General features: G+C 42.9%; 115 protein-coding genes, 4 long non-coding RNA genes and 2 other non-coding genes across 254 annotated transcripts; 60 read left to right on the top strand and 61 right to left on the bottom strand.

Annotated features, from left to right (window-relative positions):
- Positions 1 to 2,184: 2,184 nt before the first annotated feature.
- Positions 2,185 to 4,480, bottom strand: Ms (neuropeptide receptor myosuppressin). The gene is made up of 3 exons (XM_017084682.4): positions 4,345 to 4,480; positions 2,911 to 3,122; positions 2,185 to 2,803 (listed from the first exon to the last, which is right to left on the bottom strand). The coding sequence occupies exons 2-3, from the start codon at positions 3,119 to 3,121 to the stop codon at positions 2,712 to 2,714; spliced, it is 303 nt and encodes a 100-aa protein (XP_016940171.1). The 5' UTR covers position 3,122; positions 4,345 to 4,480; the 3' UTR covers positions 2,185 to 2,711.
- Positions 4,481 to 5,895: 1,415 nt separating this feature from the next.
- Positions 5,896 to 9,234, bottom strand: LOC108017597 (acyl-CoA synthetase short-chain family member 3, mitochondrial). The gene is made up of 5 exons (XM_017084687.4): positions 9,062 to 9,234; positions 7,389 to 8,406; positions 7,018 to 7,328; positions 6,808 to 6,953; positions 5,896 to 6,492 (listed from the first exon to the last, which is right to left on the bottom strand). Exons 1-5 carry the CDS (start codon positions 9,096 to 9,098, stop codon positions 5,980 to 5,982), a joined length of 2,025 nt encoding a protein of 674 aa, XP_016940176.4. The 5' UTR covers positions 9,099 to 9,234; the 3' UTR covers positions 5,896 to 5,979.
- A 129-nt stretch (positions 9,235 to 9,363) lies between these two features.
- On the bottom strand, positions 9,364 to 12,700 carry Dis3 (exosome complex exonuclease RRP44-like protein Dis3). The gene is made up of 5 exons (XM_017084686.4): positions 12,260 to 12,700; positions 11,757 to 12,201; positions 10,618 to 11,696; positions 9,890 to 10,558; positions 9,364 to 9,832 (listed from the first exon to the last, which is right to left on the bottom strand). The coding sequence occupies exons 1-5, from the start codon at positions 12,637 to 12,639 to the stop codon at positions 9,457 to 9,459; spliced, it is 2,949 nt and encodes a 982-aa protein (XP_016940175.4). The 5' UTR covers positions 12,640 to 12,700; the 3' UTR covers positions 9,364 to 9,456.
- Positions 12,701 to 13,067: 367 nt separating this feature from the next.
- Positions 13,068 to 17,931, top strand: Rrp5 (Ribosomal RNA Processing 5). The gene is made up of 5 exons (XM_036817532.3): positions 13,068 to 13,234; positions 13,291 to 15,575; positions 15,636 to 17,215; positions 17,278 to 17,443; positions 17,510 to 17,931. Exons 1-5 carry the CDS (start codon positions 13,154 to 13,156, stop codon positions 17,676 to 17,678), a joined length of 4,281 nt encoding a protein of 1,426 aa, XP_036673427.3. The 5' UTR covers positions 13,068 to 13,153; the 3' UTR covers positions 17,679 to 17,931.
- BRWD3 (bromodomain and WD repeat-containing protein) lies at positions 17,736 to 27,478 on the bottom strand. Its single transcript, XM_036817531.3, has 15 exons — positions 27,322 to 27,478; positions 27,009 to 27,067; positions 26,838 to 26,867; positions 26,401 to 26,460; positions 25,552 to 25,798; positions 24,682 to 25,489; positions 24,447 to 24,543; positions 24,072 to 24,386; positions 21,985 to 24,012; positions 21,660 to 21,919; positions 21,426 to 21,596; positions 21,092 to 21,365; positions 19,474 to 20,622; positions 19,228 to 19,405; positions 17,736 to 19,170 (listed from the first exon to the last, which is right to left on the bottom strand). The coding sequence occupies exons 1-15, from the start codon at positions 27,362 to 27,364 to the stop codon at positions 18,161 to 18,163; spliced, it is 6,729 nt and encodes a 2,242-aa protein (XP_036673426.3). The 5' UTR covers positions 27,365 to 27,478; the 3' UTR covers positions 17,736 to 18,160.
- A 616-nt stretch (positions 27,479 to 28,094) lies between these two features.
- Nab2 (Nuclear polyadenosine RNA-binding 2) lies at positions 28,095 to 31,924 on the top strand. Its single transcript, XM_036817534.3, has 5 exons — positions 28,095 to 28,282; positions 28,369 to 28,594; positions 28,649 to 30,937; positions 31,001 to 31,270; positions 31,337 to 31,924. The coding sequence occupies exons 1-5, from the start codon at positions 28,241 to 28,243 to the stop codon at positions 31,561 to 31,563; spliced, it is 3,054 nt and encodes a 1,017-aa protein (XP_036673429.3). The 5' UTR covers positions 28,095 to 28,240; the 3' UTR covers positions 31,564 to 31,924.
- An 82-nt stretch (positions 31,925 to 32,006) lies between these two features.
- On the bottom strand, positions 32,007 to 52,873 carry crb (cell polarity complex component crumbs). Of its 2 annotated transcripts, XM_065865357.2 has the most exons (14): positions 52,028 to 52,873; positions 41,758 to 42,102; positions 40,053 to 41,045; positions 39,262 to 39,603; positions 37,975 to 38,507; positions 37,031 to 37,575; positions 36,866 to 36,971; positions 36,606 to 36,800; positions 35,773 to 36,544; positions 35,521 to 35,703; positions 33,698 to 35,461; positions 33,507 to 33,631; positions 33,027 to 33,440; positions 32,007 to 32,968 (listed from the first exon to the last, which is right to left on the bottom strand). In XM_065865357.2, the coding sequence occupies exons 1-14, from the start codon at positions 52,290 to 52,292 to the stop codon at positions 32,738 to 32,740; spliced, it is 6,813 nt and encodes a 2,270-aa protein (XP_065721429.2). In that variant the 5' UTR covers positions 52,293 to 52,873; the 3' UTR covers positions 32,007 to 32,737. The 2 variants fall into 2 exon arrangements, with proteins under 2 accessions (XP_065721429.2, XP_065721431.2); XM_065865359.2 differs by lacking the exon at positions 39,262 to 39,603.
- An 846-nt stretch (positions 52,874 to 53,719) lies between these two features.
- On the top strand, positions 53,720 to 54,974 carry LOC108020647 (hatching enzyme 1.2). The gene is made up of 2 exons (XM_017089004.4): positions 53,720 to 54,144; positions 54,225 to 54,974. The coding sequence occupies exons 1-2, from the start codon at positions 53,752 to 53,754 to the stop codon at positions 54,717 to 54,719; spliced, it is 888 nt and encodes a 295-aa protein (XP_016944493.4). The 5' UTR covers positions 53,720 to 53,751; the 3' UTR covers positions 54,720 to 54,974.
- A 263-nt stretch (positions 54,975 to 55,237) lies between these two features.
- On the top strand, positions 55,238 to 56,418 carry LOC108020611 (zinc metalloproteinase nas-4-like). Its single transcript, XM_017088960.4, has 2 exons — positions 55,238 to 55,566; positions 55,837 to 56,418. Exons 1-2 carry the CDS (start codon positions 55,273 to 55,275, stop codon positions 56,323 to 56,325), a joined length of 783 nt encoding a protein of 260 aa, XP_016944449.4. The 5' UTR covers positions 55,238 to 55,272; the 3' UTR covers positions 56,326 to 56,418.
- Positions 56,419 to 56,816: 398 nt separating this feature from the next.
- LOC108020610 (hatching enzyme 1.2) lies at positions 56,817 to 57,879 on the top strand. The gene is made up of 2 exons (XM_036817394.3): positions 56,817 to 57,231; positions 57,278 to 57,879. The coding sequence occupies exons 1-2, from the start codon at positions 56,863 to 56,865 to the stop codon at positions 57,770 to 57,772; spliced, it is 864 nt and encodes a 287-aa protein (XP_036673289.3). The 5' UTR covers positions 56,817 to 56,862; the 3' UTR covers positions 57,773 to 57,879.
- Positions 57,880 to 58,029: 150 nt separating this feature from the next.
- Positions 58,030 to 59,169, top strand: LOC108020662 (hatching enzyme 1.2). The gene is made up of 2 exons (XM_036817527.3): positions 58,030 to 58,413; positions 58,562 to 59,169. Exons 1-2 carry the CDS (start codon positions 58,120 to 58,122, stop codon positions 59,081 to 59,083), a joined length of 816 nt encoding a protein of 271 aa, XP_036673422.3. The 5' UTR covers positions 58,030 to 58,119; the 3' UTR covers positions 59,084 to 59,169.
- On the bottom strand, positions 59,088 to 62,678 carry Uck (Uridine-cytidine kinase). 2 transcript variants are annotated; one of them, XR_010654237.2, is made up of 6 exons: positions 62,227 to 62,677; positions 61,777 to 61,922; positions 61,624 to 61,721; positions 61,514 to 61,562; positions 59,740 to 61,163; positions 59,088 to 59,630 (listed from the first exon to the last, which is right to left on the bottom strand). XR_010654237.2 is itself a non-coding variant. In XM_036817393.3 (6 exons), exons 1-6 carry the CDS (start codon positions 62,601 to 62,603, stop codon positions 59,221 to 59,223), a joined length of 924 nt encoding a protein of 307 aa, XP_036673288.3. In that variant the 5' UTR covers positions 62,604 to 62,678; the 3' UTR covers positions 59,088 to 59,220. The 2 variants fall into 2 exon arrangements, 1 of the variants encoding a protein (XP_036673288.3); XM_036817393.3 differs by lacking the exon at positions 59,740 to 61,163 and having other exon boundaries at positions 59,088 to 59,342; positions 59,499 to 59,630; positions 62,227 to 62,678.
- Positions 62,679 to 63,059: 381 nt separating this feature from the next.
- On the top strand, positions 63,060 to 64,457 carry LOC108020668 (elastase-1). Of its 3 annotated transcripts, none has more exons than XM_036817453.3 (6): positions 63,060 to 63,216; positions 63,281 to 63,428; positions 63,484 to 63,588; positions 63,789 to 63,907; positions 63,963 to 64,158; positions 64,219 to 64,457. In XM_036817453.3, the coding sequence occupies exons 1-6, from the start codon at positions 63,060 to 63,062 to the stop codon at positions 64,364 to 64,366; spliced, it is 873 nt and encodes a 290-aa protein (XP_036673348.3). In that variant the 3' UTR covers positions 64,367 to 64,457. The 3 variants fall into 3 exon arrangements, with proteins under 3 accessions (XP_036673348.3, XP_065721968.2, XP_065721969.2); XM_065865896.2 differs by having other exon boundaries at positions 63,068 to 63,219; XM_065865897.2 differs by having other exon boundaries at positions 63,072 to 63,212.
- On the bottom strand, positions 64,378 to 69,140 carry LOC108020667 (organic cation transporter protein). The gene is made up of 7 exons (XM_036817452.3): positions 68,329 to 69,140; positions 66,452 to 66,898; positions 66,238 to 66,392; positions 65,896 to 66,064; positions 65,697 to 65,838; positions 65,461 to 65,614; positions 64,378 to 65,387 (listed from the first exon to the last, which is right to left on the bottom strand). The coding sequence occupies exons 1-7, from the start codon at positions 68,442 to 68,444 to the stop codon at positions 64,858 to 64,860; spliced, it is 1,713 nt and encodes a 570-aa protein (XP_036673347.3). The 5' UTR covers positions 68,445 to 69,140; the 3' UTR covers positions 64,378 to 64,857.
- Positions 69,141 to 71,728: 2,588 nt separating this feature from the next.
- shps (putative monoamine oxidase sheepish) lies at positions 71,729 to 74,075 on the bottom strand. Of its 2 annotated transcripts, none has more exons than XM_017088999.4 (3): positions 73,607 to 74,075; positions 73,367 to 73,549; positions 71,729 to 72,665 (listed from the first exon to the last, which is right to left on the bottom strand). In XM_017088999.4, the coding sequence occupies exons 1-3, from the start codon at positions 73,984 to 73,986 to the stop codon at positions 71,786 to 71,788; spliced, it is 1,443 nt and encodes a 480-aa protein (XP_016944488.4). In that variant the 5' UTR covers positions 73,987 to 74,075; the 3' UTR covers positions 71,729 to 71,785. The 2 variants fall into 2 exon arrangements, with proteins under 2 accessions (XP_016944488.4, XP_016944489.4); XM_017089000.4 differs by having other exon boundaries at positions 73,597 to 73,738.
- Positions 74,076 to 75,004: 929 nt separating this feature from the next.
- Positions 75,005 to 77,176, bottom strand: Orct (Organic cation transporter). The gene has a single exon (XM_017088981.4). The coding sequence runs from the start codon at positions 76,847 to 76,849 to the stop codon at positions 75,215 to 75,217; it is 1,635 nt and encodes a 544-aa protein (XP_016944470.4). The 5' UTR covers positions 76,850 to 77,176; the 3' UTR covers positions 75,005 to 75,214.
- A 1,220-nt stretch (positions 77,177 to 78,396) lies between these two features.
- Orct2 (Organic cation transporter 2) lies at positions 78,397 to 80,937 on the bottom strand. Its single transcript, XM_017088985.4, has one exon. It carries the CDS (start codon positions 80,443 to 80,445, stop codon positions 78,739 to 78,741), a length of 1,707 nt encoding a protein of 568 aa, XP_016944474.3. The 5' UTR covers positions 80,446 to 80,937; the 3' UTR covers positions 78,397 to 78,738.
- Positions 80,938 to 81,515: 578 nt separating this feature from the next.
- LOC108020608 (prolyl 4-hydroxylase subunit alpha-2-like) lies at positions 81,516 to 83,007 on the bottom strand. The gene is made up of 5 exons (XM_070995543.1): positions 83,004 to 83,007; positions 82,343 to 82,929; positions 82,215 to 82,265; positions 81,979 to 82,147; positions 81,516 to 81,919 (listed from the first exon to the last, which is right to left on the bottom strand). Exons 1-5 carry the CDS (start codon positions 83,005 to 83,007, stop codon positions 81,816 to 81,818), a joined length of 915 nt encoding a protein of 304 aa, XP_070851644.1. The 3' UTR covers positions 81,516 to 81,815.
- A 7,872-nt stretch (positions 83,008 to 90,879) lies between these two features.
- TRNAL-UAA (transfer RNA leucine (anticodon UAA)) lies at positions 90,880 to 90,963 on the bottom strand. The gene has a single exon. It is a non-coding gene; the product is annotated as a tRNA-Leu (tRNA).
- A 1,735-nt stretch (positions 90,964 to 92,698) lies between these two features.
- jar (Myosin heavy chain 95F jaguar) lies at positions 92,699 to 167,396 on the top strand. 10 transcript variants are annotated; one of them, XM_070996765.1, is made up of 24 exons: positions 92,699 to 93,400; positions 97,713 to 97,907; positions 98,586 to 98,659; positions 98,721 to 98,850; positions 98,916 to 99,077; positions 99,142 to 99,404; positions 99,464 to 99,870; positions 99,941 to 100,685; positions 100,749 to 101,181; positions 101,248 to 101,489; positions 101,552 to 101,772; positions 101,831 to 102,061; positions 102,429 to 102,473; positions 102,646 to 102,690; positions 102,965 to 103,085; positions 103,153 to 103,270; positions 103,335 to 103,436; positions 164,665 to 164,994; positions 165,048 to 165,447; positions 165,505 to 165,967; positions 166,030 to 166,641; positions 166,706 to 166,924; positions 166,991 to 167,121; positions 167,181 to 167,396. In XM_070996765.1, the coding sequence occupies exons 1-24, from the start codon at positions 93,355 to 93,357 to the stop codon at positions 167,200 to 167,202; spliced, it is 5,757 nt and encodes a 1,918-aa protein (XP_070852866.1). In that variant the 5' UTR covers positions 92,699 to 93,354; the 3' UTR covers positions 167,203 to 167,396. The 10 variants fall into 10 exon arrangements, with proteins under 10 accessions (XP_070852866.1, XP_070852868.1, XP_070852869.1 ...); XM_070996767.1 differs by lacking the exon at positions 92,699 to 93,400 and adding an exon at positions 97,432 to 97,573; XM_070996768.1 differs by lacking the exon at positions 92,699 to 93,400 and adding an exon at positions 97,610 to 97,634.
- beta-PheRS (phenylalanine--tRNA ligase beta subunit) lies at positions 104,517 to 106,744 on the top strand. The gene is made up of 5 exons (XM_036817502.3): positions 104,517 to 104,694; positions 104,769 to 104,824; positions 104,888 to 105,045; positions 105,105 to 106,450; positions 106,512 to 106,744. Exons 1-5 carry the CDS (start codon positions 104,637 to 104,639, stop codon positions 106,661 to 106,663), a joined length of 1,770 nt encoding a protein of 589 aa, XP_036673397.3. The 5' UTR covers positions 104,517 to 104,636; the 3' UTR covers positions 106,664 to 106,744.
- mask (multiple ankyrin repeats single KH domain) lies at positions 108,367 to 128,928 on the bottom strand. 7 transcript variants are annotated; one of them, XM_036817497.3, is made up of 18 exons: positions 128,783 to 128,928; positions 126,432 to 127,761; positions 124,043 to 124,081; positions 123,455 to 123,590; positions 123,148 to 123,391; positions 122,907 to 123,078; positions 120,430 to 120,729; positions 118,221 to 120,156; positions 118,081 to 118,145; positions 117,795 to 118,022; positions 116,460 to 117,699; positions 116,305 to 116,390; positions 115,920 to 116,195; positions 115,237 to 115,857; positions 114,902 to 115,169; positions 109,673 to 114,774; positions 109,433 to 109,609; positions 108,367 to 109,272 (listed from the first exon to the last, which is right to left on the bottom strand). In XM_036817497.3, the coding sequence occupies exons 2-18, from the start codon at positions 127,692 to 127,694 to the stop codon at positions 109,234 to 109,236; spliced, it is 12,192 nt and encodes a 4,063-aa protein (XP_036673392.3). In that variant the 5' UTR covers positions 127,695 to 127,761; positions 128,783 to 128,928; the 3' UTR covers positions 108,367 to 109,233. The 7 variants fall into 7 exon arrangements, with proteins under 7 accessions (XP_036673392.3, XP_036673394.3, XP_036673393.3 ...); XM_036817499.3 differs by having other exon boundaries at positions 116,305 to 116,387; XM_036817498.3 differs by having other exon boundaries at positions 122,907 to 123,075.
- On the bottom strand, positions 129,390 to 131,784 carry LOC136117025 (uncharacterized). The gene is made up of 2 exons (XM_065865519.2): positions 130,591 to 131,784; positions 129,390 to 130,524 (listed from the first exon to the last, which is right to left on the bottom strand). Exons 1-2 carry the CDS (start codon positions 130,606 to 130,608, stop codon positions 130,309 to 130,311), a joined length of 234 nt encoding a protein of 77 aa, XP_065721591.2. The 5' UTR covers positions 130,609 to 131,784; the 3' UTR covers positions 129,390 to 130,308.
- On the top strand, positions 129,434 to 130,052 carry Spase22-23 (Signal peptidase complex subunit Spase22-23). The gene has a single exon (XM_017088977.4). It carries the CDS (start codon positions 129,434 to 129,436, stop codon positions 129,971 to 129,973), a length of 540 nt encoding a protein of 179 aa, XP_016944466.3. The 3' UTR covers positions 129,974 to 130,052.
- Positions 132,098 to 135,639, top strand: Spps (Sp1-like factor for pairing sensitive-silencing). Its single transcript, XM_017088974.4, has one exon. The coding sequence runs from the start codon at positions 132,373 to 132,375 to the stop codon at positions 135,283 to 135,285; it is 2,913 nt and encodes a 970-aa protein (XP_016944463.4). The 5' UTR covers positions 132,098 to 132,372; the 3' UTR covers positions 135,286 to 135,639.
- cav (caravaggio) lies at positions 135,504 to 136,789 on the bottom strand. Its single transcript, XM_017088952.4, has 2 exons — positions 136,514 to 136,789; positions 135,504 to 136,458 (listed from the first exon to the last, which is right to left on the bottom strand). Exons 1-2 carry the CDS (start codon positions 136,637 to 136,639, stop codon positions 135,655 to 135,657), a joined length of 930 nt encoding a protein of 309 aa, XP_016944441.4. The 5' UTR covers positions 136,640 to 136,789; the 3' UTR covers positions 135,504 to 135,654.
- twin (CCR4-NOT transcription complex subunit 6-like twin) lies at positions 136,999 to 159,305 on the top strand. Of its 4 annotated transcripts, XM_017088972.4 has the most exons (8): positions 137,000 to 137,175; positions 138,468 to 138,499; positions 138,690 to 138,818; positions 138,881 to 139,067; positions 139,583 to 139,758; positions 155,805 to 155,873; positions 156,513 to 156,825; positions 156,888 to 159,305. In XM_017088972.4, the coding sequence occupies exons 2-8, from the start codon at positions 138,493 to 138,495 to the stop codon at positions 157,663 to 157,665; spliced, it is 1,659 nt and encodes a 552-aa protein (XP_016944461.1). In that variant the 5' UTR covers positions 137,000 to 137,175; positions 138,468 to 138,492; the 3' UTR covers positions 157,666 to 159,305. The 4 variants fall into 4 exon arrangements, with proteins under 4 accessions (XP_065721589.1, XP_016944461.1, XP_065721590.1 ...); XM_065865517.2 differs by lacking the exon at positions 138,468 to 138,499 and having other exon boundaries at positions 136,999 to 137,175; XM_065865518.2 differs by lacking the exons at positions 137,000 to 137,175; positions 138,468 to 138,499 and adding an exon at positions 137,510 to 137,857.
- On the top strand, positions 140,203 to 145,829 carry LOC108020263 (homeotic protein female sterile). Its single transcript, XM_017088386.4, has one exon. It carries the CDS (start codon positions 141,017 to 141,019, stop codon positions 142,820 to 142,822), a length of 1,806 nt encoding a protein of 601 aa, XP_016943875.4. The 5' UTR covers positions 140,203 to 141,016; the 3' UTR covers positions 142,823 to 145,829.
- Positions 159,297 to 162,406, bottom strand: LOC108004858 (NFX1-type zinc finger-containing protein 1). Its single transcript, XM_065865516.2, has 5 exons — positions 162,150 to 162,406; positions 161,129 to 162,087; positions 160,900 to 161,067; positions 159,679 to 160,842; positions 159,297 to 159,624 (listed from the first exon to the last, which is right to left on the bottom strand). The coding sequence occupies exons 1-5, from the start codon at positions 162,271 to 162,273 to the stop codon at positions 159,340 to 159,342; spliced, it is 2,700 nt and encodes an 899-aa protein (XP_065721588.2). The 5' UTR covers positions 162,274 to 162,406; the 3' UTR covers positions 159,297 to 159,339.
- Positions 167,397 to 167,682: 286 nt separating the features above from the next.
- LOC108004861 (RWD domain-containing protein 1) lies at positions 167,683 to 168,636 on the top strand. The gene is made up of 2 exons (XM_017067944.4): positions 167,683 to 167,847; positions 167,907 to 168,636. Exons 1-2 carry the CDS (start codon positions 167,772 to 167,774, stop codon positions 168,563 to 168,565), a joined length of 735 nt encoding a protein of 244 aa, XP_016923433.4. The 5' UTR covers positions 167,683 to 167,771; the 3' UTR covers positions 168,566 to 168,636.
- mora (CHORD-like protein) lies at positions 168,575 to 169,965 on the bottom strand. The gene is made up of 4 exons (XM_017067942.4): positions 169,808 to 169,965; positions 169,190 to 169,740; positions 168,937 to 169,131; positions 168,575 to 168,885 (listed from the first exon to the last, which is right to left on the bottom strand). Exons 1-4 carry the CDS (start codon positions 169,866 to 169,868, stop codon positions 168,628 to 168,630), a joined length of 1,065 nt encoding a protein of 354 aa, XP_016923431.4. The 5' UTR covers positions 169,869 to 169,965; the 3' UTR covers positions 168,575 to 168,627.
- Positions 169,966 to 172,478: 2,513 nt separating this feature from the next.
- Positions 172,479 to 186,948, bottom strand: LOC108020640 (uncharacterized). 5 transcript variants are annotated; one of them, XM_070996051.1, is made up of 5 exons: positions 186,822 to 186,948; positions 186,443 to 186,501; positions 177,541 to 177,700; positions 176,762 to 176,860; positions 172,479 to 172,780 (listed from the first exon to the last, which is right to left on the bottom strand). In XM_070996051.1, the coding sequence occupies exons 2-5, from the start codon at positions 186,449 to 186,451 to the stop codon at positions 172,644 to 172,646; spliced, it is 405 nt and encodes a 134-aa protein (XP_070852152.1). In that variant the 5' UTR covers positions 186,452 to 186,501; positions 186,822 to 186,948; the 3' UTR covers positions 172,479 to 172,643. The 5 variants fall into 5 exon arrangements, with proteins under 5 accessions (XP_070852152.1, XP_070852150.1, XP_070852149.1 ...); XM_070996049.1 differs by having other exon boundaries at positions 172,479 to 172,777; positions 186,791 to 186,897; XM_070996048.1 differs by having other exon boundaries at positions 186,791 to 186,894.
- A 3,989-nt stretch (positions 186,949 to 190,937) lies between these two features.
- LOC108020639 (vesicular integral-membrane protein VIP36) lies at positions 190,938 to 192,978 on the top strand. The gene is made up of 5 exons (XM_036817376.3): positions 190,938 to 191,292; positions 191,364 to 191,479; positions 191,550 to 191,747; positions 191,800 to 192,129; positions 192,502 to 192,978. The coding sequence occupies exons 1-5, from the start codon at positions 191,154 to 191,156 to the stop codon at positions 192,706 to 192,708; spliced, it is 990 nt and encodes a 329-aa protein (XP_036673271.2). The 5' UTR covers positions 190,938 to 191,153; the 3' UTR covers positions 192,709 to 192,978.
- On the bottom strand, positions 192,882 to 196,665 carry Apc2 (Adenomatous polyposis coli 2). The gene is made up of 3 exons (XM_017088939.4): positions 195,827 to 196,665; positions 193,548 to 195,764; positions 192,882 to 193,363 (listed from the first exon to the last, which is right to left on the bottom strand). The coding sequence occupies exons 1-3, from the start codon at positions 196,460 to 196,462 to the stop codon at positions 193,013 to 193,015; spliced, it is 3,204 nt and encodes a 1,067-aa protein (XP_016944428.4). The 5' UTR covers positions 196,463 to 196,665; the 3' UTR covers positions 192,882 to 193,012.
- A 688-nt stretch (positions 196,666 to 197,353) lies between these two features.
- On the top strand, positions 197,354 to 197,959 carry mRpS24 (mitochondrial ribosomal protein S24). Its single transcript, XM_070995958.1, has 2 exons — positions 197,354 to 197,567; positions 197,624 to 197,959. The coding sequence occupies exons 1-2, from the start codon at positions 197,510 to 197,512 to the stop codon at positions 197,911 to 197,913; spliced, it is 348 nt and encodes a 115-aa protein (XP_070852059.1). The 5' UTR covers positions 197,354 to 197,509; the 3' UTR covers positions 197,914 to 197,959.
- On the bottom strand, positions 197,569 to 198,991 carry TBC1d7 (TBC1 domain family member 7). Its single transcript, XM_017088986.4, has 4 exons — positions 198,390 to 198,991; positions 198,101 to 198,332; positions 197,961 to 198,044; positions 197,569 to 197,897 (listed from the first exon to the last, which is right to left on the bottom strand). Exons 1-3 carry the CDS (start codon positions 198,950 to 198,952, stop codon positions 197,961 to 197,963), a joined length of 879 nt encoding a protein of 292 aa, XP_016944475.3. The 5' UTR covers positions 198,953 to 198,991; the 3' UTR covers positions 197,569 to 197,897.
- Positions 198,992 to 199,260: 269 nt separating this feature from the next.
- Positions 199,261 to 205,906, top strand: Myo95E (Myosin 95E). 5 transcript variants are annotated; one of them, XM_070996431.1, is made up of 17 exons: positions 199,265 to 199,839; positions 199,899 to 200,014; positions 200,079 to 201,111; positions 201,212 to 201,275; positions 201,347 to 201,360; positions 201,424 to 201,508; positions 201,570 to 201,664; positions 201,725 to 201,872; positions 201,927 to 202,249; positions 202,312 to 202,559; positions 202,612 to 203,308; positions 203,382 to 203,441; positions 203,520 to 203,851; positions 203,906 to 204,041; positions 204,102 to 204,254; positions 204,314 to 204,441; positions 204,553 to 205,906. In XM_070996431.1, the coding sequence occupies exons 1-17, from the start codon at positions 199,735 to 199,737 to the stop codon at positions 204,674 to 204,676; spliced, it is 3,861 nt and encodes a 1,286-aa protein (XP_070852532.1). In that variant the 5' UTR covers positions 199,265 to 199,734; the 3' UTR covers positions 204,677 to 205,906. The 5 variants fall into 5 exon arrangements, 3 of the variants coding, with proteins under 3 accessions (XP_070852532.1, XP_070852533.1, XP_070852531.1); XM_070996432.1 differs by lacking the exons at positions 201,347 to 201,360; positions 203,382 to 203,441 and having other exon boundaries at positions 201,212 to 201,259; XM_070996430.1 differs by lacking the exons at positions 199,265 to 199,839; positions 199,899 to 200,014; positions 200,079 to 201,111; ... (1 more) ...; positions 201,347 to 201,360; positions 203,382 to 203,441 and having other exon boundaries at positions 201,430 to 201,508.
- LOC108020622 (luciferin 4-monooxygenase) lies at positions 205,832 to 208,372 on the bottom strand. The gene is made up of 3 exons (XM_017088971.4): positions 208,160 to 208,372; positions 206,964 to 207,641; positions 205,832 to 206,908 (listed from the first exon to the last, which is right to left on the bottom strand). The coding sequence occupies exons 2-3, from the start codon at positions 207,632 to 207,634 to the stop codon at positions 205,945 to 205,947; spliced, it is 1,635 nt and encodes a 544-aa protein (XP_016944460.3). The 5' UTR covers positions 207,635 to 207,641; positions 208,160 to 208,372; the 3' UTR covers positions 205,832 to 205,944.
- Positions 208,373 to 208,759: 387 nt separating this feature from the next.
- p38a (p38a MAP kinase) lies at positions 208,760 to 210,353 on the top strand. The gene is made up of 2 exons (XM_017088991.4): positions 208,760 to 208,916; positions 208,974 to 210,353. Exon 2 carries the CDS (start codon positions 209,018 to 209,020, stop codon positions 210,116 to 210,118), a length of 1,101 nt encoding a protein of 366 aa, XP_016944480.3. The 5' UTR covers positions 208,760 to 208,916; positions 208,974 to 209,017; the 3' UTR covers positions 210,119 to 210,353.
- A 159-nt stretch (positions 210,354 to 210,512) lies between these two features.
- p38c (p38c MAP kinase) lies at positions 210,513 to 211,726 on the top strand. Its single transcript, XM_036817474.3, has one exon. It carries the CDS (start codon positions 210,573 to 210,575, stop codon positions 211,668 to 211,670), a length of 1,098 nt encoding a protein of 365 aa, XP_036673369.3. The 5' UTR covers positions 210,513 to 210,572; the 3' UTR covers positions 211,671 to 211,726.
- A 325-nt stretch (positions 211,727 to 212,051) lies between these two features.
- Positions 212,052 to 213,555, top strand: Slimp (Seryl-tRNA synthetase-like insect mitochondrial protein). Its single transcript, XM_036817450.3, has one exon. The coding sequence runs from the start codon at positions 212,083 to 212,085 to the stop codon at positions 213,475 to 213,477; it is 1,395 nt and encodes a 464-aa protein (XP_036673345.3). The 5' UTR covers positions 212,052 to 212,082; the 3' UTR covers positions 213,478 to 213,555.
- Kal1 (Kallmann syndrome 1) lies at positions 213,485 to 220,217 on the bottom strand. Of its 2 annotated transcripts, none has more exons than XM_065866871.2 (7): positions 220,175 to 220,217; positions 215,114 to 215,779; positions 214,927 to 215,045; positions 214,673 to 214,866; positions 214,232 to 214,611; positions 214,104 to 214,170; positions 213,485 to 213,789 (listed from the first exon to the last, which is right to left on the bottom strand). In XM_065866871.2, exons 2-7 carry the CDS (start codon positions 215,746 to 215,748, stop codon positions 213,613 to 213,615), a joined length of 1,572 nt encoding a protein of 523 aa, XP_065722943.2. In that variant the 5' UTR covers positions 215,749 to 215,779; positions 220,175 to 220,217; the 3' UTR covers positions 213,485 to 213,612. The 2 variants fall into 2 exon arrangements, with proteins under 2 accessions (XP_065722943.2, XP_065722944.2); XM_065866872.2 differs by having other exon boundaries at positions 214,930 to 215,045.
- LOC139353208 (uncharacterized) lies at positions 216,439 to 217,643 on the top strand. The gene is made up of 2 exons (XR_011604384.1): positions 216,439 to 216,997; positions 217,052 to 217,643. It is a non-coding gene; the product is annotated as an uncharacterized lncRNA (long non-coding RNA).
- A 745-nt stretch (positions 220,218 to 220,962) lies between the features above and the next one.
- Npc2f (Niemann-Pick type C-2f) lies at positions 220,963 to 224,085 on the bottom strand. 2 transcript variants are annotated; one of them, XM_065866781.2, is made up of 5 exons: positions 223,744 to 224,085; positions 223,669 to 223,680; positions 222,202 to 222,309; positions 221,349 to 221,518; positions 220,963 to 221,092 (listed from the first exon to the last, which is right to left on the bottom strand). In XM_065866781.2, exons 1-5 carry the CDS (start codon positions 223,889 to 223,891, stop codon positions 221,006 to 221,008), a joined length of 525 nt encoding a protein of 174 aa, XP_065722853.2. In that variant the 5' UTR covers positions 223,892 to 224,085; the 3' UTR covers positions 220,963 to 221,005. The 2 variants fall into 2 exon arrangements, with proteins under 2 accessions (XP_065722853.2, XP_065722854.2); XM_065866782.2 differs by lacking the exon at positions 223,669 to 223,680 and having other exon boundaries at positions 223,744 to 224,082.
- Positions 224,086 to 224,415: 330 nt separating this feature from the next.
- Sec10 (Exocyst complex component Sec10) lies at positions 224,416 to 227,188 on the bottom strand. Its single transcript, XM_065866780.2, has 6 exons — positions 227,041 to 227,188; positions 226,075 to 226,979; positions 225,406 to 225,993; positions 225,154 to 225,343; positions 224,769 to 225,086; positions 224,416 to 224,699 (listed from the first exon to the last, which is right to left on the bottom strand). The coding sequence occupies exons 1-6, from the start codon at positions 227,071 to 227,073 to the stop codon at positions 224,601 to 224,603; spliced, it is 2,133 nt and encodes a 710-aa protein (XP_065722852.2). The 5' UTR covers positions 227,074 to 227,188; the 3' UTR covers positions 224,416 to 224,600.
- A 136-nt stretch (positions 227,189 to 227,324) lies between these two features.
- On the bottom strand, positions 227,325 to 231,670 carry Tsc1 (tuberous sclerosis 1 protein hamartin). Its single transcript, XM_036817514.3, has 7 exons — positions 231,534 to 231,670; positions 231,166 to 231,442; positions 230,838 to 231,094; positions 228,480 to 230,772; positions 228,261 to 228,418; positions 228,059 to 228,188; positions 227,325 to 227,998 (listed from the first exon to the last, which is right to left on the bottom strand). Exons 2-7 carry the CDS (start codon positions 231,263 to 231,265, stop codon positions 227,616 to 227,618), a joined length of 3,321 nt encoding a protein of 1,106 aa, XP_036673409.3. The 5' UTR covers positions 231,266 to 231,442; positions 231,534 to 231,670; the 3' UTR covers positions 227,325 to 227,615.
- GatB (glutamyl-tRNA(Gln) amidotransferase subunit B, mitochondrial) lies at positions 231,671 to 233,858 on the top strand. The gene is made up of 8 exons (XM_017082342.4): positions 231,671 to 231,824; positions 231,879 to 232,023; positions 232,081 to 232,194; positions 232,250 to 232,565; positions 232,621 to 233,045; positions 233,105 to 233,241; positions 233,304 to 233,427; positions 233,491 to 233,858. Exons 1-8 carry the CDS (start codon positions 231,763 to 231,765, stop codon positions 233,716 to 233,718), a joined length of 1,551 nt encoding a protein of 516 aa, XP_016937831.4. The 5' UTR covers positions 231,671 to 231,762; the 3' UTR covers positions 233,719 to 233,858.
- Root (ciliary rootlet coiled-coil, rootletin) lies at positions 233,735 to 242,206 on the bottom strand. Its single transcript, XM_036817513.3, has 9 exons — positions 241,718 to 242,206; positions 239,901 to 241,190; positions 239,027 to 239,178; positions 237,591 to 238,967; positions 237,274 to 237,449; positions 235,230 to 237,217; positions 234,593 to 235,030; positions 234,359 to 234,534; positions 233,735 to 234,302 (listed from the first exon to the last, which is right to left on the bottom strand). The coding sequence occupies exons 1-9, from the start codon at positions 242,204 to 242,206 to the stop codon at positions 234,239 to 234,241; spliced, it is 6,150 nt and encodes a 2,049-aa protein (XP_036673408.3). The 3' UTR covers positions 233,735 to 234,238.
- A 4,809-nt stretch (positions 242,207 to 247,015) lies between these two features.
- LOC108015768 (uncharacterized) lies at positions 247,016 to 249,181 on the top strand. Its single transcript, XM_017082308.4, has one exon. The coding sequence runs from the start codon at positions 247,213 to 247,215 to the stop codon at positions 248,854 to 248,856; it is 1,644 nt and encodes a 547-aa protein (XP_016937797.4). The 5' UTR covers positions 247,016 to 247,212; the 3' UTR covers positions 248,857 to 249,181.
- A 1,232-nt stretch (positions 249,182 to 250,413) lies between these two features.
- On the bottom strand, positions 250,414 to 250,497 carry TRNAL-UAA (transfer RNA leucine (anticodon UAA)). Its single transcript has one exon. It is a non-coding gene; the product is annotated as a tRNA-Leu (tRNA).
- Positions 250,498 to 251,172: 675 nt separating this feature from the next.
- LOC108015757 (E3 ubiquitin-protein ligase RNFT1) lies at positions 251,173 to 253,888 on the top strand. The gene is made up of 3 exons (XM_017082294.4): positions 251,173 to 252,827; positions 253,272 to 253,487; positions 253,547 to 253,888. Exons 1-3 carry the CDS (start codon positions 251,217 to 251,219, stop codon positions 253,778 to 253,780), a joined length of 2,061 nt encoding a protein of 686 aa, XP_016937783.4. The 5' UTR covers positions 251,173 to 251,216; the 3' UTR covers positions 253,781 to 253,888.
- LOC108015765 (ADP-ribosylation factor-like protein 6-interacting protein 4) lies at positions 253,808 to 254,512 on the bottom strand. Its single transcript, XM_036817515.3, has 2 exons — positions 254,252 to 254,512; positions 253,808 to 254,162 (listed from the first exon to the last, which is right to left on the bottom strand). Exons 1-2 carry the CDS (start codon positions 254,451 to 254,453, stop codon positions 253,921 to 253,923), a joined length of 444 nt encoding a protein of 147 aa, XP_036673410.2. The 5' UTR covers positions 254,454 to 254,512; the 3' UTR covers positions 253,808 to 253,920.
- A 422-nt stretch (positions 254,513 to 254,934) lies between these two features.
- eIF4EHP (eukaryotic translation initiation factor 4E homologous protein) lies at positions 254,935 to 306,170 on the top strand. 2 transcript variants are annotated; one of them, XM_036817435.3, is made up of 4 exons: positions 254,935 to 255,443; positions 256,680 to 257,139; positions 304,713 to 304,861; positions 305,105 to 305,277. In XM_036817435.3, exons 1-4 carry the CDS (start codon positions 255,406 to 255,408, stop codon positions 305,184 to 305,186), a joined length of 729 nt encoding a protein of 242 aa, XP_036673330.1. In that variant the 5' UTR covers positions 254,935 to 255,405; the 3' UTR covers positions 305,187 to 305,277. The 2 variants fall into 2 exon arrangements, with proteins under 2 accessions (XP_036673330.1, XP_036673329.1); XM_036817434.3 differs by lacking the exon at positions 305,105 to 305,277 and adding an exon at positions 305,327 to 306,170 and having other exon boundaries at positions 254,938 to 255,443.
- LOC108015762 (UV excision repair protein RAD23 homolog A) lies at positions 255,587 to 256,630 on the bottom strand. The gene has a single exon (XM_017082301.4). It carries the CDS (start codon positions 256,508 to 256,510, stop codon positions 255,623 to 255,625), a length of 888 nt encoding a protein of 295 aa, XP_016937790.3. The 5' UTR covers positions 256,511 to 256,630; the 3' UTR covers positions 255,587 to 255,622.
- Syx1A (Syntaxin 1A) lies at positions 258,646 to 262,531 on the top strand. Its single transcript, XM_017082300.4, has 2 exons — positions 258,646 to 260,919; positions 262,442 to 262,531. The coding sequence occupies exons 1-2, from the start codon at positions 260,048 to 260,050 to the stop codon at positions 262,458 to 262,460; spliced, it is 891 nt and encodes a 296-aa protein (XP_016937789.1). The 5' UTR covers positions 258,646 to 260,047; the 3' UTR covers positions 262,461 to 262,531.
- Positions 306,171 to 306,410: 240 nt separating the features above from the next.
- On the bottom strand, positions 306,411 to 310,911 carry SMC1 (structural maintenance of chromosomes 1). Its single transcript, XM_065866459.2, has 11 exons — positions 310,415 to 310,911; positions 310,206 to 310,354; positions 309,975 to 310,143; positions 308,894 to 309,916; positions 308,265 to 308,834; positions 307,953 to 308,208; positions 307,597 to 307,901; positions 307,430 to 307,536; positions 306,867 to 307,370; positions 306,626 to 306,803; positions 306,411 to 306,563 (listed from the first exon to the last, which is right to left on the bottom strand). The coding sequence occupies exons 1-11, from the start codon at positions 310,811 to 310,813 to the stop codon at positions 306,501 to 306,503; spliced, it is 3,723 nt and encodes a 1,240-aa protein (XP_065722531.1). The 5' UTR covers positions 310,814 to 310,911; the 3' UTR covers positions 306,411 to 306,500.
- Positions 310,912 to 311,912: 1,001 nt separating this feature from the next.
- Positions 311,913 to 314,166, top strand: Hsp68 (Heat shock protein 68). Its single transcript, XM_036817388.3, has one exon. The coding sequence runs from the start codon at positions 312,119 to 312,121 to the stop codon at positions 314,030 to 314,032; it is 1,914 nt and encodes a 637-aa protein (XP_036673283.3). The 5' UTR covers positions 311,913 to 312,118; the 3' UTR covers positions 314,033 to 314,166.
- Positions 314,104 to 314,893, bottom strand: LOC108015763 (rhodanese domain-containing protein CG4456). Its single transcript, XM_017082302.4, has 2 exons — positions 314,338 to 314,893; positions 314,104 to 314,271 (listed from the first exon to the last, which is right to left on the bottom strand). The coding sequence occupies exons 1-2, from the start codon at positions 314,796 to 314,798 to the stop codon at positions 314,268 to 314,270; spliced, it is 465 nt and encodes a 154-aa protein (XP_016937791.2). The 5' UTR covers positions 314,799 to 314,893; the 3' UTR covers positions 314,104 to 314,267.
- A 922-nt stretch (positions 314,894 to 315,815) lies between these two features.
- Pisd (phosphatidylserine decarboxylase) lies at positions 315,816 to 318,778 on the bottom strand. The gene is made up of 2 exons (XM_017082296.4): positions 318,627 to 318,778; positions 315,816 to 317,776 (listed from the first exon to the last, which is right to left on the bottom strand). The coding sequence occupies exon 2, from the start codon at positions 317,373 to 317,375 to the stop codon at positions 316,026 to 316,028; it is 1,350 nt and encodes a 449-aa protein (XP_016937785.4). The 5' UTR covers positions 317,376 to 317,776; positions 318,627 to 318,778; the 3' UTR covers positions 315,816 to 316,025.
- On the top strand, positions 318,605 to 320,443 carry Atg6 (Beclin-1-like Atg6). Of its 2 annotated transcripts, XM_036817389.3 has the most exons (4): positions 318,605 to 318,741; positions 318,859 to 319,088; positions 319,143 to 320,190; positions 320,247 to 320,443. In XM_036817389.3, the coding sequence occupies exons 2-4, from the start codon at positions 318,974 to 318,976 to the stop codon at positions 320,350 to 320,352; spliced, it is 1,269 nt and encodes a 422-aa protein (XP_036673284.2). In that variant the 5' UTR covers positions 318,605 to 318,741; positions 318,859 to 318,973; the 3' UTR covers positions 320,353 to 320,443. The 2 variants fall into 2 exon arrangements, with proteins under 2 accessions (XP_036673284.2, XP_065722548.2); XM_065866476.2 differs by having other exon boundaries at positions 318,859 to 320,190.
- Positions 320,444 to 320,449: 6 nt separating this feature from the next.
- Positions 320,450 to 321,438, bottom strand: LOC108015772 (splicing regulator SDE2). Its single transcript, XM_017082315.4, has 2 exons — positions 321,235 to 321,438; positions 320,450 to 321,171 (listed from the first exon to the last, which is right to left on the bottom strand). The coding sequence occupies exons 1-2, from the start codon at positions 321,325 to 321,327 to the stop codon at positions 320,557 to 320,559; spliced, it is 708 nt and encodes a 235-aa protein (XP_016937804.4). The 5' UTR covers positions 321,328 to 321,438; the 3' UTR covers positions 320,450 to 320,556.
- A 141-nt stretch (positions 321,439 to 321,579) lies between these two features.
- On the top strand, positions 321,580 to 326,843 carry Rox8 (TIA1 cytotoxic granule associated RNA binding protein Rox8). Of its 4 annotated transcripts, none has more exons than XM_070996323.1 (6): positions 321,580 to 321,701; positions 323,153 to 323,277; positions 323,352 to 324,220; positions 324,526 to 325,446; positions 325,590 to 325,683; positions 325,734 to 326,843. In XM_070996323.1, exons 3-6 carry the CDS (start codon positions 323,993 to 323,995, stop codon positions 325,913 to 325,915), a joined length of 1,425 nt encoding a protein of 474 aa, XP_070852424.1. In that variant the 5' UTR covers positions 321,580 to 321,701; positions 323,153 to 323,277; positions 323,352 to 323,992; the 3' UTR covers positions 325,916 to 326,843. The 4 variants fall into 4 exon arrangements, with proteins under 4 accessions (XP_070852424.1, XP_070852423.1, XP_016937815.3 ...); XM_070996322.1 differs by having other exon boundaries at positions 321,683 to 321,843; XM_017082326.4 differs by having other exon boundaries at positions 321,684 to 321,843; positions 323,153 to 324,220; positions 325,752 to 326,843.
- An 848-nt stretch (positions 326,844 to 327,691) lies between these two features.
- On the bottom strand, positions 327,692 to 332,129 carry spas (spastin). 3 transcript variants are annotated; one of them, XR_010654424.2, is made up of 7 exons: positions 331,075 to 332,128; positions 330,437 to 330,607; positions 330,100 to 330,288; positions 329,719 to 329,885; positions 329,274 to 329,526; positions 328,407 to 329,210; positions 327,692 to 328,339 (listed from the first exon to the last, which is right to left on the bottom strand). XR_010654424.2 is itself a non-coding variant. In XM_036817387.3 (6 exons), the coding sequence occupies exons 1-6, from the start codon at positions 331,823 to 331,825 to the stop codon at positions 328,465 to 328,467; spliced, it is 2,277 nt and encodes a 758-aa protein (XP_036673282.3). In that variant the 5' UTR covers positions 331,826 to 332,128; the 3' UTR covers positions 327,692 to 328,464. The 3 variants fall into 3 exon arrangements, 2 of the variants coding, with proteins under 2 accessions (XP_036673282.3, XP_065722538.2); XM_036817387.3 differs by having other exon boundaries at positions 327,692 to 329,210; XM_065866466.2 differs by lacking the exon at positions 330,100 to 330,288 and having other exon boundaries at positions 327,692 to 329,210; positions 331,075 to 332,129.
- A 450-nt stretch (positions 332,130 to 332,579) lies between these two features.
- Positions 332,580 to 336,033, top strand: Miro (mitochondrial Rho GTPase). Of its 3 annotated transcripts, none has more exons than XM_017082318.4 (4): positions 332,580 to 333,412; positions 333,551 to 334,755; positions 335,022 to 335,084; positions 335,324 to 336,033. In XM_017082318.4, the coding sequence occupies exons 1-4, from the start codon at positions 332,795 to 332,797 to the stop codon at positions 335,457 to 335,459; spliced, it is 2,022 nt and encodes a 673-aa protein (XP_016937807.4). In that variant the 5' UTR covers positions 332,580 to 332,794; the 3' UTR covers positions 335,460 to 336,033. The 3 variants fall into 3 exon arrangements, with proteins under 3 accessions (XP_016937807.4, XP_065722539.2, XP_065722540.2); XM_065866467.2 differs by having other exon boundaries at positions 332,581 to 333,412; positions 335,022 to 335,060; XM_065866468.2 differs by lacking the exon at positions 335,022 to 335,084 and having other exon boundaries at positions 332,583 to 333,412.
- Positions 336,034 to 336,086: 53 nt separating this feature from the next.
- On the bottom strand, positions 336,087 to 338,192 carry Mettl3 (methyltransferase like 3). The gene is made up of 3 exons (XM_065866469.2): positions 337,990 to 338,192; positions 337,632 to 337,925; positions 336,087 to 337,565 (listed from the first exon to the last, which is right to left on the bottom strand). The coding sequence occupies exons 1-3, from the start codon at positions 338,126 to 338,128 to the stop codon at positions 336,172 to 336,174; spliced, it is 1,827 nt and encodes a 608-aa protein (XP_065722541.2). The 5' UTR covers positions 338,129 to 338,192; the 3' UTR covers positions 336,087 to 336,171.
- Positions 338,193 to 338,437: 245 nt separating this feature from the next.
- Positions 338,438 to 375,128, top strand: KrT95D (phosphofurin acidic cluster sorting protein KrT95D). Of its 6 annotated transcripts, none has more exons than XM_036817538.3 (12): positions 338,438 to 338,567; positions 339,201 to 339,757; positions 358,573 to 358,914; positions 358,980 to 359,227; positions 367,242 to 367,549; positions 369,492 to 369,840; positions 370,827 to 370,952; positions 372,775 to 373,375; positions 373,437 to 373,920; positions 373,982 to 374,537; positions 374,601 to 374,717; positions 374,779 to 375,128. In XM_036817538.3, exons 2-12 carry the CDS (start codon positions 339,504 to 339,506, stop codon positions 374,907 to 374,909), a joined length of 3,516 nt encoding a protein of 1,171 aa, XP_036673433.3. In that variant the 5' UTR covers positions 338,438 to 338,567; positions 339,201 to 339,503; the 3' UTR covers positions 374,910 to 375,128. The 6 variants fall into 6 exon arrangements, with proteins under 6 accessions (XP_036673433.3, XP_036673436.3, XP_036673434.3 ...); XM_036817539.3 differs by lacking the exon at positions 338,438 to 338,567 and adding an exon at positions 338,914 to 339,061; XM_036817541.3 differs by lacking the exon at positions 370,827 to 370,952.
- Positions 375,129 to 376,001: 873 nt separating this feature from the next.
- LOC108015777 (actin maturation protease) lies at positions 376,002 to 377,924 on the bottom strand. The gene is made up of 4 exons (XM_017082330.4): positions 377,628 to 377,924; positions 377,329 to 377,576; positions 376,341 to 376,437; positions 376,002 to 376,281 (listed from the first exon to the last, which is right to left on the bottom strand). The coding sequence occupies exons 1-4, from the start codon at positions 377,856 to 377,858 to the stop codon at positions 376,054 to 376,056; spliced, it is 804 nt and encodes a 267-aa protein (XP_016937819.3). The 5' UTR covers positions 377,859 to 377,924; the 3' UTR covers positions 376,002 to 376,053.
- On the bottom strand, positions 376,568 to 377,217 carry LSm3 (U6 snRNA-associated Sm-like protein LSm3). Its single transcript, XM_017082331.4, has 3 exons — positions 377,057 to 377,217; positions 376,890 to 377,003; positions 376,568 to 376,829 (listed from the first exon to the last, which is right to left on the bottom strand). Exons 1-3 carry the CDS (start codon positions 377,075 to 377,077, stop codon positions 376,653 to 376,655), a joined length of 312 nt encoding a protein of 103 aa, XP_016937820.1. The 5' UTR covers positions 377,078 to 377,217; the 3' UTR covers positions 376,568 to 376,652.
- A 243-nt stretch (positions 377,925 to 378,167) lies between the features above and the next one.
- Rab7 (RAS oncogene family member Rab7) lies at positions 378,168 to 380,961 on the bottom strand. The gene is made up of 4 exons (XM_036817550.3): positions 380,812 to 380,961; positions 379,440 to 379,679; positions 379,019 to 379,375; positions 378,168 to 378,962 (listed from the first exon to the last, which is right to left on the bottom strand). Exons 2-4 carry the CDS (start codon positions 379,617 to 379,619, stop codon positions 378,876 to 378,878), a joined length of 624 nt encoding a protein of 207 aa, XP_036673445.1. The 5' UTR covers positions 379,620 to 379,679; positions 380,812 to 380,961; the 3' UTR covers positions 378,168 to 378,875.
- A 58-nt stretch (positions 380,962 to 381,019) lies between these two features.
- Positions 381,020 to 385,632, top strand: Epp (Ecdysteroid phosphate phosphatase). 3 transcript variants are annotated; one of them, XM_036817544.3, is made up of 8 exons: positions 381,020 to 381,279; positions 381,433 to 381,673; positions 381,731 to 381,926; positions 382,114 to 382,215; positions 382,761 to 382,930; positions 382,991 to 383,303; positions 383,525 to 384,406; positions 384,467 to 385,632. In XM_036817544.3, the coding sequence occupies exons 1-8, from the start codon at positions 381,167 to 381,169 to the stop codon at positions 384,703 to 384,705; spliced, it is 2,256 nt and encodes a 751-aa protein (XP_036673439.1). In that variant the 5' UTR covers positions 381,020 to 381,166; the 3' UTR covers positions 384,706 to 385,632. The 3 variants fall into 3 exon arrangements, with proteins under 3 accessions (XP_036673439.1, XP_036673440.1, XP_036673442.1); XM_036817545.3 differs by lacking the exon at positions 382,114 to 382,215; XM_036817547.3 differs by lacking the exons at positions 381,020 to 381,279; positions 381,433 to 381,673; positions 382,761 to 382,930 and having other exon boundaries at positions 381,803 to 381,926.
- LOC108007461 (uncharacterized protein CG5902) lies at positions 385,445 to 387,662 on the bottom strand. Of its 2 annotated transcripts, none has more exons than XM_017071128.4 (3): positions 387,509 to 387,662; positions 387,004 to 387,181; positions 385,445 to 386,931 (listed from the first exon to the last, which is right to left on the bottom strand). In XM_017071128.4, the coding sequence occupies exon 3, from the start codon at positions 386,763 to 386,765 to the stop codon at positions 386,034 to 386,036; it is 732 nt and encodes a 243-aa protein (XP_016926617.1). In that variant the 5' UTR covers positions 386,766 to 386,931; positions 387,004 to 387,181; positions 387,509 to 387,662; the 3' UTR covers positions 385,445 to 386,033. The 2 variants fall into 2 exon arrangements, with proteins under 2 accessions (XP_016926617.1, XP_016926618.1); XM_017071129.4 differs by having other exon boundaries at positions 387,000 to 387,181; positions 387,509 to 387,661.
- A 12-nt stretch (positions 387,663 to 387,674) lies between these two features.
- On the top strand, positions 387,675 to 389,092 carry LOC108007462 (transmembrane protein 179). The gene is made up of 4 exons (XM_017071134.4): positions 387,675 to 387,845; positions 387,918 to 388,061; positions 388,125 to 388,368; positions 388,617 to 389,092. Exons 1-4 carry the CDS (start codon positions 387,736 to 387,738, stop codon positions 388,818 to 388,820), a joined length of 702 nt encoding a protein of 233 aa, XP_016926623.1. The 5' UTR covers positions 387,675 to 387,735; the 3' UTR covers positions 388,821 to 389,092.
- A 123-nt stretch (positions 389,093 to 389,215) lies between these two features.
- LOC108015754 (diacylglycerol kinase theta) lies at positions 389,216 to 413,241 on the bottom strand. Of its 6 annotated transcripts, none has more exons than XM_065866462.2 (18): positions 413,122 to 413,241; positions 409,583 to 410,447; positions 402,461 to 402,540; positions 402,295 to 402,397; positions 401,724 to 401,830; positions 401,573 to 401,657; positions 401,308 to 401,508; positions 399,027 to 400,559; positions 398,169 to 398,453; positions 397,683 to 398,112; positions 397,297 to 397,618; positions 396,999 to 397,228; positions 396,791 to 396,939; positions 396,371 to 396,646; positions 395,255 to 395,540; positions 394,955 to 395,111; positions 394,776 to 394,883; positions 389,216 to 393,778 (listed from the first exon to the last, which is right to left on the bottom strand). In XM_065866462.2, exons 2-18 carry the CDS (start codon positions 409,692 to 409,694, stop codon positions 393,533 to 393,535), a joined length of 4,710 nt encoding a protein of 1,569 aa, XP_065722534.2. In that variant the 5' UTR covers positions 409,695 to 410,447; positions 413,122 to 413,241; the 3' UTR covers positions 389,216 to 393,532. The 6 variants fall into 6 exon arrangements, with proteins under 6 accessions (XP_065722534.2, XP_070852419.1, XP_070852418.1 ...); XM_070996318.1 differs by having other exon boundaries at positions 389,216 to 392,542; XM_070996317.1 differs by having other exon boundaries at positions 399,027 to 400,361.
- A 773-nt stretch (positions 413,242 to 414,014) lies between these two features.
- On the bottom strand, positions 414,015 to 418,353 carry AP-1sigma (AP-1 complex subunit sigma-2). 3 transcript variants are annotated; one of them, XM_036817424.3, is made up of 5 exons: positions 418,195 to 418,353; positions 417,779 to 417,957; positions 417,268 to 417,376; positions 417,063 to 417,200; positions 414,015 to 414,526 (listed from the first exon to the last, which is right to left on the bottom strand). In XM_036817424.3, exons 1-5 carry the CDS (start codon positions 418,195 to 418,197, stop codon positions 414,482 to 414,484), a joined length of 474 nt encoding a protein of 157 aa, XP_036673319.1. In that variant the 5' UTR covers positions 418,198 to 418,353; the 3' UTR covers positions 414,015 to 414,481. The 3 variants fall into 3 exon arrangements, with proteins under 3 accessions (XP_036673319.1, XP_036673320.1, XP_016937835.1); XM_036817425.3 differs by lacking the exon at positions 414,015 to 414,526 and adding an exon at positions 414,929 to 415,722; XM_017082346.4 differs by lacking the exon at positions 414,015 to 414,526 and adding an exon at positions 415,765 to 416,152.
- A 311-nt stretch (positions 418,354 to 418,664) lies between these two features.
- GluProRS (Glutamyl-prolyl-tRNA synthetase) lies at positions 418,665 to 425,007 on the top strand. Its single transcript, XM_036817344.3, has 6 exons — positions 418,665 to 418,823; positions 419,020 to 419,937; positions 420,046 to 420,217; positions 420,272 to 421,334; positions 421,812 to 423,680; positions 423,752 to 425,007. The coding sequence occupies exons 1-6, from the start codon at positions 418,781 to 418,783 to the stop codon at positions 424,838 to 424,840; spliced, it is 5,154 nt and encodes a 1,717-aa protein (XP_036673239.3). The 5' UTR covers positions 418,665 to 418,780; the 3' UTR covers positions 424,841 to 425,007.
- Positions 425,008 to 428,992: 3,985 nt separating this feature from the next.
- Positions 428,993 to 434,452, top strand: LOC108012016 (putative fatty acyl-CoA reductase CG5065). The gene is made up of 6 exons (XM_017077293.4): positions 428,993 to 429,144; positions 430,963 to 431,198; positions 432,314 to 432,708; positions 433,249 to 433,358; positions 433,425 to 433,881; positions 433,967 to 434,452. Exons 2-6 carry the CDS (start codon positions 430,977 to 430,979, stop codon positions 434,382 to 434,384), a joined length of 1,602 nt encoding a protein of 533 aa, XP_016932782.4. The 5' UTR covers positions 428,993 to 429,144; positions 430,963 to 430,976; the 3' UTR covers positions 434,385 to 434,452.
- Positions 434,453 to 435,612: 1,160 nt separating this feature from the next.
- Positions 435,613 to 443,058, top strand: Gdh (glutamate dehydrogenase, mitochondrial). Of its 2 annotated transcripts, XM_036817322.3 has the most exons (6): positions 435,613 to 436,140; positions 440,229 to 440,663; positions 440,731 to 441,050; positions 441,363 to 441,567; positions 441,969 to 442,007; positions 442,369 to 443,058. In XM_036817322.3, exons 1-6 carry the CDS (start codon positions 435,723 to 435,725, stop codon positions 442,638 to 442,640), a joined length of 1,689 nt encoding a protein of 562 aa, XP_036673217.1. In that variant the 5' UTR covers positions 435,613 to 435,722; the 3' UTR covers positions 442,641 to 443,058. The 2 variants fall into 2 exon arrangements, with proteins under 2 accessions (XP_036673217.1, XP_036673219.1); XM_036817324.3 differs by lacking the exon at positions 441,969 to 442,007 and having other exon boundaries at positions 435,614 to 436,140.
- Positions 443,048 to 445,416, bottom strand: LOC108012017 (uncharacterized). Its single transcript, XM_036817325.3, has 5 exons — positions 445,241 to 445,416; positions 444,973 to 445,146; positions 444,198 to 444,566; positions 443,842 to 444,110; positions 443,048 to 443,673 (listed from the first exon to the last, which is right to left on the bottom strand). Exons 1-5 carry the CDS (start codon positions 445,272 to 445,274, stop codon positions 443,404 to 443,406), a joined length of 1,116 nt encoding a protein of 371 aa, XP_036673220.2. The 5' UTR covers positions 445,275 to 445,416; the 3' UTR covers positions 443,048 to 443,403.
- A 463-nt stretch (positions 445,417 to 445,879) lies between these two features.
- LOC108012021 (uncharacterized) lies at positions 445,880 to 449,052 on the top strand. The gene is made up of 5 exons (XM_017077299.4): positions 445,880 to 446,251; positions 446,624 to 446,897; positions 446,953 to 447,075; positions 447,133 to 447,294; positions 447,346 to 449,052. Exons 1-5 carry the CDS (start codon positions 445,965 to 445,967, stop codon positions 448,744 to 448,746), a joined length of 2,247 nt encoding a protein of 748 aa, XP_016932788.4. The 5' UTR covers positions 445,880 to 445,964; the 3' UTR covers positions 448,747 to 449,052.
- Positions 449,015 to 450,641, bottom strand: mil (milkah). Its single transcript, XM_017077300.4, has 6 exons — positions 450,457 to 450,641; positions 450,238 to 450,404; positions 450,059 to 450,182; positions 449,587 to 449,815; positions 449,434 to 449,525; positions 449,015 to 449,380 (listed from the first exon to the last, which is right to left on the bottom strand). The coding sequence occupies exons 1-6, from the start codon at positions 450,520 to 450,522 to the stop codon at positions 449,195 to 449,197; spliced, it is 864 nt and encodes a 287-aa protein (XP_016932789.1). The 5' UTR covers positions 450,523 to 450,641; the 3' UTR covers positions 449,015 to 449,194.
- Positions 450,642 to 461,204: 10,563 nt separating this feature from the next.
- Positions 461,205 to 592,400, top strand: LOC108014433 (limbic system-associated membrane protein). Of its 2 annotated transcripts, XM_036817419.3 has the most exons (13): positions 461,205 to 462,137; positions 484,356 to 484,432; positions 525,079 to 525,622; positions 558,637 to 558,750; positions 566,423 to 566,623; positions 572,221 to 572,361; positions 572,933 to 573,064; positions 574,213 to 574,310; positions 580,265 to 580,494; positions 582,623 to 583,024; positions 583,716 to 583,774; positions 591,512 to 591,556; positions 592,274 to 592,400. In XM_036817419.3, the coding sequence occupies exons 3-13, from the start codon at positions 525,388 to 525,390 to the stop codon at positions 592,390 to 592,392; spliced, it is 1,776 nt and encodes a 591-aa protein (XP_036673314.3). In that variant the 5' UTR covers positions 461,205 to 462,137; positions 484,356 to 484,432; positions 525,079 to 525,387; the 3' UTR covers positions 592,393 to 592,400. The 2 variants fall into 2 exon arrangements, with proteins under 2 accessions (XP_036673314.3, XP_036673315.3); XM_036817420.3 differs by lacking the exon at positions 591,512 to 591,556 and having other exon boundaries at positions 592,274 to 592,394.
- Positions 491,152 to 492,096, top strand: LOC108015774 (uncharacterized). Of its 2 annotated transcripts, none has more exons than XM_017082316.4 (4): positions 491,152 to 491,294; positions 491,364 to 491,543; positions 491,630 to 491,823; positions 491,888 to 492,091. In XM_017082316.4, the coding sequence occupies exons 1-4, from the start codon at positions 491,244 to 491,246 to the stop codon at positions 491,958 to 491,960; spliced, it is 498 nt and encodes a 165-aa protein (XP_016937805.1). In that variant the 5' UTR covers positions 491,152 to 491,243; the 3' UTR covers positions 491,961 to 492,091. The 2 variants fall into 2 exon arrangements, with proteins under 2 accessions (XP_016937805.1, XP_016937806.1); XM_017082317.4 differs by having other exon boundaries at positions 491,185 to 491,294; positions 491,339 to 491,543; positions 491,888 to 492,096.
- On the bottom strand, positions 511,551 to 513,032 carry Or98a (Odorant receptor 98a). Its single transcript, XM_017082336.4, has 3 exons — positions 512,253 to 513,032; positions 511,839 to 512,196; positions 511,551 to 511,779 (listed from the first exon to the last, which is right to left on the bottom strand). Exons 1-3 carry the CDS (start codon positions 513,011 to 513,013, stop codon positions 511,705 to 511,707), a joined length of 1,194 nt encoding a protein of 397 aa, XP_016937825.4. The 5' UTR covers positions 513,014 to 513,032; the 3' UTR covers positions 511,551 to 511,704.
- Positions 592,401 to 623,266: 30,866 nt separating the features above from the next.
- Positions 623,267 to 635,704, bottom strand: Ets98B (DNA-binding protein Ets98B). 4 transcript variants are annotated; one of them, XM_070996825.1, is made up of 6 exons: positions 635,090 to 635,704; positions 627,897 to 628,088; positions 627,263 to 627,866; positions 627,035 to 627,195; positions 624,987 to 625,146; positions 623,267 to 624,490 (listed from the first exon to the last, which is right to left on the bottom strand). In XM_070996825.1, the coding sequence occupies exons 1-6, from the start codon at positions 635,126 to 635,128 to the stop codon at positions 624,078 to 624,080; spliced, it is 1,569 nt and encodes a 522-aa protein (XP_070852926.1). In that variant the 5' UTR covers positions 635,129 to 635,704; the 3' UTR covers positions 623,267 to 624,077. The 4 variants fall into 4 exon arrangements, with proteins under 4 accessions (XP_070852926.1, XP_036673322.3, XP_065721346.2 ...); XM_036817427.3 differs by having other exon boundaries at positions 627,263 to 628,088; XM_065865274.2 differs by lacking the exon at positions 635,090 to 635,704 and adding an exon at positions 628,770 to 628,957 and having other exon boundaries at positions 627,263 to 628,088.
- Positions 635,705 to 660,836: 25,132 nt separating this feature from the next.
- LOC108013870 (RNA exonuclease 1 homolog) lies at positions 660,837 to 664,772 on the bottom strand. The gene is made up of 6 exons (XM_036817308.3): positions 664,566 to 664,772; positions 663,112 to 664,512; positions 662,309 to 662,828; positions 661,493 to 662,086; positions 661,175 to 661,434; positions 660,837 to 661,084 (listed from the first exon to the last, which is right to left on the bottom strand). The coding sequence occupies exons 1-6, from the start codon at positions 664,672 to 664,674 to the stop codon at positions 661,005 to 661,007; spliced, it is 2,964 nt and encodes a 987-aa protein (XP_036673203.3). The 5' UTR covers positions 664,675 to 664,772; the 3' UTR covers positions 660,837 to 661,004.
- Positions 664,773 to 665,089: 317 nt separating this feature from the next.
- Positions 665,090 to 668,531, top strand: CROT (Carnitine O-octanoyltransferase). 2 transcript variants are annotated; one of them, XM_065865271.2, is made up of 6 exons: positions 665,090 to 665,230; positions 665,937 to 666,324; positions 666,517 to 667,314; positions 667,372 to 667,502; positions 667,559 to 667,975; positions 668,033 to 668,531. In XM_065865271.2, exons 2-6 carry the CDS (start codon positions 665,947 to 665,949, stop codon positions 668,163 to 668,165), a joined length of 1,857 nt encoding a protein of 618 aa, XP_065721343.2. In that variant the 5' UTR covers positions 665,090 to 665,230; positions 665,937 to 665,946; the 3' UTR covers positions 668,166 to 668,531. The 2 variants fall into 2 exon arrangements, with proteins under 2 accessions (XP_065721343.2, XP_036673205.3); XM_036817310.3 differs by lacking the exon at positions 665,090 to 665,230 and adding an exon at positions 665,391 to 665,547.
- Positions 668,466 to 671,586, bottom strand: btz (CASC3 exon junction complex subunit). The gene is made up of 2 exons (XM_065865270.2): positions 671,432 to 671,586; positions 668,466 to 671,350 (listed from the first exon to the last, which is right to left on the bottom strand). Exon 2 carries the CDS (start codon positions 671,296 to 671,298, stop codon positions 669,013 to 669,015), a length of 2,286 nt encoding a protein of 761 aa, XP_065721342.2. The 5' UTR covers positions 671,299 to 671,350; positions 671,432 to 671,586; the 3' UTR covers positions 668,466 to 669,012.
- On the top strand, positions 669,153 to 720,508 carry Mlc1 (Myosin light chain alkali). Of its 5 annotated transcripts, none has more exons than XM_065865280.2 (7): positions 669,153 to 669,162; positions 718,142 to 718,170; positions 718,311 to 718,338; positions 719,350 to 719,655; positions 719,722 to 719,808; positions 720,142 to 720,188; positions 720,308 to 720,508. In XM_065865280.2, the coding sequence occupies exons 2-6, from the start codon at positions 718,168 to 718,170 to the stop codon at positions 720,183 to 720,185; spliced, it is 468 nt and encodes a 155-aa protein (XP_065721352.1). In that variant the 5' UTR covers positions 669,153 to 669,162; positions 718,142 to 718,167; the 3' UTR covers positions 720,186 to 720,188; positions 720,308 to 720,508. The 5 variants fall into 5 exon arrangements, with proteins under 5 accessions (XP_065721352.1, XP_065721351.1, XP_065721353.1 ...); XM_065865279.2 differs by lacking the exon at positions 669,153 to 669,162 and adding an exon at positions 693,266 to 693,275; XM_065865281.2 differs by lacking the exon at positions 669,153 to 669,162 and adding an exon at positions 714,621 to 714,630.
- Positions 671,800 to 675,532, top strand: ALiX (programmed cell death 6-interacting protein-like protein AliX). Its single transcript, XM_065865269.2, has 6 exons — positions 671,800 to 672,133; positions 672,348 to 672,466; positions 672,532 to 672,813; positions 673,272 to 674,867; positions 674,926 to 675,111; positions 675,170 to 675,532. The coding sequence occupies exons 1-6, from the start codon at positions 671,922 to 671,924 to the stop codon at positions 675,283 to 675,285; spliced, it is 2,511 nt and encodes an 836-aa protein (XP_065721341.1). The 5' UTR covers positions 671,800 to 671,921; the 3' UTR covers positions 675,286 to 675,532.
- HSPBAP1 (HSPB1 associated protein 1) lies at positions 675,395 to 676,787 on the bottom strand. Its single transcript, XM_017079872.4, has one exon. The coding sequence runs from the start codon at positions 676,743 to 676,745 to the stop codon at positions 675,552 to 675,554; it is 1,194 nt and encodes a 397-aa protein (XP_016935361.4). The 5' UTR covers positions 676,746 to 676,787; the 3' UTR covers positions 675,395 to 675,551.
- Positions 679,641 to 686,718, bottom strand: LOC108006660 (uncharacterized). The gene is made up of 4 exons (XM_036817508.3): positions 686,429 to 686,718; positions 682,332 to 682,556; positions 681,108 to 681,465; positions 679,641 to 680,345 (listed from the first exon to the last, which is right to left on the bottom strand). The coding sequence occupies exons 1-4, from the start codon at positions 686,506 to 686,508 to the stop codon at positions 679,959 to 679,961; spliced, it is 1,050 nt and encodes a 349-aa protein (XP_036673403.3). The 5' UTR covers positions 686,509 to 686,718; the 3' UTR covers positions 679,641 to 679,958.
- On the top strand, positions 684,091 to 686,548 carry LOC108015919 (uncharacterized). Its single transcript, XM_036817507.3, has 4 exons — positions 684,091 to 684,311; positions 684,373 to 685,365; positions 686,106 to 686,219; positions 686,287 to 686,548. The coding sequence occupies exons 1-4, from the start codon at positions 684,214 to 684,216 to the stop codon at positions 686,396 to 686,398; spliced, it is 1,317 nt and encodes a 438-aa protein (XP_036673402.3). The 5' UTR covers positions 684,091 to 684,213; the 3' UTR covers positions 686,399 to 686,548.
- Positions 691,168 to 692,784, top strand: Sce (E3 ubiquitin-protein ligase Sce). The gene is made up of 2 exons (XM_036817459.3): positions 691,168 to 692,539; positions 692,597 to 692,784. Exons 1-2 carry the CDS (start codon positions 691,274 to 691,276, stop codon positions 692,639 to 692,641), a joined length of 1,311 nt encoding a protein of 436 aa, XP_036673354.3. The 5' UTR covers positions 691,168 to 691,273; the 3' UTR covers positions 692,642 to 692,784.
- LOC108013871 (uncharacterized) lies at positions 693,057 to 694,158 on the bottom strand. Its single transcript, XM_017079877.4, has 2 exons — positions 693,980 to 694,158; positions 693,057 to 693,910 (listed from the first exon to the last, which is right to left on the bottom strand). Exons 1-2 carry the CDS (start codon positions 693,998 to 694,000, stop codon positions 693,458 to 693,460), a joined length of 474 nt encoding a protein of 157 aa, XP_016935366.4. The 5' UTR covers positions 694,001 to 694,158; the 3' UTR covers positions 693,057 to 693,457.
- Hsdl2 (Hydroxysteroid dehydrogenase like 2) lies at positions 696,857 to 698,332 on the bottom strand. Its single transcript, XM_036817506.3, has one exon. The coding sequence runs from the start codon at positions 698,191 to 698,193 to the stop codon at positions 696,952 to 696,954; it is 1,242 nt and encodes a 413-aa protein (XP_036673401.3). The 5' UTR covers positions 698,194 to 698,332; the 3' UTR covers positions 696,857 to 696,951.
- Positions 700,520 to 715,824, bottom strand: unc80 (unc80, NALCN channel complex subunit). 16 transcript variants are annotated; one of them, XM_070996818.1, is made up of 31 exons: positions 715,668 to 715,824; positions 714,697 to 715,001; positions 714,012 to 714,038; positions 713,720 to 713,740; positions 713,331 to 713,663; positions 712,974 to 713,273; positions 712,778 to 712,915; positions 712,402 to 712,715; positions 712,144 to 712,343; positions 711,894 to 712,075; positions 711,598 to 711,710; positions 711,386 to 711,403; positions 710,969 to 711,113; positions 710,342 to 710,777; positions 710,053 to 710,250; positions 709,360 to 709,702; positions 708,979 to 709,081; positions 708,302 to 708,919; positions 707,479 to 708,211; positions 707,274 to 707,411; positions 706,918 to 707,216; positions 706,667 to 706,845; positions 706,041 to 706,614; positions 705,387 to 705,944; positions 705,026 to 705,329; positions 704,014 to 704,963; positions 702,444 to 703,907; positions 701,730 to 701,898; positions 701,613 to 701,669; positions 701,002 to 701,555; positions 700,520 to 700,942 (listed from the first exon to the last, which is right to left on the bottom strand). In XM_070996818.1, the coding sequence occupies exons 2-31, from the start codon at positions 714,943 to 714,945 to the stop codon at positions 700,709 to 700,711; spliced, it is 9,951 nt and encodes a 3,316-aa protein (XP_070852919.1). In that variant the 5' UTR covers positions 714,946 to 715,001; positions 715,668 to 715,824; the 3' UTR covers positions 700,520 to 700,708. The 16 variants fall into 16 exon arrangements, with proteins under 16 accessions (XP_070852919.1, XP_070852921.1, XP_065721327.2 ...); XM_070996820.1 differs by having other exon boundaries at positions 701,613 to 701,660; XM_065865255.2 differs by having other exon boundaries at positions 701,002 to 701,669.
- Positions 720,509 to 721,385: 877 nt separating the features above from the next.
- On the top strand, positions 721,386 to 740,086 carry tau (microtubule-associated protein tau). Of its 24 annotated transcripts, none has more exons than XM_070996840.1 (11): positions 728,899 to 729,034; positions 729,818 to 729,908; positions 731,214 to 731,922; positions 732,405 to 732,448; positions 733,506 to 733,695; positions 733,973 to 734,175; positions 734,751 to 734,936; positions 735,726 to 735,743; positions 736,136 to 736,294; positions 737,163 to 737,228; positions 739,652 to 740,086. In XM_070996840.1, the coding sequence occupies exons 2-11, from the start codon at positions 729,891 to 729,893 to the stop codon at positions 739,835 to 739,837; spliced, it is 1,779 nt and encodes a 592-aa protein (XP_070852941.1). In that variant the 5' UTR covers positions 728,899 to 729,034; positions 729,818 to 729,890; the 3' UTR covers positions 739,838 to 740,086. The 24 variants fall into 24 exon arrangements, 22 of the variants coding, with proteins under 22 accessions (XP_070852950.1, XP_070852949.1, XP_070852953.1 ...); XM_070996842.1 differs by lacking the exon at positions 739,652 to 740,086 and adding an exon at positions 738,522 to 739,349 and having other exon boundaries at positions 728,902 to 729,034; XR_011604418.1 differs by lacking the exons at positions 737,163 to 737,228; positions 739,652 to 740,086 and adding exons at positions 737,959 to 738,175; positions 738,522 to 739,349 and having other exon boundaries at positions 728,903 to 729,034.
- RpS10a (Ribosomal protein S10a) lies at positions 726,061 to 726,719 on the bottom strand. Its single transcript, XM_036817304.3, has one exon. It carries the CDS (start codon positions 726,612 to 726,614, stop codon positions 726,117 to 726,119), a length of 498 nt encoding a protein of 165 aa, XP_036673199.3. The 5' UTR covers positions 726,615 to 726,719; the 3' UTR covers positions 726,061 to 726,116.
- A 717-nt stretch (positions 740,087 to 740,803) lies between the features above and the next one.
- Mtl (Rac family small GTPase Mtl) lies at positions 740,804 to 743,692 on the bottom strand. Its single transcript, XM_036817302.3, has 5 exons — positions 743,441 to 743,692; positions 741,983 to 742,145; positions 741,676 to 741,908; positions 741,440 to 741,600; positions 740,804 to 741,364 (listed from the first exon to the last, which is right to left on the bottom strand). Exons 2-5 carry the CDS (start codon positions 742,096 to 742,098, stop codon positions 741,287 to 741,289), a joined length of 588 nt encoding a protein of 195 aa, XP_036673197.1. The 5' UTR covers positions 742,099 to 742,145; positions 743,441 to 743,692; the 3' UTR covers positions 740,804 to 741,286.
- Positions 743,693 to 744,349: 657 nt separating this feature from the next.
- LOC108019530 (probable enoyl-CoA hydratase) lies at positions 744,350 to 745,534 on the top strand. The gene is made up of 2 exons (XM_017087369.4): positions 744,350 to 745,254; positions 745,312 to 745,534. The coding sequence occupies exons 1-2, from the start codon at positions 744,381 to 744,383 to the stop codon at positions 745,410 to 745,412; spliced, it is 975 nt and encodes a 324-aa protein (XP_016942858.4). The 5' UTR covers positions 744,350 to 744,380; the 3' UTR covers positions 745,413 to 745,534.
- Positions 745,496 to 776,724, bottom strand: Tusp (WD40 superfamily protein Tusp). 4 transcript variants are annotated; one of them, XM_065865404.2, is made up of 11 exons: positions 776,159 to 776,724; positions 767,316 to 767,531; positions 751,099 to 751,263; positions 750,576 to 751,035; positions 749,993 to 750,510; positions 749,597 to 749,825; positions 749,269 to 749,540; positions 747,286 to 749,205; positions 746,880 to 747,215; positions 746,558 to 746,743; positions 745,496 to 746,492 (listed from the first exon to the last, which is right to left on the bottom strand). In XM_065865404.2, the coding sequence occupies exons 2-11, from the start codon at positions 767,409 to 767,411 to the stop codon at positions 746,376 to 746,378; spliced, it is 4,299 nt and encodes a 1,432-aa protein (XP_065721476.2). In that variant the 5' UTR covers positions 767,412 to 767,531; positions 776,159 to 776,724; the 3' UTR covers positions 745,496 to 746,375. The 4 variants fall into 4 exon arrangements, with proteins under 4 accessions (XP_065721476.2, XP_065721477.2, XP_065721474.2 ...); XM_065865405.2 differs by having other exon boundaries at positions 747,286 to 749,202; positions 776,159 to 776,721; XM_065865402.2 differs by having other exon boundaries at positions 746,558 to 746,749; positions 776,159 to 776,720.
- LOC108019529 (uncharacterized) lies at positions 754,872 to 757,722 on the top strand. Its single transcript, XM_017087367.4, has 4 exons — positions 754,872 to 755,243; positions 756,414 to 756,831; positions 756,887 to 757,014; positions 757,097 to 757,722. The coding sequence occupies exons 1-4, from the start codon at positions 755,007 to 755,009 to the stop codon at positions 757,598 to 757,600; spliced, it is 1,287 nt and encodes a 428-aa protein (XP_016942856.4). The 5' UTR covers positions 754,872 to 755,006; the 3' UTR covers positions 757,601 to 757,722.
- Positions 776,725 to 777,400: 676 nt separating the features above from the next.
- On the top strand, positions 777,401 to 788,101 carry dsd (attractin-like protein dsd). Its single transcript, XM_036817363.3, has 8 exons — positions 777,401 to 778,050; positions 782,182 to 782,418; positions 782,486 to 782,643; positions 782,706 to 782,853; positions 783,303 to 786,132; positions 786,191 to 786,277; positions 786,543 to 786,624; positions 786,688 to 788,101. Exons 1-8 carry the CDS (start codon positions 777,782 to 777,784, stop codon positions 786,843 to 786,845), a joined length of 3,969 nt encoding a protein of 1,322 aa, XP_036673258.3. The 5' UTR covers positions 777,401 to 777,781; the 3' UTR covers positions 786,846 to 788,101.
- Positions 788,102 to 790,172: 2,071 nt separating this feature from the next.
- On the top strand, positions 790,173 to 802,339 carry LOC108019517 (uncharacterized). Its single transcript, XM_036817458.3, has 6 exons — positions 790,173 to 790,539; positions 793,034 to 793,181; positions 795,775 to 796,850; positions 797,043 to 797,475; positions 797,539 to 799,185; positions 800,828 to 802,339. The coding sequence occupies exons 2-6, from the start codon at positions 793,085 to 793,087 to the stop codon at positions 802,123 to 802,125; spliced, it is 4,551 nt and encodes a 1,516-aa protein (XP_036673353.3). The 5' UTR covers positions 790,173 to 790,539; positions 793,034 to 793,084; the 3' UTR covers positions 802,126 to 802,339.
- A 144-nt stretch (positions 802,340 to 802,483) lies between these two features.
- On the bottom strand, positions 802,484 to 806,018 carry pins (G-protein-signaling modulator pins). Its single transcript, XM_017087371.4, has 2 exons — positions 804,466 to 806,018; positions 802,484 to 804,173 (listed from the first exon to the last, which is right to left on the bottom strand). The coding sequence occupies exons 1-2, from the start codon at positions 805,750 to 805,752 to the stop codon at positions 803,484 to 803,486; spliced, it is 1,977 nt and encodes a 658-aa protein (XP_016942860.3). The 5' UTR covers positions 805,753 to 806,018; the 3' UTR covers positions 802,484 to 803,483.
- Positions 806,019 to 806,557: 539 nt separating this feature from the next.
- Positions 806,558 to 823,087, top strand: LOC136117088 (uncharacterized). Of its 20 annotated transcripts, none has more exons than XR_010654342.2 (5): positions 806,558 to 806,750; positions 807,963 to 808,054; positions 808,505 to 808,671; positions 822,617 to 822,910; positions 822,988 to 823,087. It is a non-coding gene; the product is annotated as an uncharacterized lncRNA (long non-coding RNA). The 20 variants fall into 20 exon arrangements; XR_011604326.1 differs by lacking the exon at positions 807,963 to 808,054 and adding an exon at positions 807,198 to 807,293 and having other exon boundaries at positions 806,558 to 807,142; XR_010654337.2 differs by lacking the exons at positions 806,558 to 806,750; positions 807,963 to 808,054 and adding exons at positions 807,829 to 807,843; positions 808,070 to 808,178.
- A 331-nt stretch (positions 823,088 to 823,418) lies between these two features.
- wdb (serine/threonine-protein phosphatase regulatory subunit widerborst) lies at positions 823,419 to 829,234 on the top strand. The gene is made up of 7 exons (XM_065866288.2): positions 823,419 to 823,802; positions 823,873 to 824,072; positions 824,197 to 824,391; positions 824,455 to 824,645; positions 824,718 to 825,051; positions 825,149 to 825,378; positions 825,438 to 829,234. Exons 1-7 carry the CDS (start codon positions 823,664 to 823,666, stop codon positions 825,721 to 825,723), a joined length of 1,575 nt encoding a protein of 524 aa, XP_065722360.1. The 5' UTR covers positions 823,419 to 823,663; the 3' UTR covers positions 825,724 to 829,234.
- Positions 829,235 to 829,854: 620 nt separating this feature from the next.
- Positions 829,855 to 832,623, top strand: LOC108019523 (solute carrier family 25 member 45). 2 transcript variants are annotated; one of them, XM_036817517.3, is made up of 5 exons: positions 829,855 to 830,007; positions 830,264 to 830,376; positions 831,036 to 831,276; positions 831,336 to 831,450; positions 832,139 to 832,623. In XM_036817517.3, exons 1-5 carry the CDS (start codon positions 829,962 to 829,964, stop codon positions 832,533 to 832,535), a joined length of 912 nt encoding a protein of 303 aa, XP_036673412.1. In that variant the 5' UTR covers positions 829,855 to 829,961; the 3' UTR covers positions 832,536 to 832,623. The 2 variants fall into 2 exon arrangements, with proteins under 2 accessions (XP_036673412.1, XP_036673414.1); XM_036817519.3 differs by lacking the exon at positions 829,855 to 830,007 and having other exon boundaries at positions 831,053 to 831,276.
- Positions 832,624 to 833,940: 1,317 nt separating this feature from the next.
- On the top strand, positions 833,941 to 836,174 carry LOC108019514 (spaetzle-processing enzyme). 2 transcript variants are annotated; one of them, XM_065866827.2, is made up of 4 exons: positions 833,941 to 834,289; positions 834,740 to 834,830; positions 835,073 to 835,622; positions 835,685 to 836,172. In XM_065866827.2, exons 2-4 carry the CDS (start codon positions 834,758 to 834,760, stop codon positions 836,082 to 836,084), a joined length of 1,023 nt encoding a protein of 340 aa, XP_065722899.2. In that variant the 5' UTR covers positions 833,941 to 834,289; positions 834,740 to 834,757; the 3' UTR covers positions 836,085 to 836,172. The 2 variants fall into 2 exon arrangements, with proteins under 2 accessions (XP_065722899.2, XP_070852482.1); XM_070996381.1 differs by lacking the exon at positions 833,941 to 834,289 and having other exon boundaries at positions 834,722 to 834,830; positions 835,685 to 836,174.
- Positions 836,175 to 837,032: 858 nt separating this feature from the next.
- On the top strand, positions 837,033 to 837,317 carry LOC139353305 (mitochondrial substrate carrier family protein ucpA-like). The gene is made up of 2 exons (XM_070997104.1): positions 837,033 to 837,123; positions 837,183 to 837,317. The coding sequence occupies exons 1-2, from the start codon at positions 837,033 to 837,035 to the stop codon at positions 837,299 to 837,301; spliced, it is 210 nt and encodes a 69-aa protein (XP_070853205.1). The 3' UTR covers positions 837,302 to 837,317.
- A 2,926-nt stretch (positions 837,318 to 840,243) lies between these two features.
- Positions 840,244 to 844,023, top strand: LOC139352946 (spaetzle-processing enzyme-like). Of its 2 annotated transcripts, none has more exons than XM_070995813.1 (4): positions 840,244 to 840,352; positions 842,071 to 842,161; positions 842,880 to 843,429; positions 843,493 to 844,023. In XM_070995813.1, the coding sequence occupies exons 2-4, from the start codon at positions 842,089 to 842,091 to the stop codon at positions 843,884 to 843,886; spliced, it is 1,017 nt and encodes a 338-aa protein (XP_070851914.1). In that variant the 5' UTR covers positions 840,244 to 840,352; positions 842,071 to 842,088; the 3' UTR covers positions 843,887 to 844,023. The 2 variants fall into 2 exon arrangements, with proteins under 2 accessions (XP_070851914.1, XP_070851915.1); XM_070995814.1 differs by having other exon boundaries at positions 840,296 to 840,565.
- Positions 844,024 to 845,414: 1,391 nt separating this feature from the next.
- Positions 845,415 to 857,754, top strand: Klp98A (kinesin-like protein 98A). 2 transcript variants are annotated; one of them, XM_036817332.3, is made up of 12 exons: positions 845,416 to 846,212; positions 849,458 to 849,681; positions 852,402 to 852,715; positions 852,778 to 852,947; positions 853,117 to 853,552; positions 853,621 to 854,352; positions 854,417 to 854,590; positions 854,752 to 854,874; positions 854,978 to 855,091; positions 855,153 to 856,197; positions 856,293 to 856,468; positions 856,528 to 857,754. In XM_036817332.3, exons 1-12 carry the CDS (start codon positions 846,166 to 846,168, stop codon positions 856,768 to 856,770), a joined length of 3,798 nt encoding a protein of 1,265 aa, XP_036673227.1. In that variant the 5' UTR covers positions 845,416 to 846,165; the 3' UTR covers positions 856,771 to 857,754. The 2 variants fall into 2 exon arrangements, with proteins under 2 accessions (XP_036673228.1, XP_036673227.1); XM_036817333.3 differs by lacking the exon at positions 854,752 to 854,874 and having other exon boundaries at positions 845,415 to 846,212.
- A 388-nt stretch (positions 857,755 to 858,142) lies between these two features.
- On the bottom strand, positions 858,143 to 859,612 carry LOC108019512 (Gustatory receptor 98d). Its single transcript, XM_065866828.2, has 4 exons — positions 858,686 to 859,612; positions 858,551 to 858,627; positions 858,321 to 858,488; positions 858,143 to 858,262 (listed from the first exon to the last, which is right to left on the bottom strand). Exons 1-4 carry the CDS (start codon positions 859,557 to 859,559, stop codon positions 858,143 to 858,145), a joined length of 1,239 nt encoding a protein of 412 aa, XP_065722900.2. The 5' UTR covers positions 859,560 to 859,612.
- Positions 859,613 to 860,193: 581 nt separating this feature from the next.
- LOC108019510 (putative gustatory receptor 98d) lies at positions 860,194 to 861,736 on the bottom strand. The gene is made up of 3 exons (XM_070996448.1): positions 860,718 to 861,736; positions 860,587 to 860,663; positions 860,194 to 860,521 (listed from the first exon to the last, which is right to left on the bottom strand). Exons 1-3 carry the CDS (start codon positions 861,589 to 861,591, stop codon positions 860,300 to 860,302), a joined length of 1,173 nt encoding a protein of 390 aa, XP_070852549.1. The 5' UTR covers positions 861,592 to 861,736; the 3' UTR covers positions 860,194 to 860,299.
- Positions 861,737 to 861,913: 177 nt separating this feature from the next.
- Gr98b (Gustatory receptor 98b) lies at positions 861,914 to 863,542 on the bottom strand. Its single transcript, XM_017087338.4, has 4 exons — positions 862,489 to 863,542; positions 862,356 to 862,432; positions 862,121 to 862,288; positions 861,914 to 862,063 (listed from the first exon to the last, which is right to left on the bottom strand). The coding sequence occupies exons 1-4, from the start codon at positions 863,360 to 863,362 to the stop codon at positions 861,959 to 861,961; spliced, it is 1,224 nt and encodes a 407-aa protein (XP_016942827.3). The 5' UTR covers positions 863,363 to 863,542; the 3' UTR covers positions 861,914 to 861,958.
- A 2,616-nt stretch (positions 863,543 to 866,158) lies between these two features.
- On the top strand, positions 866,159 to 867,628 carry LOC118878842 (uncharacterized). The gene is made up of 3 exons (XR_011604379.1): positions 866,159 to 866,931; positions 867,033 to 867,235; positions 867,319 to 867,628. It is a non-coding gene; the product is annotated as an uncharacterized lncRNA (long non-coding RNA).
- A 632-nt stretch (positions 867,629 to 868,260) lies between these two features.
- LOC139353197 (uncharacterized) lies at positions 868,261 to 871,208 on the bottom strand. 2 transcript variants are annotated; one of them, XR_011604371.1, is made up of 2 exons: positions 870,950 to 871,208; positions 868,261 to 868,644 (listed from the first exon to the last, which is right to left on the bottom strand). It is a non-coding gene; the product is annotated as an uncharacterized lncRNA (long non-coding RNA). The 2 variants fall into 2 exon arrangements; XR_011604370.1 differs by lacking the exon at positions 870,950 to 871,208 and adding an exon at positions 869,768 to 870,941.
- A 4,047-nt stretch (positions 871,209 to 875,255) lies between these two features.
- LOC108020328 (methylcytosine dioxygenase TET) lies at positions 875,256 to 879,523 on the bottom strand. The gene is made up of 4 exons (XM_036817460.3): positions 879,359 to 879,523; positions 878,494 to 878,556; positions 878,262 to 878,424; positions 875,256 to 877,879 (listed from the first exon to the last, which is right to left on the bottom strand). The coding sequence occupies exons 1-4, from the start codon at positions 879,427 to 879,429 to the stop codon at positions 875,591 to 875,593; spliced, it is 2,586 nt and encodes an 861-aa protein (XP_036673355.3). The 5' UTR covers positions 879,430 to 879,523; the 3' UTR covers positions 875,256 to 875,590.
- Positions 879,524 to 884,205: 4,682 nt separating this feature from the next.
- On the top strand, positions 884,206 to 886,475 carry LOC108014336 (dynein regulatory complex protein 9). Its single transcript, XM_036817461.3, has one exon. It carries the CDS (start codon positions 884,981 to 884,983, stop codon positions 886,340 to 886,342), a length of 1,362 nt encoding a protein of 453 aa, XP_036673356.3. The 5' UTR covers positions 884,206 to 884,980; the 3' UTR covers positions 886,343 to 886,475.
- A 14,556-nt stretch (positions 886,476 to 901,031) lies between these two features.
- LOC108017388 (uncharacterized) lies at positions 901,032 to 902,121 on the top strand. The gene is made up of 2 exons (XM_017084409.4): positions 901,032 to 901,288; positions 901,799 to 902,121. Exons 1-2 carry the CDS (start codon positions 901,103 to 901,105, stop codon positions 901,985 to 901,987), a joined length of 375 nt encoding a protein of 124 aa, XP_016939898.3. The 5' UTR covers positions 901,032 to 901,102; the 3' UTR covers positions 901,988 to 902,121.
- Positions 902,122 to 902,164: 43 nt separating this feature from the next.
- LOC136116445 (uncharacterized) lies at positions 902,165 to 902,709 on the top strand. The gene is made up of 2 exons (XM_065865995.2): positions 902,165 to 902,424; positions 902,498 to 902,709. Exons 1-2 carry the CDS (start codon positions 902,220 to 902,222, stop codon positions 902,629 to 902,631), a joined length of 339 nt encoding a protein of 112 aa, XP_065722067.2. The 5' UTR covers positions 902,165 to 902,219; the 3' UTR covers positions 902,632 to 902,709.
- Positions 902,710 to 904,154: the final 1,445 nt, after the last annotated feature.

Genomic DNA, 904,154 nt, shown 5'->3' with positions numbered 1-904,154 from the left:
CAATTAAACGCCAAGCAATTATACAAGTGCCATTATACCTGAGCTACCACACTCAGGATAAATCTCTAAAAAAGAAGAATTACAAAAAATAATATGACGAAACACGTTTCGAAATTTCAAGGACATCAGTCAATCGAATTTTTAAGATAGTGTCGCGAAATTATTATCGAGAATGTTTACAATGATTGACAATTAGATAATTATCTAAAATTGCAAAATGAAAGCACTGAAAGTACAAACAAAACCATATACAATTTTTAAACATATTTTGGTAAGTTAAGGTCAAAGCCAAAAAATATACATATATAACAAATTTTAGCATATGTTGAACTCAGCACGACAAATGTTGGAATTAATAACAATAATTATAATTGTCCGATAAAAATTATACAGTCGAATATTTGTAGTTTTAATGAGATTACAAAATAATATTATAATATTAAATAGCTGCTGAGTTCTTCATATAAACAAGTTCGGCTCTTTTGCCGCATTTTCCATATAAATAGTAGCATTTAGATTTTTTTTACAGGAATGAAAAATCAAAGTTAAACAAAATGATAGCGTTACAACGCTTATCAAATCTGAAGGAAACGAACTAAAAAGGATATGTCAATGGTGGTAATCTCAAAACAAACAACACAAAATACCAAGTAAAAATACAATGAAACCAAAGAGATTATGAATCTATGAAATATTTTGTTTTAAATGTTGCACTTTTATGTTAATTATATATTTTCGTTTATGTACAAAATGATTTTATTTGTTATAGTTAAGACGAATCAAATACCTTAATTGCAGTCTTATAAAGACAAAGCTATGATAATATAAAAATGAATATTTATTAAAAAGACTGAATGACATTTCAACGAGATTAAATCTCTATAGATCCAAGAAAGAACTGAAAACAAAATCAATAAATTATTACATAAAATTAATATGGACCCCGATCCAAATGATATAATGCCTTAAGAAACTTTAGTTTTGAATTTCCTAATTATTTGTTTATTCAACAGTTAACTAATATTTTCGAAAAAGCTAATACAAATTTTGCCACAGAAAAAATGTGTTTACAAGAAACACCCATTTTCCAATAAAAATGGAAAACAGACCGATTCAAATTAATGAAATCAGAAAATCTAGGTACAAGCATAAAACAATATGTAAAAAGATCAGACAAAAAAAATCATTTGTAAATGGCATATATTTTTTAATTTACAAGCTTTGGCATTTTAAGAATATGCATAGAAATCAGATAACTGCATTATTTCACGTTTTTGTGTCAATTTGATTTACAATATTCTATTATTTGTTTAGTTTTTTATTGATTTAATAAAAACGTTAAAAATGGCAAACCTCATTTAATCCAAACATGCAATTAAATGGTAACTTTTAACTTTTTCAGCCAAAGCAAATTTTTGAAAATCAAAATATATCCCAATGGAACGAAAGAATCTGCGCACTGTGGAGCCCATTGACCAAATATGCTTTCACAAAATATATTTCTTCTGGTTATCAGGAGCATACAGTGGGAAAATCGTTTGATGAAGTTTACAAAAACTTCCAGAAAAAACAAGAGATAAAGAAAAAGACAAAGAAATATTTCAAATATATAATAAGATGCATATTTATTTTACGAATCGAATGTAAGATTTTAGATTAATGGAATTTTTTTACATAACTCCCGACTAAAATTTTCAATTTTCGACGTTTATCAGTTAAAAAGAAGAAATAAATAATCAGTAATTGAAATTTTTTGTTTTAAAAGTTTAAAAAATCCAATAATAGATTTGCAGACAACAAATCAGAGGTTAATATGAAAATACAGATCGTATTTGTTTAAGTGATATCTTCATCAATTACAAAAAGATAAGGAAACAATTTGAATTTTTTTATAGTGTTCAGTAGAAGATAGACCAAGTCGAACCAAGTAATTTTTCAAGAGTATTTTGTTAGAAAGTTTTTAAATACAAGGAACCCTGAAAACCCTAATAAACTGAAATGTAAAAAATATATTTAACGTTTTTTATTCTTTTTATGCGAAATTTAAGGTCAAGGTAAGTGTTTTTAAATGTTCCTATAAATAACTTGTAAAATGTCAATTAATAAATAAAACAAAACCCTTGTAAGATTAATCTTAACTCTTTGGTATCCCAATAAACCCTACTAAAAATAAACCAATTTCAATTGCATTTTGTCATGCATTCACATATTGAGAGGAAAAGTTTGTCTTTATTAACATAAATATCAGAAATTATAGGTCGAATTCAAAAACATTTGTTGGTTATTTAATAATAGTGCTTCATGCTAGGGAAATATGTGTGAGATATTTTAACTGTAGCAAATACGTATTATAAGTTTTAATAACATTAATAAAATCCTCAATGGGAAAAGAAAAACCTAAAATTGAATTAAAACCAAGGGAACAACTTTCAGAACGTTTCGGGGGTCTTTGAGTATGTACAAATATGTATTCGATTTTTTTTATAGAAACATTGGACACATCGATTTGCTATTTAATGAACTAGAGAGCTTCCAATTGAGTAAAGTTCTGAGTTTCCATTGATTACGTTTACATAATTATGCTGAAAACGTCAAAATAGTGCTGTGCTTTGTGCTAATAGAAACGATTCCGCCGCTTGTGGTCAAGGTCCAGTGTCGTGGTCTCAAGTCGGGATCAAATGGGGTTGGTGGTGTCCTCTAAGCTGGAGTCCTTAACGACGCTTGCCGAACCGCAGGAAAACGTGATCAACATCCGTACGTTTGTTGTAGTTCTTCAAAAGGTCATCGGAGTTGGCCACCAAAGCTGGAATTAAAGATATTTATAATGTGAGATTGCAAAGTATGAGGATATTACTGGCATTTTAATTCTAATAGTGGGTATATAATTTAGAAAATTCAATTCCAACTTACCAGATGCCTCATTGTTGATGTAAGACTTGAGGGCCGACGACAGTTGATCAGAGTTCTCCAGGGCCTGGCACACCTTTCGGATGTGCGGAGGCATCTCCTCGACGATGCCGGTCTGGCACAGAGGAGGTCCCTGGACGGCGGCCCCGGTACTGGACACGGCCAAGAGGACGAGGGCCAGGCAGCAGGCGACAAGGAACTGAGCGAAGGACATGCTACAAGTGGGTTTGCAAAGAACAAGATTGACATCGTTAGCTGGTGTCGCTCTTATTAGATTATCGCCAGCAAAGGTTGTTCTGCAAGGACATCCTGGCTGCAGGGCGACTTAGCCTTATCCCTACACCCCCACACACCCATCCAACCCCACTGATTTTGATTAAGTGTAACGATCTTAATGCTACGTGCCTGATTGCCACTCGCTGATGATGATGTCGTCGCCATGGCAAAGTATTATGCATAAATGGAGTTGTACTTGGTATCAGGCTCGCGGCGGAGCTTTCATTTTGCATCGCAGCCAAGCAGGCGTCTTAATGCTACCCTAATATATTTACGCGAAAGACAATTTGTTTCTATTAGCTGAGATGGGCTGAGCAACAAAGGCAATCTGTTCTGCGTCACCGCCCCTCGATGGTGATTACGATGATGGAAGTGGAGGCAGCACTCATACGCCCCGTGTTGCAGTTGGCATGCAAACACCTGTGCGAACGTGTTGCTCCCGCATCTATTTAGCTAAGGAAACGAACCCCAGAAATCGGGAGGCAGGCGGTGCCAAATGGGGGATGTCCATAGCGCACGTTCCAAGGATCCAAACTGCTGTTGCTTGTTTAGGGCTCAACTGAGCTGCACGCATGCAAATCAATTGCATGTGTTTGCTTTCTAAACGGACACTTATTATTGCGCAACAATTGGAGGCCTTAACTATTTAATTGAATAGAAATCAAAAATTCCTATATTTTTAGTTCTAAAAATTAAAAAACCAAATCGATTTATAATTTGGTCCTCAACAATATATTCTAGAAAGTACTGCCTGTACTCTGTACTCTGTTTTTTTAAGTTTTAAGTTTTTCCAAATGAGGAAACTTAGGAAAATGAAATTATCTTTCATCTACAGTCTTAAAAAATCTAAAATTTATATATATTTTTTAAAGATATACACTGCTACAAATATCAAAAATAATTTTTTTTTCACGTTTTTATCTATAATATGAGTCTTAAAGTAAAAAAATACACTTGTTGGTTGAACTGATATATTTTTCTCTATTTTACCCCTAAAACTTTTGTTAAACTTTAAAATTTCTAAGAGTTTTTCAGTGTCTTAAGGATCTAAACATAACTTTCACATTTTTCATTCAAAGAATATCAAAAGATTCACTTTAATCAGTTAACCTTCTCCAAAACTATCCAAAGCATTGAATATCATAAGACACAAGTACCCACCTGATGAGGGCTTTAAGATTTTGGGTTTTTCCACAAAAAGATAACTTGAATTATGAACTTGATAGTTTTGTCACTGGGGCTCAGTTGCTGCTCCGTTTGCTGGACTTGTTGAACGCAAGCACTCGAATGATGTCCTGTCCAGCCAGGACATCCGCTTTTATTTACTTCCGCCGAGGACGAGCGCAGATGGCGCCGTGGCCTGTGATTGGCTGACGGGAAGTACACAGGCACACAGGAGCTGGCAATACAGGGGACGGGGGACCACATGTTGCGCTCCTTGCAGGATACTTGGTGGGCGTGCACAAACATCACTCATACGCCACCGACACCGACCAGAGCACGATGTGTGCACTTGGCAAACTTTCAACGAGCAGGGGAATGAAGCGAAACCCCCTCGAGTTGCCCAATATGTTTATCTATTATATAAGTTTATCAGCTCTTAATTATGTTGTAAAAGTGGTCGCCTTTATGATCAGTGGCCGGCAAACCATCACCTATTTATGGGTAGTTATAATCATTTATGGCCATCATCGAACGTTTACTCTCCAAGCAACGGCTCCACTTTAAGCCCTAACTTTAAAGCCGAAGTCCTGGTTACTGCATTCTGGTCCATTCGAATGCGTAAGCAGAGTAATCTTCGGTTTATGAGACTGGGATTTGCAGGCGAAGCGTTGCAATTAATTTGAATTTGTGCGTGTTTCGCATGCAAAATTCCTCTATAAGAATTTCGACTGTGACGTCAGACCCTCATCCTTTAGAGGGCCAAGCCAGGATGCAGATAAAAACATGGCTAAGTCTGTGAAAATTCGAATTAACCCAGAAGAAAATCTAATTCGTTCGCCTTTTATGACGTTAGCGTAACTAATGAAGCCAGAGAGAAGAAATAAAAGAAAAGCATTTCTTTTGCTGTGATAAACCCCGACATCTACGAGTATCTTTAAAATAATATAAAAAACTAAAGATATGAAAGAGATATTGATTTAAAAATTCTAAAAAATTAAAAATCATTGTTCACCACTATAGGAAAATATTGGAAGGAACCTTTAATACTTAAGTTTTCCTTTATCTAAGTGCCCCTTAAATTTTCCTTCCTAAAAGTAATGTTTTTGTCCCTAATTGAATAAGATAGCATAAGATGTAGAGCTAATAAGTTTCATAACACCATATGCAGCACTTTTGACCAACCATCCCATTTAAGCCCGTGTCAAAGAACCCACCCACTAATTGGGTTACGGTTAGCTGCCATTTGCTGTCATTCTTGATGTGCAAAAATCAGGCCAAATAATGCAATGCCAGTTCCATATGTGAGCAAAAAAATAGAGGGGGTTGGTTATACAGAAACCTACACTTGTTTTGCCCAACAATGTCTCGCGAAATTTGCACAAAATTTGAATAAACTGATTGAGTTTCAGTTGAACATACAGTACACACGTGAATAGTGCGCCAGTGAGGCAGAATTGTATAGGCGAATAGGTCACTTCGATTAATATTTAAATTATGTTCGCCATTTTGCGGACTACGCAAATAAACGGAGGAAAAACCCCAGCCAAACTTGCTTTAATTTTATTTTCATATTTTTGATAGTCGTACAAGCTAAGGAGAAAGTTGAGGATAGTTGAGGGTTGCTAGAACCCCTCAGTCGAGTAACTTGGCCACAATCGGTTCCGGAGCGGACATGGCATAGCCCAGTTGATTTAGGGCCCTTCGGATCTCCACAAAAACGCTGGCATCATCGATGGTCGCTGGGAGGACAACGCGCTCATTCCGGGCAAAATCCGCCATGGCCTTTCGCATCGTCTTTCCGGATCGAGTACGTGGCAGGTTATTCACGGACGTGATCAGCCGGAAGGCGGCAATGGGCCCAACCACATCCCTGATCAACTTGATGATCTCCGTGGACAGCTTGGCATCCGTCTTCTTGCAGTTCTCCACTGGAATGTACAGGCACAGCGGCACCTGGCCTTTTGTGGCCTCTGGAACCCCAAAAACAGCCACATCCACCACGTCCGGATGACGAAGCACAGCGTCTTCTAGACTAGAGGTGGACAACCGATGGCCAGCTACATTTATCACATCATCGTCGCGGGCCGTCACAAAGATATACCCACGCTCGTCCTTGTAACCGGCATCCATGGTATCGTAATAGCCCTAAGTTTACGGAATTTAGTTAATAGTATTCACTTGAAAAGGAGCTTGAATGTACTTGTATTATTTAATAAGACTTTCAGGAATTTCAAAAATATGAAGTTGAAAGGAATTGAGTCTAATTTTAGAACTCATTTTAGAAATATTTTCTCAAGAAAGAAGTAAAAAAGTGCTTAGAGCTTAAAATAACTTAATCGTCTGCTTTTCATATTAATTAAGGATTTGCTTCTTTAATATGAATCTTAGGTACTTAGTTTTGATATTAAAGATGTTTTAGATTTATATATATTTTTTTAAAGAATTAACAACACGACTCACGGGAAACTTTTGAAAGTACAGCTTGCGGAAGAGGTCTTCGTTTTTATAGAGGGTGGCCATATTTCCGGGTGGTAGGGGTAGCTTCAGGGCAATCCTGCCCAGTTCCGAGGTCTGCGCCTCGGTGCCGTCCGCCTTTAGGATTTTGACTGCAAGAGAGATGTCCCAGGACTTAAATCCTCACTTTTCCCAGCCATCTGGAGCATCACTCACCTTCGTAACCCATGAGGGGCAGTCCTGTGGTGTAGGCGGGTGGACTAAGGTTCTGGTGGAAGCCCAGGCAGGTGGCGGTCACCGCGGAGCCCGTCTCTGTCTGCCACCAGTGGTTAAGCACCGGCACCTTGAAGGTCTTCTCGATCCAGGACTTGGTCTCGTAGTCGCAATGCTCGCCGGCAATGAAGATGGCGCGCAGGGACTTCATGGAGTACTGACGTCCATAGCTTATGTCCGGATCAGCACGACGGATTACCCGGAAAGAGGTGGGCACTGAAAAGATTGAGCGCACCTGGTACTGGTCGATAATCCTGTGAGGTTAGTAGATAAATCAGTAGAGGTAAAATATATCATATGAGGTTCACACTCACCTGAAGTACTGACCCGGATCCGGGGTGCGATCAGGTTTGCCCTCGTACATGACACTGGTGGCTCCCAAGCAGAGTGGACCGTAGCAAATGTACGAGTGACCCACCACCCAGCCCATATCCGAGGCCGCCCACCAGGTGTCGCCGGGGCCAATCCCATAGAGAGTTCGCAGCGTGTACATCAGTGCCACCAGATGACCACCGATGGTGCGGAGTACTCCTTTGGGCTTATCCGTCGTTCCGGAGGTGTACAGGATATACAGCGGATCGTTGGCTTCGATGGGAACGCAGGCTATGGGCTGCTCACCCTCCGACATCTTCAGGACATCCGACCAGAGGACATCGGTCTGCGGATCCAGTTTGGTGGTGTCCGGCGTGACATTGTCACGATGGAAAATGATATTCCGTTGCGGTGGCCGCCAACGCGACATGTTGATGGCCGAGTGCAGGATGTCCAGGTAGGGCACCACCTTGCCCGGCTCCACGCCCACATTGGAGGCGATCACTAGCTTTGGCTCCACGTGCTCAATCCGCGAGCAGAGTTCCCGGGCGGCGAAGCCACCGAAGACCACCGAGTGAATGGCTCCAAGGCGAACAATCGCCAACATGGCAATGATGGTCTCTGGGATTAGGGGCATGTAGATCACCACGCGATCGCCCTTGACCACCCCCATTTTGGCAAGACCGCCGGCCAGCAGGATGATCTGATCGTACAGCTCCTGATAGGTCACCCGGCGCACCGTTCCCGTCAGCGGACTGTCGTGGATTAGGGCCACCTTGGCACCGCGCCCCGCCAGAATGTGCCGATCGATGGAGTTGTAGCAGGCATTCAGATAGCCCCCCACATACCACTTGGTGAAGGGCGGATTGCTGTTGTCCAGCACCTTCTGCCACGGTCGATCCCAGTCGAGCAGGTGGGCCTGCTTCTCCCAAAAGGACACCGGATCCTGGACGCTCTGGCGATAGGCCTCTAAGTACAGAGGATCGTGAGCCTCTACGGGCATGCCGTAAACGGATTCACCTAGGAGAACAAGGTGTTTGGAGCATCAGGTGACCATTCGTCTATGAGTTGATCGCTGCTTTAAACTAGGCTAGCAAACTAAATTACAACACTACCACGCAATATTACCTTACACCAAGACCAAACACCACTCAGTCGCATTGAATTTTAAATTTTCTAAATTTCGCGGTCACTCAACTGATTTCTATATACCCTGTACTACATATATGCACTCCTTATATACGGCCAAGCCAGACGCCGAGCATAATCTACACGTCATTGTCGCTGGCCGTTGGACCCTAAAGCCTCCGTCTTGCATAGGCTAATCGAAATCATTAATATTTAGTGGTAACAGTTTCGGCACAAAACTAAACTCTAATTGATCACAACAAAGTCGCATCGAAAGTTCATTATTCAAATGGATAATCTACACAATGCCCTTTACAGAACTAAAAAGTTCCATAGAATCTATTATATCCTATACCATAATATAGGATTGTTAATTAACATATCTGTTAAAAACACATTATTTTAATATTCTCAGTTTTCGAATCCTATGTATTCTGAACTTCATTTTCCTGATGTAGATATATGTCGTATTCCGATCATGCGATTACTCATTTAAAAGTGGCATTGCCTTCTACTTTTCTATATACCGTCACCATTCTTCACTTACAACCTTCGTAATTCACTGCACTGGGACCGGGCTCCATTTTAATTCCTTATAGTTTTAGTTTATATATATTTAGTCCTAGTCTATAATATAGACTCTATATAAATATTTCTTGCGAGTCCCCTATAAGTTTTTGGATCAAGCACAACCGTCGCACTGTAGTCGAAACTTTGCAATGGGACTGGAGAATGTAGAACGCGAGTTGAAAACCAAAACCTTTAAGAAACACCCGATCAAAGGTTTGCTTTCGAAATTCTCCGAGATTAAGAGAGCCGGAACAGTGGAAAGTGGTTTACAGAAGAGAGTGGAATTATAAAAAATATTTCATTTGTACAAATGATTGTAGTTACATATTTTCTCAGCTTAGTCTAGTTAAACTTAGTTATAAATCCAAAGGATTACTTCTTTTTCTTGTCCTTCTTCGTCTTCTTCGAGGGAGGGGGCGTGGCTACCGCCTGGCCATCAGTTTCATTGGTAGTCGTTTCCACACTGAAGCCCTTGATGTACGGCTTAACTAGCCGGAAGATCAGCTTTTCGTGCTGCACGTTGGTGGAATCCAGGCTAAGTCGAACGGTAACTGGGTCAAAGGAGTGGAACACTACGTTGCCGCAGCGCTGTGTATAATCCTCCTCGTTAAAGGTGAAGACGATCTCGCTCTTGGTGCGCTCCACACCGTCCTTGCCATCCTTGTCGGACTTCAAATACAGGGTGCCTTCCAGACCGTATTTGGGGATCAGCACTTGCAGAGCGTTCTTGCGCACAAAAAGCACATATCTGGGAATGGACCATTTTTAATAAGAAAGTGAGCCATTAAAGGTTTCGTGGACTTACCCTTCCTCGTCCTCCTCCTTGCCTCGGAAGAAGAGATGAGTGTTGAGGGCCACCGATGCGCGACCCGCGTACTGAGCCATCTTGTGGCGGTAGTTCAGGTTGTGGCAGATCTCCTCGTTTGCTTTCCGCTCCAACAGCTGGGCATAGGTGCTATCCGCGCCAATCGAGGCGGCCAACAGGCGATGGACCATGATGTCGGAGTAACGACGGATGGGCGAGGTGAAGTGCGTGTAGATGGGAGCGGCCAGGCCGTAGTGGAAGAACTCCTCCTTCTGCAGACTGCCGCTGATAAAGTACACCGCCTGCATCATGCAGCGTGTGGTGAGGATGCGGATCATAGTGTTAAAGTAGGGATTATCCGCCTTAACGCACTTGTCCAGCGAGTGAGCCAACTCCAGCCCAGATTCGGTGTCCACCTGGAAACCCTGGTAACGGGCGGCCTTGACCAGCGGATCGAAGTTGCTGGGTGGTGGTCGGGGATGCCGACGCAAAACTGCACACTCGGAGAATTCATTCGCTATGTGCTGGGCCACTGTGATGTTGGCCAACAACATGAACTCCTCCACCATGGAGTTGGTCTCACGCATCTGCTTGACCTCAACCTCAAGCGGTTCGTGTGTCTCGCTGTCCACCTGGAAGCGAATCTCCGGCGAAGCCAGGACCAGGGCACTGCAAGATTGGGATTGAGTGAAATTCGTGCACTAGAAGACTGGAGTAGATAAACTTACCCACTATCCATGCGTCGCTTTTTCAGTATCTTGGCCAGCTTGTTAAGATTTCTCAAGGACTTCGCTAGTTCATTCTGCTGCGTGGAGTCGTCGATTATAACCTGTGCCTCCTCGTAAGTCATGGCTCGTTTGGACTTAATGACGCTCTTGTGGAAGCGTTTGTCCAGCACATTCGCCTCCTTGTCCAACTCCCACACGCATGAGAAGGCGAAGCGCTCGACGCCGCCTACCAGCGAACACAGGTTCGAGCTGAGCAACTCTGGCACCATGTCGATACGTTTGCCTACCAGGTAAACAGTGGTACCCCTGGCGCCTGCCTCTTTGTCAAGAGCGTTTCCTGGCCGGATGAAGTGACTTACATCGGCGATGTGAACACCCACTTCCAGGTTGCCATTGGGAAGCTCCCTGCAGTGCAGAGCATCATCGATATCCGTGCAGCCAGGCGGATCTACGGAACAGATGTAAAGGTCCCTAAGATCCACACGCTTGGCGTAGTCCTCCTCGGTGATTGTCCAAGGCATTTTCGGCAAGAAGCTGAGAACCTCGTCCGAGAACTTGCAGTGCGGCACATCGTGCTCCAGCAGAATCACCTCGTTCTCGGTGGCCATGTCCCCAAGCGGTCCCAAGGAGCGCACAAAGTGTCCGTGTGGATAACGCGAGTTCCGCGGCCAAGTGTCGATGGTCACAATGATGCGCTGGTTCTGCAGTTTGGCGGCCTGTCTTGTTTCGATGCGAATGCGCGGGATCTTCCGGTCGGCGGGCACAAAGATGTGCCGATTAGTGTCCTCTATTAAACTGGGCTGCAGGATGCCGCAGTACTGCCGCCACTTGCGACGCACAATGCCAACAATTCGTCCCGTGGGCGTGCGTTCAGCTGATGAGGCTGCGGCCCGAACCTGCTTCAACATGTCCTTTTCATCCTCCGCCCTTTCCTCACTGGGCACTTCGTCTGCGTAGACGTTCTTCTCTTCCAGCACAATTTCACTTGGCGCAGACCACTCCTCCTCGGGCAGCAGCTCCACGGCCACCAAGTCGCCATCTACAGCTCGGTTGAGGGATTCACGGCCTTGGATTAGGATCTATCAATCAGGGAGGTAATTGGTTAGAGGATGTACTCTAGAAATATATCTTTAACTTACGCCCTTTTCGAACTGCTCTACATTGACGCTGCCCTCTAAGTAATTTTCCCTGGAGGCCTGGAAGGCGCCCTGCAGCAGCTTCTTTTGGCGCAGTCCCTCGAGCAGCTCCTTCATGCTGAGATGCGCCGGATACTGGGGCAGACCCTTCTTCTCGTTCTCGAACGTTTTGTGCGACAGTTTGTCCAACAGAAGAGGGAAATCGTCGAGGGATTTCACATAATCCGCTGCAGAGGCCACCAGAATGCCCTCGGCCTCGGCCTTGGCGCGATTCCCAGCATCATCGGTAAGCAGGACAACCCGGGTGACAGCTCTTCCATTGCGCTCGAACTCTTTGGAAGATTGAGAGGCTTGGAGATGATTGTCATACCATTTGGTGGCCAGACGGATGGCCCGATCATTGCGATCGTTAGCTGTCTCATCCGGTTCGCGATCTGCATAGGTGTCCCTGGGAAAGAAAGGAATACATATTATAGGGCTATCCGCTTCCAACTCCATAAACCTACTTGTGGTGCTCGTTGACGAACACATAGAAGTTCCTGGTGCGATCGTGAACGATTTCATTGAACCGCTTGTAGATGGAGGAGCTCTTGTGCTTGACCTCGTTCAGCACGGTGGTCAGGACGACCACGTTGCGCAGCACATCCTCCTCCAGCACGTCGATCTGGTCCAGGACCACATTGGTGTCCAAAACGAGGTAGTGCGGAAACTTAAAGAGACTGCTCTGGATCTCGTGCCGCGAGTCGAGATGGTAGACCTCGTTCTGGAAGCACTGTCGGCACAGGTCGGAGCCACAGGCGATGTCGTCGCGCAGATAGTGCTCCCGCACGATCTTCAGGATGTTGCCGCGCTTAGTTTTACGCGTAAATTCACGTAAAGTTTGCATTTTGAAGAGAGTTGCTTTCGAATCGAATGCAGCTCCACATGTGTGCCGGAATAGGAATTGGGGGGCCTGTGCACGTTTAAAATACCCTAGGACTGTTCACACTGTGACCGCAATAGCCACAGTCGCTATAGAAAGAAAAAAATTGTTTAATGTTTTCTTAACTTGTAGTTTAGCTTGCCTTCGTTTATATTAACCGTACAAATATTAAATTGCTATACTTCTTAAACAATACAATTAAAAAGCTGAGTGACTTGGTAATATTTTGACATCACAGAGTAGTTCCAGCATATGCATTTCAGTGTGAACGCTACGAAACAATACTCTCCCTGCTTTCAAACCCGTGTGTAAACAAGTGCTTAATGGTTTGAAACTTTGGTGTTAGTAAATTTGACCATTTGTTCAGTGCTTTATTAGTACATTTTCACAACTGATTTTCTATATCGGCGCTTAGCACGTGTAGTACACACGTTGCTGGAATTTTGTTATTTAAACCGCTAAATCACACAGCTCCCCGATGGTGCCGAATGAAAAAAGCTTCCCCCGAGGCGGGACAATCCACGTCGAGGCCAAAACCACCGACATCAGCTCAAATATCGTGAGTTTGGCCAGTGAAATTTCCCAAAACTGTGTACATACTTCTCTGCCCCACAGGTTTTTGGAGCCTCACAGAAGAAGGTGAAAAAGGCCCCAAAAGTGAAAGACAACCTTTTGAGCGATCCAAGCGAGGAGCAAAATGACCAACTGGAGGCGTTCTCCGCGGAAACCCTTAACATGGACACGCTGCAGGAGGACATGCTGGTCATGGGAGTGGTCAAGGAGGCGAGCGCCACCGCGCTACAGATCGCCCTACCAGGCAGGATGTTCGCCCGAACCCTGGTGGCGGACATCTCAGAGGCCTACACCCGCGTGGCCAAGGCGGCCATGTCGGGGGACACCAGCGAATACCACGATCTCGCCGAGCTCTTCCAGGTGGGCCGCATAGTCTACGGCAAGGCCATCAAAACAGAGAAGCTGGGAAGCGGCCGAATCAGCCTGTTGCTCTCCCTGAAGCCCGCCGATGTCCATGGCAGTCTGCATCACAAAAGCATCAAGAAGGGATTCATATTCTCTGGCGCCGTGGCGGAAATCCAGGAGCACGGCTATGTCATCGAGTCCGGAGTGCAGGGACTACAGGCCTTTGTGCCTTGCGAGGAGCCGGCACAAACGCTTCACGTCGGCCAACTGGCCTTCCTGAAGGTCAAAAAGATCCAGCATGACACCCACCAGAGCACCTGCACCTGTGTCCAGGTGGAGCAGGACCAGCTGCGCATCAAAAGCCAGAACGAGACGAATCTCGACTACATCCTGCCGGGCAGCATTGTCAGGTTTAAGGTGGCCAAGCACCTAAAGGATGGCCTAAAGGGGAGCATCATGAACGAATCCTTCAGCGCCTACATCAACGAGCACCACCTGGCCAACCCTTTGGACACCCTGGATGCCTACGAACTGAATGAGGACTACAACGCCAGGGTGCTGTACGTGATGCCCCTCACCAAACTGGTGTACTTAACCCTCAATCTGGATATTAAAGCAGGAGATGAAGTGGACAAGGATCAGGATGAGGAGGGGCAGGAGGAAGAGTCCCTCAAGGTGGGCTCCGTGGTGGAAAAGGCCAAGGTCCTGCGCCTGGGCAGCGGAGGAGTGGTGCTGTTGCTCAACAAAAAGCTCAAGGGCCTCATCTCGTACGGATCCATCAGGTCCAACTTTAAGGGCAACTATGACAAGGACGAAGTGCTGTCCAAATATGGACGGAAAACCAAGCACAAAGTGCGCATCCTGGGCTACGATGTCATCGAGTCCTTGTACTACTGCTCAGACGATCCCAACGTGGTCAACGAGAAGCTCTACTGCCTGGAGGACATTAAAGCCGGAGACGTGGTCACAGCGAAGATTTTCAAGAAGGACGACAAGATTAAGGGCTGGTCGGTGAAGATCGGCAAGGTCAACGGAATACTGGAGCAGCTTTACCTGGCACCCAATGTCCGCTACGATGTGGGTCTGTCGGTGAGGTGCCGCGTCCTGGAGGTCAATGAGGAGCGCAAGGTCTGCTACCTTAGCAACCGCAGCGAGTACTTGGGCAAGGGAATTAAGCTGCTCATCGATTATTCAGCCGCCCATGCTGGAAACGTATATACTGGCACTGTGGTACGCTGTGAGGACAACTACGTACTCGTCAAGTTCGGCAATGGCATCAAGGGAGTTCTGCACAGACAGAATCTGAAGGAGCAGAGCTCCTTCTTCGAGGGACAGACCACAAAGTTCCGCATTCTGAGCCGCACCAAGGATCAAATCACTTTAACCCTGCCGGAGGACAAGTTCCAGCTGGGCGAGATCTGTCCGGTTGAGATAACCAATGCCTTGGACGCTGGACTGGAAATAAAAATCAGCTTGGCTGCCGATGATGATGAAGAGGACGAAGATGGCAATACCAAGGTGGAGGAGTTCGTTGGTTTAATACCACTGCGCTTGCTTTCGGATCATCTGGAGTTGCTGCACGCTCACATGCGGATCCACCCCGCGGGTTCCCACACCGAGGCAGCCTGCATTATGCAGAACATTTTCAGCTTGCGCGATGTGGCCTACTTTAGTGGCCAGCTCACCAAGGACTGGCAATCGGTTCAAGTGGGAGACATAATCCGTTCCTATGTGAAGCATGCCACCGAGCAGGTGGTGGACCTAATGGTGTCCGTTCGCAACTACAACAAGCCGGTGAAGGTTCATGTTAAGATGCTGCGTCTGAATGCCGTTAAAAATGCGCCCGTGGAGTTGGTTCCAGAGCAGCTGCTGCTGGTGAAAGTTCTCAGCAAGGAGGTGGAAACCAAAACGCTGACAGTGTCTGCCAAGCTGACGGATGTTTGGAGCGGGGATCTTGTTGATACTGCCAAACTGGTCGAGAGGTAGGATCACAATTCCTTTTGTCAGCCTTAAAAATTTAAAATATCGAAATATTATTACAGTTATCTAGATGAAGTGGCTCAGATTAAGTCAGCGCTGGAGGAAACCTCTGCTCCCATTGCCAAATACTCTGTTGGTGACAAAATCGACGTGGTTTTCAAAGGCATCGATCCGACATCCCATGACTGGGTATACACAGTGGATGGCAATGCCAAAATGTCCGCCCTGCTGCTCTCTAGTCTGGCAGGAACTGCAACAGCTCCCGAGGCGGGCAGTAAGCACCAGGTTGTAATTTTGTGGATCGACTATTCCAGCGATGTGCTGCTCATCAGCAACAAGAAGCACGACATTGCTCATATTTCGCCAAGCGGAGATCTACCCACGAATCTGGTCGGCAAGGCCGGCATGAAGGCCAAAGTTCTGTTGAAACTGGAGACCGTGGTAGTGTGCTCACTGAAGAAGGGCACAAATCCGTTGGTCATCTGTCCAGTTCGCTTGCACCCCAACGATGTGGAGAACTCTGGAAGTGCGGGCCTGCGTCAGGGCGATTTCTGCAACATAGCATTTATTCACGACAAACTGCCCATCGCAGTGCCAGAGACTGTTTGGCGTATCTGGAGGGGAGTAAAAAGAACAGCGGAGTTTGATGATACTCCTGTAAAAGCCAAGAAGTTAAAAACTGAAGAGTCGCCCAAACAGAAGAAGGTAACATTTAAGGAACCATTGGAACAAAAGGAGACTCCGACGAAAAAGAAAGCCAAGGCGGAGGCCACACCCACCAAAAGAAAGGCTGAAGAGGCAGAAATTCTCACCAATGGCAAAAAGAAGACTCAGCCCTTGACCAATGGCATTTTAAAGAAGTCACCCAAGCAGAATGGCAAGCTATTCTTCGAGGATAAAACTCCAGCCAAGGATGCCAAGTCAGAAACACCAAAAACCAATGGAACTGAAACCAAGACGCGATTGCCCGGTGTGTCCAGTTTCTGGGAGAGCGATCTGAACCAATCAAAGGAAGCTTCCAGCGACGAAGATGAGGAGGAGGATACAGCGGAAACCCAACAAAACGCAGCCAAGAAGAAACGTCTCAGCGCCAAGGAGAAAGCCAAGGCGGAGGTCAAGGAGGAGCAGCGACTGCGGGAGATCGAGGAGCGCAATGCTGATCCCAACGCACGTCTGGAGTCAATCGATCAATACGAGCGTCTAGTGATTGCCCATCCAAACAACAGCATATCCTGGCTGAAGTACATCGCCTTCCTGCTGTCCAACACGGAGATTGAAAAGGCTCGCGATTTGGCGCGAAGAGCCATTTCAACGATTTCCTTCCGGGAAACCCAGGAGCTGAGGAACATTTGGAGCGCCTTGCTCAACATGGAGCTCGTCTACAGCGACAATTTCGATGAAGTGCTCAAGGAAGCTCTGAATTGCAACGATCCTTTGGAAATCTACATAAATGTTGTAGAAATCCTTAAGAAAAACAAGAAAAAGGAGCGTCTCTCATCCGTGCTGACTACCATCCTTAACAAGTTTAAGGCGGAGCTAAGGGTATGGCCCTTGGCTGCCGAGGCCTACTTCTGGCTGGGAAAGTCTGACCAAGTCCACAATCTGCTCCAGCGCGCTCTGCGAGGGCTGCCAAATCAAGAGCGTAAGTTTGTTGATTCGTAATTGAATCTTGGATTGTATTTAAACTGGGAATTTCCATTTCAGACATCCCCTGCATTGTGTCATTTGCCAAGCTTTTTGCGAAACACGATAATAATGACATGGCCCAGACATTGCTCGACGGTGTGGTCACTTCCTATCCCAAGAGAATCGACATTTGGTCCGTGTATGTGGACATGCTGATCAAGGCGGGACAAATCGATACAGCGAGGTTAGTCTGGTACCCCTGCGTATTCAATACTTCGTACTAAGGATTTTGTCCTAACCGATTTTTCAGAAATGTTTTGGAGCGTGCCGTGCTGCAAAAACTGAAGCCAACCAAAATGCAAGTAATCTATAAGAAGTATCTGCAGTTGGAGGAGAACCACGGCACGGAGGCCACGGCTGCCAAAGTCAAGCACCAGGCCGAGCAGTGGGTAAAGAACTACGAAAAGTCCATCAAGTAGTTCTGTGCCAGCCCCCCATTATAGATCGTAATTTAGAATTAACTTCAGAACGTTACATTCAGTGTTTTTTTCATGATACTTTATTCTAAAACTATTTTAAATGAAGTGTGATTCCGAGTGCTACCTTTTAAATATATATGTATGATAGTACCTATATATTATAGAAATACATATGAAACGTTGCTTTGGCCTTGCCCCCTACACATAGGATGTAGGGCTGATGCCATAAAACAACTTAAGACTTGAACACTAATCGAACATATTCTGCCACTGTGTATGATGGATGTGGGATGTGAACACTAGGGATTGGGGTGGGTTGGTTTTGGGACAATGGTTTTCGGTGACAAAGACGGTTACAATGACAAGTGTGACGTGTGTACTCTTACATATTAATCAATAATAAGAAATAAGACGCTAGCAAATGTTACAATGGTTTCTTGATTTAGCAATTAGATTTAATTTATACATAAAACAGTCTGCGGTCACTCCTTAAAGATGCCGCGCACCTTGGCAGAAGGCTTGCGCACCCTGCCCCGGCTGCTCACGTTCACCAGCTGTTCATCCGAGTCCACCGAACTGTTCTCCTCATCTTCCGCCTGATCCCGCTCGGTGGAGCCCTGCGATCGATCCTGTGAGCTGGCATGGGCATCGCCGTTGCGGATTCGTTTACTCCGGTGGGAATAGCCGGCCGCAGCCTCTTCCTCCTCGGACTGTTCATTGTAGCGCGGCCTCTTCTGATTCCTACCGGCACGCTGGTTCCCACTCCGGTTGCTCCGACGACTGCGCGGTTCCACATAGTCATCATCATCGTCGTTGTCGTTCACGAAGGAGTTATTGGATGGCGGGCGACGGGTGCGCCGCAGCGGACGCTCCTGCGTTGCCGCCGAGGAGGAGGAGGTTTTCGCCTTGCGCCTCGTGCGTCCATTGCTGGGTGAGACGTAGCTGGTCAGTGGCTGGTTGTCCTCCGAATCGGAGTCCTCTTCATCCTCATCGGCATAACTCTGAGAGCTGGAGCCGCCGTCGGTGCCCTCGTCCGAGGCGGCCGCCTCTTCATCATGATCCTCGTCGTGAGAGTTCGCCTGGCTGGCTCGTCCACGCAGGCGTCTTGTTACAACGTTGCTAGTACTGTTGCTGGTGCTATTCGTGGTGGAGGTGGGTCGCCGGTGATTGGCTATGGCAGAGAGCAGACGTGAGTTTTCCAGCACATCCAGACTGGTGTCCAACTCATCGGCGTTTCGTTGATGGCGAGACAGAATGCGTCGGGGAGCCCTCGATGAATTGACATTGCCCAGGTAGTTGTGGTCATGGGTGGACACCGCCGGCTGCTGTTCTGCCCGGGAGCCTGCGGCCGAGGACGTCGTGGAGGTGGCATGCGAACGGGTCATGTGGGTATTCCGTTCCGGCGGCGAAGCCAAACGACGCCGCAGGCTGAGCGGATGAGGTGCTGCTGTTGTTGCCGTTGAGCTTGCTTTTGCAGGTGATTGGTAATTTTCTGTGGGGAAGAAGAGTTAGCCACAATTCTTATTTTCGATAAAGCATTCAAACTTACTTTGCTGATTGTTGGCCAGCGGCTCGTTGTCACTGTCGTCGTCATCGTCGTCACTCTGGGCTGGACGGACGACGGTGTTGCGGTTCGTACGCAATTGACGGGCAGGACCAGCAGCGGCCTGAGCCAAAGCGGCTCGACTGGTAGAGGGCACATCGTCCTTTGTGGGTGTGGGCAGGATCTAAGGTTTGATAGTGATATTAACATTATTTTTACTTCATTACCAACTAAAAGTGGCCGACAACTAACCTCTTCGGCTTCTTCGCTTTCTTCCTCCTCCTCCTCCTCCTCTTCGATGTCGCTGCCACGACCCCAATCCATCAGAGCCCGCTTGGCGCTCTGGCGCGTTGGCCTCGTAACAGGAGAGTCCGTGTCGGATTCGATGATGCGTCCGTTGCGCACTGGCAGGTGGTAGCTGTGATCATTCTCGGTGGCAATATGGGATGAGGTTCTGCTCCCATTTGCTCGAGTGTTTCGCGAAGGACTCTCCAAGCTGGAGTTGGCAGCTGCAGCGGCACTGGTGCTCGGTCCATTGCCAATGGGATGGGATCTGCTGCTCGCCGAGCGGCCCTTTCGCCGACCCACCTGGCTATCCTGAGTGCTCTCGTCGTGCTGCGAATGAGAGGCCGCCTCCTCAGCGGAACTGCCTGCCATGCGTCGCGTTCGGCGGGGTGAACCAGCGGCAGCAACAGCCGCTGTCGGTGGACTCTTGTTCAACCGCCGCCGCTTGCTGGAGTGCCCGTTTTTCTGTCGGTTGCTGGATGGTCGCTTAGCTCCCGATCGTCGGCGACTGCTGCGTCCCTCATTGGGATTGTAGCTATCCTCGGAATCGTTGACATTGGAGTCATCGCTGAGCCGTTGCCTCTGCCTGGCCCTGCGCGTGCGTGTCTGCTGAGGCGAACTATCGTTGGACTGGGCTCTTTCCTCCTCATCGCTGCTGGCATCCGAAGTGGCCTGCGCACTGGTTTCCTCCTCCTCTTCCTCCTCGCTACTGCTCTCCTTGATTCGGCGCTGCTGGGCTGCGGATGAGGAAGTCACTCGGTTTGAGCCAGACGAACTAGCACTCACGGCCACGCCGTTTCGTCGACGCGAGCGCCCTCTTGTGGTTTCCGCCTCCTCGTCATCATCATCGTCGTCGTCATCATCCTCGTCCTCATCCTCACTAGAGGCGGGCAGTGGCAATCGTCTGGCAGCCGCCGTCGGTTTTGGATTTCGACGCGTGGAGCGCTCCTTGTTGGCCCGCTTGTTTGGACTACTGCTGGAACCACCGCGTCCTCCTCCGCCACTGCTGCCCGACTTATTTTTATTAGCACGCCTGCAAGCCGCCTTCCAGCTGGTGATCACTGTTTTGATATGCGACTCAAAGAGCGCACTGAGTCGCAAGGTCATGGAATAAATCTGAAACACAAACGAATGAATAAATACAAAAATGCATTGTTTGTTGAAAGGATAATTCTTTCTTGGTGAAATATGTTAGTACCCCGGGCTGGGAGATGAAAAACCTTACCGCTAGATTATCCTACATTAGATGATAGTCACGTAGATCGTCATTCATTTGGTTAGACATTGTATCAAAATGTTTTTATGGGTTATTTTTCATAAGATTTTTTTTTTGTTTTTACATTTTTGATGGTCATGAGTTGGGGTGGTTAATTTGAAGATCGAGATTGAAGGCATGTTCACGGAAGGCAAAAGAAACGTAAAGAATAGATGGATGAGCTTGCATATGTGTCTACGTGAGTGAGTGAGGGATGGGGATCGCAACTTAAACGAAAAGGCAACAGCTGAGAAGGAGGATGGAGATCTCAGTCTTGAAGTGCAATAAATGACGATCTGCAACCGATCTTCAAATCTGCGTTCCACTCACCCGCGAGCGTTTGTTGGTGTTGTAGTTCTTCGAGTTCTGAAAGATTAATCGCACATCCTTGGCAAAGTCCAATGGGTCATCGTAGTTGCCTCCCAGCAGATCCTCCTTCACGGTGCGCAGATCCATAGGCGTGGCTATGATTTCCAAGTAGTCAGGGAAGTCGATGGTGTCCACGGGCTCACGGAACGGTTCTGAATCCGTTCGTGCCCACATCAGATCGAGCAGTTGGCGACAGTCGGCGCGCCAATCGCCTTCCGAGTGAATTCGAGTGGAGCTACAAAATGCAATGCAATTAGTTAGTAATTGTATTATATTTAATTATAATTATTCTCACCGTCGGGCAGAGGATACTCTTTGCCTTGCCGCTGCTGCGGCTGCCGAAGTGGTTGGCCCTGTGCTGGTCGATGGCACCACATCCGAATCTGCCTCGTTCTCCGACTCGGACGAGTGGTACACATCTGCCAGCTGATGATAAACAGCAGCCACATCTATCTCATCCGGTTCCCTAAAATATATAAAATCTATTTTAGAAAGAAGCCCTCATGTACCGGTCGAATTCCTCTACTACCTAATGATCCTCAGACAGAGATCTGTTACAATCCGTGAATGCTTGACAATGATTGCGTGCCGGCGGTTGTACTGCTCCGCATTGGTGGCCAGGTAGCGCACATCGAACTGGGCTGAGGTGATGCGGCGGTAGAAGTGGTTCTCAAAGCGAGACTTTACCGTGGTCAGATCGATGGGGTACTCGATCAAATAAGCGTAGTCCGGATAAATGTTCAGGTCGACGGGGGCCAGAAAATGTTCCGCTATGGAGAGGCGCATTACCTACAGAACAAAAAAAGTAATAATGGTTACAAACTAAATTATAAATAAAGAAGTTCAATCCTCACCTGCTCCAATCCATTGATTATACGCCTGCAGGTACCATCGCGATCCCCGCGATGCCATTCCTCCGACTTGGGCTGATACAGGGTGGCGCGTATCTCCTCCGGCAGAACCTCAACAGCGCCTCCTACTTCCGCCGGCACCCTGGCCTGGTCTATCGGCTCCATGTCCCAAGGACTCATGAACTCGTATTCGCCGTTGTCCCAGCGCACTCGGAAACACATAAAGGAGGAATCAGGGAAGTCGGCGGAGAGGGCGTGACGCGATTCAATCTGGCCCATCCACCAGCCGTCGACAATCATGCAGCGGAACCGATCACCAATGCTCCAGTTGCGTTGCACAGCAAGATCGAAGGTCTGGCGCAGCACTAGGAAGTCCAGGACGTCTGGCATGTCGTGGTACTTGATCTTAAACGTCGTTCCCGTCATGTTTCCCTCCTCATCGATGATGGCCAGTTTCAGGCAACAAAGTCGTGGTGGGCGGATTTCGTACTTGATTCCAATCACTCGGACCAGCTCGTGGTCGCGCAGTGTGTGAAAGTTCCACGGCTCCGAACTGTGCGTCAGCTTATAGACCTTCTTCAGGCGCACTGCATCCAAGTACTTGGCGTGTCCCTGCCGGAAGTAGACCACTTCATCGCCCATCTGGGGGTAGTAGGGCGCCTTGCGAGGGATCACCTCCGAAAGCCATTCAGCCGGACGATATAGCTCCGGAATCTCTCCATTAGCATCTGTGGGCGGAAACAAAACGGTCTTGCGTCCCACCTTCCGGGCCGTGACCTGTCCACCTCTGGCTCTGCCCGCCCGCTCATCATCGCTGCTGTCATCGCTACTGCGAGGTCGCCGTGATAGCGGCTTGCGCTTGGAGCGCTTTGGTGGCTCCAGATTCGGGCCGGGAGTATCCGCCACCCAATCGGAGTAGTCCGAACTGTCGGTGTCCGACTCGTCGCTGCTGTCCTCTAGGTTTTCCTCTACATTCGAGTAGCTGGTGTCTCCGGACGAGTTGCTGGACACATCTTCCTCCTCTTCCTCGGGCGGCGGCGCCACCTCATCAAAGCGCTCCGGCTCCTGATCTCGCACAGCGCGCGTGCGATACGCAGGTTGTTGCTGTCCGGCTACAGCCTGGGCACCACGCCTTCTTCCAGCTCTTGGGCCGCCGCCGCCATTGGCTCGAGTGTTCCTTGGCCTTCCCACACTGCCCGCCTGCTGCGAAGATGCTGCACTGGCTGTGTTTATCATGATCGGTCGGCGACGCATCTCGCGTTTGTACTCCTGCTTCTCAAACTGGCCGGCAGCGTAGATGGTCTGCTTGAGGTTTTGCAACTGGGGGTACTTCATGGGACGCACATAGGTGCGGCGGATGAACTTAACAGGAAGTGCCTGCTGCGGTGGTGCCTGCCCAGGTTCAGCTGCCTGCTCTGGTCCTGCTGCCGCCTCTGCGGATGGTTGAGACGGTCCCGCTTGGTCTTCAGCTGGCGCAGCACCTGCCGCACCCCATCCTTGGCGAGGTGTGCTTAGTCGACTGCCCAGGACGTTGCCACGAGAGGATTGCCTGCCATTGGAGTCGGGCAGTTGACGATTGGTCAAGCGCTCAAAAGATGGGTTGCCATTGCTCGGATTGGCATCGTTAGCATTGACACTGACCGACTGCCGATTGGCCAGGGCTGCAATCATGCGGTCTATGTGGGAGTAGTTAGCTCCAGCTGCCCCTCCAGCAGCAGCTGGGATCACTGCTACGGGTGGGGCTTCAGCGGGAGCAGCGACCACGGGAATATCCCCTCCTGCGCCTCTATCGTCGATCACTACGCCATCCACGCCAACCGTAAGATTTGGTATCAACTGATCTAAGCTGCAGCTCTCACGGCCAGGCACAAAGCGTTGAAACCTTGACGGATGCGGGTTGCCATCTGCATCGACCAGGAAAGGCGGTGGCATCAGATGCGGCATTATCTGCGTTTGCTCGTCCACAACATGGTGCTGGGCGTCTCGCAGCAAAGGCCGGAAATCCGTGTGAAAGAACAGCTCCGTGGGCAGCTAAAATGAATTCATATTATTGATATCTTAAACATCACGTTCTTTTTAGATCAACATACCATTTTGTACTTTTCAATGCACACGCCTAAACCAAAGATCAGGATGTGTCCATGCGAATCGGTGGCAGCTATCATCGTGCCATCCGGTGACCATTTGGCATCGAAAACACTGCCATGACCCTGGCCATCGATGTCGTTCAGAAAGTTGGCCACACAAACGCCCTGTTCAATGTCCCATAGGAACACTTGGCCATCGTGGCCGGCGGACAGCAGGACATGCTCATCTCTTGGGTTCGACTCAAGCACATACAGCTCATCCTTGTGACCACGTAGGACACGATGCAGCTTGGCCGACTTCGAGTCCCAGATTTTTATCTGTTTGAGAAGATAACCAGTTGTTAGTGGAGTGTTGAGATTGGGATGCAGCATACTCACAGTAAAATCGTTTACAGCTGTGATGACATAGCGATCCGAGGCATCCCAGGCCACCATGGTTACCTTTAGCCTCTTTCCCTCCTCCGGTTCCGGACAGCTGAAATGTATAATTCGATTTTGTAAATGATTTAAATCCTTCCGTAACTATTATAATATACTTATAATTATAAGTCAAAACTTTTTGTATTTTCAAAGATATTCTATAAGTTACCAAATGCATACTATCGTATCTCACCTGGCCAGACGCTCCGTCATGCACAGCTTGGCGCTCTTCCACTGCTGTGACTCAAACGTCCAGATGTGTGCGGTGCCATCTTTGCTGCCAGAGATGAATCTCAGGCCACGGTGCGACCACTGCACAGAATCTACGGCATCCGTGTAGGCCTCTGTCTCCAGTATCCGCTTCGGACCGTCCTCGCCCATCATGTAGACGCGCACATGGTGATCCGCGGAGCCAGCGGCCAGAAATATGCCACCCGGTGAGAAGGTGGTGCACATCATCTGGGCCTGCCCTGGCCGCAGTTTCTCGTGGTACTGCGTTGGTTTCGGGGCAAAGGTGATCTTTTGTCCGCGCGGCGTTGAGTACTGCCAAAAGGCGATGGATCCGTCCGTGCTGGTGGTCACCAAATACTTCAGATCGCTGCACGGCGATGGGCAAAAGTTCACAGACGTTATCATGCCCGTGTGGGCGGAGAGGACGGCGATGGGCGAGGTGGTTTGCATGTCCCACACCCTCAGAATGTGATCCAACGAGCCGGCAGCCAGCATTGTATTGTCCAAGTTTATGGCTATGTCCGTAATCTCGGAGGATGCGCCTCGCAGAGTGGCCAGCAGACGGCCGTCTGCCGCGGACCAGATCTTGATAAGCAGATCATCGGCTCCAGTGATGATGTAGCGGCCGGTGCGATCGAAGAGCACGCAGTACACCGAGGACAGGTGGCCCACGGTGCGACGGAGCAGCTTAGTCCGGCGGTACAGATCCGTGGGCACCAGCAGCTTGCGACGCACATCTCCGCCATGCTCTCTTCCAATGAGAACTCGGTCTAGGGAAAAAAATATATGAGATATAGAAAACCATAACGATGTGTAATCCATCAACACTCACCCAAGTTGTGTGTGGGCTTCGTCAGGCGCGAATCCGGCAGCGAGACTCCATGGAGGCGGGTGCAGTAGTCCTTCAGGGAGCGGTGGCAGTAGACGGTGTCCTTGGTGCGCAGGAGGTTCTGACGCCCGGTTCCCAGTAGTGAGTTAATGCCCGGCACACTGGGGGGCAGATCGCGATCCACCAGCGGACCCAAACGGCCGCATATTTCGAGCAGATGGTTGGCGCCAATGTGCTTGTACTTTCGTTCCTGCGGATTCAAATTTAAAAGTTAACGTCTTTCTTTCGATAATCGATAAACGGGGCGATAGTCGTAGCGATAACCGCAGTGCATACAGTTGTCTCGCTCTCTCGCGACCAGCCAAGGCAAAGTGGTGGTTGCTCGCCCATGTGTGTGCGCATGGGCATGTGCATGTGTGCGAAAGCAAAATGTCGGCTGGCTGCAACTAATTGTTATAACAAAAATTACAACGCATTTGTTTAAAAATTCTAGTTTTTCAAAATTGTTAATTTTCGCGGGGGTTTGGGAATTTTTGCTTTGGTTTTACAGGTTTTTAAAAATTTTAATTTTTTTTTGCCTTAAATAATTTAATAAATGTTTAGTAATATGTTAATATAACAGTTAGAATGATTAATGTCTTTAGTTTTAATGTTTTTCATTTTTAAGCAAGAACTAATTTTTTATGGGCAACTTTTTTCTCTATCCCCTCGATGACGTCACAAAGGCGCATGCAGAAAAGAGAGGGGAAAAAGCGAGAGGCAGACACACACTTACGCAACACTTATTCGCCGATCAAAAGGCATCAAGCGATAACTTTAAAAGCCTAATTGATTAATTATGAAAACACTCACCAATTCCTCAAAGGTCTGTTCATGCTCATTTCCCAGCCAATCGAGACGACGCGGCAAAACCTGGGAATCGAAACGAAAGGTGTATTATATATAGACGGGTGTACATATGTATGTATGTGGCGGGCTCTTATCACTAGTGCACTCCGTGACGTCGACGATGACGTCGCGGGGGCATCCCTATGATTTCTGCTTTTTTTTTGTCTCTTTTTGGACGGACTATGACTATATCCCGTGGCCCCAACAAGCCCACAATTCAGTCTGATTTCCAACTCTGAGACAAGCGGACGTCGTCGTTCGCTGCCGGCAGCAGAAACAACAAAAACAACCAAAACAAAGCGTATAAACAAACGCGGTTTTCTTTCTTTTTTACCCCCACCCACCCGTCGACCCGGAACTATATAAAACATCTACAAAAAAAAATAAGAACCAAAACTTACCTTCTTTTCCTCGAGTTCCCGGATCAAGACCTACAAAAAGCATTGGAATAGAAGACATGGAATTGGATCGAAAAATTAGTAAAAATGTTTGTAAACAAAGCGCGTCGCGAAATTGCGCTCTTTTTTGGATTCCGATTCCATTGCGATCTCGAGAGCGTTGCTTTAACCCACCTTCGCCGTCTCCTCCAGCGGCCCCTCAGCCAGGAACTTGGAGATGAGGAAGTACAGCTCTGCAAGATAGGGAATTTCACGGGTTTTAGTGCAACAAGTTGTTGGAAACGCACTCGCCAGGAGTCGCCAAAATGGCATAAATATCTTGTAAAAGGGGCCCGTGCAATTCGCTTGGCCAAACGCAGGCGAAAAAACGCAGCCATTCGTATTCGAAGGGCGAGAGAGGCACAGACACACATTTCACAAAGTCAGGGGGGCTGCCTTTCGGGGGCCCCGTTTGGGCATGCCCGCGGCTCCCTCGGGCGGTACGCACCTGGCCTTATCGCATCACCGGAACTGGGCTGTCTAGTTTCCATTATTCATTGCGAATTGAGGCTCCGATTATGACAAAATTGCAGTTGCTTTCTTCTAAAATTCTTTTCGCAGCTTCTTCTTCCCTTGTGACACTCGATTGCCATTCGCAGCGAACGGCTCGCGCAGGCGTATCGATAGTTTGGGACTGGGAGCTCACGAGCTGACTATCGATTCTCGTTTGATTTTTGGATTTGAATTTCTGGATGAAAAGCATTTCATAAGGTTCTTTTCTGGTCTTCTGGAATATAATTTGTTATTCTTAACTAAACGAATAGCTAGACTTTTAAATGTAATAGGGGTTTATTTAATAAACGAAATTATGTAAGGAAGCACATGTTTTTTTATTCAATATTTAACTAAGGGAATAAATAAACAAAAACTCCTTGTTGGCCTTTAATTTAGGTCCCCGATTTTCTTAAGAAATAGCTTATTACATACAAGTTTCATGATGTAACAATTAAATGAATAGATATAAATTATTTTTATTCAATTTTTAAATTTGCCCCAATGGTATATCGATTATTTTTGACAACATAGTTATCCATTCGGGGCGAATGGCAAGGACTAGTTTCCAAAAATTTGTACTAAAATCTGCTTGCAGTTTAAAAAAAAACAATTCAATGAAATTGATAAATTTTAAACTATTCAAACGGGCTGCTAGAAAAGTACTAATAAACAATATGAACTCTAACTAGAATACCCCATATGTGGACGGCCCACCACTAGTTTTGGATATCGGAGCAGCTGCGATAATTATTTTTTGGGAGATTTTGCCATTTTCGCATGTAACAAAAAAGTAGATTTAGCCAACAAATAGACGTCAATAGATAAATGCCCCGAAACACCGACTGCTACAACGGATAGAGAATCAAGCGAACATGGAGTGCAATCTGGGGAGCGAGATTGGCCAGAAGATGCGCGTAAGTTGACTGGGGAAAATCAATGAACTCGTAATGCCCATTGAAGGATTACCCCCAAAATGAATGTTTTTATATCCCTTTAATAGAGTGCCGTCAAGGCGAAACTGCTGGAACTGGGAACAGGAGGATCATCTGGTTTCATAGACGACGAACTGCCGGACTACGTGATGGTCATGGTGGCCAACAAACGTACGAAACAACAGATGAACGCGGAGCTCAATCTCTTTCTGGGCGATCAGACCGATCTCTTCGTCACATGGCTGCACGAGGTACTGCAGAAGCTCCAGGAGGTCACACTTCCCACATCCAGTGGTAAAGGAATAGCCCCTTCTTCGTAATTCATCCATTAACTCCCATTTATTTCAGCTTCCAGCAAGAAGCGAAAATCTCGTGGTCAAGGAGAGCCTACCAAAACCAAGGAGAAAGAAAAGGAAAAGGACAAAAAGGGTTCCAGAAAGGATAAGAGGGCAAGAGGAGAGCTGTCGGAGCCACAGCCAAGTTCCACGGATGCGATGCCCGTCATCACCTCCATCACAGATGTCTTTGCCGAAGAGCTACTGGAAAAGGCCAAGAAAACCATGGACATCGATCTTAGTGCCAAAGACGAGATACTGCACAAAAAGAATAAGCGCACATCGATCGAAAGTGTAGAGACATCAGCTAACAAAGAGCAGGACTTGCCCGCCGTCTCCGAGATTAGCTCCACAACCAGCGGTGTCAATCGGCAGAAGGATCTCGCCGAGCTGGCCGAAATCCAAAAGAAGATTCATGCCGCCAAGAAGCATTTACGTCAGATTGGCGAAATCGGGGACGAGAGCGACGAAGACGATGAGGATCTTTTGAACCTGACTGCCCAGGACGAGTCGGTGGACCAGGAGCCCGAGGATGAGCCGCCGCAGATAGAGGCGCCACCAAGAAAAGCCAAGAGTCCCATTGTTTTTAACAGACGCGAGAAGACACCCGAAAGGCGTCCAGAGGCTGAGCCAGAGATTGACTCCCGTCAGGAAGCGGCCTCGGAGGAGACAAGTTCCAAAAGGGATATGGCGACTGAGAAATCCAAGGAAGACCGCTCTGAGCGGAGATCCGTGCACGATCGTCTGGGCTCCAAGTCCCAGCAGCCGGCAGAGCGCCCGCAGCGCAGCCAAAAGGAGCTCTATGTACCGGCCCATCGGCGACGCAGTGAGCCCGAGGCTAGCAAGGAGCGGAGTCAGCGAGAGCGCTCCCGGGAACGACGTTCTAGCCGTGATACGTCGAGGGACACCAACCGGAATCACCGCCAGCGTCGTTCGCCCAGTCCAGAGGCTCCCAGTACCAAGCAACGCATTGGTTCCCGGGTAATTGTGGCCGTGAACAAGCCGCCAGAGCCGTCGGACGATGAGGATATGGCCGATAAGCCAGTGAACTCCGTGATCAAGATCAAGCCCAGGCCACAAGTTTCTCCCAGACGGCAGGCCTGTAAGAACCTCTTGCTGCGAGCTGTGGCCGATGCCCAGCGCTCCACAATCCTGGCTAAGACTTCATCGAAAAAGGAGACTGAAGAAGTGGGCAAGATAAGCAGCTCTCTTGGCAAGCGCAAGTCAATGGATAAGAATGATAGGGTCCCGGAGCGCGATCGCGAAAGGGAACGAGGCAAGCGGAGTGCACCCGGCAACGAACTCTTTCGGCGCACCACTCGGGAGTTGGTGGTCAATGTGACGCAGAGGGATGGCAAGCGTACACGGAGATCCAACGAGAGTCGCGCCGAGATCAAGGTGGTGGAGGAAGAATATACGCCTACTTTGCTGACTGAGCCAATCGAATCGTATGTGCCGCAGCTGCTGACCAATGTGGATGAATTGGATTTGCACATCAGCTCCCATGACGAGCCAAGTCCCAGTTCCGGAGCCCTCAAGACCCAGTTTGTGGTCACGTTAAACGGCGACAAAGCACTCGGAGGAAACAACGGCAAGGGAGGCGCCTATCGCAATAGGCCGAGCAACTCACGAAGGCGATCCTCCTCGCCAGTGTCCACGCCACAAGTGTCCTCCTCCAGCGCTGAGCCGACGTCCACGACGGCGGACAAGCGACGCCGATCGAATCGGGACAGGAGCTTCTCGCGATCGCCAACACAGAGTAGTGGCTCTCCCTCCCTGCAAACGACACGGAGTCTTAATCGCAGCGAGGTGCTCCGGCAGCCACAGGAGATCAAAAAGATCATCATTAAGAATGACACCGATGAGGATGATGAAATGCACGGTTCACCGAAAAAACGATCGCCCAATAAACGGCAACAAGCAGCGTCAGCTACCACCTCGGCCAATGGCCACAAGGACAATAAGGATAAAGCTCCTATTGAGGATGGCTCCACTACACCCCCACTGCCGGCCAAACCAAAGCAGCGGGCGGAGAAGAGACCTTCCAGCAAGGAGAAACATATAAGATCTAGTTCAGTGGAGGCGCCAGCGGGAGCCACGTCCGCCGGCGCCTCAATTAGCACTTCCACAGCTACCAAAGCCAAGCACACGCCCATACGCTTCACACTAAAGAACGAGGACGAGCCGAGTGCAAATAAAAAGCGTCGGTCCGGCAGCCGAGAACGCGATGCAGTGGGTCCGGAGAAACGCAGAGTTCCCATACGCAATGCGGAGGACAGGAAGTATGACAACCTGCCGGCATGTAAGTATATAATTCATATTAAACTTAAACTCTTACTGAAGTCAATATTTTTATCCTACTTAGTAAGCGCGGTTAGCGTGGATTCCACCGTGCTGAAGGTGAACAAACCCAAGGAGCGCTGCAAGTACCATCCTAACTGCACGAAGCAGTTCTGCGAATTCTACCATCCGACGGCGCCCTGCAAGTCCTTCCCCAACTGCAAGTTCGCGGACAAGTGTATGTACTCGCATCCCAAGTGCAAGTTCGATTTGGCCTGCATGAGCATCGACTGCAACTACGCCCACAGCGGTCAAAGGGATCTTAGTCATGTTCAGCTGGCGGCTCCTCCTCTATGTAAGTTATAACTATTATATTTCTTGTGCCCATTTATTAACTACTCCCTCTACTTCCACTCGACAGCCTCTCACGTCATACCCGTGCAGAACTACAAGTCGATATCGGCTCCTGTGACCTCTACGACGGCGACTACGATGTGCAAGTACTACCCCAACTGTTCCAAGTTGGGCTGCACCTTTTATCACCCAAAACCCTGCCGGTTTGGCAAGAACTGCGTGAACAAGCTGGAGTGCATCTTCTACCATCCGGAGATGCAGAGCAAATTCAAGTGGGTGGCATCTTTGGGCTGAACTATCCAATATACTATGCGTTGAAACGATATTTAGCAAATGTACTCGTGACTCCCGGAAATCGGCCACTATTCGATACCAATGTCTTTCAATTGTATGATTAGGCAAGCATGGAGTTTTTTTCTTCTTTTTTTATACACTGAGTTGTATACCTATTTAATCTGGATTTTTATTTGCATTCATCCTATTGCTTATAATTATTAACTTTTATATTAGTCATTAGCAGCTCTCTCACTGAAATGATAAACCAAACTAAAGTTTGTTGTTCATGCGGATTTGTTTGCATTCAAACCATAAAGTACACGTCATGCTAAAGTTGACGAATAAATTTAGCAATAGTTGCTACGAATTGGAAAAAGGATGGATTAGTTTTTATTGCTATCTACGGGGTGGCTTTAACTGGGTAAGCCTGATATTCAAATGCCAAATAACTGGACAATCAATTGGAAAAAAGTCGAAATATTTAATATTTATTATATAGTACAGTCTCTTAAGTTTACGCTTAGAAATTCTAGAGCAAAATATGTCTTTTATTTGATTTACTTAATCAATAGTTTCTCAAGTTCTTTCTGGTTGTCATTGCTTTTCGTTACTATGCATTTTTTTGTTATAAGGCCACATTTACTGATATATATACTCGCGTATATATAGGCATATAGGATTTTCGGTTTTTTGATATCGTATATAGCTCAGCTAATTTAGTTTAAGAGTCGGCAAACAATCCTATTTACAAAAATACTCGTACAATACATATTTGAAGGGCTTCCCTGCGGAATGTGGAGGGGGTGAATCGGTGTCGGAGCTCAACTTTGTTCGCAGCTTTAGGATTACATATACGAGAAATCGAATACTGGATCTAAACTATCGGAACGTAACTACATAACGACTATAGGGCGGTACGTCTGTCATCTAAACTACTAGAATAAATAGACAACGGCATTATTAACTAACTAAAGCGTAGGCAGGGATTCGGGGGCGAGTCGAGGTGGAAGCCTGGCTGCTGCTGCTACTGCTGCTGTTGCTTTGAGCACCTTAAGATTTAAACCGTAACTAGGGGCGAACTTAGTACAAAACATTGCGTTACTCCTACAGCTAGGTGTATATGGGCGGATTTAAAAATATCTTTTGTTTGCTTTGCTAATCGTCGCTCTTGCTCAAAACTCAAAACTGAAAACTAAATAAGTCGCTCTTCCGGCGGTGGTTTCAGCACGTTGTCCATTTCCAGCCTCGGGTTGCAGTACTCCTGGGCGCTGGGGCTGTAGGTGCCCCTGGTGGCCCGCTTGTTTCTGGCCATTACCAGGAAGGTGCCCAGCAGGGCTCCCGCGATGAGCAGCAGCACCACCACGACGGGAATAACAATGATGGCGATGTCTGTCGTCGAGGGTCCATCCTCCTTGGCCGTGATCTGAAATGGACATATGCTATTATCTGCTGTTTACAATTCTATTTGATCTCTAACTCACCGGTGCCGTGCAGTTCTTGCCCGCGAATCCTTCCGTGCACTCGCAGTAGTAGTCTGGCTTGGCGCCACAGGACTCCACGCAGCGACCGCCGTTGGAACAGAGATCCGTGGCGTTGCAGGGATCCGTGAAGTTGCAATAGGCGCCGCAATAGGGCTTCTGGCAGATGCACTGGAAGGAACCGGGCTTGTTGAAGCACCGACCCAATCCGCCGCAATAATCGCCGTCCAAGCTGCACTCGTCGATGTCGTTTTCGCAGCGAACGCCCTCGAATCCGGTGCCTTGGCATTCGCACTCGTACCTGCCCACGAGATCCTTGCACTGGCCTCCATTCTGGCAGGGATTCGATTCGCATTCGTTGATGTCCTGCTCGCACAGACGACCTGTGTAACCAAGGCTGCACTTGCACATGGGAGCCTGAGAAGGGGAATGTGTTTGGTTAAGTAAATACTCCACAAGGGTTTCCAATTCTAGGGTACTTACCACTCCTGTGGTCAGACAGAGGCCACCATTATCGCAGGGCGTCAGTTCACAGAAGGGAATATCGCAAAGTGGGCCCTCGAAACCGGGAACGCAGGTGCAGGTGAAGTTGTTGCCAGTCGAAGCATCTGTACGAAGATAAAATACAAGGATTAGTAATCTTTAATCATGACAACATAGTAACTTAAACTTACTAAATCCATTCTGGCAGGTGGATCCGTTCCTGCACGGCTCGTTCTCGCAAGTCATCTGCTTGAGCACATCGCACTGGGGACCAGTGTAATCCTCCGGGCAGTCGCACAAGTACGCGGCGATCAGATCCGTGCAGTTGCCACCATTGTGGCAGGGCTGATCCGCACACTCGTCAATGTTTTGCTCGCAGTGCTGACCCTCGAATCCTGGCTGGCACTCGCAATAGAAGGCCGCCACCTGGTTGATGCAGGTTCCATTGTTCATGCACTCCGTGTTCAGGCATTCGTCGATGTCCGTGCCGCAATCATCGCCCTCAAATCCAGCCTGACAGGTGCAGGCGTACTCATCAGACGGTGCCTGGCAGAAGCCGGCGTTCTTGCAGTCCGACTGGAAGCACAGGATGCAGCCCTCCTCCGGACGCGTTGTGTTCAGTCGGAATTGGGCCTTTAGCTGCACTGAAACATTTTCGGTGCGCGGATATAGCTCGACATTGGAGAAGTAGGGCAGCAGGAGATCACCCACCCTCGCCTCGCCCACACAACCCTTGAACTGGGAGCCCTGCTGGGCGGACAGAGTGGATCCTCGAGCTTGCCGGGATTCCGGCATGCCACCCAGATAAACCTGAGTGCTGGAGGCGATCAGCGACTGGAAGGCCGCTTGGTCAATGTCCGTGGAGAAGGCTGGTGCCGGATCCACCATCGATTCCCAGCCCTTCCAGCCGCCCTCTAGTTTGCCATTGTGTGCCCTCAGGTAAATGCGGCTCCACTCTCCATCCGTGTTCTCCTTTTCGAAGCGAGCGGACTCGCCGAAATGTAAGGCGCTGAGCTTCCAGGTGATGGTCACTCGACCTCCGTTCACACCAATCTCAAAGAATCCGTCGACATTGTCGATGTACAGCAAAGTTCCGCCAGCACGTGTGCGGAAGGCTATATCGATGACCGGCTTAAGGGTCTGCTTAGGAGCCGCTTCACCCACGATCTCCTCTGGCGGTGGCTCTTGGAAGTAGAAGAAAGCCAGCGGGGAGCGTTCCTGACCCGTAAACGTGATGTTGGTCAGACACTCGTAGCCATCGTCCAGATTTTGGCACACGCTCTGGCCCGGACAGGTGACCAGTTGGCAGAACTCGATTTCCTGGCAATCCTTGCCCTTGTAGCCATTGGGGCACTTGCAGCTGTAGTCGTTCCATGTGTTCCTGCACTCGGCGTTGTGGCGGCAGGGATTCTTTCGGCACAGGTCATCTGACACCTCGCCGGGCAACACTGAGGCGCGATCAATGGTCACGGCTCCCAGTGGCTTCGCATTCACTTGGACGTCCGTGACGTTCAGCGAATACATCTCCACAATCAAGTTGAGCGAGCCATTGCTAACCTTCACGTCCTGAATAATGCCCTTAAAGTAGTCCCTGCTGTCGTCCGCCTCCTTGGGTACCGTGGTGTCCTCGATGGGTACTCCTGCTCCCGGTACTGCCGCCAAACCCGGCTCCGTGGTCGCTCCCAGAAGAGACTCGCGTGTGGGTGCAGGTCCGCCCAAGTAGAGCACCTGTGCGTCCAGCAGACCCGTCGTCGACAGCGTCTTGCGGAAGTACTCGGTGCCATTGAGCTTGACCTGCACGAGCGTCTGGTTGCGCACCACCTCGATCAGGTGGTTGTAACCGTTGTCCAGCTTCTGGCCACCGACGGTGTAGGCCTCCGGAGTACCACTAAATTGCATCTTCACCAGTAACTCGCCACCATGCAGTTTGGCCGCCACATACGAGTCGCCAATATCTGTGGAAGTACAATAAGCGGTTTTAGTATGATCCTAATTATGATTACATTTTACTAACTTTTAGTGGGTGCCTTTCGCGGGTCGGTTCCCAAGTAGAAGACTTGACCAGTGGGCTCGCGGGTTCGGATGAACATGGAAATGTCCAGGATAGAACGAATGGCCCGCCTGGCCACATCCGTTGTCTCCACAATCACAGCCGAGTGCGTGGTGTTCTCGTGGCCAAAGGTGGCTGCAGTCATGTCTGAAATAAAAGAAAATTTAAATGTTTTAGGATCAGGATAACCATTTAACTCCATTCAAGACTGCTTACTATGCTGACAGGTGTGCCCGAAGAAGGGTCTGGGACAGTGGCAGGCGAATGTGTGCCACAGATCCGTGCACTCCCCATTCGAATGGCAGGGATTTGGTTTGCATTGCTCCGTGCGTGGACATCCGCTCTGAACATTCTCCAGTTTTGTATAGCTTACATTAGCACTCTGTTCATCGGGAAAGATCCATTTTCCATTGACCATGATGTCCTGCATGCAGCCCACGAAGGCTGATGGCTGGTGAGTGAGGTGGCGCAGATAGGACTTCAGATTGGGAATGGTGCCGCCCAGATAGGTCCGTGGGAACGAGGGCTGACTGTTGTTGGCCGTCTCATAAGAGCCCACCGGAAAGATGGCCTGTTCATCGTTAGCCGAAAGCACTAAATGCGAAGTGTTGATGGCCACAAACACCTTGTGCCAGTTGCTATCGTTCAGCTTCGATCCAATGAAGACACCCTCCCACTTGTTCAGTAGCGAAGAATGGAGATTCAGTCGTCCATTGATCAGCTCCAGAATATAACTAACTGGCTCATTCTTTTCGCCCGTGGTTCCAAAGGCCAGGACACCATTTGGCAGAGTGGTCCTAAATTGCAGATTAATGTCGTAGCCCTCCTCCCGTTCCGTGGTCACCGAAATCAAACTGGTGGCCACCATAGAAAGGGTAGTGGTCTTCTCGCATTTATCACCCTGGAAACCGTTCTCACAGGTGCAGTTATACAGGTGGGTTACCTCGTTGACCAGGTACGGCAGGCAGGCACCGCCATTTAAACAAGGCTGCAAAGAAAAATTTGAATAGGACCTATCTATAAAGATAAAACAAGCCTAAGTTACATACATTTTCTTCACATCCCTTAAGAAGAACAGAACAATTCTTTCCTCCATAGTTCGCATCACAGTCGCAGTCGTAATCATCTATCTGGTCATAACAAGTTCCTCTCTGGCAAGGATTATACCGATCGCACTCATCTATGTTGATCTCGCAGTGGGTGCCCTCGAAACCAGGTTCACACTCGCAGGTATAGGTGCCAATCTGTAGAGAAAAACAAGGTGAAGATTATATCTGAAGGTTCATGTTAGATCTACCCCATCACTTACCCCGTCATTGCAGCTTCCATGTTTGCTACAAGGATTGCTATCGCATTCGTTTATGTTGATCTCACAGTTTTTGCCAATAATACCTGGCACACAGACGCACTCATATCTAGGGATTAAATGAGATTAGTCTATGAATCGGGTTGGATTAAACTCTATATAACTCACCCGCTGGCATTCTCAAAGGTGAAGGGCTGACTAAACACCTTAGGCAGATCCGTGATCCGGCTCATCTGGTAGAGCGTCATGTTGGAACGCTCCAGACAGTTTCCATTGTACTGGCAGGGATTACTCTCGCACTCGTTAATGTCCTCCTCGCAATTCTTGCCCTTGTAGCCCCTGTGGCAATCGCAGAAGTAGTCCTTCACCTTATCCAGACACTTGGCTCCATTCGTACAGGGATTCGAGAGGCATTCGTCGATGTTCAGCTCACAATTCTCTCCCTCGTAACCTGTGCCACTGCAATCACACCGGAAACCACCCAATTGATCGATGCACTGGCCTCCATTCAGACAGGGATCTCCCACACAGTCGTCTATGTCGATGTCACAGATGCGACCCGTCATCCCCGGGATGCAGTTGCAGGTGAAGTTGTTGATCTTGTCGATGCAGGTGGAGCCGTTCGAGCAGGGATTACTGCCGCACTCATCGATGTCCACTTCGCAGTTCTCGCCCTCGTATCCTGGCTGGCAAACGCATTCGTAGGCATTGATCTGCGTAAAAATAATTATGTAGGCGCTTTTAAAATGAGGTTTTCAATACTATAATAAAATTTATCATATATTAATTATTTAAAGCTAAAGGGTTTTTTACATAAGACAAAGAAATCATTGGCGTTTTATAAGGACGTTAGTTCTTTTAATTAAAATGTATATACCAGGATCTTGCTAATTAATTTTTTCAACGAGCAATCTACATATTATTTGGGATCATGGTGTCTAGAATAAAGAAGGATCTGGATATCCTAGCCAACTGACAACCATCACTCACTTGTCTCAATATCCGATGCTTTCCAAATTTAAAGAAAAACAACTAATTACACTTTAGTAACAGACAAACGTTCATTTACCAAAAGGCAGATTCGGATCCGAATCCGACTGCCCTCTACCTACCTTGTTGTGGCACGTGGCGCCGTTGAGGCAGGGAAAGCTGAGACACTCGTCCACATCCGAATCGCAGTGGACACCGGTGAATCCGGGTGTGCAATAGCACTTGTACGATCCCTTCTCGTTCTTGCAGATGCCATTGCCGCAGATCTTTGGATGCAGGGTGCATTCGTCCACGTCGTTGCCACAAGTTCGACCAGTCCATCCTCGCGTGCACTTGCACTCGTAATCTCCATTTGGTAGATCCACACATTCACCTCCATTCTGGCAGGGTTGAGTGGCGCACTGGTTGCACACCTTGTTCTCCGGGCAGAGGCACTGGTTCTGGACACATACCATCGGTTCCTGGCAGTTAAGTGGGGAGCAGCTCTCGGCCTTCTCGCAACGATCTCCAGAGTAGCCCACGGCACAGTAACAGTGGGTTCCGTTCATGGAGCAAGTGCCTCCATTCAGGCACTTGCCATTGGTGGCATTACAGTTAATGGGGGTCAGGGCCAAAGCAGACGCTCCATCGCCCGTGCTCGTTTGACAGTTGTAACCTGGGAATATTTAAAAAGATTAGTATATATTGTACATTAAATAAGTTAAATTTTAAAATACTTTACTTTAAAAAATATATATTTGATTATTGTAGAGATATATTCAAGTGTTTACCAATTATCAATTGTTTTCCTAGATCTACTTTTCTACATATTTACAGTTAGTCTATCAGGGGTTGCACTAAAAGTTTCTACAATACATTAGATTTAAACTAGAGTCTTGGGTGAATCCGTAGTATACATAAAAAATAACTATTTAAACAGAGCCAAATAAAATATGTCAAGTACTCGTAAGAGATTATAAATATTATTTCAGATTAGATTAAAATTATATCAATTTTAAAAAGTTATGAAGGCTTTATGGCTGTTTATATTTATCAAATATTATCATATCTTAAATATATATCTTTGTATGTATTAAAGCTAAGAATCTGCGCACAAAAATAAAGATAAGTGGAGAATAAATGAATTTATCTAGATTTGTTAACTCCAACGCTTTTGTTAACTGTTCCATGCTTAAATTTTGCCTAATCATTTGACCTATTTTATTTAACTACATAACAAAAAGTCATATCTATATCTCTACTTATAAAGTGGATTCAGGCAGGACTCTAGTCTCAATCAATATCAATTTAAGCCGAACAACTTCAAGGGCCATTAACCGCATGCAAATAAAACTCATTTAAGTGGATCTCCTCGTAATCGGCATGCACTCTTTTAGGACAACCCCGGACCACGGATATGTATGCCAAACCTGTGTATCCACTAGCACAAGTACAGGTATAATTGCCACTATAGCCCAGGCAGGTGCCACCGTTCAAGCAGTTTTCTTGGGGACATGCATTCAGGGAGGCCGAGCGTTGGGTGTTCGGATTGGATTGCAGTTGATGTTGATGTTGTTGTTGTGGTCTTTTGCTAGCCGTGGTTGTTGCCACCGTTGCTCGAACTGTTGTTATTGGTGGTATCTTGGTGGTGGTTGTTGTTGTTAGGGTGTTTGGACTAGCTGGGATAGGGTTTGCTGTGATTCTTGTCGTTGTTGTTGGCTCTTGTTCTGGTGTCGGTGTGGTTGTTGTTGGCAGGCAGTGACCAATGGGTCCTACGTTTAACACCCATTGTACAATATAAGATTGAGGCATTAGGTTATAGCGATTAAATAGGGTACTATATATACAGTTAGTGTGGATAATGACGGTGTATTATCAAATAAGCAGATGATAATGATCTTAAAACCCTTTTTTTTAGCTAGGTACTCCTCAATTCCGACGACCTACTTAGTTTTAGCTCACAACGCTTGCGTTTGAGCCACTCGGGCGATATGTAGCGCTTCTTCTTTTCGCTGGGGCACAGCGTGGAGTCGAGTAGGTCCAGCTCCAGAGGAGTCAGCGGCTCCAAATCGGAAGCTTATGTTTCCCAATTAGTTTAAAATTAAATATAAAGGAAACCAAGGCCATTAAACCCAAAGTAAGCGTATCAAAAATAATGTGTAAATGTCATGCAATGTCCATGCTATCCCCTAAACCATAAAAGATTGGAACTGCAACTCACCCGATGAGCCTGGCTTACACACGCACTTGCCGCCGACGCACTCCGAGTCGATGGGACACTGCTGGGCGCAACTGGGTGCAATTTGGCACAGTTCCCCGGTGTACTCCGGCGGACAGAGGCACTGGAAGCCGATGGCCTTGTCCAGGCAGGTTCCTCCATTCAGACACTGCTGCGTCTGACAGGTCATGGGTCGATCGCAAATCTCACCTCCCCAGCCATCCAGACACTGGCAGGTGTACCATCCATAGGTATCAAAGCATCTGCCGCCATTCAGGCACGGGTTCTTGTCGCACTCATCCACATTCGTTTGGCAGAAGGCACCCGAGTAGCCGGTGCCGCTGCAGTCGCAGCTAAATCCATTAATCCTATCAATGCAGCTCCCATTATTCTGGCACGGCTGTGACGCACACTCATCCGTGTCCACCTCACACCTCGCACCCGCATATCCCTTGGGACACTCGCAGGCCAGGGCTCCACTTCCTCCAAGGACCACGCAGGCTCCATTGTTCAGGCAGGGATTTGTCTGGCAGAGTGGGTGAATATTCACCTCCGTCTCGCAGTGCTGACCACTGTGGTTGGGATCGCAGAAGCACTGGTAATCTCCGCGAGAGTTCTCCAAGCAGGAGCCACCGTTCTCACACGGATTCTTGGCACACGGTGATCCATTGTCCTTCTGGCAATTCTTTCCCGAATAACGGGCCGTGCACCGACATTCGTAGCCCTCGGGACTGGACGAGCAGGTTCCATGGCCCATGCAGGGATCATTCAGGCAATAGTTGTCCGGCAGTCGGGTGAACAGGTCGTGATCGCTGCAGGGACCCGGAGTCAGTGGGCAGACGCCGAAGACCACATTCTGTACCGTGGAGTTGTTCACGAACTGCAGACCTGGTCCGTCCAGAAGACAGCCGGAGAAGGAGTTGCCCAGTATCAAGATAGCATCCTTGTAGCCGATGTCCTGGTTCGTCAGGAACTGACTGTTGTACGTGGAGTTGGCTGGGGAGGAAATTCAGAAAAAATATTTATTAGTTTTAAAATCATATAAAAAGGTGTGTTAATTTAAATAGAAGAAGTACATACTTTGGGTTCCAACTTTTAAAAACAAAGTATTATTTTTTTTGTAAAATTCACGTTTTCTTTCCTAATAATGACTTTTTTCATTGTTAGTTATTTTTTGTAAAAATTTATCTTAAGAAGCTTTTGGCTCTTAATTCATTTTTAATGTATTCTTTTGGAACTAGCTTCTTTTGTTTCCGTTATCTAAATTACTGATGATACTAATCCCATTGTTATGCCTTCCGCGTTGAGTCCACTTTAAATATATATTAAGCTTTTAAATCGAGTAAGCCATTTTCTAATTCAACGCTTACTGAACTTATTGCATTCGAGTAAACACTTAATTCTATTAAATTACTTTATTTGTTTATCTATTCAGAACCTATTTCCTCTAATTATAAGCTCTCCGCACGTATTCTTCACTATTGTTTAATTGATTTTCCGAATGAGTTCATCATTACCCGTTCCCCTTTCCTTTTAGCCGACACAATTGCATTGCTTAACCCTCGTGATGTGATTCACTCCTATGTGCTCTGCCTCATTTCACGATTGTCCACGGTTGACCCGATTGGGTGGGTTCTAGAGGGGTTCTCATTCCGCTAGGAATCCAATTGGGGACATACTGGGTTAGGGAACTGGGATGGTTACTCACCAAATATGCTTGCCGCACGATCCACATGCAGGTAGAGATTTCCGTACTCGTACTTGAACTGCAGCGTGTGCCAGCGGTTGTCCAGCAGTTGGTAGGGCAACTTGACATCCAGTCGGTTGTTGGGCCCATGGACCGCCGGTCCCGCCAGGGAAATTTGCAGAAAGTCATTGAGCACTGAGATTACGATGGAGTTCTTGTTGTACTGCTGGGCGAGGATCTCCCCTCCGCGGCACGAGCGGAAACTAATCGCCGAGTGGTCCCAAATGGGCATCGGCGTGGTCAGGCGGAGGTAAGTGGAGCCATTAAAGTACGCCTCCTTCGTCGGCACCGCCACTGAGGCGACATCTGCAGGAGAAGATCAAGATTGCCAGGGTTAGTGGGATTAAGACTTGCACTTGAAGAAAAATCTTTGGAAATACCAAAAGGTTTATAAAATCCAAGAATTAATAGTAATAAATTGTTACTAAAATGTAATGTATTTAAGAATGGATTCCAAAAATTGATATAAATAAAGCTACCCATCTAAAACTAAGAATCAATGCTTAGCGAAATTCATATATAACAAGTGTATGAATCTTTAAAAAATATTTTTCAACCATCCTAAGAAAAATTATCACTCTTAACTTATAAACATTTTTTATTTTCTAAAACCTAAAATGAAAGTTTATTAAAACCGGAAAGTTGAAGTAATCCAGTGTAATTTTTCGCTGAATGCAACAGACTGATGGGTGAAATGAATGAAATAAAAGCATGACAAGGCCAGGTCGGTTCGGGCCAAGTCGGGCTCTCATTTAACTAATCGCATTTCATTCGCATTTGGCCAACGCATTTGTAACCGTAGTAGACTTCCTCATTTCGCGTATTTGGCACACGGCAAATGGCCAATTGGTTTACTTTGGCTTACATTTTCCCAGTGCTGTTTATTTCAGCATTTTCATTTTCGCCGCCTCTTTTTTTCCATTGCTCTCCAGCTAAGAAAGTGTTTTGTCTTTCGAGTAGCATTGACCAAATTAGACGAGTTGCCGTGGCACATGCCACTTAAATGGTAATCAGTTAAAAGGCCCCCATCTCTTCAACTTTCATTTGCGCTGATCACCAAAGCGCAGAATCAATTCCCGAAGCAAAAGTAGAAAAAACAGCAGCCGCAGACCAAAAGACTCCATAACTCCATGACTTCAAGTGGTTTTCTTCAACGTTTTCAACAAACAAAAACGAAAAGATAGCAAAGCGAAATTAACTAGCTTTCTTGGACTGATTGGAGTGCACAAGGCGTTAAGATTTGCAAAAACCCAACTATGAATGTACCATATGTACATAAAAAATAAACAGGCTTGCATGTTCATAAGTTGGTTTCCTTCAATAGTCTACAGATCAAACGAAAAAACCCTACAAAAATCTAAAAACGGAAAGAAAGTGGCACAGGAAAAAGTTATTAGCGAAAGGAAATGGGAATAAAAAAAAGGGAAACTTGGGTTTTTGCACATTAATCCAATTTATGGGCAATATTCATGTAAATTAGATATTTGATGGATGTAAAATAAGGAAGGTGTTTACAGGAAATGGAATATCCTATTTTTATGACCATCGCTTTTCTTATAACAATCTTATTACTTCTTAATTTATAAGATATTTTTTCAGCATTTAAAAGTCCATTAGGGTTAATAATATTATTGCACATGTCATTTGTATTATTGGTTATTCCGATTTAACAAGTGGGTGTCTTTCAAAAACATAGAAAGACCATTGTCATTTCAATGGCACTGTCCAACTTAAGGTTTATTACCAAAAACAAAATGTACGTACATATCTGTTTTCTTGTCAATAAAGTTGGCACATGTGTACTTTTTTTTGCACTTCCCCACACAGAGAAGCAATCGTTTTAGCACCTCCTAACTCCGGTGAACCCGTCTGTGGTCCGCTGTGCCCTTTGGGCTGCCCTGACCCATGGCTGCCACGAGCTTAGAAAGCGCTTGGGGGACCTCGACGGAACCCGAACGATGTTAAAACAACGGACAGCAAAATACAATACTTTATGAGGCCATCGATTTTGCCGCCTCTGTTTTTAAGCGGTCTTCTCAAACATTTTATTTCGTATTTAAAGGCGATTTGCTATTTGCATTGACAGTACGGTTGGGCTGTCATTTCTGTGATTATGTGTGCCAGGTGAGAAAGGGGAGTGGCAGGGGGCAGCCAAGGTGTAGTCAGTGAGCAAGTAAATAAGTCGCCAGCCAAGTAGCTCATAATTATATTATACTCACGTACGAAACTATGCAGAAAAGTATTCAAAAGTTAAACGGCAGAAATGCTATTAAAAACAACACACACGTACACCGAGAAAAACTAACATTTTCAAGATTAAAAGGAATCAAGCGTCTTTTGTATACTAATATGTGATATCTTTCAAAAAAGAAAATAATATGATATTAAAAATTGGAATGCATGCATACTTTATATTTAAAACTAAAGAATACTAAGTAGATTTTGTAGATTTCCCTTATTAAAGTTGATTTTTTATTCTGTACCACCATATAAATACCTATATAACCTGATTTATTGGCTTGCCATGCGCTTTTATATAATCTTAGCATGGACTTCTGAGATTGGCCGTAAGCAAATGGAACGGAAATTTCATAATCATAAGCACCGACAAGAATTCTATTTCTCTCTTTTATGTATTTTTGCCGTTTGTTCGGTTTTCTGTTTATTATTTTTATTTCAGTCAAGAATGACTCGACTTTGGCTTCGAACTGGAACTGCAAAACTCTGTTTTAATTCTGCTCCAGAGAGCTGGAGAATTCTTTTTAGCGGTGCCATAAACAGTTTAATAGTTTCTTTCGTCTTTTGTCAAAAGTGAGCGTTCTGCTGGAAATGCTTTTTAAGCTTTTAATGATGTCGCGCTTGGAGTTTTTCGGGGACAAAGATTGTTTTGTGCCGGTTCTTAGGCAGGGGCGTGGCCAATGGCCAAGACCTAAGATGATCTTTAAAGTATTATTGTGACTGCTTTGAGATCCTAAACTATTTTTGGAAATTTAAGTATTATGGAAATTTCTGACTTAATCTATGTAAATGAAGGGTATACTGTAAGAGTTTTAAATTTTACATAATAATAATGGGTTTGTACCTTAACAGTTCCGTGATTACGAAATATTCAACTAAATAATAACAGCAGTTTGAAAAAGGGACATTATTTAAATTATTTATTTACTTAGTAAAGTCAAACGAAAAATATTTGCTTTTTTGCTAATTAAATAGTGTCAGCACCTCACTAAGTTTTTTGTAAAAATTTCACTATTTCCGTTATACCTACTAAATGTGAAGTTAATTATCTTTTTTAAAGGAGTTTCCTCAAAAACTGTTAGGCCCCTATACTTTGTTATATCTATTGTACCAATTTAAAAGAGAAAACGCTCTGGATCTTCAATCCTCTTCCAAGATAATCACTCATTTTAAGTTCCCCCATTTCACATTTCCCATGATATTTACCAGAGGTAAGAAAAAAGTGATTTATGCAAAAAGCAGTGCGCGAAATACACGTAAAGTTTTGCGGAAACGGGTAAGAAAGTACAACCCCAATGCGAATTCCTGTCCCGCCCACATTCACACGTCAAGTTGGCCAAAACGAGAGGCTCTCACTCGTAGACCCAGTTAGCAAAAACATTCAACCCATTGCAACACTTGCCTGCAGTGTAAAACACAACATAAGTAGATGTATGCAAATTGGCTCAGCTCGCTTTGCATCGGTTTTACCTCTGGCTTTGCCCGTGCATTTTGCATTTCGAATTTTGCACTGCATTCTGTTGGTATGACTAATCAGCGTCAGCATATGCAAAAAACGCAACACCAAGTGCAATACCAACGTGGAGTGTCTACGCACAGCAGAGGTCAGAATGGTAGCAGCGATTATAAAGTCCCATAGGTAAAAAAAAAACATTTAGGAATACAAAAATATAACAATATATCATTTGGTCATTATAGATAATAGCATATTAACATTGAATAATTCATATGATTCAACTTTACATAGTCTTAATTAAACATTTGGTTGTCAATACAAAAATCTTGTACATTATTTGTCCATAATTTTTAACATTCTTTAGCAACTTGTATTATTATTTCCATGCCAGCTGTGTACACTATTCATATTTACATCGTTAACCAATGTCACCATTTATAAAATTGTATCTCATGTGAAAGAAGCTCGATTTTTTCGAATCTTTTTTAATCTTTCCCCATATGGTTTTGCTGGTATAGCTTTTGTTACTTGGTGCGGAATACCTCCCCCTTTATGCTGAGGTCCAACCCTTATCCCAAGTTGCAGTTCCAATGTTTGGCCACAACAAAACAGGTTGCACGTTGCCAACTGGTCTAACTTGAGCGGTTGCCGGAGATTGTTTTTTGCTTTTTTTTTGGCTTTCCTCAACCACACAGAACAAAAATTTAATAATATTTTTAAGATTTAATAATCATACCAATAAGAAAACAAAGAGAAATTAAGTTTAAAAGACACTAGCAAACAATGATTTCAATTTGTTTTTTAATAATATAGAATAACTAAATTTTTCCCTGTGCAACTATTCTGTTTTTTCGTTGATGCGGGCAACTCTCTGCTTTTGGTCATACTTCAATTGTTTTAAGTCAGTTAAAAGTGTATATGTGTCCATGTTGCCTCACTTGCAACCCACACGAAAACACGTTAGTATTGTTGAATTAAATTTTTGCTCTAAATACTTTTTACTTTTTTCATTGCTTTTGTGTAACAAAACGCCCACGAAAAATTTCATTTTGCACTCGATTGTTTATTGTTGTTTTCTTTTTGCTTATCGGATGTTCAGAAGTTGCATAAATTACTTTTGACCGATTTTACTTTTTTCCGTTACTGTATTTATTTTGTTGGCTGCAACAACAATATTTATTTTGTCTAATTAAATTCGAAATTTTTTAATTGCACTTTAGTTGTTGCGTTTTCGTTTTCAGTTTTCGGTGGCTGTTGGTTTTTCTCTATTAATGGAAAAGTGAAAACGTGTCGCGATTAAAATTTAATTATAGCTTGTTGATAATGCGATTATCGGAAGGGCTTAATTGCCCTTGATGTTCAATGAACATGAGAACTGGTGATGTATGATATATGGGTAAATGATCTTGAAGATGAAACCGGGTTTAACAAGGTTTTTAATATTATTGTTTTTTTTTTAAATTAACTAAACAAAATTTTAGGAAATTAAAAAAGTAAAACTAATTTATGGCGGGAAACTAAATTTAATTACTGAACACCAAATATGGATATTAATTACTGGGTTCCGCTATTAATATTTATATTTTGGAAGAATTCTACGTGGGTTTTTGACATTCCATTATTAAAACTTTTGTTTGTCCTTGATATACATATGTGTATATCCATTCATTATAGCAAATAACAATATATTTGTCTAAGAAATATCTCCAATGTATAACAAAGATAGGGATTCCCTTTGGTATAATACTAGTTTTCCTATAGGCTATACCAACACTTCTCAGGTGGTTAAACCCCTGTTGAAAATGATTCTTTGTTGCGCTTTCTGAATGCGTTTCTTCACAAGATTAGTTAGTTCCCATGTCCATCGCTCTATTCTATAACTAACACGTTTTCAGCTCTTTCATGTCTGACTGCACTTTAGACCCGAAGAATATTTAGCCCTGAGCGATCATTTGTTCCAACACCTTGTTGGCGGGAAGAAAGAATCAAACGAAACTGAGATACAAATGCGTTCCCACACTAATTTCCGCTTTGGCTTCCAGGAATTGTGGTGAGGAAATATTTTTAAATATTTAAATAAAACCTCATCTATTATACAATATGGTAACAATACATGCGGTCAGAAGCTAATTAGTTTTCATAAATAAACGTTTCCCATGAAAGCTGCAGATTAACGGGCACAAAAAAAACCCGCACCCACTAAAAAATTCGAGTGCGTCAACATCCAACGGTTCAGGTTGCTCTCATGAAATTGGCACGAAAAGAAAAAAGAAGCTAATGAAATTAAATTGGCACGAACTCCATATAAATAATGATAATGATATCTAAGCATATATCAAGGTTTGATATCAGTGTGAAAATGAATGGGAAAAGTTAGAAGACAAAGATATAAAAGTAACAATGAGAAGAGCTTGAAATCAGTTCATGATCTAATTGAACTTCTCTTAAATAACTAGTTTAAATGTTTTAAAAAACCTAAAGATATTTAGAAATTTGTATTACAAATTTTAGACTTTCTGTAAAAACCTCAGACTTGTAATATCTTTACTTTTTTCACCGTGTGAATATGCCTTCACGTACAAACAGTTAACGTTTATTCATTAAAATCTTGGTTCTGGGAACAGCAAAATGGCTCTAAAGTGAGAAGACTCCCAAAAATAAATGCCTAGAATGGAGCACACTCAAAAAATTAGAGTCGCTTTTTCTCTCCCCCGCCTGGCGCCGTTGTTTTTCATTTTTTTTAAGCCGCTTCTGCGCAGGCGCGCCTGGGAACCAGTTTTGTGGCAGTCAGTGTGTTGTTGTTCCGCCGCTTTCTGTGTGTTGCCAACAAGGCGGCCCTTGTACAAATTCTGTGGGCCTGGAAAAAGGGGCGGCCCAGACCAGTTCACAAACTGGCACAAAGCAATGAACTGTTGAATAAAACAAAACCGAAAACACGCCTGAGAATCTTTTCCGGTGCGTCCCGTCCCCAAAGAGCAGCACCACCATCAGAACGAACCTCCAGAACCCAAAGAACCAACAGAACCCACAGCCTGAGCAAACACAGACTTTGGGAGAATAAACGCAGTATGTGGGCGTTGCACTATGGTAAGGTTTTTAAAGCAAATTAAGGGCTATGAGTAATTATGAAAATATTTACGGAATCATATAAGGAAGTGACTATGCACTTTAAGAAGGTGCAGTAGAATGCAAATGAAGAATTAACCCTAAAAGGTACAAGAACCTGAAACTTCCTAATACAAAATCTGAACTCATAACATTTAATTTTTTATTTACTTCATATATGAATTGTATACAATTAGTTCAGAGCCTTTTTTATTTGTTTGGGCCACAACACCATGCTAATAATATTGTCACAAACAAATATTAAAACCACGCATTCTGAGCCCATTAATTGCCTTCAGAACCCATCCGTTCCGTAACTTCCCACCTCAATTACCAAACAATTTGTGTCCGATTTCAGTGCGTTAAAGCCCATGGTATCGTTGTTGGTGTGACTCAATGTTAACAATGGATTTTGTTGTTGCTGGCAGTACGCTGCGTATGCAAATAGCTATAGATAAAACGGCACTACGTGATCACCGCGATAAAGACAATCCAACAGACAGCATTGAACAACGCCCACAAATTTTAAACATTTGTTTGCATCGTAATTTTTTGGAAAACCATATCAAGTAAAAGCGAAAGCTGCAATGTCTCTTGAGTTTGGTATTTTTTCTCCCTCATTTTCTCATATATGTGATTTCTTTTTGTACTTTGGTAAATTCCCAAGGTGTCTGGCTAATCGATGCAGTCGTTGAAAACAGGCAACGTTGCAACGTAAAAGTTTCAAGAACCATACAAAAGACTCGACTTAAATTAACCCTTTCATTTCAGATTTTCTTGATGTATAAAGGCTTAGCCTGAAAATTTAAAAGCCCTTGACTAAGCCGACAATTAGAAAAGTCTTCATACCAAATGTTCTGACTTTATCTGTAATAGGTCCTGAGATCCAGGGTCTTAAATCATCCTGTCATTTATTACCACTTCTCTCACTGCTCCTCTTCCCATTAAGTACTGAGTATTAAAGACCCCCTAACCTTTAGGGACTGGGGCAAATCAGTTCTTGTTTAGTTATACTGTGGCTATTTTTATAGGGCTGGCTAACGACTTGCACTAATGGACAACGTCAGGCAATGGTCGCGGCCGGTTGCGTAGGCCCTCGGAACATGGCCCACGGCCCATGTCACGGACGATTGCACTTTAACACTTGCCCAGGGCAAAGCACCGGACACCGGAGAACGCGGGTGTGTCCCGCACACAATTTACATTCTCGATTTCCATCTATGTACTGGTATATTTCCATAAACTCGCGGGGTCACGTGTTGTTATCGTTAACGCAATGCAGGTAGTTTTGGTTCATTTGTGTTTTCCCTCCACTTTTCCTGCGTGCAGAGTACCTGCGCCGCGATTTTTCCCCCGAAAATGATGGATTATATCTGTTTAGGGCGGAAATTCAAAGGAAAGCCAGACAGAAACCACTCTCGAGGTGAAGATGACGCTGATGATCGTCTTGGTCGGTGTCTGGATTTTATGATGGAAGCTGTTATAAACCAGTTGCTGTGTTGCATTTTAGGGATTTCCCGAAGATGGAGATGGAAAACTTCATTGTCTCTTTTTTTCTTTTGTGGGTTTTCCCTGTCAATCATAAAGCAAAGTCAATTCATACAACGATAAAGACGGCACCCATTTATTAATTCCCCTTAAAAACTAATATTCCATCAATAAATGAATTTTCATTATAATACAATCCCTTTCCAAGCCCCATGATCTTAACTCTGGTTATTACAGTAATTCAAAGAAAACGTTCTATCTTTGTATAAGGTAATCCCCAAAAACTTTGAAAGTGTATAAGAATACTGAATTTCATGATGGAAGCTGCTGTGAAACCAGTTTCTTAGATGCATATCAGGGTTTTTCCTCACTAAGATGAAAAACCTTTCTCTTTACCTGCATTTTATGGGTTCCCCACATCTTTCATGGGAATACAATTTTAGACTAATCTTAAAATAGAATGTAAAGTTAATTATTAACTAGAGCAATTTACAACTTTTATTTAAAGATAGAAATTCTTTACTTTTACCTGGAAGCTGTTTAAAAACTGGTTTCCGAAGTGCATTGCAGGGCTTTCTTTACTATGGGTGCTGGAAAAGTCTTTCCCTATCTCTGGCCCCTTTTTTGTGTGTTTCTTTATCAACCTATCAACGGAATTGCGGTATTGCTGACGTTGAGTTGGCCGCGCTTTTGCAACTGTTGTACCTCACTTTCCGGCCAAAAGATAAGATTGCGAGCAACAACAGGCGGATGGTTGGCCGGTTGTAGGGTTGGAACTCGGATTGTAAATAAATAAACCAAATTTTTGAGGTCGTTTTTGCACAATCCGATGAAAAAAGGGGGCAGACCATGCTAAGCCCCGGACAATATGTAACAGATAATTACACATAATGAGTCAGCAACAGTTGTGAATCAATTATTATGATCACTATGCGATAAGTCTCACAGATTGAAAAGTTGTGTTTTGAAAATGCAAACAATTAAGATGTTATTACCGAAAAATCATACCTCAATCATAAAATGCATACTTGGAAATTGGTTGTTTCCGGCTTCATTTATTTTAGAAATTTTATTTTAGTGCCTAAGTTAAAAATGGGATATAATACTGGTCACGTTGTTAAAAAATCGCTAAACAGTCATCTTTTATTAAATTCTTCATAAATAAAGTGGTTAAGTAACTTTAACTTGATTAACTACCAGCGACTACAAAGTATGCATAGGTACCATATTACTAAATATAAATTTATACGTAATCGGTGCTAATACATTTCTAAGCATTCCTTTTGTTAGCAAGATAAGACCGAACACACATCATCAAAAGTGAGAAATGAGTGGATAATTAACACAATCCAACTTCAGGTATGCCAGCTTCATGAGTCACTTCTTGAAGGAAAACCCGTTGAACAAGTTTTTCGGATGCCCAAAATCAATGGAAATGTAAGTTCCTTTTACCCAATATGATTTCTCCTTTGGAAGTATCCCCAAAAACACCAACATGCCCCCACTCACACACATGTGACCTGTTGCTCTTGTTTTTCACTATAAGCTTTTGAAACATCAGCAAATGTTTAATGTTCAAACTGAAGAATGCATGTGGCTCAGCAAATAACTAAATTACAGTCAAACTTATTTAATGCAAACTTTTCTAATAAGTTTGTTTCGTTTATCTCAGATGGAAATAATAAAAATAATTTTTAAAAAGTTTAACAAGTTATTCAGTTCTACATTTTATGGTTAAAACGAATTCCAAAATTGAAAGTTTGGATACTGTAGATTATACTTTTTTTCGAATTAAAGTTCAATGCGTGGGAGTTCCACTGTAATTTTAGAGTCATGTAAACATGATATTGCTCCCGTGTCCCCGACTATTGTTCTCTCCCTGCGGAGAGCAGAATGTCCTCGGTTCTGTATCGCATCTCTCTCGCTCTCTCTGGGTTCTCTCACCTGTTGCTAAGTAAATAAGTATGAAGAGCGGTATCCATTGAGGCGACGAATAAACTGAAATGGCGCGCTTGAGCAAATGCGACGTAATTTGAGCTGCGCTTTTCGTGCGGTCTCGACTTCTAGCTGTTGTTGTTGTTTCTGCTGACGCCGCTGTTGTTGTGGCTGCTGCTGCCTTTGTTGTTGTTGTTGTTGTTAGCCGCTGTTTTTGTTGCTGCCTTGGCTGTTGTTGCTGTTGTGGCGGTGACGCATTCGCGATTATAGCCATGATCGCTGATTTGTTGGCTCAAATCGTGGCTTCGTATTGGAAAGGGCTTCGTTTGGCTTTTTCAACTATACTTTTCTATTCAAATAATACTCATTGAGCTTGTTGTTGTTAATTGCATTCTCCCTTTTCTCTCTCCTTTTTTCTTCTCTGCTCCACACAAACATCCACACACACACTCGCGCGTGCAATCGGCACTTGGCTTAGAACAGGTTTTTTTTTAAAGTTTTATCTCTCTTTTCGCTAGTTGTATTATTTGCACACTTTCGCACGCGACACTTTCTAGCCTGAATTTGAATATTGAGCACAGAGATTCCGCTTTGAGCCAACTAATTTGCCATTTCTTCCCAGGCCACGATTCTAAATCACGCTCACAAACACACACACACTCTCGAGCGCTCAGAAGACCTGGCTTAAAAGAGAGGTGTGCTGTTGTTGTTGCTGCCCTTTTGAACTGCAAGCAGCACACACACGCGCGCGCGCTCACACATTGGCCAAAACGGGGGAAAAAAACGTTACGAGCGGGAGCGACCAACAAAAAACACGTCCGACCGGCAAGATAAATTTTCGACCGTTTGAATCGCCGATTTCCGTTTCGCCCGCTTATATATAGTCTAGTGTGACCAGTTCTTACGACGCCAATTTGCCATGTTGTTTTGGGACGATAGTGCGGTCACATTGCTCGCCGAACGCAAGTTTACAGTGGGACGAATTGGTTGATTTTATCCATACAAATTATAATGAATAAAAACATTAAATACCCGACATGTACCATTTAATATAAATAATAAACCTTGTACCTTAGAAATGTGCTCAAACATTTCAAATATTTTTGTTATATATTTGTGTAACATCATTTTGAACATGTTTTTCTACGAAATTAATAGCAATTCATTTTATTTTTTGTCATGAATATATTAAGTTTTTCTTATTTTATTTTGTCAAAACTATTTGAAGTACCTTTTTTAAAAATATGTTTTCATAGCGCGGACACAAGCCATAAATGCTTATCTCACTTAAGTGGTGACAAGAACCGAGGAGAAATTCAAAGTTTGAAAGCGTGGTGAATGTCTGACTATGAACAATGCCGACAGTAAGTTGTAATTGTAAATTTTTATATGCACTGACCTAATTTTATTTTTGTTTAAATTAATTTTTTAGATTAGAAACAAAAAGCATGTAAGAAAACCGCAACTTTTAGCTTGCAAAAATCCGCATTCCATTTACAAAGTCGAGTGCATAAATGAGTCCATAAATCAAGAAGCACGCGGATAACAAGTGCGTGCTTAATGTAAATGTAAACGCCTACAAAGCGCCGACTTATCGTTTCAAAAAGAACCCTGCATAAACAGAAACACATAAGTTAAACAAAATCGACGACAACGTGTTTGGAGGTCTAGGTGGGACTATATAATGTCAGTAAGCCTGGTTAGTAATCACAGCAGTAGGAGAATTGGCCGAAATGGAGAACTCGCAAAGTAAATCCACATTGTTCTGGTTTTTAGTCATTCTAGGCGTTTCTTTGGGAGATTTCATACCCCTGGAGGATATGGACTCTCAGGAAATGATTGACCTGACGGATCTGGGCGATACTGTCTTCGGAAATCCTGATGTGGAAACCACTGGCGCTTTGGTCGAGGCTCACAATGAGGAGTCGTCGCAGAACCCCGAGGAATTAGGCACATACCACGAAGGTGACATATTGATCCCATTGAGCTACAGGAATGCCAGATCCAATGGTACCCGTAATGGCATTTTGGCGCTGAGTTCCCGCTGGCCGGGCGGCGTTGTGCCTTACGAGATCAAAGGTCCCTTTACAAGCCAGGAATTGGGAAATATCAATCATGCTTTTAATGTAAGGTTTAAAAACAAGACATGTTATGACGTAGTTATTTAATAATAGTGAAAAATATATAATTTGTTTATCTTTTCCAGGAATACCACACCAGAACCTGTGTGCGTTTTAAGCCCAGGACCACCGAAAAGGACTACATATCGATTGGAAGTGGAAAGACCGGATGTTGGAGCAGCATCGGACGCTTGGGTGGTCGCCAGGAGGTGAACCTGCAGTCGCCCAGCTGCCTGCGAACCTACGGCACTCCGATCCACGAGCTGATGCACGCCCTGGGCTTTTTCCACGAGCAGAATCGCCACGAGCGCGATTCCTATGTCCAGGTGATGAGTGCCAACATTAAGCCTGCGATGATGGCCAACTTTGAGAAGTCCAGCTCCAAAACACAGTCCGGATTCGGCGTGGAGTACGACTATGGCAGTGTGATGCACTACTCGGCCACCAGCTTCACCCGGAATGGCCAGCCCACACTGAGGGCGCTGCGCTCCTCCTCCGATGCCAGCCAGATGGGTCAACGACGAGGATTCTCCGCCGGAGATGTGCTCAAGATCAACGCCATGTACAAGTGCAAGGTTTAGATAAAAAGAAACATTCTCCCGATTTGCTTCACAAACATCGAGGATTCATAGACCATCAGAATTTGGAATATCAGAACAAGTATTCGAGTTTGAAAGAAAATACATCCTATATCAGGCAGAACCATATCAAGATCATTAAATATTCAATTATAAATTACTGAAAGTTATCATATTTTGTATTTATTTATATAAAGCTAACTAAAAGTTTAAAACTATGAGCTTACTTATGACTAGAGCGCTAGCAACTAAGGCTTTCGACTCGTCTAAGCTCGAAAGATATTTGTTATTACTTAAAGACCAGTTTCTAAATATATTGTTGTATTATTAATTATAGTGTTTTTTATCTTCGAGCGGCAAAAATATGTAGTTTTCTTAATAACGTGGCTAAATTTAAAAAACCAATTACAAAACACAAATCTTAACTGAAGAAATTCCTACTTGCAAAACGGATTGCAAAAGTGCTTCTATTAATAAAGTAGAACGCTAGATGGGACTGCCTATATAATGCCAGCGAGCCCGGTTAGAAGTCACAGTAGTAAAAGAACTTGACAAAATGGAAAAGTCGCAAAGTAAACCAAGTTTGTTCTTGCTCCTAGTTATTTTGGGCATTACTCTTGGACATTTTAAGCCCATGGACTTAAATAAGAAATCCCATAACCCCGAGGAACGGGGAAATTACTTTGAAGGTGACATAGTGCTCCCAGACTGGAATCCCCGATCCAACGGTATCAATATGCGTAATGGCGTGTTGGACCTGAATCGTCGATGGCCAGGAGGCGTTGTCCCCTACGAAATCAATGGCATATTTTTACCCAACCATATGAAAATAATCGAAGATGCTTTTAAGGTAAGGACTTAAAAAAAATTCATATTAAGGGGTTGCATTGGATTTTTGTCCCAAAAACAAACACTTGTTTATGATTTTTTTTTTAATATTTCAAATGAGACAGACAAATTTAAAAAAAAGCCTAGCCAACTATTACCAAAAAAAAATTTTTTTATATCGACTTTTTATAATCCTTGTTAACTAGATCTATATATTTATCATGCAATTTTTAAAATAATAACATTATTAAAATAACTTATTGATTATTTAAAATTGTACAACCTCTTTAAGGAGTTCCATACCAGGACCTGCGTGCGTTTTAAGCCTAGGACCACCGAAAAGGACTACATTTCGATTGAAAGTGAAAATAGTGGATGTTGGAGCAAAATCGGACGGGTGGGTGGTCGCCAGGAGGTGAACCTGCAGGTGAACCTGGAGGTGAACCTGGAGAAACCCGACTGTCTGTACAAAGTCGGTGTTCCGATTCACGAGCTGATGCACGCATTGGGCTTCTGCCATGAACATTCTCGCCCCGATCGTGATTTATATGTCATAGTGAAAAACAAAACCCAAATTAATACTCCTGATTACGTTAAGCTCGGTCCCGGCGTTTCGACCGATTTCGGCGAGAAGTACGACTACACCAGTGTGATGCACTACACGGGCGACTTTTTGATCGCATTGATAGACACTCCCGATGTCAAGAATATGGGACAAGTGGATGGTTTCTCCGCAGCAGATGTGCGCAAGATCAACGCTATGTACAACTGCAATGCTTGAAGAAATGAGAACAATTTGTAACACAATATCGGTGATTAATGAATTTCTTTATAGACCGACATCATCAGAATAAATATTAATACAGTAAAAATATTATTATTTTCACAATTTATTCCCATTCACTGAAGTAAATTAATTCGGTGGTGCCCCACAAAATCACTAGGGATTTGAAATCACTTTAATGTATAATTTTTAGGTGTCTAAAAGTATGCAGTGAATAAATGACATTGGTTTTCTGAATGAATTAATTGTACTTTTGAGCTTAAACTATATAGTTGCATACTTTTAGACAGCTAAAATGAAATTTCAAAGTGCTTTCAAAACCTGAGTGTTCTTGTGTGCCAAAAAATCGACGTTTTGCCTCACAACCCGGCTATAATTAAAAACTAATTACGAAAATCCAAATCTTATCTGTAAAAATTCCAACTTACAAAGCGGAATGCTTAAGTGTTTCTATAAATAAAGAACGCGGCTTGCTGAATGTATCGGTGAGACTATGTAATACCTGTAGACCAGCTAGTAGAACAATTTGCTAGCATGGAAAAGTTAAAAAGAAAACTCAGTTTGCTCTTTTTCCTAGTTTTACTTATTATTTCTCGGGGAGATTCCATGCCCCGGGGGGCTATAGACTCTTTGCAAATTATTGACTTGTCTGATCTAGGAGACAACATATTTGGTAACCCGGATGTGAAAACCCCAGAAGCATTGGTCGAGACTTACAATAAGGAATTCCAGCAAAACCCCGAGGAATTGGGTGCCTACTTTGAAGGTGATATATTGATTCCATTGAGATACAGGAATGGAATTTTAGAGCTGAGCTACCGCTGGCCGGGAGGCGTTGTGCCATACGAGATCCAAGGTTCCTTCACAGACCAGGAGCTAAGACAAATAAATCATGCGATTCAGGTAAGGATTCAGAAAAGTCCTTAGTGTGCCTACAACTCTCTTTCAGGAATTCCACACAAGGACCTGTATACGTTTTAAGCTCAGGACCACCGAGGAGGACTACATCGTGATTGGAAGTGAAAACTCTGGTTGTTGGAGCTTCCTCGGTCGTTTGGGCGGCCGTCAGAAGTTGAATCTGCAGTCGCCTAACTGCCTGCAACAAATCGGTATCTCCATCCACGAGCTGATGCACGCCCTGGGATTTTTACATGAGCAAAATCGCCACGAGCGCGATTCCTATGTCCGGGTGATAAGTGACAACGTAAAGCCTGGGAAGATGAAGAACTTCAGGAAGTACAGTTCCAGTCAGGAGTCAGGTTTCGGCGTGGAGTACGACTACGGCAGTGTGATGCACTACTCGACCACCAGCTTCACCAGGAATGGCCAGCCCACAATGGAGGCTTTACTCGACACATCCGAATCCAGGAAGATGGGTCAACGAAGGGGTTTCTCTGCCGGAGATGTGCGCAAGATCAACGCCATGTACAAGTGCCAGGTTTAGATGAGAATTTTTTATGCTTTCGATTTGTTACACAAAAATCGTAAGTTCATGCATATCAATATTGGCAATTTAAAGCTCTTAAAATAAATATCAGAACAGAAAAAGCACATTCAATTTAAAGTTACTAAAAGTAGAATACCTTATAAGTAGCTATAGCTGTGCGCCCAAATATTATGTTTCGTAACATTACCCCGATAAACTAAAAATCCTTAAGGGTTTACTGGAAAGCAAAACAAAACTGAGTTTATTAGTAGCCAATATAAGGCAGATCTATATAATAACACTAAGTTCGGCGAGTAGAAGACTTTGACAACACGGAAAAGTCGCAATATACGCCCAGGTTGCTCATGTTCGTAGTTCTGTTGTGCATTTCTTTAGGTCATGCCCTGCCTTCGAGGGATATGGAAAAATTTCGTAATCCGGATGTGGAAACCGCTGGAGCTTACAGGGAGAAATCCCAGCAGAACCCCGAGGAACTGGGTAACTACTTCGAAGGTGATATATTGCTCCCAATGGGCTTCAAGAATGCCCGCAATGGCATAATTGCACTGACTTCCCGCTGGCCAGGTGGCGTTGTGCCCTACGATATTGATGGTGACTTTACAACCCACGACTTGGACAAATTAAATAGTGCAATAAAGGTAAGTCATTACAATATACATACAACTTTTCAAAATATCTTTTGGAAATATAATAAGATAACTATCATAACATATGGTTTTGCCTACGCCTGAATAAGACTATAAAGTCAAAATGAACTATTAGTTTACATTATCATCTCGCTTCCAGGCATACCACAAATATACCTGCGTGCGATTTAGGCCTAGGATCGCTGAAGAGGATTACATCGCGTTTACATCGAAAACGTTGGGATGTTATAGCTATGTCGGACGTTTGGGTGGTCGCCAGGAATTGAATCTGCAGTCACCCGACTGCCTGAAAAAAGTCGGTGTTCCGCTCCACGAGATGATGCACGTTCTGGGCTTTTTTCACGAACAGAACCGTCCCGAGCGCAATTCCTATGTCCAGGTGATAAGTGACAACATTAAACCAGGGAATATGCAAAACTTCGCGTTATACAAACCCGGCATACTGACCGGATTCGGCGTGAAGTACGACTACAGCAGCGTGATGCACTACTCTGCCACAAGCTTCACCAAGAATGGCGAGCCCACAATTGTGGCATTGCACGACACTCCCGAGTCCAAGCTGATGGGTCAACGAGAAGGTTTCGCTGCCGGAGATATGCGTAAGATCAACGCTATGTACAAATGCAAGGTTCGAGCTACGTCGAAGATTCGAAGACCATGAGATGTTCACTCAAAATTCAATTCTCGTTTACTGAAAAAATATGTCTATGGGTAACAATAATTGATAACAAAATTAACATTCGCTTATGTGCGCCGTGTCTTGTACTGCTTCGGAAACTGTTAAGCCATCCCCATCATCTAGTGGTGCGGAAGGTTCTTGTTCGTCTCGAAGAAGAAGTTGCCCTGCATGTTGAGCTCCTTGCAGAGCGTGGAGAACCTTCGGATGGCGTTGTAGGTGCCCAGGTGACTCTCGCTTCCATCTTACACAGAGAAACACAAAGCATTACAGAAGATACTATATATACACAGCAGAGCAAGAGGCCGATCGCATGCAGGGGGGTTGATTAGTAATCCGAATGATCCGCTCCAGTCAGCGGATAGTTAGTGGGGACGCGCCTTTTGGATGGTGGCCTTACCTGGGCCCGCGAAACCGGCACCCGTTGCATTCAAATCCAGGTTCATGTAGAGTGCCATATTCCCGGTGGATCCGTGGCGAGATCGATTGTTCAGAAAATCCCGTATGTGCTGGACAATCAAATCGATGGCCACTGAAAGGAAGAGAGAGTGCCATTAGTGGGGACAGCCAATTTAATAGTATCAAATCGTAATGCTGCACCTTCGTAAGCATTGCAACTCAACGTGGAACAATCCACTTACCTCGCTGCTCCTCTGGAGCTCCCCCGATCCAAGCGGTCTAGTCTAAGCCAAGGACTTACTCTAGCTCTAGTTAGTAGGGTCTATTACCTAATCGCATCTAAGCTGGGCGGCATTTTCTGTTAATTGTTTCTCTATTGTGTCTTGTGACTCGAGTAATTGTGTGCTTTACAATCTGCTGGTCGTGTACTTACAAAATGAAACACCGATTTATCATCACGTCTTGTTACGCAATTATCTGTCTTGCATTTGTATATTTGAGACTTCATTAAAGTGTTTATAGGAGACACTATTTGATAACACTAAAGTCGAAAGTTCCGACTTTTTAGATGCCCGGTACTCACAAGAAATTTAGAAAATTAAATCAAAATAAGATGGTAACAGTTCTATTGACTATTTTTTTATGGAAATCTATATTGCTTATGAATCGATTGCTTATTCGGATATATTGTAGTGATAAGTTTAAGTTCTAAAAGTTAATCGAAACTGCAAGCTCTAAATTATATGATGTTTTTCTTTGTAACATAGACAGATATTATATAGAATGTTTCTAGGACATCTACAAACAAATAAATAATAATTATTGAATAGTCGAGATTAAGGAATGAGTTATTTATAGTCCGTTTATAAGATAATCAATATGTAATTGAACAACTACGCAGAAAAAAGTAATACAATATTAGTTAAAAGTTAAAATTATTTACAAAATATTTTTAAATACAAAAATAGTTCGGCTTATAAAAGTTTATAATGGAGCCCCTTGTTATATTAGCATCCACAGAACAGAATTTTATAAGAGTGGTTAACAAAGTATCGGGCATTGGAACATAGATACAATAGTTAGATGTGTATAACATGTGTGGTTTGGTGAGTAGAGTGCTTAAAACCTCGAAAGGATGTCAAATCGGGGTTGGGCACCAGGTTAGACCAAGGGATATCTTTAAACTGTAACATTTTGCTATAGGTAACTTATGTCCAGAGTTAGACTGGGATCGCAATCGCAGGTTGGGTTATCTTGATGAACAGAAACGAGCTTACATACACACTACCATGTATTGTTGAACATATGCAAGAGTAGATACTAAAGATACTTTTTAATCTTAGGACTACGTTAATCGGTTACGATGAGGAGACCAAATGAGAAGCGATGCCGGCGCTCATTAATGGACATTTGTCTTAGTGTGCTGCGCCGCCTCGGTTTTCTTTATCTTTCTTTTCAAGTTTTGGACTCTAGTTTTTGGCAATTAGTACAAGCTCAAGACGCGGCGTTAGGACGAGGAAGTGGCCGCCCCAGAAGCGAGTTTACATTGGCGTTTAGTGATCTCGCTTCATGCTAGACGCCGCCACCCTGACTGTGTTGCTGTGCTGTGCGCTGTTGGTGGTGGCGAGAATCTCCCCGATATGGTGTACAATAAGATCAATGGCAACTGCAAGAAATACAATAAAACAACAGGAACAAAACGAAAACAACCGAAAATCATAACGCAAAAGATACAATTAACAGAGATGAAGGAGAAACAAAGAGAGGGTAGAAATGTTGATAGTAGGCATATAGTACTCATATGTATGTAAACATCAAGCAGTCTATGTGATAGGGATTTCTTGTCATCAGAGGGGTTAATAGAACCAGAAACAAAAGAACCATTGCTATAACTATGGTTATTGGGGGGCAACCAACTCAACGAAACACTACAAACGCTTAGAGTGTAAGAGTGTGTTTTGTGTGGGCATAGAAAGTAAACTGAAATGGGCAGGTGTCTGGGTGCTGCTGCCTCACCTGTGTTGTCGGCGCCTCGTGGTATGATAACGTCAGCAAACTTTTTCGTCTGAAAAAGGTAGGGTTTGTAAATTACTGTTAATGGAAAATTCAATAATGGCGAAACTTACAGGCGAGCAGAATTCCTCGAAAGCGGGCTTTACGAAGGTCATGTACTGGGTGAGAACGGCGTCCAAGTCCCGACCACGTTCGTTGATATCGCGTGGCACTAATATGATTTTTATTATATTGCTTACTTGGAATCATGAGAATTCACCACTCACCTCTCCTGGCCAATCTGGTATCGGAGTCTGTGTCCACGAATAGCTTCATGTGGAAAAGGTCGCGTATCTTGGGAAAGTAAAAGACCAGAATGCCTTCGAATAAGACCACATCAGCTGGGTAGATAACCAGCACGTTTTCAAAGTCCCTAGGGGGTTAGTTATAGTAAGAAAGTGAGAATATATTAATAACGTAATGAAATAAAAGAGTCTATGACTAATTTGGTTTCACTTATTACTCTTAATGGACCCAATTAACTGATTACCGTAGCAGTTTTAATGGAGGTGACAGGGAACGAGTACTAGGGAATTTTTAAAGGTGTATTTAAAGGTGTATTTTTGGATCTACATCTAGAAACTAAGCTTTACCCATAATACAATGGATCTTATAAGCTGTTAAGCTGCGATAAAATAGACTCTCTACAGTTGGATTCGATGTCTAATGGGACTTACAGCGAATTGGTGCGGTAGTCGTAGCTGGGGATCTCAACCTTGTGGCCCTTCAGGATGTTCTGCAGCGTGCTGAACATGAGTTCCTCGTTGAAGGCATCCGGATGGTCAAAGTTGAAGAGACCCTTCTGGGCCTTGGCCTTCTCGGCGGGGGTGAGTTCACGGTAGAAGCTGTCCTGGCTGATGGAGACCACCTGGCGCTGCGTGTGATCCATTTCCGCCTGGCCCAGCTGCTCCATAATCTTCTTGCAGACCGTAGACTTGCCGCTGGCCGTTCCGCCGGCCACGCCGATCAGGAACGGGGACTTGACCTCATCGTTGCCAGCGGCTCCGTCGCCATTCGGCAGTCGCAGCGAGTCGACTCTCCGTAAGTCCTGCATTTTCCCGTGACAAATTGTAAAATAAAAGATATTTTCACACAACAAAACAGCTGATTAGGTTAGAGATGGGCTGACCACGATGGTATCGGTATGTTGAGCATCATATCGCAACTCTTGTTATCGGTATTCCGGAAGTGCAGTGTTGCCACTTGGGACAAAAAGAGACAAATAGCCGTTATTTCAAATTAAACCGTGATATTTTGAAAGGAAGTCAGAAATATGAATCATTATAAAACTATTAGCATAATTACATACATATATAGAAGACCACGCTAAACCATCATGTACCTTACTCTTGCTGACGCCGGCGCGTAGAGATTTGAAAACAATTTACCAACGCATTGGAATTGGAAATATTTGCACAGCTTGGCTTTTTGTTTCGATGAATGAGAATGCTTTTTTGTACTTTTATTTGCATAGTAACTGTTTCTCTATTAGCAACCTGCTGACGGTCATATGTCAGTGTCTTTTCAAAGCCCAACCATGAAGGCTGCTTTAGATCTCAGCCCCTGGAAAAGGTTTTACTGGCTGCTCCTCAGTGTCTTGCTAAATTCTGGACCTAAATCCTGTCGGGCTGTTCCCATTGTTGGAGGTCGGATCGTGTCAACCGTGGGCAGTACATCATAAAATTTCCAAACTTGGACTACTAACTGAATGCTCTTTAATTCCATTTAAAGGCAGCACAAGTAAATATCCCTTCATGGTATCATTGCAAGATGTTATCAAGGGAAATACCACGAATGGAGTTTCCTATCAACACTTTTGCGGTGGCAGCCTGATAAGCGATCGTTGGATTCTGTCCGCAGCTCACTGCGTTTGGAGGAAGTTGGTATTGAGCCTCTAAGAAATATCTCATTTTGAGGTTCTGTCTATTTTTTAGGAACATTCACAATATTGCTGCCTTCATTGGCTATGAGAATATTGAAAACATTGAGCAGCTGGAACCATATGGTCTGCAAAGCGCCGAGTATATTTACTTCCAACCGTGAGTAATCAGTTGAGTCAAGTTTAATACTCCCCTCCTAAAGAGATTTGGAGATTACTATAAAGGGAAATTGACTCAGCAAGTTATTTGCTCTGTATTAAAAAGAGAAAAAACTTCTTGAAGATTTGTTTAAGAAGTTTAAGTGCTTCCTGAATAATTATTTAATGTTTTTCTAAATCGAATGATATTTTTTACTGCAGATCAAACTTTCGGAATGATATAGCTTTACTTTACATGAGACGTCGCTACTGGAGTCTTTCGAGCAATGGCCTACAATTCGCCCAACTGCCTCCCCAAGGAATGAAACCAGACCAAAATGGTATAATTCAAACGCATACAAATTTATCATAATATCTAATTCTATAACCTCCAAGAATCCTGTCGCATTATTGGGTATGGAGCCACAAAGCATGCGGGACCATGCCAAAAGAAACTTTTCGAGGCTGAAGTTCAGGTGATTGATAATCAAAAGTGTCGGGATATCATAGGACATATCTGGGCGCCACAGAATGGAGCGAATACGGTGTGTGCCCTGGGCAACAATCAGGACTCGTGTCAGGGAGATTCGGGGTAAAAACGAGTACAGACGTTCTACATCATGATTGCTAATTAAATATTTCGAACTGCTAGTGGTCCCCTGATCTGTCCTTATGGAGGTAAGGACTATATCTATGGCCTGGTGTCCCACGGACTCACCTGCGGCATCCCGGGAATGCCCAGCATCTACACAGTGACCAGACCCTATTACGATTGGGTCCAACTGCTGATGCAGTCCTAGATCTCTGCTGATCACGTATAAATAGTATATTTATTATGCGATATCAAACAGAAAAACAGTTATGAATATACATACTTAAATAATGCAGGAATAGCACGGACTATCAACGAACTTAGGCTAAAGTACTGTAGGTATATATAATATTACATAAGACTAACTAAAAAAATAACCGTTTTCACGATGCGATTTATCAGTCTGTCTTTTGTTTTTGTTTTTTATAAGTAGTCATAAAAAACTGAGCTTAACTGTAGAGAAAAATTTCATTTTCATTTTAAATTGCTTGGGCTATAATCAGATACTACAAATTTGTTATAAGGTAGTTTCATAAATAGGAATTTGAAATAGCAACAAACAGCCTGAGATGTATATGATTTTTAAAACCCATTTTTAGTATTAGTTTAACAATTAAAAATAGTTTTATCTGAATTCTGAACTGATAAATCAAGTCGTGAAAATGGGACTTAACCTAGATGCGAGGCCGTCTCCTTCAATCACTGTTTCTCGGGCTGCTCTGCCGGAGCGGAGACCTGGGTGTTATCCACCTTGTCGGAGAGCTTCCCCGTTCCCGTTTCCGGAAGTGTGAGGGTTAGGAGGCCAGCTACTAGAACGCAGCAGCCGCAGATCGTTGTTGGAATGTACCAGCCGAGGGCTCCCAGGCAATCGACCACATAGGGGGCCGAAATGGAGCCCACATGGGCGAAGGTCGAGCAGGTTCCCAGAGCAGAGTTGCGAATCTCGGTGGGATACAGCTCGGCTGTGTATAGAGTAACCACGGAGTAGGTGGCGCTAATGCCAAAACGACCCAGCATGGCAAAGGCCACGATCCAGGTGGTGCTTCCTGCGGGTACGGAGAGGACGAGCAGCAGGGATACACCTGTCCAGATGAACAGGAGCATGGTGGTGAGCCGACGACCGGCGAAACGAAGCATTACAACCGGCACCAGATAGGAGGGTATATCCACCAGCCCAGTGCCTATGATGTACAGATACCTCGACACCGACATATTGGCGGCATTGAGAGCTGAAGGGATTGGATATATATTATATGTATAAGTATTTTATATATTAGTTAGCCTTCCTTATAGACAACTCACCCGTCACATAGTAACTCAGCGAACAAACGCAGAACATGAAGTACGACGCAAATATCATCTTGCGCACACTGGGATTGCCATACAGCTCAATGATGGACTTCAGAGGACCGTTCTTAAGTTTATCCCCCCAGGAGAAACCCACTTTCGGTTCCAGCTGCAATGGTAAAATATATATATTCCATAAGCTTTCTGCTTGGCAACTAGAATTATATATTTTTATGGAACTTTGCACTCACCGACTTCTTATCGGTGCCGATTGGAGAAGAAGCTGCAACGGCGGGCTGAATTTGGTAGTGGCTGGGCTGTCTGAAGAGAATCTTGTAGACGCGATCGTATCTTTGGTTCGCGATCAGCCAGCGGGGCGATTCATTCATCAGGCTAAAAATTGGGAATATTTATATCTCATAAGATCTCACATAACTTTGATAAACTTACTAGCAGTTTAGGATGAGCAGCAGGGAGGGAATGGTGAGGGCCAATTGCAGATGCCTCCAGGGTTGGATGATGTAGCCCATCACTGCCAGGATGATCATGCCCACGGGATAGGAGGCTGAGAAGGCAATCGACATCCAGGAACGATGCTTCAAGCAGACGTTCTCTACGACTAAAAAAATACGTGAATAAAATAAATATTTATTACTAATGATACATTAAATAATGGTAGTTATCACTCTTATGAGGTATTTAGTATGTACATGATAAATGTAATCTTTCTTTAGGATTAAACTTTCCATAGATACTTATAACTTAGATTGTCACAATAGTAAATAAACTTACTCATGGTAAAAGCAGGGTAGAAAATACCAGATGAAGCTGCTCCCAGTGCGAAACGTCCTGCCAGGAAGATACTATACCAGGGCGAGAAGGTGCAGAAGAAACTACCCACTACAAAGAAGACCGCTCCGAGGGTAAAAGAGGTTTTGCGACCAAATCTGCAAAAAACCATTATCAGTAACTAAGATATCTTAGGAAAGGACATTTTTCAACCCACTTGTCGGCCAGTATGCCAAAGGAAAAGGATCCACAAAACTTTCCCAAGGATAATGAAACCTGGGCAGAGGTCCGTTGGATGCTCCTGTCGCAGGTAAGATCCCAGTCCGAAACGAAGGTGCTCTCCGGATTGGCGAACTCATGGCGACCCTTGACCTTGCAGGATACCTCAACAGGCAGGGAAATTTCATTCAAGTGAGTGGTGTAGTTAAGGGCCGCCTCGTAAGACATCTTTGCCAAATGACCATAGTTCCAGTCCCACACTGTGCATCCTCCCGATTCCAAACCCTTCCCGGAAATCTCCCGCTTCTGGGCCAATGTCCAGTTGGTGTCCTGCAGATCCGTAATACCACACCACTGATCATCGGGCAGGTGACCCAACAATGTGTAGGAGGACACATGGAATCCATTCAATATATTCGGAGTTACACACAGAAAGAAAATGGCCCTGAGAAGAGATAGGCAACATTACAATAAGTTATTTGCCAGTTAGGTAAATTTCACTTTACTGCTAATTGCGATTTTGTTTTCGCAGATACAATATATTTCGTTTCCGGACAAATTGTTTACAGCACGCAACTCCAATTGGTCGCACATTGACACCGCTTGGCTAACTGATCGTTGGAATGCAAATAATTACGTTGATCAAAACATCGGAGTAAAAACAAAGCTGTGAAGGCTATAATTTGTGGGTGATATATTATGGTTATATATGCTGCTCACATAATCACTTAATGGCAGTTAAAGATTCGGCAGAGCAGTGTCGTTAATCATCAAACAAATCGGGTAACCGGAACGCAGTGCGCAATATTTACATATCCGACTTTTTCACGTGACTCCCCCACCCACAAAGCACGTAGATCGTAAAAATTCCAGTCACTGTATATGATTTCGGAGGTAAATGTTTTAGTGTAGGACTTCCTCCAGTGGCTCAGTTGAATGACTTCCAGTGCACATGTCCTCCAGCCAGAGATCGTGTCAGATAGGACGCATTAAAATCCCGATCTGGGTAATGGAACCGGTACTCGTACCGATTTCACGATCCCACATCGCCCGGTTTTAATTCACAAGTCTTATCACTTACGATTAAGCCTAATGGAAACGTATGTATTACTACACATATATATGCGCTGATATGCCAGATTTCCATTCTATATTTAAGTCCTATACCGGGCGATCGCTCATATGACCGTTGCCCCTCGATTGGAACCCAACTGGTTGAGTCTTCGATCCCGTCCTAAAATTAACATCAGGAAGCCCCTCTGCAATTAGCTTACTTTTAAAAACATACCTTATCGAACTGTGGCAAAAACTTAATTGAACTTAGGTCTTGAATTTAATTGTGGTGAGTGATTCGCGGTTAAAATAGGGTTTTAGCTCAAACTCACGACCAATCAAGCGGAAAAACTAATTAAATCAATAAAATTACGAGGAGAAAAGTGCACCACCCTGGGTAATGTCAACAATTTCTAAAAACTCAACCTTTAAAAGCTAGCACACTGCATTCACTATGAAGTGGGTCAAGTGGAACGTGATTCGAGTCGAGCTAAAAAGCGACTTCCTCAACTTTGAGTGAATTATGGAAGATATATGATTCCTACTTTTCGAACTGAGACAGTGATCTGAGCAGAATAGCTAAAACCTATATTACAGGCTGATCCAATTTTGTAAAGTTAAGTAAAGGCATAACAATCTCAATCCAAAATCTACATACATTTTTAGGAAGGACTATTGCAGGGGCTTGAAAATAATCTTTTTTAAACGTTTAAATATATCCTCTAGAAGATTCTTCAAATTGTAAAGGTATTTCGAGTAGAAAGCCAAAAATATTTATATCCTTATTTGAAGCCAGATTTTATTTAATCCTAAAATCCTTACCACACAAAGGCTCCTCCACTGCCCACGATTTCCAGCTGCTTGGTGAGCAAATCCTTCATGCTTTCCTCGCTGATCGTTTCGCGACTCTTCTCCGGATTCTCCTTCGATTGAGTCATGTTGGAAAATGCAATATCACTGCTACTCGCGGTACTCAAAATTCGAAATCACGCCTTCGAAGATGATAAAGATGATGATGTGGATGTGGATGTGGATGATGATGATGTTATGTGCGGCAGACGACTGACCCCACGCAAACGAATCTTGCAGATTGCGGTGAGGTTCGCGTTTCTGACAATGAACTTGGATTCCTTGGCTGTGCAATCTATTTTTGGTCTTGTGCAAAAACAATGTATTCCGAATTTGTTTCGGATCTTAGCTTAGGAACCTAAATCAAGGATCCGTTGGGTGCATTCACTCCAAGCGATGGAGATAAGACCCGCCGTCTGATATATATATTCACTTTCACTTTCGCCCTCGTAATATTTTCGGGGGATTCTGTTGTCGTTCCTTCAGTGGCTGTTTATCTATCGGCTAGTTCTATTTTCTGTTTATGTTTTTTCAACTGGTAATGCAGCACATGGGAGCTTTGACGGACAGCGACACGTTTTTTTTTGTATTTTGTTTTTAGTATTCCGTTGTGGTTTTCGGTATAAAAATTTCCCTCAAGTTAAAATAAACATGAAAATGAAATGAAATATTTTTGGGGGGGATTCTCTTTATTTTTTTGGTGCTGCAACGCGTGCAGTTGCGTTTTCCTCCGGTTTTCACCGATGTTGCTATCAACTACTTGTCGCTTCGGAAGCGTCTCACAAACTAAGCCCACGGGAGGCCGATCGCAGCGTTTTGTATGCCGTTCCATTGGGGGATTGGGGGGCTTTAGAAGGAGGCGCAGCGGTACTAACATCGCACTCGGTCAGTGCCTCAGTACCGCCGCCTCTGTGATTCACTCGCTCGGGATCGCTCGGCTCTTCCCGATCCAAATACTCGGGGCACATTTATGTTGATTCTTTTTTGGATTCGAGTGCAAGCATTAACAAAAAATGTAAAAAAGAAAAATTAAAAACATTCATAAAGCGCCTGAAGAGCGATTCGATTCTTAGCGAGTGTCAAAAAGCGAGCACTCTACAAATAACCAAGGAAAGCTCTGATTTTTCGACTATGCTTCGACTAATTTAATAATTTGAAAACAAAACAATTACCCAAAATGTGTGTATTTGTCAGCAGCTGCTGTTGTCAAATTTCCAGAATATAACGTATAATTAGACTTAAAATTTGGGTATTTATTTTTCCTGACAAATTACTGTCCATTGCACAGATCACTTGGGTTTTTAGCATTGGTAACTGATGATAGGGGGTGGCTACCTCATAAAAATTCGAATTTTCAAGGATACTTCTTGTGAATCTCCCTTGAAAAAATTATTTTTTAACTATAGGCTTAACATTTTTTCCATCTTTGAAAATGAAACTTTTAAAAATGGTTAGGTGCGTTCATAAATTATTTACCAAACGGCTTTAGTACTCCTCGAAAGAGAGTACAAACAAACAATTCCTCATTATAAATGCGTCGGACAACATGGAAACATTTAAATACACTCCCGAGCACTTGAACATATGGCCGTGTGGTCGTACCCTCGCCCAAATCCCTTACATTCCATTACACTGGCGGTACCCGAACCTCATGATATATTTACATTAACAGGCCGTTTAATTCTGTTGTCTCTGAATTTCATTACAATTTTCCCATTCGCTTTGGTGATATTCGAGAGTCGGGTATTGTTTACATTTTTTGTTTTCGAGTTGCGCTATTCGAAATTCCCAAAGAGCAATCGGTTAGAAAATGAAAGAGCGCATTTTTGAATGGGATTGTTGTATACAATGTAGAAAACTTGCTTTCTCATAATTTTATATTCTCTTGGCGAACTTGTGAATGAATCTAGAAATAGAGTTTCGTTTTCAAAACCAACTTGAACCAGAAGTCTGAATCGGGAGGATGAAATAGAACCAGATTTCTACGCAGTGACCGAATCAAGTGATTCGATTAAGGTTAACCTGCGTTATCGGCGAACATCGAGAGTCCTCAACTCTGGCCAAGATCAATTGAACTCAATGAATCGATCGACGTCAATATCTTAACTACTAACCCTGCGGAAAAAGATAGAGATTGACATTGAAGGGTGGGCTGGTATGGGATAGTCTGTGATGGGATTGTGGCATATATTCCCTATATTCCATTTATGAATCTCTTTGTTATCGCAATCTAATTTTAGCCTTGCCGCAATTGTTGTTCACTTGTTCGGCTTTATTCGCTTCCCAGGCGCATTCTGTTCAACTGTGAAAACGGCCCGAGAGTTAGCCGTTCTAACGGTTCTAGTTCTACCTAGTATTATTCTAGTACTCTAGCCGTAATTAGAGCTTTATGTATGTATGTTCATGCACTTGGGCGTGCCTCCATTAGAAATTCAATTGTCGGTAGTTTGGGTTGGACCCCCGTATTAGTTTTTGATTAGGCTTCTATTGTTTACCGGCCGCACGTGCAGTTTCCTACGGATATGTATTATTCGTCAATGGGGTGGTGACTTTAAGAACTATGGGTTGTCACAGTTCCGATTTATTTTATCCATGCCCACACATTCGCTTGCAGGCCACTTGGGTCAATCCATTCAGTGCTAATCTAATAATAGCCAGCTCATCTGCATAATCGCCAAGAATTCTTTATAATGTGATAAGCTTTGTCATAAAAAGATATATGGCAATTTAAGGAGATGTCAGGCCTAATTTAGAAACTGCTCAGAGAAAAATGCACACAGAAGAAAAATGGCAAGCATAAACTCTTTTTTTAATGGTTATAACATTGTAAACTTTCATGTCATATTTTCGCATTCAATGTTGTAAGACTTTTATGAGAACAAATCCGACTTGGAAGGCGGGCCCTTATAGAAAATATTTATAGGATTTTGTGAAGTTATTTGACAGCACAGCTTTTATGTCGATGTGGGTACATAAAGTAAGCTGGCAGTTAACCTAGGTTAATTTTTATATAACCATAACTGTCTAAATAATTGAAGGATTTTTCCGAGGCCAATCAAATAAACATGATCTTTATTATAATGTATTCTAAACTACTTAATTGTGCCACTAAATTCCTCTCGATACCTTACCCCCCACATATGAAAACCTTTGAGAAGATAATTCCTACTTATAACGACAGCACAATTTAGCCAGTCAGGCGTTGGCGATGCTTAAGTGAATGATTGCCGACGAAACGAGACGGGAATTGTGCACAAATTCGTGGAAATCTAGGCGTTGCAAAACTCACTAAATTCAATGAGGGCATTTAAGACATGCTTTAAGAGCCACTCGACCTGAGATTCGAGACTAAGCCCCAGACAAAAGGCGTGGGTGACAAGGTCGTCTTCGAAAACAGACACTTTAATTTCTATAGAGACTTGGGTAATCCCTACGAGGACGACCTGGCGTAGCCAAAGTTCAACAGCCAGATGAGTCCGAGAACAAAGAGGCTGTAGAAGGTCACGTTGTAGAGATTGAGACGGCTGAGGAGTCCCCTGATTCTGCCCGAGGTGCGGACACCTTCCTGGGGATTCTTCGGCCTCTCATCCAGCATATCCTTCCAGCTGACCACCTGGGGTCGGACCACAAAGAGGGCATTCACCGCCGCCCGGAAGCCACTCTGCACCGCTCCACCCATCAGACTGCGATAGCTGGTGCCCACGGCGGAGGAACTTGACCAGATGACACGGTGCCAGGGCTTTGTTTGTGGCTTGTGGAGCGCCTCATTGAGCTCATCGGTGGAGCACTGACACTCCAAAGGTTCTCGCATTTCCTCGCCAAAATGGCTGGCCAGCAGATCCATCACCTCCTCCAGAACCTCGTCCTGATCCTTTTGTGAGTGCAGCATGTAGCCACAGAAGGTGGACATTCGGCATTCGTGTCCACTGACCAGCGGCTGGGAGCTGAGAAAGTTCCCAGAGTAACCAAGATCTGACCAAAAGGATTTGGCATATCGAAACTGGAACTGACTGATCAGGCGGCGGGTTAGATTTTTCCCAGCTTTGGTGGCCATTGGGGGAAGAAAGGCCCTCGGAATGCGGGGTTCGAACTCCAATTTCTGCACTTTATTCCAGGGTATAGCTAGGATCACGGCCTGGGCCGTGTGACTATTCCCCAGATTATCAGTCACCTGCGCATAGTTCTTAAAGTGTTCCACTTTCACCGCCCTACAGTTTAGCATAATCTTGGTGAACTGCATGTGCTCCAAGATGTTCTCTATAAGCATCTGCGTGGGGACCTCATAGAAACTGCTCGGGTAGGTGAAGTAGCTAGAGATGAGGCGAATAATTAGCATTTTATAGGGTACATTAAGTTCAGTAATGAAAAACAAAACTAAGGGGTGAGAAAATGAATGTTTGATGGGGTACATTAATTGCACTGATGTAAAGATCTTTGCCAGCCAATCAATCAAAGCCGGGTTATAAGTGATCTATATATAATTTATGGGAATTCTAAGCCTTTAGTAACTGAGAAAAGTGACACATACGTGATCTATAAAAGTTAACTATTTCAAACTGGGTAATCAATCATTTTCGAGGGGCAGTTTTTCATGTGGGCTAATTACTAGACGTGCTCTATTTTTTAATTTTTTTGTTAGCAAGTTTTCTATATTCAAAAAATTGCTGCTATATTTTTAATTACTGGCTTTTAAATATTCTTAATGCGGTTATTAACCTTTTGTTTCGTAAAGTTATGACATGAATATTACCAGGTGTAGACACAAAAAACTGGAAATGTAGGACAGCTGGAACTCACAGTTATAAGTATATTATGTGAAATCATTTATTACATTACATAAGTCTTGTGATTGTGATTAAAAATGATTAAGTGATCAAATTTTTTATAAATATCGAATATTATTAAACTAACTTCTCATATACTATCACCTAGTTATAACTTATCTATAACTAAGCTAATCTTAAGCCAGCTTAAATTTCGTTTGGTAAATATTAGATATGTTTTTTCTTACAAGTCGATAAGAGTTTTGAGTCCTCCACAAGAACTGCAGACGGACATGAAGACATCGTAGTCCACCTCATTGGCAGGAACCCCGCAGACCAGTTCCACCAGGTTGAGCATAAAGTTCCGAGATTTGTTAAAGAACAAATGATGGCGGATATGCTGATCCATGTTGGAGACTCGCTCCCGGAGGCTAAGAAATAGATCGTAACTTAGTGTAGATTTAATATGATGATTTACCTCAACGCACTTGAACCGTTTCGAGCGAAACTTGGACATCCGCAGGTCCAGCATTTCTATATATCGTCCCAGCTCGAATTTGGCTGGCAGAGCGGTGAGTCCTCTGTCCAGATCCCAGCACCTTCGCATCCTGCCATTGTCGTACCTTCTCCGTCGGGGCGACAACTGGATGAGGGTCAGAAAGGAGAGCATATCCTGCTGGGCGGCGTCCACCAGTCGTGTGTTATTCTGTCCCAACTGGCCCCCTAAAACCCCACTCGCCTCGATGATCCTCACCTTCAGGGTGCTCTCCATGGAAAGGATCTTGAGGGCGGATGCCAGACCCGAGAGACCCGCGCCCACAATCAGTACGTCCAGTTCCGGAGTTTGTGTGCCGAAGGGCAAATCCATAGCCGGTGAAAAATGTTAATTGTCATTTTGTATATATCCGAATTTAAGGTGAATACTCCCGCCAAGATAGTTTGACATGTTCGGTACAGTTTGAGAAGGTTACTCTGTGAAATGAGGCATACTTTTCGGCTTTAAGTTTTTGTTATTTTTTAAAACCGTTCTTATAAACCTGATCGATCACCCCATTTTTGGCATTCTAGATAAGTTTAATCAAAATCAAAACTCTTTATCTGGAAATCAGTCTAGAGGAACCATATAGATAGAGATATTTATAGGATCGTTTTTGATTTTAAAAGTTATATTACAATATTAATCATACTATTCTTTTAAAAATGTAACTAAAAAATTGTAATTGTTTTCTGTTCCTAAATATTATCTTTCATTAATGCTAAGTAATGCAAATAACATTTCAAATTGAAATTTTCAAGGTGATCTGTTTATAACTACGTTTGTTTTAATTATTCTTTGAGAAGTCATAACATTAGCATACCAAAACAAAGGGAATCCCTAGTAATCTCTAATCTTTATTCATTGCTCACAAGCAATGTTGGGTAAATATTTATATGTCAATATACATATAAGAATTCCGGAACCATATGTCGATAACACTTTATTTATTCTATATAATTACAAAATACTTGATCTACTTGATCAGTTCATTGAATTCAACCTAAATGAAATTATTTCCATGTGGGTGCGGGGCTTTGATTTTCTTATCAACAACACCGTTGACAGTAATCACTTTTATCATCGCCAGTGATATGTGAAAGGCACTTCGGTAGCTATAATTAGAACAAAACTAAAACGAAAACGTATGGAAAAAACCACTTTCTCCGGTGAGCAAGTGCATTAGGAGATTGCACCCGATGAGATGGGACTTTTTTTCTTATCAGCCGCAACCATTTAGACCTAATTCTTATAATTAGCAAATTATAATCTCCTCAGCGACTTAACGACCCGCCTCAATAAAAAAAGTTGTCATAAAGTTCGTTGAACAGACTGAAAATACAAGTCGCAATTACCATTAATATTTACTTTTCTTTTATTAAAACGCTTCTAAGTGTAAACAAACAAAGTTGAGCTCAGTTTAGAATGGAATGAATTGGAATATCTCTGGAGGAATGGAAATGCGCGGAATGCTTAAATTCGATGAAATGACCAGGGCGCGAGCCAATTAAGGCCATTAGTTTAGATTGAGTAAAGTGCCTGTCTCGCAATCCAGCTCCAATTAGCTTGACTTTCCATTGAGCATCCCGGTTAGCTCTTGGGCTTCTTGTGGCGCCGCAGTCTTCTTCCCGAAATTCTCCCCATCCTCAATGGTCTCCGGCATGGGTTTGTTCAGGGTCTCTGGGAGCAGGAGGGACAGCAAGCCAGCAGTGAGGGACAAGGCTCCACAGATGATCAGCGGCAATGGTCGCCAGATCTCGCCCAGCAACTTAAGGTAGGGTGCCAGAATGCCACCCACTCGGGCCACCATGGAGGAGGCTCCCAGACCCACATTCCTCACCACCGTGGGGAACTGTTCCGCCGAGAAGATATAGATGGTTCCATAGGACGAGGTGATGGCCAGTTTTCCAATCATGGCGCAGGCGATGATCAGCCAGTTCATGTCACTGGGCACGAAGATGGTGGCCAGGAGACTAACCCCAGCTATCATCATGGTTCCACACAAGATGGAGCGACGACCCCAGCGATTAAGGGTGAACAAGAGCAGCACATAACCAGGAATCTCGACGGCACCAGAGATCATAAAGTTAACCAGTTGGTTGCCACCCAGGTTATTTGTGTTCCACGAGAGACCATAGTAGACACCACTGTTTACAAACCAATCGAAGAAGATTAGCAGAGTCTTCCGGCGGAGATTGGGAAACCGGAGGAGATCGAAGACTGTGGCCGCCGGCTGGTTGGCTGTCAGCTCATCCTGTTTCTTCTTTTCGGCCACCTCGTCCACCAGCTGATCATAGATCTGATTGGGAATATGCACTCGGTTCTCCTTGGCCGCCTTCTTGATAATCACAAAGGCCTCCTCCTGGCGACCCTTGAGCAAAAGCCAGCGGGCAGACTCCGGAATGATCCAATAGTAGCAGATGAAAAGGAGTCCCGGCAAGGTCAAGGCAATCTGCAGCCATCTCCAGTCGTGGATGAAGTAGGCAAATCCCGCTGTGAGCATAAATCCCACCGAGAAGAACATCTGCATGGCAACTCCGGCAAAAAGACGATACGAAGAGCCCACCATCTCCAGAGCAATCACATAGGCCACCAGGAAGACGCCCGACGTGGTGGCACCCACAATCATCCTGGAAATAGTGTAGCTAAAGTACTCAGGCGACACGGCGGCCAGGACGCCAAAGATCACCTGGAGCACCAGCGAGGCGAAGAAGGTGGGCTTGCGTCCCAGCTTGTCGGACATCTGGCCAAAGATGAAGCTCCCAAGGAGCACGCCCAGCATGAAGATGGAATCACTGGTGGCTGCTAGGAAAGCCCGGCTACAAACCAGGTTCCATTCGGTCACAGCACTATTGAGGAACTTGCTCTGGTCGTAAACGTAGCTGGAACAGCTCTTGGTTTCATTGCTAGTCCTGGGCTGACTGCCATTTAGGTACTCCCCACTGTAATCCACATCGTAGTAGGCACACCTTTCCCCCCCGGGAAACGAGAGGTTCCACAGGTGGGTGGGTAGCTCATAGGTGGCACTGCCATTCTCGTAGGGCAACTCACATCGAAAGTCGGGCTTGGCCAGCAGGAAGACCCCGGCCAACTTGTGGAATGCACAAACGATGGCCGGAAGGCAAAGAAGATAGTAAATGCGCTTCTGATACGGTCCAAATTCACCCAGGTGAGTGATGACATCGTCGTAGCCCATGATTAAAGTTTAGTTCAGCGCCAAACAGGTGTCACACGTGAGATTTGCGCGTTGTCAACCGTAGAGTGTCGTACGATAACTGGCCAGCGGTTCAATATTCGCGGCACCGTGACGTATGCGCAACTTATTATCGCAGCGCGTTGCGTATGCGCCCCGTGAACCCGTTCGATTGTGCAACAATCTCTGAATCTGGTTGGAAAACGGAACCAGGTTGCAGCTGTAGTAGGAGCAGCAGCTGACCTCCAGCCAGCGGATCTCGGACTTGGAATTGATCTCGGAGTGCGCGATCGACCGCTCGCCAGCTGCCTCAGTCTCAGACTGAAATCAGAAAAAACAAAGAGCTCTGGGGAACCCAGAACGCCCGCCTATCAGCGTGTCTGTGTGAGCGGTCTCGGGCTGTGAGTGTATGCGTGTAGAGCAGCGTTCTCCGTTCCGTTCCACCCTGTGACCAATTTATTGATCAGCGATCGACGCAAGAAAATCGAAATGGGTTTAATAGTTCCCATTTCCCAAAACAGGGATGAAAACGGGGAACGGTGAGATGAGATGAGCAGCTGTCTCGCCGATTTGGACATCGTACGATATCAATTAGAACCCTCAGGAACATCTCCTGACCAAGGAAAGAGTCCACCGATTGTGGCCTGATTCCAAACTGTCTGCCGGCAAAAGATAAATTGATTTCCCGCGAACAGTTGGGGTCACTTCATCCATTAACTCAAAATTTATGCTTTAGGAAAATATATATTTTAAGACGATACATAGAAAATTTGTAATTTGTGCCGATATCATAAAAAGAAAGTCTTATAGCGTTTCCATAACTCAAAAAAAATAAAAAAGGGATAGGAACTAAATAAAAAATTTTTAAGTTCTATATTTAAACAAAAAAATGTAAGTAAAAACACTTGAAATTCTTTTAAAAAAATTATTAATATAAATTCCATTTAAAATAAGTAGTTTAAGATATATTAAAGAAAACCTAGTATTATTACCTCGTCTGTATATTGATATACACATATGTGTTCCCTGTATAGGTATTACTCGTGTGTGCGTATAGATAATAGATACTCTTCTAAAACACTGCTCTTCCAATCGAATTTTGTCTCTCTTTTCGGTTGACTTCTCTTTGCCCCAGTATGTTTCCATTTCTTATCTCAAACATTAGCGAGCTTGTTCGAAAATATTAATTGGGAAATGCAGAGAACATGTTGTGGTGCACTCTAAAATAGTACCTAACGATCCACTTTCCGTACAGCCACGCAGAAAATAAGATCAAGGACAAGTGTTTACGCGAATATTATGTAGTCACCCTGAGGAATCGTACGATTATGACTCGCATTCCAAATATTTCTTATTTCTGCCATTATAACTAAGCACTTTGTAATCTCGTGATTCCAAATTGGGTGCGGGTTCACTTCTCAAACGATAGTCTCGTGTTTTTGGGGGCTGATAAGAAAATAAACGACTACGAAAATAAACACTATAAACGGAAACACGTTTCAAATGACTTTTTTCCGGGTTTACGAGGGGTCAATAAAGAGGCGGGGAAATAGATTTAATCTCTCGGAAAAATACATTTTATTTCAAAATCATGTCCATGGACTTCATACATGTAATTGGTAAACTAAAGTTAAATAGATTTAGGAATAAATTATGCAGCGTCAAGGGTTTCCATGTAATTTCCCCTGGGAAAACAACCCCTTTTATAAGGCTAAATGCTAACATGATCATGATCTTCTGTCTTCTCTTTTTTGGTTGCGTATGAGATTTCAGAAATGATATAATACTTGGTCTATTATTTAATAGGTAAATGCCTTGCCTTTGGCCTGGCCGAATTCTAGATGCCCTGTAACCTCTGGAAAAGTTTAAGTATGTTGGGTTCTTGAGATTTACTAGTACTTGTGGCCATTGGTCTTAGATCCATTTGCGTCAGCTGATCCCCTCAGGGGCTGGGACTCTGGGGTCTGCTGGAGTTCCTGGCCCGTCTCCAGGTAGACATCTCCCTTAGTCTTCTTACCAAACCGCTCGCCATCCGCAATGGTCTCCAGCATGGGCTTGTTGTGCGTCTCTGGCAGTAGAAGTGATAGTAATCCCGCTGTCAGGGCGAGGGATCCGCAGACGAGTAGTGGCAGTGGTCGCCAAATGGTGGCCAAAAAGTTGAGGTAGGGTGCCATCATTCCACTGATACGGGCAACCATGGAAGCGGCTCCCAAGGCCACATTCCTCACCACAGTTGGGAACTGCTCGGCGGAGAATATGTAAACGGTTCCGTACGAGGCAGTGATGGCCAGTTTGCCCAACATGGCGCAGGCCACAATCAGGGTGTTCATCTTCTCCGGAATGATGCCGGTGGCCAAAAGGCTGACTCCCGCCAGTACCAAACAGCCACACAGAATGGATCTTCTGCCCCAGCGGTTCAGTGTGAGGAGCAAGAATATATAGGCTGGTATCTCCACAGCTCCCGAGATAAGGAAATTGAGAAGCACGTTGGCACCCAGATTATTGGTGTTCCAGGAAAGTCCATAGTACACGCCACTCGTGACCAACCAGTCCAGGAAGATGAGCAGCGTCTTCCGGCGGAGATTGGGGTAGCAGAAGAGATCCCACACAGAGGGCGGTGGTCCCGCATCCTCCTGATCCTCCAGCTTTTGCTTGGCCTTCTCTTCGGAAGACTCTCCCTCATCCAGCAGATCACTCAAGGTCTCATCAGTTATTTCCACCTTGTTAAATCTCGCCGCCTTTTGCATATTGGCAATGGCGCAATCTTTTCGACCCTTTGAGAGCAGCCAGCGGGCAGATTCTGGAATGATCCAGTAGTAGCACATGAAAATGATTCCCGGCAAGGTGAGGGCAATTTGCAGCCATCTCCAATCGTGGACAAAGTAGGCAAAGCCCGCTGTTAGCATGAATCCCACGGAGAAGAACATCATCACAAAGATGCCGGCGTAGAGGCGCTTGTCGGGTCCCACCATCTCCATGGCCACCACATAGGCCACCAGGAATACTCCGGAGGTAGTGGCCCCCACTATCAAACGGGCGAATGTATAGGTGATGTACTCCGGAGCCACTCCGGCCAGAACTCCAAACAGCACCTGAATGACCAGCGAGGCGAAGAGGATGGGCTTGCGTCCATATTTGTCACTCAGTTGGCCAAAGACGATGCTGCCCAGGAGGACGCCCAGCATGAAGAAGGAATCGCTGGTGGCTGCCAGGAAGTCCCGGCCACAAACCAGGTTCCATTCGGTCACCGCACTATTGAGGTACTTGCTCTGGTCGTAAACGTATCTGGAACAGGCCTTAGTTTCATTGCTACTCCGGGGAATGCTGCCATTTAGGTACTCCTCACTGTATTCCACATCGTAGTAGGCACACTTTTCCCCCCGGGGAAACGAGAGGTTCCACAGGTGGGTGGGCAACTCATAGGTGCTACTGCCATTCTCGTAAGGTAACTCACATCTAAAGTCGGGTTTGGCTAGCAGGAAGACCCCCGCAAACTTGTGAAAGGCCACTGGAATGGAGGTCAGGCAGATGAGGAAGTAGATTATCTTCTGGTAGCGTCCAAAATCGCCCACATGAACGATGGCCTCGTCGTATCCCATGTTTCTGTTAGAAACCTGAAGAAAATCTAAATCTTAGATTCCTTTTCGCGTAGCAGCTGACTTCGTCTAGCGGTGGCGGTACAATAAATCACTAACTCGGAACCGCTATGCTTTTGGGCACTATCTCGTGATGTCGAAGCACTCGGCGGTTCCTGAGAAACACAGAGCCCGAATGTTTCGCCACTCGGTTCTCTGCTCCGTTGACGTGTACTTTGCTCCCCCCTCCCAAAAAAATGAGAGAGAACTCAAGTACAATTCTCCGTTCCGGCAATTATCGGACAACACGTGTTGCCAAAATATTATATGTTGGCCCGGTCAGAACAGAAAACCACAGTCCAGAGAGGAAGTACAAGCACAGAGCGGAACTGGACAAAGAAACCGGCACTCGATGCGTCACCTTAGGCCAACGAAACCGAACTAAGCACTAAAACCAAAAACCAATGCAATAGCTCAGGCAGACCGACAGGGCCAACAAACGCTTATGGACTGAGTGTATACCCGAACCGCTCTGATACTCGGATACCATATATATTATATCCCCGAGTGTTTATGTTGGCGAAAAAAAAAGAAGACGGGCAAACAAATGCCGGCTGCATGCGCACTCTCTGTGGAATCGGGAGAGTGGTTCTCTAATACCACGATAATGCCGATACCGCCACTCCAGTTCCTGGTTATTGGACGGGAGGATGAGAGGTGACTGGTATCGAGCCACCCCTAGTCGTGTTGGTAGCAAATTACAGCGATCCCAGGCGTTTATATGAAAATGCTCTACCAATTTCCATTTGCACAGCCGTTCGAAGTCAGGTAAGTGGAAACTCGAACGCCACATTGTATGTATGGTCGTTCGTCAATCAGGCGATCACTCAAGAGCTCTTGTGCTCTCTCCTCTTCCAATTGAGCCGCGCTCCGACTCCGACAGACAATTAAGTGAATCTCACAGAAAAAACGAAGAAACTCTGGAGTTCAGGGTCCCAACTTTAAGATACTTACTACTGGTCTATAAAAAAATGTTTCCCAGCTTGAAGACTTCATTTCTCATTGTATATATTATGGTAAATTATTATTATGTCATCTAAAAACACTTAAGCCACATACAAAAAGTCTAGTATTCTTTAGAAAAATATAAATTTATAAAAACAGAATCTATTATTAGCATTAGGGGATAACATAAGACTCTCTTACTCTTAAGTAAATTCAATATACCCCTGGAACCTACCAGTACCGGCTACAGAAACCTCTCTCAATTGAGCTCAATTAGTAAGCGTGGCACTGTCCCATTATGAGGGCGCAAAATCAAAGGCGGAAAATCATACGATACAATGGGTCCTCCTCTTTCACCCTCATCTCTTTCTTCCGCCGGCTTACTGGTATTAGTAATCCTCAAGATCTTCAAATGAATCATCATCGTTATCATATTGCAGAGCGCAGGGTAAGTGGAACATTTGATCCGCAGAATATATCCAGGTGGCAGAAACTATTAAAGTAAACACAGAAAATATATTAAGGAACTCACTTGTTAGCTGAGTAAACTACCCCATTTGGAGCCCATTAAAACGGGACAGGCGCTGTGTGCAGAGTATTTGTCCTTTTGAAGGGTTTTGAGGTTTAGGTTATAGAACAGTAAAGCGGTTCCTTTTTGGGGAGTATGGCTGATTCGGAGATGGGGGAAAACTGTCAAGCCACCTTGCTCCACGTCATTTAGCTGCAAAGAATCAGGAAATAATTGGATACTTGTGCCATTTCTACAAACCAAAGTATAATCAACTTACGTAGAAAATCAGGGTGGCTAGTCTATCGCCCTCCGAGATATATATTGTACTCTGAATAAAAATTAGAAAATGAGAATATATATAAAGTTATCTTCTATCTATCTATCTATCTATCTATTATGTCTCACATTTGCGCCAAAAGTATCGTAATGGGGCAAGTACTGCCCGCCCAAGCCGTAGTTGAGCACCAAAATACTATCGCCTGATTTCTTGGTTCGAAGGCCAAATCCCGTAATTTGGCTAATCCTTTGATTAATACTTTTAACTACCCAACTGGAATCACCGGGATGGAAGTGGCCTTTAGAGGTGCGACCAGGGTTCTTTTTCATTTCATACGATTCCCTATTGACGGTAGACGATCGTGTCATAACCGGAATGGTAATATTCTTTAGTTCTGAAATCTCCCTGTCATATATCACATCATAGTATTTGGCCACAAATGGATCCTCGTTGAGAACCTCCACCTTGAATGGTGCCAATCGCAGGAATGGATGAGTTGTAAAGTCGTAATGGCAGCTTAAATCGTTGGTATCTTCAAATAGACCCCGACATCCCTCTTTATGGTCGGGATAAAACTCCTCATACTGATCTTTTTTTGGTTGTCCAAACTGATAGAGATCCCCCTTCAGTTGACTTATTTGGCGTTCGATAACCACGTCGTGGGATGCCCAAGTCAAGGCTTCTCTCAGAACTTTCAAGGCGGAAACTTTCTTATCTGGAGGGATATAAATACGACTTCAAAATATTGGAAATATATTATTTTTAATAAGGTATAGAACAAATACTTACTCATATCTAAAAGGTTTCTGGCATACAATTGCCCTGCTTGGGCAAAGTTAAAGCCCATAACCTTTAGTGGTTTAGAAAAGGCAAAAAAATAGAAAATCTCAGTCATTTTAAACCAATCTTCCGCTTGCAGATAATATCCTTTCTGATGCCCAAATTTTGCAAGAGCGAAACTGTCCAGAACATCCAAACGCGATCTTTAAAAAGAAGAAATTTTAACCAAAAGTTTGTTCAAACCTTTTTCTCACCTATATTGCCTCCCATTTAAACGTCCTCGGGAAAAATCTTGAACTTTAAGGTCATACATTCTTACTAAAAGATAAATGCTATGCCTTGCCTCTAAAAAATCATCTTTCGAGGGCAAGTACTCTCGAAGACTTGACATTTTTTCTATCTCGGCTACGATAAAATACGTAAATAGACCGTGAACAGGTTGAATATTTTATGGATAATACCTTTTCCATCATTTTGCCGCATAAAGCTCAACCACTTTGGCCAGTCGTGGTGCAGATGTCGCAGAAGGGCAAACGACTCGATAGCACTAAAATCTTGGCCCATTCCCCACTTTTCCAACTGTTCTATTACCCTGGAAAACTTTATGATCAGCGGAGAATCTTCTTGGCCCAGGGTTTTAAATTAGGTAACTCACAGCTCGAGCGTGTCCAGTTTTTTCTGCAATTTCACTGCATATTCGTAGAGCACTGAAGCGAGTGTCTCTCTAATTCGAAGTAGTCTGACCATTTCGGCGGTGGAACTTGAATATTCTTGATCGCTAAGCACAAAGCTTGGTTTGTCAGATAACACCGAGATGAACAGAAATATTATGAGGCTTTTCATTCTGCGATTTACTTGGAGAAACGTTAAAATTAAACTAACTACTTGTCTAGCTAAATGCGTTTTAGACACGTTAAAAGCAAAACGAATCATTTGTCAGGCTATGGTAGCAATGGAGTAAGTGATGAAGTATGTGTGTACTTCTAACACTGATAATTCCCACTTTACTAATTGATATATATTTAAAACACGCGCCATCTTAAACTTTTGGTCACACTGAAATATCAATAGTGGATTAGAGACCATCTCTCTGACCCGTGAGTACTATCGAATTTTGTTGCATCTCTATCGCTCAGCTGTTGCGCGAGTCATCTCTCTTTTTTACCGTTCTCTTTTTCTTTCATTTTTTCCCGCTACTTGTTGTTTTTCTTTCTTTTCTTTTCCATTCAACAATTTACTCCAAAGTGGTAAGAGTAATTCCTGCTCATAAACAAAGTGCGCTTTTAATCGATAAATGTTATTGTTGCTCTTGTTAATTAAACGCGTTTCAGTGGCGGTTTTCGCGCCGTCAGTTCATTAATGTTGTTAATGTTAATGAGCAATGTTATCGATGTAGAAAATAAAAATACCGTGGTCTGTCTTTTTCGCGTTTTTAATTTCAGTGGCGGTTGTCTCACACTATAAAATGTAAAATATCAAAAACATAATTTGATAAAATAGTAATATTCGATATATCAGATGAAAAAACATATCGATAAATATTTATTTTTATTCAAAAACATCGATATATTGATATTTTGATATATTTTTCCCATCCCTAATTCCAGCCGTTGCTTTTCGAAATGCAACAAAAGTGGTTTGTTTGTTGACAGGCGGTTTCACTTCGACCCGGTAATCCCAACGCGACGGTACGCGATCGTGCTCGTCGTCGCTTGAAAGTGAGCTGTTTGAATTCAGACAAACACAACACCCAGCTGAAAATACTTCAAGTTTTCAAAACAATTTTTCGGAGAAGTGTCGCGTTTGATAAAATTTCAAGTTCTAAATTCTAAGCGCAAGACAATCAAACGAGAGAAACCCATCGAAACCCACGGAGGAGATCGATTCCAAGTGGGTGGCTCCTTCCTCAATGTCTGTGTGCGTCCCCGGAAAGATTATCCCTATTTGCCAATAGCACTTGCCCTGCCAGATCTGCACCAGTCATAAGGTAAGTGTTTCTATCTTCAGAGGATTGGGTTCTGGTATTACGAGGGCTAAACCCATTGGAACCCCCCAGATTGTGAGTGCTCACCTGTGAAGGCCTCTGGCTGTTTTTTTTGTTGACTTGCGCTTTTCACAATGCCTGACATTGGCGAATTCTTGCCCACGAAAATTGGTTACCCACATATGTGAGTGGTGCAACCAAGAAATCGATTAGCAAATGCGGAAGTGATAATGCCCTATTTAGGGGTAGTGTGATTTTTGACACAGTCTTGATAGTGTGTGAAAAAATATATATAAATTAATCAAAATGAGAAAAATTATTTAGGAATTTTAGAGAAATATTATTATGGATCATATTTATTTATATGCCAAGTAGCTTAAAAGATAATATTTTTGATTTATCGTCTATATAATATATCTCTAAAATTCATTTAACAAGCTAAGGACTTAAGTAATGACTTGTTTTCAGGGTATAGCATGACCCTTATCTTAGTTTATTTATGTACTACCCTGCATTTTTCAATAATATTCGTTCTGAAGACTCAGAAGGTTCGAGGGCTAAACGTGACCGTGAATCAAACAGAAAGAGAGCGCAGTCGCAACTGCAAATGTCACCACCGATTCTTACAATTCCCACAGCTGTCCTCCTACCACATTCACATCCACATCCCGCACCCACAACCATTCCATGTGTACATAAACCCTGGAAAACAGAGAGAAATAAATGCTATTTATAGGCAGAGTCAGGCAAAATGCTGCCCCATGTCAACGTCGCCTTCGCAGTTGTTGTTGTTGTGTTTTTAAAGCAAACTCAAAGATAGATTTGTGTCTCGACCATTTTAATTGAGTGCGGAAATGAGGAAACATTTCTTGGAGCCCCCATCCAGGAATACAAGTGTCGTTGCTTGGTTCTCCACGATCGACAGTCTGTTTCTCGATTCGAGGCACATTTCGTTTATTTATATGGAAAAGCAGGGAGGAGGTTGACGAGGATGACGCCGCTCCTTTGCGCATGCGTGTCCATGTTAGCAGACGTGCCCATCCTATTCTGAGCACTTTAAAGCCAATTAAACGGGTTCGACAATACCCTTTCATGTGGCGAGGGTATTTGCTTTACTCGGGGGTGAGGAAGGGTTCCTTTGCCAAAGGAATCGATGGTAAAAAGCAAACAAGAATGTTAATATGGGTGCTAAAAATAAATACGTTTTAACTTTGGAAACCTTAAAATCACATCGTAAATTATGAAATCATTTTTTAAAACTACAATATTAAACAGATCTGAGAACACTTATTGGGATAAACATATGGTACTTAATTTTAGGAGTATTCGGGTATCATTTCACCTAATGTTCCCCTAAGGGTCTGCTTGTTCCGACGTGTTGGGCGTATTATTCCAGATCCTCTGCGGTCCGCTGAAGGTATGATCGTATGTATGTACATACCCCTGTTTTTATCGCTGTGCTGGCTGTCACTCAAGCCCCGTCCAACCCCCTTTCACCCGGCAGGACCACCCCCTCGCCGGATGGCGAACTGGGTTCAACACGCGCCACACAGCTGACAGGATCACGATCCATTGTCACCGCCGACAGCTGCTTATATGGCGTATTATATCCTGAACCCTGGTTCAGGCAGCTCCTCCAAAACAAAAGCCTTTGGACTACGCAAAACCCACTTTGGAGTGGCCACCAGTTGGACTCGAGATGCGTTAGATCAATTTGCATATAATACAAAAAGAGAAACACCGAAACGGCCGACGATTGTTCAAAGATTCGCAGTGAAAGTCAGCCGAGTGTGTGGTTTAATTGCAGCTTTTGTTTTGATAGTCGATTAGCATAATTCAAGATGTATTTTACTCGTATCGTGGGTTTGATGGCTTTTTTATGTACCTCTTGTTTTATGTATTACTTTTTGCATTGATGGCTAACGCAACACGTGCTTATAACATTTTTGATTAAAATATTTATGAAGGCGGGATCGTAAGGGAAGTGCCGTTTTAGTTTCCTGTTCGAAAAATATATGTATGTATATGATGATAAGACTATGTCACGAACAACAACGGTTATTCAAACTGTATCGTATCCTCATTGCAAAAGGGCTTAGGTTTTGGAATGTAGTTGGGCTGAGATAAGAAGCTACTTAAATTGATAGCGATGGATCTGTCTTTAAAAGTAAATAATTATGAAAGAGGTTTATGGTATTATAAAAACCGTATACACAATTATTTTACCCATAGTATCAATTATAAAGTTTTTTTCTATAGTTTGCAATTAACCAGTTTGTTTGGTTACAATTCGAGCTATAAATCTCTCAATAACTGTTACTTTCATTTGATTAATGACATCCCATCTATTTATAACTCTGTAATCATCAAACAAACGTTTAAAAACAAAGAAACTGAAAACAGATTTGCATAGTTTAAGCTTTCGATGGGAAAGAGGCTCGACTGCTTGGGATCGGTTAATTTTGTTTAGCTTGTTTCGGGGTTCACGTTACCTGGCCAATAAATATGCGAGTATTGTGTCCATTACAAAGGAACTGACAAAAATAATCATATTTCCCTTGTATTTGGTTGGCGGCCGTCAAACAAGTAATTGCGCTGAGAAGTTAGATAAGATTAAATGTGAAGCGATAACGAACCGCCAAATAAAAACAAAGGCTGGCTAAGACGGGTCCGGAGACAAAGGCCCGAAATGTTGACCCCAAAATAAACAAAGTGAAGAGAGCACCCTTTAAATGGTTCCCAGTTCTCAGTTCCCCCATTTTTCACCCGTTTACATATCCGCCAAGTGCAAAGTAACGACTTGCAGGTCTCCACCATATGGAAAATCTGTGAACATGTGTTGGAGAAAATGAGTTATGATGCCATCACACAAATCCATCAACGTCTGGAAATGTCTTGGGTAAATGGCAATGGCAATGGGAATCGGAATCGGAATGGGAATAAAACCCAGACTCGATCTGGGTCTGGACTGTCGGCGGTTAGCATTTGCATTTTAATTGCAGCTCCGAATTGTAGGAAGCGGGCAGCGTTAATTGCCGTTTGGCTCACAAAAAAACGCTTTTCAATTGTCGGTAGTTTTCCGGCTTTTTCGGATTTCTTTTGACTGGTCCGCACCGCATTAATTGGTTCCACTTGCTCGGCGTTTAACTATCGACAGTCATTTCTTCGTCTTAAATCCCCCTTCCCCCAGTTTTTTATATACAATCCCAAAGTCGTTGAACCCGCGTTGCAACCAAAAGCACTCGAGTCTGCATTTGTGGGGCAGCCCCTCATGAAAAACTTAAAACTAAACTAAAAAAAAAATAACAAAAAAATAATAAAAACAAAACAAAATTGGAAAGAGATGGCAAATAACAGAAAAAGATTGGAAAAACAAAACGCTACGAAAACTTGTTTCGGTTGTGACTTTTGCGCATGCTCAGCGTTTTGCTTGCCAACGCTTTACGGTACAGTGAACTCTGGCCCCGTCACCGTTTCGTTTCCCGCTTTTCAAATGTGTGCGGACCAAAATCATGTTCCTGTGACGTTTGGGCCATAAATTTTACAGCTGCAGCTTCTATTGTTGCAAGTGTAATTGCTTTTCGACCATTTTATCCCTCGTTTTTTTTTTTGGCTATTTGGATGGGCCAAGTTGGTTTAGTTAGCCGGAATGACTCATCACTCTGCTCCCATTTGGTGGCCACTGGCAGCTGCAAAATCTGCGGCCAAAACAAGTTCAACTGGTTGCCCAGCGATGCCTTGTAAATCCATGCAACCGATACAGACAGGGAAAAGCACCTTCTAATATTGGGAACTTTTGATATGTAAAAATGGAGTGGGGTCACCAGATATTATACCTCTTACTACTCAGATTATTATAAAAGAAACTATATTTTTACAAGAACATAAAATATATACTCTGTGATTATTTTTGGCTTTGATTTTTGTTAAAAGATAGGTTGGGGTCACTTTTATAAAGGAGTGGGGTCACCAAATATCATATTTTTCATAACTTCGTTTATTATAATGTAAACTTTTTGCAAGATTATTAAATATATAATCTAGCTTATGATTCTCATTTTTAAGTGGGTGAGTCTTTTCTAAAATGCCAATGAAATGAACGATAGTTAGTAAGATTTGTTGCAGTGCATTGAGAGGTTTTGTGGCCCCCGCGCTGCACATTCGCGATTCCGATTCGGAACCTGGAACCTGTCGCACCGTTAGTACGTCCCTCCATCTTCGGGGACCCGTTTCCCTGGACTCCTGGATCACGTGAGCCAGCCCGTCTTGACTGGTTGAACTTGATATTGATATCGGAACATGGTCAAGGAACTGACCGGAATGGCGAACGCAACTGGTTTTGGGATCATAGGAGATCGATTCTCGTTGGTTAGCACGGTGCAAACAATGCCAAGCTGGCCAACAATGCTCATTGGATTCCAATGAAATGTGCTCCGCAGAAGAAAGAAGATTCGCTAACGGTTCGAGCTGAGTTGAGCTTCTTTCTCAGCGCTTTTGGCCTCAAATTGCCTTCGGTTCTTCATGGGTTGTAACCCAGGAAAGTGTCGCAATTATTACACAATTTTCGTGGTTCGCCGTCGTCTCGTTTCGACTTTGTTTTAATTTTCCTTTGTGTGAGAGGCACAAGCAAGTCGAAATGTTTTGGTTTTCCACAGTGGTAGAATGGCACACGAGCTGGTTTTTCGTTATGAAATGCTGGCAATTGTTTCGTTTGCAAAAGTTTTTCGTCTTCTCATTTGATTTGTCTTTGTTTCGGGTTGTGTTTTAACCGGGAAGTGACACAAATATGCTATTCCAAAAGGGAACCCTAAAAGAAATAGGTCACCAAGTGGAGTAAACCATGATATGAGATATGACAATGAGTTGGATAACCAACATATTTCTCAAGCCATAGAAATTCAATTTGGTATCCATATCCATAAAATAAAATTTTTATGAAAGATAAATTAACAACGAACCATATAGGGTTTCACATTTAAATCTTCTCGTAACACTCAATTTCATCCAATTATTTCTCATTTTCCTTACAAATTTCCCCATCTGAATTCAATTGATTTAAAAAGCCCAGTATCTTTTGAGAGATCATCTTCTCACATCACTCAAAGTTTTGCCGCGAGACAAATCAAATAAACAACAACGCTGCTGAATATTTGTTAGCTCCATTAATTATAACCTTTTCCAATGCGCAATGCAACAGAATGCATAACAAAGCACATGCCAAAACAATGGGCACATTACGAACAACATGATTATTAATTATTCAGAAAAGGCAGCAGTAACAACGGTCATTTATTGTGTTTGCCTTTGGTTTTTGGACGTCGCCCGGCGGGTCTTTTGGCCAAACCGGAAGCTGAACCTCGTCACCCGCAACGGTAGAACAGTTTTCCATGACACAGAGAATTACACGCCATTTCCAGAACACCAATGGATCTAAAATATACTGTTCAGATACCAAATATTTATGGGGGGAGCGTAATATTTCTTGTATGGATTTAAAAAATTATTGAATTGGATTTTCTAATTAAGAAATTATATATTTATTTTGCATCTTAGTGCTATGCTAAATACTAAAGACCTAAGTAGTATATTTACCTCTCAATGAATACTTTCATTCTGTTAAGAAGTGTGCCAAGTACCTTATCGCAATGTAATGCTTATCAGAAAATTACGAAACTTAGTTTCTAATCATATCATAAGCCCTTTATTGTAGTTATTTTATTAGGAGGTAGAAGAAATGTATAATGTTCAATGAAAACGAACTCATTAGCATTAAGAACTTCACATGTACATTTTGATTATATTGTAATTTTAAGCGCTATAATCCTCAGTTATTAATGAAAGGCGCCTAAAAATAAAGGTATAATTTATAAAAAAAAGTAAAAAAGAAACACCTATTATATTTGTCAGGTGTGGGGTTCGAACCCACGCTCTCTCTCGAGAACCAGAGCTTAAATCTGGCGCCTTAGACCGCTCGGCCAACCTGACTGTGTAGAAATGTCGACAAACGAGCTATACAAGTGAACGGCTGCCTGGCTGCCAGTGCCATTTGCGGTGGTCGGATATGCTGACTAAAGGGGGTGTTTTTCTGCCTCTTTTATAAGTAGGTGGGGGGTATAAACATACATATGTATATCTCTTTGTTTGAGTAATGAAAGGTATACAGAGATAATGAGGTTATCTACTACTTAATTTTAGTTATTTAAGTTACTTTAAAGTGATTTTGGGAAGAAAAAAAAAAGGATGGGTGTGGAAAAAAAATATTTGTATTATCCTTAAGGGGAAATCGAACCCGGGATCTTTGAATTTCTACCGTAAGCAAATAGTACTAAACTCATATTTCTATTTATAGAATGTTTTGCTGCACTCGCGTACTTTTTCGCCAATTTCCATCTCATTTCGCTTTGTTTCGTTTCGTTTGGTGGTATTGATCAAGCGATTACAGAACAGCAGATAGGCAAACAATGGACGTAAATTCCTCCCCCGACCGCAACCCTATAATTTTTTTTGTGTTTTCGCTACGTCACAGCCCAGCGAACTACTCTCTCCATCGCTGTTTAGAGAAAGCTCTTGCGAAAGCTTTTCTAATGCCGCTATCAGATGCATCTTTACGGAACAGAATTGCTAATCCATCACGGATTTGTTTTGATTTTTTTTTCGCATCTTAATCGCTTTGTTTACTAGAACTCGAAGAGCTTAAAAAAAAGCTTGAACCCAACCCATGTACCCCATTATAAGTAGCACATACCATATAACACCCCTTGTTGAATGCCCGTCAAGCAGCTGTTGCGTCTATGGCGTATGAATAACTCAATTTGCCAATTGGAGTGAAACACAAGCACCGCGGGATAGCTAAAGAGTAGGGAATATATATACACGACAATTGTTTATACAACTGAGGTGAAGAAGGTATAGCACTAAAATAATACTGAAGGGTGTTAGGAACTGTAACTAAAGATAGGATAAAATAATACTGAAGGAAGTTAGGAACTGTATCTAAAGATGGGATCATGATTAATATGATGAAAACTAAATCAGAACCACAGCTAAGAAACAACTGCTATCCATACTTATATTATTACTTATATTAATTCTGTTATGAGATCATATGAGGTAGTACAAAAATTACAGGAAGGTTCGATTCAAATGGCTTAAATTACTAAAATAAATAAAAAGCGATAGAAAAGATATATTTTATAGTTGATATGTGGGACACTGGATGAAAAATTCTTTCTTAATTAGAACTTATCAAATAAATATTTAAAGAGCTAAAAGGTTGACCCCTGCTGTCGGTGTAGACAAATCCGGAAGTTGTTATTCACGCTGCATCGCCGCGAGGCTTCCTGGTGCAACATCGAGCGGCTCCGATGACTCCGCCGCACTTGAGGCAAGTGTTTGGTTCGGGGGCCATTGTTTATACCCGCTCCCGAATTGGGACACAAGCCAGTAAACCATTTGGAATCATAAAAAAATTACAAAAAAAAAGATGTGCCTGGCACGCAGCTGGAATTATTACTGTGCCACCCACTCGCCGACATCGGTAATTGCGGATTCGGCGCACTTCGCAGCCAACGAAGCCGAATGCCGTATACGATATACAGAGATACACACAGAGCAACCCCGAGTTTTGATAGAGGTCGGTCATCCTGCCCAGAATCCGGCAATCGGCAGTGCATGTCGCGCATTTGCTGCAGTCGCCACGCCACGTGAATCGCCCTCTTATAATTCCCAATCGGTTTTTTTCGGGGCGGTTGCCCGAATCGTAGAACTCGGTTACTGGGTGAAAACTGCACGGCAACAGCAGCTGTCGAAACATCATCATCATCATCATCATCCTTGGAAACAGCAACAATAACAGATACATTGCCCGTTGCATTTGGAGTCAAAAGTTCAGCAGCGCAACTGATTTCCTAGATATATGTATATACCATATATCTATCTCGACACGCGTCTGCTTTCGATCTGCCATTGTGTTTACCTCTTAATGTAGGTCAGAAATTTATGCAAAATTTTGAAATGTCGATAGAGCAAGCGAGAAAATTCAATTAAAAGTGAAAAGAGCTGCATCTCTTGGGTAATCCAGCGTGGATGGGCCAAAGTTTGCCAGCCAGTGGAAAGTGTTTAATCGATAGTGAAAAGCGCCAAAGTGAAAATCAATTGTCACTGCCTGCAGCATTTGTGGTAGTCGAATAATCAACATACAACCAGTCTCATCCCGAACGGTTTCACATACAGTCAACCCCCGAGGTGACTCACCCGTCACCCTTATTCCGTAGTCCTCCCCTTACTTTTTTTTTGAGTGCCAAAGCCTCTGCTCCAGTGCATTGCACTGCAATTAACCCATTAAGGCAAACCAGAACTGCAGTCAGGGACCCCGAAATGGATTTCTATGCCAATAACAATCCGGCGCACTCGGCCAGCACGGGTGAGTTCAATTAACTTGGCTTAATCGTCCGACAATCTTATCGCCAGACATTATTAAGAGTTGGCAATGACTTCTATTTGAGAATTTAATTTGGTGATCTATAAACGATTTTAATTAGGTGGGGTAATAATTGAAACGTTCGTGTGAAAGCGTAATTAAAATGCATTTAGTATGAGTTACTGATTGTTAATTAAATTAATTTGCAGAAAGCAATTGAATCATATTAAACGCTTAAGAAAAATTATGTTTTAGAATTATTTAAAGAAGTTTTACATTTATTAACCATCTACAGTTTATGGGACCTTACTTAAAATAGTGTTATTTAAAATTATAGGTTTTTTTCTGAAGAATTTATTTAAAATTATAGGTTTTTTTTAGAGAAAAAAAAATTGCTTATTGTAGTAGTTACCTGATTAAATCTATAAAACCGATAAGGAGCTATAAAATGAGCAAGTACTTTATAAGATAAGGTTAAAAATCTATAATGACATCTGCATATCGGTCACAATTATAAGGCATATTCATTAATCACATAAAGCATTTAATCACGATAAAAATGCATTGTGCCCTAAGTGACTTGCCACTTTTGCAACTTCTGATTAATTCCAGAATAGACAATGACGAATGCCAACCAAAAATTAATGAAAACAAACAGAAAACAGTGCGCAAATTTCCCAAAAGCCGAGAAAATTACAATAATAAAACTCTGGCACGCAACAATGTTTGTATTTTTTTTAGCAAAAGAGGGCGAAACCGTGAGCAGAGTAAACGATGATATCACACCCAAAAAACACCCACTCTGACCAATTTTCGCAAGTAAACATTGTCTGCTCTATTCCTTTTTTCAAGAAAATCACGCAGAGGCGTTTGGTTTACAGGCTAAGCCTCAGGCTAATTGCTATTCGGAGGTGGTTTTGGGTTAGGGTTTGGGTCGCGGGTCATGGGGTCATTGCATGTGCTCGGATTACGTATACGCACGGTGGGCCCTGGCCAAAACGAAATAAGCCTGTTAGCGGCAGCAGGTGTCGCCCATTCAGGCTGCACTTCATCATTTAAGGAGCACAAAAGGTTCGGTCCGGCTTCACATTTCATAAGCTTCTTGAACATGACTTGGCTGTTCTTTGGCCATATGTATGGCCCCCCCGCTCATCAGCCCTTTTGAAGGCCTCCGCCCCTGGGTTTTCTTGATTTTTTCCACACCTTCGCCTCTGCTCTTGTCCATTGTCAATGTCGCCTTGAAGCATTTCCTACGCCGCCAAGTCATTTGCTGCTTCCACACTTGGTTGCATCGTCTTCACTTGGAAAAAATATGTTCTTTTAATCAAAACTAAGATTAAGGGTTTTAGATGTTGCTTATTTTTAGCAAAGTATCTTTCGAAGTACCTTTTTTGTTGCTTACCATACCATTTTATAGGCAATCCTAAAGTAAATCATGTCCTAATCTAAAATATTCATGAAATACAATTACTGGCAAGTAATAGCCAATACTTCTGATTTAATCGCATTTTATTTAAGAATAATATTTTAAAAATGGTAACTGTGATGAAGACCTTATCTTTATCATAATTTTAACAACGGAAGCCTTTCATATTTTTATGTATTTTAAGAGGTGGAAAGTGTTTGTATTAAAAAATTAAACCAGCTTTATAATCATAACCTTTCCCATTTATTTTTAAATGCAAGTCCCAAGAAATCATGTTCAGAGTCCGGAAAGAACGTTTTTCCTGGTGTCGCCTTGAGTGTAAAAAAGAGTGAGAATCTGGGGGACTTGGGGCTTGCATTTCCATGCCTGGTCGTCGCCAAGAATGCAGCCGGGCCAGTTCTTCTGCCCCCCCATAAACGGCCATCAAACGCTGGCTTCTTTTTTAGACCTCCAGTTGCCTCCAGTTCCTAGGCAACTCTTCTGTATACATATATATATATTTTTTTTTTGCATGCACTGTGTGTGCTTGTTTTTTGCGCAATTTGTAATTTATGCCGCCATCTCATGCCCATGCAGCAGATTCAAGTGGCCCAGACATATGCGAAAGCGGAGTACCGAAGACCCAGGAGAAGGCGACAACGTGGCCGTGATTGTGGAGACTATCTTGTCTTGCATATGGAAACAGTCCCCCACCTCCACCATCGCCTTGCCAATCATTATTTTTTGCTCTCTGCTGCATAATCAAGATTATGTTAAATTGTCTGAGTAATTGTTGTTAATTTGCCTGGGCACATTATAAAGCGATTTCAACCATATGGACGGGGTTAAGCTCCGCTTTCTTTCTTACCACAAACTGGGCTAATTATGATGGATACATTGCAGCCCATAAATTGTTTGCAACACTTCGATATCAGCATGAGATTGAAGTTTCATTAGATATCCACCCTAATGCTGCATAAGCCAAATCGTTCGGGGGTAACAACTCGAGCAACATGAGTCATTTTGTTAAGTGAACAAAATGTATTTGGATCGATAAGACTTGACTTAATTCCTAATGCAATGGGTTTTTCGTGACCCGAATTCTTGCATTTAAATTGTTATTAGAACTAAAAGGTATCATGAGTCAACATAAAATGCATTTAGTTAGTCAGCCTTTTTAGAACTCTTCTTTAGTTAAATACAAAAAGATGTTATTTATAGAAAATCAAAAACATACCAAAACCAAATCTTTCTTTAAAATGTATCGTTCGATTGAGACCGCTATCTTTGAAGTCGTTACCAATGAATTTCCGGAAATAAACTTGAAATTAAATGTCAAGAGTGGTTAAAAGTGAAAGGCAGAGTTGGGGAAGTATTAAATATGGATTCCCAAACAAACGATATCTCAAACAGCTGTTTTGTAAACATCTGTCATCACTAAACGTTTTCTAAATGGCATCTATAACTGCAGATCTATTGAAAAACACCCACACACCAAAACCAGTATCTCAGCATCTATATTTTTTCTCTATCTTTTTGTTTGATTCTCACACAGACCAAACTGACTCATTTGGCAAAACAAAATAAGGCTTAACAATCATTTAATAATTTAGCACTTTGCGGCAAATTTATCTTGATGAATGCGGGAGATGGGGTATACGAACTGAGACCCAACAGAAAAGCCATTGTTCCCCCACAGTTCCCCTAAAATTCGAGAGCATTTTGTCGCAATAACAAATGAATACTACATATGTATGTATATTATACATGAAAATCTGAATGCACTGGAAAGAGATCGGGGGAAAAGGGCAGGCACTATTAACCTAGCGAGAGCAAAATAAATGGATTTCACCTTGACGCGCTCGCTAAAACAATAATTCCAACGTCACTGTCTCGCTTACCGAAATCAGATATCGGACTGGGTCTGGGAAGGTTCAGAGATATGTATATGTAGAGCTATAGCTCCAAAACTAGCTGTAAATGAGAGCTTGCGGTTATGAACACATCTACATACATAAGGATATAAACGAATGATGCTAGGTGTCTGGCAAATCGTATAACAAGGCCGTACACCTAAGGGGAGTTAAATATATGAATATATTTATGTTTCCATTTATATAGAAATGACGATGTCGCTGTCTACTGGAAACTCGTATATTCTAAGATAAAAGACACTTGTATGACATATTTGAACATCCAACTAATGTAAACTGATCCAATTTAATATTATCTTTTGAGATATGATGCTCAGATCCTGAAAAAAACGTTTTGATCGTAATCAAGATAGTGAGATAGTGAAACCTATAAATTTGCAGGCAGTTAAGAGCAGTATTTTTATTTTGACCGCGACTGTTATTGTGGGGCTTATCAACTGCTCTACACACACTACGCCCATGAGTCAGAAGGCAGTGCATGACCAAGAAAGGTAACCAGCGAATAGACATAAACGAAAGGCGAAATGAGCAGAGGCAGACGAAAAACAGAAACTGCCACAGCGACAGCAGTTAGAGAACAATGGTTACCAGGGAGAGGGCAGTACTACCTATACCACTACCACTTCCAGTTCCACAAGAGATAGAGAGAGCCCAGAGAGAGGCACTTACAGGTAGAATGGCCGTAAAACACCGGCACCGGTAACCCTAATGACTCTGCGAGAGCCGCACAAACCTCTCCAGCCGATCCGATCGCTCCACTCACTTGTCTTTCCACACTCAACCAGTGAGGAGCGTTTCTGGTCGGCTTCTCGGTTCTCTCAGTATTGGTAGTACGAGGTAGATAAGATTTTTCGCTTTGATATTGCCCCGCCATACGGTGTTACCTGACATAATAAATGTAAAACTAATCTATTTAATTCTTCTTATTTTAAAATCGCTACAATTTCGTGTTCTCTTTTTCCTGTTCCCATTACAGTGCGCAAAATGTTGGAGGACACCCAACTGGTGTGGGTGCGAGATGCCGCCGAGGGCTATATACAGGGCCGGATCACGGAGATCGGCACCAAGGAGTTCGAGGTTACGCCCACCGATAGGAAGTATCCGAAGCGCACGTGTCACTTCGATGATATCCACTCCTCCTGTGAGGGACCCCAGGACCATGATGATAACTGTAAGTATTATGTTCACTTCAAAAAATAATAGAGATATGACGAAGCTTCCGTTTTGGGGCCTTATCTTTCCGGTAGTATTATATAAGTGTGGCCAGAAAGTGAAATAAATTTATAATCTCTTAAAAACAAACTTATCAAGCTAGGAGTTTCACAACCTAAACAAGCTCGTATAATCACATTTCTCCATAGATCAAGTTTTTAAATGTTTTTTTACATTATCTACATGCAAGAATTTACCTTGGTGACCTATAGTATGAATCAAGAAAGCGAAATCGCGCAAAGTAGGGTAAAGATAAACATATCGAGCGTTCATGATCTTGAATCCATATCAATGATATAAAACACACATATTTCTGCAGTAGAAAGCCATCTTATCTTTAACCCGATAAGATCGCTTTGACGTAAACGAGACAAGAAATTTAAAGCGAAATTTTTCAGTGAATTAACTTTAAATCGAGCGAGAGAAACCCACACGTAGAGTAATGCGATAGATCTTGTGAAATACCATATATCTTAACCCTATTACACTTTGCCCTAGAATGAGGCAATCGTTAGCTACGCTTGCTTACCTGACCCCCGAACCCTTCAGACGGACGGGTGAAAGTGGTCGGGGGATTTGGCCGTAAAACTCGTATAATTCCAGGCGTTTTACTAACCCACATGATTTTATGTTTCAGGTGAACTTATGCTACTCAACGAGGCCACATTTCTGGACAATTTGAAAACACGTTACTACAAAGACAAGATCTACGTGAGTACTTAAAAAACGAGAACCAACCGAAATGGAATTAAGTTGAGCACTCATTTTGCAGACATATGTGGCCAACATATTGATCGCAGTGAACCCGTATCGTGAGATTAAGGAGCTCTACGCACCCGATACCATTAAGAAGTACAATGGCCGTTCTTTGGGTGAACTGCCTCCTCATGTCTTTGCCATCGGTGAGTGGATTAGATATTTAATAATGATATAGGAGCATATTAACGTTTTGAATATTAACTAACAGCGGATAAAGCCATACGAGATATGCGGGTCTACAAGCTGTCGCAGTCGATCATCGTGTCCGGCGAGTCTGGTGCCGGAAAGACAGAGTCCACCAAATACCTGCTCAAATACCTGTGCTATTCGCACGACAGTGCTGGACCCATAGAGACCAAGATATTGGATGGTAGGTCTTGAAAGAATACCTCTTTAAAATTACCTCTTTATGATAATATGATATCCTTTTCCAGCCAATCCCGTGCTGGAGGCCTTTGGCAATGCCAAGACGACTAGGAACAATAACTCTTCGCGCTTCGGCAAGTTCATTGAGGTCCACTACGATGCCAAGTGCCAGGTGGTCGGTGGTTATATATCTCATTATCTGCTGGAGAAGAGTCGCATCTGCACGCAGAGCGCCGAGGAGCGGAACTACCATGTTTTCTACATGCTCCTGGCCGGAGCTCCACAGCAGCTACGCGATAAGCTGAGTTTGGGCAAGCCAGATGACTATAGGGTAAGGGATCTTTAAGTCCTCAAATCATTCTCCTTCTCACGATCTCTCTTCTTTGACAGTATCTCTCTGGGTGCACACAGTACTTCGCCAACGCCAAGACGGAGCAGCTTATACCGGGCTCTCAGAAGTCCAAGAACCACCAGCAGAAGGGTCCGCTCAAGGATCCGATAATCGATGATTACCAGCATTTCCATAACCTGGACAAGGCCTTGGGTCGCCTGGGACTTTCGGATGCCGAGAAGCTGGGCATCTATTCGCTGGTGGCTGCTGTGCTTCACCTGGGCAACATTGCCTTCGAGGAGATTCCAGACGATGTGCGCGGTGGCTGCCAGGTGTCGGAGGCATCGGAGCAGTCGCTGACCATCACCAGTGGACTGTTGGGCGTGGATCAGACGGAGCTGCGAACGGCTCTGGTGTCCCGTGTGATGCAGAGCAAGGGAGGTGGCTTCAAGGGCACGGTGATCATGTAAGGATCTGCGTTTTAAGGACCTATTAAAGTAATCATTGAATAACCCATCAACCCTTTCAATTTCCAGGGTTCCTCTGAAGATCTATGAGGCTAGCAATGCTCGAGATGCCTTGGCCAAGGCCATCTACAGTCGCCTCTTCGATCGCATCGTGGGCCTGATCAACCAGAGTATTCCCTTCCAGGCCTCCAACTTCTACATCGGTGTGCTCGATATCGCTGGTTTTGAATACTTCACGGTGAACTCATTTGAGCAGTTCTGCATCAACTACTGCAATGAGAAGCTGCAAAAGTTCTTCAACGATAATATCCTGAAGAACGAGCAGGAACTGTACAAGCGAGAAGGACTGAATGTGCCGGAGATCACGTTTACGGACAACCAGGACATCATCGAACTGATCGAGGCCAAGTCGAATGGCATCTTCACGCTGCTCGACGAGGAGTCCAAGCTGCCGAAGCCCTCGTACTCGCACTTCACCGCCGAGGTGCACAAGTCCTGGGCGAATCACTACCGCCTGGGTTTGCCGCGATCCTCGCGCCTGAAGGCCCACCGCACGCTGCGGGATGAGGAGGGCTTCCTGGTGCGCCACTTTGCCGGTGCCGTCTGCTACAACACGGAGCAATTCATCGAGAAGAACAACGATGCCCTGCACGCCTCGCTGGAGGGTTTGGTCCAGGAGTGCGACAATCCCCTGCTGCAGACCCTCTTCCCCTCGGGCAGCAGCACATCGGTGCGCGGCAAGCTCAACTTCATATCCGTGGGCTCCAAGTTTAAGACTCAGCTGGGTGAGCTCATGGAGAAACTGGAACAGAATGTATGTATTGGGAACGAATTTCTTAATTAAATCCAAACCCTTATGTATGATTGTCTTTTTCAGGGCACCAACTTTATCCGCTGCATCAAGCCCAACAGCAAGATGATCGATCGCCAGTTCGAGGGCAGCCTGGCGCTGGCCCAACTGAAGTGCTCGGGTACAATTTCTGTGCTGGAGCTCATGGAGCACGGCTATCCTTCGCGTGTTCTCTTCGCGGATCTGTACAGCATGTACAAGTCGGTGCTCCCACCGGAATTGGTTTCCTTGCCGGCTCGCACCTTCTGCGAGGCCATGTTCCAATCGCTCAACCTGAGCGCCAAGGACTTCAAGTTCGGCATCACCAAGGTCTTCTTCCGACCGGGCAAATTCGTGGAGTTTGACCGCATCATGCGCTCGGATCCGGAGAACATGCTGGCCATAGTGGCCAAGGTCAAGAAGTGGCTGATTCGATCGCGTTGGGTCAAGTCCGCCCTGGGAGCCCTCTGCGTGATCAAGCGTAAGTTATCCTATAAACTTTTTTATATAATCTCCTCTTAAATGATATTCATTTCGATCTCCTTAGTGCGCAATCGAATCATCTACCGCAACAAGTGTGTCCTGATAGCACAGCGCATAGCCCGTGGTTTCTTGGCCCGAAAGCAGCATCGCCCACGGTACCAGGGAATTGGCAAGATCAACAAGATCCGGACCAACACCCTGAAGACCATCGAAATAGCCAGTGGCCTGAAAATGGGTCGTGATGAGATCGTTAGTGGGGTGAATGATATCTACAGGCAGATTGACGATGCTATCAAGAAAATCAAGGTGGTTATTGGTAAATTCCTATTTGAATACCTTACTGATTCTGATTCCCGCCCTCTACACAGTTGAATCCCCGCATCACCCAACGGGAAATGGACTCGATGTACACCGTGGTCATGGCCAATATGAACAAACTCACCGTTGATCTGAACACCAAGCTCAAAGAGCAACAGCAGGCCGAGGAGCAGGAGCGTCTGCGCAAGATCCAAGAGGCCCTGGAGGCCGAGCGGGCGGCCAAGGAGGCGGATGAGCAGCGCCAGCGGGAGGAAATCGAGAACAAGCGACTGTGGGTATTCGGATTTCCGGGATTCGAACTTATAAATAACCTTCATTGGAATCCACAGCAAAGCGGAGATGGAAACCCGACGCAAGGCTGCCGAAGCTCAGCGACTGCGCCAAGAGGAGGAGGATCGCCGTGCTGCCTTAGCGCTGCAGGAGCAGCTGGAGAAGGAGGCCAAGGACGATGCCAAGTACCGACAGCAGCTCGAACAGGAACGCCGTGATCACGAATTGGCTCTGCGCCTGGCCAACGAGTCCAACGGCCAGGTGGAGGATAGTCCACCAGTTATCCGCAAGTATGTGACTATATCATTTGAACCGCTAGGGCAAATAGTATATTTGAGATTATAATGGGGTTGTGTATCGTACATATTTTTTAAAATGGGGTTTCTTGAGAATACAGATAGTTTTCAATATAAAATATATTAAAAACAATAATCATACTGAAATTTAATCTTTTTTTTGTAATATTCTTATTATATAAATAAGTAAATGCTTATTTGTCGATAGATATTGTACATATATTAAATAGATATTAAGCCTTTAAATATTTTATAAAACTCACCAACTTTTTCCTCTTCCCCCACACGGAAACCACTCCACACTATCCACAACAATACACCACCACCCAACACACAATCCAACCCAACGAACACAACACAGTGGTGTCAATGACGCGTCTCCCATGGGTTCCAACAAACTGATCAGGTATAGCACGCTTTATGAATTACCTATGTCTCCAACTCTTGTAAATTTTGTCAATCTTTTCTTGCTTTCCCAAAAAAACACTAATTGGACAATGACTCACCCAAAAAAAACAAATCAACAAACAATTCTTTACTTCTTTAACTTTCTTACTTTCTGTATATTTTTGAAAAAGTTTTTCACAAGTTGTGTCAAACATTGCTTCGCGGTACTTGAATAAGTGAGTTGGTGCTGGTTTTGAAATCATTTCATACTAACATGTACTACTAACACCTAAAGTAATGAGCTCATGCCCACTAATCCAAAGCATTTGTAATTTACTACTACTACTAGAGAACTCCCATTGGCTTTTAGTTGTTGACTTTTCGATTCTTTTGTATCCTGTCACTATGAACATTTGATGCCATCAATGACTCACTTTGTTTGCTTGCGCTGATATATTACTTTGCTTGTATAAAAATTGGCTCTAATTGATATTACTATTCCTGTGGCAGATCGGAAAATGTGCGGGCCCAGCAACAGGCCCTGGGCAAGCAGAAATACGACTTGTCCAAGTGGAAATACTCGGAGCTGCGTGATGCTATCAACACGTCCTGTGATATTGAGCTGCTGGAGGTAAGAGCTTGAGAATTTTCGAGTTTTTGGAAAGTAAGTACTAAAAAACCTTTCGTATTGTTTATAGGCCTGCCGCCAGGAGTTCCATCGCCGCTTGAAGGTGTACCACGCCTGGAAGGCAAAGAACCGCAAGCGCACCACCATGGATGAGAACGAGCGTGCCCCACGCAGCGTCATGGAAGCTGGTTAGTAGAGCTCGTTAAGCACCATAACATACTGACATTTTATAAACCCTATTTCCCATTCTAGCCTTCAAGCAGCCGCCTTTGGTACAGCCAATCCAGGAGATTGTGACGGCCCAGCATCGCTACTTCCGGATTCCCTTCATGCGAGCCAATGCGCCGGACAACAGTGAGTGTCCTTTGTTAGGATACTATGATATAATACTAATAATGGAACATAATCTCCCCTACAGCCAAGCGCGGTCTGTGGTATGCCCACTTTGATGGTCAGTGGATCGCTCGTCAGATGGAACTGCATGCGGACAAGCCGCCAATTCTTTTGGTGGCCGGCACAGACGACATGCAGATGTGCGAACTGAGCTTGGAGGAGACGGGTTTGACGCGCAAGCGAGGCGCCGAGATACTGGAGCACGAGTTCAACCGCGAGTGGGAGCGAAACGGGGGCAAGGCCTACAAGAATCTGGGCGCCAAGCCGAATGGGCCAGCTGCCGCAATGCAGAAACAACAGTAGACCCATGTCTATAAGCAAACAACAAACAGGCACTGCATTAATCAAACACGTTGCCGTTTCGGTGGTCAACAGGTCAACAAAATTAGTAACTAACGAAATTCCAAAATAAGTTTTTTGCCAGTCAAATTTTACTGAAAGCGACCACGTCCATAAAACATTTTTAGTAAATATAACTATATTATATTATGAATGTCGAGCTTTTGATTTTGATTTCGATCCCATGTTTCTTTATACGCTCATTTTGTGCGCCCGGACTGTTGTGGGGGCCTTATACACTTAGCTATACAAATATATATCTCTGATTAAGTGAATCTTATGATGTAAAAGGAAACGGCAAGTTGTATTTAGTATTTAACGAAGTACTATTTAAATTGTGTATTTAGTTCACTGCGATGTATTTACATAATTGAATATATATTTTACAGTATTTTAAAAATAAATATTTGAAGTACATTTCTTGCGTTTTTTCCCGGGCCCCATCAATGTTGATGAATTTGGTAAACCGATCTTGTGCCCCAAAATATAACACGCTAAGAAGTCATGGTTTTTAACATATTTACATATAAACTATATTCAAATGTTACAAACAAAACTGTCTGCAGTGATAGATGAATGAATTCGTTGAATTCAAGACATTCGTTGATATTCAATTTTTAAAAATCCCGCCTTGTGTGTTAGCGATGACAAAATGCTTTAAATGAAAACGATAATTTTTTGTTGAAAACCAGGGCTGGCTAACAGCACTTGGCAACATCTGGCAACACTGTTCCGCTCCCGGTGTGAAATAAGCCAATTTGTATTTCTTCCATTTATTTGGAATTTAAAGCCAACCCGGGATTAAAAAGAGATCAATTCAGCATGCCTACCATTGGAGTTAAACGGGATCTGCTGTTCGAGGCGCTCGGCAAGACCTACAGTGAGTTTGAAGAGTCCACGTGTAATCACGTTTTCATCGGGTGGAGTACACTTATGTTTACCCCTTTTCCGCAGCCGATGATGAGTTCCAGGATCTTTGCTTTGCCTTCGGACTGGAGCTGGATGAAGTGGTAGGTGCTCCGCCTTAATATAGATTGTATACCCAGTCATAACTCCCAAATAAACCATAATAGACCACGGAGAAGCAGATGCTGACCAAGGAACAGGGCGATGTGGCAGCTGCGGCGAATGCCAGCGAGGAGATCATCTACAGAATCGATATTCCCGCCAACCGGTACGATCTGCTGTGTCTGGAGGGTCTGGTCACGGGTCTGCTGGTGTTCCAGGGCAAGTAAGTAGCAAAACATCTAACTCTTATCAAGAAAATCCTCTATACCTCTACCTTTCCAGGCTGAAACCCCCCAAGTTCCAGTTTGTGGAGCCCGCCAAGAGGCAGGTTCTCAAGATTGACCCGTCGACGGCCCAGATTCGTCCCTATGCCGTGGCCGCTGTGCTCCGGAACGTGACCTTCACGCAGGCCTCTTACAACAGCTTCATCGATCTGCAGGATAAGCTGCACCAGAACATCTGCCGCAAGCGCACCCTGGTAGCCATTGGAACCCACGATCTGGACACCCTGCAGGGACCCTTCAGCTACGAGGCTCTGGCACCAGAACAGATCAAATTCAAGCCACTTAACCAAACCAAGGAGATGACTGGCAGCCAGCTGATGGAATTCTACGCTACACATGCCCAGCTGAAGCAATACTTGCCCATCATTCGGGATTCCCCGGTTTATCCGGTGATCTACGATGCGAATCGTGTGGTGCTGTCTCTGCCGCCCATTATCAACGGCGACCATTCCAAGATCTCGCTGAAGACCAAAAACGTGTTCATCGAGTGCACGGCTACGGATCGAACGAAGGCCAAGGTGGTGCTGGACACCATCGTGTGCCTGTTCTCCGAGCACTGTGCCCAGAAGTTCACAGTGGAGCCGTGCGATGTGGTGCAGCCCGATGGCAGTGTACTCTCCTATCCGGAACTGGAGGTGCGCGAGGAGCGGATCTCGGTGAAGCGGGCAAATGCATACATTGGCATTGATGAGCCGGCGGAAAAGCTGGCCGACATGCTGACACGCATGTATCTGGAGGCCAAGGTCGATGGCGACTCGCTGGTGGTGAAGATCCCTCCCACGCGGCACGATGTGATTCACGCCTGCGACATCTATGAGGACGTGGCCATTGCCTATGGTTATAATAACATTAAGAAATCCCTGCCTGCCTTCATGCAGATAGCCAAGCAATTCCCACTTAACAAGCTGACCGAACAACTGCGTGAGCAGGTGGCTCAGGCGGGATTCACCGAGGCGCTGACCTTTACCCTCTGCTCTCGCGATGACATTGGACGCAAGCTAAACAAGAACATTGAGGCCCTGCCGGCTGTCCACGTCGGCAATCCGAAGACCCTGGAGTTCCAGGTGGTGCGCACTACCCTGCTGCCCGGTCTGCTCAAAACATTGGTGGCCAATCGTAAGATGCCGCTACCCTTGAAGCTCTTTGAGATCAGCGACGTGGTGGTTTCGGATGAGAACACCGAGGTTGGGGCACGCAACGAGCGAAGGGTGTGTGCCGTGAACTGCAACAAGACAGCTGGCTTCGAGGTGGTCCATGGCTTGCTGGATCGCGTGATGCAGTTGCTCTCTGTGCCCTGGAAATCGGCCAACGTGAGCAAGGGTTATTACCTGCAAGCCGCTGAGGGTGAGTTGTCTTAAAGTGCGTTTGTCAGCTCACGAAGTCACCAGAGATTCCTCCTTTCCAGATCCCAGCTACTTCCCTGGTCGCTGTGCTAATGTGATGTACGACAACGTTGTCATTGGCAAGATTGGAGTCCTGCATCCTACAGTGCTCCAGGCCTTCGAGCTCACCACTCCCTGTTCGGTGGTTGAGTTTACCATTGAGCCCTTCGTCTGACAGATTTAATCGATCAACAAAATGTTCAACATTTTCAAAAGGTTCACAAATAAATTATCACAAATAAATTTAATAAAAACTGAGCTTATAATTCTTTATTGAACTGCGTTCAAATCTGAATTCTTAACTTTTCGCAAATTTTACCATCCCCAATTTCAATTCCCAAAATAAGATCATTTTTTTTAATTTTTTATTTATGCTGTTTAATGTTCTCTTTTATATTTTTCCTTCAATACAATAATAATAATTATAAGAGTAATAATAATCCGTAGTATACTCATATAGTATGTGTGTATTTAATATATGTAGTTTTTTTGTTTTTCTTGTTTGCTTTATTTTGTTTTCATACTTTTCATATTTGAAGTATATTTATATTATTTTTAAATTAATAAATCTATGTGAATTCAATTTCTTTCGCTTGAAAAAAATTCTACATTTATTCAGTATGCTTTTTATTTTTTCATTTCATCGTTTTGTTTACGGTTTCTCAATCAAGGATGCATCATCTCATAACGGCTGTATTTTCTCAGCTATTCGGTTGAATATTTTTTGTTTGTCAACAAAAACGTTTGTTTGTTGGTTTTTCGAATAAAGGTCCTGTCGGGCATATATGTAGGTGTATTTATGTGTATGTGGTATATATATTTCTCGTAATTTGTTGTATCAAATAACTTAAACGAACATCATCTCCACATTCTCATTACATTATTTGCTTGCAGCTAAAACATTGAAAAATAGAAAAAAAGTAGTTTCATGCTCACTTATGTATATTATCTTTTATTTCGTATTTTCTCATATTCATCATTATTCATTATCATCGTTTAAAGTATATCTTGTAATCGGGTTTTTTTGTGTTTTGTGTGGTTATGCGTGGGTTGCTCATTTAACGATTCTCTAAGCATTATATCTCAAGCATCGTTTTTCCTCTAGAATTTTACAAAGCAATTGCTTGAAGACCCACATTTTTGACCTTTTTCTCGGCCCGTTTCCGGTATCGGATTTCACTCGTGCATATTGGTAGTGCGACCCTAGATCAGGCAAGAAGGGGTTTATCAAGTGTGTTTTTACATATCATCGTTTAGTTTAGTTTTTGCTTTCTTCGAAATAAAAATTTGTGTATCTCATATATGCTATTCGCTAGTATATAGGTAGGTATATATTTTATGTACGTCTATGAGCAGTGTCGGAAAAGCATCAAAGATGGCAAGCAAGCGCCGCTTCGTCGTCTCGTCATCTTCATCATACATATATCGTTTAGTTCTCGTAAATGGAATATTAAAACGTTACTCGACCATTAATTTCTTGATGTTTTACTTAGTAATTTAAGCAATTTCAATTTCTACTAGCTACATTTTTCGGGGTATCGACCAAGGGGGGTTTTCTCTTTTTCTCTGACCGAAGAACACCAAACTCTTGTAGCTTCGCCTCGGTTGTTTCGTTTTCGGATTTGTTTGGTATCCTTCCCAGACATATCGTTAAGTTGGGGAGTAGTTAATGGTATGCATATGTTATAAGTTGAATTAAGTAATTTTTTGTCGGTTTAGTAGTTCCTTTCGTACTTTTTTTTCGATCTATAGCGTATGCATGCGTTTTCATAGCTTTGTTCTAGTTTCCGGTTTCGTTAGCTTCTTGTTGTGGGTGTATTTCTCTTTTTCGTTTTTTAGTTGGGGAAAAGGGGAATAGAGAAAAGTGCGCGCCTAGAATTTACAGTTTCGACATTCATTTGTTGCCTTTATTAATGTTATTAAATATATATAGATGTATTTATGTATAAGTGTTGTAATAAAAGTTTGTGTGTACTTTAGCTGGCGCTAAACATTTCAATTTAATGTTTCATTCATAAGACTGACTTCTATCTTAAAGTAAATGTATTTTTATGTAGGTGTGTGTTTATGTGTGTTTGTGTGCGGGGAGGGGGTTAGTGCATGTGTATATGTGTGTGAATGAAAGTTACTTTTCGCTTCGTTTACCCTCTGCCTCATCACACAAAAAAAAAGCTACCACTAACTTCATGCTTCTTCAAAAAATATCAATACATTTAAAAATAAATAATATATATTGCACCCAGTTGCCTGGGCGCCACTTTCGAACATTTTTTCTTCTTGCTTTTCGCTCTTTTTATCATTATTTTGCATTCATTTTGCTTTTCTGTAAGATTTCTTTCTGGTTAAATTTCAAGTTGCCTGCGAAACAAATTAATCACCCAAATTCAAAAGTTTTTAAATCGATAAACTAAAGAACAAAGCCATGTTTCAATTTTCACATAAGTCCTTCTTGCTGTTAGTTGGTTTCCACGTCAGTTGGCAGATTGTTAGAAGATTAAGTTGTGGGGAGAAGCCGAGAATCCGAATAGAAAACGTAGAAATTCAATAAAGATTATTTCGCTTCGCATGTTCAAATCAGTGAGATGCTTTTGCTGTTGCTGTTGCTGCTGCTACTGATCTTGACGTTGCTGCTGCTACTGCTGCTTTGTCCTGGTTAATTGGAAGGGTGCTCAGCCATAGCTGCTCGATTCAGTTGCTTGAACGACAGGTATCGAAGAGATCCTCCTTCTGAGTGTCGCTGGGACATCAGTTGGACCAGTTGGTGGTGTAGTTGGTCCAGGGCAACTGGTGGAAGAATGGAAAGAATTCGTTAATGTTGTGTATACACAATAAAATGGAATTGATTTTTAATCAACTCAAACTGGAAATTGGTTGAATATATAGGTACATTCTACAGCTAAATGGTATTAGGAACAGGTTTTTTTTAAGTTTATTAAACACTCACGTGCTTATCGTGATGATCCCACACTTCCATCTTGTCCGGCATGTGTGCGGCGATGTCGACCGCTCCAGGAGCGCCCACAAAGTGCTGGTAGCCGTATGAGGGCATCAAGTTGACGTGCTGCTGTTGCTGCTGGTTCATGTTTGGCGGCGCCTGCATGTTGTGGTAGTCCATGGGCATCTGGAAATGAAAGTATACATTTAAGCATGACGTGTAAAACGCGTCGTCGAAGGAGAGACTCACATTCATTGGCTCATGCTGTTGCTGCTGCGGATATGGTCCGTTGTTGTACGGCCTGTACTGCTGCTGCTGCGGCTGCTGCTGCTTCAGCCAGTTGAGCGGCTGTTGCTGCTGCTGCGACTGTGGTGGAGGCGGTGGCTGCTGCAGACCTGGTGGCTGCGCTTTCGGCTCGTGCGCCCAGGGCGGCAGGACGCTGGCCAGGGCATCGTCCATGCTAAGTGCCGAAGCGGCCACATTAAAGTTGTTGAACTTCCAGGACGCAGCTCGCTCTGTACCAATGGGGCGCGGCATTTTGCGAATGTCGTCATGGTTCGGCGACATGGCAGATGGCGAGCCTAGGCCCGCCATTCCGCCGGCTCCGTTCTCCAGGTGCAGCATGTCCCGACCCGTGTAAGATGGATACTCCAAGGCTCCGCCATACCAACGCTGGGCGGCTGCTCCGCCCGGCTGCCTGGCACCGGCTCCCGGAAGCTGTCTCCCTTGATTGCCTCCAAACATATTCGACTGCGCTCCACCCTGCGGCGGCGGCTGCGGTGGCTGTTTGTTGCCTTGCGGAAAGATCGAGGCTCGTGGATTCAGGCGCAACAAGTTATTGCCATCCACAATGTACGGCGAAGTCGAGGGATCCATGGGGTAGTTTAACTGCTGCTGCTGCTGTTGCTGCTGCTGCTGTGAGGCTCCCACCATTCGTTGCAAATTTTGCAAAGTCTGCATATTTTGCTGCTGGCGATCGATCATGGACGCGGCTGCAGCAGCAGCAGCTGCTTGGGCCGCCGCTGAGTTGCCACCGCCAGCTGGATTGGAACCAATCGCTCCGAAAGTGGGTGGTGCTCCAGACTCCGGTGCAGAGATCGGCATGGGAACATGCCGCTGGATGGGAACTGTGGTGGTAGGCGGCTTGATAACGCCCGGTGAATGAGCAGGAACCGATTCACCCAATCCCTGGGTTCCATTTATGGAGGGCTGGCCCCCTGCGGAATTTCCATCGTTGGCGGACACCATTGGTGATCTGGCTGGCGCTGCTGTAGCTCCTCCTGGTCCTCCACTGGTGATGATGTTTAGAGCCTGCTGGCTAGATTGCGGTGGTTGCTGCTGCTGCTGCTGCTGTTGTTGTTGCTGCTGTTGTTGCTGCTGCTGCTGTTGTTGTTGTTGCTGCTGTTGCTGCTGGATCACATTACCCACAGGCGGTGAGGTTGAGTGATTCGACGAGGCCTTGGAACTGCCCACGGGCGAGCTGAGGATGTTGCGATTATATCCTGGTGCCTTGGAGGCATCCGCCTGCGGCAGACCATCGCCAACAGCTCCTGCTCCTCCGCCAATGCCGGGATCCCCTAGCTTGCCCCACTGCGATTGCTGGTAATCACTGAACAGGGAATAGGCGCTAGACAACTTGGCGGCCAGCTGAGCACTAAAGCTATCTGTGGCTGCATTGGCGGCCATCAGGTGGTTCAGAAGGTTTGTGTTGATCACCAGATTTTGCTGGGCCGTCTGTGGTTGTTGTTGCTGGGTTTGCTGTTGTTGCTGCTGCTGTTCCTGAGGCGCTTGTTGCTGTTGCTGGGGTTGCTGCTGGGGCTGCGGGCCAGGAAGTGGTGCTGCCTGTGGTGGTGGCTGTTGTTGCTGCGACTGCTGCTGCGCTTGTTGCTGTTGCTGTTGCTGCTGGGCTTGGGTGGGAGAGCCCACTCGCTTACTGGGCGGTGCAATGGGTGCAATGGGTTTCACACTGCTGTTAGCAGAGGCCGCTGCTCCTGCTGCAGCGGCTGCATTCACGGCGGCCACATCCGCCACGTTAAAGGTGCCAATTGGTCCAGCCAATATGTTGCTGTTGCTACTGCTACCGCTTCCACTTCCGAGCTGGGCAACATTGGAAGCCGCCGTATTTCCAGCTGCTCCTTGGCCAGCGACAGGCTTACCCCGTCCAAATGGAGCAACCACACCACTGCTGCGTCCGCCAGCCGAGCTGATGATCGCAGAGGCCACTCCTCCCTCAGCCTTTTTGGGCGAGGACTGCGCAATGGCCGCTGCCTTTGCAAAGTTCTGAGCTCCGGGAGCCACAGTCGAGGACTTACCCAGAGCTGTGCTGCTCTTCTGTGCTGCTGGCAGGGATTTGGATGAACTCTCCGTCTTGCTCTTGGCCACACCACTCGAGGAGTTACTTCCGGAGCTACGACCAGGCTGTTGCTGGCTAAGATAACCACCGCCACCCCTGCTATTTCGAGAGCCGGATCCACTCGAAGAAGACACCTTAGAGCTGCTGCTGCTGCCGTTGGACTTGGCAGACGCCGAGGACCGTCCGCTTGGGGCCTTTACTGGCTGCAACTGCTGCTGCTGCTTGTGCGCATTACTGTAGGCAGCTCCCGCCGGTGTAGTAGAGCTGGCAGACGAGCTGGACGACGTGGAGGTGGTGGATGCGGCCGAAGAGAAGGTGTACACGTTCACACCGGCAGCGGTGCGATTGTCCCAAGTACCCACGGTCATTGGAGCATTCGCCCCGCCACCAGAGGCCTGCTTAATGCTGCTGTTGATCCTGGGCAGCATTTGCAAGATATCCACATCGGGATCCTTGATCAGTGCCAAAATAAGCATATGTGCCTGTTTGGTGGCATCTGTCAAACCCTTAATGGTAATGCAGCGTTCCGATTGATTTTTGCCCTGCTTCTCCACCTCAATGTGGGCACCAGTGGTGGCGCGAATGGCGTTTATGTTGCTTCCGCCTCGACCAATAACCCTGGATATGGCATTTACCGGCACCTGCACCTTCTTGCAGGTCATCTCAGGAACCGAAGACGCCGATGAGTTTATGCCCGTGGCCAGCGAGCTTGAACTGTTGCTGGAGCTGTTGGCCAGGTGGTGGTGCTGGTGATGCGGATGGTGCTGCACGCTGGTGGCCGAACTAGTAGCTGTCACAGGCAGTGGGGCTCCACTCGCTCCTACCGCTGTAGTCTGCTGGGTGCTGCTCTTGCGGACCACTTCCTTCCAGCCATCGACCTCGCTGCGCTTGGCAGGATTCAAATTGGTGCTGCTCGCAGCTTGTGACACTGATTTGGACACTTCTTTGCGGTTGTTGGTGTTGGCGTTGCTAGCGTTGGTAGAGCTGCTGCTGTTAATGTTGCTTGCGGACTCGCTGATCTGCAGTTTGCTGGAGTTACTGGTCTGCTGTTTGGCTGGCAGCGCCACCTCCTTGGGAGCAAGGTTCTCCTTTTCACGTTTATTGCTGCTGCTGGTGGAGCTGTTCTTCTCCTCCTTCTTTTTGACAGACGGCTCCTCCTTCTTCACCTCCAGCTGTCGCTTCACAGGAGCAGCCTGCTGTGCGGCAGGTGGTTGCTTAACAACTTCTGCTGCCGGTTGCTTCTTTACAGAGATGCCCTTGAGGACGGTAGTGCTCGATGTGGATGTGATCACGGGAGGAGTGGGTGTTGGAACTGGTTCTACCGATACCGACGACTTGCTCTTAGGCTGCTTCTTGCTCTTCTTTCCCTGACTGTTGCTTGGCCCGGAATTGACTGCCGCGAACGCAGCCTGAATGGACTGACCGCCACCCAGGCGCGCACCTTTCGTGTCTCCGCTGGAGCACGAGCCCTGATCGATGCCAGAGTCGCCCTCCTCACGGGTGGTGGCCGGCGCTGCCTCCTCGTCTTCGTCGTCCTTGTCGGAGTCATCATCCTTGTCACTGGCATCATCGTCATCGCCCTGCATGTCGTCACCGCCAGCCCCGCTGCCCTGTTGTTGGCGGCGCTTCTCCTCCTTCTTCTCCATCTTCTTCTTCTTCTTGCGCTCACGGCGACGGGCGGCGGCAGCCTTGCGGCTCTCTTCGCGCGTCCGCTCCAGATCGAGCTCCTCCAGAAGGATCGAGGCATTCTTGTTGGCCTTGACGGCCTGGGCCTCTTTGGCGCTGCGCAGGATCTTCATACAGTCATAGCACTTGTCGATCAGCTCCTTGTCACTGATGGTGCCAATGAAGCGGATCATCTCCTGGTCGGAGGGGAACTGCGACACATACTGCACCATCCACTTCACAATCTTAGTGTGACCCTTGCGGAAGGCAGCCATCAGGCAGGAAACGCGTCTATTATCCTGTGAGTCAATGTCAGCATTGTGATCGTAAAGAAGCTCCACCACACTGAGGTGGCCACCATGGGCGGCCAACCAGAGCGGGGAGTTACCCTTCTTGTTCTTTACCTCTACACTGGCATTACGGGAAAGAAGGAGCTCTACGAACTTCTGGTGTCCCTTGTCGGCGGCAATGGTCAGAGCTGTATCCCTGGACGTGGGCACCGGAGCAGCATTCACGTCCGCTCCCTTGTCCAGCAGAACGCGACCCACCTCTATGTAGCCGCCCGAGGCGGCCTCCATAAGCGGCGTTAGTCCCGTCTTAGCCCGATGCTCCACATTGGCCCGCCGGTCAAGGAGCAGACTAACGACCTCGTGCCTGCCCTGGAAGCAGGCCAAAGTCAAGGCCGTGTTGCGATTCGTCTCGATCTGAGCATTTATGTCGGATCCCTGATCCAGAAGCAACTTGACAGCCGGCGTGTGACCATTCATTGCGGCCAACATAAGCGGGGAGATGCCCAGCTTGCTGCCCGTGCGCGAGTTGATCTCCGCGCCGTGGCTGAGCAGCAGCTTTATGATGTTCACATAGCCCCCACTGGCAGCCAAGCTCAGTGGCGTGTAGTCGGATACATTGCGGTGCTCTTTGTTGGCACCAACGCTGAGCAGAAGTTCCACCACCTCATAGCGGCCGCCGGAACAGGCCAGCGACAGCGGCGTATCCTTGGTACGCTCTGACTGGGCCTCCAACTCAGCGCTGTGCTTAAGCAGAATGTCCACGACCTTGTCGTGTCCGGCGGTGGCGGCCAGGATAAGCGGTGTGAATCCCTTCTTGTCGCGGTGCTCGATGTTCGCTCCCCGATTGATCAGCAGTTCCACCAGTTCCTCGTGACCGCCGGCACAAGCCAGGGTAAGGGCTGTGTCGTGGTTCGACTCCGTCTCCGAATCAATCTCAATGGTCTTGTCCACACTCGCGGTGTTCGCAACGGCCAACTGGTTCTGGAGTTGAGCCTGCTGCTGGGCTGTTGCGACCTGGGGCTGTTGATGCTGGTTGGTGTTCACTACGGGCGAAATGGTAAGAATTTAAATTAGATAGGTAACGAGAGTAATGCCTAAATAAAATCAAAGACATGGGCCAAAATAAATCCTACATATTAATTAAACAAAATGATTTAAGGGAAAACCCACCTTGACTGCCAGCTGGTGTCTGACGCATCACACAGCGACGATCCTTGCGCGACTGCTTGTCGATGGCCTTTTTGGCAATGCCGCCGGGCATCGACTTGGTGGCGTTGACAGTGGTGCTGGGCGTGGGAGTAGGTGTGCCCATCGGCCAAATGGAGAGCTCGTTTTGCTGCAACAGCTGTTGCTGGGGATTCTGCAGGGCGAATTGTGTGTACGGTCCAACATCGGTCTGCGGCACTACCACAGAAGCTGGATGCGTCTGCGTGGCCACCTGGAAGATGCAATAACGGTTTCGCATAAGTCTCTTATACATTGAATCCCGAATTTCGAACACTTACCTGATGCTGGACACAGGTGGGCGCCTGCATATGCGGCGGCGGGTGGAGGAGTAGCTGTTCCTGCAGATTAAAGTGTTTTTGCTTAAGAGGCAATGCCTGGACACCCACGACGGGAGTTCCGGCTGGCACCTGGCCACTCCGTTGGAGCAGCAGCTCCTGGGCCACCTGCTCTAGTTCACTCTGGGTTGGCGGACGCTGAACGCCGGTTCGTTGTTGAAAGAGATGGGCCTGCTCAGCGTGCAACTGCTGCTGCTGCTGTTCGGTGAGGGGCTCTCCAACAGCCTGTTGTTGCGCCTGATGCTGGGCCATGTTTGGGGGTAGCTGGAAGAGCAACTGCACGGGCGGAGCATTCTTGTCGCCGCTCTCCACGTTGTAAACGAAGTTTGTGGCAGGCTGCTGCTGGTGTTGACGCTGGGCAGTCACAGCCTTGATGAAGGGCGCATTGGTGTACTCGTGCAGCTGATGTAACTGCTGCAGCTGCTGCTTTAACTCCGGATCGTTTTCCAAGGCGAGCTGTTGGTGCTGATGACATTCGGCGGCGTTGGGCAAGGATTGATGGTGAAGCTGCTGCTGCTGATCATCCGTGAAGGGGAGTAAGGAAAGAGGAGTTTGCTGGTGTTGCTGAAGGAAAAAAAATTCATGCATAAGTCAACCGTACACAAATGGGGAAAAATGCAACCAACCTGCACATGCATTTCCTCAGCATCGAGGAGTCGCTGCTCCAGTTGAATGTTTTGCTGCATGGAATAGTCCAGGAGGACGAGATTTGCCTGTCGCTGAGCATCCTGCGGAACATCGCCAGGGTTAATGAGACCCGGCGACCGTACTACGCCCACCAACTGCTCCTGACCGGTCCACTTAGCCGACGATTGCGCCCAGTTGCCAGCAAACCTACCCTTGCACATCTGATTCAAGCTAAACTCGGCCAGCTCTGGGTAGTTTAGGCTACTGGCCAATTCCTGTAACAAATGGTGATAAACATGGTTATTTGTATGCTACATAATTGATTAACTTTATTGTTATCTTATTTTTGGGGCAAAATAAATTTTTTATTCCTAATTAACTTGCCTGGAATATATCCTCCATTTCGCCATCGTTGGCAAAGTGCTCCAAGCCGGAATATAGCTCACTTCCGCCAGCGCCACCATCGTCTTCTGAAAGAAGAGGATTACACGATTCAAATGAGCAATAAGTACCCAGAATCTAAGTATCCGTAATCTTACCGCATTGCTGATCTCCTTCCACTTGGTGCTTCAGCTGCTTCTGGTGGACTGCAACCGCCTTAGCGTGCGCAGCTGCTGCGGTGGCAGCCGCCAGCTGCTGCTGGAGCACGCTGTTCAGCGCCGCGTTACTGCTGGCCGCCGCCTTGAGATTGCTTATTTGTGGCAGGACGTGAACGAGCTCCGAGTTGGTAAGTTCGGGCGGGAAGTCGCACATTGTCTGCGAGTTGAGGATTAGGTTCTCCAGCCGAGTGTTCATTTTGCGCTGCTTTAGAGGCAGTGAGCTAGCACCGCTCTTTGAGTTGTTGTTGTTGTTGCCAGCACCTTGATCACTGTCTGGTTCATCGAGGAAGAACTCGTCATCGTCCCCGTCATCTTCCTCATCCTCGCCTTCGCCACCACCTTCGTCCTCGTCGATGTAGTCTACTTCACCATCGTTGTCCACCTCCGCATCCTCGTCATCGTAGTTGAGCTTATCGATCTCCCCGCTGTTGGTGTCCTGCTCTTCATCGTCATCGTCTTCCTCCTCATCATCCTCCTCTTCCTCCACAATGATGCCATCTTCGCGCAAAGCGGCTGCCAATTCAATGGGCTCCGGCGGCAGTGTGTTTTCCTCGCCATCTGCCGCAGCGTCACCCTCAACGTCGTCCTCGCACTCGCTCTCAAGCTCCGAACTGATCTCGTCCTGATCCTTGTTAGCCGCAGCCACAGCAGCAGCAGCTGCTGCAGCCGAGCAAAGCGTGGCCAGATTTTTCATCTCGGCCCGAGGCTCGGATCCAAGACGATCTGCTTCGGTTGGCGAGGACATGGTGGTCTCCTCCATTTCCGGGGGAGTCTCAGTGGGCGACTTTGGCTGATCGCCGAAGAAATTGTGCACTCCAACCATATGCCAGCCGTCCTTGAAGAAGTTCAACTGGGGTGTGTTCAAAGCCAGATCTTTTCTTCCCCTCGACCCGTTCACTGCCGTCTCCAGCATGCCACGGAAGTCGTCCATGGCCGTCTTGTGCTGCAGGGCTACATCCAGGGATTGCTGTTGTTGTTGCAACTGCTGCTGATCGACATAATTGCCGCTGCCAGTGGGCGAGGCAAGAGGAGAAGCCGGGGAATTAGAGTAGGCCATGTTCGCGGATGAAACTGCCGCTGCTGCTGCAGCCGCTGCATTGTCCAGTGCAACTCGCTGATGGTGCAATTGCAAATGCTGCTGGAGTTGTAGATGCGACTGCTGCATAGACTGCTGCATATGCTACAGATATAAAAGGGTTATTATATGTTTATAAATATATTTGATTTTAGAATGCACAACTTCAGATAGGATTGGCTAACAGAAGCTACACTTACCAGGTTATTATAGATGGACACCATCGGGTTCTGCTGCAAATTGGGCAACACTTGCTGTGCGTGCTGCGCCGCTGCTGCTGCCGCTGCCGCCGCGGCTGCTGCAGCTGCTGCTGCTGCGGCTGCCTGCTTGCGGTTGCTCTTGTTGGTGGCCTTAACCTTGGGCCTGTCGCTGATGGCTGTGCTCTGTAGAACTTCCGAGGAATGGGTAATGGCTCCGCCAGAGTTTCGCTAAAAATATGAAGAAATTTATAAGGAATATTCTTGTAATGGGTTAAAAAAAACCTACGGCTGGGATCTGGGCGCAGGCACTATTGTCCAGTGCTGTCGGTACGGGCTGATTGTTGTCGGCTCCTGGTTGCAGGTAGTAAGGATTAAGAACTTTGTTAACTACACGCATATATTAAAAGAATAAAGCCGAGGACTTACCTTTGAGGGCTAGCTCGTTAGGGTCACTGCTGCTGCTCTCCGGCGGCAGTTCACCCTTCTTCAGCTCCGGCATAAAGCCGCGTCGGCGCTGCAGCCGTGGATCCTCTCCAGCACATGCGAACTGTGTGGCCTTTCCATCCTCACCCAAGGGCTGCGATCGCACCTGCTCGCCATGCTGTTGCTGATCCAGTGGACAGTCGATGAACTCCATCACCTCGCCGGACTTAATTGCTCGATTCCGGTTCGGCAGCATGCCCGCCTTCAGCTTGGCCTGACCTGGCTGCAGTTGCTGTTGTTGCATAACAGGCTGCTGGCAAACGGTGTGGAAGAGTACCGGCGGAGCTGGCGGTGCCTTTTGCGGTGGCTGCAGGGAATTAATGTGCTCCATGTCCAGGTCAAAGTGCTTGCACGGCACCAACTGGTGCTGACCGGCTGTAGGTGGCTGCTGTTGTTGCTGCTGCTGCTGCTGCTCGAAACCTGGTTGCAGGTGGAACAGTCGCGACTTGGCAATGAGGCCTTCCTGCTGCTGAGCACCGAGAGTGGTCAGATCGATTCCTCCGACTTCTCCATACTCCTCCATTCCGGCCTCACTGCCGGTGGTGCTGGCTCCAGCCCCAGCTCCCATTCCCGCCGTCGCCGTAAGTTGCAGCTCGCCTGCGTCTAGGAAGTCTCCAGTTCCCATTGCCACGATGTTGGAGGATCCGTTGCCGGCACTGCTGAACTGTTGCTGGTGGAAATGTTGCTGGTTGGATGCTCGTGCTGCCTCCGACAACTCGTGCAATCCAGGGGGAGCGTTAAGCTGCTGCAACTGATGCTGCAGCTGTTGCTTCATGATCTTTTGGCGCATCTGATTAGGGCCAGATTGGGAAGGTGCTGCAGCGGCCTGGTTAGCGTTCGCAGCCGCTGCCATTTCCGTAGGCGAAATGTTCGGGTAGCGGAAGAGCAGCTCGACCACTCGGGTGTGTCCACCCTTGGAGGCCTCGATCAACATTGTGCTGTTGTCCTTTAGCTTGTGGAACGGGTCGGCGTTGTTTTTCAACAACAGCTCCACCACAGACTGGTGGCCCCCGGCACAGGCTAGCGAAAGGGCAGTGTGATCATTACTGGTAGTCTGTTTGTTGACATTGGCGCCCTTCTGGATGAGGAACTTGACGGTGCACAGGTGTCCGGCGCGACAGGCCTTCATCAGCGGCGTTCGTCCGCCCTCGGACTCGTGCTCCAGCTCAGCTCCGTAGGACAGGAGGACACCGGCCGCATCCGTGTGCCCGTTCTCGCAAGCATGCGTCAGAGCAGTATCTCCGGTCTGCGTCTCTGCATGGACATTGGCCTTGTTCTTCAGCAGAAAGCGCACCAGATCGGTGTGACCCTCCTGTGAGGCCTCCATGAGAGGCGTGGAAGCTCCCAGCTCCAGGTTGGCGCCCTCCTTGATCAGGAAAGCAGCTACCTCACTGAAGCCACCGCAGCAGGCCAGCGTAAGGGCTGTCTCCTGGGTCTCCTCGGTCGTGGCATTGATGTTTGCACCCTTGCTAAGCAGCAGGGCTACCATCTCCTCGTGTCCCTCGCGAGCGGCCTCCATAAGTGGAGTGTAGCCCTCATCATTCACCTCCTCAATGTTGGCTCCACGCTCAATCAGCAGGGTGGCCAACTCCACGTGACCACCACAGGCTGCCAGCGTTAGAGGGGACTCGAACGAATCCGTGGGCATGTTTACCTGGGCACCGGAGTCCAGCAGCAGACGCGCCACCTCAACATGGCCGTCCATTGAAGCCTCCATCAGGGCCGTATGCATTTCGTCGGTCTTGTGCTCCTGATCAGCACCCGCCTGCAGCAGGAACCGCACCATGTCCAGGTGACCCTTGTAGCAGGCAAGTGTGAGGGCGCTCTCCTTGAACTCGTTCGAGTGGGTGTTGATGCCGGCTCCATGCTCGAGCAGCACCTAAATGGTGACAAGGATAACCGATTAGCAATTTGCAAGGGAATTAAAAAGTTGATAAGCAAAACATTTCTGCCGAATGCATCAGATAAGATCAAACTAAGTCACAGAGCTGGCATCTTGCCCAGACCAATCAGTAACTCGATTCAGGTCGTGGGTGTGCCACCACTCTCAAATCTCGGATTATAATCATTTGGATTACGTACAGTAAACTATATATCTACACCTTTCGATGTCCTACTTTAGTTACTAGGATTTTCACATGGAAACACTTACCTTGGCTACCTCTACATGGCCAGCGGAGGCGGCCTCCATCAGGGGCGTGTGTCCATTCTCGTTTTGTTCCTCGACGTTGGCGCCGTGCTTGAGGAGCACCTTCACCACGTCCACCTGACCGCCGGCACAGGCAAACATGAGCGGGGTGTTGCCGGTGGCGCAGTGGGCGTTCACATCGGCGTTGTGGTTGAGCAGCAGTTTTACAATGTCCAGGTGACCCGCGGAGGCGGCCTCCATCAGCGGCGTCGAGTCCTTCTGCCCCTTGTCCTCCACCTGGGCGGCAGACATGGCCAGCAGAACCTATGACAGTCAGAGATAAGGTTTATGCTCAGGTGTACGCACTTAATTTGCCCACGTAATCTTCTATTTCTTGGTCGTTTTCGACTCTTTCAGGATTGTTTGTCTGCTAAGTATGTACAGTTTGTCAAATAATTCTTTGCAAAAGGAAAAATGTCATTAAAATTCATTTTAAAGTTGTATTTTTATTAACAAGAATAGGACTTATTTAATTTTTTCTTTTATATTATGGTTAAGGTGCTTAATATCTACAACTATGAATAAAAAACAGAACATATTTCAGCATGAAACTTAGGAAAAAACAACAAAAACAAAAATTCAGAACATAATCAGTTGTCAATTAATTCTTTGCAAAATGTAAACAGTAGCTAAAGAAAGACACAAAACAAAGTAACGGTAACTAAATTTCGAGAAAAATGAACACGTTCGTTTTTGTTATGTTCTTATCTCCCATGATCATTTCGAATTAACTATTAACAAGTGCACAAGTGATCCTAATCCGCTGTTTAAACAATGCCTGGCAAAAGAGTTGATGAAAACCTTATTCAATTAGTTTATTACAACTATTACAATAATAAAACGGCAAAGGAATTATCAACTATGTTTGATATTAAACTAAGGACAATTTACAACATAATTAATCGAGCGGAAAAACAAAACCGTCTGCATTTAAACAATTCTCCAGGCAGGCCACCAAAGCTTACCAGACGAGACCATTCAAAAATTTTGAAAAATATTAATAATAATCCGCAAACTACACTTAGGCAGTTGGCTCTGGACTTAAAAAATGATTGCAACAAAATAGTGAGCCACGAGACCATCAGAAAAGTTCTCAACACACACAAATACTCTTCCCACGTAGCCAGAAAGAAACCTTTGCTTTCTGCTATTAACATCGATAGGCGGCTAAAATTTTCTATTGCCAATGCTAACAGGCCGGCGGAGTACTGGAATGACGTGATTTTTTGTGATGAGACCAAAATAATGTTGTACTATCATGATGGACCCAGCAAGGTTTGGAGAAAGCCCAACACAGCCTTAAAACAGAAGAATATCATACCAACAGTGAAGTTTGGAAAGCTATCCGCAATGGTTTGGGGATGTATTTCATCCAAGGGCGTCGGAGAACTCCTAATTTTTAACGACATTATGACCAAAGAATTTTATTTGGATATTTTGAAAAAAGAATTGACCAAAAGCGTCGTTGATTTTGGCTTCATTAACCCTCAAAACCCAAATAAGCTTCAGTACAAGCTTTATCAAGACAACGACCCCAAGCACAAATCGTGGATTTGTAGGAACTGGCTGCTGTATAACTGCAGCAAAGTAATTGACACTCCTGCCCAGAGTCCTGACTTGAACCCAATCGAAAACTTGTGGGCTTTATTAAAGAAGAAGGTGGCTAAACGCGGTCCGACCAATAAAAATGCTTTGATCAAAGCGATCCATGAGGAATGGAAGAAAATACCTGAGTATTATGACTTAAATCAACTTATTCAATCTATGCCTCGTCGCCTGAATGCTGTCTTGGATGCCAAAGGACACCACACTAAATATTAGAAAAATAACGGTTATATTTTATATGATTTCGTTTCGAATTTAACCAATGCTTACATTTTGCAAAGAATTAATTGACAACTGATTATGTTCTGAATTTTTGTTTTTGTTGTTTTTTCCTAAGTTTCATGCTGAAATATGTTCTGTTTTTTATTCATAGTTGTAGATATTAAGCACCTTAACCATAATATAAAAGAAAAAATTAAATAAATCCTATTCTTGTTAATAAAAATACAACTTTAAAATGAATTTTAATGACATTTTCCCTTTTGCAAAGAATTATTTGACAAACTGTATGTATTTATCGATAGGCCACAGCTGAGAGTGGAAGTGTATATGGACGGCGTTGCCACACCGGCAAATCGCCGTGTAAAATGGCACGTGAATTTAAGTACATAGGTCTTTAATTGAAAAAAATTGGTAATATTTTTAAAGGTAAAACTTAAAAAAAAAATTTTAATTATTTTTATTTTTATAATTTTTTCTATCGTTTGACTAACAATTATTTATTTACAATCACAAATCAAAAAATTGTTTAAGGACTGAAAAACTAACTGGGGTTGTGTTTTAAAAGCTTAGATTCGTGGCAAAACTTCACTATAAAGAAGTCACGAGTAACATACCTGAGCCAGCTCGTAGTAACCCGCAGAGCAGGCCATGGAGAGCAGGGATTCGCCGTCATCCGTGGAGGCAGCGGCGTCGTTGAGGTTGACGTTGCCCTTGCAGAGCAGCCGCTTCACCGTATTGACATCGTTATCCGTGCAGGCGGCCACGAGGGATCGCGAGAAGCCACTGCTGCAGCAACAGGAAATAGGCCTTCAGTTAATATAAAGGACCTTGGCGGATCTCGAGGTCAATACTTACTTCTTATCGCGGGGACTGTTGGCACAGCGCATCTTGGTCAGAGCCTGCTTAGTCTCGTCGATGGCGTGGGTGGCGTGGCGCAGGACAGGAGCCTTCTCGTTGGCCGCGGCCTCGAGCAGGGCGGTGAGATTGCTGGAGCGCTTGTTGTTGGCGTCCATAAGGAAGGAACTCACTTCGGGCGCGTCCTCTTCCTCGTCCTCATCGTCGATCTCCTCGTCGTCCGCGTCGTTGTCCTGCAGCACATCTGGTGAAAGGATAATCAGAGGCTTACTATCATATTTACAGGTTAAACAGCCTTAGGACTTACCTATCTCCTCCTCGTCCTCCTCGTCGTCGCCTTCGGATTCATCAGAGTCCTCAGATTCCTCCTCCGTTTCGTCCTCATCCTCGCGCACTTCGCCCTCATGCGGGCAGCTATCCGGATCCGATTCGGGAATATCGTCCTGTAACACAATATACATTTCGATTCGTTAGACTCTTACAATTGTCAAACCAAACTATGTATTTTCTACTAACAAACTCAAATCTTTTACTGGGGGTGAGTAGTAAAAAGTTTCCTACAAGTATATACGACTTTATTAAGCTGGAAGTTACAAATTAGAGAAGCTATTTAATAGTTGATCAGTAGAGCACATTCTTGTTGTCTAAGGCCAGCAACAAAGTGGTGGGTTTTAGGTGTGTTTAATGATGTGTGCGAGGAGGAAGCGGAGTAGCTGGGTTAGGAATCGATCAATTATTTGGCAAAAATTAATAGTTTAGTAGAACTGGTGGACTTAAAGCTTTAGGTACTTTCGTCTGCCTTCGGTTAATGCTGAATTATGTTGATTTGGTTTAATTTGTATTTTTTGGAATAGCGGATTGGGAATCAGGTTTTTAACGCGAAACTGAAACTTACCAGGAGATCTGGCCTTAAACACAAGAATGCCAATAGGATCTACAAATAAAGAGAAACGAAAGAAAGGTGTACATAAATAATAAAAATTAAAGCAAGCAGAGAGTAGAGATTTTCATTTTAAGGTCAAGTTGAACTATATTGGAGGGTCCTTAGCCGATTTACATGGAAGGAGTGCAGCAGAAAATCCACGCTCGATCGGAAACTTCGTATCATCGCTTTCCTCAAATTTTGGAAAAGCGTGCGAATAGATGGCCGGTCGACCATCACTCCCCTCTTCTTATGTGCTTCTCTGATGCGTTGAAACAAAAATTTAAGCAAATCTATTTTATTTTTAGTGTAATTTAACATTTACGAGTCTCAAATGTGACAAGAGCTGCATGGCTAGCCAAAAAAAAACAAATTTCAAATAATTCAACAAAATAAATGACGTTTAAACGGCGTTGCCAGTGCGGCCCAAAAGCGGTGGCTAAAATGTAATTATCGATAACAGAAGAAGAGGCAAAGAAGAAGGAGGAGGAGGTGAAGAGTGAAAACTAGCAAACACACGACCAACTAATGCATGATTTCCTCTACCAACACAGACTTTCAAGAATATCACCTTGCTCTGAAAGATCCCAGCGAAACCCCCTTATTGACCCTGATTTTAAGCCTATAAACTACCAAATAGTTTTCCTTGGGAATTTAAAGAACCGCATGAGTCAGAGAGTGCAGTTCGTACATCGATTTAAATACGGGACGCACACACTCTCACCGCCCCGAAAGGTATGCATGTGTGCGTGTGCGCTTGTGTGTTTACGCCCACGCCTTAAATTATTGAACCAAAAAGAAAATGCCAAAAAAAATTGCCGAAATACATTTGCAACACGAGGCCAAGTGCTGTCTGCTTAACCTTTGATGAATGAACAGAATAATATAAAGGAACATAACCAAGCGGAGAAGCAGAAGCAGAAAGACGGCAGTGGAAAGAGAAGCCAAGAGAACCTACAACAAAAATTCAGCATGAACGAGTTCAACAGCAGCCGTTCGTTTGTTCTCGTTGCTGCGCATTGGTATGCGTGTTGCCCTGTGTGTGTGTGTGCGTTGGTAAATTTGTGAAAAAGAAAATCAACCGTAAAATGTTTGCACGCTACCGCAAAATATAATCAGCAAATTGTCTCTGCTGACCGAAAAAAGAAAATAATAAATAAGTTCGCCAAAGTTCATTACACTCAAAAGTGCGTTATTATTATTATGGCTCTTATTTATTATTGTTATTTTCAAGTGTTTCACATACGTTTCACTGCTGCAACAACAAAAACAGCAGCTGGAAAGAAGCAGCAGCAGCGGCGGAGTTGCCAGATCGCAGCCGGACATCTTTGTCACGCTGCCCAAAAGAGAATTCGCGAAAGCAGCCGAAAAAAAATTATGTACATGTGTAAGCAGCGAGGAAATTAAACTACTGATTTGCGTGGGAGAGATGGGGTCAATTACAAGATGCCATCGATGCAATGACCTTTGATTTCAATTGAGTAGTAGCAGCAGCAGCATAAAAGAGCTGTTAAATTTTCTATTTTCCAGTTTCGCATTTAGCATTTCCATTTCGCAAATGTGCTAGTGTGCTAGACAAAGAAAAAGGTATTTTTACGCATACAATCGAAAAAGCAGCGAGCAGTCAAACAGCTGATAAATCATTCACCCACACAGATAAGAGGAAAGGGCTTGCACACACACACACAAACACACCCGCACCGGAAGGTGAAGAGAAATGAGAAACGAAACTCTCGCTGCAACAACAAATGCGTGTATATATGTAGGTAACAGAAATATGAGCGATCACTTCCATTCGAGGTATTTCCCATGTAAAAACTTAATTCCCACTGAGATAATGCGAATCTGTGGAGCGGCAACAGAAATATAAGCACTTGAACTATATTTTTTAGATAACAGACTAAGCTGTCCCGAACGTTGCTATTTGTTTTTTGGAAATGATTAATATTGTACTTTTTATTTTAGATTTTTAGAAGATTATAAACTTTCGGAATAAAACAAGTATTCCTTTTAAAAGTCTACAAATGATAACATATCTTCCTAGATAGTATTCTTGAATTTCCAAATTTTTGTGCTGTTTTATCTATTCAGTTAATAGTTTTCAGATTGTTTTTGATTGAAACTATATACATATAAACACACTCACACTTATCAGCAGTACACATGTGCACGAAAAGGTAGATGAGATTATAAATAACACGTTTTTATAGCTTTGGCAAAACAAAACTAATCACACTTCCAGAGGCTTCGAGAGACTTGATAAAGAGCCGCGCAGGACCACTTTTAAACGAATTATTTCAGAAACTGAGAGAACACTACGTATAGGCTTATAAAAGCAGGACGGACCTTGTGGCGAACTTACCTCTGAAACAGACTCCTCCTCCGATTCGGACAGGTCTGTGGTGACCGGCTGGGGATAGAACTCGGTGTCGGTGTCCGTGTCCGGCGTTATGATGATGTTCTGCAGCGCCGAGATGGCATTCACAATGTTCGCCGACGAGGACAGCGAGGAGGCGGTTGATGACATGGACGAGGTGGCAGAGCGATTGGATGCGGATGCTGAGGCAGCGGCGGCCGCATCCTTAAGCTTCTGCTTGAGCACGGCGGCTGCATTAGCCACATCCACGGCGGGATTGAGGGCCATTCTGGCGGCTGCTCCTCCGGATCCAGATGATCCTCCCGCTGCTCCTGATGATCCACCGGTAGCAGCGCCAGCGTTGCTATCGGAGGCAGCTGCGGCGGCACCCATCAGCAGAGTGGTTGCGGCGAATTTCAAATGCGCCGAATCCTTGCTGGTCAAGTTGGGGGCATTACCAGAGACGGACTGCTGCTGCTGCTGTTGTTGTTGTTGTTGCAAGGCCACCTGTCGCTTCAAAGCGGCCACTGCTGCTCGGGTCTTCTTCGAGGACGAGGAGCTGGAGGAGCTACTACTGGGGGCAGGAGCAGATGCGGATGCAGTTGCTGTAGCAGGAGCAGGAGCAGGCAGTGCTGGGCTGGGCGCCGACGCCACGGCGGAACGGAACTTGGCGGCATTTACTGCTCCAGTGGTGGTCACCGGACCACCGGCTATGACCGTCCCTCCGCTGCCGCTGCTGCCACTCGTTGTTGTTGTTGTGGTTGCTGATGCGCTGCTGCTGCTACCGCTGGTGGCCGTGGGCGTTGTGGGCGTGGCCGAGGCCTGACTGCTACTAGTTCCAGACATCTTGGCAGTGTTATTGTTGGTGTTGTTAACTTTCAATCGGCTATTGCTGGGTAGTAGTGGTGGTGGTGCAGTGGTTGATCCTGATGACTCCGTCGTCGTCGTCGTCAGTGGCTCATTCTTGGCCGACAGGATCTTCCGTCCGCTGGTCTTCAGACTATTGTTAGCCAGTAGAGCGGCGGCTATCGAATGTCTGGCGGCAGCGATACGTGGTAGATTATGATTCAACTGTCTGTTGGGCTTTTGTTGATTGGTGTTATTGTTGTTGATGTTATTGTTATTATTGGAGCCAGAGCCCGATGAGCCTGCGTTATTCTTGCTGGTTGCTTTCGGTTGGTTGGTTGTTGTTGTGGTTTTTTGGTTAAAATACGCCGTAGAGCGCACATTCAAGTCATCGCATTCATGGTTTTTCGCATCATTATTCATTTTACTCTCTCGCTGGAGGTTGTGTTATTGGGGTTTTTCTTCTTGATTTACTTTCAATTCGCGCGTCCTTTTGGAATATTTTGGGAGAGGAGGAAAATAGGTAGAGATTATATAGGTTTTTTTTGGTGTTTTTAATTTTTTTTATTGAGTAAACAGAAACTAGTCCCAAGTAAATCTCACTTCAAGTGAATTTAACATATTTGTTGATGTGTTTTTCAAGGGGGGCGGGGGCGGTACAAAAACACATCAACAAAAAGAGGTTCTTCGGTTATATTGATTTTTTTATGGATATTGTTAGGAATTGGATTTATATATATGCGATGGGCAAAGAAACTAACACACACACACAGGCACCTCGCACGCACACACAAACATACACAGAGAGCCAGCGGGGTGGCAACGCTGCGCATTCTTTCACTTTGCCTTTGCACACTCGTTCGTACATCGTTCGTTCGCATTTAATTCTCCCATTCCATTCCATTTCCCCTGTCCACTGATTCACATTTTTACACCGAAAATTGTTCAGGTGCGAGACGAAACAAAAAACACACTAAATCACACAAATTGCCCCGTTTCATTTCGCCAATTTCTTTTTTATTCGCGGATACAAGACGAATCGATGCGCAATTAGGACTTGGGCAACGTGCTTCACTATTTATATAATCGCAGTGGGGAGGACGCCGCCGAAACGCCAAATCGAAGGCTGCACTTTGCGATCTTAATAACAATCGCATATATGCAATTGCAGTACTTTATTTATAAAACTTTTCGCAGCAGTTTCGACTTCGCCCGAGCGAACGAAGAAAAAATCACTTTTCGACTTTGGCGTATGCGTTTCTCGCTTGGTCGATAGCCTCGTCTCGTTCGCGCACACGCGATGCTCCGACGCGGCCACTCGGACCGCTGTTGCCATCCCCCTTGCACGCGCAGACGAAGGCAGAAAATAGCAGGAGCGACTGAGGGAAAATTTTTTTGCCACTATTCCGATGCCAATTTTCACCAATTAACTGGCGTTCACAGGCCGGAAAACGGGCGCAAAGTGTGCCCCACACGGAGCCCAACAGTTTGGCGATATTTGCGCGTATTACCGTTTAAAATTTGAAGCAAATTAATCAATTTTTCAGCAGTGTTAAATTCTCTGTCTATCGTCAGAGTTTCGGATCGCCATATTATTCCCGGATATAAAGAAAAGGTAGGACCGCACTGCAGAGGTGCAGAAACATCGATGAAAACATCGATTGATTATTTGCTTGGTGGTATTGGTGGTGTTGGCGCGATGCTGCTTAAGTTTTCTAACGATGGATAAATTCTTAAACCGTAAGTTAAATGTAAACTGTAAGCAATGTAGTTGATTGTGTATGTCTCGCGTGTGGGTACATAGGTATAACATTGTGTTATTTTTTATTTTATAAGTGAGTAAACGTTTTGTTTTTTTTTTTTAATACAAATTCCATTGAGATTTTTTAGTTATATTTTATAATATAAAATAATTATGGAAAACATCTTATGTTTCATTGAAGATGCGTTTCTCGATATACGTTGCTGATTCGCCCTTCACTTTCGTACGGTCACACAGAATGTTAGGAGGGTGTCCTCGCTAACTAAGGCCATCCCTGCTTCGCTGCTGTTGCTATCGATTTTTGGCATCGACCTGGCAACCCTGTCTTTTTTCCAAACTAACAACACGACGTGTCATTTGCCGGATTTGCATCACTTTGCAGGGATTTAACGACATAAAGATGCACACGGTGTTGACCCGAGGAAACGCCACGGTGGCATACACGCTGAGCGTCCTGGCCTGCCTCACCTTCAGCTGTTTCCTGTCCACCGTCTTCCTGAACTACCGGACGGAGGCCAACATCAACACGATTCGGGTGCTGGTGAAGAATGTCCCGGACTACGGAGCCTCCCGGGAGAAGCACGACCTGGGCTTCGTGACCTTCGACCTGCAGACGAACCTCACCGGCATCTTCAACTGGAACGTGAAGCAGCTGTTCCTGTACCTGACCGCCGAGTACCAGACTCCCTCGAACCAACTCAACCAGGTGGTTCTCTGGGACAAGATCATTCTGCGCGGCGAGAACGCCGTGCTGGACTTCAAGAACATGAACACCAAGTACTACTTCTGGGACGACGGCAATGGGCTGAAGGACAACCGGAACGTCTCGCTCTACCTCTCGTGGAACATCATCCCCAACGCCGGTCTCCTGCCCTCCGTTCAGGCCACCGGAAAGCACCTCTTCAAGTTCCCGGCCGACTACGCCACCTCGTCCATTTAGAGCTAGGAATGCTAATTGAAGCCGGTTCCATTCGGGTGCCGTAGATTGTAGTGTGTATCTAATAAAACCCCAAATAAAATCTCTGTGTAAAGATTTCGAAGGGAGTCTGGATGTCCCAGTCGGAAGGGGAGCTCCTTCAAAGTAATTGGAATTTCTTTATTGTATGTGTGCACAAAAGATGTTAGTTTAATGCAGATACATACACTTAATCTCTAATTTAATACCTTAATATTGAGATTTAGGTAACTTAAGGAATCTCAATCTTCAAAATTACTAGCTATTTAATAAATAAATTACTGAGTATTCTCTCATATACAATTTGATCCATCAATTATTTAACCAGCAGCGCCCTTTAGAGCTGCCACACTTAACGTGCTATTTTTGAATTCGTAACGCGACATAGAGTCACTCTTGTTGGTAGAAGAAATGTTAGGACCCAGGTTCAGAACTTTCGCGGTCCTTTTTAGAATGGCAGGAAAATCTTTATCCAAGAGATAGAGATCAGAGTAGGTGCGAACCGCCAAAGTGACGACGAAGGTAGCGATCAGTAGCTGTAGAAGATAGAAGCAACGTTCAACTTATGGATACCATATATTATTTGAAAGCAGCCTACTCACCAATTTTACTAAAGCCATGTTGACGATCGTCGAAGACGACGGATACCACACTGAACGATCAAACCAAGAAAACCCAATATATATGTAGCACTCAAGGCCTTATTAAATGGGTTAAACTCACGGATTAAACTTGTTAAAATTGTTAAGCAAATTTTTAATAAGTTATTCGTCTTTTCATATTCCACCACATTTATATTTCATGACTCATCTTTATTATTATTTTAACCAACTTGTATATTACTAAGAACTAGCAGTAATGATGATTGTATTATACTTCTTTTTGAAACTCGAACCGTTTTCGGTGGTAGGAGAAATGTCTTCTGTTTAGTTGGTGCTCGGACCTAGAATATTTTAAGAGCCAGATTTCTTTCTCACTCTCTTTAAGGCATTGTAATAATGGTGGGATTAACATCGCAACTAAAACATAAAATGTCTGAAATTTTTTTTTGTTTGCTAAATTCGTTTGCTGATTTAATTTAGAGGATATAATTTGTTAGGTTACAGTGAGTATTTTGATGATTTGGCACATTTTTTAATTTACATGTAAAACTGGTATTTTATTTCAGGCATGCAGATTATATAGTTGCCCTTGACAGAGGTATTGTTTACAGGGCAAAAAAAGAAATATGCTTAAATAATGTTTATTTATAAGATCGATTCAATATTTAATATATCTAAAGCTCAGTTAAAAACTTTTAAATTTTTATAAATGCATTTTTTAAGACCCCTTTTTAATGAATTTTCATATAGATTAACAAAACAGGTCAGACTTGGTTTGAAGCATATTTACAAGACAAAAAGATGATCTACATTAGCTAACTGTGACTAAGCAAATATTTGTGATGCTGGTTAGACTGGAGCTGTAGAAAAGCTTCCCGCAACTGCAGGACGAACGTAATCTGATTGTTGGGTATAAAACCAAAGAAATCGTTGAAACTGTGTACATAAAGCAGTATGAGAACCATGCAGTTGGATTCGGGAGTCAAGTAGATGCAGTCACAACTGCCGGCGGAAAAAAAAGAGGCGAGCGAGTCGCGGAATTCACCTGGGTTTGGTCGAAAACGAACCCATTTTTGAGTACTTTAGGTTCCCGACTTTAGCCACTACATCTAGTGGCATGAGGTACTTTTTCAGCTTGTTGGGCCAGTTCTCCGCCTTGACTTCCTGCTGGTCATCCACAAAGTTGGAGATTAGCCCCTTCGATTGATCCAAATTCCTCCACTCAAGCTCTCCAGACCAAATTTGTTCCGCGGCGTGTCCCTGCTGCGTCGAGTTGCTGCTCCTGCTCTCCACCCATGCTTATCCTGGACAGTGGGGAATGCTGGAGGCCACATAATTGCAGTTTAATAGGATGGGTTTAAGGGGTAAAACTTGTTGCCGCCGCCTGAAAAATTTTTTGTCTCTGCCTCTTCTTTCCTTTCGCGGTTTGTTATTGCTATCGCACTGTAACATTGTAACTATCGATGACTCGGTAGGCGGCCATCGATAGGCGGCGCACTGCAACCCTGTTTGAGAAATTTGTGTTTGTCAAAACAAAATTGAAACTAAAAACTCGCTTAAATCGTCCCCCAGCGTAATTTCCCTTGAATTTCGTGTTATTCATGTGTCCGAATGCCGACGACGGCCCCCCGCGTACCCGTGAACGTTGTACCATGTGTGCCCCCCCCGTTTGAGTGCCAGCTAATCGCCTTGGCAGAGTTGCGCGTCTGAACGAATGAAAAAACTGGACATGTTTCGCTCGAAGCACTTGTGACTGACGAAATCTCAATTAAAAGCGTCGCCATGCTGCAGTACAAGAGTGCCGCCAGTGCGGCGACCAGTGCGCCCCCAGCCACGCCCTCGGCGGCCGGCGGTTCCGCCAAGGCGGCGACACCAAGTGGAGCAAGTGCAGCACCTCCCCAATCGCAAGCACAGGGTGCTCCCGGGGCACCCACTATGCAGCAGATCATCAACATCCACCAGATGCCACCTCAGTTCGCCGGCGGAGCGGTTGCCGGTGGCGCCCAGAGCGCTGGGATGCAGCAGAACATGTTTCAGATCGTACAGCCCATGCCCATGCAAACGGTCAACATCGATGGCCAAGAGGCCATCTTCATACCCAACCTCAATGCCCAAATGGCCACCGCGCAGGCGGTCAACTTCAACGGGCAGCAGGCTTTCATCACGCCCAGCGGTCAGATCCTGCGGGCGCCGCAGGTGGCAGCCAACCCGGTGGCCTCCAACTGCATCCAGCTGCAGCAGCTCAACGGCCTGGGTCAGGAGCAAACCCAGCTGATCACCATACCCGGCACCAATATTCAAATACCCGTCACCAATCTCATCCAGCAGCAACAGCAGGTGCAGCAGGTACAGCAAGTGCACCAGGGTGCAGTGCAGCAGCAGGCACAAGGATCGAATGCTGCCGGAGGTAATGCAGCGGGAGGAGCAAACTCTGGGGCGGCGGGCCAGCTGCCGGGCAGCATCACCATCCCGGGAACGAACCTGCAAATACCCACCTCGGTGGCGGCGGCCAATGGATTGCTGGGAAACCTCTCTAACCTGCTGGGCGGCGGGCAATCCATTAAGCTGGAGAATGGACAACTACAGATGCGTCCCCAGCTGGTGCAGTTTCCGGCGCAAGCCGTACCGCAGCAACAGCAAACGGTGGCCGTGCAAATACCCGTGCAGACGGCCAGCGGACAGACCATCTACCAGACGGTTCATGTGCCCGTCCAGGCAGCGGCAACGGCGGGCGGAGGACTACAAAACCTGATGCAGGCGCAATCTCTGCAGATGCCCACCGCCTCACAGATGCAAATCATCCCGCAGTTTTCACAGATCGCACAGATTGTTACGCCCAACGGGCAAATTCAGCAGGTGCAACTGGCCATGCCATATCCTCAGCTGCCGCCGAATGCCAACATCATACATATCCAGAATCCCCACCAGCAGCAGCAACAAGTGCAGCAACAACAACAACAGCAGGTTCACCAGCAACAACAGGCGCAGCAGCAGCAACAGGCACAGCAGCAGCAACAACAGCAGGTCCAAGCGCAACATCAGCAGCTCCTGCAGGCCATCAGTGATGCCTCGGCGGGTGGACAACTGCCGCCCAATCAGCCCATTACCATCACCAATGCTCAGGGCCAACAGCTGACGGTGATTCCCGCCCAACTGCGACAGGCTGCGCCTCCCGCTCCTGCGCCCGCTCCGGCAACTGTGCCCACGCCCATGCAGTTGCCCAATCTTCAGGCGTTGCCCATCCAGAATATTCCCGGTTTGGGTCAAGTGCAAATCATTCACGCCAACCAGTTGCCGCCAAATCTGCCGGCCAACTTCCAGCAGGTGCTAACCCAATTGCCCATGTCGCAGGCTCAGGTGCAAACCCATGTGACGAACCAGGGCCAGGTGCAGGTGATGCCCAAGCAGGAGCCGCAGAGTCCGACGCAGATGATAACCAGCATTAAGCAAGAGCCACCGGATACCTTTGGACCCATCACCGCCACCGCCAACACTCCGGCCCCCGCCTCCACGCCGAGCACATCCACACCGCAACAGCAGCAGATCAAGTTCCTTCATACGGAGGGCAATACCCTGTCCAGCCTGAGCATACCAGCCTCCATTCAGATCACGGCCCTGCCACAGCAAGCGACGAATCCACCGAACACCCAAGCTCCACCCGTACAGCTGCCGGTAAGAAGTAAAGCCAACGTGGTAAGCACGTCCAGCACTCAGATTACGATTGCGCCGACTGGTGGCCAAGTCGTGGCTGTGACCACGCAGGCCAGGGGAGCGGCTGCCAGCATACGGAGCACGAACAGTGGCACAACGACGATAACAACGCCGGCCCAGGGCAATCTGAATGTGAGCATCAGTGTGGCAAGTGCAGGTGGAGGCGCATCGGGAGGCGGTGGAGGAGGAGCGGCAGTTGGAGAGCAGAAACCGCGCCTAAAGCGAGTGGCCTGCACTTGCCCCAACTGCACCGATGGCGAGAAGCACTCGGACAAGAAGCGCCAACACATCTGCCACATCCCCGGCTGCCAGAAGGTGTATGGCAAGACCTCCCATCTGAGGGCTCACCTCCGCTGGCACACCGGAGAGCGGCCCTTTGTCTGCTCCTGGGTGTTTTGCGGCAAACGCTTCACGCGCTCCGATGAGCTGCAGCGCCACCGACGGACGCACACGGGCGAGAAGCGGTTCCAGTGCCGCGAGTGCAACAAGAAGTTTATGCGCAGCGATCACTTGTCCAAGCACATCAAGACGCACTTCAAGAGAGGCTCCGGCTTGGAGCTAATCGAGCTGAGCATCAAGCAGGAGGGCAAGAGTGGCAACTCGCCCAAGAGCATCAGCACGATGGGCGGCATTGTCACGATAGAGATCCCTGGCGGCGGTGCTGCGGCGGCGGGAAGTGGAGCCTCCAGTGTGGCGGCCACGGTTGCGGGCTCAACTGTGGCGCCTGGCGGGGCCACGATCGTTCAGCTGCCGAATGTGGATGCCCATGGCGGAGGCGACAGTTTCGGCGAGGACGAGGAAGACGAAGAGGATGAGGAGATGACCGAAGACGACGACGATGACGAGCAGCTCGATGATTGCGAGGACGAACTACTGGATGATTGCGAGGATGAGGAGGATGATGAGGACGCGGATCTGGATAGCGGCGATGAGGCGAAGATGACCATTGCTGTCAGTGAGCCTGGCGACAACTCGTCCAACTAGCATTCGGAGTCGCTGTTCATGGAACAGTTCTTGTTTGACCACTTCCCGTAGCACCCACCGCCCCCCTGCCACGCCCCGTGGGACCATGTAAACTAGCTCTAAATGTAAATTGTACATAGCGTAATTATGTAAAAGCGAGCATTTCAAATGTTTATCTCCGTGTACAGTTCCGGCTGCGGTTCATCCTAGATAAGTGTAAATAGCTTAAATCGAGCATCTTAATTTTTACTAAGATTTTATTATTAGTTTTTACAAATTTTTTATAGGAATTCAATGTTTTTAACAAGTTTTATACCGTCACTACACACATAGTAAGATTAAAGAAATCAATAAATGCGAAAATAGGATTTTAAACATTCAACTTTAATTTCATTTGGCAGACTCCTGGGTGGATGCGGTTACCTGGGTGTTGAAGGTTAGGTAGTCCATCTCTGAGTTTTGGGTACTTGGATAGTCCTCCGAATTAATTGACTCTCCAATCGACATGCTTTCCGAATTTATTTGAGCGCCAAAACGTACCCAGCTTTCATCCATCTGTGTAGCCGGAAAGTCGACGTTCTGAGGATGGGAAGCTGGCTGCGACTGCTGCTGCTGTTGCTGCTGGTCCTCCTGATCTCCAATGCCGCAAAGACCTGATTCCGAAGACATCTCTAGCGCTTCCGCTAGGCTTTCTTCTTGATCTGCTGGAGCAGTGGCTACTGAAGGCTCTGCAACAGGGTTTGGGTTCGCTGGCGCCTTCTGCGGCGACTCTTCCTCCTTGTCGTCAGAGTCATAGGTCGAACCAAAGGTGTCCTCAGATTCCTGCATCCCTTGGCTATCTAGATTCTCTGAGGACTCCCAATCTGGAGCGGATTCCATATTACTCTTCTTGCCATGCCATCTATCCAGCCTATGGTTGTTCAACTTTTTGGTCTGAGCTCTAATCACGTCTCTGTGATTTGCAATATAACCCTCCGGATACGGTTCAACCATCTTCTTTCTCACCGCTTTCAAGTACATGCCGTTGATAAATTTCTCGGGCTTGTTCTCCAGGCGCTTTTTTGCATCGAAACGCTTCTTTGCGTCCCAAAGGCAATTGTACAATGTCATTTTGACTTTTATCTTGGTCCTCAGGCACAACTCTCTAACTTCATCCTCGGTGTATTCCCTTGCGAGATCCTGCTCGGTTATTCGCTAGAAATTCAAATGATACTAAACCAAATGGCACTTCAAATTAATTCCTGCATACCGTCTTGTTGTGCATCCACATTATCATTTTGCCGTCACAGTCGGGATCATTGCAAATAGCACGAATGCTTTCATCTTCGTCGGCCAAATATTTTCGCAGGTAATCTGACATCTGCATCCCAGGCATTTTAACAACTTAAATTGTTATAAAATAAATAAATAAATTGACGCGCTTAAAGAAGAACGGGTCTATCGGAACGCGATGTGGTTATCGATCGCACTATTAGTGATGGTGGTATTGTTTAGCTGGAATATAGCTAATTATGGTGTTTTTAAGTTTGTAATATAACAAATAATCCCTGTAATAAACATATATATATAATCCAATGCTAAAAGTTTGACATTTAAAAAGCGAGTCCACACGTTTTCGTTTTAAATTATTTATCTATTTTGGTTCATACGATAGTTGGCAGCCCTGATTGCAAATTTCGATTGGCCGATAGGCAGCAAGTGGGCATTTTCGCGTACGCAGAACAAGCGCACAAAAGAGAAATGGAAAACGAAGGAAAGCGAAGAACGAGAGTTTACACATAGCAGCAGCAGGCTAAAACCACAAAAAAATCACCTATCCAGAGTCGGAAAATACACAAAATATATCGCGTTGGAAGCCGAGTTGACACCACAAAGAGCGTTGACCGAAAAAAGTGGCTAGTAAAGCAAACAGTACGAAATCTCTACGTGTTTTCATTTTCAACCCTGCGACCGTCTGTCTGTGTGTGTGTGTATGTGTGTGCGTGTGAGTGTGTGTTGTGCGCTTGTTTTGTTTTGACTAAAATCCCTTTTATGTAGTTAAATTCACAAAACAAACATTACCTAGCTGTTCAGTTGAAAACTAGGGCAGACTGAAGTTGGCCAAATAGGCACGCATTTTGGCCAGAAATTGCCGTGATATCGCCCGCTGATAAAACCGAGTGGCAACTCCGAGTGGCCACCATGTATACAAAAACAAGAAACGACGATGAAAACGAGTCGCGCGATAAATAAGTGGAAAGCGGAGGCGCAGCAGAAGAAAGAGCGACCCAAAACGAGTAGGGCAACAGCAGAATCGTCGCTTCTGTTTCGACAAACAGACACAAAAATCAGCCAAAAAAATAACAAAAATTAGATTAAAAGGGTAAAACCAAAAAGAGCACCAAAAACGTTAGAACTTGCCAAAATTTGAAAGTGTAACGCACGGAGGACATAAGTTGGCTTACCAATTCCAATTCTTTCAAAATTATTGAGTAATTTGCGGGCGAAGAGCTGAGAGAGAGCGCGTGAAACGAGCAAGTAAATTTGATTCCATTTGAATCCCCCAATACAATCCAGAGTGAGGTGACTTCCAGGGAAAAGTGAACTGATCCAGGTAATCCCCGGCTCCTGTTTCTGGTAACCCCGATATTTCCAATATGCGACATACGCCATACGGCCATTCTTCTTCCTCCTGCATTGCCCGCCCACGCCATTCTCCCTTCTAACGGTTCAGTGTGCCTGTGTGTGTGTGCGTGTGCTAGGTGTCCGTGTGTGTGTGCTTGCACTTTGCGCGCGCTTGCAAAAAATCCTTTTAGTTTGCATTTAATTATAATTTATAATTTACCATCCTCAGCTGTGCGAAGACCAATAGCAGTTCATCAAAAACTATATAATCGTAATTGTCCGATTTTCGTTTAATATGGAAAAAAAACCCTTGAAACACAATCTCCTTGTCTTATAAAGAAAGTTTGAAAAATTTGTTAAAATTTGGAATCTAAATATACTCATAAATTCATATAAAGAGAACATAAATACTATTATCTTTAAAATAATGTTTTGATCAATCTAAATTTTACATCCTAAAACTAATGTTTTTAAATACCGCTATTATTTTTCTCCTAGCTGGACCCCATGATATGTACACCCAAATCAAAAGCCCCCAACCCCTCCTTTGTTTACTAATACAAAATAATAATTGAAACCACTTTATTAATATTTTGCAGAGACGCTTATCATCAGGCGGTTATTATGAAAGGTTATGATTTGATTCCAATTCTCCTAAATACATTTAAGCTAAAACTCAAAACATTCATATTTTTGTTGCTAAGCGAGGTTTTGTCTCCTAACATGAGCCCTAACTTCCTTGAAACAAATCCAGATTTAATCTAGTCCCCAACTCTTACCTAGAGATACTAATATAACTCTTTTTCATATATACTGAACAGGCAATCATTATAAAATGTCTCGTAACAAAGACAAATACGACAGTGCTAATCGGAGGCAGCAAATCTTTCTGTCGCAGGAGGATATAGCCGCTGGCAAAAAGACGAATTGGAGTGGTCTGGAGATTACGGGTGAGTTATCCCTTGAAACCCTTAAAGAACTCAACTAACTCATCCTAATTTTTTTGGTACAGGTTGCGTCCGCAATATAAGTCCGTCGCTGTGGGAGTTCGAACATCTAACCGCCCTCTACCTGAACGACAACCAGCTGCTGCGATTGCCCGCCGATGTCGGCATGCTGATCAGTCTCAGAACCCTGGATCTGTCCAGCAACAAGCTGAGGAGTCTGCCCGCAGAGCTCGGCGAGCTCATCCAGCTGCGGTGAGTGCTGGTGTTGGGGTAGCGGTTAGTTGGAGTTTTCAGTAGTTCATTTTTAACAGAAATAGTTTAAAATAATTCAAATAGTCAGTATCCAATACAGTGATACATGACTCTTTCTTGTATATCTTATTGTATTGAAATATCCTATAGTGTTGTGGTAAAGCATGTTAAAAATGTAGCTCCTATTCAGAAATCCTTTAAATAGCTATCCAAATTAAAAACCCAGTTATATTTATTGAACTTTTTCAAGTGTAAATTAAGCACAGTTGTAAAGTTGTATGGTTGGATGAATCTTAAGCCGTTTTTCTTGTATATTAAGTATTTCCTAAATAGAAGTCGTGTTTTTAAAAAGTTGCCAAAAGCTTTAGGGATAAATTGGTGTACACAAATTTGAATTGATTAAGGTTACTAACTTGGTAACAAAAGAACCCTTATCTAGACCCTCTGTTCGGACGTTAGCCCTAATGATCCCCGTGCATTTCACTAACCCACTCCATCGCCTCTCCTCCTTTTAGGGAACTGCTGCTGAACAACAACTTTCTGCGCGTGCTGCCTTACGAGATCGGCAAGCTGTTCCACCTCGTCATACTCGGCCTCATGGGCAATCCACTGCAAAAGGAGTTCATGAACATCTACAACGAGCCAAACGGCACGCAGAAACTGCTCACCTACATGCTGGACAACTTGTCATGTGAGTCCCCCTATATCTCTCTATATCCCAGTGTGAGTGTCGGCCAGGTGCGTGAGCAGCTCCTGACCAGGTGTGCGTCCGTGTGTGCCTGTGTGTGGGGGTAAAAAGGAAAGCACGCGAAAAAGGCTTCCGAAAAGAGAAAGTTTTCGGTATAACTGCGGGTTCAAGGGTATTTTAACTATCTGATGGGGCTTGAATTGAAAACTGAAAATTAATATTTATTGATCAACGGAACAGACTTAAGAATGTTTTTTTGTCCTTTAGCTGAAGATAACCCGTCCAAATATCCTTAAACTAATATTTTTCAGCATGGTTAGTATACGTAAGTTAAAGTCGGTACTAAACCCAATAGAAAAACCATAAAAGTCGTTTAGTTATTAGATAGAAATTAGTCGTTAATGAAAAACATTTTTAAATTTTTAACAGAGAATATTAAATATGGATACTTTTGAGGTATTCTTTAATGCAAGATGTTTTTGTTACAATTTGTTTCTAAAAGGAAAAGTTTTCCTCCGTGCGCAAAGGTGTTACAGCTCGTTAATGCCTTTTCCCACACCAGGATAGGCCATAAAACCTGTTGCAGCGGCCATAATTAAAGTTCAAACTCACGGCTGCCCATTAATGCCGAAAACATAATGCCCGGGCATCAATTAAAAATGTATAATTGAATGCAACAATTACAACAATTGGCGGTGTCGTATCGGCCGGGCCGAAAGAACTGCACGACCTCGACATGCAAAAGCCGAAAGCCCCAAGCTAAGCTGCGCTCTAAGTGGATGTTAACTTGGCTTACAAGAGAGAGAGAGCCAAGTGGAACCTAAGAGGCAGAGAGCGAGAGACTGGTCTTAACTGGGCTTTTACTGTTAGCCGGCGGGCCTCGGTGGCGATCGCTGGAGCAGCTGACTTCAGTCTGCCGCTCGCTTGGCTACGAGGCGGACGCACTTGCTCCACACTCAGCTCCTCCAGTCTCTCTCTCCTCAGCGGGAAACCCGTTCGCGACCGTCGCGCATGCGCCGTGTCTTTCGTATTTCGTAATTGCGATCGCGCCGTGTCCCAGTTTCTTGGCGTTCGCTTTTCATTTCGTTGCGGTGGAATCGCTCGACTCTCGACTCTGTTGGCCAACCAAAAATGCCCATGCCTCATTGAGCGGTGGTGGCCCAAGCCGAATAATAATAATCCAAAGCAAGCGGCCAAGTGATGTGCAATCGACTCGATCCGCAGCCAGGACTCAGTTTGGGATTAAGACAGCAACGACAGCATGAGATCGCATGTGGCCGTTTACAGGGCGCCTGAAACAGCTCCATCATTGCCACTGCCACCATCCTCTAACTACGCTCCCCTGCGATACCATCAGCATCCGGTGAGCCATTGGCCACTGGGAAACCAGCAACAGCAGCAGCAGCAGCATCAGCCGGGTGCAGCTCCAGCCTACAGACTGCATCATGGTCCGCCGTCTGCTCCACCGCCCAATTGGGCTGGAGCTCAATCGGTAGCTTCTTCTGGCCAACCAAACCAGAACGGTGGCTATGGCGTGGTTAACCAGCAGCGGATCAATGAGTGCGCCGGCATACCGCTCATCTCGAACGCCTCCAGTCACCTTTCGCCGGCCCAGCGACAGAGATTGCTGAGGAAATCCACCCCAAAATCATGCCCAACATGGCCACCCGGAGGGGCCACCATGTCCCAGCTGGCTGTGCATGCCCAGGGCATGCCACTGCTCCAGCAGAATGCTAAGCAGCATCTTCAGCAACAACAACAGCAACAGCAGCAGCAGCTGCAGCACCACCAGCCACATCATCCACACCATCACCATCAACATCCTGTGGCGACCAACTGGAGTGCCTATCAGCCGATGACCAGTCAGGCAGGCTTCAAGTTGGCGGACAAATCACGAGCCCTTCGCTACCAGAACTCTGCACCACCGGTGCTCAGCAGCCAGGAGAAGCAGACAGCCGGCAATAATGCATCCAGCCAGGATCAGGCCACTTCACCAGCGGCGGAGACCTGTCTGCCGAGGATCATTAAGCCGAGAAAGCGACGCAAAAAGGATCGCAAGCCAGGCAATGGTGTTCTCCTCAAAATGGAGTCCGATATGCCGACTAAGTTGACTAATCCTGGAGAGGGTTACGCCGCAGGAGGATCTTATCACCTGGCAACCGGAATACTGCAGCATGATCATACGCACGGGGTGTGCTTCTGCCGGGAATGTGACCCACTGCGTTCTCTATGGGATTACCCACTGCGGCGATCGCTTTCCGATGCCTCCTCCAGCGAACAGGGAGGCGGAAGTAGGGAGTCCTCCTCTTCCACCTCATCCACGCACTCGGACAGCTCCTGCGATAGCTCCATCTGCAGCCAGAGCCTGCCAAGCTCATCGGCTCTGCAGGAGGAGACCACCGAGGAGTTTGCTCCCATCACCGGCGACAGCAGTCGGGCGGAAATAGTGGGTGTAATCGGATCCCAGCGTAGTCATCCGAGTGCAGTGACCACACCCTCGCAATGCTTGAGCGATGATTCCGGCTACGGAGATATCCTGAGTGGGATCAACATAGCCAACGATCTGTTTGGCAATTGCTTCAGAGGCGGAAAACTGGGCAACGCCTCCTCCTCGATTTCCGCCCAAGCGGAGACGCTGCTGGATGAGAGCCTGAATGAGATATCGCGCAAGCTGATCGAGACATGCAATGCTGTGGATCAGTCCGGATCGGGATTGGGATCGGGATCGGGAGCAGCCAGCGACAGTGGATTGGATAGCGCTGGCAGCCACAACTGCGGATCGGGCCTCGTCTTTAACTTTGAGCATTTGAATCTGACGGATGCGACGCCCACAGCCTTGGATTTTCTCGTGGATTGCAACAACAATAGCAGCGGCATAAGCCATGGCAATAGCTTGGGCTTAATGTGGCGCGCGGGAAGGCAGCCAACTGGTGGAGGTGGAGGTGGCTGCCACGATGACAGCCAAGTGGCAGCTGCCAAACTGGGCCCAGACAGCCGGGCCACACCCACCAGGCTGATACTGGGCACGGTGGGTAAGCTGAAGCCAGCGTTTTCCACCATCTCGTGACGACGACGACGATGACGACGCCCGTGGAAAACTAATCAAAATGAAAATCAAAATCAGAGTGCCTCATTTTGCGACGATTTGGAGAAACGTGAGACGACGACCAGATAACGACGATGGGATGGCGTGGGCGATTTCCATTTTGGATTGGGAAATGTAAATGTTAAATCTCCCGAAAGCGTTTTTTGAGTTTCTACCCAACCCCAAGTTGCGCAACTCCAGCGAAGACAGCGAAGAAAGAAGAAAACCCATTAAATGGATATAACGCACATGTGAGACGATCATCACATCATCATCATCATCACAGTCATTATGATCGTGATTGGAGCGAAAAACAAAAGGCCAACGAGTTGACCAAATGGGCGCTGTTGGATACGAGATCCCCGGCTAAATGGAAACTTATGAAGACAGACCGGGGGACTGGAAACCTTGTACATACCACATACACACAGTGCGACTATCCGAACCCGAATCCGAATCCGACTTCCACTTCAACTTCAACTTTCACTTTCACTGCGACGGCGGTGGCAGCGTTTTGTATATCTTTTAAGACATTTTTCTTTTCTTTTTCTTTTTGCCAAGACCACAGATGACGGAGCTGCGGGTGGGGGTTACGGGAAGGGTGCGACTCTTATGCAGATTTTGTGGCGCAAAAAGAAGAAGAAATTGTAGAAATCGTGTAGATTATACGATGTGAACCCTAGAGATACTTTAACTATACCCCATATCTGTATATCTTATACCTTAAACATACCATTAATTCTTGTTGTTATTTGTGCATTAACGTTATCCACATCTCATAGGGCCCCCTAGAAACCTGTCAAATCGAACTCCCCAAGATCTGGGATTTATAAAGGGGAGGCTTCCGTGTGTGTGTTAATTTTTATGTTTGAGCTTAAGCAACGTTCCTACATGTTAGATATGTATCTTTTTATATATTTTTTGGGTTCTATTTTTATGTTATCTGATTAGTGGGTTATCGGTTTTTACTTAGTCTGTAATGCGCTACAACGTGAACTTTTATAGTTAATAAGATTATGCTTAGGTTATCCTTAGATTGGGGAACACAGACAGACAGGATCTCTAATGGTTAGAAGCGAAGTTCTATTGAAAGCTTAGTTATACGTACAATGCGTTTTAAAACGATAAGGTATTCAAAAATGTTCAGTTTTGATTTTTCTTAAACCTCGAAAAAGTTGTATTACAATTGCCTTACAATTTTGAAACGCATTGTGGCCGGAGAACTGAAAACACATTCTTTCCAATTGAATATTTATAGATTTAAAGTGAGAGTTTAATAGAGCTTATAAGACCCTCATATTCAGCTTACTCATGGTCGATCGGTATCATATCATGTTATATCTTCGAATTAAGAGTCTCATTTCCGACTTTTCTGCAATTTGCGGCCCATGAAACAGCCGAAAGAAGATCTGGGTGCACAATTAATTCCAACTGAGATCGCCAAGCATAAAATCTAAATCTGAAAATCGAGAGCAGCCCTAGTTACCTGCTTAGCTGTTTGTAGTTGGCGGTGGCGAGTAAAAGTTTTCGCCTATTTCTTTTTTTTTTTTTTTAATTAAAAGAAACTCACGAACGCGCAGCGCGCACAGAAATTGCTTGAAGTTTTCCGCTCCAGCTCGACTTGACTTGGCTTTTCTTGAATTAACTTGGCTCGAATCGTGTTCGGCTGAGAGAGGAGTCGTCTCAGCATCGCGCGCCGCTGGAAAATGTCACAGATTTTCCATTGGCAGGTTCCGGGCAGACGGTTTGTGTTACCATTCCCCAGATATAGAAATTACCACTCGAAGCTAATTTATTTAATTAATTATATTTTCACTAGCTCGTATTGTTGTGCTCCCCCTCTCGTATTATTGTAGTGTTTTGTTTGTTGGTAAGCATCGTTTTTGCACAAATAACAATCCTATAGTTAACCCATCAATACACCACATTTGTAACCCAAACACACCAAACAATATGGCCAACTTATTTATTTTGATTAAGCCCGAACGAGAACTCAATAAAAAGTGTAAACAAAAATGTCAAACAAAAAGAACTCGATTGCTGTTTTGATAGCCCCGAAAAAATGGGTGTTGAAATAACAAATAAGGTAAATTCAGCCTGATCTAATGAGGCACGTTTTGGGCCGACTTTGGGGTCGGGGGAAAAACAAACAGAAGTCTGCGTTTTTCTGGGCCTACTCACTCAGAAATCCCTGATGCACTGCACCACACCACTCGAAAATGGACTTTCCAAACATTAGAAGAGAGGCCGCTGCACAGATTTCAATTACCGAAAGCCCCAGAGAAGAGTGGGAACCTTTCACCTGGGTGAATCTGCTTGGGCCGGCTTTCGCAAAAAAAAAAAAAGAAGAAAAAGATTAACCGCTGTCATAACCGTAACTGGCAAATTAATTTCTGGGCATTTTGTCCCCGTCATTAGGCTAATTAATGTCTCCATTTTAGGGCCTCATTTGGCGTAGTTCTCTTCAGCTAACTGCTTGTTAAGTCAGCTTCTAAAGAGGCCCGATTTTGGGGTAGCCTCTTTCACAATAGAACCGGCGAACCTCTGGAGGTCCGTGCTCCAAGTTTCGACTTCCAGTTCCAAGTTCCATGGTTTCTACTCCGCACTCCGGACCCGGACAACGGACAACGGACAACGGACGAGCGTTGAGTGGGTCAGTGGATAATTGGGTCATTTGCAACACTGTTTGCGCCATCAGCCGCCATCTAGCACTACCACCGAACGAACCATCGCTCCATCGCACCACCGGCCAGCAGCGGTGGCTAATGTGTTTTGGCTACGTCAATAAATGCGTCGCGTTGCTTTTGCTTTTGGCCGTTGTAGTTGTTGCTTTTGTTGTTCTTGGCCATAGATGATATAGCCGCTGGCCAACGAAGCGGGGCCATCTTTCTTAGCGTCTTCCAACATGCTAGTTTTTCTATTTTCCTTCTAGCCTCTGAAGTTTAATTGTTTTTCCTCGCCTGCTCTCGCTGTGGGTACTTCAAATTTGTCGTTCTATTTGCCGGGGTTTCGAAATCTTAACCTTCTTGAAGAAGTATTGAGGGTTATAATGTAGCTGAGAGATTTTTCAACATAGAAATCTAATCTAAATCTAAGTCTGGACATAGAAATCTAAAAACAAAAACCGAAATTAGAAAATAGTTTAAAGCTGCCCACTAATAAATTATATGTTTTAAGCTTTTATTATAAAAATGAAAAAACACATTGATCCAAAAATACATTATAACCATTGACTTGGTTTTAGGAACAAAACAAAGTATTACAAATAAAGATTACCTATAACATTTAAATTTAAGGAAAGAGTATCACTTTTTTCAAGCTTCTTTTCTGTTTACTACTTTCGTGATTTTTTACTTAGTATCGCTGTGTCTTCCTCCATCATCTCCCCCAAGTTTCCTGGCCAATTGGTCTTGCCGCTTTTCCAGTTGACTTTTCTTTGGCCAGAAATTAGCATTTCGCCATGAAATTGAAAGTTTCATTTTCCAATTAACTTGGCCAGTTCAGTGGGCCACACACACCGGTAGTTCATCGCCATCATCATCATCATCTTCATCACGATCGTCGTCTTGCGTTGCCCAAGTTCCTATCTCAACTTCCTCTGTACAGACCCACAAACAAAAAAAACGCGGTTAATCCGAATAAAGGCCAAATGTCTACGAAAAAGGTTACGCAAAATGTCAAACAGTTAAGAATCCAACTCCTAACGGCCACAAATGTCATTATTACATTTATTCTCCACTTTTAATGCCGTCTGCTCGTTCGCTGGGTCGTCTTAAAGTGGCTGTCTTGTTTTTTGTTGGCACTACCATTTGATTTTCTTTTCAGCCATTCTCGTGTTGACTTTGCCTTGCATTTTCACAGACAATTGCCGGCTGCCACTTGTCTGGCCCATTAGCCAAACTATACCGCACTATTCATGAGCATCTCGAAGAAGAAAGATGAAGGGCTCCACTTTTGAATAATTTGGTGGTGTAAATTTGTATTCATGTTGGGCAATGTGTAAATTTGATTGTCTGCTAAGATAAAGATAAAGATAATAGAACAAGCAGACGAAGAATTCATTAAAAGAAACGTTCCGAATTCGGGGGAGTTTTAATGAACGCATTATGGGAAAATCTTATACAATAAAAATTGACAAGCCAAATGATGGTTTATAAGAACATAATTAAAACTAAGGTTACTCACTAAAGAACTTTACTTGGTGTTAGTATTATAATAACATATTTTGTTATAACACTTATAGCTAGTAAAAAGATCGTAATAAAGTCAGAGTTACAGAACTGAAAATGTATGTCAATATTACCCAACAGAAGTTAATTGGGTTGCTGTTATTCCGCTCCCATTGAAGATTATCATGCTTGATTAGGTCACAAGTTAGGATCGTAAGCGAAGAATAGCATAAGATGGTCATTAGAACGAAGAGTAAGCGATTGGGACCATTTCATCTGACCAATCATCCACATCATTGCCCTTATGTTAGGCATTTACACTTACTACTATAGAAATATATAAGTTAAGATCTCGCAATGCGTCGCTGCAGCCTCAAATGACGAAATCATTCGGTGGACTGGGGAATTGGATGGGGGTCTAATGTCGCCTGTGACGTAAACTCCAGGGGAAAGAAAGAAGATGCACCATCGAGGTTCGGAACCCATAAATCAAGTGGACGGAGAACAGCCAAAGGGCCGGTGTTAACTCCTCTTAAGTCTTTCTGCCATTTGTGAGCGGCTTGTGCTTCATTTAGTGCTGCCGTATTCTTAACCTATTATACTCTATGAAGGGGTTACCTTACAATATTTGACACTAAAAATGAAGCAACTCGTTATATAATAATCAAGAATGAACTATTTAGGATCTAAAGATTGATATTATTTAATTTTTACAAACTTCCTTTGAAAACCTTGACTTTGTTAATGCTTAATAGTTTAAATCCTTAGGGTTTCCTAACTTCTAACCATATGATAGAGCATCCCTATCTTCGGTCTTTAAATGCCCTCTTTAACTTCTGGTTGTAACTTATTCTGCTTCATCTTTACTTTTTGTTGTACCCGCTCACGAAATGGGCACAACATGAATTAATTTTTTCTGTTTCTGGCTTTTTTCCGTTTGCCACTCGCAGTGGCCCACCGTTGGTTGTACAAATTTTGCTGCTCTATGTAGGTTTATAACTCGACTCGTCTGAGTTTTATTGTTACTGTGCTGCCTTTCTGGCCGATGACGATGTTTTTGTGTTGCTGTGCTGCATACGATGCTGCTGCTGCTGCTGCTACTACCATTATTGTTGTAACTGTTACCTAATCGTTTAATTGGCTTAAGTCAGTTGATCTTTTTCTCCCCTCGTCACCGCTTTGTTATATGAACGTTTTCTTCTTGTTTTCGGCTTTTATTTAATTTAATTTTTATGACAATTTTGTGCTTTGTAATGCATTTTAAACGCATCGCGGCGTCATCGATTCCCACAGCGTTTGCCGATTTAGTGGAGCATGCCGAATTGTAATGTGGGAAGAGGAAGTGGAGCGAAAATGTAAAGGGTGCTATGGACTTTGTTGTTACCCTGTTATAGTTAGGTAATATAATACTAAACTGTTTTATTTTTAATGAAGTCTTTGGAAACTGTAATAACACGATAAATATCATGTCCTCATGAAAAATACCAAAGGTGTTATAAATAATAGTATGTATATATAGTATATTTTAGTATTTCCCATAAATATCAAAAGTTTCGCAAATAATAGTATATCATCTATGTAAAACATGGAATTTAAACATTAGTAAAAGCAAGGAACATTAAAATAGCTCTAAAAACTTGTTGACCCTTTTTTATCTGAGCAATGATACTTAGCTTTATTGTTATTAAAATATACCATATAGGCCCTGAAGTTCCACACATCCCTTAAAAACCTCTAACATCTATAAAAAACCAAAAGATCTATAAGTTTGAATCTCCTTCCATTTCTTTTTCTGAATATTTTTGATTAGACTGATTTATGTAAGCTTGTGCTCCACATATTGCCCACCTTTTTGGCCAATATACCCCGGCTTTCGCTCCGTTTAAGTATCGTTGGGGATGACAAAACGGCCCCAAACAACTGAAATGGTTTATTTATATAGCGAAACCGGTATTTATAACTGCAATTGGGAGTGAAGAAGCGCGCTGATGATGATGATATTAGTGCCAAAAATTATAATAGTGTGGCGAGGGCAATAACAAAGCGGCTGATGATTTTTGGGGCCGGTGCCGGACCCCGCCCCCTCCGCCCTGCCCCGCCCCATTGTCCGCCTTTGTGAGTGTTAACTGTTATTTCGGTTACGAAATGTTAACTTTTTTTTTCTTTTTGGTTGGGTTTTATATGATTTTGTGCTTAGTCATGGCGAAGCTTTTTCCGTTTTTATTTTCATTGCTTGTTGGGCTGATTCGTTCGTTCGTTTTTTTCGTGTTTCTTATTTCTTATTTATATTTTCGTGGAGTAATTCGCATAATTGGCCCATATTTCTGATAAATATGCATCAGTAATCGGAAATGTTTTCGTCTGGTCGTCTCGCCTTTAATACTGTTTTAAATGCGGAAGTGGGGCTTACAGCCTGTTTTCATTTCGTTTTTGGTTTCATTTTCGTTTGCCTGTCTTTTTGGGGCTTATCAAGGTTGTTGTTGCGTAAAAGGAAGTGCAAATGGTTAGAAAGTTTTATGGCCAGGGAATGGGCCGAACTGCACTGGGAAAAAAATCAAGTATTTCCTGCTTAAGACCTGTCAATGCGAGCCAGCAAAAAAAAAAACCAAACAAAACAAAACAAACCGTGCATGATGGCTGTGGAGATTTCTCTATACAGTCGTTTTATGTATTTAAGAAGCTATTCTTAATTAAAGACCTCACGAAATTTAGCACTTCATTTCTCTGAAAGAAACTTACTTATCCAATATATCAGTATAAACTAGGCTGCTCTTTAGGGTAAAAAGTTTGAAAGGCGTTTATTTATTAGTTCTTCGAATGGTGAAATTTGAAAATAGTGAGTTCGCCTTTGAGAAAATATGGATAGCTTTGACCAAAAATGTCGAATTGATATGGGCGAAATTTAAGAGAAAATATTTTTATCTATCGAAAGCTTCAGGCAAGTTGCTATAAATAAGTTGTATATCATTTACATTTACAGCACAAGGCTTTATTTATTACCAAATTTAAACCCAACTAAAAAAGAAATGGTTCATAATACAAAATTCATATGCAGTTATATCGTTATACTTGTCTTTCTAGATCACAAGTTTTTAAGGATATCATTGAAGAGAAAGGCTTTGTGTTAAAGACGTTTTCTTCCCGATCTAGATCATTTTATTATTAAGGATGTTGTTTTACAAGTGGTTTAAATATAGAGTAGTTTTAGTGTTTGGTAGTTAAAGTCTTCTAATTATAGTTCAGTTTTTGTTACCAGGCTATGAATGGTCTGGGTTTCCCCATTTGTGAGTGTGAGATCTGCCCCTGAATGTTTTCTTTTGGGGATGGGTTGCTGGATGGTTGGTTGGTTGGTTGGTTGGTTGGCTGGCTGGATTGGATTGGATGGCCCATTACAGGCTGTGTCAATGTCAGCAGGCAGAAAGGCAGTATTCAGTAGGCAGTTGTCTCGTCGCCGCTTTCCAACTGCGGGAGAGAGAAAGTACCCGACTTCGACTGCGACTGCGGCTGCGAGTGCGCGCAAAGATTTAAAAGTGGATCAGCGAAAGAAAAATAAACGTAACCAAGCAGCGTGCGGCATTGTTGGCGGATCGCGTGAGGCAGCCACTGCCTCCTACGAAGATGCTGCCACTGCACTGGGAAAAATTGGGTATCAATTTGTCTTTGCCACGGGGAAAGTGGCCTTATCTTATCAAAAAAGGAACAGTTTTTCTTACAGATTTGGAAATATTCTTGAGCTTGTTCAATGAGTTTGCAAAATCAATAAAAGATAGCATTGAATATATGAAATGTATGCTATAAATGTTTCCAGGTAAAGGGTTATTATATATTTTTATTTTTTCCAAGATGAAAATATAATAAAAAACTACAAACTAAAATTGTAAAATATAGATCCTCCTTCACAACATAGAATATAGTGCATAGAATCATATTTAAAATAGGTAAAACTAAAACTGTAACAATATTTACCCTCCTGATTCATATTTAAAATAGGTTCTAAAAATCAATTTAAATGTATCTAATTCTACGGCTTTTTTTTCATTGTGTGCTTGGCTGCTCCATGGAAAGAAAGCCCACGCCAGTCTGCGAATCCAACTGCTGATGGAGTTGGAGTTGCCGGTGGTGCATTGGAGGCCTGGTGGAGATGGGGTGCTCCGGCTGTGTTGGATCTGCTGCCTCTGCATCTGAATCGGCTGTTGCCACTCGTCATCCGCTCGCCTGTGCATAATCACTGTGCGCGCACATTTTCAATTGATTTTCCATGTGACGCAGCACAATTGGAGTCTTTTGAATATGGCGCTCACGATCGGCCACGATCTGTGAAACCCGGCAAGAAATGCAGCGGCAAATGCTGTCCAACTGGTTTCCCACACGCACATATGTACATATGGAAGGAAGCCCACAATTGTGGCCAAAAGAATAGTGATTACAAATGGTTCACCAAGTTACTTTTGAAATGTATATTTTTAAAGATTCCTTTAGGAAAGCACTTGAAGAAAGGCTTTAATATTAAAATAGTAATGACACTTAAATTTCAACAAACTTAAACGAATTTCTTTAAAATAGTCATGAAAACATATGTAGGATATCTGTATATGAATTCAGTTCCTAAACCTCTTTTTAATGTTTAAACCAATTAGTCAAAATGTAAGTCACTTTCATGAGATCATAAGAAAGGTTAATTCTATTGTTTGATTTATTTATGGGACTTACATTAACCAGGCTTTTGGCAAATGGTATTGACCTGCTTTTTAACTTTATCACTTCTTGGAGCTATTATTTCAGCCTCATCTATGTTTAGAGTGCCTGAAATGCACCTTAAATTGTGTTTCATTATTATGATTTTAATGCCAGATTGTCTTAAGTGGAGGCATCGCATGGAATGGCGACTGAAGTGGACTGGTCGGGCTGGGACAAGCAATACCAGTCAGAAACTGGCAGCAGCCAGCAACCATCAACCAGCAACCAGCAACCAGCAACCTGCAACTTGCAACTTGCGATTGCTGAACGCCATTGAACATTGGCAGTCAATTGCTGCTCCGATCGCATCGAGCGAGAAAAAAAACTGGTGCAAATGAAACAAGTTATCTAATTGCAGTGCTCGAGAAGAAGTGTGGCAAGTGGCGAGTTGACTTTTGTTTTCTATTCGAAGCAGGCCTCCACTTCAGAGCGATCCACTCCACTCCACTCCGACTCCTCTGAACCTCGTATACCCGTATTCCCCAACCCGATTCCCTCGAAAACCGCCTCCGTTTTGACCAACCAACGTGTGTTGTGCATACGATATCGTTGGCCAATACACACTCACATCAAACAGGCTCTGCATTGGCCTCTTGGCGTTTTTAATCGCACCAAATTTCAATTTGAATTTCACTTTCTTTTTCGATACGCTCACTTGGGTTTTTGCCTTTCGAACTTTTGTTTGTTGTCTTTGCCTCTGAGAGTTGATTTTTTTTTGGTGTTTGCTATTGTATTTCATTTCGTTTCTTTTTGTTTTCAAATGCAGCAAGCAGCGACCATGAAAACTTTGGATAGAAAGGGCTTTCTAGTGGCGCCCGAGGAGGGAACCCCGGGGGAAAGGTAATAGGTGGGTGGGAGAGGAGCTACGGGATAGTATATATACCTATATAGGCCGACACGACATGGCGTGACATCAGGCTGCCAGGCGAATATTGAACCATCGAATGGCAACTTTGAGTTAACCGTGTCAAGAGAGAGTAAACATAATTGATATGCATCCATTAGGCAGTAAATAATCTTGATTGTATGACGGTGGAAATTTATGACCGATCGAGCGGAGTGGATTAAAGAAAGGATTGGAGGCAGTAATGAGTCTATAGATAGGTAGGAACGAAAGCTACACAAAACATTTGTAAATGGAACTAGTTTCTGTTTGAAACACTGATATCTTTAATAATAACATTAATTCCTGTGTTTTACCATGTTTTTAAAAAATACTTTGTATTTCGAGATATGAAGTAAATTAGCATCTTTTAGCTGAAAACCCACAAAAGAACCTGGCAAAAAGTAGAGCACCAAACAAACATCTTTCAATTGCCATTCACATATAGCAACCGGTTTTCGTTTTCACTTTTATTTTGGTAATGAGAATTCTCTTAGGAAGTTCGCATCTAGCAGCGAATTTTATGTTAAACTAAGGGAGATCTAAGTATAAAAAGGGAAATGATATAACCAAAGAAAACGAAATTTCGCGTTGATAAATCTAAATGCCTTGGCAGAATATAGTGTGTATAAGAAACATTAGAAAAATTATCCAAGTTTTGTTAAATAGTTTCGTTTTTAGGGAACCTGCTTTTTTTTTAAAATCCATTTTTGCAGAAACCTATATTATATAGATAGGTATGCTAAGTAGTCCAACTTTCCACTGTAACACTTCCCCTATGCCATCCATCTTTCCCCCAGCAGCCCCCCGAAAAATATGGCACGCTTCGTTGGCTGAACAAATTTGTTTTGAAATTTCGTTGATCGCTTTGTTTTCCAAAGTGTTTTCGATGTGTCTGCCTTTTGTTTCACCTGTCCATGGGGTAATCACTCACAAATTCGGTGAAATTATTTACCATGCGTCGTCCCACTCAGCGGATGAAGGGAGTTTCGAGTGGGTGCGTGGGTGTACGCGGTGGGTAAAAGTTTCGTAACTGAGGCCCCCGAAGCGAACACCTTTAACCCATCGATGGCTGCGATGATGATGATGATGATAATGGTAATGACGATGAGAAACCCCACTTGAGGGTGCCAACAGTTGGCATTGAGTTCGCTGTCAAAGTCTTTTGTTTGACGTTTTGTAATACCAAGCAACATTTTAGTTAATACTTACGCCTCAGACACAACGATCGTTTTCAATACAAGCACACACGTTACGTTGCTCTTTTTTTTCCATCCCTTTCTCGTTTCGGTGACTCATTTGCGTCTTCTGTAATTTTCGTTAGTGCCATTTCAATTAAATAACCATTTGCATAATTGTAAAGTAAAGCGCAACAAGAGTGTGCTGGGTCCTAAAAACGAATTGTACAATTAAAATGCAATCAAAGCGGCGTTAATGTAGTCATTAAAGGCTGTCAGCAAAAATACAAAACAAAAAAAAAGGAAAGAAACACACACACAACCGAAAAACAAAACAAGGCGCACACAGCAACAAAATTATGAACAAAAAAAAAATCACTAAATTTATTAAAAAGTGAAAGTTTTTAGTCGGCGTCGCCGTTTGCACAAAATTACCAGAGGGAAAAAGAAATGCAAAAACAATCAACGAGACTGCGAAACAAAGCAAAACAAATCTCCAGAAAACCCGCTACCACCTTTTCGTTTTGAGAGCGACCAAGAAGAGAAGAGAAGAGAGGAGAGAAGAGCGAGCCGAAGCGATTGGGTTCCACAACTCCAAAACTCCCATTACCGTAGAATCGCCGCAGAGCGGAGGTACCGGGTTCGATTCCAAGCCGTGGCTCCCCTTGCCGCGGCACAATATGTTGTAAGCAGCGGCCCAGCCACGGCAACCAATTCGAGGAACGGCGGGGCGGGTGTGGTTCGCAAGATCTTCCACCCGCACCATCCACATCACCAACATCATCCGCCTTATCAGCAGCATCTGCATCATCAGCAGCATCTGCATCATCAGCAGCATCCATGTCATCCTCATCATCCGTCGTATTACCAGCAGCCATATCAACGCACGTTTTACGCCCAGCTGCCCCAGACGCAGCAGGTCGGCTTTGCCCCACCTGCCCCATTGTACCACCCCCTCAGGTGGAGAAACCCATGTATCAGTAGTCCAACACCACGCAGTAAGTGAATCCCGCAGCATCAGCGATGGGAAAGGTACTCCTTTTTCACCTAGATGTCATTCTTAAGGATATATCTAAAAAATACTCCATTGCTCAGTTCACCCTTAAGATGGTAATAGATTATTTATACCTTCCTTATACGATTCTTATTATATACAAGGGTCAGAAACATTTGATATTCGAATATATTATAAGTGTATAAATGGTTACAACTAGATGAGGCACAGTATGACTATTAAGAATTAAAATCAGTAAAGTACAAGATACTTTTTAAAAAGTTATCGATGGTACTTGATATATTAAAAGGATATTAATAATTAAGGGTCTGTATAATAGTTCTGAAAATTACATTTTTTAATAATATAATAAACCTAGTATTTGGGTTAGAAAAAATATATCTAAGGCTAAGAAAATTCCAATTCATTATTACATTGTGATGGGACTCCCACTTATACTTCCTATAAAACCTCAAATGTCTAGTTGGTATGTTATAATTTATGATAAATGCATGTTCATAAAAGTAACTCTACAAGGTAAAAAGTAACATGCATAAGTATACCCCATACATGTACCCATGTATTTGGCTGCCCATCAGTGCTGCACCTCGGTGTGGTGTATGCAAAAAGCAAAGCACCACCTGACTGGACTGGTGGTGCCGCTTTTGCGGTGGGGCAACCCAAGGCAAAGGCGGAAGCAATTTGATTGCTTGTGCATGTCACTTTCACCGCTTGCAATCTTTGCACCCGGCGCAGGTCGGCTGTGGAAGATCGGGAGCGGGGAGAAGTGGTTGTGGTTGTGGAAGAACGTGGATGGAGGCACATGCACAGCACAGCACAGTGTGTCAGTGGGGTAGCCGAGAGATACGGAGTGCTCGTGTGTGTGGCGGGGGAACGCTTTATGTGCGGGTGCTAATTTCATAATCTCTTGCCACCACCACTTGGCATCGCATTTTCACTCGCCCAACTAACCGTACATCCGCGTGTCTTTTTTTCTTTGCAGTCACCGTCAATCCACCGCCCCAGAGGCCCTGGCTGCCACTGGCCAAGCCCAACAAAACGCGACCAGCCTGTAAGTTGTAATTAAAGCTTAATAGCCGTCAGTCGGCCAGCAAGAATTTTCTATTACCGAGCCATTTGCAGTTGCCCTAGATAGCTAAGCAAGCCGCTCTTATAAGTCGATTAGAGATATTTACCTGAATGGTTTTTCAAATTGTTCATTTCATTTTTAAATGCTGGAAATACTAAAAAGTTAATTCGTTTTTTAATTCCGACTATTATTTTAAAAATAGATATCTAATCTATAATATCTGTTAAATGCATAATAAATTTATATTGCTCTTTATTGATTTACCTGAATGGTTTTTCAAATTGTTCATTTCATTTTTAAATGCTGGAAATACTAAAAAGTAAATTCGTTTTTTAATTCCGACTATTATTTTAAAAATAGATATCTAATCTATAATATCTGTTAAATGCATAATAAATTTATATTGCTCTTTATTGATTTACTATTAACAATTGTTTGCTTAAATTGTTCGTATAATTAAAATATATCTAATATTGTTTTTAAAATTATTCGCTTCATTGATGCTAGTACTATAGAATACAAATATTATGAAAAAAATAGGTATCTAGTGTCTTAGATTCTGGGACAGAACTTAAGAAGTATATTTTTCTTTATTAACTAAACGAATTTCCCTATGTTCAGGCATTTTTACGGTCATGTGCTATAATGTGCTCTGCGACAAATACGCGACGAGGCAAATGTACGGATACTGTCCGTCGTGGGCCCTCTGCTGGGAGTACCGGAAAAAGTCCATAATCGACGAGATACGACACTACGCAGCGGACATCATTAGTCTGCAGGAGATCGAGACGGAACAGTTCTACCACTTCTTCCTGCCAGAGCTCAAGAACGATGGCTACGAAGGCATCTTCTCGCCCAAGTCGCGAGCCAAGACAATGTCCGAGCTGGAGCGGAAGTATGTCGATGGCTGTGCGATATTCTTCAGGGCGTCCAAGTGAGTACAAAGATGAAATCATATTTTTAGGTAAGAAACTAATGCAAGGCTTTCCCTAACAGGTTCACGCTGATCAAAGAGTCGCTGATCGAGTTCAACCAGTTGGCAATGGCCAATGCCGAGGGCTCCGACAACATGCTGAATCGCGTGATGCCCAAGGATAACATCGGCCTGGCCGCCCTGCTCAAGGTGAAGGAGAACGCCTGGGAGCCGATGTCCGAGGTGACGCAGATCTCGCAGCCGCTGCTCGTCTGCACGGCGCACATTCACTGGGACCCGGAGTTCTGCGACGTCAAGCTCATCCAGACGATGATGCTGAGCAACGAACTGAAGACGATCATCGACGAGGCGAGTCATAGCTTCCGGCCGGGACACAAGAACGACTCGAATGCCGTCCAGCTGCTGCTGTGCGGTGACTTCAACTCGCTGCCCGATTCGGGCGTGGTAGAGTTCCTCGGCAAGGGCCGCGTTGCTATGGACCATCTGGACTTCAAGGACATGGGCTATAAGTCCTGCCTGCAGCGATTGCTCTCGAACGACACCAACGAGTTCACGCACTCGTTCAAGCTGGCCTCCGCCTACAACGAGGACATCATGCCGCACACCAACTATACGTTCGACTTTAAGGGCATCATCGACTACATCTTCTACACGAAGACGGGCATGGTGCCGCTGGGCCTGCTCGGTCCCGTCTCCAATGACTGGCTGCGCGAGAATAAGGTGGTGGGATGCCCCCATCCGCACATACCCTCCGATCACTTTCCGCTGCTCGTGGAGTTGGAGCTGATGCACACGGCAAGCCAACAGGCGCCTCCCAACGGGCTGATCAATCGCCGGTAGCAATAGAATCGACGCGGCAGACCCACCACCAGCAACACCACCACTACCAGCACCACCCTGATGACGACGACGACGGCGCCGGCGGCCACGCGCACGCCGGCTGCCAGCGGGGGAGCAAGCGGAAGTGGGAATGGGACTGGGAGCGGGAACAGCGGAGGCGGTGGCGGCGGCGGCGGAGGTTCAGGTGGCGGTGTAGCTGCAAGTGGAGGCGGCGGCGGCGCACTCATGATCCCGGGCGGCTACAGGGGACGGAGCTGCAGCAACAGCGGATGCCATCGTCTGACGGCTGCCCTTGGAGCGGCGAGAAAAGCAACCAATCCCGCAACGCCAGCGGATAATAAACAGGTCACCGCTCCGCATCCCGCTCCCAACTGACGTGGCGATCTGCTCGCATCAAAATTCAGTTTTAGTTAGATACGACATACGACTTTGATTTCTAACCCCCGGTCTCCCAGCTCTTGTACCAATCACATCCCCCTCAAGAACCCTATAAGTTATAAGCTGACGACGTTGTGGAGGTTCCGCCGCTTTGTGCGCTGGATCGCAAAGTGTGCTCACCGATGCAACCCATTAACTAAGATCGTAATCGTAATAGGAAGGAAATAATTTACTTGCTGCACTCCTCTTCCGCGCTTCTCGTTTTGATTTTATCAACTGCACGTTTTCACCATCGAATAAATCCATTATATACAATATGCATATGTCAAATTCTATCTTGAAACACACTGCTCATTCACACAGCAAAAGTAAATCAAAGCTAATTCCGTTTAGCAAAATTATTAGCAGCCGTTCGTAAATAGTACCGGAAACCAATTATGCATTAAGTAAAAAGTAAATTACATTGTGTAAAAATTAAACGAAAAAAGTTATCTAAGTAAAAAAAAGCAAATTTATCTGATCGAACCGTTTTCTAAATTGGGTCTGAAAGGATTACAAAAAAAAAAAACAACTACAGAGTTACAAGATACAAGATTTATGTGTATAGATACTATTTTGGCCAGCCAAGTAAATTGAACCGGAATCGCTCCGGATGTGCAAAGTAAAATAGATCCTTTAACTAGTTGATAATGCAGCGCAGAATCATGTAATGTATAACATTAGAAAGCTTCAAAAATAGTTCGGTCTACTTTTATTTGAATGCATTGGGGTAGGTCGATTTGTGTAGATGTTAATGGATCAACAGAAAATATTCTTAGGGGCGGAACGTACAACATGAGCATTTTCCGAAATGTTCCCTAAAACTGTTCACTTCGCAGAATTAAAACTCAAAAGAATACTTTCCGCCCCTCCGATTCTAAAGTGAGATAAATGTACCCACCCTACTGTGCATATTTAGACCTAAAGAGATCATATATAAATATAAACTATGTGTACATACATGCGTGCAGCAAAAAATACAAAATAAATGTCGTAAAGAAGTATTTTTAAGTACAGAATGGCCGAAGAACCATCCTGCATGGAAACGTTTCAACTCACACACCAATTCCATGACCGGCCCTCATTGTAAACTCCATTAAATGTCGAGGTGTAACAGATAAATATGTAAACTGATGACATAAACGAGGCGCACATCGTTAGGCGATCTTCAATCACCGAAACCCCTCATCAATATAAATAAAGTCAAGAGAGAATCAAATGTACATATATACATATTTTATTTCTGATCTATAAGACCTATATTATGGTTGGGAAAGTATCTCCAATAGCGGAATTCTCCTCCAAACGCTTGGCAATGGGACTCCAAATGTTAGGGCAGGACTTTTGCAGCATCTCCAGATCCCCAATAATATACAGGGCCCAGCGGGCGCGAGAAAGAGCCACACAAACTCGATTGGGCAGACACAGGAAGCCAACTTGGCCAGACGAGTTGCTGCGCACCAGCGAGAGCAGCACAATATTGGCTTCCAGGCCTTGGAAACTATCCACACTTGCCACTTGAATCCGATACTTTCGAGGAAGCTGAAAAGGAATCATTATAAATTGTAAGCTACATATTAAGTTATATTTATCTACCGCTTTCTTAATGCACTCGATCTGTGCATTGTATGGTGAAAGTATTACAATATCACTTTGCTTATACTTTCCCTTCTCGATAAGAAACTCAGTTAGTTTAGCCAGCACGCCAGCTTCGTAGGGATTCTCGAAGGACATGTCAGAGGTGCGCTGCTCCGGCTCGTTGTGCTGCACAAGGTACAAGTTTCTGTCCATTAGGCGGACGTCCTTGTATTCCTTCACTGAATCCGAGCAGAGCAATTCGTCGTAAATGCTGGGCACAAGGAGCTCCGAGATGCATGGACGCATGCGGTACTGCAGATTAAGCATGGAGAACGGCATGCCGGCCACGATGAGGCGTTCGAAGAGCGAGATCTGTGGCACCTTAGTGCTGCCGGTGAAGGGTTGGAGCTGCTTGTGGTCGCCGACAAGGATAACGTGCTCTGTTTGCGGCGTTAGGCAGGCCAGGATGTGTGCCTCCTGAATCTCGGCTGCCTCCTCAAAAACTACGCACTTGGATTGGAGTAGCCGGAAAAGGAAGTTGAGACGAGCCGCGCACGTGGTGGTCATGGCCAGCACATCCTTATCCCTTGCCAGAAAGAACTGGAAAACCATGCGCAGTGTTTCAATTCGCTCGGCCACCTGATGCAGCTGGTCCTGAGCCATCAAAGTTTTTTGGTAGCTTTCCTCGCTGTTATCAAAGTTCGAGTACAGGTTTTGGAGGTACTGGAACTTTTCCTTGTACTCGCAGTTGACCAGCCACCAAATTCGCTTCAAGCGAGGTGGCACCAGATCTGGATTGATCATGGTACGTGCATTAAACTTGGATATTAACGAATTTCGAGATTGGGAGCCGAAGCGTAGTATTTCCTGGGTGTAGTGTGAGACTTTCACCAGAAACTTGTCCAGCGAGTCGTTTGTATAGGTCAGCACAATTATGGGACCCGTGCCCAGGACTTTGGCATTCTGTATCAAACTGTTGACCAACTCCACCGAGAGGTGCGTTTTGCCCGTGCCTGGCGGTCCTTGAATGATGCTGAACTCCCTGCTAAGGGCTTCCTTGAAGGCTTTTCCCTGACTCTCATTAAAAGGCACATCTTCAGGCAGTTTGTCCAGAGTGAAGGGCTTGCCTTTAAGGCTCAGCTTAACTCCTGGTTTAATGTAAGCTGGCGGTGCTATATCCAACTAAATAAAAAAATTAATAAAGTGCAATAGATATATGTTCTGTTGTAATATGCTTACCACTCCATCTACAATATAGCGACGCATTGGAAAATGCTCGGTGCTGCAGGTGCTCAGGTAGTTATGGACCCTAAGATAGGGTTCAAAGAACACGGGCGTCTGGAACATGGTCATTGGTCGGTCGTAGATGTTGCCAATGTTGTACTGCTTGACAATCTGCACACTTAGCTGGCGATATAAAGAAGGTATGTTAAATATTGATCTTCAGAGTAGTAGTTACATTACTTACACAACCCTCCTTAAGTTTTTCAGGCTCTGTGTAGCCCACGGTGGCTAGGATTAGATCATCAAAGGTGAGACTAGTTGTTAGACAGAGCAATGCTCCTGATTTTATGTTATCTAGTCCGTTCTTATTAGAACCTTCATCAGCTTTTACTTTTAGGAAAACTAGGCTGTGACGCTGAGCCTCGGCAAACTGAGGATTCAAAGTCAGATAAGCATTGGTCCACAGAAGACCCTGTCGCTCCTGCTCACTGGGATCTGTTCCGGTGCGAAGCTGCTGCACAAACTCGAGCAAAGGAGTGGTAAAATCATCTCTTAGTAACTGCCGCTGCGTATTCAAGTATTGGACCACTTTGTCGGGCACTGAGAGTTCCTCTTCCCTAGCCGCTTCCTTGCCTACTAACTTGTCCAGCGTTGGATAAATTTGTCCCTTGACATTGTGCGAAAGGTTGCCGGTGAACGCTTCCAGACCTTCAGCCAAGTCGCTTTCACAGGAATAAGCCAATTTCCTGTACATCTCCACCAATTCGTAGCCCTGGGGACTAAGCACTCCATTCTTATGGGCTCGTAGGAGCAGCCACTTTATGTGGGTCAACACCATGACCGAGTCCGCGTCGCATTTACCCAAAGATGCCTTGGCCAACAGAAGGTTCTTGATCTTGTCCAGCAGCACAGACTGCCGGCTGAAGGCGGACAGGAACTCTTCATCGAAGCCGCCCATCTCTAGTTCACAGAGTGACTTCAAGACATCCACAAACAGACCAACTCGCTTCACACTATCATTGGCCAGCAGCTGGTTCACGAAGAGATCCCGATCCTCGGACAGGAAGTACAGGAACATGTCGATGGGCGGCATTTTCAGGGCCTTCGTTAAGTCGGTCAGGGAGAATCGACCATTGGCCTTACCATCATTTCCCACACTCCCTAAAGAGGCCTCCAAGTTCAGTTGCTTCAAGTAATCTCCCACTGAAAGCATAATATTATACATATGTAATTGCTAGGATGAGTTGGCTTTTTATCGTACTTACCCTCGGGGATGCAATCTATGTGCTCCTCATTCTGATTCACCTCCAGGGACTTCACCTTCTTCTCCAGATCCTGCACCAGCTCGTCCTCATCCTGGTTGAACCAATCTTCATCTGAACTTGACATGGTTGTATCGTATGATAGATTAGAAGGCGCAAATGAAATCCCGAAAAGTGATGAGCAATGTACAGAAATGATTAGCTAAGGGGGAAGAACAAAAATACGGAGAAAGCTTTCGGCCACGTTTCACCAGAATTGCACTATTGCGTTTACTGTAAAACCTCATACTTTTTAAGGCCCCGTTTACACCGGAAATTTAAAATTACGTAATTGGATTATTCGGGTAATTCGTTTAGTATTAATAAAACATCATTAATACTTGTTCGTACATTGTAAATAATGCCAAAATACGTAAGCGTTTAATTTAAAAAAATGATTTTTTTTCAGAAAATGATTCTAATGGAGGAGGAGTTCGAAACCCGGAAAAACTATGATTACGTAATGTATTGACAGCCCCTTATGTGCAATGTGAGAGCGAATAATAATTAAAACAACATTGTAAACCTCAAAAAACATATATTTATTTAACTGCAAGCAAATACTTGTTAAAATCCAATTTTAAAAACTATAAATGCTGGCTTTGTTATATATACGATATTTATGAATGTACAACGTACATTGCACAGTGCATGCAAGCGGGTATCTACTGCACCTCAAAGGGCGGCCTTTTTGCACGCTTCCTTGTTTGAGCAATCTGGTCACACTGCGCCTTGGCAAAAAATTGTTGTGGCGAAACTTCTTAAAATTGTTTAAGCTATTGCGCGTTTGTTTATTTCGCGTCGGAATAATCAGCATTGCAACGCTTTTAGACATCCATTAAAACCTACAAAAGCAATCCAAGTTAGTAAGGCATTGGGTTATACAGAACTGTTTACATTCAAATCGGCCCGCGCTTTTTACTCGTAGACAAACAAAACCAAATGGAGCGAAGTCGCAGGGGCAGGATTCGCCGGATGCCGTCGTCCGGCTCGGATAGCGATAGCTCCACGGCGGGACCAAGTAGCAAGAGGAGCAAGCAGTTCGACCCGACCGAATCCGAGGCAGAGGCAGAGGCGGAATTCATTGAATATGTCGAAGAGGAAGAGGAAGATCAGGAGAGTATGGAGGAAGCGTCTACTTCGCAGGCGTCCACTTCGAGATCTCAAGTCACGCAGACGCAGGCGCGGCAAACAGGTCCGAACATGTCGCAGCGTGTTAACAACTTTAACCTTTCGGTAGAGAATCTTACTAAACCCATGTATTCCGTGCTAATATAACCCATATTTTTCCCAGTCTGAGCTGTCCATTCCAACTGCTTTTGATCGTTGTGGCAAAGTTATTTCCATGCGTCTCACCAACTTCATGTGCCACTCCAATCTGTTCATCGAGTTTGGCCCCAACATCAACTTCCTGGTGGGCAATAATGGCAGTGGCAAGAGCGCCGTGATCACTGCTTTGGCTCTGGGCCTCACCAGCAGTGCTAGAGCGACCAACAGGGCCAGCAGCATACAGAGTGGGTTCTAGAAAAGCATTATAAGACATCAAATAACCTTATTTCCATTCCAGAGCTTATCAAAAACGGCGAGGCGAGTGCCACCATTGCCATTACATTGTCCAATGCGGGATTGCGACCCTTTAAAGCTGATATCTTTGGACCTCATCTCACAGTAGTGCGTCAAATACGTCACTCATCCTCCACTTACGACCTCCAAGATGCTCGCGGCAGGAGCGTATCCAAGAAAGTGGCCGAAATCCGGCGCATGCTGCTCTGCTTCGGCATCAACGTGGAGAATCCAATTTTTGTGCTGAATCAGGAGGCGGCGAGGGAGTTTCTAAAAGAGTAAGACGATCATCATCATTATCAGCACCCTTTAAAGATGCCAACTAAGCTTGTTTCATAACTTGCAGATTGGAGCCCGCTTCGAATTACAAACTGCTGATGAAGGCTACTCAACTGGATGTTTGCACCAGCAGTCTGACCGAGTGCCATGCCCAGCGACGCCACTTCACACAAGATCTGGAGCAACTTGAAAAGGTGGGAGTGGTTTAGTGTTTTACATACCGTTTCTCTAAGTTTTCGCTTTTCTAAATTCAACAGAAAAGGGATGTGGTGGCCAAGCAGGTTGAGGCTGAAGAGGAAAAGCTGTTGATACTTAAGGATAAGGAAAATGTCAAGGTATGGAATAAAACTAGAGTGTAATAACATATGTTATCCTAAACTACGCTGTACTTTTCAGGTAAAACTGGAACAGTGTAAGACCAAGCTGGCATGGATGGCTGTGACGAACTATCAGACGGAGCTCGACAATCTAGAACATTCCATCAAACTGATTGAAAACAAGAAGGCCAAGCTGGAGCAAACTACGTCCAAAAAAGAGAGCACCCAAGCCACAATGACCCAGCAACTGAGCGAGTTTGAGGCTACCAAAAATCAAATTTTAGCGACCTTCAAAGTTCAGGATGAAAAGCTAAGAGCAGCCAAGCGGGCAGTGCAGGATCTTCTTCTAAAAACCAGCAATATCAAAGCCCAGATTGTGAACGCTGAGAGACGCATGCGAGAGGATCAGCATGCGTACGATGAATGCGAGAAGCTGATTGGAAACTACCATGCTGACTTCAATCGAGTAAAAGAGCAGCGGGAGGAGCATGCCAACAAGATGGAGGCGCTGAAGAAACAGGTGGCGGACAGCGAAGAGATAATCGGCCGGTTGCGGGAGGAGCAGCAGCAGATAAAGCGAGAAATCAGTTCGGTTCAGGAAAGAGTGGATGCTGTAAAAAATGAAAGAATCGAACTCCATAAATCAAAACGTAAGTGAATACCTAATTACTCCAATGAGATATAACATCTTGATTTTTTACAGAACACATCAGTAGGGAAATTGAGGCGCTGTCCCGGAATAAATCCAATAAACTGTCTGTATACGGTGAGCAGGCAATACAAGTTGTTCATGCACTGCGAACTCAGTATGCCGGCTCCAATATGCATAGGATGCCCCGCGGACCTTTAGGCCAGTACATCAGTGCTCCAAATCCAAAATATAGGGATCTTATCGAGAACCAGCTGATGTCCTGCCTGCGATCCTATATCGTTAGCTCCGACCGGGAGCGAAAGTCCCTCCGATCATTGCTGCAGAACAAGTTCCCCGGCGGAAACATGCCAACCATTATTACAAGTCCGTTTACGGATCGCGTTTATGACGTTTCCAGGAATAAGGTTCGGCCTACAACGCCAAATACCACTGTGCTGATTGATGAAATCAGGTATTTTAATTTTTAAATGCAACCATGCTTGTGCTGAACAATTTCCCTAATTTCCAGCTGCGACGATCCCGTAGTAATGAACTACCTCATAGATATGCTTCGCATCGAAACGGTTCTGGTGACGGAGTCGAAGGAGACTGCGGAGTTCCTTACATCCGACACGGAAAATGTTCCGCCCAATCTGTCAAGGGTTCTAGTGCCCAACCTGGGACTGGAGTACATACCATCGCCCAACTATGCCGTCTATTCGACTAGAATAAATCCCGCGCGCTATATTCACATAAACGTAGACGATCGCATACGTCAGCTTCAAATGGAGCATGGTGATCTGCAGGAAAAAGAGGCTTCTTTGGAAATAGACTATATGCAGCACAAAAAGATGCTGGAAAACACCCACCAAGAAATTACAAAGAAAAGTGCCATGATTGGTCAGCATCAATCGAAGAATCAGCGGGCAATGCAGCAGATAATGGAGTTGCAAAACTTTGACTATCAAGAGCTGCCCGAATATGATCGACTGGTAGGTCCAATTCTTTGTGACTTCAACCATTAAGTAATAAGTTATTGTGTTTTTTCTTATAGAAATCCCATTTGGCTGATAGCGGTGAAAAAATTGAGAAATGTAAAGAGGAACGCGAAATGCTGCTGAAAAAACTGAAGGAAATCGTAGAACAAAAGGCGGAACTTCTGGCAGCCGAAGCCGAAGAGAAGAGATCCCTTGAAGGAATTCATGAAAAGCTATCCACACTGGACACGGAAAGCCGCGAAGTGGAAAGCAAGATCCGCAGCCTGGACCTTCACTACGAGGAAAACACTCGAAATTTGGAGAAAACGTTGCAGCTCGAGAGGAAATTGGTTGGCGAGAAGGCGACCATACTGAATGAACTGGAAAAGGCCCGAGTCGAGGCTGAGAAATTCGGAGAGTTTGTGGCTACGACGCAATCGGAGGAGAAAATCCGCGAATTAATTAGTCGCTACAGGTCAAAGATCAAGCAGGTGGAGCAGCTGAACTACAACCCAGAAGAGGTGGAGAGAGGGCTGGCGGAACTGCGAGACGAGCTGGGTCTTCAAGCCCGGCATTTGGCCGTGGTAGACTCCGTGATCAAGAAGCTACGTATGGCGTACCATCAGCGAGCGCAACTGTTTCAAAGATCGCGCCATCACTACTTTACAATGGTTCAGTTTCAGTTTGAGGTAAAATTTGATTTTCTAGAACTCTATAGTTACCTTTAAAAAAATGTCTCCTAATTATTTACAGCAAGCCCTTGCTATGCGACAATTCAAAGTTAGTTTTGAGACCAGTGACAAGGAGAAAACGTGGAAGATCAATGTTTTTCCACCCAGTGGAAATGAAACTTCCAACACCAGAAGCTTATCAGGCGGTGAACGCTCGTTTACCACAGTTTCTTTGCTGAAAGGACTTTGGAGCACTTCAGATCATCCCTTCTATTTTCTTGACGAGTACGATGTGTTTACAGTGAGTTGTTTAAAATGTTTGGCATGTTTTGAAATCCTTAAAATGTATATATGTACATGATTTCAGGATGAAGTAAACCGTAAGTTTATTACGGAAATTCTGATAGGCGAGGGTTTGGAGTGGTTGTCTCGTCAGTATTGTTTTCTAACGCCCCAGGATACGAGGGTCGAGGCTAGCAATCTCATTACTGTGCACAAGTAAGACATACTATTCAGAAAAAGTAAATACGTGTTTAATTTTATTTTTCCCTACCTAGATTGGACGCTCCCGACCGGTAAATTTAATAAGTATTATATTTATACTCGGAAGTTGCAGGACGACAAAGCATCAGTATCAACTACATTTAGAGTTTAAGCTAATTATGAATGGTTACCTTTATTTTAAGAAGAAAATATAAAGTTTATATATGTTTAAATTTTAAGTTCAATGCTCTTTGTTCCGTTTAAATAAACGTTATTGAATGTACATGTTATATACATTTTATAAACTATTTTAAGATATGAAATTATTCAAAATAATAACGGACTTTCTTCTATGTGGCAACCTTGGAAAACTCCAAGTGGCAACACTTGCGAAGCATTGCTGCACGTTCAAGCCGCTTGATGTGGTATGATGAGTATTAACTTTATTAAATAAACATTTTCTTTCTCATTTAGCCGTAACTATTATTATTTTAATCAATTCCATTTATTATAATTTTTAGTAATTTAATTTTTAAGAAGTACTTTAAGCGAATCGAACTGATCAAGCAGCTTGACCGTGCATTAGTCATCAGCTGCAAGTAACCTCAAATCGAAGCGGCGACTGATTTGCCTTATTTATTTGTTAAATTCACTAAATTTGCACAATGAGCCGCAACTACAAGGAAGATCAGACCAACGAGGTCGAGGCGCTGGACTCCATATACTGTGGCGACATGCAGAGTGGGTGCATCACGACATTTGCCTAGAAGCCAAGCTCAATAAACCCTCCATTTTTTCAGTTCTCGCCACGGAGCCACACCACAAATTCCAAATACCCATTGCCACGGAGGAGTACAATGCGGACGAGCCTGAGAACGGGCTGTCCTGCAAACTGGTCTTCACATACACAGCCACCTATCCGGATGGAGCACCCGTGGTGGAAATCGAAGAGCCGGAAAACTTTGAGGACTCGTTCGAAACGCGCCTCCTTGAACACCTGCAGAAGACAATCGATGAGAATCTTGGCATGGAGATGATCTTCTCGCTGGTGAGCAGCGCACAGGAGTGGCTGAACGAGCGGTGGGACGAGCACAAGTTCCACCAGGAGGAGCTGAGAGAGCAGAAGCTGCGGGAAGTCGAGGAGGAGGAGCGCAAGAAGTTCGAGGGCACCCGGGTGACGGTCGAGTCCTTCATGACATGGAAACTCGATTTCGAGGAGAGCACCGGCATTGCGGCCAAGCGGGAGAAGAACAACGTGTCCAAGAAGCAGACCGGCCGCGAACTCTTCATGTTGGACACCACGCTCAACGATTCCGACATCAAGTTCCTCCTGGAGGCGGGTGAAAACATTGAAAATGTCAAAATCGATGAGGCCCTGTTCCAGGACCTCGGCGAGTTGGATTTGGATGATGATGACGATGAGGATTGGGTGCCCGGCGCAGACGACGACGATGATTAAGTTAAATGGTTCTCCAAGGCATATTCGTGTATTGTATATAACATTAAATGCCAACTCGTTTATTAATCTAAGTTATTTTGGTTCTGCAAGCTCATTTCCGAAAGGCGGTAACTGGTCTCCGATTTGATGTCGTCCAGGTCGAAGAAGTCTTCATCGCTGTCCTCCTGCTTTGGCTTCTCCTCATCCTGGGCCTTCTTGGCCGCTGGCAGCTTCTTGTTGGGGAAATTCAGATTGGACCATGAGCCAGGCTCCAGTTTGGGCAGAGTAATCTCCACTTTTGTGCCGTACATATGGGCAGAGGCTTTGCTCACATTGACAATCTTTAAAGCAAAAGAATTAGCTAGTTCCTAAGAGAGTCTCGTTGAACTTACACCGCGCAATTCCAGGTCCAGGTCAAACCGGGCATTCTCCTGCTCTGGAAACACCAGGTTGACGTGCAATCTGATGGGATTCAGCTCCACCAGACTCTGACTCCAGTCATATTTCTTGGCATAAATGGCCACTACCACATTGATGGCCGTCTGGTGCCAGTCGTACCTGCACTGCACAACTTTTTTGTCATCATTCTGGAAGGGAAGTACAAAAGATATGATTTGATTTTCTTAGGAGCTCAAGTGTACCCACCTCTTTTACCCACTTGTGCTGACCATAGGCACAACCTTTTTGCGCCATAAACTGGGCAAAGTCTGAGGTTCGTTTCTGGCAGCAGGACCAGAACTTCAGGCCCTCGTGAAAGATGGGCACTCCCGGATGGTAGGTGCACTCGCCAAAGTCGCTGTTTGTCCCGGCAAAGGAGTATGTGCAGCCGTTATTCTTGCAGCTGGTCCCCACCTCGATGGAGTCGCTGGATTTCTGAGCCACCGGAGTCTTGGTCGCGAAAACGATCTCTTTTAAGGCGGGAGCCACCGTCGGTTGCAGAACGGTCAGCGGGGTTGCAATGGGCGGTCGGGGCAAGGCTTCGCGGATCGGAGCACGCACTTCAATGACCTCGTCCTTGTCGGAATCATCCTTAACTGGCTTCTCCGGCTCTGGAGGCTTGACATTCGAGTGCTTAGCCAATGTGCAGCCCTTGATGTTGAGGAACTCGGTAAAGTCCACCGACTTCTTGTTGCAGCAGCCCCATCCTTTGTAGGCGTCGTGAAAGAAGGGTTCGCCCGGATGGTGCCGGCAAGATTCTGGCCAAGATTATGGGGGGAAAACTGGGATCAGACATGTGCATTGACATCACCATAACCAGCTTACCATCGTTGTTGGTTGCCGGATCGAAGAGTTGGCCACAGCCTCTGTTATAGCATTGCTCCATAATAAGTTTGTTTGGTTTCGCTTAAAATAGGAAAAATTCGCTTAAAATCTAGAATATTCGTAGTGGGAGTGCATAAGTATCGATAACATTGATGTTTATATCGATGTTTCTCCACCCCCAAGAGAGTAACGGTATTTTCAAGTTGGAGCTTGGTGGTCACACTGGCAGTTTTACCGCGTTTTTTCAAAAATTTTGAATATGTAATATTTATATATTATTCAGTTTAAATATTTTTTAATAAAAAATCGATTCCTTTTTTAGCTCTCAAAAACAAGTAAATCACGTTATAGAATTTATACTCAACAATTTTTTGTTCAAAGAATAATTGTTTTAGAAAATCGAAGTCATAGCCTTCTCATTTTCTCGATCTTAAGTTGAAGCTCTTTGATTTTGGCTATTATCTGAACCATGTCACGGTTACAACCGCAATGAGAAACATTATTATTATGAGAACATTATAACAAGAGATACGTATAAACCTGTGACTGCTAATGCCTTGGAATATGTGACAAATAGTAGCTTTTCGAGCGCCGCTCATTGCTGTTCGGTTTGGAAAGGCCAACAGTGGCAAATGCAGAGCAATTAAAAGTGATAGTAAATTTGGAATTATGTTAATTACCGCCACTGTTTGGCCGGCCAATGCTGTCTTTATAGAATTTGCTAATTGCAAGACGGAATTGAACTAAAAACCATTACTTGCAAATCACCTGAAGGTCAGCCATTGGCAATGTTTTTGGACTACGTGATTTTAGCACGGAACTGGCAAAAGGCGACATTTTGAAATTGGATCGAAGAATGGGCGGGAAACGGGAGTGTTCTATGGGGTTACTCCTAACTGGTTCCCGGGGGCCCCGGGTAATGTCTCCGCCTTGCATGATTGTTTATTTGTCACACTCAGTCATATACATACGTTTTCACGGTTTCATTTTCATTTATTGCCCGCGGTGTCAGAGCATAAATGATCTTACACACAGCAAGAAATATTAATGTGATTTATCATCGGCCTGCTGGTTTTACATATCTGTAATTGGACCTGTTACGAGATTTTATATGAGAATTTTTCAATATGCAAGGCAATATTTTCAAAAAAATGTTTGGGTTCTTAAAAACACTTAATGAATGTTGATATGTTCTTAATTACTTTCGAAATCGGTTGTTATTTGATTAAAAACCTCTTGAGTAAAAAAGTTGATTTAGCATATCAATAGGCAAATTTAAAGCTATTTATCAAACCTCAACGTATTTCTTTTTCATATCGATCTGATTTTTTCCTGTGCTCTCGTTCAAATTGTCGTTTCGCTGGAAATTCTTGTGGTCAACAAGGTTATCAACACCGCTGGCCTGGCGCTGTTCCTGTGCCGCACTTCAAATAAAAATAAAATTATGACAAAGTCGGCGTTTTCCGCGGCACCAAAGGCACACATTCAGTTTTTTAACTGCGGCTGTGAATCATGCCATTGCTAATGATCCGTTGCCCATTGTTGTGAAACCGACCGAGAATTGTAAACTTTTTACTGCTGGGCGTTGCAGCTCGGCTTTTCGGCTTTTTGCTATTTGACAATCACAGAAATACAAATAAATAAATAAATAAGTAAATATATATAACGGGCGGCTGTGGTGGTGGACACACTGGTCGCAACATCGCCAGTGTCACTGGAAATTAACACCGCCCGTTTTGACTTTAACTCCAGCTTTTGTCTTTTGCCCTGGCCGCCCGGGCGTATACGTAATTTAGCATACAATGGCAGCGGAGCCGAGTAACATGCAATTGTAGCGCTGCTGTCATGTCATGTTGCACAGCACAGATTTCCCGCAATGGCAAAATTCGCAGCATTCCAGAGCCACTGACGATGCCAAGAGGTGCGTGCTCCGATTGCCCAGTTACTTGGCTAAAAATTTGCCAATATTTACTTACCCTACTTATCCTTATCGTCGATTGCCGATTGGCTGCCAATTTCCCAGCCGAAAACCAAAAACTAAAGGGATGTTGCAATTAGGCCGCCGCAATGCAAATGATCTGCACGCTGCACGCTCTCAAGTTCGTTTCCCAAGTCTTTTGTTTGCCAATCCAAATTGTAACTACAAAAAAATGTTTGGACGTCTGTTGATGTCTTGTTAGTTTCAATCATAATTTAATGGCTTTATGATTAGATGCTTGATTGTTTTGTTACTTTATTCCAACAAATGTATTCCTAGGAAATCATACCTTAAGACACCAACAAATACGGAAATGTTAGTTCATTAGAGAATTATAAATTCAAATGTGCAGCATCAAAATGCGATCGGTGAATGACTTGTGAATAAGTATTAACTATTTTTAGCAGATATCGCTGAAAAAATATAAATCAATGAACTTTGCATATTGTTTTAATAACTTATCACGTTTTTTGTATGATAAAGCCACTTAGAGGCATTTTAGATACCCTACGAAATTTACATTAAAAATAAAAGATTTGTTTACTCTTAGTAGATATTTTATTTGAAAAAATGTAAAAGATTATCATTTTCAGGTATCACTAAAAACAAGTTAAGAGATCCAATTAAAAGTATTAATAATTACATGATCTTGGCATCTTTTATCCTCATTTAAGTTAAAAAACGCTCTTCCTATTGATTTGTTAATAAGAGTTAACACATTTATTTACAAGAAAATTGTTTCTAGTCTCCAGCTCTTGCTCCTAGTTCTCCGGCTGCAGTCAGTCCACCATCTCCTGCTCCACTGACCACTCAACATGACTCGGGGTTCGACTTTGGCCTCTACACTCTCCATCCTGCTCAGAAGTATCTAAACCGCGTGGTGTAGGGACTTCCGAAGAAGTTATATGTCGCATAGGCGGTGTCGGGGGTCTGGAATGTGGTGCTAAAGTACGTTGACGGATCCCCCGTCGCCGCCACTGCCACAGCCGCCGCTGCTGTTCGAACAAACAAAGGCAATATAATTGGGGTTTCACACACTCGAAGCGGCATGATTAATATTGGATTATTGGATAAATCTATTGGGCAAGTGCACTTGGAGGGGGATTATTGGGGGTATTAATTGTGGTTTCAGGTGGCGCTGGTGCTGCGGTGCCAAGTGGTGAATTCCAAGCGTGGGCGTCACCCAATGACACAGCTCGAAGGTCGCGACGGGGTCTAAAGCTCACTCCGTCAATCACAACGGGCACTGCAATCGCGGACGCCGACGTCACAGTCGTTAGCCGATTTCCATCGCCTTTGATTGTCCACCGAGTCGTCCGTTCGTCTGACAACGCCCAGCCACTTTGATTAGAATGTCGGTCACATTTGACCATTTCGACTGCGACTGCCACTGCCCCTGCACCATCGGTATGTACACTGCGCAAAATTAACTACCTATCTAAAGGTATACTTAGACAATGCGTTTAATGCGTTTAGAAATAAATAATTTAAGAATAATATATATCATTTCTTGAGTAATGTATCATTAAATGAAAGCTAAAACAAAACTTATTTCCAAAGAATGCAAAAGAACCAATTCTTATAATACTGTTGATCAGTTTATAGTCCTAAAAATTTTCTAATCCCTTTGAATTTTATTAATTTTTTTTTTATTTTTCTAAAGGTATATACTTTTTTTTAAATATATTTCCATCCTTTCCTTATTTGTAGGCTATCAATTTGCAATGAAATTAAAATGATGTTTGTAATATTAGGAATCCGTCAGTTAAAGTTTCTCAAATTCATTTTAAAAAGTCCTCAAGTTCGTTTCCTAAGTCTTTTGTTTTCATACATTGATTTGGAGACAAACAAACTTTTTCGATGTTCTGTAGCTTAGGCATCTTATTAAAACAAAATATTACTATAATTAAACCATAATTTGAAGCCTTCTGAAGAACTAAAGGCTGTGGTTACAAGGAAGCTTTGTTTGAACTAACTTTTCTTTGTGTAATTGTGGTGGGTGGTGGGTGGCTGCGGCTGGAGATTGCCCAATTGCGGGCAGGCCAATCGCCGCTCGAATTCATGTCTGGAACTAAATCAGGAGGGGATCGTGGAGGAGGGGAATGTGTAGTAGGGGCGGGGGAGCTGCCATTAATCTACGCCAGTCTTGGGCAATTGTTACGCTGCGGCTTCAGTTATAGATTGGTGCTGCCATAACCATTACCATGGCCTGCGGGCTGGTTGGCCTCCTAGCCGCAGGCAGTCCTCGTCAGGAAGCCGATTCCCACTGCGTAACCATTTGGCTTTTTGGGCTCGGGGTAGAGAGAACTTTGGCCATGCAAAAATTAATTACACAATGGCTCTGGTCCTTGTCGACTCTCTCAGGCTTTTCGGCAATCGTGCATAAATTGTCAAATTGTAAAAATTATCTCAACTTAGCGTCGCTAGCCGCTAACGCTTTTTACGCTCCAGTCCATTGTGAAATGTTGTCTCTCCATTCATTTGTACAATAAGCCTGGGATTCGGAGTCCTACATACAAAGATATAGAAAAAGTTGCCCCATTTCTGCATGCTCAATATCGATATGCAAAAACAGAGCAAGCTGCGCTCGCAAAAAGCGAAAATCAACTGCCAACATATTTTGCATGCGGCAAATGCAAAAGCCGCATTAGTCGCGCATATCATTGACTCCGTCTGGCCAAAGTCTGCTCCGTCCCGCCACCTTCATCTCCATCCCCATCCCAAGCTCCAGCTCCATTCCATTCCTCGACAGACCAGATTCCACTTTGAATCCGGCACGGGACCATTTGCGGTCTGAGTTGGAGCCGCGAATCGCGAATAGCTGGCAGCAATTGTTGCTCCAGCACCTGCTTCTGCTTGGGTCGTTAAGGAAACTGTTTATGTTCTCTACTAGCTAGGGTTATTTCGATTCGTCAGGCTTTTGGTTCTACTCAAGAAAAAAATATTCAGAGTCTAAGCTGCAGACAGACAAATTTACAAAAATACTTATGATATTAATCTGTCTGAATTGTAGAGCTCATTTTATTCATCTATCCTAAGTCCCTAAAGATTTGAACCCATATTTAAGTCATTTATACAGAACCTCGAAAGTAAATTAACTTTTTTCTTAGAAGCTCTCTTAATTAAATTTAAATAAAATCTGTTATGAATTTTCATCATTAAAATTTAAAAACAATTTTTAAATGTTGTCCAATTTAAGATTTCAATTAAATACTAATACCAATTCAATTAAATACCAAAAAATAAAAAAATGTATTATTTTTCGTTCCCAAGTTCGTTTCCTAAGTCTTTTGTTTGAACAAGAAACTACAGCTTATTCTATTAACTTCATAGTTATGTAATAAAAGCTTGGCTTGAAAATAGTAATCAAGTTTGTTTTTTTTAAGTCTTTTGTTTGACACTTCAAATTTAATGCTCAATAATAAATATCAAACTAATGAAATCTAGCCCGAAGAAAAGTGTTCATGTACGTTTCCTAAGTTTTTTCTTGGTACTTAAAATTCCAAAATACTAATAAAATGTCTGCTGAAAAATATTAATCTAGTTCGTTTTCCAAGTCTTTTGTTTGGTACTTAAAATTGGCGTTGGTATTTGAATGTGCAGCTAACTTTTAAACTCTTAGCTCAAGTCCCTAGTTTGATACTTAAACTTTATGTTTGCTTCTATGAGCTATTAAAACTGGATATTTGGAGTTATTTGTTAGTTGTAGGGAACATTTTCTAAGACTATAATTCTATAAGATTTTGAAATAAAACCAGGTGGATTTTATTTCGTTCTCTGGAAAGATACCAGCCAGATAAGCCAAGGGATTCGGCACCTTACAATGCTTATCTGCCCATTTGCATTCGCATCGTTTTGTCCCGATCCCCCAGTCACCTGGAGGAGTACGAGTACATGTGTTCCCCTGCGGCCTGCTCCGTCAAGTGTGAAGCTGGTCAAGAGAGGGGAGATCGAGATGGGAGAGCATGCCCAGGTCGTTTTGGAAGTGGAAGTCACAGTCACAGTCGATGGTTTCCCCGGTTCCGTCTTAGTCTGCAGTCGCAGTCGCAGTATCTGTATTCATTTCCATTTCCCGCCATCCAATCGAAAAGCCGCCGCACTTCAAAGCCGCTTGGGAGCTGTTAATTAGGCGCTAGTTTTATGTGCGCTTAAAATAATTGCCACCAGGGTGATCACTGATCACTGATCAGCAATTCGAGTGCTTATCCATATAGCCAACATAAATACAAATCAAATGGTGCATTTAAAAAACGAATAATGCAAAAACATATTGCAGCCAATTTAATGGTGTTTTTTTGTTTGGTTTGTTTAAAAATATTTTGTCGATTTATTCATAATTTAAATTTAGATTTTGGTTACAAATAAAATAAGGTAAAAATAAAACATAAAATCATAATACAATTCCAATTTGAAATATAAATAAAAAAGAAGCAGAAATCATAAGAGAAATACAGGTTACAAAACGAAACTATAAAGTGGTAATTAACATTGGGTTTTCAAGCTAATTAAACTAAGTTATGTTAAGTTTATTATTAGGGGGAAGGGGGGGAAAGGGGGAGGTGTGCCAAGTTAGTGGGTGGCAGTAATTAGCTAAGAGGGACGCATTTCCGTTTCCGGTGCTGGTGTGCAAAATTCGTGTGTGTGTGTGTGCGTGCTTTCGTGTGCTGTGTGTGTGTGTTAATTACTGGTAATCGGTGTGTTATTAGGTGTGGGGAAGATTTGGTATTCGGTGTGGGGAAGATTTGTTACTTTAACCAACGAGTTTTCCTGCGAATAAGACATTTGTGTGTGGATTGTAAATTACTGGGCAATTATTCAACAATAACAAAGAAATAACAAAAAAACACGACTACATATTGCACTAATAAAGCTTTTCTCTTCTAGGAGTGTGTGTGTGTGAGTGAGTGAGTGAGATGGAGGAGCAGCTATCTCTTTCTAGCGTGTTCAGACAGTGCGTTTAAAGAGGTTCGCATTACTTTGCTGGGGCGGCACAAAACCGTATCCGGAGGCACCGACGACCACGCCGCTGGACTCGTCCACTGCATCTGGCGGGGATGGGGGGAACACCACGGGTCCTGCAAGAACAAAACGGGCAAAAAGTGTGGAAATGTATAGCCAAATATGTATGTATATGTATATGTATGGGAGATATAATCTGTATTTTGTAGATTTAAGAACTTTTAGTTGAAATTCTATAATAATTGTTAGGAAATTAAAAAAACTACTGGCAACCTATTAGATTCCGATTATACTCTTTATTTTGGCTGGCTTTCTAAAAGTTCTATAAATATTTTTAATTAGTTAGTTGCTAGCTATTAATATATTATGTTCAGCAATCTAGAAGTTCTATAATCTAAGCAAAGACCCAAAAAGGTATGTGCATATATTTTTAAGCACCCTAATCAAGCACCTATAATAAAAGAACCGTTTAAAAATAATGATTAACTAGGTGAGTGTCCACAAAATTAAAGCATCGTTAAAGTTGCTATCTCAAATGAACAACTTCATTGCTACATAAATTTAATTACCTAGTAAATTTTTGTCTCAGAGTTAATGGGAATAACTGTTTATTTGGTAGCTATATGTTGTAGAGGAATAAAACCAGACCCTAAAACTATTTAGTACGTTTTCAGCTAAATATACCTATGTGAAAGAGCTCTTAAATAATTCAAACGAATAAATCTATATTTTATAGCTATAAGTATTTGAAGGATGAAAATTTTCATGTATATCTAGGATCCCCATAAGTACTCACCTCTGTTCTGTCGAGGATCCCGGACCTGTGTGGCCGATGAGGGTCCCGCCAGCGCCACGGGATCGAATCCAAAACGAGCCCGGCTGGGGAACTGACCCAAAAAGTATTGCTGACCCGCGGCGAAGGCCACAAAGAGGCAGAGGGCGGCGATGGTGACTAACTGCAAGTGGATGTGGATATTAGGATCATTTTACCATTTGAGTATTTGGGTATTTCTAAGGGGAGGGTCTGCAAACATATTATACATATGGCTGACGGCATGCACGGGCCAATTGCACTGGTTACACGCTGGCCAAAGCAATTAAGCCATGGAAATGTGTGCCAATGCCATAAGCCGACAATTAAATACCGAACGCAAGACGCAGAATGCCACATGGTACGCTTTCGGCCCGGTCAAGTGCAGTCGCCTTGAGCACGAGCCAGAAAGCCAGGCCAGAAAGCCAGGCCAGAAGCCCAGAAAGAGCCAAGTACCAAGTGCCCAGATTGCCGGAGTGCCATTAACAGTTCCAGTTCGCCACCGATTCAATTGCCGTTCTGGTCGATGGCCAAAAGACCTCTGCAATTTGCCACGTCAAATGCTCCAATGGCCCATGACGAATTTATGACAAATGTGGCCCAATTTGATCTGACTGCTTATAAGGAAATTGCCAGTGGAAACATTCAAGCGGACAATAGCCCTCTAATTGTTGTACAATTAACATAAATGAGCTAACCTTTTTTGTAGTTAAATAATAATTCTTTTCGGGGAAAGAGTTACATTTGTCAATGGATAATATATTATTTACTAAGTTTTTTTTATAATCTTTGATCCTCAATTTATATTAAATTAAATCATTTAAAGGATTTTAATAATATAGGTTAAGGCTATGGTTCCTTTTTTCATTTCATATTAATGTTTCCATGTACTATATTTATAATTATGTTTCCCAAACCTATAAAGATCCTCAGTTTCATAATCAGCTGACAAATTATTCAAACATTTTTTTTAACTACCAGTTGAAGTGATCCTTTTTGCGAAACATTTAAATATCAGTTGGGTGTCCGTTCTCCGAATTTAAATTTTTTAATTGGACATGCATGTGGCTTAAAAAGTGTGAGCGTTTTAACTTTAATTGTTCATTTAACAACCCAGTATGTGGCACCTAAATTGCGTTTGCAAGTGGTTTAGGAGAATAAAATCTTAATTACAGATTGGGGCTCTAGGAAGTATTCAAACTGATTTGTGTCTCCCAAGAAGCAGTAAATTAAAGTCGATCAGGCAATGTTCCTTTTATAAATCTTTTTTTTTTTTTTCGTTTGTATCGAACAATTTGAAAGCCTAACAAGGCTAGAGGAAAATGTGCGCTTTATTCAGTTTATTCAATGCACATCACGTTGGGCCGCCACAACTGCGCCGAAGTGTGATAAATTTGTTAAATAGCAATCACAATCACGGCTGCGATTATTTTTCCCACTGACCCCAATCTCCTCGATCGGCTGGGATGCTAATGGGTAGTGCATAATGGTTGGTGGATAGCAGATAGATAGACTCTATCGAGGTGGGTGGAAGTGGGGGGCCCCATGCTGTGCAAATTGTCTGGCTGACTGGTTCATAAATCCACTCTGTCTTCGGACCAAGTGTGTCCAGGTAAAAACGTCTTAGTTAAGTTAAGGCAGTCATTTGACTGGCAGACTGACTTTAATCATAGGGCAAATTTGACTTAATAGAACGGGTTTTCATTTTTGAACCCATTTTCTTTTGTGCACCATATGAAACCTACATATACCTACATAGATTGCAACCTGCTAATGCATATGCAAAAAATTGCCAAACGTTTTGGTTTTAGGCCTCATTAATTGCCTAATGGGCCGCGCCTTTTTGGCTGCCTGAATTTTCCGAGGGATCAACATCAAAATTAAAACAATCCCTGTGGGGCCAAGTTGCAACAATAACGCTAATTGCTATTAGCCAAAATATGCTACAAAATAATCACAAAATATGCAAACAAGGCGGTCGCAAAGTTGCCAACAAGCCAAAGCGACTTGTGAAAAAAATTGTTTTAATTAATTCGTGTTTGCCGCCGCCGTTGTAGCTGTTGTTGTTGTGCCTCTACTTGTTGTTAGTCATTCAGAAAAAATAAAACTAAAACTGAGACTTTAACTCTATTGCCACATCCAAAAATTGAGACAGTGGCGCAGGAATCGGTTTTACACAGATCCAAAAGATCGTAAAGAGTTCTCAAAAGCGACGAACATGTGATCGTTAAGGGAAAAACTGACGGAAAACAAGAGTTCGGCTCTACGGATCTGTCATTTTGACTAACTTGAACAGTGACTAATGATCCGATCTGGGGTTTAGGCTATGGAAACAGTCTGTAATTCATTTGCAACGATTACTTCGCAAATTTCGACTTCAAAATGCGGAAACATCATTAGTTAAGTGCAGTTAAATATGACATTTATTCGGAAGCCAATAACAATAACAATGTCTTAAATATCCGTATCTATAATTTAAATAAATAAGATACTTGTTAAAAAAGATATTTTATATAATATCATCTTCCCTATGCCTTATACTTTAGAAATCTTTTAGTAACAAGTGTTTCTTGAAATATGGATATCATTGAATATTCCTAAACACCTCATTTGTATTTAGTTTTTATAGAAGATAAGTTGGTTGTTTATACTATAAAGATTAAATTTTTTGAAATAAATAGCTACTAATAAAACATAAAGCAATTGGCTAATGAAAACATTTCGTTTTAGACTGGAAAAACATGTTATTCATTTGATAATAGATGTAAAACCAATCAAACGTCCTACATAAATCTGTTCAAACGGAAATGAGACACAAACTGCTGTTGGAGGAGGCTTTCAAAACAGAGCCAAACAAATTGGATCCATCTGTCTTGACCAGTGGGTATGGTTTTAGTATCGGTTCTCCCCATTCAACTGTGCCACTGCCAGTCACTCTTGGTCAGAAAATTCAATCTTGGCCAGAAAACAAACTCTTGGTCAGTGGGTATACTCCACCGGGGACTTTGTAAACACATGTAGCCGTCAAAATGTCGTCAGCCGGCAGTTTGCATCTAAAAATTCCGCGAATTCCTCTAGATCACAACCTCACAGCTGCCGAATTTGAAAGTAATAGCTTTGGCTAATTTAGTGGCTTTTAATTGGGGCTAATTAGTGGGTGACTAGCAGTGGTGGTGGTGTTGGGATATTGGGAACAATGCCTGCGGTCTTCCTGGGCTGCTAACCAGCACCTACTCCCACTAAAATTCCAACAAATTAGCCGAACAAATGACCTTAGATATGATTTCGTAATTGGAACTGCTTGGACTGCTATAAAACACTCTGGTGGAGCAGCAGAAACCACACCAGAAACCACACCACAAAAAACACACACACAATTCAAATATCGGTGGCTGTTTTTGCTACTTTTTTTTTTTTCTATTTTGACTGTTTTAGCTGTTTTTTACTGTTGGCCAACGGCGGCTCATGCGAAAATAAAACCCACCCACCCACAAACAATGATTAAGTGCAGCAACATGTGAGCGTGCCAGCGCATATAAAGCCAAATAAAAAGCCAGGTAAAAAATCACTAAGCCACTTGGAGCTGGAGCACCATGGAGCTGCATTGGAGCACCTTGGACAGCCGACAGACGACGATAGCTACATTGTCTCGTTAGCCCCAAACGCTGATAGCCCCTGGATTCGGGGTATAATAGCTCTGTCATGCCGCAGATATACTTACTACCTGTAAATCCCTGCAAGCCGACTTTTGTGGCAGTTCAAATTGAATAACAATTGACTTGTAATCTTGGTTTTCCTTAAGGAGTTTCAACCTGCAAAGAGGCTTTTTTGTTATGACAGTTTATACAACATTAATCCTAATTATGGGAGCTTAGCATTTGTCATGCTCTTTACCCAATATCATCCCATATATTCATACTTTTAAATCCTTAAAATTTGGAGCCGTTTGTAAAATTAAGTTCTAGAATTTCTCCTCATTCTTTAAAATTCCACAGGTTTAGCCAGATAAAATCTTAAATGTATGTGTTATATGTTTTGGATCCCATATAACCATAACATATAACACATGCCTTTTAAGGTTTTGTATTATTATCTTTAATCCCTAAAAACTGCTCTCTATTATCTTTAATTCTTATAAAATTGTAATCTTTGATAAAACTATTTATATTATGAATTTATTATACCATATTTAATTCTTTAAAATTCTACAGTTCGAAACTTGATATAATATTTTAAGGTATGTGTTTAGTTTGTTTTAAACTTCAGGTTTCAAATTTATTTATCAAGTGTATTTTAAGGCCGCCATAAACAGCATACAAATTGTCCCCTTCCAATTTCCCACTTAATTAATTGTTTATTGGTTATCACTTATCATAGTTTATAGATCTTGACTAAGGATTGTTAAAGTCTCACTATTCGAGAGTCCTGAACTGCTCTACTTTAGACACTTTCCAAGAGGTATTTACTCCTATTTCCACTAGCTACTCCTTCTTATTTTCAATTTGATTTTTCATTTATGCACTTTATGGCATTTATTGGCGTTAAGATTTTGATTGGCTTTTAGTGTGTGCCATAAAATAAATTATGTTTATTGCTAGGCGAACTCTACAGGTAATCGAAACCGCAGTTTCAATGATTTCGAGTTGATCCTAGAATTTTTGGCTGCCAAATATACCCGAAAAATTTGCATGACTCACAGGGAAAAGCTAAAGAGCTGATGGATAGCCAGGTGGCAGGCGAGCAGCTGCTAATTTATCTTGTTTATATTTAAACTTTAACCGATTTGTCATTTGCCTGGCTGGTCGTTTGTCCATTTGAGCGTAATTAATTTCATGTGATGGAGTTTTCACATCGCAGATGGAAAAGTGAATGTGATTGGAGCGAGACAATTGAACTCGGGCACCGAACACGAGTTATTATTGTTATCTTTTGTTAACGATAGGCAACAACGCCTTCTTTTTTTCGCTTTTTTTTCTCATTTTTGGCACAGGGGTCAATGCTCGATTGAGCAACAATTTGGCTGACTTTCAACACGGAAGCTTGAGTTAAGAGTTAAGAGTTAAGAGCTTGGAGCTGGGAGCTCCCCAAAACGCAAATAACGCCGCTTGTCCGAAGCTGGATCGCTGCAAAGTGTTGGATGTAGTAGGTGCAACTGGCCAACAGCCTCAAAAAAAAAATCAGAAAAAATAACCATGGCTATAGGAAAAGCAAGGAAAAACCCAAAAACAACAACTGCCGCTTCAAATTACTTTGAATTGCGTTTAATAGGTGGGAAATGGAGTCAGTTGGCGACTTCGTGGCCAGCTGCCCCGCTGATTGTTGCCCAACTCTATTGTCAATTGTAATTGAATTATTAAACATCAATTTGGCTAGGAAGTGCAAATTGCCAAACGTCGTGGCAGCGTGAGAATCGTGATATTTCGATTTCTAGATTTTCTGATTTTTTTCCGATTTTTCTTTTTCCTGCCAGTGAAATGGGTTCAAGTTCAAACTGGTTTCCAGCTGCAAGTCGGGCAAATTTGTATCGTTTAGAGTCTGACAAAATGCCAAACACAGCGCCAGACGACGACGACGCACATGCCTCATAAATATGGTAATGGACCGCGAATATCTATACCATACTTTTCGCAACTGGCAAGCCGTGGCATGTGGGCAGTCTTTTGTTTTGTTTTTTTGTTTTTTGAGACCCCAACTGGACATGTGTACATATGGCATGCACTTGCCATGGGTACTCCACCACCGCCGACTGACCTGACGACTGGCCAACTGAGTGACTGACTACATGGACACATGGTTGCCCGATCACCTGGCTATCCGTATCCCGAACTGGAGTCGTGCTATTGCAACAGCCCAGAAATCCAGCCTGAAATCCTATTCAAACTCCAACGCTAATCGCCGTCCAGCGACGGAAAAGCATAATAAAAATTGTTGAGCCCGCTCAGTCCGATGGGACGATATCGAATGACATGGCCTGGAGCCCCAGAAATCGGTGCCTCCTGCTCGGGATCTGAATGTCCCACTCCTGCCGAGACACTAGAGTGCTTAACGCTCCCAGAAAACTGACATAAATGCTTCTCCTTGAAAGAAGTTTGGCTATACTTTCTGTTTTAATGAAAAGGCTACATCCCTAGATTAATTTAACAAGCCAAAGTGATTCCTTGAAGAGTTAAATAACTTCCAAAAATAAAACTAAACTATAAGATTAACTGGTAATTTAATGTTAATTTGTAAATTACTGTTATTGAGTATAGTGAATTTTTAAAATAGTGAAATATAATAAGTATACAAATTAAGGGGCTATGCTACCGTATAATTTCTATATTCATAGGAAAACTATTAAAATATTGAAAATTCTTAGAAGCTTTTTTAAAGAATATGGCGTGAGTACACATAAAAAGTGTTAGGATCATCTTGATTTTCACTGGGAAATAAACAGGTATCATATTTTACCATATAATAATGTTAAAAAGATATTGAAAAATGAAAAATTATACGGAATTGAATTGAAACGATTATCAAGTAGTTGAAAATTTACATCTTTTATGTCCTATCCTTAATAAAACCCTATCAAAATGTCTTGAGTAATATTCTATCATCAAGCTGTAACTTATAATTTTTCCAATATTTATGTAGAGTTTTCTTTTTATATGTAGTGTGTTGACCCAGAGCACAAAGCCAAAACCAAAAACCGAAACTAAAACCCAAACAAAAAGCAAAGGCTGCGAGTTACGAGTAATTATGCATGGACTTGTGGACTTGTGGACTTGTCATTGTCCCCGTACTTGGTCATTGAGCAATCGGCACTTTCCGGCGTGACATCTTCATTAGGGGGAAGCCAAGCGCAACCGAATCCAAAGACCCAGATCCGAAAACCAAAATACAAGGTACAAAATGCGACATCAAATCGTACAAGTACGTATGGCAATTAATTTGAATTTCCACACGCAAAAGGCAGCAACATTGTAGGTTACTATACATACATATACCATGCTATATGGTAAGTTGAGATCTGGACGGACATCTGCTGGATGCCAGGCTAAAGCGATTAACAGAGCTGGCTGGGAGCAATTAATAAATCTTGTTCGTGTGCATGGTCGAATCCTAATCGAGAGCGACGTTGATTGCGGTTTCCCAGGGTGCCAGTCTTACCTGGATAGACGACCCCCTTCTCAAAACCCCCTTTTCAGCACCCAATGCTCGGGGAATATTGCATAAGCCTAAGCCATATTTTCCAATGCAATGCACGCTTGCATTTTTATAATGTTTAAGTTTGATTTTGAGCTTGTCTTGTGTCTTGTTTTTTCTTACATATTTTTTTATTTTCTTGCGAATTTCCACGCACAGTTGCGGTTCATTTGATTCATTCATGACTGCATCTGGGGTTTGGTTTTATGGTTTTTTTTTTTTTTTTGGTTAAGAGCCGGCTTGGGGACACGCAATGGAAGCCGAGAAGTTGGTCAGCCGGCCACTGGAGTGGCCATATCAATTGGTCTTGGCTTTGGCATTTCAGCTTTTAGCTTTTGGCCATTGGCGCGTGTGTATCGCACTTTTCAATTAAGTTACAAAACGCATGCCCAAGCACGTTTTTTCGGCTCGTTTTCTTGTCCAATCTGTCTGCCGGCAGTCTGCGAACTCCGAATCCCCCATTCCCACTGCCCAAAATCCACCCCGGATCACAGATCTCTATGGCCTTCATCGTGAACTTGAGAGTTTTGTATTTTTTGTGCGATTTTGCGTGCGTTTTCCCATGTAATTGCGGGCTACTCGACTTGATTATAAACTGCGTGGCGGAAACTGTTTGGACTTCTTATTAAATATGTTTACTACTATAATTTCGCGTTTCATTGACCCATAAACGGTGACATGATTCAGAATGCGATGGGAAAAAAGGCCAGCGTTTATGAAAATTAGTTGAATTAACCGCTTGGATTTACCCATTTGAAATAACTACGTAAATCTGTTTTATTTGGTCTTGAAATGACTAGTGGAAGCCTCCAAATCATTTAGCAGTTATGGAATTTTGAATGGTTTCATAAAATGTAAATATAACTTTAAAAAGTTCATCATTTGTTTATTATATAAATGAAAGAATTTTAATTGGACCATAAGGAAAATAATAAAAATCCAGAATTATTAAAAGAATTATTGCTTGACTTAAATAAAACTCAGCTCAAGCAAACATTCAAAATTGAGGGGTAATTATTATTCATTTTCAATCATTAACATTTTAATATGATGCTTAAAACAAACTGGTTTTTTGAAAAAATCAAATGAAAGTGAAAATACAAAATTACGAAATGCAGACTTTTTTATGTGATATTAAAAGAAATGTTTAAAATCAGAAATTGAGACTGGGCAGCATTCCTAACTTGCTCATAAACCGAGCTATCAAGATCGAATTATGCCGAGAAACCTTGATTGAAATATGCATATTTTGGACATACGCATTCAAATTTCAAATTTCCATCAAATTTTCCATCAGCGCCTTGAACATGGATGGTCACTGGTCACCGGTCAAATAATGCACATAAACTTGGTAATATGGCTTATATGGATATAGAGATCTATAGAGGCGGTGGCCTGGCTTTCATGGCCCGCTGACACACGACTCGGTGGACCATAAATTAGAGTGCCAGGGCCCAATAAAAATAAAAATTCTTGCGGAGCGAACAATGCCTCGGCGGCAGTCATTTGGCAACTGTCAAACCGAAATAGTTGACTTCATTTGCGGCTTAAACGAGGCTCGAACGTGTTAACAATTACGGGGCATTAGCGACCGATGCAAAAATGCTGTGACAATTGTGGCGAAAAACGAAAGACTCAGGCAACGAACTTGCTGCACAAAGTGCAATGAGGAAAAACCACAAAAAAAAAGAAAAATACTTACGAATTTCATATTTGCTGGTTGATTGAGCTGCGCTAATATGTGTTTGCGTGTGTGAGAAGCTGCAATTAGTTAGCAAATATTTAAATTATATATTAGAGTTTAACACTGGCACTTTTTGTATTTAACACGAAAACGTTTTTTTAGCCTTTATAATCGACTGGTATTTGGTATGAATTTTTTACGTTTGTTTGGTAAATTCTTAGGTTTCGAGTTTCGTAATGCGTTATTTTGATGGGTTTAGTTTTTTATTATGTTGGGTTATTTATGGATGACAACCGACGAGCACGCGAAGCCAGGAAAAACTGAATCCAAAGGCTGTGTGAACTTCGGAGCGCATGTATGTAGTACCAACTCGCACTCCAATAAGCTGGGGTCTTACACGATGGAGCTCTCGGGTTTTCGGAGTTTTGGATTTTTGAATCTCGGATCTCGAACCGCTGTACGTCGGCCTGTGCGGTAAAACGTTTAATGAATTCCAACAGATATGCTCAGTTGATTTTATATAAAGCATGGCCCGATCTCTGCCGCCGTCGACGGCGCAGCCGTGCGTTTGTTTTGAGTGGGTTTTGGCCTGGGGATTTGAGTGAGTTTTTTGTTTGGTTTGGTTTGGATTGTTGGGTCTACGTGCCTTGGAGTATGGTGTTGTATGGGGTATGGGGGTATGGTGTTTTGCATTCACCCCCGGCCACGTGATGTTTGTTCTCTGCAAGGGAATCGATTCATGTTAATGGCTAGAGTGCAGCAGTAGCGAATTCAACTTTCTAGCGAATCAATATTCATCGTCTTGGTTCCGGTAACCAGTTTTGGGTACGGTTTGGGTGCACAAAACGGGTCGACTCGATCAGCTGCTGTTCGAAAACGACGATGCTTATGCAAATCCGTGTATCTAGCATATGTAATTGGAAAGCTGGCAACACCTTGACTTGATTGCAGGTGAAAAACATAACACTACAGCAGCGACATTTGGCCATTTCCGCCTCTGACACTTCCACTTGACCGTGAAAATCGCTGGATATTCGCTTGATTTTGAATGACAATTTACGTTACGCTCGCTCGAGTATCTAAGAATGGCAAATATGCATAATCTGAATCATAATTATAAGATCATAATACCGAGCGTTCTCAGGCGGAAGCGTTGGGTTCTATGATCTATGGTATAAGGCGGCATCTTTTTTTTCTATTCCACCCCGGTTAAATGTATCGTTAAACGATTGACATTTGCTGCCGCGTGTGGCCCTTAAAAAATATAAGCAATAAATGTGAAATTCATGAGGAATGCCTGTCATGCTTGATTAGCTTTAATCTTATACGATTTGCACACTTGTTTGCTGCTATGCCAGCAATGCGTTCGTGCTGTATTTTTTATGTTTTTTGTTTTTTATGCGACAAACAGAGAGGGTCAGTCAAGGGAGGGGGGAGGGGGGTCCGGAGCAAGTTCAAGTTCAAATCTCAGCTGGCCACAAAAGCTCCTTGGCTGGCTGCAACCGCCAAAGTCGAAGCGATTGACTAATAACTTATACTCTTTACAAAGGGTTACAACAGCTAATGGATTGTGATTCTCAGATAAAGAGCGATTTGACCCTCTAATCTATTAACATATCAAAAAATATTGAAAAAGATATAGAAGTTATAAGAAAATATATAGAAATATCTACTATAACTTAAGAATAAATATAAGTTTAAAAACCACACATTTTATCATATTTCATTGATTGATGAAGCATATTTTGAACTAGTGTTAAATACATTTGCTATTAAAGATGTAATACTTTTTGTTTTGTTTTCTGCTTGATTTGTTATTTTATTTTAAATGGTTTCTTAGTATTAATAGATAGATGTAAAAATATACTTATATTTTACCAGATCTTGAAATGTCTATTATAGTTTAGAAAGCTCATTTTTAATCATACTTAAGTTTCAGTAGTTAAAAACATATGTTGAACTACTATAAAATACACTGATTTTACAGATGTAAAAGTATTTTAATATTATATCATATCATATCATATCATATCATATCATATTTTATCATATCATATCATATCTTATCATATTATTTTTATGACTTAACATAACTTAGGCTTTTACTAAATCTTTTTTATCTAGTAATTTATGGCTCTTTATAAGATTGCTTTTAGTAATTTATGGTTTATTTAAGATAATATCAAAAGTGCGTAAATCTAGTTTCAGCCTCTCCGTATAGACTCGAACTGATTTTTAGCATAATCTAGGGTAATCCCCTGCAGCTAGCTCCATGATCGAACCCCAAACATTTGGTCAGGGCATTGTTTTACTGGCCTTCCGTTCTGTTCTCTTCGGTTTTTGCATTGTCTTCACTCCACTCCATGGCGAGAGGGTCAAGTTCAGTTTCAATTGCTGTAAGCGAGGCAATTAATGCGGCTAATTGTCGATTGCCATTGATTTATGCTGAATCAATTAGCCAATTGCCTTGCGCGTACTTTTGGCTTGGCTTTCTTTGGTTTTTTTTCTCTTTGTGCGGCAGCCAGTATCCAGCAGGTAGCAGGTTATCAATCACCAAACGGCCTCAGATTTGGCCTGTCTTGGCCTGGCCCCCAGGTTATTGCCTCTTTGAGGAATTGAGGAATTGAAAAGTGCGGCTTGTTTTTGGCCCGATCTTGTCCGCACATGACAGCCGATAGCCGTAGTTTATAAATGAGCTTTTAAGTGAGCGACTAATTGCCAGATTCTATCTTCTACATAACTATTCTATAAATACACACATGATGCGATGGTCTAGCCATGATAATTGCCGCCTGATGAGTGGGAAACTCTAACCCCCAGAGCGATTAATCACGACGATCAGCCACTTTCATTAGGCAGCTTATCAAAACCGCCACTCCCCGAAATGCTGGAACCCAAAAATAACCGCCATATCTCACTCGAATCCATGAGGAAGTCAATCTCGATCGCACAGGTGAGTCAAATATTGCGGGGCGACAAGAACGAATGAGTCGGCGGAAACTGGCTCAGATAATGCACCTGTATGGTTGTTGCAGTTGCTTTGAGAGAGGTGAAAAGTGAAATGATTTCATAAATGACTGATATAATTAGGCACGTTATATGCCAATTAGCGGCGTGTTGAGGAAGCAACCTCCGCGAATCTCCGCCGCCTTTCACAGGTGACACACACTTGTGTGTATCTTGCACCGTTAGCCCGGCTAATTGTGCCCAAATGTGCATTTGAATCGGTAATTATAATTCCGATCCAAACCGATTTAATCCGATGCAGCTGCATTCCAAAGTTCCTGCTGCATTTGCATTTATTAGTCGTATATATTCTCACGACCAGCGACCTTGACAATGACCCCGAAAAGTTGGCATCTAACGCACGCCGAGGAGGAAAACTCTTGGCGTTGTGGAACTGGTTTTCCCGCCCCGATTTCCACCACTTGAGATTCGAAACTCGAGATTCGAGATCCAAGATCCGAGTGCCAAAAGACCCGAGGCGTGAAGGCGCCAATGTGCGTGTGCAATAAGCCATAAAAACGTCTCACATCATGACAAACTGGCTGTGCGTTGTTGGCGTTGTAATCGGATCCAAAGCTATTAATATGCAAACAGGTTGGACGCGTGAATTAGGCGCCAAAATGAGGGGGGAAAACTGTCGAAAACAATAATTTGCATTCATCAATTTAGCAGACTTAGCTGCACTTCCGCTACAGTTTGCAAATTGTGCCATATTTGTTGTACATCTTTACCATAAATTTCAAAAGTAATTTATCTACTTTGTGTCTATGGTTAATTTCGTTACAAAGATAAGTTAAGTTATTTTTTGGTAAATTTTACCATCCACACAAATATTTCTGTCATTTAAATTTATCAGAAAGTTGACTTACGTTGAACTATGCAGGCCCGTTTTTCTTGATTTTTAAAAAAAAAGGAAATCGATGTGCTTACAAAACAAAATGGGAAAATACATCAGCCTGGGACTGAAAATCAAGATTATTAATGTGATTTTAAAAAAGAAAGAAAACTCTAAAGGACGTTTTCCTAAAAAAGAAAAACAACAGCTTTAAAGCTATAATAAACGTCTAAACTGTTGCTCATTATTTTCTTTTATTTATTTAATTTGGCATTTACAGATAATTTATTAAACAATATTTTAAAATCTACAAATAAACTGGAGTTGACTTTTTAAATATTATAACGGTCGATATGAAGTTTAGATAACAACTCAGCACTGCAGTATGACCAACAATCGATAGGCGCCGAGAAATGCCAATAACAGTGACTCACAGTTGTAATAGGCCGGCGAAAAAAATAGTTAATTTTCATGTATGTAGTTCTATTTTAATTGCTCAAGACGGCGTAGATGGGCGTGCTTTTATTATTCTGCTATTGGGGGGCCCAAAAGTTGCGCTCTGCTAATCCAAGTGTGATCAACCATCGATAGGCTGGCGATAGTTGCCATTCACAGCTAGTGACTCACAGTAGCCCACCACTAATAGGCCGGCGAAAAAAAAATAGTCTGCAAATATTATTTTCCATCTTGCATCTCACTTTTTTACTGACACTTACGTTGGCTTACGTTTTGCCGACACTTACGTTTTGCGTTACGTTTGTTTTGTAAAACGAAATCACCCCACCACCCGTCTCTGCAAATAAAATAAATCATCCGCCACGGATGATTTAAATTAAATATTGCAAGTTTCGAACCGTGTATGTTTTCCGTTTCATCCAAGTGGGAGCCATGACCAATCCGTCGCTCGCACACTGTTCCCTGGCGCTGCTGGCGCTCCTCGTTGCCGCCTTAGCGGTGCTCGGCGAGGATAGTCCCAGGGAGCCGGACTACATGAAGCGGGAGCACAGCTTGGTGCGTCCATTCCAAGGTGAGTAATTAAGCCCTCTGATAAGAAAAAGTACGTGTACCTCTAACGTGGCTTGGGCTCCTCCTTTGCAGGCGTGGGCGTGATTCTGCCACACTGGGACTTCCTGGGCAACACGATGGTGACCAGCAACTACATAAGACTGACGCCGGATTTGCAGTCCAAGAGCGGCGCCCTTTGGAACTACTCGGTAGGCCCGTGTTCTATTTTCCTGACCTTTTGGGTCTAATGGTCTAATGTCTGTTGTGTTCACTCCCCAGCCCGTGATGACGCGCAACTGGGAGGTGCATGTGGGCTTCAAGGTGCACGGCAAGGGCTCTGAACTCTTTGGCGACGGCTTTGCCATTTGGTACACCAAGGAGCGCATGCAAACAGGACCGGTCTTTGGCAGTAAAGACCATTTCTCTGGGCTGGCCATCATCCTGGACACCTACAGCAATCACAACGGACCACACAATGTAGGAAACCCTAGGGCTATGGAAAATCCTTTACTAATCTTGAATCTTGTAGCATCAACATCCTTATCTCAGTGCCATGGTGAACAATGGCAGCTGGAGCTACGACCACGATCGCGATGGAACGCACACTCAGCTGGCCGGCTGCGAAGTTCGCTTCCGCAACGTGGATTACGAGACGCTGGTCAGCATTCGATACGAAAACGACATACTTTCGGTGTCTACGGATCTGGAGAACCGCAATGAGTGGAAGAGCTGCTTTGTGGTCGCCAACGTTGAGCTTCCCACCGGCTATCACTTCGGCATGTCCGCCACGACGGGTGATCTGTCCGATAATCACGACATCCACAGCTTCAAGTTCTACGACCTGGATTCCAACGTCAACGTAAGTTCACATGTGTTTGCCAAACCTCGGAAGGGGAATACGCTTTACTCAGCTGCCAGCTTATCGGCTTAAGAGTGCAAGGAACCCGAAAGCCGGGTCGGGTTTCGATATCTGTATATAAGTACCCTGGGACACGCGTCTAAAATAAGAACGAACTTGTTTTTAATTGCTCAAACTTGCTATAATTTAGCAGGAGGCATCAAACACATTGTTCAATTTCAAATTGAAATCAAATCGTATTAATCTTTCAAAAGCTACAAAAATGATGTCAAGCAAACACGATAAAGATGAGTGTTTTATGAATATAATATTACTTAAAACCAGCTTTACTTTACTGGTTTATTAAGCCATAATTTTCCTTCGTTTTCGCAGCACGATGAGATTATACGACGCACCAACATCATACCAAATGCCAAGACTTTTGAGCCCCCGCGTGAGCACAAGGAGGATCCCAAGCCGGGAATGTCGAATGCCAAGATCTTCTTTATCCTGCTGTTCGTGGTAGTCGTGGCGGCTGCAGTGGCTATCTTCGCCATTTCCTACTTCAAGGATCGCAATGCGCGAAAACGTTTCTATTGAGCTCTTTTGCCTCTCGCGCTAGTCCATCAAAGTTTCACGTTAGGAGTATCCCGGACCTCAGTTGATCCCAACTTTTATTTATATTTGCGACTGTATCCCATTTCTTATCACCCTTATTAGTTTCCTTAATTTTTTCGTGAGAGGGTAGACATAATATTACACGTGTTGGAGAGTTAAATTTAAGTGCAAATTTTTAATCTGAACTATAGGAAAATTGAGACCGTGAGAATATTATTGCATAGACAAGATTAAAAGCCACCAAACAACAAATGCATGCGCTTCTCAATTAACCTTCCATCCGCTGCTAGTGCTGACGCCCAGCTAGCATGGACTCAATCTGGCGCACCTGGTTGCTGACAAACCGATCCCGGGCACTGGTCTCCTGTCGCTGGGCCGGCGGTTCACCCTCCGACTCCAGGGCGTCGTTAGACTTGTGCATGCCGCTCAGAATGCACTGCTCGAAGAGCGACTTGGACCGTGCATCATCGTCCTCGTCGTCCAACGAGTCATCCGAACTGTAGTTCGGTTTATCACCATCCTCCGGCTGCTTCTTTTGTCCATTTGTTCTGGACAGAGTGCTGGTGCTGGCGTTGGCCAGACTGGATGTGGTACTGGCTCCACTCGGTTGGGGTCGACAGCTTCCCGCCGCAATGGCCTATAAAAGAAAGTAGATTAATAATTCTGCGAGTAGTAAATTTCTAAAAAGTAACTACATTCCAATTGCAAATTCAGTTAGTCACATGTTCATAAGTGTCTTACAATTCTTTGTAAAGCTAATTTAACAAAATATATGAATGAAATATACACATTCTATTGGGAACAATGATCACTGCTCTTACCTGACTGAGTAGATTGCAATCATCATCCGAGTCCATGGAGAGTGAGCTTAGCGAGTCGCTTTTCTTTGGCGGCAGACGCGGCTCTGCTTCCCCTTGGACGGCGTTGCGTCTGGGAGGAAGCTTGGGTGCCTGCGCCTCCTCCGGATTCCTCAGGGGAAGCTTTGAAACGGGCCCTGCCGTGCAGGAGCCCACTGTGAGATGGGAAAGTCCGGAGATGACCGAAAACGTGCATGGACTGTCCTCCACATAGTACTTGCTCATCTCATCCGACACTGGCAGATAACTGGGCAACGCACTGCCGCCGCAACGCATTTTTGAGATGGCGTCCTCTGCCGGCATCCGAGTGTCCATGCCGGGAACTTCAGCTCGAGGAGCAGGCACTGGCGGCTCCTCTTCGTTGGCATTCAAATCGTTCGGTATGGACAGAATAGAAAGATCACTGTTGCTCGGCGCCTTGGAAAGCAGGGCCGGCGTGTCTTCCGTACAATAGCTACGCGGAGCATCTCCATTTCCATTAATATCATTTGTACGCTGTTCTCTAATGGCGTTGGCATTGGTGTCATCCAACATGCTCAGATTACTTAGGCTAGTGGCGCAGGAGAAGGCGGCAGGCGTGTGCTCCACGTGGAATCTGTTGAGTTTATCTTCGAACACATTGCCAGGCTTCCTATCCGGTGTCTCCAAGTTGTTTTGAGTGGGCATCTTTCTATCTCTTCTCGGCGACTGTGGCATACTCTGGGTTGGTGAATCCGGCAGCTCCGAAGGAGAGATGACGCCACTCTGCATCCGGCTGTACTCGCTGATCACAGATCCATTGTCTTCGCAGGCAATGGTCTCATCGTCGCCCACCAGTGAGTCCATCGAACTACGGCGGGAAAACATTAGTGGAGTTTCAAGCGCAGAGTCGATGTTTTGGGGCGTATTCCTGTCCAGTTGTCCCAGCTGAACTACAGGTTTCGTTGGCGTCTTTGGCGCCATGCATTTTTCCGGTTTCTCCGTCAGGCTGTTTAGGGAGTCAAAACGACTGAAGCTTCCAGGTGTTCCCTCTTCGCAGTAGTTGATCGGTCGCTCTGCTGTTTCCGTCTCCGCTTCGGTGGTTAGTTTCTGCTTGGCTGCTGAAACCGCCACAAGTCCTGGACCATTTCGCAGCTCTGTGGCCGAGGAGGACTTGGCCAACTGCAACTTACTACTCCTAATCTCATTGGTCTCCGTCTTAATCTCCGGCTGTGCCGACTGAACGGATCGTCTCTCCTTATATCTAGCACTAAAATCTGTGGGCTGGTCCAAGTCAATCTCAAAGGTCTTACTGCTACTGGGTTTGTGCTCCATGTATTTCATAGAATAGTCGATGGGCTGCTCCTCCGTTGGTGTGACAATCTCAAAGGGATTCTTGGCTCCCTCCGACTTGGTTGAGTATTTAGTGGAGTCGGACTTTCCCGAGTAAATGGACTCGCGACTCTCACACTTCCTGTTCAGGAAGCCAGCTGTGCTCACTGTGGAAGGTCGAACCTTTTTCAGCGAACCTGTGGGATTCGAGCTAAGACGAAGTGAGCTGAACCTTCGTGGCAGGGTGCCACCATGACCAGACTCCTTGTCCAGCGGCAGGGATCCACCATCTCCATTGGGCATCAGCTCCAGGGTAGCCCTAAAGTTCACCAAATTCTTCAGAGCCGAAGCACTCCCCTCGGCAATCATGGAATTCTTGGAGCTGATCAAAGCCCGCAGCAGGGGAATGGCATTGTGGTCGATGAGGTACTGCTGGTCCTCGGGACAGCGCGCCGATAGGTTCCACAGTGTTCCGCAGGAGTTGCTCACCACGGTGAGGCTCTCCGACTTTAACTGTTGCAGAAGAATGGCCAGGCAATTGTAACGCCGCAGGATTTGGCGGTATGGCTCACACACTGCAATGTGACTCGACACATTCCGCAAGATGCCTCCCGCATTTTCGATGATCTTGAGGGTTTTACTCGGACCTTCGTAGCTGAGCATTCCCACCAAAAAAGCCAGTGCTCCGTCCACCGCGCAGAATTCCGCTTTGTTGGTGCTGCAGTGCGCCGAGAGATTCCATAGCGCAGAGAGTATGGCCTTGAGGGTGTTTTCGTTTTTGTTTTGCATTGCTGCTCGAGCCAAGGATGTCACCGTGCCCAGTTCGTTAAATATGGTCTTCATATGCTTGTCCGCGCGCCAGGAGAGATTGCGAAGCACTCCAGCCAGGACCTAGAAAAGTTTAGACGTTTCCTCATTAGGGCTTGAATATTGAGCTTGAAGAATTAACCCACCTGAAGCAGTTCATCTGGAGCAGTGTTCAGCTGGGCAATTACTACCTCCATGAACTGCCGCTGGCCACACAGATATGACTTGTTGTGGACGTTCTCGTCTCCGAAGGTGAGATTCGTGAGTGCCATGAGGCCGTAGCTCCTGAGGGCGTTACACTGTTCCCTGCCGGCAGCAGGTCCGTGAACCGCATGATCGAGATGAACCAGATTGGGAATCGCCTTGAGGGCCCCCAATTCGCACATGGTCTGACGGTGCTCCTCGTCAAAACTGGCCTTCATCAGGAGCTTCATGGCCGCCAGTGGGTGGCGATCCTCATCATCCGCAATGGCCTCGCCCCCGCTCTGCAGCTGGGTGCGCAGAAAGTTACAGTACTCGAGGATCTGGTCCAGCAGGCGCAGCATCTTTACCTCCCGCTGCCGCTCCTTCTCCTCCGGATGATTGTGCACAATATTGTGCAGCGCCTGGCTGGCATACTTCCTTGCCGTGGAGAGGCCTTCGTCGTTGGCGTGCAGGATCTGCACCAGCAGCTGAATGCAGTCGGAGCTGCGCAGAGCGGTGCAAGTTTCCGGATTGCGGGACAGCTCCAGGAAGTTGCGCGTCAACTCCAGCCGAGTGGCGTCGCTCTCGTTCAGCGTCATGGCTTTAAATGTATCTAAGTCCTCGGTTGTAAGGGAATTCAATACAGGAGTTCCACGAAGAGGCCTTCTTCGGGGTCGCTTCTGGAAGAGTCCTGCTGCAAGGTCACTCCAACAGGTAGTTCCTTTCGATCTGAGATCCTCGATCTTTGTTCGATAAGCGTTTAAGCCATTTTCCAAGCGCGCAGGCTCAGCGCTCCAGTGTTGTCGATTAAGCTATTTTTTAGCCAGGCCCGGCTAATTTCAGAGACTGTCAAAAGAACTGGGCTCTTATATACGTTTCTATTTCACAAAACCAAACAAGTAATTGCCAGTTCAATATGGTTTGGAATCTGTCCAAATAAATGAGATACATGTTTGTTATTAATCAGAAATGTTTAGCTATTATTACACTAGACACAGCTATATTTTGCAAACTAGATTTGCCAGCACTCATTTGCTTCAGGACTAAAATAAAATCGATAAATTATTCAAAACTATCGAGATCCTTCCGGCTGGCAACTGGAAATTTGAATTAGAAATTATATGCGATTAATAAATTTTAAAATATAAAAGCAATCTAGTTTGAGATTATTAAAATAAATATTAAATAATTTTAATTAATTAAGTAGACTTGTACATACTTTTGGAACGCTCAAACACTTTAAGAACAATAAAAAATAATAATTAAACGTACAATTCAGTACAATATTATTCATATAATAATAATAATAAAAATGTTTATAAATTTGAAATCCGAAACAATCGAATATACCCCCCAACACTTGTCCACCTCTAGTAAGCCGTTACGTCACGCCATCAGCTGTTGCTGGACGCAAATTGTTTCTGCCTGCCGGAAAATGAACTTTTTGAAAAAGGTGAGTTAAATAATAAATAAAAATATACATTCAAATTGTAAACACCCCACTCCCCCTGCAGCTGGTGCCCCAGGTGGCGGCCGAGGTGCAGCAACTCAGCCGGTCGAGCATACACACCAGCTCCGTGTGCTGTCGCGTGCAATCCGGGCGATACCGCATAACCACAAAGCGAAACAGGCCGCTCACCTACGAGATGGCCAATCCCCCGCATTTCATTGGCCACCGCAAGTCGTGGAACTCGTGGAACACATGTAAGTTGTAAGAGACAATTTATTAAGGTTTCATATTCATGGCGCCCTTTCTTTAGCCACGTTGAAGGATGCCCTGCGTCCGTCGCAGACTGCCATCGAAGATGTGTTTATACGCAAGTTCGTCACCGGCACCTGGCACGCCCTCGTCTGCTCCGAGATCATCATCAAGCGGCAGCACAACACCATCAGGATTGCGGCCCTCATCCGTCAGGCGATCACCCCACGCAAAATGTACTTCCTTATTGGCTACACGGAGGAGCTGCTCTCCTACTGGATGCAGTGCCCCGTGACACTGGAACTGCAGACGGTGGGTGACAGAAAGGACGTGGTCTTCAAATACATTTAGTTGATTTCGCTATTTACATGTCCAATATAAAAATGTTATAGTTTTACTTAGTGCGTGTACTCGACTTCGCTGCTGTTGTTTTGCAGCGACTTAATGGCCTTGTTGACAATGACGCCGTCGAGATCCTTAACCTGAGGAGGATTTTTGTTTAGCCAAGGGATTATTAGTGGATTCGTGAATTGCGTACCGTTTCTATCAGTCTTTTGAAGTCAGGCAGAGTTTTCTGCTTGAGTATCAGGGACTTAATGTCCTTTACTAGTTCGACAAACAGGAATACGACAATTTTGCGGGAGCCGCCACAGACTTTGTCCCAGATCTTGACCAAAACGGTCTCACAGATGACACCGGCGAAGCAGGTAATGTACCAGTTGTCCAGCAGCGTTGAGTTGCCATCAAACAGGCCAATTTCCTCCAGATAGCTAAAGAAAACACAGACAAATCAGTTAAGGTACCAGACCAGCCAGATAGGAACCCACTTGAACAACGTCTGATCCTCCCGCTTAAGCATAATCTGCGTCTGCTCCTTCAGCTTGACGCACTCCTTCTTCAGCTCGCGGGTGTACTTGTAGAATCCTTTGGCAATCCAGTAGGTCTCCACGTCGTCGTTGAATATCTGACGCAGGGTGCGCACTATCTCGATGAAGTGCATATCGTCCGCCTGGAGACTGGCACTGGAATTGCCGTGCCACAATCGATTGGACTCCAGGAGCCACATGGTGTGCATGACCAACTCCTTATCCTTTTGTTCGGCACACCGGAGCACAGTCACGGCCCGCAGCAGATCCTCGTACATTTCGCGCCTCTGGTCGCGTATGTAGGCCGTGGAAGCCTTGTGGAGCGGCAGAATGCCCATTACCAGAGCCCACAGATAGCTCCTATGTATGTTGGGGACCGTGTAGTTCATGCAGAACTGTTTCAACTTGTTCAGGTTGCGGATGTCATCCTGGAGCAGTTTGTTCAGCGACTTCTTCTCCTCGACGCTGTTAATCAGGCATTTCTCGTAGTAGCTGGATCTAAAGTTTCTTTCGTCCGTGTTCATGGTCAATTTTACATTTTTGTAGCGAGCAATAGAGGTGGGAGTTTCGTAGACTACCCAAAAATCGCTCATATTAGACAATGGCTCTACAAACACCCTTCCAATATTAATTTTATTATTAATTCCAAAAACAAAAAATTTAAGGTATATTACAAACATGTTTAATATATTCAATATTTAAAAATATCTACTGGTACTTAGTAGGACTATACATTAGCTATATAATATAGTTTTCGAAATTGATAACAAAGTCATTATACTCTCCACAAGGGTACAAAAATCGATAACTGGCCAGGGGACCTCATCGACTGTGTCATCGATGGCTGGGCCACCACTAGTACCCACTGGATGCAAAATGTATTTTCTGAAAAGGTAAACAAAATGTGCAAATCGTGGCGAGTAAAGGCAATAATTCGCGAAAACGGAGGCCTGGAAGGCCAGTCGAGAGTCCAGCAGTCACGGATATAGAGAGCCGGACTTTATCCGCCGGATATATCTGCGTGAACACGAGTTCGAGGCTGTTGCTCGCCAGCCACATGAAAATCAATAATTGAATCAGAAAATCAAAACACGGATTCGCCCAGATGCAAGCAGGCCCGCGATAAATTATGCAATTGTTGGAGCCATTAACAACCCCCCTACCCCCTCCCACCGTTCCCGTTCTCGTTTTGGCCCCGTTCGCAGTTGATGTATTCAAATGCAAATGCTGAGCTCGATTCTGGCCGTTGCCGTTGTTGTCTCTACTGCCGTGCATGTGCATGTTGTAATTGGAGCTGGGAATCGCGATGGAGCAGGAAATCGGCACCTGGGACTCGGTGCTGCTGGAGAACCTGTCCGAGGATAGTTTCATAAACAACATTCATCAGCGCTACAAGCGCGATCACATATATGTGAGTCCTACAAGTCCTGTGAAGTGTCTACATTCCAATGCATACATTCCCTTTTACAGACCTACATTGGAACTTCTGTTGTGGCTCTGAATCCATATCATCACATATCCGAGCACTCTCTGGACAATGTCCGCAACTATGGCGACAAGGGCATCTTTCAGCTGCCGCCCCACATGTAAGATATTCTTACGGGGATTCTTAATTTGTAGTTTTTATATGCCCTTTTGTTATTGACCCAGCTATGGCCTCACCAATCTGGCCTACCAGTCGCTCAAGGATCAAAGCGAGGACCAGTGCATTCTCCTCACCGGCGAGAGCGGAGCGGGCAAGACGGAGACCTTCAAAATGATCGTCAACTTTCTGACCCACATACAGGACCGCTCGCACTGCCCCGCCACTCCGAATGTCCTGCGCAAGCAGTCCTCAATCAGCTCGACCAGCGGGCTGGCGACGCACGCCCACAGGCGCGCCTCCAGCAGCTGCTCCGGCACTGCCAACTTTATTATATGCAAGAACCGGGCGGAGAACACGCCATCCACTATTTCACGACGACAGAGTCCTTCGCCAGGACCCTCGCAGCGTTCGCGGACGCGCGCGGAAAGCATCGAGCGCCAGAGTAGGCGCCACATGCGCGAGAAGATCGTCGACTTTGACTTCTCGCATCACAAGAGCAGCGAGAACATCAGCAGCCTGCTCGAATCGCATGCCCACCACTTGCATCCGACCAAGTCGTGCTTCAAGCACCAGCAGACCCAAGTCAGCGCCTGCACTGCCATGCCCCCGGCTGCCAAAGGTTCGCCCAAATATGCTGTGCCCTCCATCTATGGCGGATGTCGCCAGTGCGGGCACAGCAAATGCGTCCGAGCTCAGAGCCTGGAGAAGGAGGAGCGGGATGAGCTGCGAGGCAGCACATGCCGTCTTTCCAACTTAGCCACCGCCCAGCCGACCCATCCGCATCGCGTCAGCTGCTCTAACCTGACGCGTCAACACTCGTCAGAGAGTCAGCCGGAGCGGGAACGAGATCGAAGCTCCCTCATGGGGTCCACGCAACGTATATCGCTGTACGATGCACACAAGCTGAGCAAGGTGCTGGGCGATCTGCCTCCCCCGCCGCCCAGCTCCGTTTCGCCCACGCCCTCGGCCAGCTCGTCGCTGCACAGGCGCCACAAGTCGCCCACGCAAAGGATGCGCGAGTGCGTCACCTGTGCGGATGTGTTCCTGGAGGCCATGGGCAATGCCTGCACCCTGAAGAACAACAACTCCAGTCGATATGTGAGTGTACTACATATTTAAATGAGTTCTAGCAGGATCACTGCATATTAATCTATATTTATAAATATTTATTTGTTTATTTTCCTAATTTCTTTTTCAGGGCAAATTATTTGATATTGAAATCGATTTTAAGGGCGACCCAATGGGAGTGCACATAACCCACTGTAAGTAAAACCCTAACCAAAAAGGTGAAAATAATTTGAAAAAATTTGTTTAATTCGTGCTTACTCTTAAGATATGTTGGAAAAGGTTTGCCCTAGTTTATTTTCCTAAATTTTATCTATTTTGAATCTAATTTTTTTCTGTTCACAGACCCGTATAACGGATACTATCATAGGAGAGCGAAATTTTCACATATTCTACCAGTTACTATTAGGGGCTGACCTCCAGTTGTTAAGTAAGAAAAGTATACCATATACCCTTTTAAAATTTTACTTAAAATGTTTGTATCTGGACAGAATCTCTCAAGCTGTATCGGAATGTGGAAAAGTACGAGCTGCTTAGAAACACAACTGCCATGGAGGAGGACCGCATGAATTTTCATTATACCAAGGTTTGATATTCCGTGAAATATTATACATATAATCATTAAAACATTGCCAACTTATTCCAGCGATCGTTGGATGTCCTGGGCCTTAACTGTGAGGAGAGTAACTCAATTTTTCGGGTCATTGCAGTGGTGCTTAAGTTGGGTAATTTTATTTTTGTACCTATTACCAACATTGATGGAACCGAGGGTTGTCAGGTGTCTAATGTTTATGGTTAGTTCCAAGTGATTCAAAAAGGACATCATTATAATCAATTCACATTTACAGAGGTTCAAGAGACAGCACAGCTTCTCAATATAGAAGCCCAAATTCTAATCAACTGTTTGACCAGAGCGAATAGTTCGAACAGCGCTCAAGAGGATGTGGGTTGCGAAATGGATGCCAGGCAAGCAGCCATCAACCGGAACACGCTTTGTCGCACCCTATACAGTCGCCTTTTCACATGGCTAGTGAACAAAATTAATGAGTCTCTTAAATCAACACAGCGCGAAAAGAACTTGGCCTTGTTAGATTTTTATGGATTCGAAGTGTTGGAGCACAACTCATTTGAGCAGTTTGCCATAAACTACAGCGCGGAGAAGATCCATCAGGCAAGTATTCATTTTTACCTAGTAAATGTTTTATCAATTTTTAATTAAAACTAATTTTTCAGAATTTTGTTTATCATATTCTGCGCTCAGAGCAAGAGCTCTACATCCGCGAGGGATTGGAGTGGTCCCGGATTGACTATTTCGACAACGAGTCAATTTGCGAGCTTATAGACAAGCCCAGCTATGGCATCCTGAGCTTAATCAACGAATCCCATCTAAACAGCAACGAAGCCTTGCTTTTGCGAGTTCAGCAATGTTGTGCGGGGCATCCCAACTTCATGACCACCGGCAGTAACTCCATGTCCTTTCAGTAGGTTTCTTAACTTAGTCTTAGTCTCACCCTAAATGCAATGTCTTTGCAGGATTCGTCACTTCGCAAGTGTAGTAAACTACTCAATACATCGGTTTCTTGAGAAGAACTCGGACATGCTGCCAAAGTATATCAGCGCTGCCTTCTACCAGAGTAAACTGTCGCTGGTGCAGAGCCTGTTCCCCGAGGGAAACCCCCGTCGGCAGGTCACCAAAAAGCCTAGCACGCTAAGCTCGAACATCCGCACCCAACTGCAGACGCTGCTGGCCATCGTTAAGCATCGTCGCTCCCACTATGTGTTCTGCATCAAGCCCAACGAGGGCAAGCAGCCGCACCAGTTCGACATGGCGTTGGTGCAGCACCAGGTGCGCTACATGTCGCTGATGCCGCTGGTCCACCTGTGTCGCACTGGCCACTGCTACCACCTGCTGCACGTCAAGTTCTTTCACCGCTACAAGTTGCTCAACAGCCTCACTTGGCCCCACTTCCATGGCGGCAGTCAGGTGGAGGGCATCGCCCTGATCATCCGCAACCTGCCGCTGCCTTCGGCGGAGTTTACGATCGGCACCAAGAATGTGTTCGTGCGCAGTCCGCGCACCGTATATGAGCTAGAGCAGTTTCGCCGCCTGCGTATTAGCGAGCTGGCCGTGCTCATCCAAAAGATGTTCCGTATGTACCATGCGAGAAAGCGATTCCAGCGCATGCGGCACAGCCAGATGATCATCTCAAGTGCCTGGCGCACGTGGCGGGTAAGCACTTCGCTGGGGAAATTATTAAATTGCATGATGACCCTTATTTTACTTTTATTTTCTGCATGTTCAGGAGTGCCGATTTGGCATTCCCTTCACTGGTCGTAGACATTTGTGGAGTTTATATCGTGTTGTAAGCATTGCATGATTTATTTTACCTTTGTTAAGAGTTTACTATTTTATCATTAATACAAAATTTATTTACCTTCAGGCCCGCGAGGAGTATCGGTCCCTGAAGTACAAACGTCAGGTGAAATGGGCTATAGACGTTATAGGTCGTTATTACCGCCAGTGGAAGATAAGACAGTTTCTGCTGACTATTCCCCTGCGATTGCCACCCAATACGTTGAGTCCACTCTCCACAGAATGGCCAGCGGCGCCTGTTTTCCTCGCAGATGCCTCCCGTCAACTGCGTTCCATTTATCATCGTTGGAAGTGCTACATCTACCGGAACTCCTTTGATCAAACGGCTCGCAATCGAATGCGAGAAAAGGTTACCGCTAGCATAATATTCAAAGATCGGAAAGCCTCCTATGCACGAAGGTAATGTTTGTACTTTATTTGTAAAAAGGTAAATATTTATTGATTCTTCTGCAGTGTGGGTCATCCTTTTGTGGGCGACTATGTGCGACTGCGTCATAATCAGCAGTGGAAGAAGATCTGCGCCGAGACCAATGATCAGTATGTTGTCTTTGCAGACATTATCAACAAGATAGCGCGGTCCAGTGGAAAGGTTAGTTGGAAAATTCTATTTTAAAGCCGAATAGTATTAAATATGATTCCATGATTTCAGTTTGTGCCCATTTTGCTGGTGTTGTCCACCTCATCGCTTTTGCTGTTGGATCAGCGAACCCTGCAAATTAAGTACAGAGTGCCTGCATCGGAGATTTACCGAATGTCTCTGAGCCCCTACCTAGATGACATCGCTGTGTTCCACGTGAAGGCGGTATAAATTGGTCAATTCAAAATCAAACTTCAAATATTAATTTATTGTTTATTTTCCAGTCTGAATTTGGACGGAAGAAGGGAGATTTCGTGTTTCAAACGGGTCATGTTATTGAAATAGTGACCAAAATGTTTCTGGTCATACAAAATGCCACAGGCAAACCGCCGGAGATACACATAAGCACTGAGTAAGAACGACCTTTGGCTTGAAGACTCCGGAATAGCTTTTAATCCGAGTGCTCTGAAGTCGTTTAACCATAGACTATTGAAAACCACTTCTAACGACTTTATCCTTGCAGATTTGAAGCAAATTTTGGCCAACAGACTGTCATCTTCTCATTTAAGTACGGCGGCATGTCGGACTTAGCACAAGGCCCACCCAAGGTCACGCGCAAGGCGAACCGCATGGAGATAATTGTGTGATCAACGACCGAATCGGAATCTAATCGTGGGAGCTCATCGAGTCTGCTCCTATCATCTTCGTCGCCTTAGGCAGAACTCGGGTTCGGCGGTCCGTATCCAAAAATTCTCACCAGTCATCATGCAATTGCAATTACCATTGCCCTTTGCTGTGGCTGGAGTCTCTCGACTTTTATATGGTCCCAGGGATCAAAATACAATTTTAGCAATATATTAACACACTCACATCACACACACTCACAATTTAGTTTTGTTCACAAGTGACAATCAGAGTAACCAATTTGTTGTCAAGATTGTGCCAAAAAGCAGGAAACTAGAATTGTACCAAACGAGTAGAAAAGGAAAGAGCGAGCTAATTTTAAAGTGCACCGTTTTATTTAACTATCCAGCTGTAAAGTTAAAGCGAAAGAAACTAACGAAGTGAACAACTGAATTTACGCATCTAATTTGTCGAACTAGATTTAAGTGTAAGTCATGCACCAAGTCTATTAGCATTGCAACAATAAGTACGTACTGTAAGAAGGCACAGGGAGTGGCGCCGCTCGGAAGGATTGGAACAGGAGAAGGAGCGGACGCAGGTGCAGGATTGGCAGTGTTTGGGATTTTACACAAACTATGATATTTCCGTTATAGAAACCAAGGCATTTCTCTTACATTTAAGGTTTCATACACAATAATTAGTGAACTAATGCTAGAGAACAGACATATAAACCTCTTTGTATACCGGAAACACAAATGAACCCCAATATATGCAAATTGCCGCGACTTAGCAAAAAAAAGGACAACTTTTCCCAAGCAAAAAAAAAAACCAAAAATGTTAAACAACTATTTACAAAGCAGAGCAGATGAGTAGTTAAATATTTCAAATAAATAAATATATATATAAATATATGTATACACCATACGAAATTAATAATGAGTATATATAGAAGCGACAACAATATGGGAAAAAAACAGAAGTTTGTTACATGTTGAGAACGAATGTATGTAGTTGTTTATATATAACTTGTTATTGATAGTTCGGACATCTACGTAATTCAAGCTGGAGTTGAGTTTTCCAAGCTCCGGCGATGTCACAGAGCAACTGCGACATCGAGTTCCAAGAGTTTTTATTTGTATTTAAGTTTTAAGCGAATACTTCAAAAGAAAAGCCAAATATGAGTAAATCGAAACCCAACCAGTTGGTAGTTTATAAAACAAAGTTTAGCAATAATAAAACATACACATAGTAAATTATCTTTACACACACATCCAAAAGGGGAGCGATCTCCTTACAACTTGGACTTTGGCTTCTTGAGCATGTCGCGCAGAATGCGACGCAGGATCTTGCCACTGGGGTTCTTTGGGATTTCGTCGACGAAGATCACGCCGCCCCTCAGCCGCTTGGCGGGCGAGGCGTTGTTATTGACGAACTGAATCACCTCGCTCTCGTTCAGCTCTACATTCGCCTGTTTCACAACAAAGGCCATTGGCAGCTCACCAGCCTCCTCGTCCGGCTTGCCAATGACCGCCGCATCCTTGATCTTGTCGTTGGTGAGCAGCAGCGACTCAATCTCCGCGGGCGGCACCTGGAAGCCCTTGTACTTGATCAGCTCCTTGATGCGGTCCACGATGAAGAACTCGAAATCATCATCGTAGTAACCAATGTCGCCGGTATGCAGCCAGCCGTCCTTGATGGCCGTCTGTGTGGACTTGGTGTCTCCGATATAGCCCTTCATGATGCCGTCGCCCTTAAAGCACAGCTCGCCTCGCTCATTCGCGCCAAGCAGCTTGCCGGTGTCGGGATCGATCACCTTGGCATAGATTCCCACCTTAAGCACACCCACACTGCCGGGCTTGCAGAACTCGTCGTTCTGCACCAGCACACTTAGCGTGGACTCGCTGAGACCGTAGCCCTGTCGGATGAACGGCACTCCAATGCGCTCCTTGATCTGATCCTCGGTCTCGCGGCTTAGCGGTGCTGCTCCACACAGCAGGACCATCAGCGAGGACAGATCGTACTTGTCCACGATGGGGTGCTTGGCCAGGAAGACCATCAGTGGCGGCACCATGAAGGCCATCATCACGCGATACTTTTCGATGGCCGAGAGAAAGAGATTCTCCTCGAACTTGGGAAGATACACCAGGCGGGCTCCGCGGCAGGCGGTGGTGATGAGCGTCAGGCAGCCAAAGGCGTGGAACCAGGGAATGACGGTGAGCAGAGTGACTTCCTCCATGGGAATGAGGGTAGGCTGGCTGTTAGAGAGGAGGAATTAATATGATGATTTTGTAACTGGCCCATTGAACTTACATTTGCGAGTCAAGCGTGGCCAGAAGATTCATCTGGGTCAGCTGTACACCCTTTGGAAGTCCGGTGGTTCCCGAAGAGCACACAATCAGGGTGACGTCGTCATTCTTATTGGCGGCTGGTCCCAAAAACTCCGGCTTAGTCTTGAACTTGTCATTGTCCATCAGCTCCTTGAAATCGTAGACGTTGTTGAACTTCTTGGAACCTCCGTTGAAGGCGATGATGCCCTTGACGAACTTATTCTTGCTGGCCGCCTTGGCCACACGATCAACGGTGATCTTGGAAGCGAATATGATCTTTGGCTTGGACAAGTTGATGGCATGGTCCACCTCGCGGTCCGAGTAGGTCACGTTGAGAGGAGCCACAGTGGCTCCAACTGCAAAGCCGGCGAACATGGCTATGGCAAAATTGATGCTGTTCTCGCTGGACAAGCCGACGACGTCATTCTGCTTGACTCCCAGTTTCTGAAGGATGTAGGCCAGCCGGACAATGGACTTGTGCATAAAACTGGCCGTGTACTCCACTCCATTGACGGCATCCACCAGCACCGTTTGGTCGCCAAAGCTCTTGTACTTGTCCAGCACATACTGTCCCAAGGATCTGTAGTTCTGGGCCTCTCGTTCCGTCACAGGACCTCCGTACACAATGTTACCGGGCAGCAGGGTCGAAGTCATTTTGTGCCTGCAAAGAAACATGGAAACATGATACTTAGGGTTTTGAATTTTATAATAGGCTTATTAAAGATAGATAAGGGATACTATACGCTTTTTATCTACACAAAACTATTCCAATATATGTAGGTCTTTGGGGAGTAGACGGTTTTTCGCGGAATAACGTGAAAGAAAATTAGTGTAGGGGTTGAAGTTAAAGCAACCCTCGAAACGAGACTCTAATTGCCACACTTTGAACGCCCCGGGCTATCTAATCGTATTCGGTCCGTAGATCTTTTACCATTCTAAACTTGCCATCGATGTTAACACTGTTCCGTGCTATCTCAGATAGTGGATTAAAGAAAATCTGCATGTTTGCCAGTCCAGGTTCCAAAGGTCGTAGTTCGCAGCGATTCAGGTGACTCTTCCCGCTCCCCAGAGCATTTGCATTTTCGTATTCGAGTAAACATTGATAAAACCGTGTAATGCTTATGGTTTACACCGCTAATTAATTCATTACCATTAAGGTATTCCTCTTGATTCACTTACTTTTGCTAAATTACGATGCGAGCGGGAGCGGCTTCGGTGCGAAACTAACCGTTCGTTCGTCGGATGGCTAGGCGGAGTATGTCAGGAACGATTAGATTAACGTATTTGATAAGTCCGGTGGTTCAAGTGCGCAGGCGCGAGCAGTGGTTGTGTTTTTTTCATTCAAAGTAAACGAAAAGTGCAACGGAAAATGGGTTAGGGGGTGGTGGGTGAAGAATTCGCGGAGAAAACATCAGACAGCTGTTTCAAATCTTCATTCGATAAATGTTCATCGAACTGTCAACACTCTAACAGCTGACGGTCTGGCAACGCCGTGTGTTTATTTTTATTTATGTGCGGTACAATGAGGGTCATAGGGTACATTGTTTTGAAAGGTTTTAGTTATTTAAATACAAATTGTAAACAATTATATTAAATGATTTCTTGATAGAGAATACTCGTTGAATGTATACTTGATAAACTTTTGCTATTTGTAAATGAAACATTTTCTGATTGGGCTCCCATTAACATAAACAAATTCTTAAATAAAGTTTATGCAGTCTAATAATAACAATTGGAAAAGGTGTAGCGCACTCGCAAGTCGCTTCCGATCGAGTCGCTGTCGATCTGATTCACGGATTCCTAACACGCATCGGCATTGGAATGGAGTAATAGTGCAAATATACGAAATATGCCTGCGACTAGTATTTAGTTGTTGATATTCTTGGGCGTGGAGCAGAGGCCCGTAACATTGCCGCAGAGCTACCTCAAGATAAAGGTTATCAGCGCGCTATTTTAGGTCGTACGGGTTTAATGTTTAATATCACGTTGATAGGTGCCATTTATTTGGGGTGACGACGCCCTTTCAACAGCGAAACCATGTCAGCGTCCATAACCAAGAAGTTCTACAAGCTGGACATAAACCGGACGGAATGGGAGATCCCGGAGATATATCAGGACCTGCAGCCCGTAGGATCGGGAGCCTACGGACAAGTTTCGAAAGCACTGGTTCGGGGCACCACCATGCATGTGGCCATCAAAAAGCTGGCCAGGCCCTTCCAATCCGCCGTGCACGCCAAGAGAACGTATCGGGAGCTCCGACTTCTCAAGCATATGGATCATGAGAACGTGATCGGCCTGCTGGACATATTCCATCCGCATCCGGCGAACGCTTCGCTGGAGAACTTCCAACAGGTGTATCTGGTTACCCACTTAATGGACGCGGATCTGAACAACATTATACGGATGCAGCACTTGTCCGATGACCACGTACAGTTTTTGGTCTACCAGATACTCCGGGGACTGAAATACATCCACAGCGCCGGAGTGATCCACCGCGATCTGAAGCCCTCGAACATTGCCGTCAACGAAGACTGCGAGCTGCGTATTCTGGACTTCGGTTTGGCGCGTCCCACGGAGAACGAGATGACGGGCTACGTGGCCACGCGGTGGTACCGCGCCCCTGAGATCATGCTCAATTGGATGCACTACAACCAGACGGTGGATATATGGTCTGTGGGATGCATTATGGCAGAACTTATTACCAGGCGCACCTTGTTTCCGGGGACCGATCACATCCATCAGCTAAACTTGATCATGGAAATGCTGGGCACGCCACCCGCCGACTTTATGAAGAAGATCTCCTCGGAGAGCGCACGCTCCTACATCCAATCACTGCCGCCCATGAAGAGACGCAGCTTCAAGAAGGTGTTTGAAAACGCCAATCCGCTGGCCATTGATCTGCTGGAGAAGATGCTGGAGTTGGATGCCGATAAGCGGATAACGGCCGAGGAGGCATTGGCCCATCCGTATCTGGAGAAGTACGCGGAGCCCAGCGACGAGCAGACCTCGCCGCCATACGATCACAGCTTCGAGGATATGGATCTGCCGGTGGACAAGTGGAAGGAGTTGATCTACAAGGAGGTCACCAACTTTAAGCCTCCGCCGTCGTTTGCTCAGGTTCTCAAGGATGTCAAGTGAAAACCAAGCGATTCATCACGGACTTAAAGTATTAAACAGGGCAGTTTATTTTTTATACCGACTTATTTTTACATAGAACCTTGTTCAAACGATGCCTTTTGTACTCAAATGTAGCTATTCCTAGAGCTGACTAATATGTTTGTTTTCAACGATGTTTTACCAATTTGTTATGGCTTGCCACTAATATTGTACTGTATAGTTTACAATAAATGCGTTTTTTAAAATGTTGTACAAATTGAGTTCATTGATTCACTTGTTATTTTTCGTATTAAACAAATCTATTTATCTCTGTCTATATTTTCCGGTCGTAAAGAGAACTGAATCACCTTGTTACTGATTAGATACTGAGAACTCTTTGATAAAAAATGGTTTGAGGGGGTAAATTAATAATTGAGACTTTAGTATGTTTTCTAGTGTCGAACCCTGAAGATATTTTTTAAAGTATTTAATTGGAATGGCGGGATTTGCGAGAGTGGAAGTAAACAATAGCGTTTGGGTATTCCCAGACGTATACGAGGTGGTTAGACCTCTTGGAATGGGGTCCTTTGGCCAGGTGGCCAGGGTGAGACTACGTGGCGGCCGCATCGAGGATGTGGCGATGAAAAAGCTGGTGCGCCCTTTCGAGAGAGAGGAGGATGCCAAGGGCGCCTATCGTGAGCTTCGTCTGCTAAAGCACATGAACCACAGGAATGTTATCACCCTGCTGCACGTCTTCCATCCGCCCCCACAGAATGGCGATTTTCAGAATGTTTATTTTGTAACTCAACTGATGGACGATGACCTTCACAGATTTGCACGCTCAAGCAGGATCACCGAGTACCACATTAGATCTATCCTTTACCAAATACTGCGAGGTCTGAAGTACATCCACAGCGCCGGTGTCATTCATCGCGATTTGAAGCCCTGTAATATCGCGGTAAATCAAAATATTGAAGTGCGAATTCTGGACTTCGGCTTGGCCCGTTTGTCCAGCAACATTATGTCGGACTTTGTGGGTACCCTGTGGTACCGGGCCCCCGAACTGCTCTTCCTCCGGGATAACTACACAAATCGCATCGATATGTGGTCTGTCGGTTGCATCCTGGCCGAACTCATCTCGGGTCATGCCCTATTTCCTGGTGACTGCTATTTTAATCAACTTGTGCGCCTGCTTGAGATAATGGGCTCGCCGTCGGAGGAGTTCACCAGGGGTATAAAAAATGAACAATCTCGTAATTACTTGGAACGGTATCCCTATCGTGAAAAACAGGACTTCTATAAAATGTTTCCAAATGCCAATCCAGTAGCTGTGGATTTGATGAAGAAAATGCTCGAAATGGTTCCCGAAAACCGTATAACAGCTGATGAGGCAATGCACCATCCGTTCCTTAAGGACTTCATTGAGCCACACCATCATGACGAGGACATTGCGCCAGCCTATGATCAAAACTTTGAAAACATGGTACTCTCTGTAAATTGCTGGAAGGAACTCCTTTCTCATGAAATTGACTTATTTCAACCGCCCCCATTCTATGCCGAGGCTTTGCGGAAGTCTTATGAGCAGCAGCATTAAACTTATCTCATATTATACACATATGTTGGTAAAAATATATGAAAAATTTACTGCTTTTAATACGGAACAAATAAAATAATAAATAAGTTTTGTATTATTTCATATAATTTATATGTTAACGAATCGATATTTGCATTCAATAAAAAGAGAAATCCCAATTTTTGCTCTAACAAAATTCGACGTCTAACTGGAACTTATCTAAATTGATAAAAATTAATAAATATTCGTTTTGAGCCGGTTGTTTACAAAAAGCGATTCGTCTCTATCAAAAAGGGAAGTCCCCAATTTGTTTTAAAATAAAAATTAACGACTTCCGGCACTGGATACCCTTAACAAATAACATCGATCTGGCAACGCCGGTAACAGCTGACTCTGCCGGTTGATTTTGTGCTTGCATTTGGTAATAACAAAAATGTTAAGCTTTCGAAATGTATTAAAGAACTGCCTTTCGGCCAGGAAAACGTACAGTAGAAACATCTCAGCCCTTTACATAACCGGCGATAAGGCCAACGAGAACTATGTGACTCTGCAGCCGTATCTGGACTTCAAGGAAACCTTCAGGGACCGCCAATCTTTGGAGCAGAGCATCGCCAGCCGGGGCTTGGACATCCGATTGGAAAGTGTGCTCAGCAAGTACGAGAAGTATGGGAGGCACCACGACCAGCTGGCCAAGGTCTCCGAGGAACGGGAGGAGGTCACCAAGCGTCTGAAAGAGCTCACAAAATCCGGAGGCAGGGCGGAGCAACTTGAGGAGCTGAAAGAGCGTGGGAAAGCGTTGCGCAACGACTTAAAGACCCTAAAACAGACACTCTATCCCATCGAGGATGACTTCATACATGACTACCTGCACCTGCCCAACCGCCTGCATGACCAGTGTCCCACTGGCGGGGAGGAGAAGCTCCTCTATCGGAATGGCCTGCCCAAATCGGATAATAAGGCCGGCTCCCACTTGCACCGCCAGGATCTTTTACACTTTGTGGACAACAACCGGTATTACATGATGGAGCAGGCTGCTCACTTTGACGTCAATGCCATGCAATCCCTGGCCCGGTACTTCGTCAACCATGGCGACTTTATTCAAACCGCCAATCCGGACTTTGTGCGTTGCGTCCTACTGGAGGCAAATGCCACGCCCTTGACCGACTATCATTTGGTGCAGGAGGAGCATCTGCAAAACAAGATCAACACCGCCTTTTTGACCGGAGGAGGCTCCTTTGAGAGCTACCTAGGCGCCATGACAAAGTTGTGTGTGTATCCATCCGTGCTGCCCCTGCGTTATGTCTGCTGTGGTCGGAGTTACAACCGGGCGGAAGCGGAGCTATATGGACCCACGTCCAGTCTTTATACGGCTACCCAAACGAATGCCGTACAGAGCTTTGTGGCCACTCAAACGGCGCAGGAAGCGGACGCCCAACTAGAGCACATTCTCAACCTGGCGATAGACTTTTACAAGGCTTTGGATATACCCTTCCGAGTGGTTTATGCATCAGCAGAAGTTTTAACTCCTGCGGAAAGTCTCCGGGCAGTCCTCGAGGTATATGCACCATCGCTGCAGCGATACGTTTGCGTGGGACGGATCAGCAACTACGGAGACTTTGTGTCCAAGCGAATCCTCTTCAGCACACGACGAGAGAAGCACTACGATTTCCTCCATTTGGTGGGTGGACCAGTGCTCTACACCTCCCGACTGATCGCCGCTCTTTTAGAGCACGGTGTCCGCCTGGAAGACTGCAAACTATTGGGTGCCACTAGCCAGAAACCTACTCATCAGCAGGATCTGCAGCAGTTCAAGGACCTCTTCACGTAGAAAACAATCTGGTTCAGTTTCTTGTTGTGTGTGTGTCCTTAAGTCTAACAATAAGTAAAAGTTAAGTTTTACATACAATTATTTACAATCTAGTGTAATCTCATGGTCAGCAGTGGGTTTGCGCCCAGCCGAAGGCTATTCGCTGCACTTGATCTGCAACTTGGGAAACCTCTTGCGGAAGTTTTCGCACTTGGGCGTGGTGAAGGTGAAGACATTCCTGGAGTCGTCCAGCACGGAATTGGGACTAGATCGCGGTACTCTCAGCACGTAGGTGGTGTTGTACTTCAGTTTGCTGAACTCCAGCGGATCTCTCTGCAATCAAAACGGGAGGTAATGAAGTGAATTAAAAGATCTTTGTAGTTCGGCGTACACCTATGCCATGACCCATTTCTCTTCATCGTTATTGGGAAAAATATTGATTGGCATTTGACCACGTACTGGCTATTGTTAAGACGTGTTTTTCGTGTCAAAAGAAGGAAACATGATTGCCCCTTGTAAAAACAATGCCCCATGGTCAACGATGCTCCACTGATTTGCCCTTGCCCGGTGGTCTGGCCAATCGGCACGAAATATTCCGACATGTGGCTCGTGGCTCCCATCAGAACATCATCAAGGGTATTACTTACTTTGGCGCGAATTGCGCGGAACTCTCGCTGCTCGCAGTTCGTCTCCTGGGGACACAGTTCATAGACCCTGCGAGTGTATTGGGGTGAAATTTCTGCATTTAGTTGCCAAAATGTTTACAAATAATTACTTCTCCTTGTGCGGCTGGAAGCCCAGAATCTGCACAATCATGCCGAACTTCCGGTTCAACCGGAAACCCACTTCATACGAGGCGGCCGTTGTCCGGTTGGCTATATTGGCCGAAACTTCATTGAGGCCAGCTGGCGCCGGGGTCGTGCCCCGTTCTGATGAACTGATGGAGCTGCTAATGTGATGGTGCCGACGTCTATTCCCGTTCCCATTCCCGGAGCACTGGAGCGGTGTGATTGGCTCCAAGGGCTGCAGTGTCGTATTGAAGAGCATGGACAACTTTTCGGACTTAAGGCGACGCGATCCAATGTAGGAGATGGCCTGCACTTGAATGTAGTACGAGGAGTTGGGCAGCAGTTTCTTGATCTCGAACTGATGAGTCTGAAAGCATCGCAAGCTGATTGTTTTAATGTTTCCATTCATACTAAGGGTATAAACTCACATCCTTAACATAGGTGTCCAAGGTGATCATCGAGGCCTCTGCACTATTGACATACAAGGACCAACTGATCTTGTACTTCTCCACGGGCAGGTTCGACTTGGAGGGGCACCATACCAGCTTCAAGTTCATATAGCGCCCATCGAACTGCTTGGCAATGATCTTGGAATCGTTTGGCGCCTTCGGAGGCTTGGGATCTAATGGGTTTTTATATGAAGCTCAAGGTTAAGTTGGAAAACCTAGATTAAGTTACTTACTGCCTGTCGAGGGAAAGGGATCGCTTGGCTCTGAGTATCCCCGGAAACCATAGGCATTCACGGCCGCCACTCGAACCTCATACCAGCGTCCTGGTCGCATATGAAAAAAGATATAAGTGCTGTGGGAGAAAAAAGAAAAGTCGCATGTTAACAAGAAATCTTTAGGATAAGCTGAAGTTCAACCTACTGCTTGCTGTGTCCGATGTTCTCCTCCATGGTCTTCTCCACCTTCTGCCACTGCCAAGGGCCCAGTTTCCTCTCCGCGAAATACCTTCCTATGTGGGATCGTACCTCCACATGGAAGTAGTAGACCAGCAGCGAGGATTCAATCTTCAGATCGACTGCATGACCCCGTGACCTTCGAAAGTACAGGATCTTAGGTATCGGGGGAAGCAGCGTGTTGTTCCTTACGCCCAGAGGCTCCACGCACATGGGCCCACAACTGGAAGCGCAACACTTCTGCACCTCGGGGCATTCATGATCGTACTGGCAGTTGTCCAGGCAGGAGAGCCTCGCCCGCGTCTGCCTGCCAATTTTGGGGCAGCTGCCGGCTCTGGGTCCCAGCAGCAGCTCCTGGATGCACTTGTCCAGGCACTGTTCCCGTCCAGCTTTACTCAAGGGATTGCTGCCGCCACATTTCGCTAGGCACTGCAGCTCCAAAATCTTATCCTTAACGTCGTTACTATCTCGGAACCAATGGGCCACCTTTTGTCGCTGGTTAGACGCGGAGGACGTGGAGGAGGATCCAGTGGCCACGGCGCTAGAGGATAGCTGGCCGAGGAGAACAAGCAGCGCCAGCAACGCCACTTGCATGCTGCCCATCTGAACCGATCCGAGCCTCGGTGATTGCAATCTGCAAATGATTATGCGTCAGGTGATCAGCTTTTGGTTTCTGGACATTCCGTGCGTTCGTAATTTGTGCCGATCATCAACACAGCAGCCCGCTGATTATGCTGAAGGATCACCCTCTCCCCTGTTCTCTGTCCCCCTGCCCTCGTTTTCGGTGGGATCCAAACCGGTTTCACCCATTTTGCATGACCAACTAACTAATCATTCCTCGCATTTGTGCCGCCCGACCCCGAAGTCGAGGCAATGAAAATGCAAAAAAATACATAAATGTATCTCAAGTGCTTGACAGGACTTCAAAGCGCGCATCATAGTGCGTGCCACGAGAGCATCGGACGGACGGCCAGACGAAGCTATGCATCTCCATTCGGAGCTGACTCCTTGATGCCCTACACTGGGGACAAGGGAAGTTAAGGGTCTGTTTTTTTGATGATATAAAACAAAACTAACAATTTAAAAGATTTTATTAAATGTGCTAAATACTCGATGCATTATATGTCACTTGTAACTCATTACCTATTTATCCAACTTATATTTTTGTTTTCTCAGGTTCAGTCTAGTTAATAAATGTTAAAAATAATTGGAACTTTTATCATGTATGTCGGTATCTCTCAAATCCTTTCAATTGTTAAAAACACCCCCACCAAATCTTTTTCCAAGTGTAGAGATCTTCGCACCTTTCTAAACACTGACAGCTCCTTTCCGCTTAATTTTGCATCACCGATTCTGGGAACCCTGGACCAGAACAGACTGCTCGAAATGCTTCACCTGTTTGCCCTAGCCATCGATTTCGATGTGCCCGCACCGATTCCATGTAGGGTATTTAGCACGCAAATGGGAAACTAATGTTTTATGGTATGGTCGATGGTCGTCGGTTTATGTTGTTGTTTTGGTTTTTGTTGCTGTTCGACTGCGTGTGAATGTGCAGGCAGCGAAAACAAAATTGAGAAAAATACGACTACGACGAATGTGCGAGAGCTGCAAGTGGATGTCACCACATCTGAAGCCACATCCATGGGCACATCCACATCCACATCCATATCCACATTTGCAGTCGCAGGGGCAGCAGAAGCACCAGCAGCAGCCTCATCAGATCAGAAGCCTAGCCAGCAGATGCCGCACATACCAAGGCGATACAGACACTCTGGGAGCAGTCGAGTGGAGAAGTGGTGCAGCGATGCGGTGGTGGGGCAGCCAGGAGATGCCATGCCCCGGCACATATGTGGTCAGTAATATATAACTAATCAATAGGAAGGGATTAATCCTAACCCCATTACAGAAGAAGAAGAAGAAGAATACAATAAAGGCCTACTCCCCTTACCATATGAAGAAAAACCATATCATCTATTGAAATTTATAACCTGATGCGGTACCTATGGCTATCCTACTTGCAAGCAACACTACGTATGAGTAATTTATCTTGATCCCAAAATAGGGGGATCAGTTTCAACGATAAAATCTTCAGTGACCTATAATGTAATCCTTTCTTAGTTCTTTTTCTATTCTTATATTAGATTTTATATCGATCTGACTTATATTATAACCCCAAGCAGTTTTTTGTGAATATATTCGCAACAGTATCTCGCTAAAAAGTATGCAACGATTTTTGAAATCTAAAAGCCAGATAGCTTCAAGGGCGTTTACTCAATAATTTAAGATCATTAGAACTAGAATTATGTACTATAATAAATAACGTAAAGATTTTTTTTTTTATAAAATAAGGCTTTCTTTAGGGAAGTAATACTCATACTCATAATATTTCTATACAGGAAACTAACACTTTTGAAGAACAATTTTCTGTGAAGAAATTCTGTTATTTTCGTATAAATGTTACTAAGAAATTATATAATATATGATAATATTTTTGAAACTATTCAAATTCATTTTCATTGGCAGACCTTTTCTGCTGACCGCTGCTGTGGGGACTGCGACTGCCACTCCGACTGGGATGCGATGGATTGGGGGCCAAGGAGCTCGGAATGGCTGCGGGGAGTGCAGGCCCGGGGCGGCCTAACTGAGGGACATTAAGCGACAAATGAATGTGCGCGACGATCGACGCAAGAAGATGAAGCGGCGACTGCGGCGACGACGATCACCAAGAGCAGACGAGATGAAATGCACCAAGTTCCGCGGAACGAAAAATTTGCAACAAAATTGGGCAGTAAAGCGTCGGCAATGCGGGGAATGGGGTGGGGTTAGGATGGGGTATACTATATGGGATATGGGGTATGGGGATATGGGAATGGGGATTGGGGATTGGGGGTTGAGGATCGCGGCCACGACTCTTCCAGATGAATGGGTTCTGCGGCTGACGCTGATGAGACAGTCGAGTCGCAGCCAGGCTGGCTGCCGTTGCGTAGAGGCGATTAATTGCTTTTAACGATTCAAAAATTCAAAATTACTTTTTATGCTTCACGCACACCAAGGCGAAAAGGCACTTGGCGAGCATAGCTCAGCACACATTCGATGCACTTGGAAAAATTACTTTAAAAATCTTAGGTACTGTTGAAAGTTGTCCTTTAAATGAAGATATACAGATAAAACATACAAATGTTTTAATGAAAGACATTTAGGATATATCCTTCATACATGTTTAGATGTTTTCTTTTTAAGATCCTTATCAGTTCCAAAAAAAGTTGTATAGGAATAAAAAACTACCAAAGAGTATCAAAAAATATGTCGATGGGACCTCCAATTGGAAGTAAATAAGCTTTTAAGACTTAATTGCTCAAATGAAGTTTTAAGGAACACTTGGCCCACAATTTCTTCGAGTGCACATACAGGGGAGTTGTTAAGGAGGGCAGCAGATGGAAATGGGGATGAGGATGATGGGGGGCACTAAGATCCGGATCGATTTCGTTGACGTCGTTGCTGTGATAAATCGTTGGTGGTTGCTGCTGTTGCTGGAGTGTTGCTTTTGTTTTGCCTCCAGTTGCAGCTCCGTGTCCATCTGCACCCCTACCTCTTCTCCAATGCCCCATCCCCAACACCACCTTGGTCCTCCATTTGGGGCTTAGTACAATAGCAATCCGGCGACAATGGCCAGCAAACTCAAAGCAGCAACAGCAGCAGAAGCAACAACTGTGTGTAATATGATGCAAATCGTTTAACACTTTGACCAACAGCAGCAACGTCATCGCATTGTTGCCTCTGCCACTGCCAAAGTGCATTGGTTGTAAAATAAAAAAAAAAACTTTAACGTTCGAAGAGGGCAAGTAACAAAACACCATCAAAAGGGGAGGAGTACAATCATCAATTTTGGGGGCCAGGACAGAATGGCAAGATCAAATTGAGAAGATCGATGGTCCCGCTGGGCAGAGGGGCCCCATATTACCCACGATCATTGCTGAATCACAGTTATCCATAATGTAAATATCAACTGAATGTTTACTGTTGTGCATTAAAAGAAATCGTGAAGTTCCCTTCTCAAATATCATAAAAATAAAGTGCGATTCCGTTTTTAGTATGCGTCAGAAGTCAACATTTCGATGCATGCAAATTTATTGCCTAAACAATTCATCATCAACATATTTTTTTACTTGCAAAAATTACTTAGAATCTTTTATTGTTTTAGAAGTATATTATTAATTTAATATTGAATGCTTGAAATCCATATCTGTAACCAATAATTTAAAAAGAACTAGAAACCTGAGCATTCATTTTGCTAATTTGAGATGACCTAGCTTCCCCTAGCTAGAAACTTGGTGTAGTATCTTTTGTTGTCAAGTGCGGTTTCCCCGGATCACATTGTGCCATTTAAGCCCGCGAGGAAATCCAAGCACTCCCAATGGAAGCCCATTTATGGGGTTCAAGCACCCAGCTGGGCATGTGCTCAAGCGCAAGCTCAACCGGAGCGAAACGGGGTAGGATGTGTGTCCAAGGCGGTGTCGTGTTCTACGTCAGGTTCCGAACCCGAAGCCGTGCTCAAGGTTCAGCGATATGATATTTTGTTTGTACATTCATACTTGTACTTCCGATTATAGAATTGCCTGAAAGCTCCCCTGGGTGGTCCCATATCAGATCATTACATCTTTTTAAAAAACCCCAAAATTGTTAATAATTATCTTACCATAAGGAAGAGATTATGTTTTGAGAAGATACAAGATCATCCTGACATATAATTTTAAATTCGACAGAGTCTTCTTTTTAAATACTTTCCGATTATTAATTTTCTCAGTGTTCTGTAGAAAAAACGCCGGTACCTCAAGTGTCCGGCTAAGAGAGCTTTTACCGCGTGAGAAGAGATGTCACCCGTGCACTATCCAATGGGATCCATATCCATCCCCTTGGGCACCCCTATACCACCATTCTTACCCATCCGCAATTAGCACGAAGGCAAACTCATTTACGCCGACGGAATTGTACAAATGGCGAGCAGTGCGACGCATTTTTGGGTACTCACGGTAATGGAAACACTTTCGGATGCACTAGCTCCAATCCACTTACGCAGCCGTAGCGCCTTCTTTGATCGCCTGCTGCCAGTTATTATTTATTTCGCCGCGCACTTTTCCGATTTCCGTTCCTGGGAACTGGCAAGTTGGAGCCCGATCCAATCCAAAACCCAAACCAAACCGAAACCGAAACCGTATCTGTATCTGAAAAAGTATCTCAAGTGGGAGCTCTTTTCGTACGACCGTTGCGCTGCAGCCGCCAAGAGAGAGTGACACACTGAACGCTATGGATTCGGACTGCAGGGCTCGGGCTCCAATTCTCCCGTTCTCCCACCGCTCTCTCGTACACAGTGGGCAAGTTCGGGTTAATTTGGGACTTATTTAATAAATCAAAAAACAATGCGTAAACTTAAATGTTTGTGTTAAGCTTTAATTCAGAAACGACTTAATTTAATCTACAGAACTTCATTTTTTTTTTTTGGTTTTTTTGCATTTTAACCTTGCGAATTCTTCAGGTTCTGGCGATAACAAATTCAATTTGATCTAGAGATTTTTAAAATTTTCTTATGTTATTTGAACCACTGTGCTGTGCTCCACTTGCTCTTGCTCCCTCTCCTCATAGCATCTTTCGGTCAGTGTGTGTGCCAAAACAGAGATCTCCACCTCCATCTCCGCTGTCTCCGTCTCGCTCGCTCTCCTCTCCCTTTCTACTACTACGATGCCGCGCCTCCCTCATTTTCATTCAAAATTTCATTAAAGGATGCACACACGCACGCACACACCCACACACACTGGTCTGTTGATTTGCATGCACCAATTACTTTATTTTCGTGATTACACATTTACACTGTGATTACAACGGGAACCTGGAAACAGATTAGGTTCTGATCGTTTGCATCCTTGGATTCCCACAACATGCTGCCTTTCATCTGCAACACAGAGAGAAATATTGTATTAATTCCAGATTGATTCAAAAATGTATTATTTAAACTTAAGGCTCCATATCAAAAGGTGATATCATGAGTTTAATGAATTGTTAAATATATTTTTAAAAATATTTTTGCCAATAAAATTTAAATGAGCTGAAATTGAGACTTTAAAGACATAAGCTTAGACTAAAAACGAAATTGAGTTTTGTAAAATATGTTGATTCTATTTCAACTTATAAGAGGATTCTGAACTTACCACCGGTAGAGTTTCATTTACAAAGATATTGGCCCAATACGCTTTGCCATCACTTGCACTTTCTATACATCCATGATCCCCGTCGCACGGATCGGGAGTTATGGCCGCCTGGGTCTTGATAAAGTTGAACACCCATCGGACTTCATGCTTTAGAAAGGATACCCCATTGCCTGTAAAACAAAGAAATATGATTATTCAGTTAGATTTATTAGGTAAAATATCCCGTGTGAGCTATTACTTTCCCCTCAGGTGTACATTTGTTTATCAAATTCCAAATAATCCAATTAAAAGAATCTGTTTTGCATGCTCCCCTTAATCTAAATGTTTTGCCAATCTTTGTTACAGCCCCCTATCGCGAATTAGTACTCCAAATATTCGATTCGTGCTGAGATCAATCGCTTCGATTTGGTCTCCATTTCTGCTGATTCATCAAAATATCATTAGCATTCATTATATTATTTATGGAGCGACTTTGGGGCGGGGCCCCAGGCTGCAATCAATGTCAATATCTCAACGACTGCAACGAAGTAAACAGTAGTAGTCGCAGCAGGAAATTTGGTGAAATTTCGTAGATTTACAATCTTGGATCAATTATATTTACGACAGGTGCTTATCAATATTGCCATCATCATATGCGCACGCAGTGGTTGTTCTACTACCGAATACTCTGGGGTTTCGGGGGGTTCTCTATACATCTTGCCCCCCCAAAACATCCGCCATCCACCTGATCGAAATTCTTCGCCCGCACTAGATCTATTTTTAGTTCCGACTGACTTTTGCTCGCAGAAAGCGAGGAGCGGTTTCTTTCTCTGAGGATCTGGTCTTATCAGTGCGTTGATATATTTGTATTTACCATTATCATCGAAGCGCACAGTAACCTTAATGGTGGCGTTTCGGGCCATGGAGCAAGGCAGAGACGTACAGCTCTCGATGTCCAGGTAGCTGACCTGGTACAAAGAACCTGAAATAATCGAAGAAAATAAGGATACGTTTAGCTTTAAAGAAATACATCTGGTGAAACTTATTAAACTTGATCTAATAATTATCGGAAACCATTTTAGACAACGATTTTTAAACATTTTTTCTTAAATTGAAGAAGATACTACACTGGCATGTTAGTTTAGGGATAAACTCCAAGTTAAGTAAATTGTTATTCTAAATACTTTTCTTAATTGCAATCATTGGGTACGTGACTTTGCACATGCCACTTCCACCTATATACAACCTGGCAACAAATTAACAATTTTAGTTTAATAAATACCTTTCCCAGCAACTAAGCCGAGTTATCTGCGATCAACACAGACATACACCTATATATTCACAGTATTCTATAATCTATGACCAAGTGCACTTCTCAAGGCCTTCAAACAGTTTCTATCTTTTAAATGAACCGTGTTCGTAGATTACACCACTCTGTTAATTAAGTTCTTTAATTGATTAGTACCCTCTGAGGGGCGCTTGCCTGTCTATCAGTGTTACAATAATAGGTAATCCCCCATAAAGGCGTCATATCTGTTTGTATAAAGTACTTCGATTCTAGAACATAAATCATTGATTTATTGCGACAAGTCCATAAATACTACAGTTAATCAAAAATCGTAAAAACCAAAATACAAATAAAAGACTATGCCCTGGGAAACTATAAAAAGTTAGCGAAGTTTTAATGCTCTGTATAAAGTTAAGCTACTTCAAGCTAAAAATAGGTTGGCACCTTTTTTGCATGACTACAATCTGCTTTAATGGGTATTTTTACTAGCCGTAAATCAGATTTTGGTAATACCTTTGATAAGAGCCTGAGTCAATGAATCTCTGTACTATATCAAATAATTTACAATGCATACAGCTAATTTTTGTTGATGTCATTCGAATATTACGCTATGGTTATTTCCAACTGACTAACCCATTTTCAAATTGTAATCTGATAGAAATTGTCGATTGATTAATTTTGGTAATATATCATAAATTCTATTTATCTATTGGGGAATTACCATCTATGACAGTTGTATTTTATTTAAAGACTGCAATTTTGTTTACGGAAGCAGCACTTTAAGTCAGGTGAGATTGGGCTCTAGGTATTTTTAATGGTCCTGATGGTTTTCTAATCAAAATACTTACTTCTTTTTTTTTAAGATGGCTGGTAAAGAAGGATCACTTTTGTTATTCGTTGAGCTTGTTTTTTCGGTTTTTTTTTTGGTTGGAATTTTAGAACACTCATACTCTGAATTTTAGTAAATGGTAGGATATGACAAATTAACCTATTCAAAACTTTGAAATTTCCAATTTCACCTTAATAATTTCTTGTATGTTAATATTTCATTACCTGTTTTTTCCCCTGTAAAAACCAAGTAATTCTTGTGTTTCTTAAAACGACCTACTGATTATCGGATATACTCACCACAGTCTTCGAAGGGCAGAGATCTTAGGGAAAGATATTTTTTGTAGGCAGCATCTCGGGTGGATTTGAGCGTACCACCGGCGATTTGGTGCACAGCGCAAATGAGCAAGAGTATTTTTAAGTAGTGATCCATGAAGGAGCCTTGCATGGTTCTTAATCAAATCTTTGAGATCTTAATTCGCGATTCGATTAGAATATCGGGCAAAAGCGTTTCGCGTAAAAGTGCAAATAGCTTCCAAATGTCAATAACAATAACAAAAGGGGTTCGATAATGAGGATCACGGGCCGACAACGTTTGTTTGGCGATACGATTGGCTTGGTGGCTAATAGGTGACTGACACCAAGAATAGTGAGCCCCACCAAAAGTAGCAGTCCGTACAATTTGGCTTCTCTTCGATGGGAGAGTACCTGTTCTCTCCGGTTAAACGTAAATAAATAAATACTCCACAGGCGCTTAAGCAATAAACTTTGATTTATTGACTGGGAGCCGATTGGAGCCACTAACACTGACTTTCGCTCTGGTTCTGACTGATAACGCCACCGATTCACTTTGAAGATTTGGTAAGGGGACGTCCGTGACGTCGCTGGGGGCGTGTGAGGGTCTGGGAGTGGGTGGTTGGGTGGCGGGCACGCGTGTGAGTAGCGCCTATAAATACTGTAAAACAAATCAAGTGCCTTTGGCGATGTGTAGATAAAAGTAACTAGCCACTTGACTTTAATTGAAAGTTAAAGAACATAGCGAGCCGTAATTAATTATTATTAGATAATGTCCCTTCAATATATCAATTTAATCCGGTAGACAGCACCGCGCAAGGTGGAAAATTTCGGAATGTGACTCATTCTGGTTGCTGAACTCCTCACTCAATAATACCCTTCAGGTAATTGGTGTTTTTGATGATTCTGAAATCAGTGCGCAGCTGAATGAATTGCCGCACCACAGACTTGTCTAGGTAATTCTGAAGTAGGGGTGAAAAAAAATGGTAACGTAAGAATTAGAGCCAAAATCAAAGACACCGCACACTTACCAGAGTGTCACCTGTGCAAACCTCTTGAAGGTTCTGTGGCTTAACAAGTAATAGATTGCACAATGCATGGAGAATGTCGAAGAGCTGCGTCACCAGCGGACTATCCAGCTCGCGAATGCACTTGCGGTACTCGTTCACGTCGCAGATGGCGCACATGGCTCCAGCCGTGTTGAACTGCATAGTCTGGAGGTGATCGTAGATCACCCTGTGCAGTCGGGTTCCGAATTCCGTCAGGACATTCTGCAGATTCTCTCCATCGACACATTTCTTAATCTGCACAATGACGGGCTGCAGATTCTGCACGACTTGCAGGCAGGCCTAGAAAGTAGAAGTTAAAATTTTTTTTAGCTTATAAATGCTTTTACCGCCTAAATATATATCTTACCGCCGAGGAAATGGTATCCACATCAGTCTCCGGCTTGTAGTCGGTTTTCTTTTGTTCGTACTGCAAATAGACCTTGACCCAGCCAATTACTGCGCTGATGGAGCGGTCCAGACCCTGATCCAGCTTGGTCTCAATCTGCTCCATCAGAATACGCTTCTTAAATACATAGTCCGAGTATTTGGGCGTATTACTGAAAGAGAGTTTCCATAAATCCATGTAGAGTGTTACTTAAGACAGTAAGTCAAAACTTACCTCACACAGGGTATTACAGATGTGTGGCAGAGCTTGTCAAGAAGATGAACAATGATGTTTGTCTTCTGTACCACATCAAAGAAATAAAGTTGTGGAAAGACCCTGCCCTCAGCGAGAGGTACCGCCTGCAGGCCCAACTCCAGAGCGTAATCCACATGCTCATGCATCAGAAAACGCAGCAGGATATCGTTGAGCTTGATGGCATTGCCTGGTAGCTCGGTCTCGTTGGACAGCAGACGGCAGCGTTTGAGCGAGGCCTTTGCCTCCTGCAGCATGTTGATGGCCAGCTCCTCGGACAGGAAGGTTTCCCCGCCATAGTCCTCGATGGCGGCAATATTAATATTGGCCCGCGTGGCTATCAGCACCTCCATATTGCGTCGAAAGCCCTTGGTGGTCGCCGTCTTCTGGTGCTTCTTGCTGGCATAGAACTTTTCCAGCTCTGTGGAGCATTTCGCTGTAAGGCACTTGGTCTCCATTTCGGCGTATCCAGCAAGATGCTTTACGAAAATCTGCTGCGTCAGCTTCTGCAGCAAGTCGTCGTCTATGGTGGACATGTAGACTTGCAGATCCGTCGACAGTTTCAGAGTGCTGCAATTTGGGTTAGATAAGATATTAAGATCTCACATTTAATGATTGTATCTATTGATTTATAAAATTGTAGTGGCTTACCGTGAGTATAACTCGTACAGGGTCCGCAGATATTTCTCCTCATCCTTCTTGTCCTCCAGCTTGGTCATCGCGTACTGGTGCAGCTTTAGCTGGTAGATGTTCAGTATGAACTTGGACATGACCTGCTGCGGATTGGCAAACACCTTCTGAATGATTTCGTTGTGGTGCTTGCACAGTGGCACAATGCCTATAAAGATGTCCTTGCCGCTGTACGGCTGCATCTGGCTCTGTTCGATGTACGCGTCCACACACTGGGTGTAGCCCTTGAACTGGGACAAGATCTGAGCCAAAGTCTTCATGCGCTCAATGTCCTCGCTTTTCTGGGCCGTGGCAAACTCTTCGATCAGCCGCCGTTCCACTTCATCGTATTTCTTTCCGATTTTCCGCTTGGACTCGGCAAAGTTCCCGGGCGGCAGATCCTGCGAGATGGCATAGAGCTTCTGGATCACATCGGCGGCTTCACTTAGTCGAGTGGCATCCGCGAAAATGTCGTTGACAATCACGGGTCCGGCAGCCAAGAACTCGGACATAAAGTTGAGCAACTTCTGCGCCTCCACGGAACGACTGCGAGGGGTGTTCACGTTCTCCAGCTGCTCGCCCAGGTGCATAATCTTCCCGGCCACCGAGTTGATCTTCTCGTCCAGCTGGCCAAACACATCGATGGCCGTTTGGTGGCGTTCCTGCAGCTTGGCGATCTTCTTGGCGTGCGACTCCTTCTCCTGGCGCAGCGACTCCTCGAGCCGTTCGCACTTGCTCTGCTGCTTCTCCTGCAGGATCTTCAGGTCCTTAATGGTCTGAATGAAGGTATCATGCAGGGCCACAGGATGGAAGTCCTCGCTGTTCTGCAGCTCATTATTGGTGCGCCAGGTGAGGCGTTCTATGAACTCGCCCACCTCAAAGGGCTCCTGTCGGTTTTGGTTGATAGATTAAAGGCCCAAATGGTAGGTAAATGACCAGGAAACCCACCTGCTCAAACTCCTCCATGTATTGGGACAGCATTATATAGTTTCCTGATTTTTTTTGTATGATCTGATTTATAGGCGTTTCTTTTCTGCTTCTTCTTCCTATTATTATTGTTGCTTCCGCTCAGCTGTTCTTTATGACGTTGCCACTCTGCTCAATTTCTCTCAGCTGGCAATGCCACCCGGTTTGTTTACGTTTTTGTTTGCTCTCTTGGCCAAAAAATTCAAAAGTTTGGCGCTTGTTATATAACTCAAGTGGGTTTTAATTGAAGTTAAATAAAACTCGGCTTTTATGCTTGCTGATCTTAATTAAATGTTTATTATAATGTGAATGCGCGCCTTACTTATTGCCTCGTATCAAAACCATTTTTTTTTACAACAAATTGCAATGTGCTAAACAAGTTAAAATTTCAAACATTAATATTTTGTATAACCTTTATAATTATTGCGTGGAGTCAGCGATTTATTAAACCTTAGTTACAGTTTTAAACTGAATATGAAAATATGTAGAACCAATAACTTTTTTTTGTTGATTTCTGTTTGGATTTTCCCAATAGACATTTGCTTAGCGAAGGAAAGCTAGTTCTTTTTTACAAACTGCGTCAGCTGCTCCTGCTGCAGTTGCTCCTGTTGCTGCTGTTGCAGGTGGAGATGCGGATGCGGATGTGGGTGGGTAAGCGTGTGACCGATGCCGCCGGAGGTTGACGGCAGGTCCAAGGCGTGCGGCACGATGTTGATGGCACTAGCGGTGCTGGCCGAGGAGGCCAGATCCACGGCCGGCAGACGCACGTCCTCGAACTGGGCGCCGGCGGCCAGGCTGCTCAGCACTTCCGGCATCGAGGGTGTGTCCACCAGCTGGTGCAGGTTCTTCAGCTCCGTGGAGCGCAGGCTGGCCGATAGACTCTCGCTGGAGGCCAGCGAAGTGGACAGCGGCGAGTTGCGCTCAATGGAGGAAGCAATGTCTGTGGGTAGGGACCATTAGCAAGGGCTTTATAAGCTGGGCAAAGCTGCACTCCACTCACCAGTTCTGTCCGTGTCCGGGGAGCAGGTGTTGTGACCTGCAATCCCCTGCGGCTGCGCCATCATCATCATCAGCTTCTCCTCCATCTGCATGATAATCTTCTTCTGCACGTCATACTTCTTGTTCACGGACTGAAAGAAAAGGTATAACAAGGCCTCTGAGTTTTGTTCTATACTTAATTTCCGGCCGAATCGAGCTCCTACCTTGAACTTTTCCTCGTACTCATCTTTGACCGTGCTCAGAAGTCGCTTCTGCTCCGTCATGGCCTTCTCGCTGTTGGCCAGCTGGGCCTGCAGGTCACTGATCTTGTGCTTCATGCTCTCCAGCTGTGATGTCTTCTCGTCCAGGCTGTGCCTCAGTTCTAAATAAATAAATACCGAATGGTTAAACATACGTGAATTGTAAACAAAACATATACGCACCCTTCAGTTCTAGCTGGCTGCTCTCTTGCAGCATCTGCAGTTCTTCGTCGCGGGCCCTGAAGTTATCAATCTCGGCCAGACGGTCGCGACACCGCACTTGCACCTCGCCCATGATGATGAACTCGGCCTCTAGGCGCGCCAGCTCCTGCTTGCACTGCAGCCCCATGTCCGCCTGCTGCTGGGTGTGCTGAAGCTCGGTGCCAAGGCTGAAGACCTGTCCTCGTAGCGATTCCAGTTCGTAGTTCATCTCCTTATGGCGGGCCACCTCACTGGTGAGGCGCGTCTGCAGGTCGTCATTGGCCTGCCGCAGGCACTTTTTCTCCTCCAGCTCGTGCTGATACTTTGCCCTCATCTCGCCCAGCTCCTCCTGGTGGATGTTCTGGCGCTCGTTGGCCAACCGCATGGCTTGATCCATCTTACTGGCTAGATCCTTGTTCTTCGCATCGAAGTTCTTTAGCTGCTCCCTCAACCGATCCCGCTCCATTTCCAGGCTGCGCTTGTCCCTGCTTCGTCCCATGAGCCTTCGATTGCGCTCCGCGTGAATGGACCGCCGGTAGCTTTCGTACCCTAGCTGCAGGCACATCAGTTGACCCTGCTCGGCGTCGAAGGTCTCATTGGCCTTAATCGCATGCTTGATGTACTCGTCCAGAAAATCCTGTGGGTACAGAAGGCTCCTCTCGTAGTTATTCCGCTGCTCCTTGCACTCCAGCAGAAGTTCAATCAGCCAATTCTCGTACTGCGCCGGAGCACTATCCACTCCTTCCACCGTCTGGGTGGAGGCGTGGGCGCAGCTTCTGGCCGGCTCCTTGGGCGCCGAAATGGCCAGGATCCGGCCGCTCCTCTGCAGGCGGCTGCCAGTCTTTTGCGTATTTCCATTCTCCGATCTCTGCCTCTGGCCCGGACAATCGGCCTCGTCGTCGTTTTCCTCCATATGTTGTTGCCGCATTGCGGCCAAAGCTGAGCAGGACTTAGTCCGTCGCATTGGGTTCTCTGCCTCCACGCTCCAGTTTGCCTTCTTGGCTGCCGAGCTTCTGCTGTCCGCACAACTGTCATGGCCACTATAACTGGCCATACGATTGCGGCGCTTCTTGACCAGCTGGTGCATGGATCGGCTGGTGGGCATGTGAAGGCCTCCCACGCTGCACAGGTTCCTATCCGTCTCGTTGCACTCGCCGCAAACGGCAGCGACCTCCTGAGTGACAGCTGGATAGACGGAACCTCCGGCGAGAGACAATTCGGAGTTGATTTCAGGCATGCTGCTGGGAAAAGATGCGTTGTGCCTGTCCTGCATGACCTGTTGCAGACGCCGGTCGTAGGTTGTCACCCTATTGACCTCCAGAAACGAATGACTGCTTTCCTCCGCCTCACGAGTGACATCAGGGAAACTGAACTGATTCTGCTGGTCCTTGCGCATGGGTGAAGAAGGCTGGCTCACGGCGAAGATGGCTCTCACGGCATGCGAATTAACCGCACGACCTGGCTGCTTTATCTCTCTCACATCCTTTAGGGGCGTTGTTTCCGGCGTGGCCTCCACGGCAGCTTCGGGCGGCGAGGAGCCCGTCATGCCCACCATTAGCTGGGAGTTCATCGCCGGCTGGAGTGGCAAAATAAACGATGTGGTGGGTGTCAGCGGTATGGCGCTACTGGTCGTGGCGATCTCGTTGTGCGGACTCCAAATGGCACCCAGCTCCCCACCAGAGGCGGACGAATCGAAGCGGGAGTACACGTTTCTCGAATGCTGCAACTCCCTCAGCTGATAACTATAGTCCGTAGTCGAGGTGTTTGAAGTCATGCGACTGTATCCCGGGGTCATGGGATACGCATAGCTGCCGTCTTCGTTGCTCGCCTCGGGCAGAAGCACGGGCAGGGACAGGTTGGCGCACTCCATGACCACGTCATGCGGCTCCATCTCCTTCCAACGCGTATTGTTCACCTCCGTCTCCGGCGTGGCCGTCAGCAGCATGGGATGCAGTCGCACCGTGTCCAAAAGCGGCTTGATCGTGTGCTGGAAGATGCCGCCGCCGTTGCCCCGCTTGATGAACTCCCCCAAATAGGCCATAAAGCTGCAGGGATACATTCCATACAGGCGGTGGAACAGCATCTGCAGACCCAACTGCAGGTGGACGAGCTTCTCGTCCGGCATTTTGGCGCTGTTTTGCAGTTTCCACGAGGCCAAGTGCCCGAAAACCTCGAACAGATCGTTGAGGAAGTTGGGCACGGAATTCGGTATGATCGGCAGCAGGGTGATTATGCACAGCAGGGCGCTCATCAGCGGCACAATCTCCTTCTCGTGCTGGAAAGGAGTGGGGGAACAAAAGCCATGATTAATCTGGACGAGTCTATACATGCCCAACTCACCGTCAGCAGCTTGAACACGCTCTTGATCAGCCGGTGTTTCTCGATCTTGTACAGCCAGGTGGGATGATGGCGCACTATAAAGCAGAACACCTGGAGGCTCTGCACCCGGTGCTGCGACTGCTTCAGACAGTCGTCCAGCCGGTCAAAGATGAAGCCATCGTGCGGCGTCTGAGCTTTGACCAGCACCTCCAGAATGCGCTGAGATCCGGTTTTGAAGAAATAGTCCAGCATGAACTGCACCACCCACTGCTCCTTGTCTGTGGAGTTGGATATTGGGGGATATGGAAGCTGTGGCTATGGAAAGGGGATCTGGGATTAGGGAACTCACTCTGGGTTAGCAACTCCACCAGTTTGCGCTTGGCCTCCTCGTTCTCCAGCGTCATGTTGGACTCCAGGTCGCCGATGATCTTCTCTATCTCTATCACCATGGCGTCGGCGGGTTCCGTGGCTTCCTGTCGCTGCGATTGATTTTTCCGCCCGCCCTGGGTCGACTGCTCCTGCTCCTGCTACTCCACTCCTGGTCCTTCCTTCTACTCCACTCGCTCGTCGTCGTGGTTGTCTTTTGCAGAGCTGCGTGTGCTTTTTCTCGTCTTGGTCGCTGTCAACTGGAGAACAGGCAATGGGCATTAAATTCCTGCTGCGTTCGATTCCCCGCTTTGTTGTTTTGGTTTGTGGAGTTCCTATTGCAATGCCTACCTCTGCTAAACTCATGTTTTACATGTTTGTCTTGAAAATGAAAAAGGTTATTTTTTTTGTGATATTTCTCTTGCGCTGTTATCGCCAGCCAATCGATGGTTTGGTCTGGCAACGCCGTGGCCGAAAGTCTGGCAGCCTTGGCCACAATCAAAACAACATCAGCTGTTTTGGCGCAACTTTCTTGCAATTCCGATTCCGGTTATAGAATTAAAAAAATTAATGTAGTACAATGCATTACACAATAATAAGAGGACTCGCCACGCAGCCCAAGTTGGCTAACGTTCCCAAGCGGTAATTAAGTTAAATAATACTATAGAAATTTATTCAACATCTAGTGTTTTTTAGGAAATGGAAAAGCGTTGTGGGTTTGGAGGTGCACGCACAGATTGCCAGTGCCTCCAAGCTTTTCTCCGGCAGTGGCACATCCTTTGGAGCACCACTTAACTCCTCCGTGGCCTATTTCGATGCCTCCATCCCAGGCACATTGCCGGTGAGAATGAATAATTATAGTTAAAATGGGGTAATTACTTGAAATGTCTGTTTCCAGGTGCTAAACCGAAAATGTGTAGAATCCGGCATCAAGACATCACTGGCTCTGGGCTGTCGGGTGAATGAGGTGTCCATGTTTGATCGCAAGCACTACTTCTACGCTGATTTGCCAGTAAGATGTCATAAGTAACCATCCTAACACCATTTTAAACACCATTTCTCCCCAGAATGGCTACCAGATCACCCAGCAGCGAGCTGCCCTGGCTAATGATGGCAAAATGACTTTCCCGGTCATAACACCTGGCAAAAAAGTTTACTACAAGACGGCCAAACTACTGCAGTTGCAATTGGAACAGGACAGTGGAAAATCCCTGCACGATGATTATCTAAAAAGAAGCCTTGTGGATCTCAATCGTGCTGGTCTGCCCCTGATGGAGCTGGTTTTTGCTCCAGATCTGGAAACTGGTGAAGAAGCAGCCTCGCTGGTCAAGGAACTAATGCTAATTCTAAGGCGTCTTCAGACCTGCAGCTGTAAAATGGAAGGTAATAAAAGTTTGAATAATCTTTTCACTAAAAACTAAAAATCCTTCTCCTTTAGAGGGTGCCCTGCGTGTGGATGCCAACATATCCATTCACCAAGAAGGCGATCCCCTAGGGGTACGCACCGAAGTCAAAAATATTGGCTCAGTTCGCAGCATTTCACAGGCAATTACATATGAAATAAACAGACAATTGGAAACTGTGGCCAATGGCGGCGTGATCACAAATGAGACTCGCAACTGGGATGCAGAAAACCGGCGAACAGTGGCCATGCGTGACAAGGAGGTGCTGCAGGATTACAGGTTCATGCCGGAGCCAAATCTACCACCTCTACATGTCAACCTCAGGCCGGGCTCGAAGTCAACAGAGGATCTGCTTTCTGTGGCAGCGCTGAGCGAGGAAATTCCCGAATTACCAGAGGACACCAGACAACGTCTGATGGAGCAATACAACCTTAATGCGGAAACGGCCATCATTTTGGTGGTGGGTATTTATATTAGTATTTTATTTAGCTTTCAAAGCACTTTCTGATTTTATTTCAGAACGAACCAATTCTGCTGGAACATTTTACGAGCATTAGCCGTAGTTTAACTGAACTGCCAAAGAAAGTCATTTACAATTTCCTTATCAACGATTTGCTGACCTACTGCAACAAATTAAACTTGGATGTGGAAGACTGGTAATATACCACAGCTCAATATAATTGAGGCATTATTTAATTAATTTTGTATTCTAATGTAGCTCCATAAGGGCTGATGATTTAAAGGATATATTACAAAACCTTCACACCGAGCAGATAAATCTTCAGGCAGCACGACAGCTAATAGAACTGCTACACAAAAACCCCAAAGCCAAAAGTAGTGAGGTAAGTAACTTCAAGCCAAATAACATTCAGAACATTTGACTTAGTTCTCATTTTCCATCCCAGCTCATTGAACTGCACAACTTGCAGCAGATCTGCAGCCCAGAGGAGATCGAGATTCTCTGCCAGCAGGCCATCACCAACCAGGCCAAGGCAGTGCAGCAATACCAAAAGGGGAAGGCCAAAGCTCTGTTCGCCATCGTGGGCGAAGTGGCCAAGTTGTCGTCCCAAAAGGCTAACATGAAGTTAGTAGTGCAGTGCCTGGAAAAGATGCTTAAACCCACCAAGAAGTAAGAGCTCTGGTCGGTAGTTGTGTTCATTAGGAGTGTGTTTCTCTTGTATATATATTTTATAAAACATGCAGTCGTCGAACCGCACTGTATATAGGTTTAGATATGCTAAGGATTAAATATAGTTGCTTTGTTTCGTGCTGACTAGTTCGGTGTTCTGGCCAATATGTAAATGCAAATGATGTAAATTGTCGTGTTAGATATGGTTCGGTGTTCTCCCTCGCTCAGGGAGAATCGGAACTCGTGACCCTTTAATGCATAGTTATTTTTGTAGAGATGAATGATGCATCATCGCTACCGGATGCCCGAATGCGACTGGATGGAACGCACTATATTCGATTGTCTAACAGGGCAGACAATGAACAGCTAGAATTGTACTACAAACGAGTTGAAATGCACGCGATGATTAACTCAGATGCGACTGGAGCAGTCCAGGAAGCCTTTTCTAAATAAATGCATATGGCAGTGAGCGTTACGTCTTCTTGGCGGGATAAAGTTTAACCAAATCTTAACTCCACATAGCTCTAGTCGCGATCATAGTCCCGGCAGGTCGAGGGAGGCAGGCTCATCGAAACCGCGGAGTCGAGACTGAAAAAGGTATGTTCAATACATTTTTTTTTAATATTTAAGAATGTAGGACTTACCGTCTGCTCTCGCTTTCCAGGAGATGAGCATCCACCGGGTGCTGGGACACATTACGTAGGGAATCTCCAAGGGTGCTCCTCAAGTGCTGCATTTCCCGATTCGCCTTTGAGCTGCGTAGAATATACTGTTGTCTCCGCTTGGCCTCCTGAGCCAATTGCTCGCGCAGCATAGATATCTGAAGAATATAATTTACTTATTCTTGATCTACATTATAACACTGCAAGAGGACCCACCTGATTCTCCAGGCGCAGAACCTGCTGCCTGTGGGACTGTTCTCTGGCGTCGAGCAGCTTCTCGGCGTGCATCTGGGCACTGCGATAGCGATCCCCGTCCAAACCATCAGTGCACTTGGCGCTGTCGTTCATTCGCGCCTTGCAACGCGCCAACTCGGACTCCTTCTCCGCCAGCAGCGTCTCCAGGCGACGCACCTTGAGTCGCAGATCGCGGGTCTCCTGCTCGATCACACTGTGATCCAATCCGCAGTTAAAGGAGCCTCCTACTCCTCCTCCTCCAGTTCCGGCATTACCTCCGCCCACATCGTAGCGATTGGAATCAAACTCCCCGGAATCATTAGCCCCACCGTAATAGGAGTTGGACTTTTCGGCCCGATCGTAGGCGTTTCCGCCGGAGAACTTGCTCTTCCGCTCGCATTCCAACTGCTTGACTTTGTCCTGAGCAAGAAAAAGGTAGAGTATATTAAAAGATTGAATAAACGAAAGAAATTACAGCAAGCACAGGCAACACTGCGTATACTTAATATCTACTTTTTAATGTATCACTCATACGCACTGTTGCCAATAGTTGTCTTTAATGCTTTTAAGATGTTTTTTGTTAAGTATGTACAATTTCTTAACTATTATTTTTACCCACCTGTAGGGTCTGCAGTTTACTGCGCAGCTCCGATTTCTCCCGCTGGGAAGACTTTAGCTGCCTGCTGAGCTCATCCTCGCCATTGCTGCCTCCATTGCCGTTGGTCAGGCCTTTGTCGCCGCCGCTCTCTTGGTTCCACTTGGCGATGCGGAGCTGGGACTCCAGAGCCGAGCGCTGAACCTCCAGATCGGTGACCTGCTCCTGTAGCCGCTGATTCCCATCTAGTTGAGCTTGTTGGCTGCGACGCAGCTCGTTGAGATTGGTCTGGGCGCTGTCCAGGCGTTCGGTGAGTATGCGCTTCTCGTTCTCGGCGGTCTGCAGGGACTTCTGGACCAGCTTCAGCTTGTCCTCATTGGCCTGGGAGCAATGACCCTGCTCGGAGAGCTCCTTCTGAAGGGTCTTCAGCTCGCCCCTCAGCTGGGTTTCGGTCACGGCAGACTTCTGGAGCCGTTCCTTTAGCTGATCCACGGTAGACTTGAGGGCTGTGCAACGATCCTCCAGTTGGGTCATGGCGCGATTTTGGTTCTCCAGGCGTTCGGCCATCTGACGGATGCTGCAGTCCTTCTCCTGCAGGGCCATCTGCAAACGGGTGAGATCGCCCTCCATGGCCACCCGCTGTAGATCCAGCTTGCTGGCCCTGCCCTCCACCTTGGCCAGTTCCTCCTGCAGCTGACGCTTCTCGTTGTCCAGCTTAGCGCACTGCTGTCGGCTCTTCTCCAGGCGTTCCTCGTTCTGGCCATTCTCCTCGGATGTGGCGGCCAGTTGCATTTCCGTTTGGGCCAAACGTTCCCTCAGCATCTGGCACTCATCGTTGCGGTGCTTGAGCTTCTCCTCCAGCGCATGGATGGCGGAGATCTTCATCTTACGATCCGTTTCCAGGTTGCTTTTCTCTTCTTGCAGATTCCTCAACATGGCCTGCAGTTTGCCCAGCTTGGCATCGCATTTCAGTTGCTGGTCTGCGGCATCTTGGAGCTGTTTCTTAGCTGCTCCCAGCTGGGATTTGTAGTCATCCTTCTCGCGTTCCAACTGAGCCACCTGGTGCATCAGATTACGGACACCCTTCCGCACCAGATCTGGATCCACATCAATGGGTCCATCTGGACACTGCGAAGTGCTTCTGTTGTCGTAATCCCCGCAACTGCGCGATGGACTGAATCTCCTAGAGGGACTGAGCAAGCGATGTGACAGATTTACACTGCCATCCACTTGGATGCCTGCAATCCTGCGCAGCGTGTGGACCACTGAGGAGAGCTTCTGTTCGGTGTCCCGCTTGTGCAGCTCTACGCAGGATAACTGCTCATCCAGGGCGCGAATACGACCTTCGGCTCCGCCCAAGCGGGCCTTCAACTCCTGAATCTGCTGAGTGGCATCCGCCAGGCAGACCTCTAGGTTATGCTTTTGATCCTCCAGTCGCTTCTCCCTGCCACGACCCTCCTCCAGGCGCTGGGCCAACTCCTGTTCCCTGGCATGGAAGCGATGCTCCTCCTGGTTGTTCTGACACCTTGCCCTGCCCAATTCCTGGCGAGTGGCGCATAGATTGGCCTCCAAGTCGGACAACTGCTTCTTGATCTGGCAGAGCTCCTGCTGAGCCCGCTCCTTAAGCTCCACTTCGGCCACCAGCTTGCACTGCAGCTCCTTGCCACCTTCGTCCTTCTGGGCAAATTCCACTTGGGCCTTCTGCAGCTGCGCCTTTGTGGCATTCAGATCCTGGGTGGTTTTCGTAAAGTGATTCTCCGTCTCCTTCAGGATGGTACTCAATCTGGTGCGTTCGTTCTCCAGGGAGTTCTTGGTGTCCTCTAGGTTGCTAATCTTCTGAAGAGCCTCCTCGATGGCGCGTGCCTGTTCCCGCTTGGCGCTCTCCACGCGCTTCACGTGGTCGCGCAGCTCCTTGTTGCTGCCGGAATACTTGTCCCGCTCGATGTTGCTGTCCGCCAGTTGTCGGCGACAGTCGGTCAACTCCTTGCGTAGACTGTCAATGAATCCTTCGCCTGGAGCAGGGATTATTAGAGATTTTCTAGCAAAGATTAGTTGCCTCCGTACTCACCCTCCTTAGACTTGCGCAGTGCATCCTGCAGCTCGTTGTTGGTGCCCTCCATTTTGTCCTCCTTCAGACGAATCTCCATTTTTAACTCCTCGCTCACACGGCACAGGGTGTCACGCTCCTCACGAATGCTATTCAACTGCAGCTCCTGCTTGCGGATGCACTCCTCCAGCTTAATCCTACGGGAGATTAATATTTAATTAATAATTGAATCAAGTTTTAATTTAGAATTTTTGTTTATTCTTTGTTTTTAGATGCCCAACGGAAGAAAGTAAAACACGCGAATTCTTTAGAGGAATAGAAATTAGAATACCACTTACTTATGCTCCTCCTCTTTGGTGCGCATGTGCACCATCTCGTCCTTGAGCTGAGCGATTACCGCCCGTTGCTTCTCATCCCGAGCATTGGCCTCTCTTCTACTGCGATCGAGGGACTCCTGTTCGGTCTTGAGATCCCGGGACACAGCCTCCAACCGCTCGGCCACCGCCTGTTTGTCCCGATGGGCAATCAAAAGGGCCTGCTGCTTCTCGCTTTCCGCACGGATTAGTGCCTCCTCGTGCTGCTGGACAAGACTCTCGAGATGAGCCTGCAGAGTGGCCAATCGCTCCTGCAACTTCTCGATCTCATCATCCTTAGCCGTTTGCAGGGCTTGTAGAGCCTGCTGCATCCGCTTTTCCAGGGCATTCCTTAACTGAAGGATTTCCTCGCCATGTCGTTTGGCCGCATCCTCTGCACAAGCTTGAAGATTGGCAATCTTCTGATTGAAATCACTCTCGGCCGCACGGGCGGCATTGAGCAACTGCGTCTTGGTCTCCTGAGCCTTGCGCTGGCATTGCTCCAGATCTTTCTGCAGACGAGCCACATGGTTCTTTAGGGACTCTTCCCTTACCAAGGCCTCCTGCAGATCCCTTTCCAACTGGCTACGTCGCTCCTCGGTGGCCTCCAGTGAGGTATTCGTGTCGAAGAGCACCGATTCCAGGGACTCCTTCTCCGAGCGCAGGGCAGCCAGAAGTTCATTTAAGCGATGGGTGTCCTTCTCGTGCAAATCGATGACCACCTGCTTCTCCTCCACATCCTTCACCATCTCCTCCAGATTTCTATTCAGGCGACTATTGGTCTCGGTGGTCTGTTCCAAGCGCTGCCGAGTCCGCATCAGTTCCTCATTCAAAGCCTCCTTCTTTCGACACATGGCCGTCAGCTGGTTGTGGATATCACCACGATCCCTGGTGACGCAGGCCAAATCCTGCAGGATCTTCTCCTTCTCCAGCTGCAGGCACTTGAGCTTCTCGCCGGCGGACAGATTGTCCGTCTCCAGTTCTAGTCGCGCCTTGTCCAGCACCGCCAGTTCCTTCTTGAGCTCACCAATTTCATTGGCCTGATCTGCAGACTGGACTCGGAGCTTCTTGCGCTCCTCCTGCGTCTCCTGGAGGCAATTCTGAACGGACTTCAGCTCATCGGTGGTGGAGCAACTGTTGTTCGATAGCTTCTCGTGCTTCTCCTGGAGATCACACTTCTCCAACAGCAGTTTGTCCAGGTCATACTCCAGGTCGGATTTCTGCTTCTCGAGCAGATTGATCAGGTTATCCGACTCGATGCGCTGCTGCTCTAGAAGATCACGATTCAGGCTCACCCGGTTGAGCTCCTCGCGAAGGGAGATGGTCTCCTCCCTCAGCCGACTGCTGCGGTCTTCCTCGGATCTGTTGGTATGTTCAAGGTTTTACTGGATCTCTTTTATATGGGTTATCTTAACCTTTACCTCAAATTCAACTCGGTGATATTCTTGTCCTTCAGAATGCGTTGGATTTCCAGCTCAACGGCCTTTTTGTCCTCCTCCATGGAATCGATGCGCTTCTGCAGTTTTCCATAGTTCAACTGAAGCTTCTCATAGTCACCGCTCAGGTTCTCAAACTAAAAGAAAGTATTATAATGTGGTTTCAGCATTAAAACAAATTGTATATTCCATATTCCATAATATTAAACGCCATTTTTGTATGGAAAAGATTGTATACCCTCTAGTAATATTCTGAATCCCGTCCAACCCATTTAGAGATACGAGATCCCGGTGCTGATGAACTTAGCCCCTTGCCATTTCTACTCACGCCGGCTGCAAATGCAATCTTCGCCGCCATAATTTGTAACTCATCGCAGACATGGCTCTTCACCCCGGATTTGAGCTGGGATCATCATAAATATACAATCTACTGCGTAATCAGACACAGACAGAGACTAATCGAGTTATCACCGATCCGCCCCCAATCTGCCTTGACATCCACACTTGGAAAAAAACCAGACGCTTTAATCATTAATTGTTAATTAAGAAATTCTATAAAATTTTCCAGTCCTGAAATTCGAAGAAATTCTTATACATTACATGATTTTTACACAAACCCTAGCTAATTTGTGGAGCATATATAAATTGTAAGTCAAGGCAAATCTTTTGTGAAGACTACTTCTATTATATTGAAAAACAGAAATTAGAATTTTATTATCAGGACTTTCCCTTTTATAAACCAACTCTATGGCCCAGTATTTCTAAAATCAGTGGTCAACAGCAGCAAAAGCGCGGACTGCCAGCGGGATACACATTTTCTCTGCTGCCGCTCTGCCAGCACGAACAGTATACAACTTACCGCACTATTGATATCGGCTCTGCCCATCTCGGACCGCTGCTTCTGGGTACGGACATCGTCCAGTCCGCGCTGCAGACTCTCCCTCTCCTGCAGCAGCTCCGACAGCTTGGAGTTGCTGCTGTCCAGCTTCTCAGTGAGCTGCTGCATCTTGGTGGTGAGGAGCTGTTTGGTACCCTCGCTGGTCTCCAACTGGGTCTTGGTGGTGCGCAGGGTTTCGCTGGTATTCTGGAATTTAACCTGCATATCATGGAGGGCCAGTTGGTATTTGTGGAGTGCCGCCTGGACGGCTGAGATGGTGCCCTCGGCGAAGGCTTGGGAGGCGCGTGTTGAGTTCCGACGGGGGGATTTCCCACCACCAGTGGTGCTGCCCGCACCACCACCCCCAGCTCCACCACCAGCCACGGAGGCGGCGTCACGCGTCAGGTGCATGTGCTGCATGACCCCGCCGGTGACCTCGGCGTCTGCCTCGCGATCTGCGATCTCAGCATCTTGAACGACGGCCTGCGCAATTTCGCGCATGGAATTATTGAGTCGCTCTATCTCGTCGCTATAGCGACTGGCCAGAGCAGCCTGCGATTCAGCCTGGGCACAGCGATCCTCCAGCTTCTTCAGCTGATTCATCAGCTCCAGGAGCCGTTGATCCCGCTCCATGATCTCGTGGCGGGCACTCTCGTATTGAACTTTAAGGGTAGCCAATTGGTTCTGCAGTTCATCGTTGCTGCGTTGGGACTGCTTCAGTTCCTCATCCGCCGCCCTTTTTGCCTGCTGGTGGGCAAAGGCCACCGTGGCATTGGAGCCACTGATGTCCTTGCCCACACAGTTGATCTCCTGACCCATTTTGGCCACCTCCGCCTTCATGGCCGTCTGCATTTCCTTGAAGGATCTCTTGACGGCCACCACCTCTCGCCACATTTTCAGCAGCCGATTGTGCTCGCTGTTGTAGTAGTCCTTGAAGGCCTGCTCCTCCTCCTTGAACTCGTCCTCCTTGATCAGCAGCTCATCCCGCAGGCCGGCCCAGTCGTTGGTCAGCTTCTGCAGGTCGTTGGTCAGCGCCTCGTTGGTTCGATTCGACTCTTCCAGCTGCTGGCGAAGGGCACTGTTCTGGGCCAGGATCTGCTCGCATCGCTGGTGCTCCTCCTCCAGTTTGCGGCAAAGATCAGCTGCTCCGCCGCCTCCTCCGGTGACCAGGACATCGTCGTGGACATAATCCCGACTGCAGCTGGGCGGTGGTGAGTCCAGCGAGGAGCTGCAGGGCAAACTGCTCTGGCCCAGGGTCAGGGAAGTAGAGCACTAAAAAACAAGGTGGCCATTATAAAACCTTATATTACGGATGAGCTATAACACCCATGGAAATTATTTTAATTTGATTTTAAATGTTTACCCGTAGCAACATTAAATATTCCAATTTTAATGACAATTGCAATCACATTAGCCTCTGAACCCCAAATTATGATTAATAGAAAAAGCGTGAATAGATTAAACTGAAAAAAGTGTATTACTCATACGCAACGTTGCCGCTACCTATTGACTAAGACGTTTACTTAAATGGAAAATGTTTTATACATTTAGAAAAGTATTCGAGCTGTATCTCAGAAATTTAATTAGTAAATTTACTTAAATGTAGATAATATATTTTCAAAATTCAGTTCGAATAATTTGTTGAATTTCTACTTCAATATCAATCATTTAATTTCAAAATTAAAAATTAAGGTTTAAATAAAATTGTTTAAAGTGTACTATATTTTAACCGTATTCCAAATGAATTAAGAAAAAAATTCCCCCCGAAAAATAGCCGTACAAAATTTTTCCGTACTCACCATCACCTGACTGGTGGTTGGACCCGTGGTCAACTTGGGTCCCGTTCCCGCCGTCGGCTTGATGGTCTCGTGCATGCGGTCCTCCAGATCGCTGCACCGCTGCCGATACTGCTGGATCTTCGACTGCAGCCGGCTGACCAGGTTGGCCTGGTTGTGCTGCGCCTGCTTGTAGGTGTCCAGGCGGCGTCGATAGCTATGCGACTCGTCGGCCAGCCGTTGGCGCAGCTCCTGGTTCTGGCGCAGCAGGACCGAGGGATCTCCCCCGCCTCCTGCTCCACCTGGCGGACCCGGGCTCATCATCCTGGGCGTTAGGGCGCCGGCGGCGGAGGCGGAAACGGAGCCGGCACTGGCCGAGGGGTCACGCCCACGCTGACTGCGCGAAAAAGGCAGCCTAGAGGCGGTGGCCGGTGGGTGGGCTGGTCCCGCCGCCTGAAGGTCGACGGCCGATGGGCAGGGCGTTTGCTTGAAGTTATCGCGATACGCCTGCATCTGTGGGTAAAGTTGGGTGAAAGGAGGTGAGTTCGGTTCGATTCCTCTGATGAAGTTTCTCTGTTGCGGTTGGCATTGCGTGCAACAGCAAGAAATCACAGAAAAGTTTGGAAGTTTGGTATATGAACTTTGTGATACCCTAGATGGTAATTTACTTTATATTTTAAATGTTATTCTTATATAAATTATTATATTTTAAGATACCAAAATTTGTTTAATATTTTTTAAAAAGTAACATTTTATGAAAAGGACAACCTAAAATATATGCTTATAGCTTTTTAACATTAGACACTTCTAATGGAAAAAGAATATAGAACTTATTTATATTTTCATTACATATAAGCCACATTTCCAGATAAAAACAAAATCCTTTAAAAATGATAATGATGTTTAATGTGTCTTAGACCAAAATATAAGAAACTGTGGTCCTCCCTGTACCTTTACTTTATAATTTAAAAAAAAACAGTATTTAAATACTTTAATTAGATTCATCAACATTTTATACGACTTTTCATTGTATGACCTTATATCTTGATCTTAGCAGTAAGCAATGGATTCTCTATCATACATCCCTATAAATCAGTGAACCCTTTTGATCAAAACTAAAGGGGTATATGCTTTTTGAAGCGGAAACTTTCTGGCCAAAAGTTTGGCGCCTCGCCTACGCTTCAGAGCGACTCGATAAGTTAGTCCAAATTGATTTATTAACTTGTTCCGGGCCTGGAGTCAGTCGTCATGACAGCTGCACCGAGGTGATGTTCCCTCGCAAATAAACAAGTTCAGAGCCCCCCGTTCATTATCGTTCAACAGCAAGGATCCAAGGATCCCAGCCGTATGGAAGGAATTCTTTCCGTAACGTCCATACTTTCGAATGATATTTTTCGGGGGCCCACTTGAGGAAATTGTTTTTGGGCCCCGGTCGACACGCATTGCACAGTCTGTCACCAGGACAGCAAGTGTTTGTGTTTACCACCCCCATGCTCCTCCAACTCCTTCAATACCAATCCCAAACTCCCCTCTTCCAACTCCACCCCCCAAAGTCATAATAATTTCCTTGTCCTCGTATTTATTTTAATAAACAACATTTCCGCCGTTGTTGAAACTTCCTTTGACACGAATGCGTCTTCTAATTTTGAGCTCCTTATGCTAGCCACCCCATCCACCCAATCCCTCCCAGTCCCCATTCCCATTTGTGTTTATGCAAACCATAAAAATATAATAATATCCTTGATAGTGCGACTATGATTTGTCATGCCATCTACTCCTAGTCGCTTGTACTTTCTATTTTAGTTCCTGATTTACTATCTCCGAGGGCTCTGTCAAATGGAGGTCGTAGTTCTTGTTTATGAGGGGAGTAGGGGAATTAGGTAGTTAAAATTGAGAATCAATCATTGGGTAAACTGAGCTAAAGATGACCTCGCCAGTAAGAGAAAGCCATTTTTAATGATACCAAAGAAATTACTTCTTATAATTGTAAAAAATCTTGTTTGTAACTAAAAACTTACATTGATAATGTATTTTTATTTCATTTTGTTTCACTTAGGTAAATATTATTTTATGTTTCTTACGAAATCATAGCATCTTAGTTATATTTTCTTATTAGCTCCCATATTTAAAGGACTATAAATGAATACTAGAAGAACAACAAAAACCATTGAAAAATCACTATCTCTTATAAGGATCACTTAAGAACTTTTTTGAAAGACCTTAATTTGGATTAAAATATGTGGTAAGTTCCTAATTGACTGATAATATGTTACCTATGTTTCTGATTTCATATATGTTTTTTACCAAAACTTTATATTTATTCATCAATTTGCAACTTACTTCTCAATGGCAATATATACAGATGGTATATATATCCCACTTAAGTCCCTTAGCTGGGTTTTCAGGCACCCTTCTTTGTTTCGCTTTATTTTTTTCGTCCAAATTAAGACCGCGCACTAGACACTGTTGTTAACTGATTGAGCTCCAATTGAATACTCATCAAGTTATCACGGAATCCTGGGGCTCGAGGCCTCCTAGCGTGTCCTGCCTGGTGGCAATTGACACAAATTTGCGGAATGCGGAAGTACTAACGCAACTAACGCTCCTCGGGAGGGAAAGTTAATCGGGATAGGGGGCCTAACTAACTGGCCAAGAATCCTAGGAATCGAACTGTCTGGGCCCGCGGAACTAAGCCAACTGAGCGCCCAGCCAACTTTTCGCAAGGAGGAAGAAAGGATTCCCTTTTCGAACTAACCGCCATTAAGGTCTATTCCGTCTGGGGACTGCAACTTCCACTGGGTGCATAGGACTGGGGCAGAATAAACATTGAATTAACAAATTCCTGGTTACCATCGGCAACCACAATTGATTACGGAAGGAGGAGCTCACAATTATGTTTGGCGTGTGAGCGAGCAACAAATGCAAATCGTGTCTCGAAGCATATTCCGAATGCGGTCGGTCAAATCGGGCGATATCGATGGGGTATAGGTATAGCTATAGCTACATATACCCCACAAGGAGTAGTACACCCGTTGGTGGTGGTGGGTGACTCTTCTCCTGGTCACATGCTTCATGCCTAACTGCTTTTAATAAGTCAACTAGCAGGGCAATAAATTGAGAATGTACAGGAGACTCTGTCGATGCGATTAACCCTTTTCTTGATTTATTTGCGGTGAATATAAATGAGTTTCTATGAATAGTATATAGAACCCTTAGATACGGTTATTATGCTAAACTTTTGACAGACCAAATAAGACGAAGGACTAAGGAAAAACTAAGAAAAATAACCAAATTCTAATAATTCCACAAAAAACAAGATATGATTAAATAATATAATTTAAAAATGTTTACTATGGATACAACTTGAAGATTGTGATCGCTTCATTTCTATCTTAAAAAATGTTAAATTGTACGAAATTTCCTTACTAATAGTGGATAATAGAACGACTTAATCGTTTTATAATACAATTTTAATATTTTCAAAAGGTATTTCTTCAAAAAAGGTATGAGTACACATTTTAGACCACGCTTTTTTGGATCAAGGAAATAATGTCCCATCTTATAATGATGTTCTATCTTAACACCTCTCTTTTTTCTCCGACTTTTCAATCCCAAAATGTGCAAATCTTTTTTGCACTATCTACAGCCACGTAATGCCCCGATCGCTTATAATACTTCGCTGAAAGCAAATGTCAAAATGTTTCCTGGCACAGGTTGCGAATACTATTGCGATGGAGGACTCCTGGGTTATCACCATCGTTCATATCAGAGAACTGCATACTCATGCAACCTACAAAGCAACGCCATATAAATAAATAGTCGGTACATAGGTGAGACAGCTATTTCCATGGCTCAACGACTACGAAAAAGTGACAGAAAAAAGTTCGAGCGCTGTATTTAAATATATTCAAATTGAAATACCCTTATCAGCTAACGTTTTGAACCTGAAAAGCGACCTTGGGGCGATATCAAAGTTCCAGGTACACTGTATTAATTCTATTATTTCCATTAAACTCGTGTAGAGATTTGGAAATAAAAGTCAGACTCGCGACAACTAAGTGTGCTGAGTAGACTCTCAAAGTCCGAAGATTGGTTATGCATTCGCCATTAAGGTGTTTGTTTGCTTCACTTTCAGTTTTCAGTCTTAATCTCGGCCCGATGCCATAAGATCTATACTGTGTGTAGGTGTGAGATTATTTCAAAGCATAAGTTTGCCTGTCGCGTTTTTTCTTTCCAGGGGCTCTATAGCCCCTATCGGGTTCAGAGTAGAGCCCCTTATCACCAGAAATGGGATTGAATACCTTGCGAGTGTGTGTGCCCGACCAAAGTCCCACTGGCCACAAATCTGGATCTGCCCGGGGACCTGCATTGCATTGCGATCGGAGCTTTCCCGAACTATAAAGATCTTCGGTTCGACGGAAGATTTCCCCGATTCTCCGCCTTCTCTCTTGACAACGGGCGCCACTTGGATGGAACCTTCAATCTTTGGCGATGATTTATACTCTATCGTCAAAGATCACCGACATACGGTGGAGAGCGGATCATCCCGAGAGTCGGCGACAATAATCATCACGTTCACACACACTGTTCGGCTGATCATCCACATAGGTTTATATGGGCGGTAGCTAATTACTCATACACTGAGAGACTTTCATCATCATATTACATCAGCGAAATGTTATAAGCTCATGAACCTAGCTTATCTGGATTCGTTATAGAATCTTAAAAAACCTATCAATTTCATTGAACTATATGGTATAGAACAAATATAATAAGTAATCTATAAAAAAATCATTTAGATTGAAGATTCAGCACATTGTTTTTTAAAGTTTCTAGTTAGGAACCCCTTATATTTCAAACTAAATCCAATAATAACTTTAAATTTATTTTTATAATATTTATTTTATACTTTTTTTTTCTTTTTATGACATGCCCAAAAACTCTAGCATGGCAACTAGAAAAGTATTTTTGATAAGACCCCCAGCATAGACAAAAAAGTTACTGACCTACCAGAATAAAATGCAAGTCATCGAATTTAAGGTCACTATTTGGAAATACGGCTGTACTTTAAACTTTAAGGTTTCGTTGTGTCTGATAGTGTTATTTATAACTTCTTAAAGAAATACTTATCGCCAAAGTCTATTTTGAGTGTCAATAAAAGTAGTGCAATTAACTAATCAGCAGTGCGATAAAGAATTATCAGAACTAATCATAGCGCCACATATCAGGCATAATTCAGACACTTGGCGATTAGTTTGGCGAAGTTTTCTAGCAGTGCATAGGTACTGGGACTCGAGTTCGGATGCCAATCGATGGACATGTGTCTGGGTTGGGTTATCAACGCTGGTCGCGACTGCATCCCATAGGTTTAAAGTATAGCTCCTATTTAAAACGCGCTTTAGTCAGAGTTCGGATTTTGCCAGCAGCAGCACGGCAGCGATAATCGAAGATTATACGGAATACGGAGATAATATAATATTCAAATACGGAATTCGCGACGCGAGTGAGAGAGAGTGAAGATGTCCCAGACCCTGGACGATCTGCTGTTGCGCCAGGAGCACGCCCGTCAACTGCGTCAGGCCACGCGCTCCAAGTTCCGGCGGATCAACTCACTGGATCTGATACCAGAGCATCCCAGTCAGTCGGAAGAGGAGGAGGACAAGGATGCGCAAACGCCACATAAACATTTCGTCACCCTAAGACGACAGCGAACTGCGGATGGCAGTCTACTGAGGAGTCAGTTCCAGACACAGACGCCTCCACAACCCAATTTGGGCACTCGAGTCCTGCTCTTTGGCCCCCAGTTGCTGATGAGACTGGTCCTGACCATCCTGAGATATGTGCTCTACATACCCCTCTCCATAGCGGCACCTAGCTTTTGGCTTTCTGCTTTGCTTTGGATTTTCTGGAAACTCCTGAGGGTGCCCATTGCCCTGGTTAAGTGGTTGCTCAGTGGCGAGGAGGAACTAGGTACAGTGCAGCGGCAGAAGACCATTCTCCTGAGTTGCGGCAGCACCATACAGACCCTTCATTTGGCCAGGAACTTCTATGGATCAGGTGCCCGAGTGGTGGTCTTTGAGTTTGAGGGACTGTTTGGACTGGCCAGGTTCTCCACGGCAGTGGATAAGTTCTATGTGGTCCCACGCCCAACATCCAGCAATCCGGATCAGTACATAGCCGCCCTGTGTCACATAGTGAAGAAGGAGCGACCCTCGGTCTATATACCCGTTTGTGCCACCAGTCCGGCCTACTATGATTCCCTGGCCCGTCCGCATCTGGAGGTCCTGGGCTGTGCCAGTTTCATTCCGGGCGTGCAGGAGACTCTCCAACTGGATGACTGCCTGCAGCTTTTCCAGCGATGCGAGCAGCAGCAGATGGCTCTGCCGGCTCATGTGGTCCTGACTGCTCCAAGGCAACTGCAGCAGATATACGAGAGTGGTTTTGTGGGCAGCTATCGCAACATACTGATGGCCGCTGGAATGCAGGGAGTTCTGGAGCGGCACAAGTACATATTGCCCAATAGGAGGGCGGAACTGAAACTGAACCAGCACGAGATCAGCGAGAGGCAACCCTGGTTGGTGGTGCGGGATCAGCCGGGCTATCATCACTATGTGACCTGCACCACCGTCAAGGATTCACGGGTGGTGGCCAATGTAAGTTGTCGGGTGGAGCATCACACCAAGAACCTGATCCCAGTGCCACGAGATGATGAAGCCCAGATAGAGCTATGGTTGCGCTCCTTTTTCGCCAAGGTGCGCTTCCAGAGGCCCATCAATGGACACATAAGCTTCCGGCTGGTCAAGAGCCCAGCCCATGGAGGTCAATTCGTGCCCCTGGGCACACGACTGGGCGTGGCCCTGCCCTATATATGCCACAATAGGTCACATGCCCAGCTGCTGTGCCGGGCGATGAAGTGCATCCACAGACGGGGATTGCCGGAGGACGAGCTGCCCAACTGGAGCTGGTCGGCGCTGGAGAAGAGCACCTCGACCACGGCGCTGGACAAGAGGGAGGCCCTTTTCGCCTACTGGGATCCACTGCCCTATTGTGCCTACTATCATTTCCAGCTGCCACTCGAGAATGTTAAGCTGTTTTTGCAGCGTAGGAATCGCAGCACGACGACCAAAAGTTTATCGCCCCGCATCACGGTGCCGGTTCATTGAACGGAGGATCTGGAGCTGGATCCACTGCATCAGCATCGCAGCATCAGCATCTCAGCATCTCAGCTTTAAGCATCAGGCGTTCCGCCAACGAGAGAGATTACACAGACTGATCAATAATGGAATATATAGAAATCTATATAGCATATATTTTTGCATTCTATACTATTTCTTTTTTTTTGTTTACGCCAATGGGGTTCAACATCCATCTAAGAAGATTAGGCACGTTAAAAAAACATGTACCGCACACACACACACCATATGCACATGCACTATACTATACCATATACTATACTATACTGTATAATAAATAATATTTATATTTTAATTGCCCATTTGACTTAATTTTTTGTACTTGTGCGGGTTTTGTTTTTCAGCACTTGGGGCGCACTTCTTTGTTTTGGGTTTTAAAAACGCAATAGATTGGTAACAGATTAACCTTCGGATATGGTATTTTAAACAACATATATTTGTTTCTTAAAATGTCATAACAATATGATAATCACTGATACTTAAAATGAAATAATAATATGATAATCACCGATACTTCTTTAAATTTTGTATTTTAAACTTTGAGATAAAGAAGATCTATTTTATTTTAAGCCCCCTTTTTTGTTGTTTATATACTTCACATATGCTTTTTTCACTTTGGTACTTGTACTTTCTACTAATTGCTTTATACTTTTCAACAGTAGATATATAGAAATCGCGTATTTCTACCCATTATAATGTTTTTCCTTTATGGTAATATATTATTTACCCATTCAGCTTAGTATAGCATTTTTTAGCTGCATCTGGCTGATTTTTCTACGTTTAGTCACTTTCCAGTTGTTCTTTGTTTACATGGACAAACTCAACTGACCTGACGGGTTGCAAGGGTTTGTCCTTGGTCCTTCGGTGGTGCCTGAACTGCCGAAGGTGGTGGTTTTGGCCACGTTTCCTCGTCCTGAACCCGGCTGGTTGTTGTGGACGCCTCGGGTAACCAGGCAACGGCTTTGGGTCAGCTTAATTGCGGTTGGTTGGCGGTAACTGAGCCATTTCCATTATCCTTATCAATGGGCCAACGGAGTGCATTTATGAGGGTGGACAACACTGCACCGCAAAGCCAAGGAAGAAATTTGAAAATTATTTGCATAATTTATGGGGTAGAAAGGCGTCATTCTTTTTTACTCAAGCGTAACGATATGATCTTGGCTATCTCAAAATAAATTAATTTAAATTGGTTATTTAGGCAGGATTACTCAAAAAGGAATAAGAATGTAAATATTTATTTAAAACAAAATATTCAGTCGAAAAAGTAAAAGTTACGGAGAAATTTCACAAAAATTTTTAAAAGCTATTTAATCTAAAAAATAAAGCTTTCATTACTTGCATAATGTCTGATGAAATTTTCACCTATTTAGATAAGAACAATCAAGCAATATGTTAGTCACATTTATTTATGTTTACTTGTAAAAACAAGGAATACGAATATTTTAAAGGCATTTCAATTTATTCAAAAATATAGAAAAAAAAGTTTAAAAAAACAAAAAAAAAAAAAATAAACAAAAAAAATTGCTTTGCCAGGTGTGGGGTTCGAACCCACGCTCTCTCACGAGAACCAGAGCTTAAATCTGGCGCCTTAGACCGCTCGGCCAACCTGGCTGACAAGACGCTCTGTCCAAAGTAGCATAAATGCAAGCAGTAACTTTGGTTTCAGTATTAAAAATAATTTATTTGATTTTTTATAAAAAGTTATAAATAAATATAAAAGAATGTTAATTGCGAGTAATTCAAATTCCACAAAGGTGCGCATGTCTGTCATGACAAGTATTTGACTAAATGTATTTAAACGGTCTACACCAAAGTTTCGCACACAAAAATAAGGACCCCCTTTTACCAAATTAAGGGTACGTCTATGGCAAAAATACATTTAAATAGTAACTGAAATTGCTTAAACAAATTCACATTCCACACAAGTTCCACCCCAAAGTGTGACCGTAGGCGATTATAGCCGACTTATTATTTTCTTATCGTGTGTTGAAAATGTATACAAATTCTGTTGTTTTTAAACTTATCTTAACTTAAATTTATAAAAAAACGGATTATGTTCAAAGTGAAAATAATTTTCATCAGATAAATGCCTTAAACTGAGAACCTAAACGAATTAAGTTTGTTTCTCTGTAAGAGAGCTGAATCTTCAGCTGCCAGTGTAACAAGTTGTGAATATTATGAATACAACGTTGTTAATTTTAAATCAGATCTTTACCGCGGCTCGTTTTTGGTCGAAATTTTAGTGTGACCAGCTGGCAACGCATGCAAAATGCAAGAACTTTGGGGAGACGTTTCGGGGTTCTGAGTGAAAAAAAGACCAGCTCCAATCAATGGTGATTGGATGTGGAACAATGAACAACAGCCCCAAGGATCCCTATCGTGGAGGAGGAGGAGGCGGTGGCCTCCAGGACGGCGGTGGGCCCCAGGATGGCGGTACATCGGCAGGCGTGTCCATCAGCATCGAGAGTGACGACAATGACTCGACCACGGCGGAGCACGACTACCTGCTGCCCACCTCCTCATCGTCGGTGACCTCTAGAGGTGGCGTTGGCGGAGGAGCAGGTGGTGTCTCCGGTGGATCGGCCAACACCAGCATCAACCTGGATCACGGCTATAATACCACGGCGCGGAGCAGCAGCTTGAGCGGAGGCAATGCCCGCCACAGCAACATCCTGTCCACCTTTTTGGCTCGACAACGATCCTACACACCGGCCAGTAATAGTAGCTCGCCGGTGCGGGTGACCACGCAGATGAACCGTCGGCTGCAGCAGTCCCGCAGCATGGGCGCCAACAGCCTGGAGGAGCCATCAAGCGCCGGAGCAGCCGGTGGGCCAGGAGCATCGCCCGGAACTGCGGCAGGAGTACGGCAAATGGGCTTCTGGCGTGTCAATCTCAACGATGTCTTCTCCCTGTCCACGGCGCCCTCGACGGAGGCACTGCGCTCCTTTATTACACATTCCAACTTCAGATATCCTGCTGCCGCTGCTGCGGCATCCTCAGCAGCTGCAGGAGCTCAGCCAGCCGCCAATCCCGTAGACAACTCGCACATACTGCTCAGCCAGCAGCAGAATTCACTACCGGAGCCAGTCAGTCCCCTGCGTTTTAGCCGCGGAGGAGCAGGTGGACCCAGTGAAGCTGTCGTTATGGGCAGGAGCATCTCCCTGCGCGAGGGAGAGATGCGGCACAATCACAGCCTCAATGGAGGACGGCACAATGCTAGCGTCATAGGACTAAACAGTAATCCAATACCCTTCGAGGAGCACGAACCGAATGATAGCCTGGATCTGGGCGAGGGCGATGGCAACGGGGAGAACGGCGGCGGAGCAGGAGGAGGAGGCAATGCCCAAGAGGCCCCAGATAGTCCACCAGAAGACGAGCACCTTATCTCGGACGACATGGTGGTGCAGATCCTCAGCCATTTTGTACGCTATCTTCCGCTGATCTTCATACTATTCATCAAGTTCATACACGATCACCTGCTGGGCATTGTGGATCTTTTGGTGCTGCAGACGGTCATGTACAATGTGAACCGATCGGTGCGCAGCCAGGTGGCCCGGCTGGCGCAAAAGAACTACGCCGTGATGGCGCGGGATGCTTGCCTTATTGCCGTGGTGGTGGCAGTGCGTCTGTTCCTGGCCACCGCGAGACCAGATCCCTTCGGTCTAATTGTGCCGCCGCCCAAGAATTACTTTAACGTGGAGCTCTTGCCTTATCAAACGAGCTCCGAGGGGGACAAACTGTTTACAACAAATCCCACGACGTTATCGGAGACCCTTAAGGGCTCCATTTCCAAGGACACGTACGATGCCCTCAAGGTGATTCCCCTGGGCATGTTGCTGTACTACATAGCTGTGAGCGATCTCATTATCAAGCTGCTGACAATGCTGGTTAAAATTTTAATAACCATGCTGCCGCACCATTTAATGAGACTCAAAGTGCGGGTGAGTAATATGCTTCTAGAGGGATCGATGCCCGATAAAAATACAAACTAAATGTATATATTGGTAAGGCATAAAAAGATAATAAGGCACTTGCAAAAAAAGTTTAGGATTAGGGCTAAGCCGTACAGAGCTAAGATTAGGTTTTTTTTTTTGCTTCATTGATGGATGAATACATATTTTTTATGAAAACTAATGCACTTAGACGTTGATTCCCGTAGCTTATGAATCATTTGTTACTTATCTCCATTTTCATAGAAGAAAAAGTTTATTAAGGAAAAACCCAAATCTCATAGATATGTAAAGCTTGTTCCCAGTTTTAATAAGGGGAAAGTCCCATTTAAGATTATAATTAAGACAGCTCTGAGTCACTTGAGGTCAATGAATCTATTACTTACACCTATGATTTGGAATTCCCCTATTAATATTATTGTTCTCGCTTCCCAGGCTCGTCTTTATGTGTTGGTGGAGTATACTTCTCAGTTCTATCGGGCAATGACGCCCATTTCCCAGTGGTTCCTGTTTCTGTACGAGTCCTATTCGGGTCTGGAGGTGGTGTCCGGAGGTCTGTTCTCTGCCCTGTACCTGGGTGCCAAGATATTCGAGTTGGTGGAGCGCGGCAAGTCGCTGAAAAAAGCGATTGTGACCTTCAGGAAAAATATTGTAAGAATGTGAAGACTAAGAGATGTTGTTTGCTCATTCCTAAGATCATATTCTTTAAGGACTCTGAGCGACCGCCGACCAAAGACGAGCTGGATGCTGCGGGCGCTCTGTGTCCAATCTGCCATGACGCCTTCAACACGCCCATTGTGCTGGAGTGCGGCCACATCTTCTGTGATGAGTGCGTCCAGACCTGGTTCAAGCGCGAGCAGACCTGCCCGATGTGCAGAGCGAAGGTCAGCGATGATCCCGCCTGGCAGGACGGCAGCACTACCTTCTTCCATCAGTTGTACTAGCTGCGCCACCAAAGAAATTTCCACGGATTTCGCGTGTACATATAGTCGCTAGCTAGCCCTTTGTTTAATTAAACTGACAGTTATTAATTATTACTACAAGACATAAAATCGATTAAGTATTATTGCTTTTTGGTTATCAGCTATTTGCGTCGCCTGGCGGCGTCCAGAGATCTTGCCTCGTAGAACTCCCCGTCGCCGCGAGTGGCCTTCTTGTTAATCTCTGTGTGGCGCTCCTTGGTCACAATCTCCTCCAGCACCTCGCTGTCGCCCTTGATGAGGCGGACGCGACCAGTGACCGGGTCCACCTCCCTGCGGATCTGGCTCTGGCGTCGCTGGTACTCCTCCGGAGTCTCTGGTGCATGCGATTTGCTGTTCATCAGTGCTTGAGTTTTGGGGTGGCAGAGTAGGCAGGGTGTTCAGCAAACCACAAACTGGATATTTAAATAAATGTGCAGGGGGGCTCTTACGGACCTATTGGTATGGCGAAGTCCTCCTCTTCCTCCACCGCCTCCTGGGTGCCATTTTCTGGTTGCTTCTGTGGTGGTGTAGCTGGCGGAGGGGATTCCTCCTTTTTCCGGCTGTGCTTCTTCGATTTCTTCGACTTGTGCTTCTCCTTGTGCTCCTTGCGCTTTTCTTTGTGCTTTTTCTTTGATTTTTTCTCACTTTTACCCATTTTTTAGCGGCTTGCAAGCGAACGTAAACAAACTGATTTTTGGAGAGTGACAGCAAAAAGTCGATAAGCGCATACCCTGTAATTTAAAGATGTGGGGTGTGTTATCGAATGGTGGATGTATGGTATTATATTTAATGAGTTTTTTTACTAAGCGAATTTTTATATGTTGTTAATAAAGTTGATTGATAATTTATGAGCAAACTATATTGGTGTATTTAATACATACTTGTTTCATTGAACTTAAAAAAAGGTTTTATTTTAGTACATAAATATATAAAAAGTGTTCACTTTTCTAAAATAATAGAAAAATTATATAAATAAATAGTTACTAATATTTTAATTGTTATTAAAGCACAATAAATTGATATACTTTCCATCCTAGGGTATTTAAATGCACTGTCATCAGTGTTGGAAAATGAAAGAATTTGGCTTCGTTTTGCAGCACTGGCTCATTTTGACAGCGCCGCGTGGAAGGTGGACCGCAAGTGGAACCTATTCAGACGCATGTTGTGTTGTGTACAAAAAGAAACGTCAAACTAAAGTCGAGCGAACCAAAACGAAACGGCCGAGGAATAAGCAAACCCACTGGAAACCAAAAAGCAGCAGCCACAGGACATACGATTATTTACCAGAGAGAGCGGCGGACCCGTAGCGAACCGCTCCCCCAAGAAGCGGCGGCCCCAAAAAAATCGCCCACAAGAGAATCCACCAAAACCACACAAACACACACGAGCACACACACGGCACACAAACACAACCACACACGCGCAGCCAAGGAGCAAAAGAAGAATTGCGCCAGAAGAAGCAGCAGCATCTAGAATCTATTAGTGCAACCCCACGGATCCACAGGTTCTTCTTCCAGCGGTCGGAGCAGCGCCACCAGGAACAGCCAAAGCCAAGGATCACCAGTTGAAGCAGCAGTAGCGACCCAGTCAGGATCAGCATTGCCAGGATGAGCATGGAGAAAGTAGCCAGCAAGCAGTACGAGTCGTAAGTGGAGCACCTCCACCACCCACGCGCACCGCCACCCACCATGCCAGCACCACCCACTCCCGCATAGAACGGTCACCATCTCCGCCAACAACAAAACTGGGCCAACATCATCACCTTCTTCACTTAGCCCAATTGTTAGGTTATGTTCTGGCTGCATTTACGTGCGCCCACTCGCTTTATTCATCCCGATCCTCCTCCTCCGACTGGCGGAACAGTATCTCGGCGGCCAGCTGCTCATCCTTGTCGCAGGCCAGGTAAGCCTGCACGGCCATCACGCGCTGAAAGCCCAGTGCCTCCAGTCGCTCCACGGCGGCAGCCTCTTCGGTGGTCAGGGAGACCTGCACGGTGGCTCCCGCTTGGGAGTCATCACTGCTGGCACTGTCACCACCTGTTAGCAGGGCCGCGAACTCCTCCTGGTGGTTCTGAACGGCTTCGAAGGCAGCCGGATCGGTTTCGGCCAGTCTGGCCAGGATAAGTTGCAGCAGCTCGGGATTCTCACGTATCATTTCACGCACCCGGGCGACGCGAGGATCCGCCACTAGTTGCTGCAGTCCTTCAGTTGCCTCCCCGCTGGGAGGAGCACCAAGATTCTGTTCCGCTGCGGCCTCTTGAGGAATTCCAGTGATCAGATACTCTATGGCACGTTCCGGATGATTGAAGCTGGCGCGGAGGGCAGAGCGCACCTCCTGCTCGCCATAGCCCATGGCCATGAGATCGTGCACCCGCTGCTCATCGGGAGAGACCGAGGGAGTCACCGGCTCTGTGCGCGTCTCACTGGGCCCCGCAGTTAAAGGCGGTGTGGGCGGAACCGGCTCCTCCGGCGGCTTCACCTGGACACTCTTCTTACCCATCAGCACGATGAACTTGTCCTCTGATATGCTATATTCGCTGAGGGGCATTGCATCCTCCATGATCCGGCCACTGTAGATCAGCTGTACGCTCTCCACGGGCAAGGACACCTCGGGCAGGCTGCCTAGGCGCTGCTTCAGAGCCTGCACGTTCTGTGAGTCGTTCATCTCCAGTTTAATAGTGCGCTGGTCCAGCATGCGGATGGTCAGCTTCATTTTTGCTTTGTAGAGTGGCAAATTTAAAGCGGTACTGAGCGAATGAGTGAGAGTTATGGCTGTGCGGCGTTGTGGTGAACTGGTGAACCTTTATTTTGAATTTGAATTCTAACCCTTGACATACTAATCAAAAGCCGTCTCTCCCGTGTGTCATGCACGCGCGTTTCAGGAAAATCTGGCCAGATATCGTCGACAGCGACGACAGCGATGTGGAGAACGAGATAGACGTGGATAAACTGCCGCCACTGGAGGTGGGTCCCGGCGAGAACCGGCTGCAGCACACATACTGCCTCTGGTTCTCCCGCAAGGGAACGCAGCGGGCAGCCGCCGACTACAGCAAGTCGCTGCACGTGGTCGGTCGGTGTGCCAGCGTGCAGCAGTGGTGGTCGCTCTACTCGCATCTCATCCGGCCCACCGCCCTGAAACCGTTCCGGGAGCTCAGCCTCTTCAAGCAGGGCATCAAGCCGATGTGGGAGGACCCGGCGAACAGCAAGGGCGGCCAATGGGTGATACGGCTGCGAAAGAACAAGATCGAGCGGGCCTGGGAGAATGTCTGCATGGCGATGCTCGGCGAGCAGTTCCTCGTCGGCGACGAGATATGCGGAATCGTGCTACAGACGAAATATCCGGTGAGTCCTTAAGATCCATTATTAAGCCTTTATTGGGGAAACCATGCCGCGATACCTTGGGAGTTTTGCCTACTTGACAATCCTAGAATTTTAATTTAAAAGTTTATTTTAGCTTGTGTCTTAAAAAATAATTTAAAGTTAAAGTGTTAATGTATTAGCTTATAATCAGCTAGTTCAGCTCTTAGTTTAAAGGGTTCTTTAAACTTCAGTTTCTAGGTAATTATTTATAATTTAAAGTGAAAGAGATTTTGCTTTATTTGTAGGCTTATATTTTTGCATATTAAATAGATTTTAAAAAATATTACATTTTAAACAAAATCATATATCCTCATATAGATTTTAAATTCCATTTTAAAAGAAGGGAATTTTAAATGTTGCCCCCAAATGACCAGTGTTGCGCAACGTTACGCACTAATCGCAGAGGTTCACAACCCAGTGTATTACTTAATTCTTGTATTTATTTATAAATGCCGCATATATACGTATTTATTATTGCATATAGCGACCTATTCGCCAGTTCCTTTTCAGCTCGCGATTCGCTTAAACAAAAGTGCCGGTTGCGTTTCATTCATAAAAATTCTCGCGCATGACGTTTCTCAATCCGAATGGGATCCACAAACAAACCCGTGCTGATTGTTGTTGCTGTTGTAGGGGCTGACGTAATGGATGCGATGTGCCGGCATTTTTAGCACATTTCATCAGGCGTTTCGGAGTATTTATGCGGTAATTGCCACAAAAAGTGAAAATGCGAAAATGCCGAGCAAAAGAGAAAACAAAAATCGTTTGCAATTGTTTAAAACATTTTATGAGCCAGCTGAGATAATTAAAATAAAAGTGAAAGGCCTAAACAAAAGCATTAATTATGCAAAGAAATGACCATTGTTTTAGTGGTCAACTTTTTAAAAAAAATTAAGAAAGACACTAACAAAACAAAAACATAAAAATTAAATTTTTTTAAATAACAATGACTTTTTTTTTTTAATAAAAAAAAATATTTTAGTTAGAAATATCCTGTCAAGTTTTGAAATTGTAAAATACCACACTATAAAATATACCACACTGAGTGGAGCAGCGCCAGCGCACTCTCCCCACATTCCACAGGCAAATACACCCGCATAAACACTTGCTACGCGATTCAAGAGAAATTGAGAGAGAGGGAATAGAGCTCTTCCAATTGTCAGTGCTGAATTGGTTGGAGTCCTTGCTCATAGATACACTTGAAAAAATGGTTACCTCCTATTCTTATTCCAAAACAAAAATGACAGTACTTATATACCCTGCCAAAAATAAGATATGAATGTTTTTGATATGTTCTGTAAAACAATGATATATAAAGAAGCTGTTAACTTATAAATTGAAATCAAAGACTTTCAACCAGACATTGCTGACGGACGTGGTTATGATCTTCGCTAACTCGTTGAATTGCTGTGGTATTTTCTGTTACCAATCCAGTATATTTTTAGAGGTTTTTTCGCGAGCCGGAAGGTATAATAGCCACAGTCGCTCTGCGGTCATACTCGAAAATTGTTTGCCCGCGCGAGGTGCTGCGTTTCGTTTCGGCTCGCATCGAAAACACAAGAAAAAACTCACGGCCGCCGGGAAAAATCGCGAAATAATTTGCCGTTTTTCGTGATAAAAAAAAATTAGCAAAAATATTGCAAACACACATTTGCTTACGAAAAACTCGAAGAATGTGCGGGTGAAACAATAGGCGACAACGACAACAACAAATCGTGTGCCACCCCGGACTGCCAGTGTGCGAGAGCGAGAGAGGTGGTTGTGCGTCCCTCTCCAACACACACACACACACACACACTGACTCATCGCCGCCGACGACGCGTACGCAACAAACGAAAATAAAACGCAAGCGAAAAGAGAAGGAGAGAGAACAAATAACGCCCACCGTAACACCCCCCGCGAACAAGGAGCTGAAGCAGAAGCAGAGAAAGACGACGACGAAGAAGCAGCAGCAAAGGCAGACGGCAGAATTGGAGCTTTGCGCAGAAATCGATTTTTTTTTGCCCATTTTAAGAGAATTTCGGTAGCCGCCTCTCCCACTGCCGAAAATCGTTTATCGCCCCAGCGTGCGTGCGTGTGTGTTTGCCGTGTGTGTGCCGTGCGAAAGTGAAACAAACAAATACAACACGAAAGAGAAAAGATTAAAATTATATGGACGTTGTATTTTTAATAACAACAAAAAAAGGCAGTGAGTCACGGAAAACAAGAAAAAAAAAGTAATTCAGCAGCAGCTTTAGCTTTTTAGCTGCTGGCATTGAAGAGGTGCTCTGCCGCAGTAAACGTCGCTGCCGCCGCCCGCAACCACGCGCTCTCTTTGCCTCTCTGTCTCTCACTCACTCTCTCTTGGTGAGCGAAATAACACCACACCACTCACACACAAACAAAAAAACAACATAATATTATTAACCAAAATCGCCAGCCAAAGTGCCAGTTTAGTTAAAATTATACACTAAAAGTAAACCGAAAAGAGAGAGCTGCCAGCCAAAAGCGGAAAATCAATACGAGGTCTCTCGCAAAAGTGGGAAAAACGTGCAAACAAGTTAAAAAGCAAAGCTGCAAAAAGGCAAAAACGGAAAACTCCGCGCGCGTTTACACGTGTGGTTTATGTGTGTCTGTGTGCGTGTTTAACGTTTAACTGCTAATCGCAAAAACGCAATCTGCAAAAACCGCGTAACAAAAGCTTACGTAAAGCTTGCCGAAAGAAAACCAGCTACAACGAAACAAAAAACCACATAAAAACTATAAACAATAAAAAAAATAAACCAAACCAAACCAGAGGATAGACCCCCTAACAAACAGAAATTCCCCCCACAAACTAACTATCAAAAACTCCCCCTAACAAATTCCCCGAAAACCCTTGAATAAACCAGGATAAACCCCCGACACAAAGATGACTAAAGACAGATTAGCCGCCCTCCATGCCGCCCAATCCGACGACGAGGAGGAGACGGAGGTGGCCGTCAATGTGGATGGCCATGATTCCTACATGGATGACTTCTTCGCCCAGGTGGAGGAGATCCGCGGCATGATCGACAAGGTGCAGGACAATGTCGAGGAGGTGAAGAAGAAGCACTCGGCCATCCTGTCCGCCCCGCAGACGGACGAGAAGACCAAGCAGGAGCTGGAGGATCTGATGGCCGACATCAAGAAGAATGCCAACCGGGTGCGCGGCAAACTCAAGGGTATCGAGCAGAATATCGAGCAGGAGGAGCAGCAGAATAAGTCATCGGCTGATCTGAGAATTCGAAAGACCCAGCACTCGACATTATCGAGGAAATTTGTGGAGGTGATGACCGAATATAATCGCACGCAGACCGATTATCGGGAGCGTTGCAAGGGAAGGATACAGCGTCAGCTGGAGATCACTGGCAGGCCGACGAACGATGATGAGCTGGAGAAGATGCTGGAGGAGGGCAACTCGTCGGTGTTCACGCAGGGCATCATCATGGAGACCCAGCAGGCCAAACAGACGCTGGCGGATATCGAGGCCCGCCATCAGGACATCATGAAGCTGGAGACGTCGATCAAGGAGCTGCACGACATGTTCATGGACATGGCCATGCTGGTGGAGTCGCAGGGCGAGATGATCGATCGCATTGAGTACCATGTGGAGCACGCTATGGACTATGTGCAGACGGCAACTCAGGACACCAAGAAGGCGCTCAAGTACCAGAGTAAAGCCCGACGAAAGAAGATCATGATACTGATCTGCCTCACTGTGCTGGGCATCTTAGCGGCCTCATATGTTAGCAGTTATTTCATGTAAATCTCGAATGCAATTACTTACAATTACATAACACATTACACATTACACACCACATAATCTCATCATCAAGACCCGATCGATCTATCGATACATAGAGAATTGTTGCGCAACCCACCCAGAGAAATTGCAGAAGACAAAATCGAAACTTAAACTGTAAGAGACCGCAACCAGTGAACCCCCGATTAAAAAAAAAAAGCACACAAATTAGGGCTCGATTACACCAATTATAGCTAATATATATAGAGAAAAACATGTATGGTTAGTAAGCAAGAGTCTCAGTCCCCAGAGTCTATCCGTATATACACAAGAAACTCAAGTTATAGCCTACCAGAATATTTAGTACTTGTAAACAACAAATTGCTAATTGAAAATATATAAAACTAAAAGAGAAGAAGTAAGAAAAAACACAAAACTACAAGACAAGTAATTGCAAACAAAGAAAACATGAAATTTTATTGATTATTGTTATAATGCGAAGCAAAAAAACGAGAATTATAATAAACTCACACACCACACACACACTCATTGCAAATGCTTTGCAGGAAAAAAGAGGAGAATGATTTCCTCGAATTTTCCAACTTTGAAAATGCATTTAGTTTTTTGTTCGTTTCACTAGTTTAGTTATCCTGTTAAAAACTCACACTTAAAGTAGCCCCATCACCCACACACACTCACTCACCGATGATCAAGAAGAGGAAGAGAAAGATGCAACAAATCTCTAGTTAACTTTTGAATATTTATTATAAAAAGATTGTTTATTATACGAGATAATAACTATATTGACTATTTACTATAATGCTATTTACTTAACATGTTCATATTTATTGAATGCATATAATATATATATAAATTATACAAAACACACAGCATATATATTATACAAATATAAAACTAGATAAATAGCTAACTCCGACATTCTCAATGAAGATGATAAAGCGAAAACGAAAAAAACAAACGAAATACACATAAAAAAAAACCGAGGAAGTTGATGGAATGCTGACTTTTAAAGGGGTAAACAATTCAATCACACTCACATAAAACCAGCCTCAAATTGATCGGTAAACTGTTAAATTTAAAGTTGATTATTCAGTTTTTTTCAGTTGTGCAAGTTTTTTTTTTTATTCGTTGTTTAACTTCTCCTAAAAAACTCGTTTTCTTTTGTCGTTTTTTCGTTGTGTAAAGGCCAGAAAAGTTAACAGAAATTAATGGATTTCGATTTTAGCTATGATTTCATTTCTCACACTCACAAAAAAGCCACACTCACACACATTTTAATACTTTTTCTTTCTTGATTAACCTAATTTATTTTTCCTTTCTTTCCTCCCCCCGCCCCCACATCACAAAAACTAACAATCGGAATGCAAATTCAAATAATATATAAATTCCTCATACATAACCCAAAAATATTCTCTGGCATGCGGCTGTAAAAATAAAACAATTTAACAAATAAATCAAACCAATCAACTCTTCTGCACTCACTAAATGAAAAACACTCAAAATAAATTGAAAACCACATAGAATCCAAGCAAGCAAGTAGCATGCTCATCCAGGCCTATAATCTGCATTATCTACACATATTTTGTAGTACAATTCAGGCAATGCAAAATCCTTATGCTAATTAATAACACTGAAAGAAAAACAACCAAACGTAATGTGTATGAGTTTTTGAGAATTATTGTGATTAAGATAAACTCGGAGAAATGCTTTCGCTTTTAAGTAGGAAATGTAAATTTTGTTAATATGCACCAATTTGAACTCGAACTCACGCGAATTGGTGAATTTCTGTTTTGATTATTATATTACCACCTGCAAATGTCAGACCTGCATTATGTGCACGTTTTTTTTTTGGATTTGTTAATTCACCTTTTGATCTTTTGAACGAGCAAAAAAGAAAACCCAAAACTGCAACGACAACAGCAACAACAACAATCAGCACGTTTCCACCAAAACAGCAACTAAAAACAGCAAAGAAAATCCCAGTTACAACACCGCGTTATTTAGTGAAAAGAAAAGCGAGAAAATTGCGAAAAAATTCAAATGACTTCGTATTATGTCAATCAATCAAGCTGCAATTTAAATCCAACCACAAAAATGCAATCAAAGCCCGAAAAAAATCAAGATAAACGAGAAAAAAAAACGCGACTCCGCCTTGCCACGCCCTCTTCGTCCAGTGGAAGTTCCAGTCCCGGTTCCGGTATTCCAATGTTTTCCAGACCAACAGCTTCCAACGCCACCGAACAACATATAAAAAACAGCTGCAATGCTCCATTCCCACGCGCTGAGGTGAGTAATACGCAATAATTATTCAACATTTAGCATTCTTTTTATCGGCAATTCCCGCAATTACTCTCTCTACGCCAGGGTTTCCCTCGTGACTTGTCGCGTTTGTCCAGTTCAGCATTGAAAAATTGCGAAGGTCGCGTTTCCATGTCCTCGAAAGTTACCCCCAAACCCCTTCCCCTGAAATTCCGCCCATTTCTATTAATGAATTCGTGCCCTTTGTGTTGTGACATTTCGAGTTTCAAGAGTGCGAAACAGAGGGAGCGATAAAGAGAGGGCCTAACAAGATCTTGGCAAACGAATGAAGCAAAACAAAGAAAAGCTAATTATACCACATACCCTATATAAGTACTTGGGCATATACCATTTTAGATCACTGTCTTTTAAAAATATTTCACAAAACTTTTGAAACCGCTAAGATAAAGAGGATATATACCAAGTTCTAGTTATCTAGAGGTTCATATCCCTAATAATAAGGACTTTCTTGGGTAAATCTTAGAAAAGATTATCTAAAAGATCTTGGATCCCAACAATTACCAATGGTTAGAATTTGTTTTAATTAAACAACTAAAGTATCTTATAGCCCATCCTATTTCATATTTCTTATATGAATGTCATGCTCTATTTGCTCTTCTCCTAGTCGCTTTCATTTCTATCTGTCGTTCGGCTCTTTTCATCTTACTGTCATTAAAAAAAATGTTTAATTAATACACGCTCTTAAACTAAATGGGATATGAACAATTGAAGAGATAATGAATATTAATAGAGCAATAATTATAAAAAGTTCTCTTTCTCCTTAATTACATAATTAAACTAGTAAAAAGCTGGTTAGTTGATTGCTTTTATACGTGAATGCAAGTGATTGCACTCGATTTGTCATCAATTACGGATGCTGCCCAAAGGCCCTTGTTTAAATGCCTCATTCGTATATTTGTGAAGCTTCGTCATACAAATGAATTGAAAACAAAGTTATGGCACTTATTTTCTCATATGGTGTTTTTATACGTTACTTATAACAAAGCATCTTGCCATTGATGATCTCATACGATTCGCATCCAGTCATATTTTGGGTTGAACAAATATGGCTGTGAAAGCCCAGATCTGAGTACGTCTTGCAAGCTTTTTTAAGTATTTATCGCAAGCTGTGAAATATTTCAACCATTACATTAAAAAATCAAGGTCTTATCGGAGACTCTCTTTGTTTTTATAAGGAACTTTGAAGAATGTGATATTACTTTATAAACTCTAACATTTCTAAAGGCATATTTCTTCTTGTACTCTATTCATTTGACTTTTTCGTATCTTCCTTTTTAAACAAGACCCCAGGAAGAGCGCGATATCGTGTCAGTTGCGTGTTTAATTCGAAAGCATTATCCATCTGTGAAAGTTTTATATATTATACGCCGTTTATCATGTATCATTTCATTCCGTTTTCCCCCATCACTTCCTGTCAGCGTATTCTGAATGAGCTGAAAGAGTATCGCCCCTCTAATGTGATTCGAACATGCAGAGAGTTCGCGCCTCCCCCGATTTACAATGTAGGCTTTGAATTGAGTCATCGCTGTAACCCAGAGACCTTATACTTTTGTGCTCTGCTCCCTTCACTTCCTGAGTGATTCTCCAATTTATCATAGGCACATGTACTGATAAAAAGTGTGGTTCCATTTTATATCGGTTTTGATATAAGACTTCTCATGAAGGGTTTCCCTTGTATAATCCTATCATTAATAATAATAATGTCTAATTCTTCCTTCTGCACACAGTAATACAAAACTTTCCACCCACACTCTTGATGACGCTAGGTCGATAAACATTTATTTACATTCTACCTCAATTAGTAATTAAACGGCTTATTTCGGTTGTACAAATATACTAGACGTAACCGCACTAAAAACGATGAGCTGTCCAAAGGCAACTAATGAATCATCGTTGTTATCACTTGATAATGGTCTATCAGTTGGCTTAGATAAGAAAGGTGTGTGGGCAGTGCTTCAATTTGTTTTTATGGCTCTCTTTTCTTTTTACCCTTATAACATATTGTAAGGTGAATCCATCAGATACGTACGAATGCAATTAAAAGTTCAGCCCTTGAGTGACGTTCCCCCATCCACCGCATTCTCATGTAACCATTTTTTCAATGTCTTTGCCTTTTTACCTTGTTTTGTGCTCTATCACATGGCTTTTGTTTGCCTTTTTGTTCTCAAGCCCCCATGTGGTAAAAATACCCGCAGCATTGGGTACCCTTTAGCTATGGGTATATTGGGTTGCTTATTTACTAGGAGAAAAATCTTAGGATTGATATAAAAATGCCCTTTAATCTACTTCTTTATAAAACTGATTATTTTCTCGGTTGATACAGAAAGAAATATTACAATACAATACAATAGAAAAATATTCAAAATGAAGTTTAAACTATTACGAATTAGTTTTAATACAAGCCAGTTCCCAATTAAGATCCCCAAAAAGTTATATTATTTTACCAGGTATTTTTGGATGCTATACCATTATTTTTTTCTATTTTTTCTGGCTTTCCGTCAGCCTTCTTTTCTGCCAACAGAGTTTGATGACACCACTGCAGTGCCACGCCCCCTGCAGTATATATGTACATATCTGCAAGTCATGAATTCAATTTATATATTTATCTATTTTTTCACTTGGTCCCTGCTTTTATTTATATTTATTTATTTGTCTGTCTATCTATTATTTTGATGTCTTGCCAAATCCAAATGGTCGTTTTTTTCCCCTCGATTGCGATGTGGGAGTTTTTGTATCCTCTTTTTTTTTGTTTTTCGTATCTTAACTTTGTCTGGTGAGTCACAAATCTTACCGGCTTATGACTACATTTTTTGTTTTGTTGCTTGCTGTCAGCCCACGCTTTGATTTATTGATTCACAAGTAGAAGTCATTTTTGCGAAACCTAATGAATATCCAGTACATGTAATATCTATGTGAACTTGAGTGAGTCGGGGCACTTTATCTCATCTCGGATGTGCGAAGTTTTTTTTAGAACCGTCATTGTCATGTTAACTGTTGAAACTTGTCTGCCAAGATGCTCTCGACAACTTGAAAACTTTTTGATTTGCAGGACTAAAGTTTCGTTTTTCTTGACTTGCTTTGACCATGTAGGAATTTGCAATGCACAAAGTAAAAGGAAGCCTGCATCCTGCATCCTGAATCCCGCTTCCTGCATTTTTCACATCCGAAGCGCATGAAAGGCTTGGAATTTAACTACAGAGATATAAAAAATGAAGAATTATCTTACTGAACAAAATTAGATTTAACATTTTTGTATACTGTATGTGTGGCAACAGAGCAAGGGCAGACAAAACATTGTTTTCATGGAGAATATTAATATTTGTTTCTCTTTGTGTAAAACCGCAAGATATCTCTGGCGTTGACTCAATTTTCCCAAAAACCATAGATTTTTATGCCCTAGCCAAAACTAGAAGAAAAAAAGAGGATGGAGGTAGAAAAAGGCTTAGCTATCGATTTTTTGTCGTCGTTTCGAAACAATTTGTTAATTGAAAACAAATTTCATGGCACGTCGGATGAGTTTCAGCTCAGAGGTGTGTGGGAAGTGAGGCTGGATTGTGGGTGGATTTCAATATGACCCATGGGGGCCATCCAAACTGGACTAAAAGCACACACACACGAATGTGGGCGTAGATTGTGCATAGCTAGCAAAATTAATTTAGAGTTCTGTCGTACAACAAATTTTCATGGGCTATAAAATGTATGTGTAATCCCCGAATCATAATTAAATGTATTCAAAACTTTTGAAATTGTTTGGCAAAAACAGCACAATGTTTTGTTGAGTTACCATGATTGCGAGGAATATTAAATGAGTTTTAAAATGAATAAAAATATATGTAAATTTAGTATAATTAAAATTCACATGAAAATTATCAAATATCTGTTTAATTTATAGGAATTGAAACAAAACCAACTTAAACCTGATTCTGAAGGGTATCCAGATATAAGAGTTCTTTAATACATGTGGCTTGACCCTTTTTTTGGGGACTTTGCTTCGTTTTGCGAAAAGAGTTCATTCGCCTACTTTTATGTACTCCCAAAACAACATCAGATACGCCTGGCTCATGACCACACCCACCTGCCCCCTTTTTTTCCAAATTATATGTGTATTTAATGCTGCTGCAGTGGCAAGACGAAAAAAAAACACACAACATGAAATGAGTTCTGCTGGGCAGTTAACGAGCGGTAGGAAAAAATAAAATGGGAAGGCTCGAGAAAAACCTGACCCAGTAATACGATGTGGGTGGTTTTCTTTTCTTTTTTGGGCTCTGTGCTGTTCCCTTAACCACCGAAAGGGTTGAAACTGATTCCCATTTCCAAGGTTGTGCCAGACTTCTGGCGAATTTTCATATTTTCCCCCTTTTGTTGTGTTTTTTTTTTATCTCCAACAGAAAAATGCGAGAAATAAAAAGAAAACTGAAATTCTCACATTTAAATTCCATGCGCTTCGCTACATCTTCAATTTCCTTTTTAAGTTGGCTCACAAAGACGAAGAAATTCCAGTTAACCAAGCGTGAGTTAAAAAGAAAGAGTGAAAAGGTTGAGACCATAAATATTAATGGTTACGTCGAACGCTTTTACCTTTAATTAAATGAACTTCTAGAGTTTGGTTACGTGTTCGTTTATGGAGCAGAAACCATTTAATTGTGCAATCTGGTGGGGCTTCTACTTTCTGCTTTTAACCGTATGTGTTTTAAATAGTTTCAAGTGAAAGTTATAAATGGTGTGTGAATAAATTAAGGCTTATCACAGCTGTTTATTTTATATTTAATCGATATATTTTTAGGCAATTGAACAATATATATATAGAGCAAGGCCAACGTTCTAATTATATGTGCCTTCTTTAAAGTTTTATTTCCGAAATAAATTAGTTTTAAAGTTTAGCCAACTTTGAAAAACGTTGAAAACGAACCTGAACGCAAATCGAGTTTTGTGTAATTAGATTTGGACCCTGATTGGCACCATTTGCCATTCCACAAACCACCCACTTCGCCAGCTTGCCATCTTTCACCTTCAACTGCCTCTAATTAACTTGTTCACGAAATTCTTCTCGCAAGTGCAGAAATTTGCATCTTCGCAGTTGCCAGGTGAACAAAAAGTGCAAAAAGGGAATAACAGAGGCGAAGGAATTGCAATCAACGCAAGAGGCGCCGAGTAATTACTGTTGTCAAAGAGGAGGATCTGCAGAAGGATATGCAGACGAGAACGGAAGCGCAGAAAACCAGCATGTCGAAAAAAAAAAGATATAGCATAGCTGACCATCCGGGCGGAAGAGCAACAGTGGCCTAGCACAGATGGCCAGGATTCCCAGCTCCCAATCGGCCCATACCCTCCGGGGAACTCAGTCGGTGGTTGGCAGAGTGGCAAAAGGAAAGATATGAAAAAAACCCCACCCAAAGGCATCATCATCTACTCCTGCAAGTCACTGACAAATGGGCCTGACATTGTTAACCCTAAGCAAATAAGAAAGATTGCCAGGGAGAGAAATGCCTCTGCCATTAACAAAGTTAGAGGAAATACTCTGCAACACTTAAAGGTATCACTATGCTAAATATCAATTCAATATTTTTTTGGTACAATAAAGTAAATGGTTAATTTAAATTTAACTGTAAGGCAAGTACCTCATTTAAAGGTCACTTTAAAAAGTTTTTAACAAGAGAGCTGTAAACGATAAACCCTAGAAAATTCCTATATTGCAATAGAAAGACTCCATGGTGGTCAAGGCAACCATTGTATTGTAAAGTGAAAGGGAGCATTTGAAAGTTATTTAACTATTCCCATTTAAAGCTGACTTTAATAAGTCCCAGCTTAGGGAGCTGTAAACGAAAAACCCTGGAAAATTCCGTTGCATACTTCAAGGCGTGCACATAATTTCATTTGACGTAATTTCAACTTTTGCACTCTGCTTTTTGTTGCCACCCCCTGCTTTCTGCTTTCTCCAGCACGGTTATCTTGCTAGTCCTGTTGCTTGTGCTCTCTTGCTTTTGCTTTTGCTTTTGCTGTTCTTTTTGCTTTTTGCACAGCGGGTAATAAGGAGCAGCGACATCAGTGACGGAGACAGCACAAAAAAAAAACATGAGCCACATTAACTAAACCGCATAACGGCAATCAGTAGGAAAAAGAAGCTGCAGGAGTGACAGTGTAAAAAGAGGAAGAGATGGGTATTTCTTATGGTTCCTTGGCTGATTCAATTGCTGACATAACCTCTCAGTGTGCAGTCGCCAGTTGCTTATGCTGCCCCGCGAACCCATTCCTCAACTCGTTTTTCTTGCTTTTCCTTGTTATTTTTCACCCCACCTGCATTTCCCTGCTGTCTACTCCCATTTTCCTTTGGTGAGTTGGCTGCGGGAAACGTCTTTTTCTTGAATGAATGGGAGACTGCAATGTCGAGTTCGCTTTTGATGATGTTACTGGGTTAAAGTGTAGCTATCTAGGTTTTTTCTTAGGGATCTGGGGGATATGGTGCGAAAATTTAATTATGATTAAAAAAAGCGAAATGAAATCATAATAAATATGTTATATTCATAACCCTTTAAATTTACCAAGAAAGTTCAAAAAAGTATGCTATACATTCTGTTATCTCAATTTACTATGTATAGTGTAGTATACTTTTAGACACTTTTTGAGTGATTTCAAATCTTTGGAGATTTTATAAATATTTTTATATATCTAACGCTAAAGATGGCTATATTTAAAAACTTATCTATACGGAACTTAATTTTTCCCCACTGTAACTGTATCCAGGGTAGTTTTAATAAATAATTTCATATACTTACCTCTCGATAGATATTACTTGCTTTGAAAACCAATCTGTACAGATTCTAGGGTGTCCCGAAAACATGGCCCCCTGCCTGAGGCGCCCCTATATTCCCTTAACATCTTTTGATTGCCCCACAAAAGCTTCAACAGCTCACCGCCCTCGACACGAAGCGAGGGAAATTTCTTTCTGGTATCTTTTGGGTATGCAACACCCACCATCTCTCTGGTGCCCCCGAAACCATCCCATTCCATTTATCCGCTTGGAGAATTGCGCACATTTTGCCCCTGCACTTTGGGGAATATTGCTTTAAGAGTTGTGTGGGAGCTGCGACTGCGATTGTATAATAAAATTAAATTGCGGATTGCATTCAGGCGACGGGTGTTAATGTCATCATTGTTGTATGTACCTTCTCTTCGTGCCCTGTTGCAATTAAACGCAAATGTCGCGTTGCTGCGGTTACCAGTGGCCTTGAAATGTCACACGCAATTTCTGAGAGCCATTTTAGCGGCTAATTAGATTGCATTTGAATATTAAATCGCATCCTCATCGGATGATATGATAAACTCCTCTCGAGAATTAATTAATTGCGGAGCGCTGTTGTTCGCCTGCATTGTGGTTATCCTCGGGCAATAAGCCATATCCGTTTCACCATCGTCGTCGTCCTGCGCTTCACCACAAGCCGCCGCTCGTCCTGCTGTGCAGCCTTGTGGGCAGGGCTTTTACGAGTCGCCCTCGAGCAATTTTGGACTGACCATGGAATGCTTTTATGCGTCCATGTTATTAAAGTACGTTTTCCCATGATATTGCGGCGGGTATGGTAACTATGGTCAAGTGGTCAGTAGTTGAGAAACAGAAACAAAAATAATTACAATAAAAAATTACAAGTTTCTGATGCTTTCACTCTTCTTTTAGGAATTTAATATAATATAATATTGAAAAGAAAAAGATACATAAATATAATAATGAACTCAAAGTATTACAAGTTTTCACTCTTTTGATAAGAATTTCTAATAATATTTTTAGCCTGGTAAAAAATAGTTCAATCCGAGAAGGAAACTACCATTCTGCTACCCTGCAACTTCGCTTTAAATCCCATTTTAGCCCGCATTGCGTATACGCCTCATTATCCTCGTAACCACAAGGATCCCCATAAAAGGCATACATTTTTTACAGCAACATTCGTTGTACTTGCCCGTACCTTCTTCTTGGTTTATATAAAAGTTATCTTTTAAGTAATTTTTTCTTTGCTCCTGGTGCGCTTGGCTGTGGTTTTAGCCGCCCTCTGACGACTTGTGGGACAATTTGTCCAAGGCGTTTCCTTCCTGGGGGCGTGGCAACAGCAGGGACATGCCTGTGTCGACTTCCTTCCTGCCTTTCGTTTGAGTTCTTTGTGCGTAAGATACAACAAAACAAAAAAGTGAACAACAAGGTGGCCAAATGGAGTGGGTTGGATGGTCAAAACATGATGTGTGTGTCAGCGTCTTTTGGTAGCCGGGAGTCATAAGCGTGTGTACACTGAAGAAAACAAAAGGAAGAGATTAACCAAACAATTTTTAAAAAAATATTTTACGTAATAGGCTAACAAATTTATTACATTTAAAAATTCTTATAACATAAAAAACATAATCTATATATTGTACTGAATATGTAATTCGATAATAATGCAACATTTAAAAGGATCAAATTCCACCTAAAAATATTTGAATTTTTTAATATTTATCAAATATTATTTGAAAAGTTGTAGTTTTTTTCCTCTGTGCACTAATACGTGAGTGGCTTTTGGTTTTTGTGGCTTACGTCATATTTTATTGTTGCTTTGCATACTCTCATTTCGAAGGCGGCCTTAAAGGATTTGGATTTGGGCATGCTGAAATGCCGTTACCATGTTGTAAAATTCATTCACATGACACACATGTGAGAAGAAGGGTGATGTAAAGAGGTGGAGAGTGCAAGGGGAAAAGGAGAGAGAGGTTAAGAGGGAGACAGCAGCAACAGCATCATCATCGTCGTCATTTTCAGTCGGTCACAATGTCAAACAGAACTGTACACAACAAACACACAAACACGGGAAGCCGAAAAAAGGAAAAATAAAAAGGAGAAAACCAAAATGAGTGAAACAAAAATGGCAAAAACAAGCCCCAAACTCACACACACACACATACACACACGCGCCGCACTTCGCTCTTTTCTCCTTTCCGTTATGCCGTTTTGCGTTTCCTTTTTGTACTGCTCTTCCTTCCTTTCTTTCGCTTTGGGGGCTTGGGCAACGGCAACTAATCCATTTCGCTTGCTATTTTTAACAGCGACGCGGCGACAGGCAGCGCTGTCGACAGCGGAGCGGCAGCGGCAGAGCTCCCAAGGGTCACAGGATCCAAGGATCCAGATCCAGGCAGCGCTGCCAGCGTCGCAGCTGTGGCAAATCAAAAGCCGCACGCACACACACTAGCACACATACGCACCCCTTGGGTTAGGCTACAGTATTTTGGCGCTCGCTGCGCAGGGCGCTCTCTTTCGGCCCATTCGCTCTCTCTCCGTCGTCTGCCTTTTCTCTCTTTTTTTGGACCTTTGAATTGTCATTTTATGTGGCACTGTGTTAATTTCCACACGGCATACAACTATAAGTCCCCACACACACAAGCGCGCGAAAAAAACAATAGAGAAGCGCGGAAAAAATGTTACTAAATAACCTCAGAAAAAACTCACTTCTCCCCCACATAAGCCCTAAACTCACCTCGGCTTAACCCGCAATCCTCTAATATCCTCCCACACCTCTTTTCTTATCATCCAGCCTTTGCGTGTTTTTTATATTGGTTACCGTTTTTCTACTCTTTTGTTCTTTTTGGCTCTCTCGATGTGGCAAAGAGAAATGGAAATTAACGTGCTTGAAATTCTATGAGAAAAGAGGAAGAAAACACGTGTGAACCTTTCAACAGGGTTGCCACCAACCAAAATTAAAATTTTAAATTCAAGCCTAGAGGTATTTTCTAGAAATCGCTTATACGACGTGTTGCTCCTTTGCTTGTTCTTACCAAATATAACTCATACGCCAAGTAAACCTTTTATCTTAAGAAAATACTAAATGTTTATTTTAATATTTAAATACTGAATTCGAAAAATAAAAGGAAAGAATTCCCCTTTAAGGACATTTTAATAGATTTTAACATTTGACTTTAAACAAACTATCTCAATTTCTGAAATTTAAAAAGATAATTTAACAATCGACTTATGGGATTTACTCCACACTGCGATTATATACATAGTTAAGTTGGCCAATTTATGTGAATTGCCCGCACTTAACTGGGCGGTATATCACATGGGTGGGCGTATCTGCAAACAATCGCATTACTGGTCAGCCAAATCGATGTGACCCCCTTTCGCAGCCCCTTTTCCTGAATTGCTCCGGTCTTTCGGCACTAATGTGGCTTCGGATTTGGCTGGAGATTACGACTCGGACTCCCCGGAATTATCCCATAAAAGTAGATAGAACACAACACTCACTTATCGCTGCAGGCATATCATTTAATTTCAACATTATTTGTCATAAACAAAGAGCAAAAGAGAGGGAGTTAGGGATGTAGGGCGAAATGGCAACACATTTTCCTTGCCTTTTGGGGCAGGAACCGAATGAAATGCGCTATTAATTAGTTTTCCTAACATCTCTGGCTGCCAAAAGGCCTTAGGATAGATATATCTACACTCAAATATGCACAGAAAAAAAAGGGATTTTTATTTATCCTTTTAATACAAAAAAAATTTAGAATAATTTGTAGAATAGTGATTTCTGTATGAGCTAAGCTAAAGAGATTCCTTAAATTATTTGCTTCTAATAAAATCTCCAAATATCTTAATCGATAACTAGCTTATATTTTTTCTCAGTGCCTAAACACTCGGAAACTTTTTCTGTGCCAACACAAAAGTTAAACCCCTAAGTGCGAGGGAGTTGGATGCACTGCATCCTTCTCTCTTCCGCGCCGCAGGATCCATGAACATTGTCGGAAATTTTTGTAGCCTTTTCCGTCGCGTCACTTTAGCTATCTGTGTTCATGACTTGTAATTATTTTTGCTGCGCTTGCCGCTTTTGTTGTTCCTGTTGCCATTTGTGCTTTCTGGCTTTCTTTTTTTTTCTCTCCATGTCCTTTGGGCACAATTACTTTTGGCACTAAATTTATTTTTATTTGCCCGAGGGCGGCTGCGGCGCCTGTGCCATTGGAATTAATCAAACCCAGAGCGGCCATGTTGTGTGCAACATAATGTTGGGTCGGCTATAATATAATACTACCCATAGATCACGCCCCCCTTTGATTGGAGCAGATGCCGCATTGTGGATTGCATGTCAATGTGTAAACTGCAATTGATTGATTGATTGATGGCTGGCTGGCTGACAGATGGTGACTGGGTGTGTGTGTGGGTGTGTGGGTGTGTGGCGCAGTCTAGGGATGATTGACCTGTTAAGTCTTCATCCCCACCCTCACACAATCCTGGATAAAGTTTGCCCTGGGTATTGAGTTACCTTCACTTATGACGTCGATTAAATCAGCCGGATATGTTGATTATAGTCGATATTGTGGGGTAAATTGAGCAATATATATTTTAAACTGTCTAGACAAGCTGTTACCTGGTAAAAGAAAAATAAAAGCCATTTAAGGACTTAAGTTACTGTTAATAAAATGTAGAATTAAAGATTTCATCTATGTCTATATATGTATATAAAAATCTTGAGAACATTTTAAGAATCAACACAGAGTTAGAAACATTAAAGCTATAGCTTCAAACATTCTTTTTGTTCTCTTAAATTTAGCTAAGAATGGGATTTTTGCTCAAGTGACCACAAGAAATCCAATTGTTTTTGTATCCATAGTATGAAACTAAATGAAACATCACTTTTTAAATGGATTTCCAGTTGGTTAAACGGCTTATAGGATTTAACCTGGACCAAATGTATAGAGTTGAAGAAACTGGCTTAATAAAAGTTAGCCAACTCCATACATCAATTAAATAGAATGAAAATTGGAAAAATGTTAAACTTTTAACAAAGTTGGAAACTTTTTTAGAAAGCGTACTACCTACCCATCCATCCACAAAATTCTGCTCGAAAAGTAGCAAAGGCCGACCCAGTTTGTTGAACTCTCCCTTCGGCTGGGGAAGCTCCATGGCTCGGCCTCCGCTTCAGGTGTAGTTTGCCCACCGGGCTATGGTTTATTGGCCACACCACCTGCTCTTTCCACCCAAAGGCCCCGTGGCTCATTACATAATGGAATTTCACTCGAAATTGGAAGTTCATTTTCGGGTGAGACCCTCTAGACGTTATACCCATAGCAGTCATTGTCATTGCTGCTTATCTTTTAACCACATTTTTGTTGCTCTCCTTAATTTGCATTTACTTCAGGCTGAGAAAAAAATCATAAAGCAAGAAATTTTATGTCATAGACCGGGTTTAGACCAACTTTTGTTGGCCAAAAGTTTGTGTCGTCTCTCTTGTCTCGTATTTCTCTGCCAATCCACCTTCATTTCGTTAATGTTCCAGCTCTTCAAGGCCAGGCCATATCAAATTGTTTAACGACTTTTTCTTTATTGTCTGTCACCTTAGACTTAGTTTGTTGGTTTTTTTTTTGTTTCCACCAGTTTTGATAATGTTCGGCGATGACGGCATTGAGATGGTGTTGTTGTTTTCCACGATTTTTATGAGCTTTCTCGCAGCCAAATGACTTTCAGTTGTCAGCAAATGTAAATTTACAAATGGCCTGATATGAAGAGCCAACGACCAGAAAAATACCCCTAGAAATGGCCTTCTACTTATTCATTTTGCTCGTTATAAATGGTTTGTAAAACCCCTTGATATAGGAGTGCAAGGGGTCTTAAATCTAAATCACGGCGTTTGAGTTAGTTATTTGCATGGCAGAGTGGGCAAAAACCGATTTGTATTCATTTTTGTTATAAATAATGTTTATTTTTAGTTAAATCAAAAACTTAAATTCTATAAAATGGCAGGGTTTGAAAAAGTTTTATAAAAAGTCTTTGCATACTTCATGGTATCTTGTTTGGTCTTATTCCCAGTTGTCAACCCCCTAGGCTTTAAGCAGGGACTTTATTTTATATTTTCCTGTTCTTTTATTTTCTGTGCAGACTTTTTCCTGTCAAGAAAGGCTTTAGGAGCTCGTCGAGTTGAGAACTCTGTTTTTCTTTGGGCTGCTATGCTGTTTTCTGCTCTTAATGGAATTGTTAATGCTAATCGTACTTGCTGCAGCTGCAGAACGAAATAAGCTTTATTTTCTTCTTTTATTTATTGTTACCCGTAGTTTCTCGTTACTCGTTTGTTGGCTCAAAATTTATGCTTAACGTTAATTTGTGCCAAATGGATTTCAGGGCCTGTAAAGAGTGCCATAAAGTTGCCTTCAAGTGCAGCACAAATTTTGGAGTAGGGCCAAAAGGGGAGGAGGTTTTGCGGAAGGACGATGACGAGGATGATGATGATTATGGTGTCGGCCATTCCGCCAAAGCGGCATTTGTGCATCATTTACAATAAACGTCTTTGGGGGCCGTCAACGCCATCATTAAAAGCACAATTCCGTGGTGCTTATGTCCTTTGAAGGTTTAAAAGAAGGGGAGAAAACGAAGAAAATAAGAAAAGCTGATATTATGAGTTTTACTCAAGACTGGATAATCGTCTGAAGTCTACTTAAGTTCGGGGGAATTTTTTGGATAATTTTCATGGGAATCCTATCTAAGATTTTCATAAAATATTCTAAAAATATGCCCTCTTTATACAAGTTTACTTAGCTAAACCCCTGTGGGTTTTCCTACACGCCATTTAATCAAATTTACAGGCTTATCAAAAAATATATAAAAAAAAAGTACGCCCACAAAGATAAATGAAATGCAAAGAGATTCAGTCCCATCTCACTTTATTTGCTTATCTATTTATTCGTATTATTTGTAGCTTTTGCCCTCATTGTTTCGTCTTGTTGCGGCTGTTTTGGGCTCCTTGGCTAAATTAATAAATTAAATTGGCGTGCAAACAATTTTCTGGATCTCTCGGCGTTTTTTATTGCATTTGCATTCGTTATAAATGCTGGATAGATATGGATGGGAAAAGAGTGGGGTGAAATCTTTCTTGTTGCCATGTCAATCATGATTATCGTGGCCTTTTTTTAATATTATTTCTTGCCTTGACTTTGACTTTGGCAATTTGTTTTAATTTAAAGAGAACGATAAATCTTGGAAACGAACGACTGTAAAGATATTATTAGAACTACATAGATCATTCTCTATTTCTGGTCAGGTCAAAGAAAACCTTTGTTTTTTCAACTTAAAATCACCCAATAAATGTCAACTAGCCATCAAAACGTACACTATACTTTTTACACAGTGCTATTTTATGATCGACCATAAAGTTTGATTTTTTCTGAAGGGCTTTTAGTTACTGCTTTCTTTTAATCAAACATTTTGTACTTGATTTTAGGGTTTCTTCCTATCTGTTTTGAGATTGGTTTGTTTTTCTAGTTCTCCTTTACTTTCCCTTCCAGCGTTTTATCCCCATCCAAGTTTTTCTTGCAATTCGAGTGGCTCCGAGTCTCTTTAATTTGGTTTTCGGGTTCGGGACCAAATCTTTTGCCTATGCCTTTTTCTGCTGGTGCTGCTGACAACGCCACTTTCGTTTATTCAGGAAGGGCAATAAAAATTGTTTACCCCTGTATATTCCTGCTCCATTTTCCTACTACCATCTCCTTTTTGGCCATTTTATGCTAGTCCTGCCACACGCACCGACCACAAAAACAGCAACAACGATATACGCGGCCAAAAGGAAAAGAGGGAAAGCATTTTCCTTAACAATTATCGCATTGGGTTTTTATAACTGCGCCTAGACCTACGAAAATTGTGACTCACGATGAACACACGCACAAAAGTCATAGCTAATAATAAATACAGATACATATACATATACATATACATATACATTTTCTTTTGGCCAGGAAAATTTCCTAAGGCGCCAGTCAAGCCCTGTTTTTGCCCCTGCTGTTGTTGTTGTTGTTGTTGTTGTTGTTGTTGTTGTTTACTGCTGACGTGTGCATGCCATAAAAATCCAGCTAAGTAAGGCGACCTTGCCTTGGCAACAGAACACCATCAGAAAAGTATGTGAGATATATTTCCAGGGAGTGGAAGCGATTTCTTCGCTGATATTTTGACTAGCGGGTATCCGCCATCCGCCGAGGGGAGCCCACAAAAAAAATAAGAAGAGGAATGGAACTCAATTTGCATTACATTTACTTTGCTCGCATAATATTTTATAGATGGTACATATAAGCCAGATATGGTATAAACAAATTGAAGGTTTTATAACCGAAAGAGTTGTGGGTTTTGGGGAAAACAAAGAGGAGTTCAAAGTTGATAGGGTATTTAAGGTTAGTGGTTGCCCAAAGATGGTACAGTAAGACATTGTAAGATATTACAGTTCCCACAAATAAGAGTTTTAATACGGAGATATTATCCTTAAAAAGGTACTTCAATGTTTCATTTTTGTTATATTATTTCTTATATTGCTGTGAACTATGATTTGTTAAAAGGGTATTTAAATTTTTGTTATAGACTCATAAATTAAGTATACCTATAACTATTTAGTATTCCAGCTTATAGTTCCTTATTTTTGTTTTGCAAAATAAAACACACGATGATGTCGGACATGCTTTATGGGATCATAAATAAAATTTGATTAGCTGCTGCCATTTTCGATACACACTTGGCGCCAGTTTAATGAAGCAATCAATCCTGCCACGAACCTTTTTGATTGGGGTTAGCTGGGAAAACAATAAAACTTCCCACCGACTTGACCCATCGTAAATCTCACAGCGGGACTGAAACTGAGAGATGCGTATAATTTTTGAGAGCCCAAGGATTGTTTTTTATACCCGTTACTCGTAGAGTAAAAGGGTAGACTAGATTCGTCGGAAAGTATGTGACAGGCAGAAGGAAGCGTTTCCGACCCCATAAAGTATATATATTCTTGATCATGCTAGATAAAAAATATTAACTGTATTGGTCTTGTCAAAACCTATCGATTGATCCAAAAAAAATTTGCCACGCCCACTCTAACCCCCATAACGCTTAAACCTGTCTACCGCCGGTAGGTGGCGTATTTTAAAATCGGAATCCCATTTTTCGCCCTCATAATTCACTTTTTGGCTGCTATAAAAAAACTAAACGTCAGATCGAATAATGTCATACCTCGTTGAGCTCTTTGCTTAATTTGCAATCGATTGGCATTAAAACCTGAAAATTTTTAACTTTTGCACCCAGATCACCTAGGGTTGCACCCAAATGTAACTAGGGTTGCACCCAGCTGTACCTAGGGTTGCACCCAGATGTACCTAGGGTTGCACCCCATACAAAATCGGAATGCTATTATTTTGCACTCAAAATTCACTTTTTTGGCTGCTACATAGAAAATAAACGTCAGATCGAGGAGTGTCATACCTCGTTGAGCTCGTTGCTTAATTTCCAATCGATTGGCATTAAAACCTGAAAATTTTTAACTTTTCACATTTTTTGCAAAAAACGACGATACACCCCCCACAAAAAATGCGAAATTTTGTCAAAAAATAAATTTTCCTTAAAATTATACGGATTGTAGCAAGGAAGCAAGCTGTTCAATACAGTCGGTCTTTTAGCTGTACGCCTTGATTTGACCAAACTACGATTGAAAAACTAGAAAGAAAAATCGTTTTTTTGCCTAAAATCTGAATCTTGTTTTTTGGACCAAAATCACATTTTTTCGACCTCAAAGTTCACTTTTTTGGCTGCTATAAAAAAACTAAACGTCGGATTGAGGAATGTCATACCTCGTTGAGCTCGTTGTTTAATTTCCAATCAATTGGCATTTCAACCTGAAAATGTTTAATTTTTGCCATTTTTCGAAAAAAAAGGGACCTACAAAAATTGAGAAAATTGGTCAAAAAATAAATTTTCCTAAAAGTGATGAGGATTGTTAGCATATTTAGCAAGCTGTTCAAAACAGTCGGTCTTTTAGCTGTACGCCTTGATTTGGCTGAACTACGATTGAAAAACCGAAAAAAAATGTCGAATTTTTGACAAAAATCTGAGTTTTGTATTTTTGACAAAAATTTTAACCCTTTTTTCGCCATAAAAATTCCGTTTTTTGGCAGCCATAACAAAAATATAAGTCAGAATGAGGAATGTCATACTACCTCGTTGAGCTCGTTGTTTAATTTCCAATCGATTGGCACTTCAACCTGAAAATTTTTAATTTTTGCCATTTTTCGAAAAAAAGTGATGTAACCCCTACAAAAATTGAGAAAATTGGTCAAAAAATAAATTTTCGTAAAAGTGGTGAGGATCGTTAGCATATTAAGCAAGCTGTTCAAAACAGTCGGTCTTTTAGCTGTACGCCTTGTTTTGGCTGAACTACGATGGAAAAACCGGAAAAAATGTCGAATTTTTGACAAAAATCAGAATTTTGTATTTTTGACAAAAATTTTAGCCCTTTTGTCGCCGTAGAAATTCTGTTTTTTGGCTGCCATAGCAAAAATATAAGTCAGAATGAGGAATGTCATACCTCTTTGAGCTCGTTGTTTAATTTCCAATCGATTGGCATTTTAAGCTGAACATTTTTAATTTTTGCACCCAGATCACCTAGGGTTGCACCCAGTTGTACCTAGGGTTGCACCCAGCTGTACCTAGGGTTGCACCCAGTTGTACCTAGGGTTGCACCCAGCTGTACCTAGGGTTGCACCCCTTACAAAATCGGAATCCTATTTTTTTGCCCTCAAAATTTTTTTTTGGCTGCTATAAAAAAACTAAACGTCAGATTGAGGAATGTCATACCTCGTTGAGCTCGTTGCTTAATTTCCAATCGATTGGCATAAAACCTGAAAATTTTTAACTTTTCACATTTTTCGCAAAAAAGACTATCGTCTATCACACAAAAACTGAGAAATTTGGTCAAAAAAAAGATTTTACTTAAAGTGATTAGGATCGTTAGCATAGGAAGCAAGCTGTTCAAAACAGTCCGTCTTTTAGCTGTACGCCTTGATTTGACCAAACTACGATTGAAAAACTGGAAAGAAAAATCGTATTTTAGCCTAAAATCTGAATCTCTTATTTTTGACCAAAATCACATTTTTTCGACCTTAAAGTTCACTTTTTTGGCTGCTACAAAGAAAATAAACGTCAGATCGAGGATTGCTTGCTTAATTTCCAATCCATTGGCATTAAAATATGGAAATTTTTAACTTTTCGCATTTTTCGCAAAAAAGACTATCGTCTATCACACAAAAATGAGAAATTTGGTCAAAAAATAGATTTTCCTTAAAGTGATTAGGATCGTTAGCATAGGAAGCAAGCTGTTCAAAACAGTCCGTCTTTTAGCTGTACGCCTTGATTTGACCAAACTACGATTAACGCTTAAATCTATCTACCGCCGGTAGGTGGCGCATTTTAATCTCGCTTTGCTGCTTGCATATCTCCATTTCTCTTTGGTCCCTTTAGCTGAGTAACGGGTATCTGATAGTCGAGGTACTCGACTATAGCGTTCTTCCTTAATTTTCTTTCTTTTTTCTACGCTTCAGCGGATGAAAGAACAAAAGCTGGAAAAAAGTGTTGCCTACATTTGTGGGACTGCTGGCTTCCTTTTTCGGTCTTGTTTAGAAGACGTTGCTGGGAAAACAGAAGCCTGACCTTTGACTGGGTTGTTGTTCTTGTTTTTACTTTTGCCACTGCGTGTGTTTTTGTGTGTGCGTCTGTGCGTGAGCTCGTTTTTAAGGTGACCCAAGTTAAGGCAAGAGGAAAAACTCAAAGTTCACCGCTCGAGGCGCACTTGTAACTTTCCACATAAATTAACTGTCAAAAAGGGCAGCATCCTTGGAGCGGGGAAACAGCATCCTGCTGCCCAGGAATTTCCTTGTAAATTTGTCTTGTAATTACATTTGCCACAGTTGTTGTTTCTGTTTTTCAGTCTAATAACAATCATAATTAATCAAAAACTTGAAAAACAAGTACAAATTATTTTATTTCTTAAACATTAACTGCGTTGAAATGTGGAAACGAAAATTAAGTTGGCGTATACTGTTTACTTTCACAATTATCAAAGCACTTAACACTCGTATTAAATTTACAAGAGCTTGTAACTAAACAATAAAATAATAGATAACCAATTCAAGCCCTTAATTAACTTAAATTGCATTGAAGAGCTAACGAAAATCGAGTTTGCACGGACATTACGCATACGACATGTGTACGTTAATTGCATCAATCGATTGAAATTAATACGATTACTATATTCATGGATTCCCTGGTTAATGCCATTCTATGAAAGGATTGGCCCCATGAAATCAATATTTAATTTAAGCCAATTTTACAATGAACAATGAGAATTAACATTCCCAACAAAAAAATAAACAATTAAATATGCAATGAATAAATATGATGAATAAAATATAAATATAAGCTGGCATGGCCTTAATGATATTTTCTTGCCCTGTCATAAATTATCCATATGCATGCGCATAATATATGTGCCTAGGATATTTGCTAAGGATACCTGTCCTGTGCTCTACTTCTAATACTTACTCGCAGTAACAATTTAAGCCCCATTTTGTGACTGCGACAGGGCCAAATCTATTTGCGTTTCTCTGGATTTTCTTTTCCTTTTGTCTGCTGATGCATAAATAAATCTTCAAATTAGTCAAGTCAAATGGGAAATTTGTCAAGTTTTTGGCTGGTCTTGCTTATTTTTCCCCGGAATGCGTGCGAAGATAGTCGCAGTTTTTCCAGCAGCAGCATTAGCTTTTCCTTTTGTCTCTGGCTGGGTTTTTGCTTCGATAAAACATTTTGATTTATTTAGGAGTTCAGCCAAGGCAACAGTGTTTGCCTTGGCACCGCCATATGTGTTTGTGTGTGTGCTTAGTGCTATCCTAAGTGTGTTTATATATATATATATATATTTATCCAGCTATATATCCTTCCAAGGTGGATACAGTGTGTGTGTGTCTGCTTTCTTGGGTTTATACACCCATGACGTTGACCTCGCCTTGCAATCGCTTTTGACTATACAATTAGTTGTGGGCGTGGTCTGTGGCCTGCCGGCAGTGGGCGTGGCATGTCCTGATATATCCCCGTGAGTGTTTCAAGTTGTTTGCTAATTAGCAACAATTTGCGTCTCGCACACAGGACGATGTATAATGAAGGCTCAACACCGAAGTTTTGTTGTTCATTATGAAAAATGTTCTTACTTTCCTGCGTTTTTCTTTTACAAAAAGCTGCATCCTAATGAATAGTCATAAATTTGTTAAACTTTTCTTCGCCATTTTCGCCCATTTTCCTTGTGGCAGCAAGTGTTTGGCCTAATGTCTGGCCAATTTATTGGCAATTTCTTTCCCATCACCTGATGCTGGGGAAGAGCCACGCCCTGGCATAAATTGTCTCTCGATCTCCCTGGTTTCCCTGCCTAAAATTGACATTTCTCATATCAGCCATTTACTTTTTTTCCCCCGAGGGTCCCGACTTTGATTTATATTCCTGATGTGGGTTTATTTTTTTGCGTTTTGGTTTTTATCAAGTACACTCAGTTGGTTAAGCTATCAGGCAATTTAGAGCCTGAACAAGTAAATTTGTTGGACTTGTCAATAAAACGATAATGGCAAACAGATAAGATTTGAAACTTAATGAAATTTAAATGGAAATCGAAGTAGGAAATTCTCGGCTCATGAGTAATTGTTGCTCTAGGATTTTGGGTCTATCGTTTAGTGCTCAAGTGTTGTGAATGAAAGCAGATTACAAGCTGGGCAGTTGAAAGACTTCAAAGTTTGACAGGAAAAGAGCTTTAGCCTTGTATGAGCTAACAGCTGTGTGATGTGGTTATCAGTATATATAGTTAACGTATGTAGATAATGAGTTTCAGCAGACGGAGATTAGATATTCTAAACTTGAAACTTGGGAACATTACTAAATATCCCTACTTCAATTGGATCGTAAATACAAAAATCCTTTAATTCCAACTATTGCCATTATTTTTCCCGGTCATTTATCATTTACACTTTTTGTTTGCTGGCAATTTTTCTTCGTCTCCCACACAAATTTTCCGCCTACGGGTGGGTTTATATATGTGTTTGTATTTTAGGGCGTGTCTGCATCGATTTGCATTATATTAATGTTCCTCCTGTGAGGGATATTTCATATTTCATGGAGTGAGAATGCAAAGCAGAAATGTTTTTTGGCAGAACAGAACTAAAAACTAAAAAAAAGGGGAGGGATAAAAGACCGAGCGGATTATTCCACATATATATTATCCATATTGCAGCCACGTGCTGTTCTAACCGACCAAAAAATGTTATTTTCAAACTAACTTAAAATACCAAAAATGAACAGAAACGAAAAGTTTGCTGGTCGGTTGCATTTTTCGCATAAAAAGCATGGAAAGCACCCGAAAAGCAGCAGCATAAACCAAAGAAAAAGACGATGAGTAGCAAAAAGCATTTTGCAACAGATATGGGGGCGGATATATAGGATTTTAGGGGATTTTGAGGGGCATAGACATAGACATCTCCCATTTGGCCGCAAAAAGTTTGCCATTGTGGTCTGGGGTTTTCTCTCCCTCTCTAGCCATCGTTCTCTGCCCCGCTCACACTCCTTGGCCATGTGAAACAATTTTGAATTTCAATATGAAAAGCCAGTCTGTCCTGCACCAGTTTTCCTCTCCTCTCTTGGTGCCACTTTGCCCATTTGTCGGTAATTAATTTTGTGAGTGGTTTTCCATTAATTTCAGAGAATTTTAGATCATCGTTCTGGTGATGAGCTTCAAAATCAATTAATTTCCGTTCTGTTTTCGTTGGAAGTAGGGTATGCAACATGTGCCTGGGATGACTCGACTTTGCTTTCGAGTGCTTATATGCATTTCTGAAGGATAAGCTTTTAAACTCATTAAAATAACAGAATTGTGGCTTTCTTTTGGATTTAATTGTGGATTTATTAAATAACAAACACAAATGTGTAATGCATATTTACTATGAACTACTTCAATTTGATACAAAATGATATGAAGGCTTTTAACACCCTAAAACTTAGCTTTTGAATGTTTTTATCAATAGATAAAGGATATTCATGTGCCTATAATATAACAGAGTAATGACTTTCTATTCTAATTCTCTATGATTTACCAAATCGAATTTACAAAGATGGGATAACTTTTTCAGGCCCTAAAAATGCAGTAAAAAACTTTGTCTTGCACACTGACTATTAAACTCGTAGAATGCACTTGTCATTTGCTCGACAACATTTTAAAGGAAATGCAGTGGGAGAAAACCATTCAAAAGTTCCCATTTTCGAACAACTTTGTGTGTTAGTACGCCCTACCATATATATTATATGTGGGGTGTGTTTGGATATCCGCTATCCGATAGCAACCGCTGGTGGTGTCGCATCCTGTCAAACGGCAACAGCAGCTGCCATCCGATCTGTGTGCGGGATGTCCTTGTTGCAACTGCGTTAAAAATCACTTGGCATGTCCATATGTCCATAAAATCCTCTCCAGATCCCTCCAGTAACAACGGAAACTGCAGCAGACAAGAACCTTAATAAATTTCAGCACACTGGCACTGCAAATAAGAAACTTTGGTGTGTTTGGTTGACAAACATCCTAGGGATGGGATGGTATGGTTTGAGGGGGGAAATGAATCAATCGATGGATTTTCTGCTTGTCTGGTTGTAATTTTCGATGTTCCTTTTATATCGCCGAACAATATTTGATCGCTTGGCTGAATTGCTTGGCTTTTCTGCATTTCTGCATCCTTGACGCGACTGGGATGGGAGATGGTTAAAAAATATTGCCTCCCCGACTGACGCTGTTTTGCGGAATGTCCTTGTTGGTTCAACCTTCAGTTGGGTTTCGTTCTCAGTGCTCCGCGAATGTGTGTATGTGTGCTTTTGGAATTTGCATAGTTTTCGTTTAATTTACACGCAGTTTGAAGTCGAAAATTGGATGCTATTCCAGAGAACGGTGTGAAAAAACCACATAAAAATTCTTTCCCATTGCGGAAATACCTCCAGCATTTTAGGAAAATATTTCTATCACACTATAAAATGAAATAATTTTAAATATGACCACAAAATTCAGCGGCATTCAACTTGTTTCTCTAACAAAAAATAAACTGATTCATAATCTAAACCATGTTTTTATCACCCTCCAGGTGAAAATTGTCGGGAAACAAGTGACACGCAATTTTCCTGCAAGCAATGTAAAATTCATTAAATAAACAACTTTCGCTAATTTGTGTAATTATTTATATTTATGGGACAGCTGCAAATTTCCGCACGGTTCGCGTTCATCCTGTCTGTTGCTCCTGGCACACACACACACAAACACACACATGCTTTCCTGAACACACACATCCTGTGAGAGGTTGCAAATTAAATGAGCGCCCATAAGTAGGCAACACATTTCATATATTTTCAATGATTTTCGGGGCCTCACACGCACGCACACACAGGCAGTTTTCAATTCCCTCTCTTTTTCTCCCTCTCTCTCTCGCCTTTTCCGCTCGCCGCCATTCCTTTTAAATGGCTGCCATTTACTTTCCGTTTCCGTTACATTCTGTGCACGACTTGTGTTGATAAGATATCAAGGATATCGGGGTTGTGAGCAAAAAGGGAGAGGGAAGGAAAAAGGCAAAAGGACGAAGGGATCAGGGAGGTCGACGCCTTCCTTTGTCTGCTCATGTAATTTGATTCGCTCCCGCCGTCGTCGTTTTTAGTGCAAATATGGGTTAATGCGATTTTTATGTCATTTATTTCACTGATTTCTGGCAGAGCTTTTCCCCATTTTGCCTCGCTTGATGGGTATTCGCTGTTGAATATATGCTTGCCAAAAAAATCAATACAGCAATCTAACTTAGCATATAATCAAACTACATATACGTATGCGTCAACCTCAGTCTGGGCCATTATTTCACAGGCTAAATTTGCTTCAAACCAATTTGCATTTCTGAGTCTGGCGGGTGGTACATGAATAATGCAAGTCTAGATGGGCTTAAAATACCATTAGTGCACACAACTATTTCTCAGCACAAATTAGCTTGAAACCATAATGTCTAAACTATAATTGCTATACAGTGTAGGCTGAAATAATTGTTAATGTTATTAATTATGAAAAATAATAATTATTTTAATTTAAAAATTTAGGCTGGATTATTTTTTTCTCAGCTTTTACTTGCTTTAAAGAAATTTAAATTAGTTTTCCTTTATTTCATTTGAGGTATCAAAAATGTATTCTCTCCAACAGCCAAGAAAGTTTCTTTATTTTCCTAACTAAATTTTCTCTACGCAAAGTTTCTTTCTTTGGTTGTCCTCTTATTCGGAAACAATAATTTAAATTTAAAATATTTATAGCACTAAAATAATAGTTTTCCAGAGGAAAACTCTAATTTGTATTTGAGTGAATACTTTATTTTGTTTGGTTTGGTATAAAACAATTTCATTGCCCCTTTCTGTCTTAATCAAGAATCTTTAGAAGCATTTAGACTACCTGGAGAATTGGCAATTTCCATGTTGAGTTTGCACTAGACCACACATTCCGTAAACGGGATTTTGGAGTAATCAAAACGGGTATCTTGCAACCTCAACTGTTGACACTTACATGTCAGTCGCATGGCAGGCATGTTGGCCACAAGATTTTGCAACAGCACATGCACACACACATGCCACATGCTTCTGCAACAGTGCGTGTGTGTGTGTGTGTCAAGGACTCGTTAGGGATTTTGGGGGACACCAAAAGGGCAATCCGCATAGCCAGGCAGCTTAACTCGCATTTATTATTTATCATAATTGAAATGAACAACATGGATTTGCATCGGAAAAAGCCAATTAAAAGCAGAAGTTAAAAAATCGATAGTAATTCATAAAAGTTATTAACAGAAGGGTAGATGGTGGTTAAGCCACTGCGATTGGAACTGCATTCGTTATGTAAGGCACGCAAAAGTATCACAGAAAAATATATATACATATGTAAGTGCAACTCGCATCGTGTATGTACGTTTGAGATAGCGGAATGTTGAGCTCGTCACTATATGTGCATGTCAAATGTGCGTGATGGCAACGCAACCAGACGTGACCTCATCCACGGACCCAAATCACCACCCACACCACCTAGTAAACCCCCCTACAAACCCCCGCTTCAGAGCAAACACACTACCTATGGGGGCGGCATGTGGCAAAAAGCGTGAAATGTTTGCTTATTTAACAATTGCTAACCATTCGGAGCATACAAATAGAGAAATCTAACACTGACCCACTAAAAAAATAAAAGATAAAAGCACCCCTGAGATAAATACATTTTATCATCATGTATTTGTAGTCAAAGTAATGCTAATACAGCTTTAAAATAGGAATACCTTTTATAAAACATGACAACTCCTAAATCACTATGGGTTGATTTCTCAATGTCATGTTAACTTTTGTCATTGAGTTAAATGGCTGTGTTCGGAAAACTGAAGTTTCTCAGGGTTAGGTTTTGAAAACTTTTAACCAGAGGTAATATAATTACATTTTTAAGCATCAACAATTTTTTTATTAGCAACACAATGGGAAAGCGAATGTTTCCTTCCGAAAAATGTAACTTCAGGTTAACTTTCTCTAATAAATAACTAACTAGAACCTTAACCTGATATTAAGAAATCAAGCTTTAAATAAGAAGAATATTTTTATTTATAAGGTAAAAAACATTTCAATATATCAATAGAAATATATCAATAACAATATATCCCAGCAATCAACGATAACTGTTTGCAATTCCAGTACTTGGCAAAACAACTTCATCTGGGTTTTTGCAAATCATTTTTTTCTGACCAACATTTATCGATTTAAGTGAACGAATGAAAACTTTTATTTCAATAACTATTCAGATACAGCATAGCCAACTTTTAATTGCCTTGCACTTGGTGTTTATTCATATATAATGCCTTCTATTGTTTACGGCATTTCGAATGGAAACTGAAATCTCGCTTAAAGCGATAGAGATTAGCTGGGATAGCAAACAAAAATTTGAAATTTCAATTTGTAGTTTGTTGCCTTGTTCATGGCACATGAATACTTTATCAGAGTTGCAGGCAATTATTTATTAAATATGTGTGCATGCATATATATGTGTACTTTGCTTTTGTTAGTTAGTGTTTATTTTTCAGTTTATCGATTGCGTATGCATCTGTTCCTGAACGATAAAAATATGTTCAAATGTGTTTGGATTTTATGTCTTTATTGAGGCAAAATTCCCATGACGTCAAACGGTGTCTGCTGATAATGAATTGATATTTTGCATGTTTTGGCTATTTTTTGTCGTTTTTGTTTTTGAGGTTGACTGTTTTTAAACATTCACGCCTTTCGCCGTGTTAATTGTCGTTTTCCGGTGAATCATTTTCACCCATTCCCAAGCTTTGTTAACCACCGCCAATTGACTCCGGTCATTGTAATTATATTTAACTAGATGCGATATTTTCTTGTCTCTACTTTAGTTGCAAGTCACGCTATCTAGATGCACTGCAAAAATAAAGGTGACTTTAGATAGAAGATATACAGTTCAATATTTTATTGAATGTGTATTTCTAAATTTAAAGGTTGATTAAAGAAAACTGAATTTACTTATGTGAGGGGGATATCTTTTATTACTTATAGATATTATTTCAGCTAATTTTTATTTTTTCAGTGTAGTTTTCAATGCAGTGAATAGATTGCTATATGTAAATAATTACCATATCGGGAAATTTCCTAGAAAAAACTTCAATTATTCGCCGAGCCCTTAAGACTGACTGTATATTTTATATTTTCCCCAGATATAAAAGGTTATTTATATGAGACTGTAATTGAAATGCGTAACTCTGGCATTCCGGAATTGTCCCTTTATTTGGCGTAATCCTTCTGGCATTTCGTCTGACTCACTCGAATTCCTTTGTGGAGCGGACAATTGGCGTCAGTTGATTGCGTTTTTGCGGTGGCTTTCGCTTCTTAATGGCAACTTCCCTGTTGGCTTTTTGTTTTTGCCCTGTGCAATTTAACGCCAACGCGGGCATATTTGCAGTCTCATTTTAATAATAATTCCCGCCGTCGGTCCTTTCGCACCCGTTGCGCCATCTGCAAACAATGCGAAATGCGAAAAATGAGCCAAAGCAGAGCAATGTTGCCATGAAATATTTACCGCCCCCCATTTTGGGCCAGTGTATGTGTGCTTGGGTGTGTAAATAAACGCTGCATAAATGAGGGCGCGCGTGATGTATTCATGAATGATGACAACTTTCGAGCGCCGACCTTGTCATTGTTTTAGAGTATTTTGTCTTGTGTAGTTAAGTCTGATTCTTCCTGGTAGTCTTACTTTTATTGAGCTAAAAAAAATATTTATCTTTTGGTTAAAGATTACTTTTCAGAATTTTCAAACACTGCATATTTAAGCAATTTTATATGTCTATTTTTGGTGGCAGTTCCACTTTATTCCAACCTTCTTCCGTTGATTTCCGTTGATATCAATACATTCTATATAATAAATTCTACTCTAAATTGTAAACTGTTATTTTCTTTATGCCGTATTTAATATTATTTGTTTGCTCTTCATCTGTTGTTTGTTCTCTTTTTTGTCCATCTTCTACTTCTATTTTGACTTCTGCTGAATATTTACTGAGTGACAAATTTTCACGTTGAATAATTTACAAAGTCCGAGACGGGTGTTTTAAATTGCTCAACACAGTCTGTTTGTCAACACGTTAAAAAAACACTGAAGAAAAAGTATGTAAATTGATTTGAATGTAACATTTAAAATATTTATAAAAATAAATATTTTAGAAAACCATTAAGTTTATACCTCTAATGTGATGTAATGTTATTAGAAAGGATTCTCAATGAAGTTTTTCCCCTATAGTGATTGTTTGTGTTTCATTTCGTTTGTCCAGTGTTGCCACCTCTATCTGCAACTCTGCTGCTGACCAGCAAGCGAGTCAATTAAAGTGCAGTGCAAACACTGAATCAGTCACGTGCAGATGAGTTTTGCAATACATGTCATCTGTTTGTTTTCACTTTTTCTCTCGTTTTTCCTTTGCCAGCTTTAATATCTTTGTCACTCATAGAGGGAAACTTTTTCTAAAAATGTATTTAATTGTTCTTCATAGAGATGAGAGTAAAGGATTATATAATATCTTTCTAAGCGTATTATATAGCTAAAAGCTTAGTATTAATTTTGGTATTTATTAATATTCATAGAAATTATTTTAATAAACATTTTAGAGTGTGAAAAACAGTTGCCCCATCTAGATAAGATAGATCTAATCCTTTTGATAAATCTGTTGCCAATTTGTGAACTCAAATTTATTATCCAACCGCTGAGGATATCCGACTATCTGTCAATTGTTAAATTTTTCCCCAGGCCCTGCCTTTGACAAGCATTTTGGATATTCCCTATCTAGATTCAGCGCACCCCACACTTTGGCCTTTTTTTTTTTTGCAGCCCCACGGCAGCCATTTCAGCGACAATTTTCAATAGTTTGCATTTCAATTTGTTTGCGGTGACTGTGAACAAAAAAAAAAGCTGTTCTCCTGCGTGATGGGGCATCGATTTTTTTGTGTACCCCCCAGTTTGCTGACCACGCCCACTTGATTGCATTAGCCCCGATCGACGGATTGCATGCAAAATGCGATGGGCCAACATTTTCCACCCTCGAGAGAGAGAGAATGGGAGGTCAGCTGGCCAACTCCCTGTGGATTTGCAGTTGGCCAGAATTTATTTCGCAACGCCGTTGTAAAGATTCACTCTTTTGTTCTTTGGACTGGTAGGGAATTGCCCAGTACATATATGTATGTATATATCTGAGTGTGTGCATAGTTCTATGCTTATATAATACGTGACGATGTCTGCATGGCAAAAACACACACACAGTCGCCGCTACGCAAATAGCAACAGCTTGGCCTGAAATAAAAAAGAAGGCGAACAAAAAAATAAAATATGTTGTAAATACGTGCGTCTAACATGTGTACTTGACTAGTCGGCCATATAAGGCAGGGGTTCCTCTTTCCCCCTGGATCCCTAATAGGGGTTGGACCCAATTTGGGGCACAGATTGTGTGTGCCTGGGTGTACACATCGTAAAACCGAACTGAAACTGAAAAATTGCTTGTCAAACCATCTAAAATGGAGGTGGGAATAAAAAATGTATATTATATAAAGTACTGAACTCGTGTTTTTGGATGAATACCTAAACAAAATTAATAGATTTCTTTATTGAAATAATTTTGTTATTGTAAGACCTATAAAAGTTTATAGAAGTTAGCCTATGCTTAAAGAAAAATATTATCAAAAGGATTTCTAAATATTGCAATATTTCGAAAAAACCCAGTTTTACTTAAGTATTTCTTTCTGTGTAATTTCCCTTCTTAGTTCTATGCAGTTGAGCACATTGTCCCTAGGTAATTGAGCCGTGACTGCTGTTGAATTTCCCACTGCATTTCCACCTTGCCAGTTTGCAAGCCAAATAATTGGCCTTTGTGTTTAGAGCGGGTCACATAGTGGCTCACAACAGTATGCTCACCCCTTTGGCTATTGTCAAGGATCTGTGTGTAAAGTGGGTGTGTAATACCTCAACAAAAGGACAATGAACCACGTCAATACCCGACAATCCGACACTGGGTTTTGGGGGAAGTTTAACGCTAATCAGTCACTTGATCGGTATCCACACACATTTGAACTTTGACCTTTGAGGCCGTATTGCAATTATGCAAAGTGGTAGGGAGATATTTCAATTAAAAGATTTACCCCGCACAGTATTGAAGATGTTTCCTTATTTTAAGCTATCTTTTGTGCATTTTCTTCAACGTAATTAAATTGGATACACAAAAATTAAGTTTTGTGGTGGCGCACCACTTGAATTTCCTAATTTACGATCTTCCCTCAACATTGATTACGTCACTTTGGTTTTTATGGTTTTTTCTTGTTGCTGCCTCTGTTTTTGTGGGTGGTTGTGCCAAATTAAACAACTTGAGAATGTTCCGTCTTGGCCAAGTGTCTAATGAAAGTTTTTGGCCAAAAAAACTTTTTCCCGATTAACATTCTCCTTGTTTCGCTCTTTTCGCCTTTGGTTTAATTTCGATGAGATGGATTTGGTTACTAACGAATTGGGTTTTTCTTTCTTTTTTGTTTTGCGGATAGGTCGCCATCTTGGCCCTTTGTTTTTATGGGAAACTTGCCTTTAACACGCAACTTGACTAAATTTACATGCAGAAAAAATATGTATATTTGAGGTCTAAATATAAAAAATAACATTAAAAAATATGTATATTTTAAACAAAAAATTCGTAGATGGATTAAACTTAATTTTAACATGCTTTTAGGTCCTTGGTCTTTAAGTAAGGGGTTTCCTATTTTTGTAAACTTGTTAAAGCATTGGTATAGTTGGCTAAAACTAAGGATTGTAGGGATAGTATGTATGATGTTATAGCTTGATTGAAACCCAAAGTTTTTTGCCTTATATAGAGAGGATCATAAAAAACTGTGGACAAACTGAAAAAGGGGAGGCAGCCACAGAGCGAGACGTGCTAAATTTGGAAATGGAAATTAAGTTAGCACCAAAAGCAAGGCGAGGCACACTGGTGAAACTTTGGAGCAGGCGCCTCCAATATGGCGTCAGGTGGTGACGGTGGGTGGTGGCCATCCAGGATTCAGCGGGGGGTTGGGGTTGGGCGGGGCCTTGGGGGTCGATGGGTGTTTGGGTGTTTCAATGTTCGTTCAGGGCTGAACATAAATTAAACTCCACTTGACAACAAGGAGCTTCGCTGCTGTTGCTTTTCCAGCTCCTGTGGTTGCTGTGGCGTTTTTGTTGTGCTTGCTCATTTGGCAGCTCGCTTTTGGTTTATTGTTGTTGCTGTTGTTGTTGTTTATTGTCGCAAGCTAAACAAACAAACACTTGACTACACGCACGTACACTCGCCTCCACACAAAACCCACATTTGCCACATCCACATCAACACCCCCACCGCCCCTTTTTGGGCTGTGTGCTAATGCGCACAAAAAGCAAATTTACATTTAGTGCTGCATATTTTAGGGGGTCCTCAGTTCCCCATTCGTCCTTCATATCGTATCCCTAATAAGAACTACAAAATCTCTGCAATCGATTTATGTCATTTGCATACCTTGTCAGTTTATTTATGAGCAGACAAAGGAACCTTTCACATTTTAATTATATATAATGGATTGTGAGACAGAGTTAGTAAATTGCCAGCTTGGCGAATTGTGGAACACAAAATTCTCAATAAAACTTGAAGAATCGTAAATTTAATAAACTCTAGACAAAAATTCAAGAGAAAGTTGGCAACAAAAGTTGGCTCCAAATTGCAATTAAATTAAACTCGGTTAAATTTAGCAGAGCCACGCATTTGGACTAGACCCAATCCCCTTCCGATTCGTATATATATATATATAAATATATATAAAAAGCACCCAGTGTAGGAGCTTAAATCAAATCGCATAAGTTGGCAGCTTTTAATGAAGGAGAGCGAACAGGGATGAGCTCGGCTCAGGCTTTGGAGATGGGATGAGATGGGATGTGCCCCTTCTCCTTTGGCGTCCGCCACTTCATCAGGCATTCAAAATCCTCAACTTTAGCAGCAGAGTTAAGTCGCTGCCAGTTTAATCCCAAGTGCCTTCGTCCTTGTGCTTACGCTCCCAATCTCTCCCCTATTTACCCTATCTACCCAATCTTCCACCACATCCTCAAACCTCCTCCTCCTCCTCCATCCTTTGGGCAACTCTCGCTCCCTGTGCGTTTGTCGTTCTGCTCGAGTTGATGAAACGAACGAGTCCCAGGGCCTAAGTCCATGTATTTATGTGTGCCGTAGGTTTCGGGGAGCCATGAAACTTTTCAGCCCCTGCACGGAGAGAAAAAGTTTTTAAAGAGTGCGTATAAAGGTGCTCTTTATGGGTTTCGAAATTTAATATAGTTTTCTTTTTTAGGAAAGGTTTAGAATCCCACTTTTAGTTTTAAATGTTAGTAATTGTGAATTATTTCAAATATTAGGCCGATTTCTCAATGTCTGGTTAAAGTCCTGGTTTGTTATCTGTCAGAGCTTGTTAACTTAACCTTAAATTGTTCGGAAAGACAAACGACCAATCTTTACAAGGTCTGTTTTCAGACTATTCAATTTTTAATTCGTTCTGACAAACCTGAGAAGTAATAGTTATCAAAAGTTAACATGACATTGAGAAATAGGGCCTTAAAAACGTTTCACAGGCTTTGAAGTATAAGCACTGTTTCTGACTGTTTAAATTCCATTTAGCATAGAATTTGTTCTATTCCAGGCAATGAAGTCAGGGGGGCAAGTAGAGAATTCCAACCCCTCCATTCGGGTTGTCTATTTTTAAGGGGCAACTTTAGGGGGAGGGGTTGGGAATTGTGGGATGAAGAGTGTTTGCCTTGTGGTGGGTGGCTTCGAGAATGTCGCTTGTCTCTCCGACCTCGAGTCATAAATTGGGCACAGTGGCGGCATAACAATAAGTCAGAAACACACACTGCCTGCTCCTCCATTCCCTGCCACCGTTTCATGCATAAATTTAAGAGAGCCAGAGGAAACGCTTGACTTGGCAACAGTCCTGAGTTCCTAGTTCCCAGATCCCAAGGTCCAGATCCGAACTGGGCATTGGGCGACTTCGTCATTTGTGCAAACATAAAACCATTGTAAACAAACATGGGCAAACGCTTAATGCCAACACACAAACACACTCCGAAACACACGAAGGACCCCAGCATAAGCTGTAAGTTAAACCGTTAAAATTGGTTTACACAGGAAGGTGGCGATGGTATGGGATCCATGGAAATAACCATGAGGGGGAAAAGTGTGGAAAGTGAGGAGTGTGCCACTGACAGGAGCCATTGTTGTCAGAGATAGTTTTTATCCCCGCTGCCGCTCCTCCGGCCATCTTATCTGCATTGCTGTCCTGTTCTGTTCTGTTTGGCTCCTCTGCCACTTTGCCAACAGACAAGAAGTTGGCCAAGTACTCGAGCATCCCCCGAAGTACAGTGGTAATCCGAGCTGCAGATACTCAAAAACAAGTTGAGAAGAAAAGAGGCAAGTGAAATGGATATTCAAAAGGCATATCATATAATAATTGTCATACAAATGTTTGGTAATCGAGAAGGATACAAGAAGTTATGTATGCGTACGGTGAGACAGCAGTAAATTAAGCGTTTTCCATTTTAAAAGGTATAAAAGATGTAAATTCTTTAAAAAATGGTGTCAAAAAGTATGCTATGAAGAATGTTGTGTTTGTGATTTGAGTTCAGAAGACATATTATTTTGCCTATCCTAACCAATACCTACTTTATATGGCCTTCAAAAGGAGGTACTCCTTGATGTTTATTCTGGTGGCCCAGTCAAGAGCCAACCAGCCATATACTCATCCACCCCCACATCCTTACTCCTTTGCTGTCACTTAACCACACGCGCCTATAAGCAGGCAATACATTTTAACGTTAATGGAGAACGTGAAAGTCGAGGATAAAGCAGGATGTGCAGGGGGATATAAAAGAGGCGAAAAATGAGGGACGTGGGCATTTCGTGTTCCTCATCACTTATGGCCATTATGTGATTGTCGCTGCATGGCAGGCCCAAAGAAATGTATGTAAATCCATCCACATTCTCTCTGCAATTCCGAAATGTGTAATGATGACGATAATCTGGATGATGACGTTGATGATGATGAGGGGGGACCACACACCTGCCTCCAGCTCTAATTTGCATTTATGTGGGATGCACTCTATCTGCACAGCCCACACAAAGTGTGTGACTTTATATATGCAGGCATAAGTGGTGCTAAATGCATTCCAAAAGGTAGAGAGTTTACTTATGGAAATACATATGTTGTACTAGGTTCCCTTTATTTTTTTAATCGTCTTAGCACAATCCTACTCTTGAGTAAGAATATGTGGTAACAACATTCATGTTATAGCTTTACTGTGGCAGACCTTAACATTGCTTCTTTAAATGTATTTTGGTAAAATATATATATTTTTAAATTAACTATAGGTAGGCTGCAGTTCTTAATGTTCTCCTTTATACCACCTATTCCGATTGTTGACTGTCGGACGCAATTTGCAATGGGGGCTGCTGGAGTCCTTGATGGTTCAATTTGCAGCCGGGCATCCATTCATCTCCACCCCCGTAAACTGCGAAATCAATGTGTGGCCGTGTGGGTGTGTCCTGCCACGCCCCTGATTGAGTTACATGCTGCATTACCCATGCAGCCGACCCCCGTAGTCCTGATGATGTCCTGGCTGGTCAGCATTCGAGCAGAGGATTTGCGTAAGCGAGCCACATAAATAGTGATGGAATCCCAGTGCCGCCACCTGCACAAACCAGCCAGCCACACATACACAGTCAGCCGACACCCACTCACCCACAATACAACCCCCAGTTAGTCCCCTCAACCCACTCAACTCCCACCTGAAAGACCACAAATCCCCAGCATGCGCCAAGTTCGGAGGTGAGCGGCACAGTGGGCTATGGTCTATGGTCTACGGGTTATGGGTTACATGGGGTTACAGCACGTGTCCTGTGCCATCAGCTTTGCCAACATCTCTCGCCCAGGCAATTTGCTCCTGCGGTTTGTCCTAATGCTCTGTTCCGACCAGCTCCTCCCTGTCCATTCCTGCCCCCATCCAGTGCTGTCTCGTTTCGCTGATGGATGACCATCAAAATTCCCACCATTATCACCGGCTCCTGCGCCTTTTGTAGACCCTTTGTTCTTGCTGCTCGATTGCCCGCCTGAAGTTGACCGATTAACTTGCCTCGGTGGGACAAATGCCGTGCCAGCTTTTCATCTGACTTTTGTTTGCAATTCCATAAACAAATTTTAGTTAAAATAAGACATTGAGGAGGGTTTGCCTGCCAGGTTTAGCTCCCTTTTCCTGGTAATTATTTCATTGGAGCAGAAACTGATTCTTGGTGACTTGTTGAATACAGAACATAGAAATACCAACAGAAATTTGTATAAACTTGATTATGGCCTTATGATACTTACTTATATTTTGACCAACTAACTGGATTTATTAAAAAAAGTCTTGAAAACCTGTAAGATAGCTCTAAATAAGTTGGTTATTATGTAATAAATCCTAGTCACCTTTAATATTAATACAATTTAGAAACTACTTGTCTGGTTCAGCACTTCCGATTTCTGTTTGTTCACTTTCACCCAAGTGAAACTGAAATCATAAATGTTAAATTTTGTCAAGGGTCTGAGCTGCTTCCCAAAGGATCTGGGCGAAAAGGCAAACATTGCGCTTCAATCTCCAATCTTTGGTTGTTGTCTCAAAGGGAGATGAACTAATTTGCATACTTTTTGAGAGCGTTGTGTTTCCTTTGTTTTCAGAGGGAGGAAAGGGAGGAATCTGTGGGTTATAGTAGGGTTGCTTGGTTGGCTGGTTGGTTGGCTTTACTTCTGGGTTGGTAGGAGCTGTCCCTCAATTAAACTGTCATGTCAAAGTCAGTCGCGTCAGTGGCGGCATTGAAGATTGGCGATGGCCATCGGGGTTATCGGGGGATCTATGTGGGGGTATGGGATGCTGGGTTCCATCTATAGGTTCCATCTATCTCGGTCTTGTCTGGCGCTGCGTTAGCTTTTACGACCCATCCGGGCTCGGCACGTCACTCGGATTTTAAGTGCCAGCTTCGGTTATAACCCAAACCAAAACCCAAACCCCCTGCCCATTCCTCCTCCTCAGTTTGTTGGCTCTAGTTCAATTCAATTTGCTGCTCTGGCTGTTGCTATTTCAGGCCTAGTCTCCAAATGGCAGGCACTGGCACTCTGGCACAGGCACAGCAGCTCAGCCCCGTTGGCTTTTGACATTTCAAATTGATTCTCAGCGATTTATGTATATCATTTCCACCCACACAGCCCAACGAGGACATATTATGTCCTCCGGTTTGTGTGTCCTCCTCGCAAACAGCATCAAATTATCCTGTTTTTGCGGTATTTATTACAAATATCATATTGTTGATTTAAGCACAGCTGCCTTTGAGCAAATAAATATTTATAATTGGCAAATTTACGAGCTCTGATAAAGTAATAAATGCTTAATACCGATTATCTGAATGCAAGAAGGAAGGATATTTTAATACCTCTTAACTGTTGAGTTTCATAATTCATTTGTTTTGGCATTTTGTGGATTTCGAGTTCTCGCACTTAACTGCCTTTTAATGCAAGTTTCTCGAACAAGTACCATTAAGACAAGAAACTTCTCTAATGAGCATTAAGCATTAAAAGTAAACTCAAACTAGAAACACTCTGGCCGCAGTCTTGAGGGAAACGGAAATGTGGTTTTTGGCTAACCACATGCTTGAATTTAAATAGCAGTTATGAATGAGAGCTAGTTTGGGCGTTACTATATGTCAAGGTCGTGTTAAATCCACCCACCATTTGCTGCAGCATTGGCAACTGAAACTGGAGGGGGCAAAAATGATTTCACCTGTCCAACAACTGGGATACAAACTGAAATCGCTTTTCCAGAGTACCGTGCAATATTGATGAATGATTGAGTTTAATACTGTTTCCATATCTGACCTTTTGCCTCCACAATCAGAGAGATCAATTGCAAGGCGACATCGTGGGATGGCGACTATTTTTAAACATTGTGTGGGGGTCAGGCCAAAAAAAGGGAGGGCCAATGCAGTGACGCAAATTTGTCGATTTCCACACTGAGAAAAAAGGGTGGGAACTAAGTTGTCATTAGAACTTTATCGGATTTAGGACCTAAAAGATGAGGAATATTTTTTTATATTTTAAAGCTATTAGGAAACCCTCTTGAAGTATAGAAATATCTCCATTTGATGCCCATTCCATATGCATTTTTCTCTCTCTGCGAATGGGATGATGTTTGATGTCGATGGGTGGTCAATGGGTGGTCGTAAGATATCGCGATTCTAGCTGATGTCATCAACCAGACGACAAGAACCACAGTGGCTTCTGTTTCTCTGACGTTTTCGTCTTGGTTGCCTAAAGCCAAATTGAATAAATAGAAAATGTTTTTTTGTTGTTCGCCATCGGTCTAATGAAATTCTAACACGCGCCACACTCCAAGTAGGCGATGAATGTGTGTCCATGTGTCCTGGTTGGGGGCCACAGAGCTCCTCTGCCTGGGTATTTGTGAGCAGCTGGTCATAATGAGCCACTTGAGTGGCGCACACGCATGCAAAAAGCATTCGAGGCTAAAGTCGATTTGTGGTCGGTGGGTTCGGTGGTTCGGTGGTTCCAACATCATCTGACCTTCGACTAGAGACAATGGCAAGGCCAGGATTCTAGGTGGGTGTGAATGGGTTGGAGGGAAGAGTGTGTGTATGGCATGAGCTCCACTTCCTGTTGCTGGACCTTCCTTTGCCGACATGCACAGGGGAAATTACTGATAGATTTCACAGTTGTTACAATCTTGAAACTTTCGTTAATCTCTTTCCTTCAAGAAAAGAAGAAAATGTACTCCGAAGTCGCTAGTTCTGTTGAAAGCAGATCCATGGAATAGTGAAAAAGGAACGAGTGGAATCGTATGAAACGTCACATGCAACTCTGTTTTGCCTAGGGTTGCCATCGTCGTTACTAATGCAATTTTAAACAGATCAACTGTGTTTTTTATCCCTGGAAATGTTTTTTCAGCTTTCATAGTTTTGTCATGTACTAAACCACTTATAGTTCGTTTTTCTCTGAGTGCACTGCCTTGCGCCCAGCACCTTTAACACGTGCACATGCGAATTTTTATTTCCGCTCCTCGTTTGTCGCATTGCCATTGCCAGGACGTGTTTGCAACGCTTTTCATTCGAAAATTTCCCTTGGAAAGAAGCGTAGAGAGAGTATAACAATTTGCCGCATCTTCAGTTTGATAATCATTTAACACTTTTCCGTATATTTCTCGCTCTAGATAAAAGAACCCAACGCAGCCAGCCGCCCAATGCATACTAATGAGCGGAGGAGCCCGGGAGTCACGTAGCCAGAAGTAAGGGAAAGCCAAAAAGGACCTCATACCATCCCTTAAAGCGGCGAAGAGCGGTGGCTCTAATTAAGACAGGCCTGGTCTGGAAAGTCTGGATGGTCTGGTCTGGGCCAAAATTAATGGAACCCACGAGTGGTGGAGCGTTTTCGGTGTTCACACAAATTAAATTCCATCAAGTTTATTTGCTGTAAATGAGAGGCAGTGTGGCAGAAGAGGAGTGGAGTGGAGTGGAAGTGCTGGCCTTAATTTAATTTCCCCACCCTTAACCCTTTGTGCCCCGTTAGCACGTGTTGCCATGTTACCATCTACCATTTACCACTTAGAAGCGAAAGAATAGGCCTACAGACACCTACACTTGAACACACAGATGCTAAATCAGATTCGTTCGATTTATATTCGTTAGATTTTCCATGTAAATAGTCATTATAATTATTATTGTGGTCTACGTTGGCATTTGCGTCGAGCAACAATGTCAGCGGTAAACCTTGAAAAGCGGAAAAAATTGTAAACATAAATCTAATATTTATTACGAAATTTCATAATTGTGCATCTCGCAAATGCTATGATTAAAAAATATTAAAAGAAATGAGACGAACGAGCGGAGGGCAAATCTATTAATTAGTAATTATTATAATGTGATGTTATATATATAAATCAATCGATAAACAAGAAACCTAAAGCAAATTAAACCGAAAAAATTGAAATATACAAAACTGTTAACCAACGTAACAAATTTCACTAAGTAGATTTTTCGAATTAAATTTAAATTATAATAATTAAACCAATATAGCAAGAAAGAAGAGAAAACAAAATAACTTTGCTGTATACACGAGATAAAACTGCGTTTTTCTACTAAAAATGAATATGTAAAATGATTTTTCAGACTTAGATTACCCCATATACCTAATTATATAAAAACAAATTATACATATATAAATTACAAATTCTATGTAAATGTTGTGCGTATATAAAAGCAAAAGCGTAGAACCCCATATTTCGAGATCTTTTAGTTATTTATTATGTGTGTGCTATATCTTCATCTATGTAAACATAAAAAGAGCGCTTTGCTTCGTCTAGGAAACATTTTGGGCCTTAAACCAACCCTACTCAAGCCTGGGCCTTGGTGTTCTTCTTGTTACCCAGCATTCTTCAGATCAATATATCTATATACCCCTGGGGAGGGGGGCAACCCACACACTAATGGTTATTCTATATCTACGTAAATGTGTTCGTTTCTAAACTTGTATAAAAGCACGTCCCCCTCTCCGCTCAAACACGAAAAGTTTGTAAAATATTGACAGAGAGCAAGAACGAAGGAAGATACGAAATTATCTTATAATATTAATACTATTTCCGGGAATAAAAGGAGAAAACATTTAGTTTTTCTACTTGAATCGCATTTCTTCCACTTTTCACCAATCAAAACAAATTTAAATGAGAAATTTATACGAAGAATTGAATTTTGAGTATCTTCAAACCTCAAGCTCAAAACAAACCCCTTAAAAATTAAAAATAAAAAAATAATAAGGAAGTTTCTAGGTTCTATTATTTAGTTATCTTGTTATTTATATGTTTAGCTTTAATTTTTGTCTAATATATTTTTAAGTTTTGGCTCCGCAATAAATACAGACAATTATATATATTTTTTCTATAATTTGTTTCATTTTGTCATTATTGATTCGTGGACGAATAAAAAAGAAAATAAAACCAAAAAAAATGGATAACAAATGAATTGCTAAATTTAAGCGCAAAAGTTCAATTAATAAAAATTAGAATTTTAAAATTAACATAATTTGGACTATTTATATATACATACGCATATATATACAAATCTATATATGAATAATTAGTAACAAATCAAATCAATTTCCATAACAACCGCCAGAGAAAAAAAACCAAAAAAATATATATATTCTTAGTGACGAGAGTGCAACAAGACACACTCGTGCAATTGTACTTTAAAATTGAATAAAATTCAAAAAGAAAAAAACAATGAACAGTGAAGGTGGATAATGAACGAGCGGAATGGTATATGAAGCATCACATGCAACTCTGACTTGCATAGGGTTGCCACCGTCAACTTGCAGGCAGCCTTTAGAAGAGGAAAGCAACCGTCGAAACACAAGCAGACTCACTCACACACAAGGCTTGAGATCGGGAGAGCGAATGGGATAGATAGAAGTAGCTTCAGCGAGTTATAGAATTGATTGACGATTATTTTTGGTGGATGTGTCGCGCATTGGGAGCAGCAATTGCAACAATAATTCCAGGCATATCGAAGCATTTTTACTCAGCACTCAGACGACAGCAATCAGCGAAATCGGCAACCAAAACTGATGGCAATAACAGGCAAAAGATAAACAATTCGGGATCAGAGAGCGAAGACAAACAGGATGAAGAAGCAACCACACTCACTCACACAGAGATACTACACACATACAAACACAATAAAGGACGAAAGCGAACAAATAAATACTTAACGGGATTCACATATGTATATTCAAGAAGCAATAATGAAAGTATATTTCCAAGTATGATAAATAAACAAAAAAATAAACAACCAAGAAAGTCAAGAACTAACATGAATAAAAAATATTTATACATATATTTTAATTATAGTTACAAATTAGCATATATATAAATATACATACATACAAACATATATACCGAAGATAGTCCAAATAATTTAGCGAAGAATGAAAACCAAACGAAGTAAAGTTTAATATTTACAAAATATTAAAATATCAATGTGCAATTTAACAAGCGTTTAAAACACCACACTGACACAGCCACACAAAATTAATGCTACACCTATATATACACACATATGTAAACCGATTATAAACATTATATATGCGTATATAACAAGTCGATACGAAATAACGATCCATTTAAAAGCGAGTGAAGGCGAGCGACAAACTTTAGTGGCGAAATAAGAAACAATTTAGTTTTGTGTGCACACACCACAGTAAAACCTACTTAAAAGGAAATCAAAATTCAACTAACAAAACCACACGAAACGAAGCCGTGCTAAAAATGCTACAGAAGGCGGTTCAAGTCAAGTTTTTGAGCAAATACTCATAATTGTTAAAAATGTTTAAATAATATAATAACAAAAGCAAAAAAAAAAAACAAATTAATTAAAAACAAACAAAAATCCGTAACAAAAACAAATTGCATATTATCATATATTTTCTCTCTCCTTAGACAATTTAGTTAATTATGAAAAGTAATGAAAAACAAACATTATACCTAAGTGTTAGTCTTATATATAAATAAATATATGATTAATAATTAAAAAAAAGATAAAAGCAGAAAAAGAAATTCATGGAACAGCAGCCGACGAAAGAAATGTGAAGAAAGCACAGACAGCAAAAAAAAAGTGAAAACTAATTAAAAAATAAAAAACCAGCAAAGAAACCAAATCGAAATGAGAAAAACAAAACTTAAATTAAGAACTTAGATTTGCCTTTGTGTTAATATCAAGTGTGTTTCTTATTACCATTATTATTATTATTTTTTCATTTCCAATTGGTCAGACGTGTGAAATGATTTCCTTACATATTGATTGAGAAATAAAAATTATTAAACAAAAAAGCAACAAAATGTGTTTTTATTAATATTATGTAAAAGGATTGTCCCCCGATAACGCATGGTTTCTCTGAGGCTTAAAACCTATATCATTTGTCTGCCCTACTCATAATTCGTTTCATCTTCAGGAGGATAGCTTATCAGTATGGAACCGGACTGCCACTGATATGACCAGTACAACACGTATCCGTGATACGTTACGCAGGATATTAAATATACCTCTAACAACGGCAATGGAGTATAAGATACACTGTGATAGCCTTAAATATGTTTCAATGTAAGTATGGATTTCGGAGTATCGCATTATAACCCTTATATACCTGTATAATATGAACTTAGACTAGATTTGTTGTAAAAAAAATATACCAAAAATATAACTCATCCGTTGAATTTTCTGTTATATTTATTTTATAATTTTTCAAGATCTTGGAACTGAATTTTTGTTATATTTTTCTACAACTGAAAATTAGATTGTTCTCCTTACTAATCCATCACCTAATCCAACCTGTACCGCACGCAGGCCCAGGCGTCGAAATCGAAAACTGGGGAATCTGTTTAATCGAAATCGATACTCATTCAATTCAAGATATGGACGGTCATGATTAAAAGTCTCCGAAGAGCAAGACATTTGTGATTTTGGATATGTTTATGGTTTGGGAACAGGGGACGGGAATTGACTTGGTCAATTGACAAGCACACAATCCACTAATCAAAAAACCGATATTATTTTCTTATTTTGCAGTAATAAAGGCCCATTGAAAAGCTGAAATTCAGTGAATAACTATAAACAAAAGAAAAACAAAAACAATAATTACACAAACAGATAATATAAGTCGCTAGTGAAAGCAGCAACAGTCACAAGTTCATCGACAGCACAGACAAACGTTACACCAACCCCAAGCACAAGGAACCATCGTGGACACAACAGAACATCAGAACACCATCGGAATCGAACCCACAACCCAGATCGACCCACATCAACAACGAGGGCAGGAGTGGCTCCCAGCTCAGCCGCCCCAGATCCCGAACATCAAACACCATAGAAAGGCAAATTAATATTTAAGCGCTAATGAGACAAATCTTTGTATTTTAAACGAGTTTACAAAGTGTGTGTATATATGAAACGCCATAAATATTTTAGTTTGTATGTATAAAGTTTAAATTAGGCATTCCCAATTAAAGAAAATCAAAGTCCCCCTTAACTGCCTGAAACTGAAGCCTCTCCAATCTGGCTATCGCAATCTAACTTAGTTTATTTTGTATTAATTTACCGAACCCTTTTATCTTAATCTCCCGAACGATTGCAATTGGACCACCTCTCCCACAGGCGTGCCCTTGTATTGTAGCCTTATCGATTATCGCCATAGCCGGCAGGCAGCCAACACACCATGATAATGAATCTATGAAACTGACACACTAACTAGCCGATACTGTATTTATCTGTTTGCAATGATTATTTTAAATTAATGATACAAACCGAAACTGAATAATCAAATTGTTTGTTTTTGTTCTTGAAGAAATACAAAAAGTTTTTTACGTGAAGAAAAAAAAAGAGAAAAACTAAAAATTGAAACTAAAAGCAAAAACCCAGTTGTTTTACATATACCGCCACCACAGCTATCATTCGAACCACAATTTCACACATTCGAACATCTCTCCCGTAAACTTTCTCCGGTACAGTACAACCAACGCAAGCCCAAAATAAAGGAAACTATTAAAGTTGCAGAACCTATTTTCAAAACAACGTGGTAATTCCTATCATTTTTGGCGTACGGACGGATCAAATTGAAAATGGTTCAGAATTTTTCTGATGGACACTGGAGATATTACACATTTACTGGCTTTATTAATTGGAAATTGCGAGCTTTACTTTACGAGTAACATCTAGTGCTTAAAACTATTCCGAAATATGATATTTACGTGTCCTCGAACTCTGTCAAGTCCATTATATAAACATTTGATACGAGGCAGTCTCCTTCCTGAAATTGAAAAGTAAACCAATTTTAATAAGTGTCTGGACTTAAGGCACTTTTGTATCTACCCCAGGTGTAATGCCCACAAGGGCATCAGCATGGCCATAGAACTCTTCCTTTAAGGATATGACGATGGTCTGCAGATTGGTCGTGTGATCCCGTATGTATGAAGCGACTTTGCCAATGTTCGTGTTGTCCAAGGCGGCATCAATCTCGTCGAGCACAAAGAACGGAGCTGGTTGATAACTAAAGATTAAACCAACTTATATTAGAATTTTCAATTCATATTCAAATACAATTTCAACTTACCTGTGGGTCGAGAAGAGCAGAGCCAAGGCGGCGATGGTTTTCTCGCCACCACTCAAGTTGTTCATGGGCTGGAAACGTTTGCCGGGCGCCACACAATTGTAATTGATACCATCCAGATATGGTTCCTCGGGATTATCGGGTCCAATGTAGGCCTGGGCTGCCTCGTTGCGAGCCAGTTTCTTGTAAATGCCATCGATAGCATCCGAGATGTGCTGACAGCAGGCAACGAAGCGAGAGGACCGCTCGTTCTTGACCCGCTCGAATGCCGCCTTGGCCTTCTTGGCCTTTTTACGCGCATTCTCGAACTCCTCGTTGGTGGATTGCACTTTTTCCGTTACGGCGTCCAGCTTCTGCATGGCCCTCATGTTTGGCGTCTGTATGCGCTCCAGGACGTCCAATTTACTTTGCAGGTCCTTTTGAAGCAACTCGTGGGTCTTTTTGAACCCAGAGTCATCCTTCAGCTTGGTGTACTCTCGTGGTAGCGATCCATAATCGACCTCGATGCTATGGATGAAGAAAACATTTAAACATGTAATTCTCGAAACAATTATTGGAGAGCTTACAGATTTTCCATTGCTGCTGCCGCAGAAGTGGATGCCACATCCGCATCGCTTTGCCGCACTGCGTCGTCCAGCGAGCCGCGCAACAATGGCACCACTATGCAATCGGTCTGAGGCGAAAGAATAGAATATTACAATCATGGTTTTAAAACTGAGTAATGACAACTCACTTTCGCTTGCAACAGTATGTTCTGTCGTTCGTTTTTCTTGGCCTCGATCTTCGACTCTACCGAAGATAAATGGCTGCCCACGTTATGGATCTCCTTGGCCAAGTTTGCCACATCCTTCCGCGCTTTGGATATGTCCTCCTCCATGTCATCCACGGCTTGCTTCTTGGCCTGCTTCTCCTGCTTGAACTTTTCCATTTTCTCCTTGTCGTCGTCTATTTCTTTGAGGTAGCGTGCCTCAGCTGTTTTGAGTCCCTCCAGGGCATCTTCCTCGTCCTGCACGCTGCGCTCCCAACGCTCAACGTTCTCTGCAAGTCAATTGATTAAATTGGTTCAATACATAATTCGTAGGTACTTGCTTTTCGTATCCTTTTGTTTCTCGAAGTCCAGCTGCGAGTTAATGGAATCTATCTGCTGCTCGAACTCGGCCCGCTTCCGGGCTCGCTCCTGCTGCATGACCAGCTCCCGCTCCTCGTACTGACGGATGTTCTTTACACCCAGGCGGCGGCAGAAGGACGCGTATACTTTGTCCTCCACATTGTTCATGTTTTCTTTGATTTCCTGGATATGCTCCTCGCGGTTTTGCATACGACGCTCGATCTCGTTGATCTTGGGCTGTAACATAAGGAAATATTTAAAAAAATGTAAAATAGATTTAAAACAGAACTCACCCCGAAATCATCCAGCTGGGTTTGCACCTGCTTTAACTGGCTGTCATACTGACCAATTGACTTTTTGGAAGACTCCAAGTCGACCATGCTATATTTAAGTCTATTCTCCAAACCCTTGATCTGCGATTCCACAGTGGCGAGCTCACTCTGCTTGCGCGACTTTTTAACCAGCTCCTTAAGCTCTTCTTGGAGACGTTCCTTCTGCATTTTTAGCTGGGCCATGTGCTTCTCGTCCCAACGCTTGGCCTTGCGCGCCAAATCGTGACTGCCGCCGGAAATGAGACCCGATTTCTGATAGAATGTTCCGTCCAGGGCCAGAGCATCGAAACGGGAGCGGTCAATCTCATAGGCCACCTTCATTGCGTCCTCGGGAGTCTCGCAGACGAGAGCATTGCCCGTGGCGAAGAGGACGGCTCGCTCGATCTCTTGCGGCTCAAACTTGAGCACATCGAAGACCAAGCGCACATTGCGAGGATCGCTGATGTTGCGAAGACGTTCCTTCAAGGGCTTCACTTGCAGATAGTCCAGGGGCAAGAAGGTTTCCACTTCCAGCATTTGCTCCTTTAAGATCTGTTGGACAAATATAACGATAAGTTTACTGAAAACCGTGATAGGCAAATGAAACCCACCTGAATACAATGTCGGGCTGTCTTTTCGGTGTCCACAATGATGGCTTCCATGAACTTGCCCAGCACTTTGGTGACGGCTACGTTGTAGCGCTTGTGCGTGGGCTGACACATGTTGATCATGCGGTCGTACACGCCTGGAACCTGCTTTTTAAACAGCTCTACCACCTCCTGCTTCTTTTTCCGCCGCGCGTCCTCGTGCTTATCGCTCTTAGCATCGCCTAGTTGGTCACGCACGTCCTCCAGCTCGCGTTGCTTTTCGGCAATCTTCTCTTTAGAAGTGCCAACATCTCGGCGGAGTTCGTCCTTGATCCGATTCTGCTCTTCAAGCGCCGCCTGTGAGGATTTGATGTGATCCATCAGTTTGTCTCGACGCTTTACAGCTTCTTCGCGTTGCAAGGTGAGCTTCTTGAAGGATTCCTCTACGGAGGCGCGTCGATTGGTTTCGCCATCGAGCGTGTCCTGTTCGGACTTCTGTTCCCGGTTCACTGAGTCCAGCTCGGAACGGTACTGAGTGGCTGTGGCTTCCGCCTCCTGCTTCAGGCGATCGTACTCTTGCACGAGGCCCTCCTCCATGTTGACGCTCTTGCCCCGCCGCTGTGATTCGTTCTCGATCTCGTCCTCGAAACGCTTTTTCAGAGCTTCCACGTCGGCGAGTTGCTTCTCTAGTTTCCGGATGTCCGACTGATGAGCATTGTCCGCCTCGCGGGCCGTCTCCAGGGTCTTCTGCAGGGAAGCGAGCTTCTTCTTGCAGTGCGTAACCTTTTCCTTGGCCTTGATGTACAATGGCCGCCGTTTGTTCATCTGGGTCTCAAACTCGCGTATCTCCTGGTCGATTTTGGCCAGGTCTCGAGTTATCTTTCCGGCATCTTTCTTTTTTTCGCGAAGTATTTCGTCGGCGGCTTCTTTTCGCTGCTCGACTGCCTTCACATCCTGCTGCCGTACCTCCAAATCGGCTGTGAACTTCCGGATATCCCGCTCCACGTGGAAGAGTCTAAACAGTTGATACTCAACTTGTTTCTCGTTCTGTGGAAATCAAAAGTGATTACAAAAGGTATTGGATTATGAGGAAAGCGAGGCATACGTATTCGTTTTGCAGGCGGGTATACCGATCGGCTTCCATCTTTTCGTGCTTGGCCTCCTTGCGTTCCGCCGCGATGCCCTTTTTCTTTTGGTATGTGAACTGCGTCTCCTCCTCGGCCACGATCATTTCCTGTTTCAGGCGATTGTAGTCGTCCTTGAGCAGGCCAGATCTGCAAAGAGCGAACACAGTTAAGAGCTATCAAGAGTTTTATAGTTTTAAGTTAATATTTACCCGCTGATTTCCTCAAACAAAGCTGTGCGTTCCTTGGGCGTCTTCATGGCTATGTTCTCTACAGCTCCCTGGAAGACCAGAAAGTTCTTGGCCTTGACATTGATGCCAATCTTCTCCAGCTTGTTCAGGTAGGTGCTGCTCGAAACGCTCTAAAGGGGGGTGAGGAGATTAGATGGCTGCCAAAGGGATAATAAGGTTTTCAAACGTACCTCCCCGTTGATGCGGTACTCCGAGGAGCCGCCGATGACGGCCCGCTGAAAGTCCATGTGGCGGTCCTGATTGAGCACAAACTTGGCCGTCACATAGCAGCTGCGGGAAATGGGCTTGCCTATGGAGGAGCCGTGGATCAGGTCGTTGAGGCGCTTCACTCGCAAACTGCTGGTCTTTTCGCCCATCACGAAACTGATGGCGTCCATGAAGTTGGACTTTCCGGATCCGTTGGGCCCGATCACCGCGTTGAATTGCTTGAGAGGACCCACGACTATGTGGCCGCGGTAGGACTTGAAGTTCTCCATTTCGATGAACTCCAGAAAGGCCGTCTCGTCGTCCGGCTTGCGGACGGGCCCCGCCGCCATCCTGTGGGACACCTCATCGTCCTCGTCGGCCATTCGCACCTTGGGTTGCGCAAAAATCCACGAGTAATAACAATAAGAGCGCGAAATTAATTTTTTTCGCTGGAAAGTAACAAGACGCTAGGGATGGTAGGGTGTGGGAATTTAACTATCGATAGTATACCAAAACGATAGTTTATCGCATATCGATTGAGCGACTATCGATTAATTTCCTCTGGGGAAATTAATAAATGCGTTTAGTCTGGACACAAACCATAGTTTAAAATTTCTCTGCAAATTTAAAAAACCGTGCTGCCAGACTGAAGAAATGAAAGAAATTAAAAGACATTTCAAATTCCCATTTCAAATCCAAGATTCTGCTGTCATCGATGAATTGTTAATGACAGAGTAGTTTTGTCATAGATGAATTGTTGATGAATTTTCCGCTGGTTGCCGTCATTATTGCATTGAGTGATGCCTTTGCGTTCATGTGTGCAATACAAAGCTTTGAAGGAGCTTTCTTGCGATTATTTTTTCATCCAAATGTATTTATTTAACAATAATATAGCAATTTTTTCCGACCTTTAGTATATACATTGAACAATACTGTTTAAGGATATACAAATAGTTTTGGGCTATAGTGGTCCGATTCGTATGATGCTACAAGAATCTTCCTTGGTAAATCCAAAAAACATGTCGAAAATGTCTGAGTCATTGCGTGATAAATTTTCGGCAAAATTATAAGGCTTTGATGGGAAAACTAAAATAAAAGATACGTATGTATGTATTTTTATACAGACGTCAATAAGGCAAATAAACATAATCTAAAAATATGAATGGCTTAATTTATATTTATACAACGAACTGTGCCAAAAAAAGCCTGCACACGAATTTATTTTAATGGATATATGTACATATGTACATATATATAAATATGTCTAGTGCTGACCTACGCCACTGAAAGTAATATACCTTGATTGTTCTTGAACTTTCTACTCCTTTCATCCCTCACAATTTCCCCTGCGAGTGCACACTAGTTGACTCGCTCGCACCCACACGAAATGCCTCGAATGTTCTGCCCTTTTCTCGCAGGGAAATCTCGAATTTTCCCCCCACTGCAGCTGAGTATAAATAGCGGCGCAAATTTCCCAGGCGCCACATTTGAAATCAAGCAACCAAAGTGAAAGCACTTCAAACAAGCGAGGAAAATAAGAAAACTAACAGTTGAAAACTAAAAAACATTTCAAAAAGTGAACTGAAAACCAACTAAAAATTAAAAAGTAAAAGTAAACACCTTTCATAAGAAAGTGCAATCAAATAATCTACGCAGTTCCAATACAAAAGCGAGAAAAACAAACAAAAATGCCAGCCATTGGAATCGATCTGGGCACCACGTACTCTTGCGTGGGTGTCTTCCAGCATGGAAAGGTTGAGATCATCGCCAATGACCAGGGCAACCGCACCACACCATCGTACGTGGCCTTCACGGACTCGGAGCGCCTGATTGGAGATGCCGCCAAGAACCAGGTGGCCATGAATCCCAGGAACTCGGTATTCGATGCCAAGCGTCTCATTGGACGCCGCTTCGACGACCCCAAGATCCAGGAGGACATGAAGCACTGGCCCTTCAAGGTGGTCAGCGACAACGGCAAGCCCAAGATGAGCGTGGAGTTTAAGGGCGAGGAAAAGCGCTTTGCCCCGGAAGAGATCAGCTCGATGGTGCTCACCAAGATGAAGGAGACTGCGGAGGCGTATCTTGGCACAACTGTCAAGGATGCGGTCATCACAGTGCCCGCCTATTTCAACGACTCCCAGCGCCAGGCAACCAAGGATGCAGGCGCCATCGCTGGCCTCAACGTGCTCCGCATCATCAACGAGCCTACTGCGGCAGCACTGGCCTACGGACTGGATAAGAATCTCAAGGGAGAGCGCAATGTTCTCATCTTCGATCTGGGCGGTGGAACCTTTGATGTCTCTATTCTGACCATAGACGAGGGTTCTCTTTTCGAGGTGCGCTCCACTGCCGGAGACACCCATCTCGGAGGCGAGGACTTTGACAACAGGCTGGTTAACCACTTGGCCGAGGAGTTCAAGCGCAAGTACAAGAAGGATCTGCGCTCCAATCCACGAGCACTTCGTCGCCTTCGCACCGCCGCCGAGCGGGCCAAGCGAACCCTCTCTTCCAGCACAGAGGCTTCGCTGGAGATCGACGCCCTGTTCGAGGGACACGACTTCTACTCCAAGGTGAGCCGAGCCAGATTCGAGGAGCTTTGCGGTGACCTGTTCCGCAACACGCTGCAGCCGGTGGAGAAGGCACTCAACGACGCCAAGATGGACAAGGGCCAAATCCACGACATTGTGCTGGTGGGAGGCTCAACGCGCATTCCCAAGGTTCAGAGCCTGCTGCAGAGTTTCTTTGGCGGCAAGACTCTTAACTTGTCCATCAATCCGGACGAGGCGGTCGCTTATGGAGCGGCTATCCAGGCGGCCATCCTGTCGGGCGACGAAAGCAGTCAGATTAAGGACGTCCTTCTGGTGGATGTGGCCCCACTCTCGTTGGGCATTGAGACCGCCGGCGGGGTGATGACCAAGCTGATTGAGCGCAACAGCCGCATCCCATGCAAGCAGTCCAAGACCTTCACCACCTACGCGGACAACCAGCCGGCGGTGACCATCCAGGTGTTCGAGGGCGAACGTGCTCTAACCAAGGACAACAACGTACTGGGCACCTTCAACCTGACGGGCATTCCGCCCGCTCCCAGGGGAGTGCCCAAGATCGATGTCACCTTTGATCTCGATGCTAATGGTATTCTGAATGTGACCGCCAAGGAGCAGGGCACTGGAAATGCCAAGAACATCACCATCAAGAACGACAAGGGACGTCTCTCCCAAGCGGATATCGATCGAATGCTCAGCGAGGCGGAGAAGTACGCCGAGGAGGATGAGCGTCATCGCCAGCGGATCGCCGCCCGCAATCAACTGGAGAGCTATGTGTTCAGTGTGAAGGAGGCTGCCGAGCAGGGTGGCGATCGCATTAGTGCGGCGGACAAGAGCAGTGTTCTGGAGCGCTGCAGCGAGACGGTGAAGTGGCTGGATGGCAACACCACCGCCGAGAAGGAGGAATACGAGCACAAGCTGCAGGAGCTGACCCAGTTCTGCAGCCCCATCATGACCAAGATGCACCAGCAGGCAGGCGGAGATGGGCGCCAGCAGGCTCCCAATTGTGGACAGCAGGCGGGAGGCTACAAGGGGCCCACCGTCGAGGAGGTGGACTAAGTCACTTGGTCCTCCTACTTAGTTGTTCCACTAATGTAGATCTCATAACCAAATATCCTCCTGAAGATATATTTAATTAGAATATGCTACTGAGTAGTATTTAATAAATATTATTTACGACTTGCCAAAACTTATGCAATGTTTTTACTTTGAGTATAGTGGGATTGGGTTGTTTATAATGAATCTGGATATACTTTTCTGATGTTTTGCACCAATTCATAGAATTCCCACAGGTTTACCTTTAAGAAATAAGATCGAGTTTATTTTGAATTGGCGTTTATATGTATTTGATACGTATTATTTACTTGGGCAGGCCCTCCCGTTCGGCCCAATCTAACCAGGATCCCTCGTAGTTTTTAACGTTCTTGAAGCCCAAGGCAGCAGCAGCTTCTGCGGCCTTGAGACTCCTCTTGCCAATCTTGCAGTGGAATATGATTTCCGTATCCGGTTTTGGCTTTTCCCGGCCATATTTGGACTTGAAAAGCTGTCCACTGACAGCCAGTTCCTGACTAACCACTCCCAAGGGAATGTTGATGCTGGCGGGGATTTGACCGGTCTCCTTCAGCTCCTCCGGCTCCCTGACATCGATGAGAAGCTTTTGCGGTTCACTGGGCAGTTTCTTGACCACATCGTAATCCACAATTCCAATTGCTGGCGGATTGCTGCTGTAGAAACGCTGCATAAGGTTTTGGGGTTTTCCGGCTACGTTGGCCAACATCTGGGATCTGGCGACCCTTAAGGCCATCAAGCAACGACTCATCAGCATTTTATTTGGGTTAATAAATAAATTCACAACAAATAAGAATTATTATATAAACTGCAAGGAACAACAAATGAATGCCGGCTGACAGCTGTTGAACTCAATTCACCACATTTCTACAGTGAGGCCAGTTTAACTGGCAGGTGAATATCTTTTGGCGCCCATATTTGAAATTAACTTATTGAGGTCATGTTCCTAGAACACCTTTAAAAGTGTAGGTTAAACTCTTTGTTAATCTACTAGTATTTAACATTTTTTTAAGTCTTAATTCACTTTTTCAAAAAGGTCTTCCACTTAAATTGAATGAGATTAAAGTTCCCTAAAATATAATAAAAATGTAATGATTAATGTTGTGTTTCCACTTTAGTCTTAATTAGTATCTTTTTAAAACATTAGAAACAAGAAAACCTTTCTAGAGTTTAAATAATATTTTATTAATTGGCAGCACTGTTTGTCTTAGAAAGGGCGCCACATTCAAAAATCTTCATATCGATTACCCTAATGTCGGCTGACGCAGATGCTCTGTCGCAATCAAATCTGTTGCCAGGGCGAATGTGTGTGTCAAGGCCTGGGACGAAATCACCCGTAAACGCCTGATAAGTTCAACGAACAAGATTCCCGCCGGCCATGCTTGATTGAATCAATTAAACGGAATGGATTGCGATCCCGGATTCCGCGCTGAAGTAAACACTGGGTGGGGTGAGGCATAGACGACTGGGCATCTCACCATCGGCCGCGGCACGCGCTTGTCTAGCAAGAATGGATGTTGTTTTGGTTCAGGTTTACTGATAGCCTTCCTGACATCCGGAAAAGAAGGCGAATCTGGTTCCTCCCTCGGAGGCCTATTTGGCCCGATAAGCCGGCCCCAGGCGTAGTCTCCTGAGTCCTAAACGGTAGGGGGTTCATTGACTGCGGTTCGGAGCGGTAACGCTTATCACAACGTTTCTGATAACGCCTACCCCACCTCAACAATCGGTGTTCTACTTAAGAAGCGCGTGCCTGAATGAGTTAATTGACGGGCTCTCATTGTTCTCAAAGATATTTCGACGTTTATTGTATAAAATATAGCTTACGACTAAAGAAATGGCAACAATACACAGTTTTAGCTTCGCAGGATGTTCACAAAATACATTTGCCTGAGACACGAGCGTCTAATTCTAATACAACGAGTGATGTGAACAGATGGGTGACAGGACTTTGCACTGATTCGGTACATGATTGGGGCTCCTCCTTTCATTTGGCCCCCGCAATGTGGCCCAAGGACTCGCCCACGCGGATCTTCTGGCCGGCCACAATGTCGAATTTGAAATTCTTGGGCGCCTCGAAGAGCAGGACAATGGTGCTGCCCATGTTGAACTGACCCACCAGGTCGCCCTTGCCGAACTCCTTGGGCGCTGCAGCTGGTTCTTGGTTCAGAGCCAGTTCATCGTACTCGTAGGTGCTGGGCGGATGCTTGCCGACATTGAATCCAGTCCAACGGTTCGTCTTCAGCTCGGCATCCATGTAGATCTCGACGGATCCCACGTTAGTTGCACCCACGGCGGTGTAGGAGAAGAATCCGTGCTTCCACTGGCCCATGTACAGCACACGTTCGTTGAGGCAGAACAGGCCAGGCAGCCAGCCGGCCACCTTGGGGCTCACGGAGAGCAGCTCACCGGAGAAATGACGACGGATGCTGGGCTTCCATTCGGTAGGTGAGTGGAATCGATGGTAGTCTCCAGGGGCTAGATAAATTACACACTGGTACAGCTCGGTGGAGCCATCGCTTTGCTTCTTGAGTGCCTGGGCGTAGGAGGCACCGGAATTGGCCTGTTCCAAAGTCTCCAACGGGCCCAGGAAGTCTTCGATGCTGTAGTTAACACCCTTGACTTGTTCGATTAGAGAGTCTGAGGCGCTGCCAAAGTGTAGGACCTTGCCATCGGCTGGGGAGACGAGCGGTGCCTTCTGGTCGATAACGCGAACACCCTCCCTAAGCGGTCTTGTGAAGAACTCTGCCAGGCTGTTGTAGTGCTCGTACTCCGGATACTGGGCCTCGCTTAGATTGACATTGAACGTGTTGGAGTACCAGCCGTAGACATATGGACGCAGACTCGGTGGCAAGTAGCAAGCAGCCAGCCAGCCCCAGCAGCGGCTGATTATGCGCAGTGGCAGGGAGCAGTAGATGCGCGACTGGAGCTCGGAGGCGGTCCTGGGTTGACCCTCCTGTTCGCAGCGACGCTTCTGCAGCTGCCACTCGATGGCACCGAACACACAGATGCCCATGGGAGCCCAGCGCAGCAGGAAGCCCGTCCATCGTGAGAGTATATTGCGCCGGATCCGAGCCAACTCCTGGCTGGGATTGGGCTGTTGTTGCTGTTTGTGCTGTGGTCGTCTGTGGTGTAGTTGCGCCTCCTTGGAGGCGGAATTCGAGGAAAACTGTCTAAAGTGTCGGGCCACCGGCAGACTGGCATTCTGAGCCTGCGGTTGGGGTCCTTTGATGGTCTGCAGCTGAAGCTGGGTCGGCTGATGCTGCTGCTGCACCACCTGTCTGAGATTGCCGGCCTTCAGGAGGAAGCGGCCTCGAGGTACGAAGTAGGAAACCATTGTTGCTGTTGCTGTTGCTCTTGCTATTCTATTGATAAAACCGCAGCCCCCGCGGCACTGCTAATCACGTAATCACGTCTGCTATGCCTATGCCTCTGGCCAGATAAAAATGGCACGATGTGAAACTGCTTCTGTTTTTGTTTGTTTAATCTGGCGCGGTTAATTCGGCTGTGGCTGGGCTGTCAAGTGACTGGGACTGAGCGGTGAAAATCCGCGAATTTAGAATTCCGGCTAGGGACTAGAAACAGATGCAAAACAAAACACTAGACTGGCATTCGGTTTGGGGGGGATACTGGTTCACACGGCACACTCTATGTATGTCGCAATTCAAATGTGCGGGGGAGTGGGAATTCTGGATGTTCCAATTGTTGCTTCCGTATCGCTGAGCTGCCTGCAAGAGACTGAAAGTTTTCCATGGGTCGTCAGAAGCGAAGAGGCTACAATGTGACCACCGCCAGTGCTGCCAGCTTTTGAGAGCTAGATTACGGAAGCCGAAACTCGGGCTGCCCAATTACTCGAATATTCGAATTTGTTTAACTGTAAACATCACAATAACAAAGTTACCTCTCGCAAATAAACTTTTTAAATTGTTCTAGTTTTTAGTGCAAATCTTTATCAGTCTCTCTACTTCGTTTATTCATGTTGTTATGTTTTCATTCCTTTCTTGGACTTTCTTCGCTTATCATCGTTTGTGGCGTACCAATCACAACACGCAGATTGCGGATGTCAATGTCCTTAACCTTTAATACTTTGCCTAGATGTGTAGAACCAAACACGTCATTTCTCATCTTCAAAGTTCAAATTTAGTTCAATTGACGTAATATATTCATCAAAATTGTTTTGATTTGTTTGTGTTTAATTATGTTTATAACTTTTTAAATACTTGGGAAGCTCCATATGTCTTTGAGCATTTTTTTTCAAAGCATAAACATTCTATTTTTAGGAGTGCTGTGATTAACGCAATAAATATAAGTCTTCACTTGTAGCGTTAGGATATAAATAAATAAATGCAAAATAAGATTGAGGCATTCTGAGAACTATTTTTAAAGTCAGAAAAAAAACTGTCACGATTTGTATTTCTTATTTTAGTGAATTCTTTACTTTGTAGTATTTCGTAACGCCCAAATTCTAGTAAAGTAATTGACTGAAATAAAAAAACCTGTTTTTGTAAAGAATAGCTACATTTAGCTTTTTTCTTGGCTAGCTTGGCAGCACTGACGACGGCGCTGCGTCTAACGTTCTGTCGCTTACCAAAACAAACTAAAAACGAATCCGTTCGAGTTCTTCTTATCGGCGGGAATAGGAATGGTGGTCAAGGCCTGCGGCTCCGCGGCACGCTTGAGCCCCTTCGGCCAGACACAATTGGGTAATGTTTTTGTTTAAAACTGGTTTTTTTCGCTTTTTCTTATTTTTTATTGCCCTGTTGACTGACAATTTACTGTCCGATTAACTGCGCCATTTTTCGAAACTCTTTTATCGGCAGGGGTGGCAACTCTGGCAGCAGCTGCCAACAGCTGATGGATTATTTGTGTTTTTTTACACTTGGGTGGAAAATTTAATTGTATGCAAAAATCGAGGGACAACAAAAAGCCACAACAATGAGCGAGGCGGAGAAACAGGCGGTTTCCTTCGCCTGCCAGCGCTGCCTGCAGCCCATCGTCCTGGACGAGCAGCTGGAGAAGATTAGCGTGCACGCCATGGCGGAGCTATCTTGTAGGTGGTGGGTAAAACACCCAGAAAATCCCTCTAATGATTCACCCTTTGCAGTGCCCATCTACCGAGACAATGGCAACACCTTGGACCCCCAGGACGCCAGCAGTTTCGACCACTTTGTGCCGCCCTACAGGCTGACGGATTCGATCAATGGCACTGGCTTTATGCTGGTCTCCGATGGCAGGGACAACAAGAAGATGAGTGCCGCCTTCAAGCTAAAGGCAGAGCTCTTTGACTGCCTGTCTTCCAACTCGGAGATTGACCATCCCCTGTGCGAGGAGTGCGCCGACTCTATGCTGGAGATCATGGACCGGGAACTGCGCATCGCCGAGGACGAGTGGGATGTGTACAAGGCGTATCTGGACGAGTTGGAGCAGCAGCGTGAGGCTCCGAATGTGGAGGCGTTGGACAAGGAGCTGGACGAACTGAAGCGCAGTGAGCAACAGCTTCTGTCGGAGCTCAAAGAGCTCAAGAAGGAGGAGCATTCGTTGAACGAGGCCATTGCCCAGGAGGAACAGGAACGGGAGGAGCTGCACGAGCAGGAGGAGAGCTACTGGCGTGAGTACACCAAGCACAGGCGTGAGCTGATGCTCACAGAGGATGACAAGCGGAGTCTCGAGAGTCAGATTGCCTACTCGCGCCAGCAGCTGGACAAACTGCGCGACACCAATATATTCAACATCACCTTTCACATCTGGCATGCCGGGCACTTTGGTACCATTAATAACTTTAGGCTGGGTCGGTTGCCCTCGGTATCCGTGGACTGGTCCGAGATCAATGCCGCCTGGGGCCAGACGGTGCTACTGCTCTCCGCTCTGGCCCGCAAAATCGGTCTCACCTTCGAGCGTTATCGCGTGGTGCCCTTCGGCAATCATTCATACGTGGAGGTGCTCGGCGAGAACCGGGAGCTTCCGCTGTACGGCAGCGGCGGGTTCAAGTTCTTCTGGGACACCAAGTTCGATGCTGCCATGGTGGCCTTCCTCGACTGCCTCACCCAGTTCCAGAAGGAGGTGGAGAAGCGCGACACCGAGTTCCTGTTGCCCTACAAAATGGAGAAGGGCAAGATTATCGATCCCTCCACGGGAAATTCCTATTCCATAAAGTGGGTTTTGGTTTCTACTTATGATTTTGCTTATAGTAACGATGGGTTCTTTGCAGGATCCAGTTTAACTCGGAGGAGCAGTGGACCAAGGCCCTAAAGTTCATGCTGACCAACCTGAAGTGGGGTTTGGCCTGGGTCTCCTCGCAATTCGTGTCGCCGTGATGTTCTCTTTGGTCATTCAAATGTTTATTTATACAATTACTTATTAACCCTCTTAGTACTTAGTATTAAATCGAAATCTTTCAAATTTTAATGCTAATTCGTTTTTAAGCTCTTTTATTAACATGTCGGGATGATGTTTGGTCTATTTTTACGTTTTTAAACTTATGAATTTAAAAAGTAGTACTTAATTGCTAACCTATTTCTCTAGTTTTTGATGGCCTTTTTCTGTGTTTCCGGCTCCTCCTCGCTGTCGTCAGAGTCCGAATCGGATCCTGAGATGTCATCGCCTATCCACAGAGCTCCCTTTTTCTTCTTTTTGGCTTTGGTCTTGTCTTCGGCGGGAGATTTCCTCTTGGTGCCACTGGTGGAAGCTTCCTGGGCCTTCGCTTGAGCCTGCTTCTCCTTAATCTCCTCCGCCTGCTTGAGTCCCTCTTCGAAAGCGTCGTTGACCTTCTCGGTGAGGTTGGCCCTGGCCTCCTCGTACTTGTCGTCCTTGAAGTCGTGCTTTGGCACGGCCAGTAGCTTCTCGATCTTTCGCTTCTTCCGCTCCTCGGCCTCCCGTTCCCGCTCACCCTGTTTGTCCAGCCAGGCGCGCACCCGCTTCTCCTCGTTGATGTCCCTCAGGCGACGTCCACTCAGATCCCGGCAAGCCTCTCGATTTGTGGTCTTTTCGATTTGGGCGCCAATGGCTCGCAGCATGGACCCGAATCCGCCCTTGCCACCCACCTGGCGCAGGACACAGTGGACATCTCCTCGAGGCAGTTCTCCCTCCAAACGTTTGCCATTGCTCACCAGGTAGTAATCCTCAGGTTGCAAGTTCTGTAAAATGAGCACCCCATTAAGCAATCTCATGAAATTATTTACATTAACTTAGATACTCACTGTGTTCTCCTCAATCCGGCTGCATAGCTCATCATAGTCTATGAAGTCCTCGGAAATTAAATATTTATTGTTTATAAAAATATTTATGCCCATTTTGTCTTTCTCCCTTTTCGATAACGATTGTTAATTCAATTCCTCTTTGCTATGCATCTGCGGCCGCGGCGCGTGTGTTAGAAAGAGAAAGCGGTGATGCAAGCGATATCGGCTGCCCTAGGGTTGCCCCTTTTCGATAACTTTGTTTTAAATTAGCTAAATTCGCGAATTAAGAAGTGATCTTTGGTAATAAAGAACTGAAACCCAATTAAATATTCTCAGATAAATAATTTTCAAAGAAAACCGCGGATTTTCCACACTTTTCATTGCATTTCCCAGCTTGCCGCCATTGCGTTTTTACTTTCCAGCGAGTTGGCAGCCCTGGCTCTCGCACACAAAATCTCATTAATTAGTTCGCATTTTAGACGACGAAGGTAAAAATTTAGCGACGCGTTTAACGTATGTACTTTTGCCCCAAAAACAGCGAGAGTTGTGCAATTTAAACAGAAACCGGTAGCGGCTAAACCCGATCGTTGAGTGAAGTGTGCGAAAAGAGTGCTGAGCAAGTAAAATGCGGTAAATTTACAACCGCAGCCACGTCACAGAGAGCGCATTAAAGAAAAGAGAGTGCGGATTTTGGCAGCGAAGTCTGAATCTGAACAATGGGCATTAACATAATGCAACTATAGCGCGGCGGCGACTATAAATGTTGAGCCCAGTTTTCGGCATCGCTGGGTGGGTCGAGCGGGGGCGGGGGCGTGGCGGCCGAGGGAGACGGGGGAGCGGCATTAAAAGATGGCAGCACAAAAGCGAACATACATACATACATATAGCGGCAAGCTGAAAAGGCAAATGAAAAGTCCCGCATTCAAATCGCCTTGGTATTGGTATATTGGCATTAGTTTAAATACACTCGATAGCCAAAACCGAAAAAAAAAGCAAAAGCAAAAGAAAAGTGGCGACTCATGTGAGCAAAACGCAAACAAAAAGACCAGCGCAAGACGCCTCTCTGTGTGTGCCAGTGTGTGTGTGTGCGTGTGCGAAAAGAGACGAAGAAAATAAGCAGCAAATGAGCAACAAAAAAAAAACCACCCCGCCATTCCCTTTTCGCCTCTTCGCTTCGCCTCTTCTGTTCTGTGACTTTGACTGACATTTTCTAGCGCCGCCGCCGCCGCTGTCGCAAAAATAATCAAAATCAAGTTTAGTGCTATGCAAATTAAAATTTGATTTCATTTCGCAAAGAGCAAAGAACAAGAATCTAATGCGCCGGTTTTGCAAATTTCCCTCATCTTTCTCTTCTTTCACCCTGTTTTCCTTTCTCCTCATTTTGTTATCGACGGTCATTCATCTTCTAGTCGATTTTCGTTTTTCCTTTCGCCCTCTAATTCGTTGCTGCGTTGGTGTGCCGATTCCCATGTGTCTGTGTGTGATGTGCGTGAGTGGCCCAAAAAGAATTTGGCTAAACTGCTCGGAATATTGAATACAACAATTTATTAATTATAAACTAAATCATTTTGCAAGGCCCGCGTATTCGTTGCGAATGAATGTCTATTGTCAATCCATTCGCTTTGTTATAAAAGCAGGCAGTCTCTTTCCCTTTCCCCTCACGCGCCATCTCACTCACACTCCCTGCTGCCCTGAATGTGTGCTAGTGTGTGTTCGTGCGAGGGAGCGTGCGTCTGTGTGTGCGTGTCCCTGCACTGCTTTGCCGCCTTCTTTGTTCCCCTCATGCGAAAGGGGGCGGGGCGGGGTAGTCGATTTATATCCATATCATTTGCCTGGTTTAAAGCCCGCCGATCATGTGCCATTAGACCTTGTCCCACTCTTCCGGTTATCAGCCCTCAACTAACCCAAAGTCTTCTCTCTCTCTTCCCCTCTCTTGCAGCAGCAGCAATTCCAGGGGTCAGCTTCGAAACCCAAAAACAACACTTAACCTGCGAACTTTCACACTGTTCAACAACATAGCCAACTAATTTTTGTACAAGAACAAGAACAAGCAGCCGCAACCAAGTATTTTATACAATTCTGTATATTGGAACGGACAACTTCATATATATATATATATTTATTATAAAACACCCAAGATAATCGAAGGATTGAGCAATTCTGAAGTACCCAGTACCGTGTACCCCAAGGAACCCCGAATCCGTATCCGTATCCCAGGCCCCCAGGAAGCGGAGTTACCCGATTATACATACATATATAGTGCGACAAATCGTATATTCCAAAACACTCCATTAGCGTTTAGTTAGGACAGATATATTTATACATATACATATAGATGTTTAACGAAATTTTCAATTAGGCGCCAGATTAGGAACGAATCAAAGCAATAAACGACGAACCTCAGCGTTAAGCATAAAGATCTACCTACCTAGATGCAGCATATATAGTTTATATAATCCAAATACCAGCCAAGTCGAGAGTGAGTCGAATAGTAGTAGAAAATCGAAAGTATTTAAATTTCTAGCCGAGTTCTCTGTTAGCAGCTAGCCACCTTTTAGATTGCCGCAAAGACACCTGTTTAATAAGCAGATACATAATTAGATTTTGTACGTAGCTAGGAACATCATCTGCAAATTTTTGATATTGACCCTTCCGATTTAAATTGATGCGGCCAGTTGCAGTTGTTGCAATTCCGGTCTGAGTGTAGAGCCTTTTAGATTGCCACCGTAGCCTAGTGTAAAGCCCGACCGAAGCCACAGTCTCAGGACATCCGCCAGCCATGGACGAGTCACAGCCGAAGACCCTGTACGTGGGCAACCTCGACAGCTCAGTCTCCGAGGATCTGCTCATCGCCCTCTTCGGCACCATGGGCCCCGTCAAGAGCTGCAAAATCATCAGGGAGCCGGGCAACGACCCGTACGCCTTCATCGAATATTCCAACTACCAGGCAGCCACCACGGCCCTGACCGCCATGAACAAACGACTCTTCCTCGATAAGGAAATCAAGGTGAGTTCTGACTATTATTTGTGATTTGTTTTACTTGTATATATTATCTTCCTAAATTACCTACCTTTTAATATCTAAATTGAAAAATAAAAAAGGTCTATTCAGAGCTTGTCACAATCTTCTGATATTATTCATTATATCTCATCTTAATATTCCTAAAAATATATTCAACATTTTTGAGAATGAACATGCCTTTTCTTTCTACACCACAATATTTTTCCCACATCTTCGCCCTCATGTGTTATTTTTAATTGGGCAGACATTTATTGATCACATCCTATTAAGAAACTATATTATTCTTTCAGGTGAACTGGGCCACCAGTCCCGGCAATCAGCCCAAGACAGACATCAGCTCGCACCACCACATATTCGTGGGCGACCTCAGCCCCGAGATTGAGACGGAGACCCTGCGCGAGGCATTCGCCCCCTTCGGCGAGATCTCCAACTGCCGCATCGTGCGCGACCCGCACACTATGAAGTCAAAGGGTTACGCCTTTGTATCGTTCGTAAAGAAGGCGGAGGCGGAAAACGCCATTCAGGCGATGAACGGCCAGTGGATTGGCTCGCGGTCGATACGCACTAATTGGTCCACGCGCAAGCTGCCCCCACCACGCGAACCGTCCAAGGGCGGTGGTCAGGGAGGCGGCATGGGCGGAGGACCAGGAGGCAATGGGTCCGGCGTGAAGGGCAGTCAGCGCCACACCTTCGAGGAGGTGTACAACCAGTCGAGCCCCACCAACACCACCGTATACTGCGGCGGCTTCCCGCCGAACGTCATCAGCGACGACCTGATGCACAAGCACTTCGTCCAGTTCGGTCCCATCCAGGACGTTCGGGTGTTTAAGGACAAGGGCTTCTCGTTCATCAAGTTTGTCACCAAGGAGGCGGCCGCCCGCGCCATTGAGCACACGCACAACAGCGAGGTTCACGGTAACCTGGTCAAGTGCTTCTGGGGCAAGGAGAACGGAGGCGACAACTCGGCCAATAACCTCAATGCCGCAGCCGCTGCGGCAGCAGCCTCGGCCAATGTAGCAGCCGTGGCAGCGGCAAATGCGGCGGTTGCCGCTGGAGCGGGAATGCAGGGCCAGATGATGACGCAGCAACAGATAGCAGCCGCCACAGGAGCGGCGATACCCGGCCAAATGATGACGCCCCAGCAGATTGCAGCCGCCACAGCGCAGTATCCGTACGCCTATCAGCAGATGGGCTACTGGTACCCCCCAGCGGTGAGTTTTGAGTTGATTGTAAAGGAGGTAGTAAAATAAGTGCCTCAGTGTGCTACCTAGAGATTTCTTTGGCCCCCTAGAATTTCTGATGTTTTATCAATCTTTACTAATTGACACTAATAATTTCTATGATTTTTATACAGGCCTACCCCACTACCCAGATGCAGACGCAGTACATGCAACAGGGCTACTATCCCTACGCCTACACTACCAGTGCTCAGCAAGCGGGAGGTGTCCGTATGTACCATTTTCCTCACCCATGAATCCTTTTAACTTTTTTTAATCAGCTTGCATACAATTTTCAGCGGCTGGATACCGCATGGTGCCGCCGAATGTGGCATGGGGCGTACCCGGAACTGTGGTGCCCGGCGTAACGGCCGCCGCAGCCTCAGCGGCCGCAGCAGCGAATGGTTCACTTGCCCCCCAGATGATGTACAGTGCTGCGATGCCACAATACCAGACCCAATGAGCTGAGATGTGACGCCAGCTTCGACGCCGTTTGCAGCATCCGGGAAGTCGCCCCCAGCCGCAGCCACAACCACCACTGCTGCACCATCTGCCGCATCTGCAGCAGTTGCAATCGCATTACGCACGTTTAGGTTACGTACAATACCGGGTAGTAGCAAAGTCGGAACCGCTCCTGGCCCTGCCGGTGGGCAGCAGCAGTAGCATCAGCAGCAGCAGCCACATCAACGGTGGCGATGCAGCTGGAGATTAGAAGGGCGCACGAGTGAGTGTCGTCCAGTTTGGAGTTGTGGCTACGGTTGCGGCTGACTGCGGTGGACGGAAGCGGAATCGGTATCGGAATCGGAATCGAGGGTAGTAAAGCCCCAAAATCGAGGGTCGAGGCGGCGCGTGGAACTCAACTTCAAGTGAACCACGCCGGCGACAACTGAAACAACATCAACTGAAAAGCTCCGGGCGATGGGCGGGTAGCTGTAACAATCTAATCCAATCTAAGTACGTGTTAAAATAATTTAATGATTTGTAATTTAAGCAGATAATAGGCGTATAAACGAAACGGAAACAAAATAAACCGAATGAGAAGTTCAACAAAAACAAACAGATCAGAGAAAAGGCAAATTACGCGCGACAGAGCTAAAAAAAAGCACACACAATCGAAACAAAAAACGTGACAAAGCAAATTGTAATTGTAACTATGTGGAACATGTGTCAACGAAAACTGAAGACGGGAAGGGATGCGTCAGTAGGATGAATGGAAAGCCACAAGCAAGCCGAATGCAAAAACAAGAGGAAAAACAAATTTAGTCACTAAGAGAATGTAAATTCGAGCATACATATTGTATATTTCCAATGTGGAAAACGAAATGCGATATAAATATGTAAAATGTAAAATAAAGAAACAAAAAAATATATAAAACAAGTGAGAAAACGAACAGATGTTGATTTTTAAATGAGGATAGGGACGGTTGTAGCAACAAAGCTATACAATATTTCATTTTGTTAATACATTTCATGATAAGCTGCTTTTTGGCGGCATATGCAATCAGTCGTTCCAAGTCCATAAAACAGGTATTTCGGAAGTTATCAGTATTTTTTTTTATTGATTGTAATCGCGGGAAACGCGGTCGAACTTAAAAGAATGTTTGAAAGTATCCAAAATAAATAGATAGAGAGCCTGCTCATTCATCAAATTTTTAAAGGTAAACGTAACTACAGATGAATGAAAACTTTTAAAACTTCTATAAGTTAGGATCTGGTTTTCTTATGACATATGTGTGAGTTGCGCTGCTTCAACATACAAAATTCAAAGCTTTACCATTTTGTTCCCTAATGGAGCGTACTTTAAATGCAAAACTAGTTCCCACGAATGCTTCTTTTCCATGGACTTTCGCTTATTTTGAATGCGCCCGGTGATGTCAGTTATATTAAGCTACAGATTTAAATACAAATATTCAAGCACTACCAATGCTTTCCAATAATACAGCCTTAGCCATGAAGCTAAGAAATAATGATGCAATTGATGTCATTTGAAATCGATTTTATTTAGCGTATTCTAAAGATTTATTTTTTTATATATTTTTATATGCATGTAGTTTTGGATCTGTGTTTAGTAACTAGTCATAGAACTCAAATTCCGGATGGGCGAGCTGCGTAGAAGCTGGTTCAAAGTACCGCGATAAGCACGAGCATATGTGCGGGTGTAGATGTTCTGATTGATCTGATAACACCAGATCCATACGCACCTGCTAGGTACAACATTTTGGGAGTGTTACTAATAATATAGGTGATTCGGAGACGATTGTATTTATAGCCGTAGGTACATAGATTGAAACAAAGGAACTAAACTAGTCTAACGATACGGACAGTGATAACTATTAAAACTTAAATCCGATTCTGCGCTGGTAAATGTATCTTTGTGGGTGTGTATAAGTATATCTCATCGGTCTTAGGACTACGCTTACTTCTAGATTACATGTAGCTTGTGGATGGGCACTCAATGTACAACAAAAATATGCTCTATTGGTTCAAGGATACAATGGAAGTAGTTGTGAACTTCTTGGGCCGCCTGTCTTACGAAATAAACGCCACTACATGGAATGTTCCAAAAACTTAAAACTAGTTTATAAAGCAATGTGCCCTTGAATAAATATTCAAAACCAAAACAGGGCGGAACTACTATTCTAGCAACTCCATTGGATAGTATAGATATTCTTAGAAATACACTAGGTTAAATGAGTATAACGATTATGGAGCTGCATGACAGGATGTCGCACCACATGGACATGGCGGTAAAACGACGAAAAATAGTACAATGATCTTAGGCTAAAACACAATATATCGTATGGAAACAAATCATATTAAATAATTCACTGGTTAATACAAATCTAACAATGTTTGTGAAACGAAAATTCTACAGATTGAATAGAACCTGAAGTAAAGATGGGTCACATGATCAAAACTAGAGCAACGGCTAAGAATAACGTACTGACACTCACATCACAGCTGCTTCAGACTGGAGTGATGGAGGAGGGCAGGCTTGCTGGCTAGAACAGACTAGATGGTAATGTCGCCGTAATCCTGCGACCACTTCTCGTACGAGTTGAGACTCTGCGGCGCCACCGAGCGCCTGATGCGCTTCAACGAGCTGTGAAAGTCCTGCTCTGTGATTGCACGCATAGCACTGATGTCCAGACACTTCACTTGCTCCACATTCAACTCCCGGATGGGCTCCAGGGCTGCGTCTTTGGCCAGGGCCGTCAAATCGGAGCCCGAGTATCCATCTGTAATTTTGGCTAGGCGACGCAACGCCTCCGTATCCAGCGGACTGCCCTGCTTCTGCAGCAGTCGGTTGAGGAGCAGCTCGCGGGTCTGCTCATCGGGCAGTGAGACGTAAACTCGCTTCGTGAATCGTCGCAGGGCGGCCTCGTCCAACTCCTGCGGTCGATTGGTGGCGGCCAGCACCACGATTCTATCCCCTTCTGGATTACCAGGCAGCCCATCAAACTCCACCAGGAATTCGGTCTTCAGGCGACGTGAAGCCTCATGTTCGCTGCTGCTGCGCTCCGAGAGTAGGGAGTCCACCTCGTCGATGAAAATAATGGAGGGCTGCATGTGGCGGGCCACTGCGAAGAGAGCCCTCACCAGTTTCTCGCCATCGCCCACATATTTGCTGGTCAGCGAGGCAGCCGAAATGTTAAGGAAGGTGGCACTACACTCGGTGGCCACGGCACGGGCCAGCAAAGTCTTGCCGTTTCCGGGAGGGCCGAACAACAGTAGTCCCTTGGCCGGGGCTCGAAGTCCTAGCAAAGGTAGGGGAAAAGGTTATAATCACGTTTGTTGGCACTCCTTTAAAGTAAACTTACCCGTAAACAGCTCCGGCCGGACGGAGGGCAGAATGACCATCTCCTGAAGAGCCTGCTTGGCCACGTCCTGACCGGCAATGTCCGTCCACTCCACTTTGGCCCCGCCCTCGACAATCTCATCGAGTATGAGCTGCACCAGCTTTTGCTCAACGCCTTTGACACTCACCACCGGAGTGTTGGAGCCACTTCCACTGGGACCATTGTTGTTTATGGGAGTTCGCGAACGCTGGGGCGGTGTATTACGTCCTGAAGACTGCAGATAAAAAAATTAATCAATTTAGAAAACTATATATAAATCTCAGCACCAAAGCATTCCCCATAAAACTCCCCACCGGAAATGTTCCAAATTTGTATATGAGGCGATTTTTTGATAATATTTCGCTGCGATGCAAACTTTCCAAAAAATACAAACAGATATCTGTTGTTTATTTATCCAGATACTCACAAACTGGCGCCGAACGGCGGGAGGCGTGGCAGCCGTCTTGGCTGGCTGCCTTTGGACTGCGCCCACGGATGTTTTGGAGCCAAGGTTTCGCGGCAACGTCTGTGACTTGTTGGCCACGGCCAGATTGACGGGACGCTTGGTTCCAATGGTTAGCTTCCGACCAGATGCTGTGAATGAAACAATATAAACTCGATCAGAAATTATGCTGTACAAGAAGCTACTCATTCTAAGCTACAATTTGGCCAATCGAAATAAAAATCGTAATAAAATCAAGTGCCAAGTGAGTGGTGATAGGGATTGACTGATCGATCTGCTTTTGGTCGCTGTGGCGCTGCCGGGTGAGGATCTTGTTGGGTGCGCTTTAGCTGGTGAGGAACTTACCCGTGGGCTGGGCACTGGTGGTGGCCTTGGGCCCGTAGCCACTGCTGCGCACTTTGTTAAGCTTCATGGGTTCATTGGTCATGCCCGCCAGCATGGGCTCCCTGGACTTCTGGGGCCTGCTTTGAGAATGCTCCTTCTGCTTCTCCTTTAAGGAGAGACGCTGCATTTGCAAATCCTCCTCACGCAGCGCTGCGCATCGGATGAACGCGAGTATATGGACAAAATCAAGGTGGACAACAACAAAAAACCAGGAAAAACGTGCAAAATGAAATAAACAAAAAATGAAGTAAACAAAAACTATGCTTCCGGGGTGCAGGGCATGTACTCGGGCACTCACCGAGAAAGTGGAGACGGTCTCGGGCCATTGAAAGGTTCGTCTGCATCTTGTCATGCAACCGCTGAGCCCGATCCCACACATCACCACGTCCACTCCAACAATCGACAGCTATGCCATCCTCCAGCTCTTTGATTCCTTTCCGGTAGAGCTCAATTGCCAGCTCTTTATGACCTGGAATAAAATATGATAAAGGAATAGTTGAGGGTAATTCGACTTTCAGATATCCTTTAAGGATTTTGACCAACTTGTTTCACTTCTTATGAATTAAAGTGAATCCTGTTTAAAAATTTTCTGGCATACAAGGACAGGGACTTTTTGAGACTATACCTAGATTAATTTCTTCTAAGATCACAAAAAAAAGGAATATATTTTTGTATCGCACCAGTATACCCTTGAGTTCCCAATACAAAAAGCATTTGATTGAAGGACTGCCAGTCAATAAGTGTCCATCAAGGCGGACCAGTTCCCCGTTTCCTCCTCCGTCTCTGACATGTGGGGCATCTTTTGTGCGCGCGTTTCGGCTTATTGATTCTCACACTCGACAGACAACAAAAGCCAGCGGGCGATGACTCATTGAGCATCGAGTACTCGAACTCGAACTGGAGCTGCCACCCCCGTCAGCGCCCTTTGCTACTCACCTTCGTTTTCCTCGTCAATCTTGAGAGCCTTAGAGATGTACTCGAAGGCGCGACGATGGTGATGCTTCTGCTTGGCCAGCAGGGGATCACCTGGACCAGGTGAGTAGCCACCTCCCGGACGATTGGCTGCCATTTCCAGCGGTTGAATGGGTCGAAAACGCTGCGGTTGATTGGACAACTGCTGCTCCTGTCCAGTACCCTCGCTGTTAAGGTCCGAAGGATGGTTTAGAGACTGCTGCTGCTCCTTGGAGGAATTCTGCACCACGATCTCGATGTTGCAATCGCGTCGGTGCGGGCGGTAAATCACCTTTGTGCTCGCCCCGTAAAGGTAGCGAAAAATACAAAACAGCTGATAAATCAGCGAGCGCAGAACGTTGAACAGAAAGATTATGGGAAACGAGACGACGTATAGGTTCTGTTTGTGCACGGAGGACGAGTAGCCGTAGCCGTACTGATGATGGTGACCGCTGCGCGGGGAGCACGTAGTGGGGGTCAGGTCATCTGTGGTGGTGGTGTCGTCGTCGCCGTCTGGCGAACTGCCCGGACTACGGCGATTCGAAGAGGAGCCTCCGGCGGATGAGTTGCCGGCGACAACGGCCGCAACGTTGGAGGCGCTCGACGAGCGATGCGTGGACTGGCGACCACCGACTCCCCCGCCCGAGGATCCTGCTCCACCGCTGGACTTTATCGGTGACTTGGTACTGCTGCTGCTGGCGCTGGAGGAGGACGACTGGTTTTTGGTGCGTACCATCGATATCGATTCCGCGCTGTCTGCGCGTCCAGCACTCCTGCCCGCCGCTCTCCTTGCCCGCACCCCGCAAAAGTTGCACGGGGAAGTTATCCTTTGAACTTCTTCGGTTGGCCGTGGCACGCGTTTGTCTCAATGGCGCACGAAAAACAAATAAACAACGGAGAGGCTCTATTGTTGTTTATCTTTCGAACTGGGGCTGATATTCATTTTGCTGATATCCCAGAGTTATAATTTTTCTCCGCACTTAAAACTCTCTGGTGTTGAAAACTGAAGCTAAGCTCCGGAGCTCAGCCAGTGCTGCCCAACTATCGATTACCAAGTCTAGCGGGCATAGTTACGGAGCCAGAAAAATAGCCAAGTTTGAATGGTGGGAGATAACGGAAAAAAATTGAGTTGACGGAGGGGGGTGAACTTAAAAGAAAATTGTACTCATGACTAATAACTAATTCGTTTTTATATTTTTTATGTGTACATAAATATGAGGCTTCTTATGAATTGATTTTGTTTATCAGTTGATTTTTCTTTTTTACAAATTGTTTTTAGGGTCCTCATTTTGTCCTTAGCTAGTTTTGGCGGTAAAAAGCTAACACTGCAGCTCTTCTCCTAAGCCAGCTGCCAACATATGTTGTTGCCAGACAGTTTTGGCAATACTGTTACCAAGTCAAAATCAATCAACTGAAACCTAAATTATTCAGATTGTTTAAATTTGTATGATTTAAACCCAATCGTCGGGGTAATTGGGCTTAACATCGCAGTGATTGCCGGTGTGGCATCCCTGGCCGCTGGGTTGCGATAGCGGTATATCGATAGAGCAACCTTGATACATCGACTGCCATACCATCTCTCTCTCGGTTGTTTTTTTGCGTTTTTGCATAACAAAATCTTGGAAATTCGCCCAAAACGCAGGCGATTGCGGACCCGGAGACCAGGAGACCAGGAGCGGCACATCCCACTTGCAGAGCAGTCGGAATGGGACAGTACACGGCGTCGCAGCGCAAGAATGTGAGGATCCTGCTCGTAGGCGACGCCGGAGTGGGCAAAACGTCGTTGATTCTGTCGCTGGTTAGCGAGGAGTACCCGGAGGAGGTGCCTCCGCGAGCCGAGGAGATCACAATTCCTGCGAATGTGACGCCCGAGCAGGTGCCCACCAGCATCGTTGACTTCTCGGCCGTGGAGCAGTCGGAGGATGCACTGGCTGCTGAGATTAACAAGGCGCACGTGGTGTGCATAGTGTATGCCGTGGATGACGACGACTCTCTGGACAGGATCACCTCCCACTGGCTGCCCCTTGTCCGCGCCAAGTGCAATCCCTCCTTGGACGGCGAGGGAGATGCCGAAGCGGAGGCGGAAGGTGATGCGCAGCGGGAGCCCATTCGCAAGCCAATCGTTCTGGTGGGCAACAAGATCGACTTAATCGAGTACTCCACCATGGACAGCGTGCTAGCCATTATGGAGGACTACCCCGAGATCGAGAGCTGTGTGGAGTGCTCGGCCAAGACGCTGCACAATATCTCCGAAATGTTTTACTACGCACAGAAGGCTGTGCTGCACCCGACTTCACCGCTGTATATGATGGAAGAACAGGAGGTAAGTGCTTTTAGTTCGGCCACAGTGATTCATAGCTTGGTACGTAATCTTCGCGTCAACAAAAGCAATGTGTTCTATCGATAATATACATTAAATTAGCTTGAACTCTTTCAATATTACCAAACACCTCTTTTCCAGCTCACATCTGCTTGCAAGAAGTCGCTGGTGCGCATCTTCAAGATTTGCGATATCGACGGGGACAATCTGCTGAATGACTATGAGCTGAATCTTTTTCAGCGGCGTTGCTTTAACACTCCCCTGCAGCCCCAGATCCTGGATGAGGTGAAGGCCGTCATACAAAAGAACGTACCCGATGGCATCTACAACGATGCGGTCACCCTGAAGGGCTTCCTCTTCCTGCACTGCCTGTTCATCCAGCGGGGGAGGAACGAGACCACCTGGGCGGTGTTGCGTCGATTTGGCTACAACGACCAATTGGAGATGTGCCATGAGTATTTAAGGCCCCCGCTGAAAATACCGCCTGGCAGCAGCACAGAACTCTCGCACCGGGGACAGCAGTTCCTCATAGCCGTTTTCGAGCGCTACGATCGCGATGGTGACGGAGCACTGTCGCCCGAGGAGCACAAGATGCTCTTCAGCACGTGCCCGGCTTCACCTTGGTCCTACTCCACGGATATTCGCAAGTCCTGCCCGATCAACGAGACAACTGGCTGGGTCACCCTGCACGGATGGCTCTGCCGTTGGACTCTGATGACGCTGATCGATGTGGTGAAAACAATGGAGTATCTGGCCTATTTAGGTTTTAATGTTCATGAAAACGACAGCCAGTTGGCGGCAATACACGTAACACGAGAGCGTCGCATCGATTTGGCCAAGCGCCAAAGCAGCCGGTCCGTGTACAAGTGTCATGTGATTGGGCCCAAGGGATCTGGAAAGACTGGAATGTGCAGGGGCTTCCTGGTGGAGGACATGCACAAACTAATCGGCAAGGAGTTCAAAACAAATGTGGTTCACTGCATCAATTCGGTTCAGGTGTATGGCCAGGAAAAACACCTCATCCTGCGCGATATCGACGTGAGGCACGCCCTCGATCCCCTCCAGCCGCAGGAAGTCAACTGCGACGTGGCCTGTCTGGTCTACGACTCCTCCAACCCCCGCTCCTTTGAGTACGTGGCCCGTATCTACATCAAGTATTACGCGGAGAGCAAGATCCCAGTCATGATAGTGGGCACCAAGTGCGACATGGAGGAGCGCCGGCAGGACTACTTGATGCAGCCATCGGAGTTCTGCGACAAGTACAAGCTGCTACCACCGCACCTTTTCAGCCTAAAGACCAATAAGAAAGAACTGTATACCAAGCTGGCCACCATGGCAGCTTTTCCGTGAGTAAACCTTTTGGGATCCACAGTTGGGTGCTTTTTCTGTGATATAATACACCTGGCTTAAAGTGGTGAAATACTTTTTTGATACCTTCAAAGTATTTCACAACTTTACAGTAGTTTTAGAAATGCATCTAACATTTGGGCTACATCTTGGATTAATGGTTACTTATCTTTTTATCTTCTCTTCTCCCCTTTTTTTGTGTGATGGTTGGTGTCTGTTTTATCTGTGTTGTTTGATGTTTGTCGATGGCTTCGCGGATTTACAGGCGCTTCCAGGCGGCCTGGATACTGTTCTACAAGCACAGGTTGGTACAGCTGTGGGAGTCGGCGTAAGTGTTACCATTAAAACTGAACTCGTTACTAATGTCAGCCTTCTATCTGTTGTTGTTCCATCTGCTACGGTGCCCGTATTACTTCCATGAGGCGCACAGATCCCCATCCATATCCGCTTGATTAACGTGGTGTGCGGCAGCATCCTGTAGTCCTTAGTTTTACCATTACAATACCTTTTCGAAATCTTACCTCTGCTTCAGCCATACTAATTCGATTCTTTCTCTTCCGCATGCAGCCACTTAAGGCAATTCGGCCTGATGACGGAGGATCCCAAGCTGTGGTGGAAGGCGGGACTGGGCGTGGCCGCTGCCACCATGCTGGGTTTCATAGTGCTGAAGACGATTAGTGCTGCTGGTGGTAACTCGCGCTAGAAGAAGCCACTGAATGTGGTAGAGGGACTTAAAAAAACACGATTACCGCAGACACGTTAATGTTCAACAAATTCATGTAACTTATTAATTAATTTATTGCTTGCTACTGTAAATCCAAATTTATTGTTACGAAAACTTAAGCAAACAATGAAAAGGGACACACGCCGATCTTCTCATTCCTGACATGTAAATACACTCGCCAAGTACACTAGCAGGAATTAGGCAGGATTAGTGGTGTCCTATGGACAATGAATAGCGGCAGGCCAGTCGAGCACATTGTGTACGTTGCATTTCTATTCGTATATAACCCTAACTTAAACCATGTACTCTCTGATAAGTCAAATAAGTTATTGTTACCATCATAATCGAGTAACCAAACAACCGATATCGTGCATAGCGGATAGTGACATGTGCACGTACTGGGTTCTATATAAATCAATATATACTACACCTAGAAAATCGCCCTATTTGGTGATATCGCACTTTTGTAAATACGCGCAAAGCCCCTAGTATGAGCAATAAATCTATCTGTATATGTGGATTTAAATATAGCGAACTTTAATGGCAGATAAAATGATAGTGTTTTTATTTTAATCGGCATGCTATGCAATAAAAACTCATTATTAGTATTTTCCTTTTGTAAAAAGCTTTAATAATAATTTATCTTACTATAGTCGAGGTCGCAATTCATACAGAAAATACTATGCTAATCCTACTTTTGTATTCCATTGATCGCCGCCGCATTGGCCGAAGCAGGGGACATGCAATTACCATCTGGATATCGCTTCTGGAACTGTGTGATTAGCTCGGGATCCACCAGCCGTATGCCATCCAGCTGGTTTCCCAGGGTTATCCAGTTCGGCTGGATATTGTGCGGCCGACCGAAGAGCTCGATCTTGCGGGTGCCCGGGCTGAGACGCTCGATAATGCCGTAAATCTCATCAGGCTTGTGGGAGGTGGCCCGCACTTCCGCTACGATCACGTCGCAGTCGAGACCTCTGTTTAGGTTGGTGGGATTGCCCTTCATGCCCACCAGGCAGTGCTCCTTTCCATGGTTCAGCCAGTGACCTGTGCGCCCAGTGCGAATAATACGCTGCAGTTGGTTGGTTTTCACCCAGATGAGTTCATCCACGCGTTCATAGCCCCAAAGCTTAAGGCAGTCACGACCAAGTTCCATGGCTCGTCCTGTGACCCACAGAAAAATTAAGCCGTCGTCCTGAAGGGCCGGCACACCCAAAGCTCTCATTTCATCGTCGGACATTGTGCCGTATGGCAGTTCCATGTGGATATCCCAGGGGGGATCGGCCATCACCACAGCAAACTTTCCCAATACAGTCATGTCCAAGAAGCGCAGGTCGCACTGAATCCATTGTGGAGGATAAAGCGTGCAACTGGAGTCCACGCTGCGTTTGAGGCTTAACTTTGTTTTCACATCCGTAGGCTTGTTTGTGTTTATGTGCGGCAGTGTGTCCACCTCATAATGAACGTACTTGCAGGTGGCCATGTGGAAGCAGGTGTTTAGGAAGCTGCAGTCCCCCAGAGACTCGTCCGTGTGCGCCTGGATGATCTTTTTGAAGTGCAGCTTTGTGCACTTGTCTGTTGTTTCACTGCTGCAGGTGTCACTGCCATCAGTGGACTCCTGCGACTCTGCCTCGCAATTGTTAATAACTTCCGCGATGATCTCTCCATCCTCGGCTGCAGATTCTGTCTTGGGTAGCTTTCCGGTGCTGCTCTCGACCGCCTCAACATCCGGGCGAAGTTCCTTCTCGTCTCTTCGCTCCTGTTTCTTCTTGGCCGCCATTTCGGCGGTGGCCTGTTGGGCCTTGAGACACTCCACCTTGGTGCCGTGGGAGCAGAACTCCATGACCTGCGCTCCGCCGTGGGACTTGAACTTCTCTGCCACGGAACGCTCCTTTGCCGTGGGCTTGGTGAGCAGCTCCAGGATCTCCTCGCCGACCTGTTTGCTCTGCTTCTCGCGGGTGGAGGGCATGGAAAGCAGCATCATGATGTCGTCGGGTGCATCCAGACTGGTGGACTCTTTGCGTGCGGCACTGGAGTCCAGTTTCAATGTCTTCTCCTGTGGCTGTTCTCCATCCTCGACTTCCACTGTAATGGCAATGGTGAATAATTAATTTTACAAACCTAGCATAGTGATTTATGTGAGAGACCCACACTTCCTTTTCGCCTCCTCCTCCTTTTGCTGGCAAGTGTCGTTGGTGTCCTCCAGGATCTCCTTCAGCTCCTTGGGCTGCACTGAGATAATCTCGCAGCCGGCTTCTGTGCCGATGGTCACGTTACGGATGACAATGGCGCCCTGGTTGGCCAGTTTTCCTAGTATAAAGTTAACCATTTCTAGGCTGCTGCCGGCAATCTTTTCCACCACCTGCGTAGATACAATGGGCAGGGCCAGGGAGCAGGAACTGAGGGTCTGCAGCACTTCCTTCTGCACCTCCAAGTCGGCCTCAACTGTGAACGGAGGAGATGTATGGGTTTTCGAGGGCTCCAACTTGTTGCCATTGGCGGTGCTCACCTAGTTCCTTTTTGGGATTTGTGAGGTCCTCTTGTATGTCCGACAGAATCTCGATGCGCTCCTTCTTGCGCTTCTCCAGCTTCTCGCGGAGCGTGTTCCGCTTCGTCTTTAGCGACTTTATGTCCCAAGCATCTGCCATTGTTTATAAATCGCCGCCGGCGTATAGTAAACAAAGTAAATTTTTTTTCTCAATGGCTGGCAATGTGACCGCGTCAACAGGTAGGGAAAATAAACTAAATTAAAATACTAAATTATTTTAAAATAAAGTATGGGGTTAAATTTTTTTATAAAATTGTTTCCATTCTTCCAAAAGGTGTTGTTTTTACTTAACTATATTTGATAGTGTTCTTTGATGATTTAGAATATATTTTGAATACATATAGAGACTACCGTTATTCACTACCCTTTGGTATATTTGATTTATCTATTCCGCCCAGTTGGTATTTCTCAGCGCTACCGCTCTGGCCACACTGCTCCCATTGCACCAAAAGGAAGCTGCGCGTTTCGCTGCTCCGCAACAATTTGCCCAATAAAACGTGCCCCAAACTCATAAATAATTGATGAAGCCCGCTCCAAACGTAAATAATAATAAAATCAAATGATAAAGTGATCAAAACGCAAGATAACCGCGCGCGAGTGCCGACGAGAGAGAGAGAGAGAGGGAGAGCGAGTGCCGCCTTTTGCTTGCTCCCCGAATTTCGTGGCGTTTTCTTTTTTGTTTATGCGCGCAAGAGAGAGCAAAGCATAAAGTGCGCACTCACACAGACGAGTGGGGATTTGCGAAAATCGAGTGGAGTGGACGTGCGGGTGTGTGTGCGCATAGCATTTGCACATATTGTTATTGTTGGGGGACAAGAGCGAGAGAGAGGACGGGAGAGAGAAAGAGAGCCGAACTGGGGCCAGATTTATAACGCGACATTCGCACTTTTACTCTGGAGCATGACGGTTCTTTCGCGGCACTTTCGACGCGACCCAAAGCTGCAAAAGCAGCAGCAGCTTCCGATTCCGATTCTAGACTCCGATTCCGATTTCGATTCCGAATCCCCAGCTATCTAATCCGCAACAGATTCGCGTATATATCTATTGATTCCGTGTGCTAGTGCAGTTGCAGCGCGCCTCTCAAAAAAAAAACACACACACACACCCCCCCACCAACCACCCCCCTCGTTTTTCACTGTGTATACTACAGATTTTTGCTTCTTTTTTTAAAGGCGGCGGCACGCCCTTCCCCAACGTGCGTGCTTGTGTGTGTACATATATTGGCGGGTTAACCCAAAAAAAAAATAGAAAGAAAAATAAATAAAAAGGAAATCATACAAATCTCTACAGAATACGTAAAACTTTTGAAATATTGAATTGTGAAAACTATCAGAAAATTATGTGCTTGCTCGAGAAATATTCCCCACTTTGCATCGGAATAATGTGCAACAACATTAGTACATAAACAGCAGACCAGAGAACACCGCGAAAACACGCAAAATAAGGCCATTTTCGAAAAGCAGCAAAGAAACACCATGAAGATGGTCGATAAGTCGTCCAAGTTGGTGGATAAATTTGCCGTTATCAGCGGCACCGGCGGCAGTGGAACCGCAGGAGGAGGACCGCTCAATATGCAAGGTGGCGGCGGGGGCGGTGGCATGTCCGGCGGCGGAGGAGTCTCCGGCGGAATCCCCGGACTGTCCGGCGGAGCCAATGGCCAGAAACCCGTGCCCATGAAGCTTTTCGCCGCCTGGGAGGTGGACCGAACGCCACCCAACTGCATCCCAAGGTGAGTGTAAACAAATTTGCAATTTCACTCATGTACTAGGTATATTATGCGACGGAGGTATTGTAAAAACAAAGCAGCACACCTTGCCAATATTTTTTTGGTTTTCTTTTATTTTGCTTTGGCTATTTATAGTGTTAAAAAAAATACAAAAACAAATCATAATGCCAACTGAGGCGGTAGCAACAAGAGTGGTAACTGTTATTTAGCTGGTTGAAGGCATAGCCAACTTTTTTTTTACTTATAAAGCCTTCAAACTGCAAACCAGCTACTAAGTTCAAGTGAAAATATTTACCAGGGTCTTTAAATATATAGGTAAAATATTATTTAGGATCTACCATCTTTAAACAGGGATAATATAATAAGTAAGCTATTTGTATTTCGCAATAGTCATGTGCTTATGGTCTTTATAAGATAAATTATTAAAATTCTATTGAAAACGTAGGGGGAAAATACATGTTATTAAAAGGTCATGCAATTTAGATATCTTTCAAACGATAATACAAATCAGCAGTTTGTTTACAACTTATTGTTGATTTTCTGCCAATTTGCTTTCGTGCTGGGTTTCCGTTCGATTGGCTTTTGTTTTTTGTTTTGTTCCTATTTTTAGTTAACAAAAGCAACAACTGCGCTAACTGTTATTTAACAGGCTTTGTTATTGCCGCTGGCAAAGCTGACTTTTATTTATACGCCTCTGCTCAAGAAATCGAAAAAGTTTTAAAGTGCAGAATGGAATTTATTGATTATATGAACGACCCTCTTTAAAGTGTGGCAAATCCGACATGTTCAGAAAAATATAATGTATAATCTAAAATTCCAGGAATACACAGATTAAAAAGGTTTACGACCTTAACCCCTCTGATGAAATACGCAGTAAAAAACAATGCCACACTTCTGACCATGATAGTAAGTCTGACCGCAATTAAATCCCAACCTAGCCCAACATTATGTTGCAGATAAGGCTGCCAGTTTTCAAATATTTTGAGGCACATACAAAATACATTCAAATTAAATTTTTCTTGGAAAGGGTAGTTGCGTGTGGTATTTTAGAATGTAACTTAAGATCCAAGGGGATTTCGCAATAAATGTAAGTTGTAACAGTTGACAGGTTTTTGAAATTGTGTAACAATTTATATCGTAATAGAACAGAATAGAATCAATGGTTTTAACCAGTTCATTTCAAAATTTGTAGAATCAAGGACAAGTCAGAGAAATACGTTATAACAATCTTAACTCATAAATTATAGAAATATTTTTTTCGCAATATTTATATATAAGCTATTATCTTTGTATGGCGATCTAGCAAATAAACCCGTTTGTTTTGTGGGTTTGTTTTTGTTCGCTTTCTTTCATTCCACACGTCTGGTGCCATGCCATTGTCCCAGTAACCCCCAACTGAACCCCGAAACCGAAATGAGTAATGCCCATCTTGGGCTGCTGTTCTTTGAGGTTCTTCTGGTCTGGCTGATAAGAATTAGCGGCTTATTTGCATGCGGATGAGTCAGACTTTGTCTTCGCCAATTTGGCTCAGCTGTTGACTCTGGACAAAGATTAATCTATAATTGGGACAGACACCCCACTGCGTCGCAGAAATTAGAAATTAGGAAAGCCAGGGCATACTTTTTAATCGCTTTTGTGTATTTTAAGAGCTCTCAAGGCGTTAAACTAGTCAAGTAGAAGGGCGGAGGGCAATACAATCTAAACAGCCAAAGTCCTTGGGCCAAGGCCCACCCCTAAATTAAGTATACCCATAAAAAAACTGTGAGAAAATATAGATCAGTTAGGATTATTATATTACAAGATAGCATGTTCTGGAGTTTCATTAATTAAAAATGTAAAGTTTACCTAAAATATTGTGAAAAGGTCAAATTGTTCATATGTATGAGTGGTTTTGCTATCCTAAAACAACGAACTCATAGCTAGTATTGTCATTAATTTTTCTCTGTGTATAAGGACCATCAGCCTGGAAAGTATTTACTAAATATTTGATGGCCAAGGCCATCTTTTGGCTCCTCACACTTTTTTTGGTGGCTCGTTTTTGTTTGTTGAAAGGTCATAAACCGCTGCTGCCGCCTGTGTTTTATCTTTGGGATACATTTTGAGTTTTGGGGTTGGAGATTGAGTCTGAGTTTTCCGTCTTTGTTTTGCTTTGTTTTATGTTTGTTTATAATTATGCGCCCGCTTGGCTGGCTTATAATTAGAAACTGAAGCTAAGCAAGCAAATTGGGAATTTTTCAGTCACCAACTTTGAACTCTTCGACCGAAAAATAAAAGGGGGAAGGAGGTGAAACTTTCCCCAGAGCCTAAAAGCCAGTAAAATACATATATTTTTCCCCTTGGCTAATTAAAAATGTCATTTTTGCCTAATTGCAGATGAAAGTAAAATTTAATTTATAGTTATATATACAGGCACCATGTGTCGTCACATTTCCTATTTCCTTGTTTTTCCCTCTGGCTGGGCAAATTGTATCTTTATGTTGATTTTATCTACGCCCGAATGCGGCACGTAGAGCATGTCCAGACTTTGATTAGGGCTCAAGCGGTATTAGCGCAAGTTTTCCTTGCGCTTTTCCAGACGCACATACGTGACCCGTCTGAACTGGCTGAACCGGCTGACCCTGCTGATTCATCGGACTCCGCTTGACCCGTCAGAAGAGCAATCAAATTCAAATCAAATCAGAACAAGAAATAGGAAAAAGGGGGCAGCACACACACTCGATGGTGGTGGCAATGTCAGGGTCTCTGAAATGCATTCAAGTTCGAGGCGTAGCAAATTATCCTTGGCAAAGTTTTGCTCTTACGTACATATCTCGTTTTAATTTGCCTGATTTGTCTGAGGGTTGTGCAAAAGTTGCCTGCCACGACAGAAATGCCTCGCTGTTCATTTACTTTCACGGAAGATACACACGATACGAGTAAATGAAACTTTTTCCATTCTGATTAACAATCCGGTGGAGAGGGAGGTGAATCACATTATCCTTATCTTCTCTTATGCGCAGCAATTCATTTAATATGCTCATAAAACTAAGGGGTTTTTGTACTAATTTAATTGGCTTGGCTCTTGAAGAAAAGTTCTTGGGGTATACTATGTAAGAATTGTTAAAATAAAGGTGAAGTAGCTTTGAGACTCACTCTCCCTATCTGAGAAACTTCACTTTTTTTCTTAAGTACTCGTCATCATAGAATGTGTGAAAATTGAAGATTGAGTTTTAAAGATAACACCAAGTATTTGTCACTCAAAAAATACCTATTTTCTATCAGGATCCCTTTCGAAACACCCATTTTATAAATCTTTGTTTAAGGCACCCTCAGCACGTTTTATTATTTGGGGTGCCTTTATCAGCCAAAGGACATTCCCCCTGCTTTCTTTTTTGACAACATTTTGTTTGCCTTGTTTATCGGTAAAGAAAACAAATCATAAAATTGGAGGGGCACTAATCCAATCCCCCTTTAAGTGCCACACCGCTTATCTGGAATTTTTTCGCTTGCGCAGTTGTTAATTTCCGTGGTTACCTGAAAATTGAATTGCATTTTCAGCCATTTACAAATAATTTATTTGGTTGCGGCCGGTGTACGCAATAAAAATGCACTTGGGATAGGTTCGGTTAATTTTATGTTTGTGTTGATTGTGTTTTTTATTTGTTATTTGCGGTTTGCTTCGATTTATTTTTACAACAGGAAATTTCATGTTTTTCATGTTCCCTAGTGGAAGTGGAACAGGTCGAGTGATGGATTGATAGATGGATGATACGGTTCCATTATGCGACTTTTTCTTTTTTTTTTCTTTCTTTTCCTGCATTTTTTTTGTTTTTTTTTCTCAGGTCTGATTGTATTTTAAGTGTCGAGCTCTTTGTTTATAAATAAACGAGAAATGCTTTGAGGTATTTCGATGTATGATAAACATTAAGCAATGTTTTCCTCATAGCTTTCGTGTAAATTATAAACTGCGCCAATGTTTTTACTACAAAATTAATTTAAATCCAACCGAAATAGCCAAAAGAGATGCTGTGACATATTTCACAGATTCAATTTGGATTTGTGCCTGCCGATCGTGCCAGCTGCTAAAGGTGAGGGGGTTTCGGCTTCTTGTATCTGAATCTATAAGTAGAATTTATAGCGCGACAAGCGACAGCAGTTGGCTGAATTTTTTGTGTTTTTTTGCGCTGTAGCGCGTGTTGCCCACGAAAAGTTAGCCTTGAACTTTTTTTTTCACATCCCCTCTTTCGCTGTTTTTTTTATTTTGCCCGAAACCCAAACAATATCTAGAGCATCATCACATCACATGTATCTTTTCGTTTGTATCTGTATCTGATGCTGTACCTGCAAATGCATCTATGTACATCGGTCTGTGTTTTTGACAAATTGAATTCTTTTCCGTTGGCTATTTCACTGCATTCAGCGGCAATATTTTTTGGCTTTATTGTTTATGACGAAATGTTATGTCAACTAAAGAGCGTTAGAATGGAAATTGAATGCTAGCTAGTGGACATTCTCTAGAAACGAATTCGGAATAAGTTTAAAATAATATACGAAGGGGTAAACACCTAATTCGTTTTTAAAAATTCTACTAAAAACTATTTATTGCTCAATTTTCAAGGGTATTGTATGTAGGGTATCCTTAGTTTTAAAAGGGCATTAAAATGTTAGTGCTTTACTAATCAAGATTTTTTTGTATTGCCCGATAGATCCCCCATCGTGTATACCCCAGTAGCTCCTACTTTTTCCAGGGTACACCAATTTATGCTGATAGCTTTTCAAATTGATTCTGGGTGCAATTTTAATGGGATTTACTTTATTCTGCTGGCAGTGCTGCTGCTTCTGATGTCGCAGTTGCTTTTCCACTTTTTCCAACGCCATCTGTGCATCATCGAGATTACCGGCGACGAGTCAGCAGCTGTGCTTTTGGCCATGACCGATGATTCAGGTATTCCGAGGTGTGTCAGTGTGGGAGTTTAGTGCCTTGTGGGCGGGGGAAAAACCTTTGCAATCAGTTTGCCACTTAGAAAACGCGGGAAAACAAGAAACCTCGATATAGATAGGGAAAAGAAAGTGGTCAAGCACTCGGGTTTCTTAACTGTTTTGGCTGCGGCTAGACCGAAATTGAACCGAAAACCTAAACCGAAACCCAAAACCCAAACGAATCGATTTCCTGTTGCGTTTGCCGCCGCGCTCTGACCCAAATTCCTCTAAACGAATTTTTCCCCTGGGTGAGATGGTGAGAGGAGGGAGGGATCCCCCTTTGGAGACCAGAAGCCGAGCCTCGACCCAAATTCTCTAGTGCAAACGGAGGAGGTGGGGGGAGCTGCCTAGTGCCTGCATCTGGTGGCTTTGGCATCGCCTCTAAGCGCATTAGCCGCGATCCCCAGCCAAGTTGAGTGTCGACTTGAGTTGAGTTGAGCTTGGTGGCGTGTTAATGCCCACAGCTGGCAAATCTCCTGGTCATTAGGGTCGATGTCGATGGAAGAGTGCAGCAGGAAAGTCAATTAAATTCAATGTATGGCATGGCAGCATCGCCACTCAATTCCATGGGAATGTGTGTGACCAAGTCAGGTGGGGATTAGGCAGCTCGGACCTAGTCATTGTGGTTAGTTTCTCCTTAAAAACTTTTGAAATTCCATTGAAAGCAAGTTCTAGCTTGACCCGTAGTGTATACTGCAAGTGTGGAGGCAGAGCATCAGCAGAGAAGCAGCGGCATTAAGTTTTCATGACACCACATGTTTTTTTGGAGTGGTTAAGCCATCGATTTTTCGTGCAATACTTCCCACTTTTCCCCCAATTTAAACCCCATTATATCGCCTTTAAAGATCTAGAATGTGGAAGCCCTGTCGTCAATCATTGTGTTTTATATCCAACCTTAATCAGTTGGAAGCCCGAACCCAAACAAAGCAAAATTCATTTCCGCGACAACAAAGACTGTCTGTTGTTTTTGCTATTGTGGTGAGGTGAGGTGGCTCCCCATCCTGTCCAGCTTTTCCCGAACGTTGACTCATCCAGTGTTGGTCGAACTGCTTCTGGCTGCACTGGATTTTCCATTTTCCTCCCTCCTTCGGGTTTTGTTTGTGCACTTCGCTTTTCCAAGGCGAAGGCAAAGGCGATGCAGAAGGCGATGGAGAAGGCGTGGAAGCGTGGAAACTTGGAGTACCACGACATTGTCCAGGCATGTCAACGTCAAGTTTGTTGACTCGCCCGGCACAACCTGCGCCCAAGTGGAGTTGCACCAACAACTATAGCAACAACGACAACGGCACCACAAACAGCGGCAACACGAACGGCAGCTACAACAACAGCAACTGCAATAACAACGAGCACAAGTTGGCAAAAACTTCCGCTCCCCCAAGTTCCAAGTTCCATGTTGGCCAAAAGCAGACAGGCCAAACGAGCTACGGATGTCAGCTGCATAAATCGTTCGCCTCCAGATCCCCAGCACCTGCACACCCCGTCTTTGGCTCTTCGATCTGCATGTGCTTGGGTACAGGAGAAATTCCCTAAGGTGGTCTACAAGTTAGGTGGACTAGATAACTACAGCAAGTCTATATTAAAAATGGAACCTTAAGTTTCTATGCATAAATAATACATTCCATAAATTCTAGAATATTTAAAATAGAATTGTTAATCTATGGTATTCTTCTGGGCAAATTGTAAAGCACAAATATTCTAACTGTAGGTTTCAGTAAGATGGTCTCTGTAAGTGGTTAGGGTAAGCACTTAAGCTTAAATTTGTTAACATAATAAATACATCATAGAATTTCTTAAAAATGTTGGGTTTCTGTAAACATTGAATATCATATTCTATTGGAGGTATTTTTTAGAATAAGTTCCTCAAGTCGTAATAGACCACATGTCTCTATTCATTTCGATTGCCTGTGTAAGTGTTTATGACAAACATGTAACTGAGTCAGGAATTTCCAAACACAATAAATAGATCATATAATTTCTGGAATTTTTGTAATATGTTTTCTGTAACATCCAGAAACAAAGTTCTATTGAATGAAATTAGAGAATCCTCCCTTTTCGCTTTGATTTTGTCCAAGTTCTGAAAAGTTAACTTTGATATTAATAAGATGTTATTGTCCAAGTCCTAATTTCCGGAAGTTTTGCGAAAGAAGTTTTACTGTATAGACCAGCACCCAGCTGCAGATAGTGCCTCCCATCGAAAGCTGTTCATAAAAGTGCAATTTATTAGCATACAAAGTACGCCGTCTAGGAAAGGAGAAAAGAGGAAAAGAGCAGATAAAGGCGTTGGCGGGGCAGGTTTTGGGCACCGGGAGAATGAAACATTGAAAGTTGTTCAACCTGGTAGAGTGGTTTCCTCCATTTCATGGCCATGTTAGGGAGATTTGTGTGCAGTTCCCAGCCTTTGTTCCCATGCATTATAAGCTGTTGACCCAGCATTTCATTTTGGCATAAAGCAGGCCAACAGATACACACATGTTTACTAAAGAGATGTGCCTTAAAAGGAAAGATTTAAGGGTTATTCAAAAGCCGAATACAATAGAGCTAACAAAGTGCAGTACAAGGCAACAGTAACTAATCTAATCGTACAATTACCATCCCTACATATATGTAAGACAATTGACGGCCTGCGATAGTGTAATCGATTAGATAAAGCCGGGTTATTTAATTATTAAAAAAATCCTCAACGGATAGATACAAGCCAAGTTGAAGTATCGATTTTATGTGATGTAACACAAGGGGAAGTTGTGTGCTAGTATTCCATTATATAAGAAAAAGTTGAACCAAAGAGGAATATTATCATCTATAAGATAATATTATTTAAAGTTCATTGTAATTCTCTGCTAATTTTCATGCTTTAATATTAAAAAGTAACATCAACATATATACACTGGAGTGTTAGTAATAACACACCCATTCAGTTACAATCCAATAATATCTAACATCTAACTTAATCAAATGTCTGATAGTCATCGTGTCGGCCTCTATAAAATAATATATGCGACAGCTTATCAGACCCCGGCTACAAATCGGTCTTCAATTAACCCATTAACGACCCTCCTTTATGAGGTAATCCCATTGAAACTCATCTTAATATTACGTATGCGTATGATCGGATGTTGGCCAAAGTTGTTAGCCCAAAGGGGAGTAAGAAAAAGTGCAAATACAAAACACATTGATTAAGGCAAAAGTGTGAATCGATCGCGGTGAGGGTCGGTCATTCAAAAGATCGCTATCCAATCTCAGCTCGAATTGGATTTAACTAGTTTTTCGGTCTCGTGCCGACATAAAAAACAGCAAAAAGTTTGTTTGATGGTTTCGAGTGACTCATTGGAAGAAAGCCGCAATTTGAAAGTGAAAGGTTTCATTATATCTATTTTCGGTTTTCTTTGGCCAAAAATCGTTGCCAAAAAACACAAGTTGAAAAACTTTTCAACGATTTGTTGCCACTTTTGCGACAATTATGGAATTGGAGCGGCCGAGTGGTTGGCTGTTAAAGTGGCTGAGTGGTTTTCAGGGAAAAGAGCCGAGCCGGCTTGACATGAATTCCGGCAGATGATTCTCATTAATAAATACGAGAAAAGTAGTTTATAGTTTGCGTATTAACATACAAACTTTGGCAATGTTGAACTTTGGCTTAAAGGAGACCGGGCTGGCGGTTTTAAGAGTAGCAAGTAGCCGAGTGGCAGCTTCTCTGCGAGTCACTTGACACAGTTCGTGGTTGAGCCCCAGTTTTGTGGGTGGTTTTTGGGGGGATCGGGGGTTTTTAGGGGCTGGGAGGTCGGCGGTTGCGGTTCTGACTTCTGCTCGAGCTTTATTTCTACGTAGGAGTCGAGCAACTTTGGCTTTTGACTTCCCTCGTACTTAACAACAAAGTATTTAAACCGATTTGTGTAATCTCCTTCAGTTAACGAGAAATTATAATGGAAAGTCGAAGTACTTTGAGACGTCTTTGTTGTCAAGAATGTTTCCATGAAATTTTTAATCACGTTAGATTGAGAAGTTTATCCTGGGAAAGTTTGGCACCTTGTTAGTCTAAGAATCTAAGAAATGATCAGTTTAATACCTAATTAAAAAATATCATTTTTTACTACTATTAAATGATAAGGATGGCCTATATTTTCATTCTACTGACTCATTAATTGGGTAATTCCCATTGGCACTCCCCCTTAAATTCCCATGATTTAGCCCCAAAGGAATGTCGGAATGAATCCGTTGAGAATTCCAGCCTACTTATACTCATTTCGGCCTTTGGCCAATTAAAAAATTGAATATATCTGAGGAATGCTTCATTTTGCGGCTACTTGAAATAAACAAAAGGCTTCCATTGTTTATATCTTGTGGCATTATGCCTACATATAGATCGCTGTCTGTGTATCTATCATGCATTTATACATTTATACTAGACTGTAAACAAAAGCAAAGTATTCATAAGTCCAAGCACGCTCTAACAGATCATAATTTTTAATTTTATGGTTATACAGTGGGTTTCCGAGGAAACGAACAATTTTCAGCTATCGGTTGTTTTTCTTAGAATAGATTAAAAGATATGAGGAAAAGTAAAATGTCATCGAACCTAATACCATTAAAATTTATTGTTAAATGAAAGAACATTTTTGATAATATTTTATAACCTAAATTACTTAAATTGCCCTGCTCTGATGTCAGTATCTGATGTCCGTTACACCTTTTAATTAAATTAAAATAAATAAAACAAGAACATCTCCATTTGATTACTCAATTTCCCTGAAAGGAATTCTGTGTGTGCTGTTGTAACACTTGTACCACTCACTGTAAACTAAAATATTGGCCAGAAAAATGCAATTAAAATGAGAAATGGGCGGGCAAACAAGTTGGGAGGTGTTGTGTTGGCTTCCACATCCTGCTGGGATTTCGGACCACACGCAGCGTCCAATTTGGATTTATTGGGTGGCCAGGGAGAGGAGTTTTCCTTCACGAAGGTTTTCCTTTTTTGCCCCATTCAGTAGGATAGTCAGTCGCTGGTTAATTTTATTGGATTGCCTTACACTATCCAGCAGCGAACACTTTAAGTTTCTAGATTCTGGGTGCGGCAGGGCTATTAACTCAACGTGGTGTCTTTCACTTTTTTGTTGACTCTTGGAAAATGTCGTCTAAATCGCTTTCGGCCCTCCACCTTGGACATTTTCTTATGGCTTAGTGTCGGTTTCTTGGGTGGGTTTTGATTTTCAGAGGGCCAAAGACCCGTTTAAACATTTTAAATTAATTTATAACACATTAAATGGGCGTTTCATTTGCGTCAGGCTAGCAAAGTTTAATTTATTAGTTTTATTATACAATTTGTCTTGAATATTTATGAACTCTAGAGACTATTCCTGACACACTTTTTGTCAGCTAACATGTTGATATATATAATTATTTTGATAAAAGCTTCTTATTGATGAATGAAACAAGAATAGATGGGAGGCAAATTTAAGTTTATTTCTGTTCCGGACATATTTATAACCCTCTTTAGGACCCAGACACACATCATCCCGAAACAGGGGCGAGTGCTTTTGATGGATTCGATCGGCTTATGGCATCAATACCTTATGCAATCAATCGAATGGATGGCATTGGCAAATTGCTTTTCTAACCATGAAGTCGAAGCCAATCCGAAGCCGCAGAAATGCTGAAAGGGAGGGGCAAAGTAAAAAAAAAAGAGGGAAAATTGAGAAAAATCGAGTTGAGACTGAGACTGAGCGGGTCATATGATATATGGGTCATTAACGAATTGTGCGACGACTTGGAATATGTTCAAATAATAAAAACAATAAATAATAATAGGAATACGCACACGATTGCTCGTTAAATAAAAGTTTAGAGAGCCGGCGTTCGCTCAATTGGAACGACAGCTCGCAGAAATATGAAATAAATATCTAAAACAAATAAAAGATACAAATTTTAAACGAACAATGGAGGTCTTAGTCATTCCGCGATCGGTAGTCGGACATGCGGCGAAGTGGCAGCTCATCAACCCACACACACAAATTCGGGTATATAATCTTATATGGATGGTGTTATATGCCAGCTAATTACCTCATAAAGGCCACGTCATAACCTTACCAATTAAGCCTCAAGTGCAAACACCCAAAAAAATACAAAAAAAGAAAAAGATAGCGGGGATTTGCTAAATCGCCTTGTTTAGCAAAATTTATTACGAGCATATTATGTTGCCATAAAGCTGATGAGAAAACTGCAGGAAATCTGGGGTTTATTATGATCTTCCTTATGGCCGAGTACTAAAAGCAAAAATGCAACCGAGAGCAGCCAACATCAGTCAGGCTGAAAATTGTTTATTGCACAAATTGTTATTTTCAATTAAGTGCGGGAAAAGAGTCTGGGAATTGAAAGTATCTCAAGCAAAACTAGTACATTTTTATTATGCTAAGGGAATTTTTACAAGCTCTTGTTAATTTATGTAAATGTTTAAACCATTATGGCATTAATTGGGTGTAAATAAAAATGGTTTTATTATGGAATTTAACATTAAACTTGGGTTAACCTTTCATTTATATTAATTAACAACCACTTTTGAGCTGCATTACATTGCTTTCAGAAATGTATCTCACCAATTTTTGAGCTATTAATCATCTGTTGAACCGGTTCCCTTAACTACAGAATCAACATTGGCCTTTAATTAATGGTGATTTATTTGCGCATTTGTATGCTAAGTAATTCCTTTATTGCCGACCTGTCCTAGGTCACTTACATTCGCGTTGTGCTGGCCATTTTCCGCTATTTTCCATCGGTTAAAAGCACACCCGGCCAAGTGTTATCCACACCACAACGCCACCCCCTAGGGGTAAAACTCATGAATGATTCAGGTGTTCAAAGTGGAAAAGCGAAAAGCGAAAAAGGTGTGAAAATAATTACGAACCGCGTTTAGACACATCGACTGCATTCCTCAACGCTGGAATCCAATCGATGTTTACAATATTTATACTAAGAAAGGTCGGGGGGGAATAAAAAAAAAAGTAAGAACTGCCGCGGGCACTTAAACTATTTCTGTTTTATTCTATTTTCCGTGATACCTCTCAATAATTGATAGACCATAAGTTTCGTGTCATATTCGATATGGTTGTGGAGTGAATGAACCGGAGTAACCTTTCCAGCTGCTGGCCTGCAGCGGTTTTCCCCCACATGGGTTAAGGTTTTTTTGGGGTGGTGGTGTTGCACTGGAGGAGCCACACCCACTTTAGCCATATGACGTCGCCTTTGTTGTTGTTTTTATTGCTGTTGCGACTTTGGAGAACGCAATCGTAAAGTGGCATTTAGTTGATAATTGCGGCAAATTACAAACGGTAGTTACATCGATTTTCATACCCTCTCTGGGGTCGGTTAACTACGAAAGGGTTACTGAACTCTCGGTTCTAAACAGATTTAGCAATCATATCATATTTAATTGGATAATAAATACTAAAATGAGCAGACAAACTTAAATTTAGCTAGGGCTATGTGGCCTTAGGCGAAAAATGGAGAACGTACTTCATTCTTATTTAGTTTTATGGATATTATGAATAGATTGTTATATTAGATGAGTTGGGATTAAGTATGGATGCATGGGATTGATAGTATAGGATCTAGAAAGAATGTGTGGAGATAATAATTTATATTAAATATATTTTCGTTAGTAACATTTAGTTCTAACATTTTATGACTCCTACAGTTACAATAGTAAATAATTAGGTAAATAACTATATTTCATTTGCAGGCCGTTGTACTATTTGAATGCATGTCATACTCATTGCTCGAATTCCACACACTCGGTTACTAGAATAGACAACGTTGAGTGCTGTGGCAATTTCTGAAGCTGATTTTGCTTCTCGGGTCTGTCCCCGATAAACATTCCTATTAAACATTCCGAATTCGGTTGCCATTGTTTGGGTTCCGTCCGTTTCCGGGCATTGTCTCGACCAACGGACTGCCAGTCTGTCAATTTGTCATTTAGTCAGATTGTCAGTCATTCAGGGTCTGGGTAATTCTTGAATAAATTAACTATCGTAAGCACCCCGATCGGCCGTCTCTGGTTCCCCAGTGCCATGTGGCAAGTAGTGTTGGCATGCATAAGTAAGGCTCACACTCTCTTCGGGAAAACTTCGGTTAGCAACGACGCATTCGAAATGCAGTTGATCAATAATGCAATGACCCAAGCCGGCGACAGACGGGCGCCAAGTAATGCCTAGGCTGGAAACTTTCGGAGCCCCTTAATTAAACGCCCCCAAGGAGCCAGTGCCCCGCGTCCCCCACTTCGCGCCCACTTCGGGCTCCCACTTCGAACTTCCACTTCGGACTCCCACTTTTGGCCAGCAAACCACCACCTACACATTGGTTTTAACCGGTTTGCCAGTATCGTGCCTTAAATTCATTTAACCAGTGGCTCAAAACCAGACCCTGCGTCCGTGACTCATGCTCGCAATCCTTGCTAAAACTCAACCAAACGACTCCCCAGCGAAATGGAAATGTGAAAAAAGGATGAAAGAAATAATATAAAGGACAGCAAATAAAACACGCTTAAATGAAACCGTAAAAGTTGCCCATAAGTCGCGACAAAATGACATAAACTAGCTTAGATGATTAAAGCTGGGCAGGGGATGGAGTCTGGGTTTGAGTTCTAGAAATACCCTGGAGATATGGGGTGTGTTTTTCTAGGGAATCTCTAATTAATGAGTATCTAAAAGGGGGTCTGCCAGTTTGAGTTAGATATTAGTTATTGGATTATTATATTATTACCTCTTTCTTTCGTAGAATGTATGAAGTAATTTATTTTTCTTAGAAATGGTAATTTGCTTGTATGTCATTACTCATACGCCCCGTTGTACTTATAAGTCTGCTATCAGTCATAGGTAAAACTCATTCGACATGTGGCCCCATGTTGGTTCACCCACTTGTGGTTATAATCGTGTGGCAGCGATTCGCTGATTTGTCGAGCTCTTTCGCAGCTTGACATCTCCGACTGCTGTCCTTGGTCGAGACGACTATCCAGCCAGGTCTCTTTGTCATCGGCTCTATACGGAATGTGGTCAAGTCTTTGTTGTCTACGAAAGACAGACACTTGTCGTCGCTGCAGGAAATGCATAGTGCAATTTGCATACGGCTCTCTGGCGGCAGTTAAGCAATCCAATCCACGAGTCGCCCCCGCCGAGTGACTATCATTGTGAATCATAGCACTCGGTACTCAGTATATGTATATCATCCCGTCATCTCAGGGCCCATTCATATGATGGGTAATAATGGCCACACGCGAATCAACGGAAAAACTTAACAGCGGAAACAAAACTGCAAATTAACATGTTAACAAAATAGCCAGTTACGGCCTGTCTCTCTGTCTGTCTATAAGTCTGCCTATCCGTCCATTTGTCTGGGGTGTTAACAGCCGCCCCACGGCAAACTCACAACTCACAAACAGCTAATCAACGAGAAAGCAAAAATGAAAACGGAAAATAGCTCACCGAGCAAAACATAGGATGAGCGAGGGTGATGAACGCGATCACGCAACCTGGGGCAACGCTTTTGCGCCCAGTGTCGTTTTATTGCCGGAATTGATGTCAAAGGTGCTACTTGCTGATCGCATCGCAGGGAATTGCCGCGTTATATAGAGGGTAGACAGTCCCCTGAAATCTCCGGTGACCGCACGGCATTCTGTAGCACTCGCAATGGTTAATGATATACATTGTTCTACTTGTTTCTCAAAAAGATTATTTTGACGTTTGCATTTTTAAAAGAGCCATATTCCCTGGAATGTGTTCTGTCGCCACACGCACAGTATACCTTCACTTTGATAAGCTAATTTTAGGATTTAATGTTTTTATTATATTTTGTTTTAAGTCAACCATACTTATTTCTCTACCCACGATTTACCGCCACACGCACAGTATACTTAAAACAAGTGAGCCAAGCTAAGCTTTTTTTGTTTCATTTATATCTATTAAGTTTATCTCATATGTTTTTTGTAACATTTTTCCACAAATATGGTCTATAGTGACAATATGGTTGAACTTGCTAAATTGGTTGTTGAAAATAGTACTTTTTATACCCGTTACTCGTAGAGTAAAAGGGTATACTAGATTCGTCGGAAAGTATGTAACAGGCAGAAGGAAGCGTTTCCGACCCCATAAAGTATATATATTCTTGATCAGGATCACTAGCCGAGTCGATCTAGCCATGTCCGTCTGTCCGTCTGTCCGTCTGACCGTCTGTCCGTCTGTCTGTCCGGATGAACGCTGAGATCTCGGAAACTATGAGAGCTAGGCTATTAAAATTTGGCGTACAGATTCCTGAGCTTCTTACGCAGCGCAAGTTTGTTTCAGTAGACTGCCACGCCCACTATAACGCCCACAAACCGCCCAAAACTGTAACTCCTACAGTTTTGATGCTAGACAAAAAATATTAACTGAAATGTATTGTTCTCATCAATACCTATCGATTGACCTAAAAATAAATAAATAAATGCCACGCCCACTCTAACGCCCATAACGCTTAAATCTGTCTACCGCCGGTAGGTGGCGCATTTTAATTTCGCTTTGCTGCTTGCATATCTCCATTTAGCTGAGTAACGGGTATCTGATAGTCGAGGTACTCGACTATAGCGTTCTTCCTTGTTTTTTTTGGAAAAATTACTGAGACAATGAATGGTTAGTCATTCATACACATAAATTCGCATTTCTGGGGCCCCACTCGAAAATGTCAAGCAAAATATTTAGCCTTTATTGAGACTCTGAACCGGCGGAGATCAGTGGGATGTGAGGCCCTCTCTTTCTTCATCTGGAATCTTGCGCCAGTGACACAGTTTCTCTCTCTTTCTGCTGTCTATATCTGTCTCACTCCTCATTTTGATTGAGGCGATTTGTGGACTCAATTTGTTTTTATGTAGCATTTCCATTTCGCTCATGTTGCCATCTTTTATACTTCGCACTAATCAGTTTCAATTTCCATGTTTTTTTTAGCTATTATTTTTGCCATAAAATATGGGTGCAGGAGGCTCTAGTTCCCGCTTATCAAGTACACGACCGCTATCGCGTACTATTTATACGCACAGTTGATGATTAAGTAATTAATACCAGGCTGCTTGTCCAGAGCTTAACGGGGTAATTGGTCTGATTTGCCAATTAAGCCAACTTATTAAGGTGCTTTTTGTGATTTTCCAATGATGATGTAGTTCTGTAGGTTGCTCTATGGAAGATTGGCTTTATACCCTGGATCAGCCAATCAATCCCCCAGGCCATAATTCATATTCATGTCCAGTGTCCGTTGTCCGCTACCTCAATTGGTCATTTATCAAAGCTCCTTTGCAACAAAGAAAACATTGTTCGCGACTTGGGTACGATGAACTGGAAAGAAAAGATTGGATAGTAGGGGGATGACGGTACGGGCGGGCACTCAGGGAGATAAAGACGCGAATAAAAAAAAAAATAAGAAAATGCTTTCCGGCAGCATTCGACGTGTGTCATTCATGAGCACAGTACAAAAAGGTTGAAGAAAGAAAAGAAACCATGACAATCAAAAAACGACAAGCAAGTAATTGTTGAAAACGTAATGCCAAAAATTGTAAGCGGGGCAAAAAGAACCCAACAACTTTAAACCTGAAATCGTAGCTTTGTTTGGCTTCAAATCTTGAACAGTCAATGACATTTCCCCAGACGAAAACAAAAATATCAAATGCAATAAAGCCAAATAAACCCAAAGGCAAAGGAAAAAAATCGAATAATGTAAAGACATCGCGAGAACAAGCGAAACGCGCCCCTCGATTTCTTGTAAACATTTAAAAATACACCCAAGACGAGAACAACAATAAAATGTCAACTTATTTTTAACAAACAATGCGAACATGCCATGCAAGATGTCAAGTGCATGCAAATCAAATTGAAAGGAAGGTATAGGTTTTTTAGGGGTAATGTGGGGGATCCGATACGATCGATGTGCCTGGGGAATAGACAGTCATGACATCGTTAGTCACTCCAAGAATCATTCCTAATGCTGGTCACATTGGGTGATTAGATCTGATATTTCGAGTGATCTACGTGATATGGTTGATGATTTATTTATGACACTTGGGAAGCGATGTCTAAATACGGAAATATATTCGGAAATGTTGGGAGCTATGTACCTAGTACTAATGGGATTTTTATGTTGTTATTAAAAGATTAATGAGGTCTTTAGAATTACCATTCGACTTTTGTAATGACAAAGTTTATTATGTCTTACTGTGACTAATATTAATTTGTCATGTTGCCATTAACTAAATGATGCATAAAGAAATGGAGGTATTATCTTTATTTATATTTTCTTTTTCTTTCAATTGATAAACTTGTGGATTATTTGTAAATCATTTGCGTTTTATTTCTGTAACGCCATAAAAACAAGTCTTTGGAGTCTTGGAATTGCGTGTACTGTCTGTTCGACTTGCCTTATAAAAGCTGTCCTCGTCTTGTCACCCAGTAAACCTCCTCCTTCAGTACCCCTTTGATTCCCCTTTAATGAAATTTGCATGAGGCAACAAAACGAATGTTTTGAATTATTAATTAAGAAATTAATTGCGCGTTGCCGACGACTACGCATCCGAACTTGGCCTGGAATGCGCGGAAAGCGCTTTCATTTTGCAGTAACACAGCTGGAAATTCCATTTAATTAAAACAGCTATGTTTAAGCAGGTATTTTAAATTGAAAATATGAACGCTATTTAAATGAAATAATTTTAAATACTCATCAAGGGCTTTTCAAATTTATTTGATGGGTGGTCAAGGGAATTCAATAAGCGGGTGCCATTGTCTGGCAATCAATGGCTGGGCACAATTTCGACCCGATCCGGACTCCTCCATCAGCTTCTGCCCAATGGGGGCTCCAGTCATTGTCCATTGTCCAGCCTCGACCCGCGAAAGTCGAGTCATCCGGTTGTCTGCTTACTCAGCTCCATTTGCATATCTTTCACACCCCACCAAGCCGGATATCATACACACTACATACTATATCTCGTTGATGATGCACCCGTGCTCCAAGATCACCCAACTCCCCACCCAACTTTTAACCCATCCTTGCTGATTTGACCAGATAGGTGAGCAGTCCCGACAAAAGTTGCTCGATGGTGCGTAATCTCTTTCTCCGCACGGGGGGCATTACGAGGCAGAAATTAATCAGGAAATAAATTATTTATACTCATATACTGGCAAATACAGTCTGGACTTTGTCTTGTGCTGCCAAAAACATTAAAAAAATTATAAACTTTGTGACAGTGCAAAAAGAAAAACGAAAAATGAAATCCAATTTCCTTTATGGCTTAGTTATAAGCGATTATAATGGTCATTACATCTGACTTTGCTCAAAATGTATGTTTGAGAGGGGTTAGGATACAGAGAATTTCCTTTGAAAATCGAATCGCACAAGAGAAAACTTTAATTTTAATGTCTTTCCTCTCCACTTTTCATGCATACATATGTGTTTTCCTCCATTTCCATTTTCATTTGCTTTTATTTCATTTTCCATTATACAACTTTTGTTTTCTACTTGATTGCATTTTACTTTTGATTTTTCTGCTTCGCTTTTCAGGCCTTGCTATGAAAAATCTCTTGGCGTGAAATTGTTTTTTGCTTAGATTTCGATGATCGATTGTTCAGTGCATTGGAAATGCATTTAACGAGGTTTTTCATATTATTTCCTTTTTTGTTTTTGGTCCCCTTTGGTTACATATTTTTTTACTTATTACTTTTGAAGTTCAAATGCCTTGCTTACTCAATCCTTTTAGTAGTATCACTGCAGATTCAATGAGATTATGCTGTAATCAAACTACATTTTCCCCCTTTTACCCTATTGATTTAGTACTAATCCCGGATGTTTTCCCTTCCATTTTCCAGACTCTGTTCGCTGACAATAACACGTCTCTCCATTCTGACCCCGCTTCCTGGTGACACCACCTCGCTGTCGCTGGCCGTGAAGATGCAGAGCTCCAAGAGGACATTGCGCAGCCACGAGATTCCCATCAACGGCTCCGCCCTGACCTCCTCCGCCTCCCTGCAGGGCAACTCCCCCATGTCGGTGGCCGGAGGAGCAGGTGGTGCTGGTGGTGGTGGCGGCACTCCGGGAAGTGCGGTCACCGGAGGCGGCGGACTGGGCGTGGCTGTGCCCTTGACGGAAACCGAGCTGGACTTGCACTTTAGTCTACAGTATCCGCACTTTATCAAGAGAGATGGCAATAGGTGGGTGTGGATTTAAATCAAATATCCTTTGGGCATTATTTCAATATCCCTCTTCTCACCGGCAGACTGGTTATTTTGCTGCAACGCCGCAAGAAATACAAATCACGCACCATTCTGGGCTATAAAACGCTGGCCGAGGGCATCATCCGGATGGATGCGGTGCTCCAGAAATCGATGGACATGATCATCGAGCTCACTGCTTCCGGGAAGAATGGACGACCGGGCACGGTGGTCGCCTGTCTGCGAGCAGAACGCGTCTCTTCCATTCCAGTTGACCATGACAATAAGAACAACAACAGCGTACTGCTGGCAGGTGAGTTTGATATGGATATATATAACTAATATTATTAGTCATCTGGGAAAATGTTCTTCAAAACAAAAGAAAACATGAAATTCCAAGACAATACATAAAAAAGTCCTTGAAACAAACTCTAGTCTCAAATAAGGTATAATATACTATCTTAGAAGATAGTGATATAAGTAATGTTATAATTAAAATCCTGGCTGATAAGCCTGACAATATCCTAATGATATATCTCCCTAAAAAGGAAAAAATGCTCTATCAAAGTATATGATAATAAATAGATAATGTCCTAGAATCAACTCAGGCTCTAGTCTTACGTCCTGTATATTTGGAACTCTGATTCTGATAGTTTCGTTTTTTCCGTCCCATGTATCTTGTCATATGCTTTCTTGCGTATCCATTTCGACGAGCATTCCCTTAACCGCACCGTGCTAAAGAATTTATTGCCAAATCCATAAAACACAAATAAATGGACCCACGAGTCCCAGTCCCGGTCAAGATTAGAGAAGTGCTAATGACGCAAACTGGGCAATTAATGACCCAAGTGGGGATGCGGAGGAGGAGGCAGGAGATTCTGCTCCACTCCATGACGGATGAGTGGCTGTCCCGAGATCAGATGATGCTCCCAATTTGAGCTGATGTTTATGGTAATTGCTTGTGAAACAATCCAAGGGGGATGATGGAGCAGAGTTAGGTGCCTACAACTGACGTCAGCGCACGCATTTCAGTATTCACAATTGAGAATTGAGAATTTTGTGCCATGAGTTTCCCCACGGCTACTCGTGAAAGGCGGCCCCCACATGGCAACAGAAGCCTCATCCATGGCAATCTAATTGAAATTATTTTTCAGCTATTTCTGTTTGACAAGAGAATGGCGTGCGAACCGAAAAGAGCGAGTTCTCCACCGCCTAGAGAGGAAATTCAATTATGAAAATAGCGTTGAGCGAGTGGAAAACTCATTTACCATGCGGTTTCCCATCGGCAACATCTGGTGTAGGGCTTGGCTGGCCCTGCAGGAAAAATAGGGGAAGTGGCCATTTAAGATGAGATGGAAAAGGGCACAGAGTGCTCCTGCTCCTCCTGCGGAAAGTATGTAGTTAAGCTGTTGAGCTGGGTCTTTCTTTAGGGGGATGTAACTGGTATATATATAGAGAGATTTGCAGTGTTCTCACGTCATTCGGCCAGGGCCAAGGTAAAGGTCAACCCCCAAGCTCACCTCTAACCTGGCCAGGCTGATGAAATATGTATGACATGCAAAATTGAATCTTTGCAACGTGATTTTCGTTCAGTCCGAAACTTTTGCAGTTTCTAATGGCAAACTGATCGCTGACATGCGGCTGTCAAACTAGGGCGGATGTGTATTCAAATTGCCTACCCTTTCAAAGGGTTTGACATGTTTAAGGAACACTTTACAATTAGTAAAAGGATTTTCAATAATTTTTTTTTCTAAATTACTAAAATAAGTAATTATAAATACTACATAAAAATACCAAAAAATACTAAAAGTATACTATATTGAGAACAGTGTATTCCCACTTTTGGTTTAATAGTCCCAACTAACTTTCCCTTCCACATGGACTACTGTAAATCAACTCCATTTGCCATAAATCATGCCGTTGTCACTATTCGTTTCGGACACTTTTGGCGCACTCGGGAATTGCCTGGGGATGGGGATGGGATGGGGATATCCCTACTCGTGGCCTGGTGGCCATCAGAAGTTCGCCTCTCCCTGGCCACTTGGCAATGGGCCAGGGCACGAGAATTTGGCTCCCGTGTTCAATCCATTCCGTTGGCAGTGACAGTCAGAAAGCCCCATATATTGAGGGTCAGCACTTGAACCCAAGCTAAATGAACTTGGTTCTACCCAAAAGAAGGAGAAGGGAAAGACGATGGGTTAGGAACATATAGACACAGACAGCTCTGTTAAATTACTTGGGGTCTCGCTTTCTAATTTGCAAAAATGGAATTCAAAAGCAGAAACAGAGAGTAGGGGCATTGCGAGGAAAACCTTTTTGCCTCAACCTCAATTTGGTGTATTGATTTTCTCTTTATGCGGTCCGGCCTCCAAAAACGCTGCTGATGGCATTCTGTTCTTGTTTTGGTTCTTGTTCGGGGAAAATACCAAACTGCACTGGGGGAAAATGGAATTATCTGGGAATTATCAAGGTATAATATTCAGTTCCAAGTATTTAGTAGGAAATGCAACTTGTTATATCAACTTCAGATAATTTTAACATAAGGTTCCTTTTTTTTTTATCACATCTACCCTGATTCACTGTTGTATATAATCGAATTTGGAACCATCTTGATTACAATATGGAAGTAATAGAATATTTTTTTCGTGTGTGAGGTGGGTGTGCGCCTGATTGCCGCTGGGCTGGTTTGCTGCTTGTTGAATGTGCCTCGACCGGCGCACCTCGCACCTCGCAGCTCGTTCACCCACCCACCCAGTCAGACCCACCCACTCCAAATTCCAATCCTCGTCCATGCCCGCAGGTGCCAGGCCGAGTCGGGCACCATTAGCAGTCGGACGCTCCTTCAGCGAACATCCCAGAGCAGCGGAACTTGTTTGTGGGTTATGGGTTTTTAAGCGGGCTGTTTGGGATGATGAATTTTCCATGGCCACCATAATGGGCTTAAACTAGGCGGGGAAAAGGGGGTTGTAAACGCAGAGAACAGAAAAACCCTGAGCAAATTGGTAACACAGTACCCTAGTTTCCGAAAATTTCAAAGGACTAAATGGAAGCGTTTAAATGAATATGTATGTGTACTACTGGTTAAGTACACATAAATGTTTTATGAGTGTTTTAATCGGAGTGTTCGGTTCATTTATTTTTCATGGGGAATAACCTTTGGGGGAGATAGTTTAAACAGCTCGTCAAAACCATTATAAAATCGAAGGAATAAAAAATAAGAATAATATCTTATGTTTAAAACCATACCAGTTTTAAATGGTTTAAAAGATAATAAAAAAAATTTATTTGCATCTGAAGTGTTGGTTTGGAATGTGCTATTTGTATTTTTAATCATTTTCCGGTAGCAGCTTATCTTAATTCTCTGGTTCGCTTGTTTATCTCCTTTTGCCTTATGAAATCCATAAATAACTTTCAAGAGCCACAGTAAATCAATCAAAAAACTTGTGATTTTTGCCCATCTGAGTCCCTATTCCTTCGATTAAGGTCTTATAATTTATGTAGAGGATATGACTTAGCCTGCGGCTGCTACATCCCCGTCTTCATCGGATTCTCGTTCTTATGAAGCTTCTGCTGATGACAGCTCCGACAGCTTTTTTTCTGTTTTCTTTTTTTGCTGTTGCCACAACGACAGGAATTAAGTCATTTGTCCTTGAGTGCCAGAGATAAACGTTGTGCAGAAGTGACATGGATGGAGGGGGGCCAGGAGGACTTCAACGAAGGGTGATAGGGAGGCTGTTTTGCGCCTCTAATGACCGTACGGCCACCCCTATATATAGTGTACTATCATCTACCTACCACCCTGCATACTGCTTTTTGCGCACCCCAACCATTGAGTGGTTAATGGCGAAATGCGTAAATTATGTCGAGAGTATCCACATTGTTCACTTCCACGCTGCTGCTGCTGTTGCTTTTTCCTCCTCTTGTTATCATCCCGCCTTCTCAGCCCACCTCCACCCACTTTCCCGCCCCATTGGCTGTCATCTAATGACAAGATTCGTGTGCTGGCCAAGGTCAAACCAATGTATTGCCTTTTTGTGCCAGTTTTATATTCCTCTTGGCTTGTTTACCCGGCTCTTGATTCTTGGTTCAAGGGTGTATTGTGTTTTTGCAATAACACATTTAGTTTAATATTTTCAGCTGACCTAGCTTATGATCAGGAATTATATATATTTCATTTTAGAAATATCTCGAAAAAATATTACCAGATAATAACAGGGGTTCTTCTAAATTATATTAATACAATATGATTAAATTCTTTATAACATGCATTATTTTATAATAAACTACAAGAGATTGTATCTAAAAGTAGGAAAATGGTTCCGAATTGAATTCTTTTAATGTCTAGCTGTCCAGATACCTTCTGCCAGTAGTCTAATTATTACTACTATACCATTTAATATTTCATTATATGGTATGTTACAAAACGAAGTAACAAGTAGTCGAAAAATGGTTTTGAATTGAATTCAATTTTTTTTGTGTCTGTTGTTGTGGTTTATCCGAACTCCCGCATGGATATAGAGAGCACAGACACTAAATCAATGTCGCTCGTCGCTTTTCAGTACGGTTTTCATTACTCATACGCAGCGTGGCACCGACAGAGCGTGGGATGAATATACGTTGTGGCGGTGTTCGGGGGGTGAAAATGGGTTCTGGGAATGGGAATCCCAATCCCAATGGTGTGGATAGGTGGCAAGGAGGCTGAGGAGAACTGTGCTGAATCGGGGGCTTTGCCCATGACACATCTTCCATAGCTTTCGGCAACACTTTGTCTGCCATTATCGTTTCTCTCTCTCTGGGCCTTTGTTTACTTGTTGTTAGCCTAGCTCCTATGTGGAAAACACTTTTCGTGGAAATTCCTTGGACCAAAGTGTATGTGCGTTACATTCACTTGCCTTCCAGGAAACGCAGTCCAAGTCCCCAGACAGGGAAAAGGTCATTAAAGTGTTTAAGAATTGCATGCAATTATAAAGGAATAGAAACTGAAAGAATGGAAAACAGGAAAACAATGCCAGGGAGACGTCATTAAGTTGTCTGCGTAATTGCAACAACGAAGACAAACAAAATAATTGCCCACAAGTAGGAAACTTCTATTTTCTTAGCTTTTTCTCTTTTTTTTCTTTTCATTTTTTGTAAAGTTAACCAACACGCAAAGGGGGCAAAAGATAAATATGGGGGCCCGGAATAATAGTCAATAAGCTGGAATGCAGCTTCTGCTTTGGTCCAATTAATCATCGCTGCCAGCAGCAGTTTTTCCCAGCCACTCTATTTTCCTGTCTTATTCCTCGTTTACCTTGCTGTGCCCGCTTTGCAATCATTCTCTGTACTTATCACTTAACGGCTTTGAGGCTGTCAAAAGTTACACTTAACCGGAGTTTGCTCCGCACCCACACTTACACTTACACTTACACCCACTTCCACAGACCGGAGAATTGTGTAGCTCATCCACTAGCACCGCCCAGCACGCGATAGATACCCAGATATGTGCGAGGAACTCGGAGACGTACCGCCAACACCCACAAGTCCCACAACACCCACTTTTACCCCCCTTCTCTCTCGGTTTCCTCGCAGACAACAGGCTACAGAAACCGGCCGGTGAATAGCTTTGGCTAAATGATAACGACAGCACAACATGCGAGCAAATAAACAAACAAAACAAGTAGCAGCGGTACAGTGGAGAGCCTCGAATATTCAAATACCTCTTGAAAATATCTATAAATTTCTATTTCATAACAAAATATCACTAAATAATAAGTTCCGGTAAATACGTCCCTCTTTTTATTACCAAAGAACCCAATATCTTTATGTCATAGATGACTAATTAGAAAACCGTCTCCACCTTTCTGTTGGTATCCAACCGTAATAAAGTTTAGCATATTTTTAGATAAGATTTTACTTAGAAAACAGGCTTGACTAATAGAAGTGTGATACTTTTAAAAACAGGAAGGACTTAATTATTATTGATTACCAAGAAAAAAAATTGATAAGCGTTGATATCTAAGAACTATTTTTAGAAAATTTATATTTTTTTGGCTTTTAACAACATTTCTTTTATCTCATACCCTTGAGATCTTGGAGTACTGGGTATAAAAACAGATGAGAATCGTAATTGAAATGGACTGAAAACGGGAGTGTAAGTGGTAGCCGGTTTTCGAAAATGAAGTGGAAACGGTATGGTATGGGAGTGGGAATGATATTCGGAATGGGAATGGGAATCGGAGTGCAACAAGTGACATCAGAAGGCGATGACACAAATCTTATCGCAAACAATGTGTCGTCCGATATGAGCGAGTGTGTGAAAAGCTCTCTATAATTCTTGAAACAAACTAGTTCACACGATCAAAAAACATGCTCCATAATTCCAAAATCTAGATCAACAGGAACTGCTGAGTAAATTTACAGCAGTAGAACTCTTGGTACAATGTGTACTAAAGTGGATAAAATTATTACCCAAGTATTTTATATTCAACGAACGTATTTCTGAAAGTTATTTTCGCGGAAACTAAAATTTATCTCAATTTTGGAGTTTATAAAAATTTCAAATCAAAGAGATTTCACTTGAAAACTTTTATTTTTATATTACATTTTCACACTAGATCATTACGAACCAAGTTCCCAAAATTAATAGAATACCGATTCAATCCCCAATATACACATAATTGATAAATTGATTGAGTGGGGTGGCTCCCGATTCCCATTTGGGAGGCCCTTCTCGGTTATTTCCACTTCACGTCTATTTCCTACCTAAACTTTTAGTTCAATTGCCCGAATCGAAGCGTAAAAATATCTTTAATGAGCGTTTCCCATGCATTGAGCTTTTGACACTTGTTTAGTTATATCGAACAACGACCCACATATAGATAAGCCCACGTGTGTCGGCGTGTGTGTTCAGATATAATGGAATATATCGAAGCGCACGTTTGTTTGTCCCCCAATTGCTCATATTGATTTGAGTAATTTCTCTCGGTGCGCGAGTAGCTCATCTCTCTTTGCTCACAGGTGTTTTGTTGTTGTAAGCGCCCACTCTCTCCCCACTCTCATTGCACCAGTGCTGCGGGGAGCGCAAAGTAAAAATAGCTAGATTTAAATATATAATGGTCTGTGATTATAACTTAGTGCTTTCACTTATGTTATTTACAACCAAGTACCAAATTTTACTCAGCATATCGTGAACAGCAATTTTCAAATGCTCTACTTATGAGAATTTGTATTCTCACTTTCGAGAAAAATGTTCTTAAAGTAAAAACGAAATTGCTCTCCAACTTGTTTTCTGAGAATGTGCGATCGAGAATACAATTTTACCGATTAGAGATCCAATTTGTGATCGAGAGAATGTTTTTTTTTTTCTGCGTAATTTTGTTTTGTTAGACTACGATGTACCTCTTTTTCATCGTGTATTATATATAAAGAGCACCATATACTTAGCCTTAAAAGAGCTAAAGGGGCAGCACCGAACCCCACTCTCCCTCTCCCTCTTCCGCGCTCTCTTTCACTCATCGCAAGTGCACAAAACGTGTGGAGCTTCGAGCAATTCATTCATTTCACTGACAAGCGCTCGGCGGTTCACACACTCGGCACTCGAAGTAGAGAAAGAAGCGGCGGAAAGAAAGCTAAATAATAATAATAATAATAATAACAATAATACGGGAGATGAACAGATAAATCGGGCGTAGTTAAAAACAAACCAAAGCAACAGCAACCGCTAAAAAGACAGTCAACCGTGCTATCTGTGATTTATTTACAAAAAAACTACGAAAAAACGGTGTTCTTTTGGTTTAATCTTTAAATTGATGAAAAACGCAGTTAACTGTAGAAAGGTAGTGAAATATTTACCATTTACCAAGGCACTGAAATTTTATCGAAAAGGTTAATAAAATATTATAAGTCTTAAATATATCTTACCTCACCTTTTGTTATAGTAAACCACTCGGTTTAATGTGAAAATAATTGTATATTTGGGATCGTATAATGCGTTCAGCTTAATCTGTTCAAATAGTAAAAAGTACAAACCCCAAAAAATAAAAGTATTCTTTGTTATCCAACTGTTTAAACAACGTGATACAATTGTACTCAAAAATATCAGTTACTGAATACAATACATCAATATAAATAAGATGAGTGTATAAGAATAATTAAAAACAAAATAGGTTTTTAACGGTTCAAGCACTTAAGCCAAAAAAAAAAACCTGCCATAAACCGAAACAGTTTATAACAACGCAAAAGGCAGATGTGCCTCTTCGAACGTTTATCTTAGTTTTATTCCGAGATACGAGTTTGCCATTACTTATCCGAAATATACTTATTATATATGTGTTAATCTGGTTCCGCAGATCGCGTTGCTGAGTATTCCGACGAGGACGAGGAGGCCGAGTTCAGTTCGGGCGAATTCAACGACGAGGCCAACGAACTGGGTCTGATCCGGGGCTACGATCCCAAGGATCCGCGGGACTACAACCATCCGGCCAAGCATGATATGCGCAAGTATCGCAACAAGTTGCAGCGCTCCGGAATCGAGGATTGCGCCCTAGTCGGTCACCATACCGGCAGCATCCAGCACCATCATCCCGGCGTGGTCGTCGATAGCGACAGTGAGTTCGAGATGAAGGACAAGAGCTCGTCGCGGGCCAAGTTTAGCCGGGTGAGTCAAGCCAAATCTCGTGTAATCCCGCCCAGCTGTTTCGCACGCGCACCCAAAAAAAAGAAAGAAAAAAAAGAATTATCTCTTACCCAAAAGTATATTTTCATTACCGCTCGATATATAATGGCGTGGCAACACGTCAGCAGTCAGGAGGGGTCTTCTATTTGGGGGCTCTAAAATTCATTATGCAAAGTGAATAAATATCACTTAGTAGGTAGCTATCTATATAGATTACAAGCACCCATTCGCACATACCCATATGGGAAATAAAGAGGGGCAGAAGAGCTAAAAATGCAAAATAGAAAGGGGAAAATTGTTGTTTTGTTTTTTAGCCCTTTTAATCAGAGGCCAAATGCAAAGTTAGATAAAAGGTTTGTGGTATAATCATTTAAATATTCACTAAATTCCTTTAAAATAAATGCTAGATATACCTATAATTTTAATGGAACTAGGTATTAATTACTTTCCACTACAGAATGCGATTTCCTTTACTCTTACCTTGCCTTTTAAGGAACTCGCCCAGCCCACTCTATTCATCGAACTATGCTTAGCCTTGTCTTACATTGTTAGTACTTTGTGAATACCTCCTCATTCTTGTTAAGGCATTTGCCAATTGCGAAATATTGTCAGTTCCTTGCTGCTAACCCAGATCCGCGGGCAGATACGAGATACATAGAGTGAATCAAACAAAGACCACCCAACCGGCGGGCAAATCAAATGAAATATGTATCAAAAATGTATCCCTATAGTATATAGAATAGAGTGCACCTATGTGTATATATATATACTTATGTTCGAGCATGCCCCAAACGGGGTGGCCAAGAATTTCTGTGGCAAATAGTTGACAATTGTTGGGGCGGCGGCCTTGGCGTGTCGCTTACTCGACTCAATTTGCTTGGATTCGCCCGGTGGCATACTTTCGAACCTATGGCTATATCTCAGGGCTATATCGGGGCCGTGGATTGACAGACTAGACGGTGTGTGGGTTGCGATCTGAATATAGAACCCACAGAATTTCCGCGTGACAATGGATTGAAGTTTGGACTAGGTCAAGGTCCAGGAAATGTTATCAATTTGGGTAAAAATAACAGATCATTTGAATGAATATCCATAAAAACCACATTACCATATTATAATTGTTTTACAATTTCCTGCTAAAGCCCACCTTCTGTCTGCCTTTCCTGGCCCCATTATAATTTTAAAATCCATGCTTTATTTATGGGGTTTTTGCCTTGAAAGTATGAGTACTAATCACAACAGAGACAATTTTCTTAAGCTGCAGCTTAAATATTTAAACAGCGACAGGCTTTGGGCCAATTATGGACTTTTGCCTCGTCCTCGCTGCCATTTCACCTCACTCTCTTCCCTGTTCCCTCCTTATAACGCACCTGGCCAACATCCGTAGCACAGGTGTAAAATTAGCCTGCGGCTTTTATTGTCATGGCTTCTGCCGTTTTTTTTTTGTTGTCGCTAGCTTTTTATCGCAGGATCATTTAAAATGCCTGCTGTAGATAAAAACACGCCTAATGACAGGAAAGAAAAATAAAACAAACAAAAAGCTACCGATTAGAGTGGGGCAATTAAAAAAGTACGATGCATATATTTTAACAGTCATCCAGTCATCATCACATTCGCAGTCCTTGAGATTTTGTTTAATGGCCTATAAGCAGGTTTGGATTTAGCCAGGGGCAATTAAGTGGTATTAATAGGGGAATATTTCCTTTATATTTAAAAGACCATACAATCAAGATCTTACAGATATAATTTCCTGTTGATCTAGTTTTTAGGTCAAATGTGAACTTTATTGGAAAGCTTTACGCTCTTAAAATCATAAAAAAGTTAGAACTCTTCAGTTTAATTACTTTCATCCATAAAAAGTTAAGATGTTGATGTAATATATAGTAACTTTTATAATAATAACACTTTTTTCTAACGATTTCAGACGATTTCGCTGCAGCAGCGCAATTTCAAGCAGAAGATCGTGGCGCTTTTGAAGCGATTCAAGGTGAGCGAGGAGCTGGAGGGCGAGTCTGGTCACCGGGGAACGGCTGCTCTGCGCGGAGAACGCGATCTGGATGCACTCTTCCAGGAACTGGAGTCCCTGTCCTGCTGCGAGGGCGACGACTCGGGTCCGGACATGGACAGCATATCGGTGGGATCGACGCCGAAGCCATCGCTGCGTCCCTTCTTCACCAACTCGCGGATAATGCTGCACGATAATATCACCGGAAACGGCGGAGATCTGAATCAGTTGTTGGGCGGCGGTTCGGGACCCGGAATCGGAACTGCTGGTGAGTGCGGATGCAGGACTTTCTCTATGGCGGGCTAATGGGATTTGCATTTTTTTTGTTGATGTGCTATATTAACTGGAGTTTTGACTAAACGACTTTTGCTCTATGAATTATGTTTGGCTTTGCGTTGCGTTGCGTATGAGTTTGTGGGCGTTGCGTTGAGTTTGCCTTACGTTATTATTATTAAATAATACTTAATACACAAATTTCCAGCTTTTTTGGTATTTAAATTGTAATTCTATAGAATTAAATTGAAGTAAATATCTTTTGGGGTTCGTTCATCTTCTAGGAATTTTCCCTTGAAGCAATTTATAAAAAAATGCAGATTTAATATATACAACATATATTGCATTTTCCAGGAATATTAATTCCCTAGAGATAATAAATACAGTAATTTCCCGGAAATGTGTGCCTTTTTTTTGGTTATTTCATATTGCCGGTTTTATTTTTGTTCATTTATTTTGTTGTTATTGCTGTCTGCTTGTCCGCTTGTCGGCGATTTCCATTGTCAACAGTTTGGGTCAAGGTTAAAAAACACGAAAAATAAAGAAAAGTTGCGGAAAGGAAAGTCACACACACACAGAAACGCATACACAACACAGCATACCGCCACCCACTCACACACACAGTTGAAAAGGACAAATTGTTCCGCCTGGAAAATGGAGGCGTGGCAGAGGGACAGAGATGGATATAGTTAATTGTCCTGTTGACCGCTACTGTCATTGCCGCCCACTGAATCAAGTGGGCGTGGCCTTGAACATTTTTCCGACGAAACTGCAGAGCAACCTTAACTTGTTTTTTTGTAGCTTTTGCTGAACTAACTAACTTTCAACTGTGTTCCATAGATGTAAGTCAAGTATTTTCGAACCCAACAGGCTTAGCTTAATTATACTTAATTATACTATACTAAACAACAAATCCAAAACAAACAAAAACAAACAAACAGAAGATACATTTTGCATGGCTTGAACAAATCTCTCTTGCAGGCAACTCTGAGCGCCGATCATCGGATAAGAGCGACCAATTGACCAATTCATCTTACAATCTTGAAAATAACAAAAACCAAAAATGCATTCATTTAACAAACAATAACAATTCGGCAACAACACCAGGTCTGTGTAAATTACAGCAAAATCAAATACAAAATAAAAATAAAGAAAATACCCCAAATATACCCCCGCATCAAAATTATAGAAATACTACACACTTCTCGCATACCACACAACCTATATACCACCGAAATGAGACCACAAACAGTTGTGTGTATCCCAATGAATTCCTATAGCATACTGCAATCTGTGTCCAGTTTGTATATAAATAATATCAGTCCATCCAATCAGATATATTATCCATTCAGATATGCCCGAAAATGTCCTTTTTAAGGGGTCTACGCCATCCTGAAAATATTATGAAATGAGATAACTGTTAATACATGATCTTAAAAAATATATTACGATTTCCTTTAGTCTTCACAGAATAAATCTTTACGTGAGCTTTTGTCTTTTCTATGGATTATACGTATCTAAAATTTAATGCTGTTTTCATATAATTCCTTCCAAAGTTTTTGTGGATATAGGAAATTTCCAGCGTTTCTGTTTGTTTTGTAAATATATTTTGGTTCTTTTTCATAAGAATGAAGTAATTAGCAGGTTTGAAGGCAGCCTTTTTAATATTTCAAGGAGGCGTAACCCCAATTTTCTTGACTTGCTCCACACACTCACGCACAGCCCACACACGCATACAGTTACACAGCCACACACTGCCACAAGTACACTGGAAATGTAAATGTATGCCTTGTTCGTACTTTTGTGTTGTTGCACCACATCGCTCTGCACCATCACCTTTGCATGCCACAAAAAAACGGGGTGTGATGATTACGGGGAATCTTTGATTTGTGCGTCAATACCATTGATCGTTTGTTTTTAGTACCTATAGTTGAGGTGCATGTTTGTGGGGTCTTAAAATAAACATCCATCTCCCCTCCCCTTGCCCCATGCCCCATGCCCCCAAAAAAGGAAGCCAACTTCCTCAACATGTGTGGAATTGTGTGTGAGTCTGCGTGGCATGACAATTGAACCTTCGACGCACTTGAGGCGGTTTTCCAATTAGCCAAGGCATAGACGTCAGACCCTTGAAAACAACACCCTTAATCACAGCTAGACCCGCCCTCTTTCCCTTGATGAAGTCTTGAACTTGTTTGCTTCCCCCATTTCTTTTTTTTTCCATTTTCCCCCTTTTTTCTTTCACTTTCACTTTATTTACGTGTCGTGTGTTTTTTGATTAATCGGCGTATGGCTTTGAAAATTCAAGCACGACGAGCCGGAAATTTCTGCCTCAGAAAAAATATGGCCACTTCCCCCTTTTTAACACAACTTTTGGGCCCAACCACCCCCTTTCATGGTCATAAAATAAAGAAAGCTTTAATTATATTTTCGGCCCGCGTTTTTATTATTTATTTATATGGGCTCCTTGGACTGGGTAACTCTTCGCAGGGGCGTTCTATTTAGGGACCTACTATTTGTGGCCGCCATTCTGTCTCACGATTCTGTTTATCTTGTCTTGTTTGGTCTCCGCATGTCTCGTGCCCCCAGTTTCACACCGTCCCTCGTCACTAGACCCCTTCCTCCACCTGGGGTCAACATAATGGTCGTTGATTTTGAAAAATGTGAAAGAAGAACAAGGCTTTTTAAAATGAATAGTTCAAAGCAGTAATATGAGTAAAAACATAAAGAATTCGCGTTTAGAATATATAAGACTATGATGGAATAGTTTCAAAGCAGTAATACGAGTAAAAACATAAAGAATTCGCGTTTTAAACATGGTTCTTCTGCACATTTTTCAATAGACCACCAATGTGAATGCCCCTTTCTTGACCTAGATTTACCCATAAACATGTTTTTAACCTACTCCTTTTCTCTCTTTTGCTCCTCTCAGATCGCGGAGGTAACGACAGCTCCGGCAACGAGGGCAATGCTGGCTACACGGATGGCCAGAATTCCGATCCGCAGAACAGTCCGCCCAGGGACAAGGACTACATGCGCCTGCAGCAGATGCAGCAGCAGCAGTTGACCCCAGTGAGCTCGGTGGCCGCCAGTCTGGGAAGCGGTAGCGTGGTAACGCCCGCTCAGACGGAGAAGCGATCCCGGTTGTTCCGAACTTCCAGCAATACTCCAGGCATCACAGCAAGTGGAGGCAACAGTGCCAGTGCCATTAGCGCCTCGGGAGGCGGCAAAAGGAAGCACACCTTGAGCCTGAGCGCCGAGCCGAGATCCATGCTGGAGACTTGCCTCTCGCCAACCAATGTGGAGCCACGCAAGCTGCTGCTCGACCAGCTGAGTCGCGTGTTTGCCGGCGAGGACAGCTCCATTCCCGAGGTGGTGACCATCATCAGTCCGCCGGAGGCGTTGGGCGGCAGTGCTTTACTGGCCAAATTGGTCACGCTCTTTGCCAACTCCTTCAAGCCGGCCTTCGTGCCGCAAAACACGGCCGAGGTCAAGGCGGTGCTGCAGGCGCTCATGGCCAAGATCCAGAAGTAGTAAGTGCTCCTCTATTATCGGATCTGAATAGTTAATTCATTTTATTTCCTCCCCCTTTAGTTGCAACTCGAACGCCAAGCCACCGCACACGGTGAAGGTGCTGCTGATTGGCGGAGATTGGCTGCAGGGAGCCACCCTGCGGCATTATGTGGAACTGATGGGCGTGCGTCCTCCGGATTGGCTTAATCACCTGCGTTTCTACCTGGTGCCCGTCGGCGGCAGTTGCGGCAGTGTGGCCCGCCATCTCAGCCAGATGGATCAGGCCTATGCGGTCATGTTCGGCTCGGACAACTGGACGCAGCTGTGCGAACGGGCGGCGGCCACAGCGGCAGCGGTCAGTGCGGTGACCACAGTGAATGCCACCGCGCTGACAACCAACCTGGCGGATGCGGCTGGCGTGGCCAAGTCGGACATCGCAGAGCTGGTGCAGCGCATCCAGCGCTATCTGCTTGCGGCAGGTCCCTGCACCCAGATACCCATCGCCGAGGCCATGGTCAACTACAAGGACGAGGACTCCTGCCAGATATTTGTGCCGTTCGTTAGTGTAAGGGAAATTCATTTAATATCCAGTCAAAATGGTAACTTTATTGCTTTTTGATCTATAGGATGTCCGTATTGGTTATCTCGATGCCCAGGCCTCGTTGGATCTTGAGGAGATTGTAGCCGGCTCCAATGCCGCCGGTAGTGGACTGGGTTCTGGATCGGCTTCCAGCTCAGCCATCCCCATTGGCAGCCAGAGCTCGCCGAATGTGCATGGCGTGGTGTCCGGCTCCCCGCCCCAGCAGCAGAGCCTGGGACGCATCTCACCACCATTGCAGACGCCACCATCATCGGCGTCCTCGCACCGGGAGCGCAATACCAGTGAATCGCTGAGTACGCCATCGTCGCAGCAGCAACAAACTTTCAGTGGAGCTCTGGCGGCAGCGGAGGCAGTGGAGCTGCAGGTGGACTACTGGCCACTGGTGAGGCCGGGCGACGGTCACGCCAAGGAGTCAAAGGGCGGCATGTCTAAGGGAAGCGACGCCGGCGGCAAGAATAGCATTAAGAGTACGTTTAGGAACCTGCAGGTGTGGCGACTGCCACAGCATGCACAGCAAATGGGTGATATGTTCAATGGACTGACTGTTAGTTTCGCCACCAAGGAGAAGAAGCAGAAGCAGAGTGAGTAGATCCTGGCTAGAGTTGAAGATTTAAGCCAAACTGACCGCTTTTCCTCCCTTTCAGTTATGCGCTTGGGCAAGAAGAAGGACAAGGAGCGTGATCTCGAGAAGGAGCAATGTGTGGAGGGCGTAGCCCGTCTGATTTGCTCACCCAAACAATCGCATCCAGTGCCACTGCGAGGTGAGTGCTCCCAGGTCTTACTTATTGAGGGATTCCACTAACTAGCCCTTCCATTTTGCAGTGTACATCGATGGCACCGAGTGGACGGGAGTCAAGTTCTTCCAGGTATCGTCGCAATGGCAAACGCACGTCAAGAACTTTCCCATTGCGCTCATCGGCTGCACTCCCATGTCCTGTGCTGAATTATCCTAGTCATTTTAACCCCCGACCTCACACGGGACACCCCCAAACTCCCACAAAAAGAACACAGATATACAGACACACAAACTGAAACGTGCTTGGAGCAAGGGAGCCAGTCACTTGCGCGGCAATAAATATTATAAAACTGAAAAGAATGATAATTTATTTATAATTAGTATTTGTAAATTTTTAGTTAATAAACCGTTAGCCTGTAACGTTCATTTAAGTTCATTTCCGCGCGCAACTTGTGAATTTATCAGATACTTTCGACCCGCAATCAGACACAGACAGACAAAACAAACAGACACTACTAGTTTAATATGATATGCTTAAAGTAATTATAAACTCGTCAAAGATGAACAACGCGTATCAAAATATCCTGTACAAGAAGGTCTAGAACTAAAACCAAACTTTGTAGTTACTGTTTCAAGAATTTCTATGGACACGTTGCTCTTGCCTGTTGGCATGGACTAGCATACATACCCTATATATTCTCTAACCAACAGTTCCCAAGCGTATCGGGAGCATTAGGCCCCATGATCTCAAAAATCGTTGCTCCCGTCTGGCCAACTATCAAAAGTATCTAAATGTTATGCAGCATGCTAAAAACTAATTGACAAACCAATTTGAAATATTAACCAAGCCCGTCGTCTATGTACTACCTAATTCAGAAAAATATCTGTGTGTGAAATTATATACAATACATACTATATATAGTATACCTATCTAATCTACCATATACAAAACCATGTGTACTACTCTTATTGTTGTGATTTTTTAAATTTCAAGGCAGCCCAGTCGTATTAGAGGATGTTGAAAAAGCGTAAATTTATACATGTATACATAAAAATCGACATATATATACAGCAGGCACTAGCAGGAGACAGTTCGATATATCATTATTGTATATTATATTCTATTCCCCCCAAAAATCGCATTCGTGTCCCCGTAGTAGTTGCGAACCGATTAAATACGAAAACTCTGCGTGTTTTTCCCCCCGTTTGAACTGAAAGATGAAGAAACGTTCGAGGTGCGTTGATTGCGTTGCGAAGTGAAGTATTGGTAGGCGTGTAATTTATAATTGTACTATTAAATATATTAAAGTTAAATACGAAATTGTCAAGTCTTCTTTATTGAGCATATGTAAAATGTGTATCTAAGGGCAGCGAATATGAATCGCCTGCTGTGGCAGGCCGTTGACCAAGATGCAGCGCTCGTTGAGGCCCAGGGATCCACCGATTCCATCTGGTGGCAGTAAAAAGTCGTTATCCGGATAGCCCTTGGGTTGGGCAAACTCCACCAAATTGGCGTTGCTCTCGCTGAGCGTGTCCAGTGACCAAACTGCCAGGTTCCGAGTCTTGCCATGACGAGCCAGGACATAGTACTGGAGAAAAATGCCAATTAATAAATGGACTTAAGACACACATAGTTTTTCCTCCTCACCCGATCCTGTTGATCCACCAGATAGCCCACAATCAAAGCCCAATGAGCTCGGTGTCCGGATTTCAGGCATGGAGCATGGTTTACATCGGCATCGTAACTTTTGGAGATAAATGTTATGATTGATCTAAGGATAACCAGTAGGATTCATTTTCTTAGGACCTTATATCTAAACATCATGGTATATCTTTCAACATTATTAAGGATTTCCCATGCGGATAAAAACATGATTTTGTTTTAGAGACTTTTATTAACCAATATAAATACAGAATGTATAAATGCATGTGAGTTGACTTAAAATCGAAGGGGAACCCGCTAGCCAACCCTCATGGGAGGTGAAACCAAAATGACTCCATCGCCTCTTACAAACAACATGGGAATGGTGCGCTTGGCGGTCTTGTACACCTCCTCGTAGGTCTCCTCGTCAATCTCCACAGTGGTTACCGTTTCTTCCGCGTCGCCCAGCACCATGTTTAAATGTTGATCGAAGGCCTGTGTAAAGGATTGCTATGAAGGATTACTGGACATCAATGGAAAGTTAAACCAACTTACGTGGAGACGTCCCCGTAGTTCCCTTTCGTTGCGCATCTTTACGTACACCTTTTCATCCAAACTTAATCGGATGAGATCCAGGGGTTCCTTCACCGGCAAAATCACCTGGCTGAGCTGTAAGTACACGAATCAGAGACCTCCTTTTATGTTTTAAGGCTGCAACATACCTGCTCCGTTTCGTCGGCCATTTATTTATGGTATTTGCACTTTTTGTTAATAAAATAAATGGGGAATTTAACAATATTTTGCTAAACCCAAAACGCCTGTTTATAATAGTTAACACTAAACAAACGAGAGTTTTACAACACTGGCAGATAACAGAATGCTGTTAACCGTTTAGACGTGCTGTTAGGCGCCAACCGGTTTTGAAATGGGAGAAGTCCTTACTTAAACTACGTTCAAATATATAGATTAGAGGAATGTTTTGGAAAAAGGATACGGCACTATTAGGCAGCCTCCAGCCTTTAATAGTTCTCTGACTTTCTTGCAGTTGAGCGGGCCTTCATGCAGCTGACATGCACCAGGCCCTGTCATATGTTTTCGAGTGAGATCGAATAAATATTGGGCACTGAAAAGCTCGCCATTTAATGTGTACTCCTTAGTGATGGCTTCCTTAAGAAGATCAGCTGCTGGAGGATGGCCATTGAGCAACATGCTCAAGGCGACTAGGCCACAAGTAGGGCCAACCTAAGATAAATGCATATTAAAACCAGTAAATTGTATTACTTCTAAACTTACCTGCAAAATACTTTTTACAGGGTAGTACTGACAGTGCTTTGGCGGGGCATATTGACAGACACGACTGAGGTAGCATCCTTTCTGCAGCTCCGGATACTCCCAGGCCCAACTGCACTCATCGGTGGTTATATTGACTGCAACTGGGAGTTCTTTCGTTGCATCAGGTGTCACAGGACTCCTCACCATGGGCGGTGGTGGTGGCGGCGGGGCCACTTGTGAAATATGCGACATTTGAGAGGATTTAATAAATAAGTGAACTTGCCTAGTTAACAGACAATAGCAGCAGCTGTTTTTGCAGATAAATGTTAGTAAACAGCGTGGTGTTATCGATAAACGATATGTTGTTTGGTTGCACCTGCTTGCATCTCTAATTTACAACTGATATACAGTGGTCAAAATTACTAAAATCCCACATAAAAACACCCTCATATTAGCTTATTTGAGTTTTATTGTAAATTGTTCATTGTTTAATTTATAAATTAAACCAAAGAGCATGAGAATTCATGAAATTCATCAGTGGAATAAAGTACATACCAAATATACGCAATTTACATATATGTATTACCAAAAACAAGGAGCAATTTTACATGGAATACTATTCATAATTATAGGATATCGAGTAACGTTATAACTAAACAAAATTCACGCTCGAATGTTTTGCAAAGAGTTTTGTGGAGCTGAGCCAAATACGATTGAGTAGCCAATTCGATGGTGCTGGAAATTATGTCGTTAATTATATTAAAAAAGATTTCTTTTTATTAAATTTACAATCACAAGATTTTTTTTTGTTTTTTGTTTAGAAGATACTCTGATGTTGTATTCTCAAGGTTGCTGTTCTGTTGCAAAAGCCAGCAGCGGTTGGGTGCAAAATTTGACTAATACAATGGCAAAAATAGTACTAGGGAGATAGGCGGGCGGGCGGTCAGAAACATGAATTATTAATTACGAGTATACAGAGCATACTTGTTCATTGAACGGTTGGTTACTTAGGTCGTAGGAAGTTGGGTATACTGGTAGAGCCTTTGCCAGAGGCCCGTTTAGAGTCTGCTGATGTTGATCTGATTCTGAACTTTGCATCCTATCAATTAATTAATTACTATGCTGTTTTGCTGAAATTGTTTTACTTAATCATAGAACACTTTCCTCCGTCGTCCTTTGTGTTTGCTTGCTTCTCATGTTCATTATTATGTTGGAAATATTATTTAATAATATAGATTGTGTAATTATCCATTTTGCGTTGTTGTTACATTAGCACTGACAGTTGTCAGGATTGCCAGGACGATTGTTTTGCGAACCCAAGGTGATCTGATCGGGGAAATCGTTGATAACCTCAGCCTAAAAAAGAATTTACGAATTAGTGGCGAACAACCAAGTTAAATATTGCTACTAACCTCCGCCTCCAACTCCAGCGCATTCTTGGCTATAACCTGAAACGCCATCTCCACGTTGATGCCCTCCTTGGCGGACGTCTCGTAGTAGGGTATGTCGTTCTTGGATTGGCACCACTGCTGCGCCCGACGCGTAGACACCTGACGGTTGTCCAGGTCCACCTTGTTGCCCAGCACCACGAAGGGGAAGTGCTCTGGATCACGTGGACTGGCCTGTATGAGGAACTCGTCGCGCCAGGAGTCGAGATTCTTGAACGAGTTGGGCGCCGTCACATCGTAGACGAGCACACAGCAGTCGGCTCCGCGGTAGAAGGCCACTCCAAGCGACTGGAAGCGTTCCTGACCAGCAGTGTCCCAGATCTACAATCAAAGTGTGATACGGTTAAAGTAAAATGTGGGATTTTGAGAAATTACAAGTGCTTACCTGCATTGTGACCACTCGATCGTTGACCACCACCTCTTTCGTGCAGAAATCAGCTCCGATCGTGGCTTTGTATTGGTTGGAGAAGCGTTTGTTTACATACTGATTCATCAGCGAGGTCTTGCCCACACTACTGTCGCCCAGTATGATGACTTTCAGCAGGGATTTCTTGCGGCCAGACATTTCGATGTAATTTGTGGGGTTGGCTTACTCGGGGGTGACTGTCACTTTCGACTTTTGGCGCTGAAAGACACCAAAAGGTATTGATTGGGTGTTAAAAATACCATTGCGGTTTTTCTTTAATTCGATTAAGAGGAAGAAATAATGTATTTTAGCAAAGGAATTTGTCATTTGAACACAAAAACTTAAGTAAATGTAAAGTAAAGACTTCGGTTTGTTGAAGCATATTATAAAAACCGTATAAACCGTATCGATATTTCTTATTACACCTGAAATCTTGTAAAAAAAAAGAGTAATTCCAATTTTTGTATATTATTTTTCAATTATCCGATTGTCTCTATGGCAGATGTATGATGTAGTCCGATTAAAAACAACTTATTCGCCATACTAAAAAAGCTACATCCTAGAGTAGAATAAATTATGATAAAAAAAACCACGAAGCTAGAAATGATCGTTGTGTTGCAAACTTCTGACTAAATGTATATTACCCTTTGCATGAGTATAACAATCTATTTTTACAAGACAGTATGTAGTGGTTTAAACATGACTGTTTTTTTTAGTTGTAAGCTAGCTTTAAGCAGCTGTAAAATGTTTGTAATGACAGATAAGATGACCAATATTGGTGCCATGCTGTGCGGGGTGATAAAAACCAATGCAATGAGTCATGCTGAACAGTGAGTGATCGCTGGACTGTGATAACAGGCGGGGGAGGGGGAGCCTACCCGCATCGGGGCGATAAAGCATGATCACTGCTTATTAGCTGGCGCAGCGGAGAAAGTGCGCAGAGAACAGACAAAGACGAGGTCACCCGGTCCAAAAGAAGGTTTCTGGAATACCAGGAAAACCAGCAGGGAAAACGCCCATTTCCGTCAAATCCTCAAGTGCAGGGGGAGTTACCACATGAGGGCTATCCACAAAAATAGTGCGAAATTGTTTTCTCTCGGTGGACAGATAGCCTCACCCGCCCCGCCCCCTTTTGGGGTCCACGAACAACTTGTTTTTGTGCTCCACCACTACCAGCGCACCACTAATTGCGTCCGTGTGCGTGGGCCTTTGTGTGTACTCGTGTATTTGTGTGTATGTTTGATGTGGGGGCTCCAATGGCATTTTCCATGCACTTTTTGCCTGCTGCGTAACACTCTTTTTCTAGCTGCCCTTTCGTCTTGCACTATATTCCTTTGGCACTGGCACTTACTTTGAACACTATTGAACACTCGGCGAGCTGTTTCTTTGTGGTGCGCCTTGATTTAACTAAAATATTTAATTAATTACGCAGTGAATTTTGTTGTTGTCTCGCCAGGAGAATCACTCTCATCTCTACTGGTCAGTATCGGGTCTATCGATTGCGCAGTCCACGTAACAATCGATAGGTGTTGTCTTGTCATATCTTTCAGTTGCAGTGTTGGTTAACGCACTGTTTTTGGGTGGCCAATTAACGAATTGTATCCTATTTTTGTTGAAATTATCACTGAAAATTATTGAAGATCCAGCAAAAACCAAAAGCTGCCAATAGCTGGTAACCGGGGCTCAACGAGGAGGCTACAATCGACATGGCCACGCTTCCGCCGCGCAAGAGTCAGACGCCCACGAGGATCTGCATCTCCAAACAGCACCTGACGCCGCTCCAAACATTGCTCCAAATGGGCTTTCCCAGGCACAGGGCGTGAGTTTAGCTACGTGTTGGCTACTGGAGGTCACCAGCTGCTCCAAAAATTATCCTTACATAGAGGCTGTGGGCTTGGGATGGTGACCTACAAACAGGCCGACAGCTCCTGAGAATCAGAGTATTGATTTTTTCTTGTTTGCTTCTGAACAGTGAGAAAGCCCTCGCTTCCACGGGTAATCGAGGAGTCCAGATTGCCTCGGATTGGCTGCTGGCCCATGTAAACGATGCCACCTTGGACGAATGTGCCCCCAGGGAGTACATTATATATGCCTGTCCCACGGGTCCCTTTCTGCAGCAACTGGAGGAGTTCTGGGCCAAGTCGCGCCAAATGTGCGGCTGGAATGGAGCCCACAACTATGTGCCCCACATAACACTGGTTTCGTTTTTTAAGGTGAGTTTAGAGAGGATTATTCAGGATATATTTACTCATTTAATCTCTTTAATACAGGCCCCCGATGAGTGCTCCCTGCAGCTGTCCAAGGCTCTCAAACAGGTGGTAGACATGACGGGCGCTTTATTAAATCGACCACTCAAGCTAGAGCCCTACATGAGCCAGAACTTTATGGGCTTCTTCGTGGCCGAGGAGGATGCCAACTTCTTGAAACGATTGGCCCTGCAGTACGTCAAGGAGGTGTCCAACTCAAGTACGAACCTCCCTTCCGTTCGATTGCACTCTCTTTGGGTTGTTTTGGTTTACCTTTCTCACGTTCTGTTCGATTCAATTCGATTCGGTTGATGGTTTTCCATTTTTCGGAGTGGCTTACACGGTTACGTTTGTTCTCCTCTCTCCCTGCACACTAATCCCCCGGATATCTGGATAATGCTGCACAGTCATTAGCGATACCTATGAGCAGTTGGACGCCATTGTGGCCTGCTTTCCCTGGTGCGGAGCTGTCTCCTCGGGCACCCGCTGCATACCGCGCAGCAGTCGATGTAAGACATTAGTATGCATAAAATCTAGAATACACTTCCTTATCACTCGATGCATGCCTCACTCGCACTGGTAGATAAGTTACTAATCTTTTCACCCTATTGGCAAAACTCGACATGACGCTGCTAATTGTAGTTTATTGTTATTAGCAGTAAGAGAAGTAGATAGCAAGGTGGGTCGATGTGAGTGGTTCTCTTAAGAATCCTTATAATATTAAAGTTAACTGGCTTTGATTGCTTATCTCGTAAATTACATTAGTTTTTAATATTGTTTTATAATTTTAAGGTAATATATACCTTGTTTGTTTAGTTAACTGCCAGATAGCTTATGTTATTCGTATTCTTGAAGCCAAAAAATTTAGTTATAAGCCTGTGACGCTAGGTATTGCCCAAAAGATAACTTTATATGACTACTTATGATTCCTTATCGCAAATTCGACTCACCCTGTTAGATACAAACGCATATAAGCAGCACCGCTTTCGTTTCCATTCAGTAACCATTTGTCCCGCTTAGCGATCGGCCACTAATAGCTTCTGACTATCCGTAGCCATCTCACTCGAGCCACACGTAAAGAGCCTGCACCTGACGCTAGCCTACCAGTTCCCGCAGGCACAGTTCAATGCACTGAAAGCACTCGTGGAGACCTTAGACGCCGGCTGCGCCTCCAATTGGGAACTGCGCCTCTATTCCCGCGATCCGCGGCTCGCCACCAAACAAGTTAGAGCTACAAGCAATCAGTCCAAGATGAGTTCTAATCCGCTCTTGTTTTTTTTGCAGGTCCAGAAGGTCGTTTATCCACACAACCCGCACGAGACGGATGAACTGGAGCTCCGCATCGGCGACTATATCTACTTGAACACCGAGGTAGTGGACAGTTCTAGTGACGGTTGGGCCGAGGGCATATCCTGGCTGACTGGGAGCACGGGTCACCTGCCCGTCAACTACACCGAACGCACTGCCGAATCTGACGCCTGGACCCTACATCGAGTGGTGCAGCTCTCCAAGAGCGTCGCTTCTTCCCTGACTTCCGCCGAGGATCTGGACATTGTGGACGGACGCAGTATATCGACGGAACCTGAGGAACGTCAGCGTGAGTTGCATTATCAATTATAGATGATATTTCAACCTTGATTGACCAAGTTTCTTAGAAAACAAACATTTTAACAGTATGAAAATGCGATAAGAGTTCTAAACGAAAATTTTAATAATTTATAATTGATCTTCATTGAACTTAATATATTTTGTAAATATTTATATAATAGAACAAAGTAATACCATACTTATTTGTCATTTATTTTCATCCCTGCACAGACACAGCCCATCCCGAGATCATCGAGGGCTCATCTTTCGAGGAATCCGAGCAGAGCGTGGAAAAGTATTTGCGACAGACGCTAAAACCCTGTCTGGAACTCCCCTCCGTGCAGCTGCTCAACAACCACAACTTGAGCCATCAACACAACCCAAACACGCCCACGATCGAAATTACGACTAACATGTCTTCCTGCTCCACTTCCATGTCCAAGCAGCCGGTGGACGAGATCTTGGTGGAACCGCCAGCAGCTCAGCCGCCGCGACCTGACGATACTCTCAGCGTCCACTCAGATCACTCGCTTCACCCTGGCTCACTGGATGCCTCGCACGCCAAGAACCGAAAGATCTACATCATGCGCCATGGCGAGCGTGTGGACTTCACTTTCGGCACATGGATTCCGTACTGTTTCGATGAGTTCGGGAACTATATGAGGAAGGATCTGAATATGCCCAAGACGCTCCCTCGTCGGAAGAACAGTCCGGAGGGCTGGCAGAATGATTCGCCGCTGACCAATGTGGGTGTCTATCAGGCTAATCTCATTGGACAGGCTTTGTTTGAGGCCCAAGTACAGATCGACCATGTCTACTGCTCACCCTCGTATCGTTGCATACAGACTTGCACTAGTGCTCTGGAGGGGCTGCAGCTCACTGGCAAGCACAAGATCAAGCTGGAGCCGGGCTTGTTTGAGTGGATGGCCTGGTATCCCAGTGGGGTTCCCGACTGGCTGAATAAGAATGAGCTGATCGAGGCCAAGTACGACGTTGATCTGGACTACGAACCTGTCCAGCCGGGCTCTGATCTAACTGTTCGCCTCAAGGAGTCCACAGAGCAGTTTTATGAACGCAACCACGACGTTATCCTGCAGCTGCTGGAGCAGACAAGTAAGAATACCAATACCTCCTTAGGAAAAATTTCCTCATACGTACTTTCTTCTATTCCAGCTGGAAATATTTTGGTTGTGGCCCATGCCACCACGCTGGACACCTGCTCCCGGCAGCTGACCGGTGGAGTGCCACGCAGCACGAATGAATTGCGCCAGGTTATCCACAAAATCCCATACTGCAGCCTGGCCACGGTGGAGCAGGTGGACGGCGTCTGGAAACTGGTGGAGCCTGAATGCCTGCCGGTGACGCACTCGAAGAACCCGCGATTCGAGTGGAACGCCTTGTCGGCCACCTAGTGTCAGTGCTTAGAGCAGTTTCTGTGCAAGCATTGAGACTGAGACTCGATTGGGATAGAATGGACCAGGAGGTGAATCACACGCTGACGGAACTATACGTAAATTGTTTAATTAGCTATCTGAAATCTGAAATCCGTATGATTTTCTGCTCGGAAATTGGAGCTACTTTAAGTTAATTGTACTGCCATATAAATTGAAAGTTATTAAGACGTACACTTGAGCAGCAAAGCGATGGAATGCGATTTTGTTGCGCTATACAGACAAATCCATCTATTACATTTGCCCTGCTTATTGAGAAGCGAGCTCAATGGACTCATACTTTATTGCAATCAATGCGATCTATTGACTATATATTGAATATATACATTTATACCATACGCCAGTAATTATACTATTTGAGCGCTTGCTCGCCGCTTTAGCCATAGACTAACTTGCTCTGTTACTAGCTTAGTTGTTACACCACTTGATTAGCCTTGCTGCGTAGCGCAGCTATTTTGTAGCAATATATCCAAGAGGCAGATTTGTCTCAGCAACCTGTTGAGATTACTCCGTACGTAAAGCCCAAACATATATCGATATTATCGACTAGATTTAGAAGTACAAACCCATGTAACAACGCACAACATAATGGAACAATAAACAATATACATTGAATACGTGTAATGCCAAAACATTGAGATGTAAACTCCATTTCGCTTCCATGAACCCCACGATCCCCCGCGAGAGGAAAGTCGGATGATATTTTTTGCATTGTCTTGTGCGACTCGGATGGGGTCGACCTTTATTTAATGCGCATAGAATTAGAATTAGTAATGTAATTGGTTTAGTTGTTAAATCTATTAATATAATTGCTGAACATTTTACTTGAATTATATATCTGCATTTTTGTATTGTATTGATTCAGTAATATATATCCCTATATATATGCTTGTTTTGTTTAGTTTGTGTGTGTTTGATTTAAAAGAGAAACCAGCAAGGCCGCGGCTACAACATCGATCAAAGTAATCCGATTACAAGGGGTTTGAACCTAGCGTTTATTAACTTTTCTCTTTTGTTTTTGCTTCGTTCGAAATTGCTTACGGATTTGCCGCTTAAGTATATCAAGCATTAAATGGTATATTAATAAATGGCGCTCATCTCACGCCCGATTTTGGAGAATTTGAGGGGGGGCTTAAAATTGATGTCGGAGATGTAAGAACTCATAACTCGGATTAAGCGAGCGGCCGCCAAGCTGGGCCGAACTGAAAGGCTAGCAGCAGCAGGAGGACGACGGCCAGCAGGCCTGCCCTCAGCCAGGATCATCGCCTCGCCGCTGGCCGGTCCAATTGTTAGCACTGCACCTTGCCGAACTGGGCGCGACGCTCCTGGTGCTCGCGGTACTCCCTGTAGTGCATCTGGATCTCCTGCGAGCGGTAGCGCGTGAGCTTAATGGACTTTCTCATCTCCTGGGTGATCGCAGCCCGATAGCCGCCCTTTCGCAGGAGCGAATCAATGGTCTGCAGCTGGTCCCAGCCCTGTTCGGTGGCCACCTGCGGCAAATAGGTGGCCGTGCGCTTGCAGCCGCGTTCCGTGAGGAACTCGATGCGGATGCCATGGACGCCTAGCTGCCAGTCCAGGTGGCTCTGGGCCTCCTCGAAGTTCTGCAGAATCGACACGGAGACAGTGAGCCGCGGCAACTCATCCCTGGAGATGGGGGCAAATCTAGAGTCCTTGAAGGCGCTGGTCAGAGCGTACTCGCGCAGTCCATGGTGCAGTTCCATGGCACTAAAAGTACCAATACAGCCGCGCAGTCGCTTGTCGCGCCCAATCTTCCAGGTGACGAAGAGTGGGTAGGCATCGTTGCTGAACACCGGCACCGAGGGCCCATCCACGTTGTTCAGCTCACAGTCGAGCACCTCGAAGCAAAAGAGGCACATGTCCGGCACCGCCACGCTCTTCATGCCATGGCCATTGGAGAACCGCTGCGGCTGGTGAACCATCTGCTGGTGCTGGTACTCTGCATCCCCGTTGCTGGAGTGCGGCTGCTGCTGCTGGTAGTTGTTGTAGTGGGAGTTGGACATGCTGCTCCTCCACGTGAGTTTCAAGTACACTAATTACGTTAGGTAGGTATATTAAGGTTACAGCTAATGGCAGTGCACGTTGATGCTCTAAGTTCAATTAACACAACAGAACAGCCCCAGTAGGAGTTGCCACAGAAACGCCGCCAATCAGTCCTCTAATCTTCTGCTGAAAATCAGAGGAAAGTAGGTTGTGTTAGTGCTAGGATTGAGTCATTCCAAGGCCTTGGAATTCACCTACTGCTGGGTAAACTAGGTCACCTGCTGCCCTCCAGTCTGCGCTAACCTATAGCCTGTGATTCCTCCTGGCTCCTTGCTTGCTGATCCAGACCTCGTCCCTGTGTTCCTTGGCTGCCGTCCTGCTGCTAGTTAGCTCATAAGCACCTCATTGAACTGCGTCCGCTGCTCCGCTTCTGCGTCTGGAAATGATCATGGGGGATCAGAGGAGAATGGGCTGTGGGGGGTGCTGCTCTTGACTAGATTTCCATGCACATTCTACCGATTGATCTTCACCTTTCGTTTCACAACAGCCTCTATAAGTGAAAAGTCGAGGAAGTGGGGAAAATCGGAGGAGAAAGCCCCCCACCTCCTATCGCATTAATTGCTCTTTGTTCGCCCTAGCTGTTTCCCCCCACCCACGCGCTGGCCACGGGCCACGCCCCACACACGCACACGGACCATTGTTCTGGCTGGCTTATTTGGCAACCAGAGAGCCCTGCAACTGATCAGTAAGTGCTACAATTTACCTTTTTTCAATGTAAACAAATTTTACACTTTTTTACGAGTTTCAGGGCGAACTAGAGATGGGCCATCCGCAAGTCAGGGCCACCGCGTACATATCGACAAAGGTGCATACCAATGCAGGCAGCTGCGTGGCGCCTACCAACACTATTTATCGATAACAGCTGGAAGTGCATTGCCGTGTTTTGCCTGGGATATTGTTGAATTTAATTTTTTGTTTTCAACTCGCAAAATGGCCCTGGCCAATGTGCTGCAGCTCAGCCAGATCGCTGGCCATGTCATCCTCTTCATCCTGTCGCTGTGCATCGTTGTGCCATTGTTTATCAACCTCGACCAGTTCTGGTAAGCAAGTGCGCAGTTTTCTCTATGGGAGCCCTGTTAAACATTGAACACCTTTGTTTTCTTTTCCCACAGTGGTCACTGCCTCCTTTTTACAACTGGCAAATGGCGCGAGGAGGACGGTATGTTCGATGTGCAGTGGGCCTCCAATGGGTTCTGCAACTTCCCATTGATTACAGGTTTCTTCCTGCTCATCATCTCGGTGGTGCAGATATACAGGTGAGTAGCAGGGGGTATTACTAGGTACACAGTTCTCTAAAAACTTTGTTTTCTATCACATAGGTACGCCCGCATGAAGGAGGAGGCCTCGTTTATAGCCCTATTCATTGACGTGGTCCTGGGCATCTGGATGCTGGCCATGTCCATCTTGTCGGCTATCTTTATTACCCTGGGCTTCATTGTCTGGTGCGATGGCATGACCGAGAGGTTCCCATCCTGCGCCATTTCCGCGGGTCAGAACATCATTCGTGGCGACACCGAGAAGATCAACACGTCAGGATTCTACATTGAAATGGGAACTACTCAGGTAAAATAACCCATATATATGTATGTAGCTATATTGGGTTTTACTGCATCCTTTTTTTGACATTCTATAAAGTGAAGTTGTCTAATTATACGTATACGTAATATTTAAAGATTCAAATTGATGGAATACGTATACGTAATATTTTAAAATGATGTGGACTGGCATTAGAATTATATACTTAACACGTTTGAAACTAAAATTATGTATGCAGTTGCGCTAAAAATATTTCCTTTCTTGATCTCTTTCAGTTTGGTGCCTGGGGCTCCTTCGCTATTTCCGTGGGCATCGGCGTCATCGCCCTACTGAAGCTCATTGACAACCATCAGGTGCGCAACATTAAGGTTTCCATGTACTTGGAGCGCCAGCGACTGGTGAATCAGCAGCAGTACGATGGCAGGTCAACCCCGCCGATCGTTTCTAATGTCTCATCCGATTCGGAGCAGAACAAATAGTTGACGTGTGCGACCAGCCAGCAATTTATAATTCTCTACGTGTTTCTCATCATGTGCGTTATAATCATTGTATGTCATTTGGTCCTCGTCCTTATCATCGAGGCGGAAACTCGGCAGCACACCTTATCTATGTAGTGTAGCTCGAAACAAACTAAAACTAAAGATATTAGCCCTACGATCTAAGCCAACTTACGTGATATGTATTGTATATATGTATTTAATTGAATATTCCATGTTACAAATATAGAAAATAAACATAATAATATTAATAATGAGGCTGTTGAGTTGAACTATATGTTAAAATTCTAATGCTGATAAATATTTCCGGGTAAATACTTACTTATCATGGACCTCCCCATACAACCCCAACTGAAGTTTATAGAATCAAAACAATATGTTATGTCAGTTACATTTATTTTGCAGTTATCTTCTGTGTTGTGTGTGTTTCTCTTGTTGATGTCATTCGAATCTGTCGTAATGTCAAACGGATTTGGTTTTGGATTTCACGTTTGCATTGCAACAAAATGTTCTTATAGACTTTAAAGCGACGCTATTGTACATTTAATATTAAATTCCGTATTTGCTTGCGTAGTCTGTTACAATTCAATTAAAAATTTCTTGATCGCACGGCATTTAGAGCCCCTGATCGCTGTATTTTTGTTGCGACTAAATTCAATCTTTGCCTGCACCGAGTTTGTTTCTTAAATGTGGAGCAAAAATGGTGGAGATTTACTTTTCTTTTTTTGTTTTTGGTATAGAGAAAAATAGTTACTTGTACATTTACGGGCTTTGCGCAGCTGAATCTCTTCGATACTGTATCTGCATCTACGACTGCTTGGAGTTTTGGTTTTCGGTTTTCTGTTATCTTTTTCTGTTTTCTGGCATTCATGAAACAATTTCTGGGTTTCTTACAATTAACACTACATCAATGTATGTACTATAATTAGTATTTTTAGTTTTTGCGTTTTTTTTGTTTTATGGGTAATCATGTTTTGGATTTCTTTGAATAGCATATTATTTAAACTTACATTCTATTTTTGGTTTTCTTCTGTGTTTTGTGTGTTTTTCATATTTTGTTTTTCTTATATTTGGTTTTTTTTCATTTTTTTAAATACATTCAAAAAACATAACGCAAGGGTGTAAAAAACGATGTGCAGTGTTTTCTTGTTGCGGTTTCTCTTTGTACGAAATGAGGCGATAAAAAACCAAATCTCCTGCGGGCTGCGATTCAATTTGCTGGGGGCTAATCGATCCAGTAGATGCCAATTTTGGAAGGCATCCTGGAGGATGGGTCGGATGGCGACGCCGCATCGCCGAAGGACGCCGGGGGCTACGCAATCTGGGATGATTAGTGGGTCCGAATGGTAAAGCAAAATCATAGGTTTTTCTTAATGGTCAAATATAAAAATTGGCTCTGGCGCATGTTTCGTTCAATCCATTGCATAGCCCACGGCTGGTGGCGAACGGCGCGTCCTCCGATCTCTGCCTGAACTGGCAGAGACGTATGTCACGGAAATCGGTCGAGTGTGCGTCGATTAACCCCTGGCACTGAGCCCCTTAATCGCAGCCGGAGGTGATTTGCCGAACGCAAAGGGTGGTGTATTCTTTAGAGTGTGTATGTTAGGTTCCCAAACCCAATGACCCGCCCTGCCGTCACCCCACCCCCAAAATCCGTTTCCGGTTCCGGGGGGCGGAGCCAGCAGAATGGGCTCGGATTTGGATATTATGGATTTTGGTGTACACTGCCATGCGATTTCCGTGACCTTTTTCCATGGCAGTGCGTGTCTGATGGCTTGCGCGGGAAAAACTCTCGTCTGTATATGGTCGTGTTTATTTTTTCGGTGTGACCTTGTGTGGGCGGCGGGTCCTCAGCCGAGTGCGTCCCGCTCCCAATGGTTTATCCTGGTTATAGAAGAACCGGATCCGGCTATTCCCGCACCCAACTGGACCACGTCGTCACTTCGTGTAGTGTGCCAGGGATGGGCCGAGTGCGCAGGCGAATAGCCGCTGAAGCAGGGGATCCGCACTCGACCCTTCCCTGGCCCTCGATCCTCAACTGTTCTGGTACTGGTGTGGTGTGTTTCAGTGTCGTTTACATAAGACGTAATGTAAAATTAGTTATAAAACTTTCAAAAATTGTTTTCTTTATAAGCGCTTTAAAGTTGAAATTGTAGTTTTCGGATTTGTTGTCCTCATCTTCATTTGTTCATCCATTCCTCTAGGCGGATTTGACATCCAAAATAAGTTGTTTTCTTTTTGTTTCTTCTTGTTTTTTCTTTTAGACAAATGCAGGTGAAATACTTGCGATGCCATTTTTGCCTACGCTCGAAAATGCATTTTCCTATTTCTCGTGGTTTCACATTTTTCTTGGACGCACAGCAGCGGAGAAAATTCATACCAATTGCACAATCCAAAGGTGTTTTCCATTTTTAATTCAATGGCGCACAGGACGAGCTAGGCCCGCCTGTAGTTTCCAATTTTAGTCGTCCCAATTAGTAGTTAGCCAACTATGCAATTTGCAGCTTTTTCCTCACTCCAAAAGTTTCAATATCGAATTGATCGATCGATCAATAAAAAAAGTTTCGTATAAATTTTCCCGCATCTGCTGTACGTTCTTATCTTGACCTGGCTGGGTGTTTTTCATGTTCTTGTTGGTTTTGGAACACTTGGGTTCGCTGAAACGCAACCTTATTTACCTAGTTGGTAATAGCTCTTCTTTTCTTCATTTTTTTGTCATAATTCGGTTTACGCGTTTTCATTTAGTTATAACAAACAATTTTCAACAATTTTGTACTTTTTGTTTTGTTTCTTGGGTTTTCTCTAGCCTTAGCTTTACAGTTTTCTTTGTTTTTCTGTTTCATTCTCCCTGTTTCTTTTACTACTGCTTGCGCTTCTCTCTGTTTAACGGTATCACTAATCGGTTTCTGCTGTTGCTTACATAGGAACAAAACGAGAAGGAACATAATTGAACTTGAATTTGATACAACTTTGGCCAGACTATTGCTGTGTGTTTTTGAATTAAATCTCCTCTTTACACTATACCCTCTATTGTTTTTTGTTTAACACTTGAATATAGATTCGTCTTCTGCCTGCCCATTACGCATTTTGTTTTTAGAGTCTTCCGGGCGGACAGTGTTGGTTCGAGCTGTTTGAGTTTAACGTACTTATTTCAGACGTGGAAAGGCGGCCGGGTTCGCTGAGCTGCTAAACTGATCATCTAATCCGATCTAATTATTTTTTAGGACTTTACTCTTTTTACAAGTAATTTTGATTACAGCTTTTGATTTTCGAGTTGCCTGCTCTTTGGTTTCTTGGTTCTGGTGTCTAGTGTGTGGACTATGGACTGCTGAGATGGCTTCTGCTCCTGCTCCTTTTGCTTCTTATGCTGCTTTGGTTTTGCTTTTGCTTTTGCTTTTGCTGTCGGGTGGGGGGATCGGGTGGGCTTATCGTGGGTGGGTGTCTGAGGGGGTGGGGTGTGGGTGTCTGCAGTTTGGTTCTGCGCTGGAATTAGCACGTTAAATCAGACGCTCGCTGTACCATATTCAGAAATCCGTGTTGTTCGTACCGCCGTCGCCCTCGGCGCCCTCCCCGGCCACGCCCACCTCGCCCACGCTGGGCGGCAGGGCCAAGGACAGCTGGGGGGTGGCCGAACCGGCCACCATCATGGTGGGTTCCGTATTCCGGCGTTTCATTTTCAGCTTGTTCTTTTTCAACATGGTGGCCTGCGTTCAACGGTAATATTTTTTGGATTTTCATTTTCAAAGGTTTTTAGAGATGTAAAATATTGAAAAGTTTTGGAAAGGCATAGAAGCGTCCGGTGCATTAATTAGTTAAAAAGTTTCGATTTCATAAAGTCACATTTTTTAGCATTTGTTTTTTTGTATCGTGTGATTTTTTTTTTTGTGTATTTTCATTTTGGAGAGAAAAAGAGAGTAAGAAAATAGAGCGTTAACGTAAAGGAAATAAATTTGGTTTGCCTTAGCTTAGATTGAGTTATAAGTGCTTCAAAAGCTAGCTGAGAAATCAGGCAAATGCAACGGAACTCAATCAACTAAATGGTTTCGGTTATACATATTTCGATACTGAATGATGGATTACGAAAGCTTGCATTTGAAAACGGAACGGAAACGGAAATGGAAACAAAATCGATCAAATTCGTTCCTCCAAGAGGAAAAATCAAAGATAGTTATTGCATAAAAATGAATAATAAAATATTGTAGACAACTTCTAGGCGCTGTGGTGTGTTTCGTGTGTTTGGTGTGTGGTATTTATGGTGTTCGTAGGTGAATAGTGGTGGCTTCAGTTAGCTAAGTTCAAGTTCAATAGCGGTGGTCACAGTTCTTCTTGTGCAGTGGGTGGTTTTGGTTGGCTTGGTGGGTGGTCTGTGTTCTTGGGTGGTGGTTCAAAGTATTCAGAGCTTGACAGCACTTTTACTTTTATTTACAGCTATTTTTTAGTTTTTACTTTTTACTTTCTTTTTGTCATTTGACTTGTTAATGCTATTTCTCGCTTTTGGAAGATTAAGTTTTATTTGCTTGCGCATTGGAGTTTTGCTCTTGTTTAAATATTCGATTAGCGATTACAATTTGGCCATTATCTCTGCACTGATCTCTGATCTGTTATGGGTTAAAAGGGTTATGGTCTGGCTATCTGTCTATCTGGTTTTATGGATTGAAACAGGAGAACCAATATCGCAGGCCGGTAGCCAAGCTCTAGGTGCTGCCAAAGCCGGCAGGTAGAGTCATCGAAGCCTCCTTCTCCCCATTCTCGGCCAGCTGCTGTTGTTGTTGCTGCTGCTGTTGCTGCAGTTGCTGCTGCGACTGGGACTGCGGGGATCCCGATACGGATACCGATCCCGATCCCGATCCCTGCTGGGCCACCGAAAGACTCAGAACCGCCGGCGAGATATGCGGCTCCGTGAGACGGCGCTTACTCTTCGTTTTCTTCAGCATGGTGGCCTAAATATATAGCGTAAAACACACACATTGTCAAATCCGACATACACACAGGCACACGCACATCAAACAGAGAAACATTTTAGAACGCTACATAGTTTGTTCTTTTGCCGATTTCATTAGTTTTTTTTTTACTTTTTCTTTTATTGTTTTATTTTTTTAGAATTTTTTTTTTTAATCTGCCATCAACAAATGAAAAATGCAGAAAAAACATGGCTATTTTACATGGTTAAAGGGTGGCTCGGGGTGTTTCAAGTGGTGTGCTCTATAAATTAATTACGACACATCGGGCGGGATTTACCAGGGGACAAATTACAAATTTAACATACAAAACACGCATATCCAACGCACACGCAGTAAAATGTTATTTGGTTGTTAACTGGTTGACAATCGGTTTCGGTCTATAAAGTTTTTAAGCTTACTTTTGAACATAATTGCAAATGGGATATATTTTTCTTAAGGATTTTTAGAGATCAAATAATTTACAATAATAATAATAGATTAACATTTTTATATTGATTTTTGAGATTTTTTTTTTAAATAAATGTTATTGAACTTATTGATGTTAATATTTCGCAAAAAACCCAACCGATTGTCAATATATTTCATTTTCATTACACTAATGAAATAAAACAAAAGGCATTCCTAATATTATGTCCTAATTTCGGTTCTTTATGTTGTGCCCAAGTATGACTTAAGTCTAAATTTAAACTGTCATGTATGCTGTGTGGATATTAACCTGGTTATTTTTGTTATTTGTTAGAGGGTGTAACAATTGAAATGAAACCAAAATAGGAGTAAACTAAAGGGGTTTGTCCTCGAAATATTAAATAATTAAGGTAAGAAAAGCACTCCTTTTTTTTAGGCATGAGCTGAATTTGTTGTTATGTGTAGATATAAACATGAAATGAGGGTAATTTAATTTGAAGAAGCAAGCATGCCATAGAACGAAGGAACAGCAGATACATGCAGGGAATCGGCTACGAAAGGAGTCACTTACCTTGAGGGCCGACTTCAGGACGACCACATCGCCGGGACTCTGGATCCAGGGTTCTCCATCCACCTGCACGGGCATATCAGTGTTCAAGTGTATCTTGATATGACCGCCCTATGGTTGAAATTTATAGAATATGTTAGTATGATATCTAGGGAAAGATAGGGGCAGCTTTTTATGATTACCTGGGCTATGCGCATAGCCGTACGAATTCCGGATTGGATTTGACCCAAGTGGACCACGCCGGTAACGCCGACCACCTCCAGCATACCATCGTAATGGTTGGGCGTGGAGAACTGGTCGTCCTTGTCAGGACCCCAGGGATTGGCACCGCTGCCCCAGCTGGAAAATATAATTATATTATTAAGTACCATTTTAGGAACAAAGGACTTTTTACAAAATTAGAACTATTAAAGCAGTGGTCGCCACACATACAGTATACATCAGATATGTTCTAATAAAAAGATAGAAATGCCTCAGCTCACCTCAAAATGTTCAAGATGATAATGCCATCGACGGGTGGCAGTTCGACGATCTTGCCATCGACCTCTAGGCGCAGCTCCTTCTGCAGATCCTTGACAGCCTTACGACCCACGATCTTGCGCAGGCCCATCTTCACGTAGTAGCCCTTATTGCGCAGTCGCGAGTTGAACTGATTGGGATTCTCCTCACGCGCATTGTGAAAGTCCAGACAGAGGTCCGCATCTATGCCAATGCCAAAGTAGTTGTTCATCACGAAGATCTGAGAGTTATCCTCGTTTTGGGCTCCACCTGAATGGGACACCAAAATCAGTTTGTTTTATTCAGTTACCTTTAGAATTGGATAACACATCGACACATGACACCAAATATTTAACTGACAACATCGAGGTGGATAGCATCCACTGGCTAATTTACCCAAATATAACTGGTAGAACCTTTCGGTGTCTGGACTAATCGGTGTTTACCTTACCTCTTTTGGAGTTTTGGACATGCAAATACTGTCAGGGATATCTTTACACATCGAAACTAAACAGCATTGCTCATCAGATACCAAAACTAGGCTTGGGTTTTATGTATATAATAGGTTTTTGGGATATCTTGGGGTGTGACGATTTCTTTGCGTAAGTTAAAGAATATAATTATTTTACGTATATCTTCTATATCTTAAAAAAATCTAATTTATAATATATTCCCTTTGTATAAGTGGGTAAGTTCTAAAATTCAAAGAGTTATTTTTTAAAATTTCTCCAACTAGTATATAAGACTAGATTAAAGTTTGATACTTTTGTGAAAAGTATATTACTCTCCTATAAGATATACAAAAAATTGGAATTGACGATAAATAGATTCCTTTCGAGCACTATTATATCTACATTTATACAGTTTTGAATATAGTATTTTGGTTTTGCATGGAACCAGCGAAACATTACAGCCGGATTGGGATTAAGTCAAAGCACAGAATTTAATTACAACACAAAAGAAAAGTTTTGGATGGACTGGGACGGGGTACTGGGTACTGGAACGGAATCGGAATCTGTGGGGTTAGACACTAGACGGGTTTACGAGTATGTAACGTAGAGAAAGAACACACGAACGAAGTTTTGAAAACACCAAATGACCTGATATATCACTCGATGTCAGAGCCGGTAATTGATGATGCTGATTGGTTTGTTGCGATTGCGATAGGTGTGCTTGGTGTGCCTTCTTCTTCTTACCGGTTGTTTGCGAGGGCGCCTTCATGGCCGGCTCTTCGGGCTTGTCCTCCGGATGGAAGACAACCGTCCAGCGGTCCAGCCGTATCTCCTCCGCCTCGATGACGTCGCGCAGTAGATTTAGGGGATCCTCACCGCCGGTATAACCGGAGCCCCAGCACAATACGCGAGCCAAATCGTTGCCTAAATGGGGTTTTGGATGGGTAAATGTAACAAATTAGCTGTATTTTTAGGGTACTTTAACGATCTAAAGCATTTTACATGTACTTTATGGAGTTTCTAATGGTTCAAAGACACCAGCTATAAAAGAGGTACTTCTGTACTTACCAGTTCCCAATGGAACTATGGCGCAAGGTGGGCTGGAGCACTCCGAGTCCTGGCCCACATTATCCAGGCACTGCAGGACCCATCCAATGGTGCCATCTCCGCCGCAAACCAGAATTTTGTAGTTGGTTATTTGTCGGAATACATACAAGCTAGAAGGGAGTACGGATTAATAAGAAACATAATAAATATCACTAAGAATAGGACATACCCAGGTAGAGGTCCGCCATTATCCAGATCAAAGACCTGGTAGGGATTCAGAAGTTTCCTGAAGCTGGAGATCAGCTCCAAACCCTGGCAGCCTCCGGACTTCACATTGACGAAGACCAGCAGTGGCCTCACATCCGAGGGCACCATGCTGGGCTCAATGTTCGGCAGTAGCAATACCAGTAGTTTCTTGTCCTCGATGATGGTCTCGCGGAGATTGTAGAAGGCGCGAACCTGCAAGATATATTCACCATATTAATAGGATTCTTATGATAGGATTACTATATTTCTGGTAAACCCACCGCCTTCATTGTGTCCTCGAAGGTGAGCACCACGGAGCCATACTCATAGTAGATGGGTCCAATGCTGATGAACTTGTTCTCATCCGTTACGTACTTGTTGAGGATCTGCTCGTAGTTGCGCTGCGAGAGACCAGTGGGTAGGTTACCCACGAACAGGGCGATATTCGGGCCATGTGGATCCTGCTTGTGCTGCATGTAGAACCGCATGAGCTCCATTTGGCGAATGGAGTCCTTGCCCAGCTGCTTCATTATATCCCAGGGCCTTTCGTTCCACGATAAGATGCGTTCGGTCACGCCGCGATCGAGCAGCACCTCCGAGCACCTGGGGGGGATTACCATATGGGTTATAAAAGATCTTCAATATTATTGGAGCACAATATCCTCACCTGTAGTCCTGTATCTGGTTATCCTGCAGCCCAAACTTGTCCAGGGCATCGCGTATCAAATCCTTAATAACTGTGCTATTATCTACAGGAACACTGACATAGGGATCCTCCAGCGAAGAGCACTGCAGCTTGCCGGGGTAGACGCGCACATGGCCACGGTCGCGGTCCTGGAACCGTAGGTAAATGGCCGGCCTCTTGCCCTCCAGATGGGTCAGGTTGAGCACGGGCGTGGGATCCAGCATTGGGGTGTCCTCCATGCCGGCTGGGGCGTACAGGTCGGTCAGGTAGAAGGCCTGCGGGTCGCGCGTGATGTGGAATGCCCGCAGGGCGGTGGTCAGCAGCTGCTCCAGCGTGTAGGTGCGCTGCACGATGATCACCCGGTACTGCTGGCGTCGGAATGAGTTGTTGCCATCGAACACCTTGATCATCTCTGTGGCAGAATCGGAAATTTAGAAGGGAACTAATGGAACCAGTCTTAAGACTCACCTATATCCTTTTCCTCGCGCTCCTTCTCCTTCTTCTCGCGATCCTTCTCCGACTTATCCGACTTGTGGCCGGAACCGGAATCTGGCCTATAATGGCCGGAGGAACCACCAGCAGCCGATGCCGAGGCACCAGCCGTGGATGACCCTCCTGCTCCTCCGCTTCCACCGCCTCCTGCGCCACCACCACTGCTGGTGGGTCCATGTCCCGGATCGGTCTTGCTGGCCGACTCCTCGTCCTTGTAACGGGGTGCTTCGCCGCTGCTGAACTCCTCGGATATGCTGCGTGCTGGGGGTCACAAGAACGTGGTTCAGTAACTGGCCAGATCCTTATTGGGACAGGCATTTTTTAGTAGCAACAAAAGCGGCCTCAGCCCGGTGTTAGATACTTAGTTACACTCGGAAAAATAGGCATTAAATAAATAATAAAGATCTTAAAAAATTAATTCGTTCAACAGAGGTACCAACTGAAACAGTGCGGGCAGCCCGTGGGATAGAAATTGTCTCTGCCGCCGCTCTGCTTTACTTCTGCCGGTGACCACTGCTTTACTACCAAATCATCATCATATAATGTATTCAATACCTATTATTCCGAGTACTTTTCATGCGGTTATGTCGGTGTTAATGATTAGTGGCTTTGCAATGTGGGGCGGAATGGTGCGGATGATTAGTTGTTGGATGGTTAGCGATTAGTGGGATGTGACTTGGTGGTTCAACAAAGAAACGGAACGGGGCAACCAAAAGCAAAACCAAAACAGAGTGGTTAGACCCAAAAGACCCAGATCTGTTAGCAAGGACTGAGAGACAAGGACAAAAAGAGACAGAGAGAGAAGTAAAAGGAGTACTGTTGTGGGCTAGTCACCTCGGCGCTTCTGGTAGCGCGGTTTGCGCCAGCCGACCGATAGGCCCTGCCGCATCTGGCGAAGCAGTCGGCCCAGGACATGGCCATCGCTGGCATCACTGGCCCGCGATCGACTGCTGGCCCCACCGTCGCTGATGTCGCCGGCAAAGGCCAGATCATCACTGGCCCCGCTCGGCCGGTCGTCCAGGTAGAGATCATCGAAGCCCACATCGTCGTCCACATCGGTGGCGTCCAGTCTTCTGGCGAGCATGTGAAAGTTGTCATCATACGGATGGTAATTGCCATCCTCGTCCTGGATGGTGATCTCGATGTTCTGCGACAGCCTGTCCAAGCTGTAGTTGCTCTTACCGCCCGCCGCTCCCACGGCATTCTTGGGCGATCTCTTCGAGCGTCGTCGCTGGAAAAGTCCACGTCCGTACTTCTTGTAGCGCGAAACGGCCGTGATGGCCGCCGACTCCTGGAAAGACTTGCTCCTGCCCACCGGCGACAGCTGCAGCAGCGTGGCCGGGGCAGAGGGCGAGGCCGAGGAGCAGTCGCTGGAGTTGGAGTTGGACAGCGGGGAGCTGAGGGAGCCGCCCTTGCCCTGCGCCTTGTGCTTGGGCATGAGTATGGGCTTGGGCTTGGGCTTGGTTTGGGCCAGAGCCCCAGTCTTGGGTTGCTGGCGTCCGCCCTGGACGCTCAAGGCTTGTCCGGACTTTCCCGGGGCAGTGGTGGTGGTGGTGGTGCTTCTAACAGCTCCTCCGCCGACTCCTCCTCCTCCTGGAGCATTGGAGGCGTTGCTGTTATTACTACTATTATAGCTAAGGTTGCTGATCAGATTGAGGCTGCTGTCGGCCTCATCGGTGTTGGTCAGTTCGCCACCCGTATCGGAGGTCTCGTAGCAGCTTTCCCTGGGCGCCGTCTCGCCATCCACCTCCGCCTCGGCATCCCCGTGGTAATCCGTCTCGCTGACATCCCTTGGCTGCCGACTGCGCAAGGATCGCCGGCGCAGGGCGACGTCACAGTGGTCATAGTCATCGCTAAGATCGCCACCGCTTATATCACAGACACCGCCGTCCACATCGTCCTCGTCCTCGCTGGGCGAGATCCCTCCGCTGGAGCCTCTTTTCCGCCTCCGCTTGCCCTGGCCCAGCTTCCGGAAGAGATTCGTGTAAAGCAGGTGCAGCGAGGAGTTGGCCGAGGGCGACTTCTGCAGATTCCCGATCACATTCGACGTGGAGGTGGTCAGCTGCAGGGCGCCGCTGTCCTGCTCCGTGTTCTCCTCCTCGGGCTCCTCCTCCTGCCCCGGGGCGTCCCGATCCTGATCGTGATCCTGCTCATTGCTCGTCTCACCCACTGTCAGCGAGGAGGGCGTGGGCGAGTGGCAGAGCGAGATGGAGCCGCAGGAGGTGGGCGTGGGCGGCGTGGAAAGGAGAAAATTTTGTTTCGATTGCTCAAGCCTTTGCCTGTGGAGCTCGAGCAGCTCCTTCAGGTTAAGACCCGCCAGTGACCCACATCCTGCACCCGGAATCGGGCAGCTTAAATCCGGACTGGCTGCCGGTGGCCCAACACACACACATTGCATAGATAGACACATCATCAATCAACCGAAAACGGAAATTATTTCCATAAAACCCAAAAGAGAGAAAAGAAAAAAACAGATAACGAAAAATAAATCAAAAATCAAAAACGTATAGGGAAAAAATCGAGGAAAATCATCGGTGGGATTGGTGGAGTGATAGAGTGGTGGTGGTCTGCCATGATCTGAATGAGCTGGAGCGATGTGATATCTGATCATTGGAGTTCTTATTTCCGTTTATAAATTTGTTGCTAGGTGATCGGAGTGTGCACACAACACAACATCGATAGCAACGTTTTTGGGGGGTGGGTGAGTATTGCTACATCGCTATAGAGGGTGAGTGTGCCAGCCTACACTGAGAAAAGTAGTCCCAGAATGCACTACCTAGCCTATATCAATAGTTCACAAGCTACATTAAGTCCTTAGATCTCTAAAATAATATATCATTTAGAGTTATCATTTAAGAGTTCGGAAAAAATAAGTTGTGGTGTTTCTTCTGTCTTATTTTTGATATAGTAATCAGGTAAAGTGTTATCAACTTAAATATAACCAATTAACTAATCTGATGGGTATAGCATTATATTGTGGACAGTAAAAAAGCTGCATTCTGAAGTTAAAATGTTCCCTCAGTGTAGGATCTGGCTAATTAAAAGGTTGGTTTTGATGGGACCACGAATATCTGGGGTTCCAGTATATCCTTTCAGGACAGGACTATGTACTTACGACACGAGTAGTCGCGCACGAGCGTAGTCTTCGATTTGACCTGGACGCCGATTATGGCCTCGATGGGCACCTCGGTGCGCGGAATCGAGACTGAGTGCGGAGGTAAGTAGATAGGTTGTAGAATACCAAAATTACATTCGGTTGGCAGGTACATGCGACATCCGGCATGGGTCGTCATGCCACACCACTCGCAGCGATAGCCTGGTTTTAGAATTATAACATTAATAAAAACTGATATTGACTTGCCATTATAATGCCAACTTACCAGTGAGACATTCCGAGGACCAACAGGTTTTCTTGCAGTAAGCGCATTTGGACGTTGATGGAAGATTGCCCTCTCGCCAGTGATGCTGTTTTTGGATTGGGTGTTACGCATTATCCTACTGATCCTGACCAAACTGGGTGATTGCACTCACCTGATGCTTCACATTAAGCAGCTCCTTGCCCGGCACATACGTGGCATTCTCGGTGCAATCGGGCACGGCAAAATCTTGGCACTCAATATGCGCGAAATATTCGCAGACTGTGGGGAATCACATCATTAAGTAAGTGGATTTTAAATAGATAAAGATTGTAGAACCAACAAAAACTAGGTTTAGCCTGACGTATTCGTTATTTAAGTTTATAATAACGTAAAACGTAGCATACTTTTATGGTAATACCATAAAACCATTTTATAGTTATAGGTTACTCCCTAAGGACATAAGTTATTTCATCTTTTTTGTACACATCTAAGTTAATGGTTTCGTAATTGTTTTTACGTCTCTTAAACATCAATTTTCCATTTTCTCAAGAGAGAAACAAAAATGGCTCTGTTATAGGGTCAATACATCTATCTATATAGTACAATATGCGCTTGATGGTTCGAACAATGGATCGCAGGTGAACAGAAGTGACTGACACGGAACACGACTGCTGCAAAACCCATTATCATGGGGATGGGGATTGGGGGACCAGGGGTTGGGGGACCCATATACTGTCACTTACCTAAACAATGCACCGCTGGCGTTTCATCCAATCGCTTACGGCAGACTGTGCAGAATTTTCTCTTGTGATGAGTTGGCTCGGACCAACAATGGGCAACGGGATTCTGGGCGGAATGACACATGACAGCTATATTCGTTCTGAATTGTGCATAAATGCGAGTACGTACCTTTATAATACATGGAGCGATGCCGGAACAGGGCGTTACCACGCTGGTGACACATCGTTCGTGAATGATAAAGTTGCAAACTGAAAGTGGAGGAGCAGAGAAAGAGATGTGGTTATGCAATGTGTCGGCAGAAGTTCAGAAGTTATTTCAATGAGATCACAATGCCGAATGCCTATCTAAATGGAACAGGCAAATTTATATATATCGCCCAACATAAAAAAACACTTGGAAAAATGTTCAATGTTCATTTGATTAAGTTCCTTATTCAATTTAAAAACAATACCTGTCTAAACTAAAAAAATAGTTCAAAAATAAATTCATTTGATATAATCAATGTTAATCAGGAACTACGATAACCTAAACTAAGTACCCCGAACCGTCATCTTTTATAATAAAAGGAAATCTTTTAAAAAGTATAACTAGAAAACATAATCTTTTTAGACTCATAAGATCACTCATCTATTTGAGATCCTTAAAGTCTATAAAAACAGTTTGAAGTGTGGATGTTTTAAGGCCCCTTAGAGAACAGTGTTTTAAATGGGCCCCCTGGTAGGCCCCTCCCAGCTCCGCCCCTGCGTGCAACCGCAAAGCAACCGCGTCATTGGCAGCCTGCATGCCATTCATAGTTGCCGAGTTCACGGACGACGGGACATTCATTGAAGTTCCCCGCAGGGCAACCAAAGGGGGCGTGGCGGGCGGAGGAGGCAAGTGGCAAGCTCTGAGCTAAGTGGCCAAGGTAATGGAAACAGGGGGAGTGGGTGGGGGAGGTCGAGAGGCGGCACAAGGATAACTGCACGCACAAAGCCCGACTGCTTATATATCCCTCTCTCGCTTTTATGAGGCTTAGCTGACTTTCCGGCTGTCTCTTTCTCTCAACACCTGGGTAAAAAGCTAAGCCCTGTTGCACAGAGAGAAATAAGTAAGATCATTTCGGTCCTGATATTATTATGCGTTTTTACAAAAATTCAGTATAATAAAGTTAAAAAAAAGTATATTCAAAGAAAAATTTATAAGATTATTCTTTTATATTATATTTCCCCTCTTCATATTATCTTTAATCCTTGAATTTGAAGCTTCACCCTTTGGAACCCTTTTTAAGTATAGTAATACTATTATTTCCTGATATCTTAACAAAATCGAGTGTTTTTTCACAATGCCAGATAAAAAGAAAACAGAATCCTTTGAAGATAAGGCTTCGATGCTAAATCTAAAGTTCCATTTAAGGGTGAGTATAGGTTACAATCGATCAGAAAACAATTTCTTGATATCCTAAGAAAGTAGACTGATTTTTAATAATGCCATCCAAGAAAGCTTAACTAAATTCTGGGGATTAGCGCAACACCCTCTCTCCCCCTTGTACAAACATATTAACATACATACATATGTACGCTCGCGTTTTGTGTGCACCAAACTTAACATAGATATCATAGTTTTATTTTTAGACCGCCGTAAAAGTTGTATTTACACATAGACAAAAGTCGGGGCGGCGTACAAAAACAAACACTTGCTGCGTTTGTATGTAAATGCATAATTATCTGTTGTGTGTGTGCAGTGCACGGGGGGAGTGGCAGGGGGCGGTGGGTGGCAGCAGAGAAGAAAGCAGAAAACTAGGCCGCTGACCTGAGGCGCAGTGCTGACGTCATGAATGAACTCGTGAATGTGCTTTAGTTTTTTGGCCCGATTTATAAATAAAACAGCGGGCAGTCGTCAAGCAGTGCAAGCCAAGCAGGGCGAAAAAGAGATGGAGGAAGGACAAACGTGACGCTCGCTGCAGTTGCAAGTGCAGCAACAACAAAACATAACTGTAGTTCGCTCTGCCAGCTAGCTTGCTATCTCTTTTTGGCTTTATGGCTTTCGTTCAGTTTCTTCACTCTGTTGTTGTTTTGTTGCACGTGCGATGGGTGGTGGTGGGTGGCTGGGCGCTTGGGTGGTGGAATTGCAGAAGCAACAGCTGAGCATGTATACGCCCTGTGGGTCAGCGGTTGAAATTTGTGTTTCTTTCTTTTTAGGTATTTTCCACTTTGTTGCATGCCTGCATTATGTATACCAGCAAATTTGTGTGCTTTCTCTCGCTCTCTCTTCGTCTCTTCCTCTCTTCCTCTCTCCCTCATTCTCTTTTCGTCTTTTTTTTTTGTGTAGATAAGCATAAGCAGACAAACAGAAACAGCGATGCCAACGCATGGGGAAATTTTCGAAATGCTTTTCTTTATGCTTTCCCTGTGTATGTCATGTCTCTCTGTGTGCGTGGGGAAATTTTTGGTTTGGAAACTCAACACACTTTTACTTTTCCTTTCCCTTGGCCCAAAGGCAATAAAACCAAGAATAACAAAGGAGAATCAAGAAGAAGACCAAGAACAAGAAGAAGCAGCAGCATAAAGCCAAATTTAAAGCACACACCAATACACATATACATATGTACGAAGAAAAAGGACGAAACAGAAACAGGATAAAGAAGAAGAAGAAGCAGAGGGAGTTGGAGGTTAGGGACAATTGAATACGCACAAGTTGACATGCGTAGTGCGTGAAGAGGAAGCACAATTAAAATTGATATTCGCCCAGAGGAGAGTTATACAATTCAATTGAGGTGTAGCCAAAACATACTTATACACACTACATCCACATACATGCCAAAGGCAGGCAGAAGAACTCCCCGAATTAAAAATAGCTAGTCTGCTTAATAATAAATAAGCATACACATAAGCACATTCGCCAAAGAGACATTTAGATGACGCATATCAAACACGCATAAATCATATTCCCCAAACGTCTCTGCACAGTGAGAAAAATGGATGTCGAGTCCGAAGAAATCTAAGAAAAAACCTCCTGAACTCTAAAATATACTGATTTATTTCAGATAAAATACAAATTGTGGAGAGCTAGTTTAAATATTTATATATTTTTTATTTTTTTAAACTCCACCTCTTATAACTATTTGCCTGATTTTTCATCCCACTCTCACTTACCGCAACGACGGGCAATTTCAGTACAAACAAATTCAATTTCATAGCAATCTTTTTTCCTGATTAAAATGAAAATTAAATAAATGCAGTTTCTATTTCACTTGCAAATTGCAAAAATATTTTTAGACACACGTTCAAAAGGAGAGATAGAGAGGAGAGTATTTTTAGATTGAAGCATAATTCTGTGTCAAATTATATATGCATTTCTATCTTTAACCCCCACATCCTTATATCTATGCTCCCTTTCTTCTGCACTGCTTAACTGACATTTAATCGGACTTGGCTTGATTTCATTAACGTCGGAAGCGCTTTCGACTGGAGATTTTTTCCGGCTGGCCTGCAACGTCAGCAGTGCCCTCCCTCTTTATCGCTCTTTGGGATTCTCCTCCTCCTCACCGTTCCGTACGATGTGCCAGCCAAACTGACGACCCCGAAAGACTATTCGTTATACTCTATCCAAGGGGGTATACATCATAACTGATACATATTATAATAAGTATTATATCATGGTAATATCCTATACTACATATTTTTATCCATAGACTATTATATTTTATGGTTAGTTCTCTATTACTAACATATTTCCAAAATACAGGTTAATTTTGTTGATTTTTAGGAATCTTGGTATACATCATTTATGTATCATATTATTATAAGGAATATATGGTGTTAATACCCTTTACCACATATTTTTGTATGTAGACTATAATATTTTATGATTAGTTTTATATTTCTAACATATTTCCGAAATACAGGTTAGTTCTGTTGATTCCTTAGGAAAATTTAATTTTACAAAGAAAACAACGTATAGGGTATTATTAGATCGTTTTTAAAGGCTACCCTTTGTTGGGTCTCTTGTTGTTCTCCACTCACTTTGGTTATGAATGAACAGCGTCGACAACGAGGCAATTAACAAGGCAAATCCCCCCACCACTCATCGACCCCAGCCCCATTCTCATACCCCTTCCAAAAAACACCAACCGCCCACCCCACTCGGTTTTCGGTTCCGCTGGCATCGTCGTCATTTTCCATGGCGGCCATTGATGACGCACTTTTAGCCCTTCGCTGCTATCGGCAGGGGCACCTCATTCGGATTCAGATTCGGATCCAGATCGGTGTGGAGTGGGGTTGGGTTGGTTTCGTTGTTGCATTGAGGTGGATGGTTCAGGGGCGCTCTGTTGCCGGCTTGTAGATATCCAAAACCAAACCAAACCAAGCCAGGCCAAAACCCCCACCACCACCACCCTTCCCGCAGGTCATGCATCCAATTTGATTTGGGTGCGCACCTGCTGCTCTTCGCTGCAATCCGCTCCTCCGCTTCCCCTGGAAAACCAATTGAAAATTCGCCTGCGGCCTGCGCTGTGGGTGTGTGTGTGTGCGTGCGTTTTGCACAGTGTACGAGAGTGCATTTCGCATTTGACCTACTTTCGAGAATCAGAGAGCCTGAGCTCTATTTCTGGTCTTTTTCTGGGTAACTGCGTGGGCAGCTGCAGCTGCAGCTTCAGCTCCAGGACCAGCTCCATCCGGGGTCCAATTAGATATGCAACTCAATTATGACGGCAGTTTGAATCATCTGCCCACTCCGGAGCTGCAGCGACGCCTCTGCACTATTTCCATTTGGCTAACGCGGCGTATACGTGATGAGCGGCCAAGGAGCGGAGCTACGCCCCCGGGAGTATGCAACAGCCACTTGACACATTTCCCGCACTCATCACCCAGTATATAGTATTTACATATATGCTGCATCTATATAAATATCGGATGTTTTGCCCGCCATTAACACAGTGCCAAAATGCACTGAAAATGTCATAGGCAAGTGCTAAGAAAACATGTCGAAAATTCGGGATCTTTTCGACTGCCGAATGGGCAATAAATTCCCAGGCGAATTGGTGGAATAAACGAATGAGTGCATCTATGGAATCTCGTTTTTGTTCATTCAGATCTCTTCTTTTATGATCTCCTGGTCTAGCCATTAAACTAAGCAGAGCAACAAGCCATGGTTCGCTAAAGAAGACCAAAAAGATTTAAGCAACCTGGTTTATAAATAAACCTTCAGACAAAAGTAATAAACTTTCCTAAAACATTCAAGGAATTTTCTAAAATTTGTTTATTAAAGCGGTATAACAACTTTAAGTGGATATTATAGACTATAGATCAAAAGATTTTTATATTTGTTGACCTACATTAAATTTGGAATATTCATATGGGTTCTATCTGTTCTCATAATAAGGAACAACATTTTGAATATTCATATGTTTTGAATAAATAATGTTCTGTTTTTAAAATAAAATAAATGTCTTGTCATGTGTTACAACTGTTAGTATCTTTATGTTAAAGTATCTAATCAGTGTGTTAATAGTGCTAATCCTCGCAATCAGTAAGGTTGGAAAAAACTATAGGATGGTCTAGAAAACTGCGAAGTGGCAAAAGGCGCGCACTCTCGCCAAAACTATAAACACTGAGGCCACATGAAAATGGCAAGCGTGATTCGCGATAATTATTCTAATAGCAACAACCAGATCCACAAATCTCATGAAATAAAAAGAGGAATTACACAAATAAACAGAGGAAAAGCGGAGAAGATTCATCACGAGGCGAGGCGCCTAACACGCTTCCCATTGGGAGAGTCAGATGCCTCAGTTCTGTGGATTCCGAATCCGAATTCTGTTCCTGCCTCGATTCGATTCGAATCGTTTCGAACCGATCCGAATCGCTTTGGTTTGGCTTAAATTGCGCTGGGTGCTCTGTTTTATAAATTTCCATGGCAATGGCACATACATACCGATATATATATATAGAGTCAAAACATATATACACAGCGAATCGGAGCTGTCTATGACGTCGTTGGCGCTCCGCTCACGTCACGGCAGACACGGCCAACAGCCGCACAATTTGGAAAAGTTCAAACGCGCACACTTATCGGCCGCAAATAGCCCGATGATGCCGCCCCTATACCATACCATGGCATATACTATACTACACATTCGATGTGGATGCTGCCGCTGTCGGACCGACCATACAATCTATACAATCTACACAAATCTATAGATGACCCATTGGTCATGTGGCGATGACGTCGGGTCTGCCGATCATGCTGCACAGGGAGAACTTATTTCACTTTATTGGTAAGACGCAGATCTTACAGCAAGAATCTTTTTCAATTGATCTAGCTAAAGGTTAGATTATGAACTTCATGTCGTATGTTGAGTACTTAAGATTTCTATCATGAGTTCAATCTTTTGTATCCATTATATCATAATGTTATAAGAAATAATACCCTAAATTATACCTTAATAATAAATGATCGATTTTTCTCCCTGCATTTCTGTTTTCCTGTAATGCTTGCGAATGTCTTTGTTTTTACAACCTCCCCATCGGCATCATCAGCGGCCGCATTTCCATCCCAAGTTTATGGCAATTTAAAAAGTATTTTCAAAACTAGACGAAATGTATTTTTACATCTGCCGTTGAAGTTGTGCGATGATTTGCGTGTTGCCTTTTCTCGGTTCTGTTTAGTGCACATTAATTACAACTTATTTCTATTGCGGCCGTTGAGACTGAATCGAGAACTGATAGACAAACACCAATTCAGAAGAATTGATGAAGACTGGGGTATTGAATAAGTATCAAAACGTGTCCTAGTTTCGCGGTCAAAATAAGAAATCAAATAAAATATTCATAATTATTTTTGTAACGATTATGAATCGATTGGAATTCTATTACACATAAATACCCTTAGTTTAATAAATTATTGGGATATATGTATGTAAATACAAAATAAAATATACTTTTGATTTGAAAATTGAAACATATCCATAATTACGAATAACGGATTATCGGATCACCGATAAAACAATTATAAATAATAATACTTGATTCTAATTTGAAATTTTTTTTAACATATTCTAAAATGTTTGAACTTTGAAAATGTCTTTCTTTATCTTTTTCTGAATCTTTTCTATCTTTATTTATTCCAGAGTGTTTTCGAACAGAGAAAATGATAAAGGGAATTATTCAATATCAAGTTTACATTTTTCAATGGTTACATTGATACATTTATGGCTAAATGATCATGATTGCTTAACCTTTTTGAATGCTAATCTCGTGATCTCCCTACAGTGATCTCTAGTACTATGTAGAATGATTGGTTTTTGGTACTCACCTTCGCAGATATATCCCTGCTGGATGAGGCCCCAGAGGAGATCCGAGCAGTGGTGACAGTATGTTGGCTTATGAAATGTCTTCTTCACGAATGAATGCCCACCATCCGCCATTTTGTTTGCCTGTGTCCGCTGCCCGTCCTGCCTCTTCCTGTCCTTCCGCTTCCGGTTTATCCTGCTACCCTTTGTGTGCTGCCTTATGCGTTATGTTGTGTGCGTTGCTGTTGTGCAGTTGCAGCTGCAATTTCAGTTGCTGTTGCAGTTATATCTGCAATATTTGTGGCTGTTGCAGTTGCAGTTGCAGTATTTGTGGCTGTTGCAGTTGCAGTTGCAATATCTGTGGATGCTGCTGCTGCTGCTTAGATGGGCTATTTCGAAGTGGGATTCCTTGGGTTTGGCAACTTAGGCCGCTGCTGCCGGGGCGGGCGTAGACGCCAGCTGAGGCAGCGCTGCCGTACCGACCGAGGGCGTTCGATTGGCGTGGGCGTGGCAGGGCGAGTATCCGGCCAGCTTGGACTGCTCCTTCTGATCCTGCAGATGCTTTTCCGACTTTTCCTGTTGCTGCTGACAAAAGCGATGCGATAGTGACGACGGCGAAAGTGACGGCGACGACGGCTGCATTTTCATCCATTGGTCAGGTAGCGGCTCCCTTATCCGGACATTTGCTTGCCGGGATCGGTGTTTTTCCTCGCTTTCGAACTTTATTTATCTTTGCTAGTTTCTATATACATATTGGCTATGTATCATATTTGTTTAGATTTATGCATCTTTGGTTTTTGCTTAAGCGTTTTCGTTTATAACTTTCTTTGGTGGTGAGTTTTTCTTTGTTTATTTTACTGTTAATTATTTACAATTTCTGGCGCTGCACTAAACAAAAATTGTGGTTAATTATTTTCTGCATTTTTCGTGTGCCATTTAATATATATATGTAGATATATGTATTTTGTATATAAGACACTGCACACAGGCGCGGACACACACGTAGGCACACTTCACTCGGCGGGCGGTCTTCACTTTACTACTACCGAAAACGAACGACCGCAGCAGCAGCAGCAGCAGCTCGGAAAATGTTTTTCTTCGACTTCGCTCTTTCCTTTGCTTTTTCACTTTCCGCTTTCCTGCGCTGATACGTGGACGCCGCACCCCCCAAAAAAGCAAAAAAAAAAAAAAAACAGCAGAGCCAAAAAAAGGAAAACGTTTCCCGATAATAAAATCCACAAGAGCGGGAGTTTCCACAGGGAAAAGCGAGAGAAAGAAGAAGAGAAAGAGAGCGAGCTGCGCGAGAGAGAAAGCACGCGTCATGCGTGGTGAGTTGGCTAAAAAAGTTCCCAGTATTCTTGGAGCACCATAAAAAAGTAGTAGACATCAATATAATAATAGAAGTGGCAAAAATATGATATCAACAGCGTGTGCGGCTGGGGAAAAGAGAAAGAGGGAGCCAGAGAGCTGGAGAAAGAGACGGGGAGCGAGCAAATACGAACTGCATTGCTTCAGTTTCCCCAACGCGATTCTATTAATTTCCATAGCCGCGTCGCCCTCAAGTATGCAACATGTTCTGTGATGAACCAATTACCACCGCCACCCACTTTCCCAGCCCCCCATCCGAATCCCCCTAAAAAAACACCCCATCCAACCCAATCCAGTCCAATCCAAAGCCGCCCACTGCCAGCGGGGATGGCCAAGGACAATCCAGTCAAATATTATATCATACAGGTCCTAATAATAGACGGAAACAAAGGTAACGACACTTGAAGTTTTCAGCTTGATGACAATAAACGATAGCTAACGGAAAGCACACAAATCCCCATTGTGTGTATACGAAAAGTTAAGGTCGTCATAATAGCCCTCGAGCGAAAGGATCTTGGTCTTTACATAGCGTGTATCACTTAACATGTTATGAACATTGATTTTCCTTGAAATTAGGGCCTATTTTATGATCTGAGCTGACTGATAACTCAGTTAAGATCTGGGTTCTAGTTTGTTAAGTTCCAGGCTAAAGAATTCCAAGTGTAAAACATCTCTACAATTAACATATTTTGTAAACTTTTAAATATACTGATCCTAACTCTGAATCCCCCTTATCTACATGGGACCTTCAGAAATCGGTAAGTTATGATAGGGATAACATTTATGGAAAAAGGGGAAGAGTTTTTTTTCCCCTCAAAGGACAAAGAGTTATCCAAGTGATAAAAGTTTCAATAGCTAATAGCCCACTTTGCATAGGTATTTACTAGAAATGGGGTTTAAGAAAGCCAGTTGTTGTGGGAACTTGAGCAGAAAGTTTTGAACTTGGACTTGGCAGTATTCCTATTATTCGGGCCGCAACTGTGAGTGAGGAGCCAGCCTGACGACGTGGAATGTCCAGGACCCGTTTCCCGTGTCCATATATCCTGGCCACCAGGCGATGTCCTGGCGACATGCGCACTCCCCAACCCACCACAGTTCGAACTCAACTCCACCACGACGGAGCGGTTGAGGCGAAAGTGGCCAAGTTTAAGGATAAATCACAACGGGCAATATTTTTGCAACAAATACCAATGCGATGAAAGGAGGGGGAGTGATGAAAACTTTGCGGCTTTGCTTTTCTTACGGCCAATTTGTGTTTTGTTTTGGACTGGGCTGGAAGAAAACCAAAAAAAAAAAAAGAAAGAAAACTGAAAATTATGGATGCTAATGGGGGGCCCCAACAAAAAAACAGCAAGATATATAGATTTCAGAGGCTGTGTATACACACTCTACAACTGTAGACAAAGCAGCCCTACTTCGCACCCACTGGGGCCCGTGGTGGCGCCCACCCCGCCCACTATGGACTTGCCACCCACCACCACCCACTTTTCCACCCAATGCTGCGCGCTTCGCTCTTTTCGGGCCGCATGAGCAAATCGCAATAGATAGAGAATTTTTTTCTTTCTTTCTTTTGCTGGCGCGGCTTGATTCCTTGCCACCACACACACACACACACGGTTATATCTCTAAATAAGATATATGGATATACTATATATCTGTATCTGGGCAGTGTGCGTGTGGCCTTGTCTTTTTTTTTCATTGCTAATCACTCGAAGGAGTTAATTTGTTAAAGCTCGCCTCTTGGGGCTGGGGAAAGTCAGGCCTGGAAAATTCATCACTTGGCTGGCACATATGACAACGTAATTTTCACGCGCACACATACACTCGCGTTTTTGGAGAGAGAAATTTTATGTGTACCATACATTTTTGAAGCTGCAAAATTTTGCACATTCGATTTTCACACTGCTGCTGCGGCTGCTTTTCTATTCGATTTTCCTTCTTTTTTTTTTCTTCTCTTTTCCCCGCACTTCAGACTTTCACCCGGATGGAAAATTTTCCAAAGCACAATGAGAGTTTTTCCACTTTAACCGTGTTCTACGCGAGCTTTCAAATGAGTTTTTCGACGAGTTTTCCACGAGTTTTCAACGAGTTTTGTGCACTTTTTACGGCCTGCGAGTGTGTGAGAATTTTCCTGTGTGCTGTGCTAGCTGTGTGGAAATTGGGGATCCAGTGAAAATCCGCAACCGTTACGTACGGAAGAGCACACCTAGCTGCTGTGTGTGCTCCGCTGAAGACGATGGTGCGCTCTGCGGACGGGTCCGCAACTTTCTCGCAGCGCAGCGCCTTTATCGCTGCCGTCGCCGCTGCTCCGCCTGGCGCTCTCGCCCCGTCTCGCTTCCACTGGAAGGGGGCCCATATCTGCCTCTCGCTCGGAGGTGTGTTGAGTTCTCGCCTTCGAATTCCTGTGTGCGTGCGAGCCCAACAACAAACAGGGGGAAATTTTGGGTAGCTCCCGTTAGCTGGATGCTCTGCTCTCTCCGCTCTCTCGAAGGCAGCAGGATGCCTCTCTGCGCGCTCTCTCTCTCTCACGCCCGCCCCCAAATAAAAATGAAATCAACAATTTGTTGGTCGGCGAGCTGCCAACTTGGCCCCAAAATAAATGTGGCCAAATTGGGGCAGGGAAAAAGCCCACAAAACAACCGTTATTCCAAGTGGAGCAAACTTACCTAGGTTTTGGGAAGATTATAGAATGGTTACATATGTATGTAGAAGTGAGCAATTTAAGACTTTGCAAAATTTGTATATTTATTTCCTTTTATATTTATTATTTTATTTTTGGTAGAAAACTAAGTATTTATCATTTCAAAAAAGTAAACATTTAATTACTTTATTATATTTAATTTATGATAAATATTCAAAAGGAGTAAAATAAAGTATGTCATGAATTTAAATTCACGAAATATCGTTGCCTACTTTTTTGTGCTTCATAAAATAGGTAATCCTTCCTTCAAATCGGTAATGTTGAAACCTTCGTTGTGATTTTCAAGGACATCAGATATCGTAAATACTCAGTTTGAGATTCTTATCATTGACAAACTTTTATCCCAACGAAATCCCCCTAAAACACTGGGCTTAAAACATCTGAAATTTAGAAACTCTCACACTCGATACGATTTTTATTTGTAGCAAAGAATGTATAAAGTAAACAGAGCTTTGATTGGTTACTTTGGATACAGCAATTTTCATATATTTATAGGGGCTTTGAACTTACAACTATAGAGTTGAGCACACCGTCGATTAATCGCTTCGCTTTACTTTGCTTATCTCTAAGTTAATCTTTACAAGTATGAATGTGTATGAGCAACCGATATTGCTGCTTTTGTAGAGTAAAATGTGTTGCAAATTGCATTTGCCAAGCGAAATTAGGAGTAAGTTTAACAGCACTTTTATACACAATCTTTTATGCTGACACAGGATTGTTAAATAATAATAATAATAGAACCGGTATACTTTTGGGTTACGTTGAATACAGATACACGCATACATTTAAGGCGACTTTAAATGGGTTCAATACAAATAATGTCTTTCTTGGGTTTCATTGTCATGGAGCCAACTTAGCCCAGGCCATGATCGTCGAAGAAACTCTGCGGGGTTTCATCCTGGAATGGGAGAATGCTTAGCTTCAGTTACGTGATCTATACTTTTACATCGCTTGGGATACTAGGGAACCAAATAAAAGCTTCGATACTGGGAGGATACCCCTCATAAATATGCTATGGAAAACGGGTAATAAGTAATAAGAACTAATAACAAAAGGACACCAAATGGGTGCACTAAGCCAGACAGATGGGGAGATAGACAGATTGTAGAGAGTGGAGTTCAGAGATCAGATCAGTGGAGAGTAGATCAAAGCGGGCGTCAAGAGGTCAGAGCAGTCAAATGGGTCAGTGACAACAGCAAAGACAACAATCAAAATTAAAAGTATACAATTACACTAAAAGAAACTAAGGGTCACCAGTTCTTACCATTATCATATAGCATACGAGTACATTTAATATTTGTTTTTTGAAAAATACTTGGTTTTTTATTTTAACTTGTTTTTTTTTTCAGTTACAAAACACAGAAAATTTGGCTAAAACGTACAACACACATACATAAACATATATATTTGTAGATATACATAAACTAGACTTTATTCGGTTACCACTATGGGATGATTATTACAATTTTCAATTATATATCGTTCTCATTTTTTTCAACATTAAAGCTTACTTGTTTCTATTGTAAGAATAGTATTGCATATATTTCCCCACTAAATTAGTTATTGCCCATTTGGTGATTGATTGGAATGATCTTTCGATTATATAATGTAGATAGGAAGAAGAATATTAATTCAGTTGAGGGAACCCCAGATGGAACTACGTGAGGTTGACTTGTTTTGCATGAACTTTGCTGAATCTATAATATCTGTGTGTGTGTTTGTGAAGTATACGAGGGTGTATGGAAAACCGCATGCCAGATGCTCTGATGTTACTATCTAGTGTTTAGCTTTGTGGGATTTATTGCTTTTTGGAGCCTCACGCTGCTTGGCGCCTTCTTGCTTATCATTTATTAATTTTATTCAACTCATCAGTGCTGTACAACAGCCAAATCACACACTAGTGTTGAGAAGTGGATGGAGCAGTGTTCAAAAGTGCCAAGTGCAGCACACATTATCGCTGGGGGTGTATTTGTGTGTGTTATTGTGTGCTTGCTGTGTCTGGGTGTGCGTGTAATATCAACTACATAAGTTCTAGAGTGTTCTAGTTCTTTACAGGAGTCCAATGTCTCTTAATGTGCCCTCAACGGCTTCGTCCTGGAGTACAGAGAATAAGAACAATAAGAACGAGAAGAGTAGAAGAAAAGAAAGTAGTAGAAGTGGTAGTAGGAGTAGTAGGTGTAAGTGTGAGTAGAATGTGTTCAAAAAAGAAACCAATTTCGATCTTGTTTTGCTTTTCTTTCATTTACGGCACAACTTGGAAACATTTAACGCATATTTAATGGATGAACATCACAGCGCAGCGCGGGGAAGGCGGGGGAATGGAAGCTGGGCAATATACACATATATATACAGCTGGACGAAGGTTTGACTGATCTGACCTATCGACTCTCCCACTAAGACTCTTCGCAGATCGGGAATATAACTTTATGTTTCTTTACACTGGTTCTTTGGGATGGGTTTTTGTTTTCTTCTAGGTTTATATTTTTTTTCTTTTCATTGATTAGTTGAGATACTCATTGAAGTCCTGTGGTGGTTGTTGGTGGTGGTAGTAGTTGTGTTAACATCGATTTATGCAGTGGCGGGTAGGGTAAGCGTTAATAATAACAAGAGAGAGGGTACATGGGTTACACATTTATATATGGTTTATGGTATGGCAAGAATATGTATAGTTTAACATCGTTTCTAGTTAGTAATTCAACTACAAAGGTCATGCAAAATAATCAAGCCAACTAAGACCGATATCTTACTACAATTTGGGTTAGGAGACTTACAGAGTTACGGTCACAAAATAAACACAAGCAAAAATTGTACTATAAATGGCAAACAAGGTTTTAGTTTTAGTTTTACTGCACAGCAACATCTATGGCAAGTTCAATACTGTGGCGATCAAATAATTCCTGGTAAGTTCTCACAATTCACAATTCGCTTTCGAGTAGGCAAGTTTCGGAACTCAAGACGGCATGCAATGACAAATAAACAAATTGATTGAGTGCGTGTGTGTCAGCTAAGGTTGTTTACATCAGATTCGGAACTTAAACTTAATGACAATGCTGCTGCGGAAGCACACACGCACACTGGACTTAGGATCTATTGCAGCGAGTAAAAGAACTCTTCTTGCTTCGAGTGGTTAGAGGTGTTCGGTTTATAGTACGAGTAGTATAGTTATTAGTTTCGAATGCACAAATTAGAGAAACAAGAACGAGAAGTAGGTAAGAGTAGAGTATAAAGAGAAAACCGTGATATGCATGAGGTATGACATTGTAAACGTTATTGATAGGCATATAAATATAGATGCAAACAAACACTAACGAGGTAACGAAACTAAAAACCAGCAAGTTGAATAAATATGTAAAACAATTAACAATATCCGGCATAGGTAGAGAGTGACACAACCGTTTTAGGCATTACAGATCATATGTCTCGGGTGTACTGACCTCTTGGAGCAGATCCTGCGAGGCGATCGCCTTAAGTACGTTCTTTTTGGACGTTTCCTGGATCTCACCGCCAATAAGCAGCTCGTCCAGGATGAAGTAGGCTTTTTCAAAGTTAAAGATAATATCCAGCTCACAGACCTGTTCAGAGAAGGGGAAATGTGAAACTCTTTAGGGCTTCTATGGCAAAGTGGTGTTAATAACTTACGCTGCCGAAGTACTTATCCAACAGCTCCACATAGCGATGAATGATCTCCAGTGTCAGCAGCTCGTTGTCGTTCTGCTCGATGGCGCAACAGAAATACAAGCTGGCATACCTATAGGAAAAAAACAGTGACGTTAGCCTTTAAGTCTTCCAATCAGATAACCTTACATAGTAATAAAAAAAGAGATATAAAAATACTTCTAAAAATATTTAAATTTTAAGTAAATTAAATTGGAACCTATAGGTAATATGTTTAAATATTCTTCATGCATATTACATTTCTTTGCACTCATATCTTATCAGTTATCACATTATCAGGGCTACTATCTCAACTATATTTAATGTTTGACATAGTAAGGGGTAAGGACTTAGAGATGTGATCTTTAGTAACTTGTTAGAAAAAATAACCGCTGTTTTCTCTTCACTAAGTAAGCAAAAAACTAGGACTAAGTATTTTCTAAACCGTCTTTAAAGACCCTTAACTGATCAAGGAATAGTCAACCCAGTTACTCACCTTTTGTAGACAATCTTGCAGTCCTTCCACTCCAGAAACGAGCACATCTTGGGCTTCCGGGCCAGTATCGTGGTTACCAGTTCCCGGGTGATCTTCTTTTTCACCTTATCGGGATAGGCCATGTACCATTTCTGTAACCGCAGTTTGCCCTGCCGGCTGAAGAGCAGCATGAAAAGCATCTGAAATTAAGTAGAACCTTCGTTAGCCAATCACCTTTATTGATTTTTGTGGTTTTCATTAATTTTTCATATCTTTTAGGGCTCCAGCGAAGCTCCCAATTTCCACTGACACAGTCATCGAGCACCCCCACCAACACACACACACAAATTCACACCTGGAGCCACCGCATCGCCAACATGAAAAACCGATCCTATACTAGGAAATCACCATTACACTTGTTTTTTCTAGAGTCTCACCATTTATTTTGGTTCTCCTCTGTGTGGTTGAGTTTTTCCGTGTGCTGGTTGTACAAAATATATGGGAAAACCTTAATTTTCCATGCAGCCACCGAACAAAACACACATAGAAAATTCTTCTTCACGCAGAGCTGGCATTCGCAATGCACCTGTCGACGTGTAAAGGGGAATAGCAAGTACAGTGCGTTTCACGTTGATAGAGATTGTGGAAATTGGGTGGGTTGGATGTACAGTGGAAAATTGATTTTATGTTTATTAAATTCAGAATTATGATTTATTAAATTTAATTTAAATGAATATAGGCAGCCAATTATTGGAAATAAATAGTTTAAAATAAAATGTCATTTAAAACGAGTAATTCGAATCGGACATTAAATATATAAATACTTATATTTATTTTTCATGTTCCACTGTTTCTAAGCTTACGATATTTGCCATTCACTGTGAACTATCGCAGAGCAACTGCAGCTCTCTTTTGCCATCTCTATTGGACTGTGTAGACGTTAGCAGCTGGCCGTACTCGTGCCGTTTATAAGCCGAGAAATTTCGTCATTTCAATTAATATTTCAACCAACGACCTGCGACAATGTCTATAAAGCTGAAAGCGAACCTCAACAATCCGCCAATAAGTAAGTACCAACAGGATGCCGGCTGCAGTGACCTTCAGTTCCCGGAAGAGGTGCACTTAGTGAGGTTAAATCCGGATGGGGGTCTATTTATGTACACAATATACATACATTTCTGGCATTCCATCCGATCCCTTCTTTATTGCATCAGTTGGCAATCGTATAGTGTCGCATGATATTAATTGACTCATTCGAATAGGTGGCCTGGCGACGGCGCACCTAATCAATGCCACCGTGCCGGTGGAGATTGTGTGGAGCAAGGAGGAGACCTCGCTACAGTTCCCCGATAACCGCCTCCTGGTGTGCCACTCCAACAACGATGTGCTCCGCGCCCTGGCCCGCGCTGCTCCGGACTACAAGCTGTACGGGGAGACGGCCATCGAGAGGACCCAGATTGACCACTGGCTCTCCTTCTCGCTGACCTGCGAGGACGACATCTCGTGGGCTTTGTCCTTCCTGGACAAGTCCATTGCCCCGGTGACCTACCTGGTGGCCAACAAGCTGACTATCGCCGACTTTGCGTTATTCAACGAGATGCACTCGCGCTATGAGTTCCTCTCGGCCAAGGGCATCCCGCAGCACGTGCAGCGTTGGTATGACCTCATCACTGCCCAGCCCCTGATCCAAAAGGTTCTGCAATCCCTGCCAGAAGGAGCAAAGGTGAAGAGGAGCCCACAGTCCTCCAAGGAGCAGACGCCCGCCAAAACGGGCGAACGCAAGCAGGAGGGCAAGTTCGTGGATCTGCCTGGTGCCGAGATGGGCAAGGTGGTGGTGCGCTTCCCGCCAGAGGCATCCGGCTATCTGCACATCGGTCATGCCAAGGCGGCGCTGCTGAATCAGTACTACGCCCTGGCCTTCCAAGGAACGCTCATCATGCGATTTGATGACACCAATCCCGCCAAGGAGACCGTAGAGTTTGAGAACGTCATTCTCGGCGATCTGGAACAGTTGCAGATCAAGCCCGACCTGTTTACGCACACCTCAAACTACTTCGACCTGATGCTCGACTACTGCGTCCAGCTGATCAAGGAGAGCAAAGCCTACGTGGACGACACGCCTCCGGAGCAAATGAAACTGGAGCGCGAACAACGAGTGGAGTCCGCCAACCGTTCCAACTGTAAGTTGATCTTGGGTTTTAGACTAGCTTCTGAAAGATTGTCATTTCATGATTAAACTTAAAAAAATTGTATAAGGTTAATTAATCAGTTAATATTTTTCTTTTTAGCCGTCGAGAAGAATCTTTCCCTGTGGGAGGAGATGCTCAAAGGCTCAGAGAAGGGTCAAAAGTACTGCGTGCGCGCCAAGATCGACATGACCTCCGCCAACGGCTGCATGCGCGATCCCACCATCTATCGCTGCAAAAACGAACCACATCCTCGCACAGGAACCAAATACAAGTGGGTATTCCAAGAAATTTCTTAAGATCAGATATAAAACGATTATCTTTACAGGGTGTATCCCACCTACGACTTTGCCTGCCCCATTGTGGATGCCATCGAGAATGTGACCCACACCCTGCGCACCACTGAGTACCACGATCGTGATGATCAGTTCTACTGGTTCATCGATGCCCTGAAGCTACGAAAACCGTACATCTGGGAATACAGTCGATTGAACATGACCAACACCGTGCTGTCCAAACGGAAACTCACCTGGTTTGTGGACTCTGGTCTGGTTGACGGCTGGGATGATCCTCGTTTCCCAACGGTGCGCGGTATCATCCGTCGCGGCATGACTGTGGAGGGATTGAAGGAATTCATCATTGCTCAGGGCAGCAGCAAATCCGTGGTGTTCATGAACTGGGATAAGATTTGGGCCTTCAACAAGAAGGTCATCGATCCCATTGCTCCTCGTTACACTGCCTTGGAGAAGGAAAAGCGGGTAATTGTTAATGTGGCTGGCGCAAAGGTGGAGAGGATCCAGGTGTCCGTCCATCCCAAGGATGAATCGCTGGGAAAGAAGACCGTCTTGTTGGGACCCCGCATCTACATCGACTACGTGGATGCCGAAGCCTTGAAGGAGGGTGAAAACGCCACCTTCATCAACTGGGGAAACATCCTGATCAAAAAGGTGAACAAGGATGCTTCTGGAAACATCACCTCCGTCGATGCTGCTCTTAACTTGGAGAACAAAGACTTCAAAAAGACGCTTAAACTCACCTGGTTGGCTGTGGAAGATGATGCCAGTGCCTATCCACCCACCTTCTGTGTTTACTTTGACAACATCATCAGCAAAGCTGTTTTGGGCAAGGACGAGGACTTCAAACAGTTCATTGGCCACAAGACCCGTGATGAGGTGGAAATGCTGGGCGATCCTGAACTGAAGAAGTTAAAGAAGGGCGATATTATCCAGTTGCAGAGGCGTGGCTTCTTTAAGGTGGACAACGCGTATGCTCCACCCAGTGGTTTCACGTCTGTGCCCTCGCCCATTGTTTTGTTCTCAATTCCTGATGGGCATACGAAGGATGTGCCTACCTCTGGTCTGAAAATCAATGCGCCGGATGCCAAGACAGCGGTGAGTTAAAGGACAATCATTATTTCATCTTATAAGTACAAAATGAGGATTAAGGAAAATAATTTGCTCTAAACTTATTGCTGAAGATTAATCTATAAATTAGGGATAAAGGGTATTTAAAGTTCGACTTAGGGGAGAATCCACATGTATACAATATCAGCTGTTTGGAACTCCACAAACTTTTCTCTCTCTTTTAACTGTGGCTCTCTGAAGCTCTTTCACTTTCTCTTAATTATGTGCCGCGTTGGTTCGGCGTAATCTTCTTCTTCGGTTAAAAACCAGTTGTGTGCTGAACAACCTAACGTGTGGATCGTTATCGTCGACCTGTGTAAGGCATACTCAATAAATTTAAAGAGGGGCTCGGTGAATAATTCAAGTAGCCCTTGCTGACGTTGCAGAAAACTTTGAGAAACATGAAGACGTTGCAGCAATTTAGCTTTTACCTAAAATTGTTATTAAATTATTTATTTCTTACAGAAAAAGGCATCCTCACCTGTGAAGTCTTCCGGCCAAGCTACCGAATTGGACAGTCAAATCACCCAGCAAGGCGATCTCGTCCGCGATCTGAAATCCAAGAAAGCAGCCAAGGATCAAATCGATGTTGCGGTGAAGAAGCTGCTCGCCCTTAAAGCCGATTACAAATCAGCAACTGGAAAGGATTGGAAGCCTGGACAATCAGCTGCTCCTGCTGCTTCTGCACCTGCTGCTGCTCTTTCTTCCACCGCCAACGACGCCGTTTCGGTCAATGCTAACATTGTGAAGCAGGGAGATTTGGTCAGAGATCTTAAGGGAAAGAAGGCTGGCAAGCCGGAGATCGACGCTGCTGTGAAGACACTTCTCGAACTGAAGGCTCAGTACAAGACTCTTACCGGTCAGGATTGGAAACCGGGCACTGTTCCTCCCACTGCCGCTCCAGCTGCATCCCCTGCTCCCTCTGCCGCTGCCAACGATACGGTGGCCCAGATTTTAAGCCAAATCACTGCCCAGGGCGATAAGGTGCGGGAGCTAAAGTCAGCTAAAGCCGATAAAGCCACCGTTGATGCTGCAGTGAAGACTTTGCTCAGTTTGAAGGCCGACTACAAAACTGCCACCGGTAGTGACTGGAAGCCAGGTACCACCGCTCCAGCTCCAGCCCCAGCAGCAGCTGCTGTAAAAGTAAAGCAGGAGAAGAATCCGGAACCCGCTTCTGGACTTGCTGTAAGCACACTTCTGGACAAGATCGCCCAGCAGGGTGACAAAATCCGTCAACTAAAGTCGGCGAAATCGGAGAAATCCCTGGTGGAGGCCGAGGTAAAGCTCTTGCTAGCACTGAAAACCGACTACAAATCCCTGACTGGTCAGGAGTGGAAGCCAGGCACTGTGGCACCCGCTCCCGCACCCGTTGCCGTTGTGGATCTCACTGGCGGAGATTCCGGAAGTGACGTGTCCAGCGTCTTGGCCAAGATTCAGGCACAGGGCGATAAGATCAGGAAACTAAAGTCCGAGAAGGCGGCTAAGAACGTAATCGAACCCGAGGTTAAGAATCTGCTGGCTCTGAAAGCTGAGTACAAGACCTTGAGTGGCAAGGATTGGACCCCCGACGCTAAGGCTGAACCTGTTGTAGTCAAGAAGGAAGCCAGCCCCGTCGAGATGGCTTCGCCAGCTAAGGATGAACTAACCCAGGAGATCAATGCTCAAGGGGAGAAGGTGCGTGCGGCCAAGGGCAACAAGGCAGCCAAGGAGGTGATCGATGCAGAAGTGGCCAAGTTATTGGCTCTCAAGGCCAAGTACAAGGAGGTCACGGGCACCGATTTCCCCGTAGCTGGTCGAGGAGGCGGCGGTGGAGGAGGAGCAGCCAAGAAAGCGCCCAAGGAGGCGCAACCAAAGCCAGCCAAGCCGGTTAAAAAGGAGCCTGCTGCCGATGCTTCCGGTGGTGTGAAAAAGCAGACCCGTCTTGGTCTGGAGGCCACCAAGGAGGATAACCTGCCCGACTGGTACTCGCAGGTTATCACCAAGGGTGAGCTGATCGAGTACTATGACGTGTCCGGCTGCTACATCCTGCGCCACTGGTCCTTTGCCATCTGGAAAGCCATCAAGACGTGGTTTGATGCTGAGATTACGCGCATGGGTGTCAAGGAGTGCTATTTCCCCATATTCGTGTCCAAGGCTGTGCTGGAGAAGGAAAAGACGCACATCGCGGACTTTGCTCCGGAAGTGGCCTGGGTCACCAAGTCCGGTGACTCCGATTTGGCCGAGCCAATCGCCGTGCGCCCTACCTCCGAGACCGTGATGTACCCTGCCTATGCAAAGTGGGTTCAGTCCTACAGGGATCTTCCAATCCGTCTCAATCAGTGGAATAACGTTGTGGTGAGTAATTGCAAGAATTTTTCGACTTGATCTTCGTTATACTAATATTCGATGTTTTATAAATCATATAGCGCTGGGAATTTAAACAGCCAACGCCTTTCCTGCGCACCCGCGAGTTCCTGTGGCAGGAGGGACACACCGCCTTCGCTGGCAAGGAGGAAGCCGACAAGGAAGTGCTGGATATCCTCGATCTGTACGCTCTCGTATACACCCACCTGCTGGCCATTCCCGTGGTCAAGGGCCGCAAGACCGAGAAGGAGAAGTTCGCGGGCGGTGACTACACCACCACCGTGGAGGCATTCATCTCGGCTTCCGGACGTGCCATTCAGGGAGGTACCAGCCACCATTTGGGTCAGAACTTCTCCAAGATGTTCGAGATCGTGTTCGAGGACCCTGAAACGCAGCAGAAGAAGTACGTTTACCAGAACTCCTGGGGCTTAACCACTCGCACCATTGGCGTGATGATCATGGTGCATGCGGACAACCAGGGTCTGGTTCTGCCCCCACATGTTGCTTGCATTCAGGCCATTGTGGTGCCCTGCGGCATCACCGTAAACACCAAGGATGACGAGCGGGCACAGCTGTTGAACGCGTGCAAGGAGCTTGAAAAGCGTTTGGTAGGCGGTGGAGTTAAGTGCGAGGGCGACTACCGAGACAACTACTCACCCGGCTGGAAGTTCAACCACTGGGAACTGAAGGGCGTCCCACTGCGCCTGGAAGTGGGTCCCAAGGACCTGAAGGCCCAGCAGCTGGTGGCTGTGCGTCGCGACACTGGCGAGAAAATCACCATCCCGCTGGCCGATGTGGAGAAGAAGATCCCCGCGCTGCTCGAGACAATCCATGAGAGCATGTATGCCAAGGCACAGGAAGATATGACAAGTCACACCAAAAAGGTGATCAACTGGGCCGACTTCTGCGGCTTCCTGGAGCAGAAGAACATCCTGCTGGCCCCCTTCTGTGGCGAGATCAGTTGCGAGGACAAGATCAAGGCGGACAGCGCCCGCGGCGAAGAGGCCGAGCCAGGAGCTCCAGCCATGGGCGCCAAGTCGCTGTGCATCCCCTTCGATCAACCGGCTCCTATCGCGGCCAGCGATAAGTGCATCCACCCCAGCTGCACCAACAAGCCCAAGTTCTACACGCTCTTCGGACGTAGCTACTAAACTAATGGGAGCTGGAAGGAAGCCAGGCTTCGTTGTTTCTCCAAACCATATTTTTAAAAACCAAGAAAACTCGATTGGTTAGTATCGATGGACCTATAAGTACTCTGATTTTGAACGACCTTAATATTCATTTCAAATTGATTAAATACTAAAACTTTAAATTGAAATTCACGTTGTCTGTTAATGAATCATTGGAGGTTTACCAATATCAACTAATGGATAGGAAATTGTGTTGGTTTATTAATATCTGGCTCGTATTCGGCTTACGCAATCCAGAATGTTTAACCTCGCTAAGTAGCCAGCAAGACTAATTTTAATTGGCAATTTTCAATAAGTTGTCGAGCCATTTAACCTCTGTTGCTCCTTTCACCTGAACAGAGATAATTGGCCACAAACCTTAAATTGAATTTAATTTATTTAAATACTTTGTTTAGTTCCGTTTATTTAGCATTCGATGTTTATAAACATTTTTCGTATGGAACACTTGACTTATTAAAAAGGTATCAATGCCATCGCCGGCCAATTATATTTGTAATTACTTGTCAACCACCCTATATCAAACAAATTAACTTGGTTATTTTTATGGGCTTGTTAGTACCTATTAATTGTGCTGCACTTATTACTTTATCTATAAAAAATAAAGTCTTTTAAAATTAGTTCTTTAAATGATTTATAATTATATGATTTATCCACATTTAATCCATTTGAGAATACTTTATTGATATTAACATGTCAATGAAATCCGTAATACCCCTTTATTCAGATAATAACACCAATTAAAATAAACTTAGCAGCTCCATTTCAATAAATGGATAATTTTTCATTAGTTGCAATCAGTAGATTCCATCTTAAACTGTTAGGAGGTGGGTAGAGCATATGACCAGATATAGGAACTGATACCAATGTTGATCCAACCGATCCCAAGAGCCCAGGCCACCGCTCACCAATTTAATTCTCCACGGCTTTTAGAATTATAAACATTGTAATAAATAATATAATTGTCATACAAATGGCTATATGGCTAGGTCGGGAGGCGATAAGTGGTTTAGGAATGTACCCCAAGCCAGGTGAGAGTTAGTCCAGCTAATTAAATGCATATCTTGCCACTTTGCGTCAGCAGCCGGTGTTGACTTGTTTTAAATGGAAAAATAATGGCCGAGCCCACGCCGCGGATGGGGAGTGTGGAAAAGTCCCCAGACCTGGACAATATTGCGTGCCGATATGCGTAAACAACAGAACGACAAATGACAAGCTGGCCCAGTCAAGCTGCGATAAGCAAATATGAGTATTTCCAATCGCATTACCACGATTTGCAACTGGTTTCCCCTGGGAGTAGTTAATGTGATGCAATTGAAAAACATCAACAGTCAGTAATAAACTACGTTAAGAACTAGGGGACTCACTATAAATGAAAGAACATAATTTTAATCAATTTATTGCCAATTGAGTAATACCAAGTATTACCCATTTCAGTATAAGACTGTAATTTTTTGAAACTATAAAGTTAAATACAATTTGGTTGCGATTTTTATGTGTTATTTATCGCAGCTATAAATCCTTTTCTAACATGTTCACACCAGCACATTTATATAGTTGCGAAACGTAGTTTGAATAGAGGTATACCCTATAAGCACGGTAGCCAGCTGCTTTGTTGACTCAGGTCAAGCCTTAATGTGTTCTACTTAGACGTTAATCGAATCTCGAACACATAGCAAATATTTAGTGTTATTTAGTATTCAGTTGCCGCGAAAGCAACCAAGATTTGCAATTATGTTTGATTTATGGCATTGGTCCCGATCTATTGGGTGGAAATCCCATTTATTCCATCCGTAGTTCCAGCTTCACCTCTTAACTCCAGTAATCATTTGAAAAAAAATTGCATAATGATGGCCGCGACTGATTGAATGCATGGTACATATCTACTCAAGCAACCAGTTTATAATTGCTGGATTATTCATCGGTAATGTACAATCAAAAAATACGATGGGGAGTTGGAGTTGGCGAATCAGGAAGGTGATTAAAGAATCGAATAGGGCGGTTCTAAAATACCAGAAGTGAGTCAGATATATTATTGCTTTGTAGAGATTGGAAAATGTTAAAGATTAGCACATTAAATAAATTCGCCACCTTTCATATTTTCATATTTTTATATTGTTTTATTTTTAATCAATTAAACAAGTGTTAAAATAAAACTTGTACTAACAGGATTAGTGTTCTAGAAATGGAAAAATCTAATACGAAGTGCTTTAAATCTAGCGAACTTATTCTAATCAAATTCTCAATATTCCAGTTTCCAAATGAGTCATTAGGTTTATACAGTATTTTTACTTAATTCTCACATTAGTTCTAGATTTTTTAATTAAAAACAAAAATATTTTGCGTTTTATTTTTAACAATTGACGTTGGTACATGGAATTTTTTGAGGTAACTCCGCAGTTATTAATTATGAAATATTAAAACAGTTTTACACAAATAGTAAAAACTAAAAAGCTAAAAGTATCTTGTAAGTTGAGACCTCAAGTCACTAATAATATAAGTAACTTTTAGCTTTGAACAAAAAATGTGTGAAAGGCAAATATTTGCTAGTTAGTAACCAAATAGAAACCAAACAGGATCCAGCTGAGATCCAAGATTGTAAAGTAGTTTCCACATAGAAAACGTAAAGTGCAAATGGTAAAGATCAAAGACAATGTCCAAGGAGTTATGTTTATTTTCAGGCACGTGTGTCGAAATCTCTTCCGCTTGTTTATAAACGAAACCCCGCTGGGAACTGGGAAGTTAAAATTCGGTAATTCGTGCGATTCGCGAACCGCTGGTGAGATAGTTTTCTCGGTTCTACGCGTTTACAGAACCAATTAGAGGGGAACTACGAATTGGGCTGCTCCAGGGGCGTCCAATGACTTGGGCTGCCAAATCAAATTATGTCATCAAAGGAAAGGGAAATGGAGTTGAAATTGGTATACAATTGATGAGCTGCGAAGCCTGTTATTAACCGCAAGGCCTGTAGGCCAACAGACCAGGCGGAAAAAAATGAAAACGTAACGGAGACGTTGCTGAATCACAATTTCAAGGTCGTCTCATCACGACATCTTCTGTTCGGTTGTTACCAGATTGTGAAATACCCAGCGATCCTGTGGCTGGTCCAATAGCCCCTCTTTTGCACATCCCCCTCGACCACCAAAATGAACTCACCTGACGGGGCAACTTTTTTTAACTGACCATTATCACTGCTTGCAGCCGTGGATCAGGTTCCCCAAGAGGAAAAAATCTCTTCTACAGCCAAAAATTGCATGAATGCATTTTAGCGCGGAAATGCACTTGTGTGAGTTGCCTGAATCTGTGCATATACAACTACAGTGGAGATTCGGAAACAAAGATTACTATCGCGACATCATAAACTCGATTTACTACATATCATTAACGTTTTAACTCCATGAAAACATATATTTAAAAAAAATTTATTTGTATATATTTCTATCGAAATAACATCATTACTTTAAAAACGAAACATGTGTAGTAGCCTACAACTTGTAGGTTTTTAAAATAATTAACAAGTGGACTATTTTCTTAGAAACGTCTATCCTATTTATAGCCAACAACTTCTCATCCTAGTCCTATTTAATTATATTTCTATGATTTTTCTCAATACTACCATAGTATTTATTATAGTTAAATTACATTAAATAGTGTAAAAGGGTTTACCCTTATAGAAGTAGGACTGTCTTTATGCATCTGATTCGCTGCCATGGATGACATGCGATTTTTTAGGGCCACCTCAAGTGGCTGGCCTTGGTTCGGTGTGGCTCCTTTTTTTGCGGTCGAGGGGAATTTTGTTTTGGACTCCGGCTAGGGTTGCCAGGCTATTCTGCAGTCTTGGCCATCTCCAAGTCGAATCTTGGATGGACGGGAGTTCCATTAGCCATTGCCCTTGCTCGACTTTTGTAGAGCCTTAAGTGCCGTTTAATTGGCTTTAATTCGAGTGTTTCGATTCGGTGTGTGTGTTTTTCGGTTTTATAGTCTGGCTCTGAGGGCAAGCTCATCTTACGGCCAGTGCAACCCGCAACCCGGAAAGCCACTACTCACCTGGCATCCACACCTGTCGGCGCACACGTTCACTGAGCAAGTATTTGTATTTGTGCGGCGTTGGCGAGGCAGCGACGCCGGCAGAGCCGAGTTTCCTTTGAGCCGAGTATAACTTCAAGCCAATTGCCCGCTTTCAATTCAGTTGCCGCTGAGTTTTCAACCGATTCAATTCGCGACCGCAAACAACACTCAAAACATATTCGCCAGTCACCGCCTGAGAAGTGAGTTTCAGATAAAGTCGAGGTGCTAATAACCTGGCCCAATAATCGTTGGCCATCCTAATCCCCCCGTGAACTTTGGCTCCGAATGTGTGTGTGTTTGCCCTTACAATTGACACGAAAAAAAAGGCCCGAAAGAAAACAAAAGTCAATCCAACAATTGCCAACGAAAAGTGTGCGAATGTCATAATTTGCGTGCCTCGAGTTACGTGAATCTGTCCGTCCGGCGATAAAAAGGAGGCGTGAAATGCTGTGTACAGTGTGTGTTGGTTTAGGAAAAAAATAATCTCAGACCAGAGCAGCCTGAACAATGGGAATACAAATTGAATGGAAATTAATGCAGCTAGAATGGCAAAGAGCAAATGCATTCGAGTTTGTGTCTTAAGTCTTTTGTTTGGCCCGCGAAAGGAGAACGGCGAAAAATAACGGTCCCCAAAGGAAGCATTTTTTTAGTGGTTCTGGCATAAATCAAAGCGATTGGGAAATCATGCATGTTTCAGAAAATTATTTCCGGGAAATAAAAGTACTCATAAATTGTACATACAATGGGAAATCATTTCTTAATCCTCATTTTTTCCAGTGATCTTTAACTAGCTACAGATTTGTGGTATAAAGTCATCATTGTATATAGATTAACATGAATTATGATTTTAGGAATAACATAATAATAAGGTATCACCGGAAAGATGATTATAAAAAAAAGATTACAAGTAAATAATATGAAACTATTTAGTATACTTGGGATATTTAAATAGAATAGATATGAAAATATAATAATTACAATAAGATAAAAATAATAATATTTAAACAAAACGTTCATGAATCATGCTCAAATGAATCTACAACTTAGTATAACTTTTATAAAATTATAAAAATAAATGTAAAGCCCCAAGAAAAGTGGCAAAGATAAAAACTAGAATAAGTGAATAACTTATAAATATATTTATAAGCCTGAGGCAAACAATTGTGTTTGCATAAATTACACAATTAACAAGGGTTGTACTCTATAATTTTGTAATCAATCAATATACACAGTTAGGGTAAAAATGTTATAATGAAAATCCCACAAGTGTTAGGCTTTTATGTATTTTGTTTTATGATCCTACAAATTTTAACTTTGTTACATATTAGATTGAAGCTTAACTTTCTTCATAAAAAAGTCAAGCAGCTTTAATTAGTGCAGCCATAAAAAAAGAGTGAAATTAAGAGGCTTAAATTAAACTTCGGCTGACTAATTGGACTTCCACCCGCACTCGCATTGCCCAAGATTGTAATGCACACACTAAAAAGCATAAAAACCTAAAAATAAAAACTCCAAATAAAGCAATGGACCAAACATTAACACATTGTGGGACGGGTACTTTCCAAACATCATAAACAAACAAACGGTGGCCGCTAACAGGTCTTTAAACTTGTCACTATTTACCAACATAAACAGATGATGTGGTGGATGTGCGCGGTGTGATGGGAATGGGAAGCGGTGATGGGGATACCTCCGAAAATCCCAATTGGCCACGGCAATTACACGCAGTTGGTCAACACAGCAGTTGTCTCTGCCCGATCGTATTTCATCAGTAGCCGCCGGTGACATTGAACAAGAATCTTGCTCGCAGTAGGTTAGACAAACAAACGGCCAACAGCTCGATCTTGAAAATATATGGTTGTAATACGACCTGACCTTATCATTCGTCACTTCCTTTGCTCAATTTTGCACGCGAAATTAAAAGCCTAAAAATGACAAATTTTATTAGATCATTAAAATAAAAATACTTAATTTATATCCTGAATGTATTATAACAATATAATGAACGATATTTCTAGATCGCTGCTTAGCCATGGACATATTGAGGAGCGATGTCGAATGCGGCGAGTCCGAAATTGCCAAGTTCTATGCAAACAAAACTATTCTGATTACCGGAGCCACTGGTTTTATGGGAAAAGTTCTGGTGGAGAAATTACTACGAAGCTGTGGCGATCTGAATGTCATATATCTATTGATACGCACCAAAAAAGGAGTCGATCCCAGTGTTCGCAAGGAGCAGTACTTCAAGTGTGTGGTAAGTTCATCTGATTATCTCGCACAACCGGAAATCAATACATTCCTTTATTAACTGCTGTAAATTAGATAATTTATGGCTCGTAAATAAGACCCAGCCCTCTCGCTTTAAGCAGCTTAATTAGCGTCTAATTAGATATACACTCTCTAATGTACCACGTGACGTATACTTAATGCCAATATAAACTGCAATTGAGTGCATCAAATTTCCAAGGAATCTTTGAATGTGTCATGTGCTTATTAAAAATAATTACCTTCGTTTGTGGGTTTTGGAAATTTTTTAAAATCTATAGCTTACGTAAAAAAGTACATTTCCGGGGTTTCTTTAAATATTGACCAATATATAATTACAGCCTTGTAGGGGAAACCACTAAGAATATGCATTTTTCACAATACTATTATTTCATCAGTTGATTGTGGTTTTAAATCATAGTACAGGAATAATTTTATAAGAAAATTTGTATTAAAAGCAGTTTGGATTTACTATTTGCTAAGGGATTAGCTTGTCAAAAATGTATTGTGTTCGAAATTGCCGCATTAGAGTTAATGAGTCATAGGTTGATCACTCCATTTGGAGTCAGCCCAACGTCAATAAAAATCTTACAAAATCCAAAGCGATCACTATTTGCCGACCTTGCCTGCCGATAGCCATAATTTCCACTTCAGTTCGCCTGACAATTCCGAATCTCAACGCACGTGAATTCAGATATTAATTCTATATAATTATAATGGTATGCCATAACTGGTACCGCCGCAGCTGAACTAATATTCCGTTTGCCCTCCATTAAAAGGGAAAACCTCCAACGCGACTCCCGCAAATTACCAAATTATCACACCGCTCAAAGACACAGAAATCTGGTGTGTTACGTCGCCGAGCCCACAAAGCGACCCACTCAAACACATCCATGGCGTTTATAAGTCAAGGTGATCATTATTGGTAGAAAAAATCCAAAAAATTACAATGACTCTTAATTGTTGGACGTTAAGCTGGCGCTAAAACCAGCGACATGGCCCATTAGGCGATTCTTGCCAGCAAGTTTTGGATCCAAATTGCAATTCCAACGCCATGACACTTAACTAATGACCGACCGACCGCCTTGTATTTTGCCTTTTCAGATCTTTAGCAAACTGCTGGAGAAGAATCCCGGCATCGTGGACAAGGTGCGCGTGGTAAAGGGCGATCTGCTGGAGCCGGACCTTGGCCTAAGTGCCAATGACACCAACACACTCGCCTCCAACGTCGAGGTGGTGTTCCACTGTGCCGCCAATGTGCGCTTCGACCAGCCGCTGCGTCCCATGGTCATGATGAACGTGGTGGGCACCCTGAAGGTCCTCCGGCTGGCGGAGAAGATGAGCCACCTGCAGGCCCTGGTGCACGTGTCCACCTCCTACTGCCAGTGCAACGAGAGTGTCCTGGAGGAGCGGGCCTATCCGGCGCCACAGAACCCCTTCTCCATCATCGAAATGGTGGAGACGATGGACGACGCCGCCCTGGCGGAGATCACACCCAAGTAGGTGGTTTGTTATTACCCCAAAAAAATTCTTCGAAATTTAAAGAATATAACAACACAAAGATGGGAATATAAAGTGTTCCTATTAGTCTTTAAAATGCAGATTTTACAAAGGTATCATAGTGGTCTTCACATTTTAATCAGCTATCCCTAAAAATCGGTGATTTGATGTTTTGATTATTATCGATGACTCGACGATTCGGTGATTTGATAATTTGATAAACTCCTAATTTGATGATTCGGTGATTCGATGATTTGATGATTCGATGTTTTGATGATTCGAGGATTTGGTGATTCGATTATTTGATGATTCAATGATTTGATGATTCGATTTATCAAAATAGTACAGCTCCTTTTCTTTAATTTTAATATTCATGCTTTATTATTTTTATTTATATTTTTATTTATAGTAAACAAACATTTAGTTCAAACATTCTAAAAATAACTTGTACTATAAGGCAATAAAATGCCCTGAGTCTCATACTCCTTTAAAGCCATACCTTGGCACCTAATAACTAGTTTCGCTGACTTTTTTTCCAGATTGTTAAACGGCTTGCCGAACACGTACGCTTACAGCAAGGCACTGTCAGAAGATTTAATTTGCAGATACAACAATAAGCTGCCCATAATCATCACAAGGCCCTCGATAGGTGGGTATCAGAGTGTCTACTCTTTGTAATGCCTCCTGGTTAATTGCTTTATTAAATCCATTTCAGTAACGGCCGCCATTCACGAGCCACTGCCCGGCTGGATCGAGGGCGTCAATGGACCCACCGGCCTAATGATCGGAGCCGCCCGCGGCGTCATCCGATCGATGCACTGCAACCCGGACTACGCCTCCACTGTGATCCCTGTGGACAAGGCCATCAACGGAATGATCCTGTGCGGCTATCAGAGGGGTAGGAGCAGTCAGGAGAAGAAGGAGGGCCAACAGAGTTCGGGAGTGGAGTTCTGCAACCTGTGCATCTCTAGCAAGGCCTTGATGTCCTGGGGCGATAGCATCGAGACGGGTCGTCGATTCTTCTACGAAACGCCCCTCAGTTTCGCTCTCTGGTATCCCGGGGGATCCATTAAGAAGAACTACTACCACCACCTATTCTGCGTCATCTTCTTCCACTATCTGCCCGCCTACTTCATCGATTTCTGGCTGCTCGTCTTCGGTCAAAAGCCCTTGTAAGTCTTGGGTTTGGTGTTTTAGTTTATAAGATTTATGATTTGTAAGATACACTTTTAATAACTACTGATTTCATCCTTCCAGCTTGCTAAATGTGCAACGCAAAGTGTCGATGGGTCTGAAGCTGCTGCAGTACTACACAACGAAAGACTGGGAGTTCCGCAACGAGCGGTTCCAGGAAATGAGCAGTCAGCTGAACGCCCTGGATCAGGACCTTTTCGACACCTCGGTGGGCCAGGTAAACTGGGAGACGTACATCAGCAACTACATCGTGGGCATGCGTACCTATATCCTTGGCGAGAGCGAGGCCACCTTGCCACAGGCTCGTAAAGTCCTGCGCCGCCTCTACATCCTCGACTGGGTCAGCAAGATACTGTTCTGGTCCCTGAGCTTCTGGTTCCTGTGGACCCATCTGGATGGCTTTGTGGAGCGCGGAGATGCCTTCATCCGATCCTCCCTCAGCAACATTTACCACGAACGCAACAGCACCATACACGCCTAAGTTCTTTTCTAACTATGTAATTATGTACTTCAAATATAGTCCGCAAGATTTTGTTTGTTTTAAGTCAACATTCTAGGTTTTTCTTTAAATTGGAAGCTGGAAACTGATATAAGTTTAACTAAGATAAATAAAATATTATCAACAAAAAAACAAATAGATAATAAAAATGCAACATCAAGAGGTCAACAGCCCGAAACTATCAAGCCCAAAAGCAAAAACACGAAAGGTCAAAAGCAATAGCGCAACAGGTCTAAAGTAAAAGCTCAAAACTTGCAAAACCAAAAACGCAAAAGTCAAAAAGCAAACTGCAAGGCAAACAAATAATTAAATAGTAGTACTAGTATATTTTTTAAAAGATATTAAATCATACAAAAATAAAGAAGTACTTTTTTACAAAAAATAAATGTTAAATCTAATTTTTAAATATTCGCATGGTTCGCAGCTTAAAATTTGATCTTCGTAATAAACATATTTAGATAGAGTACCAAAGGTGATTTATAGTTTAAGTGTAAAAAAGTTCATTTTGATATGCGCGTTGTTATTTACAATAATTTGTATAGTGCTTATAACAAAAACACATCGTATCCCCACTGAAATTGACACTTAGCCCATGATGATAAGTCATGGTTTAATCTTAGAGTCAAAGAAAAACGTGAACGTGAAACCGATAACATAGAGCACCCTAATCTCTCCCTGGCAACGAATAACCCACCACTGAATTCCTAATGGGCACTCGCAGAGCTTTGCAGTGAGCTTATTCTCTCTCGAGAGAAAATATTATAGTCGTTCAGTTTAAAGATAGCATACATATATACATATGTATCTTCCAAAGTAACAGGGCTGTAAAATGTAGATGGAATGTTAGTAAACGCTGAAAACAAAGTTCTGTTGAGCGGCCCCAATGTTGCGTATACGCCAAGTGGGCTCTGTTAATTGTAACAGACTCAAAATGTTACGTTTTGGAATATGATTCTTTTATAATATAGTTGCAAGTTTACCAAATATTTTAAAAATAAAATAAATAAAAAATATTAGTTATTGCTTTTAATTTTTCACCTATCCAGAAATAAACTTTTTTCAGGGACCTTTATCAAAATACACGAGTAACCCACCACCGGAGTTCCTAGTGGGTACTCACAAAGCTTTTCAGCGAACTTTCGCCTCTCTCGAGCAAAACACACAGTCGTTCAGTTTGAAGAGAATATATATATAAACCTACCCAAGTTTCTCGGTCAGTTTGGTGCGGCGTTTGAGTTGAGTGGTTGTTGAGCAGCGGAGCCAACAGAAAAGCAGAAAGCAAACGAAAAGGAGGAACTCCAAGTCCAGCAAGCAAGCAGCATGTATCACCTGAAGAGTCTGGCCCGCCAGGGTGCCCTGCGTCAGCAGGAGCTGTCCACCTTGGCCAAGGCCCTGCCCACCGCCGTGATGCACTCCTCTAGGGGCTACGCCACCGAGCACCAGATTCCCGACCGCCTCAAGGATGTGCCCACCGCCAAGGACCCGCGCTTCTTCGACATGGTTGAGTACTTCTTCCACCGCGGTTGCCAAATCGCCGAGGAGTCCCTCATCGATGACATGAAGGGCAAGCTGACCCGCGACGAGAAGAAGCAGAAGGTGAAGGGCATCCTCATGCTGATGCAGCCCTGCGACCACATCATCGAGATCGCCTTCCCCCTGCGCCGCGATGCCGGCAACTACGAGATGATCACCGGCTACCGGGCCCAGCACAGCACCCACAAGACGCCCACCAAGGGAGGCAAGTGTTTGACCAAGATTTATAACCCATAATTCGATGGGGAAAAAGTGCCCTAAAAGTCCAAAGTTTTATTAGTAAAATACCAGTGAAAATTGGGATTTTTATTGAGACCAAGTTCCAGTAAAAAAGGCCCATAAATCTAGGGTTATAATTGGTATAGGAAAACCGCCTCCTTATAAAAACAAATTCTTTGTCAGAGTTCCCTTAAATTATGATCTAATAGGTCAAGACTTCCCTTCTCTTCCTGAAAAAAAACCTTAAGTTTATACAAAAAATACCCTAACCCAGCATATTTAAAGCTAAAATATGTCAGCCTAAGTTCCATATTTAAAATCCCCCATATCGACCCTTGTTGCTTGCAGCGAAATCGATTTTTCCTTCCGCATTTCTGGCATTATGTCTTGATTTTTCGAGTTATGTAACCCAGTATGAGTCGCATAGGCCCCCTTTCCCTCGTTCTGCGCATGTTCCGCCGCCTGTTTTGTTTACGTTTTAGCCGACACCGCCCCCTTTTTTTTGTATGTTTTAGGGTTTTTAGACCGAGTTGCATAAGGCTCACCCGTTAGGACACGTGTTTTTATTAGATTTCCAAACCTTTCAAGTGTGCCACCATTCAAAATAACAGATGTACAATACATTTTCTGCCCCCAGCCCCTGTTTTTTTCGCACATTTTATTATTTTCGAGCTGGCAAATTTATTTCGATTCTTTCGATGTTTGCTCTCTTTTTCTGGTGTTTGTTTTTCCTTTGGCTGGGTGCTATTTATAATGAACTCTTTCTCGTGTTTTGCTTTCTAATTGAAATGAGCACACAGCGCTGCACAGTGAGTCAAGTACTGGGTAAAAAAAAAACGCCCCCAAAGCCCAAAATCCCCTTGTTGTCGGGCCCTGAAAATTGTTTGTTCCGAACTTTGATTGTCTCGCATAATTAATTATAGAATCAGTTGAGTGCTTATCAAGTGCCAAAAAAAAATTAGTGAAAAGTACTCGACGAGGGAATCTTATCTGACCTTGGCTATGCGCAAAAATAGAAAACAAAACAGCCGAAAATTCTATGCCCCTTATACCATTTGTTGTCGTTTACGATTATTGCCACGCTTCTTGGCACTTTATGATCTTGTTTTCGAATCTAAAATCGATCATGTGGCCTGTTTCGGTTAACAAAAGCTGTAAACAGTCGTGTTACCAACTGACTCCAATCCACCTTATGTCTCGTTAATGATTCACTTAAATAAGGGGTCTCTGCTATTTCAGTCAGAGGTGCTAAAAGTTGCTAGTTTGTTTATTTACTTAGTACTAGATCAATGGTCAGTGTTTAATGGCCACCGTTTTTTTTGTTGGCCCAATGGCCATGCTCTAATTAATGCTAATTTCCGCTGATCCATCTGCCATTTAGCTGTTAATTATTTAATACGTTATGCGTACATTCGAGTCTGGTCTCGAATTTCGGCGAAATTGCCTTTTAAAAGCCGGCTTGTGAACTTCGTTTCATTTTATACCCGCGTCTGCTGAATGTTGTTTGGTGTGTGCGTTTGCAAAACTGGTTTCAATTTGCCTGGGGTGTCTGTCAGATCGGTTTTTGTTCACGTGATAGTCACGTTGTGCCAAAAAAAAAAGATAAATTCAACAAAAAACTGGAAGAATATGATGAATGCGTCATTTTCTGTACCACTGTGGATGATTTCAACGTATGGGGGTCCATTCAAAACTGATTTGATCTGGTACACGGCACTTTCTACATATGTCGATGAACTGATCTAAATTGTCTAGACAATTGAGGGGTCTGCTCTGTAATTACTTAACTACAACCCAGAACCGAATGCCTCAAAATTAAAAAATCGTGGAGACAGTTCAACAAAACTGATAATGTAAGGCGTCCCTATCGCTACTATATATTATTTTTTACATACATGGGGGCACAGTATTTGTGCACTTGCACATTGCACACATTAGTTCAAGTAAATAGCATTTTCATTTCCCACAAACACTCGGCAGTTATCTTATTGACAAACGAGTTCCGATTTTATGTACTCCACTCGAGAGCTGCACTCGAAATTTCGAATGCAAATCGGTGTCAATCGTGTTACAAAGAGGTAAACTGTGGGCCCTACCCCCCGGAAAACAAACAAACCTGTCCAAGATATAGACCATAGCTAAGTAGTTTCTCACGAAGGAATCTATACATCAAAATGGCATGTTTTTTAGCTCAGCCAACTCTGCTGGGGGTGCGTCCATTTGGGTATATATGTACGTCACTTCCTTTTCTTATCGCCTTTCTTTTCCAACTTGTAGATCTTGGCAGGCCCCAAGGCCCCCTGGTAAATAGATTTCGGAGTGTATCTAGCTTTTGCACTCAGCGTTCTAATCATATGGCGCAGAATTCTGGTCAGCTGACTGGCTGGCCGAGGCAACCGGTTTGGTCTATCCGAAAGAAAAGATCGTCGTCGCCTGTTGCCAATGGGGGATACATATAGAATATGGACACACAGACGTGGCTATATGGCACACACGATCGAGCCCCCAAATGTGTTATCGCACCGATTGTATAAGCATGCCATACCAGCTAGGCTAGCAGTCGTCGGAACTTTAATAGATTCATTTTCTGTATTGTTTTTCGAAAACCTATTGGGCAAAAAACGAAAACAAGTCGCCTGATAAAGCCGGTTGCCGCTGGTCTTCTGGCATTTCATATTTCTGCCTCTGCTGTTCTTTTGTTTTTGGTTTTTTTATGGTAAACATACATAAGCGAAAAGAAAAGAAAGGCGAGGCGAAGACTGGGGCTTCGGCAAATAGAGAGGGCGTCGCTGTCGTCAAGCGAACTGGGTACAGTCAGCACATTTCTCAGCTCGATTCGCGGTTCGAAAAGACGACTCTCTCAGCAGAAAGCCAAAGACGGAATGCGGAAGAGAGGGTCCCCAGACTCAAAAATACCCCCAGCAAAACCTAACGATTTCCAGCGAAAATATTGGTTTTAACGTAGGATTGGTACAACATTCTAAATTAAGGGTTTTATCTTCTTTTCCGAGAAGTCAAAAATCTACCCATCTCAAGAATCTCAAAGATTGCTAATTATAGTTAAATTATCTCAAAGTTTATTATTATCTGAACTGAAGATAACTTGCTTAAAAAGATTAGAGATTCAGTAATCCCTGGAAGAGTCTTTTTTTAGATTGTTTACAAGTAACTATAACGCTACATAGTTTTCTGCCTCTACTGGAGACATGGAAATGTACTATAACGCCAGTATGCTCCTCCAAAAAAAGGTCTCCTCAATGCATAATGATTTGTAATTTGCAAATCTGTGTACTCATCGTATTTTTGTTTATAAGTTCCAGTTGCCGGGCCCCAATGAATTCACACAGCTGATAATGCCAAGAACTCATTTCGAGTGCCGAAATCGAACCATTTTTTGAAGAAACCTTAGGTTCACTATCAGCATAGCAACACGGCGTTTTAATTACTCCAAAGAACTAAACTAATTTCAGTTTTTATAGTTTTGTTTTTGGGGGCTCGTCCCGCCTTTAAAATTAGGAAATTCATTAATTCAGCTTGCTCTACATATAAAGGCCATCCAATGGAACTTGCTCAGGTCAATAAAGTACCATTTATATATTTAACGACCCATAAAAGCGAGCACTTTGCTCTTTCAAGTTTTTACAATTGAACACGCTTATTAAATTCGAATTACAAGCAGGAAACTTTGGCTTATCTAATCGCCCCTTTAACTCAAGATATCAAATTAAAATGTGCCAAGCAAATACAGATAAGAAGTGTTTTTTTATGGGTTCTGTTCTTGAGACTGTTGCGCCATCGTCGAAAGGTTTCCCCACGCCCACGTCTGCCAGATGCAATGATTTTCTTTGGGGGCACGTGCTTGGAAAAAGCCCAGCCAAGAAATTTTCGATTGTATCATCATCGCATCGAGGAAAACTTTTGCTTTCCGCTAGGAATTCGTGTAGTTTGTCGTCTATTTTTGGATTCGTCTGTTGGATTTAGGCCAAAAATGAAAGCTGCATCAAGGTCGCAGCAAGTTCTGAATGTACACCTGTCGCATACGTAATGTGCTTATGCAATTGCTTCCCTTTGCAGGTATCCGCTTCTCATTGGATGTGTCACGCGATGAGGTCAAAGCCCTGTCCGCCCTGATGACCTTCAAGTGCGCCTGCGTGGATGTGCCATTCGGCGGTGCCAAGGCCGGTCTGAAGATCAACCCCAAGGAGTACTCCGAGCACGAGCTGGAGAAGATCACCCGCCGCTTCACCCTGGAGTTGGCCAAGAAGGGCTTCATCGGACCCGGCGTCGATGTCCCAGCCCCCGACATGGGAACTGGCGAGCGTGAGATGTCCTGGATTGCCGACACCTATGCCAAGACCATCGGTCACCTGGACATCAATGCCCATGCCTGTGTCACCGGCAAGCCCATCAACCAGGGCGGTATCCATGGTCGCGTCTCGGCCACCGGTCGCGGTGTCTTCCACGGCCTGGAGAACTTCATCAACGAGGCCAACTACATGAGCCAGATCGGTGGGTGTTTCATTGGGTCTATGCAGTATAGAAAGGCTTATTGACATGGATGTATCTGAATCCTTAGGCACCACTCCCGGCTGGGGCGGCAAGACCTTCATCGTCCAGGGCTTCGGAAACGTGGGTCTGCACACCACCCGTTACCTCACCCGCGCTGGAGCCACCTGCATCGGAGTGATTGAACACGATGGTACTCTGTTCAACCCGGAGGGAATTGACCCCAAGCTGCTGGAGGACTACAAGAACGAGCACGGCACCATCGTGGGCTACCAGAACGCCAAGCCCTACGAGGGCGAGAACCTCATGTTCGAGAAGTGCGACATCTTCATTCCAGCTGCCGTCGAGAAGGTCATCACCAGCGAGAATGCCAACCGTATCCAAGCTAAGGTAGGGATTACTCTTCCATAAGTAATTATCTTAAGTGAAAAATTTAAGAAACCAATGTTCTAGAAATATTCATCATTTTACATAGATTTGGTTTTAAAATGTAAGAAAGAAATGGATATTTCTTAAAATCCATTTCCTTTAAATACTATCTAAAACAAAAGTAATACAAGTCTTCTCAACTAAAATAAGAATTGAACCAGAACATAAGTAACAACAATCAACTGAAAATATTATAGCTAGAGTATATAATTAGATTACTATTATTATAACACGTTGGTAATATTTATTTTAATGAATTTCCATCTATTCTAGATCATTGCCGAGGCTGCCAACGGCCCCACCACCCCCGCTGCCGACAAGATCCTGATCGATCGCAACATCCTGGTCATCCCCGATCTGTACATCAACGCCGGTGGTGTCACCGTCTCCTTCTTCGAGTGGCTGAAGAACCTGAACCACGTCTCGTACGGTCGTCTGACCTTCAAGTATGAGCGCGAGTCCAACTACCATCTGCTCGGTAAGTTATAACACTAGGATTATCTAAAAACAGTAGGCTCTTGAAGGCACTTGCTTCTCATCTCTCTATCTATCTATTTTCGGCCCATTGATCATGCCATCTCATTGATCGGTTTATGGATTAATTAAGCTATTATTTAGAGAATCAAAAAACCTGTACAGAAAAGCGCTTGCTATGTCAGCACTTGCTCTTCCCAACTCGGTTTAGACTTAAACTGGTTTCTCCTCCTTCCAAATTTCGTTTACCTTTACTTTACTTTCGATCCTAACCATCGACACAAAAAAAAGAAATCAAAAACCACCACCAAGAGACTCTAAGATCGTTATTTAATTTTGAAGTATCATCTAAGTAATTCGTTGTTTATTCTTCTTCTTTTTTCCGTTTCTCTATCAACAATGTAGCCTCAGTCCAACAGTCAATTGAAAGAATCATTAATGACGGTACATTCTAATTATTAATTCTTTTCGTTTACACCTATCCATCCTTGAACCCGAAAGAAAAAAAATATTTTTACCTCATGTAAACCCTATTTGTTATGTAAACATTTTGTAGTTAGTTTTGTTCTGTACACGTGCCTATTTTATTTGTTATTTTTGCATAATCCTCAAGCATCCAGAACTCTGTTCTATGTCATATTCACACTAACTTTAGGAACCATCTAGTCCAAGGCTTTTAATTCAGTATCTGTACTTATTTGGTGGCTTAAAACATTGTCATATATGTACTTTTCCCTATAAGCATGTGGCACTCTCAACTAATCGCTTTGTCCTCTTTGTATCCCCAATCGCTGTCTTCCTGCAGAATCCGTGCAAGAGTCCCTGGAGCGTCGCTTCGGCCGCGTGGGCGGTCGCATCCCCGTGACCCCCTCCGAGTCGTTCCAGAAGCGCATCTCCGGCGCCTCCGAGAAGGACATCGTCCACTCCGGACTGGACTACACCATGGAGCGCTCCGCCCGCGCCATCATGAAGACGGCCATGAAGTACAACCTCGGCCTGGACCTCAGAACCGCTGCCTACGTCAACTCCATCGAGAAGATCTTCACCACATACCGCGATGCCGGCCTGGCCTTCTAAGCGCGCTGAGTGTGCTGATTAGCCCCCAGACTCTTAACTAGTTAATTAAGCAATCGAACTCAAGAGCATAACTATTGCTATTGCTCCATGCACCGCCGTCTTAGATGAAAATGTCACAAAACCGAAATGCAAGAATCGTAATTTATATCTATGGCAATTGGAGCTGGCCGGAATTACTCTTTTTAACAAACAAAAAACAAAAGCCAACTTTCGCCCGTGTTTCGTATTAAGTTGAAAAAGTTGCGAGCTTATTATTGTTGATTTTCTGTAATTTTTAAGTTAATGAGCGTCAAAGTGAAGCAATTGCATTTTCAATTATGTATCGCAACGTCTCGTACCGTCAAGTCACGTTTATCGTACGATCGCTCCGTTGCCGTAACATTAAAATAATCAAATATACACAAAACTAAACTCTAAACCAGTGCATTTTAATTGTCAATTGATGTTGGCCACTTAGCTAATCACAATGGAATACAATTGTTGTTCTCAATATCAAACTACTCGTACGCAAAAACGTATACATCGTTGGATCGATTGGAATGTATCAAAAATATATGGGTTCTATATAATACTATAAGTACACTTTTGTGGAAAAAACTGAGATACAGTACATCGTACATGTGAGAGTACCCGTGTCCGTATACAAATTGGAAGAGGTGTAATAATCGTTTAAAAAACTATATGCTTACAAGCTACAGGGTATAATTGTCTCCGGATCTAAGTGCATGTCAACGTTGTGCGGTCTTTCGGTTGGTGAGCTCTATCAAAGAACCAAAGATTTGGGAAACAATTGCTGCTTCACATAGTCGTTGATCATCTCCATGAGCAGCTCGCGAGTGACTTTCGGATGCTGCAGCACGTAGCCAAAGTCTTTCAGTTTCGTGTTGTCCAAGTAGAGGTGCTTGTGCTGGAGCTGCTCCTCGTCGAGGTAGGGTGTCAGCGGGGTGTTGTCGATGCCATTGCGCTGGCAAATCTCGGCCCAGGGTGCCATGTGCTTGTCGTTGATCTCACCAACGGTGTCCGTGGGATAAAGCTGAAAAAAACAATGTAAAATGATTAATAATGTACAGCTTATTACGCTATGCAGTGTGGTTTTTGGTTAGTAAGATACCAGGTACTACTTAGAAACGGTTTATATGGTAATCAGGCATTTTTTTTAGAGATTTATTTTTGGAAACTTTATTGCCAAGTGCTAATTTACCTTTGCCAAATTGGACATGACAAGACCAAAAAAGTCCAAGTTGATGTCGAAAATATCCACCAATAGATTGCTAATGCTACCCTGCGTCGATGCTGAATCATCGGAGATATTGTAGATCTGGCCGGCGGTCTTGGGACTCTGAGCCAATTGCCAAATGGCGGCGCACACGTCCGCTACGTGCACCGTATTCAAACGCATGGCATCGTTCCACAGCAGCTTCATTGTCTCGTTGAGGTATTTGTATATGGCAGCGATTATAATGCGCGGCACTGTGAACGAAAGGCAATGAGCGGTTGGTGGGGTCGGGTTTTGTCAATTACATCAATTATCGGGAATCAGCGAAGAGGGAGACTCACTCAAATAGCGCTTATCGCCAATGCCATAGACCACGGGCAAACGGACGACCGTGTAACTGAGATCGTCGATGTTGGCCAGCTCCTTTTCCACTTTCAGTTTTTGCCTGGCCACGCCCGTCCATGGATCCAGCTTGCAGTCCTCCTTCAGCGGCGTCTTCTCGCTGCTGTTCATGCATCCGGAGCTGAGTTCCACGTAGCGTTTGACCCGCTGGTTGGCCGCCTCGTTGGCGCAGTTCAGGCTGAGCTTCAGGATGCCCTCTTTGTAGACGGCATCGTCTTGGTTAGCACGCGTCTCGGCCGCACAGTTGAACACTATGTCCCAGGCCCTTCCGGTCGTGGGGTGTGGCGCAAAGGCCGCCTTGCAAGAGGCTGGAAAAACAAAGGGGAGCGTTCCAGAACCTGTTTTGGTGCAACAGCATTAGGGTGACTCGTTTTGGGAGGAGAGAGTAACGTGATTGTTTGGGAATTCTTGGGGACTTCAGTCTATAGCTACCTAAAATTGGTTGTTGTTGTCTTTATTTTAAAAAACGAATAATTTTTGAATATATATTGTAGTCTTGAGTGGGAATCTCCATCTATACCTGTATCATTGATCTATAAGACCTTCAAAGGGGCCCTTATATATAATATTTAAATATATCCAGTTCTAACTTCTTAAGATGATTCACTTAACCTTGAACAATGTCTAGAGGGTTTTATCTTTTAAGGTTCTATTAATTCACCACATTAATCACATCCTCACTGAGCGAGCCACCCTAATGTTAGGGCTACCTACCGGCGTTTATTAGGTTGGCGCTGCAGAACTCCACACGATCGCTCTCGAAGACCCGCGCCTGCTCCTCGTTCAGCCAGGCCATCTGGGGAGGGGTCTTATCGGCCAGCCGTATTTCCTGCGCCAGTTCATTGTCCAGCAGATAAGTGGCCAAGTTGCGTCCGATGAAGCCGCAGCCTGCGAGGCACAGAGATAAATGCACAGAAGCGATGCAGTCGGTGATAAGCGGAAGTGGGGGCCAAGTGGATCCGGGCACTGCGGGGCTACTCACCACCCAAAATCAGAACAGTCGGCTTCTCAGACATGCTGCAGGCGCGACACGATCAACCGAAATGGAAATGGGAATGGGAATGAGTCAAGTCGAGATGAAATATTTGTTAGCGGTCGAAACGGTATTTTTTGTTGTTTGTCTGTCTTGGCAGTGTGACCGTCGCGCACCGCTGCCAAAATACTAAGCTTACGCTCAGTTTCAGGCATTATAGCCCAAGCCCACCGTATATGTATTTGCTGAATGGTCAATAGGGCTTAACGTTTCACAAATGTCGAATATTTAGCCTATGTTTTCTAAGCCGAAGTCGCGAAAAGTAACGTTCCCCATAACGTGTTTTTAGGTTTCGGGCAATAGGTAACACATTTTTTGTAACGGTGATTTTTTAAATCATTCAAATTTGAATCACTTGGTACCTCATGCATTACCTTGTAATCTAGGAGCGGATGATAAAAAACTCAAATTTGACAAATTAAAAGCTTCCAGTATCTCTGAATTAAAATGTTTCTAATAAAATTCGGGAAGAGTTGAAATAAAAACAAAGTTGTTATTAAAAGCAGTCCAAGCGCATTCAATTTTTACGCGGTATCTTCTCGCGACAGTCGAACACCCCTAACGTCGTTTTAGCTCGTGATCTGCCAACGGTCACACTGGTTACTTGCATTTTAGCAAAAAACGAAGCTGCAAGAAAAAAAATTGGCAATAAAGTGCAGGAGCAGCCGTAGCAATGGACCAGGCCGAAGTGGGCAGTGCGTGCCTTGCAGCGCCAAAGCGCCGCTTTCCGTCCACCGAGCGTTGTGGTCGAGAGCCGGCCGCCGCGCCCCCGCAGCCTCTGACATCCCAAATCCCGGCCGAGGAGGAGCCGCAGGTGAAGCAGCGCAAGAGGGGGGAAGAGGAGGAGGAGCCACTGGAGCTCGTCCAGGACTCGGGGCGCAACCTGCTCGACTTCTGCGATGAGGTGCTCATCGAGATCTTCCAGTACCTGGACACCTTCTCCATCATGGCGATGATGCAGTGAGTCCACCGTTATCAGCTGAGTACCGAAAATCTCTAGGCAGCATGGGAAATCCCCGGATATGACTAAAACTTTTTTGGAAGTGACGTATTTTGTTGTAGGTAACTTTGTTTTGGTCTGATATATCAGGTTTATTCATGTCTATGGACAGTACTGATTGACAGAAATGTTTCTTTAAGTTATCATCAGGTTTATTCATGTCTATGGACAGTACTGATTGACCAGAAATGTTTCTTGAAGTTATGTATTTTTTCATTGTTAATCAGTTAATAACAGACTTTGATGAGTAAAAACCCAATAGCTGAGTGATAGAGATTTCGGTGACCTATAGATAATTTTTATTTCGCGTACTAACCTGCAACCTTTTCCAGTTGCTCGCCTCGTTTGGAGAACCTTCTTTTGGACCATCGCTTCTATCACTGCATAGATCTCAGCAACGGTCCGCTGCCCATGGGGATTCTCGAAGAGATCCTCGGTCGGGCCACCGAAAAGACGCACACTATTAAAATCTGCGGACCGCCATCCTCTCAGCACGTAGCTGGCGAGGGCCGCCAATTCACCCAGACCCTGAGCTCCGTCTTTCCCAAGGTGTCCACCCAACTAAAGGTCCTCGAGCTGCAGGGCGTCAGCCTAGACTTCGAATACGTGAGTGCGCTTCCAGAATATCAAGAATATGATTTAATGTTTTCTTTTCCTTCAGATACATATTTCTGAGTTTCCCTCGTCGCTGAAGCGCCTCAAGCTTATTGATTGCAGCGTCAAGGTGGGCAACATGGCCAAGAGCATATTCCACTCCATTGAGGTGCATCTGGTGGATCTAGAGGTGCGTTAGACAAATTAAGCGGCTGTCTGGTTATTCAACAAATTATTTAATACTTAGGATCTCAGCATTGAGGACAATACCTGGTTTGAGCCCTATTACATTATGGGACTTTCGAAGCTGCCTTCCCTGCGTCGTCTTAGTCTCAAGGGCTGCCAGATGCTCTGCAAGTTTGTGCCCTACGGCAGCATGGCGGCCCGCTTTGGTTTTCAAAAACTAGAGGTTGGCATTGGTTTGTTGGTTAGCTCTTTTTGTAATACGCAATCTTTACAGTCGTTAGATCTACGCCTGACTCCCATTAACAACCCAGATCTGCAGTGCTTCAGCGCCATTGAGAACCTCAAGGAACTGCTCCTGGAGTCGCCGCCAAACCCCCCCGCCGAACAAAACTCCGCAGAGAAGACTAACAACGGCAATACTGCTGACGAGGGTATCCCCCCGAAACTGGATCCGGTGAAAGTTCTCAACGACGACGAGCCGTCTACATCACGTGCCGCCATGGAGCATCTGCGAGCATGCATGCAGGGCAAAGGGCAGGAGGGCAACGATATGTTCAACTCGGACAACTGCAACGAGAGAAAGGAGGATGAACAGTCTCCGGTGCAAGCAGAGTCAACTTCGAATAGCCAAGAGCTCCAGGGCAAAAGAATCAGAGCCCCATCGGAATCCGAGGATGAGGACACCTCCTCCACGTCAGGCACCTCGGCTTCCTCGTCGGACAAATCTGAGGTTGCATCGCCGCCCAGAAATGGCCACAATGGCGGTCCATCTGTGCGCTCACCTGTGTTGGTGATTGCGTTGCCAAGCGTGGTGGCCGATCTTCCACCACGTCCACCAGCAGCGGATGCGGAGAATCCCGAGGCTCCCGGGCAGGATCCCCGACCGGAACCCAGACCCACGCCTCGCGCTTACATCTATGTGCCCGAAGCTAACGAGAACCGTGAGCGCCAACACCGTAATATGATGGCCATAATCGAGCAGTCGGCAGAACAATTCCGTCACCTGCGCGGGAATAATCCCGCCTTTAGTCGTTTCCTACCGCGACACGATCAGGTTATCTACATGAACCCCACAATGAATGTCCTGTGTGCCACACGTCGCCATCGTTCCCATCCGCGCCCAAACTACGATCAGGTTGTGCAGCATCCAATGTTTTGGAACATGCTGGACCCACTGGACCGTGATCACAATCGACGTATGCGCCACCGTCCGACGATTACGTCGCCGTCATCACCTCAATATTATGTTACTGATCGGGCCATGTACAGCTTTGGTCGAGCGCCACGTCCAGTGCAACCGGATGTTGTCTGGATTCGCAACGTCAACCGCTCGCCGGACAACAGACTGGAGCGTCTGTCGCTGCGGAACTACCATCTCATCACAAATAACACTCTGGAGCATCTGGTGCAGTGTTCCCCCAATCTGGTCTACATCGATGTGACTGGCACCAGCATAACGCTTTCGGGATTGCAGCGCTTCAAGAGCAACAAGCCGGAGTGCGAAGTGGTGGCCAACCATTTGGATGCGTTAGGGGAGGTTTCCTTGGAGCCGGGTCAGCAGGAAGAAGAGGAGGATGATGTGTTGGTGGTAGTGCCCAGCGTAGAGAATCCGCAGCACGACCAGCAGCCACCACCACCTCCACCACCCGCATCTCAGGAACTGGCTGCCCCATAGAAGATTCTCTCCATTTAACTATATTGTTTGTATCATGTTGTACTGTATACATTTTTTTTGTCGAAAAAGGCCGTGCTGGATTATAATTTTAGCAAGAGACGACGACATGGCCAAGCCGATGAACCCACAACGCTGGCTACAAGCGAGTGCTGTAGCTCAGCCCACTAGTATTACGTTCCAATCTGATCAAGCCCTTGTACTATACGCCAGGCTCAATGCATTGTATAAAACCAAGAATCCCAAAACCACAAACAAAAAATTCCTTCAGTTAGGCATTAAAGAACGCGCGATCAATTTGGTATATTATATGTATAATGAAATGCTTATTTGGTAGCTCTGTAGCATGTAAGGACAGACCAACAATGTTTGGGTGTTCGGTGTAACAAAGCTAAAAATGTATATAAATTCTAAAAAAACGAAAGTGTAAAATTGAGAACCGGAAACGAGTTTACTTGTCGGCGTCATTGGAGGACTCTTCTTCGGCATCAGACTCGTCCTCGGTATCGTCAGTCTCAGTCTCCGACTCGCTGGAGCTCTGGCAATCGGCTATCTCGCCGGTGAAGAAGATCACCGCCTTGGGGATCACACGCTCCTTCAGGTAAAAACCAAGTTCAAAGTCATTTTGAAGTATGGCCTATGGAAGATAGATGTAAGTTGTGTCTAGTCAATAGAATGCTCTGATCTCACATTGACATCGCAGTAGTTGGGATCCTCGGTATCGTCCGGTAGTTGTGGCGGCGAGAAAAAGTCAAAGAACGATGGCTGGTCACCTGGACCCTCTGGTAAAGGAGTTGGTTTATATGAATGGTCAGCATCGTAGTTGGTTCGTATCGCCCTTACCCTTCTCCTTGGTCTGTTTGGACACCTTCCAGTTGATCTCGCAACCCTCGCACTTGAAGATCTCGGCGCCGTCGTAAGCCAGTGGATCATCGGGATCCGGCAGGCAGTTAAGGAAGTAAGTCTTGGTCAGCACGGTGTTGGTGAAGTAGTCGTTGGGATCAAAGTGGAACTCTATGTCGAACTTCACCACCGGATCGTTATGTAGACGAGAGCGAATGTCGCACAAGCACTGCGGTGGAAAATGTAAGTCTTAAGTAGGTATTAACATTATATGGAGGGTTCAGAGCTCCAGAAGTTAAATATTAAATGTATGAAAATATAGTAAGAACCTTTAAGAATAAAGTATTATATTATAAAATAAGACCCAACGAGGGTATATTAAATTGGCATGATGTGTGAAATGATTAAATTTACACTGGAACTCAGTTCTTTTTAGTAATGTATATAAATCCTATTATGTCCAAATACTCACCTCTAAAATTTTCTCATCCTTCTTGCTAATAAACTCTGTATACGAGTACTTGAGCACCTTTAACCAAAAATTAGGAACGCTTTGATTAGACTCCGAATCACCGCAGTTTTGTTTCCGAAATTCACTGTGAAAAGTACAAGTCATTTAGGGTCTCCTTGTAGTAGCCATATGTGACTTACTCTAGAATCTTCTTGCGCTTCTCGAAAATGACATTATGCTTGTCCTCGTACTTCTTCTCCATGTTGTAAATGTCGCGCTGGAGGGCAACATCCAGATTTATGGTCTCCAAATAGAGCTGCTTCAGCTCGGTAATCGTCTTCTTCTCAGCCTCAGTGAACCTGGTATCCTAATTGCACACTTTATGTAATATCTACTGGTAAATCCTGAAAAGCACTTACATTTGTTTCCTTTGGTGGAGCAGTGTATTTAACACGCGCAGCAGTTCTGTTTCGCATGGTTTCCATTTCAGGATCGATGGTATGTCGTATCTTAGCTTTTAATCCGCTAAGAAAACCAGGAAAAAATTAAGAAAATTTTTTACAACGTAGTTTAACGAGCTGAAATTTTGTTGGATTCGTTCCGACTGTCTGGGTGAGAATGAAAAAAGTACTGCGAGTTTCCCGAAACTTCCAGCACAAAAGTCAACGCCTACTTGTCAAAAAAAGTATTGATAAACATTTCTTACTAAAAAAGTAGTTACTTCTATTTTAGCCAACACTTTAAGCTTGGAAACAAATATTCATAAATTCAAATTCCCAACAAATTCAAATTATAGAAAAGGCCCTATTATGAGTTAAAAATGGAAAAACAACTTTAATAACATTCTCTGATCTCAAGACTCTTTCATTATTATGTTTTATGGTTGTCAAAAAATATTTTTATTTTCACCCCGACCTTTTTCGAGTGAAAACATCTTAGGGCATATTGTTTTCTGCTTTAAGAACCCTTTCGCATTATATGGCCATTGAGATGCAGGCCATGTTTATTGGCAATTTAACGCACATTTAATTCCTGCTTTCTTCCTGTTTATATTTTTGGTTTCCTTAATTTTTTTGTTTGCCTCCACCAACTTTTCATTTGGCATGTAATTAAGTGTGGGCCAGATGTTTGGGTGGGTGGGTGCTAACCTAAGTGTATGCAAATCACGTGCTGAGTGCTGCCAAGGGTTCAGGTTCAGGCATCGCCTCCTGGAGTCTGTTAAATGGACCGAGGACTCGGTTCTCGGCATTCGGTTTTTATAGAGTACTGCCCGTTTTCGGTTGTCTTTGGTCGCTGGTTTTAATAATGTGGGCCAGGCTTAGTGCCATATGTCAGGCTGTGAAAAACAACAGGGACGTAACAAAAAAAAGAGTGAAATTGTCGCTTAGGCAAACATTTCAAAATGAAATTATGAGTTGGACAGCAAGGGGCGAGAGTGAAAAAAGTGTAAACAAATTTAGCCAAGCGGAAGTCCAGACATACACACTCCACACACACACACACACCCGCAAATGGAAAGCCGCAGAGGAAAAGTGGGGAAAGCGAGATCGCATTGTTGTGCGCTGTTGAATGTTTGCCCACAAGTACACATGGCACATGTACGCATGCACTTGTCCAGTTTCCACAGGACATCCACAGGACCTCCCCACATTTTGCTATCCTCACATTTGATATTATTAAATTTTTTCCCTAAATACCGCTGGGAAATTAAAAAGAAATCATAAGGCAAATAGTGTAAGGCAGCCAGCCATCTGATGATGACGGTTTTGGCTGGCCAATTCCGAGATTTATACGAGTGTATGGTTACACAGAGAGAAAGTCGGGAACATTAGTAAAATAAATAAATAAATACTTACAAAATGTCAGCTTTTTTAAAGAATTGATTAGTAGTTTATTTTCTTATATGTTAGCATCTAAGATATTAAAAGGTTTTATAAATGTGATGCTATAGACATTTCAATGTTGTTTAATTATTGGTTGTTATGTAAGACCCTATAAAAAAGATTTAACTACAAAAATTGCCGTTTTTGGCTTAGTACTATTTTTTAACAGTAAAACTCCATAAACTTAAAATATTTTTGTATAAGAAAATAGGTCTTATAAACGCTTATACAAAATCTACCTTTTTTTTATAAGTTTATAAGAAGGTGTACTTAAAGACAGTGATAAAAATCAATTAAAAAAGATTAACAAATCGATAATAAGGGGATATTTAGGCACCTCACGATAATATCGATTGTACATTTTAAGATTCCCAACACTAGGCCGATTCTTATTGAAAAGTCTTTAAGATTTTATTACCAATTCCGGCGATATTTCATCGCTGTGCCCTGGGTCTTAAAGTACCTTGCCATTTAAGCTGTTCAGGCATTTTCAATTTACATTTCGGTCATTCAATTAGGAGGTGCATAAAATTTAGCTACATAAGTAATGGAGTAGCCTCATCATCATCGTTCTCTTCATGATCATGATGAGGAGTTGAGGCAGCCGAGGAGTACTGAGAGTACGGGAATCATGGCCATCGCACCCACGTGATTGCCGTTCGTCGGAGGTCGTCAGTGCCGGCAGCGTCAACATAGTTTGAATTTAATTAAAACCAAAATTAGTAAAGCCCAGTGCAGAACGGTTCATTTTGGGTTCGGAGCAGCCCCATCCGGAGCAACAGTTACTTGGCGCAGGGATTAGAGCTCCTAGTGTTCCCACTGCAGCTCCAGCTCCTTGCTGGGAAAAGTGCATGTCTGCAGAAAATCGAATCAGCAGCTCAACGTCCTCATCCCGGCAACCAGAACTCCACCTCCACCACCACCATTTCCATCCACCTGCTTCACCTGAAGTTCCGACTCCCCGACTCCGAGAGACCGGCGCCATGCCGAAATATCTGCAACAAAAGCATAAGATGTAGTGCGGCATTTGATGATGAAACGACGTGTTAATTAAGGTCATAATAATTCAACTTAAATTGAAAACTTGCCCGGCCAGGCAACGCAGCAGACCCATTTTCGGATGATGGGGTTGCGGAGGGTCTGAAAGGACGCAGGACTCAGGACGAAGGGCATCGCATCCTCGGAATCCTTGCCAGGCTAAGCTGATTGCAACAAATTATTTTGCACCTTGGTTGAACTTTCCTTGAGCTGCAGACAGCATGGCGTTGATAAACGAATTTTGTTAGTTTGCTTTGCTTATTTTAAATAGAACTAGGTGGTGCAGGTTGGCTCAGGGTGGTGCAGGATGCGGGATGTGGGCCAGTGGTGCAGGATGGCCTGGCTGGCTGGCATTCAAGGGACAAGGGCCAATGTTGCCTTTGGTTTTGCATAAACCAGACAACGCATCTAATAAGTTGCAGCTGACGGTTGCCAGCCACCCTCTATATCTGCTTTTCAGTTGGCCAAAGAAGTTTTAAGTTTTTACTGGTCTCCGCTCCGCCTAATGCCTCAAAGTGCAGAGCTGTGTTTGCCATTAAATGTTATTAGTTAAATGATAATTAACAGTTGGAAAACTTGCGAAATATCTCCAACTAATTTGCATAGCCAACTAATTGGCTTAGAGGGTCATTGCTTTTGCTATTTTTCGGCGCAATACCTTTGGTCGTGCACGGTGAGAAAGGTCTTCAATTATGTTTGACAGCTTATTAACTCAATTACTCTAAATGGGCTAAACATTTGACCCACGTTTAACAGACAATGTCTAATGTATAATATAAGAGAATTAATTCACAATTTAATAGATGTATCCCGCTTCTTAATCGGTATTACCCAAGTTATGGAATCTATAAGTCCAATTTTGGGTTCCCATTCTGAAAGCCATTGGAATTATGGAAAGATCGAACATGAAAATGGGCTAAAACTGTAACCATCGAATAATCAATATATTTTGATGTAGATTATTAAAAAATTCAACCACAAATTCATCAAGGTGTCCCACGTCTAAATCTGGTTTAAATTACCCAAGTTATGGAATCTAGAAGTGAAATTTTGGGTTCGCATTCTGAAAGCCATTGGAATTACGGAAAATACGAACATGAAAATGGGCTAAAATTGTGACCATCGAATAATCAATATATTTTGATGTAGCTTAATAGAAAATTCAACCACAAACTCAAAAAGGTATCCCACGTCTAAATCGGGTTTAAATTACCCAAGTTATGGGATCTAGAAGTACAATTTTGGGTTCCCATTCTGAAAGCCATTGGAATTACGGAAAAATCGAAGATGAAAATGGGCTAAAATTGGGACCATCGAATAATCAATATATTTTGATGCAGATTATTAGAAAATTCAACCACAAATTTAAAAAGGTATGCCACGTCTAAATCGGGATTAAATTCCACAAGTTATGGAATATAGAAGTGCAATTTTGGGTTCCCATCCTGAAAATCATTGGAATTACGGAAAAATCGAACATGAAAATGGGTTAAAATTGTGACCATCGAGTAGTCAATATATTTTTATGTAGCTTAATAGAAAATTCAACCACAAATTCAAAAAGGTATCCCACGTCTAAATCGGAATTAAATTACCCAAGTTATGGAATTTAGAAGTCCAATTTTTGGGTTCCCATTCTGGAAGCCATTTACGGAAAAATCGAACATGAAAATGGGTTACATTTTTGACCATCGAATAATCACTATACTTTGATGTAGATTATTAGGGAATTCAACCACGAATTCATAGAGGCATCCCACGTCTAAATCGGGTTTAAATTACCCAAGTTATGGAATCTAGAAGTGCAATTTTGGGTTCCCATTCTGAAAGCCATTGGAATTACGGAAAATACGAACATGAAAATGGGCTAAAATTGTGACCATCGAGTAATCAATATATTTTGATGTAGCTTAATAGAAAATTCAACCACAAACTCAAAAAGGTATCCCACGTCTAAATCGGGTTTAAATTACCCAAGTTATGGGATCTAGAAGTGCAATTTTGGGTTCCCATTCTGAAAGCCATTGGAATTACGGAAAAATCGAAGATGAAAATGGGCTAAAATTGTGACCATCGAGTAATCAATATATTTTGATGTAGCTTAATAGAAAATTCTACCACAAATTTAAAAAGGTATCCCACGTCTAAATCGGGATTAAATTACCGATGTTATGGAATTTAGAAGTCCAATTTTTGGGTTCCCATTCTGAAAGCCATTGGAATTACGGAAAAATCGATCATGAAAATGGGTTAAATTTTTGACCATCGAAAATTAAATATATTTTGATGTAGATTATTAAAGAATTTAACCACGAATTCATAGAGGCATCCCACGTCTAAATCGGGATCCAATTACCCAACTTATAGAGTCTAGAAGTGCAATTTAGGGTTTCCATACTAAAAGCCATTGGAATTACGGAAAAATCTAACATGATAATGGGTTAAAAATTTGACCCCCGCTTATAAGAAATATTTGAATGCAGATTATAAGAGAATTGAGCCACAAATTCATAGAGGTATCCCACGTCTAAATCGGGATCCAATTACCCAAGTTATAGACTTTCAAAGTGCCATTTTGGGTACCCATACTGAAAACCATTGGCACTACGGAAAATTCGAACATGAAAATGCGTTAGAAATTGGACCCTCGGTGATAAGAAATATTTGAATGCAGAATATTAGAGAATTCAGTCACAAATTCATAGAGGTATCCCACGTCTAAATCGGGATCCAATTGCCCAAGCTATAATATTTCGAAGTCAATTTTGAGTTCCTTTTCTGAGAGCCATTGGAAATACGGAAAAATCAAACATAAAAATTTAAAAATATTTTTTATATATTTTAGACCTAGACTTTTAAATTCCCACTTATTTTTTAAGGATATAAAAATATATATTTTTTTATGATTATGGATTACCATTAATAAAAAGTTTGTGTACGTTTTTCCGAGTGCCTCGATAAAATGGTAGCTTAGTTGCTCATAATTAACAACCGCACACCTGCAGTTCGTCTTGCCCGACATCCTAATTCGAATGCTATTCATAACGCACACACACGCGCACAAGGAGCAGATCCTTGCCAGCCGCAGGATAGTTTTGGCAAACGCTTCCTTGGCGCCGCCGCCGCCGCCTCACCTCCGCAGCCCTAAAAACTTTTTACTAATTTACATTCATTACACACATTTGCAATAAAACTAGAAACCCAACTTGTACACAAATTCAGACGCCCATGTGTGTATGTGTGTACATAAGGGCTTCGAGGAGTATTTTGTGAGCATGTGTAGGTGAAACACACACACTCACAAACACACACACACAACTACATTGACACTTTACATGCTTCATTAGCGTGTAAGCGCGGTAATAATGAAATTTCCTTATGGCTGCATTTCCCAGGAATAGGGGGAAAACTCCTGCATATTGATGCAAAGTTTTCGGTGGCGCCGAAACTTGCGGCTATGTTGCCACAAAATTTATGCACCGCTTTTGGCACCTCTTTAAGCACATTAAAGTTACTTCGCATAGCCGTTGATTGCCCCATCCCCCTGCTCCTGGTGAATGGCTAACAGACCAAACAGACAATGACAATCGAAATTGCTCAGCGTTTCGACAATCAAATCAGCCAAACAAGACAAACACGAAAACATAAAGCGAAGACATACAAATTTGTCAGCAGTCAGTCAAAAATGAGCAGCGGAAATGATGGCAGCGCTGGCGGAAACGGAACGCGACAAGGTGGATAGGTGGATAGCTGGGTGGTGGTGGGTGCTACTTTTTATGGGGTTGTTGGGTGGCTATGGGGTCCCATTGGGATCCTGGTGCAAAATCCTGCTGCACAGCTGATGCCACATGACCTCCCCGTGACTTTTGCCTGCCTGCTGTGCTGCTGGCTGAAATTAAAATTGCATTACGGGCCAGAACAGGCAACGTATTGGGTTCAGATTTGGGTTGGGCCTTGCCTTGGATCGTTTCGGTTTGCTGATGCCTCTATGTGCTGCTGATGCACCAGGAAAAACCCCCCAACACTCTCTACTTTTAACATATTTTCTGTACATTTTCCACATATCGTTTTGTTTTAACATTTTTTAATAGTTGTTTTTGAACTTAAGAAGTAGAAAGAAGTTATATCCAAATCAATTTTAGAAGCTTTTTAAAATATCAGCATTATTAAAACTCAATTTGATATCCTTTGTGGCTTTAGAACATTGATTTCTTGATGGTTTGCTTGTTTTAAAATATCCTGCTAAGATTTGATGGTTCTTTTTTACAGTTTAAAATTATAATGGTAATCTTTAATTTTTCTAAACATATCAAATATGATTAAAAACTAGACTAACAACGATAGATTAACAGTCTTGCCTGGTAAAATGTTCGATAAGAATTTAGTTTTTAGGAGATTCCTGTGCAATTGAAGTGTAGTCGGTGTCCTTTTTTTAAGAACTTTAAAATTATAATAACATTCTTAATTTGATCTAAATAAATCATAAATGATTAATTATATTTTTCAACTCTTAAGAGATGGCTAGCTTAAATATATTAAATTCTATAGAACATCTGTTCAAACTGAAAGTCCCCGTGATTTCTGTGGTAACATTTTCAGTTGGATTTCAGTTTTTTTCGACTGTAATCTCATGTGTTTGTGCTGGTTCCATAAATATTTCAATATTTGTGCACATTTGAAGCTGCTTAGCCACGCCCAGTGCCAACAGCACTAGCAAGCAAGTCAGGCAGGAAATAGTTTAATTAAAATTCCTTTGGCAATGTCATTAAGGACATTACATTTTGTAGATTCTGCTGTTGCTGCTTTTGCAGCTCTTGCTGCTCAAGGTATTTGGAGAGGCCTGCCAGGACGAAGGACATTTCAATAAGACACGAAGCCAAGCCGGGCAGCCAAGGACCAATGAATTTCATTGTTTTCGCATGCAAATTTGCAATGTGCCAAGCTGAACAAAGCGTGGGGAAAGTCACAAAACACAAGGCAGCAAACAAAAGTTAAACGGGGCGATCCTTTAAAGGGCCATAACGGCATGTAAATTCCTTTACCACGCCCCATCGATATTGTTTCCCAAAGTCCCCGATGATGAGGAGTCCGAGCAGTCCCGCTGAAAAGTGGGAAAAACAAGAGCATAAAACCTAAATGCAAATAGCCAAAGGTTCGATGTAAAAAAAATTCGTATACACAATGCATATAAAAGAGCAAATAAAAATGAAAACAAAAAACGAAAAAAAAGGAACCAAACAATGGAAAGCACAAAGAAGCGGCTAGGAAAACAACAAGATTAAAATGAAAACAATCATGACAATCAGGGACCGCAAATGTCAAATTAAATTATCAATAAATTCCCACCAAGGAGCCATGCTGGACGCAAATTCGTCCTTGCTCCTGCCGCCGATGGCACTGGCAATATCAAGTATACGCCACCAACAGTCCACCCTGACCATCACCATCGCCATCACCATCTCCATCACCATCACCGTCGGAAACCAGAAACAGCATCACGATGGACAGCGTGAAACACCCACGCCATCGATGGGGCGTTTGTAGCACATAATGAAATCATTTACAAAATGAAAACAACAGCAGCAGAAGTAGCGATGAGCACTGCACCAAAAGATTGCAAAGACATTTTATGTTTCAAGAACGCAGAACGTTTCAAAATGTTGCGCAGAAGCACTTGAAAATGAGGTTTCGATCCTAAAACATTTTAAAATATTCTAAAAATATTATTTATTGTAATTTTTAAAAAATATTATATTTATAGATTTAATTTCTAAGCTCCCCTTTGTTGAAATTGAAAGACTAATCTATCAGATATACATTAGAAATCACTGTACACCTTATTATTTTTTTTTCAAATTATTTTTATTATTTTATATCGCTAACTTAAAATTATAAACTATATCCAACTATTAGGTTTGAAACACTATCACCTTTGAGAGTTAAACACTAAGCTGCTGGAAGGGTTAACGACCAATTGATATGTTTTTAACTTTACATCTAAATCCTTAGAACATTTTTTTCTTTGAATCTATTGTGCAATATCAAGTTCAATAAACATGATCTTTATATATATTTTGTTTTATATTTTTTGGATATAATTTAAATAGGAATCTCAACATGTTTCTTTGATTTGATTGGTTATAGTAGTGTATGTCCTTTCGGAATACTTATAAACTCACTAAATTCAGAGGCTCTAAAAGAGAATCTAAAATATATTTAAACAAATTGCAAAAAAATTTAAATATTCAGTGTTTTTGATCATTAAAAATACATAAAATTCATAAATATTGTAAACCATTTGGCTCACTGCAGCGATTGAGACAACGAACGACAAACCAGCGATGGCAGGGTGCGTATTTAGAATGATTTCGCCTGTGGGTTGCATGGGATGTGGTTCCTCTTTCCGGTGCTCCATGTGCCATGTCCCATGTCCCGTGCTCATCTCGGTGGCATTCCGGCGCACTCGTCACTGGGGCGAAAAACAGAGAACTTTGCACGCCATTGAGCTGACGGCACTCTGGCAAAAGTAACAAAACAAAAAAAAAATGGGAAAGAAAAAGAAAGGCACACTTGCAAATCATAAAACAACAGACGCGAAGAAAATGTTTTTTAAATCTTCATAAATATTCATTATGGAAGCGGGGGCATGGCAAATAGTTTGGGGCAGTCGGCAGGCAAACTGGGCCTTGGACACTGGCCAGTCGAGTCCTGCAGGATAAACAGGAGCAAGGATATGGAAGGGAAAGGAGCTGGTGACCATTGCCACTCCAGTGGGCGGTAAGCTTCATTTCGCAGATGGCAGTACAAGAAGTTTGCCAGAAAACAAAAACAGAAACGGCCGAAATAACAATAAACTCGGCGCTCGAGGAGCGTAAGTAAGAAAAGAAAATGAATTGAGGGCGCACTTCAAGTGTGTGTTGGCCTTGAAGCGTGAAGATGTGGCCCGATCCCGAGTCTAAGTTCATGTCCATGGCCGCAATGGCCAAAATGGCCAATGGGACGAGACCAGCAAAAAAAAAAAAAAAACAAAACAACTATAAATAACAAAGAACTCCGGGGGACGGAGGGGAGCACCACAAAGCTGTCAATTAGCAGAGTTTCTTACTTAATTTTAGAATTTTCGGATATTGGTGGGAGGGGATGACACACAGAAAACTCCAAAATATCAATAAACATCTTCGGTTGGTCAAGTTTTCGGAGGGGGGTTTTTCGGAGAAGGTCAAATGGAAAACTCCTGTCAGTGTCAAAAAACCATTGCCTTTTTATTTTTTAATTTAAGAATTTTGGTTATAACTAACTATATTATTCAACAAATTTTTAAGTTCGATTACTGCGTTATAATTATTTTGTATATTTTATAAGTTATTTTGAGATCTTGTGGATGTCTTAGCTACAGAATTACTTCAGTATATTAATTTGTCAGAAGGTTTTTAAAATATAATTTTACTTTTTATGGTTCCTACACGATTTACTTCAAAAAAATAGATTTGTATTTTAAAAATTTTATTTAGCAAATATAAAGGTTTAACATTTTTAAAGAAGACCTTATAAAGAGCAAAATTCCCTGTTAAACCAGAATAATGGGATATTACCGAAAACGTCCCTTTATATGAGGCTTTTAAAAGCTTTAAGCTTTCAAATCCTTAAGGGGACTTCTTAGCACATCTCATTTGAATTTGGGTTAACCAAGATTAAGTCAGTTGATAAGAAAACAGGACAATCGAATGGACAATTACTAGTTCGATATATAAAAATTAAACTAAATGTAATTCAATTAATATTGTAATTATAAGTCAAGATAGATAATTTTTAAAACTTTTAAGAACATCTTTATTTTGTATATGACCTTAAAAACTAGTATTCAAGAAAAAACTTTCAAGTGGAATGTTCCTCAACTATTTCTCCTTGAATGGGTTCCATAGCACACCCAGTATTCTCTCTTAAGATCCACAGAACACCCCTACCCCGTGAGACATTTTCTCTTTGCTTGTGGCACACATTTATTGCGGCTGTCGAAGGGCGGGCAAAAAAAGAGCAACAGCAACAAACACATGGGGCAGAAGAGGCTCTAATACCAATTACATTGTGCTGGTCGTTCGTTCGCACCCTCCCCCCTCACATCCTTTCGTCCTGTTTCGTCCTGGCCTCGGCAAACTGTTGAATCAACGAGTGGTTGCCGAAGGCCACTTCGGCTGCAGTCGTGCCACCTACGATTACTGAAACGTACGGTCTTCAGTCCCATTCGAAACGCGCTAGCAGACGGTTGTGCTCTCTCGTCCCACTGCCACCAAGAAATAAGTGTTTAAATTGAATTTGCACCAGATCAAGTCGAAAATCGTACTCCGCGATATATTATTATCTCTCCATTGAATAATACGTGTTGAATTGAATTCGCTAAAGCATTCTCAGAGAAATCAACTCTAAAATACTTTAAAGTTTCAAGTGATATCAAAGTTGAGGTGTGGTTGATCCTTAAAAAAAAACCTTGGAATAACTATTATATAGCCAAAAGTTTTGGTGTTTTTGAAGACCGGTAAACAAAACTCGCGGTTCGGGATTTCGGTTCTGAAACAGATTCGAATTTCTTCTCTCGCGTCGTCCTTTACCGTTTTTTTTGGCACCCACACGCGCGCTCTTTCTCTCGCACTGCCAAAATCGCCCGCTCTTTCGCTCGCGAAATACCGTTGGGCCTACACCGCTGGCCAAGAATTTAGCACTGGCAATTGCACACTTCCTACACTCCATACACACACACACACGCAGGCTGCCATAAATTGTGATTAACCGCAGCCCAACAAAAAAGAGCCAGCAAGACGAAGATTTTTAATTAAATTAAGAGTGGAAATTACCCAGCCAGAGGGCAAAAAGTTAACAATCAGCACTGGGAAATAAAATATTTAAATATTTGCACTCGGAAAATTGTGCGGCATTTTAAATTAGAACTCCACGACAGAACGGTGCGCATATTTAAGTGACATATCCTATGTGTGTCCTGTGAGGCCCCAGTGATCCAAACCCCCGAAAATATAAGTATAACTCGTAGATTGGGTGTGTGTGTGCCAAGCCAAAACAGCCATAAATAAAGCCAGGCAAACAAATAAACAAACGAACAATCGGGTCAAAGTGCTTAGTCAGGCTAAAGGACACAAAACCAAAAAAAAAACCCCAGTTTTTTGAAGGTAAGTCCCATTTCACCTGTTGAGAGTGGAGTCCTTAACACAATTATTCATATGCACATCCAGCCATATCCGCATATATATATATGCTATATCTCTCGTTGACGAGTGGAATTAAGGAAAATAAAGCAATTGCACGATTTAATTGCAGTCATTGTTTTTGTTTCACTACTCCTGCTGCATTTTAAATGTCCGCGTTGCAATCATTCAACTGCATAATTAATATAAAATAAAGCTATGCGATTGTTTTTTTTTATACTGCTGCGGTTCTTGCATTATGCTCTGTTGCTGCTTTATTGTTTGTATTTTTTAACAATTAATTAAAAATATGTATGATGTGTTTTCGCACTTCAATTGGCTGCCAGGATTCTATTTTATTTCGTTCTGTTGCCAGTTTATCATTTATGTTTTTTTATTTATTTATTTTTTTGCCATAAATTGCCATTTGCCGTAGGCCTTGGCCAGTGCAAATTGCGAATTGCAAAAAGGTTTGAAACATTGTAAAATTGAAGTTTATATAGAAAACAATTATGCGGCAGTTGCAAAAACACACACATCGAATCTGATTGAAATGGCATAAATCCAAAAGGAAAGGCAAATCTCTCGATGTGACAATCACAGTTCGTTTACTCGCATAATATGCCAGTCGAGCTTAACCGATTGATATCTGTATAAATTATGAATGGTCGCGGATAAAGTTTGCGGCCTGGAATTTTGTTGGTCGAAAGTGCCCGAGCTTTAAGGCTGTAATTAAATGAAATTTGGAAAAAAATGTTCATCAAATCTCATCATTGTCAATCGCATTAAAAACGGATTAACTTTGCTTAATAAAATTGTCAAATATGAATAAAATTAATAACAAATATTGTGTGTATGGATAGATAAAATAATACAAAATAATATTTAATAATCTACCAATAATTTGGTAAAATGTACTCTTTTAGCTGTATTTATTCAGGCATATTCTTCTCTATAATTCCTCTCCCTTGTGTTTTCATACTGTAACAAAATATTCTCCCTTACAAAAGGGCTGAGGTCAAAGAAGCAGTGTGTAAATATACATATATATGCGGTGAAAATGGGGTTTTAAAATAAACGCATCCATATCGCACATGTATCTTTTCGCCCAGCCAATGTATATGTATATCTCGGCAACTTTAATTTCCGTTTAATACTGCGGGCAGCCGCCGGAGCTTAAAAATGAAAGACATATCAATAAATAAGTGCGTCCCGCCCGCGGATGAAAATCGAGGAGCCAACATATACATATATCTCCACATACATAAAGGCGAACAGGCGGGCATAAATAAGTCAACGCCCATAATGGTTAAATAATTAAAGACACACGAAAGCCACAGCAATCACATGGCATAATAGTTAAAGACATTCATATTTATATTTATGTTTATCGAGCTGCATTCATCGGTTGGTTGGGTCGGGTTCGACAGCCATTATTCAGGACCCCCAGGATCCAGAATTCCAGATCCTTGCCTGACTGCTGGCCATTAATTCTCCTGCAGAACCCCCACTTGTTAGACCCCCCCCCCACACACACACAGATAAAATGCAATTTAATTTAAGAGCAGGCAACTCTATTAAGTTCCAATTGTTATTCAAAATTCCAAACGAATATCTCATGTTTATGGGGGCGTTTTTGGCGTGTGGGCGTGGCTGTTGCACTACTGTTGTGGTAATTGTTTTAAAGCATTCGTACATAAATTTGGCTAATTAAACAAGACCGCACAAGCGTTAGCACACACACACACACACATATAGTAGGATATAGTAGGAAAATATTCCATAATAATGGAATAATGTAAATAGTAGCATCCACACAGGGGGCAACCGCACAGAGCAGACAACTAGCCAACATTCATTGCTCGGTTCAGTTAAGGCCATCTAGAGTTTCCAGGTCCCCGTGCATATGGTCGATTATATTGGCTTGTCCCGCAGTCGATGGCCATAATAACAAAACATAATTCATAACAATAAAACGTTGCACACGCACTGGCTGCAATTGGCTTTAATTCAATTGTCCGTGCATCGATTGGTTCTTGGTTATTACCTATGATTCCGGTCCTGCCATATTCCTCGTCCTTTCTCATCCTGGGCCAATTGATAAATGTGAAACCGGGCGGACTTTGTTCACTCGCCACACTGGAATTCATAATTAATTACCAACATTTAATTACAAATTGTATTTGCTGGATGAGAGATTAATAGAGCTGTTGGCAGGGGAATTATTTGGTCACTTAGTGACTAAGGCACAAGCTCAAGTACACATCCTCACAGAAATAGTAATAATAATAATGATGTGAGGAAGTAAGAGCCTTGAATATAATCACTTTAAGATCGAGTGGTTCGCACACATATTGCTGTATATTGGCCACCTTTTAAGCTGCTTAGTTTTTGGAAACTGTTTCTGTGTCCTTAATCAAAGAGCAAACTAATACCGCCTTTGTTCTGTTATCCTTTCGAAGTCCTTTTACAATTCACTAATAAATATGAATTAGCTTTCTTTCGACCATTTCCGCCAGCTCCCCATTTCACAGTTCATTTTCCTTTTGGCCGGTTTATATAGTTTTTCCCTTAGCCCACATTTCCAACTATTGACTAATTAAAAATATAAACGAAAGGAGAACGAAATCTAGATGCCATAATAAGCAACCATTTTCGGGGTGCTCTTTATTTTCTTCCCTTCAGTGTGTGTATTTTTGCTTGATGTTAAAACTGCTGGCTAAATGGCAGAAGGAAAATAAGGAATGTCCATGGCTCGCATGAAGCGAAGTAACCGTTCGCAGTAGTAGATTTCTCGTATTTTTCCAAATGACCCAATAAATTTGAGCTCATTATGACGCCAAGCCACGCTTTCCACTGCCTCCTCCTTTTGTTTGCGGCCAGCTGAAATGGCAAAAATACCCCAAAAAAAAATAAAAAATAAAAAAAAGGAAAAGCAACAGAAATGGCAGAAGCAGCGAGTAAGTAAAATAAATGTGGCAGCAATCGTAGCGCGAGAAGGAAAATAAAAATGAGCCAGCAGCTCAGGTAATTGCTGTAAGAGGGCCAAGAACCAAGAGCCCAAGAACCCGGCAACCAAGAACCCAACAATCCAAGAATCGGGGGCAATGAGCGTTGCCTGGCGCATAATGAGCGTGAAAATAGTGAAAATATGAAAACGTCTTCGGGGCTGCGAATTACGGAGGGGTAAACACGATCTTTGATTTGCTAATGGCTAATTCTGCTGCCGGTGCAGAAAAGTATGCTACGATTTCTTTTATTGTCAATATTTTCACAAGGTGCCGCTGAAGCTAACAAAAGCCATTAGCTTTCATACAGGACTTTTGTTAAACGTGTTGAGAACTTAGGATTGGGTAATATTTTATGGTGCTTTATCGGATTTACTGTTTTAAAAATAATAGAAAATAGAAATACTTGTTGCTTGAATTGAAATTATTCTTAAAATCATAAAATAGTTATAATTATTAGACAAGGGTCTAAAATGGATTATACAGGTGCCTAAAAGTATGCAACATGTAGTAATTTTTTTAATTGCTGCTTAAAAGGAAGTTATTCTTAAAATCATAAAATAATTCTAGTTCTAAGACAAAGGTTTTAAAATGAATTATAAACGTGTCTAAAAATATGCAACAACTTATTTTGAAGAAGGCGTGATTTTTTCAATTGTTGCTCTAAGGGAAGTTCTTGTTAAAATCATAAAATAAATTTAATTAAAGGACAACGGTGTATAATTCACTTATAAATGTGTCTAAAAGTATGCAACAAACTATTTTGAAGATAAAGTAAATAAAGTTATACACTTATTAGTGGTAACGGTTTTTAAAATCTCTTATAAAGACGCCTAATAGTATGCAACAACAAATGTTCACTACTTTTTTCTGACATTTTATTAGTGATAGAAAAAAACACCAGAGATTTCTGTGGGTAGTATTATTTTTTTAAAACAGAGAACCAAAACTTCTTAAGACCTCATCTAGCAGTTTGGGATATAATCTAAGAGAATTTAAGCTGATTCCGAACATATTTCTTAAAGCAAGGCCAACCAAGAAGCGTGGGAAATTAGTTTAGCCTCATCTCCCTATAAATTTAGTCTGCTTTTGATGCTTGATTTCACAGTATTTGGTTGGACTTCAAATTATGCTGCAATTTTGGTTAGCCAGGCTGCGCTCGACCGAAATCCATGCTTAGGCGCTTTATTACGGCTAATTAGGATGCCGCTCCTGCTGCTGCAGATGCAGTTGCAGTTGCAGTTGCATTTGCCGCTGGAGTTCCAGTGGCAGTGGCAGTTGGCCCAGTTAGCTGCATTTTCGGACCGGGATAATGCCAAGGCCCACACACTCACAGATGCGTCGTTTGTTTAGCCATTCGAGTGTGCACATTTGAATAATTAATTTGTGCAGTGGTAATTTACACGTTGGTTGACTGGCTTTTTGGTTGGCATTTCGGTTGTGTGGCTCTGTGAATCGCTCTCGGGCTCCGAATGGCCGAATGTTATTTGATTATTTTGCTTAGGCAATTGCCATTGCATTTCGTTTGGGGGGGGGGGGGGGGGCTGAATGTATTTGGATGGGTGGCTGCTTGGTTGGGGGCTTTGTGGGCTATGAGTATGACATGGCATATTTATGACACTGGTAATTAAATTTAATTGTTGCACTTCTCTGGCCACGCCCCCATAGTTTCGCGTTTCGTTGCGGTCGTGGGCCCATAACTTAACCCACTAACGTCCGCCGTGCACGCATCCGCGTTTTGGTTATCCTTAGGCCTTTGAATAAGGTCCTTTTTGCTCTTGCCCCCGAGTGTGTTGGCCTTCGCAACTTGTCAACGGGCATTGGCTTTTGTTATAATTCCCAGGCATTTGTTTTCCTCGCGCGTTTTATTGTCGCCCTTGTCCATTATGGTTTGACACACTCTACTTGGGGAGCTGCTTTGCGTGCCGGTTCTGATATGATAAGGTTCTGGCTCGGGTTCTGGCCAGAAATGCTCCTTTCCCCCGTTGTTGGCTTAATTGCAATGCTAAACGCTAAATCATAGCCTCACGTGCACCACGTAATTAGCTTAAATTGTAAGCTGTTGTTATAGGACTGGGCTCATGTGTGTGCGAGTGTGCGAGTGTGTGAGTGCTACTGCATGTGTGTGCGTGCTGCTAATTAGACGAGGGGTCAGTTGCATACGATATAAGCATTTTCTTCCTACCTGATTTTCCATACCATTTAATTTCACTTTCCAATTTTATGGATAGAATATTTCGTGACGTGTTCTATTTAAGCACCTTTTTAAGCCAGCTCGATGGGTACTTTTTTGAAATACATAATTAATGTGATATAAAAGATTAGGTAAATCTTTGTATATAAACTATAACTATAATTTTCCTACCTGATTTTCCACTTAACTTATTAATTTTATAGATAAAAAATTTCGTGTTGTATGCTATTTAAGCACCTTTTTAAGTCAACTTGATTGGTACTTTTTAACTATACTTAATTATGTGTTATTAAAGACAAGGCAAGCTTTTTATTACATATAATTTTTAATTAACTATTCTTTTTAATAAGTATCCATTATAGAGACATTTTGCAATAAACATGCAATAATTCAAGTCCAAGAGAAAGCAAGCCACAACCTAAATAGAAAATTAATGAAATATTTTCTCCGACAGGCAACAGCAAATATTTGTGATTGAGTTGACATTTATGGTAGGCCATTTATTGGTTTCATAGATGATTCGACTTGGCAGGCTGTAATCATTCAAAATTAATGTCAGATAGTAAGATATTAAAAACATTTCTTTCAAATAAAAACGTGTTAAATAAAATTGTCAAACTATTTTCTACTTAAAAGCAACATTTTTCAAAAGATAAGAAACCAAATGTCTAAATTAAAGTGTTTTTCGTACACAAAAAAGCCGTATCTATGGCACTAAGTTATCTGACTTCCTGGGTAAATTATTTTGCATTCATAAACATAATGGAGCCCATTTTAAAGCCAAATTTGACTATGATAATAAATTGTTCTCCTGCCACCTAATTATGATTGTTTATTATTTAAATTTAACGTGGCCATTGTGGTAGACAATTCAGCCAGTCTTTTGTCTAATTGCCTAAGATACACATAAGCAAATAAATAAACAATTTTCGGCTGTGATTAAATTCGGTTTAATTAAGTGAACAAATCGAATAATAAATGAATGTGGCCATGGCAAATATAAGCGCATAAACAATTTAATATAAATGAATAGAGAGAGAAAGGATGTCTTTTTTGGCTGTTCATTTGAAAGGGAATACAAATAAAAACGACAACACTTCGTTTATTATTTTTATTCACGGTTTGGGTATATAGAGGGTCTCTGGAATGCCCGCAGGAACCCAAATAATTAAATCCAAAACAGAAAAAGCTAAAGGAACATAAGAAAGAAACAGTCGACAGACGGAGACGATTGCAAGGACAAGTGAAATGGAAAGTGAGGAAATGCCCGCCGGCAGTTTTTGACAGTATCCTTGACTTTTGTTGCCTTTTACCCGGTGTTTTTAAGACCGAAAACCCAACCAAACCCAACCCAACCACCCCATCGATGGTAATGAAAAACGCGCCCTTTGCGGGCTCCCTTAATGGGCGCGGGCGTTTTGCCAGGAATGCCTGTTGTCGTGGCCCCCGGTGTCCCAGTTTTTGTGGATACCACCGGCACCACCTCCTTGTTTTGGCCTTTTATTTTGCCCTCTGCCGGCACAAAACTTTTTGAGTAAATGTCTTTGTCAGCAGGTGTAGGCAGGCTACAGGCTGGTTTCTCCTTCCTTCCGCCGTGTCCTTGCTGGCGGCTCCTTGCAGTTTCATTACCCCAAAACAAGAGATTTTTGTTTAAACTTGTTTGGAGTAGGCAAAAGTGTGGCAAAAAAGAATACTTTGCATCATTTATGCGGTCTTTTGCCCCGTTTGAGCCCGCTTTTTGTTGCTCTTTGTTAATGCCGAAAGTTGCTTTTTTGTGTGTGCGGCGCCCTTTGGCTTTTTGACTTCTTGGCTTTTGGCGTCGACCTGTTTAAATGTGTTTATTCGAAACACTTGAATTATTTAGACACATCTGACTGACGGCGGCGCACTGCCTTTGATTAGGCCATACATATTCCATGCATTCATAAAACCTGCTGCTTGGACAGATTTTTAGACAGCCATTTTATGGCCTAGGTGGATAGAACGAACTCAGCCTTTGTGTTTTTGGCCGGAGTCAGCATAAAATTTAGCACGCAATTACCAGGCGGCAGATAAGTCGATAAGCCGCTGATGAAATGGAATGGCCACGGCGTGGCGTGGTGAGGCGCCGCCCGGAATGAAGCTCATTAAAATGCAACGAAATGTCACCTATCTGAAATTGAAGCGCAATCTTAACGGACCTAACAGCCAATTATAGCCGCCGGGATACGGATACATGGCGTAAATTCCACGATAAACATCCTTCGCCGCCGAATACGTACGTCCTGCAGCAAAAGAAATAGCCACAATAGAAAATGGCCTAAATTAGAGTGCAGGATTGTTAACAGCGAAAGATGGCTCATACAGGAAGATACATACGTAGTTTAGATGAATACACTGGGAAAAAATATTAAAAAGTTAAGATTGAAATTAAAATGCATTTAAATATCAAACCACTTTTGAGTTTTTATTAATTAAGGCCTTACGACACTGGCTTAATTTTTGATTAACTATCTGAACTTATTTTAGAAAATCATGGAAACAATGTTCTTGAGCTGTAAGCACATTCTTCTGTTGGTTTAAGAACTCCAATCAGTTCATAAAAATATATCAAGTGTCATAAGGGCTTTATAAGTAACTTTTAAATGGTAGCTAAATGTTGAAGCGTATTTTTAAATTGTATCTTATAGATAACTTTTAAAAATATTGAAATATGTTGTAGATACATCTCGATAAATGATGTAAAAAGAAGTACAAATTAAATTGGATAATTTATTTACACTAAAATTAAAATAATAGCATAATAATAGCAAGTTTTCCCTGAAGGTAGGATTTCCGTCCAGCCGCCTAAAATATAAAGAAATATTGTTCATAAACTTAAGCTATTTAAATTTTTTCATGTGCAGAGAACATGTATCATAGTATTTTATACCAAACTTTTCGTTTTAATATTGGCTGCTAATATTTTCCTAACCATAAACTATAAGTTATGTTATAAACTCTAATTCTGGCAGTGTACAAGGACCCAAAGTACATACGCATTGGCCAATATTTATGTGTATTTGCTGGCTTTGGGTCATCGGGGGTCACTGCTCCGGCTAAGACGTTTGCATAATACGAGAAAGATTTCTTCTTGGTTTTTTTTCGGTGGCTGGCTGCCTAAGTAAAGTCATATTAAATGTCAGTGAGTGGGGGAACGGAATGCCATCCTCAGTGGGCTTATACTTCTGCTTGGGCTTCGCTGGTTAACTGCAGAACGTAAGCCCCGGCATAGAAAGCGATAAAAATGGCTTGGCCATTGTGCGATGCCCTCGCTTTTCTGCACCATATTGCCAAGTGTTCCATTCATTCGGTCTCTGGGCATTGTCTGGCCCCCATGCGTAAAGTGAACAAAAATTGTGGGAAAATTACATTTCGAGGAGCAACGAAATGGAGATGGAGACCCCCAAAACCGAGAACGTCCAGAGAAATCCCGACTTAGCCTATTAGCATTCATATTAAAAGGAAAGTGGAGCCATATTGCGTATACGCAGCCATGTACCGAAGCTCAGTGTGTACATTGTCAGAATGTGCGTAATGCTCATGCCCATTCCAACTTCTGGCTAAATTTGTGTGCGTGCTTCTTACGCCTAGAATCTGTTATTTTTGCCCTTTGTTGTTGTTTTTTTGGACAGACAGCAGCAGCACTTGGGCAGATTTTGGGATTAACGTGAGCTCATCTGTGGAAGAAGGCCTTCCAAATGGAATACTTCTGGGGGGATGGGAAGAGGAAAAGTTAATTCCTTTTTGAGTAATACGCGTTGTCCTCTGAATAGGCACGAAAATTGCATTCTTTTCTTCCCAATTTTATGTCATTTTCCGGGGAGGGTTTGCCCACTAAGCTCGGTTGTTTACTTTTATTAAAACCAAGAAATTGTTTTGCAAAGTCAACTAGTTGTGAGGGTTTTTGCGAAATTACCAGAGATTTAAAAGCAATGCTTAAGATATCCAAGACTTCTTTAATAAAGTTTGCAAAGTCCATAGAAAATGTATTAATACCATTTTGGTTTACTTTTAGTTGAGGACTAGTTTTTATCGCCTTAAGACAAACATTTTGTATTTATTTGGTAGATAAATATTGTAGAACTTTTAAAAGAGAAGATACACACTGGCTTATTTTTAAATGTTAGGTAGTTTCTAAAAGGAAAATACATTTTCAAGAGTTTGTTGATGCTTGAGCTCAAAAGAGTGCTGGAAAGGCAATACATTTTATGATATGCTATAAAAAATTTTAAAATAAATGAAAGGACGAATGAAAATCCAGCTGTTCGATAATTTTTTAACAGTTTGTGGAACTATTTGGTTAGGGTTGGGTGTGATATATATAATGCTAGGTATGGTACTTAAAAGATACTTGTTCAAGACGTTGCAAAAGTAAAGAGCTACTAAATTAATGATTCATTTGGTTTGGTATCCGTTGTCCCTGAGGTTTCGGGAGCTGACCAAATCGAGCAGACTTAGTTGGAACCCGAAACTAACCGCAGACATGGGCTGTAACCTCGTTGAGTTTTGGCATATCAATGGAGGCGCCTCTCACGCCAAATGGACGCCAGGACGTCAGGACTTCAGGACAACAAGGACTCGGCTTGACTTGGTTGTTTGCGTGTTTTGCTTAGGTGTCGTCGCTTATGTGGCCTGCCCAGGACACTTAAGGGCACTTTGGATGTGTGTGTGTGGGGGAAAAAGGACTAGCATATGGCTATACCAGGATACAAAGTGGTCAGCGGAGCCATTACAGCGTCAAAAGTGCTTATCTACACAGTTGTTGTGTGTGTGCGGTTGTTGTTGTGTGGGTGTTGCCATTGTGTCCAAAGCTAAATAATGCGCTTAATAGCGCTTACCCACCTCGAAAGCCAGGACCAACAAACAGGACATCACGCTCGCCGTTTTTGCCATTTGAGCGGCGAGCTTTTGTCTTTGTGCCATTAGGCGTGCAAACACACACGAAGTTCGTTTTTGCCCGGCGATTTGGTTGCTTTTGTTGCCAGCTCGATTAGCATATCAATATGCAGTGTGTGCAGGCTACAAAACTCCCTATATACCATACTCCCAACTCCCTCTACAGATGGGCCATCCTCAGGTTCCAGGCTCCAGGTTCCTGGTTCTCCATTCAGTGCCACGCACAAGTGACACATCGTTATGCGGCCTGATAAACATGGGGCTCCACCCACTTACAACACCCATATTGCGCATACGGCACGTTGTCAACGTCAAGTGCTTGAGTGCGACAAGAAACTTAATGAAATGAGCGAATTGAATAGTGAACAGTGAGCAGTGAACAGTTCACATGCACAGGCTACAGGATATTGGGTTTTATTTTATTATATTTCTTTGCTTATTTTGCTCTATCAGACCAGGAAAACGTAAGGATTCGCAAGGATTCGTTGGGAGTCGAGTATTCTGTGAATCAGTTGCCAGTGCCATTGTGTTTCCACTACCAACCAGGCAGCACATGCCGCCATTTGGCAGCATAATATCAAATTACAATGACTACCCATGTGGATCATATGTGGAGGATGTGTGTGCGTGGGTGGATTCCTGGATTGCTGGATTGCTGGATCGGTGGGCCAACTGAAACACACACACACACACCTTTTTGTTGGCAAACTACTTAATGGTGTGTAAATTTGCCGACGCGCTTCGACGCTGTTCGGTTTCAATTTTGCGGCTGAGAAAAATTAATTTCGCTACTCCCCCTTTGGCCAACCCGGCAAACGCTGCGTATGCGTAATGGATTTGTGCAATTAAACTGGAAAACAAGAGCACCGCACACGCATACGAAATTTGATCAGAAACCAATGGCAGTACGAGTATAAGGTAAAAGCAGCAAGCAAACAAACATCAGACAGACAGTTAGACAATCACTCAGTGAGCCGAATGTCTAACCTGTTGGCTTAGTTGGAAAAGTTGCTACCACTGCATGCATTATTAGCAAGTTCGGCTTACCCACACTCCACTGTGGCTGGGAATGGAATTCAATTTCAGGCTGACACAGGAATTACATGCAATCCAAGTTGACTTCTGCAGAGGCAAGAGCCGGAGCACAGACAATACAAAGCAGAGAAAAGATATATCCCTCCCAACGCCTCGCAGTATCTTCGATATATCCCTGAATGTACGTGTGCGTGTGTCCTTGCCAAAAAACTGTTTACGAACCAAATAAATTTGCCATTAGATGAAGGGGAGAATTTACACAACTTCAGCCAGGCCAGGGCACATAAACAATGCAGCTGCAAGTCGGCCAAGAAGAGTGACACACAGGACCAACTCCTGCGGCACAGAACCGAACTGAATAGGGATGCTGGCTGAAACTTTGGCATGGTGTTGTTGAAATACCCTTGGATTTATGGGGGCAAGTCGAAGGATCCCTCACAAACCAAAGTCTCAAAGGAGGGATATACACGAGATTACTTAAAGTAAATAACATGTGAGATTATATTCTAAATGTATTTAAAATAAATATTTATATGGTTATATTTCAAAGTTAAGCATTAGCTGTTATATCGTGTACTTGTTCAATTATTAAAAAATTCTACCAATACCTAACTCCTAATTTTGTAGAATTTATTAATATTTGTTTTATGTGTTTCAAATATTTTTAACCATGTGAAAATTATGGAAAATATAGTTTATTTGTTTATTTATTTAAAAACCAATAAGATCTTAAGCTGACTTCTTCTGTCTTGTTTGTATACATGTTTAATATATACTTTCTAGATTTAAAATACCTCTTTTTATAGTTTAATTGTTAATTTATTCCGAATAAATGCATACCATTGTTCTTTGAATTATTGGAAGATAATATTCCTTCTTATTATTAGTTATAATAGATTAAAAACCTAAAATACCCTCTTGCAAAGGGTACAAGGATATACAATAAGGGCCATTCGAGCAGCAAGGATGCCAATGCCGATAACGCTTGGTGAAAATTTACGATGAGCATACATTGAGATTGTCACATCGAATCGTTGAACAGGAGCTGAAAAAGCGGGCTACACCTGCCTGAAAACCCGATTGCAAAACCAGTCCTCAACTACAGCTGCAGCTAATGAAATCTCATGGCCTGGATCGGGAAAAATCCCCAATAGTGGTGGCGGCTGTCGGAAATTGAATATGTTGCCTTGCACTCATTGACCATAAATTATCACTTTCCCAACGCAAGAGTCTCCTTTTTCCCCCCTATAGGCGGTATTTCTTTTGCTGCCTCAAATAAAAACAAATCAAATGGTAAGAAAAGCCAAGAGCTTTCTGCGTTTTAAGTGTACATAGAAATATATATAGAAAATATATACAGCATATCGGAGGACACTGCAGAGGATCGTTTATAATCAGAAAACCAGAAAATTTCTTATTGCCTCAATGGCCACGACATGAGCACACAGATAGATATTCTTTGTGTGGTGTGTCTGCGCAAAAATCTTTGAACTATGAAAAATTGATATTAGCTAAAAATACTTTCAGTCCTTGTGGCCGCCTGGCAATGTCCTTACCAGTCCTTTTGTTAGCTGTTGGCCTGGCCAACTGGGCTTTGGGAACCCTTTCTCTGCAATTGGCCCACTCACAGGCTTTGGAGTGTGTGCACAATGATTAGACGACGGACCCGAACACTGGCCACATTGTACAATTTACTCTGATTCCTCCTGCTATCCAGGGACTTTTCCAAAAGCCCCACCGCTTTTCACTCCCCTGAGATGTGTGTGTGTGTGTGTTTGTGGGGGGATACTTCCTTTTTTTTTGGTTTGCTTATTTTGGCTGAACTTTATTTAATAAAGCAATTTGCGCTTGGCTGACATTAGTTATTGTTTGAGCCCCCTGCACCCAAAAAGGCCGCAATGCCTGGCCCAGCACAGATAATTTGTGGAGGGTTCTCTTTTACTTTTTGTGGTTGGGGACTTCTGTGTTTGCCCACCAATTGCCACAACTTGTTAAGCAATTAAATTTAATTTGCATGATAAAAAATAAATGAAGACAGCCGTTGGGGCGAGCGAGTATTTAAATATATGTGCCTAGCGTCTGGCATCAGCTGAAGTGCCATTGCCCTTGATTAATGGTGATTAATGGTGGGCAAAAAGTTGACATTGCCTACAATGTATGATGATTGATCAATCAAGCTGGCAGCATTTTGGTGGCTAGAAATTCTCAGGTATTTTGGCTATTTGGAAATTTTTTTGGCAAGTCTTGCCAAATCCTGGGGAATCACGCACCGCCAATCAAGTCAATTAGTTGGCTGCGCTGGATGTGCCAAAAAATTTAAAGAATTTCTCGCAGCAATGCATTCAAATTGAATGCTGTACTGGAGTAACCCCCGCCAGTAAGACCCCCCAAAAAAGTAGCCCTAATTTTTTTTCACCACATTCAACGCTTCTGGCGAGGCCTGCACCTTTCTGCATAACAAATCAATGGAGGAAGCATTTTTTCACGTTGCTTGCAACGTTTTTAAGCGCACATCCGCAACGGTAACGCCTGCGGCTCTACACTTTTCGGCTTTTTGCTTTTGTTGGCCCTGCCGCTGTGCGTTTTGCCAAACTGTCAATCAATAGAATTGTTCGCCACTTTTTTGTTTCTATTTTTTCCAGCTTTTTGTTTTTTGGCTTAGGCCCACCACAAGGACGAAAGTCCAAATCGAGCCGAATGCAACCGAATCGAATCGCATCGCATCGCATGGAATCGAATGGAGGAGAAAACATTGTTGCCGTTGCATGTGGCATCCATGGTGGCATGGGCGAGCCGTCAAAGTCAACGTGCATCACGATGATGGGGCGATGTTATTTTTCGCTTTGTGGCTGCGCTTTTCCCCGTTACGACATTTGCACACTGCACACTACCAACGGCAACTACCACACACACGTACTACCAAAACAGGAGGGGCTAAAAAACAGGCTCGCAAAAAACTGAAGAAAAATGCCGAGCTGGCGGAAAAAAACTGGCCAACAAGTGCCGTTGATCTACGAGGGGTCAGGGCGGACCAGTTGGCCAAGCTGTGTGTTTAAGTTTAGGCTTTAAGCCGCCTTTGGTCGGCCAATTTAAGGGAGCGGTGAACGGGTCTAAACTGCAAGAAAATCCGTTTTAGAAAGATCAAGCTAGCCAAATTCGATAGATTTAGGAACACTTAATTCTTTTTAAAATGATTTTAGTAAATGTCTTTCCTAAAATGTATTGTAGTGATATCATTTTCATAAGGAATATTATAATAACCTGGTAGAACATCTTACATAAATATTTTCAGAACATCAGAACATCTATATATACAAATCTCATCTTTGAATTTTAAGAGCCCAAACCAGTAATGATAATAAGCACATGATTTCATCAGGTATTCTTACTATAGTGTTGGTCTTTGCAAGGATGAGCTTCCTTCTTAAGTGATCCAGCTCCAATTAAATAATTGTTCATGACTTACAATAAGTTATCACTAGTTTTTACTATAAATTGTAGTGTTTTATACATTTTTATAAAGCTTACTAGGTTTTTAGTTTGAGAATTTACTGAACTATCTAAATCCTTGAACCGAAATTTGTTTAACAAACTAAGCTTAACATGAAATGCTACATTAAAAAAAAATTTAAAATGGGTTTCTCGTGAAAATAAAAACAAATTTGAATGAAGTCAAATTAAAGTAAATTTATTATTATTTTAAGAATGTAAAAATGTTCTTCCTTTTTTATTTTTGCCAAATAATAAATGATTTTGAACTACATTTTTGCATATCTGTCTTAGTTTGTTTTGAGAAAGGGAGGTCTTATTTTAAAAGGAATTTCGGCAAAGATTTTCTCCGAGTGCACTGCAGTATCTTGATGCTCTGCGAGCCATCAAACTGCTCGTTAACGCTCCGGCAAAGGAGTCAGCCACTGATAGAGACGGAAAGTGAGATGGAGGAGGAGCAGGCGGATCGGGAAGATGACGGGGATGTGGAGGGCAGATGAAGCCTCCTCGGCAGGAAGGCTCCTTCCTTGAGGCCGCAGGCTGCGTTCTGCATGCGGCTTTGATTTTTGTCTTTGTTCACGTTTTTGGCCATGTACGTTGTGTGTTGGCCCGAAAGGCAAAATCAATATATCCCTGTGGCTTGACGGTTTTGGTTTTGGTATATCTTTTTTTTTTTTTTTTTTGGTTACTCTTGTTTTTTGGTGTGTGTGCTCGGCCGTGATTTGCCTTTGCCTTGGCTTCTAGCCCCTTTACCCCTTTCACCCGGAAGTTGCCCGCCTGTTGGTTGGCTTTCTCAACATGCAGGCATTTATTCGGGCACTTCAAACCCCCCAAAACCCCTTCTACTACCACCCTTTAGCCATTCTCCAGCTGACTGGGCTTTGTGTGAATCGGCCGTGATTATGTCTAATAGCTGTCCAAGTCGATCGATGTTCCGTGTGCCTGACAGTTGGGCCAAGGGCCTTCAGCTCCAGCTCCTTTTGCCACTCACACAATTCGATCTTTGGCATTACAGAACCCTGGCCTGATGCATAATAAATGAGCCAGCCGCACTTTCGCCTAATCATATAATAATAACTTAAGTAATGGCCAGCATAAATAAATGAATCACTAATGAGCTGAAACTGTTTCCTTTTTCGGCAGCCGCAGAAACGAGCTGCGACGCACTAAAAATGCGCCATTTACGACAATCAAAATGATTAAGTGCGTTCCGGGGTGTAGGATTGCCATTGCGAAAGTTGCGTATACGCCGCATGGCCATAAAGGCCCCCCCCAAGAAAATGGGGCGGCGTAAGAAGAATTATGAGGGGGGGCCTTAAAGCAATTTAAAGCAACTCCAATGGCGGAGGCAATTTTGTTAATATTTCCGAGGCAAGAAAAGAAAAGAAAGTTAAAAAATACGCTTTAACTGCTACAACAAGTCCCCGGGGAGTGATTAAAATATAATAAATTTCACTTGAAAAACGAACCAAGACAGAAGCGGCATAAACCGAAAGGAGATTAAGTGGTTGGCCAGCATAAAAACCGCACATGCAAACCTCCCACGCCCACGCCCAGGACCACGCCCACCCATATGGACTCCCGGTAGTCCGTAGTCCGTAGTCTGTAGTCCGTATTCCGTAGTCCTCCGTCCGGATCCGAGGTTTTTTGGGTCCGGCCAGTGGAGCCCACAAAAGTGTGAACATAATTTAACATGCAGCGGCGCGCCAGTTTTTGGGTTTTTCGGTTTAGACAATGTTCAAGGATTGCCCGGCTTTCTTTTCCCTTTTCCTCCTTTTTGCGGCGCCCCCCCTTTTTGGGGCCCACGCCGCCTCTGTCCTTCAGTTTTGCCGGCGCTTTGAGCCGGGCGTTTGAGTGTTTTGAAGCCTTATGTGAATTTGATTTGCGGCATTTTAATTTATGAACATGTGAAAGAGCCGCCGTCGAGTTACCAAACATTTTGGCAAAACATTTCCTGAAACAAGTTGCGGTTGCAGGGGCGGGCCGGATGGGGGGATGGGGGTTTGGACCCTCCAAAGCCCTCAGACAGACAGGCTTTTCAGCGAGGAAGGAACGAGGGGAGCAGCCCCAGCTGACGGAGTCGCTTTTTGTACTGAATGCCAAATCAAGCAGCTGCCTTTATGTGCTTTAATTTTCGGTTTTCTTTTTTTCTATATTTGACTACCCGACTTGAGACTCTTTCCCATAGAAATTTTTGGTTTTCTGGTTGTTTCTTCTTTATTTTTTGTATTCGCATTTTTTGGTTTATTTATCCAGGATTGAGGCAGTATGTCTATGGATGTGGGCGTTTTGTCGGGTTATCAGTGCTCGCATAAATCTTTTATCAACCAGTAGCAGCTGTGTTGGAACCGAAAAAGGGGGGGAGGGGGTTTCAGGGCCCCCCTGTTGCTGCTGCCGCCGCCTCCTAATGAATACGCACAAAGTTGCTAATGAAGCTGCGGAGTGGGAAGACCAAGAAGATGGAGAAGATGAAGTTGGGCCTGCGAATATGAATACATATACATACATAAAGCCAGATGGAGACATTGGGGGGCTACGAGTTCCACGCCTTATAGCTGATCTCATGCATATGCGACAGATAGAATAATTATACACCAGGGGCTGGAATGGGATTAGAATGGGCTGTGGGAGCTGTGGGAGTGGAAACTTTGTCTTGAATCTCGGGCCAAAAAAGCGTTTGTGCCTTGAGTGTGTGTGTGCTAAAAAATGCTAATGCGATAAATCCCCACACAATATTTAATATGGCAAGTAAATCTTTTCAAATCCAAAATAAAAATAAACGAAAGTCTAACAAATTGCATAAGCTTTAGTTTCATAAAAACCTTTAAGACTCGAGTGTTGCCTGCCTGCGCAAAATGTGATAAATCTCTTTTCTCACACAAAATGTATACATGAAAAATTGTTTATTCTTTAAGTTTATTAAAATGCTTTAAATTCTGAATGATTTCAGTGAGCTGGCACTATATCAAAATTAGTTGTTGAAGACAGCCAATAAATCAGCTTAGAATTCAAGAAGAGTAAACATGAGTCTTTGATTAGTTCTTAGTTTTAAATAAAATCTTAAAATTCTTATAATTTCTCAATTTGAATTTGAGAGAAAACATTTATTTATACTATTTAGTTAAGAGAAATATACATTTAAGCATTATCTTAACACTTTTGTGAAAATAAAAGGGGGTGTTCATAGACTCACATCTCTAACTTTGCTCTTCCTGGAGCCAAAATGAATTTAATTAAGACCCATTTGAATAAGTTTTTTACTTTCAGGACTTGCCGGGCCATAATTGCTGGGGTAGGTGAATTGATTCCGTTTTTATTCTGCCGTTTTTTATTAAACTTGTGCCTGCTCATGGGCCACGATTACCCTCAAGGCTGCCAAAGAGGAAGCCGCAGAAAATAAAGGCGAGCGCAAGTAGTTGGCCCAGAATGCTTATTGTGGTCGTTACAGAGTCCGAGGAAAGCCAGGTCCTTGCCGGAGGGTCCGGTGAAAGTCGGCTAATGGTAAATAACGATAAATAGAAAAGAACGTAGAGAAGTGCCTTTGGCCAGAGGCAAAGTCAATGACGCACTCCGGGCACTTCAAGGCAGCAGCCTCATTGGTAGCTACAACAAAAGCAAATTCTAGTGTGCTTAAAGCGTAAAATTGTTTGTTATAAAATTCAATTGCAGCTGCAGTTGCCTTTTGCCGTACTCTTGCTGTTGTTGCCGGTTGCCGGTGCTCTTGGCCAAATGCAATCAGCTGCATAAGAAATGCCAAAAGCTGCAACAGAAATGGCGAAACAAAAAAAAACGGAAAGTTTCCAAGTTGAGTTGGCTACTTTTGTCTTGAACTGAGATTTGCCAAAGTATAAACTATAAGTATATCGGAGCCTTGGCAAAAAACTTATGAAGTTTTTCTCTGCATATCAAATGCTGGATAGCACACAACAAAATAAAATGAAATAAACATATAGCATTTTCAAAGGAATTGCCAGCTTGAAATGCAAGATCTCATCTAAGCATAAGGAGTTCACCATTTAAAATTCAAAAGAATTTTGTTTAAATAATATTTAATTTATAACTAGCTGCCAAAGAAATTAAAAATAAATATAGACCATTTAAAACACAAGGTTTTTAAAATCACTTTTAGAAGTGCCTAAAAGTATGCAGCGAAAAAAGCAGGTAATGAAACTATCGGACTTTCGGACTCGTAATATATTGTTGCATACTTTTAAACATATTTGTAAGTGATTTGCAAAATATAGATTTAAAACCGCTCAGTTAGCTTATTTATAAAGGTGTCTGAAGGTATGAAATCTTCCTAAGACTTTCTAAACATATTGCTGCCTACTTTTAGACACCTTTGAAAGTGATTTACAAAATCAAGTGATTTCTTATAACGAAATTCACTAGAAGGTAAATTTTTGGTAGGTTTCATTTAGATTACCCTAGACCACACCTGACTTATCCACCCCTGCGAAATGTGTGCCTTCAGATTATGTTATAGCAATCTGCGAAATAGGGTTGTGTGTGAGTTCCATCAGCGAGTCATGTGGCATATTACCTTTAATGGGGACTACTTTGAGGTTGTTTTTTGGTCGGGGTTGGGTTGGGACTGAGCCACACACGCAATCCACTCGCAGCCCACCCGCTGGCGTCATAAAAGTGCGTAACAAGCGGCAACAGGTTGCCAGACGGTTCGGTAGTTACCTTCTATATGTATGTAGTACATATATGAGAGCACCCCTCGACTCCTTTGGTCCTTGGTCCTGTGTCTCTGTCCTCGTTTGCCAACAAATTGCGCATATCAAATTTACGGAATTGTCGCAGCTCTCGGCTGCCTTCCACCTTTCACTCTGCCATCTTGGCTGGAATTTCCCGCCAAGCCTTGGCAAACTAATAGATTTCGTTGCCTTGGCACTGGGGCACACACTCAACTTTATGGCCAAAGTGTTGGGTAATGGCCTCAAATGGTAGGCGTTGTCAAAGGATCTCCTCTATAGGCAGCTAATGCCGCATTTCTGGGCTCGTTGTCTATATTTTCTTCTTCTCTTTTTTTTGGTTTTATAAGCGTTTCGCGTGACAAGGCCTGCATTTACATATCCGCGACATTAGAGCCGCCATATTAATGATTTTATAGTGTAATAACGCGTTATCACGCCGTCACTCACGCTCCCTTCGGGCAGGATAGCATAAATAGATATGGCTAATTCATTTGTAACTAGCTGTTTGTTTATATTTTTGTGCATTTTACTCTGATTTTTTTTTTGTTGCTAAATTTGACAGTTTGCATTTTGATTGAGTTGTTTTGCCATAATTTATGAGGAGAGGCCAGCGAAGCGTGTTTGCAAAATGCAAAACGATATGGATATGGATTTGGTATGTGGCCTGGCCTGGTTGTGGATTTCCAGTCCATGTCTGGGCATTAATAAACATTTGATTTGTGATTTGTTGCGCTGCATTATGCAAATGGCTGTCGTGCATAAATTGCGCAAATTATTCTCTGTCTGCCGACTTAATTAAATGACAAATTCATTTTTTTGGGCAAAGAAAACAAAGGAATACAATGCAGCATGTAGCAATCATAAAGACCACATATATGAATAGGCCTTAATGAGTTCGGAAAAATGGACAAAATTCAATAAATCAATACAAAGTTGATATTCCGAATATATAAAAAATGTTCAGCGAAAAAGAAAAGTGTTGTGAGAAAACATACACCCGTTGTTGATTTCAATGCGAAGGAAAATGGGAAATGTTGACATCATTTAAATATTCGGAACAATCGGCTAATTACTCTTTGGCTTTTTGTATGTAGTACTTGATTACAGATAGTTAGGGTACAAAACTACTTTGGGAAGGTTCTACATACTTACCTAACTACTTTTAGGCCTGATATATTTGGTTAAGTACTGTTGTTTATCAGAAACATAACACATTTATTCTAATTTTTGTTTAGAAAGACATAAATCAAAGGTTTTCAGGTCGGATTTCTCAATGTCCCGTTAAGGTTATAATTTTGAATTTGATCAGAGAAAGTTAACATGAAGTTAAATTGACAACCAACTAGTTTAACTAGAACAATACCCTTACTTAAATTATATAAAACCTAAAATGAAATTGAAAAACAAATTTGTTAACAAGTTAACTTGACATTGAGAAATCGGCCGTTAGTCAAATATGCATTTCTGTCATTTTTCTGTTGTCAATGGTAACATTTAGTTTATAATGACATTTTCCTCGAAAAGCCAGAACCACTAGTTTGCAGAAAAGATAAACATCCTTTCATGGCATCCCCACTTCAATCGGCTTGAGGTCCTTTCTCCACTTTCTCCTCGTTTGCGGCGTTGCCTGGCTACGATTGTCTGGATTGTTGCCTAATTCTTTTGGATCCATTCAGTTGAGTCCGCTAATTGCTATAACTTCCACTTTCTGTCCGCCGCCCTGTCAGTGTGTATATGTGTGTTGATTGCGCTGAAATAAATGAGTTTTCATGCTAACCGAGCAAAAGTTGGGCCAATTATAGTGGCTCAAGGCCCGAGGCTAAAAATTCCCGGTATCGGGTTGAGTTTATGGTCGCAGGAGGGGGGACTGGGAAATGGGGATACAACTCTCGCTGCTCGAAAAGTTTTCGCTTTTGTCTAATTTATATAATGCCATTGCCATTTAGCATAAGAAGCAAGTGAATTGCTTTACAAATTGAATGCGAATTTCCTCCTTTTCATTATACGTAATCATTCAACTAAAACAAAATTCCCTGATCTCAAATGAGACTAAAATTCGTGGCACAGATTTTTTTCTTTTTTTCTTCTTTTTGGAGAGCAGAAAAGGATTCTTGCAATTTTGATGCGTACATTTGCGCAATTCGCGATTTTAGTAAGACACGGCTTTTGGTTTGACTGGGGGATTATTACGAAACATTTCTCGCTTTTAATCAGAATCTCGGCTGGCAGGATGATAAATGTTCTCTGGCACCCGGGGAAATCCAGGTCGGGGTCGAGGTAAAGAAATATTCATAATTCAATGTTTAAACCGCAATTCATGCTCTGTTTTTTGGCATCCCCCTGCAGTTGCTGCCAGTTTAGTTTCGGTCTGGGTTGGGTTTGGTTTTTTCTGTCTTTCATTTTTTTTCTGTTTTTTAGCTTGGCAGCCATTCACATTAATATCGCTCTGCAGCTGCTGGCTATGCAGCTTACCTGGGGTAAACCTTAAAAACGCTTTTGCATTTTCATAAATGTTTGGCTTTTGCTGAAAATACACTACTCCCCGTCACTCCATTCCCCTTGACAGCCAGCCGAGTTGATCTGCATATTTCACTCCAGTTTTGTTTTGTTCTCACTGTGGCCGGGGTTTATACACCTTTCCCATCATCCCGCATCCTTTATCCTTGCCTGCAATAAAATTGAAATTAATTTTTAGTGATTGCGGATGCGGTGGTCGCTTTTTCACACTGCCCCCCGTCACTCCTGAATTGAATTGTAATTTTTCTTGACCCCTCATATAGTGCAAATATTTCCATTCATAACATTGCCCATACTCCATTATTTATTTAATAATATCCAACCCTTTTATCGTTTTTAGGCCACATGCCCTTGTCGTCGCCATTGTCGCATCGATAGCAATTAAAACAGACGTCGGCCAAAACAAATAGCCATCAGGTAATTAAATTTTCGTTAATTTATTTATTTTTTATATCAATTATTACACTCGACCATTTGGAACATTCAAAAAGGATTTGGACGCCGGCGTAATGAAGAGGCCATCACTTCATATTTGGCACGAAATGAAATGAGTATTGAGTTTGGTTTAAATTTACCACAAATATCATATCTAGATAGATATGTTGTGTGTGTTTTTGACTGACAAATACGAAGGGGGGGACGGTTATGAATATTAACATGCTGCCATATTAAGTGTCTGCAAATCCATCCGTATCCGTGTGAGTGTGTTTGCTCAAAAGTGAATATTCATGTCAATGTCTGGTTTGTCATTCAGCCAAGCCAAATGGATACTGAGCGTAGCTGTCAGCTTACAAGGAAATATCATTTAATAAACTCGCTCAAAACTCAATATGGATTGTGTAAAGTCCCCCCACCTGCCTCAAAAACTAATTGAATGATGGACTTGTGTACAAAGTCCAAATGAATATCCTTGATTTTGTCTATCGAATGCCCCTCGGGTAAATTGGACAGCTATTTTTTCGCAATTAGTTCAATTAGCCAGCCACAAAAGTTGGCCACAAACCTTTGACTTGGCCTGGGTTTCTACTACCCTGGCTTATAAATGGCAACTACATGGCTTGGCCAGCAGCTTTTGGACATTTGCCATTATTCATGGGGCCAGGAAATTGAAATGTTATGTGGCCTCTAAAGTATACCCTAAAAATACCCCAAAAATGTGCGCTGGCCAAAGAGCCGTTGAGAACTGGCCCAAATAAATTGCCAAAAGTGTCGTTTATCTTGGAAAAGTGGTTTAGCGTCCCCGGAACTTTGACTTTCAATCCCCCCTTTGCCATCGCCATCGCCAGTTTTTTGGTGTAAAATGCTGAGATTTTCGGCTTTAATTAGGACCAGCTGCTATCGCTAAAGTTTCTGGCCAAGTTTCCATCTCGTGTTTGCACTTTTTGGTCAAAAAGGTCGTGAACTTGGCTGATTGGCCAGCTGCTTAGATGTTGTCATTCCTGCTAATTGAAATCATTTGTTCACAAACTTAATTATGATTGCCGTTTAGCTTTTGATCTTCTGTCAATTCTCGCAAAGACCTCTTATCCACGTTAATAAGAAATTTAGTGAGTTACTGAAAAATCAAATGCCAATATTTGGTCAAGTAGACGGCACTCGTCGTTTTAAGCCGAAAGCTTTCGTTTGTCCGGCAATTAGTTAAATCTATGCAAATATTTCTCTCCTTTGGCCAGGGCACTTGAACAACAATCGGCCAAACAATCAGTCACTCAATCAATCAATCGATCAAGTGGGAGAGGCAGTACCAGTAGCAACGAAATTTGGTCAAACACAAACACAACCCAGAAAACGTTGCTAAAGTGCAATTAAGGTTGAAAACTCAAGAGACGCTTAGAGTACAGAGCAATTGAAAGTGGAGTCCAATTACGGAACGATAAAAAAAAGACTCTCCCGACAATGTAAACTCCAATTCGCAATTGTATGAAATGCGATCCAAAGCTTTAGAAGGGGGCAAAAAACAAAAAATTAAAGAAAACCATATCCACAGAGTACATTGACTTTAAACAAGGGGATAGTGTGGGGATGCGGATAAAAAGAACAAAGCCAATCAATTCAAGAGAACGGATCTCGTTGCATATATGTATGGATGCACTTAAAGCATCGCTTTGCTTAAGTGCTGCAATTATAATCCATGACAATCTCTTTAATTAGCGCCGCTGGAAAAAATATAAATGTTCATGGCGCAAGAAAACTAATGTCAAATGTCATTTGCCATTATTCCTGCTGCCCCTGGGGGAAACTATTTACCATCTTTCTCATTTATTTTCACCTTCTTTTGCCCGGTTTCCTTTCTTTTACCAGGTAATGGAGAAAAACAGGGGTATATTGTTTTTGTAACTATAAGATACTAAGCTGAACCTATGAAAGCTTGTTCTGACCCTTTTATATGTTATCTTTTCCTTCATAAAATCATTTTTGTTTATGATAATATACTAGGTTCTAGAGAAATACAAGGGTATATGGTTTAGTAACTTTAAGATCTTGGTAATACTAATAAATATCTATAAAATAGTATCCTTTTCTTGGGTTTATCATTATGTATTATTATACCAAACACACATATTTTTAAAAATATGATATAGTGGGTATTTTAAGTTCTAATACCCATAGTTATCCTTTTACATTCCCACGTTTTACCTTTTCTCGCTCACCTTTGTTTCAATGTGTTTTACAGTTTTCCAGTTGATTTAGTACACCGCAATGTTTTTATTAGTTGCGAAATATTTTCAGCTCGGTTTTTTTCCATTTTTCTTCCGCTTTTCCTTTTCACTGGTCGTAGTATTGTTTATGCCATTGTCGTTTGTGGCGCAATTAGTTGTTGTTTTGTGGTTATTTATTTAATTTCTTATTCCTGCCTGTATTTGTGGCAACCATTAATGCCCGATTCCAGTTGGTTTGGCGCGTTTTCCGCTGCTGTTTTTTCCACTAATTAAGCTTAGCATTTGACCATTAATCAAATTAGATTTGTGCGTTTTTCCGCCACCGTTTTCTTCCTGTTGCTCTCATAATTCTGGGATCTCTAGGATTTCTAGGATGTCTAGGAGATGTCTGAGGAGAATGGCGCTGGCTGGCACTTAATTAAAAGATTACTTGTTAAAACTTTTGGCAGCAAACTTAATGTGAACATTGCCTGCGTGTCTGACGGGGTGTGTTACTGGTGGTACAGAGAGCGCAATGTTTGCTAAAGAACTTTAAATAAATAAAAGGAAATTGCAAAGCAAACACATTTGGGTACAAACACTCACGCAAACACAGACAGGCGTACATGGCACACTCACACACTCGCCTTCTTCGAACACACTTGCACATTGTAGACAAAATGGCAAACGTTGAACTTTGATGATTTATAGCAGGGGTATACTATATATATATATATATATGTGTATAGCTATGCTCAACAGCATTCTTTGTAGCCACTCAAACTCGGATTCTCACACACGAGCACTAAACTCTCAGTTAGCTACACTCTGCTACAGAGTTTCACATTTAATTTACTACGTGTCACGCATACACTTGCAACTTGACAAATACGAGTGGGGGGAGGGGAAAGCGGAAAAGCTGTGGCGGAAAAATCAGGGAAAATCTCACTACATTCAGGCACAGAAGTCGAGTTAAAGTCGACTAGGTAAGATGCTCGATTACGACCAACTCTGCGGCTTTATTTGAAGTCTTTGATTATGTTGTGAGAGTGAGCCGCAAATTACGGTAAACATAAACAAGCCTTTGGTCTTCACTTCCGTTTCCTGTTTCTGCCCTCTTGTTTTAATGTACTTTACAGCCACTCAGCGAAAAGTTACTCCATTTCGTTTCTTTTTGAGTCCTTTTTGGGGCGGGGGCGGGCAAACAAAAATTCCAAAGTTTAATTTAACGTTAATAATGTTATTTGTGATTTTTTGTTTTAAGCCTTTGCTATGCATATATATTTTTTGTACCTCCGTGTCGCATGTGTCATTATACCAAAGAGCACACACACAATCACACACACGCTGAGAAATTAAAAAAGAAAAATTTTTAGCTGGCTGCCAACTTTGAACTCAAAGCCACTCACACAGATTCATTTAATTATCAACTTTACTTTGTGCCCCCCGTGTGTGTGTGTGTTTGTGAGTGTGTGGATTTAATTGGTTTTTGATAAAAGTCAGCTAAGCATGCTAATTAATGTGGCTTTGACTTTGAATGCATTTAGCCAGCTTGTCGGCAATGCAGGTGGCATGGGGATTAACTTCTGTTCAGCTCGAATCCGCTTTCCTTCTACCTTTTTTTTATCCCTGCTGCATTTCCCATATGAGCCTCTGGAATCTAGGGCCATCTAATCGGATACGAGGAAACTGCAAACAACGGGAAGTGTACAAATATTTTTTTATTTTCCAGTTCTCAAACACAAACATACGGCGAAAAGTTTTCCCGCTTTCTCAAACTGCAACTACAACTACAAGTACAACTCCTACTTGCTACTCAACTCGACTTAAATAAATAAATTGTTTGGCTGCATCAAGGATACGTATACGCAGTGTGGCAGCATGTCAACACAATAAATGCGAATGAAAATTGCAGCAAAGTTTTGCTATTTTTGGCACATGATTCCCGGCAGGAAGGCGGCAGGGGGCTTAAGAGGGGGTTCAGGGTGGGCGTGTAATGTACAAAAAATAAGACCCCCGTGACCAAGTTGCACCACTGAAACAGCAACTGCAAAATAATTAAATTCCAACAAGCAAGTTATAGACCCAAGACTTTTTGCCCGGCACTCGTTGTGTCTTACGACTCTAATTTCATGCAAAATGCTCTGAACCCGCTCACCCCTTTAGGCAGGGGTGTACTTAAAGGGTTTTTCAGGGGGGTTGAAATAAAAGTAGGTTTTTTAGAAGTAGCTGTTCTTCATTCAAATATTTTAAGTTTAAGACTGAAAGACAAACTTCTTAAAACAATTATTTAAAATTAGGAATTTTAAATGATTTTTTTTTGTGCTTGTAGGTTGATTTGTAGGTTGCAACCAACGAGTTCAAATCATAGTGAACTTATTGAATTTGAATAATTTATCTTTGTGAATGTATTTTCTTTAATCAAAACTATGTATATTAATACCAAAAATCCTTAAACAAGCTTTATAACGTAAGATCCATTTTATAGATTTCTTTGCTTTCTGAGTAGAAATAAAAAAATTCTTAACAAATTTTTTAAAATTTTTTTAGTACTTACCAAGCATTAAACAAGTCTTGGAATATGCAGTCCTAAAAACCCACGATCAAAAGTCAAGAATTTTAGTATGTGAAAAGAGTTATGAGCTTAAGTTTCAGCCTCAAACGGCGCCCCCTTTGGCACGCCACTGGCATGTGTGTTCTTGAAGGCACTGAAAGTTATGCCCTCAACTTATTGCCGCTTTCCGCATTGCTTTTGTTTCGCCAGCCAGGCTTGTGTTTGTAGTTCGGTTGGGTTTCTTACGGCTTACGGCTTGTCAGTGGCTCAGTGGCTCGGTGGCTCGGTGGCTCGGTGGCTCAGTGGAGCACTGCTGGGAATCATTTCGTTTCGTTTGCCCCGGCCTCGACTGCAGTTTTCTTGCACATGCCGGAAGGAAATGAGCAAAAATGACAAAGTTAACGGATGTGCACAAAACACAACGCACTCCCACTCCCATCCAACACTTGCCCACCAATAATGTACCATCCTTCGTATGTCCTTCGTCCTGCGTCCTTTCCTCCACCGGTTGTCCTGCTTTGGGCCTGCCCAATGCACTTGCATAGGATCACAGGATATGTGTGCGGAAAGTACGAAAATTTTACATGCATTTGATTTATGTTACGCCAGCTCTCTGAACTTTTGCCACACCGCCCTTGTCATTGGTCCAAGTCCCTTTGGAAACCAGAAAACCCCCTCCCCCCCCCCCACAGAAGTAAGCAAATCATAGCCTACATTTCCGCTGTTGTTTATTCGAGAACATTTCTCTTCCTCGTGTTTCTGTGCCTTTAGCTCGTTTTTTTGGCCTCCACTGGGGAGTTGACTTCACTTCGCATCTCCAACTCCATCTCGAGGCGAAAGTTTTTTCTTGTCCTTGCAACATTTTTCCATAAATTTCCCAGGAAAAGGCGAAACGTTGTCATGTTTGGCTAATATGCAATTGTCGCAACAAAGCTGACAAAATTTATGTCACTCGGGGGAGAATGGGGTGTACGCCAATTGACTTGGAGAAGTATTGATCAATGGGGGAATTTCTTTTTAATAAATTAAGTGTTTTTTTTCTGCGCAATCAAGGCTTAACCAAACCTCGTTTGGGTTTCGACCAAAAAAATGGGCTGAGCACCTTTTGAAAGGCGAACAAATTAAATTATATTTGCCGCCCCCTTTTTTCCGCTTGTTTTGTGTTCGGTTTGAATTCGTTTGTTTTTTGTCCCTTTTTGTTGGTTCACGTTTTGAAAATTTCATTTATCAACGGCATTTCCATTGCTCGATCCCAGTCGGCGTTCCGAAAGCGAATACCCACGTTTCTAACGTTGGCTTCAGCCCCTCGACCATCCCGTGTCAACAGGCAATTATTATAAAAGCCTGGAGTGGGTCTAGCCTCTAGCCACTAGCCGGTTATGCGACGACTCTTAGGCACTTGGGTCCCCGAGTTCCATGGGTCTGGGTCCGGGTCCAGTTCGGTCCGGTCAGGTACTATGCTAAATGCCTTGCCACTGAAAAATGTGGCTTTAAATTGCATGAAATCATCGCCACATTCCACAAGTAATGAAATTAGTGCAAACAAAGCAACAAATGCGTGGCGGGGCAACGACTTCGCTCAACAAGCGCTATCGAGGCCAATTAGATTAGCAGGGCCAAAACAAAATGAAAAACATAAAACGAACAAAAAAACGAATAAGAGAAAGCAATAAAATTTTCCTGCCAAGTGGATAAACAGATACTGTGCTTATGCGGGATACCATTTTGCAAAGTCATAGAGAAAGCTATTTCATGAAGTGGTCTTACTTATTGAGAAGAAATACCGAGGTACTAAAATAGTAATGAAAAACACTGGATAAAGAAGATTTTAATGAAATTAGTATGCCCAAAATGCTATGAAATGCAAATTTAAAGTAGTTGGTCACACTAATTTGATTTGATTTACAAAAGAAGGTCATATTCGGATAATGTCATAATTTGTGCCATTCAAAATACAAACGAATTACAATAGAAAGTGCTCTAAGCAAATTTGTTTTTAGTGTCAACGAGTTGAACAAAATTTCTGGTCTCCATCATGAGCTTTCCCTTTCGTATTGTGAACTTTGTGCTGCAGTTGCTAACGGCGGTTGGTGACTAGAATTGGAATTTTGCTATACCACGGGTGTCCAGTAATATATCCGCCTTTGTCCTTTAGGTGCTGGAGGTGATTGCCCTGGTCTTTCTCATCCGAATCCTATCCACCCACTGTGTGCGGGGCGAGGAGTACAGGATATCGGTGTGGATGTACACTTTTGTGCTGCCCTTCATTGCCCTCCAGAGTGTGGTGCTCGTCGCATTCCGGCTGTGCTGCACCACCGTGGGCCTCGATCCAATTGTGCGTACACACATATGGGGGTTTTTCGGGGATTCGATTGGGGTTTTTGGCGGTGATGATGAATGCTCAACGAGTGTGTTTTACAGGCGATGACGTTTAACTTCGCCAGCGGGCTCATCTGCATAGTATGCGCCCTCACCCTCGCGGTGGCCATGATCGATCACTGCGGCAACGAGTTCGCATTCATGTTCTATATTTCGAGCGCCTTTGGCATAATTGCGGGGGTCCTGCATTTGCTGAATGCCTGCGTGTGCAACGTTTACATACCCCTTGGCGAATGGTATTTATTGATTAATGGCCTTTCTGGCAAGTACCGATTCTCTAAATACTTGTCGTAACTCCAGGTCGTACTTGAAACCCTCGAAAAGAGCAAGGAGAAAGGCTTTGAAGGGTAAAACCAGGAGCAGAAGCGTATGATGTGTACTGGATAGGAAAAGTTATCAAAATTGTCAAAATTGTATTGCTTCAAAAATTTGCAAGATGTTTTGTATGGATTTTTTCAAACTCATTTATGATTTTGCAGTATAGATTGTGTTGAGTTCATATCAAAATTTTATATAGAATCCTCCCCTTGCTTTTGAATTTGTTCATCCATTTATTAAAAGTATTAAAACAAGACGACTATCTTCTAAGAAATCTAATGGCTATTAAAAACGCTTCTATAAGTTTGCAGAAATAAAAAATGATATCTTTTTCTATAAATTCTTTAAAATATTTTACTAATTATAACAAAATGATTGTCTTCTAAGAACCACTTCTTTAAATTGGTAGTGATTGATTATTATTATACCATTTTTTATTAAAGTATCAGAATAAGATTGCTGAAGTCTAATGGGCATTAAGTGTAATTCATGTAATCATTATGGTACAAAAATGATAATAACATGGGATCACGAATTAATTGACAGTTGTGAATCATCCTTGAATGATTTCCCGGACTGAGACAGCCAGACAATGTAAGGAAAAACAGTTTAGCTATAAAAGCCTTGAATTTCCCCCAGACAAACCCGAACCCCAAAGTCATAGACGGACTCTTTGTGCCGATTGTTTGTGTGTTATTGTTATTTGTTATTTGTTATCGTTTCGCAGTGGCGGAGGAGAGGGGGCTTATGGCCCCTTCGTCTGGCCAGCGGTCATAATCAATACCATTTGGCGACCTTTTCGTGTTAATGGCTTAAATGCTTTGCCCAGTGCCGACAGAAGGCCACAATGGGCATAAGAAACTGTTTGATTGGTATTCGGAACTTGAGTAACTAAGGTTTTGCGCCGAAGGGCGCCAGTCAATTGCACAGCCAGAAATCAATATATTGGTTTCAAAGCGCTCAAAGCGCTGTTCCTCCTTTGAGGACACACCAATAATAGTTGCACACGGATAATGAAGAGGATGTTGTGATATATAACGCAGGACTCAGGACTCGGGACTCGGGACTCACACTTCAATCAATTCGGAGTGACAAACATGGAATTTTATTCGCCATTCGCATATTCATAAGCACAAGAGATTTACGTGTGTTGCAATGGCAATCAAATGGAGAGACAGCCACGCCCCCTGCCGCCCCACCGCCCCTTTTATAGCCAACTGACAATCACTAATACAAGCAATCAGAAGGGCTGCCAGCAAATGAATAGCGAACGAACTGCAACTGCTGTCATGTAAATCTTTGAGATGGGTATGGTATCCTGATGACGATGATGATGATGGTGATGACGATGATGATGGTGATAGTGGAATATGAGGATGGTGTCACTCAATTGCCGGCATTGCTGCTGATGAATGCAAACTAGCTGACAGCTTTACACCCACAGCGCACAGATTCAGATTGTGATTCTGAATCCGATTCCAGAGTAGGTACTTTTGATATATATATATCTATAGAGCGACGTTCGTTTCATTTGATGACTTTGATGCGCCGGGAAAAGCGCATAAATGTTATAGTGATAAGGCAACCACCCAGAAACACCTGATCCACCTGAAATGGCGGTAAAAGATTGCGCAGTGCGAAGAACCTAATGAAACCCATTGCATTTCCATTTCCCGCACTTAATTAAATACTTGCTCGCCTGATTAACTGCGGCGCTTCTCACCTGACTGCTGATTGAAGCACTTGGTGGCTTAATTAGAGTGCTTGCCGTAGTCATAAATGCTAAAGCAGCTCGATTTTCGGTGGCTCCGGCGAGGGAAGTGCATTTGTCAGGCAGCAGCAGGCAGCCGGCAGCAAAACTAATGGCCAAAACAAATGACAAAAGGCAACACAGTATACAAATGTAAAAATATTTGGCACTTCAAAGTGTTGCCAGACAAATACGACAAACGTTGAAGAGTCATTTACCAGGAGTGCCGAGCAGGAACAACAAAGCAATGGTATGGAAAAAAAAGAAGAAATACAGTCAGTTGAAAAATGGCGGCAAATGCAGGGCTAACGAAAGCAAACGAAGGCAAACGCAGGCTGCATTCAGCATACGCCGTGTGTGCCATGGTAGTCGCCCTCGTCCTTGTAGTCCAAACAAAGAGCTGCTGGATGATGAGCAGGCAATCGGAATGAAACCAAGCACTAGAAGTGACTAACAGAAGGAGTGATATGGGGCCAAAAGCTGGGAGATGGAGATGGAGTGACTGACTGACTGTCAGCTCAACTGGAGATGCAGATGGTATGGGGAATGGTATGGAGATGGTATGGCGATGGCGAATGAAAAAGGGAACCTAAAGCGGCGCTGAATGGGGATGGCATCTCGCTGGCGTTGACGACAATTGCACAATTCATAATAGCCAACATGTCACGGCACAAACGCACACCCACTCAGCCACATGTGTGTTAACCACTTGGAGTGCGGGCTGCTCGGAGATCGCCATTAAATAGTGGAAACTGTTGCATGTCGGCACTGGGAAAAAAGCCAAAGGCTACTAATTTGTTACTAAAGAAGGAGTAATTTATAAATTTAAATCGTTGGAGAAATAGTTAATTTAATAGGAGTGGCAAAGAACAAAGGAGATCAACAATTTCGCATAGAATCATCGTTGAAAATTAAGACCTAATGACACTGGCTTCATCTTTGACTAGCTGACTGTATTTATTTTAAATAATATGTCAAATTAGAAAACAAATTTTAACAGCTTTAACAAATGTTTTGAAATTATATAATAAGTCATGTTTAAGATGCCTTGATTTTTCAAAATTAGTCAATAATCAAGTGTCATAAGAACTTAATCACAATGAATTTACATTAGATTGTGTGGAATTATTAAAAATAAAAGGGACTTTTTCCTTACAATATTAAACATCTTTTTTTTGGTACTATATATTTTGTCTTATTTTTTTAAACCTCTTAAATGAAGGTCAATTTCAGAGTTGATTTCTCTAAGTGTAATACCCTAGTGAGGGCACAATGTTCACTTGTTTATTCTCTCACTGCTCGCAACACTTTCACTAATGTGCGGGAGTCGAGTTCGTTTGCCTGGAGATTGCATATTGCATTCCTGGGGAAATGGGGCTCCCGATGGAAGGGGGACCGCAGGACCAGGAGTCCTTTCTTCCCGGGAACAGGACCTCGACCAGGCCTAGGATAGAGGGGCCATGGCCAAGTGCAGTAAATGATTGCGGTAATAAGCATTATGCACAGACTGGCATGTCCGTCAGTCAGTTGGTTAGTCGGTCAAACGGACAAATGGACAAACGTACAAACGGACAAATGGACGAACGGACAAAAGGACAAACGGACAGTTAGACAGACAGTGGGAAAAACAGACAGGCGGACATCCTGCCTCTCTCTCGTTTCTCGTCAGCGTCAAATTAGGTTGGACACTGGGCATTAGCCGGCTGCCTTTGGACCTTTGCCCTCTGCCCTCTGTCCTTTGCCCTTTTGCCCTTTGCACAGTGACAGCAGCTCAACTATTTGCTTTGATGGCAGCTCCGACTGCTCCGACTGGATTTTGATTAAAATCGTAAATTGGTTTGGTCAGCGAAAGGTAAATAAATTGTGGCAAAGATTATCTTTGTTTGCATTCCAGACGCACAGACCAACTCCTTTGAAGTGACCAAGTCGAGATTAAGAAAGAACCCCTTTTGTTTCCTCCGCCCCTGGAAAGGGGGGGGGGGGAACACATAAAGCCAGTCCAGCCAACTGTGTCTAATGTGTCCTCAAAGGGTTGCAATTCCAACCGAAAATGAACCTTTAGGATGATTGATATCGGGGGTGTTGGTCCTCATAAATGAAGCAATTGGCTGACGGGAAATTATAATTAATAAAACAGAAACAAAATAACAAAACATTCTTCTGATGTAATTGCTCGAAATTAGTTGAGTAAAGTTGAGCCACTTTGGGCCCACTGACCAACCAGTGCTATATCAAGTCAGGTTCGAGGTCCAAGCAAATAAAAAGGCAATAAAAAGATCGTAAAAGCGGCATTAAAACCTCCGAGCAGCAACTCAAATATTAGCTTAAATGCAATACACATTAAATTACTCGTAGCAACAATAAAAACGTACAAATAAAACAGATTTTCTGCTAGTAAAACAATAAAAAAAAAGAAGTAGGAAGAAACAGCATCGAAAGGATGGCAAGGATGGATGGCATTTTGGCCAGGACACGAGCCCAAATCATCTGTGACTGGCTGTGAGAAATGTGGGACATGGGTTGCTGCTTTGCTCGACAAGGAGCAGGCACAAATTGAGCAAAGATGAGTTTTTAATTCGATTTCCCCAACTGACTTTGGAGATGGGAAGGTCTTGGGACGTGTTTCTTGGGTTCCTTTTCCTTTCAATATATAAACATATATATATATATATAGCCAATGGCCGATGTCGGCCAAAACATGTCAAAGCAAATTTAAAAGCGACGAAATTGTCAAGGAGCATGGCCGTCTGAAATATGAGCGGCAAAATGCCGAAAATTGTATTTGGTAGACAAGTGGCATCATAAACATATCGCCTCGGCCTCATTTTGAATTCTTGGGCTCTTTCCATGTCCGAGGGTGAAATTCAATTTGGTAAAAAGGGAAAACAGGACTCGGAAAAGGGACACTGACATCAGTATACATATATACTTAATCGTATACAGTGGATTTTTGGCAGCGTCTTCATGTTGTCGCCCCGCGAATAAAGTGAATTTCAAGTTTTCTCCTAGGTTTATGGCTACGTCGGCTTTTTCGTGTCCCATGTTTTCCCGTGTTATTTTGCGTAAAAGTTTAGTTAACAGCATTTTTTGGGCTCTCCAAAGCTTGAACCTTGAGTGGCCAGCCACACAATGACGTTAATATTGTTCGTGATGGAGCCTGAAATGGAGACACTCAACCGACGCAACCGACTTGATGATGATGGCCAAGTTGATGAGACGTGTTCCTGGGACAGACTGAAACAAAATATGGCAAACTCTTAATTAAATTTCAGTTCATTTATAATAAGCGCTTGAGCTGGCAGCAGGCTGACAAGCAGGCTTTTCCCAGAAACTTCCAGAAATCTCAGCAATGTACTTAGGCAAAAGTGGAGGAGATGCTATATAGAGTTGAAAAAGATTCTTACTTTCATTGGTTTTTAAAAACAAGACCGGAAAAGCTCAAAATACAAATTTTACCCATTTTGAATTTAATTTTGATCTTTCCATTCACTAGCAAAAGTAAAAAAATGATTGTATAAATAATATAATAGGTGCATACTCAAGAACAATCAAGTATTTATATTATACTTAAGAGAACTTGGCTTTAATATAATGTAAATATTATAGTATATAGTATACATATATCTATAGATATTTCTCTAAGTATGAAGTTATTATGTTATCCTTTATTTTCTTTGAAACAATTACTCCAATTTCATTCAAGTGTGTTCCGCAATCTGGCTGCTCTATAAGAAGGTTCCGCCATTATATCTTCTTAAACAATGCCACACATGGTATGACTTTCCAGATGGGGTCGGGTGAGGTTGATTGCAGCCGATAAACTTTGTAATTGTTTCATTTCCTGGATTTAAATTGCAAATATGAGTAAATATGAGTTTTGTGTCTTTGGCGGCCGGCGGCGCACTAAATTATGCCAAATGGCGAACACGCGTTCCGGGTGCCAGCTCCTCCCCGAAGGACTGACTTCATTAGGGGTCTCCGCAAAAGGGTGTGCGTATAGATGTATATACGTATACCCCATTCCGGACCCAAATCCTGGGGCCCAACCCAAGAACCCGGCGTCGCACAGTAGATTTAACCTAATTAAGAATGTTCAACAGGACACAATGTTTCGAATACAAATGAAATGCCAGGGAAAAGTGGGTTGGGTGGGTTTTTTGGGGAACGGGAAGGGTGGAAGAAAGGGGGATTTTCCGGGGGGCGGCTGGGCGGTGGACAGATGGGCGTGGCATGGTGTGGGATCTAAGCACCAGACAGGCTGCGCAAAATGAATGAGCTGCCGAGTAAATCTGCTGTCGTGTTTTCGCTTCCAGTGAAAGGTTGGCTGCAGGGTTACAAGGCTTTGTTGCTTCTGCTATGCTTTTCCTCTGCTTTTGCTTTTGCTTTTTTTGTAGCTGCTGGCAAGACGAATGTTAATTCTATTTAAGCATATACACAGGCATACACACCCATTTTTGCTAGAGACAAGCTGCTGCCTTTGGCATTCAAAGTCACAGAGATTGTCAGCGTTTTCATTTTAATTCAAACAAATGTTACTAATGTTGTCATTGTTGTTGCCGCCTTCTCAGCTCGCTTGTTGAATATTTTATCGTTTGACTTGACGCCTTGGCAACATTTGGCTCCATCATTCCAAAACCCCGCCAATGAAAATCCTTTCTCGTCACTCGCTAATGGGCTTTGGGTCCTCTGGATTCCGGGAACCCTTCGTTTCGCTCTTGATTTGCATATTTGGCCATATTTTGATGGCTTGATTAAAGTCCAGTTGGTATGAAATATGGTGTCCAGCGATGGTGTAAAAATATTTATGCAACTGCAAAATGCTCTGTATTAAAAGTGTGAAAACAATGCCATCGATGGGCCAACACACACACACACAGTGTGCAACAACTGGCTGCGAAAATATTATCTTTATTGTTATTTTTATTATTTTTATTTCATCTGCTACTGCGGTGCGTGATGATTTTTTTTTTGGTTTCATGTACTTTTTCCCCACCGGTTTTTTATTTATTTTCATACCATTTTGCTGTAACTCAAACACCTGGGTTGTGGGAAACTTTTACCCAGGTACACAGGCGACAATTGTGGATTTTTACTTCATTTTTTAGGGGGTTTACTTTCTGTTTTTCGTTCGGTTATCCTTGTCTCCTTTGGCAACATTTGCTTAAACAGCGCCAGCAATTTGCACACTATTGCCATTGTCCTGGCTGGCCAGCGAAGGATATCTTTCATCTTTGGCATGAATTTAAATTGCTTTATGAGTGCAAATTGTGCTCAGCTGGTGGGCGAGTGGAGACTATGAAAATTATGTGGATTCTGGTAAAATGAGACGGAGCAGCTTAACTGGGAAAATCTAGTTTAGACGAGTATCGAGCGGGTCAGCAAGTGAATAAAGCAGTGACCTTTTTAAAGTGGTTTTCTTATATAATTTAAAGCTGCCTTTTGTTTTTATGATAAAAAAAAATATTTAGAAAACACCAGAGCTTTATATACTTTGCCATTTCTAAAAAGCCATCAAGCTTTTATACTGAAAGGTCGTTATAATTTTAAAAAATCTTTAAAAGGTACTAAAAATTCTTCTTTTCTCAAATTCCTTTTTGTATTAAATTCAAGTTGGTCACCTTAAAGATTTCTAGGGTACAAATTTGATTTTCTATTCTGCCAACATTGTGGTTTTTTTTCGAAATATGAAATACCAAAGCCTGGCAGCTGTGAAGATTGTTTATCTTAGGGGCTGTGAAATCCTTTTCTCCCCACACTTTTGGCTAAAACTGGAACTGTAACCCTTTCCCATTTTTCCCGGGGGGCAACTTCTATTGAATGAAATCCAATTAGCTTTTTTCGTGCTTATCAAGGCGTTTACAGTAACTCGGGGCAACAATGACGGTGGCAGCAGTAGTAACCCTCGAAATAGTATCCGCCGCTTGATCTTTCCGCCTCGAACTGCCCGCCGTTTTCCTCGGACATGTGATGAACTGTAGAGCGTTGGGGTGTATGAAAAAAAAAGAAGGAAAAAAGAAACCAGGAGACGGACTGTGAACACGTCTGTCGGCGTAAAAAAGAAACAAACAAAAAAAAAAACAGAAATACCCAACAAAAAGAGAATGTTTCGCCATCATTCTCGGCTTACAGACAAGTGAATATGCGTGTGTGTGTTTGCAGGACTCCATGGCCTATCTGTGTATGTGTGTGTGCGTCTGCGACTGTCAGTGTCATCGCAACTTCCCAGTAACTGTAACTGCAACCAACTGTGGCCAGCACACACACACACGCACACATACAAAGTGCCGCTTCCGGCTGAATATCTCTTCACGCTTCGTTTATTTAGTTTTGCCCGCCATTTTTCTGCTTCATTTTTTCGCACTGTGTGGGCCACACACTGCGTATACTTATTGTTGTGCAATTTTCAACATTTCCAGTATCACTTTTTTTTTTTTTTTTGCCACCCTGCAAGTGAATTTCGACGTTACCGCCAACAACATTAGCAAGTCAAACAAAATTTGTTTGCCAAGCAAAGGCAGCTGGTGCTGCTGTTGCAAAAAAAAAATGGAAAATAATTTGAAGCAAATTTTAATTAATGCCGACAGCAGTGCCGGCGGATACAGACAAACCAACAGGACTGTGTATCCTGGGCGGAGTTAACCGCATGGCAAAATTTGGTCCACGAGGAGGACATCGTCGGCAGCCAGAAGCCAGAAGCCAGCCGGCAGACCGCAACACCGTGTAAATCCCTTTATCAAATTAATGAGCTCATTAAAATTCGTTTAGCAATTACAGTTTTAACAATTTCCGCCTCCCCCAAAAAAAGCATCAATATGCTTGGCGGTGGACCGAAATGGGGAGTTCCGAATATGCTGAATCGCACAGGTGGCGACTCTGGGACGCCAGGACTTTCCGTACTTTCCGTACTTTCCGTACTTTTAGGACTTTCAGGACATCGAGGCCTGCACGTGCGCAGTGTCGCCTGGCCGGCCTATAATATTATATCCATAAAAATCATAATAAACTCTGAAGTGAAATTTTTCGTCTTGCCAAAATTGTGATATACACTCCGACGATGAGTTTTCAGCTCCGTTAATAGCAAAATCGTGTGGCCAGGAAATAAAAGGGCATAAAAATGCTTTAAAAGTAATAATAATTGCGTTTAGCCTTGTTTTCTCCCCCCCCCCCCCCCCCCCAGCTAGGTAAAATTTCCAGCTGCTCAATCGCGGGTGAAACAATAAAACGAAATAGCAATGTAATAATTTATGATGGCATCATTAAAAGCAACAAACGTTGGAGCTGCAAAACTTTTGCCATTCGAAAGTATTAGAAGCTGTTGGGTTTTCTTTATATATTTTTTTGGGGGGATTTTTGCGTCTTCGACAGCTTTTTGGGCAACGCTCCGGCGAATTTTCACCCTCGACTGCAGTGTAATAAAAATGTTATTATTTCCCTTTATTTATTATGCTTTTTACGGAATTTATGACGTGCGCATGTTTTGATTCATTTTTCAAAAACTGTTTGTAATTTTCATAAAATGTTTGGCCAATGCTAATCCGGCGGTGAAAAGTAAAAAATCGAATGGCAGGGAACGGAAGACTTCAAGTCCATCCATAAGGGGAATGATTAATTGGATATTGTGGCAAATGCACATAAACCATAACTGACAAATTTCTTTTTTATTTGGCATCCGGCTTGGATACAAAATTGTTACACGCACTCGGTGTCCCTGTCTTGGTGCGTTTTTCTTTGTGTGTGTGTGTGTGTAGGGTCCTTTTCATTTTCATTGTTCCTTTGTTACTTGGGGCTATTGATTTCTCATCCCTTTTTGCCGCGGTCCTGTCGGTCGTGCTGCTCACTGCCTTTTGTATTATTTTGCCATTTATTGTACATTATGCAGGCGACTAATATTGACATTATCTGTTCAGCGGAGCCCTGTTCCTTTTGTCGCTCTGTCACTTGAATCAAAGGCGTAAATCCGTTTTTTATCGCCCTCTGGCTGCTGCGATTTTTATGCCCTTGAAAAGGGATATTAAAAATATAGGAAGGAGATGTCAGAGTAGTGCTTCAAATATATATTTTCCTTTTTAAAAAATAAAATAATGCGATGGACTTATCAAATTACAATTTAAAAATCACTTGGTTAAAACACCAATAAAAGTACCTAAAAGTATGCAACAAAAACGTAACTAATTGGCTTAAAATATAAGGTTGAATTTTTTAGCACTCTTTTAGGATCAGGATATACGGAGAAGATTTTACAGTAGTGTTACAAATACATATTTTCCTCTTTAATAAATGGAAGAAAGTGACTTGGGTAAATCACCAATAAAAGTGTCTAAAAGTATGCAACAAAAAGTATACTTATTGGTTGCATACTTTTAGGCACCCCATCAAGAGATTTTAAAACTCTAGTGCTTTCTGTACTCCTTTTTTTTTCTTTCAAAAACTGAAAGAGTATTTAAGCTTCAACTTGGCCAAGTTTCCCTGCTCGTAACTTTCTTAAATCTGCCTTGCTGACCCAGGACAGTAATCAATAAATTCTGCAAATAGTTAAGGCCTTTTGGGTGTAAAAAGAAATATGAAAAGGAGCGTTGGGCCATTCTCTTTAACAGCAGGCAACCAGCCATTGGCCAGGGAATGTTGATTGTTTCCCGCCCCGGGACAGGAGATCCTTACTCACTTACTCTTGCGCACCCAACGCTCAACACCCAGCATTCCTGTTGCCTTTACAGCCCTGCCCAGATCCTTTGGCCCAGCAATTTATGATATTTATTTGATGCCCTGACATATGGCCAGCGTTTTGTGTGCCCATCTATTCAGCAGCAATTCCCTGGCTGTTGACCCCGCCCATTTTCATTCCCATTCGCTGGCATGACCCACTGGGGGTCATACATCAACTGTCTGCTGCGTGCGTAGATTGCAGTCGGAAGTACACATACAAATGTGTTGATGTCACCAACACCACGAGATAGAGCAGGAGCTGCACAAAAAATTGCATTATTTGTTTTTCCACGTTGTTAGGTACATATAGTACATACATATATGGGACTAGGACTCTGCTTTTGTCTGGGGCGCTGACATCGCATGACTATGCATTTCATTTGATATGATGGTGCCCAGCTACCCAACCACGCCTCCTCTGAACACCCACAATGATGAATTATTGTGCCAAAGGTGACTTTCATTATTCCCTTTGCATTTTTCATATCGCACACAGCAGCAGCAGGAGCAGCAGGAGCAGCACGCCGCTTGTGCTGCGTATCTATGCAGAAAATTGAATTCCAGATATATCCTGATATCCTGCAGTCCCTGGGTAATAATACTGCCCTGTCATCCCATACAATTTGGGTCTGCAAATTGATTGTATGGATTTAATATTAAGGATTAGACATCAACGCACAGCTGAGCAGCAAATGGCAATCCATGGCACTCCATTTTTGGGGTCATGCATCATTCGATGGGCGTGTTTCTGGCAAATAAATGAAATTGTACTTTTCGCCTATACATATATATCGCATCAGTGGTTGAGGATTTGGATGAGGGGATATCCCAATGAAAATTTATGTTTCTCTTTCTCACAATTTCTACTTCATGAGCATAAATTGCATTTTGTGCAATTTTCCATTTCCATTTTGCTTAAAAATTGAAAGACGGGTGGATGGACGGACTCCAAAAGCCACCTAGGCCATGTTTTTTCAATATATCTACTTTGTGTTGCCAATTCTGGGGGTTTATTTTTATAGTTTATTCCTGGTTTAGTATTGTTGATATTTTTGTTTTCATTTTTGCCCCCTTTTGCCAGGGAATCGCCGCAAAAGGCAATTTTCTATAGCTTCTCTCCTGTTTGCAACTTTTATGGCAAAGACATGCACATATAGACACCGCTTAGATGTTGGGGGAAAATTGAATTTTTAAAAATTGTCCTGGCAGCAGACTAAGGCAAGGCGGAAATATGAAAGCTTCCAGTCAAACCGGATCCCACGTACCAGCCGAAATGCTTTGCTGAATCCAAGGAAAAAGCTGAGAAAAAAAAACACACACACATGTTGCTGGCTGCTTCATCATCAGCTGAAAATCGATCCAGTTGCCAGGACCTTCCTTTTCCCATTTTCAGTTTCGCAGTTTCGCAGTTGCACAGTTTATTTGGTTTCCTCATACCAATCTTGAAAAACTACACACATTCGTTTCTAGTTTCCAGCTGGATTTTGTTTAATTCGTTGTCAGAAATATGGGTCCATTGTCTGTTGCCGCTGCATTAGACTTCGCCTCTAATATTCGCAGCAATTTGTTAACCAACTTCTCTCTCACTCATTTCCCATTTTCCATTTCCCATTTTCCCTTTGCCATATATAGTGTATATGGATGTAGATTATTTTTTTCTCGCATTTTCCCCCGTTGTGTTTTGCACTTTTTCAATTTATTCTCATGCTGCACGCTCGCTTTTGTTGCATATTTTATTTGCCGCCTTTTAGTTATAGCCATTGTTGTGCTCTATGTAAAATATTCAACATATTTCGCAAGTTGATTTTGTTTTTATTTCTTTTCGAGCAGCGACGTCGGCCGAAACAATAAAATGAGTGATAATAAAAAATGAATTGCACATGCGGGTTAGACAAAGCGGTGGGTGGCTATATAGATGGATATATAGATGGGTGGGTGGTTTAGTAGGGGGCGTGTGTGGGCGGGATAAACAACTCGAACTGTTGCAATAATATTTTTTTTGACGCTTTGTAAGCATCCTGCTGTTAAAGCAAATATTATTGGTTATGGGTTTTTTGTTAACTTCTAACTCATGATCTCGGTTTGTGAATATAGAAAAATTAGAATAAACTGTTGTAATAAACTTAAAATGAATTTAAAAATTATTATATCAAGTAATCATGGTTACAAATAGTTTAAATAAATATATAAATATTTACCTCTGGATAGCATATTCCTTTACCAGACCCAAATAAAACCACAAAACCTACACTCTTAGCAGCAGTATCAGCTTGTGATGGCCCATCATGTAGTATGCCAACATTATTTGCATATTCCCTTGTTAATACTTTACTCTATTGCAACACAACACAATGGCCTTTAGCGCTGGGGCCAAAAATTGAGTGTAACCCATCTGGTCAGAGCAATCCGGCTTTGTCAAATCTGCCATGGCAGCCCTTACTCAATTATGCCTCAAGTTCCGTTTCATTAAATACGCTTTTGTGCACTCTGGCCCCCCAAAACAAAGTGCTAACACACACACATGCAAAGGCTTTGTGTATTGCAGTTCAGGGAAAAGTTGGCCAACAACAAGTCAGCAGCTGCTGCTGCCGGCTGGGCTAACTACCTAACAGTCGGGCCTATGGCACAAACACATTCACACAGCCAAGTCCTTAAACCGTCTTTAACCCGCTCTCTGCATACCCACACAAACACACAAGGACATGCACTTAAAATGCAAACGGGCGTAAAATTTTAATTGAGCCTTATACACTTTGCCCTCATAAGTATGCAATGGTTTATTTTTTTGTTTGTTTGTGCTGCTGCCTGCGTGTGTGTGGGTGTGTAGGTGTGTGGGTGCGGACCCTTGGTGCGGCTGCAACCTTGAAATGGGCACCACCCACATACATATGTGTGCATTCTGACCCAATAGAAACCAATTTGCGAGAACAACAAGAACAATGGCAACAACAGCCAAAAGGACATCAATCAGTGGGCAATAGAAGGCGCACAAGGACCTGCTTTTTCAAAGTACCCACGCACAGTGGCGGTCAAAGAAAGAGCACTTTTGAAATATTTATAATACTAAAATCGAATAATAAATACCTCGATTTATTTGTAAATCAAATGAGTATCTGTAAATCTGTTATAAAGGTGTCTAAAAGTATGCAGTAAAATTAAATAGATCAGTCTTCAATATTCAAAAAATTTCTTTGCATACTTTTAGACACTTTTAAAACTGATTAGATTAAGCTGCCAGTTGTGTAGCAGTGTGCTAATCTTAATCTTAAGGTGCCTAAAAGTATGCAGTAAAAATTAACCTATCAGTATTTGAGATTTTTAAAAAAATATCTTTGCATACTTTTATACACTTTTAAAACTTTATTGGTCATTTTTAAATGCCTTTTCACCTGAGAATAAATAAATAAAATAAATAAATAAAAAAATAAATAAAAGTGATTTTAAATAAGATACATATTGTGTATTCTCAAACTATTATCTTTATTTATTTCTGCCATAAAATATTTTATCTATTTTTCACATAAAATAGCAAATATAAATGTTTACTGTTTTAGATTTGTTTTTAAGTATTTATTATTATTTCAATTCAATTCGTTTCGCATTATATAATCTAATCGGTTGATCGCCACTGTTCATATATGCATTTAGAGGCGTATGCAAAATTGTTTTGCCATTGCAGCAGCTGGCTGGCATGGCCATTGTTTTTATCGCTGCTGTCGACGGAATTGCACCGGCACCGCCCACACTGTAAAAAGTGCGCATCAATTATTTATATTGAATATTTCGCTTCGATTAGACTACATTCAATTGGCATATTCAGGGCCAACTCGGCAATGCCTGCCAAGTGGGCCAAGAACGAGGGGGCCTAATGAAAGCCCCGATGGAAAAATGGCCATCACTTGCCACCACACTTTCTCTTTTGTTCGACATTGCACTCGAATCGAGCTTGTTATTGCGTTCAGCAAATATTTGCGGTGGGTGGTGGTTGGCTGGGTTCAAGTGGTTTGATTGGGGCTTCGGTGGGGCCATAAAGAAAAGTTGTCAAGTCCCCAGCATCATATGTCTTTCAGCATAAATGTCATTCCGATACTTTGCACAAAGGATTCTCGTTTGGGTGTTTTTGTCGCATTTTCTCATTTTTTATTTGCCATCTCTCCCTTTATTTGCCTGTATGCCCTGGTATTTGTGGATATGTGGGTGTGTATGGCTGCGGGTGTCCTTGTCAGGTTCACGCATGAATTGCTACTTACTGGCCAGGATTTTGCTGCATTGCAGGATGCGTAAATTGAATTTTGTGGTAAAGTGCAAATTGGCCAGTGTGCCCTGGCCAAAGTCAACGATCGGGGGGCTTTAGTGCCCAAAGTTATACTAGCCGTGTTAAATTTAAGAAAGCTCCATCTAACTCCCACTCCTGTGTTGCATTCAATTTGGCGGCGTATTAAGTTTTCAAGCTGCAGCTTGAAACTTGATAAATAAATTACTTGGCAGTCCGACAGTCCGGCCTTACACTTTGCACATTTTCCAGAATTATTGCAGTCAATTGACGCGCTCCGCTTGCAGAGACTCCAGACACTCGGATCCGCTGCGATTTGCAGTTTTTCCCTCTGTTCATTGGGTTTGCTTTTTTATGCTTACCCATTTTCTCTAGTTTTTTTCTTCTATTTTGCAATTGCAAGAAAATATTTTCATTTCTTAGGAGCTCAGTGAGGAGAGGAGACTACAGGTCGATGCGTCACTGGGTTGGCTGGCCTGCCTTGGACCGGCTCTTCTCCAGGAGATTGCCTGACTGGATGGCTGGCTGGCTGGTGGAGCCATCACTTGGCCGTACTTTATTGGCCTGGCAAAAGTTTTGTGCCGTCACTCGAGCCGGGGAGTCTGGGGCGATTTAAGTTGCTGCCGAGCTCAACTTCAGCTTCAGTTCTACAGTTCTACAGCTCTCCAGCTCAGCTCAGCCAGCTGGCTGACTTTGAGTGACGGCCCAGGCTAATGCTAATGCCCAAGCCAAAGCCCGAAGCCAAAAGCCGGGGGCAATGGCCCAAGTCTATCGCAATAGTTGCCCCATTGATTTAACTAAAGGGAAATTGATTTAATGCCATAATTCAGTGTGCCAACTGACTTTCAATCAATTTGACGCATAATTCCTGATGGATTTAATCGTAATTGATGATGGATCGAGGCTCTCGAGGCCTTGGCACTACTGTACCCCCCAGCCTAATACCTTGTAATTTATTTTCGCTTAGCTTAAGCGAATGATCAACGCTGTTTTTACCTGCAGCAGCTGATACAAACCAGTGGCAATGGTCTTTTCATTAAGTTACCTCACATAAATCAATGTCAGGGGATGGAGAATACAGATTGGAAAAAAGGACCTTAGCCCAAAGGATATCCCGCTGATATGGCACTGTGGTTTCCTTCTACTCCACATCAAAGCCTCGGCTGGGTCCGAGTCTTTTTAATTTTAATCAAATGCATGACAATCCCCCCTTCAGTCCGCTGAAAATGTCTGGCTGCCTTTTATTTGACTTGGCCATTTCAATTGCCGAGCAATTCCTTAATGGCTTGCTTTCGCCCTCTTCTCTCTTTTCACCTTCCTTACTGTCCTTAGATGTAAATAAAAATGCATTGCGCTGCCATTTCCTGTGAAAGCCAAAAGCATTTGATGTAACTCATTTCAGCTTATGCGGCGGCCACGTGACGACAACATTTTCTCTTACCGCTTTTCACCCCTCCTCATTTGTAGCTCTATTTGTATTTGCATTTGGATTGGTGTGTGTGTGTGGGGGAGGGGGGTTTTCTTTTTATAACAGGTATTCGCAGGGATGCAAGGGTATATTTGTACTTATGTGACAGGGTGGGGGAAAATGCAGACCACATATTACATTGATTACTTTTGTTATTCCTATGAAAAACATCTAAATCTCTGAGATCTTAAGGGTGGGATTATATAAATGCATTCTGGAATAATAACTGGCTTATGCTGATCGTTAGAAACTTTTATTATTTAAGCGACTCACGAAATCAGAAACGGAAAGTTCATGTACTTGAGAGGTTAGTTCTTAAAGGATTATTGGAATTTTAAAGTATTTTCATGTTCAATGCTTCTATTTTGTATGCACTTTGTAGTCAAGATATCAAGCTGGCTTATTTTATGTATCGAAGTTAAAAAGACTGTATTTTTAGGTTTAAGAATAAAAATATCTTTTCAAAATGAAACCCTAAAATAACTTGATTTTCAGTGCTTACAGGAAATATCCTTATTAAGAAGAACGTTATGCCAATGCCAATAAACGTCAGCCAATAAAGTAGGAAAAAAAACTTTAAAAAGTGGTCTATTAATTATTAAAAATACAATATCGAAATTTAATTAAAAAATTTCCTCTTTGCAAAGGATATTATAAAGTTGTCTATTTAGTGGAAATTGATATGATTATATTTTTTTCGCTGCCCTCGTTATCCTGGAGTAACTGCCAGTCGGTGCCTTTTTTATAATGTTAAGCTTCCCCTGCTGTTTTTTGTGGCACTGCAACGGCTTTTACATGTTTTTCTTCACCAAAGCTGTGTGAAATCAATGGAAGCTGTTTCACTCAGCCGTCGCCTGCCATTCTCGCCCGGCATTCTGCGCTCGGGTGGAAAACTGCCCCTCAGCTCGACTCTCGACTGGCCTCTGTGATTGCGCAAAGTGCGGCGTTGTCCTGCGAAAGCGTTTTATTTAAATATGTACGTGTGCTGGCAAATATATATACCAGCTATATATATGTAAATGCACATATATGTGCGGTGCTGGATGGTAGCAGGTAAACCGTAACGGTTTAAATCTGCTTGTCCAACACTCGGCTTCCGCCATTTCGTCCTGCAAACCCCTCAAACCCCTCAGCACTTTAGCTTCGGCAGCCCCGTATTTGTGTCAGTTTTCGAGCGGATCGCTTACAGTTGGCATAAAAAGGACTGCCAACAAAAAGCAGCAGCAGCAGGAGCAGCAAGCAGGACATGTTAAAAACAGTTTTATGCACTGCCAGAACGAGCTGGAATAAAATAAATATGCTGGCTGGGTGTGGCCCTTTGCTTTCCTCCTGTTTCATCCTGTTTCGTCCTGGAAAACGCAAAAGTGCCCACGCTTCAATGCGTGTATCTGTCGCCCGGCCCCAAAAATGCTTTAAAAAGTGATTTTTACAAGCCGCACACCGACACATGTACTCCAAAGTCAGATCGTAAACTACAGAGAAAAAGTTAAAAACCTCTGTTTTTTGTTTTTTAACACCACCTCCCTCTTGAATAGTCAAGTAAGCTAAGCCGACCTGAACTGTAGTGAATTGCCGATTTGCAATTTTCGGCTATTTTTTTTCCAGGCCAAAGGGTTTTTCGGCCGGGTTAATGAATGAGCCGGAATCTGTGTGTGCTATATTTTTCTACCATACCCCCGAAAAACCCACAAACGTTTGTTTATGTTGGGCCCTGCCTGCAATTGATGGTGATTGCATTTTTTGATTGATCGTCTGATTGATTGAACGAGTTGATTTTCGGTCGATCCCCCAGCGATGATGGAGTTTGCATTGCAACTGGGCCTAAGGTTAAAAACTAATAAAAAAACTAGTTGGGAAAACAGCCGGAGTGCAAAACCCACGAAGCGGCTTAATTGAAAAGTGGGGAAAAGCGACGTGGCGGCCTAAAAAGCAGGCACTGGGGAGGTGTTTTTGGGCCCACCTTCGCCACTTGGCTCCTTGGGGGTATCCTTGCAATTACGCTAAAAGCAATTCCCGACCGAAAAACTCCAAAGAGTTGGCCGGAAAGTCAACCCTTAGCCTTTGGCTTATGCGCCAACTGACAGACAAACACATTTTGCCACCTCTCCTAAGACAGGCCCACAAATTTTTATTTAAAGCACTTTGCCAGGATCGTGTCGCTTGCCATCTCGCTCTAGCTTTTTACCCCAACTCTTCGTGTCGTACAATCAACTTAAACTAAGATTACAAGCACCGCCCGCTAAGCTGCGGAAAAATGTATGCCAGCGACCAGGATATAAAAAAAACAGGATGGGAATGCGGAGGTGGAGGAGTCCTTGCGGGAAATCCGCAAAACCACTCACGGCAGACAGACGACTCCTGCATCCGCAGATGCCCTCGAGGAGTACGCATGCTATTTGTATTTAAAATGGGATTTACCTGGGGTTTTGTCACTTCTTTTAGCGGGGCTTTTAATTTGATTTAATGCGTCTACGCGTGCCGCTTTCTCTGTGTGTGTTAACAACACTATGGCATCCTTTTTGGCGGCTGGAGACAAGGATTTCGAGGGGAGGTAAAATGTATAAGGCCTCCTTCTTGTTGTTGTTGGCCATTTGTGCGAATTAAGTTTTTGGCGCCTCAACCAAGCAACCACCCACCCAAAAACCCACCACAAATGCCCCAGTGAATTGGGCAAGTGAAAACTTGTGTTTGGTAAACTTGTGTTGCCGTGTGGCGGCGGGAAACTATGTACAAAACTCAATTGCAAATGTATGCCAAGCTTGTTGTTTGGGGGGAAAAATGCAAATTAATTTTCCGCAGGCCTTTCGCTGCGGTGCCCATTAAATATGAGCGCTCTGCATCTCGGAATTTGCCTTGGCCTCCATTTTTGGTTTATGTAAATCCGCCATTTTCCCAGACATTTTCCTAACCGACCTTCCTCTCTTGGCCACACATCAAAGACAAGAACATTTTCGCTAGCGGCTAGACTTTGAACTTCTTGGCTGCTCCAGGAATGGGTCATGAGATTCTAGAGTCTGGTATCTGGAAGAGTGGAGTCCCGAGCCCTGTAGTCTGGAGTCCTTGCTCCCAGCTCAACCGCAATTAAAACAGATTTCTTGTTTACGATGTCCTTGGCGAATTTGTAAATCAATTCTATGCGTATTTTAAGCAATTAATTTTCCTGCATTTTAATTGACTTTGCCATCATCTGCCCCCCTCAACCCCAAAAACCTGTTTAAGACCCTCTGTTTGTTTGTTTATTTACTTGTTTTCCCTCAACTTGCCCTAGATAGCCCACAAAATTTGGTAGTCGTTGCTGTTATCTATATGTTTTCGTTGCGGTTGGGCTAAATTGATTTTAGAGCTAAGCAGAGTGCATGTGTACTTAGGTCATTTGTGTCGGTAGTATGGGTCTAATCCTTCTTCAAACTGTCAGCTCTCGGCATTCAACTAACACAGTTGACCACAAAAATGGTCTAAAGGTGAATTCTTTATTTAAACTAATGAAAAAAGCTAATTGATATTAATAAAACTATGATAAAAGATATGCAATTTGTAGGGACTCACAACTGTAGTGTCATTTTCTTAATTAATACAAAAATGTTGTGCAGCAACTTTGTAGTCAATTAATTTTTTGTCAACCTGTCAGCAATGTTTAGTTGATTTACAAAAGTAACTACAGAAAAAGCCAGCTTAGCAACCTGAAAATAAATGAAATACTTTTGAAATTAATTAAATTTTATAATTCTAAAGCCATTACCTGAATATTTGTGCCTGTGGATATGGGAAAAATAGAGCCGGCTGTGAAGGAAATGGTTTTTTGGGAGTTCTTCAAAAAAAATATCAAAGATGTTTTGTATCTGCGACTAGTGTTGATCCAGTTGGAGTGGAATATAGCCACCTCAAGATGTTCACAATCCGATTTGATAAAATCACAAACGAAGCAGAAGGGAAAGGTTTGGACCATCAGGCCATTGATATAGGCCACTGTGGCCAAACCCGTCCAAATGTCGGCGAAGAAAAGAAGGTTGATCATGGACAGGCCAAGACAGAGTCCAATCAAAAGGAATTGTACGAAGATGGTGCGGGCAATTGTAGGTCGTATTATTTCAGCAAATCTAGAATTAAATAAAATTAAATATAAAACGGAAATATTATTTTATTTTTTAGCTACTCCTTGATGAGCTTGTGATCCTTGATGCAGTTGATTAAATCCTCTTGGTTTTCCTCATCGCTTTTTTCAGGATCTGTGCAAAGTTTCTCCACCCTCATTTGCAGAAGTTTGATGTGGGCTCTAAGCAGCAAGCCATAAAGCAAGGGATATATATCGCTTATCAGGGTTTGGGTTACACTACACAACATAAGTGCTGTTTCGTTCACGGCGGCCCTCCAAAAATTCGACCTACTTTCTCGCCAATCCACAAAGGGATTGAATATACGCCAGGGCAATTTTCCACTGAGAGCAGCCGATAGAAAAGTGGATATAGTGTACAAGGTGTAGATCATCTGGTAGATAAGATAGGCCATATTGCAACGGACCGCCCATCGATGCACCTCTATGCGTTCCTCCAAAGTATGACAACGTTTGTCCATTCGGCTCAATATCTCTTTAGCCTTGTAAAATCCAGAAATGTTAAGATTGAAGAATAGCACCTTGAATGGCAAGCCAACTGCATTGAAAAATAGCTGCAGAACTGTCAACAGTTCGCTCGGCGTGAAGGTTCTTAAATCCTTTACGAAACTTATGCTGATTCCGATTGGCAAGTAGACAACACACCAGCCAAAAATGAAAGTTGCAAAAGTATAGTACAAAGCCTTATACTTTGCGGGAGTATGCCATCCCATACAGAACATCCCGTATTCAAAGTATTTAAATGACTCCGGAGAAGTAAGAAGATCCGTGGGTGTTGGTTTTCGCAAGTATTGGAACAACATTATACTTTTCACTCCTAAAGTCTGTTGTAAACTGTAGTGGGTTATACTCTTCGTACTGTATTTATACTACCCAATTTTCAAATTTTCAATAAATGGTTTCTCAAAAATGCAAACTTAATTGAACAGTTCCCACGCAAGCTACGCAAAATATTCAATTATCTTTTGTTTATGAAACCCGTCATTTTGTGTGACCAATGCAAAAGATAATAAGTTTGTACTTTCTGGAACTGATGTTTGCTGAATTCCACCTCAAAGTCTTGTATTACATACCATACCATCTTTTCAGGATCTGTACAGAGATTTTCCACTCTCATTCCTATTAACATCCATCCTATCTAAAACAATCCATTCCCAAGTACCCAAATGCCCCTGGCGAAGAATTGATATCCTGCGGTATGTGTTTTCGCAATTACCTAAACACTATTTGTTTGTTATTCTCATTTCAAATCTGATTTTAACTGCTGCGAATTGTTGAAGAGCCTCTTTTATATTCAAAACAATTTAGCAGCTTTAGTCGACAAATTCCAATTTATTTTATTTTTCCCACAAGACTCTTATGCAAATAGTTCCCACGCTGCTTACGCACAATAAACAATTATCGTCTAACTATCGGTTGTTGAGCTTGTGTTTTTCATTGTGACCACAGCACAAAGGATGTTATTTGTTGAATATCTGATATTGTAATCACCTGCAATGCGCTTCTCAGCTTGAATTTCTAATTTCTTTTACTTGCCACACTTTTATGCCCCATGGAAATCGTATCATTAAGTAGGCAACTACAATCGACCATTGGGCCATACAGATGTAAATGTCTTTGCCGTATGATTAATATATGTGTATGGCTTTACATATTGCGTAGCCGACGTGTGCACCATGGAGGGTCCTGCGATTTCGCAGCCATTGTCTGGCTGACTTGCGTTGTCGGCAGACGCGTGTGTTCGAGTTAATTTATAGACTTATCAACACTTAATCACCGGAAAAATGGCATGGCGCATGTGTAAAACGCAGGCAGTACCATAGTGCCACGCATGTTGATTACGGCCGATGTCTTATGGTCGTATTTCACCCGGAGATGAAGTCAGGGCCTGAACAGAGAGACAGAGGGCCATAAGGACAGAGGGCCAGAAAGACAGTGGAACACACAGGCTTAATAAGTGTTAGTTAGTTAGGGGTTGTGGTTCTGGTTCTGGTTCTGGGTATATGCGTGTGCGGACTGTTGCGCTGCGTAACACATTTGCAGTAATTTATACTTTATAGCCCCGGCCAGATATGAAAAGTCTCTCGCACACAAACACCAACACCAACACCATATAGCATAATATCTGGGGCTATATTTTTTCAGCTGCTGTTCAACATGTTGACTTTTATGCCATTTTCTGCGGTTGCCAAGTCAACTGTGGTCAGACACTGGCCCTGATATTTATGCGTGCATATAAATAACAAGGTCTCTGACTTTTCCTGTGACTGTAACCCGGGGATCTGCGAACCCGGAGCTTATGTTATTAGATTTACGGCGGATGAAGGCTGATGCAGAGCCCATAAAATGGCTGACATTCAAATAAACCGCAAAGAGTTGACTGCATAATTAAAGCCAAAACATGGGGCTAGGCGAAAAAGTTGATTAAACGTACTGCTCTGGCCATTCAATAAGCCATATATGGCAATTGGCCAGGACAATTGTTAACCATTTGAGCGGCATTTGCCACGTTTGCTGATTCCAAACACAATCTGCCTCGCAGGCCCAATGATTGCAACAACGTGACGCATCAAGATTTTCCATCTGTTTTTCGTATTTTTTTTTTTTTGCTCGATCTAAGCCAAGTTGAGCTTATTGTTGGCCATTTGGACGAAAAGGCGCCATGCCTGATGAAGTATTGTTTCTGGATCATAAACTGATTTGCTTAAAAGCATGTGTGTTTCCGTCTGTCTAGCGACTACGTGCCCAGCATAACATATATATATTCAATATTGATTTGACTGGCGGGCACCTTATTAAATTTTTCGATCCTAAACGTGTGCTAATTGGTTTTGTGCGGCACAACCTCATAACCGTAGTCCACTCATCCAGAAGAGCCGAGTTATGGGCCTCGGTTTAGCTAGCCGGCCGGAGCCATTAAAAATTGATTTATTTTTAATTATCAGTGACGTGCGGCGCAATAATAAATAAACGTGGAAATTTATTGCAACGTCAAAAGCGTCGGCCGGCAAAACGTCGACCTCAAACAATGGCGTGTGTGTGTTCTATATAGGATGTATATATGGTATCCGCATATATGTTTTGGGTTTTCGCAAAATATTTAGAATGCTAGAATGAAAATGGGGGTGTTGTAAGGGTGGGCGGGGGCCTACAACAACCAGGCAAATCGAGTTGTTGGCATATTTTACAAACACTTTGCTAATGTTGGCGCTTGTCTAACATATTTTTAGTTGCCTCCGATGATGATGTTGCATGGTGTGGCTGGTGTTGCTGCATTTGCTGCTTTTCCCCGCTATTATTATTATTGCAGCTGTCGCTCATGAGGCACAAAATGCGAACAAAAATGCTGCACAAAAATTCTATTATCATAGGCTCATTGTCGCGCCAGCCGTTTGACAACCGCTCGACCAACAACATTGTCACCAGGAACATTTTACTAATTTATTAACTAAACCAATGCCGTTGGACACGCTGAAATGGGGAGCAAATATTTGTCAGACTGCTGGCAACCGCATTTTGCTAATTTGAGCCATCGGCATGGATTCCTTTAGCGGCGACCTGTTTGAAATTGAATTTCCAGGAAATTTGAGATTTCTAATGGTAATTTTCCACCAATGCCGCCGCGTCCATCAATGGCTCGTTTTGCCCATTTGCAGTTCCAGTTTCATCGGAGGACCGAGGACCGCACCCATTGTGGTTGCCCCTTTTTGTGGCCTCACGCGTTTAATGAATTTTTCATGTCATCAACGTTGTACCATTGACCAATGCCCACTTTCAATTATTCACCGAACCCACACCGTTCGCTCCCCCATTTCAACTGTACTTACCGCATACCCATTCAAATCAATTTTTGATTTGGCAGATTTACATTCTTTATTCATACGGCCAAGGAAAATGCCGTTTTTATTTGCGAAAAATTGTAAATTTATTTTCCACAACGAGATGGTGTGTATTTTTTCATACTCGTGATTTACGTGGATTTGTTGGGTAGTTGGGGGTATATTGGGTTGAAAGCTTTTAGTAATAGTTGGGTTATTATCACGCGGAAGTATTTTATGTGGTATTACAATTACGACATGCATGATATGAAAAATTGCAGAACATCACTATGGTTTTAAAATTAATTATTGAGGTGTTTAAAAGTATGCAGCAAATTCTGAACTCTGAAAGATAACGTTTACATTTTTGCTGCATACTTTTAGACAGCTTTTCTTAGTCTGGTCAACTGACTTTGGAAGTGTTTTATATTGTAATGCAACTATGACATGAAATGGAAATGTAAGGAAATGTAAGAGAAGCATTACTTATAAAGGTGTCAAAAAGTATGCAACAAATTTTACTTTGTTTTTGCTGCATACTTTTAGGCACATTTTCTACCGAGTTAAAAGCATTACTGATTTGTATGACCCACTTAAATAACTTGTATCTCACCGTTACTTACTCAGTTATTCAGATACTATTAATATCTATAAAGTGATATGTAATGGCTGCATTTTCCGGAACTGGTAGTGCGTAGTCGAGACCCTCAGTTGGAGTGCATTTATCCGCTATTTATTCGAGTCCCTTTCGCGTGGCCCTATCTATCGCAAATATCGCTCACTGATGAGCGCCGCACAGCGCGGCAATATATTTTATTCACATGCCAGTTTTTGCTGCTATGCGGTAATTGATACGCTAAACTGCATAACGCAGATTATGACGTTAACATGGAAACATGGAATATGAATCACTGGCACTGAATGGTCAGCCAATGAATGGAAAATGGTCGGAAAGAGCGGTAAAACAAAGTGCACAGCTCGACAAAGGAAACATTTAAATATTCCATAGAAGCAAAAAAAGTGGCCGTGATGAATATTATTATTACTATTGTTATTATTATTATTATTGTAATTCGTATTAAATTTGCATGCTATCATATAGTTATGCATTCGGTGAAATTTAATTATTCACATTATCTACTAATTTTTTAAATAATACTGTTTATTTTTCATGCTCTCTTTGCTGGCGCAATGGAATTTAATATTTCAACTGTGTGATTTTTCGATGTGCGTGTGCGTGGTGTAAAAAGTTTGAAAAGCAATTTAAAAATGAGATTTATGAATTGTGTGTGCAAAAGCCGAGCATAGAAATGGCAATTGCCCCGATGGCCAAAAGGTAATTAGAATTCATGACACGCTTATGAAATATCACACATACGCAGTGTGGCAAAGACGATGGTTCACACCCTCCACCTCCTTCTTCGTCTTCTTCTTCTCCTACCCCCTTTTGATTTACGATTTTGAAATACGAACTCACACACACACCCAGAATAAAAGGCAATGCAAAGTAATTTATGACAATGCCTTGGCCACAAAAACTGCGAATTGCAATCAAAGCCAAAAATGGCTAAGACCCGGCCAGAAGCTCATATAAATGTCAACCGGCTAACGATGGATGATTCGAATCTGCCGGGAGACTTCTACTTCCCTGCAGATGCTTTAGTTGGCCCCTTGGATTGCCCTTCATATCTATGGCTATATCTCGGGATTCTTTTTATCCCCCTTCTGTTTTAAGTCTGCCCAGAACAAAGCAATAGCTGTAGTTCAACTTTGCATACAAAATGATTTCGCTATGTAGGTTGCCCCGTGTTTTTTAATGGCGTAAAGTCAGCGGCGCGTAAATAAAAAAAGAAATATATATATATATAACAGAACGTAGAAACATCATGAGGCATCTTAATAAATTACTTTGGGGATTTTGGTGCACAATTTTTAATATTGCCAGGCCGTGGCCCAGACAGCCACATCGTTGATATAGGGCCACCGACACACCCCCGCTGCCGGCTAGGGGTTAAAGGGGAGGTGTTCGCCGCCCGACAGTTGCTTGACATTTCGAGTTTAATGAAATTTATGCAATTTTTCTTATTTGCCAAATGCACTGCGGCATTCGCAGCTCGCCCGCGGCGTCAGCAACACGCCAAAGTGCAATGCATCAAGCGGGTGCCTTTCATACCGAACGGGGTGGTGTTGAGCTGCTTAGATATAGACAGTCCTGACAGCCCCCCGGTATGTGTGCACTGGGGGAAAAGGGTAGTGAGAAGTCCAGGGAATGGGTTCTATTTGGAAAAAAGGTGTGGGTAACGCAGCTCTGCCAGCGAAAAATTACATTCCTTCAAACAACCTTGATAGGTGAATAATCTTCGAAAAACAGATAATATATTATATTTTGTATATATTTGTATATATTTAATATTCTGTTTAAACTTTTGAACATACAAAATATTGTATATTATCTATTATCCGTACTACATTATCCTAAAGTTTTTTCAACATTTGTTTTAGTTTGCTTCTTAGAGTCTTGTCCAACACTGAAGCTGTAAACGATTTACTAACACTTTTCTCAAATGTAGTTCTAAACTGATTACTGAAGAGTTAGGTCATATATATATATATACTAAGGAACCTGAGTTTCATTTGTTTTCTGAAGGTAATATTCATATAATCCCCAGAGTTAGTCACATATATTTTATTAAATTAAGGTTAGTTTCCTAAAATAACTATTTTCTCAGTGCCATAACTATGTGTGACTCATCATTCGTTGAAGCACGGATAAACTATTTGCACAACACACACTCATATCGCAGGCAAAGTTTTCCATTGTTTGACTCGGGAGAAATAATTCAATTTAGGCATGAAACTCAATACCTGGGCTTCCGGTTGCGTTCTCGCCAACTCGATTGTCCAAGTTAGTTTGGGGCGCGGAACTTTCGCGGTGGCTCGAGTTTAAAGCATAAGTACGTACTTGTTGCCAAAGTTCATAAAGGTGGCCTCCGTGCCTAATGATGATTATTTCTAGTTCATTTTCATTTAGCGCCATTCTTTTTCGCCCCTGGCTGCTGACAATAAGGACCGGCAAACTGGAAGGACGAAGGATTGTGGAGGTCCGGCGACATTATATTTTCATTGTTGGTCAGCCAAGCGCGAAGACTTTCAGGAGGGGGGGAAAAAAGTAGAAGAGCCATTTCCTCGGCTTGAACCCGCTGCCTCTGTTTTCTGGCTTATGCTTTCAACGGATTTTGGCTTGGTTGCCGCACGAAATGAAACAAAATGTCGTCAGGGTGTCATTTGGCTTCGAAGGACCCGGGACTAAGGACTAAGGACCTGGGACAGGAATTGCTGCAGCTTTGCTTTTCAGAAAAATAAAGGAGGAGGGGTTATCGGCGGGCATAGAAGCGCCTAATGTGCTCCGAGAGCTGCTAAAGACTCGGCAGCCGAGTTAATGAAACCAATAAATTAATTTTAATGATTGCATACAACCACACACACACACACACACAGGATACAGGATACAGCGAAGCGTGCAGTTTGCTGCGTCAGGACCTTCCTTTTCCGTCTCACTCTTTCCTCTGTGGGGCGTGGCACTCGCCATAAGTAATTGACAAAATCTTAATTAGTCCTTGGCATGTCCATTGAATGGCTTCTGTTGGTTGTCGAGTTTAATTAGCGTTAAATATTTGCAGCGTCTTGAGTTTAATCAAATTAAAAATACCATCCTCTGTCCGGCCGGGCAAAAATCAATGCCCTTGCACGCTAGACCGCCAATCAATTAGATGTTTAATCAAATTTTCATTAACCTTCTCCCGCCCGCGCATTCCGTGCAGGCCAATTAAAAATGCCCGCTGTCGATTGTGTTTGCCAGTGTGTCAACTTAATCATTTTAGCGCATTATCTCCTCACGTCCTTTATATATATATATACTTTATACATATATCCTGGCCATTATCCTTGCCAGGGGCAGTCCTCAGTATGTATGTGTGTGTGTGCCAGAGTGTTGCTTGCATGGAAAACAAACCGTAATCAGTTGAAGAGCCGAGTGCGCTCAAGAATTTCCACTTGCACTTGCCAACGGCCACTTGGAGCTATAAACTGTGAAGAGCTCTTCCGGCTACCAGCAGCAGCATCCGGATTCGGACGAGGACGACCATGAGGATGAGGACGAGAACGAGGATGCGGATGAGGCAGCTGCCCCATTGAGTGTCCTTGAAATCGAATACAGATCCAGCAGCTGCTCCTGTGCTCCCCCTGCACGGCGGGAAAACCAAACTATCTAAATTGTGGGAACAAATTGATGCATTGGTTTGAATATTCTGAGATATTGCAGACTAGATTGTATATAAAAAGATTTTTGTTAGACAGATAAGAATGGTTTGCTTTGAAGTTTGCTTTAATTAACTACCTTTTGATAAAATTTGTAGAAGAAAATGTATGATTCAGGAATGAATGTTCTAAGATATTCCAGATTAAATAGTATAGTGGGTTTTCAATTTCCATTATATATTTATTATCTAGTTACAAGAAAGTTCATTCCCTCTTTAAAGAATATTTATTTTTCGGAATAGATAAATATATTGTTTGGCTAAAAACACCATTAATTCCCTCAGTGTAAAGCTCTTTTCGTGGTCAAGTGTCCTGATTCACCCCCAGTGTGTGACTATTGAAAAACTGTGCATAATTTCGAGAGAAAGTGCATCGACATTTATGCTGCAGGACGAGATGGCTTTAATTAAAGTTTGGCTCAAGGCGACCTCGATTGTCCTGGCAACCCGGAAACCAGGTTAACCTTTAGTTAACCCTTTAAGGCCCCCTTCGTCCCGTGTTGCTATACAGATAAGTCAGGGTCACCAGCGGCTGTGCGTTGTCAAAGTGTCAAAGTGTAATCATGCCTTGTGCGAGAGGCTTAAATTAAATTAATTGACGGCCACTTGAAGTAAATTAAACTGGGCCCGAAACGCTCGCTTTTTCTCTTCCTGTTGCCATCGTCGATGTCCTGCCATTAAAGAGATTACAAAGGGTCAAAGGGATAGCTGCGATTGCTCATAATTGCGCGACGCCTGCGGCCAGCCATCGAATGCCCTTTGCTCCTCTTGTTTTTTTTTATACATTTTGTATTCCTTATCCTTGTTGCAAAAGTGTCATTTGCGATGACTACTGAATGGTGGAGAAAGCGGGAGAGAGATACTCTGTGACAGAGCATTTGGATGGCAAACTAATTAAATTTTGCTGGCTGCGCTACGAGGAGGTCCTGCGTTGGTGTGGCCGGATATGGGTAGCCAAATTGGCGCCGCAAATTGGTAATTACCCAGGCTGAAGTGCATGTCAAACACGTAAAAAGGCGGCGGAGAGCGGCAAAGAAAGCGAACAATTTCTAGCTGCCAGCGACCATCTCTGAACAATGTGCAATTAGCCAACGACAACTGAAACTGCAGGCAGCCACTACAAATATAATTACACTGGGGGAAATACACATTTTTTGGCTTAGAAACTAAATATACATAACACTATAATTTTTTTAAGTACCCAAAAGTATGCAACAATATATGTGCAGCGCGGAATTTTGATGGAATATTTTTGCTGCATACTTTCTGACACCTTTGGAATAAATATTAGAACGCATGTTATTTCTGCGGTTCTCTTAAAATATATATTAAATTAAATGTGTATGTAAAACATGAAAATGAAGAGTGAGTTTCGAAAGGATTTTTTTTACATATTCTTAGAAAGAAATGAAGATCTATAAGTTTTGCAGATGGTATTTTATTTTAAAACTATGTACTGCATGCTTTTTGACATCTCTTAAAAAGGTTTCAGAATTCAAAAGACTTCTGTGGTTCGTACAAAATATGTCCTAAACATTGTATGAAAAATTTGTAGAGTGCGGTATTTTAGGGATATATACATATTTAGAATTTCTGAAGATGGTACTTGACTCTTAAATAAATTAAATTAAATTTCCTTCAATTGACTCCTCAATTTCTCTCTCTGCATATACATATCTATAGCTGCATCCACACGCCACTGCGGCGATGAGAATCAAGCAAACGATGCCGTCGACCACGCAAAGCAGCTGACGACGCGTGTCCTGAGTGTCCTTGCTGTAGCTGTGTGTGTGTGTGAATGTGTGTGCTTTGGTGTGTGTGTGTGCCGATGGCCTTTGGTCGCCTTGTGGGCGGCGGGGCGTGGTCAGCTGCAGTTGAGCTGCCTAATTACTTGTAAGTTGGCGAATTTGCGGCATGGCGTTTTCGGGGGCCCGGCAACTAAATTGAATTTGACGTGCCAGCAAGCGGTCAATTGCTAACGAGTAGCACCACCATCCCGAACCACCAAATGGGAACCAGGACCACCGGAAGGTTAAAGACAGACGGACGAACGGACGGACGGACGGATGACGTCGCGTGTATGGCGTTTCCTGTTTCCTGTGCCAGCGCAACTTGCTGATTGCCGGCGTGTAATTATTTTTTAAGCACTTTGTCTGCCCGAGAAATTAGACCTAACTAAGCCAATCTCTTTTATTTCATTTCGGTTAAGCTCGGTTTTTTTTCTTCATTCGGATCTCCGTTTTTTGTACATTTGAATAGAAGGCAAAAAATGAAGAGAGCTTTGGGATTTGGCTTTTGGGTCACACACGGCGGACGGGAATCCTTGGCGCGTATATCCTCTTGTTGCTTGGCTTTCATTTTTCGGTTGCTTTGTCCAATTAGCAACTGTTTCGGGGGGCTACGATTTCATTTCTTTTATTGTGCTCGTTATCCTTTTTATTTTGTTTCGTTGTCGTTGTCGCGGTCTCTTCTTCGGTTTCAGCTTGTGCAAATTTGATATCCTTGTTACGCCAAATTGTTGTACTATTATTCTGGCTTCACCACGTCCACGTCCTCAGTCTGCCACTTTTCAACCTCTTTAATTCGAATCGAAACGAATCGAAGGGAATCGAATCGAAGGATATTTATATGCTCCACAAAACGTCATAGTACCCCCTCATTGTCATTGTCCTGCGCCAATATTGTCGCCCTTTCGATTATTTATGATCTTTACTTTCCACCGAGTGCTCCCCACGGGCCTGTGGCCAAGTTTTAGTAGTCATCGTCCTCGGTTCGGTAATAAATTTATGCTTTTTTATTTCCTCCTGTCATAATTTTACCCTCAAATACACACACACACCACTCACACAGAGGGACTCGCACGCAGGACGAGATGGAGGGTGGCGATAGCAAAATACTTGGACATTTTTCCCCCACATTCTCAAGTTCCGTCCTTCGGTTCACTCCTTTCAGGACCTCCTTCCTTTGCCCTCCTACTCCTTTCGCAGTCTGTCTAGAAATTTTCCAATTGATAAATTATTTTATGGCAAATACACAAATTTTCTCATACGCACCCTTACTCTTTTGCTTCTCTGTGTGGTTTTGGTTGCTTTTGCGGCCTGGTTTTCGATTTTCATTTCGTGGGTTGTCATCTTTTCTTTTTTACTCGAACTCGAACTCTTATCCTCGTGTCCTGCACATAAAAGTCCCCTAAATTCGTACTGCTTTGGGTACGTAATATCCTTGTGTACTTTTGCGTATTTCCTGTCCCAGCCTCTTGGCCAAGTGGTCACTCATTGCTCCATCATCATTTTTACTCCGCCCACTCCTCCGTTTTTTTTTTGTTTTGGCCCGAACCCATAAAATCAATCATCTTTCGTCGGAGGCCCTTCTTTATCAATATTTTTTGCCATGCCTTTCATCAAAATTTGTTGCTTCGCTTGTTTTTTTCTCTGGCCTACCTATAACTTTGGGCCTAAAAGGAAAACAAATTCGAGTCGATTTATAAAGCATTTAAGTTGCTTTTCCTTTCACTTTGTGCAACTCGGCCGGGACTCCTTATAAATATGCTACATTTATTTTAATAGAATTGTTTATGAGCCCCATATTGGCAGAGCCGGGCTCCAGCATGCGCAACTGCCAAAACATGTTAAGTAGAGAGATTGTAATACCCGTATACGTATGTATATAAAAAAGCCTGAATAAAACCCCATATATAGTGGAAAAACCGCGCCAAATCAAAGACAACAAATCCAAAATGCGCACACAATATTTTGCGGGATTATTTCAGTTGGCTTGCTGTCACTGCAAAATTGGAAGGAGGCGAGTGTCCTGGGCACTATCCTGCGGAGACCAAAAGTTCGGGCTACGATCCAAATTTCTGTTAATTTGGCAGCTTGTCCTGCGTTGGCATTTTGTTTTTTGCCTGCCTGCCCGTCGTTTATATTTTTTTTCCGCTCTGCTTGAGTTTTATTCGCCTGTGGAAAAAAGTCAAAGAAGACTCAAATATATGTACAAATGTTCGTATGTGCACTAACAAAAAAGATGACAAGCTTTATTTGCCCAAAACTAGTCATTTAGAACGGGAAAAACGATATATTTACACGTGGAAAATTATTACTAAGTTGGAAGTTCAAATCATTTGAGAATTAAATTGGCTTAAAAGCTCATGGCAAAAAAATTTCCTTATTTTCGGTGATTTGTTAAAACTTTTCAATCGATTAAAATCCTGTAAAAAGTTTAGGCTATGATAATTGTTGCTGTTATTTTTGTACATACAACTCATTTTAGGAACTCATGATATCTGAATATTAATGATAATTATTGAGTATTGAATGTTTTTTCTAAGGGAATACCAATGTTTTCTTAAGAACCATTTCAAAGACTTTAGTAATCAAGAATTACCGATCATACTCAAGGTTTGTAAGGTATAATTTACACTTATTTTAATGTGAAATTTATTTAGAACCCCATTTCTCCTTGTGTACTCGGGTATCTCACTCTTGGTCGCCTCTATTCTGTGTGCAGATATGCAAAACGCTGTGCGCACATAAATTACAGTGTTGGGCCACGCTTATTTGCATAGGAATTATGTATTTGGGCACGGCGGCTTAGCTGCATTACACAGGACACCAGCACATAGATCCGTACAAAAACTCACACCAACGAACAGGACACACACACTCGCACACACACGAAGGACTCTCTGTGGTCATGCAGAAAACTAACGCATATCGTTTTCCTTGTATTTTGCAGCTATAAATTTACAAACGCCCCAGGAAAATGCATTGCAGCAAAACAAGCAATTAAAGCAGTGCAGCCCCGCAACCACGAAACGAACCTGTAGCAATATCCTGCTATCCTGCTATCCTGCCGCCTGCTGTGCTAAAAACCTATTTTGAATAATTAAAATTCCGTAAGTGCTGCAGTCGAAGACGTCGGCAGAGGCGAAGTGGTTGTGCAAGTGGAAGAAATCGCAGGACAACGCAAAGTAGGGGTCTCCCATTGCTTGCAACACAATCTGCGGCCTGCAAATTCGTGTGCAGCAATGAAATAATTAATTCAATGCACCTGACTAAGTCGCCGGGCAGCATAAGCAGCAGCAGCAGTAGAATTGCTTACAAATTCGAGTCCCTTGGCAACATCAACTGCAACAAGAACAGCACCAGCAACTCCGGCAAAATGGCCGCTGAAGCGAGAACAATTAGCCACCCAGGACATACCCACGATCGCCGGATGCGGAGCCTGCCCCACATCCTGCTCCTGGCCATCGCAGTGGTGTCATTGCACCTCGAGAGCGGTAAGTTGAACCCAAGATTGTCGCCGTCTCATATAACATGCAGCTCGGTCTGGTAAACCAGCCGTTTAAAAGCGAGTATGTTTAATGGCATGCCTATAGCTTTGTTACATAGGAGGTTTTATCATTATATACATGTAAATCTGATTTTTTTCAGCCAGGTAAACAGTAAATGTATGTAGATTATTAAAGAATTTAACCACAAACTCATAGAGGCATTCCACGTCTAAATCGGGAATATATTACAGAACTTATGGAATCTAGAAGTGCAATCTTGGGTACCTATACTGAAAACTATTGAATTACGGAAAAAACGAACATGAAAATGGGTAAAATTTGGACCCCCCTTTTATAAGAAATATTCGAATGCAGAATATTAGAGAATTCAGCCACAAATTCATAGAGGTATCCCACGTCTAAATCGGGATTGAATTGTCCAAGTTATAGACTTTAGAAGTGCAATTTTGGGTACCCATACTGAAAACCATTGGCATTACGGAAAAATCGAACATGAAAATGGGTCAAAATTTGGACCCCCGTTTATAAGAAATATTCGAATGCAGAATATTAGAGAATTCAGCCACAAATTCATAGAGGTATCCCACGTCTAAATCGGGATCCAATTAGCCAAGTTATAGACCTTAGAAGTGCCATTTTGGGTACCCATACTGAAAATCATTGGCATTACGGAAAAATCGAACATGAAAATGGGTCAAAATTTGGACCCCCGTTTATAAGAAATATTCGAATGCAAAATATTAGAGAATTCAGCCACAAATTCATAGAGGTATCCCACGTCTAAATCGGGATCCAATTAGCCAAGTTATAGACCTTAGAAGTGACATTTTGGGTACCCATACTGAAAATCATTGGCATTACGGAAAAATCGAACATGAAAATGGGTCAAAATTTGGACCCCCGTTTATAAGAAATATTCGAATGCAGAATATTAGAGAATTCAGCCACAAATTCATAGAGGTATCCCACGTCTAAATCGGGATCGAATTGCCCAAGTTATTGACTTTAGAAGTGCATTTTTGGGTACCCATACTGAAAACCATTGGCATTACGGAAAAATCGAACATGAAAATGGGTCAAAACTTGGAACCCCGTTTATAAGAAATATTCGAATGCAGAATATTCGAGAATTCAGCTACGAATTCATAGAGGTATCCCACGTCTAAATCGGGATTAAATTGCCCAAGTTATAGACTTTAGATGTGCAATTTTGGGTGCCCATACTGAAAACCATTGGCTTTACGGAAAAATCGAACATGAAAATGGGTCAAAATTTGGACCCCCGCTTATAAGAAATATTTGAATGCAGAATATTAGAAAATGCAGCCACAAATTCATAGAGGTATCCCACGTCTAAATCGGGATTGAATTGCCCAAGTTATAGACTTTAGAAATTCAATTTTGGGTACCCATGCTGAAAACCATTGGCATTACGGAAAAATCGAACATGAAAATGGGTCAAAATTTGGACCCCGTTTATAAGAAATATTCGAATGCAGAATATTAGAGAATTCAGCTACGAATTCATAGAGGTATCCCACGACTAAATCGGGATCCAATTAGCCAAGTTATAGACCTTAGAAGTGACATTTTGGGTACCCATACTGAAAATCATTGGCATTACGGAAAAATCGAACATGAAAATGGGTCAAAATTTGGACCCCCGTTTATAAGAAATATTCGAATGCAGAATATTAGAGAATTCAGCCACGAATTCATAGAGGTATCCCACGTCTAAATCGGGATCGAATTGCCCAAGTTATTGACTTTAGAAGTGCATTTTTGGGTACCCATACTGAAAACCATTGGCATTACGGAAAAATCGAACATGAAAATGGGTCAAAATTTGGACCCCCGTTTATAAGAAATATTCGAATGCAGAATATTAGAGAATTCAGCCACGAATTCATAGAGGTATCCCACGTCTAAATCGGGATCGAATTGCCCAAGTTATTGACTTTAGAAGTGCATTTTTGGGTACCCATACTGAAATCCATTGGCATTACGGAAAAATGGAACATGAAAATGGGTTAAAATTTTGAGCCTCGTTTACAAGAAATATTTGAATGCAGAATATAAGAGAATTCAGCCACAAATTCATAGAGGTATCCCACGTCTAAGTCGGAATCCAATTGCCCAAGTTATAGACTTTAGAAATGCAATTTTGGGTACCCATACTGAAATCCATTGGCATTACGGAAAAATGGAACATGAAAATGGGTTAACATTTTGAGCCTCGTTTACAAAAAATATTTGAACGCAGAATATTAGAGAATTCAGCCACAAATTCACAGAGGTATCCCACGTCTAAATCGGGATCGAATTGCCCAAGTTATAGACCTTAGAAGTGCAATTTTGGGTACCCATACTGAAAACCAATGGCATTAAGGAAAAATCGAACATGAAAATGGGTTAAAAATTGGACCCTCGCTTATAAGAAATATTTGAATGCAGAACATAAGATAATTGAGCCGCAAGTTCATGGAGGTATCCCACGTTTAAATGGGGTTTCAATTACCCAAGTTATAAAGGTAGTCAATTGATATTTCACTTCCTATATTTATATAGATAATGCTTTCATAAATGTACTTTATAATTATGACAGAAAATATCTTTCAGTACCTCTTAAATTCCTTTTTGAATTAAAGAATCTAACAATATACAAAATAATGCCAAGCATGCATTCTACGGGTGTATCCAAGTGCTTGACGTTCAGACCTTCCACAATCCATGACCATGGTCGGCATCGGCGCCTCTGATCCTCCCAGGTGGGTGGGCCCTTGGCAATTGCAAATTCAATCGCGTGCAAGAGGGCCAAGTCGAGCCAAGTCGAGTAAAGTCAAGTCAATCAGCGGGCCCGGCCGCAAAGCCATTCAATTGACAAAGCCACAAATTGCGGGGAAGGACGGGGCTGATGCTGATGGTGATGCTCGATGACGGAGCTTTGTCGGCCGGCGAATTAATCTCACGGATGAATATTTCAAAGCGAAACTTGAGCAATTAATTTCGCTAATTGCTTTTCTTCGCCACGTTTTTGTCTGAGGACCAGCGGTCTCCGGTCCGAGGCCTTTTTGCATTTAAATATGCCCGGCAGTGGGTGCATTTCAAGGACTCAACTTTTGCCTGTGCATAAACTCAATCTGACATTTATGCGAATGTCCACGGAATCAAATAAGAGTAATGACATTGCCAGCCAAAGGATCCACAAGAGCAGGGAGCCGGAACCTCCAGTGTCTTGGGATCTGGCCGAGTTACTTCCTTCGAAGGATATCTAGGGATGCGGCGGTGCAATGTCCTTTGGCTACTCAAACATTCCAGTGGCTATTAGTATTCATATCTTGACTGAACTAAACTGAAAGCTTAAATTCCTCTGGCCATTCGCAACCTCATCCCCTCCCTTCCCTTTTTGCGGGGCAAATGGGAATGGTTTTGGGATTCCGTTTTTATCTGCCAACGTTTGCATGAATTTTCATTTCGTGCTACAATTGTTGAAAAAGATGCAATTAAATTTTAGGGCCAGGGGTGTCGGTTGGAGTTGGAGAAAAAAAGAAAAAAAGAAAGGAGATGTAGATGGACGTGGTCATGGACTTGGAGACGAGTCAGATATAAAGTGCATAGATATATATATATAGAGAGCGCGCAAAAAAGCTCAGCACGAATTTTCCAAGTCCCTGACAGTGTCTCAGTGCCGTTTTCCCCGACTTTTCCCCCACCATTTTCCTCCTTCCAGTGCGGTTGCAGCTGCCGTCAGTGGCAAGAACGCATTATTAATTTATTTTTCAACTTGCTAGATGAATAAGCAAAGAGCAAAAATGCTCCTCGATTGCTGCTGCTTTGCTGCTTTGAATGCAGCCAAGCAAAAATTCCCAATTTAAACGTCGTCTCGTCCTGGTTCGAATTCCCAAATATTCGCTGGGCAAGGGTCCATTGTCAGGTCATTTTGCATGCAGCTTTTGCTGGCTGCAGCTTTTGCACTTGAGGATTTAACAGAAGGGCATGGGCAACGTGTTTCGAGCGGACTTCAATCTGCTGTCCATCACTGTCTTCGATCGTGCCCGGGATTCGGAGGACGAGCACCGCAAGGAAATAAAATCCAAAAGTGAATAATGAACCGCAAATAACTTTACTTTGTCTATGGTAGAGTTCTCGTTCCCTGGCATTTTGAGTACTCCACGGATTCCCGGCGTTTTTCAATTGCTCCAGGACGTTTTCGTCTGGCGCTTTGGCAAACTGCGAGTGTCAGTAACAATTAGTTTTGGCTTGTAGTCCAGTTAACAGACATCGCAGCTTCGCTTTTCAAATATTTGAATTTGCATTTGCATTTGCGGTTGTCGACTGCAGTACTCCCTCGGTTTTTTTTCCCGGTTTTTATTCACCATTTTTTCACAATTAATGAAGTGCAAAACGCTTGGCAGATTGAGTTCGCATTTGCCAACCGCAAAATCTCCTTCATCTTCATTAATGTTGAATATATATTGTGACATAAATCACACAATCAAATTATCTGAATCCAATCCCCCCCCAATCGCCTCGGGGGAAATACGGTAGAGATTTGGATTCAGCTGTCCGACTCAACTAATCAATTTGACATAGGTAAGTTGCCGCACCAGCCAAACTTTAACCCCAAAACTTTGGATACTCGCAAAAGTTGTTTTTCGACCCCCTTTATCCTTTTTCCCCAGTTTAGATAACACTTTGCAAATACACTACATAGTTTATATATACATATGTGTGTCTGAGTGGGTAAGTGAAATTTATTAACTGCATGGACCACAACCCAAATGCAAATAAATCAGACATCAGGCAGTGGAAAACTTGGTTAAAACAAACGATAATGGGTGGACTGCCAGTGGCAGATGAGGCGGAAAAGTTTCCAATCTTTTTTTTGGGGGATGGGGTGAACAGCAAACCAACAGAAAACCACAAAAAGGATATTGACGTGTGACGGGGACGAGAAGAAGGACGCATCGAGAGGCTCTCGAGGCCTCGAGTTGATGGCATTGCAAGACCGAGTGGGCCTGGGTATTCATCCATCACTCCCACCCATTTTCCACCTCATAACCCCCTCGATTCTCCCACTTTTCCCCAGTTTAGGTGCGGCGGTGTCAAGTATTTGCACTTGAATTGCGCGCTAAGCAAAATTTACGCGCATTTGTTTGTGCGACTCCAGAGAATTTCCTCGTCGCGTTCAAGGCTCAAGTGAAAATCGATGAGGCGATGCCTACATGTACACGGAGAAATAATCAGTCACCTTAATATGCCATTTAATAATCATATGTCACATGCCAAGAGCTCTTTGAATAATATTTGAAATATTTATGAACTGTTTCCATGCACACATTAATTTCTCTCCAATGATTCAAAGCATTTATTTGCAAATGTTTATATAAAAATTCCATCATTTATAGATGGCCAGCATAAAAAACTTGTTTTAGATTTTGTATCTTATGGATCTCTTCATCATGTTCACAGTATTTTTATTGGGGACATTTTAGTTGCTTTCATATAAACCTAAGATTGCTTAAAGAAAATCTTATTATAAATAAATCTGGAAATTAACAATGGTAATATACATATTTTTTTCTGTGTATGCTTGGGGACGTTGGCACTGCCGCTTGGCCACAATGTTTTCTTTTCCGCCTCCGTTTCGCTTGGCTTTTTATTGGTTTCCTTCGGCTTCTTTTTTTGGCTTGTTTGATTTGGCTGTTGTCCTGCTTCTGGTGTCATGAGCAAAGGAGCAGCATTTGAGCAAACAGACTAGACCTGCCACCTCACACAGACACACACTCAGATATGGCCAGGAAGGACGAGACACTCAGAGCCTTCAGCCCGAACACATATTGCTTCATCTCCCTACGTGAGTCTGCCGGCAGAGGCATCAAAACTGTCGACAATATCAACGTCAACGCCATCATCTCAGCCAGCTTCCCTGGCATCCCAACCCTATATACCACAACCCACTATAACCCATAGCCCATCTCCATATTCCTCCACTCGCCATCCAACTCTCGAGCTCCGTCATTATGGGCTTCGGCTGGCACTTCACAAAAATGCACACAAAATCCTCAACTTTATCTCGTCAATAACTTAAGTGCCAGCCAGGGCCCTCAGTTCCTGTCGCCCCCTACAGTTTTAGTCGGTTTATTTTGGCTCTGCTCTACACACAAAGAAATAACCGGCTTTTGTTCTCGAAATTATGAATTAATAATGAATTATGTACCGGATGTCATAGGATGGGCAAAAGTTGGTTGGTAAAATGACCTGCGTTAAGCTTGAATGTTATTGTTAAGATTTATGATGCCCCAAGAAGTCTTAAGGAGGGAAATACAGTACTTCTTAATAGCAAAAAAATGGTTTATTTATAAATTACTGGTTTTATTTCACAAAACTGAAATCTTAGGAGAAAGCTCTCGAGCTAAATAAATGAAAATGGTTTGGTTTATCTACCTGAATTGGTTTTGTATTTTTTCCCTTAGTACACCATTAAACTGAAAGCTAAGAAGAAACATTTCTATCATAATCTTATTTTTGGTTGCTATACTGACTCTTAAATTTTTTTATCAGTGCATCATGTTGCTGTCTGTGGCTTCGATATGCCCTATTCCCTTTTGCCACATTCCTTTATTGGTAAAAATTTGCTTCAGCTCTGTTTGGCACGTACTGCGGTTGCAGTGGCAAAAGGCTTGCAAATGATTATTTTATTGACAATTAAATCATAAACATAAACCCAAGCCGCACAAAGCCGTAATCGAGTGGATGGGTGAGAGGTTGACATGGTGTAAGGAGTGAAATTTTATTGCCATGAATGTCAGGAGCTGACATTAGTCACAGCCCAGTTGCCCTTTCATCCTCTAAGCCAGTGAAAGCGATTCCAGTTTATTGCAGCATTTAAGGCCAGAGATGGAATCGCACTTAAACGCAGAGCTTGGGGCAATGTGCCGCTTATGGGCCATCGAGTGCATGTGTGGCAGGACTCTTGGGGCAGGACAACTGGAACTTGTTGAGTCCTAGGGGACTCTAGGTTAGCAACCCCATGCCGTGGATGATCATCATCATCGTCATCTTTGAGGTGATATTAAAAAGTTCCACCGGCAAATGAAGAAATTGTGTTTGGCCCCGATTAACGTGTCTGCAAAGTTGGCTTTGAGCTGCTAACTGGGCTGATTGAATTGTACCTGGTAAATGGTAATGGTAATGATGGCAGCAGCGGCAACCACTTTGCTGTAGCTGCGCACCATATTTAATTTGTGTGCAAATGCTTGGCAAACAGGTTTCTAATAAAATAAAGTGACTCGGCTCTCTCTGTGACCGGGGCTCTACTATCTCTACTCTTAGGAACTTCATTAAAAACCCTGGCTTTCCCCTTTGTCCTTTTGGCTTAAAGCAGAGAGCCATTTCATTATGGCACAACGGCTGGGCAATTTTAATTTGCAGCGCGCTTGGCATTGGCTTTGTCAGCTCTTCGAGCTCTTTGCAGCACTTCAAGCAAATTGACATGGACTTGCAGAGGTGGACATGGCAGGGTTTTTGTATCTCTTTAGTTTATTTTTTTTTTTTTGGGCCGCAAATAAAATATGAAAACCAGCCACAACACAAAAACATTGCTTAGTGCAGGTGGAGCATAATCATCATCATCATCATCAACATCATTGGCAACAATGAGCTGGCACTGCGGGCTACTTGTGGCCCAGGGATTGGATGGTGTGTCCTTTCCCAACATCCGACATGCTGCCAAAGGAGGTTAAAATATTTTTGCAGCTTTATCTTCAGACATTTGAGGGTGGCACAGGGGGAAAGAGGAAAGGTTGTCGTAATGCAGCGCCGGGATTTAACTGACAGTGAGTGCAACAGCAGGAGCAGCAGGAGCAGCAGGCCAGCACTCAAGCTCGCCCGTTGGGCAAACAGATGGCCTCCATCCGCACTCCTCCACTCTGAACTGGAATCCTGGTGTGGCCCATGGGATGTGGCCATTTTACGGCTGCCCTGCAGTTGGCTGGGAACCATTCAGCTGCACTTTTCCACCCACCAACCAACCAACCACCCACCTCCCAATCCGGCAAATGCTTCAAATTAATTTCACCGCATGGGGAAATTGCCCGGCATTGTTTGGCACTGGCATCAGGAAGCCGTAAATCAGGGTCCTGGCACAAAGAGCTCCGGATTCAGGATTCAGGATGCGGGGTTCTCAAAGGAGGACGCCTGCCTCATTTTCCATGCGCTACTGTTTGCTCTCTCAACTGCGCTTATCGGCGTCTAATCTCTTTATGATAAAATGTTTATATTGGCGACAATATCAAAAGCACTTTGGCCACACTGCCCCATTCGTTGGTCGGTCGGTGGTTGTTGCAATAATAAATTCAGAGTGCCACCGCAAACAATCCGGCAGGGGGGGTTTGGAAATGGAGGCCAAAGTTTCCACATTGCCATATGAAAGATAAATTCACGGATAAGAACTTTGGCCGGGTGCTGTGAAAAGCGGATTGTATGTACAAGCTAATTTAAGTTCGACGCCAGCTGTGCGTTTCGCTGGGGCTTCCACATCCTTATGGCCAAGGACCAGGACCAGGATACTGGCCCAAAGCAAAAGTGCCAGCAAAAGCCAGAAGAGCCCAGCTGTTGTCCAACCGCAGCGGGCGAGGCGACTTTATTATTATTATCCCCGGCCCAAAGTGGCAATGGGCAATGGCTCAGGATGGCATAGGACCGAGTTTTCGCCCGGCGACATTTGTCCAGCTGCTTCATTTCATATTCAGGAGATACTTTTTCCATCATTACGATTCGCGAGGCGAGAAATCACAAAAGTGAGCTAGCAAGTTCCTGCGACTTTTCCATAAATTCCGTTTCGTGCTTCTTTCAAAGGGAAATTCTCACTTTTAAGCCAACCCCCCCTCCCGAAAAAAAAAGAAAAGGGCATTCGGCCTTCGGCAAAGTGTCGTCTCTTGTTTTAAGCATTCCTTTCTGTTATGTTTTTTTTTTTTAAATATATTTTCTCAGTTATTTTTCAGTTTTCTTTATGCTGGCAAAGTTGCGACTGGTGGCCGAGGAAAATAAAAAACAAAAACATTAAAAAAAAGGAAAACACAAAAGGCGAAAGCAAAGTTTTTCGGCCTCGCAGGCTGCTGAAGCTGAAGAACTGGCGAAGTCGGACTTCGACTTTGGTTGACAGATGATAACGCTTGGGTGGGGTGGGATTTACTATATATATCTACTGGAATATCTACAGGGCTGGGTGCACGCCTCATCAGCAGCTCATCAACGAGAGCGTCTAAAAAAGCACATTTTTTTAGATATATATATACGTATTTTTTGTCCCCCCCCCCAAGTTTCCTGGAAACTTTGGCGCGTCTGTGCTTAAATGACTTTAAGAATACATAACAAAGTTTTTAAATTATTTCTCAAGTTGAGGCTAAAATGAAATTATAAAGGGATTTTCGCCAGCGGACTGCAGCTGACGTCCTGCCCATTTTAGCCCCCTCAGCTCTCCCCGGCTTATTAACATTGGAAACTCATTAATATTGTATTCTCCTCGTATTTTTAGCACTTTCTTCTACCCTATTCCAGCTGCAGGCCAGTGGCCTTAACTCGTTCATAAAAGTTTGGCAAATTTCATTGCATTAATTTGGCGCGCAGGTGTCAGCTCTCCGGTGTCAGAGGGCACAAACGCACAAAGTGTCAAATAAATCAAACAGTTTTGCGGAGTGGGTGGTCTGGGGTGGTCCAGGAGGTCCTGGACTGTCCAGCGCCGGGGATCTCGGGTTCCCAACTCCGGGTTAGACGGGTTGAATCCGGGGTGGAGGGAGCAAAAGGGGTCTGCAAGTTTAATGAGTCGTGCCCGGCCATACGATGGTATTGGATTGTTTCGAAGGTTGAGGATGGGGACTAGGATGAGGAGGATGTGATGCCGAGCTAAGGTCCTGGACCTGAAATCGGTCACACTCCTGGCTGGGAACAATTGCAACAGATTTGACAAATACGACGCATGTTTTATTTATTTGTCTGCCCTTCGACACGCCAACGGGAACTATCCACACTGAGAAAAACAGAGATTTTAAGAATGTATATTAAATATTAAATGATTTGAAAATACTATATATCTTCCATTTTGTGTATATGAGTAAAAGAAAATTTTAAATATTTAACTAATTATTACATAATGTTTCAGTTTCTTAAAGTGTTAATCCTAAGATACTTATATTCAAAATGTGGTGTTCATTATTAAACTATATAAAAGAATTGTAATATTTGCATTTTTCTGACTTTTTATATTGGGTATTCTATCAAAGTAGAGTATTAAATATTTATCAATAAACAAACATTTAACCAGAATAATATTTTTTAAGATAAGTATCTACTCCTAATACTACCAGCATTTCATTACCTTTTATTAAAATGAGTATAATAATAGCAGTAAATTTAGAAAAAGCTATACAATTATTTATCTTGGCTCTTTGAATTTCTCAAACACTTAGTAGCCTTACCAAATGATTTTCTCTTTTGTTATAAACCCTTAAATATCCCTTATTATTTTTCTCAGTGCCGGATTCAGGGACCCGTGTTTGGTTTACTAATTTCCTGCTGCAAATATTTACCGAGCGTCCGAGCCGGGTGACAATTGCTGCATTCGAGTGCCAGAGGCGGCAGTTGCCATATGGCGGCACTTCATGATATTGACATTAAGTGCAAGGCAGATTGCAACCCCTAAGCCGCCCCGAATCGCAACCCTCCAACCCCGTCTTGGGCTCTCAAATCGAGCTCAATGTCATCGTGGGCGCTGATGCTGATGTGACACAGGGCTGTGCTGAAATGATATACGCATCTATTGTGTGGCATGCCCCATTCTCATAGTCATTCTCATTCTGGGAAAACTGGGAAACCTTGGGTGCCGCAGCACCTAACCAAATCGGCGGGCCTAATGAACCATAACGCTTTATCGCCGTTTGTCGTGTCGTCGCGGGGTCCTTTGCCCCTCGTCCTCGTCCTCGTCGTCCTTGTCGTCCTTTTGTCGCAAGTGTGCGATTGGGATTTAATTTGATTGCTTCGATGGCTCGGCGAGTGTGAGTGTGTGTGAGTGCGGCATTATCCTGTGATTTACTGTGTTACTCGGTCTTACTTTGTTTTACCGCTTATTGCTTATTACGATTTTCCCGGCTGTCTGGGTAGGGCTTTCCTTACTTTCTTTTTTGCAACCCTGTTTCATGCATTAACGAGGCGATGACAAAAAACTCAAACTAAATCCTTTCTGCATTGATTGATAAAGTGCCTTATGCGAGGATTAAGGCGACATTGATTTACTATGCCTTCGGCTTACTCGCACTCTTTGTTGTGAATTTCCTCTTTTTTTTTTGTAAAAGGGGATTGTGTTTCTGAAATTGCCTGGAGTTGGTTGACATTCTGCACATTTTAGCTAATTGCTCAACAATCTGGTTTTGTCTCATTAAAGTTGTCTGGGGAGGGCAGGCAAGTTTTGACCTCAAAAAAGAGTGGTGTTGCAGCTGGAAAAGTTTTTGGGGGAGGCTCACCACCTGCAAGAGGTGTTACATTTTATTTGAAAACTTTCCCTGTTTCGCCAGCATAAATATTGTCAGCTCTTCGAGCATTGTTCTATTTTTCTTTATTTATTTTTATTTTTTGACCCTGTAACTATGGGATTGCGAAACCCAGTTGGTTAGGTCCAGACTTTGGTTCTGTGGCTGTGTCAATTAACGCCTAAGTTGTAAACAAATTTCAGCCCAGTGGCCCGCTGCACTCATAAATTGCAGTTAGAAGATGGCAGTGAAAGTTTGCCAGGGCGCCCCTTTCTCCACTTTCTCTGGTAGCAAAGTTTGCAAGTGTTAGCCAAAGTATGCTTTAGCTAAATGCTGTTAGGTGGCAGTTGCTGTTTACTTGCGACTTGGCGTTGGCCTGATTAATTAGCTAGAGGTCCTCGGCAGATTTCAAGTTTGCACTGCAAATTGAGCGGAAGATTTTGTGGGTGGTACGGAGAGTTAGAAAGGATAGCACGTGGCGCTTATCATATTTTTCTTGATATTTTTTTAGTACCCTTCCTACACAATCAGTAGCCCCTAAGCCAGGGCAAAGCCACTTGCCACTTGATCCCTAAACCCAGCTAGCTCGTCTCCAAGTTGCAGCTTGCCACAGAAATGACCAATTAACTAAGGATGCTCAGCCTTATCCCCAGCTCAAAGAAATGGGTTCCCCCCCTTCTTAACCATTTTCCTGCAAAATGGCCAGAAGTCACAAAACTTTGACACTGGCTGCGAGAATTTTAAATCAAATCGGAAGAGAGATTATATTGCAAATAATACTTATGAACTTATTATCTTGTTTGTGTTTTCAGCCACGCCCAGCTCCTGACCCCTCTGACCCCTCTTTTTCTATCTCTCTGTATATATATATAGATATATATATCTTTATAGAGACACCCTCTTGGCATGCAGAACACGAATCAGCTATCCGTGCTCGCTGCGAGCTGGGATAGAAATTTAAGCCATAACTTGGCCAAGCGAAGAGTTTGGCTTCGATATTGGTCTTGGGCTTTGATTCTGCTGCTCCGGTCTGTGCCAACTTCGATGTTTATACTGTGTGGCACAAACTCCGTAAATAAATCCCAACAAAATTGTATAACAATACACCGCACACGGGCCTCCAGGGTAAATACGAGTTTGTGGCATAAAACCTACAGTTTGGCATATGGAGGATTGTTTCTCCCCCCTTTGGACCAATAGTATTTGCCATAACATCCGTAATATGGCCAAAAGGGGTGAAGAACTGACAGATGGACCAACCTTTCAGCAGCTTTAAGTTGCCAGTACAGGCCTCTACTTGGGGTGAGATTATCAAAGAGCCGCTGGTAATTGTACTTCGAGAGATCCTGAAACTGTGTACTTAATCCAATAAGGCAAGAACAGTTTTCTTAAGTAATTTGTTAACCCTGCAGGACGCCCAGCCTCTGCAGCCCCCAGAAAACTCTACACCCAAAACGCTTTGTTGGGCCGTTTAGTCTGGCAAATAGCAAACAATTTTACTCAACTGCCCGCTCGGCCGGGGAGTTTTCCACTTTTCCAGCTCGGGAACTCTTGGCATAGTTGCTTCAAGTATTTTTGCAGCTTTTGTTTGTTCGCTCGGCCGGCGGTTTCCATTGTTGGATGGGTGGATGGTTAGATTGGTGGATAGCTGGATAGTCCTGGGGCCTTCTTGTTTTATAAAGCGAAATCCCCAATCCAACCGCATCGCTCCGTTGCATCGACTTAGCCTTAAAGCGAATCAATCAAATGTCGGTTTTAATATAAAATGTTAATTGGAAAATTTGAAGCTGCAAACTTTTTCCAACTCTCATTAAGAAATTATTCAATTTTTCCGAGTTTCGGAGGGGGAGGGGCGCCAAAGAACTCACATAAAAGTAAAGTGCAAAAGGAAAGACAACAAATTGTTTTCAGTTATTGGAGGGACTCAACTCGACTCTCGACTCGACTGGGCTCGACTTTTATTATTGCCTTTTTATTGCGTATTAATTTTGCGTGCTTAATTTGCCAGTTCTTTTCGAGGGGCAAAGGGGCAGGGGTCAGAGGGCGTGGCGTAGGCGTAGGCGTGCTGCCACGCCCACCATTCCTCTGTTGTTTCTTTCCTCACGCGGTTTTCCGGGGGCGCCACGGGCCTGACTTGTAATTGGCGATGTTGCCCTGCCTCCTCGCCACTTGCCGCCCCTTTTGCTGCTCATTTTAATGGCAAGAAATTGAATTTTAATTAGTAACGAGGAATCTGTTACGCATCAGTTTGTATTTAATTTAATTTCTTAATTAAAATGCGCGAGCATGTCGGCATAAAAACCAATGGCTGTCCTCTTTTCGCCCCTTGTAAGGCGAAGATATTTCCATTTTAATGTTGAGCCGAGACAAGTGTTATGTTTTTTAATATCTTGACTTGGCTGATAAGTGCCCCTTGACAAGCCGGCTAATTGTTGCCTTTCAATTGGTTTTCCTATAGCCAAGGTCTAGAGATGTTGCTTGAAATGTGTGAAATATTCCGGCGAAGAAGGCCACAACTTGTTCAATTTCTCATGGAATTCTTGGTAACACCAAGTTAAAGTGCCACCATATTTATAGGAACACCCTATTTTCAGTTGCTTAGCTATGCCCAAGGACTCAGGGTCCTGTCTGTTAGAACTGAAAAACACGTAAAGATACACTGATAAAAAACATAGACAAATCGAAGATAATAGTTTTTATAAATTTTAAATATATAGATATTAAAATGAACAATTGTAGGTAGCTTAAAATGTAAGGTTTGATTATAATATTTAATATATATTTAAATATCATATGAGTTACATCAAATGTAATGTACTCTACCTTGATTTAATATTTGTTATGTTCTCGAATGAATATTGTGCATTTGTTTTTTGTATTACTCCCACTTTTGTCAGTGTACAATTCCCTGTCTTCAGCCGACAACATTTTAGTCTTTAAGCTTTTTGCTGCCTGCTTTTCGGCGACTTGCAGTGATTTTGTGCGCCGAAAATTCACTTATTTTCGAGGAGAGAAAAAAGCATGTCCTGGCCCTTGCCAAGTCAGCTAGTCAGCGGAAAAAATGTGCCAGCCACATACATAATACAACGTATCTTGGTGTCTGGGACAGCTGGGCTTCTTTTGCTGCGGTCCACATAAAATGCATAAATTATACAGCGTTTATGCTGCTGGGATGTTGCTTCCGCAACTGCATTTGTCCTGGCCAAAAAAGGGCGTCTGTGACAGGTGAATTGTGCATTGCCACACTACACATACCAAATTGCAGAGCAAAGGATGCGAAGACCAAGCAGCTTAGAGCCAGTTCCACGCACAACATACAAATTAGGGTTAATTAACTTTGCTCTCTAGACAAACTTAAAGGTGCTTTCTGGACCGGGGGGGAAAATCAGGAAACCTGGGAAAATGTAAAACCCGGTAGCCCAAAAGCGAAAATCAGGTTATATACCCAGAGAGCACTTGCGGTTCGGTTCGGTTTTTGCCCCGTTGCCTCCGATTTTTGGCTCTGCAGTTAGTTTGCCTCCGGGTCTGCAGCTCTGTGCTGTTCCAGCTGCAATGTGTTGCAGTTTTGTGACGCCAACTTTGTTTGCCAAACTTTTTATTGGCACATATCCTCTCTCTAGTTCTGGGCCCACTCTGCCGTGTTCTGTTCTGTGGCAACGAACTGGGCTGAAATTAAAATGTGCATTGTTTACGCTCTGGCTCACTCCGCTCCCCAGTCTTTGAGTTTTTGGTAACTGGTAGCGGGTAACTGGTAACAGCATTTGCATTTTGCGCACACCGGGACGCGTCTGTGTTTGCTTGTGTTTTTAAAGCCGCACACTTGACGCGCTCGACGCCAGCGAAAACATGCGCCAAAGTGAGCACTTTCTGGCAGTGCCGCACTGGGAAAAAAGTTGATTAAAATAAGTTTAAATAAAACGGTAATTTAAATCTTTAAGGCCCTTGACATCATCCTAATTCGATATGCAAAGTAACTTAACAATTATATTATATATATAAAGGTGTCTAAAAGTATGCAGTAAAAAATGATGTCAGCTTTCCTACTTAGCTCTTTAGACTTTTGTACACCTAAGAATATTCTTTATTTTAAACATGATGGTATGAAAAAAATCCAGATAAAAGTTCTGGTTAAATATATCACACATTTTAAATTATTTATATAGGTGTCTAAAAGTATGCAATAAAAGGAGAATTTCAGCTATCCCGATAAAACTATATTATAGCATAGGTTTAAAGAGCATTAAACTTTTAAAACAAAATTTTTAAAGAAAGAAACTTTTTTTCCAACCACATAACATAAATTAAATGGAGTATAAAAAATGCAAAAAAAACTATAGAGGCATATTAATCCCTTTTAATCATTTTCCCATTTCATATTAATATGCTGTATGCAGAAATTACTATTTAAACGCTTTAAACTCCCTGGATTATGGACATTTTTTCCGTTGTGCAACCCACTAAGTGATGATACGCCCCAACCTAAAATCGACAAGGGTTGAAGGTCGGTGGTCGATACTGGTATATATAACTTCGGATATATATCTCATCGCTGGTAGAGCGCAATTTGTGCTCGCATTAGCCGCGTGCTTCGATGGCGAATTATACTCTTGAGCGTCATTTAACAGGGAAGACGATAAATTAAATTACCCGGCCACCGACAAGGACAGCCAACAAATTTGGACCTTCCTACTGCGGTGCTTAACCGCTTTTCGTCCCTTAAATCCCCTTAACTTCCGAAGCCCCCGAACTTTGGGGCTAAAGTCATAAGTAAGATCTACACACTTGATAAGAGTTGGAACTCAACATCCGAGACGAGCATTTCTGAAACACTAACTCACACAAATAGACACGTACACGGGGCTGCCTTTCTCCACTCACTCACACACACACGCTCACTTGTGAAGGAGCATTCCTTTCTTTCCTTTCTCCTCACCCACACAGCCATGGCAGACATGCTCACACAAACACACGTAACATGGACACACATCCGGCAGCATTTCCGCTTTATTTTTGGCACTGACTGCCAACGTATTCCAATTCATTTGTTTTCCCTCTGCCTTTTAACTGCCCGCCCACATTTGAAGGGGGGGGAGGGGCCACGCCTCCTTACCCTCACTATATCCTATTCACAGGCACTTGGCATTTAGAGGACTTGACTTGGCCTGGCATAAAAAATTTATAACTTCGATTATTTCCTCTTACACTAAATACTAATAAATTAAATTGTTTTTTATTTCTCAATAAATTTTTATTATTTTGCTACTTTTATACTTCATTTCGCCTCCGCCCAGAATGGAAGGTGTCGATTTAATGGCCCAGACGCGTTTGATTCGACCCCTGTTACCACCCACCCATTTGCCCATTTCCACATTTTCACATTTTCCTGCCTTTCCTTCTCGTTTCGCCGCTCGTTCCAGGGATTTAAGGTCAATTTTTGATTTCCGCTCTCAAATTGCTCAACGCACACGCATCCGCATCCTATTTGCACGGGTGTAAATGTGTGTGTGTGTTTGAGTCTGTATCTGTATCTGGATCTGGGAATCGGGTTCTGGATATCTGGATATATGTATATCTCGTAGGGAGAAAGCAGAACTTGTGAGTGGGTGGCTCTTCCGAGCGGTGAAACTTTGATTTGTTTTTCGTGCTTCATTTGATTCGAGTTGAAATGCTTTTGCCTGGTAGTTTTTTTCGGACGAGGGCCGTTTAATGAGTTGACGCTTTGAATATGAAGAGTTGGCCAAAAGCTTTTTCGGAGAATTTATTGCGCCGGGTTTTAGTGTGATTGCTAATTTGTAATTTACGCAGTCAGGCCACATCCGCCTTTTTACTACTGGCCAAACATTCTCAGATGCTCTGGGCAGGAATTTCACGCGAGGGGCGGCAAGAGTTTTTGGCCGTAAGTGATTCATTTGACGCCACTAGCAGAAAAGGAGGTCCTGAACTGCTGGGTGCCTGTGTTCCGCTTTGTTGCACGTAGGTCATCAGCAAATAATAAACATAAACAGTTTATTGTCGGCGCTCTGGCTAATAAAACCCGGGAATGGGCCTCATAAAATTACGCACTGGGGCTCAAGTGCAGGGCATTAAATCAGCACCCCGGTGGATAAGGTCTGGACACTTGTCTTGTCTCCTCCGAACTCCCTGTTCGGGGAATTTGTAGGTGCTTAACTTGGAATGACCGATCAATTGGTCTGGTTTCTATTGTTTTTTTTTGCCTAAGAACTAGCCAATAAGCTCAAACACGCGCTGGCATTAATTTTCCATTTCGATTTGCATAAGTCGGGAAATGGTTTTAGTGCGACTTAAGTTTTAACTTAGAGTCCCAGGCCCCTAAAACCCACTTTCCCCGTTCTTTTTATAAATTTTGCAAAGCGCTCGCAACAAAATTTAACGCTGTTTACACAGTGAAGTATGCATAAAAGTGACGCTTATGAACAAGTTGACAGCGTGGGGTTCCCGGCCGTTCCTCCCCAGAGTCGGTTTTAAAAGTCGTAAACATGCACAACTAACAGATTTATTTATATGCGGCATAAAAATGCACAAACTGCGTCAGCTGAACGCTGAACGCTGAACCAGTGTGCGATGGAAAAACACAAAGGCTGACTTGCCTTTCCTTGCCTTGGCTTTGCTTTTCCATTTTCCCAGCGAAAGGAAAGTCAAGCAAACGAAGCGGAACGAAACACTCGCGTATAATAAAATTGGCTGTGAAAGTGTTTCAGGCAACAGGGATAAAAACGTAATCCGCGCCGAGTAAAAGCCAAATGACTAACAGAAATGGAAAAGCTCGAAAGAGGAGCGTGGGTGATGGGGGGGGTTCTATATGTGCCCCAAGCCTCCCAGGAGGAGCAGGTCCTCCTCCTTCTGCACCTCCTCCTTCCCATTTTCCCCCGTTGTCATTGACAGTCTGTGTGAGTGGGCTACAAAAATCTTAAACTGACTTAAAAAGCATGAAATGCCAGGCGGGCGAACAACGAACAGCGGTAGACGAACGACATCTTGGCGGGCATGTCAAACCGTTTGGCAGAATTTAAAGCCAGAGGTTCCCAGCTGGCTAACCACCCTAAGCCACCCCCAAAACCACCCACCACCCTTCTTCTACCCTTGTTGCCGCTGTTAACTTAATGGTGACAAGTGTCAAAACAGGGAACTTCGAACAGGGCAGGGGAAACTTTGGGTGCTCAGCCCCCGCGGGTCAGGGCCCTCTACTTTTTCGATTGCCTCTCGCCCTTTCGCCACATTGGGTAAATCGCCTTAAATCGCACATTTCAATCTTTTTAACGAACCTTATCGATATTCGCCTTGAATAGGCCCCTGCCACGCAATATGCTAATGAGATAATTTCTGTTTTCTGGGTTTTTCCAGTGGGGGGGGGGGGAGTACGAAAGCACTACCCCTAGAACCCAGCAGTGCTAATGGGTTTTTGCATGCCCAATAAGGGAAAACAATGGAGGCGGGACAGGAAAACAAGAAAAGGAAAATCCAATCCATAGATCAACTGGATGGCATAAACTATGGAATATCATGGAAATTCGTATGTGCCATGTTGTGCCTGTAAACACGCACATATGGCGGCGGCGGTAGTTCGATGTCCTGTGTCCCATGTCCTGTGAACGGAACGCAACTAACAATTTTTACTACTGCAAATTTACGACACAAGGCAAACAATTCGCCAAATGAAATTCCTGCGGAAAGCATACAAAAAATGGAAAAAATAGCACAAGAAAATATATATATATATATATGTTTGGGGATATCGGGTGGGCGAGTAGCTAAGAATTGTGGGCGGGGACAGATGTTATTGTAATTTATGCATACACATTTTTGTTCTATAAATTCCATTACGCTTTTTTTCCCCAACCATATTTATTTTATAAATTGTGGCGAAATGTGCAAAATGATTTGGAGCCGTAAAATGTCCGGCCTGAAAGGTTCATAAAAATATATCAGAAAATATATACGGATAATATAATATTTGTGTTGCATTTGGCTGGTCTGATGTTGGGTTGCAAAAAAAAAAAAGGGGGAAAATTCGATTGCTTTTTCAACCAGCTAGTCCGGCAAATTGGTTGAACAGGGAATAATGTATGTGGAACGTGAAATGGTCGCTTTATTGCATTAGCAACAGTTTGCCAGGACATTCGATGGATGGGTGGAGAGTGCTCGTCATCTTTGCCATCATCCTTAGAGTCATTAACATTGCCAGCCATCCATGGTCGAGCTCCTCCCCGCTGATCCTGCACATATATCCTTCGACATCTGCGGTAAGTGGCACACTACATACCTTCCTCCTTCTCCAGCCCCTGCAAGTCCCCTTCCACCACTTTGTGGCCAACTAATGAGACTTTGCTGTTCGAGCGCGTGCAGACAGGAAACGGTCCTTTGTAATTGCCATATGTGGTAATGGCCGTAATTGGTTTTCCTTTTAGAGATTTACTGACTTTTGTATTGGACGCCATGGCCGCCATCGTAGTCATCGTAGGGACACACCAACACTCTTGTTGCAAAAACTCTGGCTGAGTTTCATTAAATCTTGGGCGAGTCTTAAATGTCGCTCGGTGACAAACAGGGAATTCGTTTTAGCCATTAGCCAGCGGGCTAACAAGTTAACAAGCGCCAAAGTCGCCAAGTCTAACACGTGACTTCGTGTCATTTTGCAGAAAATTTTGGCGACTCGTTCTGAGGAAAAGGTCGCAAAAGTCCCGCAGCATTTTGCAGCTTGTCGTCTGTGTCGATATTTATATGGCCGAAAGTGTTGTGCTTTATTTTCCCTCGACTCGGTAATTAGATGAATTATGAAGGGAGTTTGCCATATGGGGGACGGGGATGTGAATGGGGATGGGGGATGGGGGATTCCCTTTTCTGTGTCAAGGTTTCACGAGTAGAAGTACCAGTACAGGCATACCAGCACGCACACACGCACTCGCATTCCATTCTCCTGACGGAAACGGAAGCATTTGCATTCAACTTCACAGAGCGCCCAAAAGTATGCCATGCAAACGTGGCTCCGGCTTCCTTGGAACGCTTTTGCTTTTGCTCTGCTTTTCTCCTGCTTTTCCCCTGCTTTTGTGCTGCTTTCCCCACGCCCCTTTCCCATTATGTTGTTTAGGCCTTGTGTGAAGGACTTAAAGGCGTGTCGCCCTGCCTTGCAATTCACAAATTTAATTTTTAATTGATTTTTATTCCCTTTTATTGCCTGGGCAGTAATTGTTTCTTGACAGTGTCCTCCACTCGACTCGCACTGTTCAGTGCGATTAAATTAATTGCCAAACTTGGGGCAGAACACAAAAATTAATGCATGAAATATGCTACTTCAACAAATTTCTCGGAAGCCCCCTAACAAAAGCAGCCAAGAAATTGAATTATAAGAGCACTCCAACAGGCATGTATATACAAACACATATATATATATATATAGAGAAATGCAGAAGGAATTTCAGAGACGTCTAGGAAAATTTTGGACTTTATTCCCTACAAATTGTACAGCCAACTGGTTCGAGTGCCTGTTTTTGGCCGTGTCCTTGCCATTCTGTCGTCTTACCATCGTCATCATGGCGATCATTGTACTCTGCTATGCGAAATCTAATAAAATTCAATAGAATTAATTTAATTTCCATTCCATGCCGGGTGAAATTCAAGTGCAGAGGTCACAGGCAAAAGCCAAAGCTGCCTGCGTGCATAAGTATTTCTGTCTGCTCGACTTATGTATAGGAAAATGTCTAAAAAATATATATACAAAAAATAAAACAAGCAAAGCAGAAGGATATCCAGAGATGAAAAACAATACAAAGAGGCGGCTTGAGAGTAATTTGCTGCGGTGTTGCAGAAAAACCTGGAGGCGCTTGGCATTGCCATAGACCAAAGTGGGTAAAGTCGGTTAACACACACATGCTCAGGCTCAAGCTCGGCAATTGCCATTGTCTTCGGTTTGCTATGGTTTGCTATGGGTTTGGTTTGGGGTTTTGTGTCTGAGCCGGCAAGAAGCGTAAAAGCAAATTGAAAATTTAACCTCAGGTTAAAAGCGTTAGCGACAGTCGAGTTTAACGGCATTAAGGCCGTGCTAAGCTGTCGGTAGCACACACACAACCCAGACATTGCCCCCGGGGGTTTTCAACCAAAAACGCCCACAATTGCTCGCGTTTTCCCAGGCATGTTTTCCACTTTGCCTCAGAATGTGTGTATTTTGCAATTGTTGTTCGCTGTTCGGTGTTCGGCATTTTGCTTAGACAGGCAGCATCTGCTTTAATGCCAAAATCGTGTAGTTCATTACGCAGATAGATACGCAGCCAGCCACATCCAGCGAAATGCGCTATAAATTTCAAGAGCCATCAAGATGATTACTTCCTGCCAGCGGACATAAAAAATAAGTTGCAGCTCGCAAAATAAACAACTAACTATGGCACTAAAACTTGCTCATATCCTTCGAACATCCGTTTTGCCAGCGAAACGCATATGAGGAGGCACATATATATCTATATGTATGTGTGTAGAGGCCCAGAGGAACAGGCTTCATCGTCTGGTTGCGAGACTTCCTTGAGCTGGAATTATCACATAAATCACAGGCAACAGAAACAGAAACAGAAACAGCAGCAGTAGAATCAGAATCAGAAACACCAGCAAAACTGGAGGCGAGAAACAATGAGCAGGGCTGGCAAGGCCAACTTACAAAAGAACAACATTAAAAGTTTTGCAATCGCGTAATGAGAATCTGCTTTAAAACTTGCGACAGCCAAGCTACAACACGTAAATTGCCAAGTATCTGAGAGTTGAAACTTAATTGACGCAAAAATGTACACAAGCTCACGCACGTCTTGGCTTGCAATTAAGCCAGGTGGAGTTGAGATGGCTAAGTAAGGGTAAAATGGGGCAAGGATTTTACCTGGTTGCCCAGTTTCAGTAAATAATGCACGTAGCGTGCCGTTGCAGTTGCACTTGCACCCACGCTATTGCCACCTTTATCTGGGGGGATAAACTTTTATTTACTGTGAAATTCAATTTAGTTTTTATTTCGGTTTGCTGAACTCCACCACCGCTTGTTGATTACTGCCAGCCCCAAAACTGTGACTGCGACTGCGCCTGCTGCTGCCAAGGAGCAGGATAATTAAATGCAAAATATTTTATATTTATTTCGAGGCTTATGCAAATGTAGAGCTGAGCCGCAAGATAGTAAAACTTTGCAGGCATTTCCCCAGCGCTCATTACAATATTTGCATACACTTATTTCCGGGGGAGCAACTAAGTTGGTTACCCAGTCGGTTAAAACAAGTTTGTTGCCTTTGCAAAACTGCGGCAAGTGGAAAGTCGAGAGTATCAATATCAATAAAAATCACACTTTGCAACTTGAGCGATAAATTCAAAGTGCCATTTCGATACTTTAATCCCAGGGACATAATGTCAGCCCTGATGACGACGTGATTTCATGCAAAGCATGTAGCCAGGAGAGCCCAACGAGCGACGGACGGAGACCAAAGACCAGAGACCGGAGACCCGTCATGAAACCCAAGGACTGTAAACAATTGCCCGGGTCGTCTAAACAACGCCCCGTCGGGCAAAAACGTTTGCGGATGGGGTCACGGCAAGAAAAAACCAAAAACGAAAGGGAAAACTGCAAAGGAAAGCTGGAAAATAAAAACTGCTAGGCCGAGAAAAAGCGGGGCAAAAAAAAAAATGTGGCCCAATAAAATCAAACAACAGACGTGAGGCCATATAGCCGATGTCGATGGCCGAGGTTCGATCCTATCCCGATGCAAAAGTGCGAGAGAATCAATTGTGTGTTGACATTTTTATCAGCACACTTGGAGCGGTGCGTGCATAGGCACTTCATAGGCCCAAATATTCCATGGTACATGGACATGGGAGCTGGGAGCTGGGAGGAGCTAGCCGCCGGGAACAGGAAGCTAAAATCAGTGCCAGCCGAGATGGCCATGACAATGTTGACCCTTTTTTGCGCTATATCAAACGTGCCGGGCTCGGGGCTGATAGCTTCGATAGATGAAAGGTGCGACCCAACCGAATTATACATGTAAACGCACGAAGAAAGTTAGAGTGTGTGCACAGTGACAAAAAACTCTGAAAAGGCAAAGAGAAGAAATTGAGAAATCAAAACAGGAGTTGGCATTGATTTCATTTTCTAGGGATTTCGAAAAATCACATATAAATGTGTCTAAGAGTATGTAGCAATACTATGAAAATGAATCCATCGGATTTCCTGGCTCAGAGATTTCTATGGCACTCTTGAAGTAAATATAAATAACTGAATAACACGTTCAAGCAAATCTAAGCATGGGATCGTAGATTGATTTATAAATTGAATATATATTTGTATGTAATGGACTTTGTCTAATATATATATCGAAGTGTACATTCCAAGTATAAAACCGATTTAAACTAAGACCCGCATTTATATACTACCCAAGTAAATTTACATTTCCCCCAGTGTGCGCTTGCGAACAGCGGCAGTTGTACATAAGTTGTTTATGGCGAGAGGCTTGCGTTGCCTTTATGCTAATGCCGTGTGCGTCCCACGTGGCGTATGCGTGTTCTGCCTTTCAAGTTTGATTGGGTTCTGTGGCGGCAGAATCCGAATCTGGCAAAGATGTCGATGGCTGTAGCCAATGCCAATGCCAGTGCCGTTGATGATGAAACTCCTGTCAAGGCAACCGTTTAATTGTGCATCATAAGCCGCTTACTTAATTATGGTATTCGGCTGTTGGCGTAATTAAAGGGCGAAGTAGTTGGATTGCCGTTCGCCGGGGTCTAGCCGAACGGAATGAATAAAATTATCGTGCGAGCACAAAGCCGTTTCCAGTAACTACTTGGAGGGCCATAATGAGATGTCTGTCCGTGTGTCAGTCTTATTGGTCCTTCTGTGTGTGCTCATGGGTGAGTGTATGTTTGCTCGACCTGACAACCGCCGTGCGTGTTGGGGTATTAGTGTCAAAGGCAACCATTGACAGGTCGAGCTCATCAAGCGGCAGAAGCAAGCGGCTGATTGCTGGCGATGCCGCCGATTGTTGCCACCGCCTGTGGTTGCCGTAAACTTAACGGCAAACAATTATACACACAGAGGCAAACACACATTGAGCTGCAGGCACTGGTTCTCACACACATGTACACTTAAACAGCGGGAAAACAGCCGCAGGTCCTTGCCATCTCCGTTTGCATACAAACACACACACACACACACACACCGCGCGTTGTTGTCCTTGTAACACTTAAAATTTAGCACCAAGGCTGTTTGTTTGCTTATCTCACTTGGCATCTGATTCAGATTCCCCATCCGCCCTGTGGAACATCACCCCCCACCCCCTCATCACTTGAGCCCGCTCGTCTCATTTGCCTCTGTGTTTGCCAGCCACTCTCTATCTCTCCCTTTCACTTTAAGTCTAGTTTGCCAACTATTACGACATTGCTGCGTAATTAATTTTATCCCATCACAGAGCACTCCCCCCCTCCGTTTTCCCATTTTCCATTTTCCATTTCCCGTTTACCCACAGACATTGCATACTCTATGCACTTGCCTTTTGTCCGTGTGACATTACAAGGTTAATTTCAGCTTAATGTCACCAGGCGACTAAGTTATGTGGCCACTTAAATTCCTAGCGGCATCATTGTCAGCTTTAACCCACTAGCCCCCACTTTTGCACTTGGCCCTGTCCTGTCGCATTTTTCAAAACATTTTTGCTTTGTCTGCTCTAGCCCTAGTCCAGGCCTTTGTTGAAGTATTTAAATGGCTGGCCTGTCCGTAAAAAATGCACCATGTCCTGGCACTCGCACACACACGTACAACCTAGTTATCGTCCTTTGTATCAAAGCTGGTGCCTACACACAGAGAAAGTACCCTTTTTGTAAAGGATAAAATGCTTACTTTCTGTTGGAATTTTGAAGACCTGTGTTATCATTTCATAAGAATGATTTCCAGGGTAAATTGTTCAATACTTAAACATTAGAAAATGTTGAGAAACGGTTTTCGATTTTTGAGGAATCAATAGTCTTCTATATAAATTTATGCAGGTGTCTAAAAGTATGCAGTGAATAATAATTTCATTCCACACTATATTGTTGCATACTTTGAAGCACCTTTATAGGTGATTTCAAAACCCTTGCTAGCAAAATTTCTTAAAAGGAGTTAGGAAATTGTTCGGATCTCTCTGAATTTTGCAAGTGCATGTGGATGTGTGAAAAAGGACCCGCATGCAGAGCTTATTGAGCTCGTGCTGGGTGCGTTGAAGAGCAGGAGCTTTAAGAGCCATCTCGAGCGATTTCCATATAGTTATGCAATCAGTCACACATACGGTAAACTGCAATTGATATTGGCCAGCAGCTGCCGAAGGATCTGAGCTGGATACTTCGACACAGAGGTCATCCCGGACACATACACAGGGTCACATCCATACATTTTTCGTCCACAATTCCGCTTCCCTAATCCGATTTGTTTCCCTTTGTGCGTTGTTTTCCTCTTTGCTGCTGTTGTGGTTGTCGCCATTGCTGTTGCTGTTGCTCCTGCTTTTTCACACTTTATGCATTCTATTTTCCACAAACACACGTGCACTGGCCAACAAAAACACGAAACAATGCGGCAAGTGTAACAACAACAACAACAACAGCCAGGGCAGGAACAGGAACAAAAAGCCAGTTAGCGAGTCAACAGGAAGGACGATCGGACAGCCGGGACAGTCAGGAATCGCATTATATACGGCATATATACGAAGCACCGGTGAATCGTATTTACCCGTTTCCCCACCGCGAGAACCGCGCTGATGAAAAGCCTGCAAAAACCCCGGGAAAAACCTGGAAAAACCTCCTAATTAAGTTGAGTCTCCCCCTGGTTTTCCTTCTTTTTTTTTTTTTTTTTACCCCCAGCCATTTTCGACTGCACTGCATTGCGAACCAAACCGAACCGAGGTGAAAATTAGGCCACGACCCACGAACTGGAATCGTGCTCTCGCCTTTTGCCAACATTTTCTTGCCTTTTGCACCGTGCACCTGCAGAACCACCTTTTCGACTAGAAAGTGTAATACATTTTTCTTTTTCATGTTTTTTTTTGTGCCGGCTGGCTGGCAGGTTGGTGAAATTTGCATACACGCATTTTTCAAGCGTTGCAGAATTTCCCGGTTCGCAGCAGCAGTGGCAGCAGCAAATCGTTAGCTACATGTCCGGTAAATTCCCACTTTTTGCCTCAGCGATTTTTGAGGCAATTTATTTTGCATTCTGGCCTAGACCTCCAGGTTACTGGTGGCAAAGGAGCAAACAATGCGGAATAAAGAATTTCCACCGAATGCAAGTTTAAAGCACCTTGTGTTTTCTTTGTTTTGTAACCCACCGGAAAACTTTCTCCGCTGCTGCTGCTGCTGCTGCTGCACGTGCAACATGTCACATTTTCCATCGCACTCCAGTGAATTAAACGGGGGGCACAAGTGAATTGCTTTCGCAGAAGTTAAACATGCCACACGGCTGTGCGAATTGTGTGAATTTCATTTGACGCCACCGAGGAAAATTACAAAAATTTCATTTGACACGCAGAAATATTTAATATGCACAGGCAGCCGGGAGCAGAAAGGAGCTGGCAGGAGCATGAAGGACCAACAAGGCAGCCAGTGTCCTTGTCTGAAAGTCATGATATATTCAAATTCATTTCGTTGCGCATTAAACGGCTAACAAATAGCATGAATTTGCAGCATTTTTCGGCGACATCCCACTGTTCGCACTTCCGGAGTTCCCGAGTTCCCGAGTTCCAGTGAAATTGCCATTGCTCTGGTGCCCTGCATAAATTATCGGGTAGATTTTTATCATTTTGTTTACCGAATTCAATTTCGTTTTTATCGCATGCAATTTACATGCTGCCTGCTGTCCATTTTGACGTCATGATTGATGTCCTATGCTGGCGACAGTCAATTATCGTCAATCACTTGGCTACAAAACAGCAGCCCAGAGCGCCAAGCAGAACACGTATAAAAAGTGAAAAACTGGGGGAAAAGCAAAAACGGGAGAAAGTATTTCACTTCCGTACTTGCCATTCCCTATTTGCAGCATTACTCATACGCACCGTTGGCAGACAGGAATCGGGTAATAACTTTGATTACTCAATCTGCCCGTGAGGCACAAACACTTTAATACTTTAAGGTGAGGTTGGCTACCCTGGGTTATCGTGAAATTGAAATCATTGCCGTCATTTGGAAACCATTACGTATGATATATGCTCTAATCTGATATGCAGGCACATATATATAGTATATACTCCTCGAGTTGGGTGAATAAAAATGTCACCGAGCGGGGCAACAACAATCAAAAAATACAATTTATACACAGGCAGCGAAAGCACAAAGGGTCCCACGAAATGGCGCCTCCGGCGAAAGGCAAACTAAACACGTTGTCCTGGTGTTCCCAAAAAGGATGTGTGTGTCTGGATGGTTTGTTGCATGCAACACATTCGCTAAGTAGCTGCTGGTTCGAGATGGCGTGGGTGGCTGCTCTGCGGCGCGTGATCCTGCGAAAAGGTTGCCCGGGCAATTGAGTGTGAAAATTTTGTAGGCATAAGCAGGAGGACCGGGATGTTGACTAATGCTCGAGCAGGCACTCAACTGGCGTGTCGATGTGCTCACTCCTATTTTCCCGCCTCCTTGGAGCTCCCCGGGATCCTTGGGAAAGTTGCTCTGACAGCGCTTATGAGCGAGGTCAAAGGACAGCAGCCAGCCAGGCAGCCAACCAGGTGACGAAGCCGTCGACAAGTCAATAAATATGCTACCAGATATTCATGGACGACATGTGCTCGAAACCGAAACCAAAACGAAACCAGATCGAAAAGGCCTGGGCCTTGATCACGTGGCGACGGCACTCGCATGTTGTTACGTCAAATGCAGAAGGTCCTGCCAGACGTCAGAGCATTGACATTGATTTGTTTTTTCGTCCTCCAGCCTGCTACTGCGACTCTGCTGCGTCTCACTTATTTTCGGGGGATTGTAATACGCTTTTGATTTGCCCAGAAATTCCATTTTTCACAATTTAATGCGCATTTCGCTACGTGTTGTCGTCACTGGGGCCATCTGGAACGTGCCCGGAGCCCAGGATCCAGGACCCAGGACACAAAGCCCAGTGAAGGGATCTACCGCCCGAGCCCCGGGCACATCTATCATAGCCCCAGGCATTTGTCACGTGAGGGACAACGTGATTTCATTTTCCTGTCGCCATAAAGGTGACACATTGCATTCGTCCTGCTCCATTTGTTGTGTATTAGTCTAAGTACGAGTGTTTGGGTATCTGTTTTGGGTGACTGAAACTGAAACTGAGTCTGTTCAGCCCTTTAAAATGATGATTCAACCTTAATAAATACTGAATACCAACAGATAACAAATACAAAAAAAAGGACGAGCAATTTATTCAGCGGTCGAGCATGAAGCGTTCCATTGATTTTCGGGGCTCCCAGGCTGGATAACATGTTGTTAAACCACAGGAACGCGAGCAAACAAATTACCCACAGCAGTTGGCCAAAAATTGTTGAACATAACTTCAGATTTTATGGCCCACATGTGTGCGAAAAGAGAATGGCGAAGCGCATAGAAAGTGGCGGGGCATGTGGGTATTCATTGTGGGTTCCAGTGGTTTGGTGGCTCTGAGTTTACTATCAGTTTGCCGCTTGGCCAGTGTGGCTGCGAAATTAGCGCTCCATTGCTGCACTGACTGCTCGGCAAACTAACCTGGCCAACAACCATTTTGGCCGTCTTTCGAACCATCACTCCATCGCTCTTGGCCTCCCGCATTCAACTCTCTTGTTCGCCGTCTTTTGCGGCTTGGCCAAGTTTCATGTCAAAAGTGCACTCCATGAATATTTCACTTGCAATCACATTGTTTTCCCGCTAACTTTTTAGATTGTTTTAACATGTGGCGGAAGTGGGCGTGGCTGGTCGAGGCAAGAAAGGGGCGGATGGGATGGAAAGGGAGCTAGTGGCACGTAACGTTGCAACAACAGTATCAAACTTTGGTTTTCACTCAATTTTGGCAATGCTTTTCAGGCTTGTGGCCACCGCCCCCCAAAGCCCCCCAAAAGCTGTTTGGAAATTGTGGGTCCATGCAGGGAAAGAAAATGGATATACCTTTCTATATAATATCTATATAATATCAATATAAGTCTTGCAATTCTCCATTAGAATATTTATATTTTAGTCAAAGTTTTCACTTTATAAAATAAAAAACGTAAGAGGTAATATAAAATTCCATACAAACTGGGTTCTTTCATATCATATTATTTCTAGTAACCCCTGGTTTTAGTTCTCCCTCTAAGATTTCTTGCAGTGCACCAATTCATGTGGTACTCGGTGTGTTTGCTGAGGTAATCCTTGATTCCCTTGTGCTAAATTTGCCAGTTCAGTTCAGTTCGGTTCTATTCGGTTGGGTTCCCTATCGCCTCGCCCGTCAGATTGCAGTGGCTGCCCTTTGTGCCGGGGCACGTTAATAGTGCTGTGGAGCTACTTTGATGGGTTTTGGGGGAGGAGGTAGTTCGAGTGCGAGTTCGTCTGGTCGAAATATGGGAGATTTATGCAGACGTCTGGCCAGCGAGCTAGCCAGGATAAAGGCCACTACGGCATAAGTAGCCGCTCAAAAGATATTGCGTGTTTGCCTTTGGCAATTGCCATGAAAAGCACCTGTTAGGATCTGCTCTTTTGGCGCTCTATCGAGGGACTTACAGTGTTGGCTTAAAGTTTTCCCCGCTCAATGCAACGTTTAATGAATTTTCCACTTTTTTTCCACCCATTTTCAGCGCTTTTTGTCGTTTTTTTTTTTTGTTCACCCAGTTTGCTCGAGTGCTCGGCAAGCTGGCGCCGTTTCATTTGTCGCACTCGCATCTCCGGCACAGAACACCAGAGCAGAGCAGGTGCGTCCCAGGGCCTCGAAATTACAACGGTTGCAACAGTGGCAGATGTTGCAGGAACTGCGAACAGCAGGAACCCAGGCATTTTCTATATTTTATGCACTTTGCGTGCTACCGAAAATGTTACAAAATGTTTTTTTTTTGGGCGTTACTGCACTCTTTTGATGAAGGTCAGCGGGCGAAATGGTTGCTACCCATTGCTCCCCATTTGCTTCCCAGGGGCAAGAAGTATAAAAACTAGTTTGATAATTTTCTACTCAAATTGAATATTTGCAACTGTATGTGAGGGAAACTTTTCTTATTCTCTGCGAATAACTTTAATGGAAAAACTTTGAATATCAAACCGCAAAAACAAAAAATCCTGGCCAGCGGAAGCGGAAGGAGGGGCCCTGAGGGGCTAGTCGGGCATTGAAAATTGGAAAATTGAAATTGAATTGTAGACACAGACATGGCAAACAGGCGACCAAACTGACCAGACACACAAATAGAAGACTCGAAATTCAAAACGAACTTTGGCCCCGGTTCAATGAGTGCATATTCACCTCTGGGGAGCGGAGAATAAAATTGAAATCAAATAAATATGCAGGAAATATTCCTGCGGCACGTGTGAGTGCAAATGACTGAGGCCTGTGGAAAAATTCTTTCATCTTTTCTTCTTTATTCAACTTAGGCTCCCCTCTGGATTTCCCGGGGACGCGGATCAGTGCCCAAGTGGCACAAAGTCATTTGGTTTATTAGCACTCGAATGCCAAATCCCAAGACAACCGGCGGGGAAAAGAAAACCCTTGCTTCCTTGATTCCAGGACCAAGCCCGGCCAGGCCAAAGGAGCAAGAACTTCCTTGCTCCGCCGACATTATTTCGTTATTATCCGCATCAAGGAGTCGATTGACAGGAGCACAGGCACGTGCTGCCAACGCCTTTATCCGCCTTGCGAAAATATTGTCACAAGCAACGAGCCGAGCCCAGAAATAGACTAGACCAGGCTACACAAGAAATTATATTTACCAGGGCAGAACGGCCAGAAGAAATCCAAAGAAAACAAAACACAAGTAGGCGGCACAAGTCAGGTCACAAAAAAGCAGAAGAGCCGAAAAAACAGCCTGGGAATCAAATAAAATGCCAGCAACATGGCATCGAGGGTCGTGCCAAGAAGTCCTGTCGTCCGCCTCCTGACAGCCTCCTTTCCTTTTCGCAAATGCGTGCTGCTGACTTTTGGCTTTGCTTACCTATTTCTACTTTTTCCAACTGCCCCCATTCACTTCTGCCCCTGCCGAATGTTTCCGCAGCAGATAAATACAACATTTGACACTTCATTATTGTGCCCGCAGCGTAATCGAATCAATTCAATTCCAGGACCTTGGCTGGCCACGTCAGGCCTTGTCATGGTGTCAAAAGTGCTTGGTCTTCGGTCGTTGGTCCTTCGCATCCAGATTCGCATCCGCATCCGCACTCGCAGGACCTTCCCCCAAAACACCATCACTCCACCCCACAGCCCCTGTTCATTGTTCATCGCTCAGAGCCCCAAGGCTCAAGGCAGCTTGCCCTGTTGACACATTCGCTTAAACGTATTAAATTGTTTGCCATCGCCTTTTGGCATCGTCGTTGTAGCTGACGCACAGTTTTTCTTGTTTTTCTCGTTTTTTTTCCCGGCACTCGACAGTCGACAGTTGCCCCGATCCTTGATGGCCCTCCGTTTGCGTGCGACTCGGAAGTGCGGCCAGCGTAGTCCTATCTGTATCCGCATTCTGCCCTGTCACACTAAAAGTAATCGATTACCTTGTAACCGGATATGAGCGTATCCGTTTTTCGGGCGGCAGGGGCTGTGCCTTCTCCATTCTGAAATACAAATGATGGGTGTACACTGTACACTGTATGTATGTTCACCGTTTAATTGAGTTTAATTGGGGCTGGCCGCAATACCTGGCTATTTATGCAATAATCATTGTTTAATTACAAAACCAAATAAATACTCTAATGCCATGCATGCAGCAAGGGTCCTTTGATGTGGTCACCGTGGGCCTGAATAAATTATGCAAGACACGAATTACCTAATACGCAAATGCATAGTGCATCGGTATCTGTGCGTGCCGATGGGTGTTAGAAATTGAATTAATTCTAAACTCACTGGGGTATTGGTCCAAAAAGTGGGCTTTAATATTTAAGAGCATTTTAACACTTTACAAGCACACACACACACAGACATGCCAAGGCTCCGAAATCACCCACTCACTCACGCACACACAGACAATCTCTGAGATTGACATATAAAATTGATTAGCAAATCAACAGCAAGTGCATTAAATTATTCGCCCATCCTTGGCCAAGTCTGTGCGTAAATTTGACAACTTTCATTGGATGGGCATAATAAAATGCACTTTATGAACTTTCCGACATTTGACAAATATTCTTAAATGCACTAAACCAATTAGCCGCACACAAGATGTTGTGTAGATGTTGATCTAGATGATGATGTCCATGATGACCGAAAATGTGTGCACACGTCGGCCAAGCCGAGTAATAATATTTTGAGTAATTTACTTTATATTTTGGTACGAAAATACCAAAAGGCATTTGATATTAAAATTCTGTCTCTCCTTCTGTCCATTGCAGTGTCCGCCCAAAGCATGATGACCAAGAACGAGCCCATGTTCATATCACGTTCGGAGACATTCAAATTTATCACCGGCGAGACAATAGTGCTGCCCTGCGAGGTGGCCAACACGGGTGAGTTGTGGGGTGGTGGGTAGTAGGGAAATGCGGGGTCTAGTCACCCCATTTCCTCGCTCTTTTCGATCAGGCATACCAACACGAGCAGAGTCGCCCACGCAGTTTGCATTTAAATGCTGCGGTCGAAGGCTCTGCCATACAAATAATTAAGCCGACATTATGCGATGGCCACAACTATGCATTAATCCCCCGGCCGGACTAAATTTCATCCTTACTGCCTTGCTCCTGTGGCAGTCCGACCGCAGAAAAACAGGACCAGCGGTCAAAACGGACATCCGACGGGGTGATGGTGGTGGTGGTGGCGGTGCTGGTGGCATCCATCCAAGACATGTGTAGTGGTTACGGCGTTTTTGCTGTGGCCTTCCGCTCCACTCAAGTCTTGGCATTTGAGCGGTGGCCGGTCCATGTACGTTTTTCAATTTAAATGCGGTCGTGTGTGCGAGATTATTTGTACATAACAAGGATTTAGCATAAGCAACAGCATGCGAGGAGCATTCTTGCCGGGCTGAAAAAGATGTGGGTGGAATAAAATAAAGCTGGGCCAAGAAAACGCCAGGCAAGATGGTCAAAACTTGTGCCACTCGGCGGGGACAAAATGCTACATAAAAACTTGGCCCCAAACACTTGGAGCACATTTTATTTCTACACAGAGAAAGTATCTCTTAAAATATTTTACTTTTTTTATATTTCAATTTTGTTTGAAGTAAGTAAAAATTTAAAAATAATTTTTTTTTTAAATATTCCCCTTTTTTTTGATTTAAAGTATAGTTTTTATAACCAAAATTTGGTAGCAAAAAAATTGTCCATTATATTTTAAGTTAAAGAGACTTGCTGAGACTTGCAGTTGCTTTCTGCTAATACGTAACAAATCGAAGATATCATGGTTATAAATGCACAAGAAGTTGTACAAATTTCTAAAAGTGTATAGAACACACATATGTAGCCGCTTATGTAGACACATATGAGCTTGAGACGTCTGCGGTGGGTGTATCCGTTTATAAGAAAAGGAAATACAGAACAAAGAATTTCATTTGCGTTTCTCATGCACTTGATTGCCTCTGACAACGACGAACTCCACGACTTGGACCAGGACGAGGATGAGGCTAAGAGGAAGACCAGGACGAGGATGAGGATGAGTTGGAACGACCAAGGCCAAGACGAAGCTGGCAACGCAGGCGATGCGATACATAGACAATTTCTGCAACAAAATTATAGCTGCGGGCATTTGGGTACTAATAATAAAAAGCATGGCTGAGAACAGAAAATACCGGAATAAAGCACAAGAAAGTAAATATAAACGGGGAGGGAAATAAATTGCCTGGGCGTTTTGCTACGGCTTGGTTTACTCTGCAGTTGCCCGAGTTTTTCCAGCCTTGTCCCCTTGGCTAATGCGGCATTATGCTAATAAAGTGCCCATACGACAATTTCATTACAGCCATAGCTCAGCTCGCGGCTTACTGGGGCCCTTAACTGAAATAATTAAAAGCGAAGCCGCGGTGCGATTTCTTTGTTTTTTAATAACGCATGCTTTATGGCGTACACGAGACGCCCTTTGAAAAAATATGATTAGGAACGAGTATCCGGCGATTTAGCCTGATTGCCGGAGGAGCAGGTGAGCCGCAGAACGCACATCCCTTTTTATGACCGCGAACATAAAGTGTAAAAAAATAATTGATAGAATTTTTAAAAGCGCACTAAAACGTCGAAACTCTCACCCGGCACTTTGTACAATTTATGCGCATTTTCATTCCATTTTATGCGATGCGAACTCGTAAAATTCGAAAGCGAAAAGAGGCGAAAATCAAACACAAAGGGCGTGTGTGTGTGTGAGAGAGCATTTCCATATAATATGAAAATGCCTTTAAACACTTATTACGGGGCTTTGCACCCCGAAAGAGTAATCTTTCAGCTCGAGTGGCCGGAAAACCATGGATGGAATATATAGTCAAGTGATGGAATGGTTTGGGATGGGATGGGATAGTCGTGTCTGAGTGCGAGTAAACAGTGAAACATTTCATCATTATCATTTCATTTGAATTTTTATTTGTTCTTCAGTGTCTGGCACGCAAAGTCTGTTTATTTCATTGTCTGCTTGTCTGCTTGTCTGCTTTTTTCTGTTTGCTTTTGCTACTGCTGTGCTTCTGCTTTTGCTTTTGCCACTCCGGCAATTGCTGCTTTCCCCTGGCAAAGGATACCCTCTAGAGTGGAAATACTTGTACTTATGTCAGCTCGACAATATCAATTTCGAAAAATCCAAAGATTTCTTTGATCATAAGAGGCAAACAGTTCAGTTCAGTTCATGCTGTCAAAGCGTAATTATATCCCAAAAGCTTAGGCTTTCACTCACCTGAATGGCAATGTCCTGGAAATGACTGAAAAGGATGGGTTCTCTATCCATGGCAAAGAAAGCAAACAAAGGCAGATTGTTCTTTTAGAGCACAGTTTGTTTGCCCAAATTTACATATTAATCCTGTGCCTTTTGCGACAAGTAAATATTATTATATAATTTATGCCTGTAAACTGGACAAATTGTTAAAACTTTCTAAATATACAAAATATCCATGTCAGAGATGGAAAATCCGATTTAATTTTAAAACGCAATATTCCCATTGAGAAACCATCTCTCTCTGGTTAGAGTGTTGCAATTTTTAAGCTTTCTAAATCGGCTAATTAATTGCTTTGCCCATTTTATACGCTGCTCAACTTGTCTGCATGCAAAGCCAGTGTCGTGTGAATTTTTCATTGCGGTCTCGCTTAAACAACCATAGAGCAAAAACATTTAACAACTGGCCACATGGCTAACTGGTAAATGCTAACTGCTAACTGGTAACTGGCTGTAACGGGCTGTGACTGTAAACTCGAATGCAATAAAATTCAAAACACAAAAACCCCGTCATTGCGGCCATACAAACGCTCATTACGCTTTGATGGAGCGTCGGCGCTCGAAACTATTACCCGGCAAAACGGAAATGGAATCGTACCGCAAAAGTTGAAGTTGTGCAAACAGCAGAACGGACCACTCGACTTGGTATGGTATGGAGTACTTAGTACCATATACTTGCTAGCATGGGGAGGGCAACAAAGTTTCAATATTAATGCCATTTACAGTTCTAATTTCGCTTTTTCCGTACACAACGAACACACGAACACCGCACTTAGCACACTCACACGCTGGGCAAACATGCTCGTAGAAAGTTTTGCAAGAAGTTGCAGATAAGTCTGCCCCATTCGCTCTAGTTTGCCTGCGGCGGCTAAGCCGCAACATCGTTTATCTTCGGGGGTCATCATCTTATAATATTGGCCTTTCCGACATGCAATAAATTGCGCTCAGACAAACAACATGTCCGTTGGTCGGCCTTTGGTCCTGCCTAGCCCCTGCTTTCCCCCTGCTTTCTCCCTGCTTTCTCCCTGCCTTTTCCCTTCTTTTCCCCCTGCCTTTCCACTGCAAGAAAATCGAGCTGAAAGCCTCTCACCGACGATGGCTGGCATATTGCGCATACGCACAGTATGCCCCGGGTAAACAGACAAAGGCGCTGCTGCAACAATGCGAACATTGGCCATATTTGAATTGGACGTGTATGTTTGTCCGTCCGTTTCACTGTGTTTATGTGCATATATGTACACACATATATATGGTATCTCTGTCACTGGGTGAAGTGTGGAAAACTAAAAGTTGGCTTTCGGCTGTAAACAATGAACCAGCGCTCTGCAGCAGGACGTGTGCGGTCGGCCATTTGTCCAGGATTCAGGATTCGGGAGCCGGGAGCCAGGAGCCGGGCGGAGCAGGCCGTGTTTATGTGAGGCCAGTGAGGATGAGCCCGACATACAAAAACCGAAATGCTTTTACCGAGTTTCCGCCCCACGCCGGCCAACTCGTTCATCCTCATCCGCTCCTGCCACTCCACTTGGTCCTCCTCCTGATCCTGGACTCCAGGACTCCAGGACTTGCCGCTCGCTTAACGGCGCAATTGTTTGCATGTATTGTTGTCGTAATGCCTGCGCCCCCTTTCCCTTTCTCTGTGTATCCGTGTATCCGTGTGCCTTTCTATTTAGTTTAGAATACTTAAACCGGAAATTGAGGCGTTTCGTGTTTTGCTTGTTTTCGTTAGATTGTTGTTATTTTAGTTAACAATTTATTTAGTTGCAGCCCGGCGAGGCAGTGCTGCACAGCACACATGAACAAGGCTACTGATTTATGTGTGCCCTTGCAACAGACAAGAGTCCCGAGTCCTGGAGTCCCAAGTCCTCAGTCCTGAGTCCAATCTTAGCTAAGAGTCTGCTGAATGGTGCCTGTACAATAATTAGTTTGGCCACCCCGAAACAACAGTGCTGCCAAGTAACTATACTAAACACAGAAGCAAGCCAGATCATTCCATACAAAAATATGTTCCATTCTCAAAAGCTATTTTAAAAGCTTCCTTTATACTTTAGTTTGTTTCAGCATTTTATATAAATGTTGTTACATTTTGAAAATAATTTAAAAAAAAAATAGAAAAACTTGGCATCACTGTCAAAATCACAAATCACTTACCCGTTACTCTCTTACCAAATTCCAGAAATGATGAGATTTTTGCGGGGCATCTTTTCTCCCAAAAATAAAATGTAGCATTTTAGGAATTTCCAATGAAAATCAACTGACAGGTCTGAAACAAAGGCAGCCAATTAGTAAGAACTCGTTGAAATTAACCAGTTGTGAGGCTTGAAAATAGCCCCGGGGAAACCAAATAATTGACAGCCTGTCTTGGGCAATTTGGAAGCCCTTGCCCAATTTGCATATCCCTGTGCAAAAATCGACTTGGCAATGTACCAACTACAACTGGCGTTGCTTCATTCATAACTCAATCAAGCGGCTAATATGATATGACTGCACTTTGCCAGCACGTACATGTTGCAGTACCCCAGCCATTCCTGATTCCTAAGCAGGATGCATGCCAGGCCCACAACTCAATGCCCTAGCACCTCGGCAACGTCATCGCCATCGCCACTGCCACCAGGGAAGCCTAAAGAATTATACTTTCCGTACTCTGCGGCAGGGACACCATCTACATAGGAGTCGGGTAAACCCATCCTATGCCATCCTCCAACATGCAACCACAACTCCACCTTCGACTCCTTTTAGAGCACGCTAACGACAGCAGGTGGTGCTCGTTTATTTATTTGTTTTTGCAGTGCACTGCGCCTGCATTGCCTTTCAGCTTTTCATGGAGCGGAGACCGTGTGCCTTCCTTGGCTTGTTGATGTTGTTGAACTCATTGCAAATAAATACGCTTTTTGAATGCGCATGTAAATGACTTCATAAGCATTTTATTACAGCCCAGCCAACTCGGCTAGGGGCTCCTGCTGCACTCACTCACTCATCCATGGGTGTGTGGGAATCAATTTGAGGTGGGAGCGAATGCTACAGCTGGGGTCAAAATATTATTAAAGTATTTAACTCAAATATGCTAATGTCTTGGCGGCTCAGTTTTTAAATTAAATACATATTGACAATGGTTTTATTGACTTTTATTAAAGAGATTTATTAACTTTCAGATTTAATAGTTCCACTTTTAAAGCAAACTGTTATCTACTTAGTGTCGAGTACTTAAATCAATATAAAAGTTTTTGAGAGATTATAAATGAAGTTTCATTTATTAAGAGTTATAATTCTGTTTTTTTAAATATCTGTATCATATACCTTTGATCCCTTAAACAAAGATACAAATTTGAAGCCTCTAAAGTCACTGCCAACATTTTGACCACAGCTGTAAACCGTTTTCCCGCTCCCCTGATTTTTTTGGCAGCAGAAGAGCTCACTTAGTCGTCGATGGCGGGCAAAATTGTTTTAATTTTTAATGAACGCCGCTCGTCGGCACCGAAACACGGAAGTCATACATCATTAGTAGCAAATCCGGTAGCTTCAATGCACATTTCAATACTTCTGCTTCTGCTGTTCCCAACTCCTACTCAGTTCCCCTATACATACATACTTATACCCTTCCAATGTACTTCCCCTTTTTGCCGACCATCTATGTTCAGCACGCGCACGGAAATTTACATCGAGCAACTCACATAAATTGAAAAAGGAATCACAATTAATGAGTTCGATGAATACGCCATTGCCATTGGACTGTTGTACGTGAATGAGTGTGCCTATGGGTGTATTAGTACATGTTGGGGTGGACCATGATTTTGATGTGATTAATATCTAGGTCTTCTAATGGAAAACTTCTAGTGGAGACAGAAAAAAAAGAATATTTAATGTCATAAAATTTTAAAAAAAGGTAATATATATATATATATATATATATATATATTTTAAATTTAAAAAAATGTAACCCCTACAAAAATTGAGAAAATTGGTCAAAAAATAAATTTTCCTAAAAGTGATGAGGATCGTTAGCATATTTAGCAAGCTGTTCAAAACAGTCGATCTTTTAGCTGTACGCCTTGATTTGGCTGAACTACGATGGAAAAACCGAAAAAAAATGACGAATTTTTGACAAAAATCTGAATTTTGTATTTTTGACAAAATTTTTAACCTTGTTTTCGCAATAAAAATTCAGTTTTTTGGCTGCCATAACAAAAATATAAGTCAGAATGAGGAATGTCATACCTCGTTGAGCTCGTTGTTTAATTTCCAATCGATTGGCATTTCAACCTGAAAATTATTAATTTTTGCCATTTTTCGAAAAAAAGTGACCTAACCCCTACAAAAATTGAGAAAATTGGTCAAAAAATAAATTTTTCAAAAAGTTATGAGGATCGTTAGCATATTTAGCAAGCTGTTCAAAACAGTCGGTCTTTTAGCTGTACGCCTTGATTTGGCTGAACTACGATGGAAAAACTGAAAAAAATGAAATTTTAAGAACCGTATAGAAAAACATATTATCATTTTGTGAAAAGTACTAGCAAATTTTGTCACATTTTTTTGTAAAAAAAAAAAAATTAAAAATATTTTTTTAAAGAAATTTTAAAAAACGTATAGAGTAACATATCATTTTGTGAAAAGTACTATTAAATATTGTCACATTTTTTATTTAACAAAAAAAAAAAGAAAAAATATTTTTCAAAAGAAAGTTTAAGGAACGTATAGAGAAACAAATCATTTTTGAAGAAAGTACTACCTAATTCTGTCACATTAAAAGTGGACCTCTAAGCTAGTAATGGTCCACCCTGGCTTTCATGTGTCTGGCAGGCATCCTTCCGCTGGCATCCTGGCTCCTGCTGCTCCTGCCGCAGCTGCTGCTGGTGAAAGCATCCGAGTGTCTGACTGCCTCTCATTCTGGCATATGATTGCAAATGCCGCACATTAGCGGATATCAAGTGGGTGTTACTGAGTGCCTGTCTGACTCTCATCCAGTGTTGTTCATGCCGCCTGTCTGCGGTTTATATTCCACTCTGGATCTGCCTCTGGCTGCGTGTGTGTGTGTGTATGTAGGACTCTGTGTATCTGTGTACGGGTCCATGCCAAATTGAATTTCTAGCCTTTTTAGATCCTTTGAAGCGGCCCGTAATTGAGTCATTTGAATTCTGACTTTTCAATTTGCGCTGCCACTGCAATGCAAGCACTCGAATCTGCCATTCGATTTAATAACTCTCGAACATAATTTATCAATTATAATTTCAGCCTGGGGAAATCTCAATTTTGATTTTAATTTCGATTTGCCTTTGCTCTCTCTTGTTGCAGACACGTACGTTGTGGCCTGGAAGCGTGGGATTGCCATATTAACCGCCGGCTCCGTGAAAGTGACGCCCGATCCACGAGTGCGTTTGGTCAACGGATTCAATCTGCAGATACGCGACGCCCTGCCCACGGATGCCGGTGATTATATCTGCCAGATTGCCACTATGGATCCGCGCGAAATCACCCACACGGTCGAGATACTCGGTAAGTAGGCCGGCTCACAAATTTGCCAACGACTTTTCGCCACTTTTGCCGTTGTTGCATTGTTATGCAAAGTTCCCCAACCCCAAGCCCAATCCCCCAATCCCCCAATTCCAATCACCCAGCCCAGATTGACGTTCCATGGGATTTTTATGGACCAAAATTTATGCGGCTGGGCTCAAATCACTTGGGCCCCATTGTTAGGCTTCGTTATTCGGGGCTACAGCGCTGCGAGTGTGTGCTGGTCAAATTAACATATCCTTACATCCTTAGTGCCTAGTGCTTAGTGCTTTATGCGTCCGGGCCACTCAAAAATGCTAAGTAGGTTCGGCTGCAATTTGGCCGCTTTACGGCCAAAGATTCAATAGAGAGTGGAAATTTTTAGACGGGGCTAGGGCGTTTGAAAAAATCAAAACTAATCTGCCATTTGCCCCGGAATCGCTGCAGAAGATGGAGAAGTCGGAGATATAGATGGAAAGAGAGAGAGCGGATGCAAATTGCTGCTCCTTTGGATCCTTTGGCTCCCGGTCCTGCTCAACTACTTCCTGCCGGGGATCCTGGTTGCTTGATTCCCTGTGCCTAACAAGCGTGCGACTCCAGCTTTGTTTCTGGCTCCTTCTGGGTATCCTGGGTATCCTTTGCTCTCCTTTCCTCTACACTAAAAAAAGGAAAAGCTAAAATAAGAAATAAAATTGTCTGATACAATTTCTAAACATTTGAATCATTGTAGAATAGCTGCGATGACTGTCTTATTAACTTTAAATATTTAGCTTCAATAAACAAAATTGCATATTAAATATTTTGAAACCCCCAATGGATGAAAAAGAATAGAACGATATTTAAATGTAAAATAAATTTTGGCTTAGTGACTTTTTTATCAGTGTACTTTCTCCTTTCCTTTCCTTTCGCATGCGTCTTCGGCTGGGCTTCTAATCAGCAATGATGAATAATTTACATATATTTCCCCCAATTACAATGTTGCCCTTTATATTTGCATACGATTGTGCTGCTGTGTGTGTGTGTGTCTGAGCCACGCCCACCGCCCTGCCAACGCTTATGTATGTGTGAGGTGCATGCAAATTGCGATACAATTCCCCAAATCTCCAAAGTGCTCCGTCTCGCTTTTTCCCTCTAGCTCGTTTCTCCTATTCGGCGAGTTCAAACGATTGAAAAATAGTTTTATTGCCGACTTTAAGGCGCTTTAAAGCGCGTCAAAATATATGGATTTGTCGGTTAAAACATTATCCGCAAGAACACAGGCCTATAAAAAATGCGTATTTATTTTAGCGGCGACAACTTTTTTCATTTGTCATTGAAACTTGGTCCTGCTCCTTGTGGTCCTGCTCCTGCTTTTCCCAGTTCCTCGGATTCTTGTTTTTTTTGGGGCATCGGCATTGCCGCAGGCAAACATTAAACGGAAAAGCGGAAAACTCCTCGCCGGCAAACAAAAAAGAGAGAGGGAGTGGGGAAAAAAGTCGATTATTGAAAAGTTTTGTTTATTTTATGTGTTTATTATGCGCTCCGTTTGCCAAATAATGATCATGGCCAGAAATATTTCGTTTATTGAACTTTCGCCAGGCGCACGTAAATTTCTCGCCCCGATTCGCAGACCCCCGACGACCAATCTCCATTATTGTCAAAGGAGAAAACAGGCAAAATATTGCGCTGTCGAAGTTTTTATAGGCTCAGCAGCACGGACACACCCTCCTCCGCCCCCCGAAAATCAGATCCAAAAACCAGCCGAAAACCATTGGATTCCAGAACCCAAAAATACCCACCATGTGGCCCGTACATATATAAATTTCATAAAGTTTGCCGCTCTTTGGCATCTCGGCTTGGCAGTTTTTACGAGCGTAAATTACTTTCAGTTTGGCTCACACTAAAGATGAAAAAATAATGTGCGCCACTGCCAAAGTTTTGGCCCATAGCCCTCGTAGCACTTACAAAGACATTAGCCCCGGCGATGGCCAAAAAATGGACCAACCAACCGGCAGTAGGATATCATTTCTGCAGCCCTCGGGCAAGGGCAAAACAATGGGCCAAAGTTTGCCCGTTGACAAATCTTTTAATATGGCACGGGCATTAATATCTGGGTGGGCCCCCCCTAGAAATAATTGCAGTTTCCATCTCTCAACCCCCAGAAAAAACATCTGGCATTCTAGGTGAGCTGTATCTAACCGACGAGCAGTCTTCAATATTTGATGAGTCCGCCAAGGTTGTGGGTCCTCTGTGTTGGCCAGCAGTCAACAAATGGGGTGGAGAGATCCACTGGAAGTGTGTCAAGGACCTGAAAGGATTTTCGCTGGGATGCAGCTGCAGCGGGCATTATTCATGTGACGTTTAATAAAACCAATTAGGCTTCGACATGGCCCATCCACAATCCATCCATTAGCCGGTGGCAGGCTGTCGCCACTTGGTTTGGGTTTGGGATATGGTCAGAATGGTGGGCTGGCTGGCCGAATGACTGGATGGATGGCTCTCGACCTCACCATCGACCAAATCCAACCGCAAAACATTATGTTATGCGGTGGCTGTGCGGTTTGCTGTGGCAGCAATTTACACATTTTTATCACGGCCGAATCGGTGTGATTTTTAAATTTATTTTGGCCCGGCGCGTGACTTTAAAATCAAAAGCCGCCAAAGGCCAGTGCCCAAAATCGGATTGTGTCCAGTTCAAATGGCACGGCAGACTGCAATTAGCCGTGTAATTATAGGGCCTTTGTGGGGGAGCACTCGGCCACCGCAAAAGTCCAAGGCAAGGACTCTGGTTTAAGTATCGATAACAATGAAATCATTGAACCGGAAACCATAATTATTGCACCAACTGTGCGTGTGTGTGTGCGAGTGTGCGAGTGTGTGTGGTTTAGAAAATGGAGACTGGCTGCCTGGTGTGATTTATATGCACAATATGCCAAAACAACAGGGAGACGGATGTGGCCACATCAGGCGGAGACAGGTGCAGGGAAGGATATGCGAAAAGGATGTGTAGGCGGGGGCAAGGGAGCCGCATTTAATTATGGCCAGCTGCTCGACAATAGATCCCGGCACAATGGGCGGAACAACAATGTTTGTACAATAACAAAAGATGCTCGAGATGCGAGGCTGCCGGAGAGGTGTGGCCTATAATTATATGCCACAAGGACGATAAACAAATGCCACACACGCACACTTACACTCGCAGTAGTTGTATATCCAAAGTCCACTGGCAACTGGCAAGTTCTTTGGATACTTGAGACAAATTACCAACAGGACACTGCAGCCACGGGAGCCCCCAATTAAATGCCTGGATCTCCCTGGGATCTCTGGGATTCGCAGGCAGCCGCTTAAGTTTTGGCACTAAACTTTATCGGCAGCAACAGAATATGGATTTAAATTACTTAACAGACATGCTCGGAAGTTTGCCAGCCCACAAAACCGGCGCACTTAAAGTTTAAGCCTGGCTGGGAATGAATATATATGTGTGTCTGTGTGTATAAGGATGGTTGGTTGGTTGGCTGGCCGGTCGAGTGGGTGGTTGAGTGGGTGACTGGGTGGCTCAGAACTTTGCCTGCCGCAAAACCAGGGCCCCAAGTTGAGCCACCACCATCCGCCGTTGCTGTTTCGAAATCAATATGAAACAAACTCTGTCAAAACTGGCCACAACCACCGCTGCTCCTGCTCCTCCAGCTCGTCCTGATCCTCATCCTGCTCATCCTGGCATTGCGGCGGCTGCTTTCAAAGAGCTGCTTATTAAAATTTTTGCCAGCTGCCCACAAAACCAGCCAGAGCAAGCCATCAAGTCTGCAAGATTGAGACCCATTAAGTAGTCGTCATCTGCATGACATTACATGCCGCAATCCACGTATTACAAGCCGCACACTCGCACAGTCGAAATCAATTTCAGTCCCGGGTATCGGGTATTAAAAGAGCTTTGGGCCCCCATATCACTCACTCCCCCCACTTTGCAACAGGGGGACGACATATTTATTGAATTCAATATGCGAGTGTACAAAGCGTGAGAATATTGAGAATATATAGTATACCAAGCACACACACGAATGTGGGATGGTATGGTATGGGGGCATTTGCCTGCAACTTCATTGCGAGTTATACGAGTCCTTCTCGCAGCGCCTTTTGCCAGGCTCATGATTTATTACAGTCTAATGCATATTTTGTGGCTGCAGGAGGACCAAGCACTGCGCACTCGAGCTACAGAGAGAGAAAATAGCCTATACTAGGAAAATAATAACCCAATCCAGAAAATTTTATAGAAGGTATTTACTTAAACAAGGTTTTCGGAGGAAAGTGATATAAATTTAACTTTCTTTATTACTTAAAATATTACCTATATTAGGATAAACCAGTTCTTATTCAGAATTTTATTGAGATCCTTACTAAAAATATAGCTTTTCCTTATATTTACCAATTTATAGAAATTTCTATCTTTAAAATTTTGAACTTCAAATAATTTTCATAACAATTTAAACCGTTCTTATGGAGAATTTTCGATACCCTCGATACCCAATCAATAGAATTTTCAATCTTTGGTATTTTTTACAATTTTCCTAAAGAATCTATTTATCTCAGTGCATCTGGCATCCACGAGCCATGAGCTATTTGTGCGCCCCTCAGTGATCAATTGTAATTTTCTTTCGAATGCAAATATCCCGAAGAGCGAGATGGCTGCCATCCTTGCTGGGCTTATTTGTTTTGGCCAGAGCAATAGAATATATTATTTGATATATTGCAAATCGCATGTACTTTGAAAGAATTGCATCAATAACACATGTTTGTTGTGGCTCCACTGGCGTAGTCGGTGATAATTTGATTGGGTCCTAATCAGAGATGCTGGGCCGTCCATGTCCGGCGACCCCCCTTTTGGAGGGCCCAGAGACGCCCCTGGGGTCTGGAGATGGACTCTAATTTGATATGTATATTGAGTGGACCATACACACCATACATATCGAAGTGTCTCTGTGCGCCTTTTGGTTTATTGAGCTGTTGATACTCGCACTTAAATGTGGAAATTTCTGGGGAAAACCAAACATCAGCAAAGTGTGTTCTGGCCTCAATTTACGGGCTAGCCAAACTGAATGAAATCCCCCAGAGCTTTAACCTAACAAGGATGGGAAAAAGTGAGGAAAAACAAGAGGACTGAAAATAAAGTAAACACGAAATCACAAACCAGCCATTCAGTAGTCCCCAGAAAAAGCAGCAGAATATAATATTGCATAGGAAATCTACATAAAATGGAATGAAGCCATCGAAGGCGTCAGCTGGCCATTGTCCTTGATTTAGTCGGTCGGCACAGGGCAGACATAATTTTTAACAGCTGTAAAATAATGCCGCCACAAATATAAATAAATGCCGGTCCCGAATTAAATCAAACTATGCCCCAGCGGGGTCAAAAAAAAAGGAGGGGGACTACACTTTCTGAAGACCGAGGCTCCAAACTTGGAGACGCGTAAATGCCGTTTTCTCTCATTCAATTTGCATTTCGGGGCGCATTTATTTATTCAAATTGTCCGGCCCCACTTTGCATACATTTGGGGACACTGGGACCTTCACACTGGCCATTTCTAATGTGCTTTCTCCTCTCTGTTTATATGAAACCATTCCAGTGCCGCCGAGGATTCATCACATTAGCACCGGCGGACATTTGCAAGTCAAGAAGGGCTCGTCGGTGCGCATCGAGTGCTCGGCCACGGGTAATCCAATGCCAAATGTGACCTGGAGCCGCAAGAATAATATTTTGCCCAACGGTAAGATTGTGTGAAAATTCATAGAAGACTGTGTTGCGCAGTTCAAGGATAAAAAAGGACACCCAAACAAAAAGCAAAAAAACCAAGCCAACCACGCAAATTAAAATCATAAAGAGCAACAAAGGAACGGAGCAGCGAAAAAGTAAATGAATACAGTCGTAAAAGAAACTTTAAACAATTTCCATAAAAATGGAAAGTCAAAGAAATTATATTTTCTGCCCCGGAGAAAACGCTTTGCTCGTTCTTTATTATTAAATAAAATGCTCAGTCTGCCGGCAAAATCGCAGTGTGTGAATGTGGTTTGGTTTCTTCGCCGTTGTTTGGTGGCCATTATCCATTGGCCAGGGGCCAAGCCGCGGTGAAGAGAATGGAGGAGCCTTTGGACTCCGGCCGGACATCACTGTCACGTTGATTCCCCGTAATTGGCTCTGTCATTTCTTGGGCTGCGGACACTTGGCCATCCAGACTTTGGACCTCCTCCTCTGGATGGGAGGATGGAAGGATGGCGGCCTTATTGAGTTGCATTTTTCATGCGGTTTTCCGCGACTTTCCCCCTTTTTCCCCATTGCAGGCGAGGAGAAGCTCCACTCGCACGTCCTCTCCATCGAGAATGTGGACCGGCACAAGGGCGGCGTCTACATATGCACTGCCAACAATCGCGTGGGCCAGCCCGCTTCCAGCCAGGTCGTGCTCCATGTCCTGTGTAAGTATGCCACCCAAAACCCACCGCAGTTCCCTGTTTGAACACTCGCAAAATAAATTAGTAAGAAATAGGGGAAAAAAAGAAAAATAGTTATAGAATAAAATATAAAATATTTTTTTACATTTTATAGCATTTTATGTAGGTATACAAATAGATTGCTCCCTCTATTAACTTTTTATTTTAAAGTAAAGCTACTTTTTTTTAAGCAATTAAACGAACCAATAGAAAAATACACTATTCAAGTCACAAAGAATTTAATATTGTTTCAAATTGGTTGTTCTGTTTGCACTTATTTTTTCAAAGGCTTTGACAAATGTAGTGTAACTAAAATCCAATAAATTCTACAAAAATATATTTGAAATTCTTATTTTATATTTAGATTTTATTTTTATTTTTCCTAAATTTAAATTGTGAAGGAATGCATTATTTTAAAGCTTTTGTATAGTTAAAATATTTTTTATTTGTATTTCAAAATTTAAAGTTTAAAACCTTTCTTCCACACTAATTACAATTTCGCACTCCGTTTTCATTTCCCAGTGTAGACACACAATGGCAGCGAAACGAATTAATTTTTTCCGAGCGCCACTGTGCCACGGAGTTCGCCTGTCAGTCCAATTTATGTCAAATCTGATTTCGATTTCGAACGGGTATTGACTTTTAACGCTCTCCCGTCCGCTCTCACATGCATTCGAGTAGATGATGGAGGTTGGGCATGGGGTTAAGGGGTTAAGGGTCGCCCGCCAGCCCCCGCCAGAAAAAAGGGGAATGCTTTTATTACATTTACACACTTACCGACATTTATTGGTTGGCTGGCAATTATTGAAATGCCTGGCGGGGAATCGTACTCCCGCTCGTTCGTTCTGACATTTATTAAGAATTTATATGTATAATTTTGATGGGCGTCGGACTCGGTTACCATTACCCAACCCCACTCGAGGGTCATTACATGTGCTAATTACGTGGCTCCCAACTCTATTTACACTTTTCGATACCATTTGGCTGGCGGGGCCATTGGGCCATTGATTTTTGCGCTGAATGTTCGCTGCCATTCCGTGAGACAGGACAATGTTCATGTTATTAACTAATTTCTTAACGTTCTTTCTCCTTCTCCTCTCTTACTTTCTTTTTTTTTTGTATTTTCCCCCCAGTTTCGCCGGAAATCTCCGTGGAGCGTCCCGTGGTCTTCTCGGGCGAAGGGCACGAGGCCACGCTGGTCTGCATCGTCCACGGCGAAACACAGCCTGAGGTATGTTTTAATTAAATTTCATACATAAATTTTCATTATCGCGCTTGCTCACTTGGAAACACGTACAGCAGACCACACGCCCCCGCAGCGGATGCCACAGATATAAAGATACACAGACGGACAGATCCCGATGCCCATATAGAGAGAGTGAGATTGGTCCATGGGTACACATCTATCCCATAGATTTAGACATCTTGGCGAGTCCATTGTTTAACTGAAAGCCGAAAGCAGATGCCTGCTGTCTGCTGCCGCCATCACGCATTAATTAAAAGTCTACAAAGGCAAATTGAAGTGCAATACAAAGTGCAGATGGGAGATAAAGGGACGCAGGACGCAGGACTCGGGACTCGGGACGCAGGACGAAAAAGAAAAGGCGCCGGGCATAATTTTAATCAAACATCGCTCACAAAAAGCCCAAGCCCGAGCGAGTGAGAGCCAGCATGTCCTCGATGTCCTTGTCGTCCTGTTGCCCATTGCATTTTCGTATATCCAGTTTTTCTGCAGTAATTTCAACTTCACTTTTAGCCCGGCTCGCACTCTCCACTTTCTCCCCATCTCTGGTGTTTATTTTTGTGCTCTGCGCCTTTTGTCGACATTTAAATTAATACGCTCGGCTATAATTCAAAGTAAAATTGCGGAAGTTGCCAAAGCGGAAGTGAGAAGCGGCGGGCTACCAAAAAAAAAAAAAAGAGCACAAGAGAAATGCCAAAGAACCGAAAAGAAAACCCAAAATGACATGGCGCACACACAGGCGAGAAGAGCAGAGCGGAAATGGAGGGATTGGGATATACTAGGGTGATCCTCTCTATGGGAGGCAGATCTTAACTATCATTATTACTAAAATATATTCTATATTTTGAATTATAATAATAGTTCAATATGGTTTAACATATCTCCCAAAAATGTTGTACTACATTTTTAGACTCCTTTGCTTTTTAGTTTAAAATAATAGGTATATCTAAAGCTTAAATAGTTACTGAGAATACGAATGCGGAACCACCAAAAAATCCAAGTCATTAGCCTTAAACCCCATCTATTTTTACACTCCGCTTCTTATGCCTGCCGAATAATGGATTGCAAGACCTTAATTTCCTCAAAAAGTACCCGGATCCACCCTAATGTACACAGACGAAAGCCGAATAATGACTTGCAACCGCAAATGTCAATCCTTAAAATTATACAGCTCCCGTTTCATTTCACTTTGTTTCGTTTCATTTTGGCCCGATTCGTGGTAAGTCCGTCAGCGGCTCTTTGGCCCGTTCCACGAATTTTCCGACAGCGCATTAAGTTTTTATGCTATTTAATTTTCCACATTTTCATTTTCATTTTTTTTTTGGCCCCTCGTTTTGTGGCCGCAAAGAGTTGACTGCTTTTCCAGCGAACAGCAGCGTAACTATTTATTTGCCAGCTAGCTGCTGCTTTTTATTTGCTCTGTCCGACACATTTCATTATGGTCGTGGACCCTTAACCCCCCGGCTGCGACCCCTTAACCCCTATGCGGGCCAGCGTCAACGTCAACGCCTCCTGCTTTGCATTGTGCATGCCATCATCGCCAGTTGACGGAGCTGTGGGCGGTTAAAAGCGGGCAGGGGGGCGTGGCATTTAGTAGTCTTTGAGAATGGCATTTCCGCATGCAATTTTTACATTTGCCTTCCTCGCAGTTCGTCATTTCCCTCCTCATTCACTTAATTTTTCATTTTTGTTTAAGTTTTCCTTTATTTTGTTTTTGTATCCCTGTGGCTAAGTGTATACAATTTAACGCTTCCTTTTCGGCTGGTTTTTCGGGGTATTTCTTTTTTAACGAGCCTGTAAAGCTCTTGAAACCCGTCTACTCCATATAAAAATTTTCAAGTGTGCCACACAGACGTGAGAGTTTCAGATTTTTTTTTTTGATTAGCTGTTGGAATTTTTGTTGTTTCTGTTTCATAGCCCTTAAATGTTAATTAAGGAACTCATTGGCATGTAAACCATCCAGAGGTCAAAGGTTTAATTAGCGTGCTAAAAGGCGAAAGTTGGCAAATATCTGTGGCATGCCACAGTGCCTGTAATTACGGTTAAAAATCTGTTGCATAGAATTTCACTTCCATTACTAAGAGGGGAGGGGGTGGGAATTTGAGAGCCAGAACAAAGGTGAAAATGATGGGCTACCAATGAACTAATGAGTCCTGGATGCGAATAATAGTAATATCCTGCGGCCGCCCGATGTGCATCATTGTTCATATTGTTCTGATGCATCGCGTGCAATTTTAATTATGTCTTGTCAACGATGAGCAGGCATTTCGCAGCGTAAAAACCGCAAACTATGCCACACGGGGGCAGCATATTAATTATTTAGCACGCATTGAAGGGCTCTACATGTATGGTATATACATATATATAGATTGATATGCACACTCACATTGCCAGACAGACAGTGGCACTTATGTGCATATTTACATATTAATTACGCATTGCACCACAAGCCCAAGTCTGGCATATTCATAATCCATTGATATTGTCGATTTGTTGCATAATGAATATCATAAACATGCTCTAAGCTGTGTCTGTGGGGGGAGTTGAGCCCCCTGAATCCCCCTGAATCCCCCACTAAACAGCCCATCCCCCCACGAAGGCAACAAAGTCATTAGAGCAATTGTCATTAACATGAGCGACGGCAATGGGACAACATCATTATCAACGTCATCGGGCGGCAGTATTGTCAACGATGTTGTCGCCGTCATCGATGTCGGACGCATTAAACATGCAGCAGCATTTGACAGAGCCATCAACGTCAGCAGCTAACAGCATTAATGGGCGTCCGTTTGGACAGCCCCTGTTCCCTATTACGCCCACACACCACCCTAGGACCACCCTAGGGCCACCCACTGCCATAACCCACACCATCCACTTCCTAAACAAGGACCCTTGATGAGCTTTCATCGCTCATCACTCGGCGAGTGGTAGTGGGAAAGAGATATTGCAGCCATGCCGCTACTATGGCTTTTAATTATTTTGCAAATTAATTTCCAAATTGGTAATTTTCTTCACATTTACACACACACATCGCATCGCATCGCACGTAATGGGTTTTTGTGCCCGGGTGAAGGACTGCAAGTTGGCCTATTGGCCCGCTCCGAAATGAGATGTTTAGATGGCACAAAATTGCCAGATAATTAGAGGATTCGTCGGTCTGGAAATTACTTGCCGGGGAAAAGCGTTGCAAAAACTACTTGATATACACATTTTAAGTGGTAATTATTCGGGTTTGTGATGAGGAAGTTGGTGGGGGTTTTAGGGATAAGCCAGTCCTATCCCAACATATTTTATTTTATATAATAACGTAAATTTTATGATCCATATTTGATCAAATTACAAGTATTCGCTGAATTAAAACCAAACATTTTTTAGGCTATACATTTTATAAAATTAAATATAAAGATTTTTCGATTATAAAAATATTATAAATTATAAAAACTTTATGTTCATATATGATCATATTACAAACGTTATGAAAGATATGTGCAGGCCCTTTTTCATTGGGTATATTTCACCCTTTTGAAATTGAACAATGGTTCACAAAGCTCTCTGTGAGGAAACCTTTAAAACATCCTTTAAAATTGGTTACAGCACACTCGAATATCAAACGTTTCATAAACCTTCCCATTTAACTCTGTGCATCATATAAAATAATGATATATTAAACGTCGAGAAGTTTGAAGTGGTCGCCCAATTACAGACTTAATAACACAGTAGGCCGGCACTCTAAACTGCTGTTGAACTAGTGTAATTAATTACGGCAAAGTTATTTATTGTCATTATCTAATTTCTATTAGCTTTTCCCAGGGCGGCAACTTTGGGGAGCAGCTGTTGGCCCTGGCCAATTGGTGTAGGCAGCAACTTAAGTCAAACTGTGGCCATTAACAGCGACACCAGTGGAAAAAAAAGAAAGGAAAAGAAAGAAGAAAGCGATTCCTGTGCCACACGCAATATTTCCCATGTGCGTGCTGGCGTGCCAACGCGGCGTATGCGTAATTCCCACATGCCTCTTGCAATTATTTGTTGGAGCGTTTTCACTTGGCAGCTGAGCTGCCAGCCATCTAACAACACTCTTCCTTTGGCAATTTCCTGTGCTGTGCCAGCTGAAAGGAGGTATTGCATAATAGATTGCCAGACGGAACGGAAGGAAAAAGGGAACTGGGAGCCCAAGATTCGCAGGATTCCCAGTATTCGCAGGATTCGGTAGCAGGAAAAGCACCCCGGCACGCATTCTCCTTTCTCCACTTTCCACTTTCTTCTTCCTTTCTTTTTGGCTGATTAGTGTTGATTGGTATTTCTCGCTCTGCTGCTCATCAATGCTAATTTCTTGCCGCTTCTTCGTCTCATTTCGCTTTTGTTTTCTCTCGGCCAGCTTCAAAGTTGGCCAAAGTTCTTGTTTCCAATCGATACGATACAATTCGATTCATTTCCTTTCTCCTATTCACGTGCCGGCGAAAGCATTTGAAAATGAAGCGCAAGTGCAGAAGATTGATTGGCGCAACATTTGCCTGGATCTACTTATTAATGAAGTGCACACAGGGCGGCCAATCAATTGCCGCATCCGTGGGGCAATTAATTCAGTTAGCTGGGGAAAAGCTGATGGTTTTGTGGCAGGGGGTTTTGGGGGGAAAATATTAAATAAAATAATTTCTGCCTATTTTTCTGCCACGTCAACACTTATGCCTCGTTACGAGCGGCGTCAGGATGATTTTCCCGGCTGATCCAGGAAAATGGGGGCCCCAAAACCATACCAAACATGGCCAAAACTAGAGCTTAAATCAAGGGAAAAGCGTAAAATCAACAGCACACCCATGGCCAGTCGGCTAGAAACAAAAGGCATGGAAAACGCAAACATCAACAATTCGGACAAATAACGGGCATGGGCAAAAAACATTTATGGCACGCCGGCATAACTGTAACTGTCGGAAAATGGGTGGAGTGTGCCTGTGTGTGTGGGGAAAATATGACAACACATATGCACTGCTGACAGCCATTTTAATGGAATATGCGGCAAGCACCGCCGGCGTTAACTAATCTAGCCAAATAGGAGCAAATAAATACCAGACTTGAAAATAGAAATGCCATAGATAGCAGGCTACTATTCCTATCTCTCATATTTTTCCCCTCCGATACTTTTATTTGTTTTAATATGTGTGCAAGGACTGGAGATTGGATTTTGGTATGTGCGTCATGCCAACGAGCACCTGCTGCTTTTGGATTGCCCCGCACTACTGCCCGCATCCCCTGTTAATTCGTGCGTTGTGTCCTTGCTTATCTGCCGACTACAGCCCGTATCCGGCCGTATCCTGCCGCATCCTGCCGCATCCTGGCGTATCCTGGGGTATCCTGTCTGCGAGCTGTCATCGTGGCGACTCGCGCTCCCCATTCATTTACAAAACACGCACGGTCCTCTGTTGGATAGTTGGCATCGGGTCCTTTTTTCGAGGATATATGTTTGCACAGGATTCGTCGAGAATTCCGCACTTGACACACAAAACATGTTTTCGAAAACGGGTCTGGGTCTGGGTCTGGGGAAAATATGTGTAGCAAACAAATAGGGACAAACAATGCCGAATCCAAGATGACTTGGTGAATGGGGCCAAACGAAAAAATCTGATGGGAAATCAATAATCATCGAAGGAGCGGCAGGGGGCACGTCGGTCTGGTTTTCAATTTCAACAGGAATTACGCTTAATTGACGCTCAAGTGACAGCCGCACGAAGTGGCAGTGGAAGTACTCTTCTCGCCGCAAATCGTCTTAACTTTTGCCCCCACCGGTGACCCCAACTACCGCTTTCTCTCTCTATATATCTCGACCACAGACCTTAACAAACCTGAGATTCTCAGGTGCACAAAACGCAATCACGCACACATCGCTTACTCTGGAACTCTGTTAACTCGTGCTCGCCTCGATTGACCAAGTTTTCAATTATTTACAGGTAATTTGGTTCAAAGACACCATGCAATTGGATACCACCGAGCGGCACATCATGGAGACGCGGGGCTCGCGGCACACCCTGATTATACGCAAAGTGCATCCGCAGGACTTTGGCAACTACTCCTGTGTGGCCGAGAATCAGCTGGGAAAGGCACGCAAGACCCTGCAGTTGAGCGGAAAACCGAACGTAGCCGTTTTTAATTCACCGCCAATCAGTCAGTACAAGGACAGGTAAGATTTCGATTCGGAAGTGGGGATGGCATGGGTATATACTATATAAGGATTGCGAGTTAGAGCCACGTCCGAGGCCACGACAATGCCTGAGTGGTTCGCCTAATTACGAGTGCATTGGCGGTACCACGACTTAGTAACTGAGCATAAAATGCAAAATCCGTAACAAATGTCAGGTATTCCGGACCTGATTGGACATTAGACCCTGCCCCCCTTGATGATGATGATGCACTGGGTAACTTTATTAGATTAATTTCGTTGACTGACAACTGGTAACTGGCTGATGGACAGACAGACAGACAGACCGACAGACAAACGGACAACTCTCGGGGCCGCCAGTGCGTATACGTAACGTAACGTATGAAACTTTTAATTGGATTAGCTGTCATCAAACACACGCACACTGGCGCACACACTCTGGCCTCATAAGTGGGCAGACAAAGGCATAGATATAGGGAAAGGTATAGGGAACCCAGCCAAGCGACAAACAAGCCAACATCTCACGTCACACCACTCGAATGAAATGGCAGTAGAAAGTAGAAAGTAGGGATAGACATGGATAGACCGACAGCTAGATAGCTTGGCACTGGTTTTTTTCAACAGAGGAGTGGGGCCAAAGAACACCTTTCAATAATTCAAATCGAAGGGAATCCAATAATCTGTTGAAAACATTTCGCAGGAAAAAAACTGAGATAGCCATCATAATTTGGAGCAGAGCTGCCAAGAGTGGGAAAGCCATATTGCGCATACGCCCCGTTAACGCAACTTTGCAAAAAGCAACTAACCGAACATTTTGGCCATGTCAACTTTTGCGCTGATTTCATTTCGTTTCATTTGGTTTCATGATTCGCTGGCGGAAACTGCTGCCGGCAATTAAGCTACCAAAAAGCCCGAATCGGGCATACAAAGTACGCCAAAAAGTGTTTTTCTGGTTCCCAAAATACCCCAGATCCCTTCGCAACCAATCGTCTGGCGCCAGTCGCCGGCTCTTCAATTGTTAATAATCATTTTTATTGCTTGCGTTAGTTTTATGCTATATGCGAAAACTTTTCTGATTGGCGTTTTATGTTTTTATTGTGCCCAGGACTTGAAGTTATTAGTTCGCATGGCCCAATAATCGTACAGAATAGATGGAGGGCGAAAACAAATAAAGGCCTGCGCTGGGATAGAAAACAGGAAGCCAAGGGATGCCAATGCTGATTAACATTCAAATTGTGTGCCGACTTTATCGCAAAGCAATGAACTAGCGCCCTTTGTAATGGTAAAGAAAGCATTGCGACATTGGAAGTGTGGGGGTCCCTAATTAGTTGTTTACTTGAAGAGCTCCATTGGATCGAAGTGGAGTAGCCATAAATAACTTTGGCCATCAGCTACAGCGGCGACTAATGAGCTGCTCCGTCTTTAAAGCATGCTTTTTCTCCCCCTCTTCGGGGCTGATGAACCTTTAAGCCAAGCGGGGGGCAATGGCCAAAAATGCAGTTTACTCACCCTCCATCTCCTCGTCGAGCTTCCTAATCACGGCACAATGCACCCAGCTGGGGTCGGGGGTCGGTCATATAACTTCATTTACACTTGAGCTGAGAATGTGGCAGGACTGTTGGCTTTTCGGTTGAATGGACGCATTGTGCGAACCCGGGAACCGGGATGCGAGGTGGCTTCATGATGGCTGAGATGGGGGGCAGCTGGGCAAACAAGGAGCCAATAACAAAAGGCGAGGGCGGGCATTATGTTAAGACTGCAGTAACAGCAAACGACGGACTCGAAGACCGAACAACAAAGCTGCTGGCTGGCTCATACGCAGTATCTTAACCCAGCCATTGTCGTCAGCCATTGATTACGTTGTTGTTGTCACTCGGGAGGTCCTTTTCCCCAGCAGGGAGCTCCCCTTCCCTGATCCTTCTTAGCTATTCTTGGTCCTGCTGACGTGACTGCCGGCTGCGTGTTGGCCTTAACTGCAGCAGCAGCAGCAGCAGCCAGGGCTCTCAATGGAGAATTTAACAATTACATATTGATTGCCAGCGCCTCGGAATAAATCCCCCGCCAACTGTTGCACGCGAAAAACTTTGCGATAACCCCGAGCTGACTAACTCCGTGGAAAAACCCCCTCTTACCCACTTTCCACTTTCAGATACAACATCTCCTGGGCCGTCGACTCGCACTCGCCCATCGAGGAGTACAAGCTGTCCTTCCGCAAGTTGCCGCAAGGACACGAGGTCGTTGGCAATGCCATCGACTCGCCCTCCTCCTCCAACTCGATGCTGATGTCCTCCTCCTCCTCCTCGTCCCAGATGTACGGCTCGGGCTCCGGGCTACACGGCCATCGGATTGGCAGCAACATGGGCGGACTGTCCGGATTGTCTGGCAGTGGCAGCTACTCCGGCTACGGCAACGTGATGCACTGGGGCCACAACGACTGGCGCAACGTCGTCCTGCCGGCCGTTCCCGTTTCGCACCACTACGCGCAGGGCATGAGCTACATGGTGCGCGGCCTGGATCCCGACCAGCACTACGAGGCCACCGTGCAGTCCAGGTGAGACCGGGAAGGGTGCCGAATTATAGAGGCAAAACTTCCACGGGGATTTGAGGGGATTGGAATGGTTGCACAGTGGTTAAAAGAGCAGAAGAAATGCTAGAAAGTAACTATGTTCCAACTTTTTTGAGATCATTAATATTTTTAAAGATTAGAAAAACCTTTTTTTAATGGTGTCTAAAAGAATGCAATGCAGAATCCAGTACTCTTTCTAATTGAAAAATATCGTTGCATACTTTTAGACGCTTTTATAAATTAATCAAAAACTTTACAATCTGTTGAGTAAAACTTTTTTAATATATTTCAAAGTCTTTAAATTAGGAACTCTTATAAAAAAGAGACCTTTTGGATCTGTAGAATAAATAAACTTAAAAACTTTTATAAGTAGAGATTTTGTGTCATAAAGTAACCATATAAGGTTATCATAAATATGGTTAAAAGCAGTACTTCGGTTTTTAATTGATCCGATTAAAATGTAGATTTAAGGCATGGATATTTCCCTAAACTACGACTTAGTAATTCCACTGTACAATCCAACTGAGTAACCAGCCTGGTTGCTAATTTGACCACTCGAGATATTATTTATAGTCGCCTAGCGGGGGAGCTGTCATCATTAGCAATCATTTGCATATTAATACCGGTAATGCTCCTGAGCTGCATAATTAATACGGCACACGGTTATCGATTTCAGGAATCGTTACGGATGGAGCGATTTGACCAACAGTTTTGTCTTCTCCACATCATCGAATGGTGAGTACCAGTACCAACAGTTCCATTGTGTAAACAGTACAGCATCCTTTGCACCGGACTAACATAAAAATACCCTAACAGAAGATTACACAAAAGTCCATGTACCAATTGATTGGTGAAAATACTCCAATCTTTTAGGGTATTACCACCTCGGCGAGCCGTGGGTCAATTGAATCCCATTTGCTTGTATGCTTTCCGTTGCCGGCTGCATGCATAATAATTTGGTATTATGCGCTGCTTTCGCCGATAATCCACAAAAATCACAATCAAGCTGCAGCACGCAAACACAAAGCCAAGCCATAAAAATAGCAAAAAAAAAAATATGTACATGGCGAATCGCTTTGTATCGCAGCCTGAGGAGAAAATATGTTCAAGCTGTCATAACTTAATGCAGTTAAATTTATTGCTGAAGCGGGCTCAGTGAGGCGTGAAGTGAACACGTCGCTTTCTCGTTTGTTTTCCCAGCGAGAATTTCCGCAGTCATTTCACATTCACACTTAAAGTCCACCTTGCACATGCACAGCATGTCTGTTTATCAAACACAATTTTTAGTGCACTCACGGGTAGAAAGCGCAGCTTAATGAGTTCTTTGAGCAGTGATCAGTGTCATTAAAGAAACCATAAACTACCTTAGAGGATCTGCCACGAATCACTAGAATATCATTAAAATATAAAGAAACTATTAGCTACTAAGTTAAAAGCATACTTTAGGGGATTGAATTGGTATCAGCCATATATCATTATATCTTTTAAGTTACCATACAGCATACTAAAGGATCTTCCACGAATCATTAGAACATCATTTAAATATAAAGAAACCATTAGCTTCTATGTTTTAAGCATTCATCAGGATTTGGGGATTGAGTTGGGATCAGCCATATATCATTGTCTTATTTAAGATACCATACAGTAGTTCTTCTACGAATCATTAGAATAATGATACCTAACTAATTTCAAAGAAGTGTTGCATACTTAACGGGTTTCAGTTGTAGTAGTAGTAGCAAAGTATTTATGGTATTGTAAAGTCAAGCAATATAAAATCTATATAAATATTTAATGCAATTGTAGACAGTATTATTACTTTAACCAATTAAATTTGAATAGGTTTGCTTTTCCCATAATATACCTGAATAAATACATGAAGTCCACCACTATTCAAATATCAAGTATACGCCCCGCTGGCTGTTACTTTGACTGTCGGCTGACAAATTAGCGGCTGAGGGAATCTGCATGTGTGTGCATAACTAATTGATGGCACAGTCTTGGCTCTGCATAATGAGGGTTAAAAATCAAATACGAGCACAAGACACCGCTAATTGGATGTTGGCTAGCCCGGAAGTCCTGTCCCTGTGTAGTTCCTTCAAAGTCACCTTCGTCGCGGCAATAAATAAACAAAGATGCAGTGCGTCGATTGGCAACCAGGAGCAGGCTGGAACCAGAACCGACCATACCCCAGCCAGGTGGGTACATCTAAATGCGCACTCGAAATCCATTTATATGCAAAACTATTGTTGCGTTGCATACGGAATTTGTGTCGGGGTGAAAGCGAAGAAAGGCGAGATGGTGGTGGTGGCGGAGGTCTGCCAGCGTGAAATGTGGCGCGCGGAGAAAAGCGATTTTCCATGCAAATGACGCACATTTGGCGGCGCCGGCTCCCAGATCCGCTGTCTTTTGCCATCTTTTGGCTGCCACTGGCATGCGAAATGCATGCAAATGCAAATAGTGCACGGTTCAGTGCCGTTCCGTTGCCATTGCGGCTGTTGCAGTTACGCTGATGGGTCCTCTGGTTGGGATCCTGCTGCTCCTGCTCCTCCTGCTGCCTGGATCCCCTTTTCCTCAGCCAGTTCCCCCGACAAACAAACGCATAAATATGCAGTGGCAACAGCAATAAGAACAATAACAAAAGAAATATGCAATAAACACGCACATGGCGAGTGAGATATACTTCATACTTCCATACTCCGCAGAGGACAAAGCGAAGCGGTGAAAATTTAATAAAGCAAAACGTGAATGCCGCACTCGTTGACAAAAGGGCTCCTTTTGCTGCAGAAAAGCTATAGCTATCGATGTCGCAGGGTGCCGGCAGGACGTGTTGCTTTTGAGGGTCCTGCATCCTGCAGACATCCATCCGCGTATCCATGTATCCGCATAAGATGCTGGCACCACCAACTTCATTACGCGCCATTGAAATGCCATTCCCACGCAACACACGCATATACATAACATCGAATTGGAACTCCGTTCGGCGGCAATTTATGGCTGCGCTTTGTGCTAATGGAAATGACTTCATTATATTTTCGAAACGTAAACAATTTACGCAATTAGTGACCGAGCATGCGATGCAATAATAACCGCAGCAACAGGGGCAACAAGGTGCAATCGAGCAAAGCGGCAACTAATGAGCCCGGAGTGTCATAACAACGACTCTCGCACAATAACCGTAACACTAAAGGACGAGAATCGTCCTAGACTGCTATATAGTCCCGCACACACACACACACACAGGCAGAAAGACAGACAGAAATATCACCAGTTCATTTACCTGTGCCACAGCAGGTAAACGTGTCCTGGAAGTAGAGCAAGGTGGCTCCCCAGGACTCCTGGCCACTAAGAGAAAGAAAATGCCAATTGAGGGTTGTCTGCAGACTGCTGTTCGCATTTGGACCCCATTCGCCACGCATTTGAGATCCCCACATCCGTAGACACACTCAAGCTGCAAATGACTTTTGTGAAAACAAAAATAACCGAACTACTTTTGTTACATTCTAAAGCCAACGAGCAGCTCAACAAGTTACACTTAAATGGTTATTTTATTTGGAAAAACTATTATAATTACTGCGAAGACAGCCAACTGAGAACCATTTTGTTCTTTAAATGAAAGTACTCAACTGCATTTTACTAGTTCCCATTTTCCAAGGAAGCCATAGCAATACTAAATCTAAATGATAAGTTATTTAAATAAAAGTTAGTTTTACACTTAAAAAGTTTCCCTTCTTTGGTAGATTAATGCATATTAATCCACTTAAATAATTTCTAGTTTTATGAAATCATAAAAAAGTAATATCTTAAAAGCACAAATAAACAATTTATCCCCCAGTTTCAAAACATGGTGCTGAACTACCCGAAACAGAACCATTTGATTACCGCTTAGAGAGACAATTTATGCAGGACATTATGGGTCAGCTTAAGGAGCCCTTTGGGGCATATGAACTTCGATTTTCCTTGGCCATATTACCAACATTGCGAATGGCCTCCAAGTGCATTTAGTTTTTACGATTCCATTGTTTTTTCCTTGTGTTGCCATTGTCATAGCCCCAATGCGTAGATGTAACTGAATAAAAGGGGGTGGTTATAAGAATGGAATAGACTCCCAGCCCAGGTATGCAGCTATTTACATCATGGAGTTCAGTTATAGTAACGATGCCGAGGCACGCGGGCTCAGAGATCAGGGATCGGGGGTCGGGGGTCACATAGAGCAGCACATAGAGACATAAAAAATAATGCATTTTGTGCACGCGAAAAAATACTCGACATAAAGCAAAAAAGAAGTTAAATAAAATTACAACATAAAGTAAGGCAACGAGTGTTCAGTGCTCAGTCGGCGATGGTGTGGCAATGTTTGTGGGGCATTGTGGAGATGGGGCATGCGGCATGGGGCATGGGGCATTGGGCGGACGTTTGGCTGGATAGTAAGAAATATCAGAAAATGAAAGACTCGTTGAAAGTTGCGTAAAACTTGCTGAAACTGCCAACTGAGGAGCAGCAGCAATAACAGCAATACCAACAGCAACAGCAACAGCAACAAGGCATTCAAACGATGACAAAGTGGACCCTTACTGCATGTCCTTTAGAATGCGTCGGGGCAACGTCGCCGCTCCTGGCACTGAGCGTCTGCTCAAAAACTTTCAATTTACTCGTCCAAGTCGGCGACGGAGACGGCGGCCATCGTGTCCTCCAGCTGGAACCCAGAACCCAAACCCAAGCCCCCTTTTTTTCACAAGCCCCACCGCCGCCCCTGTGCGTTTGCAGCTTTTGTGTTGCCCCTGGGAATACTTTAGTCGAGGCCCCCACTGAACAACTGCAGCAGCGTCATCGCTTTTTGCGTTCCTCCATTTTTTTTTGTGCTTCTTTTTGTTTGCCTCCATGTAAGTTGCAAAGTTTGCGCGGGGCATATACGGCATTCGGGGGAAAATGGGGAAAAAATGGGAAAAACCTAAGAGAAAATGAGGCAAGAGCCGGCCGAAGTTTTGTAGTGGGGCATAGTGGCAGCATAACAAGCATAGTGGCACACACAGGCAAAAATAGCACCGCGCTGCTCTCGGTTGCAAGATGTGTAATGCGAATTCTCCACGTGAATGTTATGTTTATGTAAAGTGCAGGTCCCACAATGCCAACACCAAGGAGCTTTTGGAGGAGCCACAGACCCAGAGACAGACAGAAGACACTGTTGCTGAAGTTCCTGGCCACAAGTGCTGAGTGCTACCCATACAAAGCAATGTGCGACTGCATTGTATTACTTTGCCATAAGTATTCCAGCGCAGCTAAGCTTTAATCAGGGCTTTAAGGTCCAGTGAAACCCCATATCTAACCCCGAAAAAAAAAACACCATACCAGATATAATGGAGAGCCAAATCCGTGCGGTCAGCCGGCGACAAACGAGCCACTGCTGCACGTGGAGCATTGTTGAAATGTTGCCCTGCTGCTGGGCTGCCAACTTGAAAATCCGCGGTGAGGCAGCCGCTGCTTTTTGCGAATCCCTAATAAACTGGCATCGCAGCCCCGTGCAGAGCGGCCAATGCCAGAACCGTCATGTCACCTGTGCGAAAAATCGGATTTGCCTGCTGTACTTACGAGCACCAGCAACAAAAAAACACCAGGACAGCACAACAAGAGCCTTACACGGAGAAAAAACTAAGTCCCCAAAATTTTGAAAATTAAGAAAAAATCTTATGTTGCATTCTTATATAAAGAAAAATTATTTAAATATCATAGACAATCAAAATTTGTATAACAAAGAAGATTTTTTGATCGAAGTTTTGATAATACGTATTTAGTTAATTTAAAAAAAATTCAAAATATATATATAAAAATAATTATACAAGCTCTTGTTAAACATTTTAAGATATTAAAGATATATTTAAACTATTAAATTAGTTTTTATTCCAATTTTTAAAGAATAATTATCTAAAAATTAAGTAAACATAAACATAAATATACAAATTCTGTGAACAGAAGTGGGGTTTGAACTCCTACCACTAAGGGTTGATGAGATAGTCATTACATCTTAAAGAAACTTTATTCTGTTTTAAAGTTATATATCATCATATCTCTAAGAAACTGTTTTCTAGATTCTCCATTTAGATTTAATTTAGTTTATATATCTAGCAGCCCTTTTTTGTTGCTGTGTATCAGCAGTAGCCCAACAAATCCGCGTCTGTCCATGTCGATTGCATTCGGTCATTTGTATTTGTTGCCGCACCGCAATGCTATTACGTGAAAAGCGCGTGGAGGATGTGGGAGATGTGCAGAATGGTCAGGATGGTTGTGATGGTCGTGATGGTCGTGATGGTCGGGATGGTTGGGATGGTTGGGATGGTCGGGATGGGCACTCCATAGGGGGATGTGAAGGAGTCCAAAACCGGACAGGTGCCGAAAGCCGGACCCTCGCCACTGCGGCGACATCGATGGCGAGTGCGCGCTTATTTAGCTGCGCAAACGAGAAATCACAAGTGACGTTACGGTTTTGTGCCGCCAACCGCAAGCAATAAAAGTCGCCACGACAGCCGTATGGACGGCATGGCTGCAATGGTTCTATTGGTTCCAATGGGCAGGGGCCACATTAGCCAGTCGGCCACATGGTCACGAGTCCAGCTGCTCCAGCATCCTCTGTATCCACCATCCTCCATCCTGAATCTTCTCCAACATCACGGCTTGGTGGCCGCGTCTGTTTTCATTACAAAATTGCCGGCGTTAGCTGGCACCGCAATTGACAATTTGCTTTTATTTTATGTTGACAGTTGGGGAATTTATATGGTAATGCCGTAGGGAGTGCGAGTGTGCATTGCATTTGATCGCCGCCCGTCGGCCATTTTTCTTAGTCGCTTAACCGACCAGCCAACCAGCCAACCAGCCGGCCAACGACTAAACGGCCAAATGAATAGAGACATATGAGAGCGGGCTTGGGCCAGTTGAGATGCACTTGCACAGAAAAGGGGAAATGCATTTTGAACTTGATAAGAAAGTACTAATTTTAAGTAAGACTTCCTTCTGGAAAGGTCTTAACATTTCTTTTGATATATTTTGAGATATTTCTATGGGAGGTCTTATGACACTTGCTTGATTTTATACTTATCGACCGAACTTAATTTAAAATTTCACGGCAACCCAGACCGTTTATCACCATTTTATAAGTTTAAATACTAAGTAAACCATTTTTAAGTTACCATGACTTATTTAAAATATACTGTCAGTCCATCAAAAATAAAGCAGGTGTATTAGGGTCTTAACAAGATTTTTTGATAACTTTTATAATTTTTTTCTACGAATTTAAAAGGATTTTAATAAGATTTTCTGTTACAAGCAATTGTTTTTATTTTAAACAAGATATAACATTTATTTTAAGCTACCGTGTTGTTTTGCTGACTTCAATGGGTTATAAAAAGTTGAGTATGCCTTTCATATTTTAACTAGCCTATCATAAAAACACAAAAAAAACTGAATTTCGCTTCTGTGCAGAGTGTGCATTCAAGGCGGGAATTCGCCAAATGAAAGGTGTCATGTTTCGAGGCGTTGGCAGCCCAGATGCCTCGATAGATAAGCTGTCCCGGTTGCTGGCCAAACACGTGTGCAACATGCAACCTACATTGATACCACGTCCGGCATTTGGGGCTCCTTGTCCCCCCATCTCCTCTAGAAACCCCCATCCCAACGGTGGAGGAGCTGGAGAGTCCGGTTCTCCATGTTGGCTGTCTATTAAAAGTGTCAGCAATCACTGGGGGCGACCAGCATCGGCATCCTTTCTTGTTTGCCTGGGGGGGGGGGTTCAGTAGTTTGGAGGATCCACGAGATGTGATGTGTGGTGTGTGCTTTAGATATGTCGCTGCCCATTGGCTGGCAGCCCATCAAATATTTATAAGTTTTATTCGCCCGCAACTTGTGACAGTGCGGCAGATAAAGAAGTCGATGTCCCTGGCAGCCAGGACATTTCATTAAAATCGATGTGCGGATATATGATATATGTGAACGTATGCAGGAGGAGATCTGGGTGTGGATCCGCAGTTCTGTCCCTTCATTTACGGGTGTTTACAGAGTCAGGATTCGCCTTTGAAGAACGGCTCCCGGTGGCCAAATGCTCATTTGTCATTATTGACAGATGCTGCTCGTTGCCATTTTAATTGGCGGCCTTAACGAAATGAGCTGGCCGTCGTGGAGCCGGAATGCGTCGAATGACCTATGACCACCCAACGCCCACTTGATTGGCCATCTGCATCCGCATCCGCAGTCGCAATCCCAGTCGTCTGCGCAAAAGTAAATCCTCCTGATTGCAGATTGCACTTTAAGCGTTAATGATTTATTTACCCGCATGGATTTGATTTAAATATCGAGGAGGGAAGGGGTTCGGGATTTAATTTTAATACCAGCACCGTAGCATAGGCCTTGGCAATCCATATCCATCGCACTATCCCTACTTTCAACTCTATCCTAACTTTCAACGACTGCTCCACGTACTAATTGCAGATGGACCTGTCGATCTGTCAACCTTTTTGAATCACGGTCTGTCAGGTTAGTCTCGTCTCGCTCTAACTCTCTTTCTGTCTGCCATCTCTCTCTCTCTCTCTCTAACTCTCTATTTCTCTCTCTGTCTTACTCTGTATGCCTTTCTTTCTCTCTCACTCTTTGCATGTTTCCATCCTATCTGCATGAAACGTATTTATTTTTTAATACCTTGTACATACAGCTCAATATTTGCGCTAAGCCAGCCTGAATAAATGAAATACAGCAATATAATAATAAGAAAATAAAATCGGAAATAGACCAAATACGATATTTATATATATATATACACACGTTTGTCCGGGCAGTTTACCAACTATTTGGCGTGCCATTTCCGTTCCCATTTCAAAGCCCGATCAAGAACAGAAAACGAAATAGAAAAATCCCCCAAAACAAGTTTTAATGTGTGCCATTGAAAGTCCGTTTAGATGGCAGGTGTGTGCATGGGTGTGCGTGTTTATCCTGGAGAGGTGTATTTCATATATATATATCTATATACGTATATCCAATAGCCATTGAGTACATTTCAATCTGTTGACTTGCATGCTCGACCAATTTGTTTTACGACCATATAGCCAAATGAATATGGAAATGCACACATTCGTGTGTTGCGATATGTGATATGCGCTGGATATTTCGATTCCGATTTCTATGTACCATTCTATTTCTTTGTGCGGCCCTTTCGAGCGGATTAATAAAAGCGTATTGCATCCATCTTTATTGCAGATAACGAGATGAGGGATCTGAGCGTCACCTTCTACGGCAGCAGCGCCATAAACCGACAGAAACTGGGCCTTTTGGCCCTGAGTTCCGCCACTCTGGCTCTGAGCCTCCTGGTGGCCTAATTGCTTTCGATTTCGACCTGAGTTACGTTACGAATTTCACCGCCAATAGCAGTTTGATCTGAAACAGGAGGAGGGATACAGGAGATTGGTTACCGAGGCCACAGAGGTCCTGCACAACACTCTATAATCCTAAGAGATGATCCACATAGGCATAAGCGAGTACGAGTAATTACCACTACGATTTCTCATTGTTCGATTCAAATTTCTCAAGCAAAGTTTAGTGAATTAATCAAGAAAAGGAAATGAAAATGAATATGAAAAACGGAACCATACATTATACATGTAACAATCAATGTAAAAGAGCATGCAACTGTTCAAACTAGGACCCATAAAAAAACATACATTAAACATACACACTTTCACCTTCGCCGACCATTCCAGCACTCGAAAAAAAACCAGTGTACATAGATTTTATTGCATACTCCTAGGTATAAACTGCACCAAAGAATAGAGTCACTCGACGAGCGAAGAAAGGTAAATTTACATATAACTAGTACGTATGGAGGGCGTTAATGGTGACCACTGCCATTGATGATCCAGGGCTTAGTCACCCGGAGTAATTTGTAGCATTATGCGGATAGTTAATTTAATTAATACATAAATGCATAAACTAATTATCGGATACGCCACTGCCGCCAATGCACTTCATACCATGCGTTTTAGTCAAATTTCCCGATTAAACGACAGAGTCTAACTAATTTGCAGCATTCGAGACGCATTTTCAATGGCTTACTGTGGACAGCGTTTTCTAGCTTTTTGCAATTTGTATGTATGTAGCCGCTAAGTAGCTTAATTGACCGCATAAATGCAATTAAATTAGTCAGCAGACCTATTGATTTGGTATGTAAATTAATCCACACACACGAAAAAGGGGCAGCATATAGATGCTTCCATATGGCTATTGGATAACAATTAGAGTGTAAGTGTAAATAAACACGATTGATATGTGTAAGGCGGAATCGCAACAGTAATGTAGCAAGTAAACAAATAGTAATCCATATTTGCCGGGTTCAATCTCGTGGCCAAGGTTGTTTTTATGTAAATATATTGCACCACACAGTCATTCCAAATCTCATGATATATGTACTTACAGTTCGATACTCGTATTGTTGCTTCACAATGCACCCCGTATTATCCTTTTTGGCAATCCAAAGATATCGAAGGCCTGGCAGAGAACGCACCTTATATAGATGCAGTCGTCATAACACACATATGAGCTAGACGATAAGTGAATATTGTAATGAGATTAACGAAAACGACGCCTACATATAAATAAATGTATAGGAAAATAACAAAAAATATCTTTACTTGATTTCCAAATAAACTCAGCCATATACAAGATACGCATTCAGCTTTTCTAGAATTAACAATAAATGTGGTTAAAAAACCGAAACAAAAGGCAAAGGATAAATCTAGCATAGTACTATATGTGTAATTAATACTGCTGTCAAACGATTGGCCACACAAAGCGATAAGTGAATCACAGTAAATGTATAATTTGTGTTAATGTGAATGTAAATGGATGTGCAACAAGCGATACAATTAATATAGCAAAAGCAGCGCCAGCAGCAGATAATATTTAAATCCCCAAAAATTCAACCAACCAACCAAAATTCCCCCTACGATTCCCACTTAAAGTTGCTTTGGTCCGGCGACTGGAGCCCATCGATAAGTTAGCTAAATGATATGATGATAATGACGTCGGTACTCAGTATATATACACCTGAATATAGCGATTGAGCCGTTACTTGGATGTGTAATTTACAGCTTAGTTATAGTTATCTCATTTTGTTAAATGCAACAAATACCAAATCTACTTTAAAGTAATAACAATACTAACCTACACCAGAACATTTTCGGTATTGAATGTATATGTGACTAGAAACCGTATGTGTATGTATATTTGATTATTTTGTAAAATTTTTCAAAAACTATAAATAAAGTCTATATTACCATATAAATGTAAACCCAAGGCTTCTGACTACCTATTCTCTGTTTTTTCTCATAATTTATGCAGCCCCTTTTCAGAATGTATTTTTCCACTTTTGCCCGGCATAGTGGATAGTTTAGATGTGGATGTGGATTACCCTTCACAGGACGATGATGCTCATCAAGCACCCTTCTGCTTCGCATTCTCCTTCTCCTTGGAGACGTTGCAGAATAAACACAGATGCAGTTGCTGATGCAGATTCATACTCGGATTCAGATTCAGATTCAAATAGAGATGCAGCTGGCAAACGCGACTTGTAAAGGGTCGAGTCGAGGAGCCCGGCTCGTTGCGTAAATGCAAACTTGGTTTATTTTATTTACTTCATCCAGTTGTCATAGCCCAATGCAGCCGGCTCACCTTTTGTATGTTGCTCGGTGATGGCTGTGTAGACATTTAAGTGAGCCGGCAGAGATGACGACCCATCCAACCATCCAACTATCCAACCATTCACATCCTCATCCACCCATCCCCATCCCACATGATGGAATGGAAATGAAAATGGAAAAGTTTTCAGTTGCTGCCTCCCGAAACACATCCACATCCACATCCACTCGGCTGCCAGATTGGAGTAGCAATGGTTACACAAGCTCTGCTGGCAGCTCGAGGAAAAACTTTAAATGGAAAATTTGACAGACAGACATAACGGTATTTTAAATGCGATCCGAATCACACACATGCGTCCATCAGCAGCTTAGGCCAGGCGATACTATATATACTATACTACATATATCCCCCACTCTAGGTTTACCTATTCCAAGTCCGAGGAGAGTTTAAAGTGGGCTTTCTACTCCGAGTAAATTGAAAAGTTTAGCCGGCTAATGAAACACCCCGCCAGCCAGCCAGCAGCATTAAAGCGCATTTGTTAAATAACCTTTAAAAAATAAATATATATAATTTGGCCCGACAGCGGGAATGAAAAGAACAAATTCCAAGAGCTCATGCTGGCGGCAACCGGGGAAATTGCAAGGTGCAAATGGCATGAAATTACCGCAAAGAACTGGCGACCCGAAATGTCTTCCTTGTCCCGCTTCTTTTGGCCCCCAAAGTGAATGGAAAGTGAATGAGAACCAGTGAGTTTTTGGGGGGGTCTCGTGGCCCAAACAAAATCCAAAACAAGGCACCGAATCTTCCACACGTTCGCATGAATGTGCCATGTGGCCATGTGCGTGTGTGCACCTCATTTCCGGCCATTGTTTTCGGCCCGTACACGAGTCTCCTGCCTGCTGGGGCTGTCGTTCAGCCAGGTCCTGCTTCTGGTGCACTCGGAAAAATCTAAGGTCACTCGATGGGTCTAAAAGTATTTTTTGGCTAAGTTATCTTTAGCTTTTTCAGTAGCTTACCTGCTGTCCTTGGTTAATGGAACTCATCATTCAGGTTTGAAAGCCAATTGATTGGAAAATAAACTGAGACAAATTTGTTTTCGGAGGCGTATAAGGATTTAAATTTTAGATAAATACAACCTATTTTGTGTTTTTCCAATCGTTATTTGAACAAATCAAGGCCAACAGCTAGGAGACCGACTGTTCTGGGCAGCTTATGACCTAAGCTAACGATTTCCATCACTTTCCGGAAAATTTATTTTTTGCCCTGGCTTTGCATTTTTTTAAGTGGTGACCCATGATTTTTTGCAAAATTGGTCAAAAAAAAAATTTTAAGCTTTGAATGCCAAACGATTGGGAATTTAATTACGAGTTCAGCGAGGTATGACACTAGGTAATCGGACATTATTTGCCACCATAACGGCTGAAAAAATCAGCTTATTTAGGGCTACAAATAGAAATTCAAATTTTAGACAAAAATACCCTTTCTTTTTGAGGATTTTCATTCGTATTTTGGAAAATTTAAGGCCTACAGCTAAAAGGAAGACTGTTTTGAGCAGCCTATGACCTACGCTAACGATATCCATCACTTTTTGAAAAATTTATTTTTTGACCAGTTTTTTCATTTTTTAAGGGTTTACACATGATTTTTTGCCAAAAATGGCCAAAAATTAAAATTTTAAGCTTTGAATGCCCAACGATTGGGAATTAAATTACGAGTTCAGCGAGGTATGACACTATGTAATCGGACATTATTTGCCACTATGACGGCTGAAAAAAGCAGCTTTTTTAGGGCTAAAAATAGAAAGTTAAAATTTAGACCAAAATACCCTTTCTCTTTGAGGTTTTTCATTCGTAGTTTTGACAAATCAAGGCCCACAGCTACAAGACCGACTGTTATGAGTAGCTAATGACCTTAGCTAACTATGCCAATCACTTTCCGAAAAATTTATTTTTTGGTCAGATTTTTCATTTTTTAAGGGTTGACACATGATTTTTTGCCAAAAATTGCCAAAAAAAAATTTTAAGCTTCGAATGCCAAACGATTAAGAATTTAATTACGAGTTCAACGAGGTATGACACTTTGTAATCGGACAATTTTTGCCAGCGCAACGGCTGGAAAAAGCATCTTTTTTAGGGCTACAAATATAAATATAAATTTTAGACAAAAATACCCTTTCTTTTTGAGGTTTTTCATTCGTAGTTTGGACAAATCAAGGCCCACAGCTTAAAGGAAGACTGTTTTGAGCAGCCTATGACCTATGCTAACGATTTCCATTACTTTCCGAAAAATTTATTTTTTGACACATGTTTTTTTGCGAAATATGGTCAAAAATAAAATGTTCAAGGTTTGAATCCCAGTTGATTGGGAATTAAATAACGAGCTCAGCGAGGTATGACATTTTATATTCGGACATTATTTAAAACCATATCGGATAAAAAAGGCTAAATTTAAGAGAAACGTGATGATAAGCTGAGGAAGGTGATTAGTCAGACCTCTTGAATTTCCGTCAGAGCCCTTCAAATTTAGTATTCCACTTAATTTTTTCGGTGCAGTGTTCGGTTGTGCCCCTAGTTCTGGTTCTGGGTGCTGTTCTCAATGCCATTCTCGTTGCCGTAGTCGTACCCGTTCTACTTCCTGTTGTCGTTTGGCTGCTGTTTTCACGTTATGAGCTACTTGTTGTCCCGGTGCCTCATCCTCATCCCCATCCCGAAGCACCCATACATGTGCAGATGCGAATGCGGATCCGTAGGCCTGCTGCTGCGTGTGTGCGACATGTTTACATAAAGTCCTTTACCGCTTCTAATGCATTATGGCAACAACACGAACGCCACTCGACGCTGCTTGTATTTATCGTATGTTCTTGCCCCGGAGCCTCGGCCGGGCTAGTTGAATGCGACAAGCGGCAACAGAAGGGGGTTGCAACAGGGAAAGGGGAACAGGGAGCTGCTGCAACGTACAGGCAGGCAGGTTGAAATATCACAGAGGCAGCGCAGCAACAAAGACACACTCACACACTCGCACTTACATAAATATTTACATACGATATTTATTATGCTAAAAATAAGCCAAGATTTAAAAGCAGGCGAAATAAGGCCAACTTGGTATGTTGGCTTTCTCATTCGACTGGGGCAATGAGAACGGTGCATAATGAAGGCGAGGTGGGAAGAAAACAAATGTCATGACAACTCTCACTCAAGCAGCCTTCACACCTGCCTTTCGCTTTTGCATGGCGCATAGCGCATAACGCATAAGGCATACCGCATAGCACACACACCCCTGCCATATCCGTATCCGCATCCCCTTTGTGCCACCGGAAGTGGGTCACGTATGCGCGCCTTAGTCTCCATTGCCTCCTTGGTCTCCTTGGTCGAGACAAAAAGCGGAGCTGCCTGTAATTAAGCCCGCCACGATGATGGCTTCGTCGTTGCCAAACGGGGCTCGACATTTGTTCCTCAAGTGCTGGCTGCTCGGGGAATATGATTTGCGCTTAAAGGGGGTAATATTACATCCTGCCCTAGAAAATTAACTTAAATTTGGTTTAAAAGCTTAATTCGCTTGGCAGTTTGCTAAGCGGCGCCTAAGACGTCTGTAATGCGTTTAGCGATAGGCATTTGCATGCTTTTAGGGGCGCCGCATCTGGTAACAAAACAAAAGGCGATGGCAAAACAAAGGCCTGCCATCGCCATAAAAAGTGCTAAATCCATTTTGCAACAGACGGCTGGTCTGGGCCACATCCACCCACTTTCCTGGCCAGACTCAGACTGGCTGGGTGTGCGTGTAACAAGTGCCACTCAAAAAAAGGGCGGGCTGCAGGGAAACAATGAAGGCAGAAAGCACTTAATAGGCTGCCACAGCGCCGTTGACGTGGCCATTTATATGCCGCAACTTGGCAGCGTTTTTAATTCATAATCCAGGGAGGGGTGGTGGTAAAAGGGAACAGGAACAACAAAGGCGGTGGGCCGGGATGTCAGAAGGACTTTGCGACACTAGCTTTCGCCGCTAATCTCAACCAGGTTGCCTGTCACTGCCTCTTTTTAACCCCACATCACTGCCTTATCGAGATTTTTCGATTCGTATCCCCAGATCAATCTCTGTTCATCGGGCTGCCATGGATTTTTGTATAAAATCATATTTGGAAACATGCAAACTGGCACCTTTCCGCTGTTCATCAAACTGACAGCTATCCACAAAAAAAACTTGATATTATTTATACCAAAAAACTCAAGAAAGAAAAAACAGAAAGCGAAATGAATACCTAAAAGTATGCAACAATATATTTTAAGCTCAGAAGGACACGGAATTCTCTCAGAAAAACGATTGTACTTTATTCACTCCATACTTTTGGGCAGCTAAAATAACATTCAAAAGGTAAAACCCTAGTCATTTGTGTGGCAACCGCCATTATAATATTTCATTGTATTATATATAATTAATATTTATTTTATTTTTATTGAGCATGCCATGAAGATAATTTATAGACTATGTAACAACTAAACAGAGACCCCAATAGGCACTCATCATTTAGAAGGAGTACTCCAAAATAACCCTCGTTAATGAAGGGGGAAAATAAGCCTTGCCTGAATAGTCCTTCGATTCCTTAGTTGGCAGACTCCTTTGTCGGTTGCCCCTTGTTATTCACACAATTGTTGCTGTGGCTGAAGCAGAAGTCGTGGAGCCAGCGGTCCGGCTTCTTTGTTTGCTCTTTAAATTGGGACATCGCTACGTATACGTAATATCATTTATAAATACGCCTAACAACAGGCCCCATACGTATTGATGTGCAGCTAATGCGACCCCAGAGAATGACTGGGCAGCAGGAGTGGCTCCTGCAGGAGCAGTAGCATCAGCAGCAGCAGCAGCAGCAGGATCTGAATCAGAAGCTGAAGCTGAAGCGCTAACGAGCTGTGCCTTGGCTGCAATTGTTGCCACAGCTGAATGCCAAAGCAAATAGCAGCTGAGGGGCAACTGAAACTAAAGTCAAATGCAGCAAAAAGAATTGTAAAAAAACCAACGACGGTACAACAAATAGCAAGTTTGTTTGGCGCCAGGGACACCAAAAAAGGGGCGGCGGTAGGAGCATGGGGGCGTGGCACAACGTGGCAGGCAGGCAGGGCAACCAAATCAGAAAATCCGATTTGCATGGATTTGTTGGTTTCTTTTGTTGGCGCAGAGTATCCTTGCCACTGACGCCAATGCTGTTGCTGCTATTATGTTGCTGCAGAATTGTTGCTGCTCCTGCCCCAGCTCCTGTTGACTTTTTGTTATTTTTTCTTAATGTCTGCTCAGTGCTCAATGAAAAAATGATAGAAAAGCAACCAAAAAAAAAAAATGAGAAACAGAAAACCCACTGGCATCGCCTTTGGTGCCCGCTGAATTTTGTTTGTTTGTTTGTTTGTTTCTGCTAAATTGTGTTTTCCCTGTTCATTCATTCGTTTGGCTTTCCCATCCGCTTTCTGTTCTCCTCTGTTGCTGCGGAATTTTTCAGTGATTTTACATGTAAGCATCCTTGTGAGCTCTGTGGCATGTCCACAATTGAGGCAACCACTGCGATTCGGAAGGGGATGGGGTGCAGATGAGGATGGGGATGAGGATGTGGATGAGGATGAGAATTCGGACTATTGGGGAGCTGGCAGGACAAGCTTGCCCCTTCGGACTGCCTCACCCATCGTCCATCTGGAATCCCTGTCCGATTTTATATGTTTACCCCGCTTACAATTTTGTTTTCTGTTTCCTTCTATACCGGGTAGCCTCGAATTTGTAGGGTATATTGTATTCTAGGATATGCAAATTTTTGGGGGTTCATATTCCCTATTTCAGGATGGTAAGATATATCCCAAAATGTATTTTTAAAATTATTAAATTGATAAAATTCAAAGACAAATTAACATACGATATAATAATTTAGGATCTGACAATCGTTCTTTAAATTATGATGTTCCAAAGAAGTAGTATGCTGTCACCAATTCCTTGTTTGTATTATAATTTAAAATCCCTTAAAATTGGTTCGTTGGTTCCCTTAAGATGAATAGAAATTTTAAATTTATCTAATATTATCAAACTGATTGGAAAGTAGGAATATGAAATTTTATTGAGTAACCTATAGTCGATTCGCCTCCCCTTATAAGCCCGTTTTTTACGTCTCTTTCTGAGGGCAATTCCCGTGGAGTAAGCGTCAACGGACTTGTCGTTTTGGACTGCTACATCGAGCGGTTGCTTGGGGGACTCCGACAGCCCGGATTTGGAGTCCACCTTCCTCTGGATCTCCAACAGCCACGGCTTCACATCCTCCAGTTGCCAATTGTTCGATTCTATTGCACACTGTTGCTCGTGGTCCACACAGCCATGTGATGTGTGTGGGTGAGGGCGATGGTGTGTCCTACAAGGATTTCCCATGTACAATAACGTAATCTACATAATTTTCTTTCAGTTCGGTTTCTCTCATGTCTCCTATGTCTCCCATGTCAACATTTCCCACACCGTTTTTCAATTTTTGTGGCCAGCATTTGACTTTGGTTTGTCCTTGCCGAGGGGGGAGGAGGAGCTCTCCTCTCACTTGTTGCCCACTTAGCAACCCACTGGCACACCCAGCATCCAATCCACCCACGCACCAACACACTGGAGCAGTGTCCTTTGGCCTCTGTGTGTGGCACTTCCCCTCGTGCGGCAGCATGTGTTCGCCTTCCGGCAGGAAAGTATGGGGCAACGGCGAGGATCTCGGCCAGTGCAGGCGACCCACTGCATCATAAGCCCCTGCTCCAGTCATGGTCTACTTCTCGGCAATCGCATTATTATGCGGGACATTGTGGTCGGCTTTCAGCGTTGCCATAACATCAGTGGCAACAACTCCAACTGCGGCGCCAACTTTGCACACACGGCTGAAGCCATAATCCATCATAAGTTAAAATGCCTAACCCATTTGCAGCAAAGATCGCTGTGGCCATTGTTTCCAGGGCATCCCGGCCAGGCGGACCACTTCGTCGGGCCAATTGTTGATGGAAATCCATTTCATTTTAACATGCTGGCCAGCGGCCGCAATTAGTGCACATCCAGCCAAGGGGCGCTTACTTAGCTGGCTTTCTGTTGCTCCACTTCCATCTCCTTCTCCTCCGGATTCGGGAGTCCGGATCCTCGGCGACTGCGACTCCGGGTGACTGGCTGTCCAGAGCTTGTTGTCACTGGAAGAGCCTCCAAGTCCGGCACATGGCATGCATGCAACGTCGTCGCCATCGCCGTCACCATCGTGGTATCTGGACGTTGTCAGGCAGCTGCCAGCTGAAGTGGCATTAACTTTTCCGTACTCTGTGCTCCTTCTTTTCCATTTCCCGCTTTCCCATTTCCCCCGCTTTTCCGCTTTCCACGCAGCCCACTTTAACAACAGATTCCCGAGCTGGGCTTACGTTTTAATACTTAATTCTATCTCATTGCCGTTGCTCACTTTAATTTTCCTGGATTTTGTCTGGGCCAAGTGATTGATGCTAGGGAATATTCTCGCAAGTCTCGGCAATTACCAAGTTGGTTAGATTAAAAAGCTATTTTAGGATCATTCCAAAGCTTGCCGTACTTCCCCAACTTATTAATTACTTATTTTATAATTATTTCTAAATTGATTTGCCATTTATCACAGTTAGCTAATTTATATTGAGTTTTATAATAAATGTTGATTCATTTTGAGTGCCATATCATATATCAAATTGAAGGATTATAGTTGATTTTAAAAAATAGTACATATTATTATATAAATCACGGCATATCGTGTCATATTTTTGAGAGTTTTATTCCGAAGTCCTTTCAAATGTTATTATTAAATAAGTAAAAAAATATTTATAGCTTTATAAAGTATCTAACTGTGTTTATTTCTTAATTAGAATCACCATGTATATACATACTTTATAAGGTTTTTTTATGTTAATGTAGATCCCAAGTGGTTGATTTCTTCAATAATTATAACAATTTTTCGAGGCCCTTGTGATACCCTTACCACAAAAAAAAATAATTTCAAGTTTGTACTCCAACTATTGATGACAAACTTTTAATCTGGAAATTAAAGTAAGATTTGTAAAAGCTTTTAATTTTATTTTAGCAACAATCTCAAACACCTTAGTAAGCTGGCAACTCTAAGACCGCTGTTTCCTTTCAGTCCGCCGATTTCTTGGCAAATCGCTTAATTTAGCCGCTGCGCAAATTGCACACTTGTCCCTCCGATAGAATGTGGACCACGGGCTAACAAAGTGCCACAATTTTCTAATTACAGCCGCAGTGAGTGCGTGCATGCCGCAACAAAAAAAGTAAAATAAAAACCATCACGCAAGCAAAGCGAATGCAACAAGCGCCAAACTGCTGCATTAAATTAATTGAAAAATCAGAAAAGTAAATAAAGAAAAAGGCCGAGTAGGTAGGTGGTCATGGGTTCGGAAAATGGGTGGTGGAAAAAGGCAGCAAAAAAGTGCAAATTAAGGGAATTCAGAGCACGACAAAATCGAATAAACAGCGGGCCGAAGCGACGACCTGCGCTTTGAGCCCAAACGATTCAGGTCGCCAAAGGGGTCGAGAGGTTGAGAGTTGGGAATGTGGCGAAGCACATGCAACTGCCAAGTGAGAGAGTGAATCTCGGGCTTTACGGATCAGGGTGGGGATACGGGTACCACTACCCTTAAAACACCCACCCAAAACCCACTGAAAACGTGAGGTCCTGCGAGCGTTCATTAATCAAAACAATTAACGAGGCCGCATTTGCGCGACATTTCCTTTTTTTGTCAAGTACCCCGACTCGGTCGCCCACACGTAGAGTCGAAAAATAATGAGCAGACATATTTAGCGCCCCGGCATTATGGACTCGAAATCTACGAGGACGAGTCTCGAAAAGGTCTCCTGGGTCCCTCTGTCGCAACCAGGCCCAAAATGGGTAGCCGCAAAAACCATAACAATAACCAATTTGTCAAGCACATTGACCACATCCACAAATTCTGGCCACGCCCCCTTCCGAACTGGCTCCGTTTCGCCACGCCGTGCCACTTATGGCAGGAAAACATAAATTTCATGCCAAGAAGAAGCTTTCCCCGGCCCACTCTCTCCTGCCCTCAGGATCCTTCGAGTCCTGCGAAGCCACCCACTTCTCCTCCCCCTCCTCGTCGATTTCCGGTTATGAGAAATGGCTGCTGATGTCAGAGCTGCATTTCCCGTTCAACTTAATTTCAGCGCTCCACGCTGGTGAGCCAATAATCTTCTTTACTTTCCAGAATAGCCACAGCACAAATATATCACAATCCCCTTTATAAGAATACTCCATTTTGTGGACAAAAAAGCACCTCTAGAGTTAAGACTGATTCCTACTTGACCAACTTGGTTTCATGGTATTATTGTAGTGCTGCTGTAAATAACATTTTGTAAATTACTTTTATATAATCTTATACCTTTTATATTTATTTTTCTCCAAAAGCTTTTCCCTTTATTTACAAACAGATAGTTTTAATCCTTGCAGTCTTAAAACAAAATTGAAATTATGTTCTTAAACCAGGATCATGGCTAAAATGGTTTTCAACTTTTAGTTATGTAGTTTAATTGTCTGCACGGAAGTAAGTAGTTGGCCAACTTTTATGAAAGGCAGCTTTACCCCAATATTTAGCACATGTTAATAAGGACTTTTATGAAAAGAAATATATGGAAAAGCGCTTGACTCAAGGGCAAACATTTAAGGATGTGGAAACTTAATTTGGAGCGTATGCAGATGTGCCTGAAATTAATTTTAAGAGCAATTCAGCCACATTTCGCACACATTATTGGGGTCTGGAACGGCACCTTCACATCCTGGGAGAGTGGTAGCCTGGTATCCTGGCTTCCCTGCATCCTGGCAACCTTTTACTCGCGATTGCAGTTGATAATCAAAGAAAGCGGACAGCAGACGGTGGCTGGTTACGACAACTGCCACCAAAAGTGGCAGAGAAAGCGGCTCGCCAGTTGCGTCCTGGCCTTATCCTGGCCTCATCCTGTTGTCCTGCCACTGTCCGCTTCGTTTATGCAACAATTAAAATTCGCAATGAGCGTGATTGTAAATTAAAAGAGATAAAAGAATATGTCACAAGTGCGGGCTGTATATGCTGATTTTACTTCTTTTTTTTCGGGGAGCTGCATGAAATATGCAGCCTGCTGTTATTTATGATTTCCGTTGATAAATACACCGATCGCCACGCCCCGGTGCATGTGGGCAAACAAAAGGCGGAACGGGCAAAGTTATCGAGAGCATGCAACTTCCGGTTGGGGTGGTTCAATATTTTTTTTTTTTTTGAAAACTATAGTTTCTGCCGACACACACAGCAACTTAGTTGGCCCCAAGATGCTGTCGTCCCTGCAGATCTGCAAACCTGCTGCTGATGGCCGCTGGCGAGTCATTTTCCTTAACTTTTAATTATTTCGCGAAATGCGAAAACGGGAATTGCATTTCGAGGCAGCTCGAGACACGAAATGCGAAACTCTGACCCCCTTTTGGCCATATCCCTCTGGCGTTTATTTTATTTACCCAGCGCCATGCAATCTCAACTTGCAGCCTTGTAAATCAGTCAGTCAGTCGGAGGAGCAACCAAGGTGAGGGTAAGCTGGTTCTCCGGTTCCAGGTCCTGCGTCCTGCGAGGTCCTTCCTCCTGCTGCCAGCATATTTGTTTTGTTGTAAATCACAAGGAGCCACGGCGAAGCGCAAAATGTTGCCTGCTTTCTGGGGTCCCGCCGTCCACCACTACACATGCCACTTTACACCCAGCGCAAACACGATTTTCATTTGTATGGGATATGGCGGGTGGGGGGTGGGTTCTTGAGGGGGTGGGTCAGTGTTATTTATGCAGACCCTATACCTCTCTATCTACCCATGCCACGCCCCTTTGCCATCGAAGGCAACGCGGATTGCTTGTTTCTCGTTTTGCCATATTTTTTCTTTTGCCGCCGCTGCTGCTGTTGCTGTTTAACAAAGCGCATAAATTCGCTTGCAACTGTGTCCTCAGGGCCGCAGGGGGTGGTGGGTGGTGGGCGGTGGGAGGTCCTTGCTGACCCGCCCAGCTGCATCCCAGCACCCCCCCCTCACCGATCAGAGGAGCCACCCCCTGCAAAAAGTGTTCGTTTCATCTGCCTTTCGCCTGTTTTGGTAGAGGGTCCTCTTTTTTTGCACCCCATCTTGTTTGTTTGCCAGTGAGCTGGTCAAAACGATTTTTGCCTTGGCTCGTTGGCAACGCCCCTCTCACCCCCTTACCACCCCCTAACCGAAACCGACCCCTGCTAACCATATGCAAAATGTTGCTTTTTCTTTGCCTTTTGCTGTGCTTTTCCTGTTGCCTTGGTTGTGTTTTTGCCCCTTATCTGAACCCCCAGCCGCCCCATTCCCCTTAGCTAAATATAATAAAAAATAACGCTTGCAACTTAATCTCTGACAGCTCGTTACCCGTTTGCATGAGCACGATATTCATGAGCTGCTAAGCTCAAGTTACAGTTACTTGGCTTTGGGATCACGGCGTTATAACACCCATTGCAACACCCAACTGCACCACCAAATCGCTCAATGTTTGTCACAGATTGCCTTATTGCTGTTATTTCACCTGGCGCTTAAACTTAAATTTATTTATGCATTTGCCACGTTTGGGCAAAGCTCGTGTGACTTTGACATTTCGATTGAGTTACCCAAGAGGGGGGTGGGGGGTCTGGGCTACGACCATGTAATACGAGAGGGGTCAAAAGCAGGAGCTCCATTCCCGACTGCCATGTAATTTATATAATTATCAGCAGCGAAGCGCCAAAGGGGTCAGCTGCGCACACGATAAGCGACTTTCAGTTGAGACCTGACACTCGCCGGGCGAATTGGATTCGATAAGGCGGTTTTGGCCCAAACGCACACACGCACAATTAGCGACCGGGCTAAAACCCACACACAGACACACACTCGCACACTCACACACCCGTGGCCATTACGCATTCATTGGTCCGCAGGGACTTCATTGTTGCGGCCAGCAGCTGCGTGCTGCCAAAACCAAATGAGCAATTGACTCCTGCCAGCCCCTTTTGGTAACCTACAATCCCCCGAGCCACCCACCAAACGACCTTCCCCCCAGTGGGAGGAAACCATTGCCCAAAAACCCTATCTGCATTATCTGCCCCCCCTCTTTGGCCATTTTAATGTGTCGGTTTGTAAATAATTGCAAAAAACACATAAATTATGTATTTTAATTTACATTTATTTTACGCGTATTTTCAATGAAACTGTTACTTGGCCGCAGCTCAGCTCGGCCAGCTTTCTGCCGGGCCGACAACAATGTTAATTTATTGTTGCGCTGCCGACTCTTCCGCCCTGACATTAAATAATTGTGCATTTATATGATTTAATTTGTGGCCACTGGCCAACGGTCGGCGGGGCGGAAAATGTCAGGGAGGAGTTGGAGCGGATTGGGTCGGATCGGCAATGGGCCGCCGGCTCTGACTAATTGCAAGGACCAAGGACGAAGGACGAAGGACCCGGGACCACGCCCCATGTGGTGTCACCCAATTCGGTTTGACTCACTCGGATCGGGGTCATTGGGTTAGCAGCAGATCGAAGGCTCGTGCTCCCCCGCATATGAAAATGGGATTGCATTATGCACGTATAACAATAATTTTCCTTTTAATTAAGCTCCAATAAAATTTTGTATATTATTTTCACTACATTTAAATCTTCAAAATCAAAAAAATCTTTAGGTTTTCTAAAGACCAGAGTTAGAAAATAAGATTTACTTGAGACTTTTATTTTGAAAGGGCTTCTCTGATTTTTTTATAATGATGATTTTAACGACAAGTCGAATTATATTTGACATTCTCTCAGTACCAGTCCAAACCTCATCGAGTAAAGACGTGCTATCAGCAGAACTCCGCGAGTACCAGCAGTTACAAATACAAAATTCTAACAATTTTTGTAAACACAAACAAGTGCTCAAAGAAAATTTCGAAAAAAACCCAATAACAAAAATCACATCGCAACCGTTACAAACGCGCACAAGTGCCTTGTGCAGCGGGCGGCAGCCCAGGCACAACAACAATGCATCGTCCACCGGACTTAGACTTCCCCCCTCTGTCTACAAGAACAGCACTATTCGAACCGAAATTTCTCACGATCACCAGAACGGACAATGAGACATTTGAAAAAGTATCACCATTCGTGATTAAAAAGGTCATTGACTTCACCTGCGGTGGCGAAGTGGAGTCTTGTAACAAGAATAGAAACGGAACCTTATTAATTAAAACCAAAGGAGCAAACCAGGCATATAGACTACTAAAGCTAACGCAATTCCACAACTTCACTGTTTCCGTAACCGAGCATGAAACTCTAAATTTCTCAAAAGGAGTCATCTACTCTAATGAACTTCGCAACATAGATGAATTGGATATACTAAACGAGCTTAAGTCGCAAAAGGTAACCAACATTGAAAAAATACGTATCATGAAGAACAATATTCTACAAGAATCAGGACTCATAACCGTCACTTTTGGATCAACAACTCTACCCGAAACCTTGATGATAGGATACGAGAGAGTTAGAGTTCGACCACATATTCCACGCCCACTGAAATGCCGTAACTGCCTGAAGTTTGGACACCCGACCAAATTCTGCAGAAGCCCCAAAACCTGCTCCAACTGTTCCGCAGAAGCACACACCACAGAGGACACCGAATGCGACAAACCTAAGTTTTGCATAAACTGCAAGTATGACATAAACAACCAATTCAATCACAGCCCACTAGATAAAACATGCCCCGCCTTTATAAAACAAAAAGAAATAACAACAATAAAAACCCTACAAAAAGTTGACCACAAAACCGCCACAAGAATATATAATATGCGCCACATCCATCAATCTACTCCGTACTCCAAGATAACGTCCACCAATCAACCTACGACCACTGTAAACGAAGCCCAAAAGACTACCAGCACCCAAGCACCTACCAGCACAAGCACCAACCGTCAGTTAAGGTCATACACCGACATCATGGATCACCAACCCACCACTTCGTCCAAACGCACCGTCATTGAAGAAATGGAGACTGAGATTTCATCAGATTCCACTACGACCATCCCAAAGAAGAAGATGACTGAATCCGACCGTAAGCTTAGAAGCCAAAATAATAATAAGACAAACCTAACATCAAAACCTTCTCTCAAAGCCAAAGATAAATCAGACAAATCAAAGCCAATAAATACTACCAAGTTAGCCAACGAATTAAGTAGACTAGCCAATCACAACAGCTCTGAGGAAGAACTTTAAGTAGATATTTAAAAAAAAAAAAAAAAAAACTATTTAAATAATCACAATGGTATTAATCCTGCAATGGAACTGTAACGGTTACATAAACAATTACGACCAACTACAATTATTACTTAAATGTTATAACCCAAAAGCCATCTGCCTGCAAGAAACCCATTTACATTCCCTTAATAACATTCCCATCCCTATCAACTTCACGTTCATACATAAAAACACATCAAACAACTCCCACGGTGGAGTAGGAATTCTAATCCACAACTCAATTCAAAACGAACAAGTTAATCTTAACAACGATTTCGAATCTGTAGGAGTTATTATTCACTCCAAACAAAAGCTTCGACTCATATCCACTTACATTGCCCCAAACAAGAATTTTGAACTACGAAATTTAGAAAATATGTATGGTAATCCCAATGAAAATACCATCATAGCAGGTGACTTCAACAGCTGGCACCAAAGCTGGGGATCGCCTAACAATAATAGAAAGGGATGTACGATTTTTAAATACATTTCACAATCTAACCTAATTACCCTAAACGATGGCTCCCCAACCCATTTCTCAACTCACCATACAATGACACATGTGGACCTAACAATAATTACCCCGAACCTCGCTACTCAGACCAAATGGAAAACCGATCATGAACTCTTCGGTAGTGATCATTTTCCCATCCATATTAATCTTTTTGATAATGAAAATTCCAGTAAAAGCTACAAGATCCCCAGATACAAACTTGAAACCGCAAACTGGCCCCTCTTCACATCACTCACAGATATTTTTCACAACAAAAGGCCACCAAGCAGCCAAATAAATCAAGAAGCCGCCAACATTATAAAAATAACCCATCAAAGCGCAAGTACAGCAATCCCGCAATCAAACCCAACATTTAATAAAAAGAAAACCGTCCCTTGGTGGAACACATCCCTCGAACAACTTAGAACCAATAAAAACCAATCATGGTACTTGCTAAGAAGAAGTATATCTCTCGAAAACATCATACAGTTCAAGAAAAACAAGGCTTTGTTTAGAAGAGAACTGAAACAAGCAAAACGCAGTTCTCTGCAAAAGTTTACTGCAGAAATAAACCCCAATTCAAGTCCCTCAAAAATCTGGGCAAACATCAATACATTCTGCGGAAGAAAAACCAGAAATGATATACACTGCTTAACATCCCCCTCAGATCCATCTATAAACATTATAAATTCAGAATCCATAGCCCAAGTCCTCGTCACTCACTGGTCTTCGGACTCTAAATTTACCGATTTATTCCAAACTAATAAGAACAGAGTCTACTCAATGAATCTATCCCACAATCCATCACCGGAAGCAATTTCAATAGAATCTAAAATCACATTGATTGAGTTCAAAGCAGCTCTAAACAGCCTCAATGGAAAGACACCCGGTCTTGATCGCATTTCATACCCAATGATTAAAAACTTCAGTCAGCCATTAACAAGCCGGTTAATAAATTTATACAACAAAATCCTAGACAGCCACATCCCTCAGCAATTTAAAAACAGTATTGTAATACCGATCCATAAACCCAATACTCCCAAAACATCTGTAACCTCGTATCGTCCCATATCGCTCAACCCTTGTCTTTCGAAGGTGCTAGACAAAATCATAGCAAACCGACTCTGGTGGCTTGCAATAAACTGCAAACTCCTCGATAGTCGACAGCTCGGTTTTCGAAAGGGCATGTCCGTATCTGAATGCCTAACTCTGTTAGACTACCAGACTACCGCAGCCCTATCAACCAGAAGCCACATTTCAATTATTAGTCTCGACTTCGAAAAAGCTTACGACAAAATAGGAATTCACGCAATAATAGACGAGTTACAGAGATGGAGAATCGGACCAAAATTGTTGAATTACGTAAAAAACTTCCTAACCAATCGCAAGATAAAAGTCAAAGTAAGAAACACTTTTTCTGAAGACAGACCACTGTACAATGGGATCCCTCAAGGTTCACCACTGTCCGTAATTCTCTTTTTAATATCGTACAACAAACTATGCCGCACCATTGAAGTCCATAGGGGATTCAAATTCTTTTCCTATGCAGACGACTTCACTATACTGAAGAAAATTCATAAAAATGTAAACACAATGTCTATAAACAGCCTATTCACAGACATTTTAAGCTGGTGTGACTACTCAGGAGCGAAACTCTCTGTGCAAAAATGCAAACATCTGCATATCTGCCGGAAACATAGGTGTAATTTTACAATCACATCACAAGCATACCCTCTTAACCAAGCTAATTCCCTCAAAATCCTTGGCCTTACCATATCAAGTAGATACAGGTGGAAAGATCACATAGACACTCTGGCAGTAGAACTATCAAAAAGACTCAACATAATTAAATGGTTAGGCAATCGTAGATACAACTGCGACACCAGATCTTTAATAAATACAATAAACGCTCTTGTTATGTCCAAGATCGACTACTGTCTCCCATTTTATGGGAATTGCCCTCTCTCTTGTCTAAGAAAACTCAAAACTATCTACCATGCAGCTTTAAGACTTGCTTTTGGAGCACCACGCACAACTCCAATCAACAACCTTCTGATTGAATCCGATATTACACCTATCGAGATTAGAATTGAGCTGACCACTGCGCGGATTTGTAAGGTTTTCACATTCGCCAAAAATACGCCACTTCAAACCGTCCTCCAAAAGATAAAGAACGCCAAAAGAACACCCAGAATACCTTCAATCCTACATAAAGCGTTAAAATTCGTTCTCGAAAATGGAATAAACTGCACTTCAGTTAAATTAAGGAAACAGAAACATCCACCATGGTCCTTCTCAGAAGATAAAATAGACTTAACACTACATTACACAACTAAATCGAACACTCCTACAACTGTTTTCCAAACAAAATTCCTCTCCCTTAAAGATCTCTACAATAACTACGCATTCATATACACAGATGGATCCAAATCTGGGCACGGAGTATCTTATAGCATCACTACGGACACACGCATCATTAAAACAGCACTCCTACCACCACACAGCTCTATCTTCACCGCAGAAGTGGCAGCTATTTATGCAGCGTGTGATTACGCTGTATCACAAAAGAAGAGATTCGTCATTTGCTCGGACTCACTATCGTCACTGCAATCAATAGCCAACATAAGCAACCAATCCTTCTACACCGCTCGAATCAGAGATATTCTCAACAGCCATCAGTCGTACATAAAGTTATTGTGGATCCCAGGACACACAAACATAACTGGAAACGACACAGCTGACGCAGCTGCCAAGGAAGCTCACTTATTTCCACACCTCTACGAAAACAATTACAACTACAAGGACACACAACTATTTATCAAACAGAAATTCAAAAAACAATTCGCATCTCTATGGGAAAACACTTCAGACCACTATAAACTTATAAACCCCAACAAACTATCTCTAAAAAATTACAACATTAAAGCAAACGATATTAATCGCCAAGACTTGATTAAGTTTTCAAGACTAAGGCTGGGACACTCCAAGCTCACGCACGAACACATAATAAACAAACAAGCAGCACCGCAATGTGAGCGCTGCAACACATCGATCACAATCAAACACATTCTTCTAGAATGTCCTCTCTTTCTATCGGAAAGAAACAAGTTCCTACCCTCAAATCCATCTGAACTCCTTACCCCCAACACCCTAAATATCAAAGCTTCCATGAATTTTCTAAAGGCAATTAAATTATACCATGCAATTTAAAACCTAGACATAGTCTAAATGTAAAAATGTAAATTGTAATATATCAAACGTAGCTTAAGGCCACAGTAGCTATAGCTACAATGAAAAGCATAGGCTATAGGCAATTTCAATTGCCTTTTAGCCTGAGAATAAATAAATAAATAAATAAATTTGACATTCTCTTTTAAACACCCGTTTTTGAGAACTTCTTGAATGATTAAACTGTAATTTCGATTAAAATCAAATTAATTATAATTGCTTGTTAATAATTTGTAAAGTAGCACTGGTAATCGTTTTTTAGAAAATGGGTTTTTAAGTACAATTGGACTTCAGTATAGATAGATAGAAGTATACCCCTGCCAGTCCACCGAAATTAAAAAAAATAAAGTCATTTTGTCTACAAGTTCAAGTAAAACGAAAATTAAAATTTAAAATTTAAGAATGTTTGATGAACTTTGACTTTTGGGGGCTGACAATTTATATTATGTTCATAAAACACAATATGTCACTTTTAAATTGTATAAAAAAACACACATTAGCTATTTGTAAGGACATTATTACACTAAAAATACTTAAATATAGCCAAACTAAGTTCTTCAACTTTAAGTCTATAATATATTAATTAATATACCACGAAAGGATAGAACTGCCACAGAAACCAGACCAAAACAAACCGATAACTGGGGCTTGGAAAGGCAGCTGCATGAAAGGGGAAAAGCAAATAAATTTATGATGAACAGGCAACCGCAGAGGCTTTCCCCTTGTATTGGCCATTCCATATCTGTGTCGGATTTAATTTGGATATTCGGCAGGAATTGTCGGCGTGCTTGAGTTGCATCCGATTCGATTGGAGTCACAGCTGCAGATTAGCCCGGCATTTAGCACCGGACAGGCTGCAGGATGAAGGATACAGGTTGAAGGACTCAGGATGCATGGGACAGAAGGCAGCTGCTCAACTCGATCAATCGAGCGGCAGCAAGGCGGCAAATGAAGCGTGTTCGGCTTCTGGGCAAAGATGATGTTTGGCCTGGCCCTGATGGCCCTGACTTCGTCTGGAGGAGTGGCAAAATTACTTACAAACAAATAGGTATAAGTGGAAAGTTTCCCAACAATTTTTCTCAACGCCGCCCGTCTCTCAGCTCGCTGCTGCCACATGTAAGCCTTGGCGGCAAAGGCAAAAGTCGTTAAAAGTTTATGAAAGTCAAACAGAGGAACGTGCTGAATGGAGGGGCCAGCAGGAGGAAACGGGGCAAAAAGAATGAAGACCAGAAATTTTTATAAAATAACTAAGCGCAACGAAACGTGGCCCGTTGGTCAGTGGCGAATGGCGAAAGGCGAGCGACGAATGGCGAGTTCCGCCCGGACAGGCAGTCATGTCGATGTCCATGTCCCCTGCTGATTATGTTCTTCTTCCCGGCCAGCAGCTCGGCCAAACAATTTTCAGAGTTTTCCACGGCTCTCGTCTCCAGCTTGATGTTCACTATTTGCCGGCTCCCAGCAGCCTGGAAAATTATCTCATTTCGGAGGAAGAATTTTTAAAATTTCGTCGCGTATTTTTGAGACCCTGCCTAGGCTTGACAATAAAACTCGTCTTAGATACTATTTATTTTCGAAAGCTTAAGCTTAAAGGATTTAGAAAAAATATTCACGGATCTCTAAGGGTTAGGAATACTATTTCAATTATTTATTCAATTAACTGGAAGTGCTTTAGGTTAGTTGATCAATTGATAAGTAGATAGATATATAGATAGAAAGATAGATAGATAGATAGATAGATATATATATAGATAGATAGATAGATAGATAGATAGATAGATAGATAGATAGATAGATAGATAGATATAAAGATAGATAGATAGATAGATAGATAGATAGAGAGATAGATAGATAGATAGATAGATAGATAGATAAATAGATAGATAGATAGATAGATAGATAGATAGATAGATAGATAGATAGATAGATAGATAGATAGATAGATAGATAGATAGATTACAAGAAGATGTGATCTAAATAACTTAACGTTTAATGGACAAATTAAAAATACTTAAATATTTGTAATACCTATGAAGTTTAGCCCTATTAAAAACCATTACCTTAAAAATTTTGATGTTATGTCACAGCTAAAGTACTACCAAACTGCATAGAAAACCTACAGCTCTATTCTGACATTTTCAATTCAAGGTAATTCGAAAGTCGCCACTATTTGAGTGGAGTTTTTCCTGATTTGCGTGGAAATGTTTGCAATTTTTTATAGAGCGCCGCGAATGCTGGCCATGCCCCGATGGCAAACAACAATGACTCGTCGGGGGCTTGAGTACGTTGTCAAGCGCCATTTTCCGCTCGCAAAATGATTTGATGGCAGCCGTGCTTCCGCCTCAAGTCGTCCTCGTCTTGGCCGTTTCCGGATGCGGATCCGGATGCGGAACCGAACCCCCAATCCGCAATCTCCCCCCCTAATCCACATCCACTTCTCCGTTCCGCGCTACTTGCGCTGCATGCCATAATCTTTCATATTGTGCGGCTGCCATGTCAGTTTTTTGCATTATACATAGTATATATATATATCTCGCCGAACGGTCAGGGATGAGTTGTGAGGATGGAGATTGAGTTGGAGCCGGAGAGCCCAGCATTATCAATTTGTGCGCCCAACTTTGTATTTAACTTTTGGCTTTCCACTTTCTTGGCCATCAAGTTGCCTCCGGTGGCGCCCATCCTTCGCCGGAGATCGATGTCCATGTCCCCACCTGGATTCTGGTTGGTCTGGTTGGTGGCTTCTCCGGCCCTCGAGGGCCGCACCCATTTTAATTTGAACTGTCAAAGCCGTGCGTCGAAATCATAAATTTTATTAAGCGCAGCCGAGCGGCCCTTGTGGATGTGGATGTGGGAGAAGAGACCCTTCTTGGGGGCATCCTGGTATCCGTATCCGAATCCGGCAACTCATCCCGGCCCACGGCCCTCATCTATTAGCCGGACTGCACGGTTTAATAAAAAAGTTTCGGCGTCGCTTAAGTGGGTTGGACAAAGGGCGCTGAACGGGCGCCGAGGTTGTGGTTAATACACAAGTATGTATAGGTATATATATATCCCGGGGTTTCCAGAGGTGAGTGTGTCCCGAACCCTGTACACCCCACTTTTTGTAAACTTTTTTAATGCAGCCTTTTTGGGAGAGGGGAAAAGGATGTGGGTTCTGGAAGTTCGGCTGCCATCTAATAGAGTCGTAATAACTTCATCATTATTGATGCATAAAACAAAATTTATTTATGCTTGCCGGGCCGCTTTTCACTCTTGCTTTTGCTTTTGCTTTGCTTCTGCTTCGGCGTTTGCTTTTGCTTTAATGCAATACAGACAGCACACAAAATAAATGCTTTTATGGGCGTGTGAGGGGTGGGTCCCTGGGTGGGCGGTTATAGGCCGGATTTTATGGAATATTTTTTGGAGAATTTCGTTTTTTTTATTCCTTTGCGCATTTAATGAACTATGATGAGGGTCGTTTGTCCCTTACCAGTTCCCATGGCATCAGAATCAGCACCCTTTTCGATTTTATTGAACTTTTTTTTATTAACTTTCTCATCAGTCGCAAATTTATTGCCCTTTTTGCGATGGCACAGAAAATGGGAGGTTCCTGCTCGTCTTAATGATAATTTCTTAGCATTTGAAGAGACCCGAAAATGTCTTGTAATTGCAAAGAGCAGTGGGGAAATTGTGGGGTATATTTATGCATATTTGTGGGGGGAACAAAGGCGTGTGGGCGTGCCACACAACGAAATGTATATATGAAAATGTATGTAAAAGCATAAATTTACAGGTGAAAATCCCACCAGAACAGGGCAGAACGAAACAAAACCCCAACAAGACAAACTTAACTAACTGTGAAATTTCTTATTGTGATTGCGTTTGTCATTGCGTTAGTTTACAACTCTGCACAGGTGTATGAAGTACAGGTGTTCAACCACCACCCACCACCCATCACCCATGTGACACCCAAGCAAACCACCCACTCACATGACAAGCGTCGCCTGCCACAACTTTCCATGGAATTTCAAAGACATTGACTGCACATCTCTAAGTTATGAAAATCTGTGCGAGAATTCTCTTAGCTAAAGCGCATTGAACTGTGCAAATTGCGAGCAATTTAATTTTTTCTCGCTCTCCGAAGGAATCAGCTAGCTGGGATGCCGTGTCCCGTATCCCGTATCCCCCATTCCGTAGCCCCTATCCCGTATCCGTATTCCCCTTTTCCGTATCCTGGTAACATCCCATTGGCCCACCTCTCACGCAGTTGCCCCGCGGGAGGTTGCGAAAACTTTGCGTAATACCAAAAAGTGCTGGCAGCACATTTCGAGTGCAAACTTTATATTAGAGTTGAAGTGCCACACACACTCGCATCGCACACACACACACACTCTGCCATACTCCGGCAAGTAAGTAGAAAAGTGGCAAAAGTGCAAGTACGTGGCTTGGCTTGCCTTGGGGTGGACCCCATTTCACCCCTTTCCAGGAACCCCCTCCGAAAAAATACCCAACGACGCCCTTTCGCGACCCCTCGCGTTATTTATGAGTTGCGTATGCTATAACGAACTGCAGCAGGGGCAGCCAATGCACACCGAAAGAAATCCGATCCTAAGTGGTGATCGATGGGCTATCATTTCGTTTGCAGAACAAAATTTGATAATACACTTGGAATAATGTGCTGGGTAAAACCAGACAAAGTGTTTGGAACACTACAAATGATTAGTAAGATTACTTTAATACCTTACACTAAGAGTTTTGAAATAAACTTGGAACTTACACAATCCAATTCACCAGGATTCTTAAGTAACTTATAAAAGTATCTTACTGTATATTTCAAAATTTATTATTGCATACTTTAAGACATCTGTAAAAATGTTACACTAGTAGTTCACAAATGCAGTTTGAGTTTACACAAGTCATTCTGAAACCATTTGGGAAAGTTTTACAGTTTCCTGGGTGCTTAGAACCTATTATAAAGGTGTCTAAAAGTATGCAGTGTTTTGATGTTAGGAAAACAAAATTTTTTATTGCCTACTTTTAGACATATTTAAAAATCCTTGTGATTATCAGTGACATCCTCGATTGTTTTTAAATTTCCTTTAATATTTTATAGAGCTCAAATTTCTTTGAGTGCCTCAAAGGCAAAAGCACAAAAGGGCAGCAGCACAAAGCAATGCCCCAATATGACAACGACAACTGCGAGAAGCTGTTGGCTGGAGAGTCCTGCAGCCGGAGGACCAGTGCTCGCAATTACAGAGCACAAGTCATCGACTTGCGCAAAGTTCAGCCAACTTATGATACTCGGTAACAGCGATTCCAGCTCATTCTTCTTGCATTCTTCTCCATTTTTTCCCTTTTTTTTGCATACTTTTCCGGTAATTCGAAAATATTGCGAATTTCCCCTTAGCTGCATTTCACTCTCGCGAATCGCAGGTAGTTGTCACGGAAACTGCCACCTGCTGACACCACCCACATGCGTTTTAAAGGCCACTGCTAACCAGTGGGCCGGGGCGATGAAGTTGCCTCTGCACCTACTTTACTGCGGGACGCCCCTTATTTTTTGGTCCTTTTCGTCCTTTGACACGCTAGCTCGCGTTTTAAAGGAATTAATACACTTTCAGCCATTTGCCGCCCAGCGCTATTACCTTATTGCCCTCTCGTTTGCCTTTGTAGAACTCGCCCCTGCAGTATTTGGAACATATGTATTAAAAAAGGTATTTAAAATAGACTGCACAAAATTTTGCAGTTTAAAAAAATCTATATTAAATGAAAATGTATAAGCTCAGGTGACTTTTTACCTTTTGAAATATGTTATAGACACTTAAATATTTAATAACAATTATATTTAAGCTTCTGATTTGAAATAATTTGGTGTTCTTTTAAGATAAACGTTTATACTTTAAAGGAAAGGCAACAAAAACTTTTTTTAAATGTAAAAACTACTTTAGCTCAAAAATTTCCTAAGTGATCTTATAGCTAGCATAATGAGTTTAATACACCAATTCACTTTTGTGTGGTAACGCTTTTATTCCCATCGTTCGTGTTGCCTTTGTGCCCAACGATTTGGTTGCGGAACGTGCGAGTTTAATAGCATAATTTCAGATTTATTTTTTGTTCAACTGCCATCGGTGCTGGCAGTCCCCTCCCCAAAAGGAGAACCCCCTGTCATCGTCACTGGGACGCCGCTGGCTGTTTCCTTAATGGGCGAGAACAAACCGTTAGCTACTTGCCATAATAATAACGAGTTGCGGGCGAGTCAATAAAAATAAAAATGAATTTGCAAAATTGTGCGCATTTAATGAGTTTCACATGTGCGTTTTTAATTAATAACAAAGCACGCTCGCCCACACCATCCGAACATCGAAACATAGAGCATATATAGGATGTAGCTTATAGCATATACCATATAGCTCTACACACCCACAAGGCAGCAGGAAACGGCTTTGGTTTATTAAAATAATTTCCCCGGGTGATTGTGCAGTGCATTTGCATTGTATATATGTACTTTATGCACCTGAAATGCCCTTCGGAAGCCAAATATTTCGCCAAACTAATGCCGACCGCAGTGTTCACATGCCAATATTGGATTACTCGGGCTAATTAGGCGTCAACTGAATATCCAATATCGGTTAATTCCATTTGATCCCCCTACCAATCCCCAAGTCGCTAACCCAAAATCAAAACAAATTTAATCATGTTAATATAATTACTAAAAATTAAGCCATAATCTGGGGAGTGGAGGCGAAACACCTGCCAGCCAGCATGGCAAATGGCAAACAACAAACGGCAGCTGGTTAAGGATAAGGGCAGGTCCTTGGGAAGGGGTATACTCCCGGCACATAACACCAAAACGACCCAAATTATTTTTAATTCCCCGCAGGATAAGCTCGCGCGAACGAAATGAGCAGGCCGCCTCCTGTGACTCCAGAGGCCTTTGCTTGGCTGCAATTTATCCTGCGTGCTGCGCATATTAACGAAATGATTATGGAATTCATAATTACGCACACACCATGTTGGTCCCAGTGTGTATTGTAAAATGCGTCAACACATTTGCCAGCCGGCGGCAGTGGGCACAGGATCCCACAGGAGTCCCGAGGTCGTCAGACAATGGGGTTTGAGTTTTGAGCTGTGAGCTGTGAGCTGCGAGTCCTTTTGCCCGGGCAGCCCACATGGCGCATACGCAATTTCCACCAGCCATCCTTGGCTGCTCAAATATTTGACGCATACAGCATACGGCATACAGCATACAGCGCGTGATTAAATTAAATGCCGGTCCACTTCGATTCGATGCCAGCACAGGCGACACAACTAATTAAAAACGCCCAACAATGCGACGTGACCGGGACCGTGAGAGGAATTTGTTGTGCCCAAAATTGTTGTTCGATTGCCAATCGAGGTCATTGGCCCATCTGAATTTGACCAATGTCCAAATATAACTATGTGTGCGCGTAATGAACTGGGGCTGTCCGCATAATGCGATTATTGTCCGTATCTGGCATATCTGGGCTCTGTGGATAATTCAATAAATTGCAATTCCAGGCTGTTCTGCTGTTCGGCTGTTGGCTGTTAACCCTCCCCACGGGTATTTTAGATGCCAAATCAAATGCACTTAACTAAACTAAATGCGAACCTCCACCCGCTGCGCTGCAAAGTAGGCAATGATTTGCTCACAGCATAAATTTCGCCTGAGTGGAAAAGGGAAATTGTTAAAAGGGACCAGAAAAACGAAGGAAAATGGTTTTGCCCCATCCCGACCCTTCAAACTGAAACTGAAAACTTTTTTAAGTTAATTGAAATTCAACCAGGGCTGAATGGCTATGGACCAGGCAAATACCACTTACCAGGAAGTAGAGTGGACCATATACCTCAGTCCAATATGCCCCAAAAAATAATCCAAAAAAGGTTTAAACTTTAGTTTTCGTTTGATCAGAACTGGGATTGCTGCTGCCAGAATATTTATATCCATGCGTAGGCCTCCTCGAGGGCTGGACTTGTTGAATGGCCCACGAATGTTTGAAGCGACCCACACCCCACGGCCGACGAGTTTTCTTGCCGGCAAACAGTTTAGTCAGTGCGCCCTGGCAATGTGCTTAAGTCTCATTTATTTTTCATGGCCTGGCCTATAAAAATTGTAATTTCATTACCACCGACAGGCGGTTACCTCGCAGGTGGGTTCGAAGGTGGGCTCTCACTGGGGTGGCAAGTGCAAAAATTGAAACACACTTGAAAAATGAAGGTGCCCAGTTCCGGATACCCGAATACCCGGATACGCAACCGCAACCAAAGGTGCCGTGGCCGCTGTCTGCCCTCTGACTAAGGCCTTTTTATGAATTTTTAAAAATGTTTCTGTTTTGGCGGCTGCCGGCGCTGATTTCGCAGTCATGGGCAGTCGTGTGGCCACAGGACCCAAATGCCCGGCCACTTGTTAGCCATTTTACGTTGGGTGAGTATGTGGCCAGGGTACTTAACTTAAATGGCATATACACTTTTCCTTCTCCTCGGCTGCCCCCAACCAGTCGACATCAATTTAAATTGAATTTTCACTTACCTGAGGATGAGCATGAGAACGAGGCTGCCGGACTTTGGTATGCAGCCCAGACACTCGGCAATTTACGTCCTGAATTAGTCTAATGTAAAATTTAAACCTTAACTTGGGCATTTCCTTTACGCTTTTCGGTTGCTCATCTGCTGGCTTATTTTTTCCTCCATTATTTGAGTCGAGTGAACGGGTTTGAGTTCTTAATTGATTAGGCCCAACATTTAATTAGCAGCGAATATTTCTGTGCCATTGCGGCTTGGCTTTTGAGCACATTCATAATGCTTTGATGGCTCGTCGTCGGCGGGCCGCTTCAATGTCGCCAATTATGCTAATTAAAGGTGGAAGGCCTGCCAGCTCAACAATGCGCGCAAAATGTCTCCGTTCATGACCCCGGGGTTCTCGAGGGTGGTTTTGGGGGTGGCCAGCCAAGACCCCGATGGCTGGTGGCTATTTTTAAACGGCAAATTGACAGGCTCAAAAGGACCAGGACTTAAAAAAGGGCTAACTAACTGGGCGGAGACGTAATTATCAAAATATGTAGAAAGTAAATGGGTGGTAAGGTGGCTTGTTGGTTGGGCCTTCTTCCTTCTGGAATTGACAAATTAACATAAGAATGGTTTTGGCCAAGTGAGCAGCTGGCCGAATGGTGAAAGGATAACGTTTACGGCAGGAAGGCGGTCCAAATCCCAATTTGCCGCATATCTTAAGCCTTCGAGCGGTAACGAACCTGTTGATGATTCAAGCTCGAAATTCAAATTTAAAACCCTGGAATGGGCGTGGCCTTGCACAATGTCTGCGTCAGCTTAACGCTTGCTGCACTAATTCAATTAAATATTTGTCTTTGTAGTTTTCGACGAGGATGGTACGGGATGGCAGCGGATGGTATAGGGGGGGAAATATGAGAAGGACCTGGGCCCTGAAACCAAGGCCCAGAAGACAAAGAGAAAGCCAAGGCTGCCGGCTCAGGATAAACAGCCGACTCCCGTCTCCTGGATAATGCAAATATTGTCGAGAGCGCGGAGTGGAGCTATGCCTTTCACTCAAAAAGTGAGAGCTCCACTGGCGGCTGGAAGGAATGAATTTATTGCTTTTGGGAATTTTCCACTTGATGGCATTTAATGCGATTTAGTATTTAAATGAAGAGGGAGACGTAGATGGCAATGGCACTGGAACTGGAGTTTGGGCCCTGGTCGTGGGACAACAAAGACGATAAACTCATTCGGGCGCATTAAATTAATCCCAGTTAAGGCAGCAACTCAATATAGGGCCACCATAATCGGCATAGCGATTTTGCATGGAATCGCTTCCTCTCCAGAAACATCGATGAGTTTTTTTCGCGATCCAGGAATAGTTTCCGCTGATTGAAAATCGCATCGGTCACACACGAATGCAGTGACCGACTGACAGGGCAATCTAAAATGTTTTGCTGGCTGCACAAGAGCAGCTCCTCCGATTACAGCGAAAAATACAATGGGTTTCAGTTTCAATTTCGATTGAAAAATCCGCCGCACTGATTTGGTGTAAATATACCCGTAATTGGCAATTGTTATTCCATTTTTTTTTTTGCTGTGATTTTTATTTTTTTTTATTTAATCGGATAGTGTAGCATGACAATATGTTAGTTGAATAAATAAATAAATAATTTCATGTGTCGTAAAAAGTGTAAAGTGCATAAATCTAGTTGCAATGTCCTAATTAGGTGTGGTATATGCGTATAAATATTTTTGTATAAACGGTAACTGTTCTATTTGGTTAACAAAATAAGCCAAGCAGCCAATTGGCCGTTGCATAATTCAATTAAAGCGCCTGCATTAATGCTAATGCAAATAGCAGCGAAAATAATTGACTTTCCATAATTTCACCGCTCGGCTGGGCCAGCGAATAAATATTAAAATTAACTTAAACTCGCTACCCGTCACATAAACGAAACTAGAGAAAATTATGCACGAATTATGCTAATTGCGTATAATAATCAAAATAAAGTGAAACGAAATATGTCTAAATTGAACCGCCACCCGGTAAAGAATAAATAATTAATAACGTTATGAGATAAAGTTATAGTATGTATTGCAGAATAATCGGACGAGGTCGAAAGAGTTTTAACTTGTTTGCTTTGGGGGAAAAAGAGAAAAAACTTTCAAGGAAGAAACTAATGGCTAATCGAGGCGCCTTAAGACTACTATTTAACATTTGTTCGCTTATTAAGTTGTTCATAGAACTTACTTTTGATATATCATAGATATATGGTTCCTAAAATTACCTCGACACCTTCATGCTGCCAGCGAAGGATATTCTTTTTGCTCAGGTGGGTCCTTTGATAGTGACTGTTTTTCATGGAGAGGTGCTCTGGATGCTAGGACCTCTTATGCCAATTTCGCCTCGGACTACTAATGGCGGTCCAGGTCCAGAGAATACCTCTCCCAGCCACAGGACCTTATCCTGGCCAGTGATTATCCTTCGCACGGACTGACAGCAGTTGAATAAAGATGTCGCCGGTAAGTCAAACATGCGCAGGGGCAGCCGAATGACCAGCTGCTCTGCGGGATCAGAGTTAGATCTACGATTGAAACTGGGGGTCACTTAAAACCCTGCCCCCCGAACGAACTTACCTTCGCCGGTGGGCGAGGGTTTTAGCCTAATCTAGAGCCAAACTTAATCGATGCACGAACTTACCTTCGTGCCTAACAAGATTGTGAGTGGTTATGTACAAGGACTAAAACTAAGACTCGCTAGGCCCACAAGGCTAGTCGAGCATAGTCAGCGGATCGGATCGGTTGGGATCGGAACAGGTGGGTCGGTCGTGGGTACCACTTACTACTAGCAATAAATAACTGGCCTATAACCGATATTACTGGCTGTAGGGATGGCAGAACTGGTAGACCAGCCGCTGCGACCGTTCCGTCTTCTTCATGATGCCCTTCTTGTAGTACTGTCTTATGGAGCGGGACAGCTTGTCGTAGTTCATCGCCGGCCTGTTCTTGCGACGACCCCACAGCTTGGCCACCCGCACCGAGTCCTCGATCTTGAAGATGCCCTTACTCCGGTCAATCCATCGGATGGCCGTTCCGTTCACCTGAGGTGAGGCCAGCAGCTCCTTGAGGAACTGCCACAGGTGGATGTGGGAGCCACCTCCGCCGGTCCGACCACCACTCGGGCGTTTTGTCGTAACTGTACCGCCATTGGAGGGAGTGGTTGCAGGCGGTGATGTGGAGCTACTGGTCAGAGGTGTAACCACTGCATCTGTCTCCATTTCGTCGTCATCTATTGGGGTAGGAAACAGAGATTTGGTCAGTACTTTAATACTTCTTGAAAAAATGTTATTAAATTTATTTAACAATTTGGTTAAAATTAAAATTTAAAAAATAACTACAGAATACAAATTTATAATATCCTTAAGTTTAAATTTTATAAAGAACAAAAAATAAAACAAATGCTAAGCCCTAAGGAAATTCTATTTCTAGCATTTACAAAAAAAAAAAGCAAATACATACCTATAACTAATCATTAATAACTATTAAGTTAGTTTAACAAGGCATCTAAAATTTAACTTGTAGCTTTACTTAAAATAATACCTAGCACTTATGTAATAAGTAACAATGGTAAATTTCACAACATATTTAAACCAGTAAAGAGAAGGCTACAAAATGATTTTTTTAAGTAGTAAAAGGTCTAAATATTTTAGAAAGAAGGGAAGTTTGTTTCTTTGTTTCTAAGGGGCTATGCAAATCACCCTCGATTTTCTAGCCATCGAACTCACCTTCGCTGTCCTCGTTGTAGTCCAGCTCCAAATTGGGCATCGCATAGCTGGCTGGCCAGAGATCAGCGGCTGCGGACTGCGAGTGCTGATCCATTTGAGGGGGCTGGTCGGCGTAGGCCATCTTCCAAATCTCCAACTGGGCGTGCAGCGTGCTCCCGCTCTGCAAAAGAAAGCCGAAAGTGAGACATTTCAAATGGGAACAGAGCCTTAATCCTTGGCCAGATCGCAATCTAGACGGCATATCAATTGGAAATTCTTAGGCCAAGAGAAGTGCATAAATTATGTGCGGTCTCCGTGGACCAAAAGCTGTAGTGGTACATAGTGAGTAGTAGTGGTAGTAGTAGTAGCAACAACCAGAGACAACGGCGACGACTTACTTTCACCTTGCAATGTCGTTGCTGGTCGTTGGCTCAGTTCGAGTGCCAGTCCAGCTACTCCCCCTCCTTCTGCCCCCTATATATCCCCATATCCCCCCCCCTTTCAGTCATCCGAGCTGCTCGTAATCATCCGTCCAAGTGCTGCAGTTTCACCAAACAACCTTCACACATTCTTTCACCTTTACAGCCATGACCACGGTTACTAATTTTTGTTTCTTTGGCGACTGACTCTGCTCTCCGATTTCGTTGTCGCGTTCGCGTTCGTTGCCTAAGTCTTTTGTTTTCTGGCCTTTTTCCACTGCACCACTCTCTACCACTCTTCTTCGTATGGCAAAAGCAAAAGGCAGGAGGGGCACCCAAAACGAGCCTAGGCGAATGTAATCATTGATATATTTTTGGCAAGACTCTCGACGAGAGCACATGTGTTGCCTGGGATGTGGAGTAGTTTTAGATGCCTAATTGCTGGCAACAGGTTTCAAGCAGTTTTTGAGCATCGAAGATTGGAGACTCTGAGCTCTGAGCTTTGGCTCTTAAGTTTTGCGTCTTGCTTTCTGATTTCTGATTCCGAATGGGCCTGTAAGCCGCTCTGGCTGGCAGCCATGACGTCAACGCCAGTTACGAAACGTGTTTCGTTTTAGTTTTCGTATCGTATCGTATCGTTTCGATTCGTTTCGTTTTTTTGTTTTGCTCTTTGTTGTTTTTTATTTGTTGGTATTTTTTGTTAACCATTTCCATTCGATTTCGGCCCGTACGCGAATTTCAATTCAATCGCATTGATTGGGCCTCTCTGAATATTGGCATTTGCATTGTGTTATTGTTTTATGTGCCATGGGCTATTGGCCCGTTGCTTTGAGCTGATCGATTTTGTAACATGCCCAACTATTTTGGCACTCGCCCAGTTAAGTCATACAATCGTTGAGTCTTTGAGTCACACTTCTTATGTATTTCCACCTAATTCCTAAGCTGAACTCTAGGTGTCATTGAAATTTCTTATTGTGGGTTTCTTCATTTTCGTACGCAACATTACTTGTGACCATTTAAACAGAACCGTTTTTATGTGTCATCTTTTTTCAAAATGTGACGAAATGGTTTGTTAAACATAAAATGAATTTTATAATTAAATTTGCATACTAAAAATTTGCATTTACGTGTTTCTTAAATTCGATAATTTCAAACCCGTTGCTGGTGATTAGATCTCAACACTCTCTAATGTACAGTTGTTAATAAAATGGCTTTTAATATTTAATGTATCTAGTAGCTCCCATTAAATCAAACCAGTTCACACAGTATATCCATAAAGCTAAAAATATAAGCCAAATTGGTAAAAAAGAAAACCAAAGCACAAGCTTAATGATACCATTATCGAAACATTTAAACTTATTTTCACCCAGAAACATTAATAAGCTGGCATTGCCTAAAATGTAGGACCTATTACTTAAAACAGATGCTTTTATATTTTAGAAAAAAATTGCCTAAAATAAGATTTCAGGCTATATATTGCCTTATGTCCATTTTTGGGTGGCTTTTTCTAAAATAAGACGATAGAACGAGTTTTCTCAGTGTAGATGGAATTTCAAGACATCTGCAAGTTAATTGAAATGGAAATCCCTAGATTTCTGTACCCCCTCTTTGATATCTCATATGATTGATTGCTTTAGTTGTTGGACTTACCTCTGGTAGTCGGCGCACGAATTCCTCCTCGCTGAGTAATGTCAGAGCGGCTCCATCTTCGCAGAAGTGCAGCTCCAAATCGGCCACCGGTGGCAATCTGAACTGGGCCAAGGTGGATCGTAGCCATGCGTGTACTTGGGCGGGCGACCAGCCATTGGGATCTGCAAAATATATAGAAAATGTTATAATAAGGAACTATTAGAAAGATCTTGGGTACTCCCAACTCACCCTGCGATATCTGCAGTTCCGCGCAGATGGCGTCCGCCTCTCGCTTGGCATGCTCCAGGGCCAGGGAAATTACGGGCTCAAAGTCCCCGCGCACTTCGGCCAAGCCTCCGATGAAGGATTCCAGAGCCAAAGGCTTCAGGTTGTGTCGCTTCTGGAAGCTGGTGTCCTCGAGGCACTCTCTTAGGAGCTGATGATCCGGCTTCGTGTCCTGCAGGGACTGGAGATTCTGGGGGCTTTGTAGGCTCTGCTGCTGGAGCAGGGAGTTCAGGTCGATGAGGCTCTCGATGTCCGCATCCAAGGGTTCCGCCTTGATGCTCTCGCCGCAGGAGGATCGCGGGGAGGGGGTTTCGCAGTTGGATTCCGGCGGAGAGGGCGGCAGGATGTGCAGCTCCTGCTTGATGCTGACTGCTTCCAGGGAGGGTGAGGGGCTATTGAGGCTATCGTAGCTACCGCCAAATCTTCCGAATCCGTAGGCCGCGAACTCCGACTGCAACGGACTGGACTGCGGTGAAGGGTAGGCACTGTGGGGGTAGGCGGGCGGCGGGATCAGCTGGTGGCTGGAGGGGATGGGATATGGAGAGGGCTGCTGCTGCTGCTGCTGCTGCTGCTGCTGCTGCTGCTGCTGCTGCTGCTGTTGTATGGGCTGACTCTCCCAGGCGCACTCGACCTTGATCTGGGGGGCGTTGTACTGGAAGACGGTGGTGGGAATGGGGGCGGACTCCTGGGGCAGCAGCGACAGGTCAAAGTTGTCCGCATAGGCTGAGTACTGATCCGGCGGCGTCTGGGCCTGGAACTGATGTGGCTTCAGCTGCGGACTGTGAGGCATCTGGGGAGGTAGAAAGAAAGTGGTCAAGAAGATAAGTACACCGGGAAAATAATATTACAAATATTTATAAAAATAATAGATTGAGCTACCAATTTTGGTAAACAAATTAAGTTTAAAATGTTCATGCTATAATCAAAATATAATATTGTAAAAAAAAATACATTTTTTTAAATATTTGCACAACAAATTATTAGCAGTTTTTTTATTTTCAAATATTTGGAACCACTCTACTAAGCAACTATTAGACAAAAATTTTTAATGGTACTTTCTAAACATTATAACAACTTTTTGATTCTAAGTTCTTTCAAACATATTTAGCACTTGATTTTTTTAAAACCAACAATTTGGGAACGAATTTCTCTCAGTGTCCATCCAAGAACTGGAGTTACCCAAAAAATGAGGGCCAGGCTGCTAATTGAAAATCAAAACACTGCAGGCGCCATCTTGCCGGGGCCTCACTAATTATCCGGCGATCGGCGTTGCCAAATCGCGGCCACCTGTCTTAATTATCACGCCCATGAAAGTTAATTAGTTTTATTTCACCGCTTCCAGTTGGAATTTGCGTATGTGCGGACGCCTTTCTAATTCTCGTACTCGCAGCACCTACCTGACAAAGTATGGAAATTTTCGGATCTGATTCGATTCTGATTGAGTTGTGTTGAGTTTGGGACTGAGCTTAACCTTAGTTATCCACCGGTGATGGCGGTACTTGGATTTGGATTTGAAACCGACGAGACAAGAGCAGGAGGCGTACTAAGCTCGGAGTGGCATTGATTTTCTCATTTATCAAGCTGCGATTTGCGATTTGCGATCTGTGACGCCACAGAAGGCAGCTGCGAAAGGGAAAAAAACCCAAAGCCCCCTAGATGAGGGGCGTGTGTGCTTTTTACGAGCGGCCAAACAATGACTAGATCAAAATCAAAGCGTTCTCTCAGCTCTGGGCTTCACAATTCCACATCTCCACCCTCCTCCACAAACTCTCAGTTCTCTGTAGGCTAGCATTTTATTTATTTTTCTCTAATTTTTTTTATATTTATTTGCACGGCAGCGTCATAAAAGAAGGCTACCAATTTTTACCTCCGACAAACTGGTTTTTCATTAGGCAACTCAATGCAGCAGCAGCGGCAGTCGAGGGAATATAGTCAACATGGCTATGCGCTGTGCGCTTATTATTAATAAAACAGCTCATACTGGATTTTCCGACTACATGGTACTTTCAGTAGTCAGTAGTCAGCGCTCAGATATCTCAGGGGGCGGTGGGCCTTACAATTTTATTGACTACGTCGTCGACGCCATAATTCTAACTAGTCACGATGTTATTACAATTTCTGTGTTTTAATTGTTCGACAACGGGGCGTATGAGTGATTTCAGTTCGCTTTTCTCGCCTGCCTGCTAATTGCCAGCGCAAACATTTCGATTTCGCCTTAGCACTCGGTGATTAACTTGCGTAATCTGCATATTATTAGAGCGATATCTACTCTTGGGTACTTCACCCGAATCCGAGAGATCTTTGCTTGGGGTTTAATACTCCAGTACCAAGGAAAACCTAGGACATGATTCAGCAGCTGCAGGGAATGACTCAGTCGAGTGGCCATCATAAAGAAAAAACTGTGATTTCTGGGCAAAAACTGCATAATAAATTGAGCTGCTACGGGCCATTTATGGACCATTAAGGGCCAGACAGGCTGCAAAAATGTCAACTAGTTATTACACTCTCCTGCGTAGGAATTCTAAATATTGATTGAAAATAAGAAACTAGGCTGTCATAAAATTTTATGACCACCAACCACCCCTATAAATTATCAAAAAAAAAAAGCTCTTTAACTAAATAATAATGCAAAATAATGCTAATAAATATTTCCATTCAAGGGGGTCAGAATTTGCATTTTTTTTTCTCACTCTGACTTTGATTTATTCAGCGTATCATATTCTCCTACCCTTAGACAAGCCCACATCCTCGCAGCTGGGCGAATTAGATCACTCGGGTTATTCCATTATATGGATTTCCTGCTGCTTCGGGCCGAGAACAACAAAAGACCTCGGCGATCTGAATCATGTGCTGTACTCGTAAATTTTAATTAAATCTCGTTCTACAGAACAAGCTCAGCCAATTCTGACAGAATCGGAGTTCCCAGAGTGCCAAGAGATGCGGACAAAAGGCTTTTTTGTTTGTGGCCAAATCGTTTTGGCTTTCGGCCGGTAATATTTCATTGGCGTGTCCGACATGGGGCGGCTGTCAATAAACGCTTTTGTTTGGGCCAAGCTGGAGGGGTTCATAATATCTATGATACGAGCTTATAAGTATATGGTAGTATTGGGCACCCGCACCCATCGACGTCATTAAAATGGTTAATTTCGGATTGTTTTTCGCCTGTTATCGATCACCAGGCGGTTGGTGTCAAAGGCGGTACACGAACACAATGAGCCCGGCAGCAATTAGGATTCGGATCTCACCAAGTGGCTGTCAGGTGTGGATTGTATTTTTAGAAAAACCACAGCGCCATTATAGACACATTTAGCCGGCAATTCTATTTATAAAAAGAATACTTTATAAAGGCCCAGAACTGATATGGCCTGGTGGAGTGTGGGTGTCTGTGAAAGGGAAATATGATAAGTTCTGGGCTTTCCACCTGTACACAGCAAACAGGATACATTAGTACTCAACACAGTCGATTCGATGAAAACTCTTATCGAGGAACACGAACGAACAATGACTAATGCCGCACAATCGGATATTCAGATACGATCCGTTGGTCAGAAATTCACATGTCGACTGACACGCACCGGCACCAAAAGAATTTGATTCCAATTAAATTATAGCAATTTTGAGCAGCCAAAATGCCATAACTTCAAAAGCTGACTCATTTCAAACGGGCAGACGACAGACGGAGCAAATAAATCGAATATGCCGAATTTATTAAAATTCCAGCAGGCTGATAAAAAATTCATTTTCCAGCAAAAACAAAAGACAAAGCCGAGTGGCCAAACAAAAAAAGACAAAACAAAATAAACCAGGCCAGGGCAAATAAAATCAAATAAAATGTGATGGCGATGTGGAAATCAGATATGAAGACGAATAGACCAAGTTAAAAGCAAACATTTTGCGGCGCTGTCAAAGGCAGTGGCAGATTTGATTTCCCTTTTAGAGCCAGCAAATTGAAAAACCCTTACCCGAATTAGCAACAATAATATTTGATTTTGTGCCCTCACACTCACTCTCGCTGTTTGTCTCTGTCTTTCTGGTAATAAATTGAAAATATACATATCCAACTTCAGCCGAGGCCACAAAAAAGCAACAGAAAAACAAGTTTTATGATTTTTGTGGCTGGCCAACTCAAACAAAATCAAATTCATTAGAACAAGTCGAAGTCGCTGTCAAGAATGTGGGATATTTATATTGTCTGTGCTTGTGGCTTTGCCTAATAATAAAATCAAGTTTACGTTTTAAGACAAAAACGACAAAAGCATTATTAAAAGCTGCGATCAGATAGCAGCACTCGGGGTAGCTTATTGTCGAACCCACCTTATAGCCATGTAGCCATGTAGCCATATAATAAATGGAACGAATGGACATGGACTGGCTGGCCAACGCCTAAGGCGAACTCACGACCGATCTATATAAAATATAAATCCATTTAACCAGATCTTACACGGGGCGCGCCCAGGCCCATAGACAAAGGAGACCTTGGTTGGTTGGCCCCAGAATCGGATTCAGAATCAGAATCAGAATCGGAATCTCAAACTGAAACCGAATCGTTATTCGGAATCCAAGTCAGACAAAAGGTTGGAGTGAAGGGAAGGCAGATATTTATAAAGAACAGCGGTGAAAACAGTTGCAACTGCAGCTTTGGAGGCCTTGAGTGCTGACATGACGCTGAGTTATGGCCAGGTGATATTTAAATTAATTTATATGTATCTTTGAACTAAATAAACAAACTATGCTAATGCCGCACGGTCTTAACCTCAGGTGTTCAGCTGGATCTCAGTTGGCTACAACTGGCGACAATTGTCAGGTAATCTGTTCTAATCGCATTATGGCAATGGAGCTGGCAAAAGCCAACTTAGACTGACCCCTTCCTTTGCCCCCTCTTTTCCCCTTCCCCTAGCCCGATGCGCAGTCGCAAATTGTTTGTTTAATGAATGTTCGCTTTATTCGCGCGCTTAGGGATTGAATATACCATATAGCATATGGCATGGGTGGCGGGGCCAAAGGGGGTTATGGCCATGCTGAAGTGCGCTGTCAACAGCATAAGCACACAGACACACACTCGTGTGTATGAAACAAAGATAGAGATACTCTGGCAAATCCCCCGGCGGTATCCACGTACAATCTACCAGAACTCGGATGCGTGGGTTAAGCTGTCAAAGAGACAAGACTTATTTCTGCTTATTTTTACATCGCCCCAACTGACTGTGTTTGCCTTCTGTTTGTTTCACTCATTATTCTGTTTTCCAGTATCTTTGTATCTTTGTAGCTGTATCTGTATCTGTATCTGTATCCCTGGCTTTTTCGCAGTTTGGTGTTGGTTTTAACCACTTCGTGACGGGGCAACTATCTGTAACTCGGTGTGCAGTTCTTCGCTATTTGCATTGCATTTAATTGCCGACATTTCATGCTAGATAAATGGCTGGCAGCAAGGTTAATAAATATCCCGAATGGGTGCAACATTTCAATTATGCTGCATTCTTTGCAGCCTGCTTAATATGCCAAGTGTCTGCCGTGGCGAACTGTAACGAATGTTACAGAATGTTCCGGCTTCAGAAACCCAGCGACTAACCAAATTAATTAAATCTCCCACTTCGATTGAGGAGCTCTCAAGATCTCTACCTCTCAGTATGCCGCACATTAACCTGGCTGGCTGATAACTATTTGGACACTTTCCTGATGGACAAGCCAGCCAGCCATCCAGACACACACCCACACTCTCGATAGGAATGGCACTCACTACCCATACCCAGGCCATACAATCCGGGCTGGGATACTGGACTCTTGGCCCATCCCACACCCACAAGCTCGAGAGGAATGCGCTTATGTCTAGGCACTGAACCCTGCGAATCCAATCCAATCCCTTCTGCGCTCATTATGCACTGCACGCACTGACAATTATTCCGTATAAAAGACGTTGCGAAGCCAACTCATTTCAATTTGCATAAAAGCCAGGCGAGATTCAATGCTGAAGCCGCAAGACAAGACCCGCAACCACAGGCTGCCGTGGCAATATTTTAGCAATACACTATGAGAAATTAGGAAATTTAAGACTTTTCCAGAGAAAATATAAGCTTTTCACACCTGAGAACATATATTTCAGCTTTTAAAGATTCCTTTAAGTAAGAAACTATAATTTTTGGAAACTAGGAAAGTAGCTATTGATTATGAATTCTTAAAAAAGCATTAAGCTAAGATCATTTAATAGTAAATAAATTGTTTACGCTTTAATAATCATTTTACCAATATTATTAAAATAAAAATATATCTTAAATACAAAACATGCAAAAGCATTAAAGAGAATATTTTACATATTTAAAAACACAGGATAGGGTTCTTTAGAACTGTTGAAATCATAGAAATATAAATAGTCGTATCATAAATACCATACATAAAAAGTATTTAGTATTCATCATAGTCATAGGAACTATTTAATGAAAAAATCGTGATAAACAGTGAACTGAAAGAACTAAAAAGAACTTTTTTTAAAGATTTTCCCTGAGACCTTAAAGACCAATTTCGTTGAGTGCACTTGCCACAATAATGGCCAAGAAGGGAGCCACACCCAAAAAGTGATTATTATTGTATAATCGGTTTGATTGATAACCAGTCGTTCTGGATGGAATTGGATAGGATAGCATATAGCAGAATGGTATAGGATAGGTCCCTTGACTGAGCGAACTTAGAAATGCCACTCTCGATGGATTCTCGATGGAAAGGCCTGGCGCTGAGGGAAAGAAAACCTGACAAGTTGAAGTATTTATGTCATGTCGAGTTTTCCTCAACGCAACTCGTCTTGTGTCGACTCGACTCGACTTGGCTTAGTGTGGCTGAGCTGCGAAAGCGGCTTGCATTTATAATTGTTGGCAGTAGTATTTATTTTATTATGTCCATAAATATAATGAGAGATGAGTGTGGCTGCCGGTGGCAGTCTTTCAGTCTTGCCATCCAACAATCTTGCAGTGCATTTCTAAGCGCTGTTCCAAGCCGTCTGCTTCTGTGTCAGCGATTGGAAAAGCGCGGAGACACATTTCCATCAAATCAATCAAAAATGGTAAATACAAGTTTTTTTCTTCTGTATTTTGCTGATTTTCTGATTTTCCGTATTTTCTTTTATTGCAATGCTGGCAGAGGCAAGTAGCTGCGACAAACGTCAAAGACTTGCGTACGTCGTCGCCAATGGGGCTTAAGTAGGTCCAACAAAAAGTATCTGCTGGATTGGAATGCACTTTCCGAGTGAAATGCCAGTTCAGGCCGACATGGCAGCTCTTACTCGGCGTTTGTGCCACTGTTTGTTGTCATGCCATAGTTGACAATCATTTAGAATCACTTCTTGCAAAATGAAAGCATCTTTTGAAAGTTGCCAGTGGCATTGCCACTGGTATTGCTATTGCTATTGCTATTGCTATTGCTGTTATTGTAATTAAAGCGAAATGCCATAAGACAAATGCGAAAATGTAACTGGGAGCTACTCTCACCCAGTGACACGCATTCGCAGTCGCGAGATGCCAAGTGCAAGATGCGAAATGCGAACTGGGAGATACTTTTGCCGCCTACACGAGATGCCTGGAGCAACAAGCTAATTAAAAGCCGCAGCTTTCGTGCCGCAAAAACTGCGCATAATGTTCCAGGCGACAGATACAGATACTGATTCCACCGACTCTACTGGCCGATAATGATAATGGCGGGCGAAAGGTTATCAACTATTAGCTACGTAGTGCGCTACATCTGCAGCTATGTTTTCGAGCAGATAGAGATACAAATAAAGATAGAAAATACATTATGTAGACTTACCTCACTGGCAGGCATGTACAGCATTTTCTCGTACTCCATTTCTGAGCAGTAATAACAATAATGGTATTTCGCAGATATGTATTTTTTCTCAGGCCAGGCTAGTAGTAGCTACTGTATCTGTAGCTTCAGCTCTAGCGTAGCTGTATCTCTCTCGGCATGCAAAATTCAAATCTACAGATGCGAAAGTCTCTGGGTGCTCTGTCTCTATCTCGTTCCCACTCGCGGTTCACCGCTCTGGCCGTCTCTTTCTAGCTCTTTCACTTGTTGCTGTTTTGATTTTGACTTTTCGAAATGTTTAACTAGATTCACTCAGCTTTTTGTTTCACTGCCTCGGCCTTTGTGTTCATAATGGTCCGTTTTCGAATAGTTTAGACTTGTTTTTCGTTTTTTGTTTTTGTTATTGTTTTTTTCATTTATTTATTTTGGTTTTTCGAGCCAGTTTGTTGCATTCACTGGACGGGTATTCACTGCATTTCGTTACTAAAATTTCCACTGGCAAACTTGTTGCTCTCTCTCTATCACTCTCTGTCTCTATCTTGTGGATGTATATGTATATATTTCTCGGTCCGCTCGTCGACCGTTCGCCAAGTCTTCACGCTCGATTCTGTGAGCGGTACGTGCTGCGATCGCTCCGCTTACCTCATGCGCGAAGCTTTTGAGCCGCAAAACTGGTTGTGAAGCTCTGGCCAAAGCCAAGCTTTGCCATTCAGCCATCATCGCACTATCGGCGATGCCAAACAAAAGTCCATCAATTTCCAGATTCCCATTTATATGTGGCCATTTAGCCAGATGAAATTTATTGGCTCGCATAAAATGGCACAGACAATTGGGCCAAGTTGCTGCAACTATGATTGAATCGCCCGCAGCCACGCCGAGAGACAAAGAACCAAAAAAAAAAAAAACAGGGAAAACAACGTTCCTGGCCGATGCACGTCAACTGCATTATCATTTCCGCTTCCGTTGCATAAGTTGCAGAAGACGCGGAGACGCCGCCAGCAGAAATGTACTGCTGCTCCAGGAGAAATGCAATTTCGTTTGACATTTATATTTCATTGGACAACGACAATTTCACAGTTTTTTTGACGTCTCATAAAAGCGGCGACATCGCCTGCAGTCCAACTTTAATGTTATCCTTTATGACAGAGTCCTGGCGGTCATTGACTTCCTTGAAAATAAAAGCATACATATAAATGTAATTAAATAGGTCATATTTCGTTATTAACTGGAGGAGAAAAGTTAAATATAAATCGCTTACAATTGTTAAGAATCGAATATCATTCGGCTTGGCTTTTATACCAACCCATCATTCGATTGATTTAAATTGCCCTTCGAAAGCAATAAATTCGATTAAATTGATCTAATTAATTTAAATGCTAATTTTGCCTCAAACCAATTTAAATTTATGCCATCAACACATGGGAAATTGGACTTGTTTAATATGGTTTTTGTAATAAATAAAGAAATGACGAAATCTTTTGATTTATACTAATATCATATTTTTTTAGTTAAGGCCATAAATATAAAAGCAATTTAAGGTTGATTTACACACTTACAGAGCATTGGTAACACAGGCAAAAAATATGTGATTTCTGTCAAAATCAAAGTGCCCCCTTTTGAGGGCATAGAAAGTTGGCTAAAATCTAGCGAAGATGCCCGGCAGGATCACTTGGCCCCGTGATTTCCACCTTGACAAACGCTCGATTGTTGGCCTGCCGCCGAGCCGGGTTAAATTGGCTGAGCAGGAAGCGCTGTCGCCTAAAATGAAAGGCATGTCAACAGCAATTGGCACTCAGCAAACCAGCCGGAGAAGCTCTGCGGAGGAGCAGGCTGAACTCTGTGTGCTGCCCGGAATCCCGCCGATGGCCATCATTATGCCAGATGACGGACCCCTGGACCCTCCGCGTTTAGCTGCGGACAGCTCCAGAGCCCTCGGCTCCCTGCTCCCAATTCCGAAGTGCACCGCACATATTTTTAGAGAAATTTATAACAAGGATTGATATCAATCCTAGCCTTTAAGATATGCATAGCTACTTCGGAATCTTTAACAATACATTTTCAAGTAAATGCACTTCACAACATTTTTTTATAATATCACAGAAAATTATCTTAGACGAGCTTGCAATTTTTCTAAAGCCCTCTTTACCCCTTAAAATCAAAGATAACTTATCCGATTTTAGTTTCTGTGTAGGATGGGGCATGCGATCTCCATCACTGGCAGCGGTGTCCCGTGATGGACAGCTGGCTCAAAGGAACGGCGTGCTTAATGGCGAGCTGCAACCGCCGAGAGCCACGTCGGGATGGGGCACAGCTCCTGCTCCTGCTCCTTCTCTTCCTGCAGCATTAACCCACGGCAGCTCCGGCTGCGATGGATTGGCCAGGAAACGTGCTGGAGTGGCAGGACACGCAAAGTCCGCGGCAAGCAGCTGAATCAGCCCCTCCGGGCGGACGAGCGTTCAATGGGGAAATGACGCCAGCTCCGAGCCGCGACAGCTCCGCGGGTCACCCGCTTAGATTGACCAGCTGGGGACCAACTAGTTGGCAATATGCCTCATAAAATAAAATTTTTAAGTACCCCCTCAATTGCTAGCTTAAATTAAATGCAACTTTGAAATATTTAGAATTGGTTAGTGGTTTAATCCTTAATAATACCTTTTGTATTGATTTCTTGGTATTTTAAAAAATGTTTAAGTACGTCTTAACAGAAAAGTAATTTGTAGAAGGATTATTGCTCTTCTTGACTCATTATTGATTTAATACAAATCTATCTAAGTTATCAGCTGGAAAAATTGAAAATACCTTAGGGTTTTACCTTAGTCAGTTAAGATTGGCTGCTCTTCCTGACCTTTTTTTTCGCTAATATAAATCTCTATAAGTTTATAGAGTATTTTGTCCCAGAAGTGTCATATGTATGTATGAAAAACCTTGTAAAACCACAAATATAATTAACTTTTTGTGAGTTCCTGAGACCTTTCCATGCTCAAGTGTGTCATAAGATTAGCTAATCGGAGCCGAAGCCGCCGCAAAGCATCATTTAATCAGGCTGGTGCAAGATAAATCAGCTGCCAATCGGGGACAAGGGACATGTGGACGTCTGGACAGGAGCAGGACACTCTGTGGCTGCAGGATAACCTGCGGCTGTCTGTCGATTCGAATTAAGCCCAGTGCTGAGCCCAGAGAGTTGATTCGATTTGCTAGACATCATGTTGGATGTTAGATGCTGGCTGTTGGATGTGGGACTCTTATGAGTGCCGAGAGAGATCCAAGCTAATGCGATGGAAGGGGCACAATGTGCATTGCATGGGCTACCATTGGGATCTCACACTGATTGGTCCTAAATCAAAGCAAGGATTAATGCGGTAGTGGAAAGGGTAGGGGGAGGAGGATCTGGATGGGTGGCTGGCTTTCGCCCAGCCAGACGTATACAAATAGAGGACCACCGAGCACACACACTTACACTCATAAAAGGGATGCCATGGACAAAGTCTACGCAGGAAGTGGGCTAAAACAAGCCTCACACATGGGCGGGGCAAAGACGTGAGGCGTGACAGCGCATGCAGCCGGATGGATGGTCAATGAGACACTTCCGGTGTAGGAGGCCACAGCAGGAGCATTGATGTAAATGAAAGCCGTTTCGCTTAAGCCGAGCACAATGGTCCGTGCGCACTCCGGAAGCACTGCATCCACGATGGGTTTGGAAGGGCTTTGGAAGGGGTATGGGGAGTGCTGTGCACGGGGGATTGGAAATGGAAATAATGGGGAGGACATCACCCGTCTCGACGGACTGGATCGCCCTGCAAACTGTTGCACGCCTGTTGGACATTCGAGTAGCAGTCCTTTGGGCACTTCTCCCTCTAGGGAGCAGTGCGGACCATTTAGCTACTATAAACTATACAAAAAGTATATTGTTGTAAAAACATAAGACAAGAAATAGCAAATAAATATTTTAAACTAATATATAATCACCTGCCTGTTAATAGACTTCGAAGCTATATTTTATATATCACTTTGATTGATTTTTTAAATCTACGAATTAAATTTCTTAAATTCCTTTAAACATTTTTGTGGTTGTATTTGCAAAATATATTTGACATACAGCGCGCCATTAAAAATGTAGCTTTCGTTGCTTTATTAAAGCTCTGCAATAATTTCAGAAAATTCCTGCCAAACCATTTGATATAAAAACCATTTAATATGTTGTTAATAAAGTGTTTTTAGGCGTGACAGGCGGACAAAAAAGTACATTTTTTACAGACAGCACTAGAGGCGGGGATCTATGACCACCCTGCAAATCCCAGTTTTGTGGCGGGACTTTGTCTGAATCGAATCGTTGCGGTGTCAGTTCGCTTGGAAATCCGCTCGAAAGCCATTCACAAATGTAATCCGCTGGCCAGCTCAATATGCGGGTATGTAAATAATTGCCACCACCGTTAGCGATTTGTCCAATGCCCCGAAGGGCACTTGATGCGATTCCGTGCCGCCCATCGTAATCATCTGGGTTGTCGGGATACTGGGATCCGGGGGATCCTCAACGAAAAGAAAACGCGACATGTTGAGTGTCAGCTCAATGAGCCGACGCGTTGATTTCAAATAAATAAAAATGTTAATTTTAAAACTGCGCTTCGCCTCTGGAAATTACAGTTATTCGCTGTACGTGTTTAATTATTTTTAAATCACGGTTCGAGTCCTTCGGACTACGGACTACGTAACTACACGACTACGATGGGGCTGCGGGCTGTTTTTGCAGGCTCATCACGTCCCGATTGTCAGCTATTCGAGGGCATTCGACGAGGGCCCACAACTGTCCACTTAAAGTATTATTTCCGCAGCAGGATCCTTAATTACACGGACTATTTCGTGTGGTTGAATTTGCGTGTTTTGCGACCCTATAAATAGTAATTATGAGCTCTTTGAGGACCTCGGCTGCACATGACACAAAACTTCAAAACTTCAATGCATAATAAATAAAGCAAATAATGACTTTAAGGACCCAAGACAAAGAACTTTCATTTGCATAACTCGGAGGGGGTAAAGTGAAAGGGCCACACACACACACACATATAGACTTGAGAGTGAAACGTCAAAGGTCAGGCAGAGTAGGCCGAAAATTATGATTTCGCACAAACAAACGGACACATTGGACCCACGGGGCAAATGCATTTGATGTTATGCAAATGACGAAACGAACTCACTGACCACTGACTAAATGACCACTGACCGTAACCTGATGTCCTGCTGTCCCGACGTCCCGATGTCCTGACAGGAGTTGATTAATTTGCTGCAGCCCATCGTTTTTTGGGGCACTTTCTGTTTGTCTTGCTTCCTGACTGCATAATAATGAGAGCAACCTTTTGTCGAATTATGATTTCATTGTCTTTGCTATTTATTAATTAAACCGAAACGTTTTATTTGAGTTTCCGGTGAACAGGAAGAGAGCATCAACCCCCGCAATCTGTTTGCTCTGGTGGTTGGTCCATCCCCCCCAAAACAACATCATCTATTTGGACTACTTTTCCCAATCTCGTTTTGGGGTTACTTTGCCAACATCATCATCATCGAATCAATCTCTCTTTTCGTTTTCAATCAAATAATTAATTGCAAATTTGCGGTTCAGTGCAATCAGTTGCCTTTGACAGACCCTTTCCCTTACATACGTACAAATTTCCCCTCATTTAGCCGAGGTCCTTGTGGGCCTGCTCTTTTCCATTTTCGAAGGCCAAGCTCCTTATGCAAACTGGCTGACAGTTTCTATTCGGGCCGAAGTCGGGGCAAAATATGTAGTACATATTCCGCAAATGTATCTGTATCTGCAGTGCATGTGTACATTCATTTCTTCGTTTCTTCACTTTTTATTTTCCACTCGGCAGTGACGTCAATGGCAAGTCACTTGAACCAAATCGTAATCATGTAGAGCTCATTTGCCTTGAAAGCCGAGTGCAGGCAATTGAAAACTGGAAAAAGAGGCTAACAGGATAACAGGTGAACGCCTTCGTCTCCGAGTCCTCCACCTACAGATACGTACTACTCCTCCAGCTGGTCGTCATCATTATTGGCAGCGATGAACGTAATGGCCATTCGTGTATAATGTTGCCGGGAATCAATTGAATTATGGCGCTGCTCAAGGGCTCCCAAACGACGGGCAGACGGACTGAGGAGAGTGCCAGTCGACCTAGACGAGACAATCGAGCAGCAAATTGCGTAGCCCGAAACCGAATGCTTGACTGGATCTGGATCCGCCCCACCCCTTTACCCCTACTCCCAATCACCTTTGTGAACCCGCCTTCTCCTACTACCCTCCTGGCCGCACTTATCTCGGCCATTGTCTTCCCAAATGCAAACGCCATCCGAGCATATTGAGCATCTTGAAGAGCTCCTGCCCACCACTCCTGCTGCCGCTCTAAGCGCCTTAGCTTTGTTCTATTTGGTCCTGTACACTTAAAGAAATTGGTCCGCATCTCTGTATTTGGTTCATTATTAAGTTTAACATGAGGAGAAACCTCAGATTCAAATTAAGTTTAAAGCTAAATTGGGTTTTTAACAGATCAGTGATTTATAAGTGTTACAGGATAAAAGATATGTTACTGGCTTTAAATAATATATAAAATAGCTATAATTATATACCTTTTCATGACAATTTTTACACCTACATCCAGTTAACTTCTATAAAATATTTTTTTATGAAAACGTTTTATAATTAAGGTTAAAAATAATTATCGTTTTCGGTAAAAATTTGTATCCAATGAAGTATTGCTGGAAACCTAAAAAAGGGTAATCAGTCGTCTAATTATAATACATGTTTGAGTATCAATAAACAAATATATTGAAGGTATAATATTGTAATATCATAATAATTCTTTCGATTTCGATAGTACTTTTTACTTTATCCACAAATTTAAAAAAAGCTCTCAACACTTATATAGTTTTTCTAAAGTTCCTACAGGTTACATTTTTTTTAAGTGCTTTAGTACGATCTCATAACGTGCATCCGTGTCCTCGCTATTTGCATGCCACGCCCCTTTTCGCCCCCTAACTCCCCCTAGTTTCTTTGGTGGTGCGCTTCAATGGCTTTGTTGTCCCTCGCACCGGAATGGTATGTTAAATCCTTTTTGCGAACAAATTCAATTGTGCTTGTGCAATTTTTGTTTGATAACTGCAAGCCGGTGTGTGTCTAAATCTTTGATTGCCTCTGCGAGTGTATTGTATATGCCACATATATAGTGTATATATACTCCATATAAGCTAGGTGGCATTGTAGGAAAATACTTTATGCGATTATGAAAATGCCTGATTGCACCTTTTGAACTGGCGTATTTTGGAAGAAGCTGGCCGAATGCTCTAATGCTATTTAAAGATTACCAGCCTTCGACGATCGAACCCAGACAACTCCGTTCGTGCGAAGTTGGGGGAAAGTTTGCAGCTTAAGAAGGATGTGCCAGAATGTGGCAGGATATGCCGGGATGCGAGAGTGGATTGCTGGCTGTTGCCAACTTAGCCACAGTCAATTAAACGCGAAGCGGGGAAAAAGTGCGCCCGCAAGCGAATAAGACGAAATCTAAATAAATAGCGGGGGTAACAGCTCAAAATGAAAGTAATACGAATCCTTGGGGGAGCAGGTCCTGGTGCTCCTCCCGGCAAACCCTTGTACTCCCTGCAATCCCTGCACTCCCATGTCATTGCACGCGTTATCCTTCAAGCCAAAGGAGCCAAGTTTCCGCCAGCAGCTGTAACAAAATTAAATAGAAAACTGGAAACTAAACGAGATTATCGTGTGGTAAGAGCGAAAGTCGTATACTCTTCTTGCGAAAAGGACCTCTGGCAGGATATACTTGGCAAGACGAGCAGCTCGTCCGAGCCAAAATGCTCGGACCCAAAAGCCATCAAAGTCGCAACACAGATAAATGACGGGGGTATATGTATATATAAAGTGGGTGTATATATCGGCGAGTGGAGTGTGTTGCCTGGCATCGAAGGTCCTTGCAAAGGCAAAGGGACATTGCTCTGCTCATTGAACTGCGGCTAAGAATGCAGCTCCTTCGAGGGTAGGTTGGTAGGTTGCTCGGGTGGCTCGCCTGGCTGGTTATGAAAATGACAAATGCTCTGGAGCTGGTGCCGCCGCTGCTGCTGCTCCTCCACTTATAATTAAAATATGCAAATGTTGCCCGGTATGTCAGCGGCAGGACTGCCACATGTAAATATTTATGCAGCCCGCTGCTGCTGCTGTTGCACATAGCGCATTTTATTGCCGAGCCACCAGAGTTGGCATAATTTGCATGTAAACGCGCCATTTTTCTTGAGGTCGCCCAACGTTTAATTATTTTGTTTGCCAGCTCGGCTCCATTTGCTCCGCTCCGCTATTTATGCAAATGCAAATGTTTTCACATCAATTCCCAAGACTCATTAAGACGGCTGTCCCTTCCATTTCACTCCGATCCATTCCATTTGCTGCCCTTACTATACTATATACGATAACAACGATTATAATTGAGTTCCGCCAAGTGTTTTGCCGCTCAATTGATTGCGCATACGCAGCGTGGTACAATATTTACGCAATGCCATATTTTTTTGCCGCTTTCTGCGGTTGATTTTGCCGTTGTTTTTCCTTGTTTGCCACCATATTGGCGGGGCATAAATTACGCAATTGATTCGTGCGTGGGCCCAGCAGTGGCCTTAATCAAATTAACCAGTACAGATGTAAATTAACTTTTCATATCAATTGCAATTCAATTAATTAGCATGAAGCGCACTGCTCACCCGAATCTCGGCCAGAATCAGGATCTCGGAGCCTTAAAGCATCCGGCGGCCATGAAAAAGTCATTAAGCCTGGCTGTCCGATGCTCGACTCTCAGAATTTTTATAGCACGCACTGATCTTAAAAAAAAAGAGGAAATAAAAAAAAGGAAACCAGAAAAACCTGCGAAACACCTTGCGACGTGCGAAGGGCAGCGGAACGTGAACGTAAATTACAATTAATTACATTTTAATGACGCTTGTTTAATTCAGCGTTTACAATTACATACACAATTATGGTGCAGGATGGGGCGTTAAGATGCAGGACACTCGCTCATTACCCCACTTGCAGTTTACAGCGCTGCACTTGGATGGCTGCCATTTTTATGCACTTGCCGCCATTGAATTTAACAAATTTCGCCTGTGCCCGCCCGTTGGACTCGCAGCCATATTAACGACCCGGGAAATATTTTCACCGACCCCCCGACGTGACCATTTCCCCTGCTTTCCACCCAGCTCTTTCATTCATTCTCAGCGTAATTAACTGGGACCGGCACTTTAATTAAAGTGCTCGCAGAACAATCAAAGGGAATTTAAACAGGGGGCCACACAAAAATAAATGACAAACCGAAAGCGAATAAGAACAAGAACCGGCCAAGGAATGAACCATCCAGCGATCCGGCAGAGAACAATTTCCCTGAAATATAAGCACATTAATTCACCGTGGCCTCGGGGAGAGAGTGTAGAGGGGGCTCTGGTGGAGGGGGGTGGAAATCAGACAACAGGCAAATTAAGGTGCGAATCCATAAACACACAAGTGCGAAGCTATAAAATGCCGGCGTTCGGCGGAGTGTGCTATGTGCTGTCTGCTTGCCAATGGGGCGTATGCGTAATGCAGCACCAGCTGATAGCGGCCGCCGGTCCTCCCAACTCCCAAATTGTGGCCATTGTGGCGGTGGCAATGCACTGAGATAATTAATTGGGACCACTTAAAATCTTCTTATATTAATGAGATGACAAAAGAAACGGATTGTGTTACGGGGAATTATAGGAATCTTTTAAGGTTTCAGGATTGCTGTAAAATCACTTGAAACTTTGTTTGCTTTACTATGGGTTTCTTTTAAATCCGAACATTTGTTTGTAATTTTATTATACCTTCTTAACAATATAAAAGAAAAAATCCAATAGAAAAGGTTTTAAATAAAGTTTTTTGAGTCCTTAATGAGTTTTAAGAATTAATGAATTTTAATTATCATTAGTTCTTCATTCTAACATTACATTTTTTGATTCTTGTATTTTTGAATTATATGAAAGATTTTTAATATAAGAATATTTAATTGAGCTTACGATCCATGTGTTTATAAATCACTTATGAAAGTGCCAAAAAGTATGCAGTAAATACATAATTAATTGTTTAAAATGAATTTATTGGACTACCAGCCTCTGAATATGGATTTTATACTTTTAGAAACAACTATCAGAGTTGTAAAATTCCAGAGATCTTTGTGACTCGTTCTATAAAGTAATGTATATTAAAATTAATAAGGGAAGGTATGTATTTTTCAGTGTAGGCATCAAAGGAATGGCGGCAAGGAGCGGAGCTGTGGGGAATGGGAAACAATAAATACGCTTCAACTATTTGGCAATGGCGGCAGGCAAGTTTAAAATGAATTCAGCAACAGCAAGATGATGTTGCGCAGGCCACAGCGGGCAGACATTAAATTGCAATTTATGCCAATGAGTTCTTAATGTACAGCGGCAGCAGCAGAGCAATTGGTTCCCCCTAATGGCCGCCAACTCGCTTGTAATTTATTTGCAAATTATTATTAAAAGTTTGCCTTGACTTCGTGCCCCTGGGCATCCCCACTGCTCTGGTACAATTCCAGGCCAGTTCCTAAATGATTCGCACTTAGTTTGCTGTCAGCCACAAAAAACACAACCGCAAGAGTCGCAGTCATAAATCAAACAGAAGGCTCAGCATTGTAACCGCTGACCTTCACTTTCGCCCTGTTTACTCAAAGTATCCGAGGAATGCCTTGAGTTTCGCTTCAAGTTGATATTAACACGCTCGCAATTAGTTGCCAATTAGTTGACTCCAGGGACGTAGATCCTTGATCTTGAGTGAAGTAAGTGCAGGTTTGGCGGTGGGCGGCACCCGAATGAGGGCGCTGATGGCTGCTGACATCGTGGTTATTCAATTAAATGCTCTGCACCAGCTCAATTTCAAAATCACATTTATCAAGCCATTAGTGTTGAATAATCGCACACTCAAATCGCGTCGAAGGGTGCTTACACAGGGAGAAATATTATAAAATCATCTATTGGTTTTTGGCAAATAGATTACTTAATAACAATTGGTGAAAAAAGCTGTACCATTATAATTATATGGGGTTAGGGTTAGGATATCAAATAAAGACATTATTATTAAATGTTCTAAAAAGAAACAGAATTAATCTTACATTATTTATAAGGTTTAGTATTAAAACATCCCATTTTATAAGTAAGTATACTCTATATAGTCCTAATAATAGTAAATGTGTTAGTCTGATTAGGACAGTATATTTTGTAATATCTGATAGACCTATAAAACCCACCAGCTGGTATTTTCCCCGGTGCAAGTAATCCGAAATTGAGGTAGGTGGTTATGTCAGAAGACACTCACATTAAAAGCAGTTGCCGCTTTGCTGATAACGAAATTTGCCTACCATTATAAGCAGGCTTGCATTGCCATTGACAATCCCACTGGCTGAGACTGAAGATGGCTCAAAGGCAGTGGATGAGGATGCGGATGCGAGTGCGGATGGAGCTGCGGATGTGGATGTGGTTGTGGCTCTGTTAGTGGCAGCAGAGCACATAGATGAGGAGCTCAAGCACCGACGAGTGCACTCGAGGTTCGCAGCCAGGCGAAGGCAGCAGTCAGCAGGCAGCAGAATAACCCAATAAGGTGGCACAAGATGGGGACAACGAGTGCGAGGAGCTCCGCAAAAACCAATTGTTGGCCCGGCCATAATGCACGGCAGCAATCGCATTAGAAATAGTTGGGAAATCAAAAAGATTATCAGACCGGGAAGAGGGCCGTAGGAGAAGTTGAAGGTCCTAGAGCCAAAGGAAGAAAGAAGACTAGCTGGCTGGATGGCAAGAAGAATGGAAAATAAGGACCCAACCAGGCCACAATGGCGTGCTTCGTACAATGGAAGTCAATTTGAAGTGGTGCAAAATCCCTGGAATTTAAATTGTATTCCTTACCTATATTGTATTGCATATACTTATGATAAATGAGTTTTCAGGGACTTCAAAGTAGTTAATACATTCTATCTTACAATATTTGAACCACAAAATAAATATTTTTATTATTTATGTAATAGATCACGTTGGATATCTGTCTTTCCTCAAAATCAAAGTATCTTTTCTTTTTTTTTAGTTTGCATTCTGTTGATTAAATATCGTTTTAAAGTCAATAGTACTTACGTTCTAATTTTGTTGGTATATCTATCCAAATTTAAAGCAATCCACTTTAAACTAAGGTATATTGAAGCTCCCCAAGTGGCCCTATTCACATCCAACAGTCCTTTAAAGTACCGCCCAAAAGTGCTAAACAATTAAAACTACCTGATCTATCAAACAGTATCTGCTCAATATCACATAATGACCCAATGCACTCCCGTTCGTGCGACATAAACCCACATTTGTTCCGCACTTTTCGAATCTATGGTAATTGAACTAATGCCCAAACCAATAATTGACCCGCCCGAACTTCCATTCAAATCTGATTGGGAACTTTTCAGCGTAAAATTGCATTCGCAGCCATTGTGCGGCAGTGGAATCTCCAATTCTGTGGAGGCGCCAACGTTTGCCACCGACCGCCACCGCCATTATGATAAATGCGCTCGGAATCAAATGATGCTGAAAAGTATGCTATGGTTTATAAGGCAGGCAGACAGCCGCAGGATCCGAAGGATGGCCTAGCCTAGGTCCTTTCGCATTCGATTGCCTGGCAGTGCCATTGCCACAACGAATTAGCGCCGTAAATCGCATTTAAATCGTAAAATTCCCCCAGCCAGCAAGTCACTTTACATGCAGTCTGGCAAAAGTGGGAAAAGAAATGGGGAGTACTGGTAAGAAAGAACGATGACAGGACAAAGTCAGAGACCGAGAGATAGAGATGGGAGAGCCCAAAGATTTTGATCCTATCAAGTAAATTGCATTTGGCAGTTTGCGAAAAACTTTACGCCGCTGCGTTCGCCATAATTTCAGCAAAATCCGCGCCAAAGCTGAGAAAACAATGAATCAGAAGACATTGGAGGAAACCCAAGTGGCGAGGGGGGTAATGAAAGTCAACGGCATTGGCCATCGCACGCCTCATTTGGCCGGGAAGATGACGTGACATCGATATCGACATCGATGTGTTCGGTAATTAGGTCGATTGCCAAAGCCCATTAAAGTTTACGGCATGTCCCCGTATATCAGCAAACACTTAAGCCCCGAGTGATAGTCCCAAATTACGACTTGACAACACAAATACCTCTAACATGACATTGTTGTTTAAATAGCTGAATTCCACCAATAACCAAACACACAAGCCGGACGATTAAATGCAATTTAAATAGTTTGCAGCTAGTTATTTATGCGATTTAAATTGAAAATAGCGTATTTTAAGTACATTTATATTTCGTTATTTATAGTTATTTTTTGAAGCTTTATAAATGTTTTTGATAACCATTTCCCAAAGCAAGCCTCAGTAAATATCTTGTAAGCAAAAATCGTTTAGTTCGTAAGGTTATTTTTAAGCTTGTCGATAATTATGTCCATATTAAATCAGTTAATCATCGATAAAGCAGTTAATTTAAGAATGTTTTCTTCTCAAAAATGATCGTAAGAAGCAGTTTATAAATTAGGCCTTTTAAGCCCAGTGCGTTACAAAGTGTTACTAATCAGGAATCTAGTTATTCTGTATTTATTTAGCGTTTTAATGTGTTTTTCCAGGGCTCTTTGATTGCTGTGGTGATTCGAAACTGGCCTCAACTGGCTGCATTGGCTGCTGCAATTTCCAATCGATTGCGCCATGTTCGCACTTCATACGATAATGTTGAAGTTTTGCAATTTGCGGCAGTGGAAAGTTGGTCTTTGTGCCTGGACGCTGCTACCTCAAGATTTATAGAATATTTTTTCTTCGCTGCCTGCCTGCCAGCCTGCCGTTCGCTCGCCGGCAAAGTTTTCTTTTTTTTATGTTTTTTTGACTTTGGCAAGATTTATGCGGCAAAGTCGCCAGGAGTTGTGGAGTGTGCTTGCGCATGTTTCGATAATTTGCGTGATTTTTGCATTTATCCGGCCCAGAAACGAGCAACGCGAGTGCATGTGAAAGTGGATTTGGATGGGTACTGCGATGGGGAATGGAAAAGTAGAGCGGGAGGGATGGGGCATCATTAAAACTTGCTGCCACTACAAATGTGGGCCAGACCCCACACTCCCCTTGGGGGGGAGCTGAACACATTTTAAATAATTTTATAATGATTCCGTATTTATTTCAGCTGGCAATTAAAACTGGCTTGCCGCATAAAATATTTACTTGCAATTAGAGCAGCAGCCAAAGCCACTCAAGTGCAGCTCAGCCGCGCCTTCGCGGATGCTCAGCGGATTGCAGGGAGGCGTTTACGTTATATATGGTATGGTATAGGGGGCGTGGTCGGTCAGGAGGGGGATCAGGGGTCGAGGGTCGCCATGACAGACACTAATTATGGATTTTGCAATTTGCGACGTGCAGCTAACCGCAAGACATGGCAGCGACACAGGAAGGATGTGCCACAGGACACACCTCACTGCCATTCGCGATGCCATTTTGCGGTTCTTCGAAGGGGATTGGCCGCATTACCGACCGCCGCGTCTTGGTCAGGGGAGCCCCCTGGAATTAAAAGTTTCCCTAACTACAGCGGTGCACGGAGGAAAAGGCAATAAATATTACCTTGTCATCGGGGCGAGCTTTAATTGGGGTTTTTCTCAAGGTGGGTACTTATATAATGCACCTCCTATAATAATTAGAGCAGCTTAAGATTTTACTTTCGGTATTTTAGACAATAGAAAATCATAAAATACCTACTCGAAAAAAGTGAAGGCGAATTTAATTAACATTTAAATATTAATCTTTAAAATTAATCACAAACTTAATGTTATTCAAATTGATTTTAACTTCACTCACATTTTCTTAGCTTTGATATTTTAAAATAAATTTGAAATGTAAAAATAGTTGTACGTTATAAACCGCAATTTAAATGTAATAAAAAGTTTGATAACTTTCATTTTACCTAAGGGTTTTGTTAAAATATATAACATTTAGATTCCGAAGACATTCCAATAATCAAATATTTATTAGATGATTTTTTTCAAGTGCATTTTAGGGGCACAAGGACAGAGATAGGGACATGTTGCAATCGCCCGCCATTAATAAGAAAGTTCGGCGGCTGCCTGCTGGTAATAAGCAAATTGAGATGACAAAGTTTATTGTTGATTTTGTGTGGCCACAAACTCTCGACGAGTCCATGCCCTGTCTCCTTTACTCCCCCCTACCCCCGCAGCCATCTCCTTCCCTCTCTCGGCTGGGGACTGGGCCCCTAAATGAGTTATTTAAGTAGCACTCGCGCCCCAGTTTAAATGCGCTCGTAATTTGCCTTTGTGCCATCAAAGTTTCCTCCGCATGTGTGTACATGTGGCATAGAAACTCACGCACACTCGCACACACAGTGGTGTGGATGTAAGCTATTAATGCGCCTCCTTAGGAGACGGCCTCGAAAACACCCAACTCCCCATACCAACCCACCTTGCAACCACCCCACCAAATGTGAAGTGTACAAAATGTGTGGCGTACTTTTGAGCTGCTTTCATTTCGGGCTCTGTGCTTCTGGGTCTGTGCGCATGTATTTTACTTCGCTAAGTACGTGATTTGATTAGCGCCCAAAAATCCTATTTCGTCCCGCTTCCGAGTCTGAAATCCGGCCAACACAGCCTGCAGCTAAGTCGGAGAATCATGAGCGTTTAAATCCGCCGTGGAAATTAACCCTTTGTCTTGGCTTAACTACACGATTCCGTTTCAATTGGGGTGTATCACAACAAAATAGATGACAAGTCGGTTATAATAAGCCCACAAATAATAAATAATAATTACGAACAGAAAATCCCCTAATATAAAAAATAATTCAAAAGAACGCAACTTTAAAACATGAAACAGTATTTTTCACACACCTGTCCTAAGCACTTGCAGATTCTATAACTTTAGAGACTGGATCCCGATTTTAAAGTGTGATACCTCTCTGAATTTGTGGTTGAATTCTCTAACATTCTGCATTCAAATATTTCTTATTAACGATGGTCAACATTTTAACCCATTTTCATGTTTGGTTTTTTCGTAATTCCAATGGCTTTCAGAATGGGAGCCCAAAACTGCACTTCCAAATACCATAACTCGAGTTATACGATACGGATTAAGACGTGGGATACCTCTATGGATTTGTGATTGAATTCTCTAATGTTCTAATTTAAATATTTCTTTTCAACGAGGGTCCAAATTTTGACCCATTTTCATGTTCGGTCTTTCCGTATTTCCAATGGCTTTCAGAATGGGACCCAAAACTGCCCTTCCAAATTCCATAACTCGAGTTATACGATCCCGATTTAGACGTATGATACCTCTATCGATTTGTGATTAAATTCTCTAATGTTCTACATTTGAATATTTCTTTTCAACGAGGGTCCAAATTTTGACCCATTTTCATGTTCGGGTTTTCCGTATTTCCACTGGCTTTCAGAATGGGAGCCCAAAACTGCACTTCCAAATTCCATAACTCGAGTTATACGATCTCGATTAAGACGTGGGATACCTCAATCGATTTGTGATTAAATTCTCTAATGTTCTACATTTAAATATTTCTTTTCAAAGAGGGTCCAAATTTTGACCCATTTTCATGTTCGGTTTTTCCGTATTTCCACTGGCTTTCAGAATGGGAGCCCAAAACTGCACTTCCAAATTCCATAACTCGAGTTATACGATCCCGATTAAGACGAGGGATACCTCTATGGATTTGTGATTGAATTCTCTAATGTTCTACATTTAAACATTTCTTTTCTAGGAGGGTCCAAATTTTGACCGACTTTCATGTTCGGTTTTGCCGTATTTCCAATGGCTTTCAGAATGGGAGCCCAAAACTGCACTTCCAAATTTCATATCCTGAGTTATAGGATCCCGATTAAAACGTGGGATACCTCTATGGATTTGTGATTGAATTCTCTAATGTTCTACATTTAAATATTTCTTTTCAACGAGGGTCCAAATTTTGACCCATTTTCATGTTCGGGTTTTCCGTATTTCCAATGGCTTTCAGAATGGGAGCCCAAAACTGCACTTCCAAATTCCATAACTCGAGTTATACGATCTCGATTAAGACGTGGGATACCTCAATCGATTTGTGATTAAATTCTCTAATGTTCTACATTTAAATATTTCTTTTCAAAGAGGGTCCAAATTTTGACCCATTTTCATGTTCGGTTTTTCCGTATTTCCACTGACTTTCAGAATGGGAGCCCAAAACTGCACTTCCAAATTCCATAACTCGAGTTATACGATCCCGATTTAGACGTGGGATAACTCCTCTAACATTCTACATCAAAATATTTTCTTTTAACGACGGTCAAAATGTTAACCCTTTTTCATGTTTGGTTTTTTCGTAATTGGCTTTCGGAACCGGATCCCAAAAGCTGCACTTCTACATTCCATAACGTGAGTTATTTAAACCCGATTTTGAAGTGGGATTGAATTGGGAAAGAAACAAGATAAAGTAACAGGTTTCTATATAAATGTAAAAACTGTAACGTACTTTAAAAATTGAGCGTTAAAAAAAATGGATTCATAACAAAAAAATCTTATTGTACATATTTGTAAAGCCGCCAATTTAAAAGAATGTGATTAAATAATGCATAATAAACTATGTAAGCCAATAAAATATATCACTTTCTACCATCTATATTTTAATAAAAAAAAGAAAATGAAATTAAAACATTATTTAGCGCGGGGTTAATTGAAAATCCTTTGTTAAGTGCTGGCGGAAACCGTCTGTTGATGCTGCAAATTATAGCTGGGCAATTTCTCATTTTATTTTTCACTCGGTCAGTGTCCGATGTCAGATGTCCGCTGTCCTTTGTCCGATGTCCAATGTCCGATGCCATAGCTATATAGCTATAGCTCTTCAGTGCACTGGAATGTCAACAGCTGAATACGTGAGCAAACATAGAAATGGCTGCCATTGACATAACACACACATACACATTTCCAGAAAGAGGGTCCTGGGAAGAAGTAAACGAGACATTAATGCTATTACGCTTGTGTGTTGGTGAGTGTCGCTTGTGTAAAAAGCAACTAATGAAAACGGAAATAAAAACCGCTCGAGGAATGCTGATGACTCTCCAAGGATGGTATTTAATATGCGTAAATGTGTGTGTGGGAGTGTGTGTAGCTCTGCTGCTTGGAATTGTGTGTGAAAGTCTCGTGTGGGCAGGACCTCCTTGCTCCTTTCTCCTGGCCCCCTTTCTCCTTTCTCCAGTTCCAAATTCAGTTCCAGCCGTAGCTCCCTGCCAACCCATTTTGCACGCGCACCCAAGCACTTAGCATCAATTTGGTGGCTCGTCCGTAAGACTCGGGAATCTGAAAGGGGGGTATCCGGGGAACTTGCCGCAGACAACTAAGTAAAAGCATAAGTAAGGCACATAAATCAAAAATTCAGTGCCGCCTCGCATTGCTGCCTGTCAGTGTGGCACGCACAAATACTCACTCAGTGCCACGAGTCCTGGCCAGCGTTCCAGCGCCCAGGACCTGCTCCATTTTCCCGCCACCGCCGCTCGCCTTCTCCTGCGGAATTCCTGGATAGCCCTTGGGCAGAGCAATTACCAGACAAGTACATAGGTAAGCCCACGACAAGTCCAAGTCCGAGCCAAACACAATCGAAAACCCAGCTAGCGTGAAATATTAAGGCTCAAGCGGAATAACTGCACTGTTCGAAAATATGAGCTAAATAAAATACATTTATAGATCAAAAAAGTAGCCCCATTTAAAAGAATTCTAATATTGGTTTAATACTTTATCAAAACTGTTTAAAACTGCATTAAACCGCTTAAGAGCTTGTTGAAATTGTCGAGTTAATATGTTTGGCACAAATGTATCCCACTTCATTTGTACAATTCATTTATAATAAGCTTAAATGCATTCAAATTTTTGTGTATCCAACGGATAAATGCACAAAATTCTAATGTTATTATAAATTGTTTCATTTAGCCAAATTGGTTTTGATTATTTTTGCTCTGTGAAAATTGCGCTGAAATCAAATTGAATCAACAAATTTAAGGAATATGTTATAAGTGAACTAAGGATAAATAAGGATCATAATTATATATATATATATTATATATTTTAATACTAACTTTATCAACTGCATTTAAGGGCTCTTCTCTTCATAATGCCCCACATTTTTTCCCAGTGCTGTCTAAGACCTTTCTCCTTCCAAACCTGTTATTATCCTGCAAAGGACTTTGACTCGGACGGCGCTATCCAACGGGACAGGACGAGGAGCGCTCCTTGGCATCCTGTGGAGACGGCACCTGCGGAATGCCGCCGACGCTCGCTGGAATCTCTGTGAAAAATATTTCTATGCACTCCTCCTGTCTTATCTAGCTGCTTTCACTCCTGCTCCTGCTGCACCACATCCTTTCCCCCCAAGTCATGACCATAACTCTGCCAATGCGGGAAGATATATAAATTTGCTGTGGCCAGACAGGTGTGTAATTTATTGATTATTCCGCTAGATATGCCACGCCCACACACACCCCATATAAGGCCGAACTCCCCCACACTTGTTTAGACATTTTGTCATCTTCAATTTGTGTCTGTCACTCCGGGCCTTCCTGGAGGCTTCAGATCGCTGAGGGGGATCCTGGGTGGATCTGGGTGTATGTGCGGTGCATTTCCGAAAGTGGATTACAAGCTGAAGGCACTTGTAATCGCTGTGTTAAGCCAGGAGGAGATGGGATGATGGGTGGATGGGTGGAGGGTTAGATGGCTGGATGCTATTGAACTGGTCGGAAGTGGAAGTTGGCAGATGCCACTGGATGGCTGGCTTGGCCTGGCATCTTCATCTATGTATTTGCCCCGACCCTGGGTGGTGGCGTTTATTGAGTTTTAATTGGATAAGTTATAGATGCTCATGTTGCATAAATTCCGCAGGCTCCTTTGTTTTGACACCACCAATCGAAGGGGCCCCCAAGCAGCTGCAGATCCTTGGGCAAAATTGTGCGGTCGTGCGTCAAGTTCTGGGGAACGTGCAGCTCATTTACCTGACCATCAAGCCGGAGGGTGGAATTCCCAACTCCCCAACTACTGTCATCTGCCGCGTCAGCACAATATCATTGAAAGTTCGCCGGGTATCTCGCTTAATTAATGCCAACTATGAAAAGCGTTTGCCAAGCTCATTTTCATTATATAAACGCAGCAGCCACTTTGATTTCCATATAGCCATGGAGAGCCAGGGAAAAAACACCAAAAACAAAAGCAATAAATATACAAAAGCGGGAAAAACAAAAGCGCCGAAGAGGGAAAACAATGGAAAACATTTTACTGGCTTGTCGCTGTCTTTATTGCCGCCTAATCGCAATGGACCGCGCCGAAGTTGTTCTTTTTCCAGGCTGCACTAAGGCGGCATCATCAGTCATGCTACTTCATTATTATCGCTGACATGGCCACCCTATAACAACCATTCCATACTGTTTCATACCATCCTGTAGCACCCCCCAAAAGGTCTCAAACACCCACTATAAGGACCCACTTCCTCGCCCGCTTGTCGCTTATAATTCATTTCTATTGTGCCCCGTCTCTGAAAGTCCCTTTTGATCCAGCAGACTTATTTGTCTTGAGGAAACTCGCAGTAAAATTGCTTTTCCTACTACGCGCTCACTTCCTGTTGCCGCTTGTTGCGCTCCGCTCGCACTGAAAAGTCTGAAAGTCTGGAGCTGACGCAACTTTCCCATTGCCATTGTCTTGCCGGCTTTGTGAGGACCGGCCAAGTCCAAAGGATCGGTGTTAATAGACGCCTGGTTGCTGGACTCGCCTGCAACACGCAGCATCAGCAACAGAAAACGGCGGCAGGAATAGACTCGGCATTGTCGCACTGCAAAAAAATGGGAACCATAATTTATTCAATAGGTAATTAAATTTTAGATATTTGTTTGGGTCTTAAAGTTACATAACACAAATTTTTAAAAATATACAATTCTCTTTAAAAGTAATTATTTATAATATGTTATTAATTAAACGCAGTTCTTTAAAGCAGTAAGTAATGGGTGATTAGAATCGTTTGTAGTTCTTTAAAAATATAAAATTATATTTTAAACTTTGAATTTGAATTTGAGTAAAGGCGTCCATATTTATCGAAAACGTTTTTAATAGTCTTATGTTTGTGCTAATAAGTGATTTTGGGAACCATAATTTACTCAATAGGTAATTAAATTTTAGATATTTGTTTGGGTCTTAAAGTTACATAACACAAATTTTTAAAAATATACAATTCTCTTTAAAAGTAATTATTTATAATATGTTATTAATTAAACGCAGTTCTTTAAAGCAGTAAGTAATGGATGATTAGAATCGTTTGTAGTTCTTTAAAAATATAAAATTATATTTTAAACTTTGAATTTGAATTTGAGTAAAGGCGTCCATATTTATCGAAAACGTCTTTAATAGTCTTATGTTTGTGCTAATAAGTGATTTTACCCCAAGTAACCTTTTTGTTATTTTAGGAATAAAGCAAAGGGTTTCAATTTACAAAGATTTCTAGAATTTTTTCAATCATCTCCATATTTTTTCCAGTGCATCAGCCTCGACAGCGGACGCTTCAAGTTGGCTCTTCATTTGTCGCTTTGTGCTTATTGTCATTGCGCCCGGCTTCATTTTCTTGTGATTAATGTCGTCATTAACTGCAATTAACTTTTTTAGTTGCCGGCCGCGACAAATCTTTGCCGTTTTTGCCTGAACTTTGGTCGCCAACTTGACTGGCATGTTGAGCAATGTCAATTTGAGTCCTCGCAGGCATCCTTCACTGGACGTCATCAGTCATGTATGTGGGTGTGGGCGGCAGCACGGGCGACAACTTAATAGTTTTTGCCCTAATTATTTGTCAAGCATTCTGCTAATGGCCTGGGTCGACCTTCCATCCCCCACTTTTCAAAGTTGGCCAAAAAAGAAAAGGAAGCGCTAACGAACCTCACAAGCACTCGACCACTCATTGGCGAAATTGCTTTTGAATGGCAACTTGAAAGGGAATCCACACATGATCCAAGTTCGCTTTATTTTGAAAGTAAAGTTGTAGGTACTTATTTCTGCTTATTGCGGCACGGAAAAAAGTTTGCAATTTTGAACAATTAAACAGTTTAACCTATATTCAGGTATTTATTATTTTTGTTTGTAAGTCCTTAAATTTATTAGTAGGAAAAAAAATCAACAAAAATGCCTTGTTATTCTAAAAACTATCTCAGAATAATAAATATCTCAAGAAAGTATCTCTACAAATTAGTGAAAAACTTTTAAGAATCCAAAAAATGTAAATGTCAAATTCAAACAGTTTGGGTAAATGTTTTAAAATATATAGGTATATGATAAGAAACCTTTATGAAACCTATCGTTTCATTAAACAGTATTAATCCCTAAAGTTACTTTTAAAATTTAAAAAAAAACTATATTGGTATCAACTTTTATAAGAACCCAAACTACCCAAAAGAATTAGTTAAAAATAGCCATCTGTGTAATAAAGCCGAGCCGAACTTTTGTCCCAAATCGCGAGTGCCGGGCGCGAGTAATTTCACTCCGGGCAAGTGCACAAAAATGTCCTGCTAAGTACGAAATAAAAGCGTTACGTGTGTGTCCTGACGTGCACTTGCCGGAGCCATAAACTGGCCGACTTGCCAGGGATTGTATACCATATATATACATATATATAGTGTAAGTACAACTGCGACCCGAGTTGCAAACTTATGTATTTACAACGTGGACGCACGCGTGCTCCACTTGTTCGCCGGCCTAGAATTATGCTACAAATTTTATAATTTCACACCTAAAGGAAGCGGAAGAGCAGCCTCCGCCATAGCCGCCTAAAACGGAAATGGCTCGTAAAACAGCGGCAAACGGCATTGAGAAGTTTTACGCCACGGATGGGTATGAGTATGGGTATAGGTACTTTTTGGATATTTTTTTAGGGCCCTACGCGAACACTCCACTTTCTACACACACTCCATTGCCAGCTGGGACTGGCTTGCATTTTTGTGTTTTAACTTTCTTACAATAAAGTGATGTTATCTTGGTGCCTGCCAGCTACTTTGCGGCTTAGGCAACAGGCATGTGGGCGAGTGGGCGTGGCTGGGAAAGTGGGCGTTGGGTGGCGGTTGACAGGATCTAGGGGAAATTACTCTGTGCTTTATCGTGCATATAAATCTATTTGCTCAGGTGTTTTTAGCTGCTAATATGTTTGTGATGACTTTATTTTGCGTTTACCGCCAGCTTTACCTTCATCTGACTCTTGGCCCTCGGCACTGCTTTTGCCAGCTTTCTTTTCTGTACTTTCTCTTCGGTCCGCCCACGGTCGCATTTTTCCTTTACCACTGCCTTTGGCTTACCTTATTTAGATTGGGCTACCACCCAGCTTAGCAGTTTGTTTTTTTTTTTTTTTTTTTATTTGGTTCCAGAAAAGTTGTAAAAAGGTTTTTCGGCCCAGGCCAGATGCGCTGCAGGCTTAGGAACCGCACTCTGGCAATTCCAAAAAATATTCCAAGGGTATGCTTTAATATTTCTGTGCAAGCGGCCAATGCGGCGTATGCGCAATTTGGTTAAATACGAGACGAACCCGGCGAGCAAATTAAAAGGACCGTGGCATTAGGCTAAATGTTTAAAGCACTTAGTCGGCGCATGCATGTTGTCATCGGGCGAAATGAAATATTCATATGTGGGCTTTGGGGCTCCTCCGAAAGGGCTCGGCAAGCTTTTAAGCCTTTTTTTAATGCCTCAACTACAACTAGAACAGGTTGAACATCCCACATCCCACATCCCATATCCCTACGCCCATTTGAGCACTCACACACGCAGCGATGTCGTCGCGACCACACAGCATTTGCTCAGGGGATTAACTCTAAAGATCTTAATGCCTCTATTTCGACGGTCTTAAGTAAACTTCCGACCAGGCCGGGGACCCAACAACAATGTGTGACAAGTCAAGCAGCACCGAGCCATCTCCACTTCACTCTCCTCTCCAGACCGATCCCCTTTTCGAGGAGCGGGAGTAAGCCCATCCACCGACTACCCCTTGGTTTTTGGCTTTTTATTTGTGTTTGTATTTGGCCCAGTGTTTGTTTTGCCCACTGGCTCAACTCATGCCGCCTTCTCTACTACACGGTTAAAATTCAAAGGTGTATATCAGTTTTTCAAATAAATAAATGTCATAAACTAAGTTAAAAATAACTAATAACTTAGATCATCTATCTGGAACTGTTCATCCCGAAAAACATTATGTTTCTAGGAGGATTAAGATCTCATACGTCCAACTTCTCTATGAACTTTGTTCAATAATCTTTTATCATTAACAGGAGTATTTCAAGAGACTTTAAAATGGTAAGTTCATCAATAAAATACCTGATTTAACGGTCTTATATATTCAAGACTTAAATATTGGTCTTACAGAAATATATTTAACTTTGAGAAGACATTTTTAGTAAGGCCAAAAAGAAGGTTGAAAAAGTATTCCCCTAAACTATATAAGCTGGGCTAGGAAACTGGCTAAGAAACTTTAAAAATATATCATTGGATAACTTAATATAATATAAGATATAATATAATATAAGATTATAATAAGTGTTATATATTCTATGATTTTTATCTAATATAACCAATATCATAGTATTTATTAATTTTACTATTGACATGTTGTTACCTATTAAGGAATTTCCTAATAACCATCATGAATTAACTCTTCAAATGACAAACTTTTTCAAGTGTAGCTGTGATTCTAGCGCGGCTGCCCTTGTTACTAAGCCTCAAGCAGCACTTCCGCATCCTGGTTTGTGTGTGTTCTTGTGGCCGTTGGGCCTCCGCCTCATACTGGGCCACATATGCACATTGTCACTGCCAAGTACCACTAATATTATTTACTTTTCGTTAGGTTCTGTTGTGCCAGCTCAATAGATAAACACGTGTCGCCATCAGCCATTTCTGGAACGATGGCAGAATGGGTTCTGGGAATGGGAATGGAATGGGTTCTGGGAACCCCACCTTGTGCTTATGACAACCCCTGTCATTCGATGGAACACATTGCCGGCGGCAACAATTATGCCGAATTAAGTGCTGGAACTTTACCTGCATTCTTTTGGCCGCCGTTCAATAAGCCAAACTTTTACCGAATCGGGAAACAGAAAATTATAAAACGTTAAAATTGAAATATCATGCCTGCCGCATGGCGGGGCAACAGCAACAGCAACAAGAAGCCAACATCCAGATGTTGCCCACGGCCAGCAGACGAGGCTCGTTGTAATTGAAAAATATAAAGTATCGCCGCAATCTGATTAAAATTACATTTAAATAATAACAACAAAAACAAGGCGGAAAACTGGAGGCGGAAAAATGGCCCCAGCGAATATTCTGTGATGTGCGTCAGGCACGAAACTTGCAATTACAGTTTGAAGCGCGGTGCCCGGTGAAAAACTTTACAAAACTTTGCAATTGCTTTTCATTGAATTGTTATCGATAGTAAAGAGAGTGAAAAAACCAAGGAAAAATGGCCAAGGCAAAATGGAGCAAAATGGGGAAAACGTACCTCGTTGAAAGCCGCAGGTAGGAAATTCTTCAAAGGACTCGACAAATTGGATGTAGCCATTAACCATTTACATTAAATTTTTAATAATTTTAAATCATGACATAAATCTTCTTAATATAAACCGTAATTAAGAGAAATATCAGTACTTTACCACTGTCATCTTGATGATTTATTTATAAATACAGTTTGATCTTACAAAATATGGGTCGATTAAGGGCTAGGCTTTGATTTCTTAATGGGCATGGAATACATATTAACAAATGTATGTAATGCTTTTGAACTGATTGCTGAGGATGGTAGATGATAGCAGCTCAACTGATTTTGTTGCGCAGATAGTACTTGATGAGCTGAATGCACACCTCTGCATCTTCGGCACTGTCGTGGCCGGCCTCTGTGGAGAATAAAGAATGTTATTAAGAGACTCTATTAAGTGACTCTACTTTCCTATAAGGTGGTTTTAAAACTTTTGTGAAAACCTTACCGTTCTCCTGTATAATTCGCTTTAGATTTTCGATGCAGAGCGTTTTAAGGGCACGCTTTTTGGGCGGTCCCATCTTATGAGGAAACAGCACCGAGGTGTCCACCACAACGTCGTGAATAATTTTGAGTGCCTTCAGATCGCTTTCCAAACTGTGGCCAACGAGCACTGTTTTAGCATGAAACATGGACATCAGCACGGCCTGAACGTCACGTATATTACGCGTCTCAGTAGAGAGCATGGCCTCTGTGATGCCCGAGTAGCTGAAACAAAGGAATTTGCGATTTAGAGGGGATCTCCGATGAAGTAGCCAAAACCTACGTGGTATTATAGTCCACAATCTGGTTGTCCGGCTTGACCAGAGCATCGTAAACACTGCGTCCGTTTATGTCCACGACCGTAACGCGCGTCAATTCAATTCCGTGTGTGGTGTAGCACATCTCGCAATCCAAGGCGAAGATGTCCTTCTTAGTGGGCACTATGTCGTCTCCCCGATCGATCGTCTTCACAAAGCAGGTGAGCTTGTCCGGATCGTAGTAGTCGCTCACATGGTAGTTGGCATAGGTGCAACCAGGAGTTCCCGCCGGCTGTTGGCAGCAACGGTGCTGATTATCCGAGAATCCTCGCCGGTAGCCTGTGCTTTTCGGATGGTAGTTACACATATCGGAGCCCGGGTGCTCGTATATGTCTAAGCTGAACACCTTGCCGCAGCGGGAACAGTAGCGTTCGCTCTGGTTGGGTCGACGGTTGGGACGGCAGGCGCGAATCACTGCTGACCCTCGCTTCTCTCCCGGTCGCGGATAGCCATTCTCCACCAGCTGCTCATCCGTCAGGCGAAGATCGTAGACCATTTCGTATGCTTTTTCAGCGTCTAAAGCATCGAAAGGTTCGCCATTGCCCACGGAGCCCAGTTTTCTGCAATAGATTTATTTAATGATTGTCAATGCAACTTAATGAATACTGTTTATATGCAAGAATGATGTCAGACATACTTATCCTACAAATCAAAAAGAATCGATTAAGTTTGTCCATAGGCAATATTTGCACTAAACCGATTACCATGTAATCAGTAGTTGGTGATGAAAAATAGAGAAGATTGCATATAAACAGTATTCAGTACTTAAAAGAACCACCCACTCCTTTTTCTCCACACTCCATGAGGTGGTCAGAGCCCTCTTGCCGCCCAGCATCATCTCATGCGACACCGTCTTGGTGGTCGCGCTCGGCCTGTTTCCCGCCTCAATGGCCTCTTTGCGCAGCTTGTTAATCGCCAGCATGCAGCTGTTCTTGTAAATGGCGGGCGTGTTACACTTCTTGAAGACGGCCAACTCCTCCACCTGGGCTCGCTCCCAAGCATCGGGCAACTGCGGATAGATGACGGTGCAGTGCTTCACCATCATCTCGTAATACTGGATGCGCACGTTGTAGGATATCTTCGAGCTACTGGGTTCGAGGACGGTCGGTTTCTCGGCATTTAGTTCGTTGGCCACCGGAGCTGTTTTGTCCAACGCAGCCGTGGGCTTGTGGGCTACCCGGCCAGCGCCCTTAAAGGATTGGGCCGGTGTGAAGGCGGGCTTCTTCTCAGCCTGCAGTTCCTCGATCTTCTTCTTGGCCCGAGCAATGGCCACTATGTTGGCCACGGGAGCTATGCTGCGAGCTAAAAGAAAGTTAAGCATTATTAGGCATTCTTTTCTATGTATGTATGTTAAGGTGTTCTGGCGTGTCTCTTAAATAAATGTATAATATAGATATCAGATAACAAAAAATACAAATTGACATTTTCTTTTGAAATAATGCGTAGAACGACCTTGTTGATAAGGAAAATTTAAGATTATTGTAGCACTATAAAAATAATTACACAAAAATATGAAATTCTACCACAATTTAGAGTACTTTATATTAAATGTTAAGTGTTTGGAATCTAGAGACTTGTTTCTCACCTGAACGCACTGGTGCGGTTAAGGCACTTCGTGGGATCAGGGGTGTGAGGCTGGAGTTGACCTTGGCCTGGCGGAGCTCCTCCTGCGCTTGGCGTACTCGCTCCTGGGCCTGACGTAGCTGCTCGGCGGCGGCCTCGGCTTGCAGCTTTTCCTGGCGGCGCAGTTCCGCCCGGCGCTCGAAGATCGCCTGCATCGCATTGCGGATGTGATTGGGCTTGCGCACCGCCACCGAGGGGGCCAAATGTGGTTTGATCCTGTCGGCATTCTCGTGGGCCACCCGCCGCTTCTGCAGAGCCGCCGTCGCCGCCTCGGTGAAGGCGTCAATGTCCGGCGTGGATGCTTTGCGTTTGCGAGAGCTCTCCGGGTTGGCTTCGCCGCCTTCGTCCTTGTGCATATCCGCGAACTTTTTCTCCATCTCGTCGAAGATCATCTCGCACTGCCGTACAATCTCGCCCTCGGAAGTGTCCGCTTCGAAGTCAAAGTCGAGTTCATCCAGATCATCAATGGGATCTGCTGGTTGGACTGCGGGAGCAGTTTCAGCTTCCTTATCCGCCTCTGGTTCGCTCTTCGAAGTGCCGGTGCCCTTGCTGGATGACGAGCTGCTTTTTGACTTGGAGCGCGAGCTCGAGGAACTGGATTTGTGGTGATGACTCTTCGAGGCGGATGATGAGGAACTGCTCTTGTGCCTGCTACTTGAGCTTTTCTCGTCCCGATGCTTGTCGCTGCTGGAGGACTTTTTGTGTGCAGAGGAGCTCGAGGAAGATTTATGCCTGGAGGAACTTGAACTCGAGGTGTGCCGCTCCCTAGAGCGTTCCTTGTCGCTGTGGGATGACTTTCGCTTGTCCTTTTCATCCTTGTTGCTGTGGGATGACTTTCGCTTGTCCTTTTCATCCTTGCCTTTGTTCTTCTCCCGCTCCTTGTCCTTGTTATTTTCCCTGTCCCGTTCCCGGACCTTAGTTTTGTCCCTTTCCCTGCTCGACTTGTGCTCCTTTTTGTGGCTATCCCTGACACTCTTTGGCTGCTCCGCCTGCTCCTCTTGCTTGACCACCACCTGGACCTCCTGCTCCTCATCGCTGTCGTGATGCGGCTCCTCGATTTCCACCTGCATTTGCTCATCGATCTCCTTCTCTAGAACCGCCTGCCAGTCGTCGTCGTCTGCGCCACCATTTGTGGCGGATGGCTGGCCGGGCACATATTTTGGGGCACTGTCCACGGCCGCCTCCTGCTTCTTCTTCGCCGGCGAGGCGTTCAGAGCCGGCTTCTCTGGGTGGTACTCCAGTTTGGCCTTCTTCCGGGGTGCACACAATGTGATCTGGGGCAGTGGGAGGGAGAGCAGCTTGGGAGCCGGCTTGTACTCGGGCACGGGAGCAGGCTCCGCGGGCGGAGCGGCCTCCACATCGTCTGCAAACCGGAAGTGGTTAGTACTTCTATGGAAATCTACTGAAAGTTCTCACCTTTGCGGGCGTGCTTAAAATGACAAAAGGGACGACGGCAGGTGGCCGCATCCTGGCCATCGAAGTACGGGCACAGGAAGCCCTTGAAGAGGCCCGTGGACGGCAGCATTCCGGCGGCTGGCTGGGATTAGCTATTAAATCAAGCCGCTCAATAAACCAAGCGTCCCAAATTTCCTTCTAATCTCTCTATCCGTCTCTTTCGCTCATCAGTTGTCAGCTGTTTCTGCTGTAGCCGGCGTTGCCAGATGGGCGGCAGCTTGGTTGCTACTAGTGGCATTCCTTGTGTGTTGTTGACAACTCTGGCGGAAAATAGTTATAACGGTATTTGCCATTTAAGAAGAAAAATCGACTCATTTTCAAAATTAAAAAATAATAAAGGAAGTATTTATATTAACACCTTAAAATATTTGATATAAAAATTATTAATTATTATATGAATAAAATCAGCAAAAGGAGTCAGCCCTTGCCATCAGCTGTTTTAGCCTCCAATTTCCCACAGGGTTTGCCGCTTGGCTTGTAAACAAAGTCGGTACAAAGTATAGTACGAAAGATAAAATCTTTAATTAAAATATTCGTAAATACCTAATAAAAATCAGTATTATCTGTCTAAATGAACCTGATAACTTCATAAGCGCATTAGTTTCGCCCGATTTAATTACATTCAGGTACAAAACTCAACTGTTGTCTCTTTTTGTAGTCTTGTGTGGGTGTGTCTCGTAGAATCTCTAATCTAGAAATCTATATAGGAGTTCAAATAAAAGGGGGCTTATCAAAGGCCGACTGTCTGCTGGTAATGATTGCGGTTTGATATATTATCAAACTGAGTCAGAGGACGCGGGTGGCGGATCCCACGATGCGATAATACAGGTGCTTCCTAGCGAGGTGTGTTGTGATATCAGACCAACCTATGGATTCAGTCGTATAGCGGCAGTCTGGCGGTTCGGGTGTCTCCGGAAAACGTAAATTCTCATCGAGTCCAAAGGTCAGTCGGCGAGAAATTGACCAACGATGTCACCAGTGCACCGGGAATATAAATATTTATAAAGCCTCCAAAATCCGGACTTTGTTCCGCTGATTGGGGGAGATAATCGTCTAGCTCTAGTCCAAAAAAGATTACTTTGAACTTGACACATACACCCCTAAAATGCATATTAAATTATCATTACTCTGTGATGGTTATTTAATTATTCTACAAAATAAGTTCATATCTCGAGATCAACTTATTTCTGATGTGAATGTACCTAGTTTTTGTTTATTGCGAGAACTTTGGACCCGATACGAATATTGTTTTGCTTTCTAATCTCTTCGTAGGCCTTTTGGGAGCCACCACACGCAAACTTATCACAACGATTCCCCATTGTCCCCCCGCAGATTAACCACCATGGATCGAGCTAGCCTATATTTTATGAGCAAGGATGATAAGAACACCTTTGACTTTGACGAGACGCTACCCTCGCTCCCTCTGCCGGAGCTAAAGGACACCATGGAGCGCTACTACACCTGCATCCAGCCCTTTGGAACCAAGGAGGAGTTGGCCCAGGCCCGAGGCACCATCGATGAGTTCCAGAAGGGAGTGGGTGCTGAGCTCCACGAACGGCTTAAGAAAAGGGCGGCCAGCATGAGGAACTGGCTGGGCAGCTGGTGGGAGGACTATGGATACCACCTGATTCGGATGCCATTGCTGCCCTATCAACTAATGGTCATGCCCGCACAATTGGAGATAGTGGGCGTGCCGGAGACCCCGGAATACATGCTTAAAGTGAGTGGTCAGATAGTGATAAAATCACTTCAAATCATAAATCAAGAACTCTTACATTACATTAACAGTAACTTATCTATAGAAAACTAATCATTGCTATCTGAAGAATCTATGTAATCTCGTCTAAAATCGTACTTTATTTCGTGGACAAAGCTGTGAGCTTTTTCTGATTGTCTGTACAAATTTCCGCAGAGCTTGGCCCGACATATTTTCTACACCCTTGAGTTCTGGGATCTGACTCGGACGTCCAGCATCAAGCCGCTTTCCTCGAATGGCGGAAAGATCAAGTACTCCTCTGCGCTGTACAAGAACTTCTTTTCCACGTGCCGCGTTCCAGGCGAGGAGCAGGACCACATTGAGAAGCACTTCCTTACCAAAGACGAGGGCAAGACTCCCAGTCACATCCTGGTCTCCGGCAAGGGACGCCAATTCATCTTCGACTGTGTGCATGAGGACGACACTATCTTGACCGCTCCCGAGATCCTGGTGGTCCTGCAGCGATTGCGCAGCATCCTGGACTTAGAACCGTTGGGGGATTGTGTGCCCACATTGAGTCATGATGATCGGACCTCGTGGGCCCGCAACCGTAACCGGCTGAGGGAGATCTCGGCGGAGAACAAGGAGACGCTGCTGCTGGTGGAGAGCGCCAGCATGGAGATTTGCTGGTACGAGCAATCGCCCAAGGACTATGAGGAGTCCTCGCAGCTGGGTCTCTTTGGTGACCTCCATTCCCGCTGGGCGGATCGCAGCAGCAGCATCATCGCCTTCCGCAACGGTCGCTGCAACTGGACGGGCGAGCACAGCTGCTACGATGGCACCGTTAGCATCAGCTTTGCCACCTTCATCCAACTGAGCTTCCTGGAGGTCCCAGAGCCTGATTGGTCGCAGGCTGAGTCCGGTGAAATGGTGGAGCTTAAGGAGCTGAAGTTCCAACTGGATGACTCTCTCAAGAGCGACATTAAGCGGGTGCAAAAAGACATCGATGATAGGGTAAGTAACATATAAATATTTGGGGACTTGCCATAACTTTTTTGTACACAACCTTAGGGAATTGATGTTACCACCACTTTCACTGTTTTTGATGACTACGGCAAGGACTTTATGAAGACCCACCGCCTGCATCCGGACTCCTTTGTGCAGGTGGTCATGCAGTGGGCCTACTACCGGATGCATAAAGAGTGAGTGGTGTTTGGGGATAATCAGAACACCACATTGACTTCCTTTCCATAAATAGGATTGCTCCCACCTACGAGACCGCCCTGATGCGGCAGTACTACAATGGGCGAACGGAAACGCTGCGATCCTGCACTGCCGCTGTGGCGGAGTTCCTGAGGGCCTCCTCTAACAAGCAGGTTGGCGATATGTCGCTGGCCAGGGCCTTCCGCAAGGCTGTCGATGAGCACAAGCACTTCATGAACGAGGCGCGCAAGGGTCATGGCATCGATAGACACTTGTTTGGCCTGTGGTGCGCAGCATATGAAAACAAAATGGACATTCCCGCCTTCTTTGATGATCCGATGTACTCCAAGAGTGGCGGTGGTGGAAACTTTGTGCTCTCGTCTAGCACTCTGGGCTTCACCGCCAACGTGGGCTTCGTGGCGCCCATGCTCTTCGATGGCTATGGCGTCTTTTACTCCATCACCTCTGAAGCGTGAGTTAAAAATAACATCCATTTTTAGAAATCCACTTTAATCTTGTGCCTCGCCAGTGTGTTCATCAATACCACCGCCTATCGGGATAGCATCAAGACGAGCGCCCGCAAGTTCAACGACATATTTAAGGACTCCTTCCGCCGCATTAGCGTTCTGCTGGAGCAGCTAGCCAAGGAGTCCAAGCTATAAGCTTGCCTAGTATTAAGAAAGGACAAATTATTACTTTATGTCGTCAATTGAAACCCTGTTCTCGTTTTTTATTCCAATCAAAGCAGTGTATTTCCGGATTCTTTACCATTTACTATTACCCAATTTGTATCAATGACTGCTGAGTTTATAATTTCTATTTGAATTGCTGAACCTAGCCCAACTTTTAATTCTTAATTCAACCCACCTTTGATTGGAATCGTAATGAGAACTCGGACTTTGTAGCTAGTTTGTAAGTTAGTGTGTCATCCAAGGGTATGCAGCATTCCAAAGTTTCGAAGATTCGTGTTAAACGTTTATTTAAATTCAATGATCGATTAGTTTACGCAAATACATTTCTCTCGGTAATTCTTTTGTTTCAACTCTAAAATGCGGCTAAATAAGCTAAGCGCCCAGCCGCTTGGATACGTTCAACACTTTTTCTCATTCGACTTAATAAGCGAGCGCCGCAGCTGGCCCTAGATACTACATACAAATTAATTGGAGCTTGCGCCGGATTATATATATACTCGTCTATATACGAAAACTTTTCGTTAGTAAGTTCGATTATCTGGGAGCTAAATGCTAATTACAAATGGTTCTTACTGCAGTTCTACAATTTATGCAGTGCTTCGGGGTCGCAGACCCGAGGACAGAATGGGGAAAAAAAATCGTCAGATGAGCTGAGTGTGGAGCTGGTCTGTTCGCACTAGTGCGGCGGGGGCGGAGGTCGGTAGTAGCCAGCGTGCGGCGGCAGCATTGAGTATCCGGAGGATTGAGGAGGAGCGATCCGTTGACCTCGTCTATGCTGCTGCTGCTGTTGCGTCGGCAAGCCGGCGAACGCCTGCACTCATTCCTGCCCAGTGACCGGCACCGGCTGGAGGTTCTGCTCGGTAGCCGGGGGAGTAGCTGCCACCTCATCCTTGGATCCTCCACCCGGAGCGGCACCCTCTCCGGTGGCCTGGAAGGCCGATGGTCGCTGCACGAACATGTTGTCGATAATGTGATCGATGTTGTCCGAAATGCCCTCCTCCTTGGCTCCGCCCTTGCCCTTGTGCTTCTCGGAAGGCGGCAGGATGGGGATCGCGTTGGTGGGACGACGCTGGGGCAGAGCAGCTGGTCGGCTGGCGGTTTGGGCCGGCGGCACAAAGTAGGTAGTGCCACCCACCGTGTTGTAGTTCTGGTAAGGCTGTGCTGGCTGCGTTGCGGTCGGAGCCTGGGCGGGCGGCGGAGTCGGTTGAGGCACCACCGATGGCGCCGCTTGGGCGTAGGCCACGGCGGCCGGAGTGGTTGGCAAGTAAGCAGCACTGGCCGGATTCACATACGGGGCCTGGGGCACGGACACTGGCACAGGCACTGGCTCCGCTCCGGTCACATAGTAAGGAGCCGCCTGCGCCTGCGGGTATGCGGCTGCCGGTGGGGCATGGGGCTTTGGTGGCGTTGGCACTGCTCCTGCGGCAGTGGGTGGTCCCAGTTGCATGGTCTGCAGTTGGGCCTGCAGCTCCTGTTGCTGATAGGCGATCTGCATCAAAACGTGTGGGTCCTGAATCATGATCTGCGATTGCTGTTGCTGTTGCAGGTGCAACTGTTGCTGCATCTGTTGTTGCTGCTGTTGTTCCGCCAAGTGCTGTGAGGCCTCCTGCTGGGAACGACGTAAACTGGAGTAGCGCTTGGGCGCGTTTCTCTGCTCCTGGTGCAGTGGCTGTTGCTGCTGCTGCGGCGGCTGACTTTGATTGGCCAGAGAGTGCATTTGGACACTGCCCACATGACTGGGATCGTTGCGCTGCTGCACCTGCTGCAGTCGCTGCGAGAGGTTTGTAGTGGAGAGCGGCGTCTGGGGAGGCTGCTGTTGCTGGGGCGGCTGTCGCTGCTGCTGCGGCTGTTGTTGGTGCTGAGGTTGCTGCTGCGGCTGTTGCTGGTTGGAGCGTGGAGTGGTTTGTTTCTGGTTGCGATTGTCCAGTTGGTCAGGACCCCTCTCGCGCTCTCGTGGTTGCTGACCGCGGTTGTTCTTCTTGAACTCCATTCCATTCTGACGTCCTGGCCCGCCATTCATCCGTCCAAAGTTGCGGTTCTTGGGCTCGCGATCACGTTCCCGCTCCCTTTCCCGCTCACGTTCACGCTCCTGGGATCTGTGCGGATTTGAGCCACTGGCCAATGGCTGTTGTTTCTCTGCTACCAAGCCTCCGGGACCGCCAGACCGTCGGTTCTCCTTCTCCTCGCGCGAGGAGGAGGTTCTTGGACCACGTGGCTTCCTCTCGTTGAGGGCCGGGAAGTCCTGTGGCCTTGGCGGCTTGCGTTCCTTATTGCTCGCCTTCAGGTAGGCCTGTTCGTCCTCCCAGTTCCTTGAGTATTTACTCGGACCACGAGTATATCGCCGGCGACGTCTGGCTCGAGGCGGAGCATCCTCGTTCCTTATGTCGTAGCCGTAAGTTTGCAGCAGCTCGGCCCGGGATTTGGGCGCCTGCTCTGTGGCCTCAAAGCGATCGTGGGACCAGCGATCCCCACCTGACGCCGGCTGCCACTTGCGCATAGTCTTTGATGCCTGTGAGATCTGTGGCGTTTGGCCAGTGGGAGTGGCTCCCGCCGCCGCCAACCCATTGAGTTCGCCATTGGGCTCCGCCGGCGCCTGGCCAGCTCCGTTTTCCGGCTCGATGAGGACTTCGCCCTCGTTCTCCGCCGTTCGGTCGTCGTGCTCGTAAAAAGTTCCCCGCTTGGGGATGTACTGGGGATTGCTGCGGTCCTCGTCTACCTTCTTCTGAGCCTCGCTGTCGGCGACAGAGCGGTCCATGGCTTGCTCCCCCTCGCCGTCATCCGTTTCGCTGCCCACCTCCTCGTCCTCGTCATCGGTTTCCGACTCCTCCTCCTCACTTCCGCTGCCACTGGCACTGCCGCTGGCACTCTCCTCGTCGTCGTAATCTTCACCGCCTTCCAGATCGCTGGCCGTGTCGTACTCCGAGTCGTGTGGGTGCGAATTCGAGTTGGGCTCCTGGGTGGGCGAGGTGCCCGGCTCCACATCACCGGTGGCATCCGTTGTGGGCGTCACAGCCGCCGCCTCACTGGCCGCTGGTGGCGTGGCGGCCTGGGGGATGTCGGTCGGGGGCGTGGCCACCACCATCGGTTTCTCCACTTCGGCCATCGCGGGGTCTCTTCGATTTTCTGCCTCGCTACTGCTGCTGCTGCTGCTTCTTCTGGGGGAACGGGATGGAATGGGATTCTAGATGGTGTCACCGGGGGAATAGCTAGGCTGGAGACCCCTTATCTCAACTCACGTGCGAATCCTTGTCAGAGGCGGAATTCTCTACCAAGTGTGATCTTCGTAACGGTAAATTGTGCAGGAAAACCAATAATTTCGCTGAGTTTTCTCGACAACAACGCAATCAGAAAATAGAAAGTCTAGAGAAGGGAGGCTAAAAAATATTTAGCTATCGATATTTTTTTAAGAAATAAATGTTTTTAATGTGATATTTTTTTTGGCAACATTTTTAAAAGTCGCTGTTTTTATTATTAAAATTATTTGTTCTTAAAAATATATATGTTAAAAATTAAGTTTAATAAGAACTGCTATACAGTCGAGGTTCCTTTACCCGGTACCGAATGTTATCGATAATACAATCGATGGTCTGTCATCCCTAGGCCAGCTGTTGTAGGAGAAAGAGAGCCCAAAGCAGAGTTCGAAAAGAGCGACAGACGTTTAATTAATATCACTTGGAAATCAGAAACTGAATCAGACAAAAGACAAACTCCGCAGAACAGGAAAAGATGTCGAAGTTTCTGGGCGTGCCGTTGAAGAAGCCGTCGGAGGTGGACGTGGTCAAGCCGCTGAACAACCTCATCCAGAGCACCTACAACGGGGCTACGGAGGAGGAGAAGGGCAAATATGCAGAGGCCGTGTCCGAATTTTCGAAACAACGCAATACGGCGATTTGGAAATTCTTCGAGAAGTACGAGGCTTCATTGGAGATTGTATATGCGTGAGTACTTAAACAGTCTTTGGGCCTTTTTGCGGGGAAGTCCAGATGAGTCACCCGCTGAAAAGTAGGAGCTAATCACACCCATTCCATTCCACTTTACCTGGTGCTACTGTATTGGTGCGGCGGTCAGACGTAAACAAGCTCTCGGATGACGTAGTCGTTTACCAATGGATAATATTGCCTTTGGTTATTAAGTCCCCCTTTGTATTTCCAGCTATTATGACCAGATCTGCGCGCTGGAAACCAAGATATCGGTTAGCGAACTGCAGATACCCTTCAAGTGGAAGGATGCCTTCGACAAGGGCTCCATTTTCGGGGGCAAGATCAGCCTGAGTGAGTGATTCATCCATGGGCCACTTATTTCACAATCTAACTCATGTATTTACGATCACCAACAGCCCACACCTCCTTGCTCTACGAGAAGGTATGTGTCCTCTTCAACATTGCCGCCCTGCAGAGCAGCATCGCTGCCAACCAGCAGCTGGATTCCGATGAGGGGCTCAAACTGGCCATCAAGCTGCTCCAACAGAGCGCCGGCATCTTTCAGTACTTGAAGGGAGCCACTCCAGCGGCGGTGCCCTCTGAGCCCACGCCCGATCTCAGCCAGGATACGCTAACCGTGCTGCAAGCTCTGATGGTCGCCCAGGCCCAGGAGGTGTTCATCCTAAAGGCCATTAAAGGTATGTGATAGCGCATTTATATATAGTCTAATACTATCCAAATGCTTATCTATGAGCTAAGGTTTTCTATTTACGTTGGACGATAAAACTATTTTATCAGCTACAAAGCTACAAGCATCTTTGGAGAGCACGATGCCTATTGAGTTATGTACAAGTTAAAAAAAAAACCGCACATTGTTATTATTTTCAGTATAATCTTTTTTTCTTATCAATGAGCAATAATTCAATAATTGGTTGAATAATAAAAGCTTAACCAAGAAATGTAGACTATCGAAAAAACGCTGGTTATGTGTTGAGGGTTCATTACCCTATACATCTAATTTTTATGATATAATAAAATAGGGCATGAATCATAGATACCAGCGAACTATAAAGTCACTAATCACTAGTTGAAATATAATCAGAAGAGATATGCCACTGTAAAGCACTAACAAGATAAACTATTCATACCCCAACAGATAACATGAAGGACCAGATCATCGCCAAGCTGTGCTGCCAGGCGGAGGAGTTCTATGCGGATGTGCTTCGTGCCATGCAAAAGGAGTCTGTGCGCAGTCTGTGGGAGAAGGAGTGGATACCCACAGTGGCCGGCAAGCAGGCTGGTTTCCACGCCCTCACCCAGTTGTACCAGAGTCTCGTGTGTCGCGCCTCCAAGAAGATCGGCGAAGAGATCGCCCGCTTGCGCAACGCCATCGATCTTTTCAAGGCGGCTCAGTCCCGTGGCGGAAACGAGACCTACTTGGATGAATACTTTAGCCGCGCCAAGCGCAATTTGGCCGAGTCCACCAAGGACAATGAGTTCATCTACAACGAAATTATCCCAGATCTGAGCACTTTGGCTTCCCCGGGAAAGGCACAGTTGGCCAAGCCACTGCCCATCGGTGTGCCCATGGCCGGAAACTTCAAGGACATCTTTACTGGCCTGGTGCCGGTGGAGCTTCATCGCGCTCTCACCGCCTCCGATATGCGTCGCAATGAGATCGTCAATGTTGAGATCATGAAGCTCCGCGAGTCCACCCAAACTCTGAACGCTGTCCTTGCAAGCTTGAATCTTCCAGCTGCCGTTGAGACAGCTGATGGCAACAGTGGGCTTCCACCGTCGCTAAAGGAAAAGGCCGTTGAAGTTCGCCAAAAGGGCGGCATTGAGAACATACAGACGCTGCTGAAGGATCTTCCCGAGCTACTGAACCGCAACCGCGAGATCCTAGACGAGACCGAAAGGCTTTTGGACGAAGAACGCGACTCTGATAACCAGTTGCGGGCACAGTTCAAGGAGCGCTGGACTCGCTTGAGTTCCGAAAAGTTGGCCGAGATGTTCCGCACCAACGCTAAGAAATACCGCGAAGTCATCACCAATGCCATTGAAGCCGACAAGGTGGTTCGCCAGAAGTTCGAGGCCAACCAGAAGGGCATCCAACTGCTTTCCTTGCCACCCGATCAAATTCAGCAATCCCTTCCCTCGGCCAGTGGCAGTGTGGATCCCAACTGCTCCAGCGTGCAGCGTCTCAAGAAGCTGATGGACGACGTGGAGACCATTAAGGCAGAGCGCGAGGCCATAGAATCGGAGCTTAAGGGAACTACATTCGATATGAAGGACGAGTTTTTGATTGCTTTGCAGAAGGATGGTGCTATCGATGAGCCCGCTCTGTCGTTGGCTCGCATTGGCCAAGTGCTCAATCCCCTACAGCAGCAGGTGCGTGAGAGCGTGGAGCGCCAGCAGACACTGGTTGCCGACATCCAGAGCGCTCACGGTGACTTCGTCGCCGAAACGGGAAGCTGCGGCAGTTCGCGGGACACTCTGTACCAGGAACTGGCCAGCGCTTACGATAGCTACATTGAGCTATCTGGAAACCTACAGGAGGGAACCAAGTTCTACAATGACCTCACACAGTTGCTGGTCGTATTCCAGAACAAGATCAGCGACTATGTGTTTGCCCGCAAGACAGAGAAGGAGGAGCTGCTCAAGGATCTGACCACGGAGTCCAGTCGCCAGGCTTGTCCGGCCACTCCGGCACTGCCCTCGCACTACGCTTCCACATCGGGCAGTGGCAGCGGTAAGTGGAGTACCTTAACTAAAAAGGAAACTACTTAATCAATATCTTTTCCCTTTAGATATCCCACCTGGTTCTGCACCCGGTGCGCCGCCTATGGCCTCGACAGCCAACATTCCGTATCCGGCCCAGGTGCAGGGCATGCCCGTTCCGTATGGAGCCCAGCCAGGTGTGCCATATCCCGCCTATGTGCCCGCGCCCATGCCACAGAGCTTCAACCCATACGGCACCTTGCCGTATCCTGGAAGTAAGCGATAGACCCCCATAATAAGATGAATCTTTAGTAATGTTACTGCCTCCTTTAGCCTACCAGTACCAAGGATTCCCGCAGGGACCTCCACCCGGACACTATGGAACCTATCCCGGCAGCTATGCCAACCAACAGGGCGGATACCCCAACCAGAAGCCACCGGGCTGGTAAATGGTCCTCTAACCTTGCAAGTTCATGTCCACATGTGCCCAGCATGTTCCGCCCAAGGGTCAATCGCATGGCAGAGCCTCAGATGCGTCTGGATGGTGGAGAGGCAGGATGGATGGTATTTGGCATTTAATGCTCCGTATTCTGGTTCTGTTTGGAAATTGTATCATACATGTTGATGACTTATTGGATTTTAATCTCACATATGCAACAATATTATCACGCATCTTAGTAAACGTTTTGTCAAAAGTTTTTTGATCTTTTTTAATCTACGACGGGTCACTTTGCTGCAGCCTCCGGAAGAACTCCCGCTTCATTCCGGCAATCACCCGCGGGGCACACATGCTGCTCACTAGCAGCTCCCAGGTGGAACTGATAGGAGATGGCTCTGGCGGACTGGTATCTGTTTGGAATCTCTTGGAGTTGGCGCTTAGGAGTAGCTTGTATTCATCATAAGCCATCACCTCCAGAGGGCGTACAGTGAGGTTGACGCTGTTTAACAGGGTTTTCCAGTCTGCTTGGCTGAGGTAGTCGGTTTCCCAGAGTTTGCGATTGCTCTGACCGCTTTCCATATTCTGCACTGCCCGCTCGAACTGGGCAAAAAGCTCACTGGGCTTGCTAGAGATGTCATCCATCTGGTTGGGATTTAGGAGATATTGCTTCATCTCATCGCTCTCTCCCTTGACGAAACTCTCCACGATGTGTTTGACCAGGAATTCGTCCAGAGCCAGGTCCATGTCCACTTTCAGCGGCACCCAGTAGTTGACACTCAGCGACGTGGACATGGCCTCAACGTAGTGCCACCAGTGACGCGGAACGATGAGTACATCGCCCGCTTGCAGGTTGCAGTGGTAGGCCTCCCTGCCCAGTTCCTCATAGCGCTGAATCTTCCCCGGATCCGGGGCATAGAAGTTGTCCAGGCAGTAGACACTGGACTCTTCGTAGGGAATCCTCGTGCTTTGCAGCGGCGTTTCTGGCGGGAAGAGCAACCAGGACTTGCAGCCGTGCACCTGGACCACGATGTTTACACCAAAGGTGTCGTAGTGACATGGCGTGTTGGCCTGCTCCGATCCCAGCCAGAGGCTGAAGTCGTTGCCGTGCTCCGGGAAGCCAAAGCAGGAGAAATCGATGCCCCTCAGGCAATTGGCGGGCATCTCGTGGGCCCTCTTGTACTGGTACGCCGCCCAGTGGGTGTGATCCTCCTCCAGAACTCCGTACTCGCGCAGGAACTGCTGCATGCTGAGGTGAGTGGCTTTCGCCCGCTTTCGCTCCCACTGAGGAGTCCTGCTGTCCGCCAGGGACATCAGTTCGAAAGCTGGAGGATCGGTGGCCTCCTGGTCGAACCGCTCGCACCAGTCGTGCAGGGAACCCTCGAAGCACTCCCATTCCAGCGGGAACTGATCCAGGATCAGCGGTACGCGGGTGTTCAGGATGAGATCCCTTAGTATGGTGTCCAGTGCCATGTTTTTTTGTTTATTTTGGCCGCTTGGGCCAGTGTGGCTGAGAGTCAACCCTTCAAAATAACCTTTATCGTTATCAGGTCACTTTGGCGCCAAAATAATGTCATGGCGGGATTATTTAATTATAAAGTCACAAACCAAATTGAATTGTATTTTGTATGCCTACAGCTTAACACTTTTTAAGTAGATCAAATAATTAGTATTAATAGTAAACTAAAAAAGTCGTCATTCTTAATAGAAAGAGTTCAAAAAGTTCAAGAGTTAAATTTTTGAGTGAAATTCCGTGAAATTTTTTTTAATGTATAATCGACCACGACCACCCACAGTGTGCCCCCTTAACCGTGCCGAAACTCCGACCAAGATTGTCAAGAAGATGATTACCAACTTCATTTTGGATACCCAAGTGCCTAAGATCCTGCCTTATATAGCAATCTTTTATTACGTAAAACGAATTAATTCGTTACAGCATCTGCTGCTTCGTTAAAAATTGTAAAGAAATCAACAAACAAATCCAGATTAAACTTTTTGCGTAATACTTAAATATGTAATCTATGTTGACAATACCATTTATAAGACTTTGGCTACAATGGACTTTTTTAAAAGACTTTATGTTCCCAGAACTTTTTTCGCGTAAGAAAATAATAGTAGCTTATATTGATAAATGGTGTTGATTTAATGGTAGTAGTAACAAAGTAATACATTATTACTAATAATTTAAAATGGGGAAGCAGAGTTCGTCCTATTTTCCTTCGGGAACCTTGGGAGGGACTCCAATGCCAGGCCATGGTTTTTTGGTAGAAAACGCATCAGGTGGCATCGGAATTACGAAGGCAATTCTTAAAAAAGCTAAGAAGAGGACACCGAACTTCATTTTATATCATCTTCTGAATTCGATGGCTTCTTTAGCTTTAAAAATGGTTTTAAAAAATGAGTTTATTTTTCTTTTGCCAAACCAATTCGTTATGGCAAAACATGCAAATTACTAGGGGTCTCTGACATTAGGTAATGTTATCTGCATTTGTTCTTCCTAAATAGTTTATAAAGATGTATTTTCACTTAATAATATATTAGTTCTGCTGAGCTGTCGATTTAAATATTACTTCTTTCCTTGAATACACTATATTTCTACAATCTTTAAATGCAAAAATGTATATTTCAGCATTAAAAAATAATTCTTTTTATCGTTATAAAGGTAGTCCGTATTATAATTTAGTCTTAATCATTATCCAATCATTCAGAGGTATAAGATCAAACGTGTTCTGAATTTTTTAAGCGTGATTCAAGCTGCTTATGTTTTGAGTGCAATGCAAATACGATTAGACGAAATGTTAGTTTAATTAGTAAGAATTTCGAATTACATAATTGCAATCAAGATTGCGTGAAGAACTAGTTCTGCAGATCAAGTTGTCCAGTAGTTGCAGATAGACCGCCGAACTGCCGCGCACGCAAACGAGTCTTGTTTCAGATCGGTTCGGTTGGGTATATGTTTATGTGTCAGTTGGGTTGGTTTCGTTCCTAGGACTCTTGGCTTGAGCAACACTTTGAGATAATTATTTTGATACGACAGGCGGAAATGGCGTTAACAAGTGGCACCGACTGGGACAGCGATAGCCTGGCATTTATAGCACATTCGGGGAAACGAATGTTATCCGACTTAGGATTGCCACAACGGTTATCTGCATAGCAAGGCTCCATCCTCATCGCCAGCCTCCCATTTACAATGATGACGACCATAAAAAATCAATGGGAAGGTCGGTCCCATCCTCCATTTGTCATAAAAGTGATTTATGTCTCATTCGCTGGCGAAACTACAAGTCATTAAATCTACTTAAGCCGCGCACTCAATATGCCACGGATACGGGTGAAAAGTTCAACGCTCGTGAGTCAGCAGACACGGGCTCAGAATCAGGAAAACTTAAGCTGCAAATAACAATTATGCGCCAGAGTCGCCAAAAAAAAATATAATGGAGGAAAGCGAATTCAAGAGGGAACAAAACATACAACATTATTTATGCGGCAGTTTGGAGGTGCGCCGTCTGTCTGCCCGATTTTTTGTCATTATGGGGCTGTTACTTCTGGCGACTTGGCGCTGTCTTATAAATATGTATCTGTATCTCTGTCTGCGGCTTTATCTGCCGAACGAGAAACTGCGCATGCGCACGCTCGCCCGCTTCCGTTTTTTATTTTTTGAGGCCCAATCTTAAATCTTCCCATAGGGCTTAGTCAGAACACGCCCGGTCTTATGGCGATAGCCTCTTATATAATTAGCTTGATTTTTGTTTTTTTTTTTTCTGCCAACCATGTTCCGCTCTTTGGGCAGCATAAAGAACTCGGCTTGTGTCTCTGTCGTGACAGCAGCCAAATTTGCCAGACACTCACCTTTCCCCTTCCAAATCCCTCCGACTCCGACTTTATTTCACCTTTGTCCAAGTCAACAAACTCGCAGCAGACAGTTCCGCCCCCATTTTGGCTCTTTGTCTGGTTCTGACTGCCATGCTAGGTATTTAAAGGGATTGCACTTAAAAATCAGTCAATATTTATTTATCAAAACAAAATCGTTCATGCACTTAAACCTAGCTTGATATATGCCATAATTTATTGCTTGCCGTAGTTGCTTAGCTAAATGCAGGTTGGACTGGTCCTTAAGAGGGTTACCCTTCATAGGTTTTGAGTTTACAGATTCAACCGATATGTCTTCAGGTCAATTTGATATATTTGTAGGTTTTATAGGATGTACATTAATAGAGCTTGAAACTGGATTTTAAGCTGATTGAAATTCGGATTTAAATATATAATACGATTAATTTTGTCTGAGGGTGTTTTAGATATCATTATGTCAAAAAAAAAATTAAAGTTTCATATCTTATAAATACCATTTTGATCTAAGTGGCAGAAGAAACTCAAAAAAAACCTTTAATAATAATAAGATTTAATTGACCTGTTTTGTGCTGATATGGTTGATCACCGATTGATATGAGGTATACCCTTCCTGGACCAGCCCATCTGTTATTGTATTCATTGCCGTTGTATAAAAATAGACTTGACCCTTTGCAATTGTTAAACAGTTGCTCGAGTGCTCAGTTGGGGACTTGCTCGGAAGGGGTTCCAAGTGGAAACTGGACGGAAGAGGGGAGAACCCCTGGTTGAAAGATTCAAAATAGAACGCCCGGCACCGCAGTCTTTCGAAGGCATTTCAAGGATACCCATTCAACCGGATTACGAGATGATGTTCTGGTAGAACTGCGGCTTCTTCTGGTGCTCCTTGATGACGTAGAAGCCCTTGGGCTTGCCATTGCCCGCGAAATACTTGTGGAAGCTCTGCTTGCTGACCGCTTGCGAAGGGGCGTAGTATGTGGGCGATTTGGGCTTCAGGGACTTGCGGTACTTGGCCTTACCCCCACCCGCACTGAAGCCCTTCTCGGCGGTCTCATTTTCCCAGGGCTGGCGCCAGGTGGGCACACTTTGTATATCCAACAGCCGGTTTCGGTCCGCCGCCGAGACGTGGGCAAAGTGGGGCTTCTTCGCGAGGGCCTCCTTGAGGACGGGCAGGTTCCAGTGGTAGATGCGTCCAGGTCTCCCGTTCGAGCTGAAGGGAAACGAGACCTGCAATTGAAAACGCGCACTGATTAGACAACATTACCCGTAGACTGCGACTGGCGTCCCATAAATCAGCCGTGTGCTCCGGCAACTAATTCAGAAATCAGGAATACTCCACTCCTCAAGCGGAGTGGCTCAAACAAATTGCATTTTTAATTGAAGCTCGGACTTGGTTAATGGCCTGCATATTAATTTCTGGTTCAGGTATACTGGTACCAGGTCTTAGTCGTGAGAGCGTAATAATTTTCGTGCCATCGTGCCTGTCCGACATCCACTGACATTGACACTTGCTGCATTAATTCAGCGCCCCAGCTCCACAAAGGCCATGTATTACAGCTCGGAATGCTGTATTGAAACCCCCTTGTCTGGCAATTCTGGATCTCTGGACTTTTGGATACCCCTCTGTCATTGGGAGAACCCATCGAATGGCTATTTATAGGTTAGGTTGGCAGGGTCCAACATACCCATTTTGGTCATTGGGGGTAACACGCATAAAAATAGCAACTGCAAGTCGCATGTTCTTGGCCTTCTTCTCGTTCTCTTTCGAAGTCTACAAAATGGGTAATCCATTTCGCTTCCACATCAGCTTCTCTTCTTCGTTTTGCAATTTGTTTTATGCGCATGCGCGGCGATGTTTATCGCGGTCTAGGCCCAAACCTGGCCCCCAGATACAGAGATCTGTTGGGTGAGAGCCAGTTCTTAGACATGGCCAGAAGGGGTATTGTGTGTGCCTATGTCTATGGTGTAACCTAATGGAATCCCGTTTACCTTTTTCCCGTTAGCTTTCAACGCCGACGCCTCGGCAACAGGCGATGTTGCTGCTGGCGTGCTTGATGTTGCTCGTGTGTCCGCCGATGTTGCTGCTGCTGCTGATGCTGCTGCTGCTGCTGTCATCTTAGGTGCGTTGCTACCATTGTGGTAACCATTAGCGCTGCCTTTACCAGACTTGTCCTGCTCCGTCGCCACGGAATTCTTCGCACCGGGTCCTGCATAGTAGTGCATATTTGGCGGCAATTTGATGATGAACATGTGTGAATCATCGCGCGAGGAATGGCGTCGTGACTCAACCGCCAGTCGCTTCCGGTTGTGGCTATTGGGCGCCTTCACCTTCATGAATCCCATCTGGCTGCAATGAGGAGGGGGGTTTGGGTTTGCTTTGGTTTTGGTTTTGGATGGTATAATAGAGGTTGGTGGGGGTAAATTCTTGGACATAGTGTCTGGTCTAGCAAACGTTGCAAGCGTTTTTCATGAATATTTCACTGCATAATTTATGGCCGTTAAGGGGGGATGTGCTGGACACGTTACCTTAATTAAGCCCAAAATAAGAGGCGTCCACCTTTTTATCCCCCAACAATTCCAGTCAGCAGTGAGAAAAATATAGCTTTAATCTTTAGGTGTTGGTACTTAAATACTCAAACTCAAAAATGCGTAACAAATGTTGGTTGTGTCCAGGAATTGCCATTATTAATTTTTTCCAAAGCTTTGTAATCGTTTAATAAGACAGGTTAACTACGACGCTTTTTTATGGCTTAATTAAAGCTACAATTATTAGGCACTGTAATTTTTTTCATGAATTTTAAGACTTTTAAATTTTAAGCCCAACTTTCAATAAATTTTAAATTTATGAGTTCATGTTGCACAAGTTTAATTTTACTAAACTTTTCAACATTTATTGTTTAAGTTACGTTTGTAGAAATACCTCTATTTTTATGAACAACATTAAGTACAAATCTTATATCAAAGAAATGTTATAATAATTTTAAAGTTTTTTTTATATCTTAAAAAATGTTTAAGTGTTAGAAAATATGTTGTGATATTAATATATCTCGTTAAAAAATCATTGAAGCATAAACCAAGCACATCAGCTAATCAGATTGATTATTACGTAAAGATTTTATGAATATAAATTGGAAGTGCTCAAGGAAAGCCTATAAAACATCACGCTGGTCTGTAAGATTTATTATATAATTTTCCCCCAGTGTGGTAACTCACCTGAGCAGCTTCTTGTTGAGGCCATGAGCGCTTCTGGCCAGTTGTTTGTGCTGTTTGATGGTCGTCAGAGGATCCGATCTCGATCCCGCTCCAGCTCCCGCCACCGTCCGCCTGTCCAGCTTCTTGGTCTTGTGCATGTGGGCCACATCCTTGGCCAAAACCGCTCCCGAATTGCCGGCACCCTGGGCCATCGAAATGGAAGCGAGGCACAGGAGGCAGTAGAACCTGCGGGATCAAAACTGCTTTAATGGCCATCGGTTTATGGGCTGGCATAGCTCGTTTTCATGTGCGAAATTCTATAAGGGATTAGGCTGCCTGCGGCTTTTGATTGGACCCCAGGGCCAGGGGTTCCAGGGTTACAGGGTTCAGGCTTCCAGGGTTCCCGGGTTCAGGGTCATTCTGGAGGCATTCACTTTGACAGGTGAGATGCCCCAAGGTCTTAATTTCGCGTTGGTTTTGGGCGGGGCCATACCCATCATGTAAGCCAACTCCTCAACTTTAAATAGATGTTGCCCCTGCCTCAATGTGAAACTGAAAACCACTGAAAACTACTTGCCGCTGCTCGAGTGTCAAGTTGTAATAAGGAAGAAAGCGGAAAACAAAGCAGATAAAAATGCAAATAGGCACGTACAATTACAGGGTTTTTCGCCCCGGGGGGGGATTGAGGGGAGGTATCGCTGGGAAACTCAAGAGTCATGGGAGCATTAGAACCAGCTATCAGTATCTCTGGGGGTGTTGCAATCACCGATACCTTGGCTTAAAATGCCACATTATGTGATTATATTGCTGGACTTTCAGCAGGTCTTAAGGTCTCTTACCAGAGATCGATCCCGTATCGACTTTGTCAAGCGAAATGCTATTGACCGACTAAGCTGGACTTCACATATACTCATAGTACATATATAGCTCAATATAACCCCTTGGCGGTCTTGCGCTCGTTACAAATTATCATGGAAATTGGCTGGGTTTTATGCAATAAATGTAACCGAAGGCCAGCCGACGTGCCCGGCATTCTGAGCCAAGTCTTAGCCTCCGAGCTCTACGAGAAGAAAAAAGATAATGCATGCAAAAAAAAGAACAAAAAACCTTAGAAGCCGAAGAAACTGCATAAATTTCGAGTACAAGACAGCAAGGAAACTGTGCCTGCAGGCGGGATTAGAGGCCAGTCAGGAGCAGGAGTTGCAGTTGGGATCTGGGAGCTGGGAGCTGGATCTGATGGACGGGAATGGGGGCCAATCGATTTTGTGGATTGCAAATCCATGGGAGCCCAATCGAAAGCGCCCAAATCAACACGTACTTAGCAGTGGCCACCACATGTTGCCTGGAGTTTCCCCCATACCATCCTTATAGCCATGGACTCCCCCCATCCCAAAATCCCTGCCGATGCAAGCCAAACAAACACCCCAGGCGGATAGCTCCAACTCCTTTGTGTCCTCTGTGTCTGCGCTGTGGTTTTTGTGGCCATTTTCATGTTAACTCTGTATTGATAAATTGCAGAATAAGTGAATGCATTTTTTTTATTATTTTCGTTGTCCTGGTCCTGAACATATGCGGCATTTTTGAATTATTAATGAATTGCCAGCACAAAGGAGCCCGCAGCCATACAACATATATGCTATATATATATATATACCTATGGGATATACAACATGAGGTTGCGTGTTGGGCTCTTTGAAGTCGAAGTTTCGAAAAGGGTTTCGTGTGAAAATTTGGTAAAGAAACAAGCACACATCAGCATACCTTCGATAATTCTTAACTATTTGTATGGGTGCGTATATATTATTCAGAACCTCACACTGCTAGGGAAATATAGTACAGATACGTTATTGTCAAAATTGTACGTAGTATAATTATTGTGAGCAGAAAAGAAAGAAGACTCAAAATGCGCTTCGATCTGAAGGAACTGCTACTGGTGTCCATGTCCACCTCTCCAAATGGTGTCATACGTCGGCACAAGCGATTCAAGTGTGGGAAAGTGAGGTGAGTTTGAGATCAGGTGGATAGGTTAACCTATCACCAATTAATCAAATGAACTGTACAGCTACCTGGTTCACTATGAGCTGCAGATGGGAAAGCTGGTGATCCGTCAGGTGAAGCGGATTCGACGTACTTCCTCTCTAAGAAGCAGGTTGCAAAAGCGTCGTCGTCTTGTGCAGCGAATGTTGGAGAGAGGAAGTGGGATGATCTACAGATCACCGGTTTCCCGGGAGGATGGCTTCACCCAGACCTTCATGGATCATAACTCGATTGCCGTGGGCACAGAGGTGCTCCTAGAGAACAGTGCCTGCCAAACGGCCCACCAGGAGTGGATCAGCAGCCAGGTGGATACCTCCGATCTGATCTGTACCGTTTCCAGGGATCAGCAGACCTTCAATCCCGTCCAGCAGTTCTTAAGCATAGCCGTGGGCACAGAGCTGCAACTGGACAGCACTGCCAGTCAAACGATGCTCCAAGAGTGGATCAGCAGGCAGGTGGATACCTCCGACTTGGTTCAGTACATGGCGAGGGAACAGCAGACTTTCAATCCCGGCCAGCAATCCTTGGGATGCCAAACGGAGAAACAGGCAATGCAAAGTCGCATCACCCAGTCGGATTTGACCGCCAAGACCAGCTCCACCCAAACCAAGCTGATCAGTGTCTCCCTGGGTTCCCAAACTGAGCTTCACTGTACCAATGCTGTGATACAGACCGAGGTCGATTCCCAGCACATGAATACCCAAACCTATGACGACGAGGAGGAGGTCATCAAGCCCCATCTACAGGCTCTCTATCTCATCCACGACTCCATCAAGAGCCAGAACGACCTTATTGAGCACGAAGTTTTGAACTCGGTCAACCAGCTGATTGATCTCACCATACTAGAAGTGAAGAACAGGAGAGCGATGGCGGATCTGCCCAGGGAGGCGTCATTGGAACCATTGACTCCTGTCGCGGTGAACCAAATCGGAGATAACTTACCAACGGATAAATCGTCACCGAAAGAGGAGAACAAGAAAATCTTTCCTAAGCCAGGTTTTAAGTTCAGAATGAAAAGGTAATAGAAAACTGGGTTTTAAGCTTAGCTCTTTTCAAGAACACTAAATTAAAGGTCCTCCATAAAAAGGGCCTTCATATAAAAAGATATGTTTTATTGTTACGTGAAAACGTATTCACATATTCATAAAACAAATTTTGGAAAAATATTCGAGAAGAACAGGCAAGATTTGGTACTAGTACTTGTTTGTATTTTAGTGTAATGAATGGGTGTTCAGGTATTTCTAATAACACTTTTAAGCATTTTTACATTTTAACTGGGCATGACGATAATAAAGCAAAATACGCCAGCTGCTTTTACCAAATGCCAGTAGAACTCGAATGCAATATGTATTTTTCATCTCTTTTAAAACCTACCGTTGACAATAATTTAGTTTGGAAATATTTCAGTTATAAAGAACTTTAAATCCTCCAATAAGAATTATTAGGTAAAAAACCATTTCTGTAATTACATGGTGGTGAAATATTATTGTTTTCCTTTTAAAAATTTTATGAATCCTAAGTAGAGATGATAGGATAAGTGTGACTTCCATAAAAAAGAGCACACCTTGGGTCTTAAAATCCATTGTAAGTAGAAAAGCTTACCAATAAGCAGAAACTTGAGGTAGAGATATGGGTGCCTACAGAAACCTCTAGACTTTTGTGAGATATCTGCAGTGTAACTTTGCCAGGCAAATAACAATAAAATGTCTCTCGAAGCTGATTTAGCAGCCAGCTAAAAGCCCCGCCCCTCATCCGCAGAGCCAGAGTCAGCAAGGACAAGAGGTTGTCCACCGGCCCCTCGTGGAGCTGTACGATGAAGTGCAGGCGCTGTGGTCTGCACATGCACCGCAGCAGGCACCGGGTGTCCAGCGAGTAGGTGACTCATAGCCCCATCCCCAGCCTCCTCATCTCATCGCATTCCTACTTTTGTCCCCACCAGAAATCAAGAAACCCAGACCGAAGTGGAGGAATCGAAGGATGTGGTGGTCAGTGTAGAAATGGCCACGCAGACGGAAAAGGAGCGAGGACGCTGGACCCTAAAACGCAGCTAGGGCTCCAGGCTCCAAGTCCTGGTAACTTACCCCAGCAGCCAGGCCGCCGTCCTCATCCATGTTGGACTCATATTGATGAACTTGTGTTTTTTGTGTGGCACTTTTAGCATGTGGCAAACGGTGATTTAAAGTAAATGCAATCGAATCAGAGTCTCAAAGTCTTTTTGCTGTGGCGCCAAATGTTAAAAAACTGCATCTAAAATCGCGTGAATAGTTTTCAATTTCGGAATTCGTTGTACGTTTTTCGAATTCAAGTTCGCAAGTCAGCCGCAGACACGTCCGCACACGATAAAATCTCGCCAAAGACTGAATGAAGCGGGCCGGTCGTCGTCGCCGTTTATGCCACAGAAACAGAACGAAAGTACCGAGTGGTTTCGGGTATTTCAGCTGGGTGCTGCACCACGTAAGTCCATGACTAACCCTAGGTTAATAAAATCACTCTGGTTCCCGGAAAGAAACCTCATCCGAAATCCCATTTGGAATTGTTTTGGAAATTGGTATGCAAATCTGAATGAGTTTGCTTGTATTGTAATGTTCTTTAAAGTTAATTTTTGGGATTATCTTGGGATATAATCGTATACTATATAATTTATTGAATTGCATATTTATTTAAAAGGTATATTATCGGCTTAAAGAGATGAGATATTTTAAAAAGTTTTGACAAATGTTAGACATCCTCATCTTTGGGAACTTGTTAGATATAAGATTTTAAAAAGTTTTAACAAATTGAACAAATTACTACTATATCTTTATAAATATTATAATTCAAAAGTATGTACATATTTATAGTAGTGTTCAAAACTCTTATATTTTCTGTGGTGTTATAGAGCATTCAGCAATCGATGTTTGCAGAACCATTCTGGTTTCTTTCTTCTCTGCCTTTGGTTATTCGTGGACTGGCTTCGACTTTGAGTTTAGAGTTCGGCTTTTTGTTTACGTTCCCGTTCCCCAGCCCGCTCCCCCTACCATATTTACCCATTTTTCCGACGGTATGCAAAAAGCAACAAACAACAATAACAAAAGTCACGCTTAACGACTGTGACGTCGTCGCGACTTGGCCAGGTTCGAGACCCCCTCCCATCCTACCACTCTTTGTATGGACTGTGTCCAGTCTGCAGATCGGGACCGGCTTTTAAGAGCCAGGCCAAATAATAAACATGCAAGTGCCGCATGGCGTGGCATAGAAAAGAATAAAGAGTGGCAGCCGAAAAGTTAAGACCTGGGAGTTGGGGTGTGAATGTGCAGAGACATCTGTGACATCCCGGGAAACTTGAGAGTAGCCTGGTCCATTGATTGATTACCGTGGTGCCGTCGTCGTCCATGGGAAACGCCCCCGTGGCAAAGGGGTTGCAGTTTAATTGAGATTTATTTATGGTATGTACGCGGCCAAAAGACAAAAGAACCCGCTCTGCAAAACCCAACCCATACCAATCGCACTCGCAATCCCAATTCCAATCCCAGGTCAGGTTCCCATCAGGAGCCACGTCCATAATAACGAGCAAACAATGCGCTACGTTCTCGGGATCTCTGGCAATATTTGGACAGTGGGCAATTGAAGAACTCCAATTGTGTGGCTGCTGTTTCAGTGGTTGTTATCGATGATGTTGTGTGTTGCCGAGCCACTTCAGCACCACCAAAAGAATGGAATGGGACTATCCAACGGTTTGGGTTGAAAATTGGGTGGACGCCGCCTGCTTGTTATTGTCAATTGTTGGCTATGAGTGGCATTGGTTTTGCTTTTGGCTTTGGGAAGTGGCAGCCTTTGTTTTGGACAAGTTAACAGATTGCAATTGCAATTCCAGGTGGGCAGTCTGTGAGTGTGTGGGTGACATTCTAACTGTCTGAATCTGGCCTGGAATTGGAGAACTCCCATTCTCATACCATACCACGCTCCATACCCATCATTGATTTTGGGTTAGGGGCTAAGTGGTATGTTGCGGTCTACTCACAATTTTGGGCCAAGCTTATTTGCTGGTACACAGGAAGAAAAGGGGATATTCGAACCTCAGTTCAAGTAGTAATACTCATTGCATATATGCATATATATATAGTATACTATAAATACATAGATTAATAAGGGTTTTAGGAACCAATTTTTTACTTGTATCGAATTTTTTCATCAAAACGCGAATTCTTCAGGCAAAAGATATATCTTTACACAACCTATTTTAATTGGTATGGGAATTTTGCTTTAAAATGTGAATTCTTTAGTTCCAAATCTTATCTATTTACAAAAACATTATGTTGTGTAGCAAAATTACTGTTTCAAATTATTTGTTTTAAGTTTATTAGTTAAATAGACTTCGAAATCAAAATTGTTTTACCTGTAGAAGCAACATCAAAGTAAACGCCCACCCCGACTTCAGCTCGTTAAGCCCAATTAGGCATTCGCAATTTCTGGCTGGTCAGCTCGTTCTATATCAGAGCACAACTTTCACTTTAAATGCGAACAATGGCTACAAATTCGCAGACATAGACTCACAAAAATTGTACAAAAACCACAACAAAATGGCGCAGACAACGGGGCAACAAAAGCAAAATGGCGACTGCTTCCTTCCGGTCTGCCAACAAATATGATTGAGTGGCCAAAAAGAACATCATATCCAAATCCAAAAAAAAGCAATCAAGGAAAATGGAATAGAAAAACGTGGATTTTCCTCTTTTCTCGCCAGTTGGAATCGGAATCCCTGGCCTCTTGGCCGTAAAGTAAACCGCCTTCCATAAAGCTGCCATAAAAAGTGTGCTGAGAGGCAATCATTTCCATTTCCCAGAAGTACCTGCTAGGTTATGCCAGGTACTTGCAAATTTCCGCAAGCTGCCGCAAATGATTAATGTCAATAAACGCTGGCCGATGGAAAAGCTGGCTGGGATGGGATCATTCAAGAAAGTTGCCAGTTCTTCAGTTCTGGCGAGCCGGCCATGTGGGTCGTGAACCTGGAGAATCGAGGACACCACCGATCCGCGAGCGTCGTGTGGGTGCACAAGTTCAAGTGGTGCGGCGGCTCGGGTGATTCAGGTGGTTCTGCTGGTCAGGTGCCGCGGTGGATAACCTCGATAAGTTGAAAATTGCCGGGCATAGGCATTTACATGCATACACTCGGAAAAATTTGGCAAATATAAATAAAATACGGTTTTATAGGTGTCCTTTTCAGTCCAAATCTTATTTGAAAATTGCTGTCCCAAGTATAAATTATTTGACGGTACAACATGTTAAAAATAATATACTATTTTTTTTAGGTTAAGCTTATATAATACTTCAGTTAATTCTTAACTGGGACTCTAGGATAAGCTTTTAAATTGTTGAATCAATTTCACACGGTTTTTATTTGCTTACTTGACTATGTCTATGTCCTATTATATAAATATAACTAAATAGTTCTTAAAACGGAGGAAAAAACTTTTTTCTTAAACCAAGATTTTTTTTTAATCTGTTGGAGAATTTCCAAGTCTTAGGGAGATTTTTTTGTGCCATTAAAAAAGTTTCTATGTAACCAATTTAGCTGCAAAAAAGATTTTTCTTATGTGTATGTATAGATGCTGCAATTACTGCCGCCATGAGGCAGCAATTTGGTGTGAGCAAAAATCGGCCACGCCTCCCAAGCACGATAATTAGCTGGGCGATCTAATGAGGAATTCGAAAGTGGCAACGCCTGCGCCTTTGGGATATGACAACTGTTTTTTTTTCCACTATTTTCTAAACACTTTTTTTCTCCATTTTTGTTAGCCATGCCAGGCATGTCCAGCAATTTCACCGCTCGTTCAAACGGCGGCGGCATTTGCCTATGGTTTATTTTATTTGCCACGTCACTCCCGCCGCACATGCGCAGTTTGCCATTGCTCAGCGATTGTGAATGTGACAGGTGAGCCGGGCCAGGGAAAACCTTTTGGCTTGGGAAACCTAAGCAGCACGCGATCCGTTCCGATTCGAACCTTACCTAACCGAACCGATCCAAAAGTAATGGAATGCTCAACTTCAAGGGTCATTGTCGTCATGCATGCAGACTGATGGAGGAAGGAGTCACTCCCATGTGGCTGCCAGGGCCTCTAATTCAATTACCGGCCGACTGCATTCTGAATTCTGCATTCTGAATGCTCGCCGGCCCCACACAGCGTCACCAAGTGGAGAGAATCCCATTCGGTTGCAATTTAGCTAACGGCAATTCTGCATTTAAGCCATATTTGGCTGGATCCGGTAAATGCTTTCAGACGCCTTGATTGACAGCCCCAAGAAGTCGTGGAAATTGAGGTGTTGACAGAGTGTCAACTGAAAAGGATCTGGCGGATCCATATTAAACACTGGGGTCCATTTTATTGGCCTTGGAACTTATGAGAAATACTTTCAGTTTGGGAATCTTTTCAAAGTAGAATATTCAAGCGCGTGATTTTCAGCAGTTGTTTAGGCTTCTGTACAATTTTATTTATTAGACATACAATAGTTCTGCTTGCGGAAAAATAACAAAGTATGATTTTTAAACTATGAAATCTTACGTGTCTAAACGTATTTTTAATTTTAACAACTAATGGGACAGAATAACTACTTTGTGACCTTCTAGCAAAACCATTTTTAAGCAAGTTGGCAAAAATTGATCTCAAATCTGAGCGTATGTAATACATATAAATAGAAAGTCCAACTTTCTTGCTACTATAATTTCCATTCTACAAGATCTAAAAATTCAAATATTCGCGCCACCAAAGTACTAAAATCTAAAATACCAAAATAAAATACCAACTTAATTAGCCCTTCGGCCTTTCGTACTGGCGGCTTTATTAAACATCCGGAGCACGGTCACACTGCAAGCCAATTTGGAAAATTTCAGCGAAAATTCTGAAGAAAAGATTGTTTGTGTATTGAAAAGCCTCAGAATTGGCGTGAAAATGACGTCGTTGGACCCGGCGCCGAACAAAACGTGGGAGCTGTCGCTGTACGAGCTGCAGCGCAAGCCGCAGGAGGTGATCACAGACAGCACGGAGATCGCGGTGTCCCCGCGGAGCCTCCACAGCGAGCTTATGTGTCCCATCTGCCTGGACATGCTCAAGAAGACGATGACGACGAAGGAGTGCCTGCACCGCTTCTGCTCCGACTGCATTGTGACCGCCCTGCGTTCCGGCAACAAGGAGTGCCCCACGTGCCGCAAGAAGCTCGTCTCCAAGCGCTCCCTGCGCGCCGATCCCAACTTCGACCTGCTCATCTCGAAGATCTACCCCAGTCGCGAGGAGTACGAGGCCATCCAGGAGAAGGTGATGGCCAAGTTCAACCAGACACAGTCGCAGCAGGCGCTGGTCAACTCTATTAACGAGGGCATCAAGCTGCAGTCCCAGAACCGGCCACAAAGATTCCGCACCAAGGGTGGTGGAGGAGGAGGTGGTGGTGGTGGCGGCAATGCCAATGGTGCTCCCAGTGTGGCAGCGCCTCCTGCTCCAGGTGCACCCGCTGCTGTTGCCCGCAATGCCTCCAGTCAACTGCATGTCCACGACACAGCCTCCAATGATAGCAACAGCAACACCAACAGCATCGATCGCGAAAACCGGGATCCCGGTCACTCGGGCACTTCGGCGGCCTCGGCCATTACCAGCGCCTCAAATGCGGCACCCTCCTCGTCGGCCAACTCGGGTGCCAGCACTTCCGCCACCCGGATGCAAGTGGACGACGCCTCCAATCCGCCCTCGATGCGGAGCACTCCGTCGCCGGTGCCCTCCAATTCAAGTAGTTCCAAACCGAAGCGCGCCATGTCGGTGCTGACCTCGGAGCGGTCCGAGGAGTCCGAGTCGGACTCACAGATGGACTGCCGCACCGAGGGCGACTCCAACATCGACACCGAGGGCGAGGGCAATGGCGAACTGGGCATCAACGATGAAATTGAACTCGTGTTCAAGCCTCATCCCACGGAGATGTCGGCGGATAATCAGCTAATCCGGGCACTCAAGGAGAACTGCGTGCGCTACATCAAGACCACGGCCAATGCCACCGTCGATCATCTTAGCAAGTATCTGGCCATGCGGCTGACCCTCGATCTGGGCGCCGATCTGCCGGAGGCCTGTCGCCTGCTCAACTTCTGCATCTACGTCGCTCCACAGCCCCAGCAACTGGTCATCCTGAATGGCAATCAAACGTTGCATCAGGTCAACGATAAATTCTGGAAGGTAAGTCGCGCGTTAGTCCATATTTTTATCTTACTAATCATACCTATAATTGTCTAGGTGAACAAGCCAATGGAAATGTATTACTCGTGGAAGAAAACCTAAGCAGTACGAAAGGCGTTTAGTATTAGGTCGTTTATTTCTGAACTGGAAATATTTTTAGATGTAGAGCTTAACACGTATATAAAGCATTCATTATAAAACAAAATACATTTGATTGTAAGTAAAAGTTACACTCATTTAGTTAACTATGGCTATTACCCATTTGATTTAAACTGCGATCGGTTCTGGGACTGAAAATGGCTTTTAAGTCCCGGTCTATTTCATTTCCTTCGGTACCCATTTCACTATTATAGCTATTGCTGATTTAAAATTGGGAAAGTCTGCACTCGCCTTAATTATGTTGCAGATTCAGACACCCACTGCTTTCCATCCGGTTGTCAACTCCGCAGTTAACATCCGTTTTTGTTTTAAAAAAGATTGATCTTACAGAAGAAAATGTTAATAGAAAGGCAACAAATTTTGTTCGCATTTGGGATCAGGTAATTTATTTGAATACCTCTAGTGCGTAACAACATTACAAAGCGTACAATATAAAAACAACTACATATTTAATGTTAAGTAGAAACTTATAAACCGTATCTGTGGGTTCAATAGAATGTGTGTTTGATGAGCCTGGGCTCTAGCACGTGTCGGAAGCCACATTGAGATAGGAGGACGGTTTCCGTTTCTTCGTTGTATGGCTATGACTAAACTATGGTGTTGGATCGAGAGATTAATGGGTGTGGAAGTCCCTAAGGCACTGGGGTAGGTGCAGGAAGGAGCGAGGTTGGGTGCGGTTCTACAAAGGTACCCTAGTGACTTTGGTAGGCGTTGCACATTGAACACATAAAGCATCGATCTACTATATCGATGACTATATCATTTCGGCACCCGACGCATCTTAGCCACGATGGCGTCCCTGAAGTCCCGGAAATCGCTGCTGGCCTCGATCTCGTTGCGACATTTTCCCTGGATGCGATTAAGACCGCAACTGATGTCCGTTCGATTGGCGCTAAGCATTCGCCTGGACAGATCCTGCTCGAGATCGTAGGGCAGGCCCAGATCAACCAGTTCGTCGACCTCGTCCTGGGTGAAGGTGCGCTGATTCTCCGCCAGGAACTCTGCGCACTTCTCGTAGATATCCAGGTACTGCTCGGCCTCTACCTTGTCGCCGGAGCGCCTCGTCTCCATGAATTTTCGCAGCAGTCTGGTGGCATCAGGATCCACCAACGTGTGGTGGACATTATTCGTCAGCAAATAGATCCTCTTAACCTCTTCGACGGTCATGTCGCTGCATCCGCAGAAGCACCTTATCCTCTGCAGGGTTTTGTTCTAGCGATATGACATAGAAAACTGATGATTAAGCCACCTCCTGTTGACATTTTTCCAATATCTACCCACCGTGTATGAACTGCAGGCCATGCTGAATGTCTTTGTGAGTGACTCTTATTTTAGAACTAGCTTACTAATCAGCAGGTGGACACATACGTACTACGTACTTATTCCCGGTAAAAATAATTTACCAAATTTTATTGGTCAACAATATGTAAAGTGTGATTGTGCAGAGGTGTGCCGAAAATACAACCTTTCTAACGCTGAACTATGGTCAGTCTAAACTTGCTTGAGATGTTACCCGCACTATTCCAAAGTTAAGAATAATGTGTGAGCATGAGCCTTATATATGCGCGAAAAATATAGTCATAATGTTATGCTTAATTTATGTTTAAATTGCGTGCTGTTTTTAACCACAAAAATTTGATAGTGACTTGTAAAATGATGAGCTCACACTGAATTTGGAAATCAACAACTTTTATCGTTTGGTTCAAATTTTAAACTGATTCAACTGTTTAAATGAATTGCTTAAAATAATAAAACGACATGACATGCTGTAGTTGAAAATTAACGGATTTTATCTCCATCCTTGTAAAGTTTGAATTACAGAGCGTTATATACTGTTTAAGATCTTTCGAACCGTCCTTGTGATATATCAAAATAACAAACGGATGACTGGACCCAAAATTGCACTTCTAAATTTCATAACTTGGGTAATTGGATCCCAATTTATACGTGGGATACCTCTATAAATTTGTAGATGAATTTCCTATTGTTCTACATTCAAATATTTCTTTTAAGAGGTGGACAAAATTTTTACCCATTTTCATGTTCGATTTTTGTTTAATTTAGTGGCTTTTGGAATGAGAACCCAAAATTGCACTTCTAAAATTCATAACTTGGGTAATTGGATCCCGATTTACACGTGGGATACCTCTATAAATTTGTGGTTGAATTTCCTAATGTTCTACATTCAAATATTTCTTTAAAGAGGTGGTCAAAATTTTGACCCATTTTCATGTTTGATTTTATGTAATTCATATGGGTTTCAGAATGGGGACTCAAAATTGCACTGCTAAATTTCAAACCTTGAGTAATTGGATTCCGATTTATACGTGGGATACCTCTATGAATTTGTGGTTGAATTTTTTATCATTCTACGTTTAAATATTTCTTTTAAAAGGAGGTCCAAATTTTGACCCATTTTCATGTTCGAATTTTATGTAATTCCAATGGGTTTCAGAATGGGGACCCAAAATTGCACTTCTAAATTTCATAACTTGAGTAATTGGATTCCGATCTAAACGTGGGATAACTCTATGAATTTGTGGTTGAATTCCCTATCATTCTACATTTAAATATTTCTTTTAAAAGGACGTCCAAATTTTGACCCATTTTCATGTTCGAATTTTATGTAATTCCAATGGGTTTCAGAATGGGGACCCAAAATTGCACTTCTAAATTTCATAACTTGAGTAATTGGATTCCGCTTTATACGTGGGATACCTCTATGAATTTGTGGTTGAATTCCCTATCATTCTACATTTAAATATTTCTTTTAAAAGGACGTCCAAATTTTGACCCATTTTCATGTTCGAATTTTATGAAATTCCAATGGGTTTCAGAATGGGGACCCAAAATTGCACTTCTAAATTTCATAACTTGAGTAATTGGATTCCGATCTATACGTGGGATACCTCTATGATTTTGTGGTTGAATTCCCTATCATTCTACATTTAAATATTTCTTTTAAAATGAGGTCCAAATTTTGACCCATTTTCATGTTCGAATTTTACGTAATTCCAATGGGTTTCAGAATGACGACCCAAAATTGCACTTCTAAATTTCATAACTTGAGTAATTGGATTCCGATCTATACGTGGGATACCTCTATGAATTTGTGGTTGAATTCCCTATCATTCTACATTTAAATATTTCTTTTAAAATGAGGTCCAAATTTTGACCCATTTTCATGTTCGAATTTTACGTAATTCCAATGGGTTTCAGAATGACGACCCAAAATTGCACTTCTAAATTTCATAACTTGAGCAATTGGATTCCGATCTATACGTGGGATACCTCTATGAATTTGTCGTTGAATTCCCTATCATTCTACATTCAAATATTTCTTTTAAAATGAGGTCCAAATTTTGACCCATTTTCATGTTCGAATTTTACGTAATTCCAATGGTTTCCAGAATGGGGACCCAAAATTGCACTTCTAAATTTCATAACTTGAGCAATTGGATTCCGATCTATACGTGGGATACCTCTATGAATTTGTCGTTGAATTCCCTATCATTCTACATTCAAATACTTCTTTTAAAAGGAGGTCCACATTTTGACCCATTTTCATGTTCGAATTTTATGTAATTCCAATGGGTTTCAGAATTACGACCCAAAATTGCACTTCTAAATTTCATAACTTGAGTATTTGGATTCCGATTTATACGTGGGATACCTCTATGAATTTGTGGTTGAATTCCCTATCGTTCTACATTCAAATATTTCTTTTAAGAGGTGGTCAAAGTTTAGACCCATTTTCATGTTCGAATTTTACTTAATTCCAATGGCTTTCAGAATGAGAACCGAAAATTTCACTTCTAAATTTCATAACTTGGGCAATTGGATCCCGATTTATACGTGGGATACCTCTATAAATTTGTGGATGAATTTCCTATTATTCTACATTCAAATATTTCTTTAAAGGGGTGTTCAAAATTTTTACTTATTTTCATGTTCGAAGTTTACCTAATTGGAATGGCTATCGGAATGAGAACCCCATTGGATCCCGATTTATACGTGGGATACCTATATAAATTTGTGGTTGAATTTCCAATTATTCTACATTCAATTATTTATTTTAAGAGGTGTTCAAAATCAAAATCACATAAAAACTGTACTTCCAATTAGCACCATTACTAGTACAACGCCAAAAACCCAGGGTTAATATTAAAATTCAAAAGAATCGCACACTTTATTTGGAAAATACATAAAATCAAAAGCTTCTAAAAAGTAAAAAGTCTGCAATTCGATTGCACCTACAGCTTGGACTTGAGGGCCTTCATTAGCTTCTCCAGCTTGAGGGCCTTCTGGAAGTCGCCGCTGATCTTCAGCTTGCCGGTCATGTAGGCGGGAGCCGCCTTCAGCTTGCCGGAGAACATGTCGAAAAAGTTGTTCGAGTTCATGGTCAGCGTGGCATCGGGAGTGGCGGGCGGTGTTCCGGAGCCGCAGGAGCCGGATCCGTTCTTCAGGTCCAGGAACCAGGTTCCCTGCTCGGCACCGCTGATGTTGAACTGGAAGACGGCCTGCGTCTTCGAGACGATCTCGGGCGAGAGGAGAGATTCGATTTTCTGGAACAGCTGGGGTATCTTTGCGCTTTCGCCAGCCGCCGGAGCGGCAGAAGCTCCTCCGGCCGGAGCGCTATCCTCCACCGGAGCTCCCTTCTCCTCCACGAAGAAGTCCACCATCAGTTTGTCGGCGTTCTCACGGATGCAGGCGTAGTCCGTGAGATCTGTAATTCCCGACGACTCCAGCACCTCGTCGTCCACAAAGAACTGACCGGTGAACTGCCTGGGCTCGCGGCTCAGGATGGCGTAGGCGGCATCGGCCATGATCTCCGGCTTGCGTGACCACTTGGCGGAATCGGGGCCGGTGAGCATTTCGATGGCAGCCGTGTGGATGGCAGTGCGTGGCCACAGGGCGTTAACAGAGATTCCCTGATCGCGGAACTCCTCGGCCATGCCCAGCACACACATGGACATGCCGTACTTGGCCATGGTGTAGGCCACATGGGGACCAAACCACTTGGCCTTCATGCTTAGCGGTGGCGAGATGTTGAGGATGTGGGCGTGGTTGCTCTTCTTCAGGTACGGCAGGCACTCCTTGGAAACCAGGAAGGTGCCGCGGGTGTTGATGTTGTGCATCAGGTCGTAGCGCTTCATGTCCGTGCCCGGGGTGTTGGTCAGTGAGATGGCGCTGGCATTGTTGACCACAATATCGATGCCACCGAACTTGGCCACAGCCGCCTCCACGGCGCCGCGCACCTGTTGCTCATCGCGCACGTCCACCACACAGGGATAGGCCTTACCGCCGGCCTTCTCGATCTCCGCCGCCGCCGAGTATATGGTTCCCGGCAGCTTGGGATGCGGCTCTGCCGTCTTGGCGGCCACCACAATGTTGGCTCCATCGCGGGCTGCCTTCAGGGCAATCTCCTTGCCAATTCCTCGCGAGGCACCCGTGATGAACAGGGTTCGGCCTGCCAGTTTTCCCGTGTTGATCATCCTGTCCAAAGTTTATAGACCGTTTGCCGTGAGATCTCGATTCCCACTGTTAACGGTGATAGTGCTGGAAATCAGAGATCCAAGAGAAAGTCCAAAGTGCAGATTCAACCGAATTGATTCACAACAAGTCGCCGATGAGAGCGGCATCTACTCTCTCTCCTTTTCCCCATGGGGTCTTGTTCCCGCTAGGGATGGGCGCGTGTCGGTCCCGCATGAGCACGATACTAGGTCAGTAATATTACTTTAAAAATTAACATTTACTTATACATTTTGTAGCTTCTCATTTAATATTATTTATTTAATTTAATTAATTTCGTCTAATCAAAAAATATAAATTGTTTTAATTGTGGGAGTCAGTATTTTCGGCTAAGTTGGCATTCCTAGTCAAGACATTACCCATGGTAATTAACATAAATAGCCCAGATGCAACCCTTCAGTAGCAAGAATCCGATCCTCGCTAGAATACCAAAAATACCATTTTTATGGATTTTGGGGATTTTGTGCATCCTACATCCACTCTAGACGCCATGATTTCCTCCTCTTTGTCGAAAGCTTCTCCCGAGATCGGTTCGTTCCCTGCAAAAAGTGCTATAATTTTCAAACCCGTTCGCATCCACACATCCGCGTGTGAAATTCTAGGAATTTTGGTTGAGCAGTACGACCTGTTATCACTCCCAATATTGGTGCAGTGACCAGACCCACGTGCAAATTCTCGGAATTGACAGAAGTTTTACAGTCCTCCCTCTGCGCACAGCAAGGAGCAGGTGCCGCGTGCAGCTATTCATCAGCGGAACCATACATTTCTTCAGCGCCAGGCCATAATCGCCATTTGGGATTCTTATACCGCACACCGCGTGAAAGGAATCTGTCTTCTTTGCCACACCTGGATTAATTTCATCATCGGCAAACCATAAGCGGCTTCAAGGATCGCCGCAGTCAACCCGCGGGAGGTTTTGACCTTGCCAAGTCCGCTCGACGATCTACAAGTCAGATCAAGTTGCAGTTCGGGCGAAAAACGCACCGGCGCCGATTCGGCGTAATTCGGGCAAGACAGCGGAGGCGGACGCCGCATCCCAATTGGAATTTCAGTTCCAATTCTGCTTCCAGTTAATTTTGGCCGGGACTGCCAACTCGTTTTTGTATCGCTAAAGCGATCGTAGTTTAATTTTCTTATTTTAAATATTTGTACGACAAGTTTCTAATTTAATCTACGATTCCTATTTAGCTTTTATACTTGCGTGTGTGCTTACGACATAGTATGACATATATACACCTAAATTAAATTATCCTACAGCGCACATCGATCGTCATCAGGCCTGCTGACTTCGTTGGAGAGTTCGTAAGTACGGCATAGCCGTAAATCATTTACATTCCTACATATATATTCATTCTTGTCTGAGCCCGCACACTTTTGGTACCAATATATACATGTAATTTTTCCACATTCGCGTATTGATATAAATATTAAATAAGAATCGTTTGCACTTATATAATTTAACGTAATCCGTCTAAGTGATTTCCTGTAATTTTTGAATAAGCTTGCCGCATATCGATAAAATATGTAATCAGTTTCGTAATAATTTAACGTAAACAAAATATCCATTTCTTTTCCTATTTGATAATCTTGTACTGACACTCGATCATATAGAGAGTCTTTTGGCGTAAAGAACGCTTACTCTTAAGGCTTTAGTGTTAGGATTTGTAGTATTAAGAACCATGAACCATATTATCGTATTTGCCGTATTAAATGAAATTTAAGATGAATTAATTTGCGATCTTTTGAGGGCACCTTAGAGGATGTAGCGCAGCGGTTGTTTTAAGGGTGGAGTCTAATGTGACTTCACAGGTAGGGTGGGTATAGAAGGTGGCCAATAACATCTGGGCCTCCGTCTTCGATAGGTACAGTCTCTCGTCCGAATCTTACCCGATGGGTTAAAAATCCTTATCGTTATCGTCTCTCTGTCTACTATTGTTAGTTCTGTGACACTCTTGTTTCATCTTAACACAAACCCACACCCATCTCCCTGAGCAGGCCGGTCAAAGCGTAGACAGAGGTGTTAGGGTGGACAACGCTCATAGAGTGTGTTCGTTACATAATCTAGAAGACATGTTCGGCGCCATAAGAAGCACGACAAATTCACATCTCTATATTCGATACATTCTGTAGATACATATCGATAAGCAGCTGATACATTAGAGTGACCATGCTATCAAGCACGTCCAAATTTTTGGCGCAATTTTAACGGTAAAAAGACTCGCATTCATTGTTTCGATTTGCCAAGTGAAATTTGATGTATTTCTTTAAACACAGTGACTAAACTCACAATTAGAACGGCTACCAAGTACTTTTATTAGTTTCTAACATTATCTATCCAATACAAAAATGGCACACAATGGAAAACAACGATTCGTCTATAAAATTCAACACCCAACACTATCCTTTGACTACTGCAAGTTAATTAGTGGAACCACTTGTGTTCTAAAGTTCGTAGGCCCGGTCGCCGTTCTGTGATTGTTAAATGAGTGTGTCCTCATCCTGCCCCTCGAAGACCATTAAAAGCGAGTGCTGCGAGGGTGAGCGACCCAGGGTCAATCCACCCAAAGAGCCATCCGGCGAGAGAAGGCCCGTCTGCAGGCTGTTGTTGTCCCGATAGCCGGAAGTGGAGGATGTCTGCGAAACCGAGTCCCAGGAAATTTCGCCCAGGGTCTTGGCCTGCGCCTGCTGCGGTGGCTCCTCCTGGGAGGTGACCTATGAAGAGTGGACGCACTTTTAAAACCCTTCCATAAGCATAAGTAAGAACCACTTACAATGCTGGGTGGTTCCATGGGCGTCAGGCGACTTCGTTTAAGCCTAAAGGTCTTCCGGCTGGCCGCCTTGGATCGCTGCAGCCTTGACCTCGTGTGATCCCCGGAACTGTCCTCCGCCGGACTCTCCGGCGAGAGAGGCGTGGTGGAGGTCTCACCGGAGGAGTGCCGGAACTCCACGGACGAAACGAAGCGCAACTTGGGCGGCTGGGCCTTAAAGGGAGCCTGCTGCAACGACTGCGAATGCGAGAGATGCGAGGGCACGGCTGAGGCGGAGGTACCGATACCGCCGCCGCTTGATCCATGGTGACCCGATCCGCTTGGCGTGGGCCCCACCAAGGTGGGCGCCGATCCTGCATCCGCCTCGCCGCTCTGGCTCTCGCTGGTCGTCGTGTGCGGATCCCGGCCCGTGGAGCTGCTCGAGAGCGACTCCCGCGGCGGGTGCAGCGTCTGCTGCGACAGCGTGTCGCTGGGCGTGCAGATCCCGCCGGATCCGCTGCGCGAGTCGATCGGCACCGCAGAGACGTGGGAGTGCGAGGCCTGGCCGGTGGTGGTTCCTGTGAAGATAGATATGAGTGAAGGTCTTTGCTGCGACTTGTGGGCTTCAGCCGCACTAGTTGCCGCCGGGGTGTCGCTCTTCTTCTGCTCGGAACTCTCGCGATCTGTGGAGACTGAAACATGAGTGGATGCGTGGGGTGGTGATTGGGACTGCTTTCGTATCAGGCGCTTACCGTATCGCTTCTCCTCCAGCTCGTCGCGCAGGTCACGCAGCTCCCGGGCCAGTTCCAGCAGCAGGGCTCCCTTGGACTTGATACCGCCCTGCGGCGGAGTTCCACGCAGTCGCTCCCTGATGATGAACTGCATGTGCCGCTCGTGATCGCCAATCGGTGGTTGGGATATCTGGAAGAGGTGAGTCGTTAGTGTTGACCCATTTTTAACTGTATCTGGGATTTAGTGGTTTCGAAGGAGTAGGGATACATTTGGCAAAACCTAAGTTTATTAAAGTGCAGGGTTATGTACTTGAAGAAAAAGAAATGGAGGTAACTAATGGTATTGAACCAAAACTAGCAATAATTTTGCTTTAAGCTTTCACCTTATTAAGTTCTAAAAATATGCATAAGTACCTGTTATAAAAAAATAATATGGTAAAAGAATAATATTTCATAAAAAAAGTATTGGGATCACCAAGAATATCATAATTCTAAAAGCGGAGCGTTATGTTGGGATCGTTAAAGCGAGTTTTAGGTGGCAGGAAGGAAAGTTACCAAGAACACCACAACGACTAGCAGTCATTCCACTCTCAGCTTAGTTTGTATAAATGATGATAAAAATGTTACAATTTCTTTGGTCACCAATAATGACAATACACCCAAAACTTTTGCGTTGGGGTCACCAAACTCGAAGATCAGTTTAAAATATTCAAATGAATAACTATAACAAATTACCTTGTGCAGGATGAAGGGCAGCAGGACAATGTAGAGGGGCGTTCGATGGGTCACCACGAACTCCATGAAGCTCCAGAGGTCCGGTGCGGCCTCGTTGCGCCTTCCGAGATCCCTCATCACCCGGACAATGCGAGGCCATTCGTTGGAGAGCCGGCTCTCAAAGCAGATGCACACGATGCGCAGGGCCAGGAAGGCGGCCTGGTAGAGGGAACCGGAGATGCGAGCTGGGCGCTTGGCATCCCGACTGCCGGTGAAAGTGAGCGAGCCGGCGCGTAGGTCGCCGGTTACCCGGTTTATCTGGGACACGGCTTGGCCGGTTCGACCCGCCGGCGGACTCATCGCATTCAGCACGGCAGTCAGCAGGAAGGAGACGTCCGTCATCTTCAATTCGCCCACGTCGGAAACGCCTCGGCCCGAGCAAACCTTCAGACACAGTGGCATTATCAGATGCATTAGAAAGCCTTCGGCCTTTTCCTGCGTGGCAAACTCGGCACTCCCGCCGCATATCTGGACGAGGGAGAAACAGTCCACGGGGCTGACCACCTGCAGGGCCACCAAACGCACCACGGCCGAGCAGAAAAAGGCCGGTGGATTCTGAGACATGAGCGCTGCTCCTGCGCTGGAGACTCCCTCGGGGATGCCGGATCCAGGCTCGTTGACGATCAGATTTTGCACCGTACTAATGAGCGTTTTCATCTGCTGCCAGTGCAACACGTACGAGTGCCGAATGATCGTCTCGTGGATGCCCTTCAGCAGTCCGGCGGCCGCCTCCCAGTCCGTATTCCTCCTGATGGATGGCTTCTTTGAGATCTTGAGGAAGACCTTGTCGATGCGCCGCAGGATGGTGACCAGTGCGTTGCGTAATGTATCGTTGGACCACTCAGCCCGCGGGAGAACAGCCTGCATATAGCGCTGCAGACCCCGGCAGGCCATGGACTCTGGATCGTAGGGAGAAACCTTCAGCAGGGAGTGTGCAATGTCCGCCAGACGAATGTGGCACTTGGCGTCTAGAACCTCTGTGGGTTTCGTATCACTTGGCATCTTTTTGGCCAGCTCCGCCAGGCGAGCAGTGGACTTGGTCAGGAAATCAGCCACCACGGAGAGCAAAACGTCGCGGGGTCTCCGGTATTCGGTGCGTATCATTTCCGAATCCTCTGCCGAGTCCATCATATTCTTAGTGCGGGCATCGGTCAAGTATTTCGAATGTGACTCTTCCTCAAAGTCCAGACCTGGAGAACAGGGTGGTCCCCTGCTGCAGTTGCGCTGCGAAGAGCCCTTGTGCTCTGGACTGTTCCGGTAGGGTCCATTGTAGCTTTTGGCCAGACCCTCGCAGTTGTGCACCATGGTGCGAATGGCCACCGCTAGCTGGAGGATGATATCCCGCTCGGACTTTCCCTGCAGAGGAATATAGCTGGGCGATTGGATTTGCTGAAGATAACAGGGTAGGATGGCCTCCAAAATGATCTGAAAGTATCAATGTTTGAGTAAGAAAAAGATGAACATCATTAGGCTGTTCCTAAATCTTTCTATCTTCTAGATATTTCTGTCTAAGGAATTAGTTGCCACTCACTAGCATTTGGTATCCTCGTGTGCTTTCGGCGGAGTAGGATACCACCATTACGCAAAGTGTTATGCAGTCCAATACGGTGACGTCGTCATCCTCGTCGTGGTAACAAAAATCAATGGCTTTCAGAGGCTTGGGTTCCTTGACCAGTTCCGCAATATTTAGAGGATCCGGCGAGGGATCCTCCAGACTGAGGAGCAGATTGAACAGACAGCTCGACTGCACTTTGTGGGCCTCACCATAAGTGCCATCTTCGTCCGTATCGAGAATGGCGGAAACGGAACCAAACATTTGCAGGATGAAGGGCTTCCGGTTCAGCAGATAGAACTGCTTTACAGCGTATTCAATAGTAGTGGTGATCAGCTTGTTGGTCTGATGCAATGAATATACTTGCAACAGGGTGGGCATTATCATAAAGTAACCGTTCGTGGAGAAGATGTTCTTGAAGTTGAAGGCGGCGTTGATGAAGGTGGCCATCACATAGCGCATGATGCACGAATCTTCGGCATGCAGAATGGAGGCGCCGGAAAGTACGTTCAGAAAGAGTTGGATGTCCGCTGAGTAGGCGAAATTCCCAGCCATGGCCTCGAACATGCGGGCGATCAGACGCACCCACATGAACTTGTGCAGGACGTCCAACCCGAGCAGCACCTTTCCGTACTCGCCACCATGGTGCAGATCCAGATCCACCTCGAGTGCCTTGCGCGGGAAGGAGGGCAGCTTCATCAGCTCCTCGTGCAGGAACACCACCCGCTGCACCACCATGTCCACGTTTTTGAGGATAGCCCAGGTCAAATGAACCTTTCCGATCTCCACGAACTTCTTGGTTAACTCTTGTTTCTGCAGGGCCAGGAAGGACTCTTCCGGACGCATCAGCATGAGACGAACCTCCGGATATTGGGACCTCTTAAAAAAGTACAAATCACGGATGTACCAATTGGGATTGAGGATCTTGCCTGGAGTACACAATGAGATTAACTATAATTCAATGGATAGATGGGTGATTTTATCCACTTACTGCTCTTGTAATCTACCAAGCAGTAGTGACTGGTGTTCTTCTCATCGATGGGATAGTAATCCAGGGCCTCCTTGAGCAGCTGACAGAACAGAGTGTCCTCCTGCACTGGAAACTGAGAGGGTATGTTGTAGTCATCATCAGCAGGTCCATGTACTACAATCTTCTTGGCTGCAGGCACATTTGCAGTTAGTAGGATAGAAGCATCGCATTGCTCCTTACGCAGAATCTGCTTTAGATCCTTGAACATTATGCCATGAACCGAGTGCACCACCATCCAAAGAACAGATAAAGCTGAGCCAACGAGCTGAGGAATAGGGGTTTGTTAGAAGATATATCTATATTAATGGAAGAAACCACCTACCTCTTGCTTCAATTCGTTGGAAGATCGCACATAGAACATGATATACCCAATAATGGAGTTGTAGAGGGCAAATGCAGCCTGTTGCGGCAGACGTGGGACAAATCGAATGAGGTGTCGCAGCAGCTTGAACATCTGATCCTGACGATCACGAGTTAGACGCTCGAAAACATAGCGCAGGAACAGGGCTGACTCCTCCACCAAACAAACCCAGATCACCTGGTAGGCTATCTCGTATACCGCATTACCATCTGATCCGATGGCTGCATCGTCCAGACAACCGACAATCTGCATCACGGAGGAGCAGAGGACGGAGGGGAAGAGCGAGTGGGCGTGGTGCAGGTGCGAGGACATGCGCGTACCATCCAGATCCTCCTCGATCTCATGGTCCTCCAGCTTCTCCATTCCTGGCTCATGTGAGGCCTGTTGGCTTATGGGTATCATGGTGATCAGGAAGCTATGTCGCTCTGCCCTTTGTTTGTCCCTCTGCTGGCGCAACGCATTCCGAATGGCCTCCGTCTGCTGCATCTTACGGCTCTTGGTGGCGGTGACTAGGGATCTCTAAAAAGGTAAAACGATATTAGGCAATCAGTTATTTGATCGATCCCTCCCCTCGACCAGTACATAACCCAGTGTCTCGGCTGCCTTCTCACTCACATGTCTATCTTGGTTCAGGGTGACGTCCATGTCCTTGGTCTGCTGCACTGGCATCCAGGGTGGATCCACCACCGGTAGACTTTCAATGCCAATCTTGGGCGAGGGTAGTGTGAATTCAATGCCTCCCGGTGGCACCTTGAAGGTCACATCGTGGGCATTCTCCTCCATTCGCGGCCAGACATGGAAACGGCACTTCCACAGCACCAGATATCGCTGAATGGCTCCAATCCTTATGTCCGGATCCTTGTGCTTCAGTGCCCGCTGCATGATGTCAAAAGCAAAGTTTTGGGCCTTTACCGAACCCATCAGAAATACGGCTGCACTTGAGGTGGCCGTGTCGTGATTCGTTTCTAGGAGGAGTTCCCAGGCGGCGGGCATTGCCTCGATGACCATCTCTTCGGTAAGAACAACAGCTCCCTTTAGCAGGGTGGCCAAAGGAAAGTGGAACAAGTTGCGTATGTGGATGCGGATGAACTTGAGGATCGGTGGTTCCTCCTGCATCTTCTTTTCTTTTTCCTGACGAAAAGCTTTGGCTAACTTTTCCGCCATTTCCAGGTCGGGATCATCACTTATGCTGGAAATTTGATATTAGTTATGATTCGACATATTATTTAAGTTCCACATACCGATCTTTGCGGGACAAGCTATCTTTACGCTTGGACGGAGATGTCTGGGTGGAACTCTGTTCCGATACTTTTCGAGTGGAGCGGGCTCGTGAAGTATGGGGCTTACCGGAGGTGATTATAGTTGGTTCCACATTGGGATGATCCGCATCGAAGGTAAAGCCGAATTCCTCGCCATATACCTACGCAAACAAAATGAATGGGGAAATGATGTTAGATCTATGTAATCTAAAGATTATTTCTACCTTCCTTACCTTCCTTGTGGCCTTAACCAAGCGAGTGCAGGATCGCATATGTCGTTTATAGCAGAAGGGATGGCAATATCCCTTGTGAGTACAGTAATAGTTGTAGCTGGACATTAGATCGATGATAGCCTTTAGCCAGGGCATATTCTTCGCCGTATCATCGTTCTCATTGGAATCAGTGGGTGACTCCGGCTGCTGATCGTCGCTGAGTATCCCAGGTGACTCCTCGCCACCACTGATCATGCCCTGTTCCGAGGTGTCACTGCGGTCGGAGAGCGAGGATACCTTCCTTCGCGATTGCATGTTGACTATACGTTCAACATTAAGGTTATAGAATATATACATAGGTAGTTTCATTTACTTACAATCGGTTTCTATGTCCTTGCTGTCTTTGGTGTTTCGACGTAGCTTTAGAGAGCGACGCTTGAAGGATCCTCCAGTTGTGGTGGCTGTGCCCCGTCTTAGAAGGAAGGGACGTACAGCCGATGCAGTGGGTCGACGGGCTAGAATTTAAGAAAAAGGTAACTCTATAAAATGATCCTTATTCCATAAAGTAACAACTAATATTACCTTCTTCACCCTCCTTGGTCAGCGTTGTGTTGCTACTATTCTCCGACTCATTGTCCGGTTCGTGGAGCACGAAGGATATCTTGCGCTCTGACTGGCCGGCTCCATCGTTTCCCGCTGCTATCGACTGCAGGCTCTGGGCGGAGGTCTGCGAGTGACCCATGGAACTGAGGGCCATAGACCAACGGCGATTGGCCTCGCGGTACACCTTCTCCCAGGGCGCCGGCTTGTCGCGATGGATAAGCTTGGATGTCTTGGGCAGCATCAGATAGGTGTCCCTCAGGAAGGCCGTAATCTCGAAGAGCAGCACACAGGCAATCAGCTTCAAGGAGTGCGGGCAATCGTTGCCATGCGGATTCACTGAGGTCTCGTCCAGGAAGTCCTCCTCCTCGTCCTGCTGCAGTAGCTCTCGCTGCTTCTCGGGATCTGTCAGACTGGCATTGACGGCCTCGTACTGCAGTCGCTCGGTGAAGAGGATCTCCTCCAGCCGTGCGCCTACCATCTCAGCCCACTGATGGAACATCTTTCCGGCAGCCCGCTGCAGAATGTGGGTTCTTCTGGCGCTCGTTTGGCTCACCTGCTGCTTCATCTGGTTGATATTAATGTTGGCACCCGATGCACGGTAACTGCCCACGTTCTGTTTCATCCAGGCGGGCCACTGACCCTTGTTGCACAGATGGACAAAGTGGGCGCACTCCAGCAGGAAGGTGGCCCTGGCTACGAGGGGAGCTTGGGGCTGAGGGAAGCAAGGGTTTAAATTTAGTAAGGGATTACTCTTTCAAATTAACCCTAGTGATTTTAAGCCCAAACAAAGTGATATACTGACCAGATCCAGGACGGCGGCAACCAGCTGGGGATCGGGAAAGGAGCCGGGGGCGCAGGTCTCCAGTAAGAAGGAGAGACGCAGCATGCCCACGCGCACTGGTTCGGTGGGCACCAGCTTGCGCTCCTTGAGGATCACCACCTCTGACTCCCGCGGCCCGTCGCACATGTCCGAGGAGGAGCGTCGACTGAAGTCCGCCGTCTCCTCGATGCCGCCCACCTTCTTCTTGCCCTTCACAATGCCGCCGAAACGGTTCAGCCGCCGCTCGACGCGTCGCTTGGCGCGCTGAATGGACCGCCCAATGCCATCGCTCGACCGTCCGCGCTGGATCTTCAGCGAGGCGTGCCGCATGAACGTGGAGGAGATCTCCGGGTTGAGCGATCCGATCTCCAGATCGATGGAGGAGGCCTCCTTGGGCGTGCCGCGGAACCAGCGCACCAAGCCGCTGAGCCGTCCCAGCGAATTGCGTTCCGAGCTGGACGTGGAGTCGGACAGCAGGGCTCGTTCGCTGTGCCGCGGGGTCAAGGTGGGTCGGACACCCGTGGTCCGTCGCCGGAAGTTGCTCAGCGGCGACTGGCTGGTCTTGTAGTGCTCCTCGCAGGCCTCCGTCTCCAGCAGGCTCTGAAAGGATACAGGCGGGGATGAGCTTCAGGTTAGACTTTAAGGATATGGCTCACCACGGCGCAGGCAGATGAGGTGCTACGCTTCTTCAGGAGGAGACGTCGCTGGGAACGGTTGTCGTCGTTCTGCAGGCTCTGGATTACATTCGCCTGGGGAATGTGTCTGACAAGGTAAAAAATATAGGGAGTTGATAACTAATCCAGGCTTAAGATAACAACTAACATAGTAATACTATTTTCTAATGGAAACGGTCCTTAGAGCTTCCATCCACATATTGCTTTTCAAGCCTATTACAGGCCTTCAAATATAACATCAACAATAAAGCAGAGTGGACGCCTAATCGTTTACAACTTCCTTTTAAGTATTATACGGTTTATGTTTCATAGTTTACATTTATTAAGAGTTCTTAAATATTATGTGTACCTATTGTAGTTTCTCACCTTATAACGCGAGTGGTCTGTGCCGAAGGACCTTTTTTGTGTGGCCTTGGAGTAACTGCCAATATACCGCTGAGGGCCACCAGACGAAATGGACCGCCGTGAGCGCCCTTGACGTACGTGACCAGCTGCCGGATGTCCCCGTAGAGGGCTATATTCTCCGGACCCTTCAGATCCTTGCTGGCCTCCACGAACCGGCTGACCAACGGCTTGAAGACCGCTCCAACCACCTGGGCCTCGGCTCCGCCGCTCATGCCGCCGCTAAAATTTGTCGAATAGCCGCCCTGACCTGGTACGCCGCCAATATCGGTGTTAGCATTTTTAAATCCACTCTGACGTTTATGAGCTATTTGCATCATTTCATACATACATACATATATATATATACAACGTATTGGTGGTGACAGTAAAGAATCGGGAGGTTAACAACTCAAAAGCATTAGCAAAGGGTACTGGCATGCAAAATGGGTAGAAGAGAACCACAAACAGCATGGGGGATGCGAATTCCGGGACCGGAAGAGCAAATTAAAAGTCACGGTAATGGAAGCCCAACTCAAAATGGCCAATGGAACTCAAAAGTCTGGTTGGATCGAGTATACAAAGGGGGGTTTTGGTGCGCCTACTTTTGGGGTTTGGCATCCAAGCCCAGCATTTGCGGTTTTTGCTCGACGTCCATCGAAATGGGTCAACACTTACTCAGGGGCGACAGCAGGGAGCTCGGGTCCACACAGAAGGCCAAGAAGGCATGGAAGTAGTCGATAAGCTCCGGCAAAGGGGAGGTCTTCACCATCTCCTGCATGAAGCGCTTGGTCCTCTGACCCGCCTGCCTCAACATGCGGGACAGGATCTTCTGGCACTGATTGCGCAGGAAGTCGGCAGGAGGACCTCGAACACCTGGAAATGGAGTCGATAAATATATAAAGGAAAGAAATTTATATAGTTGTCAAGGGTATTTAAATGAATAACATTTTATTTCCCATCTCACCATCATTGCATCCGTGTGGACATCCCAAGACCTGTAGAGCTCTCCTGGTAATACTCATCGAGATCTCGTGAGCATGTTCGCCCAACTTGAGAACACCCATTTCAATGAGTAGTTCGCAAATATTCAAACCCGCTTCCAAAACACGCAGAGAGCAAACTTGTGCCGGATCTCGCTTGAACACATTACTAATGGCCAGCAGGATTATCTCATAGTCAATGCCACCATCGCGTGTTATATAGAAGGAGGATCCCGGAGCCTCCGACTCATCCACACCCGTGTAATCGATGTGGGAGTCCGTGTGGGAGCGCAGCATTTGACCACGATAGCGGGTGGTGGTACTGCCCATTCCCGTACTACCATTACCACCTCCATTTCCACCCACGCCGACAATACTTCCGCCATTACTCAGGGCATCCAGCTGGGAGTCAATGGAGCCCTAAAGAAAAATTATAGTGTTTTAACTTTGGATTTAATATGTCATACATGAAATCATAAGAAATGGTTAAAAATTATATAGATGGTAATATTAATTTAAATTTTCTTTAAAAAACCAAGGTTACTCTATAAAACATATCGAAATATATTTATTTTCAAGACCACACTATAAACATCATAATAACAACTCACCTGTCGCTTCATATAATCGGGCGATGGTGTGGGGGTGTGTTCCGTAACCGTAATGATAGGATTCCTAGGGTAAAACGCCGTGGAGCGCGGACAGGTGGCTTGCGATGGCCTTGGGGCCTTGGGTGGCTCAACGTATCTGTAAAATCTTGTATTTTGTAGGATACGTGCGAGAAAGCGTGTGTGTGGCATTAGTCAAAAAACGGAGTGCGGCAAGCTGAAGGATCAGGGGTAAATTGGGTAAAGCAGGGTGAGGAGGTTTTGGTGAGAAAGAATCAGGCTTTGGACAGGTGCCAAAAGGTAAGCAGGCAAGATATTGGAGGTGGGAAAGATAACTGTGGCCTAAATCACATAAAGCATAGAGTGTTTCTTGGAGATCGAAATATAAACGGTTAGTAACCTTCGCAGACCAAAACTCACCCGCTATCAAGCAGACAGCTGGTTTATCATTGGAGAAAGTAGTAAAAGTCATAGGTTATAGAATATATAGCATAAGCTCGAGAGCAAAGATTGAGTCTCTGAAGAGTGTGGCATTTCGAGAATCGTTTGGAAGTGTATATATGTTTTCGTTTCTGGTGTCAGAGGCCTGATTAAGAGTCAGTGGGGTATTCTGGTTGGGGATTTCCTTTTACCTGAGACTGGGCATGGATTTTCCCTTGATCAAATTACTGGCCGGTTCGCGACTAATCATCGAAGCAGATCTCGATAGCTTCTTCTCACCGGTATCCAGGCTGCGATGGTACTCCTAAACGGTATAATAAAACTAAATTATTATCTTTGAGTTACAAAATTCTTACATTAATATATAACAGAAAAATCTCAAGCCAAACAAACACCATTTAGAATGGAATATTTATATGGGGGATTATAAGCGGGAGCCAGGCAGGAACACTTAAGAACAGTAAACATAGGTTTTTGCTCCGCTTACTGCATGTTGCAGTGGTGTCTTGCCATTGGCTGAGCTTGTATCGAGCCCTACTTTTTCCAAATTCTTCTCCGACTTTGAGAACATCTTGGTCTCTACAAAGGCCCTCAGATCGGCCATTTTAACGCGTTTCTTCTTCTCGCTGCCACGTCTTTCGGTAGTACTTGGGGCACTCTGGGGTTCTTCTATATGGGGGGATAAAAATTCATATTATAGTAAATGTTTTTGAAATTCTTAGAACTTATAGTCTTACCTGCTACACATGCTGTTACTGTAGGCGATGGATCGGGTATTTCAATGTAATCCTTAACCACAGAGCTACCGGGACTATCACGACTATTGCTGCCAGGTCCCTGGTACAGTGAAATCTCGATTTGTGGTATAGGCAAGGAGTTTGACCTTTTACGAGGTTGATTTAAAGTGATGGCCGCCTCCTCACCAATGTCACTAAGTCTGGATTGGGTATATAAGTTAGTTTTTGATAGATTTGTTATTTATCTTGGCTACCCACCGATTATATAGATATTGCAGGCTCCAGAAGATACCCTCCTCCTGCCAATGGGAGATAAAGAGACACCGCAGAACAGCCACATCCAGAAAAGTGGCTGCCGATACATCTGCCTTGATACTCTCTGACTTGTCCGAGTCCGTCTCCTTTTCAATGGAGGCACTTCGCTTTTCCTTCATCGAGGCACCACGCATCAGTTCCTGCTGATCAAACTCGAACTTGGTAGAGGGCACCTTGTCCTTATCGCGGGAGTTCATCGACTGGCGACTTCCCCGACGACTCTGGGATTGCTGCTGTTGCAGCAGGCTGGCATCGGCCTAAAAAATGGAATATAACCTTTATACAACCTGGGAAATAGGAATTCATTGCAATGACTTACCGTAAAGAAAGAGTTATCCATTAATTGCGGCGCCGAGGGCAGCCTAAAAATGACCACACGTTCATCTTCCACGCTGGAGGCTTCTTCTGGAATGGTTTCGGGAAAGGCAAATTCCTTGGGAGAAGAAACCCAAGAGCCCTGTATGACAATCAAGCCTATAAGGTTATAAAACTCCTTGGTTTTTTAATAAACATACCTCCTCGTCCTGTCTTCCATAGTCAGAGATACCGCTTTGTGGAGAGTCTGCTTTTGGAGACATAGCATCTGCACTGAGGGAATGCTTGCGAGCAGGAAAAACATCTGTGGATCCTTTTGGAGTGGGTGCACATAAGAGATTCCTGGCCTTGGGTTTTACAGGAGCTGTAAAGCAGGGGGCACCAGGAGCTCGGTTATCCCACATTCCCTGCCAGAGTTTAATGCCATTTTCCAGGCGAAAGTTCTGGAAGTCCGATTCTTTAAGATGGTGTATTATAGGTGCAAAGAGGTACACAAAGAGCTAAAAGAGAAATGGGAGTTATAGGATGTGGTATGGTTATAATATACCATAACTCACTGTAATAGTTGGCACCGAGAATAAGTATTGATCTATCGACTTGGACTTGGGTTCCGCTGCATCGCCCAAGGCCAGATCCTCGCCGCCCTCGTCATCGGCACATTCCTCGGCGGCATAGAGAAGGATCCACTGCATGGTGTACAGGAGTTTGGTCTCCACGGGGCCTATGGCCTGCATGTCCTTGACACGATTGTAGAGTAGAGCGGCACAGGCGTGCATCACATGAGGAAGAGCTCCTTGCAACAGGCGCCATCGGGGAATCACACCTAATCCTTTGGTCAGAGGAGGTGACAGACCAAATTGGATGTTCTGCACAAGCACTTTCTCAAAGGACTACAAAAATAGGTTCCTAAATATTTAATCCCATACATATTTTATCTGGGACTTACCTTGCAAGCTTCCTTCGACTCCTGAACACCGAAAAGTGGGCAAGAAATGGTTAGATGTTTAATAAGGAACTCAAAGAGCGTAAGATTTAAAGCTACCAACATTACAGCAAATGAAAGGGATCTTAAGACAACAAAAAATATCTTATAAATAGTTACATGAAACATCTAACATCTACAATGTAAGTTCATAGCCTCAATGTACCAGACATTATTCTACCAGCATTCATTGAGCCAACAAACTTTAGGGGTTAACAAAAAGGGATTATATCTACCACAAACATTTATAACTTACATGGTGTCCCGGTGCATGTTGACAAAACTACATTCAGATTCAGACAAATTGCGAAAGATTTTACAATGTTAATTTGTACAGTTTGTCATTGTTATTGTGATTTTAGTTGGTTTTTGTGTTTAAAGCATACTGAATGTGGTTATACACCAAGGCAGGAAAAGTTTTCAAGCTCAAGTTAGATTTGAAAAAAGTAGAGCATACTTTTTTGGGTAGTCTAAAAAATTATACATTTTATGTTTAAAAACTTTTCCTGTTTTGGCATAAATGAAAGACGGGTCTGTTGTTCAGTTTGTGGAAGGTGGCCGTGTTAGTAGTTGTTATAAGAAAATAAATCAAATGCAGGAAAGTATATAAAACATCAAACATCAAAGTTAAGATTGAATTTAGGCTTCCAATTTTCCATGATTTTGGGCTGAGAGAAATCAAAAGTAGGAAGACATTGAACACAATTTTTTGGGTTTACTTCCAATTGGTTGTTGTGCCAATATGTATGCCAATGATTTGGGTTTATTTTTTGGTATTTTACACAGTCCATCCTTACAACAAACACGCATAGCGAATATACAGCACCCATTTTCAGGGGGAAAATGTTTCCTTTTTTTTTTGGTCTTCGTAGGTTCTTTTTTCCTCTTTACTTTTTTGGCAAAGTCTTTTTTTTTTTGGGAAAACCCAAGCCAAAACTCACCAGACAGGTGGACTCGTGCAGTTTGCCCAACTTGGGCCGGATGAAGGGTGCTATTTGACGCCACAGGAAGGTTTGAACGGATACGGGTAAGCCAAGGTCCTGGAGGCCACTATCCTGGTCAAAGTCAAAGTCATCGTTGTTGTTGTTCGCCCCATGGCTGTTGTTGTTTGTCTGTAGGTTGTTGTTGTTCGTGGTGTTGCTAGTTGTTGTTGCAGCTGTCCCCGTTCCGGCTGCATTGGTGGTCACCATGGTGGAGGTGGTGGTGGCCAGCTGGAAGGACACAAAATTCAAATGGCGTGCAACAGCTGGCCAAGTGAGAGTCATTCATGAATATAACCATATACATTTATGCAACAGGTATTTGCGTGCGCAGGCTCGTCACGCTGCTCCTGTTGAATTCTGGTCTGTATTTTCGACTAGGTCAGTGCCACATCCATGTGGTTACTTCCCCCGCCTCCCAAGCAAAATATAAAAAAAAACATGAAAACAAAACAGAGATTTCGGTCCTGGGACGCTGCGCAGAACGCAGACTCCGCAACGAGGCGACTGGGTTATAGATACAGAACTGGGTTTCTGGTATACATGCTAATTTGGGGCACAAAATTTTCACAGACTTATATAACCAGAGATTTGGGTTCTAGGGAAAATTTCACTTTTCTTCCAATTAATTGCTATCAAACTGTTTGTCAATTGTTTTTTGGCACTTTAGCACACACTCAAATCAAATGTGGCCAACAATTCGCTTGATTGGGGCCGCACCTTCGCGGAAATCGCTTCTGGCCATCAGTTTCTTTATACTTCAGTTAACTGGGCTGGGCTATATGGACATTCGCTAATTGCTCAACCTTTCACTGGCGGCCGAGTAGGGACCGTGAAGCACTTATTGTTTGATTTCAATTTGTGTTTTTTATCCAATAGCCCCTGCTTTTTTTTTTCTGCAGCCCAGTTTTTATGGTTCTGCAAGGGCTTACCTTGATTTGCGCGTAGCCAGTTTTGGATAACGTTTACTGCTGGAGCGTTCGGATGCAACTGAGACAAGCGTCGTTAACTGACGAGCTCTGAGCTCCTGTCGTTGTTATCCTCTCCGACGCCCTCGTCGCCCAGTTCGTCCAGTTCGCCATCGTTTCCAATGCCGACAGCAGCAGGCCAGCAGTGCGTATACAGGATATTTCGCGGAGAGCGACTTAACCACCCGCAGTTCATATTAAGTATACGCACTGGCTGGGGCTATAAAGGCTGCTCTCCACTTAGAGGGTGTCCTTTCTCTTGTTATTAAATGGTTTCGTATGCCTTTCGATCAGGACACCCTGTTTCTGAAGCACACTTATCAATGATAACAAATGGCAGAGGGTGGATATTGCGTATACGCGGGGTGGCCGGTCATTAAATTCCTTTGTCTGCGTTTCTCGGGGGTGCGTCTGCAAATAAATGGATGAGTATTTAAGCAGTAATCGGCAAACATAAGTCACTGTCCTTTTGGACTTCTGATGGGAATTAAAGCCATTCATATATCTCTGTCAAGTAATTAATCTATTTGTTAAGTGAACACTCTTTGCTTTAAACTTGTTTAAGAGGTTGTGGGTTTTATTATTATTATTTTTGTTATTTAAACACTTTATTAAAGTACTCAAACTTCCCATGTTGATTTTCCTTATCTTCATTTATACATTTTTTAAAAATAGTATACATATTTGTAAAAATACCATACTAGATCTCTTCTGAGTTATATAATATTGACTGTTTTGCCAGCACATTAAACTCTCAAAACAAACTTTTGTTTATAAAAATATGTTCTATAAATATATGCCTATGATTTCACAATCTGAAATTCACATCTCCCCAAGCGATTTATCAATGACTTGCGCACTTTAATCTGCGCAGATTCGCCGCATCCATCGGCTGCTAATAAGAGCTGTTCAATTAAGGACCAAATCGGCCTATATCTCGATGCACCAATTACTCCCTGGCCAACAGGTGGCCTCCAAGGAGTAAACAATAACAAAGCCAGGGAGGCTGCGCAATCAAAAGCCGAACCGAAGGGTCTATTGACAGAGAGAAGGGATGGATGACACCCCAGAGAGTAGGTTCCGACGAGCAACAGCCGGAAGTTGGCAACACAGCTGGGTTTAAAACTGGGCCAAAAGGAGGGCCTGTCTGATGGGCACGTACATTTACATAGAATGTCAAGGACAAGGACATGGACATGGATAGCCGGCAAAATGCCAATGGCCTGTGTGGAGCTTAATTGCCATTTCCTGGCCAGTTTGTCTAGTTTTGCCATCATTTAAGCACCTCCTTCACCCCTTAGACTTAATCAAGCATTGTGTGGCTTTCTTTTATATACCTATGTGGGTATATAGCCTATGCAAACAACCCAAACGAACATTTGTTGCTGTACATTTTTGCTCTGAATACGCTTCGTGTATCTGTGTCATAGTTTTTATAAATAGCACGCATTAAAATGTTGTAGAGGCGGCACACAATAAGGCGCCTGAGGGGCCAGTAATGCGCCTTCTATGTAGATGAGATGCCAACGAGGAGGAATAGAACTTTTGGAACAGCTATTCTATAATATAGTATAAATATTAAAAAAAGGCTTTCAGGTGTTCAGGCGGCCGACAAACAAGAAATCGGGCATTTAACACCCCCACGAACGACCGGCTGACAAAACATTTCGAGTGATAAGACGCAAGACCTGAGGAATATGTTCGAAAAAATTCTCTTACGCCGCGGGGCTTGCCAAAAAGATGATCAGGGTCGATGAGTGTATAAATATATACATATAGATGCCAAATACATAGTACATACATAAGTAGTAGTTGTAGAACATCCTCCATGGAGGCACCAATCTATTGCGCAGTCCTAAACAATAAATTCCCATAACCAACCCCATCCCCCGAAAAAACTACACATGTTGCTCAGAAAATATTATCTGCAAAATCATCTGTAACGTCGAATGATATTCAACACTATCCGGCTGGGAATGCCACAAGCGATTATTATTTTGCCTTCACGAAAAAATAAAAAGAAATTCACAGAATTACCGAAAAAACAAAATGTTAAAAATAGCCCTGGTCTTAGAGACACAGAGAGGGAGAGCTAACAACAAATGGCTCTGGCTCCATAGGAGAGACCACATATCGTTGGGTTCTGAAGATCCCCAAAGAGAGTGGCATTCGAAAAAGTTCCCCAAGATGAAAGTAAATTCTTGGCATCGTACATACGACCGACCATATATTATAGAGTGTGTATAGCCTTGCGCAGGAAAAGAGCGAGCGTTTCGTCATCCATTCGTGTTCGTATTCGGCATCTCTATCCGTATCTGCAAATGTATCTGTATCTGAGTGCTTCGGCGATCGACTGGTTGGCTTTCACCTCAGAATTACCTTGCCGTACTGCCGCTGACGAATAACGTTCAGTCGAGACCGAGCTCATCCGCGATACAGTTGATTTTCGCATCAAACAGATAAAATGGTGAGTGCTCATTTCGGCCAAGGAATCTTCATAGAATATCCAGTGATACACACATATATATAAATATATGCACTACCTAAAAAGATATATTCCCTACTCTCAAGTTAATTCAAAACTCTCTCATCCTTTTCCGTTGACAGGCTGATGTTCCAAAGCGTGAAGTTGAAAGTAAGTTGAAAACCCGCACAAAAAGGATTATCTTTAACCTCAAACGTCAAATCCATCAAAGTAAAACGAATAAATTATAAATATAACGATAAGGAAACAGGAATAACCCAGCCAAAGGACTAAAAACCAATACAAAAATGCCGAAAAAATTGATTACATAATGTGCGCGTGTGAGATACACAACAAGAAAGTACACAAAATGTCGGTGAACATATTTCGTAATCACTTGGAATATATCGCATACATATACGCGTGCCTATATTTAACACTATGCGGAAAATTTTCATTAAGGAATGTCGTCTATATATGCATCGCCTGGTCTATTTTCATCGATCCGCAGATGAACGTTGAACCAGAACAGTTGCCAACACAATTCCGGTAGACCTATGTAAATCTAGTGCAAAGTTAAGTTTTGAGTTATAGAAAAACCGCGGAAAACAACATGAAAATCGTGTGTGTATATGTCGGAAAATACGAACGGGCGATCGTCTTCGAGTCGAAATGCTGCTGCTGGTCGTTTAGAGATCTAATTTTGGCCAAGTTATTTCTTGAGATTTATTTTCGATTTTCGAAACGCACAGAAAAATAGAGAGGGAGAAAGAGAGAGAAGAGAAAACTACGATATTATACCATATAGTATATACGCTGTGTATATAGCGTAGACGAGGGCGAAGGCGTTCGGTTCGGGTGTCGGATTACGTATACGTAGTGTGTTCTTCGGGTTGGCAACTCTCCCAGATACCCACTCACGCATACACACTCAATAAGACTAAGGCCCAGCCATGTCAAGATTTTCATGATGACCAAAAATGTGCGTACCAGAATTTTTCAGGGTTACCACATCGACCCCATTTTCGAAGGGTGGTGCCAACACCCACTATCTAGCCCCTAACCTAAAGTATTTTTAAAACAATTAATGAAACGGTTAAAGAAATAAACAATACTTATGATGCGATTTACGTTTGGCTCTGAGGATATACGAAATTCTGAACAAATTAATTTTTCGCGCAGATGTCGAATTCGTTTTCGAAGTCATGGGCTCCCCCGGCGAGGGCATCGATGCCGTCGACCTAGGTGATGCCCTCCGCGCCCTGAACTTGAACCCCACCTTGGCGCTGATCGAGAAGATGGGCGGCACCAAGAAGCGCAACGAGAAGAAGATCAAGTTGGATGAGTTCCTGCCCATCTACTCACAGGTCAAGAAGGAGAAGGAGCAGGGCTGCTACGAGGACTTCATTGAGTGCTTGAAGCTCTACGACAAGGAGGAGAACGGCACCATGATGCTGGCTGAGCTGCAGCACGCCCTGCTGGCGCTTGGTTAGTATAACATCTCAATCCTCCAAAGATCTTTCTTACTTAATCTTAATATTCCCCGTCTTAAAGGTGAGAACCTGGATGACGAGCAGGTTGAGTCTCTGTTCGCCGACTGCATGGATCCCGAGGATGATGAAGGATTTATCCCCTACTCTCGTAAGTATTCGTATTCCCTAAGTGACCCAGGTCCAATGTTTTATGTATATGTATACGATTTGTAAACGCTGTTTGTCTATTCCACATGTCACTCTTTGTCTGCGCACAAACCAAAAATCCCAAAAACCACTCTGCACTGTGCACTTTGTACCAACATCTCGACCTGAAAAAACCCCCAAAAACATCCATGTTTGCGTGTCAATATCACAACCATTACACTTGAAAAAACAAATACCAACTCCTGAATGTCAATCGAATGGTGTCTGCACGATGATTGCGTCTTGTTTCCCCGCCGTATGTCGTCGATCCAAAAAAAAAAAAAAACCAAAACAGAGTTCGTCCAGCGCCTGATGAGCGATCCAGTCGTCTTCGACTAAACAGTAAGTAGGGATTGAGCCCAGGCCCTCTGCCCCCCAGTCCGATGTCTGGATGTCTACTTGTCCAACAATCTCAATGATCTCCTGCTAATAATGCCCTCTTTTTACCCTCTATTCCACAGCATTCCTCGCCAGAATGTGTGACAGACCAGATCAGCTAAAATAGTTGAAAACAACAGCTTCAAACCAACTACAACAACACCAACAAACTTTTAGCGACAACCATTCTCCATAGATGTTATATTCATCGCTAACTCTCTCTATCTCTCTCGTATATTATTTTAATTAAAAATTACTTCTGCTACTACAACTGCAAAATTGAACTTCAAGATAATATTATTTTTTAAAAAATAAAAAAATTTAAATTATAAAATAACGAAAAAAAACTGAAAAAAATTGAAAGTTTTGTTATGAATTTTTTTGTTGGTTCACCCAAATAGCAAAGCAATGATTAATGATTATTTTATATGAGACGTAAATAAACCAAATAGCAAATAAAATAATGTTTAGGCAAATTTAACATCCGAAAGAGCCAAAAAAAAGAGGCAGTAACCAATTTTGTTACTTGTTGCCTTTGAGCCTTCTCAATTTACCATGTGAATGTGTGAAAGTGAAATAAGTCAAATGTATTTAAATAAACACTAAGAATAATTGTGCGGCCGAACAGGTGTTGCACAACCAATGAAAAAAGCCGTTCAGAGGTGGTGAAAGGGTGGGATAATCCTATGAAATCGGCCTTTTTTAGGGGACTCTTAAATCTATAAAAGTTTTGGTGTGCTTGTTTATTTGTTATTTCCCACTAAAGCTAAAAAAAAAAAAATATCTCATCAAGATATTTCGTCAATAGAGTAGGTGCTAAACTATTTTTAGACCATTTTTGAAAGGCATGAAATATATACCTAATATATAGATTGAGATATTTTCGAGGTGAAGAAAACTATAAAATTTAGTTGGTACACAAACCACTATTAATTTGAAAAATATTTTCTAAATAGGAAACAAAACATTTAAAAATTTTAATTTTTTATATTTTATACATTTTAAATCTTGTTTCTTAAATTTTCTGAGAGCTTTAACAAATGTTTTTCGAGAACTTTGGGGAACTTAGGTGGTTTGTGTCCTTGCTTACGTAATTATTTCTTACGTAGCGCAAGCTTACGTCCTACGTTTGCGGACGTTAGTTAAAATGAAATGAAAATCAGTTGAAAACGAGATAACAAACTGAAAAGCCGACGGAGCGGGTGCTGTCTCGCCGATTTAAAATTTGCACTAGCAAAAATCCAAATAAATTAGCAGAGTGCCAGTGAAGTGTGTGAGCGTGAGTGCAAAGCGTTGAAACATATGTAAATATTGTCATTTACGCCAACGAAAAGAATATATATTTATTTTCGTGAGCATTTTTCAGCTCTCTGCTTTTGGTGAAAAATAATTGTATTTCTATTACAAACCAAAGTCGACCCAAAATCATTATTCCAAACGCTGAAAAAACAGTGCAAAGTGCAAAGCAAAAGTGAAAAGGACTAGCCCAAAGATACACACACACAGAGGGAAAAATACCGACAGATCTGAAGAGGTCCTTTGAGTTTTCCCCGTGAGTGCAACAAATACAGGCACGGTATACACAGATACACAGATATCAGCCACACACACACACACAACCACTCGTTCGTTCGTACTTTCAATATGGCGGATGTCCTGGAGAAAAGCTCCCTGCTGGATGCTGTGCCACCACTAGGCGAACCCCATGCCCACCCACCGCTGCCCCACCAGCAGCTGCAACAGGAAGCAGCAGCAAATGCCGCACCACCAGCAGCACCACAGCAACAACAACAACAACAACAACCACCACCACCATCGCATCAGCAACCTCAACAACAACAACAACAGAAGCCTGCAACTGCGAGGGCTAATCAGGATCAAAAAGGTGAGGGGGGTCCCTAATGCACTGAAAAATAATAGATACTTTGGGATAATATTTGTTATGATTTTTCGAATCGATTTCAATACAAAAATGTTGTCAAATTATTACATTTTACGATTATACATAATATATAAGTACTTTAATCAGCATCAAAAAAGTGAGCAGGATGCCTAATGCACTGAAAAATAAAAGATACGTTGGGATAATACTTTTTAAAGATTCTTCTAATCAGTTTTGATATAAAAATGTTGTCGAAATACTATACTTTATGATTATACTAAGTATAGGAATAGCTTTAATCAGGATAACATATGATATCAATAACATTTTTATAATTTGTATCCTTTTTTTGGTATTGTACGTTCAAAATATTACTTTTCAATACTATAATATCAAAATTGTTTACATTTATATACTTCGTCATATTTCGTCAATAGAGGAGGTGCTATTAAACTGTTTTTAGACCATTTGTCCTGTTATTCCGAACCACTTAGGATCTCTTAATCATGATGTATTACTCAAAATCAATAGTGATCGATTAAAAGGGGATACATTTGGTATAGTTGGATAATAAAAAAGCTAGAAACAAAGTACATATACCTGTTACCTGCAACTATCTTATATACACCGAACTTTTTATTATCTCTGTACTATAGTATACCTGCGCTTAGAAGTAAAAGTGACTTCACGGCGCATTACGCATACGCCGTGTGTGCTTTAGAAAATCAATTAGGAAAGTTCAAGGCACGCCCCTTCAGCCCAGTTGCATTGGCGTTAGCTATGGCTCAATTAGGCAAATTATATTGCCGGCACACCCCCTAGGACATTGATGGTTATGTCAGGAGAACATGCAGACTCGACTCACGTCATGCCCGCCACATTATGCAAATAGATTTAGCCGGTTCAGTGTTCTGTTTGTGATCTGTTTGGAAAGCAGCTTAGACCGGCAAGTTTACGGCTTTTAGGCCTCGCTGAAGAGGACTCGACTGCCGGCAGGAAGTGGAATGGGCCAGGATGTGGATGTGGCTTCAATGTCCGCCCGCAGCTCTCGGTTTAATGACCTGCAACTGTGGCAAGTCACCACCCCCTTGCAGCTTTTAATTGTGCCTTATGCCCGGTTGCCTCCAGCCCACTGCATTGCCTAGGTACAAGTGTGTATCTATCAGATATATAGATATGGCTATAGATACGTATAGCCGACTGCGATAAAAGTTATCAGCCATTCGAGCTTGTGCTAATGCGGCTGCTGCACTCAGAAAAAGATTATCCCTGACATTAAAAGGTAGCCATAAATCATCACAAAGCTCATAAAATCGTAATCTATTTTTTTTACTTTGTCATAATTCCAGAAAAAATGTTATCAAATACTATAACACAATATAATAATACAATACATTGTTATGCCAACATGCCATATGGCCATTTATGGTTGCATGCATTTTTGTATCATAACAAAATGAATTCAAAAATATTAAAACAAATAAAAAATTAAATTTTTTGAAATTAAAATAATTTCTACCAAGTGCTACTTGAACCCAGGACCATCCCGAGCTACTTTGAGCTATTTAATATAACGTTAATGTTTCTCTGAGTGCACTGGTGTTGTGGTCGCTCTGCATTTGACCTCGTTTCGAATAAAGCTTTGTATACCTTCCAACGGGGTCATTCAGTTGGGCAGAAATCACTACCATCAGCTGCTTAATGTCTATATTAAATTTCCTGTTGGATAGGGTATTTCCCACACGACTTGGATCCATTTCGGAATTTATCTAAAACAGTTGACTTCATTAGGGCACTGGCAGTATGATATGTGTGCAGCAAAAAAGATACACCCCTGCCTCGTTTGATGATTAAATCAAGTGTGTTCAAGTCAAGAGCAAACCGGCTCTGCTAAATAATAACAGCAAAAAAAAAAACAATAGGGTGATACTATAGCTTTGTTTAGCGCGAATAATAAAAGTAGAAATATAGTTGTTGATTACTATCAGAGCTCTCAGCCACATGAAGTCACCCGCTCTATATCATCTAGATTATAAATGGCACTCGTTCGTGTTTTACGTGTTGATAAGCAGGTGGGGAAAGGCTTTCGACTTTCTTTGTCTAATCATATAGTTTATACCTGATATTAATGTTCATCGTGTGACGTAATTGTGCTGCTCTATTGAAAACAAACCAATCTACTCTCTCGTAGTATTCTCAACGACTTTATAAATAGCCAAGATTCGCTGCAATTTCTGTCACCCATTTCGCGGTGGCTTTTCAATTATCACAAAACGCTGCCAGTTTCGTTTCTCATTTGCATTTGGCGCTGCAATTGATTTTCGCCCCATGTTTTCTTCTCTCTGTCTTTTGGGTTTTTCTTGGTTTTGGGGGCGTGTGCTAGTTTTTCCTATGTAGGTATATACTTTTTTCTTAACGGAAAGCTTTGAAAACTCTGCTAATTGTTAAGGTTTCCGCTTTGAGAAACAATTACCAAATATTTGGAGCCATATTTGTGGGGCACACCTCAACGCAAACTATTCGAGCAAGACGAATTTGGGCTTTTGGGTTTCGATTTTGTGACTTTGGGATACGCATGACAGGCCCATATGGTCTTTATGATTAATTAATTTGTCGGTAAATCAATTAGAGAAAATGTAGCTTACCTTATGGCTAATTTCTTGACCAGATAATAGTACAATTAGCATGCACATGGTGTTCTACCGACATTCATTAAGTTGTTATTTCGCCTGGCCTTTTGGCATATTAATGCATTTTGTATCTGATAGTTGGATCTCTAGGTTTGCGGCATACTCAGTGCCTGATTAATTAATTTTAAAAATTAAAAGTTTGATCAATAAGGTGGGAACCCAAAAATTAATAAAGGACTACGGCCTGTTGGGTGTTTGCTTAATTGTTTTTCCGCGAGCAAAGTGTCGCTAGACACGCGACATGCAAATCCCAATCCAAATCCCTTTCGGTCCGTGTTGCCCTCTAATTAAAGCCACAAAAGAGTTGTCAAATGGCTTCGGCGGGGAACATCGAACCTTGCCAAGTTGGCACTTCCAATTCCAGTTCAATAAACTCGGCCAGGGAGATAGCTTTGATTTCGATTAAACTGGAACTTGCCCGATTTTTCACGATTTTATGGGCAGCTTGCACTTTCCCCAGTCGGGGGGAGGTCTTCAGTTGGGTGGGTTACCCAATCCCCATACCAATTCCCATCCCAGTTGACTAATGCCTCTTTCAGCAGACGCCGCATAATTTGTTGTTCTGGTCGAAGTTGTATATCCAAGTCCATATTGGGTTCGCCAGCCCCTTTTTGGCTGACACATCGTGCGTGCGGCTGCCGCACTGACAATTGCCACATTTTGTGGAAGGCAATCAATAAATCGAAGTGCGTCAAAAATACAAATGTTTAAGTTACCGAACCGCCAGCCAGGTCGACCATAAATAAAGCCATGTTCGACACGAAATACGCGCCACCAGAGGTCCTAGTCAATAGAGCCATAAATTTGGCTCTTGATTAATTGATAGGTGTCGCTGGAAGAATAAAAACCATGCTATTAACTTGGGATTATAAGAACAGACCTCAATACATTTTTATATGTTTTCTGTTATTAGTCAGAACCAAATAAAAAACTACTCATCAGAATGTTTAATTATAGTCCTAGTCCATGTAGCCATTAATTTGAGTCTTGTTTAGTTAATAATGATACGGTGAAAGAATAAAAACTATTGCATTAACTTGGAAATATAAAAACAATGTTAAAAGCATTTGAAGGGTTTTCTGACTAACCAAACATTACTATCTATATTATAGAATCCTTTATGAGTAAAATGTATATCTAAACTTTCTGGCCAGTTATGCACTTATGAGAAACTATGAAGTATATAATATCGACAATTATTCATGTAATTAGATCCAAATACTGAGAACCCTCAAGTAGTATTGCCAAAAAATGAACGAAATTTAGACGTTGTTAGGGCGAATATTCAATCGTTAATGATTTTATTCATCTCTTAATGACTTAGTAGCGGGATCCGCGTCCAAAGCCTCCGCGGTATTTGAGCTGACCGGTTCCTGGTCCCACATCGCCCTTCTTGTCCAATCCACCATCGTTGGGAGCACGACGGTAGGTCGATCTATCCTCGTCGGTCTTGGAGGGTACTCCGAATCCTCCAGCTCCTCCACCACGAGGTCCTCCAGCTCCTGGACGCGGACGCGCCGTATCGGAGCGAGCAGGACGAGTCAAAGTGGAGGGCACGATCTCCGGGGGCAAGTGTAGATAGCTGCGCAGCTGCTCGATTCCCTCGTTGGTGAGGCACCAATAGAAATGCCTCCAGGCGAACTGCTCCTTGACCCAACCACGTGAATGGAGCGACTGCATCGCCTTGATGACTTGCAGATTCGGAATCGTTTCCAAATCCGGGTGCTTCAGAACACGAGTGTCCTTCTTGGCCACGATAACGCCCTCTTTGAAGAGATACTCGTAGATGGCGATACGGTTGGCTTTTGGAATAAACATTTTTGGAAAGTTTCGATTGAAATTAAGAAAATTTTCACGAAATGTCAAAGGGAAAACTTCGATAATGTGACCGGGTCTTAACTTCTAACAAAATCTGATAGTCTATATTTTACAGCCATACTTTTCTAATGACTTATCGTTTTCAAACACTAAATCCAAATTTGAAATTTTAAGTAGTACCAAGTTTTAGCTTGAAACAATCATGCAACCATTTAAAATATATTCTTAAATGAGAACTTAAATAGAAAGTGTAATTTTCTAAATAGGGATAAAATTAACAAATAGTATTGTGCAAATATTTCAGTCCGTATTAGTTTTGAAAAGACTAAGGCTGGAAAAAAGCAATCATAAGCTTATAAAGGAATTTATTCCGCCTCTCTAAAATCCCTAGAGAGTTTTCTATTACCGTTTTCATTTCGGTGTAACCCCTTACCTTGCTGAATTAGCTCATTTTTAATTTTTCACACTCCTGAGGAGCTGTGATTCATCTTTATTGCGTCGCAGGATATTCTGGCCAAACATGCGCAGTTCGAGCGACGGCAACCACATGAGGAATTCCTCCCCCGCAGGAATGCTGAATAGAATAATCAATGAGCGAAACGCAGACACAAATTGACCAAGGGAAGCCAACCAAACGGAAGGCATGCCGATGGATTCGACGTAAGCTCACCCGCCGACCGGCTGCATCCCCCAAAAAGGAAAGCAAAACAAATGCCGGGAAGAAAGGAAATCGAAAGCAAATCGGGGTGGCAAATCCACCCCCTTCGACAAGTGACATCGAAAACCAGTCGACCTTGCTTAGCATGCGTTTCCGATTAAATGCACTCGATTTACATAACATTTTGGTAATCTACTACTAATTAATTGGATTACGATATGAAGATTTCAATTCAGGGAGGATTTTTTTAAGTGAATTAACTTAGTTATAATATGAGCTTAGCTTCTTGTGTAGTAAATTGAGAACAATAACAAATGAATATATATATCGTCAAAATAAGAAAAGGAGTCTAAATTTAAAGACTTTGGATAAACAAATTTTCTTAAGCAATCGAACTTTTTTAAGCTTAACTTAAATATTTTTCTCTGTCGAAGTTATAGAAGTTTGACTGTAATTCAAATTTGAATTCAAACCTGTTTTTGAAAGCAAGCAGTGCAACCGGGAAAGGTTTGAGCATTGACTTAAAGTTGGGTTGCTGAAGTGGCTTACCTGGGACACCAACCAAACGGTTTGTTCGTTTAAAAAACAAATAAAATAAGTTACATTACATTTTTCTAGGAAAGAATATTAAAAGTTAGGTATTTAAATGTTCTTACAATTTTTAAAGCTATAATTAAATATATTTGTATTTTATAAATTTATTTTATACAGTAAATGAGATTTTTGTTTTGTATCAGTAATTTAAATCTAATGGAATATAATATCATTTAATATAAACTTAAAATGGCTTCATTAAATGGTATGTTAAAAATAACTACAAAAATATAGAGGTCTGTGTCTATTAGTCCTGGTTAAAACCACCCAACCTAACAAACCAGACCAAAAGTAAGCCACCATAACCTTGACAATCGAATTAGGGTAAAGAGCTAGTCAGACATTAGCCTAAGACTGAACTCCTTCCACCTTTCTAAGGATAAATCCCTAGCCTACCCTCATGTCAGTTGGGATCGTCGCTGGTTTACTTTTATGTCTACGCATTAGAGCCCAAGGAATCTTGCGTGCTAGCCGCTTGTAAATAGACAACAATTAGGGGAACCTATGACAACAACACCTGGCTAATAAATATAACTATTTTTTGCGGTGCGTGGTGCAAGTTGCCTCTATGGCAGTACTCCTTTTTATATATAGCAAAGGATTATGGCTAGGAAATTGCACAAATGCGCGTCGAAATGCCTCCCCCAGTGGCCATTAAATTAATCAAGTCAAATGAAATCTGCATATAAAATCTAAGTTCTTTATGCCCCACCAACCCTCACTCATTGTTGGCGTGTTGAATTTGCATTTTTCCCCGGCGCCCCACTAATAAGTTTGTATGTCAATAGAATAAAGCGGGCTGCTCTACGAAAAACCAAATATAAAAGAAAAAAAAAAGGAGGAAATATCCTGCCTGCTCTTTGAACTGCGCAAGGACACATTCTGTTTATGCGCCCCGAGAAGTTTACGAGCAGCCACGCTCCGCCAGTCCAAAGTTGGCGTATCAAAACAAATTCTAAGTATTGTAATTCGAAATTTTTCAAAGCAAATAAAAGCAGTCGAGTTTTAACACTCGCGCCAAACACAACGCAGTCTAGGGAGCTAACGTGGCTCTCTAACAAAATATTTAAATAAATAATACTACAAGTAATAGATGATATAAAAAAATATAAAAAAATAAAATAATATTTTGTTGGTTTTGCCAACTAAAAGTGCGTGTTTCCCTGAGGTAAATTCCCCTCAAATAGTTGTGTGGAAAAAAACCCCAAAGTGCAAAGTGCATTAGCCTTCTCGGAACCGTAGAACTGTACGTGGCCAAGTTAATGCCCTCTGGCTAGGAAAATCGATACAATTGCATGGGCTCGTTGTTTTATGGCCAACTGCAACAATTGATAGTGCTCGTTGCGTTTGTCTGTGTGATAAAAATCAACTGCACTGCTGCAGTTGCAAATTCAATAGGCCAAAGGACCAAGTTTTGTTAACAATATTTCTGGTTTCCCTTTTGGCAGAGCAATGAAAAGAGGGTGAATCTAATTGAAAAGCATTCTGGGGGCTTAGGAAACTTTTTGTGGTTTTTTATGTGCAGTTGCAGGTGCAATGCCTGCACCCTATACCTATACCAACCCCATTGTTGATAATCAATTTGGCCAAGACCATTTGGCCACAAATGACAGTTGAGTTGTCGTTGTTGCGGTTGACATGAACATTGTGTGGAATTTCGGTTTATGTCAGCCGCGGGTAAATCACAAATCATTGTGGCCCTAATTTGCAGTTGCTGTTTCTGTCAGGTCTTCTGTGTTTTACTATTTTTTTTTGCCAGGAAGTTGGCGATTCCGACTCTGAGTCGGCACAAGTTGCAGTTGGCTCCTCAGTTGCCCATCGGGTGTGGCACGTGCTGAGGTTACAGCTCCTCCAGTTTAAAGAATTCCTTGTAATTTTATCGATTCGCCCCGTCAAATGTAAGCCACACACCCGAAAATCCAAACTAAATGCTAAAGTTTTCCGCATTAAGTTAATTGCCAGGCAGTGCCGAGAACGAGTACCAGAACGAAAAGCTGTCTGTAATCCCTAGTCAAAATTCTGATATGAGTGATACCGATGCGGTGAGTTGTGGTTCAAGTACCCATCCATATATATTCATATATTTTGGAGCTGCACTTAGGCGCACATGCACAAATGATTTACGAGCATAATTTGAATAAAAGCAACCATGTTAATGGATGTATTATACCATCGACCTTGCATATACACATCATTCAAAGTCGGTTCTGTCGATAGGACCGAACCCTTTGCGAAACAAATCAAACTGTGATTTCTTGCGGCCCGTCGATTTGGGCCTTAGAACTGCCGAAACTTTTGTTGAATCAATAAGCCACAAAAACAATTTGGGTCATGTTACAACTGGCAACCGAATTTCATGACAAAATTCCCTAATGGTAACCAAAGACAGCCGCCCGAGAGCCGAAATACCCAGATACCCAAGCCAAATGCCCGAAATACCAAAACAATAAAATGTAAACAAATGCAGAAAGAGCCATCAAATTTGAAAGCACCCACTCAATGTGAACTGTATTGATAGGTCTGTTCCGATACACGAGCTTTAGCCCTTGGCACCCTCACAGAAAATAAAGTTATTCGAAACCCACAACGATATATGGCCATACATATGCAAATGATATGGGCCAGTTTGGCGAGGAGCAGGAGGAGCAGGTGGCAGTATATGTGGCATTGGCCACCAAAAGCGGCTCTGCCAGGTATTGGGTTACCAGACACTTGCACATTTCTGCACCGACACCGCAGGCGAGAAGTTCTAGTCCTCCAGGATGTACGCTACGGGCAAAGAGCGATCCGGCCAGGAAATTTCTTCACAGGATTACACGATGCAGCAGCTACAGCAGCGTACTGCCTCCAAGTCTGAGTACCCACCTGCAGAATCTGCAGATCGTCTTAACCAGCAGTTAAGATCTCAACCTGCTCAGGAGTATGTATCGTATAATACAAACGAATCATCTGTGGCTGGAAGTAAACAAGAGCCCAGGAATCAGGATAGTACATCCTTTAGTTCAGAGGTTGTGAACCCAGATCGCTCTAGGCAACAGTTAAGAGTCCAGCAGAATCCGGAGTATCTGGGACCTTCCTACGAGGCATCTAGAGATCCACAGAGATCCCAGCCAGCTGCAGATTATCCAGCCAACACCTCTTTATATGAGAGACAGTCACGTGCTCCTCCGGCAACCACAATTGACTACACCACCGGCTACAATGCACCACCCAAAGATCGCACCCTTTCACGCAGCAATTCCAGACCCACCTTCTCACCCAACCCTAATCCCAACTCCAAGCTCCAAAGTATACCCAATCCCGAGTATGTGCGACCACCACCACAGAACTTTGTCTTGCCACCGCAGATGCGTCCAGCTGTGGGCCCGCCCCAACCGCGTCCTCCGTTCGCCGGAGCCAGGCCGATGGTGGGCATGGTCGGTGGACCACGTCCACCCATGCCACCCAACATGGCGGCCAGGCCACCACCGCTGCGCACCACAGACAGCAAGAGCAACTTGCTCATGGGTCCAGGTCCACCGGGAATGCGACCGGGAATGCCACCGCAACTGAATATGCAGCAGGCTCGTCTACCCAATGCTGGAGGACCCCTGAGTCCACCAGGACAGGGACCTCCGAGGCCACCGGGAGGATTTCCCTGGAATCCGGCTGGGGCACCGGGAATGCCGCCTGGAGCACGACCTCCACCGCAGAATATGACGCGACCGCCGCCACCCACTTTTGCACGTCCGCCGCCGGGTCAACCCCTCCAGGCACCGCCCTTCAATCGACCGCCCTTCAACCAGCCGCCCATGCAACAGCAACCACTGCAGCAGCAGCAACAGCAACACATGCAACAGCAGCAACAACCACCGCAACAACTACGCCCTCTTTCGGCAGCCAGTGCACACAACAACAACGATGACGACGACGATGTGGTCATGGGTCCCGCGGTGACCCCGCTCAAGACCTTCAACCAGAGGCCCGATCCCATGGGGGAACCTCTGCTGGAAGACGTTGAACCACCCTTTGAGACGAGCCCGCCAGCGGGAGAGTCCAAAAAGGGGCACGGCTTTAGTAAGACTCGTTTTGAACCACATACCATTAGTGAAGCCATTTTAGGGTTTATTATTTATAGAACTAATATCATATTTTAGTTTTCTTATAAACGAGTTCCCATTTTTAAATGATCTCCGATTCAATCATCGGAAATCGAAGCAATTTTTATCAGATTGATCATTTCTACAGTTTTTAGACTTCAATCTTTACAAGAATTTTGAAAACTTCTCCCATTTTTATTTGCTTTTCAATTTGAGGCTTGTTAATATATATCTTTTCTGAATTTTTAGTGATCGTAGTAAAAAGAGTGAATGCTATAACGCTTTCTTTTGTAACACGGGAAAACGTATTATCTTAGACGAAATAGGACTTAAACAGACTGTCTTAATGATTAGGGGATATATTCTTAACTTTCTATGAAACGAATCAGTAAATGAAAAACTTTTTTTTTCAATGTTTTCTGTTTTCTCTGATTAATTTGTTTTCCCAACTTTTTTCAGAGGGTGACAATGACAGCGGCGTGGATGAGTCGACTCAGGAGAAGGTGAGTTAATATCGGCTTTGAACTAGTTAACTAGTTAGCCATAAATTGTTACTATGGCTGCGTCTCCGTTAATTGAGAGGAAATTAACTGGAACTGGCAACAAATTAATTTAATTCCGTTGACCGTCTCCGTCTGCCAGCCGCCGACTTAAGTTCTCAAATCATAAATATCTGTAAAAGGCCGGGGCAACCAGCGGGCGATCTTCGAGCTACAAGCTCCACGCTCCATTAGACCCCATATAGCATGTACAATATAGCATATGTACCATATAGTCCATATAGCATACCGTCTGCGACAGTTCAGTTCCGTCGTTCAGTTCAAAAGTTGGCCCGTCCCGTGTGTTCGTGTGCAGACGCCAAAGTTCAGACTAAGTTTTGTGTTGGCAGACGGCAGTTGGCGCGTCGGAAAAACCCGCAGAAAGTGCGACAAAAGTCGAGCAAACAGACGGATAACTCAGTCAACTTTATATGTAGTATATACATGCAGTACGTGAGCTTTACAGGTGCGAGTCAAAAACTCCCAGAAAGAAAGAGGCAAATATTGCCAAAAACCCACAAAAGAAACATACACAAAAAAGCGATTTATATGCCTGGTGATATCTGGGCACAGATAAGTGCCAAACACGAAATGGTTGGAGGTTTTGGAAGGGGCTTTTCACGGGGGGTAAATCATAGCGCATAGCACACACACACAGATATTCGGAACAGGAGTTGTTGTCTCTATAAATACCCATCCATATGCAAAAACGACACGAAGCGGCGACAATCGATAAAACAATGCATAAACTATAAGTCCTTCGTACCGAGACATCGAAATCGGCAGGCGTACGGCCGTATGGCCATAAATGCCATTGGCATTACGTTGACAGCTCCGGAAAGTCCGGGAGTGTTGAGAGCGAGTCGTAAATAGTTAATAAACCGGAGTCATCACCACAGCCAGCCCCAAGATGCATCTCGTTATAATGGCCGACTCGACCTACTTGCTAGTAATCCACGTGGAGAAACCATCTGGAAATTAATCAGTTCTTTAATCGACTTTTGGGACTGTTTCTCGACAGGATCGCAACGGACCTATCTCGCCCAGTTCACCGGTCAAGACGCCCACCTCGACCTCATCGAAGCCGGACAAGTCGGGCACGTCGCGCCCACCGAGTGCCACGCCCTCGAACAAATCAGCCCCCAAGTCGCGCAGCGCCTCCAAGAATCGCTTGCTCCTCAAGACACCCGAACCCGAGCCACCCAAGAAAGGTGAGATTTGGTTGAACTTATATAATACATGTATTTTTGTTATCTAAGCTAATCAAAACTAGTTTACTTATAGATACTGTTTTTCAAAAGTGATATGTTTTGAAATGTGCTATCATAGATCTATAAAATAACCATAGAATTGATTATGTTCCTAAAACCCGATTTGTTTTTATGGAATTAACTAAATTAACTACAGTAGTCTCAATAATAATCAGTATCTTTATATATATTGGTTTTAACAACCCAATTTAATAATTCATTCTCTTTATACCAACAGTTCCAATGAACAAGGTACAAGTTGGGCATGCGCCTTCGCCAAACTTGAAGGCGGTACGTTCCAAAATCGGTTCCCTGGACAATGCCACCTATAAGCCGGGTGGTGGCCACGTGAAGATTGAGTCCAAGAAGATTGACATCAAGGCGGCACCACGTATCGAGGCCAAGAACGACAAGTACATGCCAAAGGGCGGCGAGAAGAAGGTATGTTCGGGATTGTCCATCCTATAAAATAACGTTACAATCCATGGGAGCGTCCGGTGTATCCATTCAGAGCATATTTTCTGGACCAACCCAGTACATAACTCTCTCATAAATCTTTGTAAATTTTTCTCATCTACAAATGGCTTTTAAAAATACAGAGAAAATCTCTCTCTAAACCAAAGAAACGTAAAGTATAGTCGTGTAAAGTAAAGTATTGGCAAAAAAAATAAAAGCAATTTCACGGTCGATTTGCGATTTGAGATTTATGCCCATTATAGATGGGCAATCGGCAGCACGGTATCTTGTATCTCGTATCTTGTTGTAGGAAATGCAATTACCAATTCGCAGCGACACTTAGCAGCATAATTCCGTTGCCTTATGTAGCGTATTCCAAACCCATCCGTATCCGTAGTCTTGGGTGCGACTCTGACATTGACGCGGATATCATCCATCCGATCGATACTTTGACTTTGGCTTATAATCGTTTACCTACCTTGTATCTATTTACAACTTACGACCATCGAATCCGCACAAACTCGCACCACCAAACACCAAAAAACACCGCAAATTCGTAGATAGTTACAACAAAGTTGCAGTGGAATGCCAAGTCGAAAATCGGTTCGCTGGAGAATGCCGCCCACAAGCCAGGAGGCGGGGACAAGAAGATCGAGACCCTGAAGATGGACTTCAAGGACAAGGCCAAGCCGAAGGTGGGCTCTACGGCCAATGTGAAACATCAGCCGGGTGGCGGTGATATCAAGGTATGAAGCCCCTACATTCGTGACCTCTCACCCCCCGAATACAAACCGATTTCATGTTTGAGTTTGACCCAGAGACGAGAACGAGTTCATACATATTTATTGATTTTTGTAGCGGTTAAGTATATAGTTTCCGATTGCTGTTGGCTTTTGTTGGTTTTTGGATGCTCCACTTAAGTTACCAACTGGCATGGGCATTGGCATGGGCCGCATCTATCCTATCTCTCTCTATCTGTTTCTCTAAGTGCATGAGCTGCAATGTTCTCTTAGTTTTTTAAACAGCATGCTGTCACGTTTAATGTTCGATCAGAGGTTAAGAAACTAAAAAAAAAATAGACCAACGAACCAACTAACACCTAGATTACACCCAAATACCAAAACCACTTGAACCACTTTCCAGAACTACGATAGAAAGATGAACATCATCTATGGCGAGGGCTCCAAAATAGTCAGCCATTGCGCCAATAACAAGCGCCTGGATCAGAATTTGTATAATGAGGAGGAGTAGTTATTTAGTTGGGTAGGTAACACCCGTCAGATGTACATATTTCCGAATAATTGGTGCTATAACGAAACACTTATCTAGTTTAATATTGGGGTCAGCATTGTAAATATCCAGCCTAGAAGAAAAGCATTCTATTAAGTTCCTAACCATACCGAAAACCACTCTGAATAATTGAGAATAACTTATTGTTTTTCCACCCTTATTTTAACAAACCGAAAAATGTTTAAACAATATTTTGGAAACTGTATTTTGTTTTTAACTAAACCATTTAAACAACGAATACGAAGGATAACAACACCAAGGATGTAAGTAGTCGTGATAACTCTTTTTCTCAGTGTATTAAGTGTGCTTTTGTATGAATCTTTAGATGCATCGTATTTTTTCCTATTTTTTGGTATTTTTGTATCACCTAAGCATCTCTTTTTGAGAACCCAAAGGCACCACACCCTGTAGCGTATTTTTTGTACCTTTAAATTAAATCTTTAATATATCCCATTTGTTACGTTCTGTGCTCTGCTGTTTCTATGTGTGAAAATTCCAAATTTCAGTTGTGTCCTCGATTGGCTGTTGTCGTGTGTCCATAATAATAATCCACCCAAAAAAAAATATCGAAATTACCCATTTGCCAAAATTAATCTGAAATATGATCTTGCTAATTGTTTTTCTGTGCGTTGCCGGTGCCGGTGCTACTTTTCAGATCCAAACGCAAAAACTAGAAATTAAGGCACAAAGCAAAGTTGGCTCTTTGGATAATGTAAAGCACAAGCCCGGTGGCGGTGAGAAGAAGATTTTCGATGATAAGGATTATTTGAAAAATGTTGAACACTCTGTTGCACTGACAACACCACCAACACAGGTAAACTACGTGTACATAAGCTCAAAGTAGTTACGTATGAGAACTAGAATTTAACCTTAACCCTGATTTATTATTAGAGTTTTAATTTTATTACGAAAGCAACTAAAAAGTAATCAATACAAGTATTTTCTATACCTACATATATATATATTATCGATATCCCATTTTGTGTTTACGTCGAGAAATTCATTTTTAAGTAATCTGTAATTGTAATTAATTGCGTTGCATTTGTTATTAACACTTTATGGTTTACAATCAGCAACTAACAGAGCACGACACCCCCAAAAAGAGGCCCACACAACACCCAACCACCCACAGACACCTCCCACCCTCAACCGCTTTCAGAGAACTCCCACCCCAAAAGATCTATCCGTTCATGGGGAATTGTATTTAATAAGAACTAACATTTGGACAAAGTATTTTGGCACTCTTAGGTATCGAAATGTATTTGATGGCGGGCATTTAATATTATTTATTGGGAGATGTGACAGAAATCTCTGGAGATTTGAAACCATTTAAAAAAAGGTGTCTAAAAGTATGCTTTAAAATTGAATCTTGCTCTTAGACATAATTTATATGATTTCACACGCCTAGATATTTTTCTGGAGCCCTCCTTTACTTGTAATCCTTGGTTTTAGATGATTTATTGTATTACCTGTTTGTTTTTCAGTTCAATTACTTTTACTTTACATTTAAAAATGAATTTCTTTCAAACTCAAACTGAGATTCATTGGCAAAAGCGCTTTCCATTCCATTTGTTCCCGAAGTGTTTGAAGATTTTACACGCAATTCTCTAAACTATTATCTTCTCTTTCTTTCTCTGTTCCCCCCTCGCTCGCTCTCTGCCACCCCCGCCGGCTAACTGTAGTTTGCGGCACAAGGGCGCTTGATTGCCACGATCCATCTAGAATTCGGTCTCTGTAACTCAGACTGTGTGTGTAACAATATATTTGAGTCGCTTTTTAAATGAACTCCCTAAACTAGCTTTAACCAAGACATCCATCAACTACTGTACTGTACCTAAAGCCAAACGATTTACATTAACTGATGCAGGACTAAACAGAAAGCAACCAAACTATACCGAACTCAACTAGAAAAGCTCAAACCGAAAATCTCGAATGAGTTTGCAAGAGTTTCTATTTTAAATTGTAACCGAAATATACCTATATGTTTATGCATTCTCCAATGGTCAGCCCTTGGAAGGTGTATAGATAATGTAAGCTGATCTGCCCCTGAGCAACTTCCCAATGATCTTGGGATTCTGCTTATGGGCAAGGTCAGTAGTGCCCGCAGTGGGCCCAATGTTTGTTAACTCCCCTAGTATGTAGCGAATATCCTTTAACGAAGTATTATTTATGGCAAACGGTCAAAAACCTTACACTACTACTTAGGATAGTACAAATTTTGAACAATATACTGATCCGCAATTGCTCAAAGAACCCAGAACCCCGAACCCCAGACTCCGACCCTCAAGGACGGTTTAGCGAAAGGCTGCCCAGCATTTAAATCATCATCTAACAACAGTGCTTTGCTCTCACACACTGAAACAAAATACCACTCATTACATTGACCTCTTACTCACATCAGTTTTAAATTACCATTAATTATGAATTATTAAGTGTTCTTCATTTCTGTGCTTAATGTTTCTATTTCGTTTATTTTAGGAATATATATACAATTTTTATTAGGCTAGTCATACGAAACTAAGTGCATTAAATTCGAAATTCGTACACACGTTACGTCCATTAGAGTTATTTAACGCCTATTACTATAACTACTACGTCATAATCTCGAAATCTGAATGCGATGCGGTTTTAACCAATATATAGAAAAATTCGATCCGAACCGATTCGATTGATTCGATTTGATCAAGCAAATCCCGTAAGTTAATGTGCGTTGCGAGTTCTTCTTCTAAGATGTGTTCGTTGCGTATATAGATAGTTATATATACCTAAATATTTAACAGTGCTGTGATAGACTAACCGAATCCAAGCTGATTTGCCAGACCACCTGCATCCATACCAAGATATAAACCAGACTACATATATAGAGCCCCCCGAAATCGGTTTCATGGGCATTTGCTTGCGACTCCCTCGTTTACTCCACTGCATTCCAACCAACTCATGACTCTAACTCTAACAAGGCTTATGGTTTACCCCTTAATAGTTTATTTTATGATTTGTGCAATCGATACGCATTCACTTTTATATTTTTATCTTGAACGCAGAGTCCACTACCATCCATGACGGCTTCTGGCGCTGATGAAAATTTAAATCAACAAAGCTAAATGCCCGAAAAAATGCATGTCGAGCTGAAAATCTAAATCTTTCTTTGCAATCTAAGATCGAAAGTGAAAAATGAACATTGAACAACCAGCTAATTTGAAAAGTACTATCTAAGCAAAATCCACACAAAGCAAAACCGAGAGTTATGCGCTAATTTCCACACACCCCACATACCAGTACCAGTACCAGTTTATAAGATCAGAACAATTCGATAGAGGTGCAAGCACGCAATGAGATGCAGATACTCGTACATCTAACCACAAAAACACCCCACATAGAGCGGTATTTGGTATACAAATCGAAAGTATATTTGACTAGTTGAGCAATGCACTCTTTATCATCAGATACCAGACATAAATTATATATCTCAATGTATTACCAGAACTTCATATATACATACAAATATATATATATACATAAAAGTATCTAAATATTTAAGCAAATTATACAAGAATCGTACGAATACACTGTGTGCTTAGTTGAAAATGTTACCACTTGACGTCTAAATGTTAAACGACTAAGATAATGCGACCCATTGATTTGTAAACCGTTTAGATACTTTTTCGACAAATAAAAATGAGAAACCAGACAGAACCGAACCGAACGAACAGATAAAACCACGTATAAGCATATTTTTACTATTAATTTGTATCTTATTAGTCAAGCGCATCATTCTCACGATTTATTTACACCCTGTTACAAAATGTAAGAACAATGGCAAAATTTAAGCATAATAAACAAACAAAAAAAACGTTTTTTCATTTACCAAATCTTGGCGTTGTTGCACTTAGTTTTTGAATTTCAACAGTATTTGAGATAGACAAAACAATTTTGGAGATACCAAAAGTATCTTATTTGGCAAGCCACGCCCACGCCGCAAGCGTTCCAACAAAGCCACGCACGAGCACACATCCTCTTCTACCTCATTGGATATTGGTAATCGAAACAAATAAATTTGATCAAGCAAATTGTAAGTCTCCATCTCAATCGAGCTATGACAACTATTTTGCATCTCTTACTGGCAGATATGAATCTTTTTTTTCTAAAAAATCCCCTTTTTGAATCCCCGCAGTATTGGAAGGCACCGCGCATCCAACGGGCCACCACACTCACCTCGTCCATGTCCCTGCCGGCGGAGTGTCTGGTGCTCTCCGTGTCCATGCCCTCGCTGAACTCGGAGCCCAAGCGTCCCAAGAGTGCGGGTCCCAAGAAGAAGCCCGGTCAGGCCGTCCATGCGAAGCCATTCCGCCTGTATTGAGTCACCAACTGGACTTCCTAGTCGATGAAGAAGCTGCTCCACATGCCGCACGAGACGTCACCCAATCGAAGCACTCACAGATTTGTGCACAAGTTGATATCGAGGCACGCACTTCTAAAACAAAAAACATACATTTGCAGAATACATTTTATCAAACCGTTGATTGTTTAGAGAACCGAAAAAACGAAACGTGGCATTTACAACAAAATAAACGACTTACTGAGAGGCAAAGTTAAGCACAAAAATTCAGCTGTTTGGTTGTTTCTTTAAATAATTACAGTATATATTTTCGTAAGTATTAAATCAGTTTTACGGCTGCTACATCTCTGGAGCCAAACGGCCTTCGTTTACATTTCATTTACATAAGACTTGCGTTTGATTTATTTAGGTATATAATGTTGTACAATTAGTACAAAAATTGTCCTGGGATTTCGTTACGTCTCTACTTTATCATCGTGCTCATTGCGCTTTTCTTTATTTGGAAAATTGTGTGCTTTTCTTGGTTTCATTAGGTTTTGTATTCGTTTTTGATTCTTGTTTCTTCGTTTATTCGAGTCGCGTCACATTTAAATGCAGTTTGTTGCCTTTCCATTTACATAATCCTTTTCCTATACTTACGCCGTAAAAGTTGTTTATACAATTCTTTTTTTTAAAGTTAGGGTAATAAATAAGTCATTATAAAATAATAAACAACAGTTGTTACATTTTCAAAAGACATGGTCAAATGAGCTTCAAGTGATTATGATTATGATTCGAGGGTCGAGTTAGAGTAAAAAAAATGCGCATGCTTGAATATCGTAAAAAGTGGCTTTCTCTAGGAGCTTGTCGTCGTCGTCAAGTGAATTGGCCTGGTTTCAGATTTGGTAAGCTTGGGATTGGCTGCTTTAGCTCATGGCTACATAACTATAATACATTTAATGGGAAATTAGGAAATGCATAGGTGCTCGTGATATGCGAAACCAATGATTAGCTGTGAGTTGGCTGCGGTACTTATAATTTTCTCTTTCTGATTGATACTATTAGTACAATACATTCGATTCAATTGACTAGATTTCTACATATGTATCTGCATTAGATTTATCATTTTCTGTGGTTCCGATTTTGTTAACAATGTTGTTTCAATTTTGTTGCGGGAGGGAATCGTAAGACCGTAACGATCCCCCGCAGAAACACTCGAATGAGAGATTTCACATGAATTCCGATGGCAATACATTTTGATTCCCAGAATTCCATGTGAAATCTAATCGTTCTGAGGGGTTTCTTACCGGAGACCGTTTTGGACTTGGTGCTTTACGAGAATAAGGAAAATTTTTATAAATAAATACATGTAATTGATTTGTCGATGAGGGCGCTGCGTGAGTGTCTATGTGTTGCGGGCGTTGTGCCGGTGTACGTGTCGCTTCCGAGTAATCTTTGTACTCTGTCAAAGCCAATAACATGCTACCTTATTTACATAACTAAACACTTTCGCTGGCGTCGCTTTAGCGGCTCTGGTCTCAGCACCGCGCGCACCGCTTCCTCGAACACCTGAATGCAATCGGAGTGGGAGAATTAGCCAGGAGTGACAAAGAGGTGAGGGTGTGCCGGGCAGCGATGACTTACCGGCTTGAGGCCGCGCTGCGTCAAGGCGGAGCACTCCATGTATTTCACAGCGCGTATCTTGTTCGCCAGCTTCTGGCCCTGCTCGCGCTTCAGCGGCGTCAGACCCTGCTCTGCCAGGCCGGTGAGCGTCTCTCGATCTTCACGCAAATCGATTTTGGTGCCTGGAATACGCCCCAAACATATATGTATTTCATTTCCCGTTTGCTGACTGCGACTTCACAGTTCTGGCAACTTACCAACTAGAATGATGGGCGCGTCGGGGCAGTGGTGCTTTATCTCCGGATACCATTTCGAGGTGACGTTCTCAAAGGACGAGGGACTCGCCACACTGTAGCATATCAGGAAAACGTCTGTCTGCGGGTAGGAGAGCGGTCTCAGGCGGTCGTAGTCCTCCTGGCCCGCTGTGTCCCACAGTCCCAGCGAGACCTGTATTGTGTCCACTTGCATGGGCGCCGAGTAGTTGTCGAATCTGTGTGAAGATATCATAATAAAAGTTAGATATTGATCTACGGCTGGGCGATGAGAAAGGAGCCACAAACTCACACTGTAGGCACATATTCGCCGGGAAAGCAGTCTGTCGTGTAGGAGATTAGCATGCAGGTCTTTCCGACAGTGCCGTCACCGACAACAACACATTTTATGGGCCTTCCGGTTGACATCGTGAGTGCTGAGTGTGCCGCTAGCTAGACGCTGTATACTGTGTGTGCTGTGGGCAAAAATAAGATGGAAGATGAATGTCTTCGTCAACTTAATTCAATTAATTAAGTTCCACTCGAGGCAATAAGCCCGGCAGAACCAACTGACCGCACATTTGTAGACAGTAAAGATTCTTAGGCTTGACAACAAATTTGAAAATATAAAACAGAAATAAATAATATTAGATTATTGAAAATCTAAATTATGACTCATTTTGGTCAAATCTTCAGAGCTTGATTGTTATAAAAAATATAAAATATTTACTTTCAAATATAGTAATGAAATAAATTTTAGTCAAGTGACAAAAATAAGGCAAACATCTACAAAGTTTAAAAGAAGTTCTGGAAAATGCATGTTGGGAACATTTGCGTTATGAAAGTTTGTCTTATGGAGACAAAGGGAATGCACTCGCTTTATACTTATTGTCTTTCAGTTTTCTTTGATGTAGAAAGTGCAGGAGTAATAAAAAAAAAGGTATGGAAGTTCAACTTTAGGGACAAAATAATATGGCAATATATTCGCAATGTTTAAATTATAGAAGCTCGCCTGTAAATTGTTTAATTGCGAGGGTCTGCGGTACATCTCTCGGTTGATAAAAATTAAAATAATATAGGTCTTAACTTATGGTGACAAAGGGAAAATATTCGTTGCACGGCTTGGAGAGGAATTATATAGATGGAAGTTCGACTTATAGGGCAAAACAATAATGGTATAGTTGCGAATGTTCGGGTTATAGAGGCTCGCCTGTATCTTGTTTAATTGCGAGGGTCTGCGGTATATCTCTCGGATGATCAAAGGCAGGGCTCTCGAAAGGTGTGTCTCGCCACAACCGCAGGCTGGCAGGCCCATAAAGCATAATAAAACAAGAGTCTCATTTCGGTTGCGGTGGCACTTTGTTTTCGTTTTCGCAAATAAAATTTTCAAAAATAGCCCATGATGGGCGACACAGACTGCGGAAAAACAAAAAAAAATAGAAATGGGAACAGCGGACCAAATGGCGACCACCCCAACCGCCCCTCCAGTGGCGCCCCTTTTGGGAAGTGGGAGGGGTCGGGGTTGGGGTTTGGGGCCAAATCCAAATGTTGTGGTGACGCGGAAGCCACCGGCAGACGGCAACGCACAGAAACCGACCGAAAATAGACACAATTAAGTTCTCATAACCGATTCAATTAAAGTTCAACGCATTGCGCCACATGCAACGGGGAGGGGAGGGGAGGGGCGTGGCACGCATGGGCGGGGGCGGGAGCCCTGGAAATCTTTTGTTATGGCACAATACCCAGTGGGAATATTGTATTTGTATTTTACCGTTTTCACCTCCTATCCTTTTTCTTTGTCTGGGCAGGCAGGCGGCGGCGACTGTTTTGTACTTTGCTTATATCACTGTGCGTTTCGTTGTTTCCGCTTCTCTTTCGGCGCGCTGGCTCATGCGGCGCATTTAAAAACTCGATTCGCACTATTTGGCTGCGCTTTTTATTAATAAATGTCTGTTTTGGGGGCCAAACGCAGCGTTCTCGAGCAATTTTCGTGTTTTATCTTTTTGTTTCCACACAAACACACACCCACCTTTTTGACAGCGCAGCGTCGCTCTCTCTCGCAAACAGCGCTGCCAACTCTTCGCCAGAAAAAATAGCTGGTTCTGACGGGAAAACTGCTAATTATTTTCAGAAAATTAGCTGAAATGTATTAAGCCTTTTTGCATTAACTTTGTTTTTAATACATTTTTTATTTTTTGTTATATGCCTTTAACAAGTCTAAATGGCGTTTCTGCGTTTCCAAATTTTTAGTTTTTTCGCAAAAATATATAACAAATCTGGCGGGAAATTGGCAGCTCCGCCCTTTCCGAGAGATGACAAGCAGTGCTGTAAAAGTGTCTACAGAAAAACGTGATTTCAAAGTTGTTCAATACTAAGAGGCATGGGTGTGGGGGAACACCAATAATGTGCCAAAAATTTGACTTCAAATATATATACGTAATTATATTCCAAACCCCTATAAATGGTCTTTTCTTAAATTGTATTTATAATAAAAATTCGGTGTATTGTTTATATTACAACATAAATTTTAATAAAAGGAATTGAACAATTTTATTATCAAATATAAGATTAGTTATTTAATTAAGTAAATTAAAATTAAATTTATTGACTCAACCGTTTCCCGCCATAAATATCTGAACCCCCTTATATAATTTCTGCTGACTACGCCCATGCTGCCTCTGCCCATTGTTGTTGTTGTATTGAGCGGCGTAATGAGCAGATTTGTTTGTAAACTTTTGCGGAGTGTAAACCAAACAAATTCTGCTTGCAGATACTTCTCTTTGTCATCTATAAGGAATGCGGAAAGTGGATCGCAAGATGGAGCTCCTCCTCGCACAGTTCTGGTGGAGAAGGACTCGCACATAACTCTAATAGGCCTAAATCGCGAGCAGCAGCGCAATTCCATTGATGACAACACCGCGGAGCAACTAACCCAAGCCATCAGCCAATTCGAGGAGGATGATAGCTCCCCAGTGGGCGTACTCTATGGTATTGGTGGCTCTTTCTCCGCGGGCTTTGACTTGGAGGAGCTGGAGGCGGAGGCACAGCGCGGCAGCCTCAACTTTCTGTTGCGTCACGAGGGCTCCATTGGACCAACTAGGAGGCATCTCCGCAAGCCAATCGTTTGCGGCATCAGCGGATTCTGTGTGGCCGGAGGAGTGGAACTGGCTCTCATGTGTGATCTGAGGGTAATGGAGGACACAGCCGTGATGGGATTCTTTAATCGCCGCCTGGGAGTTCCGCTAAGCGATGGGGGAACTGTGCGTCTGGCCGCTGCAGTGGGTTACTCCAATGCCTTGGACATCATCGAGACAGGAAGACGCGTCTACGCCGGAGAAGCCAGGCGAATGGGTCTGGTTAATCGCGTTGTGGCCACGGGCACAGCTCTGGGCCAGGCTGTAAATCTCGCCTTTTCAATAGCCAAGTTCCCCATGGCTTCCTTGATGCACGACAGGAATGCCCTGCTGGAGAATGCCAATGCCTACAATAAGGACGGCTTCCATGTGGCCAGTTACAATGAGATCATCAATGTAACCTCAGACATGATAACAGATATGCAGGAGGGCGTCAAGCGCTTCAAGAACTGTGAGTAGTCATCTAAAGCATTCCCTTAACCCACTTTTAATTATCTGTATACCCTAGCTGAGGTAAAGGGCCCCAAAACCGATTCCTGGCACATCAAGGAGAAGACCATTCCAGAATGGGAAAAGGCAGAAATCGAGATCGAAAAGCAAAAGACATGATAGCCAGATTAATATCCAACATATGTAAGAAATCTCCTCCTGGTTAGTGGCAATACATTCTTGTTATTTATAAAACGAAAGCCTTTATTCACGTAAAATACATTTATTTAATGATTTATGTAGTTGACCGCCTTAATCGTTTACGACTCGCGCTTATTTCAATATTCACAACAATTACAATAACGAATTTTCCTTGAAATTAAGCCTAACTACCAAAAAGAGTTGAGAGGAAAAGCACAAAGTTCTGTATTCCTTGCTGTCGATCGATTCAACATTCACAATTAGTTTACACATATAAAAAATATGCTAGCATCAAGTAATCGGACTTGTCCTAATTACTTACAATGAATTTTATCGAGTGCTGGGCCAAGCGGTTAGCCGGATCTCGCCAATATGTCTTAGATCTAGGAGTTAACAAAAGGAGTTATTGCACTTAAATCGAGTAAAGCAAGAAACGAAGCTCTATGCAAAAAAGGCTGCTCTTGTACAAACTAGTGTTAAAAACCGACTGATCGTTAATCGTGTTATAGTAGTTTGATTTAAAATACATCGTACATCGTCGTCGTCATCATCTACGCCTAACATTTACACTCTTGGCTACACTTAATCCAAAAAATTTGTCATACAAATATTGCACAAAAATGGATCGGACTGTGAGTTTGCACACCCATGTGCGCGCACTCGTATTTCATTGTGCTGCACATGGCAAAACCTTCAATCAAGTGGTGGTACGTGTTCACATACATAATCACTAAAGTACGGTATTCGGAAACCTAAAGACCACAATACATATACAATATATACAAATGAAGAAGCAATTTTCGCTAATCGTCCATCCCACCGTGTCTGGTATAAAAAATATACAATATAGCGTAGGCCAAAAAAGCAATTGCTGCAATCAGCTGGCGACATTTTGTTCATAAAGATGCGGTACGTCACGATATCTGATCCCTCAATACCCGATTACTTGAGTCGCTGTGTCACATTGGCCAGGGCCACGGCAAAGGCCTGGAGGGCGGAGAAAGGATACTGGAAATCCAGGGTGTAGGCGTTTCCATCAATGCGACCGAATTGCATGACCTGTTGGGTGAATTTAAATATTATAGATTTACCACTTAAGGATTTGTTTGAGCAACTAAACTCACCTGCTTGCCACGAAACTCGATCTGAAAGTTCTTGGCCGACTCCTGGGTAACGCGACCCCCAAAGTCCAGCTGGTACACCTGGCTCATCTCATTCCACATGGGCGCCTTATTGTGCATCACAAACTCACGACGCACTGGCGCCGGATTGGCACAGCTAGCACTGCCATTTGGCTCTATCTTTCCGCGCTTCAGCTGTGGATAAAGATTTTTCCATAAAAATATTTAAAGTTGAAAAATTCCATTTTCAAAAAATCAATACAAACTTATACGGATTTAATGAATTGTTAAGAAATTGTATAGGAAGGATCTAGTCTTGGCTAACCTTCTGACGCAGTTGGGCCTTTTGAAAGGTTTCCAGGTCGCGATATTGCTTGCCATTGCCCGTGTTGTTGCTCTCCTCCCCGGATCCATTAGTCTGGTTGCCCTCATCATCGGAGCTCTCGATTATACTCTGCTTTTTACGCTGACGGCGGTTTAAAAGCGGTGAATTCAGAATGTGGCGAATTGGGGAACTGCTCTGCTGCCGCTTGTTCTTTTTGCTGGCCGCCGGCGAGGCTGGAGAACTTCGTGGCAGTCGCTGTGGGGTGGAAGGAGGCGTCAGACGACCCTCGTCGAGATCACGAAGGCGGCTTATAATGTTCTCCAAAGTGGTAAGAGCCTGAAAGATTTAAAATACATGGTAATTAAAAAAAATTTTTTAAATTATAGGTATTAGTGACTCATCCCACCTGAGTATGTAGAGAAACCGAAGCCTTGGCCTCCACTGGTGTAGCCTCCACAGCGCCACAAGCTGCTCCCGTAATCTCCGGCTGCTGTTGCCGCTCTAAAGTGCTGGCATTACTACTAGAGCCATTAACTTGCGCCTGGGGTGGCTGTTCCTTGCGCCTCCAGCGAACCTCGGACAACTGCTTCACAAAGCTAAAGCCATTATCCTGCTTTCTGCCCAACAGCGGCGTGGAGTTCTCAGTGCCCGACGTCTCCTTGCTGCGTCCAATCCCAAATCGATGTTTTCTCGTAAAGAGCGGCGAGTCCGTGAAGCTAGTAATGACATCGAAGCGTTTCTTTGGCGCCGGCTTGGCCTGCACCACAGGAGACTCCTTGGCCGGCTCCACCACATTCGTCGCCACAACGGACGTAATCTCATCTAGAACGGAGCTCGATGTGGGCTGACACCGCTTGCAGGCACTGCTGGGACTCATGTTGTTGCGGCACTTAAAGCACAGTGTGTTGGCTGCACTACTGCAGGCGCTGCTGTCGGAAATCTCCTGCAGCTTGCGCACCACCTGCTCGTGCTCCTTGCTGGACAGTTTCGTCTGCAGAGAAAGCAGGTCGCAGGAGTCCAGACTCTTGGATTTCCCAGTTTGCTGCAGCTTGTGCCGTCGGGCATCCTCCTGCTGCTGCCTTTTCCGGCGATTCCTTCGCTTGTCCACCAGTATCAGCCGCTTGTTTGGAGCATCCTTGCGCAGTGCGGACAGCGCCTCGTCGGATGGCGTGATGGCCACCGAATCCAGATATCCAACGCTGCAGCTGCGTGTAATGGAGTCGGGCAGGGCAGGAGCGATAGAAACCACCGTTGGTGTGCGCTTCATGCTGCTACTGCTTGGCGTGGGCGTTGGCGACTGCGTCTCCTCGTCGATGTACAGCATTTCGCGTCGCTTGGCGGTGGAGGATGTGGTGGGTGCCATGCACTTGACCCGCGCATCCATTCGCTCCAGGTTCAAATTAAGATTCAGCGGCACCGGGTTCACATGACTGTTGGCCGATCGTACTGGCTCCGACATCAGGGCGTTTTTCACCTGGACCACATTATTGGCATAGTCCGCATTGCTAGAGTACGACATCAGGGTGGTCTGTCCAGCGGCGGGCACTGCTGGACGCTCGAAGATAATGTCCGAGGGAGCCACTGCGTTCTTGGGACTCTGCAGCGTGGGCACGGCTCCATCGCAATACAGCGGCGAGATGGCGTGACGCGACTGGCAGCTGGAATTGGAGCTGGAGCGGCTGTAGCTGTTCTTGAAGCTGCTGATGGTCTTGGGGCGAGTAATGGTTTTACTGCAGCTTGGACCTGAACCATTTGAGGGCGCCTGATGCAGGAGCACAGTGGTTGACTGGCAGGCTGCTGCTCCCGCCTCCTGGGACTCGTTGGACGAATCATCATCGTAGCTCTCCGCTCGCGCCAGAGGACTCAGGCCCGCCGAGGATCCCCGCTCTCCGCCATTCACAGTCAAAGAGTTCTTGTGGCGCGCCAGGATTCGATTCGGACGTGGTGACATGGGTGCTATCAAGGGAGCAGAGGCTCCATCGGTGAGGCGACGCTGCGGTATTATCGGTGGCTTAAGGGTAGCCCCATCCTGAGTGGTGATCACATTCACCTGCGGCACTGCATCGTGATGATTGCCCTGGTGTAGCTGGCCATGCTCGTCCTCGTCCTCGGAGAATATATTCGGGTTAAAGCTGGGATCAGGACCAGGTGGAAAATCGTCGCGCAGCTCGGTGATGACCAGCGTCATTTGACGCGGCTGCAAATGCAGTAGGGACGTCTTATAAGTTACTTGGCCTAAATTGGCTGGGACGGTTTTGGCAAGTCCATGGATCTTGAACTTGGTTCCCCAAATGTTGGAGGTCACCTCGACCAGCTTGACTTCCTGCTTGAGAAAACGAAAAGGAATCAGTGATGGCGTGGATCTTCTTTAACAGTGAATGGCACCTACCTCCGGCAGTGTGTCCACGTAGGCCAGTTCATCTAGGCTATCGGGATCGTTTGTTCCTCCGGTACCAGAGGCGCTCAATCGATCGCCGGCTTGGTGGCGTCTCTTTGGACGCACTCGCTTCTTGCGCGGCGTTCGCGGGGAACCAAAACGAGATCTCTCCTCGTAGTCACTGTCCGAGGAGTCGGTGCGCCCACTATTGCCCGTGGTGGTGGACTGGCTGGAGCCCGAGGAGCTCTTGGCCTCGGCGGAGTATTGAAAGTACAAGGGGGCATCTGAATATGAAATAAGTAATTAATGGATTTGTTTCTCTTTTCTTTTAGATACCTACCATTAACCTGAGGATCGAAGATTACAAACTCGGGGCGAATTTTGGAGGTGCGTTTGCCCTTGAGCAGCGGCACCAATCCGCCCAGGTACTCCAGATAGAGCGTATAGCAAGTGCCTGAGCTCAGATTGGAGTCGTCGTCGTGCCGGATCATGGTGCAGTGCAGCCGGGTGGAGCAGAGCGGTGGTCGCGATACAAAATCACGCAGCGACTTCAGGTCAGGTACACAGCACTATATTTATAAGATATCAAAATTACAACTAAATAAATGAGGGCTTATTTTAAACGGGAAGATCAACCGGCAGCAATAGATATCTTAAACAAAAGATCAAAATCCGACCTCAATTTTAAAATATACATATCTCCCTGCCTTTTTAGATTTTTAAGAACTCGACTTACTCTTATCGTTTGAGCAAACAGATTGCCAATGAGAGACTTAATCCTAGAAGGCAACGGCAGCAGTGGCAGCAGCGACTCGGATCCGACGCTCGCCTGGATCTCCAGGCGGCACAGTAGCTGCAAGGAGGCCACCCGTCTGGAGACCCAGGCGATGTGAACCTGTGTCCCCGTGGCAATGAACAGCCGCTTGTCGTTGTGGCCCCAGGTGATTGCCGAAACGGTGGCACTGCTGCAGGGAATGTGAGCCTGATACAAACAGGTGCCCGTCTCCGTGTAAAACTTGACCAGATTCGTGTATGTACTGGTTAAACCCAACTCCTCTGGCTTCGTTCCATCCAATCCGGTGCGCAGGGTACCTGCGACGGCGAGCAGCTCGCGGGAGTTGCTCCACTCCATGACCATGCCGAGGGCGCCGTTAAGGCATGTGTTGATATGTGCGGGTGAGACGTCGTCGAACGACTTTAGCAAGTAGATGTATCCATTCTGGAAGCTAACTGCCAGGACAAAGGAGCGTTTAGCTAAAGGAAGAAAAATAATATAAGGATATAATCATTTGTTATATTTTATTATATATATTACTCACCCGCATTGGTTACACCGGGCTCCGCCTCCTCGCCCTCCTCCATCTTGAACTTTTCGCAGGACCATGCCATCGAGGTGATGGGCACATCGTTGGAGAGCTGAACCTGCGACACCATTGCCCCATGGACATCCATCACAATCACCTGGCCCTGAGTGGTGCCGAAGTACACCTGCTGGTCGTCGGGCGTCCAAATGCCGCAGGTGATTGTGGACTCCAGATTAAGCATGGAGGACCAATACCTCTGACCAGCCACGGATCCGACCAGAACGAAGCCATCCTGGTAGCAGATCAAGGCCATGCGTCCATCGTGCGACCAGGAGAAGTGGGTTACCGGCGTATTCCGATCGTTGATCAGCTCGATAGACCAGCGGCCCTCGTACTTGATCCACACAAAGATGATGCCCGAGCTGTCGCAGGAGGCCAGCTTCTGGTAAGGCTCGTTCCACTTAACCAGGATGACCTATTAATTAAATATTTATTTATTAATTAATGTACTTTTAGGTAATTCAAGTATTAAACTTACATCTGATCTATGGCCGCGCAGATTGTAGTTGGTCCTCAGCGGATAGTCCATATTCTTGCGGCAATGCGAGGTGGTAAAGGTCACTCCCACAATGCCGCGCACATTGCCCGTGGCCAGCCATCCCTCCTGGTAGTAGTTCGTCCTGTTCAGCTTCCAGCCCTCGTCCTGAAAAAGGAAAAAATCCAGTTGAATAGGAGGATATCCACAGCTGGCGACAGCTGCCTCTTGGCAGGTCGCCTAAGCAGTCGCCAATTGCGAGTCAAGTGCCCGTTGCTGGCTTGTAAAATGGATTACCGCAGGCTCAAAGCCCGTCCCTGGCCCATTCACACATTTCCCATTTCCATTTATATTTCCCAGCATCGACAGCCGGCCGGTTGGCTTGGTAAATATGCTCCACTTTGTGACTGGATCTCTATTCTCCACGCTTTGAGCCGCTCAACCTGCCAGCTGCCTCTTTCACAGCCCGGGGCAGGGCATTTTCACTCAATTCCTTTGGATTTCTAGCAACTGGCTGGGGGATGGGGTATGCTCACCATGGAGATGGACCCGAGTATAAGATGATTTTATGGGTTTACGGGATATTTGCAGTTAAGCTTCATTAGAAGCCTAAGTCAGGCGAACCTTTTTCCTAAATTAGCTTATTTTTTGGTAATGATTTACCTTTCTTTGAGAGTTCGTAAAAATATTAACTCTTTAATGTGAGCTAAGCCTTTTGAATTATAGTCACTTTTCAAAAGTTATGATTTTTTTTAATGTTTATTAATTTTTCCCAATAAGCTGAACCTTTATAAGACAGTTAGGGTTCTCACACTCCCATTGAAGTAAAAAATTATTGAATCTGACCACCAGTAAAGTCATTAATATTACCTCTAGCTTCTTGATTTCCTTTAACCAACTTTTCGATGATTGGACTTTGTGCAATTGAAATCTACCATCAACACGTAATTCAAACGAATTCGTTTATGTAAAAGGTGAGTGAAAACTCGTGCTGCATTCTCATTTGAGATTGAATTGAAACCAATTATGGCATCCAATTAACATTTCAAAAGCTTCCCTCAGTCGGCATCAGTCAGTCGAGCATTCATTCTGCAACTTTTAACTTGGTTTGTTTGCCAGCTGGGCCTTTCTCTCTGCGGGCTTTCTTTGGAAGGAAACTCTTTGCCAGTTTATCAACTGCAGCAGATGCTCCTGTTCCTGCTGCGAGTGCTGCAGTGGCACTCAACCGCAGTTCCTCCTCCATCTCCTCCAGCTGCCGCTTGAATCCTCCTTCTGTTCTACAATTTGATTTGATTGTAGACACTCTACCCCAATCCAACCATCGCACCCATCCAAATTGATTGTTTTTCCGGGCGGGGCCGTTCACAAAAGCTTAGCCTACATTTCGGGGCGTAAAAGAATATTTCAATTTAAACCAAAAATTCGGGTGCTTTCAGCATTTTGGCTAATCCCCGCTAAGCCGAATGGGCCTTTTTTGGCGCCAAAAATCCAATTTGTGGGGCATAAATTAAAATGCCGCCGCAGAGGGAAAAACAAAAATTACGCAAAATTTGTAATTTCCGTTTTCGGACAGTGGACTTTATGGACAGTAGACCTGGCCGTGGCGTTAGCCAAGTTAATTGCTTTATTGGCCTGATTGATTGGTGTGCATATGCTGATGTCCTTGCTGATTCAATTATATAATTGAATGCACACAGGGCGCCAATGTCCAAGTGCTGTCGTTGAGGCCATCGAATGGATGGTTGAAGATGGACTCACTGCCTCATTATGGCACATTGAGTATACGCCTCGATGGCAACAATTATGAGCAGGCATTCTGAATCGGCATCGGCATCGGCATTTCTTTGTGGAGTGTTGTTAACCTTTCACTGGGCCACTTGAACCGGATCTGGCCCGTGCTCTTGGCCAAAATAGCTGCACTTGAGATTTGCATTTCTGCTGCTCTGCATCATGCTCGAAGGCACTTCAGTTTAATAAGTATATCACGAAGCAATAAATTGCCACAATTTCTATCTCAGTAGAGCGGGAAGAATGCCTGTGTGTAGCATTCGAATTGCCAATTGAATTAGTCAAAGTTTGCCTTTAAGCATTCAAATGGTTTAAATTTCCGTTTTCACTTTGGCTAATGCAATTTCCCTTGAACGCTGTAATTTCATTTGTAGGAAACACAGCAGCAACATCAGCAGCAAGTAGCAAGATCAGCCACCGTCAACTAGCAACATCAATGTCAAAGCTGCGACATCAAGGCAACGGCGTTGACAGGCTCACACTTTGGGCCAGGTCTTTTGCTTTTGCCTGAAATGTTCAAGTGGCTACTTGTAACTTGTTAACCATTTGGCGACGTTGACATCCTGTCTGCCTGCATTCGCTTAGAAAATTACCTGGCAATCTCTTTTGCAGTTTCCCTTGGATTATTTAAATTTTATGGTGTTTTTTTTTTTGGAAGACCACAAGGGAAAACATGGCCAGAAACAGCAGATGCCAGGCTGCGATTATGCTGCAGTTGTGGTCCTGCTGCCTCCATAAATTATGTTGCAGCCATTTGGCACACGAAACAGCATTTTCGTGCTGCTCCATTTCGCAAAAACACACAGCAGCATACGCATTTAATTAAAAAAAGCCATTTTTAAGGCAGGCACCTGATTACTGACCCTCTATGTGCACATTTTCCCCCACTTTTGTGCCCATTAACCATAATTGCAATTCATTATGCATGCCAATGGCAACCCGCGACTCATTCGCATTTCGCATCCGCTTCATTATCCTCATGAACACACTGCTAATGGCTAAAACTGCGGATAAACTGACAACTAATGCTAATAAGCATTTAATAAATTAAATATTTGGTCTGACGCTTCACAAGTGGCCAATAGAAAATCCATGGAAAAAAACGTTGATTAATTATAAAACAATTTTGTGATTATATAACGATGTTAAAGAGCTCTTTAGCTAAACACAAATGATAATAAGCCTATAATATAATATTTATTGAAACGTCAAAATATAATTAGCTTCTTAACTAAACCAATGTCCAACTGTAATTACAAGTTAAATTTAATTAAAACCACTTTGGTCCTCTAATATCGAATGTCAATATACATTTTAAATACATTTATATGCTTTTCCCAAAAGCTCTCCAATTAGACACCAATCCGATGGGCATTTAAATAATTTATTGCTTAGTTTAATGCTGAGCAAGTGGGCAATATAAATTTGATAACTAATTTAAAAGAGATAAAAAAGCTTAACGAGTTTCCAAGAAAATTTGCAGAAATTCCGTAATAAATTGGCAAAGCCAAGGAAATTTCAGTGACAAATTTCTTTGGTAAACCAATAAATAAATATTTAAAACACTTTAATATAAAGCGAAAGGTGTTTTCAGGCTTTGTGTCAGTTTCCCCCATGATGAAGTCAAAGAACTCTTATGCAAAACAGTGCCCAGGTATATATAGAAACCAATCTATATATATATCTTGTTGGTCTATTTTTGCACCCTTTTGCGGCCAATTTTAAACTCCCCCATCCCGAAGGCTTATTTTCGGGGTCGTTGACAAAGAGTTCAAAGTAACGCCTGGAAAGCTATCGAATCCATTCGGGTCAAGTGCATAGGCAAATAAAAACAATTTGGGTGAAAAAAAAGAGAACTAGATTTGCTCGATTGCCAAAGAGTTTCGAGAGCATTTCAATTTTCCGCCAGTGCCACTCGTCTTTCAAACATTTTCTCTCGGCGAAACGAAAGTGAATTTTCGGAAAATAGCGACGATCCATCAGCACTTGGTCTCAGTTGCCAAAGATCTTTTGCGCGGCGCGATCGACTACCTCTCGACTCGGTGCGGATATTTCTGGAACTGTTCCAGATTCTCTAAGTACCGAAAATCGGGAGCAGTATCCAAAAAAACAAACGGCGAAATATGTGTGCAAATTTGTTTTGGTTGAGGCTAATTGCCTGCTTAGTTTTGGCAACTAGCAGTGTCGTCTGTTTTGAGACCAAACGCCTCTATAGAGTGGGTAGAAGGATCGATGGAGACCAGCTCCTGGTCAAGGATGTGCTCCACTCGCGACCAGCCGGTGCCGGGGAGCTTCCTCGAGTGACTTTCACCTACGAAATTCAGGAGCCGATCATTTGCGTCGATATCCTGTCGGATGAAGTGAGTGCGGGGGTGAAAAATAGGATACAAATATTTTTGTATATTATTTGAGATGACTATAACTTAAAAACCACTTTTGGTATATTTTTTTAATTGCGAAGAGGTACTTTTAATGTACCTATTAATTTATCTTTGTTGTACCTATACATTATTACATTGAAAACAGCCTAAGGTGCCGTTTTATCCGCACTGATAAATGTTAAAAATTTGCTTCCTTTTGCCACTGTTTATTGAAAAAAAAGTAGAAACAACTTAAAAAATATAAATATTACAATAATATTTGGTATGTAAATGCGAGGCAAACTAGGTTGAAAAAATATTACGATACAAAACAAATATTTCTGCATCATTAGTCAAAAATTGTCAATTTTGGGCTATGAGCAAGTGAGCGATATGCAGCGGAAATTACGTGGCTGGGCATTTGTCACTGACCCCTTGTTGTGCTCTATCTTTTATTTTGCAAATACCCGTACCGAAAATAGAAACAGAAACTTACATTTTTTTTTCGTCACGGCAGCCCACAAAAAGTTTGGCCCATAGATGTATTTTTATATCCAGTGCGTTTGAGGCTGCCGGGCCTTTTTTTATATTTTACTATATCTACTCGCTCGATATATTTTCATATTTTGTGTTTTGTTTATTTTGCCCTAAAATGTGATTGGGTTATGAGCTTGCACAAGTGAGGCACGATGAAATGTTTAAAGTGTTCAATTTATCGACATCTGGGTCGATAATTGAAAGTAATATTAATATTGTATATATTGTATAAGAAAATCGCATACTTTGAAGCCAATAAAAACAAAATAGCGTGAGGAAATGTGGCAATTTGGCAAAGCCGACAAGCTAAATGGGCAAAGGAAGTGGTGGAGAACGAACCGAAAACGAACATATATTATTTCTAGAAAAACAAGAAAGAAAATCTTTCTGAATGCAATTTCGATTTTGGCATTATGACGCGGCGTTTTCCCTAGAAAACATACAAAATATTCGTATATCAACTTTGGCGAAGCACATATACGCGTTTATGTCCGTGAATCTGATTGTCAGACCGAGTAAACATTCTGGCAAAAATGTGGCAATCACTGATGGATGTTGCCGTGATGGTCACGCCTGATTGGGTCCGTTCAAATTGGAGGGGATTTCTCATAGGCTTCTCCTTGGCTCTTTCAGAACATTTCGGCTGAGGTGAAATTCAGTTTGGTAAATCGTCTGGTTGTGGGCGTGGTCCAATTGGCTGGCGATAATCAAAGTGACGATAAAACCACCGTTCCACCAACCACAGAATTCGATGTGACCATCATGGTGTTTGGCCTTAATGAAACGGCTACTAATTTCCATCCCTCTCTGGTCATCAACCCGGATCAACAATTTGAGGGCCTGCTGAGGCCCTACGAGGAATCCTATTTGGAACCAGATACCCAGTATGTGGAGGTATTCGACAACAATAGACGCGATGCCCTAGAGGTGGATGAGGAGGATATGGAGGATGTTTCCGAGGAAGATATCGAAACGTATACGGATGGGCCGTTCCAGGAAGATGGTTTCGATACGCCGGACAAGTCTATTGAAATTGGAAACAGGCAGGCGGGTGAGTGAAAAAATTATATATTGGAGGGTCATACCACTAACACTTGATTTTTAAGGCGATGAACTGCTCTATGAATGCTATCATACTTCTCCCGATGACTCGCAACAGCCAATGAACCGCACGGTGGTTTTCTACTACATCGACACCTGCTCTATAACATACGTAAAGTTTGTCATTTTGAATGTAAGTATTCCGGGAAAAAGAGATCTGTAATATGGATTAAAGTCTTACGAATACTAATGGACCTTAACTTCCTACTTTCCAGCACTATGCCAACAGGAACATTTCAGATGAGAATTACCTACCGCCCGTGGCGGAGTACAGTCACTACTCGAGCGGAACTTTGAAGGCTGTCGTAACGGATTTTGACTCCACCAACCTATTTGTCCAGATGTACATCTACGGCTATAGGGGTCGCGAAGCGCCCACCAGTTATGTGCCCTTTTTGCCGCTCCCTCAGTGGCAGAGGACCATCCAGGATTCCCGACCTGGACCGCCGCACCTGACCCCCCTACAAACGCTGCAACTGCTCCTGCTGACCGGTCAAATGACCACTCCGTCACCGGGATCCTACAACGAGAGCTCGGATCGCGAGGAGCAGCGCAGCATTAAGCCGGAGGAGATGATGCTGGAGCGGATCGGGGATGGGTCTGGCAATGATAATGATAATGACAACGATAATGAGGATGAGAAGAACTCGGCCCTGCGGCAGATGAACCAAGGAATGGTCGCTTGGCTGGGTCTGCTGCTCCTGATCCTGCACAACTAGCAGCCGGAATACGGAATCATTAGTTAATCCATGGAAAGCTTTATGAGTAGTCTTTAGTCCAACATTCTGTGTATTGTATTTTACGAAATAAACTTTTTGGCCTAAGCCAAGGCACACACACACACTCTTCCGCAAATTGAAAAAGTTGCGGCGAAAGTAGGTCATGGCGTTGGCTTGGCCCCTGACCCCCAATACCACCCAAACCCCATTCCAAACCGCACCCACAAACACTCTCACATGCTCCAACCAACCCCTAGCCCATAAACCAACTCCCTTGGCAAATTATCTGCGTCGGCGGTGGTTGATTTGGCCCGGCTGACAAAGGGAAAGGCGGAAAAACGTAGAGCAGAAAATGTGGAAATCCAACTGACGACAGCGGCAGTTTTCCCAAAAAAAAAAACCCATTCCCACTCCCCTTCCCTTGAATGTGTTTATTTGCTTGGACATTAAGTCAGAGACCCAAATGTGTCCTTTGCCTTGGCAATTTATGTGCCTTCGTATTTTGTTTCAACGCAGCAAAATTGCAAAAAGGCAAACACACATATAACTTTCCGAGTTCGAGAGGCGAGAAATCAAGAGTGCCATAGAGCAAATAAACCTTTAAGCGTTTAAAATGTTTCATAAGGCTTCGGTTTCCCCAACCCACATGCATATAACTCTTTTCGCCCAGCGGTTGTCAAAGAAATCTAATAACTTTTATTTCAATTTCCGGCTGGCTGTAGCTACATATCCCTGTGACAGTCGTCCTGCGGCTGCAATGCCATTTGGTTCTTTGTTCCATGTCGTTTGCAGATGGCAAGAAGTACAAAATACGAAATATAAAATACAAAATACGTAATGCTACCTGAGAGTCTGCAACTGCAGGCGAGGGACAGTAAAAATGTCACAGCCACAGGAGGACCAAGATGAAACCGTAGCGGGATAATGGCTTCCACCTGGGAGGGGGGACAGGATGGAGGACCAGGAATGTCCGGCACAAAGGACATGTGAGTGAATGAATGACTGCACCGGGGAGTTGGAGAGCTTCGCAGATTGGATACACTTTTACCGCAGTGGAGAGAGCCTGCACCCTAGGGCTCCGGGCTTACCCAACAATATTTATGTTTAATTTACAACTGAAATTTAATAATACTGGCAGCACTTGCCGCGTTTCCCACAGATGCAAAAAAAAACTTTAGCAGTTTGGAGGAGAATCCGGCGCGTGGGACCATCTTGTGCGGAATTGAGAATCTCTTTTATGCGTGCCAATGCTTACAAAAGTTTTTTTTATGCTCAGACATATAATTCAGGAATTATACGAGTGTATACACAAGCGTAATCGTGTTGTACACACTGAGGAAATAAAAGATATAATAAATAAATCAAAGAAAATGGTAGATGTTGGTTTTTATTTAGAATGGTACTAGTTTATCTTATAAAGTTGTCGACCTTATTAAATTAAAACAGCATAAAATTATAAAATATATATTATTATTTAAATTTAAATAGGTACCAGTTGATATTCGAGAGCAAAACAATTTTTTATAGGACTTAAGTTTACAATCCATATACATTTAAGATACAATACATACTTTTATTTAAATTTAAATAGGTACCAGTTGATATTCGAAAAGAAAACAATTTTTTATAGGACTTTAGTCTTACAATCCATGTCTTCAATACTTAAGAAACTAATTTTTGTTTAAAAGAAGGTTCAATATTAACTCCTCTGCGAAACAAATGTTAAAATAATTGATAAAAATATAACTTAAGAATTAAATAAGTAGATAACTTTTTAATAATCTCTAGGAACATCTTCTTTATCTCAAGACATTATTCTCAGTGCCCGTAAGTGTGCTTGTGCAACAAGGCGTGGCACTGTAAACAATATGGATAAGCAGCGCACAAGTGTCGTCCGCCTCCAAGCACCGGGCCACATGGACTCGACTCAATCCAAGGCAAGCCGTGCGCACCCAACCCAATCCAATCCTAAGCCCAATCCCAATGCCACATGCCACATACCACATCCCAGGGCAACCGAACCCAACCCAATCCTACACAACCCATTGCCACAAGGGGTGACGTGAGCTTTTGTCAATAACTTAATAACTTAAAATATGGTTTAATGCTCACGTAACAACATTTTGCCACTTGTGCCGAGCACATGTAGGTGTGAAAGCCTCGAATGGTTAGGGGTTTGAAGGGAATGGGATATGGGGTTTTTCAAGGAAGGTTGCTTAAGGTCTCATCGCACCACCCATTCACCCCTTCAGCCTTTCAAAGCCAAGGAAATATCCACCGACCAGGACGACCAGACAATGCCAATGGCAATGGGAATGGGACTGGCTGACTGGCAACTGGCAACTTTTATGGGTGTGCGGGAAATGGTTCGGTTCCTATGGCTTACAAGTGTATACACAGGATATAGTCGGTCCAATGCGATATAGCCTTATTCGCCTCCTGGCCCTGCGCACGTGCTCCACCTTTGATCCTTTTTAATGCCAGCCCAAAAAGCGATATCGATTTTTTTTCTTGTATGTTTTTTTATACATTTTTTTTGCCACCACCGCCGGAGGAGATGCCTAAAGTCGACTTACACATGTGCTCGCATTTAAAATAATTAAAAATACAACACGTTTCCGAGCTGAAAGCTTACGAACAAATATTTTAAATGCATGGTATTTCAGTTAATGCGAGTAAATATGGGGGTGTGGTACTTATTGGAACAGTTGTATAAGGCTCTTAAATGAGAAAATAAACTTTAAAGCTTTTTAAATTGGGAAACTTACAGCATGCTAGTTAAATAAAGTATATTATACCTTTTTATTGCCCAAATCCAGAAAACAAATTAGAAATTAGAGGAGTACTTATCGACCATTTGCAGAGATGTTTTATAGGACATTATTGTCTTAAATTATAAAAATCTTTTGAAATCTAAAAATCGAATACTTTCCAATACTTATTTTTAGTATATATTATATTTAATAGACTTAACTGTATCCCCAGACAGACTTATCGGTTTTAAGGGAGCTGCATGACCCCCCTGCATTCGCCATTACCACAATTTGGTGGGGGGCAATCGCTTCAGTGCATCCTTTCGGCTCCAACTGCACATAATACATACCCTCTGTTTTTGTGTGTTTGGAGACAAAACTCAACTCATTAGCGTACGGCAGAGGCTGCGGATAAGGGGGGTGCCGACTCACATTGGGGACCCCGCCTCACAATGGGAACAAGGGGCGTGGCATGTGTGGCACATGTCTGGCTCACTGGTTTCTGCATTTGAATTTGCATTTTATTAAATTTCAAAAGCTCTTCTCACATGTCCCCATAACCGGCATCCCCCAACCACTCACGAGGACCCACCTGAAGCCCCCATTGTTAGACAGGTGGGCGGTGGGTGGTAATGGCGGTGATGGGTGGTGCCAAGTGGTGCCACACGAGGGTGGTGCAGAGTGCAAAAGGTTGAGCATTGCATATTTATGCACTTAATAACGCATTTTAGCATGCCCAAGTGCAACTCATCTTTTGTTACATTTCGCAGGAAAAATAAGAGGGGGGTTGGAAATGGTTTGGGTTGGTGTTGGCTTGAAAAACAGATGGAAAATGAGCGAAATTCAGGCGAGACAAAGCGAAATGAGTTTTCTCTGTGAAAGGCAGCCAAATGCTGCCTGTGGGAGTTGACAAATGGAGCATGAGCGTCGCTGACATGTTCATATCCAGAATCCATTCTCATATTACATGAAAGCCTCCAGTAAAACGATTTATACACCAACAAAAAAATAATTAATTAAAACGTACAAGAGCAACACAATTCGAAAAAAATATTTATTTTTCACTCTTTATAAAAGGAAATTTTAACTGCTAAGGCAGACTTGGGATTTTTAAATTTTCATTTTAAGACTTTTCCTTAACAAAAGTCAAAAATAAGTAAAAACCTTTAAAAATGTAAAGCATTCAAAATCAAAAAAAACATTTTTTTCAGGAAAACTCTTAAGAACTCTACTCAAAATAATATTTTACGTGAACAAAGGATGAATGGAAATTTCACTTTTGAATAGCCTAGAATTTTTCTTTCATTAAAAAGGCATTTTAATCTCCTAGAATCAGCAAAGGATTTATCAATTTTTTCTCGTTTCAAAAAGTACCCGTACAAGTGAAATGGAAAACTAAAATCTGCACAAAGTCGAGGGGCCTTCCAATCAAAATCAGGGCCTGGGGACCACAACCAACTTTGGTTCCTGCACTCCTGGCCAGCGTCACTAGGATTATGCAATAACAATGACCAGGCGGTTGCATAATTGATTGATTGAATCCGTATGCAACAATTGGACAGAGACGACTGGCCAGTTGAGTGGCTGTCCAAGTGTGGACATGTGGATATTGCTGTGGGCCCGTCTTTTGTGACCGACCATTGTTGGCAAGTGGCAGAGGCGCAAAACACAAAACACAAAAACCGCAGTTCCTGGACTGGCACGAAGGACTCGATCGAAGGCAGTGCAAACAAGCCAGCAAACAACGAAATGCTGGACAAACCAATCAATGACACAACTGAAAGCCACAACGTCACCCAAGTGTGAAGAGCCAAGTGGGGATGATTGAGCAGCTCCACACACGGCAAAAATAAATTCAGTTTTACTTACTCGTGTAATAAAATATATAATAAATTTTATTAATATTTAAAATTATAACATATTTTAAGGACAAGAAATGGGATAAGATTTATGTAAACCAATTTGGTTGCTAAGCCCAGGAACGGGTACTTATCCTATCAAAAGTTTTTTCTGGTATGGGCTTATTAACTTCAAATAAAATAGATATAGATAAACTTAAATTGAACATACCAAGAATTGCACATAAAACAGATAGTTTTCTCTAAAGCACCTTTAAAAAAGTTTCTAAAAGTATGCTACAATATACGATATCTGTGGTATAAATCCAAAGACAACGTAATGAAATCCGTTGCATACTTTTTGACTGCTTAATAAGACCAATCTAGAGATTTCTGTGGCGCCCTTCCATATTATTTATTGAATTTGTTTAATTGATTTTTATATTGTTTAATACATTTTTTCTGTGTGTACCCCAGAGTCATCGCTCAAGACATGTGTGGCAGCGTTGTGGGCACATTAAATTACAGTTTTCAGAGCCAAGAACAAACAATCGAAAGTGCAGACGCGCCGCCTTCGGCAAAAGGATGTGATGTGGCCGAGGGTCGATGGTTTGGAATCGCATGGCACAAAGGAAAAGCGGCGCCAATCGGGAATCCCCTTCCATTTCCCAGCGGCAATGTCCTTGGCCATAGTGCCTTCTAATTGAAACTGTCGACGACAGAAGCCTGGTCGTAAATCAGGGCCCAGTACTAAGAAACTAAGCCAAGTCTGTTTCGAGATGTTGCCGCTGCCTAAACAATTAAAAAGTTTTCAATTAACTCGCGCAGCTACGAAAATTGGCACTTGTACTCGGCACCTGTTCAACAAGCGTAACAAACAGCCAGGCCTGCGGATGTTTTCCAGGGGAATGCGATGCTTTTCGGGGGTTTCTGTTCCTGTTTAAATAAGCCTAGGCAAGGGTGGGGGGTGGTTGTAAAGGGGTGGGTCTGGGGCGGCACTACCACAAGCAGGCACGTAATACATTTATTACGCGTGAGCACGCCGTCCCATGATGAAAATCTCCGTGAACAAGTGTGTGTATGCGTAAATGAGTTTTCAACATTTCATTGCATACTTTCAGGGTGGCAAAAGTTAGGCTTTAAACAGCAAAATGCAAATAGCCGTGCCTTATAACATCATGGGAAAAATCTAGTTGGCCAGGTACTTAATTTAACCCTGCGTTTGTACAATAAATCACTACGGTCTTAGGATGAAAAATCCTGATTAAATATTAAACGAGGAATATTAACAACTGGGGCAGCCTAGAAAACGATTTAACAGTCAGTCTTTAAACAGCCAAGGGGAAATAACCATGATTTATAACGTCCTGGAGAAAAATCTAGTTGGTTAGGTACTTTATTTTAATGTTTTAGCCCTACATTGGTAAAATTAATCTTCACCAGCTTGGGATAAAAATGCATATAAAGATAAAAACCTAGGAAAACTTATAACCAAGTCTTGTAAATTATACCTTTCTTATATATTTATATATTTATTTATATAGACCATTCCTAACATACGTTAAAGTACCCTTTTCATCACCACTGCCCTAAAACCTTTTCCAGTCTTGCAGTAAAAGCGGAAAAGTGGAAAGGTAGCAGAAGTTGGCCATTATCCAGATCCGGTGGAAATTAACTTAGGGCACGCACTGCCAGCACAAAATGCGCGACTGCGAGCATAATGGTCTGCTGCACATAATTAGCCAGTGGCCAGTGGTCCTGTCCAGAGGCTATTCAAGTGGTTTTGTGGTCAGTGACCAGCTTTCAACGGTCACACAGAGTCCCTCAATTGTCGCCCCCGCACGGAGATTGAAAAGAACTCAATTATTTTTTACTGCCCGTAATTAAAACTCAGCAAAATGCGATGGGAAAGGGGATCCTGTTGGATTGTCCAGTGTCAGTGGCACTGGCAAATATTAATGATGTTAAGCTCTCCACCAACTGCTAATGATGATATAGCTACTGCCGCTGCTTTTTCCACTAATTCCAACGTTCGTCGACTTCATCAACAGTTGCCAAGTTAATTACGCTAAGTGAACCATTCCAGCTAAAAGCCATCAGCTTCAGAGCTTCATCTGCAGCACTAGTAAGCGTCTTCAGCTTCAGCTCGAGCAGAAATTGTTATTCTTTTTGCATTATTAAAAGTTTTTGCAAGAAGAGGCGAGTTCATAAAAATACGGCAGACTCCTGTGCTTGGCATAAATATGCAAAATATATTCCCATTTTCAGCTGGAAGTTTAAATGCCTCGTGGGCTTCACAGAATTTGTAAGCATATGGAGGGAACTCAAGTAAATGAGTAGACACTCAAGTATATAAAAGATGCATTACCCTTATAGGCCTAAAATATTACTTGGGGAACTCGAAACATATAAATTTCAAAAATAAATGTACTATTTATAAGTTCGATTATCAAAGCTTCCTCAGGAAACACCTAAAAAGGTGTCTTAAAGCATGTAAAACTATAATTTCAATCCAAACGTACTTCCTTCCTTTTCTGTTGCATACTTTTAGACACACTTGTAAGTGTTTTTGAATCCCTAGAACTTATGGCTTAGGAAAAACCCTTTGAAGTTGCAAGGAATATTACTCCCCCAAAGCTTCTGAAAGTTTCCTTTTCTCCTTATCGTTTCATCACTTAATAATCATTAGATTTCATTTGTTACGAATTTTGCATAAGGCCCAACCCACCAGAGATGAAATTATGATGTTGAACCCAAGGATTTCCCTTGAAAAAGCGACATGTGTGTCATATGCCAAGAAGTTGGCTATTAAATTTCATTTTATGATTTGAGTTTGTGTCCTTGTCCGCTGGCATGTCAATTTGCTGCGTCAATTTATGCGAAAATCCCGCGACAGTTGTTCAACCCTTAGAGGAACGAAAAAAAGAACAAGAACGCGAAGGAGCCACAGGATCCCTTGCAGTCCAGTCATTGTTTGCCATGTCCTTCTGCCTTTCCTCCAAAGTGTGCACAAACAGAACACCAATAAATCAACATGCTACGACGACGATGACGCACTCCACATCAATATTCTATTAATGGTGCAGTTGTTAAAATATTATGATCCCAAGAAAAATTTGACTACTTTTTCGATGAGGAGTGGAGGGCGATGGGTACTTAAAAAATCACTTTAGAATATTTTGTCGCTTGTTTTAATACGCATTTTCTCGCTGAGATGATTTATGTGGGGAGGAAATGGAAATGAGTATAACTCCCCAATGGGTTCGAATTTGTTTGGGATTGGGTGGAAATTCCCGCTTATCGCTGGTAAATTGCTCAAAGGCGTAACAAGAAATTAAGCTTGTGGCTTAGCGCACTTGCAACAGAAATGGAAACGCAATCGGAATGGAATTGGAAACGGAAATGGGTTGGTTACACAGGGCAGTGGGGGTAGCATTATGAGGGTCCGGGGATGGGATAGACACGCGTCCCTCACAAACCTCGACACGTGTCCGCAGCCACACGAACACGTTCTCCCCAAATCACTGGAAAAAATACTTTGAAAATCACAAAAAAATATTTAAGAATTTTGAACTTAAAAAAAAAACAATTTAAAAACAGATTTACAAATTAATAGGAAACAAAAAAAAAATCATTAAATTATCTTTTTGCCTGGTATTTAATTATAATCTTTTTGGGTTTACTAACTTTTAATCTACACATGTGTGTTTAATAATGTAAATATTTACTTCATATACCAATTTTGTTTGTTGCTCGGCGAACTGTAGTTAAAACTTTGTAAACTTTTTTGTAATAAAGATCCCAGAGGAAAATTAAAATTGTTTCAAGTGCACTCGTTTGTGTTGAAAACGAAATTGAAAACTGTTAAATAAATCGCAAACGAGTTTATTGCTCGAGTGGTGTGCACCGCGGCACAAAGGAGAGGTCGAGATAACCAGCATAACCAGCACATAACACATTCCACCCGGCCAACATATCCCACTCAACCAACTCATCCAACTTATCCAACTCATCCGGCATATCCTGCATATATCCCGAACCGAAAAGGACCGCAGACAGACGGAGGAGGATCCACTTGAGGCTGCGTGGGCCGCATTCACTTAACTTTAATTTTGCGCTACAAAACACAAGGGTGGGGCGGTTGTGTATGAGATGGGAGCCAAAGAACCGAGACAGACGTGATTGGATTTTTATATTCAATATAAAAAGGATTATATGGCATTTGTTGTGCAGGCATTGAAAGTTCATAATGATTGGAAAAGTTACGGCCACTCAGACGGACCCTCTTCTGGCGTCCGGAGTTTTGGCTTACACGTGGCGTGTAAAATCAATTTTAAGCCCAAAATGAGTGCAACGTGGCCATTAGGGAGACCTAAAACAGCGACACCTGCCACGTCCTTCAAAAAGGTGTATAATGGGTGTATACCTGTGTATAAATAGCTCCCGCCGGTTGGCCAAAACCAACGGGGGTTTTTGGGCCCAAGCACTTCTGGTGTGAAAAAGTTCGGCATGTGTGAAATATATATCCAGGCCGAGTATGAAGATTATCTAGATTATGCAGAGATGCCATGAAATATCCAGGCAGTAGCCACTTTCCCATTTAAGAGCTGACCACCATCCATTCTGGCTAATGGCCAACGGTCGGTCTTAATAGTTTCGCCTGACAGTTTAAAGTGTCCGACAGCTTAATGGACCTTGTCCAGTATTTATTGTATTAATATTGCACCGACAGCCATCGCACAAAATGAGAAGGGAAAAGCCTTGCCACACACTAAGAAAATTAATGGCGGCTCAGGAAATTACCTTACACTTAAGTTCAAATAACATAAGGGTGTCTAAAAGTATGCTGTGGAAAAAAACAAAAATAATTCACCTTATTTCCAGGTTTGAACGCTTTAATTGCATACTTTTAGGCACATTTACAAATAAAATCTATGTGACTTATGTTTTTACTAGAAATATCTATTCAGCTACTTTAAATAGGCCCTTAAAATGTCAACAAGCCTGATTGTAAGTTTTTTTTTATGTATCCTTTAAATCCCTTGAATTTCGCTCAGTGCAGCCTTGTTAAGTTCCATTTTAATGGCCTATGGTCTGGTCAATCGTTAATGACTGTGCACTTACCTCGGGTATATCATCTGGCACCTTTCCCATCCATGATAATGAGAGTATCGTGCAGTCGCATTTTGTGTTGATGTTTCGCTCGAAGTGTAAATGCATTTTATGGCCCAGAAGCGAAGGCCAACTAACTATGTATCCTCAAGTTGTGGTTTTTTTTTTTTTTTATTATTTTGATGTAGCTATAGCTGCTCAACGCCGATTTAAGCCACACACATGTTGCTAAAAGTAGAGGGAGAAAAAAGAAAGGAGGATGGGGATGAGTTTCATTATCGTTTAGTATAACATGCCAATAACTAATTTACGATGAAAGCCAAATGGAGTAGATGTTTTTGTTGCCACTCGTGTTGCCAATGTTGTTATTATTATTCCGGTTACTGCTGCTGGTACCTTCCTTATCAGGCCAAAGCACACACATACTGCCTTTCGGGTCATTGGATGTGCTGCTTTGTACGGGGATTTATTGGTGGGTGGAACGATGTTCCGGCATATGCTCGCCATTCTCCCCTCCCCGAGGCGGTATCAACTTCATCGTGCTCCTTCAAGGGTTGACAAATTGCACCACACACATTCATACATTGGCTCACAAGAAAAACACACACCCACGTACACGACATAATTTGAAGCATGCTTTTCAGGGCACACTAATTGGTATTAGTGGGAAAGTGGATGTGTCCTATCTTCCTTTACTTTGCCATTCGCCAGGATAACCCACTCACACACTCACGCATGCCGCTCATAAACATCCTTTTTGCCAAATGGCATACATATATACATCTACTTGAAAAGACTTTGAAAACTTTATGCGGAAGTCGAATGCTTCTTGGTGGCCAAAGTTTGAATTTGTTAATTTTGTTACTCTTGGCCTTTCAAAGAAAGTTGAAGAGTTTCATAAGCTCAATATAATAATTAAAGAATATTAAACTTTTTATAAATTGTTTTCAAAAGATTTGCACATATCATATTTGGAAGCTGCGAACATTTCAAACTGTTGGAATAGCAATACAAAGCTTGCCTGTTTTCGAAATATTACAAATGTTAAGATTGTCAAAACTTCTCCATCACTTTCGCAACGCCACTCATCTAAATTATTTAAAAAGTTTTCAGGCAAAAAGTCGAGTAAAGTCTTGCTGGGCTAAGAGCTCTGGGCAAAGGCAAACAATCCCTTGCTGAGCAAAGCAAAAGCAACGGAGAGCCCTTCAGTACGAGAATGTTTCAAATTATGCTTGAATAATTGATATGGCTTGCTGCTGTCTGTTGTCTCGTTTGATGACTGCTTGACTAGCCGGCTTCTCGTTCTCGGTATTTGGTCTAGGCAGGATGACATTACACAGACAAAAATAAAATAAAGATAACAAAAAAACTTACTAAAATTGCGATTAAATCAAATAACTTATAAAGGCGCCTAAAAGTATGCTATAAAAATACCAACGTACTGAATCCTCCGAACTTTGGTAGTTAACATCTTTTGTTGCATACTTTTAGGCACTTTTATAAGTAATTTTAAATCATTACCTTTTCTGTGGGGAATAATGATCAAATTTCATCAACTTGAAATAGATTTTCTTATTCGCTTAACTTTTTTCCAGTGTTTCTAAGCACTGCCTCCGGCTGAGGGAACACAGAGATGAAAACGGGGAGAATGGTTTGCCGTCCAGAGACAAAAGCACACACGCATTTGCTTCAATTATGTCGTGCGCTTTGTCTGATTGAATTTGACATGTGATATACCATTTTTGATTGCGTATACGCCCCGGGGGCGAGCCTTCAACAGGGCGGGCATCATCTGAAAGCCAACTAATGGAATCTTTCGGTAAGGATTTGCCCTTTGCCTGCTTAAATATTGATAAAAAGCCAACTACAACTCGTTATAAATTGAAGAGTCCTTTGAATTCCATTTCAATAACACACAGACAGACAGACAGGATGGCAGGTTAAAAAAAATAAAAAAAAAAAAACAAATACAAAAGCGGGAGGAATGCATTCTCGAGTAGTTCACGAGATGAATGATTGCACATTCACCGTGGGGCACATTCCGAACGTGTTACTTTCGCCACTCTGCGATTCTGCCAGACAGCCATTGTTCGGCTGCTTTTAAATTGTTCAACGTGCCGCATTTGGCAGCCAGCCTGCACATTTTCCACCCACCACCGGTACGGTCCTCCAATCCGCCAAACCCACCGAAACCCAGCGCTTTCGGCTCTTTCATGCGACACTGAGCGCTTTTTTAGCCGTGTGTGCGGTTCATGGTCGCCATAACGCGTCAGAGTAACGAAAATAACTGAGGCGGCGGCGTCGGAAAAGCTGTCGAAATGCCAGTCACAATCTGGCTAGAGCGGAAAACTCAGGTTTTGCAGTTGCAGCTGTGCTGGCGGACACGACAACCTGGCCCAGACATCATGAAATATGCATTTAACCATCAACAATGGCAACCAACCAGCCTTGGTAATGGGCTACCATTTGGCCATGAGCTAAACTTGCGAATAAATAAAGCCAAAAATGACTCTGTACAAGATTACTTAATCCATTTGAAATGCCATTTTGTTATTGCCGATTCCAATTTACTGCACTCAAAGGCCAACAATAGCTTTGTGTAAATATTTCAATTAAACAATCGAATCCAATATCCATCATCCATCATCTATCAAATTCCTATTCAGAATTCAATTTGTTTTGTGTTTATGCCAATTTACTCTTTTCTCTCTTTTATAAACAATCCGCCCGAAGCATTCTACTTGCGTCTAAAATATATGGGATTTGTTTCGGCTTTGCCATTAAAAGTTAATTATGTGGAAAGAAGCAGAGAAGGGAAACCCATAGCTGTTCACAAAGTAAACTTTAGTCGGCTGTCTCTTTCTGTTGCAATTAGCCTGCCGAAATTAGATTGCGTATACGCTCCATGGTACAGAGTTTGCTGTAAGGCGCTTAACTATTATGTAGTCGTAACTGCTGTTTGTCTTGTTGTAGCTGCTAACACTTTTTTGGGGGTAAAACTTTTGCTCTTTTCCCGGGCTTGCATAATTTTTGGCATGCGATAACTATTCTGACAGTGGTTCTATGTCTTATATGCCATATGGATATATGATATGTAAGGTTGGGGTCTTCTTTATAACAATTTAAAAGTATCTTAGAAACACAGAATATAATTTAAATCAAATAGGTTCTAGCAGTAAACCTTCTTGTTTTAAAAACTAAAACATTTTAATCCCTTTAATAGAAAAGTAAAAATCATTGAAATAAATAAAACTGTAATAAACATCAGCCATTAAACCGAGCGTGTATATATAGTAAAAAACTGTGCTATAGCTATAAATTTATTTTATGGCTCTAAGCCGATTTTGTTTTGGTGTGACTATAAACAAGGACTATGCTCAAAGGATTAAGCTTTAATTTAGAATAGTTATACCCGTTACTCGTAGAGTAAAAGGGTATACTAGATTCGTCGGAAAGTATGTAACAGGCAGAAGGAAGCGTCTCCGACCCCATAAAGTATATATATTCTTGATCAGGATCACTAGCCGAGTCGATCTAGCCATGTCCGTCTGTCCGTCTGTCCGTCTGTCCGTCTGACCGTCTGTCCGTCTGTCCGTCTGTCTGTCCGTCCGGATGAACGCTGAGATCTCGGAAACTATGAGAGCTAGGCTATTGAGATTTGGCGTACAGATTCCTGAGCTTCTTACGCAGCGCAAGTTTGTTTCAGTAGACTGCCACGCCCACTCTAACGCCCACAAACCGCCCAAAACTGTAACTCCTACAGTTTTGATGCTAGATAGAAAATTTTAACTGAAATGTATTGTTCTCATCAATACCTATCGATTGACCTAAAAAAAAGTTTGCCACGCCTACTTAAACGCCCACAAACCGCGAAAACCTGTGACGCCCACAATTTGCATGCTAGATAAAAAATTTTAACTGAAATGTATTGGTGTCGTCAATACCTATCGATTGATTCAAAAATAATTTTGCCACGCCCACTCTAACGCCCATAACGCTTAAATCTGTCTACCGCCGGTAGGTGGCGCATTTTAATTTCGCTTTGCTGCTTGCATATCTCCATTTCCCTTTGAGTAACGGGTATCTGATAGTCGAGGTACTCGACTATAGCGTTCTTCCTTGTTTTATCTTGTATACATTCAATTTTTAAATTTATATAATCTAAATGAAGTCTCTAACACACAGTTAATTAGTATAGGATTATATTATAGACTGCACACTGTATCAAGTTAATTCCAGGCTCATATTTACACTATATTCGAGATTAACTTGATCCCCCCACTGTCTGTGTACTTAATGTGTATTTATGTCCAGGCCAGTGGCTTGGCCCAAAGCCCACCCCCCACTTAATACCGCTAAAATCCTGATTTATTTTTTTATCCCTCGCGCATGTCCCTCCATCATGTCTGCGAATTAATTGTGGCAATTTGCTTTTGATCCTTGGGGCACCGGACGGAATTTGAATGCACGCAATTATTTCATTTTCATCATGCTTTTCATCTACCTAACGAGCTGATATTGTTCATATTTCCTTGTCCCCGTCTCGTTTATCGCTGTCAGCGGTCCGGGAATGCCCTTGAACCGCCTGAGTCGCCTGAAACTAGCCCAGCCCGCTGCTCCTTTGCATATATACTTTTTTGTATAGTATAATATGGTATAATGGAAGTGCAGCGTTGCATGCAACAAGAATACCGAATACAACAAGAACCACACGGCAAAGTCGAGTGGAAGGAACGAACAGCGAACAACTTTGTGCCCAATTCGGAATTTGTGTGTGCGTTGCCCTCGACTCGAAAGTTTTCGTGACGTTGGCCACAGGAAAATATTCCACATATAGTGCTCACATGACGACATGTATCGGTAGGGTATTTATGCCAGCCTTTGGTTTTCAGTTAAATATAATATATGGAGTGCATAGAGGCCACTCGTAAATCAGAAGCCTTGGGTGAGGATATTTCCTATATGGGAAGTAATTTTGTTTACGGTATTTCGTGATAAACAAAATGTTTGGTTTCTCGTCATGAGTTATTGAAGCTCTAAATTATTATCTTTACTTAAAGAGAATTAAAATAGATGGATTTGGGCTAATTAAGGTTAGTTTGTATTTCCTTTACGTAATCATTAATGATTATTTGAAATTTTTAATAAATTTCCTAATGATTTTGTATTTAATTTCATATTTTAGTTACTTTTCTTCAATAAGAAAACTAATATTATTTTTAGGTCTACTTCTTTGAAATGATAAAATGTCCTTTAAAAATCTATTTGGATATAAGTATGTTTTTAATATAACTATGGAAAATAAAAAACATAACAATACATATATTTAGCATTAATTGAATCATTTTTTAAGACATTTTTGAAAGTGTCTTTCAATTCAATTTTATGTGTAATTTACGATACAAATTTCCAACCTTTAAGCTATAATTTTGCTCGTAAACACCGCTGTGAAAAAGGATCTAATCCTGGCTTTGGTTTTAAGTTTCCCCTAATTATGTGTGTCGGCTTTGTTGTGTGCCGCATGCCAGGCAACCAGTGAGATTGAAACAAGTTCAAAGACCACCTAGCCCCCGTCAATTTTTTTTTGGTTACCCCATGGGGAAAGTAATTGCTGGGAGTTCAGTTGCCACTGGCCATGGGGCATTTGCTTTAATTAGCCACACGTCAGCAAGCACAAGAAATGCGTTTGAAAAGGAGAAAACATTAAAAACTGGCAAACAACAAGAGGCGACACCAAATAGGACGTGCATGCATTTAATTGGTAAGGTTTTTCCTGGCAAAAAAATAATACCACTCCCTTTTTCCTTAACTCTTTTAAAGGGAAGGTGGAGATAGAGGTGGAAAAACAACCAGAAGACGAGAAAAAGCAATAAAATTTTGCATAAATGACGAAATAAATGACAGCCAAGAAAAGCAACATTGACAAATACGCAGAAGGGAGCTGGGAAAAACAGCTCTTCGGGTTCGCCGGCTACATCGAATGTCTTTCTATGTGTGCACTGAGCTTTAATGGTGGAAAACCGATGGGGAAAACACTGGGGAAATGCCATATAAAAGCTGACGCTGGGCTCTTTTCCCCCGATTTTCCCCGGCTGCCCTCCCATTGTTCGTGCTTGTTTATTGACTTTCTACCGGGGGGTTTGGGGGCAGCTGGGGGTGTGTGTCGTATAATTTGTTTCTACTTTAACCTAACCTAAACCAACCACCCCCAACCCCAACCCCATTTCCATTCTTATTCCCTGCCCCATTCCCACTCCCATTTCGATTCCCTTTTGGAAAACATGTTGGAGGAAAATTGTGCGCCTCAGTGGCGCTACAGAGTTACCCAAATGTATCTTGTTGTTGGGTGCGTTTTTACTTCTCCTTGGCAATATAAACAATTTTTCCATTATTTCCATTTCGCCGCTACTGCTGCTTCAGTTATGCAAAATAATCAACATGGCAGATATTCAGATATTGGCAAGGCAAGGAATAACACAAACAATAACAATCCCGAGAAGAAAAAAAAGGAAAAATAAAACAAAAGCAAAGCCGCCTGTTGTCAATGGCGAAAATATTGGCAAAACATTCGGAAAAAACCGCAAATCGAGCAAACTGCACTTGAACTTGCCACAAAGACCCGCCACATCGTCCTCCCGACGTCAGCTCGAATTATATAATGCAAATCGCGACGGACTACAGTCCAGCTTCTCTAGTTTGAACCGCAATCTTGTAGGTAATAGAAAATTACAATAATATTAAAAGTGAATCTTAACCGATAAGGTATTTATATTGGGAGATAAAATCGAGTTCAAACTAAACACTCGAAAGGGAAAACCATTACAGTTATCTTAATTATTGATGAATAATTTGATAAAAATTACTAGTTTTGAACCTTAGTGTTTAAGTTCTAGGATTATATGATGAACAACTTTATGAAAGATGAAATTTTTTAGATATCTACAAAATTTTTGACTAATTACAACAATCTAACCATTTTAGGGGTCAAATATTTATACCTTTTTAGATTTTTTGTACATAAAGCAAGACAAATTTGAAACTTGAAATATTTAAAGAAATTTTACTTGATTCTAAAGGCAAGATTATTAATAATTTTTTTAAAAACCCATTTTATTTTTGAAAGAGTTAGAAATATATCTCAAAAATTTAGGAATACAAATTTATCCAAACTATCGATGTCGGCCTGTACTTGCGAAATAGGGGGCGGGGTCAGCTGAAACGCAGCGGAATAAGACAAAATGTAATGACCTTGGCAGCCAAGCGCCAACGCAACGCTAACACACATTGGCACACTCACTGGCACACACACACACCCCCGCATTCAAGCACACACAAACTTAAAAATAATTTCTCAAAGAGAAGCGCCAAGAACACAAAAAAAAACAACAAGAAAAAGACATTGGCGGTCATGCGTTGGCGTCGCTGCCGCAGTCGCTGCCGACGTCGACGCTGGCAGCGAGTATCTAAATTATGCAAACTGAGAAATTGCCGCACATCCATGCACACACACGTGCACAATACATCCCGTCCAGCTGTCGCCCCAATGCAAATGTAACGGTTATGGGCTATGTGGCTTAAATGCTTATCGCCCCGGCTGACCAACTAACGGAATTTCAATTTCGGCACGCATTTTCCACGGCCTTTTTATAGCCGTGTGCTCCGGATAGCTCTTTTCTCCGGCCGAACTTTTCCCGCCGGAGTCGTTTTTCTCGATTAGCGCACATAAAGGAAAAATGGTAATCATGTGAAGATTGTACATCAATTACAGAAAATAATAATATACCCTAATCAAAATAATTCAAAAAAGAGAAGTGGGATTCGAACCCATACCTCTCTTAGAAAATTTTTCATATACCAGCAATTTAAGTAGGAAGCTAAAAGTTTAAATTTGAATATTCAATCAGAGAATACAAAAAAAAATTCCTGGGGCATCGGTGGCCTTTGAACACGGCCTACTTTTTTCCAGTGCAGGGAAAACATAACACAACCGGAGAACCCACTGTGAAAGCCAATGCCGATCGATTTTCACTGTCATTGGTTGTTTGATGCGGATTAATCGAAAACGTGCGTGGGCGGCTCACTCAACTGAAACTAGAAACGTAACCGAATCGCTGGGAATTTAAGTCGTGTGGTACAAGCAAATATGGCTGATAAAAAAAACGTTTAACCAAGGTGAAGAACTAAGGCAACGAAGCACCTTTAATTAGCCCAGAATTCAGGGAGTTTTTTGTGGCGCCCAAGGTGTTGTACTGATGTGGCCACAACAAAAACTCACCCACATACGGTCCAACTTCCCTAACACGAATTTACAACTGACTATGGTAAAACTCAAGTGAGGAAGCTGATAGATTCAGATATTTGAATATTAGATACCGCTATTTTTAACTTATACAAACCCTCTGTACACTTAACAGTTGAGGGAACAGGCTACAATCTCTAATAACAATAATGGTTTGTAAGTCTCTTCTGATGATTATCGTTGTATTTAACTTGGGAAAGTTAAACATTATGTTTTAACTACACACATGTTAAAAGGCTTGTTTGAACCAAGATTTGTATTCTTGGCTTAGGCTTTTAAATTCCAAACCCTAGAATTGTTTGAGATATGGATTCGTTCCGAATTCCGAATTCAATTCACTAAAATATCTTTTTTCAACAAGATTTTCAAAGAATTTTTTCTCCAAATGTTAGAAACTTAAGTTCTTAAGAAAACTAAACACTTCAGTTCCTTAATCCGTTCGATTTAGGGAATTTGGCCTGTGGTATAGACATTCGCCGTGGCCAATCCACCACCGAGTGAGAGAGGCTAAAAAGGATGTTTGCCAGCCAGGGGACAACGGAATTCCGCAACTCACCTGTGAAGTCCCCGCCCCCTTCTCGGCACTGCTCTGGCTGCTCCTTGAAGTGCTACCGTACCGTTGAAAGTCCTGCTGCTATGGGAAAACGGAACTGATCCAATCCAATCGAATTACGGGTTTTCAACCGAAAAATTGGTGCATTGCCAACGGAATCGGTGTGTGTGTGTGTTTTTCCAACTGTTTTGGGGCAGACGTTCCCGTTACTTTTTCCCGATTTCCTGTTATTTTCCTTATTTTTTTTTCCTCTCCTCTCCTGTCTCACACACACGCACACAAATGCAAACGGGGAACGCACATGCAGCGCGGTTGGAGTACCGTTAGCACACACTGCTTGCAACGACGCCCGAACGTGGACTGTCTGAGAATTTCGATTCCGGAAAGTTAGCAGGCTTTTTCCGTAGGATAAGGGGGGCGGCGAGAGCGCGCCTGCGCCTGGGACACCTCATCCGCATAGTTCTTATCAAACTGACGGAATTTACGCGCTCCGGTTGTTGTTAACGGGTATTGATTTTCTGTTTACTGTAAGCGGGGACGTTACTTTCTATTAAACAAGAGTTTTATATTTTCCTACGATACACAACTTTACGCAATTTTCCAAGGTCTTGATAATGCTACTCTACATTCTACACTTATTTTTAGTTTTTAAATAAACAAATAAACATAGCAGCACGCTGCTAACAGAAAGCTGTAACTGTAACTGTGCTGTTAGGCTTGTAACGCCCGCGAGGGCTGCACTGCTTGCCACGATAAGTTATCGATTGTATCTGTGACACCTGACCAGGTGATCACCAGGGCTGACAAAAAGTATCTAACTGATAACAGTATCGATATTAAGTTTCAGAAAAAATAAAAATAATTGTATTACATTTTGTTTTATTTTGAAATTACTTTTTTAATATATACCCTGTTTAATAATTTGATAGGATAACGTTGTTATATTGATGAATATTTTTATATGCAGCTCACAATAAATACGAGAGGCTAATTTATTAGTCTGTTAAATTAAAATGAATTTAAAAAATATAGATAACTTTTAGATAAAATATAATAAATTATGAATGCAACAAAATTATGCCTTATGGCTTATATTTTTAAAGTGTAAGCTTATCTTAACATATTTTCTTATCATCATTACTTAATAATGTTCTTAAAAAATAAACAGCATTTGTTATCGATAGTGAAGATGGGTAGGCAGCCCTGCTTGCAACCCGTTAGCCAGTACTCTGCAACGCCGAAGCAGTGCAGCGTTGTGCAGCACTGACCGCCCAGCAGATTTCTCGTTTTCGTTTGTTAAATTGTCAATAACTTTGCCAGTCGCTGGATGCAGGTTGTTGTTTCTTTTCGCCAATATTGTTTGTTGTGCAGCCGCGTACGCGAGTGTGAGTGAGTGTGTTTCCAGAGTGGGTGTGCCTGTGTGTGTGTGTGTGAGCGGGGGGCCTTGGGTTGCCCCGAATTGCAAAGATTGCAAAAAAAGAAAAACAGGCCAGGGAGAAAGGCCCAAAGGAAAATTGTGCAATAGTCGCGAAAATCGAAGGACTCGCCGGACAGCAGGACAACGACGACGACGATGTGAAGCTGCAGCTGCGGGGGCGGTGAATATCGGAATCAACTAAGGGAATCATGTGCCTGGCGGAGCAGCCGCTGAAGCAACCAAACCGGAGCAGCACCTCACCCACATTCAATGCGAAGTACAGGCGAAAATGCCTGCTCCTCCTCACGCTGCTCCTCTTCCACGGCTGCTTCAGCGGACTCCACCGCGCGGCCGCCTTCAACTGCACCGCCCATGGAGGACGCTGCCAGAACGACGGGCAGTGCCAGGAGGACGGCCAGTGCCTTTGCGCCGACGGCTGGCAGGGACCGGAGTGCCAGTTCTGCGGGGGAAAAGTCCGGTAAGTGAAGGTCACCGGGTCAAAATCCGAGAAAGATCAGGACACATCGACAAAGCAGGAAACCCATACCCCCACCAACCATATCAAGTCGTAAAGTTAACCAGATTGCTAGTTCTATAGCCTAAAAGATAAGATCCTATAGATACAGTAGAGCCTCCAACATCTATAACTCCAACAACTCGTTAACCCCTCATAACAAGTCATACACAGAAAACAAAACAGATCGATTAAAACCAGATATTTACACGTACAAAAAATAATATAGATACGTTCTATATCATTTCATTTTAAATCAGAGGGCTGCTTCTTTGATACTTGAATCAAATATTTTTTCTGATTAGGCTATCGTTTGTATATTTTCTCTCTCGAGTTAGTAACCTTTTTACAATATTCTTATCATTTGTTAAGCGATAATGTACATAAATCGAAATCAATTCTTTACTTAAGATATCAAAATAAAGGTTTGAAACCCAGTTATATTTATGTTTTCTCTCATCATAATAAAAATAAATTTAAATGTTCGGGTATTAAAGATATGTCATATCAATTAAAATGCTGGCAGCTGGTAAAGTCATCAATATCATATCAGTTTTTTCTTCTGTTTAGTCGTTGTCCCCCCAGTGATTCACTGCACGTTATTCAATCAAATCTCCTCTACCTTTTTTGGCCCGGCCTATTTGTGTCAGGCAACGGTTCAGTTTCATCTGGTCGGACGGGTTCTTGGCCGGATTTGTCTTAACTCTCCACTCACTACTCTGCCCCATTCACCATCTCCCATTTCTCCCGTTCTCTTTCTCCCATTTCTCTCTAAACATTCTTTCACCTGCTTTCCGCTTTCTCCGCCTCCTGATGCTTCCAATACGGATTATTTAATTAGTCCGCTTTGACTTTGAACTTGTTCGTGGCAGAGGTTAGTGTTTTTTGGGTCCTGCCTTCAGCCATATGAGCTTCTTGGAGCTTTCTTTCTTTAGTTATTTACTTGTGTATCATAGTCTCCATGTTAATCCAATCTTTAATAAAATAGAGATAGAAACAGGCCTTTAACAGTATCATCAAATAAAGATCTTAAAAGGCGTATTCGTAAATTCACTTACTACTCGCCATGTATCGTATATCTTATCTGAGTCGAAAACAAAGTATTTTACTATCTACTGTCAAGATTCCTTAGAACGAAACACAGGTAATCGAACCAGTTTTAAATGTGAATCTATAAAGAGGGAATCATAATTCCATAATTATACAAAGAACATCCCATAAATCTCAAAACCAAATATGGTTTTTTAACAAAATCACCCTTTGCATATCATAAAATATACCCCAAGGTCTATAAAAGCCCGCTTAAAATTTTTGGTTTTCGTTTATAACACAGATTTCTATACTTCAAGACCCCTTTTTTATGTGAATTCCAAATGTTACTCTAGTAAAAGCGTGATTTTGTTTTGCCAAACAATAAGATAACAGTTTTTTGCGAGCCATAAAGTGGCGTTTAAAAGTAGAGGTCAAAAAGATATTGTCGCTTTCGCAGGCGTCATATGTTATACAGATATTATATAGACATGTTAGAGATCTAGCTGGGCCAGTTTGGTTGCTCAAGTTCACGCTGGCGTCATAAAGCTTATGAAATGGTTTGTTTATGTTTCTTAACAACTGCTATTTGCTAGCGAAGCGCGATAAGCGAGCGTTCTATCTTGACATTAATTAAAGCCCCTCCAACGGCGATGATGATGGGACCTGGGACCTGGAATTTGCGCACTCGAGCATTGAGGTCGTCGTTTCACCTGCCACACCATCGAGAAACCAGTTTGTTCCATTCCATAAAGAGACCCCTGATCCCGACCTGCGGTTGAGCGGTGGATTGTTGAATGGTTGGATCGCAGCTTTTAGCAGGCCATAAATTCCGGGACTACACACTTGTCCGTTCAATATGAGCAGTGATAAGGGAGTCCGCCTTATCATCTGTGTGTGTGTGTGTCCGCTTATCGCCTGTGAATTTTTATTCGTTTTTTTCCCGATTCCAGTTGAGCTACACGATTCACCAAGTGAAATGGCCTTTTGCCGGCTTTCTATGCAAAAACAGGGCACAATCAAACTGGTTTCCCAGTCTCGGCCTCACTCCCAATGCATTCCAACCCATTGGCCACATGACGAGGGCGCCTATATTCACCTACTCTGGCACCCGATTCCCCAGCACACACATATATCATCATATAGATAGCTCCATTTACCATCTCCAAAGCTGTGCGTAAGCTTAGCGCTCGAGTGCACAGAGTGACTCACCGGCTGCCAATGAGTGTGTAAATATATCTTTGCCCAACATTGATTTTTCGTGGCTATCGCTTGATGTGGTCCCAGGCACGGGCTGCATCCCGGCTGGACGAGTGTTTACTCAAAGTTTAGAACTGACCGAGACACAACGCCCACACGACGCAGTCTCTTACAGAAGCGGTCACAAAAATAGGAGGGTCTGGAAACAGCTTTTGTCTTTTATATATGGGAAAAATAACCCATAACATAGCCCATAGTAAATAAAAAATATTTCTTGAAAACAAAAAAAAAAACAATCAAAATCACAAAATACTTAATGTCATCTAAAGCGATAAAGTAAAAAAGAAATCGTTTTTATTGATCTGCTCTAATTCATACTTCTGACAAACAAAAATAATAAAATTATGACGACGAACGCTGACATAAATTCTCATATTTTTAGTTGATAATGATGAGTTGGAAATAATTTACATATATATATATGCGACTGAAAACCCCAATGTTAATTATTTTTATATAGATTACTATGTGGTAAAGTCATTAAATTTAATTTGCGCATTGAAAGCAAGCCAAAAAAGGCGGGCGTTCCTAATGTTTTGACTGCAACTGTTTGTGTGCTATATGCAATACTTATCGGCACTTGCTTGGTGTAACGTGAGTCGCATTTAGAATGCGGAAGGCTACTGGTTCCACTTTCTCCGAGTACACTGGCTATATGAGTTAATTGTTTAAACTTATGCAAACAAACAACTTGAAGGAGTTGGCAAAAGTTGCCTTTCAAATGGTAAACAATAGGTATATAGGGTTGCAATTAAAGCTGTGGGAACAATTTGAATTTACGACTCAATTTAATGTTGGTGCTGAAACCATTTAATATTTTTAAATTTATATCTATCTTGAAAAATTTGTATTACTTAAGGTAATATTATTCTGATATACGGACATTTTATCATGGTTGGGCTACAAAGATATGGATGTTTTACTTCATAAAAAGCCCACTTTTTATCTAAAGATTGATTATATAGCTTCCGCAAAGTGTTGATACACTGCTATACTAAAAACTGTTTTTCATAATAATTAAGAACTAGTTTAGGGCAAAATGGTCAATAATTAAACTAATGAATATTCATTTTCACCTTCATCAGTTCTTCTCGTTCCCTGACCTTTCAATTGAAAAGTTTAAAGATCAACTATTAAGACCGTTACTGCAAGTACAGGCTAAAACTTAATTGCCATACTAGTAGATATTCGTACTGTGCTTTGTGTTCGCACAGCTGTAAATTGAAATCAGAGCGACTAAATCAGGGGAAAGCAGTTATTTATAAGCGGATGTGAAAACAAAACACTAAGAAAACAACAAGACGGACAAAGGAAGACTTTGGCAGGCGACTGTCGGATACCCTTATCGAGTTTCAAGCTCTTAAGTTGTCACAAGTTCCGTCCAATACTATGTCTTCCAGACATATTTCTGGTCGTAATCCCCGTTTGGCGGAACAAAAGCCACGGGCAACAAATGCCCAAAGAGTGAAGAATTGCGCGACTGAGTCTGCCGCCGAGTCAACAGTTGAGCGGCTTCAGTTCGGTCAACACATACTATACGTATTACGTACTACGATGTATAGGATGGTATACTATCTCATCTACACTCTCACCGTATCAATTGTAGATTGCAATTCCGCTGGCCGGCTGACTGGCTGACCGGCAAATTCAATTATCTTCTCCCAGCATCGGGCTATTGCCATTTGCATACGTGCATGTGCAATGAGCCCCGCTGCACTATCGCTAAATCGATAGAGGAATTGATTTATTTTGCCACCTCAAAGCTAATGGATTCCATATCCACATCCACATCTTTCAATCTTCCAGCATGTACCATCCCATGGGCACGATACACGACGGATGGGGCAACTATTCGGTGAGTGTCAAGTGCAGCTGGCTAATCGATGCCAGGCATCCGCACTGGAACCGCCGACATAACACCAATCCGTCGCGAACGGCCAACATACGGATCCACCTGCGGGAGTTCGCCACGGAGTGTGGCTGGGATCACCTGTACATATACGATGGTGACAGTGTGGACTCGCCCCTGCTGGCGGTTTTCAGGTGGGTTTGGTCTCATATTATAATAAATGTTCATGACTAACATTTGGTTTTGCCTCCCTTCTTTTAGTGGCCTCATGTATCGCGGCAACTTCTCCATTCGCCGAGTGCCACAGGTGATAGCGAGATCCGGCACAGCCCTGGTGCACTTCTTCAGCGATGATGCCTATAACATGTCCGGCTTCAACCTCACCTACAAGATGAATGGCTGTCCCTCGGATAGTGATGGTATGTCCATCCCGTTTGTCTTTGTTTTTAAGAAGAATCATAATACTCCCTTACCATTTCAGAGGTTGAGTGCTCTGGCAATGGCAAGTGCCGTGATGGCGACTGCATCTGTGATCCCATGTACAGGGGTGAAGCCTGCAACATTGCCGCCTGTCCCAACAACTGTTCGGAGTCCAAAAACCAGGGTCATTGCCGACTCGACCAGGAGCGGTTAGTTGGATTTATTTGTTAAGCACAAGCCTCTTCTGATTTTCATACAGTTCTACTCAAAGTTTATATAGTGGTTTCTACCTTTTTGTTTTTCTTAAAGGAAGGACACCAAAACTAAAAAAATACGTTCCAAATTTCTACTTATATATACTTTTATTGGCACCGATGGCTTAAAAAATAAACAAAAAAGCCCTTTAAAATGGTTAGCTACCTTTAGAGAGTTTTATTATTGTGTTTTCTACTTAGACCACTATCTATACTTAACTTGTTGTCACTCATCTAATTTTAGAATGCAATTACTTGCCTGAGTAGCTTAATTAAGTGTAAAATGGAGTAAACTAAATCACAAAAGGGGGAGGAATATTGAGTAGAGAGTACATCTATGTGAAAATGGAATAGGGCCTGTGGCTAATTTTCAATTACCCATTAAACGTTGTATTTTCTTACAGCTGCTCCTGTAACGAAGGCTTTGCCGGCGACGACTGCAGTCAGATCAGCGCCCATGGCGCCTGGTCCACGGTCCACCCGAAGCACTCGCCGGCGCCAGCGGGCAGCGCCTCCCATGGCGCCACCATCTGGCGCGACACACTGCACATCGTGGGCGGAGAATCCTACGGACGAGGCGAGCTAATGACCACCTACGACTTCAACGGCAACGTTTGGGAGACTGTGCACCCGGAGGATGGGGGCGAGGTTCCCGATAAGCGATATGGTGCCTCTACCGTGATGTACGGCGACAAGATCTTCATGTACGGCGGTGTGGTTAAGGGCCAAGGCATCTCCAACGAGCTGTGGGCCTTTGATGTGTCGGCGCGAACGTGGGCAAACATCTCGGTGCGAGCGGATTCCGCGTGCAATGCCACTGGAGGAGTAACGGCCATGTGCGGACCCCTGCATGTTGTGGGTCACACGGCGACGCTGGTCCCCGGCTACGGGGACAAGAATAACTACCAGTACATGGTGGTCATCTTCGGGCACTCGCCGAACTACGGCTACCTCAACACGGTGCAGGAGTTTAACTTTGCGACGCGCGAGTGGCGCATCGTTCCCACCACCGGCTATGTGGTGAAGGGCGGCTATGGACACAGTGCCGCTTACGACTTCCTCACGGAGAAGGTGTACGTTTACGGCGGCATTGTCTCCGAGAGTGAGTCCAGTCAGGTGCTGAGCTCAAGGCTGTATGCCTATGAACCGGCCACGCGGATTTGGAGCCTGCTGTCGGCGGCGCCAAGTGCCCGACTGCTCCACACGGCCAACTTTGTGAGCCAGGGACTGATGATGGTCTTCGGTGGAAACACGCACAACGACACCTCGCAGAGCTATGGAGCCAAGTGCTATAGCCAGGACCTGCTCGTGTACGACGTGTACTGCGACTCGTGGCACTATCATCCGATGCCGGGCCACCTGCAGGCGGATCTGGCCCGCTTCGGCCACAGTTCAGTGGTGTTCGAGGAGTCGCTGTACATCTACGGTGGTTTCAATGGCCAGCTGCTGAGTGATATGCTCCGCTACCAGCCGGGATACTGCAACTACTACACCAAGCAGGAGAAGTGCACGGGTGCCCGACCTGGAGTGAAGTGCATCTGGGACGTGCAAAAGATGCGCTGCATTGCCATCACACAGGTCCAGCGATCGGCGATATATGGACGTGAGCAGTACGATTACGTGGCCTGTCCGTCGAAGAGCCGGCTCACGCTCACCTCGGAGCTGCTGCACGATGTTCATCGTTGCCAGGAACTGGCCAGCTGCCAATCCTGCGTGTCCACCGCCTTTGGTTGCACATACTGCGGAAATGGAGTGTGCAGCAAGGAGCGGTGCCGAGAAACCACCTCAATGGCCTCCGTCTTCTTCGAGTCGTCCACCCAGCAGGCAGTGTCCACGGCGAGTCCGCCGCTGAATGCCAAGCACCTGGACTCGTGTCCCATCACTGAAGAACACCTGGTGTCTTCTGTGTGCGAGCAGCTGCACAATTGTCGCGCTTGTTCCGCCAACCTGGCCTGTCGCTGGGACTCGGAGCAGAACCGCTGCCGGAGTTATACTTCTTCGGGAGGAATGGCTGTCAACCGGACGCTGGATGAGGTGGCCTGCACTCCGGCCTGCGCTACACTGACCAACTGCCAGAACTGCACGGAGGACGAGTGCATCTGGTGTCAGAACGAGCAGCGCTGCGTGGACCGCAATGCCTACACGGCCAGTTTTCCCTATGGTCAGTGCCGAGAGTGGACCACTTTTACCGCCAAGTGCCGATCTGCTCCGACGCAATCGACTGCGCTGACTGTGGGCAGCACCACGGCGCTCTCGAGTGCCCAGTGTGGCTTCTACAACAGCTGTCAGATGTGCCTGGATGATCCTGCCTGCGGATGGTGTGACAATGGCTCCAATACGGGACTGGGCAGGTGTGTGGTTGGCGGAGCACTGGCGCCCTACGACGATAAGGAGTGTGAGCTGAAGCACTGGTTTTTTACCTCCTGTCCACGGTGCAATTGCAACGGACATTCGTATTGTAATGACCAACAGCACTGCGAACAGCCGTGCAATAATCTGACGACGGGAGCGCACTGCGAGAAGTGCCGAACTGGATACTGGGGCAATCCCATCAACGGAGGCAAGTGCCAGCGCTGCGATTGCAATGGCCAGGGCGTCTATTGTCATCCGGACACTGGGAAGTGTTTCTGCACCACCAAGGGTATTGTCGGAGATCACTGCGAGAAGTGCGACTCCCAGAACCATTACCATGGGGATCCACTGAAGGGCTCCTGCTACTACGAGCTGACCATTGATTACCAGTTCACTTTTAATCTGTCGAAGAAGGAGGACCGCCACTTTACGCAGATCAACTTCCGAAACTCGCCGGGAAAGCCAGAGATCGATGCTGATTTCACAATCACCTGCAGCGTGCCGGCCAAAATGGACATCTCGGTGAAGAGAGCCGGCTCCCCGGACATGCTCATCTTGGTGGGCGTTAATTGCTCAACGTTCCGACACCGATTCCCCAAGACGGACTACCAGTTCGGCCACTCGCCCGACGACAATAGCTCCCTGACCACGTTCTACGTCTTCGTGCACGACTTCCAGCCTCCAATATGGATACAGATTGCCTTTTCACAGTACCCCAAGCTCAACCTGCAGCAGTTCTTCATCACATTCTCCTCATGCTTCCTCCTGCTGCTGCTGATGGCCGCCGTCCTGTGGAAGATCAAGCAAAAATACGATATGTTCCGGCGGCGACAACGATTGTTCGTCGAAATGGAACAGATGGCGAGTCGACCGTTTTCACAAGTGAGTTTCAAGGAAGAAAACTTTGTATCATAGAGTTTAATCTGTTTATTTTGCACAGGTGCTGGTCGATATCGAGAACCGAGAAAGTATTGATCTGAGTCTGACGCTGGAAGGCATTGGCCACTTGTCCAAAAAACGCAAAAAGGTGGGCGAATAAATAAGATCATCAACTTTTGAAGCTGGGAGCGGGCTTTATAGGCTGTATCCGTATTGGGAATTATATTATTTATTAGATTATTATTTATGGAAGCTGATCCATTCGCGAATTTACTCGATAGAGGTACCTAATGATCCATATAAAATACTTTAAAGATGCATTTCCGAGAACTTCCCAGTGTCATTTCATTAATTTACAATCTTATTACCTTACAATATTATAAAAAGCAATATTAATTATGTTTCTTTCTCAGGAATGCCCCAGTCCTATTGCATTAGAGCCTTGCAGTGGCAACCGAGCCGCTGTGCTCTCGCTTCTAGTCCGGCTGCCCACGGGTAAGGATGAAAACAGATCCCATACCATATGTATCTCTTACTGATCGAACCCTTTACCCCCAGGTGGCCTTTCGCAAGCGCCTTCCGGCCAGTCCGCTGGTCTGGCCGTGGCCAGCGCCTTAGTCACGTTGGGCAATCCGCGTCGTCCGTCGATCGATCAGCATCCCAAGGAGCCAAAGTCGAAGCGCAAGCAGAGCCAGCACCCAGACAGTTGTACATAATAACCGTAACACTATGCTTACCTACATAAAGTAATAATGATAACGATACTGATAATAATTATGATAATATGTAACTAGCGAATAGGTACGAGTACGAGTATATAGAATATTTGCCCCGACTTTCTTCTACTAACCACACACACACAAAAGGCAAGCTAGCAAGTTGATAATCCGCAGTTATTATTACTTTAATGCATAGACTAGTAACGAAACGAGAGAAACAAACAAATAATAATAATTTTTAGCAAAAGGACATATTTATATACGGTTATATACAATTTGATATAGTTGATAGGTCGAGTAGCGTTGCAATAGTTATAAATGTTTAATTTATTATTTATACCGCGTACGTGAGCTAAGTTCGATGGCAACAGCTGTATTCAAATGATTAATGTATTTTTTTTACTTAACCACATAGCCTAAGCGTGTTGTTAGAATTTATTTATGCAAATTTTGTGCGCTGCCTCGGCAGTAGCTGCACCAAAAGCCGCGACAGTGTCAGGACAGAAAAGGAAACAGAGTCAAAAAGAAAATACAAAAAACAAAAGACATTCAATTGATCTTAGCAAAAAGTGATGAACAAAGCCAGATGACCGAGAAACAAAAAAGACGATAGGTACATGTACAAGGAGCTAGGTGACGGAGACATGCAATACTGTGTTCATAATAGGAATATTTCTGTTTTTAATATCCGTGCAAATATTTACAACGCAAGAGTGGATCAAGATATAAACCGAAAACAATGCAAGTGTAAATAAAATACGTAAATTCTTAACGCTATATAGATAGTAGTTATACATATACAAATAGCTCTTGATATGAGAACGCGCCCAAAACAAATCAAACGATTAAATTGTACATGCAATCTAGATGAGATCCAACATTTACCAAAATTCCAATTAAATCACAAACTAATCGTAAGGTTTCCTCTTGGCAACAAAAAAAATAAAACAGAAACAGAAACAACTCACACAGTTATTTAACTTGATAATTCAAACTAAGACAAGTCACACCAACTAACTAGATGCACTCTCTGTAATACAAATCCAGAAATGGAACAACCTCTAGAATCAAAAGGCACTCGTCGAAAACTTTAACTAACACCTAGAGATCTTTTAAGAACACAAAACCTTTCAAAGTACACACAATCTCCAGCCGAGAGATGTTGACGATCGCTTCGGGTTAGCAGACAGACAATTGTAAATCTATTTAATTTTTTTAAAAACAATCTAATAAAGTCCATTTACGAAATTTAATTTCAATTGTAAAATGCGTTTAGAGACATACACTTAATATTATGAATATAGATACTTGCCAACCCAGTTCCAAACCCCAAAAACCAGAAAATGAACAGAAATAAATGCAAAACGAAGATAATAACAGACCCCTTGTTTGTTATACCAGAACTAAATGACCCCTGACCCCTGACCGCAAACAACAGCAACAGCAACAACAAGATATACATAGATAAAGAATCATATATTAGTTTATTAACCAATAAAAAGACACTCCAAATGTAAGCAAAGTGAAGTGCTTTTGTTTTCATTACTCGTTACTGCCGCGGATTCCAGTTATCCCATGCATTTCACAGAACTTTCACTTTCTTCGGGGGGGGGGGGCGCCAAAGTTGGGGGCGCGGCTACATGGCCTGATAAACCGGGTAAATGTGAGCTGTTTATTCAGGTCGAGGTTCGATTGGAGTAATTGTGGTGTGCTCGGTAGAAGCTCTCTTTCCCGTATGCGGATGTTGATTGTGATTGTGATTGTGATTGGGGTGGCCCATTCCTGCTTTTCTCTTTGCCCCTTTCTTTATGGGCCCATCATTTTCGAACATCTTTGGCAATTTGAGTGGCTTTTGTGTCACGATATCTCCACAAGCACCGCATTTAATTTAATGATGACGATTTTATTAATGAAATTAAAGAAGAAAGCCGACAGCTGCGAACGATGGCAAAAGCGTGCGAAATCCGAAACGAAGCGGAAGTGCCCAACACCAGAGATCTCTGTCAAAACATCCATCAGCCGAATTCACTGCCCTTGATGGTCTGCATTGACGTAGTTATTTCAAAAACTTATTCCCTATGTATAAACACATTTTGTGCATACCCAAGTTGAGTCATCCGAAGTGCGGGTTTACGGTTTTACCCACTACCAAGCTAATTCTGGCCCACGAAGGCCAACACGCACTAGGTTAAGTGAACTATTGCGCTCCATCAAAAATAATAATCAGCCTGAACCGATCATTATGAATCAACGATGGAACGCCCGAAGTTTAAGCCAGAACCAAAAAGGAAATGTTTTGAGTGGAATTGGAGCATGAATAAGTGTCCACATATGGGAGGAACCCACAAAAACTATACCAGCTACGCAGCATATTTCAAAATTTCTCATTAACAACAGCATAACAGCTTTACGAGTTCCAGACAAAGGGTCACACATTAATTGCTTTGTTGTTTGGGCTTGCTAATTATTTAAAAAATGTTTACAATTTACCACATTTAAATAGAAATATGTTTGTTCATAAATATTTACTCTTTTCATCCGCTAGTTGACCTAATTAATAATACGACCCTGTTCTTAATTTTATTCATATTAACTTTTCCAATGTTCGCAATTCAGTTAGATCTTTTCATCGTTTCCGCAGAACTACAAACCTATTTTTTAGCAATGTATTTTTAATGTTTTTTTTTCCTATTGTAAATCCCCAAATTCGATCTCTGGGAAAGTTTTTAATTTTCAACGGAAGTTGGAAAGGAGAAAACATTTTTTTATAGATATCTTTAAATGTGAAAATAGAGAACAATGAATGGTGGGGTTTTAAAAAATGATTGTGAGTAGATAATGCCAAATATTGAAACCATTTTTAAATGAAAATCTGACGTTTTTATATCATATTACCTTTTATTTCTTAAGTAATTAAAAAAGCTGTATGAAAGTTTACATATAGAAGTATATGAGACTAGATTTTCTAAATTGTATACACTTTTTATTTAAGTCGTAATACATTTTTGTAAAATTTTTATGTTAAGAAAACGTTTATTATTTGTTAAAGTTAACAACCAATAATAAACGTTTTCTTTTATTAAATTTAAGAGCTATTTTTGGATTAAACCTTTGAATAGTTAGTAGATAGGTATTTTTTAAAACACCGGCCTTGCGACTGCGCATAACCCAGAATGCGTCAGAGGGCCTCTAAGTGAGTTAGAGCTCGGCTTGTTTTGGGCTTTGGTTTTTGGCAGTTCGTGCCGCAGTCGCAACATGTTCGATCGAACTGACGGAGCCGTCTTGGCCAACTGGGGAGCTACTTGGCCACCGCGAAGTCTTGCAAAAGCTCAAATGCGCAACGCCCGCCGTTGAGGTTGCACGCGAATTTGAATTACCGCCGCGGATCAGTAGCTGAAAAATATTTTAAAACGCGAGAGAGTTTTTTGCAAAAGTGATCACAGTGAAAACCGAATTTGGCACAACAACAAAAAAAAAACGCCTTTCTGTGTGTGCCCAGTGAAATTTCGAGTGAAAATTGCTAATTTCATAGCACCGGCCAGCTGTGCACCTGGATTAAAGCACATACCGCTGGAAATTGAAACCGAAAACGAAACTTAAACCAAAACCAAAACCCAAACCAATCAAATAGTTTCACTTTTTATTGGATTAGCCGCAGCAGCAGCAGCAGAAACTCATCTCAATTAAACAGGTTTGTTGGGCAACCGAGGGTATGGCTTTGTCCGGAGCTAATTGAAATTGAAATCCGAGCTTTAAGTGCTCCTCGTAAAAGGTGTCAAAGGTGGGCAAAACATTTCAATCATTTTAAGAGCCTACGCTAATTGAAAGCTCAAGGTGAACTATTGGCATTTACGATACGATCCGGTCCATTGATCGATCGACGGCTTGGCGATTCTTCGAAAACTGGAATAACCAAGTAAACAACGCATTCTGTGCAAATATTTTGCTCATTACGAAATTATGTCAGAGTACTGGGCCTTTCGTAGCCCCCTCAAAAGTTCGACATGCGCAATTTAAACGGCTCTAAAAACGAGTGAGCCAAAGTAGAAACGACATTAACTGAGCCAGTCCAAGCCGAACCGTTAGGCGTAAGCCGAAAAAACCATTTCGCAAGTGTGGTCTAACTGAAGTTAACTGTAGCTGCAACTCAAAAAAACGTAAAGAAGTTGGCAATAAGCCAGCCGCCAAGGGAAAAGAGCCAAAAATACCTGTAAGACTCGCAATTGGACTTTAAAGTGGAACATTTGGAGTGCTGGGTTCCCAGGGGAAATATGGGCTCAGGGTTCGGCACTCGGTTGATCCAATTATAGATAGTTCCCAGTGTGCTCTTCAGGTGGTAACCTTTGCCAAACTCCAAGTTAACTGCTTGTAGGAGTGTGACTGCGTTAAAAAGTTGGCCATAAAAGGGCAAAAGTCAAGGGAAAAGGCCAAATGTGTAGATATATAAAAGTAAAAGATCAAGGCTTCAAAGATGAGCTTTTTATAAATATACTATGTTATATTTTAGACTTCATATTGGACGTTAAATGTAACATATACGAAATAGTTTACCCTAAGGCTTAATAAATATTTTGATTTCTTGGCGAACATCCAATTTTGAAATTTCTGTGGGTTTTCAGGTAATATATAAATATATGTACCCAAATTCGGTATTCTGTTATAAAAACAGTATTTAAACAAATATTATGTGTCTTCCATGATATATTTGCTATATAAAGTACCTTCATGGAAAGCTTGGAAGTGCAATGGACACTAAAAGACTTAAATTTTGATTTGAAGTGGAATAGCTGAAATTCCCAGTTCCCAGGAGAGTGGGTTAAAGGTTGAGTACTGTCACTCGCATAATAGGATTATAAGTATTACCAACTGAAGTGCTTTAAGCGCAAAGCCTCCATGAAATCCCTTCAGTTATGCAGTACTTAGCCCCCTTCCATATCCCTCCCATCGACTGACATGTGGCCTCGTTTCACCAATCATTTAACTTTACACTCTAGTAACTTTACTCCACAGCCAGGCAGGGTCAAGACTTCCATCGTAGGTCGCCCATCTGCAGTACCCACAACCCATTAGCCACACTTGACTCCTCCTCAATGACAAACGATAAAGTTGAGAGCCAAATGTTGAGGTTTTTATTTTTCAGCCAGCTTTTTGCCAGCGAGGTGAAATCTTTGGCAGGCGCGCCCAAGTTTTGGCCCAAGTTCAAGTCACCAGGCTTTCATTTCGGCTCGGTTGCAGTGAAAATGCGGCTGGCCTGGTTTTTCAGAGACCATGCAACAGCCAAAAAGCATACAAACTTGCCGTTTTTCGTGGGTTATTTTGCTTCTTTTTTTGTTTGGTTTTTCTATTCGCCAGTTCCGTGTTGAATTTTCATTGTGGATCGACCAGGTGTTGGCGAGTTTTCATGTTTGGCCATTTGCAAATGCGGCCACCGGCCATTGAGAAAATGATTCACACACATTCGCCGTTTTCACCCAAAACAAAGAAAAAATCAAAAGACTTAGGCCACAAACTTTTTTTACGTTCATGAGATGGTCATTTAACATTTTTTTTAGAGATGCATTATATAATTGGCCGGGCATAATGAGGGAAAATCCTCGGTGTCATTAAGACGTGGTCAGGGAGTTGGCCGCATCTGAGCCATTTTCAATGGACCGGAAAACGCAAAAGCTAACGCAAAAGTGAATTTTAAAGAGAAGACGAAAAATAAATAAAAATAAATGATGTATAAAGTTGACTGGCTGTGTTCGCTGGTCGTTGTATGTTTCTTTGGTTGTTTTTTTTTTTGTATTTTGTTGGCAAAGTGAAAGCGCAGCGACGTCAACGTCAGCGGCGATGTCTGCGCAGATTAATCACCCGGCCGTAAAGCGAAGACAGTTGGGCTCCAAAAAAAGCAGAAAAGGAAGCCAGTATTTCGATGGGTTCGTGACCCCCTCGAGGTGATCTTCCCCTTTCTAACCATGTTATGCAATCTGAATAGCTTTGAATTCTTTGCCGCGCCCCGGAAAGCAGATGCAAATGTATGCCCAATGCCCCAACCGATTGATAGTGAAAGTGTCTAGCTGAAATTTGAATCTCACGGCTTGGCTTGCTCGTGTGACGTCAAACGAAAAGGCTTAGCAACCATATATGTATTACTCACGCACTCACACGACTCTCTCTGACTTGTATTTTTTGGTTTCTTGCAGCAGACGCAGCTGAAAACAGGAAATTTTTTGGCAACTCTTGGATGCCCGAAAATGGCACACTATGATCAACGTTGGCTGAAACTCTTCTCCGGCTGCCTTTTCCTCTTCTTGCTGGCTCTGCAGGTTTCGGAGGCCAAGCGATCCAATGGTGAGTAACAAAATATAACAAATTTGTAAGAAAAACTAGGTTTTTAAGTGTACTAAATCCATAAAATTCTTAAAAACATCATCTATTAAGCACAATCACAAATATTAAAATGTTTTGTTCGATGAAAAAATTAAATAATTAAAAAGAATATTAGAAAATATTTTAATTTAGATTTTTTTCCATTCACAATACATTGTTCAGCGTGAATACTTTTCAAAGTCTTTAATAAAGAATAAAATGTAAGTAATTCCTACCTCTTGTTATATAAAATATCATACCTCAGAAAATATATATCACACATAATACCCCTGATTTTATTGCTGTGTAATGCCAAACTGGTAGGGTTGACGTCAATGACTTCTTAAGCGAGAACCTTATATTTTTCTTTTTGCTCTTTTTTTGGCAATAAGCAGTCATTGAACCCGCAACAGGGGAATGTGGACCATTTGGTGGCTCATTAAATGCCAGGTTGCAGCTGCATAATTAACGTGACGTGTGGAAATTCGTGTAGAACTCTGTGTGTCTGGGTGGTGTGAAAAATGGCACGGCATCATTAAAAAGCGCTTAGCTAAAGAAAAAAATATGCCAGCCACCGTTAAGAACCAGCCAGCGCCAAAAGAACTACGGCAAAAGGGAAACAAAGGCGGCCAGCAGACGGCTCTTCTAAATGCAGCGAATGGCACTGTGTCAGTCGGTCAAAAGAGGTCCCAGACCCAGACCCACTCTTAACTTAAACTCACAATAGGCCAGCAATTCTCTAGGTACTTACCAGTTTGCCGCTTTGATTTCGTTTTCGTTACGGTTCTGTTTTATACTCGTTTTTCTGTTTTTCCCCACCGAGCGGAAGCCAAACGAAAGACTTAAGCGACAAACTCGATTTGGCCTGGGTGGCGAGAATAAAAGTCGACTGCAAAATAGCCGTTGTTTTTCTGCCTGATTTTATTCATCATTGGCCAGCTTTAATTGCCAGCTGCCCGACGGCTTTTGCTTTGTTGTTGTTTCTTCATTCACCACAGAAACCGAAAGCCATTTTCATTTCTTTTTTTTTTTGTTGCTGTCTCTTGACCAAACGGCAAATACAAATTGATGGCCAACTTGAGCTCGAGGCGCTGCCAAAAAAAACTTTCATTCAATTTCTAGCGAAAACTCCAGAAAATTAAAACCAACGGCCGCAGAAGAAAGGCAGTGAAAAGTAAATAAAAATAAGTAAATATTTCGGATGAGCCAAGGCGGATGTGCGGCGAAAAAAAAGAAATCTCCTGTGATATAGTAAGTTCGGCGATTACTCAGCGGTTGCCCAGTCGAAAATGGCTTATTAAATGTGTACCGAAAAAATGACCTTAAATTATGGTTAATCGGAACTTATTTCATTAAGAAACCATAAAGAAAGCGAAACTGATATGTGAAAATTTATATGGATATTGATAGCAATTTATAATGGGGTTCCTTATTATAATTTGTAAGTAGTTCATAATTTTGAAAATTATATAATAATATTATTTGACTTAGAATGATATGTTTTATATAACAATATTTAAAAAAATCAAAGTGAGGAAAGATATATTTTTATAAATAATTCTCCATAGTTTTTAGAAATTCCCTGAGGGTATTTTATTATTTTCTTACGGTGTTCATACGTTTTGGGTACTTTTAATTCCGCTGACAGTTGCATAATGCCTGATGCATTAAATATATATCGAAAGTGCATAGGAAGTGACCAGCAATAACGACTGCCATTGACGCAACTAAAGCTCAGCTGTTGCAACCCCGAAGTCAGCGTTGCGTGCTGGACAATAAAATAAACGGGTATAGGGAAAAATGGGGGGTGGGATGATCACTCACTTTAATTGCATAACCCAGTCGAGACAATGGAATGGCTCTTCCCAAAGCAGAATGCTCATAGCATCCATCCCCAAGCCAAAAACCATTTGAAGCGAATTGCTTATACGCCTCGTGGACAAGCTATTCGCATACAAAACGCTCGATTCAAATCTGACCATGGGGCAACCAAAAAAATCACCTGCAAATGACTGGCACTGTAACAACAATTTCAGCATTACCGCCGTCGGCCACTTCATTTTGTATATTTAATTTAAATTTTGCAGTTTTCATAGACTCTGGGTTTTTTTTTTGTTCAACGCACGCGTCACGTCTTGAAAAAAAATAAAAGTGAAATTGTCGTAGCTGTGGGATTCGGTAGTTGAACAACACGAATGTATGTCAAACTTTTTTTTCTTTCCCTGAAAAAAGAAAATATAACAGAAAACAATATCACTTTTAATGAGCAAGCGAAAATATATAAATCTGTTTTCTTAAACACTTTGGGATGCCTTGAAATAACTAAAATAAGTTGTTAAAGTTTTAAAACATTAAGAATTCTCGAGGTAAAATAAGCAGTATGAACGCTATGTATACTTTAAGTGTTGGCAGATCGAAGGCATAGAAATTGTTTACCCTATTTTGACCAAGACTTTTAAAATATAAACATAGTTCGTTTCCGAATTTATTTATATTAATCAGTTTCTACAATTTCTTACTATTAAGTATTGACGAAATATTGTTAATTCATATTATTATTCCTTTTTCCTTATAGCCAATCTCACTGCATGTCAGCACTTAAGACGTTCGGAGACGAGAAGAGCCAAAGCCTTGCAATCGGGATTTGAGGGACCATCTATCCGAGTGCCGCGCTGTCAGAAGAACGGTGACTTCGACACCATCCAATGTGAGGATGAAAAAGCTGGCCGAGATTGCTGGTGTGTGGATGAGTACGGCGTGGAATTGCCGGGCAGTCGAAACGAGACGCGATCGGGAGTGATTTGCTCGGAGCCCAAGCACTGTGCCGCCTCCGCCTGCCGCATGTTCTGCCCCTCGGGATTCGCTAGAGATCCCGACACGGGATGCTCCGTTTGCCGCTGCCGGGATCCCTGCGATGGCTTGGAGTGTCCTCGTGGACAATCCTGTCAACTGCAAGAGGTGCAGTGCAAATCGGAGCCATGTCCTCCAGTGCCTACCTGCAAGAAGGCCAGATCGTTGGCTAATCTCTGTCCCGCTGGATTGCCCCTTGCCATCGATGACACCGTGAGACCCTTCCTGTGTGGCCAAGAGCCGGGCAAGCCGCAGTGTCCACCACTTTACCAGTGCCTGGTGGAGTCAGGAAACGACTATGGAGTGTGTTGCCCCAGTGCACTGACCTTCCAGAAGCCCGGACTCTGTCCAGCTCCGGATAAATCGGAGTACACCGAACGCACGGGCTACATGTGCGGATCACCATGCTCCCACGATTTGGAGTGCCGGAATATGGAGAAGTGCTGCTTCACCAAGGGATGTCAGTTCAATTGCCAGCAGCCGGGAAATGTCACGGGTTGTCATCAGGCCAAGGCCTTGGCCGACATCCTGTCGATTAATGAGCGGGAAGGACGTGGCTATATTCCTGAGTGCAATGGTCCTGGTGGTCAGTTCTCGCCGAAACAGTGCTCCCGCAATGGACTCGTCTGCTGGTGTGTGGATCCTCGAACGGGACACAAGATCAAGGAAACAATGGGTGCTGCCAACAATGTGAACTGTGATGGATGGGAGAACATGATCAGCAGGTCATATGCCAGAAGTTTCCAAATGGAGCAATGCGATACCAACATCTGTGCAGCCGTTTGCGAATATGGATTCAAGGTAAGTTTAATCAGAAAAAAATCCTAAAAAAGAGAAAAGTCACGGTCAAAAATAATATTTCTACCATTGAATAATGTTAAACTGATAATGAAAAATGCAATTTTCGATTTCTCTCTACCTTTGAAAGTACATATCAGATTACAAATCTTGAATCTTACCCAAAACTTACTTATTAATGGTAATCTCCTTTAGAACGACCACAATGGCTGTCCCACCTGCGAGTGCTCCGAGCCCTGCGATGGCTTCAAGTGCTCCATTGGCTCCCATTGCGAGGTGGCCACCGATCCCTTGTGCGAATCCGGTTCTTCACTCTGCGCCTCCTGGCCCGTCTGCAAACCTGACCTAGTCTACTCCAATCCCTGCGATGTGGGAACCCCACTCTCTGACGCCGCCACTGGTGAGGTGATGTACTGCTTTGAGGATCGTCAAGGACGCAGTTTCCAGCCCACGGCCTTTTTCGAACCAGAACCAGAGTCGCTATCCAAGCAGGGTCGCTCCATGAGCAACAGGATTATGTGCCCAGAGCAGTACAAGTGCACCAAACTCCATCGGGAAACGGAGAATGTGTGCTGTCCTGTGCCGGAGAAGCCAACTCCAACTGAGGAGGGATCGCATCAGCAAACCAGTAAGTTATCCCAGGAAAAACTATATAGTACTCATATCTAACCAGGATCTGTGCTCCTTATAGTGTGCGAATATTTGAGGGACTTTTCGGAGCGAATGGAAGGCACGGAGGAGGGCATGCAGCTGGCGGTTCCCTCACCACGTTGCACCACCGATGGTGACTACGAGGGTCGCCAGTGCCAGCTGAAGATGATTCGGGTTACCCGCGCTGAGCAACGCAAGATTCTGGAGGAGAACACCATTCGGCGAATGAGGATGCTGCTGGCCAGTGCAGCTCCAAAACGATCTCGACGAGATTTGGAACGCCTGAAGCTCTATCGAGTGGAGGACAGTGCCCTCAAGGTCCAGGTGGCTGCTCCCGTCATGGGTCGCAGTGCCAAGGTGATAGACATGGGTGCGGATCGCCAGCAGGGATTGGGACAGCTCTTCGAGACGGAGTTCAAGAAGGTGGCCTCGGCCACCAAGAGACCGCCGGAGAACGAGGATGAGCTGGTGGAAATGGAAGTGGAGCAATGCTGGTGTGTGGACAGCTTTGGCACAGAGATTCCCCGATCTCGTGGATATAATGTCAGCGAGGAAACCTGCCGGAGCTTAAGGGAGGATCTGGACTGCCTGGATCTCACCTGCAGGATGGGTTGCGAATATGGTTTTGCCCTGGACCTAGATACCCGTTGCCCCGCCTGCCAATGCCGAGATCCCTGCGAGGGTGTAACCTGTGGTTCTGGCAAGGAATGCCGCGTGGTGGACGTCAGCTGCGAGGGTGAGTACTGCCCTCCAGTGCCCGCCTGCCTGCCCAGGAAACCGGGACAGTGTCCTTATCTGGTTCCTCCTGGTCCGGATAACCTGGATGCCAATACCTGTGCGTATGAATGCCGCACGGATGCCCATTGTGAAGGAGCCCGACGTTGTTGCTCCAATGGATGTGGCACCCAGTGCGTTGATCCCCAACTGAAGACAGCCTGTCAGCATCTGCAGGCCATCCAACTCCACCAGAGTTCCGAACTGGGAATCCCCGCCCGTCAAATGACAGTGGCCCAATGTGATCCCAAGAATGGAAAATGGGAGGAGGTCCAGTGCTCTCCCGATGGTCACTGCTGGTGTGTGGATGATCAGGGCAAGATCCTGCCCGGCACTAAGGTCAAGTCAACCGAAACACCCAAATGCCAGGAGAACTCCAGCTTCGCCTGTCCAAAGAGGAACTGCAGCCTCCAGTGTGAAAGTGGCTACCAAATGGATACAAATGGTTGTCCCACCTGCGAATGCAGAAACTACTGCCAGGAGGTGAGCTGCTCGGCGCACGAGGAGTGCCAACTGATCTCCGTTGAGTGTGTGGACACCCCCTGTCCCAAGATGCCCATCTGTGTGCCTCGTAGAGCATCCGTCTGCCCCGAGGGTAATCCCCTCCAGCAAGGCGACCTGGATATGAGCTGTGGACCCCATAATGAGCACGAAGTGTGTCCCACCACCCACTCCTGTCAGCTGAATCCGGTCAGTAATCGCGGTGTTTGCTGCTCCAAGACCCGGGATGTCTGCTTCGAGTCCATGGATAATGGTTGTCTGGCTGTTGGAAAATCAGAGAAGAATAGCACTCGGTATCGGTTCAGTCCCAGGGCCAACAAGTGCCTCTCCGTGATCATCGATTCCGAGGCACCCGCCTGCCAGACCAAGAACCTCTTCCACAACGAACTGGCCTGCAACTCCGTGTGTCCAGGTGAGAATATCTTTGTTACATAAAATCCAAAACTTAAAAAGTTGTAATTAATGAGATTTTTTAAAAAAAACGGGAAACTCCTTTTACTTAAATTCATTTATGTTTGATTTTTCCGTATGGCTTTCAGAACGGAAACCCAAAACTGCTCTTCCAGATTCCATAACTTGAGTTCTTGGTACCCGATTTTGAAGTGGGATGCCTCTTTGAATTTGTGGTTGAATTCTCTAACATTGTGCATTAAAATATTTCTCTTTAACGAGGGTCAAACTTTTAACCCATTTTCATGTTCAATTTTTCCGTATTTCCTATGGGGTCCAAAATGGGAACCCAAAATTTGAACTTCTAGATCCCATAACTTGAGATATTGTATCCCGATTTACAAGTGGGATACCTCTTTGAATTTGTGGTTGAATTCTCTAACATTGTGCATTAAAATATTTCTCTTTAACGAGGGTCAAACTTTTAACCCATTTTCATGTTCAATTTTTCCGTATTTCCTATGGGGTCCAAAATGGGAACCCAAAATTTGAACTTCTAGATCCCATAATTTGAGTTATTCTATCCCGATTTTCAAGTGCGATACCTCTATGAATTTGTGGTTGAATTCTCTAATAATCTGCATTTAAATATTTATCTTAAGAGGTGGTCCAAATTTTAACCCACTTTAATGTTGGATATTTTCTTATTTCCAATGGGTCTTAGAACAATACCCCAAAAATCAACTTCCAGATTCCATAACTTTATTAATTGGAACCCGATTTGGACGTGAGATACCTCTATGAATTTCTGGTTGAATTCTCTAATAATCTGCGTCTAAATATTTATCTTAAGAGATGGTCCAAATTTTAACCCACTTTCATGTTGGATATTTTCTTATTTCCAATGGGTTTTGGAACAATACCCCAAAACTCAACTTCCAGATTCCATAACTTTATTCATTGGAACCCGATTTGGAAGTGGGATACCTCTATGAATTTGTGGTTCAATTCTCTAATAATCTGCATTTAAATATTTAACTTAAGAGGTGGTCCAAATTTTAACCCACTTTCATGTTGGATTTTATTCTTATTTCCAATGGGTTTTAGAACAATACCCCAAAACTCGACTTCCAGATTCCATAACTTTACTATTTGGAACCCGATTTGGAAGTGGGATACCTCTATGAATTTGTAGTTTAATTCTCAATTAATCTGCATTTAAATATTTATCTTAAGAGATGGTCCAAATTTTAACACATTTTCATGTTAGACATTTTCGTATTTCCAATGGGTTTTAGAACAATACCCCAAAACTGAACTTCCAGACTTCATAACTTTAGTAATTGGAACCCGATTTAGACGAGGGATACCTCTATGAATTTGTGGTTGAACTCTCTAAAATTCTACATTAAAATATACCTTTTAAGCGAGGGTCGAAAATTTAACACATTTTCATGTTAGATTTTTCCGTATTTCCAATGGGGTCCAGAATGGGAACCCAAAATTTGAATTTCTAGATCCCATTCTATCCCGATTTTCAAGTGGGATACCTCTTTGAATTTGTGGTTGAATTCTCTAAAATTCTACATTAAAATATATCTTTTAAAAAAAAAATTATAATTTCCTTGGAAAACTCATTAAAATATGTTTTTATTTATTCCTAGTTCTTACCCAATGCGAACGCCTGAAGCTGAAGAACAGTCTGGCTGCCCAGCGAACAGGACACTCCTCCGTGTGGTTCCAACCACGTTGTGATCCTGTCACCGGTCACTGGAGTCCAGTGCAATGTCTGGGCAAGCAGCCCCAACTCTCGGACACTCGTCACACGGAGATTGTGAGTCGCGCCTTTGCCTCCGAACCGGCGTCCGCTGGCGAGGATGCACCAGGAGTTTGCTGGTGTGCAGACAAGAAGGGTGCTCCCTTGAAAGGAACCCTCACCCGGGAGACTGAACCCATCTGCAACAGCCGTCAGGCTCGTAATCGCAAGATCGATGTCGGAGATCCGCTGATGGAGCAACTGATTGCTCAGCTCACCCAACTGAATGATGTGGCCAGCGAGGATTTGGATTTCGATGAGTTGGAGGCCAGGATACTGCCTGCCACCGCCGCAGCAGCGGAGTCCAGTGTCACGGAAAGGGTTCTCGAGCTGGCCAACTCCCTGCTGGACTCACAGTTGTCCGTGGAGCAGGCCACCCTCAAGCCCATGGAGCTGAAGACCACACGTTGTCGAGCTCTGGCGGAGACTGCACCATTTCCGGTTAGCTGCGATGAGGCGGGAGCCTTCCGTCCCTTACAGTGCAATGGCAGGAGCTGCTGGTGCGTGGATGCGGCCGGAAACCAACTGCAGGCCACCCACATCTTTGGAGCCGGCGATCGTCGCTGCAGTCATGTTCCCATCGAGGCGGTGGCCATTGAACTCCATCTGACCAACAGCAGTGGCCGGAGTGTGAGGAATGCCTACGACACCATCCGAAGGGAGCTCCAGCAGCTGCTCGGTGGCGAATCCGTGGAGAACCTGCGGGTGCAGGAGAACTTCGATGGATCCGCCATAGTTCGCTTTGAGCTGCACAACGAGGCCAAGGTGGACTTGGCCTTTGCCATCGAAGCGGCCATTTCCGCCGGCGACTTCCGCTTGGCAGGCGGTCACTTCCGGCCGGATTTGACCCGCTCCCACTTTGTCCATCGAAGTGCTGTGGTTCCAGTGGCACAGGCGGCCACCGCCCAGGATGAGTCCATCCAACTAGTGCTGTTCATCATGGCCACCAGTTCCGCCTTCCTGGTCAGCATATTTGTGGTCTATGTCATGCTGAAACGCAGCCGGAATCTCAAGGCCGGCAATCCATATGTCAAAGGAGGCGGAGGAAGCGGCGACAAGCCCGTGGACTACTCCGCACCCATCTTCGTGCTGGCCGCCAACGACATGGACGCCCAACTGGACACCATGAAGGGGTTCAAGGCGTAGGCTTGGCCGTTGTTGAGTTATCTAAATCAATTTGTAAATAAAAGAGAGCAAATTTAAGATTTACTTTTAGGGGGGAGGAGTTCGGAGACCCTGATTCTGCCCCAACTAAGCCAAAAGGGGAGTGCGACTAGAGGGACCCCCACTATCGAATACTTATCGCATATGTTCTAGCAACCTAAGACGATTAATTTATGAATAAAGCTTTAAAATCGAAGAGTTTTGAATTTTTTTAGGGGGAAAGATTCTAAAAATATCAGTGAGCAACATCAGAATTTTCAACAGATTCTTTTTCGATTTGGATTATGTTATAGAAGTCTTAAGAATAACCCCTTAGATGCCCGATTAACAAAAACAATCGTCAGCAAACAATTTTTGATTTTAATATTTAATAATACATGACATAATTGTCCGCCTGTATGGTATGTTTTGCAGCTGTATATCATAATGATCGATCGATCGTTTTCATTACAATTAGCTTCATGAGCGCACCTCCTTTCGTGCTACATAAACGTATAACATTAATCAATTTTGGCTTCATTTCATTTCATGCAACTCGAACTTAGTTTTGTGTTTCTGTTCTGTTTTGTGTATATATTGTATAGACCAATTGCCGAATCGGTCAATCGCTAGACATTGGTATAACTATATATTGTTCATATGTATCTTGTATATGTGTACGTATGTATCTTGTTAATATCTAAAAAAAATTGTAAGTGGCTTAAAATATATGCTCAGAGTTATTATAGATAGTTAGAAAAATGCAATACTCATGGGTTACAATTGGAAATAGTTTTTGATTTGGAAAATGCATTGCTTATATGTAGAGTGGTTTGTTAGACTTAAAACTTAGTGTTTAGCTCTGAATGCGATTAAGAGAATGTAAGATCATCGTTGATCATAAAGAGAAGACTTGGTTCCGTCTATTGAGCAAATTGGATTAGTATACCTTCGGCTTAAGCTACTTCACATGCAATTCAAACGTTAATATCGTAAAACTCGAGTGCAGATTGTTCAATATCATGGCCAACTCTAAGATGAGTGTGTAATGAGTCATGACTGGATGAGTGAGTGCATCCAATGAAAGTTTCTTCTTGTTCGTGTAAACGGGGCCTATACGCCCCTAATATTTGGTTACGTGGTTAGTCCCTATTCATAAATTAATGCTTCTCGTATGTGTGAGTGTATATATATAAATCTTGTAAAAGAACAAAAGGTTTAGCAGCCAATTGCCAAGAAAGAAAAGACTAAATAAGTGGCCGCAAGATGTACGTATAACAAAATGGATCAGGAGCTGCGGCCAGGGATGGATTGATAGGATTGTTTTGGTTGGACTCATTTCTTTTTCTGGACTTTTCTTTCTACTTTCCAGCTCCGCCGGCAGAACCATTGTTGTTGCTCCGGCTATTGTTGTTATTGTTGGCATTTCGGAAGGGAATCGAGGCACGCTGATCCTCCATGCGGCCGCTCTGAACCTTCATGATCAGCGAGAAGAAGTCCTCGTCGGGAACGGTGGCTCCTCGACCAGTTTGCCCGCGTGCTGCTCCTGCAACGGCTGCCTCTGGCACAGATCGCGGTGGCGCCTCCGCCTCTGCATCCATAGTGACATTGGGGCGGGGCAGCTCAGATCGCTGTTCCTCCAGCCGCGAGCCCTGGCAACGCATCAGCATGTCGAGGAAGTCGTCATCGGGCTGCTGAGTAGTGGTGGCACTTCTGGCCAGCGGCCCATGTACAATTGAAACCGGATTCGCCGACGAAGGGGACTTCAAGCCAGGCAGGTTGGTGGGATCCACGAACAGCGAGTTCTGCTGCACCAGCGGCTTGCGGGTGGCGCCCGTGGCCACCGCCGGAGCTCCAGCAGCATTCATCTTGATCGAACAGCGCTGGTCATCCATTCGCTTCGACTGCGAACGCGAGAGCATCTCGAAAAAGTCGTCGTCTTTGGCCTTTCCGGTCGCCTGTGCCCGGTGCTTCTCCTCCTGCATGCGCTTTCCATCGGGAGTGATCTTGATCAGGTCCAGCTGCTCCATGCTCTGGCGACGAACACGCACCTGAAGTGGAACGATAAAATTAATTAATATAGTTATGAATCTTCCATGGGTGTTTGAATCGAATGTTCGCCGTCCTGTTTTGGTTTTACCTAATTATAAATATTTACTTTACAAACAGCAGGTGTCCCTAAACAAAAGCTACAAGTTTCTTTTTTAAGAATAGAACAACTGAAAGACTGATGGTATAAATGAAAATTTAATGAAACATTGGTAAATAAATTTTATACTATACTAGCAACTTAAATAGAGTAAAGTTTAAGTGCAAACGCATTTCCATAAAAGATTTACTTACCATTCTTCCCTGCGAGTTCTCCGATCCATCCGACTGATTTCCGCTGGCCGAGTGATCGGAGGCGGTGGATCTGGCCTCCTCCTCGGTGGGCGATGGCTCCGACTCGGGCATTCCCAGCAGCTTTCGCAGATCGGAGATGTTTACCCTGGCTGTGCTTTCGCCCACCGGGTCGTGCAGCTCCTTGGCCAACTGGAGGTGCTGCTCCGCATACTTTAGAGCGCGCTCATGACCGCCGATGGCCGAGTGGGCGTTGCCTAGTGACCAGCAGGCCCTGGCCTCGCCAATCCTATCGCCCAGCTCCTGGGCAATGGCCAAGTGCCGATTGTGGTACTCGATGGCAGTGTTGAACTCGTGCAGCAACGTGTAGGTGTTGCCTAGGCTATAGCAACTCTGGGCCTCCACCTCGCGCTCACCCAGCTCCACGGCCAGGGTCAGAGTGCGCTTGTAGTGCGCGGCAGCATCCTCGAATTGACCCAGAAAGATGTGCGAGTTTCCGAGATTGCTGTTAGCCCGGCGTTCGGCCGCACGATCGCCAAACTCCCTGGCGATGCGCAGACGCTCCTGATGATGCTCGATGGCCGCTTGGAAGTCGCCCAGAAGATAGTAAGTGTTTCCCAGATTGCCACAAGCTCGTCCCTGGGCACCACGGTCACCCAAATCCCGCATGAGCTTTAGGTTCTCCTGGTAGAACTCCACGGCACGGGTCAGAGCCTCCTTGACATCGTCGCCGAATTTCCCGGGATTTTTCTGGCCCAGATGCTTGCCCTTGGCGTGGTAGACATTCCCCAGGTTGTAGAGGGCACGTCCTTCGGACAGACGATCGCCCAGCTGCCTGGCCAGGGTAAGATGCCTCTCACAGCAAATGGCCGCCTCGTCAAAGCGACCCATAACCTTCAGAGTATTGCCCAGATTGCCGGAGGATTTAGCCTCGCCCAGACGATCGTTCATGCTTTTGGCCAGGGTGAGATCGTGTTTGTGGTACTGCATCGCCTTGTTGTAGTCGCCCAGGTAGAAGTAGGCGTTGCCCAGCTGCGAGTAGATGGCGGACAGGGTGCGGAGATCTTCGGTGCCGGCTTGGATGGCCGCCTGGAAGAAGGCCACGCCCGCACGACAGTCGCCTGCCTTGCAGAGGCGTTCACCCTCGAGGGCCAGTTCGAGGCACATACTGGACCCGCCATCGGATCCGGATCCCTGCTGGGAATTGCCGTCGTGCGAGTTGGCCGCTCCTCCTCCTGTTCCCAGTCCCAGGCTGGACACATTCTCCGCCGATGCGGACAGCGAAGACATTCTGCTGCGACGAAGATGTCTCGCCTTTTTGTCGCGATGCTCCTTTCTGAGGGGCAGGTGTTCGGAAAACTGGGAGTTGTCCACTTTGCGGCGATGTTTGCGGGTCTCTCTACTGGGTTCTGGTCGCCCTGGGGCTGGCTCTGCTCTACTGTTGCTCGAAATTAGCTGCGTCAGGTGAAATTTAAGCAATTATGCTGTCTTTTGTACCGTTTTTTGACCAATTAGTCAAAAAAATTTAGTGTTTCTGACTAATAGTGCGACCGTATCGAGGCTGGAAGTACATACCATTATATACTAGAAATACCAGTCATGTTCCGTTAATTTAAAAATTTGTATTTAGGGTACTCCCTCAACTGTTGAATTATGATCGTTGAAAATTCAGTACAAAATTTGTATACTTTTATTTTTCAATGTTAGATGTTGTCTGGAACTATCAGTGAGCTAAGAACAACTCAATGTGTACCTTTTCTTAAAAAAGTGAAATATCTAATTTTAGCGATTCAGTACACTTGCAGAAATGTTGTACCATTGAATTTGTAAGGCTTGACTTTTTCGCGCAATTGAAAAATTAGTCTTATCATGTTCCTAGACGCATTAATAGAAAGCCATAAGCTGTAGTAAAATCATTAAAATGTAAAAAAGGGTAGACCTAATTTAATAGTTCCCGCTCTCCGTTAAATCTAGCTATTTATCTAGCTATATTTTTGAATTTGTCTGCTCTTCACCAAAGGCGAGTTTCACCACGCCACTGGCCTCGCTCTCTTTCCAACACTCACGCAAAACCGCGCTTTCCAACACTTTTAAAGATGGCGTCACTTCTTCGGTGTCTGTGTGAACTATTCTAGTTGCCGCTGGAAAAAATCCGTAATTCTCGCATAAAACGCACCTGCCGGCCGCCCAAATCGATCGAAAAGCGAACGTCCACAATTGCGGCGCGACAGGCGAGTGAAATTGTGGCTGTGCGTGCGCGATAGACCGCTGAAAGGAGCTGTGCAAAAGTGAGAATCCAATCGGGGATACCCGGATACTTCAGGTGTGTGTGTGTGTGCGTTGCGTTGCGTCGCTTTTTTTGTGTGTTGCAGTCGCCAGCAGTGCAACGCAAACATTGTGCTAAATTACATAAAAGGCTGAATATCGAAGCAAGCAGGCGAAAAGGGTCAAAAAGGAGATTTCTGCCACACACAGAGCAAGAGAGCGAAAGGGAGGGAGATATATAAAGCGAGCGAGAGGTCGATAACGATAGCCTTGTTTGGTTATCGCCCTCGATAGCAACAAAAAAAAAACAGCGGCGTCCTTTCAGTATGACCCTGCGGCAGACCAACGGATTTCTCACCTGCAGTGTGACCGTGTGAGACAGCCAGCCGTCGAACGCAGAGAGCAGTTTGTTGTGGTGAGTTCAGGCGGCGGCGCAACTCGAAAACGAAACTCACCACGCTCTCACCCAGAAATCTGGCACAGTGGTAACGAACTAAAGGCTAAATGAGTAATCGCAAAAGGGGAATTAGGCTGAAGCTAGAGCTTAAATAAAAAATAACAAAAAGGTTAGCAAAAGAAATGAAACAATAACAATAGGTAAAATAGTTGAAGTACTACTCATTTGTGTGGTGAGAGAGCAATCGCGTATAGTATATACACATGTGCCAAAGAGAGAGAGAGAGAGGAGGAGACGAAGGAAAAAATATCTCCCCACAGTTGCCGTATGCCGCCTTCGTAGACTTCTCTCTCTCTCTGTTCGTCTCTCTCCTGCTCTCCCGAAGTTGTAGATGGCGTGTTAGTAAACGGTGCTGCTAGTGGCCCAAAAATTGCGCATACGTATGCCGCCTTCGTCGTCGGTTGGGTGCAAAAGATATAGAAATCTTTTATATACACACGCATACACAGTCGGTTTTTAATATATTCTGCAGCCCAAAAAAAAAATTAAAATCCAAATCCCGAAAAGAGGAAAACGAAAAAACGCAACTAAACAAAGCCGAGTGCAAAATTCAAGCCAGATTTCCAAGGCGAATGCAAATTTTTCAAGTGCGCAGTAAGCGGCTAAATCCCCAGACGCAATTCGGTGTTTCTCAAAAGTTTTAATAAATAAATAAATATGTAATTACATTCGTCAGCTCACAAAACGCACACACACACACACACACACTCATGCGTATTGAGGAGATTCGTTTAGAATTCGTATATGCATATATATTTTTTACTTATATTATTTTTAGAATATCGATTTTGTTGCCGCGTGCGTGTGTGTGTCTCTCTCGCACCGAGTGTGTCTGTGTGTGTGTGTGAAACATACATATTTATGATAAGTGTGTGTGTCAAGCAGTAAAATGTGTTAAGAATTATGTTCATATAGACACAAGTTACCTAATCTTACTGCAAAAAAAAAGAAAAGAATTAAAAGAAAAATAGAAGAAAGGAATCAACAAACCAAAGTGAAGCGAAAGAAAGAGCAATAGCGAAAGAGCCCCATCAAAACAGCTGCGCTCTCTCACCTTTTTTACTCATCCTCTTATCCTCTCATCCTCTCTCTTCCCATTCACATTCACATTCTCCCGTTTTTCCCATTCTTCACACACACACAGTTTTGAGATCTTTTTGTGTTTTTTTTTTGCTTTGATACCGCATTTACATGTGTTGACCCCACTTGGACCCCGCTCCCCTCTCGAATCCACCGCCCCCTCGCGATGCGTTGTGCAAAATTCTCTCGTGAACTACAGTTTTAATTCAATTATGTCAACTGCTATACACACATCCACAGTGAAACCCAGCAAGCAGTGCTAGAAAGCAAGCAAAAGCAAAGAAAAAAAAAGCATCTTCGTGACGTGCAAACGGGAGAGCCACCGCTGTGAGAAACTGAGAAATCACTGAGACACAGAAACTGAGAAACGCAGAAACCGAGAATCACAAGCCGAGAAAACGAGAAAGGTATGCCAAGACCAACGGAAGTTGGCCCACAACAAATTCGAATTCGATTCAAATCGAAACCATTTTGGGCCAAAAAGCTTGCTCCGTTTCCGTCCAATGCTTAACCCTTTGATTGCTCACGTGACAAATCCATCTATCTATGTATCATATCTCCAATAACTCTGAACTATCCACCAAGAAGACTTGAGTTCTCAAGACTATGGTTTTTAAGAGAGAATTTGTGAATATTATTCAGTGTTCTGAAATACGATATTGAAAATACTAGAACGCAAAACTTCTCACGAGATCACTTTGTAATTTTTTTAAAACTTGAACTTCCATAGAAAATTCTTAGGAATAGAATGAATATTATTCGAAGCCATATGAAAACTTATTTCAAAAGTATAGACAATTCAAAAATATGCTTAAAAACAATTTTGAAAAATATACCTCAAGAACATAATAATAATAACGATAAAAAATGTTCCTACCTTTGGTGCACATAAAAATACTCACTGTTATTTCAAGCCGTAATATCATCTTAAAATCTTTTTAGAGGTTCGAACTTCATTAAAGTGTTAGATCAAATATCACTCCAAATGCCAATAGCAATACCAAATATTAAAATTCCCTAACAATTGGAGTAAATACACGCATAGGGTTAATCTGCGACAGCACCGAAAGGCAGTCAAAGAACTGGTTCTAATTGATTGAGTGATTTCCAGACGGCGGAGATGAAGGGGTTAAGTGGTTTATGGGCCAGGGGAAATGAGAGGGCAGGGGGGAGCAGAACCTGCTCGGCAAATTAACAAGTTCCAATTGATACATACGTGTGGGGACACACGAAATTCGTCGAGCCTACTCGAAATTAGCATAAATGTGTGAAAATGGTAAATCATTTCGGGTTCACCTGTCACCAGGGTGACAAGGCCCTTGCACTGCCCTGGAATTAAGCCATTATATATCGCCGATCGGTTTAATTACAATAATCCCGTATGGCTAACCAAGCACGCCCAGTGGAGAGTCCCCAAAATTGAACGTGACTTGTGTGCCATTAAATGGCGAAGAAAACAAGATCATCGCCTGGCGGGGTACTTGAGTTTTTTCAACGATATTATATCCAGTTTTCTAGCTGTCGATCGTTTTTTTTTGTTGTTTGTCCAAGCGGGTTTGTCACCTGCCATTAACTGCTTTTTGTCGTATTCGTGTTGGCAAAGCACTACTGGCCCACTGTTTCGCGGTAGTTAACTTGGCTTTGACGTCATGGTTTAATCAAATAAGGCTTGCACTTGAAGATGCGGTTTAGAATCCCTACTTCAAGTAGCATTGCTTTAAAACGTTATGCAAACTTAGAGGTGCAACCTAAAAATCATTAGCAGGTTGTGAAATGTTATTTTTATAACTCGCTGTAGATAGAACCACTTGAAAAAGTTGTTCTATAAGCTGTAGGATTTTTATTGTTATTTTTATTTTTGTGGTTAAGGCGTTTCGCTCCCATTTTCGTTGTTTGAATTCAAATTTGCAACCACAGACAAATTACATTTTGACTTCCAGTTGACACTTATCATTAATGGGTTTATTTAAGACCTATTAACCTTATTTAACCTCTAAATACACACTTCCTATGCACTGAAAATTTAAATATTATAATATTTATTGGTATTATCTTATAACTAATACTCCTTCTCTATTTTAACCCAGAGATATTGACCGATTTACTTGCTTATTGACCGATTTCTCTCGTTACTGGACCATTTCCTTGAAGTATTTTAATTTGTGAACTATTTTAACGAGTTAACCGAGTCAGTCAACCCAAATAAGTGTCGTGCCAGCGTGTGCAACAATTTGTATGCCCACTTATTGTGCGGCCACTGGAGTTTTCACCATGAAGAGGAGAATGTAATGCTGCCATAAAATGCCACCGCATACAAAATGTGCCTCCGCATATGGAAGCGCTCTTCTGCCGTATACTTATATACATATATCCATACAGTATGTCGGGTGAAAGACGAGAGGTCTATTATAAAATTACCAAGTCTCTGGGGCATTACTATGCACCATATAGTATAATATATACCCACTACCCTCCCCGGACGACCTGCTTTGCGACTGTTCACCTTTTTGTCGGCGGTAAACGCACATTCTCCCGGCAGCCGATGTTAATTTCGCTGCAGCTTTAACTTTTCTGCCTGGCCGCAGAAGTTAAAGAGCGTGCTCAGAGTCAATTTGCCTTTTGGCTTTTCTCGTAAGTTGACTCTTTTCTCCGCCGATTTTCCTCTGCCAGCTGAGGCTTGGTAACCTCTTAATGACCACAAAAACACACTCGCCTGTGCACATTTCTTGCTGTCTGTTTTGACATAACTGACCTCACTCTTGGCTCTTAGCCGCCTTATGTGGACTGTTTTCCCTCACATTTTCTCCACCTCGTTATGTGCGGATTGTTATTGCTGGGTTATGCCTGTCTCTTTGAAACCGTTTGCCTAACTTCACACGGAGAAAAAAGACGTTGGTTAGGTCTAAATTCATATAAATTTCCCAACAATATGTCATATTTTATATTTATAAACTATGAGTAATAAAAAAGTATATTCTATATATCAAAATTCATATTTTTTCGAATTTTGGTTTTTGATTGCAGACTTTTATGACGCACCATTTTCTCTGCCTTCTGATATCCACCTAAAAAGGGTGCTTCCTTTAATAAAATTACTTTTGAATCGTAGCATATGTATCAATATTGTTACCACTAAAATTGATAAAATAATATTCATTTGTTTTCCCCACAGAAACTCCCTTAAATTTTCCTCAAAATTCCAGTTCTTACATACTTGCACTTTCCTGGCTGCTCTAAAAATAAAGCCCAAACCCATATTTCTTTCAACTCCATTCAAATTGAATTGATTTACTCCAGCCTGGGGTAAACAAAGGTATACAATTGCAGGCAGCTTCGATGAATTGCTTCTGTATCGAATTCCTTCCCATGCATCTCGTAAAAGTATCTGTGAAATGTAAAGTTCTCTACAAAAAAAATTCTCGACAAATCGCTTACTCAATCTATTTGCAGTTCTACTTTTTTTCTTTTGTTTTTCATTTTTTGTTTGCTCCACCCTCTCATTTCTCTAGTTTTTTTTTGTGTTTGACTTGAAAATATTTTCGTTATTTGCAATGGCCAGTTCGCCCGAAGCGAAACTACAGACTGGCCAAAGCTTTTTGTTTGATTGTTTGTTTGTTTGTTCTATTGGCAATTGAGAATCCGTTGCTGCAATGGGAAAAAATCAATTCTATTTGCTAGTTTGTTAGGCGAATATATACGAGTATTTGTACAACATACGAAGCCAGCGGTGGATTCGCATATACAAGTATAGGTGTGTATATTCTAGGGGAATAAACCTGCGGTACTACTCTAATGTAAACATCTTTAGCACACCGCAAATTAATGACCGTCTGAGTGGAGGGCAAATGTTTCTCTCATTATAATTAGACGACTGTCTGACTTTTGTACCCGGCTTGCTGAAAACGCTTACTGGGCCGAGCCCCAGATTTGTGCCTTTGTTTTGCAAAATGTTTGCATTTTTTAACTTCGCACGCCTCGCTAACGAGAGGAGCAATCAGCTGTGGCAGCCAGAAATGAGAAAAAGCGCCGCGAAATGAAACGATAAAAAGTCAATTAGCCACACTAAAACTGGAATACCCTGCTCTTGATTAGTAGAAAAGCACGCTTCAGAACTTAAATAAAATATGCACTCAGAAAGAGAATACTTCCCGAAACCGCTCTGTTGATTTCAATATAAATATCAAGATTATATCACGACGAAGGGACTACTTTAGTTTCATTTCAATTTTAAAATCGCTTCATCTTAAAAATTGAACTTGAGAGCTTTTGCTTCTTGATTTCAAGAACAACTGTTTTCTAATAAGTACAGCTTGCAGGTGATTCTGAGATTTACTTAAAAATTTCCCTTCCTATTGCTAAATATTGATTTTGGAATATGAATTAGATTACAACTTCATATATCTAAATTCTATATAAAGAGAGATCTTGCTTCTTGAATTCAAGAATATTTCTTCTCAAATAGGAGCTTTAACATTACCCTTCCCATTTGCATTAATCATTGTTCTGTGGTCCCTGCATAAATATTGATTTTTGAATGTGAACTTGTCTACAATTTCATATATTTATTTGTATATTCGCCATCGATTTGCTTACTTCAATTGTAACCAATTGCTATTGTTAGATTTGGATAATTTATTTTTCTTTGGGGCGAAACACTGAGTAAATATTGATTTTTTGATTGTGAGTGCGTCAGTGAAACATATCCATTAATGTAGCTATTTCTCCGTTTTAATGGATGACCTGCTGAATCAATTAAATTACTTTTCGCTTGTCAATTAGACAAACATAATCATTTCAAAGCGATGACATTAAAATGTAAAATGCTAAAGTTCCGTATTTTGCATTTGCATTTTATTGCCCTCAATTGTCGATTTGCCAAATTTTCGACTGTCTAGTGCACTTATTCCATGACCTCATGTCGTTGAATCGAGCACATAATAAACTGGCACTTTTAATCAGCTTAACATTTAATCGATATTGTTATTCACGGCAAACCCTGCTGCCAAAGTGTATGTATGTGGTCAGTGCCAGGGAAAAGTCCATTAGGAAAATCTACATTCATTTGGCTGCTGTCTAGCGATCTTTAGAAATATTTTCACATTTTATGTCAAACGTTTTTCGTGTTTCTCATTCTCACTCTGCGTTTTTCTATGCCGTTTTCCTTTTGCTTTTTGCGGCAATTAATGACGTTTTTCACCGCACAGAAAATATAATTTTAGACGGGGGAAATTCGGTGCCAGTGAGAAATATCTTTTTGCTGATATTTTTACAGGCAAACGAGTGGGGCAGGGGGCCACTAAATAAATTTCCGTTTTTCCCCCATATATATTCCATTTGCAGTGCAGTTTGGAGCGTATGAAATTTATTTTCAAAAAAAATATGCTTAATTTATCTCTTTTTTTTTGACCGGCTATTTATAACCAATTTAAATTGGGGAAAATTCTTGGGCATGAAATCATATGACCTTGAATTTCGGTTTCAGACCAAATGGTCTCCATTATTAATCCAGTCTTTGTTTGTTATGGCCAAACAGAATAACGTCATGGACAAAATCAATAAACAAGACTCTCAAATCGGCGACAGCTGCAGCAATTAAATAAAATCGCATTGCACACACTTAATAATTACCACTTGGCAAAAATAGCTAGTGCAATTGAAGGAATTCCTCAGCAGGTGGCCATTATATTTTTTTATATTTATATTTGCTATCTTATCTTTTTCACCCTGAGATACATTTTCATCGTCTTTTGTTTGTGTGCCGCCGCCTTCTGTGTTTATGCGACATTTTTGCGCTTATTTTGATTAGGCGGCTGCCACGCCCACCCACACACAAAGTCCGCTTATCACAGCTCAAATCGCTTAATTAAAAAGCACAAAATGAAAAACCAAAAAAAGCAGGAAAAAATACAAACCATTGAAACTGAGTGAGAGAGGTGTGCGCTTTTCAATAGAAAATTTTCCATGCTTTGGCATTGAATTTGCACTGGCACATATACCTATTTTTTCACTAAGTAGCACATACGCAAATCTGAGCACTAGACTGGTGTGTACATATATAATATATACCTGCATATATATATAGAAATACCTCTGTAGGTGGTGACGCTATAGGCAGGGCTATATTTCATTGGACCGAGCGGCGTCTGGCGCAAAATTTGCATTCTTTCAGCCTTATGTTTCATTTGGCTGCTTTCTTGTTTTCTTTTTTAATTAGTCAAAGGCTGTCGCATTCGCCGTGTGTCTTGCTCTTAATTATTTAATTAAATTGAGGAAACTGTTGTGACTGCTGTTGTCTGTTGTCTATCGTCTCTTGACAATTTCGTCATATGGTTTTTGACTGGGCTTTTGGGTCCCCCCCCCCCCCCCCATTTAATAATACAATACATGGAGCCAAAAGCCGAAACCAAAACAGAAATCCCCACCCCGAGCATATAACACTTGTCGCTGATGCAATTAGTTGTGGGTTTGTGTACATTGTCAACTAATTTCGTGGCACTTTCTCTTTTTTCTTACCTTCCACCTCGGCAATAAGTTAAAATAAATGTTACATAAAAACCAGAAGCACTTGACATTTGCGGGGCTAGAAGTTATGACAGATGTGGTAATCAAATTAAAGGGGGGACATAGATAAGAAAGCTGGGAAATTAGAATTCCAGACTCTATAGAGTTCTAGGGTTTTAAGAAGATGGGTGATAATATATTGAATTGGTGGATAGACTGGTTCTTAATTAGTAAGGGTTTAAGTTTCCTGCGTTTATTACTGTTTAGTTTGGCTTTCTATTTACATAACACTAAGAAATTCCTGTTCCAGGAAACATATAGTAGGTGCAAATCCCCCTTTAATGAGAATATTTGTGTATGCTCTGTGATTAATCGAGTACCAGGAACCATGTTCTTTGACCCTGCTTTTCGTATTGAGTTTACCTTACCAGGAACTAACTGGCAGAGGGAATTAGACGCCTTTCACTTGGCATAATTATACATAAATACTGGGAAAAGCGACTACTGTCAGAGGTGCATCCTTTTCGCATTAAAAGTCAGAGTCCTTGGCAAATGCATTGCACATACACGTGCTCACACCCACCCACGTACTTGGTTAATAAATGCTCAATTGCGCAAAAGGAAAATGTGTGTTTCCATTTTCCCACAACCTGCGTTGTGCTGACGTAGAGCACTCTACACTTGTTATACCAAAAATAGAAGTATAAAGTCGGTTCTATTTTTGTGACCCATAAAGTGCTGCTTTTCCCAGCATTTCCCACCTTTCCCCACGGTTTTCCACGTTTTCTATTTCTTTTTTTTTTTGTCTTTGTATCAATGTCGCATTGCGTGAGTTGGTTTCATTTGAACTTTGGCGAGGTGTTTTCATTTCACTATAAGAGGAAGCCTCATTCCATTGGAATTTTAGTAGTGGGGCGCTTAGCTAAGTGGGCTATCAATAAATTGAATCATACTGTCAATTGAAATTAATACACTGTCAAAGACCTTGAACGCGGCTTTAGGGCTTTCGAATAAGTGTGTGCGGCCAGTGGGTTGATAAGAAAAGCTCTGTACTCATTCATGCTGATGCATCTGTCGGATGCATTTTATTTCTCTGAGCTTTATTAGCTGACACTGGCACAAGTTAACCCTTTTTTTGGGCAAAGCTCATCCGTTATCTCTGAAACGCACTCTTTCTCTATTTTTCACTGGTTTTCTCTGTTTTATTTTGCAAACTCGACAAACATCAATCGATAGTTTGGCTTGCCATTGTGTTTGCCTGCCATTCAACTTGGCCAGCAACTTTTTCAATCGAGTTTTGCCAACTTTGTCTTCTGGCCAAGAGCAATTCTCCTGCTTCTCCTCCCTGCCTCTCCAGGATATTTTCTAATTTAATTTATTACTGCCTCTGTTGTTCATCTTGCGCTTGTTAAGTGTCTTGAATGTTTAATAGCGCTTTACATGCTACAACAAGTTGTGCCACGATTTACGCAGTTACTATACCATGTCCCAAAGTGACCCAATTCCCTTGGAAATTTCTTCTAATTTCGTTGGCTCGGTGTACATGTGGTGTGTATCCTGCGCAAAAGTCAACCAAAACAAATCAAAAATGCAGCCCAGAGAAATGTCGAGTGATGGGGAGGCGGGGCACCAGAGGTTTTTCTCCATTTCCAAAAAGAATGAACAACAGCAGTCGGAGCAGAAAGACTTTTCCACTGACCACCCACTCGTGACATTTACAATTGTGTTTTATGCTTTTCGGCGGTGGCTCACTCAGGAAAAATTCCATTAAAAAGCCTAAAATGTTTGAAATGGTTGTACAAGTTCACAATCAAATTTATTTATGGCATTCCATTTGAATCGATTTTTGTTTCCTTCTGTTTTCTATTTTTAAAAAATAGTAATAGTTATTTGCATTTCATTCAAACTCAGTTTCTAGCAACTAAAACAAAAATAAATATGAAAACGTGCAGAAAAGCACATTAAAATTCTTTATTTTTTCCTTTTGACTTTAAAATCACACAAACACATGTGGCATTTATTACTTTAATCGACCTTGATGAGTTTCAATTAGCGTACATAGGTGAAAATGCTGACTCATTACAATATTATTTTCTATTTTCGAAAACTGCTACAATATTAGATGTTTTGAATGTGAACATGTAAAAATATTTTTGGCATGCGTCACTAAATTTACGGAAAATAACACAAATGTCAAAGACTTTCCTTTAAATTCGCTTGATAAAAGTATGGAATATTTTTGTGTAGATTAGGGAAAGGTATTGTCTGCTAAGTTTTTTAAATAGTATTAATTTTGGTTTTTACATTAAGTTTGTTTTCGGCAATTAAGTTAATTAGCCTGTTTTTACGTGGAGATTTCAAATGATGATAGTGTTAGTTAGATAGGAAATAAGAAATATTAGAGTAAAGGTTTTGATTTCTGTGGAAACCATTGAGAGGTTTCATGCCTTTTTAACATGGTCATTGCAAAATATTGATACTGAATTTAAGGATTTAAAAAAATTATGGTAAAATGAGTAACAGTCTTAAAAGTATAAAATATATAAGTGTAGATGATGATATTGGTAATGGTTCTTCTGTTTTTATGCCATTTCCGCTTCTTTTTAACATAGAAACTTAGAAATTCGAATTGTTTTTAGTATATATCCAATATCTATGATAGTTCGATTTTTTCTCAGTGTGTGGCTGGTTATGATGGCCGTCGTGGATGCCTGGAGGGCACACGCTGAGCGGCCCAAGTGCTTACATTGTGCAAACTTTCGCTTCTTGTGCAGCTGATGATGCTGATGTTGATGTTGATGCTGATGCGGCTTCTTTGTTGATGCCTTTGCCACGGCTGTTGATGTTGATGTTGCTGATGGGCCTGGCTGGGGCATGAAATCTTATAAAACTTATTGTTCCATTTCCTTTCACTTTATGTAAATTAAACAGTGCATTATTCTTGCATATGCGCGTATGTGGCTGCTGGGGGAGAAATGGAAGAAGGCCGAGTGGGTGGGTGGTGGTAGGTAAAACACCACAGTGGAGTGCGAGATACATGCAGATATTTGCATTTTGCACTTGGCACATGTGCCAAGTTCTCATTTTTTATTTCTCTCCTGTTTGCTTTTCGCTTAACGAGGCAGAGGCAAAAGGAAAAGGGTCGGAAAAGCTGTTGCATATGTAAACTTAATGGCTCTGCGCTGATTTGATTGATTCCATGATATCAATACGGGGACAGTGTGTATCCATTGCGATAAGGTCAAGGTTTGACTGACTGACTGACTGGTCTGTTCTGGACCCTCCCTCAGTTCTTATTTTTGCAGAAAATGCGCAATGGAAATTTTCAGCAGGCAAAAGTGGTTTATCTTGTGTGGTGGAATTGTTGAATTAATAATTTTAAAAATTATCACCAGAAAAAATTGTTCAATTAAGTGGGTTATTGTTTACAATTTCTATAGACATCCATTTCAAGTCTATTTTAATGTACTTCCCAACCTTTTCTCAATTTCAACACCTTATGAATTATACAATATATTTTTTCCTGTGCACCTAAGACCGCCCACAGCAACAGGCTTTCATCGATAATTACCATTACCGTATAGAAATCAATTTCATGCTGGCAGCTTTGATGATTTCCCAAGTACGTACTACGTAGACACGCAATGAAACGCAGTTTATAATTTTTGCCACTAAACTCAAACCCAGTAATTTGTAATTTGTTGCATTTCGCATTCGCTGTTCGGTTTTCATCTCTCGCATTTTCACTGTCATGCCTTGATGAAGATTGCTGTAGACGACGGCGAGGACTGGAGAATGGAGAATTCTCACCGACCATGAACTCATCTCTCGTGCGTTGCACAAAAGGATTTTGCCAAGTGCCCCATGTTTGCGTTTTTTAGGAGGCGGAGGAGAAGCATTTACTGCGTAGTTTTTCCACAGTTTTCCCCCGCTTGGAAAACCGTCTGAAGCCCCCAATCCCAATTCCTTTAGACACGTTTCAAGTACGTAGCGAAAACGAAAACAGTGCGCAATATTTTCACACTGGAGTGGAATGCGACGCAAGGGTGAAAGTGGCGAAAAGGGGAAATTCTGCTTATCATCGTGTCACTTTGCATTACATAAAACCATAAAAAAGTGTGTGGGAAAACCCTCTGAGAACTGTGAAATTGTGCACTAGATAAACACCATATGAAAGTGCTATTTAGGTGGCATTAAAATCCACCTTAAATGTTTTCCAGCTGGCAGCCCAATGTCAACAAATGAGCCATATCAAAAATCAATACAAATATGCATTAAATATTTGCCAACTACTCAGTGGATTGGAATGGGGAAGTACGAACAAGAAAGCTGAAACGGAAGGCAATGAAAATGAATGGTGCTTTCCCTAAAAGGCTTATAGCTATTATTGTTTATGACAAACTAAACTAAATTTACAATTACATTAATGGACGGAGTTTTGAGTAATGCGAATGGAAAGCATTAAAATACAAGTAATCACAGTCAGTTAAGGTAGTAAAAATTAAAAAATCTCTTTCAATAATCAGAATATGTTCTAAACATACATAAAAAAGGAAATCGAATTATGGCTAATTCTTTTATAATCTACTATATTAGTGGGACAGGCATGGTTTACAATAATATCAACTTAATCTCTGATAATGAATCTGATTATTGTGTTTTGATTAAGTTAGGTATACTCGAGAGTAAACATTTCAGTGCTCAATGACTTATAGTACCTAAATGTTTAAAGGTTTTTTTAATAAAAAAATGGAACTAACCACTACTGTAGAGTATGAAATAGTTTGACGAAAGTTTATTGCCACTTTTGGTAACGTTCAAAAGCTGTTCTCGCCCTCAAACATTTTATTTAGCTTATTGATTATAGCTGGGAAACCAATAGACATGCGTCAAATGCATACTATTGAAGGAGGAGGCAGGATGAGCTATAGTACACGAGAGGTGTATATGTGGTTTAGAGCTGGCAATCAAAGATGGTGGGGTGACATCCTTGCTAAGTGTCAGGAAAATATATAAGACCGTAGATTTTATCGAGATATGCTGTCGTTCACAAAAACCATGTACTGCAATTTGCTTGTGCTTATACTTGGGAACCTTAAGTTAATCGATAAAGAAGCAAAAGCCCCGATAGAAGGCACCAATCGATAATATCGATATTTTTGTCGAGCATTGCCATCTCTAATTAAGGAGGCCTAGGGTGGGGAAATAATTTCCCACCAATGAGTGGGCGAAGGCTGTCGACTGCCGCCTGTCGACTGGCGCTTAGTCATTAGATGACCAAAACGATGGCTGTGTTTTGGTGGTTGGGCGGCGAAAATCTTATAAATGCCAGCAGAAAAAGTAGAAAACAACAGGCGAACAAAGCACAGCACAGCACAGCAAAAGCAAAAGCAAAACAAAACAGCAGAGGAGAACTAAAGCAGAAGCAGAAGCAAAGTGAATAGCAGTGGTCACAAAGCGGACTTGTCTCATTATTTTGTGAGCCCTCCCTGGTTATTTGTTATTGTTTTCAGCGATGATATGCTGGGGAATTTCGCTACCACTACTGAGTAAATAATGTCATAAGGTCACACGCACAACAACACACATTAAAGGGGGGAACACTGTGGGCCTAATGGTCAGCCATTGTTATTTTTTTGTCATTTGTCTTGGGACTTTTGGGCTGGGCTAGGCTGGGGCTGGTCAGAGAGCGCCCCGTTGATGGTTTTATATAAAATAGCATAATAAATGGCCAGCCCAGTCTTTTGGATTCGCCATCGTCGCTTCTCTGTCCCCCCATATTAAATGTCACGTCGTGGTTGACATTGTGTTTGCCCTCTCGCAGGTCCCGCCCCCTAGCGAAGGTGATTGAAACAAATTAAAGCGAAAAAACAGTGCAGAAATTCAATTATTAACAGGGAAGCGCGTTGAAAAGCGCTGACCACCGTCACTCAACGTGGAAAATAGGTACAAAAAAGCCTCCGTCAAAGGCAGCTGTGCAAACTTTTCACTCTCCACTCGCACCCACTCTCTCTATTTTGCTCTTTTTTTTTACCTCCCAGTGAGTTCCGGCTGCCCAACTCACACACATGCGTATTCTGGTTTGTCAGACACTGAAAAAAATTTGCAAGTATCGGTTTGAAACACTGTCGCGCACTGTTTGTGTGGCGGCAGAGAATGGGCAGAGCTTTTCTCCGTGTCTGCTCAGGGGCTTAAACCTTTATTATTGGCTGGGATTATACCTAATCTTATTTATTATATCATTAAGATGTACATCATGGGTTTTAAAAATTATACTCTTTCAAATAGTTTATTTTCAAGAACAATAGGTTTAAAATAATACGAGTGACTTGTCATAGAAGTCAATACACAACATTTAAATATGTTAAAATGCTTATTTGAGAAGCTTTCCTAAAGACTATTTATTTTTCAAATATTCCATTTGTATTTTTCTCAGTGGAAATCTAAAAGGAATATTTCTCTGCTATAATTTAATATTGAAATATTTTCAACAAATGGCTTCCATTGATGTTTTTCTCTCTGTGCAGAGACGCCCACGCGTCTCGATTTCCATTTCCACCGGCAGACAAGCAGACAAGCGGACAGGCAGCTGGCCCAAGCCAAGTTGATCGCATTTACCTGTTTGTCACTCATACGCCTTGTGGTCCCAGTCAGTCAGTAGTTGGTTTATTTTCTGGCTCTTTTATTTCCAGCTCTTTTACATGTGGGTGTTCCTGAGCCGATGAGCGAGTGTGTGCGACGTGTTTAACATGTTTTCGCTTGGAAATCGACGGTGGGCAGTCGGTTTGACTTGCATTTGTGCAAATTTGTGTGCCTAACTGGAAACACTGAACAAGTTCCGCAATGTGCAATGTCGTCCTCGAAGTGAAAACTGTGCAGCAGCCACACACACTCTCACACACACTTTCCTGCCTCAACCATTTCCCTCAAATTGAAGTTCAACCTGGTCCAGTCCAGTGGATGATTTCTCCCCCATCTCGAAACAAGCCATGCAAATGAATGAGTTTTCCATGCCAGCTTGGGCGACGCGTCCTTCATTTGGCTTCATTTCCGTTCAAGATGACAGCGGCATCTAGTTTCCGGTCAATGGCTTTTCCGGGCTCGTTTTGATTTAATTTAGACGCCATGCTAAATTTAATTTAACAGTCAGTTACAGTTGAAAGTTGAGAAAAAAAACGGAGCCCCAAGTTGGCCACATTCTGGGCTTTGCGGTTGCGAACGTCCAGCTGGGTTCCAGCTTTTGGTTTTTCGGTTTTCGTGGTCTGCTGGGGAAAGTTCAGCTGGCTGGAATCGAATTCAGGATTCAGCAATTGCCATACGTCAATCAATCAATCAATCAGGAGACTGATTGCCACTGCAAATGTTGCACATGGGACGTTTCCTTTGTTGTTCACTGAGTTTTCCGGAGAAAGTAAAGCAATTGATTAAGGAAAAATAGAAGTATCAAGGTCAACCCTCTTGCCAATTAATAAAATCACTTTCCAAAAGGAAAAACAAAGATTTCACTGAAAAATGTATACATTATAATTTGCAAAAATGTCTCTTAAATCGCATACTTTATATAATTTGAATACTCACCTTGGTTCTTAGTGTCGCACAGTCCCCATTATTTTTTTTATCAGCTATCTGTGTTATCTGGTAACAAAGAAATCACAGGCAAAGCCTTTATCTCCCCAACGCACACACAAACGCACCTGCAAAGCCAACGATTAGATACACCTGAATGTTTCATTTTATCAGACTCTTTGGTGCTTTTTCGTGCCTTTCACTGCGGTGTCAATTTTTGAGTAATTTACACCGATAAGAACCTATCTAACTGACAAAACCCCATACGTTTCTTTTTGATTGCAGTGCATGTGATGCCAAATATCCATAGAACCCAATAAAGAAATCAATGCAAACGCGAATTACTATGTGAATGCAGCAAATCAGCAGTAAGCAGCAGCAGCTCTTTCTCAGTTAACCAAATTGATGTGCCATTCAGGAGCAGCAGCAGCAGCGCAGAAAAAGGATCCAAGAAAGGAGCAACCAACGTAGAAGCTAAGCGAGAGTATTAAACCAGAGTAAGGCGCATCGCAAATGCAACAATCCCTCCAGTAAACAATACAAAAATCAACAACAAGTACAGCAAACAAAAAGAAACAGGTGAGTTGTAGACCGACTGATAAATGGAGACACATGAAGTCACCGTGAGCTAATTGATTGCCCCCACTTTATTCCAGTGTACATACAACTGTAACGAATTTAAGCAACAACAACCAAGCAAAAGCGGTTCCGGACGAGAGAGGAGTATAACAAATTTAACGCCCCCAGAGTAACCAACAGTTAGATGCCAAGATAAGTCGTTACCGCTTTAATACCGCCATCAACATTACCCAGCAACAGAAGCTGATCCAGCAACTCCAGCAGCAGCAACAACAGCAGCAGCAGCAGGCGATCGCTTTCAAGGGGAAGAAGAAAAACAAGCAGAAATTGCAGTTGCAGCAGCCGTTGCAGCAGTTGCAGTTGCACATTGGTCAGGAAGGACAGGACGCTGAAGGAGCTGTAGAGCTGTTGGGCTTACCCAGAGGTAGCGATAACAATTGCAAAACGCCAAACTCAACCGCAAAAGTCGCCAACATAACACATAAAATTTTCGGTTGGCTACGCAAATCACGCAACAAACGGCCAGTCGAGATCCTCAACAGCGATTTCGGCGAAGACGGCGACGAGGGCGTTGGCGAGGGCAAAGGCCAAGGCGCAGGCGAGGAGGGAGGAGGAGCAGCAGCTGCCAGTGCAGCTGGCGGTGCAGCCGATCAATTTTCAGTGGCAAGCGTTAAAAACAAAGCCGGCAAGCTGAATACCACACAGACAGCCACGGAGACCGCCATCGATTCAAACGAACCCAAATCTGAAAAGATGTCATCGGGCACGTTTGTGGATCGAATCGACCCGTTCGCCAAACGTTCGCTCAAGAAGAAGGGTAAAAAGAGTCAAGGTTCCTCGCGCTACAGAAATTCTCAGGATGTTGAGCTGCAGCAATTGCCGCCGTTAAAAGGTTAATAACCATTTGAAGAGAGAGATCTCTTAAATTACCCAACAATCTAATCGTATTTGTTTTCTTTTAGCCGATTGCTCCAGCTTAGAACAGGAGGAGCTGTTTATACGGAAGCTGCGCCAGTGTTGCGTGTCCTTTGACTTTATGGATCCCGTTACGGACTTGAAGGGCAAGGAGATCAAACGGGCCGCGCTCAATGACCTATCCACCTATATAACACATGGGCGCGGTGTGCTTACGGAACCGGTTTACCCGGAAATAATTCGCATGGTAAATATTGAGACTACCACAACACACTTTGTATTAATATCAAATTAACTGATATCACTATATAGTATAATAAACTACTTAACTATAAGTTATTATATGTACAATTTTTATTTTCTTTCACTAGATTTCTTGCAACCTATTTCGCACGTTGCCGCCCAGTGAGAATCCCGATTTCGATCCCGAGGAGGATGATCCGACTCTGGAGGCTTCCTGGCCACACCTGCAGCTGGTGTATGAGGTGTTCTTGCGGTTCCTGGAGTCTCAGGATTTCCAAGCGACCATCGGCAAGCGTGTGATCGATCAAAAGTTCGTTTTGCAGGTGAGTCTTAGATTCTGCACTTAAAGTTGTCGAGTTTACTAATAGTTTTTGTCTGTTGGATAGCTGTTGGAACTTTTCGACTCAGAGGATCCCAGGGAGCGGGACTTTCTGAAGACGGTGTTGCATCGCATATACGGAAAATTTTTGGGACTGCGGGCTTTTATACGAAAACAAATCAACAACATATTCTTGCGATTCATTTACGAGACGGAGCACTTCAATGGAGTCGGTGAGCTTTTGGAAATCCTTGGAAGGTATGTTTATCATGTGCATAATCAGCAGATTATACAAATACTAATGGGGTTTGTTTTCGTTTATTCGATTAGTATCATCAACGGATTCGCCTTGCCCCTGAAGGCCGAACACAAGCAGTTTCTGGTTAAGGTCCTATTGCCACTGCACAAAGTCAAATGCCTGTCGCTCTACCACGCTCAACTGGCGTATTGCATTGTACAATTCCTAGAGAAGGATCCATTCCTTACCGAACCGGTGGTGCGTGGCCTGCTTAAGTTCTGGCCCAAGACGTGTTCCCAGAAGGAGGTCATGTTCCTGGGTGAGATCGAGGAGATTCTCGACGTGATCGATCCGCCGCAGTTTGTCAAGATCCAGGAGCCGCTGTTCCGTCAGATTGCAAAATGCGTGTCCAGTCCACATTTTCAGGTATGTCCCAGGGTTTGTCTATGAACGATGGATTACCGTATGCTTACTAAGTTCTAGAGAGAACCTTGATTATAATGTTTCAATCTTCTTCCTCCAGGTTGCTGAGCGAGCTCTTTATCTGTGGAACAATGAGTACGCCATGTCGCTCATCGAGGAGAACAATGCGGTCATCATGCCCATCATGTTCCCGGCCCTTTATCGCATCAGCAAGGAGCACTGGAATCAAACCATTGTGGCGCTCGTCTACAACGTGTTGAAGACGTTTATGGAAATGAACTCGAAGCTGTTCGATGAGCTGACCTCCAGCTACAAGGCGGAGCGGCAAAAGTGAGTGCTAGCACCAGAGTTCAAAACCAACATATAATTAACATTTTATAATTTTATAGGGAAAAGAAACGGGAGCGGGACCGCGAGGAGCTGTGGAAGAAGCTGCACGAACTCGAATCCAATCGTTCTAGTGGGCGCACCGCCGGCGGCAGCGCCACGACATCGAACACAGCAGCTTCCGCGGCGTCAACGTCCCTGCAGCCACCCAGCACCGCTGGCCTGAACTCTCATCAGCAGCAGTCGAATAGCAGCAGCAGCGGCAGTCTGTCCAGCGGCGGTGCCGGCGGCGACAATAATCCTGCGACCACAAATGCGAAAATCAAACAGGATAAGGCGGACAACTAAGCAACGCAAGGCGCGCCCGAAACTAACAATAATACAAAAAAGAAAAACCAACATCAGTAAAAGCGTAAGCGTAACGCGTTATCCGATATCCGTAAACCGTAAACGGCAGAGACAGCAACCACACATCTAAAGGAGAAATAAATAGTTATACTAAACCACACATATGCTAAACCTTAAAACCAGAAAATATAAAACTAAAATGTATACTCGATTGACAAGACACCAACCAAGCTGACCCGCAGGACGCTTGGGCGGCTGTTGAAGGAGGTAGAACCGAAATCTGGAGCGGGAGCTGAATCAGATCCCAGGGCGTGTGTGTGTGTGCGCGGTAATTGAGAAGCTTGAGTGCGGCATAAAAGAAAGAAATCTTTATAAATAATGTATCTTACACCTACGGCAAAACACACACACACATACACGTGCGCGACACGTATAAATATATATTACAAAAAAAGAAGAAACATAATTATTAATTACGTTTAAGCGAAAACAAGTTGAATAAAGAGAAATCATGTTAGTAAGTGAAATGCAGAAGAGTAAAAGAGCGATAACTATAACGGATTGACGATTGTTGAAGCGCATTGAATATTATTAACTAAACATATTGCTAACTAGCATAGATCAGCCATCCTATCCCCCACCCACGAACACTACGAGAACAACAGCACCCCAATCACCTAAATGTTCACTTGCAAAGTATTTGCGTTCATTTGAAATGTGTAAAATAGTTGAAACTGCGCTGCATCCTCAGATTTTGATTTTCTGTTTTTTTTTTTTAACTGCTCCATAGAACGGCGTGTCTTAGTCCAGATTTCCCACTGAATTGTATATAAAATATCCGAGAACTGTGCTCCCCCTCCTCACCCAGAATGAAACTTTGTTACTTAGCTTTAAGTGTTGCACACTCCGTCAAGACTTCTCGAAAACAGAAATTCCAACAATTCCCGCTAAATGCCTGCGCAGTTACGATGCCGAATCTGCATTCAAGTGTAGGCAGAAAAAACAAAAGCAAAGCCAAGTTTTAGTACATTGTTGAAGTTGCTGCTAAACGGGCCAAGATAGACAGGGAGCCGGCAAAAATCTATAAATATTTAAGAATACAATTAAATACCATAACGTACGATAAACGCTGATCTATATAAATGTATGTAAAGTGTGCGGAAAATACACAAAAATATATCTCCAAGCTGAGGAATAGGCGCATGCGCGGTAATCGAGATGTAAGCGGCAAAGAAATGAATACAAATATGGAGCATTGTAAAAAGGTTAAGCTAGAGAAACCAACCAACCAACAACCAAGCGAACGATAGTTTATAGAACAAGGTTATGGAAAATTCAGCTTGGCATATAGTCTCTACTACCCCCATATGATAATTGGCATCTTGCGAAACATTTCCACAGTCCACTCCAGGCTCGATGCATCCATCTACACACTATAATATCCCTTGCATATATGTATATCTCTGCGGAAAGCGGTCCAGTGTAGCAACCCACATGGTTTTGCAAATTCCTTTTCGACTCTTCTCGATTTAATTAATTTATTTTCAATCCTCACGGAAATGCGCACAATTGTCATTCGATTTGCTAAACAATTCTTTCGATTGTAAATAATGTAGCTAAGTTAAAAGGGGCCGCTTTCCCAGCATTCTCACTCAATCACACTCACACTTAGCCGCACTCTCATAGTAAGGAAATATATAAAATTTATATATGAAATAAATGTTTGTTCATTCAACTCTCACGCCCATTACAAAGTATAGAAGCATGCATTATAGGAGCAAAAAAAAACTAGGAGCAGAGGCGGCGATAGGGAAGCAAAAATAGGACGAGATGAAAATATCCACTAATGAATGTCTCTCATTAAGCGAAACCGCAAGAGTTCATATAATATTAAAGATAATTGTGTCTGTGAATCGTGAGTTATTATACACATATATTGCAAACAAAACTGGAAAATAAGAAAAAAAAAACTATAAAAAAATCTAAAGGAAACGTAAAAGTTAGCGTTATTATTAAATATGTTTATAAAACGTCAAAAATATGCAACAATACAGAAGCGAGGGAAAGCGTATAAAGTGCATCAACTAAAGAGTCGTCGGCTAGAGCAGAGGGTATATTTCGAAAACAAAAATTGAACCTATGGCCTAAATACTAAGCAACGTGTGTAAGAAAGTTTTGCATCTTTATATTAGCGTGTAATTAAACAAACAAATAGCTAAACAAAGCCCAAGCCTAAACAGCAACTACAACTAGAGCTACTACAAAGAAATCATGAGTATCATCCCCCCCCCCATTGAGATGCAATAGCGATCAGATCCGATAACCCCGAGCGTTAAGTCTTACTGCCTTTAAAGAGATCCCAAGAAGAACACCAAAAATAATGAAGAACAGGACTGTAGAATGTTAGAAGTCAGAGGCAGAAAGTTCTTGACCTCTTTGTTATGCCAATCCCCCGTAACACCAAAACTCTATTCCTAACTAGCAGATCCATCACCCACGAATAGGACCCATCTCTAGTTAACGTTGATGTTCGCATAGGATGCCAATCAGTGACAGAAAAAGAACATATTCAAATAATGCAAATGTAAAAACGAAACATGAAATCAAGTAAACATAAACAACAAGAATTAAATAAAGATGTTGAAAAAGAATGCCTAATAAACGATAAATACATATGTAAGTCAAGTGGTTTAATGATTATTGTCTCTTCAGTTTTGTTTGTTTTGTGATCAACACCTCTGTTGCACTCTGAGTTAACCTGTTTAGTCCGCTTTCAACTTATATGGTAACTTTAACTATAGTTTCTATTATTGTATTTATATGTATAAACAAATCGAGCATGTTATATCGTAACTGCAACAGCTGCTTAGAGCCAGCTGAGCAAGAAGTATAAGCAAAAGCAAAACTCGTTAAGTACTTTTAGAGACAAAAACCCTGTACTAAGAAGTGTACTAAAAATAAAGTCGCATTAACAACGTTGCATCAAAAAAAAAACAAAAAACAAATGAAAATGCCGAAAAAACGGAAAATGCTAACAAAAACCAACAACAATAAGAGCAAAAAATAGTTAAAGCGCTTAAACAATATAAATACTATGGATACTAACAATGAAATGAGAACGGAGCCGATGGAAAAGGATAAATATATATGTGAATTATGTATTTTCTTATGTTCTAGACTTGTAAAAAAAACCTATCGTATATGACACATGCTATTATTATTATGTATAACTTTCAGTTCGTGTTCTATAGGACGGTGTGCGAGTATTTCGATTGTTTTCTTGGGTTAAAGGCACACTGCACCACACTCACTCACACACACTCAGAGACACACAACTAAACAAAATCTTATGCTGAGAGTAAATATAAAGAGTAAATTATAATTACACAAACATAAATGGGAATAAATATATATAGGTCATAAAAAAAAGTATATATACAAGAGCATCGGAAAACAAAGGTTTAGTTGATTGCTTTCGAATCCAGGCAGAAAGTATGCGAAAAAAACAAAACTAATGGCGAGAGGCAGCAGAAAAAATTGAAATTGCATGGCGCAGAGAAAAACAAATATTTAGCTGCAAGCAGAATTAACCAAAAATGATTAAAACCCAATGAAAAACACACAAAAACTGAATGAATGAGTAAGAGCAAAAGGAGAGAAAAGAAGCAAAGAGATCAATCAACAATAAAAAATTAATAAATACAAAATAAAACACAAAACTTGTTTGATTTGTCTTTAGAAGATGATACTGAAAACTTGGGAGCCCGTTTTAAAAATATGCTTTAAAGCAGCGATCGGCGCGGAAAACAATAATCTTTTGTCTTGTATGTGTGTGCAACGACTGCTTTTGTACGCTGTAAGTGTGCCGGCAGAGGCTATACCCTATGTCTAATAGTCGTTGTAAAACACTGCTGGGCCCTAATAATTGCATTTTACAAAAAATCTCAAGTGGAAATTTTAAAAAATTCGAACTTGCTTGAATATGAGAATTGTAAAACTGTTTGAATCAAGAGATTCGATATTTTGAAAAATAAACCACCAGGGGTTTTGCCCTGCAATCTTAGCAACCAGCTTTTGTAACGTGGAAAAGCTAGTAAGTCTCATAGCATAGAGCTTTGCCGTCGGGCCACAAAAGCTGTTGCGCTGCAGTTGGTTTGCCTGCGTTGGCAGGTGCAGTTGGTAAATCGCGAGAAAAATCAATTTTTGAAAATTCCAACCACTCGCTAAGTATTCCATCCATGAAGTGGGAGAACTATTGCGATTTTGTGGCCGGATGTTTTGGCGGTGAGTGGAAAAGCTCCAGCTGGTAATCGTCATCGAGCATCGCATCCCATATTGGGCAAACTCTGGGAATGACGCAATGCAGCCACTTGTTGAGAGGAACAGCAGCAGCAAAACGGGCGCCATGGTCAAGTTCACGTGCAACGCCCCTGATCCATCGAATTCTTGGCAAGCCGCTTACGGCGGCCGTTCAACATGTGTTCAACTTAGTGGCTACAAATTTTTAATTAGTTTATGCTATATTTATTATTTCATTAAGGTGCCTGCGGCGTGCTGGTGGCCCACCCACTCGACACAATCAAAGTATGGCAACAGGCCTCAAATTCATCCGTCGTGACAGCCATTCAACAGATCTACAGCCGCAACAATGGGGTAAGTTTGAAAAAAGGGTTACGTCAAGTTGGGGTTTTAGAAAACATCAGTTTTTTGAGCTATAATTGAAGTTTCAATTAACTTTTTTTTGGAGGTGCAGAAAATAAAACCTACCTTTTTCAGTATTCAATTTACGGGCTAAGAGAAACATTTATCAATACATAGTAAAGTAGTGAATTGGCTGTTTAAAAATCCAGTTTTTAACTTTTTAATAGTTGATAGTACTTCTTTTTTACGGTTTTACTTTCTTTTTACTTTTTGTACAATTTGTTTAATACAGTAAAACTCTTTAATATTATTTTCTTATTCTGTTTTACTGTCTTTTCAACTACTTTTCAAGTTCCATGCAAAAATTATTATTTAAAAAGGTTAGTCAGAAAAAAGTTTACAAAAGATGAAAGATTATCTGTACTAAGAATATATGTCCACGCTGTATTTTATTTTTACACATTTTCCCAGATATTTAAAATTGAGATAAATGAAAAAAAAGATAATTTAAAAAACACCAAATAGGTGTAAACATCCAGATTTGCATGTACGATTTGTAGTAGACTTTGATAGAACACCAAAATTTGGTGTTATAGACCCTACCTTGACGTAATCCCTAAAGAAGGATGGCGGGGTGGTAATGGGTGTAACCGGTCAACATCGCTTTAAAGGTCAACGGCTTCTACAGGGGCATGTTCTTTCCGTTCATCTCGACGGGAGCGATCAATTCGCTGCTCTTCGGCATCTATGGAAACCATCTGCGGCAGCTGAGGAAGGTGTGCCACAGTGACTACCAACGGGAGCAGCTGGAGTACCACAACATGTTCCTGGCGGGATCGGTGGCCGGGTTCGTCCAGTCCTTCATCGCATGCCCCATGGAACTGATCAAAGTTCGCCTGCAGACAGCGACTTGTAGGTTTGACACGATTTTACTATCCTGAAACTGAAAGCTAACCTCCCAAAGACCACAGATTATAATGATTACCTCTATGGCCAGCGGCGGACTGCCTTTGGGACTTTCAAAAGGATACTTAAGACTGATGGGATCTCGGGTCTTTATAGAGGCCTGCTGCCCATGATGTGCCGGTAAGTTTAAACAATAGAGTTTGTGATATATCTGTTACACTGCAGTCAATGACTCATCTTAAATGAAAAGAAAGAAAATGATGAATCTCCTTTAAGGGGACTCCCTGTTACCGATTTTACGAAAATAAGAACCGGCACATTTGCAATAGAAATGCTCAGGGGGAAACAACCACAAGTGTTTGACGTTTGAATTAAATTAAACCAAACATTTTTAGCCGGCAAACAAGTTTGAATACGTCGACACTAAAACTCGTTTCACCGACCGTCGGTTTTGGAATTTACGTTCCTTCATGAATGGATTCCACAGCTAATTAGTACGATATCTTAGAGAGCATGACGTTGATACGTAACTCAGGTCAGGGAAACTCCCCTTATCTCTGCAGAGTAGCGAATACAACGGCAATCTATTAATATTCAAATTGAACTTTGAAATTTGAATACCCCAGTGACTCAGCTAAACGCTTATTAAATCTAAATAGTGTTTGGCGCCACATTTAGTATTGGAGACAACTGTTTTGTAGTCTATAAAACCTTGCTCTATATTTTTTAAGGAAAGTAGGTTATATTTTTTTTGTTTAATTTAATTATTATTATGAAGTATTCAATTTAAATAAGCTTATTTCAACAACTAATACTGTTTTTTTTATTAATGGGCTTAGCTTAATGATCCGTATGTCTTATTTCGCAGCGACGTCCTGCCTTATGGCATCTATATGCTGGCCTATCGCCAGGGAATAGATTACATGGACAGGCGGGATTTTGTGCGCCGACGACGCAGTCAGTCGGACGGATCGAGTGTGAACATCCTGGTGACCACGCTAGCTGGAGCCTGGGCCGGCGTCATATCGTGGGTGTGTGTCATTCCGTTCGACGTGGTGAAGACGCTGATGCAGGCGGACGAGAACCACAGGTATCGGGGAATCTTCCACTGCGTGAAGGTCCAGTACAGGGCCTACGGCTGGAGGAGCATCTTCCGGGGCAGCTGGATGCTGGTGGCACGAGCGGTTCCCTTCAATGCAGCCACCTTCCTGGGGTACGAGTACACCCTGGAGTGGTGCCAGCGGTGGAATGGTACTTACGTGTGACCCAGCCGGTCTGGTGGTGATTAAGAGCTTTAACTAAGACGAGTGTGATTGAAACTTAATAAACTATTTACGCTTTTTCTATACTGTACACCCACGTTTTGATATAACTATTCAGGATTCTTGAGATGGTCCTGTCATCTTTTCGAAGGGATATATTTTAAGACCATTGCACATGGGCATTTCCACGGGTCGCGATCGTATGTTCGTACGCACTTAGGGCACATCAAAAAAAGAAAAAAACTTTTTCCGAAACTTTTATTTGGTTTTTGATAGCATTTTGTTAGCTCTTTGCTTAGTGTAAATTATGGGGTTTATTGAGCTATATTTTCATAAGCTATTTTCATAATATTGGCAAAAACATGCGGTCACGAACGCACGCAAAATGGAAGTCGACTTGGGCTTAATCTAGTAAAATGCAAAAATCTGCGAATTAGGACGGAATATTCTAAAGCAATAAATTTACTTTTAAAATGGATTCATTTAGCTTTTTATCGAATAAAGTATCGGTCGCGAACGTACGATTTTTCCATGTTATTTTATTAACAGCTAATTGAACATTTTTTCGCTCTCTCTGGATATTTATCTTCTTATTAAACTGCAATAAAGAGATTTGGTAGAAAAAGTGCAAAAATTTCATATGTTTTCCTTGCGAAATAATTAATAATAAAAATGCCTTTAAAAGTAGCAAAAAGTGGAAAAGAAGTAAAAATTTGTTCCCTTTTTCGAAAAAAAGTGACCTAACCCCTACAAAAATTGAGAAAATTGGTCAAAAAATAAATTTTCCTAAAAGTGATGAGGATCGTTAGCATATTTAGCAAGCTGTTCAAAACAGTCGGTCTTTTAGCTGTACGCCTTGATTTGGCTGAACTACGATGGAAAAATCGGAAAAAAATGTCGAATTTTTGACAAAAATCTGAACTTTGTATTTTTGACAAAAATTGTAACCCTTTTTTCGCCATAAAAATTCCGTTTTTTGGCTGCCATAACAAAAATATAAATCAGAATGAGGAATGTCATACCTCGTTGAGCTCGTTGTTTTATTTAAAATCAATTGGCATTTCAACCTGAAAATTTTTAATTTTTTCCATTTTTCGAAAAAAAGTGACCTAACCCCTACAAAAATTGAGAAAATTGATCAAAAAATAAATTTTCCTAAAAGTGATGAGGATCGTTTTAGGAAAAAATTTTCAACAAAACAAATGAAATATGCTTTGGTTCCACTGTCCGCCCTTTGGCGGACATGCACATATGGCGCATATTTCAATTTCGGTCAGTTAATAATGAAGCAAGGAAGAATCTGTAATGGATAACGAGAATCTGGGTGTCAAACCTATATTTAAAAAACCAAGCATTTCCAAAACTATATTTTTGAAATCCCAACCACCTTAGAAGTTTACTTTCTTATTTTAAAACGCTTATAACAAGACATCCAATAGGAAGAATGCCTTCTGCTAGTCGTTTGTTTACTGTTTTTCCCCGGCCGCTATCAACCAATCAATAACTTCATTAAAAAAACGCATCCCCCTAAACCGGCTGACAGAAAATACACAACACCCAACTGCTTCGAGTCATAAAATCTAAACCGTCTAGCACAGCAGAGACAGTATTCAATTAACCGAAAAACTCGACGGTTGTCATTCCTTGCCGCGGTATAAAACTTGACTCTCGATCTCTCTGCAAAAATATCACGATACTAATCTGATAACGCACATCTTTAAAACCAAAAACATATTTGTAGACTTGAAACTTTAGAAGTGAGTGATAAAAAAGTGAAAGAAAAAACTGAAATAAATAAAGATTTTATCGATGGTTGAAAATATAAGTCGATACATATCAATCTATCTATCAATATAAGTGATCTAATCTTTTCTTACCTGTGTATTCTCCTCCTCAACATTTTGATCGACATTTTCAATCTATCTATCTATATAAGTGATCAAATCTTTTCTTACCTGTGTATTCTCCTTCTCAACATTTTGATATAAATGTCACTGCATGGACAATTGTCACAATTCGCACTTAGATGCCACGAATATCAATCAGCCCAACTCATCATAAATCAATCAGTACCTACCGATGATTCAAGTTTTTTAAATTCCTGATGTTTTTATTTGATTTTTGCCGGCCGGTTTTTTCATTTTTCTTTTGCAAAAAATAATCTACTTATTCTGAATGATTAAAAACAGTCCGGCTTTTAATTGCAGTTTGATCTCAAGCTCTGAATGCTGAAAATGAATCTTGGACTTAAAGTGTGTAGTCTGCTTGCTTTTCTTCAGATACTTTCCACCGTTTCTGGTAAATATTTAATAAATTTATATTACTTAAGTTCCGACTAATATGTACCTACAAAAAATTAAAAAAAAAAATTAATCTTTTTAAATATTTCTTAAGAAACATTTATAATATTATTTTAAGAGAAACCACAAAACTTTTAAATAGATTAATTAACGGTAAATATTACACTAAATTTACTTACAAAAAAGGATTCAAGGTAAAAACCTTTTTTTGTACGAATTATTAATTCAAATCTCCATCAGGGTTTAATAGTTGTCAACGCGATGAAAAGTGCGTAAGACTGTACCTGTGCCCCCACTTGTACCACTTCGCCCTTGACGAACGAATTGCACACATACAGTGCGGAATCGATAACACGGCCAATTTGGTAGACCAGAGAATCTACGTTTGCTGCCCGGAACCAGGTAATGTCCTGCCAGATGACAAAACCTGTGGATGGAGGCCTGGCGCTCATCGAATTTTCGGTGGAGTAGAGGCTCAACCCAACGAGTTTCCATGGATGGCCTTGCTTCTGGACAAGGAAGGCAAAGGCGTATGTGGTGGTTCCCTGATCAACAATCGCTATGTTGTGACTGCCGCACATTGCGTGAGCAGGGTGAAGATTTATAACGTTCGGCTGGGCGAGCATGACATGTCCTCCGACCCCGACATCATCCTGAATAAAAACGAGGCACCAAGGTGGGCTGCTCCGCACTTGGAAATTGAAGTGGAGAACATTGTAGTACATAGAGATTTCCAGCACACGCCTATGCAAAACGACATTGCCCTTATACGACTTATATTGCCAGTACGGTAAGTTGCGGCTTCCTCAATATAAATATTATTATTTTACCAATCTAGGTTTTTCCCATCAGCTACACCAAAGAAATTAGACCCATTTGTGTTCTGGGCAGTCACATCTCCTTGATGAACTCGACATTTCACCCCAAATTCGAAATAGCCGGCTGGGGCACTACTGAAAGTAACAATAACAGTAATGTCTTGTTGACGGCCACCATCAAGAAGGATAAGAATAAGTGTCCTAAACGGCATAAATACCTGAAGGAGACCCAAATATGTGCGGGTGAGAACGGCACGGACACCTGTTTTGGAGACTCCGGCGGTCCACTGATGGGCACTATGATACGTTATAGACAAGAGATCGTGTATCTAGCTGGAATCACATCTCACGGAGATAATAAGTGCGGACAAGCTGGTGTCTATACGAAAATGGAATCCTATATCTATTGGGTTCTATATTTTTTAAGAGCTTGAACATCTTTTTACTTGGCCAATCGTACCTATATAGAATTTTGTATTTATATCACGCTCTTATTTAAAAAAACATAAATTCATTAAACTGTATTGTTCAAAAGTCACATTATTGGTAATAATAAAGGTACGGAAAGAAATTATATTCAAATTGTTTCTACATGCACAGAAAAAAACTATTAGGTATAATAGTTAAATGGTCCCAACCCATCGAATCGTACTTGTAAATTGTTACTCTCCCAACAACAAAGCACACACAGCTAACTATTTTATGGTAGTTTTACTTTTAAATAGCAACAAAAGCATCAACAAAATAAAAGAAAATATATATAAAAGTTCCTAATCTTTTATTACAGTTACATAACAATCTGCTTTCGTCAATATTAGGCATAACTTTTTTTGCGCGCAAAAGTGCTTCCAAAGTTCACTTGCCTTTTGTTGAGGAAATAGCTAATCAACCAACAACACTGGGCTACCATGCTACTTGATATGCTGATCAGATAGAAATTGCATTTTCGACTTTGGAAATATTGTTTTTTAATTTTACGGTAACCCAGTGTTATTATGACATCATTTTGGGGGTATATAAATATAGCAACAGTGTGATGAAATGTGATGAAATTTAACATTGTCGTGATTTGAGGGTAGGGAGTGATCAAGTAACAGCCTAGATTTAAAAACGATTTCATGGTTACCATTTAAGTACGTTTGTGCTGAAAAACTTCTAAATAGCATATAACTAGAGCCCAATTTAAATATACAATATAAATATGTTAATTTATAATTATTCGTCTTTAAATCATGCGTCTTATTTGAAATTAGAAATCTGGCAAATACTTATAGTTTACAATTTCTTACGGAAACTTTATCTTCAAATTTATTTTAAAAAAAGGTTTGACATTGCTTAAAACTAATCTATAATCTATAAAATTGTTTGGGTGTAGACACAACATGTTCCTGGCGGAATCGGTGGCCGGGTTCGTCCAATCCTTCATCGCATGTCCCATGGAACTGATCAAAGTTCGCCTGCAGACAGCGACTTGTAGGTTTGACACGATTTTACTGTCCTCAAACTGAAAGCTAACCTCCCAAAGACCACAGATTATAATGATTACCTCTATGGCCAGCGGCGGACTGCCTTTGGGACTTTCAAAAGGATACTCAAGACTGATGGGATCTCGGGTCTTTATAGAGGCCTGTTGCCCATGATGTGCCGGTAAGTTTAAACAATAGAGTTTGTGATATATCTGTTACACTACAGTTAATGACTCATCTAAAAAAAAGGGAGCTTTCATATGTGTCTAATGAATCTCCTTTAAGGGGACTCCCTTTTACCAATTTTACGAAAATAAGAACTTGTACATTTGCAATAGAAATTCTCAGGGGGAGACAACCATAAATGTTTAACGTTTGTTTAATTTAAACCAAACATTTTTATCCGGCAAACAAGTTTGAATACGTCTATACTAAAACTCGTTTCACCGACCACAGAAATATGGAATTTACGTTCCTTCATGAATGGATTCCATAGCTAATTAGTACGATATTTTAGAGAGCATGACGTTGATACGTAACGGAGGTTAGGTAAACTCCCCTTTTCTCTGATTTTCGAATATTCGGGTTAACTACTAATCTTTATTGGCAAATGGTACTTAGATCAGTATCTGAATAACAAAGTGTATCAGGAAAACAAGTTCTATGCAGAGTAGCAAAGCGAATACAACGGTAATCTATAAATATTCAAAATAAACTTGGAAATTTGAATACCCCAATGATTCAGCTAAACGTTTATTAAATCTAAATAGTGTTTGGCGCCACATTTAATATCGGTAACATACTTGAGTCCTTGTATTCAAAATGAACTCATTGCTCATTTTGCTAAACATCCCTGCAACACCATTCAGGGCCCGTTGAGCACAATCAAAAAAGTTCATCACTGAGCGCTCAATTTGTATGAAAATGAGTGATTAAATTAACATAGGCATGTCCTAGAGTTCGTCAGTGCTCAAAAACTAGCACACATTAAGCGCTTTTTTGAGCAGCAAAAAAGGAAAGATGCAGCACGAATTGACTTTTTACACAAAACTAAAAATAAACGAATTTTAACAACAAACATGTTTTTGATTCCTGGGAATTTTGCACTCAGTAAGATTTTTTTTTGAACAGCAAAAAAGGAAAGATGCAGCACGAATTGACTTTTGACACAAAACTAAAAATAAACGAATTTTAACAACAAACATGTTTTTGATTCCTGGGAATTTTGCACTCAGTAAGATTTTATGGTTGTTGTTTACAATGACTTGTTTTTACTCTCACTGTGTACCTGGATATCGTGTATACAATATTTTTTTAAAATCACTAATTTTGTTTATGAAACAACGTAAAGCTTGAGTAACTACAACTCCTTTTTATAAGCAAGTGAAAAGGACGAAAGGAGGCGCGTGCCTTTCAGAAAAACACAAGGGTGCACAAAAGTCTAGTTATTTTAATTGCTGGGTCTTTGCCTTCACCCCCAGCGAAGACATGGCGAGTGAGGGAGATCCCAAATTTTCGTACAAAAGTACCGGCTGAGAGGGCGTCTGCTTTGAGTAAACTACAAAGTCCCCTTAGATTTTATGAAGCTTATAGGCACAATAGAGGCCTATGACATAGATATAAAGGACGATACGGTTGATGTCGAAGATGATATATTGAATACATTATAATTAAATAATTATTAAGCACAACTCAATATAAATTCTCCTTAATAATAAAAAAAACAATTTTTTGTACTCATTTTAAAAGAAAGCTAAGGGAAAAAACTTGTGCGCATAAAGTATATATATTCTTGATCAGCATGACAAGACGAGTGGATCTAGCCATTTCCTCTGTCCGTCCGTTCCTACGCAAACTAGTCTCTCAGTTTTAAAGCTATCGGGCTGAAACTTTTTAAGATATAACCTCCTAAGCTTGGAAAAAACGTTTTTTAATTAGTTCTGAATTACGAATTTAATTTTATCAAAACCGGACGATGATATCATATAGCTGCCATAGGAAAGATCGGAAAATTGGTGAAAAAATAATATGACACAAATTATAGCTTCGGTGTTTTTTAACATATAACCTCCTAAGCTTGGAAATAATATTTTTTAATTAGTCTCGAATTTTGAATTTAATTTTATCAAAATCGGACGACAATATCATATAGCTGCCATAGGAACGATCGGAAAATTGGTGGGATAATAATATGAAACAAATTATAGCTTCGGCGTTTTTTGACATATTATCTTATACTATTGGGAATATATTTTTGTATTTTTATACCCGTTACTCGTAGAGTAAAAGGGTATACTAGATTCGTCGGAAAGTATGTAACAGGCAGAAGGAAGCGTTTCCGACCCCATAAAGTATATATATTCTTGATCAGGATCACTAGCCGAGTCGATCTAGCCATGTCCGTCTGTCCGTCTGTCCGTCTGTCCGGATGAACGCTGAGATCTCGGAAACTATGGGAGCTAGGCTATTGAGATTTGGCGTACAGATTCCTGAGCTTCCTACGCAGCGCAAGTTTGTTTCAGTAGACTGCCACGCCCACTCTAACGCCCACAAACCGCCCAAAACTGTGGCTCCTACAGTTTTGATGCTAGATAGAAAATTTTAACTGAAATGTAATGTTCTCATCAATACCTATCGATTGACCCAAAAAAAAGTTTGCCACGCCCACTTTAACGCCCACAAACCGCAAAACCCTGTGACGCCCACAATTTTCATGCTAGATAAAAAACTGAAACTGAACTGAACTGAAACTGATAAATAACTGAAATGTATTGGTCTCGTCAATACCTATCGATTGATCCAAACAAAAATTTGCCACGCCCACTCTAACGCCCATAACGCTTAAATCTGTATACCGCCGGTAGGTGGCGCATTTCAATCTCGCTTTGCTGCTTGCATATCTCCATTTAGCTGAGTAACGGGTATCTGATAGTCGAGGTACTCGACTATAGCGTTCTCCCTTGTTAAGTTTAATAATGCTGCAAGGGTATACAAACTTCGTCTTGCCGAAGTCTTGATTCACCTGTTTTTGGCAAATCAGCTGTTTTTCTCAGCAAAAGTTGGCAGTACTGTTTGACACTCAGCTCTGCCGGCGTCGCTGGATGCTTTATTTGATTTAGCTTGTGGATCCAATTGGGGATCTGCAGCGTATGGACAGTGCCCAGTGGACACAGCTCGAGATAGTAGCAAGATAGATCAATTCAGCGAAGTTTTTCGTTATTTTAACATTGTGTCGGGTGAGAGCCGAAAAATTAGAAATTTTTGAAACTTTTACATCACAACATTAGTAAAAAGTCAACATTAGTAAAAAGTGCACAGAAAACATAGAAAGCATTTTGATGAATTATGTGTAGACGAAAGACTTTCGAATCATAAGGAAAACTTCGCAGTGACGGTTTTTTATCCATTGGTAGACACAATTTGTTTTCAACTAAAGTACCGACTTAAAGGTATGAAATCTGTTCTGGATGTCTACAAAATTGTTCAACCAAAGTTTAAATTCCATGCCACTGAATAAAAAATTTCCTCAGAAGCCGAAAAATTCATGAATATTTTCCATGATCACATTTCTTTCACATTTAGATTGTAATTTCTCTCGTTGCGTTCATAGTTCCGGAAAAAAAATTAGTCAGATTGAATTCAGAAGTCTAGGATTGGTTTGTCCTCATTTCGAATTAAATAATTTAATTTCGGTAATGTAATAATGAAGCAAGGAAGAATCTGTAAAGGACAACGAGTATCTTGGGGGTCAAACCTATATTTTAAAAAACCAAGCATTTCCAAAAACATATTATGGAAATCCCAACCACCTTAGAAGTTTACTCTCTTACTTTAAAACGCTTGTAATAAAACATCCAACAGGAAGAAGGCCTTCTGCTAGTCGTTTGTTTACTGTTTTTCCCCGACCGCTATTAACCTATCAAACAAAAACACCTCTTAACGAGGTAAAATGTAGTGGCGAAAGCGCTCTTAACAAAAATTTACATTCACATTACATTTACATTACATTCGATAAAATAAATAAACAATATTAAATTTATGATTTCGGCCCGCAACAGTACATATTTATTTACCCACACGTAAATTTTCTGCTGTAGCGTATGTAGCGTACTAAATATGCCTGAAATGCTATGCCGCCGTTAACGTCAGCAGACAAATCGGCGCCGCCGAGTCAGTCAATAAAGAGATAAAGATACATATATTCGGAGGTTCCCTCTTCTTCTTTGTCTTGTAATGTTTTGGCTAATGACTAAGGACTTTGACATGTGAATGCCATAATACTTTAGGAGCATAATTGTATATCGAAAAAAAAACAACTAATATTGCTTTAAGAAAGTAAATTATTTGATTACAGTAAAATTAAGTAAATTGAATTTACTTTTAAGTTATAGAAATTTAGTCCGATAAAATTGATTTAAATATTTAAAACATTTTAATATTACCATTTTTAGAAAATTCGTATTGTATGTTTTAATTAAGAAGTAAAAATTATACATTCGGAAATTTTTCGCTTTAGAAAGGGTATAGGTGCAGTGGCACGCGCCAACGGCGAAGAGAAAACAAAAGAAATCACGTAAAGGGGTGAGAGGAAGACTTGGTTCATTCTATTTGAGTTATTGAAAGGGAAGCAAGCCATTTAAATTACTTTAAACTAAGATCAATGCACAACATCTTATACTTAATGTAACACTTACCTGACTTTATTATTTTCACTTTAAAGAACGAAAAAAGTAACTCTGCTGCGCACAATTTAAATGGCTTGCTACCCTTTCAATAACTCAAACAGAATGAACCAAGTCTTCGCCGTTGGCGCGTGCCACTGCACGATGATCCAAATTTTTTAAATTCCTGGTGTGTTCATTTGATTGTTGCCGGCCAGTTTTTTCATTTTTGTTTTGCAAAAAATAATCAATTTATTCTGAATGATTTAAGTCAGTCCGGTTTTTAATTGCAGTTTGATCTCAAGCTCTGAATGCTGAAAATGTATCTTGAACTTAAGGTGTGCACTCTTCTTGCTTTTCTTCTGATACTTTCCACCGTTTATGGTAAGTATCGAATAAATGTATATTACTTGAGTTTCGTCCAATAGGTACGCATACATAAATAAATCCATACTAATATTACATCAGAAACAATTGTAATATTATTTTAAGAAAAACCACACCCAGAAAAAAAAGAACGAAAAAAATCAAGAACATTCACCATGATTTGACAACAATCCGTTCGCAAAGTTCCATTCATAAACAAGAAAGGAAGTTAACTTCGGCAAGCCGAAACTTGTATACCCTTGCAGTTAAATTTATTAAATTTAAAAATAGAAAAAATGATATTCCCAATAGTATATATGTCAAAAAACACCGATGCTATAATTTCTTTTATATTATTTTTCACAAATTTTCGTTCCTATGGCAGCTATATGATATAGTCGTCCGATTTTGATAAAATTTAATTCGAAATTTACCCTCTGCAAGGGTATAAAAACGAACGCCGCTTGGTCAAATCATGAATCACTGAAAATGCCTTGAGAAATGCGGCGAGAAATGGGGAAGCCGTTTTCTTAAATTAGCAACACCGTTCATGAAAACATGTATGTAGGACAAGTGTCCCGATGTCCGCACTCCAAAATTTTTTTTCTGGGTGCACATAACTTTGAAACTTATTTATCGAAATTAGCGGTAAACATTACACTAAATTTACTTACTAAAAAGGATTCCAGGTAAAAACCTTTATTTTGTACGAATTAATAATTCAAATCTCCATCAGGGTTTAATAGTTGTCAACCCGATGAAAAGTGCGTAAGACTGTACCTGTGCCCCCACATGTACCACTTCGCCCTTGACGAACGAATTGCACACGTACAGTGCGGAATCGATAGCACGGCCAATTTGGTAGACCAGAGAATCTACGTTTGCTGCCCGGAACCAGGTAATGTCCTGCCAGATGACAAAACCTGTGGATGGAGGCCTGGCGCTCATCGAATTTTCGGTGGAGTAGAGGCTCAACCCAACGAGTTTCCATGGATGGCCTTGCTCCTGGACATTGAAGGCAAAGGCGTATGTGGTGGTTCCCTGATCAACAATCGCTATGTTGTGACTGCCGCACATTGCGTGAGCAGGGTGAAGATTTATAACGTTCGGCTGGGCGAGCATGACATGTCCTCCGACCCCGACATCATCCTGAATAAAAACGAGGCACCAAGGTGGGCTGCTCCGCACTTGGAAATTGAAGTGGAGAACATTGTAGTACATAGAGATTTCCAGCACACGCCTATGCAAAACGACATTGCCCTTATACGACTTATATTGCCAGTACGGTAAGTTGCGGTTTCCTCAATATAAGTATTATTGTTTTACCAATCCAGGTTTTTTCCCATCAGCTACACTAATGAAATTAGACCCATTTGTGTTCTGGGCAGTCACATCTCCTTGATAAACTCGACATTTCACCCCAAATTCGAAATAGCCGGCTGGGGCACTACTGAAAGTAACAATAACAGTAATGTCTTGTTGACGGCCACCATCAAGAAGGATAAGTGTCCTAAACGGCATAAATACCTGAAAGAGACCCAAATATGTGCGGGTAATAACGTCACGGACACCTGTTTTGGAGACTCCGGCGGTCCACTGATGGGCACTATGATACGTTATAGACAAGAGATCGTGTATCTAGCTGGAATCACATCTCACGGAGATAATAAGTGCGGACAAACTGGTGTCTATACGAAAATGGAATCCTTTATCTATTGGGTTCTATATTTTTTAAGAGCTTGAACATCTTTTTACTTGGCCAATCGTACCTATATAGAATTTTGTATTTATATCTCGCTCTTATTTAAAAAAACATAAACTCATTGAACTTTATTGTTTAAAAGTCACAATATTGTTAATAATAAAGGTACGGAAAGAAAGCTAAACTTTGACTGATGTTTATATTCAAATTGTTTCTACCCAACAACAAAGCACACACAACTAACTATTTTATGGTAGTTATACCCGTTACTCGTAGAGTAAATGGGGATACTAGATTCGTCGGAAAATATGTAACAGGCAGAAGGAAGCGTTTCCGACCCCATAAAGTAGATAATTCTTGATCAGGATCACTAGCCGAGTCGATCTAGCCATGTCCGTCTGTCCGTATGAACGCTAAGATCACGGAAACTGTACAAGCTACAATACTGGGATTGGGCATGCAGATTCCTGAGATTCCTGCGCAGCGCATGTTTGATTCAGCAGAATGCCACGCCCACTCTAACGCCCACAAACCGCCCAAAACTGTGGCTCATACAGTTTTGATGCTAGAATAAAAATTTTAGCTGAAATGTATTGGCCTCGTCAATACCTATCGATTGATCCAAAAAAAAATGTTCCAAGTCCACTCTAACGCCCAAAACGCTTAAATCTGTCTACCGCCGGTAGGTGGCGCATTTCAATCTCGCTTTGCTGCTTGCATATCTCCATTTCCCTTGTATTTCCCTTTCCCATTTCCCTTATATTGTACTTTAATTTTGTGGTAACCAGTCATATTATGATATCATTTAGGACGTATATAAATATTATTTCGGCAAAACTGATTTTGGCACTGGCTTCACCTTCGCTATTGGCAAGGTTATATCCAAATTTGGCACATTTATGTGAGTGATGAGATTGTCTCGATTTGAAGGTGGGGAGTGATCCTGATCGAGAATATATGATCTTTAGGGTCGAATACGTCGAGTACATAAACCCTTTTAATCTACGAGTAAAGGGTATAGAACGCCTAATTTTTTTTCCCGCATCCGTGTAAAAGGAATGGACAGACTCTTTACTTTCGGGTCACCTCCTCCACCACGACGTCCACCGGCTCCATCTTGATGCATTGCAACGCCCTAATTATCTACTTATTATTATTATTTAATTATTTATTTCGCTTGCTTCCTACTTTATAATAATTGCGGTAGTTGAATACAGTTTCCCAACACTGGCCAAAACACGACGCTGTCAGCTTCAATGCTATGAAGCTATGATTGTTTGTGTATGTTTACATATTTACATTATCATTAATTTACCTGAGATGGAGCAAGAAGGAGCTTTAAATATTAAACTGGTTGTTCACTTTGTTGATACGTGTAAAATCCACAGCTCCGTAGCGCCATCTAGTGTAGGCGCGCTGACGTCCGTTGTAGGGCGCCACCAGTACGATAGACGAGGAAATACCGATACCGATAAGTCCACATATCGATTGCCGTTATTCGATTTGTGTGTATATTGGATACCGATAGCTACTCGATAACGATAATCTTTTGGCCTGTAAATGTTTATCATCTAGCAGTGTCTACCGTCTATCGAAACTGTCCACAACAACACAACATCGCGTCGCGTACGTTAAAAAAAAAGAAGATAAAACCAAGTGTAGATACATCCTCGTTGTTTTTAATTTCCATGGCGCTGCCTTTAATGATCCGTGGCCAAGTGAATAACTGAGTACACACCTACATGTATGGCCAAGTGAAAAAACGCACCGAGTTGCGATGAGCAGCTCCGAAAAATGGCAGCAGAGGCAGCAGCAGCAGCAGCAGCGTTGTGCAAGTGAATTAATGTCGAATTGCGCACAATTATTGTTGTTTTTATTAGTGGTAGTATGTGCAGTTGCTTGTGGCGGCGCGCAAAGTTCGCAAAGTTCGCTGATTTTGCGGACAGGAGGTGGCAATCGCTCGGAATAACGGTGTACAGGAAGGCGAAGAGAAAAACAAACTGAAAAGCAGAGCAAACAAATAGAAACGGTGAAAAACGCAACAGAGTGAACTGCTTTCCAGTGCTGCCCCCTCGCCAATTCTTCCATCCGCCCCCCTTTTAACCCCCCTGGAAATCACACCAAACAAACCAAAAAAAAAAAAAAATCAAATTACGTGGCAAGTGGTCAGGCGAGAACAACAACAAACAAGAAAACCTGCTGCTGCAAGTTTTTTTTTTTGGCTTAGTGTACGTTCTAAGAACGCCCCCCTTTCCGCAAGGCCCCCTTCCACCACCCAACCACCCACCACCCAAATAAAGGAGTATAACAATCCGTCGAAATGTCGTCACTCAAGGTCGCCGTGAGGGTTCGACCCTTTAACTCCCGGTAAGTCCAGATATTCTATAGCTATTTATAGTCACAGCAGCGGTCAAAATAATGGCAGCCCAAGAAAGACACAGCGAAATCAATAAAATAGATAGGATACAGATCTTAAATCAGGGTTATATGATCTCAAACTAAGAACCTGAACTTCAAAATAAAGGATTTCTTGATATTTTTATTTAGCCCATCCCAAAAATAATGTTATTTTCCAATATTTTTACAAAAGTACATCAAAGAAGCTCTCAAACCGTGTTTGTAGTTTGAAGTTGGTTCATACTTTTTAAAAGATAGCTGCCCATGACTAAAATAACATATATTTACTTAGTTCATTGAGAACTACATGTTAAAACCTATTACAATCCCCAAATAAACACACTTTAAATAGGAGACACATAGCTAGAGTTATTCCTATGACCTCAATTATAAGTAAGAGAATGTTTGTCCCGAACCCGTGATAAGGCGTATAAAGTTTAAAACGCCCCTCAATGAACGTTTGGAAATTTTTTGCGCATTTGACTAGCCCTAAAGAATAAAAATAAATCTCAGAAAATTCCACAATTTCGGTTAACAAATTTGTGTACCAAGAAAACCCCTCGAAATGAAAACATAAAAAGTACTAAGTCTAGCCGAATGTGCCTACTTAAAACCACATTAAACCCTTTTTTTTTACCAACCTCGTCTACGATCGTTAACCATTTTGGTTGCTGTATTTTGTGTTTTTTTTTTTTTTTTGGGTCTTTATGCTGTCTATCTGGCGAAGCGGTCATTGCTTTTGGCACAGTTACTTGCGCATAAAGCCGATTCGAAACAAAGCCAAGAGAAAAAATAAAGACAAACGCACAGAGAGGTTGGCAGAACCGCCAGACAAAGAAAGATATGCCCCGTAATGATGTCATTCATCTCGGGGTTCGATATAAAAATCACATGAACCTATACAAAACGAGCTTTCTGGGCCCTGGGTTTACGGCTTGCCGTGTGTTAATTGTGCATGAAATAAAACAACATCATCAACGGGCAAATGCTGTAATTATAATAGCAAAAAACTAGAGCTAAACTCCCCGTCGAGTTGTGACATCATCGTTTTGGCTCAGACTTATGCAAAGCAGCTACTTATAAGGACAGGGAAGACTCGATACAGTGATCACATGATTTCCAACAATTAAAAATGTACAAACTGCATGGTTATTCCTGATATATGATCTCATAACATCTTTTAAACATAATGGAGATTACATTAGGTACTACAGGAAACATATTTTAAAGTACTTTTTAGTAAAGACCTACTAATTTTGGCTTTTGTATTGGCTATGTCTAGACTTTAATCTTTATATGAACACACATTATATAAGATTAGGAGGCTATGCATATAACATTTTATACAACTAATCATTGGTCTTATAACTTTGTTAAAAACCTTCTTTGCCTAGAGCTTTCACTGTAAATATTTTTGCCCAGTTTGTTTGGCCTCCGGACGTAAATTTTTAGCACATATTTCCACGGGTCCTCAGTGGACATGCAAGACTGACTGCCCGTAGTAGCCTCCATGCGAAAACAAAAGCAGAAATCTACTATAATTACGTATAAGTATGCTTATATGCACTGCACCCAAAAAAAAAGCAACGAAAAAACAATATTTTGATTTTGGCACGAAACTGGCCGAACAAGTTCCATATCTCATCGCTACTTGTGAGTCAGACAGGCGAAATTTGTTGGTGTCCCGCATAAATGTTTAATTGAGGAATGAATCAACGCTAAAAAGAATTTCCCGCTGGAGGGAGTGATGTTGGTTAAATGGGGCGATAGCTCTGCAAACATAGTCGCTCTTTTTGCCCGTAATCTCCATCTGGATGTCTGCTCTCTCATCGGGCCAAAGATTAAAGAATTAAAGCCACTCAAACGCAATGAGCACTGAGCCGACTTGAGTGCAGCATTCATACATACATATGTAGCAAAGTGGAGCGTAGTAGTCATGGAGAAGAGGGGAATGACCTAAAATTGTCGCTCGAAATGGGACATGACACTACTGTTGTCATAAAATATGTATAGGGTCGAATCGCAAAAGTAATACCCTTCACTTGTTAAAAATAAGTTTATTTTATCTGAAAATATCTATTATAATCTATTTTGAACTCTGAAAAGTACCTAAATATGCAAGAGTTTCAATATAAAAAATTAGCTTAAAGAAAGATGACCTTATAAAGATACATCTAAGAACAAAATGTTGGAAACTTAAAAATTAATGTCCAAACCTTCTGAAAATATCTATTATAATCTATTTTGAACTCTGAAAATGTGCAAGAGTTTCAATAAAAAAAATTAGCTTAAAGAAAGATGACCTTATAAAGATACATCTAGGAACAAAATGTTGGAAACTCAGAAATTAATGTCCAAACCTTTTTTCATTGAGACTTTCAAGCAACAATGTTTTGAAAGTAATTGTTCTCCACAATCCCACGAAATTATCATAACAGGTTTATTATAGTGCTAAATACAGATAGTAAATACAATTCTAATAACAATCATGTGATCTTTTTCTGTATATCTCAGCCTAGAATTTATGACCCGTATAATCGAGTTTATTAAGATTTAGTGTAGCCACTTTTACCCTGAATTGGGTGCTATCAGAGGTCTTCTGTTTGTTTAGATGCGCTTTCGTGTGTTTTCTTTCCAGTTGGAGTCTATTTCCGCGTGTGGGTGCCCCTATGAACTCCAGTCAACCGGTTCGGTTCCATCTTTAAACGAATGTTCTATGCCCAGACGCTAGTTTTTCCCATCTCTTTTATTTGCGCCGCTTTTCCTTTTGATGTTGCAATCAAGTCTTTCGCTTTATTATTCCCTCCAAACCGGATTTTCTTTTTTTAATTCGTAGCTAGTTCAACGTCGCCTGATCACAGGGCAAACATGTCAATTGGATTGCATGGGGCAGTCTATTTCTCTTCTAATTCCCTTCGTTTTCCCCGTGTAAACGCCCCCTGACTATTCGCCATTTGTTTCGGGTCATGCAAAAATCGTTAATAGGAATATTTATGAGCAAGCTGTGCGGTCTATTTATATGCCAACACGAAAGGTCCCGAGGGGCGGGACTTCGGAGGTGTTTGGGAGAAAAAGCAAACAGCATTTATTATATAAAACTTTAACAATAGGCTTGCTTACTTGTCAGCCAGAGTCCCATTATTTGCGACAAGCACTGACACCTTTCATGGACAAGTAACAAATAAAAATGTCATTTGCACTTCCCTTTATTGCAGTGAGATCGACATGGACGCCCAGCTCATCATGGAGATGGAGAACAAGAAGACGCGTCTTCTGAAGCCTCGTCTACAGTCCATTCGCGATGCCGGCCGGGACAATCATCATGACTTCACATTCGACTATTCCTACTGGTCATTCGATGCGGAGGATCCGCACTTTGCTACCCAGGAGCAGGTGTACAGCGATCTGGGCAACGATGTCGTCGATTGCGCCTACGAAGGTGAGCCAAGGTCCAAGGGGTCACGCCATTCGATTACACAATTGTGACGCATTAACCCCCAGCTAATTGAGCGTGCGTTGGTCTATGGGCTTTCCTTTTGGGGTCGTCACCCACATGAGAAATGCACAGAAAGAGTCTCAGAAATGGGTCTTGAAAATTAAGTCTATATTTTCCATAACACATTGATTAAGTATCCTAAAGAATTCTCGTTTTACAAAGAGAAGAAAAGGAAAGGCTTTAAAATTATGAGAAGTTGAACTATTTTATGGACCACTTACACCTTTTTTTAATGACGCATATGCATCCTAAATTATTGTTTTTTAAGGAAATACATTTTAAAGTTTTTTTTTTATTTTTAAGATTTTAAATTTTAGTTTTTCATGTGTACTTTTTCCATTAGCCCCACACCGAGAGCGTGTTTCTTTCATTCTGTTTTCTTGCACTCACGGTTTTGTTTACATTTTCCCTGTGCGTCTGCTTATTGGCTTTGATATTGGGTTTTCCCTCTCGTTGCCCAAATTTTCTGCTTTGTAAGCAACATTGCGGCTCTAAAAATAAAAACAGCACGTATACTAAAAAAGCCCACACAACTTGCCTCAGCTTGAAACGCTCTGCTGACGACTAATTATAAATGAATTTAAGTTTGTATGCAAGTAGGTGCAGTTAGCAATAATCATGTGAATTTCCTGCTACTGGATGGCTGACCGCCGATCCAGAGTTTTCCAGAATCACGAGAAATTTCGAGATGACAGCTCATATTTTGTCATATATTTTCAGCAATGGTTCTCAGCTGTTCATCAATTTTACTGACTGGTGTTTTACTCGAACGTTAACAAGATAATAAGAGTAGTTATAGCGCAAGTAGTAGACTATAAATGAAATTATATGTTATGTTATCATAACAATAGGACGTTGTTTGCAACATTTTATTAAGATTGACTTGATTACAAGTTTTATTCATTTTGAAATTCTGTTTTAAAATCCTAAATCGAATTTATTTGAATTATCTAGGGTATGTACTGCTTCGTCTAGCTTTTAAGTGGGCTTGATTTTATTGCAAAAGCTAAGCAGGAAAGTAAGTCAAACAAAACTTTCGCCCCCAACTCAAGATGCCAAGCGAAATGGAACAGCTGTTTTTCGCTCGGCGTTGTTTTGGCACGCTTTCAATATCAAATTACGACAAGCCAAGATTGGCAAAGTGGCAGCGGGAATGCGAGTACGAATGCGAATGCGAGTGACAAACGGCTAACATGCATTCGCTATGCAGATAAACCAAGACACTGCAAAACGATCCATAAACAATGAGTGCAGTGGCGTCCAACTGGCTGGCTGGGTATTTGAGTTAAAACTCTTTGGAAATGTGCAAGTGCACTGAAGAAAGCTTTAGAATTTTTAGAAAATAAACGATGTTAAGATACTTTTCCAGAATCAAAACTTAATAAATTAAAATCTAGCTGGTTTTCCAATGTTTTAACACAAATCAAACATTTGAAATAATAGAATGCTTTTTAAATATTAATAAAAAAGAGCATATAATTATAGTACATCTTTTTGTTTGACACTAAATCACATAAGAAATCAATATTAATGTGTAGCTGGATTTTATGGCTTGATTTGCTGGAGGAATTCATGTTTTTAATACCTAAAGACCAATTTAGAAATCTATAAAAATATACAAATTCCATTTAAACTCATAAATGAAAAGTTTGAGTAGTCAGATTTCTTTCTGTGTGGCCTACTAAACGTCGGACAAATTTTCCTAAGCTGTGAGCATTGTCGGTAATTGTTTTTGCACCACCTGTGCGGTCTCGAGTGACGTCGAATGCCAGAGCAAATCTTATCTCACACCTGTCGACCATCGAGATTGTCCAACGAGCTGCTGAAACGTTTGAGCCGCCCATCCTCCAATCCTCCAATCCCCACTTGGTGTAATTCGAGCTGAAGGCTGCTGGCTAGGCGCCAACGATGATGTCGCAATTTGTTGGCGCTAGTCAAAGTTTCAGATAGTTCATCTTTTGAGTCATCACATTTATTGAATACATTTGCGGTAACTTTTTTCTGACGGGCAAAAAAGTCGCTTATCGATTCCCCTCTTTGACGGGGTAAGTGTTAGTGCAAATATTTGGAATCTCCGGCAGTAATGACCACTTCAAACTGATAAAAGTTTAAGTGCAGCTATAAAAAATATCAATGAACGGCAAATATCAATATTTAACAAAGTAGTTTAACTGACAGAGCAGAAGTTTATTTGAATTTAATGAATAAAAAACATGTGTTATAAGAGTTTTTCTTGTTTTGAGTAAATACACAAGTTATTAACTGGAAAGTTAATTGACTATCAGAAACCATTCGGCATTTAAGCACTTCAATTTGTGTTTTAGTCATACAAAGTCTATTTATTTAACCCATGGTATGGTGGCAAGCTTCCCCAATTTTTATTTTTTTTATTTCCACTCTAAATGCTATGATGTGTCACCGGTGATGGTGCATTCTCATTACCCAGTCACGAAATGCTTGCCTCACTTTTGGGAGGTTCAGCAATTGCAGCACCCTTCGTGACTGGCAATTACCTTTGAGTAGCATGATGCGCTTGAGTGGCAACCGCCCAACATTCACTTGGCTTTAGTTCTCAAACCATTAATAAAATAACTTTAAAATAACTAGTTTACTTAATTAATACGTAACTAATGAGACTTTCTGTGGTTTTTCTATCTTCTCAGGATACAATGCGTGCGTTTTTGCCTACGGACAGACGGGCTCCGGAAAGACCTTCACCATGATGGGTACTCAAAATAATCCTGGCCTAATACCGCGCATCTGCGAGGAGCTGTTTGCCCGCATGCGTGTGGGTCAGGAGTCGGGCACTGGTTATAGGACACACGCCAGCTATCTGGAGATATACAATGAGAGGGTCAAGGATCTCCTGGCTGCACAGAGCACTGGACATGGTCTCAGGGTTCGGGAGCATCGTAGCCTGGGTCCCTATGTGGAGAACCTGTCACAGCATGCCGTCTCCGATTTCGATGAGATTCAGGTGAGTTATTGGCCTTCTAGGCATCTGAGAATTTGGTACTAACTTGTAGAAATTACTTGCAGGAATGCATCGCCCGGGGAAATGCGCAACGCACCACGGCCAGCACCAACATGAACGATACGAGCAGCCGCAGTCACGCCATCTTCACGATCACATTTGTGCAGGCGGTTTTCATGAATGACATGCCAAGCGAGACAGTCTCGAAGATCCATTTGGTCGATTTGGCAGGCAGGTGCGTAAGCGTAAACGCAAGCGGAGCATGAAGCACTGCTCTAGAAAGTAAAATCACACTAGGGAAAATTATATATACCTCCAAATGTGGAGTAGACCTATTTTTAAACACTTTTCTCCTAAAAAGATGCCAACTCATGTTTTATTCATCCTCTCTCTGTTTCTTTCAGTGAGCGCGCCAATGCAACGGGGGCAACAGGTCAGCGCTTGAAGGAGGGCGCCCACATCAACAAATCGCTGGTGACTCTGGGTAGCGTGATCTCGGCTCTGGCGGAACAGACGGGTGGCGCCCACAACAGCAGTAGCTCCGCACTGGCAACCACCCCAAATGGGGCCAGTAAGCGAGTGCTCTACATTCCCTACCGTGACTCCATCCTCACGTGGCTGCTCAAGGACAGTTTGGGCGGCAACAGCAAGACCATCATGATTGCAGCCCTTTCGCCGGCGGATTGTAACTACAGTGAAACCCTCAGCACGTTGCGGTACGCCAATCGGGCGAAGAACATCATCAACAAGCCGACGGTGAATGAAGATACCAATGTGAAGCTCATCCGCGAGCTCCGGGAGGAGATCAACAAGCTCAAGTCCATGCTGTCGGGGGATATTGTGAGTTGCTACTAGCTATCATATGAGATTATTCCTATTTAACTACAATTTAAAAACCTTTAATTTAGCACTCGCTGCAGCCATCGCTCAAGGTATTGGCCGATCTCCAAAAGAAGGAGGCTCAAGAAAAAGTACTCACCGAAGAATGGACGGAGAAGTGGAAGGTGGCCCAGTCCATATTGCAGGAGCAAAAGAGTCTGGGTCTGCGCAAGTCGGGCGTGGGCGTGGTTCTTGACTCAGAGATGCCGCATCTAATTGGCATCCACAACGACGTGACCACCGGAGTGACCCTCTACAGCCTGAAGGAGGGCGAGACGCGAATTGGCAGCGAGGATGCGGATGTGGCGCAGGACATCGAGTTGGCCGGTGATGGCATACGGGCGCAGCATTGCAGCATTGTTTTAAAGGGCGGCGTGGTTACGCTGCATCCCTGGCCTATGGCCCAGTGCTGGGTGAACGCTCACCTAATTGACGAACCCAAGCAGATCTCGCAGGGCGACATCATATTGCTTGGGCGAACCAACATCTTCCGCTTTAACAATCCCGCCGAGGCTGCCAAGCTTAGGAAAGATTTGAGTCGCTCGCAGCTAGACATGTCCCGGCTGTCTCTCATTACCTCCTCCAAGGAAAACCTGCTCACCTGCAGCATATACTCGGATGAGGATGGCGCATCGCCTTATAAACGGCCGGAGCGGCAGTATTACCCTCAGCGACCTATGTCGCGAGACGATCCCGAAATGCAAGACGAAAATCGAAAGATTCTAGACACTATAGAAAATGCCCTGAAACAGCTCAATGTGGTAAGTGTTTAGAGTAACACAAAAACGTATTATTGTATTAAAAAATCTCACTTTCCTCATTTAGGAACGCGTCCAGATGCACGACCAATACAAGACCAAAGTGCGCAAGCTGACCGAAGAGCTAATTCGCTTGGAGCAGGAGGAAATAGACGGCTTGCAGGTGTTGAATTGCCGGGAACAGGAACTAATCGCCCGCAAGGACATGCTGTTGTGGGAGAAGAACAATGAGAAGGTTCAGGTGCGTCTATCTGATCCCATGATTGCATGTCATCATTAATTGTTCTTAAAAATGGATGGATTGATCATTGTGCTTGTTACATTGCCTGTTCTCCTTTATTGTTTTTCTTGTTTTGGCTTTATGTTCCTTACGATTTTCTGTTCGTTCCATTTTCGTTTTAGATCGACATTGTGTGTAGACAAATTTCAGCGTTTCAGACGCAGCTCGACTCTAAGAAACGAGATTTCTCTGAGTATGTAGCGAAAGAATTGCAGGAACTGCAAGATTGTGGCAAACTGGACGAGGTTTGTTCGTTTGTTTAGAAATTATTTTGCCTAGAGATTAGATTAGATGATAATAAATATTTATTAAATGTAATGTTTAACATACGAATTTCTGTGTTCACAGATGGGAATGAAGATCGAAGAGGGTACTCCTCTGAACGATGAACTGCTTTTGCAGGTGTCGGATTCCTTGGATTTGTTTGCAGCACAGTTTATAAAAGACACTGTGCGCAGAAATGTAGGTGTAATTGTTTAATATACTACAAACGTTTTTGTTAAAATTTTTTAAAACATTTAAGAATGAGGAAATCCGCAAATTGGACGAACAAATAGCCGAAAAGGAGAGAATACTCAATGCCAGCACTACTAAAATCGCCAAGGTCGATGAGACCATGCTGGAGATCCAGGCCCAGCTGGAGCGTCTGCGTCTGGAACGCGCCGAAAGTGAGGCTGAGTCTCAGGCGATGCGCACCAGGAAGCAGAACATGAAGCTACAGTTGGCCAACAAGTCCATGTCCACCTCGACCAGCACAAACGAGGCTGACGATGTGTCCAAGTCGGACACGTACGAAACCTGTGATACCTTCCACACCGCCCAGTCCAACTTATCGCTCGTCTCATCGCCCACCATTACTGAGGGCCAACAGTCGCCGCTCAGCAATTGTTCTTGCGATGCGGAGGACGAGGCGGAGGACACGCGCAAGGATGACCTTTCGGGCAGCAGCGAGGAGACCTCACGCACCTGTACCGCCGGTCCCAGCAGTGGAAGTGGAAGTGGAAGCGTGGGAATAGGAGGTTCCGGCTCAGCGCCCAGCGCCACACCCAGCTCACAGGCTATAATGAGCGATAGTGGGGTCTGCCTGGACAGTCGTAATCAAGCTCTGCTCCAGAATGGCCACCTCAACAACTACAAGCAAGGAGTGCGAACCAGCGACGAGGATACCGGGTCCTGTTCCTCCTGCGAACTGGGCCGACACTCGGATTCGGCACGTCCTTACTGTCCGCTGCATTCACTGCGGCGCAAAATCGCTGCTCAAAAGGCTCTGATCATGAAAAACCTCGAAACGGACTTGAACAAGGTCCAGTTGGATGAGCATATTGCAGACCTGCAGGATCTGCAGAGACGCTACATTCAAATGGAGCAGGAGATGCTGCAATCGGTGCAGGATTTGGAGGCACATGCTCAGTGCTGTGCGGACGAGCGATCCGGCATGGAACGACAATACGAACTGGCCAGTTCCATCATGCGCTCAAGTGTCATGAGTCCCACCAGCATGGAGGAATCCACTTCGCAGATTTACTCACCCAGCATGACAAGATCCTGTCCGTCGATGCGCGAGTTTCGTAAGTATTTGTTTTAATATAATCATTTAAGATTGGAAGTATTTGCAATCCAGATTCCTGTTCATGTATTTAATTAATTTTCAATTTTTCTTTAGCCGAGGGCGAACATTTCATTACCATCCCGAGTTTTGTGATGCGGGGCGCCGGCAAGCAAACGCACTACGAATACGAGGTTCGCATCGCTCTTCCCGATGGCAAGTTGAACATTCTGCGGCGATACAGTCGCTTCAGGGAGCTGCATCTGTGCATGAAGCACTGCTACGGAGCCAAGGTAGAAAACATGGTGAAAGAGAAGTTTTTCCGTTTAACTTATTGATTAATTCCAACCAGATATCTGCACTACCCTTTCCCCGGCGGGAGCTCTTCGCCTCGAACAGCGAGCCAGTGGCGAAACATCGTCGCCGTCTGCTGGAACTATATTTGCGACGCCTATTCGTCGTATGCTCGAAGATTCCGCAGTGTCCCATCTACGAGGGACCCGGGGGAACGGGCCTCACACGATCCTCTCTCGTCCAGCTGTCGTCTTTTTTCAAGAAGGGCCTGTTCGAGAACGGCAAGCACGGGACGGGATAATAGTTAACCTACTGCTGAATTATCTCCTGCCTACAGTGTGTCTTTTTATTTACTTGTACTACCTGTTAAGCTATATGAACGACAACATGGACCTGTTTTGATTAGCTAGCCGAAACTACTATCTAGGTTTATTAGCTGTAAGCCCCGTAGCAATGTAAGACCACCAGTGTCCTTTCTCACACCCGAGCATATGTGCGACATTTTTTATACCCATTGTTATTCACTGAACCGGAGCTTTATATTGAAATCACTGTAAAATGTAACTGCCAGTGGCGATGTTGCAATCTCTGTTTTGTACAACACCAAGTGCAAATATGTATTCTATCTATTATCTTCGTGTTGGAGGTTTGTTTAGATGGTTTGTTGGTGTTTGCGGCCAGTTTTAATTAGTTAATTATTTCTCTTTACTAGTTAAATATACGCCTAGGTGTACAACTTCCAAAAAAGTTATTCCAGTTATTTAGTCTGTGATTACCAACTGAAGTTATTGAACAGAATCCAAGCAAATGAGCGTAACTGAACATTTCACGAGCGAGTAATAGTAATCCAACTGACAACTCCGTAGTCTACAATCTCTTAGGCGTAAACTAATTGTACAAATCGAACACTGATGGGTTTAGGTGGGCAGATGTTTAGCAGTAGGTATTAGGTACACTAGCAACTAAGTTCTAGCTCTTAACCGATCAGTCGCAATTATACTAAACTAATAATGAGTACAATCCCGAAAATTAATCAACATGAAATGTTCAATGTAAAAAGCATAGAGTAAGTTTACTTTTAGCAATATGCTAGTTGATTTTGAATGGTGAAATTGGTCGATCGTGGGATCGATGGCAATACTGAAACAATAATAACCTAGATGTAGTGAAACCTGATGGTTCCGCCCACTCAAACGGATGTCCCTCAGGGGCAGTCCAATACCGATTTGACAACAGAGTGGCTGCTGTCTTAAAAAAAAATAAATACGTAAATATATACAAATTAGTGAAGAAATGTTATTTATTTATTAATGGGCAGCAGTGAAACTTTTTTGAAACCACCACTGTAACTTATGTAAAATTGGTAAATTATACATGGTGTATCTAGACATGACTTGTTTACTACATGTATTCTACTTCCGGTGATGGAGGATATGCGGTCGAGGAATTTTGAGGGAAAGGCTTAAGTAAATCTTTGTTATGAATAAGTTTTAAATTTTTTTAGTTTTAAAAATATGTTTTAGAATATAAATTGGGTTCTTTATAGCCAATACCTTTAATATCATTGAATTTTAAATTGTTTAGTCGCCAGATGTCGCTGTTACAATATGACAATGTAAAATTTAACTGTGTTGTTTATTTCTCTTGAAAGATATTCAAATTATGTAATTACCTTAGCCGTTAAATGCCTTCATTTCGCTGATATTAGCAGTTTCCATGTATTTTGATTGAGCAAAAACTTGCATTTTGAATTGTATCAGAATAATGATATAGCCGAATGTAGTTACAACCATCTGAAATACATAGGTAGGTGAGTATGAAATTGTTACTGTAAGAACATTTTGGATTTACCCCTCCAAAGTACTTGAGATTGATGTCGAATAATCCGCCACAGGTGAAACGGAGCTTAAGGTGTTGCATTTGCAGGGAGTACTCCCTTAGACCCATTTTTAACATTTGGTAGTCTTCGGTTGCAGGCAAGCAATAAATTTGGTGAAGAATTCGTGGGATGCTATTGTACTAACAAAGACTTTGTAATTAAGAACTACAATTATTAGATATAGTTGATCAGGCATGCCTACCGCTTGGATGCATAATTCGCTGTAAAAGCAGGCCAGAAAAATATTGATCGATAGTAAAAGAGTAACCCCGATGCGCACTACATATATGAAAGAAAGTGTAAAGTTAACTTAAATGGGATTTGAAGTAAGACTCACTGTATTGACAGCAATCGTTCGGATTTACGGATTTTATAAGAGCCCAGTTGACAACGTGCGGGATGGTAAGTCCATTGTAGACGAACAGCAGCGTCATGGACAAGGTGAAATATTCGCCAATCTCACCCACCAAACTCCAGATTCGTCCAACCAGCAACTGATTTCGCTTCAAAGTCACACAAAGCTCTTGAATCCTGGGACTGCAATTGCAATCCTCTAGCTCTACTACGATCTGCTGAAGGATAAGGCGCAATCGCAGAATTAGCTCATAAATCAGCAAAACAAATACGCAATACTCTGCACTTTTGAGTTGAGTCATTATCAGGACGAGCTCAGTGAGTACTTTATTTGTCCAGTGAAGGAAGGGACCCAGTCCCACAAGCGTAAAGCGTGGTGTAAGGCCTACGAGCAACACTATCCACAGTCCCACGAAAATAGCTATTCGGTATCGAAAACTCCACCAATGCCCTCGTACACTGAAACCCGGCAAAGAATTATTTATATCCTTCTCCAGATCCGCAATGTCCTCGTAGATTCGAGCCAGGCGGCGAAAGTTCAAGAGCATGTTTAGTTGGTTGCAACTAGCCATGGCTACAACAAGAATCTTCTGCGTCCTGCCCATAACTCTGCTAAAATCATCCGCTCGGAAAAGATCTACTTCCTGGTGTAGGGCCACAATGTTGGCATAGCACTCATAGATAATCACCAGAAGAATTGCAAGTAAATAGCAGCTGTATCCAGCTATCAAGTAGCCTCTACGTCGCTTGAGCAATGTCCTGGTAAAAAATACAGGCGGAGGTGTGAGACCCAATATGGAAAGAATCTGAAGATAAGGACGAGCTGTGTTCAGCAGACGACTGCGAGTAACTTCCATGTCCGTCGAGGTGTTAAAAGGCACTGCCAAAAGTCAAGGCTTTGTAGTTCATAGCTTAGCACACCCTCTTTCTTTAATTAGTTTCTTGAGATGATCAAACTAAGTTAAGTTAAGTTAAGAACTTTCCATTAGATATTAAATGGGTCACAAGAGTTTTCATTACACTGAAAAAATCTTTGTTTTGGTTTTATGCAAAGTCCTGGTAAAAATACGCGGTGTGAGTCCGAATATGGATAGACCATGACGATAAGGTCGAGCTGTGGTGGCGAGAACTTAGAAGACCCTGGCAAAAGTTCGTGCCCCTACGAGCTATTATCTCGGTAAACACGTTTTAGTAATTGGAACGATAAGATTGCTGATTATTTTTATAGAAAAAAATACAAAGTTTAAATATTTGCTTTTTACAAAAGGAAAACCCATAGAAGAATGTTATATATCAGTTCACAAGGTATTATTTCTAAAAGAACAGGAAGGATGTAGAAATCAACAACAATGGTTTTATTAATCGATAAGTTTTAACATATTGTATCTTTTCTATTTTCTGTATAGCAGCCCAATGACAGATTTTTAAAAATAATATTGTTTCCGACTTTTTTTTTTGTTTATTTATTTTTTGACGTGTTACCTCATTCATCATAAATTTCGCTTATGTTTTGGATTTCAAAATATTTTGATTGCGCAAAAACTTGAATTTTGAATTGTATAAGAATAATTATATAGCCCAATATGGTTACGACCATCTAAAAAGAGGAGGTTGAGTAAAATGTGCATTTGGTGAAACACATTACTTTTACCCCTCCGAAATATTTTAGGTTTATGTCGAAGAACCCGCCACATGTGAAGATCAGCTTTAGATGTTGCATTTGCAAGGAGTATTCCTTGAGGCCCATTTTCAGCATTGGATAATCTTCCGCTGCAGGTAGACAATAGATTTGGTGAAGAATTCGGGGAATGCTATTGTACTAAGAGTGTTATGATTATGGATTATGATTAAGTTCATAAGATATATTTGATTGGGCATGTATACCGCTTTCACGCAGAATTCACAATATAAGCAGGCCACAAAAATATTGGTCGTTAGTAAAATACTAACACCGATTCGCGCTATAAGAAGTAAAATTATAAGTGAATTCCTTTAAGACTGGATAGAATACTCACAATACTGACAGCAATCGTTTGGATTGATAGATTTTATGAGAGCCCAGTTGACCACGTGCAAGATAGTCAGTCCATTAAAGAGAAACAGCAAAGTCATAGATACGGTGAAATAATATCCAATCTCACCCACCAACCTCCAGATTCGGCCCACCAGTAGCTGATTGCCCTTCAGGACCACACACAGCTCCTGAATCCTCTCACTGCAATTACAATCCTCAAGTTCTGTTTGGACCTGCTCGAGAATATGCCGCACTCGCAGGATCAGCTCATAGATCAGAAGCACGAAAACGCAAAACTCCGGACCTTTAAGTTGTAGAGTTATCAGGATGATCTCAGTAGATATTTTGTTTGCCCAATGAAGCAGGGGTGCCAGGCGCCGGAGGGTAAGACGGGGAATAAAACTTATAATTAGCACCATCCACAATCCCACGAAAAGAGCCATTCGGAATCTGAAGCTCCACCAATATCTCCGTCCGCTAAAGCCCTTCGAAGCATTTTCTATCAGTAGTTCCAGATCCGCAATATCCTCGTAGATTCGTCCAAGACGGCGATAGTTGAGTAGCATATTTAGTTGGTTGCAACAGGCCATGGTTACCACGAGAACCTTTTGCGTCCTTCCCATAACTTTGCTGAAATCCTCCGAATGAAACTGCTTTATTTCCTGATGAAGGGCTATAATATTAGCATAACACTCATAAAAGACCAACAGAAGAATTCCAAGCAAATAGCAGCTGTATCCTGCTATAAAGTAGCCTCTACGTCGCTTGTGCAATGTCCTGGTAAAAAATACAGGCGGAGGTGTAAGTCCGAACATGGAAAGAACCTGAAGATAAGGACGAGCTGTGGTCAGCAGACGACTGCGATTAACTTCCATGTCCGTCAAGGTATCGATGGGAACTGGCCAGCAACATTAGCTTTCTCATATATGACGGAAAACACTCCTTTTTAATTGGGTAGATAAGATGACAAATGCATGCTTGTAATTATTTGCAAAGGTTGCATTGGGGTCTACCTCTTAAATTATTTAACAACAATAGGGTAAAGCCAATGTTTAAAGGTTCTTTATTTTTAAATAAAATACTGACATTAGGTAACGCCTAAGTTCCTTCTGTCAAAAAATATTGGCGGAGGTGTGAGTCCGAACAGTAAAAATTAAAACCGAAATTAGTTTCCTTTATTATGGTTCAAATGATTGCTATATTAGCTTAATTTATAGAACAATAAATATTACTTATATAAAATTATTGACCGCTGATGTTGAAACTCGCCTTATATTTATTCTCAGCAATTGCCTGGATTTTGAATTGGATAAGAATTATGATATACCCCAAAATGGTGACCAGCATCTGCAAATATATAAATTTAAGCAACGCATTATAGATATTTTGGGTATTATCTTGTACCCCTCCAAAGTATTTTAAATTGATGTCAAACAATCCGCCGCAGGTGAAGAGTAGCTTCAGGTGTTGCATCTGCAAGGAGTACTCCCGCAATCCTCTGGTTAGAATGGGAAAATCGGATGCTGCAGATATGCAACGAATCTTATGCAGGATTCGAGGGAAGCAGTTATACTAGGTACAGTAAAAATAGAATAAATCAAATCAATGGAATGTAAACTGAATTAAGAAGTCAACTTACAGCGTTTATGCAATGCTGACTTATAAGGCAGGGCACTAAAAGGTTTAATAGAAGCATGGAGATAATCCAGAAACGATCTGGAAAAAAAGATGAAGATTAGGGAGTTGTAAAAGTATAGATTTATTTATACAACCATAGCGGCAGCAATCATTGTCGAGAAATGTATTTATATATGCCCAGTTGACCATGTGCAGGATGGTCAGTCCATTGTAGAGAAAAAGCAAGGTCATGGACAGGGTAAAGTAGGCGCCCACTTCGCCCGTAAGTCTCCAGATGCGTCCAATGAGCAACTGATTCCGCTTAAGGGCAACACATATAGCTTGGAGCATATCCTCCCGATGGCAATCCTCCAATTCCTCCTGCAGCTGAAGAATCGTGTGACGCAATCTCAACACCAATTCGTGAATTATTAAAACAAATACACAATATTCCAGACTCTTGAGCTGCTGCATTATCATGATAAACTCGGTGAGAATCTTACATGGCCAGCTGACATAGGGACCCATGGCCATAAGAGTGAAACGGGGCGTTAGTGCCATCAAAAGGACCAACCACAAACCCACACTGTAGACCAAACGGAAGCGGAAACTGTAGCCTTGCCTTTGTCCACCGAAACACTGTGAGGCCTCGTCTATATCCTTCTCCAGATTGGCTATATCTTCGTAGATTCCACCAAGTCGGCGATAGTTAAATAGCATATTTAGTTGGTTGGCAATGGCCACAACCGAGTATAAGCTCTTTTGAATGTTACCCATGACCCTGGTAAAGTCGGCCACTTTGTAATCCAATACTTCCTTGTCAATGGCTACAATGTTTAAGTGTGATACAAATAAGACCAGCACAATGATCCCAGCTGCATAGCAGACAAATCCAGCCATCAAGTACCATCTGAGTTTCTTATGTGAGGTGTTACCAAAACTTTGGGGTGGTGGCGTTAGGGAAAACGCGGAAAATATCTGGAGATATGGAAAGGCTGTGGCCAAGAGACGGCTCTTTTTGGCCACCATATTGGTTGAGTGTTAAAAACCTACTGAAGAGCAAATTGAAGAATATACCAAGGAAAGTGATGGGTATCAAGTACCTATAGGTACAAAAAGTAATAAATACTATAAAGTGCATATTATAGGTATAGAAATCTATTATAAGTTCACAATGAATTGCCATTTCACTTACCTTTTGGTTTAGCATATCAGCATTTAATTGGTTAAATTAATTGTGTACCTTACCCATTACTGAATTTTCATCGCTTACCTAATTATTCACAATACCAAGGCAAGCACATTTCACTAATTAGGTAGATTAGATGGGCTTCGAGTTGCTTTTCGGGGGGTCATCCTCTGTTCCCATGGATGATTTCTATCTTGGTTGCCTGGCCAATTTCCACGTCATAACGCTGGTAATTTCCATTTACCATACCATGCAAATGTGGGTTAAATTGTTTTTGTCTTTGGCCAGCAATCAGCATTGTCTCTCGACGATTGCATGTGCAGCCACACATTTCCATCTCTCCATCTGTCGCTTTCAATTGCTCCACTTTCTTGCTTCATTTTCCATTTTGTGCACATAATTGCACTTCTTGTGAGCCAAAGTGGGCAAACATCCAACGTCACCATCACCATCACCATCGCCATCATCCACATCCTCATCCACATCCACATCTTCGCAAGCTGATGCTGCAGCACAAGCCAAATCAAACGAAAACACCCTCTTGTTCAATCCCCAACCGCCTGCTAATCCCGTGCTGGAATTTCCCAGGGATCCTGGGGATCCACATGCACACACGAGGATTCGAGGATACGGATGAGGGTTGCCGGCGCGAAGGCAAGACATTGACGGGATTAAGTGTCCTTTTTAATTTTAAACTACTTCACTTCACTTTGCACAGTCAATGAGTGCGCTGCACCTCCTCCACATCCATCCACATCCACATCCACCTACACATCCTGATCCTGATCCTTTTTGCCCATCGCTCGGTTAGGCTTCCCCTCGTTTTATTTTTTGTTACTTTGGCCATGTATGTTTCTCTTGCGAGTCCTTTTCTTTTAAGCTTGATTAAGCACTTTGTGTAACTCTATGACATGGACATGCATTTGCATGCTGGACTCCGTGCCAATGGCATTTTTAATTTGCCATAGCAACATATCCTGATCCGGCACCACTTCACACCAGTGCTGCCAATAGACTATACAAAGAAACGTGGCTAGATATAACACTAATAAGGAACCATATCCTAAAAAGATTAATAACAATATTAAAGATATACATACAACATTTTAAATGTATTACTATGGCCTTCAGAAAACTCACACCTCAGAATATTTATTATATTATACTATTTTCATTTCAAAGACTTTTTTTAAAAACTATGGCTAGCTAGATTTAAAAATATCTCATCTGCTGATGATGGTGGTTTTTATATTATATTTTTTATAATAAATTAAAAATTAGTTATTATTTTTAGGATAAATAAAAAGTTCAGAATGATTCAGTAAATTTGTTTACTTTTCTATGTGAGAAGTAGACTATGTTTGTCTGGAAAAAGGCCAAATTGTCATCGTATCCCAGGACACTCAGCTTCGAGAGCAGCGCAAATTGCATGCATTAGCATTGGCACTGAGGGACGATGAGCTGATGAAGTGGGTGGCGATGGAGGTCCTAAAGAGTGGGTCTGGAGATGCAGAACATGCTTCTCATTTATTATGCACGGCTGCAAAGTAACAATGACTTTGGATTATTGTTTCCTCTCTGCCGCAGCAAACAATTGCAATACAATAAAATTAAATAATTTTTAACAGGCCACAGGAAAACGGAAGTGCTCGTCCATACAACTCACCCAAACCCAAAACCCAGAACCCAACAGACCCGCAGATTTACATGGCCTTAATAGCCAATCTCTGGCATTGGCGCACAGATAGTCCGTGTATAAACCGCTTTTTTCCCCCTACATTTTATCATTCTTATTATAAATATATTGTGTATTGTTTAAATTGCATTTAACTTTAACACACTGATAAAAAAATGGAATAGTACATTTAAATATCCGCATATTGAATCAAAAATTTCATATTTCGTATTTAAATTTAATACAAAAAACATTGTATTAAATACGAAACATATTAAAATGCATAGTTTAATACTAAAATATTTAAATCAAAGAAGAGCATATTTAATTTAAATTTGTTTATATTTATTTTTAAAAATATTATATTTATCGTTAATATTTTCAGAATTAAAAAAATCCGTATTTAAATTAAAAATGTTTCATATTAATTTTGAGTATTCAAATTATTTTATTTTAAAGTTTTTAATATTTAAAATAAAAATGTTTGTAATAATAATAAAGAAAGTGTCAATTTGAAAGGGTTTTTCAATGTTTATATCAAATAAAAACACCTCAAGAAGATATCTTTTATATTTACGTACAAATTAATTAATTAAAATGTATTTTATTTGTACTATCACATTTAAATATGTTTCAAATTTAAATATTAGTTTCTGCCATGTCCGTTTTTAAGTACGATAATATTTACATAAAATAAATATTTTAAGCTGACTTTAACAAAAAGATTTATTTCATAAACTGTATACTCATGTCCATACATTTGTTCAGACCAAACATTATACATTTTTAAAAACAAATTTATATACATTAAAGTAAATTGACATATGTACATATGTATGTACGTATGTAAATGGGCAGAACAAAAACGAAGGCGCTAAGATAATTCTTGGCGGTTTTTTTTTGTTCTATCCTACACACATTCTTTCGTTTTTGCTTTGATCAATGACTCTTCTTCTTGATCACTAAACGACGCGTGCCATTGAAAAGTTGCAGCCGAAGAAGTTGGACGTGTCGGGCCTTTATTAAAGCGAAGTCGGCATAAAAATATAATATTCAATGTGTGTATCAAAGCCAAAAAGGACAATTGATCGCGCTATCAAAAAATCTATTTAAATAAATAAGTGTGTATGTGGGCAGCAACATTCAAAGCCATAAAGGACATATGTACATACATATATCGCGGCTTGTCTTTTTCTTTGAACTGTACTCGGCCATACATACATATGTACATATGTACAATTGATTCCGCTTCTTCAACACAGCACGACGCTTGCCATTTCATAATTGCAGCCAAAGAAGTGGGACGTGTCGGAGCTTTGTTAAAGTGATAGCCTAAATAGCCTAAACATAAATAAATACATACAAAGTCAAATTTAAATTATCAAATTTTTCCACCCGTACTTCGTTTTCGTAGAATCCAACAAGTTAGCGCGCGCGGTCACACGCATACATATACATACATATGCACGCAGTGGATAAAAAGAAATCTAACCAAAGTGAAGTTTGTATTAATTGTAAAGTGGCTTAAATTTTTCGGTTCTCAGAAACGTATGTACATATGTATGTACATTCAAGTGCAGCTACACACACATACATACATATACCACAGCGTGCGTTTACCGTTGCTTGGTCGCCAACAAAGTTGAGCGTGCCCTGGCGAACACACACATGTACATTTGCTGTAACACATCTACACACATCAGCGTGCTTTTACCGTTCCTGGCAAAGTCATAGGTAAGTAAAAAACGTAGAAATAAATACATTTTTAAAAGTAAGAATACGGCAAAGTAGGTTTTAAATTAAATAATACATTTTTTCTATATCATTCCTCGCAGTGGCAAACAAATACATTCTCGAACCAACATACATATATGCCAAATATACAAATTCCAGAACGAAGCATATAAAACTGTATAAAATATTGGAGGTTCCTGTTGAGAATAAAACCCATACTCGGCGTAAGGATGTGAAAACTTTCGATGGAGCTGAGCTTTTGAAAGCATGGCCAAAATATGCTGATTCGCGGGCGCCGGAATTGGTAATTTATAATTTTAGTCAGACTACATTCGGATTTTGTCTTTTTATTTATTTTTTTTGTGCTCTTTTGTTGTTTTCTTTCAGGTCCAAATCTTTAACCATTCATATTTTGATTGATCTCTTTAAAACGAAATCTATAATTTTCTTTTTTATCTTACTATTTATTTCGCAGAAAACTTACAAAACTAATTAGTGTTTAGCTATTAAGATTGGTAATACTCTAAGATTGTTTAAAGTACTTTCTTTCGTTTATGAATTGACAACTGTGTATGTAGCGTGTAATGCTATAGAAGTTAAAACATGCAACCATTTGCAGGCATATGAATGTGGAATAATTAAAAATGTATTAGTTCTTAAAAAACATTGAAGAGTTTTCAAGCCATCCAATGCACATGTATGTATGATGTAAATGCTAAAAAATATGTTTTATACAAATCTCTTTAAAATAAATATAAGTGTAACTGTATTATTTGTACCTTCCAGCAACCCGTTATGAAAAATAAATGTTTAAATAAAATCGAAAAAACAGAAATAAAATTTGTGTACTAATTTTTTTTAGTGTACCAAAAATATTTGAATACTTATCATATTTAATATTATGATTGGCATATTTTGAATAAATATGTCTAGTATTGAATCTTAATACGACTTATATTGAATTTTAATATTTCGGTTATTCATTTAACTATTAAAATTTTAGAATTTAATATGGTTTCTATTTATATTAAACACGTGTACTATTTAATTCAAATTTTAAAAATTTAAAATCAAATAGTCATAATATTAAATAGAAATATGCATTGTATTTAATTTAAATATGGCTTATATTTAACTTAAATATTTAAAATATTAAAATCTATTCCGAAAATATTTAAATTTAATATGGAAAAAAAGGTTAATATGCGCATATTGAAATTTAATAAAAACCGCAATGGATGAAAATCAAAGCGAAAAATATTTGGGTTGAATATGAAATATTTGGATTTACTACGTTTTTTTTATCAGTGCACAAAAAAAAGGGAGAAATATATTTATACACATATTGATATATTTTATTCGCAAAGGTAAATAAATCCACATAAAGGCAATGTGTAAGTTGCACGTTGGCCGTGTGTGCGAGTGAGTGTCTGCGAGCAATAAACAAATACAATTTTATTATTTATTATTTATGTATTCATGGCCATTAAACGGATATCCGTGGCCATGGCGCATTAAATTGCACTGCCACCGCACTCACCGTCTACATCACCCCTTACCTTTTCATGACTTACAAAGACTCATCCCCATTTTCAATCCATAAAGCGGATCACGTGCGTCGTCATGGAGACAGATTTAATGCACTTTCAGTTCATAGATAGAGTGATTGCCGATAAGAAGCTTCCAGGTTTCGAGCAACATGTCGAAAATAAGCTTAATTAAAAGAAAAACTGGGCATTAAAATATATTTTATAACAACTGCGATAATTTTTTTAAGCCGAATTTGAATTGATGTGTGTGCGAAATTGTTAAAAAGTATTATTTTGTATCTTAAATTTTACCTCGGAAATTTAATTTTTATTGTAAATCCGGGAATACCCAAACGATTAATGCGCTTGAAGTTCTCTAATTAATATTTACCCACAACTTAATACCACCTGAGGCATGTGATAAGCTTCCGTTGGGCCATAAGAATTTTGTTATCTGATGAGAAATCGCTTGCCTGGCTGCGAAACAAATTTAAGGAAGTATCAATTGTTGGGGATAAGGATCCAGCGCTTGCTGGCACTTTCCCCATCTTCCCCGCTTGTGGTTGGCGGTTTTAGTTGACTTGGCACTGAAAGTCTGTCTTTTGCTATCAATATGTAATCAATGCTTTCAAATAACTTTGCCATTCGCAGCAAGGCTTTTGTTTAGTACAAATCAGGAGACGGAGCACCGACGCTTGGAGTTGGGTAATGGCATCACCTAAGCCACCAAGCCATGCGAAACAATGGGGGACTTGTGAGTGGAATGCGGATGGTATGGAGTGATAAGGATGGGATATCTATAGTAGAGAGTTTGGAACAGGGACTCGGAGATGGCGTGTGTCGCCTGCCTGGGGCGCACAAAAGGGATTTCAATAATACGCGCACAATCTGTGCTGAAAGCTTAAACAATAAAAGTGAAAATTCCGTTAGAGCCGGTAGAAGGCAAGGGATAAGAATATTGTTGGGATGTGAGATCTCCATACTAGGGATATTGGTAAATCTGATATCGAAAGAAATTATTTTATAAAGTTAGGACTCGCTCGTTTACTATTAAATTTAAATTCAATATCCTAAAAGTGAAGAGCGGAAGTGTAAAATTCTTGATCTTTTCTATGATGCTATAATTCCCAACCAGTTCTGGGCAAAGAAAAACTATTAAAAATTGTATAAATGGTTTACTATTAAAATTACATTCCGTATCCTAAAAGTGAAAATCCCAACCAGTTCTGTCAAATACTACGCTGATTTTAAAACATTGCTGATCTTCTTTTGGGCTGGTAATTTTTTTCAAGTGTATTTTGAATTACCCCAAGCCAAGTCACGGGTCTCACGAACTTGAATCCTGTTCATCGCTAAGAGAACTTAAAGTTGCGGTTGAAGGGAACAGGACAATGCGACATTTGTAGCCGTGTATTCGAGTATCCCTGCAATCGAGTCCCCTAGTATCTTCCATGTTGCCAGCCATAGACAATGCAGATTAGCCCCGAAAAGGGGATTCACCGCCCACACACACACTCTTGAGACCTTCTCGTGAGAGACAAAAGCACTCGGCTGGGATTTTAATGAATAACAACATGAAGAAGTGCGGACTGGGTCCTCGGAGTAGGATCCGGCAAGGCATCCACATCAATTACATTGCGGTTGGATGTTGGCTGTTAGCTGTTGGCTGCCATTGCCAGGGACACTCTCCCAATCTCACAAAATCAGAATCAGAAGCACAATCACAATCGAGTGCCAGGAGCACGTTCGCATATGAATATGAAATGCAGAAGCACATGGTTGCGGCCATATCGATGAAAATCAATTCCACTGTCATTTGGGAATCTCTCAATTGGTCGAAGCAGCTGAGAAAGTTCTGTGTTTGTGGCACTGAATTGTCAATATCAGCTCAAGTTGATTTTGCTCCATTATCTGTGCAATTTGGAACACGAATCGACGACTGCTGCAACTGTCGGTTTCGATCCAAAATACCTTTTTGACCTCTTCGCCTGCGGCTTATTGGCCAAATTAGTTTTGCCTGATTGCAAATTGTACATGGAGGCAGCTCTTCGCCTCGTTCTCCTTTGACAGGACGTAAATTCAATGTCCTGGCACAATAAGTTATATGGCTTGGGTCCTACGTTTTAAACCCGGTTATTCTCGTAACTGAACCAAAACCCCCCTCCACCCTGTTGATTTATGTTTATGGGCTTGGCAAATATTTGCGCCACTTCAAAAGCATTATGATGATTATTAGCATTGTTTGCCATCGTAGTAAAACTGTCATACGTGTCTGGCTGACTGTTGGCCCAACATTTGCAGTCGAACAATATAGAAAAAAGAGAGCATCGCTTCGACTGTAGCTATATCTATAAATGTAGCTGTAACGGACAAACGTGAAACGTGACCGACGTGATGTTTATGCGAAAACATTCCCCCCATCATGTGAATAAGTGCGATTGCTAGTGTGAGCCCTGGCATTAGCATCCGGCATCGGGATATATACTCACATATCAGCATATATCTGCACAGGCACATGCACATCATCAACGAATTCCGCTTGGCCCAAAAACGGGGCATCGACTAATCTCCGAAAGTAAGGCGCTGCTTTTGGGGATAGCATTCCGTTTAAAGTGAGCTCGAATCGAAGGCAACGGGTCTGGCATTGCCTGCTGAAAGGATCCAAAACCCCAAGGAAATTGATGCTCAAGCACTGAAAAAAATAAGAACTGGGTTGTATTTCGTCAAAAATGCGAAAAATATGCTTCAGGTTCAAACAAAACAAATGTTTTTCTACCAATTCTTGTTCACTTTTAATCTTAAGAAAGGTTTGAAATATTCTTTCCTAAAAGTAGTATCTGAATTTTGTTTAAGAACCTATCTGTCAATTAAAATGTATACGTAGTTCAATACACTCGAATTTCTTACAGAACTGATTAGTTATTTCTGATTAATTTTAAAAAATTGTTTAACATTATTTGTATTATAATGTGATAGAATAGTATATTTAGCACATGAAATTTGGTATAGAATCTTAGTATGCTTAAAGCATTCGATTTCCACACTTTTAGAGTATCCCTTAAATTTCTTTCAGAATTTTTTCCCAGTGTCCTTATGTTTGGCATACCACCGGCAGGCAGTGTCTGGTCCTTGAGCCAAAAGTCGCACTACCCAGAAGACAACTGCGTGACAATGCCCCGGCTCCAATTCGGGCCCAAAGTAGAAGTGGCTGGAAAACTTTGCTCACCCCCTTGAAAAGGGGGTAGCTCCTGCGGAACTTGTCGCGCATATGGCTGCACCTACAAGGACAACGAAAACGACACGGCGGCACAAGTGAGCAGGAATCGCACCCTTGCCGCCAACGACGCCAACGCCGCCACCGCCATTTTCAGTGTAAATATTTAAACAATAATAAGTTGGCGGAAAAACGTGGGGAAAACTCTTATGTTGCCAGCGCGGCAAAGTGAGGCAAACTTTTGTTATCTTTTCACCATGAAAATAGCACGAAATTGAACAGGAAAACGCCGGCGGAAAGAGTTGGATGGGAGTTGCAAGGTGGGTGGTGGCCAGGTGAGCCAGGTGATCCGGGTGACAGGTGGCATGGGAGACTGTACATCGACGGGTTTTCGACAGAAAGACAGACAGACAGTAGGAAAGTCGGGCTGAAAGCATTGCACGTGCACTAATCATCACGGATGGCGGGCACACGGGGACTGTGGCTGGTGTATCGCCTTTCATGTTTTCAATTAGCGTTAATGTCAGTGCAGCGCCCGATGAGCTGGATCGGGGACCGAAAACTATAGTATCTCCATTGGCCAATGTTTGCGTTCTGACAACGAACCCAACCCCCATACCAAATAAAGGCTTGTTAGCGTACGCGCAGACAAAAGAATATCATATCACCATGCCCAGAAATTTATGTTAGATGAGCACTGGAGTTTTGGGTTCCTGGAAAGTTTAAACAGCTTGGTTGGAGTTCCGTGTTTTTTTCGAAAAGTGCCACTAAAGTTGTAGATAGGGTAAAGTTTATAACATATATTAAATAAGATATAATAAAATTAACCATGGACTTATAAAACTAAAGGCAGTTAAGTTTCAAATTATATATTAACATATCTTGGTAAGAAAAAGAGGTAGTTCAACTGAAAGCTGTTCGAGACATCCTCAATACCAGCTTTGAAAACTTCCGACTCAAGTTAACTACAACTCGAAATTAATTTCCGACAGTTTCAATCCATCATTTACGTTCCCCACAAAACCAACCTCTTTATTCATACCATAACTGCTCTATAAATATTATCAGGGAAAAGTCTTGCCTTTACCCCGAAAATGTCATTTGCATAACCGTCAATCATACGCCACGTATGGTGGCTCTTGGTGTTCCACCTTGTTTGTTTCTGCCTCACTGGGTGTGCACACACACAGGATGCACAACCGCCAGGACCACCAGAACCACCGGCACCACCAGAGAACCCTAACCCACCATATGTTCGATGGCATTGGAAATTTTGCTTCTCGATTTGCGTTTGCGTTTTATTTCCAAATTGAATTTCAACACTGATTATATATTTTTTTTCTTCCTTCTTTGCCGAGCAGAGCACATTGAATATGGTGGGTACTGGGGATCCTGCGGATACTGGGGTTCCGAATCCTGGAAATGCATTGATTGGGGGCGGGGTCCCCTGTTGTTTGCGCCATCCGGTTGCCGGGGGTGCATAAATAAGCGCCACTCAATTATGCAGACTGTGGGCGAAGCAGCTATAATCCTTTATCCTTCTTACCTGCGACGTGTCGATTTGATTTGCTTTGCAATTTATTTTTGAATTGCGCTGACAAGGACACACATCGCACACATACCATACAGCATATGTCGTATTTATATAATGTTTTCTTTGACAAAACGCTTTATAAGCTTTATGTAGTGGGGGCGTTGTATGGATAAAAACACCATTTCCTCTCACTAACATTTTTTTTTTGCAATGTATTTTCAAATCTTACATATTTACCTTTGCACTCGAGTAGCTTGGCTTTCATTTCAAAAGGATCTTTATTGGGGATTTTTCATTTGCCGTAAATTGAGCTCGCAATTAGCTGCTTGATAAGAAAATGCTTCTTTTTTTTGGGTGTTTTAGCTTTTCCTGCGTCGTCATTAGCAGGAATTTAAAACCTTTTTTTTTGCCGATGGAAAAGGTTTGGGTCAATGCAAATATTTCATTTGAAGTGACATAGCGTTGGATATTTGTCTGAATTTCTCTCCACCGACGACGACTGAGGAGGGCATTTAAATGTGGCCCATTACATTTTATATTGCCATTTGCCTTTGAGGTTTGTGTGTTACATTTAATTGCGAATTTCTGTTGAAAAAGTTGCCCGGCCACTTTACCCGCTCGATTTTCTTCCTTCATTTTGTACGGCTTCAAATGCTCAACTCATTAAAAAGTGAAACAAAAATGGCTCCAATGAGGGTGGTATGTTAGTCTATTTACCCGACACTGCAGTAATTTTCCAGCAATAATTTTTTTTAAATACGGACATATGCAAAGGGACAGTGTTACGCACTCCCATTGGTTTTATAAATATTTAATGACCTCACCACAAAAATTGATTGACATTTGATTTAAATGTTTGATGTGCTCAAGCGTTGACATTGCGACAGGCCAATTATATGTATTAATTACATTTTTACTGCTGTCCATTCAATGCAGAAATTAATTTAAATGAAGCCAGCAGACAAATAAGAACAAAAAAATACACCATGGCTGACTTGAAGTGTAATTAAAACTTGATAAAATTATTTTAAAAATGGAAAATAGCACTTCGGGCGGTTGAAAAAATGCATGCCAATGAGCGTGATGATCGCACTGATGACGGTTGAAATTCGTGGGGGCGAAAGAAAAATGTCCTTGGCCACTCAAGTTGATGGAAAAATGTCAGCAACAGTTGGAGCCGCTAGTTGAAAATGAAAATGTGAACGCTTTCACTGCCTTAACTGCGAATCAAATTAAAATTGCGAACAAAAAACTCAGCTCCTTTTTTTTACTTTTACATATAAGCTTATGCCATAATGTGTATATAGGGCGATTTTCAATTAAGTTGGCAATTGTTGGCCAAGTAAGGAGGCCCGGCCAGCGGTACTACATATATGCTTCTCATATCGGGAATCAGCATATTTGCTGGACGTGGCTTTAACCGCCTGGCCGCACATAATTAGTGTCATTGGCAGCGATGCCAGCAAATATCCCTGGCCATATATATACCATATAGCTAAAGGTAATTTCGAGGCCCACGGCAAAGACAATTGCACTTTTGATAAATTGCGGCCTGGCAGCAACAGCTGCTGATCTTATTACCGATGTCGTTAATGAAATATTTCCCAGGACATTGCGCGTGGGTCCTGCGAATAAGTATGTGTGTCAGCGTCAAGTATTAATACGGCATATTGCGTATACGCACAGTTAACAACTGAACTGTGTCAAGGCTGAAAGTGAATGGCAAACAGAAGTGACAAAAATGAATTAAAAGGCAGTATGAACTGCAAGTAATAACCAAATATTAGTAGGTATACTTAACACTTGTGCGTTAAAAAGATTTTCATTTGAAAATGTAATATTACTGAGTAATACTTACCAATTATATGCATTTTAAATGTAAAATTCACTTGAATTCGTAGGACCTTTATATATATAAATATTTACAAGTTAATGTAAAAGGCCTTGAATTGAATTATTAAAATCCTCTTAAAAGTACAAGTTATAAAATTACATAATACCTGCAATATTTTCTTACCTTTTCAAGTTGATAAATTTAAAATAAATGTTATTTTATATTTTTTAGATTATTAGCTTTATTTGACATGCAACTAAGAGTATTGAATTTCGCGATCGTAGTTAGTTTGTCGTCGCCCAAAGTAAGCAACAGCTTTTGTGTGGTTTGTGGCTGACCAATCTTCCCCGGAAAACTACTTTTTACCTATTAGTCGCTTCTCCTTTCATTTTCCATTTTCCTCTTTGTGTTTCCTGCAGTTTTCTGAATTTTTTACCCCAAAAAGCATTGGCAATAAATCGAATTGGAGAGCAGGGGTGGCGGATTTTCGGGGTGGTTAACCCAAATGGCAACAAATTAGAGCTCGAAATGTTTTTTTCAGCGTTGTTCTAATTCTTCGCCTCGCTGCCGGTTGAAAAATCGAAATCACTCTCACTGCCAACGCCGCCCACCGTGGGGGGCGTGGTCGGGGAGGCTGTGGATGGTGTAGGAGGAGGTCCTGGATTTGGATTTGGGGCCTGGGTCGGTTTCGCGCTTGAGCTATCATCCGTTTCGCTGCTGTCAACGAAATTAACGCGCTTCTTCTTCTTCAGCTGCTGCTGCTGCGCATCATTAGGCGCCGCTTGTTTGTCTGTTGTGGAGAGTATCGATGTGGGTTTGAGGGGCTTACTGGTGGCCAGTGGTTCCGGTGGGGCAGCTGGCATCTCAGCCACTTCCGGTGGGGGTTCTGCTGGTTCTCCACCTTCAGGAACCACTGGATAGGCTTCCTGTTGCAGCTGCTGCAGTTGCTCCTGTCCTGGTAGTGGCTCCTCCTGTTGCTGCTGCTGCTCCTGTTGCTGTTCATACCCACTATAGTCGTAGTTCTGCACCCCATTGCCATCGTACTCCTGGCCAGCATAGCCACCATCGGTGGCATATTGAGCTGCATTCGGATCGGCTATATACTGGCCTGTTGCCTCATCGTATATATAGCCCGGATAGGCGTTGGGATCATAGCCGGCCCCATATTGTCCCGCCTCGTAGTTGCCGTAATCAATATTGGAGTACTCTTGCGGCAGGACGTCGCCACTGGCATCCACAAGCGTAGTTCCGGTAACTTCTGATGCTATTGCATCAGGAACAGGTGCATCCCCCACCGTATCCTGTGCCGGTAGCCCATATGCCTGCTGCTGATAGTCTGTGGGATTTCCGATTTCGCTGTAAAGCGGCTCCACTTTTGCGTTTGGCTGCAGATTGGCGGAATCGATGCTGGCATAGATGGGCTCACTGGCCTCGCCATAACTGCTGGTCTCGTATTGCCCGTAACCGGAGGCCTCCGGCTCCAACTGCTGTTGTTGATGTTCCGCCTCCACCTGGAGTTCCTCTGGCGATGTGTTCGCTACCAAATTCTCGAAAAATCCCTGCGTTGGTGGGGCTGCCAGTTCGACTCCTCCGGCTCCTGTTTTTCCTCCTGTCAAACGCTCCCCGTAAATGGCATTTTCAATATTCTCTATCGACACACCGGTTTTGGTTTCCTGCTGGCTGCTTGGCGGCGACAATTGATTACCCCTTGCCAGCTGCTCATCAACCGCAGCCGCCGCTCTTTCGAGGGCCGCCCGACTGGCTTTGACTTCGTCCAGCAAATCGTTGCTGATGCCAACTTGGCCACCAACCGCTGATCCTTCGCCAGGACGCACGTTTAAGTGGCGTTTGTCTTCGTGGATAGGGTTTGGTTGGGGCTTGGGTTGGTGCTTGGCTTTGCCATCCTGCCAGGAGGGCGACTCATCGATTTTCAGCTCACCAAAGTATGCTTCAAAGTCGTGCGATGGCTGATGTTGCTGCTGCGCCTCTTGATGTTGCTGCTGTACCTCTTGATGTTGCTGCTGGCGTATCTGTTCTGGCTGATGTCGCTGCTGGCCCGTCTCATTATGCCCCACCATAGTGGGTGATTTTTCATACTCGACTTTAGTCACGCGTGAATTTGTCCAGGCATCCAGGTCGGTGACTTCCCTCTGCGGTTGCCCACCCACATCCTGGCCAGAACTGGCTCCTCCTGCTCCTCCTGCAGTCGGCAGCTCGGTTAACGTCAGCGAAGGCGACGACGTCTTTGGCAATTTATCAAATGTCAACGAGGATGTGGCCATTGTCGAGGAAGTGCTGCTCAGCTGCCGCGCAGCCTTCTCCTGGCTGGAAACAGTCGATGTGGGTGTCGCAGGTCCTGCTGATGCAGCTGCTGCTGCTCCTGGCGAGGGTATCCCCGCCTGATAATCACCTGTCAAGTGGGGCTGCATGCGCTCCGGTAAATCGGCATTCTCATTATCAAAGGCGCGCAATGTGGCGCGCAAATCGAACAGGTTCGAGGTGCCAAGGGGAGCTGCCCCAGTGCCAGCGCCAAAGAGCTCCGGATAGTAAACAGGATGTCCAGCTGGAATGGGATGCATGGGAGGACCTGCAGCACCTGCTGTGGCAAACTGGGGCGTCAATAGCATGCCCGCCTGCGTGGGCGTGGCCATGGCAAAGGTCCAGGGCTGCGGCGTCGACTGCGGATTGGTCACCACCTGCGGCTGCGGTTGCATCAGGACAGGCACCGGCATCACTCCGCCGGCTCCGTTGGGCACCGCCGATGTCGTCGTCGTTTGCTGGATGCATCGCAATGTTTGATTCTGCACCAATTTCGCAAAGTACATTTGGTATTGCAGCTGATAAAAAGGGGGAAAGGAAAGATGCAGATTAAGGGTTTTGTTCAAGCACTCAAAAAAAAAAAATGATTGAAATTAAAAAAAATTGTTTTAAATTACTTATGAATTTCATAAGTTTCACTAATTTAAATATCAGTTTGAAAATATTAAACATTTTAAAGTGTTCGAACTTCCTAAAAAACATTTTTTTTTAATCGGTGATCAGAAGTTTACCGGCGAAAACTCGCCGTATTCGGGTGTGTCTAATTTAGTAAATATTGTTATTTTGAATAATTTACAGGGTTTCGTTTCTCTTATTTAAATCATAAATCGCAAAACAATTTTTAAAAATTCTGAGTAACATTTTAATAAATGATTTCTTAAATTTCCTAGAGTGACTTACCTTCATCATTTTAAGCCGCTCGCTGCGCTGCGACATGGCAGCCGTTTGCTCGTCGATGCGCTCCAGCATGTGGACCAGCTTCTTGTTGCGCTCGTTGCGTTTGGTCTGCTCCTCGAGGAACTCCTGGTACTTTTGGCGGCTCTTGTGGCGCACCGACTTGTCGCTGGCGAACATACAAATATCCGTATACCTTTATGCGGAATATAGGGGGAGAATGACAAAAGCTACTTACAGCTCGCTGCGCTTCTGCAGGACTTTATCCAACTTGTGCTCCAGCTGTTGGCGATTATCCTCGCTGCGGGAAAAGGGAAATCGAGGAGAAACTCGGGTCAAAGGGCATGCGTATGATTTGTAAGCTGCTGCATATGCATAGGAAAAGCTTAGGAAAAGCTGACAAACACAAATCAATGGACATGGCCTTTGTGTGATTCTACTGCTCGATGCAGGGCATTTGAAATAACCCACAAACAGGGTATCAACGAAAAGCACTCAAACATAAATGCATTGTTAGATGTTCATTTAAAGCTTTTAAAAGGGTATTAAGCATTTTGAGAAATAATATTTTGTTCTATTTGAAAGTCTAGAGCTCAGTTGCATTTGAAGCTAGAACTAGAGCTAGAGAGCAAGAGCAAAAAGGTTTACCTTTTACTTAAAGTGCAAGCATTTGGTTATTTCAATAATTTTAACATTATTTTTAAAGCGAAATTAAAGTTGTAACAACCTTGAAGTTTTAATTGTTGTTATATAACAATGACCTTTAACAATGTGCGCTTTTAGAAAAGGTATTTAATTAATTATATTTGTTTTTGTAAACCTCATTAGTTTTGATTGTCGCTTATAATTCTAAAATAATAACGACATTGAGCCGATTTACTGGGCACATTCAAAATCCATTGTATAATAAATGAAAAATAAACCAATTGAATAATTTAATGATTGGCTTAGTTTTCCTCTGAAATTTTAACAGTGAGGAGATTTTAATTACGTTTAGAAACATTTTTGGTCATAAACATAAATATGATTTTATTTCCCAATAGCTATAGTTATAATTTGATTTAAATTCATATAAATTGGGCTAATATTCTTGATTAGCTCACCTGCGCTGCAGTTTTTCCTGTAGCAACTCCACCTGCAGCTTGTAATTCTCGAGCTCGGCTTGGGGAAACATGGCTTAAAAGGGAAAATATCCTTTATTCCTTTGGCCGGAACCACAGCGAACTTTACCTCTCGACGGCACCGACTCAACTGGCCATATGCAATAATACTACCCGCTATTGACACAGTTTGCTTGCCACGGGGATATTAATTCGACGGTGTGTTCTATTTTTAAGGCAACTTTATTCAAAGAGCCGCATTAAATACACGTTCGTATGGGTGATTGCGATTGGCATTTGTGTTGTTGAGTCGCGTTGTCATGGCTGCCCGGTTTCTTGGCTCTTGGTGGTTCCTTTGCGTATTTATTTTGGTGGTTGCTTGGCATTGCCCAGGGACATTTGGCCCTTATCGATTTCCCTCGTCGCCTGTCGGCTTTCCCAACGTGCCACGCATTGAGGAGCAACTAACTTTCGATTTTTCGCCCCATGAATTTTACATTCCAGTGTCGTTGTTGTTTTTTTCTTCCATTTTGTCGTGCCCTGTGTGGTATACTAATTACACGACCGGCAAGTGGGTCACTTCTTTTTGAACTCCGTCCAGTTTTGTGCTCTGCTCTTGGCTTCGGTTTTCAGTGGGCCCAAAAATCGTGTAGAGTCGTCTGGGGTCACCGGACCCGCACGGCCCAGCCATTTATAATGCATTGCACGGGATTTGCCTGCACGAGTGGGCCCAGCTTCTTCCATTCCTGTTCTGATGAGTGTAAACACATGTTGTTGTCGCACACTCGCACCCGGGCTACACTGAGAAAAAATATCGAGAACATTTTGGTTTTCCATAACTAGAGGTATTCGACTCCGGTTTGGACGTGGGTTACCTATACGAATTTGTGGTTGAATTATCTAATTATTTGCATTAAAAATTTTAAAAGATGGTTCCATTTTTAACCCATTTTCATGTTCGATTTTTCGTAATTTTAAATGGGTTCTAGAACGATACTCCAAAACTCCACTTTCAGATTCCATAACTTAGGTAATTGGAGCCCGATTTGGACGTGGGATACCTCTTTGAATTCGTGGTTGAATTCTCTAATAATCTGCATTTAAATATTCATCTTAAGAAATGATTCAAATTTTAACCCATTTTCATGTTGGATATTTTCTTATTTCCAATGGGTTTTAGAACAATACCCCAAAACTCAACTTCCAGATTCCATAACTTAGGTAATTGGAACCCGAGTTGGACGTGGGATACCTCTTTGAATTTGTGGTTAAATTATCCAATTATCTGCATTTAAATATATACCTTAAGAAATGATCCAAATTTTAACCCATTTTCATGTTGGATATTTTCTTATTTCCAATGGGTTTTAGAACAATACCCCAAAACTCAACTTCCAGATTCCATAACTTAGGTAATTGGGACCCGATTTGGACGTGGGATACCTCTATGAATTTGTGGTTGAATTCTCTAATAATCTACATTTAAATAATTATCTTAAAAAATGGTCCAAATTTTAACCCATTTCCATGTTCGATTTTTCGTTATTTCCATTTGGTTTTATAACGATACCCCAAAACTGAACTTCCAGATTCCATACCTTTAGTAATTGGATTTCGATTTGGACGTGGGATACCTCTTTGAATTTGTGTTTGAATTCTCTAATAATCTGCATTTAAATATTTATCTTAAAAAATTGTCAAAATTTTAACCCATTTTGAATTTTCAATATTTCGAATGGATTTTAGAACGATACCCCAAAACTGAAATATTTCTCCTATAAGATGGTCCAATTTTTAACCCATTTTCATGTGGAACCCATTTGGTTTTAGAACGATACCCCAAAACTCAACTTCCAGATTCCATAACTTTAGTAATTGGATTCCGATTTGGACGTGGGGTACCTCTATGAATTTGTGGTTCAATTCTCTAATAATTTACATTTAAATATTTATCTTTAAAAATGGTCAAAATTTTAACCCATTTCCATGTTCGATTTTTCGTTATTTCCATTTGGTTTTAGAACGATACCCCAAAACTCAGCTTCCAGATTCCATAACTTTAGTAATTGGATTCCGATTTGGACATGGGATACCTCTATGAATTTGTGGTTGAATTCTCTAACAATCTACATTAAAATATTTATTTTTAAAGAGGGACAAAATTATAACCCATTTTCATGTTCGATTTTTCCGTAACTCCAATGGTTTTCGGAACGGGAACCCAAAACGCCACTTCTAGATGACATGTCCAAAATTAATCTGGGCGAAAAGGGTCTTTGAAAACTTTACATTTTACATTTACATTTTACCTGAAATTATTTTTCTCAGTGCAGACCCTACCCCTTGTGCTCGTCCAAGCGTGCGGCACCTGAATGTGAATTAATGGTAGTGGCGTCTATCACTCCCCCGGCCGCAGACAACAGCACAGGACCTCTCGCACACGCTGACATATTCACACGCTCACCACGGTGTCCTGTGTGTCCTGCGAGTGCCGTATGTCCTGCATGTCCTGGCTGCCATCATCAGCGTTCCCAGCGTCAGCAGTGACCACTCCCGTGCTCCTGCTCCTGCCAGGGCCAGCGAAGCCACAGCAACTCCGTGTCCTGCTTGACTTGCTCCTGGCTTTGGCATTGGCTTCGCTCGTCCTGGCTTGGCTCCTCCATGTGCCACATGTATAGTATATGGCTGTGTGCTATATGCCGGCGTTGTCACGGTGTCGTGGTTGCGGGCCGCAATATAAAATTTTTGGTTATTTACATGTAGGGGATAACAAACGGCCGGAGGGCGGGATCCTGTCATATGTGCGGCAGGTTATCTCCGTGGTTCCTCGTTTAAGGACACAGAATGCTGATGGGTCAGCGGGCAAGAGCATGAGTGTTAAAATTCAGGGGCTCTGTTTCAAGAGGGGTGATAGATTTAAATAAACTTTGGTCTCCTCTTAATACAGTTTAAAGTAAGTAAAGAGCCTTTGAAAGGGTATTTATCAATATAAATGTTTTGTGTTATAAACTTCATCTTCAACCCCACCAAAGGCCTTCCTTGTGCTTTTTAAGAGGTAAAATGAACTTGTTGCCAAGCGACCAGAACCACGGACAATTTCTCCTTGTCGCTACCAATTCTGGTAACTGAAATTCGCGACATTCTTGGCTGAAAATACTGCAAGTGCATTTTTGAAAAGAAAAAAAGAAGGTAATAAACTTGTTAAGACGTAGCGGATTCGAGATACTCAGCAAAATGATTTAATATAAAAAGGATAAAAGAAATATTTTAGAACAGGTTAAAACTTTTAAGATTCAATAATATCAATAATATCAAAAGTTCATATTTTGTAGGAATATTTAAAAATAATATACAAGTTACTATTAAGCAATAATGATTCTTAAAAGAACATTTTTTAAAATAAAATGGATAGGATTTTTAATTTGAAAAAGTAGAATGTTGAAAGAGTAACTAAGTTTCTACCCTTCAACAATTTAATTTTTCTGCTTGGCTGAATTTTCTTTGAAAAAGTGACAAACATGGCCTTGGACAAATGCAAACTGGCAAACTTGAGGACCTGTTTTCCCGACTAATATTTGCATATTTATTATATAGCCCGAACAATTTGCGACAGGGCCTTGAAGTTATTAATAGCAGGATGACTTGGTATGTCCTGGCACCCTAGTAATATCTTCGATTGGATTTTGGCTGAGTGCGCGCAAGGATATCAATGGGAAGTTTGTCATAATCGAACATTTGCATTGGAATAGAGCGAGGGGGGATACTCGTACAAAAAGAGGGTCCTAAATGGAAATTGACATTTTTTTTTTGCGCTGGAAAATTCTTGCTTGTGGCGAGCGTGGGCGATTTATGTGTTTGACTTTACGCTGCAGTTGTGCAAAGTGTGTGTATGTGAGTGCTTATCAGGCGGTGCACAGCGTACTTTTTTGGGGGCACTTAATTTTGGCTGGCATCCTTAACGTCCTTAACGTCCTCAAAAGTCGGCGAATGGGAATGGGAATGGCGGCAATGCGCGACCCGGAGAGCTTCTTTCGCCGATTTGCAGTCAATGAAGTAGAAAACTGAAAACTTTTTCTTTTCGAGTCTATTAAAAATAATGGCAGCTGAAAGCAGAAGAGCCGGCCAAGTGCGAACTGCTTGCTGCTCTGACCACCCCCCCCCCATGTGTGCGTTTTGCCTCCCCGTCTCTTTTTCGCACTAGTCTTGCCGTTTCTTTTCCCCCGAGTATTGCCATCTCTTTCGCTATCTCTATATCTGCGTGTGTGTGTGCGCGAGACATCGGCGGGCATTAATTTAATGTCCGCCCTGCCATTTTTCACTTCGGCCTGGTCGCCAGACATTGTAGCCCGGTGCATTGACCACTTTCGGCGGTTTGCCTTTAAAGCGCTCTATTACCCTCGCAAGAGATCGAGGCTATTTGGCCTTTTGGAGTATCTATTTAATGAGGGGTCGTATGAGACACATGCAAAGTTTGCTGTTTTGTCAAAACAAGATTATCAGTTATGCATTCTATAAAAAGAAAATCAACTGTGTAAAATGAAAAGCCAAACAACTAGGGTTTTGAAATCACTTGTACATTTTATTTTTTAGCTGTCTAAAAGTATGCAGCATTATATTTTTAACTAATAAATATAGTTAATTCCTTCAGAAAGACTACTATCCTTTATTCGTTGCATACTTTTAGACACCTAAAAATAAAATTGAAAAGTGATTTCTAAGCCCTCTTTGTTTATGTATTATTTTGTTTATCATTATTATTTTAAATCAATTATGAATATATTTAAAGATTTATTTTTAATACCTATTTAAAATGTCTGCTAAATTTGAGTTAGTATTTTTTCCGCAGACAAACTCCTGCATAATTGTATACCTACAGCCCAGGGTAATCGAGCTGGCACTACCATATCTTTTAATGCCAAAGAGGTCCATGTACTTATTTTATTTTTAAACCCTGTCGCTGCGGGCATGCTGGGCAAATGGCCGAGTGAACGGAGTCGAAGAGCAGGCGGTGTGCAGGTTTTGCGGTTAATGCGATAATTTAATTGTAATGCGGGTCTGGAGTTCTGCGCGCCAATAATTTAACTTGCAATCAGCGCGGCATTTATTGGGTTAAACATATAAGCCAAGCGCCCATGGCGAAGACGCATACTTGCATGGCCCAAGGAGTGAATGAACCCCAAGGATACGCGGCCACAGATACATTTACAGATACAGATGCGCAGCGAAAGGGAAAAATGGAAAGGGAATGAAGGAGGAGGAGAAGGAAAAGGACTCCAAGGAGCACGAGGATGGCAAATAAATTCAACGATTTCGTGCAATAAGGGGTCCGACGCAGTCAGTTGGGCATTTTCGCACGTAAGCCACGAGGACGATGACAGCAATGAAATATGCAAGCCAGGTCCTGAACCCAAGCATTTTTCCAAGGCGCATAAGGCGTACATGAGTCAGAAGTTAAAAACCAGTGTGGGCTTGCGATGGTGAAAATCCGAGTTCATACCCAAAAGTCAAAAACATTTATAAACTCCTGCTCAACCTAGCAACAGTTGCCCGGGGTGAACTCCAGGGATTGGCCTTTAACTATTGTCTCTGGCTAACACATTTTGGTATGTGTCTTTGGTAGTTGCAATGTCGCAAGGACACACGGAGGAGCAATTGCTGGAACTGCGGCGCATCCTGTTGCTGACCGTCTATAAGAACACCTTGAATCAACTGATTTTGCAGCAGCGTTCTCAACGTTTAAATGCCAGGAAACCTCTTATGCTGCCCGCTTCTCTGCAAAGACGACGCAGTTCGTCCATGGGGGAGCAGGAAAAACCAGAACGTATCCTTATTACCGGAAAGGTTCTTCCCAGATTGGAGTCCCTGCTGGGGGAGCCAGAGAACGATGCCGATCTGCTGGATGAGGATGTCCTGAATGCCCTGAAATTCGAAAGGGATATGGATGCTCTTAGAATGATCTTTGAAGTGGCCATGAATGATCCCGAATTGGCAGAGAAGAACACAGAAGAGGTTAAGGATCTAGATGAGGATTTAGAACAGGAGTTAGCCCCGGAAAATCCACAGGAACAATTGGAAGGGGCAAGTAAAGAAATATCTTATGAAGAGTGTGATGATATGAAAATCATGAATCTGCAAATTAAAGAAAGGCAAAGTCCCTTTGAAACTGAACAATTACAAGATATTAAGCCGGTTGTTATGGAAGGAGACAGATATGTGGAAACCCTGGAAACTGAAGAAGAGGAAACTACTCCCCAGGAGGATGAGGGTCTGGAGAATCTTAAGAGAGCCATCGCTGCCTTGGGTGGCAACAAAAGCGAGGAGTCCCAGGCTGCACAACAGCTGCAAGAATCCAAGGACGAGCTAAAAAAACTCAAAGAAGACCTCGAAACGGAGAAGCGGGTGACCAAGGACAAGTTGCAGAATCTGGAGGAGCGCATAGCCGATACCAAGTACAAGCTGCGCTGTGTCTCCCGGGTCAATGACCTCGAGTACAGTTTGGTGCAACGCTGGGAGGAGGGTCGTCTGGCCCAGGGAACCATTTGGGGTGAGAATGCAGAGCGTGCCTATTTAAGGGATATTTTGGACATCCGGCAAAAGCTGGCGCGTGAAGAGCGGGTGAGTGCCGAACTGCGCTCCTTTCGCCAGCGGGAAATCATGGAATTGCAGGCCAGGATTAAGGAGTGGCAGGAGCGCTACGTCAGCGAGATGCGACGGGTGGATCGCGAGGCGGAAGCCTGGGAGCTGCGCATCCTCGAGCAGAAGAAGCTATTGCAGCGCCATCGCGAGATCTTCGAGGAACGGATGACCTATGTCCAGGAGTACCGCGCCCAAAAGGAGGAGGAGCAGCGTCTGCTGAACCTCCAGATCCACCGCATCGAGTGCGCCGTCAGACTTCAGGCCTGGTGGCGGGGCACCATGGTGAGACGCGGTCTGGGACCGTTTAAGAAGAAGCCCAAGCGCGGCAAACGAGGCAAGCCCAAGAAATAGGACACTGTACAAAAGGAATTATAATATTATATAATAATATTGAAATATTACATATTATGTCTTACCATCAATATAATCATACCATATCATATGCATCAAATATCAACTTATCATGTCATACATCTTTTAATATCATATCATATATCACATCAGTTCATCACATCATATCATATCATATAATATCATATCATATAATATCATATCATTGTATAATAAAGAAAAATTTATTATAAGAACACTATCGCTTTTAAGTTGTGTAAATCCATATTAAGATCGAATTTTATTTCCCACATTTATGACTTATTTTATTTTCCTCCGTGTTCTTTTGTCGCCGGGATTTTTTCAGCGCTTTCCCCTGGCTTTATGGAAATTAACTTGTGACTTAAAACCAATTAAAAGTTGGACGCGCTGCAGTTAACACGTCAGCGGTTGGCTACTGACGTGGCCCTTAATGACATGCTGCCAGTGTCAACAGGCCCGACTCGAGAATTGTTTACGCCGGGCGATAATAATGGTTTAAGGATGGGCAGGGGGTCGCCAAAGGGGCAGTACTACTGTAGTACCGGGGTAGTACTGACCCATCCGAAAGGCAAAAGTTGAAGTTGCATCTGGAGTTCCATTGTTTTTCCTCTTGTTTCATTCTCCTTTTCTTTTCCGCATTTATTTATCTTTTATGCCAGGGAATGGCCAAAAGTGGTTTATTTGTTGCGGCGCATTCATTGGCAACACAAATGGGCGGCGGGCGAGTGCGGCCTAAAGGGGGCGTGGCACTATGGCAGCAACATTTTGTTTTCGATGCGTGCAGTGGAGATAAACTGCGACAATTTGCCCGCTGAATGAGTGGAATGGAACTTTTTCCACTGCCATTGCAAAATAAAAAGGGGGCCGCGAAACAAAAGCAAAACTTTCCCACGAGTGTGCCAGTGTGGACATTGCAATTTAAAATATAATTAATGGTCGTTGCCGTAATTTATTGAATTTGCATGGCACAAGGCTGCATTGCTGTCATTTCTTGTTTGCCTGTTTGCCGTTTGCCAGTTGGCGGGTTTTCCACTTGGGGAGTCCAGTTTTGCGAATGTCCTTGCGAGGCGATTGGAGTGTCTGCACACTCACATTCATACTCACACTCACATGCACTCACTTTGGTTTTAATGCACTCCGCCCGGTCAGTCGGTCCCTCGCAATTGTTGCTGCCTGGCTGCCCGGTTGGCGGAGCAACAATAACATCCCGATAATGACTGCCGAAAGTCCATTTCTGGCCAGCAAAAAAACCAAAAGCCCGGTTGCCACTTGGACGCGAAATTGGTAAACGAAAAGTCTTACCAGAAAAAGCGTACCGAAAAAGGGAGTACCCAAAAGTTGAAAAAATTCAAGTACCGAAATGTGTGCCAATTTCGGAGAGAGCTCCATTTTTAATTTAAAAACCAAATTAATTGATTAAATGGCTTGCAGGTGACCCAAGTGATCTAAAATTTTTTCAAAAAAAATAAGAAATAATTTTAGAACACATAAATTGTATTAATATATAAATTAAAATCATTCAAAATATCAAAATTTATTTATTTAAGAAATTCAAGAATAAATGTTTAAAATATTGAACAGTCCTCAATAACTGTATAAAAAATGCTTAATACATTTTTCTTTAATATTGATTTTGCATTATTTTAGAAAAAAAGGTCTAATGATTCGCTCGGACTCTATTTTTTGGAAAAAATTGTAAATGAAATTTTCTTTTTGCAAGTAGTTTATGTTCCTGGCATCACTAACAATTTTTTTTACCCACTGAGTACTAAAAAACGGCTAGAATAGACCAATTTTGAAAAAAGGGTAAAATGAAACATTTTCGGCACCAGCCACCAAATGTGGCCAACGTGGAATGTCGGGCCTATTGTTTGGCCACCATGGCGGATGAATTAATGGAAGATGGAGCTGGGTTGCATGGCGGGAAAGCGGGAATGAGGGCAGCAGACAAACAATCTTCCACGCTTTTTCCCTTTTGCCCCCCCTTTTTTTTCGCTTCATTTTCCCGGCTATCTCTGGCCATCTCTTATGCTCGTTTTGGCCAGGCCAGCTCCAAAAACCAACTCATTCTCGCTTCCTGCCCTCTGCATGCCCCGCACTATTTGCAACTTGAAGAAGGCGGCAGCGAATGCTCCATAATGGAGGCCCTCATTCCCATAGTAGCTATAGTAACTCGCTGCGTTCCGTGTCATGTGCGTTACTTAAAACCTACAAAATGGCAAAGAGTTCGCCTTTAAAACGGGGCGCCTCGTTGCAATACCCGTGGGCCCGGGCTCGGGAAAAAAGGGCCAACCGGGGAACCCGAAAAATTTACATACAAATTAGGGTTAATGAGCAGTGAAATTGTTATTTAACTTCAGTTGGCCCGTTAAGCGCTTTAAAGTGCTTCAGCACTTGAGCCAAAGGAGTCGAGTCTTCGAATATCTACGTAGTTTGCGACACGTTTTCGAAATTCTCTTTAGCAATGGGGGCCTTAAAGGGGTTGTCCTTTAAAAACTCTATCGTTCGCCCCAAAGCAACAGAATTTAATTAATAATCTTGCGCATAATTCATAAATTGATTATAGCTCATACGCCATGTGTTCTTAAATTAATTTCCATTCCCCATTATTATTTTTATATTCATTTTTCAGTGTTTTTTACTGCTGCAGCAGCAGCGTGGAAAATGAGAGTTTTATTTAAAATTTAATCAAACACTTTAATTTGATTAACAGCGCACGTCTTTCAATATAAATTTATGGCCGCACGACGCATAATCAGAGACCAGAACCGGAGTGCCGGAATGTCGGAGTGCCTGGGTGCCCGGGTGCTCCACTGACCAGCCGTAAAAAAGGGTTGACCGCCCGCACATCCGTTCACCCGATCTCAACTCCCGTCTTTCCCGGTCTTTCAACACATCAACGCAGTCATTTGATATGCGTACATGTGACGGGGCAAGTTGGGGAGTTCGGGAAATCGGGGGCTGTGGCAACTGGGAGACTAATAGCAGCACGTACGTTTGATAAAATATTTTATTGGCATGTATGGGTGGCTTCCTGACGGGCCCAGCGATTTTATAGATTTTTCTAATGCTTTGATGGAAGGTTTTTTTTTAAACTCCATCACCCCTTTTCTAGTCACTCTTTGAAATATAGTCTCACCAGTTTTTACTCTTTATTGGAGGCCAAGTCCCCGCTGAACATGTTTTATAATGAAATATATTTTTAATCTTACAAATCCATTTTATTATATAGTTTATAACTTAAAAGATAAAAATGGGGTTACTTTTTTCGTTTAATACTAGAAAAATCCTGATGAACGATTATTATAAAAAAATGTATTTGAAGTTCTATAAACCCATTATATTAAGTTGTTTAAATACTTTTAGCACACAATTTTAGTACTAAAAGGATTTCAGTAAGTGGAATTTTGAAACCGGAAAAAATATTCCACTTCTGGAAAGCACATTTTTAAGAATCATTTAAGAGATATATTACCAATTCTGTTTTAGGAAGCCCTAGCAGCTGTAAAAGTTCTAGAACTATGGAAGTTCCTCTGTATTTACATCAGAGCAACTCCTTATCTCTTATTGATTGTTTTCCCCATGCATTCCTCATGAAATTAGTGCAACGTCTGAACAGCAATTTGGCCACACAAATCATTTTAGCATAATATACAACTTCGGCTGGCGGAGTTTAACAACAGACGAGGATGGCATTTTTATTGGCCTACGTGTCTTTTGTGCCATGGCTGTTGTGCTTTTCAGTGGATATTGCCACAACACACTATCTCGTCATGCGAATCTGGAATAAATCTTTCATTTCATTTCTGGTGCACGGAAGTCACGGCCACCGGTCAGCAAGTTTTTGGGGCTGCTTTCGCAGGCTATGATGATAAATGTCGAAAAATCCGAAATGCTGTCATCTTTTGAGCGGATGCTCGATTTTCGCTGGCGAATTCCATTGAGTCGCTCTCTCAACGCATTTGGCATACTTTCACAATTAGTTCAAGTCTCGGGAAAGCGTGAAAATTTATGCTCATTCGAGGGAATCCAAAATCGCGTTCAATGAACCTGTCCACATCAACGTACGCCCCACTAAATTGAATTCTTTGTTTTGGCAGCTACAAAATCCAGAGACCAGAATCCCGAATGGGGATGAATAAATAAAAAAAAACTTGGAAATAAGCAAAGCAAAAGTTTTTAGCAAACGGCAATTTTGTGTTATTTCATTTGTTTGCCTGCTTATATTGCCGGGGTGCCCCGTTTGGAATTTTAAATATGGCGTCTGTTTTGTTTGAAAACGGAAACGAGTGTCTGTCAGTTTATTTGTTTGTTGTTGATGATGTTGTTGCTGCTGTTGTCGTCTCCGTTTTGTCGGCCCCAAAAAGCAGTCCCAGAAACGAAGTCAACCAACTTTGGCAAAGGAAACGCCGCCTAATGTGTTAGTTTGCTAGCAAGTATACTCGCATTCCGAGGTCGGTGTGTTTGTGTAACTTTGCTGGCAATTGAGAGGCCATTGCCAGCGGCTCTGGTGAATAGGGGTATACATCTGGCGATATTCAATTTACCAAAGATATGAAATGAATTTTTAAGGTTTAAGCAAACGTTAAACTCACTGGAAAGGAAAGCAAACAGGCCTGACCCTTTAAAGTATGCATGCACACGGAAAAAAACTTATAAAATGTTAATCAATTTGGTTATAAATTCAGTGTGAGTATACCAAGAGCGACTTATACAATTTTTAAATCTCTCTAGAATGCCACAGATTTTAATAGGGTTTTAAAACCACTTAAAAGTATGCAACAAAACACTACATTTTAATCCACAAGTTTCCCAAAGAGGATTTTTTAAAGCATACTTTTAAGCACATTTTAAACGGATTTATATTAATTATACCGAATTATTTGGCTTTCAAAAATTATATATCTATATATAATTCTCTTTTTAATATAGTATGTTTTCTTATAATAAATTTTGTTTTTCCAATACATTTTTGTAAGTATTCAGATTTTCTATTTGTTTTTCTTCATGCAACTTGATTTCTAGATATATTTCCACCCCTTTTCCTAGAGTTATGTACACAACATCTCTGCAAATGTAGCCTCAAATTTCAAGCACACAAGTGCTCCTGCTCACACACTCGCAGACAAACAAATGACACAATTTTCCTTCGAGCTAATAAAGTTGACTTTACATTTTTAATAGTCTACTTTTCGGCGCATTAGTTTTAATGCTTATGACGAGGCTGTTTTGCATGCAAAATGCACGGGCTGGTAGAGAAACTCCCTTCTGGCCATGTTTCTGGCCAGCTTTTCGGTCCCATTAGACCTGGCTTCCTGCCCTCGGCACTATGCGGTACCTGACTTGGTTGCCAAAACAAGATTTCTCACTCATTATGCCGGGTACAATAAATATTTGCCTATCATTTTTGCTATTTGCATTTGCCAAACGAAATTGATGAACGTCCCCGGCACAAAACAGCAAATTGAATTGGCCAAGCCATTAACAAAACTGAATTTTGCTTATCGCCATTTTTGCAATGGGTTTTTACTCCCAGGGCCCTCGAAACATGACACACGGACACACTCATGCGCTACATTTGTGATATTTATGCAGATTTTGCTGCTTTTGCCTAGTAATGAGTAGCAGATAAACATGGCGATAAATTACTGCATTTTTGGGCATTCATTATTTACCATGTGCCATAGTCATACGAAGGCAAAATCGAATCGAATGCCCCGTAAATGGTCTATGTACATATATATGAACGCACTTAAATCAGGCCCGGCCTTGCTGGCTGTCATAGGGCTGCTTTATGGCCGCATTTCCCGGCCATTTCTAGAATTACAACAAATTTTAATTAAATACAATCTGCAGCAAGCAATGCGCATATGTAAATGCAAATGGCTCGAATGCTTGCGGGCGAAACAAACAAACAGAAAAACAAAAAAAAATGGGGGAAAAACAAAAATTTAATGCATAATATAAAAAGACGTCAAAGTATTTAGCGCACAATGCAGCAGAATGCGACCAAAGGGGTAAAACAGAAAAAATTAAACGACATGGCCAGACCATTAAGCGCCACTTGCTCCTTTTTTCCCCACCCAATTTTCCTATACATTTTCCCCAGCCTCTTTTACTCCGCAGCAGCAGCAGCAGCAGCAATTTAATAATTCTCCCTGACAATGCACTTGCTCATTTGCCATTTGCTGTGCATTCAAATTTGTTTCTTCCACAAAATTGTAAAACAAGTGGGAAAAACGCATTTGACAACCTACAAACAACGCATCAAAAAACTGCAGTTGGAAATCATACAAATTGCTGCATGTAGGGTATGCAAAAAAAAAATTAAGTTTTTGAATGCTTGTTGCTGATGCCTGCCCGCTGGCTGAAAGTTGTTGCCGGTTGCCGTGACAGATGGGTGGACATTTTGTCAGCGAGAGCGAAAAAAGTGGCAACAAAATCCAGAAAAGATGGGGGATCTGGATCAAAACGATCCCGGAACACCCTTATCCTTAAAATAAGAGTGTTTTAAAAATGTTAGATGGTATTACTAATGGTGTCTAAAAGTATGCTGCAAAAAAAGTTTACTCTCTTCTTAGTCCTGGCTTAAAATATATTGTTGCATACTTTTAGACACCTTTATAAGTGATTTTTTAACCCTTTTTTTGTGATAGAAACACATATATATTTTAATCTAATTTAAACATTTATATTTGTTACAATTATTAATTAGATGACGACAAATATCTTAAAATGTACATGACAAAAAAACACATAATTTTCGATATCTTTTTTAAAACACTTAATTTAAAACACACATAATTTTCGATATCTTTTTTAAAACACTTTTTTTTCATCGATGTAACGATATTTATTTTTACATTTTAATGATTAAATGACACTAAATGTAGTAACGATTTAAAAACTAAAATAAAAAGTTAAAGTTTTTATTTCTGTTGTGAAAATCCATTTGCGTGGTCCATTATATATTAAGAAACCATAACTAAAAGGAGCTTATTGTAGTCCCCAGCTCTAACCTTGTCCTTGATCATTTCCAAGTTGATAATCTAGAGGGGAAGGAAAAGAGCTTTCCATTACCGGCTCTCGTTGCACATTTACATTAATAATCTGGCTTGGCAAACTATATCATATAGTTGCCATTACTCCGACATAAGGCTCTTACGGGCGGAGACAAAAAACAAATTGTTGACGCCAGATACAAACAATTTGCAATTCAACAGCTAAAGGGATCAGCATGGGACAAGCGCATTTGCTGCCGGCGAGATGGGAATGGGATATTTTGGAATCGGGATTCGGGGTGTGCAGATGCAGGCAGAGGATTTGGCAATCCTACACATGTTTGTGTCTGCGAGTTCTGTTCGGTTTGGTCTGGTTTGGTTTGGTTTTTGGTACTGGTTGGTCTCTGGGCGTTATCAACAGCTGTCTATCTGTGCGTTCCACTTCAGTTGATGTTAGTTGGTTTTTTTTTTGATTCGAGCTGGGTCCCAACAATCCCTGCACTTAAAACGCATTTGATGTTACTGCTGCTCTTGCTGTTAAAATTAATGAATTTGTTTGCATGGCATTTTGACTGGTTTCCGGTTTCTGATTCTTAGCCAGAATTCACTGGAAGACCGGATTACGAGACCCAGAGACACATTTCTAATTAGCCCAAAAGCTGTGATTGTTTCTCTCTGTTAATTGACCTCTCAATTTGGCTTGCCATCGACCTTGCTTTTGGGCAATTAATGCCACATGTGGCAAACACCTGGGCTCCCAGTGCCCCACAGGGGTCATTATTAATTACTTATTAATGGATATTGTTGCGTAACTGGCTCATTACGGTCAATCAGCAGGCGTCGAATTGTGTTTTCCTTTCGGCCACTCAGAGCCATTTAACATTTCATTAACAATTTAGAGTACTTAAGTGTGTGCGGGCGAGCAGCGAAATGAGGACGTGGGCGAAATGACTAAAAAGAAAACACTTAATGAAAATATTACGCGAGTGCGAGTAAATTGAAAGCCAAATGCATTTTAATGCAGCATTCTCAACTAAAATGAGGCACAAACACAAACACAAACAAGCGGGCACACTCGCACAAATACACATCCACATCCACATCCGCATCCGCCAGCCGGAAGCCGCAATGTGCAATAAAGATTGCAAGGCGCGTGAGTGTTGGTTGGCAAAAAGTGACGAGAAGGGGTTTTGTACACTAAAAAAATAACTGCTTTGAAGGATTTCTTTCTAACAAAAATGTATATTTTTTGCGTAAAAAGATTTGTCTATCACATATATTTAAGTCTTAGAATTTCCTTACTAAGGTGTCTAAAAGTATGCTATATAAAAGGCACGTCTTCTTCTGGAACGAATCTATCAAAATGCTCTTATCTAAAATATATTCTTGCATACTTTTAGACACTTTTGGGAATGACTTAAAATTTGTTCTTATTTCTATGGTGCTAACTTATATTATTATGATCTTGGAGTGCATACATATATAATCAAATTCATTCTGCTTTTCAGACTTTCTCTTTTACCATTTGAATTTTTATTAAAAATCAAGAAGCTTCAACCATTTTTTTTCTTGAGTGTTCTAGATGTGCCGGATGCTGAACGAGAAACTTTGAGGCAGCACGTAAAGATCGTTGCCATTGATTTATGCGCCGCGTGCCATTGCGAGCGTGAAGCGTGCAACAAGCCCGGCGCACACAGACCAGATTAAATTGGGGGCCAGAAGGGGTGGAACCCTTCACCAGCGGGCGAGAGATGACCATGGAAGTACCGCCGTGGCCAGCTGGTAAATAAGTGTGTCAACGTGGGCCCTCGTCTCCATTTAGCCGAAACAAGACACCACTTTCCACCGATTCCACACCAATAAAGTGCGCTCCAAAGTATGCTAAGATTCCGTCCGCCCGAAAAAACGTGCCGGAAATGCTCGAAACGGGCTGCTGCTCTCCAAGCTATTTTCCGCTGCGAAATTTGATTAAGTCCACGCTGGCGATGAGTTCATTGCGCGTGCAAAATGATTCGCTTAACGGTGGGAGTTGTGCATAGAAGGTGGACAGCTGGGTGGACCAACTTTAAAAATATTTAGGAAACTAATAGTTTGAAACATTGCATTTAAATGGTGTACTGAATAAATAAAAAAGTCTTGACAGGCTTGATAGATAATCATTAAAATTAAGGACATGCCTTACAATAATCAACAAAATTATGAACATCTAAAAATTAGAAAATATAAATAGCTTTCTTAAGAACACTTGTCGATAAAACATCTAATCAGGGTGTTTAAAAATTAAGTTTAAATCATTTCGTCTTGTTTTTAAATTTAGTTTTTACAAAAAAGATTAATAAGTTAAGACTTGTAAATATGTACGAACTTACTACATCATTTTAGCTCTTCAAAAATGATTCATTGTTTTTTAAATTACAAAAATGTATTTTGTCTTTTTATTATTATGTTCGAATGCTTTGTAATGGTCCACCCCAACTGACATAAGCTCACTTCAGGGCATGTACTGTTACATCCAGCAAAGCCACGAACATGTTAATTAACGAACGGTCCGAACTGGCTGGAACTACAACTGCCAACCCGGTCCTAAACCAATTACAATTGCTGGCCAAAATTGCGTCTGTCAATGACATCAATGTTCGATTTTTGTCACACATGACATGAGTTGCAGTTTGACGGTGGCCAAAATGTAGCAGGTGCCACAAATCGAACAACGATTGTTGAACGGGTAAAACCAGGCAGGGAGTCAAAACCCACGAAATATAATCCCGGACGTTGCCCAATTTTTGCAAAGTTGACATGGGGGCTTTAAGTGCAGTGCAAATTGCTTCACTTGGCAGTGCATTTTTTATTTTTTAACCACCGACACGCTTTAATTATTCATATTCCGTACGGGTAATGAGCCCAAATAAATGATAAATTATGCAGGGGCGTTCGGAATCACAGCGCCCATGAATGCCAAGTTGGGCAAGCGGTTACAGCCAGGCCAATTTGGCCAAAATTTGCAGCTGTTGTCGCTGCTGGATGATTTGCATTAGCCACGCCCAAGGAGCTTCGATCTGCCCCTTTTTTGGTAGCCAGAAACCCATCAGAATGCAGTTTCATTTTTTTTCTCCTATGATGCGGTGCATGTTGCACGTCATGTTGGCCATGTTGCAGCTGAGCGCGCCCCCTGATTTATGACCCCGGGTGTTTATTTGCTGGCCGTGTCCGAAAAGTTGCCTCGCCGAGATTTATGTGCACCCCAAGACAAACCGCACGCAGCTTCTTGAGTTTGGAGTCGGTGAATAAACTGCACTAATAAGTTGGGGAGTTTAGGCCAAGTCAAGTGGCTCAGTGGCTGAGTGGCCGAGAGGCTGCCAGAAATGCCGCAAGATACAAGGCAATAGACAAAACAAATGTTGGCAAAAGTTCACAAAGTTTTCAGGGCCCAAAAAGGAGCAAGTAGCATAAATCGCTTTATTGAGCGCATCAGGCAAAAAGTTGCAGTAGCAAGACAGCAATTTGCCAGTGCAATCCTGAGAGATGGGATAAGCCGGCACAATAAAGGGTAAAACTTTCACACCAGAATGGCCTGGAAAAGAAATTGGCAACAGACGTTCCTGGTCCAATTGGCCAGGCCAATTGTTAATGGCTAATTATTTGGAGCTAACGTTTTTCCAATGCATCTGCTGCCGCTGCTGCGCCTATGAGAGCAAAAAACCAAAGACAAAACCAAACATTTCTTGGCACATTTCACACTGGAGGCACACAAGAAATGCACATAAATTTTACTTAGCCAAGTTCCAAAGAGTTTCGCCTGCCAAGTGGCAGCCAAAAGAAGTCAAAAGAAGTGCAAAGAGCGATAACAACAATAAGTTGCGAGCATTGCTCGAATGCACAATGCAAGTGGCGATAGTTTGCCATAGTTTAGCCATTCCGAATCCCCCGATTTACCCTTTTTCACCCCCCTTCCAGGCACGCCCATGGCTTTGATGAAACGCTCAATAATTGGGCGGAATGGGTTGGCTTTTTTCAGTGTTGGGGTGAGGTATGTGTACCTAGGTTCTAAAATGGGTACCTTTTTTTAAGGAAAATATTTCTAGGCCTTATTTGGATCACTTGGGCAAATATATTTCTTTGCACACCCTTATACTATTGTGATAATTTGTAAAATGAATTTCAATAGCTTTACAAGATAGGGCTTTCTTCCCTTTTTAAAGATTGTTTTATGTATATAGATAAAAAGGTAGATGTCCCAACCCTTTTTTAAAAATTAAATTCATTTTAAAAATAGTTTGATAAACCTTTCCGCTTTATAAATTGTACCCCACCTTGGCAAAAATATTCTTTCTCATCCCTAGTGCTATCCTTTTAGTGTCAGGCGAAATGGGAAGCCGCCAGCGAATTTTATGCGAGTTTAACAAGCAGCTAGCAACAGAAAGGTTCCGTTACACTTTCTTGCAGCAAATAGGCATAAATTTGCATTTAATGTAGTCGACAAAAACGGCAGTGGAAGGGAGAAAAAATGAGCAGCGCAAATGCCAAAAAAATTATTCTGCTATTTAGTATATAATTTCCTGGAATAGTCTTGGTTGGCTGTGGTGTTGTGTGGTTGGTCTGGTTTTTGGATCCGAGGTCCGGTCTGCAGTCGCCAGGTGCCATTAAAGCCGCATAAATTTTTTAAACTTTTGCCAATTTGCATTGCAAATGCTCCTCACACACCCATATAAACATATATGTAGGTACCACCAGCTAATATACACATGTGCCGGCGTTTGTATTTTCGCGTTCTGCATGTGGTTCCAAAAGCGTTTGGGTCAGTCTATTAAAATGCAAAGAGCCAGGATTCCATAGCCCCCACACACTCTCTGTATATCTCCACTTTTCGCCGGCCGGAAGTCCATTTTGTCTTGTCGTTCACATCATAAATATGGACGTTGAAATGGCGGCTCTGTTTATGGCCAAGACCAGTTTGTATGTATGTTGTGTTGCCGCTTTTAATGACAATTTGTTGAGGTTTGCATAAAATTTTGAACGAATTTCATTTGGCACACATTTTGGTCGACTTCGTTTTTTACTTCGTTTATTCCTCTTCGAGACCCGGCATAAATTTAAATAATTTTCGCTTTTGACGCCAGTGAAGTGGTTGTTTGGAGTGTGTCTGTATTTGCGGTTTATGACAGGTCCTATTTGGCATTTTACGATGGAGTGGTCAACTGTCTGGCCTTCTCGGCTTAGAGCCTCACTCAGCCATTAAAATTTCAATCAATCTAATCATTATCAATATATGCTGGCTTCCCACTCCATTTGCCACAATTCGAATGTCTTATTCATGCGCCTGCGGTTATGCAATGATAAATTTATGGCCAAGCATGGGTGTGGTCAACTCGTCTCAGTCACTTCCGAAATGCTGCAATATTCACTTGGAATCTCTACACACATATATTTATTTATGTGGCATCCGAAATCAAAGCCAGCTTTTAAAATATGCTAGTTAAAGTCCCCGAAATGTATGAAAGTAGGTCAATACTTTTATTTTACAGTGTGCTTATCTCTGCTTTTGGTTTATTATTTTCCACACGGGTGCCTCGACATGACGAAATTTACTAGCCCCCAAAAAATAACAAATAAATAAAAAAGGGAACACTATAACAAGAAGAGAACGAAGACATCGACAAAGTTGTCGTCAGTTCGCTCTCACTGCTTGTCACTTAAAGCGAAAAACAATTTTTCTCCAGCTGAAGAAGTGTTGGTGGGCATGTGTGTGTGTGTGGAAGCTATCTGAAAACCAATTTTCGTTGCTAAATTGATGTTTATAGCTATGTAGGAGCACGCCGACGACGGCGATGAGAATGACGATGAAGATGACGATGATGCGGCCGTCGATGGCTATGATGAGCTTGTTGCGGCCACCGCTCGTCGCCTCTGATGAAGACAAAGTGCCAATGCGAAAAACTAAACGCCAAGCTACCAAAGCAAGCGGAGCTAAGTCGAGTCAAGTACAGAGAGAAAATGTCACGAAAAGTGGTTCAAAAGGGCTTTTCTTCAATATAAAAAAAACAACTTGTGAGTATTGTTCCTAATTTACCCCTTTTATAAAACGGCAAGGTCACACTGTGGAAAAAATTGTTCATAAGGTACTGCGGTCACACTAAATTTGAAATAATTGCACTACATCCATTTATTTTTCTCTGTGCACTGCAAGTGGAACGCTCTCCCAGAACGCGGCAATGAAAATCCTTTTCGTCGCGACTCGAATCAACTCTACTCCCCAGCTTTTCGCCCATTCTTCATTTGACAGCATTTTGATGCTTCCGCTTGTAATTTATGTGACACTTGCAGTGCCATAGATCAGGCTGCGGGGCCAAGTGATGAGACTGCTACTTTCTGCTGCCATATCCTCCTTTTTATTAGGTCCTTGCTACTTGGTAGCTGCTTTTGTGCGGACGCTTGATTTCCTCGAGCAAATTTGATCAATTGAAACAGGCGATAAACAATGGGTGGAAATGACAGGTAATCCACATGCTGCACTCAGTTAATTAGATGGCAAAGGAAGTGCACATAAATAAACAATTAGGTGGCAGTAGATAACCGAGGCGTATGCATACATGCAATTGCTGCATATTAATTGAAGCTCACTCGCACACACTCGACTTTGAAGGGGGAGAAAGGAACCCCATACCATTTTCACACACTCCCTCAACTGACTGAGTCGTCAGCCCCCTCCACGTTCTGAGTAATTTAAAACGCTCCTGCTCGTGAATGCATTTGATATGCTTTTCTACCGCTTACAACTCGATGCGCTCGAAAGTCGCACCCCAACCAAAACCCTGAATCCCGAACCCACCAAGTGGAGGGCATGTGCATCTGCCAACGCCAACGCCATTATCTTGGGCATATGTCTAAGTCAGATCAAAGCCATAATGCTGGCTGAGTGCAAGTGGGGTGCAAGTGCGGATGACAGCGATATTAGGGCCAATTAGATGTCCGACTTTGCGAGGAGTATCACGGCAAAATGCATTGCTTTTATGACAGATTGCTGGAAAATCGCATTCAGCGGTGATCAAAGACAAGCCTCAAGGAGACTCAGTTTGACAAAAGTGAAGTCGGGACTTATGCTCGTTAGTTTAAATTGATTGCAAGTAAAATTCATTCGTGACTTCAAAGAAATTTATAGTTTAATAAGTGGAATGCTAATAACCAAATGTGCGTTTAGAGACAGAAGAACAAAGCTTACATACATTGGAGTTATTAAAATTTGATATAGATAACCCACAGATTGCTGCTAAATACTAGAATGCTTTAATATTTTTATCAAAATGACTTTTCCGCTGAAATGTATTTCTACAAAGTCTTACTGTTAAAGTAAACAGAAAAATAAAGTTATTATTCCAACCCGGAACACAGAAATTTGGTTAAAGCTAAGAGTACTAAGCAAAATTATTATTATTTTTCTCTATTGTTGTAAAATAATTGCCCCAGTATGTTTTATCACGTTCATATTATAATTTAAATACATTTCTAAGAACACTTATCTCATGACACGGTTCATTCACCAGTTAGGCACACCTGCAGCAAACGATGTCAGGTCTTTTGTGATATTTAAACAGCCGTTAATTTAATTAGATTCAGGGTTATTGAGAATAATAAGTTTGAGACCAGCCGTCAAAAACGAAATGTATCCGCGTTTTCTTAGACATTAGATCGCATTTGCTTGTTACTGTAGGATAGAAAGAAAACATTCATTTCCGTGTTCGTAATGAAAATAGTAATCTGGTTGTGCCTGCTTGGCTGTATGGCCTGTGCCAATGGCGGTTTGGTCCCTGATGTGATAAAGGATAAGTTACCTTTGGGACCTTTGGGACGAGCCGATTCAGCGAACCCTCTCGATGCATTCACACATCCAACGGATCTTTTTGGCGGCTTATGGGAAAAATTAAAAGAGGTATTGTAAAGCAAGATACATTTACACAAGTTCTAAACTGATATTCGTAAGCCGGTTGGTGAAATTTAGTTTTATTTTGATATCAATGTCAAAAATTCAAATTAAAAGTGAATGATTTTATTTCAAGTAACAGTACGCTAATCAAAAAAGGGATTACAAAACCATTTTGTGTAAAATTGGTTCTATAGATTGTCACGAACAAACTATTTCTAAAATTTTTAATTCTTCTGCTGGGAAGTTATATTAAAAAAATTCTCACAATATATACACAATTAAAATACCTATAGTGATGTACATCATATAGATATATTGATGTATATATTTCTTGCAGACTTTTGGTAAACCCATTTCTGTGTCGCTAAAACTTGGATTTGGGTTGACTTGTTTTTCTAAAGAAATTCAAATTACCAATTTTGTTTGTATAAGGCACGTGTTGTTTGTACAGTTTCTTTCAAGAATTTAGTTTGTTTAAAACAAAATCTAATAATTATGATTTTCTTTTTTGTGCAGGGTTTTATGGTAGTAATGGAGCTTATCACTGGCGGCGGTGGTGAAGCTGGTAACGGGGAGTCATCGACCGAATCTTCGCCTTCTGGAGAAGTAGCAACGGTCAAAACATCAGCAGTTTTAACAACGGAGGCATCAACTACTACTACTACTACCACAGAAGAATCAACCACCAGTGCCAGTAAGAAATAGTGCTTCAGCTCCATGAGGAGAAATTCTATCGCTTAACCTTCGAATCGGATATTGCTCGTCATTGTTTGCTTTTCAGCTGCTTTAAAGCGGGTATTTAAACAATGGGAATAAAAGTACAAGTAGCTGTCACCATATTTTACGCAGCGTGTTTTCATTATTTACGCAAATGTTGGGGAACCTCGAACCAGGGCAAACCATATAAAGTTCTTCCCTCATCAGTCGTTGATTGACAATGTCTCGGTTTAGTAATACCTTTATCATCCTATTCTTAACGATCCATATGCTGGACTTTGTATTGCCAGCACCCATTGGGATTAATCTGATGGAAACACCCAATGATCATCTCGTAAGTTTCGAGATGGTTGTCGATCGACAATCTGATTTTATACTGCCCGACCTTGAGCTTCAATTGCTCAAGACGCAACAACAGCAAGATGGTAAGTTGGTTTTAGCTGCAAAGTTATATATTTTTTATATAACTCTTTTCCATATGGATTGGCTGTTCCTTAGATGTGGAAGTTCTGCGCATGCAATTAATGCAGTTGAACTTACTGAAGTTGTTAATAGCCTTGGATCTCCTCATCTTGATAAGCATTTATTTCTGCGCCAGAGAAAAAAAATATAAACCAGTGCAAACCGTGTGATATGTAGATTATGACTACCATATATGTACATTAACTAAATTAACTTTTGAAATATATAACATATATATAAAAATACAATTTTGTATACTCTTTTCTAGAATTAGATTCTTTTTATACAGCTAAAACTGAATCTGTTGATTCGCTTTTTAAACAGCGTTTTGTGCCAATTTAGATTCGCTTATGGGTGTTTGAACATGAATTTCGCTTAATTAATTTTCATCAATGTAGTCCTAATGGTCTGTTTTAAATAAACTGTTATTGAATAATTATGGGCCAATTCACGCCTGCTGTTTGTTTAGGTCTGGCTGGCTGGGATCCAATGTATAATGCCGGTTCTGGCAACACACACACTTTCGCCCCACCGAATGCATCGTTAAATATCGACAACAGTTGGCTCTATTCGGCTGTTTGTTGTTTGAACTTTTAGTTCATAAATATTAACAGCTATTAAAGTGCGCAAACACACAAGGCCAGTTCAGTGCAGTTCAGTTAAGGGCGGCAAATACGGGCTAAAAATTAATTTTAAAATTTAAAACTAACTGCATGCAATTTACGCGCAATTTGGCTGCCTTTTGGTTGCTTGCAAATGCAATGTAAAATGCATCGAGCATGGAGGAAAATGCCATCAGGTGGTTGGTTTTCGGTGGGTTTTTGCAAGGAAACTCGGCTCCTCTCAGCCTAATGTTCATTTAATTAAAAGCGGAAATTGAGCAAGTGAGCCAGCCAGTGACCAAGCGGCAGAAAAGCGACGAGCCGTGGCCAAGAGTCTCCAAAAGTGGCCGAGATGCTAGCAACTTTTTCCCAAGTCGGTGCGGAGGAAATATTAAAAACGGAAAACACTTTGGGGCCAACTAATTCGCACTGGCTTGCTTTCGACACGGCTTCCACTCCGGCTCTGTCCCTTGCCATGTTTTCCCATTATTTTATACACACTTTTTTGGCAGCTTTCTTGGCCAAAAGCAAAAGTCTTGGCCTGGCACAAAAAAGGGGCGGCATAGCGAAACGAGTCAAGTTGAGTTGAGTTGTGTAGAGTGGAAGTGAAGTCGAGAGTGCCGAGGAAAAAAGGAAGCAAGGCGGCGCAATTAGCAAGTTTACTGCATGAAATTATGAAACGCTTAATAAAAGCATGCTTGCGAGCAAATGAAAAAAAGGAGCAAAAGTGAGTGTAAAAGGGTCGAAAGATGGAATATTCGTACAATATATTAAAACACAGAGCTTCACAAGTGCCGGCAAGTTAATTAAAAGACTCGCATATTTGAAAAGTTTTACCACCCCACCATTTTTCCACATAGCCCATCATCACCATCACCATCACATCAGCATTACTGGTATATCCAGCCATCTAGCCCCATCATCATCATCATCATCATCAGCGGCAGCGTTCGAGGCTGCAATTTAATCATGTAAGTGCTGGCAAATTGTTGGCTAAAATTAGAGCCAGACAAATATTGCGCATACGCCTAGTATCCGCATCCGCATCCGCGTTAAAAGGATGTTGTTGGCCATGTTGGGCTGGTTGGGCC

The sequence above is a fragment of the Drosophila suzukii genome, chromosome 3 (genome assembly GCF_043229965.1).
Source record: "Drosophila suzukii chromosome 3, CBGP_Dsuzu_IsoJpt1.0, whole genome shotgun sequence".
Classification (NCBI taxonomy): domain Eukaryota; kingdom Metazoa; phylum Arthropoda; class Insecta; order Diptera; family Drosophilidae; genus Drosophila; species Drosophila suzukii.
Note: the sequence above shows the minus strand (reverse complement) of the source record. Positions and strands in the feature narration are given on the sequence as shown.

Coding starts and splice junctions, on each gene's coding strand:
- Ms (XM_017084682.4), bottom strand. CDS start 3,121: ATGTCCTTCGCTCAGTTCCTTGTCGCCTGCTGCCTGGCCCTCGTCCTC. Junction 2,804..2,910: donor CATCAACAATGAGGCATCTG/GTAAGTTGGAAT, acceptor CTTTAATTCCAG/CTTTGGTGGCCAACTCCGAT.
- LOC108017597 (XM_017084687.4), bottom strand. CDS start 9,098: ATGGAGCCCGGTCCCAGTGCAGTGAATTACGAAGGTT. Junction 7,329..7,388: donor GATCCGGGTCAGTACTTCAG/GTGAGTGTGAAC, acceptor CTAACCTCACAG/GATTATCGACCAGTACCAGG. Junction 6,493..6,807: donor TGTACTTTCAAAAGTTTCCC/GTGAGTCGTGTT, acceptor CCGTAAACTTAG/GGCTATTACGATACCATGGA.
- Dis3 (XM_017084686.4), bottom strand. CDS start 12,639: ATGCAAACTTTACGTGAATTTACGCGTAAAACTAAGCGCGGCAACATC. Junction 11,697..11,756: donor TAGAGCAGTTCGAAAAGGGC/GTAAGTTAAAGA, acceptor CCTGATTGATAG/ATCCTAATCCAAGGCCGTGA. Junction 9,833..9,889: donor AAGGAGGAGGACGAGGAAGG/GTAAGTCCACGA, acceptor GTCCATTCCCAG/ATATGTGCTTTTTGTGCGCA.
- Rrp5 (XM_036817532.3), top strand. CDS start 13,154: ATGGTGCCGAATGAAAAAAGCTTCCCCCGAGGCGGGACAATCCACGTC. Junction 13,235..13,290: donor CCGACATCAGCTCAAATATC/GTGAGTTTGGCC, acceptor TCTGCCCCACAG/GTTTTTGGAGCCTCACAGAA. Junction 15,576..15,635: donor ACTGCCAAACTGGTCGAGAG/GTAGGATCACAA, acceptor ATATTATTACAG/TTATCTAGATGAAGTGGCTC.
- BRWD3 (XM_036817531.3), bottom strand. CDS start 27,364: ATGGAAACTAGACAGCCCAGTTCCGGTGATGCGATAAGGCCAG. Junction 20,623..21,091: donor ACACCAACAAACGCTCGCGG/GTGAGTGGAACG, acceptor TTTGTGTTTCAG/ATTTATTCCATGACCTTGCG. Junction 19,406..19,473: donor AAAGCGAAGAAGCCGAAGAG/GTTAGTTGTCGG, acceptor ATCAAACCTTAG/ATCCTGCCCACACCCACAAA.
- Nab2 (XM_036817534.3), top strand. CDS start 28,241: ATGGAGTGCAATCTGGGGAGCGAGATTGGCCAGAAGATGCGC. Junction 30,938..31,000: donor GTATGACAACCTGCCGGCAT/GTAAGTATATAA, acceptor TATCCTACTTAG/TAAGCGCGGTTAGCGTGGAT. Junction 31,271..31,336: donor GCTGGCGGCTCCTCCTCTAT/GTAAGTTATAAC, acceptor TCCACTCGACAG/CCTCTCACGTCATACCCGTG.
- crb (XM_065865357.2), bottom strand. CDS start 52,292: ATGGCTATAATCGCGAATGCGTCACCGCCACAACAGCAACAACAGCCA. Junction 39,604..40,052: donor GTGTAAGCCAGGCTCATCGG/GTGAGTTGCAGT, acceptor TGTTAAACGTAG/GACCCATTGGTCACTGCCTG. Junction 37,576..37,974: donor GCGCCACGTGCCACAACAAG/GTAGGTAGAGGG, acceptor ATTTTTACGCAG/ATCAATGCCTACGAATGCGT.
- LOC108020647 (XM_017089004.4), top strand. CDS start 53,752: ATGGAGAACTCGCAAAGTAAATCCACATTGTTCTGGTTTTTAGTCATT. Junction 54,145..54,224: donor ATATCAATCATGCTTTTAAT/GTAAGGTTTAAA, acceptor TATCTTTTCCAG/GAATACCACACCAGAACCTG.
- LOC108020611 (XM_017088960.4), top strand. CDS start 55,273: ATGGAAAAGTCGCAAAGTAAACCAAGTTTGTTCTTGCTCCTAGTTATT. Junction 55,567..55,836: donor TAATCGAAGATGCTTTTAAG/GTAAGGACTTAA, acceptor AACCTCTTTAAG/GAGTTCCATACCAGGACCTG.
- LOC108020610 (XM_036817394.3), top strand. CDS start 56,863: ATGGAAAAGTTAAAAAGAAAACTCAGTTTGCTCTTTTTCCTAGTTTTA. Junction 57,232..57,277: donor AAATAAATCATGCGATTCAG/GTAAGGATTCAG, acceptor ACTCTCTTTCAG/GAATTCCACACAAGGACCTG.
- LOC108020662 (XM_036817527.3), top strand. CDS start 58,120: ATGTTCGTAGTTCTGTTGTGCATTTCTTTAGGTCATGCCCTGCCTTCG. Junction 58,414..58,561: donor AATTAAATAGTGCAATAAAG/GTAAGTCATTAC, acceptor TCTCGCTTCCAG/GCATACCACAAATATACCTG.
- Uck (XM_036817393.3), bottom strand. CDS start 62,603: ATGCAGGACTTACGGAGAGTCGACTCGCTGCGACTGCCGAATGGCGAC. Junction 61,563..61,623: donor TCGAGGAATTCTGCTCGCCT/GTAAGTTTCGCC, acceptor TACCTTTTTCAG/ACGAAAAAGTTTGCTGACGT. Junction 59,631..61,513: donor ACGAGGCGCCGACAACACAG/GTGAGGCAGCAG, acceptor TCTTCCTTTCAG/TGGCCATCGATTTGATTGTC.
- LOC108020668 (XM_036817453.3), top strand. CDS start 63,060: ATGTCAGTGTCTTTTCAAAGCCCAACCATGAAGGCTGCTTTAGATCTC. Junction 63,217..63,280: donor TCGGATCGTGTCAACCGTGG/GCAGTACATCAT, acceptor TTCCATTTAAAG/GCAGCACAAGTAAATATCCC. Junction 63,429..63,483: donor GCTCACTGCGTTTGGAGGAA/GTTGGTATTGAG, acceptor TCTATTTTTTAG/GAACATTCACAATATTGCTG.
- LOC108020667 (XM_036817452.3), bottom strand. CDS start 68,444: ATGACTCAATCGAAGGAGAATCCGGAGAAGAGTCGCGAAACGATCAGC. Junction 65,839..65,895: donor CTGCTCATCCTAAACTGCTA/GTAAGTTTATCA, acceptor CCCAATTTTTAG/CCTGATGAATGAATCGCCCC. Junction 65,615..65,696: donor TCGGCACCGATAAGAAGTCG/GTGAGTGCAAAG, acceptor TTACCATTGCAG/CTGGAACCGAAAGTGGGTTT.
- shps (XM_017088999.4), bottom strand. CDS start 73,986: ATGGATTTGCCCTTCGGCACACAAACTCCGGAACTGGACGTACTGATT. Junction 73,550..73,606: donor TTTCGCTCGAAACGGTTCAA/GTGCGTTGAGGT, acceptor TCTATTTCTTAG/CCTCCGGGAGCGAGTCTCCA. Junction 72,666..73,366: donor CTCAAAACTCTTATCGACTT/GTAAGAAAAAAC, acceptor CCTCATCTCTAG/CTACTTCACCTACCCGAGCA.
- Orct (XM_017088981.4), bottom strand. CDS start 76,849: ATGGGCTACGACGATGTCATCACTCACCTGGGTGAATTTGGACCGTAT.
- Orct2 (XM_017088985.4), bottom strand. CDS start 80,445: ATGGGATACGACGAGGCCATCGTTCATGTGGGCGATTTTGGACGCTAC.
- LOC108020608 (XM_070995543.1), bottom strand. Junction 82,148..82,214: donor TAGCCACCCTGATTTTCTAC/GTAAGTTGATTA, acceptor GATTCTTTGCAG/CTAAATGACGTGGAGCAAGG. Junction 81,920..81,978: donor TTTAATGGGCTCCAAATGGG/GTAGTTTACTCA, acceptor TTACTTTAATAG/TTTCTGCCACCTGGATATAT.
- jar (XM_070996765.1), top strand. CDS start 93,355: ATGGATTTCTATGCCAATAACAATCCGGCGCACTCGGCCAGCACGG. Junction 99,871..99,940: donor TTCAAGGGCACGGTGATCAT/GTAAGGATCTGC, acceptor TTCAATTTCCAG/GGTTCCTCTGAAGATCTATG. Junction 102,691..102,964: donor GCTTCGCGGTACTTGAATAA/GTGAGTTGGTGC, acceptor TTCCTGTGGCAG/ATCGGAAAATGTGCGGGCCC.
- beta-PheRS (XM_036817502.3), top strand. CDS start 104,637: ATGCCTACCATTGGAGTTAAACGGGATCTGCTGTTCGAGGCGCTCGGC. Junction 104,825..104,887: donor GACTGGAGCTGGATGAAGTG/GTAGGTGCTCCG, acceptor AAACCATAATAG/ACCACGGAGAAGCAGATGCT. Junction 106,451..106,511: donor TTACCTGCAAGCCGCTGAGG/GTGAGTTGTCTT, acceptor CCTCCTTTCCAG/ATCCCAGCTACTTCCCTGGT.
- mask (XM_036817497.3), bottom strand. CDS start 127,694: ATGAATAATGATGCGAAAAACCATGAATGCGATGACTTGAATGTGCGC. Junction 123,392..123,454: donor GGAGGACGAGGAGGAGATAG/GTAAGTCCTAAG, acceptor TCCTTTCACCAG/ATGTGCTGCAGGACAACGAC. Junction 118,023..118,080: donor CCTGCGCCCAGATCCCAGCC/GTAGGTTTTTTT, acceptor TCATATTTTTAG/CGAAACTCTGGCGGAGCCAT.
- Spase22-23 (XM_017088977.4), top strand. CDS start 129,434: ATGCACACGGTGTTGACCCGAGGAAACGCCACGGTGGCATACACGCTG.
- Spps (XM_017088974.4), top strand. CDS start 132,373: ATGCTGCAGTACAAGAGTGCCGCCAGTGCGGCGACCAGTGCGCCCCCA.
- cav (XM_017088952.4), bottom strand. CDS start 136,639: ATGCCTGGGATGCAGATGTCAGATTACCTGCGAAAATATTTGGCCGAC. Junction 136,459..136,513: donor TGTGGATGCACAACAAGACG/GTATGCAGGAAT, acceptor TTGAATTTCTAG/CGAATAACCGAGCAGGATCT.
- twin (XM_017088972.4), top strand. Junction 139,068..139,582: donor GGCGAGCTCATCCAGCTGCG/GTGAGTGCTGGT, acceptor TCCTCCTTTTAG/GGAACTGCTGCTGAACAACA. Junction 139,759..155,804: donor CATGCTGGACAACTTGTCAT/GTGAGTCCCCCT, acceptor TTTTCTTTGCAG/TCACCGTCAATCCACCGCCC.
- LOC108020263 (XM_017088386.4), top strand. CDS start 141,017: ATGAGATCGCATGTGGCCGTTTACAGGGCGCCTGAAACAGCTCCATCA.
- LOC108004858 (XM_065865516.2), bottom strand. CDS start 162,273: ATGTCAAGTTCAGATGAAGATTGGTTCAACCAGGATGAGGACGAGCTG. Junction 162,088..162,149: donor CATAGATTGCATCCCCGAGG/GTAAGTACGATA, acceptor TTATGCTTTCAG/TGGGAGATTACTTGAAGCAA. Junction 160,843..160,899: donor GCTATATTGTAGATGGAGTG/GTAAGCATATTA, acceptor TTTTTTATTTAG/TTGGATATAGCACCGCCAGC.
- LOC108004861 (XM_017067944.4), top strand. CDS start 167,772: ATGAGCCGCAACTACAAGGAAGATCAGACCAACGAGGTCGAGGCGCTG. Junction 167,848..167,906: donor ATACTGTGGCGACATGCAGA/GTGGGTGCATCA, acceptor CCATTTTTTCAG/TTCTCGCCACGGAGCCACAC.
- mora (XM_017067942.4), bottom strand. CDS start 169,868: ATGGAGCAATGCTATAACAGAGGCTGTGGCCAACTCTTCGATCCGGCA. Junction 169,132..169,189: donor AGCACAAGTGGGTAAAAGAG/GTGGGTACACTT, acceptor CTTCCCTTCCAG/AATGATGACAAAAAAGTTGT. Junction 168,886..168,936: donor TGGACCTGGAATTGCGCGGT/GTAAGTTCAACG, acceptor TTTGCTTTAAAG/ATTGTCAATGTGAGCAAAGC.
- LOC108020640 (XM_070996051.1), bottom strand. Junction 176,861..177,540: donor GGATCCTCGACAGAACAGAG/GTGAGTACTTAT, acceptor TTGTTCTTGCAG/GACCCGTGGTGTTCCCCCCA. Junction 172,781..176,761: donor TTTTGTGCCGCCCCAGCAAA/GTAATGCGAACC, acceptor TTGTTCGAACAG/CAGCGGCGGCTGTGGCAGTG.
- LOC108020639 (XM_036817376.3), top strand. CDS start 191,154: ATGACCAATCCGTCGCTCGCACACTGTTCCCTGGCGCTGCTGGCGCTC. Junction 191,293..191,363: donor CTTGGTGCGTCCATTCCAAG/GTGAGTAATTAA, acceptor CCTCCTTTGCAG/GCGTGGGCGTGATTCTGCCA. Junction 192,130..192,501: donor ACCTGGATTCCAACGTCAAC/GTAAGTTCACAT, acceptor TCGTTTTCGCAG/CACGATGAGATTATACGACG.
- Apc2 (XM_017088939.4), bottom strand. CDS start 196,462: ATGACGCTGAACGAGAGCGACGCCACTCGGCTGGAGTTGACGCGCAAC. Junction 195,765..195,826: donor CTCCAGATGAACTGCTTCAG/GTGGGTTAATTC, acceptor AAACTTTTCTAG/GTCCTGGCTGGAGTGCTTCG. Junction 193,364..193,547: donor ATTGCAATCTACTCAGTCAG/GTAAGAGCAGTG, acceptor TTTCTTTTATAG/GCCATTGCGGCGGGAAGCTG.
- mRpS24 (XM_070995958.1), top strand. CDS start 197,510: ATGGCCAATCCCCCGCATTTCATTGGCCACCGCAAGTCGTGGAACTCG. Junction 197,568..197,623: donor GTGGAACTCGTGGAACACAT/GTAAGTTGTAAG, acceptor CCCTTTCTTTAG/CCACGTTGAAGGATGCCCTG.
- TBC1d7 (XM_017088986.4), bottom strand. CDS start 198,952: ATGAACACGGACGAAAGAAACTTTAGATCCAGCTACTACGAGAAATGC. Junction 198,333..198,389: donor GAGGATCAGACGTTGTTCAA/GTGGGTTCCTAT, acceptor TGTTTTCTTTAG/CTATCTGGAGGAAATTGGCC. Junction 198,045..198,100: donor TCAAAAGACTGATAGAAACG/GTACGCAATTCA, acceptor AATCCTCCTCAG/GTTAAGGATCTCGACGGCGT.
- Myo95E (XM_070996431.1), top strand. CDS start 199,735: ATGGAGCAGGAAATCGGCACCTGGGACTCGGTGCTGCTGGAGAACCTG. Junction 202,250..202,311: donor GCGCGGAGAAGATCCATCAG/GCAAGTATTCAT, acceptor CTAATTTTTCAG/AATTTTGTTTATCATATTCT. Junction 204,255..204,313: donor CTGTGTTCCACGTGAAGGCG/GTATAAATTGGT, acceptor TTTATTTTCCAG/TCTGAATTTGGACGGAAGAA.
- LOC108020622 (XM_017088971.4), bottom strand. CDS start 207,634: ATGACTTCGACCCTGCTGCCCGGTAACATTGTGTACGGAGGTCCTGTG. Junction 206,909..206,963: donor GCCACGCTTGACTCGCAAAT/GTAAGTTCAATG, acceptor CCTCTCTAACAG/CCAGCCTACCCTCATTCCCA.
- p38a (XM_017088991.4), top strand. CDS start 209,018: ATGTCAGCGTCCATAACCAAGAAGTTCTACAAGCTGGACATAAACCGG.
- p38c (XM_036817474.3), top strand. CDS start 210,573: ATGGCGGGATTTGCGAGAGTGGAAGTAAACAATAGCGTTTGGGTATTC.
- Slimp (XM_036817450.3), top strand. CDS start 212,083: ATGTTAAGCTTTCGAAATGTATTAAAGAACTGCCTTTCGGCCAGGAAA.
- Kal1 (XM_065866871.2), bottom strand. CDS start 215,748: ATGGGCAGCATGCAAGTGGCGTTGCTGGCGCTGCTTGTTCTCCTCGGC. Junction 214,867..214,926: donor TCCCTTTCCCTCGACAGGCA/GTAAGTAACTTA, acceptor AAAACCCATTAG/ATCCCAAGCCTCCGAAGGCG. Junction 213,790..214,103: donor TCCGCGCAATTCGCGCCAAA/GTAAGTAATACC, acceptor TTTTGATTGCAG/AGAGATCCGCTGGAGTTCAG.
- Npc2f (XM_065866781.2), bottom strand. CDS start 223,891: ATGCAAGGCTCCTTCATGGATCACTACTTAAAAATACTCTTGCTCATT. Junction 221,519..222,201: donor TGTGCGCTTCGATGATAATG/GTAAATACAAAT, acceptor TTTGTTTTACAG/GCAATGGGGTATCCTTTCTA. Junction 221,093..221,348: donor TAAATGAAACTCTACCGGTG/GTAAGTTCAGAA, acceptor TCTGTGTTGCAG/ATGAAAGGCAGCATGTTGTG.
- Sec10 (XM_065866780.2), bottom strand. CDS start 227,073: ATGCTGTCCCAATACATGGAGGAGTTTGAGCAG. Junction 225,344..225,405: donor TCTGTAATACCCTGTGTGAG/GTAAGTTTTGAC, acceptor ACTCTCTTTCAG/TAATACGCCCAAATACTCGG. Junction 224,700..224,768: donor TTTGCACAGGTGACACTCTG/GTAAGTGTGCGG, acceptor CCCCTACTTCAG/AATTACCTAGACAAGTCTGT.
- Tsc1 (XM_036817514.3), bottom strand. CDS start 231,265: ATGGTGATAGAGATAGAGAAGATCATCGGCGACCTGGAGTCCAACATG. Junction 228,419..228,479: donor CAGCCAGCTAGAACTGAAGG/GTGCGTATATGT, acceptor TTATTTATTTAG/AACTGAGGCACAGCCTGGAC. Junction 228,189..228,260: donor AGTACGAGGAAAAGTTCAAG/GTAGGAGCTCGA, acceptor CTTTTCTTTCAG/TCCGTGAACAAGAAGTATGA.
- GatB (XM_017082342.4), top strand. CDS start 231,763: ATGCATTACACAATAATAAGAGGACTCGCCACGCAGCCCAAGTTGGCT. Junction 232,566..232,620: donor CTGCAGCTGTAAAATGGAAG/GTAATAAAAGTT, acceptor CTTCTCCTTTAG/AGGGTGCCCTGCGTGTGGAT. Junction 233,428..233,490: donor CCAAAGCCAAAAGTAGTGAG/GTAAGTAACTTC, acceptor TTTCCATCCCAG/CTCATTGAACTGCACAACTT.
- Root (XM_036817513.3), bottom strand. CDS start 242,206: ATGCAGGCGTATCGCGATAACTTCAAGCAAACGCCCTGCCCATCGGCC. Junction 237,450..237,590: donor ACCAAAGAGGAGGAGCATAA/GTAAGTGGTATT, acceptor AATCTCCCGTAG/GATTAAGCTGGAGGAGTGCA. Junction 234,535..234,592: donor TTCTGCGCCTGGAGAATCAG/GTGGGTCCTCTT, acceptor TATATTCTTCAG/ATATCTATGCTGCGCGAGCA.
- LOC108015768 (XM_017082308.4), top strand. CDS start 247,213: ATGTCCCAGACCCTGGACGATCTGCTGTTGCGCCAGGAGCACGCCCGT.
- LOC108015757 (XM_017082294.4), top strand. CDS start 251,217: ATGGTGATTGGATGTGGAACAATGAACAACAGCCCCAAGGATCCCTAT. Junction 252,828..253,271: donor TAATGAGACTCAAAGTGCGG/GTGAGTAATATG, acceptor CTCGCTTCCCAG/GCTCGTCTTTATGTGTTGGT. Junction 253,488..253,546: donor TGACCTTCAGGAAAAATATT/GTAAGAATGTGA, acceptor ATATTCTTTAAG/GACTCTGAGCGACCGCCGAC.
- LOC108015765 (XM_036817515.3), bottom strand. CDS start 254,453: ATGGGTAAAAGTGAGAAAAAATCAAAGAAAAAGCACAAAGAAAAGCGC. Junction 254,163..254,251: donor GGACTTCGCCATACCAATAG/GTCCGTAAGAGC, acceptor CCAAAACTCAAG/CACTGATGAACAGCAAATCG.
- eIF4EHP (XM_036817435.3), top strand. CDS start 255,406: ATGAGCATGGAGAAAGTAGCCAGCAAGCAGTACGAGTC. Junction 255,444..256,679: donor GCCAGCAAGCAGTACGAGTC/GTAAGTGGAGCA, acceptor CGCGCGTTTCAG/GAAAATCTGGCCAGATATCG. Junction 257,140..304,712: donor TGCTACAGACGAAATATCCG/GTGAGTCCTTAA, acceptor TTTCATCTTCAG/GAGGATAGCTTATCAGTATG.
- LOC108015762 (XM_017082301.4), bottom strand. CDS start 256,510: ATGAAGCTGACCATCCGCATGCTGGACCAGCGCACTATTAAACTGGAG.
- Syx1A (XM_017082300.4), top strand. CDS start 260,048: ATGACTAAAGACAGATTAGCCGCCCTCCATGCCGCCCAATCCGACGAC.
- SMC1 (XM_065866459.2), bottom strand. CDS start 310,813: ATGGCCGACGAGGACGATGAGGTGTCCCACAGGATGGCGGCGGGGCCC. Junction 308,835..308,893: donor CAGCCCGACATTGTATTCAG/GTGGGTTTCATT, acceptor TTTGTCCAACAG/ATCTTAAAGGAGCAAATGCT. Junction 308,209..308,264: donor CCCAGCTGGATGATTTCGGG/GTGAGTTCTGTT, acceptor CTTATGTTACAG/CCCAAGATCAACGAGATCGA.
- Hsp68 (XM_036817388.3), top strand. CDS start 312,119: ATGCCAGCCATTGGAATCGATCTGGGCACCACGTACTCTTGCGTGGGT.
- LOC108015763 (XM_017082302.4), bottom strand. CDS start 314,798: ATGCTGATGAGTCGTTGCTTGATGGCCTTAAGGGTCGCCAGATCCCAG.
- Pisd (XM_017082296.4), bottom strand. CDS start 317,375: ATGGTTTCCTACTTCGTACCTCGAGGCCGCTTCCTCCTGAAGGCCGGC.
- Atg6 (XM_065866476.2), top strand. CDS start 318,974: ATGAGCGAGGCGGAGAAACAGGCGGTTTCCTTCGCCTGCCAGCGCTGC. Junction 320,191..320,246: donor GGAAATTCCTATTCCATAAA/GTGGGTTTTGGT, acceptor GGTTCTTTGCAG/GATCCAGTTTAACTCGGAGG.
- LOC108015772 (XM_017082315.4), bottom strand. CDS start 321,327: ATGGGCATAAATATTTTTATAAACAATAAATATTTAATTTCCGAGGAC. Junction 321,172..321,234: donor GCCGGATTGAGGAGAACACA/GTGAGTATCTAA, acceptor CTCATTTTACAG/AACTTGCAACCTGAGGATTA.
- Rox8 (XM_070996323.1), top strand. CDS start 323,993: ATGGACGAGTCACAGCCGAAGACCCTGTACGTGGGCAACCTCGACAGC. Junction 324,221..324,525: donor TCCTCGATAAGGAAATCAAG/GTGAGTTCTGAC, acceptor TTATTCTTTCAG/GTGAACTGGGCCACCAGTCC. Junction 325,447..325,589: donor GCTACTGGTACCCCCCAGCG/GTGAGTTTTGAG, acceptor ATTTTTATACAG/GCCTACCCCACTACCCAGAT.
- spas (XM_036817387.3), bottom strand. CDS start 331,825: ATGGTACGCACCAAAAACCAGTCGTCCTCCTCCAGCGCCAGCAGCAGC. Junction 329,886..330,099: donor CACCAGTGCCCAGCCCACGG/GTAAGTTCCTCA, acceptor TTTCATTCACAG/CATCTGGTCGGAAGCTAACC. Junction 329,527..329,718: donor CCGCCGTTCGGCGCCAGTTT/GTGAGTATCTGG, acceptor TTTTATCTGCAG/TCTTCAGGACGTAATACACC.
- Miro (XM_017082318.4), top strand. CDS start 332,795: ATGGGACAGTACACGGCGTCGCAGCGCAAGAATGTGAGGATCCTGCTC. Junction 334,756..335,021: donor GCCACCATGGCAGCTTTTCC/GTGAGTAAACCT, acceptor GCGGATTTACAG/GCGCTTCCAGGCGGCCTGGA. Junction 335,085..335,323: donor GTACAGCTGTGGGAGTCGGC/GTAAGTGTTACC, acceptor TTCCGCATGCAG/CCACTTAAGGCAATTCGGCC.
- Mettl3 (XM_065866469.2), bottom strand. CDS start 338,128: ATGGCAGATGCTTGGGACATAAAGTCGCTAAAGACGAAGCGGAACACG. Junction 337,926..337,989: donor AAATCCCAAAAAGGAACTAG/GTGAGCACCGCC, acceptor CTCCGTTCACAG/TTGAGGCCGACTTGGAGGTG. Junction 337,566..337,631: donor GGAGGAGGCGAAAAGGAAGT/GTGGGTCTCTCA, acceptor TTGCCATTACAG/TGGAAGTCGAGGATGGAGAA.
- KrT95D (XM_036817538.3), top strand. CDS start 339,504: ATGAAGATGGTCGATAAGTCGTCCAAGTTGGTGGATAAATTTGCCGTT. Junction 359,228..367,241: donor CAACAGCGTACTGCTGGCAG/GTGAGTTTGATA, acceptor CTGGTTCCGCAG/ATCGCGTTGCTGAGTATTCC. Junction 373,921..373,981: donor TATTTGTGCCGTTCGTTAGT/GTAAGGGAAATT, acceptor TTTGATCTATAG/GATGTCCGTATTGGTTATCT.
- LSm3 (XM_017082331.4), bottom strand. CDS start 377,077: ATGGCCGACGAAACGGAGCAG. Junction 377,004..377,056: donor TGGCCGACGAAACGGAGCAG/GTATGTTGCAGC, acceptor GTGTACTTACAG/CTCAGCCAGGTGATTTTGCC. Junction 376,830..376,889: donor AACTACGGGGACGTCTCCAC/GTAAGTTGGTTT, acceptor TCCTTTACACAG/GCCTTCGATCAACATTTAAA.
- LOC108015777 (XM_017082330.4), bottom strand. CDS start 377,858: ATGTCGCATATTTCACAAGTGGCCCCGCCGCCACCACCACCGCCCATG. Junction 377,577..377,627: donor CTGTAAAAAGTATTTTGCAG/GTAAGTTTAGAA, acceptor CATTTATCTTAG/GTTGGCCCTACTTGTGGCCT. Junction 376,438..377,328: donor GGAGGCTGCCTAATAGTGCC/GTATCCTTTTTC, acceptor TATCTCCAAAAG/TTACGATGCCGATGTAAACC.
- Rab7 (XM_036817550.3), bottom strand. CDS start 379,619: ATGTCTGGCCGCAAGAAATCCCTGCTGAAAGTCATCATACTGGGCGAC. Junction 379,376..379,439: donor ATCGAGTGGTCACAATGCAG/GTAAGCACTTGT, acceptor CTTTGATTGTAG/ATCTGGGACACTGCTGGTCA. Junction 378,963..379,018: donor CGCTGGAGTTGGAGGCGGAG/GTTAGTAGCAAT, acceptor ATTCTTTTTTAG/GCTGAGGTTATCAACGATTT.
- Epp (XM_036817544.3), top strand. CDS start 381,167: ATGGCCACGCTTCCGCCGCGCAAGAGTCAGACGCCCACGAGGATCTGC. Junction 381,674..381,730: donor CACTGGTTTCGTTTTTTAAG/GTGAGTTTAGAG, acceptor TCTTTAATACAG/GCCCCCGATGAGTGCTCCCT. Junction 384,407..384,466: donor GCAGCTGCTGGAGCAGACAA/GTAAGAATACCA, acceptor CTTCTATTCCAG/CTGGAAATATTTTGGTTGTG.
- LOC108007461 (XM_017071128.4), bottom strand. CDS start 386,765: ATGTCCAACTCCCACTACAACAACTACCAGCAGCAGCAGCCGCACTCC.
- LOC108007462 (XM_017071134.4), top strand. CDS start 387,736: ATGGCCCTGGCCAATGTGCTGCAGCTCAGCCAGATCGCTGGCCATGTC. Junction 388,062..388,124: donor TCGGTGGTGCAGATATACAG/GTGAGTAGCAGG, acceptor TCTATCACATAG/GTACGCCCGCATGAAGGAGG. Junction 388,369..388,616: donor TTGAAATGGGAACTACTCAG/GTAAAATAACCC, acceptor GATCTCTTTCAG/TTTGGTGCCTGGGGCTCCTT.
- LOC108015754 (XM_065866462.2), bottom strand. CDS start 409,694: ATGGCGGATGGTGGGCATTCATTCGTGAAGAAGACATTTCATAAGCCA. Junction 397,229..397,296: donor TCGAGGACACAATGAAGGCG/GTGGGTTTACCA, acceptor TATATCTTGCAG/GTTCGCGCCTTCTACAATCT. Junction 393,779..394,775: donor TCCTGAAGTCGGCCCTCAAG/GTAAGTGACTCC, acceptor CTATATATTTAG/GCCACCATGCTGAAGAAAAC.
- AP-1sigma (XM_036817424.3), bottom strand. Junction 417,201..417,267: donor TGGATAAGTACTTCGGCAGC/GTAAGTTATTAA, acceptor TTCTCTGAACAG/GTCTGTGAGCTGGATATTAT. Junction 414,527..417,062: donor CGCAGGATCTGCTCCAAGAG/GTCAGTACACCC, acceptor CTCCCATTCCAG/GATGAAACCCCGCAGAGTTT.
- GluProRS (XM_036817344.3), top strand. CDS start 418,781: ATGTCTATAAAGCTGAAAGCGAACCTCAACAATCCGCCAATAA. Junction 420,218..420,271: donor CGCACAGGAACCAAATACAA/GTGGGTATTCCA, acceptor TTATCTTTACAG/GGTGTATCCCACCTACGACT. Junction 423,681..423,751: donor ATCAGTGGAATAACGTTGTG/GTGAGTAATTGC, acceptor TAAATCATATAG/CGCTGGGAATTTAAACAGCC.
- LOC108012016 (XM_017077293.4), top strand. CDS start 430,977: ATGGACATATTGAGGAGCGATGTCGAATGCGGCGAGTCCGAAATTGCC. Junction 433,359..433,424: donor CATCACAAGGCCCTCGATAG/GTGGGTATCAGA, acceptor AATCCATTTCAG/TAACGGCCGCCATTCACGAG. Junction 433,882..433,966: donor GTCTTCGGTCAAAAGCCCTT/GTAAGTCTTGGG, acceptor TCATCCTTCCAG/CTTGCTAAATGTGCAACGCA.
- Gdh (XM_036817322.3), top strand. CDS start 435,723: ATGTATCACCTGAAGAGTCTGGCCCGCCAGGGTGCCCTGCGTCAGCAG. Junction 440,664..440,730: donor CAACTACATGAGCCAGATCG/GTGGGTGTTTCA, acceptor CTGAATCCTTAG/GCACCACTCCCGGCTGGGGC. Junction 442,008..442,368: donor TGAAAGAATCATTAATGACG/GTACATTCTAAT, acceptor GTCTTCCTGCAG/AATCCGTGCAAGAGTCCCTG.
- LOC108012017 (XM_036817325.3), bottom strand. CDS start 445,274: ATGTCTGAGAAGCCGACTGTTCTGATTTTGGGTG. Junction 445,147..445,240: donor GACTGTTCTGATTTTGGGTG/GTGAGTAGCCCC, acceptor TGTGCCTCGCAG/GCTGCGGCTTCATCGGACGC. Junction 444,111..444,197: donor TGGCGATAAGCGCTATTTGA/GTGAGTCTCCCT, acceptor TTTCGTTCACAG/TGCCGCGCATTATAATCGCT.
- LOC108012021 (XM_017077299.4), top strand. CDS start 445,965: ATGGACCAGGCCGAAGTGGGCAGTGCGTGCCTTGCAGCGCCAAAGCGC. Junction 447,076..447,132: donor TGCATCTGGTGGATCTAGAG/GTGCGTTAGACA, acceptor TTTAATACTTAG/GATCTCAGCATTGAGGACAA. Junction 447,295..447,345: donor TTGGTTTTCAAAAACTAGAG/GTTGGCATTGGT, acceptor CAATCTTTACAG/TCGTTAGATCTACGCCTGAC.
- mil (XM_017077300.4), bottom strand. CDS start 450,522: ATGGAAACCATGCGAAACAGAACTGCTGCGCGTGTTAAATACACTGCT. Junction 450,405..450,456: donor CTCCACCAAAGGAAACAAAT/GTAAGTGCTTTT, acceptor GTGTGCAATTAG/GATACCAGGTTCACTGAGGC. Junction 449,526..449,586: donor CAAACAGACCAAGGAGAAGG/GTAAGGGCGATA, acceptor CTCCTTTACCAG/AGGGTCCAGGTGACCAGCCA.
- LOC108015774 (XM_017082316.4), top strand. CDS start 491,244: ATGAGCTTTCCCTTTCGTATTGTGAACTTTGTGCTGCAGTTGCTAACG. Junction 491,295..491,363: donor TGCTGCAGTTGCTAACGGCG/GTTGGTGACTAG, acceptor TTTGTCCTTTAG/GTGCTGGAGGTGATTGCCCT. Junction 491,824..491,887: donor TACATACCCCTTGGCGAATG/GTATTTATTGAT, acceptor TCGTAACTCCAG/GTCGTACTTGAAACCCTCGA.
- Or98a (XM_017082336.4), bottom strand. CDS start 513,013: ATGTTGTTCCAATACTTGCGAAAACCAACACCCACGGATCTTCTTACT. Junction 512,197..512,252: donor GATCACAAGCTCATCAAGGA/GTAGCTAAAAAA, acceptor ATTTAATTCTAG/ATTTGCTGAAATAATACGAC. Junction 511,780..511,838: donor CCACAGGCACAAATATTCAG/GTAATGGCTTTA, acceptor ATTTATTTTCAG/GTTGCTAAGCTGGCTTTTTC.
- LOC108014433 (XM_036817419.3), top strand. CDS start 525,388: ATGCACCTGACTAAGTCGCCGGGCAGCATAAGCAGCAGCAGCAGTAGA. Junction 566,624..572,220: donor CCACACGGTCGAGATACTCG/GTAAGTAGGCCG, acceptor AAACCATTCCAG/TGCCGCCGAGGATTCATCAC. Junction 572,362..572,932: donor GAATAATATTTTGCCCAACG/GTAAGATTGTGT, acceptor TCCCCATTGCAG/GCGAGGAGAAGCTCCACTCG.
- Ets98B (XM_036817427.3), bottom strand. CDS start 635,128: ATGGAGTACGAGAAAATGCTGTACATGCCTGCCAGTGAG. Junction 627,196..627,262: donor GGAACTGCAGATATCGCAGG/GTGAGTTGGGAG, acceptor TATATTTTGCAG/ATCCCAATGGCTGGTCGCCC. Junction 625,147..627,034: donor TCGTGCGCCGACTACCAGAG/GTAAGTCCAACA, acceptor TTTCTTTTGCAG/AGCGGGAGCACGCTGCACGC.
- LOC108013870 (XM_036817308.3), bottom strand. CDS start 664,674: ATGCTGCCGTCCACGGGCCTCTTCAAGGGCTTCCTGTGCCCGTACTTC. Junction 664,513..664,565: donor TTTTAAGCACGCCCGCAAAG/GTGAGAACTTTC, acceptor TCCGGTTTGCAG/ACGATGTGGAGGCCGCTCCG. Junction 661,085..661,174: donor GCGAATTATACAGGAGAACG/GTAAGGTTTTCA, acceptor TATTCTCCACAG/AGGCCGGCCACGACAGTGCC.
- CROT (XM_065865271.2), top strand. CDS start 665,947: ATGGATCGAGCTAGCCTATATTTTATGAGCAAGGATGATAAGAACACC. Junction 666,325..666,516: donor CCCCGGAATACATGCTTAAA/GTGAGTGGTCAG, acceptor AAATTTCCGCAG/AGCTTGGCCCGACATATTTT. Junction 667,315..667,371: donor AAAAAGACATCGATGATAGG/GTAAGTAACATA, acceptor ACACAACCTTAG/GGAATTGATGTTACCACCAC.
- btz (XM_065865270.2), bottom strand. CDS start 671,298: ATGGCCGAAGTGGAGAAACCGATGGTGGTGGCCACGCCCCCGACCGAC.
- ALiX (XM_065865269.2), top strand. CDS start 671,922: ATGTCGAAGTTTCTGGGCGTGCCGTTGAAGAAGCCGTCGGAGGTGGAC. Junction 672,134..672,347: donor TCATTGGAGATTGTATATGC/GTGAGTACTTAA, acceptor TTGTATTTCCAG/CTATTATGACCAGATCTGCG. Junction 674,868..674,925: donor CACATCGGGCAGTGGCAGCG/GTAAGTGGAGTA, acceptor TTTTCCCTTTAG/ATATCCCACCTGGTTCTGCA.
- HSPBAP1 (XM_017079872.4), bottom strand. CDS start 676,745: ATGGCACTGGACACCATACTAAGGGATCTCATCCTGAACACCCGCGTA.
- LOC108015919 (XM_036817507.3), top strand. CDS start 684,214: ATGCGCTTCGATCTGAAGGAACTGCTACTGGTGTCCATGTCCACCTCT. Junction 684,312..684,372: donor TTCAAGTGTGGGAAAGTGAG/GTGAGTTTGAGA, acceptor TGAACTGTACAG/CTACCTGGTTCACTATGAGC. Junction 686,220..686,286: donor AGGCACCGGGTGTCCAGCGA/GTAGGTGACTCA, acceptor TGTCCCCACCAG/AAATCAAGAAACCCAGACCG.
- LOC108006660 (XM_036817508.3), bottom strand. CDS start 686,508: ATGCTAAAAGTGCCACACAAAAAACACAAGTTCATCAATATGAGTCCA. Junction 681,466..682,331: donor CTCAACAAGAAGCTGCTCAG/GTGAGTTACCAC, acceptor TCCTCATTGCAG/CCAGATGGGATTCATGAAGG. Junction 680,346..681,107: donor TGAAAGCTAACGGGAAAAAG/GTAAACGGGATT, acceptor TTTCAATTGCAG/GTCTCGTTTCCCTTCAGCTC.
- Sce (XM_036817459.3), top strand. CDS start 691,274: ATGACGTCGTTGGACCCGGCGCCGAACAAAACGTGGGAGCTGTCGCTG. Junction 692,540..692,596: donor TCAACGATAAATTCTGGAAG/GTAAGTCGCGCG, acceptor ATAATTGTCTAG/GTGAACAAGCCAATGGAAAT.
- LOC108013871 (XM_017079877.4), bottom strand. CDS start 694,000: ATGGCCTGCAGTTCATACACG. Junction 693,911..693,979: donor TGGCCTGCAGTTCATACACG/GTGGGTAGATAT, acceptor TCATATCGCTAG/AACAAAACCCTGCAGAGGAT.
- Hsdl2 (XM_036817506.3), bottom strand. CDS start 698,193: ATGATCAACACGGGAAAACTGGCAGGCCGAACCCTGTTCATCACGGGT.
- unc80 (XM_065865255.2), bottom strand. CDS start 714,945: ATGGTGACCACCAATGCAGCCGGAACGGGGACAGCTGCAACAACAACT. Junction 712,076..712,143: donor AGTAACAGCATGTGTAGCAG/GTAAGACTATAA, acceptor CCCCCCATATAG/AAGAACCCCAGAGTGCCCCA. Junction 710,778..710,968: donor CCGATTATATGAAGCGACAG/GTGAGTTGTTAT, acceptor ATTTTTCTTTAG/GGCTCCATTGACTCCCAGCT.
- Mlc1 (XM_065865280.2), top strand. Junction 719,656..719,721: donor GCACGCCCTGCTGGCGCTTG/GTTAGTATAACA, acceptor CCCGTCTTAAAG/GTGAGAACCTGGATGACGAG. Junction 719,809..720,141: donor AGGATTTATCCCCTACTCTC/GTAAGTATTCGT, acceptor AAACCAAAACAG/AGTTCGTCCAGCGCCTGATG.
- RpS10a (XM_036817304.3), bottom strand. CDS start 726,614: ATGTTTATTCCAAAAGCCAACCGTATCGCCATCTACGAGTATCTCTTC.
- tau (XM_065865233.2), top strand. CDS start 730,629: ATGTACGCTACGGGCAAAGAGCGATCCGGCCAGGAAATTTCTTCACAG. Junction 733,696..733,972: donor ACCCGAGCCACCCAAGAAAG/GTGAGATTTGGT, acceptor TTATACCAACAG/TTCCAATGAACAAGGTACAA. Junction 736,295..738,521: donor TGACAACACCACCAACACAG/GTAAACTACGTG, acceptor TCTTGAACGCAG/AGTCCACTACCATCCATGAC.
- Mtl (XM_036817302.3), bottom strand. CDS start 742,098: ATGTCAACCGGAAGGCCCATAAAATGTGTTGTTGTCGGTGACGGCACT. Junction 741,909..741,982: donor GGCGAATATGTGCCTACAGT/GTGAGTTTGTGG, acceptor ATCTTCACACAG/ATTCGACAACTACTCGGCGC. Junction 741,601..741,675: donor CGCGCCCATCATTCTAGTTG/GTAAGTTGCCAG, acceptor GGCGTATTCCAG/GCACCAAAATCGATTTGCGT.
- LOC108019530 (XM_017087369.4), top strand. CDS start 744,381: ATGAGCAGATTTGTTTGTAAACTTTTGCGGAGTGTAAACCAAACAAAT. Junction 745,255..745,311: donor CGTCAAGCGCTTCAAGAACT/GTGAGTAGTCAT, acceptor TGTATACCCTAG/CTGAGGTAAAGGGCCCCAAA.
- LOC108019529 (XM_017087367.4), top strand. CDS start 755,007: ATGTGTGCAAATTTGTTTTGGTTGAGGCTAATTGCCTGCTTAGTTTTG. Junction 755,244..756,413: donor TCGATATCCTGTCGGATGAA/GTGAGTGCGGGG, acceptor TGGCTCTTTCAG/AACATTTCGGCTGAGGTGAA. Junction 757,015..757,096: donor TAAAGTTTGTCATTTTGAAT/GTAAGTATTCCG, acceptor CCTACTTTCCAG/CACTATGCCAACAGGAACAT.
- Tusp (XM_065865402.2), bottom strand. CDS start 767,411: ATGCATTTACACTTCGAGCGAAACATCAACACAAAATGCGACTGCACG. Junction 751,036..751,098: donor TGCGCGGCCATAGATCAGAT/GTAAGTTTAATA, acceptor TTTAATTAATAG/GTCATCCTGGTTAAGTGGAA. Junction 746,750..746,879: donor AGGCCCAACTGCGTCAGAAG/GTTAGCCAAGAC, acceptor CTTTATCCACAG/CTGAAGCGCGGAAAGATAGA.
- dsd (XM_036817363.3), top strand. CDS start 777,782: ATGTGCCTGGCGGAGCAGCCGCTGAAGCAACCAAACCGGAGCAGCACC. Junction 782,419..782,485: donor CCCCTGCTGGCGGTTTTCAG/GTGGGTTTGGTC, acceptor CCCTTCTTTTAG/TGGCCTCATGTATCGCGGCA. Junction 782,854..783,302: donor TGCCGACTCGACCAGGAGCG/GTTAGTTGGATT, acceptor ATTTTCTTACAG/CTGCTCCTGTAACGAAGGCT.
- LOC108019517 (XM_036817458.3), top strand. CDS start 793,085: ATGGCACACTATGATCAACGTTGGCTGAAACTCTTCTCCGGCTGCCTT. Junction 793,182..795,774: donor GGAGGCCAAGCGATCCAATG/GTGAGTAACAAA, acceptor TTTTCCTTATAG/CCAATCTCACTGCATGTCAG. Junction 797,476..797,538: donor GGGATCGCATCAGCAAACCA/GTAAGTTATCCC, acceptor TGCTCCTTATAG/TGTGCGAATATTTGAGGGAC.
- pins (XM_017087371.4), bottom strand. CDS start 805,752: ATGTCTTCGCTGTCCGCATCGGCGGAGAATGTGTCCAGCCTGGGACTG. Junction 804,174..804,465: donor AGAACTCGCAGGGAAGAATG/GTAAGTAAATCT, acceptor GTTCCACTTCAG/GTGCGTGTTCGTCGCCAGAG.
- wdb (XM_065866288.2), top strand. CDS start 823,664: ATGTCATCGGGCACGTTTGTGGATCGAATCGACCCGTTCGCCAAACGT. Junction 824,392..824,454: donor ATCAAAAGTTCGTTTTGCAG/GTGAGTCTTAGA, acceptor TCTGTTGGATAG/CTGTTGGAACTTTTCGACTC. Junction 825,379..825,437: donor TACAAGGCGGAGCGGCAAAA/GTGAGTGCTAGC, acceptor ATAATTTTATAG/GGAAAAGAAACGGGAGCGGG.
- LOC108019523 (XM_036817517.3), top strand. CDS start 829,962: ATGAAGTGGGAGAACTATTGCGATTTTGTGGCCGGATGTTTTGGCG. Junction 830,008..830,263: donor TGTGGCCGGATGTTTTGGCG/GTGAGTGGAAAA, acceptor TATTTCATTAAG/GTGCCTGCGGCGTGCTGGTG. Junction 830,377..831,035: donor TCTACAGCCGCAACAATGGG/GTAAGTTTGAAA, acceptor ATCGCTTTAAAG/GTCAACGGCTTCTACAGGGG.
- LOC108019514 (XM_070996381.1), top strand. CDS start 834,758: ATGCTGAAAATGAATCTTGGACTTAAAGTGTGTAGTCTGCTTGCTTTT. Junction 834,831..835,072: donor GATACTTTCCACCGTTTCTG/GTAAATATTTAA, acceptor AATCTCCATCAG/GGTTTAATAGTTGTCAACGC. Junction 835,623..835,684: donor CGACTTATATTGCCAGTACG/GTAAGTTGCGGC, acceptor TTTTCCCATCAG/CTACACCAAAGAAATTAGAC.
- LOC139353305 (XM_070997104.1), top strand. CDS start 837,033: ATGTTCCTGGCGGAATCGGTGGCCGGGTTCGTCCAATCCTTCATCGCA. Junction 837,124..837,182: donor TCGCCTGCAGACAGCGACTT/GTAGGTTTGACA, acceptor CAAAGACCACAG/ATTATAATGATTACCTCTAT.
- LOC139352946 (XM_070995813.1), top strand. CDS start 842,089: ATGCTGAAAATGTATCTTGAACTTAAGGTGTGCACTCTTCTTGCTTTT. Junction 842,162..842,879: donor GATACTTTCCACCGTTTATG/GTAAGTATCGAA, acceptor AATCTCCATCAG/GGTTTAATAGTTGTCAACCC. Junction 843,430..843,492: donor CGACTTATATTGCCAGTACG/GTAAGTTGCGGT, acceptor TTTTCCCATCAG/CTACACTAATGAAATTAGAC.
- Klp98A (XM_036817332.3), top strand. CDS start 846,166: ATGTCGTCACTCAAGGTCGCCGTGAGGGTTCGACCCTTTAACTCCCG. Junction 854,591..854,751: donor AGAACAATGAGAAGGTTCAG/GTGCGTCTATCT, acceptor TTTTCGTTTTAG/ATCGACATTGTGTGTAGACA. Junction 855,092..855,152: donor AAGACACTGTGCGCAGAAAT/GTAGGTGTAATT, acceptor AAAACATTTAAG/AATGAGGAAATCCGCAAATT.
- LOC108019512 (XM_065866828.2), bottom strand. CDS start 859,559: ATGGAAGTTACTCGCAGTCGTCTGCTGAACACAGCTCGTCCTTATCTT. Junction 858,489..858,550: donor GCGAATTATGCATCCAAGCG/GTAGGCATGCCT, acceptor AGTCTTTGTTAG/TACAATAGCATCCCACGAAT. Junction 858,263..858,320: donor ATCTCAAGTACTTTGGAGGG/GTAAATCCAAAA, acceptor TATGTATTTCAG/ATGGTTGTAACTACATTCGG.
- LOC108019510 (XM_070996448.1), bottom strand. CDS start 861,591: ATGGAAGTTAATCGCAGTCGTCTGCTGACCACAGCTCGTCCTTATCTT. Junction 860,664..860,717: donor AAACGATTGCTGTCAGTATT/GTGAGTATTCTA, acceptor TACTTCTTATAG/CGCGAATCGGTGTTAGTATT. Junction 860,522..860,586: donor GTGAATTCTGCGTGAAAGCG/GTATACATGCCC, acceptor TAACACTCTTAG/TACAATAGCATTCCCCGAAT.
- Gr98b (XM_017087338.4), bottom strand. CDS start 863,362: ATGGTGGCCAAAAAGAGCCGTCTCTTGGCCACAGCCTTTCCATATCTC. Junction 862,433..862,488: donor CAATGATTGCTGCCGCTATG/GTTGTATAAATA, acceptor CTTTTTTTCCAG/ATCGTTTCTGGATTATCTCC. Junction 862,289..862,355: donor GTCAGCATTGCATAAACGCT/GTAAGTTGACTT, acceptor TACTGTACCTAG/TATAACTGCTTCCCTCGAAT.
- LOC108020328 (XM_036817460.3), bottom strand. CDS start 879,429: ATGTTTCCCCAAGCCGAGCTCGAGAATTACAAGCTGCAGGTGGAGTTG. Junction 878,557..879,358: donor CAGGAAAAACTGCAGCGCAG/GTGAGCTAATCA, acceptor CTTTTCCCGCAG/CGAGGATAATCGCCAACAGC. Junction 878,425..878,493: donor CTGCAGAAGCGCAGCGAGCT/GTAAGTAGCTTT, acceptor TATGTTCGCCAG/CGACAAGTCGGTGCGCCACA.
- LOC108014336 (XM_036817461.3), top strand. CDS start 884,981: ATGTCGCAAGGACACACGGAGGAGCAATTGCTGGAACTGCGGCGCATC.
- LOC108017388 (XM_017084409.4), top strand. CDS start 901,103: ATGAAAATAGTAATCTGGTTGTGCCTGCTTGGCTGTATGGCCTGTGCC. Junction 901,289..901,798: donor TATGGGAAAAATTAAAAGAG/GTATTGTAAAGC, acceptor TTTTTTGTGCAG/GGTTTTATGGTAGTAATGGA.
- LOC136116445 (XM_065865995.2), top strand. CDS start 902,220: ATGTCTCGGTTTAGTAATACCTTTATCATCCTATTCTTAACGATCCAT. Junction 902,425..902,497: donor GACGCAACAACAGCAAGATG/GTAAGTTGGTTT, acceptor GCTGTTCCTTAG/ATGTGGAAGTTCTGCGCATG.